This window comes from Plectropomus leopardus, chromosome 6, assembly GCF_026936395.1.
Source record: "Plectropomus leopardus strain MGB_pleo_1.0 chromosome 6, ASM2693639v1, whole genome shotgun sequence".
In the NCBI taxonomy this organism is placed as follows: domain Eukaryota; kingdom Metazoa; phylum Chordata; class Actinopteri; order Perciformes; family Serranidae; genus Plectropomus; species Plectropomus leopardus.
The window spans coordinates 18,302,705-19,456,137 of record NC_142181.1 but is presented as its reverse complement, the minus strand read 5'-3'; the positions used below and the strand labels follow the sequence as shown (position 1 = coordinate 19,456,137).

At 39.2% G+C, this 1,153,433-nt stretch overlaps 24 protein-coding genes and 3 long non-coding RNA genes across 52 annotated transcripts in view; 18 read left to right on the top strand and 9 right to left on the bottom strand.

Moving 5' to 3' along the window:
* The window catches only part of ppp2r1bb (protein phosphatase 2, regulatory subunit A, beta b), a 17,779-nt gene extending 2,014 nt beyond the window's left edge, over positions 1–15,765 (top strand). Inside the window, exons 4-15 of one of the 2 annotated variants that reach the window (XM_042486459.2) lie at positions 526–758; positions 916–1,063; positions 1,185–1,340; positions 2,493–2,607; positions 2,756–2,826; positions 5,157–5,291; positions 8,365–8,538; positions 8,713–8,773; positions 11,971–12,125; positions 12,319–12,461; positions 12,592–12,683; positions 14,169–15,765. In XM_042486459.2, the coding sequence (XP_042342393.1) occupies positions 526–758; positions 916–1,063; positions 1,185–1,340; positions 2,493–2,607; positions 2,756–2,826; positions 5,157–5,291; positions 8,365–8,538; positions 8,713–8,773; positions 11,971–12,125; positions 12,319–12,461; positions 12,592–12,683; positions 14,169–14,185 (1,500 nt within the window). In that variant the 3' untranslated portion in view covers positions 14,186–15,765. Of the gene's footprint in view, positions 1–525; positions 759–915; positions 1,064–1,184; positions 1,341–2,492; positions 2,608–2,755; positions 2,827–5,156; positions 5,292–8,364; positions 8,539–8,712; positions 8,774–11,970; positions 12,126–12,318; positions 12,462–12,591; positions 12,684–14,165 lie in introns of both variants that reach the window. The other variant, XM_042486458.2, reaches the window with a different exon arrangement.
* Positions 15,766–32,491: 16,726 nt separating this feature from the next.
* sik2b (salt-inducible kinase 2b) lies at positions 32,492–111,879 on the bottom strand. The gene is made up of 15 exons (XM_042487043.2): positions 111,317–111,879; positions 107,168–107,284; positions 100,845–100,908; positions 87,749–87,910; positions 79,711–79,835; positions 78,525–78,648; positions 74,114–74,340; positions 71,642–71,794; positions 71,020–71,178; positions 69,196–69,427; positions 68,811–69,104; positions 40,243–40,400; positions 39,305–39,418; positions 39,024–39,109; positions 32,492–37,470 (listed from the first exon to the last, which is right to left on the bottom strand). Exons 1-15 carry the CDS (start codon positions 111,452–111,454, stop codon positions 36,828–36,830), a joined length of 2,796 nt encoding a protein of 931 aa, XP_042342977.1. The 5' UTR covers positions 111,455–111,879; the 3' UTR covers positions 32,492–36,827.
* On the top strand, positions 37,009–46,361 carry LOC148189357 (uncharacterized). Of its 4 annotated transcripts, none has more exons than XR_015776809.1 (3): positions 37,009–37,148; positions 40,233–40,418; positions 45,859–46,361. It is a non-coding gene; the product is annotated as an uncharacterized LOC148189357 (long non-coding RNA). The 4 variants fall into 4 exon arrangements; XR_015776810.1 differs by having other exon boundaries at positions 37,013–37,148; positions 40,236–40,418; XR_015776808.1 differs by lacking the exon at positions 37,009–37,148 and adding an exon at positions 39,961–40,086.
* Positions 111,880–113,331: 1,452 nt separating the features above from the next.
* On the bottom strand, positions 113,332–123,137 carry laynb (layilin b). Its single transcript, XM_042487045.2, has 7 exons — positions 122,894–123,137; positions 120,744–121,053; positions 119,239–119,396; positions 118,691–118,735; positions 117,198–117,275; positions 116,863–116,980; positions 113,332–116,462 (listed from the first exon to the last, which is right to left on the bottom strand). Exons 1-7 carry the CDS (start codon positions 123,123–123,125, stop codon positions 116,144–116,146), a joined length of 1,260 nt encoding a protein of 419 aa, XP_042342979.2. The 5' UTR covers positions 123,126–123,137; the 3' UTR covers positions 113,332–116,143.
* A 6,117-nt stretch (positions 123,138–129,254) lies between these two features.
* Positions 129,255–134,262, top strand: LOC121942777 (zona pellucida-like domain-containing protein 1). The gene is made up of 10 exons (XM_042486027.2): positions 129,255–129,379; positions 130,413–130,639; positions 130,792–130,982; positions 131,121–131,193; positions 131,280–131,377; positions 131,482–131,565; positions 131,665–131,836; positions 133,373–133,478; positions 133,560–133,583; positions 133,693–134,262. The coding sequence occupies exons 1-10, from the start codon at positions 129,286–129,288 to the stop codon at positions 133,848–133,850; spliced, it is 1,227 nt and encodes a 408-aa protein (XP_042341961.1). The 5' UTR covers positions 129,255–129,285; the 3' UTR covers positions 133,851–134,262.
* Positions 134,263–134,312: 50 nt separating this feature from the next.
* On the bottom strand, positions 134,313–136,399 carry LOC121943687 (uncharacterized). Its single transcript, XM_042487273.2, has 4 exons — positions 136,377–136,399; positions 136,145–136,203; positions 135,967–136,060; positions 134,313–135,455 (listed from the first exon to the last, which is right to left on the bottom strand). Exons 2-4 carry the CDS (start codon positions 136,191–136,193, stop codon positions 134,603–134,605), a joined length of 996 nt encoding a protein of 331 aa, XP_042343207.2. The 5' UTR covers positions 136,194–136,203; positions 136,377–136,399; the 3' UTR covers positions 134,313–134,602.
* Positions 136,400–139,353: 2,954 nt separating this feature from the next.
* LOC148189356 (uncharacterized) lies at positions 139,354–173,524 on the top strand. The gene is made up of 31 exons (XM_088078942.1): positions 139,354–139,477; positions 139,882–140,105; positions 141,289–141,450; positions 143,092–143,271; positions 143,562–143,673; positions 143,754–143,850; positions 143,953–144,162; positions 144,265–144,427; positions 145,529–145,717; positions 145,878–146,052; positions 147,611–147,750; positions 149,414–149,590; positions 150,276–150,388; positions 150,487–150,644; positions 151,557–151,784; positions 153,875–154,213; positions 154,291–154,439; positions 154,801–155,050; positions 156,345–156,515; positions 156,892–157,049; positions 157,288–157,428; positions 157,772–157,913; positions 158,114–158,265; positions 158,501–158,626; positions 158,916–159,103; positions 160,076–160,158; positions 165,287–165,438; positions 167,049–167,135; positions 172,164–172,310; positions 172,517–172,714; positions 172,911–173,524. The coding sequence occupies exons 1-31, from the start codon at positions 139,354–139,356 to the stop codon at positions 172,998–173,000; spliced, it is 5,025 nt and encodes a 1,674-aa protein (XP_087935068.1). The 3' UTR covers positions 173,001–173,524.
* Positions 173,525–173,974: 450 nt separating this feature from the next.
* LOC148189355 (uncharacterized) lies at positions 173,975–174,936 on the bottom strand. The gene is made up of 2 exons (XR_015776807.1): positions 174,745–174,936; positions 173,975–174,431 (listed from the first exon to the last, which is right to left on the bottom strand). It is a non-coding gene; the product is annotated as an uncharacterized LOC148189355 (long non-coding RNA).
* Positions 174,937–184,824: 9,888 nt separating this feature from the next.
* ttc12 (tetratricopeptide repeat domain 12) lies at positions 184,825–205,562 on the top strand. Its single transcript, XM_042487439.2, has 21 exons — positions 184,825–184,974; positions 185,964–186,118; positions 186,411–186,432; positions 188,350–188,427; positions 188,540–188,661; positions 189,568–189,627; positions 190,078–190,149; positions 190,538–190,598; positions 192,184–192,372; positions 195,460–195,529; positions 196,691–196,770; positions 197,182–197,350; positions 197,837–197,932; positions 199,111–199,174; positions 199,266–199,400; positions 199,929–200,021; positions 200,388–200,456; positions 202,696–202,797; positions 203,202–203,301; positions 203,543–203,771; positions 204,769–205,562. The coding sequence occupies exons 1-21, from the start codon at positions 184,929–184,931 to the stop codon at positions 204,836–204,838; spliced, it is 2,082 nt and encodes a 693-aa protein (XP_042343373.2). The 5' UTR covers positions 184,825–184,928; the 3' UTR covers positions 204,839–205,562.
* Positions 205,563–212,173: 6,611 nt separating this feature from the next.
* Positions 212,174–222,064, top strand: LOC148189354 (uncharacterized). Its single transcript, XM_088078317.1, has 6 exons — positions 212,174–212,438; positions 213,081–216,063; positions 217,641–217,874; positions 219,281–219,437; positions 220,945–221,074; positions 221,418–222,064. Exons 1-6 carry the CDS (start codon positions 212,174–212,176, stop codon positions 221,603–221,605), a joined length of 3,957 nt encoding a protein of 1,318 aa, XP_087934443.1. The 3' UTR covers positions 221,606–222,064.
* Positions 222,065–228,187: 6,123 nt separating this feature from the next.
* ankk1 (ankyrin repeat and kinase domain containing 1) lies at positions 228,188–239,099 on the top strand. The gene is made up of 9 exons (XM_042486806.2): positions 228,188–228,561; positions 229,367–229,649; positions 229,779–229,930; positions 230,265–230,314; positions 232,177–232,332; positions 233,250–233,374; positions 234,981–235,014; positions 235,456–235,696; positions 236,051–239,099. Exons 1-9 carry the CDS (start codon positions 228,377–228,379, stop codon positions 237,081–237,083), a joined length of 2,259 nt encoding a protein of 752 aa, XP_042342740.2. The 5' UTR covers positions 228,188–228,376; the 3' UTR covers positions 237,084–239,099.
* A 15,617-nt stretch (positions 239,100–254,716) lies between these two features.
* drd2a (dopamine receptor D2a) lies at positions 254,717–314,336 on the bottom strand. Its single transcript, XM_042486717.2, has 8 exons — positions 313,972–314,336; positions 283,902–284,212; positions 269,627–269,736; positions 262,397–262,533; positions 259,620–259,828; positions 258,423–258,509; positions 257,883–258,270; positions 254,717–257,329 (listed from the first exon to the last, which is right to left on the bottom strand). The coding sequence occupies exons 2-8, from the start codon at positions 284,178–284,180 to the stop codon at positions 257,133–257,135; spliced, it is 1,407 nt and encodes a 468-aa protein (XP_042342651.2). The 5' UTR covers positions 284,181–284,212; positions 313,972–314,336; the 3' UTR covers positions 254,717–257,132.
* A 30,556-nt stretch (positions 314,337–344,892) lies between these two features.
* On the bottom strand, positions 344,893–359,307 carry scn3b (sodium channel, voltage-gated, type III, beta). Of its 4 annotated transcripts, XM_088078940.1 has the most exons (7): positions 359,107–359,307; positions 358,579–358,811; positions 354,932–355,110; positions 354,619–354,847; positions 350,514–350,652; positions 346,367–346,450; positions 344,893–345,866 (listed from the first exon to the last, which is right to left on the bottom strand). In XM_088078940.1, the coding sequence occupies exons 2-6, from the start codon at positions 358,631–358,633 to the stop codon at positions 346,387–346,389; spliced, it is 666 nt and encodes a 221-aa protein (XP_087935066.1). In that variant the 5' UTR covers positions 358,634–358,811; positions 359,107–359,307; the 3' UTR covers positions 344,893–345,866; positions 346,367–346,386. The 4 variants fall into 4 exon arrangements, with proteins under 4 accessions (XP_087935066.1, XP_042343292.1, XP_087935067.1 ...); XM_042487358.2 differs by having other exon boundaries at positions 358,579–359,307; XM_088078941.1 differs by lacking the exon at positions 358,579–358,811.
* Positions 359,308–364,677: 5,370 nt separating this feature from the next.
* On the bottom strand, positions 364,678–398,514 carry LOC121943427 (uncharacterized). The gene is made up of 51 exons (XM_042486950.2): positions 396,812–398,514; positions 396,442–396,660; positions 396,154–396,324; positions 395,677–395,811; positions 393,113–393,328; positions 392,269–392,447; positions 391,875–391,977; positions 391,591–391,749; positions 391,270–391,432; positions 389,946–390,049; positions 389,673–389,852; positions 389,342–389,563; positions 388,766–388,945; positions 387,846–388,037; positions 387,186–387,335; positions 386,982–387,085; positions 385,773–385,975; positions 383,636–383,856; positions 383,351–383,497; positions 382,712–382,876; positions 382,015–382,166; positions 381,662–381,830; positions 381,369–381,477; positions 380,847–380,983; positions 380,338–380,463; positions 379,755–379,934; positions 378,940–379,164; positions 378,678–378,804; positions 378,309–378,508; positions 377,986–378,198; positions 376,326–376,471; positions 375,794–375,921; positions 375,453–375,597; positions 374,393–374,525; positions 374,118–374,270; positions 373,864–373,990; positions 373,550–373,761; positions 373,285–373,447; positions 372,640–372,728; positions 370,875–371,035; positions 370,644–370,758; positions 369,553–369,749; positions 369,438–369,471; positions 369,202–369,348; positions 368,751–369,083; positions 368,493–368,590; positions 368,302–368,408; positions 368,131–368,210; positions 366,210–366,241; positions 365,979–366,110; positions 364,678–365,558 (listed from the first exon to the last, which is right to left on the bottom strand). Exons 1-51 carry the CDS (start codon positions 396,960–396,962, stop codon positions 365,001–365,003), a joined length of 8,292 nt encoding a protein of 2,763 aa, XP_042342884.2. The 5' UTR covers positions 396,963–398,514; the 3' UTR covers positions 364,678–365,000.
* A 31,780-nt stretch (positions 398,515–430,294) lies between these two features.
* Positions 430,295–433,851, top strand: LOC121943597 (uncharacterized). Its single transcript, XM_042487158.2, has 10 exons — positions 430,295–430,453; positions 430,538–430,840; positions 430,973–431,026; positions 431,116–431,151; positions 431,261–431,377; positions 431,465–431,489; positions 431,595–431,635; positions 431,727–431,777; positions 431,872–431,984; positions 433,507–433,851. The coding sequence occupies exons 1-10, from the start codon at positions 430,405–430,407 to the stop codon at positions 433,630–433,632; spliced, it is 915 nt and encodes a 304-aa protein (XP_042343092.1). The 5' UTR covers positions 430,295–430,404; the 3' UTR covers positions 433,633–433,851.
* Positions 433,852–433,935: 84 nt separating this feature from the next.
* Positions 433,936–446,272, top strand: nrgnb (neurogranin (protein kinase C substrate, RC3) b). Of its 4 annotated transcripts, none has more exons than XM_088078936.1 (7): positions 433,936–434,434; positions 434,531–434,595; positions 435,632–435,712; positions 436,572–436,615; positions 437,452–439,216; positions 443,635–443,836; positions 445,294–446,272. In XM_088078936.1, the coding sequence occupies exons 1-7, from the start codon at positions 434,281–434,283 to the stop codon at positions 445,347–445,349; spliced, it is 2,367 nt and encodes a 788-aa protein (XP_087935062.1). In that variant the 5' UTR covers positions 433,936–434,280; the 3' UTR covers positions 445,350–446,272. The 4 variants fall into 4 exon arrangements, with proteins under 4 accessions (XP_087935062.1, XP_087935063.1, XP_087935064.1 ...); XM_088078937.1 differs by having other exon boundaries at positions 433,967–434,434; positions 443,635–443,790; XM_088078938.1 differs by lacking the exons at positions 433,936–434,434; positions 434,531–434,595; positions 435,632–435,712; positions 436,572–436,615; positions 437,452–439,216 and adding an exon at positions 442,001–442,208.
* A 3,593-nt stretch (positions 446,273–449,865) lies between these two features.
* On the top strand, positions 449,866–458,985 carry hepacama (hepatic and glial cell adhesion molecule a). Its single transcript, XM_042487146.2, has 7 exons — positions 449,866–450,094; positions 452,608–452,955; positions 453,275–453,556; positions 456,051–456,141; positions 456,391–456,458; positions 456,599–456,669; positions 458,122–458,985. Exons 1-7 carry the CDS (start codon positions 449,998–450,000, stop codon positions 458,482–458,484), a joined length of 1,320 nt encoding a protein of 439 aa, XP_042343080.1. The 5' UTR covers positions 449,866–449,997; the 3' UTR covers positions 458,485–458,985.
* Positions 458,986–462,420: 3,435 nt separating this feature from the next.
* pde9ac (phosphodiesterase 9ac) lies at positions 462,421–475,259 on the top strand. Of its 3 annotated transcripts, none has more exons than XM_088078935.1 (20): positions 462,423–462,682; positions 463,045–463,196; positions 464,835–464,905; positions 465,397–465,474; positions 465,877–465,920; positions 466,092–466,146; positions 467,012–467,082; positions 467,217–467,304; positions 467,416–467,497; positions 467,601–467,675; positions 467,771–467,857; positions 469,092–469,196; positions 469,344–469,426; positions 469,688–469,844; positions 470,595–470,708; positions 470,921–471,025; positions 471,188–471,316; positions 471,396–471,491; positions 473,381–473,457; positions 474,269–475,259. In XM_088078935.1, the coding sequence occupies exons 2-19, from the start codon at positions 463,128–463,130 to the stop codon at positions 473,423–473,425; spliced, it is 1,554 nt and encodes a 517-aa protein (XP_087935061.1). In that variant the 5' UTR covers positions 462,423–462,682; positions 463,045–463,127; the 3' UTR covers positions 473,426–473,457; positions 474,269–475,259. The 3 variants fall into 3 exon arrangements, with proteins under 3 accessions (XP_042342798.1, XP_087935061.1, XP_087935060.1); XM_088078934.1 differs by having other exon boundaries at positions 462,426–462,682; positions 473,375–473,457; XM_042486864.2 differs by lacking the exon at positions 473,381–473,457 and having other exon boundaries at positions 462,421–462,682.
* Positions 475,260–491,747: 16,488 nt separating this feature from the next.
* Positions 491,748–510,212, top strand: oafa (OAF homolog a (Drosophila)). The gene is made up of 4 exons (XM_042486728.2): positions 491,748–492,503; positions 506,090–506,224; positions 506,359–506,539; positions 508,324–510,212. Exons 1-4 carry the CDS (start codon positions 492,273–492,275, stop codon positions 508,596–508,598), a joined length of 822 nt encoding a protein of 273 aa, XP_042342662.2. The 5' UTR covers positions 491,748–492,272; the 3' UTR covers positions 508,599–510,212.
* A 150-nt stretch (positions 510,213–510,362) lies between these two features.
* On the top strand, positions 510,363–517,369 carry tlcd5a (TLC domain containing 5a). 3 transcript variants are annotated; one of them, XM_042487098.2, is made up of 3 exons: positions 510,363–511,655; positions 513,895–514,098; positions 514,527–517,369. In XM_042487098.2, exons 2-3 carry the CDS (start codon positions 513,903–513,905, stop codon positions 515,057–515,059), a joined length of 729 nt encoding a protein of 242 aa, XP_042343032.2. In that variant the 5' UTR covers positions 510,363–511,655; positions 513,895–513,902; the 3' UTR covers positions 515,060–517,369. The 3 variants fall into 3 exon arrangements, with proteins under 3 accessions (XP_042343032.2, XP_087935059.1, XP_042343033.2); XM_088078933.1 differs by lacking the exon at positions 510,363–511,655 and adding an exon at positions 511,668–513,728; XM_042487099.2 differs by lacking the exon at positions 510,363–511,655 and adding an exon at positions 511,668–513,749.
* A 2,036-nt stretch (positions 517,370–519,405) lies between these two features.
* Positions 519,406–565,301, top strand: arhgef12a (Rho guanine nucleotide exchange factor 12a). 6 transcript variants are annotated; one of them, XM_042486384.2, is made up of 42 exons: positions 519,407–520,299; positions 520,699–520,828; positions 536,259–536,279; positions 537,060–537,151; positions 539,892–539,957; positions 543,975–544,073; positions 545,356–545,405; positions 545,642–545,699; positions 545,791–545,963; positions 546,225–546,302; positions 546,675–546,794; positions 547,260–547,364; positions 547,623–547,808; positions 548,585–548,686; positions 548,894–549,004; positions 549,124–549,222; positions 550,450–550,492; positions 550,799–550,904; positions 552,072–552,209; positions 552,301–552,333; positions 552,913–553,027; positions 553,117–553,222; positions 553,311–553,514; positions 553,601–553,727; positions 553,841–553,873; positions 555,021–555,172; positions 555,434–555,580; positions 555,841–555,926; positions 556,682–556,807; positions 557,073–557,187; positions 559,792–559,892; positions 560,106–560,183; positions 560,363–560,438; positions 560,534–560,701; positions 561,790–561,877; positions 561,957–562,034; positions 562,123–562,217; positions 562,312–562,515; positions 562,608–562,844; positions 563,574–563,803; positions 563,912–563,987; positions 564,092–565,301. In XM_042486384.2, the coding sequence occupies exons 2-42, from the start codon at positions 520,797–520,799 to the stop codon at positions 564,100–564,102; spliced, it is 4,365 nt and encodes a 1,454-aa protein (XP_042342318.2). In that variant the 5' UTR covers positions 519,407–520,299; positions 520,699–520,796; the 3' UTR covers positions 564,103–565,301. The 6 variants fall into 6 exon arrangements, with proteins under 6 accessions (XP_042342320.2, XP_042342318.2, XP_042342319.2 ...); XM_042486385.2 differs by having other exon boundaries at positions 519,407–520,522; XM_042486386.2 differs by having other exon boundaries at positions 519,406–520,828; positions 563,577–563,803.
* Positions 565,302–573,790: 8,489 nt separating this feature from the next.
* LOC148189353 (uncharacterized) lies at positions 573,791–580,219 on the top strand. The gene is made up of 3 exons (XR_015776719.1): positions 573,791–573,839; positions 577,649–577,924; positions 579,223–580,219. It is a non-coding gene; the product is annotated as an uncharacterized LOC148189353 (long non-coding RNA).
* Positions 580,220–588,213: 7,994 nt separating this feature from the next.
* grik4 (glutamate receptor, ionotropic, kainate 4) lies at positions 588,214–979,303 on the top strand. Of its 5 annotated transcripts, none has more exons than XM_088078929.1 (22): positions 591,550–591,643; positions 592,511–592,683; positions 684,813–685,001; positions 776,955–777,088; positions 821,131–821,295; positions 825,289–825,386; positions 854,535–854,700; positions 864,264–864,442; positions 868,837–868,890; positions 898,422–898,583; positions 903,092–903,244; positions 904,441–904,545; positions 929,990–930,097; positions 944,334–944,537; positions 949,945–950,058; positions 961,994–962,103; positions 964,397–964,570; positions 965,048–965,213; positions 966,500–966,725; positions 969,757–969,885; positions 970,044–970,162; positions 972,298–979,303. In XM_088078929.1, the coding sequence occupies exons 4-22, from the start codon at positions 777,007–777,009 to the stop codon at positions 972,682–972,684; spliced, it is 2,901 nt and encodes a 966-aa protein (XP_087935055.1). In that variant the 5' UTR covers positions 591,550–591,643; positions 592,511–592,683; positions 684,813–685,001; positions 776,955–777,006; the 3' UTR covers positions 972,685–979,303. The 5 variants fall into 5 exon arrangements, with proteins under 5 accessions (XP_087935053.1, XP_087935052.1, XP_087935055.1 ...); XM_088078925.1 differs by having other exon boundaries at positions 972,295–979,303; XM_088078927.1 differs by lacking the exons at positions 591,550–591,643; positions 592,511–592,683 and adding an exon at positions 588,214–588,462 and having other exon boundaries at positions 972,295–979,303.
* Positions 979,304–982,669: 3,366 nt separating this feature from the next.
* On the bottom strand, positions 982,670–989,432 carry drc12 (dynein regulatory complex subunit 12 homolog). Its single transcript, XM_042486214.2, has 6 exons — positions 989,306–989,432; positions 989,149–989,217; positions 986,931–987,050; positions 986,604–986,696; positions 986,364–986,494; positions 982,670–983,844 (listed from the first exon to the last, which is right to left on the bottom strand). Exons 1-6 carry the CDS (start codon positions 989,355–989,357, stop codon positions 983,716–983,718), a joined length of 594 nt encoding a protein of 197 aa, XP_042342148.2. The 5' UTR covers positions 989,358–989,432; the 3' UTR covers positions 982,670–983,715.
* Positions 989,433–990,981: 1,549 nt separating this feature from the next.
* Positions 990,982–1,037,182, top strand: cbl (Cbl proto-oncogene). The gene is made up of 16 exons (XM_042486198.2): positions 990,982–991,878; positions 999,244–999,491; positions 1,016,510–1,016,656; positions 1,017,629–1,017,785; positions 1,019,793–1,019,914; positions 1,022,246–1,022,383; positions 1,023,194–1,023,281; positions 1,024,493–1,024,624; positions 1,024,805–1,025,023; positions 1,026,850–1,026,981; positions 1,027,718–1,028,137; positions 1,028,844–1,028,932; positions 1,029,884–1,030,090; positions 1,030,205–1,030,293; positions 1,030,656–1,030,898; positions 1,033,775–1,037,182. The coding sequence occupies exons 1-16, from the start codon at positions 991,732–991,734 to the stop codon at positions 1,034,068–1,034,070; spliced, it is 2,874 nt and encodes a 957-aa protein (XP_042342132.2). The 5' UTR covers positions 990,982–991,731; the 3' UTR covers positions 1,034,071–1,037,182.
* Positions 1,037,183–1,078,965: 41,783 nt separating this feature from the next.
* mcamb (melanoma cell adhesion molecule b) lies at positions 1,078,966–1,132,706 on the bottom strand. 3 transcript variants are annotated; one of them, XM_042486628.2, is made up of 17 exons: positions 1,132,404–1,132,702; positions 1,094,053–1,094,177; positions 1,093,729–1,093,960; positions 1,092,287–1,092,357; positions 1,092,088–1,092,175; positions 1,091,813–1,091,992; positions 1,090,151–1,090,275; positions 1,089,872–1,090,007; positions 1,089,647–1,089,762; positions 1,088,931–1,089,072; positions 1,088,515–1,088,642; positions 1,087,167–1,087,308; positions 1,086,801–1,086,872; positions 1,085,685–1,085,726; positions 1,085,031–1,085,154; positions 1,083,778–1,083,889; positions 1,078,966–1,081,791 (listed from the first exon to the last, which is right to left on the bottom strand). In XM_042486628.2, the coding sequence occupies exons 1-17, from the start codon at positions 1,132,465–1,132,467 to the stop codon at positions 1,081,789–1,081,791; spliced, it is 1,902 nt and encodes a 633-aa protein (XP_042342562.2). In that variant the 5' UTR covers positions 1,132,468–1,132,702; the 3' UTR covers positions 1,078,966–1,081,788. The 3 variants fall into 3 exon arrangements, with proteins under 3 accessions (XP_042342562.2, XP_087935056.1, XP_087935057.1); XM_088078930.1 differs by lacking the exon at positions 1,132,404–1,132,702 and adding an exon at positions 1,109,388–1,109,571; XM_088078931.1 differs by lacking the exons at positions 1,085,685–1,085,726; positions 1,086,801–1,086,872 and having other exon boundaries at positions 1,132,404–1,132,706.
* Positions 1,132,707–1,147,301: 14,595 nt separating this feature from the next.
* rnf26 (ring finger protein 26) lies at positions 1,147,302–1,151,552 on the top strand. The gene has a single exon (XM_042486774.2). The coding sequence runs from the start codon at positions 1,147,815–1,147,817 to the stop codon at positions 1,149,156–1,149,158; it is 1,344 nt and encodes a 447-aa protein (XP_042342708.2). The 5' UTR covers positions 1,147,302–1,147,814; the 3' UTR covers positions 1,149,159–1,151,552.
* The last annotated feature ends 1,881 nt before the right edge of the window (positions 1,151,553–1,153,433 follow it).

Genomic DNA, 1,153,433 nt, shown 5'->3' with positions numbered 1-1,153,433 from the left:
CCTCTACCTTAACATACGTTTGAAGTATAAACTACTACGTGCTATGGGTGTTAATTGTTCACAAAATTTACTCCTCGGTTAGATATGGTACAGTGGTGTCATGGTTTGGTAAGATTTTGATACAGCAAGAAAGTGGAAATGCCAGAGAAATAACCATGATTTATACATTTTTACTTTTAATTTTATGTTACTTTGATTAATTTAAGCGAACATCACAAAGTAGTTTTTTTTTTCTTTTTTTTTAATGTTTTGGTTTGGAGGTGGGAGGGGCAGAAAATATGTAGTTGAGCGCAGTGGCACCAAGAACATCATATCAAACAGTTTTTGATCTATATTTTTCTTTTCAAATGTACTAGGATAGTTTATCATATTGTGTGGTTTGTAAGAGCCTTGGACCAAATGGTTCAATACAGATACAAGTATTGTCACACCCTTTGTACATGCACATCCTCATAAAGTGTTGTATTTGTTAATTGTTCAAGAACACAACTAACTAATTTAACCTTATTCCTTCTTGATGCACAGCCTCCTCTGGAGAGCCTTGCTACAGTGGAGGAGACGGTAGTCAGAGATAAAGCTGTGGAGTCACTGCGGAAGATCTCTCAGGAGCACTCTCCAGTTGACCTGGAGGTCCACTTTGAGCCTTTGGTCAAGCGGCTGGCCAGCGGTGACTGGTTCACCTCTCGCACATCTGCTTGCGGCCTCTTCAGCGTCTGTTATCCCCGTGTCTCCAGCACTGTCAAGGCTGAGATTCGTCAGTAAGTGGCTACCTAACAAAAGACACAAAGCTCTAAATCAAACTCAAAAATCACCGTTCAATTTAACATATGCAAGAGGCGACTGTTTAAGTCTCCTAACCAGGTTTGGTTAGTCAGATTTCTCTAATCAAAAGGTCTGTTTGTGGTTTATCTTTAGGCATTTCCGCACCTTGTGCTCAGATGATACACCTATGGTGCGTCGTGCTGCCGCATCGAAACTGGGGGAATTTGCCAAAGTCTTGGAGCTGGATTATATAAAAATTGACATTATTTCCCTCTTCTCTGCCCTGGCCTCTGATGAGCAGGTATGAGCCCTCTTCTTACTTCCTCTCAACCTGAACTGCTGTTGCAATCTCTGTTCTTCAGTCTCTTCTGGCTGTTAAACCTAAGGATGGTCAAACTGATCCCTTTATTTTTCTCCATCAGGACTCAGTGCGGCTGCTTGCCGTAGAGGCTTGTGTCAGCATTGCCACTCTGCTGCCTCAGGAGGACCTTGAGACCTTGGTGATGCCAACCCTGCGTCAGGCTGCAGAGGACAAATCCTGGAGGGTCCGCTATATGGTGGCTGACAAGTTCTCTGAGGTAAGAGACCGACTCTTTTTCTCTGCTGGCATCGTTGGTTAAATGTAGCTTAAAAATGTCAATTTAGAATCAATTGTTGTGCTGAGTTGGCTTCACGTTGTTCAGTACCTTAGAATCATTTAGCTCAAACTATATTGACATGTGCTCATTGCAAACTAAGGCTGAAGGCCATGATTAATATTTTTCCAGTGCGCTACATGCTCCAAGTCACAGAGGAAATAAGGTTTGAAAGTTTGGGCACATTTTACTGCTGAGGATAAAGAAAAAATACAGATCAAATGTATACACATTTGTGCACAGTGCATCATATAAAATACATGACTGTAGGGGTGTGCGATATGACGATATTAGATCGTGAAGAATTAGAATGTGTCCGCGATCCGCCATCACGGAGAGATCGTTGAATCGTGCTACAGTGCCCATTGTATCTGTTGTAGTTTTATGCTCATACACGAGACGCATCCAAACATCAGAGTGGAGCTCTGCTGTGTGACTGCGTGTAATGTTGTGTGTATTGCTCCACAAAAATATCGTATCACGATTTTTTTTACACTTAGGCAAAAGTACCTTTTTGAACAGATTTTAATCTGTGTGCACAATTTTGTTCTCCACTGTTTTGATGGGAACAATGTCTTTTGTCAGGTAAAATATTATTGATGTTGAATTTTTTTGGCGTACAAACTCTTTGGTTTTTACATGTTCATCCATGACCTCCCACCTGTGAAATAAAGGGGGAGGGGAAAGACAGCCAGGACTCAGTGGTTTGCTACGATTGTTTATCTGTGTATCTATCGAGAAGGCATGAAACAGATTTGCAAAGAATGTGCTTCGGCTGAGAAAGATCAAGACTTGGTTAAACCTAATATAAGTTACTTTCCGCCTCTGAATATTTGTCTGTTGGTTCATTCAGATACTTTGGTGCTTTGAAGAGAAGCTCCACTCTATTTATCTGTCTCTAACAGCGCTGCGCTGTCAGGCGAGCAGTTGTTTGATCCGGGATAATGTAACGCTGCTCGGTTGTCACATAATCAGCTGTATTCTACAGGCAGTCCGGTTTATTACACTCATTTTATTCTTGATTCATCAGTGTTTCTTTTTAAATTTATATGTTCAATTGGACATTGAGACACGTTGATTTCTCGCTAAATGTAGCTCCAGAAAGCAGTGGGGCCAGAGATCACCAAGAACGATCTGGTCCCAGCCTTCCAGAATCTTCTGAAGGACTGTGAAGCCGAGGTCCGTGCTGCTGCAGCCAACAAAGTCAAAGGTCAGTATATAAGTATACACTTTGGAAGGTGAAATGCATGCAATTGCATGTGAATTGCGATTGGGTTGATTTAAACAACTTGTTTCAGCTTCTTGTCCTGTCTTTTCTATATCATTTATTGACAGTGTGCTTTTCCTCTTTTTCTTAGAATTCTGCGAGAACCTCCCAGAGGACAATCGCGAGCAAATCATCATGACTCACATTCTGCCCTGTGTCAAGGTAAAAAATAAACTTTCCTGTCTGCCACATCGTGACATTTCTTGGGTGTTTCACTTCTCAGACAAAAAAAAAAAAAAACATGTCGAGTTGCCATGTGTTATCGAGTATGGAAAAAGACTAGAGGCTTATCTTTTTATAGTACTCCCCAAAGTATTTATGCAGTCTTGTGGTGTTGTGATGTCTGTCTTAATGAAGACTGGTTTGTTTTAACAACTTGGGTCTTTTTTTCATAATGTTGTTAATCCTTTTGACGCTGATAATATTTGAGTTACCAACTCAATTGCTGATATCTCAAGTGTATAAGGGCAACGGCCAGCAGCAGATGTTGGTTTGACAGCATTATACAGGGTTCCCATGGTCATGAAAAACCTGGAAAAGTCATGGAATTTCACAATCATGTTTTCCAGGCGTGGAAATGAAATAAGTAAAAAGTCATTGAATTTTTGACCCTTAGAAAACAGAGTAAACTGGATTGATTTCTTTCAAAAATAGGAAAAGGGCTGCGAGCAAAGAAAGAAAATCACCAGAACGTAAGCAAAAAAAGGAAAGTAAAAAAACCCAGCACAAACAAGGAAATGACCCAAAAACGTGCCCAAAAAGTAATAACTTTGAAACATTATTTGAAATGTATAATCACGAGAATTATATAGTTTTCTAGCTGAAATTATGTTTGAATCCGATGCGTTTGAAAAATGCCAGGCAAGTTGGGCAAGAAAACAAAAACTATCATGGGTCCTTTAAAGTCATTGAAAAGTTTTGAAATTTTGGCCATGAAAATTTACGGGAACCCTGGTTATGCTAACTGCTCATACAAATATAAAACTGAGAGAAATGTCTTGCACACAATTGTCAGTTGTGTAAGAAAAATATGTGCTGGCGACTATAACTACAGTAGGTTTAGCCAGAAAGCTGCTCTGTAAAACTTAATGCACATTTATAAAACACAGTAATGATTTATTTACATTTTTAGATTTCTTTTCCAGCAGTGGTAAAAAGAGTTTTGTTTACAAGCTGTGTGTTGTGTGCCCCAGTCACATCAATTTTATTTACAAACCCAGTTTGCCTCAGAGGGCTTTACAGCATACGACACCTCTCTGTCCTTGGAGCCTCACAGTGGACAAGGAAAAACGCCCCCAAAAAACATTTAACAAGGAAGACATGGTAGAAACCTCAGAAAGAGCAACTGAGGAGGGATCCAGAAGTGCAATAGATTCCGCTTTTACTAGACTTCATTTCCCAAGATACCTGCAGTTAATAAATAAAATATTTAAACTGACCAAAACTCTGAAATAAGCACTAAGTTTTTAACGAGTATTTTCATTTTGGTGAATTTTCAGTAATAGACATATTTTTACTGCTATATATTTAGGATTTATGTGTTTGCTTGGATTGTCTTGAACAGACGAAATCATAAAACTAATTCAAGTTGACAGCATTTACATGCGCACACTAAAAAGATACCACATACCACAACATGTGGAGACAGCAGGCATTTAGTTATCCAGAGATGCCCGTTAATGAAACTCTAACCTCAAATGGCTGTTAAGGGGGCATTTTGTGTGGGGGCCTTGCAAAAGACGTCGAGTTAGACGTTGCCCGTCCGTGTGTCGGTGTTTGTTTTTGAACTGCAGGTGGCACTGTTGTTTCATTTTCAACAGTAAGTTCAGTCCTAGTGCTTTTGATTAAAAAAATCTTATATCATTGTCAGATGTTTTTTTCAATTCATTAATGGTGGTAAAGATAGACTTGCAGTAAAAATCCTGAATCTTGAGACTGTTGTTTGTAAAAGGTTTAGATCTCACAAAGGGTCACTCTGCTTCTCTTGGCAACATAAATAAACTGTGGAACAAAACTGAAAAAAAAATCCCCTAATTCTTTGTTCCTTGTTTCTACTATAATTTTCTGTGTAATATTGGTTTAATCAGTTATGTTTGGTATAATCACGGGGCAGCTTTGGCTCAGGAGTTAGAGCAGTTGTCTGCCAATTGTAGGTCATTGATTGGTATAATACTCTGTATAAATACAGTCCATTTAATCAGTGAATATGACAGTGTGATAGGTCATTTCTGTGTCTCCTAATTATATTATGCCATTTCTGTTTCTGTCTACATCATATTTGAGGATATTCCACTCACAGTAGTTAACTGCAATGACTGTTTGTATTCTGCTCCAGTATTACGTCCGCTCTAAGTCGATTATAGCCTCCCTCGCTGTATTGTGTTGTGAATGCGACCCATAGCAGTAGTCTCGATGTTTATTTACGTCCTTTCTGTCCTAACTATTTGTTTATGCTGATCTCTCTGTCTCCTGTGTGTCCCATCCCTGTCCAGGAACTTGTTTCAGACACCAACCAGCATGTGAAGTCAGCCCTGGCCTCAGTCATTATGGGCCTTTCGACCATCCTGGGCAAGGACAACACAATAGAGCACTTACTGCCTCTCTTCCTGGCTCAGCTCAAGGACGAGGTAAAGGAAATGCAGACTTGTAATTGTGGACCTCAATTGCTCTTTTATATTTTACACAGCTGATTTTAGAAAATCCTCAAGGCAGTGTGCTTTGTTTGGTAACATTCACAACAAAAGCTTCTAGTAAAGCATTTGAGTTTGACCAACTTCTTTGGTCTTAAGTGATCAGCACGTCTGAGACTTGGTAAAGCCACTTAGCTGCAGCCACCAGATATACCTGGCTGCCACCTGGGTAGGTAGGAGGATGATTCATGCAGTTGGCAGCCAGACTAAGACCTCACAATTTAGGAGACAGAATTGCCGTGTCTAGAGGGAAGCGGAGTGAAAAGCTGGACGGTACAACTAGATCACTTACTAGATTACAAAGGAGTAAATGCAGGTATTTACTGGTTAAAGTAGGTTAAGCAAGTCTATGGTTTCACCTTGTCGTTGAGCACATAGACTGATAAAAAGATGTTTCCAGTTTCATTACAAAACCATTCTGTCTGCTTTTCATTTCAGCTATTTTTGTGACTGCCATACCTTTTGAAATGATTTGTTCCAGGAGCTTTTACAGTAATAGAAATGTAGAGTGAGGTGTTCTATGAGTCTGCACAAAGTTACAGTGGGCTGGGTTTTAGAGGAAGAATGTACAAGAACAATTACCTGCCAACATAACAGGTTCATCTAGAACAACAATAGCCCAGTCACATCTTGTCCCGTGAATACATTTCCATAACAATAATATGCATGTTGAGATTAGACATGAGTCTGGCTGCTTAGACACAGATGTACATGAATGTTTTGGAAGGCCCAAGGCTGTCAGTTCTTTCATTGCTTTCCCTTAGTCCTATTTAAAGATGGCCTCGTTTCCTCGCAGCATATACGCAAGACCAAGAGTGTCTAAATAGATTTCCGTCCAAGCTGACAGCTTTGACTTGAAAATTTCGATAATTCAAGGTGCGTTCATCTGAGAACAGTTTAAAAGGAGCAAGATGGAGAGCATTTTGCAAACATGCCATTTATTTAAAAGCTGAATTATTTCAAGCTGTCACCGCGCCTTATTTGGGTACTTGACTCTCAAGCCTGACTGAGAGTGTCAAATCATTGTGCAGTTTAGGGCTTCTGTTTTTTAGCATAAAATTGAATAAAAGTTTTGTTTAGCTGTGTAGCGACTATCTTGACCTACTTTTAACCGCTCAGCTAGCTGCGGGTGGAGACCTGTTCACCAGGCAGAATTAAAAGTTGGGTGAGGTTCCCGCTTAATCGATGATGCACATGTACAAAAGAGCAGCTTTCATTGCGATCAAAACTTGCGGTGGTGATGCGATGACTATCTTTATGATGATGTGAGCAAAATGGGCGAACGAACGGTAAAAACGGCCTGTTCTCCCCGTCACCCATGCATGATTACGCCGCCTGTAACACCTGTGCCCCTTATATGCTTTACTGGCCATGATAACCTGCACTGTCACCCGTGATGAGTCTTTACACAGAAAATATAAACTGAAAAGTATACAGACATAACTAATGGCTCCTACAAGCTGTTCCAAACATCCTGTCCAAATTTAAACTAAAGCAGATCTCCATTTAAGGCTCTTGAATATAAACCTTTGTTGCATTATTCTACATAAAACTACTTTGAAGGCTGTTTTGTTTATAGTAACTAAAGTGGCGTGGCGAGAGCCAAGAAATTTGCACGTTGGAAAGAGTAACATTGATTTTTCAGTATAAAGCTAAAAATTTCAATTTAGATTTAGTTACATTTTTCGTGTAGGTTTATGAGATAAGAATATTGTCTCATTTGTTCAGAGGTAGAAAAATGGTGACACAGTAGAGTTAGACACTGTTACAGTATCATTGAAAACAGCAAATCACTTTTATACAAGAGTTTAGTCAACACAGCTTTTCAGCAGACCACACTAGGGTCGGGTATCATCTGGGTTATTTATGATACCGACTCTAAAACAATATCTGCGCAGAATGGAGGTCCACAACTTAAAAGAAAGTTTTTTTTTCATTATTACAAAAACAAATCTGAGCTTAAAATTGAACAATAAATCAAACTCTTGAAAGTGATGTATGTAACTCTGGAGAGAGATAATTGATTGTAGTGATGTGTCCTTCCATGTCGAGGCTTCGAAGCGTGTCGAGTAATTCATGAACATTTCTGTGAAGCGCGTATCGAGGCTTGTATCGATGACATATGTGGTGACCTTCTAAGCCTCGGGAGCCGGCCGTACCACGTGACTGATTCAGGAAATGGTTCGCGGGTTTGGCGTGCGATTCGAAATATTAGGGGCAACGAAACGCAACGGACCTCCACTGTCCCCTCACGTTTTGTTGACTTCGGACTTTATTGTGCATTTGTTTGCAATCTATTCGAGCTTATTAATAAGTATATTATTGGTTTATTGGCATTATCATTTAAGCACCATTCAATTCATGGCTTCACACACCAAAGCCATGGTGTCATTATACTCACTCAGCCTGTTTTACATTTATTGTCCACTTGATGGCACAGTAGAGCAAATGAAGCACCGTGACGCTTCGGCCCATGAGTGAACCAATTGGATGGAAAGCTTCAATGCTTCATGACACTTCATCTCGCCATCACTAATTGATTGACAATCATCCCCAGGACATCATCAAATACAGACGCTTTGCGTTAGTTGTCAGACCAGACTGCATTTCAGTGTTTTAACTTTGTCAGTGGAAAGAGGAGTTGTAAGCAGAGTTGGAAATTAGCACCAGCCGCCAGCCAAATGCTGGTAAAATATTGAGTGGCTGGTAGATTTTTGGAATCCTCTAGCCACAGTGGCAGGTGGGCAAAAAAAGTTCACGCCTTGGACTGTAACTGAAATAAAAACAAAAACAATTTGACTTTATGCTGGTTCAATTTGCTATTATGTCTGCAATATAGGAGTTCCATAAGGTACATAGATATCCTAATAACACTTAATTTAGACCAATTTTCTGTGGCAATTCCAATGGTCCTCGGAAATCAGACTTGACTTTTCATCATTACTTTGTTGTGATGAAGGCATGCTGCCATAAGCTTTAGTTGCTCATCCTAATTATGTTTCTGTCACAGTGCCCTGAGGTGCGTCTCAACATCATCTCCAACCTCGACTGTGTGAATGAGGTGATTGGCATCCGTCAGCTCTCTCAGTCACTGCTGCCGGCCATTGTGGAGCTGGCAGAGGATGCAAAGTGGAGGGTCCGCCTCGCCATCATAGAGTACATGCCCTTGTTGGCAGGACAGCTGGTGAGTAATGGAGTCTAGGAACACTGCAGAAACCCATTCAGAATGTGTTTTAAAGGTCATTTTAATTAGGACCATGTGTTGAACTAGAAATATTAGCAATGTGTGACAGACTTCATCAGGCCTGATTTGACTGTAAACATCCAGGAAAGTGTTCACACTCTTGTCTTCTCTCAGGGAGTGGAATTCTTTGATGAGAAACTCAACACCCTTTGTATGGCCTGGCTTATTGATCACGGTAAGGCACTTACAGTTTTACTTTTTCAAAGGAATTATGTTAGATATTAAATTGACCGTATAAATAAAAACTATACTTTACTAAAATCTGTTTACTATGTGGCATAGTACATACATAACAGAGATGCTGATGCAAGCCACTGCAAGCAATATTCTTTTTTTCAGTGACTTCACATTAAGTCAGAATATTTGCCTTGTTTTCTAGTTAATTCCTACAATAACCTTCTGAAAAATCAAAAATTCCCAAATCAACTTCTTGGGGAAGGACCTTTGTTTCCTCATTTTCCAGTTGTGATAATGTTATTTGATTTGGCCTTTATGTAATGCGCTAGCTCTTTTTAAATGCTCTCCCATATAACCCCTGCTACATCTTTAATGTTTTTTTATGACAAATATGGACTTGGACACTTTATTTGACAGTATTTACTCAGGATTTCTGCAGGTCCATAAAATTAGAATATTTTAAATTAAATGTTCTTAGTTATTTGGCCTTATAAGTCATTAAATTAGAATTTTGAGGTCTCAGTTTCTACAAACATTTTACTTAATTTCATTTCTCAGTATTTTAACTTCTTTTTTTCTGAGTCAAGCTCTTCTGCGTCTTTAAAGTTACCACTGAAACTAATACTTAATACATACAACTCAACTCCGTCTAATAACTATAATCCTACGTAAAATCTGCCTGTGAATGCAACGACATATACTTACCAATACAATACTTGAATAAAAAAAGATTTGCCCAATAATCTGTCTTAAGTTTGGTTAAAAATTTTCTTGAAAAGGTCAATAACAAGCATTAAATTAAAGTGTATGATACCTGTAGACACACTGCATACTGCATTTAGTTTTCTACATCTCCAAAAACACCTGAGCCGAGCAGTCAGCGAACAGGCCGGGCTCAGTTGATATTGTATTATTAGTGAGGGTGAGAAAATCAGGGGCTAAGGGAGGTGTGAGATGTGGCAATCTGCAGCTCTCTGCTGTCATCTACATGCTTATATAAGGCTGTGAATAAGAGGCGCTCTTCTTCCTAATCCCATGTAATGTATACGAGTATGGAAAGAGCAATGTGAAAGATAACTCTATCCTTGAGTACAGTGTTTTGACAAATTGTCATCAGAATTTGTGTCACTGTAGTCTGGCTTTGTTTCCGCATGGGGCAGTTAGTTACTCTTGTGTGTTCTGTTGTACTTTCTGTATGCATAACTTAACCCACTTAGTTTAATCTTGTTTGTGCTGGCCACAGCTTGTAACTCATCATATGAATTTATACTGTACTTAATGGAGTTAGAAACCACTGTCGGGTCACTCTGTGGGTGAGTTTGTATCTAAGCTGGGTTGCCCTTGGCTGTTCTCTCTACCAAGCAGTTTGAACAGTTCTGAGAGACGATCACCCGTATTCAATTCCTGGAAGAGCTGTGTGTCCGAAGGACTACACAACATACCCCGCTCCATTTTATAACCTAGAACCTTGTCTTTTGCATAGATTTTTCACTTTGAGTATATGTTCGCATCAAGTTTTCCAGTTAGAAAGAGACACACACGCTCTCTATTGAGGACAAAGGGCCAACTGGGTTACATCATTGGAATGCAGCTGGTGTGAGTTTCCGTGTGTGTGTGTGTGTGTTGGTGTGTGTGTTGGTGTGTCCGGCTGTGGCTGGGGTTAGGGCTGTGCCACCCTTACGTAAGCTCTTCAAAGACAGACAGGACTACAGAAACCAGCCCAGGGTCTTTCTCTCACTGACGAAACTATGGAGAGATTTTTCTGACATTTCACACGACATACAAGGAATGATTTCTGGTGTTTTAATCACACTGATTTCTTGTGTGCAATTACCCACTAAACTGAGATAGTTTATGTAGACTTTGTAGGGTCATGGCCTGAAATCAAGTCAGTGTTATTTATATAGCCTAATACCACAAATATATATATATATGAATATATATATATATATATATATATGAATATATATATATATATATATATATATATATATATATATAGTCTCAAGGGGCTCTATCATGTGTAAAGCACACAAAACCCTCCTTCCTTTGATACTCATTTGTAGGAAAAGTCTCAAGGAAAAGTCCCAAAATAAACCTTCAGTAGAGGACAAAATTGTAGAAACTTTAGGACGAGCAACAGTGGAAGTATTCCCCTTCCAGGGCAGACAGATATACAGCATATTTTATGTGTGCAAAATGGCTTCTTTGTATACGGCATCATACATTGGAGCCCTGTGCAGATGGAGGCAAAGATTCACAAATGCATCTGGTTTTGGCTTCTTACAACCGTTCCAGTCAATCACAATGGGAATAAACAAGGGGCACTTTAGGTCCCAAAAATAGTTAGACATAAAGGGGAGAAGTTTAAAAAAAAAACAATAATGGCAGCAATGGCAGATAAGGATCAAAAACCTCCAGAGGTGTCAACTAATTTCAGACATTAATATTAAAGCATTATTTTAAACTTGCCTTGAGTTGGATGGAGTTACAGTGTACTGTGACAACTTCCTCATGTTTTTAGCCACGACACAGATTTTTAACTGTGTTTCCCTAGAGCTCTGGGAACAGTTGACCTAGTAGGTAGTAAATGCTATCTAAAGTCAGCTTATGTTATGTTAGCCAGAAAAGCTCACTTGGTGTTGGGTACATCCATGTCCAGAGTTGAAATGTGAAAGACAGTTATACTTAAGCAAATTTACTCACCCAGCTAAGAACAAGACAGCAGGCGTCTCAGTCGTGGACTCAACCGCACAATGAATGAGATAAATGCAACAACCATCTTGTTCACAGTGGACATATCTGTCGAACTCTAAAAAAATTTTTTTTTTAAAAATCACTTTTCAAATCACTTTTCTTCATCTTTCTGATGATATCTGCTGCCAGTAGGTTCATTCAAACCTCGTATGTATGTTGAAATGTAATTCCAATTCCCACTTTAAATTGATGTATCACTTCCTGCCGTCCATCTGAATTTTGCGAATCATAAGAGTCGTGTGATTGCAAGCTATAGACAAAAAAAAAATCCTAAAATGCATTGAAAACATAGATGAACAATACGATCCAGGAGGACGTTGACATGCCGTCGATCTGACAGGACCTAAGCAGCGTGATCTCCTCTCCACAACAGAGACCCAGAAATCGATGAGAGTGGAGCACCCCATTCACAAAATGTTGTCACTGTAATTTTTCCAGTGTATGCCATCCGTGAGGCAGCCACCTGTAACCTAATGAAGCTGGTGGAGAAATTTGGAGCTGAGTGGGCTCAGAACACCATTGTGCCCAAAGTGCTGGGCATGGCCAACGACCCCAATTACCTCCACAGGATGACTACTCTATTCTGCATCAATGTAAGTCAACGGCGTTATCTCCTATTAACTTGCTCTCACATTCAGGTCCTTCTTTGTTACTCATTTTGCTGTTCTGTTAATCGTTGTCTGTCTAAAACTACGTTAGTTCCATTTAAAAAATATATATGTCTGTTATCTGTAAATGCAGCTCAGTGCTGTCATCACGAGTAACCACCTGTCTTGTTTGTCGCAGGCTTTGTCAGAGGCATGTGGCAAGGACATCACCACTAAGCAGATGTTACCAGTGGTCCTCAAAATGTCCAATGACCAGGTGGCCAACGTACGCTTCAATGTGGCCAAATCCCTTCAGAAAATTGGCCCCGTCCTTGACAGCAAGTATGTTGCCTTTTTTAACTTCGGCGTCAGATATTTTCTTTACACAGTGACAGAAATCTGCCATTGTACTAAATTCAAGTACCAGCGTTGACACTTTGTTTAATAACCTTTAATCCTTTTTGTCCAAAAGTGCCCTTCAAACAGAAGTGAAGCCAGTGCTGGAGAAGCTGGCCACAGACACAGACATGGATGTCAAGTACTTTGCCCAGGAGGCTATCAGTGGTAAGCATTTCTCTCTTCTTTAGAAGATTTATTTTAAGATTTATTTGCACAAAACACCAGAAATACAACAACAAAGGAGGACAAGGTTGTGCAGATGAGATTAAGAAACCTCAAGGGGCTTATAAGAAATCTCACCTCAATAAGGATAATGAATACAAATATCGTGTAATCAAGAAAAGTAAGCAAACAAAGCAAGCAACACAAATCAGCCAAAAATAATGAAGAGGGGATGTGCGTGTGTTAGGATTGTTAACTCATTTTAAGACATTTTCAGACTATTTTTTTGTCATTGTATATAGACTTTGAATGACTTGGATTTGTGCTGCTGGTCCTTAAAATGTCTTAAATTCATTTTTGTTCTAAATTTTAGACATTTTAAGTCATGAGGTAGCCTTGAATTTGAGTTTGTGAAGTCTTATTTGCCACACACATTTTGTTTATTTCACGTATCCTTTTTTTGTCGAAATGAGTCAAGCTTTTCTGCGTGAAAGTTCTGTTTAAATCCTTAAACCGACCTCATATTGTCTATTACTTCTTCAAACTTGCAACTACCTAGAAAGTAGAAAGAAGATTTATTGGTCATTTTTTAAAGAAAGTTTAAAAAGCAAAATTACATTTATCCTTGATCCTGCTACGTCTTTGGAGATGAAGGTTGAATTGATTAAAATCAGCAGCTACTATGCTTGGTGATGTTGCTGCTGATGGCATTGTTCAATTCCTGCAGTGCATTTGTTTAATTTGTATCAGAGACCCATGTCCAAATGCCCCCCACAAGGTCAGTCAGTCCAGTGCAACAGCTTGACCAGGGATGTCAGGTGTTAATCATGTCTCTGTGAAGATGTGCGCAGTGCAGTCCCAGATATCCTTTTGCTGCCAAAATCACATCTCATCCATTTCACTCTCCTGCATCAGACACGAGACACAAGAAAGCTTGGTAGGGGAAAAGCTCCCGCTCCGGGTCAGGCCAGCCTCACCGTGATACAGACTCTTATCCGTCTTTTCATCCGGCACTTTCAGTTTTGTTTCTCCCCTCCGGTCCGACCGACTGCCGTATGCTGTCGGTGGGGACCCTTTCATGGTCCACTGCATTCACTCCAAGCCCCACAAGACTTTTCCCGATGCTGATAAGAGCCACTCTGTCGTAGAAAAGTCGTGCTTTAGCAGAAGGGGGCCATGGGAAGGGCCTGTTGGCAAAAAGGAGATTAATCCAAATGTATATTAATCCACTCAATAACTATATCCCTACTTAAAACCTACGTCTGCATGGAATCACATACAATATACACCACATAGCTGCAATGTTGGAATAAAAAATGAAATGTTCTAAATTCAGTCTTAAATTTGGTTTAAAATAATCTTAAAGGTTTTCAGAGAGCATTAAATTGAAGTGTCTGATACCAGCAGACACCCTGCTTGATTTATTAACAATTTGACGTGTTCAAAACTTATGATGATAAGAAATCTTACTCTTTCCTTTTTCAGCAGTTCTGGCCTCGGCATAACCAACCCAACATGGCTAAACCAGACAACCACCCAAGACAACAACGCAAACACTTTTACAAGATATTTATTGATGTTCAGGAACAACTGGTAAATGTATAGAGAAAGCTGTTAACAATTGTTTTATCCTTTTTCTGTTTTCCTTTTGTTACTGTCCAATAGTAGACCATGTCCAGGTATAGCACAGGCTTCTTCGTTAACCTTACTCTTTGCTGTAAATGGGTGCTTTAAACAAAGGCAAAGTGTGATGAAATTGCATTAAGTGGTGCATGTTGACTAATGTGCTACTGTACTAGCTTGGCATCGCTAACCAGAACCCCCTCTCACATTCCTCCCTTTTACATCCTCAGCCACTGTTGTACTTTAGCCACTGTCGTTGCAGCTTACCACATGTCTATGTTCGCTTCCTAGCACCTAGGGCTGTGCTATCTCTGTGCTGCTGCGCTTTTCTCCCAGTGCTAGACGCAAACTTTGAGCAGCAGATGGTGCAGCAAGCTGTTTATTTTACAGAGCTTCCTCCCAAATCAGCCCTTTGATAGCCCTCTTTTCCCTGAGACACTGCTGTGGCCCTCCAGAGAAGTCATTGAAAAGTCCTTGCAGGGCTACTAGGCCAACTTTTATCCACCAGACCAAACCTGTTGTGTCTCTTGAATGCTTCACAGGGTTGCTCTGCACAAAGCTCTGACAAAGAAACAATGGTGTGTCTGTAACGGCATGTAATCTGATGAGCTCTCACTGATCGCATGTACTAATCAAACTCAAATAGTGTCCTTTCCAGACTCCACCAGACGACCATGCCCTTGTGCACTGTTTGTTCTCTGCAGCAACACAGATTGAATTGGTCAAACGAATGAATTACCTAGGCCCACTGTAATAGGGACCAGCTCAGTCATTAAGTGTTGCTCATAATTATCCCTCCTCCAAATCCTTAGTGATTCTGTTGATGTGCTAGGGTGGGAAGTAGTATTCAGTTGCTATTCTCTGCAATATGTTCTTGGCATCTCTCTCAATCTTTGTGCCAACGACTTTGATAAGCGGCGGTGTTTTCATCTTAGTATACCTGGGTAAACAGTTTGCACCTCTCCTGTTATGTAAAGAGGCAACGTTGTTCTTTTTCTGTGAGGGTCGCTTTATTCCTTGGACATTAATAGGATGGTAAAACAAAATTGACTACAGCTATCAGGGCCTTGGGATTAACAAAAACATGGCACTCCTTGTGTCCTAGAGCCACCCATTGTTCCCTTAAATCCATGCTAAGTCCTCCGCTGTACATGAGATTTAAAAGCATCAGGTCAGCAGACGTAAAGACCCACCATTGCTTACAAATCTCTAAACGATGGAGAACAAGTGCATGCTTTCAAAGAAAGTGGGATGGGGGACATGGAGCATGTGTATGTAAGGCTGCAAAATGTTTTATTATGGGGTGGGAGCTGGGGTGGTTATGGGTGGGTTGAATAAATGTACCGTCTGTATTGATAAAAGAAACTTTTGTCTTTCCCTGAACTACTCCCGCTGTTCCCTTCTCCTCCCCCGTCCCTCTCATTTTTTTCTTGAATAAACCTTGATTGTTGATTGTCCTGTATTATGAAGGCTGTGCTTGTATTTTTATTTTGAATTCTCTTCACAATTGGGATGCTGTACTACTGTATCTTGATCTGAGTAAAGTACCATAAAGAACCTGGGAAAGCCCGCTTTTATACTGCTCAAGTACATCAAGGCTTCCTGTCACTGTAATTGGTAATTTGCTCCGTGATGGACAAGTACGTGAAATGATCATCAAAACAACCACTTTAGAATCTATAATGAACTTACCAGTGAATATACAATGGCTATAAAAAAGCATTTATGTTTAAGAATTGACTCATTAAATTCTTGATAATCAACAGAAGATACTTTAACTTCAAAGTTAAAACAAAAACCATTTGTTACTATTTCCTTGATATAAAGCCGTAGAGTGTAGGTGACTAGTCAACATCACTAACATGATTACCTTTTATAATAAATGAAATCCTCCCTCAAGTTAAATATTAAAGAAATACTGTACATTAAATAATTACACATAAATGTTTGCTAGATGGTTACACTGCCAAATTCTCAATGAGTTATACTTTTTGCTTTGCTGCAAGATGACTATGTACAAATACAAAACAAGACTACATTATCTGAAGAAAATGTTTGTGCTCCTAAATGTTGCATTTGAAATAGTTAAAATACAGGAAGATATAATGGAGGCAGTCAAAACGTGTAAAATTAAAGCTGCAAGCAGCGATGAACGAGCTCCACACGCCCCCACACCACACCGGTGGGTAATGGCACGACTGACGCAGTCGTTCATTTCACTTAAAGTCGATTAATGCATGCAAAGAGTTTGGACCCTAGAGTGAGCTATTTGGCATAATGTAGTACCTCCTGTGGCCACTAGGTGGGACAGGAGGACACCGAATTTCCAGCTCATCTTGGTGTACATAATTTCTAGACCAAACCATGTAAATTTAATGTAAATCAAATTATAACTGTCTAACAAGGTTCACTTCCTGTTGCCAGTAGGTGGCACAATGAGTATGACAGGCACTTGACATGCTGACTTCTATAGGGCTCCACTCTGATCACACCTGTGAAATTTGGGGCCAATGAGTCGATTCAAGGTGAGGTTGCAATAACTTTCTGTTTGATAGAATACTGTGTTGCCATGGCAACGGTGTGAACAAACTCACACTTTTGATAACTTTAGATGTCCAAGGCCTTGAGATGAGACTCAGAAAATTTCAAGTCATTTGGATGAAATCTCTAGGAGGACTTCGAAAAAGAATGAGACCTAGAAATGGTAAAAAATGCACCAAAATTGAAACTTCAGTTAATATGGCCAACTTCCTGTTGGGTTGAGGGTATGGGTCCAAGAGGCTTTTTTGTAGGTCTTGGGGTGTTACACATGCCTCCCAAGTTTCGTAGCTCTAGGTGAAATGTACTTCTGATGTTTGTAAAATTTTGTGAGAATTCAAGCTTCCCTAGCCCCTCAAACACAACTTCCTGTTTTATGGCGAACAGTGTGTCACCATGGCAGCAGGGTTTGATGAAACTTCAAAAGCGTTATGTCTTTGTATCATCAAGGTGTTGAGACAATTCTGAGTGAATTTGACGTCCATTGGGTTAACCTGCTTGGAGGAAAACAAAGTATAAAAGATGTAACTTCCTGTTAACAGGAGTGGCGCTAAAGCTATGATTCAAAATCTTACTGCAGATGTCTTCCAGTCTGTACTCTCATCAAATGTGTGAAATCATGTACAGATCTGACCATCTGATGTAAAGTTACAACAATTTCTGATTTCATTTCCAAACATCAAACAGCACCATTGGAACGCCTTTTAACGAGAACTCACAATATTCACAGTAAACCATTATCAATGTCCTACGGCCGTTTTGCCCAATTTTGAGATCAGTCGGGTCAACCTGCAAGGAGTGGAACATTAAAGTGTGAAACATAACATTTCCTGTTGCCAGTAGGTGGCGCTCTGAGTATCATTTAAAATTGTCATAACGATTTTTTCAGGGCAGAACTCTTATCAAACATGTCAAGTTTGGGGCAGATTTGCTCAGTTACAGCAGAGTAACCATTCGATGCTGGAGCCCTGTTTAAAGCTGCAAGCAGTGATGAACGGGCCCTCACACCTCCACGCACGTCAGTAGTACTGAAGGGACCCCCGCGCAGTCATTAATTTCTATGAAAGCTGGATAATGTATGCATAGTTTGGACCCTTGATTGAGCTATTTGACAGGGTGTAGCTCTTCCTGTGGCCCCTAGGAGGCGCTGGAAGACACAGAAATCCCACGTCATCTTGGTGTACCAACCCATGTAAATTCCATGCAAATCAAATGATAATGATCTGCAGGGTTTACTTTCTGATGCCAGTAGATGGCTGTGGAATGACATGTAATTGACATGTTGATGTGTTAAGGCCTGTAGCCTGATCAAACATTTTAAATATGAGGTCAATTGGTTAATGTAAAGTAAAGTTAAAACAACATGCTGTTTCGCAGGCCATGGGTGCATCATATGAAACTTGTTTTCCTCATATAAACATCTGGACACAGCAGGAAATGACCTGGAATCAGTTCCAGGAGCCTGCTATCGATAAGGGCATTTTACTTACTGTATAACAATATTATACATTAATTTATTTACTGTATATTCCATTTATGTTCTTTCTGGGTATGATGTTGCAGTTTGGGGTCTGTATTTTATTTTCTACATTAATTTTATGACTAAAACGGACTTTTATTTTGACAAGTTCCTCATGATTTTAGCACAAGGAATGGAAATACCTACGAATTACCATCATGAATTAATTTATGGAATCCATATATGCAAAAATATATCTGCCCATAACAAATTGTTAAGATAAATAACATTTTCTAAATTTATATTTCTCTTATCCGCTCCCCCCACCGCATTCCCTTTACCCTTCCCTGATGTGTTTAATTGAATTTGTACGGATTCAATATTTCTGACTACCCTTGAATCATTCCCGTCCACCCCCGCCCCCCTTTCCCCGATTGGTTGATATAAATTTGATTTGAGTTGAATATGTGTTTCAGGCATGGATGTATTATAAGGAAGTCAGGCCCCAGTCACCCCCCCCCCGCCCCTTACCTTTCCGGCTTCCTGATTGGTTGAACTGAATTTTCGAACAGCGCGGGGCACAAAACTAAAGGTCGGCGTCAATCTGTCTCTTTTGTGTTGGTACTGCATCGTTTGTAGCTGTACAGTGAGAGACAATGGTTTTGACATAGAGAGACAGAGAGAGCGACGGAAAGACAGAGAGCAGACCGGATACTTTTGAGCACATTTCTCAGGATTTTCTAAGGATTACGAGCATCTTCAGCAGGGTGAGTTAACATTGACCGGTCGGGTCTCGTTGGTTAGCATGCGAACTCAGGAGGTATAGTTGTCTTTGCATGACAGCATCTATGTGTAACTGCTGCAGAACAAATTATAAAGTGAAACATTGCTGTCTACTGGAGCGCGTGTCCTCTCGTGCTGTTACAATAACGTTAGTCTCGTGACTCTCTTGTCAAATTAAAGCTAGTGCGAGTTAGCTGTTAGTAGCCGGTGGTGGCGGCTAACGGGGCTAATCTAGCTAACGGGTAAAGAAGTTTACAGCATACAGCGGGACAGGGGATGTCCAGATTTCCCAAAAGCACTGTGTTATTTATGGACAGAAATTATAGTTTGAATATGCTGACTATGTCTCTGGAGATGTTGTGATTGAGGGAGAGCTCATTCGGCAGGTTTGCACACAACTCTCCATAAAGGATTGGAAAAATATGTGTGCAAAATGTGACAGGCAACTGTCAAATCAGGGAGTGTATTTGGAAAATTGCAGGTAATCATTATGAGTGTGTTGTTTCTGTTCAGCAGCCTCAGATGCAGAGTTGTTATGGTTACTGCAAAGTGGACAGGTCTTGTTCCAGGTCATACAACATTAGACAGCAAAGCTGAGAGACATGTAGTGTGTCTTCCAAGAGTTTGAGTTCAGTTGCAAGTTGTGTAGGTGAGCATCCTGAAGATGTTACAGAACAGCAGCATATTCCAGTGTCTGCTATGGAGACTGATAGTGTAGTAGTGTTAAGTGATTTTAGTAAAAACACATTAAAATTTAATCCTTTGCGCAGTGAAGTAGCAAAAATTCTATGTAGTAAGTGTTAGGTGGACTTTGAAAAGCAGGATGTACAAGGACTGTTGGTGTCTGGGTGTTTAGGTGCAGTTTGTGCAACAGATAAAATCGTCAAGGATGGTAACAATTTTTTAAGAGCAGTAGCTCTTAAGTCAAGTATATGGAAAATGACCGTGAAGAACACATGTTGTTAGTGGGAAAAAGATATGCCTCAATGTCAGATTATATTAGTTCTTCACAGATTTAGTATGTTGCAATTGTGTGACACAGAAATTCAGGCAACAGCAAATGCATTCGGAGAGGACATATTTACATACAGTGGTGAAAGTTTGCAGAAATACAGTTGGAAGAGTACAGTGTTGTGCAATGAGGGAATGTACTTAAAACATTGTGAGGATAATCATTTTGAGCCAGTAGTTCGTGTGAAACCTGTTGATAAGGACATTTGCTTTGATCTGTGCAATGTAAGCAAATCATCTGGGACACAGCCCATGTACAGAAAGAGTTGCAAATTACAGACACAAAGTGCTGCAAGTCTCTGTAGTTCAAATAGTAATTATTGTTTTGAAAAGTATCTGAAAAGAAAGCTGTACTTACAATTGGAAATGCAATATCAAGAAAATGTGTTGCATAAGCAGAGTCAAGGACGTGAGTGTTAGGAAATATAAGGAACATGTTTTGCATAGGCAGAGAGTTAAAGAAATTATTGTAAGGAAATAGATTGGTGAAGTAATGAGTCCTAAAATGCGGAAGTCCTTTAGCCTCTTAGCACTCCTGGTTCCCTCGTCTATGGGTTTTTTGAATGGGTTTTCGGTAAATTGTCCTAAATAAAGTCTGTGGTTAACACAGGCTAAATATATTTAGACGTTTTGTTCTGCAACATAAAGTACATCCGCTTAAACCTGATTTTTGACCTTTTAAGGTTTTACTCGTCCTCAAAAAGGCGGTTGCTAACAAGGGGCTTATTGGGACTGCAGTGTTTGTCTGGGACGTTAGACGTCATCACAGCGGACACAGAAACTCATTAAATCCACTTGTCTGCCTTTACGGCTTTACAGAGTCGCACTTGAACTTAAACTATCTGTTTATAATATTTTCGATCGAGTTTTAACGTGTTTTTACAGTGTTTGTAGTGGTGACGTTTAATACGTGCGACCGCGATGTAGTTCGTGTATAGCCTAACAGTAGCTTTTTGCTTCTGGTGATTTAATTTACTCTTCAGAACACAGAAAAGTGGTGTTCATATGTGAAGATTATCACGCTGAACAAAACGTGTCTCATAAACTTGTGTTCGTCACAGAGCTTATTTTTGGCGATAACCAAAAATCCCCATTCAAAAATCTCATAAGGGTTTTGACGAGGGAACCAGGGTTACTTGAGTTGAAAAGTGGACATCATGCCAAAGCTTTTAAGACGTCTTTGGTAGAGCAGCTGTTGTTGGGAAAGGGTGCTCTTATAATGTTGTGCAAAAAACCTGGATGTTGAGGATGGTCTGGTTAATGGCATATGTGGATCTGTAGCACACATAGTTAGTTTCCTCAAAAATTGTTTGTGAAATTTGATGATGATGAAGGTGGTGCACAGAGGAGGAAACAGTCTGTAGGTGTTTCAGTAGATTTAATGGCTCCTATGGTTGTTGAACCAGACAAAGAGAAAGGGTAACAAATAGAGGTGGATTGCGACGTCAATTTCCACTTACACTTGCGTGGGCTTGTACAGTACATAAAGTACAAGGTATTACTGTTGATAGCGCTGTGGTGTGTCTTAAAAAAATATTATCTGCAGAACAGGCATATGTGGCATTAAGTTGTGCTACAAGTTTGTCGGGGTTGGTTATTCAGGATTTTGATGATAAAATTATATACTGCGAGGATGACATTTAGGGTGCAATAGAGAGTATGCTCCCATTCTTGACTGACAATGTAACAGGGCACAAATTGAAAACACATACTTTCTCAGTCTTTTTAATGAATGTGTAGAATTTGTATGTAGTCATGTATCAGATTTGGCATTGTGTACGCAGCATTTGCAGCTTAACTGTATTGCTGTCACAGTAACATGGCCACTTGCTGCTTTGTCATTTGAAGCAGATGGTTTCCCACGTACTTTGTCATATAGCAGCAACAACCCTACATTGGTTGCTTTGCAAGCCCAACGACATGGTGGTGTTGGCAAAGTACCAAATTTCAATTTAAAATCTTTAGTATACGACTGTGTGAGCTCCAACATAATGAGAGCAGTGATTTACAGACCTCTATCATATCCCATGTCTTGAAAATGTTGGCAAGTAAGGCTGTTGGCTGGATCCACTAAATAACACAATTGTAGTCATGGAAGATTTTAATGATAATATATGTAAATCATCAAATATCTGCAAATATAGAATAGATAAAGGGCATGTTCAGATTGTAAAAGAAGGCACTACAGAAAAGGGAACCCTAATTGATCACGTTTATGTGAAAACGACACATTATGATGTTGAAGCAACAGCGTTGCCAACGTATTTCGGTTATCATGAGGGGATTGTATGTTTTTTTTACATGTAGAACTTTTGACAATGGCAAAGCAGAATAAGTATAAACTTGGAACAGTTGTAGGTGTTAACATGCTTTATTGGGGATTCATGTGTAACATTTACATTGCATTATGTGCATATTTCCTCAATGAATTTTTGCATGTTTAATATGCTTTCACTATTTAAAAAAAGGTGTATTATATGCATGTTTCCTCAAAGTTCTTGCGTGTGCTTTAATATGTTTTCAAGATAAACAACAACAAAAAATGATTCTTTTCCTGTGTTATAACAGCATTTCTAACTTAAACATTTAACCAAGATTTATCTGCTATAGCTCCTATTCAAAATAGCACTAGTAGCATAATTATCTGCATTTGGTATACAAAATGCAGTACAATAATGCCACAGTATAAAATGCTGCATTCATATACTGTTGCTAATGCAGGTTTTTCTTTGCCTTTCATGTAGCCTCAAAAAGCAAAAAGCAAAAGGCACTGATAATGGGACTCCTGGTTTACTGGGATGGGGTTCAATTCCCCGTGGTGTCCTGCGGATTGCCTTGGCATTTACATGAAAGCCCATATTATTTTTCAATTCTCAAATCATAGGTTCTCACAACTGTCAATAACACTCAAAAGAATAAAGTATGCAGCCCAGTAAATTACAGTAGAATTAGGAAAAGCGACAAACTTTCATACAGCTGGTTCCTTTTCCTTCATCACGAAAGCATTTGTAACTCAACAGATTCACAAAACTTAAGGTCATCTACAACTTGAAATCTGCATTAATTAGTTATCCAAATTTGGTTTAAAAATGTTCATGGCAAAACATAGAAGTTTGACGCCTTGCTACGGTCACATGGTGTGAAAAAAAATTAAGCTTTTGATAACTTTGATATGGATAGAGCTGCAACAAATGTTAAAATCTATGGATGTCCCTTCCTGTTTTTTTTTTTTTTTTTTTTTTTAAGCAAAACTGCCCAAGCTTTGTCAAGCTACATTGTGACCACGAGCACACAACACATTTTAAGTCCTGCCAAAAGTTCTGGATCGGCTTGAGGTGTGGACTCAGCCACTGTAGGACTTAACATTATTATTTTGAGGCTACTCCTGTGTAGCTTTGGATTTATGTTTGCGCACATTTTGTTGCTGGGAAATAAATCTCCCCAGTCACAGTTCTCTTGCAGACTTCAGCAGGTTTTCCTCGAGGATTGCTCTGTCTTTTACTGCATTAATTTTCTCCTCAATCTTCACAAGCCTTCCAGGGACTGCTGCCGAGAAGCGTCCCCAAAGCAGGATGATGCCACCCCCAGGCTTCACGATGGGGATGATGTGTGTCTGCTGATGTGCTTTCAACAAACATAGTGTTGCAATGCAAGAGGAGGCTTGATGGTGTCATTGGACCATCAAGTAAAGTATCAAAAAAGGTCTAATTATATCCTTTGTGACTTTATGATGTAGAATCTGAAGTCCTGGATGATAAGCAGTCCTTGCCAGCTTTGTAACAACATCCTTTTAAGCATGAAGTATTGCTTCGCTGCCTGTTTACCGCTCATGAAAATGTGGGATTAATTTCCCATGTTTCTGGTGTCATATTTGGTCAGCTCTAACCTGGTAGGCGGCTGCTGTGGAGATGAAAGCGCAGGTCCTTGGGGCTGTTTTGGCCGCAGGGAACCATGCAGAGCAGGGCAGGATTTGCAGCTGACACCTGGCCTCACCCCAACTACTGCTGGGGAGAGGAACGCTGCAAAATAAGGGCTGGGCTGAGAGAACATATCTCAAGAATATGGAGTTTGAACATATGAGAGATGTGTTTACATCATTTTTTAACAAAGTTTTCAGTAATATCAGAGTTGCCACAGTTATGGAAAACATGGAAAAGTCATGGAATTTCACAATCTCATTTTCCAGGACTGAAAAAAATCATGGAATTAGTAAAAATCATTAAAAGTTTTTGAAAAGTTATGGAAATTTATTGAATTTTTTTTCATGAAAATGTGTGAGAACCCTGTAATATTGACATAGCAAACTGAGCTGTACTTTGTTTTTTTGCTATGTGCAGCAGACGTAGTTGTGCTAATTCCAAATGAGCGTAATGTAATGTAATGAAATGAATTGTTATAGTAATATTTCAGGGATAATCTTCCATGTAATGTAACATACCAGCAAATTTATCTGTAAGTTGACAAAATTTAGCTCTAATATGCATGGATTTAGGGCAGCACGATATATTGTTTCAGCATTAACATTGGGATGCACAGTAGTTGCATCGAAGGACGCATGTCAAGTAAGGCAGATTAACTTTCAGTTTGACACAAATGGAAAACTCGCATGGGTCTCATTTTCTGTGACTAATAACGGTCAAGCTTTCTTGTTTAAGACCGGTTACATTTACATGTGACCTAGTGTGGTGTCTGTTGTAGGAAGCAAGTGTTCTGCATGTGTGCAGAAAAGTACTATAACCAGGCTGGCAAGTGCCGCAGATGCAGTGGAGTTTACGCTTTTCCAAAATGGAAATTTTATCATCATACTTGAAAAGTCCTGGAAAATTTTTGAATTTTTTTTCATGAAAATGTGTGAGAACCCTGTAATATTGACATAGCAAACTGAGCTGTACTTTGTTTTTTTTTGCTATGTGCAGCAGACGTAGTTGTGCTAATTCCAAATGAGCAATCTACAGAGAGGATTAGGGCAATAAATCACATGGCAGAGATCTTTATGAGAATCTCAACGTTCCTTTTTTAATCTCCTCAAATGTCTCATCAGCCCTCCTCAGAGCCATGCGCCCACCCAATCCTCCGCCCAGCGCTTTGACTGTATATTGCCATGAGCACTATATGCCCATACGCTGTAATGCACAGGTTGGTGCAGCTGCTGTGTGTCAGCACATTACGCTACAGCGAGACCACCTCGAGAGCTATTGCTTTCTGCGAAGTAGGAGGATAGATGGAGCCTCTGAGACTGATACTTTTGACTTCTCCTCACCATACTACGAGGAGTTATTCTCTTAAGCTGGCGATCTAGATGCAGTAGAACATGCCAAAGCTTTGAACTGCAATTTTTTCTACAACCGAAAATCTTCATTAAAACACGATTACTTGAGGGCGAGGGCTAATCCGCCCCCCCCCTAAATCCACTCGAGTTCACGAGGCAGTAATGAAACAGCAGCAACCTATTTCTTTCTATTTAGATCCTGTTATTTGGGGGGATTTTGAGCAGCCAGAGCCCTTGACAGCACTGAGAGCCCTGACGTCAATGCAGCTGCCTCCTAGGACTGTGTAATTTATAATGAAAGGAGTCAAGCAAAGCCCCCACACTGCACAGCTCTCTCTCTCTCTCTCTCACACACACACACACACACACACACACACACACACAGTGAGGTCAGATGCTCTCAGGGTGACAAATGACAAACATCAGTCAGGGAGAAGAGGAGTGTTGGCCCACTCATTTTCCTTAAGTCACCTTGTCACTTCCTTGCTTTATTCTGTATCACAGGTTTACAAAACTTTCTACTGCAGATAATATCAGATTAAACATAAGGAGTGTGTAACTCTTGGCTCGGCTGTAACATCATGCCAATTTTTTCCAGGCACTACTGGGTCATCTGTACTGGGATTTCAGACTCTGTCCATCTGCTGGGCAGCGTGTGTTCGGTGTGTTTTCAGAGACAAGGGACCGAAGCTGAATAATGGGAGACACACGTGTATGTGAGCAGTATGACCTTCAATGATTTCATATAAGAAAACACACACACCATGCACAGCCACAGCATCTACGTCAGCCTGTGTATGCTGCACTGGGCTTTGCAGTTATTAATTGATTTTTTCTTTGATCAGAAAAGGGGCAGCTTTTTCAAAAAGTTCCCCCTTTTGTATTCAGAGCTTGAGCATTTGTCTTCAAGCATTCTTTTTTTATCTATTTATTTTTTGTGTGTAGCTCTAATCCTGAACAGTGCTGTGATCTCCTGTTCTAAAAAATACGCAGTAGGATGTTGTCATCCACCTTCCTCCTGTTGTCATGGCAACCATTGATGTCATTACAGTATCCTTTGGCCTGATGAGTGAATATTGTGATATTTTTTTGGGGGGGGTGGGGGGGGATTACAACTGTCTGTGCTCGAATCATTTTCTTTTTCTCTGTCTCTTCCCCCGAGAGTTTCTGTGACAGACAGCCCGCGGAAGGTCTCAATGGCAGACAATGCCACTGAACACATACTATAAATAACTGCATTTAACTGGAAAATGCAGCCGTCTTTTGGGGAAATTTGCTGCGAGGTTGCTCTTCTCAAATATAGAATGAAAGTGTCAACCTATCTTTTCACATTTTATTTGATGTTTTTTCTTTTGTAGCAGAACAGGTGTTGAGCAGATTTTTATGGGTGGATCCCATTTAACCCTTTGAAACCTAAGCAAGCATTTGCACAATTTCTTTAAAAAAACAACTTAAGAAGAAATTACCTAGAAATTAGGGAGACATTATTAAACAGAAAATTACCTGAAAATTAGTTAACAACCAAACAAAGGGGAAGGTAAAAAAAATACACCAAAAAAAACAAAACAAAACAAAACAGAGAAATGACCTGGAAAATTGCTTAATTTTTAAAAAAGTATTTATGAAAATATAATAATGCTTATTACAATTATCATGCACTGGACTTTTTCCCCAGCTATTTTAAAAGTAATTTCCCAGATATACTTATTTTTTGCAATTTGCGGATCATTTCTTACTCAGTTGTTCATTTTTCTTTTTCTCATGTTTTTGAAAACATTAAACCAATTTGCTTAGGGTAGGTTGAAATATTTCTAAGAGGTGCTTGAATGCAGCACAAGAAAAATGATGTGGTAATAGGTTTCGCAGAGTTAAGCTGCTGTCTCGTAGCTCTTTTCACCGAGTCAAATTAACTTTGAATAAAGCAACAGATGCAAAATGTGAGGTCATGTCGCCTGAAATCTGATCAGCACGAGTGTGACCCATCCCGTGTTTCAGACTTATCAGTTTGGATCAGCAGTACCAAACAGTGTGTTGTGCACATGGTCTGATCCCAGGAAAAGAAGTGAGACCCTGGTTTCCATGAACAGACTGCCCCCCCCCTCCCCTCACCTACCTCTGGTGGTGTATTAGTGGGATTAGCTGTTCTCTGTCTGAGTGTGCTGATTGGATTGACGTGTTCTCTCTACATGAACCTTTCCACACAACAGGGACAAACCTCTGCTTTCAAACGGCACTGAGAGACACTTTTATTTTCTTGTAGAACATTGTGCTTTGGATGCATTCACAGCCTGCAGTCTTCTTCTCAGACATGAAGCCGAGGTCAACCAATCAGAGCTCTGCTAAGGACAGGCCCCCTTTAGCCACACTTTGCTATCAAAAAGGTGTTTGAGTTGCTCGCAGTTTAATAAATATTGACAGGCGATCTCCATGGAGATGGACTAAGTTTGATGTCAGATCAGTGATCTCAGCCATTGGTCACGCAGTGGTACTTATCAGCGGTGATGAATTATTCAGTCCTCCCTTGTGCCCGTAAACACTGAGTATAAAGGAGTTCTGCAAAACATCTGTTTGTACAAAAGGGGAGTGGAGTTTGTTGTCAGGTTGATGTGTGTATGGTGAAGTCTGATTCTTTTTTTTTTTTTTTATCTCAGAAAAGTGTGTTTCAGTCCACATATAGAATTCTGCCTTAAAAAGGGTTGGTGCACCCAAATTCTGAAAAAAAACTCACTAGTGTGTAAATAGTTTTGGTTTTATTTTTAGGGCCAGAGCGCAGTGGTGCAAGGACTCTCTTGGAATGCAAGGAATTATTATTTTTGTGCCAAATGAATTGCATTTTTGGAGGTCTAAACATTGGTATGCATGTCCGGCCTGGCAAAAAATGTAGTATTTTGGTGGTTTCCAAAACGGGCGTGGCAAAATGACTCCATAGCGCTCCCTAATGTGTAGCACAAATGGCCAGTTTCACCTACAATTACAAGGCGTGTCCAATCTTTACCCGTTGGTGATGAAAATTTATCAAAGGTCCGCACAAAACTTTTACGGTTTTCCCATGATGTGGCGTAGAATTGTAATGTTTTGCCATAAAACAGGAAATTGTTGTAACTTTGGTGTACATTGTCCAATCTACCTGAAACTTAATGGGTTTGATAAAAGTCCCACCCTGAACACTTTGTATGACAATATTCACTATCCGTTTTAGCGCCACCTAGAGGCCACTGTAAATAATGTTTTTTTATATTTTCATAAACTCCTACACAATTAAACCCACAGAGTTAAAATTCTGTCTGTATAATCTTAAGACCTTCCTGATGCACATGGCGGCTTGTGTACCTAAGGTTGCTGGTTCAAGTCTTATATGGACAGGCTGCTATCTAAGCACAGAGGTAAAGGAAATATCGAAAACACACAAAGTGTCCAGAGGTTTGGCTCAGTGGGTAAATCAGGTGGATAGTGTGCCTGAGGTTGCTGGTTCAAGTCTTGTATGGAACACATGACATTTGACTTTTATGGTATAAACAAAATAAAATGTCAGCTGATATATCTGTCTGCTCTTCTGATATTAGTCATCAATGGCGTACCTTGCAAAGAATACTTAAAACGGTAAAAAAACACACAATTGTCTCCTTATCTACTGAGTTTTCATATACTGAATACTGATTTTCCCTGCCAAGAACTTGATTGATTATTGGCTGTTGGCAGTTGAGTTTTTGCAGATGTCACTGCTGATACTGAGCTAAAGGGAACGACGAAAAGATGTGAAGTGTCTGGAGGTTTGGCTCAGTGGGTAAATCAGGTGGTTAGTATGTCTGAGGTTGTTGGTTCAAGACTCATCCGGGACTGGTGAGATTTGATTATCGTCCTGACTCATAAATCAGTTGCATTTTCAACAGACGTCACTGCCGATACCGAATTTTGCGTTTCAACACCATATGACCCTTATATCATCAGAGCAGACTGATATATCAGCCGATATTTTATTTCATTTATGCCATAAAATATAATTTGGCTGTAGATTCATACAGTTTAGACACTGATTGTGATATTGCAGAACAAATTAAGGCACGTAAAGTTGAGTGATATATCATTTTGGCCGATAAATCAGGTGAAGTAAAACCAGTATTGGCAGGTGCATCTAGAATACTGGACTATTAGCGTTGTTGGAGATCTGCGCTGTCTGAGTGCCCTTTAAGTTGGCGATGAATTGGTTGTCAACCATTGTTGGTGAAGGGTTAAAAAGACTCAATCATGAATGGAAATGACTGCACATTGAAGGAGGAATAGCTAAGATGTCTATGGAACTGTACGTCCTACATGAGAACTGGATTAAAGCAATAGTCGGCCAAATTTCAGGTTCATCTAACCACAGTTTGTGCTGCATATCTCAAAACCAAAACTCTGCATGGCTATATATTACTAAAAGTAAATGACAGTGTTTTTCTGTAATTAAGTTGAATCATCCCTTTAATGTGATCTGGCTTGAGAGAGGCGTCCCTTATGTTGTCATCTTGTTTAAACAAGAAACCTTGTGATTTAAATGTGGTGATACTCCTGTTGGATGTGCCTGAGTCACCATTTTGTGTATGCAGATTTGACTTCAGGTAAATTCCCCTCAGCTTACCAAACTCGTACCAAACAGCAATTAAAAATAGCTCAGCACATTTTCTCCTTTTGCCTTCTCACCTGTTACTCAGACCAGCTGAGTAGAGTTTACTGCCTCAGGGTAAACCTGTCCAGGTACGCTATAATTTACCAGCTAGCAAACAAATTATCTTTTAAAAGCTTCCTCTTGACTACTTGCTCTTTTGTTGTTGAGTCAAGAACTACACATCTGTCATCTCCTCTGGAGTTGTGACAGGAAATATTTAACACATTTGTGATTGGAGCTGGAAAAGCAATAAACCTGTCAAAAAATGTTTTAGTTCCTAAAGTCTAGCAACAGAACCAGTCCTGTAGCTCCTGCTGGATGTACTACCTCAGGAACTTTAGTTCTGGTTGAAATTACTTCAGGTTCAGCTTTGACTCAACAATTTACATGAAGCACTTGGAGTGATTCATTTTTGCGGGTCATTAACCTGTGCCTTCACCATGCAACCCTGTGGTGCTATCAGACTTTGTAGCCACAGGACAATTGGATTATGTGGAAAATATAGCAGAGTATGTTTGATAATTAAAGGGACAGTTTACCCTAAAATCAAAAATACAAATTTTCCCTCTTACCTGTAGTGCTATTTATTAATCTAGACTGTTTTGGTGTGAGTTGTCTAATATTGGAGATATTGGCCTTAGTCTGCTTACTCTCCAGTATAATAGCTAGATGGCATTAGGCTAGTGTTGCTCAAAGTGCCAAAAAGATGCATTTGAGAAATTCATCAGCCATGCCTCTCTCCAGATATTATAACCCAGTTACTCAAGATAATCTACAGTTGTTGTGAGCAGTTTCATATAGGAGCTACATTCTTTCCATCTCCCAAACTACACCGCTAACTGTATCATCCTGCGAAAGGAAGTGTGCATCTACTCAAGGCTGGGAGGCTAATGCTCATGACAGTGCAAGATGTTAACATTAATGGCGTCCTCCTCTAGTGAACTGTAACATTAGCAGTGGCATGGCCAGTGAAAATATCAAGCTGATATTAGTCATCAATGGCGTACCTTGCAAAGAATACTTAAAACAGTTAAAAAACACACAACTGTCTCCTTGTCTACTGAGTTTTCATATACTGAATACTGATTTTCCCTGCCAAAAACTTAGTTGATTATTGGCTCAGTTGAGTTTTTGCAGATGTCACTGCTGATACTGAGCTAAAGGGAACGTCGAAAACATGTGACATGTCTGGAGGTTTGGCTCAGTGGGTAAATCAGGTGGTTAGTATGCCTGAGGTTGCTGGTTCAAGACTCATCTGGGGCTGGTGAGATTTGGTTATCATCCTGACTTATAAATCAGTTGTATTTTCGACAGACGTCACTGCCAATACTGAATTTTGCGTTTTAACACCAAATGACCCTTATATCATCAGAGCAGACTGACTCCTCTAGTGAACTGTAACATTAGCTAGCTCAGTGATGCTACATGGGCAAGCAGTATTGAACTAATACCCTTTTTCCAGCCAAATTCATTGTGTCACATTTGACGTCATGGATCGCCGGCAAACAATTTAATAAGCAGGTGAAAGCAGCATGGAGGCCAGTGAAAATGTTTTGGTATACCTCTTTTTTTATTAGTTAGTCTCTTTCTGAAATTCAGTGGCAACTGGATGGACACAGACGGTATTTTGTGGCAGCCTGTTATTATATTGTGCTGGCAAAGGGGCTGAAATTAGGGTGTCCACTTTTGTTCAGTCATTACTAGCAATCAAAGACGTTCAGAACTGTAGCAAAAAATACCTTTCACTACTGCAAAGTCATTTGTCCTGGGAGTGAGTGCAAGTGCAAATTTTAACCTTTCTTATTAAATACAAGAGCTAAATCTTAGTGGGTGCTAGTGGTTTTTTTTTTTGTCCAGTGGAAAGATGCACGCCTCCTTCTGTGCAGTGATGCAGTTAGAGGGTGTAGTTTGATAGAAAGAAAATAGTTCCTACATGAAACTCATAATAAGGTCTGTGGTTATCTTGAGTAACTGTGTAAACATTTCTGGTGGGTTTTCAAATGTATTTTTGGCACTTGACACTTGACAACTGAGGAGGTTGTGTAATGCACTTTGTGACACGTGGTTAGACATTTTTTTCACTACATTACTGATTTGTTCTGTCTCCTACAATTGTATCTAACCTGACCTAAACAACACTGCCCCCATGACCTCTGGTGGTACTGCGGCGTTAGTCCATGGCAAAGCTTTCAGAAAACCTATACAGACACAAATACACAAAAACAGACAGAATAAACATACAGTATGGACAGAAGGCTCAATCCGTGCCCATATACATATCTAATGTTAAGCATATGTGAACCTTAAAAGAAAAAAATGTGTACTTTTGGTTTTGGCATGAACTATCCCTTTAAGTATCACCTCTGTAATCGTGTTTAAATGATCATGATGAACACAAGCCATGTCATGTTAAAATCTTAACATGTCATAACACACACTGACAGATTATATGTAAACACGTACAAAAGAAAACCCCCACAACATTTTTATGTTCAATAAACTTTTTTAATCTCAACAGCAAGTTAGCTTATGTGTGGTCAACATCAATGAAGGTAAATATAAAACTGGATTTCTATTGATAGATTGTTTTTGTTTTATCAGCAGGAGGTGAAATTATGATACTTGGAAACACATCCACTAGAATCTTCATGACTTTAGTCTTCAACTACAGAAATATTGCTATAATACTTTGAAATGGCATACACTGATTGACCAACAAGAAAAAAGCACGGTAGAGAAGCTGACAAAGAAGCTCCAAAACTCCACACGGTGGGTCGTACAGGGAAACTTCTGAGGGACTTTGGTTTTGTACCTTTGTAAAACCTGGCTCTACTTACTTTCGGAAAAAAAAAGCAATCATAAGAAAATAAATGATAAAAGGGTTCAATCAGAAATAATGGCGCAATTCAAAAATCTTAATTTAGATTGAAAATATGAAAAAGTAAAAGGCACACTGAACACTTTTCACGTTCAACACAAAGTTCAACTCGGTGCACTGAAGATTCACTACACCACTAATTTGTACAAAGAACACTTGTCGTAAACGGACAAGTGTTTCTCTTTCTTGGATTTAAATCAACAATCAGATAAAGTGTTACTGTGTCTGGTCTTTCTTTGAAAGAAATGTGTTTTGTGTCCATTATTGGTGGGGAAGAGAGAGGAGAGAGGTGTTTCCTACGGATTGCGGTTCGTTTCATCTGCCGCGAAACAGCAGAGCAATACAATCCTTTCGCCACCTCCTCCTCTCTCGCTACATCTTTTCTTCCCCTTGTTGTCAAAGTGCTCCAGTATTTAACATCCACAGATCATCATGAAGCTGTTCTAGCCTGACCATTGGTAAAATGACAGCAAACAATCATCAAAGTATTCACTTCATGGCGAAATCCATCCTCTGACACTTAAACACTGTATCAACAATTTTAATTTTCAGCAAACAGAATTATAATTTCATGTTGAAGCTGCCTCACACTTGTATTTTAGCAACTTCTCTTTCTAAATGACATTTTCAGTATGACCCACAAACGGGTTTCAAGCTTCTTCCTGTCTTTAAATGTGGGTGTATGACCGTACAAACTTAACCAGCATTTGTCAATTTTAGGGTGGGACTATTAACATAACCACAAGACCTGTTTTGCAACATGTCTTGTGGCTGCAGCACATTCAGGCCATTGTTGTTAAGTTATAAGTATCTCTGCCCTTTTGACTTTTAAATGTCAGAGCTAAATGGTGACTTAGTCAGCATTTGTTCGTCGATCCTGAGATCAAAACTCTGTTAGGCCAACAGTTAGTCTGCTGCAGAGCTGCTGCAGAGCTTACATAGGTAGAAGTACAACACAGCAACAAATCTGATAATCAGTGTTTTGTTTAAGGGAATATTTCACCAAAAAATGACCATTTGTATATCAATTAGTCATGGCCTATTAGCTTGAATTTGTAAAGAAAACTTAGTTTTGCTCGCATGCCACAGAACACAGTGAAGATATGATTGACAGAGGACTACCTTTAACAACAGCAAAACTGTACCAAAACATCTGTTTACAAACTCATTCACTATATATCCAAGTCTCAGTTATCCAGTCGTATGTTCAGTGCTTCCCAAACATACATTTCACTAAAACCTTACAATTTAAAAATGAACTGAAAGCGAAACTTTCCTTTCAAAGCCAAAACTAAGGCTTTTTGTGTTTTAGCAAAGCAATGTGATTGAGAAGTACTGAGCATACGACTGGATAAATGAGACTTGGATTCTTTTCTTTTTTTAAAGATTATTTTTTTGGCATTTTTGCCTTTAATAGATAGGACAGAGTGATGGCGTGCAGCAAAAAGGGCCATGAGCTGGAATTGAACCCCCGGCCACACTGCAGCAAGGACACTGTCTTCATAAATGAGACGCCTGCTTTATCCACTAAACCACCAGATGCCCCAGAGACACTTGGATTCTACTGCACAAGTTATGCAAGAGTTTGTGAAGAGATGTTTTGATATAGTTCTGCTGTTGTTAAATTTGGTTTCTAATCAATCAATAAATAAATATGTTCGCCATTTTCTATGGAGGTATGCAAGAAAAACAACAGTGTTAAAAGCATTTTAGGATGGATTTTTCCTTGTCTTGCACAGGACTGCAACCGCAGTTGGTCCACTTTTTCTAGCCATCATTTAAGACTGTTAACTGCAACTGTAAAGACTCTCAGTCACACCACTTTAGAGTCTGATTGTGAACTCTAAGACATCTGCACGGTGCAGTATACAGACTGAGAGCGACTGTCTTGTTTTGACGGCTAATCTGACAGTTAAACCCACGACCACTGAAGGTCAAGCAGTCTGACAGATGGTCACAGTCCAATAATCTCATCTCGAACCCTCTAATGTTGGCTGTCTTGTTATTCCAATGAAAATTAGTTTGAAGAAGAAAAAAAAAAAACATCTGGCAGAGAGGATACATCTGTGTGCTTCAAGTAGATTGAACATAGTCTAGGTGATGTAAAAAAAAAAAAGAAAGAAAAAAAAGATCTCTCTTGTTGCTGGTTCGCTGTAGGTCAAAGAGCAGTGGTGAGCCTGTAGTCAAAATCCAGTGTCAGCTGATTGATGTTTTGCTGATCTTTGTCTCACAGCGGCTCCAGTGTCAGAGAGAGAAACATTCTTTCATGAACTCTAATGCGGGGAATCTTTAAGGGGTCGTTTTATTATTATAAACATGATCCATCATTAACAGCACAGAGGCATGACTGGAGCACTGAGGATGTAAACCAGAATTAATCTAAACGCTACGACTGTGCACCAAAGCACAATTTGTGTTATTGAATGGAGACGTCAATACAGTGTTTGTTTGTTTTTCAGACAAATGACGCGATGGAGGCAGTTTTTTTAAGTATGAATTGTGCAAATACATCCTTCTCTCTCTCTCTCTCTCTTCTGCATGCACACATACACACGCACACACACACAAAACGGTCTCCACGCTCGACCCTTCCAGGGTGAGTGGGGGGGTGGGGGGATTATCTCCTGGTTACATCATCAGCTCAAGTGATGTCACTGCTGACGACTCTGAGGTCCCCGGGAACAAATCAGAGCTGGCTGTACAGGTGAGGCTTCCATTCATAATCTCTCAACATCAAGGATTAATATTGCTTCAGTATTGCCACAAAAATAGAATAATATTGACTGTCTAAAACACCGCTACTTCTCAACCAAACACACGTTAATTACATCAGCCCTCATTTATCAGGCAAATGCATGACCCACAATTCATTTGTTAAACAGATGTGTGGCCATTCCACCTGCAAAACTGGCAATTATCCTCATTTTATGAGTTTAATGAGACCCGGCATGTGTGTGCAATCTGATGGAAAAGTGGGGAAAAAAGCAGTTCAGTAGTGTACAAAATAAATCAGGATCAGTAGTTCTAAAAACACAAAGAAAACCCAAAAAAAGGTATTATTTATGTCACATGACACAAAAGCCTGCAGCTACAGAATTATGTCCTGTGCATCTGTTACTTTCAGTGACTTAAGCGCATCTAAAAGGTGCATTACTCCACAGCCTGGTGCTTCATTAAGCACGCTTGTTTCGGCAAAAATGCTACCTGTTAGTGTTAAAGCCTTTGCACTCATGGATACAGCCATCAAGTTAGCCTTGGCGCTCACATACGTGTGTGAAATCATTATTATAAAACACTTTTAACACTTGAATTTGTGGTGATGTCAATTGTACCATGATAAATGAGGGCCATTTACTCTGGTTCAATTATTTTTTATCTACTGAAATAAAAAAAAATGCACAAGTGTTTTGAGAACTAGTCTATTGTTGTTGATGGTGTCCTTTTAAATACAAAAACCACTGCCAGCCATTGTCCTTATCTGACAGTCAGTCCTAAATTATTTCACTTCCAAACCATTTCTAGGTGAGATGCTGCACTCTGGCAGCCTCCAGGATGTGCAGCAACCCCCCCACCCCCCAGGCTGCATGGCGCAGTCCTCACAGGTGTCACAACGTCCGTGACAACAGCAGCCTTGCCAAGTCAGCGCGGCGGAGCTCACATTGTGCCACATATCAGACCTGTTCCTGCCTCACAGAGCTGATGACAACTACAACAGACGAAGGGGAGGAGAAAGGGAGGTAGGCTAAGGGAGGATTGTGGTAGAAAGGTTGTCTGTTCATCACAACTAAGAAATGAAGTTTGTATTAGTCGTACAAAAATTAACACTTTTCCTTCCCTGTTGCTACGCTTGTGACCTCCACTTATATCTCCATTCTCTCTGCTCTCAGCACTGTAGGTTCTCATTGCTTAATACTGCTTTCTATGAACCTCCTCAGCAGGCATTAGTTGACTAGTACGAAGCCATGCTGGGAGTCCACGGTCTCCATCATCTCACTGTCCAGGAGGGAGCCCTGCAGCTCAGGCAGACCCAGGCCGCCTGACTGCCCCGAACCAGCCAATACCCCCCCCACAGCTCTGGCTTCAGCCTCTCCTGGAGCAGGCGGTGGCAACAAGATGGGGTCCAGAGGGAAGTCATACTGCTCTGGGTGAAGCCCCTCAGAGCAGGGGCCCAGGGCCTGCTGCTCACAGCCTGCAGAGTAGCTGAAGCCCATGCTGCTGGCGGAGGCTTCATGAGGCAGTGGATGATGGAGCTGGTGGTGGAGGTGAGATCCGGGGGGCAGGTGTTGGGTGTAGTGGTGGTGGCTCATGTAGGGATCATAAACAAGGCCCTCGCTCGGTTCCATCAAGGGGCTCAGGCTATGAGGGTGGCTGAAGGGAGGCGAGGCCTGAGGACTGCCCTGCTGCTGGGGCTGAGGCTGGTGGGCGGCTGACATTGGGGGGCCCTGAGGGGAACTCTGAGATGTTGCCCGGTCCAGAGCAGGGCCGCCCGTTGGGTAGGAACCTTCAGCTATCTGCATCTGGTTGAAGTAGGCCTGCAGCCCCATGCCCTGTGACTGCTGCAGGTACATCCTCTTCTGGTTCAGTCTGTTGGGAGCACAGTAGATACCACTTAAATCAAGATAACACTTTGAATCAAAACAAGGATTTAGCAAAATGCTTGGAAAATGTATGCACGAGGTCGAGCCTGAAAATTCTGTAATCAAAGTGGAACTGGAAAAATATAACTGAACTGAAACATGGTTTTTCCTGCATGTTGTACATGCGAATGTTAATATAAGCTGGTCCAAGACCACCAAACCGCTGCCCACATCAACTTCTGATTCAGCAATTCAAAAGGCCTGTTGTGTTCATTTATGGTTGGAGAAACAGTCGACCATTCAGAGCTTAGTAGATTTGATTTAAGATACAGTTGGAAATCCTCATAAAAATAACTTTGTTTCAAATTTGCTGAAACTGTCACTATATTCTGAAAGAAGTACAGGAAACAGATTGTCTCTTAAAATATATCATGTCCCTCCTCCTTCTTCTGCTTATAATGGCATTTGCTAGAATTGACCATGACTCACTTAAAACAACCAATGACAGCCGAGGAGTCAATGACTGTCTATGAACTACAGTCAACCTGCAAAACTAGGCTGCGCTGATCAAATATGAATCAAGATTCTGTTACTGGATCGCCTTTTTTGCCTCATGTATTCAGAGACATATTTTAGTGTGCTGTTCAACTTCAAAATGAGTTTGTGACCAAGCACGTTGGAGACAGTCAGTCGAAGTACACTAAAATATCTAAATATATTTCTGAAAACATTTGATATGAGAAATAGGCGATGCAGTAACAGAACATTCATTCACATTTGATCAGAGCTGCCTGGTTTAACAAGCAGTGATTGACGGCTGGGTTAGAGACTGCTTGGCTCTGATTGGCTATTTTCGTTCATGTGCAGTGAGGCTGTTAGAATTGTTACAAGGCAAACAAGTAGGCAGAGGCAAATGATTTTTTACATGTTATCTGCCTAATTTACTGCTGTGTGAATATAGTGAAAATGAACGTAAATATGTCTCAGCTGTAGCCTTAAGAATGGGGGTGCCCTTTTCCTACATTACCAGCTTGCTACCAAGCTACATCCATGAAAATAGTGACAGAAAAATGGGGATAAGCATGGATGAGGCTGATGCAGCTGTACAGAAATAACAAGTCTTAAACTGAGATGTTTCAATGTGAAACATGTTGACTGCCACACTACCAACTGTTACCGCAGCTAGGGCAAAACAAAAATTAAATAAACCCCTTCTAACAAGAAATCAGCAAACATGAACACTATGTAAGGCTGAATGACTGATGTGAAACAAAATGGCATTTCTGTGTAATTATTAGGCTCGATCATTGTAGCTCTCAAACCTGGCTTTATTCCTGATTGTTTAATAAAAGTTCTGTTCTTGTCATTGAAATACAATTTATGACTAAGTCTTCTTATTTGGATTTTTTACATTAAAGCAAATACTTTTTTTTTCCGCTCTAAATAAAATCTTCAAGCAGTCAAGCAGTGAAAGGTCACCTCAGCTAAATGTACACTTGAGAAAAGCACTGAAAATATTTCATTCAAAGGAAAAAAAAGGGGTGTAGCAGTGTGAATTACCTGTGTTCCTGCAGTTGTTGCTCTAAACTTCGAGTGTCCTTACAGAAAAGTTGGCAGCTAGCGGGACTGTTTGCCAAGACGTTGGCCTTTGGGGCAAAAGAGAGATTGGCACTGATGACAAACTGTTTCATTATTGTTGCATCGTGGTAGAGCTGATATCCAGTAAATTTCCAAATGATTTCACTTAATATTACAAGTAAGACAGGTGTAAATCAGGCATAAACTTGAATACAACAGCTGAATAGTCATATTGAGAGAGTGTAGTTGGTGTTGGACTGTACCTGTAGTCTATGAGTGAGGTATTGTGTCTCTAAACTCTGTCTGCGGGACAGGAGAGGTGGCTGCGGCCCACCTCGATATAAAGCTAGACCCTCCTGCTGCTTGGATGCCTCACCCTTCAATCAGAAACATAAAGCATTAGAACAAGGGAAGCTTGCTATTCATGCACACGCATGCACGTGGACATCCCAGATCCTCTCTCCTGTTGGCCAATAAGCTGTGTCGGGGTCTAGGTGCTTCATCGTGTGGTCTAACTGGATTATCCATGCTGTCTCCTGCCCAAATGCCTGTGTGGTGACTGATCAGCCAGATGCCTTTCTCTAAATGGCATGTACCACGGGGATTACACAGTAGTTAAATGAAATGAAAGCAAATTAAAAGGATGATGGGGCCTGAGCATCATAACAACAAAGAGCTGCGTTATTGCATTATGAGGGATGGACAAAAGTAAAACAACTAGATGTCTGCTTCAGTTAATTTTGTTTGTGTGTGTGTGTGTGTTTTTTTTGTATTTTTTACAGGAAGGCCTTGGGATTTTTCATAAATGGTTCCCCTTGCAGTGCGAGTATATGTGTGTGTGTGTGTCATTTTGTGAATATGTGTGCATGGCTTTGTGTGTGATTGCAGCTTGGGCCTATTGAGTGCCAGTTACTACTATGGGTAAGTCTGACTGACTTCAACAAAGGCTGCATTCACTTTGGCCTAGGCTCCAGGCCCCAGAGGGACGAGAGACAGTAAACAAGCCACAGTTGGCTGCCTCTCCTGGGGTTGCACAACAGCCTGGGTAACTGTTTTTTAAATTTTTTTTATTTCAGGGCAACATGGGGTGAGGATGGTAGAGACTGGGGCTGAGAATGAGTTTGGGAAGAGAATGATGTTGAATTGGTTGAGTTAAGGCCAATGTGTGCAAGTGTTTGTGTTGTTTTTCAGCAGGACTGACCTCCAGGAGGTTGTGCAAGTGGTGCTGTGGTCCCAGGGGGCCCATGGCGGCCCCTTCCCCAGAGCCCATCTGCTCCACCAACATCTGGACTTTGTTCAGTTCCAGGATGCCTTTGGTCCTCGCCAAGTTCTGGAGTTGCTGCCGAAACGCAACCAGACCTAGGAGCACAAACAAAAGTAAGTATTGATTCTTGCAGCTGATGAATACAATCAGTTCTCTCTTCATAACATGTCAAAGTCTCAATCCTCTTAGAAATACTGGCTCACTGATGTTAGCAAACTGGGTAATTGGTTAGCACTTGTCATTGCCCCTACTGATAATGTGGCTGGATGTACGTCTAAGCCACTGTGGGTGTGTGCAAATGTGACAGTATATGTTTGTGTGTGTGTGTGTGTGTGTGTGTATGTGTGTGTGTGTGTGTGTGTGTGAGCAAGTAGCTCTGATAAGACCCATCCAGTGGTGACGAGCAGTGGATGGGAATGATAGGACCTGACTCACTGTGATGGTGGGAGTTATTTAAAACCAGAGTCAGCAGTCTGACGCAAAAAGAATCCACTGCATCAACACTCTCCAAAGAGGATTACAGAGAATAAATAAATAAATAACAGGAAATACCAACTGGGAGTGCACAATGCAGGCTGTCAGTGTGATTCTAGGGAAGTAACATTTAAGCGATAGTTACAGTTTATACTTTGCTAAAGCGCAGGTAATTTACAACCAGCCGGCAAAGAATAATGTCACTGTAAAGGGAAAAAATGAAGAGGTAGAAGGTGTTTAACATTGTCGCTTATATTTTAGCTTCTCTGTCTTTCTGGTGTGGAGTAGAGATGAACCCTGCCTGCCACAGACTGAAACTTTGAAAAGGGAAAGAAAAGCAATGGGCTTGTATCAAGGGAGAGGAGGAGTGAGAGAGAAGGAGAGAAAGAAGGAGGAAGACAGCGAGATATGTGGGCTGAAACCTTTAAAAATATCTGTCTGTGATTCATAACCTGAATCATCACCGTCATATTCGTCAGAGAGACTGGAGAAGATGAGAGTAGGGAAGAGAGAGATGAGAAAAAAGTGTGTGAAAGATAGGAGGGCGAGCAAGTGGAAGAGGGAATGAGGTACTTGCGCATGTGTCTAGAAGGGTGTGAGGGAGCAGCTGCAGCAGGGGTGCTGCGTCTGTGTCATGTGAATCAGTGCTCTTCCTCTTTTCTGGTGCTCAGAGCCTCAAATGTATGCACATTGACATTTTATACATCAAACTCTATGCAGATCATGGCGGCTGGGCTTTCAGGAGACGTGTTGGATATGGCATCTGATTGGAGCTTTCAAAAGCTTGTCTTGTTGACTTCCACTTGAGACAGTGATTTTCTGTGTGTCGGAATATCTCTTAGCAATCTCTCAAGAGTGTGTCTGTGCTTGCTGCATTCAGCTGTGTGGGGAGAGCAATAGAGATACTATAATTATATTAGGAGATGTTAATATGTCTGTGACCATGTTGCAATTTTGACTATTGAGTACTTTACAATGTTTTGGTGTTCTTTTTATCCCCTAAATTGGTGATTTGATGATGTCAAGGTAAATTTTGACCGCTTATGATGAACAACTAGATGGAAGTTTTAAAGCAATGCCCTTTACTTTATCTGTCTCTGTGGGCAAAAGCTACATTAAATCTAATTGTGTTCCATTAATATTTAGATGCTTAACAAATTGAATTTAATTTAATTCAATTTAAAAAACCTTAAAACACCGTGAAATAGAGTAACAAGACACGTCATAGCATAGAATCTTACAAAAATGTCCAAAAGCACGAAAATAATGTATGAAAATGAAAAAAAAAAAGGCAAGGCTATAGTATGGCAAAAAATGTCATAAAATAACATGTCCCAAAAACAGCTTAAAACACCTTAAAACAGCATAAAATAGAGTGCAAAGATAAATCATAGCATAGAATCTTACAAAAATGTCCAAAAACATGAAAATAATGTATGTCCAAAAAATTACCAAAAAGGCAAGGCTATAGTATAGCAAAAATGTCAAAATATGACACGTCCCAAAAACAGCTGAAAACACCCCAAAACAGCATAAAATAGCCTGCCGAGAAATGCCACAGCATAGAATGTTGCAAAAACGGCCAGAAACACCAAGATAATGCATGTCCAAAAAATGACAAAGAAGGCAAGGCTATAGTATGGCAAAAAAGGCAAAATATGACATGTCCCAAAAAAAGCTGAAAACACTTCAAAACAGCATAAAATAGTGTAATGAGACACGCCATAGTATAAAATCTTCAAAAAACAGCCAAAAGCACCAAAATATAGCATGTTGAAAAAATGACCGAAAAAGCAAGGCTATAGTATGGCAAAAAATGTCAAAATATGACATGTCCTAAAAACAATTGAAAACACTTTAAAACAGCATAAAATAGCGTACTGAGACACGCCACAACATAGAATTTTCTGAAAATGGCCCAAAACGCCAAAATATAGCATGTCCAAAAAATGACCAAAAAAAAGGCAAGGCTATATAGTATGGCAAAAATGTCAAAATATGACATGTCCTGAAAACAGCTGAAAACACCCCAAAACAGCATAAAATAGCCTGCCAAGAAACGCCATAGCATAGAATGTTGCAAAAACGGCCAAAAACACCAAGATAATGCATGTCCAAGAAGTGACAAAAAAGGCAAGGCTATAGTATGGCAAAAATGCCAAAATATGACATGTTCCAAAAACAGCTTAAAACACCTCAAAACAGCATAAAATAGCACACTGACACGCGCCATACCATAGAATTTTCCAGAACTGGCCAAAAACACCATAGTAATGCATGTTGAAAAAAATGACCAAAAAGGCAAGGCTATAGTAAGGCAAAAATGTCAAAATATGACATGTCCCAAAAACAGCTTAAAATACCTTAAAACAGCAAAAAATGGAGTGCAAAGATAAATCATAGCATAGAATCTTCCAAAAATGTCCAAAAACACGAAAATAATGTATGTCCAAAAAATGACAAAAAAGGCAAGGCTATAGTATGGCAAAAAATGTAAAACTATGACATGTCCCAAAAACAGCTGAAAACACTTCAAAACAGCATAAAATAGTGTAATGAGACACGCCATAGCATAAAATCTTCAAAAAACAGCCAAAAACACCAAAATATAGCATGTTGAAAAAAATGACCAAAAACGCAAGGCTATAGTATGGCAAAAATGTCAAAATATGACATGTCCCAAAAACAGCTAAAAACACCTCAAAACAGAATAAAATAGCGTACTGACATACGCAATGGTATAGAATCTTTCAAAAATGGCCAAAAACACCAAAAAAATACATGTCCAAAAAATGAAAAAAAATGGCAAGGCTATAGTATGGCAAAACTGTCAAAATATGACATGTCCCAAAAACAGCTGAAAACACCTTAAAAAGCATTAAACAGCTTAAGGAGACCCGCCAGAGCATAGAATCTTTCATGAATGGCCAAAAACACCAAACTATAGCATGTTGAAAAAATGAAAAAAAAAAAGGCAAGGCAAAAATGTCAAAATATGACATGTCCCAAAAACAGCTGAAAACACCTTAAAAAGCATTAAATAGTGTAATGAGACCCGCCAGAGCATAGAATCTTTCATAAATGGCCAAAAACACCAAAAAAATACATGTCCAAAAATTGACCAAAAAAAAGGCAAGGCTATAGTATGGCAAAACTGTCAAAATATGACATGTCCCAAAAACTGCTGAAAACACCCTAAAAAGCATTAAATAGCGGAATGAGACTCGCCAGAGCATAGAATCTTTCATAAATGGCCAAAAACACCAAAATATAGCATGTTGAAAAAATGACCAAAAAAAAGGCAAGGCTATAGTATGGCAAAACTGTCAATATATGACATGTCCCAAAAACAGCTAAAAATACCTCAAAACAGAATAAAATAGCGTACTGACACACGCCATGGTATAGAATCTTTCAAAAACGGCAGAAAACACCAAAAAAATGCATGTCCAAAAAATGAAAAAAAATGGCAAGGCTATAGTATGGCAAAACTGTCAAAATATGACATGTCCCAAAAACAGCTGAAAACACCTTAAAAAGCATTAAATAGCTTAAGGAGACCTGCCAGAGCATAGAATCTTTCATAAATGGCCAAAAACACCAAAAAAATGCATGTCCAAAAATTGACCAAAAAAAAGGCAAGGCTATAGTATGGCAAAAATGTCAAAATATGACATGTCCCAAAAACAGCTAAAAACACCTCAAAACAGAATAAAATAGCATACTGACACGCGCCATGGTATAGAATCTTTCAAAAACGGCCAAAAACACCAAAAAAATGCATGTTGAAAAAATGACAAAAAAAGGCAAGGCTATAGTATGGCAAAACTGTCAAAATATGACATGTCCCAAAAACAGCTAAAAACACCTCAAAACTGAATAAAATAGCGTACTGACACACGCCATGGTATAGAATCCTTAAAAAATGGCCAAAAACACCAAAAAAATGCATGTCCAAAAATTGACCAAAAAAAAGGCAAGGCTATAGTATGGCAAAAATGTCAAAATATGACATGTCCCAAAAACAGCTTAAAACACCTCAAAACAGCATAAAATAGTGTAATGAGACACGCCATAGCATAAAATCTTCAAAAAAACAGCCAAAAACACCATAATATAGCATGTTGAAAAAAATGACCAAAAAGGCAAGGCTATAGTATGGCAAAAATGTCAAAATATGACATGTCCCAAAAACAGCTGAAAACACTTCAAAACAGCATAAAATGGTGTAATGAGACACACCATAGCATAAAATCTTCAAAAAACAGCCAAAACCACCAAAATATAGCATGTTGAAAAAATGACCGAAAAAGGCAAGGCTATAGTATGGCAAAACTGTCAAAATATGACATGTCCCAAAAACAGCTGAAAATACCTTAAAAAGCATTAAATAGGGGAATGAGACCGTCCAGAGCACAGAATCTTTCATAAATGGCCAAAAACACCAAAATATAGCATGTTGAAAAAATGACCAAAAAAAAGGCAAGGCTATAGTATGGCAAAAATGTCAAAATATGACATGTCCCAAAAACAGCTGAAAACACCCCAAAACAGCATAAAATAACCTGCCGAGAAACACCATAGCATAGAATGTTGCAAAAACGGCCAAAAACACCAAGATAATGCATGTCCAAAAAATGACCAAAAAGGCAAGGCTATAGTATGGCAAAAATGCCAAAATATGACATGTTCCAAAAACAGCTTAAAACACCTCAAAACAGCATAAAATAGCACACTGACACGCGCCATACCATAGAATCTTCAAAAATGTTCCAAAATGCCAAAATATAGCATGTTGAAAAAAATGACCGAAAAAGCAAGGCTATAGTATGGCAAAAATGTCAAAATATGACATGTCCCAAAAACAGCTGAAAACACCTCAAAACAGCATAAAATAGCACAGTGAGACACACCATACCATAGAAAACACCATAGTAATGCATGTAAAAAAAAATGTCAAAAAAAAAGTCAAAATATGACATGTCCTATTCTGTCATTTTCAGCTATTTTGCAACATTATGATGTACTTGGCTGTTTGACATTCTTTATTATGACGTGTCTATACTTTGTGGTTTTCAGCTCTTCTTTCGAAATGGAATTTTGGGAGACCAGCCAAGAATGGAAACTCAAACCCAGATCCTAACCCGAGCTGCCGATTCCACCCAAGGGAGATTAACCCCTTCATGAACATGCAAACAGCTGTACCCTGGCTCATGAGTATGTTTAACATATTCATGAATCAGCAGCAGCAGCCGTTTCAGCAATCAGTGGCAGGAAACCCAGCAGCAGGAGGAGGAAGCTTTGTCCCAAACATGACACACAATTTCTCTTCAAACACGCCACCCCAAAGCCAGCCAGTGAGGAGAGATGGAGAATGAAGCGAGTGATGACACGAAGGACCTCCAGATTAACAGAAATAACAAATCACTGTGTGTGCTTTTTGGGGGTTTTGTTGCTGTTGCCTTATCTTGCTTAGTCCTTGTGTTAGACAGTATATGTAACTCCCATAAAAAGGAGTAAGGTAACTGTTGCTTTTGATTTAAATAAAGCCTGCATCAAGCAGTTTTAACCTTTGTCTACCATCCCCTGGGTGTTCGCCTTTTTTTTTGTGTGGGCCTATTCAGAACAAACTACAAACAAATGTCTCCAGTGAGCTTTGATAGGACTGGCTGCTGTTATCATGATTTATGAGTTAAACGTTAGTAGGCTAGCCCACTTCAGCCAATCAATATGTCCAAAAAAGAGCTGAACACCACATATTAAAACATGTTGAGACATATCATATAAAAGGCTGTTGAAAAACAACCAAAAATACCATAATATAGAGTAATGTAAAAAAAAAAAAAAAAGGCAAGGCTATAGTATGGCAAAAAACTCAAAATATGACATATCCCAAAAACAGCTGAAAACACCTCACAACAGCACAAAACAGTGTGCCAAGACACGCCATAGTATAGAATCTTTCAAAAGCTGCCAAAAAAACCCCCAAAAAATGCATGTCCAAAAAGTGACAAAAAAAGGCAAGGCTATAGTATGGCAAAAAATGTCAAACTATGACATGTCCCAAAAACAGCTTAAAACACCTCAAAACAGAATAAAATAGCACACTGACACGCGCCATACCATAGAATCTTTCAAAAACGCCCAAAAACACAAAAAAAATGCATGTCCAAAAAATGACCAAAAAAAAAGGCAAGGCTATAGTATGGCAAAACTGTCAAAATATGACATGTCCCAAAAACAGCTAAAAACACCTCAAAACAGAATAAAATAGCGTACTGACATACGCCATGGCATAGAATCTTTCAAAAACGACCAAAAACACCAAAAAAATGCATGTCCAAAAAATGACCAAAAAAAATGGCAAGGCTATAGTATGGCAAAAATGTCAAAATATGACATGTCCTAAAAACAGCTAAAAACACCTCAGAACAGAATAAAATAGCGTAATAAGACTCACCATGGCATATAATCTTTCATAAATGGCCAAAAACACCAAAAAAATGCATGTCCAAAAATTAACCAAAAAAAAGGCAAGGCTATAGTATGGCAAAACTGTCAAAATATGACATGTCCCAAAAACAGCTAAAAACACCTCAAAACAGAATAAAATAGCGTACTGACACACGCCATAGCATAGAATCTTTCAAAAACGGCCAAAAACACCAAAAAAATGTATGTCCAAAAAATGACCAAAAAAAAGGCAAGGCTATAGTATGGCAAAACTGTCAAAATATGACATGTCCCAAAAACTGCTAAAAATACCTCAAAACAGAATAAAATAACGTACTGACACACACCATGGTATAGAATCTTTCAAAAACGGCCAAAAACACCAAAAAAATGCATGTCCAAAAAATGAAAAAAAAAAAGGCAAGGCTATAGTATGGCAAAACTGTCAAAATATGACATGTCCCAAAAACTGCTAAAAATACCTCAAAACAGAATAAAATAGCGTAATAAGACTCACCATGGCATATAATCTTTCATAAATGGCCAAAAACACCAAAAAAATGCATGTCCAAAAATTGACCAAAAAAAAGGCAAGGCTATAGTATGGCAAAACTGTCAAAATATGACATGTCCCAAAAACAGCTAAAAATACCTCAAAACAGAATAAAATAGCGTACTGACATACGCCATGGTATAGAATCTTTCAAAAATGGCCAAAAACACCAAAAAAATGCATGTCCAAAAAATGACCAAAAAAAAGGCAAGGCTATAGTATGGCAAAACTGTCAAAATATGACATGTCCCAAAAACAGCTAAAAATACCTCAAAACAGAATAAAATAGAGTACTGACACACGCCATAGCATAGAATCTTTACAAAACGGCCAAAAACACCAAAAAAATGCATGTCCAAAAAATGACCAAAAAAACAGGCAAGGCTATAGTATGGCAAAACTGTCAAAATATGACATGTCCTAAAAACAGCTAAAAACACCTCAAAACAGAATAAAATAGCGTAATAAGACTCACCATGGCATATAATCTTTCATAAATGGCCAAAAACACCAAAAAAATGCATGTCCAAAAATTGACCAAAAAAAAGGCAAGGCTATAGTATGGCAAAACTGTCAAAATATGACATGTCCCAAAAACAGCTAAAAATACCTCAAAACAGAATAAAATAGCGTACTGACATACGCCACGGTATAGAATCTTTCAAAAACGGCCAAAAACACCAAAAAAATGCATGTCCAAAAAATGACCAAAAAAAAGGCAAGGCTATAGTATGGCAAAACTGTCAAAATATGACATGTCCCAAAAACAGCTAAAAACACCTCAAAACAGAATAAAATAGCGTACTGACATACGCCATGGTATAGAATCTTTCAAAAACGGCCAAAAACACCAAAAAAATGCATGTCCAAAAAATGAAAAAAAAAAAGGCAAGGCTATAGTATGGCAAAACTGTCAAAATATGACATGTCCTAAAAACTGCTAAAAATACCTCAAAACAGAATAAAATAGCGTACTGACACACGCCATGGTATAGAATCTTTCAAAAACGGCCAAAAACACCAAAAAATGCATGTCCAAAAAATGAAAAAAAAGGCAAGGCTATAGTATGGCAAAACTGTCAAAATATGACATGTCCCAAAAACTGCTAAAAATACCTCAAAACAGAATAAAATAGCGTACTGACACACGCCATAGCATAGAATCTTTCAAAAACGGGCAAAAACACCAAAAAAATGCATGTTGAAAAAATGACCAAAAAAAAGGCAAGGCTATAGTATGGCAAAACTTTCAAAATATGACATGTCCCAAAAACAGCTGAAAACACCTTAAAAAGCATTAAATAGCTTAAGGAGACCCGCCAGAGCATAGAATCTTTCATAAATGGCCAAAAACACCAAAAAAATGCATGTCCAAAAATTGACCAAAAAAAAGGCAAGGCTATAGTATGGCAAAACTGTCAAAATATGACATGTCCCAAAAACTGCTGAAATACCTCAAAACAGAATAAAACAGCGTACTGACATACACCACGGTATAGAATCTTTCATAAATGGCCAAAACACCAAAAAATGCATGTCCAAAAATGAACAAAAAAAGGCAAGGCTATAGTATGGCAAAACTGTCAAAATATGACATGGCCCAAAAACAGCTAAAAATACCTCAAAACAGAATAAAATAGCGTACTGACATACGCCATGGTATAGAATCTTTCATAAATGGCCAAAAACACCAAAAAAATGCATGTCCAAAAAATGAAAAAAAAGGCAAGGCTATAGTATGGCAAAACTGTCAAAATATGACATGTCCCAAAAACAGCTAAAAACACCTCAAAACAGAATAAAATAGAGTACTGACATACGCCATGGCATAGAATCTTTCAAAAACGGCCAAAAACACCAAAAAAATGCATGTCCAAAAAATGAAAAAAAAGGCAAGGCTATAGTATGGCAAAACTGTCAAAATATGACATGTCCCAAAAACAGCTAAAAATACCTCAAAACAGAATAAAATAGAGTACTGACACACGCCATAGCATAGAATCTTTACAAAACGGCCAAAAACACCAAAAAAATGCATGTCCAAAAAATGACCAAAAAAACAGGCAAGGCTATAGTATGGCAAAACTGTCAAAATATGACATGTCCCAAAAACTGCTAAAAATACCTCAAAACAGAATAAAATAGCGTACTGACACACGCCATAGCATAGAATCTTTCAAAAACGACCAAAAACACCAAAAAAATGCATGTTGAAAAAATGACCAAAAAAAAGGCAAGGCTATAGTATGGCAAAAATGTCAAAATATGACATGTCCTAAAAACAGCTAAAAACACCTCAAAACAGAATAAAATAGCATAATAAGACTCACCATGGCATATAATCTTTCATAAATGGCCAAAAACACCAAAAAAATGCATGTCCAAAAATTGACCAAAAAAAAGGCAAGGCTATAGTATGGCAAAACTGTCAAAATATGACATGTCCCAAAAACAGCTAAAAATACCTCAAAACAGAACAAAATAGCGTACTGACATACGCCATGGTATAGAATCTTTCAAAAACGGCCAAAAACACCAAAAAAATGCATGTCCAAAAAATGACCAAAAAAAAGGCAAGGCTATAGTATGGCAAAACTGTCAAAATATGACATGTCCCAAAAACAGCTAAAAACACCTCAAAACAGAATAAAATAGCATACTGACATACGCCATGGTATAGAATCTTTCAAAAACGGCCAAAAGCACCAAAAAAATGCATGTCCAAAAAATGACCAAAAAAAAGGCAAGGCTATAGTATGGCAAAACTGTCAAAATATGACATGTCCCAAAAACAGCTAAAAACACCTCAAAACAGAATAAAATAGCGTACTGACATACGCCATGGTATAGAATCTTTCAAAACGGCCAAAACACCAAAAAATGCATGTCCAAAAATGACCAAAAAAAGGCAAGGCTATAGTATGGCAAAACTGTCAAAATATGACATGTCCCAAAAACTGCTAAAAATACCTCAAAACAGAATAAAATAGCGTACTGACACACGCCATGGTATAGAATCTTTCAAAAACGGCCAAAAACACCAAAAAAATGCATGTCCAAAAAATGACCAAAAAAAAGGCAAGGCTATAGTATGGCAAAACTGTCAAAATATGACATGTCCCAAAAACAGCTAAAAATACCTCAAAACAGAATAAAATAGCGCACTGACACACGCCATAGCATAGAATCTTTACAAAACGGCCAAAAACACCAAAAAAATGCATGTTGAAAAAATGACCAAAAAAAAGGCAAGGCTATAGTATGGCAAAACTGTCAAAATATGACATGTCCCAAAAACAGCTGAAAACACCTTAAAAAGCATTAAATAGCTTAAGGAGACCTGCCAGAGCATAGAATCTTTCATAAATGGCCAAAAACACCAAAGAAATGCATGTCCAAAAATTGACTAAAAAAAAGGCAAGGCTATAGTATGGCAAAACTGTCAAAATATGACATGTCCCAAAAACAGCTAAAAATACCTCAAAACAGAATAAAATAGCGTACTGACACACACCATGGTATAGAATCTTTCAAAACGGCCAAAACACCAAAAAATGCATGTCCAAAAAATGACCAAAAAAAAGGCAAGGCTATAGTATGGCAAAACTGTCAAAATATGACATGTCCCAAAAACTGCTAAAAATACCTCAAAACAGAATAAAATAGCGTAATAAGACTCACCATGGCATATAATCTTTCATAAATGGCCAAAAACACCAAAAAAATGCATGTCCAAAAATTGACCAAAAAAAAGGCAAGGCTATAGTATGGCAAAACTGTCAAAATATGACATGTCCCAAAAACAGCTAAAAATACCTCAAAACAGAATAAAATAGCGTACTGACATACGCCATGGTATAGAATCTTTCAAAAATGGCCAAAAACACCAAAAAAATGCATGTCCAAAAAATGACCAAAAAAAAGGCAAGGCTATAGTATGGCAAAACTGTCAAAATATGACATGTCCCAAAAACAGCTAAAAACACCTCAAAACAGAATGAAATAGCGTACTGACATACGCCATGGTATAGAATCTTTCAAAAATGGCCAAAAACACCAAAAAATGCATGTCCAAAAATGACCAAAAAAAGGCAAGGCTATAGTATGGCAAAACTGTCAAAATATGACATGTCCCAAAACAGCTAAAAACACCTCAAAACAGAATAAAATAAGCGTAATAAGACTCACCATGGCATATAGAATCTTTCATAAATGGCCAAAAACACCAAAAAATGCATGTCCAAAATTGACCAAAAAAGGCAAGGCTATAGTATGGCAAAACTGTCAAAATATGACATGTCCCAAAAACAGCTAAAAATACCTCAAAACAGAATAAAATAGCGTACTGACACACGCAATGGCATAGAATCTTACAAAAACGGCCAAAAACACCAAAAAATGCATGTCCAAAAATGACCAAAAAAGGCAAGGCTATAGTATGGCAAAACTGTCAAAATATGACATGTCCTAAAAACAGCTAAAACACCTCAAAACAGAATAAAATAGCGTACTGACATACGCCATGGTATAGAATCTTTCAAAAACGGCCAAAAACACCAAAAAAATGCATGTCCAAAAAATGAAAAAAAAAAAGGCAAGGCTATAGTATGGCAAAACTGTCAAAATATGACATGTCCCAAAAACTGCAAAAAAAACCTCAAAACAGAATAAAATAGCGATACTGACACACGCCATGGTATAGAATCTTTCAAAACGGCCAAAAACACCAAAAAATGCATGTCCAAAAATGAAAAAAAGGCAAGGCTATAGTATGGCAAAACTGTCAAAATATGACATGTCCCAAAAACAGCTAAAACACCTCAAAACAGAATAAAATAGCGTACTGACACACGCCATAGCATAGAATCTTTCAAAACGGCCAAAAAAACAAAAAAAATGAATGTTGAAAAATGACCAAAAAAAAGGCAAGGCTATAGTATGGCAAAACTGTCAAAATATGACATGTCCCAAAAACAGCTGAAAACACCTTAAAAAGCATTAAATAGCTTAAGGAGACCTGCCAGAGCATAGAATCTTTCATAAATGGCCAAAAACACCAAAAAATGCATGTCCAAAAAATGAAAAAAAAGGCAAGGCTATAGTATGGCAAAACTGTCAAAATATGACATGTCCCAAAAACAGCTAAAAATACCTCAAAACAGAATAAAATAGCGTACTGACACACGCCATAGCATAGAATCTTTACAAAACGGCCAAAAACACCAAAAAATGTATGTCCAAAAATGACCAAAAAAGGCAAGGCTATAGTATGGCAAAACTGTCAAAATATGACATGTCCCAAAAACTGCTAAAAATACCTCAAAACAGAATAAAATAACGTACTGACACACACCATGGTATAGAATCTTTCAAAACGGCCAAAAACACCAAAAAATGCATGTCCAAAAATGAAAAAAGGCAAGGCTATAGTATGGCAAAACTGTCAAAATATGACATGTCCCAAAAACTGCTAAAAATACCTCAAAACAGAATAAAATAAGCGTACTGACATACACCATGGCATATAATCTTTCATAAATGGCCAAAAACACCAAAAAATGCATGTCCAAAAAATTGACCAAAAAAGGCAAGGCTATAGTATGGCAAAACTGTCAAAATATGACATGTCCCAAAAACAGCTAAAAATACCTCAAAACAGAATAAAATAGAGTACTGACACACGCCATAGCATAGAATCTTTAAAAAACGGCCAAAAACACCAAAAAAATGCATGTCCAAAAAATGACCAAAAAAAAGGCAAGGCTATAGTATGGCAAAACTGTCAAAATATGACATGTCCCAAAACAGCTAAAAATACCTCAAAACAGAATAAAATAGCGTACTGACACACGCCATAGCATAGAATCTTTCAAAAACGACCAAAAACACCAAAAAAATGCATGTTGAAAAAATGACCAAAAAAAAGGCAAGGCTATAGTATGGCAAAAATGTCAAAATATGACATGTCCTAAAAACAGCTAAAAACACCTCAAAACAGAATAAAATAGCATAATAAGACTCACCATGGCATATAATCTTTCATAAATGGCCAAAAACACCAAAAAAATGCATGTCCAAAAAATGAAAAAAAAAAAGGCAAGGCTATAGTATGGCAAAACTGTCAAAATATGACATGTCCCAAAAACAGCTAAAAATACCTCAAAACAGAACAAAATAGCGTACTGACATACGCCATGGTATAGAATCTTTCAAAAACGGCCAAAAACACCAAAAAAATGCATGTCCAAAAAATGACCAAAAAAACAGGCAAGGCTATAGTATGGCAAAACTGTCAAAATATGACATGTCCTAAAAACAGCTAAAACACCTCAAAACAGAATAAAATAGCATACTGACATAAGCCATGGTATAGAATCTTTCAAAACGGCCAAAAACACCAAAAAATGCATGTCCAAAAATGACCAAAAAAAAGGCAAGGCTATAGTATGGCAAAACTGTCAAAATATGACATGTCCCAAAAACAGCTAAAAACACCTCAAAACAGAATAAAATAGCGTACTGACATACGCCATGGTATAGAATCTTTCAAAAACGGCCAAAAACACCAAAAAAATGCATGTCCAAAAAATGACCAAAAAAAAGGCAAGGCTATAGTATGGCAAAACTGTCAAAATATGACATGTCCCAAAAACAGCTAAAAACACCTCAAAACAGAATAAAATAGCGTACTGACATACGCCATGGTATAGAATCTTTCAAAAGCGGCCAAAAACACCAAAAAAATGCATGTCCAAAAAATGAAAAAAAAGGCAAGGCTATAGTATGGCAAAACTGTCAAAATATGACATGTCCAAAAAACAGCTAAAATACCTCAAAACAGAAAAAAAAAGCGTACTGACACCCGCCATAGCATAGAATCTTTCAAAAACGGGCAAAAACACCAAAAAAATGCATGTTGAAAAAATGACCAAAAAAAAGGCAAGGCTATAGTATGGCAAAACTGTCAAAATATGACATGTCCCAAAAACAGCTGAAAACACCTTAAAAAGCATTAAATAGCTTAAGGAGACCTGCCAGAGCATAGAATCTTTCATAAATGGCCAAAAACACCAAAAAAATGCATGTCCAAAAATTGACTAAAAAAAAGGCAAGGCTATAGTATGGCAAAACTGTCAAAATATGACATGTCCCAAAAACAGCTAAAAATACCTCAAAACAGAATAAAATAGCGTACTGACACACGCCATAGCATAGAATCTTTCAAAAACGACCAAAAACACCAAAAAAATGCATGTTGAAAAAATGACCAAAAAAAAGGCAAGGCTATAGTATGGCAAAAATGTCAAAATATGACATGTCCTAAAAACAGCTAAAAACACCTCAAAACAGAATAAAATAGCATAATAAGACTCACCATGGCATATAATCTTTCATAAATGGCCAAAAACACCAAAAAAATGCATGTCCAAAAATTGACCAAAAAAAAGGCAAGGCTATAGTATGGCAAAACTGTCAAAATATGACATGTCCCAAAAACAGCTAAAAATACCTCAAAACAGAATAAAATAGCATACTGACATACGCCATGGTATAGAATCTTTCAAAAAGCCAAAAACACCAAAAAATGCATGTCCAAAAATGACCAAAAAAGGCAAGGCTATAGTATGGCAAAACTGTCAAAATATGACATGTCCCAAAAACAGCTAAAAACACCTCAAAACAGAATAAAATAGCATACTGACATAAGCCATGGTATAGAATCTTTCAAAAACGGCCAAAAACACCAAAAAAATGCATGTCCAAAAAATGACCAAAAAAAAGGCAAGGCTATAGTATGGCAAAACTGTCAAAATATGACATGTCCCAAAAACAGCTAAAAATACCTCAAAACAGAATAAAATAGCGTACTGACACACGCCATAGCATAGAATCTTTCAAAAACGGCCAAAAACACCAAAAAAATGCATGTCCAAAAAATGACCAAAAAAAAGGCAAGGCTATAGTATGGCAAAACTGTCAAAATATGACATGTCCCAAAAACAGCTAAAAATACCTCAAAACAGAATAAAATAGCATACTGACACACCATGCATAGAATCTTTCAAAACGGCCAAAAACACCAAAAAAATGCATGTCAAAAATGACCAAAAAAGGCAAGGCTATAGTATGGCAAAACTGTCAAAATATGACATGTCCCAAAAACAGCTAAAATACCTCAAAACAGAATAAAATAGCGTACTGACATACGCCATGGTATAGAATCTTTCAAAACGGCCAAAAACACCAAAAAATGCATGTCCAAAAAATGACCAAAAAAAAGGCAAGGCTATAGTATGGCAAAACTGTCAAAATATGACATGTCCCAAAAACAGCTAAAAATACCTCAAAACAGAATAAAATAGCGCACTGACACACGCCATAGCATAGAATCTTTACAAAACGGCCAAAAACACCAAAAAAATGCATGTTGAAAAAATGACCAAAAAAAAGGCAAGGCTATAGTATGGCAAAACTGTCAAAATATGACATGTCCCAAAAACAGCTGAAAACACCTTAAAAAGCATTAAATAGCTTAAGGAGACCCACCAGAGCATAGAATCTTTAAAAAACGGCCAAAAACACCAAAAAAATGCATGTCCAAAAATTGACTAAAAAAAGGCAAGGCTATAGTATGGCAAAACTGTCAAAATATGACATGTCCCAAAAACAGCTAAAAATACCTCAAAACAGAATAAAATAGCGTACTGACACACGCCATAGCATAGAATCTTTCAAAAACGGCCAAAAACACCAAAAAAATGTATGTCCAAAAAATGACCAAAAAAAAGGCAAGGCTATAGTATGGCAAAACTGTCAAAATATGACATGTCCCAAAAACTGCTAAAAATACCTCAAAACAGAATAAAATAACGTACTGACACACACCATGGTATAGAATCTTTCAAAAACGGCCAAAAACACCAAAAAAATGCATGTCCAAAAAATAAAAAAAAAGGCAAGGCTATAGTATGGCAAAACTGTCAAAATATGACATGTCCCAAAAACTGCTAAAAATACCTCAAAACAGAATAAAATAGCGTAATAAGACTCACCATGGCATATAATCTTTCATAAATGGCCAAAAACACCAAAAAAATGCATGTCCAAAAATTGACCAAAAAAAAGGCAAGGCTATAGTATGGCAAAACTGTCAAAATATGACATGTCCCAAAAACAGCTAAAAATACCTCAAAACAGAATAAAATAGCGTACTGACATACGCCACGGTATAGAATCTTTCAAAAACGGCCAAAAACACCAAAAAAATGCATGTCCAAAAAATGACCAAAAAAAAGGCAAGGCTATAGTATGGCAAAACTGTCAAAATATGACATGTCCCAAAAACAGCTAAAAATACCTCAAAACAGAATAAAATAGAGTACTGACACACGCCATAGCATAGAATCTTTACAAAACGGCCAAAAACACCAAAAAAATGCATGTCCAAAAAATGACCAAAAAAACAGGCAAGGCTATAGTATGGCAAAACTGTCAAAATATGACATGTCCTAAAAACAGCTAAAAACACCTCAAAACAGAATAAAATAGCGTAATAAGACTCACCATGGCATATAATCTTTCATAAATGGCCAAAAACACCAAAAAAATGCATGTCCAAAAATTGACCAAAAAAAAGGCAAGGCTATAGTATGGCAAAACTGTCAAAATATGACATGTCCCAAAAACAGCTAAAAATACCTCAAAACAGAATAAAATAAGCACTGACTGACACACGCCATGGTATAGAATCTTTCAAAACGCCAACAACACCAAAAAATGCATGTCCAAAAAATGACCAAAAAAAAGGCAAGGCTATAGTATGGCAAAACTGTCAAAATATGACATGTCCCAAAAACAGCTAAAAATACCTCAAAACAGAATAAAATAGCGTACTGAAATACGCCATGCATAGAATCTTTCAAAAATGGCCAAAAAACACCAAAAAAATGCATGTCAAAAAATGACCAAAAAAGGCAAGGCTATAGTATGGCAAAACTGTCAAAATATGACATGTCCCAAAAACTGCTAAAAATACCTCAAAACAGAATAAAATAGCGTACTGACACACGCCATGGTATAGAATCTTTCAAAAACGGCCAAAAACACCAAAAAAATGCATGTCCAAAAAATGAAAAAAAAAAAGGCAAGGCTATAGTATGGCAAAACTGTCAAAATATGACATGTCCCAAAAACTGCTAAAAATACCTCAAAACAGAATAAAATAGCGTACTGACACACGCCATAGCATAGAATCTTTCAAAAACGGCCAAAAACACCAAAAAAATGCATGTTGAAAAAATGACCAAAAAAAAGGCAAGGCTATAGTATGGCAAAACTTTCAAAATATGACATGTCCCAAAAACAGCTGAAAACACCTTAAAAAGCATTAAATAGCTTAAGGAGACCCGCCAGAGCATAGAATCTTTCATAAATGGCCAAAAACACCAAAAAAATGCATGTCCAAAAATTGACCAAAAAAAAGGCAAGGCTATAGTATGGCAAAACTGTCAAAATATGACATGTCCCAAAAACAGCTAAAAATACCTCAAAACAGAATAAAATAGCGTACTGACACACGCCATGGTATAGAATCTTTCAAAAACGGCCAAAAACACCAAAAAATGCATGTCCAAAAAATGAAAAAAAAGGCAAGGCTATAGTATGGCAAAACTGTCAAAATATGACATGTCCCAAAAACTGCTAAAAATACCTCAAAACAGAATAAAATAGCGTACTGACACACGCCATAGCATAGAATCTTTCAAAAACGGGCAAAAACACCAAAAAAATGCATGTTGAAAAAATGACCAAAAAAAAGGCAAGGCTATAGTATGGCAAAACTGTCAAAATATGACATGTCCCAAAAACAGCTGAAAACACATTAAAACAGCATTAAATAGCTTAAGGAGACCCGCCAGAGCATAGAATCTTTCAAAAACGGCCAAAAACACCAAAAAAATGCATGTCCAAAAATTGACCAAAAAAAAGGCAAGGCTATAGTATGGCAAAACTGTCAAAATATGACATGTCCCAAAAACAGCTAAAAACACCTCAAAACAGAATAAAATAGCGTACTGACATACGCCATGGTATAGAATCTTTCAAAAACGGCCAAAAACACCAAAAAAATGCATGTCCAAAAAATGACCAAAAAAAAGGCAAGGCTATAGTATGGCAAAACTGTCAAAATATGACATGTCCCAAAAACTGCTAAAAATACCTCAAAACAGAATAAAATAGCGTACTGACACACGCCATAGCATAGAATCTTTACAAAACGGCCAAAAACACCAAAAAAATGCATGTCCAAAAAATGACCAAAAAAAAGGCAAGGCTATAGTATGGCAAAACTGTCAAAATATGACATGTCCCAAAAACAGCTGAAAACACCTTAAAAAGCATTAAATAGCTTAAGGAGACCCGCCAGAGCATAGAATCTTTCATAAATGGCCAAAAACACCAAAAAAATGCATGTCCAAAAATTGACCAAAAAAAAGGCAAGGCTATAGTATGGCAAAACTGTCAAAATATGACATGTCCCAAAAACAGCTAAAACACCTCAAAACAGAATAAAATAGAGTACTGACATACGCCATGGTATAGAATCTTTCAAAAAGCGGCCAAAACACCAAAAAATGCATGTCCAAAAATGACCAAAAAAAAGGCAAGGCTATAGTATGGCAAAACTGTCAAAATATGACATGTCCCAAAAACAGCTAAAAACACCTCAAAACAGAATAAAATAGCGTACTGACACACGCCATAGCATAGAATCTTTCAAAAACGGCCAAAAACACCAAAAAAATGCATGTCCAAAAAATGACCAAAAAAAAGGCAAGGCTATAGTATGGCAAAACTGTCAAAATATGACATGTCCCAAAAACAGCTGAAAACACCTTAAAAGCAGAATAAATAGCTTGACAGACCAGAGCATAGAACCTTTCATAAATGGCCAAAAACACCAAAAAAATGCATGTCCAAAAATTGACCAAAAAAAAGGCAAGGCTATAGTATGGCAAAACTGTCAAAATATGACATGTCCCAAAAACAGCTAAAAACACCTCAAAACAGAATAAAATAGCGTACTGACATACGCCATGGCATAGAATCTTTCAAAAACGGCCAAAAACACCAAAAAAATGCATGTCCAAAAATTGACCAAAAAAAAGGCAAGGCTATAGTATGGCAAAACTGTCAAAATATGACATGTCCCAAAAACAGCTAAAATACCTCAAAACAGAATAAAATAGCGTACTGACATGCCATAGCATAGAATCTTTACAAAACGGCCAAAAACACCAAAAAAATGCATGTCCAAAAAATGACCAAAAAAAGGCAAGGCTATAGTATGGCAAAACTGTCAAAATATGACATGTCCCAAAAACAGCTGAAAACACCTTAAAAAGCATTAAATAGCTTAAGGAGACCCGCCAGAGCATAGAATCTTTCATAAATGGCCAAAAACACCAAAAAAATGCATGTCCAAAAATTGACTAAAAAAAGGCAAGGCTATAGTATGGCAAAACTGTCAAAATATGACATGTCCCAAAAACAGCTGAAAACACCTTAAAACAGAATAAAATAGCATACTTACATACGCCACGGTATAGAATCTTTCAAAAACGGCCAAAAACACCAAAAAAATGCATGTTGAAAAAATGACCAAAAAAAAGGCAAGGCTATAGTATGGCAAAACTGTCAAAATATGACATGTCCTAAAAACAGCTAAAAACACCTCAAAACAGAATAAAATAGCGTAATGAGACCCGCCAGAGCATAGAATCTTTCATAAATGGCCAAAAACACCAAAAAAATGCATGTCCAAAAATTGACCAAAAAAAAGGCAAGGCTATAGTATGGCAAAACTGTCAAAATATGACATGTCCCAAAAACAGCTAAAAACACCTCAAAACAGAATAAAATAGAGTACTGACATACGCCATGGTACAGAATCTTTCAAAAACGGCCAAAAACACCAAAAAATGCATGTCCAAAAAATGACCAAAAAAAAGGCAAGGCTATAGTATGGCAAAACTGTCAAAATATGACATGTCCCAAAAACAGCTAAAAACACCTCAAAACAGAATAAAATAGCGTACTGACATACGCCATGGTATAGAATCTTTCAAAAACGGCCAAAAACACCAAAAAAATGCATGTCCAAAAAATGAAAAAAAAGGCAAGGCTATAGTATGGCAAAACTGTCAAAATATGACATGTCCCAAAACAGCTGAAAACACCTCAAAACAGAATAAAATAGCTACTGACATGCCATAGCATAGAATCTTTCAAAATGGCCAAAAACACCAAAAAATGCATGTCCAAAAATGACCAAAAAAAAAGGCAAGGCTATAGTATGGCAAAACTGTCAAAATATGACATGTCCCAAAAACAGCTGAAAACACCTCAAAACAGAATAAAATAGCAGACTGACATACGCCACGGTATAGAATCTTTCAAAAACGGCCAAAAACACCAAAAAAATGCATGTCCAAAAAATGACCAAAAAAAAGGCAAGGCTATAGTATGGCAAAACTGTCAAAATATGACATGTCCCAAAAACTGCTAAAAATACCTCAAAACAGAATAAAATAGCGTACTGACACACGCCATGGTAAAGAATCTTTCAAAAACGGCCAAAAACACCAAAAAAATGCATGTCCAAAAAATGACCAAAAAAAAGGCAAGGCTATAGTATGGCAAAACTGTCAAAATATGACATGTCTCAAAAACAGCTGAAAACACCTTAAAAAGCATTAAATAGCTTAAGGAGACCCACCAGAGCATAGAATCTTTCAAAATGGCCAAAACACCAAAAAATGCATGTCCAAAAATTGACTAAAAAAAGGCAAGGCTATAGGATGGCAAAACTGTCAAAATATGACATGTCCCAAAAACAGCTGAAAACACCTCAAAACAGAATAAAGTAGCGTACTGACATACGCCATGGTATAGAATCTTTAAAAAACGGCCAAAAACACCAAAAAAATGCATGTCCAAAAATGACCAAAAAAAAGGCAAGGCTATAGTATGGCAAAACTGTCAAAATATGACATGTCTCAAAAACAGCTGAAAACACCTTAAAACAGAATAAAATAGCGTACTGACATGCATAGCATATAGAATCTTTCAAAAGCAAAAAACACCAAAAAAATGCATGTCCAAAATTGACCAAAAAAGGCAAGGCTATAGTATGGCAAAACTGTCAAAATATGACATGTCCCAAAAACAGCTAAAAATACCTCAAAACAGAATAAAATAGCGTACTGACACACGCCATAGCATAGAATCTTTACAAAACGGCCAAAAACACCAAAAAAATGCATGTCCAAAAAATGACCAAAAAAAAGGCAAGGCTAGAGTATGGCAAAACTGTCAAAATATGACATGTCCCAAAAACAGCTGAAAACACCTCAAAACAGAATAAAATAGCGTACTGACATACGCAATGGTATAGAATCTTTCAAAACGGCCAAAACACCAAAAAAATGCATGTCCAAAAATTGACTAAAAAAAGGCAAGGCTATAGTATGGCAAAACTGTCAAAATATGACATGTCCCAAAAACAGCTGAAAACACCTTAAAAAGCATTAAATAGCTTAAGGAGACCCGCCAGAGCATAGAATCTTTCATAAATGGCCAAAAACACCAAAAAAATGCATGTCCAAAAATTGACTAAAAAAAGGCAAGGCTATAGTATGGCAAAACTGTCAAAATATGACATGTCCCAAAAACAGCTGAAAACACCTTAAAACAGAATAAAATAGCATACTGACATACGCCACGGTATAGAATCTTTCAAAAACGGCCAAAAACACCAAAAAAATGCATGTCCAAAAAATGACCAAAAAAAAGGCAAGGCTATAGTATGGCAAAACTGTCAAAATATGACATGTCTCAAAAACAGCTGAAAACACCTTAAAAAGCATTAAATAGCTTAAGGAGACCCACCAGAGCATAGAATCTTTAAAAAACGGCCAAAAACACCAAAAAAATGCATGTCCAAAAATTGACTAAAAAAAGGCAAGGCTATAGTATGGCAAAACTGTCAAAATATGACATGTCCCAAAAACAGCTAAAAACACCTCAAAACAGAATAAAATAGCGATACTGACATACGCCATGGTATAGAAACTTTCAAAAACGGCCAAAAACACCAAAAAAATGCATGTCCAAAAAATGACCAAAAAAAAGGCAAGGCTATAGTATGGCAAAACTGTCAAAATATGACATGTCCCAAAAACAGCTAAAAATACCTCAAAACAGAATAAAATAGCGTACTGACACACGCCATAGCATAGAATCTTTACAAAACGGCCAAAAACACCAAAAAAATGCATGTCCAAAAAATGACCAAAAAAAAGGCAAGGCTATAGTATGGCAAAACTGTCAAAATATGACATGTCCCAAAAACAGCTGAAAACACCTCAAAACAGAATAAAATAGCGTACTGACATACGCCATGGTATAGAATCTTTCAAAAACGGCCAAAAACACCAAAAAAATGCATGTCCAAAAAATGACCAAAAAAAAGGCAAGGCTATAGTATGGCAAAACTGTCAAAATATGACATGTCCCAAAAACAGCTGAAAACACCTTAAAACAGAATAAAATAGCGTACTGACATACGCCATGGTATAGAATCTTTCAAAAACGGCCAAAAACACCAAAAAAATGCATGTCCAAAAAATGACCAAAAAAAAGGCAAGGCTATAGTATGGCAAAACTGTCAAAATATGACATGTCTCAAAAACAGCCGAAAACACCTTAAAAAGCATTAAATAGCTTAAGGAGACCCGCCAGAGCATAGAATCTTTCAAAAACGGCCAAAAACACCAAAAATGCATGTCAAAAATGAAAAAAAAAGGCAAGGCTATAGTATGGCAAAACTGTCAAAATATGACATGTCCCAAAAACAGCTGAAAACACCTCAAAACAGAATAAAATAGCGTACTGACATACGCCACGGTATAGAATCTTTCAAAAACGGCCAAAAACACCAAAAAAATGCATGTTGAAAAAATGACCAAAAAAAGGGCAAGGCTATGGCAAAACTGTCAAAATATGACATGTCCCAAAAACAGCTGAAAACACCTTAAAAAGCATTAAATAGCTTAAGGAGACCCGCCAGAGCATAGAATCTTTCATAAATGGCCAAAAACACCAAAAAAATGCATGTCCAAAAATTGACTAAAAAAAGGCAAGGCTATAGTATGGCAAAACTGTCAAAATATGACATGTCCCAAAAACAGCTGAAAACACCTTAAAACAGAATAAAATAGCGTACTGACATACGCCACGGTATAGAATCTTTCAAAAACGGCCAAAAACACCAAAAAAATGCATGTCCAAAAAATGACCAAAAAAAAGGTAAGGCTATAGTATGGCAAAAATGTCAAAATATGACATGTCCCAAAAACAGCTGAAAACACCTTAAAACAGAATAAAATAGCGTACTGACATACGCCATAGCATAGAATCTTTACAAAACGGCCAAAAACACCAAAAAAATGCATGTCCAAAAATGACCAAAAAAGGCAAGGCTATAGTATGGCAAAACTGTCAAAATATGACATGTCTCAAAAACAGCTAAAACACCTCAAAACAGCATTAAATAGCTTAAGGAGACACGCCATAGCATAGAATCTTTCAAAAACGGCCAAAAACACCAAAAAAATGCATGTCCAAAAAATGACCAAAAAAAAGGCAAGGCTATAGTATGGCAAAACTGTCAAAATATGACATGTCCCAAAAACAGCTGAAAACACCTTAAAACAGAATAAAATAGCGTACTGACATACGCCACGGTATAGAATCTTTCAAAAACGGCCAAAAACACCAAAAAAATGCATGTCCAAAAATTGACTAAAAAAAGGCAAGGCTATAGTATGGCAAAACTGTCAAAATATGACATGTCCCAAAAACAGCTGAAAACACCTTAAAACAGAATAAAATAGCATACTGACATACACCACGGTATAGAATCTTTCAAAAACGGCCAAAAACACCAAAAAAAATGCATGTCCAAAAAATGACCAAATAAAAGGCAAGGCTATAGTATGGCAAAACTGTCAAAATATGACATGTCCCAAAAACAGCTGAAAACACCTTAAAAAGCATTAAATAGCTTAAGGAGACCCACCAGAGCATAGAATCTTTAAAAAACGGCCAAAAACACCAAAAAAATGCATGTCCAAAAAATGACCAAAAAAAAGGCAAGGCTATAGTATGGCAAAACTGTCAAAATATGACATGTCCCAAAAACAGCTGAAAACACCTTAAAACAGAATAAAATAGCGTAAGGACATACGCCAGAGTATAGAATCTTTCAAAAATGGCCAAAACACCAAAAAATGCATGTTGAAAATTGACCAAAAAAGGCAAGGCTATAGTATGGCAAAACTGTCAAAATATGACATGTCCCAAAACAGCTGAAAACACCTCAAAACAGCATAAAATAGAGTACTGACATCACAGAGCATAGAATCTTTCATAAATGGCCAAAAACACCAAAAAAAAATGCATGTCCAAAAATTGACCAAAAAAAAGGCAAGGCTATAGTATGGCAAAACTGTCAAAATATGACATGTCCCAAAAACAGCTAAAAACACCTCAAAACAGAATAAAATAGCGTACTGACATACGCCATGGTACAGAATCTTTCAAAAACGGCCAAAAACACCAAAAAAATGCATGTCCAAAAATTGACCAAAAAAAAGGCAAGGCTATAGTATGGCAAAACTGTAAAAATATGACATGTCCCAAAAACAGCTGAAAACACCTCAAAACAGAATAAAATAGCGTACTGACATACACCACGGTATAGAATCTTTCAAAAACGGCCAAAAACACCAAAAAAATGCATGTCCAAAAAATGACCAAAAAAAAGGCAAGGCTATAGTATGGCAAAACTGTCAAAATATGACATGTCTCAAAAACAGCCGAAAACACCTCAAAACAGAATAAAATAGCGTACTGACATACACCACGGTATAGAATCTTTCATAAATGGCCAAAAACACCAAAAAAAATGCATGTCCAAAAAATGAAAAAAAAGGCAAGGCTATAGTATGGCAAAACTGTCAAAATACGACATGTCCCAAAAACAGCTGAAAACACCTTAAAAAGCATTAAATAGCTTAAGGAGACCCACCAGAGCATAGAATCTTTCATAAATGGCCAAAAACACCAAAAAAATGCATGTCCAAAAAATGAAAAAAAATAGCAAGGCTATAGTATGGCAAAAATGTCAAAATATGACATGTCCCAATAACAGCTAAAAACACCTCAAAACAGAATAAAATAGCGTACTGACACACGCCATGGTATAGAATCCTTAAAAAACGGCCAAAAACACCAAAAAAATGCATGTCCAAAAATTGACCAAAAAAAAGGCAAGGCTATAGTATGGCAAAACTATCAAAATATGACATGTCCCAAAAACAGCTGAAAACACCTTAAAAAGCATTAAATAGTGTAATGAGACCCGCCAGAGCATAGAATCTTTCATAAACGGACAAAAACACCAAAAAAATGCATGTCCAAAAAATGACCAAAAAAAAGGGCAAGGCTATATAGTATGGCAAAAATGTCAAAATATGACATGTCCCAAAAACAGCTAAAAATACCTCAAAACAGAATAAAATAGCATACTGACACACGCCATAGCATAGAATCTTTACAAAACGGCCAAAAGCACCAAAAAAATGCATGACCAAAAAAAAGGCAAGGCTATAGTATGGCAAAACTGTCAAAATATGACATGTCCCAAAAACAGCTAAAAACACCTCAAAACAGAATAAAATAGCGTATTGATATACGCCATAGCATAGAATCTTTCAAACACGGCCAAAAACACCAAAAAAAATGCATGTTGAAAAAATGACAAAAAAAGGCAAGGCTATAGTATGGCAAAAATGTCAAAATATGACATGTCCCAAAAACAGCCGAAAACACCTCAAAACAGAATAAAATAGCGTACTGACATACACCATGGCATAGAATCTTTCATAAATGGCCAAAAACACCAAAAAAAATGCATGTCCAAAAAATGAAAAAAAATAGCAAGGCTATAGTATGGCAAAAATGTCAAAATACGACATGTCCCAAAAACAGCTGAAAACACCTTAAAAAGCATTAAATAGCTTAAGGAGACCCACCAGAGCATAGAATCTTTCATAAATGGCCAAAAACACCAAAAAAATGCATGTCCAAAAAATGAAAAAAAATAGCAAGGCTATAGTATGGCAAAAATGTCAAAATATGACATGTCCCAATAACAGCTAAAAACACCTCAAAACAGAATAAAATAGCGTACTGACACACGCCATGGTATAGAATCCTTAAAAAACGGCCAAAAACACCAAAAAAATGCATGTCCAAAAATTGACCAAAAAAAAGGCAAGGCTATAGTATGGCAAAACTATCAAAATATGACATGTCCCAAAAACAGCTGAAAACACCTTAAAAAGCATTAAATAGTGTAATGAGACCCGCCAGAGCATAGAATCTTTCATAAACGGACAAAAACACCAAAAAAATGCATGTCCAAAAAATGACCAAAAAAAAGGGCAAGGCTATATAGTATGGCAAAAATGTCAAAATATGACATGTCCCAAAAACAGCTAAAAATACCTCAAAACAGAATAAAATAGCATACTGACACACGCCATAGCATAGAATCTTTCATAAACGGACAAAAACACCAAAAAAATGCATGTCCAAAAAATGACCAAAAAAAAGGGCAAGGCTATAGTATGGCAAAAATGTCAAAATATGACATGTCCCAAAAACAGCTAAAAACACCTCAAAACAGAATAAAATAGCGTATTGATATACGCCATAGCATAGAATCTTTCAAACACGGCCAAAAACACCAAAAAAAATGCATGTTGAAAAAATGACAAAAAAAGGCAAGGCTATAGTATGGCAAAAATGTCAAAATATGACATGTCCCAAAAACAGCTGAAAACACCTCAAAACAGCATGAAATAGAGCGCCAAGACATGCCATAGCAAAGAATCTTTCAAAAACAACCAAAAACACCAAAATTTAGCATGTTGAAAAAATGACAGAAAAGGCCAAAGACCAAAAAGTCAAAAAAGTCAAAAAAGTCAAAAAAGTCAAAAAAGTCTTAAAGTCCGAAAGTCCAAAAGTCAAACAGCATAAAATAGAGTGCAAAGACACGCCATACTATAGAATCTCCCAAAAACACCAAAGTATAGCATGGTGAAAAAATGACAAGGCAAGGCTATAGTATGGCAAAAAAAGGTCAAAATATCATATGTACCAAAAACATCTGTAAACAACTCAAAACAGCATAAAATAGTGTGCACACGGCATAGCATAGAATCTTTCAAAAACGGCCAAAAACAGCAAAATAACGCATGTCCAAAAAATGACAAAAAAATCAAGGCTATAGTATGGCAAAGAAAAATACAAATATGGCATATCCCAAAAACAGCTGAAAAGACCTTAAAACAGCGTAAAATAGCATACTGAGGCACAACATAGTATAGAATCTTCCAAAAATGTCCAAAAACACCAAAATATAACATGTTGAAAAAATGACTGAAAAGGCACGGCTATAGTATGGCAAAAATGTCAAAATGACATGTCACAAAAACAGCTGAAAACACCTCACAAGGCTATAAAATTGTCAAAGGATACCTTGTGTTCAAAAAGAGACAGTACAGTCCGACAAATGAATCTGACAAAAAGTCATAAGATTTTATGTTGAAAATGTCACAGTATAGTATGTCAAAAAAATAAACAAAAAAATTGCATCATATGTAGAAAAAATAATATAGTACGTCAAAAAATGTAAACTATAGCAAAAAAGTCACAGCTTCGCTTTCCTTTGAACTTGCAGAATATGAATATCGAGGTTGAAAAAGCAGATTGGGTCTTACATGGAAAATACCTGTGTGCATATATAGAAGTGGGTGATTTAAGAGAGGACTGAGAAAGAAGAATGGAATAATTAAAGGGAAAGACAAAACAAATAAACATTGATGGTTCTGACCTTGGGTGAGAGAGGTGTCGGAGGCTCGGCGGCCTTCTCTGAAGCTGATGGGGGACCGGTTGTGGGTCTCCCTGTGCTGGGAAGTCAGAACAGCCATTTGTGGGTTGGCAGGCCTTGCATTCAAAAAAGCTGTGGGGGAAACTCCGGGGGCAGAGCTGTTTGCTGGTACCACTTCACTGAGAGAGGGAGGATCCTCCAACAGGCCGAGGTCACTGTGCACGGAGCCCATGTCGTAGCCGATGTCGGAGTCCACGCTGCCCATGGAGGGGTTGTGGCCTAGAGTGAATAATTTGCCTGGGAGGCAAAGTTCTCTTTATTAAACAGCGGTGTTTCAGATGCATGTTACAGAGTCTTAAGGTGTGCATTTGTTCAGGTGACATCATACCTTGGTTTGAAGGCCCCGGCTGGTTGGTCACCTCAGAGAGGGTGTGTCGCCGTTGCCCGAACCGAGCTGTCTGATAGGCCGAAAGCAGGTGTGGAGGATCTTCCTCTGTGTCGGGCTCTTCTGTCTCAATGCCCTCATCAATTGACGTCTCCATCATGTTGCTAGGTGACGAGGTGGAGGACTTGCGGAGGACAGTGGGGGGAGGCAGGGGGTCCAGCAGGCAGCCATTCACCTAGATGGGGGGAGTAGAAAAGGGACAAAACAAGAGAACAATAACTATACGTTCAAAATTGATTGTGCCAGCAAGAGAATAGCTCCATGCTGAGGAAACCAGGAGTCTTAAGTACTCACAGTGTGCACACATACCCATGCAAATAGGCACAAAGGCAATCACTATACTGAGTGTGAGGGCTACATTAGTCGCTCTCCTCCCTCCTTTTCCCTTCACTCACCACAGTTGGTCTCATACTGGGATTGTGTGTGTGTGTTTGTTAAAGCATGCAGGCCTGTGTGTGTTGGGGTAGAGGTGGAGGGTAAGGATAAATAAATGCACGGTCAGGAAGTGAGCTTTGACTGAAAGTGTGACTGACACACATCGATGTAAACTCACACACATGCACACACAGACAAAGATCATCTGCATGAGTGGACACAGTAACCGGAAAGCTCAGTGTTGGTCTAGAAAGTTCAACTTTGCCAATTCTACATCTGCTTTCTGTCGTGTGCTGGGATAGGAATGCTGTTACTCAACCCACACAAACACACACACACACACACACACTGAGGAGGGAAACAGCATTCAGAAATAGACGATGAAAAGGGGTTGGGGTCATAAGGGAAGACAGAAATTAAAGGATGAAGAGAAGGAGAGAGAGGAGGCAGCATTGATAAAAAAAAAACAACTAGCAGAGGAAAAAAAACAATGCCAAAAACTTAAAAAAGATGAGCTGTTGGCTGATGGGTAGGAGGTCACACCAGCAAGATCGCTGGAGCAGCGCAGCAGCTTCCTGTCCATGTGTGTTCACTCAGCTTTGCATTAGGTCACATCATCATCACAGGACCGCTTACATAACCAGGCTCCATTCACGCAGATAACGCGCACTCTGTCTCTGTTCTGTTTACCACACACATTCAAATAGTGCATTCAGACACACACAAAACATCGTACACATCATTCTTTATTGGAGCCAGGAGAGGGGGTGGGATGGAAAAGAAATCTTGGAGAATTATACTGTATCCGTTTGCATGTTTGTTCACAAGTGTGTGTATCTCTGCAGGTGTGTGAGGCCATCAACTCAAACCACTGGTTTCTGTGTTCTGTAATAATCCGTCTCCTCAACAACAGGCATGGAGGAAAAGGTCGTGGGTTGGCACAGATGAAAAGAGAGAGAGCACCGTGTGCGTGTGTGTGTGTGTGTGTTTTGAAGCCGTGCAGGACAGGCAGCTGTCCTGTCTGATGTACGTGCTGGTTGAGTTCTTACATAAGAGAACAAGTCAGCTGCACTCTGGCAGGTTGACGGCGAGAGCGAGCACTGGAAACCTCAAAGGAGTCTGGTGTACATACACACACACACACAGACACACACGCATGCACAGACATTTCAGAGTCACAGTGAGTGGGTTTGCTTATCAAAGCGAATCACTGTCAAGCTTATCGGGATAATGTTTCAGGACATACTTGTGCGAACTGATAATGACCATAATAACTGCAGTTTCCATAACCTCGAAGAGCCCAGATGTCAGGGAGCTGTTGTGTACAGACAGAGGATGAACACACAAACAAAAAAGACAACCTGAAGCCTCAGGCTGTTTTATTGGACCTACTTTGGGTGTGTTGACGTCCTCCACCATGAAATTCTGCTCCAGGGGGCATGCAGCCTGGGGGAAGGTGAAAGCAACGGAGGAGGCTTGGGGCACAGCGGGGGAGCGCAACAGATGAACACCCTGAGGGAGCAAACCCACCTGGGCTGAACCACTGGTTGACTGCAAAAAAAACATTTGAATGTCACAAGCAGCAACACAATGAAAACATTTCAATTAATTGACAAAACCTGCCAATATCCTTGATAATAATTCAGTTATCACTACATCTAGTTGCTGTGAATATGACTTTGAAATCCAAATGAGACAGAAAGGCCAGGTCACAGATTGTGAGGGAAAGGAAAGACAAAAAGTGTCACGAAGAAAAGACAGCGGGCAAAGTAAAGCAAATAATGAATAAAGCAACTGAAAGAGATACATTAAGATCAAAGCTGGGCGGAAAAGACTAGGGGAAAGCAGGTGAAGACAGAACCTGGCTGGATAAATAAATGAATGGGTCGCGTCTGTCTATTTGTTTATTACTGGGTGCAGGTTTAAATATGGAAGCTTTGATCAGGGAGGCTTCGATGGTAATCTCTGTACACATTATTCAGACCCCCCCGTCTGTGTGACACCCTGTTGCTACCTTGACGACAGTCTGTTCGGCGATAGTGCTTGGCCGTCGCTGGCGGGCATCGAGCCGCTGTTCCACAGGGAAGCTGCAGCGATGGGCCTTGAGACGCTCCACAAGAAGGTAGTAGATAGCAGCAAAATGGTTGTAGCTTTTGTTCTGCAGAGACTAGAGGATGAGAGAAAACGGAAGTGTGATTTAAGGTTCAAATAAGGCACACCTTCCATTTTTCAATTCATCTCATTGATCTTGTGTAAAATTGTGTTATTAATGCAGCTAAAGAGAAGATGATAAATAAGAAATACAATAACAACAAAGTATTACAAAAAAAGACATAAAGGCATAATAAAGTCAAAGTATATGATGCTATAAGTCATTGTATAGTATGCCAAAAAGAACATAAATATATAGTTAGTATGCAACAAAAGTAGAGAAATAAGTTAACATTATAAAAAAAAAGTCATATAAGAGTATGTCACTAAAATGGCATCAGTAGATATTAGGGTTATGTGCCACAAAAAAAAGCCATAGCATAGTATTTTCCCAAAAATCGGCATACGATACTATGACATTTTTTCATGATTTTTGACCACATACTTCACTATGACATCTTTTTAGGTTGTTTTTAGGATTTTTAATTATATACTATACTTATACTACATAATTCTTCATTGTTTTGATAAGATCCTATACTTTAATGTTTTTTTAATATTTTTTATAACGAATCATGATTTTTTATGGCATACTATACTATGCCTTTCTTTCACTGTTTTTGGATGGCATTCTACTTTATGACACTTGTTCATGATTTTTTATGACATACTATACTATGATGTTTTTTCATAATTTTGGTTGACGTACTATACCATGATGCTTTTTCATAATGTTAGACAACATACTAAAATGTGAAGTTTTTTCATTATTTTTTGAAGTCATACTATACTATGACAGTTTTTCATGGTTTTTGACGAAATACTATGCTAAGAGTTTTTTTTCATGATTTTGATCGACATACTATACCATGCCAATTTTTCATGATTTTTTGATCACATGCTATACTATGTCATTTTTTCATGATTTTGGACGACATACTTTACTATGATGTTTTCTAATGATTTTGGTCAACATACTATACTGTGACTTTTTTTGTGTGTGTGTGTTTTTTGATGACATACTATACTATTAGGTTTTATGATGGTTTTTGAAAACATACTATACTATGATGTTTTTCAGGTATTTTGATGACATACTATACATACTATGGCCATGACAACGATTTTTTGACTATATACTATACTATGATGTTTATTAATGTTTTTTGATCATGAACAAGTGTCATAAAGTAGAATGCCATCCAAAAACAGTGAAAGAAAGTCATAGTATAGTATGCCATAAAAAAATCATGAAACGTTATTAAAAAATATAAAAAAAACATTATAGTATAGGATCTTATCAAAACAATGAAGAATTATGTAGTATAAGTATAGTATATCATTAAAAATCCTGAAAAAACCTCTTAGTATGGCATATCATAAAGATCATGAAAAAAGTAACTGTAAAGTATGTCATTAAATATTATGAAAAAATGTCACAGTACAGCATGCCATCAAAAACCATGAGAAAATGTCATAGTATATAGTATATGTCATGACAAATTTTGATAAATCAAAATGGTATGGCATGTCATCAAAAATCAGGAAAAAAGTAATCATATAGTACCTCGTCAAAAATCCTGAAAAATCATCACAGTTTAATAGTAGTAATAGTATGTCATAAAAAAAATCCTCAAAAACATAGTATCATGTGTCATCAAAATTTATGAAACAAAGTTATAGTATAGTATGTCATGAAAGATCTAAAGTAATGTCCTAGTATAGTATGCCAGTATGTTATTTAAAATGGTACAAAACATTTTAGTACAATATGCAAAAAAAAGAATCATAGTTAAGAATGACATATGACCTAAAAAAAAATCATAGTCACATAAAAGTCATCATATACAAAAATGGCCCAAATATGCCATGGTGTAGTATGTCATAAAAAGTCACAGTATAATATTTCATTAAAAAGGCCCCAAAACACTGAAGTATAATATGCCATAAAAAAGTCTGGTATAGTATAAAATCCCATAAATGAAGACATGAAAAGTCTTGGTAGGGTATGCAAAAAAATTAGCACAGTATGTCATAAAAAAAATGACATAGAAAGTTATAGTACAGTATGCCATAGTATGTCATAAGAATATAACATGAGCCAACAGCATCTTGCTTGCATGGTAGCTTAGAGGGCATGACAGGATTTTTTCTGGGGCACCCAGCTACCACAGCCCCCAGTAGGTGAAGATATAGTACGGCACTGCTGGGCGCTCACCTTCACCATTCTGCCAGGGAGTACATATTATAAGGGTTATCTCTGTCACAGTCTCAAGCTCTATATTTAAACCCCTTCATGCCCCATTTAAAAAAATAAAGTCTGATAAGTCCTCACCTCTATAGTCTTGTGCTGGTCAATTCCAAGGCTGTGCATCAAGCGGAGGACCTGTTCACTGTACTCTCCCACACCTGCCTCACCCTCAGCAGACAGAGGCTGCTGGTACAGAACAGGCCTCTGTACAGGAGCATACAGAGCCATCCACTTGTGCTCCTTGATTTGGGCCACAGACAGACGTTTTGATGGGTCCAGGACCAGCATCCTGCGGATCAGATGCTCACAGTCTGCAGGGGCGGGAGAGAACAATCATAAAGGATTTGAAAAGGTTCTTATAGCCTTTCATTTTTAGTATCGCCAATTTTTCAAGAGGAAGACAACAATATGAAATGATAACACTGATAACTTCTTTTACCTATGATGAAGCAAATTAAGCCGCGAAGTGTCTTTGTCAGAGTAGCCCAGAGGAAGTAGGGCAGAGACAACACTTAGGAGCATAAAATCTGCTGAATTCTTTCTTGGTTTCAACAGCATGTCTACACTCTTTTCTACTTTCCTCCCCTCCTAACAAGAGCTCCGCACCTCTAGTTAGTGGTGAGATGAGTTTGACGTCAGACACAGCTGGGTTCTTAACAGGATTACAGTTCCCCTGGCAGTGCCGCTTTGGCCTGCCTGCACCCCTACTGCATGCACCGCAATCCAGTCCACCACACAGCATCTTTATCTATATACCCTGCTGTTACAGTATGAAAGCAAAATGGTCGCGTTCTCAGAAAAAATAGGTTCTTTATGTCCTTGATCTCAAATACTTTCTTTATTGGAATATGTCTTTAAAATTATTAGTTTCTACCTTGATTTTCAATCCAACTGAAAATGCAACTTATTTAAAAACAAAGCATGACTCACGATCTGTGCTTCAGTGATAGAAGTCATCTTTTTGAAGTACATTTTAATATCTCATTTTCACATATACGTAAGTCCAGTTTGTACACTTTAAAGGGACAGCAAATATACTTTTCAGTTATAAATGACACATCATAATCCTTTCCTCATGTGGTGTCCAAATAATCAGAAAAATGTGTTTCTGACTCTGTAAATCCACATGAAGTTGAAAGTTGGCAAAAAATTTGGTACATGAGCAGCCAAGTTGTTGTCGTATATGTAGAGGCATGTCAGCCATAAGTACTGTATATGTTTAGTTGATGGTAATAAAATTTCTATTAATCCACATACACCACGTCAATTTTTTGCTCAGATGTAATTAGTAATATAGTATTGTGTTGTAACTGCGTTGTTTCTGCCATAAAGATAGACCTTGATTAGCTAGAAAAGTTATTTACTAGAACTAGTCAGGTGATGCAAAATTTTAGTAGTGTATTAGTAGTAGTATGAGTGCAGCAACAAGTCTTGGAGGGCGGCACGGTGGCTTTGTGGTTAGCACTGTTGCCTCACAGCAAGAGGGTGATTCGAATCCCAGTTGGAACGGAGTTTGCATGTTCTCCCCGTGTCTGCGTGGGTTCTCCGGCTTCCTCCCACACTCCAAAGACATGCAGCTCAGGTGACTCTAAATTGCCCTTAGGTGTGCCTATGAGTGTGTGTGGTTGTTTGTCTATATGTGTCGGCCCTGCGATGGTCTTGCGAACTGTCCGCCTTCCGCCTAATGACAGCTGGGATTGGCTCCAGCCCCCCCACGACCCTTACGAGGACAAGCGGTTTACAGAAAATGACTGACTGACAAGTCTTGGACAAAATCATTGTGTAATATTAACCTTCAAATTGTTATTGACGCATTTAAATTAACTGAGCAATAAGGTACAACATATCTTCTTTGTAGTGTCCATGTTGTGTCTCCATTATAACTTCAAGCTCATTAACACAACAAAATCAGAAGCGCGACCCCCAAATTCAGGAAATGGGACCATCCAAGCATGTGAATGCAGCATTAAAGTCAGAATTTTCAAAGACTTGAAGTAAATGTTTCTACACACATTAGCAACCTTCTGCAGTTCACCTTCTTCCCTTATTCTCCTGGTCTATCAGTGTCCACTGATATCCCGTAATTTATCAAAGAGTAAGGAGAGAGCATTTCATAAGCCGATAATATGGTTGCCAGCGGTAACTCCCTGCTTCACATTCTTCCCAGTTGCCCTGCTGATCTACTTCCGTCTACTTGCATCACATTTTTTTCAACCTCATGCCTAGCAGTTATGCCAAATCATTTTTTTCTCCATTATGTACATGATCAGTCTTCACTGCACTTTTGCCCCATGCTGTGGCATTTAAGCAGTGTGTGCAGCTGCTTTGTTACATCAAATACAATGCAGTACAATTTGTTTGACCCAGACATGACTCAGGCTCTGCTCGTTGCTACAGCCGTGTTTATAGCAACAGATCAAGCTGAGCACTTTTTTCAAAACTATTAACCACTAGGGAAGGTTGGACTATGTAAAAGGGTCGGCACTGCATAACCATCTTGCCTGCTGGCCGGCTGATTGATTGACACGCTGTTCTAAGCCAGTACATTACACCACCATGACTTAACCACAGAACCATCCCAGTTAACACTTGCAATGTCCCAGTGGTGTAGAGTTGCACCAAGTGCCCCAACGAAGGAGAACGACACTCTGTTGCAAGAAGTTGGAGGGCAGTGAGTGGGTACTGTGGCAGACTTTATCTTTTTCATTCACTTTTTTTTACACCAGTACATATAAAATGTTATCATCATGCTTGACTGTGAACATAAGTATAACCCTATATTTAGACATTTGTAAATGAAATGCAACACAAAGTCCAATGGAGCGCTGCAGGAATGAGTCCTAAAACCCTGAAAATGAGTTGTCATTTTAGCCAATTTCCTCAACAAGTCGATGGGTTTTGTTTAAACTAACGTCTACTTCTGGCAATCACATTAACACTTCATACATGTTGTGTAAGAGGTATTCATTTGTGAAAATTATCATGCTGAACAAAACATTTATCATAAACTTTTGTTTTCCACAGAGCTTTTTTTTGCAACAATCAAAAATCCAATGGAAAACAAAAATCCAATGGAAAAACACCATTGACTCTTTGACGGGGGAACCAGGGAAATGAGAAGTTCTATGTGGGCCTACAAAATACTTAATCCCTGTAGCACTCTATTCAAAGCTCTCAAACATCACCTGATCTCACTTGAATTTTAGAAAACAACAACCTGTTTTGTTTCAGTGTGGGTTGTGATTGGCTAGCTGTATTTCTGCAACACGGGACAGAAAAAACAAAATGCCACAAGCAGCAACACAAGCAGCTGAGCTTCACAAGGCAAATTGTGTTTTATTTATTTTAAAATGGGAGTCTATCACAGCTGGAGTTATTAGCAGATCAATCAATTTGTTAATGACAGAAGCCTTTTTTGCAAATCAATTAATTGTTCTGGATAACATGTGAAATGTGCAATAGCATGAAGGGGACATAAAACAACATCCACCATTGTTAAGTCGGTTAGTTTGGGAGTTAACAACAACATTCACAGTGCTGCGATGTTTTAGTGAGAGCCCACCGTGCTGTGCTAGGCAGTGAGAGGAACGAGGGGAAATGAGATGGACTGTTTCTGGATGAAGAAATCAGCACACTCTGTTCTCCTTGTTCGGGGAACAGGGGCTGGACTGGGGGTGGGGAGGCGGGTTTATGTGTCAGTCTGGCCGCGGAGCTGACATTACACTCCTACATTCCCCTTACGTATTAATTGTTTCAAGGTCCTGAACAAATCTGCCCAGCTCTCTCACCACACCCCCCTGTGAAGAAAGTGCTCCAGACTTGCTGATGGGGTGCAGAGAAACAAGACAAGAGAAACAGACAGGGCCACAGACGGACAGGAAGATGTCTCACACATAGAGAGCATGAGTCAGACAGACGTGCAAACAGATAGACAGGCAGAGTCTCCTCTGAGAGACAGACAGGCAAGCTGCTGGAAGACTTCACTGGCTCTTCCCCAGGTTACATAAACAGCTCCAGCTCTGGACTTAATCTACTGCCAGCTAGCTAGCACAGCCGCTAACAGCAGGGCTCTTTTGAGACAGTTAGCCAACCTGACTCACTCTGCAGCCTGCATGCACGCACATACACACACACAGATGCATGTACACACATCACAGAGGACAATGACAGAGTGTCTTCTACTGTGTCCCCTTCAGCTGTGCGTGATGCTCTCTCCTTATTGAAATGACCCCCTGACGAAACGCAAAAAAACATTCAACAGTATGATATCTTGAATAGGAAAGCGTGATAAATTCATCTGAGCGGCAGTGTCCCTTACAGGAATTTTCATGCTGTTTTGCCTCATCTAAACTACATACCATGATGAGAAAGGCCGGAGGGTCGCTCACAAATGAGAACACGCATGTAAATCTACAGGAGTGTGAGGCACCGGAAAGGGGAGTTGGCACAGTCTCCTATCTTATTTTGTGTTCAATATCTCAGAGCCTAGTCTTACCTTCAGTCATGAAGTAGGGGATGCGAAACCTTCCTTCTAGGACTCTCTGTCGAAGCACTGGCAGAGTGGGCCCATCGAAGGGCAACGCACCACACACCAGCACATACAGCACCACCCCCATACTCTATGAACATGAAAATATGGACACACAGAGAGCAAGGTCAAGGCAGTGGATAAATCAGATGTGTCAGGATGTAAATAAGGTTATAAGATTATTGTTTGCAACTTTTATACTGTACACATGACGCATAGTCCTGTGAACACACGAAAACATGGTAAATGAGATATATAGCAGGCTATGGACTGTGGTAAAAGGTGCTGACTTAATCATCAGTTTCTTAAATGAATGCATGAGCTAGTTTCATGTGGCTTAGTAAAGTAAATGTTGAACAAAATTTCACTCAAGAAAAGAGATCAATGGAGATGGTCATATAAGTGCACTGCAGTTGCATTGTATTTGATGAAAAAATATTCCAAACCAGAAAAGTGCATTTAGTACAGTGCAGATATCTGCCAGGCGGCCGAGCTCCGGCTGCCCAAGCAGATCGAGACTACTGTGGACAATTTTTGTAATTCCAGTATATGTACTTCAGCATGATCCACAAGATGCAATATAAATATGAGGATCAAAGTTTTTTATAAATAAGTAAAACACAGCCTGAAGTCTCTGATCCATGTCATTTATGAATGGATTCTGAATGGTATTAATTTTGTCTGGAGACTACAGCACAACAAAGAAGGAAATTACAATAATAAACACAAATAAAACAGACAAAGAAGGAAACTATTCAGCTATGTAGCCTACTTACTTATTTGTGGTAGAAGCACAAATACATGCAAATAAATACATTACAAATGCTTCTTCTGTGGTATAATGCCGTGTGGCATAGGGAACACAACTGGATTGCAGCTGGTGTGTGGCGCAGCTGGTTAACGTAAATGGTGATTTATTTATCTCATATGGTGCCTAACTTTAGTGGACCATAACACATTGGGTACCAAACTTTTCAATAATGTCAGTTTTTGAGCTACAATGAAGACTAAAATGTGGCCTGAAACAGACAGTAAGACTTGTTGATTTTGTCCAAGTGAATTTCTAGTAAAGAGGAATGAGGAGTTAACTTTTTTTTTTTTTTATGAATCACCACAGCCACTACAGGTGCCTCCATGCAATCACTCATCTTACCCAGATGTCTAGCTGTGGACCCTCATACTGTTGGCCCTCAAAGACTTCCGGAGCTGCGTAAGGTGGGCTGCCACACCATGTGGCCAGAGGCTCCCCGGGCTGGAAGAAGTTCCCGAATCCAAAATCTCCACAAGGCAAAAGAACATGAGGGATGGAGGGGGGAGGGGGTGTAGTGGGTTGGGTGGAAAGGAAAAGATAATACCAAACATTAGAATCTGGGAAAAGTATAAAGTCCTTCAACAACCTGTAACTATAAGTATAACTTATGAGAGCAGTGGTTAGGCGCACGGTGTATATGTAAAGTGAAGCTGTGGAGACTGACGCGCAGAGGTGGTCGAACTGCACAAAAAGTCCAGAACAAAGGTGGGTTATGTCTGACTGAGAGCTTATATGTGTCTCCATGGGGTCTGCAGGTTTTTGCATAATGTAATATGTGATCCAAATTTTTGTTCGTTGAGGAAACGGGTCTTTGTATGAGGTAATCTCCCCATGAGACTGACATGAGGTCATCAATGCTGTGCTCTGATTGGTTATCTGAAGAGTGACTAAACCTTTAGACTTTTGTCTTGTTCCTCTGAATAATCAGATCGTACTCACTCTTACACAAGTACACGCAAAGCGCTGAGGAGTTCACGTATGCCTTTCATTAAAATCCAACTAAGAGCTGCAGTAATATCTGCCAAATCACACTGAGCCAACTTGCTTGCGTGTAATTACTCAGCCAACCCCCTTTTTTGTATTAGTTTGTATCCTTCTCCCTCCCTCTTTCTCAAACCCTCTCCAGTAAATTATCCTTTGTCTCTGCTCATCATTTGCTTTCACAAGACTTGCTACTGGTGCTTAATTCTAGATAGGGAGATATTTAATCTATTAGTGCATCGACAGAATATTAATTAATCACTATTTTGAACTGATTTATAATTCTTAATAATTTAACAAGAAGAAAATCCTCAACATTTGCTGGCTGTTGTTTCTGGGATGTGAGGATTTGATGGTTTTCTTTGCCTCTTTATAATTAGAAATGGAATCTTTTCAGCTATAAGGGGAAATAATTCAGTGCTTAGTTTGTTCGTTATCAGTGGGATCCTGGGATGTGTCATGGGACCTGACAGCTACAGGAGCAGACAGTCAGGCTCATTTAACCCTCCACCCCCACCCTTTTTCCATAATTTGAAACAGTTACATAAACAGAAAAATGTACCACAAAACAAATAAATAACACTGATAGAAAAAAAAAGATCTGTGTTACATAATGAGGTTGGAGGTGATGTGGGTTCACACACAAAGACACACACACGCACAGCAATCAGCGTGTGAGAGTAAGAGACACAATGTGTAACCAAGATATTTGCCTTTGTCTTTGCTCTGTTCTGCATCATGAGGCTTTACAATTTCCAAGAAACAATCTACACACATCCTAGAGGGGATGACATGCAGCAAAGGGCCGTAATCAAACCCGCAGCTGCTGCAATGAGGATGTAGCCTCTGTATATGGGGCGCCAGGCATTTAATAGCTTAAACTTTAATGATCAATTAATCTGTAGATGATTGATGAAAATGCCAAAAAAGAGTGAAAACTCTTACATAAGTTCACAAAGAGTTGGATTGTGGCCACTGACAGCACCATGAAATGAACATCACTCGCAACTGATACCTGCCTGTCTCAAAGTCTGATTCACAAAAGATACTTAACTAAAGTTATTACAGCCCAAACAAGCCCATTCAGTTTTGGAACTGAGCACAATTTGACATTTTTTACATCTCATTGCAATTATCCACATTTAAAAGTAGAAATGTTGCCTTTGCACCAATAACACAGTCGGCAAAACAATAGCAGAGATTAAAAAGAAAACTTAAATTTTGAGACAGCAAGCTACAGGTCTCAACTGACAAGAAGTATACACCAGACATAATGATGCTTTTAACTGACAACGACTGCTGCCATGATCATTGAAAAGTCTGGGTGTGACACACCTCAGAAATGCACTCAAGTTACCACTAACTTCAATTCAATACAATTTCAATTCAATTTGCTTTATTGGCACAAATGTTTGTACAACAATATTGCCAAAGCCTTAGATACAATTTATAATTTCACTGTAACTGCATATGTCTATTAGCACTGATCTATGTTAACTGGACTGTTTTAGCAATGACACTCATTTGCAAAGAATGGGGACAATTTTGTGCCAAACCCTATGTATGTTACCTCAATTAAATATGTGCAATAGCACAGGAGCACCGAGAGTGTATTTTCTCAGCAGCACAGTTCGGGATGCATTTCACCCTTTATTACAAGGTTTCTTTTTGTCATACTTGTGCAGGTTTAGCAGTCACCAAAGCTGCCGACCTGACATGATTTCTATCCTCAATTTCTGGTTGCCAACCTGTTGGCAAGCATTTCATTCATTTACGTGACATAACCTAAATAAAATTGGTATTTCTAAATAAGTTTTAAACTTTTAAAAAATCTCAAAGGATTAGGGCACGATGAAGACCTGAACAAAATCAAATATCACAGAGCCTTCGGATCGAACAATACTCTCAGGAAATAAAGTGCTCAATTTTACTTTATGCAAGCTTTTGCACTCACAATTTGTATTAATTGCACAATTTCTGTTGTTCTGTACTGTTATTATTATGTACTGAGAAAATTATATCATCTGTTTGCTCAGTGACAGAAAAGGGATTCCCTAAAGGAAAAAGGTTGAGCATGACTTTCCAAGAGCACAAAATGTCCATTTCAAATGTCTTGTTTTTTTTTTCTGATGAACAAAGCCTATCAGACTAAAACCCAAAGATATTCAGCTAACAAATGTACACTCAATGGCCACTTTATTAGGTGCAAATTGCTAATGCTAAATGAATATGTAGTCTAATAGAACAGGTATGCAATAAATCCTACCCTTGTGAAGGTCACAATCTTCTGAGTTCACTATGACTGTTTTAGAAACTGTACTGAGTCAACTTAATGGTCATTCTGCAGTAAAATTGCACTGCATTATACAGGGAGGTGTTATTTAGTCTACCCTCATTCACATAAATGGGGCGGACAAACAATAGAAACACCTGTCAGTTGACGCAGTAAAACAAAATGTGCAGGGAATTCGTATTTACTGAAAAACGCAAGTAGGAATAAGGTTTGAGAGATTGGTGCAAACTCTAGATGAAAAGGAAATGGCAGGTTTGACACTGTGTGTGTGTGTGTGTGTGTGTGTGTGTGTGTGTGTGTGCGCGTGTGTGTGTGTGTGTGTATTGAATCCATTTAATTACTGCAGTGCAGTTAGCAGCAGGTGTGGCTGACATAAAGTGGAGGGTAAAGCGGAGTGCCACAGTGGGGTTTATTACAAGTATGTTTACTGTCTGATGCTGCTGTGAAGGTGAGATGTGAGATGCAGGCAGAGCAGAGCGGAGCAGTGCAGTTGGTTTATCGTCAGAAGCTGTGACCCATTTCATGGAGCTGAATACTGAGCAGACTGGTTGACGTCAAAGCGCTCCAGCTAGCTGCAGGCGACCAACAGCATTCATAACTCAACAGGAAGGGCGGGGTGGATGGGTGGGAGGGGGGGGTGTGAGTCGCAACACAAAAAGTATTTAGCATAATATTAGCCTAAACATGTCACACTGGAATATACTCCAGCTAACGGCTTAAAAAACTGTGTGTGGATATGTTGAGTGTATGAGTGATATCATCATTCTGCAACAAGGACAGCATCCCGGAGGCACAAATGTCACTGTGTCATTTCTAACGAGGTATGAGCATTGATATAGTTACAGCTGCAGCTCAGGATGCACTGCCCAGGATTCACTCTTCTTGCCTGTTTCTTCTCTCACACTTATTACCTAAAAACTTTTCTCTAACCTTGTCTTTTTCCTCATATGCTTCAGGTTCCCAAAATCTCAGCCTCATTCACTCGTGAAAAAGGTCGTTTCACTGATTGTGTGAGACTATGTGACTTTTGCACGTTAAAAGTTGAATTAATAGTCCACGGATTGCAAATTTGCTCAAATCAATACACTCTGTGGGTTTTGCCAAGAAAACCTGACTTTGGTTTGGTGTGAAGTAGCTTATGGTAACTTTTTATATACTGTAGGTATTCCTGCAGAATGGACAAAAGTCACCAAAGTTATTTTGCTGACTTCTCTACTTAATTCTTTTGCACTTAATTTACCATCATCACATCATTGCCACATGGGCAAACAGTGGGCGTTTTTCTTTTTTTATTCTATCGTCTTAAATTTTGTACATATTTTGGTAATAAAGCTTGCTGTCTGAACAATCTATTACGGTCTATCATTGTATATTATTACTTTTTAAAAGATTTATTCGACAACATTTACTGACAAATACGGATAACTGTTACAGAGTTTTTTTAAAGATATTTTGAGCTGCTTTTTGTCTTTATTTACAGAACAGTGATAGCATAAAAGGGGGAGAGAGAAGGTATGGCATGCAGCAAGGGGGCGAGGTTGGAATCAAACCTGCAGCCGCTGTGGCAAGGACATAGCCGTCGTACAAGGCGCGTCTCTTTAACAGGGGCGTAACTGCTGTTTCCAAGGTCATGAACGGACTATGAAGCGCAAAGGAAACATTCATTCAACGGTAAATTCAATACACTGAACACTGAGATATCAAGGTTGTTGCAAAATCCTGTAAATCAATTAATGAAAGATGTCCTGCATACTGATTTGCAACATAGACCACAATAACCAAAAATATATCAAAATAGTATAATAAAGTAAAAAGACACACCAGCACAAAAGTCTTATCTATTGTTTCACAGTATTGTATATTGTCACATCGTCCGACAACCCAAACATGGAATATATATTTTCATGCTAAGCTACAAAGACAGTGTCCTCTCCTCCTCCAATCCAGCGACTCACTTTTGTTTTTTATTTCTCCTACTCTCCTTCACTCCCCTTCAATCTGTCATCTCGTATGTAATGGGGCTGTTTGAAGTGAGAACATGAAGGGCAACCCCCCCGCTGCCACTCTGCCTCTCCTCTGCAGCCTCCACGAGCATGACCTTTCTTTGACTGACCGCTGCCTGGTTAAGCTTCACACAGACTGACCAGAGGTGGCCTTTAGAGAGCAGGGCAGCATCACTGGACTGCAGGAAAAACCCAGAAGCATAGGTAGTCTGTCTTTCTTCCAATTAACGATTTCAGTCATTTATCAGGCAAAAATGCCAAATATTCACTGGTGCCAGGTTCACAAAAGTTAGGATTTGCCGCATTAAACCATTTTTTACTATTTTGGACTGTTGGTCAACAAGACTGGATTACAAACTGAACCAAGTGAGCAATGTCCCAGAGGCTCCAGGATTACCATGTGACAAATATTTTTTGGCAATATAAATACATTTTTTTAATTCTGTATACCCCCTGAAGCATATTTTAAACTTGAATGGCTTAACAAATACGTGTGTAACAACACAAAGATCAGGATCAAGACGGTGAAGTTAGGACTTTCTCTCTCATGTACTGTACAAATCTGGACTAAATGAAAGATTCACCAAACTTGCCAGAGCGTGTTGTGGGTAAGAGTACAGAATGTACCTTGCTGCAGATGTCCTGTTTTCACTAATCATAAGCCAGGTACTATAATGTTCTGTTCACTGTTTTCCTGCTTCAGATCTAATCTGCCGTGCGGACAATTGGTTGTGAGTCAGACTTGTTTATGAAAATTACTGCTGGGGTAACAACATCACCAGGTTATCATCTTGCACCCTTCTGAAAAACGGTGGACAGGTCGATGCAAGTTGTGATGCAAGTGAAAAATCAATTATTGTACAGTTCTTGAACAGTTTTTGCCTTTTAGAATATAAAAATATATACTGAACACTGGCTTGACTTTTATGAAGATGAAAGGATGCTTTGCAGATTTTTAACAGTTCATCTACACACTCCCCATACCAGGTTAACACAGACCTGGTTAAAAAAATTGGCAGAATATCCCATTTAAGGAGTCTTGTGTAAGATTTATAGGGATTTCGTGGCATCTAGCAGTGAGGAACCTGCGGCCACTGCGGCAAGGACACAGTTTCTGTACATGGGGCGCCCGCTCTATCCACTGAGCCACTGGGTGCCCCAACACAAGTAATTTAAACCAGTAGAAAGTACTGAGTAAAGCAGTTTCATGTTAAAAATCTGTTTTTCTCAGGATCCATTTGGATCATCAGAGATGGAGTGCTAGTCCAGCTGCTGCTAATGTGTGCTCAGTTTTTTTCTCTAATAACTTATAATCCAGACATTCAGGAGGTTTTTAATGGGAACCATATTAATCGCAGAGGTCTTGTCCTCTCCAAAACAACCTGACTTGGTGATTTAAACCACTAAAAACACAGAAAAAATCTGTGTTTTTCTGCCGCTTCTTGATGTGGATGGGCTGCTAAGTCCAGTGGCTGACATTAAAACACAAAACACATTGGCAATATCTAGAGCCAGAGTATGATTTGTCCGTTCTTGGGTACTGTAGAAAAATGGTGGTCGAACATGGCGATCTCTGTGGGTGAGGATCCGCTCCCTATTTAGAAATAAATGGCTCATTCAAAGGTAACAGAAACGCAATGATTCTTATTTTTAGGTTATTATACACTGAAGACATATTCAATTTCTGGCAATATATACCCTTAAACCTATGTATTAGATCTTTAATTGGGAGGCTCATCTGTCATTTTTCACCCATGAAGTGTCATTTATCAGATCAATACATAATAAATTGGTTCCTCTATCCATGACATGAAGTCATGACAATAAGAGGCCATTTTCCCTGAAGCTCACATTCATACTCAGTGTGTCTGGTATCTTTTCACACCTGTATTTTTAGACATCCTCATGTGATCAGCTCACCTTGGGTGGATTTGAGTGTCAGCTCTATAAAGCCTAAGATAAACCTCAGTCTCTTTCAGGGCATTGTCACAGCTGCAGCCCTGCCACCCTGCTATGCACCACTCCTTATCATTCTCCCTTCATCCTCTCATGCGCTTCTCTGTCTCCAAAGTAGTCAATCCAATTTATCACTTCCTCTCCTCTTCCAATTAAACCCAAACTCCTCCCTCTAAAACTCCCCCTCCTCCACTCAGGAAAACAGCAGTAGGGTGACATTCTCACTAGCTAGCTCTAAATGCCAGTTGCTTAATAATCACACTTTGAAGCTTGTACTACAGACCTCCAGCTTAGTCTCAAATCTCTACCAATGTTACCTCCTTAAAATTAAAGCTAGGGGTCACTAGGGAGGACTGTTTGATCTCCACTGTTCATAAGTTCGAAAAAGGTGGCACAAGCCTTTGGTTTATCTCTGAGATTTTACTATGTCTATCCTGGCATCTTTCAGCAACAGTTGTCTCGCGTGCAACCTTCGACCACTTCTTAACACTGTGCAAATGGCCTGGGCAGGTAGTTAAGACATTTCTGAACTACGCCAGAACTGAGATCATAGTAGGCAGTGTATCAAAAATATCATTCCATGCTAATATCTTATATTTCTCATCCATGAATGAGTTCTCCTGCACTATGGGTGCTGTTCCCGACTCACAATTATGCCAGTTGAATCCGATTTTGCTGTTCAATACAAATATTCAACGATTTGTTTGGTTTTCTATACAAAGTTTCAAAGTCTGAGCAGGCTCCGTGGGCCATTTAGTGTGACTGCAGCATTCACGTCATATAGCAGACAAGCTAATGGAGCTAACGTTGGGTTGTAAATGTCGAAAAACATTTTTTTTCATAATACTAGATATCAAACAGAAGCCGAAAACTTTATTGTATTAACTTGCTGTGAGCTGTCAATTCACCACTTTTTCACCTGACGGTGCAGTCTCTCCCTTCATACTGCTGCCTGCATGTCTGCAGCTGCAAAGTGTAGTGTGAAAGTCGAGAGTATTTACTCCACAGCAAAACATGGGGACCAAAATAACATAAGTACACTAAACAGAAAAATAGACTGCTTGACTTCAATCTCAGTCGACTGAGGGTCTCTGACTGATGATTTGAGCCTCCGACTTTAAAGGGGCAGCTCTAGTTGTTTCGTTACCTGCAATCTTGATGTTCATGTGGCCATCGAGCAGCAGATTCTCAGCCTTCAGGTCCCTGTGGACGATGTTGCGGTTGTGACAATACTCCACCGCTGACAGGATCTGCCAGAACTTCCTTCTGGCCTCCAGCTCACTGAGACGGCCATGCTTTGCCAGGTAGTCTGTTTCCAGAAAGAGAGAGAGAAGATGTGTCATGTTACAAGTATATGCAGGTACCATTTTACATTAACTTACATAGCCTGACTCTGAGGGCTTTTCAAACACAGTATGAGGTCTCATTTTGTAGAGTTGAATTGAAGGTATTTCATTCCACTAAGTGTTGGTGGTTGCATTGAAAGGATAATTTACTTTTGATGAGTTGCAGGCCTGGTGCCAATGGCAGTTTACAGCTGCTCTACATTACAACATGCTTTGTAAAGTGATTAAGTGCAAGATGTACGATGTAATTTTTCTTCAGGAACCCTTGATCTAACTCTGTGCATGTGTGAGTAAATTGACAGTGGGGAAACTGTGTTGTCATAGCCAGAGGAGGACAGGGAAGGGTTAGATCTCTGAGAACTGATGTGAGTTGGGGGGTCAGTGGGAGGTAGTCAGTGTATGATTGCAGACATACAAACAAACTTGACAATCAGTGGGAGAAATCAAAATGTCAGTGTAAATAATAAACTGGGTCCCTTCCCAATGAGAAACAAAAACATCTGATTTATCTGTTTATCAGCTGAACACAAGCTGTGCATGGAGCGTAAAGACAGACTGAGTTTGTGGTTGTTTAGAAAGACACATGAAACCAAAGTCTCTGGGGGACCAAAGTCATAAATTTTACTGTCTTCTTTCTCCAAGCATCCAGATCACTGACCTTTTTCTCATTGTCTGCTCCCACACCACCCTCATTGTTTTTCTAACCTTTCAAACTCAGCGTTTGCTTATTTTCACAAAGTCGACTGACAGACTATTCTACAGGACGCATGATTTTTTGTAGCCCTGTGAACTTTGGAAAGTGTGGTGTTTGTTGCTGTCGGCAGGGCTCCTCTTCACACCTCTCTGTCCAGATAGCTCGCTAGCTCTTCAATTCACACTCTGTGGCAAACAAGATAGGACACTCTGTGTTGGCTTTCCTTCCAGCTGGCATGGATACAGACCACCGACCAAACCTGACGACAATGCACAACAACCACAACAAAACCCAGCCAACAAAACTTCATATACGAGTAAACAGAGTGCGCAAAATGTAAGGAATGCAGTTATTTGAAGACGCACAAGGTCAAACTCATAAAAGAGCATTTTTGTAATCACAAAGCAGACAGGGTGCTACAGCTTCGTTTGCTTAAGATATTGAAAAAACTTTTTGCCTCCTCTTTGCATTTGTTGGAAATACCTTATATCTTTTCCTTTTTTTTTTTTTTTTACAGAAGTAATATTCCTTTGATTTCCCTGGTGTGAGCACACATTTATGTAAAGATAACATCACAGACATAATTTCAAAACTAGGTCGCTGTCAAGATGCACAGAAAAGTTACACTTAGCCAACTTCACAACCCATTAACAGAAAAAAATATTGTGCCATCAACTAAACATGAGATATAGGCCAGTGACATGCATCACGTTGTAAACACCTCACTGTGATAACTCTGCATTGTCTTAACTTGGAGTTGACCAAAGGGTCATTTGTAAGTTGGGACAAAGACTGTACAATAAAAATGACCAAAGGCCATAATCTGCGTAATTAAGCTTCAGGGAAATGATGCCATTCTGTCGTCAACAGCATGGTTGAGAAATAGCTAACATCTGACAAAGTGGGAAAACCTGATTAGATAGCGGCTGGCAAATTCCATAGAGGAGGCCACTCAGTGACCGGGGCAGCTTTCATGCAACTCTGCTAATCAAAAAACACACCGGGGAGGGGAATGTGTCGAGGAGGTCCAAGTATGCACCTGTGAGGAAGAGAGCTGGACTCTAAAGTAATAACCGTTCTGGGATCAATCCAGTCCCTTTCTTGGTCCTCTGTCTCTTAAGGTGTCAGTGTGCTTCAACCTTGTGAGATGGTCAAACAGCAACAAGTCCTACAAACTAGCCTGACCACGTTGTTCAACACATCTGGGCAAAATATTAACACAATTGTATATAAAGACTGGATTCATTTAGTAAATTATGAGACCAGTACCCATTTTAAAGTGATATTGATACCAGCAGAGTACTTCATTCGATTCCCATCTTATGAATGGAAGCACATCTGCATAAACTGAATTCCCAGTTTGTCAAAGACACAGCACCTGACTTTACCAAACCACCTTCTGTTACATCAGTAATGACATGTTGAATGAAACTGAAGAACGTTTGCAGCAACTGGCTATGAAACATAAAAGGAGCTTTTCTTTTTCTATATCTGGGTACAAAAAATATCGAATGCAGGTTCTGTTTGACTAAAGTTTTGAGACTACTTGGTACAGGTTTATTTTGGCCGATACCTCAAAGGTATTGTGTACAGATACCCAGCCCTATTACATATACAGTTATTCTCTTATTCTCTGCAATAGCTTTGCCTCCTTAGGACAACATTCATTGAGTTATGGGTGTGTAAAAACAATCTAGAGCTGCAAAATTCATTTATTTTGATTTGACATTTATCTGCTTATTCTATTCACAATTAATTGTTTGGCAAATTAAAGGTTCGAGACAATTTCATACTGGGTGTTCGGTCTAACAATCTTTAACCCAAAGATATTCAGTTTACTTTTATAAAAGACAAGGAAAACCAGCAGAAATTACCCTCTGGGTAGCAATAATTACTAAATATATGGCATTTTGCCTTAAAAGCTTTATACATTCATCAATTATCAAAACTGTTGCAGATTCATTTTCAGGCAATTGACTTCTAGATTAAAGGAGGTTTCAGCCATAGACTGTGTATACAGATGGATGACACATCTTCACCTCCTTCCACTTGTATGAAGCCAAAAATATCCCGTATATGGCCGCTGCCATTATACACTGATGATATCAAATGAAACCAGAGTCTGTGCAGAAGGTGGTGCTACTTTACTGATGTCCCACTGTTACACCTGCCCTGATATCACATCCTCTTTTTAAATCAACAAATACCTGATTAAAACAAAACTAAACAGAAAAACAAACACCTAAACACCAACCAGCATCATAAGAACTTCCTAAAATTACAGACTACTCAGAACAGAACGGAAAAATTATTGATTTTTATTTTTTAGTTTGGCCCATGTGTTATCCGCTAACATTGAGGGGACGGGGTTTATGACCTATACTGTGCCAAGCCACCAGGGGATTATCAAGACGTTTTGGCTTCACTTTTGGGGAAATGTCATGTAGTTTATCTTTATAACCACACAATGGCTTCAGCTCTAAAATAATGCTGCTTGACTGACTTAATGCTTTATACACTGAATAACAGTAAAATGAACCTTGGAGCCTTGTAAACAATAAAAGGTTCAGCAAAGCCAAGTGCTAAACATGACAGCTAATCTTGACTGTATGAAGAGCAGCACTGTGTAAACACAGCTTGTTCTACAGTTGCACTTGAAAAACAAGCCATTACTGTCTGAGCAATCAGCATGGCACATCCACACAAACAATTACATGTGCACACACACACACACACACACAAACACACACACACACACACACACACACAAACACACAAACACACAAATGCACACAAATGCACACAATGCAGTATGTTGCCCCAGTGGAGGGATGAGTAATCCACTGATACAATGTTGGCGAGGGCAAGGACCTCAGCACAGTGAGGCATGCAGAGCGTCATTCTGGGAAAGCGAGCAGAACAAGTATGAATCATAGGGGTATTAGGGAACAGCTCAACAACCACTGTGTTCCACTTCTGCTGAGAGCTGGGCGAGGACCGAAGTCTCTTAACAGCTGCTCAGGTTTGGAGGGGACAAACATCATGGGTACAAACTGGCTTGTTGGCTAGACCTCTGGCTGGACTTCAGACAACACTGTGGGGCAGGCATGGGGAGAGTGTGTGTGTTGGTGTGTGTGCATGCGTGTGTGAGTGTGTGTGTGTAGAGGAGAGGGGGCAAACACACACTCTGTTTCCATATCAGTAACTGATTCCCAAACCACTTAAATGCGGCAGCCACATTAAAGTCACGTCTATGTGCGTGCTGATAGATGTTGGGGCTGATTTAATACCGACACCCTCAGGGGTTAAACTTTGCTGGAGCCAGCTGGAGCTGAACACTGCTCTTTCACCCAAGTCATAACCTGCCAAAGACCAGCTGCAGCTACTGGTTATGACAGTCAATTTCTCTACCATGGGATAAGTATTCATTCAAGAGGTATTAAAATTAAAGTAAAATAATTATAATACCCTTTCTGTTCATCTCATGAGTTATTTTGCCCAGCCTCAAGTCAGGGCAGGGATAAGTAAAATTACAATAGCCTGCGGCCCCAAACACTGAATTCTCGCTTTATTCCCTGTGAAGATCACTTGATTCCCAAGTGACGGCTACCCAGAACCAGTTACAGTTAAGAGATGGTTGCAAATTGTCTGATCCATCGGAATCCCATGCTTCTGATTTTATCAATTCCTTTTATTACTGCCACGGCGACACATTTTTCTGACAGCTGCAAAACAATAACGCCAAACTCATGTGTCTGCACTGCTTGAAACTTGAAACAAGATGAAGAGGAGTTATGGCTAAGAGGAAAAAACAATCCAAATTGCTCCCGATGCTGCATCATTGGAGTGTGAGTGCGTGTGAATGGTTACTGAGTAGCACCTTGTACAGTAGCTTTGGCTACCAATGTGTGAATGTGTGTGTGAATGGGTGAATGAGGCATGTAGTGTAAAAGCGCTTTGAGCGGTCAGAAGATTAGAAAAGCGCTATGCACGTGCAGTCCATTTACCATGTAGCAGGTAAGGTTAAGGATGTTGTGTCACTTCCTTGCCAAGTTGTTTTTGGTTTTACCATCTTGGGGAAGGAACCCCATACAATCTGCAGTGGATGTATGTGAGTAAAGCATACCCAGCCATCACTTGTAGATGCGAGTCCTGCAAGCACTATGGTAAATGCCCAAGGAAAAGCTGAGCAGCTCCATCAGCAGGGAGGCTCAGCCCTCCTCTGTGCCTCTTGAGGTCAGGTATGCAAGTGCACAGCAGACAGGTTGGCTATCAACTGGCAGGTTGGTTATCAACTGGCCCACATTACAAAATAACAAGTGGTGCCTGTTTGAGCAGCCGTGTAAGGTGTGAGACATATTTACTTTTAAGAGTTCTGTCACTGAACTTTGATTTACACGCTGCTTTAAACAGGATTTGCTGGATAAGGGTATGGGTGTCCTAAATTCCACATCATTTGGCTGGAGTTTCAGCCTGCCATGTGGGCAGGGGACTTGCCCATTGTTTTGAAGGCACTCTAAGGTTGTCTTTTGAGTCCTTGAAGTGTGCAGACTTAAGGGTGCTTTCTCTTAAAACTATCCTGTTCCTGGCGTTGACATCAGTGTGGATAAGTGAATTATATGCTTTGTTTGTGCATGCATCCCGCTTGCAATTTCCCCTAACTATGGGAAAGTGATGCTCCACCTGACCAGCAGATTTGTGAGTCTTCTTATAGATATTCCGCACTCGAACTGCTAGCCTTTCATCCTCGCCACTTGCCAAAGAGAGCAGTAGGTGGCTTATTCACCGTCTCATCTATTTGGACAGTACTCAGGGATTTTGAGAGGACACTCAACTCTTTGTATCTTGGGCCACTTCTCACAGAGGAAAGCCTCAATTTCATGAGCATCTGTCACACTGGAGAGTAAAGGCTAACACTTTTGCTTATGAAAGTCGCTTCTTGCAGCCTCTGGGGGGCCTACGGGTTGATTCCACTGGATTATTTACTACTACTTTGTCGGCGCTGAGATGGGGCATGAGGTAGCATTTTTGTGAGTGACATCTGTGTCACTGTAAGCTAGGCATCCCAATATATGCATTTGGTTTAACCAACCTGGCGCATTGGGGCCTTTGCTGGCAGGCTTACTTGTGTAGCAGTCCATTTGCAGTCATGTGGTCTTGGCGCTCCTCAGTCAAAGTGTTAGGGGCTTCAGAGCATGCAAACCAGGAGTGGGCCACACCTCCCAAATTGAGATTTCAAGTGAGGTTTAACCTGAGGATAACCCCGGTTTTCTGAGTGGCACATTCGGAAGTCAAGCCTGGATTACATTGAATAATTGGGAATAATTGTGCATGTAAAGGGTTATTACGTTGCATTTTGCTTTATGCTTAGGGTTTTTGAGAAAGACAGACATAGAAATGACCAGTAAAATATATTCAACCATAGCACAATTAAAACATCTTGCAGTTTTGTTGAATATAAGTCTTCAACTTCTGATTCTCTACAGGTGCCTGAGCATACTTGGTCAAAAATAAGATAATCAAGCTATACTATAATCTTCTAATTAATGAGTTTGATGGTACAATAGTAAGCTGAGTGATGGTCGGACCCTACATTCCCTCCCTCAAAGTATTATTACTTTAGTATTAAATCTAGACCAAATGTTTGACAAGACACAAGATCATGTAGATGACATTTACCTTGTTAAGTTTAAAAAACTGGATGATAAATGCCAGTGATTCATTTTTTTCGGTTGTCAGCTTCATACAATATGTGGTGAACACAGAAGGTGCCAGTAAAGTAATGACGGAGGTTGTTAAGAAACATTAATAACTAATTAAATGGCATGTTATGATGAAATCTGAGGATGGCTATAGCTCTATCATTTCTATGCAGTTCTATTTACTATTATACTATGAGACTGATGTTATGTGCAGGTGCAAACATCTAGAAAAACACCACTTTATTTAAATATGTTCTGATATTTATTACTAAAACCCTGCACTATTTCTGAATGTCTACAATCACTAAAGAACAACAAATTATCTTAGCTCAGATGTAGAAAAACATGTTAGGTTTATTCTGGCACATATTTTCCTCATTGCAATATTTTATTCAGCAGGTGGATCCCTGAGAGCTGTAAGTTGCTGAATGTCACTCAAGTGGAAACACTTTTTGTAAACATCAAAGCATCACCAAAAATAACATAATCTACTGGAATCTAGTTAGTCATGGATGCATATTTACTAGTCATCAAAGTCAAAGCAACCACACCCTAGCAGTGGACACATCTGCAGAAAACTACCCCAGTTAATATGAAGGATGGTTTATGGCGAAATAGAAATTGACAGCCTAAGTAAATAAGAGTGTCTCAAAAAATAGCCGGAGTATTTCTTTGAAGTCAACAGTCTCCTCTCTGTCTCATTCCCTTTCCATCAGTCAGAAAAAAGATCTGCATGAGTGATTTTACTCATGCCAGCTATAATACTCCCCTCTCTCCAGCAGTGCTTTCTTAAATATGCATGCCCTACATTTCCCCACCACCTTCCAAATTCAAATGGATGTCCCCTGCTCTCGCCTCTATTCTCTTCTGCCTCCTCTCCCCTCCTGCCTCTGCTGCAACTCCGCTTTATTTGTGGTTGACCCAATTTCCAGGTTTGATCCATACTGCGGTGCTGAGGCAGACTGTGGAGCGACAGGCTGACTGACAGACAGACACAAAGGCACATCAACAAGCTGGCATGGATGCCTCAGCTGTGCCCATTACCGTGCCCACCCACCCCTTCACAAGTAACCCATCACTCTCTGTCTCCTTGTGCCAAACCCAGCTCTGCTTCTTTGTCTTTATGGCTCCAGACGCACACACACACACACGCATGTACACCACCCCTCCTGCTCCTTCATTACACCATTGACTGTTTGGTCTGAAGAGACAATCGGAGGCTCATCCATTGTCTCACTGATTCGCTGTAACAGGGTGGGCTGCTGAGCATCAACAGCAGCTTCACATCTTCCGCTCCTTGCTAACCTATAGCCAGGAGCAGACCTGAGAAATTCATCATGTCAGAAAAGCAGAGGCAACTCTATGGAGGGCGACAGTGGAGGAAGAGGCCGGAGATCTGGCTTGGCAGCTTATCCATTTGTCTGAGTACATCATGACTGAGGGACTTGATCCATCTCCAGGAAGTGTATTTGGAAATCAGAAATGACTGTTCAATTTTGTGAGATTGAATGCTGTAATACAAGTTTATTGCAGCAGCTACCAGTCACTGTCTGCCTGGCTGAGTCAAAGCTGCTTCTGCTGCAGCAGCAGCTGATGATGACATATAAATGTCTTACATAACTACATTACATTGTGCAATCAGGGCAGAGGGGTCTCAGGAATCAGGACACAATGGTTGTGTAATACTGAAAGATGATCCATGAGAATATCTATGGATTATGGAAAATGAGGATGACATCATGATTGGTTATTTAAAGTAATAATGTGACATTTCAGGGAAAACTCAGTCACTTCCTTGCCAAGAGTTAAATGGGAAGACTTGTAAAGCTCTCATGACTGTCTGTAACTAAAAAGCTGCAGCCACGAGACACTACGCTTAGCACTGACATTGGAAACAGGGGGAAAAAGCTAGCCTAGATCTGTTTAATAGTTTTTTAAAAATCTGCCTCGCAGCAACTCTAAAGGCCACTAAGTAATGTGTTTTAAGTATTTTTTTTTTCTATTTGAAAAAAGTAAAATCTTATTTCTTTGTAATTTATTTGTCAATTTACCGAATCTACACAATGGCAGTTAACAGTTAATATGGGACTTTGGATATCCCTCTTATTACACACAACATATATATATAATTACAACCATAATACAGAACCTCTGGAGAAGTTTGGGGGTTTAGTGCCTTGCTCAAAGGCAACTCAGAATGGGGAAAACTGGCATGTTTCCAGTTGTCAGCCAGCACTACATACATGGTCTGTACAGGGAGTTGAACTGAAGGCCCTCCTGTTTCCAATCCGCATCCTCACAGACTGAGCTACTGCCACTACTGTAAAGCTGCATTCAGCGTATTTCTTTGCTCAGCGCCACATTGCCCCGCTGTCGCTCTCTCTCTGTTTATCATGAGACTACTGCTGCCACAGTGTGAGCTGTCACAGTTGGTGAGAGTCCACCTGCTCATACACAGTAAGAGAGCAAACCGTTAGCATCACACAGGCTATTAATGGGATAAAGTCAAAGCCTTTTGGTGTTGATGTGAGTTTATTGGGAGCGTTTAAAAACCCGGTGCTGAGTATTGGCCATCGCTGCTGTGTTTGGTCGTGCTAACCGGGCAGACGTTGAACTGACCGGGATTATAGTGGCTTTGAGACCTGTATAATATTAATACAGGGCTCAACAATAAAGATCGCCCGATTTCCCACGGCAAGACAAATGCCATGTTGGCTTAATAAATCTAGCAACTTACTTGCCCAATCAGGTGGTAAAAGAAAATTAAACACATATTTTTTTCCAGGGTTGATGATGGCAGCAGCTAAGGAGTGATCCATCTTGCTTCCTTCTTGTCTCTGTTAAGAGCTCCACATGTACAGTACTGATGTAGCACTTCCAAGAAAATGGTGGTGTGTAAAGACAAGGTTTATGAGCTGAAGCACAAGTGAACATTTATATTATCCTGGAAACAGCAGCTTAGTTGGATAGCATTAGAGGACGAAAACTCCAACAATGCATTGTGCAGTTGTCTGCAATTTTGAGGGCAAGGTGGGTAAACAGGGTCGTTTTTCATGACAGTTAAATTTTAGTGTGACCAAAAAATAAAGCAACTCATGTAAGGGCAAGTAAATACTGACTTTCGACAGTTACATTTCTGACGCAATTTCAAGTGAAAAAAAAAATACTAAAACTGAACCCTGGTTAATGGCAGTGACAGGAAGTTTGAAGATTTTTCTTATGTTAACTTTGAATCTATGGTTTAATAGAAATGAATTTCAAACTGTATTTGATTTTACATTGTTGGCATATTTATATTCCTATTATTACCTAAGATTTTTTAGTTTTTGCGAGTACTGTATTACTCTATAATACAATAATTTTATGTGAGCACTTAAATATGAAGGTTACTTATAATTCCCTTACCTACTTTATAATATATATCTTGTTAACCAATGTAAGTGTAAAACAACAGCAGATTTTATTTTTTCCTCTGGACAAAGTCATGCAAACGGCTTCCCTTCATTTCTAGTCTTAACGTTAAGTATGTTACCTTTTGCTGGAGGTAGCTTTATATTTGACAAAAAGAGGTATCACTTTTCTCATCTAATTCTCTGCATGAACGTAAATATGAATTTACCCCAAAAGGACGAACTATTCCTTTAAAAGTGTACTCTGTACAGTGAGCAGATGGCAAAAGCTGCTGCGCAGTCCAACTAGCTGCAGTGGCTGTAACGTATGTGCAGATATAGACAAGTCTTTCCGTTTTATCTCTGTGCACGTCTATATTTCCTTGTTATTTTTAACCACACTCTTTCCTCATTCATTTTTTTCTTGTGTCTGCCTCACAGCTCTCTCTGGGTCACAGGAGCAGGAGCTGCTGCTGCTGAGTCAACATCACAAGTGGAACACTGGCATCAGAGTTACAAAGACACACACGGACACCCACACAGAAACACACACACACGCACGCACGCACGCACGCACGCACGCACGCACGCACGCACGCACGCACGCACGCACGCACACACACACACACACACACACACACACACACACACACACACACACACACACACACAGACAACTATTAAGTTTACTGTAGACTATTGCTAAAGTAATCCTCTCAGCTCCTGTGTCTGGAAGTAGGCTAAGTGCAAACATTCTCAGACTGTCTAATAGGTGAGGCCAATAATCTATGTGGATCCACCTGCAGGTCGTCCACTTCAGACAGGTCTAGACTTATGTTACAAATTCTTGAAATATCTGAACGTATGGTTTGGTTCATGTCTGCATATTCAGAGCAAGAATGATACCAGGGATTTTCTGCTGTGGAAAAAAGTGATCATGAGATATTTCATAATAAAAAATAAATTAATTAATAACAATAATAATAATAATAATAATAATTTTTCAACAGTGCAATAAACCCGCTCTTTCTTTGAGCTCATTTCCTGTGTCCTTGATTGAGATCACACTGTTTACAAACTGTGTGTGTGTGTATGTTGTGCATGCATAGCTGCGATAGAGCGTATGTGATGGTATGGCAGACCAAGATAATTTCTTATCTTTATGTGCTATTCTTGCTTTGCTCTGACTTGTCTGTCCTTTCCAGCACAAGTGTCCTTATTTTTTGCTTTACTCAGAGGCAGCTTGTAAACCATCTTTACTGTAAAAGTTCAGTTCAAATCTGAGCCTACTTTCTTACAGATTGGGTTTCATCTTTTAAAAACCTGGTAAATGACTGGCTAGAAATTACTGTCTATAAAAACTAATCCTTTTTTTACCTTCCATGTGTCACAAGGGTCCTACTTGAATAAGGCAAGGTGCATTTTTTTTCCTGTGTGATCTGCTTCTGCAAAACTACAACATCTGGTCCTTTTTATTTATTTAAAAATCATTATGAAAGACCTTCAGATATATATATATATTATGGTTGCTTTGTTTATCTTTAACTATTTGGATCCTATTAAGACTAATGTGTTTGCAGTGTTCACCAACTATGTCAGGGTGTCCACCGGTATCAGCCACTAATATTGGGTCAAATATTGTAAGACATTTAAAGGAACTGCACTGTATATTGGGATTTTGGGGTGATGGTTGGACGAAACAAATTGTGTCAAGCATTTTTCATTAAAGTTTAATATTTTAAGACAAAACTATTATTTGAGGAAAACAGGCAGGTCAATCAATGATAAATGCAGACATTACATGTCATCGTAAATATCAATACTGTTTTCACACTATGAGCAACACAGCAGCAGGGTACAGGTCATTTTCAATGGAAGCAGGTGACATGATGATGCAAACTGACACTGAACATTAGCTGGATTAGCTAACCCTTTGCTAGCTTCCTATGCATTGCAGTGTACTCAGGAATTCAATGGGTGATAGTAACACAGATCTCAGAAATTGATAAAAAAAAATCATGGATATTTTTTGACCAAAGACAATCTTTAGATGCATTCATCTCAGGTGCTTTGTTGCAAGTAGCAGACAAGCCCGTCATGGGCGCTTGAGCAACACTTTAACTACAACTTGGTAATGTAGCTGTTGCGTCATCGCTCAAATTGTGAACAAAACATTGGAGTTTACTGTAATTCAAAATTGTGATAACAATTAAATCAAGTGGTCTAAATAATCAAAATATGCCTTCCCTTTTTTTTGTATAATACGATTATAATCAGCTGACAGGTGCGCATTGCTCAGTTTTACTATCTGACAGTTTGTACTTTACTTTATAATTGCATGTATTTTATTTTGTTAATTCATACATTTTCTTATTTTTGAAAATCTTAATTTAGCAAAGGGCCTACAATTTCTTGTTTCACTTTTGTTATCAGTTAATGCTGTTTGTATAGGGCAAATAAAAGCACATTAAACTAATAGCTGTAGCTGTCCAAGTAAAGGGCAGTTCTTAATATCTTATCTTTAACTTCTTTGTGAAATGGTGACTTAAAGGACCTGCCTTTTTCATAGCTACTTTTTGCAGATATGCTCTTAAACATATCAACAGTTAAAGTTAAAACCAAAACTTAAGTATTCAGAATATGATCCATGCGCCCTTTAGTTGTTGGAGGAATGACATTGTTGGCCAGCATGTAGAAAGCAATTTTACACTATCAGAGCAGTAAATCGGTGAGTGTTAAGTGATTTTGCAACACATACAGCAATAAATCAGTCCAGTTCTCTTTGAGGCTGCCTCTCTGCAGCCTTCGGTGATGTCATTTTATACGACAAGAGCAAGTGTCAGCACATTCAGCACAGCAATCACATGACAAGGGCCACATTGGGATCACTCTCATACTCATGTGACCTTTGAGATTGAGGCCGGGATAAGTGTAAGAACAACACAAACTCAATAAGACTTTGATACTTCCTCGTTTGCCAAAAACACCACTGACGCAAAAGTGCAGATTCTTTTGTGCAACTGATAAGGGGAGGACATGTATGAGCTGGGTGGGGGAACTGTTTTTAAGATACTGAGGTCAGATTGATCTTGTACTTGAAAAGATCACTCACCGAAGATTTCCCCATTCTTGGCATACTCCGTGACTAAGTAAAGCATGTTCTTCGTCTCCATCACCTGAGAGGGGGAGAGGACGAAGGAGCAGGGGCCGAGGGAGGGGAGAAAAGAATGGGAGAGTGAATACACACAGAAGACCACTTTTCAAAAGCAAAATCATCAGATAAATTAACAGTCTCCTGTAACAAGAGAGGATTACAAAAGAAAACTGCAGCAACAGATACAAATGAGTCAAATATTATGCAACGGTCCACATAGTTTTCTCAAAGGTTCAACGGCAGCGTCTGGCAACCACAGAGTCATGAGCAAAACAAAATGTATGAATGGCACAGGAACTAAATATGGCATCCATGTAAGAGAACGGAGGTGGACGGTTGGTGCTGCGAGTTTATCTGAATGGTACTTAAAACCTTTCAGCCCTCACACTGTGCTGTGTTGTGTAGGAGGAGGAGAACCGATTTAGAAGCAGAAACACTCGGGAGATGAACAGAATTAAATGCGGAGGGGAGAATCAGATGGAGAGGGAGGATGAATCAGACACAGCGAGCCAGACATTCACACTAGAAATCCCACGCTCATTGTTTATGATCAATTTTCCATCTGTTACACTGACCAATTCATGGATTTAGGAAATGAAAGCCAGCTTCTTTTTTTTCCATTTGGTTGGCCCTGGTTGTGTAATAAACACACTTTGTCCTCCCTGTATTGCAAAGCTGGAATACAACTGATTGAATAATACCATCAATCAAAACAAGTGGGATTGTGAGCAAATACAGAACTAATCTAGGAAAAAAACAACTCTCTCTCAGTGGACATTTTGACTTGTCACAGCAGGAAGAGCACAGGTGTAACTAACAGTATTAACGATGGTTTGTTTTATTCAGGTGTGCCAGTAAACCAGCATGTACAATAGCAGTGCCTGGCACTGGTACAGCTGAGTGGAATGCAGCCATTATTAATGTTATTCGTTACACCTGTGTTTGACAAGATAAAATATCCACCATCAGAGATGTCAATTTTCTATTTATGGTGGATATCTTTCCATAAGCTGTTGTCAGCTACCTTTAGCTGTTCCTTCATGTGTTTTATAAACTATTGTGGAGAGGCATTTGAGGAAAAGCAAAGAGATATGTCAGCTGCTTTAGGGAGAATTTTCAGCTTTAACTAATCTTAAAGTAGGGCTGAGTGTTGTTTGATATTTTCTTCTACCAATGTCAATATCGCCTTGCTTTATTTGTAATTTGTGTCTCTTGCCTGCTCTTTACAGTCTGGAGACTGGTCACTACTGTTTTATAAAGCCCCAACCTCACCTGAGCACTGTGGGGGTTCACGCCTATAAACATGCCAAATATAGAAAATAAGAAAATGTAGGCAGAATCTGCAGAAAAACACACCAACACATACTTCTAGTGGATCATAAGTGATGATTGAGAGGGATTACTTCTGTATGAGTCTATAATACATTGTTTTTTTAAGGAAAATCCTGCATGGTATATTTTTAACAAAAAAAGTCAAAGTTCCCAAATGTGAAATATTTCACAAAGCAGCTGCACCCAAATTTTGCCAAAATAAAAGAGTGAAATTTGAGTCATTATCATTTCAATCAGGAACTGTTCTACCAACAAATGAGACAAGATGATTTTACACATCTGCAGCCAGATTTCAACACATGGCAGTTGTTCATACTGTAAGAATTCAGTGGCTGTATTTAAAAAAAGTGCTAAGGTGTCATAAACCACCATATTTGCAAAGCCAGATATCAAGAAGTCAAGAAGTCTAGAAGTCAATACAATGCCTTGCACATTTGTTCAAAATGAAGCTCAGCAGGATTTATTTTATTTTATTTATATAATTTATTTGATAGGGACAATGCGCCTATTTTTGCCTGCTAGACAGAAGCTGATCTTTATACTGTATTTAGAGTTGCTGCAGGCCCTTTGGCTACATACTTCCATTTATGTAACATCCTGTACCATCAATAATAACTACACCACTTCAATACAGCGGATATAATACATTTAGTACACTGTATAACTCATTATACTGTGGGTACACTGTATTTCTGGATTCAGACAAAGCAGACTCCTTGTTTTGAATATCTCCTATAAATCTTTGTCATGTAATAAATGGTAATAAAAGTGTATTGATAGTCTGAATTCAAGCTACCAAGAAATGCAAGCTGCACTTTCTGTTAAGAGCTTCACGAGGTCGGACACTGCCAATGAATAGATGTGCAGATGATCTAGACATGCAGACAGAACCAGCCTGAATATCAGCCCCTGAGGAAGGGCAGCTGTGGTGAATCGCATGCTGTATACAGGCTAGACTGTTTAATGTTTCACTAAAAGACCATAAATGAATATTTTATCAGTCTAAATGTAATTGTAATGGTTTTAACAATGTGGGCATTAATTGTAGTGTAGAGGAAATCAAATTAAGGGCATGATCCAATATCCAATATCCTCTGTCTATTCAAGCATTTCCTGGAACAAGATTTATATTAAAAAAGAGCCCTCATTTTCTATTGGTATCAGAAAAGTACTGAAAGACAGAGAATGAGGTATATTTGAAGGTAATTTTGACTCTTTAAAATCTTTGTGCTTGTAGAGAATCTAGAATAAGAAGAAAAGTGGGAAGCTGAACACCAGAGAGAGTCAGAAGGATAGTGACATGTAAAAAATACATGTGAAGGAAATTATGGCAGCGGCGTTGAGAATAGAATAGAGAACACACGACCAATTAGAGTGGGGTCCACAGTTGGGTCATCTGTGTGTCTCCATTAGCTAAGGCTTTCCTCTGAGCCACAGGGCCAACGCCAGTTTATGGGACTAGAAAGGAAATCGCTAATTGACCTGAGCTGATTGGATGGATGGGCCGTTGGAAATAATGATACACACCAAAATAACGCAGCCGAAAGCTGGAGCAGTGCCACATGGTTGTGTAATGATAATGAACACTCATTTGCTTCCCCTAAACAACCTAACAGGACCCCACAGGCTTATGTAATACAACTGAATCACCAAAACTGTTGAGTTGTTGGCGGTTTTGTACCAGACAACAGACATCACAGTAACCCGCTGAAACAAGTTTCCCGTCCTTGTGCCTCATTAAAATGTGTGTGAACCATCCATCCATCTGTCGCACACCTGGACATGCATACAGCTACTATAAAGGGTGGCAAGGGGGCATGACAGAAGTTACATTTATATAATTTATTTCTATGAAAAGAGCAGACATCATACTACTCACACTGATGATGGGCTCTATTTCAACAGCACAAATACAAAGGTGCCTAAAAAGCACATTTCTGTCACATTAAATCATATTACAATTAAAAGATACACTGTAAGATTTAACCATGATAGACATCTTTGCATTTGACCCTCTGGAAAGAAAGCCATTGCACTTTTGTGAAAATGGAAGAAACAAAGACGATGGAATCAAGGCCTTTTTCACAGCAGACATTTTGGCTGAATCCAAATCTAGACTTCACTGCACTTTCAGACTCAGACTTTATGAGCACAAAGTCCCGGAATTCCAAAATTCATCCAGTCCACACAGGCCCTCAAGCAGACTTACTGCAGACCTTGAGTCTGCAGACTTCACTGATCTAATTACCTTCAATTAATTACATTATGAATGAGACATTGTTGTTTTATACCAATTTCCGATGGGAAAAAAAATATAAAATGAAATTATTACAAATGTGTATAAGAATTATTTTTATTAAAATCCTACTTGAATCATGTGGGACTAAATTATCATTATATATATCATTATACAGAAATATGCAGTAGAGGCTATAGAGCTAGTCTAAACAAAGTGCATTTTGTTATTGCAGCCTATTCAAAGCCTAAAAGCTGTGCAGCGAAATGCCAAATTTCTAAGTGATGAAAACTGGCAGAAAAATAACAACAGAGCATCTTCCAATGTACGCAAGACAAACTCTATTTAGCCACTGTAAACTACCAACTCCAGATCACTTTCACTTTGGGTCTTTTTAGCTAAATCATTGTCCAAATAAACACTGGCACTGTGTCCCCATACTCAAATAAGTGTTTTTTTTTCAAGGTCCCACCAGGTCAGAGGCACTGAAAAGAATTAATACTTGTTTGTGGACATGAGATAGATCCACATCTAAATTTAAAAACGCAGCATGAATGGAGCCTGATGCTGCTGTACAGGTCAGATCTGATGTCCAGGAGAATAATTTAATATTTAATTTATATAATCTTCAACTGCTAACACTATTTAGTTTGAATAATGCCAGTAGCACCTTCACACAGTGCAGAACACACACACACACAGATGCACACAGTGCCGAATGTAAGTCAGTCATTAACTATGCTCTCATATCTTAAACTATCCAGGGGTGGAAGGTTCTGCTGGGCAGCAGTTGTTTGCTGATGCATTAGAAAATGACCTGGATTGGTCCTGTGCTTCAACTTCCCTGAACCAGAAGATCAACAAGGAGCAGCACTGAATTCTGCTCCATGAAAGTGATTTGTTCTCACATTCGCCAGACACACGGCTGATTCTTGGCCTCCGCTGAAACTCATGTTACATGTTACATTATCTCTCCTGCTCTGTGAGGGGCCTTCTTTGACCAAGGGCTGGTTTTACATAGATATACTTCGTCTCTGGCTAAGATCTAACTCATAGTAAGACTTAAGATAGAAATCGAAATTGGGCTGTTGCACAAACATACATTCCATCTGACTCTTAACTGTCTCATGTTGGACAATGTGTTCCACGAATTTTGCGCAAATTAATTCATTTTTTTTCACTCCAGGAAAACATGACTGACTAAGCAACTGTGTCAAAAATATTTGCCCTTAGACAACAATTAAACAATTAGAAGGACATTTTACTAGGAAAATTCATTGATGAAACGTAACAACTAGTAAAATAAAAAAACAAAACGATTTTATTACTGTATTTTTTTCAACAGGTTACTACTGTCTAAAAGCGCTTTCTCTTGTTACTGGTCGCTCCGACCTCCAACTTAGCTCAAACCACGTTTGCTACTCCTAAATTTTCCTGAAAGTAGATGGCTAATTATTTAAGATTATAATAAGTAAAGTCTTTGCTCCTTTGTGCTCCTTACCTGCATTAGACGTATCAAACAGCAAAATTAGGACTGGCCTAACACTACAGATCTGTCCAAAACATTTTTGTGAAACCCTTGGAGCTTATGGTGTCCCTGAGAAATGTTTACATTAGACAACAAACCAACAACGGGGGGGGGGGGGCACAAATAAGTCTGCATGAATTTAGACTTGTGTTATAAACATTACAACTTTAACATTTTTTTGTCAAGGTGGGCACATTTGCTAATGGAAATTGATTTGTTGTTTTTCACCAAACGCTTTCTGTAGAGTACCCTCCACGTACATAACTCCTACAAGCATGAATCTAAATCCTAGATCTGTTTAGCACACTGCAGACAGTACACTTAAATGTAGGCAGGATTGTTGTCATTCACTGCTCCATCCAGCTTTTGCTGTATTTTCTCTTTACTAGCCATGCAGAGGAACAGCTGCACCCTCGATGGTCGTCCACACAAAGGGGTTGCTCACAGAAATTTCAGAACAAAAAAGAACAGGCTGGAGTGTTTTCTCTGTTGCAATCAATGGGATATTTAAAAAGAGTGGGTTTGTGCACTGAGTCTTTGTCAAACAAGAGTGATGGTTCTCTCTTGACCAATCAAGGCACTGCAACATTTCTGGATCCACCTTTTAGTTTTGTATCAGAGTGCTAATCAGAGGGATGACAAAAAAATCAGGATGCAAGGGAGTGGTCTTTTGGAGTGGTCTCCTCAACATTTAACGATGGAAACATTAAAATATTCTAATGCATAACAAACTGACCTGAACTGAATCCGACTGCTTGGTGGAAACGAAGCTTAGCATCTCTATGTGCAGTATACAAACTGGAATAAATATCGACAGCAGTGTGACAATCTTTCAACATCAGTGCTACAATGACAGTGACAGATTGCAAAGAGTTGTGATGGGGTGGGTCCATACAAAAGTTAGATCGAAGCACCCGAGACAGAAATAAATCTCCTGAAAATCTCTTGATTGACACGGCTTGTTGGGCAAGAGACAAAAAAATGAGAGGGAAACAAAAAAAAACTGATGAAACTATTTATCTTCATACGGCATTGCAATGTGGGGGACAACAACTTACAGAGACAATTCAATGAGAGAAGACAAAAGACGTGCAAGAGCCCAGATAAAACCATGTAGTTGTTGAGAGGAGAGCTGAACTGCTAAAAATATGATTATTTTATCCACATCTGAAGCGAGACACTCACCTGGTACAGCTTGATGATGTGGGGGTGGTCCAGCATCTTCATGATCTGAACTTCTCTGTAGATCTTCTCCAGGTTGACAGCATCCAGTTGGGTCTTGTCGATGATCTTGATGGCCACCTGCAGAATAATCAAGCGTCACCAATACAGCTGTAATCAGTCTGTTTTTCAAATGCATATAATAGAATCATTGTTGCAGCTCATCAGACTTGATGGGCAACAAGAAACACACTCGCATACACACCAGTACAGACTGCAGTTCAATATTCTCAGAGACGCAAAAGGAGACATTATGTTCTTTTCAGAGAATTGCTTCTGAGACACAAGATTTATACGTACTTAAATACAGCCCGTTCTGAAACCTTTATAAACACTCTTACAATTTGAGAAGATGAAATATCACATGAAGTTACAACGGAGGCAAACACAGGCCTGGTTGGATACACACGCACACCCAAGATGACACGTACATGTGTAAATTGCACACTCACGACTTCAACACTCTTGGCTTTGATTAATGATGTCCGGTGGGTAACAAGGCAATATTAACATCTCTCCTTCAGACTGTCTCATAAACAGCATTTCATCAGTGTGATCTGAAGTGTTTCCAAGCGTCTAGAAGCCGAACTGGAGGAGTAAACAACAGGAGACCCCAGTTCCCCTCTCAGCAATCATACTGCTGTTAGATTTAAGTTAAAAAAAAACTCTTACAGAGCATTCAGACAGCAAACGGGACTGCTTTTAAAGAAATGTAGGGGTCTGTGTTGTTTCATTTTCACTGATCAACAGAAAATGGTTTCCACACATTTTCAAAGGCAAAAATCTCTTCATCTTTTCCATGACCTTTCCAAAACCCATAATAAAATTTCCATGACTACCTGCAATACACAAATTGAACATTGCACCATCTCAAAAACGCTGTATTGTTTAAAAGTAATAGTGGAGCAGAGCATCAGTATGGACACTTGGGGAACTTTTTTTTCGAAGTCAAACATCAGATTCACACTCTAAACATAATCCCAGCTGACTGGCATAGACGGAGAGAGAGACGGAATATGGGGAGAAAATGAAAAAATGTATATGACTGCCAACAACATGTCACTCATCTACACATATCAAAGCTATGTTACATCAACAGAAAGCCTAAAGAAAATAAATTTGCCTTTTTTTTTACATTATGGGGAGGGTTAGGTATCCATGGAAGATTACCCTAACGATCATTTTCATTACACATTACAAAATTCCGGAAACTTTCCAAATCTGTCAAGGATTTTACTGATTCCTGAAGCTTGGAAAACAGGATTGTGAAATTCCACAATTTTTCCAAGTTTTTCAGTGACTATGGAAACCTTGAGAATGAATCTGAAATTATTTTGATAATTTTTTAGTCACCTATTTTTTTTCTTTTTTAAAGAAAAATGGCCAAAAAGTGTCTGGTTTTAGCTTTTTAAATGTAATATCTACTCTTTCTCTTTGGCCTCTATGATAGTAATCTGAATATCTTTGGCTTTTGGGCCACTGGTTGGACTAAACAACTAATTTGAACGTGTTAACTTTTTGGGGGGGAACTGTTATTGTATTTTTCCACCAAAAAATGTATCAATTAAGAAACTACAGAAATCAGTAATAATACTGTTAGCTGCTGGATGAGCTAATAAAACAGGATCCAGGAAGGTGGATTTAAGAATCACATCCTTGATTTTGAAAGATTATCATAAGCCAAAACACTTCACAGCACTTAATAATACTGTCTGTGACACAGAATATTTCTCTGGAAACTAGTGACAGTCATTTTATGCTCCATCTTGATGATCATCAGATTTACAACCTGTTGAAGTATTTTGACAGGAATGTGAGATTGTGAGTATTTTACCGGCAACCACAGTGCCCTGCCAGCTGACGTCACACCATGTCACAGCAAAAGGTTGAGCTAGCTCAAACGTTTTCCTCTTAATGACCCTGTAGTTTTCATGTTGGTATTCCTGCTGTGTCACTGCAGCGGTATCATTGAAATAATCTGAAGTTATGTTTATGTTTGGTTTTTATCTTAAAGCAAAGTCTGACATCTTCATTTCACTGACACCCACTTTAATCCTATTTAGTATATTTGTAGTTAACACTTACAGATGTGCAGTAATGGCCGTTTTTGATATGTTTAACTCTTAACTCTCTGCATTATCGTATCCCTGCCCACAGTGCAGACAGGTATGCAGTTTGGCAACATGAAGAAATCCAAATCTTTTAATGGCACTTAAGACGAGACCTCCAGGGCATGTAATTTTACATTGTTGGCCTTGTGCAAGGATTACTTAGCAAGAAAAGATCTGAGCCAACTGATTACATTGTCAACATCACTAACACATATACACACACATAAAACTTCTTGCGTACTCCGCTGACACAAGGTCATTCGAGGACAATGGTTACAGGGAAATTTAGCTCATACATTAAGTAATGAGAGCAGAAAGGTAGCACAATACCATGATCGGAGACGGATAAAGGTACAACCAGCTGAGCTGGCAGACAGGACCACATGGGAATGAGCCAGCACTATGTGAACCCAAAAGCTGCAGTATGTACATAATGGGATGAATGGGTCAGTATAACACACAGGAGCCATGAGTAGAAAAAGTAGGTTATGCACACATAAGAACCTATCTAGGAATCTGCACACAGACACATCAGATCTGCTGTTTCATGCTGTTTCTATTGATTTTCTTTACACGCACATCTCTTTTGCCCTGGCAAATTCTCAAGGCAGATGGCATCACATAAAGTTGATAGCCTGCCTCTCCAGTTGACCTTGGCCACTTCAACAAACAGCCTGGCTCTGGCCATTGGCCTGGCAGAGACATGCAGCTGCAGTGCTGACTGACCTACCAAACCAGCAGCAACGTGCATTTTTCATCCAACCCAAATATCACACCGGCTGAGGGAGAGGTGCAGCCACTTAGTGAAATCACCTGGTGTAGTGTTTGGCTGAATTTAAAACCTGCATTCCCATAGCTGTTTAGTGTTACAAGGTTGCACATTACCTGGCTAGACTAACGCTGTGACACTTCACAGGCTTTAATAACCAGATTAACACGATAAGAGCCTTAAGAGCCATTTCCCAGCCTTGTTATTCATTAAACCTAGCGGGGGCCACGTCTGGATGATGTAAATGTGTTTTTCTGTACAGCAGGCTTGCTCACATTCACTGACAAACAGTTGGAGTCTCTATGGGATCAAAGATCAAAGTGTGCAACTATGTTTTCACATTTTTCTATCACTCCCTTTGTATTTTTCAAACACACACAGTGGGCACTCTTTACATTAACTCCCTGTGTCTCTGCCATTACAATGGAAAGTCATGGCACTCAGTGGTACAAGTCAAGAAAGGCCTCTCTGTACAGAGCTGACATAAACCTATTAGTCAGACAAATCCGAGCTCTGCTCCCTCTGCGCTTATACGGCATCGCCCAAAATTGTGAGATTGTGCAGTGTTTGCTCTATCCAACCCTCTCCAAACCAAGAGAAGACCCCCAGAGCAGTGTCAGTGGATTTCTGTCTGCATGCATGCATGCGTGCAAAACGCTTTGCTTTCCAATTACAGAGTTCTCGCTGACAGATCCTGCTCCTCACAAAGCTCTCGGCACTGCTGGCACAAGAAACCACTAAATCACATCATTATTTGGATTACATAATGGGACCACCGACCCATGCTGCATGCCCCAGATACAGCGATGTTTACAGCAGCCAGACTCTTGAGTCGGTACACTGTGTCACTGTCTGGGTCATTACCAAACGAGAGTGCAGGTGTATGATGCTGGTTTGCAGGAGAGAAAGCATGCATGTTTACAGTTTCCCAGCAGCACCGGTGGTCAGACCTCTTACTGGCAGTGATGTTGGCTGATGGGGGTGAACGTGCACTGAGTCGTTGCTCCTGTACCTGCAGGTATTCACACACATCAGCTGTTGCTTGCACTGGAGCTGCCAAGAAAGTGGCCGGGCAGTTACCTGATCCAAGTTTCTATTAGTACACGATGTGGACAGCATTTCGGTATCTGCTTTGAATATCTGGGGTGTCAACTAGTGCATAAAAGTTATGTAACTCAGCCCAACAGTAGCATAAGTTAGCTCTAAGGCTAACTAGTTCACAGACACACTCACCTCCGTCTTGGTAATGCGGTGTCGAGCCAGCTTCACGACAGCAAAATTGCCCTTTCCTAAAGTGCGCTCGATGTCGTAGAAGCCCACTCGGACGGGACCCCGAATCAGCGGTTTTTGGACACTGTCAGCCATGACCATGCTGTTCTAAATGGGACTGTTTGTGGAGGAGTAGGAGGTAGCCAGACGAGCAGGGGACACACGGGGGGCTCACACGGGGCTTGCTTGAGCAGCTACAGATAAAGACGAAAGGAAAACAAACCACCCTCCGCCGCCGCTGCTGCTGCTTCTGCTGCCGCCGCCGCCGCCGCCGCTCGAAGCGTGTCCATTAAAAATAGACAAAGTTGATTTCAGTGTCGCCCTGCCAGCATGAACAGCAATGTGGCGACACTCTCCCGTCAGTGCGGCGATACGAGGCAGGCCATTTGCTGAACCCTGGGGCTGTCACACCACGTTCTCCGGTACAATAGAGCTATAATATTTCAGCTCGAGGTGCCTCTATCAGCTACAGAGCACACGAGTTGACTTGCAAAGAGGCATCATGTTCTCTGGTTGACGTGTATTGACGTCAAAGCCATAGGGGTATTTGTACAGGGGGCGGGGCCACAAGGCCGCTCCACACTTCAGTGCCAATTGGTTGCCAGGACAACCAGACCCACCTCTTACGTCAACCGGTAAAATTGCTATTCTGAAATCTGTTTGCTCTTCTGCCCTCCCTGATTGCACGCATAGGTAACTTTGAAGTTTCGCCCTGCAGGTGTTTAATAAGCTTTGAGTGAGCTGCGAGTTTATTTTGCACGGTTAAAGGGTTAAATACATTCAAAATCATCAGCTCGCACCTTTTACCGACTCATGTGCTCTGCAATAAAGAATGGATGGCAAAAAATAAAAAATGAAAAATTAAACAAATAGCATGCATGGATTTCACATCTAAAAGGAAAAATGCATTGAACAGCATGTCTGCTTGTAGTTACATAATCCACAAAAATGTGCCATTTTCATTTCAAATCCCACATATTATAATATATAACATTATATAATGTAACATGCAGGACCTCATGTGAAGCTACATTTTATCAGCCACAAAGACACTTTAGTTAGCTACCTAACAGCGCCATCTGTTGACGAAAATAGAAAATTGAAGCGGGGCCACACAGTATTCTCAGTTCATTTTCTTAGTCACTAGTCACTGACTTTGGCAGTGGTGGATGAAGTAGGCCTATCTTGAAGTCATAGCTGTGTAAAAGCACAGATTTCTTACCAGACAATGACTTTGGAAGAAGTTAAAGATATCTATCTATTGAAATGTTACTTGAGTAAAAGTCTTAATTTATCTGATGTTTAATGTACTTGAGTATCAAAAGAAATGTTATCATATTTCATGTAGCTAAGGATCCCATTCCTTCAGTCTTTCATTCGTCATCTCCTCCATTCTTCGCTTACTTTCCTATTTTGTAGCAAGTATCTAAAATACTTATGGAAAATATTAAGGCGTGAAAGTATACATTTTATTTTGTAAACATGGTGAAGTAAAAGTGAAAGTTGAAAGAAAAAAAATTACTTGAGTTCTGTAATAAAGTTTTATTTCATTATATTACAACACTGCTTTTTAGTAATAATGCTTTTGTTTTTGAGCTGTATTAAATGTATTACCATTTAGATGTTGTCAGGATAATTTGCATCATTGTAATAATTGTCATTAGCAGTTCTATTGTTGTGGATATATATTTTTTCCTTTTGTTGTTTTTGTAGTTTAGATTTTTAATTATACATTTGTTTTATATTATCATGTCGTGGTTACTTGTGTAGACCTCAGGAAGAGTAATTGCTGCCCCAGTGATGGCTAATGGCGATCCAATGAATAAATTAATTAATTGATTAATTTATTGAAAGTAACAGGCATTTTACACTCACATGCATCTAATGTCACACAAACACTCCCTGCTCACTTGTACAAATACAAATACATCTGAATTTATGCAGATTATTATTACATAATAAGTCACGCAAGCACAACATTGTGTAACCAAACTTTATTTGACACCCAAATATGACGTCATGTTTGAGATTCAGCACACATTCACACCCACCAGTTGCCTCTTTCAGCTTATGCAGTGACAGACCACCACAGAGCAGTGGATTACTAAGCAGGCAGGCAGAGCAGCACTCTGAAGGCCTCTGCTGTCACGCATACACTTCCTGAATGTAAGAGTTCCAGATGTGCTTTTGGCATTTCCTGTCTAACATTCTCCAAGAACACACTCAGCCTCTCCTTACTGGGATTGCTACATCTTTCCAAGACACAGACCCAGCAGCCCACTCAGAAAATCACACAGGCATTTGTGTTCAGCAACGTATATTCATGATTATATTACAAATTTACAAGGCAGGCATATACAAGCAAACACTGATGAATGAATCCATGACATACTCAAAACTCCTAAAAAGTCTCTGTTCTGTCAGGTCAGTGCGAGGGTTGAGTTTCCCACACAGTCAGGTGGAGTCGGGGAAAGCCCACGGCTTTGAGGTTTTGACAGGGGTCAGCAGAGTTCTGTCATCAGCGTTTCCGCGTACACTGTCCTGTTCCCTGACATCACAGTCCAAACAGGAAGCCTTACACTGGGCTGACACCACTCTTGAGGTTTAGAGAAAGAGTCAGAAAAGTCCTTGAATGGGACAACTCCACTGCTGTAAAGACAACAGGATCTCTTTGTCCTTGTGGCTCACAATATCTGGTGACGTGATTGGAAATCAGATGAGTAGTTTAATTCTGGATTGTTTACAAGATGAGTAACCTTGCATGTCCTCAAAACTTGCACTTATTCCCAGGGTTAAATGTGAAATTCACCATGCCAAATATAGCAGCACTGCCGCAGTGCTAACCTGACATGACTCAGTAATGCTTATTTGATTTCATTAATGCCTCTTTGAAACCAAAAGACTTTGTGCTGCTATGAAAACGCAAAATTTGTCTGAGAATTTGGTCTAGATGATGATCTCAATTTTGCAGTGCCACTATAAGGTTATAGAGTGTGATTTTGAATTAAAGGTCCAGTGTGTTCAATTTGGGGGCATCTATTGGAAGAAATTGTTTTTAATATTCATGACTGTGTTTTTTAATTAGTTTATAATTTTTTTTTTCATTTTGTTTAGAATGAACCACTTAAATCTACATGGAGAGCAGGTCCCCTTCCACAGAATCTGCCCTTTTGTTTCTACAGCAAACCAGAACGGACAAACCAAATACTTGATCTAGATAGGACCATTTTTTTGCGTCGGCCAGTGTAGTTCTCCACACACCTGGGACATAGGAAAAATGCAGTTCTGCAGTCTCACTGCTAGCTACACACTACTAGACCTTTAAGTGTCTTAACAATGATTGAACTACAACCCCAAACTTTGTATTTGATGCTTTATAACCAATATCTGCAAAACTAATGACATTCCCCTCAGCCTCAACTGTTGTGGTCAGTGCTAATTATCAAATGTTAGCATGCGAACACACAACATTTGTGATTGTCAGCACTGTAAACATTATACCTGTTAAACATCTGCATGTTATCATTGGCCTTTGTGAGCATGTTAGCATGCTGTCTTGGCATGTAGCTCAAAGCACCACAGTGCCTAAACCTCGAAAAGCTGCTGTCATGGCTGCAATCTTTTTTAAATTCATAACATTTATTTAAAATATTTGAAATATATTAGCTATTTATACAAGCCATATTTTACTCTCGAATCCAAAGGTATGGCATGTTCATATTCACAGTTTAATTGAAAAATTAAGAACTATATTGTTGAAGGATGGGAATTGAAAACGGGCTTCATTTGAGAACTGGTTCCAAATTGGAAAATTAAAAGTCTATACCTCAAAGCTTATCAGTTTCTTATATCGATGCTGGCATGTTTTTCTGACAGGTGGACATTGGAAAACAATGTTGCCAATCTCATACGTCTACACTGCTGAAAACTTGCAATAAGAAGGAGTCATGGTGAAGAGGAAAAAACAGTCCAAAGCGTGGCTTCAGTGGTGCTTGTTATGTCTGGAAAATGATAATTTCAAGAGAAGGTAGAAACACCAGAATATGCTGAAACATATTTCTACACAAAATGGGCTTGAATTCAAGGAATGCCATGTTTTTGACACTACGCAAAAGTGCCAATATTTCACAACTAAGCAGCACATCAATTACAGACAATATTTAATATCTTATGTTATAATAAAATTAATAAAAGCAGGCAGGCTTAAAAGTTTTTTTCTTTGACTGAGAAAACGTAAATCAAAATTAATTCTGTACAAATACTCTCTTATTTCTACACTGTGTTCAAACTCTGAGAAAATTGTTGCATGGGCGCTGAACACCTGTGTAGTCAACACATTTTGTTCCACACAGAAAATTTACATAAAGCAATATGGGACATGTGAAAAATAATCAAATTGGTAAGAAGAATCAATAATGGCATGGTGTCAATTAAATCTTTTCGATTTCCATCCATAGTATTAGTGGGTTTTCAGGACGTTCTAGGCTGAAATATGGACTCACATTTGAAAAAACTTTGGGAAACCCTGCTTTAAGCATGTATCTGACTTGCAGCTTTGGATCCTGGATGCTCAGGATGCCACACTGTAGATACACACAGGAGATAGCAGGTTACTGGCGCATGAGTCGGGGCTGACATGTATTGGGTAATCCTGCACCACACAGGTAACTGGTAGGGTGTGCAGGAAGAAAAGAATGGAGAACATTGTTTTCTTCAGTCTAACTGCGTTATATTTGACAGCTGGTATGAGGTTAATGGACACTCACAGAGACCAGATAGGCATCAACCGTGTTATCCATAGATCTCATTTTCCACCCAACCAGCCTGCCGGCTCTGACCTCTGCAGGTCTCATAGATGTCGTTGGTCACAAAGCCACTCTCCTTGTATGCACACGACACGTTCTCATAGTCGTCACACTGGGAGTCCTGGAAAGGAGCACTGGGGTACTTTGTCATGATGTCTGCCGGCATGCTGCTGTCCAGAGTCATGTGAGGCAGTTTGGTAATGTCACTAAAGGCATAAGGTCCTTGTATGGCATAAGGTGAAGCTGTTGTTGTCATCCACTGTTTTGATCTGCTGCTGGGGTAGCTTTCTGTTTGTGTCTTCCTCCTGAATATGAAACAAATTACATTAAAGGATCATCACAACATGCTGCTCAGTGAAATCTCCTCTTTACAGGCCACATAAAGTAAGAAAATACATTTTTTACTGTAGACGGAAGACCAAAGAAACAAGAAATAAGTTACGTATACCCTTGAGAAATGAGTGCTGACATAGGCCAAAACTGAGGAAATACTTGGAGAAGAGATGTGTTGATGTGTCATATTAATAAGTAAATATTCAATAAATACACAGATACAGAACTCATTCTGCAAAAATGCCAGTTATCTCTTCTAAAATGCTACTTAATATTTCATTTTATAATTTTGCATTCAGAAACGGTGTTTTATATTTGAAGAACAACCATTCCTGGTTTATAGCACAACAGCTCACACTTTTCTGCTTTTACCTCTTAGCATACTGCTTGTAGCAGAAGAACCCAGCAGCTGCAAACAGCAGCAGCAGCAGAGCAGGAATAGTTGCATAAAGGATGTAGGAAACATACAGGGTGTTGTCTGAGAGGGAGACTGCAAAGAAAAGAATATTACTAAGCATAATTTAGAAGGAAGATGGAGGCAGATTTATTTGTCATTTTTTAAACAATTTTCAGTTCTGCAACCTAACTGCTAGATGCTGCTAAATACTACACACCTGACCTTTAAACCTTATTTTTCAGTACCTTCAAAACATACAAGGCTTTAACTTGAAGTATTAAGACTAAAATATAAGTTTTTTTTTTCTTACCTGATGACTCAGATAGTCCTATTTTTATCCTCCCATCCCTCTCTGTAGTTGAGAATATGTTTGGCCTCAGAGATGGAACTGGAAAAATTGTAAAACAAAATTATATCATCAGTTGAATATAACAAAAATAAAGACACAAGACATTGTTTATGTGGCCGTGACAGTGATTTCTACCAAAAGAAACAACAGTCAAAACATGTGAGTGTAGGATTTAAAAATATAAAAAGCACAATGTCTAACAAATTAACGGAAAATTGTGCCTAATTGTTTATTTTTCCCGGTTTACATCTCCATGTTGTTAGATGATGTCATCACATGCATCTTTATGCACATTTAGCTTAAAGCTTATTTGAGGTTTTTAGGAATGTATGTGAATACTGCAGAAGCCCTAAGCAGCCATACATTTGTACATTTTTCTTATCCATCTTCCCAGAATAATGAAATAATTTTCTAAAGATCTCGATATAATGAAACTGTGTTTTCCTGAAGTTACAAAATATTTAATTTGAGATCTCAAGATAACAAATTAAATGTGATAGGCCCAAGATAAACGTCACATGTGACATGCCATGCCATATTTACTGATGGATGCCCTGGACACTAATGTAGATAAGCCGTTTGTTTTGTGCTTTTATGTTTTCTATTCTTAAATATTTTTTAAACAAATGCATGAGTGAATGTTACACAGATAGCCACCACTTAGTCCACTGAATGTGATGTGGAGGTCGATATTCTCCTGCTCCTCTGGCATTGCTATGCTTTATGATGTTTCAAATTAATTCTTTCAAGGAATAGCCTACTATTAAAATAGTGTTTTGTTATCTTGAGAAAATTATTACTTTATCTCAACAAAATGGAGACAAAAAAATGTATGAATGTATGGCCGCTTAGGGCTTCCATAGAATACATGTGTTGAATAGTTTTAACATGCTGTTTTGATTCACTTTTTGTAAAACTCAAGATTTGTTCCATTTTTATTTCAATGGAAAGAGAGAATGACTTGCTAAAAGACTGAATACATCGCACATGTACTGTACTGTACTACATGTGACCTGTTTGTGCCCATGCGCCAACAAGCATGCAGCCTGTTGCAGTTGCTCCTGCTCTTTTTTTTTTTTTTTTTTTTACATTTTCCTGCTTTTAGCTATTTATTTTATAGTACTTGTTCTATTTTTTAAGTAGTAACATATTTAACTGTTATTGGAAAGAGTTCTTGTTTGTTTTCCACGATTTTTACCTGGAGATCAATGAAGTATTTCTGATTCTGAGATTATATACAAAGCAAACAACCCAAACCTTAGTATATTTTGACAATTAGAGGTCTTCATTTACACAAAAGGCATAAAAAATAGTGATGTGGTGGTTTAGTCTAACTTTTCTTGATCTTAGTATGACCACATCTGCAGTCACTTGTTATCTATCTCCCACAGAAACATTTGGAATACAAAGACAGTATACTGTACATATGTAGCTCAGTCAAGTGCATGTTGTACCTGCATGTGCTGTGTTCCCTCCCTCAGTGAATACTGGTGCTCTTTCTGCAAAAGACAGAGAAAGGTAGCAAGTTATTAAGCATCATCCAGCCATTCAAACTTTAAAATAATGTAGTCAATGATACTTCATTTGAAAAAGAAAGTAAAAATTAATCAACAGAATGATATGCTGAGGCATTTTTAAATTTATAAGCTGAAAAGTGTGCAAACAGATTAACTGAAGGGTTGTTTCACAGTTTTCAAAACCTTAAAAGCACTTAAAACCAACAGGTTTATTTAAAAATAAATATTAAACACAGGCAGATATATCTTCTTGGGTTTCCGGAGAGCAGAGTCTTAGAGTAATCCAGGCAACCAACATTAAAATTGCACAAAACTTGTTTAGTACTAGTGGTTGACAGCTTGGTCACATTTTTGTAACAGCTTTTGGAAGATAAAGTTCAGATTTTGGGGATTCAAGAGCTAAAACCCTGAGTGCCAAACGTCAATAAATCCCAGCACTGTGCAGCCAGGTACAACAGCACAGCGTCTGTGACCATCTGGCTCACCTTCTGGGTATTTGCAGACAAAGTTGTTCTTGGAGTTGCAGTTGTCATCGTTCCACTGGAACAGGAAATGACCTTCTTCGTCAGGCGGTGCATTGGGCTGGTAGTACAGAACCACACACATTTCAGCACCGCAGGATGGCTCGTCCCAGTGCCAGTTCCTGCAGCAAATAAGATGCACAGGCTTAGATTTACATTGTACACTATATGGACAAAACTATTGGGCCACCTACACATTACACCTACAGGAGCTTTAATGACATCCCATTCTAAATCCATATGCATTCATATGGAGTTGGTCCCCCCTTTGCAGTTATAGCAGCCTCGAGTCTTCTGGGAAGGCTTTCTACAAGATTTTGGAGTGTGCCTGTTGGAATGTTTGCCCATTTATCCAGAAGAGCATTTGTGAGGTCAGTCACTGATGTTGGACAAGAGGGCCTGTCTCGCAGTCTCTGTTGTAGTTCATCCCAAAGGTGTTCGATAGGGCTGAGGTCAGGGCTCCACACCAAACTCATCCAAACATGCCTTTATGGACCTTGCTTTGTGCACTGGGGTACAGTCATACTGGAACTGAAAAGGGTCTTCCCCAAACTGTTCCCACAAAATTGGAAGCATAGAATTGTCCAAAATGTCTTGGTAAGCTGAAGCATTAAGATTTCCCTTCACTGGAACTAAGAGCCCTAAGCCAACCCCAGAAAAACAACCTCACAGCATTATCCCTCCTGCACCAAACTCTACAGTTGGCACAATGCAGTCAGGCAGGTAACGTTCTCCTGGCATCCGCCAAACCCAGACTCATCCATCAGACTGCCAGACAGCTCCCGGCGTACAGTTTTTGTGCTAAAGTTAATGCCACAGGAGGTTTTGGAACTCAGTTATTGAGTCAGTAGAGCGTTGGCGACTTTTACGCACTATGTGCCTCAGTACTTGGCGACCTCGCTCTGTAACTTTACATGGCTGGCCACTTTGTGGTTGAGTTGCAGTACTTCCTGAACACTCCCACTTTGCAATAATACCACCTACAGTTGATTGTGGAATATCTAGGAGGAAAGAAATTTCACAAACTGACTTGTTGCAACGGTGGCATCCTATCACAATACCACGCTCAAATTCAGTGAGCTCTTCAGAATGACCCATTCTTTCACAAATGCTTGTAAAGGCAGGCTAAATGGCTAGGTGCTTGATTTTATACACCTGTGGCAATGGGACTGAATGAAATACCTGAATTCAGTTATTAAGCGGTGTGTCCCAATACATTTGTCCATATAGTGTATTTAAAATGGAAAATAAACATAACTGCATGCAACTTTTTATTGATATGTGAATTTTTTTTGCCAACTTCTTGCAAAGGACTGTAGACATTCTTTCACTCCCACACAAGCACCATTGCAGTCCAATAATCTTTTCTAAGACACAACTGACTTCAGCCTTTTTCTATTTAGTTTTAGTATGCTCTGTCCAAACTATTTATACATAAAAAATTACAAGACAAAAAATAAACCAGCAACCTGAACTTGGCCTTGCTTCCATCCAACCAATAATACTGGGAGGGGCATCCTGGGCTCGTGGTCCCTGCTGCCGTGTAGCGCTGTGGGCTGCGGCGGAGCCCGATCCAGAAGTCTCCATCTCCAGCCTGCAGCTGCTGTATGAACCTCTCCATCAGTCGCTGCTCGCTCTCTGTTTCAATGCTGAGCAACTCGCCTCCATCCGACCTGCAGGCCTGCCTGGCATCCTCAAAGGTCAGTCTCCGCCTGCTGTCCTGGATGTAGGACACCTTGTAGCATGGGCGCTCTGTCCCACGCCGACAGATCCTTTGACCTGGTCACCACAGACAGCACCAGGGAGATAAGATGATAAGTGAAGGCTTATGTTTTTCTTTTCTGAAAACTTCCAGGAAGATTATAAACAAACTACAGCATCACAGACAAATTAGGAACCAGATTTTTTTTAGGAACCAGAATTTTTTTGACAGTCTTACCATAATTCCTGCCATGTGGGAGAAAATTACAGTGTCCAACCTATATTTTTGAAGGCTAAAAAAAGATATGTTTGCTTTTTCTTGATTTGTCTTGTGCCAATCAAAATAGTTTTGATGCTGTGCTGCGCTGTGACAGACAAAGAAAAAATAAAATAAAAATGTCTGAGTCTGAACATGTCTGCAGAAATACAGCGGTTTGCTGATGTGGCACACTGAGGAGCTTAATTATTGACTAAAGAATGTGGCTTCACATGATGTATCTTTATTGGTTAAATGTATCAATCGCACATGACATTTTTTAATAAGCCAACTAATAAACAGAAAATAGATTAAACCAGTGATTCCCAACCATTTTACTGCTCATGTCTACCTGCAACCCCTTATCACTTGCTAAAAATGGTTGAAAATGTGACTTTGTGAAGTGTGAAAGAAGTGATTGACCTTTGCCAGGAAAAATAAGAATAAACAAGAAATATATTATTTCTGTGAAATATTCCTTCAATATTTTTTAAATTTTTTTCTAATAGATAATAAAAATGTGCTAATCTATATATTTGGGCATCTGTTGCATAGTAGTGTAGTAAGTATTGGGACAAGTGTTGGTTTTATCATTGTAAGCAGCATTGTTATTATAGTAGCCTACAATGGTGGAAAGCAACAAAATACTGTACTAATAATGTTAATAATGGTATTTTATAGTCATACTCCATTACATTTCAGAGGGATACAGTGTACTTTATATTCCACTACATTTATTTCATAATTTTAAGTTACTTTGCAAATTATCAATATCAAATATAAATCAGGTAATATATAGTGATATGTTATTATAGATTATGCTACCCTGAAGTATGTAAATAGCAATGGAAATGAAGCCAAAGATTCACCAGCTTCAACATTAAAATGATGAACACAAGAATAAAGAAGAAAAAAAAAGTGAGTGCTAAATAGGAAAAAAACATAGAAATAGATTAAAAAAAGAATATAAAATCTGTACACCTTTCACTTATACAGATACTGTAAATCCATGATTGATAGTTGCACAAGTTGCATAATCCAGTAATAAAATGTAGACTATATGATTCTGAAGTGGGCCATTTTGCATAGGCTAATGAGTACTTTTACTGTGGTGCTTTAAGTATATTAGTATGATGCCAATACTACTTATATTTGACTACAATTCTGAATGCAGCACTTTTACTTATGACAGAGTATTTCTGAGTTGCAGTATTGCTACTGTAGCTTAAGCAAAATATCTGAGTATTTCCTCCACCACTGGCAGCCTGTTAGTACGACAGCATAATACTATGCGACCTCCTGACTTCAGATCAGTGATCTGTTGATGTTCATTTTCCACAACATCACGTGCAGCTGTGTGACTGCAGCCTGTTTAATATAAGCACATACTGCTGGCTTTAGGGTTGTTTGCGGTGGTTCTGGTATCAAACCCTAATCCATCTAAAAAAAACAACATGAAAATAAAATATGCTTTAGAACAAATGCACAGCCTCGTTCAGCGTCACACGCAAACTTAAATAAATAAATACATACACGAAAAGTATCTCGGTAAAAACAAACAAGTCAAAGTCTTACCTTGGAATAAAATATGCAATAGGCATTTTACATCGAGTCGGTTAAGTTTAAATCGGGAGTTTTCGTTCCTTCCGAGAGAAACCTTACCATTTATTTTAGACGCGGATCCAGGGTGGAACAAAACGGCGATAACGGTGCCAAACAGCTTCATAAAATCCATTTCTACATGTTCACCCGTGTGTATTGCACGATTAGTCTCAAAATCGAGTGGCAATAAGTTTACTAGAAACAGACTGTCAACCCCTGAGACAAACAGACTGGTGATCGAGGCAGTTCCAGTTATCCAGTGAAAAGTGGGTCGACTGGTGGAGGCGTGCATATGGCGTCTGCTGAGGGGAAAAACATCAAGAGTGAGAGAGTCCAACTTTTAATTTTTTTATTTTTTTTGCTTTAAAAAAGACAACGTATTGTCTCTTTTCAGTTGTAATTTTCCTTCTAGATGTAAGCTCAAACCCCAAAAATGTGGATTTGTGCATTTGTGCAACCATAGTCCCCTTTACCAAATTAGCAAAATCCTATTCCACATATAGGAACCACATTATCAGAGGATGAATAGAGTTCTTTGTGCATGCATCATGCTCTCTGTATTAAAATAAAGAATGACTATCTCTCCTGCTTTTTCCACTACACACATACACACACACACACACACACACACACACACACACAAAAGATTTAGTACTGTCCGGGGAGAAATAGCTCAGAGGAGAAAATGAAGCGAGAAAGCAGAAACAGAAACAAGGTTGACTTTAAAAACTTCAATGGTGCGTGTTAAAAGTACAACTCAGTTTTTCCTTTTCTTTGTCATGTTGATCTCATGTGTTGTATGAGATTTCATTCAGTTTAGCAACTACATGTCTGATGTGGCTGGTGATTAAAAACATCTATAAAACAAGTATTTAGAAGGAAACTGACTCATAGCAGACTGTGAAAACACTATGAGAGACACAGCCAGGACAAAACGTGAGACAGAGGCAGAGTGAGAGATAAAGAGGAAGAGAGACAGAGATTGGAACAGGAAAGTGTGCAGAGGAGGAAAGGGAAAGGATTTTTTTTTAGAGACATACTTCCTGTTCATTGCCTGGTGAGTTTTCAGGCATTGCGGCTGCGTTTCCAGAATATTAGTGATTGTCAAAGTCTGGGGCAGTGGTATGGATTACGCAAAAATTAGTCATTTTACACTCTTTAATGCAGCAAAATCATCTGACTGAAACTTTCCCCCTTAAGACCAAAAGGCTGACAGGTTAACAAGTGACCTGCCTCTGTTTTGGTTTGTTTGTATTAGTGATGGGGGAAAATATACAAATCTTTTTGAATGACTCTTTTTAGTGTCCAGTGCTCATGAACCTGTATTGTGTCATAAGGTAGTGCAGCAATGTGATTTAATCAGACTTGAGTTGAAACCTCTTCCAAATCAAGGCCAATGCTCTTTTGACTGCGAAGAGATGCTCAGTTTTTTATTGCTCAGAGAATTTAAACATCATATTGATAAAGAGCAAAGGAAATCAAGTGCCATGAAATATGATCGTGAACTCATTTTTTTGTATTATTCCGACACCATAAAAATACAGCACATTTCTGTATAATTGCATTGAGATCACAAAGCCAATTGGAATGCTGAATCAATGCATCAAAAATAATTACTTTATCTTAATGTAAACTTGTTCATGATGACTTGTAATGCATAGTGGAAAGTTTGTGTGTGGGGGGTGGGGGTGATACTGTCAGGGCCACACATATTTTGCAGAAAGCATTTATATCTCAATAGGTTTAATAGATTTGATTACATGTATTATCCTCAGAGAAATTGATCCTGCAAAAAGATTTGTTTTGCCCATCTGCTCACTACAGCTGCATGCCTCTGCTCACTACAGGGCTTTATTAGATGGTAGGCCATATTTTTAGGGATTTAAACAAAGCATGTAAAGGTTTTCATGCAAACTTATTAGAATGTCAAATATTTTTGTCACAGGGCCAAATTTGCCCCCAGACTGCTCTTTGCCCACCACTGCATCTGAGAACCAGGTCACTGAAAATTAAAGCAGAGTTATTCAGTCATTACCCTACTGTATATATTTCATTAGAAATGGGAGTGGTGCACAGGGGGTCACCGAATAGTTTTAAAATTTTGTGAATCATATGCCATGGTCTTAGCAGTTGCCATATTATTTCATATGTGCTGCCTGAGCGAGCACAAGCAGTTGCCATATTATTATATATATTGTCAACCTTCTGCTTATTAGCTCTGTTACAGTTTTTCTCTTCATACTTACATACCTGTCCTTAGATACACCCCAATTTACTAATCACATTCCTCACACATACACACACACACACACACACACACACACACACACACTAGACTTGCACTCCTCAATGTTGGTGGATCACAAGTCCTTCAGACGTAGTGAACAATACGCCATTTGAGCTCTGTCTAACTTTGGCCAGCAGATGACACCAAACTACTGATAAAATAAGGCCGAGCAGCAACTCCTGTCTGCTTTTGAAATGTACCTGTTGACACAACTGGTGACCAGTAACCAAGTACATTTCCTGAAGTACTTTAATTTTGTAAAAATTTGAGACAATGATACTATACTTGAATATATTCGCTAAATGCTTTTTCTGTGCAAGACTTCTATACTGTGCATTGTGCACTGTGGAAATATGTATCATTTAATGCTATGAATTGATCTCGCTGCTGGAGTAACGGGTTACTTTTAAAATTTACATAAAAACCACAAAGAAAGGTGTATGGACCACAAGACAATGTTGAAGATTAAACCATCAGTTCCCAATCACTTTAACTATAAGCTTGACCGCATATTAAAAAGAAGAAAAAAAAAATCATTGTCTTGTTTTGGCTCCTTGACTTGTTTTAAGTTGTTCCACCAGAGTTGAGCACAGTTTAGCTATTTTTTTTCTTCTTTTCCCTCCCATTAATCACCTCACAATCCCACCAATTTTGAAATACCTAACTTTATATAAAGTAGCTACAAAAGTAAAATACTTTGATGCATTAGTATTATCATATATAAGAATATATTAGTCACAGGGGACGTTTTTCAGCCAAACATTTCTACTTTTACTTTAATACTTTGAGTGCATGTTGCTGATATTACATCTGCACTTTTTTGTATTAAAATACCAAATCAATAAAATATGAATACAGGACATAAACTTATAGTGGAATGTTTTCACAATGCAGTTTCAGTACATTTACTAATAGCACCTGGAAGCCTCTTCCACCACTGAATGACACAAATTGATAATCATTTTTTTACAAACATTTATTGCTACAGTCACACATAGGTATTATATGTATTGTATGCACTAATGCTTGAATTTGATAGATTTCATGGACGGATCCCCCTCAATATATTTAGAACATTTGCGTTTGTACCCCGCCAGTACAAATGGTATTAAAGACATTTACACCATTAATTGTTACAGAAAATGCACAAATAGGCGCATCAAATTTTAGCAGAAAGCAGGCAAATTAAGTGTTTGATGCCTATAAATTCCCGGTGGAGGACCTCCCCAAACCCCCTGTTTCATATGGGTTCCCCCCATGTTGAAACAAAACCTATGCTCTTGGTAACACGAGTAAACAATTTACAGTGAAACAAAAACTCATTTAGAACTGTTGACTGTTGCAACTATTTTTAAGCATCAGTCCGTTAGCTGTCAATATGATGTTTTATTTACACCCTTGGGGGTCATTAGCTACTCTAATTATCTGCTTTAGTGTTCCTGCTCACAGAGTACAGTACCCTGTCCTCAGAGGATTCCCAGTGTATCCTCTTTCCTCCAAAACTAAATCTGTGTCCTGCCTTGGGCCTTATTTTCATTGTTTTCTAATGAGATTATATGTCAGGAACCATTCTTGCTCTTAGTGAAAGAAACCAGTATGAAAGAGTAGGAACAGTAATCATTATCAAGAACGTTGGCAGTCTTCCTAGCTTTAGCCTCCTTACAAAAAGTAATCTTTGGTTTATGCATTTTTAAAAAAAATGAATTATTCAGTGTATTTCAAGTGGGAACATTTATTTTCCCCACAAAAGAGTTAAATTGGAGATGGTTCTTATTGGGAAGTGACAGTATGTAATGTGCTCTAAACAGTGGTGGAAGAAATATTCAGATCCTTTTATTAAGTAAAAGTACCATACTATGAAAAAACTCTGTGCATGTAAAAGTTACTTAAATAAAATGAAGTAGGAAAATGTACTTAAAGTATTAAAAGTAAAAGTACCCAATACAGAAAAGTAAAATTACACTATACAGAAAAATCTAAGAAAAAAAAACCACCCAAAAACTCAAAATTATAAAAAGTAGTAAAAAAAAAGGGAAAAAACATCCCAAATTCAAAATGATAAAAATCACTCTCCAAAAAACTCAAAATAATTAAAAAATAAAAAACTCCAACTCAAAATGTTTAAAAAAAGGAAAATATAAAAAACTCAAAAGTATTTAAAAAAACAAAGAAAAACAACAACACAGACAAATGTAGTTCAGTAGAAGCTACAATATGACGAGTAGAGGAGTAAAAGTATAAAGTAGCATGAAAAGAAAATACCTCAAAATAATACTTAAGTACAGTGCTTGAGTAAATGTGCTTGGTCACATTCCACCACTTGCTATAAACCATGTTTTATTAGCAGTTTTCATTTTTTGTTTTTTTTGTTTATTCTGGCCCATCAACCTATGGACAAGTAAAAATAATATCCAAGGCATCTCCATCCAGACATCTCTCCAGACCAGACCATGCAGTCAGAGGGATTATAGGAAGATGAAATGGAGAATGTGATTAGAGAGCAGAAGAAAGACCAACGACTTGCTGCCAAATAGGTGTACTGGGAGGTAATCCTCAGATGTAGACAGGGACTGAAGAGATTCTAAAACAGTGACGCATGTGTGGATAGTGTAACAAATGTCCCCTCTCACCATGGGCACTTTGGCAAAAAACACTAGAACATTTCATTCTATATTTCTGAGGAACAATGGGGCTTCTCAGTTGTGTTGTGGCCTATAGCTATGTGGACTATCTGCAGTGCAAGTCAATGGAGACAATAGAGGAGAGGTTTGACATGCAAGGGAAATTAAGAAAGGTTAATCCTGGTTGGCTGAGGACTTTTTTGCTTGTGGCAAGCATGATCACCTTTCAAGCATTCAAGGTGTTTCATTCTCAAGACATGAATCCTTTCAGTGAAATCTCTGCACAATGAATTTGGATGCATAAAATTTAGGATACATTTTGGCATGGAAAAAATGGCATGGGCATTTCACAGAGGCCCTTTGACCTCTGACCTATTTGACAATAACTCATTGAAAATGGGTTCTATGGTACCCATGCATCTCCCCTTCAGACTACCCACTTTATGCAGTCCCATGCAGTTTGAAGCAGAAACCATGCCGTTATTATTATTATTTTTTAATGCACTATATATGTGTTATTTTGGCCTATTGGATTTGAATATTTTGGTATATTGGGGTCCCTAAACAGTCTTGAAATTGCACCATCTACTAGCTGAGCACACAGGTGCAGCTTAGAAGTCTCATGTCAGCAGAAAACTGCATCGCCATAGATGGCGAAGAACTATTTCGTGTGTGAATATATTATATGCACTTCAAAACTGTTTTGAAATGCAAAATAATGTACTTGACTCGTTTAACAGCCCTAGTTTTTTGCCTTTGTTTTTCCAGTGGCATTTAACTGTAGTGGGCTGATTGAGAACCTGCAGAGAAAATATATGAAATGTAGAGGTATTCTGATCATGGTCAGTTGTTATGGTGATAGTTTAAAAGTGCACTTCTTTCACTGAATGACAGAAACCAACTCTCACTTTCACCTCCAATAATCATTTTTGATGGAGGGAAACCTGAAACAGCAGTTGTAGTTGACCTGAGGATCTGTGTTAAATCCCACTGACAGATTAATCTGCTGGATTTAGATGTGACAGTGAGCTCTGCCAGGAGCGGCTCTCGACTAAACGTCAAGTTATGTTAGAAACATGGAGAAAGTGTGTCTATATTTGTGTGTGTGTGTGTCTGTGTGTGTGTGTGTGTGTGTGTGTGTAATGATGTATGGGGTCTATATTTAGTTTAAGGGAGGGCTTGAGAGTCACACCTCTGTGGTTTTAGGTGTCTTAAGGCTGTCAAATTCTATAAAAGCCACTGTGCAAGACTCCTTCTGTGACACCTTCTAAGGTACCAGCTAAGGTAAGACCCTCTTAAGATTGTCTCATGGAGTTAAAATTGAAATGCATTAATCTTAATGGCAGCATTTAGGGAGAAAAAAATCAGCAGCCTCAGCCAGGCAAAACAAAATTTGCAACACAAATTGATGCTGAAAATAAGAGTCAAATAAAAATGGCACTTTTCCCATTTTTTTCTAAAAAAATCACTTCTTGCATCTGCATTTGTGCTTCCTTCATCTAAACACAGGATTTATCCATCTGACTGAGCCTCCTCAAGATATCATGAGTCTCTATCTTTGTCTCCCTCTGCTGGTGGTGCTCCTGCAGCCTGCTCTGTGTCTCTACAACTGCTCATCTGAGTATGAGAGAACTCCAGGTTGGTCAACTATTACTTTCAGTGAGACAGGTGGTTTTGTTTTACATGAGCATTCTGAAGAAATTAGAGAAGACAGTAATCGGTTACAAATATAAATTGGAATAAAGTATTCCCCCTAATTAAAGTTGTATTTGGAAACTTTTATTTAAAAAAAAGAAGTCATATTTGCCCAAATTGTCACACTATTCACACAGCACTAATTTAATCAATGAAAACAATCATATTCCTCCGACTACTCTATTGTCTTGTAGCACATCTAATGCCTTACTGCACATGAACAAAAACAAGCAATCAGAGCCAAGAAGTCTCTAACGAAGCTGTCATCACCGTTCGTTAACTACAGTCATGCTGTCAAACTAGGCAGCTCTAATCAAATATGAATCAAGATTCTGTTACTGCTTGGCCTATCTCTCACCTCAAACTATTTCAGAAATATATTTTAGTGAACTGTTTTGATGTAAAATGAAAAAGTTGGTCAAGCCAGTGGTCGATGCTTGGTACTCCCATTAAGCTGTATCCAACATAACGTCAGGGTCACAAACTCTCTCATTTTACAGCTAAACAGGGCACTAAAATATGTTTCTGAAAACATTTGAGGCAAGAGATAAAGCAATATAGCAACAGAACCTTGATTCATATTTTATAAGTGTTGCTTAGTTTGGCAGTTTCACAAACTGCGACTTACATAACTGATAGCTGCGTCAAAGACTCCTTGGTTCTGAATGGTTGTTTTTGTTGGAGCACGATTGACTCTAGCATATGACTTTAGAGGGAGTAGGATAGGAGGAGGGACATATTTTCTTTAATAGATTATCTGTCTCATGTACGTCTTTCAGAATATAGTGACAGTTTCAGCAAATGTGTTTTGTAAAAGTTACTATCTATAGCTTTAATGTTATGGATTTATATCATCTCTGTCTCTGCAGAAGCAGCTGGATCGTCATATTAACTTTCCTTTTGGTTCCAACAGAAAAAAACAATCTCATAATGTTAAAACCTCCCCCCTTGGTTTCTCTTTTTCCTTCTTTCATAGACAATTCAGACATGACTGTTGACTGCGGCGCCTCTATGATCACCCTGGAGATCAACCTGTGCACGGCTCAGTGGGCAGGCTTCAACACCACCGACCTGGCTCTGAACGGCAACCACAACACTACAGAGTGCCAGGGCTCTGTCATCACCAGTGTGGACCCTCCAATCATCCGTTACAAGCTTCCTGTTAACCACAGTTCGGATAACCCCTGCCGTCAGTCTCTGCAGGTCAGAAGGTGTCTGGGAAAAGATGTTGAATAAAGTTGAATAGTGGACAAATCCAGTGATTTTACTGCAGCAAGGATTTAGATAAACTTAAACTAGGGTTATCATGTGGCAATGTAAAGGAAGATCATGTGTTTTTTTGTTGTCTTGATCAGATTGTGGATGAGACCCCGGACTCCACAGGTCCATTCAGCAACTTCTTAACTATCCAGTCAGTCATCATCACCGGGTTCATTGACACACCGAGATCTGACCAGGGGGTGATTAGCTACGTCACAGACCTCTACTATCACTTCTCCTGCCGCTACCCGTTGGAGTACCTGATCAACAATACACAGATTGTGGCGTATGTAACTGTCCATCTTTATTAAAGCCAAAACAGATTTTTCTGTGATTATTCAACTGAAAATTTACCTTGTTGTGTTTTGTCTGAGGCACCACATGACATGTGCATACAGTAATCCTGTTTTCCATGATTTTTTAGGTCTTCAGTTTCTGTTGCGACCAGCGATAATAATGGAACCTTCATTGACACACTGAAAATGAGCGTTTATAATGTAAGTTTGCATACAGTTGCCTTAACACATAAGACTATCAAGCTTTTTTAATTTACTCATTTTACCCCGATGTTTTGTTTCTCCAGACTTCCGACTATTTCTACCCGCTAGTGGTTCCTTCATCAGGACTTGATCTACGAACCAAGATCTATGTGGAGGTCAAGGCCATTAATCTCACAGGAAAGTAAGTAAAAGCTCATCTGGGTGAGTGGATGCTTACGGGGAAATATTGAGAAAAAAGTGAGCGCTATATTTTCTTACCTCGTTGGCTTACTGTCCTCTTTTCAGTTTCTATGTGCTGCTGGATCACTGCTTTGGCACTCCCACTCCTTACAACGCATCTCACACTGAAAAGCACAACTTCTTCACGGGGTACGGATGCATGCATCACGAACATCATACATGTGGGAAATATCTTAAATTTAACATCACTTTTTAAATGTAAATCTAAATAATTCTGCACTCCTCTAGCTGTAATGTGGACCAAAGAACAACTGTGACAAGCAATGGCATCGACAAGTCTGCACGGTTTAACTTTGAGGCCTTCCGCTTTGTTCAACACCGCGACCAGACAAAGTCCAGCATCTATCTGCACTGCATACTGAGACTTTGTGAGCCCACCAAATGTCAAGAGCTGCTCGCTGTAAGTAGAGAAGTCAAGAACAAATGACTCTGCTTTAAAGACATCAGAGAGAGTAATGCCAAAGAAACTTTCAAAAGTGCCCCATGGCGATGCTTTTATAGCAAACATTTCAAGTATTCATACATCACCATGCACATAACTTCCCTGGTTTCTGCACCTTAGGAGATAAGGAAGTTTATTTTTTATTCTTTTTTTAAAAAATCCTGAGTAAAGCCACAAATCTTTCATATGATATTTTGATGTCTGTGAGTTATATGACATGCCACGTTTAATGTAAACACAGTTTAAACAGAAATTATTTATTTTCAAATTATTATCAATAGACTGAAATGTACATTGCAGTTCCTCCTTGCTCATGGTCGGCTGCTTGTTGAAAAAGAGGGCTTAGCTCTACAGCAGTCCACTGAAGATGATGTGGAACACTGTGATTGGCTTATGGACATCCTATCAAATAAGTCTGTGCCTGTGGGTGGATTTAGATGACTGAATTCATAGATCTTGACATTCACTAGAATGATTGGGGTAATCTGAGCAGACTGAAGGTTTGGTGTTAAGATTTAGGGGCCTTTAGTGGCATATAGCGGCGAGGATTACAGGATTCCCAGTAAGAATTCCTTCAGTACTCATTGTTCAGCAGGTTTTATCTGTGAGCCGAATTATCCACAGAGGTCTCTTCCAGTCCAAAACATAGGGACCAACTAAGTTATTTAATTTAATGTTTCTCTGATGCTGTTTGGCTTGTTGCTGATGACCAGCCCAACACTTGCTAATGTGTGCTAAACCTTATTTTCTTTGATAACTTAAGATCCAGACTTTTAGGAGGTTTTTTACCTGCAGATGTCTCTTACTCTCAAAAACAAAGGACCCAGTGATCAAATGAGAAAAACAGAACAACAACAACAACAACAACAACAACAACAACAACAACAACAAAAACACTGAAAAAAATGGTTTCATGTTAAGAAATCATTTTTGTCCCAATGCTCTCCTCACAGAGGGGTTGGTAAGTATGGTGGTCAGCAAAAACGTATGTGGCTCTATCATAGTGGTGCAAAATGATGGACTCCATGGACAAGGGGCTGCTCCCTATTAAAGTATAAACAGCTAATTTTAAGTGAACAAAAACAAAATGATTCATATTTTTAGGTGATCATACGCTAAAAAAAACCCAGACTTATTCATTTCTATTCAATATCTGCCAACATAAGCAGTGATAGCATTGCTACAGATTATGGAGATACGGTACTTTGGGGAGGCATTAGAAAGCTGACTGTATAGAGATGACAGACAAGTAGAGAGAAGTATGGGAGATGACTGCAACAAAGGTCCTTATACAGATTTGTTCTGGGGACATTGTACTTCTACATTTCACCTTAAACCCCCAGATCACCCCAATTTGATGTAATTGTGATTTCTTTTTCAATCCTATCATAAAATTATTTCTTAAACTTAAAACGTGTATCAAAAAACCATAGTTTTACATCAAAGAAACATAGACAACAAACCAAACCTGACTGGATGTTTGTTGTTTTTCAGGCCTGTAATAACCAAAAAAGAAGAAAAAGATCTGTGACTCCCTTTGGAGAGGAAAGTAGTGAATCTGCCACTATCACAGTTGGGCCTCTTTACACTGCCGCAGAAGGTGAGCACTAGCAAAAACACTATGAAAGTGAGCCATGATAAAAAGTTTTTCACTGACTCTTTTTCTTATCTCCCTCTAAAGACAGGCCATATGCAGCTTCCTACAGTGAGTATATTTTCATCACATTCATGATTACAAATATATTTCAATGTCTTGGATGATGTTAAAACAACTGAAACTGCAATCTCAATAAATGTCCCCCTGCATGCATCAGGTCATGACGTGCCATTGGAGAGGGATGATGTGAACATGACGGGCCTGGCGGTGGGGGTGGTGTTTGGCTCTGCTGCTGTTGTCCTGCTGGTTCTGGGTGCTTGGTTCACCCTAAAGAAGTTTTATTGGACAGGAGGATTAGTTCAATCCCTTCACTGAAAGATCAACTGGCTAACTGTCTTTGCCTTGTCGCCTGATATTGTAACGTTATGATTATTGTGAGAACATAAAATCTGATAATGTTGTGATTTGTCAGGTAATAATTGAAACCAAGCAGATATGCTGGAATCTTATATAACCTCTATTGCCTATACTTGATAAATCTGCATTCAGATGTTGTTTACTGGTTATGAAGGAACAGTCAAACCTGAACTATATGTAAATAAAGACACATTCACTATATAAGCTGTTAAAGACAGACAGAGTTATTTTGATATTTTATATTGTTATAAATTTTCTTTTCATGTCTGCCCACTGACAGACTTACAGGTTTTTGGGTGCCATGTACAGAATCTTATTGATTAATTAAAACATGACAAATATATTTTTGAGCACATTATAATCTGCAGTATATAAGTCTGACCTGTTTTGTAAATATAAGAAATAAAGTTTTTTTTAAAATTTGGTTGGTATTGCACTCTGTGGTTTTTATTACGTAATTAAAAAACAGCAATTTGTATTATCAATGACTTTACTCTCCACAAGCAGCATCTTTTTACAGAGTTCAGTAAATATATACTGACATTTCTACACTTATTCACATTCAGAATAAAACATCAATCAAAACCAAACATAAATATTTACAAGCAACTTACTTTACAATGGCAAAAAACAGACCAAACTCATGGACAAGAATGCAAATCAAATGATCTCAAGGTCCATGTCAGCGGTTAATTGTTAGTTTTTAAATGTCACTGCACAGAGTGCAGAATGTCTTGGATCAGAGCAGAGAGTTTCACTGAGAAATCCTCCTGCAAAGAGCCTCCTGGCTGAATGAACAAGGAGGGGGAAGAAAAAGAGATGCCGGAGTCTCCTTGGACCCCCAGCTCCTCTTCCAGCCCCTGAAACAACCTCTCCATCCTGCCCTGAAACACTTGGCTCTGCAGAGCTGCATTTTGGCAGAACCGCTCCATACTTGCTGTCACTTCTGCCTTAATAGGCCATACATTTTCTGGCAGAGCAGCAAGCTCTGCCTTGAGAGCCCCCACCCTGTTCTGCACCTCCATCCTCAGAGAACTCACTTCCTGTCCCAACCTGGAGCTGATTTCCTGCCAGAGTTCAGGTTTGGCTGCCTCTCTCTCACTGATCTCTTTCAGATGTTCGATCACCGCTATGGTTTCAGTATGGAAGTTGCTGATGAGGTCAGCCACCTTGGAGTTGCTGTGCTCCAGGGTTTGACTCATCCAGTGAAAGGCTTCTTGGTACAGAGTGGGACCGGCCGCTGCCTGGGCCTCTGCCGTCTCCAGGCCCTGCAGATAGCGGCTCAGCTGGCCACACAGATCCTGGGTGTTGCTGCTGAGGGAGCTCTGGAGCTGCTGGGTGAGGGGAGCCAAGCGCTCCCTCATGCTGGCCAGGGTGGTGCTGAGGGGGGCTGAAGATTGGGATAACCTCTCCTGCAGCTCAGCGAGCTCTTGGCGGAGACGGGCTCGCAGACGCTCTGATTCCATATTGAGTTTGTGCTGCATCTCCTCTGCCACTGGGTTTTTGCTGTGATTGTCTTGGTCGTAAAGGTCACTGCTGTCTATGTGGCTTTTGTAGATCGTGCTGAGCAAAGAGAGACAACATTAGAATGTGTTATAACATTTATTCTCATTAACCCTTTAAATCCTGGTTTGACATCAGTTTTCTTATGCTCTGTTTAGATGCCTCTTAACCCTTTGAAACTTAAGCAAAGTGGTTCAGTTTCTTTCAAAAACATGGGGAATAATTGCATTGAACATCTTGGCAGGAAATGTCACATTGCAGGAAATTAGTAAAAGGTGACAAAAATGACCTGAAAATTAGTTCTTAAAAAGGGGGGACAATGAGTAGAATATTAAAAAATATATATATTTAAAATAACGTCACAGATTTTTTTTTCTGATATTCTGCACTTTTTTTCTGTAATTGTCTTGTAACTTTCAAATACTTTCTTGCTACTTTTTGGGCCATGTGTTGATTTTTGCCTTCTCCACGTGTTTTTGAAAGAAATCAAACCATTTTTCTAAGGTTTCAAAGGGTTAAATATGTCACCTTGACTTGACGGCATGGATGTACGTTTACTTCAAAAACTTACTCCACATCCTTTGTGAGTTCTGCCTTGTCATGAGCCTGATTGGCCTTTGAGTCAGTCCACGTTGCCTCCCTGGTGTTACGGTGGAGTGGGATTGCTGCAGACAGAGAAAACATGCATTAAAAAAGACATACTTAGCAAAATAAAGGGCATTTCATCCCATTAACAGAAAAATGTGTACCTGAAATTGTCAAGATTGACAGGGCGAAGATCACCACTTTTAGATGCATGGTAAACTTTCTGTTGAAGGACAGATGAAAAGAAATAAATATGAATTTCACATTATAAAGAACAAATTACTTAATACTGAACATTTCTAAATAAATAAATAATCCTTCAATTTATATCCCATTCTCAGTCCAGGACAGAAGAAAAGAGGAGGATAATAATATGGAAAAGTGGCTGGCCTTTACCTGAGGATCAGGGGGCTGTAGAGAGACTTCTCCTCTCATCTGACTTATAAAGGTCCTTGTTATCTGAGCAGCTGCCCCAACTCTGCCTGTGTCAACAGTCAACACGTGGAGGTTCACACTGATGATAAACACACACACACACACACACACACACACACACACACACAGAGAGAGAGAGTGAAATCATGCCAAAAGCACCCACCGAAACAGTCTCAAGGCATTGATTTAAGGAAATGATGTCCTATCAGTAAGGATGCATCATTTTAAGATAGTGTGTCAATAGGAGAAAGTACTACAATATGAAATATGATAGAATGACAATAATCATCAATAAAACAATTTTATTTTTCACATTATAAGGTAGAATGTCCACAAGCCTGTATAAATCAGTGGAATATACTCTAATAAGATAAGAATACTTTCCTAACAACTCAATAAGCCCTTTGCGCTCTTAATCCAAAGAAAAAAGTAAAAACGAGGTGGAAGTTTATCAGAGTGACCCAAAAAAGTTCAACAAGTTCAAGTTTGTGTGTCCACAGCCTGATAAGAAATGTTGCTGGATTTCAAGCTTTGTACGTCAAAGTCCCATTTTGCCAAGAACCTGAATTGTACAAATATTCACAATGGGGTTACTTGTTTGGCCTAAAGTGCCTGTTGTGGCTTTTTAAAAATTGTGCAAGTTTGGATGTGTTTTTGAAAATATTTCGTAAGTTTTAAATTGTGTAAGAATTCAGTGTATCCAGTTTTGGAGCAGCTCAAGGAGTGTTGATTATAAATGCTTATTTTGGATGCCTTACAGCAAACAGTTTACACATTAGTGTTTGTGCCGTGAGTCAGGACAGAGTGGTTTGAAAACAGGATAAGTAAACACTGCTGATTTTGCTAAATTCTGTGTTTTTCTGTGTTCTATCTTTTTACAAACAAAGTAGTCAATTAACAAGTCAAATTAAAGTGCATTACCAGGTCCTTATATTAGCATAGTCTGACATTTTTTGCATTCGTCTTTACTGCCAATAAAATGGCTTCATATTTTCAGTGATTTGCTGTTTATGATCTTATTTAATATTTGTGAATGTGATGTGGCAGGTTTTTGCACCAGTGATATGGCTATGTGGGTGAAAGTTGACTCCTATTCAGTTAGGTAATTTATGAGACGTCATTAGAGGGCCAAAGTCCATGGTTACCGTGATGAAATATGTAGGTTATTCCTATTATCCAAAGTCCAACATATATTTCAATACAATAACAGAGTGAGTAAGAGTGTGTGAGACTTTGATAACTGTACGTGAAAACAGCACTGTTGGCTGTTTTATGCAGATGTACAGTTGATTGGTGAACAAGTTTGCAACATCAACACATTGTTTGTGCTCATACAGGTCCCTTATTACACACATACAAGAAGACATAGATAAGAAATAATTAACATAACTCTTGATGTTTTAAAATGACTGGACAGCTCAATACACTTTGTTTTCAAGATAGAGTAAACACAGTAAACCTAAGGTATCCAAAGAGCACCTGTATGTGGCCACTATTAAGACCCAGCAGCGCCTCTGTTTTTCAAATTAAGTAACATGTTTGTACCAAATGTAAATCAATTACATAAATAACTTAAGCATTTTTGTGAGTGATACTGCATTTATATTTGATCAGCTCTCAGATTTATCGATTCAAATCACCCGCCAATTCTGGCCCACTCAGACCTTGACCAGACTTATTATCACCAAGTAAACACAAATAAACAGCATTGACAATGGTCAGTCAGTTATTGGTGATACTGGTTAATTTACAAAGTAGAAAGTGGAACATCAAGTACTGTGAGCAGATCGTGGATAGATAACTGAATGGGCCAGGCACAGGTCCAGGGGCCTAAAGTGTAAGGGGGTGCCCTCGGCAGTTCCATGTGAAATGTCCCTTAAAGAGACAAGTATCGACCTGAAAGACACTTGAAATTACCACAAAAAGAACACAAAGAGACACAAAACAAGTACAAAGAGATATCAAACAGCTGCTGAGACTCATGACAACTACACAAAGTGGCAAAACAATGACAAAAAGACACAAAATGTTCACAAAGACACATAGAACAACTACAAAGAAATGCAAAACAGCAGCGAAGAGACTCACAACGATTACAGAAAGGACAAACAATCACAAAGGTATGAAAAATGACCACAAAAGAAAACAACAGAAAACAAATAGATGCAAAACAGCAGAGAAGAGACTCACAGTGACTATAGAAAGGGGCAAGTGTTTACAAAGACACACAGAATGACCACAAAAACACTCAAAATGACCACAAAGTCACAAATAGCAACTACTAAACAGGTAATGCATACAAAGAAATTTTGTGTGCTGTGCTCCTATGAAGGAGAAGTGGTACGGCCTTTTGCATATCTGTGCCCATTGTCTCATAATCCGCCCATGGAGCAGATATCTGAGCGTGAATTCAACAGCTGCTGTGATGCACAGCACGCCTATTAGCCCTCTATAAAGCAAAGCTGCGTTGATGTACGTTGTCAGGCAAATCTTTAATCAGTTTCATGGCAGGATTGAGATGAACAAATGCAGTAATGTGATCCGGCAGCACCAGGCAACCTTACGCTCTGTTTCCCCCGTCACTTTCCACCTGCAACCAGTCCCTCCACTGTCACTGTCACCTTACCTCACAGGCCTCATAAATCATTCAATGGACCATTGAAAGTTATGCAGACTAACTAGCCCACTGCTTACCTTGCAGCCCTGTCTACTGACAGACAGATCAAGTCATGTGTGCAGAACTGCAGCAGGCAGGAGAGGTTCTATCAAGGGAGTGAGGTTGCTGCAGCATCTTTATAACTACTTTATTGGCTATGACTGAAACAAGGCAGGCAACCAAACCAAGAGACTATTTATAGATTCTGGATGGAGAACTGAAATTAAAGAGCTGGTTTACTTGTGCACCAATCTTTTTCTTCAGCAAGTGGATATATCAACCATGCTCAGGATGTGTAGATGTGAGGGTTTCAGGTGTGTGTGGTGGCTGGTTGCTGTGCTCCTTACTCTGGTTCATGGAAACAACTTCAGTAAACAGTTCCTGGAGAGGCCACCCTGCCAGCCAGGTAGGCTGTCAGAACAAGGAACCATACCATCAGATTGCATTAAATAATTTTACTGCATGTGTTTAGCCACCTGTGTCTGTATTTATTTTTCAGAATTTCCCGAAACTCTTTTCGTATATACATACATACTGTATATATATATGTGTGTGTGTGTATAGTAATGAATGCTTGTTTTAGGTCATTAAATAACAATATATCAATACAAATTCATAGTGTCAAGTGTAAAAAACAACAATAAACTATAACTAAAACCCATGGAGTAGACTAAATGGTGTAAATAAAAAGGCTGAGTGTGAGTTGTGAGATGTGTTGTTGTGTTCTCTTGATAGTTTTGGTGACAAGTGACAGTGCACTACTTTGTATTTATTTATTTATTTATCAATTTATTTATTTATTTATTACAGGTTTCTACTGCCCTTTAGGGAGCTTTACTCAAGTGCCCTGTCCCAAGGGAAGCTATGGGCCAACTGCTGGTGCAGTGTCCACAGACAGCTGTCTGAAGTGTCCTCCTCACCACTACTGTCCTCAGCCAGGCCTATCTGCCTCCCTGCCCTGTGGTCCTGTGGCTCAACAGCCTTTGTCTGGTCAGGACACCTGCATCTGCCCAGGAGAGGGACAGAGTTTCCAGGTGACAAAGTGTCTTTGCATGAGCATGTGTGTTCCCTCTGCACCCACGTCCTGTAAACTCTTCCTTTATTCTATAAACACAAAAGTTAACTCTAAACCTGTGATGTCTCTGGGTGCTACTTTTGAGTAATGGGATACATTGTACACACTAATATGAAAGCAGCTTTCTCACTGAGAGGAAATTTTAGAATGAACAATCTGTAGCTTTAAGCTGAGAGACCTCTAGATCAGGTTCACTCACTGCAGGGTCTTGTTTCCTTGTCTGTTGCAGTTTGCACTGGTGCTGAACTCTCCACTCAACAACTCATAATAAAGAGAATGAGTTTTTTTTCTTGCTGTTGCTAGTTGACTGTGAGGACTAATGTTTAATGAATGAATGATGGAAGAAAGGAAGGAAAACAGACGGAGGAGGAAGTAAAGGAAGAAGGGGAGGAATGAAAGAAAAACAGATGACAGAATGAAGGAAGGACGGAAGGGAGGAAGGAGTGAAAAAGGAAGTGATTAATGAAGGCTTTCTTTCAAAAACATGGGGAGAAGGCAATGAGCAGCAAAAGAAGAAATTACACAAAATTAGCATGAAATTATGAAAATGTTAAAGAAAATGACCTGAAAATTTGCAGCCACCCCCCCCAAACAAACAAACAAGCAAACAAACAGGGAAATGACATGGAAAAAATACTTAAAAAGCTATAATAATTTTGTAACATAATTTTAATTATGTAAATATAATTTCTTTTTCATTTTCCCTGGCTAACTCCACTAATTTCTTGCAATTTATGGAAATATCTTACCAAGTTGCTACTTGCCTTTCCCTGCATGTCTTAAAAACAAATCACACTCATTTTCTCAGGGTTTAAAGGCATCTGAAAGCAGCAACAAAGGGTTAATGAAGGAAGAAAATAAAAAAGGAGGGAAATAAGAAAGGGATAAATGAAGGAAGGATGGAAGGATGGAATGAAGAAAGCCAGATGGTGGAATCTATTAGGGAGGGAAGGAAGGAGCAAAAAGATTTGGTAACCCACAGAGAACAGGATGGAAGGAAGATTGACTGACTGGAATATTAGGTAACAAAGTGATCGCACTGTGAACTGCATGCAGTGGCAATATGTGATGACTTGGGATGAGAACGTGTTGCAGCAGGTATTTTACAACAAACTATTTGAACCCTGCTGCCTTTTCTGCAGACCAGTGATGGGCAGTGCCACTGCACCATCGGCTACCAACCCGCCAAACAGGGAGATGCATGTGTGCACAAACTGTATGATGTCTGCAGAGACGGAAAAACACGCACACAGTACGGAGACTGTCTGGACAGATATCAATGGTCACTTCACTGCAGTCAGCAGGTTAGAACTTGTGCAATCAGATCACACATAAATGTGCACACTAGAGCAAAGGTAACTGGCATTTTTTTTTTTTTACAAAACAACAAAGTCATCAAGATCAAGATCAGCTTGAATGATGCTTGAGGATTTCTTCAGACTATGGTCTCTGAAGAGAGTGCACTGACAAAGCATACTCTACTCTGTAAACTGACATGTCAGTTTTACTTAGAATAATCTTGATTGCCTTGAAAAGGGAAAGTACATGTAACTATTCATCTTAATTTAGGTTTATTTTATATCTAATTTTTAAGTTTACCTCAAATGCAGCAATTTAAGAATGACAAGTCGAATTACTTTGCTCTTTCTAAGTGTTTGCAACTTCAGTAAACCAACTTAGTCTGACTTAACTTGATCATCACATAGAGGATTCTGCCAATGATGAAGTTAGGAGATCTGTCAGTTGTGTTTTGTTTACATGTTCAAGAAAGCAAAAATATGACTGACTAGTTTGCCCCCAGCAGAATACAGATAAATAGCACAGTGAACTTGGTTTACTGAAGCTGCTAAAACTTTAAAAAACTGATTTAATAAAACTTGTCATTTTTAAGTTGCAACAACTTTACAAAAATGAAGCCAATATTACTAAATATTTATTTAAAGTTAACTATTAGATATAAAGTAAACATAACTTAGGACTAATAGCTATATTAAGTTACCATTTTTCAAGGCAAATGGTTTCCTGGATTTTTTTTAAGTAAAATCAACTTATCAGATTTTACAGAGTACAATCACAGACAAGGCTAATGAGTACAATCCAGATGTCTTTGCCCTTTCCTCCATGAACCTGACAGTAGTTTATCTAGTGGAGGTTTGTATTAGTCCAACTTAATATTTAACCACAAACTGCTTCCTGTGAATGTTGGTTAGCAAGGCCTTCACTGTTCTCCCCCTGCAATGTTTATTTTTGTCCATGCCCTCATTTGTGGTGCTTGTACAAAATGACCTTACACCTAGATACACTCAAACTGATCAAATGTCTTTTTTTTGCAATCAAATTTTTTATTTTGATTTTAATAAACAGAAAACAAAGGTATGCTATGACTTTAGGAGTTTTAAGGTGACAGACAGGGTTGACCTTCTGCATAAATGCATTGGGCCCAAGACCTAAGAACATGACATGGACCAAGAACATAATAATAATAACATCAACATCAATGAAAAAACAAATGATTCATTTTAAGAAGGGATAAATAAAGCAAAATAAAAGTGAAAAGAAAATAGAATATACTGTATAAATGAAAGTAAAGTGCGAACATACATAACACTCAAACACACACACACACACACACACACACACAAGTACACACATTCACAAATACAGAGGGAACTCGACATCTGAGCACACTAAGTTGGGAGAGCTAAAGGCAAAACATTAAACTTATAACATGTCGTTCAAAGATTCAGCAGTAGTGTGCCATGGCATTCAGTGTTTTCTCATCAGCATCATTAATTTGAGCTGATGAGAGCCATATGTATATGACATTCAAAAAAGAGAGGGTCCAACCTCTGATAGCAAGAGAATGAGGTGGTTTACAACAAGTTGCAGTCTTCTTCCTGGGCTGTTATCATGATTCCAGCTTTGCCTTGGTTACTCTCCTGCAGGTGTGTCAAACTGCAGATGACTACAGGGGTTATGATGGAGAGCTGGGATTATGTGTTTGCAGAGAGTCTCCTGGAAGAGCTGCATGTGGAGGCGTGTGCATGAGAAGGCCTGCTACTGAGCTGACGCTCCACTGCCAGTCCAGTGGAGAAATGGAGCTGGTGTGGCAATATGACAATCAGGTGTGCAAAGGCAGGTGCAGATATACAACAAATTCATGTACAAAAGAAAAAAGAAATACAAAAGAAAGCATAAATCAAGTGTTTTGGTAAAGCTCACTGTACCTGAGAAGTGTTCTCCATACAGTATTTCCATTCAATAAATATTTTGAAGAGTTGAGTTACACTACTTGGACGGACAATGCATACAAAACACAATGTCCTCTTTATTGTACCAGCAGTGAAAGCATAGGATAAACATCTCTTGTGTTTCCCTGACCTATTAAAGCTAAACACTGTTATTGTGTGTGCAGATGTCAGTCATCTCAGGCAGTGTGCTGGAGATGTTTTTTCACTCCCAGGGGGCTCCTCTGTGCAACAGCCATCTCAACTCCGCACATGCTGTCAACATTGTTCAGACAACAGGTAAGTACACACAAAGTGATTGTCTGCCTCTCTTTCCATTCATCTCTCATATCTGTCTCTTTGTTGTTATCTGATTGCAGAGACCGCCTTCCTCGGTCTCCTCGGTGGCCTCCCAAAAGAACTTCAGCAACTGTTTCCTGTCACCACACAGAGGGAACCTTCGAGCTCAGCGGGCATGTCACAAGAAAACACAAATAATTATAAATAGTTGATCTATTTTACATGATGAATTATTGCTGCAATGATGGAGTTCCTGTGATATTGTTTTTTTTTAGAAAGAGACGCTGATGTTCTGTGGGAGGTGACTGAAGTTGAAAATTTGAGTCACGTGGGAAGTGAAATGAATTCAAGCAACAGGAAGGAAAGAAAAATGATGGAAGAAGTGAGAAAAACAAGTGTGACTGGAGTTTTGAATCCCACAGCGTGTCTCCACTTGGGCGACGTCATACTGTTTACTGTCAACATGCATCACTATCCCCAGTATGATGTGTAAGTCGGATGCTAACCTTACAAGTTTGACATGTCAGTTCTTACTACTATGAATCTGTGTTTTAAATTTGATCCTATCGATCCTTCCTTTATGTTTTTCAGGGACAACTTGTACAACACAAACAGCGATTTTGATTGGGGCGCATTCAGGCAACTTAAAGAAGAGCTGACTCTATCTTGGACTCCTCCCAGCTTCTTTGCGGTGGCCTTTAGCCAGCCAGGAGTGTATGTTTTTAAACTGAGCAGCCATCAACACAAACACATGGTAACTAAATACAAAATAATATTAGTGTTAAAGAAACATTTCACTGCTGGAAAGATGGTCTTTTCATAAAACCAAGCTGTCTATGCGATAGAAAGACATATATACATTTGATTGGTGCTACATGACCAGAGAAAACTGAGAAAAAAAGGGCTTCTGCTTTTGCTCAAGAGGGAGAAAACCTACAACTACTAGAATGCACAGCACTGCACCAAACCAACTAACACTCCAGCTAGTGGGTAGCGTAATGGGAGCTTGGATGTTTTTCCAAAGGAAACAATATGGCTGCAGGCTGGTAACAAACAATCTCAAATTACAGCTAAACAGTGCACTAAAATATATTTTTGAAAACACTGAAGAAAATAGACAACAGCAGCAGAATCGTGTTTCATATTCGATCAGCACTGCTTAGTTTGACCATTTAATTTCAGTATTTTCAGCTTTACTTTTTATAATACAGAACAAAACAGTATGGCGCCCACTTCTTGTTCAAAATTCTTATTTAACAGCCAAACAGCGTACTGAAATACGCTTCAGAGGAAATTTTAGTCAAGAAATAGGAAATACAACAACAAAATATTGGTTGATATTTGACTGCTGAGTTGCCAAAGTTTAAGTATCGTTCTAAAGGTTAACTGTGAAGTTTTTATTATAAACAGTTTGTTTTACATCCGATATTCCTCACCAAATTGTATTGTATAGTATTACTTGCTGCTTTTCTGACTACTTGTTCTGCTGATGTGAAACAACAACATACACATGACAGAAATGTGCATCAAGTCCCCACTTTACCCATAATGTGCAAGGCTGTCTGCAAACATTTGTTGGCTGAGAACTTGTTAAAACTACTGGAGGAACTTGCTAATCAAATAATCGCACTAAAGCATCACAAGTGGTCAAACATCTCACAGGGCATCATTAAGATTGCACACCTTGGTTTGGTTTGGTTTGGTTTGGTCCCCAGATCACATAAACAAGTGTCTTGGTTAAGACCATCCACCAAATAAAGGAAATGTAGGCCACAAATTTAAAACAACCTGATGGAATTCCTTGATTTTGGTTTATGTGGAAAAAACTGTCTGCTTATTAACTTTTCCCATTCAGTATGTGCGGGTGATGCCTGCGGGCGGTCAGTGTTATGAGCCCGGCCCCTTCTTCCCCACAATCCCTCGTTATGTGACCAGGGTGGGAATCAGCAGGAGACGCAACCTGTTACTGAGGCCAGATTGGCTGGTGACCGGGGGACTACTATTTGGAGCTGTGGTCATCCTATGTGTGTGTGTGACACTGCTGGTTAGTGTACATACAGAGACACACACTATCACATGTTAAAAGTCTTACTTATTTACTTAAAATCAGAAATTTGGATTTCAATAATATTTCAGTTGTGTTGCTGCAGCCCCAGACGTGACATGAAATGTTCATATCATCCTTTGCCTTATCCCACGTGTAGATCCTGTTCCGTGAGTATGGATGGCCTGAGAAGGAACCAGTCAGAGTGTGGTATCGCTTGTTGCAGTTGGCCTACCACATGGACGACTACTCATCAAAAGGTTCAAGGGTGATCTCATTGAGAAAGATTCACCGAAACCATCAAGTTAGAATGACACGAGACTCCATTCAACCAGGTATACACACAAACACAAACATGCACACAGACACACACAGACACACACAGACACAGACACAGACACAGACACACACACACACGCACATGAACTCTGAGCTCATTCATTTGAAAGCCTACAGGCCAATACGTTACATAACTTACATTCAAACATAATCTGCAACACGTCAATGAATGCACCTGCAGTGTGCACACATAACACACATGCACACTTACATATACACAAAAACACACGGATACATTGGTGGTCTCTGAAGACCTTTGTGACTTCTTATGTAACACTTGACAGTGACTCCTGGGCGTTGATCCCACCCAACCAATTACTGTTGAAAAGGCTCTAGTCACATTCCTGACATCACGTGCAGTGTCTAACAGTGAAAATGACAACAGTCCAAATGTCACAGGACTTGGGAAATCCCCACAAATGATACTATCTTGAGATGGTGCATTTTATGCAATCGTCAACATGTTATGTATCAGTTGACTGAGGCTATTATTTAATCTTCCATTGTGTAGGATTTAGTGGGATATATTTGCAGAAACTGAATACGATATAATAAGTATGTTTTCTTTAGTGTATACCTGAAAATAATAATATTATTATGAAATGAAAATATTATAATTTTTGTTAAAATGAGCCATTTTTATCTACATAGGGAGTGGGTCTTCATCCATGGAGATTGCCATGTTGCACCACCATGTTCCTCCAAGAGCCTAACAGTCAAACCAAAAACTGGCTCAGATAAGACCATTTGAGTTTTTGCTTAGGGCACCAGAGTTAGCAGCTCCTCTGCAAGAAAACATTGACAAAACATATTTAGAAAATCATTATTTTTAAAAAGCAACACACATACACACACACACACACACACACACACACACACACACACACACACACATATATATTTATATATACATATATATATATATATATATATATATATATATATATATATATATATACTTTTCTATTTTTGTTTGTTCATTTTTTTGCCCATTTTTTTTAGATAATATGCTTGTATTTTTTTAAATTTTTTAATTTTTTTTTAGTATTTTAAATTTTTTGGTAATTTTGGGATCATTTTTTCTCAAGTTGCCATCTTTCCATATTTTTGGAAGAAATCAACCAAACTTGCTCAGGTTTCAATGGGTTTCATCACTGGGCCCAATTGTTTTGAATGGGAGTAGACCTCTGCGGATTATTCAGCTCCTGGTAAAAACACCCTTAAAAATGAACACTAAGTTAATTCTAACCAGGACTTCTCACTTGGCACATGGTAGAAGTTTCAGCTGGTTGCAATCTGCAATCCTCATTGCTAGATGCCTCTAAATCCACCTAAATATTACACACAGTTCCTTCATATAAGTGCACACCAAAAATGAACAGTAGAGTTGACAACCCAAAGCATGCAGATAGGTATCTGAGGCATTTCAAGCTCATTGAGCTTCCACAGGCAACATTATGCTCTGTCTTCAAGGTTCTCCTCCAGAGGTGTGCTTTTATTTTTTTAATGACCTATTGATCTGTCTCTCTTTATGTTTCACTCTCACGACAGCAGTCTGTGCAGACACCTTGGAGGAGTTCTGGGATTACGAGCACCAGGTGGATCTGGAGGCATTCAGCAGCAACACCTTTTACGGCCTCCTGCTCAAGCAGAGTCTTTCTGTCACCACTCGGCTGGGACAGCTCACCACTGAGGCCTGTAGCTTTTGTTTAAGTTTAAAATAAACATACAGCATATGATAGGATTGACCTCGCTTTTCCATTACTCATACTATGATGTATGAAATTCTTTTCTCTGAGGTTTCTTCCCTGTCGTGGGACCCCAGAAAGCATCCTCTATTGGACTGTTTCACACATATAATTGTTTCATGAAAGGTTTATACAGCAGGAGGCCTCAGACAACAATCTATTTAAAATATAGTTTTGTTTAAACTGTTGCAATGATTAGAAAATTTCCAACACTCATCACATTGCTCAAATTCAGAAACATGGTTTAGTAATTTCCTGCTCTTAAATACTTTAAGGTGATTGATGATATAGGATTGTCCTTGCTGTATGTCGAATACATACAAATCCTTGAGTTAGAAGAGAAGATATATATAACATTCATGTATGTATGTTTGTAATAAGAAGATACAACCACCAGCTGTTTAGCTAAGCATAAAAACTTGAAACAAGGGGAAACAGCTAGCCTGTCGTTGTCTTAAAAGCACCTCTACAGCTCCCATATTAGCATGTAATATCTCACTTGTATAATTTGGACAAAACTGTCTCGAACTATTGCTTGGCCAAGTGCAGTTACTGTCTTTCACAATTACTAAGCTTTACAGGTGCTGGTAAGTGAATTTTGTTTGATGTGACTTGATCTGATAGATATTGTTACCTTTGGACAGACTCAGGCTAAATGTTTCCACTTGTTTCCAGTCTTTGTACAGCCTGGTCTCACGCCCAGGGTGCTAAAATATGTCATCTGTGAAGTGGGGGCATATTTCAGCAGCTGTGTGAGACACGACAGGCACAAACTTCAGTGTAAACCCATTTGCGTCCATCAGAGCAATGGATATAATTTAAAGAGCATGAAAGTCTTCTCAGAGGTGGATGGGTCAAACAAAGACTTAACTACAAGGAGACTCATGTTTTAGACCAACAAATAACATTGGCCTCTTGGTATGTGCAAATCATAACTGGGAGTTTTTTTAGTGACACGCTGCTGCCCTTCCAGCTGCGTTTGTGCCACTCAAAGCCAAGTGTTTTGTAGCAGCATCCATGATCTTTTCTCAACCATAAGCAAGTCACAAATCTGTTCTTACCACCCCTTCTGCATCAACATACAAAGCAAAAGGCTGCCCCTTGTATCATTTTAGAAATGCCCAAGGCTTAAATATGACAATTAGTAATTAAAAGGATGCTGCTGCTTTATTCTAAGCTACACTCACCAGCTACCTGCTGTAGCTTCATATTTACTTTACAAGTATTAGACTGGTGTCGATTTCTCATCTAACCCGTATAATATTTTAGCTTCACAGTTAGTCTACTTCTCATATTCTGATTTCTCACAAGCGTGGGTTAAGTCCAATCACTCTGTTATTTTCTTTGCCTCAGTTTCTTTTTCACCTGCTATTGTCTCTCTTTCACGCGTAAAGTTTAATTGTATTGAAACAGATTGGGTGTCACACTGGGTTGCCCTTGTTTTTTGTGGCACCTTTTCTCTCCTGCGTCCTTCCTGTTTGTGCCACCAAATTGCTGGCTGCAGTGGAGGAGACACTGGGTCGGATGTGTGATCTGATTACTACAATTTTATGAAGACAATGTTTGCGTGGTGGTCCTTTTTGTTTTTGTTTTTTATTTGTGTATCCAGGTAAAGGAGCTATATCAGGGAGTTCTCAGGAAACTGCAGCTACTCCACCCACGTCTGATCACCGAGGAGAGGGTGGGGGAGGGCTATGAGAGGATTAGGAGGGAGGTGGAGAGGGAGGTGGTGCGGCGGAAGACTCTAGCCTCACAGCTGAGGACTCTGCTCAACAGTCAGCTGCAGGTTTTCATTAAATTACATTCCCATCAGTGTATCTCACATTATTGCATTTTGAAAAAAATAGGAAAATCTAGATATATCAGTTCCAATCCTGCAAAACCTGGAGCAACATCACTTTTCTTGTGCTGCTTTCAGATGCATTTCACAAGTTTTTAAACATCAATCCATGAGCAAGTTTGATTTATGTTTTTTTAAAAATGGAGGAAAAAGGGGGTAAAAAAGAAATGAGCAACTCAATAAAAAATGCTCCACAAATTGTAAGAAATGTCTGGGGAAAAAGAAAAAATAACACTTTTAAAAAAATAATAAATGAATTTCCTTCAGATCATTTTCTTTTACCACAGACAGTTCGCGAAGATTCGGCAGTCTTGCAGGATGCAAATAGTTAATGTCTGTAATGGTGAAAAATGCCCATCACAATTTACTAAAGCCCAAAGCAATGCCATCAAATTGCTTGTTTTGTTCTAGCGACAGAAATCAACCCAAAGACATTCAGTTTACTTTAACATAAAACAAATAAAAGCAGCAAAATCATATATATCCTACATTATATCATCTTGTTATGTAGAAGCTGGACTTAGAAATCAATTTTGCTTTAAAATCAACAAAAATGATCATCAAAATCATTGCTAATTGATTTCCTGTTGATTAACTAATTGATCTTGAACTGTTTTGCTGTTTTCTCCAGCTTCTGAGGCGAGAGCAGCAGGCCCAGCAGGGGGTCCACAGTGTGTTTACAGCTCAGCTCAGAGAATGCATCAGACTACTGTCTAAAATTAACAACAATAACAACCAGCAAAAGTAAACCTTCCATTTATTCTTTGCAAAGTTTCACAGACAACAAGCAGAACAGAGTAAATACCCCAATAATATACTTCAATCTTGTTTCCCATCTTCAGTTTGATCCAGAGGCTAACGTCCCTGGTGGCTGAGATGGGAGAGCTGGTGTCAGCTGAGTGCCAGCGTCAGGGGGCCTGGGGATTTCTGGGTGAGGGTACAGGAGCCAAGCTGCTCTGCCCTGACACTGGAATTGTGCTGACCAAAGAAAACATCTTTGGTAAGTCTAAAACCCATAAGATTACATCAGATATGCAAAAGAGCTCACATAGGAGCAAGACACACAGACTTTATAGTTGTTTGGTCTATTTTTGGTTATTTTGCATCTTTTTGTAGTTGTTATATATGTCTCTGTGATTTTGTGTGTGTGATCATTGTGTCTCCTGTTTGTAGTCATTTTGTGTCTCTTTGAGGTAATCATGTGTTTCTTTAAAGTCATTTTTTAATATTGTTGTTGTCATTTTGTGTCTCTTTGTGGTTGTTTTGGTCTTTTTCGTTGTTACTTTAGGTCTTTTTGCAGTTAACTTGCATCTCTGTGTGGTCTTTTTAAGGGGGTGGGGGTTGAGGTGACCTTTGGCCCCTGGGTCTGTGCCTGGTAGGCCTTTTGAGTATTCAGTCCTTGGATTGCTTAAGAATTTAAAAAACTCTGTCCTAGAATTTTAGAGAAACAGTACCATCTATTGCTAAAATTGTGTACTGCAACAACAAGATGGCCTAAGTAAAAAAACAAAAAACAAAAAAACCTTCGACATGTCTCTCCCAAAAACATGCAGACACACTTTTCTATTCTTTCCCAGCATTACTTCTCTCACATACAGGTCCATAAATGAAGTTTTACATTTTCAAATTTTTCCTTATTGTAGGTACAGTAAAAACATCTTCTGCCATAACTAGTAATTAATCTTAAAATTGAGTATGGGCATTCCAAGCAAAGCTATCCCACCAGTGGGAGGGTACCTAAATAATGGAGACACATGCTTTTCTTTCTGATTCAAGTTTTTACACAACAGTGATCCATTTGAGAAAAAAATCAACATGAAAAGCTATCCACCCAGCATGTTACTGTGCTCAGATACAAAGCAGCTTAAGTGATCAGCATATTCATTAAGTTTCTCCTTCTGCCTCTCTCCAGGTCCTGATGGATCCCTGCTTGTCAGTCGGGCACTACATCGTGATTCAGTCACAGGCCTCATAAGGCCAAATGCTCATAGCCATATGCTGCTGAACAGTGGCCACACCATGGCAGTGCCACCTGATTTCTTCATCCACCCACAGACGGGCAGAGTTATGCCCATCGCTGGCAACGTGGCCTACGATCCTGCGAGCTCTACTCTAGTGCTGACGGCTGACTCATGCACAGGTAAAATGATGGGTGCTTGTGGGGGTTGGAGGGTGGCTGAAACTGAATGACGACTGAGGAAAAAGCACTCAGTAATAGCAAAATACTGGGGATGCACAGGCACAGGCTATGGATGTCAAATATACATGATATAAAATTACACGTGTGTGTTTTTAATGCAGCTTGAATGGAGTTTGATGGAAGTTAACATTTTGAACCATTGTCAAGGCACCTTTAACCTCTAGAAACCTGAGCATATTGCTTTAGCCTCTTTCAAAACATGGGAGGAAGGCAATCAGCAACTTCACAAAAAAATACTCCAAATTAGCATTAATGAAAAGTTACAAGAAAATTACCTGAAAATTAGAACACAAACAAAAGAAAAGAAGAATGGTAAAAAACAAAATAAAAACAACAAAACAAGGAAATGCCTTGAATTACTTTGTAAGTGCTAAATTGTAAATGTAAGGAATTCTACATATATGACAATAATCAAATTATATTTTAGAATATTTTATTTTTTATTACTTTATTTCAAAAGATATCAAACCAATTTGCTCAGGTTTCAAAGGTTTAAATGCTCGTGAAAGGTGTCTGATGTAACACAAGAAACTGATGTTGATCCAGGTTTCAAAGGGTTAAATATCCTGCATTCAATAAGGCTTTGTTGTCGACCTCATGAAATTGAAAACACATTAGCATCTTCTAGATCCTTTGTTTTGCCAACACCAACATCATTTTCTCAGGAAGTGTTGCAACAGCTTTTTGGGAAAATTAAAAGCAGATGTAGGCGACAGACTGGCCAGAGGTTTAGAGATTTAAGAAGTACGCTTAACAAAAATTGAAACACAATGCTTGATTTTGCTCCTATTTTTTACAGGTTTAAGTTAAGATTTAAGATTCTTTTATTGACTCTAATATATTTCTGTCAAATTTTGGTCATAAATTTGTTTGAATTAGTGTCTCTGAGGCTGGTTGGGTAAACTGCTAAATCCAGGGAAACAACATTTAATACATTTTCTGGTAGTTAAATGAACATTCAGTTCACAGGCAAACGCTCTGGTTAACATTTCTGCAGTCAGCATGCCATCGGCACGCTCCCTCAAAACCATTTGTGACATTGTGTCATGTTATCAGACTGCACGGTTTGGAGAGGCCTTTTATCATGACCGTACCAAGACACACCTGTGTGGTAACAATGCTACTCAGCATCTTGATATGCCGCACCTGTGATGTGGATGGAATATCTTGTAAAAGGAGAAGTGCTGACTAACACAGACCTATACCTATATAAATCTGCAGTCACATTTTGAAATAATTATATCTTTTGAGTGCATAAAAAGACTTAACTAAAACCTGTGAAAAATGGGAAAACAAAAAAAAAACAAGTGTTACATTTAAATTTGTGTTCAGTATATATCACAGGAAATTGAATAGCTCCAGACTACATATAACAAGAAAATATTGAAATCATCTCTGTTTTTAATATTTTACTACACAGCTCTATGAAGAACAAATCTGCCATAATAAGTAAATAAATAAATAAATATACAAATAGTCTAAATTATCTTATAAATAATAAAGATTAGAAAGATAACAATTATAAAAGACTATAAAGATTAATACATATGAACAGGAATAAATTCTTTATTGATCGATTGTTTCCCAATAAATTTGCATCTGTTTGCATTTATGACCCTATTTATTCATTTCTTTCTTTAGTTCCCTATTTATTTATTTATTACTTAATTTAAATCTGTATAACCATATCCATATGTTATGAGGGGATGTGTCTTCATGTGCCACTTAACAGCATTTTGTTAATCAACATGAGAGTTTACAGATCTACTGTCCTTTTCATGCACCCCACTACAAGCCACTGTGTGGCCCCATATTAATTTATGTCTTTATTATTTCAACATTTTTTTAATTTAGTCATTTATTTATTTATCATAAAAGGTATTTTTAAAAGTGGAAGAAAATAATAACTGAAGTAGAATGTGGCAGCATCATATCATACAAAATAACTCATGTCACTCAGATGGTTGACATACTACTGTGAAAGATTTTTCGAGGGTCTTTTTTAACAGTCTAACCTGTGGTATTCTCAGGAGACAACAGAAAGTGGGACAGTCCCCTTCTACCTTTCATTCCCTATCCAACCTCCTGCCACTCAGACCAGCCTCTGCCCAGCACCCGCCTCAGAGGCCTTAAACCGGGCCAGAGACTTCAGCTGGGTGTCCCCATGGCAGACCCAGACACAGGGGTCCCAGTGCCCATCCTGGCTGTAACCATCCACCCCCAGACAGGACTAGTCTACCCACTGGGAGGAGTGCATGTCTGTCCCCTAACCTGCATGCCACAGCCCATACAGACTGGCTACCCCATGCTGGACTCCAGGACAGGGAATACTGTGCTCACTGTCGGGGTCAGTCTTGATCCAGTCACAGGTTAGTGCTGCAGGCGAGTCTTCAGCACAGCTCATGTTGAAGTTCAGCAAGCTAATTTGTTCTGTGTGTTTGTGTAGGAGCTGTGCTGCCATTAGGTGGAGTTCAGCTGGTTGAGCCGTTCATCGAACCTCTGAGTGGGCTGATGGTGAGAGTAGGAGGGGCGAGCATACGCGCTGGGCAACTGCTGCCTAATGCAGGAGGATATCAGGCCCTTTTAGACAGCAAGGTGATGATTAGATGACATGGCTTTTGCATTGCATGCATTTAGAAAGAAAAAACTGAAATTTCTTTTTTATGAGCACCAAGGACCTCCCATCTATGTTCATTAATTCTTGACCTCAAAAACAGCAGTTTTCATTATGTTGATTACAATCACAAGGTGTACTCAGGAGCTGTTTCTGGAGGTGGAATGTACAGGATTATTAGTATGAAGTGGCATTTCAAGAACAGCCTCAAGTAAAGTACAAGTACCTGAAATTTGTAGTACACCACTTGATTAAATAAACCACTGCATGAGACACATAACAGATTCATTCTGATATCTGACAAAACATAACTTGTCTGAATGTAAAACATTTTTCAATCAGGTTCTGGCAGTCATGTTTAAAGTACTGGAGCTCCTGAAGCCACTCACTGAGGAGTGGGGCTCAGACCAAACTTTGCAGCACCGTGGAGACAGCGAGAGAGGGAGTGGTAGACAAGACCATCTTCTCACTGCAGCCAAGGAGCTCCAGCAGGCCTGGGGACAGAGCCTGCACTGCCAGCTGCAGCTACAGACCAGGTTGGAGGTCCTGTTGGACTGGGCTATAGGTCTCCAGCAGGACGGAGGGACTCTGGGTGAGGAGATAATAGTGAGAGGGTGCATGGATTTGAATCGCCTCCTCCAGGCAATACATCACAAAGTCACTTTTTTTTTTTAAATTCTCCTCCTTCTACTCTTTGTGCTAATATGGGTCATTCATACTCTGTCCCCATCATACTGTAAATGAGCTGTTCAGTTTTTTTTCTGTGCTATGAAACAAATTGTCTTCTCCTTTCCCCTGAACTTTTACAAGTGTGTGGGAAAATATCTTTTTCCTCCTTCAACCTTTTCATTTTAATCTTTGCATGTCATCACTGCCAGAAATCTGCTCATTGCTGTGTGAAAAAACATGCGACTTTGTGTCTGTTGTACCTGTTTCTTCTTTACACATCTTCCCCTTTTTAGACTTTGCACTTACTCTCTTGCTCTTACTGTATGTCAAAATGTTGTCCTTAAGTGCCTTCTGCTACAAAGAATCAAAGGGGATTTAGGCATAAAATTACTTATGTATGTTTTAACTTTTGAACTCTTTCATAAGCCAAGAGGATGACATTTTCTTACCTAAAACACTTTTCATATGACCTTTATTTGTCACAAGTAACCTTCCTCCAAAGAAACTAAGCACGAAACCTGCTTGTCCTAAATAACCACATTATACAGTTACGTGTAACCCATGTCCATATTCTGGTCTGTTTCCTATATGGATGCTATGATTTTTAAAAGATAATGACATCAGGCCCAAGACTGTTTGCTATAACATACAGTTCATCAGATTATCCACAATGCTCTCTGACAGATCTGTTTTATCTTACAAAACCTGCAAGTTTAACATGAGTCTAACATCAATAATCAAATTATGTCTGTACCGAAATGATTGCTCCGCTCAAGGCCATCACCAATCTGCCCTACATGACAGGCTCATCTCGTTCTTTGCATAATTTCAGCTGCTGTGTTTGTGTGGTCATGTGTGCCGTGCTGGATAATCTGCTTCTTGTAGTGTTACATATGTTTTGGCAAATGTGCAATGCAGCCACAATCCTGTTACTGTGCCTCACTTTGTCTGTATTTATTTTTGCATTTACTTTTGTTTAACAGCTGTTTGATCCTAGACAAATAAAATAAAGTAAAGTGAAAGTAAAAACTCTTTCTCTAATATACTGGTCAGAATAGTTGTGACGACCCACTTCTGCTCCTATTTAACTTGCCAAAGAAGTGTATTGACCCAAAAACACTTGCAGAGATACTTTGGAAAATAAATATTTGAGTACTGTATCATATTTTGTTTACTCCACTCTAACTCTCTGGCTTCTCCTGTACTGTTCAAACCAGGAGAGATGCCTCTCTCAGGTTCAGATATGTGTGTACCTGCTCTGCTGGGGATGGAGTATCCTGACCCTATGGGGTCTGGTCTCAGTGTACCTGTGCTGGGATGTCAGACTGACCTTGTCTCTGGGATTATAATACCATTGGCAGGAACCATGGAGGACCCTGATGGAAAAGGTAGTGTGCAAATCAAGGTCACCTGGCACACGTTATCCATACTAGTACATTAATTATGCTCCTACATTAGTTATTTCCAGGTTTTTGCAGGATGTAACTGCAATATTTCACAATAAATACTGTAAAAACAATACAGCGATAAAGATACAAAGATGCTGTGATTATCTCCAAAATTTTCTAGGATATATCTGTAATATTTTATTATCTATGATACAGTAACTTACTGTGAAAGTAATGCAACCAGTAGCCAGTAATTTAAATATATGTAAATATACAGTCAAACATTTGACCATGTAAGCCACCTTAAATTCTATAAAGCAATGCAAAATAAAACAAATTTAGCCCTTTTCCTTGTCTATGCTGTTTCACTTTACAGGCCTAGTGGCCATCCGTTATGGATCTCAGACCGTTGACCCAGTGACAGGTGTGCTGGCCCCAGTGGTTGGAGCCAGGCTGGATGTGTCCAGAAAAACAGTTGTACCTGTCACGGCTTCTTACTGGCTAACAATGGCAGAACAAACTGATGGTGTGCAGGTGGGGAAGTAGTTGAAAGAGATGTTTGACCACAGAGAATAAAAGTGATGCAAGCCTCTACCTGATGTTTATTTTATAGCCTGATTAATTCAGCAGAGGGGAACTTTGTGAACTTGATAAATGAATCAAGCCTTTATGTTTTCGTAGGATATGTTTATTTTACAGCCCATTCCATTCAATTACATGGAACTTTCCGTAAATCTGATGTATTTCCTTTTGTTGCTACCTTGTTTGACAGGTAGAGGCGCTGCAGAGAGAGGTCTGTGTGCGAAACACTTACTGGCAGCAGCAGAGGCAGCGGGAGGAGGATATTCTCTCTGATTTGGACTCAGCTCTGTTCCTGTGTGCCTTTAGAGCCACAGATGCAAACTCATATCAGGTCAGCAAGGGTGGGAGTTTCCTGTTTTTGTTGTAAATATCTTGTGCAGCCTGGCCTCGGAGAAAGAAAAATACAAAGGGGCTGAGTGTTGTGAAAATTAGAAGTGGGATGTTTGAATGATGGAGAAAATGGCATTGGAGAGTTATTCTAGATAAGATTTTCATGTCCTGTTGTACACTACAAGTAAGCAAGTTTGTGCATTGTTAAGGTGAGGGCAAATTGCAAAGTCACTGTCAGTGTGTGCATGGTACTTGTGGCTGTGTTAATTTTTGTGTGTGCCAGTATACAAATATGTGCCTCCACTTTTTATATTCTAAGAATAGGTGTGTACCCTCTGCTGCAGGTCCAGTGGTCAGGGAGGCAGCTGAGGGAAGCCGCTGTGGAGCTGCAGGATTCAGCGCAGTCCGAGGCACAGAGGAGAGCAGCTCTACGCTCCCACTTGGCTCTGATCTTGCCGCCACATGTATTACACATCCTCACAAAGGGTACATTGTCTGGCAAGCTGGCAGCATAAGGAACATGAAGGAAATTACACTCATGACCCGCACTGTGGTTGTATTAATTGCTTTCCAAAAGAGAGATGCCAGCACCTCATATCACACTCTTCAGTTGTGTAGTAATTAACTTTATTTAATGTTCAAATTTTATTTGGGTTGGCTCTGTGCATTTCTGTCTGCATGTATAGGTGACGAGCAGGAGTGGGATCGACAGTGTGTTTGGCACTCAGAGCTCCTATCAGGCCTTGATAAAATGGATGTGTGTATGGAGCAGCTGCAGCAAGACCAAGAAAAATGGACAACACAGGGGGGCGACTGGGCTACAACCCTCCATGCTCTGGTTAGAGTAATGCATTCCTGGTTTATGTTTTGGCGCTGTAGCTTAATTGGGGACTGACACAGTAAGGTCAGTTGTTCAGTTTCCTCTCATGCCACCAGTGCCAAATGTTTATGTCTCATGAAGCCTAGTAAATGACCTTTGAAGCCGGCCGTGTGCTCTGAGTTTCACTCTGTAACAGTGTCATGTAAATGTAAATAAGACCTCATGCTTCTGCTTGTGTTTATTCTTCCTCCAGGACAGAGAGCTGAGACAGAGAGAGTTGTGGGAGCAGTGTTGTTCCAGACAGACAGAGTTGGAGACTGCTCTTAATGTGCTGCACTTTGTCAGACACTTTTCTCAGCTCCGTGCTGACACTGCGCAGGTCAAAACACACACACACACACACACACACACACACACACACACACACACACACACACATTAATAACACTGAATATAAATAACCTCAGATGCAGGGAAGCGTATGGCTCCTTTTTGTTTGACTTTTTACACCATGTACTGTGTTTGTTTAAACCTGAGATGAACATTTAAAGCATTTTGTGCTTAATTATGCAATTATAGAGAGATATCAAGAAGTTGAGAAATATTTGTTTTGGTTCACTCTGTGTCTCTCAGCATTAATCAGAGCCACCTCCCTCTTGTTTGTTTAGGCAGTACTTTGTGGGAACTTTTGGTACAAGGAATATGGGCTGGTGCAGTGCAGTGGACACAGACCGACTATGGAGGTCATTGGTTTGCTCCAACAGATGGCTTTGCCTCTGCTGGAGAGACTGAACCAGCTCCTGGAAGACAAACAGCCTGCCAGCTTCTCCCCCAACACCTGCAATCAGCACATTTCTGGTACTCAATCAGTACCAGATAGGGGTACTATTTTTCCAACACAACAGGGGTGCTAATCCATGTTAGGAGGGGTTTAGATATGCAGTACATACAGTTCTGGAGAAAGCACTGATCCTTACTGAATAAGGGCATTCTTTAGAAGCCATAGTAATTTTCTGCTCTTCTCTCTGTCACTGGATCTGCAGTTTTGAAGTGTATTGATATACAATCTTTGAAACTGCTTTATTGCAGCCAACATGTCTTGGTACTTTAACTGTATGCAAGCCTTTATTTTCCTAAAACTTTCTCCATTCTGTTATTGTGGCCAAAAGAATAAGGCTGTTATTATTCTAGATTTTTCAGCTTGTCAACAAATCCTAAGAAAACACCAAAATCAGGTCTAACAAAGTTTTTAATTTTCACAAAGAGTGGGCACTGCAGATTTTAGCAAACATCACATTTTAACAGGATATAATAGTGCATTTGTTGGTGACTATTTTTGTATGAATACACATTTAGTGCTTTGGGGAGTATTTACAGCAGCAGGGTGGTGTGTTTGCAACTGATACTTAACAAACTATAGCAACCATGTTTACTGTAATGAAGGAATATGTCGCCAAGTTGTGCTCATTTATATGTTTTTTTTTTATTTTTATATATAATGGAGCTCTTTGGCGCACAGTTATTACCCATGGTCTATCAGACTTATGCTGCAAGAAAGGGAAAGCAGGGTTCCAAAAAGGAAAAGAAAGAAAATTGGAGAGGGAAAGAAAGCTAACTGAAACTGAAAACAAACAAAATAAAAAATTGCCTAAGAGAGACATGGACCAAGAGAGTAAGGACACTGGGCCCACAGAGACTGTTTATGCATAGTGCCCAGAATTTGGTGTTGCGCCCCTGTAGGATCAACTCATTGTTGATCCAGGCCCTCTTATGGGATTTGTTGACAATAAAATAAAATATAGACTAACTCATACTGCAATTTCATACATGTTTCAGGTTTGTCAACAAAGCAGGCATATGGTCTGGAAATAGCCTCTAGAGTCTGGACAGCCTCTGTGCCTGTGGTGAAAGGTATGTGCCTCTCAAGCCACTATATGATCATGTGTGTGTGTGTGTGTGTGTGTGTGTGTGTGTGTGTGTGTGGAGAGAATGCATTATATTGTAAAGTATGCTCATTGTCAAAGTACAGCAGAAGAGTGCTGTGAGAAGGGAAATAGCTACTGTATTGGTAAAAATGAGCCTTGTTGATGTGTGCTGGAATAAGAAATCAATAGCTCAGGGCTGTTGTTCTGCTTCTTTAATGTCTCTGGAGATGAGCGATAGAGTAGAAGTATGTAAGAATTCTGAAGAATTGGAAAATTATTCTGATTCTAAGACATACCTTATATATGTGCAGTTTATGGCAGGTACAAAAGCCATCCACAAAAGTTTAACAATGAGGAAAAACACGAAAACACAAATAATGTTTCCATCAAAACTAGACCTCTAAAGGAAAGTGTATTACTTCAGCATAATGTGTCCTAGGTCTGTAGAGAAGTAACTTCACGCAACAAGGCCTCACATCTGCTTGAAGAGGTACTCTGACTATATTTGGCTTGCAAGGTCTCTGACAGTTTGTGTTTCTCAAGGAATCTCCACCCAGTCTCTGAGGGAGCCTGTCAGTTTGGCTCAGCCCCAGGACACCGGTCTGCAGACCAGCTCAGCACCGACCCAAAACTCACAAAGACACACTACATCCTCTGGCATTCACTCCCAAGGTGAGATGAAGCATAAGTTATATGGCAGTACTGACTGTAAGACCCTTCTCACCCTTTGTTGTCCTGTGCTGTGCTCACTGTTGTATATAAGTGAGCTATCCTATATATATATACCTATTGTAATTTTTTTAATAGATTCAGGTTATTCCTTCCTGGGGGTAAGCCCTATGTTCCCTCAGCACCTAAGATTTTTTTCTCCCATCCAAATTACACCCTCAGCATCAGGGATGGCCCTTCCGTAAATTCTGGGGTTATGGGTGTCCCTGTTAAAATCTTTTTATAACTTTTTAATATATCGCAGCAACAGGCAGACAGACAACAGAAAGACAGACAACAGACAGACAAACAACAGGGGTTCAAAACATAACCTGATCTAGGGGAACATAAGGCTAGGGGAATACAGACTTGTAGGAAAGGGGTCATATCTGGGATTAGAAACAGGGGAGAACAGTTAGTCTGACTCTGGTCAAATGTAAAACAGTTCAGCAGCACTTGAACCAGGAGAGATCCCAGAGTCACTTGGGAGAAAAAGTCCTGCATGTAATACCCGTAACATCTTGAACATTTTGGTGAAAAATTGCTCTCTCTGCCATGCTCACGATTATATATATTTACAATATCTGTAAAACCCCGTTGCTATCAATTCCAATAAAATATGGATTCAATTTTGCAAACTTTTTGGCCAACAAGGGTCCTCTACACTAGCTCTGGTCCACAAAAATAACCCATTTGCGCTATGTCGCCTTAGTGCCACATTTTGCATTTGGTGTTTTAAAAGCATTACCTGTATTGGTGGTATTTTTCTTGCCCTTCGCTGAACTATCACTGAAATTTGGCTTGCCCAAAAGTCATCTTTTTTTCAGTATAGGAAATTTTTGCAAAAGCCATTTCCTCATTCCTAGTCGCCCTCCTGACTCTATGATTGACATCTTATCAGTTATTTATAATTTAACATCCACACTAAATCCCAATTTCTCTGCAAATCTTTAAAGAACATGGAAGGATGACTTCAGAACAGCACTACCTGATGACCAGGAGAAAAACATTCTAAATCTGGCTCACTCCTCTTCTATTTGTGGCAGACACAGTGTGCTGCAGTGCAAAATCCACCAAAGAGCTCATTACATGAATGCTTGATCGGCTAAAATATTCCCAAATGTAAGTGATGCCTGTTACAGATGTAAACAACAACCTTCCAAATTTCCTCTGTAGTCCTGTCCTAGGTCAGGCGACTACTGGGCAGAAAAATTTCAAACCAAAAAAAAATCTCTTCCAAGTTCCTTTATTGATCCTAACCACCTGGCAGGAATATTTAAATTCCCGGTGTAGGTCAACCTTCCTGTAGCCATGCAAAGAGTCAGTGCATTGACAACCGTAATTGGTAGGCGGCTTATCTTGCCTAAATGGAAACATATTTCACCTCCCAACCATAGTATTACATACATATTTGCATGTGCTTTGCTCATAATGTGCTTGTTGTTTTGCTCCTCATGTCCTTTCAAGCAAGGTCTGGTGGGTGGGAAGTGTTTGGGACAAATTCGACTAGATTGGATTTTGGAAGGGAAGTATGAAGGAAGGGTGGGATGGAGTTGCCAAGGATGTGGGAAGTGGGTGTTTGGATAATATTGGATTTTTTAATAAAGGTCTACAAACTGCCTATGCCTGAGGTCAATTTTGTTGTTGGACAGAGCGGGGCTGGGTGTTTTCCTCTGTTTTTTTTTTTTATTGAGCTTAACTTGCACTAACTTTCCCAAAAAATAATGATAATGAATCAATTCAATCTTGATTCCCAAACAGAGAGCCAGCAGATGAAAGAATCTGCTCAGCCTACACATGGTATCTCTATCCCCACAATTCCAGGTAACATCATGATGTAAAATAATACATAGTTAAAACATGTGGCATGTGGTGTTCTCAATTAACATTATGCATCATTTTTGCTTTGTTCTCCAGAAGAGGAGTGGACCAAACTACTGGAGCTCTCTCCTCTGTTCCAGCTGTTGAAGGAGGTGGAGCTGCAGCTGAAGGGCTGGGCCTGTGGAGCAGGGCTTCTTAGGGGAGAGCTTGTTGGTAGGTTGGACACATTTGGGATTTCTGACTGAGTAATGGTCCTACAGGCACCAACTGCATGCAAGAAAAGTCAATATGTGTGTACACAGCACGCATGCAGCACCTGTAGATAGCATAATCATCAGGCATTCAGTGACATTGTTAGCCGTGCCTTCCTGTACCAGAGTCTAGGGGTCATGTTCACCAACAGGCTGAGAATACTCTCAGAGAGCTCCTCACTCAGCCAAAAAAATTCTAGCAAGGAGTCCTTGCTTAGAGGTGAGGAAAATTATTAGACTAACTCTGAGCTTGGAAGGCACAGAAACTTTTTACCTTAGAGATGAGGTGTGGTCGACCAACACATTCGCATCCCAAGTCATCACATATCACCACTTTGTCTTTTGCATCTACATATTACACTCTATCCTCCTGCATCTACAGTTGGCATTCTGGGATGTTGAAATGTCTGAGATGTCAACAAAAGCACATGGTGAGGATTCAACAACAAAGGCAGTTAGGTTTGGGCAAGAAAGCACATGTTTAGGTTTAGAAAAAAGATTTGACTATACTTTCTTACAGCAAGCGGTTCAACAAACCCTGGGTGAAAGTTCGGGGTTCGTTGGACTCATCAACCAAATTTACAGCCACTGCGAAAGGTGGCTTTTGGCATCAGTGTCATATGCAAAAATCACTCACAAAGCGACAGTATTTGACGACCTCAGTATGCGAATGGGCTGGGTTGACCCTGTTGCTAGACATGATGTATTCCTGAATGTATGAGCCTGAAAGGTGTGAACACCAAGTGAAAATGAACTAACTGTGCCACAATATGAGCCTATGAAAGTGTTGTGATTGTTGGTGTGATCCTCAGCTAATGGAAGGTTGAGATGGCAAGGTCGGCAACTAGGTTGCCTTTTCCTAGTTGCCCAATATCTTAATCTTGTGATCACTTGCATCAGTGCTCTAATGACATCAAACATACTTTCACCATCTAATTCTATAGTGTGTCATTCAGTGTTTGGAGAACATTTGTCCTACCTAATTTACTTTCCACCATTTTCTCCTCCACTTCAGAAACTCTTGAGCCTCTTAAAAGTCCTCCTCTCTACTCCTAACAGTTTTTCACCTTAGGAGCTCTCTTAAGGTGCCTTGTGGATAACTTTTATCTTTAAAAGAACCAATTTCTCTTTGAAAACATCACAATTTTCTTAGAATTTCTTCACTAGGAGCAACTCTTTGTACTAAGAAATTTTGTGAATACGGCCCCAGACCAGCCCTTTTATTATCGTGGACAAGATTAGCCCTACTGTTCACCTGCAATGCAAATTTCCTATAAGATGGACTGGTACATAGGGGATTTTTGGCTATTAACAGTCTTCTTCTTCAAGCCCCTGCCCCACTGCCCCATCACGAGGACCCTTAGTGGTCTGCAATTAACGATATTAGATAAGAAGACTTTCGTTAACATTAGCTCCTGTGAATCATAACACTTGTTGTATTTGCTCCAGATCATTTAAGAAGCTTAGGATGTATACTTTGGCTGCCAGAGGAATACTTATTTCTTGAGTAATGAGTTTTGACCAACCCATAAGAGCCTTCACCTATGGACCTGGCTTTGCTGCACACAAGTATGTAATATGAAACAGTCATAATGACCACAGAAAACTTTTACCTCAACTACAAATTAATTACTTGCATAGGTAAGCACAAGGTGGAGCTACAGATGGTGCGATCATATTTGTTGCTGTTCCGTGATTTAGGGCATACCGCTCGGCAGTCTCAATCTTTAACAAATGTTTTGTCAAGACTCAGACGATCTGTTACTCAAACCATGTACTGCAATTGGGGAACTTCTTATTTTCAACGGTCAAATATTTCCACAAGGGAGTCTTGGTTTGTTTCATCAGTCTTATCATTTCTCCTTTTAAGAATTGCACGCACCAACATACCAAATAGTCACAGTATTTGCTGTTAGTAAACACTATAATCATCATAATAATTATTCTTAAATATGAGCCTTACGGTTACTGTTGTGCCAAAGTGTAACATGTAACGACATGACTTCCATCCATTTGTCAGTTCTAAAACAGTTGTGTGACTTATGGTGCAAGCCAACAGCTAGAAAAACCTCAAAGTGTAGCAATCCTTGACATCTCTAACATTAGCCTTGTCAATTCTCAGAAAACGACAGTTTTGACAGATTTCTGGTTTATACAAGTTTCAAAAAACCTGAATTTTACCTTTTATACTTGTTGTTGTGTCTTGGAAGGTAACTGTTTACTGGCTATGTGCTGAGTAAAGACAGTATCGGTGCAAACTCGAGTGGGCATAAAAAGATGACAGTAATTTTTTGCATTCACATGAGTCATTTGGGGGTTTAATGTTTTGTCCAGACAGAGGCAAGGCTTTCATCGATGTCCTCGAAGCTCAGTGGGAATGTGAAGGAGAGCTGATCCCATTGGATGTGTTGCTCCTTAACCCAAGAGAGTTCCTGGTCTTCCAGCATGGACTTTTCCTGATGCACACATTATATAATCGAAAACTGGTTGGTGCCGCAGTTTCACTTTTATTTTCAGCCTTGTTGCTTATTCATTTTTAAAATTGCTTTTAGCCTACTGTCTAATTTTGAGGCTTTGAGTGGTCTGGCCCCCAGCATTTTAAACATTTAATTTCTTATGAGCCTCTGTGCAGCCTGATGTAGGAAACTTTCTATCTCTGTATTCCAGTTAAAGACCAAAGGTGACTTGGCTTTTGTTGTGAGAACTATGGGGCTTTAAATCAACCCTCCTTAAGAACTAAGGCTGATAAAATCCCTTAAATCTCATCCTTAAAAAACTTTCATTTTTATTCTTTTTGTTTTGTTTTCTTGATGCTGCTCATGTCACATGTATTTAATCATTCATTGTATATATCGATTTTTTAAAGCCCTTTTCATTCCCAGGTCATCAAATATTGCCATTTGGTCTGTGATTTCGGGGTCACCAATGCCAAAACCATTGTTTGTGTCAATATTATATGCCACTGGTTGGGTAACATCAGTTTATAACACTGCCAGACAGTAGCTGTCATAGCAGTATGATATACCTAAAGATGGCATCAGCTAGAAATGCTACTGGTAAAGACGTGATATAAGGTGCTAGAAAATCTCTATAGGCCAGACAGGTGGAGTGGCGGATGGGTCCAACTAACCACGTTTGTGTTGCACAAGAAATAAATGTAAACTTTAAATGTTTTACTGATGTTGTAAGTTAATTTTGCATGTAACAAGCAGATGTCAGGGTGTGGTCTTTGATGCTGATTATTAAGTCCAAAAAACAAGCAAGTTTTGAAAAACAAAGTACAAATAAAGCACAAATCAAAAAATAAACTGAAACAAAAAAAAATAACGCTGATGAATTTGAGTGAAGGCAGGAGCAACAATGGTGGAAACAACAGGGAGGACAGCAGGCAGGAACATGGCAGGATAACAGAAAAGGTAACAGAAGAACTGACAAGGAACAAAGGGAAGCACACACAGCTATATATACACACAGGGAACTAATCAAGACAACAACACACAGCTGGGCTAGGTGGAAAAGGGAAACACAGGGATTAGCTAACAAATGGAGATGTGGCTGGGAACACAAGGGTGGAGCAGACGAGACTAAAACAGAAACAGGTGTGCAGGGAAGACTATCAAGGAAGAACAAACCAGACTGATAAAAGACAGGTGAAACTAATCAGGGAGACAGGGAGTAAAAGCAGACATGACACATGATGAGTGAAACAACAAAATAAAACTGGAAACAAAACAAGAGTAACAAGAAACAAGGAAAACAAGAAACATAGAACACACACTGAAAAACCGAAAACAAAGTCCAAACTAAAAACACCAAAACCTTAAACCATGACAGGAGAAACTGTACATTTCCTGTGACAATGGGTGTGTATTTTGAAAGGACAAAATGCATTAAATAGGCATGAATTGACAGTCCTGGGATGTCAACAACAACCGCAGGAGGATGCCTAGTGGGTCATATAGATGTGACCGGCGGTGAAATTTGATGAGTTGGGATGAGACTGTGCTGATTTTTTCATTGTTACTGTTGACGAAGCTGCAGTAAGAATATTGTAATAAAAGAAGGATTGGGTTGTTGTTGTTGTCTTTTTCAACAGACTCCAGCCATTTCACTTCAGATAGCAGCGAGTCTACCAAACAACAATTATGTCAACAACGCCTTCAGAAATTCCTTCTTTTATCAGGTAAACTTTGACTTTGACTTGATCTTTTCCTGTGAAAACATAATTAGAGGCTTTCTTTATGTTTGTCAGTACAATTAAATGCAATTGCTTAATATTATGTGTGGCATAGCTGACATCAACAAGATAATGAGTTCACCAATAAAGTCACAAGCAATGCACTTAAAAACATGACCAATAAAATAGACATTGCACATTAAATGAAACCCTCAAAATACCTCAAGATGGATGTAAGAAGTACTTCCAATATCACAGAATTTTAATGATGACTGAATGATTGGCTGTACCTCCATTTATTCTTATGTGATAGCTGATAATATAATTCCATGGAAACACCTGTCTTTTTTTTGTTTTTTGAAAGAAACTTTTCAGATTACTTACTGCGATTACATTATCTAAAACCCAAACAAGCTGTAGAGATTAGCTTTCAGCAGCCTGGAATTTCAAGCTTCAAGGTATTTCACACTCTGAAGCTGCAGGGTTTCTGAGGATCAGTCTCTCAATCATCATGAATATTTGTACTATAAGCAAGTAGATATTCAACAATGCCCACTTAAAGAATCTGTCTGTATATGGTGAAGCTTTTATTAACAGATAGGAGACATGCATGTAGCCTCTTAGCATAGTTTAATAATAATAATAATACATTTTATTTATAGAGTGCTTTTCAGGGATCTTAAAGACTACAGAATACAGATAAAATACAAGAATACGAAAATAAAAACATAATAAGATACACGGCATAGAAATACAACACAAAAAATAAACATTAAAGGCAGCTTTGAACAGGTGGGTTTTTATGAGTTGTTTAAACTGAGGAAGGTCACTGCAGTCACGCATGTGTTTGGAAAGGGAGTTCCAAAGTGTGGAGACAGCTCTGTTTCCCCACATTTATTATACCTATTCCGGTCCATCCCTTCTGGTCTTCCCACTATCTCCACACATTGGTTTTCCTTCCTTCCTTGCCAAGATAACATTGTGATGCATTTGCACTGTTCTGAATCAATAAGTAATTGCGACCCTTCCTTTCAGTCTCTCAACAAAGTACACTCCCAAGAATTTGAAATCGTCTACCCTCTCAAGTGCTTTTGATTTATCTCATGAGATCTTAAATCCCCACTTTTCACCCCAGCTAGTTGTTTTGGATAGGGCGACTTGCATTTGTTCCGTTATTTGCTTTATATTTTTGCCTCTTTTCCTTATGGCACCATCATCTGCAAACAGAGAGCACCCAATCCAGACCCAATTTCTTGAAATATGTCATTTATCATTATTTATCAGATAACACCGGACTAATTACACTTCCCTGGGGTTTTCCATTATTAATGCTTGTACCATCAGAGTAAGCATTTGCAGTCCATACTTGAATAGTCCTGTTTTTCACAAAATCTTGAATCCAATTAAGCATACGCCCTCAGACTCCAGCATCATAAAGCTTTATAATAAGCCCCTCTTTCCACAACATATCATACGCTTTTTCAATATCTAAAAACACTGCCATTAGTGGCTCCCTATTTTTTAAAGCTTCCCTTATGTCAATTTCAAGAGAAAGCACTCCATTGTGGAGTCCATTGTGCTACTTCCTCTACGGAAGCCACTTTGTATTGGGGCAAACCATCCCTTCCACTCTACTTTGTAAACTTATCTATCTGTGACCATTTTTTCCATGATTTTACATAACACTGCTGTGAGCGCAATAGGCCTGTAGGATTCAGCCTTTGAGGCATCTTTCACAGATTTCATAATTGGTACCACCACTGCTTGCTTCCAGGAGTTAGGGAGAGTTCCCTCTTTCCACACAGAATTTATTTAAGACAACATTTCTTCCAACACTACATCACTGAAGTTTTTAACAATCTCGCAGCCATTGTTTCCTGGAGCTGTTGACCTCCCCTTTTTAATAGCTCTTTACAATTCTTCTAAAATTCCCTCATCTTCTGAAACTGGTATTTATTTTTTCTGTTAACTCCTGACATACAATGAACTACTTGCCATATTTCAATAACTGACGTCTCTACACCTAGTCTCCCACAATATCTCCTCCAACATTTTTTTTTTCAGATTTAATCACTCTTCGAGCCTTGGCTCTTAACCTTTTATATTCTAGCGCCTTGTTTTCAGGCAGGCATTTTCTCAGCGCTCTCTTTAGTCACAGCTTTAGTGCAATCCTTGTTCCACCATGGTACACTAATTCTTCTTTGACAATTTTTCTTAGTTGAAATACATTCAACCGCACTATTCATGATCATTTCACATAAACTGTTATTCCATTCATCAGTTGATCATCAATAGATTTGTTACATCTGTCGGTAAATCGCTCCCAATCTACCTTATCAAACATAAAGTGTTTTGGATTGCCCTGTTTCTCTATAAATAAAGATTTTCCAATTGTCAGCAGTATTGGAAAGTGATCACCACCTATTGTATACCTTTCCACAGAATCCCACTCTCAGACCCTTGGTAGCTCACTAGATGCTAATGCCAAATCTATTGGCCACTAAACTCTGTGCATTCTATTGTAAAATGTACAACAACAACAATCATCATCATCATTCATATCCATGTTTCTTTCATCAATACACTCCTCACTTCTGTCTGTGCACCTTCTTTCTCTTCTCTCTCATACACTTCCACCCTCTGCCTCATGTACTTGTGCAGCTTTTCTGGGTCTAGATATTTCTCATCCAAATTTAAGTATGTCAGACCTTCTGGTTTGATTTCGAGCTGCTTACAGAACATCTACTCTGAAAGCCAGAAAACACTGGGTCCCCACCACTTGTCCTGCTGCCTCCTTTACCAGAAGCATTGCAGAGGGTGCACCAGCTATCACTTGCCTTCTAGGTTCCCTTCACTTTCTTTAATGCATTCGCATATGACATTTTACCCTCAGTCCTCAGTTTCTCTATTTCCACAGCTCTTGCGTGATTTTCACACCCCCTGACATTGCTTTAAGTCATGGTTTCCACCACACTTCCCACATCTGTTGTCCCCTCTACAGGCAGCTGCTACATGCCCAAAGTGCTGACACTTGTTGTCTCAGGACAGGTGTATGTAATACTTTTAGCTTTTTGAGTTTGGCCAGGTGTGAAACATTCAATGGGCCTGTTAAGCTGATGGCAGACTCTCATAGCCCTCAGCCTCTGAGCATAATATTTATAGAACACAAGAATTTTTTGCTGCTTCTCCTCCCCCTCTCATGTTGACTCCCTGTAAAAGGCATAGTTAACCTAGCTTAACCCCCAAGGGGAAGCCTGTCGACAGTTTCAAAGTCCGCAATTCAACTCTTAAACATAACACACAAAGTCCGAAACGCGTCTCCAAACATTAGTAGGTAACTTATGCTCCACGCATGTAGCCTCTTACCAACATTTATTATTATACCTCTTCCAGTCCATCCCTTTTAGTCTTCCCTCTAAATCCACACACACACACACACACACACACACACACACACACACACATTAGTTCCTATGTACCTGCTATAATAACAATGTCAAAGCTTTAAACAACTCTGGAAACATTGTGAAACAGTGCTGGCTGGAAAGTCCTGGCAAAAATAATGTAGTCCCTGTAGAGAATATTAGATTCTTTTCCATTCCTATTGTTTGTGGAAACCTCTATAATGCATGTCAGTGATATTCTCCAATTCAATTCTGTAAGGCCTTTGTGATTGTGTGGTCATCCTGTTCTCTGCTGAAATAGTGTGGTATGCAGATCCTGAGTCTGAGTCTACTTATGCATAGGGCCCAGAATACGATGCTACGTCCTTGAGTCTACACACCAAACTGTCCAAGTGTCAGTAGTGCTGGACTGCTGGTGACTGACGTTAGCTGAAAGCAAATCAACTATCACTGAATTTAAATGTTCTTGACTGAGAATACGTATAAGAATTACTAAGGATGCATTATCAAAAATGTTGTATTATCTTATTGTTTCTTTATTTTATAGGCTCTTTGTGATTACAGAGTAATACATATATACATGTGCTTTATAGTGAGTACCACAACATTGCATACTGTAGACATGTACATTTAAGTGTTAATCCTTCTTTACTTTTAACCAAAGTAATGTTTTGATTATTGCAACTTTTAGTTGTAATAGTATTCTGATTTTGTTGTTCCACTGCTTTCACTTTAGTAACATTTTGAGTGCAGAGCTTTTAGTTGTAATGAAGTATTTTATCTTGTACTCAGAGCAGTCTCTCTCAGTACCTGAATATTTAAGGAAAACAACAAAACAGCAGCCTGCTGTGTCTTTCTGCTGCTGCTGCTACGTCTTTTTCTGGAGCCCTCACTAATGCTGAAGGGGCAATTCAGTGAACAGTCCCAACAGTGAAAGGATTTACAAAACATCCTGTTCAGCCCTGCAGATCTCTGGACACAAAAGGCTCTGTCTCTCTTCATCCACCCCTGCATACAGGGGAGAGAGGTCAGACTAAAAGACGCCTTAAATCACTAAATATCCAGCAATTCTGCAACTTCTGCGTTTCCTGCATAGGCTCAGGGTTATAAAGTTCATTTAAGGGCTGTTTTTCAGATCCCATTAGAGAGATTCACTCTTTCATGCAATGGGCTTGCAACACGGTCTTTAAATTAAGAGTTTGCAATATCTGAAGTACATCCTACCTATGTAGATTTCATTTTCACAGTATTCAACTCCAGCTGCCATCTAGTATTCAATACGTTTTTTGGGGAATGTTACATTCTATCCTTGTTAATTGTTGTACCCAAGCACTCCAATAAAAGTTTGAGACATTTGCATTGGTAAAGTGGACATTTCCTTTTCTGTCTCTCTTGATGGCCGTTTGGTGCAATTATATTCTTCTTATTCTTCTTCTTATTTCTTTTCTTTAAATGTTAAACTAATCCTTTATTTCCTTTAAAATGGCAAGACACATTGTATTGTAGGTGACATGCAATTCAGCACCATGCTTGCTTTTTTAAATCTGTGAATAATGCATGTCTTTGAACAGCCATGATTTGTTCATTAGAAAAACTCTCAGATGCATTTGAATGACCGCTGTGTTGAAAGGAGGCAGAAGAGACGCTCTTTGTCCGTCGCCAGAGGCTCCAGTCAGTTGGTGGTTTCTCTCTGCTGCTGCTCCACTGTCTGTCCCACGTCAAGATAAAAGACATGAGCTCTGACTCCAGTCCTGCCTTCCAGAGGCTTTTCTTCAAGGTACAGACAGACACTCAAAGTATGCATGAATCATTAATGGTTTTGAAAACTCTTAAATCTGTGAGTGCTTTTTGATTTCAAAATTTGTTTCAAATGAAGATGAACTGAAATTTCAGCTGTTTTCAGTTGGTTTACTTTTGGGCTGATGCTCTTTTTGTTTGAAACATTAATTTAATTTTGCTGTTCTGTGTAACTGTACTTTACAGACACTGCAGGCATGCCTGGGGGAGCTGTTTAATGCCAGACTGGGCGTGCCGTCCTCTGGACAGGAAGCCAATGTGTGTGTGCTGTTTCAGGACCAGGAGGCCCCTTCAGAGGTCTTAAAGGGGAGCCTTTCGGACTCTCATGCTGCCTCCCTGCTTAATAGGTTTCACAAACCGAGCAGAGGATTGCTGTCTGAAGACGTAAGAACATAGTATTTCCTCTATGATCATTTGGTACAGTGTAGTCCACGTTCCTCTTCAGAATGGTCAGATTGAAGCATGATTGATCTTTAATTTAATAGTTTGTCATTGTTGTACAAGATAAAGTATGTCGGAGAGTAATCGCAGCTGTCTTGCATGTCTCTTGTCATTTATCTGTTTGTGATTACGGGTACAGGAAGTTGAGGAACTTCAGAGGAAGCACAGAGAAATGTCTCTGCTCTCTCAACTCGAAGGACTTTTAAGAGAGAAGAGCTCTGAAGGATGAGGGAAATTCTTCTATTTGAAAGAGAAGAGACGTTACCCAACATAGAATCAGTTCTTTATTGCAAGCGACATGGGAGGAGCAAACCTCAGAGATGAACAGCAGTTTCTTCATGAAGCTATGCAGACTTTTTAACAAGAGAAAAAAACAAGGCTTGAATGGGTGGGAAGATACTTCACAGAGGTAATTATCTATCGGAAGACAGCATCAATATCTCCGCTTTTGGAAACAGGAATTTCCTCTCCTCCAGAAGAATAAGCACGCTACTGTATGTTCTGTGTGATAAGAACTTTTTACAAGCCATCTTGTCCTTCCATCAATAATTGCCTTTTTTCCCACCATGTAGACACATTACACAGAACATATGTCTCTAATTTCATTACTTCATTATAACAATAAGCCACAAGGCACAGCTTACTTCTAAATGGTTACAAACAGCTAACTGCAACAATACAATTGCCTATATAAGTGTGCAGTGTAAAACATTAAGTGTGCAATGTTTGAGAAATAAATTAAGCTTAACAAATTCTACCTGTTTTTCATATATTTTATCTGTTTAGATAAGGTAAAAGAGGAAACAACAGCTACGTGATATAGTATGAAGAACACTGTGCATACTCATTGTTATATTTTTCATTGTTTTGGATTTCATAGACTAACCCTAATCCAACCCTAAACATGCTACCCATCTACTTCATAACATATTTTGTGTTATTTAAGTTCATTTTGAGTCAAAAGGCGAGACTATTAAGCTTGGTTATCCTTTATATTGAGGTAAGATTAATTATGAATGCTGGTTAGCCCTAACCCTAAAAATAAAGTAAATGTAATTGTGAGACAAAGTAGCTGTTAACATTTTAAAATAGTTTTGGGTAGTGTGTATGTCAAGACAGTAAAAATGTAGTTCTTCTTTTCTTATCAGTAAGCATTTTTTCTGAATTTGCTTTGATTCTTGTAATCACAGATCACAAAAGCACTCATCTTGCAGTGTTTGTTTATTTAAACACAGCAAAACAGTTTTCTCCTTATACAAATCACATGGTTTTTGGCTTTTACTACCACAAGCACAGCATTATAATTTCAATCCTGGGATGTTTTAACAGGCACATGGTTAAAAGACATACAAAGACAAACATATGTACAACCGATGTGTGCACACACACACACACATACTGACATCTGTTTGTATTTAGTGGTCCGGCATGTGGAGGAGGGGAAGTTTATAGTATAATAAAGGCTTTGCTGGGATTGCGATGCATCTCCTGGTAGAAACAAGGACCATCAACGTCGTCTTCACTTCTTACTGGCTTGGACAGCGATGACTATGATGATCAAAACTATTCCACAGACAAGTCCAATGATGTTTAGGATCTTGGCTGTCCTTGATGCCTCCGCAGCTTGAGCTGATTCTCCCATTGCATTAGCATTTTGTGCCTTTAAAAAGCAAATTTGAAAATGAATTTGCTTGAAAAATGTGTTCGACTGAGGAGATGAAATAATCAAATACAAATCTGAGATTTAAAAAAAAATCAGAAAAGCAGATCAATTTAATCTTGTGCAACTGACCAGGAATCATTCTGTACAATATGTCCATATATACTGTACATGCTAAATTAATCTGACTGGCTACACAATGAGCACAAGTCAGTCAATATTCAGTCTCTTAATGAAAAAGCCTCTTGATGCTTTTTGCACTATAGTTCAGATTTTAAATTATTTCTCTTGATGTTCAGGAAAATTGACCTACCTTACAAGAGCAGATGATGGCAGCAATCCCCAGAGGCAGACAACAGCACAAAGTGTTAAAGATGGACCATCCAAGGTAGGATGGAGCCACAGCACGGTTCTGGCCTCCTTCCATAGTGAATCTATGTCTCACGTTAGGCGGATGGCAGTTATGCTATGTTGGCCAGTTATGGATCCAATGGGTGGAGGGGGCTGTGGCCCACACCCTTTTATTCTTCATGGGTGTGGTTTAAGGGGTTGTATAAAAAAAAGGCAACGGCATATGAGCAGGCAATGGAGAGAAAAACAAGTCACTTCCTTTGATAAAACAGAGATGGGGCTTCTTGGGCGATTCTCACAACTCTACTCACTGAAGTAACTTCTGTGCTGGGACAGGAAACTTCTCATATTACTCTTCTACAGCTGTATAGCCTCGTCCCTTGTTTTCTCTGGTGTGCGCTTTTACATTCATTTTAACACACTGTAGCAAAGTTAATTCTGCTTGAATAACTGTGAGGCATAACAACAGTTCTATCCAAATGATACACTTTTGCTAGTTAGTTTATGTTATTTATAGTGTGATGCACATACAAGTGACCATAGATACAAAGCCAAAAATACTGTTTCAGTTGTAAAACACTTGTCAGACAAGATCACATCTTACCTGTAACATTACATTAAAAACAAAGAATGTTGTCTGATGTATAAAGCTTGACAAGTAAAATGTGCCACAAAAAAGGTTTGATGAGAAGTCAAGGATGTTTTATCAAAAAGTGTAGCCCATAAAGGTCCAGTGTGTAGGATTTAGGAGGAATTTATTGTCAAAAATGTTTATAATAAGTATGTTTTCTTTACTGCACAATCATCTGAAAATACAAATTGTTGAGCTTCTGTTCATTTGAAATAGCTGTTTATAGTAACATAGGGAGCAGTTCCTCATCCAGGGAAATCACCATGTTGCAACACCACATTTCTACAGCCAAGGATGGACAAACAATCACTGGCTCTATATATGTGCATTTTTGCATTGGACACCATAGCAGCCTCTTGGCAAAGAGCAGTGTCAACACATTTTTAAAAAAATAAAACTGCATTATTCAGTGTTTTTACTGGTTAAAATCCCCCTTCTCACTCCAAAGTAGAAGTTAACTGCAATATGTTACAACAATGAGAATGTGTTGGGTTTAAATCAGCAGGTTTGTTTTTTCTTGCAGAGGAAGAGATCTCTGTGGATAACTCAGCTTCCTGTAAAAACCACCTGCTAAACATCACGAGTCATTAGAGACAAAAGGTGAGCGAACACCTGCAGGTGCTGGGCTAGGTGACGTACAAAACAAGGAGAAACACTGTTTTTGTAACAGGAAACTGCTTCATTTAATGTTTTTACCAGTTTTAATGACCTGTTTTTAGGGGCATGTTTAGGGAGTGGCCTGGAGTGGCAGAGGACAATCCTGAAATCTGATTGGCCACCACAGGTGCCACCCCATCATTATTTACTATCTGACCAGTCCATTTGAACAGGTCAGCCAATGCAATACAGTCTGAAACCTGTGAGACACTAATGTGCCAGAGTAGTGGCTAGCCTTTCACATACAAATAAACTGATAAAAAAAACTGTTAAAAAATGTTCACCTAGACATATTTTTTTTCCATTAAATTTTGTTGTTTAATGCTTGCTATTAGACTACATACCTTTGGAACAATTTGTAAACAAATTTGTAAACAATTCCTTTAATAAAGTATGGAGTACATTTATAGTACATTTCTGTGGTGTTATTCTGTTGTGTTGTGATTATTAGGTCCTTTAATCTAAACCAAAAACAAAAATGCAAGACACTGGTAGTAGGAATGGGTAGTGGAGACAAAAATGTTTAATTAAAGCTATGCTGATGTGTGTGCCTACAGTAGCGTTTGCACTTCATGCCATAACTGCAGTCAGAGTCCCATTTGGGCCACCCCAGTAAAAAAAAAAAAAAAATAGACACGCCACTGTTTGATTTTTTTCTTTTTGTTTGTTTGTTTTGGAGAGGAAGAGGACTCTGCAGGTAAGTTTGCTCCCGGAAAAAAAATCTCCTGAACGCTGAAGGAATTCTAACCAGTTTCAGCTGCAATATGCAAACCTCACTGCTAGATGCCTCTCAGTTCCTGAAATATTAAACACTGGACCTTAGACTTGTCCTAAAATGAGCAATAAAACATGAAATGGACATGTATAGTCAATGGTAATGTACACACAAAGATTTTTGACTTCACAAATCTAATTTGCATGTAAACATAAATGACTCTAAGTACACTGTTGTTGTTCACCATTTTTTATTCATATTTATAATTTGTAACAACTGTGTACAGATGATCTTTCCATGTACAGGGGGTTGAATTGCTCAGAAAATTATGAATGTCACACTTAATAAAAGTAATGGCACTTCTTGTATCATATTCTCATTTTGAGACCACGCAGATATAATATTCAGCATCTTCTGCAGATGTTTTTCATTTTCTCAAAGTAAGATTGCCAGCTTATCATAAACATGTATGATTACTTGTGGTAGTGCAGTTTTAATTATAATCATTAATTTATTGGGTTTGTCATTAATAACGATAGATTGTTACTTGTTTACTCCTGGTAAACACACTGTATGTCAGTAAGAAAATAACAACTGCAGTGATTATTGTATTAGACATTTCATAGGAAGTGCAATTCCAGTAATATTTCTACAGTAGTGCATTCTTGCACAACTGCTGCCTAAAATAAATAATCATTTTCCAATTTTGCAGCATTAAGATCTCACTTTTGATCACTGTGCATTCAAGCATCAGTATTTGCGTTATCTGTTTTTCCTTTGGTTTTGGAATTTATCCAAATCTTATAATCTTCATAGCTGATTACACAACAGCACAATACCATAATTAGTGCTAATTAATTCTTTTCTCAATTGAAGGGCAGATTTGCTAACTTTCAACAAATAGATTCATACAATTCCGCGTTCAACAGCAATTGAGAATGTTTTGATAAACCAACTGTCTTACAAAATGAATGTTTGAGTTTGTTATAATAGATGCGCTACCTGCTAGAGTACACTGCAACCTGCTGACGTACTATGCCAGGGACAGTGACAGTGCAATGGCCTCCACCCATCATGTCTCTGTTGCCAGTAAATCAGAGGTACAAGGTAGGGTGGAAACCACACAGATGTTTCCTGTTGCAGTAATGTTCCCTTATTGCTATGCTGTGGTAATACCATGGTAAGCATTAGCTTTAGAGGGCATTGACTTTGGGCTTTTAAACTCATTTATGTTTACATGCTGGGAGCTTAAGTGCGGCATACATGGACTGTAAGATAGTGATGGTCAATCACTTGATCATGCTGTAATGCATTTTATTTTAAAAGGGCTCCTTCCCAGAAGAAAATTGTATAGCTCTCAATATTCTTGTCTGGGACTTATATCTAATAATGGAGACAAATTTTTGATATTGTGCAGGCCAATTTAACAAGCCAATCAAGTTTTGTTTTGGATCTTACTGTTATCTCAAAAGTGGACTTTTTTTCAGACAAATAAAGAGTGATGTAGAGAGTGATGAGGTGGGTGTACTAAGTAAAAGGGTCATTTATAAAGGAAGAAGGAGGTATACTCTTGTATATATTCCAGTTTTTGGCTAATGGGTGGGGACATACTAAATGGACAGAAAAAAGGCGGGTATACCTCTTGTGCTTGCGTATATCCTCCTCTACACCACTGAAATGAAGTAAGACTGGACAAATGTTGTATAATCATACAGTACTATTTCATTCATCTTAGTAATTTCTCTTTTCTTTGAATTGACCTGTGGTGCAGTACAATTAATATCAAACCAATTCATGTCATGTTTTCATCGGTCACCCTTCATTTCTTGTTTTACTTGCTGTTCACTTTTTTGTTTCATTTAATTTTTCTTGTAAAGCAAGAAGTGCTGTAGATGTCTTCCTTCATTTGCTGTCATTGACCGTTTACAAACAGGAACAATGGGGAGTAAGAAGATGAGTTATAAAATATTTATGGATGAGCAAAAGCAAACAGAAGGATGGACTGCTTTATTGTCCAATGATTTCTGTTGTACTTACCGCAATTGTTGAGATAAAACCACATAACAAAGACTGTTGAAGGGACATTGTGCCCAATGTATATGTCAGTTACATTTCATGTTTGCTGCTCTGGTAGATAAAGTTTAAAAACAGTTAGAATAGCCACTCCAATTTTTGCTCACAATGCTGTTGTGAAGTGTGGTTCATCCTTTTAGATAACCTCTGAAGAAAGACCGGAGCCATGAGCTGATACATTGTGCAAAGGCAGATAAAGAGGAAAAGAATTTTTAATCAGTGACAGCCTTGTGCTGCCTCTATCTGTTGTCGTCTGAAACTCGACACCATGGAATCCTCAGTGCTTGGAGTCTGGCCATAGAAAGCCTCTGTCTGTAGGCGCTTACAGGAATAGCCATACATTCCTCTCTGCTTCAATATAAACATACTGCGGTGTAGCAGCTGTTTTTCATTCTTCAAAAGCTGACACTAACAATGAAGTTTCCAAGCGCTGGTTGTTAATCTGACACACAATGAATAAACAGCAGCTGGATGATGAATTCCACATGCTAGCTTTGTTTTAACTTTAGTAATTACAAATTTCTCCTCTCGTCTTTTGTTCTGAAGTTATCAAAAAACTCATCATTGTTTAAGGGACAGTTCACCCCCAAATAAAAAAATACATATTTTTCCTGTCAGCTGTAGTGCTATTATCAGTTTGCATTATTTATGTGAGTTACAGGGTGTTGGAGATATCCGCCGTTGAAATGTCTGCCTTCCCTCCAATATAATGGAGTTAGAAAGCACTTGATTTGTGGTGTTCAAAGTGCCCCCATAAAACACATTAAAAAAACTCATCAACAGCAACATCTCTTTCCAGAAATAATGACCATGTTAGTCAAGATAATCCACAGACCTTGTTGTGAACTATTTTCCTATCTACACCCATCAACTGTATCACTGCAAAGAAGGAAGCGAGCATCTACTCATAGATGTGAGGCTCATGCTTGTGACAGCCATAGATTTTAATATTACCCAGACACCACATCAAAGATGGCACCTATTCATCCCAACAGAGTTGCTTGCCTGGCTCATATGCCACAAATGTTTTCTAGCTTCTGTGATATGTAGCCCACTGAATATGTACACCTCCCACTGATGAGTTCCCGCTCAGCTCATACAATTCACTCTGTGATGTTGACATCTTATTTTTTTTTGTTTTTCAGTGTGAGGATTGCATATTTCTGATAGAAAGATTCATAATTGACCTTGTTTTAAGTTTGAGAGGGCGGCACGGTGGCTTTGTGGTTAGCACTGTTGCCTCACAGCAAGAGGGTCCCTGGTTCAAATCCTGGTTCGGTACGGGCGGGGGCCCTTCTGTGCAGAGTTTGCATGTTCTCCCCATGTCTGCGTGGGTTCTCTCCAGGGTCTCCGGCTTCCTCCCATAGTCCAAAGACAATTGATGACTCTAAATTGCCCTTAGGTGTGACTGTGAGTGTGTGTGGTTGTTTGTCTATATGTGTCAGCCCTGCGATGGTCTTGCAAACTGTCCAGGGTATACCCCGGCTTCTGCCTGATGTGTCTTCCGTAATGATGGTCATTGAGGAAAATGCTTTTTGGGCCACAGGGGATTGGGGAGAGTCTCAAATAACATCACACCATTGGGCTTTAACACATACACCAACATGTTCTCATCCCAACTCATCACATTTTGCAGCTTTGTCAGTGGAATTCCACATCTACATATTAAAAAATCTTTCTACATCTGTTGTTTACACTCTGGGATGCTGCTTCAGTGAGATCAACAAACGCACATGGTGGGATGACACAGCACACGGTTGTGTTAAGGCAACAACACAGAAGTTAGGGCAAGGAGTTACATGGTAAAGTGTAAAAAAAACATCCCATGCATAGGCAAAAGGTGCCTTTTGGCGTTGGCGTTGGCACACTTATGTATTACGTACAGAGAGAGCTTTGATGATTTCGGAATGAAAATGGGCTGCATGCGCAGTGAAACCTGATCTGTAGTTGCAGAAAGGCTCAATAGCTTCCACACTAACCTAGAATAAGAAAGTCTGTATAAAAGACAATAAACAAATACTTTCTCTATGCGCTATTGTATATCGGCCACCGTCAATTTAAGTGCACATAATAGTTTTGCTGGGCCGAGTGCACTGAAGGCACAGATGTAATGAGCTGTAATGTTTGCTAGTTTAGTGGTGCTAGGTGAGCTAGCAGTAGATGCATGCTTCCTCCTGTGCGATGATACAGCTAGTGGCTGCTGTAGAGAGGAAAAAGTTCTTACTGCTTACATGAAGGTTTGTGGATTATCTTGAATAACTAGGTCATGATTTCTGGAAAGAGGCATTGTTGTTGAGTTTTCCAAATCAAATTTTTTTGGGTGCTTTGAGCACCACAAGCCTTGTACCATTTAGTTCTTCATTTATATTGTAAAGATGGCAGACATCTCTACAGCTGATATTGCCAACACTCAGCAATCTAGACCAATAAATTGTACTAAAGGTAAGAGGGAAAATGTATATTTTCCATTTTGGGGTGAACTGGACCTTTAAGTGCTTTCAGTCTGTCCAAATCTTGCCTGTGATCTCTCTTTACCCAATTTTGTGACAAGAACAAAGAAAATGACAAGGGAGGATTCTAGTGTCAATGTTTTAGCACTCGACATTGAAATTGGTCTTAAGACCACTTTAGTCTTGTCTCGAGCTCTACCGCATTTTTACTCAGTCTTGTCTCATTTTCACACAGAGAGGACTCTGGATTTTATGTCAGCTGTAGAGAGAAAAGACGTGTTCAGTTTAGCTGATTTTAGCTCCTTGGTGTGTCTTTGTATTTGTTTGCTCACACACAAAAAAGGGGAAATTCCAAGACATTACATCCCCTCCCCTGTCATGCTTTTTGATTATTTTATGACAACTCTCTGGATGAACTTACACATACACAAATAAATAGGCCTACAGAGTGGAAATAAAAGAGATAAATGAAGAGGAACCATCACTTGTTTTCCGTTGGAGGTTTTATGAGAATGTGGATACTTCAAGTTAATTTGAGCGCTTTATATTGTTTATATATCACACATTTTATCCTTGATGTGTCATACAGCACGGGACTCTGGTCTCTGCCTTTTCTTCAGCCCATCAAAGTCTTCAGCTTGACTCGGGCTTGATATGCTCTGGTCTTGGTCATGATTTGGTCTTGTTTAAGGTTGTCTTGCCTACAACACTGCTCAGTGTGTTATGTCCCTGGAATGCTGTTTTCCTCATTTGCTTTGTGTAAAAGAGGATAAAGAGCTGCACTGTCTGTGGTTGTTGTTGACTGGGTCTTGCTGCGAGCTCAGTGGTCATTGAGGGGTGAGGTCAACTCTCCCATTGCCTTTTGGGACACTTCATGAAGTCCAGTGGTGCCAAATTCTGTTGTCTATTGTTAATTTACTATGGTGTTTGTGAGAGCTTCCATTTCTCATACCAGAAGTAACAAGTTGTGTCTTTCCTTAAATACTAGCAGAACATATGGCAATTTCCTCCATTAACTGCATCATGGAGAAATATCATATCTAAATAAAATTACAACTCCTGTAATTGATAAAGCTTGTATGTGGTGTACACAGTCAATGATTCAAAAGAAATTTTGAAAATTGAAATGTTGATTTAAAAGTAATTTTGCAGTATGTAACACAGAAATAATTATTTTCAAAAAGTTTAACAGACAGATAATTACAAGTTATCTGTTAATACTTGCATCTGATTATTGTAGTGTGTACACTGGCATTTGGACCAAATATTTGGGGTTTTGCAATACCTCCACAGTTAGAGAGATTTTAAATTTGGGAAACATGTGATTGATTCATGTAAAACCACAATCTAATCCGCTATAGCTGCACTGCAGTTGAATGTACATGTCTACATCCTATCTCAACAAAAAAAAAATCCCACTTGTTTTGTTGACAATCAGCATCCATCTTTGTCTTAAGACTGCAAAAACCTCCCAGACTCTTATGGTAAGTGACTTTTTGGCATTCTCAAATGATACTGATATGATGACTGATAATTAAATATGCATTGTAAATGCAATGCAAACAATATTCATCTACTCACTGTGCTCGTGTCAATATTATTTACATTTACTGACTTACTTAGCTTTTAAAACAGTTAGAATTTCCCAAACTGTTTCACTTGTTTAACACTGACCATTTCTCTTCTGCTTAACGGTTCTTTATTGCACAGCATGAAGAAACACAGTTACTGTTAGAAGTTACTTCAGCTGTTTATGGGCAGTTACAATTACAGGAAGGACTCAATGGGGGGGGATGCATCACAAACAGAAGAGGGGGGATGCATCACAAACAGAAGATGATAATATCCTTCATTGTTTGCGGTTCATTCTTCAGCTAATGAGGCTTATCATATATATATATATATATTGAAATCATAGATCAGCTCTTGCTACTTCTTAAAGTTATGGCAAATTAAATGGTCATATTCTATGCAATGAGAATCATCTGATTCTACAAAAATGTTTGCAAAGCTGTGTTACTTTATGTGTCTTTTGCCACAGGGAGGCAGTATTGATCTACTGCTAAGAAAAAGGATTTGGATATCCTTGTATCAAGATGATTACTATAAAATTAGGTTAATTAATGTTCTTGGTTGAAACTAGGTTCAATAACATCATGACTTCTGCTTTTGTTTGCCACTCTACACATTCCAGACATTTTTGCTATTTTTGTCACTTAAAATATTAAAGATGGTGCAGTTAATTCATGCCAGCCATAGTAGTCCAGAATTAGTCATAACTGTTACACACACACACGTTACATTAATGATTTAATAAATTAATGATTAAATTGATAAATGGTTTTTACTATTTAAAACATTCAAACAAAAATGACTTTCCCATAGGCTACTATCTCACTAACTGTCGATTTGTTTGAATGTCCAAAGTTTCTAGATTATGTTGCTTTAGCTACATATTTTCTATATAGAAATGTAGAGAACCATAAACATAACAAACATAATCAAGATGCCATTGTTTTTTTTTTGTTTTGTTTTTTTGGTAGTTGACCAAAAAGTGCCCCAGAGTAGCTCACTTTACCCTACATCTATTTATTAATTAATCCTTTTTTTTTGTAGTTCTGTTGTTTTAATTTGGCTGAAAAACATCACCAAATAAATGCAGAGTGGGGGGGTTCTACTTTCAAGTGCTGCCATGAAGATCACATGTGCAAATATTAATGCCTCTGTCAAATAATGCATGTTGGAGAGAATCACCAGCGTTTTGACTTAATGCATCTTAACAAAGGAAGGAGATGCAGCCAGAAGGTGGTTTTTAAAGACAGATTTCTTTCAGTTCTTTGAATGACTCATAGGTGAGTGGTTTGAGCTTTGCTATGAGAAAAGCAAACATATCAATGAAAATAAATAAATAAATAGGAGCCTAGTGTGCAGTTCCAAGGTGAATCAAAATGTTGAAGGATCAAGCGCGCACATCCTGCCTACCGTGCAAAAGAAAAAGCAAACGGAGCTAGCAACATAGGCCTAAATATCCTCTCAGTAGAGTAAGTAAGTAAGTGGTTGCACCTGATGGAGGCGGCTCCTTCCCGGGGAGGAGCGCTTGATTCATCCTCCTCGGCTCCGGTGTGTCAGCTGATCTCATAGGGAGACAGAGACATTTAACAATACACGTATGGCAAAATGAAAAAAAGGAAAGTACGGTCAGCGAAACATTTTATTGGCGACAACACAGGACATTTGAGAAACAACAGTCGACAGCCAGAATGTGACAATGGGATTGATAAATTGTATGACAAACTTTTAAAATTGGCCTAATTTCATTCATTACTCTTCGTTCTGCATATATAATCCCAGGAAGTGAGAAAAGAAAAAACACTCCACTGACTCCAGTTATTCTTTTATTTTTTTTAATAAGCTGCAGACTAGTACTGTGTGGCATTAAAAGCGCGTGCTACTTTAAATTTAGTTTACGAGCAGCGCTGAAGGCATCACGTTGCTATGGTAACCGCACGCCGATACTGGAAACTGAAAGTCAGTGTGAAGTAAAGTCAGCGTTAGCTAAGATAAAATAGAGATACCTAGCTAGTTAAAATAAACAAAATAGGCTTGAAAAGGCAAGAGTAATGGACGAAGACTTCGACAGTTTTTTGGAGAATGTTGACAAAATAAGTAAGTATACGGTGAACATAGCTAACATTACCAACTCACTCATACGAGACGTCATGTTGTGGTTTTTATGAAGCCAAATGTGAGACATTAATACTTACCAGTGAACGCTAGCTTGCAGGTTTCCTGGTTTAATTAAACCTAAATGAGAAATGAAAATACGCTGGCAACATTATAAATGTATTTTTTATGCTTACTATACAGTTGGGGAGGACTATTTTGTGGTGTATGATGTCCACAGTCATGAAGCTGTAGCAAAGCCAAGTTATTTTTTGTACATTGCAACATAAACGAGTAGCTAGGTTTCAGTGTTAAAGCTGCAATACTTACAAAACTGAGAAGTACGATAATTATTTGAAATACTGTCTTAACTATAATAATTTCTGCAATAATTGCAGCAATTCTCTGTGTAATTATTCAACTGTGCAATATTCCTCAGTATCCTAGTATTTTCTTACAGACTGCACTGAATTTATATTTAAAACATGATACACATTTTGTACATATTTCTTACTCTAATTCCTATTTATGCATAACCCTATAGTGTGTTGTACATTTAAGCATAACACACACACACACACACACACACACACAAAAATTAATCCTTTACATATTAGTTTTGCACATTGAAATGTATCCTAAGGCATATTTTTTTTTTTTTTTTTTACAAAAATTACATACTCAGCATATAGGCTATTTTAAAATATTTTACATAATGAGTGGTGGTGAAAATTAATGGATAATGCACTTAAAAAAATGAACTTCATACTTTCTAGTATTCTATATGACTTTCTATGATTTTCTTGATCCCCCTGGGGATCAATAAAGTATTCTGGTTGTGATTTAGAAAATATGCATGAAATTAATAAATCAAAATCAAAATATCAAAAATAAAGAATGAATATATAATGATTATTATTAATGATTATTATTAATATTAAATATGTGAGTGAAGATTGTAAAAAGCAGTGAATACTATAAATTCTTTTCAGGTGAGCTTGTCAAGGATCTACAGTCCTCTGATGTCAAACTCCAGCAAAAAGCAATAGAGAAAGCAGATTGCTACATTGCTGCCTTAGATCAACCCTGCAGGACAAAAGTCAGCACGACTACAATCAACACAAAGCCACCACCTCAGCCTTCCTCGGTAAAGACATTTACACAAAGTCACCCAAGTACAGTTGCACCGCTCTCGCTCTTAATCTGTCTCATTCTTTCTCAATCTGTCTGTGCCTATGTCTCTCTTTAATTTTTTCTCTCTTGCGTTCTCTATTTCTCCAACACAACCCGCAAACACACAGTGCACATATACAGTACACAACCAAGAAACACTTGTCTTTGACCTTTTTTGTCGTCAAAGAAGACAAGGTGATGTACAATAAGTAATTACCAGATATTATAGGTATTTTGTTGACATTCTTTCTTCTTTTGTTTTGCAGAGTCTGCAGAATGAAGGTCCAGGTGAGCGGGTTATTTGGTTGTCTCTTGCACTGAATTTAAACATAATTTAAGCAGATTTATATGTCCTCTCATGCAAGGCAAGAAGAGTCAAACAAAATACAACAATAAATATACCCTTATGTATCTTTTTTCAGAGATTGTTTTGATTGTTGTTCATTATACAGTAGTTTTTAGGTTTGTTGAAGTTTAGAGCACACTCCCAGTGAGGCTGAGGCTTAGGCACAATGTGATTTTTTAATAGCTGTGTCTTTTGGCAATTTGGTGACTCACCATGTGCTATCAGCAGGACAGGTCAGGTGTGTCCTTAGCATTACAACATTACCCTCAGTAATGGGTTACCTTGCTCTGTTCTGCTACTTGCTCAGACCATCTCAGACATCCCCATGTTTTTTGCTATTTTTGTCAGTTTAGTTGACAGATGTTTGATAAGGAGAGGTTTGAATTGAACTCTTCACTCTCTTATTAAAATGTCAGTCTGTCATAGTGAGGAGGGCACTGCTAAGGATTAGAGGAAATGAATAATTTGACATGACTGAAATGTTTTTTTTTGGTTTGTTTGTTTAGAGACCTCCTACAATGTTAAGTGGTTAGGATACTTATAGTATTGACTGTTTAAACCACCAAAGCCTTAGGAAATACCCTGCAAACAGGAACCAGCTACTGTGTAGCACATAGTATATGCTGCAAAGTTCCAATGGTGATTTTTTTCCATTAACTTCTTTTGTATACATATCATTTTCTCATTTTTATACGGGCTCATTGAATGTGGTATCTTATACAGCTTTTCATCGAATCGACACTTTAAATTCTCCCCGTGGTAAAACTCATCAACAACTTTCATATCTCTGTGTATGTATATTGAGCTTCAAGGGAAACTCCCGTGTATTTCAACAAAGACCCTATTTTCCCATGTTTTTGTGTCTGACTGACAAATTAAGACAACAATTCATAAAATTTATCTGGTATTGAAAGAGACTGCTGCAGTGGCAAAACATGCTGCAATTGAAACTCTGGGCAATTGTGCATCGCCAACTGACATCCATTAAAAGTGCTTGTATTTGCCACAGACAGATTAAGATTGTTGTAATTTAAATTATGCTTTTCTGCAACCCAGCAGACTCTCCCTGGCACTTCTCTCTTCAACTCTCACAAACTGCTCCACTGTGCTTTTACTGCAACAGGTCACTTTCGTGGCATTTCAGAAGATAATTCTCCTTGAGTGGGATTTGGTCAGAATAACAAACTGATATGCAAAATATATGGAAAAATGTTTTATTTCTCCATAAGCTCCTTTCTGTTATGTTTTCAGACATTTGTTATGGCAGTTTTAACCCATCAGTGGCAAAAACAAGCACTGTTAACAAATGTAAATTGACAGTGGACATTCGTCTGCAGGGATTAAATTGAACCCTGTTTTGCCTGCAGTTCTCTCAGTACTGGAGCAATTTCAAAAATTGTTGTCTCCATTAGACTCTTCGTTACAAAAACATGGGAAAATGGTTGAAAAATGCAGAGGTTTCCCATTAACACATCATACATTCAATACACAAAGTAAAGTAGAAAAATAATTCTGTGTTTGAGGCTGAGGAGATAGCAAAACAGTATTTAAATGACCTCCAACTGATATTATGTTTGCTGTCTTTAGGAAAACACTTTTAGCATAATAGGTACCCTGTGGGATTTCTATAATCATCAGAGATATTTTTATTAATGATTTGGACCTCTTGTAAATTCAATTAGTTATATCAGTTATACTGACAACAATATTGCTTATTTAAAATGTGTGGCAAGCTATGGGGAGACCTTAAAGTTTAAACTGATATGCAATCCAAAGTACCATCTAATGACAAATATCTTGACCTTCTATGTTCTAGCACCCATGCTTAAGAGATTTTTATTATTATTATTTTTTACCAGACAATTTCATGAAGATTATGGAGAGAGATGCTGAAGATAGGAGAGTAAAGAGGATTGCAAAAGCAAAAAAGGCAGCTGGTGGGTGATTCTTTGTTCTTTAAAGATGCTGTTGTAAAGAGTTTACTGTGTTTGTTTTCCTGTGGGCTGGCAATACATCCTTTAAAATATTGTGCCATTTTTGTCACTGCAGCACTCAAAGATAAGGGGAATGAAGCTTATGCTAAAGAAGACTATGAAACTGCTGTGAAGTACTACAGTGATGGCTTGGCTGAACTACAGGACATGCAGCCATTGTACACTAACAGAGCACAAGTAAATATCATCAGCTATGCTTTCCGTCTTGTAAAGTAGCAGTGTGTAGGATTTAGGGGGATTTAGTGGCATCTTGCAGTTAGGATTTCAGATTGAAGGCAGGTAAAACCTCTTCCGGTTGGAATTCCTTCAGCTTTCTTTGCTTGAGAGGTTTTAAATGAATTATCCACAGAGTACTCTTCCTCTGCAAAACAAATTGACCAAGTAACTGAAGACAGTGACAACACTGAAAAAGGAAGTTTTGTAGTACAAAAATCAGGGTTTTTTGGATGTTACTCGTCACTGAGGGGCCACTACCACGGTGACCAACGGAAAAATGAGAATGGCCCTATGTAGAGCCAGAGTTTGATTTCATCATTCTGGGCTGCTGTAGAAACGTGGTGAGGCAACACAAGGATCTCCGTAAATGAGGTGTAATATCCCTGCTCCCTGTGTACTACATAAATGGCTCTTTTTGAGGTAACAAAAACACAGTGGTTCCTATTTTCCAGGTACACATACACTTATTATTTTAAATCCCTTTTCTGCAAATATATTCCCCTAATTCAAATGTTTTACAAGGAAACATAAAATTTTAAGGTGTGACAAAAAACATGTTTGTTATTCAGAAGAAATCGAAACAGAGGTGCCTTTGTGTGCCTATCACTGTTGCATAACGAAGAAAGCTTCATTATTGTGCATTGATTAAGCAACCTACAAGGACACCTCAGGGTTTCCAGATATTTCAGTTTGAATATGTTCATTGCCACATGCAATTAAAAAGTTACAATAATTATGTTCCCTTCCAAAGTCTGCTCTGTCATATATTAATAACCAAACGTGTAACACAACTAATCACATTCTTTACTTTGTGGGACCAGATATTGATGCCCAGTTATCACCTGTCCAATGTTCACATCTACTTAGGCTTACATCAAGCAGGGGAAGTACATGGAGGCCATCAGTGACTGTGAATGGGCCCTGAAGGTAAGGCATTGCTGAAAGCTGTGGTAAGTCAGTTGCTTTCTCATTTGTCATAGTGTCATCTGAGGCGCAGTTCTTTGGAGCTTGGACCTCAGAGGAGATATGTTTGTAGGAATATGGTTTGGATGATGATGGACTACGTTCTGTCCTGCACTGCACTCAAAAAGAAACAGTGATAGGTGCAGGATACAGGTCATCTGCAGTTTAGAAATGTTCCCTGGAGAGAACACTATGTTTGAAAAAGTGGGGAAAAAATGAATAGCATTTTTGAGCATTCCCTTAAATTTGGTCGTTGTTGAGGAGTTTTGTTTTTTTTCATGTTAGCGTTGATTTCTAAATCACTTCTCGCTTACTGTATTAGTGTTATGCAGAAACATTAAATCACCATTATGCATGTGTTTTGGATGAAGCACTTTAACTAATACACTACCATAATCATTTTCTCTCTGTCAGTGTAATGACAGGTGCATAAAGGCTTATCTACACATGGGGAAAGCATATCAGGCATTAAAGAAATATAATGAGGTGAGACTGATTACCTGCCATTACATCTAATTATTCCTGTTTTCTTTTTTTCTTACACTTTGCTCTTGTAAACAGATAGCATCTCAAAAACAGAGCTGCAAAATGAAAGTTGATGCCTGGAATAGAAGCAAGCATATAGTACTAATCTCAGCAATTTTCTGTAAAAACTTATTTTGAATAGGTATTTCAATCCATAATTCACAGGCTTATTTGATATCTGGTAAAATCTCCTTTAATGCAAAGATCAGTAAAGTGCATCATAGTTTTCTATATACAGCACTGATAAACTGCAGTCAATTGGAATGACCACAATCATACTGATTGTCATGGGCTTATAAGTGAAGCTCATCATAAAACAAGTTATGACCTAAATTCTTCTCTTTTTCAGTCCAGAAACTGCTTTGAAAAGATTGTAGAGATTGAACCTGCAAAGGAGACGATGGTGAAAGGTAAAGAAACTGATTTTTTTTTTTCACGGTAAGGTTAGCAAAAGCTTAAAAGGCCTTGAAAACTGATGTGCTCAGTCCTTTTGTAATAACTACAGTCTTTGGATGTATCATGTCCAACCATTTTAAGATTTGATTCACATCATGACTTTTGACCTGAAGAAGATCCAAGTGGGATCGAAACATTGTCTTGAATAAATTTGTGTGGCAAGGAGTAAGTGTGCAGGCGTCACCTTTTTTCTTCACACATAATTTTTCACATGATTTTGTTTTGTTATACCATGAAATTATTTGAACCTTGTTGAGAATTGTATTGTCACCTATGTATGTAGTATGTAGGAGACTGTGGTCTCACTGACTGCACTCCATTTAATTGCAAGGCTTTCATGACAATGCTAAAGCTCAAAGATATACTATGCAGAATTTTCCTACAAATTAATTTGTAGACTGAAACACAAGTAATCCCTCCCAATCATCACTTATGACCCACTAGAAAAGTGTGGCAGTGTATATTTCTGTAGAGACTCTGCTTTCTGCTTGTATTTTCTTCGTATTTTCTATGTTTTGGATGTTCATGAGCATGTACCTTCTAAGCTCTCAAGTGAGGTAGAATAGAATAGAATAGAAATACTTTATTAATTCTGTGATGGAAATTGTTTTTTACAGCAGCAAATAAGAGATCAGCAACTGATTGAAATATTTGTTAAAAAATAATATATGTATATATATATATACACACAAAGGTAGGAACTTAACATAGAATAAAATAGAATACAATAAAATAACAACAATAATAATAATAAAGATATGTACAGTATGTACAGAGAACAAACAAACACACAAACAAACAAACAAACAAACAAACAAAAAGCCAAAAAGATTAAAAAGAGCAATAAAAAAAGAAAAATAAGTGTGCAAAAGTGAAGATGGAAAGGGCTATATAAAACCATGCCAGACCGTAAGCAGCAGTCATCCAAGAGACAAAGCACTGAATAAAATGTTAGTATACCTTAAATGTCAAAAATGACCTTTAGTTTTTTCCCAGTAACTGTGTTTTGTACTATAGTTCTTTGTAGATCCCAAAAAGATCTCATCCCAACTCATCACATGTTGCCATTTTGCAGTGGATTTCTCTGTCTACATATCACATTGTAGATATCCTCCTGTGTCTGCTGTTTATGCTCAAGGATGCCACTACCATGATGTCAACAAATGCACAATATGGGACGATTAAAAAATATTGACCCAGCTATAAACTTACTAACATGCTTAAAGTTGCTCTCCACAGAAGGAGCTAAATGTTTGGTCACAACCAAACCTGCTATTTCGCAACGTTTATGCCTATGTGTTGAATTTTGCAGTGTCTTTGCTCTTGTAATATGTGGCTGAGCATAACAGTTCTACTATTTCCAACAGACCTGCTTGTCCAGGGCTCTCAGGTTGTGCACGCTTTATGATGATACTACTATGAGACTTTCAGCTCACTCTTTTCTGTTAAAGTGGAACTTTAGTAACTGCTAGCTTTCTGTCAGATCACAGTCAACTTTCTCTTCTCTCCTCCTTTATCGCCGTTGTTTTTTTCCTGCAGAATATCTAACCCAGGTAGATTTGGAAGAGGTGAGAAGGAGTCAGGAAATGAATGCGATGCGGGAGTTTGACAAGGGAAACGGGAATGCCACAAGAGTATCCGAGCTGCTGGAGAAGCTGTCAAGACCTGGCCAGATTCCCTTGTACTACTGTGGAGGATTGGAGATTCTGACACAAGCAGTTACTGATTGTGAGTGCTCTTTTGGAAGAAGTTTTGCACAATTATCTTTATCCTTTAATCTCTTTGTACCCATCCTTACTTCAAAAACTTCACTGGTCCACCTACTGTATTTCTTGGTTTAATGGCTAAAAAGATCTGAAATAGATCAGCCTTTGGGAGAGGAAGGTTATAAAATATTCAAAAAGAAAACGAGTTTACTCACAGTGAGCAATTTTAGTGCATCAGGTAAAGCAGGGTTGGATAATCTGATTGTTTCATGCCCTGTTCTATGACAGTGGAAAAGAGGGGAGACAGATTTCTCTTCATACTCTATTTGCTTGTCACAGTGAACAAATTTCCAATTTAGAGTTAAAGACATACTCAAAGAGCAAAATCTCAATGCTACCTGGTATGGTCAACCACTTTGCAGAGCATAGGTATGTATATATGTATACCAGAACACATCATTTGTAGCACTGTAAAATAACAAACAGCATAAAAATAGCTGTGCAGAACAACTTTGCATTTTTATTCCCTTATCAGATCAATAAAAATAAGTTGTCTGTTATTTAGAAATGCCTGGAAATGAGTGAAACCTCCAGTGTATGTATGATTTGATTTGTGATTGTTTGTGATCATAGCAATTAGCAGAATTAGACATCCCCCTGCAGTTTAAATGATGATGTAATTTGGTTACTGAACTGCTAAGTCAGCTGTTCCAAGCGTGCACCATCAGCTGTCCTATCACTCAAGTGATGTTATAATGTATAATGGGCTTTAAAAATTAAATTAGTAACATTAGGATAACATAATAGCTTTTAGCACAGGTACACTTTTAGATATAAGGTTTCCAAATGCGTTCGTCCCGAAGAGCTGAGGTTCTATCCAGAGCCATCTGCCTCTGAAGAACCTTTTTCAAGAGGTTCTCTCAAGGGTTCTTGTAAGACTATGGGTCACATTAAGAACCCCTTTCATCCAGAGCCCCTATGGTTTTAAGAAAGCGTTCTTCAATGGTTCTATGTAAACAGGAGATTCCAGTAAGAACCATTCTCTTCTTTTGTATACAGTTATGATTTGGAACAGAGTTTCAGTTCCCAATCCTACTGGACTATTGGAATAGTAAAGGCTGTAGTAGTAGTTGTAGTAGTAGCGAGTTAATGAATCCTTTAACCCAGGAAAACGTGTTTGTAAACCATGAATGTTGATGGTCACGCTGGTCTCAGCCCTTTTGGAGCTGCAGGCATGGTTTCCTTGGCCCCAATTAACTTGTTAAACTAAAACCATCATTGCAGTAATTATTTTTCATTGCTCTTCTGGGTGGAATATAAAAGCATTCCCTGGTAGAATCTTCCTGGGTTCATCTTAGTACCCTTAGAAGATGGCATGTTTTGGGGAGAACACACAGAGAGGGTTTCAGGTAGAACTGTTCTACCATATGTAGTGTTTTCTGTAAAACCTCTCATAGAGCGTTCTCGGTGAAACTTTTTTACAAATTATTCTATGTATAACCCTTTATATTGGGTTCTAAATAGAATCATCTGAAAGGGTTCCAGGTGGAACCTTTATTAAAGGTTCTAGGAACCAAAAAAGGTTCTTCTATAAGGACAAGATGAAGAACTCTATATGATTCTAGTTAGCACCTTTATTTTAAAGAGTGTACCCTGGTTGTATAGGCAGTGTTAGTTGTATGTGTTGTTGAGAGTAGATCGAAGTAGGTATGGAGGGGGGTTGTTATGGGATGACAGCAAGTACTATTAAGCCTTCTGGGGCTATCTTGGATGCAATTTAATGAAACACCTGTGACAGCAGGTGTCCATTCCATAACCTCAGTAGGTAGCTGGTGAACGTTGGTTCCATGTCCCTCGGCTATGTAGACTTAACAGCAAGGCTTGGTCCTCTTAATGGACAGAGGACCAACGAATATGTCAGGAATAATCGACGTTTACATATATCTTTCAGTGTGTCAAGGAAGTTGTTGTTAGGGGATCAACAAATCTATTGTAGCTTTAGCTTCATTCAACACAGTGCTATTGCTCAGAATTTCAGATAACTGGAGGCAGGGACATGCCCTTACACCACCAGATTTTTCTCAACATAGAAGTGTATTGTAATGCTTTTGGAAAACTTGTTGGGAACAAGATATTTGTTTACCAAGTCCTCTACTGTATGAAAAGGGGCCACTGTCAACAAGCAACACCTGCTCTCCACTAGGCTCCTCATCCCAGCTCTGTCAGCTGCTGATATTTTTGTAAATGTTTTTGACCAAAGAAATGACTTTGAAACTCCACACTGCTTATGTAGGCCTGAACTCTTTTTAGCTATTGCCAAAAGGCAGAAATTGCTAGTTTTGTACAACAACCTAATGGTACAATTCATCAATTCATCAGGTCAATGGCCCTCTCAGGAGTATTTATTTTTGTTGTACTTCAGCTCAGAAAGAAGCTGTGAAAGGTAGTTCTGACACGCTGCACCTCATTTCTGCTCTCATTCAGGCCTTTTGTAACATCAGGTACTTTGACTACGTAGGTAAGAGTGATTGATTTGATTTGAGTGGAGCTTGCAGCTTGTCCTTCAGTAAACCGTAACATTATAGAGAGCCCACATCACTGTATAATGCTTACTCTCCATTTTTGTTTTAACTTGTACGACTATTTGTAATACACCCTGTTGTTTTTCACTGGCTGTCCACTGCAGAATCATGGCAAACATTTTTTTCTCAGTCGCTCTTTCTTCTTCATTTAGATGAATAAAAAGTGTACTGTCAAATGATATAATGCCTGTCCCACAGTGCCATTCAACAGAAAAGGGCAAAACTTACATAACTCGCAATTGAGAGGATCTCAGCAGGGCTGACATTACAGGTTTCTTTCCTCACTACCCTGCTCTACTTTCTGTATACTCCAACTCATTGTAAGTGGAAAATAGACCATTCCTCACCGTACCTTCCTCTGTCAACATATTTTATTTATTCCTCTCTCTCATGCCCTTGACAATAAACCAGTGAACAAGGTAAGGTAAACTAAAAGTGAAAGGTGTTGTGTTTCTCTAAAATCTCCTAGCTGGTGATGATATGTAGTTTTCTGTCTTCTTACACTATCTACTGTTCTCTTCTAACAGGTACAGGCCAGACCCTTTTCAGGCTGAACAATGGCTTTAGTATCATCAGCAGCAATGACACGATGAGGAGGTAAGGAGACCAGAGGGAGAGTTAGCTGTCAGCCCTCAGTGGAGCTCTGACAGATGGACCCAGAGACAGGGGCATACAGAGACAATGACGGCCTAAACTAGAAAGATCATTCTCCACCCTCCCCTCTCCCTCTCTCTGGTTGTTTGTGTGATAGCCTAAATAGGAAAAAGATGATCACACTGAAGATTGAGATGAGCAAAGGCCACGTGTTTTGTCCCTGAAAGAGGGGGTGTTTTGTGCAAGATACAAATTATGACTCCCTCATGTCAGATCAGTAAGGTTATTATTAACTTGTCATGCACTTTCCATGTTGTCCATTGTTAGCACTGTCATTATTCAAGTCAGAACACTGTGTCTGGAAAATAGAGAGTGCAATGAAATTGCAGTATAAGCTTGACGAGAATAGCCTATAAAGATTTGAACCCAATGCAATTCTCTTAATTAATTAATTGACACTGGCCTCCTTTGTGAGGAGGCCAGTGTCCTGTTGACTGTCCTAGAAAAGCTATTCAAGGTGTTCCCTGTTATTAAAACCTACAGGTCTCCAAACAAAGAAACTTTTCTATAAAAGAAAACTAAAGAATGATCTTGTGACTGCTAATTTATAATAGAATTCTTAAAAATACATATCAGATATTGCAATAATAAATAGGTCTATAACATTCAGCTAACAAGCAGCAGCACATACGCTTCTTCAGGGCAGGGACAACAGTGATATTTCAGTTATAAACACTTTAGTAGAATGACAGGTAAGTAACATGACTGATGGCCAAGTGGCTATGTCACATAATTAGGGTGGAAACATATGGCAAAATAATATTATTGTGTCTTTTTTTAACCAATATTGCAATTATAATGCAGTATTTTTTCGGTAGAACTTCTTTTCAGTATGTATGTATGGAAGCAGCATTGCACATATGCTGAACTTTACTCGTGTTGATTTGACACCTGTGTCTGGCATAATAACAAATATTGGAACACAAAGTAAATCTTTGACATTTATGAGTTGTTATATTGTGTTTGTAGTTTTAATTTCAATCCTTTGTGTTGTGTTGGAATAATTTTTTATTGGAATACTTAAATGGTAATGTTCAATTTGATTTTTTGTTATGTGAATTAGAAGAGACTGCAGTTAATATCCCTGTTTTATTTTCTCTTCAGTTGCCTGTTGGACACAACAAAGTATCCAGAATTGTGTGTGTCTGTGCTGAAAATGTGGAGGGTCATTTGTAGTGGAAATGGTATGTAGTTAATCAAATTAAGCTTCGATTTATCTTTGTCCTTGTAATAATTTGCTCTCACTGAGTTATCAAGAAACAGAGGAAAAAATAAAATAATTTAATTACTAATATAATCCTCTATTGCATTGTGTCATTGCTGCACAGCATGTCAATGTGATACTTAAGCCCTCTCTTTAGTTCAGCCTTTATTTGCCTTTGAATCACACAAGCTGTGTGGGCTTCAGCACATCAACTGTTAGCTCCAACTGTGATCATTTGTTGACTATTCACATGTGTTTGTGTTAATACCCTATAAACAACAAGCGTTTGTTCAGTATCAGCACAAATATAGCAACTTAGTGTTCATGTTATTGTGCTTACAGACTCGGTTGTTGGTCCGTGCTCCTTACCATGTTCTCTTTTTGCTTTCAGATGAAAATCAGAAAATGTTAATGGCATGCCCAGTCAGCAGGCAGTCCATTGTTCACTTGTTAATATCAGAGCACGTTACAGTGCGGGAGGGATGCCTGACATTACTATCTCTGTACGCACAGATGCCACACGGCAGACGTTTGGCAATCGACAACCTGAATGTGCACATGTAAGACTTTTTAAATTTTTTTTATTTTTATTTCCCTAATGAAACTAATGAGAGCAATAACATATCTGGAGTATAAATATACTAGTAGGTAGACAGAGATGGTGTTCTAATGAACCAAATTGCATTTAACATTTTTCCCATTGATTAAATCAGTGGTTGGACTTTGGGCCGGCTCTGGGCCATATGTTTGTGGTTGTCAGTACAATTGCCATCTCTGTTTAATGAGATTTCAAGAAAGTTGTATAGCATTGCCCTGGGACATAGTATTAAAAATTATAGGAGCCCAAGTGATTTTTCATGTAGGTCTGATAATATCTGAGCTGCAGCTCATTGGATTTTCAGAAAATTAGGAAGAATGAATAATATTGCTACTCCTATTTGGCATCATTATTATACCTATATCTTTTCCTTTATATCCCTCTCACTCTTGCTCTTTTATCCCTCTCTCTTTCTTTATTTTACTCTCCTCTTAATCTGGATCTAAAGGTTAGTGAGGAACCTCATGGCGTGCATCGTAAAGCTGAAACAGCTGCAGGGGAGCATAGCGGTCAACATTCTGGAGAACTTCGCAGCAGAAAACAAGTATTACTGATACCCAGCTGAACAAAAACACCAGAGTTATTATCCTTACACCATAGAAAATGATTAATTTCATCTTTGGACAAGAAAATACACATTTTCACACACTCTGCAGAGCCCAACAGAGTCTGTTATCCTCCCATACATCATATCCATATATATTAAAAGCAATTCAAAATCCATCGGCGCATCATGTCACTAGAGGTCCTCTGAGAAATGGAAAGTGTGGCATCTTTAATAATTCAACGTGTGCTATTCAAGTGTGAAAATCACTGGGAGGCAAAAGGCTGGTCTTGCCCTGTACTCCTTTCCGGCGCCTCTAAAAAACAAGACATGAAAAGACAACCCAGTCTCTCCAATACTGCAGAAAATAAGTCGAGGTGTCAGGTAGTGAAGTGGGGATCAATTTCCCCCGACTAGCTCAAAGGAAGTTATTCAACAAGAATGTGTTATATCCTACACAGGTTTTCTCCTCATGTTGAGAGGCTCAGAAGATCAATGTTGGGCTTTCAAAAATACTTTGAGTAAAAATTACGACAAAGCTGATCTGACAAAAGAATTAAAATGAAATTAAAATGCAAAAATCTTCTAGTAAAACAGTTACAGAATGTACTTACATTTGCACACATGCCTTTATGTACATTACATTATTTATAGATGGCATACAGCATATTTAATTGTTTTTAGTCATTTGTCAAAAGCAATCAGAGTGTGCTGTGAAGATATCACAGCAAATCTATCTGCCTTTTACTGCCTTCAATTTGCGTAAGTGAGAATCTTCAGAGACATGACAGGCTGTGGTATTTGGATTGCATTTACCAGTTAGACTCTATGACTCAGGCAGTGAGTGTAAAGTAAATGTGAGTGTACAGTGGTTTTTGATGCAATTAGTACGAAGTTTTGCTCAGTTGATAGAGTTGTTTTTCTTACTTGTGTCTTGCTGGGCTGTAAATAACCTAAACTGAGGATCAAATTTGTCTTTACTCACTTCTTCTCTGTCCAAGCATCAATGTTCATTGTAATAAGAATTAGCATGATGTTGTACATATGCTACTTTCTGTTTAATAGTGGAACAATTGTGCATAATTATACATATATACTTATATACATTGTATTTTTATCTTGCATGTAAAGTAAAAAAAAAAAACAACAATTTTTATTTATTTATTTATTTTTTACAGATTTTGCTTTCAGTTAAGGAACGTGTTGACAGACTCTGTTATTGTGCCATTTACAACAATACTGGTAAGATATAGATACAAAGTTTAATCTTAATACACAGCATGAATTGGATGTGTACAAGTGTGTTTATGGGTGTGTTTGGTTATATTTTCAGAGAAATATCAGCGAGGCCAATCGACATGTCCTTGTATCACTGATGTCAGCTATTGGCTGTTTGGCTCGAGATGACATCATCTGTCGCAGCTTTGCCCATGATCCAGGATGTTGGAAGGCCTTTGTGGTTGCCATTGTTAGCATCATTATAGACTGGTCTCTTTGTGTAGAAAAGTACAAATCACCCATTCACTGAGTCGAATTCAAAAGTCACAGCACTTGGATACAAAAAAAAAACACAACACAGTATAGAATGCATCAGGGATGAGTCTCAAATCTTGGAAATTATTTGGCATTTTAGCAGTCTAGATTCCTTTGTTTTAAAGTCAAGTTTTTTTGGTTAGATTCTTGAAATAAGGTCTGTTGTTAACACAAGCTTAAGAGACATTCATGTTTTGTTCTACGACATAAAATAAGACAGTAAGTACCCCGCCCTGAATTCTGAATCTTTTATGTGTCTTAAAAAGGAGATTTCTAAAACAAAATCCCCTAGGGAAACTGGCCGATACTTATCTCCATGTCAGCCTACAGGAAAACCCCTGGAGCACTCTATAGTGTGAATCACCAAATTAAACATTATAGATATATTTTGTCTTGGATGTAATGAGAATTGTTTAGCTGTATGCATTTTATTCAATGTAGAATTTGTTGACTTTCATTGCAGAGGCAGTGCAGTGCATGCGGATACAAAGATGTCATTTACCCCATGCTTGGGTTGATCATCAACCTTTCAGCTATCTCCTCTCCAGTCATTCAGGTAAGACAAGTGATGTGTGATATTTGATGTGTGATGTTTACTTTGCCTGGTATGGAGTTTTAGTTATGCATGGATATGTCAAGAGAGCAAAAATGAATTTCTGTCTAATTTCGCTTAATCTTTATAGCCGCAATATGCTATCTGATGATATGATGATACTGTACCTTAGATAAACTTGAGCTGAATTGTCATTTAATGTGGGGGCTACCCTTGAAAGAATAATGTTTGCAGAGAAAATTAACCCCACACCACTTTAGAATAAAAGTCAACACACCGGGGAAGAGGAGGGGGGCATTTGTGAAAACTATGATGTGTGACATCACCTATTGAGAGGTGAAATGTATGTGGCAATTTTCCTTTTCGTAGGAGCATGCTGTTTCACTCTGCAACTGCTGCCTGGGCCTGCTGAGGGATACTGATGGTGGAGTCATAACTGTGAGTCAACCTTGTTTTAGTACTGCACTACAGGACTCAGGAGGGTTGAAACACGTCATATATGTAGTTGCTTTACTGTATCATAACTCCCATTAGGTTTTCATGTTTTTCCTGTATTCTTGTATCAGATCAAGAAAAGTTTGTAAAATATTAGTATGGTTGTTGAAAACTTTGTTTGTATCCCAACTTCCATACACCCTCTAAAGCATAAAACCATCCTTTCAGGTAACTAAGACAAGATAAAGACATCCGTCTTGGGTGACGGGCCTTTTCTAGGGCTTGTGAGCTCACAATGAGCCTCATAAGGTGGAAACAGCAATCCACAATGTTCAGAGGATCCTATATACATGTCATTACAGCTGATTGAAACACCAGTTCCAGGTGCTGTTGTCTGTGCTAATGGCTGTTACAGCAGTTTCACACAGATTATGCAATGCCCTTTGAGTCTCACACTTCCACCATCTGTCTCAGTATTCTGTTTATTTGCTCACTGACTGCCTGGCTGGAACTTTTTCTTCATTGTCATCTGTGTCAGCATCCTTTGTGGAAAAAAAGCTTCAAGAACTTATTTTACTTACACAATCAATACATCATAATGGTTACAACGCCCTAGAGCTCCAAAATCAGCAGCAGAAAATGTTGGCGTTGTACGTTTATGCAAACCACAAATATGTAACATTTGCATGGTTCATAGGTATCATATCAACGTTTATAAAGTGATGTTTATGAGCAAATTTGTCATCTGGATCTGGAGAGAAGAGCAGACTACTGTTCAAGACCAACAAACATTAGCATGTCATTGCAGTTTTTCCATCAGTTTTAATGCCCCAAGGACCGTGGGTGTTTTGTAGAGTCCCATCAGCCCGGATAGTGGCATGAAAATCGGTTGCTTGTTAGCAAGACCTTGCTGCTTTTCCTGTTGGGATTGTGCCCCCTCAAATGGGGTATTTTAAACCAAAACATGATCTTTTCCACCCACCTGTTTTTGTGCTTAAACCTAACCACACATGAACAACAGCATTGTTAAAAACGAAATGTTTCAGCATATGTGCAAGTTAAGTATCCATGGTTTGAGACATTCATTTCCAGCATTTCTCTCTGACATTTGATTTTTTTTTAAGTGAAACTACTTTTCTTGTAGACACTTTACTCCAACAATGAAATAAAGTGTCACTCTATAATCTAAAGATTTTTTGGCCACTAGGAGTCAGAAGAAATCAAAAACAAACTGAAAGATACAGAGCCTAGAATATAGTATTACTGCCTTAAAAAACTCTTTTCATGCTGGCAAACAAATGTGTTTCAACAAATATAAAAGATATGAAGCAGCATTCTTATCTTATTGGTGCTGTCACTGGAGTATTCAGGATTCTCTAAGCTCTGATTTAGTCTCCACCAACTCCTAAAAAAAGTTCTTGGTCTCGAGCTCACTTTGTCTTCCGTTTTGGAGCTTGGGAGGCAGTGTGCAGCAGGTTGATCAGAGCTTATTTTGTGAAAATGTCTGCCTGCTGTTACCATGAACATGAATGATGAGAGCAGCAATGCTCAACTGAAAGCTAAAGTGGGTAAATAGGACGAGCATGTTTCATTAAAAATGCATCAAGCAAATAAAAATCTTAATTTGTGCCCTCTGACCTGCAAATAATTCACTTTGATTTCTAATTTGCAAACTAAATATGCATATTTTGTCACCTTTATTGACTAATTCATACCCTGAAATTACTTCAGTCATGCCCTTAATTTATTCTATCTATGCCCTCAAATTACTGAATGTAATTATAATGTGTGACTCAACAGATCCTCTCTGCAAGACAGAGCAAGCACTCCTGTGTGACCTCCAGATCTACTTGGCTTTATGCTTGTTAATCTCATCTTCTCTTTGCATTGTCCTGTCCTTGGAAGATTTACTATAATAGATATTATAAAAGATATTATAAAAGATAAAGATATTTTCAGGCAACTTTGTAACCACCTTTACAATGGACTTTCCCCACTTACTGTTGCAAACACACTGTATAACTCAGACTGATTTTAACGTCCTTTTCTGTTCGCCTCCTTTTCCTGACTACACTGTCCCATCCTCTTTGTCTCCCGTAGGAGCTGTTTCTCTTTGGTTTTCTCCCTTGCTAGCTTTCTTTGCCCCATACCTGTGACTCTGCTGTGTTTTGGGATCTTTCTTCTTCTGCTGTTTCTTCGATTATCTCAGTTTCTAATGCCAACATTCTTTTTTGTCCTCCAGAGAGCCACAGGCGTGCTGAGCAGTGTCCTCCCTCAGTCCCCTGAGGCTGTTCAGCATGTTATTCATGGGGACGTGGTCCGCACCATGCGCCGGTTGTTGAAGGTACATACTATAGCCAAGTATCTATGAATACATCAACACTTATTCTATTTCACTTGTGGAACAGTATAGTGCCCCTCGACCATCTTTAAATTGAACTGTCATTCTTAAAATGGTCCGTGACGACATACAGTCAAGATTATTCACCATCATCATGATCGAAACATCATGATGGAAACACAGTGATGAAAAAAAAACCATATTTATATAAAGTACTTTAATCATGTTAACTTCTCTGAATGTAATCTATTTGAAGTAACTATGTATGTCTTCTACTAATTCCCACTACAGGTCAGTTTTTCTGACTTCTAAATGTAAATATAAATTCTACTTTTTTTTTTTACAACAAGCATATGTTCAACTTGATTCACATCATTCTTTATTTATTTCTGTGTCTGCCTGCCCAGGGAACAGGGCAAACTGCCACTAAGTATGCCATTAAGACTCTGACAGTGTGCACTGCTGCCAGTCACTCAGCACAGGAGGAGCTGGTGAAGTCTGATAAAAGTGAGAAATGACTGACATGTTTGCATTACTTTTAGATGCTCTTTCATTAGTTTATGAATAATATTTTACGCTTGACCCAATATGCAAATGAAATGTGTGTATGTGTCTACATTTGTATGCATACTGCATGTAATGAGCGCAGTGCATCTGATGATCAACAAGCCATTATGTGTGTTTGTTTATATATCTTTAAAAAGCTATTTTCCTCTTATTTGCTTTTCATTTTTTTTGTTTTACACAGAACTGTCTATTTTACGTCATTTGCTGAGTTCCAGCTGTGATGAGATGGTGACAGGAAATGCAGCCCTGTGCTTGGCCCACTGCCTTGAATTGGAGGGAACTGCCAGCACCCTGCTGGGCACTGATATTGTGCTACTGCTACTGCGCCACGCCGCAGGGGACACTAAGAGGACAGCTGTGCGGCAGAATGCAGCGATTGCTCTGGGGAAGCTGTGTCGATCTGAGCCCAGGTGCCCTCTCACCTCACTCTATAAACCACATGCTGCTGATTACTGTCTAGAAACAAGCCTGAAGGGTCATTGATAGACGAGCTGAAACGCCTCAGTGAAATGAGATAATGGAATGCTGTGGCGCTGGTTAAAGATGCGTATCACATGTTTGACAGATTTATAACTTCTGGCTCAGGCTGAGCTGAAAGATTCAAATGTTTATTATATTGGTATTTGCATTTTTATGTATATCATTATATCATATCAATGTATGATTAGCTATGTCAAGTGATAGCCATAACATCATCACTGTGTGTTAATAGTTGCAGTGGGTTTAATGCTTAATCATGACTGATAGGCTGATTGCATTTAGTCCATCAAAAACTTCTGTCTGTTGGATATATTTTAGGGCTAAAAGGAAGTATTCAGTATTCAGTGCTCAATGTATGCCTTTTATCAAACCAAAGGCCAAAGACATTAAGTAACAGCCAAAAACAGCTTCAGATTTGAGGAGCTGCAATGTAAAGCATTTCTGCTTAAACGACGAGTTATTGATAATCAAGGTAGTTATCAGTTACAACACCAGGACTGCTAGAAACATTTTTTTTTTCATCAACACCACTAAATCCTACACACTGGACTTCTACATGATTCTACATTTCCCTTTATTGTTGTTATTTGGAAAGGAATTGATTTTGCACTGCAAGGTGAAATTTAAGTGTAAACACCTTTTTGTTTCTACACTCAAAGTTGAGTTAAAACAAAACTAGATCACTGAGCTATGATGTGATGCTGTACGCCATCTTTGGATTATATATAATAATGAAAGAGCGCGAAAACGAACGTCTCTTAGAAGCAAGAAACATTTTTACTGTTACACCGGGCTACAGAGCTCCACTGACTGTGTTGAGGTTGTGTTGATCTTTAGTTCATACAAGTGTTGTTTCAATTGAATGTCACCCCACTGAACACCCTGTCAATGTGTTTTCTTTTAATGAGCCGCTTTCTTCAATTCCAGACATATGAACAAACTTCGAGAACTTCATGGCCTTGAGATCCTGCACTCCTGCACAAAGCTCCTCACATGAACACAGTAACACATTTTGCTTGTTATCTGTCTTGTTATCTTCACTATTCTGTTTTGAGCTTAGACGTCTACCTGACTATTGGAGTCAACAAAAATCCACTAAAAAAAAGAAGCTACTTGTGGTAGAATTGATTTTCTCCTTTTTCATTTTTTCCCCAAACTCTCATCATTTATTGCAATTCAAATCAATATCCATAATATTTTTAAAAGTGTAGATTTTTTTTTGCTGTCTTGACAATATTCAACCATTTATTTATATACAGTTCTTCTTCTAGTTACGTTAACATGAACGTACATTAACAAGGTCATAAACATTAGCAATGTTCTTGACTGCCTTTGGTTTTCACACCTATGTGAATTAATGTGGTTAATAACCATGAATGTGTGGATGGAGAGGCATGTGCAGTCAGCTATTAAAATCTTTAATGGTCTGTTATAATATTAAACATTAATAATTTTTAAACATTTTTTCTGTAAGTACCTTATTTTTACAAAGCAAGTAAATATATGACATATAATACACTGCCTACACAAAGAAGAGTTCACATATGCAGTGCTTTAATCTGTAATTGTTGGTTTCTGAAGGTCAGATATTGATCAGACAGCATTAATATACTGTGAGATATAATGTGAGACACAGATAAGACCAATGTATCCCGGTGATTATTATCCATGAAGGTCTTTCTTTCCCCTCTCGCTCTCTCTTTTTTTATTAATTTCTTTTACAATAAATAAGTTAATCAAATGCAAATAATGGAGTATTCATATCTTTATGTGACCATAACAACCTCCGCCAAGGTCGATAGTCCAATCTTCTATGAAAATACTTAATTATCCTGTAAATAAATACAAATATCAAGAACACAAACCTCATTATTAATAACAGTTATGAAAACTGCATGTTCAAAAGGAAAGACTTGAGTCAAATTTAAATCTGCACATAGAAAAAAACATCATCACACAAACCAATATGACTTAGTAACTTAACACTTGCACACTTAGTGCTACAACTGGTTCCCCCATGAAACCCCAAGTGCTCCATAAAGACTGCTTTCTCTATGAGGTTTGAGCATCTACATGTGTAGATTGCCACAGAAGATTACTGGTACTCATGAATGTGGATTTCGAAATGGAGTCATCATATTTCTACAATTGACTATGTTTTGTCACCACTGAACCTCACTTTCATATGCTGGATTTTAAGATGTGTGGTATTACTTTCACCACTTCTCCTAATGTTAATGAAAGTACAAAATAATGTGCGTATCTGGACCGTGTTTCAAATCTGCTTCAAAATGTAATATGTTCTTCCTTGACCAATGCTACACCAATCCACCAAGTTTCATAAAAAACAAGCAAGTAGTTTTTCTACATCCTCCTGACAAACAAACAAAACTGAAAACACAACCTCCATGGCAGAGGTAATTTAATGTGTGTCCTAAAGGGTTATTTTGTGCCAGCCTGTTATATATGACTTATTTTTAGGTTCTTTAGATGTGTGTTTTGCTTATTTGTGGATTTAAATTCCCAAAAGGTGCAGTTGAAGGTATATATTACTGATAAAAAACAACAAATTGTCATCTGTGTTTGGATTTTCTGGATGGAAATACTGAAAGGACAAATCATCTCAAAATAAATTTGTGTTTTAAAGACTGTTTACAGTCGGACTTAGTTTGGGGTCCGCCAGATTTGCATGTCTTGAAATATGAGGATTATTTGTAAACTCACAGAGAGGGCTGAGCCCAGGAATTTAATGTGGAACTTTTCTTTCTGTGTGACAGCTCTAACCACCACTTGAATGCTGAATGCAGCCACTACATGAGGGTGAAAGCTATATTATGCTACCATAACATGTGCACACCCACTGGGATGTAGAGTTGTACTGGGAGAGATAAGTGGAACAGATGTGGCGGTACAGATTTCAACTGGCTGAAAAGTGTGGGAACCAGATCCCAACCACACAATAAAAAAAATACATTCACTTGTTGCAACAAATCTCACAAGAGCTTTCACAATGAAAGTGCCTCCTTAATATTAATAAACAAATGCCTCTTCACTGATAACTAAATGTGTATATATATGAGGTGGGGTTTGTATTGGGTCTCAGTAGAAAAATCACTATATAAAGCCCGTGGGCATTAGTTCACAGTGAGGCAGCACGCAAACCTTAAAAAAACCCTGATGCAGGTGACCTTGTATTAAGGGGCTCATTAATGTTCACAGCACTTAGGTTTTAGAAAACACAAAATCGCCCTTAAAAAAGACAGAATTTAACTCTCAAAAGAGACCAGAGTGTCAGGCTGGTTATGTCCACTAATGTGAGACATTTGATTGAGGAAAAATCAGAGTGCCCTGAGTGCATCTGTCCTCACCTTTCTTAAGCCCTCAGAAAGGGCGTCATCACACCCTGACTGGCCAGAGGGAAAGGCACCAAGCTGCTCTCAATTCTAAATTAGGAGTCAGTCCCCACACCCTGCACTACAGGTGATCTAAATTACCCTCCAATCAATTCAGGGGCATCCACCTACAATGACTTGAAAAAAGTTATAAATAATGACAAATACTGAGGGATTGCAACACTGGAATGATGTTTGCTATTACCTTAGCTTCATTATACTGTCAGGAGGTCCTATGGTGTAGAGGTTGTAGAAAGGCTGGGATTTTAGGGGAGTAAGAGCATGTTTGTGCAAATATTGTATAGACTGCCAGGAAATTTCTTACAGATATCTACACATAGAGTGTTAATCTTATTACTCTTAATCTGGCAAGGTTTTCACTTATTGATTGAAATATCTCAACATTAATGAAGGAATAAATAAATAAATAATGTGTACAGACATTCATTATTCTCAGGGGATGAACCCTAGTAACTTTGGTGATCCCTTGACTACAAATAAATCCTGAAATCACTTAACATCAGTATTTTTAAACCTAAACCCTGTTTTCCTCTTTTCTGTCTTTGTTTATTTTTTTTTCAGTCTATTATTAAGAATATTGTGTTTTTTGGGTTTCTGTTTACTGTGGTCCCCTGCTCCACACCTCATGACAGATACACATGTTTGGTTAAGACTAAAACCCTTTTTGTTTAATCAGCCCTCAAATTGCAACACATCCCAAGATGTCACATGTCGGCACTTTGTCAGTGGACATTCGTGTCTAAAATTACTAGGTATCCTCTTGCGTCTGCTGTTGATGTTCTAGGATGCCGCAAACAACAGGGATGTCAAATAAAGCCCAAGGTTAGGATTAGCAAGCAAAAGTTTGTGGTTCTGCTTAGGCAACAAAGCACATGGTTAGGTTTGGAAAAACATTATGGCGTACGGTTAAACAAATAGATCAACCTCTGTAGGGATCTTTTCTATGTTGTCAGTCACTTTAAATAACAGTCTGAGCCTCAGTGGACATGAGTTGATGGTGCATAATTTCCCAGAGCGGTAACATTGCAGCCTGTTTGGCCACTGCCAGCTGTAGCCCTGTAGCTCAATACTGGACCAATTAAAAAAAAGGTTCTTATTAGTTACGTGATTCAAAAACCAGAGACCAAAGAGCAGACGAGATGAGAATACGCCAATTATTTAGAAATTATGTAAGTTAAATTTGCACCAACAGTTTATTAATATCATAGACCATTTATAACATAATTTATGAATTAACTGGAAGCGTTATCTAATATTTATTTGGTGCTCTTAACATTTTTTGCACCTGTTGATTATGTGGCACCTGCAGTGACTGTAAAAGGAACAGCTACTGAGAAATTTAATCCATGTATGAATGAAGTGCAGAGGACAAAAGCTCCCTGTAAGGGATCACACCATCTGTGTGTGTCTGCAAACTACTGATACCTTCTGCTCAGTTGGATTAAACAGTAATAGGAACACTTATTCACTGGGGCTTGAGTAATTGCAAACAAGGCTGAACAGACATGTGGAGGTTTTGTTATTTCACACTAGGATTTTTCCTGCTTTCAGGTATGTGCTCATTTGTACGCTTTTTTTTAAATTTTTCTTAGGTAGAGTTCAGAATTTATTTATATTCAGTTTTGTTAAGCTGGTAATTATTTGATAGATGGAAATATATTCATATTTTGAATACTTTCAGAATTCTCAGTTCTAAGATACACAGCCCTGAAGATAAATGTTGTGTTAATTTAGCTAAAAAAACAATAACACAAAGCGCTGAGGACATTTTTCTGGATTGTCTTATTTTTCTCTCACATAAAGACCATATGTAAAGCAAGAAACCTACAGTGATTAGTAGCAGAATAGCAATCCTTTTTTATTTTTAAAGTTATGGCATGCAAAAGCGTAAATATTCTCCACAAATTCCTACTAGTTGTGAATGCAGACATACAAAACAAAGAAATCCACCTAGCATAATGTTTCGTAAGTAAATTTAGGTCTACCTGCTATGGTGGCTGCCTACTACTTTGTCTAAATAGTACATTTTGTAAATAAAACATTACAGCAGTGTTAATATTATTACTTTCCTTTGCCTCCCATACTGTTTTTGTCCATTTCCTCTTTGTTTTAATGTAACATCTTGTAAATTGCAGGTGCTGTCATCATCTAAATACATCAATGACACAATGAGATGTGAAATCACCTACACAAATGCATTTAATTCGAAAACTAAGGGGTGTCAACATTATTAACTTTTTTCCCTCCAGCTATTTATCTGCCACAACAGTGTCCAAATTATTAAATGTATCCTGTGGGGGCTTGAATGTAAACCATCACTTTTGCTTGCATTTAACTAACTGTCATTACAGCAGACATTTGCATGAACATTTTTTTTCTTTAATGTTCATGCAAAAGTAACATTGTTACATCCGTTTCTGGTGCATCACTGATTCACTGTGTCTTTTCTAAACGTCTGTTTGTGAAATTGCTCATGTTGATTCTGAGGATGCATGTTATTAGATACAAATACAGAATAATGAGTGCTGATAACTCAATTTTTCATCGTATTATAACACCTTTAGCCTATACCAGCAGACTGTACTGTGGGTTTAATGCTTGATGCAAATGCAATCTAAAAATACTGCCTAATTAGTAAGCATCCAAATTTATTAGCTAACAACTCTCTTTCCAAGTTTCCACAATCACTGAGGGAGATGAGCACAAATTAAGTGCCTGCTCCCTTCAATCACCAAACAGTGTTAAAAATGCATCCGGCCTCTTAAAATGTGTGTGGAGTGGCATGACTCTATATGTCTAACAATCCTTGAATATTACTGAGACAAATTTTGAGTAAATGCAGTGCAAATGTTTACATTATTTTGAATAATCTCTTAAAATGTAGTCCTGGTGACAGTGCAGCATGGATCTACAACACTTATGAATCTCTTTTGCTTCATGCTACATCACACTTGGAGGAAGGACAGCTTGCGGGGAGGAAATGTGAGTGACGTGTTGTTTTTTTCTTTGTAGTCCGGGCAGAAAAAGAAGATTTCCAAGGTTACTACACAGAACAAACAAAAGGCACAACTGTCACAAAAGATCTGCCTGCCAGAGAGGAAAACACAATTGGTCATGGCATAGAAGCAGTACCTACAGAGAATACTCATCATCACACTGCACTGACTGCAAAGTTTCCAGAGGCGGTCTTGTTTGACACCAGACCAACACCATCATATGAGAGAGCACAAATCACAAAAGCATCAGCTATATTTGGCTCACTGAGCAGTTTTGTTTCCAAAAATGGGCAAACCTCTCGCACATTCATGGGAGATAATCCGTCAGCTATGAAGATTCATGCTGAATCAGATTCCCCATTGATTTCTGATTATGACAAGATCGTTTTCTCTTCTACTCAGGCTGCATTTGAATCAATGACGAATAGCACCTCAGAGCCAGAAGTCTATTTGTCCACAGATGCAGTGAGAGCCTCCCTTTGGCTTCACACTCTGCTTGATAACAGGAATAAGAGAAACACTGCCTCTATTACTCTCACATCTGCTGACAGAGGGCCGGGAGTTCCAATCCTATCTGCATCTCATCCTCGTGTAATTGATAACCTGGCTGTGCTGCGTAATGACAATGATGACAAACGATCCCAAGGCAAAGATAATACGGGGATTTCAAACCTGGAAAGAAATGAAAATCCATTCATCACAGCGCAATCCATCTTTCATAGCAGTACAGCCGAAGATCCAGTGAGAGGTAACACCCTGACAAACGTGTGTTTGACCTGCCAGAAAGGTCAAAGAGAGGTGTCCACTGAGAAATCTGAGGCTCTGCCTGCATCGTCACCTGATAGCTCCTCAGACTCCCTTAGTATAGCTTTCGATTTTACTCAATCTACAACCTCATTACCCAGTTCACATGGAGGACAAGAAGATATGCTACACAAAGACATCACTCAGCAAAACATTACCAAGTATTCTAGTTTTGAAGTGAGGGAACAACGGGTTTACAACCTGACATTTCAGCCTGTATCCCTCAATAAAACTGTATATCACAGGCAAAGCATTTTGAATAACTTCCAAAACAAATCTTTTCTCTCAGACACAGGAACAGTTGCGTTTGACACTTTGTCTCTTGCTGAGATGTCATCAACAGCACAGAAAGACATTGAGAAACAATCGGGACCGATTTCAACAACCACAGCGTTTTATCACTCATCAAAGTTAGACTATACTAAAAGGAAACGAGAAACACTTGCAAAAGAGGTGAGCATTGGGGATCTACAGTCAAAAGTGATACATTTCACTAAGCATGACGAAAGAGCTTCCCACAGTCTCTCAACAAACTTGAAAAATGCATTTTACCAAAACCAACCTTTGGATTTCAGAAGTGGGTCAGTCAGCAAAGCGGCTGACATCAATAAAGCTCCCAACAGCACTCAGAGAAATGGTTTTCCAGAAGGTAGTGATCACAGCACAGCATCACATCCAACTGCAAAAATGAGGCTGAGTGAAGCTCATAGCCCAATAGCGTCCTTCAGTCTTAGTAGGCCAACCAATTCTGCAGTAAAAAATCCTGAGTCTCACTCCCTGACAGGAAGAGGTGATTCTTTGATGTCTGTGTCGAAGAGCCAAACGCCAGTTAAACCAATCTCTAAGACCAAAGAGCCCATATTGACTTTGTTACTGAAGGATTCTGGCAGCATGTTTACATCTGTAACCACAATGAGACACCTGAGAGATGAGCAGGATTCTCAAACAGTTAACTCTGCAAACAGCATCGCTAAACAGGATTTTGTTGATCCCTCAGGGCCAGCAAGTGAACCAGTTGTGAAAGAACCACAAACTCCAAACTTGACAACAAGAAAAATTGTGCCTGTGATGTTGTTTCTTTCTCAATCAAGACGAGACTTTGATGATGACGTTTCCACAATGACTCTGACAACACCACCAAGCCCGTCATCCTCTCAGAGACTGACAGTGAGCAGACCCTCAGGGAGTCGATCAAAAATCACACAGGAGAGAAAGTTTGATATAAATGATAACCATGTGGCACCCACACACCAATCTTTTGTGAATTATAACAGTGATTTGCTAATAGTCCACAATCTGATGCCAGGAGATGAAAATGAGCAGGTTTTGACTGCAGTTTCAGAAGATGAGGACAAAGAGATAATCAAGACGGAGGCCGAGCAAGGTAAAGAAATTAAAGACATCGAAGAGATAGTTAAATTGCGGGACAAAGAGGAGAGGAGAGATAATGAAAAGTCTGGGAACAAAAGAGAATTTAGACAAGATGAGATGAAAAGCGGGGAAGAAGAAAAAATAATTAAGACTGGAGTAGAGATAAATCAATCAGCAGACCTGGATGAGCATAAAATGGAAGCTCATGAGGCAAAGACAAGCAGCAAGAATGGTGGAGAGACCATAAGAGAGAAGGATGTAACTTTGAGACATAATCCAAGACATGGGGAAGTAAGAGACGAAGAAGGTGCTGAAAAAGGTGTGACTAAAAAACATGAGGATGCAGCCAAAACACAGAGCGAACCTTTGACAAAGGAAGGAGCAGAGTCAAGAGGACAGGAGGCAGCAAGCAAAATTGGGAGAGTAGACATGACAAATGCTCCCGTTGGACCCACTACTAATTCTAACACACAAACTGTGGAAATTAAAAATAAGCCATTTTCCGACAAAGTGACAAGCAATCACAGACCGCGACACTCAACTCTGGGCCTGAAACTATCAAGAATGACATCTTTTCCCAAAGAGCCAAACGCACAGATTAAACCGCTCACCCATATGTTTCCAAATCATGCAGTTACGTCTCCTTTTACAAAAGATAGCAATCAGGACAGAGTTATCAAGGCTAGGTTTTCCAAATCACCCCCGAAACTTTCTCAAGCAGTTGGAGTTAGCACCACTAGTGATGCATTGGAGCCGCACAGCAGTGCATCAAAATCAGCTCACTCTGTGCTAAAAAGTATCAATAATATGGTGCAACCCATCACTCCTAACGCAGCAGAGCTCTTGAAAGCCCAGTCCCACATTACAGTAAATAGCTCTGCTCTCAGTCTATTAATTCTTCACAGCGCCTCAGATCACAGGCATCAATATGATACCTCGGTTTCAAAGCCAAATTCCCTTTTACAGAGTCAGAAAGAGCGACAGCAGGCGGAAAACATTAAACCAGCAGGTATATTTGGTTCCAGTATCAAGGACCCTTTAACCTCCAACATGACTGAAAAAATAAATACATTCACTTCTATGAATCTGACTATGCAGATGTATAATGACTCTTCGCCCAGGCTGCCCACGGCCGCGGCCTCCTCATCTGAGGCCCACACTTCCATAGGCCAGCCCCACCAAAGTCAATCTGCCCCTGAGACAAGACAGCCTGCCTCCTTTGCCTTTGGCATGACTTCAGGCCAGCCACGCTCATTTGAACTGTCAGCACAGACAGCCCATTCAGATGCTTTGCATGGTCCTGTTGATGATAACGAGCAGAGATCTCCGCAGACCCTAATGACATCGATGAGCCCTAAAGCGGAGAGCGATCAATTCCCTCTCAGCGGCATGTCACCACTGCCAAATCTCATGCTGTTCAGAGATGACAGTTTACCTGGCACCTGTAGGTTGACAGGGATAACAAGATCAGCCGCTGAAAAAGACACATTGAGGGCCAGCTCCGATGCTGGATATGCAAATAGTGAAAGTGGCCACGCTGAGTCCTTGTTAGGGACTGCTGATGAGACAAATCAAACTGGAAATGACAGCATGAAAAAGATGGTGACCTCGGGAGTAAAACATTCATATGTAGTCACAAGGCAAATGGCAGGGAGCAGAGATGAAAAGGACAATTTCCCCTTTACAGAGCAAACCACTGGCCATAGCCATGCCAGTAATAACACAGAGGAATTCAACTCTTTGTCGATATTACTGACTGAAAAACCAGCAGTAAAAAGCACTAATGAGGACAACCACAACACCCTGTTCAATAAAGATGGCAATGATTATGCAAACAACTCTGCGAAAGCTACCCTTGAGAATAATCATTCCCAGTTAGGAGTTTATAATAAAACAAGCGCTCAGCTCATCATGCCTGCAATTCAGACCACCCACAAGATGGAGGAGGCAATAAATGAGGATTTTGTGCCTGTTACAAATTATCCTGCTGTACCTGTGCTTGACACAAATGACGGAACTGGCACCACTGCACTTTCTGAGTCATATAGTCTGCCCGAAATACCCCAAATTCAGGCTAATGATGTGACTAACAATGCTGTTTCTGACATGGAGCATCACACAGCAAAAACAATTGAAAAGCAGCATGATCCTTCCATATCAGGAAACACTGCAGATGACAATGCTGTCTCTGTTTCAAACCATCATTTTGAAAGTGACCTTAAGATCCCCAATAAAGCCACACAGGAGATTGCAGACCGGATAATGGATGTTACTTCTGAATTTCAGATAAACATGACTAAAACAAATGATTTTGTGCATGCCAGTGTAAGCAGTCTTATTGTCTCCGCTGAAGCTCATGAATCAGCACTGACTATTCGTGAGAGTGTGCAAGTTGTTATTGAGAAGTCATCTCAGGCAGCACATGCTGACCGTATGGTACAGCCCAGTAGTCATATTGAGCCTTTGCTAGTGACTGACAAACTCTCCCCTTCTTTGAAAAGAAGAAACACAACAGAAACACAGAGTGTAGAACAGCCTCAGCATGAAATTTCTGCACAGGCGATCCAAACAAACCAGCATGCACAACCTGGTATAATCGCAATAACACGTCCTATTAATGACCCAGTGCAGAGCATCCAAGAGGGTTTGTTAAAAGCTGCCCACATAGGTGGAGGGACACGCAACACAACATCTTCTTTGGTTAAAAGTGTTCAATATCCATTGTTTAAAGGCATCAAATCCATGACAACAAAGAGTGTTTCTGAAGCCAAACATCTCACAGCACTAGACAGAAAGGACAAACATAAGAAGCATGCATTACCTGAAAATACTTCAATAAGTCAAAGGATACTTGAGACTGTGACTGATTCTGTACCACCTACAGAGATTAAGACCAGCTGTAGGACATCTGGCTGCGCTAACTCAGGCGAGACAAGAGAAACAACAATTGGAGCAGGGGAGATTGATGTTACTGCTCGAGAGAAAATGTATAAAACACAGGCCGGAAACACAGAGGGAGATCATTTTAACACGGGGCACACTCCTGACACAGGAACAGAAAATGGCAGCTGTAGCACTGACTGTCCTCTACCTGGCGAGGTAACACCATCGATCCCCAACCATGACTTTGCAGGGCTTTCACCAGCCACCAGTAAATCTGATCATGACCACGACACTGCTGATGAAACTACGAAAAGAAATGCCAAGAGTGTGAAAGATGAAACTTCAACAAGAACATGGAGAACACTTGTTGAAACTGATCATTTGGAGACACACAGGGAACTTGAGCAGTTTGTAGAGAAAACAATACACTCTCACGGACAGACCTCTAAAGCCCAGGAGGCGTTTGCAACAGAGGTCACATTATCTGAACCTCAACCAATGACTGCACACACCACTGTAAAGACTCCTGAGTTGACACTGCTCACTGAAAAAAAGATAAAAACACAATTAAATAGAAGAGCAGCCAGAGCTGAGATATTTGCGGCACAAAATGCCACCAGGTCAGCACGTGCAGTGGCAACAGGAGAGACAGTGGTACAAGAGTCTGGGCGCAGGCTGTTACTGCTGGAGCCAGAGTCTGAGTCAAAGCTGCTGAAACGCAGGAGACAGACCTCACCTCATCCGTATCTCTCCGGGTAATCTTATTGTATAACCCTATTATTCTAGCGTTATCTATTAATCATGTGTTAAATTAAAGAACCACCCTGGTTATTTGGAATGAGTTATGCTATTAAGTAGATAATCCATCACAGTGAAATGCTTTATATGTCTCCTAAATTAATATTGTCACATGGTAATGCAGTTATGAGCAGGTACAGTTCAGAAAAACGCTTCCTGATTACGCATTTAGGCAACTCCTTAATCCATTATTTGGAAGTCTGCAAAGCATTGCAGTTATGAGCTACGGTGCTGGAGAATAAAACTGAGGAGACAAACAAAAATCAAGCATGGATGAGTTAAAAAAAAAAAAAAACTTGAGAAAAATGTAGGAATTTGGTCATGTTTTGTACACTTGGGAGATGCAGACCAGGCAAAAATTTGGGAAAAGGGGCCTTAATAGCCACTTTTATTGGTATATTTTGCAATCACAGCAATAAATCCCATACAACACTACACAGTGTGCATCCCTCCCATTAAAAAACCATAATACCCCCTTTCAACCAAAATTAGCTTGTGTATGGGAAAACCCGCTAAAGTAAGACTTTGGACTACTTTGCCATTGTCAGTAGACAAGCTGTGTATACGGCTCTGCAGCAGACAAGCATACCTATTTTTTTTTATGGTGTGTCACATTCTACATGCTGAACAGGTCTGATTACTGCAGAGTCATTTGACGCAGGTTGATTTGAACCTTTTCCTTTGCAAACAAAAGCCAGAGTTGAGAGTGGTTGTTTTTTGTTTAATGGGAAAAGGGCTTAAGTGAGGCACCTTATAGCTACCAAATAACAGTTGCATGTTCAAATACTGAGATGTGTGTGTGTGTGTGTGTGCATGGTGTCATTGATTATTTGTTCATAAATGGTTATGGCTTTTTATCAAGTAAAATTGACCAACTGCAGTTTTTGACCTGGGGATCAATGGGTGGGGGGTGGTCATCATTGCCACTGGCTCATGGGATGTAATGTTGGTAAGTTGGTCAACAATGCTGGCTAACCTTTAATGTAGTGGCAATATTAGTTCAGCATTTTTATTTATCCAGTGCTGTGGTTAATGAGTAAATACCTCCAATAACAAATTACATTCTCCTCAGTCTCAGCTTTACTTTGTCTCTAGTGCTGATTAGAAAATGTTACCATGCCAACATTAGCGTTTAGCTTAAAGCACTGCTGTGCAAATGTACAGCCTCAGTTTGCATTGTGGAGTCTTGTTTACTTTGGATAGGATGCTGTTTGGCAGCTAATCTTTACTGTCAGAAGAGTGTCCTTAAATACACCACCAGTGAAATCATTCAATGTGATGGATTATGCATCTCAAGCAAATTTTGGTTGAAATTCACAGTGCAGCAAAATGGATAGAAACAGATTGCTGCCTGAAAGATAAGAAATCAATTTCAGAACTTTAAGAGTATGCTAAAACAAAATGTATTTACCATGTTCAGTCGTAATATAGTGTATGCCATTTGTTATGTATTTATTGACCTATAACATGTCAAATCACTTATATGGTCCTTTAGATCTTTGTTTCTTTTCCAATAATATGAATCTATTGGCAGTGTAACAGAGGTCTCAGATGACCTGTGTGGCAGTGGGAACTACACAGCAGAGATGAGTCTGAACATGGGGAGAGGTGTAGAGCCTGGTGATGCTGTGCCTGCCTTAGGGAACCTCAGAGTGGTTATCAACCTGAAGACAAATAACAGTCGGATAAACCTCGGGGTCACCTCCTGTTGCTTGTCCCCAGCCACCAAGCCTGACCTCATCAACTCCACCTGCTGCCTTTTCTCCAGGTACACAGGAAAATATGAAATAAAGTAACTGGTAGGAGGTTGTTAAAATGTTACGCAGAGTTTGCAGATTTAATTTTTTAGCAAAAATGTTAATCCAGGCAAAATAATTTGAGTTCAAGCAGCACAAAAAATCTGTAGTATAAAAAGTAAATATAGACGAGCAGAGGCAGCAAATACAGGATGTACACAGTGGGAAATTTACAGTACATTTACTGATTTATGAGCAGCCATCTGGACTGCATATCATGAAAAGAAAAAGCAAGCACTCAGTCTTTTATTGGTGGGTTTTTTATTCCATATGCTGCCTTATATGGGAGAAAATGGACTAAAGTTTTCAAAAATAAATGGTAAAAACCTAACGTTTGCTTTTTCTAAACAAACAGTGGAAATATAGCCATGAATAATGCAACTTTTGAACCTGTGTAACACAACAGGGCCAGACTGCCTTTGCTCACAAATGTGTTTACAGGAGAAACAGTGTTGTTGTAATTCATATCAATCCAGAGAGTTGCAGGTTCATTTTTAAGAGCTGAATATCCTCTGCTCAGTAAACAGAGGACTGCTGCAGGTTGATGGTGTTATCTCTCTGAGCCAGCGTCACTCTGATAGATAGAAATTCCTGCTGCACACTGAAGAGAGGCAGCAGTATAAAAGCACAACCTCTTAAGAATATGTCAGACTGTGAACAGGCTGGCTGTTTGACTTTTACTGTGCATCTCAACAGAGCACTTGTTAAAAAGTGTGAACACTTGGGACAAATATTTTTAATATGTTTGTCTTCAAGGTGGAATGAAGAGAAAAATGTTAAACATTAAACGTCACCCTGAAATCCTTGAAGTAGCGAAACATCAGCAGACACATGAATAAATTCCAGATCAGTGGTTCTACCTGGTCCATTCGCTGGATCCAGATTTCCCCTTAGTAATTTATTCAAGGTACATACATTAGATAAATTACCACATATTTAATCTTATTTCACAAAATGTAAACAATGCATTGGCTAAGAACTAAAAACAAAACAAAAAAACATAATGCAAGAGTTGAAATGGTTACTTGTAGTCCATTCAAAATAGACCTGTGACCCACTTTTGGAATGCGAACCACCAGTTGGGAACCACCATTCTAGATGATAATGCCAAATAAAAAGCTTGTTATTTTTCTTGCACAGTGAGTTATGATACTAATCTATCAGAAACATCTAGTGAAAGCTGACCTTTAACTAACATAATTTCTTTTCTCTTAAGTTTTCAACTTTCAATATAAAATATTGATGGCAGGCTGCTTTTTTCTACTTTTTTATTGATCAATGCAGCCTAAATAGTGTACGGCTTAGAAATTTCACTATTTCTTTCAAGGCAAAAATGACTGTGTTGAGGTTATACTGTGTGTTTGTGCCGGTGCCTCAGGTTAGCAGCAGAGCCAGCGGGGATCACGCTGCTGCCCAGTGCCCTGTCAACCAGTGCCAGCTTCACCATCAGTCTCTTCCAAATGATTAATTACTCAGTAGTGTACTTACACTGTGATCTCAGTGTCTGCCTGAGGAACCGCTCCGACTGTGAAAGGGTAAGACTGCAGTAGGTGTAATGAATGCGAGAGGATGAGAGAATGAGTGGCGGAGAGTGATTTAAATTTAGTGACACTGTGAAAACAGGCAGGCAGACGAGGAGTGAACAGGCTGATGTAAATGGGCTGGGGAGGCGAGCAACAAGGGAGACCAAGGTGAGAGGAACTGGAGAGGGCGTAAATGAGTACATGGCTGAATATGATGGAAAATTGGGAGGACAGGAGGGATTATTTGCAAGAAAGAGAGAAAAGAGAGAGTGTGATTGAAATATCCTGCCACAGGTGCAGGAGCCGCTCTCCAAATGTGACAAGTGTACTGAGTGACAGAGACTGAGGCTGACAGCCAAAGACACACAACCTAAAACATCTGTCATGTCTTTATGCACTCTAAGGGTCAGATAAGGTCTTTGCAAAGTTACAGAATACACTTGCAGAGCAGCAAAGGACGCCGTCTCCTGCTGTTGTGGGAAGGAGGTGTCTGATTTAAAACTGAATCATCTGACAAGTATGTGTTAGAGGGCAGAGGTGAAATAGAGGATAAACTCTAGAGACTCATTTAGTCTCTGCCGTTGTAGAGCACCTCTGCAGCTCTCTGATAAGGTTTCATGGTTTTTATTTTTATTTTTATTGTTATGAATTCTTTAGAATTGAGATTAAATTATAATTCTGTTTTTGTCTTAATTTTAGTTAAAGGATGACAATTTTATTTATTTTCTATATGCAATATTAAACCGTCAAGATGAGCTGTTTTGTGCATCGTGTTTATCCATGCTATTTTAAGGGTGAATGAAAATATGTGGACTCCAGGAGCCAGTACTTATGCTGGTGCAAATTGGGATCCAGATAAACAAATAACTGGTAAATAATGGCAATATACCTGAAATAATAATCACATGAGTGAAAGTGATGCTTCTTCAGCCAGAATTCAGAAGTAATGGGGAGAGTGGCGACAGAAGCAATCTTCTTCTTCTTCTTCTTCTTTGAAGAATTAAAGGTGCATGCTGCCACCTGCTGTATCGGAGTATGTAACATTATGACTTCTGGAGAGTTATATTTTGGAAATTAAACCTGTTACAAACAAATATTTAATTAATGCCTTTTGAACCTGGGATTGTCTATCTCCTAACTTTAGCCCTTTGACGCTCCAGAAGCAATTAATCTCAGAATCTCAGATAAAGACCACCTTGTTGAGCAAAGAAACCAAAAAACCCCCAAAACAAAACACTTTTAAATCTTAAATTAATCAACACAGAATAAAATTAATGATGCAATATACACATTTTAAAGCTATTTAACCATTTTATTGATTTTACTAATTAATAATTTCAATTTTTACTAATTTCATCATTTGAGTCAAGCCTCCTTGGCTTTTTATAAACTGGCTAGTTTTTTTTGGGTTTTTTTTTTAACTGTTATTTTTGACAATAAACAGAAACACAATCCATCTTCCCAAAAAGTTAATCACATGTAAGTTTCTCATTTTTCATACTAATGTTTCTTTTTGCAGCAGTGCCTTCAGCAGAGGAGTGCATTTTCTTCAGAGGGCCCAGAAGCTGTTGTTACCAATCTCAGAAATCGCATATCCTTTGGTCCCATGTTGAAAGAAGTGAGGAATTCTACCTTCCCAGAGGAGATAGGTAATTATTTGCTTTGTCTTAGAGCAAAAACAATCAACCTGAGATAACAGAGCACACATGAGGAGATGCTCCAAGACAGGAAATGAGCGATGACTATGCTATTTGTCTGTAGCATGTGAGGAGATGAGACATATAAGTGTCTTTTCGTCTGCTGATATGCAAAACTCTCCCTGGGTTTATTATGGATAAACTCTAGTGTGCAAAACAAGCTTTTGTAATTTGTAGAATCTGTCATTGTTTTAAAACGGGGTGACAGTGGATTGTTATTTTTTTCTCTAGTATAATGCATAAATAAATCATGGCTGTAGCCTCATGGCAGATGATTTCTCTGTTGGATTTTCAGACCCATCAGAGCTGGACCTGGTTCTGGTCATCGTCAGCCTGGCAGTTGGCTCCTCTCTTGTCACACTGATGCTGCTGCTGGTGTGGCTGGCTTACCGTCGTCGGGCAATCTGGCTTTTCCCCTCTGCAGCTCCACCACGAGCCTGCTGTGGCTGTCTGCACCCAGGAGGTGACCTGATCCTACCGTGACCAAGATGGATCCACTGCCAATTACACTGATCATGTCCTCACCAAAATAGCTGCCCAACAATTACGTTAGTCAACAGACAGAAGAGCAGTCAATCATATTAACCGTAGAGCCGAGGTGGCTGGTCATATCAGCCGGTGCAGGCTAGACTAGACAATGAGGAGCAATCCAATTCACACCTCCTCTCATAGGTGACACAGCTGTTGCAGTCGAATTTCACACTTAACCATGAACAGTCTATTATCATTCACTGAAAATAAACACCTCCCTCAAGTAGAAAAGCTGCTCCGATCCCTTTATTTTCCCTTGTGGCAACAAATCAATACACTTTGTATCCCACTTTGAGATTGATAGCTCTTTAATACTGGTTTAATATAATGTATGTATTCATGGCTTGACAGTTATATTGAGCCACTGTGATCGACTGTTTAGGGAAAATGTCTTTCATCAGGTTAGGAAAATTCAAGCTCATCTTTTATTGCAATAAAATGAACCCTCCAGACGTTGATTTTCTATTTCAATGTCCAATCAAAATGACATATATCTACTGACTTGGATACATAATCTTGATAAAGAAATTAAATAATGAGAAAAGCTATTTCTGTAGTTTCTCACATCGTGTCCCTTCTTCCATTAAAGATTATTATTTACTTAAAAAAATGATTCTCCTTCCCTCTCCATATGTGTGGGTGCACAGCTTTAAAGTTGACACTTATAACAGAGAGTCTTTGAGGTTTTCATTGTTAGCTATTGTGAAACTTTAACAACTTTCTCCAACACTAAATTCAGCAATAGTGATTAAATACGAGAAAACGATGAGATTACCTAAAGTACAGTTAGACTGAAGGTCTTTAACCCTTTAAAATCTGAGCAAATTGGTTTGATTTCTGTCAAAAACATGAGGAGAAGGCAATGAGCAACGAAACAAGACATTACCCACAAATTAGCATGAAATTTGCAAAAAGTACATGAATATTAACTGAAAATTATTTAGAAAACAAAACAAACAAAAAAAAAGTAAAACAAAATGAACAAGCAAATAACAAAAAAGTGCTAACTCTGTAACATAATTTTGAATATGTAATTATATCAATTGCAATTATAGTTTTCCCTTTTTTTCCAAAACATTTTTTTTTCCTAGCTTTTTAAGAATTATTTTCTAAATCTACTAATTTTCCTGCAATTTGTGGACCATTTCTTAGAAAGTTGCTTATTTCCTTTTTCACATGCTTTTGAAAGAAAACCCACCAAACTGCTTTGGATTCAAAGGTTTTAATACTTTAAAAAGGCATCTGAAAGAAGCACAAGAAAAGTGATGTTACTCCCAGTTCCAAAGGGTTAAAAATGAGTTTGTATAGTTTCAAGGAAACTGAGTTCACAAGAACAAAGACTAAAGGTGGCAGTATACTTCATCATTGAACTGGCCTCTCCCTCCCTCCACTCCTTTACCTTATCAGGAGATTATCATTTAATACCCATGGGAGGAGCAACACATTAATCAATCTCGTAACTTAGAAGTAAATCATGAAATACATTACATTGACAGGTAGCTTGGCAGTAAATTAAAAAGACAATTAACAACATTTTATGTGGATGTCCATTCAGTGTCGATGAAAAATACAGTTGATTGCAGAAGTAAATTCCTTTGTGTGTGCTATATTGACTGTGGAATCTTGTCCTGCGTGCAGAGCCTGCCGGTCGTGCCTACATGTACCAGAATGCATGGCGCATAAGCCTCTGATACCACTGTCTTTTAGCCTAATAGCCTATGGCTGTCAGTCTATTGGCCGAATAGCGTGAGGTGACTCATTCAATTGTCATCTGCCCCCTCGGCCTTGCTGGTCTTGTCTGTCTTTTCCGGTTTATCTTCAGAGCTCTGAAGAAGGTCTCCAGCACAACTATGTCCAAGTGAGAAGACTTTGGTGCAAACGTTTGTGCATATCAGCCTCTCTAGGGCTCTTTCGATGTTGGCAACAGCATCCACCAAAAACTGAAATATACTGCACCTGAATGATTCTGTTTCTGTTGCCATTGGAGGATGAAGGCACTGCCAGTTGCTGTTTGCTCTCAGCAGCTCAGGTTATTGAGGGTCTGCACCAGCCAAATCCTCTTTTTCGGGTGCCGCAACCTTAGTCTCTATCTCTGCTGCACTTCTTTGGCTGTGCACTCTGGCTCTAATAACCATGGCTAAAAATTCAGCCAAAACACTGTAAGGGCATCCTCTTCTATAACATCATCTGCACTTCTAATTTGGGATGCCAAATCAGCAACACATTAGCTTTAGACAGCTAGCATGATGGCTAGCTTTGTTGAAATTGGAGGGACTGACACTAGGATGGCATTTCCAGCTAAGCCAAATATGAGAGGGCAATGTAAACAGCATAAAAGGTGAATGCAATATTAAGAAAGGTTAGTTGCTCCCGGGGCCAGCTTTGTTTACACGCACTCTTTGCTAATCTGCAGTAAACCTCTCTAATATTGGATTCTGGAGATTGTTGTTGTCATTTATTAAAGATTACAAACAGTGCTAATAACAGTCTAAGAATAACTGAGGTGAGTGAAGATTTTTATCCCACAACAGCAAGCAAAGTTTGTCCAGAAAAATATTTATATCGAAGGAAATTAAAACAGATACTGCTGTAGGCTATATGAAGTGAAGTTTACATTTCAAAGGTTTAAAATTAGATGATGACATAGATTTGAACCACAAAAAGAGGAATATATTATCATAATACAAGTTCTCCCTCTCACAGGCAAATCCTGTTCCTTTGCTGAAGAGATCACGATTCACTGTGTTCTCACGTATTTTGCATGTAGACATTTCTGCAGAAATACAAATGGTAAAATATTTGCATAAGATAAGGATTTGATTAAAACCCATTAAGTGCTCTTGAGAGATACACAGGAATCAATTTATGTTCTAGTCTGAAGCACACATGGTACATACACTAGTGTTTACCACAGCACATAGCAGATATGACAAGCTGTTCACCTCAGTGCCTCCCAATCTTTTATTTTGTTCGGCTGCATTCAGCATCTTCATCTCACAGAATGTGGATCAGAGACATTAGAGTTAAGCTTATTAGTTATTAAAGGACATGAGGGGCAATAAAAAAGCCTTTGGCTCCAGCAGGTCAGCTAAACCCAGTGTGGTGGAGCCTGCTAATGTGATTGGCTGAGCTGTGAGATGTGGGTTGCATTGATGGAGACAGACTTCTCCCCGCAGGTAACCTATAAGGAATCTGATCACGAGCGCCCCGTTTTCATTGCAACATCAATCCATGAGCCTGTCCTAAATAATAGTGAGAGTTAGTGAAGCATGAAACTATGGCTGCTGGTGAACGTTAAATTACTACACTCTCATGAATACAGTAGAGAGAGACAGAGGGAACTGAAGGGTTAGGGAGCTTGGGAAAACATTTTACAGAAAGTTGACAATTAAACTAAAGAAATCTTTAGAGTATTTCCAATTAAAAATACCAAACACTGCAGATTCTGTGTATTTAATTGACAATAACAGATTTCATGGCTGCTGTTTAAAGCCTGTGTGGAGAAAAGCTTTCAAAAACAGACTGTTTAATGATATCCTTCATGTTCTTAAGATTACTCTGCTCATGTCTTCTCATATATCAGTTAAAGAAATTACAGCCAATTGTAATGATCCAGAGTGTAGTGGTGTGCTGCACAATAATTACAGCCTTTTCCATTAGTGCGGGTGTATCACAACACTAACATACAAAATATGGGACATGTCTAAAAGCAAATCATCCCACAGATGTGCGTCCTCCTCTACCAAAGCCCTGCAGGTTGAGCTGGCAGATCTAAAAGAAGCAAGAAGGGGAGGGAAATCCCATTGAAGTGGAATTATTAAAAAAAAAACTCTTAAAGGTCTCTTTGAAATGACAGCCTGAACAAAGAGCCACCTCGTAGCAAGAAAAAGAGACAATATGACTGCAGAATGCTGACCTATTGCTGCCCTTTCATGAGACATGCATTTAGGGGCCGAAATCCTAATGAATTACTTTTACAATATATAAAAGCAAGAGAAAGACAATGAAAAATGGACAACTGCCTGTTGAGAGTTGCACACCATTGTGAGTTCATGATGGAGATTTCTCTCAGCAGGGACCATATTGTATCTAAATGTGCTATCTGCCAGAGATGAACAAACACAAGGGGAGTGGTCCAAATATTTATATAAATATGTCTGTGTGTGTCTATGAATATGAATTCATCTCTTTCTTTACCATTGCAGCAAAACACCTCATGTCCCCAGATATACTCAGCTGTAAAGGGCAATAAGTGATGGTAAAATATAATCAAAAAGCCCATAAAACAACAGCAGATGGGAATAAGAGGGGAGGGAGTAAAGGACAGCTTTATTTCCTCATCCTCTTGAATGCACTTCCTGTTACTGTAAATTCTCTCACGTGAGCCAGGCAGTTTAAATCTTCTCTCTGAGATAACACCCTGCTTCAATGATGCAGAAAGATGAAATCTACGATTTTGAGGTCTAAGTCCAGGAAGAAGGCAGTAAATGGGAACTAAAATTGGCATGGTTCACACATCAAATTCTCTACACCTTCAAGAAGAGACTCAAGTCAGCCTGCAGCAAAGCTAATTTTACAATTCATCTTGAATAACTATTGATCGATTTACAGTGGTCTAAATGCATTACAGCATGCCAGCTGCAGTAGGGAATGATGTAATAGCCCATTTGAAATTGAAAACAGTTTTTTCCCAACACAGACACAAAAGAAAGAATTCCCCTTTCTTTTTCAAACAATAAGCCTCTAAACACAAATCATTTCAAAGCTGTCAATCTCATTATGTTTTCTCTGTTTTAAACAGAGCAGGGACAACCAGCCAGACTGTCTGTCAGTGATTAATATGAGAGAAATGCAGCTAAGTTATGCCTTTTATAGTTATGGCCAGCAAAGTATTAAAGTCAGTTTTCAACACAATTTAATGCAATTTACTGATCAGGTTAAGATGAGTAAATAATAAAGTACAAAAAGCTGTTCTTGATATTCATATTGAGACTTAGTTTGATTTTTTCTTTGATTGGTTTGACTGAATTGTTTTGGTGTCATTGCCACAAACCGACTGTAGCTTTGTCTCTGTTAAGTGACACTCCCGTTTGCACGTCGGCCTGGAGAATTCTTTCAAGAAAGCTTTTCTTTGAGTCATTTTCATACCACCTCCAATCACATAGACACCAGCTGGCAGCGGTGGGTAGTAACCAACATGTTCCCATCCCAGGTCGTAAAATTCCACTGCTCTCATGTCATCAAATACCAATGCTTTCTCATGCCTTTGGTGTATGATACCAATGCAGAGGGCACCAATTTGCATCTCTAAGAGACACAGCTTGTCACATCTCTATGTTATGTACAGCGGTCTCCTGGTTGAAACTTATTGTAACGTGGTTTATGTTGTCAACGGTGAATTTTGGTTTCACATGGGACACTAACATGCTGAAAGTCCTGTGCTTGCTTGACCCATACACCAACCCTTCCAACCCATCCTATGTGGACTTTATGTCAGTTGTCCTGAGCACTAAATTAAGCAATTGTTGGGTTTACATTGCAATTAGTTCAAAACCCTGTGTGTCTCAGAAAGACTCAGCATTTGGTGTCAGCATCACATGCCAAGGGGCGTGACAAAGTGTCGGTATTTGACAACCTGGGAATGAGCATGGGCTGTTGTTATGCATTGCGTTTATTCAGTTACATATACTTGAGTTTTTTTATGTCTTGCTACTTTTACTGTTACATTTAACTATAAATATTTTCATATTCCTCCCGTATCACACACACACACACACACAACAGAAATTTTCTGACAGTCAGCAGTATGAAATACACAAACATGCACACACAACCTTATACTTCTTTACTTATGAGGACACTCATTGACATAATGCATTCCTCTGCCCCTGACCTAACCTTAACCATCACAACTAAATGCCTAACCTCAAATCCTAATCTAAACCTAATTCTAGCCCTGAACCTTAAAACCAAGCCTGGCCCCCACAACAAATTTGAAGGTCAGGAGAGGACTGACCAAAATGTTCTCTCTCCCAAGGTCTTAAACTCAAATTGGTTTTCACAAAGATAAATGAACAAGTACATACACACACATACACACACACTACATCCAGTCCCTTGTGCTCCACAGGATTGCCATATTCTCAAACTGCCAACCACTGAGGCGTTCCACTGGAGCTGCTGGGGGTTAAGTGCCTTGTTAAAGTGTAGTTTGATCAAAGACGATGGTTCATTAGGCAGTTCATTTTCTGCACACAGACCCACATTACCATACCATATACAGTCTATTGTATGAAACTCATATAAATCATCAAATATACCCATTTCTTAGGAATTGTTTGGTTTTTCTTTCAGCTGAATTTGATTCTATCTTGGAACTGAAGGGGAAAGATAATGAGTCATACAGTATCTCTGGAAAACTGAGAGCTCAGTCAAGAGTCTTGTAAGCTAAAAACCGGCTTTGCAACATTGTAGTGCAAACAAGTCCTGCGTCTCAGCTCCTCCCACAAATGAACTGTATAGTCTAGTATCTGTATGAGTCCACATGCCTTTCACACAGCCAGCTGCCACTGATTTCAATGTGTATTCATGCTCTACGACTTTTTTTTTTCCTGCATGAGACACAAGCTCCTGCGGTGCCACTGATTGATGCTGATCTGGAGGATAAACCCTGTTTATGTGTTGGATTAGACAGTGAGTGTGTCAGAGAGGATCTCTGTGCTTATGGATTGCTGCGACGAATCCTCGGGGCAGTTCAGGAACTTTAAGAAGGAGGACTTTGAGGCTGACTGGATTAAGGTGGCAGAATGCAGATTGGGTCAGGTGTACTGGGTCAAACTCAAGCTCCAGCAGGAAAAATATGCCTTGAAGAGCTTTGACACAACCTTGTGTGCAAGCAACTTTTACAGGTGGGGACTTGGATAATGAAAACTAGCAGAAATTGTATATCATCCTGACAACAACATGAAGTTACAAGTTACAGTGGTTTCTTAGCATACTGGCACAGTTGTGTACTTAAATTAATCCTAAGGGGCCATGTCCACCGAAGTGTTATGTCCCAATGTAAAGCTATAACATGTAGGGAGAGAGGATGGATGTTTTTGGCTTTCTGAGAGGAAATAGACTGTAAAAATATTGGATGTAGCTACCGTGATGTCACCCATTGGTTTGTGGACTCCTGTTTTGAAGCCTGAACTTGGAGGAGAGAGGATCTGACTAAAAAGCTGAGGACACTATTGGCAGACAGTCTAAATTATCCATAATTTTAAACTGACTTGTACCTGTAAGATGTGACCGTTGGTGTTTGTATATTTCTCTTCCTTCACTTATTCGGACAACTAGGCAAAAAGTGACAGTGACAAGTGCAGCATTTCACATATTTTTCAACTCTATTCAGTCCAAAAAATGCCAAATGTGCAGCTCTCAGTGCAGAGCAGACGCTTTGCACCTCATCATGCTGCTGGCGTTTGTAGCTTTGTGTAAATACATGGCACTCCCATTGCAAAGAATTTGAAAAAGTATACTGGCCTCAGGGAAAAATGCTTCGCTGGACATGACTCTTAACATGTACTCTTTAAAGATCTTGTAGTTTCGTCAGTCTTTGTACCTCTATACAGTCTGACACAAGAAAGAATACCTCCTGTGGTTACAGTTAAAAATATCTATTTAATGGCTAAAGCAACCTTCACTGACAATTACTTTTTTCCATTACAGGAGACTAATAGAAGAGGCATCCAACATGGCCAAAGTGAAATCCAAGTACATCGTGTCCATCTACGGACTGTGCACTGAGGCGACTGCTGTGGTGATGGAGCACATGAGTAATGGATCCCTGAACAATCTCCTAGCCAGTCATACATTGATGTGGCCAAAGAAGTTCCAGATGATTCATGAGGCCTCTATGGGGATGAATTTCCTTCACAGCATGAAACCCCCATTACTCCATCTTAACCTTAAGACATCCAACATCCTACTAGATGGACTTCTTCACGTCAAGGTCAGTAAAACTGGGTGACAAAGACATGATGACACTATATCATTAATGTGATCTCTTGAAATTGCTAAACTTTGCAGAGCAATGTCTGCCAGTTCTGTACTGCACTGGCATTCTTGTTTTTCTACAAAGATTTCAGATTTTGGTTTAGTCCACTGGGAAGAAGGCATGAGCAAGAAGTTGTTTGTGGAGAATCTGACTGTAAGAGGGAACATAAGTTACATTCCTCCTGAGACATTCACTCAGTGCCCTAATCCTCCAGGAACTACCTTTGATGTTTACAGGTAACTTGCCAAGGGCATTTTTGACATTGCACTATCAGAGTCACAGTTTCCCCGATTCAGTGCACAGTTCACAGTGTATCCTTGCTCTCTACTATATATGTTTTTAATCCATCCCAGGTCAATAGGACATATTCTAAAAAAAATAATTATTATTTCTGACTCAGTGTTTCCTCCCTTTTAATATTCATTGGTTTTATTTTATCTACAAAAGCATTATATTTTTCCAGGGAGCTATTTTTTACATAAAAGCAGAACTGCCAAAAAGTTCACTGAATGCAGGATATGCAAATGAAAAAGTTAGGAGTAAAGAGCCTCTTTTTGTTTTGATCTACAGCTTTGGAATAGTGATGTGGGAGATTCTGACTCAGCAGAAACCGTACGCAGGTAGGGATGCATTAATTTGAAATGCATCACATCTTTATTTCAAAGAGATTTATAGGTGTCGCTTCAGTGAGGAGTCATGTAACACTCAACAGGATCACGTTAACATCATAAGAGGTGGAGGCATTTTTGTCTCAGCATAGAACTAAATTCCACAGTTGCTTTTGAATATGTCATGACAAAAATGTCAACTTTCATTCATTTGTTATTTAAATATTAACCCTCTTAATATGTTTTTGCACTGTTGAAAAGTGAACATGATGCAATAAAACAAGCCTTGGCTTAAGGATTTTGTAAAAATGCACGCAAGTGCAGAGCAGACACCTTGTAATGCTATATAGATGTTACAGTAATAATTAGGAGCATACAGTCTAACAGCATTCAAATGAATTCATGCTACTAAGTCATGGTTAGTTTTTACTGGTAAGCAAATAGGCTAACACTTCATTAAGCAATGACTGAAACCTTGAACCCTGAGGAAAAGAGTTTGATTTTTTGGGAATGGCTTATTGGCTTTCCTGCAGAAAACTACAGTATATGAGATTGATACCACTCTAATTTCCATTAAATATTAAGCTATAGCTAAGAGATCGGAGGCTTAGCTTAGCCACATAGAAACAGGGGGAAAGAGCCGGCCTGGCTTCCTTGGTAACAAAATAGACCTACTAGCATTCCTAATGCCAAAAACACAACTAGCAGCAGCATAGTGTGCCTCACCCAATAATTACATTTTTGTGCAGTCGGGAGGTGTGTTCATGGGTTCCAGGCGGGAGGAAAGATTTTTGGAACAGAGGTCAACATGTCACAACAGTCTAATGATTTTGTTGACTTACTGCTTTATTCTCTAGGTATTCTCTGACTGCAATTCATCATTAAAATCATCCCCAATTTTAGCTGGACTATACTTTGCTGCATAATCAAAATGCTGCAGCTTCCCATTGCCATTGCACAGCAGCCCACTGCAGGCCACACTGTGTTGCTGCATAGGTCGGAGATGTACTGGCTTTTTGCTATGCGTGTGCATGATGGCTGCCACGCGTACCCTGTGTTGGTATGGTGCGTCAGCTGTGTGCATCCTGAAAAATTAATGTGATGCATATGCAAGATGCAGTATGTATATGTATATGTGACAAACGGTGATGAGAGCAGACACTTTTTTTGGCTATATAAAGGTAGGGTTAATCCATACACTGGTGGGGCTCAAATCAATGCAAAATTTCAATATTAATGCATAAAAAGTAATACTGCCCTCTCAACAACCAGAAATAATACATGCAACACCAAGCGTAACAGACGCGAACGGTCTATTCTGCGGGCAATTACAAAACAACACAAAACCTTAACCGCCCCCAAACCTTGCGCATTTTAAATCATGTGAGAGAGAGAGGTACTTATAAAGACATTTTAAATATATTTAAACTTGCTACATTGGTGCAGCTTTAGCCTTTTCTGCCTTGATATCAGCATTAACATGATAATAACCTCGCTGAGTGTCACCATGTCTGTTGTTTACATCCCACATATTCAGTAGTTGTCTATGGCCTGAGCTCTCTCATGTGCGCTGTAGAAGTATCCTCCGGTAACACATGTTGCGTATAGGCAAGTATATAGAAAAACCCCTCATGATGCAGCCAGACACAGTGGGATGCCTCCTCAAACGCAAGTTTAAATAGCAAGTATATCTCCGGCCATGGTGCGTTTGTGTCATGGAGCTCAACTATTAACATGTTACAGTTTGTTTAATTGGTACAAAAAACACATGCAGAAACTCTTCCCGTAACATAACAAAACAGGCAAAAATGGTGCGTTAAAATTACGTTGAACTTAACTGAACCTTGTGTCTGACATCTGTTTTGTGGACCCAGGGTGCAGCATGACAACAGTGCTCTTACAGGTGTCACATGGGAAGAGACCCTGTGTGGAGATGATATCTGAGCAAAAGCCCCTTGATTGTGATCAGATGGTCAACATCATGAGACAGTGCTGGGACCAGGACCGTAGGAGAAGGCCACAGTTCTCAGGTGCAGAAGTAAAAAAGAAGCCAACTTTCTAATTTTGAATGAAAACTCTCAATGGAACTCCAGCTCTTTATGTCATTGAAGACTGGTTCATGACCAGTTTCTTCTTAAACTGTAACAAAATACTTTTGGGAAAGAATCATAGCATGTACAATGTCTTGGCTGCAATCTATAGAAGGATTATGAGCAATTTGCCAGATAAATCTGTTGGTGTGTGTAATTGCTTTTTCCATTTTAATGTCCTGTTACAAGTAATATTTGAGTATGAAATGAGGCCAGTTTGTTTTTCTTAAGGAGATAATGAGCATAAAACATAATTTATATCAAACACAGTATTATTATGCAACATACAGACTAACACACACTGAGGATGAAAAAGTGCCAAATGATTACAAACAGACAATTTGACATCATGTTGAAACATCAGTGTTTTAATCTGCTGTGATTCAAGGCATTTGGCACCTGTCCCTTGTGATCCACATTCTCAAAAGCATAAATCTACCCAGCAAAAATTCTTGTTGTCCCCTTTGGCCTTGTATGTCATTATCAAGTGAACAATGAATCATCACATGCTCATAAAAAACACATTCTCTTGTATGCAGTGCTTGAGTTAGATGCATACCAGGGTCACGTTTGTCTAGACATGCATTTATGGCTTGAGTGGTCATTATGTGGTCATAATGAAGACAAATGAGTTTCATGTGTATTCATAAACAGCAGTGATTCCATTTTGCTATGTTTACAAAAACTCACATACCATCTAAATGAAAGAATGTACCTATAACTCATGCATGACAATTCATTCTCTGTAGTTATGCAATTATAAGAGGATCCCACTGAGTTTCTGCAGTCTAGGAATGCAATTGCTTGAATAGGCAAATTACTAACAGTTCTTTCCTTCACTGCTGTTTTGTTTACAGACACTGTGAGGAAAATTGAGGCACTTATTGGAGTCCTGAAGATCCCAGGACCAATCCAATGTCAGGAAAATGGAGACGAGGGACAGAAATCAGATTATCCTTGGCTGGTTTCTCCAGTACATAAAGTTAGTTAGTTCTCTAAAGAACCTACTCCATTTATTCCACCTTTTGCATAATGAGCACCACATGTTAATGGTATTCAAAGAAGAGCATGGGAAAAGGTAATACAATCAGTTTGCACAAAAAAAGAGTCTAGCAATCTGTTAGGCACAGTGTTGCTTTAAACATGCAAAAACTGATTTGTTGGCCACTTGAGGGCAGTAGAAACAAGTTGTGAACACAACGCTTTTTTACACAGTTGAAGTGCAACATGATCGTCTGTTTGGAGTTCTTTTTTCTGGCCTCCTGGTGAATATAAGTCCAATACTCACTCTCTTTTAGCTCTGTTTTTGGTCTCTACCAACTTCTGAGGGAAATATCTGGCTCCTTAGCCACACAATGCCTCACTATGTTCACCAAATAGTCTCTAAATGTGTCTATCAGATGCTGAGTAGGTAACATACAGTGGGTTTTACAGCTTTTACAGCAAAATATGTCAGTAAATATGTCCCTTGTGAATGTTGAAGCCTTTAGGTGTCTTTAAAAAAACAAAAAAGTGGTTGCTAATATCTGGCTAAATGAGACGAGGCAATCAGTGCGATGTTAACTTTGCATTAGCTTACTAAAAAACAAAAAAAAAAAACAAAACAAAACACCAAAACATTGGTACATGGTCAAAATGCCAACGCTAGCATGCAGATGTTTACCATGTTAGTTTAGTATGAAGGCAAGAAGGTAAGAAAGGTAAGAATCAAACAAAAGATCTGCACACTGTATTTAAAGCTCCCAATAAATTTGAGGTTTGCAATGTTTCGATCAGAGATCTATGTCACGCATTTTAAAATCATCATCACAGAGCAAGCAATATAAAGATACAAGCATAACCCTTTAACTAAAAAACGAGACTTGAACAGAAACAGGTGTGTAAGGGAGCCTGACAGGGAAGGACAGACAAGACTGATAACACAGGTGAAACAAATCAGGGAAACACAGAGACAGGGATAGAGACACAGAGCGATGGAGAGACAGGAAGACACAGAGAAAAATCACAGGTGACACACAAGGAGCAAAAAAACAAAATAAAACGGGAAACAGAACATCAGTAACCAGAAACAAGAAAACAAGAAAAAACTAGAAAACAAAATCCCAAAACAAAGTCCACAGTATATCAAAACTCCCAAACCATGACACATAATATTGGTTTCTTGGAATGTCTCTTAATCAAGCAGATCGCAAACACCTGAGAAATGAATATCCTTGTACTTTTATATTGCTTGCTCTGTGGTGATGATTAAAATGCCTGACGAAGATCTAAACTACATAGTGCTGTGGAATAAACTTCAGTAGCCTAGTTTTCGTGTACCATGAATGAAATATTAAGCTGCTAGTTTGGTTTCAAACAGAAAATTGCACAAATGCTTTATTATCTCAATATTCTGTTCAGACAGGACATGTAATGTTTATCCAGATATTTATACTGTAGCGGATTAACTTTTGATTTGTTTATACCCTTGAACACTCATGCTTACATACTTATTTATATATATCAATGTATGTACGTATTAACCTCTTGTGAAGATTGATGTCACAACAAATAACTGTACTATTTCCACTCTTTCTTTTCCATTTTAGATTGCTTTGCCTGAGATGTCTGACCTTCCCTCAGGTAAACGCACAGATAGAGCAGGATAGAAAACCATGTTCACTGGAGTGCAAAGCCTGAAGGGCTGACATTTAGAAGTGCTATTTACTATGCTATCACATTATTAAGATTCCTTCAAGTACTGAATAGTAGAGTCAACTATTAGTAAGAGGGGGAATAAAGGAAACATTCATGCACCTTCTTCAGTCGTGTTCCCCTGCAAATTATAAACAGAGACTTTGAAATACTTTTATTTATCCTTTTATTGCCACTCTCCAGTGTGTAGGTGCATGCTGTATGTTTGAAATACTAATGCACAAGGTATTGACTGAGCTCCACAGCATCCAGAGAGTTTCACCCTCTACCACCATGTACACAAGCACACAAAATAAGAAGACTTTATAAAGCTAAATCCTTATATGCTGCTATTTTTCTCATGTAATGCCCTTTGCTTTCATTTCACAGATGACCATCATGGCAAGGACAGCGTTCTCTCTCTGCTCATCAAAAAGGACTTTGGTAGTTTCAGACAGACTGTGAGAAGAGAGCACGTATCCAAACAGTTTCCAGGGGCAAAGAGCCTCCTCCACTACACGGTAGCCAGCGGTGATGCAGAGAGTGTCGAGCATGTCCTGATTCTGGGTGCTGAAGTCAACTGTTTGACTGCTAGAGGTTACACTCCACTTATTATTGCTGTCTTGCACAGGTCTGTATAAAATATATTAAAAAAAATGCTTTTCAATTGACACAAAGCAAAGCAATTTTTCCGAGCAACTGGGGATTTAAAAAAAAAATGTCTGCAGTTCTGAGGTTAACCAGAGACTTTATAATACTCTATTCAAAGTTAAAGTTATAGGTCGATATTTTGGGAAATAATCTTATTTTCTTTCTTACCAAGAATTTGGTGAGAAAATTGATGTCTCTCTCTACAATGTTTGTAGGCTGAATATGAAGCCAGACTTGAGACTTGAGACTTGAGTCTCTATAGGTTGCCTGGCAACTTCACGATGGTGACAAGAATCTGTAATATTAATACCCTAATTAAACTTCTTCTTTACAGGCGCCATGAAATCATCTCTTTGTTACTGGAACATGGTGCAGCTGCCACCCAGGGAGATGAGGACCAGTGGACAGCGCTTCATTTTGCTGCCCAGAACGGCGATGACAGGACCGTCCGTCTCCTGTTGGACAAAGGAGCTGTGGCGGATGCCCGGGAAAAAGCTGGTTGGATGCCCCTCCACCTGGCCTGCCAGAATGGCCATGACACAGTGGTGCGCCTGCTGCTTTCACGGCTGTCAGAGGAAGCAGTCAGCGAACGGGAGTCACAAGGGAGGACGCCACTCCACCTAGCCTCCGCCTACGGGCATCTGAATATTGCCAAACTCCTCCTCTCCCAGGGAGCAGATCCCAACGCTACTGACTGTTCTCTCTCTACTGCCCTTCACTTATCAGCTGAGGAAGGCCATAACAGAGTAGTCAGACAGTTGGTGAAGAGTGGGGCAAATGTTGATTGTGCGGACAGCAGAGGATACACTCAACTTCACCTGGCTGCTCTGAAGGGTCATACAGGCATATGCAGGCAGTTATTGTTGAACGGGGCCAGCCCAAACCCCAAGACCCTGAAAGGCTGGACTCCTATGCACCTGGCTGCCCTGAAGGGACATGACGCCACGGTGGTCCAGCTGGAGAGTCAGGGTGGTTGCGTGAACATTAGAGGTGAGAATGGATGGACCCCACTCCACCTCGCCTGCCACCAGGATGAACCAGAAGTGGTGGAAAAGCTCCTGGCAACCAAAGCAAACCCAAACGTGCTGGAGGACAGTGAAGGATGGACGCCATTACATGTAGCTTGTTCCAGTACCAGTTTACCGAGTGTCCTCCACTTGATTTCACATCATGCAGATGTTAATGCAGTAAACTCAGGAAAGGCAACACCCTTACACCTGGCTGCCCAGCATGGCTGTATGCCTATTGTAAATGCCCTGCTGGTGAACGGAGCAGACAGGACTCTGCTGGACTCCTCTGGATCCACAGCTCTGGATGTGGCCCGGAGGTGTGAAAAATGGGAAATAGTGCAACTACTGGAGAAGTAGTTTAGGTGAAAGCAGTATGAATGGATGGATTACACTTAAAACATCAGTGACACAATTGAGACATTATCCTTCTGTTAAGATATTTCAGTTTTAAATTATAGACAAAATTATGAGTAAAATGCACAATGACTACCTCTTGATGTATCTCTGAAAAATAATTACAAAAACTTTTATTTTGCCAAATGTTTCATGTTGTTTTCACCCCTTACAATTCTCTCAAAGTATTTAATAATAACAATAATGATTCAAATTTAGAAAAAAATTAATCTACTGTTCCAACAGAAAATAAACGTAAAATTTTGCCATTATCTGATGCCACATCAGGTATATATCTGTGTTATGAAATTCATTAAAAGGTTATCAAGTTTGAGAAACTTTTCAGGCATGGAAATGATGGATATATATTGTTTTGGCTATTGTCTAAAACATATCTCATATATGCAAAATAGGTTAACTGTGCCACTAATTTTAATCTAGTGTTATGCTGCATGACAGTTGAAATGTCCAGCAAATGACCAGCATCACATTATTGCTAAGGCCATGTTCAGAGTAAAGAAAAACCCTGTCACATAGGAAGAAATATACATATTTGATTAAATTGCCAGGTATTATGATGTGGCCACTGTGTTTAGTCACTGGATGGGTGAAGCCTGAAGGGAAGTTTAGGCAAGGTGGCAAAAAAATAATTAGTCATGTCTACAGAAAAAAAAAAGTTTCTTCAACAAAAAAAAAAAAACAACAAAAAAAACATGAGGACTTAAAATTATGATCCAAACATGGCAAATTGACATTTAGCTATAGGATCATTGGTTTTCTATCATTCAAAAAGGGGTGCTGCTGATGTTTTGTAAGTACCGGTCTGCTCTATTGCTAGCTGGTAGCTTGAATGTCTAATGAGTAGTAAAGTTATTAAGCTTTAGCTGTTTTTGCAAGTGCATGCTTAATAATGTGTGGCTGTCTTGCTAAACTACTCAAATAAAGTGATGAAAATGGGGTGAAATATTTTGGAAAAGTTATGAAAAAGTTTTGAAAATCCATTGGTTTTATATATATATATATATAGGAGGGAGCCAACAGGTACCAGGTACATATCAGGACCCTGTAATGCTGTCACATATGGATGAAAATGAACATATACAAGAGGTGTTGTTATAATGACCTATAGAGTCATTCACTTGATTTAACTTGTCAGACTTTATGAGGGGGTGTCTCATAATGAGAGGGGAATGAGTGGATCACTGTTACTGGAATCACTTGGATGCGTCTATTAAATTTCTCAGTCTATAAAGACATAATTTATTTATAGTTGCAAGAGCATTACATTGTGAGAATACTGTATAATACATGAATGCTTTATGACAAGGCAAGGTAACACTGATTATCAGCCATTCCCTGCAGGCTGAGTGAAGCACTGCCGAGCTTATGCCACACTCATTTAACACTGTGACACCTTATTAAACTGAAATGAAATGCATGGACTCAGGAGCTGTATTGACCTGCACTTTCACAGGGTTTTCACTGAAACCACAAGAGACCGACTGTGATGGAGGGGTTGGAGATGAGTAAAATAAAATGACTGGAAATGAACAGAGCAGAGTAAAGTTGGACTAAAACTGATGGTCGATCTTTCTTTTTTATTTTTGGATTGCTAAACAAGTGTCTGCTATGTGGTCTTTTATTTTTCTACGTGATAACTGACCCTCAGAATTATTTCTGAAGGTGTCTCTCACTGTTAGCCATTTTTGAATGTTTGTATGACAAAATCATCCATCCGTCCTTTTCTAATCCCAGAAGGGATAAGATAAATTGAAAAAGGCATACTGCGTGTGACAGGTTGAATCTTCACAATTACACTTCCCTGTGGCTGTTGAGCTCCCCAGTGCACTGTGTAAAACTAACCAACTGACAAAAAAAGTATACAAATACAGACTTCTGACCTGAACCAAGATCTGGGCTAAATTGGGTGTGGCTACTTCACAATAAAATCCACACAATAAAGAGATCTTACTTTAAAAAGTAGTTACAGGACGTGTTTATTTACTTTACCACATAGACAGTATATAAAGATGGACAACGCTCTCTCCACCTGCCCCCACTGTACAAAAATGATGCCAAAATAGCCCGAATATGGCTGCTACCATTTTGTGCGAGTGACGTCATCTGGAGCCATAGTCTGCACTGTAGTGATCTCCGTGGTGTCAAGTTTTCCACCATGCCGACCTGTCCGACCAATCACAAGCAGCGCCATTGCAGAGGACCGTCTGGCTCACATAGCCGTCATTGATGATGTCAAGTCTGCTTTTCTTTAGCATCAAATAACTAATGAAAATTGAACATAACAAGGGGGGTAAACACCTTAAATGACAAAACCATCTTTGGATAAAAAAAAAAAAAATTAAAAAAAAAAATTAAAAAAAAAATTTAAAAAAAAATTTATATGCACTTTGAGTTTTAGTTGGGCCTATGTCCCACCTACTTACATGGAGGGGGCGGGTTTATAGCCTAGACTGTGGGGGTGAGATGTTTTGGCCTTAGGTTTGGGTACTTATCATGTTGTTCATCTCTAATATACAGTCTATGCATGTTCAACATGATAGCATTGGTTATTCCTTTTAGCTTCTTTTTCAGCTGCACTCCTTCCCAGTAATACTTGTGTTAAATTTATTTTTGAATCATTCTTAGACAGCTATCAGGAGGCTGCACACACTTGGACTGCAGATTTAGATAAGAAGAAATCCTGATTTATAAAGTCACATGGCTCATATCAGGAATCTGACAAAGTAAAGTATGTGCTGACCCTGCTCTCAGTGTAATTTATCCAGTAGGTTTGAAAAGCAGCAATCATATTATGAAAAGAGTCTCTCTAGAGAGGGCTGTGTATTTCAGATTGGGTTGGGCGATTTATAGTTAAATGTGGACTTTTTTACTGCAGTTACTCCCATTTGAAATGTATGAAGCAAACCGCATTTGTGTGATTGTTATCTACAGTAAACCGGCTGGAGACAGTTTAACAGACGGGAATGACACAAATCTGTGGAATCCACAGAGCTGTGTCATTGTCTAACCTGTCTAACAGTGTTTTTGTCCTTCTACCTTTGAAATGAAACAAGCCTTTGTGTGTTTGACTCCACCATTGTTTCGAGCGACACATCCTGAAAAATTAAACTCACTTTCCCAACAACATCTAATCAGGCCCTACCTAAATCAATGGTGCTGCCCCAACCTTTTTACACACAGAGTGACACATCGGATACCTTCTATCAGCCAGTAATAAGGTTTGCAGGTACCTAAACTAATTCTATTTTCTAATAGGGAGACAAGCAGGAAGAAGATAATGCCATGCAAGTCGTTACAACAAACACCAAGAGCTAAGGGAATAAAGAAGAGGGCTACGTTTTGTTTTTTTCTTTAATAACTTTTATAATAACTGCTTATGTAAAATATAACACACATATTATACCATTCATATGAAACAATAGCTTAATAAAACACGTTAATGATGTTTGTCCACCCTGTGTATCAACCTGTAGAATTGTTTTAAATTAAACCGAAATTTATCTCTCTAATTGCTTTGACTTAACAGTTACAAAATGACTACAGGATATAGCTCACCATGACGTATTTCCACCTATGCAAACTAAAGACATGTTGCTGCATTCAAAGGCTTCAGTGTGAAACCTACTTTGAGCAATTTACATATATAATAGCATTTTCAGCAACTTACACAATTAGATCTAGGCCTACTATGGATGAGCTATTTTATTTTTTGTCTGGAGTAACCAAAACTCCTATACACTCTGCGGCCTATTTTGAAAGCTGAAAAATGAAGTCAGAAAGTACCAAAAACTGCAGTTCTTCAAATGCCCACTTCAGGCTGGCTCCAGAAGCCAGACAATCCCCATAGGCCCCCGTGTTAAAATACCCAACTTTAAAGCAGAAATTAGCATGTTTACAGCCTGGTACAAAAAAGCTCTTCTTTATAATTAATTTCAACATTTATGACAACTGTACAGGGACTGAATTCTTTTTTAATAACTCACCTGTTTACATTTAAGGCCCAAAGTTTCCTATTTTTAAGGGAAAGGAAGGTTGAGTGATGGGCTTTTGTTGAGGTGTTGCTACATTCTACAGCTTTCTTCGCAGTTTTACAAAGGAACCAAACAACATTGGCATCATGATACACAAGTGTGTGATTCTAGATAGCATGCTGGCGTTGTGGAACCAAAGGAGGCATGATTAGTATGAGGTTTAACACAACAGCGTCAGCCTCTAGAGTGTAACATATGGGTCACACCTCTTCTTTGAGTTAACCGCTAACTCCTGCCAGCTGCTTTTTAAATCTTCCATGGTGGGTCACATGTATAACATGCTGTCAAAATGTCACACCCCTCCTGCCCATGGCCCCTATCCTTTTCATACAGACACCCTTTCAGTGATGCTACTACCTCCCATGGCAGCTTAAAAATGAAATGAATTCTGCCCTCCCATTGTGCAATTGTACCTTTTATACAGAATGGCAAGGTGGCAAAATGGTGCGATACCCCCCCCTTGTAATAGGGGCTAAAGAGTCAAATCCACCACTCGCTCCTCCACAGCTCCCCCGTCATTTAAATAGGGTCACTTCATGTTCCAAAAAAAACGAAGGTATTAATGGCTGAAATGCAGAACTTGAGGCTCCAAAACGGCAGTCTACAAACCAATGGGTGATGGCACAGTAGCTACGTCCATTTTTTATTCAGTTCATGGTTTGCAGTAAGATTTTAAAATGTCATTTTGTTGCACCATGGCCCCTGGGACTCTGCTAAAGCAGTCTGTCTGACACTCAGAGCTCTCACCTTCATGACAGGACATAATCTAGCTACTTATCGGTATATTTAGCTTCTTAGAGGGTGAGCCATTATACACTTTCTGCAGAGCACCACTTAACTGGCAGGGTTAAACTCACCATTGAGCTGCGCCCTGTGGTGTTAAGCAGCTGCAATCAGGACTGATGCAGCTGTGTCTTTTGATCCAGGTGTGGCATCGAGGCAGGTATCTCTGGTCCATGCCACGGTAATTGATTGAGTGATCTACCATCTCTCCAGAGGGGTGATTTTTTTCCCAGAGTGATGATATGGAAAACATTTTTTGCCCCTGTCATCTCTTATGTGACCTCTCACTCTGCAATATGACAGTGGGAAAACAGCCCCAGGTCGATCCCTCTAAATCTCCAAGGTTGTTGCTAGCTACAAGTGACAAGTTCTCTTTTTTACCTCATTGAACCTTCATTCAGGTTACTGAGTGGAAGTGTTTTGCCTAGCCCTGTAAATTATTTCCTTATCACATAAACCTTTTGAATAAGTAAAGAAATAGCACACTGTGGCTTTGGAAAGATTATTCATAATTATTGCCTTGATGATTTTAAAAACATAATCTTTTTCTATACTGGAGAATGTACTGTCAAAGCTATTGAACTGTTTCAGCAGAATGGGCTTGTTTTCTCCAGTGTATTCCTATTATCTCCTCAGCTCCTCAATGTTGTCATGGTCCTATAAAATGATTAATGGAGGATCTCACTCCTATCTCCCTGGTGCAGAGCAGGCACCCCCCACTATTTGAGTACCATATACAGTGCACTTTGCATAGTTTCTCATACTTAAGATCCTTTTATGCCCCATCTCAGCTAATAAGGCCTGTATGTGTTAATTTCATACATCATGCCTCCTCATTTAGGTCTTTTTTAATAAGTGATCCATAAAAGATACAAAGACATGGATTTGTCTTTTCTTTTTTTCTTCCTCAAAATAATGTGTGGTTCACAGAATGTCAAATCCCCTGGATTAATTAAAGTGAAAAAGCAATTTCAATCTCCTATCTTTAGATCTTGGGCTATCACACCATTGGCAGCAATTCCTGCTCTTGAGTGTTTACAAAAGTACCATTTAAAAATAAAATAAAATAAAATGTTGAAAAAGTAGCAATTGCTGGGATATTTTGTATTTAACTGTGCTTTTTTTTTTATACTTGTCAGACAAAGCAAAAGATTTGATGGCTGCTTTTAGTGCTTCACCTCCCCTGTGCATTTTCAAATAACACTTGTTTGTGTTCTTTTTCAAGGCTCTAACAAGATTTAATGAATAGGTTATAAAAATAGGTTACAAAGAGGGAAAAAGAGCACTGTTTACCATAAAACATGTATTCTCTCTGTGGCTCATTTGTTTGTTAGTTGGTCTTAAGGCTCTGGGCTTTGCAACTGAAATAACAGCGTCTACGACATGATGCACTTGCAAATGTTTGGCTTGTGGGCTGTAGATCTGGATATTTCCAAGACATTACTGCAAAGAAAATTAGCTCTACTGTACAACCATAAAGATTTATTTTAATTTTTTATTGTTGCGTAGTTTTTTTAAGGGGCAATTAAACACCACAGCCCATTTAGTCTCAGGCTCAGTGACTGCAAAATGATAGTTAATTATCATAACAGTGAGATATCTAAATAAACAGCTTCTACACAGACATAAACACAGAAAATGTATGTCGTCAGCACTTTCATATCATTTGACAATAGTTCACAGCTTTTCTTCCCCAAGACTGTAATAGAGTAATGAGAAAGGCAATTATGGAGCTTTTGACTCAAGAGTAGCATGTTTAGATTACTTAATTTTTACTCTGACCAATTAAGGGAATGGATTTTCTGCCCTAAATAAATAAATAAATAAATAAATAAATAAATACATACTGTAGGTGAAATATTCTGAAGTTAATGTCCAATTATAAATAAATAAGAACTCTGCTTTACATAATAACTGAAATGAACCTAAGGAATGTGCCCAATGTCTCTAGCATCTGACCACTGGGGTCTCACATTACATCAATCAGCCCTTCAGGGGTGTAAGTGAGAACCGTTGTGGGGCTGAACTTGGGCATCATGTTTAATAGGTGTTTTTACTGTTTCTATATGTATTTATTTGTACACAAACTTAACCATAAATAAACAAAAAGAAAGAGAAATGTAAGGCAGGGCACTTGTAAAGTATAATGCTAGAAATTAATGACAAAAAGATATATTGCTGCTGTAGAGCGAGTGTGTTGGAGATTGCAATATTATAACGTCCAAACAATTCTCTCCTTGGACAAGCTGCCAGGAGGACTGAACCAACAGTGAATTAAACATCACTCTGATATGTATCTGTTTTCATTTCCTCCTTCCTCCACCTCTTGTCCTTCAGGCTTCAGTAAAGATTACATTCAACCTTTGTAGATTAACAAGAATCGTTTTCAGCACAAGCCTCTCCTGCCCTTAAAACAACACGCCTTGAAGCATCAGTTGATGCTGCCGCTGCTCACTTCCTGTCACTCTTAACAGGCTCCTCAGTCACTCACTGTATGCATTATTGAGCAAGGAATGGCATGCAGGCATGTCAAACAGCATGCACGTAGGCCTGGGCAGATATTTACTGCACTGCACGAGATAGGACAGCATTTCAAAGATACATGATGACACAGCATGATTCAGCTAAGATTTTGATAAGAAATGTTCTAGAGTCACAGGCTGAGCTGAGCTGTATTCGAGCCCTAAATACACACAACTATGCTACAAATCTTAAGTATCCCACCTGAGAAGGCACTCGTATAGGTTTTACCCATCATCCCTTAACTTTCCAGTATCATATAGCCAATGACTATACAGTTACTGTATACTATAACAACAGGCAGTGAGGGTAATTCTCCAGGTTGCTTTCATAAAATATAAACCTGCAAGATTCAGTTTGTCCTGTACGGCCTGTTAATAATATTTTTTTTTCTACAGGCTCTAAAGTTACATCATAGACTGTTGGTATCGGCTCACCCTCCCCTTTAAGGGTTGTGGCCTTGTGAGTAACCTGAGAGTGTGACGTAGTGCATCAGTTTGTGTTGTGAAAAGCCGCCCTCCCCCATGGCAGTAAGTGAAGACAGCATGCTAGCAGCCCTATTGCACCATGTCTTCAGTGTTTTGGTTGTTTGCAGGTGGCATACATTTTATATCCTGCAAAAATCCACAGAAAGCTTCACACTTATAAAAGTAGTCCTGTAATCGCACATGATGGCTTATTTTAGCTGTGCTGATAACCCCGTAGCCCCCTTATTTTACTTTACTCTATAGTCACAAAAAAGGTCATATCTTATACTTTAGAAAATTCCTTTAAAATTGGGCCAAATTGCCTTCAAAAGTACCACTAAAAGCCCCTCTGACATTATTTGCAAGAAGAAATATAAATTGAGAATAGCTTATCTGCTATAACCCTTTCAGACCTCTTCACACCAGTTGTAAAGCTGGGATCTAGAAGAAAAAAATAAATCAATATATTCAATACAAGCGTAAATTAAGGTGAGACTGGTGTGTTAAACTATTGGAAAGACCCTAAACCCTTTAATTAGACACAGTGTAGATGTTAATCTCTTTTTTTCTGTTTCAGGTTGTCACATGCATACATAACTAGGTACCAGTTATGTTGTGGTAAATCACTCATTCTTAATGACAGCCGGGCTGTATCTGTGATGCCTCAGCCAAAAGTATGCTGATGTGGTCTTTTGGGTCGATAACTGACAAAGCTGGCAAAGGCTCTCAAACCTCATGCTTAGGACCTTTAAAAGACCCAAAGTGTGCATGGCATGAGGACCAGTCGTCGTCCAATGGATATTAATGAACTCTTTTAAACTCTCTCTGCTTTTATTTTACATGTCTGTGATCAATTACTCAATGAGAAATAATGATCTCAGTTTATATTTGGTGAGATAAGGAGGGTCAGTTAACTCCTCCTTGATTCACACTCAAGTGGAAAGGGTAACTGTCAATGCTGATTACTGGATAGATGAGCTGGGAGCCAGGGCCATAGGCAGGATTTTAGATAAACTGAGGCCATGACAACACCAACTCCCCATCAGAAAAAAAGTTTGACCAGATTTTCTCTATTTGTGATTTTCCAACGCACAAAAGTCTTCAGCACTCAGGGGAGTAGAGAGAAAAGTTGTCAAAGTAGTTAAAAATACTATATTTTCACTAAACACTCCACTGTGTGTACATATACCTACAAAAAGTAATCCACTGTAATTCTTGCACTGGGTTTACACTGGACACAGAAGCACCCTGATGAGTTAATTGGCACGCTGCTGTCCATCAGCAGTCGCTTGGCTGTTCACACTAGGAGCGCATTTCTCCACACCGGTCAGCAGCGATTTCTCCTTCTCTGCTCCTTTCTAATTACAAGGAGCGCTCTGTCCTCGTCACTCTGTCCCTGCTTGTGTGTCTCCGGCTATATGTATGTATCAGTGAGTTTGTGTGTGTCCATCGCTGTGTGTGTCTCTCTCCCTCTCTGCAGACAAAACTCACAGGCATTATGGAAGCTTTTGAATATATATGCATATATATATTGCATATATTTTATCATTTTTCATGATCAAATATTCCATGTCATCTCCAACATAGCATTTATATCGTTAATAATAGAGTATTTAGTGTGTTTTCATTTCAGATTCGCTCACAGCTTGCAGAAAAAAGACCAGACACTGAAACTATTGCTGCAGATCGTGAGCTGCATCTGGTATAAATGGTCTGACTGCTCAACACAGGTGCCAAAAGCAAGATGCGTAAAAAATCGAGTTCATCCAGTGTGAACTCAGCATTATATATTATGTCTCAATTATATAACCCACATATTTGGGAAGGTTGTGATCATGTGACTAATGAGCTGATGGGAGCAAATAAGGAAGTAGTATAATGAGTAAAAGTCCATGTGAGGAGGCAGGTTGGATAAGAGGATGGGTAAAAAAGACAGGACATTCCAACACAGGCCATTTTTAGTTTTGGGTGAAGTATTGTCATCTCATAAACTAACTAATTGACTAACTAAAAGAATACAACTAACACATACAAATAAGTTTTGATTATTTTCTATTTGCGTACGGCAGGTGCACTCAAATTGCTTCCCCTGCCTGTGATTGCAAAGAGAAGTGAAGAGAGAGAAAGACAATGGGGAGTGTTGTGCAAAAGCAGAAAGTGGAACACATTAAACAGAGCTAAAGTGGAGACAGAGGACTCATCTCACCAAGGATGTGATTATGAGTATCTGCACCAAGGGAGCTCTCCAATCTCACACCTTCACCCAGATCACAATTAACAGCATGTCCCTCTGCTCCTATAGCAATCTCAGGCCTTTGATTTGATATATTGTGTTAACATTTGATTGATACTCTACCTAGGGGGATTAATGATAATAAGTGACTTCACAGACCTCCACCACATCAAACAAGAGCAAGGTCGAATCAATTGGTTAGAAAGAGGATGGAAGTGAAGAGGGGTGAGTTAACAAAACTCAACTAAACTTCACTTCAGTCATGTGCTTTCAACATCATACTGCCATGCATATCAAGCCAAGCTGCACAATCAGAGAAGAAACAAGACATGAAGCATATTAGCCCAATCATATCCAATGCAATATTTTCCTTGTCTTATAATTTCTCCCCCTCAGGCACAGTTTGAGATTGAACAACATCCACATTTTGAAGCTTCACTGTGTTCTTGTTTGACACTTTTACTACTTTTACCTTGCTTTCACCAATTGATTTGCTGCTGCCACTGTGGAAAAGGGACTGCTTCCTGCCTAATAGCATCATGATTGCCACTGCTTATCTTCTTCTAAAAATGCGTAAGTCTCAGGAGCAAATTTCACAAAGAATGGATTGCAGCTGCTGATAGCACCATGAATTGCAACCGCTATCACCCGTCTCAAGGTCCATCTGACAAAATATAGCTCTAATGATGTCAAAGCACCAACGAGTCCATGAAATTTTGCAGCTGTGTGCAGTTTGCTTTTAGGTGCAATTTGTTGAGGAAAACTAACAATTTCAGGCCGCGAGCTGCAGGTCCTGACTGATGAGTTGCATACTTGGCCTGATGATATCTTTGCCTAGCTACAATCACTGCTGCCATGATCAGTGGAAAGTCTGGGCCTGACAACCCTTATAAATGCAGTTACCACCAACTCTCAGAAGACACTTATAATTTCACTTTTAGTGTGTGTGACTATTAGCGCTGATATCTGTGAGCTGGAATGATTTTGCTGTGAGGCTCATTGACTTAGAATGGGGCCAATTTGTGCCAAACGTATGCAGATTACCTCATTTAAATATGTGCAAATAGTATAAGGAGCACAGAGATGCTATTTGCATGGCAGTACAGTTAGGGTGCATCTTATCCTTTGCAGATGTTCGAAGAATTACAGTTTCTTTTCATCTTATATCTGCAGGTTCGATCCTTTTGTCTATTTTTCATCAGTGTGAATAGCACAATTACCATTCATCTTGACAAACACCTCACGATATTATTAGATCAAGCAGGAAATGTTCAATGCAAACATGAATCCATCAAGAAATTATTTTTAATTAAGGTGGTAAGTATTTAAACTTTTTTATGAATTTAGATTAGAATTCAGATTCAATTATGCACGTTCATTTCCAGTTTCCCTCATGTTTATTCATATCTAATCCCAGCCATTATTGCTAAAGAGCAACATTCACTGAAAGACATAAAGGTTATCACATATGATTGACAAACATTTAAAAACTTTAAGAAAACTGTAACCAGTGGATGTCCCAAGCCCCCTCTCCCTGTGAGTTGCTTCATTTTTTCATCTCTTTCAAGTTCTGTTACAGCCATCATTGCTTTAGTGGAGAGATTAAAAAAAGATTAATGTGTGTGAGAATCATGAGGTTCGAAAAAATAATTGCCTTAGTTTAGTTAGAGGGGTGCTCAAGCTGTTGGATAGCTGCTGCAACAAACACATTTTTCAAAAAGGTCACAGTAAGAGCAGTTCAAAGTGGTGCAAGCATCTCATTGGAGCATGAAAGATGATAAGAGTGCAGGGGCTGCTGTGCTTCAAAGGGGCCTTCTTCAAATGCCATATCAACTCCTTCATAATTAGTGTAGGCAGACCAAAGTGTCTAACTAATAGCAACACAATTTTAAAAAATCACATTATAACAATGGTAATAGTGAGCTAATTAGTAGTAATGAATATAATAGATGTTTCAAATATAATGTTACCCAATTATCACACAGCACACAACACCTCCAGCAGCTTAAGTTCTCCCACTGACACTAATGACCACTTCTGACCTCTTGTAGTGCTGCTCATAGATGTAACGGTCATGGTAATAAAGGGTGCAGTTTCAATAGCTCTGTTACACATATTAAAACAAAGAAAAAAAAATATTACAATGCTTTGCCTGTCAGAGCCTGCTTCTCTTGAGTCTTCTAATGCATAATATGCTTCTTGCACAGGCTGCAGGCTGTCTACCATCACAGGTGAACCCAAAAGTGAAGGTCAGTATATGTCATCAGCAGTAAATCCCCTCAGAAATCATTCAAATCTGACAGATTTCCTTTTTGCTCCGTTTGCTTTGGCAAGGGGCATGCCTTTGCAGTTTTCATGACTTACTGCACACATGTACTGTTAAGTAACAAAAATCCACACAACAAAGATACCATATAAAACTTGATTCTGTATTTCTTATTTGGTATATTTTTTAATATCCACAACAAAATAATTAAAATGAAATAAATCATGAATAAATAAATTAAAAAAAAAAAAAAAAAAATTCTTGATTTCTTGAATTTTCCATCTTTCAAATTGAATCAAAAAATTAAATTAACTGATGACCTGATTTTTCTAAAAAACAATGTGGGCTCTAGACTCACAAAGAAGTAATCCATCTTAATCATCACTTCTGACCCCACTAGAAGTGTGAGGTAGTATAAAAAAGCCAATACGACAAGGCAAAAGACACCAAAGGAGAAAGAATTTTGGGTTGGGTACTTACTTTCACTGGCAGGCATGTTTACAAACAGTATTGGACAATTCTGCATTGTGTAATTAACTGTGGCCTAAAATAATTTCTCAGCAAAAGTCTGAGTTGGAAATACTTCAGAGGCCCCCCTCCCAACTAACCATTTGAGCCAATATTCCGTAATATATTTGTCATTGCAAGCATGTTCTCATCCCAACTAATAACATGTTGCAGCTTTGTCAGTGCATGTGCCATTAATTTACATATTTCAAATTAGGTATCCTTCTTCATCTATACGCCCCAGGATGCTGCAACAATGATGTCGACAAATGCAAATATTGGGATGATGTGGCACCTGGCTGTGTTTAGGTAAGAACAGCACATGGCAACCACTGCTGGGACATCAACAAATGCAAATGCAGGTGATGGATGCATTCTCAAGTGACGTTGCACCTGGGCGCTTTATGAGAACGCAGCCATCTGCAAGCATATATTAACACTTAAACTAATTCTGCTTGGCTGGGTTCTCACCTGACTTCATGCACAGGTGAAAGGTCCCTTTTGTCGTTGCGCACTCATACCAAAAGCACTGACAGCGCTGCTATTTTACAAGTTTGAAATGAGAACAGGTTGTTATTTCACAGATTCTCTTGTGAGGACTATATTAGAAACAAGATATTTCTTGGCCTCTACCAGTGCAGTACCACAGAGTGAGTACTGAGTGGTGTTTTAACACATGAAAATTGGGGAATTAAATTAACTAAATAAATAAGTAAGCAAATGGATGAATGCAATGAATACTTATGACAAAGTAACCTGTTTTACATTTGCACTTTGTGTCTCCTGAGCAGGTAGAACAATGTAGTTTGGCACTATTAGACTTTTAAGGATAAATTCTCCAAAGCCAGATATTACCATATTGTGCTGCTTTGTCTCCCTAAGCACACATCCTGCAGGGTCCAGGCAGATAATAAATGCCACTGGTGTATGGTCCAGCAGTAATCATTCTCAAGGACTTAGTCCTTTGCTTAAGGAATATTTTAATAATTCAGGCAAGCTATCATGATTCAGGTTATTAAGAGTTTCCATATTGCTTGAACAGCAGTGATGTTGTGTCCCACCTCTGTTTGAACTCTTCTTCGCCAACCTCTGGGACTATTTTTGGACGTGCCTGTCACTGAGCTCCACATAACCAGAGACTATGCAGAGGTGACAAGGGAAAACCCCCACTGGAGACTGAAGTGGGAAGAGAAGGGGAAGACAGATAAGGAAGTCTTTCCTTCAGGATTCTGTTTTGTGCTGCAGCATTTCCCTTCATGCACATCCAAGGCTACCCCTTTGTGATCGACATTGCCTATTGATATTCCTTACAGCAGGAATAATGATATAGTGTGTATCGTTATAAATCACTGATGAGCACCACTGCTTGGACACGTGGAATGATAGAGGCATTAAAAGACGGGCCAGAGATGGACAGGGCCTTGAAAGTTTGTGTGGACGTATCTCATGAGTGTGGGCCTGTGTTGTAGGTAACACCGGTTGAAATAGAGCTTCAGTATATCAATGCTGCTTGAATTGGAGCCCTTGAGGGCTGCAGAGAGAGTGACACTGAGGGCACGTTGGCCAGCCTTCAAGAGATTTCTCCGGATGTAATCAGAAACATGGAGCTGGCCCCACAGCAACAATGATAAGAGAGGGGTCAAAACCACAGCAGTTTACAGACTGACAAAAAAAAAGAATGAGTACAAAAAGACAGCATTACAATTTAAGCTCTTGAGCATTGTGAGAAATAATCCCTAAACATGTTTCTATATGTGTCAGAGTGTGTCTTTGTCTCCTCGCCTGTGTTTGTCAGTGTGAATTGCAGCGTGTGATTCTTGCATTCACTGTGTAAGTTCTTACTATTTATAGAGTCAGATGTGATTCTGGTGTTAAATCTCAAGTTAATTTATTAATGGATACCAAAGTCAGGGACATAATGCAGGTCAATAACAGTTATGTGTTGATACGTTTTACCTGACAAAGACTCCACAAACCCAAAAGATATGAATAGCCCCCAAAATCATCAAGAAATTAAAATGGAGTCCTTTAGGGCTTTACAGTAGCTTTGTGCATGTTATGCATGCTTGATTTCGACTAATTGACAAGCCAAGATATTCATAAATAAAAGGACTTACAAATTGTTAAAGAGTACAGCAGCTAATTAAAATTATTCAGTGGCAATGAAAATGGGAGCAGTGCCAAGACACAGTAAGCGCCAGACATGAATGGAGCTGGTCCAGTGTGTGGAAATTTCCCCCCAGGGATTTCATTATGGGAATACTACATGTGTCACACAGGTCTATGGGAGATCCATTTATAGCAGAGAGAATTACAAAAGGATCATATATGGATCTGTGCCAGTAAAGCAGACACATAAACCATGCTGTAAGAGGAGTGTATATGACAGAATAGTACAATAGGATATACTTTTTACACAGTAAGCTTTAAACCTCCTGGTGTCCCAGTGGGAGCACCTATAGTGAAATATGAGGCACCAAATTGCATTTCATTGACTGTGTTAACAGAGAACATAGTTTTTTTCTTTGTCATAAAAAAAAACTGTGTTCTGGCTCTTACGTAACAACCTTGCTCTGATATTTTTTACCAGGGGGCAAATAAAATCCAAATGTCCAAAGAGATGGTGCAAGTCCATTAAGCTGTGTCACAAAGTACACCGTATAAGTCAGGTGCTGCCTGCAGGGGCTCAGTGAAACCAACAACACCTTCACTTCTGATTCTGCTGTTGTTCAATTTAGAAAAGCGGACATTAAAAGAAGTTAGGTTTTGTATTGTAATCAGGAATCTACAACAGCTTTTATTCCCTGTACTTCGGCAGACAAGAAAATGCAACTGCTACCAAGTCTTTAAGGTTAAGGTTAAAACAATAACCTTCATCCCACCTCACCATCACAAATAATCTGTAATTCTAGTTAAAGGAATGGTTTAACATTTTGGGAAATACATTAACTATTTTATTTACTGGCTGAGTGTTGGATAAGAAGATCAATATCACTCTCATTTGTCCGTTTAAGGGTGGCACCAGATGAAAGTTTGTTTATCACAAAGACTGGACACACCAGAGCTGGCGGATTAACAACATTTAGCCATTGTGTATGGAAAACAAAATCCAACGTCTGCAAAATGCCATTTTTCTTTTGTTTTCAGTGTTCATGCTAAGCAAAGCTAACATTTATTTGGTCTAGCTTAAGATATATCTCTCCTTGCAAAAAAAAACCTAACAATTAACATTAACATTAACATCAACAAAAAACAAACAGCAACAGCCTCAGAGCCTGAAAAATGAAGCCAATGCGGAAGTGCCAAAAAGTGCAGTTCACTGAATGGCCACTTATGTCCGGCTTCAAAACAGGTATAATCCCTTTAGATACTCATGGTGAAATGTCAGTAGGGGGGGTGACTTGCTTTTTTTTAAATAACTCACGGTTATATTTTAAGGGCCAAAGAGTGGGGATGCTTGAGTGACAGGCTGTCTTTGTGATGTTAACACAACGTCAGATCTAACTCTCTTTCCTTCACAGCTACAGCCTTAACTAATTTAGTATATACAAATATGAGTACTTCTTTCCCCATTGCACTGTAGTCATTTACTGCTGCTGGACTGGTGAAAAACTTTTAGGTCCTCTGACATCTATTCATCAGTGCAAAACATTTTAGTTTCTTTCAATTCAAACACATCACAACAAAAAATGGGTCGCCTGCTTTTCCGGAGAACCCTCTTTGAGCAGCAGCAGCTCTCACAACAACTGATGAATTGCCTTGAAAAGTGAGAACATTTTATTCTGTTACATCTGTCATCGGGGTTGGACTCTGTGATTGCTCACACCATTACAGGAACTACAATACTATGTTGTTCTTATTGATGTTGTTGCTGGCTCTGATCCTGTATCTTGCTGTTCTGTAATTTTTTTTTCCTGAAAATGATGCAATGCTAAACTGTCTTTGGACTGAATTCAGTCCTCACAAAGACTGATGTTACACTTGAGTTGTGCTGGCGATTCTCCACACCTCAGCTGGTTCTGAGAACTGATTCCCAACCACATTATATTACAAGTAGTCACTTGTAGAAACTAATCTCAAGACCGGTCACACAGAAAATACCTACTTAATAATGTTTCTTCAAGAATATGAATTTTTCAGAACTGTTGTTCATAAATGGGGGTAGGGGTTATATTTGGTCTCATTAAAATAAAGCAATAACAAAATCACTATATAAAGCCTGCGGTTCTAGGTCAACATTAAGCATGTAAAAAATCTTGCATGAAGACACTAAGAACTGCCATGATGCAGGTGACCGAGTGTAAAAGCTATAGCATTCCCTCCCCTTAGGTTTCAAAATGCACAAAATCACCTTAAAGGGACTGTCTGAAAGGGCCCAGAGACCAGAGTTTCTTTCTCACAGTATCTGGTAACATGAGGCCTGCATTCAATTGAGGAAAGATCAGTGTCCTGACTTTGCATTTCCTTGCCTCTCTTAAGCCCCCAGAAAGACTGTTGACACACCCTGATTAGTCAGAGGAAAATGCACCAAGCTGCTCTCACTTCTTAACGAGGAGTCAGTCCCCACACCCTGTGCAACAGGTGATCTAAATAATCCTGCAATTAGCTCTGCACTATTGCATCCAGCTACAATGAATTGGGAAAATGGAAATGACAGCAAGTACCACAGAATAAGGGACTGCTACACAGTGATTAAGTATAAGCAATGGACACTGACAGTGTATTCTGACTCCTAAAGTGGACATAACACCACACTGTAAAGTTTATTTTCAAAAGTTTATTTCTATTAGTCAACTTATTTTTTTTTCTCCATCACAACAAAATGACCTTTTCCAACAAACATTCTACCTCCAAATAACTTGCTACACTGTCGAATGCTTCTCTGAAAATAATTTTAACTTTATTACATTCAGAAAAAGTTTTGAGTCCAAAATGGGTCGTCATCAGGAAAAGAGGTATTAAACTAACTCAGGTGTGTGTTATTGAGGAGACCAGGCTGTTCTCATGCCATTCGTACATACACCAGGAAAAGCAATGCACCACACTTTATTGATAAGCCATATAAACATGAGACACTCATTCATGTATAACACGTGTAATAGGCTGCAATCAATGATCAATGTATTGATGGGAGCAAAGATGGAATTAGTGCACATAATAAAGCAGGTTTGATTGATCAACAAACACAGGACTGGAGCCGTGTGAAACTAAAGTAAACTTTGAGTTAGTTTAAGGTACGTTGTCACCATGTTTTTCTTTCTTAACCTAACTAAAGTAACTTTACATTAAGTACATGACAATTAAGTACATGACAGCATTTGTGGAGTGCTATTTTGTAAGATATATGAACCACTGTGCTGAAGAAGTAGCCTCAGTCACTCCAATGTGGCTATAACCAATTTTTAATTTAATTTTTAATTTATCAAAACAGGCAATTCATAACAAAAAAAAAAATCACAAAGATGACCAGTAAAAGAGCAATCAAAGGAATAAATTCATATACAAATATAAATTGAATCAAGAGGGATTTAGACAGCATGAGCATCCAAGGTGGATCTTACCAACCTAAATGCTTTTTGTTATTCTTATAGTATGCATCAAACATCCCATGGGAGAGACTGAGACTATTTATTCAGTGACATACGCCTGAGTCAGTTTTATACCTCTGTACCCAAAGAACCAATTTGGGATCGCAATGTTGTAACAAAATTAAAGTGTCTTTAAAGGAAGCATTCTAAATCATTGTGAGACTTTGGAAACAGAAATCACCAAACACCTGGACAATTATGTGTTTTACACTCTGATTCCCAAAAATATCCCTTTATAAAAAAGCAAAAACACTTGCTGCAGACATTTTTTTTTGTCTAGAATGGAATATATTGCCGGACAATTACATATACTGTGATAACACTAAGCTACAGTACTCTCTTGCTGATACTCATCAAAACATTAACATATTTTTTTTATTGTTGGAACTGAAATGAAATGCAGGAGTTTTCACCCCAAACAACACACATAGATGCCTTACTGTATCTATTATTTCACTTTTGCCAAGTTCACCTCATTCTTACTCAGCAAAGACCCCTGGGAGCTGCTTCGGGAGTTGAACACATCCACATGATTATACCTGGAAGCAGTAAAGTCCACATACAGATCATTAGTTTGCCACAGAGTGACTCTACTGCAGCAGAGTTACTTCCAGTAAACACCATTTCTCATACTGCGAACCAGTCCTGGGAATAAGAGAGAGGCTGCTGAGTGATGTTAAGTCATTTGTGGGTGTATCTGTATGTACACAGTGAACACTGATATACATGTGGCACTTTACAGTGTCTCATCACTTCATTTATTGGACATCTTTTGTAATTTTTTTTGTTAAACATACATTTCATGAGAAGTCAAGTCGAGGAGCAGTGTAGCATGCATCACATTTCCATTGCAGGCATATAATCACAGTTAATGTTTAAGAAAAACTATGTACAGCAAATAATAATAATAATAATAATAATAACAATAATAATAATAATAATAATAATAATAATAATAATAATAATAATAATAATAATAATAATAATAGTCATATATGATTTTTTAAATTTATAAAATTGCAAATATGTGGATATCAGCATAGCCACATCATACAGCAGGTAAATCGTCTCGTCTGTAACAAACATTCCAATCAGAGATTGTTTTAATTTAATTGTTTTAATTAAGAGCTCACAAATCAGTTTTAACACTGCAATGAACACTGACTTGATATCTATAAGATTTGCAGTATTTTTCCGCCATCAAAAACGTAAAGTACACACACAATAAATAGCAGTTAGCAACTTGTATGTGTGTGGTATACACAGATGGCTCCTTACGCAACAAGTACGATGATTTCAGAGAACAATGTTACATTTTTCTTTTCTCCATGAAACAGGTCATTGTTACAGACATTTCTTGTTTTACATTCAGTGATCTGGAGAACAGGACTCCACGAAACAATTCACATATAGAGCCAACATGCTTTTCAGTAAGACACTGTCAGTTTTTTCAGTCACTCAGCTCGAATACTTTAGAAAGCAGATCGCGGTTTCCCCCTGTGGTGCGTTTTCCTTAACAGGATGAGGTATTTGCCAGAAGAGATGCTTTTTATGTATCGCTCTTCCCTCAGTCTGATCAGACAAGTGATGCTGCGGTTCAGCAGTGCAAGATCTTAATGAATGCCTTTCTGAACTCGACATTGAAGGTGGTGTAGATGATGGGATTTACAGCACTATTCACGTAGCCCAGCCAAGTGAAAGCGTTATACATCTCAGCAGGAACCTTGCATTTTGTGCAGTGGGTGTTCAAGATATGCGTAATGAAAAATGGCAGCCAGCATATGATGAATACACCTGAGAAGATAAAAGAAAGAATGGGAGCATTAGAAAAAAAGATAGGAGAAGAAGCAGGCTCTCATTTTTGACATCCAAATACAGGTGGAGTTGGACTCTAAAATACAAGTCTTCAGAATGATTTCTTTTCATTGCATCACTTGTTTTTAAGGCCTTACCAAAAAAAAGGAAACATTGAGATTGAAATAAAGACATGTGTAGTAGCAGCCAAGAACCCAAAGATGCTTGGGGCTTGTGCTAAAGAAAAATAGTTTTCGATATTGTACATTAGAGGATTACACGGTGGTTAACTAGAAGAAAAACAAATATTTAGTCTAGATGAGTTTAAACAGAATCCTCTACTGGCTCAATGTTTCAAACACTGCATGTTGTTTTGCACGTGCAAAGTTGATAAAATAGTTATTTGATTGTGGAAAAGCTTCTTTTCGCACAGCATCAGTTCCACTTTGATGTGCATACACACATTAAACAGCATTTTGTTCAACTTTAATGTCACTTATTAAAAATAATTTACACCAAATGTGAATGTTAAAAACATACTGAACTAGCTTACCGAGGACAATGGCTAACATCTGAGTGGCCTTTTTCTCCTTCTGCTGGGAAATCTTCCTCTTGCTCATGGTTTTCACAGAGCTCTGAGTCTTGCCGTTAGGTAAGGCCTGCGTCTGGAAGGCTTTGGTCACAACAGGTGCTGGATCCCCCAGGGCCTCCTTTGAAGGATCTCCGTTCTTTTCTGCTTTCTGGCCATCCTCAGGGGGTGTGGGAGGTGTGGAGGTGGGACTGGCGTCGGCCTTGTTGAGCATCAGTTGCTGATGGCTTGTGGCTGGAGTGTCTCCGAGAGCACACTGTGGCTGCTGCTTCTGTCTCTGGCTGCTGCCACTGTTGTTCAGCTCATCCAGCTCCAGGTCTTCCCCCTCAATGACTCCATCTTTGATGAATATCTGAGCAAGGTCAGGATGAGCACAGAAACATGGATTCAGGCCATTTTTTATTTATGTTACTGTATAATGGGTGGCATTTAAAATAGCAGGTAATAAAGGGATAATAAACTCTCATGCTTTCAGCCTTTACAGAACAAAAAAAGTGCACACACCACTTTCTTTTTGTTGACTGGAAAACTCCCGTTAGATTTAACAATCATGGTGCACAACCTCACATCCTCTGGATGAGTGCACTTATCCTGGAATGAAAGAAGCTGCGTCAGGCAAGGAGAGGGTACAGTGTGAAAGCACAACTGACAAAAAGGCTGTCTAAGCACAGGTAGCCTACCGGGTCAAATGAGGCCTCAAGGAGCTTTGCTACAGAAAGGCTGTTAGGCAAGAATCTGATCTGCAGTTTCAGCTGCAGCTGCAAGTCCATTGACCTGACAGTGTAATACATTGTATGAGGTAATACCACCAAGATGATGCAAACTTGTCCCACAAAGTGAAATTTGGTACAAATTATGTTAGTTTATAAAGATTATGTACATAATCTGTCAGTATTCTGCCATGTAATGACATCACAGATCATGAAATTGTGCAATAATGTGCAGTATTTATCCTTTTAAACTCCCATGTCAGCTATAAAAGTTCTCACTGACCCTATTCCATTACAAAGACACACACACACACACACACACACACACACACACACACACACACACACACACTTATTCACACATGCAGAAACCACATGGTGAAGCCATGCATGAACATGAGTAGCATAGTTCACTGGATCAAAAGCATTACTTGGCTTCCTGTGCAGAGCCCATGGAGTTGCAATGTGTCACAAAAATCAATAAGCAGAAAAGCAAAAGGTCGCTTGAGGGCCATCGTAATTAAAGTTGTATGATGGCTTTCAACAGCAAACATGAACAGTAAATCTAACATTATGATTAAAATTGTTGTCATAAATTGAGCCACTTATAGAGTATATGATTTACATATGGAGAACACTTAAAATGCCTTAGGTGTAACTGAACCTTGCCCTTTCAAACTCTGTATATTATCGACTCTTTTTCCAAAGAAAATCAATTCTCTTCTTGTCTGGGTTTTCCACTTTGTGGTATGTTGTTATGTAATATATACCTGTATATAAAACCATCAAGTGTAATGAGGTTTAGAAAATGATTGACCTCAGTTTCATAAAGAAACAACTGAACGCAAAGGGCACAGCGTTCTTATCTTACATTGGTGGAAAAGACGTCATAATAAAATGTTGGAAAAAATAAAGACAGCATAATAAAATAAAGATCTCATTTCACTTTGAATTTGTAAAAGCGTAAACAGCAGCCATATTGCATGCTCACCCTCAGCGAAGTGGCCACATCAGGGTCGGCAGCCTGACAGACACGCTGCTTTGGCTTTGTGTTAACACGTTTTCTGCGCTTCCTCAGGACCACGGAAATTTGCACATAAACCAGCAGAGTGATGATGAAGGGAACATAGAAGGACACAATGGAAGAGTATACCACGAAGGCTGGATTGGCGATGACACAGAATGACTCATCACGAGTAGCTGTGGAGAGAAGAACAGGGTGAATAAAAGCCTCAGACTGTGTGATTTGTTTCAACTCAAATTAAATAATTAAAAAATAAAGTTTTGTTATATTTCTGTCACCAAGGTCACTGTGATTTTAGTTAATCCACCATGTTCCTATACTCCCCTCATCTGGTGGTCATCCATTCTATTTCTTTCCTCCCTCCTCTTCACCAAGACCATTGCAATCCTTTTTATTCCAACTGACCTTACAAAAAAACTGCCTTATAGCCAATCCAGGAGGCTGCCATAGAGCTTCTATCTACTGCCAAATGTACAGATCATATCAGTTTTAAACTGCCTGCCCTGGTTGCTTTTTAATTTTAGATGTTACCGATTTACTTTTAAAGCCAGCCAAATTCGCCCAGAGCAACATCACTGTAATTTTTTCGACTTCCTTCACACCAGAGACAGACACGCACGCACGCACACACACTGAGGTGACAGTGTTTGGACAGAGCTGTCCATTTCTGGACTCAGAGTGGAGCAAGTAAACTTCAGACCCTAAGGCAGCTCCAGATTAGACAAAAACTGTTGCCACACAGGCTCAGATAACAACTGAGTCGTCATGGATACTGTCAATGTCACCGTAATTGTGTAGTACACGTTAACAACTTGCTATCTTCACACTTCAGGGTGTCAGGAGGTAGAGCGGGCTGTCCACTGAAGGGGCAACTTGGTTTTACATTTGAAATTTGGTCTACATGTCAGGATGAGTACTACTCAGCCTGTGAGAACAGTGGTGTTTCTTCTGTAGCTCTGGAGGGAATTTCCCAAAGTCTGAATAATCCTGTTAAATAATAATTAAAAAAAAACACCTCCATTACAAGCTACAAGAAATGTAGCATTCAGTGTCTTTAGACCTTTACCCTTATAAAAAGAGTAAAAATCAGGATATCAGAGCCTTTTGACAGTTATTTCTTTTATCCGTCTCTGGCAAGCTCCCCCCAATTTTACGGAAGTTACACACTAAATATCCCTTTGATTCCCTATTCACATATTGATATTTCCCTGTAGATGTCACTGAGCTGCAATTCAGATGGCATGCACACGAGCTTGTGACAGCGTGTGCGTTGGTAATTGAAAGGCACATTGTGAAAGAAAAATTTAAACACTTCTGTGTATTTTATTACCATTTCTCACTGGGTTCACTAAAAAATATAATACCTTTTTTATGCACTCAGTATATACATTTCTCTCAAATTTTGGTCACAATGTTAAAATCAGTGTAAGTAAACACTCCTCCTTTTCCGAGATAATCCATCCACCTGACAGGTTTGCCATATGAATATGTTGATTAAACAACATCGTTACTGATGACCATGAATTGAACGTCCATTTCACTACCATATGATTCCTCCAATGTTGTTTCCCTTAATATGGAACATTCAAGCGGCCTTAAAACCGCACAAGTAGGTTACAACAACAAACTACTTTCGGATCAAGACCCTAGTGAGGAAGATGAGCATGCAGATAAGCTTTCTTGAGATGGTTTCTAATGGTTTGTGCCGAAATTCTTTGGATTTTCAAACCAATAGTTGCATCAGCTGTTCAGGTGGCTGGTTTCAGACACTTGCGGGAGACGATGCTGGATATGTGGTGTTTGCAGTTGTGAAGCCAGTTGGATGTGCTACCAATGCAGCAATGATGCTGTTTGACCAGCATCTTGATATGCCACACCTGTAAGGTGGATGGATTATCTTGGAAAAGAGAGGTGCTCTGTGACCAAATTTGAGAGAAATATATCTACCCGGTGTATGAAAAAAGTCTTAAGCCTATGAAAAATGAAAAACAAATATGTTATAAATGTTTAAATTTGTGCTCTCACGGCAAAAGTTTCTCACACAAGCCAGGAGGGAAGGAGAGTTGAACACAGCTTCACGTGTAGAAATGTTAGCCACAATCTGTATCTGATCAACAGACCTCTGTGCTCCTTAATAGTGCTACAAACTTTCAATCCCTTGGTAAGAAATTGTAGAAATATTTTTAATATAATTTGTTATAACTTAAAAAGCAGTCGTGCAGCTCACAAATGCAAATGGCTGAGTACTGGCTGAGTCAACAATACATCAAGGCACTAGAAGGATGAGTGGAGCTTCAAACAGATAGGAACTTAGCCACAGGAGCTGGTCAACAACACGAAGACTAATCAGAACCTGCTTTTAGTGTAATTCTCCGTTAAAGCCTCTGTTCTGAAAGCAACCCAAAAGGCTGTGGCTCACAAAATACATGTCAGTCTAATGTAATAATTTACTGTAATGCTTAGCTTCTAGTCACTGTTGCAACACAATGCTGCAGAGTATGCAGTATTGTAAATGGAAACACTGTCATTCTTCTTAAGTGCAATGTTCATGCAAATATGGTCAAGCATATAAAAGATACATCAGCTATCTCCACAATATAAATGTTTCTTCAATGTACTGCAGATGCTGTGCTATGTACTGTGCAGTGGTTGCACTCATGAATAATAACGTGCCACTAGTGCTCCACTAATGTAGTCACCCGCCATGACAAAACATTCACAGTATGGATCGTAGTCTTTCTTACCTGTGTTATTTAGACCAAACAATAGGGGACAGGATATGGCGAAAGACAGTACCCACACCACCGAGATCATTACTGTGACCCGTCTCCTGGAACTGTAGCGAGTATTGTACAGCATTGGCATTGCAACTGCTGTGTAACTGCAAGAGGTGTAGAAAAAATAGCCTATTTAATTTAAATGTATGAAAAATGCATGACACTTTTTTACAAGACAACAGGGAAGGTACGCAGAAAAACAACAACATTTGTATGGTTTCAATTAATGCATTTTCCATTTAATGATCTGCAGTTAATTTATCCCCTTTCTGTTATTAGTTCTCTTTATTCATCAATGGGTTTTAGCTCAAAAGAGGGCCGAGAACATGAAGCACACAAGTGGTAAAACCAGGAGATCTTGCCTGTCATCTTTGATCAGATCCCTTTTGATGTTGGACTGGTGCTTTGGAAGCAGCCATGTGCAGCAAGCTACAGTTTACATGAACAGGAGAAACTAAACGGTTGGTTCTGTTTTTCTCCCACTAAGGACCTTATAATTTAACCTTGCTACACTGGTTGACCTTATTAGTGAGCTTGCTATAATCACCAGGAAATGCACAGCTTTTTACAGCATCTCATAGCATTGATTTTGTGCTATATGGTTGAGAAGACTCTGACATAAAACCAAGTGAGTAAGGCTTTTAAGAGACTGTTTTGTTTGGGTTTCTTTATGGAAACACACAAGGACAGTGAGAATAAATCTGAGGTAATTGTATTATGCCATGTATGTATGTATTGTTGGACACACCATGCCATGGTCTTGGGTAAAAGAAGCCTTGAGTAAGGAAATACCTCTCAGATTAGCCCAGGAATTTTAATGCACAGTGTTGGTGCAAGGCCAAAAGAAACAGGTATTTCCAGAACATGACTGGCAGATACATTTTTTCATGTACCTGCTCTTGTATCACAGTTCTTGGGCTGGATATATACATAGCTTCACAGAGATAGCGCAGCTGAGGTTAAGAAATTATAAGGCATAGAAAAAAATATATCAGTTTGAAATAAAAGTGAGCTTGCACTTCCCGTGAAGAGGACAACTTAAAACAAAGGTGGTGTTTGTTACTTTGTTGACTTTAATTGGTAGGAACACACCTCCACCCTCTCTAAGATCACATCATTCAGTTTTGTCTCCTTTAATTTCATACAGAGGTTTCATTAAACAATCCTGTTGCCAGTTTAATGCTATTACGCTGATGCATAGTTGGCGGCAGTAACTTGTAAAGACATGTAAGAATGTGCCAACAAAGGCAGAGAAGAAAAACACTGTGAGAAGGATCTAAACATTAAAATCAGAATCAGCCTATTTGGTATGGTTTATCAAAACTGACTTAAGTCTAAAATGCTGTAATACTCCTTTTTTCACCGAATTAACTTTGGTTTTTGGTGTCATCTAGATAGCCAGCCTGCTTTGTCAGCAGTTTTGAACCAAACTATCATATCTATAAATATTCTTTATTTAAACAGGTAAAAGATTCATTGAGATTTAAAATCTTTTTCCAAGAGCAACCTGCCCAAGAGGGCAGCATGAAACACTGTATCAACCATCAATACATGCAGACAAATAAAACTATCACACATTACAAAAGCAAGCACAGCTTCCAGTTAAAATGCAACACAGAACAATCAAATCGAGATGTGTCATCAATGGTGTTGCACAATGCACAATGGAGGTGAACAGCAGTAACGAGATAGAAGGTCATATTAACTATGAGCTGTTATTAGATATTTGTTGTTATCCACAAAACAAGCATTGAACAACTATTAATGATAGAGGAAGACAAAGAAGATTATTACTTGCAAATCTCCTTACTCTCCTAGAAAAAGACACGCCCATTGATGTCAACCTGCTATTATTTGAATCCAGCTGGGAACCATCTCTTACAGTTCAGAGCCAATTCATTTTTGGTTTAACTTCTCTGAATGGTTCAATATTAGATGCACAGACCCAAAACAGAACCCATTCCATGTTGATCACGTTGCTCTCATGCAGGAAACATTTTCCAACAGTAAGTAATGCACTGAATTTCATACATATCCGATGTAATGATCAGCTTGTAGTTCATGAATAACTCACTTATTTTGGAAGGCTGGGATCATGTGACCAATGTGCTGATGGGAACACAGGATGCTCCCAAGGAGACTGGTGTTTCTGAACCTTGTGAACTTTGAGTGACCTTTGAGTAATTTAAGGTACGCCATCACCATGTGGCTTGTCATAAGTCTAACCAGAGTAGCTTTACATTACCTAACTTTCAGTTAAGAACATAACGTCCTTTGTGGGCCACTAATTCATTGGTTATCATAAAAAGTGTTGTATGAAAATGTGTGATGGTGGGAGGTGGTATCAGCGTACTTACACACAGCTCCAAGAACAATTACAGGAAGAGAGGTAGATGGTGTCTATTAACTCAGCTTTGTGAATGATTTATAAGGAAGGAAATGCATCCAACACTTTTGTTGAGCCTCAAGAATACACACAGTGTATTTTTGCTCTCTAAAGACACATCTACATACACATGAAAGTATCTTAATGCGATTAAAAACAATTATCTACGCTAGATTAATGGTTAATTGTTACCAATAGTTAAAAAAAAGAGATCTTTCCTCTCAGATGTCTCGATCACATCAGCCATAAATAGCAGCAGGAATGGTGTATACATTACAACTGCAGTTCCTAATTAAAGAAAAGTGCAGGTTTGCATGCCATATCAAGTGCTGCCACCCCATAGGAAAAATCTATCAACCAAATTCATTGAAGGGTTGCCAATCAATCACATAAATATACCTGTAAGTTGTGCGATCATTTAAATGACAAATTGTGTCTCATCTAATCATGTGACATGCTACCAAGCTCTAGTACACAGATGTCTACGCTTTTTGCACACTAAATGTTAAGATACCCTAAACAGATGCAGAGGTTTTATGCTCAAATCACTGGAGATGTAGGAGGAACTCACAGTCCATCTTTTTCTTGGCGCAAAACTCCAAACTCATTTTGTCAGGATTACCATCATCATATTTTATGTCACATTAATGGGATTATCATAAAGAGCTGGTATTTTATGTCATTATGTTAAAAGTTTAAACAGATTTTAGTTTTTCTCACATTATGAAAATATTTCATATATGACTAACTGCATTTAAGTCCCAAATGAAATGAAAAAACATTTTTAATCGTGTGTCCCTGTTTTAACTGATCATGTATCTCTTGTTATATGCAAAATAGATGTCCAAAAAAACCCCAAAAAACAGTATTAGAGTATTTTTAAAACCAAACATCAAAGTTTGTGGGCCGCGGTAGTTAACATTGACAGAGCAAAACGGGGAGATAGGAAGCGATGTGTTTTTGGGGGTCAGTGGGCAAAACCTTTGATAACATTTCAAAAACAATGCGGTGGAGGTCTAATTAAATAATCTCTAACTGGTTATCCAAACCTAAATTATGGTGAAGGACTTGTATGTGAAGTCAACAGTCTGCTGTAGCTCCATCTTTCGCTAAACTCTAAGCCTACGCACTTTTTAGTTGTCCAATTAAATGTGAACGATTTGATCTAAATCGATAACATTTACGATAAAATCTAAAATTTTCTAAGTGTACACCACTCAAACATTCCTTATCACTGGGAAATACGTCACTGAAGCTTAAGTTTCTCTGAATTCTGTTTCATGGGGACCAAAATTATTAGCATAAACAAATTAGAAAATGTACATTGCCTTACTACATATCACTAAAGTTTACGGCAAACTGCTCTGACAAGATTTTCTTTGATGAGTGTCCCCTCACTTTTGAGACCTTTGCATGCTAATTTAAGAGGTGAAATTGTGTTTGTTTGTGTGCATGTTTAGTATATATTGTGCATATAGATTTAAGATGTAAGAGGCAGCCAAGCAGAAATTACAAACTTGGTAGAATTCAGAATGAAAATGTGGGAAACATTGTGTCCTTGGTATTCTTCAGACGTCATGTAGAGCAAACTGAGCTCTTACACATTTAATACATATTCTGCTATTCAACATTAAACAATTGCTTCCTACTTTACTTGTACTTCATACGAACAGCTTTCAGTTGTAAAGTGTCTTGTGGCTCATCTTAAATAACAGTCTGTCTTTTGGAAACATAATTTGAACATCATTAAATTACATTTGGCATGTGTATATTCACCTCCTACACAAAAGCAGTTTTGTCTTATGCTTTCTGCTTTTGAAGACAAGTTGCTGATTTCATTGGCCATCTCCCAACTGCTCTTAATGTTTTCATCTTTTCAACAATAGAATAATGATCTAACTTTTTTTTCCTGGCGTGTGGTCACAAAATTTCAAAAGAAACATGTATACATAGGTTAATGAGAACAAAGAACAAAGTATATTTTGTCTGAATCTTTTGATGTACAAATTACAATGTTGCCTGGAACTGTTTACTTAACAAAAGGAAACACATTTTAATTGTGACTTTTCTCTGAACTTTTACAAATCAGCGGGCTCAAACAAGCGAAAACAACTCTTGATACGGTCAAACTCTTCCTTCCAGTGATTCATACTCACAAGTAAGAAGCACATAGACACGTCAGATAAATAATATATATGCTAATTTTGACGCCTTTCTTCTTGGCTTATTACATTAATTTCAAAGACACGAAAACAATAATCTACCATGAGATTATTCAGAGTGCTTCTTAATGAGCTTCCCCTCACATATAAGACCTTTGCATTCTAATTTAAGAGTTTCGTTTGTGTGTGAACACACATATATATATTATATATATATTTTGCATATATATTTAAGATGTAAAATGCAGCCAAGCAGAAAATCAAATAAAATTATAAACTTGACAGAATTCAGAATGAAAATGTAGGAAACATTATGTTGTTGGTATTCTTCAGACATCATGTGGAGCAAACTGAGCTCTTACACATTTAATACATATACTGCTCTTCATTGTCAAACAATTGCTTCCTACAGTTCATTATTGAAAGCTTTACTTGTACTTCATGTGAACAACATTTTGCTGTAACCACAGCAGTTTGTGATCTACTTTATAGAAACACCATCATTAACGAATGAGTCCTCATGTCAGTCACACAGCTAAATGCGTGAGTTTATTTTTGAATGAGGCATTAATGAATCCAGGGGAAAGGGGTCTTGTGACAAAACAGGTGCTGTCATGAGCTGGTGTTTTAAACAGCACTTTATTCATTTGTGTATGTATTTATCCCTAATTATTATCTTTATATTGACAAATCAAAATTATCAAATTATAAACTCACTGAGAATGATCAGTCAGCTTTGAAGTTCCCCGCAGCTCTAAAAAGCATTTCAGCATTTTAATTGTTGCTCATTGTTTGGTTTTAACAGCAACATTATTGTTTTGATTCACTCTCACCGCTTTCTTTGCACAGTTTTTCAGCAGAAGCATAGCCACTGTACACTACCTCCTCAGTATCAAACTGTAGACAGAGGCAGGAAGCAATTTGCTTGTGAGCGTAGTGGAGCATTTCACAGCTATATAGCCAGAAATTTTTACTTCGGGTGTTGATAGAAACCAAGAAAAGAGCTAAAAAAGTGGAGTGCATTTTGGACTTCAGAGACATAGTTATATTAATATTTTAGTATTAATCTAATGTTGCTCCATATCAATATGTAAATATGCCAGTGTTCCCTATGCATTCAAGATATAAACTCAAAAGATGCAAATTTGTTACTATTGTGTTTTCAGCCTATTTTTCTGCTTGCACCCTATTCTTATGAAAAATGTATTTATAAATATTTTCTTACATCAAGTAAAGTTGGGATGCACTGATGTCCTTTATAAATATTACCCTTCTCTCATTATTTAAGTGTGACTTAACACCAGGCTGAAAAGTAGTGTTTCACTGCCCTCTCTGGTTAAAAGTTTCAAGTCTGTTGCATGTCTGATCATATCCAGCACTACCAGTGGATGCGGATGGGGCCAGAGGAGCAGTGTGTGCTCTGTGGAACTGGAAACCACACCCAACTGTGATAGCAAAGTGTACCGATCACACCCTGAGGACAGGTCTAGTCAAACCACTGGAGATTAGCGAAAAATGATTTTCACCTGCCATTAATTTACTCTGTAAAATAATTTGGTCATTTCTTTTAGCTTTTACCAAACTGATGCTTTTTCTATGGATAAGGTGCTTTTCATATTTTCACATTTACTTGTGTTTTCAGTGTTTTCACTGTTTTACTTTTATTATTATTATAGTTGGATAAAATGGAAGGAAGATGAAAAATTAATGGCATTTTACATGTTATTACTTCTCTTTAAGTTAATTATTATTGCATATATCGTATTTTAAGTGTTTGCCTTTGGTTAGTATGATAATATTATATTTACACAAAAATATATATATAAAAGGCCTGACATTTTGATGTTCCTTGTGTTAATGTTCTGTTAAAAAATTAAAAGTAAGATTAGATGTGTTACAGATAAATCTGGCCAGACATAGTTAAAAACTGCTTTTGTTTTTTTTTTTTGTTATTTTCTTTTTTAACCCGGAGACCTAAACTGAATAAAACCTTCCATTCTCTCCATTTTTCACTAATAAATATAGTTGCCGTTCCCAGCTTTTCCTCATTTCAGGTTTTCACTGTCGCAAGATGTGTTTATTTTTAAAGTATGCACTTTTGTTTTATGTATGCCTTTAGATTAATTACTGGATATGTGATCATTATTTTGTTCCTGTGATTTTCCCACTTCTGTGATTGGTTGTTGAAGTCTAAACATACTGCTTAATTTTATTGTTTGTGTTATGTACTGTAGAACTTGACAGTGCTCTAGGACTGAAATGTAACTGCTTCTTTAATTTATTCTGACAGTGAGCAGGAGTCCACAACTTTGCATTTCCATTTCATTCTCCCAAGAATCTGTCTTTACAGGTGGTTATCAGATTATGCACACATTCTTAGAAATTGCTGCATTTTGAGATATTCACATTGATAACTCTGGAACATCTGGCGGCCATTAGTTATGAGGTGTATAAACACATCCATGTAAATAAACATGAAATGGAGCTGTTGCGTGGTGTGCATGGTGTGAAATCCATGTTTGTAAAAGGCATTTAGTCTGTATATAGACATGTGGGCTCTGATGGTCATGCACTTAAAGATTTCCATTAAAAATCCACGCAGGAAGTGTCACATGTAAGCCTAAACAATCTGTGCAGTGGCTAACTCACCGATCAATGCTGATGGCACAGAGATTGAGGATGCTGGCTGTACACATCATCACATCCAGGGTGACAAAGATGTCACAGTGGATCTTGCTGAAGCGCCACTCTCCCACTACCTAGAAGAGAAAAACATGAACAAACGGTGGTTTACAGAAACAGTCAACAGAACAAAGCCACTGCAGTTGCCCAGAAAAGGCAGCACCTTGGCAGAAATAATGTGTTTTACTTCTGCAACAAAAGCAATCCTGACAGTCAAGCCTCCTTGGATGTTTTTTCTTCTTCATATTATTTTTGAGACAGGAAAAGGGAAGCAAAACTGAACAATAGAAGGAATGAAGACTGAGATTATAATGAATGAGCATGAAAGAAAATCTGAATGCTGTGAGTGGGCTCTGATCGGTAACAGACTGAACAGCCGTGAGCTTTCTCATTGAAAGTTATAAATTGCAGGTGAAAAACAGCACACATTTTACATCATACACATAATCTAAATGGTCTGTTATATTCATGATATCAAATGAATCTTACTCCTGACATGATGGAAATTTACCAATTGAAAGTGATGATTGTTTAGTGACTTCATGACACCTTTTCTGGGAATTAAAGTGATATTTTGCCAAAAGGTAACCAGTTTTGTATCATAACAATGTATGTAGGATGTGTGAATGAACTGCGGTAAACTTTCCTCTGTCTCTACGTACCTCATACCCTCATGGCAAAACTCCACTGCATGCTGCAAAATGTGACATCTGTTGGAGTTTGAATGGCTTCAACTCCAGGCTACACTTCCACATTTTTGTACTGCCTGCCACCCATGCTGCCACTGTGGACAGACTGAATCCAAATGTTTGCCCTCTAGACTTGCGGACTAAGCCCTCGCAGACATCAGTTATACATTCTGTGACGTGTTCTCTGTTATCACCTGAAGTCTGCCAGGACAAAGCCTCTGAACAAAATGATATTGATGATAACACTTTTCTATACACCACCAACAACATAGGCTATGCATAATTTTCATGATGTGATGAATGATGAATATTTTTTGGTGCCTAAATTATTCAATTATTGTTTAGACATAGTAATTCATTATATGTTTTTTTTTGTTTCTTTTAGGTCTAAAAGTCAGGTGAAGTCTGCCCTCGCTGGAAGTCTGCAGATTGTCTGCTTCAGGCCCCTTGTGGACTTGATGAATTGTAAATTTGGACAGCCCTCAGCAATCGTAGACTTCCTCTGAGTGTGCCGGCAATGTCTGCGAGTCTGCAAGTGTATTCTCGAGATTTAGATTCAACCAAAGAGTATAGAAGTGGACCAAGAGACAGACCTGTCCCTCTAACTCTACCTCTCACAAACTCCAACCAATCTCTGATCAAACATTAACACTTGGCAGTGCTAATCGAACAGAAACCCAGATGATGTTACTGCACTGCCTATTTCTCTTCTAAAATGCCTTCAGAAACATATTTCAGTGCACTGTTTAGCTGTAGCAAGATGTTGTAAACAGAAGGTGGGCGCCATACTGCTTCCAGCATAGTGAAAACGGAGGTTGAAGAACTGAGATCAAACAGTAAGCTGTGATGATCAAATAAAACCAAGATTCTGTTACTACGGTGCATACTTCTCACGTCAAATGTTTTCAGAGGCACGTTTTAGCTTACTGTTAAACTGTAACACCAGATTGTTTGTTATAAGATTGCCCCCATTGTGTCAAACAGATTTTTTTGCATGACTTCACTCACCAGTGAGAGCATTTATTGGTCTGGTGTCGCGCATATCTTTCTGATAGTCGTAGGTTTTCTACCTCTTAGGAAAAGTGAATGCCATAGCCCTTTTTCCTCTGTTTTCTCTGGTCATGTAGCACCAATTTCAAAAGTATTTGCATCTGTCTACTGCAGAGACAGCCTAGTTTTATGAGAAAAAAAAAAACATCTTTCCAGCGTGACTTTTAACACTACAGATTATAGCAAAGCCATATGGGAAGGCTCAGTGTTAGCAAAATCATTACTTTACCATGCCTCCTCGTCTGCCCCTGAAGGCTTTCAATCAAATACATGATTTAAACCTATTTGTATTAATTCCTTGGTTGTCCCCTGTTACATGGTCAAACCCCAAGATGAATCTAACATAATCAGTGATACTCTGACAGGGCTAAGCCACCCACCTCGCCTGACACTACATCCTTCCTGCTTCCTCCCACGGCTCTGAAAAGGCTAAGAGAGTCAGGTGGTGGAGGGGTGGGGGGCAACTCCTACCTCTTAGTGGTGGATTAATCTTTGTCCCTTGGCCATGTCTTCCTAAAGTCAAATGGTAGCTTAAAGAGCCGTATGTTGTTGCTGGTGTTCACAACCCTAGTGGCAATTGCAGGATGATCTGACAGCCTAATGAGCACCCTCATCCCCAACACAACTCCTCCTCTCTTCTACTTTTGCATTTTTCCAACCTTTTGCTTCTGACATTTATCTTCTTAGTATCTCTTCATTATGCTCTGTTTTTCTCTCTCCCTACTGTCACTCAATTTCTTGTTCTTGATCTTTACATGACCATCTACAGGTTACTTCTCTCACCAGCTCCACCAACACAACCATGTTTTTTTTTAACCTCCTCATCAGTGTTGCTGCCTGTAACAAATTTAAAAAGCCCACAACAGCTGACAACCATTGCAGGCCCTGATGGCTGCAACACATCTATTCCTATCAGTGTGGGGAAACATATTCAGTGGATATTACATAGCTTGTCTCAGGCAATGAAAAAACTAAACTAAAACACAATAATTATTACAAAATTTTGTCTTACACCACACACACATACAAATACTTTTCCAACTTCATTTACACTGTGCATATGTGCATAGCAAATCAATTAATTCAGAATGTATCAGCATTATGAATTAATTTACAAAGGAAAGGTGTTGGGTAAATTGAAAATCCAGTAATGGGGGCTAGGGAACTGAGAAAATGGTTAGAAAGTGCAATTTGGGATGTCACTTAAAATTAGGGTGAAATGAAACTGCCGTCTTGCATCTAAAACTTGTCTGCATTATGGCGTTCACACAGTGGCCCTGAGAGCTCAACGCACTGCAAATGAAAAAACGTATTCCCATGTGCCACATTTAGAAAATATCGGACCAACTTAAACTGTTTTAGGACGACACTGAAAAAGGATGCACATGGCTGTGACATGCTTTTTGTCATGGTTCTTGTCTAATGAAGTTACTGAAGTCGGCTATCTGATATTATAATAATGAGCAAAAGGTTAACACTGTAAACAGCAGATATCTGCAATAATATGTGTATCATCCAATTACAGTGTTTAAATAAGCCAAAAACCTAGAGCTAAAAAGTTAAAACCCTAATGACAGATAGCCAACACTGGACAAAAAGGACCTGTATCTGAAAAGATCCAACAGTATACAAGTTTTTGGATCTGTCACATATCCATAACACTTTCAGAGAGTATCCTGGAAGATATGATCCATAGCAGATCCATAAATAAGATGTTTTCTGCATATGATATCTGTGACATATCCATTAGGATCCCATAGTTGTATATTAGACGGCAAGTCAATGGATGGTATCATTGCCTCCGTGAAACAGGTGCCCTGTTATTATCAGTAGTCTCAGTCAGGTCAATTACTTCCCCCTAGCTAGTGCATAACTCATGGTAATCTATGTAGTTTGTCTTTTAACAGTAAGGGCTATTTGTCAGATAGTTGCATGACTGTGTCATTTACATCAGATTCTACTTTTTTTATGCTGATTTTGGTGTCAGTGTTTGTCGTAAAATTAAACTAAATTACCTTTTTTCCTGTTCACACGTGTGGCCCACAGTCACATAAGTAAAATAACGTTTGAATGATTTCCTGAACCGGTGCAATTTTTTTCATACCACACATCGCATGTCGCTATTTCAGCACCAGGCTCTGTGCACTACAGTGCAGCCCGTGTCCGTCTCTGTCATTCACTCCCATTCTCAACATGGATAAAAGTATAATCAGCATTCTTCTGACGAGGGTAGATTATATATTTGGACATTTTGATACTGTCAGCCTGATATTGTGAAAAAAAAAAAAAAAAAAAAAAAAACAGATTATCAAAATAATCTGGCAGGCCAGATATTATTGCTGGAGGGCCAATGTTGGCCCATGGGCCGGTTGCCAACCACTGATTTATTTATTCACACAATTGAAAAAAAAGCTAGAAATTAAACTGGGCTTATAGTAATACCACAGAGAAGGGAATACAATAAATTACAAGTAATACAATAAATTACAATACTCTGATACTTGGTCCTAATTTAGCCAAAAAAAAAAAAAAAAGTTGAAATTTAGTCTGTTTTTGACCTAATTCAGCCCACAAAAATAGACATTAAAAAATGGGCTGTGTTTGGACTTTGGTCTCATACAGCAAATGTGGGAGTTTTCTGAACATTTTTATTGCTGTTTAAATACTTAAATATACAATATAAATATACACACTGCTTATAGACATTCTTTGGATGACCACTAAAGCCCCTTTGAGGTTAATTCCATTGTTATACATTTATATCCAGATGTGTGTTTGTGCGTTTTTACTGGAACAAATGTAATGCCCAGTAACGCAGACTGACCCCGCCTACTGCGCATGTCAGTGAGAGAGGGCTAGCATCATGCGCATAGACCCCCAGATTTTGAATGTCCCGACCGTTAACATTCTGGAACTTACTGTCCTTCTAATTCGGTGAGTATTTCAGAAATCTTCCAACATTTTGGATGTCATTATTGCGTTTAAAAATGGCAGTTTTTATTTCTTTAAGATGTATTACTGATGTATTTGAAGCTATAATGTTTTACTGAGGTAAAAAATGTTTCTCTGTGATTGGAAAACTAGTATATTTCGGACAATTTGAAACTGTTTTTAGTCAGTCTCAAGTACCACTGACATTTGCGTGATGCCGTGCTGCGTCATGGTTAAGCTTATGGTAGATAGCTAGTTACGGAGCTAATGTAACTTTAGAGTAGCATTAGCTAATGGTGGAAATAAAGGAGGGAACTCTCTCCAAAAAGTGAGTTTCGCCCGGGAGCGTCCCCCTCAGCTGGCGGTGAGAGCTTCTTCTCACTTGTTGGTTAAACTATAGACTGTAAATAAAGATGGACGACGCGCCCCCAATTATAATAATTCCATGACTTACCGCTGCTATGCTGAAGTGAGGTTAAAATATCCCGGATACGAGCGTTGCCATCTTGCGAAGGTTATTGGGAGTCTTGCGTCGGCGCAGTAACGTTATCCGCGGTGGGAGAGTTCCCGCCCAAACACCCGTCCGACCAATCGTGAGCAGCTCCATTGAATATGAGCGCACGGATTGGCTATCACAGCTGTCAATCATGGCGGATAAACGTCAATTTGTATAATTTAATAACCCATTAAAACCGAACTTATTATAAAAACACACGCTTGAAAAAACATCAGGGTGATGAGAACTACCTCCAATGACAGAAATCATCTTTGTGGAAAATGTATTTTGCGTGTACTTTGAGTTTTTGTTCGGCCTATAAACATTCACTAACATGGAGGGGCGGGTCTTAGGACAGGTACTGCAGTCAGACACCAGGGGGCGATTGATATTGAATAACCTCACTTAGGGGGAGCTGTCATGTTGTCCATATTTATATAGGGTTAACCTCACAAGCCATAACCTAAAAAGTTGTTTGTGAACTTAATATTTACCTTAATTTCATTAATAAACTTAAAGAGATCTCATGCGGCACTGTAACATCAAACAGAGATGATTTTGTAATTTTTATGATCATATATTCACTAGGGGTGTTAATCTTTCAGTAACGCACGATTCTTGGGGGTCACAATTCGACTCAAAATCGATTCCCGATTCAAAATATAGGAGATATAATTTCAGGATCTACTCCAGTCTGTTTTGCCAGTGACATATTATGTTATTAAAGCAAAGTGTGTATGTAATTATGAAGGTTTTACTATGTACAACCTTTTTGTAGTAGAAAACCTTTCTCCCAAGAGTTGGGAATCAGAAAAGTGAAAAATAAACGTTATAATTATTATACTTCAAAAAATGGACACACTTTTCTAAAAAAAAGTCCCAGAATCTGCACCATTACTCCAGCTCATATCTGTCACTGACACTTCAGAGAGGGGCCTGATTCTAGAGATGGCAAATTTGACGCCCAAGATCGAACTGTTTAGAAATGTTTCGTCACTTCTCTTTATAATGACAATCAAGATTCTTATGTGAATTGATTTTTTTCCCCCACCCCCAATATTCACGAAGAAACACTTGGTTTTTAGAAGGTCCTCTACTGTTACCATGCTAGCAAACCAGAATCACTCTCAACATTCATACACTCAATCGTAAATTATAAATTTTTTGATAAAATGGGTGTCAAACTGATGCTAGGGTTTTATGATTTAAGGTTCATCAATTTAATGTAAATGCTACCAAGCCCTTGTTTCCAAATGAAACCTGTCAGTGTAAAGTTAGCTTCTTAACAGTTAGTTAATATTAGGGAATAAGCCTGGTCATGAAGATATTATAAATATTATGTTAAAGAAGCTTTTGCAAATTACATTGCTGGCAAACTAATTCAATAAAATTAGCTAATGGAGATGATTTTGGTGAGCAAGAAGGCTATTAATAAATTAATAACCATAATACCAATAATATCAATACATAAATCAATAAAAGTCTTATAATAAAATAAAAAAATATATACTGAAGACTGACAGAAGAAGAAACCATTAAAAAAACACACATATCAAATCACTGGGTTTTACCAGATAAAATGTTGTAATAGTCTTAAAATCTGATGCTTTTTTTCAAAATTATTTGTGAAAGCAAGAGAGTAATGTGCTGAGTCTAGATCCATCCAGTAAAGACTGAAAGAGGGGTGGGAATCTAACATTTTTTGTTTATGGATAAAGAATTTCTCCATTAAAACCCCCCAAAACAACTAATAACATAAAAATCAAATAATGTCAAATCATCATAATAGATTACATATTTAAGATCATGAGTGATATGAAAATGATTAAAACATGAGAACTTAAATTAGACAAAAATTCATTGTTATTTTGTAAGTACTGAAATTTGACCTTCAGTGTAAATGAGGAAGTAAGCTGCATGGTCACTTAATTAGCTACACCTACAGTCCAGTGCTATCCAATACAACAACCGCTTTGCACAAATTCTGCCTTAAAGGGGAACAAAAGCCATTAAAAAAACAGAAGAAGAAAAAAAAAGATATTATTCAGGAGGCTATATAATATGAAGGAATACTAGAACTTGCTTATGAACGCGCATATTGCCACGGCGTGCCAGGAAAGAATAGTCTTAAAAGGCACTGGATTAATTAATTTAAAAATAAGGCTTTAGTTGGTGTTGAAATGCCTTTAATATATCGTTCCCATACAGTGGCAGCTCACCTGTAACCTGCTCACGGTGGGTCTGGCAGCGGAGGCTACTACCCAAAAATAAGTTATGCAACATGTTTTATGTTTTTTTTTTTTTTTTGTAAAAAAAAAAGTTTTAATTTATTCAATTAATTTTTTAGATATTTATTTTTGTTTTTAGATATTTATTTTTGTTTTTATGTTCAGCTGAGGGGGATACACTGAGTATTTTTTTTTATTGTACATTGTTTTAAATAGACACATTTTGTTTGTTATATCAAGAAATGTTTTATAAGTACTTCTTTATCAGATGTTTCATTTTTAGAGAAAAAAATCAACCTCATTATCAATTGTGAATTTATAATTCTACATTTACTGTGTTACAAATTTAGCATTATATTGTCAGTAAATATGGGTACAACACAGCCATCGCTTATCCAGTGTGAATGCACTCCATGACAAACAGAATTAGGGGAGATAATTTCAACATAACATGAGGTCCCCGGGTAATAATAGTCCTGTGTGAATGGGCCTTATGTCTGTTTTGTTTTTGGCCGCTGTGCTATGACTATCCCTTTATATGTCCTTATTCCTTGTCTTTCTACCAGTCCACACTCCGTAAAATGTTTCACGCTGGACTTCTGGACTCCAACCCAGCACCCTTTGGTTCCCACACCAGACTGAGCTACTGCCGCCAAACTAGATCTACAAATAGTAAGGGCCACTTTAATTTTCTTTAAGTCTGTGTTGTGGTTTTGGTTGGCCGCCATGCCGAGTGATCTGTTTGATTTTTGATCGTGGCCGCCGTGCCATGACTATCCATCTCTCATCTATGTAACTATCCTTTATCTCTGGTTTTACTTCTCTATCTCTATCAGTATTTCGCATCCATCTTTATCTATATATGGCTGTGTGCCCTGACTATCTGCCTATATCTCCTCTCTATCTCTTTTTCTGCTGTGAGATATAAGTGTCATTTACATATTGCCACTTTAGAATTATGAGTTTCTTTATCTGTGTTCTGAGTGGGTTTTGAGATGTTAAGCTTCAAAGTTTTGCATTCCTGATTGCAAAAATTATAAGAATGGTTTTTGTTTTTTAAATAAAAACTCCCAAAATACTTCTAACTTTTCTGAAACACCTCACATAATGTTAAGTTAACATTAAGTAAAAATGGCAGATATAATGCTGAAATGGCGGTTTGTGTTGTGCTATGTTGGTTTGATTATTTGTCACGACTACCTTGCCATAACTATCTGTTGTCTATCTGCTTGGATCTATTAGTTTAGATCTATATGATACAATAATTGTTGAAATTGAATATTACACTCTATTATTATTTATTACACACAGACACACATACAAACGCACACACACGCACACTCAGGACCAGATATGCATTAGTTGCAGAGAGATGTTTGACTGATGGAGCAACACATGCTCAGCTCCAAGCAGTTAGAGCTTAAGTGCCTTGCTCAAGGGCACCATCCTCCAGTTCCCACGCCAAGTCCCTGCAGACTGAGCTATCAACGCCCAGCAAGGTCTACAATAAGTAAGTGCCATTTTTATTTTTCATGTTTGTGTTGTGTTTTTGGTTGGCCACTGTGTTGACCAATCTGTTTGATTATCTGTCATGGCCGCCGTGCCGACATGTCTGTTTGGTTATCTTTAATGGCCGCTGTGCCATGACTATCCCTCTATATATCACCCTACAGTGTCTTTCCCTCATCTGTCCAACTATATCTCTATTCATCTCTATCTCTGGCTCATCTATCTTGGCTCTCACACAAGATAAATAGTGTTTTTATTTTCTTAAAATCTGTCATATGTTTTTGGTTGGCCGCAGTGCCAACTCATCTCTTGGAATTATCTGGTATGGCTGCCATGCCATTACTGTCTGTTATGCTTCTATATATATATTTTTTTTAGCTTGAATCAATATTGATACAATAATTTTATTATTAATCCCTCAATTGAGTAATTCAGTTTTTCACTCTTGTAATCCTTACATTCACAGATACACCAAAAATACACACGTTGGAATATATACATATATGGAATCATATCCGTCGGGTATCAGGTATATTTCTATCTGATATCTGAAACAGGATACGTCAAAGATGCCAGTAATATATGAAAAGATCCGACACATAATTCTTAAGCAGATTACATTGTAGTGTATATCACGGATGGGTATCCTGATTCCAGATTTTTCAGGGTCCAATTTTGTCCGTTTATGTAGACATGTCAAGATAGGATCCAACAAAGATGCAATGTGTAGTCTTGTGGATGTTGTCCACATCTTTGACATATACAAATATATCCAACCTTGGATAGCTCTGGATTTTCCGGTGGTTTGTCCAATGCAACCTTCATAGAGTGTCAAACTCTCAAAGTCTGTGGGTTTTTAGAATGGGTTTTCAGTAAAATGCATTAAATAAGGTCTGTGATTAACACAGGCTAAAGATGTTTAGCCGTTTTGTTCTGCAACATAAAATGTGTCCATATAAACAGAAGTTTTGAACTTTTCAGATTTTACTCCTCTTAAAAAGAGCAGTAAACCTTGGCAGTTGGTGGCTAATTTGGACTACAGTTTTTATCGTCAGTGTCAAATGTCATCACACTGGACACAGAAACTCATTCAACCCACTTGCCTACCTTTACAGCTTTACAGCAACAGTCGCGCTCAAACTTGTAGATATCTGTTTATAATATTTTTCGATTGTGTTTAAACATGTTTTTACAGTTAAGTTGAACAATTCAGGGTGCTGATGTTTAAGTCGTGCGTCCATGATTTAGTTCATTCACAGCTTTTTGCTTCTGATGATTTCATTTACGTTTCAAAACACACAAAAGTGGTGTTCATCTGTGAACATTATCATGCTGAACAAAACATGTTAGTATCAGAAACTTTCAGCTTTCTGGTGATAATTAAAAAGCTCATTCAGAAATCCCAATCCATAATGCATCTGGCCATGGCTACCTCCCGTGCGGAAGCATGAAAAGTGTGATATAATTTACCTTGATTTTAACCAAGCTCTGGACCTTAAGCCATGCATAAATGTCCCTCCATGTGCTCTCTAAATCAGTCATACTTGACAGAAAGTGAAAACAGTGGTAATTAATGCTAATTCAGCATTTAATAATAAAGGGCAAGTTGTATGGCCTGCCCGCACTCTGTGACTAATCTCTCACTAAAGTTCACGCTGATACGTCATTAACAGGAGGAACTTAGTGACGGCCACAGTCTGTGACACTAGGATTAAAAACAAATCAAATGTCTGCACATGAAGAAAAAGGAGTGTACATGCGGTGGGATTGGAGGTTTTTATGTGTGATGGAGCAGCGAAAAACACAATATTGTTACTAAACACTGAGCAAATACTGCTAAGTATTTGTTGTCACTATCCGTAGATGCACATGATTCTTGGTTGTGTCAAGAAGCATGTCGAGAAGAATGTGAAATGAATAAATAAAAATCTCCAAAGTTGTGAGCATCCAAGAACATCTAAGGCCCCCCTCCCTTTCACAACACAAATGCAAATCCATACATTATTTTAAACTGGCTGGTATATACCTCAGAAAATAGTAATCCCATTTATAGCGATAATTTTTTTTTTTCAAGAATTTGTAACGGTCCAACTGCTACTGTCTCAGTTAGCGGTAGAAACTAACACACCAAAATCAGATGAGCACCCCACGCCTAACATATGCTGGATAATCCATTTTGACTTTGAAAAACAGCCATTATTTAGTTCTCAGCACAATCATCTGAAAAGGATTTCACCAAAATTAGTATTACTAACTTGTGGGGGTAAAAAAAAAAGTCTGCATAACAAATAGAGGCACCTCAAAGGTTTACACATGACTGATTGCTTATTCTGTCATGGACAGTGGATTAATGTCGTCTGTGGCTCTGAGTCGGAAAAAAGAACCCATTTGATGTCATCCGTGCTATCTTGCCTGGGCCTAGACACTAAAAACATTTGTTACCTGTGTTACAAACTTTGGGCATGAAGCTTGAAAGATGTGAGTATTTAACAGGCAAAGAGGGTCAAATTTTATTGATTTGCATTATGGGAAATGTAGGATTCTGGAGCTTGACTCTTACCACATACTTAAAGTTAAGATATTTCAACCTCTGTTACTTTGATTTGATTTCTTGTTTTAATCTGAATCTTGTGAGTCTCCTGAATTTATGGAATTACAATACTGAAGCACTGGCATACTCCTTTAATCTGCAGTTTTTTAAGGCTTGACCCTGTCCTCATTATGAGGAAAGTGTCAAAAGTGGATTTCTCTGAAGATTTACAGAAAACTAAATGAAACTAGAAAACAGCTGCCCATTAACTCGTTCCCTGCCAGAGTATTTGTATTAAGTTGCCAGCCAGCACCAGCATGTGAGTTGAAGGTAACCAAACATCAGATATCAGTTTATTTTTTCAACAAAACTGAGCTGAAAACTCAGTTCACCTGAATTCACACTGCGAGCAGCGTCTCCTTCGCCTGTCACACACACACCTGGCGCACGAGGAGAGAGAGGGGAGGTGCTGGCCTGATGAACGCTGACAGTGTTGTTTTGCGGTTATTATGAAGAGTGGACATGGGAATAAATGACAATATATTTCTTCCTTGTTCCCTGATGATCTTAATAAGTTGCTAAATCCGTCTCTTATTGCTTTTTCAATATAACGCCACTGAAATGGTCCGAAAAGCCGAAAGAAGTAATGGCGACAAAGTTCGACCAACACTGCAAAGACTACAGTTCTGTGCATACGTAAAAGGAAATAACTCTCTATAACAGCAGGTGGCGGTAGTCTCAATTTTTCATTCAAAAAGGGAAAGTAGGAGATCGATAGAACGGATTCAAGACAGTGAGCACATTAACATGACAACCAGACCAAACCATATTTACTGTGCGCTAGCAAAAAATAACACAAAAAATTCCAAACCGATTCTGATAAAGAGTTCAATGAATTTAAAAAAATATTTCCTAATATAAAAAAAATTATTTTGACCTCCATCCCTCTTGACTTAAGCTGTTTGTTTGCTTTCTTCATTTCCACTTCTCTTCTTATGCACTGAGCTCAGCTTCCAGTCAAAGCTATTGTGTCCAAAAACATTATATCAAGATATTACACATTAGATTTGATTAAAGATTCAAGGCAGTCACCAAATTTCAAATGTGTTGTCCACCTGTGAAATTAAACACATTTTACACCATCAGAGACTCACTTTTCTGCTATGATATCAACATGAATATTTTATTGAAAAAGTTTTATACTGCAAGTTGGAGCTTTGATATGCGCCCGATTTGAACTCAACTCCTACATCTCCGAAATACTTTGATGTAAAGCCCCTCTGGGTGGACCCAGATGTCCACATCAACAGAGAGAGCAGGTAAATATTCTCATAAAAAACAAACACAGAATGCAGGTTGCATACGTTATAATCAGATTTTAGCCTGATAATTGGTGCCAATGATCCTCAGAAAGTTTTTTTTTTTTTTTTGGTAACATTGCTCACCACTTCTAAAAGTACCACTGTACTGTGTACCAACAAACATACATACATAGAGAGAAGCAGAGACTGTGACATCCTGTGGATATATACACTGTAATTTGATCAGAGAGATCACCATCGTGACTCACTGAGTCGCACAGGAGGGTTGGACCCCCTACACTGTTAAATTGCCTTTCTCTACATCAGACAGCGTGACCTAAAGCCTGATGACCCTGCAACAAAGAAGACAGACAGAAGAAATGAGCAATGACTATGAGATAGAGATGGACTTTTCAGAAATAGCCCACATCCTGCTTGCTATTGATTTCATAGATTGGAGATGATTTTATGCTGGGCTTCTATTTTAGGTTGCGATGGTTAGCAGGCAATGATGTGTCATAACAGCTTTAAAATAAAACAAATCTGCATTATCCCACACAGCAGCAAATGCAAAATGATATATCCCAGAATTAGGAAGAATTATTCATAAAACATCTGACCACTGACTAAAATAGACCGGTCTGACATTTTGATGTTGTCACATAGTGTTGCTACATTAACCACTACAGGACTGATATTTACAATGCTGATGTGAACATATGTGCCATCACCCTTGTTTCACCTTGAGCCTCTGACCTGCTAATATCTGCAGGTGGCTTTCTTGGCTCAAACCCTTTTCATTAGTATTTCTCTGGCACCAGATTTCATATAAATTCCTTCTCTATGCATAATAAGCTTTGCTATTTTTTTAAATGCCCAATACTGTAAATAGTCCACTTTTCATGTCTATTTGTTTTATTATCAAGCAGGTATAATTGCTTTATAAACACTGTGAAAATATCAAAACCCTCAAACCACAGATAAATGCACATAGTCAGTATTCAGAAAATGTGCATTTGAATGAGCCGCCAGGACTTCTGTGAAAATGTGTTGTCACAACTATACTATATAAAGGTAGATGCCAAGAGTTCAGAAACAAGAACAAGAATATGAGACAGGTGCTTAAATGAAGCATGTCAGACAGTCTGAATACAGGTATATTCATCAGCATTGTAACAAAAAGAGCAGACTCAGAAGGATACATGAAACGTAATATTAAGATGCGGAAGTCCACTGATAAGGCTGCAACATGTGATGACTCGCAGAGAATGTGGCGGTGTGAGATAGAACAGTAATCTTCTCGTGATAGTTATACTGTGGGTCTGAAAACCACTTTCTTTTGCTCTAATGGTCTTCCAACGACACAAGATCCAGATAATTATAGGTATAGAGATATGGAGAGCATGTCTGCTGCACATATCGAGTTATTTATACTTCTTCAAGTACGCACAAAGATAATACATGTGTGTAAATGTTGTGTGGGCGTGTGTACATCTCTGCTATCCTACCTCCAAGTAAACAACCCATGGCATAACCAGTGTGGCCACCAGAAGGTCTGCCACAGCCAGGCTGACGATCAGGTAGTTGGTGGTGGTCTGCAGGGCCTTCTCTCTGGACACAGCCATGCACACCAGCACGTTGCCAAAGACGATGACAAAGATAAGCAGAGTAAGTAGCATGGCATAGTAGTTGTAAGGGTGCTTCTGCTCTTGATCTGTTTCGTTGAAGCTCCATGTTCCATTGTCGTTGAAACTGTCATTGTAGGCATACTGGGTAAAGACATCCATTAGCTGTGAGTGATGAAGGCCAAGAATGGGCCCTGTAAAACATGCAGAAACACAAAGACAAAACAGCATGTGAATGTATTTATGTGAACATTTTCAGAAACAGTTCAAGAATAGCTAAAAACACTGCAAGTTTGGGGGATAATATGTATTCCTACAGTATTTGCTATGCATGAGTAATTTGTGTATTAATCTCTTAAACTCTGCTGCACACAGTAATGGGTGCATCTTTATTTCAAATTATAGTGGAGATACCAAATGTGTATAAAATTATGTAGAAGGCATTTACCATCTGATAAAACCATGGCAATTAAACCCGTTGAATAAGCTTAAAGGGAAAAATCAAGATTTAAAGAAGTTAATTTGGGGAACTGGCAGAAATTCAAATGTGTTTTGTAGCTGCTGGCGAGCAGCCTTGTAAATAAAACTCCTCAACAGCCTGAAGTCTGCATTCAGCAGAACATATTGTGAAAGTTAAAGTTATGCATTTCCCTTCAGTGCAGAACATTCTTTCTTTTACAGCTAAAAAATAAGTTTTAATATAGAAATCACCCTTTTAGAATATTGACATGCAGGTAAATGTACTTTTCATTTAATTATTTTTGTAAGAAAAGGTGGTGTGTAAAGGAGGTGATACCCAATAGAGATTACAGAGCAATAACAGGTACCTAGTGAAGTTGGTTTGTATACAAACACAATTGTGTTTACATTCAGTGTTTGGCATCAAAACACACTGTGTGTATCCTTGAGGCCTGGCAAACATGCTGAGTACTTTTCCTTACTCACAAAGTGTACACAAAACATTTTTATGCCAAAGCGCCAGTCACAGCCCTGGTTGGAGGCAATGCGTTTGCAGATGGTCTTTTTGTTCACCCATAGCATTCTTTCAAACGCAACATCTCAAGAATGCTGTAAGGGAATTTCCTCAAATTTGGCACAAATGTATTTGTTTGTTAGAATCCCCATTGGCAAAGCTAATCTTCCCGGGGTCCACATTTAAAAAAAATACATTAAACATCCCAGTACACACAATTTAACACATTTAAAACGTACATGAAACATTATAGCCCACACAAAATAACACATTTAAAACACACATAAAACATGGCCATCAATACAAATGGCAAACACACATACATATAAAATTAATGTATGAGCATAAGGGGTGTGAATCTTTCAGTATTTCATGACTCGATTCGATTTAGATTCTAAATGATTTCCGATTCAAAACTGATTCCTGATTCAAAAAATAGGAGGTGTAATTTCAGGATCTACTCCAGTCTGTTTTGCCAGTGGCATATTATGTTATGAAAGCAAAGTGTGTATGAAATTATGGAGGTTTTATTATGTTCAAGCTTTTTTGTTGTAGAAAACCTTTCTCCCAAGTGCTGGGAATCAGAAAGTGAAAAAATAAACATTGTAATTATATAGTTCAAAAAATGGATACACTTTTCCCAAAAAAGTCCCATCGTTTTTTGGAGTTGTTTGTGTATCCAATTATCTGTGCCATTCTGCAAAGCAGCTCCTATCTGTGATACTGCAGAGGGCCAAATCACACTCCTGACACTTCAGAGAGGGGCCTGATTCTCCTGCCTGCTCTGCCTGCAGTGAACACAGAGTTTACATCCATATGAGGCCCTGCTGCTTGTTAGACTGTCTCCTGATTTACCATTGTCTCATTATTATTATTATAGGGGCTACCAGAGTTTATTCTAATGCACGAGGCACTACCAATAACACAGAGTGATAGATGCAGTAGGATTAGGCCAATCGCAGTTTGCGACAGATGACGTGTGGCATACGTAAGCAGATACAAAGCATCGGATTGTCTTTTGATTGGTGGATAAGACCAAAACAAACCTCTGACCCCTCCATGGAACCATGGAAAACCAATATGGTGTTTAGCATTGATGCTAATCTACTTTTATCATCACATTATGGATAAAATATGGACGGAAGACACCCAATATCAGATCTATCATTATGCATTTATTAAACAAGGTCCAGTAAAAACACCTGAATTCCAAGGCTGGATACTGAGGCTTCTAAAAGTGCTACGATGCATCGGAGTCATCCCTCTGCACGGCACAGCCAGCAGCTTTCACTGGCGAAAAAAGTAAGGCGATTTGACAAACGGTCTCAAAACTATTAAGACTTTTCTAAATGATAAAAAATTAGAGGGTTAAGAATAGACTATATTTAGTAAATATAGTCTGTAATCAATGTTTAGGATTTTTTAATCGATTCGAATCGTTAAAAACGAGAATCGCGATTCTTATGTGAATTGATTTTTTCCCTCACCCCTAATGAGCCTATGTGTATCTGTATGTATGAATGGAATACATCAATAGCTTATCATAGATCACAGCGAAAACTAAAAGTCCTTAAATTTTGAAGCATTTTACAAATATGATGTTCCATAGTGTGTGTATAAGCTTTTTAAATATTGGTTTCTGTGTTAATTCGGTCAGTAACGGTAAAGTATGCCACCAATGTCTACTTTGTAAATATGACACAAATGTCTAAGAGGATAAAATAATGACTTGATGACATTTTATATCCAAAGGATCAAAGGTCAACATCAGTGTGACATCATGGTGTCCTGCAAAAACACCTTTCTGGTCACTTCAGTGTCATAACTTGAGAACAGAGGGAGAGAAATTTGGTCAGATACTGAATAAGTGACACTAATCTTGGATGTCCACCTTGAAGCTGTGCTGACTCTATAGATGTGCTGTGCAAAATAGCTATTAAAAAAATGTTAAGCATCCATGTTTTAGAACTGATAGCTTCCCTGCCACAACATCCATATTTAAAGTATTGTCAACTGTCATGGCTGCATGTGAGTCTGGACAGACATGGATGTAAGCTGTGACTGCAACTTGAGCGGTTCATGGAGACATACAACTGCAAAACATTTTTTATTGATATTTTGAAAATTGTATGATTTAGGTTTTGTTTTTATCTAATTTTTGTACAGTACGAGACTCAAACAATATAGAATGGCACTTCTCAAAATATTGATCCATAGTGCTACATGTGGTGAAAAACTCCATGGGGTACATTTAAGGTAAGTGGTACTGTTTAGGGGCTGAGTTATCAGCAGCACATTTCCTTTTAAAAACAGCAATTAGTGGTCCAAAAAGCATGAACAAAATTATCAATGGAGCTGTTTCCTCTTGACAGACAGATCACCATAACATTGAGAAACCCTAATTGGTGGTATTGAGCTGGAAAAACACACCATTAAAGCTTTTATTTTATCAAAGTGATGAGAATAACCACACATTCCTTATTTACATGCATTTGAACTGAACGGAAACCCGTGGCTTTGAAGCAGCAGTGAATATTTTCAAACTCTATGTATGACATAGACAGAAAGAAATATAATAAAGGTGTGTGTGTGTGTGTGTGTGTGTGTGTGTGTGTGTGTGTGTGTGTGTGTGCACGTGCGCATCATTACTCTTATTACGCAATCATCCCTCAAGAACCTTGTGACAGTCAATCACACCTTGTATTTATTGCAGTTATTTATTGGACATGAGGATCTGATCACATGATGAAAGTTAACAAGTTTACTGACCTTCTGCTGCAGTCATATTGTATCTAGGGGTGGACGATATGGCAAAAATATCATATCTCGATTTTTTTAAGGCAGGGACACGATCACGATTCTTTTTCATTTTTCATTCAACAGTACGACCAGGCTAATTTCCCAGTTAAAAATAAATAAATAAATAATTTAGGCCAATTTACCTTTTTGAACAGATTTTAATCTGTGTGTACAGTTTTGTTTTGCACTGCTTTGACGTGAACCATATCTTTTGTCAGGTAAAATATTATCGATGTTGAATTTTTTTGGGTGAACAAACTCTTTGGTGTTTTCATTTTCATCCATGACCTCCCACTTATGAAATAAAGGGGGAGGGGAAAGAAAGCCAGGACTTGATGGGTTGCAATGATTGGTCTGTCTGTGTATCTATAAAGAAGGCATCAACCGGACAAGCAAATAATGTGCTTTGGCTGGACCCAGGGATGAACGTCTCTGTGTGTATGGCGGAGGCTGCGCTGCCCGCGGCCACTTTCAGCGCCAAGCCGCATTCTGTGGTCCAGCTGAAATGTTTGGATGCGCCGCGTGTATCAGCATAGAACTAAAACAGATAGAATGGGCACTGTAGCATGATACAATGATCTCTTCGTGATGGCAGATTGTGGACACATTCTTATTCTTCGCGATCTAAAATCATCATATTGCACACCCCTAAATGTAATGTTAATGTATGACATATACCTATATACAGCCATAATACTCCTGGGTCATGAAGTCTCACTTTATTTATGTCATTATTTCTTTGTTTTATTACAATGTTGCTAATCTTCAGTGTTTATCAACATTATTGAGTTGATTTGATACCACATATTATCCTGCACTTTGATTTGCCATAGTACTGCAATGCTTTGAAAACCGCTGTTGCAAACTTAATGAAGCTGTATGTCTCATCCTTTTAGAAAAATGTCAAAATTACAAAACACATCCTATTTTACAAAACCCTTAGCAGAGTAGTTCCCTCATACCTGCCCAGATTAATGTTTATGTCATCCTCCACTTTCTGTGCTCCATTTTTACCCCCTCCTTCTCGCTCACTCACACCATAATTGGTTCTCCAGCCTTTCAGGCTGCTGCTCTTGCTGACTAGAATCTGCTTCACATCCTCATCTACATCTAAATCTTTTTGCTGCACCTAATTCCATTTCCACAACACAACAATTATATTGTTGTAAATGTTTCTGTTGAATGTTTTTGTCTTTGTGATTCTACCTTGTTTTGGTTGTTAGGTTATCTCACACTGTTACCTTTTGCCTCCAACCAAATGCATTTCCTCAAAATTCTGGTTGAACAGAGTTAAAGACTAAATACATGTTAAAGGGTTGTTAGAGGTTTTTTTCTGGATGCATTCTGTGCAAAATTTTTATTGACACTTGGCACAGTCTTCACAAATAAGGTGACATGATCTGGGTTTTGATCATCAAAGCCTCTAAAAGATTCAGAGTGGACAGAGAGAAAGGACATTCCTTTAAGGACAATGATGTACACATCCTAGCCAGAGAAGGTTTGAAAGAGGGGTCAAAGAAGTCATATATGTTAAACTGGAAAGACTATTGTTGGACAGATGAGGTGGCCTACGACACCACTTCTCACCCATGTACAATGCGGTCTTGAGTTCCTTCCTCAGAAGGATCAACACCCACTCACACCTGGATCCTTCTAGCCCCAACGACCAACACGAATCCGATTTTAAGTGGCCTTAACAACTCTGAAAGTCAGAGTCTACATTTGACCTTAACGACTCTGTAGCACACACCTACACAGGATTTAAAGCCTGCATTCTCTTCCAGTTGGTTAGAACTGAAGATGCTTCTTGGATGAGAGGAGAAACGTCTTTGTCTGGAAGTTTTGTGAGGAATTGTTTACTAAGACAAAGACTGAAGCAGATTTCATAAATATTGATCACTCACAGCAACTGAAATGGCTGTTTGAAAAAGAGACATTTAAGTTAGCAATATTTTTAGAGAAAGCTTGAGACATGGGGAAGGAAGCATTGTTCCAGTAGGTGTACAACGTGTATTTAGTTGTTTTATAAAAAGATCTATTTATTTGTTTTTTTCTTTTTTTTCAGATGTATTTATTATTATTATTATTATTATTATTATTATTATTATTATCTCTTCTTTTCTTTGTATAATTCTGTATCTGTTGTTCAGCTGTAGTTATTATTTTTGGCCAGCAATACTGGAAGCTATCTTCATGTACTGAATTATGTACTACGGGCTATTATACATCTCATTGTAAAGGTGTCATATAATCCATTGGGGGATGGGTCACTAAGATGGCATGACACTAAAGTAAAATAATTCATTCATATATATATATATATATATATATATATATATATAATATGTGATATATGTAGGTATGTGTCAGAGACAGACCAGGAAACATAAATCTTTTTATCAAACTTAGTCACATAACTACTATTATAACGTCCACATCTAACTAACATCAATTCAGGAGTGTGACCATCACTGTATTCCATTTAACAAGGGACTAATGTCATTTGATTAAAACAAAAACGGGACTTCAGTCTTTTTGTAGAATCTAAGTATGGTTAATCTTTGTGTTGTAGAGCGCAAAGTTCAAAATAAAATTCTAAATATAATGGCCTTTGAAAGGACTGCTTTCTCTTTTGCACATCCTGAGGTTCTGAGAGAAACTGTAGGTAAACCTATTTTGACTAGACCTTTAAAATTGTTCACTCCCAAAATACTTACCTGACCAGTTTTCACAAGCACAGAAAGTCAGTAAGTTATTCAATATAATTATGTGCTCAGTTTGCACTTATAAAAATGCAATTTGTTTGTCGATGCACATGGCAGAAAAAAGTTCCACACTTGTGAGATATATAATGACATGAGTCCATGGCTGGCTGGTACATAATGATACAAGTTCCCTCTTGGATAGCATGGAGTTACATTCACACTCCACCATGTAAAGAATAAATAAGCACAGTTAATTAAATTTATTAGAATGGAATCTCAACTAAATAATGTAATTTATGTTTTTGTAACAGAATATCTGTTTATCTATAATAATCTGCTTTAGTAAGTGACTTAAACTTGTCATCCAGCCAGCAGGAGCAGTGCTGAGTATGGATATTAACACTCACTGTCAGGTCCCCTCTTGGCTACAATTTAAAAAAAGACCCAGAAAGTATTTAAGTCATGATCTTAGTATGCTTTAGAGCATGACCAAGAGGGTATCCAAAAATGTTCCCTGTTGGTTTTTTGGCCCCCTGTTGGTGAGTGTGTAATGTTAGCTATGTTCACTGTTATATAGGTTCTCACACACACACACACACACACACACACACACAGCAGAGCTTTTGCAGCCTGCCAGACTGTGACCATTTAGTCACATTTTGCAACAATGGATCACCACTGCGATTTGCAAATACTACTGTATTAATATATGACCTGGAGAACTGTTACTTTGTTTCCAGCTTACAGTGAATTAATCATCAAGTTTAAAAGCTCTGTGGTAACAGTCTGACTTAATGTTTGGTAGTGATGGAAGTGTGAGCAGGTGAGGTTTATGTTTGTAATGGTGGAGCTCAGATCTCAAGTATTTAGTCACATTTTGCGACCACTGAGCATTAGTGTAACATGCAAATCTGCTCATACTGACACCGAAATGGCTCGACTCAGTTAGTAAACCTGTTAATAACCGTTGGGTAAAATGATCATTCCTGGTACTGTGAGTGTGACTGCCTCAGAAGCAGGATCATGATAAATGGAGAGCGAGAAAGGGGGGCTGAGTGGACCAACTCAAACTCTTGAGGTGTCCTTTACATGCACTGTTCTATGCAAACAGAGGCAGATCATAATAACTAAAAAACTTCACAAAAAGATTTAAGATTAATTTTAGCCCTTTTTTTCCTCACAAATATTTAAATTACATTTGTCTTCTGCAAAAACAAAAGAAAAGAAAACAAAACAAAACAAAAAAACGAATATCAGAATCTCTAAACTGAAAACTGAATACCTAACCAAGTAAGAAGTATCCGATTATCCAAATATTTGGGTCCAGCACTAAAAATAGGTTTTCACACCCAGGTCAAATGACTCTGCAGCAGTCATGATTATTTATCACCCCCGACTCCGATCTGCATTAATTGAAACCCAACACCTGGGTGAACTTGCAAATTTTAACCGCTTAACCGGCAGGTTGCAAAGACACGCTATCACAAAAAACTGCTCAAGTATCGATTAAAACTAGTTGGCACTGAGGTTGAAATGGTTTACCTATGTTTAAAAAAGCTCTGTACATGTGCTAATTTTGGTGGAAAAGGTTAATACAGTACAAATATGTAACCATGAGCACATTCACTGAATGTAAATTGGATAACTGTAGTTAAGTTTTTGAGCAGTGTGCCCTCAGCAAGCAAACAGTACTGTCTATGAAAACAAAAGGAATTTTATACTACAAAGGTTGTGACTGTGGAATAGTCTCATTATTTGGCTGTTTGAAGCTAACTGAGACAGACAAATCCTCATTTTAACTTTACTATCCCTGAACTGCAGAATAGATTTCTACAGAGAGCAAGGACTACGGTCTTTGTCCTTCATCCCTTTACAGCCATGGAGAGAGGGAACAATTATAGCAACAGAAAGAAACTGTTTCAATGCAAATATAGCCACGTGATGAATGTGTCCTTTGAGTTGTAGTGGTGGCAATCAATGTTTCTTGCTTGAAAACATTTTGACTTTGTCATGTATCTACAGATGACATTACTAAAGGCAATATGGGGCATACAACCAGGTTAGTTTTTAGAACTTGAAATGTAAAGCCATGTTTTGCTTTTATTCTTTCCAACAGTTTTTCCTGGCATCCTTAATGATCTTTTCTCTTTTTTTTGTGTCTGAAAACCTTACTGTCTATAAAAAGTCATAAAGCTTTCTGTCACCTCATTGAGCTCAACATGGAGCTCTTAAACTGTGTTGCAGCAATGTTCCTTTTTTTATTTGTTACATTTAACTACTCAACTGTTCGTTTTAAACTTTTTTAACTTATGTTAGCACAAAGTGTTCTATTCAGAGGTCCTTCAAAATCTTTTCACATTCAAAAACAATTCACTTGCGAAGGACAGACTTTGTTAGCACTTTGTGCATTTTTAATATCTCTGGTATTTATAATCTACAATGCAACTTAATGTCACTGAGCTGATTCGATTACCTTGCACCTTAAGGTTTGCATTCTTGTTCTAGCCTTGACTGTGAATGTTAAGACCTGAAAATGTATTATTTTTTGGCTACTGTTTTTAGTTGAGATCACAGACACAGAGCACATATACCAAAAGTGGCTACAAAACAAGCAGATGTATTTAAACTTTGGATTTGTGCAGGAGGAATTATGTTATGTCCATATTGTGTGTGCATACGGTATGTTTATGTGAGCAACACAGAGAACACTGCAACACCAAAGACTGATCATCTAGCATTTTTGAGCCAAGCAGACAGCTAAATTAATGAGAAAAGTTACCAGAGGAGGGCAGAGGAAAGCCTCAGTGCCTTGAGAAGGAGGATTTAGAGAAGAAAGAGAAGGAGAGGGTGAGGGAAGAGTGCTCCTGTTAGGATGTGTAAGCATTGCTCTGGGGCACCAGTCTGTGTGTGTACCCTGCAGATGCCCTGTGCTGTCTAATCTTATTTATTTGCCCGCTTGACTTCCTTACTTACAGTACGTGAGACTGTTCTCACAGCTGCCCTGATAGCTTGTGCCTGCATATAAACAGAAACCTCAGCGCTCTCCCTACTGCCTTTAATATCTTCTGTTCTTTATGTAAGTCCTCTGTGACGTGTATCTGATTATTATAGAAATCATATCGCTGTCCACAGGTAAGTCAGAGGTCACATTCAATGACCTAAAACAGAAGTGTTTTGCACAAGGAATCTTTAGAGTCAGAACTTGCCGAATGCCAAAACATAACCCAGTGTCCCCTATTTAAATGCAGAATCACCATGGTAATCTTCCAATAAGTAACCACACCTTTGCACATATCTATAATTGTTGTTTGTTGTGAATAACTTCAACCCAGACCCCACCCAGTCAATTCAACACATTCTCACTCCCAAATCTTCCAAATACAGATGCTTGCCCTACACAACAAACTATGATGGGTTGGTCAAAAGAAAGAGAGAAAGAGTTGGTCATATATAGTTGAGGACAACTGGCCAAGCCATAGGCTCTGCATGTGGATAAGTAATTTTTTTTCCTTTGTGACCTCAGCACCCAAAGAATAACTTGTTTTTCTTTCAATATTTGGTATTTGGAACAAACAGACCACCTGCTACCCTTGGGGGCAGCACTGAATTATTTACAATGCTTATGTAAATATACATAAATGATTTGGTCTGATCCAATTGATGTGTTTCTGTCAAATCCCACAGTGCTGTTGATTCTATTCTTGTGACTGATAAAGCCAATGTATCATATGGTGAGGAAAGCACTGAATGAGCAATTACATTCTCTGCCATTGAACTAGAAATATGTACAACAAGGTTCTTTCAGAGCATAATGCTGTGTTCACTCCCTTTTGTTTTAGCCTAGTCTTAACAAATCTTGCTCAACTTGTCTCATATACATAATAGAAGTATGTATTGTTCAATTCTGCAAGACTTACAAAGGTACTTTAACATAGTATGCTGCTGTCTTGACCAGGTCTAACATTGAAAAAAAAGATTGTTGATCTCAACAGGACGCACCTGTCCAGATATTGAATAATAATTAAATGAATAAATAGTAAAAGTAAATATCTAAGCTATAGACACATTTTGTGGATGACAATATATCCGCAAGGGACAAGTGGATTGAGGTTGGTGGGCTTTTGTCAGATCCTATTCCTGTCACTTGTGGGGTTCCCCAGGATAGTATACAGGGTCCTCTGCCATTTTTGTATCATATAAATGATATGAAATTCACTTATTGCACTTATTCGTAGTACTTGTGTGATTGTTCTTTCATGATTAAGCCATTGTCGTGTCACACAAGCACAAAGATATGAAGCAGGAATTATGTTGTTTAGCTACAGACAGAACACCACTTGAATAATTCAATGCAAACTTGTGCCATAAGAGGTAGTAAACTTCCAATTTGATTTAAGCCATTTGTCCCCCACTCTCTAGTAGGCCTGTTTATAATCAGGGCACACACCTTTTGGTATAAAGAGGTACAATAGAATTAAGGAGATTAAAAAGGACAATGTCTAAGTCACAGGCACAATTTTAAACAGGGTCTGTCTGCAGTGAGGGACTAGGGCCAAAGGCAATTGCTCACCAAGTACATAAGTTCACGGCCCAATGTGGCGGACGGGCTAGTGCTACTTCAAATTTAATAAACTGATCTGACATTACATATTTGACAGGAGAGACAGTCAGAACAGAATGCTTTATCCTGTATTATAGACTCCCCACAAGGTTATTACCACTGCAGTGCAGGTTCATGCAAAAGCAGTGAAGTATCTAGAAGTGCCAGAAAGGCTTTACTTAGATGACTGAAGGTTTTTTAGGTGAATATTTAAATCAACAATAATTAAAATCTCATCAGAATGAGTTAAAAGATCTAAGATAAATCCAAATTCATTTTTAAATAGGGCCAGGTGATCTAGAGTACTACAGTGTGAACCAATCAGACTGTATACCCTGGACAAAGATGATGCAGACCTCAGTAATTCCTGTAACTGTGCCAATGATGATCAAAGACCAGGCTATGTAAGGACGTTGGTCTGGACTTCAAGATTTGAGGGAAATAAGAAATATCCTCTGATCAAAGCAAGCAAAGGGGTGTGCTTTGTTTTGAAGATTTTGAGCAAGGTAAACGCTTGAAATACATAGCTCACCAGGACAGCAAAATTCTTGGACAGGGGATGTCTGAGCAATTGGCCCACTGCCCAGTCTGGTGTCATTTTGCTGGTGTGAATAGTTCATGTCGCTGGGCCAACACTAAAGGTGTGAAACACAAAGTGGCAGAAATCAAACTGATTAGAGGTGAACCACAGCTTCCAGCTTTAGTGGGTCCTATTTTAGAGCATATTGGATCTGTTCAGCTATAGAAAAATCTTTATCTACTTTTCAAACTACTTACTCTTTTACAGGTTTAATACCAGAGGTGAGGCAAACCAGAGCCAGGCTGAGTAATTTTCTTTATGTGTGCCAGTGCAATGTAGCAAAAAGAACTGTCTCACGTAATTACAGAGGTGCCAAATCTGGTCTTGAAGGCATGCTGAGGCTGCACAATAACTTTTCCAAATGAATGGATACATAATTTACTTCACAGTATTGGTGGTAATTTTGTATTCCCCAGGGGGTGGTGGTGATGGGGGTGGGGGGTTTACATAATGCCATAATGCACAAATGAATTTTGTAATTTTCCTAAATTAATCAAGAGTATTAAAGAAAGGGTTTCTCACAGCACAAATTGGCCTTTTCCATAACTGCAGGTGTGTTTGTGTTCCTGACCAACTCCAGTTTCTCTCTTATTATTTTACTAGATGCTGCTATTTCCTTTAAAAACACACCTGTCACTCAGTTCCCTGCTTTCCCACTAACATTATGCACTTTGTAATTCTCAAACAAAGAAGCCTGGGCTAAAAACAAGCAAAAGGTGTCACAACACATATTATTTTTGTCCTTTATGCTGTTCTTTTCTTTGACGCTCCCCAGTAATTAGCAATGATTCTCACTGCTTTTGTGAAAATGTGAGTCCTAAATTTGGTTCCAGTCATGACTATTTGAGGCCACAGAAAGCAGCGTCAGACACGTGTCAGTGCTGTTGAAGTCCTTGGCTATCATCTCAGCTCAGAAGCTGCTATGTGTTGAGTGGAGTGTAAATAAGAACAGAAGTCAATAAGCTGCTGATAGAAATAAAACTCTTGAGCTCAAACTTGGATACATAAAATGACCAGGATGCAATTGTGAGCTTTAACTTTAAAGCATAGTTTACAATCCCAGATAGAAACAGAAGTAGCCCAGTGGGTGTTCTCACTGTCCTGCAAAACAAAGCTGGCAGCCACCAAAGTAAGCAAAGTGTGAAAGCAATGCTAAAAATGTATTATATGGACTACTGTTGCCTAAATAATGTGAAAATTGTTGCACTAGTTGCATCAGTTATTTGATGTGCGATAAAATTGTGGATGTGTGGTTACTATTATCATTTTGACTCCAACTGTTGGATCTTTTTCAGGGAGAGTGTGTGGGTGCTGACTGCTGCCAGTAAATTGGAGAAGTGTAAAGTCAATAAATGTATCACACAGTCCGACATATTATAATGCATGGGAATTAACATTTGAAATAATAGTTAAACTTAATGTTCAGCAAGAAATGTAGAAATTTCAGGACACATAAAAAGCACAAACATGCATGCACTGATTAAACATGATAATACTAGTGTTTACTAGTATTATACTATACTATACTACTAATACTAGTGTATTTTTTGTGCAGTCTTTGTTCTATTTAATGTGATTTCACTTTATTTCAACATTCGCTTCAAATCCAAAGTGATTTTAAAGGCCACAGTTTTTTGTATTGTATTGTTCTTGGTATAAATGAACAAAACAGCAGCCCAGACTTTCTTTGATGCAGTATAGCAAAGTCACAAAACAGCCTGTTGTAATAACACACCATGAGAATATTTAGAATTATGGACTTGCAAAGTTTGTGGTCATAAAAGGGCAATTTGGGCTCCAAGCACTCTTAACACTTGTGCAGATAAACTGTCTGAAGCAACGACAGGACATAACTGTAATACTCCTTTAGTCCATTTTTCAAACACTGGTGAATTATGCATAATTGTTTGGGAAGCACCCTGACTTTTTAAAACAAAATGCATATGTTCTAAATGCTTTGGTGGCTGTTACAGGAATGTTTTTAGATATATTTTTGCTGGTCCTCTTACAATGTTAGTTTAAAATGATCTGCTTTTTTTGTGTGTGCAATACAGAAATACATAAATGCGAGGAATGTTAAAGAAATATGTTACCGTTGGAGATAAGGTCTTTTCATAAAACTAGGCTTTCTATGCGGAAAAATACTTCTGAGACTGGGTCTACATGACCAGAGAAAACAAAGAAAAAGAGCAATGGCATTTGCTTAAGAGACAGAATCAACTGCCGGAATAGACCAACCTGCCTGCAATAGACCAACAAATGCTAATGCTGGGTGACGCAATGTAAGCTTGGTGGTTGTGATCAGGCGCTCAGGAAGTTTGCTTGGCTTTGAAGCCTTTTTTTGTAATGGCCAAACAGTGGAATTACAACTTCTGAATTCAGAAGGTGAGAAAATTTGCATTTTCCAGGTCAGGTTTAGGGTTTTCCTTATTGGGTCAGAGTTATGGTGTTAGGCCTGTTATTCTATACGGCAGGGTAGATCATACCTTTACTATCCTAGGAAACACAACTGGGGCCCAAACAGACTTTTTATCATAGACTGGCATTATAAAAGAGATGTCTGAAAATCACATTTTTTTGAGCATCACAAGTCTCGCATGATGACTAATTTTAGTATCTGAATATGATCCATTCAGTCTAATAACATATGTCCAAAAGAACCCAACGATTCAATTATTTTATCCCTATTCATAGAAGCTGACAGAATGCGCTGGTGTGCTTGCAATTTTTTGGCTTCATGCGCCATCAAGCAACTTTCATAGGAATAAATGGGGTCCTACCACTAATGCTGTATCAAGTTCTCTTTACATCCATAGCCCTAAAGCTAGTGAAAGTGGATTTGAGCTGAGAAATGAGCATTGAGGTCTGGGACCTAAGATGGGCCCTAAGATGGTGGAAAGTTTACCATCGTTCATTTACACATATTACCCACATTGTTATGATGCAAAGCTGATTGAAAATCAGTGGATAAGTGGATACTGTTTGTTTCAAAAAGGGTGAAACTGTCAGGTAATACCAAAAAGTCATCAAAAGTACACCCTCTAAAATCACCATGTTATTTCTATGTACTGTGGCTAGTATTGCAAACCAGCTACCAATGGACTTTTCCTTTAAAACAACAGAGAAAAAGCACGAGGAACAGATTAAACTGTGAATTTGTCTGTAATAATGGAGGCCGCAAAGTTTGGCAATGCCCAGCTAACAAACCTCACACCTCCATTTATAACCAAGAATCACTGCAAAGATACTATTATTAGCCAACTACATTATGTAGAGTTAGTTAAAAAAGTTTGTGACGGATCATCCACTGTGTGAAAGCATGTCCTAATGCTACTATGTTAGGGTGAGCATTAGTGTCCTGCTCTCCATTGGACATGGGATAGCGAACTCAAATAAAACTTTACCTGAGATAGCGTTACATTGGTCTCATGTCACAAACAAGATAAGAATATGTGATAAGGAGGAGTCTACTAGAGGTTAGACTTAATTCATTAAAACTAGGGTCATCTCAAATTAACAATGGAGTGTGCAGCAATGTCAGTAGTGTATGGATCTGTGGCATGTGTGCTGTGAAGTGGAGGCCAGCTGTATGACGGTGAAACAGAGGGAGAGGACGAACACATGGAGTAGCTTTAAAAGCCAGGAAAGCCCGGGTGAGCTTAATCAAGCCAAGAACAGTCGACAGCCACCTGCCTGCTGAGGTTGGATAGGACACAAGTTTGCATTTCTTAGGATGACAATGGCATGGTCCACCCTACTCCTCCTCTGATTGGCTAATGCTTGTTTCATTCGGTGGTTTTAGGCAAAATGAGTGAGATTGGTTAGGTTTAAGGTCAGATTGTCAATGTAAGCAAATCAGAGGCAGAATAAGACTTGAGTAGGTGGGTCATGCCGTTCACTATCCTAGAAAACATAACTTTCACCCCTTATTTTGAGAACATACTACACTTAATCTGGAACACAAAACATAACAAAACAATCAAAGATAATGCAGACAATGCAATAAGAGGAGAAAGAAATAACATTTAACCAATTTTAACTTGTGGTCACCAAGTGACCTTATGATACTGGAATGGCTATTATGCAAACTCCCATGACATAAACCACCAACTACTGTCTTACGAGATCCAATCTCCCACCCAGCAGCCTTGGATCCAGGGAAGCAATTTAAGGTTGAGAACTGCTACAAGCAACGAGAAGCCAGTGAACCAGCAAGTCATTAGTCAAATGACAAAACTGGTGCTTAGGTGCATGAAAAAGACTGTTTCCACTGCAAACCACATATGCCACATCCTAGCATGGAAGCCTAATAGGATTAACAGCACTTACTATGGGGATGGGGCTTAGCAAATGGTCAATTTCACTACCAAAATTAGTTAAAACATGAATTCAAAGCTACTTTACCATGAGGATGAGCTCTTAGAGAGGCTGCTTGCATTCACCGGGTATGGCTAGTCCTTAAAGTGATGGATTACAGTGCATAAATGTATTTACACTCCTATTATAGAGGCAGTGACTTAAAATTTTGGATTGAGTTTAATCAATTTGTGTACACTGGAAGCTGTGTAGCTTTGAAAACACTTCAGTTAGTTACTGTCACTTACACAGCACCTGATAAAAAGTAAGAAACTGTGATAATATAAGCACACTGAGAGATGATTGCGCGACGTGCAAAGGGAAGTCTTTATACATATTCATAGTCATGCAAAGGTTTTATTTTTTTAAACAGATGGATTAAGAGCTGCAGCTATTGTGCAGTGAATCCATCTCTCATCATTAAACAGTTTTAATAGTGCTGTAGCCAACCAAGTGACCTCTGAATTGTGAGCAGTTGACCTGTCCTGGATATAATCCTTAAATAGCCTGACCTCATATTCTAGCCACAATCCCTCAGTCTCACATCCAACCGCATCCTCTTATTCCCAGGTGACCCCAGCACCGATCTATCAAAGCAGGAGGCATTATCTGGCTATCCTGGATTTCCACAGTAGTGACAAGGCTTTTCTCTGGAGAATGGTGAGCACCCAGGCCTCAACTGTCCAACAAATACAGATAAAAAGCACAAGCAGTGTTTGTCTTGTACCCAGTGACTACTTGTCTTCCATGTAGGGTTTTCTATCTTCCATCAGATAAAATGAACTATTTCAAGAGGAAACAGCCGAAGCTTGCAATACCTGATACAAACATTTACAAAGCATTGACCATTGACGTGTCTTAATACTTATAGAGATTGAGTCTTGTGATCTGTCAGCATAAGTATAACTAACTATCATTATTTTATTAACAGTATGACTATATGAAAACCAATCACCAGAAAAATTTTGGCATTGAGCATTAATGCAAATCTTTGATTCGTACATTGTTATGTAGCAGATATGTTAAAACTTTACATTTCAACAAGACTGTGGTTAGAGTAAGGTTACGTTGAGGAACAATCACCACTTGGTTATGGTTAGGAAAATATCACATTTTGGTTTAAAAAGCAGCTATATCTCAGTTAAGGTAACTGCTTTTTGTACCTAAAAAACTGCTGGAAAAACAGTGATGGATCGCTACAAACATCCATATTTGGTGCCTAAAAAGCCAGGGGGAACACAGCAATGACTCACTAAATTACAACCGCTTTTATTGTTTGTCGGTCTCAAACAGTAGCCTGCAGCTTGGCAGGCATCTCATCTAGGTGACATGCCATCAAATATCCTCCACCACCCAATGATAACTTTAGCGTATGTATAAAGTCACTTTACAAACAATATCATATATATTTAATATAAATGCAATGCTTTCATGCTACCACAGAAACTTAAAATGTTGTCATTTTCTTCTGGGTATTTGGCAGATATGTGGTTGTAGTTTGTTATGGTTTACTAGCTACCATGTTGGCATAGGCGATAAAGGCGGTCACCTAGAGTGCCACACGTTGGAGGGGCGCCACTGGTTGTGCTAAAAATAAATTTCCTTGTGTTCTGCCTTGAAAATAACAAATGAACAAATAAGGAGAGAAATAATCATAAACTCAGCGCCCCTGTTGTTTCTCATTATTGACCTGTCCCTGACCAGCCTGCACTGTGAGCACTGACAGCGCCACGTTTTGAAAGTGAAAGTCGGGGATGAGTTACTGGTGGGCACCTCAGGTCAGAGAGGGAGAGAAGCCTGACTGACACGTGTCAACAGGAAGGTTATAAGTTATTTACGTGTGCATTTTTTTGTTTTTCATTTAAAAAAAAAAAAAAAGAATTTAAAAAAAGGTCTAAACTTTCAGGTTTTGCAATTTAGAAAACTAAGAATAGAGGAGGAGGAAAGAGATCCAAATACAGAGGTATGTTTTCTTTTATAACATTAAAAAGGCTATTTTGTGTGAAAACATTTCATTTGTACTAGCTATCTAAGTTAAATCAAGCAAAGCTAGATAATGATGCTATGATAGCTGCTGAGAACTAAAGAATGTTTATGAGTCATCTGAATGTCAAGCCAGTAGTTTATATAGTTAATTGTTGCTGCTGGCTGCTTAGTGTTGCTCTTTATACCCAATAAGTGTGCTAGACACTGTGCTGAAATTAGCTTACCAATATGGACAAATAATTACTCACTGTTGGGCATGTGTTACTGTTTAATTGTGGTGCGTCCTCTTTTGTTTTATAAATGAATAATCACAACTGAAAAATAATTGATGCACTGCAGCAGGTGTTTGTCGCACACTGTCTGCTGCAGGTACATGTTTTTGCTTGTGCAGTAATTGGCTGATGTACTCTATAACTGTCCAGATGCACTCTGGTGATTTTTGCAGAAGCTCCCAGCAGCTGCTGGAGAAGGGCCTTCTAATCTGCCATCTACCCTTTCTGAAGCATGTAAATTTAGCCAATTAGTTGTGGTCTCTGAGTAACTGTTGTTATTATCATTGTTGTTGTTGTTATTATTACTGAATAATTTTGTGAGGTTTGTTGTTGTTATTACTAATAATTTATACAGTGCCTGCTTTACATTAAGTATAATGAAACAACAGACTTAATGCAGTGGTGTAACAGTATGGATTTACTGTATGTTTGAATCCAGCTGCTGCAGGTCAGGCAGCAGACACCACCAGCATCACCACATCCGGCAAATTTTATAGTGTAAATCTCAGTGTCTCCGATACACTGAAATGTTTCCATAATTAGTATTATAGCTTAATGTTCCAGTTAGAGCTTGTTACCTGTTGTAATTGGCGCGTGCATGGGGGGTTGGGAGATTCCAATCCAATCCCAATCTCACCTAGGGCACCAAAATGGCTAGAGCCGGCCCTGGGTGTAATGACTCTTTCATAATGGGGCACTTATAAAACAATTAGGAGATACACTAATATACTACTGATAAAGAAAAATAGGCATGACTTTACCCAGCAATTAAAAAAAAATCTTCTAATTAAAATAGTTGAACCATAATGCCTTTTTAATTTCCCTATATATACAGAAATTGTTCTTGTTTTACTTTCCCTGTGAGTATATTATATTACTGTAAAACCTACTGAATTATTTTTTGGATGTAATCTTATTAAAGCGGCTTCATACACAACAACTGTTTTGTAATTGCAAACTAATCTTTCACATTTTGAAAGGTTTGTGAACTAACATCAGGCAGAGAAAAACTAATAAACAGGCCTGTTCCTTGTTGCTGTTGAGTACTAATCTCATCCAATCATGCAGCAGCGATGCAGTCATCCGTTTATTAAACCTTGCAATAAACCGTGCTGTTAATCTTACAATAAGCCCCATTTAATCAGCAATTCAGTTTTACTGAGTCACTGCTATTCCAAAGGCCTGAAATCTGACTGCTAAACTCCCTGAAACACACAGAAACATACACTCATGCACAGAAAGAGTTTCACACTGTGCACACAAACAACACATATAGCATGCAGTAGATCAGAAACACCCCATTTACGATACAATACACGATACATCTCATTAGTGTTGTTTTGCTCTTTGCTCTCCATTTGCGTTTTTGGGCGTTGTTTGAAATGCTCTGATGATAATGTGAAATGTGTTTTAAATGTGAAAACTTCCATTTATAACTTGTTTCGAAGAGCAATTATCCTGAATGAAACCAGATGAAAGTGCTTACTAATAATTCATTTATAAATCAAATTTGTTTGGGTTTTTGACAAGAGTTCTAATGGTACAGATAAGGTACTTAGTTCTGCTAACCCTCTCTGGCGGTAGCAACAGTCAGTCTTTTTCCCAGAATCAGCCTATTTAAAGAGGAAGCAAAACCTTAAGCTGATACCACTCAATCAATACTGTCAAAGTGTTTGATTCTTCCCTGCGATAGCATTCATTCCTATTCGTTTTCTATCTGCTACAGCCACTCTTACATGGCAGATCAAAATCATTGATGTTGGCAAAGTCAATGGCTATCTTGTGAATTCCCTTTCTCGTAAAATGGCTTGCTTTTGTTGCTGTGTGAGTGAGGAGGCAACTCATCACAGTTGTGGAGCTGCTTTCTTCAGGCTGGTTGTGTAGGTGGTAGCTGCTATGACTTTTACTGTGCTGAAAATAGACCTGCTCATTCAGAGTAGCAATTACAGTGTCATTATCATGGCATTGCAATTATGTCTCCTTTCTCTCCGTACTTACAATTACGAAATATTTTCTTGTGACATCTGCCTTATGCAAAGGTGCATTTGGGTTAGATTGGCACCTTTCTGCAATAGGGAAAATAGTTAATATGTAAACTGGAAAGATGGTGATTGATTCATTATAACTACATTGTAGGCTGCTTTTCCCTTTGTAGATAAAACGTATAAAAGCACTCTTGCAGCTACAATCTGTTGTGCTCTTAGTGATATGCCATTATCTTTATTAAAAGAAAGAAAGTGTTGCTTACAATGATTATAAATTAAATAAATAATTAATTAAATTGACTTCAAAAACAATTTACTTGACTGGTCCCCAAACGACGTAGTTTTAAGTTTTAAACACATGCTTAATGTCATGAAATGGTTGTAGTTCTGCTCCAAAACTATCATGGGTTGGCAACAATTCGGTGCTTTTGTCACTAACCTTCATTTGAACCTATATTACTCAATTCAAGCAAACAAATAAACACTATTTAATAGGACATATCTGCAACAGCTGATTCAAATCTCATGCCATCTTGCTCACGCCTCTTCAGACCTCTCCTCTGAAATGTCTAGTTGCTACCTATTTTTTGTTGTCTTGTTTCTGTTGATTGTTTTCATTTTATTTTGTACTGTTATGGGGTTTTGTGCTACTAAACAGGTACCTGCTGCAGCTTTTAACTGAGTCAGGCCAGTTATATCTGTAACAGACACCTGATCTTGTTTTTGATTCCTGGCCTGTACAAATAAAAAAAAAAATCTAACGCATGTCACATATGATACATCAGATACATCACTAAAACTGCAAGCTGCATACTAGAGACTGATTTGTTTCATCTAAATAGTAAAAGACTATTTTCACCTAGTGGTGACTTTTGTAGATCATATAAAATTATATAATTATAGGACTACAGTTCCCTTGGTGCTCCAGCCTATTAATAGATGCAAATGTACACAGGTTGAGGCGGGAAGACGCCAACAAAAGACATTTCTCTATTGTTGAACATTTACAGTATAGTATAAGGCTATGGGGTTTGCTTATAATTTCATTAGATTTTGCCTCTTAAGAATTTGGTTTTAAGTATAAAGGCCTTTTAATGTGTTTGAATAACACTGAGTTATTTTGATTATCATAGAAGCCACTGGACCTCAAGCAAGCCTGACAAAACTAAATAAGGCATCACAACTCTGTATAAAGGTAAACAAAAAAAATTGAAAGATAACACATTAGAAATGTCTACTAATGCAAGGCATCTGAATTAGTTTTTAGAGGACATATAGATGAAGCTGTGACACTACACATACAAGCATACTGGGTAACGCTGTTATTAAAAGAAGTCATTGTTGACTTTGGGACCCAAACTTCTCGTACCCTAGGTGAAAGTCCTCTGTTTCTTTGACCCACTGACAGCTTTCTATATTTGTACTTAGCCTTTGTCGCTTTTATGCTACATCACATCTCCTGTAATAATTACTACAACCACTAGAGGTGCCATTGCTGAGAGTGGGTTGCATTCCTTTATATTAAATGGAAAGTGAGGAATATGAGGAAATAGAAGAAGGCACAGTGTGTTGTGTCAAAATGTTGAAGTCCCTGACTTTACTTATAAAATCGTACATTAGGGACCACTCAGTCATGTATTTGACTGATACATGCAGTAACATGCATCCCTGGAAACAAGAGTACACATTTTAACACTGACATGGGACTTTCAGTGTGGAGATGCTGTCAGAAAGAGGTGAATACAAATGAAATATTGAAGACCCTCCAGGAAGCATCGAGACAGGCCATGTTGAGAGAAAGGAAGACGGACATAAAGGGCTAAATAAAAGGCACTGATGCATCATGCACAAAGGCAAAAGCCTTCAGGGTACAAATTCAATGCATCAGTGTTATTGATACAGTACAACATAAAGGTTATTGTAGTGGCAATGTCAGCTAATACCTACTCAAATCAAGCCATAATGTTAAAAATGGTAGAGAATCTGCCCACTGGAAGGAGAGGAGAGGGAGGTTGGTAACAAGCCTCCATCGACCTCATTAGGTCGGAGGGAAGCTCCGACCTAACAACCGGTCTTGTCTCTTGTGAGGTCGCATATTTCATACACACACACACAACAGCTTTTCCACTACAAACCATGAGGCACACAGACACACACAGAGGAATGAGTGCAGGTGTGTGCACACACAAACATCCAGACACAGCAACCTTACACACGTTGCCAGCTCAACAGAGGCTTGTAACCCACCAGATAAATCAAGTGCTGCCTCACTGTACCCGTCTGCAACAACTGCTGTATATGAAAAAAAAGTGACATAAAAAAAAAACTGAGTTTTTCGTGTCTGATCTGTGTTTGAGCTTATGGCACAGTGATATCGTGGAGTTTATCACCCTGCATATCCCCACACTGACCTGGATGGCGCTGCTGGCTGTTGCACAACCAGAGATACAATGAAGTGGGCTGATTCTTTGTACTTTCTACTTGTGATTAGCACATCAATACCAAAAGTATAGATACTGCAATATCTGTGTCTTTCTCTTATCACATTCTCCCTCCTCTATGTTTGGCACAGTCACACTTTCTTTTAACTCTTTTGAGGTCAAATTGTGACCAAACCACAGCATCACCATCACCCACTGTCAAATAAGAGACTATTTGTCACATGTTGTAACTTCTTAGCCCTCAGTGCCAATAGGTGAAATTTTTGCATAACTTGGTTGCATTTCTTGTCCTTTCATAAAACTTTGGTCAGCTGAAATGTGTGCAGCAAAGGTGTCTGCTTTAATAAATAATGTGATCATACAGCGATGCATTCAAAGGAGGAGGAAGGGCAGAATGACTCAAACTAATTTCACTGATTAGTGAGGTATTATTAGTGGCAGTTTGTAATGATGCCTAAATCGAACTGGTAGTTTTACTTAATATCGTGTAAAAATTTCCCTTCCAAGAAAGTACAAAAGTTCTCAGCAGTATCTGCATGAGTATCACCACTTTGCACATGGATACAGGGTCCTGTTATGGCATGCTACAAGCTTATAAGAACTGTTGAAATATACAGTATCAGTGAGGGGTAATGCGTGTATGTGTAAGATTTCGTGCCCAATTTGAAGAAAAAAAAAATCAGATTTTCAGCAGCCGCTTTCACCAGTTTTGCAACCAGGAAACTGACTACAATAAGACTTAAGAAGCAACAAGTGAGTTTGCAAAAAGGTCACACGGCTATATAGATTGGTAGTGACAACGGAAACCAGTGTGTTATTTTGTGGTTGTCACTTTTATCAGATATTTGAAAGAGATTTTTTTTTCAGTTGCCTTCAAGCTGGTGTGCAAAAAATGAGAGGTGTGCAAGAGAGGAAAACCTATCAACAAAAACCCCATATCATTAGCAAACAATTCCCTTTTAGTAGACACAGGGCAACATGGGCGCTCTGCATGTGCAAAAGGTCTGTGGATTATTTTGGGTGATTGGGTCATCAGTTCTGGAGAGAGAAATTGCTGTTGAGTTTTTAAAATGTATTTTTGGGTGCTTTGTGCATCATCTAGTTTTATTATATTGGAGAGAAGCCAGATATCTCTATGGCCAGTATCTTTAACACTCGGCAACTCAAACCATAATGAGTTAAATTGAAAAATAGCACATCAGGTAAGAGGAAAAATATGTATTTTTGATTTTTGGGTGAACTATGCCTTTAAGTCCAGTATTCATAGCTTTTATAATCCCCGCTTTGACTTAAAAAATCTTGAGGCACATCACAAGGTGTTTGATGCATGATGACCTCCTTTACCAGCCAGTAGTCCCTCTGATTCCTCTCCTGTTTCATTTCATGCCAAACAGAAAGCGTTCATTTAACTATTTAGGGACGTGGCAACCAACCTCACTGTGTATAACAGAGAGCCAAAACAATGAACTCAAAGTAACTGCAAGTATATTGAAACGGCAGGATTGCTTTTTCACTCGTTGCACCATACAAGCAACCATAGACAAAACTAAAGCCTTTATTCACTTCAATTTAAATGCAAAAATATCAGTAAACAAGGCTTTCATGGTGTGCTAACATTGTGAGTACAGCATTATACTAACAGTATATATTACATACATACATCACATATTACATATGTTACTACATATTATAAAACCAGAAATGACTTATCACCGTGTTACCAAGTGTCACACACTTATTTAATCTATTGAAAACCTTTCAGGCGATTATTTCAAAGCTGTGTTTTTTTGATGGCTGTGATACTTTTAGAGATTAATAGTATTTTATTAGACAATCATTTATCAAAGCTGAGACCAAAAGGTCATACAGACAGGAGGATCTATGCTTGCTTTGTTCACAAAACAAAACTCTCCCAGAATAGTGAAGAAAATGTCAAGGAACCTACCACTGAAAGGCTATTTAGCAGCTTTCACATGGCACTTGACACAAGAGGTTGGGAAAAAAATGATCAAGGTGAGACATTAAGTCATGTCATGCCAAGCTTCAATCGTACACATCGCCCTGCTTCATCTCTTGTTCACCTTTTAATTACTTGGCCTTTTAAAGACTGAGATTCAGAGCCAAGCAAAAAGCTTGTGAGTGAGTGACGTTAACATTTTTTCTTTCCACACCTTAAGGGTCGATGTGTGTCAGGGACAATGCTGGAGCTGGAATGATCTGGAACTAGTACTTTTAATTTGTAGTCTATTGGAGGACAATCTTAAATTCACCACACATTCCTGTTTAAGGGTACCGAACACCTAACACATCATGATAATTGGTAAGAAATTTCATTTCTCCAGGGAAATCCTGTTCTTTCTTTCTACTTTTGCTATTAATCCTTATTGCTCCCCCTCTCTTCTAATAGTCACCCCGTCAATCATTGCACATTGTCTGTCATCCCATTGGTCCAGATTGCTCGTTGGAACATTCAAGGGATCTCCCCGCGGGCTTGGAAGTAGATTTTAAATCATTTAGCTTTGATATTTTATCAAGCTCTACAGGAGTCACAACCAATTAGGACATTCTCTGTCCAATTACATCCATTGCGTGTCCCCATTCAACGCACTTGTGCAGTCATGCACACATATGTGGCTGTAGGAGAGGGTGCCTGATACCCTCTGACAAAGTAGCGTAACTGAAGCTAAAGCACTTTTACACCTCTCAGGGGATATATTGTATGTGTGTGACTGGCTCCACCGTGGATCAGTGAGATAGTCATGGAAAGGTTCTCCACTCTTCCTAGACACCCTGTGCTTTGACTGCCTGTTGCTCATGCCTCAAATGACCAATGGGTTGTTGTTTCAAATTAAAAATATGTGATGGTGCACCATCCAGCATACTAGAGCATTATGCGTGTGCAAGTGACTTTGGTCTGTTTTAAACAGCAAGTCAGTCACCTAATAAATGTTATGTATTTCAGTGTGCGTATATTCTAAACAATGAGATTAATTTGTGAAGGTGTTAGTGATACTAGAATGTAACTTTGCTGTGAAGGCAAAGCACTGTGTCACAATGTAGGCACTCAAAAATAAAAATATGTGTGACAGCAAAGAACAATTAGCACTTCATGAAAACAAAACCACTATCATTGCAAAAAAGCACCAGGGTTATTTCTCCAACATGATGCTCCATTCTGTTTATATACACCATTTGGATCGATATATATATCATGGACACACCATTAATGGACAGACAGACCAACCTGCCGACACAACTTTCTCAGCATATAACTGTATCGTCGAGCATAACCAGATCCTGATGGATCTCCTATTGGCTTTAGAACCCTAATTGGCTCCTCCATCCTTTCAGTGATGGTGCTGGTCCCTCGAGTGTTGATGTATTTGACATGCTAGGGAATGCGTTTCATGAGAGAGAGAGAATGTAGGCCAGTTGGATACATTCTCAGAGATCCAATACAATTAAATGATTTACTTGTCAAAATACAATGGGGCTGCTGAGCCACGTGACGATCATACACGTACTGTAAGACAAACAGGAGGAGCTGCGTTACAGCTACATGTGCCTTGTGCAATATTACTGAGATATACAATGATCCCACTGCTTGTTAGCGGAGTCTATGCTATGTGTATGTTTGGATGAAAAATGTATTAATTCAGACTGTCCTCTTATCACTGGCTCCTAGTATGTTTTAGAACATGTTTTAAATTTTTACCGATTACTTTTATGGGTCTTAAAGGCTGTTATCCCTGTTTTTTCTCCGACCTCTTTGAACCACATTGAGCATAGTTTGAGATCTCTGAAAACTAGAGTGTTTGTTGTCCGGGCCCCCGAGGCTCTGGAACAATCTGCTTGAAGAAATCAGGTTGGCTGAGTCAGTGATCTCAATAAGTCCCTCCTTAAAGCATACTTTTATTGGAAAGCCCTTCCTGATTTTACTTGAGTATTAATATCCATTGAACTGCCTTTTCAATCCGTTAAAATATGTTTTCTTTTGCTATTCTTACCCTTTCCTACACTGTATTGGATTTTCAGCCCAGTCACCAGAAAAAAAATGTTGTATGTATCTGTATACCATGAATACATTACATTTGCACATTTCATAAGCATTATATAAATGTTTCTAAAGTGATGGCTGCTAAGATGCAGATTTCGACACCAATCAGCAGCAAAACTGAGTCCTGCCTTTTTTTCCAATGGCTTTGGGCCCCAAACATGGGTGTTTGGAAGCATCCCCTGCCACAAAAAGCAGTTGCTTTTTACAGAGACATCACAGCCTTTCCTGCTGGGGTTATGGCCTGAAAAGCGATTATTTTTCAGAGACATTGCTACTTTTCCTGTTGCAATTGTGTCCCCCGAAAAGTGCAAAATGTATCAATGTTTACAGAAACGTTCAACACCATCATTTTTTCAGGCGATTGGGTTGTGGGTTTTATACACCAGTGTTTTCGTCTGTTTTCTTTTAAAATCTGATGAGTTTATGAATTGTCTGTTTTATTTTGGTTGAACGTGAAGCACTTGTTAATGTAGAATTTGGAAAGTGCTCTATAAATAGGGACTGTTGTGATTTGGGGCTTCCAGTTTGTAATCTAGGCTCTGCTGAAAAGGTAAACTATTTATATTTCATCTAAGCTCACCTATGTGTCAGACAGAACCACACGCAAAGGTCACTGAAGTTCCTATGGCCATTCCCTTGCTGTTTTTGTTTATTCTGGTCAATTTGTCATTTTTAGTCATTATTATGGACCAAACTATGAGAAACATCCACTGTTTTTGTACATTCTGGGTCTGTTGTACCAGCCATGTTATCCATGCTTGACCTCGACAAATATATGATTTAACTTTTCTGAAAGCATCACAGATATCATCTAAGTATCAAAGCATGTAGGAAACCAACATCATTAATTTGCATTAAGGCATGTAGGACATCATTATTTAACACTAACTTTGAGAGTTTACCTTTTTCCCTAAATGTGTAATATCCCACTGTGGCCTCCACAAAGGAAAAAAATAGATATTATTAAAAAAAAAAAACAGTCATATTGTGCTGCTTTTTGTAGCATCTTGTAAAACTGAAGTTAATGCTTCGATTTTAAATGATTTGGTACTTGATTCTTGTGGTTTCACCACAGTCCAGTGCATATGGGATTTCTGTGGAGACTGGATCTCTTCTTGAGAGTGTCTGTTGAATAAATGAGGTCGTAATTTCACAGACTTGATCAATTTTAGTGCCAAAACCCTGAAAACAAATAACATTTGTTAGGGTTTGTAACTGAATGTATAAGCAGAGGCTGTGGCATGGTGTTGTTTTTTTACACGCCAGTTCTCTTGGGAGCAGTATGTTGAATTTAAATGTCACTATTGACTGACCGGCTGCATCAAGTGATTTGGCTTCCAACCCCTGCTGATAGTGTGCCTTATTCACTTAAAGACCGTGTACCACCTTCATGTAAAGGTCTCCATGTAAGCTAATCTCTCACAAAGCAAAGCGATAGCAGAGTCCTCTTTGTCAGTATCTTTTCTTGATTCTATTTCAAGTATTATATTCTGAGACAAATATCCATTTTTAAAAGGCCAGTTGTCTGGAAGAATCAAGGAGATTTGATTCAATGAAGCTGTCTGTGTCAAACAGCTGGACTTGACAAGCGCTGCATCAGGCAGCTCTGGCGATGTTGTTTTCTTCACAGCGAGGTGTGACAGATCAGAAACAGGAAGATGTAGAATCCATATGGATGAACAATGTGCGCGTCTGGAGACTGTCACTGAATAGACAGTAAATGTGCACAGCATCAGGTCTTAGCAGATATTTGGGTGTTAGGCTAAAGATGCTTGCACTGGGGATTAAATGTTAGCTTCCCTCAATTAAGAAAGCACTAACATTATTAATTCTGCCCAATTGGAGTTGACATAACCTCCTTTCTTGGTCATATAAAACCTGGCAGTGTCCATTTTAGTGACTGCATGATTTCACAACAGGGTGTTATGACCACAGATCCAAACCTGCTGTTGTATAGCACAGCTGCTGATGTTTTTTTTTTACTCGAGTTATCAGTTATTATTGAGGGTTTGGTAATGTTTTGTGCTCCTTTTCCCTTTTTGTCTTCAGTTACTCATTAAAAGTGAGTTTAGCTGCACATTGATATCAGTATTGTAATTATCACTGCCATATGTTATTTGGAAAATGGCAAACCAAGCATAATGTTGCATAACGATCCTTACGAGAACCCCCCCCAACACACACACACACACACACACACACACACACACACACACACTAAAATCTGCTGTAAATCTGCAAAGCTTGGAAGGGGCCAAACGCACTGTATATCACAACACAAAAACAGTACAGCAATATCAGGCTAAATATACTAGCAATTACAAGACATAAATCATAAAATGCCACTACAAACTCAGTGTAACAATCACAGACAAGCTGTTAGCCTACACAGGTTAATCAGGACAGCTGCATATAAACCACCTCGTTCCTTTCACCTCATTTATATTTGCTGTTGTTGTTAACTTGTTAAAGCTGCTCAGCGAGGGTTGATAGGATACAGGACAGGGTGTGCAGCCAGAACAGCCGTCACCTGCCCTGCGAAGCGCTGTGCCGAGAACGCGCTGCCTCTGGAGAGCCAAGCGCTAATTACAAACGGGAAGGCACAAACAGATCTGAAATCAGCGCTCTGCGGGATGGAAAAGGGACATCTTGACATGGGCACGCTGCCACATGACAAGAATTAAACTACAGCTCACTTAGAGCACTTTTTCCTGTACTAGATTGCAGCGGAAAGCAAATGTTTGCTTCCAGTTGTCTTACACCAAAGGCTAAACAGGATCAATACTGTAAACAATCGACCAGCTATACAAAAAAATCAGCCCTTCAGCTGCGTATGTGAGACACTTTCACTGTTTGTGCGTTTACGCGCTCACATTCACCAGTTCACAGAAACGGACTGTTCATTTGGACAAACAACCGCGTCATGGTGAAGCGAAAAATAGTAAGACAACAGCAAATTAACCTTGAAAGTTAATATCGGTGCAATCACAACCAATAAATCACTCTGTATCACGGGATCTCCTATTAGGTGGACTGTACCGGATCACTAATTGCTGCTGGATAAAATTACTTTAACGTGTATGACACAGGACAAATTTTAGTAGCATAAATTGACAGGCATAAATTCTGTTTTGTTTTGCGTAATTTTTGGGTTCCTAAATTTGGGTACAAAAAATAGGAAAAAAAAGGTTTGTCTTACCTTCACGCCATAAGTTTGACTGAATCTTTGTTTTTACAGACACCGGCTATTAAATCCAAGAGAATCCACAGTTAGCTCCTACTGTATTCTTCATTTGCTGTGCACATTGTTTACTCTTTTTAATTTAATCAGATCGGTGCCGCGGCTCGGGTACGAGAAATGATGGAAAAAGAACTTCACCAGTGAGCGCCAAAAATACAAATAAAACTGCTTTAAACCATTAACTGTTTATCGGTTGTTTAGCGGAAATTTCAAGGAAAGATTTTCTCCCGTTTCGGTCGTCAGAGAAGTGAAGCAGAGGTTGCAACTGTACGGTGTCTGTGTGGTGTCCTGGAGCTTTACGCACGGAGTTACCTTCGCGACTGACGGAGGCAGGAGACGCGGCGACTGTAAAGAACTGTGTAAATCTAGGCGGGGTTACATTTGTTTAAAGCCTGGCATGGACGTATATTTCCTTTACTGTCATTGGGGAGACCTTACATCACCTTATGTTTGCCACACATTTTCCATCTCTGCACTCAGCGCTTGTTAGTAGAAGATGAAAAAAGGTGAAATGTGCATTTTAAGTATTTCATCCTCTGATGGCAGAGTGGATGCGATTTGAAGAAGAAAAAATAGTTTGCTACTAATTTAGCACACATTCATGTGAGGACCTATGATTGACTTAGTGCATTAGTGCAAAATGTGGAAAATGGTAATGGGCTGGGAAATTAAAGAAATGGGTGGACTGTGGCTAGCATTTGGACTTAAATTAACGCCTTTCTCTCTCTCTCTTAGAAAAACACCTATTATTAGTTATTATTGTTACCATTATAAAATCTATTCATCATGTCCTTTTTTTTCCATGTATAATCCCTATTTTAATATTCAGTACCTGGCATCTCAGAGCTCTGCTTGCCTTCAGTCTTGCCATGTAATCAGGAGCCAGTTTACTCACAGGGAGCTTTGTGAATGCAAACTAGCAGGAAGGAAACCAGTAGTATTCTGTGTCCTGAGGACAATCACATATCCCACAAAGTCCTAATTACATCCTTGAGACTGATTTTGACTTTCAGATTTTAGATACATCAAACACAAATTTACATTCAGACCATAAAGACAAGTACAAAACAAGAAGAGCAGTTTGATTGCAAACTCAACAGTCAACAGTCTTGTATCAGCACCCACCCTTGACCTTGCTTCCTTAAAATAGGTGCTCTAAGTTTAAATACGATTGCTCTCAAGTGCCCCCCAGGTGCTTGCAAACAGATTCAAGAACATATGACATAGAAAGTGTGGTTTTTTTTTTATTAAGTATGCCAGAAATAGCACAAGAGCATTTTCAAGTGCTGCATCAATTTCTCACATGTTGTAGCTGTGGGTTACCTCTTTGTAACCACTGTTGTTGGTTGCATCCTCCTGAAACACAGTGTGGTTTCAGTGACTCATCGATAGTTTTATGATATACGTTTCTACCACTATGATCAGTATTTGTTAAATGTCGAATGGTTTAACATCACTTTGATGTTCTCCTTCAATCAGTACAGAGGTGCTCTTTATGAGACTCAGAACATTAATATAGATGCAAAAAACAATTTGCTATGTTAAGATATAGTGAAATAATGGCATGCTGAGGAGAAAATGAAGTTGCACTTTCTTGGTGTGGATTGTAATCACAGCATCTCTTGTTCATTGGTGTGGTAGATGGTCTAGCGGTGTGTGCATGTGGTTACCTGTGTCTGTAATGTGTATCCCACTGGCTTAGTAATTGCCATTGGTCTGCACTGTGGCCATACAGCGACTATGGGCAGTTTCTTTTCTCCAGTCACAAGCATGCATTTTCCCACTGAAAATGGTGAAAACATAGCCAGTTTATTGGGTTGCACCATATGTGTGGACCCCACAGTATATCTCTTCAGCAACGGCAAATGCCCGCAGATCAGCTTTCTCCACGGATGGAGTCGCCATTTCAGAACCTCATCAGTGCCTCCGCGCTGACCTAGTAAAGAGCTGTCTTAATCAGCCACCAGCCTATGAGGCCTGCTGGAAGCTACTCAAGTTTAAACGCCATCAGAGGAGAGATCATTTCAGTTGCTGAGCAGGAGCTCAAACTCGACATTGACGCCCCATGCTCTAGTATCTTGACTAGATCTTTCAGCTGATAGTAGTAACAAAGTGGGTGTGTTGGGTTTTTTGCTGGTTTCCCTCACTGTCTCAGAATGACATTTCAGACAATTGCTTCGGCCAAATTAATAATCTGTTTCAAGGTATTCTTGCCGTGGGCTGTGTGATGGCTCACCACAGTAGGCTCCTGTCAGGTGTGGCTGAGACTTTTGCTCCTCATGAAAGAGCTTTTCGGATCCATCTCATGGATCTTAAATTAGATGAAACATGGTAATGCGGCAGAAAAAAGATGCGAGCATCAGCAAGCTTTGGCTGCAACTACTTCCCTCGCAACCTCATCAGAGACACGCCCACATCATCCCCATCATAGGTGCACAGCTGCAATGTTTAACAATAATAGTTTTACAATAATGTAAACATGTAACCACTGATAACGGCGATTGCACTTCCGCAAAAGCCTAGCACCCACCCTTCAGTTCCACCCCTGGTTAACACCATTAGCTCTGCCAGCACTGTTGCTGTTGTTAGCACTGTTCACCCTGTTGGCACTTTTTAGCTGCAAGCCACCACTTCAACCACCTTCATGTTGAGAACTGCAGACACTCTCACCTCAGAATCTGAATCATTGATTTGCTTGTGTCATACAGCTCCTTTAAATAAAGATTTGTTGAAGCATAACCTGGGTAATATATGGTAATACAACACAGCATAATTAATGGAGCACCGTGTTTTCATTTCCAAAAGACGAAAAGTGAACATTTGTGTATGGTCAAGGCCTCTCAGTGAGACTAACTGACCTTTTACCTTTAATCTGTATTCATTTGACACTAAAACTAGATAGTGAGGGAGGGATGAAAAAACGGTCCTTTGCCAGGATCCGAAGGTTGATAGGGGTCATGTATGATGGGATAATGGGGGTGGGAGTTGAAGAGAGGAATGAAAATGGGTTGAGCACGTGGGGATGAAAAGAGTCGTGATGAAGCTGCTTTATGAACCTGGGGGTTGACACTTGGTATGGGGGGCATGTCTCTCTATGCTTCTTCATATCCAGGACCATCTCATTTTGAGGCAACAGTTTTAAAAGCTGAGCCACTGCTGAGAAAGGAAAAGAGGAAAAGAACAGGGCAGGGTTGTGAGAAGTGACACAAACAAGGGAGAGAAAAGGTTTATATTGTGCTTATATTGTTATTTTTTTGAAAATGAGATGGGAAATCTCAAGGTGTTATTACTAATTAAGAATTTCCAATATAATGTCTCCTAGAGAACCTAAAGCATTAACACACTGCATACAGAGGATTACTGGGTCAGTTTTTTGTGCGTTTTGGTCATTCATAGTAATAATTAGCAAAACATGACATAATATAAAGATTTCAGGTCCACTAGGAATAGAAGTTTAATAGGGAAATAATCTTACTCAGTATAAAGGATCTTTTTCATTATGTTGCATTCATTTTAAGTAATTAATCAAGGATATATCCACTGATGCAGAACACTCTCAAGTTAATAACAACTGCTAGATTATTTTGTGCATTTGCTATTGGACTTATAGATAGACATCTTTATTGTCATTGTACAAGTACAATGAAATTACGTTTGCGACTCTCATACACGATGCAGTAAAAGACAGGTAGAGAGAGAACACTAATCATAAATTTGCATCACCAGAGTCACAGGACAGGGTCGCAGAAGTCAGATTTCATTTATCATGTGACAAGAGTAAAGAGAGTTGACAGAAGATTGCAAAGGATTTGGTGTCAAAACAAACTTTAGGCAGGGAAGCCTTGATTGACCTCTTTGCCTGGGGCCCCCACTGTCCAGGATCCCCTCTGTATTTTCATCGTTATAACGTCCAGCCAGATGTTACAAGTCTGAGATGTTCTTTGAGGCTACCAAAAGGTATTCTGGGATATGTAGAAACTAAGTGATTGGAGCATGACAGGCTGAGGGAACATAGATAAAGCAAAAAGCTGAAATACAACACCTGAAATCCTCACAATGGATGGAATATTTCACAGATCAGTGATACAACATAAGTGTGGAATTTTCTTCTATGGGAAGCTGCCCGCACAAGGAATGGCTTTTCTCACTTTTGTGATCTTGTGGGGACATTTGTTCTCGAGCAGTCAGACTTTCAAACAGTTTCACACATAAACATTGCACACACTGATGCATACACCCATACAGTACACACACAAGCCTTCACAGTTCCCAAGCTTGCTGTGGGAGGCACAAACACATCTAACTGCTGACTGCCATAAGGCAATATTGCAGCCTGGTGCTGCCTGATACGGCCCCTATTAACTTGGGTTGATGAGTGCATGTTGGCAGAATGCTAAATAAATCACAGCAACTTAGATGATGGTGCTTAGTACATGCAGTTTTGCACACCGTCTTCACCCTTGTGTCATGCCAATGAAGCATTTCATCATCCACTGAGGAATTCTTTCAGCTGGGAGATCCACAATGTTGCGAATAATCTTGATTTCAGGGAGTAAGTTCACTTTGGGAATAAGAATTCATTTTTAGCCCCATGTTGAACAGGACTTGGAGAGACAGATTGTAGATTCTACACACATACGCTCCTCTCTCAGCCTGGCCAAGGCACAGAGTCACCACCGGTGAGCGGATGCCGACTTGAGGTGAGCCAGGGAAAGGCATAGATGTGGCAAGACGAAGGATGCTACTGTTACATAAAGGGCGTTCATTCCCTCTTTCACTCACATGAACACAAACAGCATACACACATACTCTAACCAATGACTACGTTCCAGAAAGTGAATCATATTTTATGCACCAGCAGTCATCACTTTAAAATTCACCTCTTCCTATAAAGAATTTATGGTGTTACTACTGGTTAGCACCAAATAAGCATGTGTGCCATCTTATTCATGAAGCTGAGGCCTGTTCTCTGGGTGGCACTTGTTCTATAATTTGACAGTATGTGTTGAATGAGACAGAGAGACAAAGAGGGAGAGAGTTTTTGAATGGTGGCCAGTTTGGAAGATGATGGTGACAGCAGAGGCACCAGGGAGAGGAGTTAAGGAGAGATGAGGAAGAAAGAGAGATGAGGACAAGGAGGAGATATCCAGATAGGAGAGGTGCACTAGTGGCTGCCTTATCTCCTGGGAGAGTGGGGTATTTTAAAGGATAAGCTCGACAATGTTCTATACTTTTGTTATTGTAAGCACATCCCCATGAAAAAGCCCAAACTAAAAACAAGCTGATCCAAATAACAAGTATTGTGAAGCCAAAGCATGATTTTGCCTATAATTCTGTAGACCTCAGTTGTTTTCAAAAAACTACTGAAAACACATCAGTGAGCCACATTGTTGCACTGGGTAACATATTCCTTTATTACTATGAACGTGGGCACTGTACTTTACTTTGTGTCTGTCCTGCTGACTAACACACAAAATGTGTAGGCAATTAATCTGCAGTTAAAAACTTGTCTCTAATAAAAGCACAGCAAAAACATGTGCTATGTGTCTTATAAAAGTCAGTTGATCCTTCAGTTGCTTAGTCCACAACTCCATCCTGAATATGTCAACAACTATGCAGGCATTCACTGTTCGCAGGTGATGATTCACAATGTGTTTGATGATCCCCTGACTTTTTCTTTACACAGGTAAAACTTTTCGCTACCCTGGTGTATCTTGGCATCCACAAATTGGATCGGAGCTATGATTTGCCTTTATCTCCTTATGAGGTCATGATTTTGCTTTGTTTAATCCTATTCTTAATTCAGTGGCTCCTGTTTTATTTCATTACTTACATCTCCTCTCATTTTAGATCACTTCACTTCCTGCCCTTATGTTTTCCTGCCAATTTTGATTGTCTTCTGCACCCTGATTTGTTCACCTGTCCCTCGCTAGTCCAGCGGTCAGCTCTCCTGTTCTCACTTCCTCAGTTAAGGTTTCCTACTCATCCAGAGTAAAGTTTGCTGTTTACCATAGTTTTTTAAAAATAAAATAATTAATAATAATTAAACATCAGCTTCTTATTTGGAGATAACTAAATTCTGATCTATTTCTCTTAAACCCCCCCTCAGATAAATAAGAAATAAAGGCATAAGTCAGCACGAGTTCTTTTTCTATGCTCATGGGCCTCTCAGACGTTTCTGAACTCTGAGAACAGAAAGAATAAACACAGTTGAGACTTGTTCAAGTTTGCTTTTGGGTCTAACTGTTACTTCAAGAGCTGATTATTTCAGACTAATAAAGATTACCGCAGTGAGAGAGGTATAAAAACATTTCAAGATCTTAGACAGAACGAAGGTGATTTCTCAGGAGCTGAGTTATAAAGTATGAGGAAATGGCCAAAATTCTACCCGCTACCCAAGACTTGACAGTACGAACTGTCTTATAAAATACACAACCAATGGTTTGTATATCTAAGAAATTAGTGCCCCATGAATGGTGTTACGTACTTAACGTAAAGTTGTGCAGGTTACGTTCAGGAAAGGAAACATGGTGATAACATACGTACCTTAAAATAACTTATAGTTCACTCTGTTTTATAGTGTCCAACACCTGTCTCCTGGGGTAAAATCCTGTATTGTATGACCCATCAGCCACCCCAACCTGCTTCTTTACAGCCTGTTCTCACTCCAAACTCATTAAATAGTATAGTATAATAATACTGACCTTGCCATTAAATAGGAACACAATGTAAAACTGCTGTAGGAAACATGGAAATGGGTACTTTCTCTCACTTACCCCTTTTAGTATTGTGCTCAGATAATTTATCACTATCTTCCTCCTGTTGTATATGCTGTTTAACCTGAAACAAAACAAAACACAATATGTATGTGTGTAGTATAAAAAGAAAATAGCAAAAATAGATGGAAGAAAGAGAGATGGGTAAAAAATAAAAGTAAACTAAACTATAAAATGGTGATGGCACTTTGGGGAAATTGAAATTATAAAATATAAATGTAATTGAGTGTAAAGCTGCACAAACATAAAACCCCAAAATACAGCGTGAATCATGCCAGTGGAAAAAAAGGAAAATTAGACTGAACTTCAGATTGGTGATGGTAAAGTGAATCTGAATTAGAAAATTTTAATTAATTAGAAGGCAAACCACTGTCTACCCCAGAGATAGACTCGAGAGCAGCTTAACGTTTTTTGTTTTTTTTTTTACAGATACTGATTTAGCTTGTACACTCAGTCAAAGTAATTATTGCATTTCAAAGGACACTGTGGAGGAAAGATGCAGCCAATGTCAACACAAAGAACTGGCTGCTGCCTGCAAGCAGAGTCTATGTTTATTTCATAAGCTTGTTTAATTGTACTATTTCTATAGCAATGTGTGATTGAACTTTGCTAACGACAGTTGAGTCGAGGTTTACTGCATCCATGGCAACTTTCCATCTAGTTTTTGTTACATTTTATCAAATGCTACATCACAGCAGGTAGGGGGAAGTAGGAGAAAGTGAGGAACAAAGATGTCCTTAATGGAATATAAGTGTAGGAGAAGGTGGAGCTGTAAGGTAAATAATTGATGATGAAAATTTTAAAATCTTATCGTTTGCAGTTTCATTGTTTTATCATGGTCATGCACAGATTTCTGTCTATGAAGCCACATACTGTGGCTTTGTCAGAAAAGGACCACAGGAGGGAGAACAGAAATCCGTCCAGTAATTATGACTGTCAAGGTCACTCATTGTTTAAGCTGCCAAGCCGAGCAGCACGTATACAGTTTAATGGGGCACTTGCATCCTCAAAACAAGCTTGTTAGCCTTATGGCCGCTTGTGACAAAGCACAAAGAGTGTTTGTCTGCAATGAATTTCTTAAGATGCTTTCACATATCCGGTTCCCTCTGTTTGAAACTGATTGCAGTCAATGAGAAAGTTTTTGCCTGGGTGAGGTTAGAGTGATTACACACAATGCAGAGGCCAGATGTATAAGTAGCTGATGAAATCCAAAATCAGTTTTTGTTGTTGTGATTGTCTGCATTTTTCTTTACTTACATAAAGTGTTGCCAACTGTAACATTTTGTTTTCAGTAGTGTTCTAAATCATGGGACATAGACGGATCTCCAGGTAGATAGATATACCTTCCATTAATCAAACAGTGAAGAAATGCTGCCAGATGCAACTCCTGGCTGATGCAAGGGGACGTTTAATCATAGGTGAACCTCAATATAGAGCAGACAGCCTTTTCCACAGATAAACAGCAGATGAAAAGAAAACCATAAAGACTGCAGAACATAAACAATCCAACCTCATGCATTATATGATGTCAGTAGCATCAGCACAATTGCACATGACCAACTTTATTGGCTATATTGTGCTGCAGATTGGAGCGTGTCTTCTGTTTGGAGGCTTTACTGGTGGTTTAATCAGCTCCATGTGGGCACAATTCCACAGGGAGACTCATGTCATGTTATATCACAGGACTTTCAGTTATCATCCCTTTCACACATAAGAGATTATCCGTGGTTGTGGATTCTTTCACATGCTGAGGAAATATACTAACAGATATGCATCATATTGATACCTATGCCTGCTACAACTATCGGAGGTGAAAAATACCACAGTGGGGTATATGCCATGTTATATCTAAGAGCTAAAAATAAGACATTTAGTTTTATCTGTGTGTATGTGTCTTAAAGGAATAGTGACATTTTTGAACAGTGGGTTTCCTGGCTGCTTAAACATAAATCTCTATTGGCTCACCTTGTTTCTTTTACCTGCTTATTTGTGTTTTTTTTGTGCTTTCACTGAATGACAGTGTTGCTTTTTTTCCGTTCTCGCCCTGGCGGATGATAAATGATTACGGTTTCAGTTAGCGGTTGCCCTCTTTAACTCTGCCACATATCCAGGCTTTGTTAACAAGACCGTCAGGTGTGTTTGGATTCAGGGCCTGAGAGGGCTTGAGTTTCTGAAAGTCTGCCTCTGTTAACGCTTGGTGGTGGGAAGTTTTGCCGCGTGAGTGTTACCTTATATAACACGTTTATATAGATCTCTCTCCCTCTTGACTTTAGCCCTTTGTTTACTTTTCTCACCTCTATTTCTCTCGTTGTACGCTAAGCTGATCCAAAATCTGAGTGATTTCATTCACAGACGAGCACTCATGTTTCTGTCTCCGATTCAACATGCTGAATCAGCTGAAAAAAGCCCACCAGGGCTGATGAGGGCCAACAGTGTGGAACACACCACAGCGGCCAGGCGACAGACGCTCCCTTACCGCCCAACATTGCCCAACGGCCAACCATTAGCTTGGTGCGTCGGAACAGATTTAAGAGTGGTAGATATCTATTCCAGAATGTCAGAATAATTATTTAAAGGTGCTCTGTATAACTCTGGAAAAAGATAGATGATTGTTGAGTCATTCGTAGGTAGTCAAACACAGATGCTTTGGGTATCCAAAGCGTTGATATTTAATGACCCAGGAATGTCACTAACCATCTATCTTTCTCCAGAGTTATACAGTACTTTTAACACGTAAATGTGTTAATTCAATCAAATTAAATACATCTTAAAATCATTAAAGAAAAATCAAGATATTTACACAAACACACTGCACAAGCTTGTCCACTTTAACACTGTACTACAGTTATAGTCATTGTAGGCTCATGTTTGAGCTTTTCCGCTTTTCATACTACTACAGCTGCTGAAGCTTCTGCCGCTACCCACACATAGAGAACCATATCTGCACAGCATTTTTGGTCTCACCATCCCACTGAGACTTTGTTTTGAACACCAAGGTTGGGTTGAGATGAGAGAATGACCAAATGTTTTGTTTTCCCAGAGTCACAGAGTGTGCCCCCCACTCTCCGACCGAACAGACACAATCATGTCTGTGGCCCACTGTGCAATCCAAAGGCTAGTGTTTGGGACAAAGGAAAAAAACATCTGAATGGATAAAAAGAGACACCATGTGAGAGGAAAAGGCATTAGAAAGGCTAAAACATTTTAGATCTCCTGTGTTTGTCTTTTTCTCTAAGCTTTGTTGCATCACTGCGGCTGCAAAAACATGGCTCATGCATTCAGCTGTGAAAGCTAGTTAACTATCCAAGGAAGACATGTGCAACACTTTTAAAATCTCTAATGTACCACGTGTGTCGCTGAGGTCTCCTGGAGGATAATGCACAAGAGGGGAAATGACTGAGTTTGAGTATCATCCAGAATATAATCAACCATGTATCTTTACTATTTCTCTGTTTCAGTAAATGTTGTCATCTTGTTTAAAAAGTGCACACATACATTTGTCAAGAATCTTTAATTTGAACATTTTAACCCCCAGTGTTGTGCTGCTTGAAACTGTCCTCTGTATCAATCTTTAAGTCCATATGATTAATTATTAATTATAACCTCTGCCTGATCATTTTCTAAAGCTGCAGTGAATGAGGGAAATATGTTTAATGTTTTGCAACTTTCTACACAATGATGCACCTCAACATGCAGTTCTGACAACAATTATTTAACTACAAAGCACCAGACTGAAAAGCGTGTTACTTTCCCAAATTCCTCTGCTCCCAGCTGTGCCTGTGCTTATGTGCATTTGGATGCACACATTCCTTCAGCACATCGCGTCAGTAAATCCTGTTCCATTTGATGAAGCGTCATTCTGGCTGGTAAAATATTTCAAAAGAAGTAATTTTTCTTTTGTTGTAGCTGACTTCTTCAACAAAAGTTAAGCGAGCCAGCTCCTTCCTTGGCATCACTTGATGAAGAGAGCAAAGTTTGGATCAAATCTTCTCCATTTTTTAGGAAAAGTTTTGTCCATTAAAGATAGGCAGGAACCAACAAACTGCAAAGGAAAGAAAGATGAAGACATGAAAGAAAAGACGGCCGTTTAGAAGAGAGGCTGATGGGACAAAAAGACAGCGAGGATGAACTGACAAATAGGGAACTCTGGGTAATGAAGGCAGCAGAAGTTGAAGTGCCCTCAGTAGCAAGAGGAGGATCTTTATTTTAAAGAAGCCAACTCTTGACTATAATTGGGAGCCCAGTGAGTGTGGAGAAGTGAGTCTGTGATGTGATCATTAGCCCGAGAGTGGAGGTTTCCATGTGAGTAGGGGAGAGGAGAAAGGAGGAGAAAGGACAATGAGCAGCGATGGGGAGACAAGTACGGCCAAGTGGGAGAGACTTTCTTAGACCATGTTTCCAAAGTGCAAAATCTAAAGTATCTGGACAGAGAGGCAGAGGAAGAAGGAAGACAACTGTCAGATTTGGCAGAGATGGGAAACACCCAAGAACTAATCTGATTCATCTAGGACACCCACTGACACTCCATCCACTAGGCTGAGAGGAGTAAAGGTAGAGTACAACAATTCATCTATGTCAGAAAGAGCTGTGGGGAGCATCTGGTGCTCCTTGTGCTGGACTTGTATGGCAACTGGAGAAATGGGGCCATTAGTGCTCCGCTGCTACACCTAGCCTCAGTTTTGTGAAGGCAGCGACTGGATACTGTTTGAGAGATGGATGCCTGAGTGCATATCAAAGGGATGGGCTGTCACTGCGAGCCAACTTCTTTTGTTGGATGAGTGGTATCAGCTTAAACACTACAACAAAAGACCAATACCACTGGGAATTGGATTAAATGTTGCATTAAGTGCCTTGTTCTCCTGTGGAATCGACATGCAGCACAGCACATTTCACTTGGTGAGAACATAAATAATACAGGTTCCTGACTGCACAGTGATTTGAATACTGGGAAAGGTGCTGTAGCTGCTACTGTATATTAAACACCAAGACCATTTGATCTGCTTGGAGTTTTTACTGTTCTAACCTGTTGTTCTGACCACAGTGTTAACGATATAGCTTACCCCCAAATAATCATTTGTATGTCAATTATCCACCCAGTGTTATGTTGAATTCAGGAAGAAAACTTTGTTGGCTCCACTGTGAACAAAGAATAAAAAAAAAGAGAAAATGCTTGATGAACCAAAGTCATGGAGACACTGACAACAGGAAAACTGTAACAGTGCAGGCACAATACTTGCCCGGACTTGTCCATCTCATACAAGAGTAGTGTGCTTGCTCTCTTTATGCTATCATGCCTTTTCTTCCCAAATTCAATGTAACAAAGAACATGTAATTGATATACAAATAATCATCCAGGGGATGAAGTACTCTTCTAAGGTAGCTGTTTAAGGTAGCTGTTTATTAAAACAGCTTCTAAGGTAGCTGTTTATGGGCACTAAATGCCTCCAAATGTAGGGTGACTGCTTGCTAGACCTCAGTGTCTTGTTACCTATTTCTGCGCATATTAAATACAGAAGATGTGGCATATCGGTATGAACAGTGGTGCACCCAAGCTGATACTGGAACCCCTCTGGTTTGCCCCGGCAAAATCTATGGAGGCCAACATTACTGGCTGTGGTACACTCATTGTGTAAGCGAGCACACATGTCTTGCCATTTTGTGAAACTACATGGTTTAAGGCATCAATTGGTACCAACCATGTTGGCACAGCTTGTCTTAAAAAGAGGAATTAACACTGCTCTAAAATAAGACTGGATTTTGGCAGGGAGAAAACGGGTATGGCCATTTTCAATGACGTTCTTTTAACTCTCACCCCAAGATGAAGTGTGCCTGTTGTCTGTGTCCTGGTGCCTTGAGACTTTAGGAGGACTGGATTGAGTATCTGTAACAGACTCGTGTTGGGTTTCTTTTGACTTTGTTCTTTCCCTCCTGTGTTCTTGGACTGCCTTTCCTTAATTTGCACAGCTGCACACCTGACCTGCATCAGCCTCGTTAGTCCTCCCTGCTCATCATTTTCTCCCAGCCAAGTCAGTTCTCTGCCTGTTCTCCTGCCTCATCACCTTATTCCCCCCACTTGAGCTCATCCCCTCATCAGAACTTGTTTTCACATCAGTTTTTGTTGGATCCTTGGTTTTTGTTATGTGATCTTCAGCTTGCTTTTACCTGCTCCAGCCTTGAATAAGAGTGATCTATCAGAGTTTAGTATGTCTGCAGTCTCCTGTGTTTGGGTCCACCTGCCTCACACATGACACCAACATGTGATTCCTAAACTCTCACCACATTGACATAGTTTTCAATTAGCCTGTATACTATATATTATACAACAGCAAAATCAAATTCCTGAAATTCAATGGCCTCATCTGCCCTCCCTGGCACACCACTGGGTACAGAGGCTTTGAGGTTGTTTAAAGGTGCCTTTGATGGAGCTCGGCTTCTTATTCTTTTTGGTTCATTGCCCTCTATCTCTCACATGAAGAGACTCTGCCCTTTACTGCTGGTCACAGCCACAGACTGTCACCTGACCACATGGCCTTACCTAATTAGTGGACCCACCATTTCAGCTAAATATTTTATTTGGAAGTGAAGGTCACAGCGAGCTCTGTATAGGATGGTATTTGAAAAAGTGTTGTAATTATGCCTGCAATTATCAAAGCCAGGCACTGTGACCAAAACAGGCCTCATTCTGCATTACTTGAGGCAAAATAATGAAAAGACAGGCCTGGGAGCACAGACCTCTGTGACTGTGTCAGCACTACAACAAATGCATGAGAGATGGAGAAATAAACTACGTCCCAAAACACAGTCCCTCTGAAACGGATCACGCAGCACATTTCACCTTCATCACAGGGAGTGTAACTGAAGCATGCTCAGTCCATGTCAAAGGCCATGCATTGATTTTCATGACAGTGTAATGGCTGCACATGCCGGTTTAGACTTACCTGCTTACATTACAACATTGCTCTTTTCAGCCTCCCTCTTTTCATGTCCAGGCAGGACTGGGCTTATTGGCTGCCTCCCAGCAGCAAGAATGTACGGTGCAAACACTCTCCTCATCTGCATTTGTCGAATTATTCATCACCCCAAAATACTGAGAAGCTGTGATCTGTATTTACATAAGAAGTCTGGACCAGGCAAGAGGTCTCCTTGCCCAGGGTGTGTTGGTGTGCCCGAGTGCTGTCTCCTCCAACTCTACACACACATCCTTAGGCAACCTATGTACTGCTTGTATTCGTCCATGGAGCCTGTCATCTTCAAAACTGTCATGCCGTCTCTCTCTTTCTCACTCTGTCTCTTTCCTTTGATCTCTCTCTCCTCTATCTCACTTTATCATCTGGTACCTCCACTGTCACTGTTATCTCTGAGTACAAAGTCATCTTTTTCTGTTTTGCATTTATCTCTCCCTCATCTTCCGTCAATCTTTGTGTCATCTCTACAACTCTACACTGTCTCTGTAGACTCCATGTATTACAGCATGTACTCTCGTATATGAGCATACTCTGTCAGACTGTAGACTCCATGTATTACAGTATGTACTCTTGTATATGAGCATACTCTGTCAGACTGTAGACTCCATGTATTACAGTATGTACTCTTGTATATGAGCATACTCTGTCAGAAGTTTAACATAGCATTGAACGCGTCCACTGGGAGAGTTCAGAGAAGTATTCCATCAGCAGTGGTTACTTTTATAATGTGTTCCTTCACAGATTACTCATATTCTGTTAGATTACTAAATTAAGTAACATATTCAAATGACTTTGGAATACTTTTGGAATACTTCAAAACCGATTTGCTGAGTTGCGGTTTTATTTTTCCAAATACACAATGTCATGGTAGTGCATCTACTTTGACATTGTCTTGTAGCAGATGCACTGCAAATACTTCTGTTTATGAGAAATGCATGCCTCATATAAGTTTTACACAGTGTCCTAACAACAAGCAAGCGTCGCTCTCCATCCACACTGAATCTGTCCTGTAGGCACTTCTGTTACATCATGTAAACAAACCACATAGGTTACGTATCAGCTGTGTGCTCAACTGGAGACATACACTCTTAGGAGATGGACAAGTCCTTGCTGTCTTTCAAATGCGTGTACTTTTTAAACACAAAACACACACTTTATACTGTGATATTTATTGGAAATTACATGTGATATAGCCAACAGCAAAGAGGTTGTTATTAGCATAGACATTTACCAGAAGCTCTCCCCTTCCTTCACAATATCTTGCAGTTAATGAAGTGCTATTTAGATACCTCCTCTTTGCAGCTTCATGATTCAGCTGTTCCTCATCTTTTGCAAAGTTTTTAAAGGCCCAGTGTGTAGGATTTAGCAGCATCTAGCAGTGAGGTTGAAGAACTGAAACCTCTCCCATGTGCCAAACGTGAAGAAATATGGTGGCTGACACAAAAACGCAAATGGTGCTATCTAGAGCCAGTGTTTGATTTGTCCCTTCTGGACTACTGTAGAAACAACAGACTCCATGGAAGATAATCCGCTCTGTTTGTAGATATAAAAGCCTCTTAAGGTAACTAAAGCACAAATATTGTTATTTTCAGGTGATTATAAACTGATGAAAACACAGTTATAAATATTATAAAGCCTACCATTTCTGCCAATAGATGACCCTAAATCCTACACACCATACCGTTATAGCAAGCGAAAGGAATAAATAGAAACAAGGCATCTGAAAAAAGTCTAGCTCAAAACGACAGTGCTGCGTTGCTTGTGGTGAGTTAGAAAATTTCATTGGAAAACTTGGCAATCAAATTGATGTTCCCTCGTGTTGCTTTCAGTTAGGACACAATTTTGGAGCAAACAAAACAAATAAAGTAATACCATCAAGCAATCCGTTTTTAAAGACAAGTAACTGTATTCAGAATACCACCAATTTTAGGTGCAACAAAATATAATAACAATTTAATATATATTTATTTATTTATTTTGTATTTTATGGAACTTGGTTACCTGTATTTGCTACTCCCCAACCCTGCCCATCAGGAGCATGGCTGCAGCTCATGTATTAATGAGTCTTTAGTGTCCTTGTTTCGATTGGTGCACAATAGCATTGAGCGCCACAGCTCTGCTGCTGCCATATGAATGCTGTGAGGCAGAAGGAGGATGGGGAAAGTGGAGGAGGGAAAGGAGGAGAAGAGAAGGGAGAGATAAGAAGATGGGATTGGCAAGAGGCCAGCGGGAGGAATGAAAAAGAGATACATATGGAAGCTGGGGGGAAGCCATGAATAATACGAAATGACACCACAAAGGAAAGATCTGAAGTACCCTGCTGTCTCAAGAGCTACGGGGAATACAGTTTTAGGAAAAAAATTGCTATGCATTTAAACGTGCATTTTTTATCAAGGCATTTATTCAAAAGTGATCAAGTACTGTGACACTCCATAGGGGTTTTATATCGCAAGCAGCTCCACATCATTGTTTATGTGTGAACAACTTTGCATTTTGCATTTTTGCAGCAGGTTCAATGAGTAGATCTGAGCGACCAGTACCTTTGAAATATTTCGTGATGCAGTCTTTAAAGGGGAATGTACAGTACAGAGCGCTGCAGCATTACAGGTCTGCAGGGCATTTGGAGTTTCTGTGGTGTCGCCTGCTCTCTCTGTTCCTCTGTGATGCTGCAATTTGATTAGCATGTGAGTTTATATATGTATGTATGAATGTGTACTATATGTGTGTGTGCTGGCCTGCATGTGCTGGAAAGACTGGCGACAGAAGTCCGCAGCCTTTAATGTGTTATTGACTGTCACTCAGTGGGACCTTCACAACCATCACAATCAATTAATGTCTTATCATATAGCCAAGAAGTGGGCAGGAGTGTGTGTGTGTGTGTGTGTGTGTGTGTGTGTGTGTGTGTGTGTGTGTGTCTTTCAAGGGCAACATAGATATGAGCAGAGCAGTCCACGTATACAAGTTTATTGTCATGACTGATCAGCGTGAAAAGGGAATTCGGGAAACCTTGAAGGTGGAAGAAAATAAATACTGCTGAGGAAACATCTGCAGTCATCTTATCAAGTGCAACAACGAATTTGAGCAACAGAGAGAATCAGTTTGAGCATCCACTATTTTATATACAAAACATGTTAACAGATGGGAGAGACTGAGAAAAAGTAACAGTGGCTTATTTCATGTACAGAATAACAACTTTAGGGACATTTAATCAGCAGTATACAATTTAGGTATCTGCCTTCTATGACTGCTCATTAGTACTCCATCCTTCTCCCCTTATGCTAAAACTTTAAAGTCCCACACTTCTACGGCTAATGAGTTCAGATGTTGTTGAGGTGCTGGCTAAGTTTAAAGTTACACTTAATTAGATTGGGTGTTTCATGATAGTGGTATAGCTGTCTCTGTCTAATCCCCATCGAAAAATTATTTTAAAAAGTCTGTGAGTGGAAGTAAGTATATAGGACTTTGAGGTGGTTTTAATAAAGAGCTGTGCTGTATGTGCTTGTATGCAGGGACTTCTTTCAAAAAAATAAGAAATAGATAATGGCTAAGTCAAATAAATTATACATTTTAAATGGTCAGCTACTTAATTGCTCTATTTTCTCTTACAACAGCATGGAGTCCATTAGTTTACTTTGGGTTACTTTAGGTCATAGACTGACACACAACAGTTTGTATGATATCCAACAAAATTGTTGTTATGCCCTTCACTTTAAGTTGCATAATTTATGTAAAGTTACTGTAGTAATTTAATTCAGAATGAGGACCAAACGCAGAACAGTAGGAAGGCAGGTGGTTCAATCAAAAAGCGAGCTTTAATTCTGGTAAAAATCCCCCAAACAGGCTGGGAACAAAAAGAGAGTCAAAACTAAACAGAAAACAAACCAGAATTACATGATGAACATAGGGGTGTACTACTGGAAGAAATCCAAAACAGACATTGAGAGACTGAGCAGGGAGCACAGGCATAAATACAGGACACAGATGAAATGACAAAGGGGAATATATATACAATACAAATAATCACCAGAACAAGACACAGTAGGAGTAGATGGACACAGGAAAAAAAGAGAGAAACATCAAGGGTGTGGTAGGGAAGGTAGAGCAAACAAGACTAATACAGAACAGGTGTGCAGGGAAGACTCTGGGATCAGGAAGGACTAACAAGACTGATAGAGGACAGGTGTGTCTGAAAGCAGGCAAGAGACAGACTTAAGTGGGAGGTAACACAAGATATGACTCATGAGGTGCCTGACTTACAGAATACATTTAGAAAATAAACTACAACAAAACCAAGGATCATGGTAGTAGTTCAGTTTAGGAAAAGGAAACATGGTTGGGTATCTTTAAGTTTAGTGCTTATGCTTAAGTTTAGGTTTAAATGGGTAAGGGCTAGTGTTACAGTTAAGGGTAAGGTTTTCGATTTAGGTAAAATGCCTAAAAGTTTACACTATTCCATACACTGATTTCTTGGGGAAAGTATTATGTTTTGTGACCCACACACCAACCAAACCTGCCTCCTATCTGGACTGCTTCTTCACTCTTGTCCGTGCCTTGGTCGCAAGATCGCAGCTTTCCAAAATATGTGGGTTATGCATGAATTACTGGCTTATCATTATGTGGGATATGAACATATTTTGGTGGATTAGTTTTCTCAGGAAAAGGTACAAGTAGTGTATGAACACAGCTTAACAGGCTGTCAGCATGTTTATTTCTGCTGTACAGCTAGACATTTTAACATGGGGTTGTATTGGGAATGACTTGCTCTTGGAGTCAGCCTCAAGTGGCAATTCAAGGAACTGGCTTTATTTTTTAGCCCCCTGCCACTTGCTCCTAACTTAAACAAAGAAGAAAGATATTATACTGAAACTACTGGCAATGTCAGACATTGAGTATGTATGTACGAGTATATTTGAATTTTTTTGTGACATCTTTACCTAGTTTGACTGCTTTTAAGATGTGTTTCATGATAGTGAACAACAGGAGAACAGAGCCCTCTTGCATTCACAGCTGTGTGATTTTGTTATGTCTCAGAGAAAAGTTTGTTCGGGTAAACATGGTAAAATCATTCAGATCACAAATAATACATGGCCGTACATCACAAGTCTGCTGACAGCCGTTTTAAAGCTCGTGCTTCCAAAGAGGCTACATCAAATTTCTGACAGTGTCAGTAATTCAGGATCAACTAACCACAATGTGATTGCTGCTACAGTATATGTCTATAATACATGAATGTTTCAAACTACACTGGCAAGCGAACGTCACACTACTGCTGTGCTTAGAGACATATTTACCTCAAAGTCTCTTTGCAAAATCAGCAGTTCATGCTGTCATCTTTTTCCTCGCTGCGACTGATTTGGTCATTAATCACACAATTTGACGGGGTGTTATATATCCGGCTGTAGAGGGCATTACATCTACATGTTACCCTTGAATAGTTACAAATCAAAACACTCACATGCTTGAGCAGAAGTTTTATGGATTTCAATGTAACTGACCAACTGAAAGTGCAATAATGAGCTACACACCTGGATATGGGTTGTTTGATTCTAGGATGACAGCGTTGTGCAGACAAGATCTCTCCTCAAAGTAAATGAAAGAAAAAGAGAACAGGCAGGACAATAATATAAGGTGACATGCATATGCTCTTAACACTCTGAAACCTTTGAAATGAGCAACTTGGCAAGAAATGCTCCACAAATTGAAAAACATTTGTAGATTTAGGAAACTATTTAATCTTAGAAAATGTTAAGGGAAATTAGAAAAAAAAACTAGGGATGTATTTATGATTCTAATAATTACATATTTAAAATTATATTACAAACTGCTTATACATTTTAAAGCATTTTTTTCCAGGTCACTTCCTTTTTTGCTTTAAAAAACAAACAAAGAAAAAAACAATGTATTTATTTATCCATACTAATTGTCAGGTAATTATCTTGTATTTTTTACTAATGTCTTGATAATTTGGGGGTAATTTATTGTTTCATTGCTTAATGCCTTCATGTTTTTTTAAAAAGAAATCAAACCAGTTTGCTCAAGTTTCAAAGGGATGTTTTAGGGGCTGTTTCATCAATTAAATATTGTTGATGTTTTTGGCACAACTGCAGTCCGGAGCCCTGAGCGGTTCCACTTGAACACCTGGAGTTAAATGTAAGATGCTTGCTCATGGGCACATTTGTTGCTTGGCGACAAGAGAATGATACGCATCACCTTTCCCCCTCCCCCACTGATTCCTCTCAAGCTTCGGTGATTTTGAACCCATGCAAAGCTCCTCCACTGCTCATCCTTGTTCTCCAACACTAAAGCTCCCAGTAACGCCCACTGTTGATTCTGCAGAGCTGTTAGCAATCAAGACAGGTCTACTATAAACACAGTTCGACTAGCCTTGTGATTTTTCACCAAGCTTGTCCTGCTTTATTTCCATACTCCTGTTTGGATATCTTAAAACCGCAAGCCTATATATTTCATTCCCATTTATTTTTATCCGTACTGTGTTTTTGTTAATTTCAGGCTTTCCACAGTTTCCACCTCATTTTTCAGTTCTGCATTAGTATGTATTTGCCAAATTTTTCTAAGATAAAAATCGCTGGAAGCAGTTAATTTTGCACACTGCTGACATTGAATACTACATTTAGAAGATAAATGGTTTAGCGAATGGGAAACCGAAAAATACATGTCACAACTCACAGCAATCGGCTCTGTAAGGGTGAAAGCTGAAGACACACACAACTGCTTCTTTTTTTAAAATGTTTTTCTTTGAAATTTGTTAATTTATCTTCTGGCTTCCCCAGCAAAGAGAAAAAGTAGAGTATCATTCATTATGTGACTCTGGGATAATAATATATTCAGTCTCCCCGTTACAACAAGATTGAAACAAGAAAATCTCCAACATAACTCAACGCCCCCCGCCCCGCACACACACACACACACACACACACACACACACACATACACACAGGATAATTGATTTACTGCAGGACAAATACATGCCATGATGTGTGTGTGTGTGTGTGTGTGTGTGTGTGTGTGTGTGTGCATGTCTCCATCAGCCTCAATTAAGGCACCTTTTACATATACGAGAAAACCCATTTTGTTTGAAAAATGTACCAGAATCTATAAATACAACCACAATACCTGGAAAACTCATTTGTCTGAAATGCCTTGTTTTTACTGTATGTTTCTATTTTCTCTGTGTATACATCAGTCACGGTGACTGAACACACACAGACTTATCTGCACCATTAGGAGACCTTTAGGAAATAATTTAATCTTTTTGAGTAAAAACAAAACTTAAGATACATGGACTTTCTGTACCAGTTTTGCTCTGAGTCAAGGTTGAATGGATAAGCAGCTCAAGTCCTTTCATATTCATCACCTAGCTGCATATTATAATGTGAATATGGATCATATTGTTCTTTTCTATGTGTCAAAATGGACACAAAGAGAAGCAGCAGAGACCCTGAACTGTGGCTGCCATGTGTCCCATTAGTCCTTATTTGATTTCCCTTTTATAAGAATTCACAGTTTGCTCTGTAATCAGTTATGGTTTGTATTCAGGTTATTAAAAAGATGTGCTAGTGTTTGTATTTGTCCTTGCCAAACTGCATAGTAGTTACAAGCGCTGGCTTTTATTTTCATATCATCAATTCAAATTGTCAGTTTTAGTGTAAGATTACCAAAGGTTGTCCACAGGTTAATTGGTTCTGGAAAGCTGCTGAGAAGCAATTTGTCTATTATTATCGCAAAAGCCTTGCCTCAGTCGAGGTCTATTCTAGTACTCAATCACACCTTTTCCTCACTGGTTTCCACAGTTGTACAACACGTAACAAGATCCAATTCAACCGAGATCAAATTCACCTGGTTAAAAGACTATTTATGGTGCAGTGTAGGTCAGATTCACTAAGGGGGGTAAATTTGATCTACACCACTGAGAGCTGCAACAAAAAGGTGCTGTCAGAGAAAATGTAGTGACTTGGGAGGAGGGACTGTGGTAATGACACTGTCTGTTCTCCCTCTGTCCATCGTTTATTTTAATCTGGCCTGTCTATGTGTGCATGTCCTTTTCTTTTTAGCCTCACAATTTGTTTTAGTGTTTGGGTCCTTTCCTCTCCATCCCTTGGTTGGATTGCTACAAAAAGTTGTACAGGCATTCACGAGCCCAAGAGGTTGAATCCTATGTTGATGATCCCATAATGTTTTAGTAGCTCAGGAAATGTTTCTGCAAGAAACAGATGGTAATGATTTTAATCTTTTCGAGTATTATGTATGAAGCCCACATACCTGCAAAGGTAATGGTGTTCCAGTCAGCTGTTCATTGTATTTTTTTCTATTTAGAAAATGTTGGTTAAGATGGTTAATTTGGTAAACACTTTACTCAATAAATACTAGCATGTTTATACCCGTAGTATGAAATAATGGGCGGAGCCACCATGACATCACCCATTGGTTTGTGGACTGCCATAGTAAAGCCTTGAATTTGGTTTTCGACCACTGCCGTCTTGGTTTTTTGGTGTCAGGATTTTTGTACCAGGCTGTAAACATGTTTGTTTCTGCTGTAATGTTGGGCATTTTAACACAGGGGTCTATGTGGATTTACTCTGTTTTGGAGCCAGTCTCAAGGGGCTGTTTTTGGCACTTTTCACATCTGCTTCATTTTTCAGCCTAGGAGGTTGCTTCTTGAGTTAAAGCCTGGAAAGAGATACATTTAGGCTTCCTGGGTGGTAAAGCATTGTTACCGGCAGCACTGCTGCTAACTAGCTAGCTCACTACATGTGCTAGCTTTGCACTGGCAGTACCACCTGCTGAGAGGATGTTATGTTGCTGGTCCTCAACAGCTGGCAGCGACCTCCTCTTCTCTCCGTTTGTATGTAACATTAGTATAGGCCTGCTGCTTAAAAACATTTTTCTTCTGTCTCATTTTTGCACCACCTTTTCATTAATTAGTTCCTGTATTGAATCCTGTATCTAATTTGTTTTTCCACTCCACTTACTGTATCCTCTCTGACTTGATTGCCTTTATTTCCCACTTCACCTCTCCTGCTCGACCTCTGACATTACAAGATGGATTAATCCACTGGAACGATTGGGGGGAAGTGAGGTTGTCCGACTGTACCTGCCTTACAGTATAGGTAGGCTACTGACAATTCTGAGACTGTGTAACCTCTACTCTGATGGGCTGTTCCCACTTGAAATGCGTCGCAGCCAAGGGGTCTTCCTTTTCTTTCCCTACAATTTTTTTTCAGCATTGCTAGTGGTGGTCTGACAGCCCACAAGGTGGATTGGCCCATCTGCCATTTGCCAGAACTGCCCAATGCCTGGTCCAGACCTAGTTTGGGCCATGCTGCTGCTACAGCACAGTGTATTGACAGTGAGGTTACTTCCTGAATTTAAAAATTACAAATAGGGGATGTGTACACAATTACATTCATAACACCAAAACATCCCATGCTGTAACATGCAGCCACATTTGATTCAAAGTGATATATTTTGTTTCAGATGTTGTTTCAATGCAACAAGATGACAATGCACCTTTGGTTCAACACCCACTGCTCTACCCACTGATGTAACTTCCTTTCTCTAAGTAGCAGTTTCTCCTGTTTCCAGGCCTCTCACAGAGCTGTGGCAGATAAGGTCGGCTGTTCCCACTGGTAGTCGACCACTGTGGGGATGTAAAAGGACGTCACCAGAAACAGGCTATGCTGTGTGGTTTTACTATTGATCCTATGTGTTCTTTAGCTGGTGCTTCAAATGATTAGTTAAGTCGCAGAGGATGCTTACATTCATCTTTGCTAGATAAGCTTGAAGGCTTAATCAACGTACAGAGACCTTGTTGTGAATTATGTAAATGATAGAAACTCACACAGGAAATAATCTGACATTTTAAAGAGATTACAGCTGTAGATAAAACTTGCCACGTCCTGTGAACCCTGAGCTAATTAAGCCCAGAGGGTTTGTGGAAAGGAGCTTTTACTTGAGTACCTTTACACACTAGGTATTTATTGTTTAAATAAGGGTCTTCCAATTTACATGAGATAGCAACAGAGAAGAGCAGTTATTTTTTTATTGACCATTTATAACTCCACAGATTGAACCTACTGGTTAGAGGGCATTGAAGAGTCCAGTTGGATTGGGTTATGATTTCAAGCAATAGCAATATGTCTGTGGTTTTGAGACACGAGTTATCATTCCTAATAATTGGCATTGACTGAGGCTTGCGTGTGTAAAGATTGTGCATTTATAACAATTTTTCTTGAGGAAACATAGCATTTATCAGACATGGTGGGGCTGTCTCTAACAGCTAGTGTCAAGAAGCATATCAGTCAACTGCTGCCTTGGCTGCTGGACAAAAGTAATAAAGCACCAAGCTTGTCAGAGGTCTGGCAAAAGTTTTGAAAGCTTCTCTTTTCCCTTCTATCAAGTTATGACTACATGGCACAATTTGAACTCTTCAGAAACCCACAGGGCTAATTTCGCTCTTTCCCATTTTTGTTTAATGAGGTTTCCCGATGTTCCATTGTCAGTGCCTCTTTCTCCAGGAAACAATGTTTCTGTAATACAGAAACACGCAGTACAATTTCATTTAATCGACCAGCCAGTTGTTGATTGATTAGATAAAGACCCCACATCTCGGCCACAGTTACCTTTGAATCCAGCCAGCCTGCGTTGTAATGTCCTGCTTTGTGTCATTTTGTGTGGAGGGCCTCAGGTGGGTCCAAACACACAGTCGGGATTTAGCACTTCTCTGGCAGCCAGGTGTTCATTTTACTAACAATGGGGCTGCGACGTCATTGTGCAACGGGCGAGCTCCATCCTCTCATCGCAAATTAGAAAGCAGGCCCAGTCACTGCCTCGCTTCCCCAGTCTGACTTGTAAATGGTCTTTTTATTTAAGGCATCCTCTTTGTCTCGCTAATCAAAGATGCCTCTTGTTTGAAATGCGGGTGAATAAAATAGAGGATGGGATGATGGATAGGAGAGATGGATGGGAGAGAGGAAAGGTGAAGGTATACGGTGAAAGGGTTGCTGTTTAATTCATGGATTCAGTTTGATTAGGCATTTTTAACAGCTGGAGGTTTGGATATTTTATCTCTTTTTTTCACAGTATCAGCCCTCAGTGACAACAACAAAGGCAATGCAGTGGCCTGCCTTCAGTGATTTATTTGGGAACACACGCTATAGCAAAGGAAAACATACCGTATTGGCTTCAACATTTGACTACAACTATTGAAAAAATAAACACTTGCTTGCATTCTTATGCACACAGGAAGTAAGGAGCAATATGATCTACGTGTATGAAATGACAATGATGACAGTGAGGCTGACAGCAACAGTCTTATGGTTTATTGTTCATTCTACATTCACTTACAGCTCTGCTGCATCTGTTGCTGCATCTGACTATGCATTGGATTTAAATAAGAATCAAATTAACCAAAAAAGCTCTATGTTTGTGAAAAGAAAAAAAAAGAAACACTAGATTAGAAAAAGCATGACAGGTTTGAGGAATGTCTCTCTACTAAAATCATGTCTGCAGAATGGCAGGAAGACTCAAAGACTGTGAGATATTGCACAGTAAAAAATCCACTGCTAGAGACAGGAGGTGAGGAAAGTAAAATACCCAGCAGACCAGTTCTGTTTAAAAAGGGCTTTGATGGATTACGTGACGGCAAATTAATATTCCTAAGAAAAAAAAGGCCTCTCATTCAGTAGTCAGGAGATGCTCTCTATTTGTCAAACACATCTACCTCTTTGCTCTCCTTTATGCCGATGACACTACAGGGGGAAGATAACAACTCTACAGTAGCATGGTTGATATAATTATACGGACGCTCAGGAATAATTTAAGGGGGCTGTACATTGTCCCAAGACAGATTATGCAAAATTTAAATGAAAAGGTTCTCCAGAGGGGCTTCAAAGTTGTGTGGATGCAATTTAACGTCTGACAAAGATGCCATAAACACTTGAGTGATGTGTTGTGCCAGCAGGTTTCTGTTTCCATAATAAGCATTGACTTTGAAGAATATATGAGTCAGAGGGGAAAGGTAACGCTCTAATCAAATATTGACCAAATAATAGTAGGCTGATGCCAGTTAGAATCATGGCCATGCATTAAATGTGCTGACGGTGTTCAAAAGCAAAACTTGTGATAGACGGCCTGTAATTCAAAGCGGCCATGTCCTAAAATATGAGTGCCTTTAAGTCTTTATAAAATGTAAATATATGAAATTTGTATATAAAAGAATCCTCCTCCCCATATAGCTGATATTAAGTGGTTATTTAGCACGAGAGCCCCAAAATATTTTCTGCACCAGTCTGTAAACATGTTTATTTCTGCTATAAATTGGGCATTTGTATTGGACATGGAGGTGCATGAAGGTGTATGTAATTACTACATAGTATAGCCAACAACATTTTCTTTTAAATGTGTTGCTGAGCATTATGTTTCATGTTTGTATTTTTAGATGAAAACATCAGCTTTAGACTGTAAATATCTGCTAAATTAATTCCTCATGTTTAATGTGGTGTATCTCTTGAGACATTTATCCTTAATCAAAACATGGCACCACTGTACAATGATCTATTACATTTCTAAATTGGCTTTCCCTTTAAATAAACGATATTGTTCCTTCCATCACATTGTTTGTTTCAGGTGGTGAATCTAATTATCACAGATTTATTACAAACCCAGCTTGATCAGAAGAAACTGTCATGGTCTTACATTTTGAGTTATATTGTTGACTTTGTTTTGGAGTTTTTCTGTTTGTGTTTTCCTTGTTTCTTGTTACTCATTCTGTTTCCTGCTTTTTTCTATTATTACTCTTCATGTGTCATGTCTGGTTTTACTCTTTTGCTTTGTGTGTTTGTTTCCAGTCACATCTTTAACCAATCCCTGTGCTTCCTCTTTTTCCCTGTGTCCACCTACCCCAGCTGTGTCTTGTTGTCCTGATTAGTTCCCTGTGTATGTATACCTGTGTGTTTCCCTTTGTTTCTTGTCAGTTTGTCTGTAATTTTACCCTGTTAGCCCTGCTGTGATTCTCAGTGTTTGCTCCTGTCTTTGCCCAAGTTCTTCCTGTGATCCTGGTTGGCTTTTTTTTCCATTTGTACTTTGTACAAATGTGTGTTTGTGTGTTTGAAATACCTGTTTTTTTTATGTTTTGTTTTGGGGTTTTTTGTTGTTGTTTTTTTTTACATTTAAAGCTTGTTTTTTGTTTATTCACCTGGGTGCTCATTTTGTTCTGCATTTGGGTTCTCATCCAACCTCAGCCATGACAGACAGAGCCTGGATTTTACTCTCTCTGCAGTCCAAGACTCTGAATTCCACTTTAATTTCTGTCTATTGAAATAGTTTGCAATCCAATAATATTTCTTATCTCCCCTTGGCTTGAAGACGATAATCATGCTAGAGCATGGGCATTTGAAAAATGAATTAATAATGTGGGTTTTTCTTGCGTGGCAAAGTTAACAGCCCTGCCCTGTCTGGGAGTATATGGCATGAAATGTATGGAGATGTAGATTCATGACTTAGCCGCTTATGGTTATCTCTGAGAATGTTTATAGGAAGAAATGATTCAATTCATGTGTCTACATTTGAAATGTGTGCATTTGTCTTCGCTTGCTAAAAGAAATCGGATTCAGCAGGCAGGAGAAATACTATGGGACCTTCTTAGCCCCAGCTTGGTCTGGTACAATGCTTTGAAAATCCCTTTAGAGACTGGTGCCACACAGAGCAGGGACCCCTCAAGAGGACAGGAGGATAATTGAGGAAAAGCAGGTTTCATGGTCAACAGGTTTTATGCTGTCCTGGTGAGAAAGTGGAAAACCAAAGCATAATAATCATCCACTTTGTATTTTATCAATATGTTCCCGTCAATCATAACTCTTTAATGTTTAAACAGATAGAACTCAGCTCTGGCAAAGTGACTATTGATCCATAACAATCAATAACCTGTGTTTCTGGGTGACTACAATGTCTGGCAGCACAGAGCATGCTGTATCATCCCCGCTCGGGCCACAGCCAACTGTCTCTGATAAACCCAACATTCAAACAGAGGATCAATAAATCAATAACACAAAAATATCAGAAATAACCCTAAAGTGACCATATTGTCAACAATGTGCAAAAAAAATACCCTCTCCATCAGTCTTTTGTGCAACTGCATGCTTTTCTTTCAGGAGAGCTTGACATTAATAGGCTGTCATGATTACATGTCAACATTTGATGACATAATATGCTTTACACTAGGGGGAGACAAAGACCCTTTATAGATGGACATGCTTTGTGCACTGAAGATCACAGAAATAATGATGTAAAGTCATATTTTAGGATGGTAGAGTAAAGAATAGCTGCAGCTCGTCTCATGTCATTCTCAGGTTAAGAGTGAGAAAGTGGTGGCTACTTTTTAAATACATTGACTTCAGGGCTCACGTATAAGAAAAGAAGGATTGTTGGAGGGTACTACATGTGCAGATTGCTCTGTCAGTGGGATATTAAGCCACTTAATCCCTTTCTGTCATTAGTGACACTTTACGTGATTAGCCATTTCCATTTATGAGCGAAGAAAATTAGCTCCAAATTAAGAGTGTTTATAGTCCGGGCTAATCCGCGTTTTTGGTGTGATGTAACTGTGAAACACTGACCAGAGCACTGAGGCAGTTTGGGGCCTGGTGGTTTAATTGAAACGTATATTAGGAGGATGTGGGCCATATTACTGGGTTGTATCCTCAGGGAGGCATCTTGTAACAATAGAGAGGGAAGGAGGAGAGAGACAGAGAGTCAGGGAGAGAAAGAGATAGAGGAGGAGGGGGAGGGTTACAGAACTGCACTTCCACAATGCATCTCAAAGCCATATTGTTGCAGAGTTTATGGGATGTGTCGCACAATCAATAACCAATATATGTGAACTTGAGAGATGGATAAATGTTGCACTTGTTACATGACCTGTTTGCCATTTGGACAATATACCTGACCTTGCTGGGCTTGTGGAGGCATTTCTCCTGTCTATCAAGCGTCTCATTGCAAAGCGTGCTGTGTGGCATCTTTATATATATTGTGCATCTTCAATTATAAAACACGATACAGATTTTTTATGGCTGAGCATAAATGAATGTGTCTCAAATATCACATGGTAATATCTTTGCCAGGCAGTCTGCCTTGCTACAGGCATGCCTGGGTTGCTATAACAACAGCTGCTGCTATATCTGTCACTGCTGTGGGTCACGGCTAGCTAAAAGAGCAATGTACATCACGTCTCTCCATAACTTAAAGTGTTTTTCCCTTTCTCTCTTCTTGCCTGCACCTTTTGTCGTCGTTCTTTGTCTCCTAGAACCTTTTTTGGCTGTGCTTATCTGGACTGGCTCAGCTCCCACTGAATATCGCCACTCACACTGAGAAATAAAGGGTTCCACAAAGGTTCTTCCTGAGTCACTGAGGTTCTTGAAGAACCCTTTTTTGGAAGAACGGGTTCTTCAAGGGTTCCTTGTATGTCTGAGGGTTCTTTTCATCCAAATAGCCCTTTTTTGAGATAAGATTCTTCAAAAGTTCTTCATAAGACTAAAGTTCTTTTCAAGAAACCTTTACTTCATAAATTCTTTGCAAGACTGTGTTCAAACGGGATTGTGTTTGCTGTGTTCATGAGAAAAGACCACATGAGAGCTCCCCCCAACCTGTTATGGTATTCACCATCTCTAAATTGGAAATTTTTCTGAGTTCTCCAAGTTTACAGATTTTCTGTACAAATACTTCCCATATTTTCAGAACAAGCTCTATTTGATTGCAGCATAAGGGTTCCATTAAAAAAATCGTTTTCATCTTTTTGGAACGTCATATTCAAATACTCAAATTTTAAGCTATGTTTCAAATGGTATTTTTTATATGTATGTAGAATCTCCATCATCAATTCATTTTACTCGAGTTGTACCAGAGTTGATAAATCATTTCAATTATTTCATGTCATAAAATACCACATGGTTGGCAGAAATTCTTTTTTTTTTTTGTAAATAAGGGTATTATGTACTTGGCACTTTGTATTTGGCGCCAAAGTGGAACTAAGTTTTGGTTCCAAACCCTACTGCACCACTGAAGTAGTAGTATAATAGTAAAGTAGAAAAGCCCTTTAGGAGATCCATGAAGTCAGAGGCTGCTGGATGTGGTTCCCTTGGCCCCATGCTAACCTATTACACTAAAATGATGATTAGAAAGAAGAAGGGAGAAAAATCTATGTGTATTGTCGGGAATTACTGTTACTGTCTTTTCGGTAAAAGCCCTTGAGTGCATTCTTAGTACCCAGATATCCTCACCACCAACATGGATCCCTTAGTTTCATTATGGTTCCCACACATAATTTTGAGCCGTTCAGAGCATGTTGACCAAGAATAAATTGATTCAAAGCCCAAAGACTGTTCTCAGCTGATTTTTTTTTTTTCTTGACCTGTAGTGCAAATGTGCCAACATTAGTGGGTGTGTCATACTCTACATGTTAGAAAGAGGGTCAAAAGAGAAATTGTCAGGAAAAAAAAAAACAGATTGTGCAGTGGTTAATAGTAGGTTCATGCATGTTTTGGGGGTAAAATAATTATCCTTAAAAACAGAAGCAAAGTAAGTAGGCAATCAATGTAATCCTTGATTTTGAACTAGTGGAAATGCAGACTGGTTCACTATATAGCTCCGAATTTAATCCTGAACAGAATCGGTTCAAGGACTAAAACTAAAGGTTCTACTAGGTACTACAAAAAGTTCTCCTAGGGACAAGCCAAAGAACCCTAACCGATTCTAGTTAGCACCCTTATTACTAAGAGTGTACAATACTGTATCTCATCTGTATGACTGACATTTGAAATACACAAAATCCACTTTAAGTAGAGACAAATCTAAAGCCTTTTTTGCTTTTTCTGTGCTGTTAATGAGAGCTGGAAACTCCAGCGGCCTTTATTGTGGTTGATTTAGAGCCCACGTTTTTCCTTTCAACTGCACCACAGTCACAGATAATAAGGGCAGCATAAGACAGACGCTGCTGAGAGTCAATACTGTGTTTTCCTCTCAACATCCAAGTTGACTCATCTCATTGTGCAGTTCCAAAAGCATTGCACTCACAATTACAAAGACGTAAGAACCTGTCTATTAAACAAAGAAGCTTCAACACAGGCTGAGGAATGCACCAAATTTAATCATTTAAAAGCAGCAGTCACACAGTTCTGTAATGGACAAAGAACAGTGATTGAATCACAAAATATATACATTTCTACAGTATTGCACCATAGAAATAGGCACACATTTAGTCTCAAGAGCAATGCTTCTGTAGAACACCAGCAACAGTCAAAGCTAGTAGCAAGTAGCTGTATGCAGTAAGACCTACTGAATGTACTTTGACATCAGTGCTGAATTAAAGATTTATAAAGAGAATAGGAAAGATGAATTCAGATCGACTCTTAAAGACTGATGTACAGTTGTAATGCCATGTCATCTGTCTTTTTATATTTCCATTACATTGTAGTTTCACTGATGCACACAGCAAAACAGGGAGAGATGCACATTCACACAGTATAAAAGCTATGCAATCCATTTTCATTAAAAAGACATCAAAAAGATATTGGCCAAAACAAATAAAACTGTGACCCAAAATCTAAGCGCAGTCTATAAAATTGTATTAACAAAATTAACTGAATGAGTACTACAGAGTCAGTATATAAGTTTTATATAATAGCCATGACAGCAGTAGGACAGTTTCTTTCATTGGATCTTTGCAGTTTATAGGTTGTAAATCACAGAGGCACTACTAACTACGAAGAAAATATTTAGTAACTCTACGCGCTGGCAGGTCAAAATGAAGCATGGCTGGCATTTATCTGATTATAAGTGAAGGACACTGCTGTATTTGTGAAACCACTTCATTTCATTTCACGAAAGTAGAAAAAATATTGAGAGGAAAAAGAGGAGGAAAATTTAGCACTTGCACATTTATGACTGGTTCCTCACAAAACACAGTCGATACACAGGGGAGGTCAGTTGGCAGGATTCCCATGGCTGTCTAGGAATAACGATACCTTCATATCGGCATAGACAATGTTCTGGACTCAATGACTGTTTCTGTCACTGGAGTTCCAACATGATTGGTTAATACCTAAAAAAAAACAGAGAACATGTTCAGTCTGATTCAACTTGGATGATTTATATGCTAAATAACCACTGTTGTATCTGCTATATATAAACAATATACAAATTCGCCATACTCTAATTCACATAAACAACTGCGTCATTTTGGATTTCATAAATATGCAAATGCATTACATTTTAAGATTGCTATTATTTACCATCTCCATTATGCAGATCAGTGCCTGAGGCAACTGTTTTTGAATTGCGTGTATTTGAAATTGTCACGCTGTTGAATGAAACATTGTACACTTAATGGAGAGTGAGCACAAATGGAGGACTTGATCAGGTGACATTTCCAAAAATGGCAGGAATGAAAGCCCTTTTGAAGGGAACGAGCAAGAGGAGACACAGGGGGTGTTGAAGCAACAGAGCTACACAGTGACTGAGTGATAAAGTTACAAACAATGAGTTGAAAAAGAAGGAGATGATTTTACTGATTGGGATAACATTGAGTCACATGTAAAATACCGTATCACTGACAACCACTTTTATTCGGTAACAGGAGCGGCTGGGTTTTCTTTCTGCTCAGAGGGAACGGCTAGGTAGTTTGTCCTGCAGGCAGATTGGTAGAAAAACAGAGGAGGGTCTAAGACCTGGTGTTAAGGCCCTTTCTACCCAACTCACTCACCAGAATAAATGTGAGAATTGTATGTTTCTGCAAACCACTGATATGTAACATTTGTACGTAATTATGTCTTTGATATGTTAAAACTGTACATTTCGTTATGTTTCAATAATGCTGTGGTTAACATGTGGTTACATTTGAGCACAAAAACAACTTGGTTATGGAAAAGATAGTGATTTGGCTTAAAATGGCACAATCATGCATGGATGTGCTGTCAGTGTTGCACTAAAAAACAACCACTTTTGATGTTTGTTTAGCATATTCTCACTCCCAGTTCTTAAAATACCGATGCTTGGTCAGTGACCCTTTATGTCAGGTACCCCTCCAGCGTTAGTTTTCGACACTCAGGTACAACATGCCAATTTACTCTCGTTAAACGCATTGTGTCTTTTCAAAATGAATAATAAATAAATTAATTTTACAGAAAATTGTCCAGTTTCTGTGAGTTGTATGTATATGGTCTTGTTTCAAAATAAACTTAAACGTATTTTTCAAAACAACTTTGTTTTCAAGGTTTAAATTAACGGGACAAAACAAAAGCACTTTAGGTTTAGGTTTAGGAAAAAAAAGTTTGGCCTAAAATAAGTACATTTGTTACTGACATAATGTAATGTCACATAACATATGTTGCAAGTAAAGCATGCTACACATACTAGCACATCATGTTGATATTAAAATAACTTAACTGACTTTTGGTATCACAAGGGACACAAACAGCTGCCGTCCAGGTTAAAGTCCTGAGTTTGACCACATTCAGCTTCCTTCCCACCCACCCTTTACATATTTTTTTGTTCTTTATATTAGTATACTAGTAGTTGCTCACAGGGTCAAAAAATACCACTGCCCAGCGTGTCTCACACCACTGCTAAAGAGTCCCACTCTGGGTCAGTATCTGAGCATTGGTATTTATTGAGTTGGGAGTGAGTGCAGGTTGGCTCGTTGGTATAGAACTGTGGTCTCCGTGGTTGCCTCCGAGTGAAAAAGTGAGCTTATATACATGTAAGAAGAACTATGTCACTTTAGAAACATTGATGTGATATGTATGAAACGTACAAATGTTACATATACAAGGGTTTTCAGGAACTTACTATGACAACATTTTCTTGTGGTGACTGAGCTGTTCTACCAACATATACTCCCAGAATAGATCTGGTTTAAACAGCATTCACTATAATCCCCTCATTTTGGCTCTGTGAGGCTTTTGCAGATTCACTTTTCCCCTTATTCATATTGTAAAAGAAATGTACAACCCCTGAGGAAATTAACTCTAAAAGATAAAAAGCACCACTGTCATGTGAGCAGTGATATTATTCAGGCTGCACATCAGGAGCGCATGACATCCTCAAACAGTATTCAAATGCAAACTTTCATATTGTTAAAAAACACAATACCTCCACTTATTATGCACCCATTTCAATAGAGCTGCACAGTTAAACTGATAATAGTAAAAAGACTTTTGTGACTCTGTGAGCACATTTCAAACACAGCCCTCATTTGTAACTCTTTGACAGACTATCCCTTTTGCTGCTGCGCTCCATATTTTTTCTCAGTAACAAGACTTATATCATCGAGTCACTAATGCATCACAGAATGTAACCTCAAAATCTTCTCACTGTGGGTCATATCCATTGAGCCTCGGCAGCTAAGAAACAGACAACAAAACAGCTTCTTTGCGTGGGTGTAGCTTCTCATAGTGGGAAGTGTTGTCACACAGGTCAATAATAGCCGTGAGGCAACCACAACCCATTAACTCTTTCAGCTGCAGGAACTGATGAAGTTTGAAGAGTTAAGTACATTCGATCACTTGATGCTTAAATCCATGTGCACTACTGATCTGTTCATGGATCAATAAACCTTACCTGAATGCTGATGGATGATTCCTACTTTCAAAAACATTACTCAACATCCCCCACTGACTTAATGTGCGACTAAATGTTGCATCTAACTGTAAATTACCTTCCATGACCTTTATTAACTGTTTTCTTTCTTTTAAAGAATCTATTTGATTTGATGAGGCTTTATTTAAGTTTCCAAATTAAACAAAATGCAGGAATTTACATTTTTATTTTGCTTGCTGGGTCCTAATAATGAGTCTACAAAATTTTAGCTATTTTAGCTATTTAACATATTAGCTATTTAACATTATTGGGAACACACCTCTGATGAATAGTGTTGACATTCATTACTTAAGTAAAAGTATCCCACTATTTATTACCACACTATATAAACACTCTGTTACTACCAAAAGTCTTGCATTTAAAATGTGGCTTAAGTTAAAGTATATAAGTGTAAAACAACTAGAAATGAAAGTTATCAAATAGTTATTGTTAAGTAAAACATATTTCACTCTGAAGTGTAGTGGATAAGAAGTAGAAAGTGGCATGAAATTAAATACTAAAGTAAAAGTACCTCAGTTTTATACTTTAGCAGTGCTTGAGTAGACTTGTAATCCACCACTTGATTATATACCACACAATCCATAAAAAATACAGTAAAATACAATCTACAAATATGGCTGATCCAGCTTATTGTTTACTTTCAGTTGATCCACCAGGTGTTAATATGGGCTGCAACTGATTACTATTAGTATAGATGGAAAACTACCTGGAGCTCAAGGACATCTTCACATCCCTAATTTTGGGTGATTAACAATAAAAAAAACTAAAAAATATTCAGTTCATCGTGTTTGACAAAGGAAATCAGCACATGTTAACACTTGGCCAACTGGACCCAGCAAATATTTTTCATTTTTGACTGAAAAGTTGTTATTCAGTAATTTAAAATAGTGGCCAAAGTTTCTAATCAACTAACCAACCCATCAGTTAATTAGTTAATTTATCTCAATTATGTTTAGACCATAGTTTGTTCCACAGTTGTATTGGTTTGTATTTCTATTGTACAATTTATTGTTGTCATTTTGTTGCTTTATTTTACAAACCTGCAACTTTCAGTTTGCTAATAATGTTGTTAATGCGATGGTCTCTTTTTCCCCTCAAATATCAGTGATCAGAGTGTTACCTTAATGAATTCCAATTAGTTGCTCCTGGGGAGTGTAATGTAGAATAATAAGAGTAATTTAAAATTCAACATACGTGGACAAAACATTTTCAAATAATAAATGCATAAATTGAGCTTTTATTTCAAGGAAATTCTTATATTACCAAAGTAAGCAATTCTTTTGACAATAGGTAGTGGGACATTACTTGCTAATATTATGGAACCGTAAAATTAAAGCAAAAAGTGTTTACAAGGTTTTTCTATTATGTTGTAGTGTGGCCAACCCCTTTTTATTTAGTCTTGTGGGGTCTTTGCATCAGTGCAGGAGTCAAATTTGCAATCAGCATTAATTGTCTGCAAAACTGCAATAACTGGATCAGCACATATCCTTTGAATTATTGTTGATTTTTGTGTTTGGTGACATAAATTGCCTGTTCAAAAGTTGTCAGCCTGGATTGAGTGGCCTCGTCGTGGGAGCTGACTATACAGGTATATTCAGGTGTTTGTCAGTGCTGACAAGTTGACACAGAAAGTGTGTTTCTGATGGAGCTGCAAATCCAATTCTGATGTAAAAAGGTTGTTTGGAAAAAAGAGCAGTCAGCAGTGCTTTGAATTATTAAGGCCTGTCAGGTAGTCTCAGTGAAAAGACAAATTACTGTTGCAGGACGGTTACAAACAGATGTAGCGTAGACTCAATTAACTCTCTGTCTGTTTGTCTTTCTGACTCTTTCCCTCCCGCTCTGTCCTGCACTCTGCCTCTTGATTGCTTCCTAAATCTCTCTTTCTGACATGTCTGTAAATTAGTGTTATGTAATAACCAAACACCCAGGCATACACAGGTAAAACTTTTTGGCACACACTGTCTTGCTGTGTTGTTTTGAGAGTAAGTTGGTTTTTTTTAGACACACAGTGTTTCAATAAGCTGCTTTTTGCCATACCCCGACTCACTTATCTGTGTTTACATCCATTCATTTGTGTCAATGTGAGACTCACGCTGTATCCTGCGCCTGCTCATCTGACTTGGAGATCTTCCTGTAGCAGTAGACCATCTCCACCAGGAGCCAGAAGGTCAAGAACACCAACAGCACATACATCATGATCTCAGAGTAGATCGCTGTGGTGTCTTCAGTGGCTGTGGAGCACAAACAATAACAAGACACATGCATTATTCAGTATGCATCCTTATGAGTGTCTTTGTGTTGAATATAGCGAGGGAGACTTGTTTATTCTCTGGTTTAAGAGAGTATGCTAGGCTTCTTCATGTATATGCAACACTGCTGACCCATAATCAAACTGTCAGTTATAATAGGCAAGGCAATATTTCTGTGGTTAAACAGTTCAACTCAATAAGTTATTACTATGCATCTGGACTTTAAAGTGACAGTTCACCCCAAATCAAAAATACATATTTTTCCTCTACGTGTAGTGATATCTTTCAGTCTAGAGTGTTTTGGTGTGAGTTGCTGAGTGTTGGAGATATCAGCCTGAGAGATGTCTACCTTCTCTCCGATATAATGGAACTGGGCTGCGCTCGGCTTGTGGTGCTCAACGTGCCAACAATCCACAGATCTATGGTTTACATCTTCAACACTTGGTAACACACACCAAAACAATCTAAATGGGTAAAATGCACTGTAAGAGGAAAAGTATGCATTTTGGATTTTGGGGTGAACTGTACCTTTAGACAAAACAAGGTTATGTTCTTTAGCCTACATCCTGTACATTTTAAAAATAATTACCAATTATTCTGCATACAGAGCATTATGATCATACCTGTAATACAATGATAACAGCGCCTCGGGAGTTAAAGGTGCCCTGTGGAGTTTTCTTGTGAAAAAAAACAACAAAAAAACCCAGTGTCTCTTACAAGAATGCATTGTGTGGATCCTTAAGGTCTCCTCAAAAAACATTATCAGAGCCATTTTTTTTAAATATGTTTTAAATCATGCATTGTTTCCATTTACATTTGCTTGTGAGTGTTCTTCTTTGCTGTTGTTGTTGCTGCATTGCCATATTTGTTGGTGCCACCAACAACTGTTGTTCAATCGAACAGCATGAAACCAACGGCAAGTTGCATGTGTTTCTTTGTGCAATACAAACAAAACGGGGACCAACTCATTAAAACGTTGCTCCATAGTGCTGCTAGTGGTCAGAAACTCCACAGGCTACCTTTAGATATGACATAAGATGAATATGCAAAGTCACAGTGGTTCTCAGGGCATGACACACCATCAAATCACATTTTGGTTTTATGTATACAAATGTAACATAATGTCATTAAGTTATATGATAACATTTTGTTGAAGGGGTTGGATTCACATTATTTTAATTCTGTCTTTGAACAGTACTAATATGCCCTTATGAGCATTGAAACAGTGCTTTCAGTCGGGGGGGGCAGAATCCACAGTCGTATATCTGGGGTTATTATGAGGCTTCATCAGATCAAGCTGCAATTTTTAAGACAGAATTCCTTCAGACTTAAACTTTATATTATATATTTGGGACTGTGGGTTTTCTTTATTTACATTGGAAACATTAGAAAGCCAATGGCCAACGTGAGCAGGAGGAACGATTGGAGAGAACAAAAACTGATTCAGTGTACATATGTGCACCTGACTTAAGAAAACCAAATAAGTGAACTTATCTTTTAATATCTTTCATTTCAGGGTCATTATGAGCCACTGTGAACCACTGTGCCAGTGAGTGTGTACCAAATTCCAGAAAGCCTTTTGACCAGACAGTTGACAGCTTTCACTGATTTGCTTCTGCAGTATCTGCAAATAGACTGTTAGTGTAATATAATCCCTTAGATGGGAAAGCACAGATACATTTGCCAAGAGCTAATCCATTCTATACTATGGACATCATTACTGTAACATGATCCCCACGCTGAAATGCTCAGTACACTGGCTTTGTGAAATTTGGTACCACAGTTGTTTGAGATGTGAGGGAGAGGCTGTTGAATATGTGTAAAAGCTCAAACTGTAGTATATTTTGTAAGTTGCACTTCGGAGGATAACTGCATCCAATTTGCGCTCTTCTTTTTCCAGGTACAGATCAAATGCCTGCATACAACTCACCTGACCTATCATTTAAATGCCTCTGATAGTGAACTATATACCACGTGCAAGCAGATTTAAATAATGTAAAGTTAAAGACATGGGGAGATTTAAGAAGTTCCAAATATACATGTTGTATATTCGATCAAGGTGGAAAATGACACATTCAGCAAGCCAAGCATTCGGGAAGCAGAATACATTACCCCTTATTATAGATAGCAAAGTAGTTGGTTTGTATTAACCCCTTCATTGACAACAGAAGAAAGCTTTGATGAACAATAAAAGGCAGACAAAACAAGACACACAATTATTCCTCTTCAGTATAGTGGCAAAAAAAGGGAAGAGAAGGAGAGTGGTGTTGTTAGTGGCAGAGTGCCCTCACACTGATGCATCACTTAGTGAAAACAACGAAATATATAATAAAATGCAAAAACCCACTTAAAGCGGTCAGATAAACACTTTATGCAACATCGAAGCAGGGGCATTTACAGCACAAAGAGAACACCCAGTACGCAGAGGTCAACACAGCACAGACTTGTGTTTCTACCAGGAGGGATTAGGAATTAACACGCCTGAGAAGAACCTCTCCAGTATATATTGTGTGCAGCTGCACCATTGTTATCTTTAGCATAAGATCTTGGTGATAAGTATGAAATACTGCATTAAAATGATCAGTTATGTTGTCCTGCATCTGCAAATCACATTATTTTGATTAAAAGCATTTCTGATGATAATAGTGATATTGTAAAGCCTGCAGGAAAAATATTTTGTACACAGATTAATTAGATATTTGCTCAAGTGTTGAGATGAGAGTTTATGTCTATACATAATACTTACAAATATGAATTCTACATTTATGTTTAATTGCCTTTTTAATTTAAGAATGTTGAATTAAACACATTTGTGATGCAGCAAATAGGCAGATTTGAGAAAAAAAAGTTTAAAAAAAACACAGCCCAGGTGTCAGATTTGAGTTCTTTTGCGACCAGTGTCTATTTTCGGTAACTTCACAGGCACATACCACTGTCTACGGAGCACTTAATGGCAAACACAAGTTTGTGGTCTGATTAACCTCATGCGTATCTCTGGAATAACCCTGCTAAACTGATTTATCTCAACACAGGATCATAGCTTGAATTAAAGGGATAGTTTGTGTTTTTTAAGTGAGGTTATATGCTCATTCACAGTCAGTGTATTACATACAGTAGATGTCAGTTGGCAAACCCACAGTTTGGAGAAGCAGGCTGGAGTCCAACATGGAAGTACTGCAAATAAAATGTATCTTAGCCACTTCTAAAAAAAACACCTTAAAAAGACATTATCAGTCTAAGTGTATGCTATTGTCAGAAAGCCTGTTCTGACAAGGAAGCTGAAAATGTCATCATTTCCTTGTCTATCCTCTCGTCAAAGTCACCAGACTCCATTGAGAGAAGCAATAATTTTAGCTAGTTGAACATAGGTTGCTGATCTACTGCTGCTACAATCAGTTAATTAGTCTGCGTTATTGTGTGACCATAGTAAATCTGAACTAACACTTTTAAACAAAAAATCACATGTTAACACAAACAAAAAAACTGTTTGACACAGTGGTAGACCAGCAGCTCCAGTGTTCAGCAATGTTAAATCACTGTGTTTCTCAATGAAGCCTGGCTCTGAAGAGAGCGAAATAATGGCTTAATTTTCCCAATGGAAATCAATATTTGTGAAGCAAATTAAAGCAGTGAAAATATACTAAATATAGCAGACACTTAAAGTGTTATTGTTGTTTTTAGGTGTGACTTATTAGGTGGCTAAAGTATGTTTTCTTGCTGATCCCTCCACAGTACAATGCTTTGCTTCCATGTTGGCCTGTTTCTCCAGACTGGGGATGTGGTGACTGACATCTACTGTATGTAATACACTGTCTATGAATGAGAACTACATACAACCCACCTTCAAAAAATCTGAACTATCCCTTTATACTGATATGACAACCAAGCATTTGCTTAAACCTGAGCACATAACAGTGTGGAATAACAATGAAAAACCTTTAGCCGCACCTTCTGGTTTCACCTTCAACTCGATTATCTTGCGGTCAGTGAACGAGGGAGAGAAGAATTCAAACTTAAACTCGCGAAATGTGATGCACTCATAGGTGCCACTGTCGTTATAGGTGACGTTGTTGATCACAATGGAGATATCTTGCAGGTCCTGGCTCCCATTCCAGGTCAGACGGCCATGAAATGGTCCTTCTGATGGAAGTGGAGTGTCAATGTCATACTTGTATATCTAGGAGACAGAAAAGGCAAGCAGGCAAGCATAAAATATATATACAACATGCCATAAATATACACCAATGTACCAGCAACCTACGTGAATTTTTTCAGGTGAGCTGTTTTGTTCTGTATTTGGCATGAAGAACCAATCCACAGTAGTCTTTGCTTCGATCTCCTCCCTCTTCATACAGGAGATGCAGGTCAACTTCATGGGTTTCCCCAGGACTGCTTCAGTGTCTGACAGGACTTCGACACATACTGGTTGGCTTAGGTGGACTAGAGGAGCATGAAAATGTTACACACATTTAGCTCAGAGCCCTCAGTCAAAACTTCCAAGTTAAAAGTCCCCCTTCACACAAAAATTTGACTTGGTTATTATAAACTTCACTTGGATGTTTGACCTTCAGTTTGCAGAGTGATGTTTTTGCAGAGTTTGACACTAGAGGCTGTTTAACATTCATCTGCTGAAGGCATTAATTGTATATGTGCTCATGCAAAATCTAAGTTTAAGACATGGAGGTTAAAGATGATCACAGCTAGATTAGAAGCCAGTTGTGGTCCAGCACGCAAGTAATACGCAAAATATGCAAATATGACGTGAGACTTGAAACTTCCAGCACATAAACCCTGAGAATGGACTTTGAAGTAGTAGACATCTTGTTAAACTTTTGAAATAAAACAATATTTGCATATATAAATACTTGGGATTTTTCAGTAAGAGTGTGGCAATGCATGTATATTTTTAAAGGTAGTAAACTTAAAGTAAATTTACTTTTTTTGTGGCTAAACCATATGCAACACTTATTACTATTCAAAGCAGTATTTTTGTATATCTTACAGTATTTTTGATAGGAAGCATGAAAGTGAACTGTCAGTATTTTTCAATCTGGGCCCTATTTTTCCATGTTTTGTATTTAAGTCCAGCTAGTGGATTTTTCTTTTTAAATTGGACGAGTACGCTGCAGGCGGCAACAGAGAAACAGGCTACAATGTAAACACTTCTGATCATTTCCACTTAAAGTGTTTGTTTTTGCAACTGACAGGCTCAGGTTGTTATTCTAAGTGTCTGACCGCATTATAGAAAGGATTCTACAGAGACAGACCTTTTTTTGTTAAGAGTATATGATCAATTTTGTTTAACCTGGAACAGCCTCGAAATCACCACTGTCAAACCTACCAGACTAAATTTAAATAAACTGTAATTTTAGTGTGTATAACTGGGTGAATAAAGGGTTAACTTACTGAAATGGAGCTGGTGAATGTTGTAACAGTGGAAAGACAAACTGGGATGGAAAATCCGAGTTTTATTTTGTTTCGTCGACTTTGAATGAAGTGTGAAAATAAGTAAAATTAATTAAATACAAAATAAAAAATACAAAAAGGCGTATCTCTTTATGGTCCTTTCCATAATGTTGTCAGACACTTATAATAATAACATGAGCCTGTCAGTGGATGAAACAAGCTCTCTTTGTACATGGATGGTGCACAAATGGGTGCACAGTGGTTATATTGCAGCCTGTTTCGCCACTGGCTCTTACTCAGTACTGGCCCATTTAAAAATTGTTCTCTCAATTAGTCATTATACACAAAACATGGAAAAAGGGAAAGGGAAAATAGGTCCCGGTTGGAAAATACTAAAGTTACCCTTTAACTGTTGAGTTAAGGGTATCATCACTTATAACTTATTGTAAATATGAGAGCTTTTCAAAATAATAGGACAAGATATAGCAACAAATCATCATGTATACATTCTACAGGAGGATTACATGTCTTTTAGTGACATTTTTAGGCTTTATTGAATAACTGTAAGAATAAAATTATGCAAACCACTGTGACAGGCACAGATTTTAGCTATAGTAATAAACAGATGGCCTATTCTTTCTTATTGAGGTCATCAGCTGTCTGTGTTTACATTGAATCCAGCGTTGAGCCAGACGCTAAACTCAGTACGCGATAAAAAGACACAAATTCAATTATACACCTCTGTTAGCACTGGAGAGACTCAAGTCACAATACTGATAGCAAATCCAGGATCATCTGGACCAGTAAGCACTGACGATGGCCTCTGCCCATTAGTATTACTGGCAGGAGGAGGAATAAAGGGAGGGAGGGAGTGTTGGATGCAGGAACTGTGGGTAGTGTAGGAGGAGGATTGCAAAGTATTGTGGGCAAGCAGGAAGATGAGAAGTAACTGATTGATGAGTAAATGAATACAGGAGATGGGATAATTAGAGGAAGGACAGAAATGGGTGATAACATGGAGGGGAAGACTTAGGAGGGATAAATACAATGATTTCTTGTGAGATGAAGTGAGGCAGTACACTCAGTGAGCTCGCCACATGGATGTCTTTGTGTGACTGTTGCCGTGCTGGGTCCCGTGCTCTTATATAAGCCAAAGCCCCCCTGGGCGGACAGTGACAACATCGATTCCATCTCATCTTTTTTTTTCTACAGAGGGCTCGTACAAACACATGGGAAGAGGGCAGAGCAATAGTGAGACAACACAGAGAGGGGAAACTAGAGAAATAACAAAAAAGGGGAAAGCTTAACCTTTGTGTCCTCTCTTAAATGAATTGATTTATTTTGCTTAATGCTGACAGCGCAGAGCGGTGTTGAACTGTGCAGATGCCAATTGGACTGCTCTGAAATTGGGATTTGAGTTCACAGCTAGTTGGAGGGTTCAGACACCATTAATGTGGCCTGTGAGTATTCATTTATGCATCTATGCAACTGAAAGTCTGATGCAATAAGACACACCTGCAAAATTCAGAATCTAATCATAATCTATTTACAATATTTGAACATTTTACACAGTTTTGCTTACTGCAACCTAAGTTACTATACACATTACATTTTTGGATTATTTCAGTTACTTTGGTTTACTAATCCATGTTGTAACAGAATGTAGCAACACCATTTACTTAAATTTCAAAAGCAAATCAATCGAATAGTCATATGTAGGGTTGATAGGTGTGTATACAGTGTACATGTATGTACTACATACTTATCTGTAAATAGTGGTGTATAAGAGGGTATACTCACCTCTTTTTCTGGCTGCTTACAGTATACCCTTCCATCATCCAAAAAGCAACTGGAATATATGGGAGAGTATATCCACTTCCTTCTTGGTAACCCACCTATCTACCAAGTTGGACACTTACTACATGAACTACGACTAATGTACCAATGTATTTATATATACACATAAGTGTCTGTATGTTTATATAATGTGCATATGAGTGTACTGGCAAGTCTGGTCTCATGAGGACAACATAATGTAGTTTTACATTTTTGTCAGGGATAATGTTTAATATTTTTTATTTTACATGCATTTCTAGGGACAGACACTAGATATGATAATTTATGTGCAATTTTCTATGCATACTGCATATGTTCCTATCAAACAACATTAAATGGAAATGTAATTTTAATAGGGATAATTCCATATTGTTATTTTGGACTCATAAATGCACTTGAAATATTCTTTTACTAAGAAATGTTCATGTGCAACATTTAAAATGTTATTGCATGTCCCCCTAGCCTGGGTAATTATAGTTCCTATGTGTCCTTGTTTGAGGGGACAGGTGAGGGTGTAACAATCCCATAGTAACAAGTTCAGTGTACACTGCCTTGCCAAAATGGTGTTATTGAAGGAAAATTATCTCAACTTAAGGGGATTTGTAGCCCACCCACAGGCCAGAAGCACTAAAGAACCAAGAAAGTACTTAAGAGTGCTACACTTACCAACAAAAACCAAAAGTGCCAAAGTTTGCAGATGGACTCTGGTTTGAGTTACCATATTAAGCTCTTTCTGGAGCTGCTGGTGGACAGTGTCCCCTCTAACTGTTGTCTTTTGGAGAAACTCCTAAGAGGCCAGTAGTGAGATTGGAGGGTTGTTGAAATGACTTCAGGACCACGGACAGCGCCTCTCCTCGGCAGATGAGCGCGCAGGTAACTTCCTCTCTGCCTCAGACTGTCTGCGTAGAGACGGGATTTTAAACTATAAAACGTATAAAAGAGTTGTAGGAACGAGTGAAATATTTACGCGTTCATCTATGAATCTGGGTCTTCCAATAACCCCCTGACTCGCCGTCCATCATCTATGTTGAAAACTTCATTATTCACGCCAGTCGATGCAATGAACAAGTCCGTGATGTGAAACAGTCCTCCTGCTGCTGTCATTCAGTCCAAATCCTTCCAAAAAGGAGAGATGCAGAAAGAAAAGGAGCGAAGCAGAGGGACCTGTGGATTCTCAAAAGCCGATTTACTCACTTGCTGTTGCGAGATTTGGAGTCTTGTCAACACACAAACAGCCAAAGCAGCGATCACAGTTGTCTAATCTCCCCCCTCAAAGATTAACACCGTTTACTATTTGAAGTCTATTTCCTCCATTAAGAATGACTGATGACATTTCCCAACCGCGACTCGCTGCCTTTGTTTTTCAGCAGTCACTTAGCGCTGGCAGAGCAGAGGCTTTGATACGCATGCGTGAGTCACTCCCTCCTACACTACAATGTGCATGACCATATTATTGTCACTTGAGTCGGCCCTGACCAGCTCATCATGCGAGCCTGTTTGCATTTGTGTTTGACTGCTAAACAAACAAAACACATGTTCTTTTATATCGCGAGCACAGGCTATAGAAACCGAATTTAAATCAGCTTTATTAAATCGTAAGAATAACTAGAAAAAAACTGTCTTTGTTGTGTGTTATATAATCTTGTTTAGCAGCTGCTAGCAGAGCGCTTTCATTTCATTCAGGACACTTTGTTACACATCAGTGGGTGCATTATCCCTACTTCCTAGTCTTTGCAATGACTTCTTCGTCCAAAAATGACATGGACACACTGTTCAGAAGACACAGTGATTCAGCTGAAGTGTTTTAGTGATGTATAATATTGCCATAGGTCTACATGTGTCTCAATGCAGGTCATGAAGCATACATACTCTGCTCAATATGCATGCATATCTACAGCTATCAAATGGTATTACAGCACTGTGGAAAAAGTCTAAGGCCCCCATTTGTTTGCTGTTTTAGCAAAGTATACAGAAAACATGTACAATGCATTAAAACAACAAAAAAATCAGAGCAAAACAGCTTCTTCAGACTGAAATCAATGTTTAGTGTGAAACATGGGATCATACAACCATACATCACATCCACAGACTGATCTATATCTTTGGCTCACTGCAGCAATCAAGCTGATAAAATACAGAGCAGGACACAAAACTCACTAATCAAATGATCTTCCCCTGAAGTTAGGCTGTAACAGGCCCTGACCTTTTGATTTTTTGTCTATATTTGGGTAAAAACTCTTCCATGCTGCACCACTGTGCTGCAGCAAATCTGCCTTCCCCTTTCTTAAATCACATAAGGGATAAACAATGCTGAATAGGAAGGGTAGAGAAGAAATGATTCACTGGCTGCAGGTGGGAAAGGACTGAAACCTTTTTCCTGCCCATCACGCCAACACAGCCTGCCCCAGAAGAGGAGTGAAGTGACTGCTGAACAGTGTAATTATATCACATTTGTGTGTCTCTCTCAGGCTGAGAGATGTGATGAGGATGGAATAAAATGGCCGGCAGACTGAATCCAGAGTACATCCTGCTCTTTTTCATGTCTACAGATCTGCAGTACATCCGTTATGATTAGCAATATTGATTTTTCTCTCAATTTTGTGTGGAAAATCGGATCCATAACCTGCTTTATACATTTCCTTCTGTATGAAAAGGCTTGTGAATGGGCCGTGTTTCTTTACAGAGAAAAACTATAACACAGATTATATGATAACATCTTTTAGTTTAATCAGATCAGTTTAAATAGATTAAACTAAAAGATGTTGTTGATTAAAAAATATTCCTTTTTTTAAAAAAATATTCTGCTTCTGTATTTTACAGAACAGAGTCAGTCAAGTAAATTCATCAGTATTATCATAATATATGCAAACATATATATATATTATAATACAATAGATGTTTTCCACATTTATTGTCTTAAACTGCATCCTTTCTGTTCATCTTCAGTGTTATTTGCTCATCACGAATGTTTCCAAGACACCCGCCAAGACAGCAGGATTACTGTGATGTTTGATGTGACCTGTCAACTCTGTGAAAGAACACAGAAAAAAATAAAACAGGTTGAGATGAACCCATGATATGGCATCCTCAGTCCGGAAAGAGCCACAATAATCTCACAGTAACATCACAGTATTTAATCTTGCAGCCTTTGTATCTGGAGGATTACATCTTAGGGAAATAGAAAGGGAATGCGAATTTCAGCATTATCCTCTTTTAAAACACCACATGAGAATCTATCTGTAAACATCAAAATAAGTGAGGACACACTGTGTTAAAGCTTTGAAATGCTGAGGAGTGCTGACAGAGTGAATCAACAGGTTTATGCAGCTAGGCTTAGCTGTTGGAGCAGATTTTAATGTAAAAAGAACAGCAAAAGAGGCCGCTGAGTGCACTCTTGTGTTGCTGTCAGCATCGGCAGTAGGCCGGCACTCTGAGGAGCAGACTAAATATGGCAGGCCTGGTTGAACCACATCCTGCAGATAAGGAAACCATAGCAACAGCAATGCAGCACCATGGTGACTACAGGGGGCCTGCTCAGCGACAGACCGCAGACACAGGAAGACGACAGGAAGCCTTACAGCCAGCCCCCTTTTTCTATTACAGGCATCTGGCTTGTTTGACTCACTTTTGACAGAAAGAGAATCATTTCAAAGAAAAAAGAGTACTGTGCTCTCATTCTTTAAGTGTGTTCAGATCTCAGGGTTTTCACAGCAAGTGATGAATACAGCACTTTTTAATATTTGAAGGTAAACTCATGAAGAGAGCACTGACTCTAAAACAGAAGAGGAAGAGGAAAGCATCAACCAGCTGTCTACATAAGAGAGTGATTAATTTAACTGTGTATTAATAAGTGGGTTGGAGAGAGCATGTGTTTGCTCACGTATGTACTCTATATGTCTGTGTGTGTGTGCAGGCGCAGGGCCTTTCAAGGATGCACTATGGAGAACAGATTTCTAGGGATTTGGAAGGCTTTCAAGATTATAACATGATTACAGCAGGCAGCCATGGATGAAACATGTTGGAAACTGAGATGTAAATCTCAGCTTGCGAGAAAAACCTCTTAACGCTGGAATTGGGTGAAAGTTGTTAAATCAGTGTTAGAGGGACTTCACTCATCTCTCTAAACATGTATCATATTCATTCTTGATCCATCTGCATCTTTACATCCAGCTCAAGGGTTTTCGTCATAAAATGTGTGAATTAGATTAAAAAAAAAACATATCACAAAAAGTCTGTGGCTATTAAGACATATTTAATTTTAAAAAATACTTAAGTCTAAAAAGGATGAGTTATATGTATGTTTATATGTATGTATATATATATATATACATATATACACACACATATAAACTTACATATAACTCATACATATATATATATATTATAAAATATATAAAAATATATTATATATATATAAAATATATTTTCTTTTTTTTTTGCTAAATTTCAAATAATTTTCTTGTAATTCAGAACTTGTAACTCCTTTTCATGTTTTTGAGGGAAATGAAGTCAAATTGCTCATGTTTCAGAGGGTTAAAATCCCTGTCAGTGAGCACTTCTGCTTTTAAGATCCACCCCCTGACAGGTGTGGCAAATCAAGGTGCTGATTAAAGAGCAGGTGCACCTTGGGATGGTCACTGTAAAAGGCCATTCTAAAATGTGTGGTTTTTCCTTGAAAAACATGTCTACTAATATGCACTGTCGCTGAGAAATATATACAATAAAATTAATCAGTAAGAATCTGGTGTGTCAACCATTTGCCTCATGAGCTGTGATACATCTCCTTTACATAGAGTGGATCAGGTTGTTGATTGTGGTCTGTGTGTGTCTGCTCAGTCCTCTTCAAAGGCTGTATGAAGTTTCTGGATGCTGGCAGGTACCGACTGTTTTCACAGCAGACTTGTCTCAGTAGGAAAAGCACAGGTGAAACTGATCACCTTAATTATAGCTCAGTTCCAGTAAATGACCTAGTAAGTTATTTGAGTGAGCCACCATGGATGCAGCTACTGTTATGTTATGTTATTAAATGCATCTGTCCTTTTCCTACGTGAAATGAGATGTCGCTTCCAGAGATTGTGTACAAATCCCTGCAACATGGAGAGATGCATTATTATGCTGTAACAAGTCTTGGTGGAGGACAAATGGCCTGACTCAGCATCTCTTTATGTGCATTCAAACTAAAATCAATCAAATTCACTAGTATCTATTGTCCTATGCTAGCCAATACTATAACCCCACCCCCACCATGAGGCACTCTGTTCACAATGTCTGCATTTAGCAAACTGCTCAGCCACACTGCACCACACATGCTGTCAGCCATCTGTCTGGTACAATGTAAATTGGGAGTCTTCTGTGAAAAGAACTTTTCTACAGAGTGCTTGTCTATCGAAAACTGAGCAGCCGTCCACTTAACGATTAACCACTGTCAGGCCAAGACCCTGCTACCCTCGTAAGAACAGTGAGCGTGCAGATTAAGCAGGTTGTTTGACTCATGCAGATGAGATTCTCTGAGATGGTTTCTGGTGGTTTGTGCAGAAATATTGTGGTTTTGCAAACCAAAGGCTGCATCAGATTTCCAGGTAGCTGGTTTTGCAGGTAAACATGTTGAATGTGGAGGTCCTGAACACACCAGTTCGGGATTTCCAGGCTGGTGGGGTGTACTGCAAATTCATGGAAATTACACCGGAGATTATATATATATATATATATATGAAATGAGTTTGTATTTGATCTCAGGTTTAATTTGAATGTTGTCTTTGGGCATGTCATTGTTTGCCTGTTCCATCTTTCCACAAGAGTCAGAGACAGTCGTCTTTGATTCTTTCCAACAGCTCGGGCCTTTAAGATTTAAGCTTTATTATTATTTATATTAAGTATTTCTCAACAGTGACAGGCCTCTTGAGATATATTTTGCATGAAATTCATATATTCTTTTGTTATTTATATCATATAAAAACATAAATATTCATGTAATCACATAAACATCACACAACGCAGTCTTCCTAAAAATAACCCTTGTTGATGTAAACAACTAGAGCAAGCATAATGTACCACTGCACACACACACAAACATGCACACACCCACTCGGCTCCAAAGCAGCTCAGAGTGGAGTTATATGATGCCATGTCCCACAGTGAGACATACACACACACACACGCGCACACACACACACACACACACACACACACACACACACACACAGAGGCCAGATCAGTGGCACGTAGCAGCTAATCTAACTGATAAGGCATATAATCTCAGGGAAACACTGATCCACACCCCTCATATGCACACACACATACACACTGCTGCAGGGCAATGCTAGGCTCAGCCTCGGGGACTTGGCACAGATCGCTAAACTAACACTGATAGTAAGTGAAGACTTGTTCCATCTGACCTTCTGATTTGGCTCTCAGCCCCCTGTAGGAATACTCACTTTCTATTATAAGAGCCACAACCTCCTGCATCAGATAATCCATCGAACCAGAGTGGTGCAACGTAGACTTCTCTAACAAGATTTCAAATTTAGTCACTTCTTTTAGTTTCACTTGGTTGATCTGTTGTTATAGAAAAATCACACTGCAATAAAAATGGCTTAGAGAGAAATGGTTAGAGGACCTGTGTGTGTTGTGTGAATACAAAGAGTGAGAGAATTGCTGGTGTATATTATTAAATATTCATGAAGATGTGTTGTGGGTTGTCAACTCTACAAGAGGGAGAGGTTGTTTCAGCCGGTACACAGAAACAAAAGTGTCACCTTGTGATCATTTAGCTGAAGTTTATTGTCTTAATTAGTAATGCTAATAAACAGTCTGTCTTAAAGGCCTTTATTAACTCCTACTAAGGAACTATTTGGACAAGATGACATCACTGCTCGCTGCCATAAAATATTTTTGTTCAGGATTGCAGAAAAGGGCACAGATTAGTTGTTTTTTTTAAAGCTGGTGCAAATCAAGACAGGGTTCACTCTGATAGTTCCTCAACAAACAAGCAAGAATACTCTACAGATAATAGAGCTATTTTAGGGTTAAAATGAAAAAGCGAAACAAGGCAGGAGAAGTAGTTATTACATAAACACATTAAACATTTCTCATCTTTGATCTACATTTAGATTCTGATCAGTAGACTCCCACATTTCATCAATATCTGTATGTCCAGTTGTGTTTCCTATTGTGATCTGACTGCTTAGCTCCTGCTTTTGTGGGACATTACGATGCAGCTGATCTTGGCTCTCCGGCATCTGGCAGTCCTGTACTGTGTCAGGGTTGTTGCTCTGGACAGTGTCACTCCTCTGCTGGTCAGAAATATGACTCTCCAGTTTATAGTTACCGAGACCTCTGCTCTCTACTCTTTGCTGGCTGTGACTCTTGCTAGCTAGAATACTGTCCTGCTGCTGGCTGTCAGCCGGACTGCAGCCACTGCCTTCCACGCCAGAATAATGCTCCCCCTGCCCCTGCTGAGTGGTGCTGCTGTCTGGTTCCATACTGCTTCTTGTCCCTTCATTTGACTTGCTGTCATGCTGGCTCTGTCTGATGTGGCCTAATGTGATTTGGAGCTCATTGAGGCGCTGTGATACGTAGCGTCTCTTTAGTTCCAGCAGGATTGTTCCATTACGACTCAGGCTTGGCATGCTTGTTGGTGTTGCCCTCTGCACAAGTATATATGACAGAGAATGGATTATTGAGTGGTGATAAAATATATAAATGAAACCAAGCATGTGGTTTCAAGCAATGATGCAAATACATGCACAGATATTCATGCATAATGATTTACACATTTTTCTTTTTAGTCAGGGCTGAGTAGGAGCAAATGAACACGAGCTCAGCATGATGCTGGAATGATTGAATCCACTACATGAATCAATGTATATGTCATCTCCTGCATATGAATGTTATTCTATAATGTGTAGTGACAGGGAAAATAAATCTCAGCATGTTGAACTTCATAGGAAATAAAATATTAGCGGATAATTTATAAGCCCTAGACATCACGCAATTAAATTACCATGCGGACTAATGCTTTGGATTATGTAATCATATATTAAATGTGTAGTGTTCTAGATAATTACCGCAGAATGTTTGCCCCCACTATTCTCTCTTTCCTTCAGCCATGTGCTCATTTGAGCTCTCTTTTGTAGCTGCATGCTCAGTTGCAAGAAAGACCCATTCATGCGGTCAATTTCTTCTTCTATGCAGGACATCTGGGATAGAAGAAATGACAAATTAACGTGGTGCTGGGAGGACAACAACTATTCTCTAAAATTAAGTCTATGATGTTATGATTTGTAGAGGAGTGATACCCGCATTGGTGTTCCTTTTGGTGGTAAACCTGCTGAAATTAAACAAGATTTTAATTTTTCAGATTTTAAAAATCACCAAGCACAAAAGTTTGTCAAAAAGTTTGCATTGAAATTTAAAAACTGTTCTTTTTGCATTCTTATGGATGCTTGCACAGCCCTTGGGGATGTCGTAACTCCAGTTCCATAATTTGCGTTTCCTTGGATAGCGAAGAAATTACCCCCCTTACTCTGCTTTATTTTTTTAATTAGTATTTTGTTATTATTTTTCCTGATTTATCTTTTTTACTCAGCTTACCCTAACATTCTTACCCTGACCCTAAACAGTCTCACTTGTCTTGCCTAAACCTAACCAATCCAACCAATGAATACAGCAATTACTAGTCAATCAAAGGGAGAGTAGGCTGGGTTATTCCTCTGCAACCCAAAGAAACAAAAATTTGCCTGGTCATTGCTAGATTGCGTCCAAAATGGGGGATGTCTTATCAGTTTGGTTGATTGCAATTTCGCTAATGTGCACTCGCTAACATTATGTGTTGGTCGTGGTCTCAAATGAAGAGAAGCACATGGCTAATTATTATGAAGAACAATGTCATCGGACCACTGGGTGGTTGTCCGTGAGACCTTAATCCAACAGTCCTTCCCTGGATAGCATTATGTAGCGTTCCATGCAGCAGTGATATTATGATGGTAGTGAGGGCTTAAACCCCTAACAAGAGCAAGCAGATGACTGTCACATGGGTTGACTGATGTTTGCAGCTGCTAGTTGGTTACTGAGTAGTGCAATTAATCTTTGTAACTGCAGGGAGAGTGTATTTATTTATTCATTTATTTTGCAGAAATGGGACTTTAGAGCAATGGGCATTCGTTTTTGTGATAACATTCTGTCTGGAGAGGTTTTTGTTTTGTGTAGGGGACAGGGACAATATTTAGGAGGAAAGTCTTATATTTCTTACATTTCTTGCATAGCTGTCATGCAGAAAATTTGCATGCATATTTTCCATAGTTGCGTTGCACTGGTGGGAAACAGCCCAATGGTCTTAATGGAATCTACATTGACTTATAGAATACAACAATTAAAATGCCTAATACGTGACTTTTGTGTACCTAGCAGAAGCGCCACCACCTATTGCCCTAGAATAGCTCCAGTGCTCATTGACATGCTGCCTTTAAAGCCATGAACTGTGTGTAGTGGGATATTGGACCATTCTTGTGGAACCAAAGCTCTTTAGTTGATGAAGGAGGTGAAAATCGACTTCTCTCATTTTCTCTCCAGGACTTTCTATAATAGTGTAATGATGTTTACATCATGGGACTGGGGTGAAATGGAAAAACGTCTGAATTCAATCTGAAATGACAATTAAATGTGTTTATTAGTCTATATGGGTGCATTGTTTCTGTGAAATATGGGAATATTATGGGTTTTACTAGATAGCCCGCCATTATGGATCAGTGACTCCAGGGCAGAAAATTGTACTCTGAAAGTATTAAACCCATCACATGAAGAAAAAAAGTGAAAAAATAATGCTAGTTAGACCTTGATATTTTTTTTACAACCAGGAGTCCAGAGTTTGTGCTTTTAACACCAGTTTTTTATCTTGGTATGTTGACTATGAATGCCACTTATATTTTTTTTTAATTGAGCTAATTTATCAATTATCCATCCACCAATTCGTCTCTAAGTGGCTATATATTTTGATTTACAATCACTTTTATTTTTTGTTAATGCATGTTTGGGGCTATTGTCATATTAACATATTTACTTAGCAATGACAGATGCATAGTTTAGTGTAAATGTAAGTGCTAGGGTTTGCGCAAGTCTTGTTTTATCATAATATGTAGTGTATTATAATATTTACTGTAACTGTTACTGACTTTGCATATTGCCTAACCTAACTTTCTATTTTACCTAAAATTGTCTTACCTGTGTCTTTGTCTTCAGTTGAACTCTGTTTGAGGTTTGTGATGAGCTGTTCTAACTTGAAATATTTGTATTTCTGAAGTCTAAATTAAGAGATAGGCAGAAAAGTATTTGATTACATAATTTTGTTTAAAGAGTGTAGTATACTCTGCTGAATTTATCTTTCTCACTAACCTGCTTGCTAGTAGCTGTTCAGTGAACTGCGCTTCAGTGGGAACTCTAATGTTGAGAAATTCCTCAACTAATGCCCTGTGCTGCCCATCTGAAGCATCACATTTTGGCTGTAAAAAGAAAGCATAGTTATCCACATGCTCCCCTTGCAGTATGATGGATGATGTGTGAGGCTTAAATAGCACTCGACTCACCTCCGCTGTGTTCCATTTGAAAGAAAAGCTGAACAGCTGAAGGCTTAAAGCTGAAATGGCCTCATGGAGAGCTTGCATAAAGCTTGGGGGTTTTGATCCTGGATAAAAAAGGAAAAACAAATATCATATTGTTTCCAAAGAAGATTACACACTTTGTGCTTTTAATGATGATTGCCTGTTATACTGTATTACATGACTGTTGCCAAACAACGACACAAGATTGGGACTCAGGACTGTCTTTTGTTACTATCTGATTACCTGATGCTATATAGGCCATGGACTGCAGAATAGCAGCGATGAAATGTCCCACGTGCTGAAGCTTTGCCTCGGACAGATAAAGGATTTGATTGGTCGCATCAAAATAAAAATCCCTTGAGCAATGTGCCAGCAGAGCCTCATTAGAGGACAATGAAGAAACTGGGATTGACTTTGCCAGAAGCAGAAGTACAGAGGGGAACAGGGGGCAGTTTGCAAGTGACTGCATCACCTGACAGCCAAACAGGAAAACGGCAGACTGTTGAGGTGAGAGTTTGTCCAGTGCAGTCGGGATAAGTTGCCCATCAACATTCTCCTGTACAGAATACTCTGTAGCTGCAAAAACAGATGGATGATGCTGCATTTTAGTCTATATATTTACCATAATTTGATGTTATATTGATTGTGAGTTTCATTTATCTTGCTGGGGTGTTGATTGGGGATTTTTTGGTACCATTGTGGAGATTTTGATTAGACTCAGCTGTGGTGAGGTTTTGTAGAGACTGTTGGATCTCCTGCACGGTCTTGAATAGAGGAGATATGCTGACCAACTTGGACAGGTCGTGGTCACTTAGACAAGGAGCTGTGCTCTGTGAATGGACTGGGGAAGACAGGATTATGTCACTGGGGCAACATAACATCCTGATGCTCTTGGAAATTCAACAAACCTTTGTCTTGATTGTTTCTTACCTGGCTCTGCCTTGATCATATTCGCTGATGAGAACTGAGGACATTATTTAATAGACAAAATTATTCTCCACCTAATTATTCCATGACATGCTACAAACACAACAAATGCCATTACCTGTGTGTAGCAGGTGTTGGTGTCACCAGGCTGTGTGTATCCAGCTTGTGGCTCACATTCCCTGGCATCATGAGGACCACTGTGACAATACAGGGGCCCAGGCAAATCCTGGCTCTGCCAAGCTTCTCCTGTCAGCCTGCACAAGAGAGCTTCCACTGACCTGAGAACAGCTCCCAGTAATGCTACCGAGGCCTCAGCTGTGGTGATGGGAATGTTCAGTCCCATGCAAGAAACAGTTCAGAGAAAAAACATTAAGGATGTGATAGTTTGCAGACTCTCAAAGCGCAACTACAGGAGATTTTAAGAGTGAAACAGGTGGACATGAGTCTTTGGGTCATTAAATATAAAGGAAATAACTTGTTTTATCCGAAGTTCAGGCACAAAATGTGATAATACTGTTATTGTGATAGTCTATAGGGAAAAGCCTGTTAGCAGAAAGGCTTGAAAAAGGGGAAAACAACATACTTGGCTTTGACTGAGAGTCCACCTACCAGCACTTTTAAAAATTACTCAGTATGTTGTATCTTATATGGTTAAAGCTGTGTAGGTGGTTTTCTATATAGCCCTTCCCCTGCAGTTCTCCCCTCTCTGTCCTAAGCCTCCACCGAGTGTATAACATATCAATCATCCCGATCATGATTGTGATTTGCCATTTGTCCTGTTGTCCTTTGAGATCACATACAGTGATCGAGGCTCTAGCTAATGTTAGCTACATAAACATGAACTAAAATTAATCACACCATATGCCTTTGGCTACGATTTGCTCTAGGCTAAACTATTAGCAGACTTTTCCATCCATCTCCAAAATGCTTTGTCAATATTGACAAAGCATTTTTTTTTGGGGGGGGGGGTTCTTTGCAGTGTTTCACCATCAGAGTTTCACCATCTGAAGAGGTGCAGACACATCTGCATTTGTAGGACTGATAGGAACGCCCTCTTTCTGAAATGACCTGTGACTTTCCAGAATGTAAACCATTTCTTTAAATGTCTTGGTTTTATGATTTGGCATAGCCATCTTTTTTTTTTGCAATAAAAGAAATATATTCTTAGGCCATTGCTCAGGAAAGATCATACCCATCATTGGGTTTTACCTGGTGTATCTCTCTCTCCTGCCCTGCTGTTGGATGGTTTATCCCTTATTGCGTTATGGATTAGCAGCTCCTTCAGAAGACTCAGTTTTTTATGATCCATGTTGTCAAAGACATTCTGAAAGAAAATATGCGATTTTTAGTTTTTGTGGCACTACAAGTCTCGAAAATTACATTTCTAATGAGGAATTTCTTCTAGAATTAACAATGTTATGCCTTTATAATAAAACTTACCTTGAGTGCTTCAGTCTGTTGACAAATATTTCTATAAAACTCCTGTGTGTCTTTGCGATGTCGGGCAAGTTGTGAGGCTATGTGCAGGTTCTGATCCTCTAGTTTGTCGTACAGAGTCTTCACATTTAACTCCTCTAAATCACAACGGCCTGTCACACTTCCTAAATGGTAGCAGTAAATATCAATAATAAATAATCTGAAAGAAAATATAGAAAGCGCTTTCCTAAAGAATTGCAATTATACTCTCCTGATAAATGGCCACACCTAAATCAAAAGCTTCCTCAAATGGGCTCAATAACAATTCAGCAGAGTCTCTGTAGCTTTTTACATAGTCCAGATGGAACATGCAATGGATGATAAGTACTTGAATTTAAATTGCAGAGGCTAAACTAGAGAGCCAGAGATAACAGCACAAGTCATTAGAGATGTGATATTAGCCATTATTTTCTTTATCATCAATCAAATGGAGAATGGGCTGCTAACTGCTATCTGGTCATGCGTGATGGTTTCATAATGACTAGGCCAATGGACATTTAAACGCCCTATTAAGCGGCGTGAATAATGCAATAAGCACTAAGTGAAAAACAATAAAGCAAACCCTACCTTTAAGTTATTTCAAACAATATCACAGGCAAGAAAAGAAGAAAAACAATGGCAAATATATTGAAAACCAAGAGCCAAGAGGTGCAAAAAATTTTGGAAACATTTACAATGATTGATTTAGGACCACATTAATACACAGAGGTATGAAAATACAAAAATCGATGGGTGAATCATATGTATTGTAAACTCTATCAGCCCTAATAGCAGCATGGCTCTATGAATGGCAATGTTGAGTTGTTAAGTAGGTACAATACCTTGATGCAAACTGAATTATCTCAACATCTGTTTACAGAATTGCTATGAAATTTATTAAAGACATTCATGGTTCTCAGAAGATGATCCATGACATGTTTCATTGATGATCAAGATTTCAATTTGCCCAGCACATGGGTTTATATCTAAACACCATGGATGTATGAAGAGAACTGGATACAGTGTTTGAGGCGGAGCCCCATTCATCTCTATTAAAATTAGTGGAGTGTGAAGCCAAAAAAAAAGCTTGATTTCCACAGCATGAAATTACCCAGGTCATCCACAGCAGGGGGCTATAGAGAAGCGCACTAAAGACTTACAGCTGCTGAGTAGCTCATTTTCGGTATAGCCCTCCCCTGATACTAAAACGAAAACAAAAAAACCCTGCACATCTACGAGAAAAGTCTTTCTGCGCTCCTGGGGACCTGGATGATGTAATTCATGTTTGGCCATGATGTAAAATTTAAAACTGGCTTCAAAGCCTAGTGCTGACAAGACATTACCATCAGCCTTGGCTGTACTTTGTGTTTAGTGATATATTTGGCAAATTTTACAGAGGTAGAGAGCTTCATTAAGATGGTGAAAATAATAAATATTATACCTGCTTAACATCAGCATGTTAGCTTTCTCATTGTGATGATACTAATGTTAGAATTTAGCCCAAACAGATAAGTCTACACAGAGCCCCACAGAGCATGTCTTGTGTTGTGATAGGTGATTTATAACTGTAGACGGAAAGACCCAATTGTGGTCATTCCAGCATACAAGAGAATATAATTCAAACTATAATTTAGGATTCAATTAGCAAGCACACTGTTCACTCCACCACACCCACCAGTAACACCATGATGTCCTGACATTACTGCTACTAAATTTTTAAAGGGGTTTGATCTACAAACACAGGGCTTACCTCCTTTTGAAACAGCGAGCTCCTCAGCTTCTGCTCCCTCTCCCACACCCCTACTGCCCAGGAGGCCACCGAGGCTTGGGACAGGTATGCTTGGTCCCAAACAGAAAACCAATAATTTATAAGTAATGCTATGCTTTTTACATGGTTGATATAGAGAGGTTAACAGGAAAAATGAGAGAAAGAGGATTGTGACTTCCAGTATATCATCAAGGTTACATACTGAGGTGGGAGAACCAGAGAGACATCAAGTGATGTTTGACCAACTTTTGACCAACAAAAAAAGGCATACTTTGTCCTGTATATTGAATTTTGTCTTCATAAAAATGACAATGCCAATATATCTAGTGAACAATACAACACATTTTGTTGAAGAAAATTAAGTGAATAAGTGCACTTACGCCCTTTGGCCCCAAATAGTTAATTGTGTTCAGTGTTAAGTCTTTTGGTTTTTGATCAATAACTGCATTGATTTAGAAGTACCCCAAGTACCCTACGGGCAGTCGGATCAACTCATCAAAATGCCCAAAATGTTACTTGCGCTTCTCTGCTTCTCACCCTTCTATACATGCTACAAAGATGCCCGACATCAGTGTCCTGACAACTTGGATAAAACACTTCATCATTTCGATTGTCAAGCCAACAGACCTGTCTCCACTGCAAACACAATCCACTGGACAGAAGGGCTCGCCAAGGTTGCGCCACTTTGGCTTCGACCTCCATTGGGAGACAAGTTTTGCTTTGCCAGGTCGCAGAATCAGCACTGTGGTGGTCACAATCACAACTACAACCAGCAGCAGACTCAGGATCCCTACACACAGTTAGTGTCATGATGAAATAACAAGCAAACCCATTCCAGCCATGCATCTGCATGATAAATTGTTGAGATTATGTGAACAGTAAGGATACCCACATGCAATTACTCCCCAGTCAGGTAGAAGGTTGAGCCTGTGCTGCTTTACAATCCCATACTTGACCAGTTGTGTCGTAGTCATGGGCTGGAAGACAGATGCCCGAGGGTCACACTCTGTCCCCTCCTCACTGACGACCACCACCATACTCCACTCTGGGACGGCACTGTCAACAAACACGTACTTCCCTGTTTCTGAAAACACATGGGCAAACCTGAGAGAAAGAGAGGAACAGAGAGAAGTTTGTGGTATAGAGGGAAAGTGGTCACAAAATTGGTTGCAAAACTTAAAGCTCCACCTGCAGATTCAACACTACCTTGTAGAGTTGAAGTTTGTCTGCTTCATAAGTATCTGCAGACGTCTGAAGGCACCAAAGTCCCAGCTGGGGTTACTGTTAAACAGGTGGTCTTTCTGGTACACTGGGAAGTGGCTGAGATGGCGGTCTTTGGAGTATAAAGAAAGTCAGAGGGAGATTTTTGTGTCTAAAACAAAAATCACACTGTCATGATCAAAAAAAAAACATCATGAAATCAAAAAAATAAAAGACAAAAAACAAACAAACAGTAGTACCAGTGTGGTTGATGTTGAGATGGAAAATGAGCATGTCACCAGAGGAGAGACAGGCGATGGGGTTGGGGATACGAGGAAGGACAGCCAAGTCGACATCTTCATCTCCTGTGTCTCTCTTCTTTCTGGGTCTCGTGTATAGGAGGTCTATTGGTTCTGATTAGAGGTAAATCTGCGCTCAGGGTTTAGACAGCCAAGTAAAATGTTCAACAATTTACTTTTATATGATACTAAATACAGAAGTTAAATGGGCTAATTAAAAACATAAAACTTGGCACCTGACAGAAAGTGACTGATGAGCTCTCTCTGGGTTGGAATCCAACCAAACACCCCGTCAGGTTCGAACTGGACCAAATGGGTTTTCCCAATACTCTTTGCATGGATATCTGGTCCTAAAACATTCATCACAGTCTCGAAGTAGACAGAAACAAACTCAATAAGAATTGCTACTGCAGCTCTACACAACGGCATACTTCATAAATTAAAGAAATAAGATGACAAGATATCAATAAGTAATTCTGAGACGTGTTCGCTCACATTAAACTGACAAGGCATCCATTTGCATTTCATTGGAAAACCAATAACATAAATTCATGGCATATTGCTTTTCTACATGTAGTATATACTATTTATACGTAATCTATTTTTTCTGATTACAGTCTGTATACAAAGTGGAGTAAGAGGTTGTCATACAATATGTACAGTACAGTTTGTTTTAAATAATTGTAAAAATGTAGATTATTGTAAAAAAAAATATACTTAAATTTAACACCTATTAGTTGTTTAAAGTGCAGATAAATGTCCTGTGCTGGAGATAAAGACTGCTGTGATAAAATCATATTGCGCAGACAAGAAGTTGTCCAGAAAACGTTAGTTCTGGAAAATATTTCTAAACGGGACTAAATCCAGTGCACAAAAAACACGTACAATCATAGGTGATGAAACTAGCCTAAAATTTGAGACGAAGTAGGCATTTTGTTGATCTGTTAAATACATTTTCCACTTTTTCTGTAATGCAATGGTATCACCAAATGTGCAGCTGCAACATGTTTCCAGGTAGCCCGCTGAGACTATAATAAATGACCGTAATAAATGCTACGCCAACTAACCCATCGAGCTAGACCCAACAGTCTGAAAAAGTCTTTCTGCTGTATCAGTATTAATATTGAACTTGTGTTTATTCTTATCTGGTGGTAGCAGCTTCCCAAAATCCTTCCTTTCATTTATACACACATTTAGTGTAATTCCTAAGTAAGTAAAAAGTAAATAAGAAATCCATTTTCTTGAAAGGTGAAGCCAATCATCAGTTTAGTAATGGCGCTGTCAGCGCTCCCTTACTCTGGCCCAGACCATTTTGTCTCTTTCTTTGAGGCTGAGCAGTAGGTGTCCGTCTGCTGAGAGCTGTGCAGAGAGCTGAGGTAGTCTGGAAAGGCAGGAAGTGTTGCAAAGCTCTTCAGCAGACACATATCGCTCACACTGGCAACTAGGACAGAATAAGAAAATAAGACGAGACAAAAAGACAGACAGCATGTCAGGCTATTAACCAAGCAGAGATGAATATTCATTTCTTCATTACACCTAGCGTTAGCAGTTTTTTAGGGTTGTTTTTCAAAAACTTATTGACTTTGGAAGGTATTTTGGAGGACCAAATGAAATTGAAAAGTATAAGTGAGATTCACATCCCCATCTCCACATCCAGAGTCCCTCCATGTTGTCCACAGGTGATATTACAGGAGTGGAGGGATGGCGACACACACTCTCTGGATGATGCCAGGCGTACCTGTCCTGTCGCACACCGCCTGTTTGCCTGTAACACACACACACACACATGCACACATTTTTTTTTGTGTGTGTGTATATTTATATATATTATTTATTTATGGTGGTCAACATTGAGGGGTATAAAAGTTGTTGATGTGCTTCTGGGAAACTTTAACACAGGACACTCGAGGGTGGGCTGCAAAACTAATCTTGAACACAATTCGACTTTGAAGAAGAGAGAGTCAGTACAGCTGCACAAGAACACATCTGTCTGGCAAACTTTCAGTCAGTCCACACTATCAATTGTATTTCCATGAGAAATTTTTCAAGAAAGAAAGTACAAATTCAAACACAGAACAAAATGGACATTGGATGGAAGTGAATATATTAACTGTCCAAAGATGGGAAACACTGTGTGAATTTGACACAGTAATTGATTGTGCTGCTGACCTCGGGCTGACAGTCCAATTCACTGTCAGATGTAGAGCTTTTGAAATCCAGGTTATTATAGAAGATGAATCCAGTTCTGCACAAACACGAACCATCTGAGTGCTGGAATGCACGATTCTTACCAAAACAGGTACAAGAGGAAGAACCTGAGGACACAGGTTTGACACACATGGCACATCATTATGATCACAGGCATATTTTCCTGTGCAGGTGAACAATGCATTTGAAATTGTGAATTAACTGAATAGGTATCTTCAGTATTTTTCAACCTGGGCCATTTTTCTAATGATTTCACACCTAAGTGACCAATGGAGACAGTGATTGTAATTGGTTCGGAGAGTGACAGTGACAGTGACAAAAAAAAGCTGTAATGTAAGCACTCAGGCATTTGTGTACCATTGATTTTGCTTGGTTTTTGCCTCTGACAGGGTCATATTAATATGGAAAGGATCCTGACAGAAACAGACCTTTTTGTTTGACCAGAAACAGCCCCTAAATCACTATAAGCTATCATATCCATACAGTAATTTTAGCATGGATAGAGCCAGTACATTAGCATATCTGACTGCGAGAATTAAAGGTTGATTTCAACCAAACCAGAGTTGGTGTTTTTTTGAAACAGTGGAAAGAGTTTTTGAGTTTATTCTGTTTAGCCCTCTGTTTACTAAAAATAAAGTGTGTTTTACAATGATAAAATAACAATTTATTAAAATAAAGTCTGATGGGTTTGGGGGTTGTTAAACAAAAGGATCTCACTCTTTACCAAAAGGTTATATTACTGTATGGATCCTTTTTCCATAATGTTGTCAGACACTTATAATGTCACAGTCAGTGTCCTGATGACTTTTTAGAAAGTGTTAGTTTAAAAGACTCAGGGTTAGTTTAAAAGACTCATTTAAGTTGCTTGTATTAGTTTGTCTTTGCTTTCACGTGGTTGGTTTATTACTGTTTTGGTGTTTCTGATTTCTGTGGTCTGCCCCTCCTGTTTTCCTGTGCTGCCTTTCCCTCGTTTAACCCTCTGCACACCTGACCTGCATCAGCCTCGTCAGTCCTCCCTGCTCCTCAGTTTCAGCTCTCTGCCTGCTCTCCTGCCTCATCACCTTATTCCCCTCACCTGACCTTCTCCTTTTCTTCACCTGCACTTCATCCCCTCATCAGATGGCTTTGTATTTAAGTCCTGGTTTTCAGTTCAGTCTTTGTGAGACCCTTGATTTGGTTTTGTGGTCTTCTGTTTGCTGTTTCTTTGCTCTGACCAGGACTAAAGCTCTATTTGAGTTACAGTTGCCTGTAGTATCCTACATTTGGGTCCACCTGCTTCACACCATGTGACAAATCTGAGCAATGGCCAAAAAAAGCACTTTTAAAGGATGTAAATTGGCAGTGTACATCTGCCCATTAACTGCAGACTGTTTCACAGCTGCCAGCTGCAGTAGTCTTGCTCAATACTGGACCAATTTTGAAAACTGTTTTTCCCTTTAGTCACTGTGACACTAAAAACTAAAGAATAAATAAACCAAAAGAAAAAAGAAAATTAGGTCTAGTTTAAAAAATACCGAAGTTACCCTTTTAACTAAAATTTAAATGATAAAATAAACATTTGTCCAAATAAATCCATTTATTATGATTTAAATTATCCAGAAATATTTGGTAGGTGCTAAACCTGCTGGTGAGCTGGAGGAGCTGCCACAGGGGAAGCAGGCCTCCTGAGCAAGCAGATGGTTGAAGGTGCCAGCCGGACATGGGTGACAGTCACCCTTTGTCTCAGCATGAGTGAGGTTACCAAAGGACCCAGGGGGGCAGGGTATTGGTAGGGTGGATCCCATGGGACAAACATAGCCAAGAGGGCATGGGTTACTGTTGTGGCGGTCTGTACCTGTGGAATTAAAATAAACAAATAAACTTTTCTTGGAGTTATGTATAAACTAAAAAATACTGTGCATGTAAATTGATATCTGGGATGATTTTTGTTGGTGAGCTAAGTACCTGGGGGGCAAAAGTATCCTGGTGGACATGGAAGGCATTGTGGGTTAGGAGAATAGTAGGGACGATAGGTGCCCCCCTCACACACTCTACAGCAGCTGTCTTTGGATCCTCTTAGCCCGCTGGTGTTGACAGGCATTGAACCCCCTTCACAGGACTTCACGGCAGAGCTGTTGGCTGGGCAGTAGTAGGGAAATAGACAGCTGTGGGGTGTGGTCACAGGGTTATTTATAACGCTTTAACCCACACAGTGTAGAATCAGTCCAAATCCATTATGCTTTCATATGTGAACAGCTAAAGCCTCTCATTTCCATGTCACAACACAATGTTTAAATGGCAGGTTTCAGGATATTGGAACTTTCATGCACTCACAGTTGTTTGGGGGTGTGGTAGGATTGAGATCCCTCAGGACAAAAATACCCTTCAGGACAGACTTGAGGCTCAGCAGTTTGAGGTCCACAGTATGAGCCCGCTCTGCACAGCCTCTCGGAAACTGCACCTGGATTATGACCAAAAATGATTACTGCAGAACCTCATTACACTGCAGAGAAAGTTATTTATTAAGATAAATGACCTAAAGTTACTACACATGAAATCTGACACATAGCATTATAAACTGTGCTGATGAACCGACCGATGGGACATTGATAAGAGGCCCTGCAGGAGATCCCCTCCACATTGGGCTTCCCTGTAGTCTGGGGATCTGGGCAAAAGGTCCCCCCTTCACATGGTTCACACTGGCTGGGTGCAGCAGCTCCAGGAAGGGGCCTCTTGGTGCCTGCAGGGCAAAGAATGGGGGATCCAGACCCACTGCACCAGAAACCAGGTGGGCAGGGATTGTTGGAGTAGTCCGTAAGTCCTGGAAAACAACAGTTGTCTGAGAAACACTTTAAAAGCTATAACCAAAATAAAAACAAAGTTGCTGCATCATTGAGCAAAACCTTAAACGAAAAAAAGGACTAATAAGCTTCACAAAGTGACAAATGTAAGTCTTTATATCTGCATACAAAGAATCAGAGTGAGAAGAATGAGGGAGACCTCATGCTGGGAATCAATTAATACTGTAGATAACATAACTGTAGCTTCTGATTGCAATAAATTCAGCCTTTTTGAGGGAGATTTTGTAAATCCATCACTCAGTCATTACTATAGCCTCAGACATAAAAAGTTTTAATATGTTTTTTCACATTATACCTCTTTCATGCTCATCTCAGGCACAAGCACTTCTATAATAATGTCTGTGCAGACTGAAATTAATACAACCTTGAGAGGTAATTTTCTATGATCTGTCTTTACAAATGTAAATTTAAACCCGCCTGAGAGATGACTGTCAAGGTGTATTTTACACTAAATTATACAGCAGGCATAGAATGTAGTAGAATGAATTAGGGAAAAAAATAAAGATAAATAATGGATGTGGTTTGTTATGTGGGATTCAGCGTGTCAGACCTGTGCTGTTACAGTGTGAACCAGGAGGGCAGGGTATGCAGTCACCCTTGCTGCCTGCCCCGGGGGAAGCTCGATAGGTGAATAGCGGACATGGCCGGGGTCCTGTCCCTCCGTTAAAGTCACTGCCAGGCAGACCGTCACAGTAATGAGCAGCAGGACACAGATGAAGGACTGGGTCTCCTGTAAACACATGCTAACATTTTAGAAGAGAATAAAAAAATTTTAAAAAAAGGTCATACCGAATTTGTTACACTCTGTTTTCAGTTGAGGAATCTATTTCAATACATTATTGATCACTTCTAAGGCTACTCAAAAACTTGCCCCTGGCTACATTTTCAACCTGTTCAACCCTTCATGAATCAAGTCTCAATTATAATTCTAAAGGCCTGGTTGGTAATTCAAAAATTACCAGTGTTTTTCTGCCAGAGCTTCAAAACTATCTCAAACGGTCTCTCAAAACCAATTTGTCAAACAAGCCTCTTAATTAAATCTCTATTCTGCATTTTTACCCTGAAAACCAGATTACAGTAGCTACAAAAACATTTCAAATTACTTGAGCATAAAGAGCATAATCAGCTCATACCAGGTTTACACCAGTAATGAGGCGGGCAGGGTGAGCAGTCCTGCAGGCTGGCACCTCCGGGGGAGCCTCTGATGGTGTTTGCAGGACACAACTCTGCCTCGTCTGTACCTTCAGGACAGAAGAAACCTGGAATAAAAAATACAGGCATCAAAAATGTATAATTTGTATTAATTTTTATTTCATCTCATTCTATTTGTGGTCTTATTGCTTCTATTGCTTTTGCTGTTTTTGGTCTGTTCGTTGGGATTATTTTATATTGACATTTTGCGTCCTGCATCTTGGATTATTTGTCCTCTAGTTTTGATTGATTTGATTTGAAATTTCCTCTGACATTTTCTAGTTGTTATTATTGTTGTTAATACTGAATGAATGAAATTATGAACTTTTTAAGTTGGAGAGAACTAACCTCAAACGTCAAGATTTAAGTGTGATGTCTTCATATTTCAAGTGGTTTGGAGCTGTTTTTTTTTTTGTTTTATTTTATTGTATTTTTTATGGATTTACTTTACCTGGTGGGCATGGTCCAGCACATTGCATGCCCCATTGGCACTGGGTTAGATTAAAAAATGGTCCCTGAGGAGTGAAATCTGCACTCCCAGAGACACAAAGATAGCCCGCAGCACACAGACCCTGGATCCTACCAGCCCTAAAGAAAATGTACACACAGTTAGTTAAGACCACACAGATCAACAGATACATACACAAGAATATTTAGAAGACACCATAATGTATGCTTCATTAGATAACTGGAATGGTAATTACATTGTTTCTGACATTTTCACCTGCCATATCTACATTCATTATATTCATGCACATTAAGGTGTTAATTTGGCTGTTCAGTGAACCGTGACTCCTAAACATGATACACTACTACATTCTGATAATTGTGAGTATAATCAGGGCAGAGATGAATGTTTGCCTTTGAGCATGTGCCTGGGTGTGTATGTACTAGATGTGCTTTTGTCTAATTGTGTGTCCGTCGGTGAGAGCTTGTACGTGCACACGCAGGGGCTGTGGTGCATCCAGTGTACCTGCAGAACTTCCCTGGAGGGCACGGTAAACACTCTCTCTCTTCCTGCAGCCCTCCCTGGTTTGAATGAGTGTATGTCCCATTAGGGCAGGGCTGAGGGACCATTGTGCCTGGAAAAAAAAACATGCAATAGAGCGGAGAATGGCAATGTGATTTATTACGTAGTTATTATCACAAAGACATAAAAAACAAGTCTGAGAGGCATCTTTTGTCTGTAGTGTCTTTTTATAAGGTTATACATAAATTAAATTAAAGTGGCCATCCCCTGTAGTCAAAATTGTCCTTTTAGAGTACCTGCAGGACAGAATGAGTGTGGTGGGCAGGGCCATGGCTCTCCCACAATGGCCTCCTCACAGTAGAACCCAGGTCGGCATGGGATGCAGCTATCTGAGCCCGGGTTCGGCTGGTACTCTCCCGTGGGACAAGACAGGGCTAGGGCCGAGCCTTCTGGACAGTAGTGGCCCTCATAGACAATGTCAATAACAATAAGAATGAGATTCAATGCAGCAAGACGTTAATAATAATCAACACAGCACAAGCTTCTCTAGGAGAGATACTATTTAGAAAACAATAATTTCAATAGAAAAGGGAAGGACAGAGAGGGGAATTCAGTGGAAGAGAGAGAAAGAGAATAATAAAAGCTATACCTTTGGACAAAGGAAGGCATATGGAGTGGTAGAAGAGAAGTCAAAAGGGCAGTAGAAACCAGCAGCACAGGGGCCACTGGGGCTGGCCAGACCCTCACTGGCGCAGTAGTGACCTGCAGGACAGGCTGAGCAGCTCTCCATGGACACCCCTCCTGTGACAACAGATAACAGTGAGTGTTTACAGCGATGCAGATCAGACAAGCAGATAACAAAGACCCCATTAGGACCTCTTTCAAATGCTAATGCGAGCTTCTAATTAAAAAGATAATATGGATATCAGATTATTCAATTCATCACACAATGGTGTGACTCTCACAGAAAACATTCAAATTTACAATAGCTGCAACCACAGACACACATACATTAATGTGTTGCCCCTTTTTGTCATATGGCACAGACAGTTCACCAGCTGTTCTTTGGCCCATGACCATTGGTTACACAAAATCTTGGGCAAGTCTGTGAATCCACTTGGAAGTTTTTCACCTTTTTGCAATAGGCCACTCCCCTTGCCATGTCCTTTTAGCCAAACAACACAAACACACACACACGCACACACACACTTGACCACCATGCTAAATTTCCGCCTCTTAGAGCAAAAACTGCGGATGCCAAAGGGCAGAGAAATTTCTTAGGACTGACTAAATGGCCTACTGAAGAGCTGCTGGAGGCAGCTAAACATGCTAAACAGTAGGTGTACCGATGGTGTTGCGTATACTGCCAAGAGGGCATGGAACGGGAGAGAGGCACCCTGCTGGACAATAGTGGCCCATGGGGCAAGGGCCATTCCTGGAGGAGTTGTTGAAGCTCTGTGGTGCTGGCTCCATAGCCCCACCTTGGCAGAAAAAACCCTGCAAACATGAACCTAGACAAAAAAACAAAGACACAATCAATCTGTATTGGTAAATGATTTAACTGCTATAACAGGATATATACACTTATACACACAGCCTTAAAGGTACAGTGTGTAGGATTTAGTGACATCAAGCAGCGAGGGTGCAGATCTGAAACTTCTCCCATGTGCCAAACATGTTGGAGAAATAAGGTAGCAAATGCAAAAATGCAAAAATGGGAATGACCCTGTCTAGAGCTAGTGTTTGATTTTTTTTAGTGTTTTTGGGCTACTGCAGAGCAACAGGTGGGACTCCATGGAAGAGGACCTGCTCCCTTAATATAAACAGGTCATTCTAAGATAAAAACAAACAAACAAGCACTCAAACTCTTGAAAACATAGTTCTGGATATACAATTTCTGTCAATAGATGCCCCTAAATCCTACACTCTGGACCTTTATACACACTAAATATACAGTGTCACCAAATATTTTTGTGTTTGCTAACCTTGGGGTGTTGAGGCTCCGTATGAGCTACAGTACATCCCAGACGGACAGGGCCTGCAGTCAGAGAGAGAAAAGGATCCTGTCTGGTTGCTGAAAGTCCCCAAAGGGCAGAGCTGAGACAGTGATGTCCCAGCAGGACAAAAATGACCTAGAAAGAGAGCACTTATCAAATATTGGTTCATCATTATTGCAGAATTTGACCACTGGGCAAAACTGCTGCTGAGTGCAAAAGGGTAAATGATCTGATTTTTGCTGTAGATTCAAAGTTTATTTGCACCATCCTCACCAGCTGGGCAGACAGAGGGCTCTTGAGTGGCTGAGGAGGAACACATTGTCCCTTTGGGGCAAATTATACAGAGGGCTGCTCCGGGGGCCGGACTGTAAGTGCCAGGCTCACAGGGCAGCTCGCTTGCTGAGCCAATAGGACAGCTATGGCCAGCGGGGCACATGTAGCCATGGGAACCATCAGATGGAGTGGGACTGGAGCTGCCACCCAAGCACACATACCTGTAGGCATTAACAGGGAAAACAAACTTCATGTCAAAAGTATGCCACAAGCTGTCCTTAGCAATGTTTAGCAGTCTGTCAGTGATGTGATATCATTTCCATGGTATTTCATATTTTGTGTTAGAGCAAAGTCTCACTATGTGCCCCAAAATTTATTTATTTCAATCTCAATGAGCAAGCCTCCAATCTACAATTACTGCGGCTCATTAGGACAACTTGAAATGGTAAACTGACAATGAAAGGAGAGTAACTTGATTAAAAAAAATGGTAATTGATTAGATTAAACTAAATAAAAGGCTAACCAATTAAACCTTGTGATCAGGCAGTAATAAACACTCCTAAGAATGCAAACACTGAAAATGTAAATGGTTTGAAATACACAATACACTATTAAATGCAAATGCAGTTACCATTACCATTATATATAACTATACTTAAGTAATTATTCAGAAATAAGCAGCATCAGCTGCTAAGTATTGTGTTTTGAAGAAAAACATTAAACATGCTTTAACAATTTTAATTTTTTAAATTTTAATTCTGATTCCCCTATGTCAAACTGTTCTCAGATTGACTTTTTAACACCGATAAATGGAGTAAAAATAGACAGCAGAAAAAACACTAATGGGCTACAGGTGCTTTAAAGTGGGTTTTTATCTCTGAGTATTTATTGCAGAGCACATTTGCAACCCAGTGCAACAGATAGCAAAGTGTTTCAAGTGTGGATCTCATCCTGCTGAAGACACCTGCTCCCTCTCCTACTGAGGCTCAACAAACTCTCATGTAAAAGCCATCTGCTGTCCTCAATTATCCGTCTGATTTTGTAGTCAGTGTGCGTATACTGGCTCGCGATTGATTTTTGAACACCGGATATCTTGCTGGCATATTGGGCTGGTCCCTTTAATCCTGGTATAAATCCTACGCATAAATCCAAAACCACTCTCAAGGAACGGGGTGAGCCTACTTTGCTAAAGACATTAGGGAGAGACTGAAAAGGGGAGAGAAGACTGGGAAAGATAGATTTCATTTTAATATTTTAACTTGACAGCACAGAAGATCTGTAAAATCAGCAGTTTCGAGGTGGACACCAAAGATTAGTGTTACCAATTCAGTATCTGACCAAATGTGTCCCCCTCTGTTCCTGTGTTATGATGCTGAATAATGGCCAGAAAACTGCTTCTGCAGAACAATTTGCTTTCATAGTGCAGTTAATCTTTGACTTTTTGGATATAAAATGTCATCACCTAATGATTTTTTTCTATGAGACAATTGTGTGAAATTTTGTCAGTTTATAAATTATTGCGTTATGGCCAAAAAAGTGTTTTGTGAGGTCACAATGGCCTTGCCCTTTGACCACCAAAAATAAATCAGGTCATCCTTTGTGCCAAATCTGACATTTGCTTAAGGTCTACTCGACATATCATGTTCATGAGAATAAGAACCATGCAAAGTCACGGTGACATTAAACTTTGTCCACCAAATTCAAATCAGATAATCATTTGAGTCCAAGTGGAGTTTTGTGCAAAATGTAAGAAATTCTCTAAAGGTGTTCTTTCACAAGAATAAAAAGGATAAGGTCACAGTGACCTTGAAATTTTACCTTCAACCACCAAGATAAAATAAGTCCATTCTTGAGTCCAAGTGAATGTGTGAGCGAAATTTGAAGAAATTTCCCAGTGCGTTCTTAAGAAATCACATTCATGAGAATAGGACAGCGGACAGCCCCAAAACAGTTTTTCTGCCTCTGCGTCAGCATCAGCCATCGGCCCAAGGCACAAATAGAAGAGAAACAGTATCAAAGTGCAACAGTTTTCTTGACCACTTCCTCTTCAGGTCAGATGAAAACAGCCAAGTGATCAATATGTTTAATACTCAATATGGACCAAAACACAAACAAAACATAGAGCAGAAATGTTTACCCAGAATGACATGGAAGAACATCTGAGATCTCTGCTATTGCCGGCCTGTCACAAAACAGTCCAGGGGGGCAGGGGGGGCATTCGTCCGCTCCCTTCAGTCCTCTGGAGATGGACAGAGAGCCGGTGGGGCAGGGGAGTGGATAGCCAGTGCCAGACGGACAGTAGTGGCCTGAAGGGCAAATGTGACTTCTGGAAGAATTCCCCTGAGAATGAAAAGAAAGAAAAATCAAAACATTATAACACTGATAACATTTGTACTATTGATGGCATGATTTCTCAAGAACACATATGACTGTAAAGTATGCATTGCCTGCATGCATCTAAAAGTCTACTATTGCCCACACTGATGTTCTCGCTAGAGTCACATAACACAACACAAACACAAAAGAGCTTAAATGAACACAAACACAATCATCACAGAGCCCTCGGTGGAGTGGGACTAAAACTGTGAAGTGAGAGGGTCATGTGATTTTTACATCAAAACAATTAATCCCATAGAATTATAAATGTGCTTAGCAATATGGCAATATTTGATCGTGCAATATGTTGTGTGTGCCATTTTTGCCCTTGGGGAAATATTCAGAATTGGGGACCAAAATAGAGCAGAAATGTGTTCAGTAAAATTTCTGGTAAGCTCACATTGAGATTTGAATATATTTTGTATGCCAGTGGAAATTTAGGCGTGATGTTAGTGCTCGAAGAAAAGCAATTCACCATTAAGGCACCATCAATAACCAAAGCTAATTAAATGCAAATGGGGCCATTTTTTACATCTTTTAAATCTGTGCTCCATCAAAATACTGATCAGAACTGAGTAGTAGTAGTTCAATGTATTTCTTACAGCAAATATGGAAATTTTGCTGCCATTAGATGAAAGGTGATGAGGACACCAGAATCATTGTTAATCATTTTGGGGAACACGGATCTACTGAGGTAACGCCTACACACTTACTCCATGCCACACAGGTTTATTAAAGACAACGTTTCAATTCTGCCTGAAACTTCATCAGGTCAAAAGAGATCCTCAGCGTTGTCTTCAACATTGTCTTTGTCCTGAAGTCATCTTCATTAAACTTGTGTGGCATGGAGTAAGCGTGCAGGCGTTCACCTACGTGATGTGCTTATAACCATCCTTTTTTCAACAAGGATCTACTGACCAACATTACCAGGTTACATACAAACAGAGGCAACAATGAACAAGAGCAACACCTGATACTCAGTGGAGTTAGGGCTGGTTGATCTGATAAGACAGTAGTATCCAGCCTCACAGTGTCCTGATGGCTGGGACAGACCAGGCTGAGAGCAGAACATTCCTGCAAAAAACACCAACAGAACAAAATCACTGAAGATTTCAAACACAGTGACTGTGCACAGCACAGCATTTTTTTTTAATTAAGAGTTACTGTAGTTCACCAGCAGGACAGGGCAAGCAGGCATCAGGACCAGAAGCTCCGAGGTGGCTCTGCACCGTACCAGGTGGGCAAGGGAACTCCAATCCCAGAGTCAGTCCTGGTGGACAGTAGTACCCAATGGGACACAGTGCTGGCTGTGCAGTACCTTCAGCTGAGCCACAGGAAGAATTAATAAACACAGATGATACCACATGAGACTAATTAAATGGAAAACATTTTCACAACTTTGGCATATATAGTGTTTTTGACTTTGAAACGATGCAGCAGCATAATTAAAGAAATAGACACTCTGACACTAGAAAACTCTAAATTAGTTCTGCTTCAACTTTCAGAATAACTGTGTGTGTTTCCAGAGTGACTTCAGACAGTCCCCATAGAACGGGTGTGAATTTGTTGCTTTCATTAAAAAGAGAGCACACCGGCTGGTATATAATCAGCAGCTAGCTAGCCAGCCAATGATTTGTGTCCTTTCCACATTTCTTTGATCATAGCTGTGTCTCTTATTAAAACATGTCTCATGGCTGTACTGCATGCTAATCTGTTGTGACAACTGCTGGAAAATGAATTACAATTCCAACCCCTCGTGTGTGAATTACTTTCTGTATGAATGTTGAATGCAGAAAAACCCTCTTGCGGAAGATAAGACAATCACGTTTCCCACCTTCACAGTAGTACCCAGGGGTACAGGTGGTGCAGTTGTCTTGATGTTTGTTGCCTGTTTCAGAGCTAAATGTTCCTGCAGGACAAGGCATGGGGACTGGTGTTCCTCTCAGGCAGAAGAAACCTGCTGGGCATAAAGCCTCATCTGCTCTGCTGGAGCCCCAGTCACAATAAAACCCTGCCAAGCAATCACCTAGAGTGCAAAGAGCACATCACATTCAAATGGAGGAAATTACATTTAAAATGTATAAAAAATCAGAAGGAATTGCATTAAATACAGATACATTTTTAGAAACCTACACGTTACTTTTGGCAGGGTATCTAAGCGTTTCTGACACTTAAACTAAATTATGTTTAGGACCTTTCCAGGACAGTTTTAACCATATTTCTAGACTGATTTTTGGACATTAATCCTTTTCTCTGCCTTATGCAGAGTTTTATGTGGTTATTAGAGTGAGTCAGGTAAATCTACATTGTTTTACAGCACACAAGTATAAAGTTAAAACACAGTATTAGTAGGTTTAAGGATTTGTAAAATCCGAAATGTGATTCCAAAAAATAAATAAAGTCTGCACACTAGAGAATGAACGTCTCATGAACGTTTATTAAAGACATCAGACATCCTCAGCATGTCTGAAGAAGGGCTATGGCCCGAAACATCACACCTGTGGAGGTACTTTTAATAAACATTCATGGGAGCATTCTCTAGTGTTGGGACTTTATTTATTTTTTTGAATCTGTTTTCACTTTGTCCAGCACCTAGTCTTTACTACTTTTGGATGTGTGCACTGCTTGAACTTTTTTTCTAAAATCAGAAATGTGTTCCTTTACTCATAAGCGCTGGATTAATTAAATTTAAGACATTTCAAGACTTTTTAAGTACCTGCAGACACCAGGTTTAGGTGTCTTATGTCCATTTACCTGCTCTCAGCCCCTGTTGGCAGAACATCCCAGGTGGACAGAGAGATCCAGTTCTGTTGTCAGTCGGATTTGGCACTGTGGCGCCCATCAGACAAAGAAACCCAGCAGCACATGATCCTGAAGGCTCCACCAAACCTTCAGAGCCACAAAACTGACCCGCTGGACACAGCAGGCACTCACCTGCCGATACAGATTGACAGCTTGGACTTCAGTCCAAAAAGCAAAACAAGCTACCTGCCAAATGGGATCAATCACAGTGTCTCTGACATGTTTGCACACTGCTAGAGGTGTCAGTATGTTGAGGTAAACTAAATAATAAAAGATCAGCTCAAGAAAAAAATTATTTACAAGTTTCGAAACAGTTTGTAGACCAGTCAGATTCTCTTGCCTGATTTTGTTTTTCTTGTCTAAAGAAAAATCAGATTCTTACATTAGCCCCAAAGAGTTACACTATAAAACATCTGCCTTGTAAAATCCTTTGCTCTCCTTATCAGTCCTCAGATGATTTTTTAAGCAGTACAATAGTGCAAGATGATTTCACTTGTTCCTCTCTCTGTCAAAGGTTCTGGGTTTTACCCGTGGTGGTGAGACCGTGGCTGGGGCTGTAGGTGCCTTTGGGGCAGGGAAGAGGCTGCCTGTCTGGACTCTCCCTAGGACAGATGTAGCCAGCTGGGCAGGGCAGAGGGCTGGAGACTCCAGTGGAGCTCCCCCTAGAGGAGCTGGGACTCAGGGACTGGCAGTGAAACCCAGGAGGACAGGGATTACACTCTTTCTGGCCTGATAAATCCTGGAACCAGCCTGGCATTCAAACAGGGAGCACATCTTTAGGGAGTGGAAAGGGATTCATACAGTACAAACAAAGGTCAGTTTTGCAAAGTTACATCATGCAGTATAACTTTTTGTTTACCAAGAGGGCATGTTTTGCAGGAATCTTTGCTTTTTCCTCCAGTCTCATTTTGGTAGAAGCCAGTTGGGCAGGGTGTGGGCACACTGCTGCCCTCGGTGCAGTAGTGACCTGCTGGACAAACACCTCCAGATACACTTGACATTGGAGTAGCAGTCTGGGATCCCTCTAGACAGTAGAAACCTGGGGAGAAATACTTCAATAAGATGCTACACTTTTACATCAAAGATGATAATATATTACACTGACATAACTAAATTCTCTCTTATTTCTGACCTGGCAGGCAGGGCCCAGAGACTGCAGAGAGGCCGGTCTCTGAACAGTAGAAACCAGGACTGCAGCTACGACACTGAGACCCATCCACAAGCCCGCTCTGCTCACTGTCAAAAGATGCAAACTAACTATAAACTATAGTAGTGGAAAAGTGAGTTTATGTAATTTAGATTAAAAATTGCTCCGTATTACATGACAGAGAGCACAGCACTTCATGCCAACAACTAAAGAATTTCCAAGAATAACACTTCAGATTATATTTCCTGTCTCATCACAGCGTTATATTTTATCCTAGCAAGCATAACATCAAACGTGGATCATCATCGTTTTCTATGGATTTGATAACATATTCAAAATGTTGGATTATACTACTGGATACGACCCAGTCACAAGAATAAATGTTGGTATTGCACCTTTCTGCAAACCACAGATGTGTTTCCGCCAGTTGTACGTTTCATGTATAGCAGATATGTTGAAATTACTTAATTTTTTGTGTTTCAGTTTTATGTTGTTACAATGCTCTGGTTAACATTTGGTTAAGTTTAAGCACAAAACCACTTGGTTAGGGTTAGGAAAACATCATGTTTTGGCTTAAAATACAGGGTATAGGCCGCTACAAATGCCTAAAAATATCCTGAACTAAAAAAACTGCTTTTGTTACCATAAACATGCCTATAAATATCTCTAACTCTTATTACAAAAATACCCACACCTGGAAATGCACCAAACTATCGCCAAGAAATACCAGCTGTTGTACCTACAAACACAGCTAGGGATGCCAAACTGTCCTTAAAAAAATCCCTGCTCTTATCGCGAGAAACATGCCAGTAAATGTCTCAAACTCTTGTCAAAAAATACCTACGTTAGTCACTATAAACAGGCCTGGAAATGACCCAAACTCTCATTACAAAAATACCAGTTTATATTAGTTTCAAACAGCGGTCTGTTGCTTGCTGGCTGTCTGTGGGTGCCACGCCATGCACAGTCACCTCCTCCTGATGAGAAACTCAGCTCAGACAGGCCTACATCTAAACTCCATCACATATATGAAACATACAAATGTAACATAACTGTGGTTAGGGTTAGAGTTTGTGCTCATGGATGCCATGAATGCCAGTGCAATGAAACATACAAAACTGAATGGGCAACTGGGCTACTAAATACATAGAGAACAGTGTTCAATCACTGTGTACTGTAATACTGTGGTAAGCCTATTAAAGTAGTTTTCGAGTGCATCCTCCTATTTATTTTTTTAAATATTGGGGTTCATGATAAACATAGATATGGGAGCTATTATAGGCATACAGAGATATTGCAGGATACACACCTGAATGTTCCTTTTGGGCATGGTTTTGGTACAGAAGTCCCCAGAGAGCAGAAGAAGCCAGGAGGGCATAGGAATCCAGTCTGACTATCTACTGGTGAAGATTCAGATGCTCCGCCAACACACACAAACCCTTCAGCACACGGCCCACTGGGGAACGTGCTTCCTTTAACAAAAATCATTCATGCAAGGTTTTTATCACCCTAATATCAGAGCAGCAATTTACCTCTAATTGTTTCTAAAATGCATCAGTAAATTTATATTGTCTGCAAGATATGAGAAATATAGAACAAGTAAATGATGTGAGGAGTAAAAGTATTGTACCTGTTCCTCTGCAATACATCCCAGGATCACACAGTGAGCACTGCTGTTCCTCAGCCAGCCCTGACAGGTTTCCATATGTTCCTGCAGGACAGGGATGTATATCTGCTGATCCGCTGGGACAATAAAATCCCCTCTCACATTGAAGTGGAAGAATCATTCCTGAAGAACAGATACCAAACACAATGAAAAAGAATAATGTGGTGAAATCTAAATGTTAATTACAGTTATGTTCCCAGATGCTAAATGCTTTGTCATCCAACAATTTGTCCACCCATCAACGTCACCTTGATCTCGACAATAGAAACCAGCAGGGCATGTCTCACAGCTGCTCTGGCCTTGTCTGGGCTGGTAGCTGCCTGGAAGGCAGGCTGTCTGTCTGGCACTGCCCTGGAGCGACCATTAAATTGATTTTATTAGCCTTCATATCAGGGGAATAACATTCACCATCAGGCATAATCATGGTGCAACAATAACAGCGGAGACTGAGAAAGACACAACACAGGAAGAGGACTGGGATGGTCTGGAAAAAACAGGAAGGAAACATCAATAAAGTTTAAGTATGCACTTATTCCCTTATCAAGACAGAATTAAAACCACAGCTGAGGGGGAGGACTCATGCAGAGACATACAACATTCAGCGACAATGACACACAGTAGCTAGAAGGCTGGATGGATGACCTTCTCGCAACAATGTCCCACTGAGCAGACATGTTGTTGTGGTCTCTCAGAACTCTGTCCCTCAGGACAGTAGTAGCCTTCTGCACAGCGGCCACTTGGCTCAGCTATTCCTCTTTGGTGGCAGTAGTGACCTGGGGGACACTGCTGGCAAGCCTCGACTGTAGACCCACCGAGGGACCCTGATGGATATTACACAATATACATATCAGGTTAAAATGAATTCAGAAATTGCAATACTTTTAAAAAAGTCTTTGATTGTTTTACCTTTACCTACATATGTACGTGGTGTTTACTTGCAAACAACACTGACAGAACGAAAGCATTAAAACAGATAACAATGTTATTTTGTTGCAAAGCACGTACATATTCCCTCATCAATTTCTAATTCATAACCATACAAAAGAGCTACAGCACATTTTAATAGGATTCCAGTTGTCCGCCGCGAGACAAGAATACAATTACACGATAAAACCACTTTGTGACTGAAATTATTCATAGGCGCCCAAGGGAGAGAAAAAGGCTTCAATGGAAGTTTTCATATTCCTCTGCATCACTGAACTGCAAAGATAGACACTGGTTCATGTCAGGACATTACTGGGAAAACTGACAATGTGTGCTACAAAGAGGACTAGGTATTGTATTTTTCAGTTTAGTGTTGTGACTCATTACTCATTCATCACTAATACATGACCCCAAAAAGGGCAAGGGATTACTGACTTGACATGAATTGTCTTTTTAAAAAAAGAAAAAAAAATACATACAATAATACATCAAGCACACATTTTTCTTTTCACAATTAAATCAATAAATCTGACAGCTGTATCGCAACAGAGCAGTATCTCACTCTTTATGGTTCCCACAGGGCAGGGCAGAGGAAGAGGAGCTCCAGAGGGGCAGTAGTGTCCTGTGGGGCAAGGGGTAGCGTGGGGGTTTACAGAGCCTTTGGGGCAGTGATATCCTGCAGCACAGGGTCCTACTGGGACATCTAGACCAGTCTGGTTACAGTAAGAGCCAGCCTCACAGGGCTGAGGGTAGGCAGAGCCCAAAGGACAATAAAAACCTGAAAAATAGCCACAAAAAAGTAACACTGAGTTAAATCAACTTCAGCAAGACTAAGAGCCCTATCAAGAGGATTACTGCTGCTATACACACTCTCTCTCAAGACAGAGGATTTTCTCAAACATTATTCCAACACTGTTTTTTTTTTTTTTGTTTTTTTCGCAGCAAACCAACACAGTGTTTTTAATGTGCCAGGGAGCAGTAATTACTTTGCTCCAAGAATTTAAATCTGTTCTTTGGTTGTTTGACATTAGCTGTTATTTAAGTGCTGGTCTTTTATGTGCACCATCACCCAATTATCTGCAGCTTCTAAAGAGGAAAGTCCAACTCCAGCATTCAGTGTTTCAGGTCTTGATATCACGGTAAAGTCTGACATGATGACTTCATTTACAAAAAGTCTAAGAAAGTAATTGCCTTGATAAAGTTAAGGAAATCTTACTAAGTAATAATTCTAATTTATGTTCACTTTATTAACTGTTAAGTTTACTTAAAACTGTGCAGTCTTTACTTAATTTTGTTAAGTGGCTGCAACTTAAAAATTACAAGATAAATTAACTTTTTTTTAAGTGACAGCAATGTAGGAAAACCATTTTAGTTTGATTTAACTGAACTTCTGTTTCCTCAGAAGAGTTTGGAAAACTGATTTCCTTAAATAAAGTATATACAACAAAGAATGGTTAGTTTGCGGGGTTATTTTTTATTTTCACAAAATGATACTCAGCATCATAAGATACTCTACGAGAGTTTGTAGAAACAAATTATATTAAACAATTAAACAAATCCATTTTTCAGCCTTATAAAATAATTTTTGATAAACATTCAGACTATTTTTTTTCTCTCTGACTGTACTAAGGATCGCTTCAGGGCTCCATGGTTTATCACAAACACCAATATTAAATCAAGGTTCAGGCAATTTACAAGCTAAATGAAACACTCCATCAAACATATGCACGTGTTTGTCATGATACCGGGTGTTGTGTTATCTCGTGGACTTTGTTTTGGGGGCTTCTGTTAAGTTTTTACTAGTTTCATATTGTATATGTTCTGTTTCCTGTTTTATTTTATAGTATCACTCCTTATGTGTCATGTGTAGTTTTACTTCCTGCCTTTGTCCGTTTCCCGCCTGTTTTTCTGTCACACCTGTGTTTTATCAGCCTCGGTTTGTCCTTCCCGGTTCCCACAGTCTCCCCTGCACACCTGCTCTGTATCAGTCTTGTTTTCTCCATCCTAGCGTTCCCTGCCAAACCCTTGTTGAACCGGTCCCTGTGCTTAGCTACTTTTACACCTCACCTGTGTCTCATTGCTCTGATTACCTCCCTGAGTATATATACCCGTGTCTGTCCCCTTGTCCTTGGTCAGTTTGTCTGTTGTTGCTGTGATTGCTTTTGTCTTCACCCCTGAGTTCTGCTTTGTGTATATATTTGGCCAGTTTAGTTTTTGCTTGTGTTTCTTTTGTACTTTAAGTTTTGGTTACCTGCTTGTTTTTGGAGACTTTCAGCTACATTAAAGCTCACTTTTGTTTGTACCACCTGTGAGTTTTTGTTCTGCATTTGGGTCGACGTCCTTAGTTACACGTGACAGTGTTAACATTGTGTCTGTATTCTGCTGGCTGCGAACTATTCAGTCATGTTTGTAAATTGTTAAAAATGTTAACAAAGCAGAACTTGCATATATCTTAACTCCACCACATGCAAAATCCTCTTTGTCATGATTACATTAATTCAGACCAGTTTGGTTCACTTAAGCTGAAATAAGTTAATTCCATCGTCATTTTAAAGTCAAAGCAACTTCAGAAATGAACTAAATACAACTAAATTTTAAGTAAACTTAATCAGATATAAAGTAAACATAACTTTGACTAATAGTTACATTAACTTACCTATTTCAAGGCAGTTTGTGTTCTAGATTTTTTTATGTAAAATCAGCATGTCAGATTTTTTAGTGATAGGGGACTTTGTGCTTTAAGGAATGAGATTCTTTCAGCAGTTTTTTTTTTTTTTTTGCCTTCACTCAATTACTCTCTCACACAGATAATTTCATGCTGGGGTATAACTGACAGAGCCTTTTCCTAGTTCTTGGAGAGGAAAGAAAAAAGTAGACATTCATTTCACAGACCACCTTGTCCTGATTTAATATTTCAAAGTGTTCAAACAAAACCAAGATAAGGTGGTATTTAAGATGGAATATGCCGCACAGACTGGACAGATCAGATGGTATCGGTCATATGTCACAGCAATTTCAGTCAATGGAAGTACCATGTCATGTGCAAGACAGATAACGTGGGCGCCTGAGGGAACGAGCAAAGTATCACATCAAGCTCACGCAAGTTCACTGTCAGGATTTACCCACCCTTTGGGCATATATCTCCTTTGTAGGTGGAGCAGGCAAAATATGGACTCTTGAGACGTGGGGGTGAGTGAGTCACAATATGGTCTGAATCTGCCTGTGGCGGCGTTACCACTTCCATCCAGCTAGCGTCTCTCCCTATGATAGAACATGGCAGATAAAGCATGAAAGATGTCTAAGTTAATATCTTTGTCTCACAAAAGGGAAACCAAAGAAGAGCCACTCTTCCCTTTCTGAAATGCTGATTAAACAGTTTAGACTGCAGAGGGAACATCTTCAGTGTAACACTGTGCGGCAGTGATTAATTGGAGAATACTTGAGGGGAAGGTCAAGCTGAAAAGCTGCTGCCTTGTGGGACATTTACCACAACACTCAACACAGCTTTGCACTCGAGTTGAATAGTTCAAAGAAATTGATGTAATGCCCTTTCAGAGGAAGCATTTATTGTGTTATTACAAACTGAAGAAACACATATTTTACCAGAATTATTGGAGTTACTGAAGCAGGACAGACTGTGAATCCAGAGGGTGGCGTCTGTCTTTGTTGTATAAACCTCCAGTATTTCACAAAGACAGCTGAACAAAGAGGAGTTGGCTCGAGGAGTGGGGCTATCTGCACCTCCAGAACAGAAGAAACCTGCAGAGCACAGACCTAACACAAGCAGATATTAGAAAACAAGCATGAAAACATTATGTATCTCATTATTAGTGATCTTAGCTGACTATCAGAATTGTCTTTTAGTTTAAAAAACATTGAAAAATCCCTCACCTGTGGGCTGTGAGCCTCCAGGACTGAGGCAGTATTTCCCCGGAGGGCAACGGTGGCAGTGAGAGGAGGAAGACGCTCCAGGCTCTGGGAGGAAGCTGCCAACAGGACAGGGTTTGGGTGACCCACTAGCCGGAGGACAGAAGTGTCCCATGGGACAAACGTCTCCATAAGGCTGGGAGACAGGGGAAGGCTCACTGGACCCCGGGGAACAAAAATATCCTGTGGTAGACAATGTGATAAGACATCTTACTGAGAACACTGCCACGTTCAGGGGAAACTGTGGCTTGATACGGTGCAGAAATACAGGACAGGAAAAGACATTCAATTCTCTGACACCATCTCTGCCAATGATGATGCTGGACTGTCAGACCTGGACTGCAGGGTCCAGACGGCTCTGTCAGAGCACTGCTGTTACAGAAGGAGCCAGGGGGACAGGGGGAGCAGTCAGACAGGGACGTCCTGCCAGCTGATGGACTGACACTGCCCATTGGACAGGGAGATGGCACAGATGAACCCTCCATACAGTAGAAACCTAGCCAAGGTGGTGCATTTCTTTGTAAGCCTCAGTTTACTTTTGTTTCTTTGTGTACAGATTTTACATTTTACTGCACATGTGAGTTTTTTGTAATTACCTGGTGGGCAGCTGTTACAAATGGATTGTCCAGGTGAAGACTGGAAAGTGCCAGGGCTGCAGATGACCGGCTCAGCACTACCAAGTGGGCATGCATGGCCAGGTGGGCACTGACATCCTGCGACACAATCAGATAAAGAAAAGTTCAACTGTCATCTGGTTCCTTCTTGTTTTTTTTTTTAAAAAAAACAAGAGTAATGTGAATACAGAATATTGTATGAATGGTGTATATCCTTTAAAGGGACAGTTCACCCAAAAATACAGTTCATGGAGAGGGCAGACATCTCTACAGCAGATATTTTCAACACTCGGTGACTCACACCAAAACAATCTAGATTGATAAATAGCACTACAAATAAGGAAAAATATGTTGTTGTTTTTTTTTTTATTTTGGGGTGAACGGTTCCTTTAAAATACATTTATGGGGCAATGATCTACGAAAAAAAACCATGGTTGCTGTATTTCACCATGCCCAATGTGGTACCATGGAAGTAAGTAATGAAGAACAGACTCTGAGCAGTGTTGTCCTGTGTGGAAATCCTGTGGGAGGAAAAACAGAGGAGAAAACAGCCTCTGCAGCAGGTGCCCTGACAGCCACCAGCCTGAGACTCTTTATAGGTTCTGGGCCATTACATGCTCAAATTAGCAAAGCATCATCTGGATGAAAAGCAAAAAGGGTCGAGGAAGCCTTTCAAGGAATCTCTAGATGTGCATGTACTATCTGAGGAGGAAGAAAGCACATCAGAGGCATACAATCACCTCCATGGTACTACGTGTATGAATTGTAAGGTAATGGCTGAGTTCTGCTACACTCCCACAGAATCAGTTACTATAGGTACAGAACAGCTACATTCAGGGAACAGACATAAACAATGCTGGTAGTGAAACTGCAAATTTATCAAATTCGTGAAAGCCAACTTTCCTGTAATTTATATTAAAAACTAACTACACAACAAAGAGGAAACTGACCAAATGAGATAGGACATAGGGCTTTTCTCATTTCTGTTTGTGCCTCCTAATCTCCTCCAGCCTCCTACCTTTGATATTAATCTCAGCGCTCAATCCTGAGGGATGTCTAATCTAAAATGTCTCTAAATGCGAAAGGAGTGCAGAGAGAGAAGGCTCACCAGAAGAGCTATGAGTGAGGATGCACTGGTGTATCCTTTGCAGAATTTGTTTTGGACCCTGTGACATGCAAAAGAGGTGTGACACACAGCTGCCGCATTGTAAATTCAATTATAAGTAAATATATAATTTGTCACTAATACCGTTATGCTCATGTAACAGAGATCAAAAAACAAAGCGGCGGCCGTAACAAAACAATGGACAGATGATGCAGCTGTGCCAAACGTCATACTTAATTGACGTCACTTTAAAATGATGGTTGCTGCATGGATGTCTCATTTTGTTCAATGCCCCTTGCTTCGACTCCTCTCTCCTCGTGTCTTTCTTGCCTCCTCCACTTACACCTTAGGTTGGAGGGACTAAGACTTGAGGAGAGGAGGCTAGGAAAGGAATCAAGAATGTACATCCTGAATTATGAGAAGAGGAGATAGCCTCTTTCCAAAGAAAAATTTTTAGTTTTACAAGAAAAACCACTCCAACTCTCTAACTTTTTAAGTTTAACCCTTTGAAACCTGGATCAACATCTATTTTCTTTTGCTGCATTAAGAAGAAATATGTTTAATTTCCTTTGAAAACCCTACATAAAGATGTATATAAATAATTATTATAATAATATTTTGTTTAAAATTATGGAAAAACAATAATAAATGTTTTGTATATTTTTGGGTAATTTCTTGTTGATTTGCTCATTGTCTTCATCCCATGTTTTTGAGAGAAATTAAACAAATTTGCTCAGGTTTCAAAGGGTTTCAAAACAAATAACACACAATTGATTAGCAAAAAAACACAGTTAGTGTTTTTTTACAGGATAAGATGCAATGTAATCTGATATTAGGCTTGTAGTTAGATCCACTTTTCTTTAAAGTACAATTGCTTTTTGTGTATAGTGTTTTGTCCATCCTTTAATAGAACATGTGCAGTTATTCAAAAGAAAAGCTGCACTGTACTACCTTTTACAGTAAATAAAGTAAGCAAGGCTTGGTCTTCTGAGCCAGCCGGCGGGCAGAGATCATGTGAGCATTACTGTTTGAAAACCAGGCCTACCAAACGTGATCAGACATTGTGTTAATAAAAAAGTATAAAATGATGAAGTGCAAAGACTACAGTGGTTCAACTTGAGCTGACCCCTGATGATGTGCACTGTACCTGGCTGATGTCCAGACACTGATCCTGTTGGACAGTACCACCCGGGGGGACAGAGGAGGTCAGCAGAGGTCTGAGCCCACAAGGGGCAGTAAGAGCCCGGGTAACAAGCTTCACAGTCAGCCTCCGACTCTGCCGCAGACCTTCCCAAGAAGGTGCCTATATGGAGGAGACATATTATCATGTGACTAAAAATAACTTCCTCTTTGCTTCTTTTTTTTTCTCTTCCTCTCACACACACACACACACACACACACACACACACACACACACACACACACACACACACACACACACTGGGGGAAAATGAAATAGCATGGCATAATAGAATCATGTATGCACACCATAGATGGCTCCATTTTTCCACTTGGTTAAGTCACTAGCTGACCACTGTGACAGGTTTATTGGGCTCCCATTAGGCTTTACGACCTCCTCTAAAGTTCTGGATACACTGAGCCATTTTATTGTACCTCTGGGGGCTTGGTGGCACTGTACGCTATCTTTGGAAGCAGTGTGGTAAAAAGCAAACACATGGCTCACTCTGAGAAATGACAGAAGACATATATTCTTCTGTGTTTAGCGATGTTTATAACAGAGCTCTGTCTGGATATGTTGGTTCTCTACCTGGTGGACAGGGGCTTGGTTTTGCACTTCCTCTAGGACAATAATGTCCTGCAGGACACACACCACCATAGAACTGACCCAGGGTTGAATTGCCAGGAAGTGGGGATGGCGATGTGGTATCTCCTGTAACTGAGACAATAGACCTTTATTGGATGTCATTACTCATTAGGTTAGTGCGTGAACTAAAAGGCCAGAGCCATTTTCTGCAATCCCAGGGAGAGAAATATGTATGACGAAGCAATGGGGACTGGTAAATGTTCTGTGGAGACCTCTCCAACACTGCAGAGTCAAAGGTCATGGAAATGTTAAATAAAAACAGAAGTGCATTGAGAGAAAATGCTGCATAGCACACTATTTTTCAAGTTCATGATAGATTACCCTGTTTTGTTTTGTTTTTATCTTAAAAACACTATTTGTGGAATAAGTTGTGTGTGTTGCCATGCATTGATTAACACAAAGAAAGAGCAAAAAGAAAAGAAAAGCCAGCCTGTTACCTGCAGTATTACCCCAAGGTGTGGCCGTTCTGGATCCCTCTGTGCAATAGTAACCTGGGTTGCAGAGCCCAGATGGGGAGGAGATGCCAGTCTCAGCGCAGTAATGACCAGACAAACAGGGCTGACACACTTCTATAGAAACAGCCCCTGGGACAACAAAGATACAGCTTATATTTTTGAATTGAATGACAAAAAATGACATGCATTGAAGTCGAGGGAAATAATTATACTCCACACATTTTCAGAAACTGTTCTCTGATGGCGGGTGGGAAATTAATTAATTGAAGAAAAAAATCTGAGAGATGTTTTTGAACTAATTATTCTATTAAATTTTGTTTGACAGTGCTACATAGCTCCTAAATTGGGTTTTTTTTCCCTCGAGTATTAGCTATTTATTTTATGCCTTGTCTCAGTCTGCTTAAAAAAACCAGTTTGAACAGATTTTTTTCCAAGATAGGTGTTTTCTGAGCTAATTCATTTATTTAACATTCTAAATAATATTTAAACTGCTATCCTTAGTATTGTTCTTCCTGGTATTTAATGTTTTTTTGGGGGGGGCTTATGTTTTTGTAAGAGTTTGTTTGGATACATTTACTCTATTATATAAGATATTTTTTTATTAGATTATACATTTATTGCTTTTTATATACTTTAATTAATTTATGTTTCTGGATCATATAGCCACTTATTTTTAGTCTTTTGCTGTATGTTTTCGGTCCTGGCATTTGCATTTTTAACACCTCAGCCTTTGCTACCAGCTGCTGGTTTTGCTCCTGATTATCATGGACACTCCTCCTATTGTGTTACATGTTCATTCATGCATCAATGGTTCTTATCAATTAATCATGCATTGCCCATTCTGATTAAGGTTGAATATCGCCTGTTTACATATTATCTGTATCCCTTTTTATTTTTTCGGCTTGTCACACTGAAGACGGCTTGTTAGCTGAAACGCATTCGTGTCCATGACTGCCCTAAATAAATAGGTGAAGTCAACCATAATCTTTAATGGTTACTACCAGTGCAACACATACTCATACACACACACGCACACACACACACACACACATCAAAATAATTACCAAAACAAAAATCTCAGGCTCTGTATCCACTGTTATTGTTGTCTCCTGTGTTGTTTCCTGTTGTTTTGTCAATGTTGTCTTGCAATAACAAATAAATAAATAGGTGAAGTCTTATGTGTGCCGCTGGTATTTTTCTTTTCCAAATTACTTAACTGATCACAAAAAGTCACACTAACATTGCCAATAATTTCAATTATGTCAGCTCATAATGTTCACATGTCACCAACAGAATATGTGTGTAATCATTCAGTGCTTTCTGTCACCGTCTCTTGAGCTGAAGGTGCCTGCGGGGCAGGGTACCATGTAGCTGGTACCCTCGGGGCAATAGGACCCTGTAGTGCAGCGTCTTCCTGTTGGGCCCTCCTCTGGCTGGGCAGAAACAGAACCGTGGATACAGAGGTAACTAGGGAAAGGATGATGATGAGGCACAGACGATGGGGAGGGGGATATGGGATGTAGGAAGTGATAGATGTGAAAGACAGAGGGAGACAGAACATAAGGGAGGTTTAATTATAGACAAGGGAGATAGAATTAAACAGGAGGAGGATGTCATGGCTTTCAAAGTCTATCTGTGAACATGATGTGTTCAGTTTGTTTACCCAGGAGAGCAGACCCCAGTGGGAGCAACCAGTCCAGAGGAACTGCAATATCTCCCCGGAGGGCAGAGCTCACAGCCCGACTTATTGGACAACCCCATCTGCCTGCTGAAGGTGCCAGCTGGGCATGGGAATGCTACACCAGACTGTGTTCCTGTAGATAAATAGCATATAATATCTACAGATGGTCCTGAACGAAACATCACAGGACAGTTTGTGAAGGCTGATCTTATCTTGATTATGCTCTATAATGGCCATTTGCATAATTACAAAGCCATTTACTGTTACAGCCACTCAATCAGGAGTACACACAACACGGGCAATTTTCAACAACGTTCTGCATGCTATACGACACATTTTTAGTCAATTAATCCACACCACTGAGCCTGCAGCATCACTTGTGTCCCATATAGCTGATAAAATGATCCGATGACACAGTGCGTTCATCATGAATGTGTCAAAACAGCTGCACTGTAGTATCCTACCTGGTGGGCAATAGTGTCCTTTAGGACACAGCGTAGGAGTGTGAGTACCAGACACATGCCCAGTGTCAGCATCCACAGAGCCAGCACAGTAAAATCCTGCAGGACATTCAACACACTCTGCCTGTGGAGGGGTACATTACACACATAATTGTTTCAGCACAGTACAAATACAAAATTATGGATACAGATGTTCACAAATATCAACAGACATTTTGCTCCTTGTGTTGGAAATGATAAAAGTGAAACTATAAACAGTATACAGAACACACAGATGTTGAGGATGCTTTCTGAAGAGGCATAAATCCCCCCAGAATGAAGATACAATGCATGAACAAACCTTATCTTTTGTAGGTCTTATACAGTTAGTCAGTGGCACTATTTTAGATCCAGTTTCCCTGGATCAACATCATTTTTCTTGTGCTATGTTCAGATACCTTTCATAAGCTGTTTAACTATTTGAAGCCTTGGAAATATGGTTTGATTTCTTAAAAAAAAAAAAAAAAGGAAAAAAAGGCAATAACAAACCTGGCAGGAAATGTCCAGCAAATTTTGAGATATTATGTCTTATTGAGTTTCTTTTTGCCTTTGCCCTGTGTATTTAATAGAAGTCAAACCAATGTAGGTGCTCTTTGCCTTTTGGACTATAGGACATTTCAGAATAACAGCATATTCATCCTCATCTTCCTCACCTGTCCAGGTAAATCCTGGTAGGTCCCTGGCAAACAGGGCACCTGTCTATCTGATCCAGGTGGGCACATGTTGCCAGGTGAGCACTGCATAGAGGCTAGCTGGCTGCTGTTTTCTCTGCCTGGACAGTAAGAGCCAGCTGGACAGATATGAGAAGGGAAAGAGAGCCCTCTGGTGACACACAGGAAACCTACAAAACAAAAGTAATACTTGCTAAGCAGCCGCACACATCGTGTGAAGGGATTATCACCCAATAAATCAAGGTGGGTTATGAAAGCTTTATCTTCTGGCAGATAAAAGACACAATTAAACACTAATGTGTGCAATATAAATTAGTTCCAACCTGGAGGACAAGGAAGGCAGTCGGAGAGATAACTGTTTCTGGTTTGGATGCTGTAACGTCCTATGGGACAAGGCAGTGGTACCGAGGAGCCCTGGGGACAGTAATGACCTTCAGGACATCTGTCACCTGTTGTCCCACCATCCTCTGGCGTGGGTGACCAGGCCCCAGAGAGGCAGTAGTAGCCGGCACCACACTGGCCCGATACAACATCCTTCCCAGGGGACGCACAGAAGGAGCCTGGTTTAATGGGAATAAAGAGTGAAATTGAGTTGGATGGTAAATGACCCCAAATTACCCTGCAAAACAGGAAGTGTTGTGTACATACTACATTAATCACAGCTGTGATCCAGAAATTGTTTGATTATTTTGCTGCCTTTGATTACATTTTTTCCCAAAAGCAGCTTTTTGAAGTAGTGTTTAACACTGCCAAGGTCATCCTAAACTCTCTCAGAGAAACTCGTGATCATTAGCAGTAAATGGGGTGTGACCTGGAGGGCAAGGCAAGCAGTCCTCGGGTTGTGCCATCCGAGTGTAGGGGTTGATAGATCCAGCTGGACATGGGTACTGATGTTTGGACCAGGTCCCAGGCGGACAGTAATGACCCGCTGGACACTCATAAGTCCTCGACAGAGAGCCATTACGTCTGCCAGGACAATAAAAGCTATCCAGATAAAACAAGGATGGAATAATTTAGTTCTTGGCTGCTGATGATGACAAGTAAGCATCAATACACCTTATATGCAAAGCAGAGAGGGAAATCAAAACGTTTACTCTACATATAGTTACAGTTCTTACATAATCCATGTGTCTACACGTTTACAGTGGAGAGCAACTGTGTGTGGCTGATAAGCAAGTTTACCCCTGGGGACAAATGCTGCAGCTGCGTCTGCCGTCCTCTGTACTGATGGTTCCCACGGGGCACTGCTGAGGAGCCACAGAGCCCTTAGAACAGTAATAACCTGGTTGTGGGAGGACAAGAGTCATGGAAAAGATGCACACTCAAGCGTACACACAGAGACAGACATCCACAGGGAACAGGGTTCAATTTCCAGTGTCAGAGCAGCTACTTATGTTTATCCCTATTAACTTGAGAAAAGGTTTTGTTTTGTTTACCCGTTCACTGCGCTGGGCTTATTTGCATGTTCATTTAAATTGTGCACTTCACAGATCACATTGTCTTTTGTATTCTAAACAATGTTTTGTGAAGTATAGCTTTCTGCTATGTAACAAAATAGCAACCTGTATAATATTAGGGATGTGATACAAATAAATAAGTGAGATATGAGTATATTCTGTCCTCCTTGACCTGAAGTCTTGTGCTACCTTTTTATCTTTTTTGGGAATAAGCACACTGGATTTTTGGTTTAGCATTCCACTGAGAATCCCATTGTTGAGACGCAACCTCTTTTCTGCATAAACCAATTATATTATCCTCATGCTTTTTCTATTGACAGTCTTCATGCATTTTCCTTTCAGTTTTCTCTCATTTAAAAAAAAGACAATTTCTTTTCTGAGGGATCTCATCACCTTTTGGGCACGGTCCTCCTCTGCTGTCTCTCAAAGGAGGGTCAGGGCGATCTGCGCCACCCAGACAGAAGAAACCTTCCCAGCATGCTCCTGAAGGCACTGAGAGCCCCACGGCATCACAGTAGTATCCAGGGAGACATGGCTGGCAATCCTCCTGAGAGGAAACAAGAGAGACAAAGAGAAAGGAAGGAAGAGGGAGAGACATACAGAGAGAGGCTGTAAAAGAAATGAAAAAAGAGAGAGTGCCTCGTTGCAACATTGATTTGGGATTAGATATTGATTGGCTGTCAGACTGCAAGACAGAGAAGGCATTGTAAGTTACTGTATAAACTGCATGGGGATGGTGTACTGTAGCAGGACTGCTGACCATTTTATTGTATAATGTCGCCATCATCAAATCTTGGTCCATCAATCAAAACTGATCTCAGTGAATATATATTTTGCCTGTAGTTATATTCATGATTATATAATTCATGACTTCTGAATAACAAAACATCTTATGCAAGGAAAAATGAATATGTAAATATTTGAAAAACGACTTAACAAAATTTGACAATTCCTTGGAAAAAAAATAACATCCTTCAGTAACTTTGAGGAGACAGACTCTTTCAATCATTGTCAAGGAGACATGTGAGTGTGATATTGAGTTAAAGAAACCTGGGAGACCAATTTGGTGAGATTAGAGAATGTCCCTCGTGGACAGGGCAGAGGATGGACAGTGGCCTGGGGACAGTAATGACCGGCAGGACATGGCCCTCCCTCTTCTAGTGAGAGACACAGAAAATAAAGCTGCCATTTGTCAACCATCTCAAAATAGGAACCACTTTCTCAGATGACTACAAGACTGACAATTTAATTTTCTCATACTATGCTGTTCTGTATTTCATCAGTGTGTAAATACGCAGTGCATGATGAAGATGTTTGTTTACCTGCAGCCTGTGACAAAGGTTGTGGAGAGGTGTTCCCATATGAGCAGTAATATCCTTCTTGACATGGTCCAGTGACAGCTGTGCCATTTCTGGAAGAGCAATAATGGCCGCCGTCACACTTCTTGCACTGAGAGACAGACCAGTAGCCAGGATCAGGACCGTAAGTTCCCTCTGGACAGCCTCTCAAGTCAAATCCAGTTCCTTCAGGGCAATAAAAGCCTGCAGGCCACAGAGCAAACACAAGGAAATGCAAAACTAAGAAGGATGCAAAAATTCTGAGATTGTTGGGTAACTGCAGCAGCATGTCAACTAATCATTCTTGTTTATTTCAGTATTTCTAAATTTGTAGTTAATTAAATTAGCATAAAACTATTTTGTTTTGTTAATGGTTTTACAGGCATACAGAGCAACAAGCTACACACCTGTGGGACACAAGTAAAGAGAGCCAGATACACAGTACCAGCCTGGCACACAGGGCTCACACTGAGTAGCATGTGTGATGGCAACATATGTCCCTGGATCACAGGGCACAGGCTGAACAGCTCCCTCTGGGCAGTGGTGTCCCTCAGGACAAGGTCCCCCTGTAATTCCATCAGTAGGGGTGGATGTGACAGCTCCCTCCACACAATAATATCTGCATTGGGTATACAGAAGCAGGAAAACTATATAACAGTATAAAAAGCTCCTTTAGTGTAGTGTACTATATATAATATTTAATTATAAAAGGTCCAGTGCTTCAGATTAAGTGGCATCTAGTGGTTAGGTTGCAGAACTAAAACTAAGTGTTTGATTTGTCTAATTGATTTGGGCTACTGTAGAACATCTGGGGGGAATTAGGTGGATTTTGTGGCATCTAGCAGTAAGAACAGCAGTTTGCAACTAGCTGAAACTTCTCCCAGTTAGAATTCCTAGTTTTACATTTAAAAAAATAAATGTTTTTCAATAAAAAATAAAGAAAAAAATGTGAATGGCCCTATCTAAAGCCACTTTTTGATTTGTTATTTTGGGCTACTGTAGAACAACCTGACAGACTGTGTCAAAGAAGACCTGCCCCCTATTAAAATATAAACAGCTCATTGTAAGGTAAAGAAAACACGTAATTCCTATTTTCAAGTGGTATAAACTCATGAAAATCTAGTTATCAATATTTTATAAATTATCTGTCATTATATCCCTTTAAATCCTGAACATTGGACCTTTAAGTTCATCAGTCTGATGTACCCCCCACTGCAGGGTCCACTAGGTTTAGTGAGGCCGGTGGAGTTGCAATAAAATCCCCCCAGACAGGGTTTGCAGTCCTCGTGGACACGCAGGCCTGAGCTGTTCGACCAGCTTCCTTCAGGGCACGCCACAGGAGCTGTGGTGCCTGTAAAGATTCAACAAACACCAACTCACATTTAAACTCCAGTAAACAGATGAGTATGCAAAAAACTCTCAAAAGACATACATTGTGACACTTTTTTGCACACTGTAAGCAGAAGTTAAGTGCAACGACATAAGCGAGACACTCAAGCACCCATTGCTGTGTGCAGTATTGAGCTACTTGGGAGAGCTTACCCTAAAGTAGCAATTTTAAAGCATGGGTCAGTGCCCCAAGTCAGAGAGAACAAGTGTACAAATTAATTTGAAGAAAGCTGTATCAAAAGTTACAAGATAAATGTTGTCAGCACTCCCTGTAGGCCACCTAATGGTAATTAGCATGAATAAAACATTGTAGCCCTGGAATATAATGGGGTAGAATGTTAATAGCCTCACACAGTATAAATTTGGTTAAATTAGCCTATAAAACAAGCTCCATCAGCGTTGGATTACAAAACCATTATTTTTGGAAAACGTGGACCGCCTGCAACTTGATGAATTTCAAGTATAAAAAGTATACAAGCTCTGAAGCAGCTGCTGGCTGATTGCTTATTAAGAAAAGACAAGCCACTAACCTGAGGGACAGTAATGACCAGGTGGACAGAGAGAACCTGAGCGTCCATCCAGTGGCCTGGGAGACAATGCTCCCTCTCTGCACCAATAACCAGCATGGCATGGTCCTGTAGGAATCAGAATTTCACAATATATAATCATAATACAGTAATGCAGATACAGCTACAGCTCTTTAGTAAATGCTAAAGAGTACAACATCTGGTTTTAACAACTGTATTACTCAAATTATCTTTTGAGATATAAAGTCTCTGAGATAGAAATCAAAGCTTTCTGCATTAGCATTAGGTTAGAGAAAATGTTTATTTGCAATTAGGGTGAACCTTCCATTTATATATTCAAAACAGACATAAAGAAAGCCCATGGGAACCTCACATATACCCCTTAAATAGGTATGGTTGCACATGGGGAAGTTTAAATATTAATTTCAGACATCATACATAATTGCAAAAAGAGTGGGGGCATACAAAGGCCTATGGTTGACCCTTAAATGTGATGAAGTACAAGTACAACAATTTACTTCCTGACTAATATCACTGACACTTCAAGTTATATATATTTAAATGATAAATAAGTGCATTGTTATCATTAAACACATTTCAATTAACATACCAGTTGATACCTTATGAAAACTGTAGGGGGTTTCAATTATGTCATTTTCCCAATAACAGCAGATTAGATGTGCAGAACACACATGTGCCGCTAATGTAAACATCTGATGCGAATTGCAACTGAGTAAAGATACCTCACCAAAAATCAGGGGCTCAAAAAGCAAAGCCTGGGTAAAGAGAAAACAAAAAAATGGAAGGAGCATAGAGGCAATGGGCAAATATCTGTCCAAAAAATGTGGTGAATCAGCAGGTATGACAGGCAAAGCTGAATGTGGCAAAGGAGAGGAGTTGGGCAGACTAGAAAATAAAGGTCCTGGCGTACTGGGCTCAGCTTTATAGCTTGTATGAGGATACTGATATCATGTGAAACTAGACAACCTGAAGTATCCATGTTGGAAAGGAGCTCAATAACATAAAACTCCAAAGTTATACTAAATTTTGATGAGGGAAGAAGGAGCAAAACAGAGCTGAATGGGTCTATAACACTGGATTTGTAAATGGTTTCGGATACTCCATTGCTGTCACTACAAGGCTAAAGGCCTAAACAGCTTATTTGACATTGCTCGTGTTTGTATTAAGGCTTAGGGTGGGTGATGGTGGTGCTGGTGCTGAATGTGGATGAGGGGACCAATCTGAAAAATTCTGTACCCCCTTTCCACAATTCCTAATTTCAGGCCTGCCTACTTCTGCTGAAAATAATATTGAACATTTTCAAAACTGGAAGACAAATGAAGAGAACCGTCTCTCTCACCTGCCGGCTCTGACAGTCCCACAGAAGGACAGTACTGTCCAGCAGCACATGGCATGCAGCCTGTGAAGCTGGCTGTGTGCTGTCTCGGGTTGAAGGAGCCTATGGGGCAGGGGTGTTGGTTGGGCAGGGCTGTACCTACAGGGCAGTAGTGTCCTTTAGGACAAGGCCTCAGAAAAGAGGCATTGGCTGGTTTCAAATCACAGTAGTAACCTTGAAAGAACGCATATTTTTAAATTAGCACCACCAGTGTGTGAAAGAACTGAAGTCATAATTATGGAAAATGTTGCACATATATTTGTATAATATTTTTTCCAACAAACTTGTAAAGTGCAAATAATAAATTGAACAGATGCATGTGAAAAAGCTATGAACTTTGATTAAAAAAAAAAACAAAACACTTTTTTCATTACAGCCTGTGTAGCAAGACAGAATGGGCACAAGGCTAAATAACAGTGTTTCAGAAAGAGAGAAACACATGTGCTCTGGCTGAAAAGATAAAAAGAGTAAGGAGGGTTCCTACCTGCCTCACAGACAGAGCAGGCTGCCTGCTTCTCTCTGTCCTGGTAGGTTCCTGGTGGACATGGCTCTGGAGCTGCGCTGCCTTGTGAGCAGAAGTGGCCTGGAGGACATGGCAGAGCTGTGGGCACAGTCTTCCCAGGAGGGCACCAGTATCCTATCAAGGTGACAAGAGACACAAGTGTGAAACAATGGGCAGGAGATTAGTGCTAAACAAGTAATAAATCAAAACCACATACTTTTCTGAAACAAGTAACTACCAAAAAGTACTTTAAGGAGCTGGGTGTAAGATTTAGGGGGATTAAATAGCATCTTGTGGTGAAGACTGAAACCTATCCTGGTTAAAATTCCTTCAGTGTTCATTGTTCAGGAGGTTTTATAGGAGCCAAAATATCCACAGAAGTCTCTTCCTCTCCAGAAGCAGGCTGCTAATCCAGCACCTGCTAAAGTGTGCTCACCTTTTTGCTATGATAAGTTAAGATAAAGACATTCAGGAGTTTTTACCAGAAGCCAAAGTATCCACAGTGGTATCTTCCTTTCCAAAAGAACCAGACCGGCTGATTTAAACTAGTAAAAACATACTTATTATATTATACACACACTGAACCTTTAAGTTTTGCAATACCAGTGATTCAGGACACAGTGTATGGACTGACCTTGGCTGCAAGGTCCTGACGGAGCCCTGAGACCTGCTTCTTTGCAGTAGAAACCTGCGGTACAGGGCTGACAGCCAGCCTCACTGGTCAGACCTGGCACTGAGGAAAAAGTACCTGCTGGACACAGCTCTGGCTGTCCAGAGCCTTCAACTGTAGAGAGAAAGCAGTCATTCATTCAGCCATCATTAATTGCTTTTGCATGCCAATATCTATTTTGTGCTGTGGGGCACAAAGCTTATACCAGGCCACAAAGTGTGGAGACACCCTACACAGGTCAACAGTTTATCGACAGGCTAACAAAAATAGATGCAAGATGACTCACTCTGATACATGGCTAATTTAGTGTGCCCTGTCTACCTGAGTCATACAGCTACTTTGAGTCTCTAGTCCACCTAATTTGCATGTCTTTGGGCAATGGGAAAAAATTTGAGAAGCATAACAAACCCTTATGTTAAAGGCTGGGGCCTTCTTGCTATAAAAGCACTTCCAAAGAGTTTCCTTTTGAATATATAATAAGATACAGTAAAACTTTGCAGATTCAAATCTTATTCTTGACTTGACTTAACTCTTATACTGCATTGTATTTGTCTATCATGTGCAATCAGCTAATATGTGGTTCACATTATGGATAAGTAAATACATCAGTTATCTACGGACCTTATGAACTGTCCAATTTACCAAGCATTTTGCTATATTCTATAAATAGGCTTGAAAATTTGTTGCCAAGTTAGTAATACAACCGTTCCAATGCAATAATGCAGAGCTTACCACAGTATGCCCCAGGTGGACAGATGCTGCCTGTTTCTCCATCTGTTGGTCTGGCCTCAGTGGCTCCTCCTACACAGTAATACCCAGGGACACAGGGACCCATCGGCAGAGCCAAACCTTTGGAGCAGCATAAGTACATTTGTGATGTGTATCTTATATACCCCAAAATCACACGCATAAGTTGCCTTCAGACTGACATCCCTTTGAAAACAATGTGTGTGCCCTAAGATGAAATTCCATCCATCCATCCTCTTTCATACGCATCTTTGGGGGCCATGCCGCAGGGGCAGCAGGCTGAGGAAGGTACTCCAGGGGTAACTCTCCCCAACAGTGTTTTCCAGCTCCTCCTGGGGGACCCCAAGGTGTTCCCAGGCTACATGAGATATGTAATCCCTCTAGTGTGCTCTGGGTCAACCCAGGGGCCTCCTACCACTTGGAAAAATTGTAACGCAAGGTTAAATTGAGTCATCTTATCTAATCTGCCACTCTTCATATACAGTATACGGTACCAGCATCTAAGTTGTCATAACTTAAGCATGTATATACTGTACATAATAGATAGTAAATCCAAACCAATATATCTCATAATAACACTTCCACCATCATCAAACCACAGAAATGCATAAATATTTGTAATGGTGTAAACTATGGCTTAACAAATTTAAATATATTGTAAATTGTACAGTAAGGCAACAGTCTTATAATTTATGATATTATTAATTAGGAAAAAATGTATCTGTGCATTCAATTACATTTTAACACTGGATTTAACACTAGATATTATATATTTTCAATATGTATTTCTATATGGTTTATAAAGGTAGATCAGTGAATGTCAAACAGTTAAATGTAGCTTTTGCTTTTGTGAGGCTCTGAAGCGACCTGCCTGAGAAAATAAGGCCGTCTGAGTCTGTTTTCTTTTTAATACTCCTCTAAAAACATACTTTTTTGCAGAAAGCATATCCTGATTTTATCTGAGCTGCCTATTTATATTTTTGCCATCTTGTTGATTTTTAATTTCTTGTTTATTATTAAATGTTTGCCCTTCTTGTTTTTTATCATTCACTTTGGTATTTTATCTGATTTTTCTCTTGATGAAATGTAATGACATTTTAGTTCACTTCGCTGGCTGTTTCATTATGTGCTTAGACTATGAGTTTGTTTCATTCTCTTTGTCTTTTAAATGTGTTTAGTTTTATTGTAAAGCCCTTCTTTACTCTGGTTTGAAAAGTGTTATATAAAGTGTATGAACATATACATACATATAGTTTTAAGGTGCTGACCATGAACAGCAATGTCACTGGTTCGTGTCTGGCTTTAGACCTCTGTTTAATGTCATGCATAGACACTTTACTGTTTGCAAGTCGTAAGTGAGAACTATTTCTGATGCATGTGTTTGGTTCAAATGAAAACCACTGTGCTTTTGGGCTCAGCACGGAAAACCAGGGCCGAAGACTATTAACATGCTGACTAATGTCTGGTGTGTATCATTAGGTTTTTTGATGATCAGTGTCCAAATACCTGAGATGTTACAGAAGGCTCCAGGTGGACAAGGCACAGGCTCTGAGCTACCTAAAGGGCAGTAAAAGCCCACCTGGCAGCGCCCCCCTGTGGATGTGGCTGGACAAAGACAGTTGGCATTTGTGTAATTGTCCAGGTCAAAAGGCTGCGCGTTCCAAGCTGCTGACACACAGAACCAACCTGAAAGGATCAGACGCAGCAAAAGACAGAGTGGGACACAATGAACATGATGTGCTGTTGTTTTGACTGCTTTCTGTTCCTGTGATATAAAATCACTCCTGCTGCTGACATAAAGGAGAATCAGAGTAGACATCACATGATGATTTTTTTCAGCACAGGTTAAAAAAAAGATGAGAGCAGGAAAAGAGCATTACAGAGTAAGGTGAAATAGATGAATCATTACTGATAAAAAAAAAAAGAGGACTTAATAAACCTGGTAGTCACTTCTCAAATATCTGCCCGAGAATTGTGTGCATTAGATGGTTGGCATGTGGAGGCAGGTCGTTTGCATATAAATAATATACAGGACATTATCTAAAAGTTGCTGTTGCTGAAATGCAAGAGTAAAATTGTAAGGTGAGGAGAGGTAAAATAATGACTGATGTGGCCAGTGTTGGGTTGTGATGTTTCGTGCTTAATGTGCACTCTTCACTCTCTACCCACAAGTCTTCCAGACAGCTTTGGACGGGCCTGCCGACCCCTGGAGACAAAAAAGCTGGCACAGAGGACAGAGTCCTGACACTGAGAAACCAGGCTGTGTGGCTGTGATTGTGTCTTTGGCAGAAATAAACAAAGACGCTATTACTGACCAGCCTTGCACTTTCCAGACACTTTGGTCAGCCTCTCCTTCTCACAGTAGTGTCCTGGAGGACAAGGCAGGCAGCTGTCCAGACTCTGAGTCATGGGCTCAGGATTGTAGTATCCACGAGGACAGGGAAACTGGGTGGCATGCCTTGTACCTACACATATGATACAATATCAGACAATCGCTACATGTCATGTTGATGTTTTAAATACTGTACATTTTTACTTGTATTGTAAAAGCTGAGGGGATCAAAGCAGAAACAGTCTTTAACCCTTTAAAACCTAAAGGAACACCACTTTTCTTGTGCTGCCTTCAGAGACCTTTTATTTAACGCCAGTTATTTAAACCTTTAAACCCTGAGTAAATTGTTGCAATTTCTTTCAAAAAACAAAAAGCAATGAGCAATGCTTTAAGAAATTTTACACATATTGCAAGAAATTAGTAGATCTAAAAAAATCTCTATATATTTTAAATGTCTAATAATTTTTTTAAAGCTAAGGAAAATTATATTAAAAATCTGTTTTGAATTATCATAATTACTCATTTGAAATTATGTTACAGAATTATTTTATGTTTAAGCAATTTTCCAAGTCTTGTTTACCATTGTTTTGTTTGTTTGTTTGATTTGTTTTGTTTTTTTGTTGTTGTTTTTTTTACTAATTTTCAGGTAATTTTATTTTTATTTTTATGTATTTCTCGCTATTTTTGGGGTTGTTTCTTATTTTGTTGCTCATTGCCTTCTTTGGATGTTTTCTTTGAAAGAGAACAGGCCAAACTGCTCAAGTCTCAAAGGGTTAATTACAACAAGAAACTCCTTTTAAGTGTTACTAATGTCAATAAATTAATGAAGAAATGCAACAAACCCCTACTTAAAACATTTGTGTCGACAGGGTTGCATGTAACTCATATAATGGACTTTTTTTAGTATAATGGGAAGTGTGTATTTTAGCCTGTTGTCAGAATAATGATAGTTAATGTCCTATGCAAATATTTTCCAGTATATTTTGAATCAAAATGTTTGTTTACGTTAACCTGCGGGTGGAAAACCCCGGCATTACTTACATACATTGTAAGGGCGCTGAGCAAATGCAGCAGTAACATATGAAAGTAACAGAGGACTTTTATTATGACAAAATTAAAGTGTCATGATTTTGAATTACGCTTTGTTTATTTATCATTCCTTTATTCACTTGGTTTGTTTGTACATTGTGTTCTAACGCTGCCTTCATATCAGACCACTGCCGGCCCTCATCAGTAGATTCACTCAACCTGCTGATCATCACTCACCTGTTCCTCATTCCCCCATTAGCTACCTATATATACCAGTCCACTTTCACTAGCTCTCTGCCAGATTGTTCCCTGTGCCTTAGCTTTCCAACATTTCTTATCTGCATTGTAACTTTTTGATCTAGATTTTGACCCTGCCTGCATTTTGAATTCTGCTTCAACCTGACCCCTTGCTAATTTGCTAGATCATTTTGCATCCTTGTGCTTTTTTTTTTATCTCAGAAAATCCTTTTGTTCACTTGCCCTCTGAGTCATGCCCTTGGGTTTTTCATCTGGGAACTATGAGAGAACAATCAGGCCAACAATGAACCAGGCAGAGTTAGAGAGGATAAGACAAAAGATGGTGGCACAGGCTTGTGCTTTACACAAACATGAACAACAAAATGCTGCCATAGCAGGGGCTCTTCTGGAGTCCTCTGCACACCATAATATAAAGACATTTACACCACAAAAAAGGGGCAAAGTGGGGCATTAAATTTCACCAGAATGCAGTAAATTAAGTGTTTTATGCTCAAAATGTTCTGGCCAAGGAAGCCCTAATCGCTCTGTTTCATCATTATTCCCCAGTGTTAAAGCGAAACCTACGCCCTTGAGTTCTCCACCTCTAAAACTTTACATGCACACATCTCTATGACATCTAACTACAACATGGACCACAACTGAAATTAGTCCTGCAACTTTTTTGTGTAATCCTTGATGTTTTGTAGATGTGAATGTACACAAATGTTGCATGTAACTGCTTAAAAAACAAGAAGAAGAACATGACTGATAGTGTTTGGGGAGAATCTACCATCAGGGCAGTAGAAGCCAGGGGGACAGGGGAACTTGGTGAAGTTTCCAGTCCTCTCTGGACAGTAGTAGCCAGCAGGGCAGCGGGAACAGGCTGACTGGCCTGTGAGGTTGGTGTAAGCCCCAGCTGGGCAGGGCAGTGAGCTGGCACTACCCTCAGGGCAGTAATGAGCTTGTGGGCAAAGACCTCCTTCTGATCCTAGAGAGGAACAACCAATTAGATGTGGTGAATTACTGAGATTATGACTGCTAAGCCCTTAATGTGATGAATCATGTGATAAATCCTGATTAATTCAGTAATTATTCGTTTAACAAAACACCCTCACACATTCAGATTTCCTGCATTTATCAGCATCTGCCTCTCTTCTGTCTGATGCCTATTCATAAGATTTCTCTCCACGCATTATACATTACATCTGTGCCTCTACTATTTTATTTCATGTAACTACATTAATTATTAATAACTGATTGATTAAAAGATAAATCATTGTGTTAATGTTTGGAGGAGGACTAGGTTTATCCTGTCATAAAAATGGAGCTGTGGAGTAATTAATCATCCAACAAGCACAAACTTAACTTTTAATAAATTAAATAAAAACTAAACATTTCCCTCTTCTACCTGTAGCTGTTGTGTCTCCCCCTGGACAGTAAAATCCAGCCTGACACAGTCCAGATGGACGAGTGAGACCTGCAGTGCCACAGAACTGACCCGCTGGACATGGACTACAGCCAGTGGTGTCTGTCAGATGAAGACTGAAGCCATAAACATATTAACACATGCACACAAAAACAGACACATAGCAAACAAAACTGCTTACAAGTGTGTCATATTTGGGTCCACTAACCTGTTAGAGTAGGTCCCTGGTGGACAGAGCAGTGGGAGACTGGTGCCCTCGGGACAGTAGTTCCCCTTTGGACATGCTCCTCCCACCCCTGTGCTGAAGTTACCATCTGGATTCTGAAAGTTAACACCTTGAGAAAGTGCACATTTAAGATCGCTTTAGTTATCCTGGTCAGTTTATCAGCACACATTTGCACAGTAGCAGGTATTTAGGTTTGGGAGCAATGATAAATGGCAACAGTGTACCTGCTAGGCAGTAGTAACCAGCCTGACAGGGTCCAGTAGGTTCAAACAGACCCCAGTCCTCACAGTAGAACCCTGTCAGCACAGCATGAAGAATTAAAAACATCACTGCAGTAATAACAAGGCATGGGAATCCTTAACATGTTGATTGTTAATCCCATTAGATCATAAAACAATATTCCTCCTCGAGTTAATAGTTAACTGTAATAAAACATTCTGTTATTGCCTTTTATCTGAATCAGTTAGTTCCAGCACACTGAGCAAATGAAGGACACAATACATTAAAATCCAATTTAGCTCACTGAACATTTAGTGAAAGACTTTCCAGCATCTTGCAGAGCAATGAAAAACAACCACGTGACAATACTCTCACCTGCTGGACAAATGAGGCACTGCTCCACTTGGCTGAGGCCAAACTGAGAGCTGTATGTGCCAGGAGGGCAGGGCAGGATTCCCTCGACACCACCGCCAAGACAGTAGTGTCCTGCTGGACAGAGCTGGACACCTTCTCCTGATAGACAGTAGGTCCCTGACAGGCAGTCATCACATGCTTCTGCCCCTTTATCCACACAGAGAAAGAATTAACATAGTTGAGTAATGCCTGCCTTTTGACATTTGACATTGTTATACTCTGTTGTGGAGAAAACTGTTACATGTAACAAAGTTACTTAATTATAATGAAAAGAAATTTAACTGTAATCTTTTACAGATACTGAGAAAAAATGTAAATAAATGACAGTTTCTAATCAGAATGTTGTTGATTACAAAGAGGTTACATTTACATATATACTGTTCTTCTTGGTAAAAAGTTTATATGTTCAGTCCAAAATGTACTGTTGCTTTACATCTTTCTGCAACAATTTGAGGATTTCCATGCCTTCTTGTCACATCCTCTTCTGGCATAGCCTGTTTCCTGACATTTTAACTTTTATTGCCCAGTTTGTAACATTTGTTGGGAAAGTGTTCAGACAGTAATCATTTGTAATAAGTCAAGTTGATGTAAAGTTATTAAAATAGTCACTTTACTTATTCCTTTTTTAACAGGGTAACTTGTAGTCTGTAACCTTTTATTACATTTCAAAAGTGTTACTTTATAAGTTGTGCAGTTCCTTTTTCTGCACCTGTGGTGTTTGAGTATGTCCCATCAGCGCAGAGCACAGGAGAAGCTGAGCCCATGGGACAGTAATGTCCAACTGGACAAATGTCTCCTGTCACACCATCTGAGGGCACTGAAGACGTGGCTCCTCCTGAACAGTAGTAGCCTATAAATCAGTAAATATAAATTAATTCATGGACATAGAGTAAGAAAAAAGGGACAAACTTCTTCACCCATAAAATAGCCAGTGGACAAAAATAAACTACAATTACCACCTCATAGTTATATGCCTCAGCAAACAGCAGTTACAGTTACAGTTTATATCCATGTCTGTGAAAACGTGGATGCTTCACACACATCGTCCCCCTGGCAGCACAGAAAATCTCTACAATCAGCACAGTTACAAGATTAGTGTCATTAATTCAATATCTGTCCAAATGTCTCCTCCTCTGTTCCTGAGCTGTGATGTTGAATAATGGCCAGAAAAGTGTTTTTGCAGAACACTTTGATGTCAGAGTGAAGCTGACCTTTGACATTTTGGATATAAAATGTCATCACGTCATCATTTTATGCTATGAGACATATGTGTGAAATGTTGTCATAATTACCCCATAAATTCGTGAGTTGCGGTCAAAACATGTTTTGTGAGGTCACTGTGACCTCCGACTTTCGATAACCCAACACCAATCACCTTATTCTTGAGTCAAAGTAAATGTTTTTGCCAAATTTTGAAAAAATTCCTCAAGGTATACTTGAGATATGATGTTTACAAGCATGAGACAGACAAGGTCACAGTGACTTTGAACTTTGACCACCAAATCTAAATTCTCTCAGTGTGTCATTGAGTCTAAGTGGACGTTTGTGCCAAATTTGAAGAAATTCCGTCAAAGCGTTCTTCAGATATTGCAGACAACCTGAAAACATAAAAGCTTCAGCCATGGTTATCACAAATGTGTAAACATAAAAATTTTGGGACCTTTAGCAGTTTAAAAACATGAAACAACGAAACATCAAATTAATATTCATAGCCCATCGTACCAGATAATTGATTCTGATACCTGTATCACAGATTCCTGAGGGCTGGCTGAGTCCAGTACTGTTGCAGTAGAGTCCTGGAGGGCAGGGCCAGCAGGAGGACAGGTTCTGGGCTCCCACAGTGCTGCTCCAGGTTCCTACAGGGCAGGGGTGCTGGTGGGGGTGCTTGGTCCCTTGTGGGCATACATAGCCTGCAGGACAAACACCGCCAGAGGTCACGGCCACCTGTGAAAATGTTGGTGTAATCATTAGAACATGATAAAGTTTGATCACTTTTTGGCTTTCTGTTATAGTTAGAACTTTCAAAGTTAAATCTGTGGGCAGACTGAGTTGGTAGCTGTCACTCATTTCCCACGCACTATCAGCAGCTTATCCAAAAAACACTGCTGAAAAACACAATTTATTTGCCTAATGCAAACTTGAACTTACCATGCCTCTAAATTCATATTCATATCAAATGACAGAAAACACTTTAGCAGTCAAAGTGTGTGGGAAATTAATAGCTGCCATCAAATCAGCTACACAGCTTTAACTGAGAAAGCAAAGAAAAAAATCAACTTAAAGACCAGGATATTTTCTCCTCTTTAATTCAACCTCTCACTTGAGCAAAACCACATTATGAGCATAAATCATCAACAAGCACATAGCAGATAAGATGTCCAACACTCCAACTTCATCCTGTATCATTCAGAGATCAACATGGTTAATATGAGAGGCATTAGGAGCTTGGTTTCATGATACATCACTGCATGCTAAATATATATATGTCAGTAGACAAACAAAATCATTTGAACATTGTGGTTATATGACATGAATACTTCGTAGTACTTTTAATATCTGTGCGTTGAGGTGATTTTTTGAATTCTCTCAGTCTCTGTGCACAACCTCAGATACCTTGGTAGTGGCCCTTTATATGTAAAAGAGACTGCCATAAAAGTAACTTCTTCTTGTTATATTTTGCCAAAAAAAAACAGTTCAAAACTGTTCAAAACCTCTTAAAATGCTTTTATGTACTAACATTTCTCTTTCAATTTCATACTATTTAGTTTTTACTAAAGTTAGTTAAGGAGTTACCAGAATCATTAATCATCATGTCTTACTGGAGAGGCAGTGGAGGCTCCAGAGGTGCAGTAATGACCTGGGTCACAGAGACCCTGAGGGTCAGATAGACCAGATCGGCTGCAGAACCAACCAGCCTTGCATGGACGACAGTGCTGCACAACATCGCCACCAGACTGGTCCGAGTGAGAGCCCTGAACAATCAGACAGCAACATTTTACAAATCTGATTATGTGAATTTAAATGAGAATAAATGCGATACATGAAGCAAAAGTTCAGATACAACTAACATGACATGAGTAGAAGACAGAGGTGAGAAGAAGACCGGACAAGCAACTGGACAGACACACCGACATTCACACAAAACGCACGCGAAAGACAAGTATACTGACTGGAGGACAGGGTCGTGCAACAGTGGACCCCGGAGGACAGTAATGTCCTGTGGGACACAGTAGTGGTTGGGACATGCCTGTCTGGTTACACAGTCTGCCTCTCTGACACTCCACACACGACTGTGCACCTCGATGCTGTGGAGGATAACCAGATAAGGGAATAACCTTTAAAATGGGCTAATCTTATTTTGACGGTAGGCTACACCTTCAGTATGACAGTACTTGGTATTCTGTGTGGATTACGTCCTACCGGCTGAAAAGTGCCAAGAGGACATGGTTGTGGCCTGGCTGCCCCCTCTAAAGTGTAATAACCCTCCTCTGCTTCATTCTGAACAGGTGAAGCAGAGCCGCCAGTGCAGTAGAAACCAGGGAAACAAGGACCTGAAGGTGAGGTACTGTTGGAACCTAAACAATAGAAACTGGCCCCAGAGAGAAAAATATTAAAGTTTTCTATTTTACATGGTCCTCTTACATAATTAAGATAACATCACATCACCAGACCCAAATACAATCTGCAAGTTTATTTTATAGTTTTCAGCATTGTTTTTTTTTTTTAATCTGCAGAATTCTGCTTTTTTATCTGTTTCTCATGTAGTGGACTATATTTATGTTAAATCTGCAGTAAATCTACAGAGATGGTGTCAGATTATGGCATAGTTTATGTGTGGGCCTACATGTTATATATTTACAATATGAGGAAGTAAAGCAAGTGGATATGGGTGGCATTACCCTGGTGGACAGCTGACACACTCCTCAGGTCTGCTGAGGCCGGTGCTGTTGCTGAAGGTGCCAGAGGGACAGGGGAGGGGAGAGGACGAAGCTGGAGGACAGAAACTTCCTGCTGGACACAAACCTCCTGTTGGCCCATCTGCAGGAGTCTGAACATAGTCACAGTGCATACAAGTTATTTCATTCCTAAAATGCCTATTTCACGTAATTTAATGTAATACATGGCAGCATAATCTTTCACAATATTCGAGTTCATAACCACACTGAAAAACAAAGCGTAAACCAGCTTAATGTGACATGAGTCATTGACGTTTAATACACAGAGACCAGAATGATGCATTAAAGACTAGCAACTTCTATTTTATAAGTGATTAAAATAGCATTCTTGTACCGCAGACTTGGCTCTCTCTCGACAGTAGAAGCGCTCTTTGCAGCTTCCAGAGGGCTCTGAGAGTCCCACTCCGGTGCAATACTGGCCTCCACCACAGGGGGAGCACTGAGACCCATCACTGAGAGCTGAACGCGAGCTAAAGGTTCCTTCAGGACAAGGTTCAGGAGTAGAGGTGCCATCCGGACAGTAAAAGCCCTATTAATAGAGTGACAGGCAGAAAGAAAAAGGTACACACTGGCACTTCAAGGTGGAGTCAGCAATTCTGGAGAAAAGTTGTTGATATCTGAACTTGACACACAAACAAATACACCTGTCCCATCAGTGCTCCTTCAGAAGCTCAGTTTTACCATCATTTTTCTTTATACATCCATTGCCTATTCCCTGCCCTGTGCACGAGCACAGAATTATAGTGTTGTGCAGCTCAGTCTGAGCCACTTTGTATTCCATTTATAGAGCCAGAGCTGTGTATGAACACCTTTTTTTTCAGCACACACAGAACAGACAGCGAGGGGACCTTGAGGAGACATTTGCTCAATTTGACAAAAAGTGTTTTGGATTAGAGTCGCAGAGTGCACCTTTATAGACAAGTTACAATGTCTCATATATGCAACAAAACAGTTTTCAAAACGTTGTTTATCCCTACCTGAGGGCAGACTACGGGCATATGAGTTCCTGGTGTGTCGCAGTAATGCCTGGATGGACATAAAACACACGCCTCGCCACTGTGACCAAGTGTGTTGTTCCTATATTGACCAGCCTGACAGGGGAAGGTGTAGGGGTCGCCAGTCCCTCGGGGGCAATAGTGCCCATGAGGACACACACCCGTCTGAAATATTTCAGCAAAAATAAAAAATGTGTTATTTATTGTGGAAGTGCAAAAAAGAAAAGAAAAGAAAAGAAAAGGAGAAGACATATAAATGGACCGTTTTTGTATTCAGTATTTCACTATCTAATCATGTATGGTCACTAGGATCTTAGGATCCATATTTATTCATCTTAAATACTGTACATCTCATCTTACAGGTCTGATAATCGGCTGCTGCTGAGGCTCCTCGGAGTAACAGTATTTCCCCTCTGGACACTGGACACACTCACTTGCATCACGTAGACCAGGAAATTCACTGTACGTACCATTAGGGCAAGGAATGGGGTTGGGATCCTGTGAGGGGAACCACATTTTAACCACAGTTTAATGGACCTAAAGTACTTCAGACATTTGAAAAGCAGACTATATATAACTTAAATATATATATTCCTTTGCAGGGTGCATCGTTCTTCCACTCACAATGCCTCCTCCAGGGCAGTAGAAGCCACGGGGACAGAGGGTGGCCGAGCGCTGGGGATCTCGGGCTAGACCCTGAGAGCAGAGAAAGCCTGGTGGGCACACCATGACGCTTAACATGGCCTCCTCGCTAGTGGTCTCATTACTGCAGTAGTGGCCCTGCAGGCATGGAGAACACTCCACAGAGCCCTCGTCCTACACACAAGAGAACGTGAAGGAAGATGCAGAGAGTCGAAGTTAAACATATCAACCAGTATGGAGGAGGGACGGAGCAAAATACAGACTGAAAACACAAGGGAGAGAACGATCGAACTTGCAAGATGCTGGAATAAGAACACTGATACGTCTTCAATATTGAGAGCAAAAGATGAACTATAATAAAATCTGACTTTAACTACTCCTCTTGCTGACATTTACAGATGTACATACATGGTGAGTAAGCTAAGACGAACACTGTGGGCGGAAAATGCTAATCTAAAAATAGGACAATCAGAACAGTTTATAAAAGGACGAGACTAATAGACCAGCTCTGGTTTCCACTGGTTCAGTCAGACGACCAGTCACAGTGGACTGTGTTATAGATGGGGTCTTACAGAGTAGCTGCCAGCTCCGCACACTCTGGGGTTGACAGTGGCTGAGTGGGGACAAAAATAGCCAGCAGGGCAAGCAGAGCAGTCCTCTAGCCTCCGACCTCCTTTCAGATGGCGAAATGTGGAGCTGGAGAAAGACAGGACAGAGTGGATGTACTAAATCATACCTATTACATCAGCTTAATCCTTCATTTTACCCCATATAGCATTTATTGGACACACAGGCTGCTTACGGTGGACAGGGTGAAGGTTTGGAGGTGCCTTTTTGACAGAAGGAGCCTTTAGGACAAATCAGGCAGTCTTCTCTGTATCTGTTGCCTATTTGGATGCTAAAGGTGCCTGCAGGGCAAGGAAACTGGGTGCCATATGCAGTCCCTGGTGATGCAACATCAAAACAGTTATATCCACATGAATGACTCATGATTACAGCTCTAAAGGAAAAAATACATTTTATTTTATGAAATCAATTTAATACAGGAAGCTGTATTTTGTCTTTAAATGTTTTCAGAGCAAAACATAGAATTACTTTAACAATGATTTTGTATCTTTTTTAACTACAGCAACTTACACATTTATTAATTTAACTTAGATATAACCTGTATTATGTCATGTGTACCTTCAGGACAGTAGTGTCCAGAGCTGCATCGACCTGAAGGAGCTCCAGATCCAGCCAAACAGTACCAGCCCTGTGGACATGGTTGGCACTCACTTTCAGATTCCAATCCACTGTGACCACTCCATGTCCCCACAGGACATTTGTACTGGGTGGGAAACATAGTTCCAGGGGGACAGTAATGCCCGGCAAAGCAGGAGATTGGAGGTCTCTGGATACCACCAGTTCCTGATAAAACATTAATAATATAGACATTAAGGTGCATGCAAGCTATAGATTTATTGATGTAAAGTAGGTTTGGTTGATAAGAACACAACAAAATTTTAAATTTCCAAACAAATACCCCAGTTATGATAGGATTTGGCAATTTGTGGATTCCCATGACAGCTCTTAAACCTTAGAAGGGTCAGTAAGCAATTCTGGAGAAAGATATTAGATTGCTGGGTCTCAATCCCAAATATCTATAATAACCTTGGGTTGGTAGTTGCACCGAATTACCAATCCAAAGTGACTGTATTTGATAACCTGAGAATGAGACTAAACAATCAACTTTCTTTCTCCAGAATTATATGTTGCATTTTTGAGTGTAAAAGATTATCATTGTATCATTTATTGATTAGATTAGAGGCATTCATTGATAATTTAATTTCTCTAGAGTAGTCAAGTCAACTCAGAAATGTCTACAATATATCTTTAATGCACCTTTTAGTTTGAGTAAAACATGCATTGCAGCTCATATTACAAAATCTACATTATATTGAGCCAGCTTTGTTTGGCATAGGCAAATATATTATGAAATATTATGTAGTGCTTTTAAAGGCCAAATGAGCATGTATATGTGTGAAAGATAAATGGCACCTCGAAGACATGCATAACGAGCTGGGCACTGCTGACACTGTGAGCGGTCAGTGAGGTCAATGCGACTGCTGAGTGTCCCTGGTGGGCAGGCGTTGCTCGGAGCATTGGGTTTAGAAGAACCAGGGGGACACGCAAACCTATAAGGCAAAATAATAGAGTAAAACATTTCAAAGCAGGATGAGTTCCGAGGCAAGTTTTTACTCCTTCAAGTCAGACATGCAGTATCAAAAACTATTTTACTGTATCCCTGAAACATGCTTCAAAGAAAATCTTTTTTTTGATTCTGAGGAAGTTTCTTACCCCTGCATGCAGTCAACATCTGGAGCTCTCAGAGCTACCTGTGTGCAGGCCTTCCCTGCATAGCACTCCCTGCAATCAGCTAACTCATCCTGGCCCTCTAACGGGTTGAAAGAGCCTGGTGGACAAGGTACAGGGTCCCTTGTCCCCTCAGGACAGTAAAAACCAGCTGGACATTTGAGACAGTCCTTCACACCTGGAGGGAATAATTACAACAAGACTTAATGTTTTGAACACACTGTAGGCTGACTATATCGGTTAGATTAATTCAAATTTACCAACTGGAGATTTTGTAATCTACCTCCGTTTTATAGGTTTGCTCATCTAGCACATAGTTGTATTTCCCTTAACAGTCATCCATTATTTTTTCTATACTGGACTCACAGCTCCAGCTTGCCACAGTTTTTATTTCTAAATTAGGCGCTTTCTCTCTTTGCCCTCTTGGCATCCATCTGTTGCAATTTCTCATCCCTATATTATGGTTCATCACAGGAATGAAACAACACTTATATTTTTATATAACCACTGAGTTTTGCTATGATAGACTGCTATAGAACCACGTTAGTTTAAACTGAGCTGCTGAAGGACTGTCGGGCAGTCTTCAGATAATCATTTTACTAAAATTACAAGTCGGAGCCTCATAATTCGGTGTGCAGTGGAGAAAAAAAAAATCAATGATTGTAAATTTGTGGTGTGTATAAAACAGTAATACTACGGCATATAAATTCACTTATTGCTCCTTGATGAGGGGTGAAGGTGCCTCGAGGACAAATCACTTCTTCCAAGGTGCCAGCAGGACAATATCTGCCACGAGCACAGGGCAAACCAGGACCAGAAGAGCCTACACCAAACAAACACACAATCACACACATATGCATAACATACAAAATGGACCAAACTTTATTATTTCAGTATGTTGTTACTCCATTGAAGTCAGTGTATTAATGCTAAGACTTACCTGCAGGACAGAAGCGTCCTTCTCTGCATCTCTTGCAGGCTGCCCTACTTGTCTGACCCAGTTGTTCCCCCGCTGTACCAGCAGGGCAAGGTGACCCATGAGGGGTAGCAGTGCCCTCTTCACAGTAATAGCCCTGTGGGCACAGGAACTGGGAGGTAGGTCTCCGTGAGCTGCCTTCCAGACAGTAAAACCCTAGAGAAAAGTATTAATAGATAAGTTGATAAGAATATTTTTGGTTCTTTTTTTTCATGATGTATGCTAAGGACATGCAAAACAATTAGCTAAGTAAAAGTGTCCTACAAACTGTAAAAAAAAAAAACTGTAACTGAGTCAGTAAGACTTGACTCAGACAGGAAGACATTTTGACTTGTCAAAGTAGAAAAAGCACAGGTGGAATTACGAACATTAATGATGACTCCATCTCATTTAGGTGAGCCAGTTCCTTGATGCTGATATTGTGCTTATTGTGAAAACTTAGCTTACTGGCTTTTGTGAGGTCAGAATTGAATTGAATTGGGAAAAAAAGCTTTAGTTTCTCTGCACTGGCAGCATGAAACAATCTGCAGAACGATCTTAAGTTTCAGCATATGGTGACCTTGAATGATTTTAAAACCATGGTGAAATCTATTAAGTCCAGTCTGTCTGTGAGACACTGTTTTATCTGACTGTTATATGTTACTCAAATCTATGTGCTTTTATGTGAATGTCATTTGTTGTTGAAACTCTGTGTTGCTGGCATTCTTGGCCGAGTCTCCCATGTGAAAGAGATCTTTGATCTCAGTGGGACATACTGGTTAAATAAAGGCTAAATAAAAATAGACAAAATACTGGAACACTTAATGAATCCATAATTAATATCATTTTTACACCTGTGCTTGTCCTCCCTTGACAAGCCAAAATGTCTGCTGTGAAAAGAGCTTCCTTCAAAGGTTTGCCACTATCATTCTTTACCCGCAGGACAGATTGTGCAGTCTCTCAGCCTTTGCAGTCCGTCTTTAGGACCATAACTCCCGGCAGGACAGGGAGCAGCTACGCCTCCCACACAGTAATGACCTGGAGCAAAGAAAAACATGTACAAATACATTTTAGGGCTTCTTCTAGGAGGTCTGGAAACTGTAATATAAATGTCAGTTTGCAGTGAGAAACAGTTACCTATTGGACAGACCACACATGCTAACTCTTCCCTCGTGTCTTTGTAAGTTCCTGGCCGACAGGTGATCGTTTGACTTGACCTGTGGACTGACTGGCTCCAGCGGGGGGCCGCGTCTCCTCCACACACCAAAGATGTATCATTACAGCTTCGGCAGTAAGTCTGTCCAGATGAGGAAGACCAACTAGGAGGACAAGGGAGCGGCTGTGACATCCCACTATCTGGACAATAACTCCCTACAGCAGGCAGAAGGAACATTTTTAGTAGTTGTGGGACCTTTTAAATAACAAATTAACAGATTTATTTCAAATCTATTCATATATCAAAAACAGTATCGAGAGCACATTAGATCATTATTGTTGAACTACCTGCTGGACACTGCACACACTGGATGGTGCACACAGTGGAATAGAAGCCCGGGGGACAGTCATTACACAAAGTGTGATTTATGTTTGGCTCCTGGCCAGGTCCACACTTAAAGCATATATAAGAGATGAATGAACAAAAAAACATACAACTGAGATTAGGCACACTTAACCAACCCTTTTTAAGGCAGAGCAGACTTTATTTTCTCTCAGATATAAGACGATGGGTTTAAAATTGAAATAGTCTGCTGTAATAGTTACTTTCATAGGAAATCCAGAGGTGCAGAAAGAATCAACAGGGCACGGCAAACACTGTTGAACACCCTCAGGAGAATGTAGTCCTGGAGGACATAAAGAGAGGGTCCCATTGGCTGGATCACATGAGAAACCTGCAGGACACAGCCTACAGTCCGCTCTGTCCTCTGTACTGATTAGACCTGGAAAACAAAACTGCAATATACACAAATGAGTAAAGAAGCTATAATGACAATGATGCTACTTGTCATACAATGTTTCCCCAAAAATCAAAAATGCATCTTTTCCTCTTACCTGTATCAGTCTAGATTTTTTTTATAAGTTGCTGAGTGTTGGAGATATTGGCTGTAGAGATGCTTTCTCTCCAGTATAATGGAACAGAATGGCATCTGGCTTTTGGTGCTTAATGTGCCAAGTAAATACATTTGAAAAACTCAACAGCAATGTCCAGAAATCTTTCCAGAAATGATGACCTAGTTACTTAAGATAATCCACAGACCTTTTTATGAGCACTCTCATGGACTATTTTCTCTCTACATACACCACGAGCGAGATGCTCATGCTCATGACAGCGCAATTTGTAAACATAATTTGTGTCCTTAATGATAGTTAGCGCAGTGGTGCTAGGTGAGCTAGTTGGCAGGTGTAGTTTGGTGGAAAGAAAACAGTTCCTACACAAAACTACTCACAATAAAGTCTTTGGATTATCTTGAGTAACCAGGTTAAAATTTCTAGAAAGAGACATTGCTGTTGAGCATTAAAATGTTTATTTATTTATTTATTTTTGGGCACTTTGAGCACCACAAGCTGAGTGCCATATAGTTCCAATATATAAGAGAGAAGGCAGACATTTTTACAGCTGATATCTCCAACACTTAGCAATAACAGTGAAACATTATGTGAGTAAATTTGTCATGTGTGAATGGGTTTAAATCCAAAGCTGTCTCTTACCTTGCAGTCGCTGATACTGATTTTCCCAGTGTAGAGGTTGAATGTTCCTGGTGGACATCTATGAGGTGCAGATACATTGCCAGGACAACTATATAACAGAAAGATGTTCATTTATTATGTACGTAGGCTTAAATTTCTCAGTAGCAGTGGCACAATTTGTATGTTAAATCTTATTTCTTACATGTGATTCAATGACAAGAGCAACATAATAAGTTTTTTTCTATGTATTTTTATATAGTACAAGTAGCTAAGACAGGTCAGTAACTTCAATGATGATTGATGACTTACAAATGACCAGAGGGACACTCCAAACAAAACTGGTGGGAGAAGTATTTTCCCTCTGGACACTCATCTGCATTTATGTCTTCACTGAGGAGGAGGTCAGCACTGCCTTCAGATGATTCTTAATTAAATAAATTAATGCCAGGAAGGACGTAGAAGTCTGTTATTAGTCAATATGTTTGACTGTACAGTCAAGGGTTTTGTTTCTTCTTAAATTACCTTCATTTGTTAAACATACTGTAAAAAATAATAATGATATAATGATAATATTTTTAAGAGCCATCGCTCTTACCTGAAGCCAGTCCAGATTGTGTTAACACCACGAAAATCCATGAAGCTGAAAAACATAACAGGTGCATTGCTTTCCATGAGCACATTATCACCAAATCTCAAATTAAGTCTTCACCATTTCATTTTTGTCGCAAATTTTTATTCAAAACTGTTTGGTCTGAGCCTGCAGGACTGATTGCTTAAAGGCATGAAAGTGAGAGGCCCTCAGTCACTGAAAGTGAAGCAGGAGCACGAAATGTGAGTCCCATGTGATTGCCGTAGCTGATAATGGAGTGCAATGATGTTCTGTAACTGTAACCTTCCCCTTTCATAATGCATGAGTGTGTGCTAAGGCTAACCCAGATATTGTATCTGTTAGTGGATCACTTCAATTATTTATGTTACCTGTGTAATTCATTTAGAGGATATAAAAAGAAGAAAATATCGTACAAATATGAAAAAGCAGATGGATTTCTGGAATCAATTAAATGAATCTGCATGCGAACGTTGAGAGCTTCATCACAAAAGATCCCCTTTGTCCTCAAACTGTGAGGATTTAATAATAAATAATTTAATGTTAGTGGAAAATGAATGTGAGGCACATCCTCTGAGCAGAGAGTGAGCTGCAATGGTGCATCTGCAGATACAATATGTGCAAGCCACATTATCACATGTTTCCTTTTCAGGTCAAAAGCAAAATATACTCTTTGCACTGTTAATGTAAAAGTAAAATTTTGTTTGTGTGTACTTTTCGTATTGAGAATATGCTTTGTTTTTTTACCTTGCAGGAAGTCAGGTGCAATAATGGAAAATGTGTATTATTTTTACACATCTCTGAATCCTGTTGTTCACCACTTCCTGTACCCTTACCCCGGGGTTGGAGCATATGTGTGGGTATTTCAGTATTTCTCTGCAGGTGCAAGCATCAGCAAACTTTGTGAGCACAACATATTTTGAGCACAACATATTTGATTGCATGTTTTGAGGCAGCAGGAATCAGAACAACAATGATGATCACAGTCCACTTCACTTTGCTCCTGCTCTGGGTTACACAAGGTACATTAAGTTGTTTAAATACATATGCATGTATCTGATGTAATGTTTTTTGTTTTTTTTTTCTGAAATGTGCTCTCTCTGCAGATTCTGTGAGCTGTCTTCACACAACAACACCCATTGGTTTCTTGGCTGTAGCATTAGGGGACTCTCTTACATTAAACTGCACCTACAATTGCTCCACTGGATTTATTCGTGGCTGTTGGAGTAAAGCATCAGATGACTCTGTCTGTCACGGGACATTCAGCAAAAACTTTTGCACAACATCCCTTCATCTATCAAATGTGTCCACTGAAGATCTCGAGAAGAACTACACTTGCTACACACAAGCCACAGATGACCCGCTAATTCCACAAAAAACAGAGCGGATTGTTTTACTGCAACTGAAAGGTTAGTATATGAAAATCTGTATATATCAGCCTTTATCTTTTCTTTGGCTATTATTTAAAAAATATATATTACAAAGCTGGAAATAGATTCATTTCAGTGTTTATTTATTTATTAGTTTTTGCTTTGTTTCAGCTCAAACAAGCACCCCAAACTGGACAGTTGCCCCAAAGACTGGAACTAAAAATGGTGAGGACCTTGAGGACCATGTCTGATATTAAATGTTCTACAATTGTAACTATACATTTTTTATATATACTATATTTTACATTTCTCAGCATCTCTTCCTGCTATGCCAAAATATTCAAGTGGAGGTAAGAAGGCACTTAGAAGAAATGCATTGAGTTATAATGTGTGACTGCATTCTATATAATTTCAATCAAAATACAATATAAGTTAATATTATTGTTTCCATTTTAACAGGAGAATTTACTGGAATTAAGGTTTTAGCAACAGTTACGGTTGCTGTGGCCATGGTGCTTGCAGCATTGGCTGTTTACTTGTGTCTGAACCGGAGCAGACAGAGCTGGGATGATAAAGGTGATCATGAAATATAACACTATGAACATACATGTCTGTAAAGGAAATACAAATAATTTGATCTTTATATCACTGTGTGCATTCCAGGGGGGGCTGTTGTGTCAAGGTCTGGGTGAGTACAATTGAAAATGACTATTTGGGTAAATTTGTGTTCAGTTACCTTTTAAAATCTGTGATTGTGTATATTCTTTAATTTCTTTATCCATTCCCATTTCAGCTCGCCACTGCCAACTCACGCTGTCCCCTCACCAGTGAAGGGTAAACAGTTTAAAATATCAAATATATAATACTTTGGCCTTCAAAAAATCCCAAAAAAAGTCCTGCTATTCATACCTGTCATATTCCACAGGGTCACTTTCAACACAAAGTGAAAGAGTGACTTTGAGAATTCCTACATCAGGTAAGATGATCTCTGGATCAGCAGCAACACAGTTATTTTTGTTAACACATCACTGTCTACAATACAAAAACATTTCAAAATTTCTTTGACCCAGACAATGAGAGCGACACTGAGGTTCCATACGCTGACATAATGATCACTGTCCGAGGTGTCAGTACGCCAGAGCTCACCCAGGTCTGCTACTTGACTCCTGGAGATCAAAAAGAGGTGAGGGACGAGATTTCAGAGTCAATATGTTTGTGTGTTTTTCTTACTGAATGTTTTTTCTCCTTTGTATTATATGAATAATAGATCACCTGCATGAATGTAAAGTAGGTACATGCCTATGCTGTTTTTATTTTTTATAGTTTACTGTTGATCGTGAACAAGGTGACGCAGAATATATCAGCTTAAATCAATAAGCAGTTAATTGGCTATGCTTTAAAGACAGCTCGAGGTTTGAGGGGAGTGAGGAGCTACTCTGTGTGTAAGGCATCACTATGGGGTTGCCACACAAGAAAATGTGGAGTCTGCACATATGTATTTTAGTCATAATGTTAGCACTTCTTAAGCATATCTTACTTGTTTAAATAGAGTTATACAAATAAACATATAGTCATTTGCCAGTTTATTTGGAATTTATGTCAACTTGAAAGACTTAATATATGCAACATATCATAGTATTATGCAATACAATTTAAATGGTAACTTTGTTTTGTTTTGTTTTTTCAATCAGGACACTATTTTGCATGTTTTTGTGTCGAACTGACTAATGGGAACAAAAATTTATATAACTGATCCATTATTAAATACGATTGCTGCAGCTAGCGCTGCAAAACAAGCTGCACCACAGCAGATTCAGCTTAAATAAACTGTAATTTTTATCATCATAAAACAAACAAACAAACAATCATTTAAAGTTCTAAAGCGAAAATAATACTCCAATGTTTCGACAAACACCAGCTCTGGTTCGGCTAAATAAATCCTTAATTTAACCCTTAAAGATGTAAAAATATGTTGGCTCTATACATGCTAAAATTATATTTTATTTAAGTGGAGTCTGGTTGGTTCAGCAATAGCGATTTTAAGGCTGTTTTGGGTTAAACAAAAATGATCTTGCTCTTTAACTAAAGGCCATTCTCTGTAGGGAATCCTAATAATCTGAGCCGGCAGATTTAAGCACTTTTAATGGATGTAAAACAACAATGCCAAATGCCCTTAGTGGTTACATTGCAGCCTGTTACTCAGCAGTTTTAATATTGTTGTTCTAATTAGTCTCCTAGACACAAAAACATGAAAAATAGGGTCAAAGTTGAAAAGTTACCCTTTAACAGCACCACAAACTAAAGGCTCCAAAATCACCATAAAATTGAATTAACATCTCTCTCACAGCTAATAACCTTTGTGAAGGTAGGATTTATTGCAGGGGTGTTGAATTAGCTGGATGCGCCTCATAAACTGGCAGCTGAATAGATACATTGTCTAACAAGTCACTTTTAATGTTGGTTTACACTTCTGCAAGTTGCAAGGTTAAAATGTAGCCTGGACCAAATTACGTTATAAGTTATTTTGGAGTAACAAGTGGTGGCCTAGAGTAGATGTGTTGCTGTTACACATAATGAAAACAGTTTTATCTTTTAGTATCAGTGGTAATATTATTAAATACTCTCTAGGAGAGGTCCCCAGCACTGTTAAGCAAATCTTGCTATTCGAAGCATGCTGCATGAGTTTTTCTCTGCTTCCTCTCCAGTGGTGGGGAGATGAATCCAGGTGTCACCTACATGCCTCCCGGTCAGCTGACAGACTGCATGTCCCCCAGCAGGTCAGCCGCAAGATGAGCACCAACTCGGAGTATGCAGTCATCACATATGCCTGACTGAGGACAGCTGGTGCTGGGAGAGGACAGGAAGAAGATATTGCCTACACATCTGGTTTTTGATATAGCCTACAATAATAATACATGTCTTTTTTTCCCTTTCTTTTTAAAGATAATGCTGTTTTATATGACTCCTATTGTTGTTGATGTTGTTTTTTAGGTGTTCTGTGTTTGTAATGAGCCCACTTTAACTTCCAATAAAGCCTTTTTTGTATGTGAGTTTCATGGTATTTGAGCCTTGTTTGTACCCGTAGTTAGAACCGTCTCCTAGAAACGCTCACCAACAAAACACATTAGCCGACTGCTAGGTAAAACACACAAGTAAACCTACAGGTGGGCTCAATCTGCAAGACATTTCAGGTTACAGGTGTAGCAATTTACCAATATAGTGACACTTTCTGAATCGCGTTAAATATATATTTAAGCACTTAATTGGTGTGTGACGACAAACCAGCTATCATACTTAGCTAACTGCAAGTTAACGTTTGCTCATTTTCTGCGGAGACTTTCCAGTGTTAGCTAGCTTTTTCTCTTCCTCCTAACGCTACACAACGGGAAGAAATACTGAGGACAACTTCGACTTCTCCTGAACGGTTTCCCCTTGCTGTCACAGAGGTTACCGTCCCAGTGTATCAAAAAGAAAAAAAAATGTCGGTACTTTTCTCCAATACTCACGTACGGGTCCCGCAAGGGTTTCGTGCCATCATGGAGGGGCTGGTCAGAGAAGTCCTGCGAGACCAGCCTGAAGACATCCCTAAATATGCTGCGCAGTACTTCGATGCTCTTCTCAAACAAATACAAGGTAACTACAACTTTATTGGCTATGTGGTAAAATGTGACAAATGCCACTGACTGTTGTCAAATTGGTTTGTTTGTTTGTTTGTTTGTTTGTTTGCAGAGAGTGGCATGGACACCGCTGAGTGGGCTGCTAAACAGGACAACCATGTATTCAAGGCTACTGAGGTACATAATCAAAGTCACCACTCTCACCATACATATAAATATTAACTCTGATTATTGAAGTTAAAATCAAGTATCAGAATATTCTATATATGTCATAAAGTATCTTATCACTGTACTTAAGTATCAAAGGTTATTTTATGATATTAAATGTACTCAAGTATTGAGGGTAAAACTAGAAGTAATGCTAGTAATAAATAAGAAAGTGGTGAGCATTATTAAATGTATTTATCCGTAACATGTGCACAACCTTAAAAACTGAGTGTACATTATACTTAAAGGAAAACAAGTTTTTTTTCACAACTTAAAGTATTTAAAGAACAAAATCCAGTTTTCTTTCCCTTCCTTCCTTACTCTTTTCATCACCCATATTATAGCAATAAACTAAATGCTTAAGGAAATGTAGTGGAGTGAAATATACATTTTATTTAGGAAATGCATTGAAGTAAATGTGAAAGTTGACAGGAATGAAAAGCTCAAGTAAACTACAGATGCTCCCAAAAAATACTAATGTACTGTAACAAAGTATTTTTACTTTGTTACATTACACTACTGTGTGCAGTTTTGACGTCCAAAGCCCTTCGTGAAGTAAAAATAGATCCTCAATATGGGCTCTAAAGAGCCAAGTAATAAAAATATATTGTTTAATTTAATAAAAATGTGAGTTTGTGTGTGTAAATAATTGACCATGTAAACCATTCTTTTTTATGAAATAGCAATATATTTAAATGAATAATATTAAAACAACAATTTAAAATGTTACAGTGAAAGTGCTTTAAATATGAGATAATATTATTGATATACAAAATGCCAGTATTTTAAGCAAACAATTTTCATATTAAGTGCGTTTACACGATCAGGTTTTTGGAATATCCAGTTTATGTGTTAACCAAATAAAAAGAAAATGTATGAAAAGAAAATAATTTTAAACGTGTCATCCATGACAGATGACATTATGGGGTAACAGAAAATGAACTGTTATCCTGTATGACAAAATTGTTATTGTTATTAGTCAAGCATTTGTTTTGACTACCTACAGAAAGCAGAGCACCAAGAAGAGGAAAAGCTACTCGGCCCTGAAAAGGACTCCCCAGAGCCTAAAAGCAAGACTGATGATAAGGTTAAGTTTGACGCTTCTTCTCAATACAGAATATAAATTCACATATTTTTGTATGCCTTAACATTATAGTTTTGCAATAAAGAAGTAGCCCTGTTAGTTCACCATTTATGGCCATAATTTGTATGTTTGCAACTTAACTTCCAAGTATGTAAATTCAGATGTTTTCAAGTATGTAAATTTAAATTTTAAAGAATTAAATTCAAATTCAAGTATGTAAATATTTAATAAATACATTTGCATAAAGACAACATTATATATGTTTTTTAACTTTATCCCAAATTACGTAGGGTTTTAGTCACTTGTGTTCCAGTGAACGAAAAAAGGTAAATAAAACACACTTTAGGATAGACCTTTTAACTTTCCACCATTGTTTTGAGGTCCTTCAGGGTCTTGATGATTGTGTTACATCCTGTCTGATAATAATTGAGAAAATGCTCCAATGCTTAACAATCAACTGTATGTCATGTTTTTTTTTTTGTAATATATAAATATAGTGTTGGTAATACTCATTCAGTAATGCCTGTGGCAGATATTTTGAGAGTATTTGACTTTTAACCCTTTTTGTAGTTTCTTTGCATTTGACCATACAGTTACAACAGTCATCTAGTTTGACATTTCTGTTATTTCTAATAATTCTTAAACTTTGCAATACCCTCAATATATATTTTCATTATTATATATAAATATATATCATTTGTTAAACAGAGATTTAAAAATTTAATAAAAGTTTTTTGTTTGTTTATAAACATTTTCCTTATTTTTATATTATACCGGGCTTTGGACAACAAACATGAATGTCACATCATTGACCCATCTTTTTATCTATTCACCATTGTTGTTTTGTATTTTTCCCCAACAGACTAGTCCTAAAGAAGAGTGTGCAACAGAGGAGACCATTTCCAAGTGAGTCTCACTTTATGTGCAATCAACAGCCGGGAGGATCAACGAGAAAGGGAGAGGACGGACATGAGGGAAAGAACCGTAACAAGTTTAAAGTGAAGTAATTAGAATAAAATGTTGTATTTTTCACATTTATTACTTTAAGTTTCTGAATAAGCTGTATGAGGTATTTTGTTGACATGGTTATTGTTGGGTTTTCTTTTTTTTTATTTTTTTTACCCGGATTAGGAAAATTTGGAAGCAGAATTAGGGAAGAAGTGCACAGTTTTAATCACATTTCTGCAATTAGCATAGCACTCAACTAGGATTTCTGTAATGGAAGGTTTCACTTTTAAATGCTAATAACCATTATTCATTTTTCATTTTCCTACTTCGGCTTTTCAAACAATCAGAATCAGGTTTATCCAGTTTTGGTGTATTGATGCATAACATAAACATAGTAAACGAAAATGAAATAAAAGCAAGTATTGCAAAAATCAAGAAACATAAATATGAAATAGAAGAGAATAGTAATAAAAGAAAAAAAATAGTTTTCAAAAAATATAAAAATATGTACACTATAATAGTAATTCATTTTTAAAAAATCAATAAAAATGTATTGTGCAATAGAGGCTTGGAACTAGCACAGACCTCCAGCTCAATATTAAAAGCACTTTCAGGTTTGCATTGTCAAGGTTTAGAAGAAGGTGCAGGCAGGTCTGAAAGACAGGAGGCCACCTGCTGCAGGGAGACAGTCGCAGATGAGGCAATATGACTTTGTTTTATTTTGAAGAAGTATCACTTAAATCACTTTATTGAACATTCCCTTACTTAAGTCTTTCATTTTGCTTGCTTTCTAGAGAAAAATCATACGAGTCCCAAACTGATGATGAATCCAGTCAATCAGCAGAAGCCTCAAAAGTTTCCACCACACTACCTAATATCTCTGAAGAGGTTGATTTAAGTGAAAGCACAGAAGAAGAAGAAGGAAAAGAGGATATGACAGAGAAGCAGGTCATTTCAACGGAAAAGGGACTTTCAGAAGAGGAATCAGTCAGCAAACTTCCAGCTGCAGATGCACAGCCAGATGATCAAAGTGAGACAGAAGAGGAAAAAAACTCAACAATAACTACAGATGATCAAGCTGACAGGGCGGCTAATGGAAAAGATAGCAGCTCTGCTCCGGACCAAGATAAACCTCAGCCTGAGTTAGAGCTAAAGGATTTGTTATCATTTAGAGGGATTTCCAGTGTAGATGTGTGTGCTCAGGAACTGGGAATGGCAGAGGGAGGTGATAAACGAATGACTGCTGTTGTAGAAGAAAATATTGTTCACTCAGACAGTGAGGAAAATACTGACAATGAAGAACCAGTGGAGGTCCTATCATATTCTGGTTTAGCTGATGTGGACGTGTGTGCCACAGAGCTTGGAGGAACAGACGTAACCACGGGTGATGGTACACACGTTGTTGGAGAGGACAGCTCAACACTCCAACCTGAGGAAACTGTGGTACACTCATCACTGTCTCAATCTGAAACCCTTGAGGGCAATCAACATGAGGGAGAGGGTGAAGCAGAAACAATGGAGGAGGAAGGAACGGAGATCAAGGCTTCTTCTGGGGAAATAAATGAAAGGTTAGCTCATGCAGAGGATGCTTTAAATAGTAATGCAGTACCAAAGGAGGAGTCCTTGGTTGAGGTTCACTTTGAAGATATTCCAGAAGTTCAGATTAAAGAGTTTGAGGAGAAAATGCCACAGTCTAAGATATTAGAAACGCAACAGGAGGAAGAATCCGAAGAGATTACTGCAGCGGCGGCAGACCAGAATATATCCAGTGCACACGACCATGATGAACCTGAGATGATGGGAGTTAAAAATGAAGTTAACTCTGAAAGGGAGGAAATGCAAAGTCAGTATGGGATGTCTGATTTAATGAAGGAGAAGGTGGACACAAATGGTTCTAAATTAAATGATAGTGACGATGATGAGAATCGCGAAGGTGTTAAAACCATCAGCTCATCACATCAGCCCACCACTGAGGCAGACGAAGAAAACCCAGAGGATGAAAACGATCATAAAAATGAAGATAATGAGGAGATAAGTGAATTTCACCAGAATGAGGATCCCAAAAAAGAGGAAAAGTCAAATGAACCTGACTGTGAAGAAGATGAGACAACAGACACAGCTGGGGGAGACAAAGAGGACATACATACAAGAGGTTATAGTGAGGTGGAGGATCAGGAAATTGATGGCAGTGGTGCGGAAAATCCTTCATCACAAGTTACCCAGTCAGATATATCAACTGCTGTGACGGAGGCGGAGAGTGAAACTTTAGAGGCGAGTGCAAAACATCTATCAGGGGAGAACGAGGAGAGCCAGAGAACACCTGTAGAGTCACAGCTGGAGGATACTGTGGTTGAAAAAGAGGTCACATCAAAGGAAAGAAATTCAGAGGAACTTGAGATTGATTCTGAAATAAGGGAGAAGAGTGATGAAATTTGTGCAGAGGGCAGCATCAGCCACACTCAAAGTGCAGATCAACTGGCTGCAGACCAACAAGAAGAGGAAAGGCCACTCAGGCCTGAAAAGGACTCCAAAGAGCCCGACAGCAAGAGTGGTGACAAGGTAAAGTGTGATGCTTCTTCTCAACACAAAATACATTACAGATAGCCCTGTTAGTTTATTGTTTATGACCATAACTTATATGATTTGAATATAACAGCTGCTGCAACTCACCATGTGCCCTCCACTCGTATATGCAGGCTGAGAATAAATGTTCAGACAGTTTTAGACAGCGGTGTCTTTAGCTACAGTCTGCTCCCGTTCCCATCACATGTAGCCTATATAAATAAACCCTTCAAGGACAAGTCTGATCAACAGCGGCCCTCACTTTTTTCCCGCTTGGACTCTCTAGGGGTAGGTGACTGAGAATATCCCCAAAATAGTTATTTTTCTGTATGTTGTTTGCTCTGATAAACTTTGAACTAGAGCAGAGTGCCCTTTGAGCTTTGCAAATATATCCTCAACCCTCCCTTGACCCCTGAGACTTTTGCCCCTGTTCCCATAGATGTATTAAGAAACGTGGATACATTGTTAGAGGAAGGACCCCATTCAATCCTTTGTTCCCATATAGCAACGCATGAGAGACTTCCGCTGGCCAGTTCCAGTTTATCACCTTGCTAACATTTAATGGGGCTAAAATTATTTAGTCTTGTGGCTCTTCCAGACTTTCCAAATGTTATTGGATATAATTATAGTGACACAAGACTTTTCTTTCCAAGTGTAAGTCTATGGAAAAAGACTTTTTGGACTTTTTGGGCCCAGTGGAGTTTCATGATTGGATACATTTTGTGAGCATTACAGCCTGCAGTATACCACTCAGGATTTGATGCATTTGGTCTGAAAACATTTTGAAAGCCTAGAAGACAAGCTCGATTAAATAATTTTATTCCAATTCAGTTTGCCTAGAGCCAATGTGGAAGTAGCCTCTAGTGCTCTTGCTCTGTGGGCCAATGATCTTGAAGATACAGCTTATTTAACAACCAGGGAAGTTGAGCTTTTTTGTTTCATGTGACTGGGTCCCCGCCTCCAATGCTGTGTCCAGTTCTCTTTATAGATCCATAGGTGTGTGATGCACCTGTACATTCTCTCTATATTTTACGTAGATTCTGGCTCAAAGTAGTCTCGGATTTTAAAATAAATAAGATATTTATTAAAAGTTAAAAAACAAGTAATGGAAGAATGGCGGGACACACACAAACAAACACACACAAACTGCTCTCCAGTTACAGTAGTAGGATGCATTCGAGAGAGGGTCAACTCATCTTGACTGAAATATGCAGAAATTATAGTTTCACTTATTAAATTCACCATCATCTATGCCTTTGTTCACATACAGGCGGGATGGAGATGCTGTTTGAGGCCTTTGCTCTGCCGCATGCTCATAAAATTGTAATACTCTGGCTTTGTTAGTGCCAGATCCACTCTCCTCTGGGGAGCCACCACAGTGTCCACCTATTGAAACTTGACTGAGTAATCTATCATCATAAAAGAGCGACTGGACGATTTGTCTTGTGAATTAAGGCCTTTAACATTTTTACTGCTGTCACAGTTAGCCCTGTCTGATTTGTCTGGACAGACAGGGCTCCAAACACACGGGGAGGGGAGTGTAGGAAGGGTTACTAAGAATGTTACCATGGTAACCCCTCACCATCCTGCTCGCTCTAAGTGTCGTCATGGAATTAATAGGAGATGGTGATGCTGATAGTTGCTAGGCACCATCTGTATCAGTAATCTACCTTTAATAGCAGTTGCTGAGTGATTAAACATTAAAACATCACATTTGTGTTTTTACATACAATGCGGTGCTATTTAGTGTGATCTTGCTTTGTGGCAGAAGTTATTTCAGCCAAAACAAAGCTACATATATACAATGTACAATATATAGGCCATCTATTCTAACAGTGACCCCGCTGCAGTACCTCTTGTCTGTTTTATTTTATTTCTATGCCTTTTACTCACTGTTTACACGTGATTCTCCTATACTGTCATCATCTTACGAGAAGGCATACTGTGTTTGATTCATTAATGATTTAATATGAGCACACTTACTGCCATGACGGATTACAATACATGTAATTACACAGTTGTGTTCGTTCCTGCAAATTAACAGTGAGTTGATTGATAAAGCAAGTTTGTGAAATCAGCCTTGAGGATAACTTAACATATTGTCTGACTGGTTGCTAAAGCAGCGGGAGAGCGTTAATGTCAGATATATAACTCAGATAAATGGATGTTTTCTGTTTCTCTCCCTCTCCGTCTTGTCTCTGAGGCTGGCAGAGGAGTGTGGGCGGCCATACCAGCTGGGATCAGAGGGATGGAGAGGGTTGTTAGCTCGCTCAGCCTCTAATAAATTTATAACACCTCCTAGTGTAAAACAGTCCAAGATGCTTACACTGGTTTACTTCCTCGCTATTAGTGGAATTCGAAAGTCAGCAATTATTGTTTTATGACCATCTGGCTTTTACATAGTATTTCTATGTTGGTCATCTGTTTTTATTTGTGGAGTTTATTGTTGTAACACTGCAACTTGTGATTTTTTATGACGTGGGGTGCATGATAGTCACTTTGTGGTTTCCTATTTTATACCCAGGCTGTATCAGCTCATCATTTGCAATGTGTACCAAACTTTAAATCAAAATTGTGCAATTTTAGCCTGTTTCGGTTACTTTTCTCAAGTCTTCAGGCTGGTGAATGTTGAGGTCTGTTTTCGCTTTTTAATGGTAACATGAACACAGTATGTCAGCAGCCTTAATGGGACTGAAAAGATGGAACACATGCTGTCATGTTTGTAGGAGGTCTCTCTTTCCCTCCCTCCCTCTTTCTCTCTTCCTCTCTCTGTGACTGTATGTCTCTCTCTCACTCTGTGCGTGAGCGGGTGTTACTGAACATACAGTGATTGTTAGTAAGAGCCAGTGAGGCATCTGTATTATTCTGGAGACTCATTTAAAAAGAGCTTTGCTTGGTCCACATAGAAATCGAGGCGTACAAGTCATACTAGGTCAGCTTCCCTGAAGACTGAAGGCATCTCTGAGAGTAAGACATGGACTGTCACAATGTAAGTAGGATCTTTAGATGAACTTTTTTTTTAAAATACATTCTTCTTTTATTCGTAATCACTTTGGTTAATTTGGTGATATAGTTTGCTGGACACTATGGTATTTATTAGTGTTTGGCTGCCCTCAAACTGCATACAGCCATGTGTGTGTGTTTGTTTTTGTCCTTTTGCTTGAGAAAAAAAATATAATTTTAGCTATTTCTCACACAAATATTTCAATTTCACAGAGAACTGACCACATAAAGTGTTATTTTACACTGTTTTCAAGCTATTTTTATCGTAGGTGCATAATATTGCATGAGATTTGCGTCAGAATATCTCAAACCAATTTGTGTCAAATCAAGTACCCTGATGCAATAAAAACAATACGACTCCTGAGAAGGTGTGAAGCCAGCAAAATCCAGTGCAGCAGCCCTACAGCTCTGCTGCTGCAACAAAAAAAAACTGTTTTCTGGCTGCTCAGTGAGCAGTCAGACAGAGAGGCTAATGAATGCTGGTTGAACAGGTGGGTGGTCACACTCCTACACTGGAGGGGTTTCACTGGAGACATGATGCACTGCTTCACCGAGGCAGTGGGATGACAGTGGGCTCGTTCTGTGGGCTGCTTTTGTGTGAAATGTCAATCTGTTTCTATAAGCAAAGCACGGGGTGTAGCTGATATGTGTTCGCCACAGAATTTGAATTGGTGTTTACATAACTTGTCGACAGCCTTGGCGCTCTTCCACTGACACTTTATGACAAGCCAGAAATTTCTCTTCCACCCACCCCCCGTTTCCCTTGGGACAGTGGATGCTGTACTTTTAGACACTGAATGAGCTTCTGGTTTTGGTCAAAGTAACATTTTTGCTGTGTCATATGTTTTGGCCAGTGGTTGGAGAGACGGAAGTTATTTTTTCCTTGAAAGAAACCTTTTTTAAAGAAGAAGAATAAGTTATAAATCTGTCACACATGAAGCAGTCTTTGCTTTATCGTGTCTAAGGAACGATGGTCAATGATCTTCTAATCAATGACTGTTGCTCAGGTTGGGAATTCATGTCTGCTAAATATTCACTTTAATGCCTTTTTAAAGAATCTTTTACATTATTAAACAAAAAAAAAACAGCAGACAAGGATGATTCATTACAAAATAGGCTGACTCAGACATCAGTGTGTTATATGACAAGAAGAGAAGGGGAGAGAAAAAAGGTGGCAATGTGGGTTAGTGACCTCCTGAGAGCGCCATTGAAATCATGTAATAAGGGTGAGCCACTCTGCAACAGGCGCACATCCCTCACTGTCTGGAACACAGCTTTGTAGCTTATCCAGTTAACAAAATATGGTATCGCAATCTGTTGAGGGTTATTTTCTTCCACCAATGTGGCAGAAAAATGAAATCCTCAGACAATCATGTAATATGCTACCCCTCTGTGATTATACTTCCCTGCAGGAGGAGTGCAGCCGGCCCCAGGAGGAAGAGGACATCATGGACATCCCCCTTGATGACCCTGAGGCCAACAGGGCTGCCGCCAAGATTCAAGCTGGCTTCCGTGGGCATATGACCCGTAAGAAGATGAAGCCGGAGGACAAAGCAGAAGGGGAGGAGGTGAGCAGCACTGGGGATGTGCTCAACGGCAGCCAGGGGGACACAGGTCAGTGGTGTAGAACCATGGGGGTAAGAGTAGGACACATAATGCCACTAAAGAGGGCATTATGAGTAGTGACTGTGAAGACGGTAAAAGAGGCTCCCATCAGGAGCTGTCACTACAGTAGATGATGAAAGGTAAGTTTAAGTTGCTTATTTGATTGTAAACAGACTTAGAGTTTAAGTAATTTAAGATTCTATATAAGCGAAATAAGTTAGTATACTTTGATGATCATGTTGTTGGTTGAGTCTTTTTCAGGTGTCCCATTTTGTGAGAAATTGTGACCTTTCTCGGAGCTGAACACATTTACCACTTTACACACTGAGGGTAGAATCATTTAAAAGCTATACATAATTAAATACACCTATTAGAGCCCCTTATGGGTTATCCCAAGTGTGATTAATGCAACACATAACTGAGTGACTCATTTAATTACCCCATACTGTCTCCAGCAACACATGACTGAATCTTTCAATTACTTATTCGGTTGAAGGGGTTATAAATGAATCTGCTTGTGGATGCGCTGTTAAATTGCTAGAGAGAAAAAGATGTTTGTCAGTTCATCTCGAAAATGTCAAGTTACACTCTCACAATGGTAAACATGTTTTTGCAGTTTGAGTTTTACACAGCTGCGGGCGAGGAAATGGTTTCCAAAATCACTTTTTAGACCAAATGTGTTTTGCAGTTTTCTCCTGAGGATGTCTGCTATTTCAACAAAAGCTATGGTTGCACTTAGAAAAGATTTTGTGCCTTATTTTTTATCTCTGAAAAAAAGAAAAGAAACATATCATAGTATAAAAATATATCTCAGAACTCCACATATTTACATCAGATATTCAATCAAATATATTTTTTAATATTTTATTGAGGCATGAGACAAAGTTTAAATTCCCATCGCTCAAAATTTTATCTTTTCCTTTAACAAAGCCGCATTTTCTTTGAGGATATGGCTGACATAATGGATGCTCGTCAGTGATTCTCCCTAACCCAGTTGCTGGCTCCCTTGCATCATTATGTAGGAGATGTATTTATAGCTCCAGGTGCATTAGGTACAGTATATGCTTCAGAGGCCCGAGCAGAATTAATGGACCTGTCGGACTGGAACCATGTTCTCCCTCCCATTGGGGGAGACCCCCTTTTCACAGCAGAATTGGGTTTTTGAGCTTATCAGTTATGTCAGCCGGGTTCCCAGCGTTGCAAAATACTTTAAAACTTTGAAATTAATTCAACAAACAAATAATTGCATAATAGAAAGTTTCACCTCCTTTGAAAATGCTCAAGTAGCAAACCAAAGTTTTCTCTAAGTGTGTTTTCATAATAGATTCACCCACAAGTAACCTTAAAGTTTATGACTGTGCTTCGGGGCCTTTAACCTTGACGACAAGAGCTAGTGCAGAAACCGTTTTTTTTTTTTTTTAGCCTCTAAAGCGTTTAACTACGGCTTTGCCTGTTTCTGTTTTTAGAGACAGGAGGATCGGGGGCAGTAGAGAGAGACGACACATCTGTGCCAGAGCAGTGACGCCCCTGTCCTGACCTGGATGGAAGAAAAAAAGGGAAAGCAAGGTAGCGAGAGAGAGATGGCTGGCGTAAGCTGGCTGGGCTGGCTTTCAGGCACACCTTTTTACCCCAGGAGTCATTTTCTTTTTTTGACACAAATTAGCAGTAGAAAATGAACCGACAGTTTTTTGAGGGTGTGTTATGTAAATTTTGTGAACTTTAACACTCCTCTGCATCTTCAGCAGTCTCATCAGTGCGGATGTCTTTGACCCAGAATTTGCAACTCACTGCATGTACTTGTGAAACTTCTGGTAGTGTGCTAGTTTTTAGATGATGATCTGTGAATGTGAAAATGAATGTCCTCTAAATGCTAAACGGGGCTTATTTTGGTTGGATCCGTTCATATCATCTATGTATAAACCTTGTATGCATCAGCATTAGACTTTGCGTATTCAGTGGCTTAAATTATGTTATTTCTGCTTTGTTTATGGCGTGCTTGTATCTGGACCATCATATACCTATTTGACTTGCTTACAAAAACTGATTAAAACGTCAAAAGAGAAATAGCAATGTATGTTCTATTTATTATAATAATCCTGTTTGCAGTTGCCTCGATTATCTTTTTTTTTGATCACATGATAAGTAGGCTCTCTTTTCACCTTTTCAAGCATTTTCTATAAATCTGATCTTCCGAAACAGTAAGCATGCAGTAATCACACCCTTTTCCAGATGCATTTGGTACAACTTTATTTTATGAGACATTGCTTCAATATGCTCTGTTGTGTTGGTGGGTTTGACTTATTTGACGTATGTTAAATCAGGTGTGTGAAATTCCGTTGTCAAAGTTTGCAGAGCCGTCATGCTTTAAAACTAACTGAATAATACCTTGGTGAACTTTGCTGTAGAGTCATGTCATTACACTAATAAATCCACCTTAAATATACAGTGAAATGTCTGTTTTAAACTTCATTAATTCAGGTTAAGTACCTGTTTGTTTCAAACAGTACCTTTCATGCCATCCCGCTTACAGCTCTGTTCTTCCGTGATCATTTTTTCTAAAACATTTCAGCAGCCAAAGCTGCTCCTTTTTGTGTCACTGCAACATAAGCGAGGCTGTTAATTGAACAGAGTAGTTTCCATGAAGCTGAAGCAATGTTTTGTCTCCCGTGTGGCCTCTTGCACAAGGAATCTCATGAATTATTTATAACACAGAACTGTACATTTCTCATTTTACAACTGTCAATTACACAAGACAAATTAATCAGGTTTTCACTTCAAATGATAGCTATTAGGAAGGGCAATTTTAAATAATTAGATTGAATGTGGTAACAGGGCCTGGATGCATTAGGTTATAAAGTGTTTTTATCCTTTCCAGAGCTGCATTGCTATAAACAGCTACACCTGTTGTAATACTTTCTTTGGACCACCTTTATTGCAATAAGGCTGTTTAAATCACAAAAGGCCAACACAATTTTTGGTTCATTTGCCCAGGCAGTCTTGTTCGGTTTATGAGAAACAGACAAGAGCATCTTCAGTCTCCCAGTGCTCCCACTCAATCCACCTACACACATCTGAGCCATACAGCACGCTGCACAAACTCAAACTGCACATGCATTCTCACACAGGAAAAACACAACCCATACTTTAGCATGCAGATCCCACTCAAGTCACTCATTCTCTCTCTCTCTTGTGCACACACACATACACAGGCATTGCTGATTGTGTCACCAGCAGCAGAGATGGAACATGAGTCTTGCTCTCAGTGGTTTTGAAGAGCCAGAGTGCAAAGTGCTTCCTTCTCAGGCTGACATTCCTCCTCCGCCACGCTCGCATAAACATCCTCTACGGGTTTTATCTGGACTGCTTCTCTCTTTTCTCTCACTCAGTCCCAGAGGTGCCATGGCCACGCTCTCCTGTCTCTGTAATGACTGTGGGTGAACAATCAATATTCTGCACACCTACAAACATAGAACAACACCCACTTTGTGCTGTAGATTGAATTCAGAGAGTGAGGGGAAAGACAAGTTTTCAAAAACAACACAAAAAGCAGTTTTAAAACTGTGTTAGTCTTAATAGTTGGTCTTAATAGTTCCTTATGTGAATCATGAGTTTGTAAAGCACATGTCCGCCTTAAACATACCACGATGAAGCAGAGAATAATAGCTCTGTCCCTTTTGCAAATTGAGCTGAACATGGACTATTTTAGGAGTACATCATGTGCAAGATCTGCTTGGTTGGCTTGTGCTTTTTCTCAGACAGCTTGTCAGAGAGAAAAGATCTTTCTGGTCTCCTGGGTGATAATTAGAGATGAATAAGTCAGGACAAACAGCAGGGGGCGCAATTATCTGCTTTCCAGTGGTTATGCCTCCGGCCTCGCCATCTTAGGAGGACAGTATCCTAAATACCAAGTAGGTTACGCAACCTAATGAGAAGCCACAGCTGCATATTAACAACACCTGATTGTTCATTATCTGTCGCACTGTAACAAAAATATAGAAATCACAGTCAGAAGATGTGATATTATGGTGTGATACCGTTATATCTGAGTCACGCAAGATGACATCAGTCTTGTTGTGGAGCGAACTTGATAATGGTTTCTGTCATAACACATACACCCATACTGACTGAGGCAAACAGGCCCTGTCTGTCTGTCTGTGCTCCTGCTCTCTTCCGAGTGGAAAGAGTCTCCCTTGATTTAGAGTGTGTTAGAAGATGAGAGGAAGAGGGGAGGTGCTGCTTTTATGGAGGGCAGAGGTGGAGGGGAGAGGTTCGGCTTTGATGGCCCACTACACAGCAGTCTGAGGCCTGGGAGAGTGGTGGTGAACAGCAGCTGTTCCCACATTCCTGGAGCTTTCTATCAGCTGTGCTTCAGCCTCCTCCTCTGCATAAAACCTCCCTTTGTTGTCAAACAAAATGCACTAAAAAAAACAACTCACTTTTGGAGTGAGAGACTTAAAATGCAACTGACTTATCAATAAAGAAAAGCCTTATTTTCTAAAACACAGAATGATGTATCATATTGGGATTTACATTGTATTATGTCAGATATGATAAAAAGTGACAGTCCAGTTTACAAGAAGTTAGAACAAGATGTCGAGGCAATAAATTATAATTAATTTAAACTTTTTTTCTCTTTTTTTAATCAGTCTAGTTTACAAATGCACACATATCCAGACGATAAAGACTAGTTGCTGGACGAGATCGTGCAACAAACAAATATTAGACTATGCTGTTGTAAATATTTATATTTAGTTACATTCAAAATGACGTTTTGAGCTCCACATTCTTCATCAGACAAAATACAATGCAGAGACACACCTTTAAATACCTACTAGGTCAGGTCAACTGACAGCACCTGATTCACCTGGTCCCAGCTGGCTCTTTCCATGAGTTCATACAGTACTTAGTAAAAGATAAATTATTTTTTTTATCTTAAAAAAGCTAGTGTCTGGGCTGCCTTAAATTTCAAGTTGACATAATGTGAAAAGACTAACATTTTTAAGTTGAAACATAGTTTATTTTTACAGCATACATTCATATTAGATAGAAACATAGATATAAAACAACTTTACATGTGGAATGGATACAATAGTAATACATTTATGATAAAAGATTTACTAAGCAAAATCCATTCACAACACACAAAACTCCATAGGGCACTTCAAAAATGCATTGAATTTAAAAAAAGTTTCTTCTATTATGAGTCTCCCTGTTTTCTTCTTGCAGAACATCTGATGTTTTACTAATACCTTTTGACCCATGTGTTGCACTTTTTTTTTTACATGTATATGAAATTTAGATATCAAATAAAACAGCAAACCTGTCAAAACATGGCCCACATCGTTACTTGCAGCATTGCCTTCAGGTCACTGCCTTAATACAGCTTTATCACCACCTAGAGGACAAAGTCGGTGCATTTATTTGTACATTTATTTGTTGCTCTTACAATTGTGTAGCTCTCACCTCTAGGTATGGTACCATGGATCATATATCATGCTAGAGCAACTAGCAGCAAAATGCTGAACTTGTGTGTGGGTCGTCAGCCTGGTTACTTGCCAAGTGACAAATCATGAGTTTATTGTGAGGCTCCAGTGCAGAGAGTTTGCACAATGTGACAAAAAGTGGGCCAAAGAGGGGGGTGTTTGTTTTTTCAAACTCAGACATTTCTGAGCTTTAAGTGGGCTCCTCTTAGAGCTGAAGTTGCTCTTTACAGAAGGAATTCTTGAAAAGTAGCTGAACTTGAAATTGAATTCAACTCCCTAAAGGTTTTTTCAGAGTGTGTGGAGAAAGGTTGCACTTTTTTAAAAACAAACTTTTTAAAAAAAAAATAACAGACACATACATTAAGGTAAATAACTGTCCAAAAATACAGACACTATTTTCTTTGAGATCCTTTATGAAAGGGCAATGTGGAGTGGAAGAGAGGAGCTCATCTGTGTCACACAAGCACACACACATACACACACACACACACACACACATATACACACACAGTTGGCTGTTGTTGGCCGTGACTGGGGTGCTGTGAGGAGAGTAGGGCTCAGTGTGATCAGGCAGAGGCCAGTGTTGCAGGCAGGCAGGCAGTGGTGAGTGTGTTGAGCTGCAGAGACGTGCCCAGGGTGGTTAACCATGCTCACTAAGTGGGAGAAAGACTCTGCCCAGGACACAAGATGAAGGTGGAGAGGAAGACCTCCTCTACAGGCGACAGTTTTACTGACATTCCTCCGCTACTGACGCTGTTTGGCCTCCTCCTCCTTCTCTTCACAGGTAAGATCAAACATTTGTCAGACTATCCAGAGTTTTGAAGATGAAGAAGCTCCCGGAGACTGGGCTCAGATGATAAATTAGTTGATTTGACTGTTAATTACAAAGCAAAGAATACCCTGACTCGGCCCATTATTACTAATTATCACTTCAATTAACATCTTTTTAAAATTATCTTATTTTCCAGTCTTGGGAATACTATTTGTGTTACCTAAATACCAGATCAAATTCTTGCTTCTTTTGAGTTAATCCAGGTTAAGTAAGTCGCTGATGTTTCCTCTTATCCTTGTGCTCCTCAAACTGGCGGTACAATGGATTTGTTCACGGCTGGTGCTCTCTATTGGGCCCCCATCCAAAGCTCAAAGGAGCCTCGAGTGTCCTTTGTAGATGTGTAAGAAGGGGATGTGTAGGTTAAGTGTGATGATATCATGTTTTGTGCAGAGCTGGTGAAAATGACATGGCCTGCTTTTCATTTGGGGCGTGGGAAGCTTTAGATGAGTTCATTTGAGGGATAAAACGTGAAAAGTTTAGTATGTGGTGTGATTTTGGTTTAAAAATGTGTGGTTTCATGACCGTACCATGGGCCCAGTTTACCCAACCAGGCCAGTTTTGGTAGAATCACTGGATCCTGTGTCTATCTCCAACTTCACCAGTGACAAAGACTTTCTCTCACTTTCTCTCCCTCTCTAACACTCTCTCACTCTTTTCAACGGAGGAAACTACTTCCAACAATCATGCCCTTTGTCTTATCGCCTTGGCAACCCCTGTCAGGCGCACCAAATGGTTACCACGGCAATGAGGCGATGCCCTGCTAACTGCCTCACTGCAGAGAAAAGTGAACACTGCTCTCTCTGCTCCCTCTCTCTTGGTTGATCTTTCCATCACTGAGGCCCTGTAACAGTAGGATGCCCCTCACAGGCCCACAGCCAATGTTTAGACCTCCATGTGTCCACACACAGCTGAGTTATAGGAACCTCCACTGTGAACATAATAGCTTTGCTGTGTTTGGTTTCCAAGACAGGGCTCTTCTATAAAGAATGAAATGTGGTGCACACTGCAGTACCTTATCCTTGCATCCCTGTGGGAGATGGGAGATAATTGGGGAACACAAATCAAAATTAGTGTATTACTTGTTCACCATGAGGGGGTCAGTTCCTGAGGGGAGTGTCTGAGCAACAGATTAGTGAAAAGCAACGTGTGTGCATATAAGATTTTTTCGTATGGGTAGCATACAGTAAGCCTCTACAGTGCAAGTATTTATATGAAATTGGGCCCCAGTGTGCAGCCTTTTTTTCTTTCCCCCATGTGATGTTTAAGACCTTCTTGCATCTTAGCATTGTGTTGTTAGTGTGATGGTTGTGTCAAAGAAAATACCAGTGAAGTAAATAAGCAATTAACAATAAATAAATCTGACTTGTTGTGGACGCACCAACATGTAAGATGAAAATATTGATAGGGTGTTCAAACTCTAACAACATATCAAATTTGTGGGCTTGTTGTTTAGTAAGTTTTGCAGATAAAACCAATGGTGGAAATAAGCCATTTAGCATGTGTATTTATATTTTTCTAATGGATAAAGTTGTGTATTTATCTTATGTGTAGACTAACATTTTCACCACCAGATGGCAGTGTGTGTGGAGTGTATAAGGTAACATGAGTAACAGGTGATGTCAATCAGGTGTTTTAAGGTCACGGTGGAGGATGAAGTCATTTCTTGGTGTAAGAGTAAACTGAACAGCAGAGCATAAACAGCAAGGTTAATCTGGATCACTTCACGCTGACATTTGCATCATCAAGTCACAACAGTGTAAGTGTACTGGTGAATTGTGGCATGTGTATTGCAACATGTGAAATATGGTTGAAGTTGTGATGTATGTATTGTGGTATATGCAGTGGAATGTGACTAAATACATTTACTCAAGTACTACAGCCTTCTTAAATATTTAAATTTGAGGTACTTGTACTTTACTTGAGCATTTTCATTTCATGCTTCCTTTTTTTAAAAAAAAACTGGGGGTCTATATGTAAAAGCACAACACGGCTGGTGTTGAAACTAAGCAAAAGCTATACACTCTTGGTGCAATACATCAGAACAGAAAATGAACATAAAATCAAATAAAGGTAATGCAAGGTACACATTTTTTGTTGATGCCTGCAACAGAGGTGGAAAAAATGAAAATATTTAAGTAAAATGAAAAAACGCCAACCTTAATATTATATTCTCCATAGAGGTTTTTTGTTATTGTGCAGCATCATTGTATCACCCTTTGCTATGTTTGTCCTTTCAGTAATAGTTATAATTAGCATAGTAGTAATTAGTGTGTTTTGCAAGAGTCCTCTATTATTTCACTCTGTGTGAGTAGCTGATTCCTCTCATCTCTGCTTGCTGGCAGATTATCAAAAGCTGCACAGTCTTTAGTTTACCCTGTCCCCAAACAACCCTTAGTGTCCATGTATTCCTCTCTCTCTGCTTTTCAGTTCAAGATTTTAATACCAACTCTTTGCCTTTTTTCCAGGTGAGGTGTCAGGGGTGAATGTGACCAGCCAAACCCAAGTGGTGAGGGGCACGGTGGGCAGAGAGGCCCTTTTGTCGGTCAGCTACTCAAGCAGCAGCTCCGACAAGCCTGTGATTAAGTGGCAGCTGAAGAGGGACAAAGAGAAGCCGATTACTGTTGTGCAGTCCATAGGAACAGACATCATAGGGAACCTGAGGCCGGAGTACCGTAACCGTATCCTGGTGTTTGAGAATGGGTCACTGCTGCTTCACAACCTGCAGCTGTCAGATGAGGGGGCGTACGAAGTCGAGATCTCCATCACAGATGACACCTTCACTGGAGAGCACTACATTGAGCTCACTGTGGACGGTATGCAGAATTATCTTTCTTTTGAACAGCTGGGTTCTGTTTTAAAATATATGAGCATACAGGACACTGAAGAGGAGTTATGAGCTAAACGAAAATCAATAAAAGTTGAAAAAACATAATGCTACCCTGGAGCAATTGTAATACTGAAAGTAAGTTATTCAGATCACGATACAGAGTGATTCACAGTGTTGGTGGTGTTCTTTCTAAGACACTAAATAGGATTTCACTTATCTTGCATAACTAAAGGTCAATCATCCTTTCATATCTTAAAATATTTAGTCTCAAGAACCGCATGTCTTTGTCCTGTCACCCTCCTCAGTCCCCGTGTCCAGACCTTACATCCAGATGATGGCTTCGTCTGTCCTGGAGTACAGCGAGCACTTTAACCTCCACTGTTCCCACGATAACGGCACAAAGCCCATCTACGGTTGGCTGAAGGGAGGCAAGGTGCTGAACAATGACACACGTCTGCTGCTTTCACATGACCAAAAGGTGCTGACCATCTCACGAGTTGTGATGTCAGATGATGACATTTACGCCTGCACGGTGGAGAACCCCATCAGCAGCATGAAGAGCATGCCTGTCAGGCTCACTGTCTACAGTAGGTGGCATGTTACACCGGTAGGATCTCAAGTCATACACGTTTACATTAAGGATGAAGAAATGATGGTATAGTAATATCAGATGGGTTTCTGGCAGTGGTGGAAAAATATTCAGGCCCCCTGCTTAGGTTTAAGTAGAACATGCTTCACTGCAAATTAAAGTTCTGCATTCAAAGTGTCAAATGTAAGAAAGTCCAGAGAGGCAAATGAGAAAAAAAATAATAATCTGGTGATCTAACTGTTTTCTCTTCTCTGTTTATGGCTTAAGAACAGGTATAAAGACGTTTTGCCAGGATGATCTTTTTCAGTCCTTTATTTAAGTTATTTATTTAATTATGTGTGAAAACAGGAGGAAAAAACTTTCAGTGGGTCATTTCTTCTTTTTGTTGTCAGGAGAAAGCTTGATATTTTATTAAGGGTCATCTGTGTAGTTTGTATGGGTAACACTAACAGCCAATTAGCACCAATTAAAATACATTTCTAGCCAAAAAGAGACATGCATAAAATTAACTGGAAGAAAACATGGACACTTCTAGTCCTACTTAGAACATGGTGGTCATAGACTATATAAATAATGGACAAAGATACCATGAGGTCACACATTGGTTTGTGGACTGCCATTTAGAAGCCTCAAGTTCGGCATTTCAGCCATCACTACTTGGTTTTTTGGAGCCAGAAGTGACCATATTGGGACAAGTGGCTGGCGCTGTGGAGGAGCAATGGCTGGATCTGGCACATAAACAGTGGCAGAGACTTGCAGAATATCTCAAGTGACACTGCCCCTAAATATGCATAAATGTCAGCCTTAGAAAAATGTCAACAGTGAGTTATAAAAAAATCCCCCTGTACAGTTGTCATGAATGTTGAAATTAGCTATAGATACCAAAATAGTTAAAAAAAAAAAAAAAAAGAAACGTTTATTTCTGCTGTAAATTTGTGCATTTTAACATGAGGTTTATGGGAATTTACTCCGTTTTGGAGCCAGCCTCAAGTTGCATTTGATGAACTTTAGTTGTTGGCACTTGCACATTGGTAGTGGTGCACTTCAGCCTCCTGTAGCCAAAATGTGTATTTCATCACACTTTAAAATATGATCCTGATTAAAAGGAAAAAGAAAGCCGATTTTTCACCTGTTTTCACAGATGAAAAAAATAAGGAACTTGTGAGATTATCCTGGCAAAACCTTTTTTTACAACAATTTAGCTCAGAATTAAAAAATGGATCAACAAAATTTGCTTTTCTCACTTGACTTTCAAGGCATCCGAACATTTGAGATTCAGAAAGATTTTGTGTCAGTGTTATTTTGTTTAAAATCATTACATTGTATTATTGATATTTATGTAAAAATATTGCAAGCAACATTTAATGTTGTTGCTGGTCGAGGTGCATTTAATGTCAACTATTTTAAATATTGTTGGGAAGTTCAATGTACAGTATAAAATGCATAATAGTTAATGAGATGATATAATAAGTTTGCGTGGGAAACCTTTTATCTGCAAACTAACTTCTGACTAAAGCAGTCAGATAAATGAAGTGGAGTCAAACGCACAATATTTCCCCCTGAAATCTTGTAAAGTAGAATATAGAAATAAGTTAAGTACAAGTACCTCAAAGTTGTACTTAAAAAGCACAGTACCTGAGTAAATGTACTTTATTACATTCTGACACTGGTTTCTAGGTTGAATAAACAACAACTAGTATGAGATAATTATGGGAACTGTAAATATTTCAGCTCATTGTTCGAACCATCCATTTTCAGTAGCTATCAGGAGCAATTATCATCTCCTGCTGACCCATACACATGCATGCCTGTCTCTCTAACAATGTTGTTTACAACAAGTGCAAATCCAGGCTGTAAGCACAGCAGAGTTGGCTCAGAGCGACTGTTACTGGGCGCCAGTATAGAGGGAGAGGCTCTCTACTCCAATGAATGGACAGTTATTTATGAGAAGGGAGCAGAAAAGGACGGCAGGTGGGGAGGGAGGACGTTTTGCCTCAGTGGACCTCAGAAATCCTGACTTCATTATTGCTGCACTATGATGTGTTGCATGAAGAGATAGCTACAGGCCCTTAAACCGCTCTCTATTCCCTCTGCGTGCACAGCAGTACAGCATGAAGTCTCAAAGTGACTAGCCTAATGTGCTACTTCACTGCACCTTATTCATGCCAGCACACTCAAAAGCCTTGGCAAGCAATGTGGAAAAAAAGGAAGAAGAAATATCCTGCATGCTCCATATCCTGGCCAAGATTAAAGTTTGAAAGATTCCAAATTAACACATTTATTTCACAACTTAAACTACTACTGCAAACTTTATTTCCACTGTTAAAGAGAAAAATCGATTCTAGCTTTGAATTTATATGCAAACAAAGGTACAAATCAGTAGTTAGAGGGAAATTAGATCGCAATGCCATTACTGACACAAACTTCTCGATCTTTCTTTCTTCCTTGCTTCTTTCTGTCCTTTTCTTTCTCTGTGTATCACTCTGGTTTAGGACGGAGCTCGCTATACATCATCCTGTCCACCGGGGGCATATTCCTCCTCATCACCCTGGTGACAGTGTGTGCCTGTTGGAAACCCTCCAAGTGAGAGCCACTCTTTCTTTTCTGCCCTTTTTTCCCTCTTCTCTCTCTTTCTCTCCCACTCTCTTTTTTCCTCTTTCTCTCTCATTGGCTTTGATATTGCACTTGAGGATGTGACTAGAATCTCAATTAGCTCAACAGTGTTGCTAATCTCTAAACATTGGGTGGAAAAGTAATGGAAACAGTGACCTTTTAGTTTATGTGATTTTACCATTGAGCAGCAAAGTTTTGTTTTTGTTTATCTTTCTGTAGAAAGAAGCATCGACCGGTCCCCCAAAGAGCTCCCATCTATGTGGAGCAGAGTGAAAATGGCCATGATGGTAAGCAACAGTGAAAGTTGATTATCTTTTAATGTGTACAACACTTTTTTTTAAAATTAAACTCCAATTACCTTTAAATTGTATGATAGACAGTTTATTAATCAACAGAACGTCAATCAATAAATATATTTGTTTTGCAGTTGATGTTGTTCCCAAACCAACTACACTTGGTCGAAGGAGTCCCATGCCTCTGTATGTTCTCAATGAAGATGTAAGTCATTTTTTTTCAATATTAATCTTTCAACTCTATATGAGACACTGACAGCTTTCCAATAAAACATAGTGTACAGCAGCTCTAAAACCTTAGTGGATCACAAATGTTTGCAAATACGTTTGTGCAACCTATTCAATGGCTGTCAAAAAATTTAATTCCAGAAATGTCAAACTGCTAGTGTTTTTTTTTGGCGGGGGGTTGGATTGAGCGACAGACCAGCATTGCCATCCACAGAGCACCAGTTGTTTTTTTGTTTGTTTGTTTGTTTGTCTTTTTGTTTTTTATTAAACGAGAACTTCACCCACAAAATGATCATTTGTTTATCAATTATTCACCCCACATTACCGTAGGTTTATAAACTACACATGCCTCCTTGGTGAACGAAGATGAATTGAATTCATTTGAGGCTGCATTTAACAACAGCAAAACTATATCAAACATCTGTTGACAAATTCAAGTAGTTTATGCAGGATGAGTGCAGTCATTTATCCAGTGGAGTGCTTCCCAAACCAACATGGTCTCACTCCCAACTTGGTAAATACCAATGCTTGTCAGTGGCCGTCTGCGTCTGATATTGAAGCACTGAGGCACCCTTCAGCAGTGAATGAGACACAGCGGGATTTTTTTTTAAGCTCCGGGCAACTACCATGGTATACAGAGCAAGAAAGTCCATATAGGGAGGATGGATCAAAGAAACTCTGGACTTTACACCCTGGAGACTACTGTTTATTTCCAGTGTGGAACCAAAAGTAAGTTGAGTCATTTTATTACAATGTGGTGTGCTAGTATGTGCAGTATACTAGGCAACAAGTGTACATCATGTTACATTAAATTTTGTTGGCAATAAACTTATTAGTTTTAAGCCACACCATGCATTGTTTCTAAATATAATAATGCACTTTCATTGCATAGTCCTAACCATGGACTTTAATTGCCTAAACCTTAAGATGTTAACATAAAACAAAGTGTTTTGACCATCATTTTCAGTGTAGTTTGAATAGAGACTGCCTGCACTTAACAATTTAACAAAATGGAAGTTTATTTTGAAAAGACAACTCATGTAGCAAGTGTAAATTGAGACACCGTGCCTAAGCATCCAAAACTGCAACAGGGCAGGTTCCTAGAGCATCATATTTTGACACACGGGGCCACTGACTAAGCCTTAGTATTTTAAATGGATAGAGAAAGTTCAGAGAGAGAATGTGTTACACAAACACGTTGTGTTTGTGAAGTACTGAACACATGACTGGATAAATGAGACTTGGATTGTACTGCAGAGAGTTTGTAAATGATGTTTTGATTTATTTTGGCTGTTGTTAAATGCAGTCACCTATGACTTCAATTCATCAAGAATTTTCTCAGTTTTTGGGTTCCTCTTTCACTGGAGATATGTGAGAAAACACCACAGCTGCTGATGATTGTAACACATGTATCTTCATCTTGTTTCAGGAGACTCTGGAGCGTTTAGAAGAATGTTCTGGCAACGCTGCCATCCAATCAGAAATGAATATCCCTGCCACCTATGCTCCCGTCCTTCCCCCCTCCTCTAATAGAACTGAGCGGCCCATCTGGTCTACCCCACGCAGATACCCCCGCAGCCCCTCTCCTCTAGCACAGCCACTTCCCCAACCCCTTCCAGGTCCTCCCCTGCGCCCTCTCCGCTCACCTGCTCACTCCCCAGGTTCATCTCCACGCAGTTTCAGCCCGATAAGAAAAGTCCGTCCACCAGTAGGCATCCCTACCAGCCACCTGCCTGTAGAGGCGGAGTGTCCAGAGCCCTGTGATCAAACTCACTGTCCATCACAGCAGTGACACCTGCTCGGGGTTACGTTTTCATGTTGTAATTTGTCAAGTACACGTGTAGTTAGTTGCATCCTGCCATAAGGAGAATGGAGTCGATGCACTAGGATAAGAAACGAGTTCACCTTCAGCTAACTCTTTGTCTCCATATGCCATTATTTATCATCTATTTCTTTACAGCTATGCACAATTTTTCTATAATCTTTTGATGACATTGTCATTATGAAAATTTATATTCTGTCCACCAGCGTGTAGTATATCGTGTATATGATGCTGAGACAGTAAAGAATTTCCAGCTCTGGTATATATTTTCTTTCTGGATGAATTATGAATTTTCCTGGGAGCTTTGATAAGTACCTGTACATATGTAAGTTAATAGCTCTGAGTCAGGTGTTTATTTTTTCTTTTCTTTTCTTTTTCGGTTTGTTTGATTCAAACAGTTAAACCACAAAGTGTATTCTTATTCACCATTAGGTCAACCTATAACCTAAGGTAATAAATTCAGTTCAAATAGTTTGCAGTTTGTCATCAGTTTTGGAAAATTCTCCTTTAAACTTTGGAGTGTAAAATTTTATACATTTTCAAGATATTACAGGTAAGAGGGTTTGTTTTTTTCATATAGAGATCACCATGACACTTCCTCAGCTGATTACTCACATAAAGACAATTATTTTTATGAGGTTCTTTGAAATTTTATGTTTAAATATGAGGAATTGTCTACAGACATGCACTGATTGCATACATTTCCAGAAAAAAAATCTGAATATTAGATGAAGCCAGGATTACATTTCTATTTTTTTTTTTTTTGTTGACACATTGGAGTCAAGTTTTTACAGAAGGACTTTTTGATATCTCTTATCGTTCCATTAAAATAGAAAATACTGCCAACAACTATAATAAATAAATGAATAAATACATTTTGCCATGTCTTCAGGAATAAAATGTCATATCAGTCAGGCTAAGAAAAATATATGAACAGATCTCCTCTGTAAGACGCTTTAGTCGTTTTTATGTTACATATTTTTCTGGAATGTTATGTATGAATAAACAAATAGAGGCATTATCTCATTAAATACATAAGCTTTTTGCCTACATTTCCAGAACTGAAATCTGAACTAAACAAACACCTAAATTTGTATGTTGGATATTTTCTTTTCACTTGTCTGAAAAAAAGACATATTATAGAAACAAAATAGCCCCAAATGTTAAAACAGACAATTGTTTTCATGGGGGTGCAAAATAAATAAAATAGGTTATTTATCTTTTGATTTTTTTTTTTTTTTCACTATGATTTTATTGTATTTCTCATCAGTGTTTCAATCAAGTAATGCCACAAAGTAGAAATGCTTTACAATTTCTTATCTTTGTGAAGGAGCTGACTGAACTGCCATTATTGAGTATGAATGTAGTTCATATCTTGTCCATTAGGTGTCACCCTCACATTTCTTTAAATACCCTTACAGCTCTTAATCCATACAGTGAAGCAGCTGATATATGATATTTTGGAATGTGTTGTGCAAAGTCATGTTTCATGCTATGAATGTGTTTCCGATGTGTGTTTTTTTCCTCCACATCCATGAGCGATTGGTCGACTGATGACAAAGTGGCTCTTACTCTTCCATCACTTGACATTTGAAGGTCAATGAGAATCAAGCTGTGCTTGAACCTACAGTTCTTTCTAAATCATAAACAAAATATATTAATAAATATAGCAAATGTGAGCTGATGAACTCGTAGGGGAGGCTTTAAGTCACTGATGTGCGATCAATCAATTTTCAATAAATAGGCTCTTCCTGATTATGGACAAACTGTTAAACAAATTAGGCAACTGTAACAATGCATAGGAGTAGTGATTATTTAATATGGTGTTCATTTTATTTTTCAGCTGTTTTTTTCCCATTACACAAAAAACACTGTCAGGGCACATGGAATATAAAGACCAAGAAAATTAAAAGATGTTTTCAGCGATTGTGAAGTACAAGCTTGTGAAAGAGTGTATTAATGCGCGCGCACACACACACACACACACAGACACACATACACACACACACAGACACAGTAAGTGGCCTGGTCCATCATTATTATCAGGATAATGTGTTCTCTTCAGAGGTCCAGCTGGACATCTTTTGTTATGAAAATCCACACAATTTTATTTTTTGCTTTTATCCTGAAATGTATGTCCCTGCGCTGAAGGTGTGATGAGTCGTGTGGTTACATAAGCGCATCAGATCTGACTGTTTTGATCTGCGCTTTGTTCTATTTGAAACACAAATTATTCCTTTGCACACACACTCATGAATATACATACAGCATCATGGGCACACAGGTGAGCAAGCACACAAACATGCATTATCACTCGTGGTTTACACTACAGTATGTGGAAAATTATTTGATAATGAAAATGGGTAATTTTTATTGAGTTTGGAAATTGCTTTTATTCCATTTTGATGCCACATTTGTATTAGTCATACAGTGTATCCCATCATGGTCTATTTCTCTTCCAGCGTGGCAGAGGAGCTTGGATGGCTAGGCAGTAATTAGACTCTGGGGAGTAGAATCACATTTGTGTGCAAACAGTACGTGTTTATGTGTATCTGCAGACGTGTTGGGAGTAGGTATCCTGTGAGTTGAATAGAGGTGATCTATGATGCTCTCCTTCTCAAATTAATTACTTCCCCCACCTGCCTGGTCCAGCACAGCCGCTAATGTCCTTGTTCACACCAGCCTGTTGATTTGAAATTACCAGTATAGGAGGGGTGACTTTATTATTAGAAAGTGCTCATGTAGGCTTTGTTACATCTGCTGTCCAAAACAGGTAGAACGCTGGTTTTGATCCTAATTAGGGCAATGGGGGGAAAAAAAAGAGAAATGGAGAAGAGAGACTCCTATCAGCTCTTGGTGGCACCTAGAAATTGCTTGATGTTGCCTCTTGTTCACAGTCTTTCCTCACTGTATCATAACTTAGAACACTAAATATTTACTTAATATTATACATTGTGGACTTAAAGGTTAAGTTCAGCCCAAAATCAAAAATTCACCTTTTTTCTTTTACCTGTTGTCTTATTTATCTAGATTTCTTTTTGGCGTAAGTTGCAGAGTTTTGGAGATATCGGCCATAGAGATGTCTGCCCTTTCTCTAATATAATGGAACCAGGTGGCAATATATATATATATATATATATATATATATATATATATATACTTTCTCCCTTTTTTCCTTGAATATGTTTCTGTGAAGTTCCCCTTTTCCACATTGAGGGTTTAAAGAAAGACAGTGTTTTATGTTGCACATTTTGCAAAGACCCTTAAACCCTAAACACAAATCGGGGGAGGGGTTTGGAGCAATAAAAATAAAAAAAAATGAAATTTACATGACATGAAATTAAATGCATCAATTATAAACAGTATTTAAAAAAACAAATTGCAGTTTAAAATCTTAAGTGTTCTGCTGAATTCGACTGACAAAACCATCTGCAGACTGGTTCTCAACGATGGAGTGGATGAGTGGGTAGGGGTGGGTAACGCACTCACACACACACACAGACGCGCGCACACGCATGCATGCATAGAAAACAGACACATATACATCCATTCAGCACATACTATATACATGCAACTTAGCACTTATGCAACTCAATAGTTTATAGAAAGAGCAAAGCCACACTTGAAATTAGGGCCCCTTGGTTAGAAGTGGAGTCTCCCTGATAAGATATAATTTTCCATGTATCGTTGAGAGCTCTAATCAGTGTTTTGTTTGTGCCTTTTAGGCCAATAATAATTGCTCTTTTTAACAGAACACAACCGTAATGTAATTTTCCAACCAGCTTTAAATCAGATAGCTGTGCAGTAAACAATTTATGTTCTGGTAAAGTCATTATGCCCCCCACCCCTATGAGATACAGTGAATCAGACCATGTAGATAAGGAGTGTGTAACCAGCACAAGTCAAAGCAGCACACCACTTAAGACATTAGAGTTGTCTTTCTTTTTCTCCATAGTAACTGTCCCCTGGCAACCAGTAAGAGCCAGTTAATGTCATAGCACTCCAAAGCCCTCTGGCTCCCTCACACATACCCTTCCTCATCTTCTCCAACACCCACATCCTTTCTCTCCTCCCCTACGGCTCCCCCTTTGCATGTGTGCATTTGTGCATCCTCAGCACCTGGGACATTACCTCCCATCTCCACGGGGGAAGCTACATCGTTGACACTGTGAGTGCTCTTGCTTTTCGTGAATTAATTTCATTGTGATAATTTAAACTCTGTATAATTATGATTTATTTAAACAATACATGTAAATGCACAATTTATTGATCATAGTTTATAGACTTTCCATAGTAATGGTAGTATTTGTATTCCTCATTATTTTTATTTGTTTTTTGTTCTTTTAAATTGGAGATTAGCAAGAGCAAAAACTTAAGTAAAACTGACAGAAAAAGTGAGTGTGCTCACTTGTTGCTGATGATTTCATGTCTCTTGATGTGATGATATTTTTTTGTTATTATTAGGCATTAGTTGCTGTATCTGTGTGAATGTACTAAAAAATGTGTTTCTCCACTTATCTGTTTTTCTAGTGGCTCATCAAGTTTGTCAATCAGGGCTTCAAGTTCAACTTCAGATTTTTTGCGGGTGCCTAAGAGAGGAGAGGGAGGTCAACATGGGCTCCAGCTCCTCCTCATATGCCCCCAAAACCATTTACCTGGATGTGGATGGAAAAGTGCAAAAGGTGGGTACAATTCCAGTCAAAGTGTGGTATTTCTGGGATGTATTTACATTGCAAAACTGTGTTTCATCACCCATGTTTATGATAAATGTAATGAAACTGGACACATTTTGGATTTATTTATTTATTTATTGTTGTGTAAATTAAACTAATTTGATTATTTTGTTTGCTTATTTTTTATTTTGTTGTTTCTTTAATTGATTGACCAGCAAATAGTATCATATACTGTTAATAAGATTTGGAGTACATTTAAAGACATGCATGTGTTTATTATGACTGAAAAAATGTTGTCCCAGCAAACATGTTGGTACGCCATGCAAGATTGATGTGAAACTATATTAGCAGTACAAACACAGAAAATAATGGATTATGCAATTAGAATAAATAAATTCAATTAATCAATGAAAATGAAATCTATATTGCACTGATTATTTTGGCAATACATTCCAAAATATGTTTTATAATCATGCAGTTGTGACTCATCCACAAGATTTACATTATTTGTTTATTTATTCCTTTAAAGACATTAAGGATTTAATATTGTGTTTGATATTGAATCCAACATTAAACAGCTTTAATTATGGTAATTAAATAATTCATTTTTTTAATTCATCTTCTTGACCCACATAGCAGATATTCCCAGCGGACTAACGTCACCTGAGGAGGAAATTAACTGGTGATTCAGAGCTGCTAGCCTCATCCTTTTACTTACAGAACCAAACACCTGTTGTTAACAGCTTATAGCATTAATTTCTGCAGCCAACAGCTCTGTTGCACACAAGGGAAAATTTCTTAGCCTATGCTTAAATTTATAGAGGCAGCAATAAGAAAGGAAGTATGTAGGATACAAAATACAGTGCAACACTGACTTATTTAAATATTTATGGTCATAATGGCAGCAGTTTGATAACTTAGTAATCATTTAGGGAAGTCATGATGCATGGTTTAAGGTCAAACATGCGGAGATACAGATAAATAAAACACTTGCTGATGTAGTGACGTAGAGTGCTTCAAGTGGAGAGCTGGCGATGACACATGTCTGCTCAAGAGCTCTGAGCCCCCTGCCTGAGGCTGAATGTTTGTCTGCTACACCTGTTGCTTTCCCCAGATTTAAGATGACAGTTTTTGCACAGGGGTTTATCTACCCACTCTTTGTTATCAACCCTCCAAACAATGTAATCTCTATACATGTACTGTAGTCTTGTAAAGTGGACTGCTTGCATGACAGGCGTGGATAATGCTGCTATCTTCAAGAGATCACTAAAACTCCAGCTGCTTTTCTTCTTTCATTGGTCTCTCAGCTGACTTGACCGTATTCAACCATAAAACAAGCCGGTCCTTACTTTACACTCCAATGTGACTCTGTTGCCTAAAAAAACACATTGAATTTGATGACCCCCACCTCCCAAACCCTGTCTGAGCACTGAGGCTTTATATAAAACAAAAAAACCACTGCAGCTGTTTGTGTGCAGGTGTGTGCTTGGAAAGACATTGATTGCACTGTGTTGAATGTTTTCTCATAAAACATGTGACATGATAATAAATAACATCACTGTTATATTCTGCTATAATGTGAAAACCTTCTGCCATAATTTCCATCCATGTGTAAGACTTAATACAAAGTGTGTTTAACGTTTATAGGTGGTGTTCAGTCGGCACTGCAACTCGTGTGACATCAAGGAGCTTCTGTGTTCCTCATCTAACATCCCCAGGTTTGTTTGCTCATTTATTTCTTCACATAAAGATCACATCACTTCATTTCTTTGTCCCTGGGCATACTTAACACATCAAGCTACACAAAAATGTCATAAAAAAAGTTTAAGCTGCATTCTCATTAATTTCTGTACAGCAACTTGTGCCTGTGTGGGAGGGCAAATGCACATGGTCTAAATATTGAGGGGGGCGAGTACCCTGCATTCACCTTTAGTCTATATTTGTGATATAATACTCTCTGGGCACAATGCACATATGCAGTTTGTATATAACACACACAAAAAAAAACATATTTATTAACTTTCAAAGCATGAATGTAGATAATTTCTCTTTAATTCTGAAATGATATCTAATGCTACCTCACCCCTCCTCAGTAAGAGGGGCAATGACAAATTTCAAGAGACAACATAGTTGGAGAAATAGTGTAAAATGTTTATATAAAACCGAGTGTAATTCTACTTCTCTCCCTTCTTTAATTCTCCCCCTGTAGGAACACTGCCATCATGATGGTGGACCCAGACGGAACCTTGGTTTCCATAGATCCCACCATGCCCACCAACTCACCAAAGTAACATACCAGCATTATTATATTGCTTTTATTTAGAAATGGCATTTCTATATTAACATCTTCACTTTTCAGTCACTAGCCCATTTCACAGGCTTTTTTAAATCTAATATATATATATATATATATATATATATATATATACGCACATGCACACACACACACACATATATATACACGTGTATATATATATATATATATATATATACTGTATATATATGTGTGACAACATATTTTTATCACAAGTTTCATTTAGTAGCTTTGAACTATAACTATACATAAGCTACTAAAGCTAACATATGGAGAGATTGTTCTGCTAGCTGTTAATCTTTGCAAAGCAATGAAAAAATGCTAGCCTGATGTTAAAAATAATGAATATTAAATGTTCCTCTGAATTCCTCACAGTTCTCTGTACAAAGTTGTCCCTCTGTCCACCAGTCAACTTGGAGGTAAGCTGTCAGCAGCTTTTTTTTCTTTCACTCTAAAAAGCTCACAAACACACATACATCCATGCACTAACCTCACACCAACTGTAAAAGTTATAATGAGCTTGAAATATACTAGTCTTGAATGTGAGTGTTGTTTACAATGATTTACCAGGCATGTATTTATGTCTGCAGAGAAGGAGGACATGTTTCAGAACATGTTATCCCAGGTGGCTGATCAGTTCAGCAGGTAACGCCTCAGTTGTTTATGTTATGTTATGGCTGATGCCTGCCCCTCCCCACCCTCACACATACCTCACGCACATACCTGACACAAGGGACCTTCAGTGATAACGCAAGCTCCAACCCAAAAGAGGTAGAAGGTTGAAGGTTTATCAGTCATTTTTTAAACAAAGTTTAAAAAATTAAATTACATTTGTTCTTGATCCTGCTACATTTTAGGAGTTGAAAAATGATATGATTAAAATCACGAGCTGCGATGAAAAATTCCATCCGGTTGCTCAGGCATGTTGTATCCGGGATGTTAGGGGTTAATCATGTCTTTGTGAAGATGTGTGCAGAGCAGTCTCTGATTTCTCGTTGCTGAGTGAGCCTCAGTCACATCTCATCCTCTTCATTCTCCTGCGACCAGACATTAGCTATAAGATGGGTTGGTAGAGGAACAGGTCTTGGTCCAAGTCAGATCAGCCTCGCCCTGATGCCAGCTCTCCTCCCTCTCTTCGTCTGGCGCTTTCGGTTTCATTTTTCCCCTCTGGTCTGACTGGCAGCTCAGCGTATGCCGTTGGTGGAGATCCTATCACGGTCTGTTGCATTCGGTCCAAACCCCACACAATTTTTCCCGATGTTGATAAGTGCTTCTTTATCATAGAAGATGTGTTTTAGCAGAAGGGGCCATGGAGTCAAAAAAAAGAAAAGAAAAATATAGCAAAAAAGTAGGCTGCTGCTTGTACATGCACTGCAGAGGCAAGTTTCAATGTGAAAAGGGTTTTGCCTTTATTTTGTTGACCCCATTCCAGTTTTATTTTGGCATTATGACCAATGAACCATGTGAAATATATCAGTCTTTTATTATTTTCTATTTTTTCCTCTCACAGAGCCTTTCGCATCAATGAGTTGAAGACTGAGATCACCAACAGGCTAGCAATGCTGGAGAAGAGAGTGGAGCGTAAGTGGTATAGTTTGATTGTAAATGGTTTAAACAAAGTGATCTCCCAGAAAATTTCCTTCCTAGTGCTACTGAGATGTTAATAAAACATGTGTTAAAGCCAAACTGTGATATTTCTCGTCATCTTGTTCCAGTGGAAGGCTTGAAGGTGGTGGAGGTTGAGAAGTGTAAAAATGATCTGAAGAAGCTACGAGATGAGATGACTTCAAGAAGTGGTGGCAGGTAAATTAATATTTGGACACCTTGCTCACAGAAGTCAGCAGAAACCAAGTTATGTCAAATCGATGTCAATAAAGCTTTTTGTGATTTATGTCCTTTAAATTTTTATTCCAGATCAAACTGTCCATGCAAATACAACTTCTCAGAGGATGGGAAGAAGGTCACTCCCAGACGAGATGTCCCCAATTACCCAAAGGTACATCCACTGGGATTATTGTTTTTATCACTACTGGACAAAGTTAACTTCATATACAGCCTCTATGAAAGATCTGATGGCCTTGTTTATTTGGCACATACAGTACACACTGTCTCAGGAGACGATTGAGGCGCTCAAGAAGCCAACATTTGATGTCTGGCACTGGGAACATAACGAGGTTTGTTGACATTGCAGCTCTCTAACTCAATCAGCCTTTTCCACAGCATGTTATCCAAGTGACTGAATGTCTTTTGTCTCCCTTTGTGGTTGCAGATGCTAAGTTGTTTGGAGTATATGTACCATGACTTGGGACTAGTGAAGGAATTCAACATGAACCCCATCACACTCAAACGCTGGCTGGTGAATATTAGAGCAATAAAGGACAACTGAGCATATGGTTTTAATATACTGAACCAACATTCAAACACAACACTCTTGTTTTTGCTCCCATTTGCCCCCATTTTTCCCATTTGATCACACAACACAATGCCATAGATGTTTCCGGTTGTGAAGAAGCGTGCCATTGGCATGCTGACTGCAAAATGTCTACTCGAGCTGTTGTCTGTGAATACAATGTTCACTTCACCACTGTAAGACGTCTCTGATGTTGTTTCCCTGAATTTGGCAGTACATCCAACCAGCCTTACAACTGCACAAGTTGGTGATAATGATGAAGTACTGTAGGTTAAGACCCTGGTGTGGATGACAAGCATACAGATGAGCTAATCTGAGAAAATTTGTGACTATTTGTGCAGAAATTCTATGGTTGTGCAAATCAGTTGTTACACCAGCGTTTTTTTTAGAGTGAGCTTTTGGTGTGACCATACCAAGGCACATCTGTGTCGTAATGACACTGTTTAGTCAGCATCTTGATATGCCGGACTGTGAGGCGGATGGATTATCTTGGAAAAGGGGAGTGCATGAAAAAGTTTTAGATCTTTATCTTAAACCTTTTAAACCTTAGCAATTTTGCTAGAAAGCAATGAGCAATGAAAGAAGACATTACCCAAAATTTAGCGATAAATTAGTCGACGACGAAGAAGAAGAGAATACATAGAACACAGAAATGACTTATAAAAAAATACAATCATTTTGCAGTATGTTCTAAATATGTAATTATGATCATTATAAATATAGTTTTTCCCTGGTTTGTTTACTTATTCATCCTAGACATTTTTCTCTGACTTTTTAAAAAATATTTTCTAAATCTACAATTTTTTTTTAAATTTTTTTTTTGAAATGTGTGATATATTTCTTTCCAAGTTGCTCACTTCCTTTTTCTCATAGTTTTGAAAGAAACTGCGCCAATTTCCTCTGGTTCAAAAGCTTTGTAATTCTTGTGAAAGGTGTCTGAAATCAGCACAAGAAAAGTGGTTTCTCACCATTTCAAAGGGTTAAATTAGTGTAAAAAGGGAGCAAAAACAAAAGTGTTGCATTTTTTTGTAGTGTATAAACTTCAATGCACATGATGAAGATTTCAAACAAGTTTTTACTTTAGAAGCAGAAGGGTTAGTATCAGTGCCCCGACACTGATAAGAAAGCTATGTTCGAATCGTAGCTGGCCAGAAATGAAAAAAATGATCTTGTCTTCTAGTTGTCGATTCAGGAGAACTACCGTGACAATCCTTTCCACAACTTTCGCCACTGCTTCTGTGTTAGTCAGATGATGTATGGCATGATTCACCTCTGCAATCTACAGGTGTGGTGCAAGTTCTGAATAATACATTTTTTATTTTTCACAAGTCATATTATTGCTACACATACCAACCAATGACTCTCTAGACTAGACATTTTGCCATTTTTTGGCCAATTTTTAAGAACCCTTTTGATTTCCACTTTTGTCCAGGAGAAGCTGACTCTCACAGACATGGGTATTCTCATGACAGCTGCGGTGTGTCATGACCTGGACCACCCTGGCTACAACAACACGTAAGACTCACTATTCTCTCTGTAGGTGTGTTGACAGATGTAGCACTGCAGATGCCCATTGACCCCAGAATGTTTTGACATCCTCTGCACAACACTGTTGTCAATGAACTGTGAAACTAGTTCAGCATGGAGAGAGTTTAGGTATGAAAACACGCTGATTCAGATTATCGTATTGTTTTTGGTTGGGGTTTCTGAAAGGTGAGGATCTCTGTTATCATGGAAGCTTCATGGGAATATTCTATCGATTCATCCATCCACCAGGTACCAAATCAATGCCCGCACAGAGCTGGCAGTGCGCTACAATGACATATCTCCCCTAGAGAACCATCACTGTGCTGTGGCCTTCCAGATCCTCTCATTTCCTGAGTGCAATATCTTTTCAAATGTGGATCCTGAGGCCTTCAAACAGATCCGACAGGTGAGATGTAAAACTTCCATTTGTCTATTCATGATAAGCATGAGTTTTATGTCAAGCCTCACAGTCTTTGAAGATATTTACTGTAATTAGTCTATCAATCTTAAAGGTCCAGTGTGTAAGATATATTTGCAGAAATTGAATTTAATAAGTGTGTTTTCTTTAGTGTATAAGCACCTGAAAATAAAAAATCATTGTGTTTTCATTACCTAGAATGAACTGTTTATATCCATACATGGAGCAGGTCCTCATTTATGGAGCTCGCCATGTTTCTACAATAGCAGCCCCTCCACTATGAGAGCATTGAAAATACAAGGATTTTTTTTTTTTTTTTTTTTTTTTTACATTAAACTAACTGTTTTTACTGATTAAATACCTGGTCAGTTTTTTGTTTGTTTGGTTGTTTGTTTGTGTTTGGAGAGAAATAGACCTATAGATTCAAAAATAGATTTTAAAAAATCAAAGAAAAAAAAACCCCTCTGATAACTTGTAAGTTGTCAGAAGCACTTACAAGAACACTAGTGCTTGGCTAGTGGCTCATCTACAGGGAGCTTAACGGTATTGGAGAAACAGTGATTTTCAACACTAATCTCTAAAGGGGAAAGGTTTCAGCTGATTGCAATGTGCAATCCTCACCACTAGATGCCACTATATCCTCGTAAACCCTACACACTGCTCCTTCTAGACTATTTTGATCATAAATATAAGCAAATGTCATGCAAACAGACTTTAGTTTTGCCCTTATATTTCCAGGCAATCATCACTCTCATTTTGGCCACTGACATGGCCCGGCACGGGGAGATACTCGACTCCTTTAAGCAAAAAGTGGACAACTTTGACTTCACCAATGAAGAGCATGTGACATGTGTATGTTTACATTGTGCTTTACAAGATCATGTTGCATCTCCACCCAACAACAGCTGTTAATTGTACTGCATATGCAAAATGTTACCTCAAACCAAGCCTGTATCTGTTGAGTGCTCTTGTAATCAGAGGCCAAGTGGATTGTAATGGTGTAATTGAGAGAGTTGTGTGTAGATGGCTATAGCATGTCTGTTTGTATATGTGTATGTTTTCAGCTAAAGATGGTTTTGATCAAGTGCTGTGACATCTCCAACGAAGTGAGGCCAACTGAGGTGGCTGAGCCCTGGGTGGACTGCCTTTTGGAGGAGTATTTCATGCAGGTGACCTTAACCAAAAATTTCATATAACTCTTTGAAATCCATTTTCTAAATTCATCATGTCAACTGAAGATAAAGGAAAAAGCACATTTTGAACAATTACTACCATTGACAGGCAAATGTTTCTATATAAAATGACAATATTTCCACTTATATGCTTGCCAGAGTGACAGGGAGAAGTCTGAGGGTCTCCCTGTGGCTCCTTTCATGGACAGAGATAAAGTCACCAAACCCACAGCTCAGATTGGTTTCATCAAGTTTGTCCTCATCCCAATGTTTGAGACTGTAATGAAGGTAGGACAATGTTTTTGCACACATTTGTTCCTTTACAAATACACACACTGATTAATGTTCTTACTGTGGTGTCCAACAGCTTTTCCCTCAAATTGAGGAGATCATGGTTCAGCCTTTGAGAGACTCTCGTGACCACTATGAGGAGCTGAAACAGATCGATGATGCCATGACAGAGGTAGAACCTATGTTATTCTGTGTCTCTTATTCTGTGTCTCTGTCTGTCTATCTATTCATCCATCTGTTATCACAGTCGAGCTTTGTTCATATATGCCGTTAAATCATTTTCAAAAGATCACAGACTTGTCAAACTACATTGCCTGACACATTTGAAATTTCAGTGTTTTTGTTAGTAAGTGAAATTCCCAAAATATAAAAACTTTGAAAGAAAAAAAATTATCATTTCCAGTAAAGGCACAGTTCAATATTTTGGAAATGCACTAATTTGCTTTCTTGCTGAGAGTTAGATGAGAAGGTTGATGCCACTCTCGTATCTGCTTGTTGGATAAGGTTGTGGTCACTAGCTAATTACCTTATCTTAGCACAAAGACTAAAATCTGTATAAAAAGCAAAATGAAAAACAACAATCCGTTGTAGTAGTTATCAGCTCTGACCAGTTGCAAATCAGATAAGCCAGTTTTATTTGTGATGCAGAAAACTAATTTTAAAAAATGCCTCCAACACTTTCTAATCTGTACAGTATTTACCTATATTGCCTCTATCTACAGACCCTTGAGGCTACCAACTACTTGACATTAACTATGAAACTTTGAATTTACTTTTTTTTTTCAAATTCTCTGTCAGAAAGCAGATAAGAGACTTGCCCAAAATGATTTTTTTTTCTCATTTAAGCTGTAGTTGGTAACTTCAATACATTTGTTGTTTGCTGAAACTGTCGCTATGTTCACACAGTGCTAGATTAGACAGATTATAGTCTGTGAAAAAGGATCATATTTCTCTGCCTACTCTATTGCCTTGTAGCGCTTACTGCATGTGACAGACAAACAGACAAACTGTTCGGCAGCGGCTAACAATTCAAGATTCTATTACTATATTGCTAGTTTTTCACCTTAAATGTTTTTAGACACATATTTTAGTGTACTGTTTAGCTGTGAAATGAGAAAGTTGTGCTGGGTGGTGAGAAGGCCTGGCACCTCAGTTGACATGCTGAATGCAGTCTACTGAAGAGCTACTGTGCTCAAAACGCCACTGTCTTGGTGCATTAAATAATTTGGATTAGTGGAGTCCTGCAGTGTGCCAGCAGTCTTTTTCTTCATTTGTTAAACATGGCAGATGGGTCACAACATGATTCATATTTGATCAGCACTGCTTTTGACAGTTTGACTGAATTTCACAAACAGTGATTAACAGCTGTGTCTGAGACTCCACAACTCTGATTTGTTGTTTTGGATGAGTTTAGGGAGATTTTAGCAAATGCCATTAGTAGCAGTAGGAAGAGGAGGAGGGACACAATTTCTGTCTCTTGTACTTTGAGAATATAGTAACAGTTTCAGCACATAGGACATTAAGTTGTTATTTTTTGTTGTAAAAGTTGCCAACTGTAGCTTTAAGACTGTGCTTTGGAAATTTGATGAAAATGATATTTTGCGTGGCAACAAACAGTACAAATTTCATATAATGATTCAGGGGAGGAGGTTAACAAGGCTGTTGGATCCTGCACACACATGCAGTGACCACAGGCAAAAGTGACATTTTTGCACAGTCACAAGCATGTTGTTGTGCCTGCTGGCTATAATAAATTACATTTAGTTTGGATTACACTACCATTCTACCCTTGAAGGTACTAACAATGAGCAGTGTAAGGAGTTATAATTACTGCAGAAGTACAGGTTTCCTGCTGTGAGAAGGAGGCATGTAGAGAACAAATCCAAGGCAATCACCAAAGTGTCACTTAAGTTTTCACCTAGAGCTGACAAACACTGCCACTTATCTGTTATGAAATCTTTGTGACATGGGCTGAGTCACACACGCACACACACAAGTCTACACACACCCCTCCAAAATCTTGCTAACATAAAGGTGTGTCTTTTGTTCAATGAGGCACAGAAGAAAAAAACTGAAAATATGTCATTAAGCGGGAAGAAGAAGTAAGCTCTGCAGTGAGCGAGTGCAGTGGTATCTGTGTAAGTAAAAGCAACTGACTGCTTGGTTTGCGTAAGTGTTTAGTGTTAGTGCCATGAATGTGCTCTGTCTCTGCCTCTCTCTGGCCTCTTTGCACAGCAGCTCTCCTCTATAGTGAACTCTATCTACAAAAGCCACACCTTTAGGAATGTGCAGCACTTTCATCACTTTGTATTCGCCTTCTTAGTTAGTTCCGAGTAGTTCATATCAATACTCACAAAAAGGAAAAACCGTGAGGGTAATCGCATTTAGTTGGCTCATGCAAAATTGGTTCAGCGTGAGAAATTCTTGGCAAGTACGAAGGTCTCAGCTGTATAAAAGTTAAACGGCCTACAGAGAAAAAAAATAAAACTTTAGCAGCTTAGAAGAAAGCAAATTTTTGATTTCTGCAATATAATGGCAAAACATTTATTTTATTGGCTGAAAAAGCAAAGGGGTGAAACTGTTGCTCATTTGTTTTCATCTTAAACACCATGTCACCCTTTTTTTTTTTTTGTTTTTACAATGACAAGATATATTTTCTGCTCATGAACTGAACCGTCTTTTCTGTCATTTTTGCGTTGAACTTTTTCACAGAATTAAAATGCCATCGGATTCTGAGTAAGTTTTGACTTTCGTTGTGCAGAGGTCAATTCTCACTCATAGCTCTCAGGCAAGTTCAGTCAGATAGCCTTTTTCTGTGCTGGACGATAAGCACCAGAACTTTTGGTGGTCAGGCAGGGTTTGTGCTAATCTTGGTACAGCTCACCAGTGTTAGTTTTAGCTTTTCCTGATGTTCCTCTATGCCTAATCGAAGCTCTTATTTTATTGCAGGGGTCTTCTTTTGTGATGAAACTAAGGACAGATTTTAAAACATGTGAGTGAGGCCTCAGTGAAGACATCCTGCACTGAGTTGTGAAGATAACAGCTGGATCAGGATCAGGAGGAATAGACTGCTCGGCTGCATGCTGAACTAAATTTAGGCGTCAGGATGGCATATTTTGAACTTTGACTTAGACTTTTGCACTGGATGTAACAGAGAGGGACCTGCTGACCTCTTTGTATATGTTTGGTGTTTATGTTGTTCTCTCTATGCTTTTTTAATTTCATAGCACCTCAACAGTTTGAAAGACCAGTTTCTCCACAAACAAACTTGTTTTAAGATCAATTACCATGCATTTGAAAAATATCCAATGGCTGCAGAATAAGCCCTTTTCCACAAACACACACCGATCATTTCATCGCTCCAATTTTTTTAGTAGAAGAATGAAACGCACCAAAGTGGGATGTTTTCACCTCACTGTAGCAATACACTGCAATACACACACATTTTTGATGGATATGGCGCACTACGTGTTTTCCAAAGAATAATGCAGCTTCACACTTTTACGTTTTGTTCACACACAATGAGCAGTTCATTAAACAATCACACATCAATGTGTCTCTGCTCACCTTCAACACTTTTCAGTAAAATACATCCACATGGTAACATGTGTGTAACAATGTGTCCTGTAAAAAAGTTTGGATATCTCACAATAGATGTAAAACTCTGTTTTGTATGTCTATTTATCAGTCACATACTGTCAGTCTGTACATACAAAGGTTAGACAACAAACATTTAGAAATGTGTCTTTAGATGTGTTTTTTTTTAATGTAAGTCAAACACATGTATCAAAAAGATTTTAAATACCTTTTTTTTTTCAGAGAAAAGTTGAAAATACTCTTGGATAATTAAAATAAGCGTGGTAACAATGATCACACAGAGTGGCACAACTTCCCTTTGAGTTGGAACCATAGACATAGAATAAAAAGAAAGGACACTGAACTGTTTGCTGTGGTCATTTTACTACAGAAGAAGAATTAGACTGGTCGTTATTGAGGTGACATGTCAGCAGAGCTGTAAAGTGTGTCCAGTTTGCAAAGTCCTCTTTGGCCTTACACCTACTCTTCTTGTTAAACAAATTTTTAAAAAATTCAACCATACAACAGTCCTAGTTTCTCTGTATCACCAAACTATGAATGAAGCTAGCTAAATTGCCTTGGTAACTCACCATAAAGTGCATTTATTTTAACAAATTCAGTGGGAACAAATTTAAACTCAACAGAAACAAAATAAAAATAAAACTCACCAAAACTGTCTCAATTAGTCCTGTTAGCCATCAAGGTGGTGAGTCCTCTTTTCCAACAAACACCGGCTCCGGTTCGGTAAAAATAAACCCCTAATGGACTAAGTTAGGTGTGAAAATATGCTGATCTGCGCACAGTTAATGCCATCTGTTTCTCCTCTCAGTTTTCACTGAGCAGTGGCTTTCACTGGTACGTGGGAGGCAGCTACAGCTTCATTTTACACATTTCAACAAATTAATTAATGAAAAAATAAACAGGGAAATAACAGTTACTGTGATATTTTAAAGTAAAAAGATTGTTTGTCTAAAAACGTACAACACCACAGCTCCTTTGGGTGTTACTACAAAACCTCACCTCAACTTGCCACAAAATGTGTTGTTTATATGGAAGTTTATACTGAAGTTACCCCTGCAACCATGTTTGACGTTGCAATGGCCACTGCTCTGATCACCCTGTTACACTGATTTGAATGGACATGCCTGGTCTGCTCTCATTATATTTCTATGGCTGGAGCACTGGTTATGTGAAAACTTACCAACTGACAGCAGACTTTGTTGCAGAAATTTTACTGCAAAAGATTATTAATTTTACAAATAATTTTGATTTAACAGTCTTCATTAGCTGATGGAGTTTGCACGTTTGTTATGGGGATGAATCTGTTTCATCCATTGCACTTTTCATCCGTTTTGAAATGTTCAATATTCACTTCAGATCCATCACCTGAACAACTAAATGGACTCTAGTCGCTGTTGAAGGCCATGTGATACAAGAAAAAGCTAGTAAATATACCTAAAGGTGGAATTTTTTGTCATATCATTGTTTATTACCAACGCATAGACCACAACACACCACAGCAAGTGCCTATTTAGATCACATTTCACTTACAATTTTAGATTCAGTTAAAAACACTTGTACCTTTCACATTATAATCAAACTCCTCCCTTTTGACAACACTGACTGATGCCTCATTCGACCTTGTTTGTAAGTCTGTGTAATCTTTACATCATGTTGTGCAGATGTTCCAGTGATGCTTATCACCCCTTCGTCCTAATTAAGGTACATTTTATTGCTGCATTTTAGACTTGAGTGCTCGAAGCATGTTGAAATATGACTAGTTATCCAGCTCTGTACCAGCCAAAGGTGCCATTTATCTCAGCCTGCACCACGCCCTCTCTCTCTCTCTATCCACAGCTGCCCTTTGAGCCAAATCAGATCTAGGGAGTTCTCCTCCAGCTACTCCGCAGTGTTTTTATTACTGTGTTTTTTAGCAACATGTTGCCAACCTCTGCGGAGCGATTATTGCCTCACCTGTTGGCCTCACCTCACAGACACGCTGAATACCACCTACACAGCTCTGATAAAATCATATTCAGAATAACGCACAGTATAAATCACCAAAGGCTTTATTTGTACTGCATTTTTGGATTGTTTATGCATATCAAAATCAAGTAGAAGACTTCATAATGTTTAGTTTCACTCCTCTGGTCTGAAGCTCACTGTGTTAATTCTCACTATTTACCCACACATTGATGGCTTCTTTTGAATTAATATGATCTTTTGTGTGCAGACTACTGAAGTCTTACATGTAAATCAATGATCTGGAAGCAATAAAAAAAAGAAAACAGTTGAAACAGTCATGTTTGTGTTGCAGTTGAGATGAGAGGAAGTGAGTAAACATATCTGAGTGTGAGTGTTGTTTGAATGAGTGTAATTGCCCATCACCTTCTCTACGTAGCGTGACAGAGTGTATTGACATTCACCTGCAGGAATGCTCTGATTAAACAACATGCTGTCTTATCATGAAAGGATTCTGCACAGCACTCTGCTGCATGGTCAATGATTACAAACACTCAGAAATAAAGAGTTTCTCAGTGACAAGTTAAGCCAATGTGCACTACTTTTATTGTATTTCATAAATATTACATGAATTATATTTGGATTCACATAGTTCAACACACATATTTTTCTTTTTGTTTTTTTTGAGTGGCTCAATCTCTCCTAATCGCGTCACATTTCATTGCCTACACCTACATCAAAAGATAAATGGCTCAGATTGAGGACCCACCCAGCCTGCTAACATGTCATTCAGCGGACTGTTAGATGTTTCCCTGAGTGTAACACTAATTAAAGCAACTGATATTCGAAACCCTTTTGTCATTCTCTTTGCCTTAAGGCTGGGTGTCACATCATGTTTAACTGCCACAATACTTCACTGGGCCTGAAAAAGAATACTGTATCTATTACAAAGGCATCTTTATGGTGATTAAATGAGTGTTTAATTTTTCCCTCACAAGGCTTGCACGATATGGGACTTTAGCATGCAAAGGAAGGTGAGGCATTCTTGCAGTGATATTTGATCAGGAGTTTTATACATTATCCATGCCAATTCAGCATTACAGTAACATAAGTGCAAAAGTAGTTTAATATAAGTTAGAGATTTATTAAAAGCAAAACATGTTTGACTTTGAGGGTATACAACAGAATGCACCATGATGTATTTTCAAAATGGCAGAGATGGGACCAAGTCATTGTTTTGCATGTTACATGTAAGTCTCAAGTCTTTTCGGTCTAGACCCAAATTATGACAGGCAAGTACTAATTAAGTTCCAAGTCCTAAACTTTGAGTTTTGAGTCCCACCAAATGTAATGTCAATATAATTTTAAATCATGAATGGTTTGAAAAATTAAATTTATTTGTTAGAACAAGTTTGTTAAACAAATCAACAAATGTGCTAAAACAAATTTCTTAACTGTTAAGATCATCTTAGCTTAACATTAGTTTGCTAGTGATGTTAACGTTAGCCACAACTTACCTTTCCTTGTGCAGTTAATGTCGAACTATGTTGGAAGTTGTTTTGCCTGTAATTTTGGATCCGCACATTTTGCATACTGCAATTCATTTTTTGTTGATGAGCACATAGTATTTGTATATGAATGAAATTCTCTTGCCACTTCTTTGAATGTTGTTGGTCTGGTTTACATGGAATCTGGGGGAATAAGTGTCCAGTTGCTGTGAATGATCAGCAATAATGTTAGTTTAATCAGGAATCAACGCATGGCAAGGTTTAGGAAAAAAAACAGACTTTTTAATCCTTGGTCTTGGGGGAATGGTATCAAGTATTTTCAAGTCAAAAAGCTCAAGTCTTAGTGAAGTCACAGGCCATTATTGTTAAAGTCTGAGTTGAGTTGCAAGTCTCTTTTGATTTTGTCAGGTCGAGTCTAAAGTCATCAAATCTTGATTTTGTCAGGTCGAGTCCAAAGTCATCGAATTTTGAGTCTGACTCAAGTCCAAGTCATGTGACTTAAATCCATGTTTCTGCAAAATGAGATTACAGTCACTAATGTAGTGTCGTTATTCATAAACCAGGAATTTTCTTGCAACTTTCTTGGGTCTTTGGGACTCTTAACAAAAAGATTTTAAAAAATATCTCATTCACAAAACCTTGGTCATGCATTTTCATGATATGTCATCATCCTCAGATTTTGTTGCTACAAGAGGCCTGTTGCTACTGCAGTGGTACACACTGACATTTTAGAGTCATTTCCATAGGCCTGTAGAAGAATGAGCACAGCAACCACCAAACCATTGGCAAAGGAAAACTCTTAATGCCCAGACACACAAAACAGACATCAAACAACTGGTGGTAATGAAGGCCAACTGTTGTGTCGCAACACACCACGAAGACGACAGACAACAAGCATGTCCATTCTGCATGTGTGAGAGAGAAAATAACTCTCCACACCAGCAGGTGGTGGTAGTTTGTATTCCTCACTCAAAAAGGGAAACCTCAAGGCTGGCAGGAAGGATGCAAGAATCAAGTTAGCAAGGATGACAGATCTGCACTGGTGGTCTAACAATGCCTGATGTGGAGCCAGGAAAACTTTTGAATTACTTTGAGGTAACATGATCCAACATAAAACTTTCTACCTAGTTTTATCGCAGCTTATCAGGCAAAAGGCAGGTGAGAAAGAGGTGTAAAGGAATGTTGATCAGAACTGATAAAATATGCAGTTTGCACAGCAGTTCAGAGAGGAGAGAAACACATCCACGGTCTTGTTGTGTCTGCAGTGTTATTGCACTGTAAATATTTGTGCTGTACGATGAGCCTGTTTTGACTTGGTCACATATGATGATAGGAATAGAAACAGAGTGCTTGAGGCAAACCCTTTCTCTCATTTGTTCTGTCATTCAGAAAGCATCTTGGAAACATTTCTAAAAAGGTGTTTTACTACTCATGGTACTACTCATGGGTTTCATGCAAAATTCTTATTAAAAGAGATGGATTTGCAGGTGCAGTTAAGACTTTTGGCCGTAACTAAGAAAAATGATATTGTCTGTTTCCTCTTTTCTTTCCATTTTTCTTCTTTTCTAACTCACTACTTTCCCAGGTCAGAACACACCATGGAGAATTACTCCCAGCATGCAGTCTTCCAGGGGTTAAGGTAAAAGGACACTCTGTGTGTGTGTGTGTGTGTGTGTGTGTGTGTGTGTGTGTGTGTGTGTGTGTGTGTGTGTGTGTGTATTGTGTGAGTGTCTTTCCAAAACTGACGTCTTGCAGCAGAAAGCCATGGATGATCCATGGCCTAGTTTTTATGGGAAGCTGGGTAAAACACAAAACACATGGTCTGGAATTAATCCTGACTGTACTACTACCTAGCTGTTTTACTACCATACTCTCCATTAATCTGTTCTTCATTACGTACTTCCAGATTTTTACAGGAAACTAAATCAACTGAATCTGTAAGCTGTAGGATTCTCCGCCAAGTCTATGTAAACACAAGCAACTCTCCCTTTATCTTGTGCTGGACCTCAGATTAGACCGTGGCGTTAGTCTGGGCAATGAGTCAGCCACACAGGCTTTTCTCTGCTGACCAGACAACAGCGAAGCCCAGGCCTGTTTCATGTGAGCAAACATGCACACACACAAAGCTATGCTTGTGGGAGAAAGGCAGTTAAATCATCAGGGATGTCCCATTCCCCTAACTCCCACATTCGCAAGAATGCCTGGCTTTTTGTTTGGCATGTGAGGACACAAGCAAGATTTAGTGAGGACAGTAACGTCCCTGACAAGAATGGCAAGAAGTCAAAGGTCAGAAGTGAGAGTCAACTCTAAACTCTGGTGCTGCATTTTTGTGTCCCCAACTGCATAGTGGCAGAGGAAACAAAAGAGCAGTGTCGAGATGGTGTAATTCTCAGCAGCACCAAAACAGATCTGTTTTTCTCTTCTTTCTCGCTTAGAAAACACATTCACTGCGGCAGTGACTCTGCAAATAACTATCCCTTTAACTGACATTCCCCCATCTCCGTCCTTACAAATATCCTTCCTTATTAATTTTTTTTTTCTATTTATGAGAATCAATAACAATCCAAAAAGTCACAAGCTGGTTTAACTGCTTGACTTTTTTACAAGGTAGGAAGACCTCACACACTCAGCCACAGGGCTAAGAGACATCTGCAGTACATCCTGATAAAACAGGTCTTAAACTTAATGTTTCCAAAAAGTGCTATCAGCACCATATGACTAATTTAAGTGAGAAATAGAAGGCTTCCTGTACTTTTAATTCATTGCAATGCCATCAATAATGTTCCTGTTTGTTTTGCAATCAGCATTTTCTTGCCTTTTCAATGATTCAAAACATGCTTTTTTTTTTTTTACAAAGGCTTCTTTGGCATATTGCTTTCATTATGGCACATTAGGGCAACCGCTTCTACCTACTTCACCTTACTCACTCTCCTTGTTCAAGTGCCAATTAAACAAGTTACAGACAATATAGGGACATCATCATCTAACAGTGACTAAACACTCCAAACAGTAGGGGAGAATGGGGTTGGTTGTCACACTTTTTACTTTAATTTGAACCCCTTAAAAACTTCCTTTTAATGTGTAATGGATGCCAAAAGGTCAATGCCCACACGTCTTCAAGGATATATATATATATATATATATATATATATATATATATATATATATATATATATATATATATATATATATATTGAGCGACTGCACATCAACACCACCCCATACAGTTTGTTCTCTTTTAGGTCACTGCAGGGTTTGACTATCAAAAGGCTTAAGTAAATATTGAAAGATCTGATTTTCAGAGTTGTGCACATACAGGCTATCTGAGCTCAAGTACTCATTTCCTGCATACCAGCATTGTATCGTTGGTATCCTTGTTTTTCTGAGGCGTGAGGCAGTTAATTCTTCTCTGGTAATACATTTCAGAGAACATCAATACCTAACCCTGCATGATCTGCCTGTGTTTTTCCTGAAATGTGATGTACTGAGTATTATGTAAGATGCTGAACTTTATACCATATTGTGTGGATGCAAAGGTCATCCATACTCTGTCAACAAAATACACATATCCTTCTTGAATTTCCTTTTTTTCCTCATTTTTTTCAGTTCAGGTCAAGTCCATTTAAGTTACTAAGTCAATCTTAATAATTTTTCAAAGAGATAAAACAGAACAAATTGGAGCTCACTGGTTAATATTAAAAGCCTGCCAACCACAGACTTTAGGACATGAGAGATATTTGTTTTCCTCAAGCTGCCGCTGCTATTGGGAAACTTGAGGGACAGATTTTCTTCCACTTCATCATTATACAACAAAACTTCACTCACAGTCCCTGTGGTTATTTCTTAATACTTTAACATTTTGATTGTGTGAAAGCAGGAGCAATTATCTTAAATTTACTATCTATAGTGTTACGTTAGTTCAATTAAACTCTGCACACATAAAAAAACAAACAGACAAAAAAAACGCCTTGAGGTTTCCCCTCATTTACAGTTTACAGCCTTCTAAAAACATTTTACTGGTTGGCTGTTTTTCTCTGAAGACACAGTTAAATTAACAGTGCTCTAGTCAAATAGAGCACCAGACAACCAGAAATGAATGATGTGGATTGAACAACACAATCAGATCAAGGAGGCAATAATATTATAAATAACTGCAAATATGTTGAACAGTTAATACTCTCATTGAGTGCTGACGGACAAGGATTTGTATATTTGTTTATCTGATTCTTTTGTTCCACACGCATTTACTCAGTATGTCAGGAGAGAAGCAGTGAGCCCAGTCTGGCGGCTGACAGTTGGAAATGCTAATTCCAGCGCATGAAAGAGGTCTGACAGTTCACTGAGGGAGAGGCCCGCACCAGTTTGTTTACAACATGATAATCTGAAGCAGGCATCTTGATTGTGTGCTGGCAGAACATCAGCGGCCATGCCGTGACTGTTGGGCTACATGGCAATTACACTGGCCTCTTATCTGTATGAATAGCAGGCCTATTGACAGATGGACATATGGAGTATGATTACAAAAAAGGCCTCTAGCAGAAAGTACCTTAAAGTCTTCCCTCATTACGCTCAGTCTGGATAATATGATGGGACTGGAGTGGAACTAGGTTTGTGTCTGCATAAAGTGATAAAGGATGATTCTCTGGGCTGTCTATTTTTGTATGTTGTTTAAAACTGTTCTTACATATCGTTCCCACTTCAGAAATGAGTGGTTCGGTGGTGATTCTTTTTCAAACAGGTGCACGCAACACGTATTCTGTACATGAACATAAATTGAAGATTATATCTGCAGCAACACTTTTTGGACACTTGGGAGCAGCAGAAACAAGCTGTACACACAACAGTGACAAAATATCCCCTTTTACATCGATCTGGTGAACTTGTCGGCAAATAGTGGCTCATTTATACATTCATCAGATACGGACTATGCATAGTTTTCACGTGACATCACTTGCTTACAGGAACGCACCTGGAAGGTAAAACAATACCTTGTACCTCTGCCTGACAGCATGTTTTTGCTAGGTTTGTGGTTAGCATTGCTAAAATGTCAGTGAGTTGCTGTTAAATCGGGTGCACAAACTGCTCAAGAGACAAGCCAGGGTTGTGCACAGATTTCAGTCTAAGAATGAAAACCCAAAAAGGAAGAAATAGTGAATTTGTGCTATTACATGTCCCCCGGGGAGATTAAAGAATGGCAGCCATTAAAGTAAACACGTCTTAGCGGAGAATATTTTGTCAAAGGTAAGCTGAAGTAAACACTGAGTATTTTAATTATTGTAGCGTTAGTCATTATAGCCTCTCGTGATCATTCTGATAAGGTTCATTTTAGTGGACCCACAACAAATCCAGAGGTCTAACGTTATGCTAGCTGACTTTAATTAATTAGCACTCACCTTTTCTTTATCAAGAGTTTCTAGTCATCTAGTCACCTCCCAAATGGCAGCATTATTGACCCATCCAGGTTGAAATACATTTAATGGTTAATGGTGCATTTGAGCCACCAATTGCAGGTGTTTTTACCAACTCATCACAGCGTTTCCCAGCAGTGTTTGAACCACCATGTTGTTGTCTTTCACAAGCCCATCCTTGCTTTGTCACCAACATTTGTGCCACCAAAAATGGGTATTTTAAGAAAAAACATGATCTTTTCCAAACCATATCCAATTTTTTTTGTGCCTAAATCTCACCACACATTCACCACAGTGTGTTGACTAATGTAAAGTACAATGCAAATGTTTTTTTTCATGATTGGGTTGTCTAATGGCAGGAAGTGTGCATTTTTGGAGAAAACAGATTTCTGGGCAGTCAGGGCTTGAGAATTTTAAAGGAACAATGGGCAGTTCCCATTTGGTTATGGTTGTGTCCATTTGTTTTTCAGAGCTTTTTCGATGGAGACAGCTGCCCACCATAGCCGCAAGCAACGCTATGAGATTGGTGACAACTTAGGAGAACTATTTTAGTAAACACCCAAAAGTCACATGCTCTTGTTTCTGTTGGCATTAGTTTTCTCTCAGTTTAGTTACACAGTTTCAAGCCCATGCTGTGCCATGTTGGCAGTCAGAATTCCTTTTGCTCTCTTGTTCACAACACACAGCCCACAGTTTAGTTCACTTCAGTTCCGTTGGTTAGCAATGTTGGCTCAAACTGGCCCTGTGGTGGTTGTAGAGAACCATGTGTCTCCGTAGATAAATGTGAAGTCACTTCTTCTTTCCTGAGAGCAGGGGCCGTAATAAACAGGAGAACACACTATGTATTAATCCTGAAAATATGAGCCTATTGCGTGGTGGGAGGTTTTCTTCCAATGTAGAGAGGACCTTGAGCAAGTAAATTATCCTGACTCAGTATTTGTGTGGTGTTGGCATGATAATTGTGTAGGATGTCACCATTCGCCTCTGGATAATAGTGAGTTCATTTAAGGCTAGGGAACAGCACTCCTGTACAGATTTATGCACTATACAGCACAACTCTTCACAACTGACAAGGTCATTTTTGTAGCATACATAGGTACAAGAGAAAAAGATGTGACGTCAAGGAATAAGAGGGTGACAATGTGGAAACTTTATACCAGATAACATTACTCTCCTGCTACAGCAGCACACACTGTAGAACGAGTGTGTTTTACAGCTTGCATGTGGCCTAGTTTGTGTATTAATATATGATCAAAACTTAAAGTTTCCCTAAAGAAATATACTGTATATGTGTATTATGCATATAAAAGAAGTTTAATTGCTATGGAAACATTGTTTAGTGACTCACCTGTAATTTCTACTTCAACCCCAGCAGGCCAACAGTTTGATTGAGTAAATACCAAGGACATCTTCCCTGTATCCTGAACAGATGTTTAGTGAGTCATGTGCTTCCTCAGACTTTAATCAGCTCCATCTGATGGAGGGAGAGTTGCTGGAGATTCTTGGCCAAGTATTGTCTACCTTGAAACTCCACATGTTTCCATCAATAATATACTCAGGCAAGTTATCACTTTAATTTCCATTAGGGCTCTTGAAGATGGATGCACAGGACATTAAGGTTTGCCAGATGTGTACACTCAGGCAGCATGGAACGGGTGTCTTGTGTTCTATAATTACCAAAAGTGCATAAGGTGGATGCTCGAAGATGGATTTTCTAGAAAGAAAAAGAGAGGTAGCTCCACCTCAGCGATTAGATCATAACAGCTTTGACCCCCCATAATGGGGAAAGATAAATGATACGTTCCTGCGCTTGTGTTTAAAGAGGGATTGTCTTTCATCTCATGCTGGGACTCTGCCAGGAAAGATTCTCACTGTGAGGTTTAATGCTCCAAGCCATAAGCCCAAACATGTTTATTTATTTTTACAACTCAGGAGACCCTTTTTTCCCCCTCCTGTATCACCCACTCTGTCTTTCCCCGCTCTCTCTCTCTGTCATTAACTTTATGGGAATTCCTATGGAATTCTTTCGTAGTATTTGTGATTGTGTGGGATGTGATGCTCTTTATTGAGAGGCAGGGGTTAAATTAACCTTCATCTATTATTTTACCGTATTTTTCCTGTGAACTGTGCCCCCCGTTGGTGATGGCACAGAAACATCTGGTGCCACTCTGGCAGTGAGTAATTCTGGATAAAGTAGAATCATTAAATAGCATTTAAATATTTGTGTACTTGAGAGTAGTCTGTCAGCATTATCAGCAAAAATTACTTAAAGTATCAAAAGTACCCATAATGCAGAAAAATAGTGTTGCAATTTTATACATTGTATCCAAGTGCCACAAAACTAATAACCACTAACTTACCAAACTAGTAACAAGTAACGCAACTAAAGATAAATATAGTGAAGTAAAAAGTATAATATTTTCCTCTCAAAGTACAAATATTGCGTAGAATTAACTGAAAATACTAACATAAAGTAAAAGTACCTCCAATTTTTACTTATAGGAGCTTTTTATGATATTTGGAGTATGTCTATGATTCAGAGGTTGTGTCCACACAGCTCTCAACATGGAGGTGGCAGAACTCGTGGCTAGCAGCTAATGGTGCTAACAGCGAGAACATTGCTAACAAAGGCAACAGTGTTGACAGAGCTAACAGTGCTAACCAAAATGGAACCAGAGGGTGAACACTATGCTTCTATAATGATGGCGTCCCGGTAACTGCCGTATAACCGCAGTGCAAAAAAGCGGCGATCAGCTGTGACACACACAGGACTTAAATGCACTAACATGCACGCGCAGCTGGGCCGTCTACTATAGCAAAGAACAGAGAAGCTCAGATGATAACACACACAGTGGGAGCTCGACCTCATTTTCTGCTCAGGATGCCATTACTTCATTATATTCTTAAATGGCAAATAGTTGTTTCCTGCTATCACGTAGAGAGCTCCTTTAGTACCTCAGTAAATGTCATTCCTTTCCACGACTGCCTGTCTCTAATTTCTTATAAAGCATTTCCTTTTTCGTCTTGTTTCAATGTTGTGCAACAGGTCTAAATCTCTTCCTATTTTTCTTCTATTTCCATTTTCCTAATTTTAAGCATATTAACAGAAAATGTGCTACATGTATATATAAAACTTGCCTTGCCTCTTATTCCTAGCCCCACCACCATCCTCCAAATTCTCTTCCCTGCTCTCATTTCCACCATGCGAGCCTGTGCTCCAAAAGGGTTACTGTGGCCCCAGAGCCCCACATGTGTAAGGGGATATCTCCTTAGTCAGCCTACAGCAGGGAGCTCACAGAGCAACTGGCTGCTACCCCAGCACACGGGAGGCAAAGCAGTTAGAGGGAAGAAAAGAAGGGGAACACAGATATGAAAATATCATGAGACGACTGGAAAGCAGCTTGATTTCAGCCCCTGCAATCCTTATGTAAACACTGTATACCTTCTCAAAGAGTGCACACACACATATACACACACAAACACTTCTGGCATCTGTCTGGAGGTGAGATCAACTAGATCGACCACAGAGCTTGGCTCTCCCCCACTGGCTTTTCTCTTTCTGCAGTGCTGCAGAGGTGAAACATCATCAGCTTGTTGGTTTTGGTGGCTTTCTGATTATTCTGAATACTCTCTTCAAGCAAACTATTATGGAGGAAAATAATACGCCTTTCCAGGGGGTATTAAGGGTATTACTGCTCAGCTGCATGTGATGGCGATCAACCCACAATGCAAATATTGTCTTTCTCTATCTGGAGTTTTCAATCCCAACTATGAAAGCAAGGTGTCCAGTTTGGGAATATGCAGTTAATCCATGCTACTGCATTTATTTAAAACATGACAAACCTGATGAGATGCAGCGGAGGCAGGCATTTTGTTCAATTTACTGGCAAAAAATTGCTGTTTTGGTGAAAAGCGCCATCTGGGTGGCATAAATCCCCTGTAAAACGCAACCGTTTTAAGCTAACATTGTGCAAGTCCATGCACATACACACACATAAACACACGTGTGACTGGAATGCAGTATTAGCAGCTAAGCACAATTGTCCCTCATCAAAGGGTTGAAATACTTAACATTTTTAACAGTAAAAGTAGAAGTGCGTGTGTGTCTTTGCAGAGGTTGAGGATTATTTTACAACCATGTCACCCCGTGGTATGGACTGAACATTTGATCCGACATTACTGTTTTTATTGAGTACTCTATTTCGAGGCTAATGGTATATTCACAGGTCTGACCAAGTCATTGTCTTGCAAGCCACAAGTAATTATGATGTCAAGGCAAGTCCTGTCTCAAGGCTAACAAGTCTTGTCCCGTGTCATAAACTTTTATTTTCGAGTCTTAAACAAGTCGTAATGTGCTCTTAAGCAAATGTGATGCCATTTTATGAACACAATATATTAAATTTACAAATACCATGAATGCTTTTTAAAAATGGAATTTATTTGTTTAATGTGTAACTGAACATAATCATAAAACAGTAGTGCTGACATTGCTCTTATAGTGCTATTAATCACCACAAGAGAATAGATTTTGTGTGATTCCGTTCTTTTTGTAAACTCATATTTGGAAAATAGCCATAACTATTCTCTTCCTAGACTTATAAGACAATTTCTGCAAGCACTACTACTACAAAGGGCACGGTATAAATTAGTTTTGCCATTTCACAACTTTAGGAGGATGTCAAGGGCACATGTGCTCAGATAAGGACACTTCTGCAGATGTGTTGTTAAAATAAACACTTAAGAGACTCTACACCAGTCTGAGCAGACAAAATTGCAGTCTCTGTTTCACAGGTTTTTCCATTTAGAAATGCAAACAGCTTCTCTGCATTTTCAGCTGGGTAATTCAAGAGAATATTACAGAGTGTTGCAAAATTTGGACAAAGATTAGAACGTGAGGAAATCAAGTCAAATGTAAAAAGAATATGATGGTATTTCAATCATTTTCTACAGTATTATTACTTAATGATAGATGTACAAATATAGTATTCGCGGTGTGAGTAAGATTTTTACTTTCCCCTCTTCTTAAGAGCAGATTTTTACAAATTTTCCATTCTCTGACCTGCTGTTTATAAAGTGCTTGGAGGTAAGGCATTGACATGGTTACCCGTATGTTGCTCATTATGTTTGTTATAGCCCCGGGACATTTGCTGCAATTGCTAGTTAATGATAAACACCCTCTGTATACTCTAGCTTGTGTCTGTCTTGGCTATCTGTGTGCGTCACTTCATGCAAACAGCCTGGCAGAGCTACTGCACTTTGGACTCCTGTCTGTGAGGACACTGAAACTCAGGGTGAAACACATGCAGCATGCATGCACATGATTTTAAATAATGCTCAAAAATATTGTTGCTCCTGATTAACAGACTGAAGGGAGGAGCTGAGAGTGATTGATAGTGACGTGCATCCCATCATCTCGGCCCAAACTTTTAGTCTGCAGCCGTTTACACGTCCTAACTAAGATGTAGCCGGAGCCTAAACTCCGTCTCAGTGGGGTGTGTTTGCCTAACCTCTTCTCCTCAGTCTATCAGGGTCCGGGGCCCCGTTTGGTTTGCCGGGCCTTGCTTACAATGTTTGCTCTGCTTTATAGCCTCTCTGTTTGCTCTCCCCTTCACTGGAGCGACCACCTCTTGGTCTCACCAGCACTCAAGTCCTGCCACATTTGGGGTCAGTGCAGCCCGAGGCTCAGCCCACCCAGAATGCAGTGCATCAGCTGACAGAGATAACACAACTGTTCAGGTGTTCTCACGCAGGGATGTCGCCATACTTTTTTGCAACACACACACACACACACACACACACACACACACAGCTAATTTACCATTTGATGTGGCTCTGAGATCTTCCTTCAGATAGGCAGCTTTTCTGTGTTTGCCAGCTCTCACCTCAGTTTGTCAAGCTTTCCCTCGAGGACATCATAAAATTAAATTACATGCCAGGAGAATAAAGGAATGACTGTACTTTTTTCCATCAGCTTGAAGCTGTTCATCATCCATACGTTGTCATCAAAGGTGATAATTAACTGATAAGTTTATTTAAGAAGGTATTTCAACTGAATTCATAAATAAAAAGGGTGTCAGGAAGATTAGAAAAACAGTGAGCATCACTTGGAAAAAAAATCCTGAAATAAACTTTGAGCATAGTGTAGTTCAAGTAATCTGAAATGTGCATATGCTGATGTGCATGTACATCCCCTCAGGTGGTGAAAGCTTGATTCAATAGCGGAGAGTCCTGCTGAGAAAGTTGCTATTCTAGCAATTGCAATCACTGCTGACAATAAAAAGAGACCTGAAAAAGGAAGTTGGACTTACCAAAAAGAGAGACCAAAAGAGTCTGACAAAACAACAAATAAGACGTGTTGTCACTGGCAAAGCGAGAGAAAATGCTGCTAATAGTTTAGTCATCTGCCAACAGTAGCGTAATTGTCATAGCTGTGGATTACTTAAGTTAATATGTATGTAGCTAGAGCCTTGGATCACATCGCAAAAGGCCCACATGTTCACAAAGAAAACAATTTTCTCATAGAATTAATAATATATAAAGGCATCAAGATCGTTATCGCGATTGGAATAATTGAAATGAATGATTAGAACTCATTTTCCACCCATTTCCCACTGCACAAAAAAGTAACACCCACTAGCATCTGGCTTTTTTTTATGGGAAAGGTCACAAGCGACATTCATTCCTGGGTCAAATTATCCTGCAGTAGTCACAGGTTTTTTGAGCCCCACCTCCGATCAGCTCCAATCAACAGTGGAAGATCTAATTTTAGCCCCTTTGCCAACATGATGCAAAGACAGGCCACGAGAAAATACCGTCCGTCTCTGTCTAAGCAGCACTCAACTTTGATTCAAATTATTCTGCTCCAAATCTGAGAGAGACTGAATAAGTTAGAGATATAGAAAAGAAGTAACCACCGTAACAGTTTCACTGGCCTCCATTCTGCTTTCTACTGTTTACTAACCTGTTTTCCGGCCTGCTTTGACATTAAACAAGAGACACACACACACAAAAAAAAGCCACATACACACATGACGGCATACTCATTTGCTGTGGAGCCATCTACACAGCTCAGGACTACTGGCAATGGCAATGGGAAAGGACTCTATCTCCACTACATTTATCTTAAAACATTTTAGTTGCTTTCTACAAAATACAAGAGGAAGGGAAGAAGGGAGGATGGATGGAAGAACTAAGAAGTGGGAGGAAAGGAAAAGGTGGATTTTGTTTTATTAAGCCTGTAAGTTGTAAAAAAAAAAAAAGAAAAAAAAGACACCTTGTTTTTCTGTAATATAGGCTTTTTTAGGCACTTCAAGTGGATGTACATGATACAAAGAGGTAAACATCATAGTTCTTTATTCTGACTGCTTGCTTTTTTTATGAACAGCATTTATGTGTATTTTGACTTTAAAATACTTAAGTACATTTAATATTATAAAATGACCTTTCGTACCTAAGAACAGCAAATATCAGATATTTCAAGATTTTTACTCAAGTAATATTTTAATAGTTGACTTCTACCTAAGTAATTTTTTTTTAGTAAGATACACTTTTACACAAGTATGACTTTCAGTCGTCACTTTATCCACCACTGGTGAGTTAAAAAAATTTAGAAGTAGGCCTATGAATATAAAAAAATAATAATCTAGATTTGCAAAGGAGTTGTTAACTTAAATATTTAGCATATGAAAAAGCTCTTAATGATAATGTTTGATTTTTGTCGTTTTGGTCACCAGTTATTGTTTGCTTTTTGATCTCCACCTCCTCTAGCAACAGGTTATAGTTTGCCCAGTCTTTTATTTATCCCTACATGACAACAACAACATCCGCAAAGCTATGATTTACAAATCCCAACAACACCTTTGTTATAATTGTTGGGGGTATTATTAGCTCAGCCTGCTTGCTGGCGTGCAGGAGGATCACATGAGGCCTTTAGGGGGATGGGCAGTTTTCAGAGGGTGGTATGGCTTTAAGAGTTTACTACCATCACTGCTCTCACTCACTGCTCACACTCACTCACAACACAAAGTTTGGAGGCCAGGCTAGCGGTGGGATACCGACGGATAGGAAGTGACGGGACTGTATGAATTGCAGAAGGAGAAAAAAAGGAGACGGGAATATCAACACAAAGCAGAATGAGAAGTAACGTGCGATCATCGGGATATTAGCGCGAGAGGGGAAAACTGAAATGCACATGATCTTATTGTCAACGCCGGAGCGAGAGACTTTCAATGGGAGTGAACTCAGCTCACAGAAGTGAAAAGCCGAGATTTTAGTTAAGGAGGGGAGGTTGTCGTCTGATTTCTATGACCGTGTTTGTAACTCTGGAAAGTGCTGGCACCCGGGGGGGCATATGGAAGCGCCATCTATAGACTCCACTTTGAATATTAAGTCAAAGACTTTACGAAAACAGCCTGGGAAATATTAAGGGGATATGAGCGCAGATCTTTTGATTTCGCCTCGGTTTTTTCCTCTGTCGGCTTCAGTTTTGCGTCTCCGGGGATGTTTGCGAGTTGCATCTCTGCGGCTTCAGTTCGGATACTGACCCGTCTGTGCGCCCTGGTGCTGGTGGCCGCTGTGGGACTCGGGTCAGAGCTGCGGGTTCGAGTCCGGCTCGCTGACGGACTTGTTACCGAGGAGGTTTTGGAGGCGGACACCGAGAGAGACTCGATATCGCTCGAGTTCAAGCAGGGAGATGGGACACTCATCACTTTTGTGGCGGACTTCAAACAGGTGAGGAGGGGTCCTGTTTACCACTAAAACCAAACTTTGTTTACCTTCAGGGGACGTTTGTCCCCACTCCATCTGACAGCCAGGTGGTATGAGATTCAGAGGATGTACATTTAGCCTGAACCAGATCTTGAGCCTGTTCTTGGTTTCCATAAATGAAGTTTGGGGCCCATCAGTGCCTCTTGGGGTCTCCAGTAGTAAAACAGTACATTGAAATGGGTATAAAATAATGTATCAAATGACTTAACTGCATTGTAAATGGAAAGTTCATCATAAAAGCCATTTTTGATCATCTCTGAAATTAGACAAAACCCAATAATCTTATTCCTTGTTCAGGTGACTTTAAGACTGTTTGTTGTCCCCAGGCTTCACTTTGGGGACCACTGATTTAATTTAAATCATATAACAATTTCACTAGATTGAAGCTTCCATATCTTACTGGTGTATGTAAGTCTCATATGACCAGATAGCCCTTACAAGTCCATTCATGTCCTTATAGCCCTAAAACACAGTGCGATGGGTAGTAAATCATCTTTCTCTTGATACCTTCCATCATTTCTTTTTTTAATTATCTCAAGAGATCAGCCCCAAGTCTATATCTTATCAAAGCTGAAATCAGGTAACAGTGGCCTCCTGGGTCAAGCAAAAAGGTAATAATGCAGGGTCACAAATTTAAATGTCTAAGGAAAATATCCCAAACCCCCTCTGGAGCACACTCTGTAACTCATGCATATGCTAAAGTAAAACTTGGTAGTAGTTTCATTCATCTTTTTCCATCCCAGCTTGAGTTTCACGGAGGTCAAGACAGCTGCTGCTCCTTAGATGTGGACGTCCACACACCCCAGTGGCCTTAAACCTCCGGCTGCTGCTGAAGGGTCCAGCCCAGAGCTGATCATCAGCGGCCATATTTAGCATTCTTCTAAAAGTAGACGAGCAGATCAAATGTCCCTCCCTGAGCAGCACTACATTCACGATTTTTGGAAAGATGACACTTGTTTCGCTTTTGACAATAACCACTCAGAGACACATAAATGTCAGTCCTGGAAGGAAAACTACAACTGCTGTGTGTAAGGGAGGGTGGGGGACTCACAGAGGCGCACGGAGCAAAGGCATGTGTCTGTGATGGTTGCTGTCACACAGAAGCTGACAGGCTGGCGAGATGTGAAGGGGGAGATTTACCAGGATTAAGTGGGCATGTCTGACCTTTTTGATCTGCATGTCTGGTTCACTAACCAAAACAGCTAATTTAGAGTTGAAAGAGAAAAGGCCGTCGCCCCCAATCATTGGTGACACACCAATATAAAGAGACATACAGTGATCTGTGAGCAGGGGAGCCGTCGCTTGGTGCCCGCTGTTGCTGTGTTCCTTCATGCATGCACACGTCTGTGCACACATGCATATGCACATGTGGTTTTGTTTATTTGAATAAAGTCAACATAACCTTTTAGATCACTTTACTTTTCCGCTGCTTGATTTATCTGTTCCAGTCGTAGGTTGGCCTCCGTGCCCCCCTTCTCTCTTTCTGTCTCTTTCTCCCCCTTGTCCCCCACCCGCCCCCCCCCCTCTGTCTCTTGCTCACTTCTTCCTGCTCTCTCCTCAATTTATCCTGCATGTGGTTTTCATTCTGCTCTTGTGCAGTATCTCCAGGATTTATGGAAAGTTGGAAGAGCTGTCACTTCCAGCTGCCATGAGTATACAGTCCAAATGAACGCATGTGGGAAGAAGAGTGTTTTTACAGGGACATAAAACACTTGAGATTTATGATGACCTACATTGCCAAATGTGGATAGGTACTGTACAGGTTAAAGGGATAGTTCAATTTTTTTTTTTTTTTAAAACTGGGCTTATATGGGTATTTATCCGTAGTCAGTGTATTGCATTCAGTGGATGTATGTCTGCGTCCCCTCAGACTGGAGAGACAGGCTGGAGTCCAACACAGGAGCTAAGCGGTCTACTGCTGTGAATGGGGGCCACCAAATAAAAAACATAGTTTAGCCACTTAAAAAAACTCAAAACAAAAATCAGTGTTTGTTATACTGAGAGGATTTTCACTGCTTTACCTTTCTGTCAGACTGCCCGTTCCAACAGGAAAGCTTCAGTTCCCCAAAAATGTTTACGTCAAATCCACCAGACTCCATTGACAAAACAACAGTAACTTTACTTGCTGAACGCTGGAGCTGCTGGTGTACCACTGCCTACATCAGTTGGTTAGTTTGTGTTATTGTGTGACTTTGGTGAACCCGAACTTTTAGATGCTATGTTACACAAAAATACAAACAAAATAAGTGTTTGAAGCAGCAGTAGGCCATCAGCTTCTCTGCGCAGCAGTGTTAAATCACAGTTTTTCTCAGTGGAGTCTGGCTTTGAAGAGAGTGATGTGACGGCTTTATTTTACCGCTGGAAACCTCTATCTGGCATTAAGGTAAAGCAGTAGAAAATGCTCCAGTACAGCATACACTTAAACAAAAAATGATTTAAAAAAAACATTTTTTTTTTTTAGATTAGACTTTTATGAAGTGACTTTTATTTGGTTTCTGACCCCATTTACAGCAGTACAGTGTACACACACTAAAAAAACCCTGAATTATCCCTTTGAAGTACTTCTGAAAACTCATTAATGGGTAAACAAACATTTTCCTATTAAACTGTGCTCTGCAATTATATGTTTGATTCGTCCAGGACTGAGATCGATTTTGTGATCTTTGCTATGACTAGGATCATAAAAAAAACTATAAATAATCTTCAGACAGCAGCCGCCTTGCTCTCTACTGCTTTGTGAGTACGTGGCAGAGATGTGATGGTAAATGCTATAGTCATTAGACACTGGCGGAGTGGTCTGCTGGATGTGAGAAGGAAGTCAAGTCAGCCTTATCCAAGCAATGAATCACTGTGAGAATCAGCCGCGCTGTGATTTCAGGAGGGTTACGTTTGCTCTCAGCATGTGGACATATGGAAAAAATGATGTGGTTTAGCTTGCTCTTGACATCTATGCGTCATGTTGAGTAGATCTTATTGTGTCGATAACATCGTCTAGAAAATTCAAACCACTCAAGAACTGCAAAATTATCATTGTTGTGACAGAAAGGCCTTAGGGAGGGAGTTGATGATCCACTGTGTGTTTTGTAATTGCATGTGTAGGTTGCGCAAATCTTTCGGGACTTGTTCATTTCTCACTATTGCATTCCTCTCTGGCATCACAGTGAAGTATTTAAAGCTGAGTGTGCTCTAAATAATGTTAAATTGCAGCAGTCTGTTTGCAGTTCAGCACATTCTCAATGTCAATGTGCAGTTTTTTCAGCACAAGACAAATCAGATGTGCTGTTTTAGCCTTGAGAAGACAATTTCTCTAGGTAATTTGCCGATTCAGTGCAGATCTCATTTTTTTTTCTCAGCAAACACTACAACAGTTTATGGTCTAACAGTTTAAGACCTTGAGCTGAACATAAACCACGTCTTGGAGTTTAATCCAAGGGAAATGTCTCACATATTTGAGAGGCTGTTCTGGGTCTTTCCAGATGTAAAAAAAAAAAAAAAAGTCTGTCAGAGAAGCTAATCAGTTTGTTCTCTGTGTGTCTTGCTTTCATGTCGAACTAGTGGGTTTGATCAATGCAGGAATGTGAGTGACTTCACAGGCCTCTCGGCTGAGTTGACATTAAAAAGAGGTTTAATTTCTGGGATGCAATGGTGCACGTCCTTGTGCATCTCTATGCACCTTGGCTTTATAGGAAAACATCTGCGAGGGCAGCTTTTTATGTGCTTTGAGTTATGTAAATAAAAATATACCAGCAAACATTTGGCCACATTAATGCAGAATAAATTGAAAAGGCTGTATAAATTTGAAAAGCTTTCCACCCATGCTAGTGCTCTGAGATCAAGTTCTGTAAGTCTGCTGTCCTCACAAAAAGTCAAAATAGTGGAAAAGTGCCTAAACAGCGTCTTTTGGGGATGCAGAACCTACTTACGCCAACTCAGGTGAAGACTGAAGTTTTCAAAAAACTCCATTACTGGCATCCATAATACAACATCTAACCATTTTCTGAGTAATCCACTTTAGAGAGTATTTTTTTTCAGTGCTGGGAAGTTTTACATGTATCCATATGGCATGACAGTGACCCCTTGCTATGCTAATGGGTCATGGGAGCAACAGATGTTAGAGGCCACTTGACACTCACTATCTCACATCATCGTGTTAAATGGGTCTGGATTTAGTAAACAATGGCACTGCGGTGAGAATGAGTGTCAGCCATTTTTATTGATTTGCATTCAATTTCAGCCTTTAAACCGGATTGTGTTTCAGCGGGGACGTGATTTGCCCTGAGGTGGGTTCACTCTAATGTATATTCTGATTGTCTTCAAAGCACAGAGGCTTTTGAATACACCCAGCTTGTTGTAAGAATGAATTGGAGATTATTCACACACCCTCATGTGCTATGTCAAACACAGGAGTTGGGGGTGGGGAGGCAGGTTGCAGCCTCTCTTTGTGCCCTGTCTTTGTTATATACAGTACAGTATCTGTGATCCATTTTGGCATTCTCACACTGTATCACCCATTAAAATTGTTCAGATGGATTTGGGCTGTGGTCTTTATTAGCCATTAGCCAAACTCTTCTGTGTGGGAGGCTTACTGGCAATCCATTTTATTCTTTTTTTATTTGTGGGAAATGCAGGTGTTTGCCAAATTAAGCAACTGCCAGTTGTTGTTCCCTGATGGCAATTCTGAACATCAGAGGCAAGTTGGTGCAGAGCTGTCGCAACAATTTATGCCTTGCTTTTCTTTCTCTTTTGGCCGCCACACCTCGGCTCTTACTCAACCCTGAAACGCCATCCCGTTTTGTCACTTGCACAAACTTGTCTTTTTTCACAGGTAAGTGTCACCTGTTCTGGGAAAGGTTGTTGTTTCAGGCACCGTTGAGGAGACATTATGGAGTTTTCCTCTTTTGAGATTGTGAAAGGTCACAGTGAGTCATCTGCAAGTCACCAATGCTGCGTAAAATCGTCCATGTGAGAAATTGTCCCTTGACAGAGTCGAGATGAGACACAACTCGAAATAGACTTCAGTTTTTCCTCCTTAACCCCAATAGATGCTCTGATATTGGAGCCTTTGTTTATGTTGCGCAGTACCTTAGAAGACCTCTACTCCTACCCAGTTTCATTTTTCACACTGTTGCTCTTTTCCACGTGGGAGAGGGAAACTCCTCAGTTACTGCGTGGTAGAACAAGATGTGTGATTCACAGGAAATTCGCTGCAGTTACTTGTCTAGAAAGTGATCAATATGTTACTTGGAATTTGAGTAAATGTAGGAAATCATTTCACATGCAGGGTTTTGTTATTGCTCACTGTTTTATTGCAATGTGTGCAGCCAGTGGACCCCTTCAAAGAGGAACCCATACACTTAATCTTTCTCCTAGCCGCCCTTTGTTCCCTGCTGACTCTGAATCCGAGGAAATGGCTTTTTCTGTGGCCTTGTTGTGGCCCTTCAAGGCCCCACATGGGCCCCCTTTGGCCTCTTGTGGCCCCTCAGCCCTTGTTGATGTCTTTATCCTTTATCCTCCTCCCGCCAGCAGGCCAGATGTTTGTCAGTAACGCCACTGATAAAGAAAAAGCTTCCCATTCCCACAGTCATGCAGGGGAGAGGACACAGAAGGGAGAGACAGCCAGCATCCACCTTTTTTTAATTTTTTCCACTGATCAGGGACAGCCGAGTGCAGAGTGATTTGGCAACAGCTTTTGATGGACAAGAAGACAGTAGTTGTGGCTTTCAGTGTGCATAGTTGTGATCATTTTGAACTAACTTTGAGGGTTGCAGTCGGCAACAAAAGAGCCAATAAAGGGTTTACTCTGCCAAAACTTCTGTTGTGTCCCGAAATGTCCTTTTGTTAAATTCATGGCTGCATCCTTTTGGTTAGCCCAGCTTGGCTAAACTAATTTATTGTGTTTGACTGTCACTGTGCAGCCCTTGTGACAGTTCAGTCAGTTATGGAGATAAAGTTATGAGGGTCTGCACCTGGGAAGGTATTACGTCATCCTTTTTCTTGTCAAATAAACTGCTCTTGTGTTACTTTCCCACCCATAAAACACAGTGTCTTTTGTTACGGTTCTGAAAAAAGGGGAAGGGCGCCTGGAGAGAGCAGAGATGAAAATGTAGTTTTTCAAAAATGCTGTAGAAGCCTGCATCAGGTTGCCTGATTTGGCTATAACTTTTGTAGGTCAAGTTTTCCATTCTTCAGATCAGATTAAAGGTCAGGCACAATGATGACATTCAAAACAATTTTTAATGACAATTTAAAGGTCAAATGTGGAATTTAGGACAAATATAATGTCTGACTTATAAGAAGTATATTTTCCTGTGTGTATAATCACCTGAAAATAAGAATTGTTGTGTTTTCGTTACCTTACAATCATCTGTTTATATCTTCTTAGGGAGCAGGCCCATTTTTTGAGATCACTGTGTTGCAATGCCATGTTTCTACAGTAGCCCAGACCTGACTAACCAAACACTGGCTCCAGAATGGGCCACTTATGTTTTTGATTCAGCAACTGTAGTAGGAAGCCCTCTTTGCAACAGGCTTTGTCAGAAAAAACAGCATTATGCAACTGCATTATTAACTGCATTATTCATTGTGTTTTACTGGCTTAAATCACCTGATCATTTTATTTGGAGATTTTGGAGATTTAGAAAGCTTTGCGGATAATTTTGCTCTTGCTAAAAAGCCTCCTGAACACCGAACACTGAAGGAATTCTAACCAGGAGAAGTTTCAGCCAGTTGCAATCTGCAATCCTCACCACTATATGCCACTAAAATCCCCTAAATCTTACACACTAAACCTTTAAAAGTAAGAATTTCTGTGTTTTTAAATTTAGGTTTTTATAGGACATTTGCTTATAAACATTAGCATATAAAGCTTTGATAACGATTATTCATATCTCCCTTAATGATCTACAGTTTGATTATGCCTGTATCTTTAAAAGACTTCTCATTAAATAGCTGTTTTGTGTGTCCCCTGAAACAGGATATGAAAGCTGTGGGGCAGCGGTTAGAGGCTGAATGGAGCCTTAGCCATCTCTATTGTTTATGCCTTATCTATCTGCCTCATTTCCTTCCCTGTTAGCACCCACTGTTTGTGTCCCTCTCATTTCCTGAATGCAAAGTCTCCATAAACAGTTTGGGTGTCGGGATAATTGTAGCCAGATTCTGTGTGAGTGAGTAGTTCCCTCAATGTGGCCTGCACGTGTTTTGCACAGGTTTGAAGACTTTAAAAGATTCACGTAGGGTCATTTGGTGGAGTTTTGTAGCTATATTTCTGAATTCACATGTAAAACGTAAATATTATCACTCAAACTGTTGGAAAACTATGTTACCTTCCACTTTTGTCAGGAGAATAGTTAGGGGGCACACCTTTCTTTCCGTGGCCTCCAATGTTTTTATTGTCCATTCACTGCCACTGTTTACTAATTGGTTTGCTCTTTGGACAACCAGGTGTGACCAGTCCCAAATGTGACTCCACATTCCTGCCTTTGGAGCCTACGTAATTAGCTTCAACTCAAGCATTTCTTAGCGCAGCGGCTTTTCCCCTGCTCCTTTTGTCTGTGTGAGTCTGTCTCGCCCTCTCTCCCCCTGTCTCCCAACATGATCTTTAATCCCTGCCTACACCTGTGCTTTTTCACTGAGCTCTCGTCATGCACCAAGGCAAATATCCTCCATCGCCAAACATGGTAAATCCGTATGTTGTTTTTAAAGGTAAGTCAGATCCATTTAGGAAGGTTATGGGTCCTAGAGAAAAGCTGAAGATTTCATCATTTATGTTTCTGCAAAGATAGGCCAAAGGGATAAACTGGAAAGTCTGAATCATGCTGAAACACAGAGGTTTTATATTAGCATTGTTGTTTTGTGTTACAATGCAAGCTCTGTAGCTGCTGAGTAAGACTAAGTTGTTTGTTAGTTTTTTAATATTCCAGGAACTTTTTGTTTCCTGTTCCAAGAGCTTGCTTGAAAAACGACCAACTCAAATACCCACACAGACCCACAGTGATCCCAAATGACTCATCAGAGCGTGGCTGACCAACAGTACACCCCAGCCAGCCATCAGCCTTATCAACAGACAGGGTCTTAGAGGGGATTGGAAAACAGGAAGGACCTCCTGCACAGGGGATAGCTACTGACACACTGTTTGTGTTTGTGTGTCTGTGTGTGCATGCATTTGTGTGTGTTTGAATGTCCATCCATGCATACAAGTGTGAGTTGGCACAGTTATGCCGAGTTACATTTACCTCGGAAGTCAGAGGTCGGAGCTGGAAATGACGTCACAACCAAGTTGACTACGTTCCAGTTAATCAAGTCATAAAACAAAGATGTCGCTTACAAAACAAGTTCTAGTCAAGTTAGCCATTAGCCCCCAAACTGCCTGTTCAAGGCAGGGATGTCACGCCTTCATTCCGCCTCAACGACGGCATTGTCTCGCCTTTAAGCTGCAATGGGAGGTAGTTACAGCGCCAGATCAACATCTGTGAAAAAAGGACACAAGGCAGGGCGGTACTACTGATGCTTTGATGATGTTTCACGTGTGTAATACAGTGCCTGGAAAGCATTTAGCAGCAGTAAGCAGCTAACTCAAAGAAGAAGAACGGCAGCTGAAAGCGAAAACTTCTTATCCTCTGAGCAGAGGACAAGATCAGCCACCATAAAACAGGGATGGCAGCTCACATCTGAGAATTAGCGGCAATGAGTGTGCTGCATCATTTCACGTTGCCTGTGTTTCAGCCAAAAAGGTATACCTGAATACACCGCAGCTAACCTTTCTGCTTAAGAGCTCAATAGTTAAAGAAGGCGATGGAGGCTCACTGTAGGCCTGTGTCTGTAGCTGCTTTTACAGAGAGATTGCACTATAGGGCCTTGAGGAAGTCCCCCCTTTATACCATCCCTGCATGTTTCAAACAGGATTCAAACAGCAACAGCAGCATCATGCTGCTCCAGTGTGTGATTATACACCGCATTGCGGCATCCCACGATCAAAAGAACACATGAGCTTTGGCCTCTATCATGATATATAGTATATGCATTGGCAGAACTTTCTAAACAGGAACAGAGGCATAACCTGTCAATCACAATCATTTACCTTCTCTGTTATATGGCTGTTGATCTTGTCTTCAGCTCGGAGGGTAAGGAGCTTCCAAATGTCATAGTTTTCCTAGTTTGCTGATATGTACGGCTGCTGTTCTTCGTCTTTGTATTAGTCGCTATGCTAACAGCTGCTTTTTAAATCTCCTGTGGTGGATCTACACATAAATTCGTTGTCAAAATGTCACACTCCTGCCGCCCATGGTCAGGTCTTTCCATATTTACATTTTACACAGACCTAATTTCAGGGCTGTTACTACTTCGTTCCTGGCTCAGAGGTGGGGCCACTCTGTCCCCCTTTTCGTAATTTTACATACAGAACAGTGAGGCGCCATAATGGCTCAATATTTCTGCCTTGAACAGGCAGTAGGAATGCAACTAGGGTCTTAAAGCAGAGTAAGGTGGGCCATCCCTTTGCAATCCCAAGAAACACAAATTCTGTCAGGGGTGTCACTTTAGTTCTGTTTATTTCCTCTAACTTTCCAAGTCAGAAAATCCAACTCCAGGGGGCGTTTCAATGGAAATTTCTATCTGGAAACCCAGAAATTCTGACTTCCACATGCAGTTGGAGCGCACCATTGGTATTCCCCCCAAAGTAAGATGTGCATGTCTTGCAGTTGTCATTTAACTTGGATACTTGAAGTGCTCTTAGTTATAGAACCTCTATAGAAAATAACATTATTCTTTAAGTAAAGGGCTTCACATAGCTCTTATTTTCAGAGCCAGTAAACCAGGTATATCCTCTGTGAGTAGAACGAATTAGGCCTGCTGGGTTACATCTACAGTGAGGGAGAATGTTCACTGTAAATGGCACCCTTTGAGTGTCTGAATAGGCTTTTGTGCACCTCTTAAATAACCTGGCCAAGCAAAGGTAACCACAAATAAAACAGCCCCCCACCTCTCTCCTGTTAAACAGGTCTAAGTATGACCCACCGGTCAGGCTGCATGAATACAGACTTGTGTTTGGCTGTTGGCCAGTGGTAGCTAGTTTGTCTGCAAATGGACTAAGTCCTGGGTGTCAAGGAGCAGTGCTTAGGAATCTGTACTTGTGTGGATTATTTATAGCTGTGCTGACATTTACTCTGCTCTGGTTGGGAAAAACTCAAGGCTACACTGTCCTTTGATTGTGGCATTACCCCGCTTTTTCGAGACGTGGAAATGTCACCCTTTTAATTCTTAATGTCCATACCTGGTGATTTTCTCTAATTGTTGGTCTGCAAACCTTTAATTTTTAAGTACGTCTGTAGAAATGCACTTTTAGGGTGTGACTCCTTTTCCTGATTTAGGCTTCACTTCTTTAAGGAGTAGTCATGAATTTACTTACTCTACATTTTCAGCTTTAGAAGGCCGTGACTATGATGTCCTAAAGTTGAATTTCCTATTCAGATGTGTCTCCAGCATTCACTTGTCTACTGTTTGGTAATCTGGGATTTTTCAGATGCAGTTGACTCAGTCTATACCCATCGCACAGATTAAGCAGGTTTCGCCACAACAGGAAACCACATGTTAACCTCTACTAATATCCCACAGGAGCTTGACACCTGCCTCTATCTTATTTGTCTGATCTTCTGTCAGAATCGTACTGTACCAGTATCTTCCCTCATCCGCAGTTTGCATAATTCCCTGACTTATAAAAACACCACTAACCCACTTGGCAGGTTTTAAAAGAGGTTTGTGTTGTTTGATCAGTCAGTTCAGTACTCACTCTCTCCTGCTGTTGGGATACTGCCTGTCATCGTAACATAACATGTGTAAAACCTCCTTTAATCACACCGTTGCACATTTCATTTCATTCTTTTGCCACGTTTTCTTTTATCACACGCTGACTTCGTCCGCACAGATGAGTCAGTGTGTGTGCATGTGCCAGTGCTGGTTTCAGGCAGGCAGGAGTGAGGCGAGTCTTGTCCAAACAAACCTTTGAATCCAACAGCTTCTGTCTGGATGGAGATGTGGAGATGATGTCATTGTTATTACTCTTTTTGCTTGTAGAGGCCAAGCTGATTATTATCTCAGCAGCACATAAACCTCAAAGATATCAACACAGCTTGTTATTGGCATTTAAAGGCCCCATTTATACTTAATTTCTTTAAAAGCTGAAGCGCAGGACTTTTAAGTATAAATGAGTGTTACATTCAGAGTTGTGGTCTCTGGTGTCTGTGGCGACTCTCGCACTGGCACATTGTAAGTGATGCACTTCATATCAACCAACCAGAGCTAAAGGGGTCTGAAAGGGGGAAGAGACCAAAGAGACGAAGCAGCAGTGGTTTTGGATTGCATGCTCCAGGTTAAAACAAAAAGAAACTGTTCTTAAAAAGTTCTTATAGTAAAAGATAAACAAGAAAGGGGGGTGGGGTTACATACTCTACCAGGTGAGCAACTGGGTTACCAATCATAGCAAGGATTAAAGTGAAAATATTTGCACACAAAGACTTGCTCATGCTCCTGAGGGAGGGGGAGATTTGACAAACTTACCTGCAGCCATACATTATAAACATGCATCAACAGTGTTTGTGTAATTACTCTGGCTGCCAGATGGGGGAGACAAAAGTTTCACACTCCACCTTTAACTTTTAGCTGAAGACGAGAGGTTAGATGAGAAGATCAAACCTCAAATTGATGTTTTTACAATTAGATTTTTGTAAAGAATAAACAAGATTTAACGTCCCAGTTAGCCAACTTTTGAGGTTCTGGTAGGTGAACTTTGTTACTTTCAGACAGAGTTGGGCCAACTCATCTGTGTGCTGAGCTAAGTGACTGCTGGCTCTGTTGTTCTCTCGCCATTGTTGGCTCTAAATCCAAATGCAGGGCAGCAGAAGTTGACAATCATTAATCTGGACACATAATGACACGAGGAGGAGGAGATCTCAGCGTCTACTCTTTGCCATTGAGTAAGATCCAAAAGAGCAGAGTTGGTGGAGCTACCCAGCTCTCTGTAATTACCCATAGAGCCCTGGGGCAAATCTGTGTGGCTGACACAAATGCCTTCCCCCCGTCTCTCTCTCTTTCTGCCTAAACACACACGTACACACACAGCGTTCCAGCGTAGCGCCATGTGTCTGCAATATGGGAGGTCTTGAAGTCGTGGCCTCTGCGTCTCCCTACACTTGAGGGGAAATGGCTCTCTTGGCCATCTCTCTGTCAGCATTTGACTCCCTCTTCCTTACATCTCAGTCTGTTCTCTGTGATATTTTCATGCCTCCTATGGTGATGACATCCTCTTTAATCATTCAGACTTTGTTCTTTTTCTAAAACTAGGCTCATCATCAAAGTATGGCAGCATCTGAGGTGTTTGATTTCAAATTTGTGTGTTTCTGCCGTCCTTTGAGGCCTAATTCACAGAAAAGTTCACAGAGACTCGTGGCGGAAAAATCTGAGGTTAATATCAGGTAAAGCCTGTGAATCAATATTTGCTCAGTAATTTGCTTTCCAAAGGTCAAACAGTATCGCATGATTGTCTTGTGTAACACCCGTACGAGTATTGTACACCTGCCAGAAACTCTTTTCTCAGACAAAAGTTGTCGTTAGAATTAGGAACCAGTGATCATGCTAAGTAGTCTATTAAGAACTACAGAGCGTAAACACTTCTGAGGCAGGTTGTATTGCTTTCTTGCCAGTGTGTACACTTCAGCGTACAGGAAGTGGGCCCAGAGAGCTTAAGGAGACCTCAATGGGGTTATCTCCAGGCTGTTTATCTATCCCAGAGTCCCTCATGCTTAGGGAGTGAAAGCCTTCAAACTGCTACTCCTCTGCAGCCTGTTTGCTTCAGACGGGTGTGTGAAAAGCGGAGGAGGGGTGTTTCGGACTGTGTTTGTCTTGAAGCCGAAGCCAGCAAGAAGGGGGATGTCTGATGAATAGGAGGACAGGTCTGTTGCTCTGCTCTCCCCACCGTTGGAGCTTCCCATGATGCTTTGCATGCCCTCTCACAGTACTCTTTATGGCCTTGGGTTTGGCGCCAGATATCTCACACACTTGCCAACAGCAACAAGTATTTTTTTTGGGTGAATTCTCCACTATCACTATTTTCCTACTTCTACAGTTCCATATAAAACAGCATGTTAAAATGTTTCTGACTTTTACGGCATGTGAGGAACTCTGATAAGTTTGTCAAGAGACTTGAAGCCAAGAGCCTTAATTTGACAGTTCAAATATCCACAGCACTATTGGAGCAGGCTGACAGACAATAAAAAGTATCAACAAACTGTCAGATGAGGCTCCATGGGCGGAGTGAACATAAACTCCTCTTTACTTTTAACAGACAGTTGTTTGAACTTCACATATTGAATTACTTTGAGTGTCTGGAAAAGTGCAACATTAAGTACCGGAGTGGAAAGAATATTTGTCGTAATCTGTATGAGCCTTTACACATAAACTGTAAGTTATTATAACTTTACTTCATGCACCACTTCAATGTCTTCTGGGAATCGTCTGTTTATCCATTCAGCCAGTCATCTCTCCTCTGTTATGTCTTGCAGGATGTGAAGATATTCAGAGCGCTGATCCTGGGTGAGCTGGAAAGAGGGCAGAACCAGTACCAGGCCCTGTGCTTCATCTCTCGCCTAAGCCGCAATGAGATCATCCCGAGCGAGTCCATGGCTCGCCTCAGACAGGTATGACGTCAAGGTGTCAGGCCAGATTTATGCGCTGTATCTTCAACATTTTCAGCTCTTGAAAATTAAATATTTACAGTGTAATGTTCGGAGTTTGAGGGTGTAAACACTGATCATTTGTGTTATCCGCTCAGAAAAATCCTCAGGCCATTCGCTTGGCAGAGGAGCGGAGAGGACTGGAGCAGCTGACGATGAGCGCGGCAGTCAATCTGAGTCAGGCCTCTCAGCTCAGCTCCCACATCCACAACATGTGCAGCGAGGCCCGGGAGGCCATTTACACCAGGGAGTCCGATGTCAAACACTGGCTGGACAAAGGTCAGCGACAAATGTTGTCTTTGTTTATCGTTAGCTCTTTATACATGAAGACCCTTTATGATGCAAGCAGTGCTTTTCATATAGAACCAAACAACACTGGTATAGTGTCACCGCAGTGTGATTTTTAGGCAGCATGCCGGCTTTCTGGAAGTAAAAGAGGTGTGACGTGTAACACAACAGCATCAGCTTCTGTTGTGACATGAAACACATGCTTCAGCGGCGCTTTGTAAATAATAACTAGTTGTAGCATGGCAGAAACTATCATTTATCATCTTTGTTATATGGCCACTGAGCTCTTCCTGTGCGGAGAGGGTAAGGAGCTCCCAGACCTTATTGTCTCTCTGACCTGTGGACATCATCTTTGAGTTAGCTGCTAACTGCTGCTAGCTGCTTTTAAAATCTCCAGGCAATGGGTCCCATACATAATATGTCCTCAAAATGTCCCACCTGTCCTGTCCTGCCAGCTTTCCCTTTTACACATGTATGTATGTAGAGAACAGTATCAGAGGCAGGGCCCTATTTTGTCCTATGAAAGTTGCTTATTGGCATATGAGGCCAAAATGGTTCAATTGCAGTGCATAAAATTACCCGTGTGATTGGCACTGCTTGCACATACTTACAGGCGCTCTGTTTACTTGTAGAGGGATAAAATGATTTAATCATGCGTCTTGTCTAGACTTCCCATGTTATCAGACCAAATGGAAAAAATCTCTATAGCGAAACAAATCATTTCAGGGAGTTTGACAGTAAATGAAAAAAAAAGTTAAAAGGTATTTTTTGCAAGTTTACAACACCACAAAAACTTGCTTTAAAGCCCTTCTGGCCCCCTACTTCTACACAGACATCAATTCGTTGTTACTGCCTTCGTACTTCCGGCTTTACAGCAAGACAACTCTGTCCTCCCATTCCACATTCGTACCTTTTATACAGAACATCGAGGCAGAATAACGGCGCAACATCCCCCACGAACAGGCCGTGTAAAAGGGGCTTTTGTAACTAACACTAACAGCAAGTTCTGTGGTGGCAAAGTGTTCACCCATCTCTTTCTCGTCTCTCTCATCCCCCCGGATGATCTTTACACACTTTATCTCTGCACTGACACTCTCTATCTCCTAGACACTCTATCTCTCCTGTTTCTATCACCCAAACACCTCTTTCCACTTCATTTTAGTGATATTACTCCAAGCACTATCTCCGGCTCTTTGTTGATAAGACTCCATTACTGTTCATGCTATCTTTGTTTACCTTCCTCTTTGTCTCTTACACTCCTGATAGATCTTCCACATGACCTTAAAAAAATGATTGAAACATTTCCATATAGTCAGAGAAAAGTGTGACATCATGGGACATTCATCACACTTACCTGATTGACAACAGTTCAATTAACTTGTTTTTTTAAAGGTCTTTTTTTTGCAGTGGGATTCAGTATCTTTATAGCAATGATGTCCAAATTATCTCAACTGAGGAGAATCCATATGACAGCACTTTTGTGCACTGACAGCACTGTTACAGACGATACAATGTTGATGGTCATGGTTCACCGAGCGCTCCACACCATTATCAGTGGAGGGAATCACAGTAGCATCTCCTTTGCATAACAAAGCCCCCTTTATACTGCACCATCTCCCCTCTTTTTAGGCACTTTGTTTGCCCTCTTCACTTCAATACGATGTTTAAATTGAGTGAAATCTGAGAGAGAAGGATTCACACAACTCTGATAGCTCGCTTTTGTTTTTAAAACCACAAGCTCAGATAATAATGCCCCTCTCCTGTCTGTGTTATAGGAGTGGATGGCTCCATATTCGAGGTCCTGCCCCAAACAACAGAGGCGCCAAGCTTCCAGGCCTGTTACTCCACTAAAGACTTATGGCAGCCTTGTCTCTGCACATACAGCCTGCGCCTGGAGTGGTACCCATGTCTGCTGAAGTACTGCCGCAGTCGAGACACCACGGGCAAAGGCTCGACCTACAAGTGCGGCATTAAGAGCTGCAGCAAGGGCTATCATTTCACTTACTATGTTCCCCAAAAACAGCTGTGCCTATGGGACGAAGAGACCTAGAATTTTATACTGGATGGCTAAGAAAAGAGAAATACTTTTTTTTCCCCCCACAGCCGAGCCAATGCTTCCCCACCCGTGCTATTCAAAGTGAACACAGTAACACTGAACCTTGGTTTATGTGATCAACTGTCTCAGGTGGCGGAGCAGTGAGATCCAGATGTTCGAGCTGACACAGAAATTCGGGTTCCAAATGAGACCAAAACCTTTGAGGAAGGAGAGACACAACACGTCATTTAGAAAGCACCCACTAACTTCTGGGAAAATGACAATTAAGTTGTAATGTGACTTTGCCAAGAAGATGTCACTTTTGTGCCTTTTTTTTTTTTGGAGAAATTATTGGAGCAAATGATAGACGCCAACAACAATAACCTCCCAAACAAGCTACTGTATGCACAAAGCTGGACGGGGCATTTCTGGTCAATCAAACACCAGCAGAGGAAAGACAGAGCCTGATCAAAAGGAGTCATACTGGACAAACATTATCTCCCATCCTGGTGAAGGAAAATTTGGATGGTGGAATCATCTTTCTGATAAAGCTCTGTGAAAAACAGTTTGTAACCCAACATCTGTTAAAAACAATGGAAATGCTTCTTAAATGCTGGCTTTATTTATTTTGGTTGCAAAGTGAAATTATTGAGGACTATTTTTTGTATCTTTTTGCATTAAACAAGCTCTTAAAGTCTAAACCATAGGTCCTCAGTAACAAAGTATTTAAACATATTTCAGAAATGTTTAACCTCTTGGATTTTGGATGTTTTTTCTGGACTCATCCATATGTCCCTTTGTTGCCAAGTTTTCATGGTCGTACAGAGAGTGGATCAACAGGTTTATTATCTCTAATAGGACACCTGTATCTCTGCTTTGCCTAATCAATATTAATGGGGGCCACCTTATGCCCAACAGTCACATTATAAGCTGTTAAAACGTCAAACAAACCAAAGTCAAAGGAAATACTGTCAAACACAAGGTTTCAGTTTCTAAAAGCAGACTATTTACTATGGTGTTTTTCCATTTTTCACTCAAACCGCAGTATGGCCTTTTTAGTAATCTATACTGCCATCTTCTGGTTAAGCAGTGTTCCATGTTTTCTTTTGTATCCCAATACCATAACTTTGATTTTTGGTTTGTCAGTTTTGTCTGTCCTCTGAACAATTAAATGTCTATAATTTATGCAACTCAAATCCCTTATAATATTTCATGCATAATTCAAGTATTGAACTCATGGGACCAAATTTCATTTTGTCTGTCTGTTCTTTAGAGTGATAGGTTGAAGTATGATTTGGGCTTACCTCCACCTTCATTTCAGTCTTACTGCCATATCTCATAAAAAATATTTTGTGTTTTTGTGTGTGGGTATGTCCTGCTAACTAAAGAACCAAATGAGTGAAATATTTTCTATTTGTGGCCTTTACTGGTGATCAAGTGCCTTAACATTTCCACTGATATCTTTGCCATGTAATTGTAGATTAAGTTTGTAAACTTATTTTTTCTATGAAAGAATTTTGAATATGTTGTAAAAAGTTGCTATAAGGAGAAACTGGAGCAATTAGGTGATACCATTCAAGAGTTGAGTTTTACACAAATTGTGTCAATAAAGTCTTTCTTTGCACTGCATTTATTGTAAGTACATTTTTTTCATGTATTTTATGTATCTTGATGATGTATTTTTTTTTTATCTGTGGTTGTTTAGCACCTTTTTGTAGTTATTTTGTGTCCCTTTTCAGTTCCTTTGCATGTTTTTGTGCATGTCTTCCTTCCAAGAATGTGTTAATTTGAGTGACATGTTGCAGGTGAGGGTTAAGGGCCACCCCTTACACTTTGGTCCCTTTGAGTCCGGTAAACCCATTCAGTAATCCATCCATGAATCTACAGCACAGAGCTGCAAAAAATTAAAAAAAAATAAAAAACTAAAGGATTCAGGCTGAACTTGAGGTGGTAACGTTGTGACTATACAAACAGCTCATTAAACCCTTGCCCACCAGGGATCCCCCGAATATCCGAATCTAATATTTACTTGATGCTTTATTGAGTTCAAAAGCAGTCTCTGTTGGATCCCTGCTCTTTTTTCCTTGATCCATGTGTCTCTTTCACACACCTTTTAATTTTGTCCTTTACAAAGTCCTATTGCTTTCTTCCCTTTCTTTTTTTTTTTGGAAACCTGATTCCCCTTTTTTGGGGCAATACAGACAGACATAAGCAGTCACTCACTGTGCTCTAGCTGCGTTTAGGGACGAATCCAAGTGCAGGGGCGGAATAAACCATTTCCCCCCCTCAATGGGTGAGAGGAGCATCAGAGAGCTTCCTCTAAAGTTTTTTGGGGGTTTTTTTGGTACAAAGTTCAGTCTTTCAACTGGATTATTAAGACGGTTTTTATGTAGTTATGGAACTCATTACTATGAAATAATAAATTGCAAACAAAACCTTTTTTTTTTTCATTCCAGACTTTTTAAGGGTCCTTTTCCATTAGAGCCCTAAATCAATTCGGCAGGACTTGCCATCAGGGTTTCAAAGTGGGTCGTGAAGATAAGATATCATCTGCAACCACTGTATACTCCCTGTATTACACATGTTAGAATATTTGTAGTATTAATAATTGATTATAATGTGGTTCTTCAATTTTTTCACCTTGCTGGAGGAAAACTTGTATGTTATTTCTGCTGTTGACCACAAGGTGTCGACATTGTTAAAAAAAAAAAAAAGATGAGATCACCTCCCATCTCTTTGGGAAGACACATCAAGAAGGATGGAAACAAGCTTTGTCTGTTAAATATGTAACAAGCCTGCCCTAGTCTTTACATCGCGTATGGGGGAAATACAACCAGGGCACAATTCTCGTGAAAAACTACCGACGTTAGTTGTTATATTTGCACGTACAGCGTGCGACCAGTAAAGTGTAACGGGAAAGAAGGGATGCTGCTGAGGGAGGCTGTTCAGACCACCGGCGGATACGACAACAAATAGCTGAACCCTATCACCGTCTCCTTTACAAACATATCTTCACCGGACTTAAGCCGCGCAGGATGTAAACAAAGCGACAGCCACATGTGCACCGCGAAGGTAATGATATTTTACTTATCAGTCCCACAGGAAAACGCTTTGTTAGCATCCTACCGTTAGCTTGCTACCCGGATAGTCTGCTAGCATCAGTGATCCAGCTAACTTAGCCAGTGAGAGAGCATCGTCTTAAACGGAGGGATAAGCTGTCCTGTCCTCTCAGTTTGCCAACATCAGCGGCCCTCTGTAGGAGCTGGTTTAGCTTAAAGGGGGAGTACACATTAGTGGGTGTAACATAAATCCAGCTAGCCAGTTGCTAACTAATTTCCTGGTACAGGTTTCCATGGTTTTGGAGCCTGCTAAAATACCTAAAAATAAAAAAAAGAAATACACGCCTCTTCTTTCATACAAAAGGCATTTAATTAATTTTTCCTTTTTATTCTTATTTTTATTTACTTATTCATTTTCTCTCATAGGAGAGTTGTTTTTCACACTTGTAAAATACTCGTACGTTGTATTGTCTTTCTTACATGAAAAGTATCTGTAATATGTACAGTTGTTTTATTTTGTAAAGCACACGTACTCTGTAAGGAAAAGAAAAGACTTAAAGTTTTAAGGATCTCAAGCATGTGGAATTTTATATAATATACATCTCCTTGGTGTTTGTTAAATTCATGTGCGTATGTATGTATGTCTGTATGTGTAAAATTAAAAAAAGTAAGTTCAAAAAAAAAAAAAAGCATTTAACAACCGCAGTATATCACCTATTTAACCTGGAAAGTTTACAAAATGTGTTCAACAGTGTCCTCACAAAAATAGTAGCACCATATATAACTCAGGCTACAAAACAGAGTTACAATGAATTTTAGAAAGTCAGTGATATCATATAAGTAGCATATTTATTTGGATGGTGCTATGTAAAGAAAACAGTTTTGTAAAAGTGTGATTATGTGTTGTCCCTCTTTCCAGTGTTCAATTCATCAATAACCAGGGTTGGAAATTAGTACCAGGCACAAGTCAAATGCTGGTAAAATATGTTAGTGGCTGCTAGATTTCTTTAATTACCAGCCAAAACACATCAGTGGTTGTCAAGATTAATTGGCAACTTATTTGACAATTGATTCATGGATTTAGCTCAGCATTTAAGAAAATAAGTCAAAATTTTCTTTTTCCCGCTTCTTAAATGTGAATATTTTCCCGTTACTTTACTCCTCTATAAGTGCGTTTACATGGACATTTATCAATGATCTGGTTTTTGGAGTATCCTGCTTTATCCTGTTTGAGCATGTAAACACCATATCCAGAATATGATCGTAACTCATGCCCATGTAATTGCACTACATGACAATAAACAGTATTTTTGGATTGTGGACAAAACAAGACTTTGGATGACGTCGTTTTGAGCTTTGTGAAGCACTGAACCTCATTTTTCACCATTTCTGGCATTTTATAGACCAAACAACTAATCGATTAGATAACTGACAGATTATTCGATAATAGTTGCAGCCATGGTTGATAATTGATGAATAATTTCAGTCATTTTCAAGCAAAAAATTCACAGTTTCCTGCCAAATGAGGATTTCATGCTTTCCTTATAGGCTATATGATGGTTAACTGATTACCTTTGGGTTTAGGACTGTTGGTTGGTCAAGACAAGTAATTTAAATACGTCATATTGGATTACATATGCTTTTTTCACTATTATCTGGTATTTAACAGTGCTTAATTTAGAAAATAAGTTCTAGTTGCCATCCTATTTTGCAAACTGCCAGGAAAACAGTTAAGTGTCACTGTGTTGTCCCACTTTGTACATCCTGGCATCCATTTATCCAGACATCAACAATACAATTTGTTATTATCACATTTCATTTAATGAGAACTGTCTGAGGCCCTGCACCCAGTAACCTCTCATCTAGTTTTGAAACTTGCTTGAAGTCTTTCTTCGAGTCAGTCCAGTGAGGGTGGGCCTGACCATCTGCATGGTCTCACCTCCTAGTACAAACGTCACAGCAGAGGAAGAGACGTCCCCCTCACCCCACCAGACCCTCAGCCAGCCAACTATAGTTCTATTATAGTTCAAGCAAAGGCTAATTGTTGGTCACTTACAAAGGATTGCACAGTCCAAGTCTCTGGACGGTAATGCTGTCTCTTTCTACTGTAAGCGATATTACAGTGCAAGATGTGCCTCTCTGCATTTTTCTCTTTCTATGTAATATGATACAAAGTTTGCTTGATGATGGCTGACAGGCACATTTTCGAGAGAAACTGTAACTTGCTGTTTTCTTCTTTGTTTTGTCTGTAGAAGAGAAGATGGCACTGGTTGTGGTCGGTGCGTTCCTGTGCCTGTTTTGTTGGGTCTCTCTTTACTTTATCTTGTGTAACTTTAACGGGTCCAGGAGCTACGAGTGGAACTGTCGCCTCGTCACGCTGGTACACGGTATCCTGGCAGTCTGCATCACCGGATACATAGGCTATGTGGATGGACCGTGGCCTTTCACTTACCCAGGTAGACCATTTATTCTCTGTGGATTCAAATATCAACATTTTACTTGAAAAATTACTGAAATGACGAATTGATTATAAACATAGTTGCACGTACATTTTTGTCAGACTGACTAATCGTTTCAGCTCGACATGGCTTAGTAAGTTATTGAAAATGCTGAGTGTTACTGCAACAGCTAATAGTATGCACAGTTTAATTCAAAAGTGTGAAAAAAACCTTTCAGCAGTGACTAAATCATTTTGGTTTTCCGGTTTTTACTCTATATTGCATGAAGATCTTAATCTGAAGTATTTTTTCCCACATATGTATACTTATAATCATATGCTCCCGTCACAGTAATAGTTTATGTTATCTGATGATTACATGACTGTTTGTTCTTGTATAAAATATGCTAAATTAGAATTGTCTGTTTCTGTTTTTGTGGCTGCTAGGTACGAAGAACACTCCTCTGCAGATAAGTGCCATGGTGGTGAGCCTGGGCTACTTTATTTTCGATATGGCCTGGTGTGTGTACTTCCGCACAGAGGGACCGGTTATGCTGGCCCACCACACCATGAGCATCCTGGGAATCCTGTTGACCCTGTGGTTGGGGGAGTCTGGCATTGAGTCCTGCGCGGTACTCTTTGGCAGTGAAATCACCAACCCCCTCCTGCAGGCACGCTGGTTCCTCAAACAGACAGGACGTTACGGGACGCTGCTGGGGGACGTTGTGGACATCTTGTTTGTGCTGCTGTTTGTGGTGATGCGAGTCTTTGTGGGAGGCACAATGCTGTACTGTGAGCTGATCTCCCCAAGACCCAGATTCTTTATCAAGTGTGGGGGAGTGGCTATGTACGCTCTATCCTGGGTGTTTATGGTGGACATTGTTCGATTTGCAATTCGGAAGAGCAAGAGCTGGCACAAACAGAAGAGAGACCAGCAGGAGGCAGTGGCAGCTAATGGTCATGAAGGGAAGAAGGACTGATTGGTTTGTGCTTTTCTAAAGGAAGTCTGAGTCTGTGTTTTTCACTTTGGACATGCAAGTGAAAGTGCAAAGAAAATCAACTTTTTATATGTTACACAGAAATTACAAAAGGGATATTTCAACATCATAGTTTTCTATTTTGAGACGTATCCCATGACATCTGTCTGTAAGGTCTAACACCTATGCATTTATGAAGAAGAAGAAACTTTTTTTATGCAGCTGTTGCAGCTGAACATGTTTGACTATTGTGTGAAGTGTGCAGTTAATTTATAAAACAACACAGATGTGGTTTATGTCTCTGAAAACCAAAGCACTTTCGATAAACACATGAACAGATGTTGCTTTTAGTTGCAGTGAACTGTGCCCTAGTCATATGTGGCGGTGTTGCTCCAAAAGAAAGCTCAGTGTGAGGAAAGAGAAAGTTTACATGTAATGCCTTTCCTTCTCGTGAAAATTGATCAGTCATTTTCTAAAAAAGTTAGGAGTGGTTTCCTTGTAATCTTGTGTTTTTTTCTTGGCAAATGGGAAAACTTTGAACAGATGTGAAAGGTGTACTCAGGGAGATGATGTCATACCAGAAAGTTGGACTCCAGAAAAATGTTTGAATACTTTGTTAAATCTAGTTTATAACAATTCATATAAGCTTTCGTCTGCTGTATGAAATCCTATTCCAAGAAGCATTAAATTTATTTTACCTCCCTCGGGTGAAGGGATTCATGGACAGGAGCCTCTTAATAACAGTTCTACACTGGTAATGCTAGTATTTTGCACTCCGTTTGGATATTTATACCAACTATAAATATCTTGAAATGTTTAGTGGGATGATGTCAGAAGTTGTACTGTACTCTATATAGTATATTAAGTAATTTGAAGTGTCTCATTTCACAAGATTTGTACTCTGTACTGATAGCTCCCAGTTAATATGATTTAATGGAGTCATGTTTCAGTCTCACAGAGGTCTTTTTAGACATGACAATTCAATACAATTTACTGTGAGCTATCTGTGTGCTATCTTTATCTGGCTTCTCCTTCACTTCTTTTATTTTTTATCCACCATTAAATGCATCTTTTTGTTTCTAGCACCTACATTTTTAGATTTTTATATTTAGTCTTAAGGTCCAGTGTGTAGGATTTAGGGGGATATATTGGCAGGAACAGAATATAATATAATAACCATTTATGCCTTTAAAGGGAGCGGGTCTTTGTCCACAAAGATGGCCATGTTGCATCTCCATGTTTCTATATTTGCCCAGAACAGACAAACCAAATACGGGCTCTAGATAGGACCATTCATGTTTTTGCATCGGCAACCATAGTTTACAGCCCCTCAATAACAAGCATGGTTGAAAAAACATGTTTTTCTTTTCTTTTTTTTTTTTTACATGAAACTGTTTTTACTGGTTTAAATCACCTAGTCTGTTTGTTTTGGACCAAACTTCTGTTGTTAATTTGGCTTCTAGATGAAACCACTTTAACAAATAACAACACTAGATGCCACTAAATCCCCCTACATGTTACATACTGCTCCTTTAACACAAGTCTCTCAATCTCTCTCTCTCTCTCGCTCTGTCAGTGAAATCATGTCAACATGATTAAATTATATCTTTTTAGCAAAATTTGGTTTCATTCATTCCAAACACAATAACACACAGAAAATTGTTTAATTTTTAATTTATGTGTGAGTATTAGTCTTTAATGTGTGATTTTGCCTACATTTGCCATAATCATGTTAATTATCAGAAAAAATATTCATCTTAACTTTGTGATGTTGACTTCAACCACATTGCCCAGACAGAACACACAAGTGCATTACAGAATAAAGGCATGTGGGTTGTGATATGTAAAGAATATTACAATTTAGCCTGCGCCATGACTGGATATGTTCCACGCCTTTAAAGTTACCATCTACCAGGTTTCGTCTTCGTGCTCAGACTTCATTTCTGTGTATTTATTATGACCATATCTTGTTATTTTGGTGCACATGGATGCCCTCAGTTATGTGCTAAAACGCCTACCATTCCTTTGTTTCTGTATTTATATTTGATTGAGATTTGATTCGTTGTGCTCATAAAGTCTGTTTACATTGCTGCCACTGTTAAGGATCACTTGAGCATCACCATTATATCCAAGAAAGTAAAAAATCTAACTGGTGTGTGCCTTAGGTACGTGAATGTACTTTCCTAATGTTTTTGTTTGGTTTTTGTCTTGTGCCGTACTGTAACCCCCCCAATATTAGTATAAGAGAAATGAACCATCTTTCGTATGGAATAGATTGTTTGTATGCTTTAAAATAAAATTTAAACAACAAAATTTCAACTCAAAGTAAAGTATCAGTTGCATTTGCATCATCACATGCCACAGGTACTCAGACGAATTATTGGACTGAGACTGAAGTTACCTTAACTGTCCACATGATGGTGTCATATCAATTACATATGAAAGATCTGTGAGGATATATAAGGATAGTCATCTGGCAATGCTAAAATAAAGACATTAAAAGAAGGGCAATTGCATTTTTATTGCACAGTCATCTGTAACATGTCACATGCTATTTGTAGTTCATCGGCACTGTCCAGTTTGATTTTTATTGTCCTTTTCAGTAACAGTTTATGACACGCATGTGTTAAATACATGTTTTCAGTCATTTGGAGCACACAGAGTTTAATATTGTGTATGCTACTGTATGTAATACACAGTGTGTTGCATATATTGTAGTGCACAGTCTAGTGTCAGCTTGCAGAAACATAAATAATGAAATAGGTCTGTAATGCACTACAGAGTGAAGATAATAGCATAGAGTGCACTACCTCATACGTGTATGCCAAATAGGTGGAGATATTAAAACAAACAAAATAGATCAAGAGACAGCAAAGGTAAATAATTGCACATATCTCACTGATGTTTACAATATGTTTAAAGGTAAATAGGATATGGACAGATTGATAAAGGTAATGCAAAAAAAATACCCTTTTACAACCCACACCTAATGTTATCCTTCATTATAGCATTACTTATGTTGTGATCTTAAGTGCATTTTCTTTTCTCAGATGCAAACAAAATGCGAATGTGCAGTAATGAAAAACATCTTCAGTGGACTTCTAATGGAATCAGTGAATATTGATTGCATCAGTTGCAATTTTGTCTACACAGACTCACTGAGAGTAGTTTAGATTAATTTAAAAGTGAACAAATATAAAAACATGAATGCAAGCCTCCAGAGTTTTGCATTTTTATTCTGTCTATTTCACTCTTTCACACACACACCAAACACACACACATGGATGACTTAAGAAAATTTCATCAGAATAGGAGTGTCCCATTGTGGATTGTGGACAAGGGACTGGACTGTGAGCTTTAAATAATGAACATAATGATCATTCTCCTGGTCACAGACCAACCACAGACTGGCTGAGAGCCATGAAAACCATGAAATAATCGTTCAACAACAGACATAATCATCAGCTTAATCAACCACCTGAAGGAAAGTACCTCCTTGCTCAAAACTGTTTTAGACTAGTTTCCCTGTTATGGAAAAGCAAACAACAATGCAATATATATCGTAACAATTAGGGCTATAACTAATGATTACTTCTATTATCAATTAATCTATTTATTATACCACTGTTAGTGAAAAAATAGTGAAAAATCCCTGCAAGTTTAAGATCGAAAGATATTTGACTCAATGATATAGCCAAAACTGAAAAGAATGTTTTTCCATTTGCAGTTATACTTGACTTAAATGATTAATCTACTGCACAAATTGTTGCTAATTAATTTCACTCAACCAATCACTTAATCAACAAATAAGCCTAAACATAACATCTTACTTAGAGTCTAACTGTGTACATATTTGGGCTTAAAATAGTAAATATATTATCATTATCAATTACTTAAAAAAAAAAAAAAAAAAAAAAGTCCATCAGGGTCTAAGGTGATGTCTTCAAGGAAACAAGCAAATCGTCACATATGAGAAGCTGGAAGCAATAATTTATTATTTTAATTAATTTATATTTTATTATATCATTTTTTGCTATTTTGAAAAATATAACATAGTGATTCGATTATCAAGATTGTTTCCCGTTAATTTCTTGTCAATCGTCTGAGTGATTCATTGACTAATCGGGGAAAGTTATATATATATATACATTTTATTTTTTATTCATAATCTACAGTTAAAAAGTAAATCAAATAACCCGCTGCATAAATGAATACTACGACACTATTACAAGTAGTAGCTTCAGTTGTTGTATCATTTTTATTGTTATGTTATGTTATGTTATTATTTTCGGGTTATTTTGCAGCAGTGTTCCCAAACATGCTGGAACAAAATGAGTTTTCCCATCTCCCGGCGGAAGTGGTTAGTGGAAGCGCTACTGGACTCCAACAGCTAGCTGGCTAGGGCGTTGCTAGCGGCAGAAAGTGGGATTTTTGGTACCTTTCCGCAAGTTATATCCTTGTACAAATAACATCCGGCGTTGGAAAAAAAAGCGTTTGGTGTTCGCTAAAAGTTTTAAGCGCCTCGGTGGCTTTTTGTCGTTGTTTACAGCGGACTGGTGATACTTTCTGTCCCGTTAGCTGGCCACATAGCTAGCCTGCTTCCATCCACGGGAATTCTGCCGAGAAACGACTGAATTCTGGAAACATGGAGTCAAGGATCGTCGCGCTGTGCTAACCGACTTCACTGGATTTTCTTTCCTCAAGGAGACTTTTTGAAGGACATAACACGGAGACATATCGCAAGCCAGTCAACATTCATGCCGTGTTGTATATATATATTTCGGTGGTTGGCCGGCTCATTGTTGTGAACGGGAGTTTGCTTAGTTTGCACTCGAAACAAGAGCATACGAAGCAAAGTTTTTTGCTGAAAGAGCTCATCTGTTTTGTTAGCTGGTAGCTGGCGAGATTCAACGCCAGCCAGCTTTCTGTGAGAAAGGTTTTTCTAAAAAAAAAAAGACGTTTTTACTTTAGTCGACCATCTAACCCGTTTGTTTTTTTAAATCGTTCACCGGTATAACATTAGCTGCTTGCTAATTTGTAACACGGGTCGTTTAAACTCGGTATCGAGCGATTCTCATGGTCACGGGAGAGTCGTCCCCACAGCCGCAGACAGGCATTTCTGGGAGCAGGGAATACCAAATGGGACTGGAGGAATTTCCAGCATCTTCAAAGATCATTTAGAGGATCCGAGGCCATTCAGCCGAGCTGGGGTGGTGGCAGACGGACTACATCGCAGGGCCAAGGTGTCTGTTACATTGGAATATATATTATTAACGCGTTTCATACCGGCGGAAAACCGGGATGTGAATGCAGAGGATTTACACAAGGAGTTCATACACATGCACGGCAACTTGTACCAGCTGACGCAGTATATTTATTTTTGTTGCCAAAATATTGTTTATAGCCGGGGTGGGATATCATCTGACTGCAAGGCTAGTACGACAGAGGCCCCGATTATATTTTAAGGTCTGCACTGTAGATTCCTTGCTATTATTCATTCTTGGTAAGGAGTATTGGTAAAAACGTAGAATATTGCTAATATTTAGTTTCATCTAGTCTTTGGGGGAGCATTGCAACAGCACAACTGTGTCACACAAGTAATTTATTTTCAACATCCTTCTCGAAATCCTTGCCCACTTCAGACGAATGCCAGAGAAGGACACTCCAGGAAATCGCCTCATCACACTCTGGAAAATGTTAATCGGATATAATTTGCTGCAAATCTAGAACCGGAAGCCCAATGAGTGACACACAGTCCAGCTTTACTGACAGGTACAGTATACAACCACTTTTATATCCTATTGATGCACTGTCTGCACTCCACATGCACAAATTGACTTCTCACTGTGATAAAACATAACATTTTGTTAAAAGTTTCTTGATTTGATCATGATATTTATATAAAACACAACCCACAGTCAAGTTTTTCGTGGTCCAAGTAAAACACTTTTTTTTGTGGTGCTGTGCTGGGTAATAAGCATGTTATACATTCTAATTACTTAGGCAGGACATCAGATCTTGATGGAAACTCTGCTGAGCTCAGCATGGGTAATGGAGTTCTCTGCAGACACTAAAGTAGTACTTGTCCAAGGATTGAGAAGGCCTGCCACTGATTGTGTGCCAGGCAACAGTCGTCTGTGATCCCCGTACACCTTTCAACATCCCTATTACCTCTAAGCCTGTCAAGCTAACCTTCTCCTACACCTATTAAAACAATCTCTGGATTTAGACAAGACCTCAGCTTCGTCAACTAATCACCTTATCTAAGGCATCTGTCAAAGATTGCACACTGTTGCTAAGACCAGCGAGCCAAATAATGTGTCATGGCCTGAAGAACACACTAAATGGTAGAGAAGCATTAGTCTGTCATCCTAATCCATTGTGATATAAGTTGTCAGTGTTGTGCTATTGTGTCATTACAAAAATGAATTCCCCTGTGTGTTTTTGCACCTGGAGAATAAAGAGGTTTCTATTCTCAATCTGAAGTTCTCTGGCAGCGAAACAGAGAAGTCGCATTACGTCAAGCCTTCCCACCTGAAGCCCACATACCTATGAGGAGAGCAGGCCAATACAGTGGAATGTGGTCGGTAGATTTGGAGCAGAGGGGAGCTTTATTGCACAGGTTGGGATCTGAGATATCCTCCTGGCTAGGGCCCAAGCTGGAGGCTAAAGCCCAACCCCATTTTACATGACCCCCTCCCCCACTGCAATGATGGCAACAGTGGCTGGCACCAACTGCTGTTGTGGTGCTGTTTATTGTGTTTTCGTATTATCACAATAACGTGCATGGTACTAAACCGGTGGAGATGTCACCATGTCTTTAGTTAATTTTATAGGCAAATTATGGCTTTCCAATCACTGCAGCTGAGGCGTATTGAAATGCAAATGGTGGTAAGATAAGTAAATCACATAAATCACTCCCAAAGCCACGAAGCACCTACTGTTAGCTTGCTATTTGACAGTGCAGCATATCATACTGTATATTTGATAGGAATGTCCCGATCAAGTTTTTTTGCCCCCGATCCCAATCATCAGTGATTTGATATTAGTATCTGTTGATACCAAGTAGCGGTCCATTACTTGTATTTACCCGGATAATACAGCTGCACAATGCACACTTCAAGTACTTTAAAGTCATTAAAATTAATCCAGTGGATATGCTCGACAGTCTAATAGCTCTGCAATGAAATGCAGAAATGTCTGCATCCAAACAGTTCCTAACATTTTTTAAATTTTATTTTTACAAAAATAAGAACGTAAACCGACTAAAAACACTTTTATATGGTTCGTATCACAATTCCACTTAATGCAGCATTTGATTTTTTTTTTTTTTTTAACTCTGTGTCTGACTGTAATAAAAGTACAAAACACTATAAATGAGTAATATAATCACAATTCCACCTCACAGTGGTGGTGTTATAGCTTAACTTTTATATTCCCAGTCACAACAAATAAAAATCCATCAAAATTCCACTGAAAATGGTGAAGCAGCTGAAGGTGAACATGAAAAAAACAGCGTCTACTTAACTGAGTAGCAGCATTACAATAAAACATGAATATCTGCAACAAATCGCGCTCTCCGCTCACGACACCTGCTAGACGGCAGACTTAAACAAAGGATCGGGTGGGGCGCATGCTCAAAACAACCAATCTCGTTTAATTTAAAAATGTGTTGATTGGGCTCGATACCAATCCGATCAGGGCATCCCTAATACTTGGTCATCACAGACTTGCTGCTGCATGTGAAGGCTTGAGCTCCACAAATTTTTTGTCAAGTCATCTTCCCTTTAGTCAACGTATGTGGTCTTATTTCTCTTAAGAGTTTGTTTGCTCATCTGTTTGTTTTTGTGTCACACGCTCCCTTTCCTAAAAGTCACAGTTTTTACTAGTAGAGCATGATGCAGGTGATCATGTTAATGCAAAAAAGAAAAGCAGAACAGTGTGACAGTAGTCTGTAGACTATGCAGGCAACTGGCTCTCTACCTGTGTTGCACATAAGTGATTGTCTAGAGCGCAGCAATTTTCGAGGATGTTTTCCACAGTGGTTGATAATGACTTTATTGATTAATGGTGTTGTCTGTCTGTCCCTCTCACCTCAAGTCTGGCTCTATTTCCCTGTCCCTGTTTTCTCTCCCCCTGTGTGTGGTGTTTTGCATTTTGTTTTTGCTCTGTTGGCCATGGTGGGAGCATGCATCCAGCATCTATTGGGGTTGGGCCGCCAGCCGATGGGTCAGTTTAGTGTGCTGTTAGCTCTTTGTCATAGAGTTCTGCTGATCTCCACGTTTTTCCCACCCCCCCTGAGGCCCTCCCGGGAAGTGGTGCTGGTGACATCACTAATAGTAAACAATAGCTTTTAGTGGGAGCAAACTGGCTGTCCGATGTATGCTCCTCTCCAGGTCCACCAGTGTAGGTCAGGTACATTCAGGGAGGCTGGCTGGAGCAGCAGCAGATGTCTTTATTGTTTTCGTTGGAGATTAAGTGTGAAGTTGTGTCTCTGGCTAGTTAATGATAATATGATAGCAACTAACACGTTTGTTATTGATTAATTATCATTCTTTTTAACACAGCTGTTGATTATGTGAATGATTAGGCGATCACTCATTCAGTCTTTATACATACACGGTTTCAATAATGAGAAATTTTCACGGTATGATAACTGTCTGAGAAAATACTGTGCTTTCATGGTATCACAGTATTACAGAATTTTTGGTTTTATCAGTTATGATGACCCTTAAATAAACACAGAAGAGAGAAGAGTTTTTTTGTTTGAATAAACATTGCATCACTGTAATTGAAACTTGAAACCCTTTTTTAAGTGGAAGTATGTGGAAAAAGTTTCCTTTTTGAAAATACCTAAAATGATTGTGAGATTCTCAGTTCAGCTGCATTTTCAAAATTGTACAAAGTATGATAAGCATCAATTGTCATTCCATGGTTTATCTTGAAACTGTTATACCATTGCAACCTTAGCTTAGACTTATAATGCCAAAATGCCCATTACACCTTAACAGAGCCCAAGGCAATATATTCACATAGTTTGTTTTATTGCCCAGCAGCCCAAAAATCTAAACCGCAAAAAGACACACATTTGAGCCTCTGCAACCAGAAAATACTTGGTGTTTAAACTGGATAAATATGTAAAATTAAATCCATAATCAATTATCTTTCAATTATCTAATAAAGTGACTATGTCACACAGTGTTAATAACATGATGCTGGAGTAATTTGCCTTACTGCAGGGGAATTTGTTTCCTTATGATAAATGTTTTCATGAGTGACTTTGACAGCTCGGTCTGCTTGTATGCGTCTCCTGTATTTGGCATCCCTCCCTTATAATGCAGCATGCTTTTTCTCCATCTAGTCAGCACTGATACGAGGGAAGCTGTGTCAGCTGCTCTGAACTGTGCATTAAAATGAGTAACCAGAAGTCATTTAAAGCTCTAATCAGAAGTGCAGAGGCTCCAGCTCAGTAGGTAGTGAAAGATGCAGCTGAAAGGATAAGATACAACTTCAGTGAAAACAAAGATCTAACTGATCAACACATATTTTAAGTATCAGCCTTTAGGAGTAGTATAGCTACTACTCCCGTTGGATAAGACATGATCTCTTATAATATACCATGTCTCATCCAAGTAAGACAATTGTATCTATCTAATGGGAAGCTGCTAAGAAAGAGATTATTCCCTACATTGTAATTCCAGCTTCTCCAGCATGAAGGTTTGTCACTTTTCACAGTCGTATGTTATAGGAAGTACAAAATCTTTTGATTTTTAACAAAAATAATCTAGCCTTTTAAAAGAAGACATAACCGTAGGCTTCTTGAAATTATGTTTATTCTCGACTATTGCATTTTACTCTACCTGCAAAAAAATGTGAAAAAAAAAAAAAAACTCATAGGAAGATTAGTCTGTAATGAAAATACTCATCAGCTGCAGCCCTAATTCTTTACCTAAAGATTCTTAATACTTTGTAACCTTCACCGTGACCCTCTAAACGAAAGAATGCAAGTTCCCTGAAGGCAGTGATGTTTCCAGATTGTTAAGGAATTCACTTTCTCCCTTACTTTTAATTCAAGAGCACAGACAAAATCCTCGAATATTTCAAACTGTACCATAACCGTACTTGTAGTAGCCTCTAGGCCTTTTTTTCCATTAAATCATTGTTGCAGATTTTTTTAGGTCCCAGCCAGCTCTTGTCTGCCTAAATATCACCAGGTCGTTGCCAGCTGATACATTTTCATTATGTCATGATCAAAATGTGACAAAGGTGATATCTCAACCATGATTATGTGTATATATGCATAATAAATATTCCTACCCGACCTTTAGGGAGCACAGGTTATGAATCAGAGTAAAAACTTTGCTCTTGAATTTACTAGCTGTTTATATTTACATTAAAATCTAGAACCTCAGTTTATAAAAAATACCAGTGCAACAGAGACACTAGCGTAATCTTAGGATGTGATTCCAAAAGCACTTTTTTCTGAGTGCCAGCATTATGTTTTTCCTAATGAGAAGAGAGCGCATGCAGCCACTTCCAGAAAAGAGGCTGTACTGAGTTGTTTTGTTTTTTTTCTTTTCAGCGAGCTTTGCCCTTTTTTGTGTGGCTGCTCCGAGGGCATCTTGTTGAATATCTTTGAACTTTTCAGAAAGGAGCTGGTGTCGTCAGTGTTGCTCCTTTTCAGACAACCAGTCATGTGGGGCGCGACTCGTCACCCTGTTAACCCAGAAAAGGAAGAAAAAGTTTGTTCTGGCTGTGTCTATCCGAGATAGAAGATGTGTTGGACAAAATCTATCATAACAAGGACAGAAAAGCTCAGTTGTGAGAGCAGGTTGCTGGACACTGAATGTCGCTGGTTGCTAGTGATCAAAAAAGACGCCAGGAGCACTTTTTTTATGAAGCGCTTCGATAAACGGAACCCTGCCGCCACTTTTCTGCCAAAGCATAACATAAAGTGGTCACAGGCCTTTATGCAATCAAACACAACCGCTCTGCAATGAATCCTACCTTTTATAAAGAATATCATATTAAGAATTTATTCAGTTTGTGTCAGAGAGGGGTTGATTCAATTTCATGGTGAAGTGGGAAGTCGTGGTTTGCGTTGCTGCATTATACTGGAAGGTTTTTATGATGTGTTGTTCTCCAAGGCTGAAATATTAGAAAACAAGAATGAAAGCTCTAAGAAGCCCAGAGGGTATGTAGCTGTCTGTTGTTACAAGCTGATCTTGTTGATGTATTTATACAATATGAGTAGCTGCACAGCAAACATGGGAAGCAGTTTCATGACAAACTGGGTAACTGATTTGTAATTATTTTGTACAACAGCTTGGTCTCAGACCTTGCAAGGAGTCTAGGTATTTGCCACATTTAAAATAAGAGTACTTGTTAATGACATGGTGTTTATAACACTTATGCCCTATTGGTGTAAACATGTGTTTTGGGTGATTGGATCACAAGTCAACAACTCTCAAGTAAGATGTGAATGCACCTTATGCGTCTTCAATGTGTCTTGAGATCTGATCGCTCAGACAACATTCACAGGTGCTGTGGGCTGCATTTGGCTGCATCCTGTCAGCAGTGTGTACACTAATGAGTCCTGTGCCACACTGAAGGACCACCTACTCAGCCTACGTCTTTGCTCATCCGACTCCCTGCAGGAAAAGCAAACTTTCTGTTGCTGGTTAGACACAGTGCTGAAGGACTGTCTCCAGAGCTGCTCTCCTCCCAGCAGACGGTCAATTTGACGTCTGCCTGGTTATTACGAGCTAACACAGCAGCAGCTGTTGAGCGGTCCCTAAAAAACCCCTGAATGGCTCAACCTTATCGACGAACCTGTTCATAACCATTACGTGATGTTAGCTATGTGATGCTAACAGTTAACCCTGTCACTGTCTGTGTGTGTGTGAGCATACTTTCACCCTGAGCAGCACTCACACTCCCGCAGCAGTAGTCTCCTAACGATAGTGAATGAAACAATGTAATCTACGTGTTTATTTGGTTATAGAGACGATAAGCGGACAGTCGAGATGCATGTGGAGAATCATTCTAATGGCAGGCAGCGTTATTAACGGTTGTCTTTGTTACCCAAGACCCATGTTAATACCAGGTGGAGAGAGATTCGTAGATGAGTATATTTGATTTTTCAAGACAGAGGACAATAATAAGACATTGAAAAGAACTGCTACTCAAGATATTATCTGCATGTTATCAACACCGCTAACACTCAGGCATACTGTAAGTCACTAGTTAAAGGGAAAACTAACTGATCCATAACATTAGTACTCCGATCCTTTTCGATAACCAGTCCCTTCTTCCTGCAGCAATCGTCCTGTATTCTGTCCATGTTAGACCTTTATCCCATATACTTAGTAATGTGAAATATTGTTTTAAAGGCCAATACTAATGAAGTGGAGCATCATCTTACTATGTTATCATTTGACTTTGTGCCACCCTGGAGTTATTCTATTGCAATTATTGCAATTACAGTTGTCAGCGATGCATTTAACACAAGGCTCTGGAAATAGGCTTGTTATTGACGACTTGGCCACATTTTGGTTTGGGTGGGGCTTTATATGCTCTCTGCTGCAAAACCACTGCAATCTCCTCTGAGTTTTACTTATGGATGTAAGAAAAGCTGTGAATATTTAATTTTATAAAAGCTCAACATTTTTAGTATTACCTGAATTGTTTGAATTTGCAAGTTATTGACCTTTGAATGACAGACCACATTCTTAGTTTTGTTTATTTATAGAATGTAAATGAGTCCCTGAGAATGACTCTGCTCACACCTGGACGTCACTTTGGCAGACACACACCAGCTCTTACCATACTCTGTTCATTCTCATCATGTCCCATTTCACTCTTTATCTCACTTATTCTCAATTGCATCCATCACTTATTACATTCTTTGCTTTAATTAGGCCCTTTCTTCTATCATCACCACACTTTCATTATGCCTCGAGGTAGCGGGTATGAAATAGTTTGGGTCTTTATGTGTTGTTTTTGAGGCTGTGTATAATTTTCTTTAGTTATCTTTGTCAAGATAAACCTGGCTAAAAGGAAATAAATGGACACTGAGTTACAAAAGAGAGGGAGATGGTAGAGAGGACAAGAAATGCCCCAGGGAAAGTGATGTTAGAGTGTGGATGAAGTCTAGGCATGAGCTGGGGCTCTGATTGCTGGGGGAGTTGGGGTCTATCACCCAGTCCTGTGATGCTGATGCTTGTGGACACCCTCTACAATCCTGCCCTGTTAGCCAATAGAGCTTCAGGGCCCAAACATTACTTTCACTTCAGGAAAGACAGGAACACAACAATAGAGAAAAGGGGGACAAGGGTAGTGAGCTGTCTCGCCCAAGTGCCATGTCCTCGCATGTCCATTTAAGGGTTTTGTTGCCCTGAACTAGGCTAGTGCCTTCAAGCTAACTGTGACACTTGTGCCACAGTATTCTGCACAATAGACTGCACAGTAGACTGCACAATGGCCCAAGAGATATGATGCTGGGGATTTATGTGCAATTTCTTGTGCTTATTTCACACAACATTGATTCTGTAAACAGACATACATCTTTTTGTAGGTGCACACACGTGTTTGTTCAGTCTTTTTAGGAAGATGGTTATTGTTCAAAGGCAGCACTAGTTGATTGGATGTCATTTCTGTGGCCTGTTTATGTCCTCTTCCCTGGTTCTCAGAGTGGGGATGCTCTAATTGAATGTTGTCTGTGTGTGTTAGGAGAGGCTGTAGTGTAGAGAGAGACCTGCAGCCTGCTCTAGCACTGTGATTTATCTTTCACTGCCTGTTTCTGCTGATTCAGGGGTGACTAGACAATCTTACACATCCCTACTCTTTCTCTACAAGAACCAGTGTAAGTACACAGGTTCTGTCTCCGACCTGTAGTCAGGTTGAGTGGAACACCCTTCTTTCTGAATGACTTAATTTTCTTGACAGCAGAAAGCTAGAATAGAAAAAGGGAAGGTGAAAAAAAGTAGAGATGAACTGTAAGGCTTAACACAGTTAACACATATGTAGTATTTTTTTCTGTATTAAAAAAACCCTATCTAGACAAGCACTGTTATAAAAAAAACAGTCCACCCAAATGCAAATGCAGAAACACCATTGAAGAGCTGTCAAGAGCATGCCAAACGAACAGGCAGCAATATAACCCTGACCTAAAGGCATGTGAAGAAGAAGACGTCGGTTGATCAAAAACCTGAAAAAAAAGCTATTATGGGAAGGCTACCTGGAGCAGTGACCTCTTTAGAGCATTTTGACCAAATGGCACTTATTCATTCCAATGGAGTTGCTCGCCTGGCACACGTGCCAAAAAAGTTTCTAGCTCTTGGGTTTACTCTACCAGTATGTGGTTTGCTGAGCATAAGTGTTTCTCCCTCTAGCCCCACCCACAAGTTCCCTTTTAGCTCATATATTTTAAATTGTGATGACATTACTGACTCTAAAATTGCTTTTCTCCACTTAAGCATAGAAAGGCAACCTTTTCTAATATAGCCCTATGTGTGTGGCCTAGGGCTTAAAACATTACACCTTCGCTATAATAATCTTTGGGCTGTTGTTAGAGATGGTGGCCCATGAATCTCATGATGTTTCCCATTGTGATAAAACACTCTGTCATCTTTCATTCACTGAGCTAGATTTCCTCAGTGAAAACAGTGTAATAGAGGGAACATTTTATAGCTTTGGAGAGGATGAGGTAATTGTCGTGTCATCATAGGTGTGCTATTAAAAGCTATTTTTACATCTTTGGAATAAATACAGAATACCAGATCGTGCACATTCCAGGTGTTCATGTGTCCCTTGCAGATACTTCATCATACCCTGTGCTGTAATGCGTAAGTTAACCGCTAAATTAAAGCTAGTTCAAAGAAGTCACTCGTGGAGTAGAAAAGGTTTTTGTGACAGGACTCCTGACCAGCAGCAGTGTGGACAGTGTAGCATGTTGAACCACCTCTTTTCCTTTCCCAGTGCTGGAGGACAGCAGACAGCATAGCGTGAAGAAATGTCTATCCCCCGGCCCTCATGTCAGGAATCCTGATGAGGTTTATTGGGGCAGAAAGGGCACTGTTTTCCCCCTGAGGCTGTAGCTTGAGCTCCAAAGCTACTGCTCTTGTCTCTCTAACACACACCAAACCTCCCCCTCGCTCTCTCTCTGTCTCTCTGTTTCTCTCTCTGTCTTATATGCTGACTTAATGCTGTCTTTCTTTAAATCCAATACACACAATAGTGTATGAGTACACTTCTAAGGCCACATGTTGAGGGCTGCATCAATGTGTTTGATATTAAACTAATCTGTAATACAGAAGTTATTTTAAAGAGGAGTTTCACTGCGTGGGTGTAGGCTACTTCTTTCTCAGTGACGGGGAGTGGAAAGCAGTGACGTAATGCTGGCTGTGTATTTGTGTGTGTGCACTCACATTGTGTGACTCAGGTATAGATTAGATAACAAGCTGTGTGTGATTGTTTTCTCCCATTGGCAGGCTGCAGGCATGAATCAGGCTGTTTAGGAGACTGTAGCATTACGCCATTGAGATAGAATCACAGACCAGTTTTAAAGCGGTGGCATGAATGGCTGACTGAAAATGACATATTGCCAGTTCCATAGGTTACGTGGCAGGCCAGTGGCATGACTCAGCAAAACAGCCAGCTGGGGACAGTGTGCCGTCACCACAAGGCTGCACTCCAGTCCCGCCAAGCTTTCCAGTGGAATCTGACATCTGAGGATGTTTTGCAGGGTGCAAGGTTATGTTGTATTTCACCTCCTGGAACGAAACACACCTCAGTCTGATCTCTGCAGCCTGCAGGCAGCTCCTAAAACTGTCCAATCCTCTCCTAGTTTCAGACAGGCCCCACCTCCCCGAGCCCCAACAACACCTGTGCTGTGGGCTGTGTAGCTCTGCGTCTGGTTTCTTTTTTTTTTTTTTGTGTTGGCTCTTAAATTAAATCATCTGCTTATATTAAACTTTCAGTTAAACTTTTCTAAATATATCTAACCCTGTGTCTAAGAGGAACTGAGAATAACCTGAAGTGCTTCCTTTGAGTCTTGCATGAGTTGGTCTAGTTCCTTATTGTTCACTGTTTTCCTTCCTCTTCAGTTTGGGAGACCCGTTCACAGACATGGCTGTGTGTCAGAGTGCTGCTCCCTCAGGGCTGTTCGTCCCTCCCTCCCTCACTACTTTTTTCTCTCTCATGGTCTGGTCTGGTCCCGGCCTCGCTCGCTGCCACTGCTGCTGCAGTTGGCCCAGCTCTGCCACAGTTTTCCATCAAAACACCAAACCTCAATGGAGCATTCAAGCCCAGGCCCGCTCTAGTGCCGCCCCTCCCTCCCATCCCACCCTGCTCTGACTCTGCCTTCCCTCTCCCTTTCTCACTCCCTGCACGTTTAAGGGCCCCGTCCAGGAAGAGGTCCTAGCTCAGGCTTGAAGACTTATAGCTGAATTTGAAGTATCGAATGGGCAGAGGAAAGTGGATTCTTAAAAGCTGTTTGTAGGTTTTTCTTTTTTTCAGCACATTGTTGTTAGGGTTTCTCCTGTATCTACATATCAGCTCTTGTCAAGAAAGTCTAAACTTAAATCCACACAACTAATGTAGTGGCAATAAGTCAGTGATATTTGAGTAGAACAAGTAATAATGTCCAAAAAAACCTTTTTTTTTCAAGTGCTGCAGCAGAGCACAACTTCTATAGGCTATAGATTAAACAATTTACTAAAAACAAAATTAAAAATCAGAAATGCATGAAAGCACCCCCATGTGTGAAAAGCAGAAATTAGAAACACGAGAGCACATATTTCAAACAGCAACAAGCCCATATATAAACAGATGGTGGTGTAAGTGCAAAACAAAAGAAAATCATTTCAAATATAAATAAGTAAAATGTAGATAAGAGAAAGAAGCTCATATAAAAGCTGTGAAATTTAAGTAAAAGTAACTTAAAATACTAAATCAAGCAGACTTAAAGTATATGAAGTCCATGAAGTTGAAATTAAACACTGTGAAGTAATGATATTAAGTGTAGGCCATCTTGTAAAAGTAAGGGTTTTCAAAAAAAAAAAAAAATTCAGTTTTTTCTGTCAGTCAACTAATTTTTTCAGCTCCGGTATGTTCTCAGTGTTTTTCTTTGTTGTTTTCATAATGGGTAGTTGAATGTTAAAAGTATCATGCAGACATTTAACAGTAAATGACTTTTGTCTACTGGACAGAGAATTAACTGCTAGTGTGTAGCCATTGTGATAGTTTACTATGGAAATACTGAGTAGTTATGTGAGCTGTGACTGTGCGTCAGTGACACTTTTCAGTGAAAACTTTTTATCCATCAAGATACAGAGCTATTGTGACAGACACCTCCCCTCAGATATTCCATAGTCATAACAACAGTGTTTCATTTCCTAGTGGGAACTTCAACTGTGTATTTACACTATTTTGCTCTGGAGGCATATATGAGTATGACTTATTACAAACTTAAACTTCTATGCTATTATCAGCATACATTTATATTAAGAGCACCCGTTAAAAAGTGCATCCTCCTTCTCACCCATATCAATTGCATTGTTTACATTTTACATTTTAAAGAAGCAGGTGTCGTGCTAATCTTGCATTTATAATGTATTTATAATTGTGTCTCGGCTTTGCAGTATATCGCTTTACAATCTCTATGAATAGTTTGCCATGAAATGAGAAAAGGCAGGACAGCGCATATCAATATAAACATGGGAATGATGTGAAGATTATGCTCTTTTTTTAATTACCAGCATGAGTTAACATGTCGTGTGCATTCAGTGGCCCTTTCTGCACATGTAACAGAGGCGAAAGTAAAACACAATGGGAATTCATGAGTCTTTTAACCCTTTCTATTTATTTGTAATGCTAGCACATACATATCCAGCATAATGACGTAGCTGCTTTGCTAACACACACACACACGTATGTGCTTGTCATGGGAACTGAGTAACTTTTTGTGAATTTCTCACTTTCAATCCACAGAAGCGTTTGCTACCACACTGAAAGCAACTACTTTTTTTGTTTTTTTTCTTTTAAATTTGAAATAGCTATTACCCTTTCAGAGAACACTCACAGTAGCTCAGAAGAGGCATTCAATCTGATTAGTTATAGAAAACACAGCAGAGAGCAAAGTTTGTCAGTGGAGACTTGTTGCTAAAGAACTAAAGCAATATTTTGTGTGTGTATAATAATGAGGACACTATAAAAACTCTATTGTGTGTAGGAGCAGACATGGTTATATGATGAATAAGTTTCACTAAATCAAATAACTATTGCTATGAAAATATAATAATTATATCAGATGAAGCACTTAGCTTTTACCAAATCACTTTTAGTAATTTGACATGCAAGTTTTGAATTCTGTCAACTTCCATTTGTTTTGCATTTTTATAGCCAGACAACTTTTGCATTCAACAGTACCGTTTCTATTGTAGGCCTGCAGTAGCACCCTCTGCTTCTCATATTTGCTTTGCCTCCAAAATTGTGATGACATTTCTGCATCTTTTTCAGAAACTTTTGATTGTCTCACTATTTGATTGTCTGTTGTGTTGTGTAGTTATGCTGGCAGGTAGTCCTTTTATTATTCCTTTCAATTCTCTTTCCCTCACAGCATTTTGCTGTTTTAGAGTAAAAGTCTACGAGGCAGCAGCGCTCTTATCCTCCCTCTCGGAAAGCTGTCCTTTAGATGTTTATATTTTGTTTTATAACAATTTTAATTTTATATTAACATGGAAAATTGGTTGTCAACCCTAGATCTGGTTTCCAGTGATCCAGATCTGAATGCAGGGGGCAAATGTGCACCTTTTACTCTTAAGCCCAAAAGTGGTTTATGTGTTTTCACTCAACTTTTGCCAGAGGCCTGACAATTTTAGGATTCTGTGCTGCAGGTTATTTTTGATTTCCCCATTTAGAAATGCTACTGGCATTTTGAGAAAATTTTGCATGTCACAGTATATTTAAGTATATCAACTGTGAAAATCACACTATGTTTGATATCCTTTTAACTTACACAACACCAAGCTCCTTTAATTTAAGTAACAGTATTTGTATGCAAAATAATTTCATCATCCCAACCTGCAACCTTCTGTTGCGTGTTGACTTCTTTTTGGCTAAACTACCATATATGTTTCAGCTTTTCACGTGTGTACAGCCTTCAATATCGGTTATGTTGTTTCTAGACTTGCTTTTTCTCCTTTATTTTTTTATGCAGTCCGTCTTTGACCTTTTCTTTCAGTCTCATGCTGCCTCATGCGCCACTACTTATGTCTTCTCGCCCCTCTTTCCTCTTGTTGTCCTTGATTGGTTTTAACATGTACAGAACTGTCAAAAAAACCATCAGTACAGCCTTATTTCTGAAAACATGCTTCATAAGCTTAGTTCAGCATAGACATTATAGACAGCCCGCTGCATCATCCAGCCCTTTAGAGCTGGGGTTGTCTGTCACGTTTTCATTTGTTCCTGTATGATCAACCAAAAACAACATCTGCCTACTCAGTTTTGCCATCTCTGAGCTTGTGCGTACGCATGTCCCAGTTCAGTGTGTGTGTGTGTTTATGTACTGACTTTTCCATCTTTCCAATTCAGAGGTTTCTTAGGGAGTGGGCTACTTAAAGCTAGTTTCTTTTTTTTTGCTGGAGGCTCTGGAACTTATTACAGTCTGAGGCATTTTCATAAACGGGCCATTCAGCTGCCTCTGCATGGCTCTGAATGGGACACACTGTCGCCAGGAGAAAGAGAGTTAATGTGGGCTAGTTAGTCGTGAGTCCTCCCTGTTACGGAAGACTGGTGTAGTTATTGGTTCTACTGTTTTGTATAATAATACCGTGTGCATTTAGATTTTTAAGAATGGCTGTGCAATTTAGAGTTACATTACATTTATGCTCGTCTTTGTCTATTTTACATTTCCTGAAGCATTTTGTGTCAAACTTTACTTGAAAAACAATGTTGTCAATGTCAAGCCCGGCAAAAATGCCCCAAATAAAGAAATGTGGGCTTGACTGTAAAGTATAAAAAAGGTATTTGTTTTTGTGGGATTATTTCCTGGCTGAGACATCAGTCTTTTCCATGCTTTGCACTTCATCACAATAAAAATAAAACTGAATCTAAATTTGGGTGTATGGTAACTATGTAACAATACAACATTCAACCCAGTTAAAGTGTTTTTTTCATACGACATGAGGAAGATTGGCACAACATTTTCCTTCTAAGCAATGCTGACTGTGCAGGCCCCACCACGTATAATGTGGAGCCAAGGGATCACGCAGATAATCGGCAGAAACTTTATGGGTGTTCCTTTCACTGGAGAGTGCGTTACAGATAAAATACATGATTAGTATTGCCATTTAAATAGCTTTGGGAAAGATTCTCCCTCAGTGAATTACCCTTTATGTTCTAGGTTCCCTGAGAACATAAAGGGTAATTTTGCCCATTTTAAGTGTAGCTTATGTCTTTATTTATCCTTTATGGACTACTGGAGTTGAAATTGGATTTTGTGTGTGAATTGCCACTTTGGTCAGGTTTTGTGAGACTAATACACACTTTTTAGTCAACTGCAGTGTCAAAATAAGGACCTAGACCTTTAAATGTTTAATTCCGTATTTTACTCCAAAAGGGTTTATGCTAAAGATAAGATAAAACACTTCCTGCGAGAATTAACAGTGAAGGATGTCCTTATATCTAAATTGTCTTTTTCGATTTGCGTCCGGCAAACAGCAAATCAATAAGTAAATCTCTGTCTTCCCTGGAAATCACAGCCTTTTCGAATATGGCACTGAAAGTATCCCTAAATTATTTCCTCACTACATCACTCTGTGGGAGTAATCAGTCTCAGGGCAGGCTGCCTCGAAGGAAACAGGCCATGGATGTGATTAGGATATGATTATTACAGTCAAGTCATGATGTCTGTGAGGAACTAAATCACGGCACAGACACACTCACACATACACACAGCTGAGATCTGAGAGGCGGAGGACATTTGACCTGGAAAAGGCTTTAATCTGCAGCTGAAGAACTCTGATGTTTGATCAGGATTATCATGTTTACCACTCTATGGGTCTCAGGGGAAGCTGTCAGCTTGGCGTCTTGTTTTTCACCCTCCATATAGTCATAAAGAGCTCAGCTTTTGTCTACTTTGTTACATGACCAGTCTTTCAGGTCATTTCTATACTGATGGCCCTTCTGTTTTATCTTGCAGGTTTCCCAAGAAAGCAAACAGGTAAGAATCTTTTTTCTCATATTTTGTTGCAAAGATGTGCATGTTTACGGGAGGGTAATCCTTTGACCACACACACATACAGAGGGGTGGTTTACATACACAGAGCTCCAGATGAGGGAAATGAGGCAGGATTTACTATGAACTTGTGTGCTGCAATACAGAAGTCTTCAGAGCTTGGACCAAACATACCCTCTCTCTCTCCCCCCTAGCACTCATGTACACACACACACACACACATACACAGAGTGAGGGACAAAGGGGTCCCTCTTCTGAGGGCGGTCCATCACTGCCTTTCACTGTGAACAGAACAGTGGCCTTTCACAGTTGGGGCCAGTATAGGCAGAGGCAGCCATACATAGCCTCCCGAGGTTCAAGCCGGAGTCTGGCCTTGTAGCACCTCCTCTGAGGAGTGTCCTTTTTCTAGCCTGGCTCCCTGGGCACTCAGCAGAGCGGCTCCACATCCTCTCTGGCTGTCGCATTATACAGTAGACACACTCAACACGATTCATACACTCGGAGGTCCTCTTGCCACATTATTCTCAAAGCTGAAGTGAACAATTGCGGTTCTGTGTGTTTTTGTAATTCCCCCCTCAACCTTCACTGCATCTTGTGCACATATAGAGTAGTAGAACAGCAAAACAATGACACTGACTGTAAAAAATGCTGATTATAAAAGACCACAGTGTTGTATACGACAGCACATAGTGGATAAATTCCAAAGTTTAACCACCTGTTTGTGGTGAGAGTCCCTGTTTCTAATTCGTGTTTCTCTTTCTCTAGAACTAGCAGCATTCTCAGTAAAGACCACCCCCCGGACAGGAAACCCAAAAGTGACAAAACCTCACTTCCCTCCAATGAGTTTGACCCTACAGGTAACTTCCCACTTTCATTTTTATGCTTGTACTCCTGTTTTTCTTATTCAGTCTTTTTCTTTTACTCTGATTTTTTTCTATCCTGTGTCCCTCTATCTCTGTATGCATTACTTGATCTGATTGCCTCATACATTTTTTGCTGTCCCTTTCTCTCTCTCTCTCTCTCTCTCTCTCTCTCTCGTAAGCCCCCTTTAAACTGCCTTTTCAAGGCAGGAATATCGTGCCCTTATGCCACCTCGCCATTACAGATATAAAAGGTACAATCGCAGAATGGGGGTATAGAGTTGTTTCCCCTTTAAGCTGGCAGCAGAGTTAACTGTGCCAAAATGGAACTAGAGGCGCCACACGTGTGACATTTTAACGGCGTGTTATGCGTGCGACCCACCACAGGAGATTAAAAGCAGCCTGCAACAGTTAGCAGCTAACACAAAGTAGAGGAACAGCAGCCGAAAATATCCGCAAATTGGGAAAACAATTAAATTCAGTAACTCCTTTCCTTCCTAGCAAAGGTTGAGATCAGCCGTCATGTAACATGCAGGTGTAACGTGTAAATGATTGTTGTTGCCATTTTATTGTTTAGTAAGGGTTGCTGCCACATATGTTATATGTCACACAAAAGGCAGACACTGTTGCTTTAAACGCCCCGTTCATTATGCTTTTTTTTTTTGCTTCTGCGGTGCTGGCATGCTATCTAAAATCACAATGAAGCAGCAGTTAAATTTGTAAAATGTGGGACTTTGTTGGGGCCCGATAGCACAATCTCTGTGTGAAATGGGCTTCTCTCTCTCTCTCTCTCTCTCTCTATCTATCTATCTATCTATCTATCTCTCTCTAACACACATGGTCTCATAAAACAATTGTGCCGACGATGGTTTGCTGAATGCTCAAGGCATGCTGGGATGGTGAAAGGTGGTGTGTGTATCTTGCTCTATGATTTGTGCTCTCTCTGAAAACTCTACATTCGTTTTACTTGTGTGGTCTAATAATTTGAGTCTTACCACCGGAGCATAACAACTTATTCTTTTTGTGTTAATTAAACTAATGGACAGTAAATATGTCTTTATTGGCTAAGTCTGCATTACACTGCATTATGCGAACTGTTTGGCAGAAGCTTATGCTGCATTATATGTTGCAGGTTTTAAGCGGATAAGCAAAGAAAGGTTTTATTCTAGGACCTTGTAAATTTGCAGCTGTACGTTTCATGTCCACATGGTTCTGGTAGTTTTATATAAATCAGTACACTGTGGGTTTTGTATGTTCAAAGTGGTTGGGTGGTCTCGACGCATACTCGAAGGGCACAAAAAGTCACTAAGCCTGTTCTGCACTGTTTATGGCATGGCGAGATTGTCAAGGTTCAGAAACAGACTAATTTGATATGGTGACACTCTGTGGTTTTTGTCAGCAATCAGAGAATTATGATTTGAGATATGACTAAAGCTTCTATATTCAAAACAAAATAGAAAATCCCCTGCACCACATGGTGGCTTATCTCTGTATGATGCAACAAAACATAGACAAGATGTGCTCTCTCAGCGGTTACACAAGACATGCACTTTGTAACCTTTCTGTGTGTAGCGCCACACTAAAACCTTTTTTCGTGTATTTCTCTGATGGTTTGGTCCATTTTTGGAATCAAGCAGCAGTGATTAAACCAAGTGCAAAGTAACCACAGAAAAGCATGTCTCTCTTAATTTCACTGAAGCCTACATCTTTAGGTCTTTCTTTAGTATTTCTAGACATTATTCATGTTTGAATTTATGTCATGACCTTTTGCATGCCTGCATGGTGTTAGTCTGTATTTCTGTTTATCCCTTTTTTAGTTATATTCAAGTTGCATGATCTCTAACAATCTCTTCCCAGATTTTCTCCTGGTTGCACCTTTTCTGTCATACTTTCAAAGTTGATTGGGTTTATCAGGGATGGGCAGGAGAAGTCAGATACACTGGAAATAAATGTTAACTCTAGCTCTGATATTTATGTGTTTCCAAGTGACTCAAGTGTAGTAATTAAATCCTAAAATAACCTTATATATTCTGGATATTAAGAATAAAGGCTTGGACCAAGACCGGTTCCTCCTTTGTAATTGGCGGCAGATTTGTTTTGCTGATTTTTATCATCAGCTCTTTTGTCACAACTTGTAAAACCACCTTCTGGTGTTGACAGAAAGACCTGAAAATGCATCAAGTATCACTGCAAATTCACCAGCTATGTCTTCATTATGCTAAAATGTATTGCAATTAAAAGTTTCAGTTAGGTTAAGCAACTGATGTCTTACCTGAATATTGTCAGAATAAGCCCACAAATTTTGTTAATTTTACTAAGGTTCTGGTGCATTTTAAAATCAAATCTGCACTTGAACCTCTTAAGACCATGCTTTTAATGCAGCAAACAAAGTTTGGGGAAGTGGGGCTCCTGTTATGAAAGTCACAATGAATCGGTAGAGTGACACCTACAGGAGTGGAGGTATTTTTAAAAGGGCACTTTCGTTAAGCCAGTTCATGTTTAGTGACTGAACTCCTGCCTGTCTAAACCATTATGTTTTATTAAACTACCTATCTGTTCATTTAATTTTTCTTCTCCCATGATTGTTTCTCCCTCATGATTTTCTCTTTCCTGTTTTGTGTTTCCTTTCCTTGTGTTGGTTCTTGTTTTGTTTGTGTGCGTGTGTACGTCGTGTACGTGTGTTTGTTTGCTGCTGTGCTGTCTGCGCTGTGGTCTGCGTGGTGGGGGCTGTGAGCAGAAGCTCTGGTGGTGCAGAAGAGTGGCAGCAGCAGTGTGCTAGCAGAGGGGAAGCCTGAGTCCTGTGGTAAGATGCTCCTGCTGGAATGGCTGGTGTGACAGCTGCATCTATACATGCGTTAGATCACGATGTGAAATTGCCTCTAGATGTTTGTTTGAAGCAAAATGATAGCAAGAGAGTTTTATTTACATCATTTAATTTTAATTTTTGTAATATTTGACTGCATAGTCAAAGGTCTGAGTTGCATGCCCCTCTAATTTGGTCATAGAATAAGTGCTAAGAGATCATCTCAGCTGGAATATAGGAATTTAAGATTTACCTGCATTTTTTACAGCAGTTAAATTCATGCTAAAGCAAAATATCAATACAGAGTTTAAATAAGAATAATTATCTGGTCATTTTCTGCATGTTTGCATTTTGGCAGATAAATCCTGGTGGATGTGGTTTTACATAGGGAAGCAGTTAACTATTTTTTTTTTGTCTCAGAAATAATAGCGTTAGAAAATATCCGAAATCATCTGGAACACCTTTTTACAGTAACATCTGTCATCTGAGGTGGAAATTGTCAAACTGTGTAAGATTTGCAACCTAATGATTTCTGTCGGGTTGCTGACTTCACATGCAATGAACTGGTAAAACAAAATCTCATGGCAGAAACATATTTTAGCTCAATGTTTACACGTAATTTGAGATTGTTTGTTACCAGCCAACCACCATATTATTTCCTGTTAAAAATGGCTAAGCTTGCACTACATCACCCACCAGCGTGAGCGTTTATTGGTCCAGTGTGGCGCAGTGCAGTCTGGTAATTGTAGGTTTTCTATCCTTTTGAGCAAAAGTGAATGCCACAGCCCTTTTTTTCAGTTTTCCTGGTCATGTAGCTCCAATTTCAAAACAATTTTTTTATGGCTGTCAGCGTTATTAACACGTTAATTTTTTGTAATCGCATTAATCACTGGCCAACATTCCCGTGTTTAAGAGGCTTTACTGGGTTGAGTCTTAAAGCTTCAGTGATGATACTGGTATCAAATGACATTAGAAGACCTGAGGAATCCAGCGCTACCAAGCATGTCATGCTTTAACATGCTTGGTGGCTTCACAGCAAGAGGAGGAATAATGCTCCAAAGTTACTTTTGGCAATGGAAAACAGCATGGCCATTTCACAGGGGTCCCTTAATCTTTGACGTCAAGATATCTGAATGAAAATGGGTTTTGTGGGTACCCATGAGTCTCCCCTTTACAGACATGCCCACTTAATGCTTGTTCCCTTCAGTTTTTCGCTGTCATGTGAATCCTGATCAAGACAATCTGTTAAGAATAGATTCACCTTGTTAATATGGACTTCAAATCTGCAGTGGAAAGTAATGGAATTGACAATATGCGATTAAAAATTGTGATAAACGGGGATTAAATATTGAAATTGTGCATTTAATCTTGATTTAAAAAAAACCTAATTGTTTAATAGTCCTATATTTTATATTTTCTACTGCATATGCCAGCTCTGAAATACTTTTTGAAATACCTGTTTCCACTGATGTCCATTCTCAGTGTAACACAAAGTTTATCACGATAATCCTATGCTATCATATTTAACAAAGCATAGGTGCATTCTGTTAGTTTTAACCAGTTCACAGTAGAAATTCACAGAACAAAAGCCTTTGTCACTTAACAGCACTTGGAGCTGTGAGTTGTTTTGAACAGACTTTTAGATTTGAGAAAAGAAGTCTGACCTTTGTATGCGGTATTCTAATGACTTGGGCTCCTTCTTCTTATGATTGTAGGGCTCACAATACTCTGTCAGTGTTAAAGGTCAGTTTATTCTCAAGAGTACATTTCCTTGTGCTTCAGCAAAAAGTGCCGATTACAGATCAGTCAAACCTCTGAATAATACATGATCTTAGATGGATTAACCTGATCAGTGATTATGTCAGCACTCCCCCTCCTCTCAGTTTCTAAATACCAACCAAAAATCTCTTTAATACTGTTAAGCATAAAACAGGGGCAAAAGATCAACATCTAGAGGCAAATTCACACCAGCTCTTTAACCCATATGGCTTCATCTGTTTCCTTGACACCCCTGCTCTCTCCCCCTTTCCCTTCCCCCTGCTCCCTCAACTCTACCTAACCCTCTCTCCACGCCCCTCCCCCCGGCCCAGGGCTTTTGCCTCCCCTAACCTCTCTCCCTGTATTAGCTCCTGTTCCTTCCACTCTCCAACCCCCACCCCACCACTGCCGTTATCGATCGACTCACCTCTCTGGTTGATTCTCCCCAAGTAACCAGCTCAAGGGTCACCTTACTCAGTTTGGGTTACTCATAAAATCTGCTCCATAGAGATATTTTAGAATAACTTGCTGTTTTGGGGAAAATGTACTCACGGCTAGTGCCTGATAACATGACAACAGCATTTTGCATTCTTTTCCTTGTGTGTGTGTGTCTTGGTTTTTTTTGTCTGCACTGTCCTGTAAGTCTAGTCAGTGTCTCAGCCAGACATTAGATAAGCTCTAATCTGTTTTTGCTACACTACATCTCATAAAAAACCTGAAAAGTAACGTTCCTCATCCTGGCCTGTGACACTACGACCAAAAAATGTCTGGGCTGACTGTTTCAAACATCTCACACAGAGGGACCGTCATCATTAGTATTTACGTTTTTTAGCAGAATTATTTATTTTGTTTGGTGTTGCTCTGTACAGTTAGTAGACAATATGAAACTTCTTTTTCATATGTCCAAAATAAATCCCTCCTCAAAAATGTTATTATTTAAATGTTTACTGGCCAACCGTAGAACAAGCTTTCCTCCTTGCACACGCTCGGATTATGTGATGTTATCCTGACAAAAGTCTTCGTCCTGGACTACAGAAGATGAGTTATGTGATGAAGTTAATTCAGATTTTTTTTCCACAATACTCACATGCACATATGCACTGTACATTGAAACCTCGTTGGTCGCTCTGGTTGTTTTTTTTACCCATACTGACCGTAGAGAACAAAAAGTTCTCAAAGCAATGTCAGTTTAAAGGCACAGACATACCAAACTGCGATCAAAGAGTGGCAGCGAAGGCCGAATGTTGGTTCGCCTCACATCGCCTGTTTCTTGGCCAAGTTGCACATAAATACATATCAAAGACTACAGTGAACAGCCAACTAGCATGCACACTCTGCGTGAGCGAGAGGAAATTACTCTCAATACCAGAAAGCGGAAGTAGTCTGTATTTGTTGTTTACAAAAAGAGAAAATGGAAGACTAGACAGGGCGGATGCAAGACTTTAGTGTGCCAGTTAGCACATTAACAACACAACTGGATATTAAAAGAGCAAAGGATATATACTGTGCACTAGAAAACCATACCACAAACAATTGTGAACAGTTTCTGCTAAATGGCAGAATATTTAATATAGATGTTACGTAATATATCTAGTTTGATTTGATCTCATGCCCTCTTGATTTTAGCGGTTTGGTTGCTCTCCTCATTTTCAAACTGTCAGTCAGAGTAATTTCATTCACCAATGGGTTCTGTCGTCTAAATGATTCAACGTGCTAATCAGCCGAAAAAGGGCGGACTAGTTCTGACAATGTGGGATACACCGCAAAAGCTGAAGCATCAGACACTTGCCAATGGCCCAACATTGACCAGTGTTCGACCATCGGGTTTGCGTGTCAGGGCCTTAACTGATGAGGGAAAAAATGTCTTGTGTTAATACAAACTGGCAGTACAAATGCAGATATCAATATTTCTTTTAAGGTACATACGGACATGTGAGTATTGTTTTGAGATTTTAAGACTCAAAGTAAGAAGTCTCATCTCCCATCCTTCAGGGCACAATATACCACCACTCACTCAAGTGAAAAAATAATGTTCATAGACTGTATCAACTGCAAAGTGTAATTATTGTCCCCCAGTTGAATCTTTTCACAGCATGTTTCAAGTTATTAAAAATATTTGCTTGGGATTTAGTACAAAGGTTTAGTTTTGTTTTTCAGAATGTTTGTGTTTGATACACTGGCTCCAGGTAATATACTATCCCTTTAGTGACTTCCTCGTCCTCTTGAAGACACTGTTTTGTCCTTCTGTCTCACTTGCAGGTCTGGTCCAGAGATGTGTAATCATCCAGAAAGATGAAAATGGCTTTGGGCTCACTGTCAGCGGTGACAACCCAGTGTTTGTGCAGCTTGTCAAAGAAGGTAAGGTGGAAACTCAAACTTAAACGGATGAAGGAAAATAAAAGTTGTTATAATGTCTTCTTCTGGTCTAAGCATTTGTAATAGAGATACAGGCTCCTTTTACATACACTGACATCAGACTGTCATGGTAGTTTGCTCTGAACTCACAGATGTGAAGGGTAATTGGGACTCAGCAACCACCACCACCACTTTGGCACTTACTTAGAGAAGTGAAGCCATTGACTGTATGTTTCCTCCTCAGTAGTTTCACAGCAGCTGCAGCTTCTGCTTTATCATGTTGTCTTTTTAAGAGGGGACTTTGACAGGATACTTATGTGGTCCCGGGGAGTCTTTCACTGTCTGTAGAGGATGATGTGGGCTGTTATCAGGGCACAAAAACCATTGCACGGTCTGTACAGTGGTGGAGAGAGGCAGAAGAGGAAGGAACTGATCGAGGACTTTTGTTGCACTGTCATCATTGCTTGGCAGTGTTGAACTATCCCTGTGTGGCTCCCTGTATGTGCTTTTGTTATTGACATAACACAAAGAGCAATCTGCCCAGTTTCATCTGACTAATTCATAAAACTTCTGTTTTATTTCTTTGTGAACCGAGAAGCAAAAACATATCTAAATTTTTTCCCCTACAGCATTTCCCATTCCTAGTTGTGTTAAGTATACAACAAGCCAAATTAAGTCTAACTAAGCTTTTGCTTGTCTCCTCTGCAAACATAATGTTGTTGATCTGAAGCAGATCAAATTCAAATAAATTATGACATACAGACAAATAAGTAAGTCACGAGTTATCAGTAAAGCCTTTCTGTCGGACTGGTCAGACAAGATTATGCCAAGATTATTCCTCTCAGTGACAGCAGTTAATATTCCCATACTAGCACAAAACTGCAAAACCCAAAATACACGTCATAAGTGGTGCATTAGTAAAACTATACTTGGTTTACAAAATACTTCAGCTGTATGCTGCTGACTGCAGAGTCAGACGTGGATCTCATAATAACCTGTCTCATGCCTAAATCCCTTTGTTTTGGGTGGAGCTGTGAAACAGGTCCTTCTCGTAATATAACCACTGTTATGGTCTTTCAAAATAGCACTCAAATAGTCACTTTGCAACATCTGCTCTGTCGAGGGTATATGGTGCATTTGTTGTGCAGAAATATCAACAACTGCACCGTAAAGCAGTATGTCTTGTGTTTTTTTCCCCTGACATCTATTTCATTCTTCCATTTATTGTATTTCTTTCATCACCTCCTCTGTTGCTCTAATGCTTTTTCTCCTCTGTGTTTGCCAGATGGGGCTGCTATGCGGGCAGGTGTTCAGACAGGAGACAGGATCATCAAGGTATTGTGCTCATCTGCCTCCATGTCTTTAAACTGCTAACGTCACTCTTTTCTTGTCCAAGGCTGATACAGAGGCTGTAGGCTGCCACCTTCTGGGCAGTCAGTAGCTCTACTCCATTTATGCTGCATTTGGAAATAGAATGAGATGTCAGACTTTAAAGCTGGGCCTAAAATGGCAGGTTTTGGACTCAGTATCTGCTTTTTAATACTCATTGCAGTACCTGATCTGTCTTCTAGGTTAACGGGACCCTTGTTACACATTCTAATCACATTGAGGTGGTGAAGCTTATCAAATGTAAGTTCTCTTGCCGTGTTCTTGCAAAAGTCACATGTTAGAAATAAGCTTTTTGTAAAACAGACACTTTGCTTTGATTTGTCCGTTCTAGCTGGCTCCTATGTGGCCCTCACAGTGTTGGGGCGCCCTCCAGGGCTCACCCAGATCCCCTTGTCTGAAGCAGAGTCTGAGATGTTGGGCGTTAGTATTTCATCTCCTAACTCGCCAGCAGCGGAACGCCCCTACAGTCCCCTGGACCGCCTCTCCTCCACTCAACCACCATGGGTACAAAAGACATAAGTTACTTTTGTTGCAAACCAATTTGCTTTCATTCTTCATTCTCCCCCCTCATCATTTTAAGGGATTTTATCCGATGCCTTTCTCTTCCCTGAAAACATGCTCTCGTTGTTGTCATGGTTTCTCTATACCTCATCCTTTCTTACAAATTTTCTGTATGCTGTTTGCTTGAATGCTTCTCATCTGTAGTCTAATGCACGCACAGTTCCTCCATATGCTTTCAACTTCCCTCTTCGTTTTTCCCCACAGGATGAGAATAGCAGCGTCTGCAGCCAGAGGGTTGACATGTTGCAAAAGATGCTCTCAAAAGAGCAGCAGGAGCTGCAGGTTAGCATAACAATCACTGCCACTCACTGTTCTCTCTTTATTGTAACTCTGTTTTCCTTGGTATGTGTTTGCAATTGCGAGGTGATTTGCAGCTTTTATTGCACTGATATTTGTATCTAAACCCTCTTATGGAGTTTTGTGATATTATCTGTGTTGAAATGAAAAAAAAATCATCTTTCATCCATAAAACAGAAATAAATAGAACATCACTTTGGGTAGGAAGCAGGTGTTTTTCATGCAGCGAACTGAGACATCCCATGGTTCAGACAAGAGTCAACATATGAGATTTTTTTACTTGCCTGACAGTACACAAATGACAGAATGCTATTGGTACTGATAGCTTGTTTTTATTTCTCCCCTTTCCTTATAAAGGCCATGAAGGAGGAGTACAGCAGGAACCCCTCCCCCAAACTACTGAAAGACATCCAGGAAGCTAAGAAACACATTCCTCAGCTGCAGGGTCAGCTCTTCAAGGCCACTGGGGCAACACAGGTAAAGCAAATAACCCCCTTAACTAACTATCTCATTGTACTCGCAAACAAAATAGATGACACTGATTCACCAGCAACATCTGAGCTGTATAATTTTGCGTAGTGCGTTTAGGGATCACTCCAGACAAACATTAATCCTAATCTTATCAGAGGATTAGGCTTTTGGCTTTCTCTGTGGGAAGCCATTCTTTTGTGTCTGTGTCACAGCTTATTTCATATACATCACTCACTGAAATTTGCATTGTGTTTTTTCAACATATTAGTCTCTCTCAATTTTAAAAAGTCATGTTCTATAAGATTACATTAAAATACTCCTAAATTCTCTGCATTTCATAATTATCACCAATTTACCCTGTTAGCCTTATCTGTCCTTAAACATGGTTCATTCTGGACCTTGTGAATCTTGTTGTTATGTAATACGTTGTTCATAATTAATAGTAAATCTTGTGTTTACATGAATATGCAGGAGGCTGTTCCAGGTGGTGATGCAGATGATGGTAGCATGTTTGAGACAGAGCAAACTCCCTCTAAGGGAGACAACAGTACAGACCTGTCCTGGAGCACCACTCCTGTAAGTTATCAGCACCACTAAGCAGCACTCCTTCTGAACTTCATACTGAACGTTGAGTCCAAGACCATTAAAGCTTTTGGACAATAGATTCATGGCCTCTTGCCAAATTAAATGAGTTGAATCAGTCTCGGTTAGCCCTGCTTAGCTTTTGCTGCTTTAGATCTCGACAGCGCCATTGCAAGCAAGATAAGTGTATGTATTGATGTCTTTCGTACATTTGAGTTTTACTTAGAATGTTTTGTTCCATCGCACCCCTAGATATCTCGTGGATTTGGACCTGGATCTCCAGAGAGTCTTTACCTAAGAGAGTCATCCTGCCCCAGCCCAAAGAGCACACCCAGGAACAGCTTCAACTCCTGCCACTCTCCAGAGGGGGAGGACGCCACTGACCTGGTAACCATGAGACCTTTTAACACAGAGATGGCGCTAAAGGGCAGCTACAAGGTTCCTACTTTATCCACCTTTACATTTTTACACAGAACCAAGCGATGTCGACATCATGCCGCTCAAGTGTGTGATTTAAGACAGCATGCAGTATCATGGAAGCAAAAGAGACGTGATGGGTGTGACATTTAACACAACAGTGTTTGCCTCTTGTTTGAAATATAACATATGTGTCGGCAGCCCTTTCTAAACAATAACAATGGCATAACGTGGCAAAACAATCATCTACCTCTGCTCGGAGAATAAGGGGGCCTGAAATCTCATTGTTTTCCTAATTTGTGGACATTTACTGCCGCTGTTCTTCCTCTTTGAGTTAGCTGCTAACTGCTGCTAGCTGCTTTGTTAATCTCCTGCAGTGGTTTGCACACAACATGTTATCAAACTGTCACACTCCTTACACCCATGAGCCCATCTTGCGGCTGTCCCTTTTTTATAGACTTGATTTGGCGCTGTTACTACCTCAATTGCCGGCTCAAAATGAGGGAATTCTGTCCCTAGATTCAGCAATCTTACTTTTTATACAGAACTGCACGGCCATATAATGGTCCAATATTCACGCTTTGAAAAAACAGTGTAAAACAGGGAATACTGTTTGGCTGTGTGCTATATCTGCATAAGAAGTGTGCATATTTACTTCCTTTCCTTTAAGTGTGTGTTGTAGATACTGTTGCATGGGGATGCAAGTGTACCCCAGATCAGTTTGGTTATAAATGTCCAGATGGAAAGTTTCTTTAAGAAGAACACTAATTTTAAAATATGCGATTGTCTTTTCCCAGGACTCTCTGTCCCCTACCACAGTCAGCAGTCCCTCTTCCTCCCGCCTCGTCTCGCAAATCATTGGAGCTGAGGATGACTATTTTGATTCAGACCAGGAGCAGGTACTTTACCACTGGGCAATTTTAACAGCTATATCCATTATAGTAAACGCAGCTTTTCTATTTACAATATTTTAAAAAGATGTTGCAGTGTAATCAAAATCTTTTCTTTTCAAGTAAGGTCTAAATATTTTTCAAACTCATTTCACATTTGAATTCAGAAAAGAGGACAAGAGTTGCATGCAAACTGTTGTGCTGATTTTGTTTCAGACAAATGGCCAGTGCAACAGCTTTAACAGCATCGAGCAGCTCAAGTCTCGTCCCGCCCACCTCGCAGCCTTCCTTCACCATGTCATCTCTCAGTTCGACCCTGCTCCTGTGGTAAGACCCTCTTTCCTCACACCTTGTTAAAATCCTTTATGGATTCATTTCCTGTTGAACACAGCCTGGCAGACTCTACAGCTCACTGTTATTTAATAATCATGATCTTACGTCCTCAGCTGTGCTACCTCTACGCTGACTTCTACAAGCAGACCAACTCCAAAGAGACCAGACGGGTGTTCATGGACCTTCACACCTTCTTCATTGACCGTGGAGCAGTGAGTGCAGTTTTTGTTCCCCACAGTGAAATATGGGCAAAGAGAAAAAGGCATAGTTGTCTATTGTGCATCCATCTGTGCACACAAGACATCACTGATTAGATTTTGACAAAATCAGGCAAAATGTTGCATGCCACCACATTGTCAGAATCCCACTATTAACTCAAAGGATAGCCCCAAACATCTGTTGTTGTTGTTGTTTTTAAATCCAAAGCCAAAAATCTAATCTGGAAAACCATGACACAATTTTTGACAAAACGTGGAGTTATTCTCATGATAAAAAAAAAACTCAGCATTTTACCCGTTAACACTCAATTGCCCAAGAGAATTTGAATAGCATGATGTATTTGATACTAAAGCCCTTCTCACATGAAACTTGTATTACCTGAGACCTCATCTGATTTAGAAATGACCTACGTCTGTGCTTCATGCACTGTTTTCGCAAGAAATAAGAGAAGTCTGTATTTTATTCAAATTGATGACATGCTCCCTCCATATGATACACACAGCTAGTTGTATCTCCACTCTACACAACACAGAAACTCTACACAGCCTTTCTGCAGCTAATGTACACTGTCAGCCTCCTTTTTTCCATAAATGTGGGTTAAACAAACAGAACAAATTGTACCAAACATTGTCACATGTCATCCATCTTATCATATTTAGAGATTTCATTCTTCTGATGGTTTTGAGTTTGGTCTTTTTGTGTATGGGTCTCTGCTGTGTAATGAGATGAGCCTCCCTGCACCCAAAATGCTTTCAAAACTTGTATTCATATTTGCCAAGGCAGCCACCATTATTCTTGATGGGGAAAGAGGTGTGGACAAAACAAGAAACCCAAATATGACCCCAAACAAGAGATGCCATTTCGCACAGGACTAGTATTATCACAAGCTCTGAATTTGGCAAAATATGGGAGGTAAATTGCGTGGGGATTTTTACTTGACAAAGTACAGACATGGCAGATTTGCATGGAATTAAGATCACAGCCGACCTCTGCAAAAATGACAAATTACTAGAGGTCCCTGGGTAATACTCGTCACATGCGACTATTACATCATGCGCATGTCATGACGTGATTGTGAGTGCCTTGATTTAAGATCTGCACTCACACTGATATTTAAGTCATTTTAAAGGCTTTTGTTAGGCTTGTTGAATTGAAACATTTTTTTCTTGGTACAGTTTTTTGTAAACTGTTTATTAACTGTTTTTCTGTTTGTTTTCCAGAATTTAAAAGTTGCTGTTCCTGAATCCATCTCTACTGATCTCGGTAAGTATTTCACGCTGTGCTTTTGCTTCATTTGGTTTCTTGCCTAGTGTCATTTTAAGCAAGCAATTTTTTTGCCACGGTCACCTTTTGTACTTCTGTTGGCTCACTTAATCCATTTGGCCATCCTCATTATACAGCCCTGTAAGCCGTGCACACTCCCGACTAAGGTGTTAAGAAATCAAATGCTCTGATGGCTTGGAAAGTATTGCTTAACCTTAAAAGCGCATATTTAGTGTGCACTTGACATAATCCTGTTAGAGACTTGGCGGACAGTATATGAGAGTGTGTGCGTGCATGTTTTTGCAGACCGCCGGCGGACAGAACTGATCCCAGAGGAAATAAACAGACAACATGTTCAAACGCTACAGGACTCTCTGCTCCCTGACATCCAGAAGAACCTCGAGGATTTCAGGTAAACTTGTCAGCTCTGAATTTTTATTTTCCATGGTGTGGTAGGCTCAGATTAATTGAGGAATTTAAGAACTTTTGTTCTTGCATCAAGCAAATGAAAAAAGCAGGATTCGCACAACGTCCTTGGAGTACTTGAATTTGGAGGAAAAAAGTCAAGCACTGGAATACGTTAAAAATAGCACCATTCTAACAAAGTGCTTAAAACATCTGTGAAATTCAATCATTTCTAATATTTTGACTAAAGTTTTGTTCATCATTTCATTATAATTAAACTGGCCAGGATCAGAAAATGTTCAGCTTTTCTTTTTTTTTTCAAAATTCTTACACATCACCGTCTTGCCTGCAGCTCTTTCTCCCTCTCTTTTCTTCCTGGCATTTATGATGTCCTGCCTAACATTGTAATTTATTTTTACTTTGCTCCACTCTAAAAACCACAGCAGAACGATTGGGCTTATATTAGCATGGCTAAAGTTGACATGACTTGACTTTATGAGCCAGCTTTTCAGCATGATTTGTTTTCGTCTCTTTTCAGCAGGGCATCAATGTCAAAGCACCGCCGAAAACTGAAATTGAAACTAGAGTTTCAGCTGGCAACTTTTCCTTGCATTACAGATGGCTCAATTTTAAAGATGATAGTTCCTTTTTTCATGGTGTGGTCTTCTTTTTGCAATAAGTTGACAGTTCTGTCTGATATCAGGCAGCATGTCGGGGTCTCTCCCTTTCCTTCGCTGTGTGGAAGGGCAGTCAGTAGATTTGGGGCAAGCAGGAAGATGGGAGTTCAGCTGTAGTGTGTTTCTATGGTTACGCTGACTATCTCACTCTGAAACCTTCTTTTGATTGGAACTTTGAAAAGCTGTACATCATAGTTGTATAAGCGCCGTAATTTTTATGCCATTCAGATGTTTTGTTGAAGAGTTTTTTCGTAGTTAAATGCGACAAGTAACCCTTCACTAAAAAGAGTCGTTGATCGTATCATTTATGCATGTTAAATAAAACATTATATTTGATACTTAAATGGCTGCTTTGAGTAAAGTCCTTGAAAATGATAAATAATGCTTGAAAAACTCCGTAAAAGTCCTTGAATTTCATTATGAAATGTCTTTATGAACCTTGAAAAAGCATTATCAGCCCAACCACAATATATGACTGGATATTTTGGCACTTGCAGGCAGAAGCGCAGTATGGGCCTAACGGTGGCTGAAGTAGAGCTGGCCAGACTGGACCAAGAGAGAGTTAGAGACCGTGTCACTCAGGAGCGAGAACGCTCATATGCTGAAAACATCATCACCAAGATAGAGGATATTCTGTGAGTAGCACACACAGCTACATGACACACATGCTGCTCACAAGTATTTTCAAATGTCTCAGACTGTTTGTCTTCTTTGTGTTGATTATAGGTTAACTACTCAGACCACAGAGGAAGAGAAATGGTAAGCAAACTCATATTGTGGAGCATTTGGTTGACGAAGAGTATTTCTCAAAGCATATGATGGAGAGCATTTAAGACTTCAGGGGCTCTCATGGCCCCTAGAACCATCTGTGTCTGTAACATATAAAGGAACTTATTCATTACTTTATTAGACTTTTTGACACATTTACATTAATTATTTAAAAAGATGTGTGCTTAATGAGTAGTATATGTCAGTGGTAGTTATTTTTTAACCTTTCAAGTATCGTCTCTGATGTTGCAGCCAAGAACACACAACATATTGGTGTAATCCAGACCCCATTCTACATCCCCCACAAATTAAGCACTTGGGCAGTCTCTTAAAGAAAACATGTAATTTATGCAGTGTGTTTATATTAAATAATTCAAAAGTGTGACTGATCGAAACAGCCTTGTTTGAAATGCCATATGGTCGCAGCGCACCCCAGATGGTTTGTGTAGAAATTGTATGAGAAGGACTGGCATGACATATGGTGCAAGTCACAGTATGGACACTTGCCTTCATGTTTTAGCATCTTGTTGTTTTGTCGGTTTTGTCAAGAGTTGTCACTTTTGCTTTTAGCACTACAATGCAGTATGTCATCTATACATACATGAAGCACCTTGGTGTGAGGGTCAAGGAACCTCGCAGTCTAGAGTCAAAACGGGTCAGGATCAACTTTCTTCCCAAGATCAAGGTACCTCACTTAACTTTTTGGCACCTTTGACCATTTCTGTCTCCCTTTATCATCTACTTGACCATTCCTTTCTTTTTAATAAAACACAGAAAAGCATCAAGACAGAAAAGGAAGGAGAAGAGAAGGTGAAGAAAGCCAGATTTCCCAGTATACTTGGACCTCAGCGTCGGCCCAGCCGTATCGAAGCTGCATCGGGTGAGTTAAAACTTTTGAATAAGCTAAAATTAAGACACTAATTTCTTAAGCCTTTTCAAATGTTGACGCCACTTTTGTCTGTATTCAGTGGGTAAAGCCTTGGATGGTCGCCCCCGGCCACAGAAACAGTTGTCTCAGCCTACACTGGGAGCGAGTGATCACATGGATGCCGGTCGTCTGAGAGGCAGCCAATCGAGCGAGGGCTCTGAGCTCACACACTCCATGTCTGTCAACACCTCATCCCCAAACAGCGCCACCTACAGCTCAGACACCAGCCGAGACACTGATATGGGTAAGCCACTGACCAACTGGACATTAATAGAAGAAAAACACATAGGAGATGATTGTTGTTAAAAAAATATGTCACTCATCTCTCAGGTGGGACTCCGACCTCAGGCCCCTCCAGACTGAGTGACGGCCTTCAGTCCGACCCTCTTGATGGGCTGTCGCACATTGATCTTTACAACCTGGACCAACTGCAAGAGGATGACAGAGAAAGCGACAGGTGCATTTATAGTCGCATTTGCAGAAACATTTTTGCTTCTCTGAATAGAGAATGTTTATTTTTTACATTGATTTTACAGTTAAAACTTACCTTTACTGATATACTTTTTGTAGAGCCCACGAGGGAACACCAAAGGCCATAAGAAGGTGAGGAAACCTGATGATTTTCAAAGTTAAATTCATCTAAAACCCGAGTGCTTTCACACCTGTTGTGTAGTTCATTTGGTCTGAACCAAGGGGAAACAATGATCAGCTATTGAATTTAGTTCTGATTTGGTTCCTGTTCACACTTAAAAATAAGTTGTACAGACTGAGAGGTAACTCGTTGAGTTGAGAATGTCACGATACTTTAACCCTCTCAGAAAATATTGTAGTGTCATGTTGTCACAGGATCATGGTATTAAAGAATTATTAATATTATTAGTTACAACGAACATAAAAGAGAAGGGTTTTTTATGTTGTACAAACATTTTATGAATTAAATTGAAACCTGAAATATTTCTGTAATGGCAGTATGTGTGAAAATAGTGTCTCTTTAAAATAACCAAAAGTTCTCCATCCTGTTCCTTTGACTGAAAAAGTTTATGCAGCACTTTAATGCTTCCGGTGTATATATTTATCTTCTTTGTGTCACAAAGAGCTTACACAGAAATAACTGATATATGTTTTGTTAGTGTTATTAGACTGAAAATAGACTGCATGTTAGTAAAGTTTATTTCAGTGGGATAGCTGACACACTTCTTAATGGACATAATGAACCTTATTAGAAGTCGCTGTAGTAGCATACACAAAGTCAGATAGAAGCGCAGCAGTTTGAACAGCTTAAATCTATTAATCTGAGAAAATATCTGCACTGACGTGCTTTCATGTTACTGTATTAACCAAATAGCGAAGTAGGTTAAAAGCATATACAGATCAATTATAAAATCGCTGACTGATTTCACAATCAGCAGATGGATTTATTAGTAGTTAAGCTTTTGATATCATGTTAAAATCACGTAGCTGCTATCATAAAATGGCGTAGTTTGTTAGTTTACTTTCACACTACAAATGAAACACAACAGAGCCGGCTTGGAAGCGGACTGAGACTCACTGATTCGGTTGTATAGTCTGCTGCAAGTTTAATTGGCAGTTTTCACACCACCCCAAAAGACCCAGACTATCCGTCAAACGCTCCGGGGTTCAGTTAAACAAGGCCAAACAACTCAGGTGTGAAGGCGCCCTAAGAAGAAGTGATAAGCAGTGGTGGAATTTTAGTACCGTGATGAAAAGCCAACTTTCTGTCTTGCCGCAGGCTGGAGGGACTGGGTGCAGCTGATGTCCAGAGTGAGGACGACCAGGGAACAGACTCTGAGCATGACCCTCCGAACTGGCAGCAGCTGGTGGGGCGAGAGGTCCTCGCAGGTCTCAGGCCTCAGGAAATCAAGAGACAAGAAGTCATCAATGGTGAGGACATGCCTTACCACTTCACTTAACATGGCAATTTATTAAAGCCAGATCTATTTTCAGTGGCGGTTAGAGGTTCTCCCTCAGTGTGCTTAAAAATACTGTTGTGTTATAGATATAGTGAGTAGAAGGGAGAAGAGAGGGGTATGCAGCAGCAGAACATCTGCTGGGATCCAACCCAAGTTGCTGTCGAATGTACATCATGTTGAGCTGTGCCAATGATCTGCCATCTAAAATTAACGTCTTGTGTTTTGTCTGCAGAGCTGTTCTATACAGAGCGTGCACATGTGAGGATGCTGAAAGTTTTGGACCACGTTTTCTACCAGAAGCTCTCCAAAGAGGCCATCCTGCCTCCTGCTGACATCAAGAACATCTTCACCAACCTGGAGGAGATTCTACAGCTGCACGGTACACAAACTCATGAGCATGCACATCCTGAAATCCTATAAAAAAATGAAATAAAATCTACTGCTCTTGAACCATTAAGACACGGTAAAAAAAACACTCAAACTAAAGTTCAAAGTAAAATTAACTACAACAGTTGTACACACAGCAGCCCCATATTTTCATGTTGTATTCTTCATCTTTATCTTGCACACACACAGACATACACACAGACACTTCCACATGCACTGACTGCCCATTGGTGCCTCTCCTTTGAATTTCAGTTTCAATACTGGAGCAAATGGCAGCCGTTCGGAAGAGAAATGAGTCTTCAGTAATTGATCAGATAGGAGACGACTTGCTCTCTTGGGTGAGTACAATTCTCAGGCTGAAATTGTATTTCCCCTTTCAAACATTTTCTTATATTGAATAAATTTCAAGATGACTGATGTGGTAGGAAAAAAAAACGTATTGTGCACAAAGAAATTGAACTGTTGCCCGAAATTGCTTTATAGCAAGAAAAAAAATATGTGGGTGTTGGCATGAGATTGCTATCTTTAGCCTTGAATGTTAATTTTGAAATGTCATACATACATGAATATGGTTATGTGAAGTTTGTATGTGACAGAGACAGGGTTAATATGAAATCCTATACCAAAATCCTAAAGTATAACCTGTAAACATGGCACAAGAGAACAACTCTGCCAAGAAATGTAATCACAGTGGAGGCAAGTGAGTGAAATGGAAGCCTGTTTCTCAGTAAATGGTTATGTCAGACAATGCCCTAGATTTGTCTGACGTCTCCACATCTTGATATCATGTGTGATACATTAGATGTGAGTTAGCTGCTTATCAGCTGGCAGCCTTGTCTAAAATGTCTCTATGGGGGATAAGTAGGGTAAACGGTTCCCTGAGGGTCCAAGCAGCGATCTAGTCTACATTTAAACTTAAGCTGTCCCTGCTATGAGGACTTAAGCCTGGCCCCCTTCTGGGAGTTGGTGCTCATTGTCGTGGTTAAATGCTAGACATTTCCATGGCAACTGCCCCTGACCCAGATCGACTGAGTGACTGATCACCATTTCTGTCCGTCTCTGCTCTGTCCTGTCTTGGTTTGGGTGGAAACAGTTCAGCGGTGGAGAGGAGGAAAAGATCAAGCAGGCGGTGGGGACGTTCTGCAGCAACCAGCCTTTTGCTTTGGAGATCATCAAGAGCAAGCAAAAGAAAGACTCGCGATTTACTTCGTTCATCCAGGTACTGACAATATGATTCAGAAGTTGGTTTAATCTTCCAAGAGGTCTTGTCAGCTAATGCACTGAATGAATGCTCAGAGTGTGTCCTACAGAGGAGTCAAGCAAGCGATATATGCATCTGTTTAATTCAAAACATTTAGCTTAAATACTAAGTAACTCTTAGTGTTGCTCAGTCACCATTTGTGCTTGTTGAAAGATGTATTTGGCTGTTTGGTGACAGCTTAAGCTCACTCATCCTGTATATATATTTTTTTATTGCTTTGCAGGAGGCAGAGAGTAACAGACTGTGTCGCCGGCTGCAGCTTAAGGACATCATTCCTGTAGAGATGCAACGGCTCACCAAGTACCCCCTGCTGCTAGACAACATTGCCAAGTACACAGGTGCTGTAGTGTTCCCTTAGCAATCAGAGTTCCTTAACAACAGTTTGCAGTGATATGGTCATATTAAAATCAGCATATGTGCACATTGTTATTTCAGTGTACAAATTACTACACATACTGTGTGCATGCTTTTGAATAAATACTGATAGAATAGCTGCAACTAAAGATTAGTTTCAATATTCATTAGTCTACCACTTATTTTCTTGATTTGTTTGTTTTTATAAATGAGAACTCACGCCACAAGCGCCCACAGTCCAATGCATTCAAATGTCCCCCATAAGATTAAGAAACTAGAAACTCTTTACATTTGAGAAGTGAATTGGCACGAAAAAAATTACTTTATCAGTCATCAAAATTGTCGTCAATTAACTGTTACAGATTTCCTATCAGCAAATGTTTCCATCCTGATTCCCATTTCCGATAGTTGAACTTGCATATTGGCCGATATTGACTAATGATCTGACACTAGTGTATTTAAAAAATGATAAAAGCTGTATACAAATAACCCATTTCCATGTCAAGAAGCCAAATAAAATGTGTAAAAATGAAATAACTATTATATCTTAAATATATTATATGTAGAAATCTCTATCCATGGGTTGCCCAGTATCCCACGTTATGAGTGTGCACCTTAAAACATTATCCTAGTGTGTAGAGGATAATCTTTATTCTTTATGTAGATCCCATTAACTGCCACTAAGGTAGCAGTTATTCTTGATGGTGTCCACACTCAAACAAAAACAAACATAAAACAAGACATGTAACATAAACAGCCTCTAATAAGAGTGTGATCAAGACAGATAAAAGCCAAGTGGAAAAAATGGACATCACAACACATCAAACTGCATTCAATCTTCATTGTTTTTGTTCAGTTTATGTTGTTCATCTTTTTCTTTGATAGTCCTTGAAAACTTTTCTTAAAGGGTGCTTCAATGATCATCTTTGATAACTTGTTCCACATTGCGATGGCTCTGTAGATTATAGATCTGCATACTGTGTCTATTCTGGGTTTTTGCTTATCAAGATAACCCCTAGTAGCCTCACTGTTAGAGTGACTGTGTTGGTCTCTCACATTATTTAGGTTGCCCCCAAACGGCACTGATCTACTGATACTAGAACAGGGAAAGCATCATGTTATTTCATTACATATTGCCTGTTTCATCAGCGCTGTTATGCACACACAAACACAGCCTCTGTCTTAGTCGAGATTTCTCACCCATTTTTCTGCATCAGGGGATACATCTTGCTCTCAACGACTCCTTTCAACATGGATAAACTGATAAGTAATCACAGAAGACATTCATTGTTGGATGTATTCATCATAAAAAGTCTAAAAAATATTGCTGTTTCATGCTGGATTACAAATCCTCTGAAAGGGTTCGATCACCCCAAAGCGGTCGTTGGAACCTCAGGAGAAGGTTTCAAGTTTGTTAATAAATTATTTGGTATTAAATCAGTGCATAGACTTACGCACTTAGCAATACCCAATACCCATCATTTTAGACTGTATCAGAGGCATCTCTGACACTGATATACTGAATAACTCTATTTATTTTCTGGCTTTGAACAAAATGCTGCAGCATTATAATAGAATAAAGTGAGCATGACACTTGATGTGATTAAAACAAACAATGAAACATCTGCCATCCACTTGTTCTGACAGTTCACATGCATGAAGCCCGAGTAATGTCAACATGCCTGCAGAAAGAGCCACAGATTTGTGCATTCATACACACCACTTACAGTTCATGCAGGTACAAAACCCTTATCCCTCTCCTGCAGAGACTGAGAGGAGCACTTCAAAGTCTGTTCCACTCCGTCACAAACACTTAGTCAATCACTGACTCTGTCACAGGGAGACAAATTGTGATCTACTTTAAAAAATGACAGTTTCCAAATCACTATTATACTTCTCTCCAGTATTGCAAACCGTTTCTGACTCTCCTGACTTGACTAGAAATTAATTTTAGGATTTTTTCGGCACTGTTTCAACACCCCCGCATGTGACCTTCATGAGTAGAGTTCAATTATTGTATCCAGCCGTTCTCTCCTGTGATCCTCAAATCAATTAGTCTCCTATGAGGCAATTAATTCAATATGGAAACTAATTTACTCGTGTTGCGGGTAACCATGGAAGTCGGTAATACAGGAATAATACCTAGTTCAAATTTTATAACCTGAATGTAATATAAAACAATGGAACAAATGGAAACTCTTGATATAGAAAAAAGTGGATAAAAATGAACCAAACGAAGTCTTAAGCAAGGTTCTGCGTGGCAACATGCCAGCCATTAGTGAATTACAGAGACAAATGGAGAGATTAGCATTTTAATGGTCCTGGAGCGGCGGTGCACATTTTGGGAAATGTCTTACCCATTATTTGGTCCATCATTTTAGTCTTGGCTGGGGTTTGGGTCTCACACAGAGAGAATGCACTAACGATAAAGTATAACCAGCTATTACGGGATCATAATGCCCCCCTGCTTTATCATAATTTTTGAGAATGATGGTGTGTTAATGGGCAGAGGAAATATCAATTTGCCGGACAGCCCCCTGCAGAACTAAGGAGGCTAACTTCTTATTTGATGTCATAATATCTTTCAGACGACGCAGTGGAGAAGGACAAAGTGAAGCAGGCAGCAGACTGCTGTAGAAAGATCCTCAATCACGTCAACCAGGCTGTGAAGGAGTCTGAGGACAAGCAGGTAGGATGTTATTTGAAATCTTCTTTCCATTTCATGCCATCCCCCTAGACTTTTCTCTTCTTCCCCTTCAGTCTCATCCTAAGTCCTTCCTTTTTTCATGCTCAACCGCAATTTATTTTTTCACTACCTACTTTGCTCCCCAGGCAGTGGCTTCCTTTTTTAAGAGCGCTTACTTTATCCCCTTTCCTCTATTTCTCTCTGTCCTTCCTCTAGAGGTTGGAGGACTATCAGAGAAGATTGGACCTCTCCTCTTTAAAGCAGACAGACAACCCCATGATCCTCGAGCTAAAGGTGAGATATCTACACGGCCCTTTTAGCTCCAGTTAAAGCACACTCACTTGTTGTACACCCATGTGCACCATTTGAAATATCTGCTCAGTAGAAAGGTAGAGCTGTGCAGAAATGGCTCTATGGAACTGTAGCAAGTAGCTATAAGCTTTATATCTGTTCTCCTGTTCTTCCTCCTTTAGAACTTGGATCTAACCAAGAGAACAATGGTACATGAGGGACCACTCTCATGGAAAGTGAACAAGGACAAGACTATCGGTGTGTATTCAGCATATTATATGAGTGTGATTGTCATCAAACTTTGATGTTGCTGCCAAAAACTAAATAAAAGAATCCCCTCTGTCCCCTTTCAGAGTTGTACACACTCCTCCTGGAGGACATCCTGGTTTTGCTCCAGAAACAAGACGAGCGTCTGATTCTTAAGTGTCACAGTAAAAATCTGGCAGGCAGCGCAGATACCAAACATATCTTCAGCCCCATCATCAAACTCAACACTGTGCTGGTGCGCTCCGTGGCCACAGGTCTGTTAGCACCCCATCTCTTTCTGTTTTTACAAATGATGAAGGATCACAGCAAATCGTCTTAACAAGGAACAAAGAATGACTTCAAAAATCCCAACCAATCTCACCAACTTTGTGTATTGGGAGATAGATTAGAGTCACCACCAGGAATATCTAAAGCAGAATTGGGTTTAGTACTTACAGGCTTCATCACTGCATTTATTCCCCTCTACTGGAAGAGTCAGACTCAACCAGACATTCTTGACTGGGTTAAGCTGATGAATGATAACAATGCTTCCTTTGAATTATGATGGCAAGGTTAAATGATAAAAGGTAAAATCTTACAAGGTCTGGGATCATTTTTGAATTATATTAAAGGTGGTGCCTATAACGTTTAAGGAGAAGAAGATGATTAAAGTCACTCAAAGCTGTGGATATATGGGACACTGAATCTAATATTTATCAAACAATGATGTGCTTTGTTATGTTTATGTGCTGATATATATGTTTTCCCCTTAATCTATCTGGGGTTTTTTAAGATGGTTGTATTATTTATATTGAAGCATTTTTTTTTCTTTATGTGACATTTAACTAATCAAAAATGTACATAAAAACTTGGATGGCATCAAAAAACAAGGATGACAGATCATTGTTTTTTTGGGGTTTTTTTTTTTGGCCAACTTGCACAATAAACCCACCATGAAATACCGGGATTTTGCACCCAGGGAGTTAGTTAAAAGAAAGCATGAGTAGAAAACTGCACTCTAAAATGTAACTGTCATTCTTTATTTTCATTGGTGCCCTTTGCAGTCAGATCTATGTTTAATGTGTTCAATAAAAGAATGATGGGAATATTTTTTTTTTAATTCAACAAGCAGTTTGTTGAATTTAGGTGTATCTACTCAAAGCACCAAGTAAACTTCAGTATCTATTTTTGGCAAGGAATATCGTATCGCAGTATTTAGTGTTATTGCAGTTGTTCCCCATATCGTCCAGCCCTCCCCCTCCCCCTTAACAGCGTCCAGGCAATAAGATATCGCGAAGTCTGTGGCTTAATGCACGTGGCGCAAAAATGTGATTTATCTCATCTCCACATTCTCTTCTGCCAGACCACAAGTCTTTCTTCGTCCTATCCATGTCTGACAACGGAGCCCAGATCTATGAGCTGATGGCACCCACAGTTTCAGATCAGAGAACGTAAGTTTGACCGATCCATTTACTTTGTGTGGCTCCAGTTATTAACTTGTCTAATCACCTTTAATTTTCTTTGCAAAAGGTGGCAGCGTCTAATCACCCAGAGAGCTGATGCCATGAAAGTCAAACCTCACAGCGTCATACCATTACCTCAGACCGAGTATGTTGTTCTATCACTTGTTTAATTTGATCAGATGGTTTTCAGGGTTTAAGTTTGTTTCTTATATAAGATGTTACTTGTGTGCCAGTGGGGAGAGAGACGGTGTGGAGATCATTACAGAAGGTGTTTCCAGGCTGAGTCGAGACGCAGACCGCACATCCACCGGCAGCACCCAGTCCACAGGTAGCTGGGCAAACATGTTGTTCCTACATAATGCTTAAAATATTTTGCCTGAGTCAATTGTGTAGATAACCCATGTCTTATTACATCCCTTCAGATAAAGAGAGCAGTCCAGCTCCCAGAAGTGTGACGCAGAGTTCTCTACCTGGTAATAATCCCTTTGAGGGAGTGAAGGCAGAGGAAGAGGAGGAGGAGGAAGGTTTTGTGGACCCAGAGCTTTCCTACCAAGTGGCTGAAGAGGGCAAAGAAGGAGACTCGTTTAACATGTTTCCCTCCAGAGCAGACGAAGCACTGAAAACATGTAAGCGGCACAGAACGGAAAAAAAATCAACTGCTACATATTGTTTGTACATTCTTAAAAATCATAAACTTAACCCTTCATTTGTTGCTCAGTGGCAGCATTAAAGCAGGTGTTGGTGACCCAGCTGATGTCCCAGGAGGCTGTAGAGCAAACCAAACGCTCCACAGGGGCACGTCTCCTTAGGACCACCTCTCTGCGGACCCCTGTAGACAGCCGTGCACGGGTGATGGTTCACAATGGCTCAGAGAAGAACAGCTCCCAGACAGAGGACCCGACTCAGGACCTGGGCTCCGGGGACACGGGCTTCTTCGATTCTCCTGAAGATTATGGTGAGCCTGGATGCTTGATTTGTCGTTTTAACATAATGTGTTCACAGATAAATGTTTCCTTCGCCTCTTTACTTCTGGACATAAAAACCACAAACACCCTCTGACATCTGGCTTTTTTATTTGTAAAGGGAAAGGTTACAATCAGCCTTCACCCCCGGAGCAAATTACTCTGCGTTAGTCATGTTTTTTTTTTTTTTTTTATCAGCTCTGAATACAAGCGGCAGTGTTGGAGTACACCCAGGCGGACATGTTAATTGTAGCCCTATCAGTGCAATAGGATGATGTGCCGCCACAAAATAACATCCATATTTGTCCAGGCAGTGCTCAAGCATTGTTCAAAATGTTGTTGGCACCAACTTTGAGAAAATTTTTTTTTAAATGATACCACAAGTAACATTTTTACTGGCCTCCATGCTGCTTTCTATTGCGTATTAACCGTCAGTGACATGGAACATGATGCACTAGAAAAAAAACAAAAAACAGAAAGGCGTACTGCAGAAGCATGAAAATGGCTCTGGTCTACTTGCAGTGTCAAAGCAGTCTGTCGCCTACTTTTTACAGGTTTTCTCGCGTTGAAAAAAATGCATACGCATGCTAATTTCAGTGGATAAAGAGTAATTCAGTAGTGACTGTAAGCTGCTGCTTTGCGGGTGCTCTTTGTCTCCTTGATCCTGCAAACATTTTTTTTTCTCAGCACTAGTACCAAAAGGCTTCTTTTGATTCTCTCAGCAGGGTATTTAGTCCTGGAGGGTTACGGTGGCCCAGGGGAGAGCAGCACAGATGATGACATATTGGCATCAACCACAGGGAAGCAGCTGAGAACCTCACAAGGCTGTGTTGCCGACTCTGGCATCAACTTGAGGTTTTCTTCAGCGTCACAGGCTGGCAGCCTCTCCTCTTTTAGCAGACAGGTCTTGTCTCACCTTAGAAACCTTCAGGCCAACCTCAACTATCTGAAGGTATCAAATTGAGCTCACCAACAAACAATACTGTAAAAACAGTATGATATTTATACATTTGGGTCATTTTTAATTGTCTGATCTGGCAATTGTTTGTTTCTGTTGCAGGAGGTTGAGGCCAAGTACAATAATCTAATACGCCAAAGGCCAGAGAGGCCAGCAGCAGACACGGATGGAAACAAAGGTATTTCAATTCACACTCAGTGTCCACATATGAATTTGATTTTTAGATGAATCACTGCCTGTATGTGTCCTTTTGCTGATCCAACGCCTCATTTTTCTCCCCAGATAAGAGATAGTGGAAGTCCGTACCGCAGTCTTTGGCTCTGGTCCCAAAGAGGAAGTACTGACTTGTAGTCTGTTCCTACTTCTTGTGTCCTGGACTTTCTGGACATCCTATAAGCTTGTCCTCTCACTGCTGAGCCCCCCTTCTTTCCATCGCCATCGCCTATGGTTGCCACAGAGAATGAGAGACTGAGTGTGAGCAGAAACATTTGAAGGGTGGAGTCATCTTTGTGATGCCGCGCCCCCCTCCATTAGCACAAGGCAATCAGGGAAGTGGGATTGCCCCCTATAACCTCACCCCTCTACCATCTAACACCCATTTTCCCCGGACCTCCCTGCAAGAAAGAGAACTTATACCAAAATGTACAAAGATGTGTGTTTAGAATATATATATATGAAACACAAAACAAGAAAAGGAAATTTTAAGATAATGTATTAAGATTTTTTTTTTTATCCCAAGATGTATTTATTTTCTTTCTTTTCATTTTTTAAAAGTGTTTCCCACATTGCTTGCATGCTTTTGGCCATGGTGTTACCTTTTTGGCTGCTTTTCCTGCTACAGGGTTAGTGTGACTGTGTGAGCAGACAAGCACGCTAGCCTAGCGTACCCTGATGAAATGGCAGGAATATATTCAGACTGATAGAGGCCAGAGTTGCACTGGTGATGGATAGATCCCATTGTGTTTCAAACTCTTGAATTGTGTTAAAGTCTAGAATTTCAGATGAATTCTAGGTGTGGTGTTAACTAGAATGAAGAGTCTGAAGGCTCTGATCTGGTCCTGTTGCATTTCCTTGCTGCCTCCTCCTCGTTCCTCCTCCTCCCCCTCACTGTGAGGGCTATTTTGCCTCTCGTCTTGCCCCTTATCTCCTTTGCGTGTAACTCTCTCCCTTCTTTTCCCTGTAAACACTTATGGGTGTCATCCTTCTCCTTTTCCTCACAGCCCAGTGGCTTTCATGCTTATTTATCCCCTCCCACACTCTATATGTCATGCTTCCTCATCTGCCTTCGGGTATCTTCATGGAGCGCTCATGCTCTCTCTGTATCAGCTGCTGACAGAAATGCTGCCTCTTTCTGCTACTGTTGGCGATGCTGATTTGACTGCCTGATATTCTAATAATGTCATGAAGTTCAACAAATGTACAATGATCAAGTTGGAAGGTTATGCATAACTTTAATAAATAAATGGTGCCATGACACATTCAAAAAGGAAAACCTTGCCTGTTATTTTTTCTTTAAAGGGTCACTTTAACCCTTCAGTTGACCCTTTGTATATCAGTCACTCATCTTATGTTGAAATCTTATGCTAAAATTGTTAAGAAGAGTTTGTTTTTTCCTGCATGCCTCTGTGAACAAAAAAAACCGAAAATTTCTGATGAACTGAAGTTGTTGATGTCTGCATTTGACAACAGAAAAACTTTATCAAAACGTCTGTTTTCAAACTTTCACAAAACTCGTGAAGTATAATCAAGACTCATTTATCTAGTCATATGCTCCCCAAAGCAATTTGATTTTCCTGGGATAGCAAAGGAATGACCTGCACTACTCCCTCTGATTGGCTAGTACTTGCAGCCTTTGATGGGGTAAGCCAATCAGATGCAGAACAGGGCAGAGTAGGGCGGGAAATATCTTTGCTATACAAGGAAACTCAAATTCACTTCAAACAGACAGCCCTTTCTGGCAGGAAACTGAACTAAAGCAGAAACTTAATCATGCTCTTTTCAAAGCCAGACTCCATTTACAAAAACAGTAATTTTACCTCACTAAACACAAGTGTGCTGCTTTACAACTGCCTCTATCACTTAGTTTGCGTTGTTTTGTGACTTTGGTATTTTTAAGGGTTGGTTTGGAGCCACCAGCGTCACACAAGCAAACCACCAATGGAGGCAGCAGGAGACCAGCAGCTCCTGCTTTCAGTGAAGTAAATTTACTGTTTTTGTAAATGGAGTTTGGTTTGAAGAGAGCATAGATAAGTTTCACTTTTAGTGTAGTTCTCTGATTAAAGAGGGCTGTGTGTTTGGAAAGTACTGAGCATAGGACTGGATAAATTAGACTTGGGATATACTGCACGGATGTTTGAATATAGTTTTGCTGTTGTTTAACAGAGACCAATTTTAATTCAGTTCATCAAAGATTATCTCAGTTTTTGGATTCTTCATTCACTGGAGGCATGTGGGAAAAAAAACAGTTTTCTTCACAAGTAAGTGGGGTGAGTAAATGATGTTTCATTCTCATTTGGAGGGTGAGTTACTCCCAATTTCTCTTTTAAATCTCATGTAAAGATATAAAATGACCTAGTTGACAAGCTGCTACACTGATGACCGTTGGCCAGTAAAACATTTTACTTGTACAAGCACTTAAAGTGACTGTTTTAGTGAAGACGAAATGATTGAAGACTTTTTTTTTTTTTTACTGAAAGCACAATGAGAGAGATCAAGGACACCTGAGCATTAGTCATGATGGATCAGCCAAGTGTGTCCAAAAAAAGAAGCTCATCCTTGGATTTTTATTCACCCTGTTGTTAAATGACTCTGTTTTATCAAAGTGACAAATGTTCAGTAATGCTGTTAATCTATAAACCTTAGATAACCAAGACATCCGATCCTAACTGTAGAGAACTCAACCCTTTTTTTCCCTCTGGTTGAAATATAGCTGTTTTTGAATGGAGTCAATGATGTATCAGTGAATAATGTTCACTGGTCTTAATTTATCTTTATTACACGCTGACCTCTTGTCCTTACTTGTATCAGATAGATACATTTGTCAAATGTCAGTGCTGTATCTCATGTGCGTGGTATAATCCCTGCTGATGATGTCATCTCTATACATTCTCGTGGGGATTGTGTCTATGAGCCCTCAGCCCAATGTGACCTCATCCCTACTTGTCATATACATGGGAAGTCATGCCCGGCATTTTTGTTTTTGATTTATCCTTTTTTTTTAAAAAAAAAAAAAAAATCTAGATTGTAATAATAATGCCAGAAGCAGCCTTTTTCGTTGCATCATGACACAGAAGGAGTTGGTGCTGAGTCACGTGAGTCGACTGACGTGACTCACCATCATCTCCTTCTGAAGATGGGTGGGCAATTACGTTTAGGTGGCAAAACTATTTGGTAAGGGCTAGGAAAAGATTGAGGTTGGCGTCACTCACATAAGTTGACTAACTTGCCTAATGACTAAAAACTGAGTGATTAACGGCTCACCGAACAAAGTAACATTGACTTTTTTTTCACATGGGGACACAAACGTGTTTAAGTCCTGTACTTGTTGGACCCACCTGCTCTAAGCAGACTAACACTCTGTAGCCTATACTACATCCATACGCCTGTCTGGTAATGATGTGGATAGCTTTACATAGAAGTCAGTTAAAAGCTGGTGCGTCTCACGCAGACACTTAAGGGTGTTCTAAAAAGATGTAGGGGACACATGTGGTGTAATGTGACACCCTGTGAGTAAGACCAGGCTGCCTCAGCCCTATGTTCCCTCAGATAAGTACCTCTGCCAATGAGGTAGTTTTGTCCTTGTCTGTTTGTTCATTTGTCTACAAACAACTTTGTCTGTTTGACAGCTTGACTTAAAGGTCCACTTTGTAGGATTTAGTGGTGTCTAGCGTTGAGGATGCAAAGCTGAAACTTTTCCTGTGTACCAAGCATGTAGGAGAACTACGGTGGCCAATGTGAGGATGGTCCTATGTAGTGCCAGTGTTTGGTTTGTCTGCTCTGGGCTACTAAAGAACAGCATGGCGGACTCCTTGGAAGAGTACTCATTCTGTATGTAGATATAAATGTCTCATATTGAGGTAATGAAAACACAACAATTTATTTTTTCAGGTGCTTATAAACTATTGAAAACATAGCTATGAATATTATATACCATTTCTGCCAATAGATGCACTTCAATTCTACACACTGGACCTTTAAGTAAAAGTAAAATTATAAAATTGGAATTGGCTGAAATATAAATTTGAGCATGAGTTTGGTAGCTATATGCTTTTGCTGCTTCACTGGACTTTCGACTTCAGTAGTTGAGTAAAGTAAAGGTCTGTGAACTACAGTAGCTATTCAGTAATGTGCAGAAGCATTTAGACAGACAGCACCGTGTTACTTCATGTTGTGATGCAGCTGTCAGAGATCATTGTTGATGGTTACAGGACTTGAACTCTGCACATTTGAAAGATAACCTCTTGTATGTGAGAAACCAAAACTGAATGACACACGCAATGCTAAGCATGTTTTCACCTGAAGCCATTTCAAAATTGAAAACTGGGTTAGAAATTTGGACGTCATGGACATTTTGGAGCGTATTAATTTGATCCTCTTGGTCAGGCATCAGGATTTTCCTTTTGACCTTAACAGAATGAAACGCTTTTTATGGACATTTTGGCAGCTCTAAATGCCACGAGGGTGAGTATTTTTAAAGGAATCATCAGAGAGGTTTGACAAAGGACACTGGAGAAGGTGATGATCATTACCAGCAGGTGGCAAACTTCCACCATTAAATATCCAGTCAAGAAGACCCACCCTGAAACCTGCAGTGACATCAGTGTTTTAAATAACCCAGGGTACCTATTGAGTTTCTAGATACATTTGACTCCAGCGTCTGACAAATAAATGGACTGAGGAATATATCCAGTTTGCCTCCGTAATGCGACAAAACTGTGGTCAAGAGGATCCCACAGAGGACTCTGCAGCATTTATTGTGACTTTGTCGGGGCTGACTGCTACCTATATTAGTGGAGTCACATCAGTGTTTCTCTGTGTGTCTGAGTGGAAAGCAGGAGGGAGCCTGGCAGTCTGAGTGACATGTTCTCTCTCTTTCTCTCTCCCCGTCACCCCGAATGTAGGCATGCTGCAGTGAAACACAGAGAGAGGAGAGGGGGAAGGAGAAAGAGGGAGGATGTGCTTTGAAGCCTGACAAGGTATGAATGGGAAAGTGGAAAGAAAAGATGAAGAAAAGACAATAAATTAAGAGTAATAGAAAAGAAGAGGAGAGGGACTGAGTGTGATAAAGACACAGAGAAGACGATGAGAGGACGGAGGCAAAAGAGAGGGGACGGTAATTGATTGTCTCGTTTCTCCACATGCACCTGTCACCGAGCTAATTGGAGTGGCAAAGACAAAGAGGAGAGAGGTGTCAGTCACATCAGAGCCTTTCAGGAGGGCAGTTTGTGTCAAGCTCCGTTGAGACGAGCCTTCCTCCTCTTCCTCCTTCTCCTCCTTCTCCTCTTTGCTATGCAACAGTGCTGTGAGCAAGAAGCTTTATCCCTTAACCAAAGCTTTAACTACATCAAAAAACCTGCATTTTTTTATTTTTCGCCCAAAATGTTGTGTCATAGTATAAAAACAGAACAGAAAACATGTTTTCAGGCACTGATTTGCATGCATTTCTGGATACATGTTCAAGGCTGAAAATCAGGTTGAGGATCTGATGTGTTTACCTGATGCTGTGTGCCACAAAGAATGGTTGCAGGTGATTATGGTGGAGCGCATCATTATGGTTGTTGTCGTGGGGCTTAATTCCAAGATAAGGATGCTTGACTAAATAACTCACCCATGACAGGAAACATACAAGGAGGGTATTCAAGAGAATGTGAAATTTTTCCATCCACATCTCCCTCAAACTGGTTTGCAAACATCAGACTCTGAACAACATATAAGGTGGAGACACTTTTTGGTAGATTACCAAGAAAACTTAATGTAAAAATCTGATTACCTTTAATGTTACTTTAAGATCTTGTTATAGATCTCTGCTGTTTTTCTATAAAGAAAATATAAATGATTGGAAACTGGACCTTCTTGAGCACATCAAGAGCCCCCACCTCACTCCCATGACATGTTTATGTAAAATGAGACAACTGGTATCGTGAAATGAGACAGTGATTAAATTCATTCATCTGTTCAGCCATTCATTCATTAAATCATTTCTGTAACCTATTTATTAAAATGCTTGTCCAACTTTCCTGCATGCTCTCCCTGTTCACTCCCTGTGCCACATTGTCTGCATTGGACATGCCTGTGCGTAACATTTATGGCCAATTGTGTGTATGAGTATTGTGGCCAATATGGACTCACTGCATCATCTTATACATATTTGAAGTGACAAAAACAATCAAAATGCCTGTAATATCCACATAAGTAATCATTTTATGATACCTGGTAGCCCAAGAACATGCTGGCATGTCAAATTTTAGCTAAATTTTTGTCGTAATTTATCTGAATGCATTAGAAATCACTCAAAACCCCTTTCCATAAAAAGTAAACTGTCTTGTGAAGTTATGATTATAAATCAATCATCAACTATCTTCAGAGCCTCCCGCCAAGCAAAACATCTCCATGTGAGTGCCGCTGGTGTTTATTGTTCTGATGGTACATCGATCCCCTGCCTGTCCTCGTTGATCCCGCTGCCTGCTCCTACTTGATTCGTCTGCTCCGCTCCCTGCCTGACGCCAACTCTGCTCCTCCTTGACCACGAGACCTGCCTGCCCCTCTCTGGAGTCCCCGCTTTTCCCACAAGCTCCCTGCTGTAAGTGTTTCTGCGACTTACCTGATACATTTACTTGCCAGTCCGCCCCCCATTTACAATTTCCCCACTCAAATTCTTAATTATCACCTGTGAACGTGAGCTCACCCCAGTCTCTCTACGAACTCTGCTCGACCCATGAACTCTGCCCCACCCCAGAATTGATAACTGTCCCTACTTACCTGCATCCTGATTATACTCACGTTTGCTCCATTCAACCTGCCAAAAGATTAAATAAAGGTCATTACCATCTACTCACCTGCTCTTTCGTGCTACAAGTGTAGCCTACCACACCCAGTTAGTTTTCACTGCAGTACTTATTGCAGCCCATTCTCATCCTGAAGTTGTCAAATACCATTGCTTCTCACATGAATGTAGAGCTAAACCATATTTTTTTCTAGCCCTAATCATATGCTTCTGTTGCCTAAACCTAAGCACCTGTGCACCTGTCAATAACGTGTTTGGTGACTGGCTGGGAATATTTAGAGAGCCCAAGATGTTTGTCCCATTTTACCTGATGTCCCTCATTACCTGACTTCATGCTATGTGTGCCTGTTTCTGACCAGAAAGAGTTCCTCATCAATATGCTAATGCACATACAAGTGCATCTGTTCTGATGTTTCAGCTCTTACATATTTCCAAGGCCTGTCTGCAGCACCACCGTAAAGAATTGAAACAAACTCTGCTGTTGCGTGACTGGTTGCTGCTGCTGGTGTTGTCACACAGATAGGTATTCAGTGTCACTACCCATGTTAAAAGTTGATGTTGTCACTGAGCAAATCATGCACAGAATGGGCCTCATTCCCTATTCTGGGCGCCTCATTTTATGGGTTTGGTTGGAGTGAGCTACTCATCAATATTCATCCGTGTATTTGCAGGGGAATGCACACGCCCAGCTGCTGTTCTTACCAGTATACGGTCGATCACTAGTAGGATCTGCAAGACAGTGTGAGGTCAACAAAATAATTATTTCATCCTCATTATTTTGGGGTACCTTTTCTAGCAGAGTCACAGTAGGGTTGTTTTCCAATGCAATAAATCACTCTCTGGTTCAGCACATCAAAGATATTTCAAACTGTGTAGGAAATAAGTAAAAAGGAAAATAAAGTGGACTGCGCCTAAAAAAGTTAAAGTTGGATTTAAATAAATAAACAATTCCAGTGGTGATTTATGGCTGTGGCTGCTCTCTTTTTGGCGGGGAAGGAGGAGAGGAAGGGAAAGTGTTTGTAACTACATGTCAAACTAGAAAAATTTGTTTGTTTTTCTCTCCCTGCCTAAAATATTAGTTTTTTATTGTTAATATAAGAATGTTGTTACACAGATTAAGTATTTGAATTAAAACCATATTTTTTTTGTGAATCGCTTAGTCAAAAGCCTGTTTATAATCAGGTTGAACTGCACACCATTCTAAATCAAGGACATTTGATGACTACATGTAACACAGTCACCTCAATTATAATCTGTTTCTCAAAATGGAACCCCTGACCTTATAGGATTGATTTTCATGCTGCACTTCTTCCCCTCCATCGAGCAGAAGCCAATATCTGATGGATTGGACTGAAGATCAATGCGCTCTCCACAGTCTGATTAATCCATGGCCTCTCTGGAGTAATCACTGACTGTCCCAAGCACAACAATGAGCCAGGCGAGATGTGGAGGGGATGTGTTAAGCCGATGCTGAGAGATGAATGAACTGACTCCTTCAAATGGGAGGAATATGCTAAAATATGTGCTGCGGAAAGAGCACAGAGTCATGTGCGCTAAACAAAAGAAAGGATAACCAGGTCTACTCAGTGGCTGTTGCTATGGGACACTTGATAATCAAGCTAATAAATGGGCACCTGTGGCATAGCTTGGCGTTAACCCTGTCTAATTACCACATTGCACTTTGATGGAGTATCTGGGTAAAAAGCTCCGGGGCAGGCCAGCTGGCATTGGGCTCCCTGGTTCAGTCTGCTGTGAAAGAGAAACCAAAGAGAGGCGTTGAGCTGTTGAGCTGTGACCTGGGACCGAGCTTAACGTAGCTCAGAGTCGCAGCAGAAATCGATGGCACTTTTTGGCAGGCGTGCTTCTGCTGCTTTTGGTGACCAGGGCTGGCTGAGGTGCACACATGCTGCTGCTGTCCAGCCAGATTGGATAGGCAGAAAGCAGATGTCTGGTTTTGTGTATACTGTGACATGAAAGTAGAGAAAAGGTAAAAACAAAATCAGCGAGGGAAGCAAAGTGTGGTGTGATAGACACATGGCTGCAGTCAGCTGCTTTTGTTGTCCTCTGGGCATGTGATGGGTCCTCAGTTACAGAATGTGACAGCGATGAATGAAGACCGCCTTGTTCCTCCTCATGCTGGTTTTGGTCAGGAGGAGAAATTAGTTATTTATTATCCTTATTATATGGCTGCTTTGGTCTGCAAGAACATAAGAAGAGGAGTAATTCACAAAGGAGCACAGTAAGAGTAGAAAACTTATTTATTTTAACCATAAAAGGACTGATTTGATGTTTATTCACTTTCCTGCTGAGACTTAGATAAGAAAATTAATGCCACTACAATGTTTAAGTAAATATGTATAGTGCCTTTCAAATGTATTCACCCCCCCGGTGAAGTGAAATTTAAAAACAAGAAAAGAAATAAAATAATGAAAAATGGGTGTGTACATGTGTTCACCCCCTGTAATATGAACCCCCTAAATAAGCTCTGGTGCTACCAAGTATGCTTTTAGTCCTGTCAAAATATTGCAATATATTTAAATGGAAGCAGTTGTGTATTAACCATCCTGTTGAGTTCCGCAAGCACACTGCCTTTTTATACGACAGTATTTAAGTTAAATTCAAAGGGACTTTATTGGCATGGGAAAAATGTGTTACAATCTAAAAAACTTTGCATGAATTGTATGTACAATTAGTAACGTTTATTAGGATTTGGTTTAAATAAGTCTCTTTTGTTTCGGTAATACCTCTGTCACATCCACCAAACAAGAGAAAACATATCTTAAAGCCAGTTTCACACTGTTTCAAAGAAGTATGTTGATCAGCTTGAAACTGTAGCAAACGGTGTACGCTGTTTTTTATATTGAACGTGTCCCAGTTATCTTCACATAATTAGTTAAATGAGAACCGGCCCTGTGCAATCTAAGTGTCACATGATCGCAGTATATAAACACCTGTTCTGAGAGGCCCCAGAGTCTGCAGCACAACCAAGCAAGCAGCACCATGAAGACCAAAGAGCTCTGCAAACAGGTCAGTGACAAAGTTCATGCACAGCTAAAGGTTGTGTTTAAAAAGCATATATCAGAAACTTCGAAACATCCCACACAGCACCATAAATCTATTATGACAAAATGTAAAAAAAAAATCTGGTATTCTATCTGGTACCACAACAAACTTGCCTAGAGAGATGCCCACAAAAACTCATAGACCATGCAAGGACATTAATTAGAGAGGTCAACACCAAAGAGACCAGAGATAACCCTGAAGGAGCTGGAAAGCTCCACAGCGAAAAAAAAAAAAAAAAAAAACCACACTTTTTAGATTTGTGGCAGACTCACCAAAAATGTAGAAGAAAGAAATCTGCTTCGAAGAGACTAGAATTAGATTTTTTTGGCGATCAAGAAATCACCTTGAGAACACCATCCCAACAGTTAAGCATGCTCTGGGGACGTTTTTTTTAATTAACATGGACTGGGAAACTGGTCAGAATTGAAGGAATAATGGATGGTGCTAAATGCAGGAAAATCCCTGAGGAAAACCTGCTTCAGTCTTCAAGAGATTTGAGATTGGGATGAAGTTCACATTCCAGCAGGACAATTACCCTGAGCAACACTCGTGAGGTTTAAGGGGAAACATTAAACTGTATTGGAATGGCTTAAAAATGGTCAAAACTTCCAGTGGCTGGATGTAGATAGCTTATAGAGAGATACCCCAAGAGACTTGCAGCTGTATTTGTGGCAAAAAGGGACTCTAGGAAGCATTGACTTTTGCACTTCAAGTTTCTTCTTTGCTGTACAATAAAATATTTAGCATCCTCAAACATATAAATGTTGTATAAATCAAGTGAAACAAACCCCCCATCCATTTTAATTCCAGGTTGTAGAAATCCTTTATTTGTTTCAGGTAATTAAATACTGCATTCTAGGGATGCATGATATTGGATTATTTGACGATATCAGACATGCTGATGAATAACAAATCATTTGGCCGATCAATAGGTCCAACTTTTCCGCACTTAATTTTAGTGATCATCAAGTCTCTTCTGTCATGAAATTAACATCATACATACTCTTATCCTGATGGCCCACCAGCAGATGCAAACACGAAAGACAGTGTATACATTCATTGTTCAAAATAAGAAAAAAAAACTTCCACTTGGGGTTGATGTTTTGTCCGTGGTCAATCTGTCAAAAATTTTTTAAAAAAATCTGTTTGTGATATCGGCAGAAATCAGATGTTGGCCAATTCATAGATTTCATTTTAAAGTCTATATCTTCCAATACTGACGACGTGCCAATATTATCATGCATCCCCACTGCATACGTGTACCATGTAGGCTTTGGAAGGGTGTTGTTGGGGAGTATGATGGGTGTGCAGGACCTTGACACCATAACTTTGGGGTAGCATCCAGACTCTTGTCTTAAGTTTCGGAAACAAAAACACTTAAATTTAGGGAAAGATTTTGATTTTGGTTAGGTAATAAAAAATAAACGAAGGCTGACGTCACCAGGACTGGATACTGTATTGCTTGAATTTGGCATAAAGTAACTGAAATACCTTGTTAGTGAACATTTTGCTGACATGTTCAGTATTAACTAGGGCTGCAGAACAGTTATTTTTTAAATTGTGATTAATCACAAAATTTTAGTTTTTATTTGTGATTGATCACGTTTACAATTTCATCACTTTGCATTACAAAACAGTTTTTAAGTCCATATTGACAAGGTAAAGCAATTCTTACCAGAGTAAAAGACAACAAAAAACTGCATAAAGTGGGCATGTCTGTAAATAGGAGACTCGTGGGTACCCATTTTCATTCAGATATCTGGAGATGAGAGGTCAAGGGACCCTGTGAAATGAAGAAGAAGAACATTGAAGCATCATGTAGCCCCCCCTTAATTACTAATTACATTTACTCTGTCTGGTACAGCCACTTGAAGGTGTCAGCCAGCGATTAACAAAAAAATAGAATGCGTTATGTATGGACCTTAATCACATCACAATGAACACGTTAACACTGACAGCCCTAGTATCAACATTTTTTGGTGACTTGCCAGATATCTAAAATAAAAAGATAAGATAAGATAAGATAAGCCTTTATTGTCTCCCTTAGGAGAAATTTGTCTTGGACATACAGTACAAGGCAACATGGCCACATACATATACAGTGACTACAATTAACACAATGTCCTCCCTGGATCCATCCACAAGGTCGAGAGAAACACAGGCAACACGGCCACACACATATACACTAAAACTACAATAAACAGTACCCCCCAGGGATAATTTTCTCTGCATTATGTTTCTCTCTAAACATATTTGTTGTTTCAAATGAGTTGTATAGGCGACAGGGCTGCTTTGCAAGACACTGTAGCTGGAGTGATTGGTGGCTGTAGTTAGATTAGTGTATAGAAAGTGGGGTAATTAACACATTATATTTTGTCAGTTTGTGTTTCTAGTCTTGGTGCTAAGCTAACCATCTGTCGGCTACATATTTACCATACAGACAGGAGAAAGGTATTAATTATCTTATCTAACTCTCAGCAAGGAAATGAATAGGAACAGTGTCAAACTTCTCCATTAGATTGGAAACCTGGAAATAATTGCAATAATGTTTTAGCTACTTAAGAAATTAAATAGCAACATCTGGCTACACCACCAAGAATGGAGAAACACCCACATCCCAATACAGTTTTAAGCAGCTGCTGGTGTATAACGGCTCACAGTGGATTTAAAAGCATACCTGATGAAGACCCACAGCTAAATGATTATATAATTATTGCATAAATCTGACAGCACTGAAAGCAGTGCGTGGCATCCTCCCTTTTTTAATTCCTCCTAGTACAACCAAAGTCCTGAGTCACTAAGAGTGAGTCATCTAGGAATCATGAGTCTCCGTTTTCGTACATAGAGCATACATAGCTTTCTTAATTGTGAGATTATTCTTGGTGAGCTTGTACAGTACACAGTCTTTTGCGGTGCTCTTTAAAGCCCACATCCATAATTACAACATGTTGTCCTCTTATGAGTCACTGATGCCCCACTGCTGGCTCGCTTTATGTTTTAAGCATGAGCATGAATTTTACATGAGCTTTGAAGCTGAACAGGTTTGTTTTACATTGACAGTATTTGTAAACAGTGAATTTAAAAGAAGGGAAAAAGCATGAGATCTAAAAGAGTAAAATGCATTTCTTACAGTAATACATGAAGCTCTTTGACGAGCCAGAATCGAATTTCTGAGGCGTCCACGGAGCTTCATCTGACCACAATCTAATCGTAGTTTTTGTTATTCTCTCCCACTCAGATTGCATTTGAGCTTTCAAAATTACTTTTAAAAGACTGGACACTGCTCACTCTCCGTTTTTCAAAATTAAACTAGTGTTAAAATAAATATGAAGAAACATTTAGAAGTTATACAAGATTTATTTCATTTCAAGATCAGATTTGAGTGCCTGGTGCATTGGAGTCGTTGCGGCAGCAGTGTTTCTGGTGTCCAGCGAGGTGTTGGGAGGGAGGGCACCTCACTCAGCTTTCACAGCTCCAGCTGCATCTCAATATTAGATAAGGAGCGGTAATGTGTGCCTGTCTAAAAGTCCTGAATGAATGCCAAGAGACCAAGCTGGGGTCAGGTGATTTAATCTACCTGACATGCTCCTGCAGAGTGCTGATCAATAATGCTCCAATGCTAATGTCAACATGAGGATGGAATGAATCCAGTTGAAGAAGAAGAAGAAGAAAAAGATAAGAGTGAGCAAAGACAGAAAGAGAATAACAACAAAACCTGACCAGAATTGAAAATGACTCTTTTGTTTCGCCGTCTGTTGCTATTCTCTTCACAGTGCTGGGGGCCCCTAAACTAGTCATTTAGGGCATCCAAGAGCGTCTCCTGCCGTCTGCTTCCACTCATCTGACAGCATCCTGCTGGGTTTTGAAGAGGGCACAAATTCAGTGGACGCTAATAATCCCTGGTAAGGCCTGAAGGTGAGCCGTCTCTTAGGACCTACTGGAGCAGAAGTTCACCCAGGGGTTCTGCAGAGAATGACTCCAGTCGAGGGCCCCACTAATCCCACTAAACTGGTGCACAAGGGCACTATTTGGCATAGAGGGGAAGTAAGGTAAGGGCATCTATTAAGTGGTGGCCCACAGAGAGGCTTTGACACTCCTGCATTAACATCTTCACCTTGAAAATTGGATAAAAGGGGCTTCTGCCTCTCAAAACAGCTTTTACAGCATATGGGCTTTTGTCAAGTGTTAAGGTATTTTGACCTATTGAAATAATACCCTTCACTTCATTTTTCTCTTTCTGAGCGGGGGCACCTGTTCTCGAGAGACAGCTTATTTAGGTAATAGCTGATCTGGACTGGTCTTTCATTTCCCCCTGTTTCTAGAGGTCGTGCACTGAGAGTCCCAGTGTGCCACTGGCTAGGATGTGGTTACCTGATTACAAAAATACACGCTGCTAATGTTTAATAAATCCTAGAGAGACGGGAAATTGTGATCTGTGCTATTTAACCCCTAATAACATCCGGACTGGTCATTGACACCTGAACTAGATTACTCCTGAGTGGAGGGATATGAAGAGAGAGGATGTTGTGCATGTGTGAGAGTGTGCGTGTTGCCTGCAGGTGAATCCACACAAATTCAAACTGACTTTTGTCATTTGGGGTCAAAGATACACGTTTCTGAGTCATACTCTGACGGATGATTCGCTCCTGAAAGGGCAGCTAAGGCAATGCGTGCTACGTCTCAGTGATAGGATGTGGACAGGGATGTGCATGCTTCAATAGCTGCACTATTTTCTGCAGAGATCTGATCTTGCTTATTCACGGCAACAGTTCTGAGAGTTTTCCTGTTTATGTAGCGATTAAAGTACAGCCTCCTACTTGCCAGCCTGATGCCTCGCAAGCAGTGATTTGAGTCCTTCCTCAAACTATTACTGTCACTTATACGCTCCCACCTGTCCTCATTGCTCATTTCTCCTGCCTTGGAATGAGTAAGAGAAACACTTAACTGCCCATTCTCCTTAGCTGAGTGCAATATAGCTCTTCTGTGTGCCTCTGTAATGGTTTGCTACGAGTGACGAAATTGTCCAAACAAAGCACGTAACCCTGGGTTTCCCCATCAGGCACTCATCATGCTCAACAGCGGCTTTTCTACAAAGAGGCATTTCCACAGTTGCACACGCAATTCAGATCCAGGCGGCATCTAATTGTATGATTCCTTTCAAAACTGTCACACACAATTATTGTCTTCAATGGCTTTGCTGTGACACCAACATGGAAAAGGAGGTCTTGCTGCTCCAGATTCATGTCACTCTGCTCTTCTTCACTGCTTCATTCCTTATTACCCACTCTCTCTCTTTTTCTCTCATCCATCATGTTATGTCTTCCCATCTCTCTCTGGCCACTGGAAGAGAGCCAGAGCCATTAGCCCGCTGTCGGTCTGAGGGAGAACGGGGATCTATCCTGTTAGCTGATGCAAAATGAGCAGCACCACTTGGTCGCACGATGTACAATACTGAGGGACCTTTGGGGACGGAAGGTGACATGGTGGTAGTATGTTTGTGTGTGCACACACAGGCAGCATAACACACAATCTGGCATACTGACACAGAAGTGCTGCACCAGTGCAGCAGTGGACTGATTCATAGCTAATGAATATTTACCAGCCGGCCTTGCGGTGTCTGAAACTGCAATGGCTCACAGGGGAAACAGAGGTGTCAAACTACTTGTGGCTGAAAGTTGTAAATCAATCTCTAACACAAGCTGCTGTCAAGGTGAAGGGTTCACTCTCCATGCACATGTGGTCATGCATCAATGCGCACTGAGAGCTTCACATATATGTACATATAATTATGTGTATGTCCATATGTATGTGACATCCTTCCCACAGTCAGTCTTTTATCCCCCTGACAAGGTGCGGAGTGATTGAAAGCTGATCTGCTATCTGTGCTGTTCGCTGCTGCTTGGCCTCATCCTACATTATCGTTTGATCTGACACCAACATTATAATACAATAAATGTTACAAATATGCTTCACTAATGCACCGTTTCACCCCCTCAAAACTTCAGCTGCACTGTAATCCCCTCGAAGTGGATGCTCAATGTGTGTCAAGAGCCTATTTGTGAACACTGCACTTCAGAATTGACATTTATTTGTACCAAAAAACATGAAGAACACCGAAAAAAAAAAAAAATTAATAAAAAAATAGCATGGTCATTTTACACAGCATTAAAGCATCTGAAAACATTGTTTTGAATTTGACATATTTCTCCATAACATTAGATTTTTAATTTAATTGTGCCTTGCCTTGACAGTAACTGTTACATACACGGGAGTTAAAAATGTCTCCCCCAATATATTGATAAAAAAGAAAAAGAAAAAAATAAGGGCTATGTTATGACAGGTAACCAAACACCAGTCCAAAATAATAAGTTACCCTAGAACCACCTCGAAGCTTTGGTTGACAAAAAATTGTCCCTCTCAAAGCTGAACGGGTGATTACAGCTCTGAAATGTGCAACAGTCAGTAAAAGTTTGGAATACAAAAATTTAGTCAGCTCTTTATTATTAGTTTGCCTCAAAAAAACTCATCTCATCTGCTTCATCAGGATTGTGTAGGTGTGGTTTGATCATATTTGATTGATCCTGACCTGGCACCATGAGCAAACTTCACAACTGACATCAGATTTTGTTTCAAATACTTCTGAATCCTGATCGATGCACAGAATTGTGTCACTTGCTACGTTTACATGCACAATAATAGTCTACTGTTATTCCGACAATATTAGGAATTTGATATGGGTCATGTAAACAGCATATGCATATGTAGACATGTGGGATATGGCAGTATCATGCTGATTTTATTAGCATTATTTGGACATGTATACAGCACATTTGAAATATACCTCTCAATCGGGAGTTGTACCGCACTTTGCAACACATGGTCTGTATAGTAGGCTCTGTGTTGTCATGGATGCATTGTGTGCAAAACAACTCGCCAACGGTTTGAGGGGAAAGAGATGCATGCCCCCAAAAAATCCCACATTTCTGGTTGGAGGGAAAAAACACCTATTTTTAAGCTTAATGAAAGACTTGGATATCCAAAGGTTGCTGGAAATACACAAATATTAAAATGCTGACCTTTTCAAGAGGGTGGTTGAAGGAATAAAAGAGGGAGGCTGTGTTGGCACAGTCCAACAAGTCTGTCACTGGTAGGAAACTTTGGGGAAAAATCTGAATTTGATGCAAAGAAGCAAAATGGCACAAGTGGCTCCAAATGTTCCACTTTTCAAAATTTTGACATGACAAACGGCATGTTAGGGCACATTAAACCAATTATTTGCAGCTACATTTAAATGATAACATTAGTGGGATATTCCTTTTCATTATCCATGTCAACAGTGTAAATATTGTGTTTTTCAGAATAAGGGCAAAAACTGGACTACTTTGTGCATGTAAACGTTGTCACTCTATCCACGCCCACTTCAGACACACAAGAGAAGCCAAGATGCAATGAGAAGCACAGAAAATAATTGCATTGTCACACACTAACACACGTTAATGTGTGACCTCATCACTCATAGTTAAAAGCTAATTGCGACAATCAGGCTGATCAGATTGACAAAATAATTGGAGATTTACTTCTGGTGATGAGCAATCTTTGATTCTGGTTTGCAAAGTTCAGTGCAGAGTTCACCCCAGTTCTCTTATAGAAAAGGAACTTCTCAGGTTGACAAGTGAATAAGGGAGCCAGTGCCAAAACAGCTGTCAATAGAATAATGCTTTGAATGCTAATGAGGGAAATTGCTGACTCTCCATGTTCTGATTTGTCAGTGAATTTTATTCCCTGTTAGTGCACCTTGCCAGCTTCCTCCAATCAATAAGCCAGTAGGGATGCACCCACTTTCTGACTTCAGCATAAATGTGTCATCCATTGTGAGGTGCTCCACGCACCCTTGTTCGCAACATAGTGAGGTGACTATACCCTTGTCCTGCCATTTCAGCATCAGCGCCCTCATTCACATCCATCCCACCCACACATCGCTGCAGCTCATTGTGGGATTTAAGACTTAGTCAATAATGCCTATTGCAGTGTCAGTGCGCTGCCTAATTACGTAATGGCTCTCGCACAAATATGGTGTCTCAAGTCAGATGTGGTCATGCAAACATAAATCAAGGTGTACAGAGTTCACCAATGGCAGATGGCTTAGAGACAGTGGCAGACTCTTGGATGACATCGCTTGAATGCAACATATTTATGAACACCACCTTTATGTGGCTGATTTTCCATCTTGCTGCTGTGACTCGTTCCACAGTTTAACTGCAACCCAATGCTACATGACACCCAGTAAGGCATATACTGTGCTGTACTGTGCTTTAGCAAATGCTATGCAGCTGTCAATGTGCCAGTTCCACAAGTCAGATTTTCAGCCACAGTTAAGAGTTTTTTCCATGCCCCATTAACAGCCTATTTCACATCAGGAGATGCACACGACTATGACAGGGCCTGAAATGGGACATCAGATATGCCCGTTCATATTCTAGAGAACTCTAAGCTGCAACTCTGCACAGCAAATCAGTCCTGTTCATTGGCAATGTGGGCAGCCCTTTTACCACTGCACTGCACGAAGTTGTGGAAACATTGACAGTGCATTTATGTCTCAACTGTTACAGTGTGTCAGTAATGTAGGAATTTTTTTTCCCCTCTCATCTGTTGATGGTGTGTTATGGTAAAACCAGACCTCTAAAGGAGCTACTGAGTCAGCAACTGACAACCTTTTTTTTGTAAAAAAAAATGTACTTTTTATTAAATTTATCCCTTTGAAACCTGAGCAAATTGGCCAGATTTCTTTCAAAAACGTAAGAAGGCAGCAACAAAAGAAGAAATGACCCCAAAATTAGCAGGAAATTAGTAAAATATTAAATAGAATTGAAATCTAGTTAAAAAAAAAATAGAAAAAACTAAAAGGAAAGATAATGATGATAATAATAATAATAATAATAATAATAGTAATAGTAATAATGGGAGGAAAGAACCCCAAAAAGTTTTTTTTCCCTGCTGTTTAAAATATTTTTTTATAAATCTATTAATTTCCTCACAGTTTTTAAAACATTCATTACTATGTTGCTTATTTCCTTTTTTCCCATGTGTTTTTTTTTAAACAACTTCAATTTGCTCCGGTTCAAAGGCTAAAAGTGGTTGGATTGTCCACTGAATCAATAATTCAACTCATCATATTCTGACTTCAGTTTGCAATTTAAATGTAAATCTGTATAAGCTTCAATTTCATGAACACTTCATCAGCACTGGATTTGAAATCAGCCGACTGCTGTTAACATAACACCAATGAACTAGGTTTACAAAGCAATTTTTTCAGTGATAGCTTTTAGTTTTTTAAAGAGAGCATGAAAGACAAGACACAATACAAAACAAAGAACAAGGCAGTAATGAAAGATTAAAAGGCATTTCTGTTAGCCTTTTGTTTTCGGTGTAGCCTGAGGAAATACATCCCAAAGTTGACAAGCTTCTTCATATTATATGAGGTTCAAATTTCTGAAATGTTGCAGGATCATCTCAAGCCATACATTGGAAGTAATCAATAAAATAATAAAACCAGTGCTGACAGTATGGGATGATCTGAGTGGAGTTTTCTCAGGGAGGGGAAGAATAAAGGTCAATAATCCATTAACGACAGGCAGAATATAAAATCCAAGAATGTCAATAAAACAGTTATATGACTGTATTTATCATCTTAATGTCATTATGGTTCTTTAAAGCATAAAATCATTACATTGATTCACGCTTTGTGGTTTTATGTACATTTTCTTTGTTATCGGCTTGATTTTGACATTGCATGGGAAACATCATGTTGCCCTTTACTCTGTAAAACATACTGTAACAATCGCTAACCCAGTAATTTTTACATGCTAAACATTTTCAGGTGGTATTATTGTCGGTGCTGCTGGCACAGAGATAATCAGATCGCTCTCAAACTACCAATAACACAGGGCACTCTGCAACTGGGGATTGTTATTACAAAGAACTTACACTTATACTTTTAAGTAAGTGACAATAGCCACGATAGCTGTTGGGGAAAACAGAGGCGCTACATTCCTTCTGCTTCAGTTGTGCAATGAATTACCAAGTGGCATCCTCCGGGGCAGAAAAATGAAGCCAACACGGGAAGTGCTAAAAACTGCAGTTCATTTAATGGCCACTAGAGACTGGCTCCACAACAGCATAAATCCCCGGAGACCGACATGTTAAAGTGACAAATTTACAGCAGAAATAAACATAGTTAGATCTACAACAGGATAGAGTAAAATGTTTTGGTCTTTAAAGTGAGTTCTAACAATTATGACAACTGTGTGGATGTAAACTTTTATTTGACTCAGCTGCCTATATTTTATCAAAACTTAAAGTTACACATATTTAGGGCATATTCACCACAGTCTATGAGTCAGAGCAACATATCACTCCTCCACAGACCGCTTGGCCAAATATGGTCAATTCTGGCTCAAAAGTTTGTTTGTTTTTTTCACAATGACCAAATTGTCGAGCTCAAGGCTTTAAAACAAGAGTCTACAAACCAGTGGGTGATATCATGGTATCAACGTCCATTATTTTTCCACACAAAATGTGGATTAAGCACTACCTTTGTGTAGTAAATTGAGCCTTTACTTGCTCAGGCAAGGTTTGTAGACTGATAGAAATGTGGATGGTATCATTTTTCTATAGCCTTTATAACATGCAATCAACATTAACTCCATAATAAGTTAGAGCAAAGATCATCATTATTAGTGTGAATGTAATTATATATAGTTTATTTTCACTTTAAAGAATATTTCTCAGACACCTAAAGGGGAAATCCACCTATTTACATTAACATCTGGCAAACCAGTTACCATTGGCAATAAAGACTAGAAATTTGGAAACAACAAAAAATCTGGGGGTATGCAGTTAGAAAGAGGTGATCTTACCAGACCTCTGTAGCCTGCTTCTCATCTCTTCTTAACCCCAGCAGATTAAGGCTACTTTAGTCACTATTAGCATAACACACCTATGCAAAACTGTCTTTGCATTGTGAAATGCATAGTATATAAAAGAAGATGTCTCTGATTCTGCTGTATCTTGACATGTCTTCAGGCACCTATAGTGACTCCTTCTCCTAGTTATTGACTGACAGCATGTCTTTGTCAATGCAACCTGCTTTTTTTGCATTTTGGGTCAGCAGGGACAAACTCCTGATGTTCAAGATAACAACAGTGATTTAGCCAACAAGTTTAAAGAACAGTAAATTGCTTAATACATATTCAACATGGCTTTGTGTTTGTCCCAGGGAGCTTATGAAAAATTAATATCACTCTCGGTCTGCATTACTAGACACAAATATCCCTATATGTTTCCATTTTGGCCACATATAATGGAATGTTGATTATCACTTCATTGAGTCCCACTTGAGCCATGCTGATTTCATTTTCATCAATAATAGGTCATAAATTACTCGACACATAGCTGACTGTATGGTATGCATATTGCATTAGCAATAATGCGCTACAGGATATGGAAAATCTGCTACAGTGTTAGTGCAAATTACAGTGTAATTCGTTCATTCACTGTTATTCCTGAGGCCATATCTAAACACGCCTGTGGATATATGCTGCTGCAGGTGATTTCTAAGGAATAAAGCCCTCGTGTAGTTGTGATCCAAGAGCAATGTGAGAAGAAAACATCCCCGCTCCGCTATCATGGGAAAAGCATCCCTCAACTTATTTTCCTCCCATCCTGCTTGTACGTGACACTATTCTTCGATTCTCCAAGCAATTCTCTATTGAGCAGTATGTTTGCATGTGGATGGGCTGCTCTTCAGTTTCTCTCTGGAGTCTCTCAACTGCAGAGACACGTATGGCGTGATTGGTTGCTGCACTTAGAGTTGGGTGGTGGGCTGGAGTTAAAATGTCAAGACATTATTCTCGTGTCTGGTTTCATCAACCTTCACCTTTTACTACACTGCTTGGTGTTTAACCAGACATTTAAGTCCACTACTACAAGTGATTCATCCGTGTGTTACAAAATGGACATCTCTTACTATTGTAGCTGCAACTCGCCTTTTCTCCCACCGCGCAATGAACTGGTGGCCTCTGTGGAGCCACGATGAGTGCAGGCCACTGGGGCCAAATCTTGAGGTGACACATCAAACCAAAAGCCATAATTAAATTTGTGCAATTCTGTGTTGTAGTTTAGGTAAGTTAATAACTATATCACGATGGCGAGTTAACCCTTCGAAACCTGGATCAGCATCGTTTTTCTTGTACTGTGTTCAGATGCCTTTCACAAGATATTTAATCCTTTAAAACCCTGGCAGATTGGTTTGATTTGTTTGAAAAAACGTGTAAAAAAGGGCAATGATCCAATAAGCATGCAAAAAACTGTTTTGGCCTCTTTAGCTAATTTCAACATCTATGAGAATTGTATGGAGGGTGAATTTTCAGTAAAAACTCACCCGCTTACATTTTATTTAGGCCCGAAGTTATGCATATTTTTGGGTGGTGCCGCTTGAGTGACAGGCTGTCTGCTGATAGAGTCCTTGACTTCTCAGTTAGATTCACACCTTGCTCGAAATATGGTAACTTCTAGCTCCAAGAATCAAAGGTGACAACAGCTGAAATGCTGAACTTGAGGTTTCAAAAAAATTCACAAACAAATGGGTGACCTGTGAAAAACTGAATTTCAGGAATTTGTACAATATAGGCTAGTTTAAATCTATTTCAATATGGAGAGTTAAGGAATTGCATACTGATATAATTTGGTTTCAAAATAACACTTTGTCTGCCTGATTTATACAGACCAATACCAGAACATTTAACATTTTGAGTTCCACAATAATCCTGTCTTAATGTGTAACGTATCTGTATGTAAATATTATAATATTATTGTTTTTGAAATAGGTTGGTTATCATTTTCCGTAAAAAGACAAACATACAGCTTTAATTTGTAGGAGTACTTTGATTGTAAGTAACATAACATTTACTGTGAGCAGTCAATGTGCTTTAAAGAACTCTTTTTGCATTCAGTTCTCCAAAGAAAGCAACTAAAAGGTTTTTAAGCATAGAAAGTTCTCCAGAACACAAGTCAAGAACCACTTTTTCTCAGAGTGTAGTTTAGCTGAGACTTGTTGGTACCCATAGAATCGATTTTCATTCAGATATCTTGATGTAAGAGTTCAAGGGACACCTTTGAAATGTTCATGCTAGTTGTTTCCTCATCCAAATTGTGCCTAACTTTAGGACATTATGTATGGTTGGCACCATAAACTATATATAAAAATGGATGAAAAGACATCTCCCCAAAAGTGAATCCAAAATATATAGCTGATAGGACATTGCCCAAATTAAAGCTCAAAGTACACACCAAAGTAAGTTCTTCCAGTTTATTTCATTTTAGGTAGTTCTTACCATGCTTATGTATGTTCAAGTGTTCATTTTGGCCTGATGTCAGATTAGACAGCTGTGTTTACCAGTCTGTGTGCTTGTGATCAATTGCGATTCCTGCAATTGGTCAGATAGGTATATGAGTTGAATTACAGTATTGTTGATATCTATATTCCACGGACTCTGGCTCCAAAAGATGTCATCAGCACAAGATGGCAGTGGCCATATCTCGGTATTTTGGCTTCATTTTTGTACAGTGGGAGTAAGTGTAGACACCTTGTCCATCTTTATATACAGTCTATGGTTGATACTGATGGATGCCTTAGGTTTTCTAGTTTCACAAGACACCACTACCTTTGCACTAGTTTAATTAAAACATTGCCTGTATCACATGGGGCATGGCCATCTCACCAGCACCTCCCTGGGGGCACCACTGGATAAGTGCAGGAAATATACTGGGAAAAAAAGGATTCACTAACAGCCAGTCAAAGGGCAAAACAGAGCAGCAGAATGACCTTATTGTTGACCCATTGAATCCCCGCAGATCTTGACAGATGTAAAAGTGCAAGCTGAGGCTGTAGGCTGTTTGCTGATTGGCGATAAGGTCAGTAGGAGTTGTTGTGTAGGGGTTATGCTGTACTTTTTACCTGTTCAGGAGAGAAGGCACCTTGTTGCTGCTCTGACTGTGCCCTGATGCTGCATTCCCAGTGGAGAGAAAAGATATTTAAAAAATGTGTCTACATTTCCACTTGCCCTTGGGCGCAGTAAGCAGATAGAGATATATTTATTTATAGCAAGTTGCATCAAAGTGATGCTGTACAAAGACATAACTCCTCTGTGGACATTTATTTTGGTGAAAGTCATGATCTCATTTTTTTAATCACTGCTGAACCTTCCATTACACTGTCATTTTAAAAAGACGGTTTCTTCCTCTGCAGGCTGCTTTTACATGTTGAAGAAATGCAGCTCTGACAAGCTCCGGAGTTTTCGACGCTCCTATAAATGCATCAAGAGTCCGGAGCGTCTTCCTTTTCACGTCTGGTCAGCCGCGGTGAGAGGAAGGCACCAAAAAAATCCCCTCTCACTGCGAGAGTGTGCACGCAAGAAAAAGCAGCGAGACTTCGCCTGCACCTCAATCTGCTCAGCATCTTTCCACCGGACCGCAGTGGATACAACCTACTGGACAGGACTATACATCAGCAGCACAAGATGTAAAGGAGGTGGGTTTTTTTGCACAGAGCGTGTTTTACAGGTCCGTTTGTTTGAAGGCACAAAAGCGAAATCACTGCCTGGCTTTTTCTTTGCGCTCTTCCCCTCACTGGGAAGTAGGATGCAGGATGCGCAGCATCACCGGCATCGTTAGAATAATATACCTTCTAGTTCAGTAGGCCGATCAGATTTCGAGGCAAGTGAAAGAGGAAAAATAAAACTCTGAAAAAGGACTGCTTTTCTTTGGGGGATAAAGTGAAAAGAGGTTGCTATTTTTCCAACTATTTGGGATGTGGATGTTTTTTTTTTCTTCTCCGGGCGCGCTAATGCCCCATCTAAAAGGAAATGATTTGGTCATCTGAAGATCAAATATAACTGGACTGCTGTTGATGTTATCGGTAGCGCGTTTTATCTGCCCAGCGTGTCTCGGTGTGTGGAGGGGGGCGCGGAGCAACATCCAGAGAACTATACAGACGGAGGGAAATTGAGTTGCAATTACGCTTTTCTTGCAAAACGACGTATTTCTGCGGGCAGCGGACACACACTCACTCACTCACACACACACACACACACACACACAAACGCACACGCATACCCCAAACCTGAGAGAAACTAACAAAGAATTTATTTTGGAGCTGGACAGGAGGGCGCACAGCAGGTAAGACAAGTTGTTGTTTTTTTAAGTCGTTTACGCATTACATTCAAGCGCATCATATGGAAACTGTTTAATTTGATAAAGATAATACGCTGCGTCAGAGAACCTCCTTTGCAATATCAGGCTTGACTGTGCAGCAGAAGCAGAAGTTGAGACACTGATTGTTCATCATATGCTCGCTATTGAATGGTGGTTTTGCCTGGCGTCTGTCTGCACATTTTCCTTGTGTTATACAAGTATGTTGCCTTGGTAAACTCCTGCCTAATTGTTGCATGTTGGGCTGAATGGGAAAAGGGGTGTCCTCGTGCAGCAGAGATTGGGCTCGCAAATCATTAATTGGTCGGAGGCAGAGGCCGAGGACGTTTCAGTCGTGATGGATGATAGGACGACTTACGGTGACAAAGTGTTCAATTTAAGTGGAGTGATACAGATCAAGCGTAAATTCATTAAGGGGATGATCGATCGCTTGTGTGGTTAAGTGTTGATTTAACACTCCTGACAGACTTTGACTCAGACAGTTTGGACTTTTACCCATTTAAATTTTTTATTCATTATTATTATTAAAAGAAAACAACCTGAACGCGATGCTGTAATGAGATTTAGTGAGAGGGGATGGTTTTGGGGTGGCGCATGAGTTAATTGTTGGCACCACCTTGTGGCTCATTTTAGTGTCTGTTTTTGGCTCCACTCGTGGTATCCACAGGTTTTCTGCTGTGGATGCCAAACCAAACAAACCCCCTTTTTGTTTATCGTCTCAAGGAATTAATGTGCTGTGAAGTGATGCAGCGGTAAATTAAAATGTGGGAAGCTTTTGACCCGCAGGCAGTAAATGGTCATAACCACAAATAAAAACAGCGCATTTATTTTCGCCAAAATGCTTCTGTCTTGAAGACTGCATTTGCATACAACTTAACGGTTTGATTATCCATGTAAATATGCTAAATAGTCTACTATAGGCTTGTTAACAGCAATAGATTGTTTTTTCAAATATAAATGTGATGTTTTTATGCGTATTTGGCTTCCTCTACAACCCTGGTTAAAGGTTGTTTCTAGCATTTGGTGATAATTTCTCTTTTCTTGTGTAAAGAAATGTCATCTGTACTTTGCTAAGTCTCCATTTTCCCACTTAAACAGTTGCTGAGAACTTTATTGGCAACTGCATGGTGCCCACCTGTTAGCGCAACACTGATGCCAGCTGCTGCTAGCATTTCTGCAAGCTCAAGTATTTTGTGTTGATCCCAAAATGAATAAATGCTGCATCCATAAACACAAACTGCTTTGCTGGCTGTCTTGTTATAAGTCAGATATTTGCTCTACAGAATCAATTTCATGTTCATAAGTTTATCTGCAGCTTGGTAATTCAGGTTTTCACAGGATTTGATGCCAAAGGCTACAGCTGATGCCCCAAAGGAACACTTAATGTTTGTTACCTCATTAATTGGGAATGGTGATAATCTTGGATTGGCTTTAATGTGCAGTTATGGATTTGGTGTATATCAACAATTTATTGTCCTGAAAAATCCAACTCTAGCTGTTCCAAAACAGAGTGAGTTTTGAAAGCCAGCGGCACCAGAATGTGGGGATTAGACGTTGAGGATGAGCAAATTAAGACTAATTGGACAATCATTTACACAGGTTTGTGCAACCAGATGGTTAAATAAAACATATTATATCTGCCTTTATGAAATGACAGCTAAAATTGCAACTGTATGGCAACGAACCAAACTCAATCATCAGATAAAGAAAGGCCCAGATGAAGCAAGTTAATCGACCTCAAGTAAAGAAGAATTATTAAATTACTGAGTCTGATAATGAATAGAAAATGTAAAATCATATATCACAGTAAGGTGTGTGATACAAGATGCAGGTCAGTTGGTGCATAATAGGGACATGGCCCAGACATGAGGGGTACTGTTTTGTGAAATGTCCAGTGGATACGAGTTAATGGGATATACTGGCAGAAGTAGAACACAATATAGTATGTTTTCTTCAGTGCACAATTACCTGAAATTAGAAACCATCATCTTAGAATGAGCTGTTTATAGCTACACAGGGAACATGTTCTCGCCCAGCGAGTCTGCAATGTTTCTACAGTAAAAACTGTAATTAGCAGCCCCTTCATGACAAACAGCATTTGGAATAATTAGCCTAAAAAAGTCTTTTTTTTTTTTTTTTAAATGCTTCATTCAGTGTTTTTACTGGTTTTAATCATCATACAAATCTCAGGAAGAGCAACTGAGGAGGTATCACATCTTTCGGGATAGAAGAGGCTCCAAGTAAACCTCCTGAATAATGAAGGATTCCTAACCAGGAGTTCATTCTTGGCACATTTGAGAAGTTTCAGCTGATTGCAAGCTGCAACCCTCACCGCTAGGTACCGCTACATCCTGCACACTGCTCCTTTATTGGTCCAGCCATTGGTCCATTTCCGTTTTTTCCGAGGCTCATTGAACACACCATGAAAGTGTGCGTCCTCACGCTGAAGTTTTTTGACAACGAACGTCACTTAAACGATCGAAAGATGGTCAAGGTTCAAGGTATGTTTTCTTTAATTTAGTTTCCTGTTTGTGCGAAAGAATAATCCCGCAAATTGCTGATTTCCGCTTCATTTTTGGATGCATTTCCTGTCTGTACCGTCGTCACCTGCAGGCTGAAGGTGCTACTTGTTACTAAAAGTTCATTTCTCTTTGCGAACTAACTTGACAAAAACATTGTCAGCCTTTTCTATCACACTGCAACAAGGTATATTGCTTGAGCTGCGTTTAAAAGCTTATGAGGTCTTATTTACCAGCATTCACAGGGGAATAATAAAGTGCTGATATGTGACTGACTAATTAACTCAATTAACTCGGTTAGCTGAATTTTAGTACATGAACTTACTTTTAATGACTTATGAAGAATAAATTGATTTATTATTCTTGTTATTCTTATTCATTAAAAGTCACCTGGTGTCCTTTCCTGAAGTCAAAGCAGGAGCAAGAGAAAATAAACTTTTCTCAAGAATTTTAATTATATTTTTTATCAACCTGATGCTCAGTGCAATAAATAAACTGTGCATAACTGTTATGGATTACATAACAAAATATATTAAAACAAAACCTTTAATAACTCATTGTATTGCTGCCAGTTTGCATGGTATCATTAATTTTGATATCACATTATTTGATTGTGTTATTATGATTGTAATTCAGCTGAAAAACAATGCCCAGACAGAAACAAATAACAGCATGTTTTCATATTGTTTTCTATTGAAAACCCTTTGAGGCAAATTTGGGATTTTGAGTTGTATAGATTAACAGACTTGACTTGCTTCAGGGGCAAGTCCCATTAATTATCTTTAAATACATTCTAATGATGTTACTTTTAGCAAATCACCCACTCACAACAGATGTGTGAATGTTTAGTTTGCTTTTGGTAGAGTACCATAGAAGAGTGGAAGGAGCAGCAGCTCAGCGCAGATTGACACAGACCACATCAGCATCAGGACAGCACAGACACGGCTAGACCGGGTCCCAGACCTGCAGCAGATTGTTCTCAAGCAAGCAGGGGGCTCAGACAACAGAGACGTGGCCTACAGGTAAAGTCTCTGTCACAGATGTTCAGGCTGTTTCTCTTCTGGATTACACACAAAATAACACATTTCTATTTTTAGTGTCCCTCGTAAGGCTTTATGGTTCTGTTTTTGTGTTGCACTTGGTGGAGGTGCAAATTCTGGTAAATTCCATTTGGTGCAAATTTAATTTTTGTGTCCTCCTGTGCCTGTTTGTGAAGTTGATGGCTCTGTTTCATGGCTCCATTTCTGAGATGGGCGGAGTGGTGCTGCTCACTTCACTCACAGGCTGCTGTTTATTTGTTTGTGCGTTCCAGAGTTCACTCATTTGCGATGCTGTGCGATACAAAACAGTTCCACTGTTAACAGAGCACAGTGGGGTGTTGTTGACAGCTGGCGTACCTGGAGCAGTGGTTGACAATTAGGTTCAACCAAGGGCCAGTTATCCTGCACGCTGGGGGCCAATGCTGGTTTATTATTGCAGCGGAGACACAGATCTTTGTTGTTTTTAGCTTCTTTGTTTGAATATTAGTGCTTATACAAAATAATTAAGTTAAGAAACGTTAAGGTACAGAAGAGTAGAATCTTTATCAAGCATAAACGTTTGATGCATTATTGTTAAATAAAATTAGATGACTATCTCGTGCACTATGTGACGTGAAGTGCAGGACAGGTGTCATTTCTATAGAAAACTGGCAATTGATCTGAAATGCAGAGATATGTGAACTTTGCAAACTTGTTTATTTCTGTTGTAATTTTCAGCCGTAACTGTAATGCTCAAAGATATTAATAGTGGGGAAAATGGATACGGTATATAACATTTTTGTGTGGCAATATAGTATCAATACATGGACGCCAAGTATCATTTCATTTTTCATTATAATTAAAAAAAATATATATATATATATTTTCTGTATTACAAATACAAATTAAAGTTTTGGTGGCCTACTAGAATAAGACAATCAATTCTTTTTCAGTCCAGTAGACACATTTTGCTGCAATAAATTGTATTGCTTTGGGTTTTTAAAAAAAGGTAATGAACTCTAACATATTGCAATATATTGTATCCCAATTTCATCATATTGCAACATGTTTAAAATCACAATAATATTGTTTCGTGACTCAAGTATTGTGATAATATCGTAGTATTAGCACAGACTTTGCTCAGTAGCTAAGCAATGTACTGCTGTCGAGACCTTAAATATGTATTTTAGCCATTTAAAAAAAAAGCATGTAAAAACATCAATATCAGTTTCAGTTTACACTATAACTGAAGTAATTTCACTGCTTTACCTTTACAATAACCAAGAAGAAGCACTAAACCAGCAACTCATGATTCTTGTGAAGTAAAATGACTGTTTTTGTGAATGGAGTCTTGTGGCTCTGAGATAACGGCTTCAGTTCCCGATCAGAAAGGGCTGCCTGACTGCAAAAAGCGCTAAAACCTTTTTTTAAGTGGCGGCGTTTCAATGTGATGAGGGGGTTTTCTACCTGAAAGTTACTGGAAAAAATGTGATTTGGTCTTTAACCTAAAATCACAAGATAGGGTCAGTACCTTCTTTTACCTTTTTCCGTGGTCAGAATACAGATTTCTTTACTCGTGCGGTCACTCCTGGTTTCTGAACAGATAATCTCACTCTATATTCAAATATATTTCCTTTCCTTTGACAGCCATGGTTTAGTTTGAGCCTCATGCTGTTTCTTTGAGAAAGTTGCCTTTACATTTCCTTTAATTCACAGGTGTGTCACATTAATGAAAACACGCTGCGACTCTCAGGGTCCGTGTGACATTGCCTTTCCGAGGTCTTGGCTGCTTGTGTTGAAGGTTAATTATCATCATCTGCTCTCTGCCTCACAGTGAGGGACAGAGTGACAATCACTAGTCCTTAACGAAGTCTCTTCTCCTGTGAGTGGGAAGGAACAGCGCTGTCGTGCTTTGCATCTGTCCTGCTTCATTTAGCCAGCCGTCACTGCAGCACTCTGACACTCTTGAATAAATGTTCTCACATAGTGTACATTAAATATACTAATTCTTTAAAGCTCAGGCTATTTCGTCTTTCTGCTGAGCAGGCTTTATGTTTTCTCCCTCTCCACCATAGGTCACGTTTAACATATTCATTGTTGCTAATATTGCTGGTGGAGTTGTTTGCTCAAGGTTACACTAACAATGTCCTTCACATGATAAACACAGCATGCTAATGGCATTGAGGTCTACCTCTTCACCTTCCTGATTTCCGCTCTCGCTATACATTACCTGACAGTCCTCAAGGTTGAGTGTTTAGGGCACATCTTTGGAGGGCTGCGGTGAAGTGTTCGCAGGCGTAGATCCACAGATGTTTACTGAAGTATGTCTGAAATTGACTTGAAGTGGGAAAAGAGTCTATTGTATTTCTACTTGTATATACACACACTAGTTTTAGCTAAATGTGCTTGTTCTGGCCAGAGATGATGGCGCTGATAATACTGCCTACAAAGTGCTGAGTGGTTTTGTAGTGAAACTAGGGAAACAGACATCAATAAGCACGACACCAGACCTGTTTGAACTGCTGAAAAAATCCGTGATGGGCAGCGATTCAGAGGTCTGGAACCAGACTAGCTTTATTCTGCAATAAAATTTTATTTCAAGGTGAAATATAGTTATTTTGGCTCCAGTTACTTTTAAAATACACTTTAAGTTTTAACTACTTGTTTTACTTTTCAGTTTGAAGAAGAAGGTTATGTTAGAGGTGACTAATTGATGATGTCATTGATCTCTGTAAGTTAAAGGTACACATGCAGGATATTCAGTTACTATTTCCAAACACACTCGACAGCGAAAGTGAAATAAAAGTCAACCCCAGATTTACTCTTGTTTGGTATTTCGCCTCACTATACCTGTGTTTTTGCAGCACTGTGTCTCTTGAGCCGCATTTAAACTGCACATTCAAGGTGAGAATATCACACCGTTATGTTGCCTCGCTGTTCCGTATATAATGTACAATTATGTATTTGACGTGCAAAACACTCCTGTCCATTAAAGGCAATAAAAGCCCCCCCAAAAAATAAAAAAAATGTAAAGCCGTAATGACGTGACCATGGGCAGCACAGGTGTTTTTACGTGTTTGTGTGTGCAACACACTGTGGGAGATTTAAAAAGCAGTTGTTAACAAAGCGGCTAATTCAAAGAACAGCAGTCATAAATGTTCACTCCTTACCCTGCAGGCAGAGGAAGAGATCGGTCGCCATGTAACAGAGACAGTAAATGATTGTGATTGACATGTTACGTCTTTGTTATTGTTTAGAAAGTGCTTGCTGACGCAATATTGTATTTCATGCTGGAAGCGGACGCCTGTGTGTTAAATGTCACGCCTGTCATGCCTCTTTTTATGGCCGGGTGCCATGATCCTTATAGGGTGATCTGTGTGTAAAAGCGGCTTTGGATGGAGCTGCATACGCTCTGGCACCTGGTCGTTACCATTTTAGCTCTGATTTCACCTGAGTGCTGTTAGAAAATTAGAAGTAATTACAAAGAAAATAGGAAAATACAGACAGAGGGCAGAGTCTCTGCAGAAAAGTACTCCACCACACTGTTCTGTGGATCATGAGTGATGATTGAGATGGATTATTTCTGTTTGCGTCTATACATCTTTTTTTTTTCCCAGAAAAAAATCCTGCATAGTATATCTTTAAAGGAATACTTCATCCACAAAATGAGTGTTTTTATATCAGTTAGTCATGCTGTGTCACCTTGAAGAAGTTGTGAAGAAAGCTTTTCTCGCATGCCTCCATGGAAAGCGGTGAATACACTGATTTGTAAATTGATTAGGGACCACGTTTAACACCAGCAAAACTATATCAAAACATCCATTTACAAACTCTCAGACTCGTGCAGTATGATCCAAGCCTCAGTTATTCAGTGGTATACTCAGTACTTCCCAAACACATGCATTTTTGCTTAAACCATACTTTCAAAACCAAACCAAAAATGAAACTTATTTATGCTCTCTTCAAAGCCCGAGTACCCGTCACTGTTGTCTGTAGGTGACAGCAGCGCTCAGTGTGGGTGGAGTCAAATGTTTAGCTCTGCCCACATTGAGCGCTGCTCTTCCTGTTTGACTTACTCAAAGGTGGAAATCAATACAGCATGAAGTTGCCTGCTAAATTATGAACACTGCATCCTGGAAACCATATTACACCAGAGTATTTAGTATATAAAGCCTGTATATAAAGAAATAAGGATGCACCGGCACATTGACCTCTTGGCTGTCTCGTGGAAGAGCGGAGCACAGCGTGGGTCGGATGGAGGTTGCTTAAACGCTGTGAGATAGTGCCATGCGGCTGAGTCAAGCCAGTGGCCACAGAGCATGTTGGAGGTTTTACTAGTGCAGGAGAGGCAGTCATAGTGAGTGAGAGGACAGCCAAGGCCTGAAGAGCATGTTGGAGCCTCCACGTCCAGGGATGCGTGGACTCCTGCCCTCGCTTTGGTTCTCCAACATGCTCTGCAGGCCCTGGCTCTCCTCTGGCCTTCAGCGAGCACCTCTGACCCCCGCAGTGCTCTGCTCCTCCGTCAGAGAACCAGAGGGAGGTGGGTGGGTTTCCTGCCCATGGCCGAGGGCTCTCTGTTGGCCTTCCTCCATAGTCGTCTTTTTTTTTTTCTTTTTTCAGGGGTTTCATAGGGTGCTGAGAAAAGTAGTTGGATCCATAATAGTGCATAAATTCACCAAATTCAGCGCTCCATATCGCTTTTTTCCCCCAAGAAACTGTAGTCATACTCCAAAGAGACAGACCATACTGCACCCTGTGGTCCCTCCACCTGACTCCACCTATGAGACCACTTAGCTGGGAGGAGAGCAGGAAACCCGCCTTAAGTAAGCGACTGTAGCAACTCGGATTTAGAAAACCCGGCTCCCTGTTGGATCACCAAGCTTCTGTTGCTTTCATAATACAGGTTAGACCCAGCATTGCTGTGACCTGGGTTAGCTGTGGCTGAATTTGAGTTGCTACAGCAAGTCCGTGTCAGCCGCTCTCCTTATGGCAAGCATTGTCTCACAGGCCGGGAGTTCGGCAGAGAGGAACCGCAGCTAGCTAGCAGCTAAAGCAGTCAGACTTGCTATTGCAGGGCGTTAATGTTTTACCTAATGTTTCACTCCAACCACGTTGAGCAGCAGCCCCCAATTGCACACTGCAGCGAGAGCTTTCTCTCATAGCCAGACTCTAGCACTAAGGTTTTTTTTTTGTTCGCAAAAACAAAATCAATGTATTTGCCATTTTATATGGAGTTATGCAAAGCAAACAAAGTTTTCTTCTCAGATTCATTGAATTGGTTTACAAGTGGTCATCTGTGGTTGAAATATTCTTCTAACCTGTTGAACAAAGACGGCTCACCAATCCAAATCATGCATCCATGTAGTTGACCATAGTGTAAAATCATGCAATAAAGACCTCTAGTTATTCCTAAATCTAACTAGCTGAATCCTTTCAAACTCAAAAGTGTAGAGAATGCTATTAATTTGTGAGTTATCCATTGTTTGCCCACCTATGAATTAAAATCATTGCCCCAAGCAGTGTCAATGACATTGTGTCTGCACAACCTTTCGAACTATGTTACTTTTTTCAAACTAGACTCCAGACCTTCAGATTCACATTCCACTGTGGTGCGTATTGTTGGAGTTGTAATTTCTCACCGCCCCTGGCATTTTGTGTGCCCAACACTTTGACTTAGATGAATGATAAGATATTATCCTATGATCCAAGCTCCCATAGGTCAGCATTGATTTAGTTACAGTGAAACAAAATCCAGAAAGTCTGACTCGCATTCAAACAGATTCATTTTCAGTCCAAACTACAACAAGTTCACTATTGTGATAAAACTCCATCTGTGTTTTGTCAAAAGAAAATGGAGAAATATCTCGCTGCGGCATCACTGCAGGAAAGCCCAATTTGTAGGTACCTTTGCAGAGATCAAAGTCAACTCATACTAGGTTTTATTCTTTAACCATAGTATTCCTCTGTATTTGATGGTCTTAAAAAACTGAAGGAGCTGAAAAGAGCTATGAAACTTTTAATTGTGTCTCACAACAGGTGGTGGACTGCTGTGTAGAGATTTTATAGTGTAACAGTTTTGACCATGATAGATCGTAGAGAAAGTTACAAGGTACAAGGTAGATTTATAAGTCATTTTTTAAACATGGTTAAAGAATGAAATTAAAATTTGTCCTTGATCCTATTTAGCAGGATCAAGGACAAAAAGTAATTTCATTTTTTTAAAATTATGTTTAAAACAATGACTAATAAACTACCTTGTACCTTATAAAAAAGTTTTGGAAACCGTTATAATATTATAGAATTTGAAATTTCTCATCCAAAACCCTAAATACCTTTGAAACTTTATTATTATTCCATACAACTATTTAGACTTGGACTCAAAGAATTACAACTAAACAGCTTTTTTTGTACAAAGGCTCACATATAAGCAACATAAATAGTCATCGATAGTGAGCCAGTCGGTCTGTTGGTCTTTTTGTCTGCAATCATTCAATAGAAAGACTCAAATGCCACTCAAAAGAGAAACAAAGTCATAAAAGTGGAAAGCCAAGTAGAGTTTTTGCCCTCTATTTTGAATAAGTGCCAGGCTGAGCAAACATGATATTACGTTTGCAAGGGCCATTTGCAATGTGGTGACAAGTAAAGTGAAGTAAGATTCATGGTCTCATTGCGTTCTTGATCAATTGATGGATTGGACATGGGAGCCCAACTCCCCAAAGTTGTGAAGGTTAACCAGCTACTGCACATCCATCCTTGAGCCTCTGAAGCATGCACACAGCAAGTAGCGACAAAGCAATGTAAAGACGTGTCATTTACCTGGAAGCTGGTGCACTTCAGGGTACATTTGACAACCTAACAGCACACACAAGACAAATCTTTCAGATACACTTTAGCAGTTTTCAAAATGTAACAGAAGGGAAGAGATTTACTTCAGGGGCCCCGTTCAAAACATAGATCCTTGGAGATACAAGCTGAAGCGCCTGCACGGAGATGTCGTTTTTGCACGAAGTTGTCTGTTTTTGTCACATAGCATCTTTGCGGCCCCATTGGAAGCACAGCACAGGGCAGTGCCAGGTCGTGGCCCGGTCGTTGAGAATCACTGACCTACAGTATGTATGTGGCTCCTCTTGGGCTCATTTCTTTTCTCATTTTTCTTATGACAGTTTGCCTGCCTATGTGTGCAGAGTGTGCCTCTGGGAGTGGTTCATCTGACTGTCTAAGATGATCCATATCCACTGCGCTACTTGTCAACTGTTTAGACAGTGATAAACGAGAGGTAGAATATGTGCAAGGAAGGCTGCCATAGATAAAGCACCTGCAGAGATTCTGACCTACCTGTGGTCAAGAGAAAAGAGAAAAAGCTAGCTGGACACACCATAGATATATGTGTTCTTTCCATGAACAGCCAGAGAAGTTGTCCCAGACTCTCAGTCTGTGTTTAAAGATATGTATATGCTTACAGCAAGCACGGGATGTCACTAATACTGACACTACTAAGTTGATGCTAAAATTCTGACAATTCTGAAATTCTTTCTCCAGTACTGTTGGTACTATAACCCTCAGGGTGTACATTTCTTTTAGGGGTAGCTGATAGGGCAGCATATGCCTTCAAGTTTTAGTCTGCCGTTAAATACCAAAGGAAGAACGCCTTCTAGCACAGCAGAACAACAACAATATGTGGTGACAGTGGCATCTGAAGCAACAGCTGCGCCTCGTCTCTATGAATACAAAATCATTTTTTCTTGCATGTATTTTTAAAAAATTCTTTACAATGAGAATGCCGATATTTAAACAATGTCTACAACGCCAGTGGTATGACAAGACGGTGAGCATCTTTTTTTTGCACTTATGGCATATTTCTGTCTAGTCATCAAGAACTGAAAATGGTCACCTTGGGTAAAATTCTGCTATTGTCACTGTCACTTTTTGCGCAGCTGTTCAATCACAGTGCAGGAGGGGCGGAACAAATAGCCTACCACAAAGACCAACCATCACATCTTACATGTGCATGTGTTGATCAACAACAGTAATGGAGGAAAAATATCTTGATACTAAAGGCTATCTATGTATGTTTACTTACCCACAGTCCAAGTCTTATACATCCACATAGTACTTTGTGTTTGAGCGGATCATAGGGGATTCATAAAATTTGATCTGAATTAAATTAACATGTTTTTAATAAAAGAGCATTTGTTTAAGTAAATGGGATTTATTGTTTTTTTGTTTTTTACTGTGGTATCAAATTGGCTATTGAGAATCATAGCAAGATCACATTGGTTAGAGGTTTTGAATGTCTTTTTTAAATTACTTTTCAATGACTAGCCCAGCCTTAATGTATACACATGCTTACATGCTATACTCTCAGTGCACTGTCAACAATCTTTCTCCAAAATCACCTTTAAGCAATTAAAGTAGGCCCAGTTACAAGCTTATTATTGATATACATGAAACATACAAAAAAAAACTTTTTACTTTTGATAAAGTATATGAACTTCAGTTTATGTGAAAAGAAAAGTTTGGTTTTTTGGACTCCCTCCTTAGTCTCCTCCTCATGTACCACTTAGTAGCATGCAGTGTACAAATGAGAGGGCATATTGATTGTTTTCTTCGAAGGTAAACCAAAGCTGGTGCCTCAAGTCAGGCAGTTGGCAGCCACTCACTCACGCAGTCTCACAAAGCCCCTTAGGTCACTGTACATCAGGGTGGATTTCAAAGACGGCCTGTGTAATGGACTCTGAAATGGCCCCAGTCTCATGCTCAAACATGAGGAAGGGAGAGATGCGTAATTTCCCTTTGCACTATGTTGACACAGATAAATGGTCTCCTTGCTGTTTGCCTCGCCCTCATTATTATGCTACAAGGGAGGTTAGATTTTCACCACTGCAAATCAATAACACATTGAAGTTGTAGACTAATAAAAGATATGGAAGTGAACTGGACAAACCTTGCTCACTTTTTTTCTGAGGTAATCATCCATGATTAACCTCTAATTTTACAGATGGCTTGAACTGCAAGGGATTTGTTTTTGAGATAAATGTGCAGTAACCATTTGCATGATGGAGCTCTGTATTACACTGTCTCCCAAGAATCTGCATTTTGACCACACTCTGTTATGACTAAAGAAAGTGTAATTTAGTGTGCACAGGAAAAATGAAACTATCCAAAGCTTTTATCCAGCACTATCCTGGCTGCATGGTAGTTGTTGCCATAGCAGCCAATCATTACCTAACACTTTGTGTCATTCTGGTGATGATCCATTAAATGTAAGTTAACTTACAAGTCCATCAATACAGGAACACAATGCAATTAGGCCTTGTTATTTTGTCAGACTTTGTCAGACTGTGGCTATTGTTAGTTAAATTGTATCCTCTACCACTATATTGGGGAGTTGGGGGGGGGTGTAGACATCCTGCCCCACCTCACTGATGGCTAATTATTGATTCCATTCATAAATAAACAAATAAATAAATGAGCCATTTAAAATGGAAATAATGCCCATGTATAGTTCCAGTATTGCATTTATGAATGTTGTGGTGTTATTTCCTCAAAAAAGGTTATCTTTTCAAAGTAGTTTATCTTTTAGAAAACAATGCATTATTTCTGTTTCTGTTCTTTGAAAGACATGAACACTATAAACCCCGATGGCCGAAGTGATGCAGCGACATCAGATACTGTCTCTGGACCATACGAGAAGCACATCAGCTGAGACATTTTAATTAACAACATCTCTGACTACATGCAGACTAAAAATGAAGCTTTTTTTTTTTTTTTACTGTATTAATTTGGAGAACTGCCAGAATACAATCCATCCCCCCGATCTAGGAGGAAACCCTAAAGTAGGTCAGGAAGAAGTGAAAAGGGGATAGAAATATACTGACATGATGTCCCAAAAACAAATGACAACTTCTACTACATGATTCTTTTTTCTCCACTGGAAGGAGTTATTTATTTAAATGAGTTTGTAGCCCTTTGTAAAACATTATCTTCCCTCCAGCAGCATTGTGGCAGGGCAGGATTTTCTTTAACATGTAGAGCCATGAATTTATTCAGTTGGAGATAGACAGCAGAACTTTTTTTATTATGAGACTCCAATGGCTTCAAGATAAAAATAAACCAAAGTCAGGAGCAGCAGCCGCAGTACAGGCAGTGTATGGTCAGCCACTGTGAAATCAGACAATTTTTAAAGAACCTGCAGCAAGTCACAGCATACAGATATTTTCATTCCTGATTTAAACACCACAAACAACAAGTAGCGCAAACACCCCTGATAAACAGACTCAAAACAAACTGCCAGCACGACAGAGTTTTGGAACATGATTGGAACTTGACCAGATTTGTTGTGCAAAATTTTATGATTTCTTTTCAGGGAGAGACAGTTTAGAAAGTTATTTAGGGACTGAGTGAGTCATAAGAGTAAGTAAAACGTTTTTGCAGTCTTTCAGGATTTCACAGGAAGGTATATAAAAAAAAGATTTGTAAAAAAGAAAAAAAAACCTGATTAAATGAGTATGGATATGTAACAGACACAGATGGATATGAGTGACCCCTCGTGCATACAGGGTGCAGAGGGGTCACTGAGTGGTTTGATGCTGATCATGATGGGAATCGCATGCTATGGCCTTTACAGTCACCAGATCTCAACCCAATTGATCATCTTTGGAAGATTTTGGACCAGTGTGTCAAACAGCACTCTCCACTACCATATTTAAAACATAAAATTAGGGCATATCCTCTTGTAAAAAGATGTAAATCCCTTCAGTAGAGTCCCAGAATCTATGCCAAGGTGCATTGAAGCTGTTCTAGGACACTTTCTTTTGGTTTTTCCTTTAATTGGTCACCCATTTGTAGCTCCTTTTTATACGGCCTGTTTAGGGAAATAGTGTTGTGTCGTCATTCTGCCCAGCCGTTCTGTAAGTTTTCTGCCTTTAAGCTGGCTGTGAAGGTAGTAACAGAGCCAAATCTACACATAAAAAGAGTGAGCCGTTTTTTAGGACGGGTGTAATGTTTTGACGATGTGATATGAGTGCAACACACCACTGGAGGATTTAATAAACAGTTAGCAGCTAATATGAAAAGGAAGAACAGCAACCGAAATTATTTCAGGGCATGTCCACAGTGCTTTTACAAATGTAACTTCAGCAAGCTCATTTTCAGCGGCCTGTAAAATAATTTAAACCAAGTCTATACAATCAATGGAGGGCTCAGACGTGTTATTGTAAAATTTTCATTTATATGAGCCTTACCCTGAAATCTTGTGACATTATTCTAGAGTTGCATATTTTACTCCATTCCTGTTCAAATGACACACCCAAGTCAATTTGTCAAATACATTTGAGGGCTCCAGCCCTTTTTTTTTATTCACGCCAATATTCCAACAGCATGCTGTAACATTTAGATGCTTAATATCCTTCTCCAAGGACTTCAAGATAATATTCTTGAGGTTCTTGGCGAAGGATGTTAAGCATCTAAATATTAATGGAACACAATTAGATTTAATGTAGCTTTTCCCCACGGAGACAGATAAAGTAAAGGGCATTGCTTTAAAACTTCAATCCAGTTTTTCATCATTAGTGGTCAAAATTTACCTTGACATCATCTAATCACCAATTCGGGGGATAAAAAGAACACCAAAATATTGTAAACCTTGCCAAGGCCACTGACACCTTAGCCTGGGAACCAGAGAGGCAGATGCCTCTGGTCCCCTTCAATTCAAGCAGATTTTCAGTCTAACAGGCTCTGGTTGGGCCCATCAGAACCGTTTATCTCACATGTGGCTGGTTTGATAGGGTGAAAGATAACTTGCAGAGCCTTTATACACCCAAAAAATGTAATGATGTCATTTTTTGCTTGGGCACCCTTGCCGCTGGGACAAAACAATGCAAAAACCAAGTAAAGTAGAGCACCATTGAGGCATTTTTGAAGACAACCTAGATGGCTGCAGCTGATGTGGAACTTTCTGTTGAATTATTGTTTTCCAATTCATATGGCAAAAAATGCAACACACCTGCAATGATGCAACATTATCACAGCTCTACAGGCTGTAGTCTGTTCACATATGTCCGTTGCTTAGTGTTATGTTTCATGTTTTCATTGCTCTGATTGGTTGTAAGTCCATTCAATTGCATCTAGAGGCACTTTGGTCTTGACTGTTTATAACACCCCTTGGTTATCAAACATGAACTGAGATGTTCCAGACTAATTTGCAGTTGTGCATAAACCAATGCAAAACCATGTCAAATCAGGCAATGACGCCTGCTGTCTCGAAAGAATGTGGTCGGACAAAATTATTCAAGGGCAAAGCATCCAATTTAGTCCAGTTAATCTTCCGTCTAGAAAAAAATAGTTTAGTGAGTTTAGAACAGAGGTTATTGATGTTACAGGGTTCAAAACAAAAAAAAGAATGTCATCTGCATATAGCATAAGTTTATGGACAGAACAATTATATAACCCACCAGGAAAATTCTCATAATGTCTTATTACAGGCAACAGCAAATGACTAAATGGCGCCTCCTGGCATGTCCCCCCTACACGGTTTAAAATGAGAGGATAACCATCAGGCAGGTTATGTGGTAAGCAAACCACTAAATAAATGTCTTCCCATATCCAAAAAACTCTAAGGTCCCAGACAAATAGCTATGAATAAAACCCATGCGATCTTCATGTCCCAAAGTAAGTAATTACTTTTTTCTAACCTATTTTAGACAAAAATCTTGGCATCTAATGAGATATGGAAAATAGGTGCAATAACTATTGAAGTCATAAGGGTCCTTTTAAAGAATAAGTGTAATAAACTAACTTCCATGAACTAATAACAAAGTTCCTATACTGATATGTGACATGCAAATGCCAGTAAATGTTGAAATTCTCTATTACATGAATATTTGTTCAGCCAAAACTCAGGCATCCCACTCGAGGTCTCAGTCCGGAAGACTATCATATTAATCTATCTTTTACTGAATACTTCTCCCATTGGTGTGTGCAGAAAATGAACATTGTCAGAATTGATTCTGGTACATCACTCCTAAAGCTCCCTATCTTGTGAACCAGCTCTCCGTGCCTTCCCAAGTCCCCCTCGCCAGCTCGGCCGGCAGCCTTGCACTTCACTTTGATTTGTGAATGTGAATTTTATCAAACATCAATATTCTCTTTTGAATCATATCCAAATGGGCATTTTATAGTTCTGCAGGCAAGACACGAACTCTCTGCTCAATAATACGCCTTCCCTAGCCTTGCCAGACCACTTCTTGTTCCCTCTCCAGTTCTTGAAGATGAAAATTAGAACTCTGCTTGCCTTCACTTGGCCACAACAAGATCGTCTGTGAGTAGTGGAGTATATATTTCTATAGATTGTGGTTGTTTACTGCGACCTTGAGGCCTAAGACAAGAACCTTCTCTCATTCTTGGAAGCAGTTCACAACAGAGTATGATGCTTCATGCTGACTGAGGGAGACTTGTGTTGCACAATAAATTCTTCAGCCCCCAGAGTTTAATCCATAGAAGAAAAATTGCACTCATTTCTCATGTAGGTTTTAACAACTGCTGTGATTTGTCATGCAGTGACAAAAGACACTAGTTGGTCAGGTCCCAAGGCACTGGGGCTAAACACGTTGGTCTTAACTGTATCTTCTTCCTTTTATTCCTGTTTTTTTTTTCTCTTTTTTTGCAATACCCTTTTCTCAAGCCATCCTTACTCTTTCCATTTCAGTTGTTTTCTTAAAAATGTCATTTTTTCCTTTTTCTGTTTTGCTTCTCTGGATGCCCAGCCCTTGCCATGCTCCCCTGTGTCTATTTTTGCTTCTTCATTATAATTAGCCATGGGAACCAGATAGTATCCACCCATTTTCACTCTGGGACTTTGTCAGTGTCTGTAGTCCCACTTGCATCTCTGGAGAAACACTGCAACTACGCTTTCCAGGTCCGATTGATCTGAGTCCACTGCACCTAGCTGTTTCTTTCTGTGGCCTGCTGCCATTACTTCCAGTCTGCTTTTTCCACTCATGGCATATCTTCTTCCAGTTGTTGTCTTTCCTCTCTTGTCTGCCTAATCTTTCCCTCTTTATGGGAGATTTTAGTTGCAGTGGTTTGCCCCAGACTGCTGGAGATCACTGACTCTTCCTTTCTCCTCGTCATCACTCAGTCTTGTAGAGCTGCAGAGCTATCTCTCTTCCTATATTCCCTATCAACACTTTTAGCTCAGTGAGACTTTACTTTTTCTGCTGAGACCCCTTAATTTACGGCATATGCCATGTGGCTTACCAGCCAAACTAATTGGCTCGTAAGGGTCGTGAGTCAGTGCACATATGCACCTTTCAGGTTGATTGACATGCGACAGCGGGGACTAGTCATATCCCAGGGGCGGAGGCAGTATGTCCTGGCCACTTTTTAATCATGTTCTCCAGGCTGGGGCTGATAAGAGATGTAAGGGTGATTATGGTTCAAGGAGGACGTCCTTGTGCAGGGGCCTTGGGATTATGGCTCTTCACTGTGTTCTGACTGGGAGAATGACTACATCAGTATTCAGATGGTAGTCTCCTCAGGGGTTACTGAGTTACTGGAGAGATTTGGAAAGGAGAAGAGAGCTCCCTCTGTCAGGGAACTCGAATCGAACGCCCTAGGATTGTGTGTAATCTGTGAACTCATTCCATTCTGATGAGCACAGCAGATGACAGAATGTGTGTTAATAGCATTTTAGATATGATGAGCTCGGGTGACCTCAAAACTCTGTTCTCACTTCATTTTCAATGTATGAATAGCATAGATATGAACCGGGGCAATGCTCTTCAGTAAAAGGTGTGAAGAGATGTCACTGTATGCCCCTCTCTGATAGTTTCCAGGCTATCAGATTTCCAGGAAAATGGCATTAAAGAGAGTGAGGTCAAAATGGCCCCAAAATAGCAAAGCCATTTTTGCATGTCAAGCCATGCACAAATTTACTGTGTGGAAAGGCAGAACCAGGGTTTGGTTATCTTAAAGTACAGGAAAAGAATAAACCCAGAAAGCTTAAAAACATGTATTGTTCATATGTAAAAAAAACTACTGGTGTTTAAGTTGCATTACTTAACATCAGTGTTGTTTTGGGGAGTTTGTAGAGTTTCTGGCAAGAGGTCACCTCATGTCTTCTGTTAACAGTTGGCCATGAATAGACTGCAGACACTGCAAGCCATTGTCAGCCATCTAACCACAGACTTGCACAAATGTTCTGTGCCGCTTGTGACAGCAAATAAAAAAGTCTGTAGTCTGTATATCTACTCAGTGTGAAGAGAACAAAACAAAACAAACCATCCATTCTCATGCAACTGTGAATCTGATTAAACAGTCTTGGTTGTATGTCTGAGAAAAAAACTGGTCCTGGTGCTGCAAAGTTTATGTGTGTTTTGTTTGTGGAAGAAAATAGGGAAGTGTTGGGTTGCAGATAAGAGGAGTACTTCACCGATTTTCAACCAACTTTATATCCTAACAATTTGGGTAGTGTGTAAATGAACTGGGGTAAACTTCCCTCCATCTTACAGGTGCTTAGATCTCCCTGCTCATCAACAAGCTAATTTGATGGATTTTTGCTGGCTCTAGGGCTTTTCCTTGAACTACAAATTGTACTTCTGCATTTTCATATGCCCGCCACCAAGGACACAAAGAGTATAGTAACTCTGACCAAACTGTAAAACCAGGCGGTGCTAATCAAATAAACCAAGATTTGGATATTGTATTGCCCTTTTGTCACCTACGATGTCTTCAGAAACATATTTTACAAATTTTGTTCAGCTGTATTCTGAATATTTGTGAACAGGAAGTGGGCTTGTTAATTGGTCTGCTGTAGTGCAGTATATTCTGAAAAATGTAATAGGACATGCCAAAGCCCTTTGTGTCCATTTTCTCTGGTGATGTAGCACTAATTGCAAAAGTATTTGCATCTTTCTACTGCATAGACAGCCCAGTTTTATGAAAAAACATCTTTCCAGCAGTAAGATACTTCTTTAAGGAGAAAGAGCACTAAATGGTTGAAATTACTTATTCACTCTGGTGAAGAGCCAGTAAATCAAACAATGGTCAGCCACACTCGGCTTAATGCAGCTCAGTGGCTGACTGACACAATTATTTATTAATGTAAGCTTCTTTGCATCTATTTTTCCATACATTTACAACAAGGAAGGTTATATTGCTGCTGTAGACCGCACTAGATTTGATTAGTTTGCATACATTTTCGAGTTGATCTATATTTTATACAGCATATAGTGACATAAAACTATGCATAGATTGCAAATGTATTTATGTTTTATGTAGTAGCAGCTGGGTCTGTCTTTGTATATCTGACTGATGTATGTACTCCAGAATTGGATGTTACATTGCTCCTGAAATTGCTTGTATTTTACAAACACAAAGACAGGAGACAGTTTCTCCAGCTACTGCGACTATCTTCTGCTCTGTGGTCTGTAAGTTCATAACAAGAGAAAACAAAGGGAGTGAAGCCAGAAGTACGCATGATTTTCTCAACAGACCAGGAAACCCACACTCCTGTGTGACATTTGACCCTTTCTCACTCCTTTCGAACCACGAGGAACGTGTTTTACACATACAAATATACTGTATGTCTTCATGTGTCATCACGTTCAGAGAGACACTCGCAAATTCTACTAAACCATACAGCTGAAAGGAGTCATGCCCACATACATCTATGAATGCACATCCATTCAAAATATTTTTTTGTAAATTGCCCTTTCTAGCCTACCTGTCTGGATTGGTAGAGGCCTCTATTTTATGCATGTCTTTCAAACGCAGAGATGCAGGGGGAGATGAAAAGGTGCAGAACTGATTGCTTATAATTACCTGTATGCTCATGCTGATCACAGTAGGTGACCTGCAAAAGGAGGGGACTGGAAAATTGGAGTCTTGCTGCCTGAAGCTTCTCATTTAGCCCACAGTATGCGTGCCCAGTCCACACCTCCAACCCACACCCTTGCACATGCACATACACTTTTCTCTGCTACACAAGATGTATCATCATTACAGCATCATCTTTTCTAACCCTCGCAAGCGTGATATTCATGAATGCATGGATCTTTCTCTATAACCCTTCATTAAGTTGTAGTTGTCACTGTTCCATTAGGAATGGCGTACTGTTACAAAAAGGCATCCCGCACTGTGTGCTTTCATTTATCTCTATTCATTTCAAAATCATTTTCAAAACTAGATAAAGGCAACAATACTGTGGAAAATATGGCTAACATGTTAATATTACACGATTTACACAGTTAATGACTTTATTATTATGGTGAATTAAACCTTACAATAACACCTTCATTTGGATATGATTTAAAATGTAGGCGCAAACCATACCATTTCTGCCAATAGATGCCCCTGCATCCTACTCACTGGACCTTTAAAATCGTGATTTCAGTTTTAACCACATTTGTGCAGCCCTAGCATTTTTGATATATGAAAACAAATTAATGACAAAGGACTTTTTGTCCTGGCCAGCGTGAAATGCCAGGCTTGGCCAGTAGTCAGGCCGGTTTACTGCCACAAAGAGAAAAACAAGGGAGACATGTCCATGGCACGTTGCATAGCTAACACCTGTTCCCTTCATTAATCCAACAGACAATGCCAATCGCTTATGTTCATGCACTGATGCCTAGTTATGAAGTATTACCCTTTGAAACATAAATATAATTTAGAAAAAGAAAAGAAAATATATAATAATAATAGTTTTCTGGACATTTTTAAAATAATTATTCTAATAATTTATATATCTCTATATCTCTCTCTGTCTTCTCAAAAACTAATTTTCAGGTAATGTTTTTGTCACCTTTTCCTAATTTCTTGCAATTTGTTTGACATCTCTTGCCAAGTTGCTCATTGCCTTTTGAAAAGAAGTAAAATCAGCCTGCTTTGGTTTCAGAGGTTTAAATGCATGTTACAGGCATCTGAACACAGCACAAAAAAACTGATCATGTCGTTCCAGGTTTCAAAGGGTTAAACAAAAATCTAAGGTATCGCCAGTGACAATAACTCTTTCCTGCTTCGCAGTCAGAGCTGTAATCTTTTTTTTTTTTAACTGTAAAACAAGTCTCATGTGACATTATCAGGTGTTTCTTCCAGACTCCTGTCCACTCCTGAGGTTTGGTTCTCTCGTATTGTTCAAATCCTGATGACAAACGACATAATGGTTCTCTTATCTCTTTAGAAACCCAGAGGACCAATCCCCTTTTCTTGCTAGACATAATAACTTTTAAATGGGGCAGTGTGCACTGATTATAGGCTTGCACTTGTGGACAGAACTAAATTACAGAAGTCAATAGTGGAAAAAAAATCCTCCAATTATGATGTCCCTCACATTAGTGATGTCTGACACACATTGTTTATTAGCCAAAACATCACTCAACACTAAAGTGTGTGGCATTTTTTGGGTGCGTGTAATATTTTAAAGCAGTTTAATCTTAAATGTAGGTACCCAGATAGCCGTTAAAATCAGGTCTCATCTCCCAAAGACAATATTTAAACTAAGCTTATTAATATTAAGACACCTCATCATTAGGAGTTACACTGTGATAAAATAGTAAAAAAAAATACATCAACAGTTTGACAAAGCTTCGCATAGTTTTCCGTGCCAAATGCCTATTGAAATTTCAGAGCTACTGACTTGATGACTGATTTTTTTTGGGTTAGTGTAAGCTAAGTACATGACTTGAAAGGAAGTGTAGAAGAGAGAAAGAAAATCTTATAAAAATTTTAAGGCAAATTATCATACCAAGACACAACATCCTTATCTGAGTACACAGTTGGCAGGAGTTGTAGAAGTGACTGAGTAAAAGGTGTTTTTTTTTTTTTTTTTAAGTTTTTAAATTGAACAAAATGGAAGACAGGTTGATGAAAAGAGTTGACGGATACAGTTCCAGGCATAATCTCTCCTTAAAGCACTAATTTCCCCAAAGAACTTCAACAACTCTGCTCAATGCTCACTGGGCTTCACACCTTGTTGACCTCCTTGTACCCCATTTCCATCATCAGTCAAGTGTTGATAGTTGTCCCAGTGACAGGACTTCCAGCCCTGTTTATATGTGGACTGTTTTAAATACTGGGCCATTTAATGTGTGAGGCGCTTTATGGAAAATGCAAGAAAAAATCAACTGTTCACCATCTACCCTCCATTTGGTTGATAAGGGTGAAAGACCTCACAGAGATTCAGAATTTTACACCATTTTTAGACCACATTTATTTGTTTGAGTTCAGCCTCTGGTCTGCTGTGTGATATGAATGTGCAAATTTTCCTCATCAAAGTTCCAGTCTTATACCACCATTGCCAGGATTTTATGTCAGTACCCATTTTTGATGTCTGCAAGTAAGAGTGAACATAACATACAGCTTGGCGGAGCCCAATGAGAACAACTCAAGGGAGTTCAGCAACTTACAAAGGTCATCTAGTGAAGTAATTCTTTGATTATACATCAGTGAGGCATTTTATCTCTTTAGTTTGTGTTGCCAATAAGGCGAAAAAGACCAGTAGTTATGTTATCAAGCCAAAAGGGCTCATCAAGAAATCAGCTTACAAGTTTTATAGGGATACCTCGAAAAAAAATGTTTTTTTCACCATTAATCAGATATTTTAGACTATCCTCCTCCAATATACGACCATGTATGTTGTTTTTACAAGCATCTTATTGCTGTTATGGTATATCACAAGTTTTGTCATGATACAATATTGTTTTGATTCTCTGGATAACAGTACAATATTTGCAGATATATTACGTGATCTGCCACAATACAAGTTTGCAGTGATATAGTTCAGGGGCCTGCGAATGATATGAGACGATATCAGTAAATATTCTCATTGCCTTTTTCGTGGCTTCTTGCCTCTTTCTGCCTGGCACCAGGTTGCAAGCACTGTTTGAATGTTTATGATGGAGGTATGCTTTGACAAGAAGAATGGTAACGCAGGTGTAGTACAGGATTTTCAAAATAAAGGTGTATATTAGGATGACGATATGTATCAGTGTTTTCACTTTGCATCGATGGTATTGAATCATTGATCATTAAATTGATTTTTACATGTATTGTGAGTCAGCAACCTTTTGTGGCTGTAGTGGGGACCCCACCAGGGGCCAGTGATTTACATCCCGTGTTGCAGAGAGTATTAGTCGGCTCACATTAAGTTGCCTTGGCTCTTTTTGGATAAGCAAGCAAAACTTTAACCTAAAGTGTTTTGTTTACCTATTCTTTGCTTTAACCCCAGGATTAAACCTACATGAGACCTCAAAGCTAACTGTAACATCAGAGATTAAAATTATTTTGTGATCATTGATTTATGACGATACACTTAGATTTTTGCTCCTTGTACTGTTGTACTGACTAGACTTTCCTGCAAGATTTTCAAATGTTTTTACCTGACAGCTGATGAATACTCAGTTCGACCGTTGTATGAGAAGGCAGTAATAAACAAGTGATATGGTTGTATGGGTTGGAGGGGGACTTGTTGTTATATTTATTTATCTGACACAGCTAACCATCATATGCTATTTTTAGGTACATCCCTTTCTCCAAATTGCCAGTCTAAAAGCACCCTCAGTCTCAGTTATTCTAGAAATAAAATTAGATCTAAAATTAGACTGACCATTTCATTACCCACACACACACACACTCCCTTCCTCCTCTCCCTCAATTTTCCCTCTTCAGTGAGTGATTTATAAAAAAAAATGTGGGAGGGTTACATCTTGTTTTAGCTTGATTGTATGGGTATTTAGAGAGATGTGACTCTTTACTCTTACTGAAGGACAAGTTCTCCCTCCTATCACAGCCTGGGCCAGCTCCATTCACATTAGCTTTGAGCAACGCTCACATTTGACATCTGCCTTGTGTACACTTTGCAAAGACTACATCTGTTAGTGCACTATCTTTATCACCCACAGAAAACACCTGCTTCTCCTTCTGCAGTAATTTTATATTTCATCCTTTCACAAGAGAAAGCCTCGCTTCTCCACTGGGCACAAGCATTAGGTTTTCCATCTGAAACACCTGTGGTGATTAAGCAGAGCCTGGAAGAGGCCTGAGTAACACGGGAGAAACCTCGGTATCTGAGAGGAAAACACACATGCAGGAGAGAATGGCAGATGTATATGATGGTATCAGTGTGTGGCGCTATCACCCCCCTCCCACGCACACCCACACCTCCCTCAGACATGGAACCTGTTGCTTTTTAATTGGCACCCATGTTAACAGGTTAGAGCCACACTGACGGCGTGAGCAGCGCATCTAGAGAAATGGAGTTGCCCAAGTTTTTTGACACATGTGGTTTTCAGCAAAAATATACAGTGAAATTTGTCTTTTGATAATTATATTGGGTCAATGATACCATTTATTACAGTTCAATGTCTTAATCTGTGGCAGACAAGAGGAAATACAAATATACCAGTTTTACTAACCTTTCCTCTTTCTGTTCCAAAATAAAAGCCCTCTGACAGCATTTCTGTTGACAGAATCCATTGATGATACACTAGCTTGCTTCATAAAGAAGTGGAGTATGTGCTTTTTGTCATGGAAATACCGTAGTTATAGCAGTAGGCAGCTCTGCAGCAGCATCCCAGCAACAAACGCTGCAATGTGGACACACACACTGCTCACACATGTAGTGTGGCAGGGGCGTAACCTCCAGGGGTCATGATGTGCACTGCATACAAAACATCTGTAATACAACCTCTCCAGGATGTTTTCAATAGAAAGATTAGGGTCTGCAGTTTTGACAGAATTAAAAATTACACCATCGGGATTTCTAAATACCCAGGTAACAGTAGTGCCGTGATACTACTAGATTGGCTAGAGGCTGTCTGTGTGACAGAGATACACCTAAACAAATGTAGTACAGTGGAATTTGAACGGGTTAATTGTGGACTCAGAGTAGCTGCTAGGTCTAGTTTCCTCAGATCTTCTCTTCTCCCTTTTAGCATCTTAATTAGCCTAATGAGTTGGGCTGGGAGAAAAAGGAGTTGAAAGCTGACAAGTTTGTTGCAGGCAATTATTGTACTGTCCTTCCTGTACTGGCCTTATCTGCTGAAGGGTGGAGATTGGGATCAGTGGACTAGCAGCCTCTCCGAACCTGGTGTGAGCTGTGGAGTCTGGTATTGATCAGAGGAGCCGGGGAAGGAGAGGAGGAGGAGGCTGCAGACAGAGATTAGTCAGCCCTGATGTTCTTTGCTTGTGGGGATGCTAGCAGCCAGTGCTGTTGTGGTTGCTATACCAGGTGATTGCTTCTATAAAGGCAGTGGACTGGATATATTAAGGGCCACATCACTGTTAGCCGGCCTGAGAGTGTAACAACCAATTTTCCTTTTTTATCTCCTGTTTTGGCTCTGCTGTCTTTTCTTGGAGCATTATGTAGCCTTAGTCTTGTTGTAGTCATGCTGTTTTATTGTTGCAAATTACCATGGTTACATCAAAGGCAAAAGCTGTACCACTGTAATGTCAATGCATGTAAATCAACAAAGCTTCAGCTTGTTGTTCTGGCATTTTTCTGTCTTAATTTATGTGTGCCAGTTGATTTAATGCCAGTCCTTGGCACATGTATTGCACTTACAGTTACTCACATTCATCACCTACCCCCAGGCTCCAACCCAAACCCACACCCACAACAAGTTGGCAATTTTTCTAATAGAAAAATTATTTATAGATAGACAAGCTCATTCACAGAGACAGCTCTTCTTCAATGTCAGAGATGAAAGATAAAGTAAACAAACAATAGAGGTCTTTTTGTTATGTTTGTTTGATACAGATTTGTCAAGCTGTACCTCATGATGAACACTAAATGTGCACAGCATGGGTAGATACTATCTTAATGACCATTACCCACATACAGTAAATGTGCTTCCACTGCAGCTGCCACAGCTAATGAGACAGATGACGTGCTAATACTTTCACACTCAGTAGTGACAAATCATCGTCCTGTTGTAAAATTAAACTTTGTATCCCCATTGCGTGATGTTGGAGGCTAAAATTGAAAGAGTTTTGACACTACTTATGCTAAAATGAGATTGCACTGAGTGATCCTGCTAACGAATCATCCATGGTAGACATCGAGTCTATGGTGAACTTGTGTGCTGATGTGAAGTTTCAGTATCTGAGGCTTGATGGCGGAGTGTTAACCAGCAGTGCATTCAGGAGTTACAGTACGCTGTAAGAACATTAAACAAGTCTCTTGCTCTTGTGGCATGTTGCCAGTTGATAATACTTTTACGACTTATACAGTACTCTTTTTTCCTTCAGTTCCCATTTGATTACGTGGTCCATGATTGTAGCTTGTCCATTGCAGGACCTAATATGAAATGTAGACTGCTTGTGATTTACTATTCATATTAGGGATTCACTGATACAATGCGTCAGATCAGTATTGGTGCCCGTGTTAACCTTATTGAATGAACTGGTTATCAAACATGATGAAACCAATCCACAATAAGTAAGTTTCTTTGTCATGTGTTGTAAAATGTTGATTCTGCTATTGTTCACATTGTAGGGCACTGAGTCCATTTTTGGTACCACAACAACTCCATGCTACTTAAATTTTGAAAAAAAAAGAGTTTTTTGAACTGATGTTTAAACTTTTCAGTTTGGAGAGCCAGATTAGTGCTCTTTATCGGCAGAGTCGAATTATTGGAAGCGGTATCAAGTATCATTAGAGAAATAAGTTATATTGGCGTATTCTGTAAATACTTTTCATGGCATGTCAGACATTTTGAGTTTTCATAGCAGGAGAAGGACACTTGAAACAATGCAATTGCAATGCAATGCAGTATCCAGACTGCAAGAGCTGCAATTCGTTGGTAAAGGTAAAATGTGTCATAGCATACCATAACGAATGAAACATTGCGGTACTACAGAGATGTCTACGCGGATAAATCATATTCTAGACTTATGGTAACATGCTTGTTTGTAGACACGATTGTTATTTTTATATCCTTTTCACTGAAGACATCCAACAGTCATGACTTCCATGCAAACACAATATCTGTCAAAGCGATCACAATATGATTTTTTTTTCTTTTCATATCATGCAGCACAACCGTCAAGTGTTTCAGTAAGCTAGTGATTTAGTAAGAACAATACCAGGACCCTGGAAGTGGCTCAACCATAAGAAATGCTGTCGTTTTTAATGTTATCAATTCCACGTGTGCATGTTGTGCATGAAGAAATACTCCTTTTGACTAATTTATTTGTCAGTCAGTGTTGACTGTGCTACTAATGTTTATGTATTTATGTTTAATGTAATTTTTTTTCATCACTATTGACCATTGTGTTTATCAAACAACAGTGAATGTGCTTTATTAGCTGATGCTTGTGTAATTATTGACAAGTCAATAAACTATCAGCCATGCAGGCAGCCAGGAGAGGACGGAGGAAGACAGTAAAGCAGTTGGGCAAAGACAGTGATGTTTTATGAGACTACATCAAATAATCCAAGAGCATAGGGCAAGGTAAAACATCTAAACACAAGACTTGGCAAAATAAACAAATGACCAGATTAAAGGGCTGGTGTGTAGGATTAAGGGGCGTTTATTGGCAGATATTGTACATAATATTCATAACTATGTTTTCATAATCATCTGAAAATGATATCTACACACGTAAAGGGTCCTCTTCCTTGAAGTCTGCCATATTTCTACAGAAAGGAAAGACCAAACTCTGGCTTTAGATACGACTATTTGCATTTTTGTGTCAGCCGCAGTAGTTCGTCTACGTGCTTTGCATATGGGAGCGGTTTCAGTATTGCAACGACACCACTAGATGTCACTAAATCCTATACACTAGACCTTCAATTGACTGTTTTAATAAATACAAAGTAACAATCAAAACAGCAGTAGAATAAAATAGAGCAATTAATACAAAAATGGTGTCTTGTTGTGTGGCAAGTAGATTTAACCCAGTGCATGTCAGACACAAAGGTTTACTGTGCAGATTTTTGTTTTAAGCACAACAATACACTTTTCTAAATGCTTCAGTACTTGCTAGCATTCAGTGTGTTGCTCTTGACTATCGTGAAACATAAGCGATCAGTGGTTGTAGCCAATAAACTTACCTACAAAATGTTAATCTCATCTTTGTGTTTTTATTGGTGCATTTTGAGCTCACATTTTGTTGCTCAGTCAATCTAATAGGTCCCAGTTTTTCATGTCTCCTAATAACACGTTCCACTATGTTTGGCATTGGAGGGTATCCATAGTAACAAGTGCCATTGGTTTCCTCAGCATAGTTAACTGATGTGAATTGATTATCAGGGAGCTTATCACTATCTCAATTTAACCGATTGTTATGTCTATTTTTATCTGGCTCTTTCTGTGTCATGTGAGGATGATCCCCTTTTACATTTGAAACATTTATTTTCTTAATCTGAGATTGGTGTTTGCACAGCTGTCCCTGAATAGGTGATCTAACGAAATTAGCATTTTAATATATTCTATCAAATGATTGTATCAGTGGATATCAGATATATTGCCATCTTGGTCGTGACGTCTGTGAACACTTTGCTGCTAATGCCTCGAAAGGGGTGAGGCCTCTGTTTTTCATCCATAGCTTTTCATCACAGTGCAGAGGTTTATTAGTGATGCGATAATGAATCACTTTTGAGTGTGATTGCCTGTGGGCCTTCTGGGAAAGGTAGTGTGTTGTTAAGAGGGCGTCTGGCCAAGTCGTGCTAAAATAGAAAGCACACTTAATGAAGCCAGAGTGCATTATGGGTCAAGCGCATTGGACAATTGCTCTCCAGAGACACAGACCCTTCACCCATAGACATTTAGGACTGCCCTTTAAGTTGTAGATATGCACGCACAAACACATAAATTCAAACCAACGTGCATGTGTTCACACACCTACACAAACACACAGATATTGAATCTTCTCTTCCCACGTTTACAGCAATAAAGGTTTTATACTAGGGGTGTAAGTCACAGTGTGGTTCATACCTCAGCATTGAAGTCATGTTTCAGTGTGAGTTCGGCACAGGGGGAAAAAAACCCCAACAGCATAAGAATCGGTCTCTTATCATTTACTTTGAGCAAACAGTAGTTCAAGTGTCAGTCACATACAAATTCACAAATGCTCCTGCATTACACCGTATGAACACTGAATAAACACTTTCCCAAAAGGCAACAGGTCACAACACGCTATAAAACAGAAAAGCATCTCTTTTCCCATGAAACAGAAAATACAAAATAAAAATAATAATAAAAAAGAATCATGGAGGAGTGTTACAGTGGTTCCATTTCGGCTATATTCAGATGTGTTCACACAAGTCACATAAGTGAGACTCAAGTAAGACTCAAGACACAATTTTAATGGCTTAAGACTTGACAAAGTCCAAAAAAAAAGACTTGCAACTTGACTTGAACTTTAATAGCAGTGACTTGTTGTTTCTAGCTGCGTACAGCTAAAAGTTTCTAGAAAGAACTCGCACTTGTAAACTTTGGTTCTTCATTATTGACATGAATCTAAACACGGTGTATTCTGTGTGCAGCTGCATGAACCAACCTGTGACAGTTCAGTACGAACACCTGAATGGTCACAGCCCTATTTAGTACATATAATGAATACGTTGAACATCTTGACAAAATAATTAAAAGGGTCGTTGATGGGGTTGTGTGTAAGATTTATGGCCTTTTATCTGGGTAGCACTTCATTTTATACAGGTATTGAGCCAAGTGTACAGTCAGCATATTTCTCTGGCTTTTTTGCTGGCGTCTCATTAGAGGCATGTCAAGTCCCTGCGAACAATGTTGTGGTGATTATACTGCAGAGATGCTCTGGTTTGCCTTGATTGAAGGAAAAGGGAGAGAAGCTCCTGGCTGCCTTCTGCTCTTATCATGAGCAATGAAATTACCATGGGGTTAATTGTGGTGCCAGTACAAGAAAGGCCGAATACTTTATAAACACAGCAGTTGTCAAACATAGTTGTCTATCAGTTAAAACCTTGTCAGCTTTAACAAAGGGCTCAATTTTGGTTCAGTGAGAGATCATACCTGTGCGAGGAAAGGACACTTTAATGCACTTTTCAAAATAAAGTTCTACTACACATTTAAAACATGAAACAGGTCATTACAATCTTGTGCTATGGACTTCTGACAGATGCTTCTTTTTTGCCATTGTGTACTGTAGTAGTATGTTCACCTCATGCTGTAATGGCTGAAAGCTGACACACCTCAGTGGGATCAGAGCTACTTTCAAAGACCCCCAGTGGTTCTGGCCAATAACACAGTGGTGAAAACAACAACCCTCTCACAGCCAGATGTCTATTCCAGATATACTGGAAATACCCAGCAGCGAGATAAAAATTCCTCAGCATCTTCCGGCCAGTGGACGGCACTGAGCAGTGGAGAACCAGCTTTGATCTACTGCAGTGAGCTGCCAACACCAAAAACAATTCAATTCATCCTTTTTATTGTGAGCGCCTCAGCCAAGCATTACCTGATAAGCATCAGTTTGCCATTTGGTGCCACAGCCCGTCCAGTGGCAAGCCATGTGACTTGGTCTGCTGGCACCAGTATTCCAGGATATGATCCCTGGCCGGCCTTTCTTATTTCTGACAAAGGGATGGTTTGAGCTCTTTGGGGTTGGATTGGTGTACACATGCAAACAAGCTTACTTTAATAAATTAGAATTGTGTTTCAAACATAATGCTATTCATATCTCAAATGAAGTCTTTGTGAAATAATATATCTTAACTGAGCCTAAAATCATCTGCTTGGGATTCTGACCTACATTGTCTAATCCTCTCGCCCTTTCTTATTCTTTCATTTAAAGTGATGTCAGAGAAGGATTTTCAGTCATTTGTCTTTCACTGACATATTATTGCAGTTTCTTAAGAATCAAACACCAATATAGATACATAGGCTTACAGTCCTGACACTTTGGACCGAGGCTGGGAGGTAATATTGATATTAAACTGATATTGTGATATTGTGAAATTATCATAGATTGTGGATATTGTAAACTTGCAAGTGTTGTCTGCATTACAGGAAAGTGGTGTGATTTTCTGAATTCACCAGACTTTTCAAGCTGTTCCTTTTTTTTTTTTACCTTTACCCACTTTGTCATTACTGATTATTATCAAATTCTCATTGTCATTTTTTGTGAAAACACTAATATATAACCACACAATATTGTTGCAATATCAATATCAAGGTATTTGGTCAAAAAAATGATCAATCTAGCATATTTATTTTTTCAAAATATCATAAGATCTCATACATTAAATGGGACTGCCCACTGAAAGTCAATGTTTTTTTCTATTTTAGTCAGTGTGCAAATTACTTCAGGGGACATTTCGGCCCCCAGATACAGCTGCAGATTGAGCGCTCCTCATTTACATGCTACTGTCAATATTCTGAGTCTTTTATTATTATATATTCTCCTAATATTATGGTCTGTAGCCCAACTGATACTGGATTTAGGGGCCTGTGTTACGATGCTGATGTTTGAGAATTTAAAAAGAATTCATTCTGATTCATCTGTTGATTTAATGTTTTGCGTGTATACATTCACAGTCGAGCAATAAGCTTGTCAGCGCTCTCTCAAACGTGCGGTCAGCGATTCTAAGGCAGGGAAACAAACAAAGTGGCTCAGACTGGGCCACACAACACTGTAATGGCTACTCTCTCTTGTGCATGTCCTTGTCCTCAAGGAACAGGGCTACACCATGATAGTAGTGGAAATAACATCAACGACATAACCTTGCTTCTGAAGTAGCACTCACAGGATGTATTTGTTTGGGTGTTTAGTTTGAATATCAGCAATCTTGTGCCAGAATCCTTGACTCTGTCTTTAAAGCAAACTCTGTATACATACAGAACATATACACAAATACAACACATCTGCAATAAGCTACTGACCAATATGTGGGCCAGGCAGATTTATCTGTCAGTCGTATACTGTACATGGTTAAGACAAGGCTGTTATGATGCTACCTCCTTCGTCCTGCTGCACTGTAATACCCCAGACAGCACTTCAGATGTAGCTGGCTTAGCTACATTTATCTGCTGATGAATGTGCTGGTTCTAAAAGCTCAGGCTTTAAGTCTTAGTGTTTATATTTCATAGCTTTCTTCCCAGTGGTGTGTCTTAAAGCTGCTCTTTACTCTTTTACACTTCTGGAGGCTCCCAGCCAAACACAACAGAATGCCTTTAATTAGCCAGAGTCTCTGCATACAAAGATAATTGTGAATAATGCAGTTGCAGTACCAATGGGTGAATGCACACAGCATTTGGCTCATGCCTTGGTTTCTCCATCGTGCATTTCAGACCTTTTTTTCCCAATCGAAGGTTAAGTGTTGTAAGGACACTGCACAGAGGTGAGAAAAGGCCGCCCGATCATATTGACCTGATGATTAATCTTCCCTTCCCCTGATGTTTTGTGAATTGGGTTTGGATGTGCTGTAGCTATGTTGTAAGTAGGTGGACAAGGTGACCTGTGCGGTAGATCAAACTGCTGAACAACTGCTTGGGGACAAGGTCCTGCCCGCCTGACTGGACATCATTTTTCTCCATTTAGCCCCATCTCGCACCTGTTATAGGGTGGTCGTCCACATGAATGCTCACGGCTCCGCTGGGATAGAGACATGTTTTCACTCGTATTGCTCTGTCATTAACAACAGGAGTCAACAGATGTACACCACTTTTCTGCTGGCTTGAAAGGACATTACCTCTCAGTTTCATGTTTAGGTTTTTTTAGGGAATTGTTGGTTTTGGGGAGCTCTTTTGAGAAGAGAAGTGTAGCTTTATGTTTAAACACTCCTAGTCAAAAGAGTGCAGAGCTTCAGGTGTGAGAAGCATAATGTAGAAAAATGAAAATAGTGTGCACATGGTGTGGACTTGTGACTGCCGTTTTAGAGATACAGTCCCTTGGTATATCTGTCTCTCAGACACAGTGACATTTCCTTTGCTGTAACGATGCCTGACACCCTTCCTCTGAACACGGTACCTTCTTGAACAGAGACAGGGAAGGTGAGGTGTATTGATGTGTTGCAGTAATGGTTCTATGCGTCCTGCGTCCCACATTAAAATCCGAAAGGAGTCAGTAAACTCACTATCGATGCATCTGGGATGAAAATATTCATGTTTGAAATCATAGAAACAGTGGTGTCGAGTTACTTTACTGGTTTTGAAAATATTTCTCATGTCACAGAAACCTTTGAAGGTGAAAGTGTTTTGGATGTTATTGTCTGCACTGCGATGTTGACATTTAAAATGTGCGCTCCACTCATAGAAAACTCCACTGCATATCAATCAAGCCCTTCCTAACCTAACAGCCAGCCTCCACTTTTAAAGAGATGTCATGCTGCTGTGCATATACCCTTCAGCAGCAGCATGTGAAAAACTCTTCAATGTTTAGGCTGCAATCCAGAGTAGGAGAGTATTAAACAACAGAGAGCAAACGGGAAACATGAAAATCAAATGTCTGGAGCCAAAGGCAAAAAGCCTTGGAATGGATTATTTGGAGTAATGTCACTAATGTTACCGTGTGCCACTGAAACCCCTTACTTTTCTCAGCGTCAACTTTGGCATCAATAATCAGTGCAATCACATTTGGCCAAAGATGTGTCCAATAAATATTGTTTTTATTTGGTTGCATTCTGTCATGCATATATATTTTTAGTTAGTCCATATTTTAGTTGCAGTTTATTCATATTTTGCTTCTAGGAGAGTGTATTCAGGTGAAATAAAAAAGTAAAAGCAGTGCTCTGTTGATTCATTTTTTTTTGTTGCAATTTTATTTCTATTTTGTTCTTAGAGATGCCCTGTGAATAAGCTCCATCCTAGTTTGGATGAAAATATTTGTACATTAGCAATAATGTTGCACAACTTGGAAGTCTTCATTTAAATGTGAAGGTGAAATGAAATTTGTTTTTTAGCGAAAATCCAGGGAATAATCATGATCTCAATATTGATCAAAATAATCATGGCTATCATTTTGGCTATAATCATGCAGCCCTAGTACCCACTCAGTTTTCCTTGGACCCACTCAGATTACCACCTGTGGGTCCTGGGGACATAATTTATTCAAAACCAATCAGCAACACTGGGGTTGAGTGTGTTGTTCACACTGAAACATTCATTAGTCTCCTTATAAATTCTGGACGACAAAAGGTGCAAAAAGTGCGAGAAGAAAACAAAGCAATGTGATGCATAATTAATATAAATGTGACAAGTGGGTGCTCTGCTGCTCTTTTTTAAATGCTATGAGAAGTTGCAAGTCATTTCTGATTTCAAATTTGAAACTGTGGAGAAACTCATTGTATATAACGAAATGTTTTTCAGCTCAAACTGGAGTTTCTGCATAGGCATTATACCTTGGCAAGCATGGCAGGAGTCACTGCAGGGCCCAAAAGTCACTTTATGAGAGCACCACCAAAATACTTTTTCCCCAAAAATACTTGCTGTTCCATCTGTTTTATTGGAAAAAAAAATAACACTGTGTGTAAAGGTTACTTTGGAAAGGAGAGTTTAATTCATATGCAGTTGCCTTTTTCGTAGAAGTACTGATGGATTGGATATTTTACCAGTATGTGGCTTACACTATAAATAAATTCAGTTCCCACACATCACATGAAGAATCGCATGATTGGTCCTGACCGGTTTCAGTTTTAGTGAATTAGCTGAGCATGACAGGATCTGTTTTGGAGCAGCCCACAATAATGCATCCAGCCAGCCAGAAATTCGCACACACACACTCACATTCACTCACACACACACACACACACACACTCACACTCACATTCACTCACACTCACACAGAGTTAATGACTACTATGAGGAGTGAATCATTCCAGTTAATGTGTGGGTGAGCAACGTTAGGTTGTCCAAGTTCAAGAGCTGCAGGGCGGACATTCCAGTGAGGAGCATTTTCTCAATTGTCAAAGGAATCACTAATTAAAGAGGTAAAACTAGTGTCCTGACAGCAAATGCCTTAATGACATGTCGCTGTGGAGCATGTATCCTGTGTTGACTCACATCCAACTCATTGGAATTGTTTTTTTTTTGTTGTTTTTTTTTATAATTGTGACTGTGATCAGCACCATTGAGTCATGAAAGCACTTTTGATCTAATCTACTGTATTCTGATGACGAATATTGCAGCTGACAACCTCATGCGATTTAAAAAAAAAAAAGAAAAAAAAAAGATTTTTCAGAGTGCAAATTCTACTTAAAGGAGCTCAAAGAACAACGATCCAATTGCAATTCTCCCAAAAGTTTTTTTTGATTGTCTTCCTTGTACCATTAAATCTGAAATTATCATTGAAAAATGACCTTGTTCCACGCTCATTTACTTAAACGCACTATAATTGCATATAACAAGAATGTCTTTATTCGAAAGGAGATTCATTGTACAATTTCCAAACAAGAAAATGTAGCCGAAAAAAGTGATGGCAGAGGTTTGGATTTTTTTGAGCTTGAACCAATACCACTATGTTACATTACACATTTCAGGAAGCTAGCATTGTCAATAGCCAGTTAATTAAACGGAAACTACGCCATTTTCAAAATTCCTACATGATATACCTAGTGTCCAAGACAGTCCAAAATTATTAATATTATAATTATAATTAAGTCTGGAGCTGCTCCATAGGCAGTGAATTGGGATAGATGTTCTGGATGACTCTGAGGCCGTTTTTACATCTGGTATTAACGTGTCTTGGGTGACTGTATAACAAGTGGACAGCTCTGAGTATACAGGTTAAATGCGCCAAATGCATCCTTAATGCATCTTGAGATCTGATGACTCACTCCGCATCTGGAGGGGGTCTGCGCTGCATGTGGCTATTTATCTAGCAGTGTGAACGCAAATGTGTCCTTGACCACATTAAAGGACCATGCACCTAACCAGCTTACATCCTTAGTTGTCTGATTCCTCAGCGGATAAGAAACTTCTGTTGCACAGATGCACGGTTGAAGGACCGTCTCTGGAGCCACTTTACTCACATGGCCAGTTCAGCGTCTGCCTTATTAGCACAAGTGTACACAGCAGCAGCAGCAGCAACTGTTAAATGGTCCCAATAAACTCACATCAACGAAATGGCTTGACTCTGTCATTAAAGGCATTAATAAATGTTAAGTAACATTAGCCGTGTCATGTTAACAGTAAGCCCTGTCACTGTATGTGACACATGTGGACACTCATTCTACTGCCAGGTGTGAACAAACAGACATAAAGCTGTCCACTTGTGACTGGTTTCCCCAAGACACATGATAATACGAGGTGTAAATCAGCTCTGAGAGTACCCAGGGGAAATGTTCTGAATAGGGGTTGTATGGGAACCTTTTTGTTTTTTATGCAGAAATATTGATTGGACTTTCCTAGGCCATGGATATAACATGTTTGAACAATTATTGTAGGTGGCAGTTTCATGTTTGTGTAACACTCATTTGTACACTATCTGCAATTTAAAAGGACATAGATGAAAAGGGAGGCAGCATAAGTGTCCACCCGAAAAACCACCATAGTGCCACTGTCCTCCACTTGAGTGACGTCTCTGAGTGATTGCGATATGGCTCTATCAAAGGATCAGAGAGAGCTGGAGTTGCTCTGCCGTTCAAGTCAAACAGAGTGACTTTGGCACACACTTGGTGTGATGTGCTAGCTGATGATAATTGAAATTGCTCCTCTCTTCACTCCAGGCTAGTGCCTGTTTTTTTTTCCCATCTATCACCTCTTCTGCGCTCCCTGCAGTTAGTCCCCTCCCTCCGTCACTCCCTCCATCCCAACCTCCTCCCTCTCCCCGCCCTGCTCCTCGCCCCCCCTGCCCTTTCTCCCTGACTGAGTTGCTCTTCATTCACCACTTCCTTCCCTTTCCCCCTATCTTTTCCTCCCTGTTTTTCTTTTTTTTTTGGCTTGTGTCTCGGAGCAGAATGTCAACGGTGCTTGGAAAGTGTGTTTAGGATTCACACAGCGTGCCTGGCATAAGCTCATAAGAGTAATTAGATGTTCTCTCACTGTTGTTCTTCCCTTGAAATGGAGGCTATCGTTTTTGTCTCTTCTCCTCCCCTATCGTTTGACATTCTGACGTCTGCATGGGCACAAAGGGAAACAAAATGCGAGAGAGGCAGAGAGAGAGAGAGGATTACAGATAATGAGAGAAACAGAGAGAGAGGGCTAAGGAGGGAGAGAGACCTCTGAAAGGAGCAGAGCGCAGAACTTGGCTCGAGGAAAAGAAAATGGAAGCCTGATAGCTTCTGATATACAGTACACGTAATGATTTATTTAAGGACTTAGACAATTAACAGACCCACTGGTGTATACAAGGACGGCTGAAGAAATAGATACATAGGAGAAGAGCGTTTCAAGGTTGTGTACGTGTGTGCGTCCTCCTCTTTTCCACCGATTCTTGAGAATTTCTCTCACATAGAGCACACACATAGGCATGTAAATACAAAAATGGCAAATCCTTTATTCAGTGATCAAATATAGTCTGATGTGTGTGTCATGTCCTTGTCAGTGTCTTTTCTCGTCAACACGACTTTATGCCAACTTCAAGCTTTTCTACACTAGAAGAATTCTAATCCTTAAGTGTTGCTGGATCACGTTTGGCAAACAGACAACCAAAGCACAGCTTATGGCTCAAGGGGCTCAGAGTAAATTTGAAATCTGTCTGTCTTTTTTCGGTTTTGATTATATAAGCTTTGATAGAACGACTGCATTTAGCTAAGCAAGCATGCGTGATCAAAATAGCACGTTTTCACAGCACCAAGAATGCTCAAGTAACCGTAAGTTATTTAATAATATTTAATGTTTACAGACTTAACATTACGCTTTCATCATATCTTTACCACTGCACAGAAGAGGATTGCAATCTGTGCAAAGTTCTCAGACCAGTCGGTTTAAAATACATGTCAGTGCAAAATTCCCAAATGCAGATACGAACATTTAACCTCAATCTCATTCACCAATTGACTATTATTAAGCAATTGCTGTCCAAAAATCAACACATTCTCACTCCAAGTCATCAAAAATAGCAGGTATGTCAGTCTATGACACTCTAGGTGCTGATTTCACTCATTACATGCTACAGAATTGAATACTGTCTTCCTAGTAAACATAGGTTTCACCGCCAAAACTACTTAAAGAGTAACTAAATATACAAACCACTTTTTTTCAGATTATAATCAACATGTATGCTATAGTGTTAATTGATTGACATGTGAGTGCAAAGAAACATTATTCTATATATTGTGTATAAATATGCATAATGACTTCCCTCTTAAGGTTTAAACCTGGCTATTGCAATTGAATTTTGCTATTTACTGATCTTGGCAGTAGGAGCCTGCTTTCATCACAAAACGAGCTTGCCGAAACCTTCTTACCAACTGACAATTTTGTGTGTATGCAGGGGCAGGGAGGTGCTGTGGATCGAGATGTGGTACGATGTTGTGACCGGGTGTGTCTTAGCCACCCTGCCAGCCCTGCCTAATATTTTCTACGACTTTTTGCAGGTGATGGGATTACATTGGAGTTACTTTAAAGCCTCAACAACCTGCAGGGTGTCTAGTGGGTCTGTAACAAACCTGAAGGCCACTGATCAGACTGCCGTATTTAACACCCTTGGAATGAAAACGAGTTGGAAAAAATTCACCATAGCAGCCATAAATTATTTCCTGGGAGGCAACAGGAAGTGTTGACTTGGCATTAACAGCGTATCAGCGTTGAAAAAATGTTTGTCTTTTGTCTTCTCAGTGGCACTTTTCAGCAGCACTTTGTCCCTACTGTGTCAGATTTTTGGATCAGCTCCTCTTTAGTTAACATACTGCACTAATGTAAACCCCGAAGCAACAGAGTAGGAGGAAAGGTACTCATTGGCATTAATTATCATCAAATCTCAGTTTTTACAGTCTTTGACACATGTGCTATGTGCCTGCAACTACACAAATCCAAATCTGTGCTCTGCAAATTTTCTTTTTTTTTACCACCAGATTGGTGCAAGGCCAGGCAAAGTTCACCACGGTCAGTTTTGCAAAGTTAAACAGACTCAGAACCCAGTAAAAAAGCTGCAAATGCATTTTATGAATGTTTTATTGACTGTGTGGTCTCTGAAGAGACTCACATGCAAACTTGTCAGTCAATTTTTCCTGCTTAGAGGTGTGCTGGCCCGTACCTGCCACTCTATATTTGTGTCTGTCTCCTTGACTGGTTCTTTACCATGGACAGACTTGTTGATTGAATCTTGGGCAACCCCTCTCAACTCACCAGGGCAGCCTTTTTGGGATGTATCTTGATGCAGAAAGCGTTGACAGTTAGGGTTAGGGATCAAAACTACTTGATTATTGTTGGGAAAAGATAGCAGATGTCGCAAATAAAACACCCAGAACTCAGTGGTGAAAATGTGTCTGTGGTTAGGTTTGGGCAACTGAACTACATGGTTATGGTTTAGGAAAAGATTGCAGATTTCTACAGAACTACCAGCTTTGAGTGCCACTTTCACACTTTTTAACCCTTTGGATCCTGAGCAAATTGGCTTGATTTCTCTCAAAGACATGGTAAGAAGATGAGCAATTTAACAAGTGACCCAAATATTAGCAGGAAATTAGTAAAAAAAAAAAAAAGTATGAGAAAATTACCTGAAAATAAGCAATAAAAAAGCAAAACATAGGCAAACACGGAATTGATCTGAAAAGAGTGCATAAAAACATAATAAACATAGAATTATGATAATTATAAACAGTTTTTTTCGGTCATTTTTCCCTGAACTAAAACAATTTTGTAAATCGACTACTTTCTTTTGCAATATGCAGAACATTTCTTGCCAAGTTGCTCATTGCCTTCTTCCCATGTTTTTGAAAGACATCAAACCAATTTGCTTAGGGATCAACGGTTTAAATACCTGTGAAAGTGTCTGATTATAGCACAAAAAATGAATCTAGGTTTCAAATTAAACTACCTCCATTGTTTTGAGCATCTAATAATGACACGCATGGGTTTGCACTGGAGTTGGTGGAAAGCCCAGTGCATCTCACAGACACTAAACGGTGCCAGGAAGGATGCTCAAACAGTGGATTTTGATGCCCTGGGAGTAAGTCTCATTTATAGCTAGAATCTATATTTTGTAGGGATTGGAAGCAAAAGGAGATGCCAGGTGGTGAAGTATAGTTCTCTTTTTTTACAGCTTGTGGTTTGACAGTTCAGTACAGTACAAAGTATGCTGGATCTATATCTATATATATACAAAACCTTGCAGTAAAAAAACAAAAATGTAGTGCTCACAACCTTATCCAAGAACACAAGAAAACCTTTCTGAGATTGACTAAATTCTTGAGCCAAATAGTCACAAACTCTTAAGCCTGAAGCACACCATCACTACTGCAAAGCTTGCATAATTTGACATCCCTGGTACACATTGGAGCATGACTGCACATCATATAAAGCAATATATTTAGCATTTTGAGTAAATTTGGAGTGCTGCCCTGGATTCAGGAGTTGTTTTGCGAGTTATTTTATGTAACAGAAGAGACAATCTTTCGAGCTGCTGTTTACCAGGAAATGTCTTTTTAAATATCAGCTTTAGGACTGTGGGTCATGGAGGCCTGGATATTTTTATACCTCAAAACTAAGTTTCTCCTGTTCAATTGCAGTAGCTACAAGACCACAGACGATGACTTGCTGTCTCTTGACAAGAGATGAAATCAAAGTACATGGGTTGGGATATGCCGAGTGAGGGAGAAAGTATGAAAACAACGCTGATTTTCTGAACTGGTTCCTCAAGTCAATACTGGAAAATAGGACAGTTGTGTAGTCTGTCATGTTCATCTGGGCTGCTGCAGCTCGGCACAGCTGGCATGATGTGGATTTACACAGCAGTAACAGAGTTGGCTGCATTTACACCCGTTGGTTTGCACCTTTTCATTCTATGCCGGTCCAACCCACAACCCATCAATCAATCAGTGCATTTTACAGATTTAAATGTTACGTTTTTTTAACCCTGCCCCCTTCTTTTAGGATTTTATTTTTCACTGCCTTTTTTATCTGACATGTCTCTGACATGTACAAATTTGTCATCTATCACTGCCTGCATGTTTGGTTATATTGATTGCTTTAAGCCAAACTTTGGTACAGGGACTTTTTATCAGTTAAAGTTACCTCCATATAAAATACATTGAAACAAAAGTATTGTAAGTGTGTGTAGGATGTATTAATAAAGAAAGAAAACCATTGCCACAGTGGGTTATTTGGAGGTGAAGTTTTTCTACAGAGCAGTGAACACACGAGTGAAGTTCAACTTGAATTGTTTTGTATAATGGCGTTTCGTGTGACTCTCATGACCCATTTTTTTGTGCTTTTAAGGTGACTTTGTTGACATTTCGATGAGTGCTGCTCTAAAAGCATCATTATAAAGTATTTTACGGAAATGGCAAATTTCTATATGTGTTGTTTGTCAAGTTGTTACTTCTGCAAGAATTACTCATATGTGAGAGGATAATAATAGCGAGGTTGACATAGCTATTTCTTGGTGGCATGCTGTGTTCTTGAGACTGAAAAATGATGGATGGTGATTAAAGTCTTGGCTGACTGAATAGAGGCTGGACCGCTTGTGCCCTGCAGTTCTGTACCTCTTGATAGCAACCTGCTGGCTCACATCGTGCTGGCCTTACTCCCCTCTTCCAAAAAACTAATATGGATCTGTGGTGTTATGTAGCAACATATAGACTGCTCTCAGTTTTTAAGCAAAAAACCTTTTCATTCTCTTTCTTTTATTTCAGTTATTGTATGCTCTTTTGTGTTAATCAAGTATCATGGATTAAAGTTTGGCCAATTTCTGTTTTTACCGGCCCAGTCTAGTCCAGTCCAGTCCAGTCTGGTCTGGCCTACAAGCTTAAACCGGTTTGATTTTATGTAAACTAGCAAAACCACCATTTGTCATTAGGCCACGTTCTGGCAAATTAAAAAGTAGTAAATCACCAACCTGTGCTGATGAGGTCACGGGGTTGAAGTTATATTGCATTCGTAATAAGCAGTATGACAACAAGGTTAACATGATATTATGTCATTAACTGATTAATGGAGCCACTAGTGTCTGACAGGCCTGTGCAATTAACTGCAAAGAAAAACACTGGTCTGATCAGATTTCATGAAAGGTTGACAAGCTGCTCATATCTTGGTTATATATATATATATATATATATATATATATATATATATATATATATATATATATATATATATATATATATATATATATATATATATATATATCGTTCAGTTATGCATTGAGTACAGAGTGTACGCTTATCATTCTGCTGGGTACCAAAAGTTTGTGCTCAATAGCAACAGTTGGCCCTTCACCCACCAATCTGATCTGATCAGCTCTGAACAGACTGAAAGATCAGACATTCACCCTCTGAGTCACAAATGGGCGCTGAGGAAAAAACAAGAATTCTCCGCCTGTGCTGCGTTCTTGGAACAGCGAATTAAAATGTCCGAATTTAGAGAGGGTACACCAAATGATGACACACACACATACACACACACACACACACACACACACACACACACATAATAATAAAAAAGAAACAAACATAGATTCTTATTAAACACTGTGTAAGGACGCTGTATGTTCCACTTGGGAGCGGCTGCTGAGTCAAGTGGTAAAATTTGGTAAACCAGCCGGGTCTGGTGTTTGGCTTAATATCAGACATGTTTGAGCATTTTTTTTGATAAGTGACACAGGAATAACATTTATTTTAATAATATTATTCACTCTGTACAGATGCAATAAATCCATAGCACATCAAAGTACCACTTGATTTTGACGACAAACAATCCATTTGCAGTTCTGGTGGCCTGAGTGTCCTGTGAGCGATTAGTTGGACTTGTTCTCCCCATTTCGATCCAAAAGAGCACTTATTCCTTCCCAGCCTCCTCTAACCTGTCTCTCCTCCTTCCATCTCTCCGCTCTCTGTCACTGTATCAATCCATTTTACGCCACCAGCCTGCTTCTACTCACTAACTCAATTATACAGAGCTCTTAAAAATGGCTATCAACATGTTTCCCTCAAAGTTAGATCATCCACATATCCCTGATTTTCATTATAGATAAACCGCACGCAAATACTGTAAATACACAGTTCTGCTACACTTGCTCCTTAATAAAGCCTGAATTAATCTGAGAGAGGCAGAGTGATCTAAAATTGAAAGAAAGAGTCTAATAGAGAGAAAGAAGAGAGCTGAAATGAGCATTATGTGGAGGTTCCAGGCTGCCACTTCTAATCCCCCACAGTCAGCGCTGCCAATCGACGTGGCCCAGCTAGTTGCTGCTGATGGGGCTTGATGTGAATGTGGTGGGAGTGACGGTACACTCCCACAGAGAAGCAGAAGCAGCAGCGGTAGCCACTGATTAATCCTAACGCTGGAGCCACTAATGATTTATTTATTTGAAAATTACAGAGCCCTGGGAGAGCTGGGCACGATTGATAAGGAAACTCAAGAGTGAGGGGGGAGGTTGCTGGTGGTAGGATGGAGATTTAGCACTTCCTCCCACCTCAACGCTTGTCTTTGCGTACTTATATGTATGTGTGCAGGTCGGATGATCTATACCCAGGGGGTGTATCAAAAGGGTAATTCTCATATTGACATCAGTGAAATTTTTCTAGCAGAATATTTTTCTGATGCGAAATGTTGCATGGGTCTTTTCTGCCGCAGGCGGGAGTTTAGCGGCAGCACACTCCCGCTGTGAAGATATTGATGTTTGATCATAGGGTGTCTTGCTCTAAACACGGAGACAGATTTTTGTGCAAGAAAGGCAATTAGCTAATTTTTTTATGTTTGGCTTACACTGAAATTGAAGTCTTTATGCTGAAGTTGGGCATCAATGTATTTAAACATCTGCCAGCTGTCTTTGTCTGAAGCAGACTGTGGCTTTGGAGCCCGGGGTGGTTGATTCTGCTGAGACTCATTATTACACTGACTCTTTACATCCATGAGAGCGCAGACGAAACGTACAGCTCAGATTCTCACCAAATGAAATTAGTTATTATCAGCATGCTGTGACATGACGCGCTCGGAGGTGATGGTTTGTTCTTAGCCATTATAGTGAGTATGTGTCAACGCGAACAGGGTGCGAGGCTGATGGTGAGCTTTTTTCTCTGTTAATGGCGCCAGTCTGTGAATCATCACCAGTGAGCCCCACTAACATGATTCATTTTTGCTCATTAATGTTAATTGAAGTAGCACTCTTCTTCTTCATCATACTGAGCCTTACATAACCACACCGAGGATCATGGGGGGGGGCATAAAGATCTTACTGTAATCTTGAGATGATGGTGGGCTTCGTTAACTGGAGGTTATAAAGATGTTTCTTGCTGGGAAGTGTTGGTAATATGGTAGTGTAGACGTGAAATATACAGAATATTTGGACAAATCTTGGCATTACTTGATGTTTTCATTTTTCCTTTTTTTAAAGTAAATAAAAAAACTGATGACACAAAGTTTTATTGCTCATTTCAATTTTTATTTTTTATTTTTTATTTTTTTGTTTGTCGGGTCCTTATCTATCAGGTGAAACTATGACTTTTGACTGATTTTACATTTTTGTTTTTCTGTGCTTGCAGTTCATTTTATTACTATGTGTTGAAGGAGCTTACCTCCAGAGGAAATTCAGCATGTCATCCACCTTAATTGTCTGTAGGTAGTGGTTCTTTTTTTTGCAGTTTAATTATAATATTATTTGAATTAAGTGTCACACAAGGTAATGTTTTAGTACTACATACCAATTTTCATTGATATCGTAGACTGGACTTTGTCTCCTTACAGCTTCTTGATCTTTTTGAAAAGAAGGTTAAAGCTTCTGATTTCCTCACAGCCTTGTGAAGGCTGATATTTGGTGATAACCTATTTGCGGAGGAGCAGAATAAGCTCTCTTTCTCACTTTAAAAATGTGTTTAATTGAGGCCATGTATTACATTCAAGTCACTCTGCAGACAAAAAGTAATTATCTTACACTAAGGTGAAATGTGAGAAGTAACTGTGGCATTGAAAGAAGATAAAGAAGATTTTGGAAGTCAAAGATAATTTTTCTTAAATTTATTGTTTAATTGTGTTGTAGATCTCCAAGTATGAGTCAACAGGTGGATGAAGAGTGGAAAGTGATTTAATTTTCTGTCATTTTTGTAGATTAATAGTGGAAGTGAAATGTCAGGCTGACAAGACCTCGAGTAAATATATATAGGTATATATATATATTTACTCAAGGTCGTGTGTTGTGCTGTATATCATCACGGCTATAATTATCTTCGGCACTTCGGCACACACCTCGTGCCCACGACTGAATCACAGCCGTGATGATATACAAGCACAACATCACACCCTCTCGTGTGATATTACTTAATTGTCGGTCATCCAGGTCAAGGTAATCCTAAGTGGTATATTGTTGGCAACAGGACTTGCTTGAGACCTGAGACACTGCATGAAACAATAAACACACGTGGAAAATACAAACCATAGCAACTCCTCAGGTTGATCTAAAAAACAACATTCTCATAAAACACTCACAAAACAGATGGATATTCCTCTTTTTCACCTCTTTTATTGCCATCAGGGATGTCAGTTAGGTTAATTTTGCTTTTAATAGTCAAATGCTCATGAAGCGGTAATTAACTGGTTAGTTTTTAAGAGCAAACTGAAAAAAAGCAAAATGACATAAAATAGGTAGGAGTCTTTTTCTTTCAGTCTGGCAAAATACATGTGAATGTTTTGTGATGTAAATGTTTGGCCTTTTATTTTATTTTCTGTTGGCTTTACTGACAGACAGCTGGCTGAACCCTGAGCATTGTTTATTATATTGGCATCACTAGCCGCATTGACACTGCCAACAGTGCTAGATGAGCGAAACGATTAATCATTGACAATCCTAATTGCCATATACTGTATAAACGTTATGTGTGAATATATCTGTACCATAAGGAATGTCTTGACAAAATAATCAAAAGGCATTGCAGGGGTGACTTTATGTGCGGGAATTTTCCTTTTTTTTTTTTTTTCTATGAGCAAAGAAATACAAACGCTACAGAGCTGAAATCAACTGAACAATCTTTATTCAACACTCCTCTTTGCACAGGTATTTGGTGAAATCTTTGCAGTTGTCTGGATGAAGTCTTGACCAGTCTTGAAATATAATCCTGATTTGTCTTTGTGTGAGACCAAGATAAGAAAAGTAAGTTTTCAGTAAAAACGTTGTCATGTCCAGGTTGAAACCTTCAATAAGTGATCTTAAGACCATGATCAGTCTTGAGTGTTGCAACACTGCGAACCAGCAGCAGCTTGGATGACCGTCCCAAACTGAGGACACGGTTAAAGTTTTTTTGTGCTATAAATCCTAGTGTTATGAGACAGTTAAGTTCTTAAAATACTTTACTTTTAAAGGGACATTCTGTAGCCTGAGGGAGGTCGTATACTGAGTGATTGTAGATGAAACTACAAAAAAGCAGGAGAGAGGGACCCCTAATTAGTCTGCTTGCTTCGTAATCACAGCTTTAAATGGTGGGAGCTGGAGTTTTACATTTATAGCCACACAAATTAAACAAGATAATAAACTTAAAATCATTAAGGTAATTTTCATCTGTGATTGATGCATAACACGGTCAAACCCATGGAACAACGCCCCCATTAATAACAACCAAAAACACCCACTTTGTATGCGCGCTCATGTGAGTTATTACTACCTTGTATAGTTGCGTGAAAAGCCAGAGTTTAAAAGATGTTTTTCTCTGAGCTATAAAATGAAACTACTAATGAATTAATTTAGGGTAAATTAATCACCTGCAAATGAAGGAACTCACATCCAGTTCCATTTTTTAAGCCTTATGTGGTAGCTGCAAGTTGATCTACTTGATTAATATATACAGTAACATAGTGTTGGATCTCTAAAAAAAAATGCATCAGGTTTCAAATGTTAAAGCAATATTATGCATGTGTGGAATATGTTGATTATGTCTAACGTGTTCTCTCAAACACATTCTGTTGAGAACATTTTGCAGATTGCAGTTAGGTTTTAGGGTAATGGTGAGTGGATCTTTTAGCCTGCCGGCGAGTGCAACAGTCTGAACAGGGCTAAACAGAACAGATGCCCCCTGTGGCTCCATGACTCAGCCTGATTAATCCAGGGGCTTTGCTCATATTCAAAAAACACAGAGAGCACAACGTCTTTCTCGTCTTCCTCTGCCATCTCTCTTCACCTCTGCACCTCCAGTTCCCTCTATTTTCGTACTCTCGCACCATCTTTTCGTTTCACTTTCTGAGAATCTGCATTCTTTCACTGTCTTACTTTCTCACATCTCCTTCCCACTCATCTCTCTCTCAGCTTCTCCCTCTTTTCTAACTCTATCTCCCAACCTCGCTCCTTTTCTCCTTTGCTTTCCTAGCACTCTGCACAGGAGATAACTTTATGTGTTACAGGATTAAGGTGAATCTTCTCATATGTACTGTCTATTGGTCCTTGGAAGGCCGACTGGAGGGTAGCAATCTGCTCAATGGGACGTGACAGCTCCTTTAATTAGAAGCAGCATGCCGAGCTGTAGGAGAACATAGGTGTTTGGTTAGCGCTCTCAGTCTAAGCCCCAGTCAGTGTCTTGGTCCCCACCTGCTAATTTGACTCTGCGCCTCACTTGTCTCCTCATTTTGCGAGTTTCCACGGCAGACAGCAATTCCAAGAGTAACTTCAATCAAGTCAGCTTAGCTGGTTGCACTGATGGCCTTTGATCATCCCTGTATCTTTCTCAGCAGATTCCTTTCTCAATGCGTGTTATTATGACATGTAAATTGCTCTGTAGCAGTTTACGTTGTCAACAGAGCGATGATTTGCTATGCCTTTCCCAAGATGTCTCTGAATCTCACATAGAAAATCATCCTGATAGTTCTTGTGCTTGTTCAGCCATTGTATTGAATGTGATTTGAATTGTGACTGAATCATTTTCTTCAATTGCTTGCCCAGTAATTGTGAATAGCTTGCACAAAAGGTTGCAAACATTAGCACTGAAAGCTATAACTAAACCCTGAAAATGAAAATACCTATAGATATTGTATCACACTGTATTGCACAAAGGGAGTTTGGGTGTGGTTTATGCTAAATAAAAAAAAAGGATCAGCGTTATGGTCAGTGATGGAAGTAAAATGAGGTCATTATTCACAACTGTGATCTTTTTATTATCGTCCCCAGATAAATTCTTGGCCATGATAATTACTGTGGCATTCATTATGTGGGTGTGCTGTAATTAGACACACTTATTAAAAAAAAGAACAGAGAGGATGTTGATTGGGTTCAAGTCTCTGTCAGTGTCACATTTAATTGAATGCCGCAGGGAATGAAAAACTGAGAAAATAAACTCTGATCATTAATGGGCATGCCACGCAACACACACTTGTGCACTTTTGGTCAACTGAAAAGTGCTTTCTTAGCCATGACTAGAAAATACAACACTGCTTCAACAATATGGGGGCTTTAAAATACAATGAGTGGCCTGTAAGAAAATCTATGAAGGTATGTAATGCATGTTTGTGTGCCTTTAGCACAGCTCATATTAATGCTCCACTATAAGGGTTTCAATAATATTTGACTATTAGTGTTCATTACTTTTATTGTAAACAAAAACTGTCTAGCTAATCACCACAATCTTGGTGTTGTTTTTTTTTTTAAAGGAATAACAGGATACAAAATAATTAACATACATCAGTGATTAATCTTTGAAGGAAACAAACAGGATAATAATAACAGCACATTTCAAATTATAGTATATATTAAGTAGTAAAGGTCTTGAGGGGTCAAGACTCCGTGCTAGAGATTGATGTCGCTCAAGCGGTTGAACAAGGTCACAAGCTAATGTCAGAGGATAGTAAAATGTAAAATAGTGTATCATCTGCATAGTCATGATCACTGATCTTGTGTTTGCTGACGCAATATCCAAGGGAAAGTATGTGTATATAAAAATTAAACAAAAGAGGTCTTAGAATGGACCCTTGTGGGACTCCAAACGACATGTCTAACCTACTAGAGCTGAAATCATCCACAGAAATTATAAAAGGAAAAAACAGCTTTAGTTAAGTAGGACAAAACACCTGCATTTTCTAGGTGCAAATTGCATGGGCCACTGTGGCACTAGTATTTTTATATCAACACATGCAGTATGTCTTTGTGATACTAAATATGTTCAACAGCTGCACCATGAATACAGTTGTTCAAGATTAGTTTGGATTTCGTTCCTCAAATAACAGAGCTATCATTTTTTCAACAGATGTTGAGTCTGCTGGTATCTCTGCATCGGCGCTCCTGACCCAGCACACATTAGCAAGTCACATAGTAACTTTAGTCTCTCGTATTGAATGACTTGAATCTTATCGAGATGAATGCTTTTGAGGATGCACATCATGTGGAGTGCATATGAGTTTTCAAACCTGTCAGACGATCAAATCTATTGCCTATCTGGCCTGTCACCAGACTGCCATGACCAGACACATCGCTTCAAATCAGACATACCCAGTAACTCCATCTTTTTGTTTTTGACTCCAGCATGCAGGAAGAGTTGGGGACTGAGTTGGGGTCATTGAGCCCCCATAGATGCTGTCCTTATCTATTCATGCTGTGATACATGTAATGATCCATGAACGTGAATTCGGCTTTGCTTGAAACATTGTGCACTAGTAAGCAGGTAACATGATTGGACTGTTTTCTGCAGGCCACTGGTTACCATGCCCTCTGTCTTTACAGCTTTGATTGGCATCGTGATATAAAAATAAGTCAAGTCTCCTTCTCCTTGAGCTTTTGTAAGAGCCTGTAATCCTTTTGTGTTGTGTCCTTTATGTCTTGTTTTGTTCCCTCTACACGCCGTGTATCCCCACCCGTATGACTCATCCTGTGTGATGTTCTCCGCTGTCTCAGTCTTTGACATGACCCTCCAACTCTCCCCTCTGCTGTGGTCTCACCTCAATTACTTAAGTCCCTCATTCCTCACTCACTTGGTTGTCATTTCAGCCTAACAACCCCCCTTGGCTTGTCTTACCTTAGAGCCCCTAAATGCGACAACTGCACCTGTGTCGTAACCATGCAGAGAGACTGATCTTCTGGTCTAACTGTCACCCTCAACCTATTTGATGCCTCACCCCATCCCTCTAACCTCATTATCAAAAGTTGCCTGGGTGTCGCAGTTGGGTTTTGAGATGAGCGCAGGGTGCCGGCAATGGAGCAAACTCATTAGGGCAGAATAATTGTTACATTGCAAAAAAAAAACAAATGAAGAGAAGAGAAGACTGCCCTTAATTTGATTACGCTATTGTTATTAATTACAAAAGTCTAGGGTGGCTTCTTCTGTTTCATAAGGATGTCACATGTGCGTTTGTGAGAAAGAGAGAAAAACAGGGTGAGGAAGAAGGAAGGGGCCACACAAAGATTTGTTCCATTTGACAAGGAAGGCTGTGAATAAAGATGACTGCCTCATCTATCAGCCTCCAAATAAAGAGAGCTGTTTTACTGTTTAATGGCCACTCCACTGTGCTTCTATCACCCAAATGAGTCCGGCTGACATTTCCGTCTAAATCCCATTTAACACAGAGGCTGGCCTTATCTTCCAATAGGGATTCAAGCCAGAAATTCTTGTTTGCATGTTAACTTAGAGAGAGGTGTCAAAGCAGTTTGATGTGAATGAAACACCTAGGATTTACATTTGCAAATGCAATGAAATTCACCATCCTTTTACAGACTGTTAATATTAGTTCTTGGTGACCCCACTCTTTCCTTTTATGCTTCTACTAATGTATGTACATTTTATGCCCAGTGGCATCAAATGTTTTCAAAAGCTCTGTTTTTAAGAATTACTTTGTAGAATCCCTCTAGGTTTACAGTTTTCAGCCTATTTATCTGTAATAGTGTTCCTGAGCACTGCAGTGCCTTTTTGTAGTCTGGTTAATGAAAGTCGTGGAGTGCAAATTGTGCTGCTCTGTCTGAGAGTAAGAGTCCCTTCATGGTCATCTGTTTTAAATCGTTGGCCTTGACTGGTTTTGGCTATTCATACTACAAATATATGTGAATATGGACCCAGGACAAGCAGATAAATTCATGATACTTAAACAAACTGAAGGAATTGCTGTACATTTTAATGAATTCATGCTCTTGGCTTCTGTCTGACAGCATTGTCCACGACCCAAAATGTACACACGGTGTCAATTTACTCTTTTGATGGAGAACATAATGCAACCATGTCCTCTGACAGAAATTCTGCTTATTGTTCAGTTTTGTCTAAAAACAAAGCCATTTAAAATATTTACTCATTAAACAGCACTGTTTTTTATGTTGCTGACTTTTTCCTATGGTTACTTCCAATTAAAAAGTCAATAGAATATATGTTGTTTTACAATGATTGTATTCAGTTGATATTTTGATTGCATCAGTGATTATTTTTCTAATCTCACTATTTGGCTATTGATATAGACAATTACAGGCTATTCTTTGTGACAAGAATGGGATGATCTTTGTTTTAACTGCTCTCTAATAAACCTTTAAGTTGTGTAGAAATATTAAGTTAAACTTTGTGAACTATGATTTTTCATTTGTAGAGTATTGACAGGTAAAGCAGGAGCAAGCGCAACAATTTAGAGTGATCATTTTCATTAGTTTTTCTTTATTTTTGAGTGTGATTATTTACATGATTGTTAGATTATTAACAGTATGTAATTGGATTGTCCTGTGAATAGAGACCATGTCAATTGCATTTTGTATTTCATAAAATTTAAATGAGTGATTAATAATAATAATTGAAATGACGATGGCCAGGTGGAAAAAATTGCTAAAATTAGCATTACTAATTAGGTGTAATGAAGCCAGAAGAATTGTTAAAGCAAAACACAGCTGAGATAAATTAAGTGTAGAGCTGCACAATATAGAATATGTGATAAGGCTGTTTAATATCACAGCGACAATATTATAAAAATAATTATTAAAATGGTTAATTTTAATTATTTAGAATTATATAAAAAAAATCATATATATTAAATTTTACTTAGTTCTTGACTCAGACTTTAGTACCTGTATACAGCTGTCTGCCCTGAGGACATCTACTGCCACTCACTCTTTTTTTGCTCAAACACACACTGGCAACGCACTGAGCTATTTCCCAAAGGAGTTATATCCTAATCCTCTACCACAAGAAGTCATTCTCGACCCAATCATGTCCTTTTTTTTTCCAAGAAGGAATGTGAATTTTCTTTTGCATGTTATCTCCTATGTTTCTTTTGTTTTTTTTTAGAAATAACTGCTATTTCATCTATCAAGTGAACACACCCGGCTGTGTAGGCAGAGTGAAGTCTTGGAGATAAGATCAGATGTAGTAATGTTGCTTGCTTGCTTTTTGGAGCACTGGCCTGATCGAGCAACTGACTTAGACTATTGTATTTACTGGCCTGATGGATTTTTTTTACTGGCCCCGGGCCATCTGGGAATCTTATTGTTGGACCCTGGTTTTTTGTTGAGGGCTCTCTCTGATTGGCCAGAGAGCTGATAACATGGCGCATATCAGACAAAATAGCATTTACTGGAAGAATGTAATTCAGTACGTTTGTACTAGATTTAAAGTGCAATGTCACCGACTTTTGTGATGTTTTTACTGCACAAGTTGACATTGCAATGATGAAATAAAGGTCATATATTGTGCAGTCTTAGTGTCTACATTCCTGAACTCCTTTATTTTGAATTACAATGGTCTAGACTCATTTGAAGTTTAAAGCACACAAACTCACAGCAGTAATCAGACATCATTATGGTAGCCTTCCTGTGGAGATGAAGGGGAGAGGTGAATTTTCACTTTCATCTGAAAGTAGCACAGGTTTCACACACACAAACACATCTGTACACCTTTATCTATTCTCATCTTCCACAATGGCATTATGCCAGCTGCCTATGAGTAATCAGTATTGTAGTGTAGTGTAGTGTTCGACAGAGAAATTCTGATGGGAACAAACATACTTTTTGGATGTAGATGAGTGAAATCTGGGCCAGTTAATCAATAAATGTCTGTTTCTTATGTGTTGACCCCAGAAAATATAGTGTAATCAGTTGAATGTTCTTGTGTTCAGGCTTAAAGGTTAAGCAAATGTGCCCACGACAAACATCAGTTAAGCATGTTATAGATTTCTTTGTGGCGTGTTAACTGAGATGCATGGCCTTTTTAAAAATTCAAGTGTAATGCACCAATAAGTGCTGTCCATGCGGAAAACGCAGATTACAGGAACATCACGCTCGTTCCTCTTACTGATCCTTTAAATACGCTGTTTGTTTTGCTCTGGCACACATGTTTCGCACGGAGCTTATTTATTCATGAGTCATTTGTCTTTAACACAGACATGCACACACAATTAGAGTTTTGTACTAATTGTTGATGTGGAGCTTGTTGTCATTCACACAGTCACGTTAATCCAATTGAGGTGCGACTATTCAAGCAGGCCGATGTAGAAAGAAGCTGAAGGCTTCGGGATATGAGATACAGATCACAGAGCAGGGAATGGTGTGTGTGTGAGAGATCTCTCCCCTTGTGTTGGTCTGCAGTGATGAGCTAATTGCCGTTAGTATGTACCTGCAATGTTAAGTAGTGCCTAACAGCAGTGGCACTATGTATCGATCGATTAGATGTAATTCAGGTCCCCTGTCCTTATTAATGGCTGCAGCAACGTATCACTTCATGCATCTCGTCCCATGAAAACAAGGATAACTGCACTGGATGGGGGGAAGAATGGATTACAGGTTGTGGTATTGGCTGCTCTCCCTTTGCAACCCTGTACTCCGTCTTTCGGGTCTGATTAGATAAAACACTTTTCTCACATTCAAACCGCAGTGATGCGGTCTGTGCTCTCACCTACTGTATAGGCAATTTTCTTTAGTAGACTTCTGCAATTGAGTTCAAGCTGAAAGGTCAAACATTTGCTCTAGATAAACTGAGGATGTTACGCATCTTTTATGGCATTTTAATTGAGATGATTGACCTTTTAGAGCTCCTGAAAAACAAGTTAACAAGTGCTCTCTGTAAATGCTGTATATAAGTACTGTTTATGCAGGGAAAACAGACTGCATCACCTTTAAGACCCAGTGAAAATGCATTTTATAGTTTCTAATCCTGTGTCACTGTTGTAACTGTTTTATATCTCTTCATGTATGCCAAATATGTGTCCTTAAAACCCTTTTTTTATGGTTTGCTTTTCAAAATCCCTCTCTTTTATTGTCCTGTGAGGTATTTTAAAAAACTCTGGGGTTAATCTTAAGTTCTGAGGTGTAAACAAAACCCAGAGAAACAAATTGGCTATCATATAAAACCTCTTTTGACTGTTAACTTGTGGATCACTAGCACAGCAGTCTTATTGGTGAGGGAGTGTGTATTCAGACAAATGATACGAGGGTGGTCAACAGTCCTGTTTTAGCTCCAATCACTATGATTTTCTCCCTGTGCATATTTTTTAACTGTCAGATCTCTTAATGATACCCTGTCCACACTGCCCTTTTTACTAGGAGTCATATCATAATCTCCATGACTTTGTAGTCTTGTGCAGCCTTTTGGTTACACATTCATCTCGAAATAGTACTTGAAAATGAATCAACTTTGTATAAGTAGGGCTGGATAACATGGAGAAAATCAAATATCACAATTTTTTTGACTAAATACCTAAATATTGATATTGTGACAATATGGTAGAGTTGACTATTGGTGCTTTCACAAAATATTTACACAGTAAGATTTTTGATTAATTATCATCAGCAATTAGGATACAATGACTTAGTGTGTAAAGGTAAATACTAAAACAGCTAGAGCACTCTGGTAAGTTAAGAAAATTGCATCTTTACTGTAATACTGCTTTTTAAAAAAGTTTTAAAAAAAAACAAAAAACACTTAGGATACAGATTTGGGCTTTTTTGGCCTTTATTGGACAGGACAAAGACTATAGAGTGTGAAAGGGGGAAAGCGAGGGGACGACATGCAGCAAAGGGCCAAGGCTGGAGTTAAACCTGCAACTCCTGCAGTTATGACTTAGCCTTTGTACATGGGGCACCTGCTTTATTCACTGAGCCACCAACACCCCACGATATCCAAAATTCAGAAGATATCTTGTCTCATATCTCTGTAAAATGCTGATACATTGTCCCTCTCTACTTGTAGTCAAATTTCCAGATCAGCAGTCATTACTTGGTTCTGTATGCACTGTGCATTAACTAGTACAGATGAGTTATGTCGCAGATCAAATCTTTCAAATCTTTATTTGTATGGCACTTTTCATACAAAGAGTAACACAAAGTGCCTAACAGAGATTAAAAACAATAACAGAAATGAAAAACATCAATGAAAATCAAGAAAAATACAGACAGCCTGACCCTCCCACCCCCACATATACGTACGCAACAACACACACACAATCATGTAGATATTCCCACACATATTCGCAAAGGCACCCGAACATCCACCCTTACCACCCACACACACGCACACATACACCAACACACACCAATTGTTACTAAAGATGGCTAGAGAGACACAGCTAGGCACTGAGACCTGAGGCGAGGGAGAAGCTACCTTTGGGGGCCAACCTCACTGAGAGAGGTCACGGTCCAGCACCGCCGGGGCGCCGCCACAGAGACCATCCCAACCCGGGCGGACAGGAGTGCCCGCACCAAGATGCCGAGCCCTCTAGCCACCCGGACCGAAACAGTCCACGGTACAGCACCCCCAATGGTGGACCAGAGACCACTCCCAGTCCGGTAGGCCCCGATGAGGAAACACTGGAGCTAAAAACTAACACAATAAAATAAGGTAAAGAACATAAAAGCTAAGAACGTAAGGGACTGAAACAGTAAAATAAGACAAAGAATACAAGTGCACAGTAAAATAGTTTAAAGGTTATAACCGCTAATAATTAGATAAATAAATAAATGGGAGACTAAAACAGTGGGATAAGATAAAATAAAAAAGTAGAATAAATAAATAAATAGATTATTTAGTTAGTTAAAAGCCTGATTGAAAAGATGGGTCTTGAGCCTCTTTTTAAAAACCTCAACACTGTCTGTGATCCTGAGGTTCTCCGGGAGGCTGTTCCACAGACGGGGGCCATAGTAACTGAAAGCCGCCTCCCCATTTCTTTTAGAGCTAACTTGTGGTATGGTTAAAAGGCCAGTGCCGGAGGACCTCAGGGTCCGCGAGGGTTGATAAGGTAAAAGCAGCTCAGTTAGGTAAGAAGGCCCAAGACCTTTGAGACACTTAAAAACAAGTAAAAGAACCTTAAAATCAATCCTGAAACGCACCGGGAGCCAATGAAGCGATTTTAAAACCGGTGTAATATGCTCCCGCCCTCTGGTCCTCGTCAGCACTCGTGCGGCCGAGTTCTGCAATAGTTGTAAATTGGAAATGCTCTTTTTGGGAAGACCAGAGAGCAGGGCATTACAATAATCTAGACGACAAGAGATAAAAGCATGCATCAGTACCTCCGTGCTGGCCTGAGAGAGAAACAGGCGGACTCTGGCTATGTTCTTTAGATGATAAAAACCAATTTTTGTTGTGTTTTTGATGTGTGGGATAAAAGTAAGCTCAGAGTCAAAAATCACACCCAGATTTGTTACAGATTGTGATGTTCTAAAAGCCTGTAACTTTGGTAAAAGTCTCTCTTTCTGGCCTTCAGGACCGATGACTAAAACCTCTGTTTTGTCCTGGTTGAGCTGTAGGAAATTTGCTGCCATCCATGAATTTATGTCTGAAATGCAGTTAAAAAGGGCATCAATAGGCCCTGTGTCATCAGGAGACACAGCGATGTACAGTTGAGTATCGTCAGCATAACTATGAAAGCTGATGCCATGACTCCTGATGACGTCCCCAAGGGGAAGCATGTACAGATTAAAAAGAGTTGGTCCTAAAATTGACCCTTGGGGAACCCCACACTTTATCTCATGGATTCCTGAGGAACATGTATCCATACTTACAAAGAAGTGTCGATCTGTGAGGTAGGAGTCAAACCAGTTCAGAACAGTACCAGAGAGGCCGACCAGGTTCCTCAGTCTATTTAATAAAATGTGATGGTCTACTGTATCGAAGGCGGCGGTTAGATCCAGTAGTACCAAGACAGTGAGTTTATGGTTATCTAAGTTGAGCCTGATGTCATTTAAAATCTTTACAAGGGCCGTCTCGGTACTGTGATTCATCCTAAAACCAGACTGACACCTCTCTAAAATGTTATTTGTGGTTAAAAAGTCATTTACTTGGTTAAACACAAGTTTTTCCAAGATTTTACTTAAGAATGGTAAGTTCGATACAGGCCGATAATTATTAAAAATGTTGGGATCTAAATTGCTCTTCTTCAGAAGGGGCTTCACCACCGCCGTTTTAAAGGAGGTGGGGAAGACACCCGTCTGAAGAGAGCAATTCACCATGTATAACAATTGTTCCTCAAAGAATGCATGAAACGTTTTAAAAAATGGAGTGGGAATTGGGTCTAAGAGGCAGGTTGTGGGCTTTACTTGGGAGAAAACTCGACCAAGTGTCCTCGCATCTACCAGGGCAAAACTCTCCAGTGTTTCCTCCGGTAAAATCAATGATCTGGGTGAGTAAACACTTAAAATCTGATGCGGTAAAAGACTCGATCTGATGTCATTGATTTTACTTCTGAAGTGGTCTGCAAAATCCTCACAAAGGGCGTCACTTGGTATCTTGGAGGGTCTATTATAATTTGCGTTTGTTAAAAGGTCGATTGTGGAGAAGAGGAATTTTGGGTTGGTTTTATGGTCGTTGATTAATTTTTGAAAGTGAGAAATTCTTGCCTGTTTGACAGATACTGTGTTTTTCCACAGTCTATGTGTAGTTCACATAGTGTTATCACTTTTTAATGCTCTGTAGTGGAGCAGTATCTTGGCTGTAGTCATCAAAATGTTTACCACATTGTCTTTAATATCTTTTAATCACATTTCTATATTGCAGAAATTCAGATCACATTGCAGCTTGTTGATGTCCAACACCTGCAATCCTGCAACAAAAAATATATCGAGTTTATCATCTGTAGAATCTCCGAAATCTTTTGTGGTGATTTTTCTGTGTAAATAGCAGTTATATGAGTTATTGCACTAGCACATTGTGGGTATTTGTGGATGAAGGGTTGAGTAATGGTCGGATTTACAAGCTCAGAGTGTCAGGAAGTGATATATGTTAGACATACTCATGGCTAAATCTTGAGATTTGTTTTGACTTTTCAGTGGATTTTATGAAGTGCTCATGACACTGAGAATACATGATTTTTTTTCAGATAATTGTCTTTCTGTCACCACGCAGACATCTAGATGAATGATGTATTTGATCAAGATTACCTAGCGTTGTTGCCCAGTGCATCACGGCAGTATGATACCAAAAACAATGTATGTAGTATTTGCAGCACCATCCTTCCCCAGCCACTTACACGATGGTAACAGCAGGTCTGTATATGTCCCAGCGGTCCCCATCTCCAACAGCACTGTAGCTCATTCATAACTCTTCTGCTGTGATGACACTCTGATTAATGTGCCCAGACATCAGCAAGCTGCCTATGCGAGGCAGAAGCGGCACACAGAATCTATTTAACAAACAGCAAGAACTGTCATATCACTGTCCATGTCACCCTGTATCAACGCTCATCTACTGTAGACCACAGGCTTTGTTCCACCTGGGCTGCGTCGCCCAGCAGCATTGTGATTTTTAAGGAAACTGCTCTGTTTGGAGTCATTACGGGTAGTTTGTACTCATCATATCAAGAGTGCTTTTCCCACTAGTAAGCGTCCTGCAGGCTTTTTTTATTCTTACACAAATTTAATGAGAACACACATTGTAACTGTAGAGCACATTTTCAGTCTGCCTTGATCTCAGAGTCTTTTCTGACTGCTAATCATCACCCGAAACTCTCATGAAGCCACATTTAAAATTGAGTTTTTGAGGGCCAATAAAATTTGGTCCTTTTCTAGAATCTCTAATGTAAAACTAATGAGAATCTCGACTCCCTAATGATATAATTGAATTCAGCTCAAAGGTTTGAATAGGCGTATTTGCATGCTTTGAATGACTTTGGATGATCACTTTACACTGTAGCTCAGTGGAGTGATCACCACTTGTTTTCTTTCTTTTTTTTTCTTTTTTTTTCCCCCAACACATCGCACAGCCTCATTGAGCAACTGGCACACATGCACACTGCTCTCTTTACTGCCATTAACCACATACCTGGGGTGCTTGGCCACAGTAATGATGCTTGACTCCAGCATCCACAGACTACCTTCCAGTGTCAACCATCAATCTAGCCAACGAGAGTGTAGCTATAGCCCTGGTTGACACAGTGTTGAGTCCTCTACTCACCACCGTGGATCAGCTGGCTCTTTTGTGAAATTATACCTTATGTGATGCTTTATTGAGTGCATGCAGGTCACAATCTGCGTGTGTGTGTGTGAGATGGCTGTGATTCGATAGAGGGTTAGCTTACTTACCTCGCTGTTGGTAAACAAACAGAGAGAGAGAGACAGAGAGAGAGGGGGTGGCTGAGATTTATCACTGAAATGAGTTTGGTAACAAATGCTGATAATAGAAGCCCTTGGCAGTAAATAAGTGGAAAATGAAGAGACCAGCGGGGCCCACAAAGATCATTTATTCATCCCCTCGAAATTCTGCTCAGATTCTGCTTAGTCATGTCCTCACCTCATTTCCTTGGAGTTGATTGGATCACAGCGGTTGCGGGTGGCTGTCAGCGGCTAACATGATTGAGAAGGAAAGTGATGCTGTCGTTCATATCCAATAAAGTAAATTGTGTTTAATAACTTCATTCCCTTGACTGTCAAACTTCATGCGTTCATTTCATCACTCTGTTTTCACGGCTCTGTCGGTACCATTACATCGCTCTATTTCTTTGACAGCACTGATCGATTTTATGTTATATTTTAAAAAAGAAGGGAGTTCCCTGTGAGGTAAGAGAGCCATTTTTATGTCCATCAAATTACTCCTGTCTGCCTTCACTGCTCTGTTTTATATATATTCGATAGGTGTGATGAATTCACAGTCTTATAAAAACTGTGGGATATATATTACATAGACTATAAATCTACTAAAAAAGCCAGAGGCAGGTAATGCATAAAACTCATAGTAATAGAGTGAATACGATCACCTGTAGTCATGGTGTTTACCTGTGAAATTCCGTCTGTCTGTCTGTCCCTCCTTGTGAAGGTGATATCCCAAGGACGCCTTGGGGGAATTTCTTGAAATCAGTCATGAACTGACCACATTTTGTCCGTCAGAGGTCAAGGTCACTGTGATCTTGCCTTCGTGTCATTCTCATTAATGTGATATTTGAAGAATGTCTTGATGGATTTTCCTCAAATTTGGCACAAACGTCTACTTGGACTCTTTGAGGAACTGATTAAATTTTGGTGTTCAAAGGTCAAGGTCACTTTGACCTCACAAAATATATTTTTGGACATAGCTCAAAAATTCATACGAAAATTTACACAAATATCAAATAGAATAAAATTATAAAGTGATGACATTTTATATACCAAAGGTCAACTCTGACATCCTAATGTTTTGCAAAAACACTGTTTTTGGCCATTATTCACTGTCGTAACTCAAAAATAGAAGGGAAGACATTTGATTGCACACGGACTTGGTGATACTAATCTTATTTTTCAATGTTTGTGCTGCTTTGGGCATGCCAAGAACAACATGTAGGTGAAGGTAGCAGCCAGGTAGTAGCAGCATGGATCCAAGGGGAGGCTTTGAAAATCACAGACACGCACAAAAGACAAATAATTAGATAAATATCGCAAATATTAAAAGCCACATGGATAAAGCTTGTTCCAAAACAAGAGTGAATGTGGAGATGGAGAGGATGGGAATAAAAAGTGAGGCAAAGATTGCCTTTTTTTAAATCAAATTGGGAGGTTGGCAGGCTAAAAATAGGGGAGTTACATGTGAGTTAATCGAGCTATATTTCTGCCCTTCATATTACTCCTGTCTGCCCTCACTGCTCTGTTTTATATTCAGTATATTTGGTAGATCTGCTGAATTCACAGTGGTATAAAGACTGTGAGGTATATATTACGTATCCTATAAATATACTGATAAAGCCAGAGGCAGGTAATGCATAAAATTCATAGTGAAAGATTAAAGATCACTAACATTCATGGTGTTTACGTGTGAAATTTCACAGGCCCCAACACTGTCTCTGTCAGAGAGTGAAAATGTATGCATCTTCGCAGTAATACAATTCTACTATGAATTCTTTTGAGAGCGGAGGAAGCAAATGATGTGAACGTTGAGAGCATCGCTTTGGTATGAGATATTACATGTGGCAGGCCAATTTCTATCCTGAGCAGGAGCTGCTCTCGTAGTCCAGCGTTTAATTTTCACATGTGATTGCAAAAGATTTCTCTGAGAGCCCGACTGGTGCTCTGTCAGATTAGCTTCAGTAGAATTGGCACTTTTCCCATAAATAATCTGATAAATATGGAACAGTGCCCACAATCATACTTAGGTTATATTTTATGCCTCCCCACATAATTCAAAACCATCTCCACGCCTATCGAGCCTGACGTGTCCTATGAGAATGGAAGACAAGTAGGTATATGACTCATAAGCCTCTTTGTTGTTGATTGCTTTAAGGATTCGTGTCATGAGCGCGTGATTTTCGAGTTATGAGTGCTGTACTCTGAGCAGGTGAATGTTGGCGAGTAAATATCCCAACCATCTGTGCGCCAACACTAGCGGCAGCCACCATGCTGCAGTACAGCTCTATTGCATCCTTTCTCTCCCCCTCCTTCTTCTCCTTGCTCTAACAGAGACAGGAAGCAAGTCTCTGGGAAGTGAAGCTGCACAAAACCCACGACAGCATCTCATTATCCACTAAATAGCACCAGATTAATTACAATGACAATGACAGATGGCTTGTTACTGGATCATTGAGACGGGACCCAGGGGAGGGACAGAAACATGCAGGTACAGAACATTGACTCTACAGCAGCCACACACGTGTGTGTGTGTATGTATTCGCTGCTGAAACCCACCTGACGAGCATTCGATTTTTTACTGAACTGTAACATATATGATATTCTCCCCATTAAACGAGAATGATATGAATTTGAGGGTAATGCAGCATTGTTTTTGATGCTTTTTTTTCCAGCTTTTTTCTGCACAGCATGTGTTAAAAAACAATATCTCAGCCATTCAGAATTTTGGATTACTCATAAAAAATATGGCACATAGTTAGAGCTCATTACTTTTCATTCAGTTCTGTACTTTCACATTATTCTTCTTTTTAATTACTAGGAGGGGCTGATCTGCAGCTCTTTTGTGCTTCCCCACCAATCTTCTTTTATTATTGGGGACATATTCAGCCTTTCCTTGCCACAAAAGGTTTCCCTCTTCCTGTAAACCAGCAAGCATCCCCTTGAACCAAAAAAAAAAATCTTTTAGATTTTAAGGACATAAAATCCTGTCAAGATTTTCAATATTTCAGTTTTTGGTAGAACAGGAATCTCTTATCATGTGCAATGACCCACAAATGTCAACTAAATTTTCATGTTTGCACTCCACAAAGTAATGTTCATCTGACTTGTCACACTGTTCATCTCTTAACTCTTAAACCCCTGACCCTTCTTGACATGCTATTCGTTCCTCCTGAGCAGCTTACTCTGGCACCACTAAATTACATACTCATGTTAGTGAGCTCGACAAAGTGCCCTACATGTATTCACCTGCTGCAGAGCACTCGGCAGAAAGAGTAGAGTGGCAGATAAACGAGAAGGAAAGTGAAGAGATTTTTTTTGTTTTGTTTTGCTTCAAAACATACCTGCAAAGTGCTTTGCCGAGAAGTGTCAAATTTAACAAAACATTGAACAATTACGTTTTAAGACGGTAAGGGCAACTTCTTGTTCCCTTGTGAGATATCTTGCTTTTGAGTATTTTAAAGCTTATTGAAAGAAGTTTAATAGAAAAAAAACCCTCCAGTCCAATAACCAACAACTGACTTGTGATTAGATATTGATCATTGCTAAGCCAAACATTAACACCGTGATTTAAAGGTATATGACACAGGATTTTATTTCAAATATTGTAACTGTAAAGCATCCATCCAGCATTAATATATGTTTCCATATAATGGACATATTGCTTGATATTGAAATCCTACTATAGACAAATATAACAAAAACAAACAAACGTAAAAACAGCACAAAAAGTAACACATAACATCCCTTTCAGCCCCAACACCAACCCCAACCCCGATGTAGTGCTACTTAGGTCTGATAGAAGCTATGTATAGACAGCACATCTTAACCATCCGCCCTTTCTATATATGGGAATACAGGTTTCCAAATCCTTTCAAATTCTTCTAATCTGTCATTGAGCGTATGTCAAATCCTTTCCAGGTGGAGGGTCATGATGCAGGATTTCGACCTTGCACTCTGCCTATATTTTAGTATTTTCTTCTTATTTTGCTGTGGTCTAAGACGTCTCTGAGCATGTAGCCCCAAGCCAATAACAGTGCGAAGAGGAGGTCTTAATGCAAACGTAGCCACCCAGGTAGTAGTAAAAAGTAGTAGAAACCAATGAATGAAATATGTAATGACAGCTATGACAATACTGCAGCTCTTTATTACTTTTGATTGTGAATTTCCCGTTCATGAACACAAAGCAACTCTTGTTTGGCACAATCTTTTCCTTTTGAACATGGAGGACAAATACACATCCACAACATTATTTGTTAAAGTTGTTTATCCTGTCTCTTGCCTCAGCATGAAGCAACTGCTGTACACCAATTTGTATGAGGGAAAATAATGGAATTTTTATACGACTGATTTTTCAGTATTGGTGTACACAAACACAAATACTGAAAGACCATGCAGGTTGAGAAAGCAAAGCATTATAAGAACCTCTCGGCATTTTCGCAGACGGTAAATGAATGAGCGTTGTGTGAATTTAGCAATGACAAAAGGTAGTCACAATACAGACAAACACTACAAGTATGTACAAGCTTAGCAACGAGACCTCGTCTCTGAGCTACGTCGCTATACTAACACTTGTTCCTTTTCTTCACATGTTTATGTGACAACATTCATGTGTGCCTGAAATTCAAGTGGAACAGACCACACATGAATAGGATGTTTACTTGATTTATTGTGGAAGGTTTTTGGTGCTGACTCAGACTGTGGACCGAGGCTGGAGTACATCTTGGCATCGCGCTCCGCAGGTGGGCGTCTGAATGGCCTCAGCTGAGTCCTGGGCCTTCTAGTGAAAGGTGGATTTGGGATTTTGGTGGGTGTTGTGATAAGCAACACAATGAATGGGTTAAAAGGCCTGTTTATGAATGAGAAGAGGCACAGCAGAAGGTCCGAACACATGACCGAGAGTCAGAGGGAGGCGGAGAGGAGAGAGTGGGCCAGAGTGAATGATGCAAATAAACCTGTCTCAGTCTCATCGCTGAACTTTAGTCAACAAATGTCTTGCCACGTGACGGTATGCTGAAAATTCAGTCTGTGTCAGTGTTTGTGTTTGTCAGTCAAAATGAAGTGCAACTGAAAAAGAAATCCATAAAGGTATTTTCACTATGGCAGGGTTTTTCGTGGCTCAAAATGAGGCAGAGTTGGTACCATCCTGACCATGTGGCTCAAGCAAACTTTTTTTTTTTTTTTAAAGTAACATATTTTAGGTGTTCTAATAGCTACATGATTGGAAAAAGGAAAAAAAAACTACAGTTATTAATAAGTTGTGGCCAGATTGTTACACTAATATTCAGCTGTATCTAAAATTTGAATTTCTGCAATGAACATTTATTGTATTTATTTAATACTGATATATTGAATATTTTTGTATGAGATTCGATTCTGCTGGCGAAATATTACTTACAAATATGTTACTTACACATGTAGATCTCCTGTGTTATATATGCGTATGTGTATATATACATACATATATATATATATATATATATACATATATATATATATGTATATATGTATATATATATGTATATATATATATATATATATATATATATATATATATATATATATATACATATACACACACACACACACATACACACACACATATATATATATATATATATATATATATTCCCTTATGTGCCTCACATTGCTGTGGTCCAAAGCTGACAGCTCTTTCCTTCCTCTTTGGCAGTTTTTACAGCGCCTTTCCCCATATCGACGTAATTGCAGTTACAAATGATAGAAATCCACCACATGCGAAGCTTGTTAGAAAATAGTGTTTTCCTTTATGACAACTTTCAGTTTTTTTTTTTTTTTTTGTTGAATTTGAGGTGAGATGAAAATCAATGAACGGGAGCCCTATTGTAGTTCTGTGTGCAGGAAAAACCCTGTATGGAGTGAAATGTGCCAGCGTTCAGTCACCTCTTGTGCTTTTATTTAATCATTGTTAAACACTATAATCTAAACGTTATAAGTATATTGTATTCTGATTAAAACTTAAGTGTTGTCTTTATGTTTGCTTATGACAGCAGTGGCATCCAAGCGAATAGCACAACACTGGAAAAGTCTATTAAAGGATCATTTGTCTGTGATAAGTTTTGTTGTAGTTGAGAATTACACAGAGCAACAGAGCCCTAACATCACACAATGTGTTTTAAACAAAGTAATGTTGCAAAGGAATATTACTGACTGTGTATTATCCATTTGATAATATTACACTTGTGGCGTTATTGCACTTTCTTCCAATCTTACACATAACTGCACCACACAGCTTTACTCATTACCAGCCATTGTTCCCTGGGCAGCCGCTGTTCTCACTTTTTTAAACGCAAACATATACTAAGGATCTTCATAACACTTATTTTGCTGTGAACCGTTATTGTACTGTGGCTGTCATAAAGCTTCTTTGGAGTATTAAAACAAGAAAAGAAGTCATGTTTTAGATTAACTTGCAAAATCTCTCTATCATGTGGGATTTAAAAAAAAAAAAGTATGAGTATGACTCCTTTTGATTTATTCACTTTTCACAAACTCTATATTCTGTTGTGAGACTATAATGCTATATAAACATAAGAGATGGAGCAGTGGGACATGCCTCGATTAGGTTCTTCACACTTCATTGGTGCTTTGGTTCAGTAAATGAAAAATAAACACTGCATGGTAAACACACGCTGATTAAGAAGATAGTACTTGTTAGATCACACAGGAGGGGTTTATTGCTTTTTCTGTCATGTTTTCATCTGCCCCCCCCAGTTTTGTTTCCTTTTGTCTTTCTCTCAGTGTTACCTGCTGCTTTAAGGTGAAATGCCGAGTTCAGTAGATAAAAGTGTTTATTGACTTTGACCATTTCAGGCATTGGTACGTAAGCCTGTCCATTTAAATACTTTCATTCTCAGGGGGGTGCAAGCATTTTCCAAACCATAAACTTAGTGAATCTCCAAATACTGTAAATCTGGGGCTAACACTAAATCCCAGTTGAATAAAGATTCAAATAAGGCTTCTGGAGAGCGCTTAAATCTTCAACTGCCCTGCAATCATTTAGGCAAGCAGATAAAAGTCGTATTCTAGAGGGTGCGGAGTCAAACTAACAGCAGGTATTTCAAACGAACACTGTGTTACAGATAATGAGCTCCTCCTGTCAATTTCAGTGTGTTAAAATACAAACTCGGAGTGAATTGTATTACTTCCAGTGTGCCCACTCTGTCTTGAAAAGTTATTTGGCAATGTCAACCTGGACAGGTTCAAATCGATAGGCTCATCAACTTTTAGGAGAGTTTGGAAGGCATTACCAGGAATGGTTCCAGTGCTGGTATTGTGGTGTAAAATACTCCACTACACAGATGGATTTATTAAAGATATGTCCATTTAAAAAACACTAGGAATGTTTTAGTGAACTTTAGGACTAAATCTATTCTGGGGGCCATTCATACAATGGGGTTAATGGCTTTTCTGTTATTGCTATTTTTACAATAAAAACCTTAGTATAGATCCCTCTATTCAAAACACAGAAATTGGAAAAACTTGACAGGTTAATTAAAGCTGTAGCACTTTCCATATTTATTTGGACTTGTCCTACTTCCTCCGTTGAGAACATGCATCACCAAGTGACAAAAGACAGATAATTGTTGTATTTATCTGAAGTTGCATTGAGAAAAATCCACTGCCATATAGTATACTACATAAAAATAAACACCACATTTTTAGAATTAGCTTTAATGGCCATATGAGCGCACAGGGTGCTGGAGTACATATGGGATAATTCACAGAGATGGACAGTATTTCAGTAAATTAATTTGAGATATATATTTCATTACTTTTGAGTGTTTTGTAGTTATAAGAAAAAATGAGGTGTAATTTGTAACAAAATAAAGCAACAGTTGGTATTTTATGAAAAGAACTCATATTTGCTGACAGTGTCACTATATTCTTAAATAAGTATGAGAATATGAAAACATGTATCCATCCTCTTCCTTCTGCTTCTAATGGCATTCACTAGACTCTAATATCTAACTGTCTATCACGGCAGCGTTGATCAAATATCAGTCATGATTCTGGTAGTGCATTGCCTATTTCTTGCCTCAGATATTTTCAGAAATATATTTTAGTGCACAGTTTAGCTGAAAAATGACAAAGTTTGCGACCCAGCTGCCATGTTGAAGACAGACCGACATACAAAGTCCCGCTCACCTGCCATACCGACTTCCTCATTTTACACTTAACAGTTCACTAAAATATTTTTCTGAAAACATTTGAGGTGAGAAAGGCAATCCAGTAGCAGAATCGTGATCAGCGCTGTCTAGTTTGACAGTCTGACCACAGTTCACAGCAGTGACAGTCATGACTTACAGCTCTGCTGGAGATTTCGCTGCTCTAAATCGTTTTTTTGCTCACATGCAGTAAGACATTAGAAGCGCTACAAGGCAGTAGGGTAAGCAGAAGAATATGTTGGGTTTTTTTTGTCTATATCTGTCTATTTAGAGCTGTGAGATTATAGTTTCAGAAAACATGAAAAAAGTTTTTGTATATAAGTTACCTGTTACCTAGTGTAGCTTTAAACTGTTGACAAAAAAGCCTAATCAGTCATTTTACACAAAAGCATGAATTAAGCTGTAAGACAGTGCCTCCATACCACATATATCACCCATGTATTCTTCACATTGAAAATATGTTTTATATAATCTTCTTATAGCCTGTGCATAAAGTGAAAAGACACCTCTACATGGATACACTGATAGACCTATTATGTTTCTTGTTGAGGCTGGAGAGGCAGCGGTTAAAATCGCTACCAAATGTATAATGCAGAATCAATCACTGCCACTCTGACAGGAGCTTACAAGTACATTTCTATTCATCTTTCTATTCAGCTACAAAGCATCTGCATTAACACTGACTTTGTCTCCAAGGTCAGTTTTTATATTTAGTGATGTTGACTTTTGTGATCTGTACTGTACCTCAATTTGTCAGATATGGTCCTTTTTTCTGTCGAAGTCTGAATAATAGTTCTCCTTTTAAAAGAGAACGTGGCAATGGCAAGGACACGTGAGGTGTCAAGGCACAGCACGACATGAGAGGCAGTGGTTCCAGTTGCATTATAAAATAAGTCTGCTCTCAAGAAGTAGCATCACAAATGATTATAATTATGCTGTAATTCGCATACATGGTTATTTTCACTCATATTCTAAAGATCGTAAAGATTTAGCAACGCATTCAGTCTCTCCTAATGAACTATTCATTGTTCCGAAGTGAATTTTGTTTATCATATATTCTAATTCATATCTGTGATCCTTCTCATTACTTTTCCTATTTAACGTTTAAGCAGTAGCAGCTTTTTCGGAGTGTTTGAGAATTATTGGTGTCGCAATTTCACCTGTATTATGAGCCGTTTCATAATCATGGTTTTATTTTCTGACAGGCTGGACAGCCTGTTGTTCGCGCTCTGTTGTTTTCTCCACAGTGACGTCAGGTAATGGCTCTGCAAGGTGCGAGCGGTTCTCCTTTTTGTCATTGTTGGTACGTCAGTGAGATGTGCTTTGTGTTGCTGTGGTGATATATTTGGTTTCAGAGGCACACGGCGAGTGATTATGTGCTTTTCTGTGTAGGCTCATGCATGTGGGAACCTTTTTGTCAGCGTTTGTACTACATTTTTCTTTTGCGATGTGTGTGTAACTGTCTGTCTCTCGGTCAATGGTAACTTCCTACAGAATGTTCATTACAGCTGGCACACAACCTGTAGGCAATTTAATTTACTTTCCCTTTATCAACCTGTCACTCCGCTTTGTCATTAGCCTCCATTTGTTGAGAATCAAGTACAGATGTCGTATACTATCAGTGCTGGTCATCTCCTCATTAACACTGTAAAGAGCGAAGATGGACAGACACGGTGAAACTATCGCTGCATCAAGATAAAGAAAGGCTCAGGGTTTCACACTCATTCATTTATTTGTGGCGGGCCGCCACGATCAAAACATCTGCTGCCACAAATCGATTTTCTGTATTTGGAGCTGGACTGTTCATCAGTAGTGTTGCTGGAATATGTATATATATCGTTTGGCTATTTATAGCACCACACTTCTGAAACGCAGAGTGTCCTCTGGGCAGAGACACTGCATTAAAACAGCAGTTGCAGTTAATGCTTAAAAACCTGAATTGACATGACGAGTTTTATTGAACTGGCCTCAGATGCAGAGTAATACTTAGGGCTAAAAGATGAGTAACTTGTGACTTTTTTTTAAAGAAATTGAACCTATTTGCAGGTTTCAAAGGGAGTAAGTAAGTGAGTTCATGCAGCTTCTTTGTAACACTGGTAGAACAAGACCTCTCAAACGCATTATTTATTGCAACTAATTACAAAGAGGGGACATAATGTCTTACATTTCGTACACATGTAACCCAGTATACTTTATTTTCAAACGCAGCTCTATGCCACCCAAACAATCTGTCAGGGATATGGCTTACTATGAGATTATAATCAAGAAATCATTAGTTGGATTGAGTAACACCAAGATCATAGCCAAGATATTGTGCAGGCCTTGTTTATGATGCCATAACTTTTAATCTTAAAATGGCAGCCAGCTCCTCTCTGGTAATGGAAAATATTACTGCACACTCTTTGAATGAGTGCAGTGCTGCTGCAGTCTACAGTTCAATCCTGTTCCAGTGGCAGCAGATTGGATGGTGTCCAGTATTATAGATATTAATGGGCTCTTTAAGTACAGAGAGAGTATGAATGACACGATGAAAGTGAGGAGTGTGTAGGAGTGAGCCAAGTGTGTGTGTGTGTGTGTGTGTGTGTGTGTGTGATACAGAAGGTTGTGATGACCGCTTTGAATGCAATATCTGACCTGCTTCTGGACATTAAAACGCTTAATGTTTAGACACCATTAAATAAGAAAGAGGAAGGTGTCTAATGGCCGTATTTTAGATGTGATTATGAGATCTATATTTTAAGCTTTAGTAATGGATATTAACCTTCAAACAGGAAGTGCAATATAAACCCTTTGAAACCTGCATCAGCATCACTTTTTTATGCTGCATTCAGATGCCTGTCTCAGGAATTTTAAAACTTTTTAAACCCTGACCAAATTGGTTTGATTTCTTGTAGAAACATGGTAAAAAAAAAAAAAATAGGAATTAGCAACTTGGCAAGAAATGTCCCACAAATTGCAAGAAGTACATTTTTAAAAATATTTTTTTAAAAAGCTAGGGAACTGGACAACTACACTGATTATTATCATAATGATATATTTCAAAGATATTTTACAGAATTATTATAATTTTTTAAAAAATCAGGTCATTTCCCTGTTGGGTTTTTTGTGCTAATTTTCAGGTATTTTTCCGGTATTTTTTTTTACTAATTTCTTTCTAATTTATGGGTAATTTCTTCCTAAATTGCTCATTTCCTTCTTCTCATGTTTTTTCTGGTTTCATACAATTAACTAGAGGTTAATTAAGGCAGGTTTGTGCTGATGGCAAGCAACGGTTAATATTTTCTATATGTTCTGCCACTCTTCTCTTACTTTGCATGCACATAAATATCCACAAATACAACAAGAAAAGTGCACTCAGTTAAATACAGACTTTGACCAGGCGTACTGGGCTGCAGCATGTTTCAGAAACGTCCCAGAAGCTGAAAAAAATACACACCTCATCTATTTTTGACGTAGCTGCAGCATGTTGTGCAGAGCAGATACTTTTCTTGATAAGATTCCCTCTATTTGAAAGATAGATTCAATGTAATTGTGAGAATTAATGTACTTTTAATAATTAAAACATGGCCAGAAATCTTTGATCCATGTATTTATCACTGGGCTTTTAATGGTGTTACCTTTGTCTGTGGGCTCCAGCACAACAAAGTAGGAAATAACAATAAACGCAATTAATATAGACATAAAAGAACAAAACCATTTAACTATGTAGCCTGTTTACTTACTGGTGTTAGGTTAACCTGTAGAACCTGTTAGAAGCGCAAATATCTAGGAAAAATGACCAAATCAACAAAATCTGTAAGTCTATGAAAAATTGGGCTGGCAAAACGCTCCGCTTTTGCCACAATCCCAGTGTAGTATGACACCGTGTAGCAGATGGAGAAAAAAAACCCTCACAGGTAGACAACATAAGCTGTGACACGTAGAAGTATCCCTCCCGTCTTCCTTCGTGTCAAGACGACAGTGAAAATAGCAAAATTGGTGGGAAATTCATCTTGTAAATTGCCTTAATTACCTTTATCATAACATATTAGGTATGGAAATTATCTGCAGATACTCGGGTTCAAACTTTTTTTTATGGATGTTGGTTTTGAGCCACAACAAATGTCAAAATTTTGCCTACAACAGGCTTGTTGTTTTTAGCCCATGCAAATGGCTGGAAACTTGTCCCTACTGACCAATTAAGAGGTGTGAGGAGTCAGCAGTTAATGACAATAAAACAGTCAATAAAACAGATTTTTCAACAAATTTGAATCACAGAAGCCATTAGAGGTCCAGTCATACGTCCATGACATGTAATGACATCCATGAGCTACACTGAGTCATAAATTTGCACACAATCTATGAGGCTGATTGATCCAGTAGTTTGTAAGATGAGCTGCAGACAGAAGGATACATACAACCATACACCACAACACATAACTCCCTGCAGGCTTATGGCTGCTGAAGATAATGATGCACACACCTAAACATGCACAAGCACACACTGAGATAAATGAGTCTTTCTCATGTCAGATTTTCTCTTGATTCCAGATTATCATTTATTGAATTGCTAAGACTGAATGAATGCACCCATCAAGAACAAATAATGTAAAACATGTTCCATAATGTTTTTCTCAGAGAATTAAAACTGCCAAAGACTGTAAATACAGCAGCTTATCCCATTTAAGATTGATTCGGCACACAGTGGCTCATCTCTTTAAAATAAATTGCGGTCCAATGGAGACAAAGCTATTAGTCAAACACATTATCCTGCCCTTGTGGGCTGGAAAAAAACAACAGTGGGTGGCTAGATGGGGTGCAGGCGGCTTATGGGAGTTGTGGCTGATCACGGCAAACTCTGTGAATGCATGTTGAAGAAAGATAAAAGTTACCATGCAATCTCAGCCTCTATTTTGATAGCTGACAGCCGTGATGGACCTATTTCAATAATGACATCCATCTACTTGAGCTTATGCAAATGCAGGAAAATGAAACATAGGACATTTCAGGAAAAAGAATTATTTGTTCTGGAGAGCGGGACCATTTATCACATATAACGTGATGGAGTGGCTCTGAGAGACTTGGAGAGGTGGAGATTCCAATGAATTTCATTTGTGGGGCAGTCAGCAGAACGCCTCCACATCCGAGGTTGAAAAATTTCAGAGATTCTACCGACTGTTTTTAAATTTCAAACAGAATGGGGAAAAGGCGGAGTGCCATTATCTCCTTCAATGCAATTACTGTGGTGGCTTTGCTCAGGGAAGATTTTCTTTTATCATGTTTATTCAAATGTTTATGTTAATTTTCTGGTTTAAGCGTGCAGGATGTTCTTGTGTGTGCACGTTGACATTTTTCTGTGTGGGTGGATGGTTGGTGTCTGCAGACGAGTTGAAAAGAAAAATGCTTTCTAATGAACGCTGCCTTGGGAGTTGTAGGTTGTGATTGATTTTGAAAGCCTTCACATGAATTCCCATGCTTTTAATCTTCAAAAAAACACAGAAACAACATGCTTAAGGGACAGAGTGAAATTTACTGCACATTAAAAGTGGTATCCAACAAATGTGGCGTTGGCTATTATGATCTTTTGATGAGAGGTTGAAGAGTGGAAATGAGGCGGAAGCACTCTGGTGTTGCAAACACAAAGTAATGAATATGATGGAGACCGCTGCCTTGATTTACTTGTGTATGCTGGGCAGTATGTTGTGCTTCAGTGTGAGATAATAGTCTGTTAAATGGGAGAGATGATAACAGTTCCAGTCTCATGGTTTGATTTCTTCCTTCATCAGCAACTTTGAATTTAAGATGGACTGGCCTTGGCTTCACCCCACAAGGCAGTCTCTCTCTATCTCTCTCACTCACACACACACACACCCTGGTTGAGGCTGACCATTATAACAATGTTAGCACTGTCTGCCTCGCCTTGCTTTCATAATTAGAAATCGGACCATGCTCCTCGTTCACAAATTCCCTACTCAACTGCTGTTGCTCGGGGCCACCTCTCTGTTTGGATGAGGGCTGATTAAATTCAAGTCACTGACTAGTCACAACGGCTGTAACAGACGAAAGGAAAGAAGAGCAGCGGAGACGAAGGGGAGAAGGGGGAGGGGGGTGTTGCTGGGAGAACAGGCCGGGAGTGTGATGGCTGTCTCTCTCTGGTTGTCATCCCCTTTAATCACTAAAGTAGAGCTGTTGAGAAGCAAACACTGCTGTTTCAGCCAGCAGAGGAAGGACTTGATTCATGTTTTGTGGATTTGATTCTGTGCTGTTTACAAAGCGTACCGGGAAATCATACCTGTTTGAAGATGTGGCAAGTGATGCCCTCAGGCTCTGTGCTGGGCATGTGTCCCATGCCATGTGTTAGAGTAATAGCAGGTGTTTTCAGTTGTCCTGCTGTATTGAGGGCGCATAGTAGACGTCACAGCCTGTCACAGCTGCCATTGTGGCGCCGCTGGCGCATAGACTTGATGGCTGTTTAGATAGCAGTTTTTTTGGGGTGAAATTGTGTTAACAGAGAAAAACTCATGGGCACACAACAAACTGGACAGCAGGCTATGTAAGTACTAACCCTGAGTTATATTTGAATTTCATGGTAACCCTGTGGATAAACCTCACCATGAATTATGGATGTCAGCAATTAGAAGGATGGTGGTTGACAGATCCAGAGCAGAGGGAGTCTTTCTTTCTTTCGATTGAATTTGATATTTTGTAACCCATAGCATTGCATTTCAAAGCCAGCTCAGTCACTACAAGAAAATATTATATTAAATTTGTATCTTGCATATTTGTCAACATAGCTAAAGTAACATATTTCTAAATACTAGCTGACTTTGTCATCTGGAGGTGGACGGGATGATGAATGGTGTGACATCTATGTAAGACAGTCAAGTTGTAGATCGCTGTTCAAGACCGACAAACAACAACAACAACGGGTGTTTTTAGCATCCTAAACTCCCTCCACCACCCAAGCAGGATTGGGACCACAACCTTTTAAACCAAAATATAATCTTTTCCTAATGAAAATCAAGTGTTTTTTGATTTCTAAACATAACATGTTAACAAAGCATAAAGTTTCTACATACACTGGGCTACATTCCAACATAGAAATGTTACATATACCTGGATTGCAAGAATGTACAATGCCAACATTTATTCTGGCGACTGTGTTTGTAATGCAGCTCAAAAGCCATGATGGCGAAATCACTGAGTGACCCAGAGCAAGGCTGATCTGTTTGAGGCCTCAGATCAGCTCTACCCTGGAGCCAGAGATGTCTGCCTATCTCAGTGAGAAAGGTTATCGATGGAGACAACCAGACTCTAACTTGGAAAGCAAATGAAAGGCATATTCCTCTCATGTCAGATTACAGAAATAGCTCCGCTTGGCATCTAAGAGCGCCTTTAGCACAGCCTTTTATATTATATGCTTGTTTTTCTCTCTGGAATCCAGTTTTTGGGAGAGAGGCTCTCTTAAAGCTGGCACAAGCTGCTATGGGAACAATTACTGTTTTAATTTTTACTAGTTTATGTCAGAAAAATATGTATAGGTCTGTATGTGTTAACATGAGGACCTCCAGCATTCAACTACCCCCTACAGGCAGGCCCTGCCAGACCATCATAAGTAATTTCTTTTTTCCGTGTTCACATCAATATTGTTATTGTCTGATGAAGTTACTGGATATTATGGGAAATAAACACATGCCATAGAGCAGCTAATTTACAGTGTTTACATTTTTTTATAATGCAATTGATTTATTTAATGTGACTGCTGTATGTGTCCCATCCAAATAGACAAATTTACTTTTCAGTGTTAAAATACATCTACAAAATATATAGCTTGTAGCCTACTATATAGTACGATACATGTCGATGATGCCATATATGACAATGAAATATGTTGTATATTATATAGTAAATATCCTTGGAATACTGTATGCAAGAGACTTTTTTTTGTCCAGAAGCTAACCGTCGTGTCACTCTGCTGCAGTTGTATACCTTTCAGAAGGTTTATTATCCAACCTTTAACTCCAGTCTTTTTGGAGACTTGCAATTGCAATTCATAATGGAAAAACATGACATTGACCCCTTCCTTCTATGTACACTTTTGGGGCAGCACCCAAACTAATGAGCAGAATAGCATAAATGTCGATTTTCCTATGTGCTTGTGCTATTATAAGTCAAGGATGCATTGAGCACAAATACAAGCTGTCAATCCACTTTTCAAACAGTACGATACTGCTTTCTGTATTTTCTTCTAGCTTCATCATTTATTTTTTATTTCATCATTTTATATCCACCAGTTTTAAAATTCCCTGCACATCTCCTATCACCTGTTGATCAAATTCATCATTCATGCCTGACAACATGTTATTGATCTTTGTCCTTCAGCCTCTGTCCGTAGTCTGTTTGACTGTGGATATTAAACACATTGATACGACATCCTCGATTGAATCAGTGGTGTGCCTTTAAGAGATGTCAAGGAGTGTCTGTAGTGTAAAACGAAACATTCATTAACTTGGTGTTGTGTTTTATCCATTACTCCGACACTAATTTCCTGGCCCACAGTTTTCCCATACAAATTTCCTGGCCCAAAGACCTCATTTGTATTTCTGGTGCATCAATAAAAAGGGTGTTAGTTACAAGTTGACAAAAAAGGAAATGAACTCAGAAAATGTGCCGTGTCTTTACTCATTAATTTTTGTTTGTTTGTGTCGTAGGCACCAACATGCATTATACTAACTTTGAGCTGCAGATCACAGGCGCCTCTTGTCAATTCAGACTTCATTCCGCTGGAGGTAAATCAATTACTGCCAGACAATATGCAATTGAGATGATCAAATTAGTGGGGAGGCTGAGGGAGGATAGCAGTCATGAAGGGGTGGGTGGGATAGAAAGAGATACATGAGAAGATGAAACAGGAAGCCTGGGCAGAGAAGCAGGGGGGTTTGAGAAGTAAAGGGTCGAGGTAAGCAAGTCAAAGCAGCTTACAAAGCTTTATTTGTGTCGCACATTTTATACAACAGGGCAATTCAAAGTGATTTACAGTGCAATAAAATATGAAACATAATAAAGGATACAAATTTACAATAAAAAAGTAAAGAGATAAGATATAAAAGGAGAAATTAATTTCAAAATTATATACAAGTTTTGAAATAAAACTCATTAAAAATAGAAAAAGTGCAGACAGGAGGTGCAAGGATCAACAGATTATTTAAAATGTTTGAAAAAAAAGCGAAACAAAACAGGATAATTCCTCTGACCCCCAGTTTTTGTCCACATTCACTAATATATGTGCAGGAATATGCAAATTGTGCCTGCAAAATAAGTGAGTACACAAAATTATCATTGCATTCAAGACACGTGCACTTACCACCATGCATATGTCAGTGATCACAGTCAATCTCAATTGACGGACGCTTGCCAATGTATTCCCATAGACGTATGATATCCTACGAAAATGCACATGTACAAATTAGCACCCCACGAAAGACGTTACATTCCTTAATGTTCAGTTATGTAATTAACTTACACTTATGGAGGTTAGGTTTAGGCAATAAAAGTTTCGATGGTTAGGTTTAGGAAAAGAAATATGGTGAGGACGTATCTTAAAATGACTCAAAATTCACTCAAAGTCCACAAAGTTTGAACATGTATCTTCAGGGAAAAGTCCAGACTTTGTGACCCATCCTACCTCCTTACGAGACCACTTGAGACTGCTTCCTTGTTTACTCCTTTCAGCACATAAGTCACATGATCACAGCCCTTCAGAATACTTGGGATATGTACGAATTTGGGTACAGGTTTGTGAGAACAGCCAGAAAAGCATACTGCCATGCCCCCATTTCTCTATATAAAGAAATATATTTACCTCAAGGTGTATCATGAAGAAAGCAGTGAAGTTGTTTCTCCGCACATGATAGTGAATATCTTTGTAGTCGCAAACAGCTGATTCAGTCATTTGTTACTCTCTGCACACATGTTATGTTGGTCTCTGAAGTTGTGCTCTCTGCCAAAGGCACAGATTGTAATATCTTCCAGCAAGGCTAGATATCTTAACACCTGCTTGGAGGTAAATATATCATTTATACATGTTCAGTTTCAGGGCACCAAAAATTGGTGGGAATGCTCGATTATTATAGGGCCAAAAGAAAAGAAAAAGAGACAACCAAAACTGGTATGTTTCTGTCAAGAAATTCTCATATACTCCAGTCTAAGCTAGCACTGGGATACTCTGTTTTTATCGCTGAATGACAATAATTGATGAGTACAATAGAGCGTTAATTTCATAGTTATTTAAAATTATGTCTGTGTGTTTTTAAAAATACTTTTGATAGTTTTTTTTTATCATCAAAAGGAAGAAATAAAGGTGTGGAAAAATATGAGAAATGATCCTTCCTATTTCCGCCGGCTGTAGGGGCGTGTCGGTGCCTCGTTTGATGGACAGCAGCTGGCAGGCTGCCATTGTGCCGGTAGGAGAGTTAGCAGAGTGCTTTCCTCTGTCAGGTTTGTCTGGTGGCTCGTTCAACAAGATGCAGGACAAAATGTGTGTGTTTGTTTGTTAGTTTGATAAAGGAGGATTTTGCAGGAAAGTAAATGTGCATTGTTTTTCAAAGCTCGTGGCTCTCATGTCGTGTAGCAGGCCGCCGTCTGGCTCAGTGTGACCGTCTGCTTTCTGCTTTTGCAAGATCTGATGGGCTCCTACTACACAGCGAAGGATACTGTAGCAGTGCTTGGTGTGAGTTAGTGCAAAAGTAGGGGGCACCGTTATTAAACTAGAAATATAAAATATTAATTTCTTACTTATGGTTTTGATTTTTTTTCTCAGAAAAGAACGGTGGACAAATGCAGTTTTTTTTTAAATTGGACTTTAAATCAAACTCGCTGCAACAAACACATCTGTAAGGAAAACACACACTGGCTATATTTACACGAACACCAGTGTTCTTGTATTATTCCAAATATTCTGAATTTTATGCAGGTCATATAACATCTCATTCCATTTAAGTATTCTGAATTAGACCATTTTCAGATTAAGACATGCCAGATATGCCAGAATTTCAGGTTTCAGGAGCATTATTTGGGCATGTATACAGCCAATTCGGAATATAAGTCTTAGCTGGGGTTTTTAATGCAGTTATCTAAACACAGCCTCTCATCTGTTTATGGGTGGCTCTGTGTGTTGTCATGGATACGTTGCGCACAAACCGATTTGCCAAGAGTTTGCAAAGCTGTGAAGTAGTGATGCATACAAAAGATAATCCATATTTCTGGTCAGAAGGAGAAACACAAATGCTTTTAAACACTATGAAAGACTCAGATGTCCATAGTTTTTTTTATGTAAGCAAGCATCGCAGCACCAACCTTTTCAAGAGGTAAAGGAAGGAAGGGGAGTTCAGGTTCGGGCACGTTAATCAGAGTATGCATTGCTGCATGTAAAGGGCATGTTAGTGGAGTATTCATTTTCATTACACATGTAAACAGCTTAGGAATATTGTCTTTTTTTTAATAATGGCAAAACCAGAACATTTTGTGCATGTACTTTTACTCAATATCTTGAATACCAGAGGTTCCCTGATACTGGTATGAATCCACCCATACAGTATGCTGTGAGGCAATCAATATGGAGTCACTGAGCAGTCCAGAAATAAGAAAAAATAAGGGAAACTGCAGTGAGTGCATTTGGAAATATCGCACCCCGACTGGCATGGCATTATAGCCAAATACGTCTTGAAGCGAGAGTCTGAGGCCACATTAGTTGGAAAGACTGTTTGTTGTTGCCGCAGTGTTGAGCCTCTGCAGGGATCACTGGTTCACCTCATTTTACAGCAACACCCAGTCAGTAGGATGCTTCTTTTTGAGAAAAAAACATGTTTGATGTAGTATATGTGGAAAGAAAAGCCTTGATCAATAGAAACAAAGGTTGACCTGCTATCATGAGTATCTTTGTATGCAGTATCTCACTGGAAGCCAAGCTTGATTATACAGTAAAATACACCACTCGCACATGCTGGATTAATGCATTTGTATGTGTATATACTTGTTAAGAATGTAATTTAGAGAAAATAAGCATTTTTACTCTATTTTCCATAAAACCAAAATCACACTGAGATCAGAACTGTTAACAGCCTGAAGTATGAATCAAACAGATTCTCCGTCTCATGTTGACTCATGATCATATTAGATCAGAGGCATGGATATACGATCATTAGCGGAGCAAAACAACAGATGCATTATTGCACTTAAAAACACATTTTCATTAACACAGTTCATCAACGCCATTGGTTTCAGCTAAGATTAGGCCATAAAAGTTAAGCCTGCAGGTTCAAATCATAATTAAGATGATGGTTTGTGGTGGTAAAAAGACAATTTTACCAAAAAGATAAGGTTCATGAAAATTTAATGAAATGAAATGAATAGATGAAATGGTATTATGCCCTAAAGCTTCCATGATATTGTCTTTCCTCACAGTGATCATTGATTCCTCTGCAGTGTTTGAGGAAAATGGAGGAAATATTTGATTTAATGCTTTAAATGTCAGCCCCCTTTTAGTTTTTGTTTAAACCTCAACTGTTTTCTTTTACTATTGTTTCATTTTGAAACATATTGTTTCATTTTATAGGTGTGAAAACAGTCATTTTAGACCGTTGAAGTAGGCTGTATCTATTTTGAGCATAATGCAACTACTATATAATTATCATTTCACTTTTGAACTTTGAAAGCAATATGTTAATGCCACATTTGCTCACAAATGTACAATCAATCACCATAAATTACACCTTAAGAAGTTAAAATAGTCGGACATTATCATTGAGTCCGGTGTAAGATCATTGGCGTACTGGCCTTGTCCATGACCTGCCACATGTCATGTATGTTTTGCATGTGCATTCTTGACTGTGTTGATTTGATCTACAACCTTAAGGCCTTTTGACATGTATTCATAAATTAAACTCAGAATTTATTGCAGCCGCTGGCACACAGTGGTTTGCGTCTCTCAAGGCCTTTTCCTCAGTGTCAGTGCGTCTTCATGTTCGAGCATCAAAGAGTAATTGGTGTGTGTTGCTTTCTTTTAGATTGTGGCTGGCTTTGGTAGGCGAGCAGGTTGGGAATGAAACCAAACTGGAAACACCTAGAGGCTCTAATACGAGACAGACTTGGATCAATAGAGTGGATGGATACTTTATGAAGCGCTGAGTGCGTGCGGCTCATAATAATCACAGGAGTGTGTGAATTAGCTTATGGCATGCAAAGGCGCTAATGAATCACTGCTTATGAGAGGAGAGACAAGGCTGGGAGGAAGAGAGGTGGAAGTTAATGAAATATTTTCACCGTAGCCACTGAAAAAAAACTTCAGTCACAATTACAATCTTTTATCATGGGTGCATATTTGAATATGAATAAATAGTCTCAATATATTAAAATAATATACAAATTGACATTTGCCTGGGATCACTCACAGTCTTGGGCCCAATCCTATGCCTTATTTATACCCCTACCCCTTGTTTTTGAGAACCCTTTGCCCCTTGGAGCAGAGCACAAGGGGTAGTGGTTGAAATCTTCCCCGAAGACATGTGACATCCATAATAACAACAACAACAACAATAATAATGATAATAATAATAATAATAATAATAATAATAATAATAATAATAATAATAATAATAATAATTAATAATAAACTTTAATTATATAGTACTTTTCTTAACAAGGTTACAAAATGCTTTCCAGACAAGCAACAGATTCAAAACAAGGCAGCAATAAAACAACAATAAAATAAAGTGCAAACAACATAGTAATCGTAGTAATCATAGTATTGGAGAAAAGAATGTGTAGAAGTAGCACACAATGGCTGAAGAAGGATGATAAAAGCAATAGCTTCATATTAAATCTACAAAAATGTTTTCCTATAAAAGAAAGTCTTAAGAAGCACAATGCTCACCAGCAACATCCAGTGTCCGCCGGCAGATCTGCTCCCACAAATAGGCTTGTCTCTCTCAATAGTCACAGAAGACTAGCTAAAGGATCAGCAGTGACATCACCAGCGCCCTTTTAAGAAGTTCAGAGATTTTTAGCAAAAAAGCGCTCAAAGTGGCTACACAAAAATGGTTTGGAGCGCTCTGAAAAAGGACGCGGGATGCGGCACTTTTTTTTCCAGGCGGCAGCATTCAGCAGCAGACGCCCGATCCTCATAGGAAACTATTAAAAACAGATGCCAGCCCTGAGAAAAAAATTATAACATAGAACACAGCACAATGAGAGACAGACAAGACTATAACAAACATTGACAATATAACACATGGAGTTGCTCAGTAGAAAGCCTTGCCTAAAGTTTATTTTTTAGTAGACGCTTAAAACAGTCCGAGTATTCAGCAAATCTGATGGACTGGGGAAGATTGTTCCATAGGGTCGGGGTTAAAACAGCAATAGCACAATCACATGATGTTTTCCAGTTTGAGCGGGGGATCGATAAAAGGCCAAAATTGAGGATCTAAAAGAAGAATAAGGATCAAGGAGATCGGAAATGTAACTGGGGGCCAAGTCGCTCAGTGCCTTATATGTAATCAACAGGATCTTGTTGTTTATTCTGAATTTTACAGGAAGCCAATGGAGGAGTGCAAGAGGAGATGCTATGTGGGACTGACAGGTCGTTCGAATCAATAGCCAGGCAGCTGTATTTTGAAGCAACTGTAAACAATTTAGAGCAGACTGACTGAGGCATGTGTAGAGGGAATTACAATAATCTAGACATGAGGAAACAAAAGTGTGAATTAATATTTCAAGATCCTTTTAGGATACGGACATCTGATTTTTGTGATATTTCTTAGCTGAGGAAATCCCTCACATGCTGGTCAAAACTAGTCGAAGATGATACCAACATTTTTAGCAATAGGTTTGATCTTCGAGCTAAGTGGACTAAAAGTAAGGGCTGGCGCGTGATCAGTATCGGCAGATATTGGCTTTAAAATATTATAACGGAATCAGCCAATATGCTGATTTCTGCTGATACCACAAACCATTTTTTTTTACTATGATAAAGTGAACATGCACAAAACATTAACACTAAGATGAAGTATTTTTCTTATTTTGCACAATGAATGAATATTACATACTCTGAAAAGCATTGTATTTCAAGTCTGATGTTAATTCCACAACAGAATAGACTTGATGGTCACTGAAGGGAAAAAAGAATGGATATATATCGATATTGGTATTGGTTATCAGCCAAATAGTTTTTATATATTGGCATATTGGATATTGGCAAAAAAATCCAATATTGTGCATCCCTCAAATATTGGGAGTGAGCCTTAATCTAGATAACAAAATTGCAAATAAAACAGTATTGCAATTTGAATATTTGAAATATAATATACTAAAGGGTAATTAGATCTCTAGAGGACAAAAAGGGGGCTCCAGTTTGTTTTTTGTGTGCCTTTAGCATATTTTACTTATGTTTCATAATGGAGTGATACCTTGTCATTGTTGAGAATATACTGTATATAATGGATGCTTTGGAGTAGATGTGGTACAGAATGACATGTGCTGTAAGTAAAACCGTGACAACTGTCTGAGAAAGATTTTATGTGATGTCAATTGTTTGATTCTGCAGAGGTGTTGTCTCAGGGGAGAATCCAGAAATACAGTACATACACCCAGGTCAGAGACATTTTTGATGCAAAGGGGAGAAAAAGCTCCGTTGAGCTAAACCCACTAAGCTGATTTGACATATTGACAGGAGAAAGATTGTTACTCCATTTCTGAAGATGGGGCTTTTATGTGTCTGAACAGAATATAGGTCACTTTCTAGTTTCTAGTAAAAATGAGATTGGTTTTGTGTGTTGGTCATAACTCTGCTGTCTACACTCTTGTCTTAGTGATGGATATAAGAAGGGAATTTGAATCTTGTTGAAATATTAAAGTATCCATTCTCAGATTGTCACCAGCAGGATGCCTATGAAGAAACCACATTTCTTCATAGGTAGTGCTGTGTGACGTGTGCTCTCATGAAATCCGTGGTAAATTATGCATATACCTGTGTATCCTCAGGGAGGAATATTGTACTCCAGATCATGCATTATAAATGAACATGAACAACTGGAGGAGACACGAACACATGGCATCCTCAGGTTAGGTTAAAGCCCAACAGGATTCAAAGTCATGTTGCTTTCATAATTCTGGCCTCCCAGGGGATCGAGTCAAGGACACACCAGCAGTGTGGATGTCTTCCTTTGCTTTTGCTGATATTGCTTACGTGCTGCTTTGATCAAATAAGTCGCTATGATATCCTTCCCCTCTGGCCAGACGGTACACCTCAGGCCTACCTCATCAGTTCCTTGAATCTCCTTTGCATTGCATCTGTTAGAGCTTTGTGAGAACCCTACTAAGTTAATATAATATCTAGATGTCTCTCCAGGGCTCCCCATTGGCTGCTACCTCTCCACCCTGTGCCATTACTCAATCTGTTTATGCATATTTTTTTTTAAGTTGTCAAATTCAAGGTCAATATTGTCTTCTTAAGTCCCACCCTGGGGTCACAATGAGCAAATGGGGCATCTCTGTTGGCCATGAGAGAGAGAGAGAGAGAAACAGTGGGCGAGAGTGTGTGTGCAGCTGCTCGTTGGTGTGTCTAGTGCAGAACTGATTTAAGGCCCCAGGCCACAGGAAGAAGGCTACTCTACACTCCAGGCACGTCCCTGAAACCAGCAGCAGAGGAAGCACTATTGCCATTCAGCAGCGTCGACTGCAGACGCCTAAATGAGTCTGTTCTGTCCTGCAATGCCCAACGTGGCAGTCCGCCACTTACTCAACTTCTCCAGCTCCTAATATGCCCTCCCCCTCCTGCTGCGACTTCTCTATTCTCTCTTCCAGTTCATCCATTTTCTTTCTCTGCCTCTTTTCGGTCTCACATCTCCACCTTCAATCTTACTGTGTTTCTCTCCCCTACATTCATGCATTCCTTACCCACTGATGCATTTTATCTCTCTGTCGTCCACCATGGCTGGCTGCTACATTCTGATTGGTTACTGTCCTTTCATTGCAAGGTCCTCACATATGATCAGATACCATTGTAAGTCCTGCTGATGTGTAGGGAAGGCAGGTTCATTTATAAAGCATATTTCGCAATGCAGCAATTCAAAGTGCTTAACAAAGTGCAAAAGAAACACATTATAAATAGCATTTAAATACAATTAAAAACACCATTAAAGAGCGAGAGAGCAGAAAATAAAAACAAGCTAAAATAGAACACAACTATCAAAATTACAGTGCATTGTACGAAATGAATAAGTATTCGATTTAATAAAGGCAGCAACAAACAGAAAAGACCTCAAACTGCGGCTAAAGTTTGAAAAGTGGTTATTGCGATTTAATTTTGCTATTGGCTGATTCTGGTAACAGGGGCCTGCCTTTATCACCAACAGAGCCCCCTGAACCAAACACTGGTGTGTGTAGGGCATTCAGGGAGGTGCGGTGGATCAAGAGGTGGCACGATCAGGTAACTGGGCGTGTCTTCGCTACTCTCCCAGCCCTGCCCAATTTTGAGTATTTTTTTACATTCAAGGGAGGAGGCACTAAAGCCAAAAGTGGGAGGGTTTTAGTTACTCTTAAATGCAGATATTTGGATGACATATTAATGCATATTCTGATGACAAATGTTTCCTTTTTTATGATAGGATAGGCTGTTTGCTATACAATTGCCTTTACCCAACAAAAACACTACTGTAATAATTAAGCACCTTCCCTGAAGATTTGTTTTTCTAAAATAATATTAATAATATTGTTTTCTGTAGATGTTATTTGTTAACTTTTATTTAGTGAGTTGTTGCCATGTTTTGTGGGATAATTTGGTTCACACATTTAAGCAGCATTTAGTTTTCAATTTGATTGTTGTTAATGATTCCAAATGGCTCTTATAATATACACAATATTTTTCAGACAGTGTTCAAACTTTCACATTTGATTGTGCTTAATTTGGACTGTCTTCTGAGTATTTTCTTTTTTTTCTTTCTTTTATTTCTTTTAGATAAGTCAACTAGTCTAAGTTTAAACTTCCACTCAAATATCAAGGTAATTAGTCATTAGGAGGCTCCCTACTGGTAATCCACATGCATGTTTCCTTTATAATCAAGACGGTGTCATGCTGGAAAAGGTTTTAATGTATTCATTCGGAAGTTAATTTATTCTGCTTATAGACTTTTAAAAATCTTTATACCATCATATGTGACTTGACTTTGCAGCAAGGTCACACTTGTCAGTCATTTTAACTACCACTGACTCATCAAGTTGCAGAAGGACATAACCCTTAAAATAAATCAGTTCAAGTGTATCTCACTGAAATGAAATTGTAGCTCTCATAGTATGATCATGAAAACCACAAAAACTAGCTTGTGGTGTAACCCAATTTCCTCTAGACCATCTAAAAATGCTTCCATTTTTAATTTTACTCAGTGATACTGTGTTTCTGTCTGCCTTTTTATAGCTTTTTCTTTCCTCACCTGTCCATGATCTCCCTTTGTTTTACGCTTTGTGGAATTTTTCTGTCCGCTGCAAGTCTGGTTGTAACCATATTTAGCACAACTGTGTTTTTTTTCTCTCTTTTTATGTTGGTTTTTAACAAAAATAGTCAAATTTGCCACTGAAAATGTTCCTGCAGCAAGAGTAACAAACAGAAGGGATAAGGGCTTTGTTTTGATTAAATCTGCTTGCCTGTGTGAAAAGCATGTTTAATGTCCACTAACTTCTGTTCAGGTTGGTGGAGAAAATCGTGAGGATTTGTCTCCTCATGCATGCATATTTGTGGTGTGATGATGCACAACTTCTTGTCTAATGTCCCTTTTACCACCTGGGGTTGATGGGGGAGGGGCAAGGCGGGTTAGTATCAGGGATGGTGTGATGACAGCTCGTGAATTCTAAAAGCTTTATCGGTCCCCTGCAGCCTGCCTGGGCAGCTCACTGCTGCCTCTCATCTCTCCTGTGTGTTGCATTGAATATGGCTCTCCAATTGGGGTCACGGCACAGACTGATAGGAAGCTGTATTCCTTCATAACTGGAGGCAAAGAGTTCAGTATTAAGAACAGCAGCAGAGGGATGGCAGGTCTTAACACAAGCTGATTGACAGACTAAGACATTTTCACATATAGACATTAGAAAACAAGAAATGCATCATTCTCTAAGTTCTCTTCTTCATTTCCAATCATAGGTTTAAGTTACGCAAACTTACCTCCCCAATATTTTCAACATGTGCTTTTATCCTCCCCACTAAAAGCATGAAATTAGCAGAAGACTTTTATTTTGAAGAACTGCTAGAACGCATAGATGCAGCAGTGCCTCCAGTAACTTAAGGGGTAGTGTGATAGATAGATTATTTATTCTCCTTTTCCAAGGAAATATGTTGCTACAATCTGTACAGCGCCTTACGTGAATACCTAAGTACATGAACACATTACACATAACACCTTAACAACATGAAAGACATCAGATACATCCACATTTATACACACAGACAGCCATACATGTAGCATAAACACACGGTAGTTACCGTTGTGCTTTTTTAGGTGATGCTATAACAGAAGGCACAAAACTGCGAGCATAACGTGCCCCTTTCCAGGCCAGGGATCTGTATCTACGACCAGATGGAGGCAGTGTGAAGACTGGGTGCCCGGGAGTCGTGTGCAATGATGTGTGTTTAGTGTGTGATGGCTTTGCTGTTGAAGTCTGAAAGGTTAGAGGTTGGGGGGCCAATATTTTTGAAGGTGTTGTGTGTTATGTGTATGAGTTTGTTCCTACTGGAGGCAGCTAACAGTGTGAGGAAATGGCGAATAATGGAGGAAAATGGGTTAAATTATACTTTAGTGGAGCAGCAAAGGAAGGTGAGGGGAACAGTTAGTTCCTTGAGTTTTCACACTCAAAGAGTCTTTGTTGGGATCATTTGTGGATGTCAGCGGTGTGTTTTTCAAAGTTCAGTTTATTGTCCAGGGTGAGTAGATGCCACCATTTCAACAATTTCCACCATTATTCATGCAGGTGGTACTGTGGGTGGAGTTGTGTGCTGTATAATGTGTGATGGAAGTGTTCATTTACAGTTCTTTACTCTTTGTTACATATGAAAAGCGATGGAAACAAATCTGCCGTGAAAACAGAAAAAGAAGCAATGTTGAGACTCTGTTTTGACAGAACTGGCGGATGCTGAGGGGGTGAAAACACTGCAAGTGCTCTCGTATAAACATAAATTAGCAAGAGAATAAAATAAACCAGAAGGTGGGATTCTAGTCTGTCAACAATGATTAGTAAGATAAGTATTAGGACCAATATTAGAAAAAATAATAATCTGAGATCTCAACAATTAAGATCTAATTTTGCAAGAAAAATATGTTAAGAATGAGGTTATGCAAGAATAGGTTGCTTTGAGTCATATGTGCATGTTCTGGCATTTCCTGACAATCCATAGGCTACTGTAGCCTCCAGCTATTCTGTCTAAAGTTTAGATTGCAGTGTGACTTCTTTCCTCTGATCTTTAGCTGTTTCACTGTCTCTTGGAGACACCTTTGCTCTGTTTGGGCCTGTCTCCTCACTGCAGGATGCCTCACTTTGAAAAGCTTGGGGAAGCAGCTGTGAGCTGCACTTTATCAGAGGTGGTGAAGTGGACATTTGTATGGACATTTAGCCACACAATACTGAGATTTATGCCTGATCAGAAGTGTTTTCTGTTAGCTGAATTCAATCTGCAATGTGTCAGTTCCAGAGCAATGGAACTTGTGGACAAAGCTCTCCCAGACAGGCAGAAACTTTTATTGTGAAAGCTATTAAGAAAGAGATTAGCAATCCAATTTTCTGTTTGGACATTTACAGCTTCAATTTGAGCTCAACTCAGCATTTTAACCCCGATGTGTGATTTTTTTCCCCCCACTACATCTATTAAAGTGAGGGTAGAAGCATTTTTTGATATATTTGTTGAAATTCTTTTTACATCTCGGTAGCAGTCAATAAATTAGATGTCCGTCTGTCAGAGAAATGGCATTCCTATTTGCTGTTCTACAAATGCAGAGGCACGTTCTTTTGATAAAAGCCTCTAATATTGGAGGATCCTGCAGAGAAAGTTTGTCTCAAACTTTTCCAGCATTGGCAACGACTGCCCACACTGCAAAGCAACCCTATAAATGGAAGATGGACTTACTAAAAAGAGAATGTTAAAGAAAGCCTTACAATTTAAAAAAAAAACAAAAAACGTCATAAACGTAAGCAGAGTGTATTGCTGCTGTTACTGAGGTTATACCCACTTGGGTTATACTGCTGCCGGCCATGAGCTGGCCTGTTAAGATTTTATTGTGTAAAGCATCTGCACTTCATCAATTTAAAATGGATTTGTTGGTATTTTTATATTATAATTTGTGTTGTGTAATGCGCACACACTTTTTTTAATAGTGTAAGGATTTTTAAATCTAGTAATTGTATATTTCACACTATATTTATTATTGTGCAATTTGTAGTTCCTTTTTTATAGTGAAAGAAAAATGCGTCAGTCGTTTTAATTGTGGTTGTTATGTGTTTCGTGCCATCTTTTGCATTGCACAGTGTGTATCGTTTGCACAAGTAACATGGCCACTTTTAAAGATGAGACTATTGTGTATGCCATGATGTGCTGTTCGGTGTGTGCTTGCTGCCATCTGTTGTGTGGGGCATCTACTTTTCTTCATGCTGTAACTGTATGTATTGCGTCAGTCTTTTAATTGTAGGACTAAAGATGGTAATCGGCATCTCGCTAAATCTGGTGCAACCATGTTTTCATTTCTTGTAAATGATCAATGTCATTTTCCTTGAGCTGATTTTTTTTTTTGACCAATAAAACCCAAAGATCATCATTTTATTCACAGCTGAGCTGAAACGGGGTAATATGTCAAGTGTGATGTAGTCAAGACTAGACCAGTATATGGTCTTTTATTATCTGACCTTCATCCTAAATCAACTTTACTGTAAAAGCAACATTGGACAGCTCTGCGGCCGACATGGTAGACACACTGTAGTGATGATCTGTAGCTTCAAGGCTCAAACTGTGAACATCATAACTCTACGTTTGGAAATGGCGGTAATGTCTGCCTGCCAAATGCAATATATTTAGATCCCCTCAGAGGACACCTGAAGCTTCCACTGGAAGAGTAGTAAAATCTTCCAGGTGGATGTTTCACTTATAGTTGCAGTAATGGCAAATATATTTCCTACTGAATATGTCTTGGAGTGTTGGGTTGCTATACTGCGTTATAAAGGGCAAATAAATCAAAACCTTCCCAACCCATCACTTCCGCTGCAGCAGCTCTTAGCAGCTGTCTCACTCGTTCGCTCCGGTTTGTCCCTTTTCCCAGATTACCTATAGGGATTGATGGCCATGCCAAAGCAAAAACAGAAAAATCCATACCACCCTCCTGCCCTTTCCATATTCCATTGATTTCATGGTGAAGTATCAATCTGCATATGTCATGTACTTTTGCCATGCTCACAATAGAACAACACATGTTTAGAGGTAAATCAACATAAATCTGCTTCAGGACAGGATTTTATCAAGTGCTGTAGGAGACCTTTTTTTCTTTTTTTTTCTTTTTTCCTCCTCGCTCTCTTTTACAGAGACGATTGAGGAGGAAAGTCAAATGAAAAATCCATTCAATCCAAGAGCTGATGGATTTTATTCATGGAAGCAAAATTTATGAGTGCACTTTTAATTTGCATGCGCATATACGCACATGTATACAAGCACAAAAGCACACACTAGATACACACAGCTCATTAACTTAGTCACTGACAGCTATGAAGCTCAGCGCACACGAGAATGAGTTTTAACTGATGATTAGGACATGTTTTCAGTGGAAGCATATTACTGATACACTGCATACGCTGTTACTTTTTCTCAACCATTTCCTGAAAAGATGGAAAGCAGCTTGGGGTGGTATCAGCATCCTGGAGGACGTTATGTCAGATCAGCTTTAACACTTGTTTTGCAGCTATAACACATACTGGCTACGTTTGGGTTCAACTTTTTCCTCCAGCATAACATTTAAAGCTGAGCGCAAAACTCTGAGAGTGAGCATATCTCTGCTAAGGCAGCCCAGTTTTCTAGCATGTTGGAGAATTAATTGAAAAATGTTTCTATAATTCTATTATGCATCAGGGTCTGTTGCTGCATCAAACTACACAAACTGATGAGATACAGTATATTCAAACCAAACGGCAACCTCCAAGGCTGGAAAATGAAGCCAATGTGGAAGTGCAAAAAACTACAGTTTAATTAATGGCCACTTGAGGCTGGCACCAAAACGGAGTCAATACTCATAGACCTCCATGTTAAAATGCCCGACTTTATAGCAGAAATAAACATGTTTACAGCCTGGTGGAAAAACAGGTTTTGGTCTCTCTTGCTAATTTCAACATTAATTTTTTTTGCAGCTAATCCATTTACATTTCAATAAGGTTCAAAGTTATGCATATTTAATGGTGGGGTCATTTGAGTGACAGGCTGTCTGCACAGCGTCACTACAGGCTGCTATTCAGATTCACAGTGCCAACCTTTCGCCCAAACATGGTCACTTCTGGCTTCATAGATCTGAGATGGCGATGGCTGAAGTGCCAAATGCAATGGGTGATGTCATGGTAGCTGCTTCCATCATTTTATACAGTCTGTGATTCATAAACAAACATGGACCGCTTGTGGCCATGCAGTGTTGTCAACTCTTTTCTAATGAAAGTAGCAAGCACTGACGTCATGCATTAATTTGCAAATTTGGGACGTCATCGCATCATACTATGGTGCACAGCTTTCTCATGCTTTTAAATCCAGAGAGCGAGAGGGTCAATGTAACCATAGAAACTCACTACAACTGAGCTTCCGCAGCGGGCAGCATCTCCTCTCCTCCTGCACGTCCCACACCTACTGCATGGAGAGACCCCGAACTGAGAGAGCTGGACTGCATGCACTGGGAAGCATGCATGGGAATAAATAGCAATATATTTCTCTTTCCATAATGGTCTGAATAAGTTCCTGTATTTGTTGCTCTTCACTTTTAAGAAATACGGTTGCTAAGAGGGTCTGAAAATGCACTAAATCCAGAGAGAAAGTTGGCAACACAGCTTGTGCAAGATCCTTTAAAAATGGATATTTGTCCACTGACCTAAACTCTTGCCAGATCTTTGAAATTGACTAAAACATTGTTGAGCTGTCCTGAAAATGAAAAACATAAATAGTACAACCAAAAACATTACTTTCTGTAGCAGAAATAATAACTTATTGATTTGTGAACATTAGCTGGTCTGCATCTTTTAAATTTACACTAACTTTTGACTGATTTTTTCAAAATACTTGTTCAGTGAGTTTGTACAAATTGCTTAGTTAACACTGCACTTGTCAGAGCATTTGCGTTCATGATGCTTGGTAAAGGGTTAACGCTCGCTTCTGAACCATGAATATTATCTGGGCATGAAACCTTGTCTGACCTTTATTTTTACAATTACTACAAACCAAATTCCTGTTGAGAATATGAGTTTGCAGAAAAATTGAAGCCTAGGGGTAATAATATCTCAGTGCAGATGGTCCAAAATACTACTAGAATAATTTCATAAGGTCTTTTCATAATGTAGCTTTTGCAGTGTGGTGGTTGTGTATATTTTAAAATGTGCCTTGCAGCAAGTCAAGGATGCTTTTTATACTACATCACAAGCATACCAATAGCAGACATTTCAACCAAAACATAATTGCTTATTTCTTTTTTCATATGTAATTATATGCACATGATGTTGAGAAGCAGTCGCAAGCGTGTTTGGCATGTAGGATTCAGTCAGTGGATTAATAGCCAATGGGAATTTGCAGACCATCTTGAATACATTGAATTCAAATACCATTCACTGCCTAGAAACTGTAGTATTTCTGGCATCTCTACCTCTATATATACACTACTGAGACTAAGATTCTCTCTAGTGCATTTCTACATGTTAAAATCCCTATCAGAGTCTACATGATGACACTTAGGAGCAATTTATTTAGGCTGTACTTCAGGCTTGCCATGCAGTGCGACTGCTTAAAAGATGTAAAAGTTTCAGTGCTTTTTTAATGGTAAGGAAAGCATTCAGTACAGTTAGGGTTTTAGTCCTCTGGGCAGTGTTTGACAGGAAATAAAATCTGTACCTTTGGCTTGTATACAGCCGCCTGAAGTGGTAAGGCACAAAGAAGAATGGAAAAAATGGGGAGGAAGATGGAGGGGAAATATGCTCCAGCAACAATATCCTCTCTGCTTAAACTTCACATGTCAGCACTTCAGAAGTTTCCCCATTATTATTTATCACACACTCCCTTCAAGAGCTTCAGACATTCATTTGATCTAACCTTTCATTCTCTGCCTACTATAAATTGTCTCAAGATGGATACATACATTCTCATTGCAAGTAATTAAAGACAAGTGGATTTCCAGACTGAATGAAACAGTGCTTTGAATGCAACAATTGATTCATCTCTGCAAATGTACTTGAGCTGTTGGAGGACGTTCAACACAAATTTAAGTTGGTAAAGCAGCAGTGCGAGCAGCGTCCCTGTTTTCCTGTTACCATTATAAAACAAATCTGTTTTACAGTCTGTCGACAGAGGAGTCAGCCAAATATAATGAGATCAAAACTGCAAAGACAGACCACCAGAACTAAACCATTGTTTATTGACAGAATAATAGCATGTGGTTTGCCTAAATGGCCAAATATGAGACTTGAATAGTGATGAAACCGTCATTTGTCTGCTGCAATGATGTTGGGAATTATTCATCAATTATTTTGCGTTCCTAAGTACATATTTGATGTGATCGGTCTCGTAGAAGGTTGAAAGCCACTCTGTGATTATAGCATCTATCAAATGATTCTGATTTGCAAGTTATTTGTGCAAAAATGAAAATGAATCCGAGTGAAAAGTGGTGCAATCCTTTCATTCCTATACGCCTTTCATATCGGAGACGTGTGTTTGGACTCATTCGTATGCAACAACTGTCACAGGTAATCTCTGGTTGTCACCATTAGCAGAGACTCAAGTCTTAAATCTAGTTCAATGTACTGCACTGTTAGACCAACGAATTACATTTCATTATAACCAGTTAAAGTCGCCAGTTTCACCTTCACTTGCCCACACATGCCTCTCCATCCTTGTCTTTCCTTTTCTTTTTCTTTTTTATTTCTTTCGGGCTCCTTTTCAGGGAGTCCGTTAAATTATTTTTTTCACTGAATCATCTAAAGAGCACTGACTCATTCAGACCACAAACACATATTTGACCCACGTCACAATGTCGGTCTGAATGGAGTTGGAACGTGGAGGTGGAGAAAATACTGAGATATTAACATGCTTTCCTGTCAATCTTTCTTGGAGGACATTTTTTTTTGCGTTGTTCACATGAAAAGACAGTCGTGTTAAGAGTGTAAAAAGAGGTTCAAACTCTGCTCTCCTGCTCACCTCCACACACTTGGCCAATCACTGCATGAAGTTGGCATGCCTTTTGGATTGCTGCTCTCAAAAATAGTTAATAGTTAATAATAAAAGGACACAAGGCCCACCAATTCTGACATTGGAAAGATGTAGATGGAGGGAGGTTCAGTGGTTCTTTGATCATCCGACAAACATTTCTGATTGAGAATACCCACACCAGTGGGATCAGTGGAGCCGGGGGTGACATGCAATCACCTGTATTTTTGTATGTGCATGCGTGTGTGTTCTTGCAAACACTGTGTGTGTGTGGTTCGTATGTGCTAACAGTTGGCGCCATGGCAGGATGCGTACCTGCTGTGACGCAGGAGGGCGATTTCATCACGGTGCTAAGTGATTAGGTTGATCTCTAGGGAGAAGTTTAATTCTCCTCTGAGTAAGGGTGCCATTAAAATGCAATGACATGAGATTAATGCTCATCTTGTAAGTGACATTTACTTTCTCATTCACCGTGGAAATTGTCTCGCAATATTGTGTGCTGCTGGGCCTTGTTTTGAATGCTGATGACTTTCAGGATGTGTAGTGACAGTATGAAAAATGTTGAATGCGCTATATAAAGAGGAAGGGTATCTAGCTGAGTAAGGGACAAACTGTAAAACAAGACCATCAGCAAAACAGGACGGTGAACTTTGAAACTGCGGTTTACAGTGCAGATTCCAAACCCAGTGTGTGGTGTTTAAATGGCTGTCCTCAGCATAAGTAATAGGACTGCTGAAACTGATACCTGACCATAAATTTGATTTCTAATCTAATACCATTGTCCTGAAGTTTGAAAATGTGTAGGACATCAGCAAGCAGGACAAACAAAGCCTTTCTGCGTCTTTTGATTTTCAGTGCGCCACCATAAGGGACACAACAGAATGTCTTCATGTATCAGGATTACCAAACCCTGTACAGTGTGAAACTAACGATGTTCGCCCATAATATGTCTATGTATTGTGTCTCATACAATCATATTCATCCTCTTTTGTGTTTTCTGACTCTTATCTCTTTTTTTTCTTTTTCTCTTACAGTGTGTGTACGCAGCAGCGCAGCATTCAGAGCCCAACCTGCGTGTGTATATATATACACTCTTGTGCGAGAGCCGGGGGTACACACACACACACTATATATGTGTATGTGAGATGAGGAGAAGCTAAGTGGCTACCGCAACCACCCGGATCAGAAGATGGATTAGAGCCCCACACCTCAGGAGATCAAAGGTAGGAAAAGATGTTTGGTAATCAGCCGCCACTCACCCGCCCTGTTCAATGACTGCATGGAGGGAGTGAAGAAGAGCGATGGAGAGGGAGGCCATAATGAATCACAATGAGTTTAGGCTGTGGTCTCTCCTTCTGTCATGTCCATAAACTCTCTGTTCGTCTGTTCTGTTAAGACGGACTGAAGGAGGAAATTTAAAGAAAGCGAATCCACCTTAAAAAAAACTTCACAACTATAGAAAAAAGTATCCTGTATTACTGAGTGTATTTTGTAGATAAGTAGCCAAATTTTGAAAATCTAATGAGAAGGTGACCTCTAGCTCACTTGGTAGAGTGTCTGCAGGCTTTTGGTTCCTGTTTTCTGTTGTGCTGTCATTAAAGGCAAAAACTACCCCAAAAAGAAACTTAAAAAATGAAACCTAATATCCTGACAAATTATTTTCAGCACAGCTAGGATGTCTTTTACTCCTGGACCCATCATTATAAACACATTTAGGCCCTTTGTACAGATAAACAGATATTTTTAATAAATTATATTTTTCCCCTCAGTTTTATTAAGAAATTGTGACCACATAACCTTTGTTTTAAAAAATATCTTTGTCCACACAGAGATATTTAAAGCGAAAGCATTTTATAATTTTCATACATCAAATACTTTACGTTGTTTATGAAGTATTCTGATGTTGTATTTCTTGCTAATATTTTATTTTTTACTCTCCCATTTTATTTTGCATGTTGGTAATAAAGATAACAAAGAAAGCAATCAAGAAAACAAACACTAGAATGCAAAAACGACCCTAAATGCTCGCAGGCATTAGCCGTCTTTAGCAGACTCCCCTCTTCACAAAGGTAGTAAAGTGCACAGGCTAACGTGACCTTTTTAAAACACCTACTCTAAATCTCATCACCGTTGATTGCGCTTTGTTATAAGGACAAAGGAGCTCATTCAAACATACAAGTGATGCTCAGGACATGCATATGTTTTCCTTCCACCCAACAACAACAATCCTGCTGTGGAAAGTGTCCTACCATCTTCCTGTTCAACTGATTCAAAACTGTTGTTTCTGGCAAATTTTAAACTGTGAACATTGAGGTGGGGAACAAGCATTGAGTTCAGCAGATGCCTGCATGTGTCTGTGAAGTGGTACAGCAGTACAAAGTTTAAGTGCAAAATACTCATTAAAACAAGCGATGCTAACAAAATAATTAACCCATAGTCCACTATTGGTCTTTCTTGCAGTTGCTTGTTACGAAAAGCAGAAGTGGTCATGCACAAAATAAGGAGACGATGTCTTAGTTTCCAAAAAGCTTGTCAGCACAGAATGACAGTGACTGGAGTTGTACAAAATCTGCACCTAAAGAAGGCAAAACAAAAACCTCCATTTTAATGACCTAAAATTCAGTTTGTATGTAGACAAGAGGCCAGAACACGGAGGATAGTATTCAGTTTCAAAAGTATTTGTACACGTGTAGACAGGGCCTTAATTATCTTTAGTTAAAAGTATGAGATTTCTAATGTAGTGAAGATCCAAAAGTTTCCAAATATATCATGCTGAATTAAAGAGAATATGTGAAAATAAAGCACAGGTGTCTAATTTTCTTTTAACATCAATATGGAATATAAAACTTGAATATTATAATATAGCAGCAGAGAGAATCTATTACTGACTGTTGAAAAAGTGTTTTATTCTGTTGACTCTACCAAAGAGGAAGATCTGGGTTCAAGAGGCTAATCTGAGTAGAAAACTGTCAGCTGTCTAAAACATCAGGAGGGACCTCTCATCAGCTGCCCACGTCTCTAATTTTGTCCGCGATTCCAAAAAGGTCTTGTGTTTCTCTTGTGAGTTTTGTCAGAGAAACAACAGAGCTAGAAAAAAAACACAGTTTTGCTTTTACAATTGTGATTAGTATTCTGCATTATTATATATATATATATATATATATATATATATATATATATATATATATATATATATATATATATATATAGTATTCTGGCTTCATCCTCAATATAAAAATAAGCATTGGTGAATGCAACAATTCCAGGCGAGTTCTCCGGTAGTTGTTGAAAGTAATTCATGACAACGCAGGAAAATTGCTAACTGAATAGAAGCAGATGAGGCAGGGTAAAGAATAGGACGTAATAACGCCACAAAATAATCCCCCACAAAAGAGTAACATTGTAACAGCTTCCAGTGTCACGTTTTCTTTAAGCTGCTTGACAAGAACTTGCCATTACAGAAAAAAATGTGGACACTGTAATTAAATGGCTAAAAAGATCTTATCTTCAAGGCCAATCTAGGCGCCTACTTGGGGGAAAAAAAAGAAAATGAAATCAAGCAAACACATAGCTCACAGCAACCTTACAGGGAGACTCATTCTTTTCTCTGAGTGCCTCAATGTGTAAAAAAAAAAAGTGGACTTTTTTTCACCATCACAAAATGTTTTTTACAGCACTTACTTGTTACAGCAAAAGCTGCTTATTGGACTATAATTCAGAACTGTTTGCGTGAAAGGGGATTATTTTATTGAGAGTTTTTTTCAGCTGAGAGTTTTTTTTTTGTCCATCTATGTAAAATGGATCCATTAAAAATGCATTTTCTCTTTTTCCTCTTTTACTGGTGAGTGGTTTCTAACAAGCCTAGCGACTGAACTTTTACCTTCAGTTACCTTCTCAACAATTTCAAGACGACTAATTTTAGCATTATCATTTTAAAGAAGCACATATCCTGGATTTCATTCTTTTTTTGCGTCAGCCATTGTGAGCGTCAATCATTTCACATTTTGCAATGCTGCTGTGCAAAGTGCTCCTCCTTGGCTCCTATTTGTCACTATAGTTTAGAGTGAGAGCTTACATAATACTCAAGGTTCTTCTGAACAGTGGGGACAAATCAATGTGTAGTCATAATAAAACTTTTCACATCAACAAACTCAGCGTTTGCTCAAACTCTGAGCAAACTGGGAAATGCAGCATCTCTTTACCATCTCCTCCATCTCCTTTTAGGCTCATGAAACAATGTATTTCATTCATCAGTTGATGAATCAGACAATCAGTTGTTGCCATCAGCTGATGGCAGTGAATGTCAGCTGATACAGATGTGCAGCTAATAAATCAATGCATCCCTTGTTCACTAAATATTCATTAATTCAAAAGTTTTGTGTAAAGATGACCAATTTTACAAGTAAATCATGTATGCAGATCAAGATAACCTACATGTGGTTTTGAAAGCTTCAAGCATTTCATGTTTTAATCAATAGAATGAGTTTACTGCAGCATTTGAGCCAAACCTCACTATCTGGCTTCTTTCAGGCTCCTAGTTCAAACAATCAATAGAGATTTTAGAAACAGCTATTGCAGTTTCTCTTTCAGGACTTTGTGTGTTGTAGGCTTGTGATTCTGTGTTGTTCAAACAATCTGACCCAGGCTACCCTCAGCAAGAAAACAAAGTCTCAGATGACAATGTTCTGTTAACTTGAATATAACCTTTCATCCAACGTTTTGACGGCATAAAAACAGGTAGAAAATGTCAGCGTGTAATGGCTTTGTGTCCTCTTGTCCTCAGAGCCCCGCCTCTTCTGCTTTCTTTTTGACCTCTCGCTTACTGTATGTGAATTTCTTTGGTTCTTGGCAAAACCAGCTCAAAAAAGCTGCAGAAATGGTATATTTTGGGATAAAGGTGCCAGACTGGACCCTATAGCAAATGACTGAGTGTTTTTGCTGGTGCTGTCTATTTAAAGGACAGGATATGCTTTTGTCTGGAGGCTTCCCTGCAGCTGCTGCCTGCTGTCTTCTGTTCAGAATCAGACGGCGTCACAGGAGGCTTATAGGTGAATACTGAGAGGATCTGGATTTGCTCAAACTATCAACAATAAATTCAGCATGTTTTTATAGCATCAAACGGGATGTTAGAAGCGTAAGTTAGCATGCATGTCCTAGTTTCTAATAGTTCAGATTTCGACTGCTAAATCTCTTTTCGAGGTCGATGCAAAATTCTTCTTTAAATCCACATTAAATCGATTTGTAAGCTGACAGATTGCACGTGTCAGTGCGGGCGCTACACCAAATAGATACTGCATGTTCAGTGTGTACAAAGAATGATGGAAAACATGTTTCCACCAGAATTTTTTCAATTACTGTGACAAAAGATATCTTAACCGCACACACACGTACACACACCTCAGAAAGTTATGCCACTTATTTAGCCTATGTCGTATTACAAACTCCTAAGTGTGCCAGTGACAGAATAACCCAATTCATATTCATATGCAGGATAACATGCTTTTCATATTTTTTAAGCCACCACATCCCCCCACAGGCAGCTCCAGTATGCTGTGAATACAAATGCCAGAACACACAGTATGCTGTAAAGACATTGAATTTCTCTGCGGCAATGGTGCCCTGTGAAATCTGTTACTGACAGAATTTGACTTTTTACTGACTTTGGCTCAAGGAAAGTGGTTTGAGGAGATGGTTTCAATTTCATTGCCCACATGTGCAATCTTGCATGAGATGCAAATATTGAATATCACTTTGGAGCAGATGTTGTATTATAGCCCCTCCATGTGTGTCAGCCACAGCATTCAATAACGCCACTGGGTAAATACTTCTGCTCAGCCTTACTGGAAATGTTGAAATGTTTCTGGTATGTCATGCTCGTGAAATAATCTTTGCTGCACTTTGTTTATTGCATCATTGATGGCCTCAGCACTGCCCGTAGCAAATTCTTCTTCACCTGCTTAGCAGAAGCACATGTCTGATGAACTCAGTCCCCTCTTTCCAAAATAAGTTGTATGTGCTTTGGTGTGTGTGTGTGTGTGTGTGTGTGTGTGTGTAGTCTGAGATGTGTGTGCATGCATGTGTTTAATGAGCTGTTTGTTGACTTGAATTCATGAGTCTGCCTTTAGTTCACTTCTGTCTGTGTTGCCGCTGGGCCACCTGCCTTTTCCCTGCCTTCTTTCCTGGCTGCTCCTGAGAAGCCGAGATAAGGCCCACTGATGTTTGTCTGCTCCCTGGCAGATTACTGAGGCAGACAGGTACAAGGACTCTGGCAGACAGCTACTGTATACTGGAGGCCAAAGAAGAACTTGTTTTGGGATGCCTAAGCTGACCACAGCACCAAATCCCGCTTGAATGCCATCTGGCTTCTTTTAGAAACGTGCTGTTGCTGCTCAGCCAATTACAGTTCAAAGAGAAACACATGTGAGTCAATATGGGATATATCTGGGAATTTCTTTGATCTATAGGAACTTTAAATGATAGGTAATGTCAATGTGGCAGGTTTTCCTTTGATGAATGTAAATTGAAATATAATCAGTAATCTGCATAGGCTAAATTAGTAATATAATTTCAGAAGGTCATCAGCATTCCCTGGACAAATTGAAAATACAGAAAATACACATACACACTCCAAATCTTAACGTGCTGTTTAATTATTAGTATTCTTTGAGAAATCAAAAATCCTATATTCTGCAGGCTTAAATAGGTAAGTGAAATATTTTGCAATCAAAGAGTCAAGAGTTGATTTTTCTCTATTTCATTTATTCTGTCTTTTTTCCAAGAGACATTAAAAAAAGTTTAAATTGAGATCATTCTAGGATTCAATAGTAGACAAAAGGAATAAATAATTTACAACATTCCTAACAAAGATGTTTTTTTTCTTGTACTTTGCTAAAAACTTGTCAAAATAATGTAAATATGGGTTATAGTTGTCATATGTCGGTGCTGTAAAAGATCCAGTATAAGCTGTAATTTTGCTGCTTAAATCATGCTCATTATTTTTGAAAAGTTGCTAATGGAATGCTGATGGGGTTTCTCACTATGATGGCTTTCAATGATGGTTACGAGTAGACATTTAAAAAAACAAAAAATAAGGTATTTTATGCAGATGTGGGTGAATGATTATCAGCAAAAGCTTTCAAAAGTGAGGAAATATGATTAAAAATCAAGTGATCTGTCTACAATTAAGTGTGAGCAAGCATGTGTGTGTGTGCCGTTTGTATGTTTAACTTGAGAGCAACGCACTGTGAAAATTTAAGGTATGATTAAAGCACATGCTGCGTGTGGAACGGCCAATTAAGGCTTTTCTGCTTTTGTGAAGAACATTTTACAGACATAAAATTATACTGTACCTCTTTCTTACTTCACCCACAGAACTCAGGGTAGAGAGGGTGAGGAAAAGCATGGAACTAAAATCAGCTCCTCCAGGAGGTCACAATCACAACAGTTAATGCAAATTCATACAATCCCAGTGAATTCACTCCAACTTTGCAATTTTGTCTATTCACCACAACTTTACCACAAATTTGACTTATTAAAACGATTAAGATCTCATTTCGTCATGCAGCATTTTCAATTACATAGTCCCTCTTTGCCCCTCTTACTTGCTCTCTCAGTTTATCATTAGACTACTGCTGTGGGAATGTGAGCTCAAGGCTTACTGTTAGCATCACATGGCTAATGTTACCAAATGGTTATTAATGGGTTTGACAAGAATTGAATCATTTCTGTATCAGTGTGAAATTTTTGGTACCAATTAATGGTTTGGTGTTGAATGTTCGGCGCCACTGCTGTGTTAGCTGGTGCTAATTAGGGGGGCATATTTGCGTTACTTAGACAAAGAATGAACTGCCCTACTCTCCCTCCGTGTGGCTAGTATTCGTGGTGTTCATGGGTTGGATCGGGTAGGTTTAGGCAAAAGGAGTGAGACTGATTAGGTTGAGGGCAAGAATGTCGAGAGAAACCAGTCAGAGGCAGAGTAAAGCAGAGTAAGGCAAATCATTTTTTTTGCCATCCTAGGAAGTGCAAAGTTGCTGTTGAGACACACAATGTGACAGAGCTAACTGTTAGCATCACATTGCTAAAGCTACTGAAACTGTTATTTATGGGTTTAATGACAGATTCGAGCCATGTCAGTGTGAGATTGTCGGTGTTGGATGTTAGTCTCTGCTGCTATATTAACCTGTACTAACCGGGCAGAGAGAGCAGAAGGACAGTGACTCAAAGAGATGGTCCATCAGCACAGCACTAGCTGATTTTTAGCAATTGGCTGTTTTTACAACACCACCCCACCAGCCCTACCATCACAAATGCATTATCATTCTGTGGGAAACACTGAATGCTCGTAATAGTGGACTCTAAATCTAAGACAGCATTGCAACTATTTTTGCTATTCACTTGCCTCCTCAATTTCATTGCAAAAAATGAAAATGCCTAAAATCACTGCAATATGCAGTGCAATTTTGAAATTGTGATGGAATCAGGCATTTCAGGCTGCAGCACTCCCCAAAAAAAGGACTGTAAAATGATGTTATTGGGAGGTTATCATCTGCATTACACCCTTTTGACTCACATATAGTGGTCTATTTTCATAGTGCTCTTGTTTGAATGTTAAGAAAAGAGTGGTTGAGAGAGTTTCAAAAAGTGTAAAAAAAGGTTCATGTGCAGCAAGAAAAGGGTCATAAAGAGGGGAGACGATGTAGAAGATCAATTAGGTTAAAGTGAAAATAAACTGAAGAAGGTCAGAGTGTAAAATAGGGATTATAGATGGATCACAGGGTTTTGAGCACTTGTGTTTGCCTCTTAAGTATTATATTATAGACAAGGTTATTACCATGCTTAGTCCCCTTTATCAGACATTATGAGCTTATGTTGTAAAACAGCACCCAACTCCAGCTCTCTGTTTGTGTTATTTAAAACTCCAGTGTTGGTAGCTCACTGCAGTCTTGCCTCGCTGTCTGCATCTCTCTCATGCGGACACATTTTTTCTCTTTGTGTTCATTGTTTCTGTTTGATTGACTCCTGTTTGATCAGCGCTGTTTAAATAGTTGTCTCAATATTTATATGGCCAATTGTGAAGATGCCGTTTGATTGTGGCCCAACTGGCAGGATATAAATTGTTCACTGCTCCCCACACCATGCGGTAGACAGGTCCTTCCACTTGCCTGACAGCCCCACTGGAAAATGAAATTAGAGGAAAGGAGAGACGTATGAGCAGGAGCAGAGGACAAGGGATAATACGTGATTCACACACAGTAAGCCTTGGCTGTGTAGCACATCGAATATACATGGGGGAGAAGGCGTAGAGGGGATCTGAGGGTTTAGAAAGAGTTAAGAAGCAGACTTTTACAAGGTGAAGTACAGCTTATGACGGAGCTCAGAATGAATTAGACAGTGTAACTGCGACTGAGAGTCACTGACTGACAGATTAGCAGAATGACAAATGATTTATTTAACAATACCTCTGAAATAGTGGTAAAGCTCAAAGACGAATTTATTTAAAGGACTTTTTGCAGCTTTTCAACCAGCTTTGTATCATAACTATGTGAGTAGTATGTGTGAGAGAGATGTCTCTCTCTCTCTCGCTCCCTTAAACTCAGAGCAAACTTTGATAAAACTTTAAAACCAGGCAGTGCTGATCAGATGTAACTCAAGATTCTGTTACTGCGTTGCCTGTTTCTCACCTAAAATGTCATCAGAAACACATTTTAGTGCATGTTTAGCTGTATTATGCAAATTAGAGATCAAGAAGTGGTGCCATACTATTTCCCATATTTTGCAAATGGAGGTTGAAAATATTGAGATCAAAAGTTAAAACTAAGCAGTGCTGATAAAACATGACAAACAAATAAACTCATTGATTAACTGTTATTCATGGCTGATTGTTACCAGCTGGCCGCCATATTGCTTCCTGTGTCAAAATAGCGAAACTTACATTTCTTCACCTGCTAGAGGGAGCATTTATGGAGTGCTCCAAGGCTGACGTATTTCTGTTGTCCACGTAGATGTTAGCATCAACATGGTGTTCTCATCAAAAAGCCAAGGAGATTTTTCCATTGGATTTTGGATTATTGCAGAAAATATGCTCAATGACAAACAAATGTTCATGATACTTACATGCTTTGTTCAGCAGATAATCTTTACAAATGAACACCACTTTTATGATTTTTGAAGCCTACTTTTAAAGCATACACCACAGTCCCAGGACTTCAACGTGGCCATAGACAAGGATAATGGGAGTGCTAGTAGGCTAACATATTTCCAGGTTTTCATTCCTGGAGCACTCTATTGCTTGAAAACTTTGCAGTGCATTCTAGTAGTTGTAGGTTTTCTATCCGTCAAGTAATACAAATGCCACAGCCCTTTTTTTTCTGGCCGCGTAGCACCTGTTTCAAAAGTTTTGGTGTCTTACTACTGCATACACAGCCCAGTTTTATAATAGACCACATTTCCAGCAGTGAAATACTTCCTACACTCTGTCGGAAAGCATTACTGTAGGTAGACTACATGCTGTCTCAAAATGTAAGCATTTACTCGAGGTAAAAATACCTGGTTTATCGTGTGATATATTTACTGTAATAGAAAGCTTAGATAGATGTATGTATAGCATATGGGTGAAGGCTGGGGTGGCTTGTGGTGCTTTACAGCTTGCAATCAATGGTAGCATATGGCCAGTGGATAGCAGTCACAAATAAGAATAGCAGCTAGATATTTAGAGCTGTGAGTTTATCAATAGAGAGAGCTGTCATTGGAATGAGATATATGCTATAGATGCTCAGGGAAAAATGATTATACTGGATGCAAAAAAAAGAAAGTTTGATTTAAGTTAGTTTGTGCCAAAGAATGTGAGTTGGCGTCATTTTTACTTATGTTGAATTATTTTTATGTTACAGCTGGAGGGGGGTGGAAAAAAAACCCAACCGCAGCAGGTTACTCTTGTTAGACCCCATAAAGATAAAGGCTTTTCATGGCTTTCATTCACACGTGTATTACTTTTTGTTAAAATGGACCAGACAGCATTTCTTCAACGCTTCACCTGTGGCTGTTGCACTACATCCTGTTGTGCAGCCTGTGAACATGGAGCAATGATTTTTGTCAGCATTATTAACTGCTGTTGGGCTTTATTTGGGTGCAGCGATGCATAATTGGAAAATCCAGTCCCATGAAACACAACCATAAGGTCTTCTTCTCTACTTGCATCACAGTTATTTATGAATGTACGCTATCTAGTCTTGGGAGTATATAAAAGATTTACGGTTAAAGTCTGTGGCTCAAATCTTCTCCCACAATTCACTGGTTTTGTTGATTTTATTCTGGTTGTATTTCTGCAAGTTGAGTCAATGGCCATGTATTACTCTACTGAGGATGTGATTGCCTGTTGAATGGCAGTGAAAATCCTCTACAAGTACTCTGTCTAAGATCATAGACAGGAAGAAGGGCAGGGAGAGATGGATGGGTTTTGAGGAGAGGTAAAATTAAATATAGAGGAAAAGGGAAGGACCAAGTGAGAGGAAAATTAAAGACCACAGGTACGAGGAGAGGCAGTTGAGAATAAGAGATAATAAGGAGTAGAGAAAGGGGCTTAGAGAGGAAACTGTCAGAGGGTTTAGCAATAGGAACTGAGGCAGGGAGAGAGACATGATACCTCAGATATTGGAAACAGCATGAGAGGAAGAGAAGGAGTTTGATGAGTGAGTGCAGTGGGCAAAGTCACCGCAGCATCTCCAGATATGATCAGCGCGAGGATGAAGGGCAGCGGTGGGTAGAGAGGCTAGACGCGACAGCTGGCTCCAGTGGTGTGTAGTGAGGGGTGGTATTGTTTCAGCCTTTGTAGACGCGCTTCAATCCCATTTACAAATTGGAAAGACCACCAGTCACAGTAGCACAGAAACTGGCGGCTGTCACTGGGTAAGCTGGCTGATGGATGGCACCACTTTGCTTGGCGGCTCTAATGATAATGGGGCAGAGGAGGTCATAGTTGGATTATGACTGCCTGGTGGCATGACGACAGTGGCGCTGACAGTACTCTGTCTAGTTGATAAAACCACTGCGTTCCATTTCATTCTGACGATAATTGACTGGTTATGGCTGGTTAGAGGTATTAATGGGTCCAAAAATTGGATACACGTCTAAGTCCAGATCTATTCTGTAATGTCCAAAGGGTACAATGACTATGCTTTGTATGTGTGAGGTGATAATGCCTATTTAACACTGGGTTTAACTTATTCAGTCTCCAGCCAGAAAATTGCTGTCTTGGTAGAAAATACCATCTGTACGTGTTAGAAGCATAACACATTACAAGAGACGTGCAGGATTAGGAAATGACTGAAAGATACTTTAATAATTATTTGCCACAATAACGAAATTTCTAAAAAGTGCTATTTGAAACAGTCTGTTTGAGATGCCTGTGAACAGGGGGATTTCAGTCAGCTGTGCTCCTTGCTATAAGGGGAATGAAGCACACACAGAGAGTAGCCAGGCACAGCTTAGTGCACACAGAGCAGCAAGAGGATTTGTCTTGCGACTTTGGTTCTGTCACAGTCTGAGTATGTCTGAGATGCATACTGTTAAAACTAGAACTGATCTAGAGCTATACAACTGATTCCTCTGGTATTTTAGGGTACAAGGTACTCCAAAGTCCTTTAGCCTGGTGTAATATGACATAGGAATTATCTACAATCTGTCACTTTATGCTGCTGAGGAGCCTGCTGGGATTCAAGGTTTCTGATACAATCATCTCTTGTCGCTTTCCTTTAGCACTTGGGGTGCAACAGCATACAATTTCTTACATGTTGCTTCTCAGTTTTCCAGTCATGGTTTGGTATATTATCAATACAGCACATACAACAAATGGAAAACATTTTTTTTCCATTGTCTTTGTAAACAGACAATGGATCATAAGACAGAAATCTTTCTTTAAACGAATACTTGAGCCCCACAATGACCATTTGTATGTTAATTACTCACCCTGTGCTAGAAGAAATCTTTGTTTTTCTCACACGCCTCCACATGATGAATGAAGAATCCAAAAAAACTGAGAAAAAATTCTTGATGAATTAACATGAAAAGTGACCACATTTAACGTCTTAAACTCTGCTGGACCAATCACTGGTCCCTGTGTTTCAGCTGTACGTTGCCCAAATCCATTTAAACTCATTTTAAAAATTATTGGAAATCTCACACTTTCAAAGCTACTTCAAGAGACCTAGGAAATTGTGAATTTCCACCAAAATGTTGGTGAAATTATAGATTATGAAAATCAGTGTTTTCAGAGGTTAAAACGAACAAAATATTATCATTTAGCATTTGCTGGCACAAACATACTTGTTTACAATTTTGTAAAACCAAAATAACAAAATCCACTTGTTAACAACCAATCTAAACATGCTTTTTATTTCCAACAGAATATTTGGGGACTAAATAATTTGTAAAAATTGTATACTGTACTTTGTTGTTTATACGGTACTTTGGTTCAACAAAAATATAATCAAGTTGGTTTGTTCTGAGAAACAGTAGAATAATTTTAAAAGTTTTAACACCTTAAACTATTGATTTTCAAAATTCATTTTAAGTTTAATCAGCATTTCACCAACATTTTGGTGGAAATTCCAAAGTTAAATTAAATTAAGCTGATTTAAGCAAAGTTCAGCCGAAACACAAGAGCCAGTTATTGGTCAAGCAGGCTTTAAGAGGTTAACAACAGCAAAACTATATGAAATGTCTATTTACAAACACGCACACAACTTGTATAATCCAAGTCTCATTTCTTATCCTCACTACTTCCCAAAAAGATGCAATTCACTAAAACTGTACTATTTTAAACACTTCTGCAAATGAGTAGTACGCCCTGAGTCCATGAGTGAAACTGTGAAGTTTTTCTCAATCACAGTTCTGGTAAAAATGCATGTATTTTTGAAGTACTGAGCATATAACTGGATAAACGAGACTTGGATTATACTGCACATAGTGTGTGGAAGTTTCAAAATTGATGTTTTGACATAGTTTTGCTATTGTTAAATCCGTTTTGTCCTTGTTCACTGTAGAGGCATGTAAGAAAAAGTTCAAGGTAACAAGGGATGAGTAATTGATAGACATATGGTTATTCTGAGGATAAAGTATTGCTTTAAAACACATCCTACTGGCAAAAAAGGAAATAAATATCAAAAGATCAGTAATGCCCTTATTCTCAAAAATGAAGTATATTTCTAAACATGTCCTTTAAGACAAGTTCAGGAAATGTAAACTCAATTTTAATTTTTTTGACATGCAAATCAACAGTAATGCTTCAGTATTAATCTTATTCAACAGGGCGTAGTGACTTGAAGGAAGCCTTGTACAAATTGTAACATCTTGTACCAACAGAAAGTTTTATTTCTGTACTTTTATTGTTGCTTTCAGCTGGCTCTCATAAAGCCCAAGGCTCTTGTCATTTCAAGACTAAATGCAACACAATGCTTGCCTTTGGAACTGTAAGCTAATACCGTTCCACATTAATTTAGCCTCCAGAAACCTCTCGACTCTTAATAATCAAGCAGTGAATTTGTATTCAACCCTGTCACAGTCCGTGCTGTAGTGAATGGAGAGTCGGGATGAATGAGCACAGCTCATGCGCCATATTTCTGTTCTCATTGGGCTTTTAGTTTTCACTGAGCCGTGAACAGCTCTCCCATGACAGCACAGGTAGAGAGCATCTGCAAATGGCAACAAGACAATTTGCTGCTGGATAACCTCGGTGTTTGCATCTGAGTGACAGGTCCTTATCAGAGCTCCCGCCTGCTGATCAAAGTTGAAAGGGGGTCAGGCTGAATTAAAGACTAGCTAATTAAAATGTCCAGGGAACATGCCAGTGCTCATTTCATTTATCTCCTCCAGCTCAGTTGGCGAGTGAAAGAGAGAGGTGAGATGTGGGAGAAGCGCAAAGAAGAGAATAAAGATGTGTTATCCTGCAAGTTGAACTTCAACTGATACCGGAGGGTGGATCATTAAATAGTCTCTCTGTGTGTTCAGTAACAATCAGAGATGTGTTTTTCATGATCTCATGGTCCCACCTCTGTGTGAGTTGATAGATAGACATGGCTATGGTAGATGTATTTGGTAGAAGTTTGGTGAGAGTTTGTTCACCTAAAAGCAGAGGTCTGTAGATGGATGTATTGAGGCCCCAGGCAGAGAAGCAAAGCTTGCAATGGGACATCCACAAACAGCCTTTTTTTGTTTTTAGCCTGCTCTCACTTTTTGTCTGTGGCATCGCCTTTTGCAAATCTCCCATTTTCACTGCCTGTTTGAGAACAGAGTCTGAGGTTAGTGGTGGACGTGGAGTGTGTGTGTGTGTGTGTGTGTGTGTGTGTGTGTGTGTGTGTGTGTGTGTGTGTGTGTGTGTGTGTGTGTGTATATACAGCATATGTCTGTATAGGGCATTTAGGCTGTTTTTTGGGGTGGAATAAAACTCACTATAAAATGTGCTGCATGGATTCTAACCCATGGCTCTGGTTTTCTCCCAGAAGGGTTTTGGCCTTTGTTAAAACATATAAAATATCTGTGTGGTATGTGGATTTTTTTTTTCCTTTGAAAGACTCAAAGAAGTGTGACAAATAAGATTTAAAAGGAATATCTCCTTAGGTACAAGGTAGATTTATTGGTAAAAATTATTGGAAATTACAGTTTGTCCTTGATCTTGCTACATCTTTGGAGTTGAAGGATGAGTTGATAAAAATAATCAGCTACATAAAAAATCCATCCTGTTGCTTGGGCATGTTGCTGCTGATGGCATCATACAATTTCTACTGTGCATTTTTTAAATTTGCATCTGAGTCTTGTGTACTGTCAGCTCTCAACCAGGTTTGTCCATCCAGTGCAATATCTTGCTCTGGGATGTTAGGGGTTAACCATGTCTCTGTGAAGATTTACACAGAGCAGCCTCTGTTTGCCTGTTGTTGAGTGAGCCTCAATCGCATCTCACCCACTTTATACTCCTGACATTTGCCAGAAAAAGGCTTGGTAGAGGAACAGCTCTCGGTCCAAGTCAGGTCTGCCTTGCCCTGATGCTGGCTCTCCTCCCTCTCTTCGCCTGGCAATTTTGGTTTTGTTTCTCCCCTCTGGTCTGACTGGCCACTCGGCATATGCAGTCTAAACCCACACAACTTTTCCTGATGTTGATAAGTGCTTCTCTATCATAGAAAAGTCATGCAAAAAAATAGAAAAACATAGCAAGAATTTGAGCAGCTACTCGCTGGCTGCTACATCTACATGTGCTGCCATCACCATAGCAAAGTCATAATACTCTTACTAAGTCATATTGAATTGAGAGTCTAACAGGTGCGATACAAGACCAAGACTGAGTCAAGACCAGTGCAAGTACCACACTGCACAGCACACTTAGTAAATGTGTCATGCAGTCTCCATTTTATCATGAGACTACTGCTGCTCTGTGCCTGTCACACACACAGTAACAAGGCTAACTGTTAGCATCACATGACTAATGTTGCAGATTATGAAGGGGTTTACCTAGTTTTGTCTTTTCAGAGTATACTATACTATAAAACCTACAGAAAACAAATGCATATTCCTCTTCATTCACTTCTTTGAATGCCATTCTGTATATACTCTAGTTGTGTATGCATATTGTGTACCTTGAGAAAATTTTATTATTAAATTTATAATTATCTAGTTGGCAGAAAAGTTTTTATTTATGTAGGATATTACTATTTTCAAATAAATGTTCAATTTGAAAATAACAGGTAGATTAACTAATAATGAAAATAATGATTAAATAATTAGTTGCAAATCTAGTTTCTCTAAAATAAATCTCCAACTTAGAAATCCAGCATGCTTATTAGGAATGTTTTCAGCATTTCAAACAGCCATGATATGCTGCTCGAAAAATAGAAAGTAACACTTGAGCAATAATGCCAATGTACTGGAGGTGAGAGCCTGTGCCATCAGGTTGTCTAATAATCTAAGTGTGTGTTCTTTCACACCAGAGTTTTTGTTGTGAAGGTGTCTGAGGCTGACTGACACTGAGAGCGAATCAGCCCAATGAGATGCCATGTTGCTCTGTGGAAATGATTACCTCAGGAGGAGAGGCATTAGATTGATGAGGGAAGTCTTTGCCTCTGTCCCTGAGATGCGCCAGTGCCTCCACCACCACCACACCGTTTAGACAGAGACAAGTCTCTCCCTCTCAGCCCAAATGACCCATAACACTTCCGTGGAGAGGTTTTTGTTTTTTTTTAAAGGAGGAAAATCTGTACCTTACCACCTCAGCTTAAAGTGACAAAATCAATTTAAGTATTGTGCTGCTTACCCAGAGGCTCAATTTCTTAATGTCATTAGTCACACCTTGCCTGATGTTACCCCAGACTCCTGGGGTAATATGTCTCTGAGCCCAGTTTAAAATGGATTTAAAGGCATTTCTTTTTTCTTAAAATGCCAGCAGAAAATTTTAAGTGTGAAATAAAGACGTGTCACACTCCACAAATTAAGGCGTGTCTCTCCTCAAAAAAATGTAATGCTGATTAATTGATATCTGAGGTTATCGATGCAATAAAGGATGATTGCTGAATGTCCCATTTGTTACTATTTGGCCCAGCCTTCTGAGTGTGATTGCCTCCAAGGAGGCTCAGAGACCCATTAATCAGGTCTTGGTTGATCGCTTCTCGGGTCAGCAGTGATGTGAGAGGGAAGCTCCTGGAGGTGAATGCTGCAGCAGTTTAATAGCTCACAGTGGACAAGCCGTGAAGCCAGCAGATTGCAACAGTAGTATTAGTAGTACTTGTGTGCTGCTCTGGATTATCTGAATGCAGCTGGTGCACGCAAACTTGTGATGAGATTTTGGATCTCATTTTCATATTTCACTCCATCCTTACATGTTTTTTTAAAACCCAGCTTACCATTAAATCTGTTTTACAATCAGGAGAGACAAGTTAATAGACAGTTAAAGATTATATTAGAATAAAGTGTATATTTGAGCTTTTTAGTACAGATATCAATTAGATTGATTATGGGGACGGGTTGAATTATGTCAGTAACACTGTCCCCAAGATGAATCATGACCATGATTTTTGATGGAGTCTGACATCAGTGGAGTGGTGGTGGTTAGATGCTGACATCACCTTCAGGAGCTATAAGCAGAGCACAACAGCGCAATAATTGGATTTATGATAGGCGGCTGTGATTAGTGATTGAGAGGAGTGGTAGCTTTAGGGCACAGCTAGATCAAGTGAGGCAAGCAAAGGCAGAGCCAGTACCTTCTTTTCATTTTGTATTTCAAACTGTGAATCTCTTGTGTGGAGCTCAACATGTTCTTATATGTGATCTGTGATATATCAAACTGACATCTGCATATTTATGCACAACATAGGCAGATATGAGACAATGGGCCTCTAGGCACCGGTCTTCAAAGACTCCATTGTCTGTCGTACATAGACACAGACTCTATGGTGGCTTTGCCTCTTTTTTGAAGTTTTTTTTTTCTCTTTTTGGAAACTTTGTGTCTTTGTGGACATTTTGTGGCTCTGTGGTTGTTTTACCTGTTTTATAGTTATTTTGTGTCTCTTTTCTATTCATTTGCATCTCTTTGTTGTCATTTTGGGACTCTTACTGGTCAGCAACAAGCAGCGACCTACATGGCTGAAAAAGTAAGCCAACATGCAAATGCCAAAAACTGCAGTTCTTTGAAAATCCACTTGAAGTGAGTCAATCCCCATAGAGCCCCCATGTAAAAATGCCCCACTGGACAGCAAACATAAACATGTTTACAGCATGGTGTAAAACAAACCTTTTGTTGTCTATGGCTAATGCCAACATTCATGACAACTGTATGAGGAGTGAGTTTTTAATTAACTCACCCATTTACATTTCATTAACGATTAAAATTGCACATAATTAAGGGCAGGCTGCTTCAATTGACAGGCTGAGTGCCGATAGTGTCCTCGGCTCTCAGTGAGATTCCCCCCTCACTCCTCACAATGCCATCCTCTTGCCTAAATATGATCACTTTTGACTCCAAAAAAACAAGATGACAATAACCAAAATGCTGGATTTAGGGTTTCAAAAAACAGTGGGTACACCATTAATTTTACAGTCTATGGACAGTATGTGTTAATTTGAGTGATGTTTTGCAGGTGAAGGCCAGAGGGGGCCCTAACTCTTTGGGCCCCTGGGTTTGTGCCTAGTAGGCCTGTCCAGTAATCTGTAATCCAGTCATTCCGATAACAGGACAAAATTTTGTTAATGGTAATTAAAAACAGTATTGTTTATCATGTGTAAACAGCAGGTAAACAGTGCGCGTGAAGAGCAAAAGAGGTGAAAGACACTGGCCAAATTACAATTGTGGAATACCTCAGCTTTTGTATGGCAACAATTTAGCTTTTAATTGGCTGTTTTAATTCTTCTGCATTCTTATGTAGAAATCTGTTTGTAGAGATTAGCCGAAATGACCAGGGCATCAAAGAGGAAGTCTTGGTCCTTATAGCTGCTGGCTACACTGGAACTTATTGGTCGTTTCCTGCAGAGGCTTATCATCGTTAGGCTGGTAATGCTGTTAGAGATTATGTTATTTGTGACACTGTTTATTCAATTCAAGGAACTGTAAATTTCAGGCTCTTATTTTTACTGTGATATAAAACTTAATTCATAAACAGCTTCCGTACCACTCCAGCATTCTTTGGGATTTTTATCTTCAACAAGCAGTTGACTGCTAATCTGCCCACTGGTGGGGCAGATCGTGATCCGTATTTGCAATACCTGTCGGCATCGCAGAGATCAATCTGGCTAAACTTTTGGGCTTGGTCAATGGTGTGAAGTGAAGCTGTAAGAGTTGCCTTTAGATGTTAAAGCGACAGCATAATAGAGGAAAGTATATGACTGGATAAGAGCCAGGAGGTGTGGCTGAGAGAGAGTAATGAATGAAAGTGCAGAGGAGAGTGAATGAAGACGTCTTTATGATTGAACTTTTGCTAAGCTCCATTTAACAACCGCTATAGCCACCACTGAGGGGGCATCAACAAACCATACACATCTGTTACTCATGAGCAAAATGGCCCTGTGACTCCAGAGTTTATTAATAGGAATGACTTCGGGGTAATACATTGCCACCCGGCTGCGTACAGACCTAAGTCAATGCTGTTGTATACATTAGTGTAATAATCATTTAAATAAAATCACTAAATGCTGACTTTTCATCTACAACTTAAACCGCTTGATCATGCATGTTCAGTTTACCCTAGGTTTATGTGGTCATAAGAGACGAAGTTGACTTAAGCAGCTATTAATTTGAATTACTATGAAATTCATAGATTACATGCCCATTGCTTGACCTGTCAGTGGTCAAGCATGAAGCCAAACTGCATTGTTGAGTACCCAAAGTGAAGTGGACGCTTAAGCCGCCTGTGTTCTTGTGCTTTCTATTCTGACTGTACAAGCTCTCACTTAGCATGCTGATCCTGCTGTGGAGTGGATCCTCGGGGAGATGGGAGGCAGTGCTCTGAGGCCAAGGCTTAACTCTGGGATTTGATGCTTTACCTTCTCTTGAGTATGCTCACTCTCTATTGATACTTTACACAGTATATATTTTGAAATATTCTGCCGGAGGCGCTTATTAGCGTCAGCATCTTTATCAAAGAAATGTTTTGATGTATCTGCCACAATCTTCTTTCTTCATATCCAAATAAGATCAGTGGTGGGGTAATCCTTAAAAAGTGCCTTATCTTTCAAGGCTCCTACTATATCTCAAATTTGATCACTGCTCTAAGTGCTGTGACTTTTTATTTTTAAGTAATGCAGTAACCTAGGTAGCATCATGTTTTGTGTTGAAACACCAAGATTCGAAGTCAAAGATCCTGAAATGCATCAGTCACAGCTGAGCTTGACTTAAATTAGCCTACATTTATTAAAATCTGCTTTTTTCAGCATGTTAGACTTGTGCCACGGCTCTAGCAAGGACATTGTGTTTGTGTTTGGCAGGAAATATACTTATACTGTATGACCCTGATATTGGATTTTACAATAGATAAGCACAATTGCTGTCAATAGTAACTTAATTTACTTAAGCAGCTTTTTGTTAATGATCTGAGTTGTGATTCTTCTTAAATAAAGGTCCAGTTTGTAGGATTTAGGGGGATGTATTGGCAGAAATTGAATATATTGTAAGTATGTTTTATTTAGTGTATAATCACCTGAATATAACAATTGCTGCAATTTTGTTACCTGGGAATGAGCCGTTTATATCAACATAGGGAGCATTTCTAAACCACACAGATCACCATGCTGCACCACCAGGTACAGTAGCCCAGAACGGACAAACCAAACACTGACTATACAGGGTCATTCGTGTTTTCGTTTTTTGCATTGGCCTCCGTAGGCGGCAGCCTGTCAGCAACAGCAGTGTCAGAAAAATACAGATTCTTTAAATGTGAAACTGCTTTATTCAGTGTTTTTACTGGTTGACATCCTTGGGTCTGTTTATTTTTTTGGAGAGAAAGAGACCTTGGTGGATAATTTGGCTTCTACAAACCTGCTGAACGTCTGGATCCTGCTTTGTCAGAGAAAAAAGCTGAGTACACATGAGTAAGTGCTGGGCAAGAGGCCCATCTGCCACATGCCGAACAGCGTCACAGGAGCACCGATTTGTGAGGTGAAACTGCTTTATTTCGTGTGTTTGAGTTTGATCACCTGATCTTTTCATCTTGCAGACAAGGAGACCTCTGCAGAAAATTCAGCTCACTGTGAAAAACCCTGAACAATGGGCACTAAAAATCCTTACAGGGAGCTCACAATTGGCATATGGCAGAAGTTTCAGCTGGTTGCAATCTGCAATCCCTACCACTAGATGTCACGTAATCCCACACACTGCTCCTTTAAGGCTTAATCAATGTGCAGATATTGCATCTCATTCATTAAACATGAGCAGATCGATTTGTGTGGGAAGTTTTCGCAGAAGGAAATTTACATGAATTTTGGCATTCATCAATATCTTGGTAGCTGTAATCTTTTTGTAGGTACTAACAAAATTGACACCTGCCTCTAACCACTGGTAGTGCTTGTGTAAATAAGGAATGCAGATAAATATTGCTTGTCATTGCAAGAATTCACATTTCTTGCAAGAATACACAATACACAGCAATTTGTGAGACATATGTAGCCTAAAATACTGAGCCTGAGATAGACACGCCCACCGATTTACTAACCGTTCATGAATTCTGTTTTGAATCAGTAAATGGCAGTATTGGTCCAAACATTGGTCAGTCCATCATAGGCTAAAAAAACAAAAGGTATTATTGAGGTTTATAGGAAATCACAGGAAGAGAAAGCCACCAGGAGCTATGGCTTGTATGGAGTAATAAAGTAGTAGTAGTAGTCTAGTAGTCATAGTCGTAGTCGTAGTCGTAGTAGTAGCAGTAGTAGCAGCAGCAGTGGCAGTAATAGTAGAGAAAAAAGAAACTGTAAGTTGCTGTTTCAGAGAGAGACAAATGATAAATATCCATCATTTTCCAAATGTCTGTTTCTTCCATCAGCTGCATTTTGTACATAATAGATGACAAGGGCCTTTTCACTCCAATTCTGAAATTGAATGACTCAGTCTACAATGCTGTATGGTGACAGTCAGATTTGAATGTTTTCAGAAGCGAGACAAGTCATCTCTTGAAAGCACTTTTTTATTCCATTCTGTATGTTTTCTGCCAAACAACACAGCCACAATGTCCTTGAGCTCCAAAGTTTTTGCAGGTGAATAAAAGCAAGAGATCTCTCTCTGATACATTAGCCTTTGTTTCTCCTCTTCGCTCTCTTCCTGACTCTTGTTTGCTCCCCTACTCTCTTTCTCTGACACTTTGGGTCTCTGTTTTTCTTTGTCTCCCCTACGCAAACACATAGACTCAGTGCTCTGTTTCCAAATCCCAGTGCTATTTATAGAGAATATGTGTTCCCAAAAAGTTTCTTCAGTATGTTAAGCAAGGCGGAGAGGTTTCACTGTCACTCTGAGCATAATACAGATCTAACTAATAATCAACAGCACCTTGAGCTCCTAACGCTTAATAGCTTTCTACAAAATTGTAGCTGAACACGAGCTCTCAGGGTCGTCAACAGTAAAATAGTTCATTAGCAACTGTATGAATGTATAATCTGAATGTACCTTGACAACATTTTATCTAATGTTTTATCATTTACAGCAGTGTACTGTGTGTACTATATTAAGCTGAGTGGATGAAGACCATTACATTTGTCACACAGCGACTTTAGTGTTGAGTATCTCAACATTAGGGACCTGGCACTCTGACCACCGCAGAGTACATTGGCACAAAGACCTGCCATTAATTCGGAGCACTGAGAGCATTTCTAATCCTTTATTGAGGAGCTCCATTTATTTAGCATCACACTTAATTAATTTTCTAGTATCACCTCTTTACATGTGAAAAGAACTAAACATACATTCATCGACATAATATTTGTCTCCATAACAACCAGTACTGCTTTGTTCAGGTAATGTTTTTGTGTATTATGGTCGTGTTTATGTTTTGTGTCTAAGCTGAAAAATTAATGTAAATGAAAAAAATATTGACATGGACACACTAAAAAAGGAATATCTCTGCTGGCAGCTTATGTCAGCTGCACTCCAAATGAACTTTTTCCAATTTTACTGAGATCTAAAAAATAAAAGAGTGAACTTATTTTCTGCCTAAAATAGTCACTTTTGTAATATATCAAAAGAAAAGATTGCTGTGACCTTCCACTGTGGTGTACCTCTACCAGAAGACATCAATAACAAAATGTGTTTGTGCAATGCTGATCTGATTTTTATAGTTTTGGCCATCATTTCTAATGGTTATGATTACATGTCACCAATCAAATATTATTGCAGATATCTGAGGAAATGGTGACACTGTGAGGCACAGCTTTAATTTTGGATTCCTCCCCCAGGATACCAACACAAGCTCTCACACAACATTACAGGACTTTAAACAAATGCTTCATTCAAATTTAATCATCAGAATCTTATTCTCTTGAAAATGAAAAAGACTTATTTCTCTCAAATTTTAGACACGATTTTGTTAAAATCTGTGTAAGTGAGCATGTTTTCCTTTTGCAAGATAATCAATCCACCTGCCAGGTATAGCATATCAAAGTGCTGATTTAACAGCGTCATTACTACATTGGCGTTCTTGTGATGGTAACATTAAAGGGCCACTCTAAAATGTGCCGTTTGATCACACAACAATATGCCACAGATGTTGGAAGTTTTAAAGGAGGTGCCACTGGCATGCTTACTGCCAGAAACTGGTAAACTTAATGTTCATTTCACTACCATAAGCTGTTACCAACATCATTTCCATGAAGTTGGCAGTACATCCAGATGTCTTCACAGTTATAAAAAACAGTTTACCTTGTGTTTTTCTTTCCTTAAGTTATATATCATATAAAATATATTAAAATATTGACTTATCAAACTGTCTCATTGTGAGCTGCTTCCTCTAAAGCTGTGCCTGGTGGAATTGTCATGATAGAGAATCTGAAATCCTTTAAGCAAATTTTAGCATAACAAAGAGGACCCATTGCCAAAGCTATGAATATAGAAACCTATGTGTTAGAAATTAAGTGGGAGTTTACTGAATAGAGCCTTCACATTGCCATCAAGCTAATTCTACAGTAAAAGCTTAATAGTGAGGTGCCATCCCACACAACAAAAGCGTCTTCCTGCCTTTTAATGTGTTCTCATGACAGATTTTAGGCATGTTGCTGACACCACTTAATATGCTGTTCAATGGTTTTTTTTTTGAAAAAAAAATCTAAATACACATAGGCTGCACATGCATACCTATATCCTTTTTTTGTGCTTTTTCTTTGACTAAGCCTGCATGATGAATATTGCAGTGTTAGAAAAATGAAAGCATCTATATGATGGCATCCACAGAGCTGACATGTTTTTATTAACACTGCCCATAGCCAGTGGCTCCATATTCGAGGAAATCAGCATGTTCAACCTAGACCTAATTTAAAAGTTGATTGATTTTCTCTTCCTCTGTATGTGAATCAGCTTTTATCTGTTTCAACAAGGTTATCTCTCATCCAAGTGCATGTCAGCTTGCTGCTGACCTACAGATATGAAAAACTATATTATATATCATTAGTAGGAGGAAATAGGTGAAAGAAATGAGGCAATAACAATATAGTGTTGGAGCATTTGAGGTGTCACAATGAAGGGACACACGGGGAGACAAAAGGACAAAAAGGGGAGAGCGGTCTCTTTTCTCTGTGGCAAATAGAGCCCATTCTCACTCTCCATGAGCAACAGTGTCCATGCTGTTGCAAACAAACTGCCGTCTCTTTGTCCCTGCGTCTCTATGTAATTGCACCCCTGCCTCTTTTTTTCACACCGGCCAGATTTATCCTGGCTGTAAGTCTCACCAATGCGGCACTATGCACGAGTCTCTCCGCTCCCATGAGATGACTTGTTCTCCCATCAGCGTGACGGTGGCAGTCTACTGTGAGGCTGTTTCAGTTTCTACACGCAGATAGAAATAAATGTTAACACACTCACACATACACACAGAAGTATTTCCATCACTAAAACTGGATTCATCTTAATAGTTGCTCAATGGCAGCGTGTTTTTACATGTGTTTGTAGGATTGTGTGTTTTGCCAATAGTTGCAACAGAGACAGAAATAAATCAGAGATCTGGGGGGATTTTTGGGACGGTGTTGGAAAGCAGGAAATAGAGGCAACAATCTAATCCAGGGGGGCTGTTCAGGACAGGATATTATTATTATGACTTGAGTGGCTATTCTGTGGGAGGTTTTAAGGCTGTAGTTTGGACTGATTGACGAAGGCTGTGCCTTGGTTACAAAGAGGTTTCCTGAGAATTGTGTAGGGCTGGATCAATGGTGGTGGCTGCAGATGGGCGTTCTGGGTATGAGGGGTGTGTGCGGGGGCTGAGGCTGTAGTGAGAGGATGTGCTGGTCCCTGCAGTGTGTCTGTTTACTCTGCTGTTCTGGTGAATAGTTGAGAAAAATGATGGAGGAGTGCTGTTTGACGAAGCACTGTCATGCCTCAGTTAGCACTTTGGGAACCTGCGGCCACTGCACTGCAGTCGACCCACAGACAGACAGTGCACGCTTGTTTTGAATGATCTCATTTGAACATTTTGCCCAGACTTTGTTTACATTTGTTAGGATTCCAGCCAAAAGTCAAGTAAATTTTATGTGAATTTTCAGAAAATTAGCTAAAGGTTGTGGTTTAATGTGCTTTTCCATCCACTTGTGTTATGTGACTACTGAGAGTTGGTTTATTATGATGAGCAGTAGGGAGTGCTCAGTAGCACACACCCAGTAGAGTGGGCACAACCAACCTGCAACCCATTGCTGCATGTCAACCCCTCTCTCCCTCCTTTAACGCTTCAGCTGTCCTATCCAAGCAAAACGCATAAGCCAAAAAAAACTATCTTTAAACAAAACAAAAAACAAAACATAATGGGCAGTAGGTGGTGCTACTTATCTCATCAAGTGCCATTATACCATTGCAGAGGAAAAGTGCTAGTTAAATCTCAAATTAAGGTAAAAAGAAAAAAGTATGCAAAAAATGGACAGCATATGGGACAATGGAGATAATGGATTAGCTTTTATCTATATACCAACTTCCCAAGCATAAACATGTTTTCTCCATATTTCTAGATTTTAATTTTTTTTTTTGGCATTTCCAATGTGCGTCACCCCTGGTTTATGGATTGTCACCATCTGACTGGAGCTGACTCCCAGATTGTAGTGATACCTTGCAGAAAGCCTGTCACTCAAGTGGCCCTATACCCTTAAATATGCATAACTTTGGGCCTTAATAAAATGTAAATGGGTGAGTTATAAAAGAATTTACCCCACTGTACAATTGTCATAAGTCTTAAAATAGCTTTACAGACCAAATCTGTTTTTTGTACCAGGTACGGTAGTTGGACATTTTAACATGGGGGTCTGTGGGGATTTACTGCGTCTTGGAGCCAGCCTCAAGTTTCCATTCAATGAATATTTTTTGTCATTTTATTTTTTCAGCATCATAGTTTACCTTTTGATGGACATGTACCTATTAATGCAGTGTTTAGTTTTCAGCAGCATGGCTCTTGGCTTGATAATGTTAGACAATCCACAACTTTGTTCCAGAAATGGTTGCTTTGAAATCTATACGGCCATTTATGGTCCCCAGAGGATGAATGCAGTCAAAATCAGGATTCTCCGATTGTAATATTTTTTATTATTGCCACACAGACGTTTCGGGTCAGATGCCCTTCTTCATATCCCCTTTGAGGATTCAGCACCCAGTCTCAAGAAGCTGAATTGCGAGTAAACATGTTGTGTCTGATTTTTACCCCTGGAGGATGAATCCTACTCACTCTGGTGATCCCCTGACTCATTATCTAGTGATACCAGCAGATCATTTCACTTATCCTGTGAACTATCTCAACATGTTTTCATTGGATTGGCAAACAATATTGTACAGAAATTCATGATTCCCAGATGATGAATCCAAATGACTTTGGTGATGTCTTGTCTTTTCCTTTAGCACCATCATGGAGATCACCTTTGTGTTTTTCAATGAAATATTAGATTGGCATGAAAATTGTTACACACATTCACTTTCCACTCTGGATAAATTCTAATGACTTTGATATTCCCCTCACTTTTGATTTAACAGCACCATCAGGGCTCATTGCAGGAGTACAGCCTCGCAGAGTCACTATCGTGGTTCTCTTAGTCTTCAATTTGAATTCTGAGCTTAATGCATAATTTAAATCCATACTTTACTTTTACAAAATGCCACAGTAGCCTGTCTGTTGGCCTCAGTAAGTTATTTGCTAGAGAGACCAACTACTGAAGTCTAGCCATGACTTTACAGAGTTTATATCATCAGTCTGAATGTCTCCTGGGGTGAAACCAGCCTGTATTATGCCATTACTGTAGTCCATTCCCCCATTTCTTTACCTGTTGGTTCTATACTTTATCTTTCTTTTTGACAGAACTACTTTACAGCTCCAGTGCACCTAATTTATATAGTCAGTGGCATGGCATTCATACATTTTCCATCTGAGTCTGTACCAATATTCCAAACTGATTTCCATGCTGCCCGGCAGAAACCTGTGCTACAGAGAAAGCACTAGCAGCTAGACCAAGGCGTTTCGAGAAAATGAGTGTTCCATTATTTATGCTCCCCTCACTAACTTTATGATGCCGTTAGGTGGTCATGCTGTTGTCCTCTGTCTCCTTTTATTAGCTGTGGTTCACCGCTGCATTTTAATGGATACGTCAAAGAATGAAGTTTCCTTGTGGCAATGTAGCAAAGAGCCCGTTTCTCAGGCTCAGTGAAACAAAGGGATAGATGGTGCACATCATAAGATGAGAGCACAGTCTTAATGAGTTTGGTTTGTCTGCCCGCCAGAGTCCAACACTGGATGTGAACTATTTTACCAGCTAAGCACTTTTTGCCGGTATTGGTCTGAAAGCGGCAGTGGCTTGAATTTTACTGGCATCGACTGTGTATGTATTATAATTTTACCACAGAGGCCTTCTTTTATTTCATTTCAATATCCAATTTCCTCAAAAACTTGTTTTTATTTTTTATAGGTTATCTATTTACTTTGTGAAGTATTGATGTAAGTTTCCTTCGCCTATATCCACTTTCAGCTTTTAAACAAGTACAGCAGTTCTTAGTGAACTCTGTTATTAGTTTGCCAGAGGGTGTAATGCACAGATAGTTTAGTTCGAGTGTGATCGTTGTTCTTGTGATGGCCCCTCTGCTTAGCTCGCCCTATTTGCTGCTCTGAGTTCTTGTCTGCAGGCACCAAAGGCAGCTCGATCAGTCATATGGTGCACACAATAGGTCGGGTGTGTGCCACAGACAGTATATGAGGCCAGAGTATCAGCTTGTCAAGTGAGACCTCTTCTCCCCACACACAGCTGTGTCTCAGCTTTTTGTTGACTTATCTTTTCCTTTGCAACACAACAAACATGTAGCACACTTTTACTAAACTCTTACTCTCTGCAATACAAAGTATGTTGAGCATTATATATGGACACAGCTGGAACCTCCTGTCTGTACTGTGTTAATTTTGTCTATATACGTGCATGTTTTTTTAAAGTTCATGAATACGGATGGAACGGAGCAGTACCACAAGAGATCGTGGGGGCAGCGTAGCATAGTTCAAGATTGCCACAGATGTAGGAGCGTACACAAGGCATTTAAAAAACGTCAGAATGAACTGAGTCCAGATGTCTTGATGTACTTAATGGCCTTCATTAAGAGGTATATCATTATGACCTTCTGCACTGTTGCCATGTTTGTTTTTGTGTGAAACTATTACTTTGCCCTCTAGCTCCATCTTGGCTTTATCTACTATGCCATCATAAAGGATGCATGGAGGAATGTGGGCAGTGATGTTTACAATGTTTGAAACACGCACACATCTATTTTTGTATGTAAAGGGAGTATTAATGAGCCTTACTACAGTCTCTGACTGCAAGTTGTTAACAACCTGCGTGATAATAAGAACACAGTGACACTTCAACAAGCCCTGTTTATAAAGATGGATTTGGTTAAGTTTCATTATGATGCAAATGATTTAACAAATGCAACTAAGACAACAGCCCAGTGTAATGGAGCATTATTTCTTCATTAAAATGAGCTAAAGCTAACTTCATTATAATCTAATTTGTATGTTAATGTCATGTATGTGTCACTGAACACCTCACAAAACAAAGGAATGTGAGGTCTAACATAGCAATGTACAGTGGTACAGCGGACTGGAAACACATAACACAATAAGAAATAACATTGCATCTTTGTGGCCTTTAACAATTAAATAAAGATTTTTTTGCATTGAAAGTTTCCTCTAAAATGAAATGCACTATATATGATGGAACCATTCAAGATCCTAATAAAATTATGTGAATTATGCCCTCCCCTATAAGGCTGTTAGCCCCGTCACATAAATTTTTAGTTTAACTGAAAGTAGAGACAGTATATATGCTGAGCACGTCCTACAGAGTCATCATGCATTGACATAGTTACTGCAGGTATTTAAGATCATAGACCAATCAGTGGTGCACTTTTGACACTGTCTTGCTTATAATCAAATCAAAAAGTGTTTGCACACATTGTAGTAGCAGTGCTAGATGTTTAAGCAACAGGAGTTTCATACCTTGGCACAAACCTTGGTTATCGAGGGTTTCAGTGCCTAACTAGAGCTGTCAGGTTATCTGCCAATGGCCTGCATCAAAACTAACAGCTGCATGGAAATGAAGAGTGACATTCATTATCACCATCCATGGAAACAGCTCACTGATTACTCTGCTCTTACATATGTTGCCGTGACTCTGGACTAGAGAAGCCATTGACAGAAATTCACTTTCATTTCCAATACAGCTGCTCCATGTCACATGGCATGTGTGAGTACGCAACACCTTGAGTGAAAAGACAGCACCTTGCACACATACACAGCTTGCAACCAAGCTCTTGATATTTAGGTAGGATTATGGTGATATCATGCCCTAAACCCTTCGTCTTATTTTGCTAATATGTTTCAGTCTAAGTGCGTAAGAGCACCAACCTTTGCAGCTGCAGTGACTACTTGTCTCGGCTCCAATTCAAACATCAATATTGAATGTGCCTTAATCCTTGCTGTCTCAGGCATGCCCAAGGGTGAATCCCATATTAATGTCTCTGGTTTTGAACAGGTACTGAGCATTAGTCATTAAAAATAGATCAACTTCCAAAATGAGGAGAAGGGAATATGTCTGGTCGAGCAGTGTAGTTTTACATCATGCGAGGTTGTAATGGTGCTGATGATGAGAGGGCCAGAAAGGGTGAGAACCTAAATGCCACGCTTGGGGAGTGTTGACTCAGGCAAAATGTCATGGTTGTCTATTGACACTGTTGGTGGAGTCATTCTCTACTTTTTCACAATCCTGTTTCTCTATTGTGATGCCAAAAGGCCAAAGAGGGAGTAAATTGGTGAAAGATGCTATGAAGTTTCGTTGACTGGCTAATCTCTCTGTACCATGCTCCAATTCACACATGTAACATTTACATTTGCTTGCATGTTCTGCAAATTAAGGAATAACTTCTCCCCGGCTGGTTTACAGCCCCAGTGGTAGCTCTTGCTTAGGTGGCTCCACAGGCAATATCTGCAAATGCGAACTACTGTTAGATTCTGGTGCTGTGTCAAAAGTTGTTTTTCACTCAACAATATTTTTTATAGAGTTGAGAACAACTTTATAAGTTAAACACAGAAAATTGTAAAGTGCAGCACAAATATGTCAGTGTATCAGAGCACATCCACGGTATAGGAACACAACATTCAATCTTGTCCCAATCATCCATCACTCCAACGTGCCCGATCCATAAACCGGAATTCTGTTGAAGGGTACTTTGTCTTTGGAGTTATACATGAGGTAGCCAGAAGTCACGTTTTAAAATTGGAAAACAAATGAAAGAAAAATAAGTTAATAAATAGGAGAAGAGGGGTTTAGAAATTGCTAAACTTATACAGATTGTATTATTGACAGGGATTTACAGAAAGACAGATGGAAAAAAGTGAGAAAATAAGTTTTCAGTTTGACTGAAGGTTCCGAAAGTACTTCAAGAAATGTCCTCACAGCTTTTGAATTTTTTTGTTTGAGTTACAGATTGAGTAGTGGATCTTTTTAAAGTTTAGATAGGACATGAGTTTTGGTGGGCGGGGCAGCATCTTAACATCTCAGCAATACTGAACTTGTAGCCACAAGGGAGACGTCCTCTCCTGTGTTGCCAAAAGGCCAGCGGGAGGGTTAAGAAGGTCAAAATTGAGGATCAGGGGTAGGCCTTGGAAAACAACCCAGTGTTGAAAGATTTGAGTCATTAATTGAGACCTGCTGTGGGAGCCACGCGTGAAATTCCCCTCTGTGCACCAAATACTGGAAACAGCAGAGTGTTAGTTAAATTTTTATAACTTTATCAAAGTGAGTGCTGCAAAACTTAGCTGAAAGGGCGTTCTTGAAGCTGGAGAGGTCTGAGCTTGAACTTGTTGCCCTCAACAAATAAACACAGTCTTTGATTAAAAAAAAAGTGTGTGTGTGCCTCCACAATGTGCATGTATCACTAGGTTGTTTGCGCTCCCTCCTTTTTCCATCTTGTGCCAACTCAGCACCCTGGTGACCCAAACATTTGCTTGCACTGCCTTCGCCAGCAGTATATCCTATCATATCACAGTCACAGAAAGTGTTTAAAGTTGTGCTTGTGGTTGTATTTACTCATTGTTGCCTGATGTCCGATAATTATGGTATTTGTACGATAATTTTGCCCTCTGCATGATGTAAGATCCATAATTCCAAAATTGCCGTTATGCATGATAATTTGACCATCGTCACACGTACAATAAGCACTTAGTATAGTCTACTAGTTTCATCTTAACTAATTTCCTGGTTCCTACATCTGTGTTTACGCATCACTTCTCATGTGAACTCTTTACAGCCGATCATTGCAGTAATACCCAATAACTCCATAGTGAAATGCATCAAGATACCTAACTAGCTAGCTCACTCTGGGTATTACAGGAGGCTGATCGGCAGGACGAGGGACACTGTTTATTCAGATAGGAGAAGACTTTAAATATTCACCTCCAGTCATGCCTGAGTGAGTAAATAGTACATGACTGTAGTTGGTGCAAGTTATTGACCATTGTAGCTTTTTAATATAAATTAATTGTTCAAATTTCAGGTTAATACAAGTGTAGGAGGTTTGGATGAACCTTCTTGAGGCCACACCATCCCTCCCATTCTCATGTCAGAAGCTTAGGTATGATATGCTCTTCTTCCACAGAATGTCAGGTCAAGGATTGTTTACAACTGCGAGCTATCTTTCTTTTCCTCATACCAAATCCCAACTTTGAAAGCAGCCATCGTTTTGCTAGTACGCCTGTGTTTCTTCAGAGGAGATGGGCTAGAAAATGTGGCAAACAAATAAATAGCTCTACATGCAGAGGAGTACATGTGCAAACACTCCCACATAATGTGGTAACATGGTGTTTGAAGTAGGACTTCAATTGGACACCCCTGAACAGTGTGCAACTCAGTATCCCACACAACACATTCCTGCTCCCTCAGATCAGCATTCAACTGTGCTCCCATGTGGTCAAAGCTTGGAAGAAATGCAGAACATTGATGTATGAATGTGGAAAGGGGCAAAGTTAACTGTTTGGTTGTCACAATAGTTTCAGAGAGTAAAATATGCCTCATCTCTTGGTGTTTGTGATATCTTGACTGTATGAATATATGTTAAAATAAGACTTTATATTATACAGTACATATTTGTTTTATCCAAAGGTTGTGTTCTAAGATGCCACTCCTTCCTCTAATTACAGCTCATGTAGCCCTAAAATGAGTCATGACACAAAACTGAATCAAAAATCATCTCCATAAGTGTCAGTTTGAAAGAAAAAGGCAAAATTAATGCAAATTGTACGCATCAAGAAACCCTATAATCACTTGGAATTTTTTATTTATTTTTGGAACAAGCTGATTGCAATTAAATCATCAAATGTTTATAGCAACATACAAACATTACATGGTGTATAAGAATAGTGTGTGTCAGTTATATTGTTGTGATTATACTGTACATGGACTTGTATAATAAAGTATATGCAGTGAACAGAAATACTGGTTATATATTGACTCATATTTCAGTGAGATTGGAATAATTATATGATGCACCCGAAAGCCTCTAGATCATCAATTTTGTGTGTAGATATTATGAACTTTAGACATGCATTTTCAATAAAGCAAAATTAATAAAGCAACTCACAATCTCAAGAGACAGTTGCTATTTTCTGAAGTGTGACTAATAATTCAAGGTGAAAGGATGGGAACCAGGAAGTGAATGAATGTTGACAACATCTCACTGAAATTGGCTTCAGTTTGATAAGCTGAGAGGATTTATAGGTCTTCACGGGCTCTTTCCTCCCCTCTATGGAGTGAAGAGATTGCCTGGTTGTTCAGTTAACGTCAAACATATTTTGAATGGAAAGTGTTTTGCAGGAATGACAAGACAGGAGTAAAAGTGATGAGGGAGAAGAGACTGTTGTACGTGGTGAGATACTGAGGTAGAGGCAGGCCTACAGGTGTGTCTGCGAATCATAGATTGTATGAAAAATGGATGCAGCTAAGGTGACATCACTAACTGGTTTGTTGACCGGCACTCTGCAGCCATGAGTTAAGCATTTTGGCCGTTGCCATCTTGTTTGTTTTGGAGCCAGAAATGACCATATTTTGCGGAGACAGTGAAGCTGTTTAGGAGCAAGGGGTGGATCTGACTAATTGACTGTTCGCTTCGCAGGCAGTGTGCCTCTTGTAATGTGGCAGACAATAAGTCCCTGCACAGTTGTCAGGAATGTGAAAATTAGCAATAGAGACCAAAGCCATTTTTTGTACTAGGATGTAAACATGTTTATTTGTGTAAATTTGGGTATTTATTTTATTGAGATTGACTTACTTCTGGAGCCATTTAAGAAGTTGCAGTTTTTCGGACTTGGCCCCTTGCTTCATTTTCAGTCCAACTTGCCACAAATGCTTTACAGATGCTGTATGGGAAACAATTATGCACAGAAAACATGTTAAAGTGCCAGCATCTCCTTTTACTTTTTGTGGAAATTGCTAATAACCTGCAGATTGATTCCCATTTCACTCTTGACCCAGTTTGATAAGAATATGATTTGAAATATACCCAGATGTTTCTTAATAAAACAAAAAAAATGCTCTGCCTTTTACTTTGTAATGTCTGTGGGTACAAAGTATGAAAGAAGCTTACTCAGCTGCGTGACATTACCCATTGGTCTGCAGACTGGGTGGAGATGTGGAGGATCAATAGGTGGATCTGACTGATCTCTTAGCCATGTCCAAAAGTATAGCCAGCTTCATCATGTATTTTACTCTAAATGGGAGCATCATTTACAAAAATAAACATCATGCTGTATTGAAGAAGACTTGAAACTGGAGATTAAGACCATTTACTAATTGGAAAAATGTTTTTTGAGATATAAAGCAAATCCTATGTCGGGGCATTTATTTTTTCAAAGACTTGTATACAGTTAGGCTTATTTTTGTAACCAGTGGCGTTAGAGAATGCATATTTTGGCCACTTCTGCTTTGGATTCACTTTTCAGACCCCGACGATAACCCCTTGGTGCAGGCAGCTCAGGAGATACAGCATTTTTTCCACCAATCACAAAATTGCCATTTTGATCCTTTGCTCCTCCAGTCCACATGTCCTAAAATCCATAGGCAAAATAATGAACCCCAAAATGCTCCCAATGGCTGCTGCAGGTGTGTGAATGTGTATAAATGTTTAATGTAACTGAGAAGCAGGTAGTGGTATCCCTGGCCACCAGTGTATGAATGTGTATGTGAATGGCTTAATGTAATGGTGTTTAAGCGCTTTGAGTTTTCGGTAGACAAGACTGTCCATTTAGTCAGCATAGTGTCCTCATAAGAACAGAAATACAGGAATGTGCGTGAGCCTATGTGTGTGTTTGTGTGGGTTAGAGAGAGAGAGAAAGAGGGAGACAGAGAATGATGCAGGGATTGATGCAGGTCATTGAAATGTAGACAAGCATTCAGCCAGATGCTGGAGAAATCAATCCCAATGTAACAGATGGCAAGATCACGAGGAGCGCGATTCTCTCACCTCCTTGTGCTGCGCTACCCCATGGGATATTCAAGATGCCCGTCTTCTATAATGAGCATAGCCTTTGGTACACAAACATGATTTTTGCACACTTTCACACCTAGAAATGAGGTCTTTGTTTTGATATGTGGAGGTTTTCAGGGAATACTCCAGCATTAAGTAAGAAGCCTGGCCTAGAGGGGGTAAACCACCATAAAAGAAGAGTGAAATTGAGGTGAAAAATCTGTGGTGTACTACAGAGCCCTCATCCTTTTTTAGAGAAATTTTACATGTCCTTGAGAAGCTGCATTTTAGAGAATGAATTGCACTGAATTTGATTTCAGCCAACTTTGTCTTCAGTTATTATGCTTGGTATTAAACTGAAGTTATGTTGCCTTTTTCAAGGTCTTTTGGGAGAACGTTTCATATTCATGCATATTTAAAAGGTTATTATTGCTGTTTTTTAATTGTGGTGAAGGCTTTGCCATCACTAGTCTCATCCTTGGCTGAAGCACGTTATGAATGTGCTGAACCCTTGTAAAAAAGGGCCTGATATATTCAAAAAGTGCTGCAGCTGCATTTTTTTTTCTTGGATGGAAAAATAGCCTTTTCCCAGTAGCTCTCTGATTTTCATATTGACTCAATTTGTAACTGAGCCAAAATCGGGTCTGGTTTCCTCTCTTAAATTGATCATTTCCCATCCCAATGCAGACAATTGCACAGATGTATTTTCAGAAAAAACATCCAGCTGTGTCTGACTCTTTCTTTTTCAAGCACACTTTCACTTTTGAACCTTTAATAGGTTTTTTAGGACCTGAGTGACAGTTGGGGCAGTTGGAGCGGCCAGTTGGCCTCAATGTTGAGATCTCATTACCCGAGCTCTCTATCCCCCTCTTGGCACAGCTTTTGATTATGTCAAAATAACTGATAAATGTAATACACGCTGCAGAATACGATGCCAAGTATTTTTGTTATGAATGAGCCTGCATACTCATGATGATGAATTGGATTTTAATTGCCAAAAGTTGGTATTGTTAATGACAATACAATATATCACTCGGGGCCCCAGCCCACACACACTGACACCAATTTGTATTTCTGTGGATACAACACTATATTCATATTCTCCTCCTTGTACATGGTCTCTTCTATATGACATAATATCCAAAGCTCCAGAGAGAGTTTAATATCATCTACACACCAATACTGTAACACACAAAAAAGGCTTTGTTCTTTAAACAAAAGACAGTGTCTTGTAGAGAACTGTTATGTCAAGTTACTCCTCGTTTTTTCTGCTACAATGCTATTGTACAGCACAGCACCTCTGGGGGAATAGACACTAGTAGACAAAGCAAGTTCATCCCTAGAGAGTTTGGGTATAGGAGGGAAAACAGATATATATGAGTGTGCATGGCGACACACTGACGCTGACACACAGAAGCACAAATCCCACCTCGGTAAACACTATCTACAAAGAAACAGCGTTACCGTAATAGTATGGATACTGAATTTTTACACATGGCCACCTCTTATTGCAGACAGGGGACAGGGAGATTAAATCAGCAGCTTAACTTGTTCTCAATTAAAATGTAGAGCACAGCGCGCTGCAACCTTCTGTCTTCTTTTCAGGCACCGTCGTGCTTTAGTATGTTCTCCAACTCTCACCTTACAGTCCCCTCTCCGGTCTTATTATAAACAAATTACTTGGACGCACAGACGGCTGTACAAGTGGTAATCAAGAGCACTAATGGGTAATAGTTATCAGTCATGTTGCTGCAGCAAAAGGTTTTCACTTAAATATACCCAGTAAAATGATTCATTATATAATTTGCATATTTGCAATTAACAAAATATGCCTCATATTAGCTAACCTAATTTGTTCATTCCTGCAAAATGTCAAGCAGAGTTAACTCGAAACATTGTCAGAATTTTCAGTTGAAAGGAGTCACATGGTTAACCACTGCTACATTTACCGACATTTGGAGGACGGCTGCACCCCTGCTGCTACAATCTACTTGCACCAAATTCATGCACCAGGCTGCAATCTGGAGTCTGTACGATTTCATTTCATTAAAGGATTTCTGACTCTTGACCGGCAAGCTTCATAAAAGATTCACATGAATATGTTTCAATTTGATGAAGTCATCAGATATGATTTATCACAGAATACCCTGTGTGGTAAATTACGGAATAAAATCTGAAGGCTGCCCAGCCCACACCATGATCACTCATTACAAAGTGACCGCTTGTGCCTGCCCGCAGCCTCAGAAAAAGAACCCACCCCAGCATCTGCCTTTGGTCTCATGGGACCTGGATGCTGACGTGCCTTGGGGAGACTTCATCAGGAAGGTCACACTAGACAAAATATCTACAGACTATAGCGGTCATTTTCGCCAAACCCTGAGTCCACAACTATTCAGCTCAGGGGTTGGGTAAGATTGCTACTAAACAATGGATATGATTATGTGGATGTGAAGATGATGATTGATTCAGGGCTCAAATAAAAAGAATCGACATGAAATCCATCTCTTAACCAAAAAATAGAGCTAATGTTCAAGCAAGGCAGATATAGTGACATATTCTGAGATGAGGGTAAGCACTTAGTGTTGGAAGCTGTGAGGAGGTGTGGAAGCGAGGCTGAAAGAAGTAGAGATGGAAAGCTGCAGTGTGTAGGTGGCACCCACACAGCTCAGCTTGGCTCAGCCGGGCCCTACATTAGCTAGAAGGCTAGGGCCTGTTTGTCTGATATCTCTTTGCAAGGGACAGATCAAAGGCAGGGCAAGGGGCCACAGTACAGCTTACACACTTTCTGAGGCGGAAGCACACATGTACATTAATGCGTGCAAATACAAAAGAAATCCAGAACACACTTGCTTTCTTGGCTCCTATTGATTTATTTCTATATCTCTCCCCTTCTCCTCCAGTTTCAGAGTCCCCACAATAAAGGCTTGTCTTCACTGGCAAAGCATTTAGCAGTTGGGAAGGTCAACTCCAGCCTGCAGCCAAATACTGTGCACAATAGGCAGCAAGGAAGAGTGTAAAGGCTTTTAAAACAAAGGCATGTTGACTGGCAAATTGCTGCTCTTATGGTTGGCTTGCCAAACTACAGACTTACATTGTTGAAAAAAAGGCTACTATATGGACCATTATTGAATTAATAGTTCTTTGGTTGCCCCCTCGAAGGTGCATGACACGCAGATCACATCATAGGGGCACCATGAGATCTCTTCTTTACACCGCCTTTGTGTTTTGACACAGAGCATAACCGTGATGACATCATGCCACACCAGTATTTGATTTTAGACATCATGCTGGCATTGCAGAAGCAAAAGAGGAGTGACCAATGTGAAATTTAACGCAACAGCATCTGCCTCTAGTGTGACATATGTGCCGACAGTGCTTTATAAACAATAACAATGACATAACATGGAAATAACAATCATTCACCATTCCTGTTATAGAGCAATTGATGAATACCTCATTGTTCTCCCAATTTGTGGACATTTTTGACAGCTCATCTCCTTATTTGACTTAGCCGCTAACTGCTGCCAGCTGCTTCTTAAATCTGCTGTGAGTTACATACATAACACATAGTCAAAATATCACACCCATTATACCATCGTGCCACACAGACCTCAATACAGAACTGTTACTACCTCCACTGGCAGCTTAAAGGCGAGACAACTCTGTTTCTCCATTCCACAATCACAGAATACAGAATGGTGAGGCAGCATAAAGATGGGATATTCCCGCCCTGAACAGCCTCTTTCAGTGGGGCTCAAAATATCACTGTAGCGCTTTTGAGCCATGCTAGTTTTTGTGGCTTAGGGTCTGTATTTTGGTGGGTTCACCACTGTGGTTCCAATTGAGATATCTCAACAAATACTGGATTGTACTGAAATTTTGTTCAGACAATCATGGTCCAGAGAGGATGAAGCCAAATAACTATGGTGATTCCCTGACTTTTCCTCCAGCCCCATCAAAATGTCAATATGTCCAAAACATTGGTTTATCTAACAGTTTGATATTTTTTTTGTTGTAAAATGAGGATTACAGCTTCACATTGCTGCTAGTGTAACTGTAAGAGACTATGTTCACAAAAGCATTTTTTCCCCTGCTAAAAAATACTTGGCCTTTTTAGCGGAGTGTAATAATGCTTCGCTCCCATTGCAAACATCTGTAAAGATTATGCTGGCATCATTGCAAAATTGCTTTGTTGAACATGGCTCTTTAGTGTTGTTAATCAAACAGATGAGTAAGGCTCCTCGGGATCACAAATTATTATGTCCCAACCTGGCACATTTTCTTGCACCTTTTAACATGACACTTACTCATGTGATTATTGTTTGATCAACACACAGATTAAACAAAATGGATGACAACCAACAAGACGTGTGATTTGTGTCATCCTCACTGAAACTCACTTGTTGCATCATCTGTGTGTGCTGTGGGATCATCCTTTGCTTCTATGTGTCAATAAATGTTCATTGCTTCATTTGTTAGAGGTATTATGAGCACGCATGCAGTCTTTGTCAGTGTTTGTATAATTGCTGCATGCTTAATGTCATACTTTGACAGCTGTGTTTTAGGGTCAAGCATTGTGGGGTATTGATTGTGGACAATAGCTCCAGGGGAGCGATTTGTATAGGTCAAGAGGATTTTTCTATAACATGCATGCAGTAAGTTATCATTGTTGTGTGTGTGGTCGGCAACATGTATAAATCTTTGATGTAGATATGGTGCAGCAATGTGGCGTTTTCAATTGTATGTGTGTGTGCATGCTCCTGCCCACCTACGTGTATCACATGTAATGAGGCAGCATGCCTCCTTCATGACCCCCCCTGCCTTGTCATCTCCTCACAAATCCTGACAAACATTAGGCTGACAGGTGGTGGCAAAACATGTCAAATCCAATGATTAATCATTTTCCTCCCCATCTTTCTCGCTCTGTCCATCTAGCCTCTAATCAGTCCCTGTCTTGTGTCAGGCCTGTATGTGTGTGTGTGTGTGTGGTTGTGTCTGTGTGTGTCTGTTTGCTTGTGTTTGGGTGTGAGTCCTGTCACTTAACTATTCTGTAGGGGTCTTCAAAATGCCCGGTCATCGGTCAAATATGATTGGTGAGTCACAGTATAAAAAGCAAATTGACCCAGAGAGAGAATGTCTGTTTGCCTTTGAAAAAAGGGAACATGACCCATCAGTCAAATCTGATTCTCACATGCAGCACAGGATACATGACATTAAAAAGTATTAAATGGAAAACGACCCGTCGTTACCGTCAGTTTTGTATTAATATTCTGAACCAAAGGAGAAATAGCGTGGGTAGCATTGCTGATAGAACAAAAGTGGATTTAACATGAATTAGTTTCTGTTATGCTGGCATTAGATGCTTTTATATTAAAAATATTTTTTAACAAGTTGCTGTAGCTTGGTAGCTGACTGTCCTTGTCATAACATAACAACTGTCTTAGGAAATTTTATTCAAAACTTCTGATCAGCTTGCATACACAGAAATAAAAAGAAAGGGAACAGGTTGAAAAGAAATTACTTCTAGATTTCTGGTTTCACTATTTCCTTATAACTTATTCCTCATGTAAATGTTTTACCTTCACATTGTATTCACTCAATGTAAGCTGATAAGTTGGCATGAGCAGTTGCCTAGCAACCACTTTGGCTTTCCAGAAAGTGGTGTAACCTCCAATTATTTTATTGCTTTAAGACTTTTATCACTCTATCAGTGCCTATGTGCTGTATACGAGAGCTTTTTGTTTGGCGGAGGACCTTACTAAGATAAAGGTGCCCTTTCAGTGTTTTGAAAATGCAAATCATGTTGCTTTAAAATGCCTTGGCATTATATGTACGAGTACAAATGGAGAAGCACAAGAGAAATCAGTTACTTGTTATGCAATGCCACCAAATCCATCTCTGATTCTCAGGTGTTCTTGTATTCTCTGTCTCTCTGGACAAAATGAAGCCAGCCTTATATTTGATGTCATGGTAGAGCAATGTAAAGATATAATGGTTGGTGTTTACACATGTGCTTTGACTTTTCATCAAATGTTTAGCCCAGCAGCATGGTGTCTTCGTGGCTGAGAAATGTGGGGAAATGAAGACCTGCACTTATTTTCTACATATGCTACAGACCGCTTCATTGTCTTTTGTTTGCTAGAAAACAACATAATTGACTTAATTTAGACTAAAGATACAGCCACTACTATACAAAAAGCAGCATATGAAAGTCCTCCAGAACTAAAAAACAACTATGCAAACTAGCAAAATTAGTTTTAGGACCTTGCTCTTTAATAGATTGTTCCCTTTGACAAGGCATAAATGGTATGTCACAAATAAAAGTCTGCTGATTCCCTAAAGAAACAACTAGCGCAAAGCATGGGTTGCAAGGGCCAAACAAAGAACTGGACACCATCAGGGAAACTCCAGCACTGTAGCACTACTGTTAAGTCTCTCAATTTTTTGGAGAAGGAAGATTACAAGACTCTTTCTCTGTAGACTGTTGCCAAGGATCATTAGCCTGAAAAAGCTTACTTACCTTCATATTTTTGGGGACTGCCTATTACTCTATACACATTGGCAAGAAATTACCAAAGAAATAAGGAACATTTTTGGAATAGAAGTCTGTTGCTCTTTTGTCAAATTATACATGGTAAAAACTCATGGCCCAGGAAAAACACATTTTTCAAGTGCTTTTGGCTGCAAGAAAGAAAGCCATCATATGAAAGTGGCTACAGACAAGTCCCCCTTCAAAGGGCGACTGGATTGCGATCGTTGAAGAGATTTATTGCATGAAGAAAATCACAATCACTGCGAGTTGATCTGTATAAAAAATCCTGGAAAAAATGGAATACATACAGAGGGATGTGACCCACTGTCTAGATAGTTGAAAAACCCTGCTTTGTATCATAGTGTGGCCATTACCAACCCCACTCTACACCCCACTCCTTTTTTCAATCTGAAAACACCAAAAAGAAAGAAAGAAAAACAAAACAAAACAAAAAAGCTTACTTATTAGTAATTAAATGAGCACCACAAACCCTGGAGTTGCTCAACGATGTCCATTGCTTTCATTTTTTTTTCTTGCTGCAAAGGGAACAACCTTGCTCAGCAAAGTCGTAAAATTAATTTCACCATTTCCCACATTGTGTATTTTAATTCAGGAGGACCAAAGTTCAACATTTCATGTGCTGTTTTTGTTCAACGCAAAGATGCCTTGAAAAGGTATATAACCTCAAATACTTAACACGTGCAATGCACATTTTAAATGTTTGAGCCAGCCCAGTGGGAAGACTGTAAGCCCTTAGTTGACATTAATACATATTCATTGAATATAAAAGCTACATGTGTAATTGCATCTGAAAATTCATTCATTCAAACCTTTATTTAAGTCTCTGGAAATCATTGAGGGAAACCCTCATTTTCAATGATGCCGAGCTTAAACAACGCATTTAAAACATAAGCGATCACAAAACGGTAGAGGCAGAATCATACAAAACAACATACAGTAATAGCGATGTAAATAGCTAAATAATAGAAATTTAGAAAAAAAAAATAGTAAGGTGTAGAAATTATAATAAAAAAACATTTACACTTGATTAAAACAATATTTGAAATAAGGCATTTGAAAAGCTGTAATGATGGAAGATTGTCCAAGTTTAAGTTCCTTTGCATATTATTTCATTTATAAGGTGCACTGTAAGAGAATGAAATTTTTCCTAGTTCAGTTCTGATTTGGGGAGTGTGAAGTAACAAGCTATTCTGTGACTTCAGATTTAAGAGAGATGAAATATAGGAAGGAAGCATCTGTTTCAAAGCTTTATAGATGGATAAAAACCAATGCTGATCACACCTACCAGCCAAATGAGGCCAGCCAACCCTTTGGTAAAGCTGGCAGTGGTGGGTGTTGTAAGCGTCACTGGTTATGAACCTTAGAGTTGGATGATAGACAGCATCCAGTGAGTTTAATGTAGAGGCAGCAGTTTTTCTATAACTGACATCCCTATAATCTAAAACAGGTTCAACTATTCTTTTTCTGTTTAAAAAGGGAAACAAATTTTTATTCCTATATTAAAAGCCAGTTACATTTCTCAGTTTATTAGTAAATACGTCAATATGGTGTTTGAACTTACTTTTAAGCTTTTAAGCTACTCTGCATTGCTGATACTTTTCTTTAACCATGGTTCGGTAATAACAAGGATATCAGGTTCAGACTGAGGTATTAAAACACCAGTGTGGTCCATTTTATTTTTTTATAATAAGCTTCTGAGGTTAAAATGGATCAAACCCAAGCCTTTTCTACATTTAAAAGAAGTTCGATCTAATGGATTAAAGGATATTTGGATTTTGAATTTTAAATATTTGAAGAGAGGAAATCATGACCAGCAATGGGAACTGGTTTTACTGGAATTAAATTATTTTGAATACGGCAGGTATTTAGAAAATGAAATGCAGAAGGCGGTTTGATAGATGTGTTAGTGATTGTGACTGTGTCTCTCTGGAGGGTTATGATCCGTGTTTGGGCTGTGGGGGGAGCTATGGTCCTGACAGGACATGAATGTGTCACTGAGGGTGAGGAAGTGCAATTAGTGACCGGTGTGTAGCACCGGACTGTTGTGGAGTGGTTAGCTGTCAGTCGGTGAGGTGAGGCTGTGCTGACTGCGTGGAGAATTGCTGAAAGTGCTCGGGTGCCGTGGACGCTGGGCTGGATACCGTCCCAAAATAGATTAAAATATTCGATAAAAGACACATTATGTAATGGACAGACTGATTGCAACCAGGTGAAGACATACTTCCCATATTTTTGACAGCTAAAATCCTTCTTTGAAACTTCAGACTGCTGCTTGGTGGTGTCATTTGTGCCAACGTGAGCTATAACGTCTTGAAAAAATATGTTTGCCGAGCAGAGAGGGCGACTTTAACTTTACCACCCGGTGAGCAATTAGTTACGCACTTTTGTTTTTAACATATCTAACAATGGCGTCACCAACAATCAAAGTGAGCAGCGGAGACTTGCTGTTAGAAGAGGAGTTAACGGGCCGGGGGCTACATTTCTGCCAGCGGGTTTAATGGGAGTGGAAGCCGGCTTTGGTCGGTTGCCGGAGGATTTGACCAAGCGGCCTGACGGAGCCCCCGGAGCCGAGGGGACTGGCGCACATAGGGGCACACGCAGCGGAGACGAGTGTGGACGTCAGCTCAGCCTCCGTCGTAGCGGTGGGAGCAACTTTAACCAGGAAATCAAGGAGCAGTTCTTCATCCCCGAGTCTGTAAAGATTGGAGAAACGTCCCTCCAGCTCAGGGATGGTTTGGGATGACGGCAGCGGTCTCACCCGGAAGGCGAGGTGAGTGGTGGCATGCTGGGTTATGCGGTAGCTTTGGAGATGGCAGAAGATGTAGTGTGTTTTGAATCCCTGCTACTTCTGGTTTGGCTAGTGATTTGCGGAAGCGTGGTGAATGTACACAAATATTATCTGTTATTGTCTGTTATTTAAGGCCCCTTAACCCCAGTGTGAAGCACCTGGACATTTCTCAGCTGTGATTGTGTGGTACCACTTACAAAGCTGCACACAGTGAGCAGTAACATTCTTTGAAAAAACTGAAAGTGCTGTGAAAAAGCACGAAAGCACTATCTTAAGGCTTAGACAAGACTGTGAAAAAGCAATATTGAACCATCAATCTGTCTTTCTGACAGCACAGCATGGGGCCGTTGTTGTTTTTACTGTAGTGTGTGCTTATTTACCAGCTTGTGTATGTTGGGCTGCTTTGTGTTTACAAACTGTGGTCAAGATCAGCTTCCAGACTGGCCAGTGTTATCCTAACAGCTTGAAAACTTCTGTCTTTTGTGGGCTCTCGAAATGAGCAACTCCACACTGTTTGTAGGTGGGCAGCAGCGCTCAGACCAGTCAATGAACTTTCCTTATACTCAAAAACTCAAACAATGGGGTTGATGATGGAGATATTTTCAAGTTTACTTAAAAAAACAGCTGGGACTAGGCCTCAACTAATTTGTTTTCATGTCACAGCACCCGCTTTTTGCAATCCCCAACAAGATACTGAGCGTGAAGTTAGGTTAATGAGGACCTATTATGCTTGTTTCAGGTTAACTTTCAGGTTAATACTTGTATTTTGGGTTTCTAATTGAACACCTTTACCTGCTTTAATGCTAAAAAAAAAATCTTTGAATGCCTGAGTTCACCCTCTGTATGAGACAGCCTGTTTTTTTAAACCCCCCTTCCTGAGAAGCCCAATCCACTCTTATTAGTCAGAGGATTGTTCTGCATCTCGGCATCTCTGCAGCAACATCGCAGCTGGGAGAAGACTGTAATGGAAAAAAGTGACACTTTATACCATGAAAAATAACCAAACATGTTCCAGCAGGAATATGATCTGAAATCGGGGAAAAAATTAACATCAGCAACCAAGATTACATGTTTTCCTTACTTTAGCAAGTAGCTTCATGTGGCAGTGTAGACTACATCATGTTAACACTTGCGAAAAAAACAAAAACAACCTCAGCAGTATGTGTAGCACACCAACTTTCCTATAATTTCATCTCATCTCCTTTTCCTCTTTTCTTTCTTCTTGCCATTCATTTTTTTTAATTTTGAGAATTAATTTAGTCAATAACACACAAAGAAAAGACAATGAAAGATGGCATTTGCAATTTCCCATTTCTGACCAACAGTCCAAAACCCCCAGATATTTAATTTGCAATGATAAAATAACGAGAGAAGCTGCAAATCTGCAGATTTTAGAGACAGAAATCAATAAATGTTTGTTATTTTTACTTACTGACAATTGGCTGATCGACAGAGGAGCAATCAAGCAACCTCTTTTGTTACATCATCTATTTGCTTTATAACAGTGTGGCATAATGTTCTCTGGTTGTGGATCATAACCTGAAAGAGTTATCTGTAGGTTTTGTACTCTGGCTCGATAAAACAAGCTATTAAATGAGAAAATTGTGATGGCAATAACTGGCTATTTTCTGACAATTATAAACCAAAAGATTAATTGAATAATAGGAGAGGATAATTTCTAGATTAATCAATGATCAAAATAATTGTTAGCTGCATCCCGACTCTCTGTTGAACTCGGTTTATCCCCCAGAAGAAATTGTAGCAATAATACACTGTACATGCATTTCTAGTAGAAATATAGTGTGAAAATCCAACCTGTTGGTGTCTAGTTTTCTCTGGAAACACTGAGGCACCATCTGTTAATGTTTTATATCTTTTCCAAAAGTGCCTTATAGCCCATAGGAGACTTTTGGCCAGTGATGTTCTGTCATTTTGGAGTGTCAAGGATGTTGTAGTCTCCTCTCTGGGCTGTTGTTGTTCTGCTGGGCCAGGCTGTGTGTCTTACATGACAAAGCTTGAGAGATGTGAACGCACTGCACAATCTGTTATCTGTTGATCTTACTTAAAATAACCTTGGATTGCCTTGAAAAAGGAAAGTAAATAAAGTAAATAGAAGTATAAATCTTAATTTCTACTTACTGTATATCTAAGTGTTAGGTTTACTTGAAATTTAGTTGTATTTATTTTGTGAAGCGAGTTCTGTTTTCTTAACATGTTTACAAATATAGATATATAATTGGCTAGCATGCAACTGGCAGAATACAGATATAGTTCACAGTTCACTTGGTTTACTGAAGTCGCTAAAACGTAAGAACGGTTTAATTGAACTTGTCATTTTTAAGTTGCAACAACTTCACCAAATCAAGTAAATATAACAACACTTTATGCAAACTTAACAGTTACACAGAAAGTTAACATAAATTAAGATTAATAGTTTTATTCACTTAGATTTTTCAAGGCAGTTGGTTTCCTAGATTTTTTTAAAGTAAAGTCAACTTGTCAGATTTTACAGTGCAAGAGGAGCAAAGAGGATAGGATGGAGCCGAGGTGAGATCCGAGGTGTCTGTAGGGGACGAGAAAAAAGAGGCAAGAAGTAAGAAATGGAGGGAGCGAAATAAAAGAGGATAGGTGGCATGCTTTGATATTCTCCCGGTGCCTGGTGGAACCAACCATGTATCAGCGCCTCAGCTCTCCTGCCTGTTATTGGGTGATGAAACCCCAGTTGCAGTAAATGAAATTTAATCAGAAAAAATTGTCACACAGACGAGCTGTGAAATGCCATAATAAGTCTTGGCGTGTGTGCTGGCACATGTATGGGTGTTTTGCGTGTGTGAACATCTGTGTCTGTACGCTCATGAATGCACATACAAAAAAAATGATATTATCTCAGGCTCGAGTCAATAATGATATGCAAAGTAGCTGTGGCTTTGCAGCTGTGGGGTTAAGACATCAGCATTGAAACCACTTATAATCCCCTATTTCCTCTGTGCTTATCCATTTTTCATAAATTTATTGAACAGTTTGAAGTTGACTTTATAGTTGTACCTTTGACATCCTTTAATTTCACACTAAGGAAATTGTTACCTGCAGGAAAAGGTTTTCCTTTTTTTTTTCCTTTAACAGTTTTGGACACCTAATACAAGTGCCTTACCTGTTGATAAAGTGTTTTCACGCCCTTGTGGTTAGAGTGGGATCTATTTTTGGAGGGAGGATTGATTTAAGGCCTTAATTATAAAACATATCCAGTGATGCATTTGTCAGATTATTCCACATTCTTTGATTATCAGATGTGTTGAATAGCAGGATGTCTTTATCTTCATGTTGGGGGGTAAACCCACAGAGACCCATTATAGACCAATTTTTGTCTTTTTTTTAGGAGGAACGGGGGATCAGAAGGAGATAGCAGGTCATGAGAGACCACATAGACATAGTTTACATCATCTGAATTCTGGGAACATGTGTTTTTAGTTTTTCTACTCATAAATAAATAATAAACACTGTGTTTTAATGACATGCCTATTCAAACTCTGAAGTTTTAGAGTTAATAAGGCAGGGATACTCAGTTTTGCTTGGGGGGCACTTTTGCAAAATGACAGGAGGCCAGGGGCAAGGATTTAATGACATTTCTAGGATTTTAGGACATTTTTAGGATTTTAGGACATTTCTTTAGGATTTTAGGACATTGGGGTGTAGCTAGGACCTCTGTTGTGGGTATGGGAGATACTCCACTGGTGCCTTTTTTGTTAAGCAAGCTCTATTTTGATGCTGTTTTATGCACTCTGGCCCCTTATATATACTAAAAGTACAAAACAATTCCCAGTGTAAATCATTTAATTTTTAATATGAATTAGAATGGTTTGGGGGCCACCCAGCTCCCCATCAGGGGTCAGATTTGGCCCACAGGCTACAAATTAAGTATTGCTGTAATTAAGTGTTTAGAGCATTACCATGGAGGTAGACACTTTCCATGCTTAATTATGCGTTGTGAGTTGTTTAAGCACTTTCTTGGTTAATACCATTTAATTTGGTTTGGTTATATCAAGCAATTTTTACCACTCAAGAATTTACAAAAATGGTCAACCCCCCACAAAAAAACCCAAAAAGCAAAACACATCAAGACACCAAGACTACGAAGAACACTGTAGAAATACCCATGCTGTGATTTGGTATGAAAACCTATTGACAATTGGAGATTTCTGTGAGAACTGAGTTTTTCTGCTATTGGATGGCGAGCACTTCTGCTCTGGAAACTGCTTAGAAACCCCATTATTGTCAATATACCAATGAAAGCCACCCATCCTCAGAATACCCACGGCCTCAAGTTTGTGGTCATAAAGTTTTAGGAGGCTATGTTTATCCCAGAGGTCACAACGGGTCATTCTGTACAATGGTGTTGAGTTTAAAAAAAATGGTGTTACTGAAATGAAAGGGCTACCACGGGGACTAACATCTTCACACATGAATAAAATTGGGCTCATTGAATCCAAAAGTCTCAGCTTTCCAGTCATACCCAATTTATGCAATTTCAAGGCTGCTTAGGGACCCCAGTATGCAGAAATATTCAAATACACCATTTGTCGAATAGGCGAAAATAACACATTTATACAGCATGCAAAAAACTGCATGAAATTAGCATACAGTGGGTTTGTAAAGGAACTTGTGGGTATTCACAGAACCCATTTTAACGAAGACATAGAGAGACTTCAAGGGACCTCTTTGAAAATGGTCAGCCAGCTTTCCCCATGCCAAAATGTAGCCAAAATTTGGAGCATTATTTAACCACCCTCCCTACAAGCTTGCATGACCTGTATTCCTTTAGTCAATATTCATATTATACCACCAGCTTTGTGCTATCTTAAAAGAGCTCACGGCCTCTTTAAGACAGTAATGTTGGCTCAGATGAGAGCTGACAAACTCTGCTATAAATTCAACAAAATAACTACTGTTTATCATTTGTTTTTCAGGCAACAATGTGTTATTATTAATTTATCTATTACTTTATCCAAATTATGTAGTACTAACAAAAGTAGCTTCCTCTGTGGGTTTGAAAAGAATGATAGCCCTTTCCCCTTCCTACTTTTCACACATAACAGAAAAATATGAGTTTCGATGTAATGTTGATGGCGGATATGTCTGGCTTTGATTGATGTTTGGAAGCTTTCACATTTTGTTTAATTAGAAATAGTCACTTACAGAAACTCATTAGCATCACATTACTACATCAGAAACCCCATTACGTTTTTTAATAAATTTACAGCAGTCTCCAGGGAATGATATGTTCCTTACATGGAAAATTTGTACACCTGAATTTGCCTGGAAGTTATGTCATTATTTTCGAATTCTTAGCTCCCCTTAAACAGGTAAAGCTCTGATAAATCGAGGCAGGATTAAAGTCCTTCATCCTGCCTTTCAGGATTAAATTTTCTAATCCTGCCTAGCGTTATCAATGCTCCTTAATCGAGATATAGGTGTCTGCGTGTTTGATGAGTGCAAGTTCAAGCTGGTTCCATATTCCCCCTTATTGGCCCACTTAGTGAAAGATATACACACACAAGTATCTACCATGATTTAAACATCTAACAGCACAAATACTGTTCACAAATGAAACGCATATTTAGCCATGAAATGTAGCTCGAGGAGCAAAGTCGGAAATACTTGAACTATTTTATGAGGCTTTTCAAATTGTTCCCAAAAGGGACAGTCTGCCTATTCTGGGCAGAGTTTGTTGTGTTCTTCTTCTGTTCTGTCTAAGAAAATCACAAACACAATTGGCGACAAAGGACAGCCCCGGAGGAGGCTGAGAACATTTAGTAATGTGGGCGTTGTACTGGACTGTGGTGGTGAACAGGGAGCTAAGCATGTGTGCAAAGCACTCAATCCATCAGCCAATCCTCACGTCAACCCACACCTATGATCATGAGCTTTGGGTGGTGGCTAAAAGAATAAGAAGATGAGTGTTGTGTGAAGTCGGGCTCAGACTGCATGAGTTTTACAGTCTTAGCTGGTTTTAAATCGGGTTGAATCATGCACATTAGGAGAACCTTCTCAGATGTTCTTAAACATGCACACACCACAAGACTTGAGAATAATGGCACATCACACACTGCATGATGCTGATTGTCATGCCAGGGGGAGCATGGATGCATCACCTCACATGATCTCGTTGGGAAGCAGATGTAAACGAAACAGAGACGGACACCACAAACTGCTGTAATGTTAACAGTGCTTTTCATTGAGTAAAACAAAAGCAGAGGGTTAAATACAGGGTTCCCAAAGTCATGGAAAATCTGGAAAAGTCATGGAAATTCACAATCGCATTTTCCAGGCCTGGAAAAGTGATGCAATTCATAAAAAAATGATTGAAAGTTCTGGAAACGTCGTGAAATTTTGGTGCGTGTGATGAAATTGTCTCAGCAATCTTCCATGGATAACCTTCCACGTATTGTAACATAACAGCAAATGTATTTTATGTAGCTGTCGATGTAACAGCGCTCAAATATGTGTCAATGCAGGACAATGTTTTGTTTAACATCACATACATTTATTCAATTTTTTAAAATCAGATTTTTTTAAAAAAACACTGGGTAAGGGTGTTGGTGGATCAGTGGATAGAGCAGGACCCCCATGTACAGAGTCCTCTGTGCAGCGGCCGCAGGTTCGAGTCCAGCCTCCACCCTTTGCTGCATGTCGCCCCCTCTCTCTCCCCCTTTCATACTTACTCTCTGTCCTATCCAATAAATGCCAAAAAAGCCCCAAAAATATCTTAAATTAAAAAAAAAAATAAAACACTGTTTAAGTGGGGCAAGAAAAAATACTGTGTGTCCTTGAAAGGTCACAGGAAAGTTTTGAAATTTTGTCTGTGAAAATGTGTGTAAACGAGTTTGGATGAGAAAATGGTTGGAGACAACCCAAGTCACACATAGTCAACACAAGTTGGAGGTGAGATTTTAATTGTCAGTTTCAATATTGTCAACAGTTGTATGTTAGATAACATTGGCCTCAAGACTAAAATGTTTACCATTGCTTGGCAACACTGTCAGCAGCTGCATACTGACATCATTTGGGCTACACAATATGCAAAAACCATAGACTATATATAAAGATGGACAACATGACAGCTCCCCCAAAGTGAGGCTATTCAATCTCGAATAGCCTCAGGTGTCTGATTGCGGTACAGGTCCTAAGGCCCGCCTCCCCATGTTAGTGATTGGCCAATCTAAAAAGTAACTAACTAACTAAAGTATACGCCAAATAAGTTTTTCCTGAAGTGCCGGGGCTGGAATTGAACCCACATCTGCTGCGTTGAGGACACAGCCTCTGTACATGTTGCACCCACTCTGTCCACTGAGCCACTAGGCGCCCCTCATCATGATTTTCTTGGATTTGATGTTCATGTTTGGAAAATTCAGTGAAGCCATATTTTAGAAAGGAACTGAATTAGCTGCCTCTCCTAGCATTGTGCAGTTTGACTGGCCTTGATTTACTGCTGCTCTCCAGGGTTGAAGAGGATATGACCTAACATATTAATGAAAAGCAAAGCACGGTTTGCATTAATATACTGTTGCTCTGCAAAAGATGAATTCAGAGGGGGAGAACTACTGTAGCTAAGTGCCTCATCATCATTTTTTGACAAAGGGCCGAGATTAGGTTGTAGAGAGTGATTGTACTTTCCATGTTAATGATCCTGTTCGCCTCAAGTGCATGAGCCACTGTAAGATTGTGGTGCACGCAGATGTTTCTCTTGCATCTATAAACAATTGCTTCGGGCAAAACAGAACACATTTGTTTTCATCTTTCTATCTTTCCTCACTGTGGATGCAGAACAGATAAGTTGTTTTTTTTGTTTTTTGTGATTCTCATTAGAATATTACTACAGACTTTTAAAAATCATGTTTTACCAGCACACCCCACAAACAGTACTCAAAGGCACGCACACACATGTAGTTACATAAATATGGAGCCAAAGTTACTGTCTCCATCATACCAATTGCGCATATGGAAATTAATCTTCCAATTTATATTCTAATAGATAAACATCAAGTCTGCATAGATGAATTGCTGAGCTCACGCTGCACTCATCCTGCTGGCTGTGCTACATTTGCTCTCCAGTGATGTCAGTGTGTCAGAGCAGCACGCCACGCAGTTGTCACAGCTACCAGCACAAAAAAACACAAGATTACATCAGTATCTTGCGTTTAATAGATTACTAGAAAACAGGTTTATCTAGATCACATCGCAAGCGCAGTTAATTGACTCATGCCAGATAATCCAACTTAAAAACTGATGTTGCTTCACAGTCATTATGGTCTTAAAATTCAGGGCATTCACATACAGGAAAAATTTGCTCCCCCATGTGAGGCTCCTGTGGTTGCCATGGCCATGCTGAAGGGTTGACATACTATGGATTTGTTGGCTGGTAAGGAGTCAGATTTGATATGGGCCACAGTAAAGAAAGTGGCAAGATAGAAAGGTGGCATTGAGTTTCCAGGTTTTGTCATGAAACTGTTGAATCAGGAATATATAATGATGCAATAAACGAAGAACACAGACATGATACATATATTTCTAGATTCTGTGTGACTTACATTTTTCAGGGATAATATCATCTCCACTATTTAATGGGAAAATATACATCAATTTATCCATTTAAAAATAGTAGAAGAAGAAAAATAATGCTCCTAAAAATCTGTCCGTCTCATTCTTGTATACACCATGATGGACTTTCTTCAAATTTGACACAAATGTCTACTTGGCCTCAAGGATGAACTGATTCAATTTTTGTAGTAAAATGTCAAGGTCACTGTGACCTTGTCTGTCTCATTCTTTTGAATGCAATACCTTAAGAACACCTCAAGAAAACCCAAAGTGAATTTATTCGAATTTTGCACAAATGTCCATTTGGACTCAGTGATAAATGGATGGGATTTAGGTAGTGAAAAGTCAAGTTCACTTTGACCTTGCCTATCATCTTGTTCTTGTGATATTTCAAGAAGGCCTTGAGGGCATTGCCTCAAATATGGCACAAATGTTTACTTGGACATAAGAATGAAAGGAATTTGGTCACTGTGACCTCATAAAACACGTTTTTGGCCATAATTCAAGACTTCATACACTTATTATGACTAATAGTTTATGAAGATGTGTTAACTTTTTGTATCCAAAAGATCAAAGGCCAACTTCACTGTGACATTATAATGTGTGAAAGTTATTTGGTCAGATACTGAATAGGTGACACCAGTCTTGGATGCCTGCCTTAAAACTGTGCTGATTATATAGATCTTCTGTGCTGCCAGGGGGTAGATGTGTGTGAAACATCCATGTTTTCATGGATGTGAACTGATAGTGTCACTTGATCAGTTTATAGAAGTATACAACCACGAGGCTGTAATTCTAGTCTTCAGTTACAGGAACAGTTACTAGCTAATTCTGCATACTCAAGTTGTAGCCCCGAGTGTAACTCACTGAAACGCCCGCTCTAATCTATGCAGTCAAGCAGCTCTCTCTCACTGATATCATGCACCACAGATTCAGCATGTTCAATCAGCTGAATGGCTGCTGATAAGCACTGACGAGTACCAGCAGTGCCAGACATGCTGCAGAAAATAAAAGCTTGGACAACCCAACTGAGCCTGGTGGCCCACTCTCTTCTTGAAAGACCCTTAAATTGTCTAGAATCAGGTCTTAATCAGGACAGAGGGATAGAATTAACTAAATTCCAGTTGTGCTCATTGATATCATCAGTATTAAGTCTTTGTTAGACAACATGGTGTTGATGTTGAACTGTGGCTCTGGATTGTGGACTGTCTACTCAGGCGCCAACAGCAGCAAATAGCCAAACACATACAGTATATGAGACAGGAGCTGCTGTCACTGCTCACTTTTTTGAAAGCGCCTTCAGAGATTCAATTATAGTGGGTCACCCGTCTGAACCAGACTGTGTAGTCAAGCTCACTTAGATGTGGATGGTGATGAAGGTGCAGCAGAGGAAGAGCTGGAAGAGAGCCTAGGAGGTGCCTATCACAGCTTTTGTCTCTTGACAGGATCTGCGCAGGCCTTTTTGTGTCTGTGCAAGTGTGTATCTGTGAGAGTGTGTGTAATGTGGCAAAATCTTATGTGATCACCAAGGTTAGGCAGTCTTCACCTCATATCTCCAGGCTGTGTGAGACTCTGGAGGAATCTCCCCCATTTTGCCCTTCATCCTCTCCTCCTCCTCCTCCGCACCCTCCACCATTTCCCTCAGCACCTCCTCTGCCTTTATCTTCACCTCTCCTCTCCTTCTGTCTTTCCTTGATCCGTGCCCCGCTATCTTCTTCAGTCTTGTTTTGTTTTACCACCCGCACACACGGCCTAGGACTCCCCCTGATCCATCTGATCTCTTCACAAGTCTCATTTACCCACACGCTCAACAGTTTTCTCACCCCTCAACCACCTCTTTGCTCATCCCCTCCCTTTCCATCCCCCTTTTCCCCTTCTCAACTTTTCAACTCGCCTGAATCCTGGCTCAGCCTCACAGTTTTTCCCCACGCTTACATCGTAACGCCCTCAGTGCTGATTCATCAAGATGCCCTGCCCTGCAGTTACCTACCCTCCAGCAAGTACAATGTATATGAAGCAGACATGACCTTTCATGCTTGTAGACATGAACATGAATTATGTCACAGAGAGAGGTAAAAGGCATGTCGGTCTCAGAGCAGTGCATGCAACAGTTCCTCCCGTTTAATCGGAACATTTGCTCATATTTTTTTTTTATCTATTTCGAGGAATTCAGGATATGCAATCCAAATATGCAACTCAACCCACATATACACACTTGTTATTGATTTGCTTGTGAGTGTGTCTCCTTCAGCTTTTGTTGCTGTTCAGTTGTGTTTTCTGGAACCAGCTTAAAGCTCGCTTTTTGTTCGTTCAAACTGCCCGCCTGGCGTCCTTGACTTGGTTCCTCTTTGAACTGAAACCTGAAAAGCAGCAAGGAGTGTACTTCCATGGAGGACTCTGATTTACATTTTGCATGTCATTGGACTTATAACTGTTAGCCTGTGTTTGCATATACAGCAACTCCTTTTTTCTCTGTGATTGGCCACGGCTCTTGATTGAAATATCATCAGTGTAGAGGTTGACAAAGACATCCATACTGTTCCATTTCATGGATAAAAGCAATTCACAGTGCTGGATCAAGGTTACATTTGTGGGCCTTTGTAATGTATGTCATAAAAACATGCCTTTTTCTAGGTGTTTTTTTTTCTTTTCAGAGACAATGGTAATCTCATAAAAAAAACTGTAGTTATATTCCAAGGTCAGAGCATAACCCACTGAATAGTCATAAAAGATGAAATGACGGTGGGTCCTGATTATTGTTATCTGCACCCCTTCTGTACGCCCTCCTTTGTGGCAACAGACTTTCAATGTGTTTTTGTCCCTCAAATAGGACTATATATCTCTTAAAATGTGTGAAACAGAGACGACCTTGAAATTCTCTTCTCTTCTTTGGAGCGCCACCAACACTACTATTGCCCAGCATCGCCGACTGCAGCATACAAACAGCTGCAATTAAGCAGAGTAATCCTGTTTTAGTGACAATAAACTACAGCCACCATAGATCACATATCCTCATGAAATGAATCACCGTGAAAATTATTGTAACATTACCAGAGACTTTGCAAAGGAGCAGTGCACTGTAGCTACACAAAGATTATGTACATAGCCGCCAGAATCTATTGCTGTTGCAGTTACATACCCCGTACAGAGGCATACTTCATCAATCAAAAATCTTCCTTGTGGTTAAATTGGGTGATAAAAGATGTAAAACTGAATATATATCTTTGTGTGTGTGTGTGTGTGCATAAAAGCGTAGGTGTGTATTTCTGTGTGTTTCTAAATGTTTGAATGCACAGACTGACAAGGTCAGTTTTCAGAGTAATAATCATGCAGGCTTGACAGCAGACAGCGTTCATCAGAAAACTCATTTCAGATTCCCAGTAACGTAGAGAAAGAGGGCACTGTTTTTGGCCAATGGAAGCTTTAAATTCTTAGTCCGTATTTAAGACGTTTTTATCATTTTAAGTAAAGCCAGAACACAACCAATGTAGATGGACACTGGTGTTTTCACTTACAGTATGTTGCTGCCTGATAACACCTCATCAGGACAGTGGGTGTGCACAAACTGCAGTTGATTGACATCTCCTATCTATATACTGCTTGTTATATTGCACCTGTCAGGGCACAGTTATGGACATTTCATTTATATTCGTGCATAGAGTTGCTTTAATTTGTGTGCTACTGTTTGGCATTTGGAGGGAAAACATCTGCCTTAAAGGTTCAGTGTGCCAGATTTAGCGGGAAATATAAGAAAGGCATATAATTGGTTTACTTTTATGAGTTTATAATCAACTAAAAATAAGAATTATTGTGATTTTGTTGCCTAAGAATGAACCATTTACAGTGTATCTATAAAAAGGAGTGGCACCCTGTCTATAGAGTCCGCCATGTTGCATCTCCATGTTTCTACAATAGAACAGAACAAACAAACCAGAAGAGAAAAGGATTCTGAAATTGTGTAACATCAAAAAATCCAATCTTGGTTTTGATCTGGATCAAACTTTCAGTATGTGTTGTTCAAAACATTTTGGCAGGGTTAGGATACCTTTGATTAAAAAAAACAAAACAAAAAAAACCCAAAAACCCAGCATTATCCTGATCCCAGCAGAAAGATGGATTCAGGTTTGATTGCAGAAACAAAATGTAATCAAACTTTCAAACTGGTCAAATATATTTATGTTTATTTCTGTTTTGCACATAACTTGTTTAACCATTACAGTGATAAATAACCATCGTGTTAGCTCATTTATTTAGAGATAGAAGCTCAAAAGACATTCATTGAAATGAAAATATTTAAGCTAATTTAATTTTATTTTTTATTCATCACTTTATATTAAGTAGTTTCTAATAGTTCCACACTGGATATTCTACCTGTTTTTTACGCAGCCAGTAGCCTACATTGTAAATTGCAAATGTATGCCCATTTAGAGCACTGATTATCTGGATTTGGTAATCTTGAAAAGGGTTATGGGTTACTGAATGGATTAGCACATCCTGGAAACCAAAACTTTGGTATAACAGATCTAGATCACTCTGATGTCATTTTTTTCTTTTTCTTTTTTCTTTTTTTTTGAACCACTGGATGAGCAATGACTTCTGAAGGAATCTTAGCGGGAGTTCACACTTGGCACAAGGGACAAGTTTCAGCTGTTTGCAGTCTGCAGTCTTCACTGCAAAATCCCTATAAGTCCTACACTCAGCTTATTTAATACCACAATATAACTAACTCTGTTTTGAATAATAATTTCTGTCTGATATGGTTATCCCACAAAAAAAAAAATCAAAAACAAATCTAGTCCTTCTCGATTATTTAACAATACAGTATCTGAATACATACATTCTTGACATTCAGAAATTCGACTACTAGACACAAGTTTGTTCATACTGGAAAAACTGGAAAATAAAGCCTTAATAAAGCCTACAAACACCGTTTACCTGTGTTGTCACACTAACTGTCAAGACTGTGCTTCTTCAATAAGAATTTAGTGTGATTCCACACACAGTCTGTTTTACTCCAAGATAGACAATCATATCTAGTTCACACTGGAAATCACTGAAAACAAGAAATCCATGCAGGTATGCTTTGTCTCTGTGTTCTTCTCTCTTCCTAATATACTGCTTAATTAGTGCGCTCAGTAGGCAGCAAGAAGCCTTTCGTATTACAAATAATTTTAAAAGCTTATTGATTACCTTTTTCCCACCTTGTCTTCCAATCATTTCATTTTCTCTTATTATCAAATTGTTGCTCTCTTCATATTTTACCTCACTGATTCTCATCTGCTCTTCTTTTGCAGAACATTTGCCTCAGAGTTAACAATTTAACTTTTGATTTAGAAGGATTTCATTTTTATTGTTGATGGTAGCTGGCCTCTGTTGCACCTGCTCAATTGTCCAAACTTATTCTCTTTATTTAGACTCGAAAAATCATTGAGGGCGAGCCCTCATTTGCAATGATGTAGAGCAGATGAAATGCAACAAACATTGGCATACACTCTTTAAACAGGAGTGGAGCATGTAGCAAATACTTAATCATCTAATGTTTACTTTTCATGACAAGCAATCTCTTGAGGTCATGTAAATTATGACTGAAGTAGCCGGGTGTTGTTTTGCCACCACAAAAACTCTTAGAGCCTGCAACAGCTGACAAATAGGTGTCTCATCTTGTATCAGCAATCATGGTTGGTTTCTTGAAACTGCAAAAGCTTGATTTTAATTATGACTTCCTAATCTTAGCCAAATTATTTAGATGCTTTTACGTAACATTTCATAGAGATCAGAAAATGCGGATCAGAAAATGCTGTGATTTCTTTAATATGAGTCCTTTTTGAATATGGGTCATATGACTCATTGTAAAACCTTAACAGTCTCATTGTTATACTGCAGTCTTTGAAATAAGGGCTCCAAAGGTGTTCCTGAAGGGCTGAGGTTCTACTTCTGAAGAACCCCTTTTTGAAGAAAATATTCTTCTAGGGTTCTTTGTAAGACTTAAGGGTTCCATTAAAATCCCCTTTAATGTGGAATCTCCTTTATTTATTCATTAACTTGTGTACATAGTTGATATCGTTATCAATATTTCATGACATACAACACCACGAAGTGTGTAGATTTTTTTCCCCAAACAAACCTGGTACTTGCCATTTAGTTTCCCATTCCAATTTGGAACTGTGTTTCAGAAGTTTTGGCTCCCACTGCTTAATGCACCATTGAAGTAGTAAAGACTGTAGTACTAGAGATCTCATTGAATCTCCACCCCCTAAAAACATGATTGTAAACCATGAGTGTTATGGATCATGCTGGACAACATCAACCCCAGACCGCTGGAACCTCATTAAACCCAAGGGTGCTGTACATGGGTCCTTTGACCCCAGACTAACCTACAACCATGATTTATGGAGATATCAATGAGTAATGTAGTCAGTAACTATTATTCAAGCCTCAAGAGTGAATTCTCAGTAAAACCATTGGAATATAAAAGGGATCTCGGTAAAACACCCTGGGTGGGTTTACGTCCACACCCTCATAAGAAGGTAGGGTTGCAGTGATATACTAATTGCAAGGTATACTCTGATATGACAGTTGACGAATATCATCGAATATCATACAGTTTGCTTATCTATGATACTGGAAAAAGATGCAGCTGGACGGAGTATCTCACCTTTATTTCAGTACATTCAGGTTATTTTCGAGTTTTTACAGATACTTTAATTAAAAAAGAATAGTATCATGTCTTAATTGCAGTGATAATTGTTCAACAAAAACTAACCCTTCTGATTCATTTCTTTAAGGGTAATTCATACTAATAATAATAATAATAATAATTCTGTAAAACCTTGATACCATGAAACCCCAATATTTTATGAGATAGTTGTAGTACTAGAAAAATCTTACACCGCTGCTATCCTATAAGGAGGAAATGATCTGAATAGAACCCCCAGAGAGGGTTCTGTGTGGACCCATTACACCATAGAGGGTAGAAGGTAGGTTTATTGGTAGGTTCATTTTTTAAATGAAGTTTAAAAAACGAAATTACGTTTATCCTGGATCCTGCTACGTCATTCGAGATGAAGGTTGAGTTGATTAAAACCAGCAGCTACTATGAAGATTCCACTCGGTCGCTTGGTGATGTTGCTGCTGATGGCATTGTTCAATTCCTGCAGTGCATTTTTGGAATTTGCATCAGAGACCCATGTCCAAATGCCCCCCACAAGGTCAGTCAATCCAGTGCAACAGCTTGACCAGGGATGTCAGGTATTAATCATGTCTCTGTGAAGATGTGCGCAGAGCAGTCCCAGATATCCTTTTGCTGCCAAAATCACATCTCATCCACTTCACTCTCCTGACACTAGACAGAAGAAAGCTTTGTCCAGCACGTTCAGTTTTGTTTCTTCCCTCCTGTCCAACTGGCTTGTTGGTGTATACTGTCGGTGGGGACCCTTTCGCGGTCCGCTGAATTCAGTCCAAGCCCCACACAACTTTTCTCAATGCTGATAAATGCAACTCTATCGTAGAAAAGTCGTGCTTCAGCAGAATGGGCGTTTTCCCCTCTGGTTTGACTTGGGGTTCGGCACAGGCCACTGGTGGAGATCCTCTTGGGGTCTGCAGCAATCAGGCCAAACCCCACAAAACTTCTCCGGATGTTGATAAGTATCATGGAAAAGTCTTGCTTCAGCAGAAGGGACCATGGTATCAAAAAAATTGACAAATATAACAAAAAAGTATCAAGGATTTGCCGTGCTACAGGCTGTAGGCAGTAGGGTTCTGTGTTGAAGTTTTCATACCCCTTTTCCACCAACATGAAGCCAGTTCTGTTCTGGTTCCTGCACCCTATTTTGAGCCAGTCAGAGGCACAAATAAATTTGTTCTGAACCCAAAACCACAAAATGTCACGTTTACTGGAAAGACTCTTGCATCTAATAGTCTTCTATGTCCTCCTATCATTAACAGTTGTAGCATGTTTGTTTTTTAAATATACCAAACATCTGTAATAACAGAACAAAGGTTCACAGGTTTCCAATACCTTTCATAGATGGTTCTTGGTAAAACCCTTTATGTTGGGCTCCATGTAATTAGGGGTCTCCAAGTGGAACCTTTATAATAGATTCTAAGAGAAAAAAGATACTCCTATCCAGACAAGTCAAAGAACCTTAAATATATATATATATATATATATATATATATATATATATATATATATATATATATATATATATATATGGTATATATATATATGGTTTAGTATAGTATAGTATAGTATAGTATAGTATAGTGCATGTGGTTAGTATATATGGTTTTAGTTAGCACCTTTTTTTCTAAGTGTGCAGCTATCTAAATGGCTATTACACCTTTGGTTTTTGTATTTGCTTTGCTTGTCTACAAATTGGAAAACAAAATATTAATGGAGGATGTAGAGAGTTCTTAGTGTTAATGCAAAATCTGTAATCCAAGGCACTGAGGCTAACCAAGATACTGACCTAAATCAATGGTGGCTTTATACCGCTAAAATCAGTCCTCTGTGGCATTTTGATTAAAGAGAAACATGTTTAATACTCAATTGTGGACCCTGAAGTCTGACTATTTTATGGGTATTAAATTGTAAAGGTGCGAACATGATTCTCTTCTTGTTTTTGTATATTGTTGGACCTTTTGCACTTTACTATATGCTTTTGCTTAATGAGTTTTGTACCTTCAGGCCACATTTGTTTTTGCACAGAACTATATATTAGCTGAGCAGCTATTTCCATCAAACACAAGCTGTTTTTATTATTCAGTCATGACTGAACAACGCCTGAACCAATTTTGGAAGGCAGATAGAATAAGAGGATTTTCAGATTTATATAAAGTAGAAGGATTCAAATTGACATTTTCTTGTTGACGTAGGTGATTACTTATATTATTTTCTCAAAATCTCATGGTTACTTGAGCCTTTGAGGAATGCGTTCTTCAGTGGAATTTGACTTCTATTTATGAGCTACACAAGATAAATTTTAATAAAAAATATTTTTTCAGAAATCACTTTCCTTCATCGTGGTATTTTTTCACAATTTCCGTCATATCAGATTTCGTAACAAATTTATTGACACCAATCTTTGCTCTCTCACCCTTTTAACACACTTCATGTCCATGACTATCCACCTCCCAGATATTAGTTTCTTACTGTATTTGCATTCAGTTATTGCCGGGTGAGCCATTTTTGTTATGTGCACAGCTGTGTAAGAGGCATTGGACCGATAATGTGCCAGGATGAGAAAATGATACATAAATAACCATACCATCCAATTATTGTTCACTACACACAGCATTTTAGCATACAGTCATGTCATGTTCATAAATAAAGACAAATAAGTGCTTATAGGAAGTCAAGGTCTTGGTGCTGCACATGACCTTGTGCTTTGTGCCTGTTGTTGCACAACAAAAATAGAACGCAGTGATTTCTATCTGAATCTAAAGAATCCCTCACCACCGCTTGAGCTGCTTCAGTATCTGAATAAAAAAAGTCGGCTTCCACATAGCTTTTATTGATCTGTACAGGCTTCTTGAATAATTTCAGAGTTGGTTGGGTTTAGGACTGATACTGAGCTGCTGCTGAAGCACTGTTTACTGTCTCTGATGCTCACCTCCATTATACACCACCCTGCAGGTACAAGCCATTTCTCTCTCCGACTGTGCACTGCCACAGAGGCAGGTTAAATCTGTGATTGTTTCCAGCCAGGCTTCCATGATGGATGACTAGCATGGCTGCTTAATATGTTGCCTACACACCATAGATACCTCCCAGAACTGTGTGCGGAAATACTGTGCTCACTGCTCGGGCTGGTTTCTATCTTCTATTAAGCTCAGTGATGGGTGGTGTTCTGAGTGGGTTCAATTTGATGTGGGGCATTAAATTGACTGATATTGCAAGAAACATGCAACCCGTGGTATACAGTCACACAACGTGTCTACATCTGGAATGTGTCAGATAGTGACTGTTAAGGCACATTCAGCAGAGCAAAAGCCTCTGTTGATGGCTCATATTGCTTGCGGGTGTTGCTCTACTCCGTCGACAGACATAATAGTTAGTATGCAATTTGTCGGCAACTGAGATCATTTTCAAATTGATTAATTGAACTAATTAGGTCCACCATCTAAGGCCTTTTAAGTAAATGAGTGTGGCATTTTCTGCTTGCAATCTAAAAACTTTCACCTTTCCTTCTCCCCCAGCACGTTATGAATGGTACCTCTGAAACATGAATTCTCTGTAAGCATTAGCGTGGTATCTTATAAGAAAGAATCAGGCATTCTGCTACCGACTCATGCTATTACAGTTTCAGCTGCAGCTACACAGTAATTAGTTGTGGGTCCAAGTGCCAAGACGAACAGCCTTTAGTTAATTACATAAGATACTTGACCCACATCGGCATCATGGTTTTAAACCCACTGAATTAATTAATGGACAACAAAACCTACATTCGAAACAGTCTTGATCCCATAAGCAAGCTGACTGCCGCAATGACCATCATCCTTCATTTCTTTCATGCGAGAGTTAGCAAATGGAATTCATGAATCTTTGTTCATCGCTTCATGATTGGTAGCCCTTTTACAAACAATAAATACCAATATTGAACCGCAGGATGTATTACTCAGGATTATGTGGCTGATGATAATAGCTGTCTTGTTTTATAGTGCTCTATAATGTATGAACTAGACAGTGGCCACAAGCTTGATGGGAGTTTCATTTATTTATTTATTTTTAGAATATGACAATATTATGAATGTTTTAAAGGGTACTTTGTTGATTTTAAACCAGCTTTTTATCACAACAATGTGGGTAGTATGTGTAGATGAACTGCGGTAAACTTCCCTCCATCTGTGCCTAAATATCCCTGCCTCTCCCTCAGCGAAACTCCGCCTGATTAGGTGTTTCACAAGCCCTCTACAGAACTACAGGCTGTACTAACACATTTTTGTTTTGCCCTCCAACTATGCCGCCACCTCCGCCAACACAAACAGTAGACAAATCTGGCGGCCAATTTGTGTGTTCTGCCATCTAGAGGCACCGCCATTACTGCGGTGGCAACTTAATATTCTTCATTCTTAATACTCTTTGTTGACAATCTTGATCATTTCTGGTGAACATCTTGCTCCCTGCACGCCCAGGGAATCTGTTGACTGTATGGTCTCAGACAGGGGCACTCTTCAGGAAGTAAAGGCGTGTTTATTTTAAACTCAGTTTTTTCCAAAATTGAGGTATGCCTCTACTATTGGAGCAGCAGAGAACTGCACGGGTTCTCCCTTAACTCCTAGACATCGTTTTCAAAAGTAAAGATAAACAGAAAGTAAATGCTGATTGAATATAAATTAAGATTAGGTTACTGCACTGCCTATTTCTCTGTTATGTTTTGAAAAACATTTTAAAACCCTTTTTGCTGTAATAGGGAAAGTTTGTAAACAGGAAGTGGGCGCCATACTGCTTACTGCACACTGAAAACGGATGCTAAAAAATAGGCAATCAAAAAGTAAAACTTAGCAATGCCTATCAAAGATAAACCATGACACTGTTACTGAGTTGTAGGGGTGTAAGGATCCATCAATCTGCATCTATATATATTGATTGAATGAGCAATGATCACATATCATAGATGGAAAGTGTAAACATTGAACCATATCATCTTCTTTAAGATGCGCCTTAATTTTGAAATTTTGTGTCTCTGTCATACAACTTCATGCAGATGATGGCAAGCAGCCAGGAGAATGACGATGAGGATAACGCTCTTTACTCGGGAAATGTTTTGTTTTTGGAGAAGCTCGTGGTTAACAGACAGAGCACATCATATGTAAATAAAAGCCGTACTTAGGAAACACAATGTCCCTGCCGGCACCCCACTTCTCCAACTTCTCGCAAACGTTACATTAGCTGCTTCGTTTCAACAATATTTGACTGAGAAAACATGCATGGAGGCTGAAATTCATCCATGAATTTCATTCATCCATCCCTAAAACGAATCGAATCAAAATTTTTTCATTTTTTCAAATATCAAATAGCAAATATCATAATGTTGTTTAAAGTATCAAAAAATATCATATCGTTATGAAACCAGTGATTTACGTCTCTACTGAGTTGCTTTTAGCCTTGAATGTTTTCAGAAGCTTGTTTTAGCTTAACCTACCATTGACCTGTAATACGAGATCCGTCCGACCACCATTGTTTCACAGAGACCAGTCCACATTACGTCAGTCAACGGCGGGAGCGTTTTTTAGTCTCATTTCTCACATAGTACTTTGGCAGTTGTAGGTTTTCTACCTGCCTCTCAAGCAAAATACCCTTTTTCTCTGTTTTCTCTGGTCATGTAGCACTAATTTTAAAATTATTTTCTATTACAGAGACAACCTAGTTTTATATTGGGGAAATACTACTTTTGTGTACTACATTTTGTGGTACACAATAATTTTTTACATCAGTCAGCAACAAACAAAAGACCTACATTCTGAACATGTACTATAAATGAACAGTGGCTTAGCCAGCTGGTGGTGATTGTAAACAAGATGACCTGTCAGTCGTCTGATATTAATGGCTGTAATTTTGACGTGTATGGCATGGGAAAGTGCCAGGGTAAGAGCAGTGTGTCCTTTATGGCTGTGCCTCTACCCAGCAAAGAAAACAACACAAGAGCCCATAGATATGCCTATAATTGTGGCATTAGAAGGAGTTCTGGCTTGTACCTCATTTCGAGGAAAAGCACAGAGAGCCTCGGGGCCTTTCAGGAAAGACAAGGGGAGAGACAGACAGACAGACAGACAGACAGACTGACTGACTGACAGAGTGGGAGAGAGATTGACATGAGGATGAAAGCACACTGCAGCTATTTAGCTCCACAAAGCTCAAACACAGACACCAGAGTGCCAAAGCACAGGCATGCAGTACACACAAATGATCACACATACAATACAAACACGCACGTCTGTCCTGTATGTTTTTGCTGTGATCGTATCCATGGTGATGATGGTCAGTTTGTCTCTAGATGCAACTCAGTTAATGGACCTGCTGTTTAATTAAGAACAGCTGAGTTGTGTGTTTGTGCATGCAATCAATGTGAAAATGTCCCAGAATTAGATAAAATGTCACAATGCAGTGTGCAGAAGAGCTAGTCAAAGGGGAACTAAATTTGCCAACTAAATGAGCTGCTCAAGCTTATAATTTTTTAAGGATCTGTTGTAGTTAACTGCCCTGAAGGTCTATGAAGCACACTTGAGTCACTTTCAGCTGTGACAGAAGAGTACTTTTAAAATCACTGTGTTGGATTTAGCAGCATCCATTGGCAGAAGTAGTGTGTATTACCCCTTTCCCACCAAAATTAGCGTGTTCATGTGTGTTTTTTAAACACAGGTAAACCCGCTAAATCAGAGCAATGGGCTTCATTCCCACTGCCACTGAACTCATTGCAGGAGAGCGAGTCTGTCACTGTCAGCTGGCGTGTTTGTGTTGTCCTGTTGGTGTGTCCGTGCGACGTCACAGACGGGCAGGTGAACAGGTAAACAGTAGAAAGCAGTAGGATCAGAGGTTGTTGAAAACTTTTCAGTGGTTTCTTTTCTTTATCTCTTACTTATTAAATCCCCCTTTCAAACAATGTTTTAGTGCCGCTTCGGAGGACACTGGCGGTAATTAGTGATGCCATTTAATTGCGCCTTGCCGGTTAAGGAGCTGAAATTACCGCGTTTACCCGAGTGTTGTATCTCCATCAAGCTGATCGGAGCCAGATGATGGGATGGGATGGGATGGGATATGATGGGATGTGACGTGATGTGATTTGATGTGATGTGATGTGATGTGATGTGATGTGATGTGATGTGATAGGATGTGACGTGATGTGACGTGATGTGATTTGATGTGATGTGATGTGATAGGATGTGATGGGATGTGATGGGATATGATGGGATGTGACGTGATGTGATTTGATGTGATGTGATGTGATGTGATAGGATGTGATGGGATGTGATGGGATGGGACGGGATGTGATGTGATGTGATGTGATGTGATGTGATGTGATGTGATGTGATGGGATATGATGGGATGTGACGTGATGTGACGTGATGTGATTTGATGTGATGTGATGTGATGTGATGTGATAGGATGTGATGGGATGTGATGGGATGGGACGGGATGTGATGTGATGTGGTTGAGCAGATCATTTAACCTCCTCAGTAGCTCAGATGGAGCTGCTCAGGGGCTAGACATAAAACCCGTGTTGGCCCTTGGCAGCTGTAAGTGTGGCGTATAGCTTTGCTAACAAAAAGGATCCATTTTCACCAACCGATATAGTAAATGAAGGTTAAAAACAACTTCTTAGTTCATTTTTATATGATGCTTGTGAGTATGCAATGTAATTTGCTTTAAAAACTAAGAGCTAAGGTTGCTATCATGTTTGCACTGCAATAAGGGCTGGGGTGAGGCATAAATGTAATCGACGTAATCGATTATGTGAATACCTAGATTCACGTAACGTGTGTCGCTGTGTCGCACCGATTCACACAGCGCGCATAATGGGAGTATGAGCAGCGCTAGGCATGTTGTTTGTTGTTTTGGCGCTTGTGTATCAAGTTAGAGCGTGCACATTGCCCGCCCACGTAGCGCTTGTCAGGTGCGTCTGAGCTGCGTGCCAGCTGCAGCACATCTAGAGAAACGGTGGCTCGCGTGATGCTCAAGTTATACTGCAGTTTAAAGACTCTCTGTCACAGAGGTGAGGAAATACGAAGATGTTTGTTCTACCTCAACTTCCTTGCTTCTGTCAGTGTCTCTGTGGACAGAATGCCATCAGCTGCTAATACAATGCATTTTATTTTGAAACATTTACAGGATGGGGTTGTCAGCTGTACAGGAGCTTGTATAACTTCATAATTAAGTGGAATATTTGCTTGTAAATATGAAAATATAGCACTCATATCAGCAGACAGCGGTATGCCTTAAGGACTATTTTGATGCAGAAAGAATCTAATAGTTATAATTATTTCTGTTAGAGAAAATGTATAGTGTTATTCAAATTGCACAAATTTTACTGTAAGATGTTTTGTTGGACTGCTAGATTTGAGGTTGGTAACTGTAACAAAGATAAACTGTTTTGTTAAGTGACTTGAATTTTACATTGTTTCTTTATTTTGCTGTTGGATTGCTAAATGTTCCTTTTACTTGAGTGGAACAAGCTCTTGCATTAATTTTATTTTGGAGAGATTTTATATTAGACTGTAAAACACAGATTACCAGTTAAGACTGGGCTATTTTTTGTTGGGGAATAATGCCCTGCAGTCAATGACAAATTTTAAAATGTTATTTTTAGTAAGTTCATTGTTTTTATTGAGTAATAAAAAAAATAATTGTTAGATCAATTTAAAAAATAATCTATAGATTAATGGATTAATCGTGGAAAGGTATCTGAGATTAAGCCACATTTGGAAGTTCAGCAGGTTCACTTTCCTTAAAGTATTGTGTTTTTAACAGCAGCCTTGTGTGTGGTTAAATTCTCTGTGAGCAATATTGAACCACCTACCCGCGTACCATTTGTAAGTCCTGAAAGAACCAATCATATTACTGTTGCTACCAGTACTGGATGATTACACAGAAAAATGCCCTGTATAAATTGTCATTATTTTACCTGCATGATGTCTCGACATGTTACCTCTTGAAGAACAATTAATTTAATAATAATGGCCACCAGAACAACAGACCAAGTTTCTTCATATGAATGTTGTGCCAGTCCGATGTGGTGAAGAAGGAGCTAAGCCAGGAGGCAGAGCTGTTGATTTGCCAGCAGGGTTCCCAAAGTCATGGATGACCTGGAACAGTCATTGAATCAGTAAAAAAAAACCCAAAACATTTAACGTTTTAGTGAAGTCATAGAATTCTGTTGTGTATATTGAAATCTTCCGCGGATAACCTTCCAAGATAATGTCACGTAACTGCAAATTTATTTTCTGTTGTTGTCAACGTAACATAGCCCTAATATGTGTTGATATGTGACAACAGACTAAATAGAGTTTGAATCGGTATGTTTAAAAAAACACCTGGCAAGAATAAAAAAAGATTATGGGTCCTTAAAAAGTGCTGAAAAACTTTTAAAACTTGTCCATGTAAATGTGTGGGAACCCTGTAAAAGCCCATCTACACTATAACCCTTACCTATGGTCATGAGCTTTTGGGAGTGACTGAAAGATTGAGATTGCATGTACAAGTGGTCGAAAAGAGTTAATGCCACAAGTGGTCTGGGCTTAGCCTTAAAGATAAGGTGAGGAGCTCAGTCATCTGGAGCGTGCTGGAAGTAGAGCCGCTGCTCCTGTGTGTCGAAAGGGGCCAGACTAGGTGTTTCTGGCATCTGATCAGGATACCTCCTTTGTGCCTCCTGTAAGAGGTTTTCCGGGCACGTCCAAGTGGTTGGAGGCCTTGGGGTAGACCCCAGAACACGCTGGAGGGATTATATCTCATCTGGCCTTGGAAGGCCTCCGAATCCCCCAGGAGGAGCTAGAAAACGTTGCTTGGAGAAGACGTTTGGAATGCCTTGCTTAGCCCGCTGCTCCCATGAGCCGGCTCTGACAAGATAAAGATAATGGATGGATGAATACTTTTCGTGTACTACATTTTGTACATAAAACTAAGCACAGACATGAAACACCAATGCAACAAACATTACTTGCAGTTTGACCCTTACAGCTGTTTAGCCAGAGTGACAAGCTGTAACGATTTTGAGGGGCATTGATTTTGAAATCAAGTTTGCTTCCCTCCAATGCGTTTCGCCAACTGGGAGCTGTAGCTACCCAAGTCTGCCAAGAAACTGATTTTCAGGCTACACTGCCTGTCTGCTTATGACTTGTGTTTCTGCTTCTCTCGCTGCCTACGTTTCTGTTGCCCTTGGTGTTGCAGTGTTGTACAGTATGATTGAGAGTGTGTTTCCCCCTGGAGCATTCTGTGGGTCTAAGTCATTTAGTGCAGAGTGTGAAGGGCACCATGCACACTAACACCCAACACACACACACATACGTAGGTTAGGGTCAGACACATGCCAAATTTGACCTGTGTGCGTACACACATGCACACTTAAATAAGTAACAGACAGGGACTCGGTGGTATAGCAGTGGGGCACATTGACTCTTGAGAGGAGATAGATGAGATGAGCATTTGTTCCACATCCATTCATCTTTGATTCAGCCCTGCCCTTTCCTCTTGTCCTTTCATTTCTCCTCTTACGCTTCATGAAATAACACTGATTTCTTTCCTCTCCACGGGACACTTGTGAGGCTACGCCGCCTGTGTAATTTCATGGGGCACCTCCAGGAAATTCAAAACATTGCACCAATCAGACACAATTGTACGTGTGAACACAATAATTGCTTGTAGGTGAGTGTGAATTGTACTACTATTTTGCTTAACTGAATGCTTAAATGTATTTTACTGCATAGTATGCAGTAAAACAAAAATACACAGTAGGATAATAAGCATTGTAATATTTTAAGACTAGTTTTAGTTATGTAATATGCCATTTGTCAGTGCCTACTATATGTTTTTTCGTATTGGCTGTGTTACATGGGCGCACGGTGCTTTTTCTTAGTGTCTGAAGTGTTTTACACAAAAAAATAGACCAACTACCCAAGTTCATTTTCAGCAGCTTTGAATGAAACACCTCAGCATTTCATTAGTGTTGCATAAACATGTCTCAGAACAGGCTCAGTGTCTTTGAGTAAAAACATTTTTAAAAAAATCATTATTTTAAATGCACATATCTTAGCCAGAGAGAAACTTAAGATTAAAAATATGACTAAGCCCAAAATATGTGTCTGATCTCTTTCACCTTTGAAATATTTGCCTCATGCAAGGAGAATTAAGCGTGCCAAACCTGGACAACTATGCGAAAGAACAAAACACTTGTGCTGTAGTTCATACGCTTTGGTTTGATGATCAGGTCTTTTTTAAGCCATTACAAACTCAGAGCAGTGCTAGCTTTACATAATACATAAATGTTAATAACTAATTGTGTATGCTGCAGCGGTAATTTTGTTGACGAAAATTACTCGTCAACAACCTTTTTCTCCATGACCCAAATGAGACGATGTTGAACTAAAAATAGATCTTGATGATGAAAACTATGACAGAATCCATTTTTCATTTTTGTTGACGAGATGGGACAGGAGAAAAAATGTATGCGGCAGATTATTGGACGTTCAAAATGAGAGACTAGGAAAGGAGTACAGAACAGCCAGCAACGGTATTGCATGCAATCATTATCTAATGCTGTATGAGCAGTAGTATGAGATTGGACCGCCGACTGGCTGTAAACTCGTAAATAGTCGGCACCAGGATGTTTCCTGAGCCTGCAAACAATGGGGCAGCGTCAGCTGTTGTTATGAGTTGTTGCTGTAGTCCAAATAAGCCTTGTGTGTCAGACTGTGGATGGTGGAGCTGTTGATGGCTTTGTGGCATTTGTTGTGGCTGTTATCAGCTAACGTTACCTCGGCTTGTTAGCCGGTCAACGACTGAGGTGAGTGCAGCCACGGGCACCAGGCTCTCTTCACATGTTCCCTGCAGGACTCTACTCAGATCTGGACTGTCTAGAGAAGGTTTATAGTTTGATGCTGTTTGACAAGCAGGTGGGAGCCTCTGTTATTTGTGAGGGTAGCTGTGCTGTATGTTAACAGTCTGAAGTCAGCACAGTTTTCTTTGACAGCTGCAAGTTTAGATTGATACAGCAACTCTGTGCGAGGACCTGAGTTTCAGCCTCCAAACTCACATGTTGCAGGTGCAGAAAGAACTCAGGCTGAAAATGAGTTGTTTTTTCTGCTTCTTAACAGTGTGATCAATAGGCCAGAGTTTATAATGAACTTGGGTACAAATCCCAGTTGTCTTAAATGAGCTATTTGTGGTGTTTGAGACCATTTCAAATTAAATATTAGACCTGGTTTATCAAAATTATCTCTAAATGACTTTTTTAACAACCTGTCACCTTGATTCTAGTTTCTGAGACCTGTATTAACCTAACTAGATTAGTGAAATAAAGTAAAGACTAAAATATTGTAAGTTCACATTGACAAAAACTACACTAAAACCATGTAGGATAAAAATGACAAAATGTGACTAAAATTAAAAAGCATTATGTTTCAGAATAAGACTAAATCTAAAATTGCTGCCAAAATCAACACTGGTATGCTGTTAGAAAAAGTGATCAGCAGTCACAGAAGATGAATGAAACTGGAGGTAAATTTGATGAAGATAGAGGTGTTTTTGTCAGAGTGATTACACTATCCATTAAAAGCAGTTCACAACATGAGCCAGCCTCATCTTCCCTAAGTCCCAGGCCAAGATCACTGAATTTGAAATGTATTCACAAATTCAGATGAAGATACTGTGAGCCTGGTGAGACTTCAGGCTGGTCCAAGGCCAACAAAACAAAACAAATCTAACCTAAAAAGCAACCAATCTAACCTGAGGTAATAAAAGAAACCAAAACTAACATCCCTAACTCAGGTACCCAGGAAAATAAAAGGTTAGCAAAATGGGCAACTCACCGCTGACAGAACAACAACCATCAATAGCCATCTTGGCTCTTTATGTAGCGGGCAAGTGGCAATTACCGAGGCTGAAAAAGGAAGATCGTCTAACTTTTTAACTGGACCCAAAACATCATGTTTTATGTTGAAGTAAACATTTGGACAAAATTGTCCCTAATCCAAAGTAATTGATGTCAGTTCATGTTTTATATTTCTTCAGTTTGTTGTACTGGAAATAAGTCTTAAATTGCATTCCGGGTGGCATTAAGAAAGTCTTAAAGAGTCTTAAATCTAACTGTCCTGAGGCTGCAGTAACCCTGAATATTTCTTGCAAGCAAATGCAACTGGGAAATCTGTTAGTGAACAATTAATGGACATAAAACTGTATTGATTTGTAACAACACCACCTGACTGAAATAAAATATTAGATAGTTAATTATTCTCCTTTCTTATCGTAAATCAGGCCTGCAATATTAAACATCAGGTATTGAAATTTGAATCTCAATGAATCCAAAGAGCCTGTTGATAAATGTTGACCTTTTTCTCATTGTGCTTGTAAATCTGGCATCTACACTATAAATGATTTACAGAATAGTCTGAATTGTGGTGATAGGAGTGGAGTGGGAGAGTATGTGGATTCAGGGCAGAGCAAGGTTACATCTGTACATTTCCCCTCATTGAGATAGTTATCGATTAGCAATTTGTTACCTGCCTGAGTCGTTCCCATCTGCTTGCGGTCTGACTAGCAAAAAGGAAATGGGCGGATGCTCTCGATAGCTTGCTCCTGATGTCCTTGCCATTGTCTTGTTTCACTTCTTGCAGACAGTACAAGGAAGGTAGAAACTTACTGTTGAACAGAGCTTGAATAAATGTGATCACATGTTGCACATACTGACATGATGCTCATAACTGCATGACTGATAAGCTGTTCCTGCAGCGTGAAAATGATAATGCGAGTCTGAAGACAATGTTGGCAGGCCATTGTTGCAGTAATTTGTCTGCTAAGAGCAACATGAGCTGTGTTTAAGGAGCTCACTTTGACACTTTATTTATGCAAGGAGGTTATTGAAGATGGGACTTTTCAGCCTGCAATTAACACAAATATCTGAGATCATCGTCTAATTAGAGCTTCAAATTACTGTCCTTTAGGGGTGACTCCACTTTACTCTTCTGTCATCATAATGTGAAGCAATTTATTGTTACATCCCCCTCCCTGCTTCAAAAACAGTCTGGTGAATTTTCTTTTTTTTTATACTAGCTATCAAAAGGTTGTTAAATATTGATGGGCTAGGCTCACCTGAGATCATCCTTGACTAGGCCCTTTTCTGCTCAACTGTCTTTGAAGGCTGTTGCGTCAGTTTTGGTCATATTTTCAGTTTATCAATTTTTCATAGCAACTTTGCTCCCCATTTTCCAGTATCACTGTCTTCATACTGCATTAAGTCTCACTTCAATTTTCAGGCTTATGTTACTTACACATAATTCATTTTTCTTTAACTTTCTGAAATGACTCACATGCTGAGTTCCACACCTGCTGTTTGTAAATTTAATGTCAGCTCGTGTTCAACACTCAGTAGTGCATAATGTGCAAATGAGAGTGTAGAGCATTACAGCACTGTCAGTGGGAGTTTTTGAACATGTTAATTATTGTTCATCTCAATGTGTGCATGTCAACACATTAGATCTTGACTTGTGTAGAACAAAAAGGTCTGGGGCTCCTGCTGTTTGCCTCCTATGCATACAAAAAAGTGAATTTGAGACCTCATTTGACACTTACTTGAGAGACACAATTCAAGACTTAAAGTAGTAAATAGGAGCTTATTTGTAAGTGTAAACCCTTCATTAGACTTTAGGCTTGGGTGGTATTATGGTATACCATCCTGAAATCCTGAAGGTGACTTTAATACTGTCACAAATACAGGCACTCCTTTTTCTATTAAACTCATTATATGTAGTGCACATCTCTATAGGTGAAACAGGCAGCTAAGCTGAAAGACACCGCCACACCTAGTGGTTGAGGGATAAGCTACATGACTGTAAGCAGTTGGTGGCCAACATGCAGAGAGACTGTGGATAATCACGGCAAGTTTTTTACATCTAACTTAATGAATTAAGGTTTTATTTCCACCAAACTGGAGTTCGTGATTGTGAGAACAGTGGTGTTATGAACTAGATTGCTAAAGCCCTGTACACATTTTGGGCTGTCTCATTGAAAGATAACAATTGTGGCAGAAACGTGGGGATATCTGGGATAAATATCTGACTCTCAGATATTTGGGATGATGATCTCACAGTGTGACTGCTGTTACGAGCTACGTCTCCTAAACAACCAATACAAGTGCAGCATGAAATGTTACACTGACCAGGGTGACACTGCTAAACGCTAATAGATGCTAGTACTTACTTCGAGCTCTCATTGCAAAACTGGTGTGCCAAGTTGGCCTTTTTATCCCCCAGCCATGACCGTGTCCACATTCCCCTCCTCCTCCACTTCTCTTCATTTTTCCCGACACACATAAACGCCACTAATGTGAAGCTTCAATTTGTTTGTTTACACTTTTCTCTACAACTAACGTGGCGTAGATGCATGATACCCATATATTGCAGCATGCGATTCAGTAGGTGATATCTTCACACAGTCTGCACACATCAAAGTTGATGTCGTACCCAAGTTTATCAAGATCCATGTTGCATAGTGTGGCTTGCACTAAAGATTACAAAAACCTCACAGTCTACAAGAGTAACCAAGAGCCTTTGGGTGAGTTTTTTTTCTTTTTTCTGTCGAGTTTGAATGAAGTGTGTTTTATGATGAGCGAGGCAATTAGGCCTTGTCAGTCCTCAGTGACTGAGCAAAAGTTGAATTCAAAAGATGTACAGTTGTATTCCTCTGTTTATTAAGCAAAATAGGAGAGAGAATTTTACATTTTGTGGATTTCTGTGTTTTTATTATTATGAAAAGCAGAAAGTAAGAACTGTATACCCCAGTGAAATTTTGGGAAAAATTAGATACCGCCTAAGGCTATTAGACCCAGTCAGTTCAGTTTTCCTGCTTTTTGCCAGATACATGCTGAGTTAGGCCTTTGCAGTCTACCCTTGAAAACTTTCAAGCGTGGGGTCGTGTTTGAACGGGAGAAGGGAACAATATCTAGGGAAATCTGTACCATCAATTTCCTACCTCAAGACCTAGTAACATGTCAGGAAAAATGCTGGTACAGACGTGTTGTGAATAAAAGCAGTAATATTACAGGGACAAGCATGTACAGGGTTAGATCTGTCTGATGAAAGACACTTTCACGTGGAGGGATGGAACCAACCACGAGACTCCACTAATGACGTAATTGCATCATCGACCTGTTTGCGGAAAAGCATTTTCAACAGTAATTATATTGGAAAGTTGATACATATTAAGTACAATACAGTGAAATTGGCAACAGACAAAACAAGCAAAACAAGCTCCTAGCTGGCCATGTTCCTGAAGATAACAAGAAACATCTTCCTCTGCATACATGTACATCCAGCCTCATCCCTTTTTCTTCTTCTTTTAAAGTTTATGACTATTCACCATTTATTCTTGCATTGCCATGGCATTTGTGTAAAGGTGCCAGCTGGAAATCTTCCTGAATATAGTGTATGTGTGAATAGTGAAAATCACTAGCTGCGCCTTAAAGGGTACTCCAGTTAGTTATCGAGAACAATTTGTGAAAGCGGCTAAAGACTCTCCTGACTACTTGCTATAGAAAATGAATTGAAAATGTTTTCCAAATGATCAATCAACTGCTTTACTATACTATTAGCATATTTCTCTCTCTTTCTCTCTCTCTCTCTCTGTCTCTCTATGACTAAGTTGGCAGTGCTGATGTGAGGTTTGCAACCTCGAGCTGCAGGATGGCAGGGCTGATTCAGCTACTGTAACAAAGATAGCAAGTACAGTGACAGGCAGAACAATGGGGGCCGGCGCTTAAGATGAAGACACAGGGGACTCTCATACACACATTACTATACAACATGTATAAGCCCAGTAAAGAAACAGCAGGACAAACCATATTTCTTAAAAAATAAAATTAAAAAGCGTGGTAACACTATATTTTTCCCTTCCAGTACATTTTATATTTATTTTTGACATTGTGCTTCTCTTTTTCTATTCCCCAAAATTCTACTGTCTTTATAGTCTACCCAGGAAATATTTGTGTTTGGTTACTCTCACCCTGTAGCCTTTAATGTTGGACAAAAAGTTTGTACTTCTGGGAGAGTGGTGCATCCAAAAGTAGAAACCATATCTGATACAGTTAAATTGTTCAGGAAAAAAAAAAAAAACAACTTTAATATAGAAAGTCCCGCAAAGCATATTTCAAGTTTTAGCTATACAAACTGGTACTTGTTATAAAATATTGCCAAATGAACCACTGCAAAGTTTGCAAATGCCCTGGGCTCCCCAACAGTCAGCAGATTTGATGAAGCCCCCTGGATTAGTGTACAGTAAGCCAAGTTTTCTTCGACTTAGTTCTCCTAGATATCCTGATTCAATTCCATGTGCTGCTTCAGAGCAGTTTCCATCAACCTTGTATTACCCCTGACAGGGAGACCGTGGAGCTTTGGTGTTAATAAAATGTGTGCTTACTGCTGGGAGATGGTTGGTGAGTGTCATGCTGGTTGTGACAGTCCGGTTCATTCCAAACTCTCAGGTCATTTCCATACTGAAACAAAGGAGCTGTAACTCATATTTTCCATATACAAATACCTTTTCTTTCTCTCCTTTGTTGAGTTCATTGTTTTCTTTCATGTTCAGACATTTCAAACAGACAGACAGACGTTCTCTTTGAACTCATCGCAAATATTCACCCGAGGAGTATACATGCCACATGCATATTAATTTTCTGCAGCTACTGACAGTCTCTCAAACCTCCTTGAACATTGGTCACACATCACTTATTTCCATCTACAAGTTGCTTTTGTGCCAGTTCTGAGACTCCCAATGCAACAGTACATGAATATATGCAAAAATGTGAGTCTCATTATGCATCTGACTTGCCTTTGGTTCAATCTGTCAGTTTTAATGGGCCATTTGCAATTGAATTACACAACGTTTGATGTGTGATTGACAGTTTTGATATTTGAATTGTGTAAACTATTGCTCTGACAGGCAAGTCAAACAGCTGTCAGACCATCCTGGACTGTCAATTGCTGATCCTGCTCATCTTGCTCTGTTGACACAGCGCAGACAACCTCGTGGTCCTCATTGCCGAACCAGTCTGAGAGCTGTTATTGTAGTGATATGACTGATAGGAGTTCATGCAGGGTATGGAGTCCATTGGGTTAAATAGGAGAATAAGGATTAATATCCAGATTGGTGTCATGGGTTGCAGAGTGAATTGGTGTTGTTGCCAAGCAGTTGACATGATTAATATCTGAGGTCAGCTTCGGTGCCAGCTAGTCAGTCAGTGAGCCTTTGCCCCCCATCAGTATGTGAGGGTCAGAGTAAAACTGCTGTATTTACAGCCTTGTACACCTTTTTAAAGCCAGAGTGGCTCTCCCTTTATATTAGTTTGCTCTTGTGCTGATCTGGAGGCCAACGTATAATAAAACATAGCCACTACTTATACACTGCCGTTTAGAATTGGGTCAGTTTCCAGTGTTCTGGTCCAGTGTACAAGATTTACCCTTTAACAATGGATTCTGTTTAAACAGAAGCATACAAACAACGTCCTCCTGTGGAACTATATACATCAGAATCAGAATCAGAATCAGAAAAGATTTATTGCCAGGTATAGTTAACACAATACGAGGAATTTGTTTTGGTGGTTTGGTGCAACATAAATATAGAAAAAAAGAAAACAGATAAAATAGAAGATACAAATATAAAATATAAAATATAACAATATAAAAGGTGCAAGTCTAGTATTGATATTTACATTGAAATTCACATTTATACAGGTTTGAGTGCAACTTTATGGTGTGGATGTGCCGCATGACGAGCAGCAGTGCTGGTGATGTGCATTAATGAACACGGTAATGTAACATACAGTCTATGAGGAGAGTGCGTCAGTGGGGGACCTGGGCCTTGTTTGTGAGGCCGGTGGCAGACGGGAAGAAACTGTTCTTGTGGCGTGAGGTTCTGGTCTTGATGGACCGAAGCCTCCTGCCAGAGGGGAGTGATTGAAAGAGTTTGTGTCCAGGGTGGGAGGGATCGGCCACAATCTTACCTGCACGCCTCAGAGTCCTGGAGGCGTACAGGTCCTGGAGGGAAGGCAGACTGCAGCCGATGACCTTCTCAGCAGAGCGGATGATACGCTGCAGCCTGCGCTTGTCCTTGGCAGTAGCTGCAGCGTACCAGATGGTGATGGAGGAGGTGAGGATGGACTCGATGATGGAGGTGTAGAAGTGCACCATCATCTTCACTGGCAGGTTGAACTTCCTCAGCTGCTGCAGGAAGTACATCCTCTGTTGGGCTTTTTTAGTAAGAGAGCTGATGTTCAGCTCCCACTTGAGGTCCTGGGTGATGATGGTGCCCAGGAAGCAGAAGGACTCCACTGTGACCACTGGAGAGTCTCTCAGGGTGATGGGGGTGAGTGGGGCTGTGTGCCTTCTGAAGTCTACTATCATCTCCACTGTCTTTAGAGCGTTGAGCTCCAGATTGTTCAAGCTGCACCAGGACACCAGATGGTCTGTCTCCCTCCTGTAGGCGGACTCATCTCCATCAGAGATGAGCCCAATGAGGGTTGTGTCGTCCGCGAACTTCAGGAGCTTGACAGACTGGTGACTGGAGGTGCAGCTGTTGGTGTACAGGGTGAATAGCAGAGGGGAAAGAACACAGCCCTGAGGGGATCCAGTGCTGATAGTCCGGGATATATAACTATATAACTATCATTACTTCTTTACCTTGTTACCTTACCTTACGTATGATGCAAACAACAAATATTTCTGTAACTATGGCATTTCCCCCATAATGGCAGCATGAGGTGGTTGTATGTACTGACCTAAAAAAAACTGTTATAGCAATAGTTAGATAGATAGTTTGTTGGAGCATTCATTGTATGTGCTGTGGAAAGCTTGTTCCGTTTCACCATGTTGTACACTCATAACAACGACATTGCCTACGTTACCTACAGTGCAAAAATGTGTGGCGACATCAGAGGAATGGATACTCCATCACAACACCTTTGCACTCTGTGCATAAAAATTAGCATTTCTTAAAAACTAAATATTGTACAAAGTTCAATAACATGAAGAGTGTTATGAAATATTTTGTTTATGTTTCTACATTTTAAAATCTTTTAGTTCAATATGATTTTTTTTTTTTATTTTGTAAAATCTAATGAAAAGTGTCAGACTTGTATTATTTTTAATAACACCATTGTAATTGTTTATTGGTTAATATGGTATATTGACTTACATAACCTTTTAGCTTAGGTTGTACAGATTTTAGGTATATGAAGCACTTGAAGTTAATTGAAGAAATGACATCACAATCAGCCAAAAATACCATTGTGGGCACTGGCAGACCATTTCTATTTCAGAGTTCAAAGGGTGTTCAAAGTTCAAACTGGTTTGATTTTATGGAAACTGGCTTAACTGGCATTTTTCATGAAGACACAAAATAAAAAATAGTCTACAGTAACAATCTGGGCCAATGGTGTCACTGTGTTAAATTCAGCGTCTTTTACATTGTAATAAAGAATATGACAACTAACAAAGGCACTAGTGTCTTATGCACCATTACTGCTGAGAAAAAAAACATGAAGGACATCCCATTTCACGGGGGGGGGGTCAGTTGTCCTGCTGATTGTGGTGCCACTTCACTCTCTTCTTCTCCTTCATATTTAGTGTAACAAGGTAAGGCTTGTTTAGCCAAGATGATTTCCAGAAAACTTACACTTACCATTCAGTTAGGACTCAGTCAGCAGTCGATGATATAAAACATTCAATAAAACATTTTGTTAATCACAGCAACTAAAAGAGGTCCTGAGCATAACAAATGTGAACACAAAATATTAGACTGATTGGTCCAGTGCTTTAGAAAGTTAGCTGTGGAGAGACACACATACACACACACACACACACACACACACACACACACACAATCCAGTCATCAAGATCTTGAAAAAGTACAATTTACATTCATGAATTTTTTTAAATGTACTGTCAAATTCTGTACAATCTGGCTTTTGATACTGTTGTATTCATCCATCCATCCGTTTTCTTCCGCTTAGCTAGCTGCACTTTGCCTGGTCCCTCCTCTAGGACCTGTTTGCCATGGGTGACCCTACCAGGAGCATAAAGCCCCCAACAACTGAGCTCCTCACTGGGACACGCAAACCCCTCCACCACGATAAGGTGGTAGCTCAGGGAGGGGTACTGTCAGTAATACTGTTGTATTCTGGTTTCTAAAAACACACAATGAGTTAGTAAATTTATTTTGATGGTTATTATTTTTGTTTTTTTAATTTTGTTTTTATTTTGTTTTTATTTTGGGTGGTTTCATGTGGGCACCAAGCCCACAGCAAGTTCATGTGGGCATCAAGCCCACGCCAAGTTCATGTGGGCACCAAGCCCACGCCAACTTCATGTGGGCACCAAGCCCACGCCAACTTCATATAGGCATCAATGCCTCCTCTTCCTTGGTGGATCTGGAAGTGAATCCCTCTCCTCTTCAACTTCATCACCCTCATCATCCTCCTCATCCCTGTTCCTCTTCGTTGATGGGCTTGGAAGTGAATCCCTCTCCTCTTCAACTTCATCACCCTCATCATCCTCCTCATCCCTGTTCCTCTTCCTTGATGTTGCGGGAAGTGGGTCCTCCTCTCCTTCCTCTTCTGAGACTGAATAATTGTCATCACTGTCGCTGTCCCAGTCACTGTCAGTATCGCTGTCTGCGAACTCATCCCACCACCTGAATCGCTTGCTCTCATTCTCTTCGTCCTCATCGTCACCTTCTTCCTCCCGAGGCCGTCGTCTAGCTTCTTCAGGTGGTGGTACTTGTACTGGTTCAACTGGATTGACAATTACCACTTCAACCTCAGGAGCTGGAACGTTCTCAACATGAAAAGAGAAGCGGCAGTCACCTTGGCCATCCTCCTCTCTCACATGCGGATTCAGGAGAAAATCTGCAGCCGGCCCAAATATTCCAGTTGCCAGTTGCCAAAAGTTGATGGGTGCTGGAAATCTGTCTCCTCGTTCATCCATTTTCACCGGTGGGAATTGTGTGGTCTGAACACAGTGGTGTAGGTCTGCAAATTTTGAAGTTGAAGAATGATGGGTAATTTACGTGTAGTGAGGTATATATAGTGCACCTATCGTGATGTCAGAGGAATCCATTGCCTTCGATGTTAGGATTCTAAAGAGGATTAAAGCACCTGCAATGTGATGTCATCAGAATTCTAAAGAGGATTCCGTCACCATAGATACAATGCAAATTAGAATTTTAAAATTAAAATATTTACAAGCTAAATTGAGGACTTTTAGTTTGAAGGACTGTTAGAACTCCATGCAACAGGTCTCAGATAAAGTTGTTGTTGGTTATTAGTTGTATGTAGCAAACCTACGCACTTCGAGTTGCAATTTTGCAGAGGTGTGTAGGCTCTACACTAATGCTCATTTACTTCAAGAAGAGGAAGAAAACATGGCAAAGTGACATACAAAAGCAGTAATCAAAAAGATAATAATACAGTGTACTTTAATACAAAACATGACCTATGCCTAAGCTGTCAATTCAACAAGTTAACTATAATTCACTGTTCATCAAAACAGAAACTAAAAAATGAAATAAAGAGACACCCTGTTGTAAGACGTGATATCCTACTGTATATTTTGAGCTGATTCTTAAGCACCAGCTTGAAACCTCCCTAGCTGCCCATGGTTTTAAGAATACCTGGAACCCTATTCAACCATTTCACTGCCATGCACAAAAAAGTTCCCTTTCCCTGATTACTCTTAAATCCTCGAGGAATGATTAGTAAAAATGCCCCTTGTGGAATGCCTGTAAATATCCTGCACCTGTATGAAATATTTTTTTGGGTAAGGCTTTTAAAATGAGGCGTGTAAAACTGAGTTCTCATGAGGGGAGTAGGAATGACCTTAACTACGCCATTTTGAGAAGTCTGAAGTCTGTTATTATGGTATGAGGTAAATCAGTGGTATCAGAACGTCAAAATAAAGCAGGACCAGAGATCTTGTTCAGTGGCTCAGTAGCATGTTCTTCATTTGATTTTGGTGATCGCTTTTCTAGCATGCCCCACTTCCTGTCTTATAGCCACCCAGCACACAGCTAAGGTAATTGACTCCTAAGATTTAAGTGCTGTGTCACCATTAACATTAAAATAAGGGGATCTTTTTAACTTTATCTTATTTGTTTTACCCGAACATTATGGATTTTATTTTTTCCAAATTGAGTGACAGCTTGATAGCCGTCATCCACCTGCTGACATCAAGAAGTTCTGCACTCAGACACCACAGTGCAGAGTCTTTTGCATATAAAAATAGTTCACGTGAAGTAACAGACTTCAGGTCATTTAAGAGGAAAGAGTGTGGTTAAAGTACACTCCCTTGTGGGGTCCCATAATCTATAAATCTTGGATGAGATTTTGTCCCATCAACATCTATCAACTGCTTCTTGTCTTTTAGATAAGTGCTAAAACATCTGACTGCTTTGTTAAAACTAATAATCTTAAGTGTTTTGAATAAAATTGCTTGGTCTACCATATGCCTTCTGCAGATCTAACATTGATTTAAAGTGTAATCAATTCATTTTGTTTCTTAATTATACTCTTTTTATCTCTGTTAAAATAAATGTGTCAGGCAAGACTGAAATGAAACAAGTTTGAAATGGTTGTATTGCTTCAGAGTATCTGTTTTCCTCCACACACTGTATAAATACAAAGGCCTATTTGTCAACTATGATGCTGATGCTTAACACTAGCCCAGTGCTGTCAGACTGTTGGTGTCCCTCTGAGGCTTTTATAAAAATGAGATTTAACCAAAAATGCGTTGTGTATGTGTGTGTGTGCACACAGGAATTACTGTGTTTTTATTGCGTGGACCAGCCAGTGGGGAAGGCATTTTAATCATTTGTGACAAAGAAGAATTGCCTTGCCATTTTTGAATAAAGCGTAAATTTGTTGTTTTAGTTGAAGCTAAAAACATCCTTTATCGGTCTTTCCAATATTTTCCAGTCTTTCAGCTGAAAGAATGAATGCAAATTTAACCAATCCCTGCATTATTCCCACATAATTATTACCATCTCTAACCTATTTATCTGAGTCTTTTGCATATTGTTCCAGTTCTTTATTTATGACACATGCTGCACTAAAACATTCATTTTAAAGATGTATTTTGTCTCTTGCTGTACCTAATTACATGTTGTGCATATAATGAGTTCTATAAGTTGTATTAATTGAGTTTTGGCCACTAGGGGGGAAAATAGATAACAAATAATTGCCTACTTACACATCCAAGGAATGTGCAACATCATCATCACATTTTCTAGTGAAAACAATCTTGGTTCCACAACACAGATAAACAGCACAACTTCAGATTTATTGTGGGTTTTTCTTTATCTCCTCAGTTTTTAGCCCCCTCCCACCACAGTTTCCGAAAGTCAAATGAAATCTCGAAAGGAAGTGACTTACTCTTATTCTGTAGAATAAAGACATTACAGTATCAGTGTCTGTTATACTGTAAACCATATCTGAAACCTTTTCACTGTTTTTAAAACCGTGTTCAGAACAGCTGTGATTACACTGCAGTCCCATTTCCTCTGATTTCATCTCACCATCTCAGCCTGTGCTGGCTTTTCTCTGAGCAAAGAAACAAAAGAAGAGTTACAATAGCCGGCATTTTATTTCACAGTCCTCAGCCTATTCAGTATTCAGGGGAGGCTTATACAGAAAATGCAATGGGTACAACTCTATACAGTATGATTGCCTGTCTGTCTACCTATTCATGCCAACTCACAGTAAAAGTAATCTGCGCTATTGTTCTCTTCATTCCTCCAGAATCCAGTCTCTGCAGCGGGACTTTAAAGTTGATGTCGATTCTGGTGCTCAGGAAGAATCATCATGATGTTATATTGCCATGAGGTGTCTGCCCAATGTCTTACTGTCACAAGGGCTAAAAATATATACACCTACTGCAGCAGTAGCCATTACAAACCTAGCATTTAACATTTATTTTTAAAAATGCGGTGCCAGACAGAGCTAGGCCTGCCTTCAAGGAAATAAATAAAATGGTAAAGGAAATAGGTAGTGGGGATGTTTGGACTGCAAGCATGAAGGGAGTGAGTTTAAAGAGGCCGCTTGGGATAGAAAGTCAAAAGAACGAGAAAGAAGAGATCTGGAGACTCAGATTTATTCTGTGTTCACAGGATACAGGAAAAAGTTCAGTAAAACCAAACAGTCAGAAAATTAAATGAAAAACATATAAATCAAACACACTCCTTGAGTTGGCAGTCTGTTGGTTTGCAATGCACAAACAGACGTTAGTGCATCTAAGCAAAATACCTGCACAGATTGTTTTTTTTTTTGAGTAATAAAAAGGTACTTCCCAGTTTATCTACTTTTCCTGAATGCCCTTACCTCTCACTCTTTACTCGTCTTCTGTCTTGTCTTTTTAGCCATTTGTCTTCCAGACATGATCTACAGTAAAGGGGCAGTGTCGCTGGGGAAAGAGTGGCAGTTCAATAGTAGAGATATAGATCAATCAGTGGTTGTGTTTTTTTTAAGTCAGTAGCTGAACTTGAAATAATTTAATTGATTCAGGAGTTTTGAAAATGTGAGGGTAATCATTGAATCGAATAAATTTTAGGCGCTGATGTCGCTGAAGGACCATTAGTGTTACAGATTGCATTTAAGCTGAATGACGATGGAGGCTGCAGCTGTATCTGAGCTACGGTTGACATTGATTTGACATAGTTGCTTTCAAGTGTAACAAAACAGCTTTGTGTGTGGTGTTTAGTTATACTTTCAATTGAAGTAAAAGTTTGGAGAGGTAGTCAAGCTCTTACCTTCTTTCTCATAAATGTGCCAATTGAGTTCATTAAACATGAAGCAGTTCTGTGTGTTACTAATCAAGGTAGTCTCAAGAAATTGCTGCTATGCTAAAACATGTACTCTTGGCTATCGGTTTTATGAGAGCATTTTACATTGTTTAAAACGTGCTGCTCTAGAGTCGGGCTAATTGAACAAATGAAGGACAGTAATCCCCCCGTGTGCATAACGATACAAGCTGCAAGGAATTTTCAGTACTCAATTAATTTCGGAACAGGCGCTCATTTAATGCTGTTTTTCTCCTTTCCTGAGAACCTCGGGGGAAGACTTTTGACAGCTGGTATTTGCATAGTTTTCCTAGGAAAGGTCTGTGAAATGATCTTGATGTGTTGACAGTCGGATCCAACTGTTCCCCTGGGCTCTCCTGCGCAATAACTCAGTAAGGTAGTCTGAGAACCCACAGGATCCATCTTATTGCCCATCAAAGGCAGTGAGCCGGCAAACGTTATCAACAAAATAAATGGTCGGCATATGAGATAGACGTAAACCTGATATAAACTCTTATTTCACATGGTATTGGTATGGGGTTGAGGATTTTCCTGTCGTCAGTGTGGGCCATTAATCCTTAAATCATTTCCAATGCCAGAAAAAATGTCAAATATTGATCTGTAATGTTACTAAAAAGGAATGTGTTATATGTTATTCCTTTTAGTTAAATAATTTCAGGGAAAACACATGCAGCTCCAGCCTCAGTGGATCTTCTCAGGGAGTAAGGAGGTTTACGGACAAACACACACAGAGCTGCATAGAATGATAATCTTAGACTTGTACCGTTGCCACTGGCTCATGTGGTTTCACACTTACTTACAGACACTTTCCCCGGAGTTGCTTAGAAAGGGCAGAGTGCACTTCTTCACTCCCCCATCTAGAACTTTTGTTTTAAATTGGTAGTTGTGTACCAAGAGGCTTTATGATGTCAGACCAACAAAATATAAGCTATCGTGTAAAGGAACTTTTCATACTCTGTTTCAGTTCATAGAACACATTATCTGGGGCTATGGGATGCTACTGTTGGTGTAGATATATTCACTGATGAAGCATTTGATCCCATCTTTTACATGTATTCTGCCTTTATGGACTTGATTGATATTGATCATATTTTGACCCTACAGACAAGTGATTCAAGAGGCAGACGCATGACCATGTTGTTCATGCAAAAGTTACCTATACCAACACTAACACAGGACAGGTTTTCTGCTGATCAAATGATGTAATCAGTGTTACTGATCTGCTGATGAGATTCGTTTCCTGTAGAAGTAGAGGAAGATATAGTATGTTAAAAATCAGACAACCCAATAGGTCAATCATGCAAGCAGCTCATTATGGCCCATGCTCACGGTTGTTGTAAGGTGGCGCTCTCTATTAGCTGTAGTAATTATTACAGCAGCAAAGGAAGACATCACCTAGCATAAAAACCCACAAAGTTTGCATATTTTTGTACTTATTGGAGCAGTCCATTTCGGTTGGGTGGGAGGGGTTGTGGATGGGTAAAAAAAAAACCCCCACAGAACTTTCACCCAGGAAACTGGTGTTTGAGTCCAAAATACAACATATTTACTCATTTTAATAACAGTTTAGCCTGTGCTAGTAGGTGTAGCATGCTAAACTGTTGACATATTGTGCATCACATGGAATTTGTGACATTATGTTTGTGACACAAGTAGCCTACTTAGTCAATGGAACTGTTGTGCATTTACAATAAAACTTTAAATCTCGCTGTCAATACATACACAAAACTTTAAGTGTCTTCAGCAAGTGTTTAATCAAAACTGAAATTTTGAACATAAAATACAAGTTCCCAGCAACTTTTTAATAAAGTCAAGCAAAAATTTAAATTAAAAGTGAATAAAAATCGCTGTCTTAGGTTTTACAAAGTAAAATTTTCCCCCATGCTGACAATTTCTTTGTACTTTTTTGTGAATTATTTTTTTCAGCCAGACCAATAATCTGTTTATCCCCAATTTTAAAGCCTCTGAGATCTGTAATCACAATAAACTTTCTTAAGCAACAAAGTCATGGATGGTTAAGATCGGGGGATAGAGGCACAATGCAAGGTGTAGGAAAAACAAATCACTTTCTGACAGGTAGCGAACACAGAACTCCTACATTAAAGTCCAGAGATAGTTTGACCTGTCTACCGCCCCTCCCGCTCGCCCTGTAGGTGCGCTCGTGCTCCTCATATTACATCATTATTGGCAGCATTTTAATCTGACGCCATCCTGTCATGATTCATCATTGTGACAGATTCCATCCAGCTGCATTCTCAAACGACACCGCCTGTGCACATACGTGTGGATGCGGCAGGTGTCATACAGCCATCAGCCTTGTAAGACAGCGTCCAGTTCTTTCCGGCCAAGTTCTCACCTGACATTGGCCAGTGGCACTTCATGTGGATGCAAAAGGTGGCTTTTGGTGTTGTGATCTTATGCCGTAAGCACTTTTAAAGCTTCAGTATTTTTCAAGTTCTGAATGAGAACAGGTCGCACATTGAGGGTACGTTTGAATCTGTGACCCTTAAAATTGTTATATACATATAGTCAGTGGAAACTCACCTGTTCTTCACACAAAAACCTGTGCCTCCATAAAAAAATTAAATGAAACTAAACAGTTACTGACACAAAACAAAAAAAACTCTTCTACCGGCCATAGGAGGCTGAACTTTTCTGTCCACCATGTTGTCGTACACATCCTCTGCCACCACCTCTTTCAAGACATCCACTGGGTCTTCAGATCCCACTCTTTAATTTTTTTGTCTGTAAGTGAAGTCCAGGCAGCCAGCTGAGACAAACAATTCCCCAAAGCCAGAAACCCCCTAATACCTCAAGAGGTAAATATGCTAACATTTTTGAAATAACCCCGCAGATGCAACCCCAACACAGTGCACTGCCTCCTGATGAAAATGACATTGTGGCTACATTTGCAGCCCTCCTGGCCTTGTGCCTGTACGAAAATAGAAGCCCTCATCTGTTGAGTCTGGCTGCGCTAATCTTGCTGTCTGCCATCTTCACAGGTGTACTGTCTGACATTTGGATGCTTTGTCCTCCACGCTTCTAACAAATCAAAATGGCTCACTATATTTGGAAGGATGAGTCTAAAGAGACTCTTTGTTTGTCCTGTCCAAGGTAAAATCCTCTATAGAGCTTCCTTCCACTATAATACTGTCACTCTAGTTGCTCTGACCTGCAGTCACTGACCTCTCTCAACTTCTTTGAAAAACTGTCTTTTCTCAGCAATATTAAAACTGACAAAACAGATGACACTGCCCTCTCTGCTTACCAGAACCGCCCCACTCCTTTGCTACCTTTTAACAAAAATTACATAACAAACTCTAACTTTGATGAGAAGAGAACAGTGCTTGTATTTATCAAGCACCTAAGAATAATTTCAAGGATTCGAGACAAGACAAAATAGGACTAAAAATACCATGAAAGAATGTTTCACAGTTTTATACTGATGACCGTGTTGTGAAATTAATGATGGCATGTTTTTTTATGTTGGTTTTTTTGGTTCATGTTTCTGGTTTGTAATTCAAAAGCCTGCCGGACTGAACCACATACAATTTGATGCAATCAATATAAAACAAAATACAGAAACAGTGTTGCATCTATGGCATTGTACTGTTATTGCATAAGGGTAAGATCTCTTAACCTGAAATAATTGATTTTTTTGCCACTTGGGAGCTAAGTGAACAAAATTAAACATAGCAATGATTTATTGTCACCTTAAATATGACATACTTAGCAAATATTTGCTTATTTACCCATTCAGAAGAAAGGGGACAACATTCATTCATTAAGATTTGTGTTAATTGTCATCTGGCAAATTTAAGTCCAATATTCACTTTCTTTTTGCTTGACTTTTAGCCTCTACCAACTGTTGAGGGAAATATGTGGCTCTTTAGCTGCTAAATGCTTCACGGATAGCCGCTTACTGTGTGTCTGCAGTTTGATGCTGAGCAGGTAGTGACAACTGCTCCATACTGTGGCTGAAAATGACACTTTATGAGCAATAAGGGTGATCCGGAACAGTTAAGTTGCAGGACATTATAATAAATGTCTAAAATGACAATTATAGCAGCTTTAAACCAATGTATCTAGCAATAAACATTTACATTCTTTATCAGTAAGGCTATTTTTTGAGTCACTGTGTGAATGTAAATGTGTCTTAGCTACAGTAAATTAGATGAGTCATTGACACTGCTATTGGTGTGCTCTACCAGTGGTGTGCTATCTCTGAATTTAGCCACAATATCAAGGATAATGTATGCATACTAATATATGTTGACTTAATTCTTTATATTTTGTGTAACTACCTTACTTAAGTGGTGGGAAAAAAATACTGAATATGCATTATACAGGAGCTCGTAGGTACAATTACTGCAATCACAGCTCCTCTCAAATCAGCGCTGTTTAACCTTATTTTCATGATTTCAATTAATCATGAAATGAAAGAAATCGGAGTTGTGGGTCCAGGTCTGTAGATGGAGCAATTACCCCGAACATGGACATCATCAGTCAAACTAAGCTTCTTCAAATTTTGTTTGAAGAGGCTCGTTCTTATAAATTAACTGTCCATCATATCACTGCTTCTGGAATATGTGTGCATGTTGGTCATGTCATCATCCACCTGCTGGAACTCGTAATAGCTCTGCAGGTATTCTTAACTCTGGAGGATATAAGAGTAATTTCATAGGTTTAGGGAGTTGATAGAATGCTTTTACTGCTAAACCTAAAAGTAGGACTATGTAATGTATCTGTCATGGGTTGAAGGTCAGTTAAGACTGATTAGGCGCTCTGGAAACTTTGATTAATTTGACTCCAGCTTCTCCAGTACTCATACTATTCCCATGATTAAGGACATAATGTACCCCCTCCAACAGCCCCAATGTACCTCATTATCCTCGCTGCTGTGGGTCCTTTGAAAGAGAACCACAACCAACTTTCTGATTTATCATCTCTGCAACAACAGCTTTATTCTGTTTTCCTTCACACTAATGTTTATACACCCTGTTTTGAAATAAGGAATGGTATGACTAAATTGATATTACACAAGAAGAACCACAAGTAACAGAAGTTGTTGAATTGACAAACGTTACACAATATCATTTACTATAAACCTTAAACAGATTGCCCTTTTTGGATTTTTTTTCTTTACACATTTTAAGCTTTGAATGACTTCCTAGAAGAAACTATGTATTTTATGCTTTCAATGGTATTATGTCTTTGGGTTGTCCGTCCATCCCATTCTTGCAAATGGGGTATCACAAGAACGCCTTAAGGGAATTTCTTCAAATTTGGCACAAACATCCACTTAGACTCAAAAAAAAAAGAAAAAAAAATTAAATTTCGGTAGTCAGTGGTAAAGGTCACTGTGACTCTGTGTCTGTCTCATTCTCATGAACGCAATATCTCAAATAGGCCTTGAGGAAATTTCCTTGAATTTGACACAAACTTTAACTTGGACGGATTATGAAAAAACAGAATTCATACACTAATTATAAGAAAATTTCAGACAAAAGTCAACTTCTCTTTGACATCAAATGTTCAACAAATAGTTTTCTGGACATTTATCAATGCCATAACTAACAGGAGTGGAAAGATTTGATTGGATACTAGATTTGTGACATCAATCTTGGGTGTCCACCTTTATACTGTGATGATTTTAAAGATACTCTGCTGCCAGTTTGAAGATGGGTGTGAAGCATCCATGATTTAGAATTTGTAGCTTGTTTTCAGCAACATCCATATTTCAAACATTGTCAGTTGTCATGACTACATATGAGTATGTACATGAATGTTAATTTCTACTTCACTAATTTAGGCATACAGCTGCAAAGCGGTAATTGAGTTTTGTTTTGTTTTTGTTGTTTTTAATCTAACCTTCTTTTCTCATTTATGAGAACAAAGCACCACATGATCTGATACAAGTTTTAAATTTGGAAATGGAGTTAAACCCCTACAGTTGCCTTGCTGCCTTGGGCAAGCCCATTTGGACCACAACCAAGCATTTGTGCAGTCTGTTTCACCCAATTGGTCAGCCACTTTTACTACGAAAAGTATTTTCTGCAGTCTTCTCTTCCCCCTGTGTTAGTGAGAAGCTAGCTGTCAGATTGATTTACTCAGAGACAGAAACAATGAAACAGGTGAAATAGACTGGTAAAAAAAAAACAAACAAAAAAACAAATAATGAGGCATCAACATCCGTGAATAACCCACGATAGGAGAGCAGATTCAGAGACAGAATAACTCAAAAGGAAGAGAGGTACGTGGGAAAACAAAGGACACAGAGGACATCGTGCTTTAGTCTGAATGCAGCAAACAGAGCCAACAACAGCTTTATTCTGACAAGACAGACACATAGGACAGGTTGTCATATTCAGCCTGCACCCCAGTAATAAAAAATAAATTACAGCTTAAAAGCCTGCAAGAAGTGTATGCGCCACATGCATGAAAGGATTTTATTTTTCTACTGCAATAGGACAATGGAGGCATAAGAGGTTTGAGAGGCAGCTTGAGTGAAAAGTTACCAGTTTGATCCCTTTTCAATCTTAAATTGCCACCACCAAAGTACCCCCAAAGTAAGTGACCAATGAGAAGAGAGCTTTGTACACTTGAGTTCATTGCAAGGATTTTTTGTGCTTTTAGTGTCTAGAACACCATCAGGATAAATGTTAAGGTCCAAATGGAGCATTATGGAAGGCGCCAATGTGCTCATCTTTCCCCCTCTGACTCAAACAACAAAACCCCCAAAAGCCAGCTCAGTCTTACCCAGTTACATAAAAATCAGAAATGAGGAAAGAAAAGTTGTCAAAACTCTTGTGGGCCTAAGATTCACTGAGTGGCGGTTTCACACTCTCACTAACAGATTCCCAGTATGCAACAAGAGAGATAGACAGAGAGAGAGAGAGGGCTGTATATCTGCGGGTTTAACAGTCTGCAGCACAGCTTTGCCTTTTGTGTGTCCCTCTTCATGTTGGTTGATGTATAAATGGTGTGCTCTGCTTTGTATATTTTTCAGGTGGCTGTGACAGGGGCACCCCCGGGGCAGGACCCATGAGGAGTCATAGAAGATGCTCACAGCCTGGGCGCTTCTGCTCTTCTTAGCCATGTGGGTGAGAAGCACCTCTGGTGGCCCGCTCTCCTTCAGAATAGGTAAATGTGAACAACTACATTGCAATATTGTGCAGTCTATAAACAGTCGAAATACTGCTGCCAATACATGTTGATCTGAAAGCCTTCTTTTTTATTGGTTCAAAGTGATTACAACACTTGCAGGATAGTCACATACTACAAGCATAAAATGATTTTTTTTCTATAATAATTGAAAAATATGTGATTGGATGAATTTTTAAATTTTAATTATGGAGTGTGAGCTTAAATGTAATTGCTGTTGATAGCTCAAATTGACACTACAGTCTAACTTCACAGTCTCTAATGAGAAAAGTGGCCGAAGAAATTCAATCAAAAGTGTTGTGAAATACCTGCGTTTCCCCAGTCACACATGGCACGAGGTATTAACTGGCCAAAACAAATTCACGTGTGGATATGACACGGTCCTAAATGGCTGTGAAATACACTAGACCCAGCCTAGCCAAAAACGTTCTACGCAGTGCTGCAGAGAAAAAAAGATGGTGTATCTGTGTGGCAAAGAGTTTTGTCATTTAGGCTATGGAAACAAAGTGATGGCTCATGCTGCTGAAGCACCAATTTACAGTTATGTCTTTTCCCCAGAAAGGGCAATTGGGGTTCCAAGGAAGAAAAATAAAGGAGAGGGAAAGAAAGCAAACTGACCAGGCCCCTAGGAAGTGCATGGGGCTTTGAAGACAGTTTTTGTAGTGGCTAAACAGTAGTAATGCAATTTCAGGGGTCTGCCACATGTCGCCATTGGGTCCAGAAATCCCCTGTAGACTTACATTGGGAAAGAAATGTCTATAAAACAGTGGATTTTTTATGTTTTTTAATCATAATGAGCGAAATGAGTCGTTTTACTGTCAAATTTAAAGCCATTTAGTCCAATAACATTTGGAAAGTTAAGAAGAGTGACAAAATCAAAGTAAAAAGAAAGTTATTTGAGTTAGCAGAGTGCTAAACTTGCAGTCAGCCGCTCTGCTGGTGAAAGTTGAATGCTCGGCTCACTTGCTGGCCATAGAAGGTAGAAGGTAGATTTATCGGTCATTTTTAAAACAAAGCTTAAAAAATTGTATTACAATTATCCTTGATCCTGCTACACCTTTGGAGTTGAAGGTTGAGTTGATTAAAATCAGCAGCTAGTATGAAGATCCCATCTAGGTCTCTAGTGCGCCTGCTCCATGGGCTCAGTGATGCTGACGCAGAGCCAATTATCCAGGTAGTTTTATATGTGGCAGTTGAACCATTTTAGCTCCATGCACCACTGAGCAACTCTCAGAGGAATAAATGGGGCCCCGCTGCCAATGCTGTATCAAGGTCTGTTTACGTGCTGTGTCTTTAATCACCTGGAAAACGTGAGGTAGGGCGCTGGGTGCTACTCTTGTGTCCACTCCATTAGCATGGAGGCAGGTTGCATCTAAAGTTGCGAAGCAACCACAAACAGCACCGTGTCAAAGTTTTCTTACCAGAGATCCTGAATGCAGAGCTGATATTCTCCCGGCTGCTTCTTAAGTGTGTATTGGGCCCAAAATATACTCTGTGGGAGAGATGTAAAGCTCAGGTTATCCCTCCATTATAATGATATATAAAGAAGGAAAGATGTTTTCTGGCTGTGATTGGTTGTTCCTTGTGACATGACATGCGGTGTGCTCTGCTGCATTCCAAAAGTTAAAAAGAGGCGCTCTGGAATGCATGTGTTATGCAACAATGGGCTTATGAGCACGCCTGCTGCAGGTTTTCCATTGAAAATAATGGAATGCAGCGTGCAAAATACGCTGTGTGTGTGGCCCTCTAATATATCCATGAAGCTGATTTAAAAGGTGTGGTAGGGCAGGGGGCCCACAGAGTCTTCCAGTGTGTAGGTCCCAAAATTAGTAGTGAACCCCCTGGATACAGATACAGATATGGCAACACTTCTCAAACATTTAATTAATTAGCTGATTTTTACTAGCAGTGCAGTACAAAAGTCCAAGTGTTTGCTGTAACCATAACCATGATCTTAGTCTAACTTCATTGCTAACCTGAGCTTTTTTTAAACCTTCATCTTAGCCTTAATATTTTCTTTAACCCTGATGGAAAATGAAAGGGCCACTGCTGTGAATGCTGCTGACTCTCAGTAGACATTCACAGACTCATTATTATGTCATGACTGTAAGTTGAGCATCCCTACTGGACCATTTGAAATACTTAATAGAGTGATGGTATCATTCCTGGCTAAACAATGGTGTTTCTGCACCAGCAGCTTGAACAGTTTGGGACAATAGCCCAAAGTTTAACAGACAGCGCTGTGTTATTCTGCTTTTGTGAATTGTGGCAGATCAGTGGACCACGGTTGAGACTGACTAGACGCTGCATCTAAGAGGGCATGGTTCAAAAGTCTCATAACCTGCCAGAGTCTGTTGGTAACCAGTGGGAGTTGTTCCCTCTTGTTATTATTCTCCTACAGTCAGCAGGTTTTTGACACCCTGTCACTAGCTCCCCAAAACTATGACTGACTGTCTCTTTATTTATGTATAGATCCATCGTCTTAGGTGCTAAACGGTGTGTGTATTTATACACCGTATTTTGAAACAAATGGGATGTGGAGGTAAAACTAGAGATTGAGAATTAGATTGATTCTACAGCTAACGGACTGTGCTCCCATCTTAGTCTCTCAGTGGCTCGCTTTAAATTTATAGCACAGATGTCAACTTCCAGGAACAGCTGAGAGGTTGATTTGTTTTCGCAGGAGAGGGGTGGAAGTTAATAACACAAAACCAGTGTACAAATCCCCGTGCAGTTATTATAAGGCCATTAAAACATCAAGTTAACTAGAACAGTGCATTAAAAATGTGATACTGAGACAGAGCGAAAGTGCAGTTTTAGAAAAATAAAGAATAAAAGTGCTGAAGGTAAAAGTTTGCCTTTGTGAAGAGTATTGTCTTCGTGTTGTGGATTCAGTTCTCAACTCAATAAAACTGCAGCACTCACTTCTGGAGAAATGAGTTTCAGTAATGATGAACACATTATTTAGTTTCCCCATCTTACAGGCTCATAAATGCATATTGGAACTTTAATGCAGCCTCTTTCTGATCTTTCCCTCCTCCCTTTGCATCTGCTATTGTGTGAGGTGAAGTCTTTTTATCCTCCAGTATTTTGTGCCTTGCAAAAATGAGAGTCAGTGCAACTGTCATCTTTGAATTGTATCAACATTTCTTATTTTGTGAGCATGTTTTGTATCACTCACTAGTTTTCTCTCCTGTCTGCTCTGTGTCTCACAGCTCTGCCACAGCACAGCTGAGGTTTGTGGAGTCTTTTTGGTGGTTTTGCATATGATGCCCCAAACCATCTTTTGTATTTTGAAAACAACACGGCTTCAAAGTTTACTGTATCAACAAGACCAAGAACAAATTGTTCCCTGTTTGTGAATATCATTGGATAAATGACTAGCAGCAGCATGTCTCCGCTCTTTCCCCGCGTTCTCTTCCAGCCTCCATCTGATTGTATAAAAGCACCTCTGCGTCGATGTTGGTTTATGTTTATCTCAGTCATGTTGCATCGTTGATGGGTAATTAGGCAGTTGGCCTGTTTTCTTTCCTTTTCTTCTAATGTCATCTCTGCACAGCACCTGTCGCTTTACCAGTGTACAGTCAGTATGTGTTTTGTGTGTGCTCTGCCTAGGTGTGTGTGTGTGTGTGTGTGTGTGTGTGTGTGTGTGTGTGTGTGTGTGTGTATATTTCCGCACAAGGCAGTACAAGGCATAAATATGCACAAACCACAGACACACACAGCCACGCACAAATTTCAAAGCGCACTAAGGCACGCAAACAAACACATACCCCCAAACACCACCACAAACTCCCTGCCATTTGCGCTCCAGGAGATGGTATTTAACATGGCTGTCCCTCGAGTCCTGCCTGGCTGGCATAATGTCACTGTCTGGCCTTCTCTGAATGTATCAGGGCCAAAAACAACCTCCCGCCCCCGCCACATTCCCCGCCAGGACCAGCCAGCAGCCAGAAGCAAGCCCAGTGTAGGTGAACTGAGGAACTTATCTTTGTGTCTGCTGTGTTATTGGCAAATTGGGGGATAAAATGGACTTTTGTTTTCAAATTAGTTGGCATGTATGATAGGTGTACATGCCCTCTGATAAACCCTCTGATTGGTATGATAGGTACAAAAATAAAGGGTCATTTATTACACTTTTTGCTACTGTGTTGCAGCATTGGAATCAAATATAACCTGCAGTGTTGTTGGCGGTTGTTGCAGAGTAATTATAGCGATATTGCGACCTGAGAGAGTATAAATAATTGAATTTGCTTCAGTATTGCCCCTAATAAGAAAGAAACACAGACAAGTGAAGCTTTAACTAATCATGAATAGCATTATTTAAAGGACTGGATCAAAGAGATAAATTATTCAAGACAGCATATAAGGCAAACTCAATTCACAAAGTACTGTTGTGAAATACCAATCTGTTGAGAAGAGCTGTTGTCGATTCAGACATGGGTCTACATGAGTAAAACTTTTTAACAAGAAAAGATACTGCATAACATTACATAAAAGTCTCTGTTCACTACCATATGGTGCAGCTTGTTGCTGTGGGTGGTATTCCCCCATTAGTTAAGTGACAGAGCATCTGCCACCAAGTTTCATCCAACCAATAAGCCCCTACTTCTAACTTGGACAAATCATCTTCCACAGATAAATCACTAATGTGACCTCATGTCTGTTTGTGTCAATACAGGGAGAGAACCTCTTGGAAAACAGTCAGGAGAACCACATGGTCCTTCATTAGAGTTACATCCATCAACACTGCCAACTTTGTCTTATGCCCGTTTCACACAGCATGTGTCTGACATTCCTCGGTTGCTAATGAAAGGGTCCAGTGAGAACTAAATGGATCAAAGTGCACGGTGTCGGGTTGACAATGATATCATGGCAGCTTCATGCAGTGTTGCTATGAGCAACTAAGAGCTAAGAATCTCACCTATATTGACACGGCAGTATCTGCAGTGGAAAACAAAATTTTGAAAAGCACAAAGGGGGGTTGGAGTCAAGTTGAACTAAACCATGCAGTGGACATAAGGCACAAATGAGACTCAGTACACTATTAATCAGTGTTGCTTTTGACAGACAGGTAAAAGATGTGTCTGGTGTTTATTAAAAACTCCAGACAGGCACTCACATCAGGTTGTCTTATTTCACTCAAACCCACACAATGTTTTCTAGCACTGGGCTTCACCACAGGAAAGGCCTCCTCCTATGAGACCAACACTAAATTTAGCTATTGGCACCCACTGGGTGTCGGCTCACTCAAGTGCTGTGAAATTCCCTCAGCAGATATCCTTTCGCTCACCTTAAATGTGCTGTCTGTGATACAGCAGGGGAACAGGCTTTGGATTTATTTTTTAGAGCATGTGTAGTCTTTAGGCAGAAAGTAAGGATTAATATCAATTGTTATGGGAATAGGTTGTGAGCTGGACACAGTATCTCCAACACCAGCACTTTTATTGTTCATAATGGATTTGTGGTCTTGTTTTGTATTTCATTATAATGCCCTTATATAGACAAAGCATATGTTTTTTGAATGTTTTTATGATGCTTAAAATGTATAACCATGTAGAGAGACTGTAACCTGGGTTGTTTCACAGCAACCTTTGGAGAAAACTGTATAAATGATTTGAGCAATGGCACAAGCTCTACCCCAGGACATGAGTCAGTCTGGAAAATGCCACATGAACATTAAAAATAGATGTTCCTTAATCTATAAAACACTAAAAGTTGCTTAATATTCATATTTGGATCAATAAGTGTCAGTTTTAACTATGTAGACAGTATTCCATTATTAAATCTATGTATATGTAGTTTGTTTTATTGATTATCATTAAATCTAATTTCAAGACATGTATGCATAGTCAATATACAACAATTTGTTATAAGAGGAGTGGCAGGGGACTGTATTAAAAACATATATTTTACTGTCGCTGACATTTCATGAGAAATCACATTACTTATTATTGGGTCCTCAGGGACAACTCGGGAGTGAGGCTGTCAGTGTTTGTTGGTTTTCTTTGCCTGTTTATTCATTAATTTCTTCGCCTCTGAGATGCCCAGGGCATCCTTAACAGATGTCTGAAAGTCATCAACTTGCTTCTCTCAATGTGAAGAAGTAATAGCTTCATACTGCCATCATCCCAAATTGCTTGCCACACAAAGTGAACTGTATATTTTATTTTTTGGCCTTTTGTATTCACCATCTCTTTATTTCAGTCACTTCCCAAACTTGTGACCAGAGATACAGTGGAGTAGATGTGTATGGCTCATCAATCTTTAGCACACTCGAGCAATAAAACACTTGACCACTGACCATTCAGTTTCTTGGGCTGAATGCTCAGGTTGTTAAAGCTCTGCAGACACAATGATACAATAATGTTACCTTTACTTTTATATGACATTGTTTAAACCACAGCCATAACAGCCTGAGCATATACTATATATGCTTTTGATTTTTGTGACATTTTTATTTATTTTATTTGCTAGGAACCATGTATATACAATATTAAATAATATAGTTAGCATCTGATTTTTTTCTACCCAGAGTTAGCTCTTTTTCTTTATCTGCAGACAGAAGACAAAATTATGAATGCATCTTGTCACCGACAACTGTATGTTAGACAAATTGAAAGACAAGGTATTTGTATGTGAAGCAAAACCAATAAACTACCGAGTCAAAGGTAACAGAATTAAAAAGCAGTTAGAAGACTTATCCAATTTGACATAAGACAAACTCAGAACTCAATATCTTACGGTCTGAGGACAACAAAGCCTTTTGAAGTGATCTGGTGTAGCCAGCAAATATCTGAGCCAAGACTCACTCTTTCTTATGCTGGTCATTTCAGCTCGTCTCTATCATCAGAAAAAAAAGAGTATATTATTTTGAATTAATACATGGTCAGCTCTGTTTTTCATATCCAGAGAAAGGAAGTAGTACAGAGATTTATTATTATTTTTTTTTAATATAGCAGATGAGTAAAAATATGATTGTTTCTAAAGTTGGTAAATTTTCACAGTATTATAGAGAAAATATATGTATTTTTGCAGTCAACATTTGTATATTTTTTGCATCATCTGATAAGTAACATTTTTAATAATTATGTATTTATTGAAGTTTGCGTTGGTTCAGATAGGACACATAAGTGATCAGCTGACAATCGACAGATTTATGTAAACAATCTCTAGTTTGACACCTAATTAAGACAACTCATGATGACCTTTTAACTAAAGATAAAACTTGAGACGTGCTATTATCTAAATACTGGTGCATACACGCTGTGTGAAACCTGCTGATGTTCTCCCAAAGATGCACACTGCTAGAGATCCAGCCTGAGGCTTGATAAACACAACATTTTCATATTTCCTTACATTACCCCTGAAACAACAGTTGCAGAGTACTGAGGAAGCAGCAACCAGACTGGCTCCACAGGAGAAAGTCAGACAAATCTTTCTTTGCCTCTTTGCTCCCTTTTCCACACTCAGTGGGAGAACATGATAGAGGATTCTCGGTGGGCTAAATTCAATTGGCTCCACTTTCTCCTCAACAGAGGCTGATTCTGCACCATCTTTACCCAGTCTCCCAAGACTGGCATCACTGGAGCTGTTAGCCAGGGTGAGATGCAGCTTGTCATGAGATAGATGTGAAGAAAGCAAAACGCACTGAGTATGATGTAGTGATTCTCACCAGAGAGACCCCTTGTTAAATAAATACCGTAGAACTGCACACAGTAGCTCTGTTTTTAAGTTGTTGCCACAGGGGAAGTCCTCATAAATAGGTGTTTGTGTGTGCTACACAGAAACCTGTAGCCATACATCAAACACACAAATATCAAATTAGACTTTATGCTTCTGTTATTCGTCAGTTTGTTTTTACATTTATTCATTCATTGTCCGTAACCGATTGTCCTTGCAAGGGTCGCAGGGGTCTGGAGCCAATCCCAGCTGTCATTGGGCGCAAGGCGGGGTACACCCTGGACAGGTCGCTAGACTATTGCAGGCCCGTATTAATATTCAATCAAAGACAATTTTATAATTTAATCAAGAGGCAGCTTCCAGGTCTGAAAAGTGAAACTAATGTAAGTGCCTTAAATCTGCATTTTTTCTCATGGCCAGAAGTTGGCAACTCCACTGGTTCTAAAAATAAGTCAGATTAAGTAGAAGTCGATGAGAAAATGACCCTACTTGCTTACTTGATTTATGACTTTAAAGAACATTTTCATCAAGAGTTTATGGTCTGTCAAGTCTTCTTCAATATAGCATGATGTTCACTTGGTAAAATATGGTCCCATTTAAAGTAAAATAGATGATAAAGCAGTGTATGATTCTGGGTGTGATTACCTTATGATTGGAAAGTTACTTCCACGGCCATGTCCTGGAGATCTCAATCAGATCCACCTACGGCTCCTCCACAGCTCCACCCTCTCATCCAAATATGGTCACCTCAATCTCCAAAAATCAAGATGGTGATGACCAAAAAGCCAAACTTAGTGCTTCAAACTGGTAGTCTGCAAACCGTATGTAAACAGTATGTTCAAAGTATAGTAAAGCTTAGGCAAGTAAAATACTTGTGACGTAATTTTGGAGGGCACTCATTAGTTCGAAACATGGTCTTTGGCAGTAAAGTTAGACATGCCACATGCTCACCTACTACACTTACATTTACTTTGCTTAGGCTGTTTTTGTGCACTGTTTATACATTTACCTATGAAGAGTAATGCACACAATTAAAGCTTAGCCAGTAATTTATGTATAAACCACAGGGAAGTGATAATGTGATGAAGGGAGTGCTGAGGGGAGTAAAGGAGGAAGAAGTTTAAAAACTAAAGGTTTACTCAGGCAGGCAGGTTGGGGTTTTAAATCCATCAAACAGCATAGGACTTGCCCCCCAGGAGACAGGTGTTTGTATCCTGTGTGAAACCAAGTGAACTTTTTAAAGGTTTTTTAAGGTACTTCATCACCGTGTTTTTTTCCCTAAACTTAACATCTTGCACTAATGCCCTGTAACTTGCAGAAATTTAAAGACACTAACCATGTTTCTTTTCCCTAACTGCCCCAAATTTACTTTACTTTCCAAAACATGACCTTTGTAACTTTACGTTAAGTACATAACAACATTCGTTGGGTGCTAATTTGCTAGATATTACCTAAAAATTTGTGTACGTTTTTGTAAAATATCATAGAAAATGTTGTCTGAGATTATGTTGCTTTGCTACATGAAGGACAAACTACTTGCATACACACTTACCTGCACTGATACTGCGTTTTTGACATACTGTAGAACATGTATGGCAGAACCATCCTGAAACACACTTTCTGGGGATACTGGGCTGGTGTGTGTGTACATAACAGTGTTTGTTCGCAAATGTGCGCACACACACATGTACAGCATGTGTGTCCAGTCACTAAGGGCATGTAGGGTGGATCAGTGAAATTGAAGCCCACAGGTAAAGTCTAATAGCGTAATTAGCCCTGCTGAGCAATACCCACAAGTCAGTAGCACCACACTGTCAGTTCCCTCAGTTCAACCCCATGCACACTCACAGTGACTTATTAAGGCTGGCTGCTAGAACCGCCATGGCTGAGTCATTGTGCCCTTGCCTCCAGTCAAGTTGATTTTGCCCTCATACACTCTTGACTTCAGTTGGCATCTATGAACTCATTTAACTCGCTGTTACTGGAGGAGCAAGGAAGATGGCATGTTGTGAGGCAAGGAGAGTAAATAACTGTGAGGGAAGTGCCCTGCTTTGCTTTGAATTGTAGCCTTAGTTCCTCTGAAATGAAACTTTCACACGTTTCTTATGAAGGGAGGCTTAAGCAGAGACTGATGTCCAACTGAGGAGCCATCTGAGGAGACTTCATGATTAATCTCCCTGCTTTTAATTACCCAGCCATGTGCTGTGCAAGCCATTAGGTTAATGACACTCAGACATGTGTACTCACAGACCTGAAGCTACAGGGCACATCTGAGCTAAACCCCTTTTTAGGTGACCACCTGTTACAAGAGCCGACTGCCCAGTTCTCTCTTTTTCACTCAGATGCCAGCAAATGCAATGAAGACATATCAGAAAGAAAAGGGAGCTTAATTACATAATAGCGTATGTGCCTGGAGGCAACAATGTCCTTTGTCACAGGATATGTTTCCTCAGAAGTCTGTCACCCAATTTGAAAATGTTTGCTCAGGATTTTTTGGGTCGAGTAGAGCGCATGCTCCTGCAGAGACAAATCTCAACCTCAGGCGTAGACTGAAAGAGGGCGAGTTTATGATTAATCTCTAAGGTTTTAATTACCAGGGCAGGTGCTGGGACCAATCGTTTAGTTAATGGCAGGAATGGCAGATAGGAGTGATGTTATGCAATTATGCACACTGCTTTGCTCCAGAGCTTACCACATAAATTATTCAGTGAATCTGATAAAGTCACTGTGCACAGGCATGTAGTGTGTGTACTTAGTTTCAAACACACACCCCGGCACACACAGAACACACCCTCCTGAATGCATCTTCACTGGGATGATAAAGACAAATTCAAATGAATGTTTGCTCATTTGCCAATGCATATGTGCACATACTCTATATAGAAAACAGTTCCCTATCCTCAGCTACACACACAAACAGGAAAACATTGGTACTTAAATGATTAAACTAATTACAAGCTGCAGGGTGATGTTTGTGGATGTGTAATGGAGCGTGCCACATACTGAGATGAAAGACATGAGCTTAGGTCATATAAAATGAGCAAATGAACAGTATTACTTTATACTTTACAGATTGATGGTGTAGAATAAAGGTCATAGCCACAGTGTTGCACAGCAGAATCTGCTGAGTTTTAAATTGAATGAGGTAATGTAAGTTTGGAGACGCCGCATACATTAGTCTGTAGCCTATAGATTCTCTGTTAAACATGATGTTTCGTTGCAGATGAATTCTTTACACTGAATGGTTTGAGTTATTGGATAAGGAATGTACACAAGAGCATTAACTCCCATTGCACAGTTAAACTGTATTGCATTTGCATGTAATAAAGATACCAATGTTGAAGCCGCAATACCAATTTAGTATTGCATTTGTGTTAAAAGTGCAGTAGATTTGACAGAAGTTGTTCAGAGTTACATCTTGCAAAACAGAGTTATTGTTTTTTCTTGCCCAATTGGGCAAATTTGCCAGAAACATACTTGCATTAAGTCAATTTTTTCTTGCCCCTGTGCAAATTGTTATATTTATTAACAGCTATCAAAAAAAACAACAAAGATTAAAGTTGGTTGTCATGTTTGATCTAATTCAAGTAAATGATTTAGAACAAGGACAAGTAGATGGGAAGCAGCAATCATTCTTGCATATCAAAAATGATATGACAATCACCCCTTCTCCCCAGAGATGTACTCATTATACCCATAAATTGAGTGAGTGAAATTTGACATTGCTCACATCCTCTCATGCCACCAAACTAGCACTCCCATTTCCAGGATCACCAACGTCCTTGCTTAACTTCAGCTCATGAACTCTTTACCTGCCAGTTTCTCATGAGTTCTTGATTGGTACTGCATCTTCACCCTTACCAAACGAAAAGTTTGTGATACTTTAATTTAGGACCCATGAAAAACATGAACTAAAAAGTCCAATCCCTTAAAACTGCAAAGGCTTAATTGTGTGCTTTTGACACCCCATTGGTACTTAAAAACATAAATTAAAACAAACGCAGTGGTCTTTAGAACAAAATGATTTACAAAGTCATGAAAATTGAAATAACAGAATAAAGAACCTGTGAGATATGACATAAAGTATACCGGGTAGGGTGTGGGGATAGTCCAGTCGTGCCTTAGCAACACATTCCTGGATTGCTTACAAGTGTCCAGAATGCTACTACAGGGGCATTTCCTTTTTATTCTGACTCCCTGTGAAATTCAGAATCCATTTGGAAATCCTTCTGATTATTTTTTGAGGACTGCATGATTAGGCACCTACCTACATCAGTGAGCTATAGTCTGGTTCTGACTGCACGCTGGGTTTTTGATATACAATAACCAGCACTTAATACTTTGCCCTGCATGGAAGAAGCAGGGAAGCTCTTCCGCTGTTTGTTTTTATTCATCCCACATTTGCACCTTACGACGCTGCAACTCCCAGACAAGGACATCAATTTCCTCTTAGCAGTAGCTGTTTTTGTGCTGCAGATCTTGACTCTCCTCATCCATTACAGTCAGTGCATTGTAGAGAGAGCTCTGCTTTTAAAGGGAATTAGAAGAGATGATTTGATTAGTCACGATTGATGCCAACCAAACACTTATTGTAATTTATTCCCTGCGTAAAACCATTTTACACCTGCAGCATGTGAGCACCACTGCTGTGCTAACACCTTTGGTCTCAAAATACCTAAATGTGTGTTGCCACGGCCAACAATTCAAGCGCCATCAACTTGTGCCAATTTTGTGCTAATGCCTTGATTCATGAAAAATATTCCTATAAATGATGAAAATGCTCAGCTTTTCCTCCTGTATTATCTATTGGCAGCTAGGGGGGTAAACAGCTTTTGTTAACTGGGTTTTGATTAGGGCAGAACATCACAACATCAATGCCAGTAAGATACTCATGCTTATACAGTACTTTAGGCGCAGGCATTTTCTGCCCTTCTCTTTGTGCGTCTCTGTATGGATATTTTTAATTGTGTTGACGGTTTACATTTCTGAAGTCAAGTACATTTCACATTGTAGCACGGGGTATTATTGCTTTTACTTGATGACTCTGTGTGTGCGTCATCATTGCAAAATTTGGTCTGGGTGGCATCAGTTGCAGTGCAAACTACCATAGAAGCAGTTTTGAGTATTTGCCAGGTGTTTCTGTCTATGTACAGATTTTGTAAAGGTAATTCCGTGACAACTGTGCAAGATGCAGTTACTCAACTTAATTTGTGTGTAGTTGAGATTAAAATGAAGGCTGAAAATCGAAGCCAACGCGGAAGTGCCAAAAACTGCAGGTCATTGAATGCCTGCTTGAGGCAGGCTCCAGAGGCGAGACAATCCCCATAGACCCTCATGTTGTAATGCCCAAGTTTACAGCAGAAATAAACATGTATACAGACGGGTATAAAAAAAAAAACCTGGTCTCGATACCTCATTTTGTATTTGATGGCAACTCTCAGGCTGGTGTATGTTTATATAGCTCGCTCGTTTGCATCTTATTAAGGCTTAAAGTTGCACATAATTAACGGCAAGCCACTCTGTTGCTACAGCACTGTGGAGTCATCGCCTCCACAGCACGAGCCTCTCGCCCAAATATAGTCATGTCTGGCGTGAATACAGGTGTTAATGAGTGTTGATCCTTCTTAGGAGGGAACTCAGGACAACATTGTAAGTGGGTAAGAAGTAATGTTGTAGGCCACCTCCTCTGTTCAAAGATGGTCGAGTTCAGTTTGACATAGATGGCATCTTTTATGCCTCTTTGACAACATTTGTTTTCTCTGGCTAGGATGTGTTCATTTTTGTCCTCGACAGAATGTCCTTTCTCCTTCAGATGTAAGTGGACAGCAGAGTCTTGACCTGAGGAGTTGGCTCTCCTTTGTTGTGCCATTCGCTTATGGAGGGATTGCTTTGTTTCCGCAATGTAAATGGTAAATGGACTGTACTTGGGGGCTGCCCCTGGCTCACATTTTTTTTAAGTCAGGGATTGCTCTTTCATGGCTGGAGTGGTCAAGATGCAATCTAGTTTAGCTGCCTGTTACTCTTATGCAGCAATATGCTCAGATGGCTACAGCAGTGGTGGCTAATACAGTATGTTCTGTATCTACGTCTCTTGACCACAAAATTAATGCAGAACCTCCTTTCTGCATGATTGTTTGTTGTCTGGGTTTCAAGAAAGCAATAATGGTACAAATTATTTTTTTCATGCAATGTCACTGCCATACAAAGTATGTTGTTATTTCTAATTTAGAAACAAACAAAAGTGACAAGTAGCTTTTCTAAGTATTCAGTGTTTTTGAAGAAAGAACTATACTCCTTATTTAAATGTTTTTCACCAGATTTAGAGTTACCTTGAAATTTCAGACTTTTGCTCTGGTTACCCACAATAAATAGCCAAGTTTAAGGCAAAGGTTGTTTTTTTTCCATTGTACCTTTGCATCCATAACTTTTTAATACTACCAATTTTATAGATGTCATTAGATTTATTCAGTGTAATGGCATCTATGAAATTGGAAGTGATGATAGTACTTGATGCTGCAGGTCGTAATGTTCAGGGATGATTGTGACAGAATGGGAAGATGACTGTGTGTGAAAATGATGATGATCGTGAACGGATGAAAGTTTCAGAATTGGTCAAAATGGTCACAATTCAGAGCAAAAGGTCATGGACTTCTTTGAATCTGTCATGGCAACCTATCATGCTTTGGAGGAAGTAGATTTCAAAGGTTGAGTGTCTGACAGGTTCATACATAAATGCAGCATGAACACAAACACTCACACAGCCAAAACCAAAGCTTTTCTTTGTCCTTCTTCCAGCACTGTTAACAGGGAGTAAAGAAGATCACAGATGACTGCCATTACAGGGAACTGTCCCTGTCCAATTCTTTACAGATAAGCTGTTCACACACCGACACTTGCAGCACATGTACACTTTGTCCTTGGGATACAAAAGAGAAGCTATTCTTTTTTTTTTTTTTTTTTACAGGCAGAGAGCATGTATGGCTATATAGCTCAAATTGATGGCAGCTATGCTGAAGCTAATGGCTGTGGGCTTGGAACATCAGAGACTGTTTGGATGGGATTTGGTCGATTACTGCAGAAAAACACCAGTAATGGTTGAGATTAGAGCACTGATGAAATATAGCCCGGTGCCATAGCCAGGCAGTTTCATTGACCCATCATAGATGTTGTTTTTTCTCTGCTGTTTTCCTGCCTCACTTCAGTCACTGAGGGCTTTGAGCTGGTGCAGCTGGGAAATTTTATTCTTTTTCTGTGAAGTGTAAATGTCTTTTTTATGCAGAATTGTTATTCCAATTTTTTCCCCATTTTTCCTCAAACCTTGATTTGCCAATTCCTCTCGGGCTTGTCTCTGTTGACCTGCAGAGGGTAAAGAGTGTCAATTGTATCCTCCGGTTCATGTGGAGTCACCAGCTGCAGCTTTTCACCTGCAATAAGGAGCTTCACAGAGGTTCACTTTATCCTCCTGGGTTTGAGCCCCTTCTATACCTGCACAGTGACCAACTAGTAGGAACTGCTAGTGCAACAACAGGCACATAATCCCTCTCTGCGTCCTGTAAAGGTGGGCAAGTGCTTTCATCTCTGGGCCAGCTGGGTGTCCAGGGTAATGTAAAACATTTCAGGCCAATGTCCAATACTTTCTGCCTGTGATTTGATAATACTTTGAAAAGTATTTGTCCTTGGCAGCAATTTCAAGGACAAGACAAGATAACAGACAGAATAAACAAAATATTAAGAGTCCAAATATTTTTTTTCTTGTGTTTTAAAAAGACAAACAGTAACAGTATAAAGATAGCTTCTTGGGGATGTTTAGAAACCTGGAATACAACCATTTTCAAAACAACTATTTGAGCCAGCAGCCATATTTAAGAAATACAGGATGCATTCAATTATTGAAATGCCAAGGCCATTATTAAAATGTATTAGAGTAGCTTCAGGCCAGCATAGGGCTTCAGATATGGGTGCTAGCAGGGCAACATCACACAAAATAGCAAAACAGGCCGTGTTGAAAAAGAAGCATAATTAACCTCTACAGTCAGACTGCTACTCTGTTGGTTTTACTAAATTGGACTGAACTCTTGTGTTAGCATCTTTGGTTGGTAGCTTGCACATCTGATAATGCTTAAAATCAGTAATACTGAAGGGACCATTTGCTAACCGTTCTGTTTTTGTTTTTTTTTCCCCCAGAGGCAGAAAATCCAAAATTTTTTGAACACTACTTTTCGATTTAACATTTTGCCAAACATGTTTCAATAAGTTTCAGTCCTCATAGTCAGTTAATGTAGCGATTTATGTAACCAGTTGGTAAAATTGCACACTGATTTGGTTCAAATGCTTTTCTTTTCTCATCCATACACACACACACACACACACACACACACACACATTCCCACACGTGCACATATGGAGACCCGCTCCCATGGCAGACATACACACTCCTCCCTTGACACCTCATTCTGCCATTCCCACTCCATTATGCCACGTCTTTGATCAAGGCTCACAGTGAGGAGTTTGGCAAGTCCTCAGAGCCCCCCTCCCCAGCTGTTGCCAGGCCCTCTGCCATTACAAGCGGTTGGCGCAGCCATCGGCAGCTGCCACCCTTGCCTTGAGCACCACCCCTGGTGACACAGATGCCCGGTGTGTATGTGGCATTGTGTAGCTACCACTGACTGTGTGCTAACATAACTGTGTACACACATGCCTTCATCTATGTTTGTGTACATCTGCGGCATTGCCACCTGTTTTATTTAAAATTCATTGCCATGTGTTAATGGTTAGGCCTTCTCCAGGAGCTGAGGGAGGGCTGCCTGGATAATGGCTGACTAACTCTGGGAGGGACTTTTAGTTGCTTGTTCACAGGTCCAGGTAGGCTTTTACCAGATATGTTTTTGTTTGTGAGGATGTAGACAACCACAAAGCTCACCAGTTATGATGTAGTTACAGAAAACATGCATCTTATTTCACATTGTCGCCTGTTTCAGTAATTTGTCTCATGCATGTGAGACTGATGAATGAGATTCAGTGACAGAATTCAGCTGTGAGGGATGATGTTAGTGAGGTTTCAGACACAAACTGTGGCATCATTATCTTTTTTTTTCTCTCAAACAAGCCATCATCTGCTGCCATGTAGCATCCATGGTTAACCATGCCTCTGTAAACGTTGCCTAGTGACACTAAGGTCTGTTTACTGTACTGAACATTAAAGAAGTAGAATTTGAAGCAGACTATCAAAAGAAAATAACTGAATAACGATGAACTGAAGAAATCTCATTCAGAACTCATTGAAGTTAACATAAAAGCGGAAGTATGAGGAAAGCAGAGATGGTGATATGGATAATAAAAATGAAACTGATAAAAAAAGGTTGGTTTTAGGCAAAACAGCCTCAACATGAAATTTTAGCAGGAAAAAAGAAAACATAAATGAGGGCATAGATGGTTTGATAGCAGGCAGAAAAAACAAAGTTTCTTTTAAGCATAACTAGAAAGTGAGGATACACGACTCAATATATATAATATTGATAATATTGATGATATTTTCTTATTGCCTCAGTGACAAGTACAATGGTTTTAAAACAAAGGAAAGATTAATAGTTGGATTATAAAAAACAAGGATAGATAAAAATGATATCAGTCTGATGTTGATTACAGAGTGCAGTATTCAAGTTGTGTGACTGTTTTCTGTTTCAATAGTAATTCTGGATATTTGTACATTTGAACATTAAACTGAAAGCAGCACCTTAGTGTTAAAGCTTTATGTGACACCAAAGCATGCACTGCAACCAACTTCTGGTTGGTTTGTAAACACGATTTTCAAACATAGGCCCTTTTCTCTACACTGTATTTACTGCAAGCTAAAAAATGTTACATTTATTGTAGTACCTATGCAATACTGTAGCAAGCGAACTAAGCTAACCACCCGCATCACTCGGTTCAGTATGCAGCAAGTTTGAGAGAGGGACTGAATAAGTAAGACAAATAAAAAAGAAGTAACCGCCATAATATTTTCATTGACCTCCATGCTGCTTTCTAATGTTGACTAAACTTTTTGTCTGACCTGTTCATGACATCAAACATGACACACAAGACGCGCACACACATACACACACACACACACAGAAAGGCATACTTGTTTGCTACAGAGCTGCAGTCTACTGGCAATGGGAAAGCAGTGTGTCGCCTATTTTTAGCAGGTTTTCCATGAGCTTATTTTGTGGGTAACAGGCAAGTCAACAAATAGACAAACAAAAAAGACAACTGTGGACATTGCTTCGTTTTCAAAAAATAAAAGTACATCAAATGAAAATGTATTTACTTAAAATAGACTCAAAGAAAGACACAATTTTCATGTAGAATAACAATAACTCAAATATTTTGTCTCCTTTCATTTTATTTTACTCTAAACCACGCATTTTAGAATAAAACCATATGGACACTGAAAATAGGGCAGAGGCATAGAGGCATTAAATTTAGCTTTTGTTAAATCTGCAGGTTTTAAATGGGCCATTGCAATGTACTTTGAATAATAACATAATTCATTCATCATACACACAATTAGAAGAAGAAGTGGAAGAACAGAAGGAGGGAGCTCAGACCAGTAAACAGTAGAGGATCATATGGATTAAGATACAGGTAATGAGGAAATGTAGAAATTTCAGGGCAGGACATCATGGACACTGTGGATAAGATAAGCACAAGCACAATTAAACACACGCACACACACATACACCTGGGACTCTAGGGCAGTGTGGCAGTCTATTAACTGTGCAGACAGGTTGGCTATTTTCACTGTGCAGCCAGCTGTGTTATTAACTCGCTCTGCACTGAATCAATTGACAGGTCTCCAGGTGTCAGTGCGTGTTAGCGTGTGTGTTTGCGTGGCTTTTCTCCTTTCCTCTTTTGCCTCTCCAGTCTCCATCACTGGCTCCCTGACTGTTCAGGGTCAGTGGATGATAGTCCCTCTTGTATTTCTCCTATCTCCTTACCTCAGATTACACAGAGTGCAGTCCTGTAGGGAAGCGCCGTGGATTAGCGTCCACTCCCGCTCACCTGTGTCCTGTCCCGTGCTCGGATTCCTCACCTTATCAGCTGCGTACACACTCTAGCAGGGACTCCCATGCGGATACTCCATCCACAGGTCCCATTACAACGCCCGATGACAAAAGCCCATTGGCCTATTTGTTTTTGACTCACATACACTGCAGTGCACATACACACACATACTCACAAACAGAGGGTTTTTTCAGCATCAGGCTTAAGCACACAGTGTTTACCCTCACAGATCCCTTGAGGCCTACCAGTTACATTGCTAACCCTCCTGTTCAGCTCACGAGGGACGCCTCTATAGTCCATGCCTGCATGATAACATCCTACACCTACTCAAAATTCAGGCCACATTCATGGAGCTGTGTGTCAGTATGTGTGTGTAAGCAATCGGGAGGTGCCGTGGTGGCGATAGGCCCCAGCTAGCCATCTGGGCTCCACATACTGTTTAGGTGCTGGTATAATGAGGCACAAGTGGCCCTCAGTTGAAGCACCAGATAGTAGAAATGGCAAAGGAGTGTGAGAAACATTGCTGATGGAGTACAGTGGCTGTTGAAGCAGAGGGCATGAGATCCCTGGAGGTACAGCAGTGTCTGTGAGAGCATAATGGCAACGACGACACACACAAAGTGCATGGTTGTTCTCCCTGGAGCTTTATTAGGCGAGGCTGTGGGAACTTTGGATGCCCTCAGATACATCCTGCCCCTGCTCAACACCCCAATACTCACAAATGACTTGTCTTGCTCTTCCTCCCCCATGGCATCCATCCATGCGTTTTCTCTATACATTTCTATGTTCCCTATGCTTCTATCTTTGTAGTCTTTTCAAAAGTGCTATGTCTCTCTTGAGGACAGCCGAAAACCCAGTTTTAATCTCCCACACCATCAATGGAGAGATACACGCAGCCGCACCAGTCCCTCAGACCACACTAAAGCCAGTCTATCTACTACATCTTAATGCTGAACATAGCTTTATAGCCAAACCTTCACTTAAGTTCCCTCCACTTTTGTATTTTTCATGTGATTCCCTATTTTCCTTTGGATTGAATTTCAGCTGATTAAATCCCTGCACATTGATCTCTGTTAATTTCACTCATCTCATTCAAAGTCATAATGCCACTGCCACCCTGGCCTAAGGGTATAGAATTTGGTAGAGACAGTAGGGAGATGTCCCCACCAATATCCAGTAACTGCTGATTTGTCCCTAGCAATAACACTGTTGTCCGTCAGTATTTCGTCAATGTCTTTGGTACATGAACAATTAACAAAACTTGTTCTGTACTATGAGTTTTGCCTCCCTAATCCCGTATCTCAAAAATGATTGGCTTTGCCAGTTTTCGCTTACTTAAGACGGGCTGTATCTGGCTCTGTCAACCAGATGTGCGTCATCTGACCGGTAGCTGTGTTGCTGTGCGTGCTTCGAAGCTGAGGGAAGCGGCTGCGAGCTGCACTTTATCAGAGGTGGTAAACATTTATGTAGAAAATAAGCCACACAATGGTGAGAGTGTAAGTGTTTTAAGTTAGTTTCAGTTTTCCACCTCTTATAAAGAGCTTTGCACTGCTGCTTAAAATTTTTCTCATCCAGAGATTTCTATATGTGGTTCTTTCAGACAGTCTGAATAACATAATAAACAGCAGACAATTGGCACCGAGGAAATATTGTGACTCTGTTCTCATGGAATTATAATTTCCATAATGTTACAACTTTTTTCTCAAGTTATACTTTATTCTCAACAAATGTTGGTTATGTTTTTATCTGAGCTTTCAAAGTCCAGGGGTTTATGATTTGATTAAAATAAATGAATGTATCATTGTCGTGAAAGGGTGCCACATGCACATTTAAAGAGGTTATCTTCCCAGACAAAAGACACAAAAGAGGATGGAAGAGTAAATCATTCCTGGATGTGTTTTGACTCAGTAGAGATAACAAATTGAGAGAAGTCGATCTAGCAGAGAATCAGTATTTAAGCACAATACATAAAGCCTGTGAGCCATACTGCATTACATTCCATTATATTCTTTTTATTTTGAATTGTCATCTATGTTGTCAAGACATTTCCACTATAAGTTGGTGCTTAATTATGTACCAGGATGCAGGAATTTACATTTTTAAAATTTATTAATTATTTCCCCACCAGTTTTGATATGAAACCCACGCCCTTGTTCTGGCCTCCTCCAAATCTTTGAGTAGAAGGTCTTAAAACACGAAAGTATCAGTCCTGTTTTCATCCTAGAAATTTCACTTAATCACCTAATGCAAATTTGGTTGAGTGAGATTAGGGGTGACGAATGGCTACAAGTGTTCCTTTTTTTTTTGTATCCTTGAACGAGTAAAAGACAAAGGAGAACAAGAGAGAAGGGAAGAGAAATATGACTACAAGCTTGTATCAGGGGATATCTAGTACATATGAGTGCTGATACTGTTGTAGGTCCTAAGGAGTTTTGGTTTTGCCTCTGTAAGTGATTGATATTCCCAAAGTATTTGACTTTAGCAGTTCCCCTGCCTGCCCTCTTGCAATGCTGATAAAGACACAATACTTCATGTGCAGTGGTCATCCCTCAGAGTGCAAACATATGACAACACGCCAGTGAGTAAGAGAGTGAGAGAGATAGAGAGGAACAAAATGTGGCAGACCAAGAAGGAGAGAGAGATGAGTGATTGACAGCAAGGTTGCTAATGTCCTTTCATGTGGTGGATTATACTGTAGCGTTGCCCTAAAGCGACAGGATGAGCTTTGACCCCCTCGGGTGCTCTCAGCCCATTGGAGTGACTGAATGTCTATCCATTTCCCCAGACTGTTACATCAAAGGCTGTCAGAGATACAGGAAACCACTATATGGTAATATCGGGTAACAGGAGAATGGTATTGCCATCTTCTTTCCCTTTGAAACTTTTGATTCGCCAGAAGTGCTTCAAAATTGTCTCCTATACAGGGAACATTTTTCTTCTCTCACAAGCCATATTTGACATGTTATCTAATACATGGAGTCAGTCTCTCGCTTTTCTTACCATAACATCATTGTTGCCCACTTTCTCTTCATGTCCAAGTATAAGCAGTGGCATCCATTGCTCGTGGATCTGTCTGAAACTGGGGGCACATCTGTCTGTCGATATGTCTTCTGATCTCTGTCAAACTAGCTTAGCATGAAAATACGAATGCTCTGCGATGTCCATTTTAGAGTGCCCTCGTAAAACAGCGGTGGCATTTATATAGTTTGATTCAGCAGAATGTTTGAGTCTACTGAATTTGCTTCCCCTTTTGGGACTTAAATCCTCCAACCTCTAATGATCAGGCCAATCAGTGGCACAGCGAGATGCCTCCATCCATGGTATCACATCACGTAAACATCATCAAATAGAAAACAGATGGACAGAGGATGGGCAAAGGATAGTCTTTACTGTAATTTATTGCAGATCATTGTCTTTAATCATTTGCTTCCTTTAACAGTGGATAGTCTACTATCTCATTGTTGAATTCTAACAGCTGTTTGTCTTCATGAATAGTCTGAACAGCTGTTTTGCATCGTGGTATGAAAATGTAATCTTTTTGGCACCTGTCCCACAATCACTCATTAAGTGTTGACATACACTGACATAGCACAAGACTGGCATCTGCTTTGACCTTTGAATGAACGAGGTTTGTCTGAGGTCTGTCTGTCAGAATGGTTTGAAATAAGTGCTTCTGTCATCCACTGTAAGGCATGTTCTTGAATAATAAAGGTCAGTTTACTGCAGGTTAAACTACCATGTCAAGCTGCCAGAGGCCCCTCTCAGGCTGCACATGGCTGCTTTTGGTCAGCAGTCTGTTTTTGTCTCTTAGGCTACATCAGGTAATGCAATTTCAGTACAAATACTATAGGATACCACGTTACTTCAGGCTGTCACTCTGGAGATGCGTTGCATCATAACACTTCATCTCACTCTGTCCATCTGTTGGACGCTGCCTATCACAGAGCTTTCATATTCATAACATGTTGTAAACTCTTCACAGACCATTGTTCTCTGTACACTTTAGTCAACTCAGTGTTTCCCTCATATGCATATAACAGCATCAGGGCTATAAAAATCTCTCCATACACAATTAACTCGCTATCTCTACTTTAAGCAACCGGAGTCAGGGATGAGCAAGGACTACAAACATAGAAAAGGGTGCTCTGATTGATCGGCCTATATTCATTCTTAATAATTTGACACACACACGTCCGTACAGAATTTGGTAAGAGGGCCTACTCTGTCCACTCAACCTGTAACAGCTGGAACTGAGGCTGTCAAGCATGATTCCCATAAATTATTTTTAACTAACCGTAACCCTTTTAAGGAAACCTTATGAGATTGTGTGTTGGGGTTTGTTCTTGTATATAGGTTTTTTTACTATCACTTGGGTATTTTTTTAAATAATCATTTTATTTTGTCTTTGTTTGAATGTAGGAATGTCCCTGTACAATCACAAGCATTGCATCAGGGCTGATCAAGGCATTTTTTGACTGATCGGGATTGGAAATAGTTATCTTACAGAGCATCCGATCCTTTGTTTTATGTCAGCTGTCACGTAGGTGTTTTAATTTAATGCACAGCAACATGCAGCACAACCTTCGTCAACACTCCTGCCCTCAGCTGTCTCTGTCTCTGCTCTCTGTTAAGCTCCCTTAAGTGTGAGCAGTGGCTGTGCCCCGCCCGCCACAAAACATTGCACAACATAAACAAAAACAGTGTGAAACTGCTAATTTACTAAAGTTATGAGCATTTGTTTAAATATCAGCTCAGTGTGATAGTTCTGCATTTTGCCTCCAACTATAGCGCATGTCATTTGTCCGCCCTGCTCTGAGGAGACACAGAGAGCGGTGCTCAGTTTACTATAACCTCACCAACACTTGCATCTGTAAGTACGCGAGCTCCGCCTGCAAAAAGCCTCTTATAGGCTACTCAGACTGAGACAGACATTTTTCTAAGACAGGCCAAAAAAAAATAAAGGGGGTGTTATCGATTTATACTTTATTTCGTGAAATAATTAAATAAATAATGAATGAATAACTTTATTTTCGACAAAAAAAGAAATAAAACACATTATAAACAAACAAAACAAGAGTACAGCGTCCAAAAAGGAGTAGGTAGAAGTCGAACTTATATATCCCTACCCCTTTCTCACTTTTTTTAACACATATATATTATGTCAGCAAATCCCCAAATTTATTTACGACTAGTGTACACATATACAACCATCTCCAGTTTACCTACAGCCAAATTAGATAAGTAAATAACTATCCCAGCATTATTTACAATCCAAAAATTTACAATACAATTATCTCCAGATAATCTCCAAAATATGAAATATAAACACCCCTAACACAGCCTTTCCTCATCCATATACCTGACAAAAATATCATTTTTGTATAGTTTTTATATTGATTTATATTCGTGCTTTGTTTCAAACCATCATTGTTTTTTTTTAAATTAAACTCTCTTCTTAAATTATAACCCCCCTCCCTGTCAAATTTATTTTAATTAGATTAAATTAATTTTATTACAATTAGAATTATAATAATAAAATGGCTGATGCATTGCAGAGCTAATTTTTAGTTATATTGTCAAGCATAGGCTTATCATTGACTTTAAAGGAGCTTTCTAATTGTGTATTTTGCACCTGTAACCTATTATCTAGAAAATAGAGAAATCAGACTGGGACTCATCAGCAGCTACTCTATATTAAATGACTTGGATCAGATCTGGGAACAAAAATATCCCCTTTTGAATGTCCTGTTTGTCTGTAACCTTGTGTTCTGTGGTGTTATGCCTTGAGTAGGTCTATCCTAAAAATAGAACCCTGTGTCTCAATGAGATTACTTGTTTAAATGAAATAAAATACAGTCTCCATCAAAGGTTTCCCAGGAGGTGACAAGCATTTACTACCTTTCCTTGTGACAAGCCAGTGTCTTTTAGAAAAGAAATAAATAAATAAACTGTCAACGACATCCCTCTTTTCTTTCTTCCCTCCCTCTTAACCTTTATCCCCTCTCCTCTCATCAAACCATCCGCTGGTCTCCCCTGACCTTCCAGACAATTACATGCCAGTGGCTCTATCTGTAGGCCAGGCCTGTTGAGGGAGATATGCTGACTGACAGGTAATGACACCCACTGAGAGCTTGAATTCCCGCAGGACTCACTGTCTGCTCGCCTGCCAGCCCGCCTGTCTCCCATCCCTTGGGTCCAAAAGTCGAACTACAACCACCACACCATCGCTGTTTTCATCATAATAACCATTCTCCTGCTTCTCATCATCATCACCGTCGAGATTATCCTCATGCCACAGACATCACATTCTCAACAGGGTGCGAGCCGTATCACTGTCTTTCTCTATCACAGTCTGTCAGTCCTTTTCTCGTTGCAGCGGGTCGCCCAGGATTTTCCCTCCGTCACCATCTCTTCCTGTCACTTTCCTCTCTTTTACTTTTTCTTTCAGTCAGTTACTATCCCTTTAAATCTGTCTCCTCATCCTGCGTTCGTCACTTTGAATCTCTCAGTCCAAACTATCATTTGTTTTCACTCATATAGACTGAAAGACTGAGTGAAAATTAACTTTTGGCATTCATTTCCAGCTTACCTTCACCCATGCTTTTCATTTCAGTTGGAAGGGCCTATTACTTTGACTTTAATTCCTCCTGTGGCACTTTGACTGAGGAGATGGAGGTGGTTTAACAGAAAGTAAATGTCTATGTGGATGTAGAGCATGTGTGTATAAGAGACAGGGAAGCTACTACATAAACTACTGAAGTTGTCCTGAGAGTTGATGAGAAGTTGAACCACAAGCTGTGCACCAGGTGCTGCCATTTTCGAGTTTTCAACGTTTTTCTCTGCCACCATCAGAGAGCCACACAGACAAGTCGGCTATTCTGCTGTATAATTACAAACTGGAGCGGTGAAGTTGTGGGCCTCTTGCACAGGTTTACTGATCCGCTGAAGAAAAATAAACTATTCAGAGGCTCATTAACATCCCTACACATAATTACATATCTTTCTACGCTTTTGCTTCTAAACGTTGATCAGATGTAACCAGCAATGTCAGGGTTCATTGTTCACATTTTTTTCCTGTGGCCCTAATTGGTCTCTGGCTCATAAAACTACTTACCCCTAGACATTTTTTTATTGCTTTCATCAAAGTTTTAATAGCATATAATAAAAAGAAAACAAAATAATGTATTCATTTTTATCCATACTCCCATTTATTACTTTAATTTACATATGGAAACAGTACAAGGATTCATAAAGTGGTGGAGCTGGGATTCGTCTCTGCTGTCCATTTGTGTAACAGACTGTTGTTGTGGCACTCCAGAGACTCCACTGCCTTTAAAGAATGATCTCCTCCATCGTGTCCTGCTTTGACAGGAGCTGGCAACTCACCGTGCAATCCATATTTCTATTTCTGTCGTCATGTTTGACCCAGGGGGCTTCATCCTTCCATGAAGGAATGAATGTTCTTTTTCCTTTTTCCTCATAGCTTTCTTTCATTGCTACCACTTCCATTTTCCTTAAATCCTGATTCCTGAATAAAATTGGAGTGTTACGCTCATGGTAGTGACAGTGACAGAGCTGTCAACTGGCTCTATGGAGGTGAGTCAGGTGTTGTGGGCAGGCTGGAGGCAGCAGAGGCTAACTACCAGGGCTGCACGATTTTGGAAAAAAACCTGACATTGTGTTATTTATTTATTTTTCTGCATGGAAAATGAAAACAATAAAAGCTGAAAAACGACTTTTTTACTCTGAAGGCTATTTTTAGGAGGGAGGAATAATGCACTGTTTGACTCACCAAGACACCACTGTATTCATAAATTACTCTTCTATCAATGCGGGCTGAACTCAGGGATCTAACATGTCATAATAATTTTGCATGTTGCTTCACCCTCTGAAAACCAACCTCCCACTGGCGGCCATGGGGCACTAAAATGAAAACTGTGATTGCTGGAGTGTTTTTTTTTTTTTTTGCAGCACAAAGCTAAGACGTATGTTTTTCGTGCCATCATGTTGTCCTCTTGCGATGATGTCATTATGTTAGGTTACAGGCGGTCCAGAAGATGGTGAATTTTATAGGAATATCTATTGTATTTTTTTTTAAATTCATGACACAATTTCAATACTTTTATTAACTATTATGGTTTATTGACTTACATAACCTTTTCGCTGATAGGCTGGAAAGACTTTAAGGAAACTAAATACCAAAATATAAAACTGTAGGCATTAGAGAAATATTTCTTCTGCAGGCAAAACTATCAAAATCATTTTGCACTCTGCTTATAAAAAGAAGCATATCTGAAAAACCTGTGATAACTGTGATAACTTTGCATTAAACAGATGCTTTATTTCATCTGTGCAGCAAACACAAAACATTTCCTTCTATAAAGTAGTTACACTGGAACCTGAGCTTATCTAGAAACTTTCTGCTGACTACTGCAGCTTTGAAAAAGCATGCCATTCACTGTGTCTGCAGCTCCTGCTGGCACGATTACTGCACTTTTCTTCACACACATGCAGCAGGGTCTCATCTCTCATAACAAACTGCCAGACTACAACATTTGTCATGGAAAATTAGACCCATGCAAGTTTTCCTTTTTCATCAAGCATTAAAAAAGTTGTAGCATGACGTGTTTGAGTTAATTTGCCTAACTTGACATTGCATGTCCTGCGATACACATGTGCACATTGTAGTGTCAATGTTGAAACAATATATCATGCAAACTTATTACTAACTGCAGTATGCTTGTTTTCATCAGTGTTTCCAGTACTGACCCAATCAAGGTGGCAAGCTCTTAAATGTACTGTCACAATGTGACTTTCTGCTGACCCCAGACCATCAGGCAGCTGTTACTGTTAGTGTTCACAATCCACTCGCATAATCTCCAGTGAGTAATTGACCATCATGTTTTCAATTAAAGCTCTGCTGTGAATGTCACAGCAACAGTTATTAGGACAGACACTAATTGTCACAAAATACGCAAATGAATATGTTTTGGGGGATTTTTGCGCACTTTAAACAATATGCTCTGCAGGTTTTTTTCTAAAAATGTATAGACCCATACAAAGGTAATCTCTTTCATTCATCACTTATGACCCACTAAGAAGCGGCTGGCGGTGTGCAGCTACTCTGCCCTCTACCTGTGTTCTCTTATTTTCTTCTTATTTTCTATGCTCGGGATGTTTATGGGCATGCGCCCTCACAATGCTCAGGTGAGGGTGGGGCTTATTAAATAGGTAGCAACTGGGTGTTGTGCATAAGCAGCAGGCATCTATGAAATGCAGTGCAGAGAAAGCACAAATACAGCGAGACAAAAGGCGAAGCGGTGAAATGTAGGGCTTGCTTTTACTTTCAGTTTCACTGGCGAGTGTGTTTATTAACAGCAGCAGGCATAGTGTAATTTCGCAGTAACTGTGCGTACTGAACTGTAATTCAGACTGACTTGAGCATAATGTAAAAAAACAACACAGCTGTCAGAAAAACTAGATCCTCATTAGTTTCACTGAGATCATTGTGTTAGCAAGCAAGGGTGTAGATGCTAAGGACTCTGGCAAAAAGAGGCAGGATCATCCATCCAGCAAAAGAGAGCCTGCTTTTTGTCCTAATACATTGATATGTCATCCTGCAATGGACAGGATTCGCCAGTCACACATGCAAGAGCACATGTATGCAAGATTAGCTTGAGATTCTTCTATTTAACTGGAAATTATTGCAAAAGAGGATAAAACAATAACTACTGTTGGCTCTTACCAGAGTTGTAACACTTTTATCTTTATTATCGAGTGTAGCGTTTTGGCCACTAATGAGCTTTCAAACTTATGGATTTGTTCCTTAAATCAGCCTTGCATTTCATTGTGTCGCCTGTACTTACATCATCACACCCACACTAACTCAGCCTCTCGGCTGGTAAGCCGCTACAGTGAATTTTCAAAAGCACACTGTCCCATGGCATTCAGTAAACATGTTAAGTGCTGTGTGGGCCCAGCAGAAAGTCTCAGTCTGTCAAAAAAAATGAAGCTTAAATGTCATCTGGGCTGAAAAATGTGAACAATGCAGAGTGCTGACCTTCTTTTTCAATTAACACAAAAAGATGTGCCAAAGTTACAAAGTTCCTTTTTCTGCTAATCTTACACTTGCTTGCCAACAGTTTGTCTGGGAGGCATCAGGTACCCCTCACTGCAGAGCAACCTCCGTCTCCAGAGCTTCAGGTTTTGGGTGCAAGGAATTGACACGTAGTGTGCCTGTGTTTTTGGAGACAAGCCCACACCAGTGTGGCCAGGGCACAGTGAATCATACTCCCCGCTGCCTTTCCATGACAACCATTGCTCATTCTCTATCATCACTCAGTCAGAAATAACCCATTCTTCCTGAAGTTGAAATGTTTGCCAAAAGCTCCTGAGAATGGATGGCCATTAGTTGGCATGAAGACATCAGGATTTGGAGCGTTGGCTCAGCTGATTCAAGAGAAAGCGTAGTAGGCGGGCTACTTTGCACTGATGAATTGCTTTTAGACTTTTCCAACCCAGTGGGAGTGGAATTGAACAAATAACATCAGTCTGTCAGTGGATGAAATAAAAGATGAGACTGTACTAAACCAACACAGGCAGATGAACTTGTGGCCCAAATGTTAATGCCAAGCTAGCCATTCATGACGCTGGTTTTTTATGTTTACCCAACATAATTTTTCTTATTTGGCATCTGCCACTCCCTAACCCAGCTAGCCATGTCCTTTTTCATCAATCTGAGTGCTCCTGTGACAAGTTCTCTACCGACTCCATTTTATGCTTTGTGGGTATCCTGTAATCATGCTGACATTGGTGGGGTCCCATAGGTGCAACTCCTCTGTAAACAACTTCTGTGCTGTCAGTTTGTCTGATGTCATTGTGCCGCTACTGGCAACATCCTGGTGGTGCTAATGTATTAACAATAGCAGGCAGGAAATCTGATGGTGGGCATTCATCAGGTTTGTAGTTCTTCATGTCAGCATCTGCAGCATTTGGGCCATCTGCAGTCCCTATGTGTATTTGCCAAATACAAATTTGCAAATATTTCTTTTTTTCTTTCATTCAAGCTCAAGCCTGTAACACATGCTATCTTTCTATCTTTTTGCTTGTTAAGTGAAGTATCACTGCTCTTCAAACCCATTTTGCAGCTGTTTTCACTGCAATCAAGAAAAATAAGAGACAAGGGGGACCTTGTTTATTTATTAAATTGTGTTTTGGTTTATTATGTTGCGTGATCTTGGGTTTAATTGGATTTGGTGTGGAACAGTGTGTTGGTAAAAGAGGCTGTTAAAAGTTACAGCTGCCATTTCTCAGTGTTTCTGCATAAACCTCAGCACATTCTGCAGCTCCTGAGCCTCTGAGGTACTGCATCAGCTAGTTGTGTGTTTGCACTTGGCTAGCTGTTGTTTTAAAGCTGTGTGGCTCTGCAGTGGTGCCAGGTAATAAGCTGAAGTGGAGAAGAAATTAAATAGAGAGTGGCATTATGTAAACAACTATTCCCAAGACACAAATGCATACAATGCACACACACAAACAGTAACACACATGAGCCTTTCCAAGTGTCGTGTCTCACTGATATGCTGGATAAGACCCTCTGCTCATTATTCCCCTGAGTGAAATGGGCCTCTAGTCACATCTCTGATCATAAATATATACTGTACTTAGATGCCCTTGATATACAAACAGGCGGCGTGTAAACATGCAAGAAAGATGTAAAATGCACACGAGAGAATACATGATACGGCAACACGTTATACATAAACCAGGGATTATTATCTGAGACAGCTGTCATCACCCTGTCTGTCTCATCCACAGCCACAGCGCAGTGCGCTCTGAGACACTCTCTCTCTCTTTCCCTCCCCCTTTCATTTTTCTTTAACCCTTTTTAACTCTGCAATAGAAATGATCCGTCAGTGCCTTCATAGGTATTTTTGCATATTGTGAAGTCATTTTTGGAATAACCTTTACTGCATCAGATCCCTAAACTCTTAACAATCTGTGATAAAAGATCATGTAAGTCAATAAACCATAATAGTTGATATAAGGACTAAAACATACTGTCATAAAAATGCAGAAAATGGACGTTTTTTTTCATCAGATTGAAGCCCCTGTCTTTAATGCGTTATAACACATTACAAAGCTTCTGTAGTGCTGTATAATCATAGTTATAAGCACTCATGGTTATTATGCTTTATAAATGTATATAATGAATTATTAACATACTTATAATGTGTTATAGTGTGCATATAGTTCAGTAATAGCATAGTAAAAGCATTTATACATATTCAGAATACTTCATAAAAAAAGGTCATCATTCTGTAGCTTAAAAGTAGTGTTTTTTATGTATCCAAATCCAAAATTGTTTTCTTCTAAAAACTCTTTCCTATGGGAAATGATGCAGGGCTTCTGGGTGATGACTTTGACCTCAGCTCACAACTCTAAATCCGGCATTAAGGCAGCTTCATACAGGATTTTTTTTTTTTTTTTTTTGTGCTTTGGAGTTTTACCGTTGTGACTCAAACAGAAAACACTGTTTTGTTCCACTAATTAACTGCTTAATTGGCATAACCGCCATTCACTCTCTTCATTTGTTCTGCTGCTTACTCATCCTCTTGTCTCTCTTTGTCTGCCTTTTTGAGCTGGGGAGAAGTTATGCCTCTGAATCAAAGTTGAATAATACAGAAGGCAATCTTCCATCTTCATGCTCATATCTGTATTATTATCTCCAAATTCAGACAATAAGTGTTGTTTTGAATGTTCATCATCACAAAGATTGTACTGTATGTTTGCGCCTGTTCAGAACAATAGTCACTTAAAACTATACGCACGCTGTAACACATTGTAAGTATCTTCAACATTCATTATGAACATTGGCATCATTATGAGTTATGGTTATTTTTATAAAGCATTATAAATAATAAAGTGCTTATAACTGTTCTGTACTATAGAGGCATTATAATGTATTTTATATTCAGAATGCATTATAATGAATTATAGACATGGGCTTCATAGAAAGTGTTGCCAACTGAGCTTTTGGCTGCAAAACGAATGACCATTCTAGCTATTATGGTTTTATTTTGGACTGATATATACAGGATTATGCAAACAGCTATCTCCCCCAGCCATAATGGGCAAAGTCCCTTGGAATTTTGGCGTAATAACAGCGAAATACTACTGTTGCACCGCACGTAAGGCAAGGTAACATAAGATAATGACATGATGAAACAGAGGCTGAAGCTATAGTTTTTATTTCAGATCTATATATACATACAGGATTTTGCAAACAGTGTTGTCCCGCAGTTACTACCGGGAAATACCAGGGTAACTATGATAAAATACCATGTTTGCTCAGTGTGTGAGGTGAGGTAATGTAAGCAGTGGTGTGTCCAGACTTTTATTTCACTGGGGTGGCCCAAGTGGGTCACTGACTTACGCAGGGGTGGCATGAAGTACACGCACTGTCCTGGGCACACACGTCTGCATAATTTTAATTTATAATTTTTGTCTCCGCTACCCACATTGCAGTATCTTACATTCCTGTTTATAGTTTTGTTTAAAAGATAAATAGATCTACCAGTCACAACACAACACACATATAAAATAAAGCCTCCATACTATGTTAGAGAAATTAGTACAATAGCAAGTATTAAGTGTCGACAAAATTAAAGTGCCAAAAAATTTAAATTAATAAGCCTGTGTGAACAAACTTTTTAACAGTTGTGTTAATCTATTTGTAAAATGATTACAGCTTGATGCTACTCTGGCACATTACTGCCTCTTAGGTTTAAGACTCATTTGCACATATGAATGAAAATTCAAAATTCTGGTCAAAAGTTCAAACTAACTAGGCAAATAGCCAGTCATAATGGGGTGGCACCTGGGGTGGCCCATGCCATCCCAAGCCACTTTCTAGACTCCCCTGAACGTGAGGTAATGACATGATTATGAAAAAAAAAACAGAAGCATTACCTCTCTGCTGCAAAAAAATAATGTTCTAGCTATTATTTTTGTTGTTGTTTTATTGATTTAAACAGAATCATGCAAACAAAAACCTACAGGGGGCATCTGTCAATAAAGGGTTCACATAACCTTGTTTTTGATAAATTGTTAAGACAGTAGACAGACCACTGAGCCTGTCAAGGTTATTGAGTTGTTCCATGATGGAGTATTATTTTGCAGTTAATTTTGCAGCCACATTGATCAGTTTCTTAGGTGACTTTGGTGCATTGGTATTTAAAAAATCGTCTACTTTAATGTTTTACAAACCATTATTACATCATTGCTTATATAGGTGTAATGGTGTGATCATGTGATCATTACATATCCTTGGTACTTTGAGAGCAGAATCAGAGGCTTTATTATCAGGTGTCCCTCTTGTCTCAGCTAATATGGCAAAGAGTGGTCTGTGGAGAAAAGCTGTCAGAAAACATCATGAAGAACTGTACAGCCTTCTAATGATCATCTCTTTATCTCAGTGTTGCCTTTCACTCTCTGTCATCAGCCCTCGCAGGTTCTTTGTACGAGGGAAGTTGGAAAACAAAGGCAGCGCTCCCTCGTGTGCCTCGCTTTCGATGGCTTTTACGTTCACAGGCCCAGAGGGACTCTATTAAAGGCTTCTTTTTATTCACAAAAATGGTGATTTCAACACCAATTATCATAATTATTGACTGCATGCCATTGAATTATATGGTTCTATCTGTTTCACCAGTTGACCACCAGTGACAACAGAGGATACATAAACTGCAAACTAAGTATGCATTAACTGAAATGACTGTCAGAAGTTTTATAAGGCCAGGGGTGTCGGCGTTTGCAATACAGCCTCAGATTAATGAGACTTACCACATCAGTCCACTTGCACACATTATGATTGGTGTGTGTGGGCTATAATTACATTATGTGACACCAGGAAATCAGTTTCTTGTCGCCAGGTCTTCCGTGAGCGAGGTTTTCTAATTATGTAAGATAGCACCTCCGTTTCCTTCGGTAGTGCACACCACAGGGCTTGCGGATGAGATTGATTAAAGTGTGGAACTAGCAATTCCATTTGCCATGCAGTCAGACAAGCAGACAGATTGGCTGTGGTATAGTTCACAGTCATGCTGCTCCAAGTGAATAAAACAGCTATTAGACAAGCATGAGGCACGGCATTTTCATCTGTTGACATACACAAGTGCAGGGGTGTTAAGGGACACATGGGTACATAAGCACACATTCTCACCCTCAAAAATAAACAGGCAAATACTGTATCTGAGACTGGAGAGACTGTGACAGCTTTCCAGTGTCCCAGTCTATCAATCAGTCATTTATATCACCAGTAGATTTACAGAACGTACAATCTGGTGAAATGTGATCCCATCGGCTCCTCCAACTTGTGGACTGCAATTTAGTTATTTTTTTGATGGCTGAGGCTTTATAATTGTCGATGTTTCTGAATGGTTCTGGTAATCCATGACTTCTGGTTGTGGAATGATTTAACTGTCCTCACCATAGACTGTGCATGGACATGGATGATGCATCCCCACTTACTCAACTACATGTAAGTAAAGCCAAAATATCTGGGATAAACTGGCTGCCATCTGGCGCTGGTGACGTCATTCAGAGCCAGATTCTCTTCAGTAGCGATCTCCACAGTGGAAGCGTTCCACCAAAACACCTGTCAGACCAATCTCGAGCAGCGCCATTTAACAGGATTGGCATACACAGCTGTCAATCATGGCAGAAAGTCCCCTTTTTGTAGAACTGAATTATTAATTCAAAACAAACTTGTCATTAAAACGAACACTTGAACACACATCAGGGTGGTGAAAACTACCTCAAATACCGAGACCATCTTTGGGAAATAAATTATTTACCGTCTACTTTGAGTTTTTAGTTTAGCCCACACAGTCAGTCCATATAGCCCAAATGTAATCAGAACTATGTCACTTTAGAAATATTTATATAATACTTACGAATTGTAAAATTGTGATGTATTCATTCATTGTATAACAATTTTTTTCTCTGGCAAGTGGGCTATTACGGAGACAAAAAATTGTTGTGTTATCCTCTAGACCGCTGAATGTGGGAATATCTTTTAAGGACCTCATGTTATCTTGACCTACAGACACTCAGGGCCTCCTCACTTGGTTGCATGCTGACTGTGAAGGACTCTGAGGCTTTTCAATATACCAGACAACTACAATAGACGTGCACAAATGGTGCATTTCTTTATTTATAACAGAGGATGTGTGTTGTGTGTACTTCTGCACATAACCCTCTTTGGTGAAAGTGAAGACTGACCTTTTCTGTAGAAATAAGATGGACAGTTTGAAGTACAATTTACTGACATAGCCCTGACATTATCCACATGATGTGCTGCAAGAAAAAATCCCTTTCATTTTAATCACCCTCCTCATTCGCTTCATCCTCCCTCAGTGAAAAGAGGTCAAAATGTACAAACCGATTAAACTGAAAGGCAGATGAATGAGTGTGGTAAGAGAGGACGGCCCTCTGCATTTTACAATTGTTAGGTCCATGACCTTCACATTTACTGTTCTTTACATCCCATATAAATTAAAGTCTCTGTTTGAATTGCAGCCTTTGGTTAAGCTGTACAGTTCGATCTTTAATAAGACAATGGTCTTCCAACAGTACCAGTATGATTTATGTTTGATTCATAAACCAGTGAATCAAAACTGGTATATTAAAGCAAAAAGAGAGAAAGGCTGTAGTTGACTATGATAACAGGGGAGCTTATGAGTCAATGCCCCACATGAGAGTTTGATTAGCTAATGAACTGCTTTGTTATGCTGTGTTTTTAAAAAGCATCCAAGTGCACAGACGGGCCCATAGCGACTTCTTCGCTGATGCTTTCATTAAGCCTTATACAAACCTGCATTAGTACACAGCTCTGTTTCTGTGCGTTGGCATGTTTTCAGGAAAAACAAATCTGATCCCTCCTGAACACATGATAGGGTGGACTAATCAGCCTGCTACAACAAAACAAGCAGACCTCTAATGAAGTTGCTAAAGTAGAAGTCGATGCCAGGATGTGGGGAAACGAGTGTTTGCAATGAATAATCCAAGGGGCCAATCTAAAGCTTGCTAAAAGAGAGCACTCAAGGGGATCAAATGTATGTGTCTGCCCCTTGTTGAGTGTCCATTGCATCCTCAACATCACCTTTACTATCTAGTGTTGCTCAAAATGAAATTTGTAAATGTTTATTATTTTATTAACAATTATTTTTCATGGTACCTGGAATAAACACAAATGATTGGTTTATGGTTATGTGGGTTATATACCAAATATAGTGCATTAACAGTACTTGAAAGTTGATTTCTCATATGACTGACAATGTTAAATAGCTAATATTCAATGTTTAAAACAGAGTAACAAAAAAGTGTTGAAAAAATGTGTTGACTGTAGATTGGTGGGTGTGTTATTTTATCTGAGAAAACTTGAAACAAGTCTGAATAGAAGCAGGTCAAACATAAAGATGTCTGGCCCTGGAAAGGTGTGTTTGGATCAAATGCAAAGTGGATATTCACCTAGTGTTACTGGTGTAAATATAGCACTAGACTATTTTTTGGATAACTTTGCAACTCACAGATATTTTCACTTGACAGCTGTGCTAGCAATTGTGCTAAATAACTGGGGAAGGCAGCTAATGCTAATGTTAGTACCATAGACTGTATCGTACTAAGTTTAGTACAACCAATCAATTTGTTATTTTGGTCAGTTGCTGGTTCAGACCATGCAGCCTCCATGTTGTGAACAAAAGAATGAATCAAGATGGCAAAACATTACACACAAACTTTCTTCACATTGTCCACTCCCTCACTTCACTCTTTCAGTTTACTTTCACCTTTCACAATAAAAGCCCAACTGAAATTAGAGCATTGTGCTAGATGCAATTCAACAAAATTTACACAAGTAACAAATACATTTTTTTTTAGAATTACCATGTATGGCTTTTCTCACCTATTTATGAGCCCCCTCCTTTTTTGTTCTGTCTCTGTACAGTACTGACGTTGAGCCGGAGAGCTCTGGGTGCCCACAAATGGCAACAATAAGTCTGTCATCCATTTCTAATCCTCTGTGATTTCAGGAGAGTCTTAATGCTGATAGCCTTTTTATGAGTTTTTGCTTGACTTGAAATATTTCAGCTCTTGCGGATGCATGTTTGCTTCTTGGCATTGACTTTGTATGTAATTGTGACATGCAAATTAGCTTTGAGTTTGGTCTGAACACACCTTACTACCTTTACAATATCTGTCTGGATTTGGCCATAAAATAGTAAAAGTTTAACTCTTTCAATTTCTTGACTTGCTGGGCAAATAAGCATTCCTATATAGAAATACTTAAACAATTCATCACATTTTTCTCTATTAGAAGTGGTATATTTCACATCAATACATTCATTCCTCACTGTGAATTGATTCTAGCTTCTTATTTACAGAGGAACAGTCACTCGAGGTATTAATAACCAGTGAGAACACATATATAGGAGATGATAGCCTGGCAATGTGTTTGATTTTTAACCGAAATCGTTGACTTCTGATTGAAATGAAAGTCATGTTAAATCACTTTACAGTATCCATATTCTTTAAAAGCATTTTTTTTATCAAAGGCCAAGTCCCCCTAAACTAATTCCCCCACTATTCCTATCAGATAATGGCTTTCCCCCCAATCAAAGCCTGCGAGTTGGAGAGCACATTACCAATAATTACCTCGTACAGTAGGTGAGGCGTTAGTTCATTTGATCTGCATTTAGCACTTGGTCTGATGGAAAGAGAGATGCAGCCATTGAGTTAATAGAGAAGCCAGCAGATCCTTTGAAAGGATAATGAGGTTTTTGCCCTTGGCTGCCACTTTCCAGAAACACTTCAAGCTTCTGTGTCACAAAAAGCGTCACTCGCACAGGAATGCAATGCAGGCCTCTGTTTGGACCTCCCTCTTGAGCATTACAATAGGGGCCCATTACTAATTTTCACAGAGCAAGACCCTTGACACGGGTTGCTGTCCAAAAGCCTTGATTCTGACTTACATTCAGCAGCAGTTCCTCAGTTCTCAGCCAAAACACACACCTCTAAGACCTCCCTGTCTCTTGTAATTTGTCTACTCACAAAGGATAAGCAGAGAGGATAGGAAACTGCAGTGCGTGAAGTTTTAAAGTTTGTAAACGTATTGCCACCCTGGTGTAAATCAAATGTTTGGGATGGATAATTTCCTGCTTTAAACGCAGGACTCAAAGTGACAGAAACTTTACTGGCATCGAGTGTATGTGTGTCCATGAAAAGTGGTGCATAGCTGTGTTTCTGTCTCCATTATTTAGACAGGATTATTTTTCTGAATGACAAGGTTAGCAGAGGGTATACAGTTTGTGTGCAACAGTGTGATGCTATTCATCTTTAATGTTAAATGGTGATTGAAATCAGCCAGGGATGTTTTCATAAGGATCACATCTACAAAAGAAGCTAAAAAGCCTCATGAGAGCATTTTGCTGTGCTACACATCGTTGCCTCTGAGGAATTCTCATTTCATACCTACTTTTCACCGAGCCTGTCTTCCACAGTCCAGAGCCCACCACGCCTCAGCGTTCCTCCGGGCTACACATTGATTGGTTTCAATGGATCAAGGGCCAGCTCATGATTTCCCTGTGTGAAAACATCCTGGATTGTTTGCCAGCTTTCATGTATTGACCACTCCCAAATGTCAACTCCTGTGAGACCAAAACATGTCAGAATCATAAGTTTCATTCAGCAGGCATAAATCCACTTGTGTGGGTAGATTTGCACTGTGTATGAAGGCATTCAGGTTCTTATCATTACATTTTACTGATATTTTGTATTTGTGATGTAACCTTGTGAAAGTAGATGGTATTATATTTGTTTTTGCTAGTCAAGAAAAATGAAGGAACGTAAGATAAAACAGCGAGTGACAGAAAAAATACACACCAAAGTTAGGAAAGATATTTTAGGAAATAAGTGAGGCAGGTAACTACAGTAAAGAAATACACTGAAGTGTCTTCAGAGACATATGTCATAGGAAACACTGTGCAACTTAGGCCAGTGCACATAAAACTTTTAATACAATATTTCCTCCGTTCATTGATGCTGTGTACCATTTACCTCAGAAGTCAGAGGTCGGAGCTGGAAATGATGTTGCACCTGACTTGAACACATTCCAGTGCAACAAGTTGGAAAATCAAGGTGTTGTTTGCTATGCCACTTCTAGCCAGATTAGCTAGTGTTAGCAATACCACTTGCATGCATTGCGTACCATTCACATACAAACAGCATAGCAAATTCCAACTTCCCAGCACAAATGGAACTCACAAAATGTAGACTGAGGGATAATAATGATAAAAAATAATACCATTAAATGTTGATTAAGAATTATTTTATTGGTATAAAAAAGGCTATTGTTTCTGTTCTATGATCAGAACTTCATTAATTCCAATGACGTGTTATTGGTATTGATAATTAAGAATTCAGTGAAGCTGTATAATAATTAATTACAGTGCAAACAGGCCTGACAATAGAGCTGTTTTAGCTGTCATGCCAGATATTCTCGTGTGGCTAATGCTCGAAAATATGAAAAATATGCAACAACTCGGCCCACTGAGAACTATTCCTGAAGACCTCTGTCTATCTACATCATGGTTATATGACAATTTTCATTTAATACAAAGTGTTTTAAGCTTTTTTTTCGTATTTGGTTCAACCAAACATTGGTTGTTTAAATATGCTTGAAAATAGGTGGAGACATAGCTATTGAGCCTCATAGTACAGCACCACACACACACACTTTGTCAGGAAAAGGATCCCATCGGGGAAATTCACACACTACAATACCACCTATGACCACTAGGTTGTGAAAGTAAACTCTTTGGGGACCAATTACTATTACCCCAGAAAAAAACAAAAACAAACTGCACCAGGCATAGTAGCAGCCTGTTTTCTGTTTGATTGCAATGCGTGTGCCTGATTCCCATGGCATGAGTCATATGTCAGGTGCCAGACCCCACCAGAATAGAAAAACAAACACACAGACACACACCTAAAAGTGAAATTATTTCAATATTTTTAAAAGCGTTTGTTTTTGATGGCAGCAACTGATTTTTGTGTCTACTTGGGTCAGAGAAGAAAAAACTGTAAACACAACACAGATATGATCACATTTTAAGCTGATATGACAGATTTGTTCACAAACAGTACTTAAGCTTATAGAAGAGATATGCAGCAGCAATAGCATTTATTTGGAGCCAACCTGACAAATATAAATCGCATTTTCATTCTGTGGTTTGCCTTCCAACAGCTCCTGAGGGAAATGTCTGTCTTTTTATTAGCTAAATGCTCCACTATTTTGGCCAGCTAGCTGATAACTTTGTCTGTCTGCTGTTTGTTGCTAATAGGTAGTGTTTTCAGAACTTTCAGAAAAAGCTGCATGTATCTGAAAACAATGCTGATTAGAGCAGTGACATGTGACATGACCAAAGCAGTCCAGCTTCGAGCTATGAAACCAAAACAATAAACTGAATGACACTGTAGCGCCTAGTATCTGAGTGGTTTTGCAGTGCAAGTTGATGATCTGTAGGCAGGCCCTTTTTTATGCAGTAGATGGAGTCATTTCATCCATTATTAATATAAAGATATCGATTATACTTTAGCAGCGTTGGTCCAAGCATGTAACACCGCAGTGTTTTGGTGTAAGACATGGCAATGGTGAAATCACATCAGAGAAGTGTGATATTTTTAGTTAGGGTCTTGACAGGAAATCATGGTGAAACCTTGAATTCGAAACTTGCTGCAGTGTCGACTTTAATCTCCATCTCGGGGTTTTCCTTGGCATTTGTTGATCGTCAGACAGCGAGAAGTCCAGTGAGCTGAGTGATGAATACTTATGAAGCTGGGTTTTATATTTAGGTTTTAAAAAATCAAAAACTTGTAAAGCCTTACATGTCTTTACATGATCAAGAGGGAGTCTATTAAGTGCATAAAGGAATTAATATGTCCTTTGTTCACAGATTTTCCATCAGACAGAGACTGGTATTACCCCAGATGAACTGTCACTACTACTCTGCTTTATAGGCAAGCATTTTAATCAGTTGTAGATATTGGCTTGCTGTGACTCTACATGATGATATCAGATGAGTGGATATGTCTCGTCTTTGAAAGCTCGCACTAGTTGCTGTTTATTCAGCTGTGTGATCAGCAGGGAAAAGGTCACTTCGAACAGGTTCCAGATATGTAGCTCTGAATGTCTGATATGATTATGCTATAAGTTACAACGCTCAACCTGTAATTTTTCTCCTTAATAGATCGACTTCAGTACATTTACCTTTCAGTCTAGTTGTACTTAATTGTATGTTTTTTTTGCCTTATTAATTTCACACTTTTCCGGGTAGGTTACTTTTATGTCCTGGCTCTGCCTTCGCTCTGCCTTAATCTATTTAACTTGAGAACCTTTGTGCTAACCCAATATAATTGCATTAATTACAAAGCCGCCTGCTTTCAGACATCTGCTGCTCACTTTATTGTGCTTTCTTTTCTACCCTTGAGCTTGAACCTATTGAGGTATGTTATAGATCTTGTAAATGTTGGTTGTTCATGCATTTGCGCTTTAACATAATTAAGTGGTTGATGTGAAAATGTTTAATTATAACACTTCATTAATGGCCAGGTCCTTTAGAGATTTTGACAATAGTATTGAGTTTTTGTAGTCAAAATGAGTATTATTGATGCATGGGATTACTGGAGTTGAGCATTACGTCTTCATGAATAAAGGGGATTCATGTTCAGCCATACAATATATGAGATGGGCCATTTATTCAGTAGAATATATACAAAAACATATATAAGGAAAACATATGTTTTCAGTTTGTTTGAAAATATTGAAATATGAATATGAAAATTTCATATTGCGATGGTAGTGACCGCAGTTATCTCAGTTATCAGTGGGGTTGAGCCGAATACTTTGATGAAACAAGTATCTGGAACAGGTGCTCTACTTTTTGCAAATATCATCTGAGTAAAATGTGTAAATATCCATACTTGTGATGAACACAAATCATCATTTTGGTAGCTGTGTTCAATTTCTTACTCTCCTGATCAAAAATGATGTGTAGCTCTAATAAATAATAAATATAGCAACTTATGATCAATCTATATCAATTTCAGACTTAAATAACAACTTCTGGTCAGATCTCACACATTTTGAGTCCAGATAAGGATACAGATGAGTTAGCTGGTTGAACAGACATAAGTACAGAAACAGATGATGTGCACTTGCTCATCCCTGGTTATCAGTATTGCATGGTCTTGTTAAAGTCTGCAGTTTGGGGTTTCTCCAGCCTCCTTCCACAAGGGAACAACATGTAGGTTAGGTTATTTGGTGACTCTAAATTGCCCATTGGTGTGAATGTTAGCCTTAATGATTGTTTGTCTCCATGTGTCAGCCCTGAGATAATATGGGGACTGCAGTCCGGCCACTGTGATGTGTACTGTGAGGTGTACCACCTCCTGCCCAGTCTCAGCTGGGATAGACTAGAGCCGCCTTGCGACACTGAAAATTATAAGCAGTTACAGATAATGAATGAATGTTGAAATGTGCTTAAAAAGTACTGATGCACACACTGAAATAATTTTACAAAGTTTTACATTGAAAAGAAAAACAAAAATTAGGAGCAATATGCACCCCTTTTTTACATAAACATGAAAATAATAATTTAGACAATTCCTTATGTAAAAACAAAAACCATATCAAATGTGCATAAACATTAAAGAAAGCCTGAAATGCTGTGTAATGTCTATGTTATTGTAGATGAGGACAAGAGACCAGTATTACAGATGAGGACAAGGGACCAGTATTATAGATGAGGACAAGAGACCAGTATTACAGATGAGGACGAGGGACCAGTATTATAGATGAGGACAAGAGACCAGTATTACAGATGAGGAAAATGGACCAGTATTATAGATGAGGACAAAGGACCAGTATTATAGATGAGGACAATGGACCAGTATTATAGATGAGGACAAGGGACCAGTATTATAGATGAGGACCAGTAGTATTAATGGGTTTGCCTGTTGCGAGCCCACTCTGTAAGCAAAGAAATGGAAAACGAACCAATGTTGCATGCTGCGCCTTCGTGTGGGAGAACTTTGGTTGATGCTGGACGGTATTTACCATTAGATTTCCAAACTGTAGCAATCAAACATGGTTTTAATGATAATTAAATACTAAATGTTCTCAAATTTGCCACAGACTATTGTGTGAGGGGAAAATGGGGAAACGACCACCTGACTGTGCCTGTAAAAGTCACAGAAAACACTTGGGATTAAAAAAAAAAAAACCTCCTCCTTTTTCTGAATGTCCTTTATTATTGCTACAGTCTATTCTGAGAATGCATACACATATTCCACTTAGTTCTACAGTGTTAGGGTGGTGGAATTACATTATTTTTTCTGCATAAAAATGAGAAGAGTGCATTATCTACATCCAGTCCCTTTATAATTGGCTTTGCTAAGCCATATACAAGACAGGCGTCAGTTTTTCTGATAATTATACTACAATCAAACAAATACATTTTTGCACGCAGAATGTGTGTGAGTCATTTTTGAATATAGCATGTCTCATCTTTTTTTAATGCTGCTGTGGCAAACTGATTTATTATTATACATAGTGTAGCATCTGTAAAGTTGCTGCACTGACTGGAGTCTTAAGTCTCTACAGTGCCGCCATGAAACATTAACAGCAGACAGATGTTTTCAATGCTTTAGCTGCAATAAACTGTGCATTATGAAGGTATATTTCTGCTGCAGTCTCGAAAATATCAGAACGTGGTGGTTTCACATTGCTGCATTGTTCTTAATATTTTAAGGTTTTCAAGCTTTCAGGCTTTTTTTCATACAGATCAGATGTTTACATTAAATAGCACTCACCCTTTTTAAAGAGGGTTCCACACTAAAAGCGGCTCCCAAAGTGTATGGATTTATTAACAACAATACCTGCCATAGTGGGCGCTCTAGATTAATGGAGAAGAGTCTGCACAAAATGTCACCTAAGTATTAGTGCTAATATATCCATACACCTTGGGAGCAGCTTTCAGTGGATTGAAATTTTATTGTAGATTCAAAAGAAAAAGAAAATGGCTTTACATGCATGAGCTATCCTCAAAGTTTCTCAGATCGAGTGATGATTGGCGTCATGGACGACTCTGGTTCTTATTAATATGGACAAAGCAGCAGTTACAAGTGCAGATGATTATTTCTTACCTTTTTCTCACTCCTTTCGGTTCATTTCTTCTTAGCTGCCATCCTTGATGACCCTATGGAGTGCAGCAGAGGAGAGCGTTTGGCCATCACGCTGGCCAAAGACAGCATCAACAGGAGCAGTAACCGTTCCACCACTGGCAAGCTGGAGGTGGACATCTTTGAACTGCTGAGAGACAGTGAATATGAGATGGGGGAAACAAGTGAGTAACACAGGGAAGAAATGCCAATCAATTAGTATGATGAAGAAAGTGTTGATGTGTGTGTTTTTTGTTTTATTTTCATGTGTTGGTCAGTGTGTTTGTGTGTACGTGTAAAGAAAAAAGCAGAGAGAGGGTCTGTCATTTTGAAATCAGCAAGCCTGTCATTTCAATTCACCCTACTGTCTTCTTTTCACTCCGTCTCTCCCACTCCTCCCCCAAGTACACAGAGATAAGTCTGTCTGGTTTAACAACGTTTTGGTCAAACAGAAGCAAACAAATTATTGAAAATAGATGACAGACTGGCGTGTTGCGGGAACACAAAAATGAGCTGTCATGTTTCGATAGCAGCAGAAGTCAAACGGCGTGTTTATATTTGTCTGCTGGGTTGTTTTTATTTCTCTTATATATTGGCAATTTTTATTATGCTTTGGCAAGGCGGGTTGAAACATTTTCTATAAAAAATGGAGTGTAATAACAAAAACTAAGCCTTAATCTTTGTCAAAATAGAAATGACCGTAACAGGAAGGCTAATAGAGCTTTTTAAATGAGCAATTAAAAGAGTACTTCAAGCGCTGCTTCAAATGATCATTTGTATATCAATTACCTGGCGTCGTTGAATTTGTGAAGAAAACTGTTTTTTTTGCTTCAGAGAATCCAAAAACTGAAAAATATCTCGATGAATTGAGGTCATAGGGGTCTAGGTTTAGAATAAGCAAAAATATATCAAAGCATTTGTTTACAAACTCTCACATCACTCGCGCAGTATAATCATGTATATTATAGTCTCATTTATCCAGTCGCTTGCTCAGTACTTCCCAAACAGACAGCCCTTTCTGACGGGGAACCAAACCGAGAATAAGAATTTATCTATTCTCTTTTGAAAGCTAGAATCCACTTACAAAAACAGTCATTTTACTTGGCCGAACACGGGTTTGCTGGTCTACAGCTGCTTTGATCAGCAATTTGTTTGTGTTATTGTATGACTTTTGTGAATCCAAACCAACCCTTTAAAACATCACACAATAATGCAAACAAACTGACTGATCGAGGCAGTGGTACACCAGCAGCTTCTGTGCTTTGCCACTAACAATAACTGTTTTTGTCAGTGGAGTCTGGTTTTGAAGAGAGCATAGATTAACTTTTACGTTGAGTTCATTTCCCTGTTAGACAGGGATGTCTGTTTGGGAAGTACTGAGCAAACGACTGGGATAAAGGAGACTAGGATTATACTGCACTATTTGTTTTGGAGGTTCGTGAAGCATGGAGCGTTCACCAGAGGCATGGCAGAAAAACAAAGTTTTTCTCACAAATTTAACATAACAGGGGATAAGTAATTGAAATACAAATTGTTATTTGGATGATGTGCCACTGCTTTGAGAGACATCTTGTCGTTTGTCACATAGATGTGACAAACAACAAATGCACCACTTAAGGTGATTCCATTAACACAAGCTGGAGTACCGATTTGTTTTCAGTTGTATGAATGCTTCCACTTCACAGCTATCCTGTGAACGTCAGTGTACCTCGTGGTGACTTGTTGCCACAAACCTCAGTGTTTATTGGTTAGATTTCTTTAAATTTTTAATGAAAAAAATCCAAAATCAATACAGCACATTGTGTCTGCAGAAAACAACCAATATAAACAGCTATGACAAGACGTGCAGGGATTGATTTTCAATACAACGCATTACCACTTACACAAACCTGAGAGCGTCAGTGGTGCCGCTTAATCCATGGAAACATCGCTTCACTTACCACAACAACAAGAAACTGCATTACTTTCTCTGCCTGGTTTACTTCACACCCTTCCTAAATGTGGTTTCTCCTGCCTTTTCATGTGAATGGGCGCATGTTTTTTTCTCTGCATGTGTGTAAAGTAGCTTCTTTTGGTGTGTGCGTGCTGGATTGTGTTGTGTAAATATTTTGTGTGTGTGTGTGTGTGTGTGTGTGTGTGTGTGTGTGTAATTAGAGGCAGGAATTGGATTAGGGATGGATCAGTGGCTGCAGTTAGATGGAAATATCAGAGGGGCTGCTACCTGCCCAGAAAAGTCCCACCCCCACCTTTCAAGCACCCACTCCTGCATGTGTAGCATACACCTCCTAAATGGATGACTCCCTGGCTGCTTTTAAAGGCAAGAAACTCAACGTGACAAGACTTCTTTCACTGTTATACACTGTGTGTAAAGCCACATAACACACAGAGATGTTTGCTTTAGTGCTGCCATGTGTGCACCTGAGGTCATCGATGGCTGAGAACCGAGAACGTTTTAATCCCAAGAAATCTTAAGCCATTAAGATCTGAAAGGAAACTTGAAAGCACCATGACCTGAAGCTGAATTTATTGTTGTAGCTGCATTTTTTTTGTGTGTGTTTGTTTGTGGAAGTGCATTTTGTGTGACTGTCTTTTGGTATTTCTAGTTCTGTATCTCGTGTTTATCTGTCCGTCCTCTTTAAACCAGCAAACATGTCAAGCATTTCTCAAGTTGAACTCATTACAGCCTTCTAATCATTACAAGGTTCCAATAGCTTGTATTGATCAGTGAAATCAATATCAAGCACAGTAAATGGACTTCAGCTGACCTACTGACCTCCTGACCACAGTTTGATCACTACGTGAGGCGCAGTACCATCCACACAATTCACAGCGCTAATGGACTCCTTGACACTGACATCAGTGTGCCGGGAGTGACGACTAAGCTGCAGTTGGGTGGTTTTGACACAGACTTTTTCATGGACATTCGCTGTCTCTTACACATATACACACAATGCTTGCTGCAGCAGAGTGGGAGCAAATCACAGTGTCACAGGGGCCAGGAGCCTGTTGGCTGGCAGTCAAATCATTCAGCTTTATAATTTGGTGAAGCCATGCGGACAGGTGCAAATGTGTGCAAGTGCATGTACTGTAAATGTGTGCATACATGTGTATGTGTGTTTGTGTAAGGTGTCAGTGTGTTCATGTCTTACAGGCCCCATGGGTGACTAAGGGATTACTTATTAATCATTCGATTCACTGCCTCTGGATTCACAGCGCAGGCTACAACCCCAACCCCCACCCCCAACCCACCCACCCCGTCTTTCACACACTCAGCTGGTTAATTCTCTGCATTTGCCCAAATAACCAACATCAAATTATCATTGCACACACTCATTATGTGCACACATGTTCACACATGAACAGTATGTAGCGTCTGCACTTGTGTCTTCCTCACATCATTGACTGTAGTCATTTAATTAGAAACCAGGGATTATGAACTCACAATAAATGGCATTCTGTTTTCCAGTATGGGGAGATTAAAGCATATGGCTTGTGTACATCAGAGAGGGGCAGAATTCACATTTGCTGAAATGTTCCCGTATAAAGATATGTTTTTGTCCCCCAAGGTAAAGCCTTTAAATCAGTCCTTGTAAACGTAGAATGTGGAAAACAAGATGAGATGTGTGTGTCACTTTTGGGGATATTGTGGCATTCATGTGTAAATGTTCAAATACCAGATTTTATGTTTTAAGCCTCCAGATATTGCTGCCTGTCACTATTTCTGTCTCTCTGACTTTCCCGCTGTCTGTCACGCTGTTTATCTGTCTGTGTCTCTTCCCATTTCTATATCTCTCTGTCTCCTTATGCAAACGTCTGCTATATGAATATCAGTTTCTCCCACAAGCTATTAAAATCTCCTGGGCAGGGTCTGTAGGATTTTTCTGTATGTGCATCACGTTAGGTATATTAAACATGGACAAATGCATTTGGCCTTACGCAAGTTTCATTAACACATGTAGGTTCAGGTTCCCTTGAGACAGCAGAAGTGCTGGCTCAGGCTGCTATCTCTTTAACGGTTAAGATAGTCAGCATGTGCGCATCTGGCTGAAGAGGACCTTTTTTAAATGACTCAGATTCTTTAAGAAAGCCTTTACTTTCCCAGAAAGCACTGACTGACTTTTTCTCTCTTGCTGTCTCCGTTCTTTCTCTTTCCGCCCCCTCTCTCTGTTTTCTCACAGTGTGCCAGATCATGTCAAAAGGGGTGGTGGCAGTCCTCGGTCCCTCCGCCAGTCCAGCCTCCAACTCCATCATCAGCAATATCTGTGGAGAGAAGGAGGTGAGTTTATGCACCCAATTGGCCTGCAGCCGTGGGCTCGTGGTAGCCAGCGTGCTCACAGAGCAGCCAGGAATACAGTTTGGAACAATGATGCTCATTAGCAACTGCTCTTTTTTTTTATTTTGTTATTTTTTTGTAGGATATTGAGGGGGAATGAAGTCCAACTTGTTAGTGAAAATGATGAAATACCTCAATAGTGGCATAGCTCTCCATTGCAGTCCCACTCCAATCAAAGCACCGCTGGACATTTTATTTCCTCCATTCCCCTCATTAGCTTGGAGCAGTTTGGCCCGCTGAGGCTTGCCAGCCACTGTTTTGAGATTTTTATAGAAACAAATACATATATATAAAAAAAAGTTTTGCTTTCTTGATCACATTGTTTCGGTTGACAACAACTATCTTCTGCTGTCCTCTTTACTCCATCTTGTAGACGATTTAACGGATGATAGTGTGTAGACATTATTTTGGTAAACCATTCAACAGACAGTTTTTCTCATCTGCACAGTGAAGAAAAACATGTTTTCCCCACAATTCAAACATGACTGAGTGGATTTGGCTCTGGAGCACGACTGCATGCAAACAAATCTCAGTTGGATGCTAATTGGCTTGTCTGAACTCTGACATGGTGTGTTTTACCGTCTGATGTCAAGAGACAGAGCGCCTTTGAATTATACACAAACCATAAACTAGATCAAAATCAATTATAAATCAGAAAAAAGGTTTATCTGTGATGGTTTCACTGCCATGCTCTGACGCGTTCACTAAATTTGATACACTTTGCTTTACACGATTTGTAGGAAACCATTTGGATTATGAAAGTAAATAAACCAACATTGACAGCATGTCTGTGTACTAACTGCTGCCGATTTTAAAAACTACATGTCAGCTTTCTTTCAGTTCATCAGTCATTCAGTTCTCACAAGTGTGTTCTGGTATGCTCCCGCCATAATTGGATTGGGTCCGCAGAGAAGTCGCCTCTTTGACTGCATGGATTTGTTCAGCATGATGATTAGAAGACATCCCATTACCATCCCAGTCTCTATAATGTCCTCTGGTACAGTGCAGCCTGTCTTTCTAATGAGACATCAGTCTGTTGTAGTGGTAGACAGATCGGGACTCCCTGTTGTTAAAAATCTCTGGTGGCACTGACTTGCGGGGCCGACTGCTTTGAAACACTGACTGTGATAATACCACTGTATGAATATTAAAGACCCTATAAAGTGAAAAATTGCATTTTTGAGTTGTTAAGTGATATATACAGTAGAGTCATAAAATACTCCAAGGAGTTGATACTGGCCCTGAAGATTCATAGTTTTTCCACACTAGCTCAAATTTAATCTTATTTCTTCTTATTGCACAAGTGTGAATGGGCAGGGAAGTCATTAGGATGATCAGAATACTTAAAGAAGTGTTTCACTGCTGAAGAGATGGACTTGTCATACAACTAGGCTGTCTGTGCAGTGAGACACTTTTGATATTTGTGCTACATGTCCAAAGAAGACAGAGCAAAAAGGGCTGTTGCCTTTGCCTTTGCTGAAGAGTTAGAGAAACCTACAACTACTAGAATGCACTGTGCTGGACCAGACCACTAAAAACTCCCACTGATGAATGATATAATATAAGCTATACCATTTGACACAGGAAAAAATATGTTGTCTGGCTGAATCTCATATTATGGTTAAATGGTAAGCTAAAATATGTTTCTGAAAACATTTGAGGCAAGAAAAAGACAACTTAGTAACAGAATCTTGGTTCATATTTGATTAGCACTTCTTAGTTTTGCTGTTTCATCCCAGTATTTTCAGCTTCAGTTTTTACAATACAGAAAATGGTATAGCACCAACTCTCTGTTCACAAATTCTCATCTTACAGCCAATTTAATTTGTGTTTTGTCTGAGTTTGAGACAAAGACATGGAGAAAGAGAGGGAGAGACAGAGAGAAGAGTGGTTCTCTCTTGATCCGCTTCTATACTCTTTGTGTCCATGGTGGCAGGTATACAGAAATGCAGAAATACAACCTGTTGTTTGAGCATTTGCCCAGAGGCCAACAAAATCCAAACTGGGAGATGAGCAGAGAGGTCTGGGTGCTGGTAAGATAGAGGGGAGTTTATCATTGACAAATAGCACCCACATTGTTCGAACACAAAGTTGGTTTAAAATTGGTAAAATAACCCTTTGAGTGCTCAGCCCACATTTGTCACAGATAGGAGGCTTATAAAATCTACCGTTGTCATGTTAAATTAGTCTTTGCCTTTTCTCATTTGTAACACTTCTTTAAAAAGTCATTTCTGTCTGGCCTTGGCAAGTGCAGACACGTATTGTGTTGTCTGAATTCTATTTTTTAACTCCTAATGACTCAGAACTGCTGGAGTTGCTGGGGAAAAATATGCAAGGTGTTACCACATATAACTTGAGAGCGTCATAGAAATCATTTCACTAGCCGTTTGGGCGTCTTTCTTCTGCTCTGTATTTGAAATATCTATGTACAAAATCACTCCTGGCAACCATTGTCTCTCGGCTGTTCTGGAATTACTTGTTTTTAGTAAAGGATGTAGAATATTATTGTTTCAGGGCCATGACGCTCAACACACTGAGTTCTGTGCTGAAAGCTACGCTTCATGGTCAAGGGCAACTATGCAACTCTATCCCTGTACTTACACCTCTGTTCTAATCCATGTTTTCAATTAAGTACCTGAAATCAATACTTGAGTAAAAGTACAAATTGCTTACTGGAAAATGACTTTCGTAAAAGTTAAAGTCACCTATTAGAATTTTACTTGAGTGAAAGTCTCAAAGTATTTACTGCACCCATGTGTCAAAGGTATTTTAATGATATTAAATATAAAAGTATTCAAAGTAAGAGTAAATGCTGATAATAAAAAAGTAAATAGTCAGTATTCTCAGGATTATAAAGTTTATTTCCTCTTAACATATACAACACCTTAAAACAGTGTACATAGACTACATTTGAGGAAAAACAATGTATTTTTGATATACACATTAAATAATTTAAAGAACAAAATCAAGTTTTTCCTTCCCTCCCATTCAATCAATCAATCAATCAAATCTTTATTTGTATGGCACTTTTCATACAAAGAGTAACACAAAGTGCCTCACAGAGATTAAAAACAATAACAGAAATGAAAAACATCAATGAAAATCAAGAAAAATACAGACAGCCTGACCCTCCCACCCCCACCTAGACGTACGCAACAACACACACACAATCATGTAGATATTCCCACACATATTCGCAAAGGCACCCGAACATCCACCCTTACCACCCACACACACGCACACATACACCAACACACACCAATTGTTACTAAAGAGACATGGCTAGGCACTGAGACCTGAGGCGAGGGAGAAGCTACCTTTGGGGGCCAACCTCACTGAGAGAGGTCACGGTCCAGCACCGCCGGGGCGCCGCCACAGAGACCATCCCAACCCGGGCGGACAGGAGTGCCCGCACCAAGATGCCGAGCCCTCTAGCCACCCGGGCCGAAACAGTCCACGGTACAGCACCCCCAATGGTGGACCAGAGACCACTCCCAGTCCGGTAGGCCCCGATGAGGAAACACTGGAGCTAAAAACTAACACAATAAAATAAGGTAAAAGAACATAAAACCTAAGAACGTAAGGGACTGAAACAGTAAAATAAGACAAAGAATACAAGTGCACAGTAAAATAGATTAAAGGTTATAACCGCTAATAATTAGATAGATAAATAAATGGGAGACTAAAACAGTGGGATAAGATAAAATAAAAAAGGAGAATAAATAAATAAATAGTTAGTTAGTTAGTTAAAAGCCTGATTGAAAAGATGGGTCTTGAGCCTCTTTTTAAAAACCTCAACACTGTCTGTGATCCTTTAATTGTTTGTCCATCCCTCCCTCCCTTCCTTCACTGTTGTATAGTAAGTAACTAAAATGCTTCAGGGAATGTAGTGAAGTAAAAGTGAAAGCTGAAAGAAATATAAAAACTCAAATTAGGTACAGATACTGCCAAAAATACTTACTTCATTACATTACACAACTGTTGGTTAGTGTAATTGAGTAGAAACATAAAGTAGAATAAAATGAAAATACTTTTACAAGTACTTTAACTTTCTACCTAAGTAGAGTACTGGAGTTGATGTTCTTCCACAGTCTTGAAGAAAAAAAGCTATTCACAAAATTGTATTTGAAGGAAAACCATCTCTGCACTTACCTCCAAGTCTGATGCACTCGTGACCATCCTCCGCTCTGAAATATCGCTGCTCTTTCGTACATTGTGAAGTGCTGTATTTCAGAGGAGCAGGACAAAAACGGCGGCAGCTAGAATGTAATTCAGCCCATATGTAGGTCATCTTCACAGGTTGTGTGAAAAGTATTTGAGATTGTAAAATGGTTTGAAGTGTTTCTTCTCTGACATGGTTCAGTTAGAAATGTATAGTTTGATGTGCTGTGACATGTTTCTCACCTTGCAGTAACATCAAGAAAAACTTGATTTTAGAGTTCAAAAGGTAGCCAACGAGGATCGCTTGCTTTGCCTTTCAACAGCAGTAAAAGAAGAGGAGGAGAAAGTGCTGAATGTTTGAGCCTGTGAAAGTGGAGAGATCGTTCTATAGTAATGTTAGCAATTTAAATTCTGTCAGCCAAATCCACTCCAACATATGTTAATGCTTCTTATGTCAAGATCTGTAGCCTTTATATATAAACAGAGAGCTGGTGGTGTTGCCCAAAACAATTATATTCATGTTATTAGATATAATGTTGTGACCACCTGAAGCGCATGATGAGTCATTAAGAATATTCAGTCAGTTTATAGGAAAAGCTGAGGGATTTTGATAGGACAATACACTCAAATGCAAGTTTTGGACACTGATTGTCATGAAAATAGACACACAGGAGAAAACCTGTTTCCCTGTAAATATGTGATCCTCTTATCTGATTCTGTGCTGTATAAAATCTGCTAATACCTATGTTTAGGTTGGCAGAGAATTGATGGAGTAATCTAGCCAAATGGTTTTCACTTGTGGTCATCAGGACCCTGCTGGTTTTTATTCTAGTCATCAAATCAATGACTATTGAAAATGTGGAATGCATAGCTGGAAAACCAGCAGTTATAGCAGTTTGGTTCCTGATGATTAGGATTTAAAACAAGACAGTCTTAACTCAGGAGTAGTCCTCACTTGGATGCTTTTTAGAGCCAAGAGTGTGCAGATTTTTATTCCAACCAAACACCACACCAGCTGATTTTACTGATTAGGTCCCCCGTCTCAGGCTTGAGGTGTGCAAATCAGTGAAGTCAGCTGCTGTTCAGTGTGTGTGTGTGTGTGTTCTTTGTCAAGCACAGAAGGTCACATTGCTCTTGTCATGATCACTCTGAAGGGGATGACAGGGTAATGGCCCTTGTCGGCAGCACAGCCTCTTATTATTGGAAGGGTGTTGTAACTAACAATTCAGCACTATCACGACACATTAGCCACAATAACTGGGGTTTTATTAAATACACAGCAGATCCTGGAGATCCTGTCATATAGCATGTAAATACAGTTAAGATGAGATATAATTATCTATTAAAAACAAGAAATCTCCGTGACTGAGGGGAAAACACCCTTGCATGTTTTTCGAAAGCAGATGTTGCATTATGAAGTGCTTCAAAGGTATACTATGCAGGATTGCTGGTTACTTTTTACAAACACTGAAATTGAAAGCCAACCCCATATTCACTTTAGTTTGGCATTTCACCTCAATATATTTGCTTTTTTTTTGTTTGTTTTTGTTTTGTTGTTGTTTATTGTTTTGGGGGTTTTTTTTGGCTCTGCTACTAGATGTCCACAGCTGACAGTGTGGCACCTGGTTGCTACTTTTTCGTAAAGCTCTGACCTCACCTGAAAAGCTGTGGGAATATACACCCATGAACATCCCAAACACAGTAAAAATAAGATGAAAGTAAGAAACACTGACAATGTTCACATTTAGCAAAAATATGATTGGTTCTTATTTACATTTCTGGACATCTTCAGTTTTAAAAGGTTATTAAGAAAAACTTATTTTCCATGGATTTGGGCCTCTTTTGAAGTGTTGCTGTAAGTTACATAGTTTTTTCCACTGGTTTATTCGACCTGTTTTTTGTACAAATTTCATAATTAATATAATGAATAAAAACATATTTTTAAAAAAGTCATTTGTTAATTCCCAAATCCTACTAAATTCTTTACAGATCCACATATACACATATGGATATGGGCTGTAGGTGATTTTCCTTAATTTTTGGAGAGGGATGGCAGGTTAACAAGAGGGACTCAATTTAGTAATTTTGCTAAAAAGGGGCAACTGCACCCCCATTCATCCTCCATTAAATTGTCTTATGGACATGGGGGCATGACACAGACACACACAGCCTTATGTTCTCCGTCAGCTGCCGCCCGCCTCTCAATTCCAACTTGAAAGTGAAAAGACAAAGCAACAGGTTAGGTTGTGCATTAGTAAATTGCTCTACTACATATTCACAGAGTTATATTTTATTTATGATAATATACTGTATCAAATTACACAAGGCCTTTTTAGAACCGAGGTGAAAGAAGCGTTTAGGGAAAACTACTTTTAATGCCGGTGCACTAAAACATTTATGATGTTACATTGTAGATATTACTACACGTTTGGCAAAGATAGCAATTCTGTTGGGCTTTAAAAGCAATGCATCTGGTTGGGCAGGTGCATATTTTGAGTTCTGCTTTTGTGGCTGGTTTTGTCACACAGACATGGCAACCCTGCCAATCACAGAGGACCCTAAGAAATTCTAGTCCTGTATTAACAGGGTTAAAGTGAGACTCAAATCTTTTCAGCTCTGCACACATTAAAGCCCCATTGTGGTGGGAAAGAAAAAGGCAAGCAAGAAAAAGCTCTCCTGCTGAGTCAGAGTTGAGCTGAAGTCGAGGTCATAATATACCAAGATGGCAGAGTTATTCTGTATGAGATGAGCAGCGCAAATGTTGATGTTGCATTACATTAAGTCAGGCTCATCCAGTAGCACAGAAACCAGTAATCCTTTGGAAATAATGTCAACCTTTACTCTATTCTCTGCAGCTCAATAGTCTGCAGCACCCCTGAGGACTGCTCAGCAGGAGATGAATAGATTGGCTAGTGGATGCAAGCAGGTGCTCGTGCCTAATGTTTGCTTTTTTTTTTGCTTTGTGATTGTTTGTTATTTTTTGTTGGTGCACAGTAAATGTGCTTTGTTCTTTCAATATTGGTTTGTGTCATTAATGAGCTAAGTGGCTAACTAGTGTCTTGAATCCACCCTGTCAGTCTTCCAGTTTCCTTTTTTAAATGAAGGTAAGAGAATACTGCCGCGTGCTAGCATGAAGAGTTATTTTATCTCAAGCAGGCGTAGAACCAACATGTTCTCATCCCAAGTCGTTACATGTAGCTGCTTTGTGGTGGACTTCTGGGTCTATTTAGTACATTTTAGGGATCCTTCTGTGTCTGCTCTTTACATTTCGGGATGCTGCTACTGTGATATCACAAAATGCACATGGTGGGATGACGCAGCACATGGTTATGTTTAGACAACACAAGCACATGGCAACCAACACTGTGACGTCAACAAACGATGTTGAAGGAGGCACATGGTAAGGTTTAGAAAAAAAAAACAAAAAACATCACATTCAGATGGGAAGCAAACATTGGACTTCTACATGAAAGTCCAGGGTTTGTTGATCTGGTTTGGACTGGTGTGGTCCAGTCACATTCTCAACTGATGCTGCCCAGGCATCATGCGCACACGACAGGTGCCTTTAGGCATTGGGATCATATGCCTAAAGTACTGTCAAAGTTGCTGAATTTGATGAGTTTGGAATGAGAACAGGCTAGTAGAATGTATGTGGTAGTTGGTTATTGGCTGTAGTCTTTGTGGTGTGATCAGGGGCAACTTTTTGGCTGAGACACAGGCAATGTGAGGCAATGCAACAGTCTGCCTTTGTTTCCATTTGTTCCTAATGTCAGTTTGGTGTGAATGCAAATGTCAGTGCATCAGTAATTTATCACTTGTGATATTAAGGATTAATTGAGAATTTGTTGAATTTTACAGAATATGTGTTACACCTAACTAATATCAGGTTAGCTTACTTGTGTGTGTTTGTTTTTGTTGTATTATTTGTCTATAAAAGGTATAAACAGGTCACCCGGAGCTGTAGGAGCTGGAGAGGGATATATGTGTGTCTGTGTGTTTGCGTGCATACAATACTCCGATCACCTAATCCCTCACTGTGAGTGTAAGGCCACAGATGCTGGCACTCCGGTGGCTGGTTGCCCGGGACACTAGCGGCAATATTGCAGCTGACAGACCCCACTAGGTGATCAGCACATCATCCAACAGTCCCTATCAATCACTCCCCGGGCTCCACTGCTGCTGCAGAGGCTACTTCCACCGGGGCGACAGAGGAGTGGGACTGAGCCCATCTGGGTTCCACACTAATAGTGACTAATAGAAAAACAGCTACTGCAGAAAAAAGGTTGACTGTGTGCATCATGTTGGTAGTTTGTTTCCATCTTATGCGCTGTGGCGAGCAAACCTTGGGGTCAGGATTTGGAGGAAGGGTAGATTAATATTGACAAATGAGAAACATTAACTGCAGCTATGGATTGAGGGGCTCCTGTTGCTTTACAGGTGCTTTTCTGCTGCAGCTAACCATTGTGCAGTGCAGTTTTCTTGTTTTGTTTACTGTGAATCTCAAGGAGAAGAATTTTCATTTGTATTTATAGGTGGTGACTTAGATGCAGTATAAAGGAATGAACTGAGGACTTACCTCATTTGGTTTGCACAAAGCTCCATTTGCACTCCCCATGTTGTTGTTTTCATACAGAGCCTTGAACTGAGGTCATTTTGCCATTAGCCATCGAAAGCTTTTAAACTAAATTGAGTAAATGTCAGTGATTAAATTTTCATGTGCCAAATCTTTTATCTGAATTTGGTGTTTATCCTGTTGCTCTAAGCCACCTTCAGCTCAGTTTAAATGCTCTTACTTTCTGTTTTCACCACTCACTTCCTCTCATCTACCATGAAGGATGGAAAATGTGCAATATCCCCGAGTATGCTAAAGAGGGGAACCACATTCCTTAATGATTCAAACACGTGTCAGAGGTGGTCTTTAATATTAATGTCCAGTCTGATGTCCAGGGGGTTGCTTTGGGCTTGTGAAGCCATCTGGTTGCAGGAGTACAGAAAGATTACACTTTGGTTAGGTGGTGCTCAGGTTAGATTAAGAGGTGAACCTGAGGTGTTCTGGGCAAACAAAGAGCACGCTGGATTGAGGTTAGGGGTCAGTGATATAGCTCAAGCCCTGGAGATAGGCAATAATGAGAAGTTTGTGCTTTCATACACATACACATAGACACACAGAGACCAACAAACACACTTCTGACTCACTTTCATATGGCCAACGTGAAAATGCATTAGATAACCAGCAAATTGTTTGCAACTGAAGTTCAAGTTAAAGTTCAAGTTCTTTATTTATCATATGTGCAACAATTACAGAGAGGCATTTGTTGACAGCCTCAGGCTCACTCAAACTATGTGAATTAAATACACATAGAATGTAGCAAAAGGTCACACAAGTAAAGTTACACTATACTGCAAATGAATAAACTGAATATAAACAGGAATGTAGGATATTTAAATGCATAATGATAAGGATAATTATACAGAGGTATTAACACCTGGAAAACAGTACATAAAGGTATATAAAAAGGTAAAGTGACAGCATAATGCTACAGTGTTAAGTGATTAGCTCAAGAGTTCAACAGTCTTAAGGCCTGCTAGATGAAAGTGTCCCCGAACCTGGTGGTGCAGCAGCAGGCAGAACACTCAATGCATTTACATGCACAGTTAAGTCGAGCTACGGTTATAGCTCTATAAGGACATTAAATTGGACTACTGTCCTTATCGCAGTATACAAGCACCAGGGGAGAGTCGATTTATTGATGGAAGTATGTCCAACTCCACCACGGTAGGTGGTGATATGCCCTCTTTAGCTAGTTGCTATGGGACCTTCTTTTGGTTGACCCGTTACGTCACATACCAGACAATATAACAAGCATCAAATGCGTTGTATATCAAATGGTGAGAACATGGATAACTTTTCTGCACTTTACATTTCATATGTAATTTAACATCTTTGACAAAGGAGATGCTTTTTCCCCTTCTTCATTTTCTTCTTCTTTTGTTTTTTATGGATTTATTCTATGAAATTAAACTGTTTGATTCCCGGGTCAAAGCCCGGCACGAAAACTATGGAGTGTGAGCAAAATGCCTAACCACTTCAGGTCCAATTGAGGCATATACATGAAAGAGTAAATAGATCCTTGACCGCAATATCTAGGTGTGCTAGTCTGACGTTTATGTCACATTTTTACATGTATTTTAAAAGTCCAGTCTTTATTGGATTAACACAATAATTTGTCTTTTTGAACATGGATGGAGATGAGGGCATGTCCTTCTCTCTGTTGCTTCCACTATCAGCTCCTTAGTTTTGCTGATGTAGGGATGGAGGTTGTTGTCCTGGCATCGAGATGTCAGATCTCCTCTCTAGGCTCTCTCTTTGTCCATTGGCGATTAGGCTGATGATGGTGTATTGTCAGCAACTTAATGAGGGCTATGTGTAGCCATGCAGCCGTGCATACAGCAAAGGGCTGAGCACAGAGCCCTGAGGTGCTCCGATATTGAGAGTCAGGGTGGAAGATGTGTAAAGTTGCCCATCTGCACAGCCTGGGGTCCAGCGTGCCCAATCACAGAGGGCAGTGTTGAGTCCCAGGTCTCTGAGCCCGATTACAGCTTAGAGGGTTTTCAATGCTGAACGGCGCTTTCACATGTGTGTTCCCTCTGGTCCATGTGGGAGAACGCAGTGTGGAGGCCTAGAGTGATGGCCTTGTCTGTGCATCTGTTGGGTGTTTAAGCAAATTGAAGAGGGAGGTGATGGATTTAACGACTCAAAGCACTTGGTGGAGGTTTGGGTGAGTGCTGAAGGGCGGTAGCCATTCATGCAAAGAGCTTTGGTCTTTTTGGAGACAGGAATAATGATGGTCTTCTTGAAACATGTTTGGACCGGAGAAAATGTCTGTAAAAACATCTCGAGGTTGGTCTGCGCACACCTTGAGAGCTGAAGACACGGCAGCCGTTCTCAGCACCTTCTTACTCATCTTACCTGAGTGCCATTTTTATGTGTAGATGTTTGAGTACTACATTATTTTTACTTTTAAGGTCTCTAAGGTGTTTTTCTCCCTCCCTCTCTCTGACGGAGATGCTCTCCCAATTTCATTTTCAGCCTCTCTCTTGTGAGCACTGCTGTTTGAGGTAACGCTGAAAAACTCATTCTGTCCTCGTAAAAAAAGAACCTCTTCCTTTCTGAGTCTAAGTTTTTCCAAGATAGTCGGGAGTCAAACATATTCCTCGAGATTACTTTATTAGTAGGCAAATTAACTCTGTAGGATTCCTCCACATGGCGAGACAGGAGCAACTGTTGAATAGAGACATCAGACAAAGCTGAGGCACAGTTGATTGCTCGTGAATGGATACTGAACAAATTCGAAAAGCTTTCTTCGTGCTCTCGGAGAGAATGATTTTGCAGGTCCACTGCTTCATTTTTGTCATTATTGTGCGGCATTCATAATCTCAGTCATTGAACAATTGCCATGGATCCGAATGTGTTCATTAACTTGTCCATTCACATGTCCAGATACTCAGCTCGCTGTGTTTGCGTTCAGTGTCTGTAGAGCCGTCCAAACGGATTTAAATGGGTTAGTTGTCTGGCAGTTCAGTGCTACACATGGTGTGGAATTGCTTTTTGTGACATGAAAAGCCAGCTAGCCAAACCAGTAAATCCTCTCTGGCCAGAGACCATTTACACGGTCGCTATGCTCACTTTAGACCGTCTTGCAGCCAGACGCTGCGCCATGGTTGGTTGCAACAAAGCCAGCACACCACATCGCCTATTCATGTACGGCCAACTTCTGCTCAGCTTTGCTTTCACTCATGTGGACACAGGTATCATACAAATATTGCACCTGCTCTGTAATACCCAGTAAAAGCAGAAAACACAAAGGGTATGGGTTTGTTTTTACCTTGATGGCTATGCTTTGTTCTTATTGTGATAACCATTTGCATTTTAAGAACATACAAACAAAAGTAACAAAGGTAGGTCAAGTAATTTTGTGTCAAGATAGCAAAAATCAAATGAATGTTCTGGTCCCATGTTTTAATACTGAAATTACATTAGTGTGTAGTTTTCATTATAATCCTAACTTTGACAGTAAAACAAAACACTGCATCCATATATTGTGATGGAAATAATGAAATAATAAATAAATCCTTTGATTTTAGATAAGCTGATAATGTCATTAGTTGCAAATTTCATGCCCTGTTACACATCATTGCATAATATAGTTTTCATTTTGCTTTAATCATAGCAGTGATTGTGTTTAAAGTTTTATCAGCTTTAGAGCTTTAGAGTAGCTTTATTTGGCTTCAGGCGCTGCAATCTCCAACCAATTAGAGATAAAGGAAATGTGTTTGAAATTACAGAATTATCCTTTAACACCGCCTGGTGCTGTGTTTACATGTGTGAATCAAACAGATTGCTGCATGGATTAGCAGAACAGCATCTTTCTGACTAAAGTGCTTAAGCAAATTCAAACTTGACCTTGTGAGAAAAAATAACTCAGGTCAAGGTCCACCACTGAGCTTTTTTCTTCAGCTTTTAATCTTTTATTTCATCTCTCCTTTAACAGTTTTTCTCAGTTGTCATGGAGACAGCTTGGTTGTCACAACCTGACCTAAATATCTAAGCTCGCACAATGACAGGGAGTGATTTATGAATTACCGACAATTAAGCAATCATGAGATGTGGTTAAAAGCTCAAGGGAAAAGCTAGTAAGTGGACCATAAGTGGACCAGTCTTTTTTTTTTTTTTTTTTGGATAAACTGCTTAGTGTTGTTTTTGCAAATGTCAAAATTATTTTTGACAAACAATGAAGACTAAAGCCTTGTGCTATACCAGTGACAAAATGAAAAAGAAATTCAACAAGTTAAGAAATATTTGTTGATGATTTTTTTTCGGACGACACATATTTGAATACTGAGCATTTCACTGAAACCACCGCACCGTCACATAATCAGCATTGTCATTGTTGTTTTTACTTAAATAAACCTAATAACCTAACCTAATATGCTTCCATGCTGTTAAAAATAATAATAACTTCTGTAACACTCTTGCTAAGCCTAAACGGTCAGGTTTCATAAGACAGTCTACCTTGCACAATGACTACATGTAATTTCAGACATGCATATTGCCTGTAAAAACATATCAGCTAATGCTCATTTAAATGAGTAGTTCTCTTTACGTTACCTTGACAACAAAGTATGTTCACTGTTCATTCGTCAGCTTCTCACCATGACCAGCCAGTTCAACTGCTGCTCTTCCCCAGATGTTGTCTTTTTAATTGTTGTCTTTAGTCTTTTCTTGGATGTTGATTAACAAACATATTGTTGTATGATGTTATGAAGAGAACTAGGATACTGACGTCAAAAAAAAGCTGTTGATTGGATAAGCAAACTGAGTTAGTTTATTGGTTGGCTCGCTTTTGTCAGCAACCTAAACTAAATAACGCAAGTTTTGAATCTGGTGTGAATCGACTCAGGGAGATAAATGGGCTCAGAATTTTTTTATTGAGATTATTTTTATTGATTTTTTGCACAAATAATCCATGTCTGCTCTAAAAAGCACCTGAATCACCATTTTCTTTGTAACTCCTTTTTATGTTCTCACCATGTATCACTATAGTACACAATTTGGCTCTCTAGTTTGTAGCAACAGATCCTGCAACATAACTTTCCCTTCAACATTTTTTCACCTGTTTATGTTGTCAGGAAGTCATGGTAATTAGATTTGCTTGGTCTTGATGGGGTAGGTGAGAGTTCTTCCCGCAGTTCAATGAGACCTGCCAAGTTCCAGCATGATGGGTCTGTTGCCTGAGTGTTTTTTCCTTGTTGAAAATGCTACTCAGCCCATTTGTGTTTCTTAAACCAACTGTGAACAACCTTGACAGAGTCAACGAACCTTCATTCTTCTGTTGATATTACAAAAATTTCTGTGCTTTGCTGCTTTGAGGTAGACCATTCTCCTCTTTCCCATTTATTTGTCTTCTTTCCTTTCAACCCTACCACAGTTTTAACCAATTTTCACCTCTCTGCCTTTGTCCCTCCTCTAATATCTGCTATTACTGCCCTTACACAAGCCTCATCTCTCGTCACTCTCCTTGTCCTTACTGTCACCTCTGTCTTTCTTTTCCTCCTCTGTCTCCTCTTGTTCCTTATTTTCTCATTTCACCTCCTCAACCTGTCTCTTTCCTGACATTTTCGACTTCTTCCCAGACACCAGCTATAGATGACTACCAGGTCAAGAACCACCACTGTTAAGAAAACTAATAGAAATAGTATTCAGGAACCTGTTCCTTCTCTCTCTGCTTCTCTCTAATCACCCTCCATCAGTCTCACGCTGAATCTCTATGTCTGAGGGCGTAGTGGTATTAGTTCTGCTGTGTCGGTCTTGTTCTGCTCGGGGGGGTCAGCTTATGGTTCAGCTCTCCACTGTAATTGGGCTTTAAAGCCACTATATGTAAAATCAAACACTCCAGCCAAGAGCGGCGTTGTTTTGTCAGCCAGTGGCGCGTCATTGGTCACAAGCAGTAATCAGATCTGATTAAGCAAAACTGATCTGCATTTTTTCCCAGTACAAGCAGCTAGAGGAGGAGCCACATCAGTGAGATATATGTAGCTTGAATTGGAAAATTTAAGCCGCAGCTTGCTTATTCGTGGCAGTGCAGGAGCAGTAAGGTGCCTGTTGAATCCCAATAGGATTTCTGCATTTCTTAGACACTCACAGCTTAGTATTGGTTATATTCCCCTCTCAAAAAAGACATGTAAAGACAGGAAATTTTATGCAAATTACTTTTTCATAGCAACCTTCAGTACAGTACTTAATATTATCCCATAACTGAATGCATTTCACATCCCAAGTTTTCATCCATTTATTTCACATTTTAAGGCTCCTACTCAACATCTGTTGTAATTGTTAGGATTCATTAGGATCCAAAGAAAGAAACCTTCAAATTAGTCCTCCAACAGTAAAAAGACTTTCTTCGTTTAGATTAAATTGCTATTTTAGTTTTGTGTATTTGTATCTGGCTGCCTGTGTCTTTGTGCTGGAAAGTCTTGGGAATTAAATCTTAGGCTCAGGAGTGAAAGTAAAAAAAAAAGGTTTAATGGAAGGTGCTCAGTTGAAGAAGTCTCAGAAGTAGAACTGCAACATCCCCACCAAATTTATTTCCCTTTTTGGACTTCAGAGGAGCTTTATTGTGTGCATCAAACTAGAGTTTATAAGCTTCTAGTGCTACTTAAATGGCAGGTCTGAACATATTCTATGGCTGTTCCCTTCAGTGTCATTTCAAAATGCTCAGTGTAACACAGAAGATGATTTTATGATATCAATTATACACTACAGCTATCTGAGAATTAAACGTATTGAGCACACTGTGAAGGTGCTGATGATGCTTGTTGTCATTCTTTGTGAAATGAAGTCTTGTTTGGAAGCATTTCTTCCTCTCCGCTATGACTTTGATGTCAGTGTTTTGCAATGCAGAACTGTCAAAAAAACATGCCAGCATCAATAAAAGAAGTTAAAGTTTAAATGGGACTCACTGGGAGGTTTAGTGTGACAACAGCATTCGTGACAGCATTCTGATGACATTAGATATCCAAAAGCCAGAGATTGTTTTGTATTAAGTTGCTGTGAGCTGTAACTTACCAGTTCTTAGCAGAAGAGAGAGGATAATATTATCTCAGATCCTCACAGTGCAGAGTCGCTCCTTGTCATCTGAGCCGCTGCATCACATCCACTGCAGCCTCTACCAAAGAATAGTTTGAGAGTCAAGAGCACTCACTCTGCAGCAAAATCTGGGGACCAAATCATCTCCAGAAGCACACTGCACAGCACACTGGCTAGCAAAAAAGAACCCCAAAAAACACAACTCCTCAACTTGGAGCAATCTCATTCGACTGAGGGGTCTCTGACTGATAATTCAAATCTCTGACTTTCAGGGAGCCGCCCTACTCTTAAATAATGTAGACTAAAATACAAAATTATTAAATAAACTACAGTTACAGTAAAGTTAAATAAAGTAGCTATTGCTAAATAATTAGCTCAAATAAAACACTATTATAATAATGTTTAATTAAATACTGTTCTAATGAAGTTAAATGAAATACCTTTATAATACAGTTAAATTATGTATTGATTAAGTTAATAAATCAAAGCAGAACCCATAGTGCTTTTATTTTAAAAGGCCAAACTCGCGTCAGGCCCGAAGTGTCGATGTTTTGCTTTGATTTCGTAACTTCCTGTCAATAGTTGGGTGTTAGCAGGAAGTTGCACTGTTACTGCAGTACCTTTAAACATGAGGGTTTACCTACTTTGAGCACCAAAAATCTAACAGCCTAACAGCTCTCCAGTCCATATACCATAAAGATATGCAAGTCACACTGGCACTATGTGGTCACAAAATGTGACTAAATAGTCACAATCAGAGATCTGTAGTTACAAAAACACACACTTCACCTGCTCACACTACCACCACTACCTGTCATTAAGTTAGACTGGAGACAGCGCAGTCTCCAGTCGATATATATTAATAGTATTTGCAAGTCGCAGTGGTACTCTATTGTCATAATCAAGAGCCTTGCAAAACCCCTGCTTTTTGTGTGTGTGTCTGCGAGAGGCAGAGAGTCATAGGAGAGAAAGGGAGAAACCCTGTAGCAAGTCTCATGCCGGTGGCTTAACAAAACAATGTGAAAATTCAGGCGTGATGGTCATCTTATACTCATTTTATTTTTCTCTTGTGGAACAAGCAGCGATACATCGTAAAACAACTGCAGTTACTTTCTAAATGCACATAGAACAATATGTCTGATGAGTCAATTTATCAGTATGGCTGGAATAATTGTTGTTAAAGTTTTTACATGAAGTCATTTAATTCTTAAAACACCTGTCATCCATGAAACTGCAATATTTTTTAAAGATATCTGCAATGTTTTTGTAAATAATATAATAGAATGTACAATATTTGGTACATTCATTGAATATAATGTATAGAGGTTATGCATATTTACCTACAAGTGCTTAATGCTTGTAGCCACTGAAGCTACAGCCACTAATGATTAAAAATGAGTTTAATTTAATTCAGATGATGACTAATACATGACACCGTAATTCATTTATCTGAGGTTTATGTACCCTGGCATACCCGTGCACAAATCTGTACACTTGAGTGAAAGAATGTGTGTGTTATGCTGAGTGTCACTCCATACAGGATTCCTCTGTTCAGTGTGCTTGCGAACAAAGCGCAGGTGCTTCTGTCTCTGCCTGATCATAATTAGAGGAGCACAGCTGTCGTCTGCACCTCTGCTGACCCTTTTCTCACAACACTATTGATCTGTCTTGTCAAGGCCGCACTGGCAGAACCACCATGTGCATATCCAAATCCACTATCTTGTCATCAGGAAGCAGTCTCTTGATTTGATCACTGAGATGAAAGCGAGGGAAAACAGAGTGACTCCCAGGTGAGCAGCAAGCAAAATGGATTTCAATTTAGCTGATTGTTGTCATGAAGAGTATAAAAAAAGACTGCTCTGTGTGACAGTGTTGCTTTTGTTTTTTCTTAGTCTGCTATGTCAAGCAGCAGAGTTTTTATTTTGGAAAGAGACAATACTCAAACCAGCTGATATTGCTCATCTTTTTCTGCCAGCTGCTCACTGAATTAATGCTCTGCTGTTTTCAGTTTGTGAACTGAAAGTCATCAAGAACATTTGAGTCTTTTGTCTTTCCATCAGCATGTTTGTGTTCCACTCAGAGGCCAGGTTCTCAAAGATTTGTTGACCAACTGCTTGCCAATTTTGCTGTTGTAAAGTTTAGCTGTGCTTTGTTTGGGTGGTGTAAGTCAAACATTTGGCTAGATTCCCAGAATAGGACTAAGCCCACTGTAAAAAAAACAACAACAACAAAGAAAACAGTTTTCCCAACAAAGCTTCCTATAGAAAATGGTGAAAGCAACAACACAAATATGTTTTTATGCCTCTACACCAACCATAGCTGTGGCCAGGAGCGTGATGTTGTCTGTCCCACTCTCATGATCATGATATCTCAAGATCACCTTGAGTAATTTTTTTCAAATTTGGCACAAACTCACCTTTGGATTTAGTGATTCATTTTGACTAATTAGCTTCGAGTGATCATAGGTCAAAGGTCAAGGTCACTGAAGGTCACTGTGAGCTTGTTATAATTCTTGTGAACACTGAATCTCAAGATCACCATGAGGGAATTTCCACAAATTTGGCACAAACATCTAAAGGATGAACTAATTCGATTTTGATGGTCAAAGGTCAAGGTCACTGTGACCTTGCATCTGTCTCATTCTTGTAAACACAATATTTTGAGAACACCTTGAGGGACTTTCCTAAGATTTGGCACAAATGTCCACTTGGACTCAAGGACGAACTAATTTGAATTTGATGGTCAAAAGTCACTGTGACCTCACAAAGGTTTTTCACTGTAACTCAAGAATTGATAATTATGGCCACATTTCACACAAATCTCTTGTAGGATAAGATGATGAGGTGATGATATTTGATATTCAAAAGGTCAAAGATCAGCTTCACTGTAACTTCATTGTGTTCTGCAAAGCACTTTTCTGGTACTTACTTAACATCGTGTTTCAGGAACAAAAGGGGAGACTTTTGGTCATATACTGAGTTGGTGACACTAATCTTTAAACTTTGCTAATAGATCATCTGTGCTGCTGGGGGGAGGATGTGTGAAGCATCTATGTTTTCACAGACATGAATATAAACTGTGCAAATTGACTGGCGCACAGAGGCATACGACCACAAGGCAGTAATTTTAGTTCCATGCTTGATAAACACAGATAGACTTGGGCACTTACGAGCATATTAACTGGTTAATGTTACTTCATTTAATCAGGTAGGACACTTGAGTCAGCTCCCTACATCAAACTAGAGGTTTCTTTTTTTAATCCTCACTGCTCACAATGATACTAGAACAGCTGGTAGCCAAACAGGGGAGTTAAAAAAGCAATTCTTTCTTCTCTCACAAAGACATTTGCTCTGAAATAGGGCAGTGGAGTGGGGAGCAGGACTCTCTGGAGGAAAGGAACTTTTTTCTCTCTGAACTGGCTGATCAATGAGATAGAGATCTCGTGGTCAATGTTCCACTCTCCTAAAAGGCACCATGGGATCTGCAGCCCACTTCATCTTTATCATTGGTCTGCTTTGGCTCTGACCGCAGGGACGTGATGCAGGATCATTACTACCACAAATAGAGATCTGGCTTCATGGGCTGAGACTGGGATGAGCCACCGGGCTGGAATGGAGATTGTTGGTTGGGTAGCATTGACTCTCTCATATCTCGGGTTACTCATCTCTCTCTTTTCTCTCCCACAAGGTTTTTGCCTGCTTTTTCTAAATGCCAACAGCTGGTCTCCCAAATCTCCCATAAACCTTTTGGTTCGAAAGGGGATCAGGTAGACATAATAGACTACCACCTGCCCTCTTCAATCTCCTGCCACCCTGCAATGCCACCTTTGCCAACTCCACTCTGGCGTTCCAGCCCTGGCATCACACTTGCTGACTGATGGACAATGTCTCCAACAGCATCTGTTCTCTAATGCTTGGTAGCCAACATAATTCTCTGGATTGCAGTAAGGCTCAATCCAGCCAGGTTTCATGCTTCGTGTTCTGCCATTGGTTGGTTTTCTACACCTGATAATCTCCAAACTGATTAGCTATATCTGACGGTAAATTAACTGTGCTCCGTCTGGCCTCTGCAAAGCTTGTATTCAGCTCACTGAGACTGAGTGGCCGCTGTCCACTTGGCTACGGCGCTTAGTGTTTTCAAGGACAGTTCAGTCTTTCTGCCAAGCGTGTGTTGTATGCTAATTGATAGCCAGGTCAACGTGCGATAATGTAAATGAGTCGCTTCAAGCATCATTGATCAGGGGCCCTAATGCTAGCTTTCCTGCAGCCATTCCTGACACGATCCAGGACCCATAAAAGTGCAGTGATACTTTATTAAAAAGTGTTTTGTTCTGCTGCCCCTCTGAGCCCAAGCCAACAGATGTAGTTGCTCATTATGTCTCTGCTCTCCATATGGCATTCCTGCACATCCGTCTCCCCTTCACCTCCCCTCGCTCAGACCCCCTCCCGGCAGGATCCTGTTAGGTTCACAGCAGACAGGTAGCAGAATGACTTGGGCGCTTGTCAGCTCAACAACCGAGGCAACCCACAGCTTGTTGGACTGGGCAGAAGGGAAATTAGCTTTCTCTTCACTCCAGCTCAGAGTGACGGTCTCCTCACTAATGCCAGGTCAGGTTTGAAACTAGCCTTCTTGAATGTAACCTCGAATTTTCCATTGAAGAGGGGTTATCAGAGGTTATTGGTAAGCTTATACAAAGTAATAAAAAAAATACCCTGTCTCTTTCCAACAGGCAGCCAACAGCACATCAACGGCTTGGCAGTTTGAAAATATGCCAGTTAGTTTTATTCCTTGTTTTAATAGCTAATCTGGGCAGATCAGAGTGCAATCTCAGAGTAATTAAGGCAAGAATAATGTAAGCACATTATAATTGGGTTGAGGTATTTTTGCTGCCAAACAAAGGTGCCTTCTTCTCCCCACTACTCACTGTGTGCGCAGGAGTGTATGAATGTGTGTGTCTGTGTGTGTCTGTGTGTGTGTGCGTGTGTGTTACTTGTGCAAAGCCTGTGTCCTGTGAGAGCTTCCTCATTAAATGCCTGTCAAACCTCTGTCTGCAAACCTGCCAGCCTTTCTGTCACACTGCAGAACACACACACACACACACACACACACACACACACACACACACACACACACACACACACACACACACACGTGCAGACAAGACCACGCAGAATGAGCAGACTCTTTCTGTGTCATGCACACACTGAAAAAGCGACGGACAGGTTGGTACCTTTTGTGGTTAGGGCTGTATGAAAAGGTGCACGATCTGATATCCCCAAGTAAGTGTTGTCCCTGGATCAATGACTAACTTGTTTATCCAGGACTCACATTACAACCAACCATCAGCAGCAATTCTCGATTGTGATGTCATTCACAGTGCGCCGTACAGATACCAGGCCATGAAGAAAAAAGAAAGCGCCTATTTCAAAGCCATTCAAGCAGCAACCCCATGCAGAGATTTGCTCAGATTTTCAGCACATTTTATCACTAAATATGTTTAACCTCTGTTGGACCTATTTAATGGGAATGCAATATGTGTGAATAAATAAAAGTTGCAGGACTTATGGTAACATTAGCTCTATCTGTTTAGCTAAGCTAAACATTAGCTCTACTTGCTTAGCTAAACTAAGCTAAGCTAAGCAGGCTAAAAGGCAGCCTGCTGCTGATGTGTTTTGTATTGGAAGTGTCTTGGATTGCCAAGCCTACGTCTGGTAGTATATTTCTGAAAAAAATGACTTTCTGGCCATACCTGCACCTCAGCAAAGTGTTTTAACCCTTCTTATCATCACAATTTATAGCATAAGCAACTTAATGCATGTGAACTGAAAAATAGACGGGATCCAGAAGTTGTTATCCTGGGCCATGGTGAAGTGTTGGTCCAGCACCACCACCAAGTCAAATTAATCCTGGGCTGTTGTTCTGCTTACCAGGTAGAGCTAATGTTACCACAAGTCCTGTAACTTTTTTTTTTCACACATGTGTATTTCTCATTAAATACAATCCACAAAATTTCCCAACCCTGAAACAGTTTGTAGCCTAAAGGAAGCTGCATTTTAGCCTGCGTAGCTTGGCTTAGTTTAGCTCAGCAGGTAGAGCTAACATTTAGCTTATTTTAGCAGAAAGAGCAAATGTTACATCCTGTTACATCTGTTTTTCACACATATACCTTTCCCATTAAATAGATCCAACATAAATTAAATTAAATTACTAAATAAATATATATTTAGTAATAAAATGTGCTAAAAATTCAAGCATATCTCTGCATGCGGTTGCTGCTTGAATGGCTTTGAAATGGGCGGTTTCTGTTTTCTTCATGGGCAGGTATCTGTAAGGCGTACTGTGAATGACATCACAATTGAGAACTGCTGCTGATTGGTTGGTTGTAATGTGATTACTGGACAAATAAGTAAGTAAGTAAGTCCAGGAACAACACTTACTTGGAGATATCAGATTGTGCATGAAAAGGTGTGTAGAATTAAGGGGCAAAGGTTGGCAGAGATTGTATATAATATTCCTAGCTTTGTTTAAATTAGTTTAAAATCACCTAAAAGTAAGAATCATTGTGTTTTGCCTTATAATGAGCTGTTTACATACACATCGGGAGTGGGTCCACCATGTTCTACCCTAGCCTAGAAAGGACAAATCAAACACCTACTCTAGATGGGGCCATTTGCTATTTCATGTTTTTCACCCCTTACCATAGGCGGAGTCCCTTTTTAATCAATACTTTCTGTGATCCAACCCTTGAGGTGGGTCGGAAGAAATAAAAAAATATATATTTACAATTTTACAATTTTAAAGCATTAAAAAAGCTCAGATCAGAGATTGTCAAAGTTTCAGTGACAAGTGTCAAGTGTCATTTTAGGGAGCCAGCATGTGATTGAGGGCCACATTTTAATGACTTTTTTTAGTGATATACTATTCTACGACTTTTTTTTTTTTTTTTTACATTTTTCATGACTTATATAATGCCTCTTCCACTGTCTTTGAGGGTGTCCTCTCCAATCTCATCAGGTAGTTGCCTGACATGGGAGGGTCACTGGCTTCATCACCTGTGCCTTCCTGGTTACAAAAAATTGCCCCATGTGATAACTCTCTCTTTCCCTTGCCACAGCAGACATCCGTCCTGCATCACTGCCTTTTGGTTTAGCACCTTTAACCTCCACAGCACACTTGACAAACATTCTTGTGTGGCTTTTATTACTGACTTTGCTGATCTATGCACTGCATTGTTCATTTGAGTTAGTTTAATAACTTTTGGTTGTTTTACGTAAATCTCTTGTGTGGACTCCTACGGTTCACATTTACTGGGCCAGTTTGTCCCCCCAATATATATTGTAATTACTGCCTAGGTCTTAATGGTACCTGAGAAAGTCTCCCATCAATGCAGCCACTTGCATTTTTAATGGAGGGCTGTTTGCAATCTGAACACGCAGCTTTTAATACTTGGTGCTAGAAATATATTTCATTTGGCAACCAAAAAGTCTAATACTCAGTTTTAGTCATTACATAATGACTACAGCATAAACAACTTTTATGACTTCCTGATCTAACAGCAAACAAGTACTGCATCTTCTAAATAATAAATGAGAGCCACAATACTCAGCTTTAACTTGAAATGTATTTGTAGCCCACGGAGGCCAAACAATAACAAAGCTAAATGCTGATGTTGTTATTGAATCCCCTGAAACTGTATGTCCTGAGAAATGAACCAATAAAGTGGAGAACACGAGACAGATTGCTTTTGACAACAGAATCAAATTTTAAACTGCTAAATTCAATGAGACCGTTTAATGAGCGCTGATTGCAACCCCTTCACCATCCCTCACTCCCTGTTTATGTCTATTATGTGTGTTTACGTTTCCTTTCCTGCACACGGTTTCCCTCGTCTCAGCCTCGGTGTCACTCACTTCATTGCTCTCCTCATCCATCAGTCAGACTATCAGCCTCCCTCGATCCCTCTCTCTGTTCCCTCCCTTTTTCTGTCTTTTACTTGCACTTAGTCTCCCTGTCCTCACCCACCCTTCATTCCCCTGGCACACGCCTGTCTTGCTCCACAGCAGTCACCATGGTATTTATTTCTATTTACAGTGAAGCTAGCAGATTATTAAAAGCGGAGCGGTTACCTTGGGCTTTATTGTTTGCCTGAGATTTTCCTCCCCTCACAATTTTCAAATGTAATTAGTTTCACTCCCACACCAATAGTACAACTGCCCTGAGCAGATGCTTTTAAAAGACACTTCCATCTAATTTTAAATTACAGCTTGTTTACTACTATCTACACGTTGTTTACATTGCCTCTTATTATTGTCTGTGCTTTAGCAAAAGGCAACACTTACTTGAATGTAACTGTTGTCTCTTCTTATAAAATTGCAATAAATAAGTAAAAACATGTTACAAAAATATTTGTAGATCACAGGCATCAGACATCAACTCCAAAACCCACCTTTTGTGGTTGTATATGCTGCCAGGAGGCGTCAGTTTTTAACGTGGCCAGACTGCACCTTTCCCAGTGCTATGATACCTGCAGGTCAGCTGTGTGGCACCTGTCACCACCAGTAATTTAGTTTTAAACATGTGGGTAACGACGCAATTTAAGGAGTTGGAAAGTCCCTATGGGGTGGATGGAGGTGGCAATGAATGGCTCCAAAAACCTCTGGACTTTAACCTGGGAGTCCGATGTTTGCTTCCCGCATGAATGTTGCCTGCCCTTATGCGTAACTTTAAATCTTAATAAAATTAAACTGGTGAGTAAATATAAAAGTGCAGCCTCCACACAGTTTTCATGAATGTTGAAGTTAACAATAGAGACCAAAATCACTTTTTTGTATCAGACTATTAACATTTTTATTTATGCTTTAAATTTGGGCATTTTAACATGGTGCTGCATAACTGACTTCTGGAGTTAGCCTCAATTGACCATTACAGGAACTGTAATTTTTCAGCTTTGAAAGTTGCCGCTTGACTCAGTCACATACATGAAGAATAAGACCACCTTTACAAAATAGATTTTTACGGAAACATGTTTCAATCATAAAAAATTAATGGCTTAATCAGTCACGGCAGATGGTGGAAAGCTGAGGCCAGTAAAGCACTGTGGGCGTGCAAAAACTACAGACAAATAGAACCTGTAAGCAGCATTGATCTGGTAGTTAAAAAAAAGCAGTGAACACACCATTGGCATATTGGCTATGAGACACTTAGGGGAACTGCAGAGCTGTTCATTCTCTGTGGGTTTGCCATTTCACATTTAGCATAGTCATTTAATCCATTTTTTTTTTTCAAAAATACTGATTGGCACAGCTTTAACAATTACCACAAACCCAAACAAAGAATAGCATTGTCCACAACAGTAAATCAAAGTCATAATTTGTGATAAAATGTGCCAGTTTGGCATTCAGTCAACTCACTGTAAATTAGTACTCAGGACTGCTGGCATGGCGAACGTGTGAGTTTTCTACCGAGCTTCACTGAAAGTGATGCAGCTGTTCGGTTCAGAGTCTTTGAAGCTGTGCCCTGCAAAGACACATGTAGGAAAGATTTTTCTGTTTTTATTTTTGGGATTAATCGACCAGCGGAGTGACTGATACTAGCTGTTGGTTGCAGATAAGAAGTCTGGCAAGCGACTTTGATGTGGCAGACAACTTGCTGTTAGTAATGTGGAGATTGATTTTCTTTGCTTGGTGTACCCCTGTTTTAACTCAAGTCTTGATTCAGAACACTTTGTCACTCCACTACATGAGGAGGATAGTGACTGCCGTAGTTTAACAACCAATTAATCATATTGCTCCAACCAGGGGGAAATGTTTTAAGGCATGATGTATGGATAAGGCCATGCTTTAAGCTACGTTTAGCCAGCAGCTCCCTTGTGAATGCTAAATACTAAAAGCTATGGTTAAAATAGAGTGAGAATCATTGCAGATTAAGTGAACCTTTGCATTTTAATGAAATGTTTCCAGTAAATATGTTTTTATGGAAAATTATCAGGATGTCTAATTAAATATTTGTGTGAGTCGATGCTGCATGCTGTGGAACTTGATGATGAATCAAGAGTTGTAGCCAAGTATTTCCCCAGAGATGCAGGCGAATGGAGCAATAGGGTCCAATGGGCCAATAGGATGGAAAAGGACAAAAAGTATGTATCTGTGTGTGTGTGTGTGTGTGTGTGTGTGTGTGTGTGTGTGTGTGTGTGTGTGTGTGTGTGTGTGAATATGCGTGAATTTGTGTAAGCTGCTTCCTAAGCCCCTTGCTGCCTCAGATACAGCCTATCGAAGCATGTCAGGTTTTTAAGTGAAAAGGGTCAGGAAGCACCAAACTCCAGTGCTGAAAAGGAAAGAAAAAGGGCATGGAAAAAGGGGCAACTGGGGAAATAAAGGGGTAAATAATCTGTGGTATGCAGAGAGACAGGAGAGAAAGAGACAGAAATGAGAAAAAGATAGTGAGAAATTGTCCAAATGCTACAGGGAAAATGAAGGACACACCTGAACAGGGGCACATTTCCCCAGTGTAGTGTACAACTATTACCCAGGTTTTAGGACTCCTTGAGAGGTCTGAATGCCGTTCCAGCAGGGGCTGTCAGTATTGGACGCACCTCCATCCATCCAGACACCCGGGGACTCCATTACACCCTGATGGGCAGGGATGGAAAACCAATCGAGGGGATATGGGGACGAGGGAGAAACCAATGTATGGGCGCTGGGAACCACACAGACAGGCAATCTGCCATGATGAAGAGGCTCCCTTCCCTGTCCCTCCTCTCGGACCCAGCATGTCCTCCCTCATCCCCTTCAAGCCCCACTGCGCTCTACTGCAATGCCTTGGCAGCTGACCGACCCGACACCTGCCACACTCATTCGCACTCTCCGTCTGCCCCGTTTTTTCTCCTCCCAGGCCTAACTGTAATTCCTGGCAGCATGTATCGGTTCACATCATCACACGGAGAACTGAAGCAGAGATGGATTTCATTGGAGGCAAATAGATGGGCGACATGTTTGAATTGGGGTGGAATGTAATTTATGATTTTCTTGAAGTTCAGCAGATTTGTGAGTGGCTCCATTCGAGATTTGTTGCTGTGCTCAGGGAACGTGGAAGGCTGCAAAGTTAGCTGCAGTGTACTTAACCTCCCCTCCGACAGTGGAGACCAGTCTGTGCTAGGCATACCTGTTAGTGCAGTGGGGGTGGTATGATAAATTCATTAGGGGCAGCTAAGCAATACAGATATTTATACAGCAACAGCAAATCTACGGTGTGAAAACACAGCAATCAATCTCACTGAAGACTGTATGCCTCACAGTGGGGCTCGGATAGAAGAATTGTGTATTTATTGATTCTTACTGAAGGCTTGGCTGGCTTTTCTTTTACTTAGTCCTTGTGTCTGATCTTTGCTCTGACTGTTGGCAATGCACGCGCATTTTAACACATTTAACACGTGTTTCTGCTTGCTATTTTTTCCAGTTGATATATTCAGTCTCATTTTAAGTGTATTTATTGAGTAGGTGTGGATATGGCTTTCAGATATAGCCTACAGGGCAGTCTGTCTTTATTTATTTTTTATTTTTTGGATTGAGATACATTTTCTGTTGTTTTGACTTGTCCAGCAGCACATTAATTCCCCCCACCCAAAAGACCATGTGTTTATTAATTACACACCCCATGTTAGTTGAATTTGTAAAGAGAATTTTGTTTTAATCGCATGCCTCTGCTGAATGAAAAATGGAAAAACAGATACAATTCTTAATGAATCATGGGTGACTCATTTAGTAACAGAACTATATCAAAACATCTGTTTAAAAACTGAATCCAAATTAACTTGGACTGAATCCAAATTAACTTTTTAAAACACTAGAATACCATTTGGGACCTCCTTGAAAATGAAATGCTACATCTCAAGGGGCTATCCTTTAATAAATTCAAATTCAAATTCATAGTCACACATTAATACATACTAACAGGCTGCGGCAGCGGTAGACTAGCAGCTCTGTATTCAGCAAGGTAAAATGACTGTTTTTGTCAGTGGAGTGTGGCTTTGAAGAGGATGTAGATAAGTTTCACTTTCAGTTCAGTTCCCTGTTGGAAAGGGCTGTCTGTTTGTAAAGCACTAAGCATAACTGAAAAAATAAGACCTTGATTATACAGGAGTTGTGTGAGAGTTCAGACACAGATATTTTGTTATTGTTTTGCTGCTGTTAAATGCGAACCCCTTTGACTTAAATTCATCAAGAATCATCTCTGTTTTTGGATTCTTTGTTCACCTTGGACACATGCCAGAAAGAAATGTTTTCTTTACAAATTCACTGAACAGAGGAGAGTTGCTGATATACAAATAATCATTTGGTTGATAAATTATTCTTTAAAGCCAGCAATTTATAGCTTCAAGCAAGGACATAAACTGTTAAATATGAAATCTGTATTTACTTATTTAAGTATATGTTTGATAGTCCCATTCTGTTAATCTGATATGGATGCACACAGCCTCAAATTTAAACTAAGAATTGGTGCCTTTGCCTCATCCTCAACATTTTCTTCCATGTGCTGCAGTACAAAGCAAATTCTCCATATTGTAACATGTGAATCAGTGCATACAACGTACATCCTCCAATGTTTGATTTTTGTTTCACTGAGTGGAATGAACAGTAAATGTTTGGACCTGTTTGGTCGTCTATGAACATCACTGATAATGGTTGCTCTTTTTTTCCTTGTTCACTAACCAAACAGCACTAATAAATATCCCCTAAACAAAACAGATATAGCACCTCAAACTTTGGACAATAATGCTGCAATATCATGTTTGTGTTTCAAAAGTGTCACCTTAAAAACACAGTTGAGCTGCTCCACAGTCATTCGGGTAAACAAATGTTTTGTAACAGTGGGTGAGGGGGTGTTATGCTGAAGATTTCTCTAACAAGGGCTTGTTCGTGTGGGTGGAACAAAAATAAGTTTTTAGATCCATACTTGTACTTAACAGGAGCTTCAGTGCCTCAGTCACTGAAAATATGTGTATTTTGAATATGCACATTGCCGTAGACCCCTGGGTTATCCTTGCTTGCAATTTATCATAACAGATTAAACCGATTTCTACAGAGCTATTCTTTCTTCTAGCTGTCTGCTCACATTGTACTATTTTTATTCTGCAGTTCACACTTGAGTTTTCTCTTGTTGTGATCTTGTTTACGGTTGTCCTGTCTGCAGACGTCTGCTGCATTTTCAAACATGAATGCAAAATGTCAATCAACCGCAAATGATTAAAATGCAACAGGTAGTCTGACATCAGCGTCTCTGTGCAGGTGCCCTATGTCAAGGTCGCTCCAGAGGACATTCTGAAGGTTCAGTTCCCCCGCTTCACCACTCTGGACCTGAGGCCAACCAACACTGACATCAGCCTGGCTGTGGCCGGCCTTCTCACCTTCTTTAACAGCACCACCGCCTGCCTCATCTGTGCACAGGCTGACTGTGAGTACAACGTTCACACCCTCATGACAAAGTACACGATAATACACACACCCGGGGAGAATCTGCCAACAAAGTGCAAACATTTTTGTTAAATGTGTGCTACCCTTTAACACGTGTTAGCACACATGAACTTCTTACACGCATGCTGACTGTGTTCTGACAACAGATGCATTGCTTATCAACATCTCACCCTGTGACACGCTCCCCTCTGAAGCAGCTGCTGCACTCCACAGCTAAAACTCCCTCACAGCAATGTGCCCGACATCTGCATCCCAAAATAAATCACATCCACTGCAGAATCCCTTTTCAACATCATCATCATCCTTAAATTAGAATAATGATATTTCACATTACACTGTGTCATGTATAATCCGTCTCCAACATTCAGCGTGTAATGTCTGCAAGACTGGGCATACTCTTAAAACACAGCATTGCCGATGATCAAAACGCATCTAAGACAGAAGAGAAGGAACGAGGATGGGGTTTGCAGCTGCATCCACCAATGATCTGACCGCCTCCCTGTCAAAGACACTCGTTAGATTGTGAAAATACTAAACTGAATGACCTTAAAAAAAGCTTGAAAATCTCCTCGAGGGGAAGTTATTTTCGTAAATAGAGAGGAAGATTTAATCATGGCCTGTTCCCACCCTCTTGTAGTCCGGCAAGCAGTAATTACAACTTCCTAGACAAAGGCACCGTGACCCTGAATGGCACCCGCTAACCTTTTTCCTAATCAGCACAAGGCTTTGAAGAAAGGAAATAGGCTTGAGACATCATCCGTGTGTCAGACAGCAGAGAGATGGCAATGAGCCACTGTGAACCGCCCACCCCACCTATCTCAATTCTCAGTTCTTCTGCCTTTCAACTTCCTCTTTGACTATCTCTTGGTCTTTACTCTGCATTCTCCTTTCATTCATAACCTTTAAGTTCTGTGTGTTAAACTAAAACTTGTGGGTTTTTAGAGCTTTTCATGCAAAGTCAGTCATAGCAAATTAATGCAAATGTAAGGCTACCATTGTAGAAACAATTTCTTTTGATCTTTTTTTCCCAGTGTGCCAAAAACAGCATTCAGTTAGGCTATTTACTAAAAGAAAATTCTGTTTATCTAGTGGAAGTTTAACCCAAACTCATTACCCAACCTATTATAAGGGTCAAAAATGTATCATTGGTTGTTTTTCCTTCTAGGTCTGCCTGTACCTGTCAGTCATTATCCCAATTCAGGGCTCAGATCCTGTTTCTGTGACATTTATTCCACTGAGAGTTGATTAATACAGCTCTGGCAAGAATAGTGATAACAAGTGAACCTTTTAGGCACCCTCTGACTTTAATATTGGTGAGTTTGGGGAAAAGAAACTCATTTTAACATTACTTTTCTTTTTCCCTCTGGATGTGTGTGGGTGTGCAGGTTGGTGGGGTGGTTCTTATTCTGTGTGAGTGGGCTAAGAGAGGACTGGAAAGGAAATTAAATGAAATGAAAAGAAATGAAATGAGGGGAGATGAGAGGCAGATAGAAAAGAACCAAGGGGAGTCCGAAACGAGAGAGGAGAGGGGAGCGGAGCAGAGGAGAGGATGCTATTCGGAAGATGTGGCAGAGGTGAAATGTAGTGATTGGGGTGAGGAAAGGGGAGGAGGTAACCACGCTGGGATTATACACTGGCAACAACAGTGAGACAGTCCAGGAAATGACGCGGCTGTATTGATTGCACCCTCTCATGTGACCCTCATTCATTCAATAGAAAATGCAGCAAATGGCAGCGTGCCTGGATTTATGTGTGTGTTTGTATCCGTGCATGTGTGTGTAAAGGTCTGCATTCAGCAATAGCTTAAGTTGAAACCCATTTGACACTGGCTCCGGCTGGCCCCGCCCCGCCCCGTCGGCTCACGCAGTTGGTCGGTTGGCAGCCTGCTGTCGGTGGCTCGTCCACATGTGCCGGCCTCATTAATCACCCAAGCCAGTGACAGCCTAATAGAGCGTGGCCAATTCATGAATATTTTCCAGCCATGGCTGAGGAGGCAGGAGTGGAGGTGGAGCTGTGCCCACAGGCACAGTGCACACCAGGACAGACATTAATCTAGCTAACCTCCACTATCGATGGAGGTGTGAACATGAAGCGGACGCGGCACTACCTCTGGCTCAGAAAACTGCCCATGTGGTTGGATTTGTCGACCTGCTGGGTTGCCCCACATGTTGTGTGGCTGTGGCCTGTGGTAAATGAAAAGAGACACATGCATGCACGTTCACTGTGGAAACCGCACTCATTCACATGCATGCTGTTCCAGCGCTGTGCTACATTAGGGAGGTGATTGGTGCAGCTGTCAGGATGCTGAAAGAGAACATCCCATAAGTACTGAAGTTAGAACTGTCCCTCCCAACTCCCTTACAGTCAAGATGGCGACAGTGATTATGAAACAGGGGTTTTCTTTCATCTTCATAGTGGATCATAAGATATCGGGAATGGAGTTATATTCTGGATATTTTTAGAGTTCAAAATGAGACAAAACATTTCTGTTAATGTTAGTTGTGAAACCACGATGAAGGCCAAAATGTGGCCTGAAAGAGATGGTAAGGCTTTTTGTTTTTAGCCGAGTAAATCTCCAAAAATGCTGTTTGATTTTGTTCATCACTTGTGGCCCCTCCAGCCGATTAAGAGCAGTTAGGAGTCAGAAGTCAATAGATGGGTTGCCATTAACCCTCAAATTGCGCATATTGAAATTGCGAATATAAAATCCACCTAAAGGAAACAAGCCAATATCGAAAAAACTGTCATGTTATAGCAAAAAACATTTTTACACTCACAGAGGTGGTATTTCTATTATTCTATTTTTATTTATATGATCTTAAACAGCCATATTTTGCAAAACTGCAATGGAAAAACTTTTTTTTCTTTTTTCACTGTTACAAGTCACATTATGCTGTGGCTATACTTGCTTGCATATCACGCCTATGTTCCCTTTGATTGTAAATAATGATGGCCAGTGTATTTCTAAGGCACTGATGACAGCTAGTGCAGTGGCTGCAATAGGAATAAACCTGCTGATGTTTTGAACATCCATCACCATGCTTCTTGGAATGTTTTCACAAGAGGAGAAGTGGCATAACATTGTGAGAAAAGTCATATAACATCAGTCAGTGGAAACGCAGTCATCTTGCAATTGTGTTTTATTGACATTTCACAAATTTTGCTTAATTTTTGTATCACTCTGTAATGGAAGCCCGCCTACTGACGGCATTAAAAAGGTCAGAAAACAGGTTTTTCGACAATATTGAATCACTGCAACCACAAGGCCCTTGACTATACAGTCATATAAATGGGCACTAAAATATTAGGCTGCTTGGTCCAGTAGTTTGCGAGCTGCTATGGACAGACAGATGTGCACATGCACATACACGCCCATATGCATGATTCCTGCCAGACTTATGTCGGGCATAGACAACAATGCCTTTTTCTACTTGTTGTGTATCATGTTTCCACCACAACCTGTTTTTATTTTTTTATTCACACAATGTTGTGTGTGCTAATGGGCTTTTTCCTGGTGTTGATTGCATGCCCTTGTCATCTAATAAATTACAATTCTCCATTACTCACAGTTTCTAGGGCCGACCTTGTGTCTCTGCATATTCAGTATTACCATCACAAACCTGTAATCAGTGTTAGTCAGGTGGAAGAGACATCTCAGTGACTTGTGAAGAGGATTCTATACAAAGGTGTAAGAATGACGGGAACATGGTAATTGCAGGGGATAGTCGTAATGACTAATAATTCTGTAATGTAATTATGCTATGGCTTCTAATAATCCTGATAAAGGCGTCGATGTCAGTCGTCAAAGTGATGGTGTTGGCAATGGTGCCAGAAGTAGCAGCACTTTGTAGTTTTCAAAGCTTTACATTGAATAGATGGAAGGCAGCGTTAGACTCCTGGTTTCAATGAGTTGACTTGAGTTGACTCAGTAAAGTGACATTTTGGATCTGTGGGTGGAACTTGCATTCAAAGGTACGAATGTTGAGTAAAACGTGAAGCCTATACTTATATTTTCTATCATATTAAAAAAAGGCCTCTGACTGATTCACTAAGTTTGTGGACCACTGAATATTTTGAGGGTTTGCTTTTTATATTTTGGCATTTAAACTCAAAATGCGCATAAAGAAACAGGTGGATGGAAACCAAGCTTGTGACATTCAGGGTTTGAATCCAGCATGAAGCTTTTATCCCTTGCTATCTTCCCCCATAATTTATATCACTATTTCCTTTACTTTTAAGACAAAATAAAAAAGCCAGGGACCTTTCAAATAGAAGTATCACTTGTGATAAACTGTGAGGTGTTTTTTCCAGTGTATCAGGTTCACCTGAACTTTGCTATTTTTGCCTTTTTGCCATTTACTCAAAGCGTCTACCATGGTTGTTTTTGCAGTTGAGTACTTCCACCTGTCACACGGTAATATCACACTCAAATGAAGCTCACTGCAGGTTAAATCACTTGTGGTTTCTAGGGTGCTGTATGAAGAATGAATAGAAATGCTTTTTGCAGGGACAACAGGAATGATCATCAGCATTAGATCAGCACCACTATCGTAATAGGTGGATTATTGATGGTTGTACTTTTATTGTTATTTGGGTTAATGGGAAGGGGAATACACTCAGACATACTTTAAATGTTTTTGCACTTGATATTGCCTACAACATTTCAAAGTGATGCCCCCCAATGGTGGCAAAGTCATAAAAGTAGGTCTTACTCTCTGCTCAAGGCTAAATGATGAGTCATCATCATAATGTACAGCTGTCATCAGGCCTTTTGGGTCTGTGTTAAAAGCTTCGTCTGTGACCGAAGGTTTCATTATACATTATTCACCTACAGCTGTCAAGGTGTTCATATTCAGCCGCTGTACTACATTTACAGTGTTTTGTGCATGTGTAAGTGTCTGTGGTAGCGTGTGCACACGGGTGCGCGTGTGCATGCAGAGGACCCTGTGGTAGCAGTGTGTGAAAGGTAAATTAGTGGTTGCCTGACTTGAATGTCAACACTCACCTTTATCTATGTGCCTGACAGTCTGAGCCGTGTGTCATCCATGTCAATGAGGTGGTAACTAACCTAGAAGTTTATACCTGAAAACTTGTGAGGATCCTCTTAATATAATGCATTCCCTAGATATAAATCTTAACTTCATAACGTGTGCCCAACCACCACATTCATTCCTACCTTTGAGTTCAAATCCTTGAAGGGTTACTTGACACCTGCTCTGATGGGTGTGGGTGGAAGTGTGGGGTTTTTTTTCACCTCTAACCACACCCAACAGTGATTTGAAGGGGTCCTGGGGTCCATGTGTACATTATTGCAGCAAGGTCAGATGTTAAACCACTTCTTTTTTTATTTCTTATTTGTTTACCTCAAGTTGTGCTATGTAGCAGTTTTTTGTTCCTATTTTGTTTTGTGCACTGGTGATGATGCACCACTGTTTCACTAATCTTGAGGTTGTGGTAATGTTAGGAACACAGCAATGCGCCGGTATATGCAAGAAAAAAAATGCAAGGTAATAAACCTAAGCTTGAATGTGAACATTACAACATTTCAAGTATGTAAAGTATAGATGAGGGTGGAAATGCACATGTTAGATTTCAAGGATACACTGTGTGTTTTGGTGAAAAGCACTAAATGTAAACTTATTTTTTTAACAAGAAAACTACACTGAGCACCAATATTTATTTATTTTTATGAGGATTTCAGTCCAGGTTTCTAGTGGTAACTACTTTTGTTGAGTTTGCTTTACAGTAAAATCCTTATTGAGCGATTTTTTTTACATAAAGCAGTGGCAGTACAAAATATTTGGTTTGCATTTGCAGTAGCTTACCACAGTACCGATACAGCTAATGAGGAGCCATCAGTTTACTGCAAGGCTGATGTGAATACGATTCAAATACAAACAGTAATGCCAGAGTGTTTGCAGGCATTGTTTCCAGTCAGTCTTTCAGTCTCCGGTATCATATATCATACGCATAGATCAGACCAGCATTTAGGTCCTGATGGTGATAACCCTGAATTTTAAGGTATCATGAGCGCTCAGGTTCAGCAAGGTCATAAAAAAAATTATTAGAGACATGTCTATAATCAAATGTTTGTTTAACAAGAAATACATGCATAAAAACTTACTTTTGTGAAGTACCAATATGTGCCACCCAGCTCTATTATTTGTACAAGGCTATTTGGCATTGAGAATGTCTAACGGGCGTGTAAAGTTTTCTTGTCCCCAAATACCTGGGAAATATTTGTGTAACATGGCTGTATCGCTATAGAGGCCTTCCCATTTTTACCTACTTAAATAAAGTCATGTAAATGCAGTAAAATATTAAGGCAAAGTAATGGAGTAGTTTTGAACATTAATTGGTAAAAATGTTTGGGAACCATGGTATTACTGTATATAAAGAGGTGAACGCAAAATGTAAATGCACTGAATCGATATTGTTGGGAACTGGCTGCCATTAATTGTTATTTAATCTAACTTTAACTTAAACCTAATTCTAATCTTAGTTATAAAGTTTATAAAGTCTATAAAAGTCATAACTCTCAAATAGCCCTATGAAGTAGTGAAAGGCCAGCCAGAATATTCTCACTTTAAAAAAATTTCCTCGTTTTCAAGGTCATAACTTTATAAAAACAGAGGTACAAGGCCAAACACAAACATAGGCACACACACACACACACACACACACAAACACACATACACACACACACACACACACACACACACACACACAAACACACATACACAAACCGCTTCAAATTCTACTGAAAGGAAGATATGCGTGCTTTACAGGACAGCATGCACACACACTCCCACGGAATTTGTTCTCTCTGCACAGGGACTTGTACAAGTTTAACTAAAGAACAGAACATTTTTCATTCAGCGGCCTGGTTTTGATTTGATTGAAACTGGTTCACCAGAGCAAACAGAAAGAGAGCAACATGGCTGCTGTAAAGCACCCTAGTGAAAAGGGATTCTGACTCCTCTTTGAACCCTGTGCAGCCACAACACTAAAGAGAATATGAGCTTTTATTCTGCGTGTCACTCTATTTGTGTGTGAATGTGTGTGCGCTGTTTAGCCAGCTGCATCTGGTACAGTGTTTAATGTCATGAACACGAAGCGGGAAGAAGCTCGAGAGAGTGGATGCAGGAGGCAGGCGAGGAGGGCGGTTTAGCAGAAGCTATTTCAAGCTCATCAAAGTTATTCTGCGTTATACTACAGAGGAAGTTGATCTGACAGGTTGAAGACACAGCCAGGCGAACGAGCAGCAGCCAGGAGTGATGTCTCATGAGTGCACAGACACAGGTAGCCAGGTACAGGAAGACAAACACACACAGCGATATACCGCCGTACAGACAGGCTGACAGACAGGCAGACACTGAGACATAATTACAGAAGCTATTAGACATGACGCTGGTGACTGGGGCAGCACTGTAGCTTGCATTAATGTGCTGTAGAAAAGCTAAAGGACTATGCTTGATAACTTTAAATTGCTGTGCCAAAACTGGTCTCCATGTGACAGATAACCTACTCTGCTGTCGCCATTGCAGAAATCACATAGAAAAAAAGCTGTTGACGTCGAAGCCTAGAGTGCCATTTCATTATTACTTTATAATGGAAAATGCAGGTGGATGCTCAGCTAGGTCCTTCTCCACAAAGTTATGTCCTTCTTCCATGACTCTCCTTGCCAATGTCAAGGAATGTTATATGAGAGTGATGAGATCTGCCAAATTGCTAAGGTGAAGCTAATGTAACTATCACATCAAAGTGCCGTGGTTTACTACTCTGAGTCTCATTCAGGTTGTATTTTTTTTCAATGTAACACTTCACGAATGAGTTTATACTCCTATATGGAAAATTAGTCCAATAACCTCTCACAGTCTGCTAATATATGGACGCAGAGTGACTGGTAAAATGCTGCCGGGAGGGTTTTGATTAAGTCGGCCATGCTTTAATTAGGGCAAATCCCACTTACCTCAGTAGAGTCAAACGGTCTGTTACCATGGGATAAAGTACAAGAGAAGCTGCTGAAACGTCCCTTTGTTTTTGATGGCTTTGCAATAATTGTAATTAAAGATAATCAGTCCACTTGTTCTGCTTGAGAACATCTTTATGGATCCATTGTTATCAAATGTGGCAGAAAAACTAAGAGGCACATTTGTTTGTACTTAGGGGAAAGCATGTGCTTAGTAAACGTCCAGTGTTTAGGATTAAGAGGCATAAATGGGCAGAAATGATATATAATATGTGAGGTATGTTTTCTTTAGTGTATAAACACATGAAGGAAATAAGAATCTTTTTGTAACTTATACCTTAGAATGAGCCATTTAAATCTACATAGGAGGAGGGTCTTTGTCTTTGTACACAGATTATGCAATGTCGCAATGCCATGTTTATACAGTAGCCTACAGGGGACAAACCAAACACTGGCTCTATATAGGGTCGTTCACTTTTTGCATCAGCCACCATAGTTAGCAGCTCCTCCGCAACACACAGCATTAGACGAAGCAAAAAACTGCTTTATTCTGTGTAAGTAATTCAGTAAGTAAGTAAATAAGTGAGCAAATAAGTAGGTAAAATGTATCCATAAAGTGCATTCAAAACAGTTTTGACACAGTTTTCAGTGTCTCTAAGTATGTACACAAATAAGTCAGTAACAAACATAGGTCACAAAGTACTTAACAAGGTCAATATACAACATGCAAGAATAACAACATAGAAGATAAAGTGACTACCTGAGCCAGGTAGTTCAAAGTGGAAAACTATTTGCACAATACATAATAAAAAATATCAAATATGCATGCTTACATATTACCCAAATGCCTGTCCAAACAGGCGTATCTCTTGGCTTTTAAAAGAAACCACAGAGTCAGCAGACTGTACGGGTGCAGGCAGAGAAATACAAAATTTAAGTGCTACGGTCGAAAAAGCTCAATCACCACAGTGTCTTAAGGCGGGTGCAAGGGACAGACCACAAATTTAGCTTATTTGACCTAAGAGAGCGAGCTGACCAGTTTAAATCACCAAGTCCATTTGTTTGGGAGAGGAAGAGATCTCTGCAGATAATCTGTTCCTAGTAAAATATCTCCTAAAAATCTGGATGTTTAATTATCAGAGAAAAAAGGTGAGCACACATTAGCAGGTGCTAGGCTGGTGGCCTGTCTCTGATGAGCCAAACAGTGTGGGAGAAACATCGATTTGTAAAACGACTTCATTAAGCCGTGTTACTGCTTTAAATCACCTGTTGGTTTGTTTTAGAAGAGATCTCTGTTTCGGCTGGTTTGTTATCTGCAATCTTCACACCTATATGCCTCTTAATACTGTTAAATTTTACACACTGTTCCTTTAAATTCATAATGCATTTACAATATCAACCATCATTACAAAAATGTACTTGACATCCTTAACTTTCTGGCAATGTATTTTATCAACTTTTGAAAAAGTCTATTACAGCATCTCCTTGGGAGAGTCTTCCCCTCATTAAAAGTCATTTTCTTATGTGTTTCTTTTTGTGTGTGTGTCTGTGTGTGCGTGTCTTACCGGCAGGCTTATTGAACCTGGAGCAGCTCCTCAGGCAGTTCCTCATCTCTAAGGAGACTCTGTCAGTGCGCATGCTTGATGACAGCAACGACCCGACCCCGCTCCTGAAGGAGATCCGAGATGACAAGACTGCCACTATTATAGTCGACGCCAACGCCACCATGTCACATATCATTTTGGAACGGGTTAGTATGGTTCACATGATAGCTGTGTTATTCATGCACTGATAACTTGTCTTTATTTTATGTCTGCAGTCTGAGCTTTATACCAAATGGGAAATTCCCAAGATCCACATATATTTAACTCTCATACATCTCAAGAAGGAAAAGTAACTGAAAAATGCCACTGGCAAGAAGTGTTCAAGGCTAAAAATAATTGTATATGTGGAGAAGGATTTCTATAGCTGAAAGTTGGTTTCGTCTTCAGTTTTGACCTGTAAAAGTAGAGGATGAATTCCCCGCACAAATAGTGTGCAGAACATATAAAAAGGGAAATATCCTTTTTCACCGCTGTAATCCATTTGCCGTCTCGAATTAGAAGACAGATTACGTGAATTTATGCACATTTGGCAGTGGGCAAAGCTTTTAAAAGATGGGAGGTTACAGAGTCTACAGTCGAAAACCCACTCCAAAATAAAAGGCAAATGAATCGAGGCAATCTTGTCAAACAAACCCGTTACATCAAATTATATGGATGAGAGCATTAAATCAAGTTGTACTCCGACGATTCATCTTCCATAAGTGAGAATTCTGCACAGTTAAGTGGATTAAGTGCAAGTAAGGACAGACTCAAAAACGAAAGAGCCCCTTTGTCTACTTTCTAATACAGTTCATGTTATGGATTAAAACGAGCTGCTCTGTGTGTCAGTGACGCAGATCAAGTGGACGGATTCTTTCATGTCCTTCTAATCTATTATCTATCTGTTGCTCCTCAAAAGAAAAAAAACTGACATTGAAATATAATTATAAATGTAAGAAGCAAAGACATAAAGTTTATCAAGTGAGTAAAACAACTTTCTGACAACTTAAACAAGCACTATTTCTGTCCCTAGCGTTAACAGTATGACCTGTATGTGTTTTCTCTAATGGCACATACAAATAATTAACGTCTGGGAACATTATTAAAACCTCCATCATAACGCTGAAGCTGCTCCTGATTGGAGACTTATGTTCGTGGCATCAGTAAAGGTGATTGTGGGAGCCAAGGAAGCGAGGGTGTTTGCAGCAGCATATGGCCTCTTAGTAATTAATACGCACCTCATTATTTCTAGAAGACGATGGATGGGTGGTGAGAGTGGAGGTGGCGATAACTAAAGACGAGATGGGAGAAGGAGAAGTGGAGATGTTTCCCGTGCTTCTCCCGTCATTATGGTCTCGCTCGATCTCGCAGTAGTCTTCAGTCTCAATCTCTCACCTCAATCAGGCTGCCATCAGTGGTCATCCAGTCACCATGGCAACCCTGGCAACCCTGGGCCACAGAGCAGCGGGAGCCCACAGTGGGATGTCTTTCTTTTCTCCATCTTTGTTCCCCTTCTCCCTCCATCTGTTTCTACAGTCTCAATATATGGAGTTGCTCTCTTTCTTGCCCTCTGTTGTCCGCCCCAGAGAAGACGATTTCACTTTGTTTCCTCACACCTCCCTCCTCGTGTGGTCTTGTACACCCTTCCCTCTATCTCTCACTCCTTTGTCTCCTTTGTGTGTCAGGCTGTCTGTCTGTGGTGAGACAATCCTGCAGCAGGGTGGTGGAAAAAGTTGGCAGTCACGCCTCTCTTGCAGAGGGCCAAATGTATCAAAGCTGTGCGCCGGCTATATACGCCTTTCTCATACGATGATAATAGTGCCCAGCTTTTCCAAAGGGACGGAATCGTCTTTTGTCATGCAAGACATTCCCCGTTATTTGTCTGTTTGCATCTTACATCAAACCCTCGTCAGACAAAGGTCTCACTCTCTGAGGTTTTAGCATTCAGAGGGGTTTAGGTCAGCTGTGTTAGCATTCTGAATGTAATCTCATTCAGTCAGGCCTCCGCTGTTGTGCGCAGCTATACAGAACCATAGTGGTATAGATAGTGAGCCCAGTATATGGGGGCAGTGCAAACTGTGTGCACTCTGACCAAAAGCTGGGGTAGAACAACAACGAGATAAAAACGCAGGGAAAAAAGACGGAGAAGCTTATTTTGAATGCAGTGAAAGGAAACCAAAAGGATGTTTTCCATCAACTGCTTGTTTTTGTCACATTATGTCTTCTGAATGGGATGTGGGCAGAAACCAAAGGCGATTTAGGTCATAACGTCAGTTTCTGTGTATTAAAGAAATAGTTCAGATTTTTTGAAGTGGGGTTGTATGGGGCACTCATCCATAGTCAGTGATTTACATACAGTAGATGTCAGTTGGCATGTCCCCAGTTTGGAGAAGCAGGCTGGAGTCCGACATGGAAGCTAAGCGATGTACTGCTGTGGATGGTGGTCAGCAAAAAAAACGTATTTTAGCCACCTATAAAAGTCAATATCAGTTTAAGCGTTCATTATATTAGGAATATTTCCTCTGCTTTACCTCAGTGTCAGACAGTGATTTCCAATGGTAAACTGAAGCTGTTATTTCACTCTCTTTAAAGTCATACTCTATCATCTTACACACTAGTGTTATACACTGTATTGTGGCGTAAAAATATAAATCTATATGATTTATATTTTTTACACATTATACATATTTATGTTTTTGAATATTGTACATAGTAGTGTTAACATAGCAGCATATTACGCGCATTTCTATTTCATTCTTTTACATACTTGCACGATATTTCATCTTCTATAATTTTAAAATCCTGTGCTTTATGTCAGAGCCACTGTAACAAACTACAAATTCCCCACGGGGATCAATGAAGCATTTCTGATTCTGATTCTGATTCTCATTAAGATAAACAGTGATTTAACAATGCTGCACATGGAGCTGTTGGTCTACCGCTGCCTTGAACAGTTAATTTGTTTGTGTTATTGTGTGGCAGCTCCTGTGTTCAGGGTGCTAAAATTACTGTTTTCATCAGTGGAGTCTGGTCATAGATGGGGAAATGAGGCTGCCAGTGGCTTCACTGTTGGATCGAGCTATGTGACAGAAAGATAAAGCAGTGAAAATACTCCCAATATAGCGAACACTTAGTGTGATATCAATGTTTTAGGTGGGACTTGTTGCTGAGCCTAATCTACAGCATTACATTGCTTAGCTTCCTCGTCAGACTTCAGCCAGCTTCTCTAAACTGGGAATGTGCCAACTGACATCTACTGTATGTAGTGCAATGACTATCGATAAGTACCCCATACAACCCGGCTTCCAAAAATCTAAACTATCCCTTTAAAGGCTTTAAGAAAAAGATGCAGTGCTTTTTAAACATCACTTTGCCACATGAAGGTACTTTAAAAAATCTCAACCACCTTGCGCCTTTCGCTAGCTTTACTGACTGTGTGTAACCCCAGGGCAGATGTTAACAAACAACTTCCCTGAAGCATAATAATTATCTTACAAAGTCATCATGCCAGTAGTTTCAGAGTAATGGCATGCTAAATATACTCAAAGGAGAAAGCTCCATGAAGACATCATGAGGGGTCATTCAGAGTTTAATAATGAAAATTGTAGTTGAATGTTTTTGCTTTACTGTAAGTGATGCCTTTCTATTTTTTCCTCTTTTATTATTTATGCTCCTGCAGAACACTTAAGCTGAATATTCAACATCTGAGTGGCATACACTCCTAATGGCACACAAACACCCACACATTAGAGGGTACACTTTTTGCAGATATGACAGCTAAATATCTGTTAGTAAATGCTTTCTGATGTTGCAAAACCGTATGATAATGTTAGTGTGGAAGGTATTTATTATGGAAATATGTAAATTTCAATGCAGACAGGTGCGGAAAAGACAGAGTAATGTCTCAGAAGGTGCATGTGGGTCAATTCATGTTCAGGAAGAATTTCAATCAAATTTGAATAATGATTTGTGGAAAAAATGTTCTTGGACAAAGATGACGTTCTTTGACGCTGATTGGTTTGATATATGTACATCTACTTGATATTTATTGATTTTAATCATAATGTGCATTGCTGCGTGATTAAACAGAAGCCTATAGCTGGATGATTTTCTTTTTTGCTAATGACTTTAATGAAATCACACTATGAGAAGTTCACCCTGTCCTTCACAACTGCTCCTCACTGTGACTTTGATTTAATCAAATTGTAAGACAGAGCGTCGAGCAGCATACTAATGCACCTCAGAAATTAATTGCTCCATTGAGAGCCATCGTCAGATAAGAATGTGTCTGGTCTTATCAAGATGTGGATTTGATCTGTCTGCTGCAGAGTGGAGCTTGAGTTACACTGATTCACTGACCTCTCAACTTCTCTCGTCGCCCCTTTATTCCTGACTCTCTCTGCTCTCTGTTTTGTACCCCACCCCCTCTCCGTTTCTCTGACCTCCGTCTTAACATTGTTTTGTTCAAATCACAACCTTCGAATTTCTGTTTTGTACCCTCTGTCTCTGACATTTGCTCTTTATCTCTCTCCTCCTGCCCCTCTTGTCTTTTGTTCTGCAGGCATCAGAGCTGGGGATGCTGTCAGTCTACTACACTTACATCTTCACCTCTCTGGTAAGGAAACGGGAGATGTTGTGGGTATTTAGAGGCAATATAGATTTCACACCTGCAGTAGAACATCAGTAGTCTGATGCTATGCTCCTGTAGTGTATTAAAAAAATGCACTTTAATTGATGCTCTTCACTCGAGTGAGTGATTGAATGGATAGAGTTAAGCAGACAGGTGCTAAGACAGAGTAATTATAGCGTGGCTGGTTTTCTCCATGTGACTGCAAATTAGAGACATACTGAGTGTCGTGGCTCCAGTGGCTCCAGTTGCTGCTCGTTTGCCCTAGTTGGTAGAAGTGCACTCCCACCAAACCAATACATAATAATGATTATTATAATTGCTACAAGTACCATTGTTGTTTCTCCTGCAGTTTTTTCTTGTAATTATGATTGTGGAAAGCCTGCCAAAGCTCCCATTGAATGAGCGATGAAGTCATCCTCCTCAGAGTCAACATTCATTTCTGTCAATGGAGGAGCGCCACACATCCTTCCTCTATAGCTTTCTGCCTTTCTGTATTTCTTCATGTTTGAATAAGCTTAACATACACTTTTATGCTTCTGCGCCGATGATAGCAGTGGCTGGAAGCTCTATGTTTTTGGGGTATCTGGCTGTCTGTCTGATTCCTGTAAAAGCTGTATCTCTATATCATCTTGGGGGAATTTTTTCAAATCTTTCACCAACATCCACTTTGACTCAACATTAAAATGACTAGATTTTGGTGGTCAAAGTGTAGGGCTCTCTGTTATCTTGCATCTATCTCATTCTCATGAATGCAGTATCTCAAGAACACCTTGTAGGAATTTCCATGGATTTGGCTGAAACACCCACTTGTACTGAACTGATAAGAATTTGGTGGTCATTGGTCACTATAAAACTCTCATATCATTTTTTTGGCCATAACTCCAGAAGTTATACACTGACAAATGTCTAATAGGATAAAATTATAATGATAAAGTGGTGTTATATCCAAAAGGTCAAAGATAAAAGTTGAGACATCATAATGTTCTGTGGATACCAAAACTGTGGTGATTGCATAGATCTTCTGTCGAAGATTGGTCGTGAAGCATCCATGTTTTAGAATTTGTTGCCTCTTTAAAGCAACATCCGTATTTGAAGCATTGTCTGCTGAATGTAAACTGTAAGTGCAACTCGACTAGCTTGTGGAAGTATACACCAAGGAGGGGATTTTAGTTTTCATTTTTAGAAGAACATTATCTCCATTATTCTTCAGCAGCTATGGTTGGTTTGCAGGTTTGCCTGCAAACTAAGCTTATACCGTATCAAATTTTCTCTTAATTTGCTCTCATTGCTTAGTTAATTAGCACCGTTTCTTGCAATAGTTGGCCTTGAACTCTTGTGATGTGGAATGACATTTAGAGAATTTTTCACAAGCTCTGTGATACACATAACATGTTCTATTTATACAAATTTAATCACATTGCATTGCATATTGTGGAGTGCACAGTTGCTTAACTGTGGTGAGTTTAACTTATTGTAGCTGTGTAAGTGATGCTTTGCAGTGAATGTTGCATACAGTTTACAGTGACAATGTCCCCAAAGAGGTGACGGAGGCAGATAGAGAAAGAGCTGAGAGAGGCAGCTAAAGGAAATGTTTCTTTGCAAAGTTGCTTTCAAAGCAGGAGCTTTCATTATGACTGAAATATCAAACAGCCACTTCTTAAATGTTTTATCTCCAGCAGGTATGCGCAAAAGTTACCTCTGCAACTTTTGTGAAAGTGTTTTTGTGGATGGTAAAGCTGAGTAAATCCCACATTGATAGTATACTTTGTAAGACTGTTTTATGTATTATTTTGTAGTATCTACTGTGCCAACTTTTAGGTGCAGTTTGGGGACAAAACTGTTTAAAATGAGACACTGCACCTCTTGTCTACGCACGTCCACACTGAAAATTAAAGAGACTGACCCCAAATTTGATAGTAATGGTGTTTAGGCATACGGGGGCTACAAGATCGGTGAGAGTTATTGTAAGATCATAAAGATAGCGGCTTGGAGAAAATTTGATGCAGTAGTAAACTTACCAGATAGCTGCTCCCTAATGGAAATTAATGAGGTTCGAAACACTTTGCTCTAATAGCGCTGTAGAGATGATTCATATCAAGCTGATTTATGACTCATTAGGAGTGGGCTGCTGCCATCTTCATGTTTTCCTCCACAGCCCTTGACATAGTCACTTCTCGTATAGTTCTCCTCCCCTCTCCTGTTCTTTAACCTGCTTGTCTTTGCTTTGCCTTTGTCTACAGCTAAATAAGCTCCCTCATCACTCTGCTCCGGTGCCTGCTGGCGGGCACAGTATAACACACAGATTCATTTTAGATACTAGATGATGACCCTACGTCCCTCCTCCCACTACGATCACTACCATTTTCTTAAAATCCAGCCATTGCTCAGTGACGGCATCGTTAATAGCTTCAGCTAACATCATTAAAATGGCCAGCAGTGTGCCCCCGGCAGCCTGGGACATGATGCAGAGGCTGTAAGTAGAAAATAGAGGCCCTGTTGTCTCCTTAGTCGTCGTACTAAGTGATTCATCCTATTTATTGTGTTTTTAAATGGCTGTGCTGCCTGTGCATCATGCTCACACACACATGCATAAATACACTCCGACACAAAGGAGGATAGGAACAAGTTTTATTATTTTCTCTCAGAGCTCAGTTCATTGTTCGCCCATTTTCAAGACTCACTGTGATAGTTATGGCAATAACACGTTGAACGCCTGGGTCACTTTTTTATCCTCTCATTAAAGAACTCTCTGCCACTTCACAAGACTGTCCTTTCCAGAAAAATGGCAGCATCAGCCATTTGTTCAAAGGCCGTAAAACAGCTCAGAACATTCAGTGCAAAAGCTGGATGTTATGTGCTGTTGTCATAGCGATGCAAAAAAGTTAAGGTATGTGAGTCAAGGTGATGCATAGGGGCACAAAGAGTAGGATTTTGACAGACTCAAGAGTTTAATTGAGACTGAGGTTCACATTTCAGTCAAATTGAGTTTCTTTTAAAGCTACAACTTTTATGAAAATAGCTTTGTATCATATTTGCTGAAACAGTCACTTTATTCTGAAAGAAGTACATGAGACAGATAGAAGGAAATCATGACCCTCCTCCCCACTGCCTTTAATGGCATTCACCAAAAATAACCAATGAGAGCTGAGGAATCTCTTACACAGCTGTCAGTTGTGTCAATCACTGCTCGTGAACTGCAGTCAAACTGTTAAATAAGGAAGCGCTGATTAAATTAAATTTCTCACCTCAAATGCTTTCAGAAACATATTTAAGTGTACTGTTTAGTTGTAAAATAAGAAAGTTGGTCTGGCTAGAGTCCTTGGCTTGACTGAGTCTATTATGGCGGCAGGGACACAAATCTTCTCATTTTACAGCCAAACAGTACATTAATATATGTCTCTGAAACATTTCAAGTAAGAAAATGGTCAGAGTTGATCAAATATAATTTAAGATTCTTCTTGGGCATCACCTATTTCTTGCCTGAAATGTCTTCACAAAGATATTTTAATGTACTGTTTAGCTGTGAAATGAGAGAGTTTCTGACCCGTCGCCAGAGTACCTACCATTGCCCACTGGCTGGACCAGCTTCCTCATTTTACAGCTAAACAGCACTCTTAAATATGCTTCTGGCAACAATTGAGGTGAGAAATAGGCAATGTAGTTATAGAATCTTGATTCATGCCGAGTTTGAAAGTTTGTCCGCGCAAGAGCTGTGGTTGACGGGGCGACAGCTTCGTTACAGACTCCTCGGCTCTGACTGGTTGTATTTGTTGCAGTAATACCATTCAAAGCAATACAAGGAAATAGAGTAAGCAGAGGAAGATGATTTTTTTTCCACAGATAATCTGTCTTATTTTTTTCTGTGTAAATATAGCAACAGTCAGCAAATATGATTTTTTAAAATTATTTTTCTGTTTTGTTTTTTTTATTTATTTATTTTTTATAAAAGTTGCCAACTGCAGCTTTAGCTATGATATCATGCCCAGAAGCTAGTGGAACAGAAACTAGCCCACTCAGTTATTTAGCTTCCTGTATGTAACCATAGTAGAAGCAAATCAGCAAAAAAAGATAATCTTCCATTTTTGGATCGCTCATATAGGGACTTTTTTAATACAGTGACAAATTAACATTTTCATTTAGTACTTTTTGGACTTCATTAAAGTTTGGAATAGAATCTGAAGTAGTCTTTTTTAAACAAATGTTAACACCTGTCTTGAATCACAGGGAAGCAAGATAGATGATAAAGAAGATTCGAAGGTCATTAATGTCTCTCTGTGTGTGCCTCCCAATGGTAGCGTGTCTTCCAGTCCAGATATTTCCATTATCTTAGGGAGTAAAAAACATTTCTGAAGCCTATTTAAAGGTTACACTTATCACTTACTCTTTCACCTCTTCCCCTGAAAAAGCTTTTACATCTGCTGAACTGTGACCTGATACATTTACGTCTTCCTAGCAGTCATTTTAATGAACATAATTATTAAACTGTGGGGGAAAAAAACGGAAGGCAAAAATAATTCTGCACCACTTATAAAACAGAAATATGGATTTAAAATATGTCTGTGATGTTTAGCAAAATGCAGAATTAGCAACTATGATACACCTGAGCAACTACACGTGTTTATCTCACTCTTACAATATGACAAGCTTATAATATTGAAATGCAGCAGCACTTTGATGTGACTGTCTTACGTGTTTTCACAGTGTGGTGTCTTTTGAGTGAGCTGAATGTTTGCTATTAAATAATGATTCGTGCTTTGACATCAGTTTGACTTTGTTAAGCTTCAGTTTTTTTCGTGGAGACATGCAGCTTTTCCTGATAATAACTGCAATGTTTCCTCCCAGGAACTTGCTCAAGTTATTTATTCTTGTGCTTTTAGGACAGTAGGCAGTATTAATAATTTCTGCGTTATTATACTATATATATAGACACTGTTAAAATAGCAGGAAAGACAGAGCACATAAAGTTCAGAAGTGTGAGTCCTTTCTCTTCACTCTGCCATCAATGGGAACATTTTCCAGAGATTTATTTGTTGGTTGACACAAAGTTCATGGCTCAGGATGTATTCTTGATAGCTTTAATAAATCTGAATTTGGCTCTCTATAATTTAAAACAGTGTTCGTGGAAGTTTGCCTACCGCAGCCTCTTACTGAATAGATACAGAGTTGGTACCAACGCAAAGACAATTCACTTTCAGATCTCTTTATTTCTGTTATTAAAAACCTGCTACTTGTACCAGTTTAAGTGTGTCTGTGTGGGCGGCAGGTTTCACCTTCTAATGGTGTCTAATTAAACGCATAGAGGTAATAAAAGCTACAGTTTGAGGTTCAGATTAGAGTCAATGACCATCTAAAACTATGTGTCTTGGGTGGGAACATGAACTGTGTGTTCTGATCAAAGGAGCATTGAATCCATCTAAATTGGTGTCAGGAGTTTGGTCATGATGAAACAAGTTAACCAGAGGGGTTTGCAATTTTTGTTAATTTAGGGAAAAGTAGATGCTGTGTTCAGTGCTAATTTGGGATCTTTAGCATGCATGATATGGTGGCAAATCGTACCTCACAAGCTTGTTTGTGAGTATTTTGGAGAGGGCAGGGATTCTGATAAATACTGAAGATATCTGATTTTCTACTAGAAGAAACAAAACAGTTACTGGAGTTAGTCACTGTATGCAGTCATTTTGCTGCCAAAAATTGTTTCATGTACTGTACATGCTAGTGTTGCCAGCAACTCAGTCATTTGTTTTCACAATATTTACAGCTTGACAATCCAAGCTGAATTGTCAAGCTGTAAATACTGTGAAAATAAATGAACTGAAACAGCTAATAAAAGCAGGCTGATCACTGAGTTAGCCCTTTAGTGAATACTTTTACTTCCAGCTCTACTCATAGTGTAACTTTTGTTGTATGTTTTTAATTTTTATTTTAATTTTAATCTTTTTTGTTTGTTTGTTTGTTTGTTTTGTTTGATGACACATCATGTACAAAGTACAATGGCTTCAGAAGCTCTTTAGAAGATCAAACATACTGTCATATTCATAATACATAAAGTGTACCTTTTTGAATACTTTCTGAAGAATGTAACTGATAATAATAAATTATGCATCACTACTATACGTGATGATGAAAAATATGGGTTTCTGAAGAATGACATGTAAGATTAATTATGCAGGTATTAACACAGAGAATGTCCTCGTGACTCACATATGAAAATAGAAACTATAGATATTGTTATTGCTAGTCATGTACAAGTCCATTGCAGTTTGTTGTAATTTTTTATGGCTCATGAATATTAAATCATCTCACTACATATATTGCATCCTTTATGCATCTCCCCTCTCCTCCCTCACCTTCTCTCTCTTGTCCTCTCACTTGTCTCCCTGTATTCTCTCCAACCATCCTCTGCTGACACTTCATTTATCTGTGGTCCTGACATCCCTGACTAACGATCTGCCAGACTGCTCCCCTGCCTAATCTGTTTTCCCTGAATCATCTCAAGGCGCTCATCAACGTCCTCACGCAGCTACCTGTCTCCAGTCAGGGTTTTTGTCATGCCCACTTATGGTGCCGACAGCTCTCAGTCTTCATTTTGTTTGGGTTTTGTGTATTCTGTTACGTGTTGATGTTATTGATCTAGAGTGAGAAGTTCAAGAAGAGGTAGAGATGCTCCATTTCTCCAATTACAACCAAAATTATTGCATGATGCAATATATAATCAAGTGTTTTATAGCTATGAGACTTATTTGCATGCTCCCCTTAATGAGTGTTTGACTGTGTTTGTTAGATAAACATGGCAACCGTTCATTTATCACTGTTATTATGAAGGTCTCTATGGAGAAGATGGATGTGAAAGAATGCCAATTCAGTGACCATCATTAGGGACAATGATCGACATTAGGTGCTGCCTGTGGAAAAGAGATTGTTTGTAATTTGCTTGTCCTTTCATTAAAAGACATACGATTCAAATAGTGGCACCTCGTAATGGTCTCTGAAACCTGCTATGGTCCTTGCTACATTAATTCTGCGCTGTGATTTCAGAGGCACTGGTCCTGGGTAATGTAAAGCTTAATCTAGAAACAAGTATTCCCTTTAGCTGATGGTGCTCATCAGAATTAGACACGCAGGTGATGGGGAGGAAAAGCAGCGCACAGGCATCACTCAGATCGTATCAAACATTGTTTCTTTTATTCCATGTGATAAAGCTCTCAGCGCTGGTTTATTTTCCTCTCTCCCCATTAAGTCCACTTAATACCAGCCGTTAATATCCTGGGCTTTAATTGCAAGATCTAATAGAAATCTTGGCCCTTGGGTCGCAGCGAACAGAGAGATTAAAACAAAAACATGCTTGACGGAGGAGCACAGAAAGTTAACAGCTCCGCAGGGCTTTTACAGCTTCTCGCTGTAAAGTAGCCGACATCATGCAGCTCCCTCAGCCTTAACTTAATGTTACACTCACACGAGAGAGAGCCACACGCGTATACTCGTCTGATGGATGCATACACACAAACAATCAAAACAAACACACACACACACACACACACACTCACAGAGGCAGGCACACGTTTGCACTCAGTCCCCGCTCCATGGCTTCCATCTAAGTGATTTGTGTCCCGTGATCCAAGCTACTCGGCAGGATTGAATAAATCACATCAGGTTGGCAGTGACTCATCATATGTTGACGGGATGCCTAATGTCATTTGAAGGTTAGGTGAGCACGGGATCAGGCCTAGCAGCGCCTCACATGGCACACTTTCACTTTATGATGTCATTTTGAATCTTGATGAAAGCGTGCAGGCCCTCTCTTCCTTGCTTTCACACAAAAACAGTCAAAAACACGCTTTGACACACGGTGCTGGCTGACATATTATCCCTCTCTGCAAAGCGGGGGCCATCAGTTCAACTCCCCCCCCCCAACACACCCCTCCGTCTGTTTGTTTTGTTCTTCATGTTCCATTTCCTCTCCACACACCCGTGATCCCTCTTGTCACTGCAGTCATTGTCATGCATCCGTGCCTGAAGAGCTGCCAGCACGTCCTGACTGTCTCACACACACACGCACACAAACACACACACACACACACACACACACACGCATACGCATATGTATGAATGCTAAAACTCAAATAAATATACTCATGTACACGCTCACCCACACAACATCCCTAACGTCCCTCCCACTCACACATACAGTTGTAACATCTTGGCCTGCTTATCTACTGTCTGTCTGCTTCCCGGATATAAGCTGCGTATTTTTTGTCTTCTGGTGTCATAAACGAGAGATGGTGATACACAGAGAGGCAGCACATAGACCTCATGCAAACGCACACTTCCAAAACACATTCATTTAGGCCCTGTCTGCAAGGGGTGGGAATCTCCAGAGGCCCCATGATACAATGTTATCCCCGCACTTAAGTCACAATACAATATTATTGCAATTTTAAACATTTTGCAGTATATTGAGTATTGCTATAGCACATTTTGTGAGTTAATTTCCATTTCAAACTGCTAGTTATGTCCCAAAAGGAAAACTAAAAAGATATTTCTTTCTCATTTCAGTCATTTTTATTGCAGCAAATTCTATCAAGTGGACAGAAGAAGCAATTGATTTTATTATCCTAATAGGCTAGAATATTTTAATTTGTAATTGCAATATTAAAAATGAATATAATAAAAATAAACAGAAGTTTGAATCTGTGTATCAATACAATATTTCCACAGAAAATATCGCAATACTATACTGTTTTGATATTTTTTTCCACAGCTACTGTCTACACATAAACAGAGGATGTTGAAAATTGATATTTTCTCCTTAAAAGAGTAATTCTGTTCCACACTAGAAGACAAAAACAGCTCCGCCAGCATTAGCTGTCCTCAGCAACTTCCCCTCATCACCTTTATGTGAAACGCTTACCAGAGATCCCATCACCATTCATTCCCGTTTGATATTATTAAAGAAGCTCACTCGTACATACGAGTGATGCTCTGGACATGTAAAAGTCATCCTTCACTTCCTCTTTGACAACAACCCCACATTGGAAAGTGTCCTGCATTGTTGACTCGACATGTCCTGATCCAGGACTGTCTTTTCTGGTAGACTTTAAACCACAGGAGCTCGAGCAAAAACACTGGATGCAGTAGATGTGTCTGTTTATCTGTGAAGTAGTGAAGCTATACAGAGTTTAAGTGTAAAATAATATTAGAACAAGCAGTACTAACAAAATGTTAGCTTAGCTGGTAGTCGCCGTTGTTATTGTTGTTTCTTGTGTATACTGTTGCTCAAAGCAACAATGGACATGCACAAATTTAGGAAATTACATCATCCTTTCTACACACCAGCACAAATAAACAGAAGCCGGAGTTTTGAAAAGCCTGCCGTTTAAAGGCCGTTTGATGACTTAAACTCAGTTTGCATGTGGGCGAGAGGCCAAAACGTGGCAGAAAATATCAGTTTACAAAATTTTTTGTATACAAAGGGTCTTAAATTCATATTTTTTTCTCATGGGTTATATTAGTCAGAGCTGATTGGCAGGTTTGTCTAAAAAGTGTAATGAGAAGAGTTTTTCCTTGTAAAGCAAGGCCGATGCTGTTATTCACTCGTTAATCCCTATTCTCTCCCAGACACTGCTGTGCTCCTCATCATTTGTTCTTGGCCAGTTGGGGTTCTGGGCTCGATATGCTCCATGTTTCTAATTATTCTTTCCAACACTGTCAAATGATACAATGCTTTTTAATTGAATGTGCCACAGAAGAACAGCTGAAATGTATGCCTGCTTCCTCTCTGACCTGCACAAACATCTTTTTCAAATTCTCTTTGGCTCTTATTCCAATTGTTTTTTTTCATTTGCTAATTTTGAGGGGGTTGCTTTGCCCTCTGTCACCCTGTTCTTGTAAAGAATAGATAGTGGCTACTGCCTCTGCCCTTGTCCTTATAATTCCTCCTCGTTTTTACAGCTACCACTTTCCTTATTGCCAAAACCTGCATCCCGCTTCTCATTTTCGTTTTCTCTCTCTCACACACTCTCTCTCTCTCACTCTGTATTTCTCTCTGGGTGTTGTCTGGCCATGATAACAATATTGTCTAGGTGATACAGAATTCAATTTCACAAGTTTATTGTTCTGGTAAAGTTTCTTGTCCCATATCTGTGAATGTGAATGAATAGAGGGAACATCCCTTTAAAAAAAAAAGAAAACTTAAAATCAGCCTTGCCCTCCATCTCCGGTGTGCACTCTGGTACAGAAGATTTATAAATCCAAAAAAGGAGTCTTGTCAGTCAAACTGCTTTAGAGGGCAGTCACTGTGACTGTGAAAATGATTGGGATTTAATTAATTCCCCTCCACGGCTTATGTAAAGTTCATATTTCCCTGTTTAGACACAGAGTTTGAGAATCAATCAACTGAGTAATAGAAAAGGTAATAGGCTACGTGGACGGTGACAACAGAGAGCTGCATCCAGCCAGAATATAAACTATGTCATTATTATGTCACAACAAGTGTGTTTCCCAAATAATGTCTGCCTGCTTCTCATTTGTAATGCAAAGATGCCAACTTACTTTGCTAAGAGTTACATTTATGGCATTAGTGTTGCAAAGAGCTGCTTGAATACTTGCTGCCGTAAACTTAGTCCCCAGGTGGAAGGACAAATTCTCTTGAGGCTGTAACTTGATGCAGTCTCACTATACACCGAGCATTAGGTACTTATTTAGTCTTTTCACAGTGTTTTCAAGACTTAGTTGAGCTTCAGTAGATTGAAGTCAACTTTGGCTCTGCTATTATCTCAAATTGGGATTTATACTTGATGTTAGAAGTCAGTGCCTATCCAGTCTATGGTTTTAAGGTTTGGATAGGGGATAAGATGGATAAGATTTGTATCACTTGCATTCATTTTTGTCCTGAGGGTACTGCTCAGCTGCTCACCCTGTGCTTCCACTGGAAAGTTTGTTAATCCATTAACAAAAGATGGACAGTGTATTTCTGGATTTGAATGTAGAAGAAGCTCATCTACGAAGTCTATCCTTAAAGTCATCCAACAAAATTGCCAGAGTGAATGTACATTTCTGCAAACATTTGTGCATTATAATGTTGTGAATATGTTGAAACTTTAGACTTTTTAACGTTCTAACAATGCTTTCTGTAACATGTGGTTATGTTTAGACACAAAAACCGCTTGACTATGGTTAGGAAAAGATCCTATTTTGGCTTAAAATACACGTTTTGGTGCAACAACAACTGGTTACATTGTGTGTTGGTACCAAATACTGACATTTTGCTGGTGGCCCTTGGCCCCAGATTCTGACACACAGAGGTACCCTTTAGCAGATGAGATGCACCAGACAGGGGACTTTTTAATTTTCTGACCAACCGCTGTAGTGTAAAGGCCATAGGGCAGGCAGGAGGAGAGGTGGATGGGTCAAACAAACTCAGGACTTCCACCCTGGAGACCACTGGCAGTATTTTGTGTGAATTGTAAATGTCAGTTAAGTTATTCTGATAACAACAAAATTTGCTAGTATGTGTAGCATACTATGCTAGTGATGTATGTCATGTGAAGAATGTAACAAGTGTACATAATTTAAGCCAAACCAGGAAGGTTTTAAGCACAGTATTTTGTTGGTTAAACCTGAAGAGGAAAACCTAGAAGCAAAATGGCTTACCTAGTTTTAAAGTTTATTTGAAAAAAGAGACTATGTATTTCATGAGAGGAAACTGTACATTTCCTATGAAAACTGAAGTTTAATTTGAAAAAGACACAATGCATACGTAAATTACCATGATATCCTGAGCGTCCATGACAGATGCTGGAGGGGTACCAGGGTATCATAGTTTAACGTGTAGGGTTAACGACCAGGCGACGTAATTAGATGAGTCGGGAGTGAGAATGTGTTGGCTTTGAACAGTGGTCTGCAGCTTGGCAGCCATCTCGCCTAGGTGTCACTTCATCGTCCATCCCATCGACCTCCAGAGGAAACATTCAGCTCATTTGCATGTAATCAGAACTACGTCACTTTAGAATGTTGATATGATGTTTATGAAATGTACGAATGTTAAGTATCTCGGGTTTAAACGTACAATGCCACCGTTTTCCTCTGGCGACTGGGCTGAGTCTTCAGTCACTAGTAAATCAACATATCAAAACATCACTTTTTAGACCTCTCTGTGGGAACTTCTTATCTATGTATGAGACTATCTACACTACATCCAACATGTACAGCATTAATTGCAATCTGCATGTAGTTTTCCATATTGACACCATGCAGTAGTGTTTTGTACGTTTATCTGTTCTTTCATGTGATGTGATTCAGTATTGTTGCAGTTTCCATGTGTGAAAAGAGCAATTCTGACGGGAGAATGTGCTTACTTTTGTGATATGAAGGCTGAGTGAGACGCTTCATTGGCACTTCCAATCAGTTCATTATGCTCCATATCAGATTGCACAGGCGACTAATAAACTGAGTCTCATTCATGTCTTAATCATTTATTTATTGCCTTATATTGAAGACAATCTGATTTATTAAAACATCATCTCTCTATTTTGGAGCCACAACTCTTGAAGAGGAAAAGCTGATGTAAAGTTGCAACATAATGATGCATTTTTTTGGGACCAGTGATGCAGTTATCCACTTCAGTCGCCTTTTTTTTTTTTTTTTTAACACTGATTGGACATATTGTTTGTCATTTAAGGTTGGAAAAATAGTCTTTTCTAAGTTTCCACTTAAGGCAAATGAATGTGAATGTTTTATAAGTGGTTGCCTTCATTATTCAAAATAAGAACATGCAAAATACCTTAGTCACCCACCTCACAGAAAGTGAAATGTCTTTGTGAGTGTAATGCTTGGACTTTCTCACACAAAAAGAGAGGAATGACAGATGCATCAGCATGCATATCAATGTTCACAAAGGGCATTCATAAATCATTTATGTCTCATTTTGAGGGTTAACAGGTTGGGACGTGAGGTCTGTTCATGTTAAAAACATTATAAATTGATCGGGATTCATAAAGAGAAGTGCGTTAGAAAGCGTTGTGATTTTTAATGAGCTCTGACATTAATGGAAACCAAAGCCAGCCCACAAAGAAGAAAAATGCATTTTAATGTCGAGCAGGTTTTGGCTGCCTTCTGATAGTGGAGATGCTGGAGTCTGTGTAAGAGACTACCAACGACCTGGCATGTTTAATATGTGAGTCAGGCCTCCTTGCCTTATCACCCCAAACATAACTTTCCAACGATATTAAAACACACCCTGAGAAGGCTTGTTTACCATAAAATTATAAGATTTGAAGTTCCCCAGTCTCTTTTTATCTTTACAGATTAGCCAGACAGCAGCTGGATGTTTGTGTAAATGAAGGTAAACAATTTAGTGTAGTTTTCCACCTCTCAGACTCAGACCTTTGTATGTGTGAGGAGCTCTGGCGTATTGATTACTCTGTGTCAGCCCTATTACCATGAGCGCTGCCTCTGAGCCCCATGTCTGGATGACTCAGTGTTGACAATTGTATTACAGCCTATTATCTTCCAAATCCCAGAGCTTGAGTCACAGCTTACTGTAGGGTCTTCTCTGGAAAGTTGAAATTGCTTGCTGCCTTCATACCTGACTTCCTTTTCATGCTCTGTAACTTTCTGCCCAACATCATCCCACAATGTCCATCTGGCTACTGTCATTTCTTGACTTCCTGCATTCAGTTTCTTCCTTTTCCCCTCCTGATTTCTTCACAGCTTACCAACCTTATTTACACTTTTGTTATGTCTCTGAGCCAGCAATTATTATGGCCCAAGGCATGATGCTTTCTGGTTGTCCATTGTCCTTCACTTGGGAATATGATATCTCTTGAAAACCTGGATGGGATATCTTCAGTTTGGCACAAACATCCTCATGGACTCAAAGATGAACTGATTGGATTTTGGTCTCTGCGACCTCTTTTAATGTCTGAGGATCAAAATAAGGGAATTACTTGAAATCTGGCACCGACGTCCACTTTGAGTCGAGGATAAACGGATTATAATTTGGTGGTCAAAGGTCAAGGTCACTGTAACCTTGTGTCCATCTCCTTCTCATTAATGCAATATGTTATGAAGGCCTAGGGGGAATTTCCTCAGATTTAGCACAATCGTCCCCTGGGACTTAAGAATGAACTGATTAGAATTTGGTGATCAAAGGTCAAGGTCACTGTGACATTACAAAACTTGTTTTTTGGCCATTACTCAACAATTGATATCCTAATTGGGACAAAAATGTATGCAAATGTCTAATTGGATAGAATGATGAAGTGGTGATATTAAATATCTAAAAGGTCAAATTTAAACTTCAGTGTGACATTATGAAGTTTTGCAAAAACAATTTTCTGGCCATTATGCAATGTCATAACTCACAGAAGGGGAGACAATTTGGTCAAATACTGAACTGGTGGCACAAATCTAGAGACTGTGGTGGTAGTATAGATCTTCTGCACTGCCCGAGGGAAGATGTGTGTGAAGCATCCGTGTTTTTACAGATATGGATGTGAACTGTAAGTGCCACTTGACTGGTTCACAGAGTCATACATTTTAAGGACGTTAATTCTAGTTCTTCCTTCTGTTGCTGTCTGATTTTCTCCTTCTCTTTATGTATCTGCCTTGATCCTGCCAGTAATAGAACAGTAAATTTGAAACTTGCTAAAACAGAGTCCCCACAAATCAAGAATCATTTTGCTTTTCACATCATTTTCACATGAAATGTAACCAAAGTCCTATTAAGTGAGAATTTCACACAATTCCTTAAACTCCAAAAAATACCAGCATCTTTGTGGCTTGCACGGAGGCAGATGCTCCACTGCGTGGGGATGCACTACTTAACACTTATTAGCTTGCTTATATCTAATTAAAATTTTAAAAGGTCATATTTTGAAAAAACTGTGAGCATTTTTTCTTCACTTTGCTAATTATTGTAAATCAGCACCAGAAAGCCTGAGTGGCATTTGGTTGGTTACCCCACTTACCTCAATGTCATGCCTGTTTGACTAATCAAAGTGTGCTTAACTCAAGTGTGTGTCTTCATGTGTTTATAAATCTCTATGTACTTTTGTATTATAACACATTTTGTACCGGCCAGGAAGTGATGAGTGATATTTGGAGCAAACATCGTGTCCATGCCGTTGCTGTTTTAATCAGTCTGATGGAGGTTTCATTTTGACAAAGCGTGAAACTGTTAATATATTCTGATTATCACTCGGCCAAACAATGAAATCCAGACGGGAAGTTCAATACACGCTCATGCTGAGCTGCTGAGCTGATTGTGTCCAATCAGGATTAGTGAGTGAAACAAGTTGTTATGCATGTTCTGCCACAAAGACAGGTGAGGTCTGTCATTAGGTCTTTAATTAGACTTTAATTAGATAATTAGGAATATTCTGACACTAAGACCTCAATTAATGTTGCCTTATGTTAATGGAGATGCACCTATAGGTGACGCCTCTAATGTGAAGTTATTCTTCTTAAGATTGTGTGCTGCAGATGGTTTAAGAATCAAACTTATTTTATCTGTATTGCCGTCACAATATGAGTGTAATTTTCTACACCAGATGGCTTTCATTTCAGATTTTGAGCTGTTTATAATGCCTGTGCATTCTGTATGCTTAACAGCTTTCATTTCCGTCCCAATGCAGAACACCCTGCTGATCCAATTAAATTGGTTGCAGAATTGGCTACATCTGTGACTGGGCTGAGAGCAGAACAAAGAATTTATGGGACAACACTCACACTTGCATTCCTTCCAAAACAAAACGGGGCAAATGAAGATAAAGAGGAATGGTCTCTGACACAATAGACCAAGTAAATCAAAAGCATCTCCAAACAGCACTTTGAGGCATTCCCATCACTGGCCACTGAGGACAGGAAGCAGACACACAGGAAGATATCCTCCGTTAAAGTGGAAAACAGAAACAGAATGGTTTTTCAAAATGAAATCTGGATGAGGCAGCAGAATCTCCATCTTTCTTGTACAAAAGACCACAGTAAGCTCAATTCACCAGAGCTGAGCCAGCAAGGCTCAATCACCTTTGCCGGTCAAGATTAAATGTGGTAAGAGTTTGTTTTGATCAGGGAGTTTTAAATTCTGCGAGCTGCATTCTCTCTGCATCTCTCTCAGACTACCTCAGAAATAAAAGTAAGTGTGATATTTAAGTATAGTGAATTAAATTAGCCAAATCTCAACATGACTGTTAGAAGCCAAACATGTCCATTAATCTACAGTTTATGCCACAAACAAGTGGTATACATCATCTGAAAGCAGGGAACCTGGAGAATATGTAATAAACACATATATTGGTTAGGTGCCTATTCAAACTCTGAAATCTCAGAGTTAATAAGGGTTTAGAATATTATGGTAGAGGTAGGTTTGTAGCTATATTATGCTATTTTTACTACTCAAAAAAGATAAAATAGTCAAAAATTTGAGATGTGGCTTAGGTCTGAGTGTCAGGTTTTTCTAGTCATAAATCTGTATCTGTATATAATGCGTCTTGGTTAGGCATATTACATCACACTTTAAAAGTTAAGAGTATAGAACATTATGAAGGAAGTATATGATTGCCATTCCCATGTTCAGTTATATTTTATAAGTTGTTGCAACAAAATTTGGGCCAACACTGTTTGTTACACAGATTTAGTGCTAAAGCATAATGCTTAAGGTTTTTTTCTCATTCAAGAATTGATAAAACGGTCAAAAATATCTCCAAAATACCACATCAAGACACCAAGACCTTGAGAAACAACTTAGAAAAGTCCATACTGTGATTTGGTACCAAAAACTTTTGCCATTTGGAAATTTCTGTCAGAATAACATTTTAGGGGATTGGATGGTGAGCACTTCTGCTCTGAAAACTGCTGAAAAGCCCCATTATGTGATTATACCTATGAGAGCCATACATCCTCTGAATGCTTCAGGTCTCAGGTTGGTGATTGTAAAATCTTATGATGCTTTGATCATCCCAGAGGTCACAATAGGTCTTTTTATACAGTGATGTCCATTTGAGCCATCTAGACATTTCCTGTATATAGTGTATTATTTCCCGGCCTTTCTAACACAGAGTGAACATCTGGTCTCAAAGCTGAGGGGTTATTCGGTCTTGATGAGAAATACTCAGGTGATCGATGTAAAACACTCAGGGCCTCACCAGGATGAGCAGAGTTTAGATGGAGTCTCATCTCCATTATCTGCTGCCTCTCCCTCTGTGTTTTTTTTTTTTTTTTTCCTGTTTCAGTTATTTCAGCCACTCACTCCTCCACCCCACCGCTGACTCCGCAGCCTTCAAAGTCCAGGAACCGTTGTCAGTTCTCTAACAAAAAAATCTGCACTATGGAAGCAAAGCTTTTCAGTTAAAAGAAGAATTCATAAATGAGCAATCTTTGACTTTGTAGGCTTCCTTTTTTTCTAAATTTCATTTGCTTTTTGTGCTTTCAGCTGTTAGGTTTCTCCATCAAACTCTGCTTGGATTTGAATGAATAGTTTACTGGAAAAGAGACTGTTTCAGATTCCAAACATATGCTAGTCTTTGCAATATTTATGGTGTTTTTGGCCTCCACCAGCCTCAGAATTATTCTGGGCATAAGGTCTCTGCCTCACAAATAGGCTGTTACTGTTGCAGGTCAGACGTAATTCTATGAATAATGGAATAAATTGGTCATTTGTTTCCAACACTGCAGGAATGCTGCCAGATTGTTTTGATGTATGCAGCTATTAAATGCTTTTAAACAAAGCTAATGCATCAACCCCAGCACGTTGCACTAAGATATATTCATGGTCATCTCAGGGTGAATGTAACTAGCTGTCCACTTGGACTGATGTAAGTGACAGGTTAGTGACCTGCACATGAAGGATCACTTGGATACAGTCCATGCATATACACTGCAGTAAAGTGTCCAGAGAGTGGAGGAGCTGCAGTCACAGTTTCCAGGTCTGGCTGCAGCAGACTATTGTGTGAACTTCTAGAACAAAATTTAGTGAATCATCTATCCAATTTTGCTATTACATCCCAGGTTCATAAGAAGTCCACAGGCATGACATTTGGTTATGCTCCCTCTCTCCTCTCCTTGCAACCCACGCTCTCTGAGAACATCGTAATTAAGAGGCTGCAGGAGGCTTTAGAGCTCAGCCTGAATTTACGTGGCAATTGATACAAGCATGAAATGACTTATTGCCAAAAACACTGCATGAACATTCCAGCTATTAGAGAATAATCAGTGTGCCACTGGAAATGGATTTCATTACAGAGCAAAGCCCAGACTGAGGCCTAAAGGTTTCACCCTGCCCCCAGAATAACAGGAGGGACGCCATTAATTAGCACTTTATCATTAGGAAAATCAATATGCAATTTACTGAAATGTTACTCAATCATAGGCTACTGGAGTCTGTCTGTTCTCTCACAGGGCTGCCATGCAAGATAAGGAGTTTTTTTTTCTCTTGTTCAAATTGTCAATTATGATTATCACCACTCATGGTTCTGTCTTTATCTGGGGCACATTTTTCTAAACAGGAGATAATGTCTTTACCATTTAGGATGCAGCAACCAAAGGAAATGTCACATGACTATGTCTTTAAAGATGCCCCAATTAGATGACTACATTACGACTGTAATATGAAAGGGGTCATTCTTGGTGAGAAACCCACAAAGAATTATCAATGGACTTTGCAGATGCCCTCAAACTTACAAAGCGTTTTAGAATCTTTCAGCTCATTGTTTCATTTTCTAGCCCTCAGCTTAACTGAAATTGACAGTTGCAATTCAATAATTTGTTTTGATGCAAATGAATCTGATGCATCTTTCTGAGTTAAGTTGTTATGTAGCTTTTTTTTTAGTTTCTCTGCAAAATACTAAGAATGAATCTGAGTTCCCCTTGGTAAACAGTTACAAGGCCTACAGTATATGCCAGACTTTTATTTTGAAGGTTAGAATTGGAAGAAATGCCTTTGTCAAGGTTGAAATAAAGTTGTCTTGGTTACCTTACCTTGGTTGAAAATAAGGAACACTTTATTTCTAATCCTCATGAACAAGCACTATATGATTGTTGCCTTTTTTGCGGTGTGAAAGCTTATATAAACAGGCCTAGCTGCAAAAAAAAATGATGTCACTTTTTTGCTACATAATATTCACATCCTGTGCCAAAGTACTCATGACTATGACCAGTTTGAAAAACTAAATAGACATGCAAAATAACTGCAGAATATAAAAGTCCCCAGTGTGTAAAGACCTTAAGAGTCAGATATTTTCAGTAGAAGTGAAACACAAAACATTTACTTGTGCGACAGTCCTTAAAAACCCTTCAGTTTAAAAAAAATATATATATATCTCCACAAGTACTTGCAACCTTATTCATTGTTCTGACTCATTTGACATTATTGCAGTGTTCCACCATTGACTGGTAGTTTTCAAATTCAGCAGACTCCATTAATTTTAATGCCACAGCACCAAAGTTCTTCGCACAGACAAACTGTTCAAATGACTCAAACTCATTGAAATACTGAGTTTTTATATTCACAATGTGAAAAAAGTGACAGTATGGAGCAGCATTCCCCGCACAGCATGCACACATATTACAAAACCCCATATACCCCGAACTTGAATTTGAAAGTCCCATCTATCGACAGCACATCTTTGGTTGAGGTATCAGTGTTTCAGTTATGGGATGTCGTATCACGCATGCAGCAGAGATGCAGCCTGATTCAGTGGATGTCCTTGGCGCCTAGAGAATCGCTATAATCTCAGCATTTCTATCCTATTTAGGGAGATGAGATCTATGCACAAAGAGGAGCGCTGAAAGAGGCTTGTTGATCTAAAGAGGGTTTTGCTTCATTTTGGATATCCTGTTTAGGATGGTGGATTTAAGGCTTACACTACTGCAAAGAAATATGCCCGTGCCTGTGTGTGGATGGGTAAGGCACGTGTAGGGGTGCGGTGGAGTACGGTTCATGACATCCCGCTATCTACAGCATCAGTCCTCCTGGGAGCTCATTATTCACCACTCATGCTGACTACATATAACAAACAGAGTGGTCACACATGCGGACATTTCTGTCGGTGAGTGTGCATGTGTTCATGCTCCATTATTTGAAAAGTAAGAGAAATCACTGAAAGGATATAAAAATCCATAAAAATGATAAAAGAGACATTCAGAGAATAACAAAGGAGACAGAAATAAAGAATAGATGAGACAGAGATTTCCAGATTTTCAGAGGGAGAGGGGCAAGAATTGAGGAGGTGAAGCAGCAGGTTTTGGTTGGTTGGCCCGGGACCCGGCTGCTGATTGATCTCCAGGTGACAGCCAGCGTCGGGGGCCCTTAGGCCAGGCTGTCACTCCCTCACGATCTCCCAGCCTCCCGCCCCCTCTCATCTTCGCTCTGTCGCTCTTTCCTTCTCCCCCACTGCTTTTTAAGCTCTCAGTTGTGCCAACTAATCTCTCACCTTCCCCTCTCCCCATTGATTCAACTTTTAGCTCGCTCTCTCTCCTTCTCTCTCTCTGTCCGTTCTCCTCATCATCATTCTGCTCCTCCACCCTTTTCACCCCAGTTGGTTGGACAGTTGGTTTCTCCGCTGCTCTCTTCTACCCTCCAACTCTGCTGTTTCGTTCCCCAACAGCGTGGAACCAACTGTCCTCTGCTAAGAATCGTCCATTTTACACAACCTATTTAGTATGCAAGAGAGCATAATCTCTCATGTGGAGGGATTTAGTCTGTGTTTGTGTCCGACCGCATGTGTGTGTTTGAATTTGAATGTGTGTCACTGTCTGTGCCCTGAGAGCCTACGAATACAGCACATTAGTTTTCTTCAGACATAGCCTAAGGATATTTTGGTGACCTTGGTCTGTAGTGAGTTTGTGTGCATGTTGCTCAATTATGGGGATTTCATTTGCTTGCGTGTGGGTGTGCACACGCACGCTTCACTTTGTGTTTGTGTGTGTGCACATGCATACACACGGGCACCCTTGAGGGGCATGCTTAATGATAGGCTCGTTTGCACAGCTCTGCCTCTAATGATCTATTAAAGTACACTTAGCCAGTAATTATATGGCCAGTCCCAAAAGGCTTATGAGGTCCCACAATGGATAACTAAAGATACAAGACGAGAGAAAAGACAATGTCTTTTATGTCATGCACAGCCATCAATAAAATTATTCCCCTAACCTCTGAGGTTATGAACAAAAATAAATAAATATAAGAGATATAGAGTGGTGAAGTAATGAGTCCTAAAACACGGAAGTCCGTTAGCCTTTTTGCACTTCCAGTTCCCTTGTCTTAAAGTCTATGGGTTTTTAAATGGGTTTTTGGTAAAGTGCTTTAAATAAGGTCTGTGGTTCACACAGGCTAAAGATATTTAGAAGATTTGTTCTGTAACATGAAATACTTCCGCTTAAACACGATTTTTAAGATTAAATTGGACTACAGTGTTTTTCGGGGACGTCAGACGTCATCGTACTGGACACAGAAACTCATTAAACCCACTTGTTTGCATCTACAGCTTTACAGAGTCGCACACACACTTGTAGATTTATGTGTTTATAATATTTTTCGATTGTGTTTTAACGTGTTTTTACAGTTTTTTGTAGTGGTGACGTTTAAGTCATGCGACCACGATGTACTTCATGTATAGCCTAACAATAGCTTTATGCTTCTGGCGATTTAATTTACGCTTTAAAACATACAAAAGTGGTGTTCCTCTGTGAAGGTTATCATGCTAAACAAAAAATGTACGTATCATAAACTTTTGTTCGTCATAGAGCTTATTTTTGGTGATAATAGAAAATCCCACTTAGCTCATGCCCACATGCTACTGCTGATCCCCTGTCTAAGGTTCCCGATCACACGTCAACATTAGAGATTTATTGACAGGTGATAACATCATGGTGAGTGCCAAGAAAAGGAAGGTGAATGCTGAATGCCATGTTTTCCAGGAGAAATGGACAAAGGATTATTCATATGTCGAAGTAAAAGGCAAGACACTTTGCCTAGTTGGTGGCGATGCTGAGTGTCATTACAGCTCGAAACATGCTAAACTGGACGAGTTGAAAGGACAAATGTGTTTTGATAAAATTAACGCTCTTCCTCGGAGTTGGGGTGCCCAACAATCAGCGTTCAAAAGACCACAGACTGACAGAGAGACAGTGTTTGGAGGGCAAGTTTTGTATTGAGGGATAGCTAAGAAGCTGAAACCTCATGCAGGAGTTTGTAAAGGAGTGCCTTGAGAGTTTGTGAGTGAGTGTAATTTTCTTGTAATAATCGTGAAACCGTGATAACTGTGGTTTTTCATACTATCAAAATCTATAATCCTTGCATCATATGTGTTTATAAATTTAGTGTGGCCCTGTAGGACTACATACATATTTAAATGGCCTTTGAATGCATTTGGCCAGGTAGCTTTTAACTTTTAGCTTTTAAGTTTCGCACATCAATCATGTTTTCTTGTAAAAATTTGTGTTTTCTTAATGGTGATGGTGAGCCTTTGAAACCTGGATCAACATCACTCTTCTTGTGCTGCATTCAGATACCTTTCACAAGTATTTAAACCTTTGGATGATATTTTAAAATTAATTTATTAATTAATTAAAATGATTTAAAAAAACAGTTATGATGAAAAAGGTTATTTTTCGTGTTTATCTTTGAATTTTCTTTTTGGCATTTTTTAGGTGCTAAAAAATACTTTTAGTGCTTTTTTTTTAGCAAATCTCATGCTAATTTTTAGGTAAATTTCAGTTTTTCATTGCCTTCTTCCCATGTTTTTGAAAAAATTAAGCCAATTAGCTCAGGTTTTAAGGGGCTGACTGTTTCAAAATGTTCAGTTTAGTTGTGAATTTTGATTTACTGGCTGGGCTAAGTGTGGATAAATGTTTGAAAGAGATGGACAGGATAGAGAAGACATGCAGAAATTATTGAGAGAAATCAAAGAGTTGGATAACTTTGGTGGACTGAAACTGACAAATCTAAAATAAATAAATAAGTGTGTACATAAATAAATGAAAATGCCAAAATTGCTGTTGATTAACCAATAGGTGAAAAGTTGACACTCCCATGGCACATAGGCCAGCCCCCCTCATTTGTGTAAATGCCTGTGGAAATGCAGGTGGACAAGGAAAAAGAGGTAAATATGTATGAGGAAATAAATGGATGGGGAGGCAAATAGGGAAAATAATATATAAATGCATAAATAATTGCACAGATAAATACATTTAAAAGTGAATGAATAAATATGTAAAATGGGAAACCAAATGGGAAATTAAATAAATAGGGGAATATATATGCAAAGTGGAAAATAATAAATAAATAAATAAGCAAATAAATATGAAAATGGATAAATTGATAAATTAAATGGAAAATTGAATGGGAAAATGAATAAATTGATTAATTAAGTAGAAAATTAAATGGGAAATTAAATAAAAATGGGTATTTTTGGCATTTTCATTTATTTATAGAGGCATTTATTTATTTATTTATTTTTTATTTTGTTGGTTTCAGTCCTCCATTGATAAGTCAAGAAATGAAGGCAGGACCTTCAGATAGCCTATGTGGTCCATTCGTCAAAAACACCTGACAAAACATCCCATCACCGAGGCATCGTGCCTAACAACCCCCTTTAGCTGTTCTGAAATCACTGTATACCACAGCGTCTCTCGGCTTATTGCTTAATTTCCTCCTGATGTGATCACAAAGATGGTTAGAATTAAAATAGGGACAAAGTGTTCCTCAAGCTTTGCTTGGGAACATGTTATTCCTCTTGCAGCACTCCTCTTCTTCGAGACTTTCTCTTATTTGTATTGTATTTATTCAAAACTAAAGCACAAAATCCAGTGTGCCAGGTTGTCAATTTCACAGATTTGTGTTTTTCAAATTTAGTAGAATAGTTTCAAAGAACAGATGGCCTCTTCTATAACAAGACCATCACACCATTATTCTAGTCATAAACAGAATAGTCTCATGAAGTTCAAGAGCAGCTAGCAGCCCCTCAGAATTCAGTGCTTCATCTGCTAATCAGGCAGTACATATGCTGTTCAGATTTGTTTTACAGTACTTTTTCAGCCTCAAATCACAAATTATGTAAGCTGTTCTCTTTGCACTCTCTTTGCATTCACAAACATTTTTTATAAGATGTCTTTTTGTTTGTTTTGTGGTTTATCACACTTGGGGTGTGTTTTAGTGACATTGGGTGCAAGTGCAAACCCATCTGCAGATTCAGGCAAATTTGCAGTCCTGGTGCTGCGCAGTCCAATCAGAGTGCAGTATTTGAGCAGGATGAATAACAATCCAGACCAGATTTTGACAGAGAATTTACTAGCGTAGTGAGGTGATAAGCAGGCAGAACAGCATCCATGGGTATGATTGAAAGCATGCCTAGCACACTACCAATAGCAGTCTTGGTGTACACTACACCCAACTGTATCGCACTGTTATTTAACCAGTATCTATAATTCTTGAATGAGAGGTCAAAGTTACTCTGACTCTCTTAAAGTGGCTGAAGATTGTGATTTTGCATTTCGTAGCTCAATCAGCACAAAGTGAAAGAAATGAAGGCAATTCAAGACTGAAGGCAAATACATCTCACTGTTTTTCCCTCTGACAGTGAATTGGCACGGCAATCCATTGTGACTGCACCTTTAGTAGGAGAAGAACATCATCAGTGGGTGGAGTTGAGGTGGTAATGGTGACTAATGAGATGTTCATCTCCTCTCATCCTCTTTACAGGCAGTGGGAGGTGAATCAAAGGAGTTTGTTATAGGAGGAGAAGTCTTTGTCTGGAAGATGCAGAGTCCTAAAGCACAAATATAGATTTTTACCAGCTGCAACATTGTGGCTGGTATTGTTTTGAATTTGTGAGTCTGTTCGTGCGTGTGTGTTCAATGTATCCTCATACAACAGTTCATATGATATCCTTTGCATTGGCACACTATAAATGATGTTTCATAACTTAGTTATGTAGGTTCAACATGTTCTCATGCCAAGTTGTCACGTATTGCCACTTTGCAGTGGACTTCAGCGTCTACATATTACGATCTAGGTATCCTCCTGCGTCTGCTATTGACGTTCTGGGGTGCCGCTACCGTGATTTCAACCCAAGCACACGGTGGGGTTATGCTGCAGGAGAAAGGTGACACCTTTTGGAAGCGAGTGTTTTGCTGTTGTTTTGTTGTGTCTACATCTCTCTGTCTGTCTGTGGATGGATTTAGTCACTGTGATGGTGTCAAACCGTGCAAGATGCAAACACTTTACAGATGTGGAGTTTAGATCAAAATGAAGGCTGAGGTTAAAGTTGGTTTAGTCTGAGCAACGGTGCTGGAAATAGCAGGGTAGAAAGTATGGAAGAGAGCATTGCTTCATTTTGCAATCCCATCACAAGATGGTCTCTAGTTTGTGTTGCTTATAAATGCACACCACTTGCAGATAGACCCACAGTTCCTTTCTGCTGGAGAGATCTTGCTGCCCAGGACAGGTATTATTCACAAATCTCACACATATCTCTATCCTCGCTTTGCAGCGCCCCAACTCTCCCACTCACCTCTTTCCTGATATCCTCTTAGCTTGTGTTGACCATCTCCACACTTACCTGGAATATATTAGCAGAGTTTACCAGAATTATTTGCTTTTAAACATGCAGCAGAGGTGCTCTGCTGCTCACTGGCAAAGCTAAACATTTGGGATTTCCGGTTCCTGAAAGGTTGGCACAGTCTGGGGATAATAGGCCTCCCACTCACAGTCAATATCCACTGCTTCCTCCTGCCCTGCTCTGCTCCGAGTCTGTATCAGTGCAGTCACCCACTGGTGTCTTCACAGTGGAGTGACTCATGCTCCTCTTGGTCTGAGAGCTTTTTCCACCTACCTGCTTATCAGTTATTTAATTCACTGACCTATTCCCTCTTTTTGTCTGAGCGTCCATTATCTGATTTGCCTAATCCCCTCTCATCCATTTTCCTCTTACAGATGAAAAAGGCCATTTTTCTCTTTTTCATTTTTCTGTTTGGGCGTAGCTGTGCAGTAGACTTTGTAAGCTTTGATATCTCCAGGAGACTGTTAAGATTTGCCTTTGGCTGAGTGAAATATGTTTTTTTGGTTGTTTTTCAAAAGTAAGATTTTGGGCCATCTTTAAAGCAAATACCACACACGTGGTGGGTTTCTACATAGCATGAGGTCTAAATGAGTAGTTAGTAGGCGCTTTTGATGAATGTTTTCAATTGAAAAATAATTGTTTTCCTACTAGTTTTGGTTTCTTTTATTATGCATGTAGCCATAGTCTGACACATTATGTTTTCGGGTTGTCCGTCCCATTCTTTTGAAAGTGATATTTCAAAAAACACCACACCATTTCTTCAAATAAGAAAAAAAGGTCCATTTTGATTCAAGGATAAACTGATTAGAATTTGATGGTCAAAGGTCAAGGTCACTGTTACCTCCTTTGTGTCTCTCTGTGTTCTTGTGATCACAATATCTTTAAAGCACTTCAAGGGAATTTCTTCAAATTTGGCACTTCAACTCCAGGTTGGCCTGATTAGAATATGGTGGTCATGGATCAAAGGTCAAGGTCACTCTGACCCTGCGTTTGTCTCATTCTTGTGAACGCGATATCTCAAGAAGACCTTGAGGAATTTTCTTCAAATCTGACACAAATATTCACTTGGACAATAAGCCGATTCGAATTAGGAGTTCAAAGGTCACTCATTCTTGTGAATGCAATTTCTAAAAGAGGCCAGGAGGGAGTTTCCTCAAATTTGGCACAAACATCCACTTGGACTCAAGAATGAAATGATTAGAATTTAGGGGTTGAAGGAAAAAGGTCAAGGTCACTGTGACCTTATAAAACATGTATTTGGCCTTAACTCAAGATTTAATATATTAAAATTCCACACAAAAGTCTAATAGGATATAATGAGTGTGAAGCAAACTGTAAGCGCAACTTGACTGCTTAACGGAAGCACACAACCCTGTGGTAGTAACTCTAGTTCATACACGCCTCTAACTTCTCTTCTGGTTCTCTTTCCTACCTGTTGACAATTGTAACTGATATACGTGCACGTGTGCGTGGTTCCCATTTGTTCTCTCCCTGCTCTCTGCTCTGTCTCCATCTCCAACAACACCGGTGCGTCACCTGCCACCTCTTTCCACACCACACTTTTTTATTTTCTACCTCACCATCCCCTCCAACCCCTGTTATCTTCAGCGTTGCTGGCCTTGCTGACAGACAGACAGACTGACTGGGTTTGGTCTAGCTGTCATAAGCCGGATTGGCAAAACAGGCTGCTAGGCTAACGCTGCCACCTGAGGGGGTACCAGGTTCTGACACCTCTATTAACCTTCAGGAAACGTCCATGCCCACTCCCACCACCCGTCTTCCTACTCTTCCTCAATCTCTATCTCCGCCTGTCCCCTGTCCGCTGTTCCCCAGGCGGAAAAACCTGCTTCTCCCCGGAGCAAAAAGAGCCAAATAACAAATGCCTGCATTTTCTTCTGCTCCTAACCTGGAGCATTTTAATATGCCATGGATTTCTATCTCACTTTCTCAATTATCTATCGGTCTCAGTGTCCTCGTTTTTTCCCACAGTTCCTGTCTCCAGTCTGTCTCAGGCTCTCTCTATCCGTCTCTCTGTAATTCTAGTCCCTTAACATTGCAATCCAGTATTCATACAATGACCTGTATGTCAGGAATAGCATATGGACGGTGCCAAATGCATGACTTTGTGCAGTGATGCATAGCTAAATGGTGGGAATTAACAAATTGCAGCTTTCTCATATCAATCAGCCGGAATTATGTGAGTTGATGAAAACTAAGTGAAGCTGATTAAATCAGATGTAAACATACTTGATTAACATACAGTTTTTTTTTACCTTGACAGTGATTCGATGTATAATTTGGTGTTATTTAAAGTAGATTATGGCAGATTATGGCATAATATGACAACTCCCATCTAAATCAGGTTCATGAAACGTTAGTGCATTTTTCACTGTAGCTACTCAAGTAAAAGGGCACCCGTCACATAAATATTATTTAGGCACGTGTGAGAAATTTTATATTGTGCTCTTGTAAAGTGCACCCTGCTGGGCGGTTTATATGTGTCTACCAGCAACAGAAATGGTTAAATATATACAACACTTTCTCATACAAGTTTTCCCATATTGCAGCTTTGTCAGTGGACTTCTGTGTGACTCCGTCTTAACAACAACAACAACAACATTTTTGGAATCCTGCTGTGTGTTTACGCTCCAGGATGCTGCTACTGTGATGTCAACAAATTCACATCGTGGGATGACGGTGCATGTGGCTATGTTTAGGCAATAACAGCACTTGGCAACCAACAGTGGGATGTCAACAAATGCACATGCTGGCAGGGATTGTTAGGTTTAGACAACAACGTCACAGATAGTTAGGATTAGGGGAAAGAGGCACATGGGTAGGTGTAGAAAAAAACATTGCATTCAAAGTGGAAGTGAACACCGGACTCAAAGTCTGGGTTAACACCCCACAGACACCCTCACGTTCTTTATATCACATTGATACCGGTAGCATTTTAATCTGACACCATCGTGCCACATTTTATGCACATGCAGCATGTGCCATCTGGCCGTCCGCAATAAATCCACGATCAGTCCTGTCCGGCCGTGTTCTCAGCTGACGTAATCCAGCTGCGTGTCATGCGCACATTTATGAGCAGGGGAAATGTCTGTCTAACTTACATATGAGGGGTCTCAACATCTATATGCACCTGGCAGCTGCTGCACATTCACATTCAATTTCTACATTTAGCAATAAATTATAACAGGCAGCAACAAAGAAATCAATGCCACATCACACTTTAGTGATCTACAAAAATAACCAGTCAAAATCAACAAATCTTTACACAAAATCAAAAAACTCTGTCCTCTAAACAAAAACAAAACAAACAAACCCCTTCCCCAAAACTACAAAGTAGGCGTACGTTTAGCTGCAACAATCAAGTGCATTTTCCTCTCCTCACTTTATTTTGCATCCCTTTCCGTTGCTCTCCTTTTCCAAGTTTCTTCTCCTCTCCTCCTTATTTTTTTCTTCTCCTCTTTCTTTTTTTTTTTTTATAAATAGTCTCATTATTATTCTTAATTATCTTCAAAATAAGATTTTAACATTTGTAACCAAAAACATGGGTAGACAGCAATGAGCAACATAAGAAGAAATGACCCAAAAATTATCAGTATAGTAGTAAAAAATACAAGATGACCTGAAAATTAATTTAAAAAATGAAAATCATAATAATATATATATTTTTTAAAAGTGTTGCTCATTAGCTTTTTTTCCCATGTTTTTGAAAGAAATTGCACCAATTTGCTTGGGTTACAAGTTTTAAATAATTGTGAAAGGCATCTTAAAGCAACACAAGAGAGGTGATGTTGCTCCAGGTTTTTAGGGGTTTCATATAAAAAGGCATTTATCCAGTCAGAGGTCAAAAGGGCAGGTGCTTAAGCACCACCTGGGGTCTATGAGCATGTGCCTAATTCACCAAATAATCCTCTCTGCTCTGCCTCTCTCTGTCACTTTGCCTTGCAGGAATTCTCTTTACTCCGACTGGACGACGTGGTTGACCAACGAGTCAACATCGTGGGTTTCTCAGTCTTCAACAATACTCATCCCTTCTTCCAGGATTTTGTGCTAAGCCTCAACCGCTCCTGGCAAGAGAACTGTGACCACGCACCCTTCGCTGGCACCCCAGTAAGTACACACGTACATGATCTCTCTCTCGCTCACACACACACACACACACACACACACACACACACACACATACACACAGACACAGTGAGTACACTACGTTACCCTTGTAAGAAAAATGGATTAACCTTTTTTTACTTATTTCCTAACCCATATCCAAACAGGGTCTTCCAAGGCATTACTCTTCTGTATCTCAAACTCACCCACTGAAACACAAAAGTCACTTAGACACAAAAATGCCTCTGAAATATACAGGGATGACATTTATCCGGTTAACTGTTGTAATTGCAGGTGTTGCTGTAGGCAGTTGTTGTTTCCCAGACAGCTCATTAGCACCGTTTGCCACCTTCCTTATTACATTTATAATGGCATCCTCCTTGTTAACGTTCCTTCAGAGGAAATGCAAAGCAAAAGAGCGACTTACCGTCACTGCACCCCCCCCTTAAATCATTCGCTGCTCTCATCTAAACATTGTTTGTAGCTCAACATTAAACGCACCCTGCTCTGCATATTTGAATGACTTCAAAACAGCCTCAAATCACCACGCTACTGTTTACGAATGACTGAAGTTGCAGCTTTGTATTTTAAGGTACTTGAATGAAGATAGTTAATCTCATGCTGCCTCAGTAGCTTTTTTACATTAAGCCAACCATGCTAGACAGAAAAATTGGCCCTAATGCTTGAACTTTGGTACTGTCAGCATAACACTCTCATATATATTTTTATGAGATAGGCTTATCTGAGTTTTCTATGTCAGATTCAGCACATAAAATGTAATAAATGGCATTCATAAATATGATGAGTGCCACCTATTCGTAAATGAGCGCTTGTTTATGAGACCAAACTTTATGAGTTTTATCTCACTCCCCAGTAATGCCCCTCAAGGATAAGCTCCCTCGCCCAATTGTCCAGAAGTGTCACTCATAAAAAAACGCATCTGACTGTAACAAGAAAAACTTCAGCAGCTGTTAGATTGAATTCCTGATCTCTGAGTCCAGTAAAGAAAATCGTACTGTATTATTTACAGTATGTATAAAGGGGTCAGTGATTGAGTGATAAATAAGGAACTAAAAAAAATAGAAACTAGTTAAAAATGTCACTTCTGTCCATGAGTATAGTATTTTTACTGTAAAAATATTGATATATCTACATATTTTTATACATTAAATGGTATTAAAAATCTGGACGTTAATGTTACTCAGTGCAAATATAAAGGATTAGTAGATTTATAGATACATATAGATATGTACATATACTATATGTATACAGGCCAATATAAGTATATATGTGACATAGTATAATCATAAAATAATATATAAGAATAATTACACAGTTTGCATATGTGTTTTTCAGGTGTTTATACACTAAAAGAAAACATACCAATTGTATTATATTCCATTTCTACCACCAAATCCCCCTTAATCATACACATTGGACCTATAACATATACTGTTATATATAAATTAATATTTAACCATCAATATGAAGCAGTATAAATATACATATATTATAACAAATAGCAATAATAATATAATGGCAACAGAGGAAACTAATGATTGGTTAATAAAAATTCAGAAGGTAACATTTCAACATGATTATACACATAATATGATGTGAAATGTATCTTACCTCAGCCTTTTTAAAGTAATTCAAATAGAATTGTTCTTGTCTCATTTTTTAAACATCTGGTAAATAAAAAGAAATTACTGCTAACAAATACAACAAGACCTAACAAGTACAACATGTCTGGGTGCAAAGAAAAAAAATAAATTTTCTCTAGGGCTTCATTAGGAAGCAGAATTTCAGCAAAGGCAATTAATGAATGAATTCCTCTCTCTGTTTGAAGTTAAGAGAAAGTAAAAAAACCCACACAAACGCACACTGATCACCCCCTCCTGCTTCACACAAGCCGGGTGGTGAAACAGGTTAAGAATAGTTTGAACACAGCATGAAAAAATGTTGTGTTTTGCGCACAGCAGGTCACTTGGATAAGTCTGAGCCCGCGGCAATTAGGACTTGTGACTAATTAGCTAATAACTAGAGAGAATAAAGGCTGATGACGGCAGAGCAAGAAAGTGATTAACTCATTTAAACATGCACATAGATAATATGCTGCCTTTTTATTAGCGTTAATTAGGTCTGGAGGACATGTAACTGTGGGGCTTATATGTACAACAAATGCATACAAGTGACCTCTTTAGATTTGTAGACATTTAATGCATTCAAAGATAAAGACAGCATTCACCGTGCCAACTGATCAGAAAAGTTCTTCTGAAAACGAGTTCATTGGAAAAAAATATTGTATGACAAATTATGCTGTCTGTAATTATCTTTTACTAATTTATGTTTCAATTGTTTGAATCTAAAATATCACCAGGCACCCAAGACGTGACTGTATTGTGTTAGAGAACGTCAACAAAACCAAAAAAGTGTAAAAGACTCAATATTAATTTTGTAAAACAGGCCTGAAATAATGAAAGCAGCTCACGTTAGTGTACATAGTGAGTATACCTGAAACAGAGGAGCTGCTATACCGAGATTTAGATTGTCAGACCTGCTGAAGCATGCAAAACTTTGTGAGGTGTTTTTGCTCAGGCTATTTTCAATGCGATTCCGCATGTCGTCAAGATTCTTTGTATCATATGCTGAGACGATGGGTCTACAGCAAAAAATCATTGATTTTAACTATTTGGCCCATAGAAGAAAATTTTCTCCTATATTCCGATACCCTGTCTTCATGCATAGGGACAGTTTTTTTAAAACGAATACTGTCCCACTCTGTTTTAAAAATAATTCTTTACACATAATTTACAAAATATCTCTGTAGACGCTAGAATTCAAAAACGACTCTGAACACTTACTTGCCTTAGTTGATGCACACCTGCCCTCACCTCAAAGTTAGTAAAGCGGCCAGGGTAACATCACCATTTACAAAACACATCAACGTTAAGACTATTTCAGTATCAGGACAGAGGATCTCACTCAAACATACGAGTGATGCTCTGAACATACACAGGTTTACCTTTCTCTTCTCATTGTCATCTCATCTCACTTGTGAAATTGTTCCATCATTCATTGGGTTGACCGGTCCTGGTCCAAAGCCCTTATTTCTGGTGGACTTTAAAACCGTGGACGCTGAACTGGAGCCAATAACATACAGCGCAGCGCACGTCTTCATTTGTCTGTGAAATGTTGCAGCAGTACTAAATTGAAGTGTAAAGTATAATAGTCAGTAGACTAAGCAGTGCAAACAAAACAAAAACAAACCAGCTGTCCGCAGTTGTTGTCATGGTTTCAGGTGCATGCTCATTACACAAAGCAACAATGGACATGCGCAAATTGTAGTTATATAGTAGTTCCATTTTACACATCCATGCGAATACAAAGTTTTGAAAAAGTCTCAGTTTGAGTGACCTAAAACTTTGTTTGCGTGTGGACAAGAGGCCAAAACGTAAAGGAAAAGATCAGTTTAAAAAATATCTGTATATGTGTAGACAGGGCCCATGCCATGAACAAAATTTATGGAAGATCCAGACCTATAAGCATGTAATATTAAGTTTTGGATCCACCTGGTCTATATGCTACAGAGAATATCAGTGAACGAAGAAAGACTTCCAGAGCGAAGCAAATATAAACAAATGTCACAGCATTATTAGCTCAGATATCATTACATACAAGTGTTATATAATCAGAGACACTGTTTCACTTTGTACATTCATCTTTTAATGATGACTTAACATCCACCGAGACATTATCCCCATATGTCAAACCTAAAATGCACTGCCTTGTGGTTGTAATGTCTTCACAGGCTGTTTGTGTACACCATATTGCTCTTAATGTGCAATCCACCAATTATGTTAGCCAATTCAAGGTTGTAATACATCACAGATTTGCAGTTTAATGGCCTATTGTAGTTCTCTTTGGTCTCCTAAATTTACAGTGCATCTCAATCCCTCCCTTTATCAATATCCGCCACACATCAGGGCCATTTTAAATCCATTTCGATTACACAGATGTACCGCACTGAATCTCAGCCTCTCCCCCAGCCTTTAATGCAGGGCATCGTGCATTTTAATCAAATGTACATAGCAGGATGCAGAGGTAGAGACGAGGAAGCTGTTTGTACAGCGGTGATGAGAGGAAGAGCTGCCTCTCCCACTGTTTTCTGGCCCTCGCTGGGGGAAGCAGGCGCTAATTGGAATGGTCAGGGTGTGCCAGCCTCATTGGGGATAAGAGTAGGAAGGACAGCACCTCTCTGATAGACGGAGAGAGAGACAGAGAGAGAGAGGTAGTTTCGACACCGTCAGCAGATCAGAGTGTTTCTAATGATCTAATGGAATAATCTCACTGCCACTCCAGGGATGGGTTAACCCCTCACTGACCGCTAACTACTGACATGTTACACTCGCCAGTTGTGAGCTTTGAATTTTTGCAGCTTTTGTGTGTGTGTGAGTGTGTGTGTCAGAGTGTGAATGCATAATGTCTTCACCTTCTCCCTCCCTCTGCAGCTCTCCTCAGCTCTGCTCTTTGATGCGGTATACGCGGTGGTGGCGGCGGTCCAGGAGCTGAACCGTAGCCAGAATGTTGGCGCCACACAGCTCTCCTGCAAGTCCTCCAAGATCTGGGAGCACGGCACCAGCCTCATGAATTACTTGAGGATGGTAAGATTGCCTCTGCTGGACATCGTGAACATAAGATGACAGGAGTGATTGCTGCTTACTTTACCTTGAAGGAAAAGCCAGAAGTTGTTTACTTAAGTGTAGCATACAGATGGAAAAGGGGGTAACAGCCAGCCTGACTCAATAACAATAACAAAATCCACCTCCCAGCCACTCTATTGTTCACTAATAATTATGTTGTTCACTTTATTATCGGCTGTCCGTGAAAACACTGCATTAACGTAAAATGTACAGCGATAGCAAAAAGTTCAGAAACTGAAAAAACACAAAAACAAAAAATATAAACTGGGGGGAAAATGAGCAAATAGCTTATAAAGCTCACAAATAAAGGTTTAATATGCAGCCTGGGATCACATAAAAACATTTGTCAGAATACAAAGAACATTTTCAATATTATATCAACATAAAAAGTCAACAGAGCAAGAGCAGGGAAATGGAAATTTATACCATAGGAAGACGGATACACATGTACAGAAGTGTAAAGTGCAAAGATACAGTCAGAGCACTATTTGCCATTAAGTAGGCTATAATAGCTAGCCTTTTTATGTTTCTGTGTGTGTTTTTTAACTGTATTTTCTGGTTATTCTACTTGCAACAACAGGGAGGGCATGAAACAGCATTAATTAGACAATGTCAGATAGCCAGGCTCCTAGAGGTCTTCATTATTGCTTCAGTTATGTTGCATATTAATTGGTTATTTTCGAGCCAAGATGTTTTTACTGACAGCAGATAATAATGTGTAGTCTGTACTCTCATCTTCTTTAAAGATATCCACCAGGTCAGTTTATCTCGCCTCTACATTACACTGAGAGACAATAGAGGAGGAGAGATAAAGATGAGCTGTCAGTGAATAAAATGTGCTCTCCTATTAGGGAGAAACGGCTGTAAGTGATTGGGCTATCGAAATACTCAAACGTGGCATGTGTTCGATATCAGACTGTTTGTCTTTTCCTCTCTGAGAGACTAATGGCTCGTCTATTTTCCAGTAAATGGAAAATATTACAGTCTTGTCTTCATATTATTATTCTAAATTTGACATCTTTCAAATGCTGATACTGAGCCAGTAGTGCTAATGTAGCTTCCAGTCATATTTGTGATAGTTGCAGCAGAGAGGAAAGCAGGTGTCTTTGTGCGTGTGTGTTTTTTTTTTAACGTGTTGCTATCTCTGTGTTGGATAGGTAGAATTGGAAGGTCTAACAGGCCACATCGAATTCAACAGCAAAGGTCAACGGTCTAACTACGCCCTGAGGATCATGCAAAACAGCAAAGATGGCCTAAGGCAGGTAAAGTACCTCCCAGTCTTACAAATCTGATGTTGGTATTATCTGTCTTCAAGGCAATCACAGGCTGTGGATTTGGGCAGCATCAGTGCAGCTTGCTATAGCATAAAGTGCACTGGTTCAAAAGAATTTACATATAAATAGTGTGGTATTTCAGAAGTGGCTCGCCCCGATTCTTCCATTTTCTCTTTAGATAGACACTAGTAATACACCTGTTACTGCTGAGCACAAAGCTCTTCAGCACAACCCTGATCTCAGTAGGGCACTATTTCTGGCAAATTTTACAGTTGTCTTTATGGCAGCAAGGTAACTCCAACTGGATCATACAGCGGGGAGCCGTTATAACACTCGTTCAAATGACATCTTTTGGTGCAAACAATCCCCATTTTCCCGCGAGCAGAGGTGTCAAAGAGCCAGAGGACGAAATATAATATTAGAGAGGCCTATGTAAAGGTACAAAGATGTGTTTTTATGGCAAATGAATTTAGGTTAAAACAGAAGTCAGAAGGTGTTGGCTTTGTTAGATTTTAGTCTTGTCTCACAAAACGGCTATAATACATCAGCAGGGATTTGTGGGTGGTGCGATCAATACCAGTCACTCCAGTATTGCCTCAGTGGATGCTGGGATTTCAAGCTTCCTACACAAGTGGACTTGTTGTGCTCTTTCCTCTTGTGATAACACTGTACGCACCACAGGGCTTTCAGTCTTTGTCCTGAACCACTCTGTACAACCTATGAAACTGGTCTCCCCTGACAACTCTGTGTCTCACTTTCACACCAAGGGACACTGTGTCAAATTCCTAATATCCTCTAAATTGAACAAATTCACCAGGATTACAAGGACGACTGAAAGTAGTCAGTAATGAAATGTAAGTGATAAGTGGCTTTGAGCAGCTTGGAGATTGTCTGTTAATGAATGGATGGCAGAACTACTAGTGTTCTTGTGCTATATATCAATTGCTCAGGGGTTGGTGATGTTATTGAAGGGGTTTCAAGTGTTTTTTTTTATATACCTCATATCTATGATATCTGTCTTAAAGAAGTATTTCACTGCTGGAAAGATGGTTTTCCCATAAAATCAGGTAGTATATTCAGTAGAGAGGTGCAAATACTTTTGAATTTGGTGCTACAAGGGCTGTGGCCTTTACTTTTGCTCAAAAGGTAGAAAACCTGTAACTACCAGAATGCATTGCACTGCACCAGACTAGTAGGTGCTCCTGCTGGTGGGTGACATAATGCAAGATTGGCAGTTTTTCCATAGAAATCAATATAGCAGCTGGCTGGTAACAAACAATCTCAAATAACAATAAAACAATGAGCTAAAATATGTTTCTGACGACATTTTAGCGAAGAAATACGCAACACAGTAACAAATCTTCATTCATGTTTTTGATTTGGGTGTGTTCATAAATCCAAACTGACACTCTACACTAAGATGACGGTGCTGTTCAAAGAAACAGAGCGTTCTGTTTCTACATGAATTAACAAACAGCTAAATTAATCACACATTCACTCCAGTTTTGGCTCTGCTGCACCGTCTCCCCACACAGAGGACCCACAGTATGCTCTTCTGCTCCATGAAAGTTGTGTCCTGAATAACCTAATGGTACAACAGCATTTACAGACCGTCCAATTTGCACCAGGGCGTACTCCTGTTCTCCGAGTGAATTTCTCAGAATGCACCCTTTTTCAGCGTTGCTTAGTTTTACATTTGATCTCAGTTTTCTACATCCTCTGTTTTTACAATTTCCTGTTTATAAATTCTCATAATACAGCCAAACTGTGCATTTAAATATGTTTCTGAAGATATTTTAGGCAACAAAAAGCTAACACAGTAACAAATCATGGTTTCCATTGCACAGCACCGCCTAGTTTTGCAGTTTGGTCTTAGTTTCAGAGAGAGAAAGGGATGGGTTTCTCTCTTGATCAGCCTCTATGCTTTTTGTGTCTGTGGTGACGGGCATACAAAACTGTGCATGCACAAAGTGTAGTCCCATCAACAGCCAAATAATCAGTGGAAATCTGCTGCATGACATTGATTTGAGCTGGTAGAGTAGCAGGGAGACCGTAGCAGTGGAAATATGGAAGGACGTTTACTACAATTCATTTACACATAATATCCAAATTGTGATAATAAAAAGCTGGTTGAAAATCTGCTTCAAGACCCCCTGTGTGGAAATCATTTTATTTGGTAATAATGATACATGCAAAAGCCATCATAACAAAAAACATCTCAGACTGTCTCTCATTGTAAATATTGTCTAAATATTTTAATACAGAGGTGAGAACTCTCTGATGGAGAACTGAAATTCCCTGGACCCCACTTTGGGAACAGGAAACCAGGAGTTTAGGGAGGCAGGTGGAGACAAGAACATTGCTTTAAATTGAAGACTGGCTGGGGAAAATCTGTGTGGGCAAAGTGATTGCCCAATACTGTACCATCCATCAACAACATCTCCAAGTGCTCCAGTGGGGCTGAGCCGTCACCAGCAGTAAAAATCAGTGGCTGATCTCCCAGGTGAAAAATATAGGTTGTTTGTGAAGGATAAAAGGAGGTCAAAGGTAAACATCAACACAAACGTTTCAGACACATAGAACATCTGAGTGATAAAGGTGTGGATAAAGATGAGGAATCTGGCTTTGGTTTGCTTTCATGGTAATAGTCAGATACCCCAAGGTTTCAGAGTATTTATAAAGATAACATCTCTTATATGAGTCACAAAAACAGCTTAAGTTTCCATTTTGTACACTGATGTGTTCTGACAGATTTCACAGTGTGTGATAACTGTGTACTGTGGAATTGAGGGATAAATAAGACCATATTGGTAAACCAAGTGATGGGGAAGAATGCACAAAATAAAGTAAACAAGTAGGTAATGTGTATGGATGAGTTATATAAGTAAAAATGTATTTTCAATTTCTTCTGCCAGCCCTGTTTAAAGAAGTCACAAGTTGTTTCCATGTCAACAAAGTATTAGACACCGTGCAACAGTTCTTTATTGCCTATAATGTTATAAAAAATCAGCATGTACATCACAGTGACAGCCTCAAATCATTTTATTTGTTTTAAGAAAATAAGTAACATGTTTAAAAGTAGGCCTATTATAAGTGGTGGACATTTTATATTATAAGTTTAGCATTCATTATACGGTGTTTAGAGGAAGGTTCTGAGTCCTGAATCATGCTGTACATTAAAACTAAGATCACTTCAGTGCGTTATAAAGACACAGAGAACTGCTCCATTGTATCATAACAGATTATAAATTCTACTTTTCTACAAAAATAATTAATGTCTTATAAACGTTATTGATATGCTGTAGTATGACTTTATGAGTTTTAAGTAACATGACAGCATGGTGTAAGGTAGATGCAATTGCATGATACTGTAATACTGTTATGAGGACGTTTGAGCACTGTTTGCAGACAAATCAAAAGAGAAAAAAAATCACAATGATGAGCAAAGTCATCTTTATTTTCCAAATTTGGAATTCTGGCACGGCAGAAAACATACATTTCATGGTATTGGTCATCTGTTGAATGAAATTTTGCAATATGCTATTCATAATTGTTGAAATGCAAGTTGTGCAACCTTTCCTCAGAGGTGGATAAAAGCCTTAAACTAGGTTTGTGCTGGTTTAGGTTTCTATATAGACTTTCTGTTTTGTTTCTATTTACCTTAAATTTACCTGAGCTCAGATACTCACTTACAGCAACACCCAGCTTCACTCTCTGTTGTACACCTATTCAGAGAGATGGTCCAACATGACCTCACGCTCTTTGCCGTTGGCAATGGTATTTGGTGTGATGGTATGGATGTTTAATTAAAGAAGATGTATGAAGATGTTTGATGAAGATGTATGTTTTGGGAAAATTAAAACTTGACGCAACTTTAACAAATAGTGCATAATCTGTTTAAGTATGAAGCATTGGCAGTGTTAAAGGTATACTATGCTGTTGTTGCTTATTGTTTCCAGTGAAAGTAAAAGCCAACCCCAGATTCATTCTCTTTTGGCATTTCACTTTGCTATATTTGTGTAAATAAAGTCTCAACCTCCCCTGAGCGCTGTGGGGTACACCCCTATAAATACACGCAGCGTCTCTGCCGAAAAAACACACCGCCACAGACTTCTAAAGAGTCGTAAGTGATGATTGAGAGGGATAACTTCTGTATGAGTCTATACATTGATTTGGGGGATCAATGTAAACAATTTAAACTTATAATCTATTATGTCCACCACTTAAAATACTTTATAAACTGTGTAATAAATTGCTATGCATTATTTTTTTTTAAAAAAGCATTTAAATAGTTTTATACATCACCTTTATCGAAGCTCTATAGAGCCTTGTAAAAATGGGTCTTTTTTGCTAAAACACAACTGTTGACAGTCTCAAGTGACTAAGCGTATGTCAAGTGTCAGTGTGGATTTGAGACAAGATCTAGAGCCAGGAGCATCAGGTGCTTCAGGCATGAGGACTGCATGTGTCAGCGCAGACACAAGCTTTATTTTCAGAACCATAAATGTACAGCATGTATGCCACGTTTGATAATATATATATATTCTGACCATCCTTTATTAACTGTCATGTTTCATATTTACATCAGTGCACATTTACTATATGTCAGAAAACAACAGTGAAGACAATGCTGGGCTCTGTGGTTTATTTTTCTCATATGTTTCATAATATATGCACGTGGTTTGTGGCTGTGCTTGCCAGCGCAGTTATGATTATAGTTTTTCTCTGCTTGTGGGGTTTTGTGTCCAGAAGAGATGCTCGTCTATAAACACACAGAGCGACATCTGCTCCTTTTCTTTTGTCCAATTAAACTAGACACAGTCCTCTTTTTCTCGTTGCCTCTGCCTCCTACTCTCTCCCATTCTGTCCAGCTACCTGCTGCATCTCTTATGTGTGTCCTAGTATGAGTAAATGCCACAAACTTTTCTGAATGCCGTCTCCCTTTTACAGCAGCTGATACTATGTACTAGTGTCACACAACTTGCTCTTAAAACCATGTTTTCTCTAAATGCCAGGACTCAGTATTTCTCATTTCATCTTAAGGCCTCATGCTTGATGTAAAGTCATAACTATAATCCCCCAAGTTTATGCTTTTTCATGGCACTGCAGGGAAGTATGCATTGTATTTCCTCTGGAAGTACCTGTCTCTCACCCTGACAGCTGTGTTTTCCCGGCTGCCCTGACTGTTGTGTTTTTTCTGTCAATGCTGCATTATGTATGATGGCTATTAACTTATCCATAATCCAACAAACAGTCACCACTCTGCTGCTGCCGATAGCTATGTTTGTGCTTTCTTATCTACAGCATTTTAAGTAGTTGTTGGTATACTATTATGAGATAGAGACAAGACACAAGCAGTCTGGCAGTGCAGGGAGGAACAACTGTTTTAAACCTCAGTTTTAAAACGTTTGACCCTCTCAGTTAGGATGAAAGAAGGGATTGAGCTCCTGTCTTAGTGTGTGAAAAATCTTACCTACCTGTACAAGAGTCAGACAACAGCCCATCTGCCTGTATTAACCTTGTCTGCGTCTCCGCATGTCCCCTCTTTATACTGGCACTGGGCCAGTCAAGCAGAAGGATAATGCTATCAGGCCTAATGTGATGATTTCAACCAGAAGTATTATAAAGCAACCCTGCCAGTTATGTTAATGGGGAGAGGCAAGGTGTTAGACAGGGGACAGGATGGGGGTGTTGTTTGTTTTGTTGACTAACACCTCCCACATGCTGCTGGGTTGGGGCTGCTTCAGCCAGGCAGACACGAGAGGTGCCAGGGCCTTGGCAGAGATATAGAAAGTGGCTCGCTGCCCACACACACCCACACACACACTCACACACAGTTTAAGCAAAATATTTACAAATTCAACGCATGACAAGTTGACACTTAACGTCTTTTGTTTGGTTAAAATACAGTAATAACATCGTGGTCTGCAATGCCCACACTGTGTCTAACCAGTAAATGCACATTAAAACAAGAGAAAAGAACAGCTTCCATCAACTTTCATCCAACACTCTCAAGAAGGTAATGAGGCAAGCTGTACAGGGCCTCCAACCTCCATTTCTCTACCCCACTTCCACTCGCTTTCCTTAGTCTGTAGCAACCAACGCCCCCTCATCCCGAGCCCTGTGGTTGCGCTATAGATCGCCTCTCATGTGGGACCATCAGCTCCTCAGGGGGCTCAACACTCTACAGCCAATCACTGTCACAAATTGAATTTATCTGGCAGGCAGTTTCACACATTAGAACTGTTTCCTGCTGTTCTGTCTGCTCCACCTTACTCTATTTTGTCTCTCTATCTACCTATATCTGTCTATCTGCCTGTCTAGCATCTTTCTCGCTTAGTTCCTGGTAAATTACTACCTATTACCACCATTTAGGCACCGCTAGTGATTTTCACTATTGACTCATGCATTACTTTCAGGTACATTTCTGTCTTGTGCCTTTTCACACATGCCATGGTAATGCCAAAATAGATTGGTCAGGGTGCGCTCCAGCAGATGGCAGTACTCAAACATTTATGGCTGCCTACAGCCACGCCTAAAGATGTCGCTCATTATTTTCAGGAACATTATTTTTTTTTGTTTTTGTTTGTTTCTTTTTCATAGTGCCAATACTCTTGCAAACACGACTTGCATTCCTTGTTAAGTATCAATTCATCCACGAAAGCATTGGCGTAAATGGTAATCAGTAAACAAGTTGCAGATTGAAATAGCAGAGCGTTGTGATTGGTTCGCTGTCTCCTCGTCTTCCAGCATCTTTTGTCAGACATAACCCTTCACATGCTTGTTCCTGAAATGTTACTCGGTCAAGAGGTGGAATATTGGCATTCAAGACTTTCTGTAAATGTAGATTCCTGCTCCCATTCTCACATGGCTCGCTGCAAGAAATGTTCTGAGCATTTAAGGGAAATGTGTGAGAAAGAGGCTTCTGTCTATTTGTTTACTTGTCTTTCTATTTAGTTACCATTATAGGTTGTTTACTGCATTACTTTATCATTGGAGTTATTGGATATGCTTTGCTTTTGCATATTTAATGCGATCATAAGCCCTGACAGAATAGGAATCGTTTGTTGGACTTGAACGCTAAAGATTTGGGGAAAAAAAAAAAATCCATGATGGGTTTTTTTGTCGTTGTTTGTTTCTTGTTTTTTTTTCCAATAATGTAAAAATGAGTAGCAGTAAGCTTGCACTGGTCCTGTTCCTGCTAGTTCAGCACTCTACAGCAAGGATTTTACTAAAAATTTTAAAAATTATTAGATTATTTAAAAAAAAACAAAAAAAAAAACGATAAAATTCTTGAAATAGTGCAATTTTTTTTTTTTACTTCTGATGTAGAAGGTTTTAATCTAGTCAAACCCTGAAGGATGACTGTAATATTATAACATATCCTGATACAACAGTTCATATAAGATCTGAAAAATAAGCATCCCATTAAATGTGTCATTACGTTTCATACACACTAAACATAAAGTTACATGTCTTAGATTTGGGTAAATAAAGGTACATGGGTTAGGTTTAGGAAAAGATACATGGTTGCACATCGTCACATTATGTACTAAATGTGAAGTTGCTTAGATTACGTTTAGGCAAGTGAAGTTAGATAAGTTAGGCTTAGGAAAAGAGAAATGTTATGGACGTACCTTAAAATAACTGAATATTGCCATTGTGGCTGCTCAAATGTATTGCTAATGCTCTGCATTCAGAACTTAAAATCAGATATCTAGACACTTTTGTTTTTTTATCTTTTGTTTAAATTATTCATCGTTGAGTTATTAAAAAGTGCATTTGACCAAGTGCGGTCTGATGCAAAATTCATCACAGTGAGTATAAGTTGCAATATCATCTGAAATGACCTCTCTAGAGCCCCATAACTATACAAGCATAATACAAAAGTTAAGTTTTAGAATCACTTTAAGCTTGAAAACAATCAATTCAGATGACAGTTCAGTTAGCCGTCCTTATTTTCATGATATGATGTGGCTGCATTACGCAATCATCTTTATTTGTTCAGTTTTGGCAAGCAAAGTAAATTTCCCAGCTGCTCCTGTGCTGGCAGCCAGGTAGGCCAATGATGATGGTGTAAGAAGTTGGCATGGCATTGTCCTTGCTCTGGCCGAAGCACCACTGGCACCTGCAACCAATAACAATCCGCAGAGGAGGAGAGAAAGGCAGGTGGAGGGGGAAAGAGAGGGTGGAAGAGAAATGAGGATGACAGGCGGCAAGTAAATGAGACAGAAAGGGCGTGCGAGAGAAAAATTGAACAGAACAAAAAGAGGCAAAGACGGACCTATAAAACAAGAAAAGGTGAAATATATTTCTGCATATCAAACAACAGCTGGGGCTTTTTTTTTCTTACTGTGCGTGCACTGCTTTAGCTGTCACCACATTGAATACTTTAGGCAACAACAGTGACCTTCACTCCCATTTCTTGTTGGAATGACTAATCATGTTAAAGGAATAGGCTGTAATCCTCCATATCCTTTTGCTACGGCTATTCACAAGCCAGTGTAATGAGCTAGATAAAGGATACTAATACGAAGAACTATCTTGGTTTGTGTGTGCGGATGTGAACGTGTTTCTGAGTGTATATTCTCCAGATGGTGTGAACACCAGGGGTACGCTGTAAAACAGTATAATTCAGAATATATGCAGATGGATAATATAACTCAACCTGTTCCTCTAAATGCTCACACTGCGTTCTCCTCTTCAGGAAATTCAAAAGACGGAGCAGTTGCCAAACTCACAGTCTTGTTGCTAGAATGGATTACAGCATTTTCTGTTTGGGGGATCAAAAGTATTAGAGTCATTTTATTGTGATGCTGTGCTGTGGCAGCTGCAGGACTGCTGACTGATCGATCTGACATCAGTTCACAGTGTGTATGTGCCGTCATGTTCATCTTCACGCATGCTTTTTAAGTTTCTACTTGTGTTTGTCAGTACTTGTGTAAGCACTGATGGGGTCGCTGCCAGCCCCCGCTGTCTGCTTCTTGGCTCAGCACACAGTCGCACACAACTAGCCCACCGCCATCTAAGCATGTTCACCAGAAGCACAAGACTTTTCCAAAACAATCACTCTGCAGCCAAGCACAGCACACACCGTATTGACAGAGTGGTCCAGCCTCCCTGCAGCCCACTGGCCTCCATGGACCAGCCCTCATTTTCTGCATGGAGCTCATTGACGGCAGCATGCTTGTTAATTGGAGGAAGCTGTAAAATGAGTAATTATTGCAGTTTGGGGAAGGCAAGCTGTTGCTTATTACAGCACATGGCTAAGTTGTGTGGGAAAGTGCAGAAGAGAGGGTGCTATGTAAGCTGGCAGCTGCCTCAGTGTATCTCTATTTGTCTGCACATGCTACATGCAAAAGTGTGCATCTCTGTGCATTGCAGGGAGCTGCAATGCGCAGAGATGCACCAGCTCCTGAGAAGAGACTCACTAATTAAGTTTTAAAATGGAGGCACTTCATCACAGTATAGAAACCACCTGAGAGTGAAAAAAAAGAGAAACGACGGAGAAAGAGTGAAATGTTTTGAGTTAAAGGGTCAGTTGGAGAGACTGGAAGAGGCTACAGCACAGCGAGCAGGTTATTAGTAGGTTACTGGAGGACACGCTGTCCGGAAGTGGAAAAGGCCAAAGGCTGATTCCAGCATGACTCAACTCAAATTGGTCTCATTATCAAGTCTACAGGTGCTTTTCAAAATCCGATGCTTTAGAATAGATTTGGCTCTGACATTCTAGCACACGCATAATGTGTTTTTATGAAGCTTGCAAGGTTGATACCAGAGTTCAAACTAAGTTAAATTGCCAGGACTGCAAAACAAAGGTCAAAGACACACAAAGGAATCTGAGGCATTTTTTTAGGGACTGAGACTTACCATCGTCATGATATTTTGATGGCATCTATTGGTTTGTTTCTGAAACCTTGCGTTTGGCATTTTGGCCATCCACATCTTGCATATTTGGATCCAGAGGAGATCATATTTGGACCGCAGGGTGAGGCTGTGGAGGGGCAATTGATGGATCTGACTCAGAACCATGAACTTCAAAAATACTGGAGATAGCTACTGTGACACTCCACATTGATTTGTGGACTTTGAAGCCTCGAGTCTGGCATTTCAGCTGTCGCCATCTTGGTTTTTGACAGCCAGAAGTGTGCATATTTAGATGAGAGAGTGGGGTTGTGGAGGAGGGAGGGGTGGATTTTATTGAAAAGCCGAGAACACTATTGGCGGAGAGCCTGTACCTCATGGCAGCCAAACTTAATTGTGCATGACTTCAAGCCTTAATAAATTGGTAAAGGGGGATTATGTAGAAATTCACTCCTTGTACAGTCATGAAAATTTAAATTAACTATCAAGACTAAAACCATTTTTTTGTACCAGGCTGCAAACATGTTCATTTCTGCTGAAACGTAAGGCATTTTAACACAGGGCTCTAATGGGTTTGATCAACCTGTTCTCATTCTGAAGTCATCAAATACCACTGCTTTGTCAGTGATACCCCATAAGATACCAAACCAAAAACCACCTTTCGCCATGCAGATGGGTGGCATCAGTTAATAATACGGCTGCAGAAAACCTGTCATGGCTGTATGACATGCCCCAGGACAGTGTCACATTGAAACGCTGCTGGTAACGATGTAATTTAGGCAGGTAGAAGGTTGCTATCAGGCAGTTGGGACGGAGAAGTGGTGGATGGATCCAATTAGCCACGGACTTTCACCCAGGAGCCCGGTGTTCGCTTCCCGTATGAGTGTAGAACCAAAATTATGTTTTTTTTCTTAACCTAACCACATGCTTTTTTGACATCCCAGTGTTGGTTGCAGCATTCCAGAGATGCAGGAGGATAATTAGAGTGTAATATGTAGGCGACACTTTGGCACTTATACATTGGCTTCCCTGATGGTGCGACTTGATGTAACTGAAGCTGTTGTTTGTTTTATCCATCCATCCATCCATTGTCATCGGCTTAACCAAGGCTTAGTCATGGGGGCAGCAGATTGAGCAAAGCACTCCAGATGTCCCTCTCCTCAGCAACACTTTCCAGCTCCTCCTTGGGGAACCCAAGTCGTTCCCAGGCCAGATAAGATATGTAATCCCCCCAGTGTGTTCTGGGTCTGCGCCGGGTTCCTACCAGTTAGACGTGCCCAGAACACCTCTAGCGAGAGGTGTCCGGGAAACATTCTTATCAGATGCCTGAACCACGTCAACTGGCCCCTTTCTACTCGAGGAGCAGTGGCTCTACTCTGAGCTCCTCCTGCATATTTGAGCTCTTCACCCTATCTCTAAGGCTGAGCCCAGACACCCTCTGCAGGAATCTCATTTTAGCCGCTTGTATCCACAATCTCATTCTTCCGGTCACTACCCAAAGCTCATGACCATAGCTGAGGGTCGGAGCACAGATGGACTGGTAAATCGAGAGGTTTGCCTTCTGGCTCAGCTCCTTCTTCACCACAACACTCCGACCCAACTCCCGCATCGCTGCAGATGCTGCACCAAGCCGCCTGTTCATCTCACGATCCATTCTACCCTCCCTCGTGAACAAGACCCTGAGATACTTGAACTCCTTTGCTTGGGGCAGCAACTCCCTCCCCACCCAGAGGGGGCAATCCATTGTTTTTGGTTTTCATTTTGTTTTATGCCTTCTTTAAATTCTGCTTCCCTGATCTGAAAACTGTAATCCCATCAACATAACGTGAAGACATGGGGTTTTTTTCCCATCGAGTTCTGTTTTTCCATTACTTCCACTGAAGTAATAGAAATCCCTCCCTAGGCGAATGCGCAAGCTGTCCAAACAACCTCTGGCAGATTTACTGAAATTGAAAGCAAGTGTCCCAACTCATTCCTTTTTATCAGGGTAGATTACATTTGCTGCAGCATTAAGAATGAATTGCCTAAATACAAAGAACTGATTATGTTTCTAGCTCAGGTAGAGAATGCTCTAGCCATGTTCGCCACCACAATCAAATTCATTTTGATTATTGTGCCTCATTTCCCTTTCACATCTATTCAGCAGCAGCAGCAGCCACGGCTCAAACCGTTTGTTCATCTGATGTAAATAAACAGCATCTTTGGCTGCAGTACACTTTCTTTAACCTTGGATATTGATTTTTTAGTGGTCTCTTCCTCCCATGTTTTAATCCTATGTCCTCATTTGTGTGCGTTTGTCCCCATAGTGAATCTTTGTGCAGAGACCATCAATAAACTGTTAAATCCTCCGGACATGCCCTAGTACACCCTTTCCAATTCCCTAAATTATCATTTGAGCATTTACAGCCAGATTGCTCTTTTTAATAAACTTTAGTCCCCAGGTGTCCTTGTGTCAAGGTCTTCAGAGGTAGAGCTGAGGAACAGAGGTGGCGTCGTAAGAGGAGACCCTTTTTATACCCATCTGCTTCCTCATGTCTGAGGGAACGCTGAGTGCCTGGAATATTTTAGACACACACACAGACACTCTCGGACACACACACACTGCATGGGCACCACTCCAATTTGCAAGAAATGATTTGAGTTGTGTTATTTACACAAGACTTCTTCCAGTTAAAGGGTGAATGTGCTCGTTCAATTTCTCTCTCTTTTGGATTGGATTTATTTATTTCCCGTCAGTGCTGCTCCTGTGTTTATTACGGCAATCTGCTTTTTCCTTCCCCCTCCCCCCCTTTTTTTTTGCTCCCACACCGTCTCTGAGAATACTATTACTCTAGCTGCCCCCTCTGCTGCGGATGCAGATGCACTCAATTCAATTTCTCTCCTCTGCTGCAATGTGAGGGATGGAGGGAGGGAAGATGCAGGTACAGCGAGGTAGTGGGGGAAAAAAAACAGGAAAACGTAAAGGGGTGAGAGGTGCAGGGTGGTGCACAGCAGGCTGACAGATTTAAGACTGCCTCCACCCTTTTTTCTTGCCTTGAAGGACATTATCATAGGCGCCCGGTGCAGCTCAGCACACCACGACGTAGCTTGGATCTCTTTCTCTGCCTCAGGCTCCAGCAGAGATGAGTACATCTTAACCAGGTCTGATAGACGTACAGGGTCTAACATGCAGGAACTGGTGCCGGAGCTACTGCCACTGAGGTCAGAGTTATTTTAAAGACCAAGGCGGCCCCTGTGATCTCCTCCAACTGAGCAGTTGAAAACATATTACAATCTTTGACTCAACTGCTGTGTTTTTGTGGACCCTAATGTTCCACTAACAATCAGAAGAATAGTCCAGTGAAAATACCAATGAGTTTTGTAAACCTTTTTATTAGTAGCACTTAATAACCATGTCAATACTTGATCCAATTGCTGGACCTCTCTGGTTGAATAAATATATTCTCTCGTGTCTCATGTTTGCCCTATGTGGGGGTAACATTAGACTACATATAGGGTACATTCTCCACACAAAATATGCCATAACACTTTTCTTGACTGATTTTGACAGAGACTTGTTCATAAATTAAAAAATATTTACCAGTTCTACATCCTTTTGTGAGTGCTCTGATTAATACATGTATTATTTTGATTTTGAAACAATCATCTGTTGCTACCAGCAGCCTGTATATGAGATGTTTAGTTAACAGCGGTAAATTGTAGTGTTTACTGAGGTATTGAGGGGCCATTTGTAATTTGTAGTCACAGACAATAATCTCTGTTATGGTTATGTTTGTAACTATCACCAGAGGCTGCAAAATACATAAGTCACGATACAATATTGTGGTTTTAAATGTGTCAAGATATGCTGCATATTGCAATAACATATATTGCAATTTATTACTTTTTTTTCATGTCCCCAAAGTAAAGCTTTGTCTGTTTTATCTAATGAGATCAATTTTTCAGTCTGTTCATCTCACTTCAGTCATTTTCGTTGCAGCAAATCGTATCAAGTGGACTGACAAATAAACAGTTGATTCCGTTCTTATAGTATGCCACAAAAAGTTTGATTTGTATTTGTAATATTAATAATCTATATAACACAAAAATATATTCTTGGCATTTGTGCATTGATATCATATTGCCATACAAAAATATTATGATACTACACTGTATCATTTTTTTTCCTACCCATGTTAGTCACTACTAAATTGTATTATCAGGCAGAACCACTTCTTCTCTTTCTCCACTTTATTAAATAAAATGAATTTCATTTTTTCAGTGGAGTTTGAAAACAAACCTCTCTCCTCTTCATCCAGTATATTTCTAGCAAAAATCAGACACTTTACATCAAGTTGAACTACTTTGCTCCAGTTAAAAAAGTTATTTTCTGACTAAATGCTTAAGGGCATATAAAACATGTCATGGGATCATTTATTTAGCATCTCTGTGAACAGTTTAGTTTAGTTTAGGCTACTTTACTTGACTTAACTTTATTTTAGTTTAGTTTAGTTGGAGTCTCTAATAAGAATTGCTTCAAGCAGACTGAAGAAATAATGCCCATGTAATGTGTGTGGAGAGCCAGACAGACAGACAGAGAGAGGGAGAGTCTTTATTAGAGGGAGGGTAAGTCGGTGACTGTGTTACAGCTGTTTAATTGCAAACAATAATTACAGCAAGTTTCACATTGCAGAAGGTGGCAGTTTTAATCAGATGTAAAGTTGCTCCAGATGGCCTCCTAAAACAAGGTGTTCAGGTGTTATACATAAATTTGCCATGAATCATTTTATATGTGTCTTTATCGGGGTCCGGATTTAATAGTGGCTCATGACAAAATTGGCCTGGAAAATTCATAAAATTTCAGTGAAGTTTAAAATGTGTGAGAAAAAAACCCTCATAATTGTCAACAAAGGAAGTATACAATATTGCTTATCTGGGGACAAAGAGTAGAATGGAAAACTGCTATTTGCCAGCAGGGGAGAAGAAATAGTAGTGATATAAATCCAGTGTTTATGTGCCAGCATGCAATGCAGCTGTGTTATTACACTGTTAAATAAAATTGTCCCCGAAAAGTTGCACAGCATCTCTGAGGATCAGATCAAGGGACTGTAGAGCCTGCTGGAAAAAAGATTTCTCTTCCCTGGCTCTCAATATGATATTTTCATTTATTCAGTGTTTTATCTATTGTTATCCACATCCTGCTAACAATATTCAAAAGCTCATCAGGACTGAGCGTTCCAGTATGATATCTCATGTATCAGAGATGATATGCGTGTTTGAGTTTTCATGTTTATATGCATGTGTAGTTCATGTTTCCAGCCACTGGAATGGCAGTGCGTCAGACTACATTAACTTCTGAGGATCATCCATTAAACACAGTTTCTCTTTCACCTTGTTTACGCGCCAACTTTCCTCCCCCCACTTCTGCTCATTTCGTTGTGAAGGTGCTTTGCGCTTTTCCAGCTGCGAACTTAAGACTTTGGAATCATCCGCCTGGAAGCTCGAATTAAAAGTGTGAATTCAGTATCATCTTTGTTATCACTTCCCCAAGCAACCTTTTGCATTCTCGCTTCAGTTTTTTTATGTTCAGTCCTCCCTGGGGTATCTCCTTCTTTTAAGTTGCTTTAATCTCTCTGCTGTTACTGATGCTCTATGTTTGGCGTACACTTATTTTATTTTTAACATCATATCACCATGTAAAACGTGTTTAGAGAAAGTGTTCTGGTGCAGGAAACTGTTCTACAAAGTTCAGTTACAGGCCACATGCCCTCTCACTAATGTCAGTAATGTTCAGTTGCAAAGCAGTGGATCAGTTTATGAGCGGCTTTATCTCCTCCAGTTTATTGCACACAAAGCTGTCTCTGTTATGAGTTAAATGTCCTTAGTGCTGCAGACAGTCCTGGAGGTCAGAGAAGCTATGAATTTTGAGAAGAAACAACATGTCTGCTAGCAAAAGACTCAAGTCACTTTGATGAGATTTCCTCTCATTACAGTTTCATTTAATTTACTCGAATTCGGATGAATACTAATCACAAGTGATAAATGTAATTTAATGTATTGCTTTTGAAGTGTGATTAGAATGTCTGCCCTAAGATGAACGGGTGTGATACTGAATATAAAACCTTGTGTAACATGTGCATGCGTATACTGTTTAAGCTTAACACTATCTGACTTCTCTCAGACTCACACACACACATACACACACACACTCACACAGTCATCTCCAGCAGGGATGTAACAGTGGTGAGACTGTGTCAGCTGCACGAAACAGCTGTTGATTTAAATGTGTGGGACTGGGGGAAAGCTGGGCAGGGGTGCTTACAAATAATATTAGTCGTCTTTTGACATACTCTCCCTCAAGACCTCTCTGCGTCTTGCTTTTTTCCTCCCATCTTGTCCAAAATTCTCTCAAAACCTTGAAGGAAATCTGAAGCTGGTCAAAGACAAGGTGTGATGCAACTGCCTCCTCCTGAGTGTATACAAAACACATCAGTGTTTCACATATAAGAGGCAACGTGAGGCTGTCAGACACACATCTTATGGCACCAGTCAAATCAAAGCATATTTGCAAGCAATACCTTTGCATGAGATCAAACGAGAAAATTAATGCAATCCTCCTGAATCATCATCAATCTGCTCAAACTTATCTTCTCGGTGCTGAGTCTGAGATGACATATTGAAATTCATATTGAATTTGTCGAAGCACAGACTCACATCACTAGTCTACACACACCGGCATCCTCTGTGTGTCTCGCGTTCTCTCCTTTGTTTGGTCTCTCAGAGACGTACAGCAGTCCCCTTTCCTCTTTTGTTTTTCTCAGTTTGCACTTTGCAGGCTGGAGATGGGGAATAGATCAAAAGCAGAATGGATGAGCTGTTTTGCAAGATCCCCCAGTCTTAACGGATTTCAAGGCTGGGTGAGACTGTGTATGGGTTGCTTGGCTGGTAGTGCACGCGCGCGCCAGTGTTTGAGTGTGTGTATGTGTGTAATATGCATGTACATGCAAATTTATGTGTATGTGCCTGAGTGCCTCTGTGCCTGTGTGCCTGCAAGTTTGCCTCCGTGTCTCTGTTTTTATCAGTGTGCACAGTGCACCCTTGAAATCCAACCAAGGCTCTCGATATATAATGTAGCTTCAGAGCAACCGTAGATGCATTGTAACCTTATAGTTTTATTTGTTCTCTAGGCTGAGTGCACACTGGTTCATACTCGCACACTGTCCTCCCGGCAGTCTTGTTAAGTTGTTTGAATGGTTCCCATTTGACATCATGTTCTGTGATCATTGTTTTATTATTATTTTACAACTTAACAAGGTTCACAAACAACTTACATTTGATCTACCGCACACACTGTACAGTTTTTCTTTTTACATTAGCTGGCCTCAAACATGCAGTGAAGTCAAAGTAACTTTTCAAACTTCAGCAAATAGGCACAATGCTACTGTCAAGCAAAAAGTCATTCCTGACCCCACTCACCAACTGTGTCGCCAGAAAAATGTTGCCCATGTACATTTCTGCAAACCATGGATACGCTATATTTTGCATGTTATCAGGTAGCAGATACATTGACATTTTACATTTTAGCACCGTTGTGATTAACCTGTGGTCAAACACAAAAACAACATGGTTTTGCTTAGGTAAAGATAACTTTTTGGCTTAAAATACTCCATTTTGGGGACATAATTTTGACAGGAAAAATGGTGATGTCATGCCTCTATCCCAACCTTTTTGCCCCTAAATATTGCTCTGCCTGCCAAAAAAGCCACAGGAAACACAGTGGCAGATCCCTAAAAAACACATCCCCATTTTGGGGCTGAAAAACCACCAGAGAAGAGCGACAATTAGCAAAAAAAATCACCCACAGTTGGGGACTAAAAAGCCACCAGAAACAGAGAAATGAATCATTAAAAACACAACCAGTTATGTTGTTTGTTGGTGTCAAACATTGGTCTGCAGCTTGGCAGGCATCTCTCGCCAGAGTTTTATGCCAATCCCCATCCCCTCCACCTCTAGATGACGGTCGTCTTACATATTACATCAATTTATAAACGCTAATATGAACTATGAGAAATGTACAAATGTAACTTATTTGTGGTTTGCACAAACGTATAATAACAACATTTTCTTCTGGCAACTGGGCTGAACTTATGATATCCCCATCTCAGAAGACCCCAAGTAAACATCTGATCTTTATGAACACAACCTCACAGAATCAAACAGTGTGGTGATGTCCAGTCATTTTTTGGCAGATGTAAATGTCATCATCTCAGTCATCACCCTAAATATTTTAGCACTTCATATCACTTTTCTCCAGATTACACTTTTAGATGAGTGGAGAGCTGGAATGGTTATCACAAATCCCAAATTTTCCTCAAGGGGCTTTAAAATCTTGCAGCATTCTCCATCCTTAGACTCTGAATTCAGATAAAGAAAAACATCTCTGAAAAAAAGGATCAGAATTTCTGAGGTATAATGAGCGAGTTGGTACTGGAACACACCCTGAAAGGTCTTGCTCTTTCCCCAGTGTTTAGAGTGGGTCTCCACTAACATGGTCACTAGAGATGAAGACATTTGGACAGTCAGTAGTGAGCGGGGACTGTGGCTGCGAGGGCATCCATTGTGTGCTGTTTGCTCTACAGGGGATTGAGCACTTGGAGAACATGCAGCGCTGCTTTGAAGATTCGCTCTGACAGCCGAAAGACCGTCTCTTCAACCCGGAGTTTGAGTCTCATTACGGGGATTGAACAAGCAGAGCCATTATTCACCATAATGCCAAATAATGAGTGAGCAGACTAGCTTTGGAATGAATTACCCATCTAAAATAAGGACAAAGCATTTGTGTGTGTGCTCAGAAGTAACAAACCATGGTACACATCACGACTTAGACTTACAAAACAATACTTTTTAAAAGTGTCACCAGGTCAACTTTTTCCACGCTTGCTTTCCCCCACAGCAGGGATGAGAGACTTCTTGACCAGCAGGAAACAGTAGCAAAAATATTGCAATAACACCACAAGTCTGTGGCTCTTTTTACTTCAATCAGTTCCAGAGTCACGACTGTGCTTTCCCCAATCCTCTCTTTACTGTATGGCAGTGCCAACCACCTACACCACCACCTGTGTCTGTCTAGCCCCTGAAGTTTGCCTACGGCGCCACCCTGATTAGTCTCATTCCTGTTGGTGATGAGTCATACCAGAGAGAGCTTCTGCACAAAGAGAGCCCATTTTACCCACTCACTATTCCATAGAGAAAACACGCACAACAGTCACACACAAACACACACTAATACAGTGCCTTTGCTCATCATTTGAACAGTGTGATCATTCTGAGGCAGAGAAGGTGCGCTCGAAATATACAACCGTCCTCTGTTTAGTTTTAACCAGGTGTAGCTGCTGATTCAACCGGTGGTAATGTCCGCTGATGGGGAGAAACTGCATCTACTTCAGCATATTTTTGTCAAGCCGAGATAGCATAATGTTGTAATAATAGCAATAAAACTCCATCCTCAGAGGCTCAGTAGGGACATTATGCTCATGCAGACACAAACAGACATGCACACATGCAAGCCATGGTGGAATATAGCAAATTACCAAAGTACTTAAGTATGAATTTGAGGTACTTGTACTTTAATTTGAGTGTCTTCTTCTCATGTTACTTTATACTTTAACTCCACTACATTTCAGAGGGAAATATTAGACTTTTTACTTCACTACATTTATCTGAATGTTTTTACTACTGTAAAAATTAAAATTATTGCATTAAAAAACACAAGATGAGTTCATAAAATATTATTTTTTGTTATAAATTAAATCACCAAACTGTTTATACAAGTATACAGCTGCAATGATTAGTTGTTTGATCAATCAGTCCCTTCCAAAAAAAGATTACTTGATCACTTTAATTAACTTTTAAGTTATTTTCTTTGATTTCTTTTAATAATTTTGAGTTTTGGGTGTGATTTTTTTACCCTATTTTTCATGAGTTTGAGGTTTTTAGGTGGATTTCTTTTTCTTTTTTTAATTTTTTAAATTTTTTTTAAGATTGGGGTGTTTTTTCTCTGTTTTTTAAAAAAGAATTGAGTTTTAGGGTGTTTTTTTTAATCTATTTTTTATTATTTTGATTTTTTAGGGGGTGATTTCTTAAAATAATTTAAGTTTGGGGTGTTTTTTCTCCCTTTTAAAAAATATTTTGGGTTGTGGGGTGGTTTTTTAAAATATTTTTTAGGTTTTGGGGTTTTTTTTTTTTAGATTTGTCTGCATTGGGAACTTAAAATATTTTAAGTACATTCCACCAATTATACTTAATTAAACTTAAGTAACATCTATAATGCAGGAGTTTTCTTGTACCAGGGTAATTTTGCAGGGTAGTTTTAGTTACTTAAATTACTTAAATAAATGATCTGAATACTTCCATACTTCCATCACTGCATGCAAGCCAGGGACACACACAGACACACACAAACACACACACACACACACGTTTCTGACTCAGACTCATTTGCACCGCTGTGACACCTGAATGCTTCAGCCTCGGTGTAAGTGGGCTGTATGACATTATGCTTGATAATGGTAGCTATTGCTTCTCTCATATATGATGGATGCATCTGTCACTGCACAGTCTCGCCACACCCTATTGGATACGGCATTTTTCTGACAGGAAAATCAGCCAATCCTGACGCTTCACTGAACAGCCTCCCTAATCTTTTCCTCGTGCTGTAATTTCAGGTTGCAGAATGAACCCTGGGTAATCCCTCACAGGGGTACGTCGTTCCACTTGTTGTCACTATACCCCACCCCCCCCGCCTGTCTCTCTTTTCCCTCATTCTCTAGCTCTTCCTCTTTATTTTGCTCCCTCTCTCTCTGTCTTCTCTGTCTCTCAGTTGCTGTCTCTTTCTCTTGTTCTTCCCACCTTATGTTCTGGCTCCCTAGCTGGCTGCTCCTCATATTTTCTCATTGATTTTCTTTCTGTTCGCCAGCCTCACCACCCCTACTCAGTAAGTGATTGACATTCCTCTGCATCTTTCCATTTCTTTTTCCCTTTTGCTCCTCTCTTATTCCCTTCTCTCTTATTATACCTTCCCCCTGCCTCCCTGTATCTCAGTAAAATAAATAGTGCACCATGCTCGTCAACAGTCTGAACTTTGAATTTCCTAGATTCAGAAGCTGTACTGCACAGTAGTTATTTGCTGTAATTGCAGTGTAAATATCAAATTAATGACACTGCAAATGAGAAACACCAAGTTACAACTATTTATATTGTTCCGCACAAACACAATCTGGTATATGCAGCTTCTTCCCTCAATGATAAAAGCTTATGAGTCCAATAGATTCTCGGGTTGTGCTGCATGTATAATGAGGTTTTATGCAATGGTTTAACACTGTTGCCTCACCAGGATTAATGCGACGGTTGGGGTTCCCTTTACTTTAGAGTTTGCAAAACCTACAAAATTATTACAAAATGAGCTATAAGGGAAAATGACGTGTAGGATTACTGATGTTCTTCCCTGGCCGTCAGATTAATGGCATCTGTGTTGCACTCTGATTAATATTTCATCAGTGTAATTAGTTGTGCATTGGTGTCTCACCAACTTTTAGACACTGTTGTCATCCTTTTATCCTATTTGTGCTATATAATGAGCAGCCTCCCATTTTCATTGCATAAATCAATAACAAAACATGTAATTTATCGCATAAAGTCATACAAAGAATAATTACACCGTTAAAGGTTTTCAGTCGGTTTGATAAATTTCATGGTGTGTTTGCTCCCAAACGTGCTTTCCTGCTTACATTAGCTGATGTATACATCTTCCTTCCTGTTAGTCAGAGTGACTCACAGCTCTATTTTCTCCCCCTCGTAGCTCAAAGAGAGTTGATGGCACGGCCACCAAAGGGCCAGTTCCTCCCCCGCCAGCATATGCTCCTCTCCCTTCCTGCTCACAGCTCCCTCATCTCCCTCTTCCCTCTCCACCTCCTGTTCCTGGGCAGGAGTCAACGGTGCCACCCCCATCCTATTACCCTCTCAGTCACCCTCATGCTCAGACCTCTGGTAGCACCTGCTGAGCCCAGCCAAGCCGCAGATGCCCACCTCTCACCACCTTCACAGGCGCCTCCACAACTGATTGTGTACGCTGATTGCTGTGCACCATGTTTCCGGGGTCCATTTTTGGCCGTGCCTCAGTATGTTCGCATTTTGTCCCTCTCTGTTTCTCGAGGCCGTCATCAGCAGAGTGTGGAGTGTGTTGTGCGAGAGGGGGGGGGGGCGGTGTTGGGTAGTCTATTTGTGTGAGCAAGGTGCTGTTTCTCCCAACAAGTACACCAGAGGAAATGGGAGGCAAGATCTTTTTGATCATACACTCTCAAAGGAAATCTTTGATTCTAGGAGCTCTCTTTTCTTGCTTTTTTTCTTTTTATATATCTCACATCAGAATGCATCATCAGTGTTAGGAGGGTGGTTAAGCGACTTCCAAAATGCAGGCACTGATCAACATGAATGGGTTGTAATCTCTTGAGAATTTTGGCAATTTAGCCTTGAAACAAACTATGACCAAGCTGGGAGAGCTTTGTTTACCGTAGCCTCTTTTTTTTCCATATCAAACACTTATCCTCCCACAGTTCATCCTATTCCCAAAGGTTTTCCAGCATGTGATCAAAGAACTGATTCCCGTGACATGGACTGAAACACACCAACAGTGTATCAGGGCAAAATGAGACACTGTATTTTCTCATTTACTCCTCCTATATAATATTCATAATTGAGGGAGGTTGATTATTATGATAAGGGATATTATTTCTCCGCATGTCGTCAAGAGAGGGTTGGCAATGTTTACATAATGAGGTAGATTACAGACTTTGAATGTAAATGACCAAAAACAGAGCGTTTTGGATTGTCATTTTTGTGTTTTTCAATGAGCCTCACAGGTTGTTACTGGTTGGAATATTTGATGAAAGCGCTGAAATTGCTCACTTATTTCCATTTCAACAAGACACTATAATCTCAGCAAGAGCGCAGTAGGCAGGATGACCTCGAGTTCTTCAAATATTCCTCATATATTAAAATCTAAACAGGAGATAAGTTGCGCAAACTAATAAAAAGATACATTTTGCATATGATCTTGATTTGTCTTGAGGTTATCTCTTGTGCCTACACATAAAGTGACTGCTCTGTTTGTTACTGACATTGAAATTGCGTGTTTCTGCCTCAGCCGCATAAATGTGCTTATAAAGCCACCGTGATGAGGAAAGTAAAATTGTTTTGCTGATAGTTAGGCCACCAGAGTCACAGAACTCTTACCATATAATCACCAGCAAAGAGGGAAAGAGATTTTGAAGGGGAATAATAAAGATCTCACACAGCACAGGTGAACTATAGTCACATGAAAACCAGCCCAGTCACCAGAGGAACATTTTGGCATTGTACATTTTTGCAAACCACTGATACATTACATTTGTGTGTTTCATACGTGTCATATCAATGTTATGAGAGTGGTAAAGTATATGTGATTACATGTATATAAGCTGACTTTGTCATTCAGAGGTGAAAGGGATGGTTGATGGTTTGAGACATAGGCAAGACAACTGCGAATCTGCAGACCCTGTTCAAGACCAACAAACAACAAAACCAGTTGTTTTTTAGAAAGGTGCGTGCGTTCTTGCTGAGATTATAGTGTCTTGTTGAAATGGAAATAAGTGAGCAATTTCAGCGCGTTTCTAGCAGTCACAGCACCAAAATCGGTTGCTGCTTTTGCAGCCCTGATTGTGGCACCAAAGTTGGGTATTTCAAGCCAAAACGTGATCTTTTCCTCACCATAACCAAGTGTTTTTTGTGCTTAAACATAAACACGCGTTAAAGCCATAGTTGGTAACTTAAATGAAGATATCCTTGTGTCATATATGCCAAAACTGTTAATACATTCTGAAGGTACATGAGACAGCCATGTCCCTCCTGCTCCTCCTGCTGCCTTTAATGGCATTTGCTAGAATCAGACTGCAGGACAGTCAGCAACAACCAAACTGAGCCGAGGAGTCTCTAATGCAGCTGTCAGTCCCTGATCGTAAACAGCAGGCAAACTGTCAAACGAGGCAGTGCTGATTGAATATGAATCAAAAGTCTTTTACTGCATAGCCTGTTTCTCATCTCAGATGTATTTTAGTGCACTGTAAGCTGTAAAATGAGTACATTGGTCCGGCTGGTGGGTGGTGCTTGGTACTCTTATCCAACAAGGTGGCTGGGTCATAAAATTGTACAAAAAATTCACAAAAGCATGCTCATCCAGACAACAAAAAACTCGGTGCTGGACAAGAGATAATACAAGAGAAGTCTGCACACTTGATTATGCTCCCATAAATATTTGGAACAATTACCACTTCTGTGACGTTTCGAGCTACATGAAGAAGAGCATGTAGCTCAAATCGTCACTTGGTGGTAAATGTGTGAAATATTCATGGGAGCACAATCTGGTGTGCAGACTTTGTTTTTTCTTCTCCTGGGTCAGAAACTTTGTCATTTTACAGCTAAAGAATAAACTAAAATATGTCTCTGAAAACAGATTTAGATGAGAAATTGACAATGCAGTCGCAGAATCTTGATTTAATCAGTGCTGCTTAGTTCAACAGTTTGACCGCAGTTCACAAGCTGTGATTGACATGATTGACAGCTGCGTTAGAGACTCCTCAGCTCATTTAGTGCTGTGCTAACATAGTTTCAAAAAATCTGAATAAAAGTTATTTTTTACTAAAAGTAAACTACTATAGCTTTGAGCACAGTATTGTTGAAATGTTACGTTTCAACATAGCCGCTACATTATCATGTACAAATGTTACAGCAGAAAAGTACAGTGCCAACATTTATTCTGGCAATTGGGTTAGAAAACACTCCGTTTTACTGTTCGACTTTGCATTTTTCACTTTATCCAGTACTTGCAGAGATTTTAATAAGCTCCAGGGTTGCAGAAAAGGAGCCGTGTAAATCTTTCAAGGTCAGAGCACACAAATCACGAAGGTTTTTTCTCCCTGTCAATGCCATTATGGCAAAATGGAGGTGAAAAAGATGAATGTTTACCTGAAAATAGCAAGAGGCAAAGTGGATTTACAAAATGCCCATGTCTGCAGAGGGCGTTGTCATGGTTTTGGGAATTGACAAACTTAGGTCGAGTAAATAAGTGAATGAAACAGGAGATAGCAGAGACAGATTGAAAGGGGATGGGAGGAAAGACACCATGTGAGGTGGTAATGAAAATGAGAATGTGGCTCTGCGCCACAGGATTTGCCAGTAATTGGTTTAATGAATGCATTCTGTTGCCTCTGATTGAACACATGCCCCGCGTTCGCTCCTCAAGGAGCCACACACATGTTGTCTTTGTTTCCCCCTGCAGGCTCTCTAACTCCTGCTATCACCTTGTCTCATAACATGGTGATCTGTCCACTGCTTCCACTGTCTCACGGTCTTTTGTGAAGGTCATACTGTTGTCTTTTAGAGAGGAGGGAGGCAATTAAGTACAGATTGTTTCTAGTGGCCTTTTCCAGCTGATGGTCTTAGTGACTGATCTGTGTGTGTGTGTGTGTGTGTGTGTGTGTGTGTGCTCTCTTTGCAGATTGGCCTGTGGCACTCTGAAGATGGACTGTCCATGGAGAGAAAGCTTCCATCAATCAATGTGACAGACACCCTCTTCAACACGACTCTCACCATCACAACAATATTAGTAAGTACCACTGTAAACACACCGATACGCTCACACCAACAGCGGTCCGTGTCATTTTATTAGCTCAGCTCCTCGGCTGATCTACATGTGGCCGACATTCTGGTGGTTGACAGACAATTACCATATCAAAAGCCCATTTTGTATTTTCAGATCCAAACTCAGTCCTCATGGGATCAGAGGAACCGCTGCTGTGCGATTGTTTTGCCCTGAGTACTTCAGATGAGGCTACATCACAGTGCATCAGCAGGAGCTAATAATTCACCATGTCAGCCATTCTCAGCCTCCGTTGTAAATATAGATCCTGTGAGTGCTGCTTCTCACTACCCTCACTCCTGTTACAAGGGACACCGTTTTAAGGCAAATTCTTTAATCGCCTTATTAATGATCAACAATCTGTGACTCCGTGCAAGCTTATGAAATATGAAATACATGCTTTTCTTCATTAAAGGCTTTATATAAACAGCTGACATTTCAACACAATTAAATGAACACAAGTAAAAGATTTATATAAGTAAAAAAAAAAACAACAATACTGTCACTCAAAATTGCTGCTCCGACTAACTAAATCTAAACAAGAAAACTTAATAACTCTGCATGATTTATATGCTTTGTTGGAGGAAAAATTAGATGGCACCAAACATGCAGGGCACCTAAAACATCTAATTCTTATATTAATGAAAAGTGCGTAAGAGCTTCAGTATGTATGTAAGTTTTAACGCAGAAAAGTTCAAAGCTGTTCTGAATGGCCACAAAAAGTGGACAATCTGTCATAACCTCCTGCTGGCTGCCGCTCACTGCCTCCCCAATCTCTCTCCAAGAAGTCTGTTCCTTTGCATGTTTTTTGTGGTCTCAGCACATTGATTCATAAAGACAGCATTGGGATAATAGAGAACACTTTTGGACATTGCAAGAATCAAATAGAGCTTGAGAGAGATGTTTTTAAGTATTGCATACTTTTTAGGCAAGGCAGGCAGCTTTATTTGTATAGCACATTTCATACAACACGGCAATTGAAAGTGCTTTACAGAGCAAATCAATCGAATGCATAATAAAGGATACAGATTTATATTAAAAGATTAAAGACATAAAATTAATTACTGAATGATTTACAGTTTTTCTGTAAAAAGAGCATCGGTGCAGACAAGAGTTGCAAAGACAGAAAAAGATTATTAAAATTATTTAAAATCAAGTTTAAGAATAAGTTTGCAGTCATCACTGGATCAAGTGGGCAGTGTAAAAAAGGCAAGGCAGCTTTATTTGTATAGAACACTTCATACAACAGGGCAACCTACAGTGCTTTACAGAGTAATAAAATACAAAAACATAAACAATACTGATTTACAATAAAGGAGAAAAGAGATAAGATATATAAGGTCAAATCAATTATTAAAGGATGTTTAAAAATCCCTATTAAAAATAGCAAAAGTGCAGACATGAGGTACAAAGACAACAAGCTTTTAAAGACCTACGGTATTTTGACAAGAGCTCCTGGTTTACGTTTTTGAGTTATCAATCTCATTCTCATGAATTTCATATCTCAGGAACGCCTTGAGGGAAATCACACAAACGTCCACTTGGACTCAACAATGAACTGTGGTGGAATTTAATGGTCAAAGGTCAAAGCTCATTGTGACCTCACAAAACATGTTTTTTTTAGCTATTTCTCAAGGATTCATAGACTAATTATAACAACATTTTAAACAAAAATCTAATGAATAAAAAATTCGGAGATAAGGTCATCTTTACTGTAACGTCATAATGATCTCCAAAAACCCTTTTCTGTCCATTACTCAATGCCATATCTCAGGAACAGAATGAGAGACACTTGGTTAGACACTGAATGGGTGCCCACCTTGAAACTGTGCTGATTGCATTGATTTTTTTTTTGCTGCTGGGTTGAAGATGTATGTGGAAGACCCACATTGAGCCAAAAATTGCGCTTCATACCTTTTATTAAATTCCTTCCAAGTCTTCACTACATATATTGTATGAGTCGGTACAGACATGGATTAAAACTGCACCATGACTGGTTGGCGGAGGTGTACAGCCACAAGGCGGTAATATTAGTTTCAGAAAAATTATCATATGCAGCCCACGTTGGAAAAGTGTGCAGAGAGCAGGATTCAGATGCTGGTGTAGGCTTTTAGTCTATAAATGTCAACATATATAATAAAAAGAACTCCTGGTTCTATTTATTAGCATATTAACATCGTCTGTGGTGAGTCATATGCTGTTGACTCACATCTTGATGTAAATGTTGAAGATTTTGTAATATTGTAAAGGAGGAATGGTGAACTTCGACTGTGTCAACAGGACAGTGACGCGAGTAAAACCATTTGCATTGTACCACATGACAGTTTGTCCAAGGAACTGAGACACATGTCAAACTACAGGCAATGTAGACACGTCGCTACAACTTTGCTCAGTTTATTTTATATATATATATATATATATATATATATATATATATACTTTATTGCAATGTTTCTTTCACCATCTTTCAAATTTTTGGAACACATTATTGTTTCAAGTCCACTGCATATTTATATGTTTTTTATGTAAATTAAAGCTTCATAAATAAAAAAAAAGGATAAAGTGCAAAAAAAAAAAAAAAACAGCTTATTTCCCTTTACATGGCACACTGCAGGGCTCCCGTGTCCACTTATCTATTACACATAGTTGATATTTCGAGCACAACTGCTCTTTATCTGATTGTCAGGTTGTTGCGTGTGCGAGCTATTTATTTCCAGGAATACAATGCTGTTCATGAGCTCAACTTTTCTGTTTCACAGACGCTTTGATGTCACATCAAAGATGATAAATGGGTTCATGTTGGAACTGCATAAAGCTTTTCAGCTCTTCAGTCAGCTGCACGTGTTTCATGCCTTACTTCATCCCTCGATATACGCTTAACAAAGTTGCGCACACACTCACACCTGTCACTCGCCAAGCTCCTCCTCCTCGCCAATAAATCAGACGATAACACACAAAACAGCTTGTAAGCAGAGGCAATTTGCCCAATGTGTTAGCCTGAGTGGCTAGCTTATCAGCGGTGGAGCTGTGGGAATGAGAGAAGGACATATTGCCATATTTTGCCACTGAACAACTCACTGGCCTCATTGAGACTGATTGGGATTCAGATGGAACGGTTCATTTCACACATGAGGGAAAGGGCGCAAGGGGAGGTGGAGATGTGAGTGTGTTTGTGTGTGTGTGTGAGTGTGTGTGTGTGTGCGCACGTGTGTGTGGGTGTGTGTGTGCGCGTGTGTGTGGGTGTGTATGTTTGGGATGAAGGGGAGCACAAATGAGACAATATTTTCACAACAGAAAGAGGGTGTGAAAGAAAGAATTGGCCAAGCACAAAGCTTTGATTTCACTTTGGAGATATAGAGTCCCTGGACCAAACTTCGGAAGCCACCAAGGAGCAATTTTCAGTGCCTATCACAGCTCATTCATCATGGTGTGATTGCCGTGTCGCCGTTATCTCGCTTGTGGGCGGCAGACGAGCCACAGCTGAAACCCTCCATAAGAATTCCTTACCTGTAGCACTGGCCTGGGAGCCTGTGTGTGTGTGTGTGTGTGTGTGTGTGTGTGTGTGTGTGTGTGTGTGTGTGTGTGTGTGTGTGTGTGTGTGTGTGTGTGTGTGTGTGTGTGTGCGTGCGTGCGTGCGTGCGTGTGATTGCACTACTTACAGTGTTTATGGTTGCTTTCTTCTAAGCGTTTGTGTGTGTTTGACATGTTCACCTAGCCTTTGCAGGGTAGTTTCATTACAGCTACACATGGCCGTCATCCTCCCACTTCAATTTTTACACACACCTCTAGGAGAAAAAAGGCAGCCACAGAAATGATTATCACTTTACTGCAAGACCAATACTGTGTGTTTGTGATCAATGATTGAGTTTGTTACAGGTGCTGTTTAGGTCTTAGTGATATAATGTCTAAATAGCCTCAGTAGCCACACAGATGTAATGGGAAAACACATTATTTGCTTTCTTAAGATAACATTCTCTTGGTTGTGTGGTCTTTGCTCACAGAAACACACTTAAAGTCACCAGCCCCCTCTCTCTGTCAATGCACCATGCACACAGAAACATATTTTTGCTGAGGGATGCTGCAAAGCGTAAAGTGTGTTTATGTATGTGCAGGAGCTCACAGGAGCTACAGGAAAACAGCTCATGTACTTACATCAGTGGTTCCATCTGCCGTTATTTCAAATAACATGCGCTCCCTCGTCTCACACACAATTCCTCTCTCAACTGCATTTCTAATAATTCATTTTAAACAGTTTTAGACTTTGAGTAGTCTCTTTGTTGATGGCAGTCACATCCCCTGGGAAAACTGTGCGTCCGCTTGTCTTCCGTCATCATTACCTGGCAAAAAACTCCATTCCCAAAGCTATACCCCTGCAACAGAAGTTCTTTAAATCTAAGGAATTTCATCACTCCTTCCAGGATTTTGCTGGCTTCTTGTAACTGTTGTGGCCCAAAGTCACTGATTTCACAGCAGCTTTTCTAAAAAAAAAATTACGATGCAAGTTATGATATTTTTAGGCAAATGGCTATAATATGACATTAAACCCATTCATAAACCTTGGTGTACTGCAAAAAGTTACCTTGGCAGCAGCAGTCTCATGATAAACAGAGAGCGAGAAAGGGGGGGCTGAGTGGATCAATACATTGTGCGCAGCTGTACCACGAAATGAGTCAAATTTTCAGTACAGCTGCAGTTATTGGACAAAATTGCAAGTTTGTATAGAAATTGCCTGAAATTGTGTGAATTGTTGCGATAGCAATATTGCAAAATTCTTGAAATCCTTCATAAAACTATCCTGGCAAATTTCTAAATATCCAACCCATGAACTGACCCCAAGCCTTGCACTTTGACCTGTCGTGATGATGTTTGATGTGATTATGTCAGAACAGAGGAATGAATTGAAAGCAAATGCTATTAGCATGCAGGTGTCTATAGCTAACAATGCAAAATTGCACCTACAGTATATACACCCAGGTGTAAATAGTCACATTAGTTATTTGTATTTCGTTGTATCGTCCTGGGCATCCTAGTAACATCTTAATATGATGTTAATACAAATGGGTCTATTCAGCTATTCTGAGCATTCAGCAGCCTACATTCTAAAAACTGAAAATAAGATTGTGTTTAAGTAATGTCCTTGACTCATTCCTCCGGTACATATTATGTCCTTAGCGGATTGTTTTGCTTCTACTATGTCAAGCAAAATGAGTTTTTTCTTGTGAATTTACCAATTTGATTTCAAAGAAAATCACACATTGGCTTGTGCTACCACTAACCATGACCTCTTTGCGCTTATCCCAACCGACTCCAGCCTTGACGTAGTGATTTGACGAATAATAGCCAATAACAGCACACAGTGGGATCCATAATTACACATAGAAGGAATAGGTGTAAAAGGCTGTAATTTGGCTGTTCTCACCAAGGTGAAGATAGAGACCCTGTTAATTCAATTTGCACATTTTAAACATTTTTTTCACATATATTTTCACATACACATATTTTCTGACAAGCATTTTATCATGTGCAATTCCAAATTCAAAACAAAATACCCATCTGAGAATAGAACCACAATGTACCCACACACATGCACACACACGTGCACACACACACACACACACACACAAAGACAATGTCGCACATTGGAGTGAAAGATTTCTCAGCTTCATGTAAATACAGGTGGTTATTACATCACTAGAAAATCCAGCCTTGGCTGTTACTTAACCCTTTGAAGCCTAAAGCGACATCACTTACTGTTTTCAGATGCCTGTTGCAATTATTCGAACCTTCTATCCCTGCGCAAATTGGCTTGATTTATTTCAAAAACATGAGAAGGGGCAATAAGCACTGGGTAATGAATGTGTGCAGGAAATGAGTAGAATTAGAAAATTATTTTTAAAAAGCTAGGGGGAGAAAAGCTAGGAAAAAAAATATAATTATTATCAAAAATACATATTTAAATTTATGTAACAGAAATATTATAAGTGTAAGTCCTTTTTCCAGGTAATTTTTCATTGTTTTTGTTTTGTTGCTCATTTCCTTCTTCCCATGTATTTGACAGAAGTCAAGCCAAATTGCTCAGGTTTCAAACAGTTAAATTCTACTCATGCTCAGTACTCAAAAAAAGTCAGGACTCCTTGTTACTCCTTGTTTCTGAAAGAACTGAAACGGAGTTTTACCTGTAGGGACATCTGTCTTTGGTGCCAGCTTTCGGCCATTGTTAAAGAATCATACTGTCTCAATATTTAAATCCTAAGTCTAGACCCATTTTTCTTGTAAATGCCTGAAACCTGCTTTATGTCTCTTCTGCAAAAGCCACTTTCAGCCTTTGTCAATTCCAGCTCTCTCGGCCATTCTCTCAGTTTTCCTGCAGACTAACCATGTGTTACTGAGTGCTCTCATATCCTCTCACACCGTTAAGGATTCAACAGTGCACACAGAGCCGGCCAATAAAAGCAGGGGCAGATTTGCTAGCACACGGGCTCAGTGGCACTGAGGCATGTGCACCTGAATCTGCACATACAGACAGAAGATCTGTCCCCATTTCTTGAAGTTAGCCTTTTGTCTCTTCATTCTATGTAATTTGTTTACTATCAAGCACAAAACCTTTTGTCGGAATTGCTTTATAAAAAACGTACATGACCTGGCCCTTTTTCTAATGGCTTTTTATTTTTCTGAGTATTGTCAGAGCTTTTGTGTCTCTTCTTCAAACACCAACTACCAAACCCTGTGAGAGAATTATATCTCAGCTGCCAGTTTGCTGAGCTCTGGAGAGCAAGTTTTTAAGGATAAGAAAACAGTTGAGGAAAGCGAGGAGAGCTGTGTGAAGACATCTCGAACACCCCAAGGTTTTAAAAGGGGGAAACTCTGCTGTTGTGTGTGAAGTTGAATGTGAACAACACCCACTGGTGCACCTGCAGCTTTGCGCCTCCATGTGTGTGTGCGTGTGCTTGCTTGTGTGTATGTAAGAGTGTGCTTCTTCCTCCAAAGTTATCAGTCCACAGCCAGACTCCTCATGGCCTGGGAATAAGAGGCTGCTTTAAAAGTCTGCATTTCTTTAAAGCTTCAAACTCATAGCTTTATTGCTGTTTTGCTGCGCTGTGCAAAAGAAGGTAGATGGAATTTCCTTGTGATTTTGCCTTCATGGAAGACAGCACTTTCATACCCATGTATAGACTTTTCATACTTTTATATAGTTATTTTTATATGATTTTGTTCTCACCTTCACAGAAGGCTTCTAGTAGAAGTTGTTCTTTCAGTGATTTTTTTATGTCAGGGTTTGGTGGAAGTTTTTGGATGAGTATGAACTGCTGCAGATATATCAACTTTTAATACAGGATGTGTTTCCATTTCCGCAACCCAGCACAGATCTGGTTAATAGACGATTTTCGACTGGACATTTTTATAGAGTGACTGCAGCTCAGAAAAAGAGAGACAAATTGAAACCAAGGAAAAGTGACAATAAAAAAGCAGGAGAGTAAAGAGAAGAGAAAAAGAAAAAAGATTTTGACTTGATAACCAGTCAGACAGTCCCTGCAGTCCTGACTGCTGTTGGGTTTTTTACTTGTGAGATTGATGGATGTCTGCCAGGTCTGATTTTATTAGTCTGTACTCAAGCAGGTCAACACAGAGGGATGGAGGGAAACAAGATACAAAGGCAATATTTCTACCCTAAGAGATTGAGCTTCCTAATGATGGCGGCCATTTGTTATAGAATGCTTTTACCACTCTTGACACACATAAATCAACAAGAAGCTGGAAGGTAAATTAAGTGGTTTTTTTTGCTTAATTGAGTATTGTAGTTGGGGGTTGCTCCAGAAAGCTCACTAGATAGAGCCTGCGCCACTAAGGCTGAGTTCATACCTTTGTTGCATGTTATCCTCTCTCTCCTGCCTTTCTTGTCTCTCTCTCAGTATGAAAAACAAAAAAAAGTGCCAGAAATATATAATTGAAAATACATATATTGAGTCATCTTACTGGGTCTCTGTTTTGTTTGTGTGAAGAGCAGTTAAGTGACTGTAGCGAGTTTGTGTGTCTCGTCATTTCTTCCCCCCGTTCGGATTCTGTTATGCACAAAAAGTCTATGAAAGCCGAACTGTGTAATAATGCTGCAGAAATTGCAAGGAAGTAAAAAAGTCTAACTCAGTCTGACTTGACAGCAAGGCTGTGATGTAAAAGCTTCAGCAGTCTGTGAGATATGGAATCAGTATTTATATTGTGCCTAATGTGTGCTGAAGCAATGGCAGGCCTACGGCATGCATTGATGTTAGGTGGCATATGGCTGTTTTAAGGAGCTGATTAACTGATGGACAGATTTACTTTTATAGATTAGTATATGGAGGCACTAACTGGATGAAAACTTGACTGACCCTGAGCTGAGGAAGCGTTTTGTTTTCTCTCCAACTACAAAGGACAAAAGGCTTAAAGGCTGATTATATGCTACACTTTTGTTATTTTCAGTAAATCCAAAGAAAAGGCTAAAATAAACAAAGCTTTAGTTTGTTTTTCAAAATTTTCAAACTTTCTGTGACCCTCAACTCTAAGTCCAATCGTTCCTACTGGAGACGTAAATCTTTAAAAGAGGTTCAGTAATATATAGTTTCATATTTTACAAAGGAAAATATTTTTCTCAAAGAGCTTGCTTCTGTTGTTTTTAGCACAAAACTTTGTTGAAGGCAGTTTTCAGCCACAGATTTGCATCATTTTTATATACTGCTAATCTGCAACAGCATTTTAATGAAACACAAGGTTACATAAGGCATGTTCACTGACAACATAATGTATTTATTACCTACAGCACAGTATTCACCTTTATAATAAGATGTCCACTCGAATCAATTACAACATAATAACACTTTTTTATGAATTGTTCAGGAGCTCATACTTGGTTGAAGTTAGGGAGAGTTTTAATTTAATATTGAAAAAGTGCAGAGTGACTTAAAGGGAAACTTCTCTATTTTTTAACCCGCACACAATTCCCCCATGTTTTCATGTCTAAGTGACAAATGAACTAATGAGAGGATCCTACAGAGAAATGACAAAATTTTCTCTACCTGTCTGATCTGGTCTGTTTGTTAATGTGTGTAACCAAGTCTCAGTCGAGGAGAAACCTTGTTCTTAAATATTGCACACTTTCCACATGGTCAAAATCAGCTAAATATTCATCCATTGCATAGAACATTTTTAGATAACACTAAGCTGAGCAAAATAAACTCCTCCTGGCACTCCTCTCTCCAACAATCACTAACATTTCCACTGTTGTGTTCACTGCAACAAGTCACATCTCCCAAATCTACTTGGTCACAAGAACAAACAGATTAATGAAAGGCAAGGAAATGGGTTTCATTCCTCAATCAGGTTCTTACTGTGATGTTGTCAGATACTTCTAATAATGATCTGAGTCTGTCAGTGGCAAAAACAAGCACTTTTAAAGGACGTAAATTCATGGTGCAGTATTGCCCATGGGAATTACATAACAGCCTGTTTCACTGCTGGTCTCTCTCAACACTGAAGCGTTTTAAAAACTGTCTCCATTCGTCACTTGAACGCAAAAAATGTGGCAAAATCGGGTCCAGGTTAAAAAATTCAAACAAAAACACAATCTTTTCCTGACTTTAACTAAAGTGCTGTTGCTGCTTAAACCTAAGCACAGACAGATGACACCTCAGTGTCACAGTCTAGCACTTTGTACACTCACCACCCCTCCAGCTTCTGTGTGGGGTACAAAAATGCAGCACTTCTTTGAATAATGCCGCTTGTGAACCTGATCCAGGCACCAACTCCCAGCACAGTGTGATTAGGACAACAAATCAGTATTATATAAATGCAATTACTCAAAGTAAAGAGCAGGGGCCATGTTCAATGTTATGAGGGAACATGTAACCTAGTGCAACAGTTTTGCCCATTGGTGTGTTTTAAGTGTTTTTTGGAATACTTTGAAAATCTATGGCACATAGAAACAAGCTAGGCGATATCAGGTTTGGTTTTATATTTTTCATTAGCTTTTATTTTTATTTCGTTTTCAATTTTTATTTTCAACTCAGTTTAAATTCAGTTATTTTTCAGCAGTTTACTCATTTCAGTTTAGTTTTAGTTGTTTAAAAATGTTTAGTTTGACTATGTTTTATTAGTTTGAGGACAGATTTATTGCTTGTTGTGTTGACAAATTTGACCAAAGACTAAAACTAAAGATATTTACTGAACATTTGTATTCATTTGTTATTTATTTATTTATTTGGTTTGTAGGTATAATATAATACAACATAATATAATATAATTTAAGCTATTTTTTGTTCTTTTATTCTTGTTTCTTATTGTCTTTTATTTTATTTCAGTGGATTCAAGTGCTTTTTTTAAGAACTAGTTTTAGTTTTTAGTTTTACTAGTTTTACTCAACTATAACAACCTGGAAGTTGAATTAATTCATTATTGGTTTTGTCCGTGAGATTTGTTGACAGTGAGAAACATGGACATGAATAATTTATGAGGCTTATCCTGTTTATGATTATATTCAGGATATGGTATTTACATGAGCACAGAGAAATAGGGTTAATCATATTCCCTCTATGCATCCCAGGTTCTTTTGGAGCACTCCTAGCATATTTGGGTTTCACTTAAAAGGTATATGGTGTTTACATGCTCAAACACATAAGCAAGATACTCCAATAACCCAGTCATACAGGGTTATTCGTGTCAATAAGAAAAAAAAAGAATATTATCAAACTTGCACGTGTGCAGCTCACATAATCTCACAGTGAAGCATCTCGTAAAAAAGTTTTTGTCATCAACTCCTCTCTGTAACACGCTGCAGGTTATTGAATCCATATGCAAATTCCAGGTGCAGAGTTGATCAGTAGTCATTTTATTCTTTGACTTATCACAGAAGAACAGGAGGCTGTGGCTTCTACCGTCCAGTGATGTAGTGAGAAGAGACAAAGGTACCCAATCTGGTGTCAAAGTGTTTTGAACACCTCTGCCTCTACACATCTACAGGTGGAACCACGGGGTTGCGATGACAACAGGGCAAGACAAAGTAACAGTTTGGCCACCTGATGTGCAGTTCTCAAACATTCCTGATTTTAGTGGAACACACTATTTTTGTAACTGTCTCCGTGAGGCAAATCAATGGCCAATAAAACAGCCACCGCACAAAAAAGATATTTCCAGCTGTGCCGATGACAAAACAATTTCACTTCTATTTCAGTTCTCAAAATATAACACCGCTGCTTTTGCTTTCACCTCCTGATCGCTGTCACAGTGGCTTTGAATGGCTTACGCAGCCAGCTCTGAGGTGAGTCATACACACTCTGCAGTACGCATTTATGTCGGCACAAAGAGTCAACAATCTTTTGAACAACCTTGTGGTTAAGATATGAGAGCTAGTATATTTTTTGCATAAAGACATAAACTCAATAAAACTTGTATCTGCAATGACAAAGATAACTGTTTTGTTTTGTTTGTATCAGAAGTGGAGAGTATCAGCACGAGAGAACGCTCAGGCTTGTTAATCACTCTTATCTGATGTCATGTCGCCAAACTAAGTTGGTTTGTGTGTATTCACAACCTGAGTGCAGCAAGAGAGCAAAAGCAAAGTGGTACATAATGCTGTCTTTTTTTATGATGTACTGGAGCCCGAGCACACCAGTCTGACAGTTGCATTATTTGAAAAATAGCACAATAAGGGTGGCTCCAAAATACATCACTGCAGGGCTCTTTAAATCTTCCTATAGCATCAACTAAATGACAAAACAAGACATAAATAAACAGACAGCCAAACACAGAGTTGGTTCTCTAAAAGACAGGTTGTAAATAGGTGCGTGTGTGTGAGAGAGAGGAAAAGTGCTTTTATTTCTTATCCATTTTCTGCTGGATGTAGCAGATTAGCACATGTCTGTCTGTCCCTGATTTTAGTGTCTGGCTTTTAGTGTCTTCAAATCCACAAATCTCAGTGTTCATGGAGGGCAGTAAACCTGATGTGAACTGTGACCTTCAGAGGACGAATGAGATGCCTCCGTTATTCTTTCAGACTGTGAACTCTTTCGTTAGGTTCTGTAAAGCAATCACATCAAACATTAAAGAGGCACTGCAGCAATTTAGTAGTATTCTTGCGGAAAATTGTGGAGGCCTTTTTAAAAAGAATCAGCAAAACTGAAGCAACAGAGTCTAAAATATCCTGACTTTTAGTCTTCCATACACATTGAACAGTTTTTATTTTCACAGGCTGTATAGGACTGTCTGTGACAAATAAACTAAATAGTGCAGTTTGTCAGTATCTGTCTCTGTATTGCTTTGCCACACAAACATTTTTAGATAATCAGTTGGAGATGTGTTGAGGAAGGTTGTTTTTACGCCTGACCTGCTTGGTTTGTTTAGCTTAGGTCCTTTTGCCAGCTTAGTGCAGCTCATTTTGACCGGTGTGGAAACTGTCAGTTTAGTCCTGGTTCGAACCAAACAATCGAACTGAGATCGTCGGAAAAGGTAGATCTTGGTAAAGCTCCAAGCGGACTCTGGTGTTTGTTTGTTTTTTGTTTTGTTTGTTTGTTTGTTTTTTGTGGTGTACAAACAAATGGACCAACCACAGGAATTTATAATAGCAGATATATGATCTAAGTATGATTTCAAAAGCCAGACTACTGATGAATCCATCTTCTGATCACGAAATCTGTCCGTGATCTTATAATTGATGTGTAAAAGATTATGATTATTTATGCTAATCATTGGGTAACCATGGTAACAAGTATACACATTAGCACAGGTACTTGCCCTGCTTAAAAAGCTGTTTAAGTGGTTGTATCTGACTCTGTTTCTCCTTCAGTAATGAACTGTCAGTTTATTAAGTCCATTAAAGAATGTGAAACAGCGATCCCACAGTAATAAACCCCAAATCATTTCCATACAAGGTGCCTTCTTTTTGTCCTGTCTCTGCCTTTAGTCATCATTCATAATGTGCAGCTGATTTGCAGTCTAAAAATAATAGCTTGAAAACTGCACTCACTAGAGTGCAGATCTTTGCCAAGTGGCCGTGCGAGCTGCAGCCGCTCTGGACAATTCTTGTAATTTCAGCAGATGCGCCGCATCGTGTTTCAGAAGCATCTCAGAAGCTGAGAAAAATACACACCTTGTCTATTTTTGACTAAGCCATAGCACATTGTACAGTGCAGATAGTTTTCCTGTAAGATGCGCCATATATGAAAAATGAGATATAATTATGAGGATGAATGTATTTTTTATAACTAAAGGATAGCCACAAATATTTGCTACATGTCATTAATAACTGGAATTTTAATGATATTTACTTTGTCTATCGGCAACAGCACAACAAAGGAAATATTGACAATAAACACAATTAAAACATCCACAAAAAACGCACCACATAGCCTGCTTACTTTTGGTAGAAGTACAAATATTAAGGAAAAAAAAAAAACTACCTGTAAGACTAAAAAAACATTTTTGAAACTTTGGGGTGTGGTATCACCCCATCCCTTAGTCAAGGTGGTGACGGAAATAGCAAAACCTGTGACTAAATTATCTCAAAACATGACTAACTTAAGTAGTTCATGAGGTATGAGGTATGGATTTACATGTGAACACGTATTATGTGGTCACATATAGGAGAGACATGTGACCTCATATTGAAATAGGTTTCACATAGGAATTTACACAAAACACCATTAAACTGTTTCAAAACCACATGAACTTATGTGCAAAGCACGTGTTTCACATATTTCATGTGATTGCATGGGTTTTTACGCATTTGAAATCGATGTAGCTTCAAAATGAGATCAAGCTTTTTATGGATTTCAGTTTTGTCCACACTCATACATGCACACACACACACACACACACACACACACACACACACACACACACACAACCAAATGCATGATTCCCTCAAGGCTTAAGCATGGCTGAGATAATGTTTATTATCAGTTATTTCTTCTGCTGCATGACCTTCTGTCAGTCACCAGGATTTGTGAGTCTAGATGATGCAGGAGTACGTTCGCCTGAACTGTGATATCAACTAGTTACCTGTCAGTCTGTATAAGTGAATGTTTACTCCTCTTGGTTTGTTTGTAAAATGTCAGTGTGAACAGAAAATGGAGCAGATCTAAATGCAACGTATCCTTTTTTCCCCTTAGTTCTGGCCAAATTATCCAAACTACAGGCGTGAAAGCACCCTAAGACGCAAACCGTGTGTGTTTTTCAGGAGAATCCATACGTGATGCTGCGGCAGAACCACCAAGACCTGGAAGGAAACGATCGTTACGAAGGCTTCTGCGTGGACATGCTGAAGGAGCTTGCAGATATTCTCAAGTTCAAGTACCGCATCCGGCTGGTGGGCGACGGCTTGTACGGGGTTCCTGGGGCTAATGGATCATGGACCGGCATGGTCGGAGAGCTCATCTCAAGGGTAGGATAATATGTACACATGCATAGACTGAGTGTAGCCTGTAAACCTGCAGCCAAAAAGTATTATTTTTATCGTATCATATATACGTGGAAGCACACCAGAGTCCAAAGTATTTCCTCGAGGCACTCACAAACACAAAAGTGTATCGCTCAGCTCTCATATATTTCACAGCTAGCAGCTTTCCTTCATGTCATACACACACTTTCCATTCAGCAGCTGGCCTTTTCAGCTTAAGCATTGTATTTTCCAAAACAGTCACAGCTTGTTGGTGGCTTGTTCCCTGTCAGCTCCTTTCCTTAAGCCGTCTGGACTGACCTTAACAGACTTTCCTCCTGAATCACTCTATGTTGTTGCTGTTAAATTTCTGAGTGAGGTGTTACACTCCTCCAGCTATGCTGTATGTAGCTGTTAACAGGCAGATAAGGTTATATATAAGGGAGCTGAGGGGAGTAGAGGGGGAGGAAAATAAGTGAAACAGGCGTAAAAAAATAGTGAGGAGGAAGGCTGGATGGAGGGAGTGAAAGCAGAAATGGAGTGAAGAGGGATTGAGCTGATCTGAAGGGGTGATCTGTCTTAATTCTGAGGGCTAATGGAGGGCAAAGTCATTAAGTATGTAAAGCAAGGGAGAGTGCCTGCTCTTGTTATTGTTCCAGCCCGCAACCGCCCTCGTTCCCTGTAAGTTGCCTGTAGAAGGCTGAGCTTCATAATGGCCATGGTAGAGGTCAACATGTGTCTTTAGCCCATTTCCCACTGGGCAAAAATCCCACTAACATTTGGCTTTTGTCTTTGGAGGAAAGGTTACAATAGGCATTATTTCTAGGACCAATGACTCGGCTCTGGCTCTGATTGGCTTTGATCTGCAGTGAAGGAAACATGACCCACCCACACACACACACATATACACACACCGTGGACGTATAAGTATTTGCCCCCTGTTCCAGAGCGATGCAATGACATGCCACCACAAATTTGGGAGATGTAAAGCTGCGGCCACACTCTGTTTAAAGCCCCACAACATGCTCCTACATACTACAACACAGAGCCACTGATGTAACCTGCTACAAATGTGACTTTGTAGTCAATAAATATGAGGCCAAAACACAGCGATAATCCACTTTATTAGTTTGTTTTATTCATTTGACACAAACATAATTCATAATCTTAGTAACTAATGTAACCCTTACCCTAACCTTTACTGCCTCTCTTTTAACCCGAACATCATAGCTAGCTAAATATTAACTCAGTATTTTCATTACGCTTCTGTATCAAGAAGTGAAGGGGGCTGGTTGTGTAGCTGTGGTGGGCGACTCACTCAATCAGATCAGTCTTCTCAATCAGAAGAGACAGGTTTGTTTGTGGTAATTTATTTCGGTCCTTGTTAACAATTTTCCAAGAGGAACACACTTAATAAAGAATAAATAACATCATGGCATTAAATCAAAAGGAAAACAAAAAGTATAGACCATAAAGGTATAGGCTGAAGCACAAGCTTATTAAATCTACCATTTTTACTTGGCATATTCTCATGAGTAACTCTTTCAATACAAAGTATACAATGTGTCAGAGAAAAAACAAACAAAAACAGAATTAATATCAGAAGGACGAAAATCAGAAGCAATGACAGAATTCTGAAACATTTCAGACAAAATAATAATCATAGCCTCGTTTTATATTTGCTTACCACCATATTTTTATGTATTTTTTATTCGCAGAGTGAATGAAGTAAGCATAATATTTAATACAGATTACAGGTGTAATGTTTAAAAGATGATGTAATGATTAACATTTGACAGTCTTGGCACTTGGACTCCAGAGGGAGATTTATAACCGAGGGGCATCTGAGCAGCAGCGAGATAAATCCCCCCTTGAGTCCAGACACTGGAGGTGATGGCTGATGACTCTGAGAGTGATGAGGCTGGTGAATCTGTGCAGACTAGGCAGCGATGGGGAGGTGGAGGGTGCACACAACTCTAGCTTAAATCAACTATCACTCAATTGATAGTCCCAGACATTTACAGTGAGAAATTCTGATTGATGTAACGATTAGGCACCACAAATCCTGTCCATACATGGAACACTGTTTTTTGAGGTTTTTTTCATCAGGTGAAAACACGGCCGGATGGAAACTGTCACAGCCCTCTGTTACTCTGCTGGATGGCATCAGGTTGAAACGTTGCCGGGGGATGGTCCCTATAGGGAGGGTAGGAGGGGTGGTGGATTGGTCCAGCAAACCCCAGACTTTCACCTGGTGTTTGCTGACTGCAGTAATTTAAAGCCAAATTAAAATGTTTTTTCCTGAACCTAACCACACGCTTCTGTTCCCTAAATCTGAACACTTTTTCCTTTGTTGCCTTAACATAACCATGTGCTTTTGATGACATCTGAGTGCTGGTTGTTGCATCACGCCAAAGATGACACAGGAGGACACCTGAAGTGTAATATGTAAATGCAAAAGCCTACTGATAAATATATGTGACAACATGGGATGAGAACATGTTGGGCCTCAATGCTGCCTTCTACTGTTCAATGACCCTGTAAAAAAGCTGAAAGCTATACTCATCTACTGCAGTTTACTGCCAATGGAAAAGGAGTCTTTCACCTATTTGAAGTGAGTTTACCTGCATTGTAAAATAAAATGCATATGCATGCTAATTTTGGTGCAAAAGGGTTATCTGACAGCAGCTTGAGCTGTGGAGTTGCAAGGACGAGGGGGTTGGACACGAAGCTGAGTCGTGCTTGAAAGGGATTTGTCATGGGATGGGGGACATCTGGACGGATGTTCCTCAGTGGACAGAAAGGCTTGAGCTTGTTTGGTTAAAGGCTTAGAAAGGAATGGGGAAAGATTGTGAAAGATTGTGAAAGAAAACAAAGGAACAGCAGTGGCTACAAGTTTAAGGGATAAGTTGAAAGGATATGAAATATACACTTGGTAGCAGCAAAGGAGGAGAGCCTGAGGTGATTCTGGACAACAAGTCCCTGTGTCCCTGCCAGTACCACTCAGCTTGAACAATATTTTACTGTGTGAGGTTGATGAGTTTGACAGGTTTCAGACAGCCTGAGTTAACAATGAGACATGTCAGGAGGAATCCAGACCAAAGTGTAAGGACAGTATGTCCCGCGTCATTAATCCACAGCACCGCAGTTAGAGAACAGAAGCATCTCCAAAGACTAAAGTGTTAAAACCAAATCCTAGAGGGTAATGTTTAATTCATCCTTCACATTCACAGGTTTTATTTTGCCTTTTTTTCCCAACTTAGCATGATATGATTGAATGCAAGTGGAAACAAGTATGATGTAATATTGAACAGCCAATATTACAGTTTTTTTTTCTCACTTACACTAGAAGGCATACCGGCAAACAGGCTGAGGAACCCAGTAATCAATATTAATATTCTATCGGCACATAAATATTTCAGTGGCTGTTACGACCGTGTGTTCATTTTTCAAAGGATCAGTGACTTTCTTTGTTGAAATTGCCTGGATGGTTGTTCCTTGCGTGTGGCTTGCTTCCGGCACTGGGAGCAGGCGATCAGACTTTCAAACGATGGAGAGAGAGAAAAAAAAAGGACGAGGCTGGGGACAGCTGATGATGGAGGGTCGAAGCCTGCGGGCTGAGGGTAGGGCAGCAGGAGGCATTAGGCTTCAGTGCGGAACGTAGGCTGGGGCGAGGTTAAAGAGGTGGAAATTTGGACACGTAACGCACAAATTGAAGCACTGAGAGAGTGAAATTAGGGCTTTTTAGGTGAAGCTCTAAATATCTCCTGGTACCATTTTAATCCTGCTCTAAAGGTTAAAATAATTATGGGAAAAAAAAGGATCAATTTTCACATGGCGTCGAATAGCAGATACACTCTTTCATGCACGCCAGATGCCCCTCTCCCTGTCTCTCTTTCCTGGAGATACAAACAGTGTGTTGTGGATTTTCAGAGTGGCGTCTGCAGTGCTGCAGCAGAGCTCCCCTCTCTTCACTCTCATCCTCCCATTCCTCTCCGTCTCCCCAATCCTCTTAGTTCTCCTGCAGCAGACAAAGAGCAATGCGTTGCTGCTTTCACTCTTCGCTCCTCGGGGAGATGAAAAATCCCTTGCAGTTGCACTTTGCTGGCCTGTATTATTAGCAGGGAGCCATCCAGCATTCAGCGTACATTGACCATTTCTACGTGTGTGTGTGTCTGTGTGTTTCCAAGTGTGTGTTTTACTAGCCACTGCTTTGTCAAGTGATTTGTCTTGACAGTGTTCCCTTGGCCGGCCACAATGGTTACCCTCAGCTCTCTTGTGCCCTACACACACACACACGCAGATGCAGTGCCAATGCTGGATTATCCTCACCACAGATAGCGCTATTGGCAGACAAAGAGGCTATGGCATACAAAAGGGCATTATTAGGGAATTAGAATCTAGTAGCCCTCTTCTTGTGTCATCCGTTCAAGCGTTTAAATGATTGGTTATGTCATAAATTGCTTGTGTCCTCTCTTATGACATCCTGCTGTGGTTTCTTAGCTGCACTCAGGCTGACGGGAAAGCACTTCAGAGTAATAAAATCAGCACAGAACATCACTGGCACATACAAAGCCTAATGCCTAGGGGCCACACCCATCACCATAGACTCATTTCACCCAGGACACGACCTTTTCGCCCTGCTACCCTCTGGAAGGCGCTACAGGTCTAAAAAGACCCGCACCTCCAGATTTCTTATCAGCTCCCATATGCCATTAAGAAACTGAATACTATTAAACACCAGGACAGTGTTTTAATGTTGGCAGAGTGCAAGACTAAATGCATTTACTGATTATTTATTACTGACTATTTATTACCGTTGTTTTTGTGTAGATATTTGCTGTTGTTTTTTTTTTATTTCTGTGTTTTTTTGCCTTCTACCATTGAAAGGTGATTGCTGAAATCATGTTTTCTTTAAAAATAGATGAAAACATTAAGAGCAAAAAAAATTGTAAAAACTTTTAAAGAAAAAGATTTTTTTTTAAATTAAAAAAATCACCAAAACATTTTTAAAGAATAAAAAATTCATCAAACATTTTTAAAGACAAAAAAGAACATTGACAAATGCGTGGTCATGTTTTCTTTATAAAATTTTGGCAGTTTCTCTTTTCCTACAGAGAAAGATCCCAAATCCTAGAAATGCCCCTGGTTTTAACTAATTGCACCTTATTCTTGCAATATATATATGTATATTTTATTGTGTTTTAAGCTCATATTTATTTACATTTTCTCAATTGAATGTGTGGTAATTTCTCTTATGTGCGGACCTTGAACTAATGATTAAGGAGAACTCTGGACCCAGTGGCTGCACCAGTTGGGAACCGTTGTTCTAGTCTATTCTCAAGTCCTCAGTGCTATATGCCTTTAGCTGTGTGTTTACATGATGAGATTCTTTTTTTCCTCTGTGTTTCAGAAAGCTGACCTGGCAGTTGCAGGCCTCACCATCACAGCGGAGCGCGAAAAGGTCATTGACTTCTCCAAGCCCTTCATGACCCTCGGCATCAGCATCATGTATCGTGTCCACTTGGTAAGTTACCTCCCACCTGCCCATTCCCCACAAACACGCACACACACTGATTCTAACCGATCGAAATGGCTCTCGAACAGCTTGCGAACGTGCCACAGCAGGCTGTCAGCCTTGTCTAATGGCTGGAAAAGAACCATTCTCCCTTTTGGACTGTAGAGTCTGTCTCTCTTCGTCTGTCCAAATCCTTCCACAAACTCTCCTCCTTTGAACCTCATCACCTCTTTTACCTCTCAGCTACTCAATTCCCCCTGCATCTGTGTGTTTTCAAGGCCGTACCCTCGTCTTCCTCCAACCCTTCATCTCGCTTTTTTGCTTCTTATTTATCTTCCCACCATCATTTCCCGTCTGTCCCTGCAGTCTCAACTTTTTAATAGTGTCCGGCTCTTTTCACTTCTCCCGTGTTTGCCCATTTCCTCCTTCTGTTGCCGCGGCCCCACAACCCCGCCAGCACCAGATGGCGTGTTTTACTGTGTGAACTTCCTGCTGAATGTACCAGTTTCACAGTTGTTTTCTGCCTGCCCTCTGCTTAGGTTTGGCGGTCTTATTCACACAAGCAACGCCCTCCATGCTCCACAGAGAGCGAGCCCGCGCAAGAAACAGTGAAACAACAGCAGCGCAGGTGGAAATGAGCCAGTGTTTGCAGAGTCAGTGGCCCATTAATCATTAGCCCTCACCCAAAACCCAAGGTGACACTGCGGGGGCCAAGTATGGCACCAGCTACAGTCCACACTCATGGCACGTCCGTGGTTTCCCAGAGGGGCGTTTACTCACATTCCCTCTTCCTCCTTTCTTGTAATCCTCCTTCCTTCTCACCTTCCCATAGTGTACACACAGCGCTAATAGGTGTACCAGTGAGGGACTCAATTGAGCGGCAACAGTTGGGGAGAATCAATCGATGCTCGCAGCAGGTGCAGTGTTAAATGGGCTGCAGGGTGGCGCATCACCTCTGAAGTGGGAGGCAGGCAGGCGGATGGCAGCAGGAGGAGGTGATATGGAGCTGATGTCCCTCGGGGCGGGCAGAGTTGAATTAGCACAGGCTTGACCCAGTTGGCTCCAAATTCATGAATAAGAGGTCAATAAGAAGGAAATGAAGAATGCGGTTATTATTAAGATAAAGCTCTGCTCTATGGAGAGAAGAGAAGAAAAAAGTACAAGATAAGACAGAAAGTGAAGACAGGTGTCCCTTGTCTCTGTCTCTCTCCCTTTGCCCTGCCATAATTTCCTTGTGCTCTTTTCGCTCTCTCATTGCCCCTTGGCATTTTCTCAGATGTGACTCAGAGCAGTCCCTCAGCATGGCTCTAAAATTCGATATTTGAATTTCTGTGACTGCACTTGTTTAGTTCTAATCCACTGACTATTGATCTGAGGCGCAGGGATTTCTACAAGGGGGTTTGCTGCTTATTTCAAACTTTAAATGAAAATTTCAGTCTGATCAATAGGAACGGCGAATGCAATAAAATAAAGGCGCCTGTTGAGTATTAATTACCCTCAGACTATCAGCCATTTAATCTCCATCTCTCCTCTTTGCCAGTATGTATGCACTGTATGTCTGACTCTCTCTCTGAAAATCCTTTTTTTTACTTTTACTGTGCATCTTTTTTGCCTTGTCATTAACTTCTATTTATTATAAGACGGCAACACATATTCACATTCCGGGCCAATCGATAAAGACAATATTTTCTCTCAGCAACAACAATATTGTAAAAGGCATAATCCTGCTTTGGCAAAATTACTCGTGTGTTGCAACTAAGCTATAAACAGTTTCCCAAGCATCACTGCCTTTAGGCACAGTTCAGACCAAATGCTTTTTTTGTATAAAACAGGAGAAAAAGGCAACAAACCGGGACTCAAACTCTGTTTGTTGCTCCACTCTAAAAACTGTCAACTTTCATAGTCAACTTTTCTGTGGCGTAGCGTCAAATCACAACGCTTAATTACCTGTCACATGATTTTGTGTCAGTGCTTTACGTTAAACAAAAAGACAAGGGACTGTCTTGTGTACTGACTCTGTGTATGATTTTCGGGACACCACACTGAAATATAAAATATAGAAACAAATCTCAGACAGCTTACAGTTTGTCTGCAGAAGGTGATCTCTACCTGTCTCGGCTCTCCAGCAGTCTTGCTAGACTATTTTGTGGCTGGTTGGAGGTTTGTTATATGAGCTGTTTCAACATACCAAAGTTCCTAGGCCACTTAGTCTGCAACGTGTCTCGGTTTTGACTCGTGTTCCAGCTCATGTGAGGCAGGAAAAAAATTGAACAGGTTTTTTTTGGAATCCAAAAAAGAAATACAACAGGCAAAGTCCTTCCAAAATCACATCGTATCTGGTCCAGTACAAACTGGATTTTCTATTCTTAATCTCACTTACCACCTGTAATTACATGATATAAAACGGTATTACATTTTGATTTGATTTATTTAGCACATACTAAAAACAACAATGTTATACATTTTAAGAAAAGAAGGCATGCCGGGGAAACCCAGAAAACCCTCAAGGGGCTTGACGGGTGAGGTTCCTCACAAAACTATCACTCAGTGCATACAGTCTCTTACCACTGATAAGACAAAACATTATAAAATAGTTCAAAAATATATATACATATAGGCTTTCATAAAAAATATTAATAAGAAAAGACAGGCAGATGAGGGCAGAGAACATGATGATAAGAAAAAGAAGAAGAGAAAAAACACATCATTTTGGGCTATTGTTGTAGTAGGATATTTTTGACAGATTTTTTAATGATACAAGAGAAAGTCTAATCAGGTGAGGAGGAAATTAAGTCGATATATTTGAACCTGTATGTGATACTAAATTAGGATGAAGTGTTTTATGATTGGGGGTGTAAAGGAGTGGAGTGCTTTTCGGGTGGAGTAATTATGAATTGATTGTTAGTGATAAAGACATCATGAAAGAAGAGGGAAGTGTTTTATTTAACGAGCCATGTAAACATTGAGCAACTTGAAAGTTGTTAATTTGATACATATTTAGTATGCCAAGTTTGTTAAACTAATGAAAGGATAAGTCATAGAATTATAAAGATTGAGGGAGACTTTTGTGTTTATGAGATAACAAAGTCTTCCAATTTTGGACCCAACGGATGAAATGTGAGGTTTCCAATTTCATGATTGTATTAAGATTTGTTTGGGAATATAAAAAACTAGTGTCATCAGCAAATTTAATTTTTGATAGCTGCCCTGATGCATTGGCTAGGGCATTAATATATATATAAGAAAAAGCAATGGCCCAAGGATTGATCTTTGAGGGACACCACATTTCATCTCAAGAGGAAGAGAATTCACTCATTTAAATGCAGTAAACTGTAGTCTGTGTTCCAGATAATTAGTGAACCACATCAACGCCTGATCATCAGTCCCAAATTCTTAACTTTTGTAATAGAATATGGTGATTTGCAGCATCAGACGCTTTTGAGAAGTCTATAAAAATCCCTTTGGTGAATTCTTTTTATCCTTTGCTCTGTGTAGCTCATTTGTAAGATGGATAGTAGCCATGTAAGCAGACCGAGATTTCCCGAAACCATATTGATAATTATATAATATTTCATTCATCAAGGTACCTCAACAATCTGTTGTAAACAAGCCTCTCAAGAAACTTTGACATGGTGGGTAAAATGGTAAAGGGTCTGTAGTTGGTGAAGATTGCAGGATCATCAGCTTTATAAATGGGGCGGATTTTGACTGTTTTCAGTTCCTGTGGCACAATTACTTTGATAAACGACAAGTTAAATATATGTTAGTGGTTCAGCAGTGGCCACAGAAACCTCTTTAAGTAGTTCTGCATTTTATTTTATTTTATTGTCATAACCAGAATCAGAATTCTTTAAAGATCCTAATATATTACATACTTCTGTGGGGGTAACAGAGCTAAGATGAAATCCGACAGTAGGCAACGATGTTTTAAATTGGAGGGGGCTTTCATAATACATGTTACTACACAGTCAAAAACTTGATGATGATCCAAACCTATGCAGACTTCTCCTCATTGTCAAGCACATCATCACAATCTCTGTAGTCACGTGCACTAAACAGCTTTACGCCACCACACCTGTCGCAATTAACCTTTACCTGTATTCTTACAGAAATAATATAATAAACAATGTACCTGTAAACATAACCTTCGCACGAACTATTACTGTACACTATTTAAAAAACAGAAATTGTTATTTAAACCTAAATAATATCAGAAGCTATATTAGATGTCATATACCAACACAGGTGTCTGTTCTCTGAGACTATGATTTGAGGCCATATTAAATACATTTGATTTGCCTTTACACACAAATCAAAGAACACACCTTCACCTCAGCAGCCAGTAAAATACATGAATTGGACATCAGAGTTATGTACCCAGACGTAACCTAGAGCAACTGCCAACCTCTTCTCATAAAAACTGTCCCTCCCACTGCATTCATCATCTGTATGACAAAAATGCTGTAACCCAAGTCCCCACTTGAGGTACTTTATATCCATGCCAGTTCCATCATCTCAACAGTTCCCTTATTTTAGGGACTGTGCGGCATGGGCGGATTATGAGACAATGTACCCCTGAGCTCAGAGATGCAAAAAGCTGCACCACCTCTCCTACGTAGGTTATTTGCCTCTTTTTGTTTTAGTTTTGTGTGTCTTTGTATTCTTTGTACATCTCTGTGGTTTTGTGTCTCTTTGTAATGCTCTTGCATTTTTTTTGTACGTATTTTTGATGTCTGTAGTTGTTTTGCCTGTTTTTGCAGTTGTTTTACATCTGTTGTCGGTATTTTTTTTGTCTATTTATGGTTGTTTTGGCTCCTGTTGTAGTCCTTGTGATTCTCTTTGTGCCTCATTGCAGCTGTTTTGCACCTCTTTGCATTCATTTTGTATCTCTTTGTGATTTTGATTTGATTCTTGAGGTTTTTTTGTGGCGTTTACTGTCTTTGTGTAGTTCCTTTGTATGTCATTGTTAATTCTGAGCCTCTTTCACAATTTCTACATGTTATTTGAGTGACATTTTGCAGTTGAAGGCCAGGTGGGCCCCCTGACACTGGCCCCTGAGCTTGTGCCCAGTAGGGCCGTTCAGCAATCAATCCACGGCAGCAACGTTATCACAAGTGTGTGTATAAGAGAGAGAGAGAGGCACATAATTAGACATAGAAGCTAATTAGGGGTGTATGGGAGCTGTGTCAGATTCAGAAGCTGCCCTGAGGGGAGAGCACGGCATACGGAGCTTTATTGACTCTCTGACCACACACGACCTCGGACAAAATTACACAGTCACAAACACATGTAGCCTTGTGGTTTCACCCTGTAATTCACAGTCCACAGTCACATGCATGTTCAAAGCACACAGACATAGAGACAAACAAACTGGTGAGCCTAAGAGATGGCAGGATGTTACTACGATTATGACCATGTGACCTCTGCCAAATCAATTGCTCTCCGCAGATTGCCCCACGGTTATCTCAACAACCAGAGAAGCTGACATTGTCGGCTCTGACACAATTAGAAATGCACACACACTATCAAAGAGTGTAGAAAAAACACAGACAGTGTGGAAACACAAGGAGGGAGAGGAAAAAGACAACATAAAAGAGAATTAGCAAGAAATGGGCAGAAAGAAAAGCAAAAGGGGGTGGAGAGATGACGGAGAAATGAAAGGGAGAGTTGAAATGACAATGAGAAGTCTCCTTCAGTGAGTCAGTTTTCAGGCAGGCAGCCTCGGGGGGCAACAATGTGGTATGAATACCAAGAGGCAGGATGACTAGGTGAAATCCTTGACTGGATAACCTCACCAGCTCCTTTAGCCACCCTCCTGGCATGCCAGCAGTCCCTGGAGAGAGAGAGGCGGGGGTGGAGGGCAATGAATGAGGGACAGTGGGATGTTGAGATAGAGCAAGGGCAGTGCAAGGTAAAAATGAATGAGCTCTTCACCTGCGTGTTTAGAGGGAGAAAGGATATACACATACTATTATAGGCAGCAATTCCTCGCTATTCTATTTGTTGAGATGTACTCATAAAAACAGGTCGTAAAGAATGTTTCGCCCTCTGCACCACGTCTGCATTCTCTCCCGTAACTTTGATTTGCCTCACGCCCTCTTATCGTCTTAACGTGACGATAAACCTTTATAAAATGATTCCCCTGCCCCTAATAAAAATAATTCAAACACGGCAGCAAATGTTTATGTGTGAGGAGCCGGTTCAACCTGTAGCTATAATTTATACTCACATTTTGTGCTTGTTCTACTTTGAAATCCCTTTATTGCAGCGGGGTTTCCTTTTAATATCTAACTCATGCACCAGGGCAATTATTAATGTCAGTGCTCATAATTTGTTTGTTCATCATGGCATAGTTTCAGAGTCTTCTGTCTCTTCAGAGTGTATATCTCTCGCTAAACAGTATCTATCAGATTATCTATGGTTACTGTGTTTTCTCCAGCCAGATATCAGCTACCTGCTGCCTCTGTGTTCGGCACTGGTGCTCCCTGTGCGCTGGGTTGCCCAAGCACGTACTGTATCTGCCCTGCTGCCGAAGACTGACAGCACAGACAGCGGCTGACAAGCTTTGAAACACACACGCACACACACAAACACACAGCTGCTGACAGTCTGTCTTGCATGTACAGGCTCACCTTCCAAAATGAAGAGAGAGCAGACCACCTACATGAGCTCAGTGTTTAAACAATAATCCTGGTGCCATTTGGACAGACTGGGAGGTACTTTTGGTTTCTCGAATTGCTCTCTTGAGTCAATTTAACTCTTATGAATAATTAGATATACCTAATATGTACATACATGAGTAATTTATGACTGTGGTAACATCGGTTACACTGAGCCCTCGGTTGCACAGATGCATTAGGTAAGGATCTGTGATGGACATCATTTCTTTAAACCACAGGGAACAGGAGTTAGTCAGGCTGCTCTATGGGCCATCTCCACTCAAACAAGGATTCAGTACTTCTCTTCCTTTACTGTGAACTTAGGAAGCTGTGGGCAAGCAACTTTAAAGGTCCAGTATGTAGAATTTAGGGGGATATATTGGCAGAAATGGAATATAATATAATAAGTGGGGCCTAATCATTGTCATGCTGTTTCTACAGTGGCCCAGAATAGACAAACCAAACACCAAACAATCTAAATAGGTTTATTTGTGTTTTGGTGTCTGCCACCACCTCTCTGTGGCCAGAGTGACAGAAATTCACTGTTTTTTTTACACTTGGAGCTGCTTTGTTCAATGTCTTTACCTTTTTAAATCACCTGGGCTGTTTGTTTTGGAGATGAAGACACTTCTGTAGATAATTTAGCTCCAAGTAAAAACCTCTTGAGCAATAACACTGAAGGAATTTTAACCAGGAGAAGTTTCAGCTGGTTGCAATCTGCAATCCTCACTGCTGGATGCCACTAAATCCCCCCAAGTCTTGCACACTGTTCTTTCATCATCATTTATAGATCAATTATTCACTCCATGTTACATTAAATTTGTGAGGAAAACTTAGTTTTTCTGACATGCCTCCACGGTGAATGGAGAACCCAAAATCCAAATCCAAAAACATGCAGTTGTTTACAAACTCACACAACTCATGCAATATAATCCAAATGTCATTTATCCAGTACTATGCTCAGTACTTCCCAACACATACTTTTTGGCAAAATGTTATTATTTAAAACACTTCTGCATCAACAGTCTCAGGCACAAAAGAGTGTGCAGTTTTGGGGAAAATTCATGTATTTTTGGAAGGACTGAGCATATGAGTAAATAAATGAGACTTGGAGGCAAGTTGTGTGATAGTTTGTAAACGGATGTTTTGATGAAGTTTTGCTGCTTTTATACGCAGTCCCCTATGACTTCATCAAAAATTAAATTCTTTTTTTTTCTTATTTGCTGGATGTATGCAAAAGGGAAAAAAGAGAAAAAATATGAAATAAAAAACAAAAAGTTTTCCTCCTGGATTCATCACAGCACATGGTGAGTAATTGAGGCACAAATGATCATTTGGGAGGTGACGTATTCCTTTAATTAAGCCTGTTCTTTCTAGAACTCAGTTTACAAGACCTAAAATGTTTGTATAATGGAAAAAATATTTCCAGAGAAAATATCCTGACACATTTTGGAAGCGTGCACACAGACTTTTAATACATTTTATGCAGTTCCCATTTAGCCTATCTGAATGTCTGTGTACTCATTAGTGTGTTGCTCGCAGCCTCACCATGGATTATTTCCCCTCCAGCTCATGAAAACATAACTTTGTCTCTGAGTGTTAAAGCACACATCTTACACCACAAGAGTCAAGATTTCTCTGCAGCACACAGCTCTTACTGTTTATCTGTCGTCCGTGTGATTTCTGTCTCTTCCTACATTTCTCTCCGTCTCTATTTCCGATCTGCTCCCCTGAACCTTCACTTCTCTCTGTTTGCATGGGTGCCCCACGTCTCTGCAGCTCCCTTCATCTTAATAATAGCACCTTGGTGGGAGCTTAAGACGTGGACACGCGAGGCAAGCATTTAAGAAAACGCTGGTTCAGCATGCACCAAACTGGACCAGCAAACAGGAGGACTCATGTCAGCACATACTGCTGTTACCCCAGTGATGCCAGTGCCAACCGGAGGCAGTCTGGCAGTAATACTCATTCTACAGCAATACTCTGCCGCTGAGATGGCCATTGTGTGTTTCACCACTTTACTATTCTATTTTCAGACAGCTGTCATCATCACTATCATACGCATTACACTCTATAGATAGACAGACAGACATTAAGACTGACAGGCTGATTTTAATCATACAAAATATGATATTGAATCTCTCCTCTATTGCTTTCTGCACCACTCCTATTTTACTCAGTCAGTCTAATATGCAAGTGATTACAAACGCATTAATGAATTTTCATCTCTGTGCAAGTCTAAATGGGGGTTCGTTTATCATAACAAATACCCACCAAAATAATTTCACCCTCTTGCTGCAAATTTAATTTTGGAGGGCCTTAGAAATGTATTACTGCAGTGTTTTGGCGTGCATGATATCCCCTAGGAGTACCTAATTGAGTATTTTTGCATAAAAGCGATTTGGGCTTGTTCAGGTGGGCTCCGCAGTGCTGCCTGTAGACAGGAATGAAAGATAAGGTATATCTAGTCTCATTACAACACTTGGACAGTTGGCTGTTTGATCACCTCCACTATTTAACCATGTTGCTGGCCCTGACAGCCACTTCCATTTCATAGTCATTAACAGATGGCAGACGTGCATCTGTGTGTAAATGGCTAATATTCCCTTGCTGATGGGTCAGCCGGGCTATATGCTGAACATGGACATGAGAAATATGAGCGTGCACACGCACATAAATAGGTACACACAATCACCAGTAATTGGTTTCATTTGGAGGACAATAGCTGATGCTGGAAGTGAAACATTAGGAATTAGCCCCTATATCCCCATTGCCCTGCTCGCTGCCAACCCTATTTTAGCCACTTTATCTCCTCTACCACTGGTTACCAATCCAAACCGATACATAACTGCCCACAGCTGCTTCGGCACCGCTAGCCTTTCTGCCCAAGCCAAAGCTATTAATTTCTTTTTTTTCACCAAGCAGGGACACTGTGCACTCCCAAGAGGAAGTCAGCTATAGGTCACATATATAAATTTCGATTTAATGTAGCTGCAGTGGTTTACTTGATTATTTTACCTTCCTCTCTCTACTGCATTCAACCTTGGTAAGAGTGCAAAATATGTCTCTGTTCATAATTTTGATCTCTACGCTGTAAAAATAAACTATTTGTTTGAAAAAAAGAAAAAAAACAGTTAGTGTCTGGGCTGCCTTAAAAGTTTAAAGGGATAGTTCGGGATTTTTTAAGTGGGACTGTATGAGATACTTATGTATAGTCAGTGTATTACAGACAGTGGCAGACTCCCGATTTGCAGAAACAGACGGGGGCGCGCACCACACAGGGGTTAATATCAAAACTTATTTAAGCCACTTTAAAATGGCCCACCTAAAAAATCTATCTAAGTCTAAATAGACGCTATATTTAGAGTATTTTCACTGCTTTACTTTGCCGTAGCACAGCCTTTTCCTTTGACATTATTTTTCTCATCCACCACCTGTCAGCTGTTTGAGTTAAAAAATGCTGCAGCTGTTCCACGATCCGACTTAAACAAAACATCACCTTGAAAACACCATCAATACAGTGTCCACTTAGACGGATATTGTATTTTTTAGATAGGCTTTTTTTTAAAGTGGCTAAAATACATTTTGATATCAACCCCCCTATACAGCATGGTATGAGCTGTGGGATGTACGCCCCCCGTCTATTTCTGCAAACTGGAAGCACGTCGACCGCCAGCTCTACACTGACTATACATTACTATCTCATACAGCCCCACTTCAAAAATCCTGAAATATCCTTTAACTTTGCTGAACGTGAGAAGACTAGTCGAGGAAATTTTGTAATGATTCAACAAATGATTTAAAGGTGAAGCGTGATAAAATCAGGGGGATTTGGTGGCATCAAATTGTGTATTGCAAATTACAATCATCTAAAATGTCTCTTGGCTAGATTCCCTTCAGTTTTCATTATTCAAGGTTTTTACTTGGAGCCAAATTATCCACAGAGATCTCTTCCTCTCCAAAACAAAAACACCTATTGATTAAAAAAGCTATAAACACCAAATGAAGCAGTTTCACGCCGCAAATCAGACGCGAGTTGGTATCTCGAGGATGGGCTGCTCATCCACAACATGCTCAACCCTTTTCTCTCATGGGTGAATATTTGCTCACCGTTTTCTGATCCAGACATTTATGAGGTTTTTACCGTGAGCTGAATGATCCATACAGGTCTCCTCCTTTCCAAAACCAACAGACACAGTGATCTAAACTGATGAAATAAAGCAGTTTCAGCTTAAAATTCCACGTGTCTCCGATGTACTTTGGCATGAAACTGCGGGCGGCTAATGAGAAGTCATCTTTTTTTTTCCAATAACATGAGATCCCGATGTTCAGGAGTGTAACTCCAGCTGCTTATTGCAGTTTGGCCTTTTACTATGGTGGCAGATGAGACAACCCGAATGGCCATATCTGGAACAAGTGTTTGGTTTGACCCCTCTAGGCTACTGTAGTAACAGGGTGATATGTGGTTATTTTTAGATGATTATACGTCAAAGAAAACATACTTATTAGATTTCTACCCATATATCCCCCTAAATCTTACACACCTGTCCTTCAAAAACTTAAGGCATCCTATACACTAACTTATTTGAAGTCAAAATCAATAGTTAATTTTTACAGTGTAATTGTTCTTTATTGCAGTATCACATAAAAGCATACTATAAATCAACTAACAGAAAATAGCTAGGAAATTGCCAGTTATTTTGATTTTTTTCAGTGCCAGAATCCCAGAAATAAAACCTCTTATCTGTGATGTTGTAGCAATATACAGCCGTGTGCCACTCTGTTGACAATTCATGGCAGACTGAGTCTGTGCTTTCATACAATGTTGATCTGAATGTTTACATGCAAATGAGATTCATATAATTATATTGTTATCAGTTTAGGACAGGAAAATCTCAGGCTTATCACATCAAAATCCCTTTATTTACTGTACCAGTCACCTTTTTCATCTTTTCCAAATTACACAGGCGGCGGTAAATGTTGTTTAAAAACAGACCGAATTGGGCCCGGGGCGAACGAATCAACACTGAAATTCAGCAACGTTTCTTTTTAATTAATCTTGGCACTCACTTTGTGGGGGTGATGTAAGAGACGGTTAGATGTTTTTACACATGCTAATGAGTTAATCTTCACCTTTACAAGTAAGTATTTAACCTCACACCTCTGCAAAAGCCCGTGTTGGGTTGGCTTCTGTGAATTAAAGATGCGATCAAAGTGTTACACGGTCTGTGTATGCATTAACGATTTTATCCCTGTCTGTGTGTGCATGTGTGTGCGTGTTTCAGGGGCGTAGGCCAGGCTACTTCTCCTTCCTGGATCCTTTCTCCCCTGGTGTCTGGCTCTTCATGCTTCTGGCCTACTTGGCTGTCAGCTGCGTCCTCTTTCTGGTTGCCAGGTAAAGAGCTTCCCAGCAAAAGACACTGTGTACAAATAAGAGAGAACAATGAGGGACAATCAAAGGTGCAGTACAGACAGTAAGAACTCACAAGTTGTCTTTGGGGGTCAGACAGAGGGGGTAACAGGTGTCCGTTCTCTTGCCTTTCATCAGTCTCTCCTCTATCTATCTATCTATCCACATCACAGTGAAGGAGATGTTTTCCTCACAGTTGTGGGTCTCCAGCATCACACTGGCACCTGCTGGTAGGGGAGGGAACTGGCACAGCTGCTGCTGTTAATTATTATGCCTTATGTACAAAGGAAACGCTATTAAATTACACTGTATCTTATGAAGATGCTTTATCAAAAATGCAAATTTATGTCTAATGGAACACCTTCTGGAATGAAATTATCAGTCCCTGGACAGGTAGATGTATTACCTGTGCAAAGAGCGTGCTGTGGGTGGTAAACTGTAATTTAATTGAATGACGTGCCTTGATTGTGACAATGGGAATGATCTACACTTTGTTTTTTGCTGACATTTGTCAAGAATAACATTTTCTGTACAATCATACCGGCATTAAATGCACAGTACAGGACAAGTCTAAATTTGTTCAGGTCTGTCCTAAAACAATGAAATAATGATGAAATTAGGGCTGCACACGATGCCAAAAAAAAAAAAAGATTATGATGATGATTCTGATTTTTTTTTTACAGATAGTGCGATTGAAATGAGGGTTGCGATTTTACTAGGAATGGTAATATGTGCATGTGATAAAAGTATAAAAATTATGATAATGTGTTTTTTTCTGTGGTCTGTACAGAGGAAGCATGTTCCCTTATGTTTGGAAAATGGCTGGGGCTTTATTTTTACTGGTATTTTGTGACACATTTTACCTTTATCAAAAAATTACAGTGCCTGTGATTTGGATATTGCACCTGGCCATAATGCAATTACTATTGATATTAAGATTATTTTTTGGGCAAAAAGGGGAAAAAGGGGAAAGGACATGCTGCAAAGGGCCACAGGTCACAATCAAACCCCTGCTGATAAAGAGGCCTCAACCTATATGCAGCTCACACTCTTCCAGGTGAGCTGGAAGTCGCCCCTGAAATGTACATTTAAAAACTTATCAGTGGCTGTTATTGTAATCACCACTACGAGATCACCTCCTAATGCAATTTTAATCCAAAGTCCTTGTTCTGTGCAAAAACACTTTCCAAAGTTAGAGCTAGAAAAATGCTAGAGAAGCTAATATTCAGCAATTCAAATAAGACAATCATGCGGGTATCTACCAAAGCCTTAGCTGTGGAGTCAACATTGTGGGGAGCCAGAGCGGTAGGGGTTGTCTGGGGGTGATAAAAGCGACCACAACTCTTTCAACTTACATATAGGCATGTGAGTATTGTATTGGGGCTGTGTTACACTTAATTAAGAGGGAACACGACCTAAATTAAGAATTCCAATATGTTATTTTCATGGCCTCGGGAAGTTTAAACAATATTTGTGAACATGAGCTACTTTCTCTGAAAGACAGACACAGGGAAGTATCAAATTTGTGATATCATCAAGTATAAAGTCTGGAGTTGTTTTATAGGCAATTACTGGGGGCCTGATTTTGTGGACCGACAAAATATTTGTTCTCTTTCTCAAGTCAATTCAATTTTACTCTCAGTATTACCAGTATTATAAACATCAGTCCCCATGCATTGACTGTGGAGCAACTCCAGATGTTGTGCCCTATGACATCACAAATTTGAGTATTAGTACTCTAGTTTCTGGATTTGTGAGAGAGTTGTTCATGTTTAGTATTATATTGAACTGTCTTCAACTGTAGGAATAAATGTATGAATTTTGAAAATGGGTGGATTTCCCCTTTAATTGCCCTTTACATTTATTCTCCCTTACAAGTCTTTTTTGTTAATTTTGGCAGATGAGAAGGAAATTATGCCACAGTTTTAATACAGAGACTGCTGCACACAGCAGAGTTGTCACATAATTTCAGCTTCATGCAGCACCATTTGAACATACCAATTACATTGCTTTCGTCCCCACTGTTTAAGCAGGCTACACATGGGGAATGAAAAGCAGGTTGGTTCTCTCTAGAGAGCCAAGGTGACTTTGTGCTCAGTTGAGTTGTTTTGCTCTGTGTCTATCTCTCCCTTTCTCTCTCCATTCTGCTCGCTCTCCATCTCCTGAGTCTTGCTCTCGTCAGAATACTTAATCCAACTTTCATTCCCACTCTTGTTGGCTGTGTTCCTCCTTCTTTGACTCTGTCTGATGTCTAACCTCATTGTCTCGTTCTCCCCAGATTGACACCTTATGAGTGGTACAATCCCCACCCTTGTCTGAAAGGTCGCTGTAACCTGCTGATCAACCAGTACTCACTTGGCAACAGCTTCTGGTTTCCTGTCGGAGGCTTCATGCAGCAAGGATCCACCATCGCACCCAGAGCTCTGTCCACACGTTGTGTCAGCGGAGTGTGGTTAGTACTGGAGACACACAAACATTGTGCGTTTGCATGTTTTCAGCTCTCCGCTCAGGTATGCACCCATTTAACTCTGTTATGTTGTAATTGGATGCAGTTTTCTCCACCATGAATGCATTTCATCTTTGATTTGATTTTTTAAGCTTCGTTCCATTTCCTAGAAATCAGATGAGATAGTGATTGCATTTGTGCATGTGCATATGTAAGACAATTTCTGTGTATATCTACAGTTGCAACTAAAACTTCCTTTTATCCAAAATGAGCACTGTCAGCTTTATCCATTCACACCCACCCATTCATGCATCCACCCTGTCATCCACTGAAAATGCTGCAGTGTCTTCTCCTCTCAGGTGCGCAGTTATTTTAATCCTCCCACACTTTCATCCAGACAATCTATCTTCATACACTGCCTGCCGATTTACATACTTCTATAGGTGAATACATATGTTCTTGTCCCATGCCTTTCCTCCGCAGGTGGGCCTTCACATTAATCATCATCTCTTCCTACACCGCCAACCTGGCCGCCTTCCTGACAGTCCAGAGGATGGAGGTGCCGATAGAGTCGGTAGATGACCTGGCAGATCAGACGGCGATAGAGTATGGCACCATGCATGGAGGATCCACGATGACCTTCTTCCAGGTCAGAGGTTACGCACATCATAGGATCCGGGATGAAGTTTTTCTTTAGCCCAACCCAGAAGCTAAGGTCATCTGTTCCCTTGTCAAAAAGACTTTAGGATTTTTCCACTGGAGTTTGGATCATTGCAGAAAATAAGCTCTGTGGTAAACAAATGTTTGTGATACTTCAACGTTTTGTTCAGCAAGATAATCTTCACAAATGAGCTCCACTTTCAGGGTTTTCGAAGCCTTAATTTCATCACCAGAGGTAAAAAGTTAATGTTAGACTGTAACTGAACTACACTATGGTCGCATCATCACCTCTATGAGGCAAGCTGTGTTTGGCTGTAGTCTCATTTAACTGCTTGTTAGCACCCACCTTTTTTAAGACATACAAACGCTCCAAAGTGGAGAGGGGTATTTACTAACGTACTTTATGTCATAGTAGCATATGTGAAAGTCTCTTAAGCTAATGTTAATCACGGACCTTATTTAGGGCATCTAACCAAAACCTCATTCAAAAACCCATTGACTTTGAGATTAGAGAACTGGAAGTGCTAAAATGCTAACAGATTTACAGGTATTAGGACTCATTACTGGAGTCTTTGTTGCACATGATAGGTTGTTTATTCAATGACCTGTAGTGATATATGATTTTATCCATCTTATCACGCCCCGTCCTTCCTGTCTACCTCCTCCAACCACAAGTTTTATCTGTTTCCTGTCTGTTCCTTTCCACAACCATTTAGTATCCTTCTCCTTGGGGATATGTGGCACTGTCCATGTCCCTAAAAGATGCACAGCCTGTCCTCTTTCATCGTCTGAGAATTTGACCTCAGAGAGAGAAATGGAGTGAAAGAAAGTGTGAGAAAAAAGGGAGTATGTTACAAATAGACGGACAGTGAGGGATGATGTTGAGGGAAGGAAAGAGATACATTAGCCTCGTCTTTCGTTGTGCTTTCACATCCGCTGGACCTTGAATAACTCGGGGAAGACAGGCCAAGAGAAAGTAAAGGACAGGTGGAGACAATAAGTGAAGACTCTGCCCTAAACTTTGAAGCTGCTTGAGTGGAAAAAGATCTGCTAAAGAAAAAAACTTTCACATTTAACTGCAGCAAACCCTTTCGTATAATTTGAATAAATCCATCATTCAAGAAATTGAAAAAGAATAACAAATGAAAACCAATCTCCACCTCTGCAAAACTGAGAAATAATGTATCTGCGACTGATGTGACTTTTGTTTACTGTCTCTCACATCTGAATGTGTCTGTTTCTGCTGATTGTGTTTTGCCTCTCATCGCTCTGCAGAATTCTCGCTACCAGACTTACCAGCGTATGTGGAACTTCATGCACTCAAAGCAGCCCAGTGTGTTTGTGAAGAGCACGGAGGAGGGCATCGCCCGTGTCCTCAACTCCAACTACGCCTACTTGCTAGAGAGCACCATGAATGAGTACTATCGCCAGAGGAACTGCAACCTGACGCAGATTGGAGGACTGCTCGACACCAAAGGCTACGGCATCGGCATGCCACTGGGTGAGTGAAGAATTAGAGGGAGGGATTAAAAGTACAGGGAGATAAAACGAACTTTACAGTTAATTTACATGCAGGAGATAATTCGCTCCCTCTGTGCACTTTCACTGGTAGTTTCTGAAGTAAACAATATTTCAGTCTCTTGCTCAAAAAGTTACAAACAGATCCATCGTGGATCACAAAAATGTCTGTACACTTCAAATGATATTACAGTTTATTGGCCAATATGTTTCAATAGTACTTAAATGTTAGCTAACTAGTTCACCTGTCATTAGGTGAGGGGCCACATAGTTACTAAGCGTTAACTAGCTTACATGATTGCATAAGAGATCAAAGGAAACAGTTTTGTTGTTGTTGTTTTTTATTGAGGCAGTTTATCTTTGTCAAAAATATGTCTGATTCATTTAAATATGTATTTTGAGACATGTTTGAATTTTTTTTTTAAGTTTATAACTTAAGTGATCAAACAATAATTTGGTGGCCCCATGGATGTTCAAAAAGACATAGATAAAGTGTTGGAAGCAGACCCCCATTCATTCCTATGAAAGTTGCGCAGTGGCACATTAAGCCAAAAACACTCAGCTACTGTATTTAAAATGAACTTTACCTGGATGAACGGCGTTGCTCTGTCATCATTTGGCCCATAGAGCAAGAGAACAAGAGCGGTCCGCTGGCCAGGTAGGCTACTTTCGGTTTAGTGCTCTGCTACCTTGAATGGGGATAAAATGACTTATAATGATAAAATGATCTTATAATCTTGTTCCTCTTCTAGACTTTCCAAATGTTATCAGACTGAATGGATTAAACCGTTATAGGGAATTGAGTCATTTAACGGGAGTTGTTTTTCTGATTAACAGACGTTTTTTCTCTCAGTGTAAGTCACAGGTAAAAGTCATTTTGGGCCGAATGGTATCATGTGACAGATTCAGGAGTTGTAATGCCACTGGTTGGCCACTACGAAAATTGGCTACCCAGCACCCTCCTCTGGGCCTGGATGGTCCCCTTGCAGCAATTCTGAGGATCCCCTTGGGATCGCGGACCCCCTGTTAAAGACATAAGACTTGCGCAGTTAGAATACATGATGGAAGTCAGTGGCAAAGACAAAAGTTTTTTTAAAGTATAGACAAGGAAGTTAATTGTAAAATGAAGGCAAAAGAGGAGAAAAAATGATACACTGTATAACTGGTATAAAGTTGAGAAGGAGCGATAAAGAGCAGGGCAGTTAGTTGGAGGATACACCCCAAACATCACATTGGAGAGATAAATTGAAAAGTAAAGCCTCAGCAATGCCGAACCATTGGTTGCTGTCATGGAAGAAAATGATGCAAAAATAGCAAAACTAAAAGACTTGCTAGACTTTAATAGAGCTTCTGTTTCCATGCTGTGATGGGAGAAGTGAGGACGAGAGAAAGGGAATTTGAAATATTGTTCTTGTTGAAATTGAGACTGTTGCTGAACGACACGATCACAGCTCTGAGAGTATAAACACTTTGGTTTACTTATACTTTGATCTCAGTTTGAGTCAATCTCCAGATGGGGGGAAACACACCTTAAAGTAAACAAGATTAATTTCAATGCCTTTGATCTTTAGAGGATAGATAAACTCTCTCTTTAGTGGCTGACGTCTCATATCGCACTGTGATGTGACCTGTGGAACACAGCGAAATCCTAGTAAGCCCTTAAATCTTATATTTGAAATCTTTTTTTTGTTGATACAAAGTCTTGTAATGGAGTGACACAATTTGCCATTCACCACAGCAAATCAGAGGAAAGGGTCATGAAAATGTCATTTGATTCAAAGGAAAACTTTGTGTTTTTAGGTGATGGAAGAATCAAGAAAAGGAGAAAATGTGTGATTAATAAAAGTCAAACTGTCAAATCTTATCTGTGGTCATAACCATTATCACTGTGATAAAAGTGAGGAGAGAGAGAATAGAACATGATATGTTTTGATAGGCCTATTTATTGTATCCTCCGCAGGCTGTAAAATCAAACACCTCAAGTCAGTTTTTAATATTCCTGGCAACGTCAAATGAAATAACTCAGACTTGTAACAGTAATTTCTTAGCACAGTAGGCCTAATAATATAAAAATGATAAACACTGTTTACCAAAACAAAAACACACTGAGGTTTAAACTTTAACCTTAACAGTAATTCAGATCCTTCACATAGGTTGTAACTCACCACTGCAGGCCTTATGTGTCCTTGATCTTGAGGAGGGAATATTAATGTCTGTGTTTCCAGGAAAGAAAGCTCAAACTGGTGGAACTGTTGACCACTGAGTTTAGTCTAAAGCTTATTGAGGCATTCAATAACTCACGGCATTTACTGCGCTGCTGTCAAGTCAGGTGACTTCTTGAGTGCTGGTCGACCGGTGGGCTCCACGGCATTCTGATTAACATTAAGTTGTTAACTTACAAAAAAACTATGTGCAGTAGTCCACCTTCCACCTTTCCCCACACCTGTCTATCTGTCTCTCTCAAACACGCACATGAGATGGAGCTGGTATCACTACAGGTGGTGTCAAATTATAACAGGGAAAAAAAATCTGCTATGATCAAGTTCAGGGATTTTCAACTCGAAGGTGGAGCACTCTAAAAAAAAGGCGCGGGGCACAACACTTTTTCTCCAGGCGGCCTCGTGCAGCTCTAGATGACTGTTCTGCATAGGAAACAGTAGATAAATGACACAAGCGCTGAGAAAAAAAGTGCACACAGGCTATAAGTGTGATTGGGTTACTTAGTTTAAGAAGTATTTAGTTACATGTCTAGTTACTGCCAAAAGTAATGGAATAACAGTAACTTGCAACGCTGCTAGTGTGTAGGTTGCAGAATGCAGCCAATTGAAACTTCTCTCGGGTGCCAAGTGTGTCAGAACCATGGTACACATACAAATGTCATCTGAAGAATTGTAGTATTCCTTTAACAAACTGAGTGTGTCTTTTGTCTTCAGGTACAGTTTTAAGGTGAAATACCTTGTTAGGAGATTTTTTGCAGTGTGCAGGTAAGAGCTTTGCCCCTTTCTTCCCTTCAGGTTCAGTGTACCGTGATGAGTTTGACCTGGCCATCCTCAAAATGCAGGAGGACAATCGTTTGGAGATCCTCAAGAGGAAGTGGTGGGACGGTGGCAAGTGTCCAAAGGAGGAGGACCACCGTGCCAAAGGTTTGTCTCCGGTTAATCCTCATCTGCTTGTTCTGCAGCTCCACTTCATCTTGTCAGACCATGTGTTTGGAACAGCATTTCAGTTTCTTTGCCTCCTTTGTATTCTTCTACAAATCCCTCTTCCATCCACTTCTCCCACCGTATCCTGTCGTCTCCAGGTCTGGGCATGGAGAACATCGGCGGCATCTTCGTGGTGCTGGTGTGTGGGCTGCTGGTGGCTATCTTCATGGCTGTGCTGGAGTTTGTCTGGATGTTAAGACAGGCACCAGGAAACGAGGTGAGAGAGGGCTATCTAACCTGCATCTGCTTTGTCTCCCTCTCCCCTCCCTGGCGCCCTGCCCCGCACGGAGCTGCTAGGCTTTCCCACAGTGCACAGTTTTGACAGGAAGTGTAGTAGGCGTCTTCGTCTTCCTCTGGGGTCCACTTGACACCCAGCCTTCCTCCGTCCAGCCTATGTGACATAATCAGCACAAAACCAAAGATATACCTCACTTATACCTCACTCAGAGTACATGCATATATTAATTATTTTCTATTTAAAGCTGTTAAGATTAATATATATATATATATGTATAGTTAATACAAAAATATACTTAATATAGCATATTGAATGTAGTTTAATCTTATTTGTGATGAATACATGCTTACAGGGTGCTGCCAATGAGAGTTATAAAAATAACTGTGGTTGGTTTTTCATAGCCTTAATCCAATCATCTTTTAACCCTTTTGATCACGATTCAACATCAGTTTTCTTGTGTGGCGTTCAGACACCTATCACAAGTATTTTTAAACCTTTGAATCCTGAGCAAATTTAATTTGAGGTCTTTTTCGAAAACATGGGGAAAAAGCCTGTGAGCAACTTGCCAAGAAATGTCCCGCAAATTGGAAGAAATAAGATGTTTTGGAAGCATATTGTAAAATATATATTCAGAGAACTATAATTATATTTATCATAATATATATTTATAATTCTGCTCTAGAATTATCGTTACATTTACACACTTCTTTTCTAGGTCATGTACTTTGTTTGTTTGTTTTTTGCTTTCTGTTTGTGTGTGTGTGTGTGTGTGTGTGTGTGTGTGTGTGTGTGTATTGTAATACCTGCCCAGGTAAGTTATTTTCTTGCAAATTTTAGGTCATTTCCTCTGAAGTTGCTTATTGTCTGCTTCCCATGTTTTTTAAGGAAATTAAGTTAATTTTCTCAGGTTCAAAGGGTCAGCTGAAAAGATGCTTGGTATTGTGTGCACATCCTCGCTCTAAATCCAATTGTCAGAGATTAGAGGTCATTGATTTCATCAGAAGGTGAATGATGGACATTAATGATTCGATGTGGAGTGTAGAAGGGAAGACCACTTTTTAAAGGAAAGATTTCTACATAGATTAAAAAAGTATTTTTCACTGTGAAATGTCACACAGATAGTGTGTGATTATTATAATCATAAAATCTGTGTATGAATCAAAATTATATATATATATATATATATAGCCATATAAATTTCAGTGTAGCATTATCTGGGGACTTAAAAGCAATATTAGAAGTGTGTCCAGTCTTGTCACAGTACTCCTGCTGTTTGCAGAGGCATTTTCACCAGACCAATTTTAATTTCCCAGAAAATCATCAGCTCTGTTACTGTAGGAGGTCTGCTGTGCTATTCTGGAGGTGGGGACACCTTCAACAAAATGAAAAATAAATGGTTGAGTAGTACATCAGAGAGAGATGTGCATGCGGTATTATAATGATTTATGATGTGATAAAAGATACTTGATAATTGTCTTTCCAAATTGACTCGCACTGTGATTTTAATTCAATAAACACTCAGAATGTGAAAAGTCAAAAAAACTCATGTGATTTCTTCTTTTTGAGCAGCATAGATTGATGTTTCACTCTAACTTATGAACCTGTGTGCATGTGCGTGTGTATGTGTATGTGTACGTGTGTGTGTATGTGTGTGTGTGGGTTTATACCCGTGTGCATATTTACTGTTGTTACTCCACAATGTGCAGCATGTGTGGATTGAAAATTAGCCTCTCTTGTTTTGCACATGAGCTGCAACATCATATCTGTCACTGTTATTATTTGAGTTTACATACTGTAGGTACCCAGTGGAGTGCTTTATCATCTGTCCAGGAGATAGAATGAGTGTGTTACATGTCTGTTTGTGTCTGAAAAGTAAGTTTACAATTCAGTATGTACTATAAGTGTAGTTATTTTTACTGGTGGTTGTTAGAGCGACTCCAGCCATTTCTCTGTTTAGTGATTATAAAAATGAAATGGATGTGACATGTGTCTGTCATTTTCATCCGTTTGTCCTGATAAGTCAGTCAGTGAGTTGTCTGGCCTCTCTCCCTCTCTCTCCCTCTCTTATCCCCCTTTCCCCTATCTTTTTCTCCATGTTTGTGTGCTTTCAGCAGTCGGTGTGCGAGGAGATGCTGCGGGAGCTCCACGGGATCGTTCTGTGTCGCGACAGTCTGCAGGTGAGGCGCCGGCGGGCAGCTTTGATGCTGCGGCCACGGCCCTTACCCCTGGAAGAGCGTCGTGCACGAGCTGCCGCCGTCAGCCTCAGCAACGGCAAGCTGTGCGGGGGCACTGGGCTGCCTGAACCTCTCTCCCACAGACTGGCACAGGAGGCTGCCCTGGTTGCAAGGGGGTGCAGCCACATCCGCATTTGTCCTGAGTGCCGGCGCTTCCAGGGACTGAGGATGCGTCCTGGAGGGGCCACTGGGGCCCTCCCTTCTCCCACGCATAGTGAGGAGAGCATAGAGTGGGACAAGACCACAAATAGCAGTGAACCTGAATAACGCCCGGCAATTCTAACAGGACTGATTTCCCAGCAGCCACTTCTCTACTTTCCAGGGATCAAAGATCACGTGGTATTTTGATTCAGCCATTTGGAGCTTGTTCTTAAAGGGCAGGGCAGTGCTGTGAACTTTGTTTTGCCCTAGAGGCAACAGCCAGTAGTCACTTCTGGAGTCTCCTTGGGTGCATTTTTTCCTGAGAGAAACTGATGAGTCTGTCTCATTGTGGTCTGTCCCTGTTGGCCCTCTGTACTGTGTCAAACAGGACGGACAAAAACAGCTACGGGGCATTTGTACTATGCAGTATTTTCAGTCATTTATCATTGTGCTGTTTCTTTTTTTCCCTTTTTAAATTATTTCTGTCCTCTGTTGGATTATCAGTACTGAATATTGTTATTCTATTGTTCTTAAAAAAAAACACAACTTTAAACAAGTTCCTTTTTTATCTGACAATTTACTGTATGAACGTATATTGCCTCTGACGAGCTGCAAAGACGAACAGCAAGGTCATCCTTCAAATCCTTTTATTTTGAAAGTGCCAAAAACCACAAGTATTACCTTGTGGCTGAAGAAAGCACCACAGCCTTGAGAAGACAACAAACTCAACTGAACCCAGAAAAAAACCACACAGAGACGTACAGATACATGGACTTCTTTTTTTTAGTAGTGATATTCTATTAAAAAAATTTTAACTGTTGGTATCTCTGAAAGACAGCGATGCATGTCCAGAGGTGTTGGCAGGTGCTCACTGAATGATTCATTGCTAAAGTGGTGCCTGAGTAGCTGAAAGAATGATTTCCTGTTTTGAGTACCTATTTAAAATCATGTTGGCTACACACACAAAGACATCCATTAATTTCCTCCTTCCTCTATGTCTTGGCATTACTTTCTCCTCCATCTGTCCGACATCTTTGACACCATGATACATCTATTGTCTTATTAGCTGTCCTTTTTATGATCTCTCACTTAAAAATATACAGTCTCCTCACGCAGTATACACTCTTTGTAAGAGATGGGAGGTATATTCAGGAACAAGTGAGGTTTCACAAGGACGAGCCAGAGTCTGAATGAACCCAGCTTGTATCAGCAGTAACTGAAAAGAAGTCCATTGTATAACAAAAATGCTTTTTTGTCTGCAGTTATTTTGAATTCTTTTAAAATGTCAAGGCAGTTAAACTTTTACTGAATGTGATGTTTTTCACACTGCTTTGAGGAGTATTTCAGTTAAGATTGGCTAAGATGCATATTCATACTTTCATTTTTGCAAAAACCCAAACTGAACTTTGAATATATTTATTAGGTCTTTTTGAGAGGGACAGTTCAACCCCAGGTCAAAAATACACAATTTTCCTCTAACCTTCAGTGCTATTTATCTGTTTAGTTTGTTTTGATGGGAGTTGCAGAGTGTTGGAGATACTGGATAGAGAGATGCCTGATTTCGTTTGAATGTAATGGAACTAGATGCTATTCGGCTTGTGGTGCTCAAAGCGGCAAAAATAAATTTGAAAAACTCAACAGCAATGTCTCTTTCCAGCAATTATGACCCAGTTACTCAAGATAATCCAAAGACCTTGTTGTGAGCAGTTTAAAGTGGGAACTATTTTCTTTATTCCAAATCAAGGCGCAGAAAGAAGTGAGCATCTACTGCTAGCTCGGCACTTTTGGACTAGCTAATGTTACAGGTCAGTCAAGGAGGATTATTAATATTTACAGCTTGCACAGTCATGAGCTTGAGCCTCTCATCCACAAGTAAATGCATGACTCCTCCTGCACAGTGATGTGGTTGGTGGATGTAGTTTTGTAGAAAGAAAATAGTTCCTACATCAAACTGCTTACAACAATGTCTGTGGATTACCTTGAGTAACTCGGTCATGATTTCTTGGAAAGAGAGATTGCTGTTAAGTTTGGTATATTTTTGGTGCTTTGAGCACCACAAGTCGAGTGCCATCTAGTTCCGTGATATTGGAGAGAAGACAGAACTTCTCTACAGCCATTATCTCCAACACTCAGCAACTCATCAAAACAATCTAGACATAAATATTACAACAGGTTAGAAAAAAAAATATGTATTTTTGATTTGGTGGTTGAGCTTTCCCTTATTATTCCCTAATTCATTTTGGTTGTATTAATGGAAAGTTTGCATTATACCTGTCATTCCTCCAGAATTGAAACAATGGAGAAAAACCACCAGCAACAGTAAGTTTACTTTCTGCATTCATTGTGACACATCACTGGTTTGAAGGTGTTACTGCATGATATTCTGACTGTTGCACAGTGGGAATCAAGGGTCATCCACCTGTCTTCACTGCTTCTTGCTTATGTCTGATGTGTCCATCATCTCAAATCTACCCATCACGCACTGTCAGTCACTATTCCTCAGAATTAGGCCACCAACTCAACACAGCTGGAAGGCTCTGCAGCAGTATCATTCTTGTACTTTTATTAGCCACATTCACTTTCTATCTTCCTCATTTTTTACCTGCAGGTTGTCATGGTTAGAAATCTTCTGGATATGATGGAAAAGGAGTGAATGTTAAATTTAGGTTCTCGACCTATTGATCATTTACCGTCTTTGTTTTGGTCCGGGTTGTTGTTAATAGCTAACATCACATTACTGTAAAATGTCACAAAATCAAAATAGATTAAGGTAGCTACACACAAATCAAAACCTCTATTCTAATGCAGTCTCTCATTGACACTTTAAGAGGTCAACATGCATGTTGCCAAGTTCCTGAATGCTTCAGCAACAACCAAAATCTTTCCATATAAAGTTCTATCTAAAAATCAAGAGAAAGACAGAAGACATTAAAAAAGGATTATCAAACAAACTGTCAAATCTTAGGAAAACCTTGCATAGAACAAAGACAGGTGATTGTCACATAACAAGTTCAACCCCTTAAAGGGACAGTGTGTAAGATTTAGTGGCATCTTGATTCTTCCATTGATGAAGCAGGAAGTCCTGATTCCTTCAGTGTTCATTGTTCAGGGGGTTTTACCAAGAGCAGAATTATCCGCAGAGGTCTCTTCCTCTTCGAAGCAAACAGACTTAAACTCGTAAAAACACTGAATAAGCAGTTTCTTGTTACAAATCAGCATTTCTTCCATTTTGTTTGGCTCATCAGCAACCGGCAACTCAGCACCTGCTATTGCATGCTAGTTTTGTTCTCAATTAACTAAAGATCAAGACGTTCAGGAGGTTTCACGCTTTTACGACACTGCTTGTAGCGAAGGGGCTGCAAACTATGGTGGCCGACACAAAAACATGAGTGGCCCTGTCTAGAGCCAGTGAATTGTTTTTCCACTCTGGGCGACTGTAGAAACATGGGAGTGTAACATGGTGATCCCCATAAACAAGGACCCGCTCCCATATATCGGATAGAACTACAGTTATTTCATTCTCAGAGCCACCAAGCCGGCAGATAAATGTATACATAAGGTTATTAACTCTAAATAAGGGTATTAACTCACTGACACTACTACTAGGTTTCTGGAGTAATATTCTCATGGCATTATTATAAGCCTGAAAATCCATAAATCCTACACACTGGACCTTAAAAAAAGTAGGCAACATAAATTAGTTAATACATGAAACAAAATCTGTCTGACAAATCAGCATCCCTTCCACATTTGAACAAAAAAAAAGAAAACAGAAAGGTGGCCAAAAAGCCTACAGAAATAAACCCAAGATTTTCCCTCCCTAGAGTTACCTTTTCTCTGATGGTAGAAATTTTGATAATAGATAAATTAGTAGAATGTGTTTATCATAATGTTGAATCATGATAGTACATATTGTTTATAGTTTGTATATATAGTTCAGATATACACACATACGTGAGTGATCACACTGTCACCTCATCACTGAATCATTCAGTCATTTGTTTGACAATTTCACATGCACAGATATGAGTTCACCCAAACTGCCTGAATTCTATTTTTCAAGCACTTGTTTTTGCATAAATGGCCATGATTAGTGTGCTGTTTCAGAAGCTGGTGAACACGTGAAACTGTGGTGAATCAACTGCCGACAGACCTGAAGGGAACTGCAGCACAATTGTGCTAATACAGAGTTTTCAGTGAATTGATGGTTCAGAAGATTTGAGTGACTTGAATCACAAATAAGTGGAACTTCTATTCAAGATACCCCCCCCCCCCCCAACACACTTTTTCAATGTCAGTTCAATCAGTAGCTGAAAAGTGTTTCAGGACTTCAGATGGCATTTCCATTCAGGTCTGCAGGGCGTCTGAACTCCCACGAGAACACGTTGGTGTTTGAAGCAGTATTGAATCCACTTGATTTGGCACTGGATAGAAATGAATGGGAGTTGCAGAGGCATTATGTTATCATCTGCTGAAGCGCCAATAGTGCCAATGCACCTAATCCTCAAGTAATGAACTATTAATGTGCCACAGACGGTGTGTAAATACAGTGTGGCAACAGGGTTCCCTAGTAATGGTCCAAAGTGTTGTTGTTTTTTTAATTTTTTATTACAGCAGTAACACGTTGCTTATGTTAATAGAACAGACCTAGAGAGTTACAGACCTATGTGTGTGTTGTGTTTATATGGATAATGCCATTTAAACACATATTGTGAGCATAATGGTGGAAAAAAAATCTTCACATAATGTCAATGTAAACTTTCTATATTTCTTATATAATAACTTGTTTAAGGCAAATTGCCAAGCAAATAGCAAAGAAAAAAACCCACATTTCATTACCAGTTTTATAAAAGAAGTTTCTATCCATTTGCTGAATGTCACTAAGACACTGATGAGAGAAAGGAGTCTCGCGCTGCACCCGATGCTTACTCCTTAAACATTTACAGGGGTGCTAAATCAAGCGTAGTTAGAATGAGATTGCCAATTACCTTGAAGGCATGGAGAGCAGTAGAGTAAGAATTAAAACAAATCCCACTGAAACACTGGGCGACCTTCTCTGGGAGACCCACTGAGAGAGACGGCAGGGTTTGGCTGCTATATTTTATATGCTTTATTTTCTTATGTTGACATTTTTATTCCATTATAAATACATTTCTTAAAACAACCTCCGCTCTGTGGGTTTCTGGTTTCGTCTCTTCTTTATTCTGATGTATTTGACCTTCTGAGCTGTTTAGATCTGTCATGCTAAATAGCGTCTGAGTGCACTTTGTTTTTCTAGTTTTATTATTCAAGCGGGAGAAATATTCAGACGGTGCACTTGGTTTGTTGAGACATAATACGCATGCAGGCAAACAGTATGAGGATGTATGGGTTTCTGGCTGAGTAAACATGACGATTGTGGAGTGAACCAGAAGGAGCTCATGCATCTACCTCTCGTTTATCTCCCGTAAGTGAATTAATGTCTGCACACTTGTGAATTCTTTGAACAGCTGACAATTTGGGTGGGTGGGAAGTCTAACGGAGGCTAATGAGTTTAACAACTCATTCATGTGCCATATCCGCTCACCTGTAGTCCATCTATCACTGTGATTTTCAGTGGATATTTCTCTCTCCTCAGGATAGTGATTGAACACAACCTGCATCTGATTTATAGTTTAATTCAGGCTGCCTCTCTCTCCTCTCCTCCTTTGAGTGCCTGTCTCACAATCTTCCCACTGCAGCTTTAGAGAAGTTCCTCTCTCGTGCATCACCAACCTGCATGTCACAGTGCATAGCCTCAGCACACACACATAACTCTTACAAGAGTGACACGTCAACACTCACACTGCCACCTGTATGTCACTGCTGTGTCAAGTTTATTTCATCATGCTTCCTGTTTCCGCCTGGTGCTCCAGGTCCATAAATTCAGTGCATCTCTACCCACTGCCTAGCTGCTGTTGGATTTATGGAGCCCATGATGAGCATTGAGTGCCTGCAGAGGTGTGTGAAAATCTACTTCACTCCTCAAGCTCAACCAGTTGTAGCACATAGCAATACCAATTTACTTGTAGTTGATTGTAATTCTGCAAGGATTTAGGAATGATATTGTACTGAGTCTGGTGCATTTCACCACGCTTGCAGCTCACATCTCCATACACTTGAAGAGTGACTTTCTTATCAGCCCATCCCATGTAAATAATTTTTTTCTCTCATTTTTTAAGCCTCACTGTCCAGTTCTAGATAACCAAAACATGAAACCTGTGATATTTAGACATGTTTTGGATATTTTGGATCTGTTACTGTGAAATAGCAAATCTATTCATCACATCTCTAGTGCATCCCTGCATTGTCAAATTTCTTTCTCCCGTCCTCCTCCTCCTCCTCCAAGATTTTCCAAGGTTAACTGCGCACATGTATACATCCGTTCCACAACAGCCACTAATGAGCACTGGATCTAAGGATGCCAATTGAAAGACATAGCAGACTATCAGCAGAAACTACCTAATTGACAGTGAGACTTGTGCACTTTTTTAAGTGAGAGCTTTCCTATTGATTTGCTGGCAATTAATTGCAAAAAGGCTTGTTGTTGTTGTTGTTGTTGTGTGCTCAAAGAAAAGGTATTCAGAGTGAGAGAATTCTCTCCAAGGTGAGACGCTGTCAAGGCTGTTATACAGCCTTTTGTTCACTGACAGTTGTTGTTGAACATATTGACCAAAACATCTTGGCATTGTTTGTCTTTCAGAGAAATAAAATGGAGCTTCATTTATTTCGTGTTTCGTTCCCTCACTATTCACTCCTGCCTTGATCGATGGCCCACAGATGGGGAGGCATTGATTACCTATTTCTGTGTGTGTGAGCATGTGTGTGTGAGTGCATGGGTTTGAATGTGTGTGAGTGCATTCATGGGTGTATTTGTATATGATCTCACTCATGCACTTGCCTCCATGGGAAATCACAGTCAGACAGCCAAGTCAAATTCCAGTGGAAGTTCAGCAGCCAGCGCTCATTGTCAGGTATTCATCAGAAAAAATGAAAGTAGCCAGCTTTTATCGTGGAAATCGATCACTCGGGCACAGTATAATAGAGCCACATCCACTCTTCAGAGTTTTAACTGTCATGAAACTCCTTTATGCTGAATGTTGGTACGAGAAAGACTTTGTTGACCTTGGATTAAAGTTTCAAAGATTGAAGTGTCCAAAGACATCAGTCACTTTCCATAATGACTCCACTTTTTATAAAGCACCATCTGTCTCTGAGCAAATGCAATGATGACAGCAACATTAGCAGGTTAGAAGCACTTCATTAATCACCATGGACACTGTTTTGTTCATGGTGCACATGATTAATGATTAGTTGGTAAACCCGGAGAAAAAAGAAATATACTTAGGCATATACTACTACCAGGAGGGAGGGAAAGTAGGTTTACTTTACTTTACTCAAGTATTGTGCTTAAGTATAACTGTATTCCACCGCACAGAGGAAAATGTTGTACTCTTTACTCTACTACATTAATATGACATTCATAGTTACTAACTACTTTTCAGATTTTAACATAAAAACATATGATAAGCTTATAAACAGAAATGTTAAAACTTAAACTTGTTTTTCCTTTCAGCTTGTGGCCCCTTACAAAAGACCAGTGTCTACTTTCGGTCCGCTGTAAGATGCTCGAAATTCCACCAAAGAGACATTTCCCTTCAGAGAGTTTTATTTAACAAACTAATAATGCCATCTATAATAATCAATCAGACAGAGAGGCCATTTTCCTGCAGAACAAGTACTTTACTTTTGATGTGTGTAGGATTTAGGAGCAAATATTAGAAGAAATTGTATATAATATCTCTAACTATTTTTTGATTAGTTTTAATCACCTGAAACTGGGAACTGTTTTGTTTTCATTACCTCAGAAAGAGCCGTGTATATCTACAAATGGTGTGGTACTCTTCCACAAAGTCTTTCATGTTTTTCTACAGTAGCCCAGAATGGACAAATCAAATACTGGCTCTAGATAGGGTGCGTGTAACGGTTGTCAGTTTAATATTCCATGTCAAAAATTAAAAACTGAAAATTGAAAAATTGTATTCAGTTCTTTAAAATTGTATTTTTCATTTGTCAAATCAATGTAGAATTAAGATTCTGATTCTTTCTAGTTTTCTATTTTTGAAATGTTGGATAAAAAAACAGAAAATTGAGGAACAGAAAACTGGAGAAATTTTCATTTCTATTTGGGTGTTTGGCTTCTCAATACATGATGTGAGTCCCTAAGTGATGTGAAGTGTGCATGCACAAAACGGTCTGCCATCTTGGACAGCTAGCTACGGCTACGCCACTTTGACAAACCGCATGTCACGATCAGAGTTGCAAGTCATGATCCGAGTTTGAACCGCTGTGCTCCTGGCGCAGAGCTGATCGGCTGTGCACAGGTGGCTTCATTAATTCATGGGTGTGTTTTGGCCAAACATGCAATGAACCAATCAGAGAGTCAGCTCTCATCACCTTGAAGACTCAGTGTGTAATGCTTCAGTAAATCAGAGGCTGCAGACCAGAGTTCAATAAAACAGATTAATTTTCATGGAAACAGAACCGAGCCTACAAACCCCGGGAAAAAATAGCTTACTTTTATTTTTAGAAATGTAGTCTGTTAAGATGTGTGACTGTTTAAATATGACTACTGGTTAGTTGTTTAAATTGACCTTATTTTAACATCATAAATATATAAATACATACATAATTATTATTAGTTTATTACATCAGTAATACACTGAAAAGATAACCCTAAATACAATTGTTATTTATTGTCAAACTCTGTATACATAGAGATGATTAGATCCCCCCCATAACTAATTTTAATTCCAACAAGTAACCAGTATCATGATCAATTTTCTACATTTATAACAAACAAAATTTCATTAAAATGGGTTCAGAACTAAGCGAGTTATGGTCAGTTTTGTATAGTGATATCTCGAATTTACTATGGTGGTGACATAGGAAGATGGCAGACATTTTTGCGATTGTGCGCCTCACATGGCATAGGCACCAAGGCTCCCTCAGTACTCCTCTGTATCAAATACTTGTACTTGATACTCTGTATCAAGTACTTCCAGCTGTCTTTGAGAAACAGTTTTTAGAACAAGCTTGTCCATCATTTATCCGGTAACTAATGTATTGCAGTTGCGCAGGTGCAAAGGTGACCCATCCTTTGTCTTTCATATTTTGTTCTACTTCATTTACCATCTATTCATACTGAACTATAATTATCACTACTTTTTAAATTATTACTCCATACAATATTATGTACTGTACTGTACCATACTATACCATTTATGTTTTCGCATTTTAGCGTCAGCCACTGTAGTTCTCCTACAAGCTTGGCACTTGAAAGAGGTTTCAGTTCTGTAGTCTCACCACTAGATGCCACTAAACACACTGGACCTTTAAAATACATTTGGCTGCTAATACTGCCATACTTAAGTAAATTTGGATGCAGGACTTTTACTTGTAATGGAGTTTTATTACATTGCTGTTTTGATACTTTTACTGAAGTACTCACTGAGTACTTACTCAACCACTGGCTACCATCTGGTATTTTGATAGTAACTTTTCCATAGGGGAGAAATTACTTTAAGACACACTGTTAATACATATTTTTTTATGTGTTCCCCCACTAAGAGGTGCACTCATCTCATTCTGAGCAGTGGGACAGCTGCAGTCAACCCCATTAAACCCTAAACAAACAGAAACACGTACCCTCTGAGGGCGACATCTCTTTGTGGTTTGAGGAGAAAATATTGTTTTTTGGATAAAGGCCTCTTGAGTTCTTGTGTTAATTGGTCGTTACAGCACAGAATTATCTTCATCCACGAGTAAATGACTCATTACCTCACAGATGAGAGGCTAAAATAACTGCACTGAGCCATGAAAGAGACCCAAAAAATGACAGACTTGGAAGTGAAATCTGTTTATATGGCTCCCCACGGGGGGAAGTCAGGTTTTATTGATGCTGGGCAGCTAACTCATATTTCTTGCATCATTAACTGTTATTTTGCCCTTTTTTCTTGTTATTGTCTATCGTTAGTCTACCTTTTTTTTAAAAAAATATTTTCCTTTCTCATGATTTCTTTTTTGTCATAGCTGTAGTTTAAATGAAAACACTGCAGTCTAGTAGTGCTATAGTTTAGCAGTAGTGACTTCTACGTCTCTGTGATTTATGAGGTCAGCTTTAACTTTTGCTCTCTTGGTTGTTACCACATTTGGCCTCTTGGTGCACTCACTCAGCAAAAAAGACTGTTTCTGCATTGCCACCTTTGCCAACACCCCCAATTGTAACATCTTGGTAGTCTTTACTGTTGTGCATGTACAGCGCTGTGTTCTCTCATCCAGCACTTATTATTTCATACACTGTCAGTGTATCATACTTTTATTTGTTGTTGTCCCAAAACAACAATGTATTTGCATATAAAATAATCTAAAAACATATCAGGGTATCTATGGGGCGCCGATTGTAAAGTTGTGCACTCTAAAAGAAACAGCAACATTTCTCCACATTTAGCCGTAAAACGACTAAAAACAAGTGTGAATTTTTCAAAGTCACTTTTTAATCACATTTAGAGCAATATCTGCAAACTTTGTTAGATTTATTCTTTCATGAAAAAATATGTTCAAGATAATGTCACTGTAAAATAAAAATGTTTGAAATTAAATCTAATTGTTAAATGTTATATCTAAATGTTATATGTTAAATCTAAATGTTAAATATAAAATCTAAATGTTATATGTGGGATCTAAATCTTAAGACTAAATGTTATATGTTAAATCTAAATGTTGCCTCTAGGGTGCACCATAAGTACCTAAAGTATTCTGGCCACCAGCTCCCTGATCGTAAACAGTCATTTGCTACATCTAGTGGGCATTACGCAACATTACAGACACCACATGGTGAGCTACTGAATACATGCACAGAAAACTCTATAACTCTATTTTGTTCTCTGATAGTAAAACATTATATAATAACAGCATCCATTGCTGTGTTTGGCATACTAAATTCAGAGTTGCAAGTTGATGCCATTGCAGATGTCGCTTTCAATTCTCCCAAACAGAGTCTAATCAAATAGAACCGAGTTGTAGATACAACATTAAATAAGTGTCTCACTGAGAAGAGCGGCTGCTTTCATTAGTCTTTTAGATGTGCAGTGCATTCAGGCCAAACTCAGAGAGCAGTTCCTTGTAATTTTGATGAAAGGTCGTGCTCTTGTCCTCCCATCCCTGTCGAGCCACAGACAGCTGGGAAGTCAGGCTGTCTAGAGTCTCCTGCAGAAAACATTAGTATAAATGAGATGCGAACTAAAAAAAAAAAACATTTCTTCAAATCACCCAGTTGTCTAATCTGATATCCCTCCTCTCTTAACCACCTTTAAGGCTGATGAGTTTTAGGAGCGGAGGTGATGGAGATGAAACATAATTGGATTCCATGTCATAGAGGGAAGGAGAGAAATGGTGATAATTGCATATTAAAATTCTAGCTCTATAATCACAGGCCAAGCTCTCAAATAGGGCTCCAGGCTTGGACACTTATCTTTGAAGATCTGCGGGCTGAAAATTTGCATCTACAGTCTACTCAGCCAACTGGGCTGCACCTGTAACAGGACAATACTGACCTCATACCTCATCCATTATATCTTAATAGAAGATTATGCTATTTCACAACCTGAATCTCATAATAATGATAATAATAATACATTATAATAATAAACTTGATTTTTTTATAGCACCTTTCAAACAAGAAATGCAGCACAAAGAGTTTTCAAATAAAGATATGACATGCATTGCTTAACACTAATATAGACATAATGAACATTCAACACTCCAGCAAAGCAATTAAGTATAAAAGGGCAATTAAATAAGATTAAAATACAGTTAAATACAAAAACATAAGATGAAAATAGAGTTCATAGAAGTCAACATACCTCAGTATCAACAAAACAATGAATCATAATGTCATGGCATAATAAAACAATAAATCATTTTAAAATAATTGCAGAAGTGCAAAGTGCAAAAAGAAGGAGATTAGGGTCTGTATCTATAGCTAGATAAAGGCTTAAGTGAAGAGAAATGTTTTCCGATCTCTAAAAAGACATTTTCTGAGCCGGCTTCCTTGATATATGAGTAGTATGTTCCATCTCTTAGGGATGTAACTGACCGATACAACCATCTGATCAAACTGTATTATTGTCTCTGTTTAAAGTCAAATGAAGTCAAATTTGCCAATCCATGGCCCGTCTCTGCTTTTCTCTGCCTCTGATTGGACTACCCTGAGATTCCTAATGTAACACTAACCAATCCCACTCCTCCTGCCTAAACCTAACCAACACAAAAACAACAAGCACCAGACAATCATAGGGAGAATAGACCTATACTGTTCGTATAGGTTAGCATAACATTGTATTACATTACTGTGAATATTGTATATTTGAACTCTATAACAGAGTCCAGTATTGAAAATATGACCCTTAGACCAACCACAGAACACCTCTGTGTGCTTCATTTTGGATCGTCTACGGTATCATTTTACTCAGTTGTGCTGGCTAGATAAGTTCCCATATCTCACTGTGAACACAGCAGTGGTGCGCATCAGGGTTAACCTGCAGATTGATGTTCTGTGGCTCTGTAACTCCAGAAAGTCCTAACAAATTCTTGGAGAACTAAAGTTCACCTTTACTTAGATGTCCAAATACTCTGTCTGACTGAGGCTTTTGTAAAGCAGAGTGCTGGAGTGCTGGAAGCTGATTACAGTGCTTCACCTGAGTTCATTATGCAAGTTATAACATGTAGTTAACTTTCTGTTTGCTGCAGGCTATTTTGATGACTTCAGCTGTGCCCTCAGAGTGCCTGTGTGTTGGTGTGTAGATTCTCTGACTTTGATGACTCAAAAAATAAATAAATAGATGGCAACTGTTTTCATTAGGATTGTCCCATTACTCTACTGACAAACAGTCTTGCCATCATTAGAATTTGAAAGTTGGTACAGTCACTTAGAAATTCTATGTGTTTAGTGGCCTTAATATGACAACTTTAAGTCACATTGTATAACTAGTTGCAGGCTGGTTTTCTACTTTAGATCAAGTCATCTACTCAGCGCCTGCAGTCGAGGAGACACAAAATAATTCCAAACTACATTAAGTCACTGTGGAAAAATGGGAATAGGGACAATGCTGCCCTTTAACAAGGACAGCTCAGCAGGGTGCAAGAGGTTCAGCCTTACTGGCTTGGCACATAGCTGCACGTGGCACCTGTAAATATATAATATATACGTGTGTGTGTGTGTGTGTGTGTGTGTGTGTGTGTGTGTGTATGTGTATGTGTGTTGTAATACCTGGCCATTTCCTTTAATTTACATTTTGCTAAATAATTTACTAATATTTACGATGCATGCTGTGTTTGACAGTAGGTGGCAGAATCACCTATGTGTTACCCATAATGTGACTCTAATGGGACACAGAAAGAAGTCAGTCTGGCCCATGTTAGAGCATGCGTGTGTACGCGCCCGGTCTTGATACTACTTGTATGTTCTGCTCAATCCTGCTGCTGAAGTCAAAAGATGAAAAGTTTCTATACCATGAAAGTCGTTTTTGTCTAGATGGTGTAACGTCTATGTGCAGGTTTACAGTGCATGGTGCCTCAAAAAATGGCTAGTGAACCCAAAAGAGGCCTTTTAGTGGCTGCCTCCTCAGAGCTGTCTTTTAATCAGTTTGTATTTGTTTTGATAATAGGCTGTTATCAGGTTTGTATTTGTTTTGATAATAGGCTTTGAATAGGCTTCTATAACTCACATGCAGGATCTTCTCATAGTCTGTTTCCATGTTGTCCAGCTTGTTTTGGAGGTCAGCTATGATGGCGTCCTTCTGCCGTTCCACCTGCTCACGCTCTCTTTTCTCTTTTCTCAGTTCCTCTTGACACAGCACTAGACGAACAAATGCATACAGGCACACCATCACTTTTAATTTGGGCACTAACATGCACTCCCATTTTATTCAAGTAAGTACAGACATTAAAATTAGATGTATTCATACCAAGTTCTTCCTTCAGCTGTTTGACCTCCTTCTCCAGCCTCTTCGCCTTGTCGGTTAGCCCTGTCTGCATGGTTTTGTACTGCCGACTGAAGTCTAGAATGACATTTGTGTGAAAGATGTCAGACTTAGTTTTCATTGAAAATTCACTTTGTAAGGCAAATGCAGCAATCAGCTTAGGCACCCAGGTAATTAGACTTTTTGTTCCTCCAGAATTACCCTAACCATGGAAAACACGCCCCTTGTCCCCTCTCCCAAAGGTATCCACGCTTTATCTCAGGTTATTAAAAGAGAGGCTAATTGTTGATTCATGCCCCGTCTGTAGCGTACCAGAGTTGACGTCCCTGTGGTCTTGTCTCTCGTACTGCAGCTTCTGCTCCATGTCTCTCATGCGTCTCCTTAGGTCAACTCGGTCAGACTGGACCTTTTTTATAGACTCACACTGGAAGGCTGTTTCAACCACACAAACACATGCATGCATGAGAATACATGCTCAAGTATAAAATTATGCTTCAACATAGCAGTGGGTGGTGCAGACGGTTCTAAACAAGCTTCTACTGGAGTATTCAGATCACTTCACTACACTGGAGTCTTGCATTTAAAATCTTACCAATTAAAAGTATCTTATACATGTATAATCACCAAAACATACTCAAGTGATGCACTGATGCAGAAACATAGCTGCTTTGACTTGACTACGTTACTGGATTATTATTACAGAATCAACAAATGTGTATTTTACTGTTGTAGCCAGGCGAGGTGAAACTAATTTTAACTTTTTGATAAAAGCATGATTTTAAAAAAAAGCATTTTTAAATTTTTAACTGTTTAACTGTTTGGATATTACAGGCATTTTTTATTTTGTATTATTATTTTTTCCCCACAATATTTTAATTTTTAATGCCTTAAAATACAGGGTCTGAGATTCATATTATACATAACATAAAATAAAATTGCTGCAATGACAAAGAGAGAGAGAGAGAGAGAGAGAGAGAGAGAGAGAGAGAGAAAACAAAATACATGGTAACCTGTAAAAAATAGAATATATTAAATGCAGTAACTGCAAAGTATTTAAAATAAAACTAGAAATGATTAAAGCTCAGATGCTGTGTTATCCACAGAAATTCGTCATTTACTTGATCATCTGATAGGACTTTTATTTTGCCAAAATTTAAGACATTTACACAATAAATTATTGGGAATAAAAGGCACCAATTGATCCATAAAATCACTGGAGTGCAGTAAATAAAGTGATTGATGCTAAAACTTTATGTTAGTATATATCATAGACAGCATGTTTTGTGCAAGAAGAGTACAATATTTTCCTCTGAAATGAGGAGTGAAAGTAGAAATGAGCATAGAATAGATACATGTACATAAGTAGGCTGCAAGTACCTCAAAATCATGCTGAAGCACACTCCTTGGGTAAATTCATTTAGTTACTGCAGTTACCACATCTGCTAGATAGAAAAACATAATCTGAAAAGTAAGTAATAATTACACCATCAGATGAAAAGAACATCCCCCCCTTTGAAATGTACTTGAGTCTCAGCATGTGGCCTCACGAAATGGAAATATCAGCGAAGAGTGCCAGTAGGCCAGCCACTGAGTAAATGTAATTAGTTTCACACCACATACTGACAGACGTAAAGAAATAGAACATGGTAGCGTTATACTGATTAATTAATTAGTTGATCAAATGAGAATAAATCACCGAGTTTTTTTTTTTTTATCACTGACAGATTATAAGTAAAAGCTGGTTCCAGCTTATTAAATGTGAGGATTTTCTGTTTTCATATGTATTATAGATGATTATACATTTACATTCACAAATTGTGAAGGTATATTTCACCATTTTCTGACATCAAATGGACTAAATGATTCATCTATTATTTAAAAAAAAAAATCAACTAATTAAACTATATTGAAGATAATTAATTGCAGGTCTTAGAACACACATGAGACATTAGTACAGTGTAAGACTTAATAGAGTGGGGATTTGTGCTCTTAGCTGGTTAATAGGAATGTTATTTGTTTTTACACAATATAGCCAAGTCAGTTTGCACCTGGAGGTAATATAAGGGAGACCGGGGTTGGTTTGCACACAGCTATTTTCTGGATCTTTGAGGGTCACAGAAACAAAAATGTAACTTCAAAAAGTTTACTGTCTATACCTGCATTTATCCACTGTTAAAACATCTGAAAGTGACTAACATTTTTGGTGAGAGAAACTAAGTGTGCTTCTGTTCATGATGAGGCTGGTTGGCACAAATGTGCAACACTACTCTAATCACAAATCACTTAATTTTAGAAAACATTTGTGTACATAAAAAAGCTGAAAATGTACCTTTTAATTTGCTGCGGGTTAGAATATTCTAAGATAGGATAAATTATGCAGAAATTATGATGTACAGCAGAGAGGGAAATGTGTGCCCACCAGTCCTGGTCTCCCCAACAGTAGGTGTGAATAAAAGACTTGATACTAATATGTTGGTAGTTTAGCCCACCTGCATCACATAAAGCAACTCTACTTAAAATTGCTGCTCACCAATGTGATCCTGTAAGATGGCTACATCCAGAATACTACGCCTGTACTTTGCTTCCAAGTCACTTTCACCTGCAACAAAACAAAAATAGTTGTTAAAAAATGCAACATTTAGCATCACAAAAGTAAAACATTCTTATCATCTCATTAGCAAAGTTACTTTTTTCTGGATTCTTCTTTGTGGGTTTTTTTGTTTTCTTCTTTGGAGACATGTTTGCTTGCTGAGAAGCTGCCTGCTCAGACCTTTTGAGCACACAAACTATACACTGACTACATACAGGGATGACTCTTTGTTGCTGGGTACTGGTTGCTGAGTGAGTTGCCATGCCACTAGCTGTCCAGCTTGACTGATAGTTGATTGACTTTAATTGTAGCCAATCACAACTTGACTGGGGCACCGTTGCCTTTTGAGCTCGCGCACACAGAGCCGTGTAATTGGATCGTTACTTATAGTGAGACATGTCAAAGCGTCCTTTGTTGTCAGGAGCGACCAAGGCTCGCGCGGGGGGAAATTCAGGGCTACATTCAGCATCTGTTCAACGTTTTATGAATGCAAACTCTCCAACTTTGATAGGCAGGCTGTTTTACATTGTTCCCCTCTTTGTAAGCACACTCTTCTCACAAATGTTTTTTTTTAAATGGAACAATGCCAATATTGCATATAGGCTAGAAATAAGTACATGTTGTTTGAACACTGGTTTAACAACAATATTCTAGGCCAACTTGTGAAACAATTTACCTATGTACCAATTACGGACTTTTGTGATCCTATGATGATTTTAAAGAGAGTCTGTTATTCCTTTCTCCCAACGTGAGTATAACACCATAGTAAATTCGCTGCCAACTGGCATTATATCCTTATACCGCTGCAACTCAAACTGTAGGCCTACATGACATGACATGACATGACAATATCACTATAACCACTTACAGCATTACTGTGCATGGAATTTCCATTTTTGACAAAAAAAACCCAACAAAAAAACCCCACAAACAAACAACTTTGGTATGAAATTAATTTATTCCAAGAACAGTAGCCCCTGCTAAATATAAAGTGACAGACCAGGCTCTTTATGGTGAGACATGGAATAGTACTCTTGCTTACAAATATGTCCTGCCCAACAAAATCAAAGAGTTTCTTTTTTAAATTATACACAGATACTATCCAGTAAGTGCTGTTATTTATAGATCCACCCCTGATGCCAATGAAAAATGCACTCCTAGTAACAATATGGTAGAAACATCAGAGCACCTTTTTTCAATGCGTTCATGTCTATCTTCCGGACCGATTTTCAGTCGGATCTTCAAAGACATTTTGGCAAAAACGTTCCACTCAAAGAACCTGATTTGTTACTAATATTCTTAAATCTATATTTCCCAAAGAATTAACAATATAAGGGCAAGTTAATTTGCCAAATTTTAAATTAATGAAATACATTATTAAAGAAATTGCCATTGTATAGGCTACCACTTAAGAAAAAACACACCTACATATTTATCTTTAAACAATATCTAACTAAGCATGTAATGAAAAATAACCAAAACTATTAATTTATGCAAATCTTGTAGCTTTTATTATAAAACTATTTAGGTAAACCCTATGTGTGATCATACTTTTGTCTACTTTGTTTTATCTTATTTTATTTCTTATTTTTGTCTGTCTAGTTTACACCTGCATGTGTCACTATTTTCATTGTAAATTTTTGTATTGACCATCCAAACCGTTTTTTGAACGCTGCACAGGCGGAGGCGCGCGCCCGACTACATTCATTGCTCATGAACGCGCACAGGGAAGGCGTGGAGTTTGGGTTTTGAAGGGGAGGAGGAGGAGGGGGGGTAACGGAAGGGGACGTACAGGAAAGGAAAGGGCCGCACATACACGTCACGGGGGGGACAGAAAAACACTGGGAAATGTTTAATTCCCACAATTATTTATTCACGCCTGTTCTAGTGTGTGTCCGCGAGGCTTTTTTTTCGCAGTTTTAAGTGCAACTTCCTGTCGTCAGTCACCGGTGAGTGCTCTCTGTCGTCAGCCCGCAGAAAAGGGCTGCTGACTCTGTCACACAGACACTGAACTTCCCGTCAAGACACAGCACTGGCGAAAAGAGCTGCTGCTGCTGCTCACAGAAAAAGGGGAACGACATCGGGGGTTGTCAAGAGGAGAGGACACGCTCCAGTCCACTTGTGGGCAGAGAAACGGTGCCATTGTCCTCCAGCTGAGGGCGAGCAGAGACAGGTCTCTGCTAATTAGCCTGCGTGGGTCCCTGCAGAGACCGAGCTAGCTGCAGCGCGGAGCTGCCTGCACAGTGTGTGAGTGACCGACGTGGTTGCTTTAGCCACAATTGGGACATTTATCTGAAAAACTGGCGCTAGATTTTCTACTAATGGGAGCCCTTATCCGATAGTCATCACTCCCTCCCTATACCCCCCGTCGGACCCTGGCTCGGAGTCGCCACTCGGGCGCTGTCCTCATCGGGGGGTGTAGGATCACCACCGCCCGGTCCAGCTAACTCCAGGCGGCGGTTCGGTACCCCTGACCCCCGCCCTGCCTCGCCTGTGTGTCGCTCTGGCTAGCCGAGTCCGAACATGGCAGGGAACTTGAAGAAAGGCGGGGGGCTCATCGGCATGATGAAGGATGCCTTTCAGCCACACCATCACCACCTCCACTCCCATCACCAGCCAGGGGCCGTGGACAAAAAGACGGTCGAGAAATGCTGGAAACTAATGGACAAGGTACGTAAGTTAACGGTAGTCCTTAACTAGCCGTTGGGACGCCCGGGCACGCTAGCTAACCGCAGCTAACTAACGATAAGCTAGCTAATCTTCGCCTGCTGCAGGTCTGGTGTTGCTAACGTGTAGTTAGCTAGTCAGCTGGTTGGCTAACGTTAGCTAAACTGCTAACCTATACTGTATTGTTTTGTACCGTATGTGCCGGTGTTTCAGGCTCCGTAGCACCACAGTAAGAGACAGAGACTTTTAATTTAAGTGCCTTAACATCAGCGTTAGCCCAGGGTGCCTTTAACACATCTGTTTACTACTGCTGTGCCACTCTGTAGTAGTCATACCGTGGTGGATTTAGCTTGTTTGACCACGTTTGAATGCTGTAGTGTTTCGTAAACACCAGCATTAGCAAAAAAGGAAGAGAGGGCGTAAAGACAATATTGAATTAAGTGAACTTATGCCAGTGAGCTGATAATACAGGCTGCTAGCCAGTGGTGGAAAAAGTACACAACTCTATCACTTGAGTCAAAATATAGATACTCCTAGTCAAATATTACTCCAAGACAAGTGAAAATTGCTGAGTCAAGATATTACTTGAAGTTAGTTAAAGTACTGGAGTTCTTGCTTTTGATATTCCTGAGGTATTCAAAGTACAGTACTGTGCAAAAGTCTTAAGCCACTTTAAACTTTATTTTAGCAAGGTTACAATCACCAAACATATTTATTTATCAGTAGTCTTTTTACTAAAACACAACCTGAACATACAGGAAATATGCATACAGTAGGGATTTTTGTTTTTGCCAATATTCGATGTGCTGATATATAACAACTAATTTGTCTGATAACTGATATTGATATATACACGTTTCTCCCAACCAAATTTTAGTGATCATTGAGTCTCTTCTGAAGTGGAGTTAACATTATATTATACACACTTTTATGATAGCAGATAGACACATGGAATATAACACTTTTCAAAGAATGAAATATTCATTCACTGTGCAAAATAAGAAAAAAACTTCAACTTAGAGTTGATGTTGCGTACATGTTTACTTTGTTAGTATATATATATATATATATATATATATATATATATATATATATATATATATATATAATATGTTTTTGATATTGTCAGAATCAGCATGTTGGCTGATTCTGATATTTCATTTTAAAGCCAATGTCGCCCGATCCCATGCTGATATTATCATGCATCTCTAGTATGCAGTATTAAAAACACAACTATTTCAGAATAAAACAACTTCAATAGGCTAAAGTTGCAAGTATTTATTATGACCTCTCTTTCTACTAGCATGTCTTGAACACTCTTGGACAGACGAAAAGAGATTTCTGGTTTATTTACATCAGGTTGCATTCAAGACGTCCAAAGCTCAGTATTCATTGTTTGAGCTACCCTGTGTCATGGCTGTATGATTCCATGTTTGGTCTTTATCCCTGTCTATGCTGAGCATTACATACACAATTTGTGACTGTTTAACTTACTGGAAGTTGGCTACTATGAAAGTAAAACTCCCAGCCACATTGTTCCATTCAAAATGCCAGAATTTACACAAATTGATGGGCACAAGATTGTAATTTTGCATCAGCGAATCAACAAAAAAATCTGTGGTGGGCTAGGACTTTTTCACAGTACTGTACTTTTTTAAAATCTCAATACATTGGTGCATATTGTCACAACACATTTATAGAACTTATGACTTTAAAACAACCCACTAAATGCACTGACTTGCTTGTAGAACCTGTAGAATGAAAAGCTTGTTGAAAATGCTGCAAAGCCTGAAAGAATGCCCTCAGAAACACAAATTGACGTACTTACTCAGGTTGAATACGAATTATTTTTTATCTCAGAAACTTCATACATGGACTTGAGGTATGGCTATGGGTGATGGGGTGAGAAATCTTCATCTCCATCTGCTGCCCTAACTATTACTGACATTATTATTATTATTATTACTAACACCACATAATCAAATACTACTGCCTGCTGTGGACCTCTCCTCTCTACCTATCTCTACTGATGAGCTGCCCAATCTCAGTAGCACATGTGTGAGGTAGAGGTATGGGAACACCACTTCAGCAAACAAACCACACGCAGAAATGCATACTCAGTTTATGGACTTTTGCATTTTAGAAAGAAAAAGAAAAAAACGTCCGATGACCTCAAAGCAAAATTGTTTTCACAGAAATTTAGTTAAGTCAAAAGTACGATATTTGTCTTTCATGTGTAGGTGAGTCAAAGTAGTGACTTTCCAAAAAAATAAAGTACACATAGTACAGATACTCAAATACTCCCTAAGTACAGTACATCAGTAAATATACTTCCCACCACTGCTGGTAGCACAGCAACAGTTCTCCTGCACATTGTTGCTTAAGTGTTTGCAATCAACTGTCTGTCAGCCCTTGAAACTGTAACCAAGTACTGAGAGAAAAAAAGAGAAATGTGTCTATTTAACTAGGCCAATTATGCTCTTTCACAGGGGAGACTCGTTTCACAGCTTCACTTCTCGGAAAAAAAATCTGTAGCAGTTTGACCCCCAGTTTCCTGTGAGATTCACACAGCAATATTAGAGTGAATAAGAAGACAAGACACTCTTTTGTGTCTTCTCTTCCTCTTTGAGGCCTTAGTTCAGAGCTCTGATGTTAAGAGACCAAGTCCTTTTACAAAGCTATTATTAAGAAACCACATTCCAGTTTATTTTGCTTCACTGTGGTAGATTGTCTGCACTCCACATTTGAGAATGCACCGTACCCAACACAAATAAGAAAACACAAGTAATGCTGCAATGTCACTCTTCCTTTAAGTTTTGTTCTCAATTAACTCTTCTAGAAAAGTTTTTGTGCCAGTCTGAAAGCCAAACAACTTGACAGAACAGCTGACCAACTTAAACTTAAACCAACACAACTTAAACCATCGGCACAGTCAGGTTAGCTTTTGCAGTTTACAGTAGGGGAATAATTTACCATTTGACATTTGACCCACTGAAAACATTGCCCCAGTTAGGTGAAAAAAGAGTATCTTACCTTTTGAAAAGGCTACAAGACCTTAAGTATTTTTACTCCACCAGATAGTTTAAAATAGCAGCGGAAATATTGTTCTGCTCTGTCTAAAGGAAAACCACAGCCCAGCATATACCCTAATGTAGAACAGCACCTGCAGAGTAATAATGCAGTTAATGCAGAACACCTCCTGCACAAGTTAAATTTTATTAAAAGCTTGAGGCTAATTTCCGCCTTCAGATGCCTACATTAAAGTGTTCAGCATAAACCTTAATCCTTGTGTCCTTTTAAGTTTAACACTAAATGTGTGAGGCCCTGATCAAGTGTGTATTGTTAGTTTAGCTATCTGCAACAACTTTAAGCTTGAAATTAAAGTTTTAAGCATTAAAAGTTTAAACATTAGCTTAGGGTTTGTATTCCTGGCTCTGCTGTTGCATTGCTACATTCTTCAGTTTAATTAGCTATTCATGAATAAAAACCAGAAGTTGTATAACAAAACAAATTGTCCCTACCAGCCATAGTAGCACACACTTATTTAACCAGACAGATAACCACCAGTGATTTCCAGGTTAATTCGTACTTTAAGATAACATGAATATCATGGTATAAATGTAGCACACTGCTTTATTCATTTGTTTTTATGCCTTTTGTGCTTAAGACAGCTGTCACTGCTGTGCCTAAAACATCATTTTACCTGTTGGATTAGGTTAGTTTTTTTGTTTTCTTTTCAATGTAGAGACCAAACACACTTTGTCACCAGAATTCTTGTGAAAATATTACCCATATTCTGAAATCCAAAAGTTTTGGGGAGTTAACAAATAGTCCTTTCACTTCCATGTTTTCCAGGAACGGCCTCTGAGCACTGCTGAAACAAGAAGCACAAAATTGACTATTTACAGCTGAAGTCTAACGAAAAATTCAACCAGGGCCCACTTTCCCTTAAGCTTGTTAACCTTTAAACAGCTTGAACTCAATGAACAAAATACACCAGGTCTGTGCCAGGTGTAGAACCACCCTGGAGAGACTGAGACAGACAGAGGAGGGAAATAGACGAGTGGAATGCAGTTTAGCCCGGAGGCAGTCAACATTTTACTTCAAGACAGAAGCTTTGATTGACATTGATGTGCCAGAGCACTCAGTTGTTGTGGCCTTGTATGTGTGTGCATGTGGATGCACGTGTGTTTGATAATGTTAGTGGTGCAACCTTGACAACAGTCTTACTTGGTCTCAGACTTTACCGGTGTAGACCTGGAGAGCTGGACCTGGTTACTAGGGGCCTCGAGAAGCGTTAAAGGAATGAGAGCACGGTGTAGGTAATGATACTGAAGGCTTTCAGTTCAGTTACTCATACAGTCAAATTACCCACATACCAACCTCAAGCAACTCATCCAAAGTACACAGAGGATACAAAATATATCAGCATTATTCTTGTGGTGTACTACATATTGTTCAGTAGAAGTCATTGTTCAAGCTCTTCTTTCTCATTCAGTTGCATTGCAGTTTGGTTATTGAAATTATTTAAATAGAAGAAATCATCAGGGCTTTGTGAGTTTTAACATGTCAGTCAAATACTAAATGTAATATGGATAAACCCCATGGCTAGAGGTGTGCCATATCATATCGCTCACAATAATACTGGTATATTTTTTTATAAGATAAGAAAAATACATATTGTGATAATGGCAATATTCCAAATTGTTGACATAATGTAGTCATGTCATTACACATTGCAACAACAAGGCAACAAGTATGGCTGAGAGCATATTTGCTACTGGTTACTATCATCATTTACATTCCAAAGAAATGAGAAATAATTTTTGTTACATTTTTACGGTATATTTTAAGGGCAAAATCTTGTGTTTATGCTTACATTTAAAACTATACACTTATTATATTGCAATTGTATGTCCTTGAAATTACTCTTATTTTTCAAAACAATTATTCAGTATTTTGTTATATCCTCCGGAATATCATTATTGCAAAAATAACCTGTTATAATTTCATCTTGTTAAAGGACCATGTTGCTCACCCCTACCCATGACTTATCTTAATAATGGCCATTGTGGCATTTGCATTTTCTGGTGGTTAAAACATCTATATAAGATTCTGTAATATTCAACCCAACTATTATTTATGCGCCTTGGTGATCATCAATGAGTGTTGGATTTTTAAATTTGTATCTGTAACAGTTACAAGTTATTTATATAGACATGGTGTTACTTCATCGAAATGTTTCACCTGTGATCCATTTACTCTTGGTATCAGTAGGAAGGTGACCTTTTATTTTCCAGACACCAATGAAGACCCACATGCTAAAAACATTTTGCATGTTGTAAAATCAGTACTGCTTAAGTTCCTACTGGTCAAGTGTGACCTCATTCTTTTTTGAGAAGCCTTTGATGATCTGACTCGTCCACTTACAAAGTGAAATCAAATATTTCAAATATGTTACACTCTCAGTGTATGACACATGGCTTATCTGGGCTGTGGATTCATGAGATGTCCCTTTTAAGTCCGACACCTAAAGCGTGGAAGGGGAGGTGATACTCTGAATGATAATGAAGACCAATTTTAATGATAAGAGATAAGAAGAAAGAGGAAAAAATAATTCGTATCAAATAGATAAACATGAAAATTAAATGTAGAAAATCTGTTATCACGGTAATAGATACGTATCTGTTTGTTTAAATATGTTCAGTCACTCATTAAAAAGCAAGCTGTTTCACTATTGATTATTTATAAAGCTCGTGGTTTCAGAACTGTTAAAGCTGATTAATTATAAGGTGTCTTTTGAAGTCTTGTTTCCCCATAATGACAAACCAATGGCTTCCCAGAAGACGAGTCAAGGGAATTCAAGCCGACATTCTTGTAAGGCTATTCCTGCCACATTTCTGATATACACATGAATAGTCAACAATAATTTGGCCCGCTCTAAGAAAGAACGAGCAATGTCCTGTTGTTGACATGCAATTGTTTGGTCACCGTTGAAGCTGACAGCATAACAGGTTCAAATCAGAACACACATTTTTTTAACAGAAGTGTAGTTTAATGCCTCTGTGATCATGTTAGACTGAAATGCAGCGGTAAATATAAAGGCAGCCATACAGAGCTTAATGTCAGAGTGTTCTAGGCCGCCTGCCAGTGTCTCTTGTAATGGTCAACGAAGTGACTCAGACACAGTGCAGCAGTACAGTGAGATAAGTGAGGAAAGGTTGAACATTACTGAGGATGTAACATGTATTCATCCAGTCTGGTGGACAAGCACGTAGACTGACCATCGAAAGAAGAGGTCTCATGTTTTATAAAGCCATCTAATAGAAGATTATCTCTCTGCTCACCTATTAAAGAATACCCTTTCGATGGTGTCAATGATTGATGTTGGTCAAGCTGTTTGACTTTATGTCCCTAAAAAGTCTGTTACTTTTAATTGTTATACTTGAAAAGTTTCTTTTGTAACACGTCACTGTTGCTGAAGCATATATCCATGTTGTTGGGTTCACAGTCTGTCATTCTGCTTCAGCTGTTCAAATTTTCAAAGCAATCATGCTCAAATGCTGAGTAAAGAGCGCTTGTGTTTTCGAGGCAGAAGTGGGCTGGGGTGTGCAGATTGAAATGAGGAAGTCTAAACATATCAACAGCCTCTCTAAACATGCTGGAGAAACAGAGAACCACACTGTTGTGACTGATTTTCAACATGGTGGTCACATACTAAGGCGCAAGCATTGCTGTGTATATCTGCAAAAAACCCCTCTGTATGGTAAATGAATATGAAATGAATAAATAATGAGTAAAATGAATATGAGAAATGGATAATTAACATCACAATGAGAACATAAACTGTCTGTGAATGAATGGTCAGATATGCTTTTGTCCTGTTCCACCTCCATCGTTTTTTTGTAAAAAAGGAAGTCGTGTGATATTGGTGAAATAACTCATGAGCCATAAGGGACTAAATCCGTTAGACTCCATCATATAATGTGTGGACTTGCCACTCTGAAAGCTCTGAAAGCTTGACTGTGACGGGGCTTTTAAGGGCCTTTCTCTTAGCCTTTGACTTTGTTGGCATTTTCCATTTTGCATGTCTTCCATCTGGGCTCACTGACAGTACTCTGCACTAAAGATAAGTGCTCTAATACAGAAAAGAGCTAAAAATGCAAGACTGTCTATATGATATAAATAATTTCTTACTGATGCACAGAATGAAAATGCATTGTTAGTCTCTCAGATTTTCTTTTGCTGTTACACTCCTGTAACCTCTCTCACCACCCTCTGACTTTTCTCTCATCTGCCTTACTCTCTGCGCCCACTTCTTCTCTCTAACTGTATCTTGTCTTCCCCTCACACCTTCCCTTTTTGCAGGTGGTGCGCCTGTGCCAAAACCCCAAATTGGCTCTGAAGAACAGCCCCCCTTACATCCTGGACCTGCTGCCAGACACCTACCAGCACCTGCGCACCATCTTGTCTCGCTATGAGGGCAAAATGGAGACTTTGGGGGACAATGAGTACTTCAGGGTCTTCATGGAGAACCTAACCAAGAAGACCAAGCAGACCATCAGCTTGTTTAAGGAGGGCAAGGAACGCATGTACGAGGAGAACTCACAACCCAGGTGAATAAAGTGGATACAAATATGGCTTAATATTAGTTGAATGATTTGAGTTTAGAGGTGACTGGTATAAAGAAAGGCCTCATTTGGTTTCTCTGTTCTCAAACCGTGTTGCTGAGCCATTGTGTTGATTTTTTTAATGAACCATCTGAAATGGGTGAGTCTGAGGTATGAAGTCTTCATCATAGCTGCATGACCACTTCACACCTCAAATTCATTCATTCCAAATAATTCAGACTGTGCGCACACAGAGTGAACAATTGCACCCAGCCCCCAAGGGTGGTTGTTGCTCAAGATCTGTATCAAAACAAGAGGAGAGAGATGTTGTGGTTTGAGCATGTGAGCATCTGTGGTCAGAATGGCACTTCATCTACAGCTGCCTGCCTGCCTGCCTGCCTGTCACTTTGTTTTTGTGTTTCCCTATCTCTACCATCTACTCGAACATTTTCTCTTCATGTAGCTGTCTTACTGTAGTATATTGTTTTTTAAAATCAAACAGTGCCTCTCTCTCATCTCTTTCTTCCGCCTTTCGATTCAGAGATCTCACTCTGTTGCTCTGAAAACAGATACACAAGTGTATTAGAATAAGCTGTTGTCCTGTTTTTAAGTGTGGAGGTTGTGAAAGTGTAATTATTTAGGTGTACCTTATTGATTCCTTGTTTGAAAATACCAGTTGAGTAAAGACATTCTTTTGAAGACAAGATACACCAGAAGACCTTCAGAGAAAATGGAGCTTCTTATGAGCACAAAGTTATTGTTGTGTTAATGAGCAGGCTCTCCGGGGGGCAGACTAGTATTTTTTAAACAAGGGAAACAAGAGGCATGCTTCAATAATTGCACTTCCAAAAGTACATACATACAGAACAACAGGACAACAGCTTCTTTCTGATACACTTGTTTATCTGTCTTCACAGGGACAGATTATTGAATGTAAAGTGAAAGAAAGCTATAGAGACAGAGGCACTATGCGATTCCAAAAAAGAAAGCATTACAATAACCGCTGGATGAAGCTCTTCTTACCTCCTCGGCAGTTGTCTTTTAATTCACTTAAAGCTTTGGGCAAATGTTGTCAGAGATAGTTGGAACAAGCATTAAGTACAGAGTGAAAGGAATTAGTAAGATAGCCTTCTTTAGGTTTCTCTCAGGAGTGTTTCATGCATAATGTGGGCCTGTATCAAATATTATCCCAATAAGGGTTTTCCCCAGAACTGCCTTTAGGGCGGATGCTTTTCTTGGTGGCACTAAAAAGGATGACTTGCAGAAGATTTTTCAGAACTCGTTGTGTTGTCCAGGCGTCTTTTTATATCCGCCCGCTGTAACTGCTGTCTTCAGAAGCTTTTTTATTGGTCTGTTGGACAATGACATCAAGTAGACGTGGAAATGGTTAGATAGAAATGACAGCCAAAGGGGAGCAGTAAACAAAGAAACTTAAATTTGGCTCTTTTTTTAAAAACTTGTCTTCAAGGGGTATAATAATCACAAGTTTCATCACAATACAATATTAGATTGAGTCTTTGGAAATGACATGATTTTTTACTGATATCACAAAGTCTGCCACGATAATATTTCGATTTGATTCAATTCAGGGCTCTGCGTATGAGATGAGGCGATATTAGTTGCTACATATTCACACTGCCTTTTCCTTTGCTGCCTACAATTTTCTACATGGCACTAGGTTGTCAGCACTGCTCAATATTTAGAAAGGAGGTGATTTTGGACACAGATGTGCCATTGGAATTTCAAAATAAAGGAGTAATTAATGATGACGATATGTATCAATGTTTTCACTTGCATTGATATTTTTGGCCCGTTGATCATTGATTGGAAAGACCATTCCAGGTCGATGTAAATTCTTCATATCACGTTACATCCCTCATACCCTCTATTTTAAATCTCATCTTAAATTTCATCTTTAAACTTGATCAAAAACAGTTTACACAGCTTTGTGTATTACTGGGTTGCTTTGTTGTGCAGCTCTCCTTGCTGAAGATATTTTTGTTATGTCAGCTGTAGAGCTATGAGCATGTTTCACTGATGTAGCCTGAAAAGATAAAAATGCAGTTTTATTTCACTTCCCGTTATACTTGGGATGTAACGATGTATCGTGAAGCAGAACAAAAATCGATACAAAATCGGTGAAATGAAAAATAAACCCAGATACTTTCTTTGAACAGCAGAGGGTGTAATCTACTTTTGACTTTGCTTGCTCAACGTGCTGTCACTTCGTGTTCAACGTCCTACCTCATGTCCGAGACTAGAGACAACTTGCCCAACTCAAATAACAACGCTGCCCCACTTTACGCAACCAATTTGCCTCAATTTGTGCCCGCCCTTCCCCACTTTGTGGATTGATACAAGTTTCACTTAAGTTATTTCCTGAATTTATGCAGAGCTATTGAGAAAGTCACTGGAGGTGCAGCTTGAGTGGCTGTTTTGATGTGAGATTCGTTTGAATATTTGAAATTGTCACTCCCTCGGGTCGCGCCGCCAGCTCAGTTTTCGTCGCAGGTATCCCACCATGCTTTGTACGGGAAATCAGTCACTTTCCAAAAAACATGAATGGGAGTGGATTTTTGGTCGTGTGAAGTCGCGTATAGTGGGGCTGCACCCTAAGACTAAGCTAAGGCTCTGCGACGGCATTTTGAAAGAGAAGATGCACCCTCCAGTTTCAAATCAGGAGTGTGGTGGCATCTGAGCTTCCTCAAGTCAGAAAGAAATAAAGGCGAGAAGATAAAAAATCAGCATGAGAGCCGGCATCATACTAATGCTGCGTTCCATTGTACTCAGAACTCAGGGAAAAAAGACCTTTGACTTGGGAAAGTGCAATGGAACGGCTGTTCAAGTAGGGAATCCAAGTTGGAAACTCGGCAAGATCGATGTAGCCAAAGTTGATGGAATTGATGTCACAGCAAGATGGCAGTGTGTGCAGTGAATGGAGAGATGAATTACCTGGTTGTTAATTTTAACTTTTGTGTAGTGTTTGAGTAGTGAAATGTGCTATAACATCATAGGGGCATTTCCATTCCCATTCAGTTGACTGTTGTTTGATAGAAGGCATGTAGTAGCCTCCTAGCCTTCTCTTCCTGTCTCTGTTAGCTACCTACATCAATAAATCTGCATAATATCTAAAAATCACCTAAAGGTTTTCTAATGGAAGGTGGGGTGTCTGGTGCTGTTGTAGCTCATGTAGGTCCTCAGTACATGCCTCTGATGTTCAGTAGCATCCGTGTTTTTACGAGCTGATGCACTGGAATGCATTTAGATTGGAATTCAGAAAAACAGAGACGGAATTATCAACTCTCGACTTGCAATGGAACGCAGAATTACGAGCTCCGGTCTGCCCCCCTTACGCACGTTCCTCCTTAACAACAACTACACGGCCAAACCACACTGACAAGCGCATTTGCAACCCCGCTCACCCAAACGAGTACAAGAGCCAAAGAGAGTGCCTCACTTATCACTGCAGTCTGAGCTACCACGTGGTCACTGAAAGGGACAGTCCATGTCCTTCATGGATAAATTAATGTTGATAGAAAGTTAAGTGAAAGACTTGATACGTTTATTGTGTATAACATTAGGATTTAAGAGGTGAATCAGTTGATCCTTCTAGAGAAGGTAAATTGTTATGAGGAGTCAGCTTGCAGCAGATAGACCTCTGGACCACTTCAGTTCTGGTGCCGCCATGTGTCATCTTACATGCTCACATTGTAACTTGGAGATGTATCTTAGAGGTATACTAAGCAGGATTTTCAAAAAAAAAAAAAAAAAATCAGTGTATAGTCTCATACTATCATAATGCCTCTCAGTCATCACTTGTGACTGAATAGTCATGTGTGGCAATGTATCTGCAGAGACCCAACCCTGCCTGTATTTTCTTATTTTTTTCTTATTTCACTATGGCCACAGCTGTGTGCAGGTATAAAAAGGTAGCGATCAAATGCCAGATGGTAAACAGCACGCATCCAAAAGCAAGCTACAAAAATTGCAGACACAGTGCCAAAAAATGCAAATATAGTGAGGCAAAATGTCAAGTAGACAAAGCTACAGGTGGCTCTCACTTTTGCTTGAGATACTGTTAACAAACAGTAGCTAACAAATCCTGCACAGCATGCCTGTAAGTCTATGAAAGAAACATTTAAATTCCTGCAGACTTAATTCCGATGTCTGTAAAGCAGGTTTGAGGGTTTTAGGGTTAAACTTGAAGTAATATGAGGAAAAAAGGACCTTAAAGTGGGTAGACCGATACGACAGTATTGCACAAAGAACATGCATACTGTGTTGAATAAAGGAACTTATTGTTAGGGAAATGTTTACGAATTGCACTTTACTTTTCATAGTTTTCAATAATCATGAAGAAATTGATTTTAACATTACTTTTGTCTTCATTTCTTTGAAATTTAGTGGCTGCTCTGGCCACTAAGTTTCTAAGAAATGAAGTTGCTTTCTCTGATGTTTTTTTCACACTTTAACGGAGCCAGCTGTCTTTTGAACTGTTTCTTGTTTTTTAAAATTAGGTAATAGTCTTATCAAGCCACTATGTGATACATCCTCATCTTGTTGTTTAGTTCCTCAGTGAGACTGTTCTTTCTCAGCTACTATGACGGTAATCTTGCAAGCAGAAAAATCCCACTATAAAGCAACCTGGGAGAAGAAGAAGCCGTGTTTACAATGAGCTAGTTGACGGTGTTACTTTTAGTCATTTAAAAAAAAAATTCAGAAATGTATTTTTATCGTCACTTCATTGCACCAAGCGACTGCATAAAAAAAAATCCTGGTTAAGGCAGAGGAAACACACACACACACACACACACACACACACACACACACACACACACACACACACACACACACACACACACACACACACACACACACACACACACACACACAGTAGTCAGGCTTTACACACAAAGGCTGCTATTGTCTGTGTGGAGAAGGCAGTGGCAGTGACACTAACCAATGGGTATCAGCCCACTTAAGACTGCTATAGAGTAAACCAATGACGTTGAGCTGCTAGAGAGACTAGTATGTGGTTAGACAGCAGCTGAGCTCACCACATGGCTCACACTGAAAAGTTGAACAGTAAGGATAAAGTTTATCTCACTGCCTGAATGCAGAATGAATAGTTGATAATACACTGCTTTCACTGTGTTCTTCAATTCAGCCATAATTAAAATATGAGAACACTGGTATTTACTGTTTCCTCCTTTTTATTTTTTTTAAGTCAAAGTGAAGGATCCAAGTGTTTCATGAGAGCCTTGAATGCAGCGTGGGTGGATATGCTGTGTTGTGATGCCGCGCAGACTTCTCCACTATGTCTTCCCCAGAGATTTAGACCCTCTATTTATCTTGCCCCCCCCCACTCCCATATGTCCCACACAGATTGTTTAGCTTCAGAGATGAAGTAGACTTGAGGTACTGCAGTAAAAGCTTGTGTTTGTTTTTTCTTGAGCAACAGTCCCCTTAGTCCCCCTTGACACGTGTAGAAGTCGTCTAAGATGTGCTGTATATTTAAAGTGATTTTACGCAATTATGGTGGAGAGAACGCAAAGGGGTTCGATGTTGTTCACAGCAGAGGAGAATGAGGATGACAGTGAGTCTACTGTGAACGAGACTTAATTATTAACACTGACAGCCCATATTCAGTCAGGTTCAACGCAACACAGTCAGCACTTCCTCCTTGTTTGCTTCACTTACTTCCTTTTCTGGCTTTACACAGCACAGACGAGACATTTTCTGGCCTCCGAGTTGACAAAGACCCATACAAATCCACAGTTTTCTCTTACTCTCCACCCATGTGTAAAATGTTTTTTTTTTGCCTGCAGTGAATAGAGGACTAGAATGCTTTAATCCCAACCCTGAAGCACTCGAGCTAAAACAGTTGATTTTTTATTAGTAGTTTACAGGCAAAAAATAATCTGTAACTACTTTCATAATCTAATAATCATCATTTCAAGCAAAAATGCCAAACCATTGCTGTCGTTATATTTGGAAATGCTTTTGTCTTTGGGTTTTGAGCTTTCGGGTGGACCAAACTTGCAATTTGATGACCTCACCTTGGACTGTGGAAAACCATGATGGGTCTTTTTCACAAACATAACAGTTAGGCTGAATAAGAATTAATTTAATTAATTCTAGTCAACAATTTCAGATCCAGAACATTTGTAGAAATGTTGCTAACAATTATTCTCATTATCAAAAATACTGTTGTATATTAATTGTTTTTCACTATTCAATGAATTAACTCTTATAACCCTAAACAAATTTTGTGTACAGATTATTATTAAATTATTATCAAATTAATAAATTATCAAATTGCTTGTTTTGTCCAACCAACTGTCCAAAATCTGTAGACGCTAGGTTTACTATCATATATGACAAAGAAAAACTTAGAATTTATGTATTTGAGAAGCTAAAAAACAGCTGATATTTTACATTTTTTGCTTAAAAGATGACTTCAACGATTATTTGTTTATCAAAATAGGTGCAGGTTGATCGTTCAATCGTCTTATTTTTTATCGACTACATAATTCAGCTTGAGACATCCGTAAGAAGATGTCTAAAACCACATAATTGAAAAGTGTGGTAGTTCAGTGCAACAAAGTATTTACCTTCTGCATGAAGAGATGCGACTAGTGTCTTCAGAAGCCTATATGTTAAACATTACACATTCTGCAGTCCCTGAGCAGAGTTATACAGTAGAAGGGTCGATCATTGCATTCTCAAAGAAGTCCTTTAACGCCCTCCTCAGTGGGCCTAACCGGATACCGCTTTGACCTCTGTGTGAGAGTCTGTTTGATCTTCTTCCTGGGCTTAGCTGCCATTGCATCCTGACCACCATCGACAGGTCCAGCTGGTCACAGGAAGTGGTGGGCTTATAGGCTGCAGGGTGACTCAACTGCACTGTGGGACAGTTTATATTGCACAAAGGGACCAAGAGGCTAATAATATGTTGTAAATATTATTTTTAGATGAATGTAAATCTCACATGATCTATTTTGTTTGGTATGCATTCTTTAGACGGCTATTCAGCTGTTCATTATGGCCGTTTGTTTTGTCTTAAAGCCCTGTCAGTTACTCTTCATGAGAGCCAAGTGGTGTGAACATTTCCACCTCTTGATTTTATTTTTTTTCTTTTCCGCTTTTGACAAAAAAGATATCATTGTCCTTAACTGACTTAAAACAATATAATTAACAAACCGTTCAGGTTGTTAGAATTTCTTTCCATTTGATATTGCAGTTATTGGCATTTTTTAAACATTATTAAATTTGTCATAAATGACGATAGTAGCCCAACTTGTTAAAATCTTTTTGCTTTGCAGCAGCAGCCATTAAAACGTTGCCTCTCTCTCCTCCCAGTGTCATACACATTAACAACATCTGCACACTTGTAAGGTTGATATAGTTGATTAAATTCACAACTTGACAGTCGCCAAATATATTGATAACTAGGGCTGGACGGCATTCCGTCACAGTATATGCAATTCGATTTTATTGTAACAGTGATCTATACAATTACCATCTTGGAACACATCTGCTATTGTTATGACAGCTATAAGCCTCCGGGATTCGAGGGCCAATATTTCAGGCTGATCAGGTGTAGCCAGGGGATATCTGAGCTAAGACTTCCTCTTTCAAGCCTTCATTAATCTTTTTATAAAGATTAATTAAGAAACTCTTACCACACATAACTGTACTTTATCATATTTAAATATTTTGTACTTTTATTTGGAATTTCCATGCAAACAAATAAAGAGCTGCCTCACATGAGACAACACTTGAGTAAAAAACGTAAGACTCAACATAGTAAAGCTGTAATTCTTCCAAAATCAAGGCTTTAAGGTTCCCAGGAACAATAGTTATAAGTGTTAAAGGTATCTGTAGTTATAACCCGATGTCCTTCCTGATCTGTTCAAAATCACATTACCTTGTGAGGCAACTAAATTCACAAGATTGCAAGATCATGAGGTCACACTCAAATTTCTAGATTACACGAGAATTACAAGATCATGCAAGAATATGGCCTTAAATAGCTCTGATGGTAGAAACCATGTTACCAAATATCCGGTGGACCCATTTTTGTGTTTTTGTATAGTCATTGTTTTGGCTTTTGGACTGTTAATCGATCAAAATAAAACATTCAAACATGTCAAACGTGTCTCAGAGAACTGGAAATGTGATTTTTCACAATTTTTTGACATTATAAAGTTAAAACAATTCAGCCCATCATTCATTAAATAGTTAGTTGCAGACCTAAGCACATGGTTAATTAATAGTTTAATCCACACATCTTCTAGCACTATACTTCCCGAGCAACCCTTTTCCTTTACTTGCCTCCATCATCCTGGCCTTCCTTTACTGACAGCATATAGCTCCAGTCCTTTGCACAATAGAAAAATGCATTCCAGACATGCTTCGGTGATATTATTACAATGGTCGGTAGGAACAACTTCCTCAGTCTTTCATTCGGCCTTTTCTGCTGCTGAACTACTGTTCAGGCTTCAGTGGCAGGTGCCATAAAGAGCCTTTCACTCAACAATGATTTGATCTATTTCTGTTCACTCATCAGGACAATGTTCAGTTGTTCAATACATGCTTCAGCTTGCTGTAAATAATGTGTTTATTTGAGAAATTGTTGAAGAGATTTGAGCGCACCATAAAATGCTAACTTCTATGGTAAACACTGTGTTTTACTCCCTAATGCCTAATAACTTTGTTAATGTCTTTGTGTGAAACACAGTAGTGGTGAAATGTGAACACTTTACATGAGGCCTTTCTTTCAGTGGGTCGGGGCAGGTGCTTGGCACTGTTGTGTCTAATACCACCACACAGTTACTGGCTGCTGTTGCTACATGTCACAGCACCTGGCTGTCTGAACATTTATGTTTTGGTTATATTATTCAAAGTTTAGTCCGTTTTGTTGCTCACATTTTGGTCATGCTGTCAATTCTAGATGAAAAGATCAGAGCGTGAAATTCATTCTGCAGCTGTTTACAGTAAAGCGCTCCTGTGTCATAAGTGATTTATGTAGTCAAGCCACATGGCATTGTATGGTACAGTACCTCTGGTATTTGCAAATGTCATTTGCATCCATTTCTATTTTGGTTCACCACAAGAACCCCATCCTAAAATATGACTTCCTACTTTCTGTAAACGTACCTGACGTTCATGTGAAACAAAGGTCTGTCTCTGAGTGCACAGCTCTCCTCTTTGACTATCTGAAAACCCATCTTATCGCTACAGCTATGACACTGTAGGAAAGGTCTGTGTGTGAAGTATTGGAAGGAGCCGTGAGGAAATGCAGCAGTGCATGTCAATGAAGCCAGTTCAAATTGTTTACAGGAGAAAATTTGCATGGGTCTCATATATTCCTGTTTTATCAGTAGGTGCTAGGCTACATTTAGTTTAATAATGTATCAACTACCACTCATGTTTTAAAACCGGGAATTCAGGAATGGGCTGTTTGACATTAAGAATCAAACTTGTTAATAAGTTCAGATACTAGGGTTGTAGAGGTATGAAATTGTCATGGTACGGTAACCGTCTCAGAAAATATCGTGGTATCATGGTATTACAGAATTATTATTATCATCATCATTATTACTATCGTCAGCATTGTAAGAAATTAAAACAGAAGGGTTAGTTTTGATTGGACAAATATTTAATAACTAGAATTAAGACCTGAACTTTTTTTTTTAAAGAGAAGTATGTGTAAAAATTCTCCCTTTTAAAAAAATAACTAAAATAAAGGTGAGATTCTCCATCCAGTTTTCTTTTTTCAATATTGTAGTTAAGCAGATGTACATGGTATGATAATTGTCAACTTTCATATCACGGTAAACCTTAAACACGGTATATTGCTGCAAATCAGTTGGACAGTTTTCATGGTATGGTATCATTATTGAGGTTTTAAAGTTGTGCTCAAAGGTGCAAATGCATGCGTTACCCTGCTGGTCTAGGACGGGATTGTACCTGAACTCTCACAGACTGCCTCACCTAATATTAAATTAAAGATGGTGATGGCCATGAAGGGAGACTCCTCTCCAACGGAAGTGAAACCCTATTTTACTGAATAACTCTTTGTCAGTATGTCACAAACCTGTAGTGTTTGTCCACTTTTCAAGTAAAGATATGAGTAAGAATCAAACCCTGCTGGCCTAATTTAGAACAGCTTGACCTGAAAGAGGTTTAGACCTTACACATAGTCATGCGCCTGAACTGAACTAAAGCTGCATTGTCCCAGTCTCAAGCTGATTTACAGTAACGTATCTTCATATTGAAGATAGCCACAGTGCTGTTTCACACTTCTCCTGGTCTCTGCATTAACTCTTTGATATGAATCAAACTGAATGTGCTGCCTTTTTCCTTGAATCTCTGTACAAACTGAGATGACTGAAGTGAAAATGAGTATTGCCACAGCAGGGGGTTGTAGCAGATAGCTAGTTGGTTATGATGGACTTGGGAGTAAAGAGAAGCTTTTAGCAGTTAGCCTAGCAGCCAAATGGCTATCCGCGCTGGCAATGGAAAACACATTTCACTCTTCAGAGGTTGCGGGTGTTTCAGCTTCAATTACATATGCCCACACTTGTAGCTTGGGGCTCCATGTGCAGATATATGCATAGACACACTCACATGCATAAATAGCAGAGCATCAGGGTTATTTATGTCACTGCAGTATCAGTGAGCAACCGACTCATGTAGTCCTCACACTATTAGATTATGGTGATTAGCATGACGCAACCCACTAGCTTCTCAGCCCCACAGGGTACAAAAAGCACTTGCTGTTTATGCTCACAGAGATAAATGAGCTCAGATATGCACCAAGATATGGCGTGTCAACTGTGTAGAGATGATTACACTAAAACAGTGTTGCTTTATGTTGTTTTTTGCTATCTTTATTTTCTTCATAATAATCTTCAAGCCTGTCTAATTGACTAGAAAGATAAGAACTTTGAAAGAGAGATTAGATTAAAGTCAAAATGCTCATTTGGAGAAGTTGGTCTGGATTTTGCACAGCTGTTTTTTTAATTTAGGGTTTTTTATTCAGGAGGTTGTGTAAGGAAGCAGTTAAGTGTGTTTTGTTGCTTAAGTGCAGTGTAGTCTGAGGTCTGTGAGTGTGTGTTGTGTGCTGTCATGGCTGTTTCCTGATGGCGATCTGGACTGAAGCCAGTTCCGGAGAGTTAAATTTATAAAGTGATGACTAGAGCAAAATGGTAAGCAAGAATTTCAAACACATACTCTTCTTTGTTTGCCAGTACAGCAGCTACGTTTATTTTGAATTCATGTGTATATTCTTTGTGTAACCATTCACCACTTTAACAAATTCAGTCTCCAAATAGTTTTAACCCTGAACATAACGGGTGCTCCCTTTACTTTGCATATGTGTCACAATGTAATCAGATGCTTGCAACTGGAGCTTCATTACTTCATTTGTTCTGGAGCTTCATTATAGACTCATAAAGTTGTTAGATCTTTTGTGCAATCAATGCAGTCACTTTCCAAAAAAATACAGGGCTGCAGTGATCCAAAAGCATTATAATCATAGGTCTGTATTTTGTTGGTCTGTAGGTGTAGTTGTCCTCCAGGCCCTTTGTCCTGATCTAGCTGAGTTAATCTTAGAAATTCTTGGAATGTAACTTTTGGTAGCTTTGTTGCAGGGCTCAATTTGTGTTTGATCTGCACTTCTCTTTTAGCCTCAAGCAGAAAAGATAATACAGCTGCATGATGATATTACAGCTACTTGTGACTGCCAATCCAGACAGGCTCACATTCTGTAAGGCTGACCCCTTGGTTGCTGTGCTGCGGTGTATTAGCGCAGTGCGGTGGTGGCTGGCTAGCTGCGCTACTTTATCACAGCCAGCAGGAAACAGGAAGGGAGCAGCCAGCTGCAAGGTCAGAGGTCATTCTATAGCATGAGGGGGATGGTGGACAAAAAACTAGTGTTCAGATAAAAAGGGTTTGGCTTGTCGCCGTGGTTGTGGTTAAGAATGAGTGAGACGGAAAAAGAAAACACTATAGACATATGATGATCCAGAGTAAGTCGGCAAACCATTCTCTGTGCGGCTGTGGTCCTCTGACTCTGCATTGTCTGTGTTGGCACAGCAGCTTAAAGAGCAGCAACAGTTGTAGAAGCACTGGCTACTGCCCAGTGCACACACGCACGCGCACACACACGCACACAGATACACAGTACAGAGCTTTTATTGTAGGATGGAGAGGGACACGGCCTGGGAGAGAGGGAGAGATGCTAAAACAGATATCAGCTTGTGTCGCTACGTATGATTTATAGAGTTTGTTAGAGTTTTAAAATAATATTCAGCCTGCTTTTGGTGATGTTTTCTCAATCACACACACAAAAAGAAAGTCTCATTCACTGTGCAAATCTCGTGCCAGAGACAGCTGTGCCACTCTGTGAGCTCGATGCCAGTCAGGCCAGTGTTCACATTCATTCTCTCTGTCTTTTGAGTCACTCACACGATATGGACATTTGCTGTTACACCATGTCTATGTGGAATTACTGTGTGCATGTGTAGAAAAAGCCTAGACTGGTGGCTGTGAAACTGTTTTTGGCTGTGTTTCCCAGAATATTGACCCGAGGTTTGTTATCCCCGGACGTGGTTTTAAACACGTATTGAAGTGCACAGTCACATGCTTGGGGATTTTTTTTGACTCAGCATTTGCATATGCCACTTCACATGATACTCCATGTGTACTTTTGCAGGTATTGCAGATAGACAACTAACAAGCCCCTTCTGCATGTGTAAAACCCCACAGTTACTGCAGTGGTCTTATTAGGTCTAGTTTTTTTTTTTTTTTTGCTTTTGAAGAAAAACACTTTTGTCAATCAGCATCTTATTTTCAACAATTCAGCAATCAGCAGTCATTCACTAGTTCCTACTCTTCAGTTGTGATGATTTGCTGCTGTTTTTGTTTTGCATAGTTGTAAACTAAATACGTTTGTGTTTTGAACTATTAATCAAACAAAACAAGAAATCTGAATAACTCATATTGAGCTGTGAGACATGGAGATGGACATTTTTTCCCAATATTTTGACATGTGTACCTCAATCAGTTAATCAAGATTAGAACCTACAACAATTGTTATTTGCAGCCCTAATTTTAGTTTTGTTTTGAGGTTTAAAAATCTTGCTGCATTGATACATGGTAAAATAATTTTGGAATGCAGGGTAGACAGAAAGGCCATTATTGAAGCTACTGCTCATGCCGTTATTGGCAGCAGCTAGTCAGCCAGCTTAAAAGCAGCTCATAGATTTTGTTTTGCTCTAATAATCCAGGTCCCTTGGAAGTGCTTGGGATTTTTGAATTTTTTGTAGTGGCCAAACAGTATAATTACATTAGTCACATGATGCTTTGTGGCCCAAAAAGACTTTTTCCCATAAAATAAAGACATCTGTAAATCAGTGGCTAAGTTTTTGAGCATAACAAATCTCGCAAAATGACTTGTTTCACTGTCAGGATTTGATCTATTTGGTTTGATAACATTTGGAAAGTCTTAAAGTGCCACACAATTAAATATTTTTATCCCCATCCAATTAAGCAAAACAAGAAGTAGCCAGTTTTGGGGGCTCAAGGGCCATTGAGCAACTTTCATAGGAATGAATGGGGCCCTGCCTCCAACACTGCATCCAGGTCTCTTTATACGTCCATGTGATAATCAGGGTTGCCCTGCTCATCATAACATGCACTGTATCCCCTCTTTGCCTTTTTTACATTAATTCAAAAGCTGTGTTTTCCCTTTTTTTCATTTTTAGATCAGCTGGTTTTGCTAATTGGGTGGAACTGATTCCTTGTGGTTCATTCTTTCAGAGCTGTTCTTTCTGTATGTCACCCATAAAAATTTGTAGAGGGACCTCAAGTGACTGCCCCGCTGCCTGTTGAATACATGCCAAATTTTAGCCAAGCGTTTGCCACTTTGGATCATAAAATTTCAGTGCATAATGTGGCCCACAGAAAATGTGACCCTAAGTGAGAATCTTCAAACATATCAGTGGCATATGTGGGTAATTTAGAAATGAACTTTAATGGTGGGTTAGAGGAGTAGGAATTTAAAAGCTTGAACTCTCAAGTAGCCTTCATGAATGTTTCAGAGATGAGGGAAGAGGATAAGTGCATTCATAAGACAGTAAACTAGCAGAGATGTGGAAATGAAAGCTTTTAGTGAGGAGATCCTAATTCCAGGTATACAGTTGACAGAGAGGAGAGCTGTCTTCATGTGATTACCTTGTAGATGAAAGCAGAGCAGTAGGGGGCTTGTTGTAACTCAAGCAAAAGCACAGGGTACAGAGAGGTTGACGGGAGAATGGATGAGACTGCAGCTTTAAGGCTCAGTAGGCCAGTAGGGCTTGGAGGCAGAAGAAACAGAGGGGGACCTCCTGCTGAGATGATAGCTGCTGAAGAAAACACATAGTCATGCAGTGTCAAAATGCTCTGTGATGACACTGAAAAGAGAAGACGTTCACTACGAGGGCTGCATGAGCTCCTCAGGGAAATGCCAAGAGTAGTTGAAGGTCTCATTTTCCACATTGCATCACTGATGAGGGTAGCCCTGACTTCAAAGACACACAGTCCCTGCATCTGGTTTCAAGTCTTTTGCTGTAGATTTCAAGTAGGCAGTGCAGTTCAAAAGATTAGACATCTAGCTACAAGAGTGCTCACTGTTTGAGGATCATTTACTGCTGAGAGGGTATAAATACAACACTTTTCTTGCAGTTTGTGAGCGTTTCTCTTTGAGATTCTTGTCTGCTCCGTCTGAGGTGAACTATCACCTCTAACAAGCACTGGTCTATTTTGGCAGGTTCTCAACGTACACTAATCTTATTCATCCATCTTCAGTAACTGTCCTCCTTCCTCATTCACTCTTTCCACTCCCCCCTCGCCTCCACTCATAGGGTGCATAGTGTAGTGTAGGGCAGCTGCAGTGTAGCCACGCTTTCATTGCTGTCTCTCTTGTGCATGTCAATTCACCCTGCCCCACAGCCAAGCACAATCTCCTTCTGTGCTGCCTCATAAATCATGTCTTTCTCAGCATAACACTTCTAATGCTGTGATGGGGTGCAGGGGTATGGTGACATTGTGCGACTTCGTTCTCTTGGTTTCTAGTCGCCTTTTTTATATCCTCCTCCCTCACTCTTATCTTCCTTAGTTATTCTCGTCTCCTCATCTCTCTTATTCTGTCATCTTTCTTTTTCTTTCTCTTTTTCTCCTACTCTTCCGTCCTCTCTTCTCTGTGCTTGTCGACCAGTCTTTTGCAACTTGGAGCTGTATACTATGATGTCCTGGCCGCTACACCTCAGTCACTCTGTGATCAAGAACATTGCTGTGTTGTCCCTCTGGACCTGTGACTATTTCTGTAATGTGGAAGCAGCTAAGGACAAGTCTCAGTGGGAGAGCACAGCAAGCAGAAACTTGGCCTTGTGTAAGAAAAAAAAAAACGGGTCTTTATTTTTTTATACCTATTCTCCTTGCTGCATACGTTAAAAGCTCATATGGAAAAGCACAGTTTACATGTGAGTCTCGTGTTTTAAGAGGTATGGCTAACATACATGTTGCCTCCTCACGTGTATGGAGGCAGAGTCACTGAGATGGTTTGTGGAAAAACAAATAAAAGCAAATTTAATGTTACTGTGAAGCTTGTCATGCCACAACAATACCAGGCTAACAGCATCCAGAAGATCTAAATCTTAAACCATCATTTTATCCAACAATAGTGGCAGCAGATCTAGATGCATTTTTTCTGTTTTTATTGTATCCTCTTTTAAGTACAGTAAACGATCATTTATCACATACTAGGAAACCTCAATTTATGGTGATGGTGATCACAATTTGAGCTTTTGGTCAACTGTTCAGACAGCTGAGTGGAAAGCAACACGCAATCCTACACACAGACACAGCTGAACATCTTCCCAAAGCTACCGATGGAGTGTGAGTAAAGTGATATATCTCATAGAACCGTCATAAACCCTGACAGTGAGATGGCACCGGTGTCAAGTCCTATTTCCCGCTGGAGGAAGTGAAGAAACAAGCTAATAAATAAATGGGCAAAGAGAGATGTATTCAGAAAACTGTCTGCATGAAGAGAGAGATGTAAGGACACAATGTTTATCCAGTCATCTTTATATTTGCTTATGTGTTTCTTTTAGAGTTTTAGCGTCATTTATATTCACTATGTTTTGGAAAGCAAGTGTTTAATTAAAAAAAATCGAAATACTCATGATTACTCATACATATTTACATGCAAGATGTTTTAGGGCGTAGATTTGGTATAAAAGCCAGGAACATCGCATCACTGCATTTTTTTACATTATGAGGGGTGACTCAGCAGCAGGTTACTGTTTATAGTTGAGAAAGGAAATAACATGTTTGGTGCACATTTGAATATTTTTTTCTGTCATTTAATTTTTGTTGATATTTCACAAACAAGAGAAAAATGTTTTTGTTTTTTTTCATCATGTAAGCTAACCAGTATTAGCAGGACTCCTTATGTTGTCATCACCTGTATTTGCAAGCTTAATGGTTTATGGCATTAATGCTAAATTATATTATTAAATAATTGATGATTTTAATTTAGTTTAAAATACAATTTTCTTGTAGCTACAAGTTATAACTAGAGTCTTCATTTATACTGCTTGTGTATATTTGGTCACACTTGGTGCAGATCCACATTTATAATGTATAATTCCAAAGAACTGCATTTTTTTTTTTTGATTTTTTTTTTTGCAAAAATCTCTAGCAAGCAAAAAAACTATTCAGGTTTCATTAAACCTCATTAATAACTCATAACACTGGTAAACATTCTTAAACATGATGAGGATTGACGCATCAGTAATACACACACTGTATTAAGTGCCATCTGATTAAAATCAACACATGGAATGCTGATACATTTTTGAAATGTTGCTCTGCGTTTCTCTTTTGAAGTTGTACGGATGACACTGAAACCCTGAGTGCAATGATGAAGACGTGAAATCTCACACTCTCCCCTTTACTTTTGACTTCCACAGGCGGAATCTCACCAAGCTGTCGCTGATCTTCAGTCACATGCTGGCTGAGCTGAAGGCCATCTTCCCCAATGGTTTGTTCCAGGGCGACAACTTCCGCATCACAAAGGCAGATGCTGCAGAGTTCTGGAGGCGCGCCTTCGGGGACAAGTGAGCCCAATTCTACATTACTTTTTTCACACTGTATTTTATACCCCAGTGTTTACAAACTGGAGTCATTTATAGACTGTTCCCAACAGATACATTTTAACGAGAAGTTACTACAGTAAGATAATAAAGGAAAATGTGACATCTGAGAGAAATAGTTTCAATCTCCTTGCTGTTCCTCTGAAGTAGTCACAGACATTAAATATCTTTTCTGGGACAAATGTAAGGTTATTGAATAGATGGCTCTCTTGACTAAAATGAGTCCTCTTTGGCGGGTCTTTGTCATTTTAATATGGAAACCCGTGTTCTATATACAATCACAGACATTGTAACTAATCAATCCCTCGGTGCACATAGCTCAATCAGATCTCAAGCAAGTGCAGTCATACAAAAATAATCCAGTCATGTGAACTACAAGATCATTTGAATAGCTGGGTTTTCCCTATACTACATATTAATATATTCATTTCCTCATTTGTCAGATGGCTGTGAGGTTTGTATATCTTATATTTTTAACAAGAACTAAAAATATGGAATAGAAAAGGGTTGTTTTTTGCATAAGCTGACTTAAATGCATTGATGTTCATCTCTTAGCACATCTGCTCTGTCTCTTTAAAAGATCACATCAAGTTACCTTTAAAGCTCTCTTTGGGAGTTTTGAAACAGCGCTTGAACAAAATAGCATTTTTTTTTGCCACTTATAAATCACTAGAATGTAGTTACTCACTGGAAATAATGCTCATCTCTGTATTTAGACATTTTGGTGGTGCGTTAGTTGCAGGCACCAGTGATTTAAGGGCCCATAATGCACAAAAGAAGTATGCAACAGACCAATGAGTAATCCACAGTTACAATCAAGTCACTGTGTCTTGGCAAAATGCAGGTAGTCTACATTCAACGCTCATTATCTATGATGCTTTGATGTTCAGTTTTTGCAAGGAGGTGTTGTCACATGTTTTGTGTTGTGTGTTACAGGACCATTGTGCCTTGGAAGATGTTTCGTCAGTCTCTCCATGAGTTTCACCCCATCAGCTCTGGACTGGAGGCCATGGCCCTCAAGTCCACCATAGACCTCACCTGCAACGACTACATCTCTGTTTTTGAGTTTGACATCTTCACCAGGCTATTCCAGGTAGTGAGCACACACAGACACACACTCTACACTGTTCTCCCTGTGTTATCATTGTGTTGTGACCTAACAAGAAGAGAAATGTGCAAAGGAAAGACAGAGATAGAAAGTAATTCATAGCAGTCTGTTAGCCGTGGTGTTGGAAACAAATTCTATTTGAGCGGCACATAATGAACTTAAACGAATCTGCCACTTCTTTTTTTGGATAACTCTATCAACTTGTTAGCAGGATGCCAGCAGAGTTATTCGCTCTGTCAGACTAAGTTGAAACTTTACTTCATCTTGTTCACTCAGTATAGTTATAAATGTTTAGCAGTTATTTTGCCCTCTGGTGTCTGTCATTGCTCAGACAGCCCAAACAGGTCTGTGCTTTCCAGATAGAGGGCCACATTGAGATCCTTCTCAAGGACAGTCATCTTTATATGTCATCATGTTACCACTGAAAGGTACTTAGTGCAAGATAAACAGTTAAGATGAAAATTTGTAGATGTTTAGCAAACTCTGGGGCTGCAGAGCGTCAGTAGGTTATCTGTTTGAGTAGTCATGTTTTTGTAATAGGCCACACTATTGACATACACATGCATGAAGCATGAAGCAGCAAGAGAAAATAGGGCTGTTAAAAAGAAAAAAATAGAAAGGCTAGAGGAAGGGGGTGGTATATGTTGGGTTTATCAGGCATCATCTCCAGCGCTTATCTATAGTCTGTAGTGCAAGCATTTTCTATCAGCATTGTAATTAACACGGCACTAAATGAAAACCATTGACTTTTTGTCCCATCTCTGTTTTAATTTACATGATCTAAAACCTCTTGCATCATATCTCGTATGCACTTGTGTATGTTGTTTATCCCATCAGTGACATTATCCCTGGCTACTTGTGTGCAGAGCACCGACAAGCTTAATGAAGCCTAAACAGATTACAGACATTTCCTATGACCCTCCCTCACACAGAGAAAAAGCCTCCTCTAAATGTCCTCAAACACAGAATAGGAAGTGAGCCTGTGGCCATTTTGAGCTCTGTCCTTGATATGCAGTAGACTTGGAGTGATATTATGGGTTTTGTTTAAATTATTATGACTATCAAAAGCCCTTCAAATGTTTCATGCAGCAACTTTTGGCAGTATATTTACCCTGAATTATGTGGTGGTGATTATGATCCAATATAATACCAAAGGTTTGGTTACTCTGTTCAGTTAAGTGGAAGTGGAGCAGGTGAGAAGTAAATGCACATCTACTAGATACTACATCACCCACAACATGAAGCCAGAAAGCTGAGAGAGAGATGAGAAACAATGCTTCTAACATTAGACAGCTTCGACTTGTCACTTCCTCTGTTCAAAAAATATTTTAAAAAAAACCCAACATCAGGTTTTAATTAATACAGAGGAACAGGCAGATTCAACCTTATAAGGAAAGTTGAGTTCTATCACAAGTGAGAGCAGATTGAGCCGTGCCCGTGTCTTTTGGAGCTCATTTTCACTGTGATACGTGTTAATTCTACTTCCTTTCACACACTAGACAGACTGCTGAAAGCAATTGCGGAACCACCTACTCACTACCACACTCAGTCAGCTATAGCAGCATTTTTTTTTTTTTTCTTGCTTAAGTCTTCACCTCTTGTTGTACTGGTGGCTTGCCTTGATTTGGGTCAAGTAGTTTTTGAAGAAAGAAACATAAAGTTGACTTGTGCTTTCTTTATATACAATATGGGAAGCAGGCTGCTGTTTTACATTTAGCCTTCCTCATTCTGTGGGTCCAGATGGTGCCAAATGAGTTGCATGCTGTTTTAAGTGCTGCAAATTCTGCTTTAAGGACCTTCTTACACTGCTTGACCCAGGTTGAAATGGCCATCGTAAATCACACTGATTTCAACAAATGGTTGTTTCAGCGTCATCCGTGATACAGTACGTTTCTCCATTACATAGAATTGTTGCTGTGTCCATTCACTCACACATCAGATGAGTCACTCTTGTGTTTGTGTATGTGTGTGTGTGTTTGTGTGTGTGTGTAGCCTTGGTCGTCCCTGCTGCGGAACTGGAACAGCTTGGCAGTTACTCACCCGGGGTACATGGCCTTTCTCACCTACGATGAGGTCAAAGCACGGCTGCAGAAGTTCATCCACAAGCCTGGCAGGTGAGCCGTGAAGAGAAAGACATGTGCATACAGGCACACGCTTTGTAATGCAATCTCAATAGAGATGTGATATCACTAGTGCAACAATTTATTCATAACTGCACATTTCTGAGCATAGTGCATGTCTGAATTGGCTCTGCCCTCCCAGTCACCTCCCATTCACTTGAAATAAATAGCTTAATGTCCATCATTGGCTTATATGAGGGCATTTTTGGCACTGTGAGCAATTGACTTTTATTTCCATTATAGGGACCTAATGAGACTCATCATGTAACCATGTTCGTGTGTTTCCATGGGCAGCAGCATGGTTACAGGTTTACTGGAGCTCTCAGGACTTATTTTTGTCCCTGCTCAGGAGATGATGTGTTTGAGTGTATAGTCAAATACAATCATCAGTTTTATGTATGACTCTGCACATAAACGCACACACACATGAAATGCAAATCATCAAAGTTTGGATTTGTATACATACAAATACAGGACCCAACTTCAGTCTTGATGCCAGTTTCACATGCCAATTATACTATGGTGTGTGTGTGTGGGCTTGTGTGTGAAGGACCCAGGGCAGCATGGCACTGGTACCTAGCATCAATGGCCTGATTGTACACTGAAAGCTGATGTCACTGTTTAGGCTTGGCTTGTGTAGGGCCACGTTGACATCTGAGCAGTTATTGGTCAGTGTGAGCGCTGCATTTTGACACTATAAATTACAGCTTACTGTCAGGAGTGTTCTGTTGGTATTATGGGATAAGCAGGTGTTCCACTTCCAAGCCAAACACCGAGGTCATCACCAAGGCTACTTTTTTCCACCTGTTCAGTACCTTCAAACTCGATCCTTCAATGTTGCCACTGATAAGGAAACAATAATATTTGCATCCGTTGCATGTTGGCCGCATTAATGTGATGCTCTTTTTCTTGTGTACTTCAGTCACATAACAGTGCTCTCCAGCTTTCCCTGAATGTTGCAGCTAGTGTAATAACAAAGACACGCTTCTTTACAAGGATATTCAGTACCCTTGATTTTTAGTTCAGTAACTTCCTGATCCAAAATGCTTAACTTGTACAGAGAAACAAGGAGGCAGCAAATGTTCAGTACTGAGAAGAGTGGCTGCTATTTGCAAAGTGATGTGGCCTCTTGTACTGATACTTTTCACTCTAGAATAGGTTACAGCACAGCTGCTCATGCCCATGAGACAAACCAGTTTAACTGACTATGAGCAGTTATTGAAGGCACACCCACCATGCCACCGTATGGTTATACTCTAAAACTTCCCTGTGGAGTTTTTGACCTCTGGAAGCTGTTATTAAGCTGTTTTCTTATGAGTGGGTATCTGTTTTGTACATGCATACACAGACTCACACTATTCCACTGATCCACAGGTGACAGTTTCACATACAGATTTGCAGCAATACGCCAGCAAAGACAGGGAAGAAGACTGCTAGCTTGTAAACATGGGTGTAAACAATGCTTGATATAAAATACCTTTTAAAACATCTGCATCCCAAATATTTTATGAGGGAGAAAATCCATTCAGTGCATTTTTTAGACCTCAAGGATACATACAATGCTTTTTGGTGAGTATCAGTGATACTCAGTGATAATGTTAACATAACTTTGTCGTTTACAACAAAACACCACAGAAAACGCTACTTTAAAGGTTCAGTGTGTACAGTTTTGGAGCATTAAGGGGTAGGTATTTTATTAAGATTTAAGATTTTCTTCTTCCTGTTCCTGTTTGTTCATGTAATGTGTATAAGTGTTATGAGAAAAAAGCGTTTACTAGGATTTTGATATTGTTTTGGAATGAATCTATTAGCAGAAATTGTAGCAGTTAGCAGCAGGTGAGATGCACATGATGTCTTTGCTCATCATGTATCTTGTCTGTTGATGCTGTTTCTGTGGGGCAAGAAAACAAATTATTATGGGGCCTTGAAAAGTCATGGAAAAGTATAGAAACGTTGTCTGTGAAACTATGTGGGAACCCTCTCTATATATTTTACAACCTATTATTTTTGTAGTTGATTTATCTTCATATACATGTAGAACGCATTTTACGTCATTTGCTTTTGTTTTATTTTGTTTGAATGAGATATCTTTTCATGATCATGCAAATTAGATGTGCTTGTATAGTGTCATAGTATAGTTTATCCTACATACTGTATTTGCATTTGAACTTATTTTATTATAAACAGTTCCATGCATATTTGAAGAACATGGTTCTCAGTGTGCATAATTTTCAAGACACCATCCTCTATTTGATCATTTTTTTTCATAGCAGTAAAGAGTGACAACTGCTGTATGTCTTATTTTCCATGTTTCTCTTCCCTCAGTTACATCTTCCGACTGAGCTGCACACGTCTGGGCCAGTGGGCCATTGGTTACGTGACGGCAGATGGAAACATACTCCAGACCATTCCCCACAATAAACCCCTCTTCCAGGCCCTCATTGATGGTTTCAGGGAAGGATTGTAAGTCCACTGGCATTTTGTTTGGCACACTTACATGTGACATTTTCCTCTGAGGTTTTCATCTGAACCTCTGCTCGGTGTCTCTGTGGCTCGGTCTTGGTCTCCGTGTGACACAGCTTTAATAAATGATCGATAATCAAGTTTCCTGTCGTATGCAGGACTTCTCTTTTTTGCCATTTTTCATTTTCTTTCCCCTTCTCTTCCCACAAAATATGCATCTCTGTTTAAACTATGCAGCTCTGCTTTGCATCCCACGATTGAATCTGCCTTTTAGCTCTAAACCAATCCAGCCATATCATATTGCCTGTTCCCATCATTCCAGTGTTATCATAACCAGAATAGAACTGTTGGTTTCTAATGCGAAGCTCAGTCAGTGGTTTTGCTGGCTGGCATGAAACTCATCTTTTTATGCCAGCGTTGATTCCTTTGTTTAATGAAAGCTATGGTTGGCCTGTCCCAACCTGTAATCAAATCCTGATTTTAAACCAAGAGAGCCCATACAGTTTATCGCCTGAATCTACAAAGCATTTATCAAATGGTAATCACACCATCTGACCCATTTGTAAAATAGTCACGTACTTTACATGCATCATTTCTGTGATGATATTAAAAACATGGTGCCAGATTGAATGAAAGGACTGAGCAGATGTTTTCATTGCCGCAGCCTGTTAGCTATACATGCAGTATAATCATGCTAACTAATTATGGTGATAACTTTTAAATGAAAATGCCAGTCGAAATACCCTAGGATACTTAAAGTCTCTCCCCCCTGTGTATATCCTCTAATTTTATTTGTCTCTTCATCTCCAGCTATTTATTCCCCGATGGCCGGACCCAAAACCCAGATCTGACAGGACTGTGTGAGCCTTCGCCTCAAGACCACATCAAAGTCACACAGGTCAGAGCAGTGCACTTCTCACTCTGTATCTTCACTCTTTAATGAATTATACACTCGTTCTGGTCTTTGGCATTTTATTATAAAGGTCAAATGGCTTTTTTTGTGCACACACAGCTCTGTAAAGAGCTCTCAACAGTCTAGTGTATGACCAACAGGAAGCAGAAGTAGAATGATAAAACACCATACAGGAACTGAGTTAGTCAAGGTTAAGTAGCTGACTAACAGGGTACTTAACTTTTTCTGCCTGGTATTTATATTTAATAAATAAGAAAGGTATAAAGAGATGTGTTTAACTGTGATAAAAAGCCTCAGTTAATGTAAATGCAACAAAAGTGGCAAGAGCATTATGATTCATGTAGAACAGTATGATATAGGTATGTTTAAATGAGGAGTGCTGTAACGCTTGCACACTTAATTAATGCCACAAAAGTTTCATCAAGATATAGTTAGATCTTAATTGGATCTTTGTCTGGTCAAAATGTTTGAAAAGTTTAAACCACACCTATATGTATACATAATGCACACAAATACTTCAAATAACACTTAAATACACTTACATATCACTTCAATCCTTATGTAGCTATTTTTTTGTTAGCCTTGCACCAGGATGTGCGTAAAATAATTCTCATCACACTCGTAGTTATTTTTAAATATCAACATTTGGGGACATTCTGGCTTTTATGTCTAGTTATCTTATCTAAAGTTCACCCAACTTAAACAGTGTTGCATTTCCCTAGTAAAGTGTTGGGAACTGTGTTGAACGTAGCTTTAAGCGTGTAGTGTAAATTAAGTGAAAAAATAATTGTGCTATTCGGATTTGAACATTTTTATAGTTCAAACAAATGTGTCCTTTGTCAGTGCAAGCTTCCTCTATTGTTGGGCAGTAAAGGAAACCCCTTCTATCTTGCAACATTTCTAACTGCCATCACATTGAAGGATGCATCATGTTAAATGCATAAAAAGTAACTGTAAATTGTGAATTTTTATGAAAGAGCAGTCTTGGCTTACATTTCTCCTCAGCATTTTGTAAAGGTGTTTATGAACAGACTCACTTTGCCCGAGCACAGCACTGAAACTAAAAATACGCCCCCGCATTTTAACTTGGCTCCAGATCCTTCTGGGTTCTTTTGAAATGATCTCAGACAGTGCCGTATGATGTTACTGTGTTTAGGCACTGAAATACTCACCGTTGTCTCACTTTTACCCCTCAGGAGCAATATGAGCTGTACTGTGAGATGGGCTCCACTTTCCAGCTGTGCAAGATCTGCGCCGAGAACGACAAGGACGTGAAGATTGAGCCCTGCGGTCATCTCATGTGCACCTCCTGTCTCACTGCCTGGCAGGTGAGAGTGTGGGTGGATGGGAAGGGGTTTGTGTGGGTTGATTGCTCCAAGTTAAGTATCATAACTGGTACCTGTTGAGAGGAAAACTCACTGCTGAAGTGCTCTTCTCCGCAGACATAATGAACATATAAAAGCATATAACCTTTCATCTCTGTGTGCTGTTGCATTTGCCTCTTACAGGAGTCAGAGGGTCAGGGAACGGGATGTCCCTTCTGTCGCTGTGAGATTAAGGGTACAGAGCCCATTGTTGTGGATCCTTTTGACCCCAAGGACAACAGCGGGGGCTCCTGCAGGGGCATGTTTGGGGCTGAGGGTGCTCCATCGCCCAGCTATGATGATGATGATGATGACAGACTTGAAGACCCTCACCTCATGATGAGCAAACTTGCCTGTGCAAAGGTAATATTTGATTAAATCAGGACAAAAGTTATCAGTTTTCCTAAAGTTTTCAGCCACGGCACTGGGCAAGCTGATTCATTGATAAAACATTACGGTGCTTGGCTTGGTTGGTTTGACGCCCGTGGTGCTCCTCATGGGCTCCTACTGTCCTCTTCTCTTCTCTGTTTTTCTGAGAGACCCCTCTCTGTACAGATGAAACACTCCCTGCGTTGCTCTTTTCAATTTTTGTGAGCTTCAAGCTCACGGCTCATATCTCAGTTCTTTCATCTCCATCTTTCATGGTGCCAAGGTAGCAGCTTTTTTTGTGCCTCTGCATTTGATATGTGGAGCATTCTCCTATCCCCCATCTTTTATGTGCCTCTGAGAAACTCTGTGCATTAGTCTGCTTATAGAGTAGGTGATGAGATCACACACACTTTGATGTAGTCCGTGGAAATTTTTTTGGGCTTTCATTGCTGACCCGGCCTCTTTCTCTTCCTTTGACCGTGTCTTTAAATGTGCTTGTACACTGTGAAGTACTTGGCTGTACTTCATAAGTATTTTGTGTTGATTTGTGTTTGTTTTGTGTTGAAACAAATAGAGTTAAATAATTTTCTTTCTGTTTTTTTTTCCAGACAAGGCCCTTAAATTGTAAAGTGCAGTCAGATTTAAAGTTATAATACTTTGGTATAAAAGTGAACAACAATGTATATACATTTTTGCATATGTCATTAGTAGGGCTGTTGTGGTGAAGGAATTTTATTAAGGATTTAGGGTGACTCGCAGCATTCATTTATCTTTATTCAGTGCTTTGTAAATAAGCTCTATAGTTAGGCCATTATTGGGTAAGCTGTGGCTTTTTAAATGACAGAGATCATGCGGTTTTAAAACAAATTTAAATACTTGTTCCCTTTTGAGTGTAGAACACAGAAGAGCAACAAGGCACAGTAAGGCTTGCAGCATTTTTTCAGCTAAGATGCTTTGGTTGAGTATGGTTGCTATACGCATAAGCCAGGAAGTAACAGTGATGGGCAGCTGCAGTGTTTTACCCAAAGTTGAATATGTGTGCAATCACAGAATAAACGGCAAATATGCAGCGCTTAGTGCAGAATACACACTCAGCAGCTCATCACGCTGATGGCATTTTTAGCATAGTGTAAATACACACTACTCTCCCCCTACAAAAAAAAAAGAAAAAAACATGGTCATAGAAGTAGTGGCAGCTGGCTTGTCAGTAGTGCGGTAATATTGTGGTTATCTAGACAGCCCTAGTCATTGGTTTTAGACAATTCAATCAGTGAATTGTAAAACTGCTGGAATCTGGGAACTGAAAATGTAAAAGGACAGAAAACATTACATCTAGCTGATTACCTAAACTGAGCAAGTTTTCTTATTGCCCATAACATTATAACAACTATAAAAGACTAAAAGTTGCTTGTTTATGTATTACACGTATTTCTTTCTGTAACTTATTTAGGTAAGAAATCATTAAACAAGATAAGACATACCATGAGAAGTTTTGAATGATGTGGATTATTTAGCTGAAAATGTAACACATTTTCAGCTAAATAATAATGTAACACATTTTTTAGCCATGGCATGCAGCTCTAGATAATTATGACTTTGGATGTGACCATTTCAGAAGAATTAAGAGGGAACTGTTGTGCAGAGGGTTCCTCTTAATTCATCCACAGCTCCGCTTGGCTGACGTACATTCTACGAAAAGTTTAAGTGACAGCTGCTGTTGTGGATCACTAGTATCATGAAAAGTTGCCATGAGACCAATCCTTTTTCTGTTTCTGAATAAAAAATGTCTTGACATCATGAGTCTCTTGCTGTTGATCCAGGTGGAGCGACCCCCGTCGCCTATGTCCATGGCTCCTCAGTCCTCTCTTCCCCCTGTGCCGCCCAGACTAGACCTGCTACCACACAGACCTTCCAACCCCCCTGGTGCCTCCAGCCCAGGGGTCACTAGTAAGGTAAATGAACATGTGCAACCAGCCTTGTTTGAGTAAGAGGGGATGTTAAAATAAAAGTTTGGTTAAGGCGAGTGGGTTTTTCAGCGTCAGAGGGCATCTAGTATTTGGTTTGATTGCCCAGTTTATGTCAGGAAATATTTGTCATAGCCTACAAGGAAATAGTGCTATCACAGAACAAAGTTTTGCATTGATGGAATTTTACACATTTTAATGCAAGCTCTATTACAGCCTTGTTTGTTGTTAAATAAAAGCCTTTTTCAGTGTTGCCCCCAATTTCTTTTTTTTTTAGTACCCTCAGCCAAACTATTCCAACGTTATTCTTTGCAGCCGGTTCATAGCTTGACTTCTATAGTGCATCTTGAGTTGGAGTAGAGAGCAAAATTAGACTGAAATGAAGCAATAGTTTCACTTGTAACCCAGCTCTGTTATTTAAATAATGTGTACCTTTCACCCCTTGACTGGAGTGAGGCGTTAAAATGACAGCCACAATAATCAGTGCATTTCATACTGTGCATATAAGTCTTTTTAAGCCGCATTTCCACTCACTCACACATTCATATTACCTCATATTTCCTCATAATGTAGATAAATGGTAGCTGTTGATAGGAAGCTTGAACTATCTGCAGATTATGAACATTTTTCTTTGCTGTTGTTCATCTAAGTTATTTCTTTGATTTCACATTAATATTATATGCTGTCAAAATGAGCTCCTTCCATCTCTGTTTCTCCGTTCCAGGCAGCATCTCACCACAAAGACAAGCCTCTTCCCCTCCCCCCAGCACTGAGGGATCTCCCCCCTCCGCCTCCTCCTGACCGCCCCCACACAGCTGGGGCAGCACCCGATGGACGGCTGCAGAGGCGGCCCTTACCCTGCACTCCTGGTGATCCCTCTCGAGAGAAGCTCCCTCCTGCACCCCCGAACCGGCCCCTGGCTGACTGGAACTCCCGGCCTGTTCCCAAGGCCCCTACCTCCTCTTCCTCATCATCCTCCTCATCTTCGTCATCCACTCAAGTCTCCAGTCTGGGAGTGGACATCCGAGCAGGTGTCAGGGAACTCTCCAACAGACACTCCCTCCCTTTGGCGCTGCCCTCAGCTCTGGACACACGCTCAGACTCACAGAAGAACAACAGCTCCCTCAGTCTGGACCACCAGCTGGTCAGAGAAACCACAAGACACCACACTGAGCTACCATTTGGTTTGATGTTTATTTATTGGCTTAAATTGTGAACACTCAGCATTTTAGTACAAATGTCCAAGTAATAGAACAGAAAAGATAAATTTTCTAACACCATGTATACTGTGCAGTGATGTCAGTGGGTTATCACTACACAGCCACTGTTTGATACCTTTTTGTAATTGCTATGAAAGCAAGATGTCTAATAGTATTTGCAAAATTCATGTTGTCACACATGGGAGTCTCTTGCTTTCTCAGTGGCATTAGTTATTATTTTTCTTAGATTGTTAAAGTAATAGTTCAACATTTTGGGAACTGTGTATTCGCTCTCTTTAGAGTTAAATGAAATTTTAAATGGGGAGCTACAGCCAGCAGCCCTTAGTTTAGAAACATGTTCGGGAGGCTTTGAGGTGCTAGTAGGTGAGCCAGGCTGTTTCCACTTGTTTACAGTCTTTATGTTAAGCTAAGCTAACTAGCTGCTGGCATCAGCCTTTTATATTTGACATGAGAGTTGCAACAATCGTCTCATTTAATTTTCAGTAAAAAAAACAAAAACAAAAAAACAAGTTGTATTTTCCCAAATGCCCTAAACTATTTCTTTTAATGTGATCAGAATGGTTTCAGAATTTTGATTATGGACATTTTTTTCACAAGTTTCTGAGATTTCAGCTTCTGCTTCCTTTCCAGAATTTTGCAGCAGTCACCAGTCAAGATTACGACAAACCCAAAGTCAAGCCCTCAGTCTCAGCCAACGCCATCTATGCACTGGCAAGCAGGTATGTTGCACTGGCACTATGATGACATTATAGGACTGGATCTGTAGGTGTAGTGTTGCTGGAGCCCAACGAAATGATACCTAATACTTTTTTTCCTCATGTGAGGAATAGAATATTCAGTTAATCTGGTTGAAATTCTGCAAATTTAAGATGCATGTCATGCAAAAGAACAATTCACCACATCAACTCATGCAGTGAGTAACATGCAAGAAAACATTCCACATTAAAATTTGCCGGTAGCTACTGGCCATAGCCTTTGAACAGTTGGCTAACTGTCTATGAAATATGTTTTACTCTTTTGATGGTTTGTTTATTTGTGGTGCGTTTGTAAAGAAACCTCACAAAGCCACCTGTTAAACTTGGCCAGCTTGTGCTGGCCCTGCAATGTCTGCAGAAATTGAAGGCTTGCCCTTGATACTGTGGCCTATCAGATGAGTTTGACCAGAACTGCACGACAACTTTTTCCTTTTTAGATGTTTGTAAAGCAGCTTTAATCACTTGACACAGGTAAGTAAATGAAATTATTCAAAACACAAACTTCTAAATACTTAATCAATAGAAACCAGTGGTTACATAATCTCTGAAATGAGGCACAACTTGTATAACTCATAGGTGCACACTCGTACTTGGCACTACACACCTGTGTGGAGCATCTCATCTTCGAATGATTGATATGAAGGCCATTCAGTACTTAATTAAGGAGGCTTTTCTCCACTCCAAACATTTTGCCTTTTAATGTTTAGAATTCATTAATTCCTTCATTCATTCATTGTCCGGAACCGCTTGTCCTCGTAATGGGTGCAGGGGGCTGGAGTCTATCCCATCTGTCATTGGGCAAGAGGCGGGTTACACCCCTGACAGGTCGCCAGACTACCGCAGTGCTGACACATAATAATTAATGCGTCCATATTTTAGTTGCAGTGTAAATATTCTTGGGTTATTTCTACCCAGACCTTCTCCAGCCCCGAGGCCAATGACGGGAGAGGAGGCACGTGACAGTGAGGAGGAGTCTGAGTACATGATCCCCTCCTCTCGCCCTGTCCTGCCCCCCATGGCGGCACCACCTGTAGGGGAGACCCCACCAGTCCCGAGGCCTCCACAGCCTCAGCCACTTTCAGCACTCCAGACACAGACCCAGGCCTCTGCCCTCAACTCACGGTATTCAAAACACTCAGTGAATCTACTCCAGCAGCAAATCCACATGAAGTAACTGTGGTGACTGCTGTACTGTGTCTGTTATAGTTGTTTTATCACTGTTATTTGTTGTTGTAGGCTGACACTGGCTGAACTCGAGGATGGACCTCAAATGTATGAAGCGATGTACAACATCCAGTCCAGGTCGCAACAAGCCAGAGACTCGGGTACATTGATTTATCTATTTTTGGATCAAGTTTCAAAGGACAGCTTAGATTAGCAGCATGAGTCACTAAATTAAACCTCTGTGCTGCTTTTACGCAGACCATTCTGACAGTCACTCTGCAAGGATGTATCTGTGTTATCTCTGCTTTTAAACCAATCACTCATATCATTTTGAATATTAGTTTCAATCCAAAACAAGATCCCGTGTCATGTGGAAAAATACACCCACCTACTGTTGACATGAATGTAAATGATATATAGATATATTTTTTATAGTTATGACTTATCTGAATCTATTTTAGGGTATAATACTCTACTCTATCAGATAATATAGTGCTAATGCTTTATTTTCAATCCGTCCCAGACTATTCAGAGTTGCCCCCTCAGGCAATGACCAATGGTCCCAGAGACCATGCAGCCGAGGACAGGGAAGAAGAGGAGAACGGCTACGACTTCCCGAAACCCCGGCTGCCAATGCCCACGGCCAGGCGGACCCTTTCAGAGCTGGGGGGGTCATCTTCCTCCTCGTCATCTTCCTCATCCTGCTCATCCTCCACAGCTGCTTTCAGCCGCCTTTCACTAGATTCGGACGCTGGAGCTGCAGCACGTAAGTATTCAGGCCCCGGTTGAGCCAGAACTTGTTTTTAATAAAGAATACAACTTCACAAAATAATGGCTTTTAAAATTCCCCCAAATTACAGGGTCATTAGCAAAAAGCCATGTTATGAAAGTGTTTTTTTACTTTTGCTTATTATTTAATACAGCTGCTAATGACTAACGATTTTTTCCTGGGGGGGTTCGGTCCAGGCGGGGACCCTTCTGTGCGGAGTTTGCATGTTCTCCCCGTGTCTGCGTGGGTTCTCTCCGGGGTCTCCGGCTTCCTCCCACAGTCCAAAGACATGCAGCTCAGGTTGATTGGTGACTCTAAATTGCCCTTAGGTGTGACTGTGAGTGTGTATGGTTGTCTGTCTATATGTGTCGGCCCTGCGATAGTCTGGTGACCTGTCCAGGGTGTACCCGATGACAGCTGGGATTGGCTCCAGCCCCCCCGCGACCCTTACAAGGACAAGCGGTTACAGAAAATGACTGACTGAATGTTTCTTTTTTTTTAAAATAACAGAACATATATATAGCAACTGGTATAGAAACTCTTTAAAATTATATATATTTACAATATAAAAAAAATATATATATAATATATATAAAAATATAAATATATATAATATATTTATAAAACACAGACAGACACACATTAAACAATGTATAAAATGTCTTGTCATAAAATGGTTAAAAAAAAGTGTTTTCCAAATCCCAGGATGGTATCCTTAAAACGTCTTGTTTAAGGTATGTAGTTTACAGCCACAGAGAGGTAAGGAAGCTGGATAATATTCATATTTAAAAAGCTGGAATTGGAGACCTCTTTTTTCTCTCTTTAATTACTCAAATTTAAACAGATTAATCAAATATCAAATTAGTTGCTGAGTAAAAGTTGACAATATAATCAATTTATCATTGTAGCGCAATTATTTACATCATCCAAGGGTAACTTGCACATGTGCCAGATAAGAGATATCTTACAGCTTCCAGGAAGAATGAAATGAAAATGAAACTACCTTAATAGCTACATACTGTTAGGATAAGTAGGAAATACTTTCTGCAATATGGGTGACTTGACCGTTTTATGATATGGGCTTTTATAAAGAGACTTAAAACTTTAAAGTTAAAATTTTAAATTAGCTGTGTCATATACAATAATTTGTTGGCAAGAATGGAAAATGCTGTAAAATGTCTAACAGCAGCCTCTTTGCTCAGGTCCTTCCTGGCCAAAGAGAAAAAATTGCTGATGAATCAATATCCTGCAGTAGTACAAAAGTCCTGTGACCTGAAGAGAAACCTGAAAAGTCAACTAAAGCATTTTTCTGCTACCTGGTTTGAAGCACCATGACATTATAGATTGATAAATTACCATGAATTGATTAGACCAGAGCTGCTCAGTTACATCAGTGACCTTAAAACTAGAAAAACAATAAGTGATGTCTTCAGGTTGTTCTGCTAGTGGAATGAGCGTCTGTATCATCAGAATCTCACATTGGCCACAGAGAAATCATAAACCGGAGGGCTTTGTGGAGGTTTGACTGGAACTAATGCAGCATTAGTGGCCTTATCACAGTCTGTGGAAGAAGGTAGAAAAGCATTTATTTCCAGAGTAATTTCCTTGTCTCTGCATTGAGTTGACATTCACTACCTACAGCATGATGATTGCTGGGTGTGAGTGTTCCACTTACGACGTAAATCTTTGTATCTGAGAACCAATTAAGTGGCTCTCAAACAAGCTGACAAGCTCTCGGATCATGATTGGGCTCTTTATGAGTGCTTTATTAAAGGTTGCTGCAGTGGAAAGGTCAGCCAGCTCACCATATATACAGTGTGACAGAAACATATAGCTTAATGCAGACATATTCTCGCTGTGCTGTTTTTTTTTTAATGAGATGTAAATTATTTCCAGTGAGGTAAATCCTCCATTACATTGACATATAATGACCCTTTAGGACAGGGCTGTCAAAGTCATGTAAGTTTATGGATCACATGCAGCCTAAAATGAACTCAAGTGGGCAAGACCAGTAAAACCATTGCATACTTAGATTGGATTAGACAGATCTTTATTTCGAGCATGTCAAATAAAATCAGACAACAAATAAAAATAAATAAAAACATGGGTAAAACAACAATATCATATGCCCACCATAAGTATTCAGTAGACAAACATAAGTATTTCATGTCTGAAAAGGAGCAGGAGGAAGTAAATACTTTTTTCGAAATTTTTATATACAAAAATACATACTTATATAATGCTCATATAATTGCATTTAAATAACAACACCTCCAAATGTTGCCTTTCCTTTAGCATAAAGAAATACATGTACATTATGAAAATGTCAAGTACAATATTAACAACATGTCCCCAGCTCTGTCCACTGATACAGATATTTTTAACCTCTGTGTAAAAAAACAATTCTGTCCACATGACCTTCATTTTTCAAAATATGTCCACACTTCAATGCAAACGATTTTAAATGCTCGCCGGCATTAGCCGTCTTCAACAATCTCATTACAAATGTAGTAAAGCACAGGCTGACGTTACCGCTTTTCAGAACACCTTCTGGAATTCTCATAACCATAAATTACTGCTTTATATAAAGATATCTTTTTTGTATCTTTTATTGCTCACTAAAAGATTGACAATATTTACACACTATCACTATCTTTAAGTATGACCATTATAAGTATTTACATTTCAGGGTAACGAAACTCAGTGATTCTTATTTTCAGGTGATTATACACTGATGAAAGCATAGTTAAGAATGTTATACACCATTTCATCTTTTATACCAATAGATTCCCTTAAATCTCACATACTGGACCTTTAAACTAGTGTGTTTCAGACCTTTTAGGTGTGTAAAATCCCGCTCCTCTTTTTTTCAGCTTTCTCAGAGCCAGTGGAAGCACCAGAGAGACCTCCAAAGCCCCTGCCCAGACGAATCAACTCTGAGCGCCGACCCAGCCCCGTCCCGCCTGTCCCCGCCCCACCCAGTGTTGGGGCTGCAGGTGGAGAAGCCAACCCTCTAATCAGTAGCGAGATCGAGCACCTCATGAGTCAGGGATACTCTTACCAGGACATCCAGAAAGCGCTGATGATTGCACAGAACAATATCGAAATGGCCAAGAATATCCTCCGCGAGTTTGTCTCCATTCCCTCCACTGCGCATATTCTTACATAGCACGCTCCGTGTGCCTTTCTCTCGTGTTTGCTCTCTCGCCCTAGCTTGGCCCAGCCTGGTTGGGTTTAGGTTGGCATGACCCAACCCAAAGCCCATTGCCTGCAGCACTACCTCCGCTGCTGGCTGACGCCCTACATCCCTGTGGATTTTTAACTGGCTGTTACTCCAGGGACTCCACGCCCTGCACTCCATGCGCTTTCAACAGTGTCCGGCCTTCTTTAAACTGCTACAGCAGGCCTCTGTGTTTTCACGGACATCTCCGTGGGAGTAACCAAGCATGTGTGGAGAAATGACGGGACGCCACGTGGCGCAAGACTTTTTGTAGGAATCCTGGGAAGACAGATTCTTATCTTTCATGTTGAAGCCTCTTGCTGAAAATGTAACCAACACCTCACAAATAAAACTAAAAATTGTATGTCTATATGAAAATTTAATATATGAGTAAATATATATTAAATGTGTGTAATATATAAAGTACGTGCATATACAGTATGTTAAAATGACTTCAGCTTCGAGGGTCGCTGTTGGTACAAGTGATATGGGTAGACGGGGACCAGATCAAAGGGGGGTTTGGCCTTTTCTCAGACTGAGTGATGCGAGCGTGGAAAAATACAGGTGAGGAAGAGAAAGAGTCAGGGTGTCTTCCTCACCAGGATGATGTTCAGTCAGCAGCAGCTTGGAAGACAGAGCAGCAGAGCTTCTTCATTATGAATTCAGTCTGTCACGGCCTTTGATTAACAACGTTGCGTGGGTACTTTTTTTTTTTTTTTTTTTAGAAAAACATGCTTGTTTTGTCGTGTTGGAACTTTCAAAGTAGCATGACGATGGTTTCAGGTCTGGACTGTTGTCTGGCAGTGTGTGTTTATATCTGTGAGTTTGTGAATGTTAACGTGTTTTTGTGTGTGTCTGTGTGTGTGTGTGTGTGTGTGTGTGTGTGTGTGTGTGTGTGTGTGTGTGTGTGTGTCTGTGTGTGTCTGTGTCTGTGTCTGTCTGCCAGACCCACTCCTCATGACCTGCTCTTAAATGAACCTCCTCCTCCTCCTGTACAACATGAATGTGGAATTACAGTCAGTATACTCAGACCCGTGCTCTGTAAATGTACTACTGCTCTAACTCAAGTGTCAGGGCCTAGTGTAGCTGTAGAGCCTGGCAGTGAGATTATTAGAGGACGTACTAATATTGACAACCCTGCAGTACCAGACAGGCTAGTGTCGTGTGATCCGTGGTGGCTGAAACGTTTTCATTCTGTCTTTGTCTAACTTCACTGGCTGGCTGATGAAAAGTTTCTGTCTCCAGCTCAGTCCAGTGTTACGAAAAAAGAAAAAAAAAGTCATTGATTTACTTTGGTAATATATTGTTGTAATATGGTCGTAAATATTGTTATTCTAATTAATTCAGAAGTGCTTCACTGCTGCTACTATTGTTAGTGCTAAACAATTAAGCCTTAAATGTACATTTGTGAATATTGTGTTTAACCATCATCCTGTTTCCTTAAAGTGACAGTATCATCCATGTTTCTCTGGTCCGTAATGTAGCATACTTGAAAGTACAAGCGGCTTGTGAGTCTACAGCCCTCTCAAGCTGACGACGCTTCAGTGTTTAATATCTTCTTTTTTTTAAATATATATTCTCTATGATACTCTACAGGTAGACTCAAACAAAAACAAAAAAAACAAAAAAAAACAAAAAACAAATGCTTTCGCTTTGGAAACCAGCCATTTTGTAATCGATTCGAGCTTCTCTTTCACATCAGTTTCCTTTCTTTGCGGGGGTTCATTGCCTTTGAAAGGGAGTGATTGCAGAGGCTTTTTAAGAAGTAGGCTCATGGGTTTGCTGGCCCACCCCCAAGTCTACATTAAAATCAGTATTTGGGCCAACTGTAAGAGCTAACTCAGGAATAATGTTTATCTAAACAAGTGGCGTTCACCCGAGCTGTCAAAAACCCGGAGGAGACTCATTGGCACAGATAGCAGCTCACCCACCGTTTCTTCATCCAGGTGACATGTAGCCAAAAGTATCCGCTTAATGAAGTCACACAAGTAGCCTATTATTTTTTTGTCACAGTATAACTTGCACATTTTTTGTATTATTTCCGATGGCAGGATTAGAGACAGCAGCTTCATTTCCAGGTACTATGAATGAATAAGATAAAAACAAAACAAAATGCAAGGAGCTTTTAGGTACATTGACTTGAACCTCTTATATGTATAGCATATGAAGAAGAATGTTTTTGGGGGGGAAGGATGTGAATCATGTTGATAGCTAATCAGCCCTTGCTTATTCTGGGTAATGCTGTCTGTTGACTGGAAGCTATCTCTGCGCTGTCCGGCCATCCTCTAGTGTTTCTTTTCTGTTCCTAGTTGCCTTGAGAAACTTCTTGAATGATGGGTGATGGACGGGGAGGTCTGCAATCCTCAATACTGTACCAATGTTTTGTTGATGCTTCGAGGACAGCATGTCATTGTTGTTATTATTTACCTTTGTTTTGTTTTCACACATTATACCAATTTGTGCTTCGATACTGTCACTCTAAAGAAAAAGCTAATTGTAAAAAGTTTGTGATATGAAAAAAATGTCTTGTTTTATTTCATTTTGCATTCCTGTACATGTATTTTTTTCCCAAAGGTTTTGTTTACTTATGTGAATAATTCTGTGAGCAGTGCCATATGTTTGGAGATCCTCACCATGTTTAGAGTAAGGCCTTGTTTTGAAGAGTTAGTAGGTATTGATCTCTACCTGTTGATCTCAGAAGGCTAGATTGTGCAGTATTGCTTGTATTAATCTGTCCTCTATGCCTTGTCAGCTGCAAGGCACTTGTGCATTTATGAGCTGATCTGTAAAAAAGTCTTCTTTTGTTTGTGTTACTCAAAAAGATAAATTTAGATCCCAGATCAGTACTCAGCCTCAGAAATGCTCAATGTGTACCAGCCCCCAATTCCCCTCAGTCCCTGTGTTGGGGTACTTAAATTTTTTGCCAGAAGAGGGAGCCGTTGTTCTATGTAGCCGTGTCGCTTCTCATCAGTAAAAGGCATTCATTAACTTTTTGATGGTTTTTAAAGCTCATATCACTTTGGAAGTATGCACAGTGCTGTTATTAAAATGATGAGCAGAAGCCAACACGTGTCTCTCTTCTGTGCATTCAAACTCAAATGTGTTTAGCATGTAGATACCGTTTAAATGCAGGCGGAGTTTAAAAGTGACATTGAAGAGCACAATATGTCTTTATAATGATAAAGCCACAATTTTCTTAAAACACCCAAGCCATTCGTGATGACTCAGTCATCTGCTGGGCTTATTGAACCTTTATTTATTATCATTTATAATAGTCCTGATGAATTTAAAATATTTCTCAGATACGGAACAATAAGGCCTGGCAAGATTTTCGATGAAAATGTCACGGCTCTTGTCGTGACTCCAGGTTTTCCTTGTGTTCCTTTCTCTGTCTCCCTAATATTTCAACCTCCCCTGTGTGCTCTGGGTGTGGCTTTCCCTCACCTGGCTCCTGATTCGATCTACACCTCATCAGCATGCAGTATAAGAACCAACGTACTTCACTTGCTCACCTCCAGATTGTTTCACCAGACTCCGTGGTAGTTACGTATTGGCCGCTCTGCAGTTTAACAAAGTATTTTTTCCGTGTGTTTTGAGCCTGTTTTTGATGATTTTATCTTGTACCACAGATCTCCAGCTTCTGCCTCCTCGCCATCTCCACGCCTCCATCTGGACCTCCTCACCCTGCTTTCACTTCCCCAGCAGGTCCCAAATCCGCATCCTCCCATCAGACCTGCCTGCCCCTGCCTCCTCTCAATTGCCACACTCTTCCCCAATAAATCCACTATCGTCATTACTCATCTGTGTTCGAGCCTGGTGTTGGGTCCTACAAAAAAACACTGACACCTAACAGAACAATCTGGCCACCATGGACACAGCAGACTTGGAGACACTCTGTCAAGCCTCCCAGGGTGCATCAGTCAGCCATCATGACACAGTTCTTCATAAGGTGATTGATTATCTGCACAGACTCACCACCCGCGTCTCACAATTATGTGGTCAAATGGATCAGGTCTCCTCTCTGTCTCCTCTGCAGGGTACACCGCTGCTCCTCCTGCCAGCCATCCACTGGCATCTCCTTTGCCATGTCCAGTGCCCTCTGCCCCACCTGCTAAGGAGCCCTTCATCCCTACACCAGAGTGCTACACCGGAGATTTGGGGGCTTGCAGGCGGTTTCTTCTTCATTGTTCCCTTGTGTTCGAGCAGCAGCCTGCTACTTACCCGTCAGGTAAGTCGTGCATTGCATTTTTTATGGGGTTACTTACAGAAAAAGCTTCACAGTGGGCTTCTGCATCATGGGTGTATCACACCTGTTGTAATTCGTTCTTGTCTTTGTCTTTGTGTCTGAAATGAGATATTTTTTTGACCACCCTGTTCAGGGGAAGAGGCCGCTGAACGGCTCCTCACTCATTGTCAGGGCTCTTTGTCTGTGTCCAAATTTGCCATTCAGCTCAGGGATGAAGTTGCTTTGCAGGGAAGTTTTGTCCAGGGGTTAGCAGACAATATTAAAGATGAGCTTGCAGCTGGAGAAACAACAGGCAGTTTAGATTCCCTTAATTGCCTCTCTATCTGCTTGGATGTTGCGAAAGGGCCAGCAACACCATGTAGCACAATGTAGCATGTCGAATAATGACCAAAAATGCAATACAATAACATGGTCAAAAATGTCAAAATATGACATGTCCCAAAAACAGCTGAAGAGCTTGTTTAAAAAGCGTGCCAAGACACACCATAGCATAGAATGTAAAAACGACTGAAAACACCATAATATAGTAATTACCGAAAATGCCATACCATAGCATGGCGAAAATTGTCAAAACATGACATGTCCCAATTACAGCCAAAAACCACATAAAATAGCATGCCGAGACACGCCTCAGCATAAAATGTTGGGAAAAAAACACCCAAAACATTATAATGTAGCATGTTGAAAAAAACTAGTATGGCTATAGTATGGCAAAAATTTCAAAATAAGACATCCCAAAAACAGCTGAAAACTGCATAAAACAGCTATGGCGAGACACGCCATGGCATAGAATTTTGCAAAAAGGGCCAAAAACACCATAATATAGCATGTCGGAAAAACAACTGAAAATGCCATACTATATTATGTCAAAAAATGTCAAAATATGACATGTCCCAAAAACAGCTGAAAACTGCATAGTATAGCATGTCGAAACAAGTCATAGTATAGTATGCCAGCCAAAATGAAAAAAAACTATGTTATGTCACCCCAAATCATAGATATAGCATATAGTTTAGTCTGTTTAGTCCTGTTCTTGCGTAGACTTTTTCAGCTCAAGGTTGTGACAGAGACGACTGGCAGCTGGAGAGGCTGGAGTGGGAAAAAGCTGAGGTTGACGGAAACTATGATGCAGAAGAGATAGAGGCCGAAGTAGAGGATTAGAGTTTGTCCTTGCAGCAGGGCTGGTGGGAAAAAAAAACATTGAAGGAGAAAAGGGTTAACTTCACATTGCAAACATTAACTGGTGTTACGAGTTACTTGGAACGTACCCTGCAAGGTTTGTTTCACAAGGTCGTAAAACAGAAGGCTATCCTCTTATCCTGACATGGAAGGGAAGATGAATTACCAATTAAACATGGCTTTATCCTGATGAGTACGTTAGCCTGAATGAATCCACTCCTCCTGGTCATATAAATAGTCACGTTGCCCGCAACACTGGCCGAAGAGGGGGAGTCGCTGCTATTTTTGATTCAAGATTAGCTATTCGCCCTAAAGCTAAGCTAAACTATAGTTCATTTGAAAGCCTTTTCCTTAGTCTTTCTCACCCATCCTGGAAAACTCGACAGCCAATTCTATTTGTTATAGTGTAGCGCGCCCCCGGCCCATACTCAGAATTTCTATCTAAATTCTCTGAGCTTATATCAAGTTTAGTGCTTAAATCAGACAAAGTAATTATCGCAAGGGAATTTTAACATTCACATGGATATTAATAGTGATAGCCTTAGTTCTGCTTTCTCCACACTTTTGGATTCAATTGGCTTCAGTCATTGTGTACATAAACCCACCCACCGCTGCAACCACACCCTAGATCTTGTCCTAGCATACGGCATTGATATTGAAGATTTATTAGTCTTCCCTGAGAATCCCACTCTGTCAGACCATTATTTAATAACTTTTAATTTTTTATTACTCGACTACAAGCCTCTAAGCAAGAGTTTCTGTTCTAGATGTCTATCTGATTCAGCAGTGGCTAAATTTAAGAAATTGATTCCTTCTGCATTGACATCATTACCATGTCTTACAGTGACTGAGAATACTCTTACTAACTTAAGTCATTCACAAATTGATTGTCTCGTTGATAGTGCTACTGTCTCAGTGTGATCAGCCCTGGACTCTTGCACCTTTCAAGAAGAAAATAATGAAACAAAGAAAATTAGCCCCATGGTTTAACCCCCAGATCCACAAATTGAAACAAACATCGCAAAAATTTGAAAGAAATTGGTGTTCAGCCAACCTCGGAGTCCCGTTTAGTCTGGCTGGATAGTCTTAAAATGTATAAGAAGGCCCTCCGCCATGCCAGAGCAAACTATTACTCATTAATTGAGGAAAATAAAAACAATCCCAGGTTTCTTTTCAACACCGTAGCCAGGCTGACTCAGAGACACAGCTCCATAGAGCCTTGTATTCCTTCGGCCCTAAGTAGTGATGACTTTATGAGTTTCTTTAATGATAAAATTATTACTATTCGAGATAGAATCCATCACCTCTTGCCCTTAACTGACGTGAACCTGGACTCAGGTAGCTTGGATATGGCAGCAAGGCCTGGAATTTATTTGGACCATTTTTTCCCCATTGACCTTTGCCGACTCTCTACTCTGATTTCTGAATCTAAGTCATCAACATGCCTGCTAGACCGCATCACAACTAAGCTACTTAAGGAAGCTTTACCATTATTAGGCAATTCTTTATTAGATATAATCAATGCGTCTTTATTAACGGGCTATGTACCACAGTCCTTTAAAGTAGCCGTCATTAAACCTCTTCTAAAGAAGCCCACTCTCGATCCTGAGATTTTAGCTAACTATAGACCGATATGTAGTCTCCCCTTTATTTCTAAATCCTTGAGAAAGTGATTGCTCATCAACTCTGTGACCAAGATAATAGTTTATTCGAGGACTTTCAGGCTTTAGACTTCATCATAGTACAGAGACGGCACTAGTAAAAATTAATAACGACTTATTGATTGCTTCTGATTCAGGTCTGGTCTCTGTTTTAATCCTTTTAGATCTCAGTACTGCTTTTGACACCATTGACCATCAAATCTTGCTGCATAGAATGGAACAGTTAATTGGCCTTAAAGGAAAACCACAAACCTAGTTTCAATCTTACTTATCAGATCGTTCCCAATTTATTCACATCAATGATCAATCGTCTGCGCATACTAAGGTCTGCTTCAGAGTGCCCAAAGGTTCTGTGCTTGGACCAATCCTTTTGACTTTATATATGCTTCCTCTAGGCAACATTATTAGAAAACACTCTAAACATTTTCAGTGTTATGCTGACGATACGCAAATGTATCTGTCTATGCGCTCTGACATTTATATTTAAGCCATAATAGCTGATTAGTGACCCTAGTTTCATTAGTGTGTATATTCCTGGAGCACAAGTTTCTTGTGCTCAGTTGAAATCCCAGTCCATATGACGGGGAGGAGGTGGAGGTGGCAGCGCTTTCGGACCAGTCTGTCGGGGGTGGTTTTGAGTCTGTTCAGACCTGCCATTCCGGCTCTGCTTCCTCTCTCTTTCTTTCTTTTCTATTACTGCTCTCTGGCATTCATATTTAAGTCATAATTGCTGATCAGTGACTCTAGGATCCTCATTGAGTGCTTATCCTTTTTACTGCTCACCACCTCGGGTCTGTTGAACTGCACTACGCTAATCCTGCTGCCTCTTCGGACCATTCCCACTCCCTTGTTTCCTAGCTTTCCCAGATCCTGGCCGCAACCCTGGCTGTGCCTGATCATTGTGATATCTGTGCTGGCACTGTGACCCTGCCTTTGGTTGTGCTTGTGCTGTGGCTGCACTGATACTGTACCCTCCGCTCGTCCTGATCGTGGTCTGGTCCTGGTTGCACCGATGCTGTGATCATGCCTTTGGACACCTCCCTATCAATATATGCATGAGACTCTTATCAACACCCACAATATAATCATAGAGTGCTTTTGATAATTTCACACCTATCATTATTGTTTTATGACATGCGTCTGTTTTTCCACTATTGCCCCCCCCCCCTTCTCTTCCCGTCTTTCCTTTTTGCAACAATTGTATTTCATTTCTTATTTACAACATCTATTGCACGTCTGTCTGTCCTGGAAGAGGGATCCCTCATCATCCTCTGCCGCTCTTCCTGAGGTTTCTTCCTTTTTTTTCCCAATTACAGGGGTTCTTTTTCGGGAGTTTTTCCTTGGGAGTCTAAGGGCAGAGGGATGTCGTGCACTGTAAAGCCCTCTGAGGCAGACCATGTTTTGTGATAATGGGCTCTATAAATAAAATTGACTTGACTTGACTTGACTTGACTTTATCATGGTGGAGGGGTTTGCGAGTCCCAATGATTCTAGGAGCTCAGGTATCGGGGGCTTTATGCCCCTGGTGGGTCACCCATGGCAAACCGGTCCTAGGGGAGGGACCAGACAAAGTGTAGCTTACCAGACCCCTTATGATGAGTAACATGAATGGTTAAAAAAAGGATATGTCCCCAAAACAGCTAAAAACACCTCAAAACAGCATAAAAGAGCGTGCTGAGACACACCATAGCATTTAAATGTGCAAATAAGGTCAAAAACACAATAAAATACCACCTTGAAAAAATGACCAAAGAAGCAAGGCTATAGTATGGCAAAAATGTCAAAAAAGGACGTGTCCCAAAAACAGCTAAAAACACCTCAAAACAGCATAAAAGAGCGTGCTGAGACACACCATAGCATTTAAATGTGCAAATAAGGTCAAAAACACAATAAAATACCACGTTGAAAAAATGACCAAAGAAGCAAGGCTATAGTATGGCAAAAATGTCAAAAAAGGACATGTCCCAAAAACAGCTAAAAACACCTCAAAACAGCATAAAAGAGCGTGCTGAGACACACCATAGCATTTAAATGTGCAAATAAGGTCAAAAACACAATAAAATACCACGTTGAAAAAATGACCAAAGAAGCAAGGCTATAGTATGGCAAAAATGTCAAAAAAGGACATGTCCCAAAAACAGCTAAAAACACCTCAAAACAGCATAAAAGAGCGTGCTGAGACACACCATAGCATTTAAATGTGCAAATAAGGTCAAAAACACGATAAAATACCACGTTGAAAAAATGACCAAAGAAGCAAGGCTATAGTATGGCAAAAATGTCAAAAAAGGACGTGTCCCAAAAACAGCTAAAAACACCTCAAAACAGCATAAAAGAGCGTGCTGAGACACACCATAGCATTTAAATGTGCAAATAAGGTCAAAAACACGATAAAATACCACGTTGAAAAAATGACCAAAGAAGCAAGGCTATAGTATGGCAAAATGTCAAAAAGGACATGTCCCAAAAACAGCTAAAACACCTCAAAACAGCATAAAAGAGCGTGCTGAGACACACCATAGCATTTAAATGTGCAAATGTGGTCAAAAACACAATAAAATACCACGTTGAAAAAATGACCAAAGAAGCAAGGCTATAGTATGGCAAAAATGTCAAAAAGGACATGTCCCCAAAACAGCTAAAAACACCTCAAAACAGCATAAAAGAGCGTGCTGAGACACACCATAGCATTTAAATGTGCAAATAAGGTCAAAAACACGATAAAATACCACGTTGAAAAAATGACCAAAGAAGCAAGGCTATAGTATGGCAAAAATGTCAAAAAAGGACATGTCCCAAAAACAGCTAAAAACACCTCAAAACAGCATAAAAGAGCGTGCTGAGACACACCATAGCATTTAAATGTACAAATATGGTCAAAAACACAGTAAAATACCACGTTGAAAAAATGACCAAAGAAGCAAGGCTATAGTATGGCAAAAATGTCAAAAAAGGACATGTCCCAAAAACAGCTAAAAACACCTCAAAACAGCATAAAAGAGCGTGCTGAGACACACCATAGCATTTAAATGTGCAAATAAGGTCAAAACACGATAAAATACCACGTTGAAAAATGACCAAAGAAGCAAGGCTATAGTATGGCAAAATGTCAAAAAGGACATGTCCCAAAAACAGCTAAAAACACCTCAAAACAGCATAAAAGAGTGTGCTGAGACACACCATAGCATTTAAATGTGCAAATAAGGTCAAAAACACAATAAAATACCACGTTGAAAAAATGACCAAAGAAGCAAGGCTATAGTATGGCAAAATGTCAAAAGGACGTGTCCCAAAAACAGCTAAAAACACCTCAAAACAGCATAAAAGAGCGTGCTGAGACACACCATAGCATTTAAATGTGCAAATAAGGTCAAAAACACGATAAAATACCACGTTGAAAAAATGACCAAAGAAGCAAGGCTATAGTATGGCAAAAATGTCAAAAAAGGACGTGTCCCAAAAACAGCTAAAAACACCTCAAAACAGCATAAAAGAGCGTGCTGAGACACACCATAGCATTTAAATGTGCAAATAAGGTCAAAAAAACAATAAAATACCATGTTGAAAAAATGACCAAAGAAGCAAGGCTATAGTATGGCAAAAATGTCAAAAAAGGACGTGTCCCAAAAACAGCTAAAAACACATCAAACCAGCATAAAAGAGCGTGCTGAGACACACCATAGCATTTAAATGTACAAATATGGTCAAAAACACAATAAAATGGCATGTTGAAAAAATGACCAAAGAAGCAAGGCTATAGTATGGCAAAAATGTCAAAAAAGGACATGTCCCAAAAACAGCTAAAAACACCTCAAAACAGCATAAAAGAGCGTGCTGAGACACACCATAGCATTTAAATGTGCAAATAAGGTCAAAAACACAATAAAATACCACGTTGAAAAAATATCCAAAGAAGCAAGGCTATAGTATGGCAAAAATGTCAAAAAAGGACATGTCCCAAAAACAGCTAAAAACACCTCAAAACAGCATAAAATAGCGTGCTGAGACACACCACAGCATTTAAATGTGCAAATAAGGTCAAAAACACGATACAATACCACGTTGAAAAAATGACCAAAGAAGCAAGGCTATAGTATGGCAAAAATGTCAAAAAAGGACATGTCCCAAAAACAGCTAAAAACACCTCAAAACAGCATAAAAGAGCGTGCTGAGACACACCATAGCATTTAAATGTGCAAATAAGGTCAAAAACACAATAAAATACCACGTTGAAAAAATGACCAAAGAAGCAAGGCTATAGTATGGCAAAAATGTCAAAAAAGGACATGTCCCAAAAACAGCTAAAAACACCTCAAAACAGCATAAAAGAGCGTGCTGAGACACACCATAGCATTTAAATGTACAAATATGGTCAAAAACACAATAAAATGGCATGTTGAAAAAATGACCAAAGAAGCAAGGCTATAGTATGGGAAAAATGTCAAAAAAGGACATGTCCCAAAAACAACTAAAAACACCTCAAAACAGCATAAAAGAGCGTGCTGAGACACACCATAGCATTTAAATGTGCAAATAAGGTCAAAAACACAATAAAATACCACGTTGAAAAAATATCCAAAGAAGCAAGGCTATAGTATGGCAAAAATGTCAAAAAAGGACATGTCCCAAAAACAGCTAAAAACACCTCAAAACAGCATAAAAGAGCGTGCTGAGACACACCATAGCATTTAAATGTGCAAATAAGGTCAAAAACACGATAAAATACCACGTTGAAAAAATGACCAAAGAAGCAAGGCTATAGTATGGCAAAAATGTCAAAAAAGGACGTGTCCCAAAAACAGCTAAAAACACCTCAAAACAGCATAAAAGAGCGTGCTGAGACACACCATAGCATTTAAATGTGCAAATAAGGTCAAAAACACAATAAAATGGCACGTTGAAAAAAATGACCAAAGAAGCAAGGCTATAGTATGGCAAAAATGTCAAAAAGGACATGTCCCCAAAACAGCTAAAAACACCTCAAAACAGCATAAAAGAGCGTGCTGAGACACACCATAGCATTTAAATGTGCAAATAAGGTCAAAAAAACAATAAAATACCATGTTGAAAAAATGACCAAAGAAGCAAGGCTATAGTATGGCAAAAATGTCAAAAAAGGACGTGTCCCAAAAACAGCTAAAAACACATCAAACCAGCATAAAAGAGCGTGCTGAGACACACCATAGCATTTAAATGTGCAAATAAGGTCAAAAACACAATAAAATGGCACGTTGAAAAAATGACCAAAGAAGCAAGGCTATAGTATGGCAAAAATGTCAAAAAAGGACATGTCCCAAAAACAGCTAAAAACACCTCAAAACAGCATAAAAGAGCGTGCTGAGACACACCATAGCATTTAAATGTGCAAATAAGGTCAAAAACACAATAAAATACCACGTTGAAAAAATGACCAAAGAAGCAAGGCTATAGTATGGCAAAAATGTCAAAAAAGGACATGTCCCCAAAACAGCTAAAAACACCTCAAAACAGCATAAAAGAGCGTGCTGAGACACACCATAGCATTTAAATGTGCAAATAAGGTCAAAAACACGATAAAATACCACGTTGAAAAAATGACCAAAGAAGCAAGGCTATAGTATGGCAACAATGTCAAAAGGACGTGTCCCAAAAACAGCTAAAAACACCTCAAAACAGCATAAAAGAGCGTGCTGAGACACACCATAGCATTTAAATGTGCAAATAAGGTCAAAAAACAATAAAATACCATGTTGAAAAAATGACCAAAGAAGCAAGGCTATAGTATGGCAAAATGTCAAAAAGGACATGTCCCAAAAACAGCTAAAACACCTCAAAACAGCATAAAAGAGCGTGCTGAGACACACCATAGCATTTAAATGTGCAAATAAGGTCAAAAACACAATAAAATACCACGTTGAAAAATGACCAAAGAAGCAAGGCTATAGTATGGCAAAATGTCAAAAAGGACATGTCCCAAAAACAGCTAAAAACACCTCAAAACAGCATAAAAGAGCGTGCTGAGACACACCATAGCATTTAAATGTGCAAATAAGGTCAAAAACACAATAAAATACCACGTTGAAAAAATGACCAAAGAAGCAAGGCTATAGTATGGCAAAAATGTCAAAAAAGGACATGTCCCAAAAACAGCTAAAAACACCTCAAAACAGCATAAAAGAGCGTGCTGAGACACACCATAGCATTTAAATGTGCAAATAAGGTCAAAAACACGATAAAATACCACGTTGAAAAAATGACCAAAGAAGCAAGGCTATAGTATGGCAAAAATGTCAAAAAAGGACGTGTCCCAAAAACAGCTAAAAACACCTCAAAACAGCATAAAAGAGCGTGCTGAGACACACCATAGCATTTAAATGTGCAAATAAGGTCAAAAACACTTTAAAATACCATGTTGAAAAAATGACCAAAGAAGCAAGGCTATAGTATGGCAAAATGTCAAAAAGGACATGTCCCAAAAACAGCTAAAACACATCAAAACAGCATAAAAGAGCGTGCTGAGACACACCATAGCATTTAAATGTACAAATATGGTCAAAAACACAGTAAAATACCACATTGAAAAATGACCAAAGAAGCAAGGCTATAGTATGGCAAAAATGTCAAAAAAGGACATGTCCCAAAAACAGCTAAAAACACCTTGAAACAGCATAAAAGAGCGTGCTGAGACACACCATAGCATTTAAATGTGCAAATAAGGTCAAAAACACAATAAAATACCACGTTGAAAAAATGACCAAAGAAGCAAGGCTATAGTATGGCAAAAATGTCAAAAAAGGACGTGTCCCAAAAACAGCTAAAAACACCTCAAAACAGCATAAAAGAGCGTGCTGAGACACACCATAGCATTTAAATGTGCAAATAAGGTCAAAAAAACAATAAAATACCATGTTGAAAAAATGACCAAAGAAGCAAGGCTATAGTATGGCAAAAATGTCAAAAAAGGACATGTCCCAAAAACAGCTAAAAACACCTCAAAACAGCATAAAAGAGCGTGCTGAGACACACCATAGCATTTAAATGTGCAAATAAGGTCAAAAACACAATAAAATACCACGTTGAAAAAATGACCAAAGAAGCAAGGCTATAGTATGGCAAAAATGTCAAAAAAGGACATGTCCCAAAAACAGCTAAAAACACATCAAAACAGCATAAAAGAGCGTACTGAGACACACCATAGCATTTAAATGTGCAAATAAGGTCAAAAACACAATAAAATACCACGTTGAAAAAATGACCAAAGAAGCAAGGCTATAGTATGGCAAAAATGTCAAAAAAGGACATGTCCCAAAAACAGCTAAAAACACCTAAAAACAGCATAAAAGAGCGTGCTGAGACACACCATAGCATTTAAATGTGCAAATAAGGTCAAAAACACGATAAAATACCACGTTGAAAAAATGACCAAAGAAGCAAGGCTATAGTATGGCAAAAATGTCAAAAAAGGACGTGTCCCAAAAACAGCTAAAAACACCTCAAAACAGCATAAAAGAGCGTGCTGAGACACACCATAGCATTTAAATGTGCAAATAAGGTCAAAAACACTTTAAAATACCATGTTGAAAAAATGACCAAAGAAGCAAGGCTATAGTATGGCAAAAATGTCAAAAAGGACATGTCCCAAAAACAGCTAAAACACATCAAAACAGCATAAAAGAGCGTGCTGAGACACACCATAGCATTTAAATGTACAAATATGGTCAAAAACACAGTAAAATACCACATTGAAAAAATGACCAAAGAAGCAAGGCTATAGTATGGCAAAAATGTCATAAAAGGACATGTCCCAAAAACAGCTAAAAACACCTTGAAACAGCATAAAAGAGCGTGCTGAGACACACCATAGCATTTAAATGTGCAAATAAGGTCAAAAACACAATAAAATACCACGTTGAAAAAATGACCAAAGAAGCAAGGCTATAGCATGGCAAAATGTCAAAAAAGGACATGTCCCAAAAACAGCTAAAAACACCTCAAAACAGCATAAAAGAGCGTGCTGAGACACACCATAGCATTTAAATGTGCAAATAAGGTCAAAAACACTTTAAAATACCATGTTGAAAAAATGACCAAAGAAGCAAGGCTATAGTATGGCAAAAATGTCAAAAAAGGACGTGTCCCAAAAACAGCTAAAAACACCTCAAAACAGCATAAAAGAGCGTGCTGAGACACACCATAGCATTTAAATGTGCAAATAAGGTCAGAAACACAATAAAATACCACGTTGAAAAATGACCAAAGAAACAAGGCTATAGTATGGCAAAAATGTCAAAAAAGGACATGTCCCAAAAACAGCTAAAAACACCTCAAAACAGCATAAAAGAGCGTGCTGAGACACACCATAGCATTTAAATGTGCAAATAAGGTCAAAAACACAATAAAATACCACGTTGAAAAAATGACCAAAGAAGCAAGGCTATAGTATGGCAAAAATGTCAAAAAAGGACATGTCCCAAAAACAGCTAAAAACACCTCAAAACAGCATAAAAGAGCGTGCTGAGACACACCATAGCATTTAAATGTGCAAATAAGGTCAAAAACACAATAAAATACCACGTTGAAAAAATGACCAAAGAAGCAAGGCTATAGTATGGCAAAAATGTCAAAAAAGGACATGTCCCAAAAACAGCTAAAAACACCTCAAAACAGCATAAAAGAGCGTGCTGAGACACACCATAGCATTTAAATGTGCAAATAAGGTCAAAAACACAATAAAATACCACGTTGAAAAAATGACCAAAGAAGCAAGGCTATAGTATGGCAAAAATGTCAAAAAAGGACATGTCCCAAAAACAGCTAAAAACACCTCAAAACAGCATAAAAGAGCGTGCTGAGACACACCATAGCATTTAAATGTGCAAATAAGGTCAAAACACAATAAAATACCACGTTGAAAAAATGACCAAAGAAGCAAGGCTATAGTATGGCAAAAATGTCAAAAAAGGACGTGTCCCAAAAACAGCTAAAAACACATCAAAACAGCATAAAAGAGCGTGGTTGAGACACACCATAGCATTTAAATGTGCAAATAAGGTCAAAAACACTTTAAAATACCATGTTGAAAAAATGACCAAAGAAGCAAGGCTATAGTATGGCAAAAATGTCAAAAAAGGACGTGTCCCAAAAACAGCTAAAAACACCTCAAAACAGCATAAAAGAGCGTGCTGAGACACACCATAGCATTTAAATGTGCAAATATGGTCAAAAACACGATAAAATACCACATTGAAAAAATGACCAAAGAAGCAAGGCTATAGTATGGCAAAAATGTCAAAAAAGGACATGTCCCAAAAACAGCTAAAAACACCTCAAAACAGCATAAAAGAGCGTGCTGAGACACACCATAGCATTTAAATGTGCAAATAAGGTCAAAAACACAATAAAATACCACGTTGAAAAAATGACCAAAGAAGCAAGGCTATAGTATGGCAAAAATGTCAAAAAAGGACATGTCCCAAAAACAGCTAAAAACACCTCAAAACAGCATAAAAGAGCGTGCTGAGACACACCATAGCATTTAAATGTGCAAATAAGGTCAAAAACACTTTAAAATACCATGTTGAAAAAATGACCAAAGAAGCAAGGCTATAGTATGGCAAAAATGTCAAAAAAGGACGTGTCCCAAAAACAGCTAAAAACACATCAAAACAGCATAAAAGAGCGTGCTGAGACACACCATAGCATTTAAATGTGCAAATAAGGTCAAAAACACGATAAAATACCACGTTGAAAAAATGACCAAAGAAGCAAGGCTATAGTATGGCAAAATGTCAAAAAGGACGTGTCCCAAAAACAGCTAAAAACACCTCAAAACAGCATAAAAGAGCGTGCTGAGACACACCATAGCATTTAAATGTGCAAATAAGGTCAAAAACACTTTAAAATACCATGTTGAAAAAATGACCAAAGAAGCAAGGCTATAGTATGGCAAAAATGTCAAAAAAGGACGTGTCCCAAAAACAGCTAAAAACACATCAAAACAGCATAAAAGAGCGTGCTGAGACACACCATAGCATTTAAATGTACAAATATGGTCAAAAACACAGTAAAATACCACATTGAAAAAATGACCAAAGAAGCAAGGCTATAGTATGGCAAAAATGTCAAAAAAGGACATGTCCCAAAAACAGCTAAAAACACCTTGAAACAGCATAAAAGAGCGTGCTGAGACACACCATAGCATTTAAATGTGCAAATAAGGTCAAAAACACAATAAAATACCACGTTGAAAAAATGACCAAAGAAGCAAGGCTATAGTATGGCAAAATGTCAAAAAGGACATGTCCCAAAAACAGCTAAAAACACCTCAAAACAGCATAAAAGAGCGTGCTGAGACACACCATAGCATTTAAATGTGCAAATAAGGTCAAAAACACTTTAAAATACCATGTTGAAAAATGACCAAAGAAGCAAGGCTATAGTATGGCAAAAATGTCAAAAAGGACATGTCCCAAAACAGCTAAAAACACCTCAAAACAGCATAAAAGAGCGTGCTGAGACACACCATAGCATTTAAATGTGCAAATAAGGTCAGAAACACAATAAAATACCACGTTGAAAAAATGACCAAAGAAACAAGGCTATAGTATGGCAAAAATGTCAAAAAAGGACATGTCCCAAAAACAGCTAAAAACACCTCAAAACAGCATAAAAGAGCGTGCTGAGACACACCATAGCATTTAAATGTGCAAATAAGGTCAAAAACACAATAAAATACCATGTTGAAAAAATGACCAAAGAAGCAAGGCTATAGTATGGCAAAAATGTCAAAAAAGGACGTGTCCCAAAAACACCTAAAAACACCTCAAAACAGCATAAAAGAGCGTGCTGAGACACACCATAGCATTTAAATGTGCAAATAAGGTCAAAAACACAATAAAATACCACGTTGAAAAATGACCAAAGAAGCAAGGCTATAGTATGGCAAAATGTCAAAAAGGACATGTCCCAAAAACAGCTAAAACACATCAAAACAGCATAAAAGAGCGTGCTGAGACACACCATAGCATTTAAATGTACAAATATGGTCAAAAACACAGTAAAATACCACGTTGAAAAATGACCAAAGAAGCAAGGCTATAGTATGGCAAAAATGTCAAAAAGGACATGTCCCAAAAACAGCTAAAACACCTCAAAACAGCATAAAAGAGCGTGCTGAGACACACCATAGCATTTAAATGTGCAAATAAGGTCAAAAACACTTTAAAATACCATGTTGAAAAATGACCAAAGAAGCAAGGCTATAGTATGGCAAAAATGTCAAAAAGGGCATGTCCCAAAAACACCAAAAAACACATCAAAACAGCATAAAAGAGCGTGCTGAGACACACCATAGCATTTAAATGTGCAAATAAGGTCAAAAACACGATAAAATACCACGTTGAAAAAATGACCAAAGAAGCAAGGCTATAGTATGGCAAAAATGTCAAAAAAGGACATGTCCCAAAAACAGCTAAAAACACCTCAAAACAGCATAAAAGAGCGTGCTGAGACACACCATAGCATTTAAATGTGCAAATAAGGTCAAAAACACTTTAAAATACCACGTTGAAAAATGACCAAAGAAGCAAGGCTATAGTATGGCAAAATGTCAAAAAGGACATGTCCCAAAAACAGCTAAAACACATCAAAACAGCATAAAAGAGCGTGCTGAGACACACCATAGCATTTAAATGTACAAATATGGTCAAAAAACACAGTAAAATACCACATTGAAAAAATGACCAAAGAAGCAAGGCTATAGTATGGCAAAAATGTCAAAAAGGACATGTCCCAAAAACAGCTAAAAACACCTTGAAACAGCATAAAAGAGCGTGCTGAGACACACCATAGCATTTAAATGTGCAAATAAGGTCAAAAACACAATAAAATACCACGTTGAAAAAATGACCAAAGAAGCAAGGCTATAGTATGGCAAAAATGTCAAAAAAGGACATGTCCCAAAAACAGCTAAAAACACCTCAAAACAGCATAAAAGAGCGTGCTGAGACACACCATAGCATTTAAATGTGCAAATAAGGTCAAAAACACTTTAAAATACCATGTTGAAAAAATGACCAAAGAAGCAAGGCTATAGTATGGCAAAAATGTCAAAAAAGGACGTGTCCCAAAAACAGCTAAAAACACCTCAAAACAGCATAAAAGAGCGTGCTGAGACACACCATAGCATTTAAATGTGCAAATAAGGTCAAAAACACAATAAAATACCACGTTGAAAAAATGACCAAAGAAGCAAGGCTATAGTATGGCAAAAATGTCAAAAAAGGACATGTCCCAAAAACAGCTAAAACACCTCAAAACAGCATAAAAGAGCGTGCTGAGACACACCATAGCATTTAAATGTGCAAATAAGGTCAAAAACACAATAAAATACCACGTTGAAAAATGACCAAAGAAGCAAGGCTATAGTATGGCAAAATGTCAAAAAGGACATGTCCCAAAAACAGCTAAAAACACCTCAAAACAGCATAAAAGAGCGTGCTGAGACACACCATAGCATTTAAATGTGCAAATAAGGTCAAAAACACAATAAAATACCATGTTGAAAAAATGACCAAAGAAGCAAGGCTATAGTATGGCAAAAATGTCAAAAAGGACATGTCCCAAAAACAGCTAAAAACACCTCAAAACAGCATAAAAGAGCGTGCTGAGACACACCATAGCATTTAAATGTGCAAATAAGGTCAAAAACACAATAAAATACCACGTTGAAAAAATGACCAAAGAAGCAAGGCTATAGTATGGCAAAAATGTCAAAAAAGGACGTGTCCCAAAAACAGCTAAAAACACATCAAAACAGCATAAAAGAGCGTGCTGAGACACACCATAGCATTTAAATGTACAAATATGGTCAAAAACACAGTAAAATACCACGTTGAAAAAATGACCAAAGAAGCAAGGCTATAGTATGGCAAAAATGTCAAAAAAGGACATGTCCCAAAAACAGCTAAAAACACCTCAAAACAGCATAAAAGAGCGTGCTGAGACACACCATAGCATTTAAATGTGCAAATAAGGTCAAAAACACAATAAAATACCACGTTGAAAAAATGACCAAAGAAGCAAGGCTATAGTATGGCAAAAATGTCAAAAAAGGACATGTCCCAAAAACAGCTAAAAACACCTCAAAACAGCATAAAAGAGCGTGCTGAGACACACCATAGCATTTAAATGTGCAAATAAGGTCAAAAACACGATAAAATACCACGTTGAAAAAATGACCAAAGAAGCAAGGCTATAGTATGGCAAAAATGTCAAAAAAGGACATGTCCCAAAAACAGCTAAAAACACCTCAAAACAGCATAAAAGAGCGTGCTGAGACACACCATAGCATTTAAATGTGCAAATAAGGTCAAAAACACTTTAAAATACCATGTTGAAAAAATGACCAAAGAAGCAAGGCTATAGTATGGCAAAAATGTCAAAAAAGGACGTGTCCCAAAAACAGCTAAAAACACCTCAAAACAGCATAAAAGAGCGTGCTGAGACACACCATAGCATTTAAATGTGCAAATAAGGTCAAAAACACAATAAAATACCACGTTGAAAAAATGACCAAAGAAGCAAGGCTATAGTATGGCAAAAATGTCAAAAAAGGACATGTCCCAAAAACAGCTAAAAACACCTCAAAACAGCATAAAAGAGCGTGCTGAGACACACCATAGCATTTAAATGTGCAAATAAGGTCAAAAACACTTTAAAATACCATGTTGAAAAAATGACCAAAGAAGCAAGGCTATAGTATGGCAAAAATGTCAAAAAAGGACGTGTCCCAAAAACAGCTAAAAACACATCAAAACAGCATAAAAGAGCGTGCTGAGACACACCATAGCATTTAAATGTACAAATATGGTCAAAAACACAGTAAAATACCACATTGAAAAAATGACCAAAGAAGCAAGGCTATAGTATGGCAAAAATGTCAAAAAAGGACATGTCCCAAAAACAGCTAAAAACACCTTGAAACAGCATAAAAGAGCGTGCTGAGACACACCATAGCATTTAAATGTGCAAATAAGGTCAAAAACACAATAAAATACCACGTTGAAAAATGACCAAAGAAGCAAGGCTATAGTATGGCAAAAATGTCAAAAGGACATGTCCCAAAAACAGCTAAAAACACCTCAAAACAGCATAAAAGAGCGTGCTGAGACACACCATAGCATTTAAATGTGCAAATAAGGTCAAAAACACAATAAAATACCATGTTGAAAAATGACCAAAGAAGCAAGGCTATAGTATGGCAAAATGTCAAAAAAGGACATGTCCCAAAAACAGCTAAAAACACCTCAAAACAGCATAAAAGAGCGTGCTGAGACACACCATAGCATTTAAATGTGCAAATAAGGTCAAAAACACAATAAAATACCACGTTGAAAAAATGACCAAAGAAGCAAGGCTATAGTATGGCAAAAATGTCAAAAAAGGACATGTCCCAAAAACAGCTAAAAACACCTCAAAACAGCATAAAAGAGCGTGCTGAGACACACCATAGCATTTAAATGTGCAAATAAGGTCAAAAACACAATAAAATACCACGTTGAAAAATGACCAAAGAAGCAAGGCTATAGTATGGCAAAATGTCAAAAAAGGACATGTCCCAAAAACAGCTAAAACACCTCAAAACAGCATAAAAGAGCGTGCTGAGACACACCATAGCATTTAAATGTGCAAATAAGGTCAAAAACACAATAAAATACCATGTTGAAAAAATGACCAAAGAAGCAAAGGCTATAGTATGGCAAAAATGTCAAAAAGGACATGTCCCAAAAACAGCTAAAACACCTCAAAACAGCATAAAAGAGCGTGCTGAGACACACCATAGCATTTAAATGTGCAAATAAGGTCAAAAACACAATAAAATACCACGTTGAAAAAATGACCAAAGAAGCAAGGCTATAGTATGGCAAAAATGTCAAAAAAGGACGTGTCCCAAAAACAGCTAAAAACACATCAAAACAGCATAAAAGAGCGTGCTGAGACACACCATAGCATTTAAATGTACAAATATGGTCAAAAACACAGTAAAATACCACGTTGAAAAAATGACCAAAGAAGCAAGGCTATAGTATGGCAAAATGTCAAAAAGGGACATGTCCCAAAAACAGCTAAAAACACCTCAAAACAGCATAAAAGAGCGTGCTGAGACACACCATAGCATTTAAATGTGCAAATAAGGTCAAAAACACAATAAAATACCACGTTGAAAAATGACCAAAGAAGCAAGGCTATAGTATGGCAAAATGTCAAAAAGGACATGTCCCAAAAACAGCTAAAAACACCTCAAAACAGCATAAAAGAGCGTGCTGAGACACACCATAGCATTTAAATGTGCAAATAAGGTCAAAAACACTTTAAAATACCACGTTGAAAAAATGACCAAAGAAGCAAGGCTATAGTATGGCAAAATGTCAAAAAGGACATTTCCCAAAAACTGCTAAAAACACCTCAAAACAGCATAAAAGAGCGTGCTGAGACACACCATAGCATTTAAATGTGCAAATAAGGTCAAAAACACAATAAAATACCACGTTGAAAAAATGACCAAAGAAGCAAGGCTATAGTATGGCAAAAATGTCAAAAAAGGACATGTCCCAAAAACAGCTAAAACACCTCAAAACAGCATAAAAGAGCGTGCTGAGACACACCATAGCATTTAAATGTGCAAATAAGGTCAAAAACACAATAAAATACCACGTTGAAAAAATGACCAAAGAAGCACGGCTATAGTATGGCAAAAATGTCATAAAAGGACATGTCCCAAAAACAGCTAAAACACCTCAAAACAGCATAAAAGAGCGTGCTGAGACACACCATAGCATTTACATGTGCAAATAAGGTCAAAAACACAATAAAATACCACGATGAAAAAATGACCAAAGAAGCAAGGCTATAGTATGGCAAAAATGTCAAAAAAGGACATGTCCCAAAAACAGCTAAAAACACCTCAAAACAGCATAAAAGAGCGTGCTGAGACACACCATAGCATTTAAATGTGCAAATAAGGTCAAAAACACAATAAAATACCACGTTGAAAAATGACCAAAGAAGCAAGGCTATAGTATGGCAAAAATGTCAAAAAAGGACATGTCCCAAAAACAGCTAAAAACACATCAAAACAGCATAAAAGAGCGTGCTGAGACACACCATAGCATTGAAATGTGCAAATAACGTCAAAAACACAATAAAATACCACATTGAAAAAATGACCAAAGAAGCAAGGCTATAGTATGGCAAAAATGTCAAAAAAGGACATGTCCCAAAAACAGCTAAAACACCTCAAAACAGCATAAAAGAGCGTGCTGAGACACACCATAGCATTTAAATGTGCAAATAAGGTCAAAACACAATAAAATACCACGTTGAAAAATGACCAAAGAAGCAAGGCTATAGTATGGCAAAATGTCAAAAAGGACATGTCCCAAAAACAGCTAAAAACACCTCAAAACAGCATAAAAGAGCGTGCTGAGACACACCATAGCATTTAAATGTGCAAATAAGGTCAAAAACACAATAAAATACCACGTTGAAAAAATGACCAAAGAAGCAAGGCTATAGTATGGCAAAAATGTCAAAAGGACATGTCCCAAAAACAGCTAAAACACATCAAAACAGCATAAAAGAGCTTGTTGAGACAAACCATAGCATTTAAATGTGCAAATAAGGTCAAAAACACAATAAAATACCACGTTGAAAAAATGACCAAAGAAGCAAGGCTATAGTATGGCAAAAATGTCAAAAAAGGACATGTCCCAAAAACAGCTAAAAACACCTCAAAACAGCATAAAAGAGCGTGCTGAGACACACCATAGCATTTAAATGTGCAAATAAGGTCAAAAACACAATAAAATACCACGTTGAAAAAATGACCAAAGAAGCAAGGCTATAGTATGGCAAAATGTCAAAAAAGGACATGTCCCAAAAACAGCTAAAAACACCTCAAAACAGCATAAAAGAGCGTACTGAGACACACCATAGCATTTAAATGTGCAAATAAGGTCAAAAACACAATGAAATACCACGTTGAAAAAATGACCAAAGAAGCAAGGCTATAGTATGGCAAAAATGTCAAAAGGACATGTCCCAAAAACAGCTAAAACACCTCAAAACAGCATAAAAGAGCGTGCTGAGACACACCATAGCATTTAAATGTGCAAATAAGGTCAAAAACACAATAAAATACCACGTTGAAAAAATGACCAAAGAAGCAAGGCTATAGTATGGCAAAATGTCAAAAAGGACATGTCCCAAAACAGCTAAAAACACCTCAAAACAGCATAAAAGAGCGTGCTGAGACACACCATAGCATTTAAATGTGCAAATAAGGTCAAAAACACAATAAAATACCACATTGAAAAAATGACCAAAGAAGCAAGGCTATAGTATGGCAAAAATGTCAAAAAGGACATGTCCCAAAAACAGCTAAAAACACCTCAAAACAGCATAAAAGAGCGTGCTGAGACACACCATAGCATTTAAATGTGCAAATAAGGTCAAAAACACAATAAAATACCACGTTGAAAAAATGACCAAAGAAGCAAGGCTATAGTATGGCAAAATGTCAAAAAGGACATGTCCCAAAAACAGCTAAAAACACCTTAAAACAGCATAAAAGAGCGTGCTGAGACACACCATAGCATTTAAATGTGCAAATAAGGTCAAAAACACAATAAAATACCACGTTGAAAAATGACCAAAGAAGCAAGGCTATAGTATGGCAAAAATGTCAAAAAGGACATGTCCCAAAAACAGCTAAAACACCTCAAAACAGCATAAAAGAGCGTGCTGAGACACACCATAGCATTTAAATGTGCAAATAAGGTCAAAAACACAATAAAATACCACGTTGAAAAAATGACCAAAGAAGCAAGGCTATAGTATGGCAAAATGTCAAAAAGGACATGTCCCAAAAACAGCTAAAAACACCTCAAAACAGCATAAAAGAGCGTGCTGAGACACACCATAGCATTTAAATGTGCAAATAAGGTCAAAAACACAATAAAATACCACGTTGAAAAAATGACCAAAGAAGCAAGGCTATAGTATGGCAAAATGTCAAAAAGGACATGTCCCAAAAACAGCTAAAACACCTCAAAACAGCATAAAAGAGCGTGCTGAGACACACCATAGCATTTAAATGTGCAAATAAGGTCAAAAACACAATAAAATACCATGTTGAAAAATGACCAAAGAAGCAAGGCTATAGTATGGCAAAATGTCAAAAAGGACATGTCCCAAAAACAGCTAAAAACACCTCAAAACAGCATAAAAGAGCGTGCTGAGACACACCATAGCATTGAAATGTGCACATAAGGGCAAAATCACAACAAAATACCACGTTGAAACAATGACAAAAGAAGCAAGGCTATAGTATGGCAAAATGTCAAAAAAGGACATGTCCCAAAAACAGCTAAAACACCTCAAAACAGCATAAAAGAGCGTGCTGAGACACACCATAGCATTTAAATGTGCAAATATGGTCAAAAACACAATAAAATACCACGTTGAAAAATGACCAAAGAAGCAAGGCTATAGTATGGCAAAACTGTCAAAAAAGGGCATGTCCCAAAAACAGCTAAAAACACCTCAAAACAGCATAAAAGAGCGTGCTGAGACACACCATAGCATTTAAATGTGCAAATAAGGTCAAAAACACAATAAAATACCACGTTGAAAAATGACCAAAGAAGCAAGGCTATAGTATGGCAAAAATGTCAAAAAGGACATGTCCCAAAAACAGCTAAAAACACATCAAAACAGCATAAAAGAGCGTGCTGAGACACACCATAGCATTTAAATGTGCAAATGTGGTCAAAAACACAATAAAATACCACGTTGAAAAAATGACCAAAGAAGCAAGGCTATAGTATGGCAAAATGTCAAAAAGGACATGTCCCAAAAACAGCTAAAACACCTCAAAACAGCATAAAAGAGCGTGCTGAGACACACCATAGCATTTAAATGTGCAAATAAGGTCAAAAACACAATAAAATACCACGTTGAAAAATGACCAAAGAAGCAAGGCTATAGTATGGCAAAAATGTCAAAAAGGACATGTCCCAAAAACAGCTAAAACACCTCAAAACAGCATAAAAGAGCGTGCTGAGACACACCATAGCATTTAAATGTGCAAATAAGGTCAAAAACACAATAAAATACCACGTTGAAAAAATGACCAAAGAAGCAAGGCTATAGTATGGCAAAATGTCAAAAAGGACATGTCCCAAAAACAGCTAAAAACACCTCAAAACAGCATAAAAGAGCGTGCTGAGACACACCATAGCATTTAAATGTGCAAATAAGGTCAAAAACACAATAAAATACCACGTTGAAAAAATGACCAAAGAAGCAAGGCTATAGTATGGCAAAAATGTCAAAAAGGACATGTCCCAAAAACAGCTAAAACACCTCAAAACAGCATAAAAGAGCGTGCTGAGACACACCATAGCATTTAAATGTGCAAATAAGGTCAAAAACACAATAAAATACCACGTTGAAAAAATGACCAAAGAAGCAAGGCTATAGTATGGCAAAAATGTCAAAAAGGACATGTCCCAAAAACAGCTAAAAACACCTCAAAACAGCATAAAAGAGCGTGCTGAGACACACCATAGCATTTAAATGTGCAAATAAGGTCAAAAACACAATAAAATACCACGTTGAAAAAATGACCAAAGAAGCAAGGCTATAGTATGGCAAAAATGTCAAAAAGGACATGTCCCAAAAACAGCTAAAACACCTCAAAACAGCATAAAAGAGCGTGCTGAGACACACCATAGCATTTAAATGTGCAAATAAGGTCAAAAACACAATAAAATAGCACGTTGAAAAAATGACCAAAGAAGCAAGACGATAGTATGGCAAAAATGTCAAAAAGGACATGTCCCAAAAACAGCTAAAAACACCTCAAAACAGCATAAAAGAGCGTGCTGAGACACACCATAGCATTTAAATGTGCAAATAAGGTCAAAACACAATAAAATACCACGTTGAAAAAATGACAAAAGAAGCAAGGCTATAGTATGGCAAAAATGTCAAAAAGGACATGTCCCAAAAACAGCTAAAAACACCTCAAAACAGCATAAAAGAGCGTGCTGAGACACACCATAGCATTTAAATGTGCAAATAAGGTCAAAAACACAATAAAATACCACGTTGAAAAATGACCAAAGAAGCAAGGCTATAGTATGGCAAAAATGTCAAAAGGACATGTCCCCAAAACAGCTAAAAACACCTCAAAACAGCATAAAAGAGCGTGCTGAGACACACCATAGCATTTAAATGTGCAAATAAGGTCAAAAACACAATAAAATACCACGTTGAAAAAATGACCAAAGAAGCAAGGCTATAGTATGGCAAAAATGTCAAAAAGGACATGTCCCAAAAACAGCTAAAAACACCTCAAAACAGCATAAAAGAGCGTGCTGAGACACACCATAGCATTTAAATGTGCAAATAAGGTCAAAAACACAATAAAATACCACGTTGAAAAATGACCAAAGAAGCAAGGCTATAGTATGGCAAAAATGTCAAAAAGGACATGTCCCAAAAACAGCTAAAAACACCTCAAAACAGCATAAAAGAGCGTGCTGAGACACACCATAGCATTTAAATGTGCAAATAAGGTCAAAAACACAATAAAATGGCACGTTGAAAAAATGACCAAAGAAGCAAGGCTATAGTATGGCAAAAATGTCAAAAAAAGACATGTCCTCAAAACAGCATAAAAGAGCATGCTGAGACACACCATAGCATTTAAATGTGCAAATAAGGTCAAAAACACAATAAAATACCACGTTGAAAAAATGACCAAAGAAGCAAGGCTATAGTATGGCAAAAATGTCAAAAAAGGACATGTCCCAAAAACAGCTAAAAACACCTCAAAACAGCATAAAAGAGCGTGCTGAGACACACCATAGCATTTAAATGTGCAAATAAGGTCAAAAACACAATAAAATGGCACGTTGAAAAAATGACCAAAGAAGCAAGGCTATAGTATGGCAAAATGTCAAAAAGGACATGTCCCAAAAACAGCTAAAAACACCTCAAAACAGCATAAAAGAGCGTGCTGAGACACACCATAGCATTTAAATGTGCAAATAAGGTCAAAAACACAATAAAATACCACGTTGAAAAAATGACCAAAGAAGCAAGGCTATAGTATGGCAAAAATGTCAAAAAAGGACATGTCCCAAAAACAGCTAAAAACACCTCAAAACAGCATAAAAGAGCGTGCTGAGACACACCATAGCATTTAAATGTGCAAATAAGGTCAAAAACACAATAAAATACCACGTTGAAAAAATGATCAAAGAAGCAAGGCTATAGTATGGCAAAAATGTCAAAAAGGACATGTCCCAAAAACAGCTAAAAACACCTCAAAACAGCATAAAAGAGCGTGCTGAGACACACCATAGCATTTAAATGTGCAAATAAGGTCAAAAACACAATAAAATACCACGTTGAAAAAATGACCAAAGAAGCAAGGCTATAGTATGGCAAAATGTCAAAAAGGTCATGTCCCAAAAACAGCTAAAAACACCTCAAAACAGCATAAAAGAGCGTGCTGAGACACACCATAGCATTTAATTGTGCAAATAAGGTCAAAACACAATAAAATACCACGTTGAAAAAATGACCAAAGAAGCAAGGCTATAGTATGGCAAAATGTCAAAAAGGACATGTCCCAAAAACAGCTAAAAACACCTCAAAACAGCATAAAAGAGCGTGCTGAGACACACCATAGCATTTAAATGTGCAAATAAGGTCAAAAACACAATAAAATACCACGTTGAAAAAATGACCAAAGAAGCAAGGCTATAGTATGGCAAAATGTCAAAAAGGACATGTCCCAAAAACAGCTAAAAACACCTCAAAACAGCATAAAGGAGCGTGTTGAAACACACCAGAGAATTTAAATGTGCAAATAAGGTCAAAAACACAATAAAATACCACGTTGAAAAAATGACCAAAGAAGCAAGGCTATAGTATGGCAAAATGTCAAAAAGGACATGTCCCAAAAACAGCTAAAACACCTCAAAACAGCATAAAAGAGCGTGCTGAGACACACCATAGCATTTAAATGTGCAAATAAGGTCAAAACACAATAAAATACCACGTTGAAAAAATGACCAAAGAAGCAAGGCTATAGTATGGCAAAAATGTCAAAAAGGACATGTCCCAAAAACAGCTAAAAACACCTCAAAACAGCATAAAAGAGCGTGCTGAGACACACCATAGCATTTAAATGTGCAAATAAGGTCAAAAACACAATAAAATACCACGTTGAAAAATGACCAAAGAAGCAAGGCTATAGTATGGCAAAATGTCAAAAAGGACATGTCCCAAAAACAGCTAAAAACACCTCAAAACAGCATAAAAGAGCGTGCTGAGACACACCATAGCATTTAAATGTGCAAATAAGGTCAAAACACAATAAAATACCACGTTGAAAAAATGACCAAAGAAGCAAGGCTATAGTATGGCAAAATGTCAAAAAGGACATGTCCCAAAAACAGCTAAAAACACCTCAAAACAGCATAAAAGAGCGTGCTGAGACACACCATAGCATTTAAATGTGCAAATAAGGTCAAAAACACAATAAAATACCACGTTGAAAAATGACCAAAGAAGCAAGGCTATAGTATGGCAAAATGTCAAAAAGGACATGTCCCAAAAACAGCTAAAACACCTGAAAACAGCATAAAAGAGCGTGCTGAGACACACCATAGCATTTAAATGTGCAAATAAGGTCAAAAACACAATAAAATACCACGTTGAAAAAATGACCAAAGAAGCAAGGCTATAGTATGGCAAAAATGTCAAAAAGGACATGTCCCAAAAACAGCTAAAAACACCTCAAAACAGCATAAAAGAGCGTGCTGAGACACACCATAGCATTTAAATGTGCAAATAAGGTCAAAACACAATAAAATACCACGTTGAAAAATGACCAAAGAAGCAAGGCTATAGTATGGCAAAAATGTCAAAAAAGGACATGTCCCAAAAACAGCTAAAAACACCTCAAAACAGCATAAAAGAGCGTGCTGAGACACACCATAGCATTTAAATGTGCAAATAAGGTCAAAAACACAATAAAATACCACGTTGAAAAATGACCAAAGAAGCAAGGCTATAGTATGGCAAAAATGTCAAAAAGGACATGTCCCAAAAACAGCTAAAACACCTCAAAACAGCATAAAAGAGCGTGCTGAGACACACCATAGCATTTAAATGTGCAAATGTGGTCAAAAACACAATAAAATACCACGTTGAAAAAATGACCAAAGAAGCAAGGCAATAGTATGGCAAAATGTCAAAAAGGACATGTCCCAAAAACAGCTAAAAACACCTCAAAACAGCATAAAAGAGCGTGCTGAGACACACCATAGCATTTAAATGTGCAAATAAGGTCAAAAACACAATAAAATACCACGTTGAAAAAATGACCAAAGAAGCAAGGCTATAGTATGGCAAAAATGTCAAAAAAGGACATGTCCCAAAAACAGCTAAAAACACCTCAAAACAGCATAAAAGAGCGTGCTGAGACACACCATAGCATTTAAATGTGCAAATAAGGTCAAAAACACAATAAAATACCACGTTGAAAAAATGACCAAAGAAGCAAGGCTATAGTATGGCAAAAATGTCAAAAAAGGACATGTCCCAAAAACAGCTAAAAACACCTCAAAACAGCATAAAAGAGCGTGCTGAGACACACCATAGCATTTAAATGTGCAAATAAGGTCAAAAACACAATAAAATACCACGTTGAAAAAATGACCAAAGAAGCAAGGCTATAGTATGGCAAAAATGTCAAAAAGGACATGTCCCAAAAACAGCTAAAAACACCTCAAAACAGCATAAAAGAGCGTGCTGAGACACACCATAGCATTTAAATGTGCAAATGTGGTCAAAAACACAATAAAATACCACGTTGAAAAAATGACCAAAGAAGCAAGGCTATAGTATGGCAAAATGTCAAAAAAGGACATGTCCCAAAAACAGCTAAAAACACCTCAAAACAGCATAAAAGAGCGTGCTGAGACACACCATAGCATTTAAATGTGCAAATAAGGTCAAAAACACAATAAAATACCACGTTGAAAAAATGACCAAAGAAGCAAGGCTATAGTATGGCAAAAATGTCAAAAAAGGACATGTCCCAAAAACAGCTAAAAACACCTCAAAACAGCATAAAAGAGCGTGCTGAGACACACCATAGCATTTAAATGTGCAAATAAGGTCAAAAACACAATAAAATACCACGTTGAAAAAATGACCAAAGAAGCAAGGCTATAGTATGGCAAAAATGTCAAAAAAGGACATGTCCCAAAAACAGCTAAAAACACCTCAAAACAGCATAAAAGAGCGTGCTGAGACACACCATAGCATTTAAATGTGCAAATAAGGTCAAAAACACAATAAAATACCACGTTGAAAAAATGACCAAAGAAGCAAGGCTATAGTATGGCAAAATGTCAAAAAGGACATGTCCCAAAAACAGCTAAAACACCTCAAAACAGCATAAAAGAGCGTGCTGAGACACACCATAGCATTTAAATGTGCAAATAAGGTCAAAAACACAATAAAATACCACGTTGAAAAAATGACCAAAGAAGCAAGGCTATAGTATGGCAAAAATGTCAAAAAAGGACATGTCCCAAAAACAGCTAAAAACACCTCAAAACAGCATAAAAGAGCGTGCTGAGACACACCATAGCATTTAAATGTGCAAATAAGGTCAAAAACACAATAAAATACCACGTTGAAAAATGACCAAAGAAGCAAGGCTATAGTATGGCAAAATGTCAAAAAAGGACATGTCCCAAAAACAGCTAAAACACCTCAAAACAGCATAAAAGAGCGTGCTGAGACACACCATAGCATTTAAATGTGCAAATAAGGTCAAAAACACAATAAAATACCACGTTGAAAAATGACCAAAGAAGCAAGGCTATAGTATGGCAAAATGTCAAAAAGGACATGTCCCAAAAACAGCTAAAAACACCTCAAAACAGCATAAAAGAGCGTGCTGAGACACACCATAGCATTTAAATGTGCAAATAAGGTCAAAAACACAATAAAATACCACGTTGAAAAATGACCAAAGAAGCAAGGCTATAGTATGGCAAAATGTCAAAAAGGGCATGTCCCAAAAACAGCTAAAAACACCTCAAAACAGCATAAAAGAGCGTGCTGAGACACACCATAGCATTTAAATGTGCAAATAAGGTCAAAAACACAATAAAATACCACGTTGAAAAAATGACCAAAGAAGCAAGGCTATAGTATGGCAAAAATGTCAAAAAAGGACATGTCCCAAAAACAGCTAAAAACACCTCAAAACAGCATAAAAGAGCGTGCTGAGACACACCATAGCATTTAAATGTGCAAATAAGGTCAAAAACACAATAAAATACCACGTTGAAAAATGACCAAAGAAGCAAGGCTATAGTATGGCAAAATGTCAAAAAAGGACATGTCCCAAAAACAGCTAAAACACCTCAAAACAGCATAAAAGAGCGTGCTGAGACACACCATAGCATTTAAATGTGCAAATAAGGTCAAAACACAATAAAATACCACGTTGAAAAATGACCAAAGAAGCAAGGCTATAGTATGGCAAAAATGTCAAAAAAGGACATGTCCCAAAAACAGCTAAAAACACCTCAAAACAGCATAAAAGAGCGTGCTGAGACACACCATAGCATTTAAATGTGCAAATAAGGTCAAAAACACAATAAAATACCACGTTGAAAAAATGACCAAAGAAGCAAGGCTATAGTATGGCAAAAATGTCAAAAAAGGACATGTCCCAAAAACAGCTAAAAACACCTCAAAACAGCATAAAAGAGCGTGCTGAGACACACCATAGCATTTAAATGTGCAAATAAGGTCAAAAACACAATAAAATACCACGTTGAAAAATGACCAAAGAAGCAAGGCTATAGTATGGCAAAAATGTCAAAAAGGACATGTCCCAAAAACAGCTAAAAACACCTCAAAACAGCATAAAAGAGCGTGCTGAGACACACCATAGCATTTAAATGTGCAAATAAGGTCAAAAACACAATAAAATACCACGATGAAAAATGACCAAAGAAGCAAGGCTATAGTATGGCAAAAATGTCAAAAAAGGACATGTCCCAAAAACAGCTAAAAACACCTCAAAACAGCATAAAAGAGCGTGCTGAGACACACCATAGCATTTAAATGTGCAAATAAGGTCAAAAACACAATAAAATACCACGTTGAAAAAATGACCAAAGAAGCAAGGCTATAGTATGGCAAAAATGTCAAAAAAGGACATGTCCCAAAAACAGCTAAAAACACCTCAAAACAGCATAAAAGAGCGTGCTGAGACACACCATAGCATTTAAATGTGCAAATAAGGTCAAAAACACAATAAAATGGCACGTTGAAAAAATGACCAAAGAAGCAAGGCTATAGTATGGCAAAAATGTCAAAAAAGGACATGTCCCAAAAACAGCTAAAAACACCTCAAAACAGCATAAAAGAGCGTGCTGAGACACACCATAGCATTTAAATGTGCAAATAAGGTCAAAAACACAATAAAATACCACGTTGAAAAAATGACCAAAGAAGCAAGGCTATAGTATGGCAAAAATGTCAAAAAAGGACATGTCCCAAAAACAGCTAAAAACACCTCAAAACAGCATAAAAGAGCGTGCTGAGACACACCATAGCATTTAAATGTGCAAATAAGGTCAAAAACACAATAAAATACAACGTTGAAAAATGACCAAAGAAGCAAGGCTATAGTATGGCAAAAATGTCAAAAAGGACATGTCCCAAAAACAGCTAAAAACACCTCAAAACAGCATAAAAGAGCGTGCTGAGACACACCATAGCATTTAAATGTGCAAATGTGGTCAAAAACACAATAAAATACCACGTTGAAAAAATGACCAAAGAAGCAAGGCTATAGTATGGCAAAAATGTCAAAAAAGGGCATGTCCCAAAAACAGCTAAAAACACCTCAAAACAGCATAAAAGAGCGTGCTGAGACACACCATAGCATTTAAATGTGCAAATAAGGTCAAAAACACAATAAAATGGCACGTTGAAAAAATGACCAAAGAAGCAAGGCTATAGTATGGCAAAAATGTCAAAAAAGGACATGTCCCAAAAACAGCTAAAAACACCTCAAAACAGCATAAAAGAGCGTGCTGAGACACACCATAGCATTTAAATGTGCAAATAAGGTCAAAAACACAATAAAATACCACGTTGAAAAAATGACCAAAGAAGCAAGGCTATAGTATGGCAAAAATGTCAAAAAAGGACATGTCCCAAAAACAGCTAAAAACACCTCAAAACAGCATAAAAGAGCGTGCTGAGACACACCATAGCATTTAAATGTGCAAATAAGGTCAAAAACACAATAAAATACCACGTTGAAAAAATGACCAAAGAAGCAAGGCTATAGTATGGCAAAAATGTCAAAAAGGACATGTCCCAAAAACAGCTAAAACACCTCAAAACAGCATAAAAGAGCGTGCTGAGACACACCATAGCATTTAAATGTGCAAATAAGGTCAAAAACACAATAAAATGGCACGTTGAAAAAATGACCAAAGAAGCAAGGCTATAGTATGGCAAAAATGTCAAAAAAGGACATGTCCCAAAAACAGCTAAAAACACCTCAAAACAGCATAAAAGAGCGTGCTGAGACACACCATAGCATTTAAATGTGCAAATAAGGTCAAAAACACAATAAAATACCACGTTGAAAAATGACCAAAGATGAAAGGCTATAGTATGGCAAAAATGTCAAAAAAGGACATGTCCAAAAAACAGCTAAAACACCTCAAAACAGCATAAAAGAGCGTGCTGAGACACACCATAGCATTTAAATGTGCAAATAAGGTCAAAAACACAATAAAATACCACGTTGAAAAAATGACCAAAGAAGCAAGGCTATAGTATGGCAAAAATGTCAAAAAAGGACATGTCCCAAAAACAGCTAAAAACACCTCAAAACAGCATAAAAGAGCGTGCTGAGACACACCATAGCATTTAAATGTGCAAATAAGGTCAAAAACACAATAAAATACCACGTTGAAAAATGACCAAAGAAGCAAGGCTATAGTATGGCAAAAATGTCAAAAAGGACATGTCCCAAAAACAGCTAAAAACACCTCAAAACAGCATAAAAGAGCGTGCTGAGACACACCATAGCATTTAAATGTGCAAATAAGGTCAAAAACACAATAAAATACCACGTTGAAAAATGACCAAAGAAGCAAGGCTATAGTATGGCAAAAATGTCAAAAAGGACATGTCCCAAAAACAGCTAAAAACACCTCAAAACAGCATAAAAGAGCGTGCTGAGACACACCATAGCATTTAAATGTGCAAATAAGGTCAAAAACACAATAAAATACCACGTTGAAAAATGACCAAAGAAGCAAGGCTATAGTATGGCAAAATGTCAAAAAAGGACATGTCCCAAAAACAGCTAAAAACACCTCAAAACAGCATAAAAGAGCGTGCTGAGACACACCATAGCATTTAAATGTGCAAATAAGGTCAAAAACACAATAAAATACCGCGTTGAAAAATGACCAAAGAAGCAAGGCTATAGTATGGCAAAAATGTCAAAAAGGACATGTCCCAAAAACAGCTAAAAACACCTCAAAACAGCATAAAAGAGCGTGCTGAGACACACCATAGCATTTAAATGTGCAAATAAGGTCAAAAACACAATAAAATACCACGTTGAAAAAATGACCAAAGAAGCAAGGCTATAGTATGGCAAAAATGTCATAAAAGGACATGTCCCAAAAACAGCTAAAAACACCTCAAAACAGCATAAAAGAGCGTGCTGAGACACACCATAGCATTTAAATGTGCAAATAAGGTCAAAAACACAATAAAATACCACGTTGAAAAATGACCAAAGAAGCAAGGCTATAGTATGGCAAAATGTCAAAAAGGACATGTCCCAAAAACAGCTAAAAACACCTCAAAACAGCATAAAAGAGCATGCTGAGACACACCATAGCATTTAAATGTGCAAATAAGGTCAAAAACACAATAAAATACCACATTGAAAAAATGACCAAAGAAGCAAGGCTATAGTATGGCAAAAATGTCAAAAAAGGGCATGTCCCAAAAACAGCTAAAAACACCTCAAAACAGCATAAAAGAGCGTGCTGAGACACACCATAGCATTTAAATGTGCAAATAAGGTCAAAAACACAATAAAATGGCACGTTGAAAAAATGACCAAAGAAGCAAGGCTATAGTATGGCAAAAATGTCAAAAAAGGACGTGTCCCAAAAACAGCTAAAAACACCTCAAAACAGCATAAAAGAGCGTGCTGAGACACACCATAGCATTTAAATGTGCAAATAAGGTCAAAAACACGATAAAATACCACGTTGAAAAATGACCAAAGAAGCAAGGCTATAGTATGGCAAAAATGTCAAAAAGGACATGTCCCAAAAACAGCTAAAAACACCTCAAAACAGCATAAAAGAGCGTGCTGAGACACACCATAGCATTTAAATGTGCAAATAAGGTCAAAAACACAATAAAATACCACGTTGAAAAATGACCAAAGAAGCAAGGCTATAGTATGGCAAAAATGTCAAAAAGGACATGTCCCAAAAACAGCTAAAAACACCTCAAAACAGCATAAAAGAGCGTGCTGAGACACACCATAGCATTTAAATGTGCAAATAAGGTCAAAAACACAATAAAATACCACGTTGAAAAAATGACCAAAGAAGCAAGGCTATAGTATGGCAAAAATGTCAAAAAAAGACATGTCCCAAAAACAGCTAAAAACACCTCAAGACAGCATAAAACAGCGTGCTGAGACACACCATAGCATTTAAATGTGCAAATGTGGTCAAAAACACAATAAAATGGCACGTTGAAAAAATGACCAAAGAAGCAAGGCTATAGTATGGCAAAAATGTCAAAAAAGGACATGTCCCAAAAACAGCTAAAAACACCTCAAAACAGCATAAAAGAGCGTGCTGAGACACACCATAGCATTTAAATGTGCAAATGTGGTCAAAAACACAATAAAATACCACGTTGAAAAAATGACCAAAGAAGCAAGGCTATAGTATGGCAAAATGTCAAAAAGGGTATGTCCCAAAAACAGCTAACAACACCTCAAAACAGCATAAAAGAGCGTGCTGAGACACACCATAGCATTTAAATGTGCAAATAAGGTCAAAAACACAATAAAATACCACGTTGAAAAATGACCAAAGAAGCAAGGCTATAGTATGGCAAAAATGTCAAAAAAGGGCATGTCCCAAAAACAGCTAAAAACACCTCAAAACAGCATAAAAGAGCGTGCTGAGACACACCATAGCATTTAAATGTGCAAATAAGGTCAAAAACACAATAAAATGGCACGTTGAAAAAATGACCAAAGAAGCAAGGCTATAGTATGGCAAAAATGTCAAAAAAGGACATGTCCCAAAAACAGCTAAAAACACCTCAAAACAGCATAAAAGAGCGTGCTGAGACACACCATAGCATTTAAATGTGCAAATAAGGTCAAAAACACAATAAAATACCACGTTGAAAAAATGACCAAAGAAGCAAGGCTATAGTATGGCAAAAATGTCAAAAAAGGACATGTCCCAAAAACAGCTAAAAACACCTCAAAACAGCATAAAAGAGCGTGCTGAGACACACCATAGCATTTAAATGTGCAAATAAGGTCAAAAACACAATAAAATACCACGTTGAAAAATGACCAAAGAAGCAAGGCTATAGTATGGCAAAATGTCAAAAAGGACATGTCCCAAAAACAGCTAAAAACACCTCAAAACAGCATAAAAGAGCGTGCTGAGACACACCATAGCATTTAAATGTGCAAATAAGGTCAAAACACAATAAAATACCACGTTGAAAAATGACCAAAGAAGCAAGGCTATAGTATGGCAAAATGTCAAAAGGACATGTCCCAAAAACAGCTAAAAACACCTCAAAACAGCATAAAAGAGCGTGCTGAGACACACCATAGCATTTAAATGTGCAAATAAGGTCAAAAACACAATAAAATACCACGTTGAAAAAATGACCAAAGAAGCAAGGCTATAGTATGGCAAAAATGTCAAAAAAGGACATGTCCCAAAAACAGCTAAAAACACCTCAAAACAGCATAAAAGAGCGTGCTGAGACACACCATAGCATTTAAATGTGCAAATAAGGTCAAAAACACAATAAAATGGCACGTTGAAAAAATGACCAAAGAAGCAAGGCTATAGTATGGCAAAAATGTCAAAAAGGACATGTCCCAAAAACAGCTAAAAACACCTCAAAACAGCATAAAAGAGCGTGCTGAGAGACACACCATAGCATTTAAATGTGCAAATAAGGTCAAAAACACAATAAAATACCACGTTGAAAAAATGACCAAAGAAGCAAGGCTATAGTATGGCAAAAATGTCAAAAAGGACATGTCCCAAAAACAGCTAAAAACACCTCAAAACAGCATAAAAGAGCGTGCTGAGACACACCATAGCATTTAAATGTGCAAATAAGGTCAAAAACACAATAAAATACCACGTTGAAAAATGACCAAAGAAGCAAGGCTATAGTATGGCAAAAATGTCAAAAAAGGACATGTCCCAAAAACAGCTAAAAACACCTCAAAACAGCATAAAAGAGCGTGCTGAGACACACCATAGCATTTAAATGTGCAAATAAGGTCAAAAACACAATAAAATACCACGTTGAAAAATGACCAAAGAAGCAAGGCTATAGTATGGCAAAAATGTCAAAAAGGACATGTCCCAAAAACAGCTAAAAACACCTCAAAACAGCATAAAAGAGCGTGCTGAGACACACCATAGCATTTAAATGTGCAAATAAGGTCAAAAACACAATAAAATACCACGTTGAAAAAATGACCAAAGAAGCAAGGCTATAGTATGGCAAAATGTCAAAAAGGACATGTCCCAAAAACAGCTAAAAACACCTCAAAACAGCATAAAAGAGCGTGCTGAGACACACCATAGCATTTAAATGTGCAAATAAGGTCAAAAACACAATAAAATACCACGTTGAAAAATGACCAAAGAAGCAAGGCTATAGTATGGCAAAATGTCAAAAAGGACATGTCCCAAAAACAGCTAAAAACACCTCAAAACAGCATAAAAGAGCGTGCTGAGACACACCATAGCATTTAAATGTGCAAATAAGGTCAAAAACACAATAAAATACCACGTTGAAAAAATGACCAAAGAAGCAAGGCTATAGTATGGCAAAAATGTCAAAAAAGGGCATGTCCCAAAAACAGCTAAAAACACCTCAAAACAGCATAAAAGAGCGTGCTGAGACACACCATAGCATTTAAATGTGCAAATAAGGTCAAAAACACAATAAAATACCACGTTGAAAAAATGACCAAAGAAGCAAGGCTATAGTATGGCAAAATGTCAAAAAGGACATGTCCCAAAAACAGCTAAAAACACCTCAAAACAGCATAAAAGAGCGTGCTGAGACACACCATAGCATTTAAATGTGCAAATAAGGTCAAAAACACAATAAAATACCACGTTGAAAAAATGACCAAAGAAGCAAGGCTATAGTATGGCAAAAATGTCAAAAAGGACATGTCCCAAAAACAGCTAAAACACCTCAAAACAGCATAAAAGAGCGTGCTGAGACACACCATAGCATTTAAATGTGCAAATAAGGTCAAAAACACAATAAAATACCACGTTGAAAAAATGACCAAAGAAGCAAGGCTATAGTATGGCAAAAATGTCAAAAAAGGACATGTCCCAAAAACAGCTAAAAACACCTCAAAACAGCATAAAAGAGCGTGCTGAGACACACCATAGCATTTAAATGTGCAAATAAGGTCAAAAACACAATAAAATGGCACGTTGAAAAAAATGACCAAAGAAGCAAGGCTATAGTATGGCAAAAATGTCAAAAAGGACATGTCCCAAAAACAGCTAAAACACCTCAAAACAGCATAAAAGAGCATGCTGAGACACACCATAGCATTTAAATGTGCAAATAAGGTCAAAAACACAATAAAAATACAACGTTGAAAAAATGACCAAAGAAGCAAGGCTATAGTATGGCAAAATGTCAAAAAAGGACATGTCCCAAAAACAGCTAAAAACACCTCAAAACAGCATAAAAGAGCGTGCTGAGACACACCATAGCATTTAATTGTGCAAATAAGGTCAAAAACACAATAAAATACCACGTTGAAAAATGACCAAAGAAGCAAGGCTATAGTATGGCAAAATGTCAAAAAAGGACGTGTCCCAAAAACAGCTAAAAACACCTCAAAACAGCATAAAAGAGCATGCTGAGACACACCATAGCATTTAAATGTGCAAATAAGGTCAAAAACACGATAAAATACCACGTTGAAAAAATGACCAAAGAAGCAAGGCTATAGTATGGCAAAAATGTCAAAAAAGGACATGTCCCAAAAACAGCTAAAAACACCTCAAAACAGCATAAAAGAGCGTGCTGAGACACACCATAGCATTTAAATGTGCAAATAAGGTCAAAAACACAATAAAATACCACGTTGAAAAAATGACAAAAGAAGCAAGGCTATAGTATGGCAAAAATGTCAAAAAGGACATGTCCCAAAAACAGCTAAAAACACCTCAAAACAGCATAAAAGAGCGTGCTGAGACACACCATAGCATTTAAATGTGCAAATAAGGTCAAAAACACAATAAAATACCACGTTGAAAAAATGACCAAAGAAGCAAGGCTATAGTATGGCAAAAATGTCAAAAAAGGACATGTCCCAAAAACAGCTAAAAACACCTCAAAACAGCATAAAAGAGCATGCTGAGACACACCATAGCATTTAAATGTGCAAATAAGGTCAAAAACACAATAAAATACCACGTTGAAAAATGACCAAAGAAGCAAGGCTATAGTATGGCAAAAATGTCAAAAAGGACATGTCCCAAAAACAGCTAAAAACACCTCAAAACAGCATAAAAGAGCGTGCTGAGACACACCATAGCATTTAAATGTGCAAATGTGGTCAAAAACACAATAAAATACCACGTTGAAAAAATGACCAAAGAAGCAAGGCTATAGTATGGCAAAAATGTCAAAAAAGGGCATGTCCCAAAAACAGCTAAAAGCACCTCAAAACAGCATAAAAGAGCGTGCTGAGACACACAGTAGCATTTAATTGTGCAAATAAGGTCAAAAACACAATAAAATGGCACGTTGAAAAAATGACCAAAGAAGCAAGGCTATAGTATGGCAAAAATGTCAAAAAAGGACATGTCCCAAAAACAGCTAAAAACACCTCAAAACAGCATAAAAGAGCATGCTGAGACACACCATAGCATTTAAATGTGCAAATAAGGTCAAAAACACAATAAAATACCACGTTGAAAAAATGACCAAAGAAGCAAGGCTATAGTATGGCAAAAATGTCAAAAAAGGACATGTCCCAAAAACAGCAAAAACACCTCAAAACAGCATAAAAGAGCGTGCTGAGACACACTATAGCATTTAAATGTTCAAATAATGTCAAAAACACAATAAAATAATAAGTTAAAAAAATGACCAAAGAAGGAAGGCCATAGTATGGCAAAATGTCAAAAAGGACATGTCCCAAAAACAGCTAAAAACACCTCAAAACAGCATAAAAGAGCGTGCTGAGACACACCATAGCATTTAAATGTGCAAATAAGGTCAAAAACACAATAAAATACCACGTTGAAAAAATGACCAAAGAAGCAAGGCTATAGTATGGCAAAAATGTCAAAAAAGGACATGTCCCAAAAACAGCTAAAAACACCTCAAAACAGCATAAAAGAGCATGCTGAGACACACCATAGCATTTAAATGTGCAAATAAGGTCAAAAACACAATAAAATACCACGTTGAAAAAATGACCAAAGAAGCAAGGCTATAGTATGGCAAAAATGTCAAAAAAGGACATGTCCCAAAAACAGTTAAAAGCACCTCAAAACAGCATAAAAGAGCGTGCTGAGACACACAGTAGCATTTAATTGTGCAAATAAGGTCAAAAACACAATAAAATGGCACGTTGAAAAAATAACCAAAGAAGCAAGGCTATAGTATGGCAAAAATGTCAAAAAAGGACATGTCCCAAAAACAGCTAAAAACACCTCAAAACAGCATAAAAGAGCGTGCTGAGACACACCATAGCATTTAAATGTGCAAATAAGGTCAAAAACACAATAAAATACCACGTTGAAAAAATGACCCAAGAAGCAAGGCTATAGTATGGCAAAAATGTCAAAAAAGGACATGTCCCAAAAACAGCTAAAAACACCTCAAAACAGCATAAAAGAGCGTGCTGAGACACACCATAGCATTTAAATGTGCAAATAAGGTCAAAAACACAATAAAATACCACGTTGAAAAAATGACCAAAGAAGCAAGGCTATAGTATGGCAAAAATGTCAAAAAAGGACATGTCCCAAAAACAGCTAAAAACACCTCAAAACAGCATAAAAGAGCGTGCTGAGACACACCATAGCATTTAAATGTGCAAATAAGGTCAAAAACACAACAAAAATACCACGTTGAAAAAATGACCAAAGAAGCAAGGCTATAGTATGGCAAAAATGTCAAAAAAGGACATGTCCCAAAAACAGCTAAAAACACCTCAAAACAGCACAAAATGCTCAGTCACCACATAGCATTAAAATGTGCAAATATTGTCAACACCATAATATGGACCTAAAACCTCATAATTAAGCATGTTAAAAAAATGGCCAGGATAATATAGTAGGTCGAAAAAAGTCAAATTTTGACTGTTCCTAAAAACTGCTGAAAACTACATATAACAGCTCATAGAGACGTGTCATAGTATATACAATGGGAATAAAGACAGAAAAAGGCCCAAAACCTCGTAATTAAAATAAGTATGGCTATAAATGTTCAAAAATGTACAAGCTATAGTGTGGCGTTTTTTCGACGTACTATACTTTGGCTTTGAAACACTTTCAAAATTGACTTTTTGGACCATTTTTAAACATCTTTAAACTGCTTCAACATGCCATACTGTGACTTTTCATGACATTTGATATATAGTGTATAGTAGTTTCTTTTAACGTAAAATACAGTGACTCGAAAACACTTTTAATATTGCCATGCTAAAAACCACTTAAACATGCTATACCATGACTCTTTTTGACATTTGGAACCACAACTTTTTCTATCATTTTTCGACATGTTATAGAATGGCATATTTCGACATACTATACAATGACTTTAAAACACTTAAAATATATACTATATATATATAAATATATATAAAAATATACCTTTTGGACAGTTTTTTCAGCATGCCTAGTATAAACTACTTCAACATGCTGTAATATGACTTTTTTCAGCATTTTGGGGATCACTTTTTCGACCATTTTTCAATGGGGGGGTCATTTTTGACATCATAATATACTATGACGTTGTTGGGTCACTTTTGATGACATACTATGACATTTCTGGACATTTTTTTCTTGGCATATATAAAAGAACTAAGCCAGCTATTCAGGTTACTATTTTGTGTGAGAAGAGAAGTGGGATCATTTGAATTGGCTGTAATAAATTTCAAAGGAAATTAATTTTCAACAGAGCAATCTGGCCCAAGCAGGAAACAGGAAGAGCATGCCATCTCTCCAAATCCAACCTAATGCATTCAAACACTGGAACATAATTTGTTTTGCACATTTGGTTGAAAGCAGGTGTCATATTTCCAAGTATACAAAACCTGGAGACCATTTAAAATGGAACTAAACTGGAGTCTGTGGCTTTCGTTTAAAATTACCTAGACATTACTTCTGACTTGCTAAAATGTACTCTGTACCCAAAGACACTGAACTTGTCAATCATCTTAATAAGAGCACCAGTGGATACCTCAGGTCTGGTCAGAATGACCAGGACATCATCTGCGTAGAGTTACATTATCTTTTTTTTATCTCCTGTAGTTAGGCTACTTATGTTGGGGCTTGTCCTTATTGCCTCAGCCAGGACAATCCTGCCTTGTTCCCCTCTCGGTACACACGATGGAAGATCTCAAGCCATTAGTAAGAACTGCAGCCAGAGGATTGTTATCCAGTAACTTAACCCGTTTAATAAACCGCTCACCCAAACCACATTTATTCAACATGTAGAGCAGAAAAGGCCATTCAGTCTGGTCAAACACCTTTTCTGCATCCAATGAGACAACTAAACCATCTATTGACTTTTGGTAAAAATATTGGATTGTGTTCAATAACGTGCGCATATTAACAATAGCTCCGAACTTAAATAAAACCAGTTTGATCCCAATTAACAAGCAAGGGAAGTACAATCATTTTTGGCACACTTTTCTTTGACACTAATGACATTTTTATCTAACTATTCATGAAATTTTCTATCACATACTATTACAATTGATTAGATTTAATGACATAGTATACTATTATTATTATTATGAGATATTTATGACATGCCATCCTATGACATTTTTGTAGCACTGTATGTTGTGCGTATTTATGTATTCATTGTATGTATACGCATGTGTACAGATCACTACAAGTTGGAATAAATGAACTGGGAGCTCTACATTAAATACCGGTGCTCTTTCTGAACTAACCTACAAAGAAATTATTATCTTTTTCACGCAATACATACCTGTAAATCTGCAGAACAGAAATCTGAAAACGGCTTTGTGTTAAACATTTACATTTTAAGCTGTTTCACGAGTTGTTTATATGGTTGCTCATCGTCTCACAAAAACATTTAAATCTCTTCTTTTCAACTAACAATCAGTCTTTATTTGGTATAATTTTTAAAAACTACAAACAATGAACTTGTAGGTGAACTGGTTCAAATGTCATCAATGACAATCATTATTACATTTCACAACTTCAAGGCATTTTACTGATTTAAAACATCCGAAACCATGTAACAGTGGTAGTTCTTAAAAACACCAGAACGAAACAGACTAACAGAGGGTAGGAAGGGTAAGTATGGATGATACCTGCATATTATTGAGCACAGTGCATCTTGATTGTTGATTGTCTACCAACTTAATTTGCATATGTGGAGTCACAGTCACCCCCCCCCCCCCTCCTCCTTAGTAGTCACATACTGTACTTCGTCATCATGTCTGAGGGGGATTGTGTTTCTCTCTGGGATCCAACAGATTATCTCAAGTTTCAGTCAAGACATGAATTAATTAAATAATTAAACAGAAATGTGTCTTTTCCTAATGAGGGAAACTTCATGCCGTGAACCATAAATACCATGGACAATTAATCTGTTTTACCCTCATCCTCCCTCTTAAAGAAGAACTAAAAATAGCTATAGAAATACTTCTTTTTCACAAACAGTCACATTAAACAAAACCACTGTTTCACATTAGAGAAACACAGCTAAATGAAGAATAACCACAAAGAAATCAGTGCACTGAACATCAAATAGAAACATAACTAACAGTACAAATTAAGATATTTTTACAGGCTTTGACTGGATGTCTAAGGTTTCTGTAACTTTTTAACCTGGCTGTGGCAAATACTTCAAACTAAAACACACATAGAAAATATTTAAAACTTGACTGCGAAGGACAGAACCCATTAAGAGAACTACAAATAATCTTAACTGGCGTTTTTAAAATACTTTAGATTATTACCCCTCTTACAAAAATATCCAAAACTTTCTAGGATTTCCAAGTCTGTAATACACTAGATTTATAATTATTATGCAATGTAATTTGCTTGTAGCACTTTTCAATTATAGTTATACACACACATAAATAATTATAATTCTTTATAACAATAATCATAACACATTATTAAGCATTTTTTAATAACTTAAAAGTCAAGTATCACAATACTTTACATTTGCTGAAGTATTTTTTTGCTATAAATGCATAAATGTGGAGAATTGTTTCAGTTATTATCTATAACATGAGTCAGTTGAGTAGGAATGTGTGCAATTTATTGACTAGCTGATTAAATGTGGATACTTTTTCTAGTCAGCACAAGAAATACGAATTGGTAAAATGAAAGGAGTTTGGAGCAGCATGCAAGAATAACCAGAGGCTCTGATCACCGACGACACTCTCTGACAAAGTTTAACCTTATAGATTAAACTGCAAAATTTTGACACTTTTTTGAGTGTTTTGACACTTTTAGACTAGTCGACTAGTCTAAGATTAAACTTTCATTTATTCATCTGAAAAATGAGTCCCTACTTAGCTTGAGTGAAATGTAAATGTTGATCATGTAGTTATCAAGAAATTTGAAGTAAATTGGAGTACTCAATTTCTGTTTTGACCCGTTAATCAAATGAAATAATTTTACGATGTTTTGGGTGTTCTTGCTTAGATATATTAATATTCTTTACTACTCTTAAAGCGCCCTGTGACCATTAAGAGTAAGTTATAATCACATTGTTATCCACTGTAATAGTTTAAACAATGCATTATGAAATTCTTATTAGGTATTACAACAATAATAATACACTACAATCTTTGCATAAAAATGTTAATAGGGTGACCAGCAATTATTAAGTATTAGGATACCTGACCTTGTAAGTCATTTTAAAATGCTTTATATTGTTATGTATAGTGTATAATATATTATGTTTAATGTTATGATTATTGTCATAAAGCATTTTGTGTGTGCTTATAACTGTAATCACACAGTGTTAAGAGCAGATTATAATGCAGTATAAGGATGTTTATAATGCACCAAAGTCATGAGCGTCACAAAAAGTATTACTAGAATAGCTTCTTTAATATACACAATCAGGGGAGTGTAAAAACAAGAGTGTTAGAGAGGGGCAAACTATGAATTATGTGTGTTTAAATTTTCCAAAAGTTTGTTCTAGGAGCTAAAAGGAAAAACTTTGGTTAGGCTGTAACTGGCTGTTTGGAGGACACATTGTTGCATGTCTAAAAATTTCAGTGTACAGACTTTTGCAAAACAGGAAAAAAGACAAAGAAATATCCAAAATAAAAACAAGACATCTACCTAAGCTCTTCTTGCCCTTGCAAAATAAAAACACTATCTGGTCATTTCTTTTTGGTTGTTTTTTTTCAATCGTGTTATTTTAAATAAAGAAATATATACACAGATGATAATATGTACACTTAATAAAGACCTGTTTCGGGCTGCTCTTCGGTGATTACTCTGCCTGAGGTGATGCGGGTATAAAAACAGTCTCTGGTCGATGCTGTGCTCAAATTATTGTTCTAAGGACAATCAGCAGTATACAAGGCTCGTGGTACTGAGAACTATAGGCTTGGGGATAGTCCTTGGTTTGAAGGTAGCAGAGTTACGTCATGGAGCGCTTAGATCACTTCTCATTAAAGCTCATTCCAACAGAAATGTGCTGGACATAAAGGACAGTAAGCAAAAGCTGCAGAGTGATTTGAGTCTCAGTTGTGCATCATGATATTAACTGACAGACGACTGAGCTTCTCCATGACGTAACTCTGGGATAAGGAGCTGTGGTGGAAGCTTGAAGGCCTCGGCCGGTCTGAGCATGAGAGTGAGGAACAGGAGCAGCTGTTGATGTGTCTGCTGTCGCCTCATCACTTCTGTACATCCAGGTACTCGTCACTCATTACTACAGAGGGCAAACACAGACATTATCCCTCAGGTTGTCTCGCCACCATTTACATTTACTATGTATTCTACAGACAAAATTTTCCGAGTTTGATTTGAGTGTTTTATGAGGCATAGAGTAGATATTATCTCCCAACTTGCGTTACATCCTATCAATTGACTTCACTCCAAATCATTACCACTAGTTTAAAACTTCTATTTAGAAAGTATGGTTAATAAACAAAATTTATATGAAATTATACCAAATTTTGGTGTAAAAAAAACAAATAGAAATTAGAAAATCATATTCAATGTTGTAAAGATCAATGCTGATGAATTATCACAAACTGGCATATGTCAAAAATGTTTTTAAAAAAATTAGCAAAAAAATCACAAACGTGGCCCTCCCAGGTCAAATTGCCCCGGTCTGGTTTCATTGTTTATGAAGCAGTTAAGTATAAATGACACCCAATTATTATTATTATTTTTTTTTTTAAATCTTCTTAGCCAACTTCATTCCAACTTATTAGCACAAAAGTATCAATTTTATACTTCTTTTTGGAATTTGTGGTCAACAGATCTCATTTATATAAAATGATACAACTATTTTTTTAGGAAAATAAGCATGAAACACTATTTTGGTTATGACAGACCTGTATATGTGATTGTATGTGTGATTGTCATAGACTAGTATATAAGAAAAATTGGCTAAGATATTCCCAGGTCAGGACTGAATGATGTGAGTGAAAACAAGTATATTTACAAAAACTAGTCTACATTTTTTCCAGAATTGCCTTTTCATAGCCCAACTGCACCACAAGGGGGGCTGTGAGTCACGTACAAAAAATAGTTAAAAACAAACAAACTTTCTGCATGTGACTCTTTCAATAAACTTAATGCTTATGAAGTGGAAAGCTCTCCTACTTCTGTGTGTATCGCTATAGAAAACAGCAACCAGTAGTGCTTTAGAGACTGAGAGAGAAAGGGACAGTCGGTATATTACTGCTGAGGAGCAGCATTCAGACACTCTCCTAAACCCAAACGGGTCTCTGTGTCTGTCAGATGGTCTGAAGGGGAAACTGGAGCGCAGGGTAATAACATAATTCACATTAGACTATAGGACAGGGCTTATTTTCTTCAAAATATAATGACTTTATTCTCAATTTTCAGAGATCTCAGATATGTGGTAAATGTTTTTAACATGCAGACAGTTTTGAATATGGAAAGAAAACACGCATGAGCTAAAGTCCAGGGATTTATAAACTTATTATGATAAATTAATGCGTCACTGACATGAATAGGTGTGAAATGCACATATAAAGAGGTTAAGGACAAGACACAAAGAAAGACTGAAGGGTAAATCATACCTGCACACGTGTTGCTATACATTTTTGAAAGCAGTACCAAATACCCGAGAGCCTGTCACTTCGCACCTGAATTTTGTGTTTTCCATCATATAAAAATGCATTTCCACCAGAAAGTGTTGCTTAAAAAATCACCAGAAAGCAGGATATTACATTTTTTAATGCTTTTAGGAGGACTCCAAGATCCCTCACTTTATATGTGTACTTTTCTTCCAGTAGCTTCAGACTTTTCCTTTGTAGGCTGCTCTTATTTTTCATTGAAAGAATTTATAATAATGCTTATTTTTCATCACCACCAAATTATTGCTTTCTAATGGCTGTTGTTTATGATCAACAATGAGACCTAATTAAGGTTTGAATGTCAAATTTCTAACTGAGTTATATGTAAAACAAGCTAATATAATTTCAGTTAACATTGCTTTTTCTTTACTCTCTGAGAAACTAAAGATAATGATATTCCAGCTGCTCAGTTTAATCACATCTGTTATTTCCCATGCTTCTTAATGATACAACAACACAACACAATACTCAAGGTAGACAGCTTGCTTACATTTTAACTGACTGGGGCTTTAAGGGACCTGAATATAAGGGACGCTGGCCTAAAAAAAGGTTAAAAATCACTGAGTTAAACTGTGGATATCTACCTGGTCACTGGGAGGCAGCTTTTCGCCGTTGACCCCAAGAAGCACAGCTTCCTCTGTGTTGTCGCTCTTCATCTCCACCACAATGTTATCTTTGCTGGACTTCTCTTTGGTGCTGCAAGACCCAAAAAAAAAACCTTTGTCAGAAACATACACACATGCACACATATAATAGACTTTTCTTCTGTACATCCATAAACTGATGATGATTTATTGTTTGTTTTGATTGACTTTTTGGCCCCTTGTGGGCAGTGGGAACAAGCTGTAAACACAACACCGACATACATCTGTTGTCACTTTTTTATGCTGATAATGGTGAACTTAGCAAACAGCTGATTTTTTTTTACACATCAAGCAGTTATGGAGCAACATTATCATTCATTTGGAGTCATGTTTGTGTATCTGACATACATAAGGCTTACGTTCATGCTCCTTTTAGTATTATTTGTTTTTTTTAGCTCTATTGTCTCTGTTGTCTGATTATATCAACACGATGGCATGCAAGATGCAGTCACAAAACTTTACAGATGTTTAGTTGAGATCACTATAAAAAGCCAAGTTTTGCCGACTAAAGACGCTTTCATCATTTCCTTATGAGCTCTTTGCGACACCAGAGAACATAAATATAAACACTCCATAAGCATTAAAGTGCTCCATGAACTTCTGTCAGTCACGTTTTTTGGCATTTTTGCCTTTATTAGATAGGACAGAAGATCAACAGTGTGGAAGAGGGAGAGAGAGTGGATGACATGCAGCAAAGGGCCACAAGCTGGACTCAAACCCATGGCCGCTGCGGCAAGGAAACGGCCTTCATATATGGGGTGCCTGTTTTATCCACTGAGCCACTGGACACCCCATCGGTCACATAATTTGATTGCCCCTCGTGGGTCCTGATGATGTGGGATGACAAATGCAAGAACTGCCCAATAAACTTTCACTTGTCAGTCAGTACATCCTTATGTTTACTTTACTGCAAGAGTGATCCCACTGTGAATGTCTCTAGTTATAGGATGAATTAATTATGCTAATATACCCAGTTATATGTAAATCACTGACTTTTGCATTCATTTATCACTCCATTACCTGTTTTGATCATCTGCCATGCTGGCCTTCTTTCATGTGTTAATCCATCTCCCAAAAAACTGGCTGGTGACTCAATACATATTTGATGTCCACTACAATTTACACTGGGTCTAAAAGTGTTAAAACCCAATCACATCTTCACCCTCCGACATCAAGTGACTCGTTGAACTTACAGGTCTTGTTTGCCAGACCGACCACAGATCTTGCCCTTTTTGTAGAGGAAGTAGAGCACACTCCCCAGGATGGCCAACAGCAGGATGCAGATGATGAGAACTGCGATAATGATACCTCTGCCCTCTGGTGGAGAAAAAGCACAACAACAACCACAGGGTCACTCGCTGTAACTGGATAATGAATGAGATGACGGCATGGGGCAGGAGAGTTGGATACAGGATCAGCATCAGGCAGGCTGTGCAGCATTCCACAGTGCGTAGGAACAGCAGATAGCATTTTTACAGTGCGTCTAAAGAGAGTGCAGCACTAGCATCAATCAGATGACCTAAACCTGACATAAAGAGAAGAGGTCATTCAGGAAGAGGACAGGTGCACATATATATATATATATATATATATATACACACATATATATATATAGATATAGATATATATAGATATTTACAGATGACAACATGCACTGGAAGAGGTAAAGATTAACAACTCAATGGTGATTTGATGTTTTGTTCATCAGGAGAGGGGGAGTCTGATGAATGCTGGGAGGTGAGAGAGAGAGAGAGACAGGGAGGTGCTGTGGAGGAGAAGTGGAAGGAAGCTTTGTGCCTTTGAGATGGAGAGGTGAGGGAGAGCCCTCAGCAGCGTAACTTACAAACCTTTCTTGGCTCTCTCTGAGGGGATAGCTGTTTTTGCTTTGACTGAGAAAAACAACACGAGCACAATTATCAGTAAGTGGCTGGATGTGTTATATAACTCCTATCAGGAGTCCTCACTCATACACACACAAATATTCTCTTTTTCTCTGTCACTCACAAACAAACAGTTTAGATCTCCAGCAGAGGCCTGGGCTGAACGCAAATGTTTAATTTGAGGATCTTATCTGCGAAGCTAAACATCTATCCTGATTGGTTGGCTGTGGTCAGTAGCACAACAGTCATTTCCCAGTGGAACCCTGTTTGATCTCATTTAACCAGCGCTTCGCCCAGACCCAGAACAGCTTTTCTCTGAGGGGATGAAAATTTCCTGGCATGGTGGACAAGAAAAGAGGAGGCAGGCACCCGTAATGGGAGTCAGGAGACTCGCTCTGAGTGCATTTAAAGCATCAGCTGCTTTCTGAAGTCACACTGATGCTTGTGTCTGTTTGTTCGGTTGTGTGCCGTGTGTGCATCCGCACGCCATAATTGCTAACAGGAATGCATTCCTCATCACACTGCTGTATGGAGAAGCCATGTCAATCCTTTTCACCTGATTAAACTGATTATTTATATGGTATAGATACTTTCTAATACTCATGACAAAAAGAATGCATATATAAAGTTTAATTACATAATAACCTGACAAGCAGAAAATGAAAGCTGTGCCGACAAATTATACAATAAGACACTCCGCAGCTATGACAGGAATATTACCCATTAAAGACTATAAATACCTTTTAGAAACCGCAGCTTTTAATCAGAGCGATCACTAACCAACACTAATGTAATGACCTTTCAGTCATGCCAGTGCGGTAATTGCTTCAGGTATTTTCAAGTTTTCCTTTCTCGCTCTCATTCTTGCTGTCTGACTCACAGAAAAAGACTCTGCCCGACCATTAAAGAGAGGAAGTGTGTCAACCACCTAACTTGCAGATAATAACCTTTACTGACGGCTGAAGCATCACATTAATTCTCGAGTCCTTTTCATGGGATTTTGCTCGATGCAAGTAATTTTCAAAAGTTTTTAAAGTTGACTCGACTCGAGTGGTGCGAGGCGGACAGTGACTGTGGTCTTACCTGTAGCGGTGGAAATGGTAGTGGTAGTTGTAGTGCTACTAGTAGTAGTGGCTGCTGTGGTGGTGTTTAAAGCTGAAAACAGGCAAATGCAAAGAAGGGAGGTCACTCCCTGTTAACACATTGGGGGAGAAGGGGAGCACATCTAACAGCCACACAGCTTCAACATCCCAAACAACAACAACACTGATTCAAATGTCACAGGCGACACGTCACTGCACACGGCAGAGCTGGAGGCCTTCGGACAAAGTAAAAATAAACACAGTAGTGAGACAAGAAGTGGAGGAAGGGGGGGGGGGGACAACAGACAGAGATGTACACATAAATAAACACAAAGTGCAGGCACAGGAAGGGGCAGAGAGAACTCACTGGCTGTGATGTTGAAGGTCACCACGTCAGTGCCGAACTCGTTGGAGGCATTGCAGAAAATGGTGAGGTCAGAGGTGACCTTGACACTGGCCACACTCAGAATGCCCATGTCAGTCTCCTTCTGGGATGCTGACTTGATGATCTGGCAGAAAATCACATAATTAAAGACAAAGAGTACAACAGGTCCACCAGAGGAAAAAGTTTCCCTTTCTTCTGCACAAGTCAGAGTTAAGGAGTTGAATGCAGCTCTAACAAATGGTGTCACACACTGAAGAGAGGTGCATTGACTGAAATGCAACTACACCATCCTTTAGAGGGAGCTGATAGTGCCACTCTCAGGTCAATCAGTGACTTTTTTTAATACAGTAACATGGTAAGAAAATACACTAGTTATTCAAGAAAAACTTTTTGCAAGAGCAACTTAAGGACAAATGACAAAAAATGTAATAAAAACAAGAAAATTAACTGATAATAGGACAAAAAACAGAAAAGTAAAAAACAAGGAAATGTAATGAGAAAAATAGCTTAAAAATAATAATGCTGTAACACAATTTTAAAATATACAATTAATTATTATAATAATTCCAATAATTATAATCATACTTATAGTTTTCTGTACATTTTCCCCAAGCTTTTCAAAAATAATTCTCTATATTCTCTATATACACATTTCTTGCAATATGCAAAATATGTCTTGCCCAGTTGCTCAATACCAATGTGGTCATGGCTGTGAGTACATTGTTTAAATACTTGTGAAAGGTTTCTAAATGCAGCACAAGAAAGTGGAGAGTTAAAGGGAATACTCTATACCCACTTACATTTTATTTACATCTTAAATTCATGTTTTTTTGTGGTCTTCATTAGTAGTTTATTAATGTTTATGGTAATTTATGAAGTAATTTTGTATGTTTGGACACCAAATTTCTCTTTTGGGTCTTGAACTGAAAAGTTTTGAAACCCCTGCTCTGGACACGAGTGTCAAAATTGATATCACAATCTCTTCAGTCTTGAGGACTGAAGAGATTAAGATCTAATCTAGTGGGGACACATTTGTGAAAACTGCACCCCTGCTGCAGCTGTAATTAACCCCTCTGAACACTGAATTCACATGTATGGTCTCTGAATGCTGCTTATTGGCTGTTTGTGTGAATTGCATTGCTGTTGTTTTAACTTTTGCTGTTGTGTTTTTAGTCTGTTTGTTCATTTATGTGAAATTACTTATGCTTCTATCTTGGCCAGGACTCAATTGAAAAACAGATTCTTAATCTCGGTGGAACTATTCCTGGTTAAATAAAGGTTAAAATCAAATAAAAATATTTCAAGAATGGGAGGCTTTTCTCAGCTATACCTCTCCATCAGAGGCGGTCCAGATAATCTTGGGAGCAGGGAAACCTCTGACGTTACAGCTCAGGTCGACTGTGCTCTCAAAACTCTCCTCCATCTCTGTGTAGTCCTGCTCCATGATCTCTGGTGGGCCTGCAGAGAGAAGAGCAAAACATAAAGGCCTATAAAAGCTCTGTCATGACCATAATGACTACTACTTATGCATGCTGCAAGCACACAGATACAGCTTTCCTTTAAAACCTTATGCATTGGCCAAAAACTACAAATGAAACTACAGAAAAATGTGAAAACTAAACATAAAACATACATGAAAAATTAAAACCATATGTTATATGAGGATATTTTTTTAAGCATAAATATTGATTATAGCATAGAAGAAATGTAATATTCAATATATAGAGTATCTGTGATCATATTTACCCTGGACATTAACATTTAGTGTCCCGCTGGTTTCCATTCCCTCGATCTCAGTAACAGTCACCACGCACATGTACGTCCCTGCTGTGTCAAATGTAGCATCTCTCAGGGTTAAAGTGTGGTCCATTGAAACCTCCTGTCCATCCTACACTAACAGGAAAACAAAAGCACATTTAACACACACTTGCACACGTAGACAACAATAATTAGAAATTAATAATATTATTGTTTTTTGTAGATCAGACAGCTGCCAAACGGTGCTTTCATCAAAAAAAATCTTAGAGTCTGCTTAAGGTTGCATAGCACTCTTACACACTGTACAACTGGAAGCCTTTAAATTAAATTAAATTTAATTAAATTAACATTTGTCTTGTTTTTGTTTTGTTTCGTGCTGTTTTCAGGTTGCCAGTCTGTCCAAATCTTGTGAACACGATATCTCAAGAAGACCCTGAGGGATTTTCTTCAACTTTGGCAGAAACTTCCACTTGGACTTAACAATAAACTGATTAGAATTTGGTGGTCAAAGGTGACCATGCATCCATTTCATTCTCGTGAACAGGATAAATCTCTGAGTGTTTTACAACGTACCCGATTGCACATAAAACAATAGGTTGATAGATTTCTGAAATGAACGTTAATTAATTTAGGTGTTTTTATATATTTGACACAAAATATGGTTGCTGTTTGTATAATTGTACTATCCTGCATGTGTGTATGACCTTAAACCAGGCTGTTTTTGTCTGGAGAGAGGAGAGGGCATTGCACGTAGCTGTCAGCTCCTGTCCTTGGGGCACCACAATCGTGCCTTTAGGTGTCACAACAGCAGGATCGAGGTCTACACACACAAAAGGGAGGGAGAAAAAAATGTTTAAATTGGGCGTGTACAGTCGTACTGCTGGTAAAATGTGTCATGGTCACATATCATATCAGTGCAGATTCCTTACAGTTGACAAAAACAGAGGTGTTGTGTTTGATCTCCTCAAAAGTGTCCGTGTCCGTTGAGGTACACTCGTAAGTTCCACTGTTCAGACGGGTCACATTATGCAGCATCAACATATCGGTTTCCCAGTTTTCATCGTCCTACAAAAAAAACAGAGTGATCTGATCAACACATTAACATAATTTGTGTATGTATGTGTAGGTAAACAACTTTAACTGCTGAGGAAGATTATGATAGGTAGCTGCTGTGTTTACATTGAGTGAAAAATGGTGGGTTTTATTACATGAGAGATTGTTAAGAATGAAGATGGCATATTCCCGTTGCCACGGCAGTGAAGCTCGATTGAGTCCCCTTCCTTGATTTTGCCTTTTGGTGACTCAACCCAAACACTCACAGCTGTGGAGGGGTCTGAGACAGAGAGAGAAATTCAAGGTCAGACCACAAACTTGAGTTTTTTGCCCTCACAAATCCGTAGCAAGTGTTTTATCAGTCTGTCCTAAATCATTTTCACTGGACATTGACACTAAAGTTGCTTGCTTAAAGGGTCTCTATTAAGAATTCAGGGCATATGAGCTGTCTGGACACGGTTCTCAACATGGAGGTTGCTTAGATAGTAACTCCATAAACAATGCTAAACAATGGCAACAGTGCTGACAGAGCTAATAATGTTAACTCGTCAGGCACCAAAAGGGTGGGTGTTAGGCTTCTGAGATGAAGCAAATGCAAAACCAGCAGCAATTACTGTTTGAGCACAGTGCAAATATGGGCGATAAGCTACCCAGTGTGATACTTACATGTACCAACATGCACACCTTGCCAGACCGGCTATCCACTACAGAGAATCTTGGATTATAACACACACGCGCACACACACACACACGAAGAGGTAGTGTGACTTCATTTTCTATTCAGGTCGCCACGAAACCATACTATCATTGCATAGCAAATAGTGGTTTGCTGATATTTTAATGCTCTGAAAGTCGCATTTAGTTCAGTCATACAGTTTTTTACAACAACTAAAGAAAAATGCTGATTAGCTATTTTTTCTTCCTGTGCAAATCTCTCACTCTGGCATACAAAAATGAAGCTGACGTTATTAATCCCGGTCACAAAGCTCTGGTCGGTCAATTTCCCCAACCTGAGAAAACATGTCAAAGGGCACAGCACCAGAATTTCTAACTAATACACAGCATTTAACGTCCCAGTATTAATTACGATTGGGAAAGTAAAAACCTTTTTCAAGCTTTGTTACATCCAAATTGTAGCCTGATAATATGGAGGGTAGAAAACCAAGCAAATGTGGATGCCTAACACCCTTTAATTTGATTGAAACTAAATTTAAGGTATGTATCGTAGTATTTTTGTCATGAGAGTCTGTCCATTGTCCAGCATTTATCCCATTTGATGGCATCAGCCCTGTTAGTTCCAATTAGGAGATATCTTATTGGTATTTTAGATCATACTGGTCTTCCAACTCTTAGCATGACCCCATGTCCACAAAGTGAGATCCCGTAAGAAATTGCTTTCCAAGTTTGGTGTGGGGGAAATTAACTGGGCTGCACAGAGCTCTGACCTCAACACCCCATCCTATACCTTTGGGACAAACATGTCCTTATTGCCAAAAATCAGGGCCTGACTTGTACTCTTGTGGCTGATAGGGAGCAAAATCTTTGCAGCCCACGTGGCAATCTTGTTGAAAGCCTTCACAGAAGAGAGAAGGTTTTTATAGTAGCATAATAATGCACATGGTATCACATATGGGCGTTACAGTCTGGTGTCCTCACAGACGGATGATACAGTGTGTCATATTAATGGTCAGTATGGGGCACCTGATGTCTCTACATATAACTCTAACTGTCTCTCATTAAAAAGAAACATGTTGTGTGGTCTCACAGTGCGCTACGTTCTGCTGATGTGATGCCGTTATACTAGGTGTGACACTCACAGTATACAGTGATGTTAATACGGTCGGTCTCAGTCATCCCCACTCCTCCAGGAACAAAGTAGGTGATCTCACAGTAGAACGTATCATCTTTGTCTTCCTTCGTCACCTTCATGCTCAGCTCACTCGTAACTGAGTACAGACCGCTCGATTCAATAGTGATGCTGGGCACCACCTTCACCACTGGAAGACACAAAATGTTTGAAATCACTTTGGAATCAGCACAAACTGAAACAGTGTATTAGTGCATCGTTGATCCTGATATCAATTCGTCTCACCATCCTGAGCCCCGTGTAGCGGCAAGTCGTTTCTGTACCAAGTGATGTTGGGCTTTGGGTAGCCATTTTTGACCTCGCAGGTCGCAATCTATAAGAGAAGAGATAATGAGGAAAGATCACATTAAAATACGGAAATTGTAGCCTGATGGTTATTGCATGATTTTTACACTGTGCTGTTCATGATTCAAAGCTTGTTTACCTTGGATGGATTTTCTTCTTTGACTGAGATCCCTGTTTGCATACTCTCAATGGTGGGACGGTGTGGCGTTTCTACAGAGGCATTGAGAACCAAATCAAGAACTGGAATAGGCAAAATGTTCTACAGAAAATGTCTGTGTTCGCGCAGCTGACAATTAATAGTTTAAACACTTTGACACAGCTTCAGTGTCATAGCATATTGCATGGTACGGTAAAGCCTAGTTCAGACCAAAGATTCACAACAGGACAAAATTGTTGCAGGAAAAAGTTGCAGCCATGTGAACTGGCCTGGCTCAGCTCGACTCAGCTGGCTGTCACCTGCAGCTTGGCTTGTTGAGTGGCTGGTTTTAAAACACAGAGCACGTCATCTGTTTCAACATCCAACTGGCTCATCCCCACTGAGCCCAAGTCCTTTACATCCACGCAGTTGTTGACATGTATGTCAGTCTCCATCCTCATAATGTGAAAGTGGGATGCTGCTGCTGCTCTGTATGTATGCACATCACACACACTCCAGCTGACTAATTAGCTCTGGTTATTTAAATCATTGTGGTGTATTATAAACACAATCATAGCTAGCAGCAGCTTATTATCACTGTACTCTTTTTGGAGAAGTTTCAGGTTATATTCAGCTATAAAATAAGCTTTAAAATCTGGAAGTCAGAACAGAGTCAGTTGTTGCCAAGAAGACCACAGACCATCTCGTCTAATCCCACTGGTGTAAATGGGCAGGTCTTCAAAACACTGAAGATGGGCACACAGCAAGTAGTTTTAAGTTTTATCTTGTCTCATCACAAATCTTTGGTCTAAAAAGGGCTTAAGTTGAAATTTAGTTGGAGCCACTGAAAGGGTTTGACGTAGGGTTGCAATAATATGAGATTTTTTTCAAGGTTTATCATTGTAAGTCACTTTTAACCCATTTACACCTGGATTGACACCCGCTTTCTTCAGTAGCATTTAAACCTCTAAAACCAGAGAGGTTAAAAGACATGGGAAAAATGATTGCATATGTTTTTCAATACTGTAAATAAGCAAATGTAAGTGGTATAAAATCTGTTAATTTTCATACCAAGTTATACCTTGAAACCAGTATACTGCTGCAATCCTAGTTTAAAGTATTATTGTTCGCACTGATGTGACTTGGGGTGTCAGTGAGAGCAGTTATACGCAGAATGGGTACAGGATGAAAGAAGTTGAAATGTCTTTTTGCCAAGTGTGAGAAAAATATTGATGCATAAATTATGCATAAAGTGTGGAAATTGTGGGAAGTTTTTAGGTCAGAGGATCTGAAATGAGCATCATTTAACTGTTGTGTTACATCCACCCTTTAGATAATTATCTTGTGTGTTTTTTAAATATGATGTTGGGCTTTTTAAATTTACCTTCTTCTCTCTTTTTAATCATAGCTTAAAGAAAAACAGGCCATCTCAGATTGACTCTTACCGAAGACCCTCAACTTTGTGCGTCCTTCCCCAGTCCCATCTGTTAAACCTTTGACGAGACAGATAAATTCCAGTTCATCTTCCAGCTGCACATCGTAGATAGTCAACACTATCTCTCCAGTGGCTCCTGTGCCGTTCACACTGATCCTGTCTGTGAACGGTGTGCCTTGGTCTATAATCGTCATGGTGGTGTCCTGATAGTAGATTTTCTGCCTTTCACCTGACCGTGTCACCTAAATGTCGGAGTACAAACACAGGAAACAGGACATGCATGGACACATCACACACCTCTGTGTCTGCGTGCATCAGGCTTGATGAAACTTACGTATAACCACTGTATGACCATGCCGCCAACACCGTCAGTCGATGTGAACATGCAGTTGATCTGAGCGGTTTCTCCTCTCTTCACTTCAACTCTGTCCTCCATGTTCACCTCCAAAGCAGCCCACGCTGAAAAAGAGAGAGAACACGGTGGGTTATAAATGTCTGTCTAACATGTTTAAATAGTTTATAAGCATCAACCTCGTACCTGCACCAAAACACAAACAATTTGCACGCTTTTGCTTCTTTCTTTTTCTTATTCTGACTAGGTGCTTTATTGTCAACTTCAGACACAATTCGCCATTTCTTTTCCGAGTCAGAAATCGGGTCAAAGTAAGTCTTAAATATGTCCTTAACATATAGTATTTTATCAAAGATCTTTGATGATAGAACAGAAATGCTCCTTCAGCTTTCAAACCTCTGAGTGTGAAAGCTGGCGTTTGTGTGACTGATAGCTGAGCCGACAGCCGACAAAGTCAAGCTCCAGTGCAGATTTTCAAAATACAGAAAGATCACATAATTAAAAGGAATGCCAGACTCAAACTGAGGACTACAATGTGGAAAGTGTGATGGGAATATCGCATTTATGTGTGTTTCAAATTCCTTATTTGAGGAAGGTCGCAGCATAAACTAGGGGCCCTGACACACCAAGCCCACGACTGGCTGTCGCTCAGTGTCATTTCATCTATTAGAGTTTGTCGCCCTAGTTTTTGCGATGTTTCCTGCCATTTTATTTTGACCAATTCAGCATGTTGAATTGTCGTCGAAGCGGCAAAGTCTGTCAGTGGATGACATCGCTCTGACTGGTTGTTCAACTCAGAGCACAAAAAGAGAAACTGAGGTGAGGAAAGCAAACACTCGTTATTTCCTACATGTTGTTCTTCATTTTAAAGGCAGAATTACGGTAAAGTGATGAACTTACCAGACTGTTCTTGTTGTTCAATTATCTCTACCCACTAGGACATTATATCCACATTACTGATGATTATTTATCAAAAATCTAATTGTGTAAAAATGTTAAAACACCAATCGTCTACCAAAGTCAACCCAATTGGTATTTGGTCAAAAATATTGTGATTTTTGATTTTCTCCTTATTGCTCAGCCCTACTTTGCAGTTTGTTCAGGGGCACCTTTTGAAGCGATGCAACAAATGACTTTTATTGCCACTAGTTCTTTGATGTCAGTTTGGTGTTTCTGGCCCTTAATACTTTTGATAATGATTTCTCACAGTACTGATAGAAAAATTACTTAATAGAGATATTGCTTTTAAATTACGTCAAACTTTTCTTGGTTGAAAATTTCCTCTCATTTATCCACCAAAATCCATGCCAATACCAATACAGCTGCAACAAGCCAATATTGGCCTATGCAGTATATCAGCCGATCAAAACGCAATGCCAATACAGCTATACTGAACCTGAAATGAACGGGATGGTGACACAACAGAACATCAAGGTAAAAAGCTGACTGATGTTCATCATCCTTGCAAGAACCCGAGTTATGGTGAAGAAAAAAACATCCACACCCTGTTGACACAAACTCAAAAGAGGCTTGCAGGCAAAAAGAAGAGACAAGAAAGTCACGGAGGGTCAAAGGGAAAAGAGAGAGATGCTATGACAGGAATGAGAAGCCCACCCATGTCCACATTAATGTGCTGCATTCCACCATGTCACTCTCTCACAGGAAGAAAGGCTCAATTTACAGGCAGCATAGTAGCCCCACTGTTCCTTCATGATCTGTGTCTGAGGAGCGAGTGGTTTTCCCCTTCCAGGGTCTCTCGCCATCCTTCTAGTCTATAGGAGAGACCCTCAATTACATTTTACATCGCAGAGTGTCAGTGGATGCACGAGATGCCAATGAGAGCTGTAGCCTGGAAGTATCAAGGCTGCCAGGTTTGATTTAGCCTTTCCTGTCATTGCATTGTGTTGTTGACTGTAGCTTTTCTTGTTGTTTATGTGAAGAGATGCTCCAAAGAATGTAAATGTGGGTCATCTGTGTCCTGCAATGACCTTTTTTCTTTTTTTTTTTTTTTTTACTCATCTATTATAACTTCAAGGAGCACAAAAGACAACACGCAATAAACAACAAGTTATCCATTTAGTCTCATATTTTATAATTAGCAACAGAGAAGGGGATTTTTTTCTACATGATTGTAATTTTTTTAGCGTGTAAAAATTTACATCACAATTTTCAAGACTACACTTTCTACTGTGTCATGGTCTTCCTCACAAAATCTTGTTTGCTTAGTTGTCATGGAGAAAATTTAGTTATCATCACTTGACCCAAGTATGGAGCTTCATCGTGATAAGAGTTCAAATTTGACCAAAGTTCCACACATGAGCCACGTGATCCACTGAACAATAGTGTGTGATTTTCCTGGAAAGCTTTGAAAAAAAAATTAGTGAATTAAAGCGAGACTTTGAAAGACAAAAGAGCGCTTTCTTCCACTTGCACATCATAATTTAATTTTTAAGAAAATAACTCAATGGTTTGTGAATATTTTCTGGTTTCTTTACTCCTCTATGACAATAAATCAAACATCTTTGGGGTTGCGGACAAAAAAAGACATCAATAAAAATTTGATAGACCAAAAAGCTAATCGATAAATTGAGACGATAACCACCAGATTAATGGACAACAAAATTAACTGTTAGTTGCAGTTGCTTGTAGGGGCTAATGTTATCAAAGTTTATGTACTAATGTTATCAAAGTTTATGTACATTATGACCCTTTTTGACCTGTGCTCTTTGTCACCTGTGGCTGCAGTTCAGCCAAAGCTGAATCTCACTTTTAGATGTTTTTTCTTCTCAAAATATTTTTTGGAGCTGACTTACTGGAACTGGCATCACCAGAACAATTTGCAAATACTAGTTATTCTTGAACTTCTCAGTTCAATTTTGATTTCCAAGGGGTATTATCAATGGCAGTAGACCAAAATGCCCCTGGATGCCTACAACCAATCATAGCGAGTAAACGTGACATAATAATGAGGTACGGACAAATATGAACAGACCACAGCATGCAGAGCTGAGCTGTGATGGTGTAGCATCAATATGTTTGAGTGTTGCCATTTTTGACATCAGAATTTGAAAATAATACTTCAACGCAAAGTTCCACATCAGCTGTAGATATCAAAAGTGCCACTTAAGCTGCTTAAACCAAAAATGACATTATCACGTATTTTGCATGAAGGCTCTGCAAATTGGCGGTCATCATATTACACCCACCGCATATCAGATAAAAGGTGACAGGCTTTGACCTGCACCAGATCACGTGTAAATGTGTCTGAATGGAAAGGGACCAGAGGTATCTGACTGAACAAATAAAACATGAGCACACAGATTTGTCTGGTTCCCAGGCCAAGTGAAGCAGCATTGCTGAAAAAAGGGTTTGCACACCTACCAATTCTTATTAAAAAAGCCATATAAAAAAAAAACCTAAAGATTCAGGGCACTATTGTACTGCATTTGACACCCAAAGACACTTCATCCAGGAGGAATAATCAGCTGTGTAATCTTGCAGTTAACTGAATTATCATAACACCAGGGCTGTCTGCTGATTAGCTTATTACACATCCCTGCTTCACTCCTGGCATTTCATCATCATCTGCATGGATAAAAACATCTACTGCCTCCTCCCAAACTAAACTCCTGACTGCTCCTTGACCTGCATCAACAATAAACATTCCTCCCTCTTCTTTTCTAACTCTTCCTTCCTCTGTTCACATCTCAAACCCTTTTCTCTCCCACCTGCCTCTCTCTCTGCTGTGTGTTGCTGTTTACCACGGGCTAATGGAGCTGAACGGATGCCTTCCTGTTAAATAAATCCAATTAGCCTCTCCAACATGGATATTTCCTGGCCATTAGCAATGGAGGGACAATGCTGACTCACTCGCAGCATCCCACCCCCCACCTGAGGACTTGCCTACAGTGCGAATGGTGAGTTCCAGATTCTAGTTTGCATCAGACCGAATGTTTCACAAACTCTTTCCCCATCCTGTCTGGCAGCTCCAGTCTGTTTGCTCACGGGAATCTCAATCACATCTCATTAGTAATTTGACCAGCATTCATCTCAGTGCATCAATCAGAGCGGCTGGCACTCCAAGGCCTCAGATCGATCCTCGGCAATGATGAGAGCGCAGATATTGGAGTCCATGCACATTTGATAATAGTCCTAAATCAGTATGACAGAATATAGCTGAGCATCCCGTCTGACAGCAGCAGCAGCACGCTGGGAAAGCTGGGCCTCTCCAGTTTTATGAGCTCCCCTCATCAAACAATATTCCTTCCCCGACGTGTGTGTGTTTGACCCTGAGACAACAATTTCACATGCTGAGTGTGTGATTTCCATAAGAGAGGGAATTTGCTCTCTACACTTTGGTAAATATTTGCTGCAGACCCAGAGGAGAGGCGTTGATGAGATATGGTGCAACACTGTGGCAACAAAGTGGAGTCATGCTGTTACATGTAGATGTAAAAGAGGACCTCAGGTATGTGTGTGTTTATGTGTGTAACAAGTAATAAATTTATACAGATAACTAGATATACCGTTATGCGTTTTTATGCCTTCACGTTCCAGTCAGGTTGCACTTACAGTTTACATCCATGTCTGTAAAACATGGATGCTTCACACACATCTTCCCCCTGGCAGCACAGAAGATCTATACAATCCGCACAGTTTAAGGTGGACACCCATGGTTCTTGAGTTATGGCCACAATCACCTTGACTTTTGACTACTGGATTGTAATCATTTCACTCTTGAAGTGAAAGTAGAAGTTTGTGCGTGTAAGGTCACGGTTACCTTGGCCTTTGAACAACAAAGTCTTATCAGTTCATTGTTGAGTCCAAGTGAATGTTTGTGTCATATCTGAATAGCTTCTTGTATCGATGTAGTTAAAGGTGGAGTAGGTCAGTCTGTCAGGTACAAATATCGATCAGAATAGATGACAATCTGTATAAATGTAGTTAAAAGTGGAGTAGGACATTGTGCCAGGTGAGTGTTTTGCTACAGCCAGGGCTCAGGCACTGAGCAGAGTGAAGGTGAGACGGACATTTGACAGTTGGAGAATTGAGGATGGCCGCACTTGTTGCGTTGCTGTGCATGAGAGCTTCAAAAGTAAAAGCACCAGCTACAGTAAAACGAAGGCCCCTTTCCCACTGCAGAAAAAAAAACACACTAATATCCGCTAACATCTGGCTTTTTAATGTAATGGTAAAGGTTACAATTAGCACCCAGGTCAAATGACTCTGCAGTAGTCATGGGTATTTATTGGCTCTGGCTGCGATTTGCTTGGATGAAACTAAAACACCTGGGTGAATACGCAAATTTTAGCCACTTTACCAGAAAGATGAAATGACACGCCACCACAAATTCCCATCCATTTCCACCCAAGCAGCGCTCAAACATTGTTTAAAATTTAGCCTGCACTGTGTTTGGAAGAGAGACTGAGTAAATAAGGCAAAGTCATCTGCTGCAGAGCTGTGTGCTCATCTGTGGTCCACTGGCAATGGAAAAGTAGTCCAGCGCCTATTTTTAGCAGGTTTTCCCCATGTTTAAAAAACCTGAGTACACACACTAATTTGGCTGGAAAATGAATAAAAGTATCAATTCCTGCTCTATATAGCACAACATAGCAAATCCCAATCAAAACCAATACCACCGATCTTTGAGAGTGGATCGGGACATCCCTAATGCTAAACTAAACTTTTTACTTAGTTTAATACTGTATTTACCTTTTGAAAATAAGATCAATCTTGTCATCTAACCCTTGGCAAGAAAACAAATATGCGTGTTTCCCAAAATGTCAAACTGTTCCTTTAAAAAGACAAAAGGTTTGAATGTTTCAGTCAGTAAAGTATTTGCCTCAGTGACGTTGTGGAGGCACAAACAGAATATGCAGTTTTATATCTGTAGGGACGTTAGAAATAGATTTAAATTAAAATGAAGCCTGAACTTCACAAGAATGCATAACAAAAGGATTCTGGCACCACTTAAAGAGGAAAACCCTTACAAGGACAGCACTGTTAATATTCCCACAGATATGCAGAACACATTCCAAAGAGATATTGCAGTTAAAAGAGATATTTTACTTTGATGCATGAAGCCAGCCGAGTCTGGGTCACATGCATACGCACACATGTACAAACACATCTTCATTAGTGTGTCAGTACTGATAATCAAGCTTCGGCGAGCTCCAGTCGAGGTTACAGGTGATCCCTCAGCAGAAATAAACATCTCGGAACAGCTGTTCCCCCAAAAAACACAGCTCACCCCACACAGAGGACGGATTGTATTCAAAGGCACTGTAAAATTAGGTACACTTACAGATAAGACACAATAAGCCACACAACACACCAGTTATAAAAGGAGAGCTGTGGCAGAGAGGATAAGATAATCTCAAGGGGGAAGTCATATCAAAGACATTGTTATGTCTACAATGAAGTCAAAGGCTTTTGTCGGGATACACAATCAGTTTCTGTATTTGGAGAGCCATGATAACAAAACTTCCTGCCAGACTTTGAGTTATAAAATCCCTTCGTTTAGTCCTCCAGCTGGAAAAGTATGCACAGAAAATCTCTTACAAACACAGAAAACTATTATCAGGTGATCAGCAGATAGTCTTACATCAGAATGATATATTTTTTAAAAATTTATGAGCATATACTTTAAGCAGACACTTCAGATACCCTCTGACAGGTACAGCAGACATATGAAAGGAGGCATGTGGCTGTTCAAAGGCTGGAATCTGTTTCGACTGTCTAACCATAAAGGGTTTAGTTGACAGGCTGCAGTCGACCTGCCCTCCCTCTGTCTGCGCTGGCAGCTGGCCCGGACCACAGATGGTTGTCGGTAACGGAGGGGAGAAGACGTCCACCTTTAGCAAATTAACTGGCATTCAAACCAGATTACTGCCCTGGACTCCCTTTGACATTAATCTGAATGGGTGGCAGAACGTTGGGACAGGTGCAGAACATGGTCCCACAATGATTTCTGAATACTCACTTTAAGGGGGCTTTCACACCGATGTCGTTTGGTCCGGACTTTCAGACTTCTCAGTTTGATCCGAACCAAAATGACAGGTGTGAAACCTCCCCTGGACCATGGTTTGGACCAAACAGCCAAACATTGGTTCGACCAAAGGAAATGGCCTCAGTCCAGATCAAACTGAAACAAGGTTCAGTTCGTGTTAAGTGTGAAAGCATTATTTTGAAAGCGTCGGACCTTCATACCAATAACAGGAAACTGCAGCAGGCTAACCGTAAAAAGGAACAGTGACATTACCAAAACAAAATGAGCCGCAGAAGCACATGGGGTCCACCTAATTCCACCTGTTCCTCCTCCTTGTACTTAAAATTTGTTCTATAATACTGCAAAGATAGCTTTTTTTTTTCAGCAGTCTTTAGAATTAGGCCGTTTCACAAAGCACGCGTCAGCAGTGCGTGACGGCAGCCTCGCCAAGCTGCAGCATGTTTCATTCTTGTTGTGTTCACACAGGAAGCTTTGTTGCAACCTCGCTGCCTGCTGCTATGAGTCCTATAATTCCACATTTATTAGCACAAATTCCACTCATCTATAAAATCGTGCATCTCCTGCATTGCCGTCAACACGGTCCTGTAAATGTTTCAAAATGCAATGCAATGTATCAGCAACTGATGGGATTCTGTCCACAGAGACGTTAGAGGGCTTTTATTTTGAAAGGGAAGTAGAGTTGGAGTTGGAGTAAAACAGATGTCTTTGTATTTCATTATCTCTGTAACAGAGAGAGACTATTAAACTGCAGTAAAAGGTGGTATAGAGTCAATATAATCATCAACACACAATTTTCAGTCTATTCCTGCTGACAAATGTGTGTGGCACGGGTAAAAAAATCGGCATGAAGTGTAACACAACAACGTTGAAAATTCATGCAAGACATAATGACATTTCTTCCTCTGTGGACCATGAAATACTGAATCACGACAATCTGTTGATTACCTTTTTTCTTGCGTAAAAGTGAAAAATTTGACCTGATTGTAGTGCTAGGGGAAAGGTCATAAGGTCACCAGACTAACCGTGAATATCTGAAACAAATTTCAGGTCAACCTGGCTACTAGCTGTCAAGATATCTTTTATATGGATGTACAGACGGATGTTTGTTTTTTTTTCAGGCTCGGCTGCCTGTGGGGAAAAACATAAAGGAAGCACTTCCTCAAATCTGGGGGAAAAAATCAGATCAAAGCAGCAGCCGCGACTGACAGGATGATCGCTGAGGTCAAGAGTAAGCAGACAGACAAGCTGAGATCTTTCAGCCCATTTGTCTGGGAGTTGTGAGGTGGGACGAGCCCATCAGAGGTGCAACAGGATCTTGTATGCACACATAAACGCGCACACACACACACACACACACACACACACACACACACACACACACACACACACACACACACACAAACACACACACACACACACACACACACAGAGGTCTCTGAGCTGTATCTAACAACTGACCTGAACTTGAGACTTGACTCCAGCACTAAACACATTATTACATGGTTTGGTTTGGAAATGTCTCAGTGCACATGACACCCATCCTACTCGGCTATGTTTCATTCACTAGTTTCCAACCATTTATTTTACTGACTCACCAGCAGCCTTTCTTCTCTCTCTAAAAGGAACTATGTAGTCCATTAACCTAAAAGAGAGAGCATGCACTTTTGTTTGCATTATAGAGTCCTTACATAATCTGTTGCTTCTATCACTAGGTCAGATTTTAAGGTACAGTATTAATATTTACATACCGAGGATTCCCCTGCTTATACTCTAATTCATGTTTAATTTACTTCTGGCATGTCCCCCAAAGAAAAGGCAGAGGCCCCACTGAACCAAGACATGAAAGGATGAGTATGAATATTATACAAGAAAAGAGGACATATATCGAGATGGCAGGTCTTTCCTGTTTGTGTGTTCGCTCATGAGCTTAGTTTTTAATGCTTAACCATTAGCCGTTAAACGCAAAGAATATTTTTGATCGCTTAGACGTCGGTCTGTGGGTTATTTTTGCTATTTTTCAGTTTACTGCACTGTGCACCACCCAATCTGGCAGTTATGCTCATTATCATTAGCTGCTAGTAACGCAGTCCCAATGTTCCCAACAGCCCTTTACTCACCAGAGCTACCTGAGGGGTCACTGGAGGGTGACTATAATGTTTCTGTATCAACACCCTCCTGGTGGTGGGACAATGTTCCAGCAGTTGACCCATGTTTTCACATGGTAACCCTGCGAGCTGTCTGTCTGTCAGCAAAGCCAACAGAAAATAAAAGTCAAGACAGTTGCATCACAAAACATGGGATTTCACCATCTCTAAATGAATAGTGCTTTTAAATGCAGTGCGAAAGCTCACTGAGTCAGTGGAGCGCTGGCCTAAAAGGAAGAGCTTCTTGTATGTTATGTCATTTTCCTTTTTGTTCTTAAGAATTAATCAGTTAGTTACAGGTTAATGACTTTCGGGTTTTTGAAAAGAAAATGAACTGAAACTGACATCCCCTTAACATTTATAAAATAAGAGTGGCCATATTATATTCAATGCCAGTCTTATTATAAAATCACCCCCTGGCAATTTCTTACTGAAACAGAGCATGCGTGCCACAGTGTAAATTACCTTGAACTAAATATTTCCCCTCAAACATGCCAGTAAAATGAAGCGACAGCTTGGGGACATGTTTCTAGTCCTGTCACATCTAAGAATAACAATGGCCTATCAAACTTGTTTGCTTACATGATACAGCAGAATTACAGTGCACTGACCCAACTGGCACCAGAAATAGCAGCCCTAATTCAGCACAGGGAGAGACAGAGAGAGGGAGCATGGGAAAACAGTGCCTCGGTCAGGCTGCTCTTTGTATGGATGTAAATGGGTCCGAGAAGAGTGAATATAGAGTGGAGAAAATGATAAAAGACGAGCAAGGGATGACTGGAAAAGAAAAGACAGAGGTAGGGCAGGGAAAGAAATCAAGAGGGTGTTTGATTCTCTGACAGTCGCTGTGGCCTCTGACATTTGTCACACTAATCCCTCAATGGCACACTTACATCTTGCGGAGAGAAGGAAATGTTATCAGCTGAAGATAACAACTCTCACTGAGCTCCAGGCGAGGAGAAATACAGAGAGATAAAGTACTGCTCTCTGACCTTCCACTCTTATTTCTCCTGACAAGCTGCAGGATGTGAAGTGCTTTTTAAGTCCTGTCACACCAAGGCACCTTTTACCTAAAGGGTGCATTAACGTCAGGCAGCAACTTTCTGATTCATGCCAGAGATATTCATAACTGCTATTAAAAATCTGGTAAAAACAGCCATTCTCCATTCTTCAGCCATTCTGACTGGCAGTAGCAGATATGGCCTTGCAAATGTTAAACTTTTATCTAATGGACATCCTTTCTAAATCAAAAAAAAGACCACAAACACTTCAGTATGCAAACTGTGCAAATGCATAATGCATGAAACATTACATCAAACATGCAAGTGCTGTGCCATATATCATACTGCTTATGATAACATTGGTATAATTTTTAGAATATAATTATTGCAAAAAAAAAAAATACCCTGAAATATCCTGATATTCTACCATATCACCCATTTCTATTTGGTGACAACTGGAGAGATTTCTATGTCTGAGAAAATGACCCTCATGATGTCATTAGTGTTATCTCCTCCTGTGAAAAGCCTGTGCGACAAGCTGGTTTGGCATTTAGCAGCCAAAGAGGGTCTAACAAAGATACTATCAAGTTGCACCTCTTGCAAGTCCCTAAACTTCAGGGTAGTACAATACTTAATCAGTGGTCAGCCCCATCATCTGTATGGAAGCAGTCACACAGAATAAATATGCAATATTGTTATATTAATATGTTTTTCTTTTCAAAATTCAAAGCTTTTTAAGGGCAAAATTGGGTTCAAGCTGACGACAATGCACTCAGGAACATCAGTCACTGACAAATATGGTCTTGACAAGCAAACACAGTGGATCCTATCTCCTGGAAGACTGAGAATCTTCACAGACATATTTGAGGGAGGGACAGACACAGCCAAATTCTTGTCCCCCCCCCTTCAAAGATCCACAGCCAGAACAGTAGCCCCGCTTAGTTTGGGTCAACCCGGCATGGCTAAATGGTGCAAAGGAATGTTATGAGAAACTCTTGAAAACGTATACACTAAAGTCCTTGTCACACGTTCATCAATCACATTAGTCCTGTGACGCACCCCGAGACAATTTAACACACACACACACACACACACACACACACACAACACACACAACACAGGGCTCTGGACTTAAATCAGGCACTTAAACGGAAAGGACTCTCAGTGACTCATGCAGCCCCCACACAGCTCCTGGCACAGCAGACACATTTCTCCATAAACTCAACATGCAGCAGCCTTTATAATGCCATGAATGAGCCTCTCAAATAAAAGAATGACAGATCTTTCTACAGCAGAGACTAATAAATATACATGATATTTGCAGCCATTATTTTCCCAAAACTAAAGATTTTTGTTATGCCATTTTAAAAGCTCCAGCTAACAATCCGATCAGTTATATTTCTGCAGAGCATTCATAACTTCTTAGATCCACAGTGCACAACGGGGCATGTTAGGGTTCTTTCCATAAACCCCTGCAACACCAGGCTCTTTGACCTCAGTGTAATTTACTCTTTCTTCATTAATATGCATGCTTCTTGTTTTCTTGTACTTGCTGTTAGCAGTTAGTGAGACCATCATTTATTAATGAGGACTCTCGAGACCTTTACATCAAGAGGTTACATCAGGAGGAGACATTTCTAAAACTAGTCTTGTTGCTGCGACCTTGGGCTGAGTTGATGGCTCTATGCCCGCTATGTTGGCTGCACACAGTAACTCTCCTGAAACAGAGAGGACGAGCCAACAGCTCCAAACAGAAATAGCAGCCAGAAACTGGACTCTGAGGAATTACAGGAGTTTTAGGTGTGGATGGATCCGGATAGGAGGAGTACAGATTAGTAAACCAGATGTAGCTTGTTGATCTGTATCAAGTTTAATATTTAATGTGCATGGTAAACAAATCTTTCAAATATATTGTTCGTGCTTAAACAATTAGTTAATTGACTGATTAGTGTATTGATCGAAAATAATCAACTAATAATTTTGACACACATTAGTGTCCATTATTAAACAAAATGTGGGTTCCAGTATCTCAAAACTCAACTACCCTATCAACTTTTTGACCACATGCAGCGATATAAGCAAAGGTTAAGTGAGTCCCTGTTTTGTTGTTAAATATAACTTATGTTTGTTTCCAAAGAAATTCAACGGGGAAACTTTGAGAGTTTCTCACTTTAGCATTAAAAGATTCTACCTGACATTTTTGTCACAATTGAATTATTTATATATTCTTATTCTGTGACAACTTCTTAACATTATGCAAAGTGTTTTTCTTTTTAGTTAAATGCATTGTTGGACTTTTTACTTTAAAAACAAAAAGTTTCATATTATTATTGCTATGTGGAAAAAAAAACGTAACAATCCAAATCTTAACAAGTAAAGGTGGCAAGTTGGGTACCGAACTTTGTACTGAGAGCTCGTTACTTAAGTGTACCAATCACGTCAGTACTACTGAGTACCAACTCAAGTCAAATCCATCTGCACCAAAGAGAGCACATCTGGGTGAGAATGCTGGCTTTTCAGCAAGAGACGGAAGTACCGCAAAGCGCCCTGAAAATGGGAAGCAAGCCACAGAGTTTAGAGGTGAGCAACAAAGCTCTACGGAGCAGCCGGGTTCAACTTCAGACGGGAGGTGGAAATGCTGTAAGTATGTGAAACCAGCGACAGAGCTCTGCAGCCACTCTGTCTTCTTCTCAGTAAGCCAAAACTATCGCTGCAGACCTGATCTGTCACAATACTTTCGGTGTCCAGTCTAGTTTCTTTTCTAAATTATTTTAGTAATAGCTTAGTATCAGTGCTAGATGAGCAGACACACATATACAAACACACACAAGCAGACAGACAGAGACAGATGACTATTTCTGTGCGTGATAACAAAAGACAAGAGAAGCAGAATTTCTTTTTAGTCTACTACGTTAGCCCAGCAGCTTAATTTTTGTAATTACAGTTAGGTAAAGCCCTAAAAAAAAGAGGTAACAGTACCAAATGTCCTGTACCAGAACCTGTGCCAGCATTTATGCTGCAAAATTATCTACCAGGAATGAGTGCTTGCATGTATTTGACTAGCCAACACAGCGCTATACAGAATGATCAGCTTTTTTGTCCGAAAACTGCTGCGTTGTGTTGCTGGAATCAGAAACGTTGCAGTAATGTGGTGTGCATCTTGGGGCATCAGGATGCCCCCTTTGACCACTTTCTGATGTCTTTCTAAACTGACAACTAATCAATAGATCACGGAAAAAAAACAAACAGGCCCGCAATAAATAATAATCATAATAAAATTATCGTTAGTTGTGACCCTAATATTTTGTAGACAGAGTGCTCTCTGCATGGAGCCTGTGCGGGGTTCAGGTGATGTTTTAATTGCTGTGTGCAGAGACAATGAGATAGATGGTGGCAGCTGCAGCAACCAAACTGCACATTCCCACGATGCCTGAGAGAAAACAAGGTCAACTTGTCATAGTGACCTGGCAGACACTTTCCCTAACACACACACTCCACACACACACTCCACACACACACTCACTGATCACAGGGGGCTGGAGCCAAATGCCAGCAGTATCCACTCTACATGCCGTCAGAATTAACGATTTCCAAAAGACAGAGAAGAGGAGGGATACAAAGAATGTAAGCACAGCAGAGAGGATCAGAGTGGACCACACAGAGGGAGATAGGGAGGGAGTCGCGTCGCTCTCTGATTTCTCCTGGTGATCTGACGCTATATTCCATTTCAACACACCACCTGTTGCACAGATCTGACCTGGCTCAGTTCTCAGCACGCCAGACTCCAGTCCATCTTTCAGGGGATCTCTGCTGACTCACAACTGTTACAACAAAATAGCAATTAATTTTGCTATTATAAAAAACTTTTTGGATGAATCTCTTATAAGGTCATTCTACTTGTGTTCCAACACAGCTTGTCTAGAAACAGTGTCACTGTTACTCTGGATAACACACACAGTCCTCTGCAAACTGTTGACAGTTTCTTCAGTGTAACAGTTTAACTCCAGTGAAAATGTACTGGGATGGTGGATCAGTTCTGAAAGACAAACCTTACAGAATTTGGGCAAATAAAGGCAAAACTGCCTGCCTTGCTAGAGATAGGTGAAAAGATTTTGTAAGTCATAAGTTTAGAGTTAAAAGACCAAATTGATGCCACGCTCATATTTTAATGAGAAATAAGAAATTGAAGCCAGCATTTGATTAGTTTAGCTTACAAAGTATACTGAAAACAGGGGGAAACTGCTGGCCTGTGCAGTTGCCTGTCCAAGGGTTACTAAATCCACCTCCTAGCCAGAGTTTACACTAAATTTTTTATGCGATGGCCGACATGGTCATTAATATTCCAGATTTCCAGCCAAATAGAACAACAACTGGACATAAGTTTTAAAGAGCCATTTGACAAGCCTGAATTTATACAGAAGTAAATTTTTAAAAAAAATATAAACACTATAATCCTCTTTTCATCCCAAGTATGTCAAATTAAATAACTTGAAAATAAACCTAAATGAAAACGCAGTCTACTGAACAGAGACACTAATCACTAGGGGTATAAAACACTGGTTTCATCACGATACAATATTACATCGATACTTTGGACAACGATACGATATTTGGCAATATCACACAAGTCTACCAGGATGCGATTTCAAATCGTTTCGATTTAGGGGCCTGCGATCAATATGGGCCGATATTATATGCAAATTTAACACAGTCAGTTACAGGAGAAGCTGCCACCCCCTTTTTTAAACTTTTGGCCAGAAGAGTTAAATACAACATATACATAATTGCAAATAATTAAAACTGGTTTATTCTGTTTGAAAACACTTTCTGGAAAAAATATTTTCATTTTAATACAAACCATGATCTTATTTCTAAAACTTCAGGCTCTCTGACTAGAAGACAAACTTCTCCCAACATCCTCAAAACGTGGATTAACAACAAGATGTTTTCACTTAAGTATAAAACTCAATAATAACAGTCAAGGATCACAGACAAAACAACTGTCTTTGGTAAGTCGCATTACCCCCATATACACAACATGCTAACGTTAATAGCATAAAGCTATGGCATTTAACATTGCATAAATTAGCTTAGCGGCTATCGGACTTTTCCTCTACTCATAACTTAACCAATTTACTGTTATTTATGCTTTCACTTACTCACCGCTGTTTTAAGTCCCTGCATCTCCTCACAGAACAGCGCGGATAACTTTCAGTCTACATGCACGTTTTTTCAACCAATATTGTTGAAACAGAGCAGCTAACATAATGTTAGCAAGAAGCCAGTGAGGTGGCCCCGCAGGTACTTCTGTTTCCGCAGTACGGCTTTTGTTTACATATAACGTGCGTCGTCTGTTGACTCGCTGATTCTCCGAAAACAAAACGTTTCCACACTGATGATTTATTTCCGAAAAAACAGCATTTTTCTCATCATCTATCTCTCTGCTGCTCTTCATCATCTGTCTGAGGCTGTGTGATGTTGACAATTTCTTCTTCTTCTTCTTCTAATGACGTTCCGGGAGGCTGCCCTCTACGGGCTAGAAAAAGAATTTCAAAATAAGAGCGCAACCAAAAGGGGATATGGATCTATGTTTACACTTTGCATTGATGTTGTGATCCTACAGCCCTAATAATTGGAGATTATGAGCGGCACAGGCAAAGGAGGAAAAGGACTCGATAAAGGAGCATAAAGTTCTCTGTGATAACATCCAGGGAATCACCAAGACAGCTATTCACCATCTGGCTTGCCATGGAAAATCTCTGATATGAACTATGAGGAGGCCAGCAATGTGCTAAAGGTCCTCCTGGAGAATGTGATCCTTAATGCTGTCACCTATACTGAGTAAGCTATATGTTTTTTCTTCTTTTTTTTCCCTTATCAGCTGCGAGGGTCAAAGGACAGAGGGATGTAGCCTATGCTGTAAAGTCATCTGAGAAGTGCGATTTGTGATAACAGGCTTTATAAATAAATTTGGCTTGAATTGACTTGAAGAGGCAGCGACACACTCCATGCCACTTTAGTGGTTGCATAACAAAAGTTTACATTTGTTGTCTTGGCAACATATCTCATAGGTCACACGATATTATGCTACTTATCATATTACCAATCAATTTATTGATTGATTGATTGATTGATTGACTGATTGGGTATATTTCCCACTGGATATTTTTTTAATCTGCCGAACAAGTGGATGTGATACGGGTCAAAAAGCCAGATAATGTAAATCCTGGTCACTAATTACCAATATTGATTGTTTGATCTGTACTAAAAACAAAGTGTCAAATCTAAACTAATTTGTGGTTTTACAGGAGTAACATGCCTGACTGTTTCTCATGCAGGTGCAGTGACTCCCTGGAGTCCAATCATCACTTTATCCCGTGTAAAACTAAACCCTGTTGAACTATTGCTTTAAAAACAGTTCTCCTGGTGCCAACTCACACTTACTGCCAGTGGTTCCCACATTTTTTTCTCTCGTGAGCCCCTTTGAAGAAAAAAAAAAAGTAGATTTACTGCATTTTAAACAATTTTAACAATATAACAATACTGGGGAGACTACGAGCAAAGGCTTTCTTCCTACGATGACGGTGAAGTTGAGTGTGACAAACCGGAGGCACTCTTGTTCCTTTATTGCTCCCAAATGACTCACATCTATAAACTTTTTCACAGCAGCAGACATTTTGACTTGCAACAGCAGGAAGCACACAGGTGGAACAAATAACAATAATGATGGCTTCATTGTAGCAGTTATAATAACGTTATCAGTTATACTTGTGTTTAACAAGTTCAAATATCTTCAGCAAAAAAAGGTCTATTTAACTTGACATTTCACTCCACGTTTTGGCCAGTTCTGTACACTGCAGCTCTCTGAACTAGTGTGATAAGATTCTCACACTGCCATGGAAGAATCAAAATCATTTGTGAGCAGCCTCAGACCACAGCTGTGAAGATCCAACCGCAGGTCTTCAGCTGCGAGGAGCAGCTCAGTGTCACTGACCTGAGGCCAATCAGCTCTTTGGTCTTCCCTCAGCAGTGACTGTACACTCCAAAGAGAGTTCACTATGTTCCCCGCCTTTGATAACAACTTGGCAACAAGACCTCCTCCTCTTTAGTTTCCACATTCTGCTATTTTGATATGCCCACACACACACACACACACACACATACACACACACACTGTACATGACTTCTAAATTCATGTGGTATGTGGTCATCTTCCCATGTCCAAATCCACGACTCCCACAATATTAAAAAAACATTGTGAAATTACTCACACACACACACACACACACACACACACACACACACGCAAGTAGGCATAGATTTGTGAGATGGTGTGTGTGTGTGTGTGTGTGTGTGTGTGTGTGTGTGTGTGTGTGTGTGTGTGTGTGTGTGTGTGTGTGTGTATCTCGGTGGGCCATTTCCTCCTGCCTGCTCCCATAGTGGTACAAACTCCCCCTCCATCCTCTTTCCCACGTCCCAGATGACAAAATGGTCTCCATATCAGCAACTCTGTGAGCAGGCAGGAATAAAATAACACAAGCTACATTGGAAGTATGGGAAAGGCCAACAGGGACAGTATTTTTGTACAATGCTGACTGTGATGGGTGGCAGAGAAACTCAGAGAGAGAGAGAGAGAGAGAGGTCCCATGACAGGGCTTCACAAGTATGAGATGTACGTTGCTTGCTGCTGGCATATTATGGCTAAAGATAGATCGCAGATATACAAACACACAAACTGAAAGCTTTTTAGCCAGTGAGTCACAGGATAAAGTACTCAGCAGCAGCTCTTTCCTTTTTTGGTGGAGGCTGCAAGTGGCAATAATGATATGCAAAATCAATAACGGCTCTTTTCATGACAAGACAATTATTTATTATTATTACAAATTATTAATCTTTCATCAGTTCCACAGATACAACACAAAACAAGAAGACAGGATATGATCTGATGGCTTAACGGCAACACACACTTGTTTAGTTTAATATTATACAGTATAACGTGCCCCTTGATGCCAACAGTGTGTCAGCTTGCATCAAGACAACAGGTGTGAGTGTATTTACACAAATAATACATGGACAACAAGGATGCATAAATATAAAACGGGTCCCAGGAAGAGTAGCCGTTGCCTTGGGAACATAATGGGGATCCAAATAAACAATGAATAATACACCACCAGTGTCATCATCAACATCATTCACCATTAATTTTCTATGGAACAGCTCCAGACTTGATACCCTGTGATATCACAAATTTGAGTTGTATAACTCTCTTTAATTTGGTAGAAAGTTGTTCATGCTTAGTAATATTGTTTTATTTCTCATATGTAATCCAACATTTCAAAGTGAAAACCATGGGCATATTAACATCATGGAAAAAAATGTCATCCTGAGAAAGGAAGTGATTCCCATGTTTATGAACTGCAAGTTTTCACATAACAACTCGAGACAGCTGTATAATTACAGAGTTGAACAAATGATTAAAAAAAATAACAAAACGAATCTCCTAAAATCTTCACACATCTTTAGACATGCACCTCCTTCACACATTTTGACATTCTTCCTCGCAGACATCCCAATGGTTATGAATGAATAAATGTTCCCTTAATGCGTCGTGTCCAGCCACAACATCCTGCTATAATGTGTAATACATCACATTGCAGAGATAAGATACCATTTAAAGCTGCTTTAGACACTGACTGCTCAAGTTAAAATCCTCTGTACAGTGGAAGAGGACTCCCGCATAAAATATATACTGATAATTTGTGTAAACAGCCCAAAGAAATGTGTTTTTATTAGTACTAACGTCATCTCAAGTTCTTGCATAAAAAAGCAGTATTTGTGTTGATGCGAACTCGTCTCTTGCTCACATGCTTTCCCTTCCAAAAGCTTTGGTTTTTGATCACAGGACAAATAAAAAGATTGACTTAAAATATCTCACATGTTGTGATCTGATGTCCCGGGTGTTGGTGGAATGGAGCGATAAAAACAATGATCTCTTTTGATTAGTTCAGAAGTTTCTCCTTGGAAAGAGCCGATTATAATCAAACGAACAAAACTAAATCAAGTCATATCAGACCACTTTTAACTGAATGCCTGATTTGACCTAGACTTTAAAGGATATCTTGGTAATCAGTTTCATCAGTAGAGATGATCTTGACATAAAGATTAGAAATGTCCCATGGACAAACACTAAAGCCAGAGATGAGCGCAAACCATAAAGGTTAACTACCAACAGTGATCTTCTGTAACTAAACACTGTGTAGCCACAGCAAACACAATCATCTGCTGTGTGGAGTCAGCGGCACAGTGTCGTGGCTGAGGCCTGACAGGTTGCATTAGGTTAAAAGGATCCTAATGTACATTAGATCAGCACGGAGCATTATTTCAGGGAAACAACATCCATTATTAAGCAGGGTGTTGAACTATCAGAGAATAGAAAGGGATCCTGACAGGCCTCTAGTCTCCACTTTTTCCTGTGCAGCTCCCAGAGGACGACTTCAGATCTAAGGATCAGCTCAAGCTCTGAACTTTTAGAGCTCAAATCTCGGCTTGTTTTTTTTTTCAAACTTCTACCTGCAGTGGCACTAAGAGCTCAGCACGCTGCAGCTTAAAGTCTCCATGAAACGGCTCCCAGGTTTGTTGCTATAGCCAATAGAAATATAGTAGCCAATTTGACGTTACCAGCTGTTACCAGCAAGTTACCCAGCTGAAATGTGTATTATAATATAGTGCGAGCTGCAAAAGTGCTAACATGGCAACAGTGCTGACAGAGCTAACCATTTTAAGGGGAGTTAGGTCACACTCATCGTGTTGACTGGTGGGGTGAAGAAGGTGGGGGTAATGCTGAAGTTGTAACCCCCAACTGCAGCAGTAACCCTGGATGTGTGCACAACCAAAATCACAGCAAAAACCTTTAACTGCAGTAGGTCCTGTACACCCTCAGAAATTGGCAGTCATGGGGGAGAGACATAAAGATTCGACAAAGTGTTTGATTGAATGCAAAGATAGTATACACCCCAGAGTGCAGGACAAGTCCTCAACCTTTTTTAAACTCTAAAATACTGTTAACAATGCCCACAAAATGATTTTTTTGTCAGGGTTGCTCACACATTTATTTATTTATGGCAGCCACAATTAAAACATCCGCCACCACATATTAGGAGTGTTGTTGAAATACATATACCATTTGATTATTCATTGCACCACACTCTTGGAGCACAGCACGTACTCTGGGCACAGATGGAGCAAACTGTTGCTGAGAAAAAGAATTCAGCTTTCCCTGCATTTACGAATGAAAAAGAACAGAATTTAGAGAGGGGACACAAAATGATACATAGGAACAAAAACAAAACAAAATGTAAAGTGTGTCAATCTGACCCCCACTCACAAACCCCTGCCACACATACAGTAGATTCTAATTCTGTGGGAAACGCTGTCATTGCTGGACGACTAAATTAGCATTTAGGTGATGATAGCTGCAAGATGTGATAAAAAAAAACTTTTACTTTATGACATCTTTACTAAAACACATGCTTGTAGACCCACCACAGATTACATCATCCTGTCTTGACTGCAGCTCCAGCCACAGAAGGGGATGAGATGATGGATTTATTAGTAATTTCACTTGACACTAGCCCAGCAACTAGCCCTTTTCAGTAATTAGCCACGGTTCCTGGTAAACGAGCAGCACTGGAGTCCCATCTTCATCACACTGAAAAGCAAAAGAGACCAGAGGGCAGAAGGAGAGGCCCCTTGGCCCGGCAGTGAGTGTTTTCTCACATTGGCAATACTTAGCCGAGGGACAGAGAGGGCTCTGTGTGTGTTTGACCTCAGAGCACAGAAGAATAGTGTAGAAGCATATAAATCGCCGTGTCCGAATGAAAAAGAGACCAGAAATCAAAGTGCAGCGGCCAGTGATGGAGTACATGTCTATGGATTCTGCATTCCTAGTCTGCCTCTGCTGCTAATCAATGATCGCTATTCACACTAACAAAAAATATCAAATGAATACATTATATAATAATTCTGATAATATTATCTAACATCAGTCCTAAAGTGTATACTGTGTTTTGACTATCAAAGTAAAAAAAAAACATCCCTGAGAGCTGAGAAAAGTTGCCTTCTCTGCTCTGCCTTCAAATCAACCTTCAGTTTCACATCACAAATCTAAAGCACATGCCAGTTTTTCTCCTCAATGCTATAAAATGTTCTCATGAAAACACTTGACCGTATATCATGCTGGCTGAAATCAATCACACAGCATGGTTTTCACTAGTTTACTCCATGTGCTTAGCATGCCAAAGTCTGAAAACCACATTTCCCACATCTACCATTTGAAAGATAATTCAAACCCATCCTCACAGACTCATCTTGTCACCATCTTTTCAGTATCAGATACCATTTCCTCAGGTACAGGCTTTCTTTGCCTTATCTTGTATTCTGCCCCATTAATGTCTCATTGATGCTTTCCAGGATCACAGATTTGCAGGCTAGATGTCCTGCAGCTCTGTTGATGCTCATGTTTGAAAGCTTCTCTCCTTTGATTAAGTTTGAAGAGATAAAATTCTGACAAAGAGACTTCTTAGTTTCTTTAAAACCAAATAAGCAGCCTGAGACCTTGTCACATAAATTCCCTCAGCCTCATTTCCTTATGTCTTTCTTGCTATGGCTTCCTACTTTTGTACTTTTTTTTTTAAATCAAATATCAAATTTGCTGTGTTCGGGATGTTTCTGGGCATGTTCTCGCTAGGGGTGGGCGATAATTTATCGCAGATTGTTCCACTTGGAATGTATAAAATGACTATATATCACAAGTTTCAATTTCAAAGTAACAAACACCACCTACAGCCCAAAAAGAGCCACGGACTTCAGAATAAAAGTACCAGTGGTTCTGCTTTGATTAATTTAATTTTAGCAATATTTTACTTAACTTTATTGTAACTGCATATAGAATATATATATATATATATATATAGAGAGAGAGAGAGAGAGAGAGAGACATATATATAGTACCAGTACTTTATTTTAATTTATTATAACATAACTTAGATTAACTTTATTGTAACACTACTTTATTTAACTTCATATAAAAGTACTTAATTTAAATCTATTTGCACAGTTTTAAGTCTTTTAGTCATCGACAGTTAGTTTAGATGACATTTCAAATATTGAGACATGCATTGTGTATCGCAATGTAGCCTTAAAATATCCAAATATAATTTCTGGGCTAGATTGCCCAGCCCACGTTCCCCTAGAGTGTGCTGGTGTGGTCAGGACATTTTTTTAAAAGGTTGTGACTAAGTGCAAGACCAAAAGCAGCACACATCCATGGAGAAGCTGCAAAAATCACGGACACAGCACTGGCAAAACATAGATATAGCAAGGTAAAATGGCAAAAACGAATGAAACAAGAATGAATCTGGGGTTGATGGGGTTTTTTTGCTGGAGAGTGTGTATACAAATAGTAACCAAAAGTTCCTGCATCATGTACCTTTAAAAAGTGACAGACCATTATTCAGCAAGTGATACTGGAGTCCATCATCTTAAAGAGTCTCCCTATGAGATGTGTAGGCTATTTGTTTGTGCTTGCATGTCTGTCAGTATGGTTACTCAGACCCCATGGTAGGCAGCACTGTATTATCACATCCAAATTTAATTTGGCTCATTTATTCTCACCATATTTTATCCCTAAATGGTCTGGAGCAAACAACTCCAGCTTTATAAAAACAGATCTGGAGAGGAGGGTGGAGACACTGTATGAACAACCAAGTATTTTATATTTCAGGCATTCAAGCAGCTGTTTGCAGGATGATGCATACTCAACTTTAAACACATTTACTCAGGTTTCAGGTTATTCACAGTGAAACTCTCCAGTGGTTAATATTGTTCAAATTGGAATGGGAATATGTCGTTTTTATTAACAAAACAAGCTCATTATAATAACATAACAACAGCATGGTAACTGCTGTCATGTGAGAGTTTTGTAGTCTCTATGGACATAAATTACTTGTTGATTTTCTTACAAATTACGTGTTGGAATTTTGTAATGTCAGTGAAGTTAATACATTTTTGCCTGGATGCATTTTATAAAACACACATGGCCCATATATCACACATCCCTCATGCTATCTGGCAGTGTGAATGGTGTTGATTTCAACATTTTGGTACAACTCCACCCCCTGCAAATCTTGAGAATGATCACTATTTCTTTCTATGTAGAAACCATAGTTTTGACATCGGAGTCGCTGTGACTGACAAAAAGCAACAGCTGGCTTGTCTTGGGGGCCACTAAACAAGCTTTGAAACAGAGTGAGAAAAAGAAGGTATTTCCGAGAAAGAAATGCCAGATCTCAAACATTTGTTCCCTGTAGACTGAAAGGGGCAAATACTTTCACTTCCACTTATATAACTGTTCATACAATCAAACCATTTATTAAAATAATCTTTTAATATTGAAGCAGTGAGCTGCAGCTGTACATTGATTAATGCAAAGTATCCATCTGTGACATTCTGATATGATATGCAAACAGGAAAAATGCTACAAATATAGTGTGTCCTGGTTGCTGTGTTAAACAGACAGCCAGCATATTATTCTATAACAGCAGCTTTTAGTACCTAATGAAAACCACATCTTTAGGCTACCTGTTTAAAACTGCAAATCCCTCTTATATGTGAAACTGTTAGATCATGATGCTCTATGATTTTGACAGCCCAGTATCCCGAGGAGTTATTGTATAACCAAACTGGACATTTCTGCATCCAACTAGTCATGTTTACCTCTGGCAGTCAGCTCAGGGACAGGAAGTACCTAGCGTGCACTTGATGCAAAAAAGTAAGAGTTTGGACATGCCTGCGGCTCTTCCAACTTTCATGTAGGAGACCATTTGTGTTACCATAATGTTTCCATAACCCCTAACTATGGGTTATAGTTTTCAAACCCTTACCGTGCATTGTTTATTCACCATAACCACAATCATTCCCAAAGCTTGACCCAGCCATAGATGTCTTACGCAGAAGTTGCCTGAAGCTACAATTTTCCAGAAAAAACAACTTGGCACTGGGTGTTAAACAAAAAAACAAATGTTACTGAAGCTAATATGGGGTTTGCAGAATTATCCAGTACTGACAATTATTTATTAAATCTGATGAGACATTGAATATCCATTCAAATAACCTGAAAAGTTTCTGTTTAGGATTGGTATGAATTATTGTATAATACTGTGTTAAATCTTCTGATTACATTTTTGTCACACAAACGGCAGCAGGCAGTTTCTTTACAACTAAAAGCTCCTCAGTGGTCATTTGTAAAGCTGCTTCCCTCCTGTGGGCTGCCCCATTAACACGAGTAACAAGGCAGCTGTGTGGATCCTGAGAGTGCTGTCACACCTGATCTGTTTAGTCTGGTTAAAACAAACTAAGGTCCATTTGCCCAGTAAGGACACTTCATTTGGGCTGGTGTGAAAGCTGTCAGCTGAACACTAATGGGGACTAAACAACCAAACCTGGTTGACTGCCTAAAAAGGTGAGTCTTCTAAACAGACTCTGGTACTGTTTCTTTGCAGGGTGAAATTAAACGAACCAACCACAGGATTTTATGATAACAGATATGCGATTATAGTATTATTTATAAAGTTAAACTACACCATTTGTATTCATGGTAACACATATGCACGCCAGCACTGGTATTTCCCCTTTTTAAAGAGCTGTTTAATTTGCTGTGCTTGTATCTGGTGTGCTTTGTCAGTTCATCAAGTCCATTGAAGAGCATGTAAAAGTGAACTCACAGTGATAAGCCACGAATCATTTCAGAACAAGATGCCTCCTTTACGTTCTCTCTCTGTCCATTGGTCATTATTCATAATGCTCATAATCAGTTAGTGCTGCATTTACTTCTGTCTTTCAAAGAAAATTATTTCTCCACATGGGTCCTGATGATGCAGGATGACGATCGCCAAAACTGCCCAATTAATGAGTTACCCGTCAGTCTGTGTAACTTTATTTTAACTTCTGTGGGTGTGTAAAACGTTAATGTCAACAGGAACTTGACCAGAACTAAATCCAACAATGCATTATTTACTCCTCATGGTCCCGACCAAATGTGCCAGACTACAGGTGTGAAAGCACCTTAAATTATCAACTTTCTCCTCTATAAGCTTGATGACTGAAAGAAATGCAATCAATACTACAACTTTCTCTTTTTGACATCTTTTCTTGGACAAACAGCTAATCCGTCCACTTTCAGGCACCATAAAAGTCAAACCACAGCTATTACTTTTGTATATAAAAGTGAGCCAGACAAACATACCAAAAATCCAAACGACATACTTGTGGGAAAGATACACACAAAGTCGCAAAAATGTTTTTCTACAGCTTGTACTGCTGTAAGAGACTGTTTCAATAAGAAATGTAGGGAGGTGTGAATGAACTGAATTTTAGATGATATTAATTCAGCCCTGCACCTCTCCACTACATTTTAGATAACCACAGGAGTATCCTCAGTGACCTCCTAAGTAATGTTACTGTTTATGGCTGGTGAGAGTTTTCTCAATTTTGTCTAAAGAAAACGAACCCGCTGGAGGTTTAGAGTTTATTTCAGGGCTGATACAACATTGGAGAGTTTGGCTTGGTTTGTTGTTTCAACTGTGACTCTGGTTTAATTGAGCAAGCCATCCTCCAGAGGAGAGTTATTGTTATTACAGTAACATCACGGCACTCAAGTGTGCAGAAGTCTGGCAGATAATCTGGAGGGATAAAGATCAACTATTCATATTACATTTACAGCAGGACAAGAAGCGATGATAAAGTGAAGATGAGGGCTTTTCCATCCATATCTGCTCTCCTCTTCATATTCATGTGTAGCATCACACAGGGTTAAAACCACTGGAGCAGTTTGGGGTTTAGTGCTTTGCCCAAGCAGGACCTGACAGTTTGATAGCAACTGCATATCAGCTGTCTTCCACTTGCCAGCTTCATAAAACCAGCTATCCATGATTTTTAAAAGACTTCCAAATGGAGGAATTCCATAAATAGTCCCATAATACTTGTCTAGTGAATTGTTCTCTGAATACAATATGACAGAACGAGAACACACCCACATCCTGCTTTCCTACAGAGTCTACAAACCTGCAAAACACTACAACCGCCATAGGTGCAACCAAACCCTTCATCCTGTTTGTATTTTCATTCATTTTGACTCAAGTGGCTTTTAAAGCACCACAGTGACCTCTTAAACTCTCTCACCGCAATAGGTCATCATGGGAAATTTTACAATTTTCCTGCCTTCCAGTTGTCGTACAAACAAGACTGGCTTTTAATGTGATTTATGTCCCAGTTTACACATGGGTTTAATGGTGACCTTGTCCTCTTTTGGCTCAAATTCTGGTTGTTTAAGGGATCAGGTAGCAGCTCCCATCAAAGCCAAATACTTTCCCCAGTGCTGAGGCTTTTATACTTTGTGCTCATTAGCTTTGTGCCAATATTATTTTAAACTGTTTTCACAGGGACTTACAAAAAAAACGTTTTCAGAAAAATGCATATAAATTAGCCGTGACTGTGACTGATGCTATGAGTAAACAGGACGTAGACAGAGCATGACATTGAATAAAATGTCATTCATCATCATTAATGAAGTCAGTGGCTTTGTAAATTCTTATAACGTGGCCACAGAGAGTGGTTATCTTTAAATGGGCAGAGTTTGTCCATTAAAGATAGCATACTGTAGCAGCCTCATTAATGATCTAAATTATTATTCAAATTTTTCAGCAATCAACAGTCAAGGGTGTCTCTGACTTTGCATCTGTTTTCTCAGGTTGTTAAAAATCACAAAGTTTCAATTTGAAACATGTTATTTTCCTAAACATTAACAAACAATCCACCAAACAACAATACAAAAAATATCAAAGTGCTGCAAGTCACTATGTTCACTTACTCTGTGTTTCCTGTCTAATAGCAAAATGCCAAAAGTATAAGCATTTCCATTCATATGTTCAAAGAGACTGCCACATTTTGTCTTTCAGGTATGATGATTTGATTAAGTATCATCTATCCTTGCAGGAGAGCTTGCCGCATCTCCCCCACGCCCAGGAGCGTTCTCCTCCAGTATTTTAATTGTTTTTGCTCGAATCTGAATGCCAAGTTGCTGTTTTTATTCCATCTGGAGCATCCACTCCAGAAACGTCTCTTTAAACTTCTCACACTTCTTAATCTACAGCCTCTGCCATAGCTGCTCCTCCTTTACATTGGCCTGTCCCCTCTCCTTTGCTTTAATCTTTATTTCAAACTGTCAGCATACATAGCATGAAAGGAAAACATCAGAATCACACCTACAAATGAAGCATTGAGAAAAAAAATGAAAAGCAGTGCTAAACAGAAACTGAGCACATGGGAGGAGTCGGCCTTCAGGGCTCTCCACCAGAGAAAGTCTTACAAAAAACATGTGATTAACACTGTGAAGGGGTCTATTTTAACTCCAATTACAATTATTTCCTAAATCTAACCAAGTAGTTCAGCTGTCTACATAGAACCAAACTGTAAAGAGTCTGTGTTTTTCAAATCATCGACCATGACGTCTCCCCAGCGAGTAAATTGTTTGTGCTGATGGGAGAAGTTTGCGTTGGGAAAAAGGGATTTAGATTAAAATGCAAAGATTTGTCAGAAAGGGCTTTTCCAGAAAGCCCTGAAGGCAAACTCCCTTTGTTGCAGAAAAAGACAATGAAATGAAACATATCTAACATAAAATAAATGAATGGATCCTCCCCCCTTTGTAGCTCTGGCTGCTTGACAAAAAATGCATCACTTCTGGTGCACCAGGTCACCACACACAACACAACTCCAGTATATTGCAAAACACAGCTTTCCCTGGAAGTGATAATCAGCTTTGTGTGAGCTTGTTCTGCAAGGGTTTGAATGTAACTCATGTTCACTCATATGTTAAAGTCCTGCACTCTTGCCTTAAGAAGTTTAATGTGTTACATTACGTATAATACTAATTTATGTAAGGTCAGGAAAGGGACCCTCCTAGACCTTGAAGACCTTTTACAAACTTTCTCACAGCTCATTCACAAGCAGTTTGCAGGCAGCTGAATTTGGACTCTGAGATGGTGTTAAGTTTATAACCTCAATAATTAAATTCTTTCAAAATGTACAGATGTAGTGTAAAAGTTGATCATGACAGCCAGGTTCTACAGTCTGTCACCAGCAGTGAAACCGTAACCCTGCTTTAACAAAAATAACACACGATGACAACAGGTCATTAAGTGAGCTGACCTATGTGGACACGTGTTTTGTGTGTTGTCAGGCCTGCAGAGCACCAGGTGTACGCAGCTGTCCGTCTGATCAGGGCACTTCAAAGGCCGTTGGAGCGGCATTAAGTGGTAACAGTCAGAGGAGATGCTGTGCTGGCTGAAGGTGATCTCTAAACTGCCTGATATGAATGGATTTACCCTGCAGTCAAACACAGAGCAATACATCAGAGGACACTGAAGCTGTCCAATGTGTGCTGACGCCATACAATATGACTAACAGATGAAATGCCTCATTGCACATCTGCAGACAAGACCATTATTGTGTTAAGACTTTCTGCTGGGCATCACTGGTATTGTGTTTCTTATAAAACCAAACTGTCTTGCAAGAAGAACTGAAACTGCAAAAATCTGTATTTTCTGAGAGCAGTTATTCAGTGGCAATTGCAAAATCACTTTCCTTGCAGATGTTTGCCCACTTCATGTATCCAGCAACAAAAAATATTTTTCTTTGGGACAAAAGTGCATTTTCCTCTGAAAGATTGAACAAGGCATAATATGAACTTCCTTCCTTCCTTTTACACTGTAAACAAGTGTTATAGCGCTTGCTTTGGCAACAAAAAGTGTTGATATTGAGATATTCAACAAGGCTCCGCTGTAGATTGTTTCTTTGCCTGGGCTACATTATACAAACAATCATTGGCTGCTACTCAGTAAACGCACACAAAATGGCCCCGATGACAGCAGCACAAAGTCCTGGGAGCTTTCTCCAACCCCCCCCCTCTCTTTGCTATATTGACCCGGTAATGGTGATAATGGATGTTATTCGCATCAATAGAAAGATCAAACAGTAAAAGGAAACCCTTTGCTTGTACAATTCATGCTCCCAAGTGCAACACCTCAACCCATTTTATGCCTCAGCAGGGAGACACCAGATGAAAACACTGTTTCCATAAAAACAACACCTGAAAACAAACCTTCTGCTTCCATGGTCAAACATTTAGGAATTTATTGACCAATTAGTAATGATTTTATTTCCTCACATTACACGAGAAACCTAACAACGGCAAATACGATGCAATAATATAAAGGGATGGTTCAGATTTTCTGAAGATGGGTAGTATGGCTGCTTATCCATAGACAGTGAATAACATACAGTTGATGTCAGTGGGCATGTCCTCAGTTTGGAGAAGCAAGCTGAAGTCTGACATGGAAGCAAAGCGTTGTATTGCTGTGGAGACGTCAGCAACAAAAAATGTTTTTAGACACCTAAAAAAAAATCAATTTCAGTTTAAGTGCTGGCTATAGTTAGACCATTTTTTACTGTTTTACCTTCATGTTAGACAGTGACTTTAACAGGAAAATGAAGCCATTGCATCACTTTCTTCTAAGCCAGATTCCAGTGAGAAAAACAGTGATTTAACATTGCTGAGATGCTGCTGGTCTACCACTGCCTCCATCTGTTATTATGTTTGTGTTATTGTTTGTCTTTGGCAGTTAAAAGGGTTATGACAGATTCACCAAACTCTTCACCATAAAGCGCACAGATGGAGAACTGGAACTGTTAACAGCCTCCCCGTCGGAACAGGTACATTGCTGAAAATACTCTCAATGCAGCATACAATTAATCCAATACTGATTGTTTTAGGTGGGAATTTTTTGAAAAGGCTAAAATATGTTATGTTGCTGACCCCCATACACAGCAGTATACTGCTCAGCTTCGGTGTCAGAATCCAGCCTGTTTCTCCAAACTGGGGGTGCGCAGACCAGCATGTACTGTTGATAATACACTGACTATGGATAAGCACTCCATACAGACCCACTTAAAAAGTGTAACTGTACCTATGAGGATTTATTTATGCACAAGAGCTCTTTTTGGACAATGACTGTAAATCTGCATGTGAGAGTGCATCACTGTCCTCAGCCTGACAGTCGAACTAAAACAGATAAGCAGGTTACTTGAGGACACAAACACAAACAAATCCATTCCAGACACATACTTTGCCCTAATCAACAAATCAGGCAGGAAATACCTTCTCCATGGCACTTCAACACAAAAACTCATGTATGACGTAAAAAATGAATGTTTCTGGTAACTAAAAAAAAAGGTTATCACATGACACCTCTGTCTGAAACTGTAAAAAAGCATTTCTTTGAAAAAAATGATATTTGTCTTTTATCTCTGATATACGCTGGTTAACAGTTCAGACAAATACTGACTCTTATGCTGAAGGCTTGACATTGCCGCCAGTATCTATTATACGGTTACAGTATTACTACAGTAATAATCTCACGGTGATCTTTTAAAGCCAGCCCATGCAAGTTTTGCTTTACAGCAACAGCTGTGACCACAAGCGTATGGATTACTGGGTAATGGGACACTAAATTTCACTTGATGTCATCATTGGTTAACCTGACAGAGTAGGTCAAACCACACTTAAAGCGGGAAACAACGTCTTTCATTGAGGCATGAAACCACAGAAATGTTTATGTGACATGTTTTAACAAAATGTAACAGTAGCACAAGTAGAGACATTTCCTTAGGACACAGCCTCAGTTAGACAGGGATATCTCTGAGCAACAGCTGTATCTAATTAAATAAGACCTGATGATGGATTCCAGTGCTAAGAAATTCTTACTTTTTGGTGTACAAGGGAGATCTACTTTATAGTCGTTCAAACTAGACAGTGTTTCCCATAGAATTAGTCTCTTTGTGTTAGCTGACGACGGGGGCAAACTTTTTTGCATCTTAAATGTGTGTATCCCTTATTTATGTGTCACCTCTCTAAATTCAGATGTTTTTTCAGAGCTGTAAACATAGCGCAGAACTTGTCATAAGTTATTTTTTCCCTCAGCGGCTGTTTGAAGAGTTTGAGTCACAGTAAGAGCTGATCAGATCGATGGATGAGTGGGGCTGCTGCTGCAGACTTTTAGACTCAGTACATTGAACAGTTAAGCTTCACTCTCACTATCTGCTGCTCCGACTGTGCCCAGAGTGCGCTCTGCACTCCATGAGTGTTGTGCAATCAATAACTGACTACTGTGCGTCACACTGCCGATGACTGGCTTACTCTGACATTCCTAACCTTACCCAAACCAATCTCACTCCTTTTGCCTAAACCTAACCAAGTCTACCAACGCAGGCAATGAGTACTAGTTGGAGGGAGAGAAGAGCAGGTTACTTTCACTATCCTGGGAAACGCAAATTTACGGTGGGGACAGTGTTGCCAGCAGTAATTGCATGAATACCTTGGCTTTATTGTTTTACAACACAGTGCTAGTACTACTACGAAACCAAAAAGTAGTAAAATTAACCTTATTATGCTAAAACAGAGACAGGATGCCCCAATTAGATCTTTGCTCGGGTTTGTTTTAAAGTAAGGCCCATTATGGCTTCTCACTGGTTTTAACAGATTACATCACATTACCCCAGTCATGGCTTCTCTCCATTGGCTACCTTTTCATTTAAGAAGTGATTTTAAGATTTTACTGATCATTTTTAAATCCTTTGGGTGTTGCCCCAAGCTACATGACAGAAATATTGAGCCAGTTTGCAGCCTCAGATCCTCAGGTGGGCCTATTCTGGCCTTTTAAAGTCAAAATCAGTGATTCTTTCTTACAACCCATGTTTAAAGACTTGCTGATGTTGTCTTGTTGTATTGTTGTATTTATTTTTATTCATTCTTCTTATTTTATTTTTTTATTTTTAGCTTTTCTTGAATTTGGTCTTTTTGTGTACTATTTTATATTGACATTTTGCAACCTGCATCTTGCATTATTTGACTTCCTGTTTTAAATTTTATCCTGGCTTGACCCTAGTTTTGTCTCACTTGTGTTCAGTAGGACTGTTTGACTTTCTGTTCTTGTATTGACTTTTTAGTATCACATTTCTGCTTTTGCTTTGCTTGTCAAAGTACTTTGTAAACACTGCCTTTAAAGGCGCTATATAAAAACTTATTATTATTACTTTAAAAGGACCATGCTTTGTATGCTACACTTCCAGCAGTCTGATTCCTTGGTAAGAGACTTAAATCCTCTGTGTCAGACATTGTACAGCTATATACATGAGACGTCCTGCTGTTTTCAGATCTGTTGTCCCTACTATTAAAATCACTGTACTTTTCATTGACACAAGACTGATATTCTCTAGCCTTTGTGCTGTTTCCTTTCCAAGTTTCACTGGGGATCTGGATTATGTTTCACTAATCCTAACAACCGTAAATTCACCAAAACAATTTTAGACATCTCCAGACTGATGTTGGGCCGTCACGGCCCAGACCAAAAACAGTGGTGGACTGCTCCTTTTCTGTGCAGTGTCCTGAGGAGTCTGTTGCATGGGAACACATAAACAGAGCGCTTGAACAGCTCAAGGCTTAATTTCAGGACAAAGATAAGACAACACATGTCTGTGACGAACTTTATCCTCACAAGGATAGGGGGCACAGTGATTATTTCTCTCAGCTGGTTATGAAGACTCATTGAAGAAATTGTAATAATGTCAGAAACTTATAAATATATCCTGCTATAGCCTGCTTGCCATGAATAAGAGTTTTAGATTTTTAATTACTTCCCACAATTGGAGAAATTTAGGTATACAAGAGGATCCAAAACCTCCAAACTTTATTTTTTGCTCATATGCATAGAAATGAACAGTCCCCACTGTGAAGTGCCGGAAGAGAGGTCTGAATTTAGGGACTTCCATTTCAAACTGGCTCCGCTCTGCTGATCATCTGCCAGATTACTGGGCCTCAATTTTGCATGATGCGGTCAAAATTAAACAAGGGCATTTATTGTCTATGACCAGCTCACTTCTTCTGAAGAGCAGCAGTTGTTTTGAGCACATGAAACCGAGGCACGCCGCGCCAGCCGCAGAAAGTGATGACCTTTAAATGAGCAAGGTCTAATGTGGCTGCTCTTTGGCCCAGCTTGATTAGCTGATGTCACAGGAAGTGAATAGTATCCTTACCGAGGGTCACCGCAGTACAAAAGCATGTCAGTCTTTCCTATGATGTCATCAGGGGCAAGAGATGATGCTCTTGCATGGACACAATCACACTCATTCGTGCTGCATGTGCACATGCATGTGAACTTATTAAAACAGAGCATCTTTGCAGATCCAGCACGTCCGAGTGGATGTTAACCAACAAATGCTGGGGATGATAAATACTAGAGATTTTGAGGGGGGAGAAACACAGGCCACAAAGTCACTGCAACAGCTTTTTTTCTATTGCGGCATGAAGTTAGCCAATTAGCCAAATCAAGCCAAAACGACTGGTCAATTATTTGGCTAGTCGATTAACAAAAAAAGTTTGTCTGTAGTAAAGCTGCATTGATTAATGAATTAGTTGTCAACTATCCAATTTATCACAGGCTTACTTGAAAATCAATTTTTCAGTTTAAGTAATTTTGTAAAGGAAAAAAGTTAAAATTCTCTGATTTCACCTTCTTAAATTTGAATATTTTGTAGTTTCTTTACTCTTCTATCTTAGTAAACTGTGTTGCAGAAATTTGAGGATGTCATCATGGGTTTGCAAACATTGGTTTACATTTTTCAGTGTGCTGCCATAGTCTAAATGGAGCTGGACTGTTAATTAAGAGTGGTATTAAAACACTGTTGGGTTATTTTTAGGGCAGTAGCGGCAGAGACGTGCAGCAGAACAACAGGCGCATAAAAAGTGAATCAAAACTGTTCACTTTGCTGGGCCTAAAATTGCCTCTCACTTACAAAAATCTGCAAATACATCCTCTCATCTATTGATTTGATCAGCTGTGAACAACTCTACAGATCAATTATCAACCTCAAGAATGACACTCAGCTGCAAAGGAGATAAAGAGAACGCCACCTTCTGAAATGCATCATTGGATATTAGCCCCTACCATATGATACCCAATAGCCCCCATATATATATATATATATATATATATATATATATATATATATATATATATATATATATATATATATATATATATATCGCTTGTCCTCGTAAGGGTCACGGGGGGCTGGAGTCAATCCCAGCTGTCATCAGGCGGAAGGCGGGGTATACCCTGGACAGGTCGCTAGACTATCGCAGGGCCAACACATATCACATATAGACAGACAACCATACATGCTCACAGTCACACCCAAGGGCAATTTAGAGTCACCAATCAACCTGAGCTGCATGTCTTTGGAGTGTGGGAGGAAGCTGGAGACCCCGGAGAGAATCCATGCAGACATGGAGAGAACATGCAAACTCTGCACAGAAGGGTCCCTGCCCGGACCGAACCCCGTTCCAACCGGGTTTCGAACCAGGGACCGTCTTGCTGTGACGCAAAAGTGCTTGCTGTGAGGCAACAGTGCCTACCACGACGCCACCGTGCCACCCCATATATAATCTATATAAGTTAAACTGAGGGTGTAGAACACAGCATAACTTCTACAGCCCAACATTATTCCCAGTTAGAGAATGGGTGAAATCAAAGCACAGTATTTAGGCTGGGGCACCAGGCCCCCAACTCACTAAATCCGCCCCTGATAATAATGAAAGTAGCAGAGAGCAGCTGGATGAGAGACAGAGCACTGCCTCGTCCTATTTATAAAGAATTCCATCTAAAGACCGAACAAAACTGAGACTAAAACAAAGTCTGAGGAAGACAGTTTCCCTCGCTAAACATTTAACTGTTCAGATGCTGTGGCGCTGTGAGGAAAAACTGTTTTTCTGCCTCTGCCTAGCCAAGCTGTCAGTCTGCTGTGATCTATCGATCAGCTGTGTGATCAGCAAAACATGTTTTTTTTAGGCCTACTCGTTTTTGACTGTGGTTGAAAAAGTCAAATTAACCTAAAGCACAGCCTGAGACGCACTCTTGTATCCAAATGCACACACACCTGGCAAAGAGTCTGTATTTAGGCACATTTCGTAAAAGCAAAATTATATCTGTGCATTTTCAGTATTAACTCTCTAACCAGCTGCTGCATCTTGGATGTTCATTAAGACACAAGACATACAGTAACAATTTTTGGGAGTGGTCAAATTTCCCTCTTTCGTATACTGGGGCGGACGTGACCCACTTGCCCATGGAGATTACACGCATGGTCGAGGGCTCTAAATCGGGAGAAATACGGAAGAAATGTGATGTCAGGAGGACACAGGAAGAGGATAGCGAAAAACAGGAATCTCCTGGGAACACATTAGTCATGTACACGAGCTCTCCAGCTCGCTGTTGTGTTGATGCGGGATGGAACAGGCCCTGACTCCTGGCAGATGAAAAAAGGTCCTGGAAGGTAGCCTGATAAACAATGGCCTTGCAGATACATACAGCCTTTGTTTGCACTAATTAATTTTTATGTCAGATTTAGGAACTGATAAGCACAGCCGATTTTTTTTTTTTAAGTACCATCTCAAATGTTTTCAGAAACATTATCATATCATTTAACTGTAATTTGGAATAGTTTGATTACAGCCAGACGCCATATTGTTTCCTGTGTCAAAACAGCCAAACTCCATCACCTACAGTGGGAGCGGTCTGGCGCAGCGCATTCAGATAATTCTAAGATTTCTACATCTTAAGCAAAAGCAAATGCGACAGCTCCTCCTTGAGTCTTTCGACTGAAGAGACAGACTACATTTATGAAAAGACTATCTTTCCGCCAGTGAAATACTTTAAATAATACAAAATGTAATACAATGACTGTCAGGGTAGATATGGATTGGAGGTGAAGGGCACCAGCACAAGGCCTGAGGAAAACCAGAGAAGGAGAAACACAGGAAGCGGACTTGATAAGAGCAAAGAGTGTTGGAAGAGATCACAGTCAATGGTCGGGCCAAACTTAAACAGGAGATCAGCACAATATGGGAGCGAGGCGGATAAAGGTTCATGTGGTCGAGGACAATTAGGGATAAGGAAAGGTAAAGACATGGGGGAGAGGAGGAGGGCAGGAGAGGGAGGAAATCAGGCGCACACAGAGGAACTGTCTTGTTTAAACAAACAAGTAAAGGCCCACCAACACAAAATTAAAGCTCTTTAAAAGGAAAGTGTAATGTAGATAGCTGAGGTAGCGCGCCCTTCACACCCACATACCACCACATATAAATCTACACTCACATGCTCTCTTCTAAAAATAAACATCTGCATCTCATCATGCATGTCACAGGCTGCCATCCAACTTTTTTTTATAGTCTCACTCAACTGACTTAAGAAGCAGTCCAATTAACAATAAACAAGATGATAAACTGTTAAAGTGAAACTTTTAATTTCCTTTGGCGTCACACTGTAAACCTGTGCAGTGAGAGCTGGATCTCTCTGTTTCTTTGTGTGATAGAAACATAGTTTGCTGCCCAGGCAGCACTGAGCTACTTTGTCACAGACAAGAGCTGACAGAAAGCAGACTGTGTGCTCCCGACTACAACTGGACCTCTGTGGATGCCAGTGGCTAAAAATACATGCAGAAAACTATTCAAACTAACCGTGACACGCTGCCATGGAAATTAGCAAAGTACGATGTTGCGTTATGATAATTTCATTAAGAATCTTTTGTAGCAAGGGCATAGGTTTGGTTCTAGTAATAGAGGCAGAAACATATAAACAGGGGATTTTGGGGGGTGTCCTCCACAAGAAAAGTTTGAGCGTCAAACATGTAATTTCCTGCATTCTAGTGACTTTTGTATGCACCAATTTTTGCCTTTTCTGCTACAATTTATTGTGTAAATGTCTTTAATTTTGTCAAAGCAAAGGACCTCTGCTACTTCTACGTTTACAATACAGGTGTCCAACAATCCTGACTTGTTTATTCAAGACATGTACAACAAAGAAGCACAAACATTTCAGTATTCTGCACTGTTAAGAGTTTACATTCCTCCTGACCCCATGTTAAAATGCCAAAGTTTACAGCAGAAATAAACATGATTACACACTAGTACAAAAGAAAGTTTTGGTCTCTAGCTAATTCCAACATTCATGTCAACTGTATGGTGGGTAATTTTTTTTTTTAACTCACTCATTTACATTTTATTAAAGCCGAAAGTTATTTATATTGCACGTCACCTCTATGAATCAGATTCATCCTTCACTCCTCCACAGCTCCACTCTCATCCAAATATTGCTACTTCTGACTCAAAAAAAGCATTGACCAAAATGACAAAATCAAGGTTTCAAAACAGCAGTCCACAAACCTATGGGTGATGTCACAGTGGCTATGTCCATTATTTTATAGAGTCTACAGTTTATTCCAAGCATTAAATACATGAAAATAGCTGTGGACTTGTATTTTGACAAAAATAAAGAATATTTACACCAAACATGCATGCAAATTTGTATTTTTGTTATTATGTGGACCCCAAAACACCATTTCACATGTCCCCCCCACCCACAAAAAAGGAAACCTACGCCCTTGCTATCGCTTCTTGATTAATAGAAGTCTCTTTACTGTAAAATCTACTTTCTGTGAAGACTTGATAAATCGTTGTAGCAAATACAACATGGGGCTGCAGTGGCTGAAGGTTTACTGGGTAGTTTGTTTACTGAAAAGTAATATCAGCATGAGGGGACTGTTCGGTATCACAGCCATGCACACTGGAGTTGCACCTACATGGTGCAGGGTGATTAGGTTTCTCTGCTAGCAGAAGTGTACCTATCACCTCTTTACCCCCAAACTTTCTTGATCGTTTTCCTGCACCCCACATAAATGGTGAAATGTCACATTTCTCCAAGTTTGGCTAGGTTGCAAAAGAGTGTGCCCGTGCAAGATAAAACAACTCTTGAGCTAAAAAACATCTCACTCCATAAACTCTGCCCTTAGGACAGTACTCTTCTAAATTTGCTGTCATGTGGTGTTTTACACGCGCCTGACTGTGTTGTACCTCCACAGAAAGATAGTTTCATCATGTGTCCCACCAGCAACAGTCCAAACCCTCGCGCTGCACGGCTCAAACATTTCTCGCTCAAACATTTCTCGTGCACTCACCTCCCCAGGTGTGAAAGAGGAGCAGAAATCCGACGAGCAGGGAGGCAGAGTCCCGTGCAGCCATGGTTGTTGGTCGGCACTGCAGCTGTCCGTGTTTGGGTGTATAAGGAGTCTGACAGGGACTGGTCCTCCTGGAAAACTGAATGGGAGTCAGAAGAGAGAAGATCGGCGGTGCAGCGCGAGGAGGCTGATGATGCAGGAGGGGCAGACAGGAGGTCGTGCACTGTAAAAAGTGTCCGCCTGTACGACTTTTTCAGGCGCACTCTTCATCCAAAATGCGTTATTTTCCCTCCACAAATTATTTGCATGCAACAACTCGATCTCAGCTATTTTGTGGTTTCTTTATTTGAATAAAACGTCCAACAGGAGCTCAGAGCCGAAGTTTAAATGGATGATTGAGGTGGATATTTTTTGCAGTGTGCAAAAAAGGAGGAACTTGAGTGAGGGCAGCAAGAGGGCGGAGGTCTTGAGTAAAATACAGTAAACTACAGTAGTTGAGCATGAGTTTCTGTGTGGGCGTTAAAATATGGTGTGGAAAGGTGTGGCTGTCCCTCCATAGTCTCTGCATATTGGGGCAGCTTTTATCACGGACTACATGGCAGGACATGCCAAGGCTGTTGTGTGCAGTGGTGTGTTGTGGACTAAGTGGATGCATGCATTGTTCAACATAAGACAGGATATATTGTTCAAAGTTATTTATTGTCAAATGTACATCAAGTGCAGGTATTGCCATTGAATATCTTGGGGTGATATAAATAAGTGGTTGGCAGCAAGGGAGGGATCTAGTCATTGTTTTGAAATCACAAGTTGGCTAAATGTCAAGTCTTTGCACTCAAGTACTTAGTCAAGACATGCAAGGCCTAAACTTTGACTTTTGAGTTCTAAACAAGTCATAATGAGCTCTTTACCAAAGGTAATTTTAACATCAAATAAATAACATCTACAAAAATCACAAATGCTTTTTAAGATTTGTACTTGTTTGTTGTAAGTTGTTACATTACCATCTTTACTTTTCGACCCACACCCACACCCACACATACAGCAATTTGTTTTTTGTTGACCACCCATAGTTTTCGTATTTAAACCATATTTAGGTATTGGGGTTTTTTTTGTTTGTTTTTGTTTTTAACAGCAACTCAGTAACTTTATGTTTTTTCTTCATGGTTTATTTCCAGAAACTTGACTAGATGCCCGCAGATTGGTACAAATAAAGTCGATCATCTGGAGAAATAAGTGTCGACTTGCAGAGGCTGAATAGCATAATGTTAGTGGAATCAGGAGATGAAGGGCAATTAATTGATTTGTGGCACACTATTTTAATATTTAGGCTTGGGGACAATAAAGTATTTTCAAGCCAAAAGGCTCAAGTCCAAGTGAAGTAACAAGTCACAGGTATAAAAGTCCATTTTGAGTTGCAGGTCTTTAAATTATGTCATGTCAACTCTAAAGTCATCAAATTTGTGACTTAGGTCTGACTCAAGTGCAAATCATGTGACTCAAGTCAATAATAGTCCAATAGGCAGAGGTTGCAATGAACAAACAGAATGTAATAGAAATATAGAAAAATGTAAATGCATAACGATAAGCACCATTAAATATACATATGAATAACTTGATTCAGAGGAAGAGCTGAGACTGGAGGAGGAGGAGTAAACGTAACTCCATCCTGGACAAAACTTAAGCCTGTTCCACGATGAACTGATGCAGCTGCAGTGCATCTTTAGCTTCCCATTTATTACCAGCCTGAAAAGAGAAAATACTTGATCGTTTCATGCACAGCTGAGAAGGACACCGCAGATAAATACATCCCCAGACATGTTCTGATAGTTTTTATACACATGTTAAATGCATTTCTATTGTGGATAGTTGATTGATGTCTTATTTTGAGTGATGAGGTCCTAAGAACATACCATTATCTCGTAAAATATTTGGTTATTTCATGAGAGATGTGTGTTTTTGTCTTATCTTTACTCACTGGCATGAAGTGGCAGGGCTGAGCTGATTAAGGGCAATGTACATATACATTTGAAGCATAATTTAATCAAAGTTGGAAGGTCGTTCTTGAGTTATTATGGGAGTTTTTAATCAAGAAAATCTAAGTATGTTTTCTTTTTGCCCAACGCTGAGTATATGTTTTTTTTAAATAGAAATACTGAACAAATCAGCTCACTCACGTCACGACACTAAGAATACACAATACTCACACCATTCAACTGAATTTTGTTCTCCATCAATAATTATTAAGATAAAGAAAATCTTTATCTACATCCAGCCCCTCATAAAACTCCTGAATATTACTCCCTCTCCATGCTACATGCGAGGCTTAATATGGACATAATAAGGGAGTTGAATCAGACAGACTCCCTAAACAAACATGGTGCCTGCAGAAGGACGGCATATCATTTACTCGATGCTGACCTCCTGCACTTTGGCTGCAGGACTCCAGTCTCTGATAAGTAAAACGGTTTAACTGTAAAAACGGTTTTGAATGTCAGTGTTGGAAAAATTGTAAGAAAGCAATGAAAAACGTATTCTCTAAAGTACCAGGGGGCTGCAGGAAAATGACACAAAATGTTGACTCTGGTCAGATATTAGTAGCACAGTACTTAAACAGAAGTTTCTCATTGATTAAGTCAGATAAATAGTGGATGAGAAAAGGTCATTCAAACAAATGGCTTAATGATAGCTATAGATGGTTGATGCTGATACAGTATCAGTATTTGAGAGTAAAGAAATCGCATGATGATGTATTGACTAAAATTCATTTTTAGGATCCAATTAATTTTGTTATTTAGAGTTGTAACCAAAATATGTTCAATGGGAAATAAAGTATGTAATGAATGACACTGTTTGTAAATTGCCTCACATAAATCCAAAGGCATAGGTTCCATTTAAATTTGGGAGCTACACATATGAAAAGAAGGGTTTGGGGTCCTTTGCCAGAAAATTTTAAACGTAAAATACTTAATTTCCTGTATTCTGGCTTAATTCTTTATGCATGAAAGTGCACCTTTTCTGCATCCGATTATGGTGTAAATGTCTTTATTTTGTAAAAATAAAAGTCCTCTTGGGACTTGGATGTTCATAAAATTGAGGGGGGTGTGTCCCCTTCTTCCCCCCCAAAATCAACATGTATGTATTTATCTTCAGTTTTTCTGTAATGCAGTTTCTCATCATTTATCAGCAACACAGACATAAACATAAACACTTATGATGAGCTCAATTTGTCTAAAAAGACAGGATAGCAATAATATTATACTATATTTTAAAATCATCAAGCTACACCAAACTGAGGATACAACCAGAAACAGAGAATATTTAAACAGACACAAATCCCAAAGACACTGCAAACAATAAAATTGTCATTTTAAAATGTCAATGAACAGCGCTCATATATCTTTGAGGGTTGTTGGACGTAAAAATACTACCCTTAATACTTGTTTGGCCATGACTGCCTGATTATTGTGTGTGTAACAAACAATCCAACACTTCCCCAAACTTTGCACAGACAGTGATAAAACTTCAAACTGTCTGTACAGTTACAACAATCGTCTCATGTCAGTATTATTTGATCCCGTGTGAACTATCAAAGTCTGTGCAGCTGGATATAGTTCAAAGAATGGTGGGACGTGTCATGTACACTGATCTCTGTAACCTTCACTGCTGGAAAACGCCAGCGTCTGCCATCTGCGCCTGCCAAGTTCATCGTCTCAGAGCCACATAGGAAGGAGCGGGCAGTGATACTGAACTTACAGCAAACAAAGGGTCTGCAGCGGAGGTGAGTCTGTTTCTGCACAAACAGCTGGACAGTGAATGTCCGAACAGGAGGAGAAAGTTTCCCAGAAGGATGGAGTAGTTGGTTTTGTTTCAGCCTTTTTCACATTATTGAAGGTTTAAATGCCCAGAAAAGACGAGCACAGAATGGCCACTTAATATACTTTATTTAATTCTAGTTAGATCAGGGTATTTGGCCATTATCATATTTCAAGAATATTATCTTTGTGTTTATCACAAAATTGGGATTACTCTGTTCTCAGAAATTTTACAGCTCTATTTCAGGCTGTGTTTTTTTTTTTTTTTATAGATGTGATGTTATTTATTTTTATTTTGTGTCACACAAATAAAGAGGCTGTGAGAAAGCTTCAGGGGATTTTTTTGTGTATTTCTCAGCCAGGCTTTTGCATTTTGAATGTGAAAAGCCCTCTGTGTGAGGTAGAGAAGGCTGGGGTTTATAAGGCAAGATTTTAGTCAAGGCAATAAAAAAAGCACTGACTGCTTCTGTCTGAAGTAAATGAGAATTGCAGTCTGATCCACAGCCTGCCAAAAAACCCATAGGACATGAGTGGAGATATTACATTTGCTCAGGTTTCCTACAATCATAAAAAAAGCAACATTTTAAAATAGCAAGCTTGTTCTCATAATGACAACACACACTTAGGTATGGGTTATACAAGAAATGATGTGGTTTGTATGACGTTGTGTTTTTCCCTGATCCGACCAGCCATAGATGTAGCTTTCAGGGAGCACACGCCCCACTCAGTATTGAGAATATGTGCATATGGCACTCCACTGAAAACATGATAGCAGCAGAGGACTTTTATTTTAATGAATTAAAGACGTTGACGCCATAATTCAGTCCCTCCAGGATTTCACAATGTTGGGATCGCAACAGTTAATGCAAGTTCAGCGAATCTCAAATTTCTCTTTTTTTTTTCTAATTTCTTAAGTTTATCTCCAGTTTTTAAACTTTAAACAGGTAAAATTATTTAATTGTAGAGCTGTGCACAGCGTATTGATTCGCCCCACTCTCTCTGTTCACCATGAGCCTGCTGTAGCAGGACCAGAGCTCTCTGCCTGGAACAGAATCATACACACAGTGACAGGGTTAACTGCTGTCATCACAGCTGACAACGGTTATTAACTAACGACAGAGTCCGCTCGGTATTAGATTTTAACTGCTGCTGTGGGGCTACTGCCTAAGCAGGATAAAATGAGATGAGATCATGTTTCACTGTGTTAGCTCGTGCTAACAGAGTGCCCCAGGGATGCCGCTTTTTTTTTTTTTTTTTTTTTTGAGGCTAACTTGGAGGCAAACATCACATTTGTCCCCTTGTCAAAAAGCCTATGAGATTTTATTATTAGATTTTGGATTATTGCAGAAAATAAGCTCTGTGGCAGACAAATGTTTGTGATAATTACACGTCTTGTTCAGCAAAATAATCTTCACAAATGAACATCACTTTCAGGATTTTTTAAGCCTAAATGCAGCTGCCAGAAGTAAAAAGCTAATGTCAGGCTATACATGAACTACACTACGTGTTGCCACTACCACGAGGCTGAAAGCCGTGTTCAGCACGGCTTGATGTGATGACATTTGTAGTCTCATTTAGCTTCTTGTCAGCAACCCCTTTTTTAAGACACATTAAAGCTCACGACTGGGGTATTTACCAACATATTTTATGTCGTAGAACAAGACAAAACAAAAAAGTCTCTTTAGCTTGTGTAAACCACAGACCTTATTTGAAGCATCTGATCAAAAACCCATTCAGAAAACGTGTTGACTTTGAGACGAGGCAACCGGAGGTGCTACAAAGCGAATTATTTTCTGGGTTTTAGGACTTAGTACTGGGGTTTTCTACTGGACAGATAGCATCAACAGCATCAACAGCTGATTGTCTGTGATCAGCTGTTGCTGCTCCCACCCCCACCATCACAAACAGATTCTAATTCTGTGGCATGTTGTTTTGCCTGTTTTTAGTCTTCATGCTAAGGTAATATCCATACAACATATTTCCCAAAAATGTAGACCTGCTCCTTTGTTATCATTACACTCATGATCTCTTTGTGCTTCTTTATTTTTGCTGTGTCCAAATGTTCAAAGCAGGTGAGCAGCAGAAATAAAACAGAGAGGAAGGAAGAAAGTGTGTCTGCTTCTGCGGGTGCTTTTATTCGAAACATCCTCTGTTCACCAGATATCACTGGTGTTCTGTTTTTCCTTCCATCCTAAAGCTATCAGAGGCGTCTGTTGGGGGAGATACGAGCGCTGTCGCTTTGTTTTGATGGAAATATGAGGCCAATACTGATAAGATATTCCAACATCTCAATTTCTCTGTCTGCTGTGAAATAATATTAATTGGATCTAATGTTGAAGGAAAATCAACACAACATCCTCTCTGGATCGCTGGATCCGCCACAGATCCAGCACAGCCATTGCAATTGTTTTATCCCCTCACAATGAGTTCAATGAGGTTCCTTTGATATATGCAGTATAGGTTTTATGTAGATTACATCACATATCAAAGAAACAGCATGTACGTCACAGAAAACAACAGAGGCCTGTCAGTGCACACTTTTAAAAAGAAACCTACGAATGTAAACAAGGGTGTAAACCAATGTTAATGCTTTCATTTCCTCTGTGGTGCAGCACAGTCCTTATGGTATGTAGCGATAGCAGAGTACCAGCTGTTCTCAAAACAACTACATTGTTCAGCCACTCAAGGTCAGTGAATTATGATCGAATCTCCAAGGCTGCTGTGTGACTCAGGCGTAGCATAATATAAATGGGTCTATAAGGTAAAATATCCAATTTAGGGAAATATCTTTTTCAGCAGCCCTCTTAAAATTCCTTGAGGACAATTTGCAGGAATGTTCCCCTTTCACCCTTTATTTAATATGATACATCCTGGACCGGGCGTTTGGGAATATCAGGGGGCAATGGTTTTGGGAATGAGACTGAAAAAGGAAAATAGAAGCAGGAAAAGAAACTTCCCCCTCCCCCACAGAGTTCCCAGGGATTGCAGAGCCCTAAAATATATCAGAGCATGTTTCACAACCTGCTGATGGGGGAAAACCTCCAACTGCCAAACACACCCAATTAATCCCTCACAAAATCTCTAACCTATTTCCCACTTGCATGCATACTGGGTAACTTATAAAACAGGCGGTTCCCTTTCACTGTTCAGATTGAAACCTACATAAAGTGATGCACTATAATATAACCCACGTAACTGTGAGCCAGGAGGCTGTGATCACCTGATGCACTGCAGACTGTCCTTTTATATGAGGAAAGGAGGGAGTCAGGTGACATAGAATAAAGAGTGAGAAAGTCTGTGTATAGAGGCAGTCAAGGTATAAGCATGGGTCAAACAAACACAGGATTTTGACCCAAAAGACTGCTGTTTGTGTCCTGTGTGAAACCAAAAATCCGTAAATTAACTTCACTTCAGTCTTCACATCGACAAGTTACGTCGATGGAGCTTGAGCTTAAGTAACCTACATAATGCGATATTATGTACTTAACTCAAGGTTACATATGTAACATGGCATTAAGTACGTAGTGTGACGATGCCCAATGATGATTTTTTTCCCTAAACTTCACCTCACTGATAGGGGCATAATTCTTAAGATAATATATGAACCCAACAAGTTCTCCAACCCAAACAACCACATGGTTTATTTGCTACATGAAATCATTAAATATTATTTCATTAAAGTAAGACTCTCAGGAGCATTTCCTGAATTACCACCCCCACTTTGGTCATATCTAAACAACAAATATGTCATATATGAAGAAAAATGGACACAGTTTGAAACGCATGGCTAATTTGTGAAAAGGTTGCAGTTGGACCAGAAACTCTTATTTAGGTTTAGGCAACAAAACTCATTATTTAGGTTCAGAAAAAATATGTGTTTGGTTAAAATAAGTATATTTGTTAGTAAATTAATGTACATAGCATGTCACATGATATACTGTGTTACCTTTTTAATAACTACAGCCAGCTAATTAGCTTGGCATAAAGTCTGAAAACAGGTGCAAACAGCTAGCCTGGCTCTGCGCATTAGAAACAAAATCCACCCACCAGCACCTCTAAAGCTCACTAATAAATATGTTAAAAAATAACTGTTTTATGAGAAAATTTAAATGGGACTGTTTCTTGGCTGGGAGCATTCGTCACTAATGCCTATATGTGGTAGGCTATAGAGTGAGCAGTAAATTGACATTTTGGATGAATAAGCCACTTTCATCGACCTTCCAGTGATGTGACAAATTGCATACACGGTGTACAAATAATGGACACCGCTCACTGACATCATTGAGCAGTTTTATGGGGGGTTCATTTTACCTTCAGGCAGAGCCATTTCCCTTCACTTTCAGTCTTTACGTTGAACTAATCAGAAAAAACAGTGGTATTCATCTTCTTATCTTACTCTTGGCAAGAAAGTGAATAAGCATATTTCCCAAACAATTTCTTTAAAATAAGTGTTTGCACACAAAGTGTGTCATTCATAAACAAGTATTTCTTCTAAGAATAAGCCTCTGGTCCATCAGATAATTCCCTTTAGCTCTACTGGGAGTGTTCACACTGGATTTTACCCTTGAACTCTTGGACTCCTTTAAAACATCTCCTCCTGATGCACTCACATGAACACCCTTACCATGCACTCCTGTCATGCCATTCCTTTGTGATTGATGATTACACATGACTTCTGTTTCTCTCACCAGGGCTCACAGCGCCATGCTCATGGGCTAAGGAAAGCCTGAAGGAAGGAAGGAGAGGAAAATAAGTCATTCTTTCCAAGCCACTGAGGCCAGACCCAAGAGCAAGTTGTTTTGGGGGGTAGTCTACCCAGCATGAGAGACAGCTATTGTCCGAGTCGCTCCAGAGGACGGGGGGCTTTCGGCTGTGCACTGGTATGGTGAGGGGGCTCAGGGGAAGAGTGGGAGAGAAATTTGAATTTCTGCTAAACTCCGTCACAACAACAGGGACTGTGACAAAGAGACACTTTGATAACTACATGAGCCAGGAATTGAACATTGCTTCTCCATGGTGATTATATGTAATAGGGGCATTCATCATGATAAATCCACCCACTGACATGTTTCTTCAGTGTTTCATCCTGAGAAGAGTTTGAGATTAAGAAGAAGAGAAAAGGATGAAGAATTAAAAAGGCTTATTATTTCAGTTTAGTGATGCAACTTGTTATCTTTGCTTGGGGCAATTATAACTGAAGAGAAATGAGGATTAAATAGCCATTTACACTGAAAAAAGTCCCTTCTGTCTACAATTATAATCTAAAAAAAACTCTTCTTTTTTTAAACAAATGGAATAAATCTATCAGTGAGTAATAAGTTCAGTTTCCAAAAAAAAAATGAATAGTTTTCATGAGTATGTTACATTTATACATTTCATATGTATGACATAGTTCAGATTACATGTATATGAGCCGAGTTTCTCATCAGAAAGAGGAGGGGACAGCAGATAGCAGGACACAGCTGGTGTTAAATAATAGTTCGAAAATTTTTAAATGAAAGTCTGGGACAGTTCAAGCCATTTTTGTGTTGGCATAACTGGGAGTTTTAAAACACGATGTGTTTCTATAACCAAGCGTTTTTTAAGAGTAAATCTGACCTCATGTTAACCACAGCATTGCCACAATAGAAAACCTGACAATTTCGACTTTAATTTTCGCGTTAACTTAAATATCCACTCCATATGAAATGAACAAATGTAAAATATCCATGTTTTTTGAAGAAATGCACATTGCCAGCATTGTTCTGATGATCCAGTTGGAATAAGACAGGCCACTGAATTAAAATTAATTAAAAGTCAACTGTACTTTCTAAACAAAGTGAAAAAATAATAATTCATGATATGCATTACAAATGTTCTCACCTGTTTTAAGAAAAAGTGACTTTAAAGACACAATTAGCTTGACTAGATGTAATTTTTTGAAGTGTGAAGAGTTGTGATTCTTTAAAATGAAGCCTGCACATCTCTTTGATATAATCTACTTTGCTTTGTGAAACTCATTTACATAATAAAGTCATGATGCAATGCTGGATGTATCACCATACATTTTTTAAGATGATTTATAATTTTTCAGTTTTTCAAGTGGTATAAAGACTGAGTTAGTGAATCATTTTTCCATAATTAAAAAGAAGTACCAAACATTGATGGTTATAGCTTCACACATTTTAAGATTTTTTTTCTCACATTCATACCAGAGCTTAATAAATGATTAGTCAAATAGTTAAAGTAAAAACGAATGAAGAAAATGAATATGTAACTATTTCTGATGACTAATTAATTATTTTGGTCTCTTTTATTTTTTTCAAACTAAAATGCCAAATGTTTGATGATTTCTGCTGCTGACATATAAGAAAATGTGTTTTTATTTTGGCAAATAAGATAGTTAGGTCAATGTTTTCAGGGTTTCAGACTTTCAAGTGAAAAAAAACAAGCAATTTCGAGACAAGACAGGCCTTGGGCAAATTGTGATTGTAAAATTGTGACATTTTTTCACTACTTTCTGATGTTTTATAGGTAAAATGGCAAAGCAATTATTTGAAACAATAGCAGGCTGATTTATCTGTAATTTTAAAAATCATCAGTTGCAGCCATATTAGAAATAATTTAAGTTTAGGGGTTATTTGGCTGATAGATGAACTAAGTTAGTAATTTATTGATAAAATCGATGGCTTTGGTCATTGAGGGGAAAAAATATTGTAATTGAGCTCTCCCCCCCACACACACACACACACACACACACACACCTCCCCACCCCCTCCCTTTTTTTTGGACAGATGCAAAATAATGAGTCATGAAGCAGGAAACTGCTACTACAGCCTGCAGACTCTTGAACATCCTGCAGATGCACAGACAAGGTCCTGAGAAGACAACTCAAAGAACGGGAATGTCCTACTGAGTGACCTCCGCAGTCTTACTCATCCCATTCTTATATCTCTGAGTCACATCAGTAAATCTGAAATGAGTCTTTTATCCTGCTTCTCATTTCCTCACCTTTTTTGTCAGTCGTCTATCACCCCCTCTCTCGCCTGCTCACTGTGTAGTGGAGGCAGCGGGTTTGAGGCGGAGGGTTTCTGAGGAATTTAGGGTCCTGCTCCGGGTCTCGAACCAGTCTGCACTCTAGTGATTTCTACTGTTTAGAGTTTGTGTTTTCCCAGAGAAGCTACTGGTCTGCCCGCCTACCCCGTCATCTTTCTAAAACACACACGTGCGTGTGCACACACACACACACACACACACACACACACACACACACACACACACACACACACACACACACACACACACAGATGTACTCTGAATGTAAATTTATGTGAGTCCGATATACTGGCTAGCAGCCAAAGGCATCACTGAATCAGATGATCTGAACTCCCAAAATGAACCGCAAAGTCTGGGAACAAAACACAAAGCCCAAAGTCATGGCCACGATGACAACTTATCAAGATCGTGGGGAGACGAGTCTCTGCAAAATAGTTAGGTCATAATGGACAGTGGGCAAACTGTCTTGTGTGTGGTAGAGTTTGACAAACCATTTAAAAACATCTTGTTCTATTAATTATTATTCTATTACGACAGGTAAAAACACTGAAGAAAACAGTTTCACTGCATCAAAACCTGCTGGTATGTACTAACCTATTTATTTTCTTTGATAACAAATACCTGCACTTTTTTATGGATCCAGACATTGAGGAGGGTTTTAACAGGAGCCAAATTACCCACAGAGGTCTCCTTTATAAAATAAGGTGATTTAAACCAGTGAAAATAATGTGCTAATGCTAGCGTGTGCTCGTTTTCTTTTTGTCTGATTACCAGGTGATTAAAACTGGTAAAACCAGGAAGAAAAAAAATAGTTTCACTGTTTCACGTATTTTTTTCTGTATTTCTTCATCGGGACTAGTAACTTCCAGGAGTCTGGCAAACACGCCAAAATGTCATTAAAATTTATTGTTCTATTTAACATAACCCAGGTGTTTGCAGAAGATCAGGCATCTGGTTTTGAGTCAATCTTTTAAAAATCAGATAAATGACCTTTATGATCACAAACCAGTTGTTCTCTAAAACAAAAAGAGAGTTTGAAACATTGCAGGTGGTCCTTGCTATTCTATTTTTTTATTACTTCATAGAAAATATTTAACTCCACATTAGAGCTACTCAATACAAATGGCTGTGAGGCTACACTCCTTATTTGATTTCCCATGTGGCCGACACTGAGCAGTTAAGAGTTGTTTATCGGGGCGTGGACGAGCAGACAAAGAGGTGGAATGGCGGGTCAGTTGCTCACATTTCTTTAAAAGGTGGAAATGACCCAGCGGGTGAGACGCCCAATTGCTGTAAATCAGTCACGGGCCCTCGGCTCCTTGTAGGAAACACGTCAAGAGGCCGGTTGTCTTGCTGTCTGTGTTTCATCCTGTGCCATCTTCTCTTGTTTCCCATGTAGGAGTTTTTTCCCGCCCTTTATTTTTGAGATCCTTTAACTTATTCAGTAAACATTTTTAAAGAGACAATTTCCAGGTCGAAGGGAAAGATACATTTCAAGGCTTGTGATTAATTGACAGCAGATGTCTTTGTCTCAGCAGGAGTGGAGCTCTCAGATTGCTGGGTTTGCTACTTCTACTGACTAAGTGAATGTAAATGCAACATCAAGGCTGCTGAGAAATCTGGAGAATGCACGCTTTTTAGGCAGCTGTGAATGTTTTGTGCAAAAACAGTTAAAAGTAACAAGTTATCTTGGTTCTGCTAAATAGCCTCCATCATCTTTGCGAGAGGCGGATGTCAATGAATTCGGATACCTCTAAACTGATCTCTCCTGAGTCTAATACAGAAACTCTTGAGCAGACACATAGTTGTGCATTCAAGACACTCAAAGGGAGTTGCAGGAGGTTTCAGTTGAAAGCAAGCCTTTTGTAACCTCTCGTTATTAGGAGGAAGGATTTGGTTGACCAGAACACAAACAAAGGAAGCTGACGACTCTCCTGCTAAAGCATCACAGGGAAGGTTATACCATAAAAGGAGCAGGTCTAGAAGCTCTCTGCCAGAGACAAAGTAGTGCACAAGACCTTTTATAGCTTCTTGCACTGCTCCTATGTATCCCTGTTGTATCATTAAATGCTTAAACAAATGCTGTTTGTCAAGTGTCCAAAGGTTCGGGACAGGATTTCCCATGATCGTATCAGACGGAGTTTCCCTTCGCCAGTGTTGAGCAGCTCAGATGGGGAGGATGAGGCACAAGGCAAGGAAGGAAATACTGTTGATATTGTTCAGGATTGCAGAGCTTTTTGTGTTTCTTTGTCACTAAAGTGGCTGAGGTAATGGGAGAGTATGGCTCAACAAGTGACAGTGTTAATGTACATGGAACGAGTTTGGGAAATTGGAAAACTACGGCATTAACGATCACAATCATGAAAACTTACTGCAATCACTTTCACATCTCTCTCTCTCTTACACACACACACACACACACACACACTCACAAATACAGAGTGATAGATGGAGAGAAAGAGTTTAATAGAAGTTTTTCCTTATTTTGAATTCACTTTTGGGGGGAGCAAAAATTTGTATATAAGATCCAAAAAAAACAAAGACGTAAAGAGTGAGCTTATATGAACCCAACATAACTTAAAGGGTCTATTCTAATCTTTCTTTAGCAACATCTAGTGGCTGACAATGCAAATTGCAGCCAACCGAAACTTATGCTGTTTTCCAAGCATGTGGGAGAACTACTGTGGCTGGCACAAAAATGCATATGGCCCTCTCTAGAGCCAGTGTTTAGTTTGTCCATTCTGGGCTTTTGTAGAAACATCATGACTGCCTCCGCAGAAGACAGCCCGCTCCATATTCAGATATAAACGGCTCATTTTGAGTTAACGACAACACAGCCATTTTTATATTACAGTGATTATACAATACAGAAACATATTTTATATATGTTTTATTGTATTCCATTTCTACCAATATACCCTCTACATCCTACACATGGACCTTAAACAGTTCAGCCCTTTTTATGATCATAATCATTTATGATCATAATAATTCTTTACTCAGAAAAACAAGTCACTGACAACAACAAAGACCAGGGGGTCTTTCAAACCTTGTTTGAGTTGTTTTAATATCTTTCTTATTAAAACTAAAGAGGGGACTGTGTAAATACAGCCTACTATTTAATTGCATTAATGAGTAATATTAGGGTCATTCTTCAACTATAGCCCATATTGGTCTGTAAACTGTAAAATCTAACAAATAATTAGAAAAACATATTAAATGACAATCAACATTTCTTGATTTAACAAAAATTGACCTTGATTTTTTTCCTATTCTTTCCTCCATGGAACTAATTGTCCTCCAGCCATTTCCTCTCCTGTCACATGACTTTTGCTGTTTTGTCACCAAGAGTACAAATTAAAAAAACCTCCCTGAATTTACATCTTGTACTGTATGGCGATAATAACAATAACACCAAGGAACAGTTCCTTAAAACATATGATATATTTCAATATTTTATTTATGTGTCATTTGTATCTGAAGTCAATCTTAGATGAATATCAAATTCAAAATTGAGCAGGGATAAACATCCAAAATCTGGCTCCGGGACAAATATACAGCAAAAGTACACATAACATGTCACTATTAAAAATCAGGACTGGTGTATCAAGTCATTCTTGTATGTTCCTTTTTGGTGTCAATAAAATTCAGAGTAAGAAATGTGTTTTTGTTGTTTGTTTGTTTTTTCTGTATTTCTGACAGTGACACAAAAAACTAAAATAAATTAAGGATTTGAATTGGTACATTTTGATTGAAATATGGTATTTTGCCAGCAAATTGATTAAAATAATAGGCTTCGATATATTTCTGCTCTTTCATAAAAACTGAAGAAACTGAAAAGGCGATTTATTTATGATAGATTTCTATAATTGTAATTTTAGAAGTTAATGTTATGGTTTTTTAAATATATATAGCCGATTACAGAAAATAATGTATATTTTGTTATATACATGATTTTATTCTTCATTACATTTTATTTCATGTTTATAATTTATAAAACATTCTTTAACATTTCTGTGACGTTGGGGCACTCTCACCGGAAGGAAGTGGAGAAGTCAGCTGCCGTGACCAAAACAAATATGGCGGCCACTGTAACGCTTGTAAACACGTCGAAGATATTTGTGTGATCATTTTTCCGTCTCTCTTGATTTAGCCTACCACTTTTACAGATTATGTATTTCCCAAAGTGACCGTTTAACGTAAGTAAACTGCTCCGGGACCAGGTTTTTGAACGGAGAGCCAAAACGAAACCTGGAAAATAAACGGAAGTGTCTTCCTCTCGTTTGAAACTAAACATCCGCCTCTGCAGCGCGTGTGTTTATTATGTTAGCTCGTCGTTTCAGCTGAATACGAAGGGAAATATGAAAAGCGATTTTATCGACGTTTTGTCGGAACGGGGAGTTATTTACTGTTACGCCTGGCACAAAGGACAAAGTGACGGTCTGAACACGATGAAACGGTCGCTAACGTCTCAGTACAGACTTGCCGTGAACAAATAAACAAGACATGGACTTTGCTGTGGAGACAACCTGAGAGGTAAACAAAGAGTGAAGGACACATTACCATGGGTCTGGTGAACTTTGTCATCTCCACTGTGGGAAAATGCCTGGACGCCGTGTGCTTACTGCTGGACCTGAATTTCCTCATCGTCCACACCGTAGTGCGGACCATCCTGGCGGTTATCACCTTTATAACCAGCCTGCCCACCCTCCTCCTCTACTCACTGGTGCAGCTGGGAAACTTAACCTTGTTTTGCTTGATGTCCATGGCAGAGGCGACGTCAAACGCAGCCCAAGGTACCGTCACCATGTTGGGGAGCCTGGTGCTGGCTCTGGAGGGGCTGCTGGAGAGTCTGAAGATGGTGGGGTACCTGTCCATGCACGTCCTGCTCCGTGGGAAGGAGCACCTGTGTCGAGGTCTGCTGTCGCTGCTGGAGGGCTGTAGCATCGCCGTAAGCCTGGTGGTCTATTTCACCAACACCGTGGTCAACTTTGCACTCATTGCCACCCAGAACATGTACTCTGAGGTGGTCAGTTTGTGGCAGACGGTCTCCAGCCCGCTGCAGAAAGTGCTGGAGTTCACGCTGACCTCCTTCACTTTTCTTTACAGCACCCTGGCTGGGACATCGGCTTTCCTGTGGTCACCCTGTAAGCTGATTTTGGACTTCCTGGTGTCGCTGGTTCATATGTTTATCAGCATTTTTATACTGAACATCTACGGTCTCTTGCTCACTGTTACTATTGCGCTAGCTACCACTGCCTACCTGAATCCAGAGCTTACCCGACAGGCTGCTGTGCAAATTGTGGATTACATCAACTCCTTTCCTGCCTTGCACAGACTTTATCTAGCTCTCCACCGCTTCGCTTCAGCCTTGCAGAGCTCCCCACATGTCATACGCGGTGCCATGCAGCACCTGCAAAGAGTACTCCGTCACCTCTACCTGCTGGAGAGAGGACTCTGGCAGCAGCTGACTCGACTCAGCAGCCAGCTAAGTGTGTTTCTGAGGACACAGCTCAACAGGGACAACAGAGTACGCGGCGATGGCGACCCCGGAGAGGAGAGGCGGGACCCACCAGATGGAAGAGCGGGAGATGGAGTCCACCAGGAGCTGCTGGATTTAGTTTTCCCCTCCTCAAGCACAGACAGACCACTAAAGAAGCAGTTGTCTTCAGGCAAAGACAGTAAACCCCTACCTGCAGAGAATCTGCTGAACCTACTGAAGGAGCAGGAGGAGAGGAAGAAGTGTGTGATCTGTCAGGACTGTACCAAGACGGTGGTGCTGCTGCCGTGCAGGCACCTCTGCTTGTGTAGAGACTGTACGAACATCCTGTTGAGGCAGCCCATATACCAACAGAACTGCCCGCTCTGTCGGCACATGATCCTCAACACGATGGACGTGTATCTATGAGGGAGCAACAGAGTGGATCTGTGGCTTTTGACGAGCCTGTCAGTATCCACGCTTTAAGTTTTACCACCACTGAAATTATTCACGACTTGTGTTTTTACTAGCTTGTGTTAAGAGATAAGTCTGATAATATTCTACATTTTCATGCTGTCAACAAATCCCGCAACAAGACCAAAACTACTAAACTAATTTTAGTCGTACTGCTCATCTACCCTGTCAGTGGCCTGTTGATTTTCACAGTGACAGTGTAAATCTTTAAAAACAGGTCACAAATGTTGAACGAACAAACCAAACTTATCTCTGAGGTCAATTCACTTTGGGCTCTGGATTTAGTAGGATTTGGAGAATTTATTGATAATCAAAAATAGAGAATATCATCAGATTTGTAAAGCTTGTTTTCAGATTGGTTTGCTTTTTGACAACAATTTAGTAAAGAAATGCTAAAGAAAACATATTGTGTCCCAAGTCCATACAGCATACTAACTGTATAACGGCGTTCCTGCAGAACCTGAAAAGGCATCGAATTCATTCATCTAAAAATGGCTTAAATTAATCTTTCAAAGTCTAAAACATGAACAATAGGATTTTATGAATCTTTCTTTCTCAACAACATTATGTTATTTACCTTTTGTTAAATAATTCAATAAATTCCTCCTCTTAAAGTTGTCATGATGGGAATCCGAGCAGCGGAATCTCACATGCAGAGAGAGAAACACAGAATCACCAAGACAACTGGCCAGAAATACCAGATATTTCCCACTGCTGAATGTAAACCAAATAGATAATTTTACGATAATATAATATGTTCATTATCTTCCATGTGTTCCAGTTTTTTTCTATTTCAACATTTGACATAATTTAAAATTTTCACTAGACAATAAAACTTCATGTTTTATGTTAAAATAAACATTTGCCAAAATAATATTATCCATCTTCAGTTTTGGTCATCCTAAAATTAGTCTTAAACCTCATTCCAAGTGGCATAAAAAAGTCTTAAATCTAACTTGCCTTAAGCTTCAGGAACCCTGGTATACTGTTTCTGCAGTTAGTAGACAAACTTAACTGTTTCAACACTAAAATGTCATCACCAAATAATCATGGTTTCACTACCATTCGCATTTTTGTCAGCTTTCAACAGCTCCTGCAGCTCTCTGTGCAAATTGCATTGTGGGAGAATAGCGTCCATCAAGAGTGCAGCACACTCAGAAAGCAGGAGTGTTTTTTTTGTATGCATATTTGACTTTATTTTGTCATGTGTGAGTAGTATGGATTTGGGACACAGCTGCAGTGTGTTTTGGCACTAAGATGCACCTGTCTAGAATATTCCAGTATTGCCACGTTGAGTCTCAGGTCTTGTAGCCATGGCAACCTGCCAGTGCCCTCCCTGATGCCAAAATGTTGACCACCGCTCATGTCTTAAAATGTTGTGCTTTCAGTGGGTCAAGCTGTGAAGAAATAACACTGTGCTTTCTTGCATGAGATAACAAAATGATTCCACACATGCTGTACGTACGGATGCTGTGACAGTATATTCAAAGCAACACCGTGACCTTTCTGTTCTGTTGTGAAAAGCTTTTTGCATTTAAATGTTCTGTAAATGATGACCACTTCTCACAGAGCCACGCAAAGGAGATTTTCTGTATTCAAGGAAAGTGTCATTTTCCAGTCAGAGGCTGATAAAATACAGCTTTATTCCATTTATTTGTTCTATTTATGGGGCCAGTCTTCCATCAGAGGCACATTACAGTCAGTACCAACACATAATCCATAAAAGGTTTTCCCTTTCCTTTGTCATTGTAATAAAACAGATTTCTGTTGTATAAAAGGACCATAAACTGATAAGGCCTTACAATTTAATCTTGCTTTTGTTTCTTGTTTGTCGCTGTCGAAGCTGAGGTGTTGGTATTGATCGGTGTTTAAAATTACAGGGCATAGTTGTGACCCCACTTAATATTTTAATATTAACGGTGGGTGGTTTGGGGTTAAATCTGTCTTTTCCCTTTTTTTCTCTTAAAATTAATCGTATAGCTGTTTGGAGCTATGTTATGCAAATTACTGACATTATTTTGTCCCCCACTACATGAACAGATATCATCAACGAACGTGGTGTGAAAGTCAGTGTTTGATATGAAATCTAGAGACCAGGCTGTTGTCATTATTGACGACTCCTCTAAGGTTATCCTAAAACGTCAAATGGCATTCCTAACTTCAGATTGCAGTGGACTGAAAACAGCTCATATGACTATCATCTGTTGTTACCTCCAGTTTGTTTGACACAGTCAATTTGGGACAATGTGGTTTAAAGAAATGAATGTAGCTTGTGTATTTTTCTCTAAAATTATGGCTGTCACATAACTGGCAAGTCTTCTGTTCATAATAAAAAAAACAACTGAAACTTTCTCTTGTAAACTTCATTTGTCCAACACATAATAATCCATGTACATGTCATCACAGCTGAACTCTCACACTATGAGGACACACAGGACATCGAATACTGAAGTAAATTTATTAGGGTGGCAACTAACTATTATTTTCATTATCAATTAATCTACAGCGTATCTTCTTGATTGATTAATTAATCATTTAGTCTAAACAATGTCAGCAAATAGCAAAAAAAGAAGAGATTGCTATCATAGCAGAGTAAGAACTCGAGACAATATCTTTATTTTCAAAGCTGAAGCTACCTTGAAACCTTGAAACTTGGATGATTGGGCTTTAAAAGTACTTGTCAGTTTGTTTTTTGGTCAATCAATTATTTCAACTCTATTCATTTACAACAAAACTCTAAGATCAGTGGGGTTGGTCAATGATTAAAAAAACATGGGTATTTTGACCCCTGGGCCGAATGGTAAGATACATTTGCTCAAGTATTATACTTAAGTTCAGTATTTTCAATTTTTACTTTTACTTTACTTGATTATTTTTTAATTAATGCTACTTTATATTTCTACTCTACATCTCAGAGGCAGATATCTTACTTTTTACCCCTTTACATTTATTTGATAATTTTAGTTACTTTACAGGTTATTATTCATACAAAACAAAAACAAATCAACTAGTAAAACTGCGTATAATTAAAGATTAAATTACCCAGCAATGCAAAGTAATTAAAATCAGCTCCATTGTCCATTCTGCATTATCAGTACTAAATAATATATATTATTTTATTTATTATTATAATAATATAATATAATATAATATAATATAATATTATTATAATAATAAAGTAAAGAATCGAAGTACTTCCTTCACGTCTGAAAGATATAAGTAGCTCTACTGATTCAAAGGTCAAGTGTGTAGCATCTAGAGGCATCAACTAACAGAAATGGAATGTAAATATTCTTAACTGTTTTCATTCGTTTACGGTCACATGAAAATAAGAATTGTGTTTTAATTACCTTGAATGAGCTTTTTATAACCACATTCGGAGCAGGTCCTCTTCCACAGAGTCCTCCTTGTTGTTCTACAGAAGCCCAGAAAAGACAAATCAATCAAATCAAGTGAAAACTGCCTAGGGGAAAAAACGAAACAAAAAAACAGGGAAAAAATCTGTTGAGTAATTATTATATTTCTAAGCACTTTTTCCAAGTCTTGTTTGCCTTGTTTGATTTGTTTTTCTTTTTCCTATTTGTCATTTGTTTGCTTTTTTCCTGTTAATTTCCTTGTAATTTTTTTTTCTTTTACAAATTTCTTGCTTTGTTTTTTGTTGTTTTTTGCCATCTTCCTATGTTTTTGAAAGAAACTGAGTCAATTTGCTCAGATTCCACAGGGTTAATACATTTTTGTCATACATTTCATAAAATAATTTACCATTCTGTTCTCCTTTCAATTATAATAAATTATATTTTATTTTATATTAAAATTTCAAAATTAAATGAAATAAAATTTTATATATATTAAAAATGTCTCATGTTTAAGGTATTCCAATACCTAAATTTCAGAATGCCAAATTCAAGCACCTCAGCCACTTTGTACAAACCCTGTACACACAGGACCTTTAGGAAAAATATGAATAATGTTTTGTTTTTTAAAAAATGTCTTTAGGAGCACAAAAAATAAACATACAGGCTTGCAAATTAGCATGAGGCTGATCTTGGAAATAGTTATTGTAACATAATCAATCAACCAACAGCTACCACAACCATCACGCCAAATGAGCCTGATGAGTGACAATGTGCTGAAGCATAAACAGCAGAAAGGCCTGAGTGTGCATCATGCGCAACTGAGAATAATGAGAGGGGCAAAAAATGCTTTTTTGAAAAGAAGACAGATTGATAT

Excerpts from the sequence above, each read along its gene's own strand:
- sik2b (XM_042487043.2), bottom strand. The coding sequence starts at position 111,454 with ATGGTCATGGCTGACAGTGTCCAAAAACCGCTGATTCGGGGTCCCGTC. Across the intron at positions 87,911-100,844 it reads CAAGAATGGGGAAATCTTCG|ACTACCTGGCAAAGCATGGC; the intron begins GTGAGTGATCTT and ends TTCTGGAAACAG. Across the intron at positions 69,105-69,195 it reads GCCGGGGCCTTCAAACCAAG|GCAAATTATTCACTCTAGGC; the intron begins GTATGATGTCAC and ends TTTGCCTCCCAG.
- laynb (XM_042487045.2), bottom strand. The coding sequence starts at position 123,125 with ATGCACGCCTCCACCAGTCGACCCACTTTTCACTGGATAACTGGAACT. Across the intron at positions 118,736-119,238 it reads TGTCTGCAAATACCCAGAAG|AAAGAGCACCAGTATTCACT; the intron begins GTGAGCCAGATG and ends TGTCTTTTGCAG. Across the intron at positions 116,981-117,197 it reads AGGACTATCTGAGTCATCAG|TCTCCCTCTCAGACAACACC; the intron begins GTAAGAAAAAAA and ends TTTTCTTTGCAG.
- LOC121942777 (XM_042486027.2), top strand. The coding sequence starts at position 129,286 with ATGAGTCTCTATCTTTGTCTCCCTCTGCTGGTGGTGCTCCTGCAGCCT. Across the intron at positions 131,566-131,664 it reads AAGCACAACTTCTTCACGGG|CTGTAATGTGGACCAAAGAA; the intron begins GTACGGATGCAT and ends GCACTCCTCTAG. Across the intron at positions 133,479-133,559 it reads TCTTTACACTGCCGCAGAAG|ACAGGCCATATGCAGCTTCC; the intron begins GTGAGCACTAGC and ends CTCCCTCTAAAG.
- LOC121943687 (XM_042487273.2), bottom strand. The coding sequence starts at position 136,193 with ATGCATCTAAAAGTGGTGATCTTCGCCCTGTCAATCTTGACAATTTCA. Across the intron at positions 136,061-136,144 it reads GTCAATCTTGACAATTTCAG|CAATCCCACTCCACCGTAAC; the intron begins GTACACATTTTT and ends CTCTGTCTGCAG. Across the intron at positions 135,456-135,966 it reads GAACTCACAAAGGATGTGGA|CACGATCTACAAAAGCCACA; the intron begins GTAAGTTTTTGA and ends CTCTTTGCTCAG.
- LOC148189356 (XM_088078942.1), top strand. The coding sequence starts at position 139,354 with ATGCTCAGGATGTGTAGATGTGAGGGTTTCAGGTGTGTGTGGTGGCTG. Across the intron at positions 158,266-158,500 it reads CTACAACCCTCCATGCTCTG|GACAGAGAGCTGAGACAGAG; the intron begins GTTAGAGTAATG and ends TTCTTCCTCCAG. Across the intron at positions 172,715-172,910 it reads GAGGATTGCTGTCTGAAGAC|GAAGTTGAGGAACTTCAGAG; the intron begins GTAAGAACATAG and ends TTACGGGTACAG.
- ttc12 (XM_042487439.2), top strand. The coding sequence starts at position 184,929 with ATGGACGAAGACTTCGACAGTTTTTTGGAGAATGTTGACAAAATAA. Across the intron at positions 188,662-189,567 it reads TGTACACTAACAGAGCACAA|GCTTACATCAAGCAGGGGAA; the intron begins GTAAATATCATC and ends ACATCTACTTAG. Across the intron at positions 197,933-199,110 it reads AACTTCGCAGCAGAAAACAA|ATTTTGCTTTCAGTTAAGGA; the intron begins GTATTACTGATA and ends TATTTTTTACAG.
- LOC148189354 (XM_088078317.1), top strand. The coding sequence starts at position 212,174 with ATGACTCTGACAACACCACCAAGCCCGTCATCCTCTCAGAGACTGACA. Across the intron at positions 216,064-217,640 it reads CCTCATCCGTATCTCTCCGG|TGTAACAGAGGTCTCAGATG; the intron begins GTAATCTTATTG and ends ATCTATTGGCAG. Across the intron at positions 219,438-220,944 it reads ACCGCTCCGACTGTGAAAGG|CAGTGCCTTCAGCAGAGGAG; the intron begins GTAAGACTGCAG and ends TTCTTTTTGCAG.
- ankk1 (XM_042486806.2), top strand. The coding sequence starts at position 228,377 with ATGGATTGCTGCGACGAATCCTCGGGGCAGTTCAGGAACTTTAAGAAG. Across the intron at positions 229,650-229,778 it reads ATGGACTTCTTCACGTCAAG|ATTTCAGATTTTGGTTTAGT; the intron begins GTCAGTAAAACT and ends TTTTCTACAAAG. Across the intron at positions 230,315-232,176 it reads TCAGCAGAAACCGTACGCAG|GGTGCAGCATGACAACAGTG; the intron begins GTAGGGATGCAT and ends TTGTGGACCCAG.
- drd2a (XM_042486717.2), bottom strand. The coding sequence starts at position 284,180 with ATGGATGTCTTTACCCAGTATGCCTACAATGACAGTTTCAACGACAAT. Across the intron at positions 258,271-258,422 it reads CAGTCAACAAAAAGAAAGTG|ATATTCATCAAAGATGGAGT; the intron begins GTGTGTGCACTT and ends GACCTTGCTCAG. Across the intron at positions 257,330-257,882 it reads GATGTTAGCCATTGTCCTCG|GTGTATTCATCATATGCTGG; the intron begins GTAAGCTAGTTC and ends TTATCTTCTCAG.
- scn3b (XM_042487358.2), bottom strand. The coding sequence starts at position 358,633 with ATGGTAACTCAAACCAGAGTCCATCTGCAAACTTTGGCACTTTTGGTT. Across the intron at positions 354,848-354,931 it reads GCTCACCTGAAAAAATTCAC|ATATACAAGTATGACATTGA; the intron begins GTAGGTTGCTGG and ends TCTGTCTCCTAG. Across the intron at positions 346,451-350,513 it reads GAGCAGGCGCAGGATACAGC|GACAAACTACCTAGCCGTTC; the intron begins GTGAGTCTCACA and ends ATCTGCCTGCAG.
- LOC121943427 (XM_042486950.2), bottom strand. The coding sequence starts at position 396,962 with ATGGAGGGTTCATCTGTGCCATCTCCCTGTCCAATGGGCAGTGTCAGT. Across the intron at positions 380,464-380,846 it reads TGCTGGACCATGCCCACCAG|GTTTCTTCTGTCCTGAAGGT; the intron begins GTAAAGTAAATC and ends TTTTTATTCCAG. Across the intron at positions 369,472-369,552 it reads CCAACACCTGCTACACACAG|TTCTCATCAGCGAATATGAT; the intron begins GTAATGGCATTT and ends TAATGTCCTCAG.
- LOC121943597 (XM_042487158.2), top strand. The coding sequence starts at position 430,405 with ATGATGATCACAGTCCACTTCACTTTGCTCCTGCTCTGGGTTACACAA. Across the intron at positions 431,027-431,115 it reads AAAGACTGGAACTAAAAATG|CATCTCTTCCTGCTATGCCA; the intron begins GTGAGGACCTTG and ends TACATTTCTCAG. Across the intron at positions 431,490-431,594 it reads GCTGTTGTGTCAAGGTCTGG|CTCGCCACTGCCAACTCACG; the intron begins GTGAGTACAATT and ends TTCCCATTTCAG.
- nrgnb (XM_088078936.1), top strand. The coding sequence starts at position 434,281 with ATGTCGGTACTTTTCTCCAATACTCACGTACGGGTCCCGCAAGGGTTT. Across the intron at positions 434,596-435,631 it reads ATGTATTCAAGGCTACTGAG|AAAGCAGAGCACCAAGAAGA; the intron begins GTACATAATCAA and ends GACTACCTACAG. Across the intron at positions 436,616-437,451 it reads ACAGAGGAGACCATTTCCAA|AGAAAAATCATACGAGTCCC; the intron begins GTGAGTCTCACT and ends CTTGCTTTCTAG.
- hepacama (XM_042487146.2), top strand. The coding sequence starts at position 449,998 with ATGAAGGTGGAGAGGAAGACCTCCTCTACAGGCGACAGTTTTACTGAC. Across the intron at positions 452,956-453,274 it reads CATTGAGCTCACTGTGGACG|TCCCCGTGTCCAGACCTTAC; the intron begins GTATGCAGAATT and ends CACCCTCCTCAG. Across the intron at positions 456,459-456,598 it reads GAGTGAAAATGGCCATGATG|TTGATGTTGTTCCCAAACCA; the intron begins GTAAGCAACAGT and ends TTTGTTTTGCAG.
- pde9ac (XM_042486864.2), top strand. The coding sequence starts at position 463,128 with ATGGGCTCCAGCTCCTCCTCATATGCCCCCAAAACCATTTACCTGGAT. Across the intron at positions 466,147-467,011 it reads GTGGCTGATCAGTTCAGCAG|AGCCTTTCGCATCAATGAGT; the intron begins GTAACGCCTCAG and ends TTCCTCTCACAG. Across the intron at positions 470,709-470,920 it reads ATGAAGAGCATGTGACATGT|CTAAAGATGGTTTTGATCAA; the intron begins GTATGTTTACAT and ends GTATGTTTTCAG.
- oafa (XM_042486728.2), top strand. The coding sequence starts at position 492,273 with ATGTTTGCGAGTTGCATCTCTGCGGCTTCAGTTCGGATACTGACCCGT. Across the intron at positions 492,504-506,089 it reads TTGTGGCGGACTTCAAACAG|GATGTGAAGATATTCAGAGC; the intron begins GTGAGGAGGGGT and ends TATGTCTTGCAG. Across the intron at positions 506,540-508,323 it reads CAAACACTGGCTGGACAAAG|GAGTGGATGGCTCCATATTC; the intron begins GTCAGCGACAAA and ends TCTGTGTTATAG.
- tlcd5a (XM_042487098.2), top strand. The coding sequence starts at position 513,903 with ATGGCACTGGTTGTGGTCGGTGCGTTCCTGTGCCTGTTTTGTTGGGTC. Across the intron at positions 514,099-514,526 it reads GTGGCCTTTCACTTACCCAG|GTACGAAGAACACTCCTCTG; the intron begins GTAGACCATTTA and ends TGTGGCTGCTAG.
- arhgef12a (XM_042486384.2), top strand. The coding sequence starts at position 520,797 with ATGAGTGACACACAGTCCAGCTTTACTGACAG. Across the intron at positions 546,795-547,259 it reads AGGCCACTGGGGCAACACAG|GAGGCTGTTCCAGGTGGTGA; the intron begins GTAAAGCAAATA and ends ATGAATATGCAG. Across the intron at positions 555,581-555,840 it reads GGAGATTCTACAGCTGCACG|TTTCAATACTGGAGCAAATG; the intron begins GTACACAAACTC and ends TTTGAATTTCAG.
- grik4 (XM_088078927.1), top strand. The coding sequence starts at position 777,007 with ATGCTCACAGCCTGGGCGCTTCTGCTCTTCTTAGCCATGTGGGTGAGA. Across the intron at positions 777,089-821,130 it reads CCCGCTCTCCTTCAGAATAG|CTGCCATCCTTGATGACCCT; the intron begins GTAAATGTGAAC and ends ATTTCTTCTTAG. Across the intron at positions 898,584-903,091 it reads CACCCTTCGCTGGCACCCCA|CTCTCCTCAGCTCTGCTCTT; the intron begins GTAAGTACACAC and ends CTCCCTCTGCAG.
- drc12 (XM_042486214.2), bottom strand. The coding sequence starts at position 989,357 with ATGTCTCCAAAGAAGAAAACAAAAAAACCCACAAAGAAGAATCCAGAA. Across the intron at positions 989,218-989,305 it reads AAAGAAGAATCCAGAAAAAA|GTGAAAGTGACTTGGAAGCA; the intron begins GTAACTTTGCTA and ends GTTTTGTTGCAG. Across the intron at positions 987,051-989,148 it reads CATCTTACAGGATCACATTG|CCTTCCAGTGTGAGTCTATA; the intron begins GTGAGCAGCAAT and ends TGGTTGAAACAG.
- cbl (XM_042486198.2), top strand. The coding sequence starts at position 991,732 with ATGGCAGGGAACTTGAAGAAAGGCGGGGGGCTCATCGGCATGATGAAG. Across the intron at positions 1,019,915-1,022,245 it reads TTCATCCACAAGCCTGGCAG|TTACATCTTCCGACTGAGCT; the intron begins GTGAGCCGTGAA and ends CTCTTCCCTCAG. Across the intron at positions 1,030,091-1,030,204 it reads GCCTCTGCCCTCAACTCACG|GCTGACACTGGCTGAACTCG; the intron begins GTATTCAAAACA and ends TTGTTGTTGTAG.
- mcamb (XM_042486628.2), bottom strand. The coding sequence starts at position 1,132,467 with ATGGCTGCACGGGACTCTGCCTCCCTGCTCGTCGGATTTCTGCTCCTC. Across the intron at positions 1,089,073-1,089,646 it reads CAAAAACAGCCTGGTTTAAG|GATGGACAGGAGGTTTCAAT; the intron begins GTCATACACACA and ends CTGTTAGTGTAG. Across the intron at positions 1,085,727-1,086,800 it reads TACCATTTCCACCGCTACAG|TCAAAGCAAAAACAGCTATC; the intron begins GTAAGACCACAG and ends TGTTTTTCTCAG.
- rnf26 (XM_042486774.2), top strand. The coding sequence starts at position 1,147,815 with ATGGGTCTGGTGAACTTTGTCATCTCCACTGTGGGAAAATGCCTGGAC.